At 41.4% G+C, this 1,151,469-nt stretch overlaps 9 protein-coding genes and 3 long non-coding RNA genes across 30 annotated transcripts; 6 read left to right on the plus strand and 6 right to left on the minus strand.

The window, feature by feature from the left end:
- Positions 1 to 992: 992 nt before the first annotated feature.
- Positions 993 to 88,838, plus strand: trappc11 (trafficking protein particle complex subunit 11). Of its 4 annotated transcripts, none has more exons than XM_059974337.1 (30): positions 993 to 1,081; positions 8,615 to 8,841; positions 15,791 to 15,960; positions 32,548 to 32,618; positions 34,983 to 35,097; positions 38,121 to 38,220; positions 40,494 to 40,567; positions 42,820 to 42,916; positions 44,996 to 45,129; positions 45,903 to 46,050; positions 46,495 to 46,588; positions 47,021 to 47,100; positions 47,213 to 47,291; positions 47,425 to 47,479; positions 49,584 to 49,729; positions 50,528 to 50,589; positions 50,676 to 50,808; positions 52,374 to 52,504; positions 53,293 to 53,448; positions 53,725 to 53,912; positions 56,736 to 56,884; positions 68,080 to 68,201; positions 69,869 to 69,988; positions 70,262 to 70,327; positions 71,301 to 71,457; positions 74,443 to 74,554; positions 74,777 to 74,868; positions 79,811 to 79,944; positions 80,122 to 80,289; positions 86,199 to 88,837. In XM_059974337.1, exons 2-30 carry the CDS (start codon positions 8,638 to 8,640, stop codon positions 86,241 to 86,243), a joined length of 3,402 nt encoding a protein of 1,133 aa, XP_059830320.1. In that variant the 5' UTR covers positions 993 to 1,081; positions 8,615 to 8,637; the 3' UTR covers positions 86,244 to 88,837. The 4 variants fall into 4 exon arrangements, 3 of the variants coding, with proteins under 3 accessions (XP_059830320.1, XP_059830321.1, XP_059830319.1); XM_059974338.1 differs by having other exon boundaries at positions 1,018 to 1,086; positions 86,199 to 88,838; XM_059974336.1 differs by lacking the exon at positions 993 to 1,081 and adding an exon at positions 1,104 to 1,238 and having other exon boundaries at positions 86,199 to 88,838.
- Positions 88,839 to 125,555: 36,717 nt separating this feature from the next.
- Positions 125,556 to 237,810, plus strand: LOC132396630 (organic cation/carnitine transporter 2-like). The gene is made up of 11 exons (XM_059974339.1): positions 125,556 to 125,930; positions 159,190 to 159,293; positions 166,545 to 166,699; positions 186,706 to 186,877; positions 195,563 to 195,704; positions 206,026 to 206,126; positions 225,528 to 225,742; positions 228,671 to 228,853; positions 231,206 to 231,341; positions 231,908 to 232,063; positions 236,202 to 237,810. The coding sequence occupies exons 1-10, from the start codon at positions 125,556 to 125,558 to the stop codon at positions 232,041 to 232,043; spliced, it is 1,719 nt and encodes a 572-aa protein (XP_059830322.1). The 3' UTR covers positions 232,044 to 232,063; positions 236,202 to 237,810.
- On the minus strand, positions 156,647 to 195,131 carry LOC132396631 (uncharacterized). Its single transcript, XR_009513051.1, has 3 exons — positions 195,106 to 195,131; positions 191,604 to 191,665; positions 156,647 to 158,693 (listed from the first exon to the last, which is right to left on the minus strand). It is a non-coding gene; the product is annotated as an uncharacterized LOC132396631 (long non-coding RNA).
- A 13,767-nt stretch (positions 237,811 to 251,577) lies between the features above and the next one.
- Positions 251,578 to 329,371, plus strand: LOC132396633 (organic cation/carnitine transporter 2-like). 5 transcript variants are annotated; one of them, XR_009513052.1, is made up of 13 exons: positions 251,578 to 252,207; positions 262,833 to 262,936; positions 265,335 to 265,489; positions 269,897 to 270,068; positions 274,911 to 275,046; positions 276,363 to 276,457; positions 282,588 to 282,802; positions 285,783 to 285,965; positions 300,392 to 300,527; positions 302,817 to 304,784; positions 317,175 to 317,630; positions 319,195 to 319,320; positions 329,091 to 329,371. XR_009513052.1 is itself a non-coding variant. In XM_059974342.1 (10 exons), exons 1-10 carry the CDS (start codon positions 251,854 to 251,856, stop codon positions 302,884 to 302,886), a joined length of 1,620 nt encoding a protein of 539 aa, XP_059830325.1. In that variant the 5' UTR covers positions 251,578 to 251,853; the 3' UTR covers positions 302,887 to 307,948. The 5 variants fall into 5 exon arrangements, 1 of the variants encoding a protein (XP_059830325.1); XR_009513054.1 differs by having other exon boundaries at positions 317,175 to 317,261; XR_009513053.1 differs by lacking the exon at positions 317,175 to 317,630.
- Positions 278,228 to 280,922, minus strand: LOC132396632 (uncharacterized). The gene is made up of 2 exons (XM_059974341.1): positions 280,703 to 280,922; positions 278,228 to 280,424 (listed from the first exon to the last, which is right to left on the minus strand). The coding sequence occupies exon 2, from the start codon at positions 280,255 to 280,257 to the stop codon at positions 278,578 to 278,580; it is 1,680 nt and encodes a 559-aa protein (XP_059830324.1). The 5' UTR covers positions 280,258 to 280,424; positions 280,703 to 280,922; the 3' UTR covers positions 278,228 to 278,577.
- Positions 329,372 to 352,022: 22,651 nt separating the features above from the next.
- LOC132396635 (uncharacterized) lies at positions 352,023 to 355,803 on the minus strand. Its single transcript, XR_009513056.1, has 2 exons — positions 355,665 to 355,803; positions 352,023 to 353,152 (listed from the first exon to the last, which is right to left on the minus strand). It is a non-coding gene; the product is annotated as an uncharacterized LOC132396635 (long non-coding RNA).
- LOC132396634 (storkhead-box protein 2-like) lies at positions 355,776 to 678,149 on the plus strand. 7 transcript variants are annotated; one of them, XM_059974343.1, is made up of 4 exons: positions 355,776 to 356,111; positions 641,838 to 641,990; positions 667,638 to 669,885; positions 674,533 to 678,147. In XM_059974343.1, the coding sequence occupies exons 1-4, from the start codon at positions 355,778 to 355,780 to the stop codon at positions 674,720 to 674,722; spliced, it is 2,925 nt and encodes a 974-aa protein (XP_059830326.1). In that variant the 5' UTR covers positions 355,776 to 355,777; the 3' UTR covers positions 674,723 to 678,147. The 7 variants fall into 7 exon arrangements, with proteins under 7 accessions (XP_059830326.1, XP_059830328.1, XP_059830332.1 ...); XM_059974345.1 differs by having other exon boundaries at positions 674,927 to 678,146; XM_059974349.1 differs by lacking the exon at positions 355,776 to 356,111 and adding an exon at positions 525,558 to 525,654 and having other exon boundaries at positions 674,533 to 678,149.
- LOC132396300 (general transcription factor II-I repeat domain-containing protein 2A-like) lies at positions 435,187 to 441,902 on the minus strand. Its single transcript, XM_059973826.1, has 2 exons — positions 440,407 to 441,902; positions 435,187 to 440,321 (listed from the first exon to the last, which is right to left on the minus strand). Exon 1 carries the CDS (start codon positions 441,890 to 441,892, stop codon positions 440,411 to 440,413), a length of 1,482 nt encoding a protein of 493 aa, XP_059829809.1. The 5' UTR covers positions 441,893 to 441,902; the 3' UTR covers positions 435,187 to 440,321; positions 440,407 to 440,410.
- Positions 678,150 to 690,814: 12,665 nt separating the features above from the next.
- LOC132396636 (cadherin-related family member 2-like) lies at positions 690,815 to 834,599 on the plus strand. Its single transcript, XM_059974351.1, has 31 exons — positions 690,815 to 690,892; positions 692,635 to 692,724; positions 701,667 to 701,809; positions 712,195 to 712,260; positions 712,776 to 712,865; positions 713,014 to 713,103; positions 713,234 to 713,350; positions 713,958 to 714,086; positions 714,188 to 714,263; positions 721,157 to 721,257; positions 721,895 to 722,098; positions 724,395 to 724,550; positions 754,575 to 754,739; positions 754,830 to 754,894; positions 756,694 to 756,940; positions 764,690 to 764,929; positions 768,136 to 768,205; positions 768,935 to 769,540; positions 770,845 to 770,916; positions 786,235 to 786,284; positions 789,308 to 789,468; positions 794,932 to 795,028; positions 796,385 to 796,473; positions 797,755 to 797,835; positions 809,647 to 809,712; positions 816,633 to 816,693; positions 816,804 to 816,931; positions 821,490 to 821,603; positions 822,698 to 822,778; positions 822,888 to 822,966; positions 833,697 to 834,599. The coding sequence occupies exons 1-31, from the start codon at positions 690,829 to 690,831 to the stop codon at positions 833,886 to 833,888; spliced, it is 3,990 nt and encodes a 1,329-aa protein (XP_059830334.1). The 5' UTR covers positions 690,815 to 690,828; the 3' UTR covers positions 833,889 to 834,599.
- Positions 834,600 to 857,856: 23,257 nt separating this feature from the next.
- Positions 857,857 to 913,808, minus strand: enpp6 (ectonucleotide pyrophosphatase/phosphodiesterase 6). Its single transcript, XM_059974352.1, has 8 exons — positions 913,501 to 913,808; positions 909,409 to 909,588; positions 904,474 to 904,585; positions 883,958 to 884,099; positions 876,015 to 876,194; positions 875,157 to 875,294; positions 867,528 to 867,651; positions 857,857 to 859,608 (listed from the first exon to the last, which is right to left on the minus strand). Exons 1-8 carry the CDS (start codon positions 913,739 to 913,741, stop codon positions 859,403 to 859,405), a joined length of 1,323 nt encoding a protein of 440 aa, XP_059830335.1. The 5' UTR covers positions 913,742 to 913,808; the 3' UTR covers positions 857,857 to 859,402.
- Positions 913,809 to 1,045,722: 131,914 nt separating this feature from the next.
- On the minus strand, positions 1,045,723 to 1,109,721 carry irf2b (interferon regulatory factor 2b). Of its 4 annotated transcripts, none has more exons than XM_059974353.1 (10): positions 1,109,471 to 1,109,721; positions 1,095,279 to 1,095,395; positions 1,072,149 to 1,072,241; positions 1,063,960 to 1,064,059; positions 1,059,471 to 1,059,647; positions 1,053,336 to 1,053,382; positions 1,052,190 to 1,052,316; positions 1,050,744 to 1,050,908; positions 1,048,205 to 1,048,248; positions 1,045,723 to 1,046,924 (listed from the first exon to the last, which is right to left on the minus strand). In XM_059974353.1, exons 3-10 carry the CDS (start codon positions 1,072,233 to 1,072,235, stop codon positions 1,046,598 to 1,046,600), a joined length of 1,074 nt encoding a protein of 357 aa, XP_059830336.1. In that variant the 5' UTR covers positions 1,072,236 to 1,072,241; positions 1,095,279 to 1,095,395; positions 1,109,471 to 1,109,721; the 3' UTR covers positions 1,045,723 to 1,046,597. The 4 variants fall into 4 exon arrangements, with proteins under 4 accessions (XP_059830336.1, XP_059830337.1, XP_059830338.1 ...); XM_059974354.1 differs by lacking the exon at positions 1,109,471 to 1,109,721 and adding an exon at positions 1,107,930 to 1,108,257; XM_059974355.1 differs by lacking the exons at positions 1,095,279 to 1,095,395; positions 1,109,471 to 1,109,721 and adding an exon at positions 1,072,345 to 1,072,390.
- LOC132396639 (uncharacterized) lies at positions 1,108,638 to 1,136,788 on the plus strand. Of its 3 annotated transcripts, none has more exons than XR_009513058.1 (4): positions 1,108,638 to 1,108,676; positions 1,130,710 to 1,135,625; positions 1,135,712 to 1,135,808; positions 1,136,489 to 1,136,788. It is a non-coding gene; the product is annotated as an uncharacterized LOC132396639 (long non-coding RNA). The 3 variants fall into 3 exon arrangements; XR_009513059.1 differs by lacking the exon at positions 1,108,638 to 1,108,676 and having other exon boundaries at positions 1,127,664 to 1,134,210; positions 1,135,451 to 1,135,625; XR_009513057.1 differs by lacking the exon at positions 1,108,638 to 1,108,676 and having other exon boundaries at positions 1,127,664 to 1,135,625.
- Positions 1,136,789 to 1,151,469: the final 14,681 nt, after the last annotated feature.

The raw sequence follows: 1,151,469 nt of genomic DNA on the forward strand, positions 1-1,151,469 counted from the left end.
AGAGAATTTATGCATACACTACAAGAGTTATCTCTATGATCCATATGGTCCCATCAAGACTGTGAATCCAATGCAGATTAGAGCTAAATCATAGGTCGATATGTCCCTGAGCATTTATGGACAATTATCAAGGTTGCCCAAGTTCTGCTACCATAGGGTATGCAGTAATAATTATTTTATTCCCCCTTGAAGACATTATGGAGAGAAAACCTTGTAGAAGTATGTTATTGTACTCATCTGGCATTGGACCAGACACTGTGGCCCGGCCATCAAGTACCTCAGCACAAATAGTGAAAACAAATGACACAATCCATTAAGATATAAATACCAGACATGAAATCATGAAAATTCCCACATATAGCCAAGAGACAGTTGATAATAAACAAACATTCATGAAATGGAGACATAAAAGATACCATGCTGGCATCCAGAGCAACAAGTGAAGCATAATTTATCCCTTAGTAGGGTTGCCTGTTGAGGCCACCGAGGAAGGAGTGGATACGTGCCACTGATTGGGGTCTGGCTCTGTCTGTCGGTGCTGCTCTCCAGTGTTCGCTCAGTAGGAAACAAGTTGGATTGTTCTCGTCTGCAGCTACACATTGCAAATTGAGGCACTGCTGTGGGCTGTTTTAGCAGAACATAGCCCCAGGACAACAACTAAGCACCATAAATCTGCAGGCCATTTCACTAAAGGATTTAGGCTATATTATTGTTCTTAATTTTGTAATTAAGCTTTTCTGCTATCATAATTGTATGTACAATATGTGCTGTGTGACTGTTACCTGCTTTGCACCTTGAACACAGATGAACACTGCTTTCATGTGTCAGGTTGAGTAACAATTGAACTCAATATTCAAACCGGTCCTGTCCTCCCATCCGTAGAGGGAGATGCTGCAGGATGTCCATTCTTTGTGAGCGCACGGTTTGAAGTCACCTGACTGGGGAGAACAGTTTTGGCCACTGATTGGATCACGGTCATGTCACTCCAAGAAGAGCCGCCCCATTGACGCTTTACGTCATGACGTAGTGTTTGTGGTGGGCCTATAGCTTCAGCTTGAGGAAGGCCGGAAAGAGTACCGAGGTGAGGTACGGTATTGTGCTGCGGGGCCGGGTGTCGATGGGGGACAGCGATCAACTATCACCGTGTCCCGCGATGGCATTGAGGCTCTGTCGGTGACTCCGTATCAGTTACCGTCTCCGAGGGAGGGAGATCCCCACTGTTCGTCAATGTCTCCAGGGTAGGAAGGGAGACTTTACCCTGCTCGCCCCCAGGGAGGGAGGCTCACCCACCGGCTTTGACCCTCTCCGGGGAGGGAGAGAGACCCTGCCCCACTGTCAGTGACTGTCTGTGGGGGAGGAGAGAGAGACCCAGCCCCACTGTCAGTGACTGTCTCCGGGGGAGGAGAGAGAGACCCTGCCCCACTGTCAGTGACTGTCTCCGGGGGAGGAGAGAGAGACCCTGCCCCACTGTCAGTGACTGTCTGTGGGGGAGGAGAGAGAGACCCAGCCCCACTGTCAGTGACTGTCTCTGGGGGAGGAGAGAGAGACCCTGCCCCACTGTCAGTGACTGTCTCCGGGGGAGAGAGAGAGAGAGAGACCCTGCCCCACTGTCAGTGACTGTCTGTGGGGGAGGAGAGAGAGACCCTGCCCCACTGTCAGTGACTGTCTCCGGGGGAGAGAGTGAGACCCAGCCCCACTGTCAGTGACTGTCTCCGGGGGAGAGAGAGAGACCCTGCCCCACGGTCAGTGACTGTCTCCGGGGGAGAGAGAGAGAGAGAGAGACCCTGCCCCACTGTCAGTGACTGTCTGTGGGGGAGGAGAGAGAGACCCTGCCCCACTGTTAGTGACTGTCTCCGGGGGAGAGAGAGAGAGAGACCCTGCCCCACTGTCAGTGACTGTCTCCGGGGGAGAGAGAGAGACCCAGCCCCACTGTCAGTGACTGTCTCTGGGGGAGGAGAGAGAGACCCAGCCCCACTGTCAGTGACTGTCTGTGGGGGAGGAGAGAGAGACCCAGCCCCACTGTCAGTGACTGTCTGTGGGGGAGGAGAGAGAGACCCTGCCCCACTGTTAGTGACTGTCTCTGGGGGAGGAGAGAGAGACCCAGCCCCACTGTCAGTGACTGTCTGTGGGGGAGGAGAGAGCCCCTGCCCCACTGTTGGTGATTGTCTCCGGGGGAGAGAGAGAGACCCTGCCCACTGTCAGTGAATGTCTCTGGGGGAGGAGAGAAAGACCCTGCCCCACTGTCAGTGACTGTCTCCGGGGGAGGAGAGAGAGACCCTGCCCCACTGTCAGTGACTGTCTCCGGGGAGGGAGGGATACCTTGTTGTCTATCTCTTGGGGGGAGGATGGGTGATTCTGCCCCACTGTCAGTGGTCATTCCCAAGAGTTAGAAAGTGGGGCTATTCCCCACTGTCATTGACCTTGTTGGGGGAGGAAGGGAGACAGACCCTGCCCCACTGTCAGTGACCTTCTCTGGCATAAGGGAGTGAGGCTAGTTCATTATGTTACTTCTCTTGAGGGTGGAATGAGCTTGAACCCTGTTATTAATAACTGTCTCTTGACTTGGGACTGGCATTGTCCCTCGATTGATGACAGATTCAGCCCTGTTAGAATACAGTTGTATAACCATGCCTCATTTGTGATTCTGACTGTGGGACTGGTATTTTGTTCTTAAAACTCTCCACTCTGCTTGTCTTTTTTTCCCCTCTAGAAAACTATCTTTAAAATCACAATGGAACTGTGCTTTGTGTCACTAGTCCTAATAACCATCTGTCATGTTGCTAATGCTTAATTTAGAGCATGAGGCATAGAACAGTAGAGCATGGCGACAGGCCCTTTAGCCCACAATGTTGTGTGGAGTGTCTAAAAAGAAAATCAACACCTCCTTCCCAAAAATTAATCCCTTTTACTTGCACAATGTCCATATAGCTCCATCTTCCTTGTATCTGAGTACCTATCTAAATGTCTCCTAGAAGTCTATAATGTATTTATGTTTACCCACATACTGGGCAGTGCATTCCAGACTTTCACCACTCTGAGTAAAATAACTTGCCCCTCACATCCCCTTTGAATGTACCCCATCTCACCTTCAATTCAATGCCCTCTGGTGTTGGACATCTCTACTCCAGGAGAAAGATGCTCCCTGTTTACTCTCTCCATGCCTCTCATAATCTTGTAAACCTCTATCAGATCTCCCCTCAGCCTCTGCTGCTCCAGAGAAAACAACCCAAGTTCGTCCAGCTCTCATGATAGCATATGCTCTCTAAACCAGGCAGCATTTTGGTAAACTTCTTCTGCACCCTCTCCAAAGCCTCAACATTCTTCCTATAGTGGGGCAACCAGAACTGCATGCAATACTCCAGATGCAGCCTAACTAGAGTTCCATAAAGTTACAACATAACCTTTTGACTTTTGAACTCAATGCCTCAACTAATAAAAGCAAAGCATCCTATTAACCTTCTTAACCACCCTATTGACCTGTGCAGCCACTTTCATATGGAGCTATGAACTTGGACCCCAAAATCTCTCTGCTCAGCAAGACTGTTAAGGATCTTTCTCTTAACTATGCACTGTTTCCTTTCATTTGCCCTACCAAGGTGCAGCACCTCACATTTATCTGAGTTAAATGTTAGAGCTCTTAAAGATAGCGGAGTCAAGGGATATGGGGAGAGGGCAGGAACGGGGTACTGATTATGGATGATCAGCCATGATCACAGTGAATGGCGGTGCTGGCTTGAAGCACCGAATGGCCTACTCCTGCACCCATTGTCTATTAAATTCCACCTGCTATTGCTCTGTCCATATTTGCAACTGATCTGTATTGTGCTATATTCTTTGCCAGTCTTCTACACTATCCAGAATTCCACTGATCTTGGTATCACCTGAAAACTTACTAACCCACCCATCTACATTTTCATCCAGGTCATTTAAATCACAAATAGCAGAGGTCCCAGCACAGATCCCTGAGGAACATCACTAATAATGGACCTTTAGCTCAATTAAGTCCATTCATTTGATAGCTGTTTGTAAAATATTTGGGATATTGTAACATTATGCTAAAGGTGGTATGTAAATGCAAAATATTGCTATTTTGTAATATGTTGGCATTGTGCCTTCATAATGGATATTAAATCGTAGTTGAGCTTAAATAACTGAAACCTGTGGGCAATTAATTAAGAAATAGAGAAGTTCAATGTGGCAATCCTGTCAAAAAAATTGAAGTGAAACTGCAAAAACTTCCATGCATTTGTAAAAAGGAAAAGAACTAAAAAGGAAAAGAACTAAAAAGGAAAAGAACTAAAAAGGAAAAGTTAATGCTCTCTACAGATGGAGACTGAAGGACTCGTATTGAGGAATAACAAAGCAACAGACAAATATTTTTTATTAAAAATTTCCAGAAAAACTTAGTAGCTTCGGTCTCCATTTTGAATATTTTCCATCTGGTTTTCACAGAGGAAGTCCACAACAAAACTCTCCAATATTGGTGAACAACAATTCTGGGGTGAAAGAAATTAACCTGAGATTAACAGAAAGCATTGGTGGAGTTGATGTCCAACATGCAAGATTTTGAAAGAGATAGCAATGCTTTCCACAGATTGTATTATAACAAATATAACCATGGTACTTTCAAAAAAAGGGGCAGGGCAGGTGAGATAGAGGGAGAAAATGGGGAACTGTAGACCATTTCAACCAGATGTTGGTAGTGGTGGAAATGCTGCAGTTTGTTATTTAAGGAAGTGGTAACAGGGCATTCAGTAATAGCTCTGGCACAGCTAACATGGAATTATGAAAGAAATTGTCTTTGACTGATCTGTTAGTTTATTTGAGGTTGTAGCTAGCAGAATGGGTGAGCTAGTGGGTGTGGTGTAATTGGACTTTGAGGTGCCACGCAAGGGGTTACAAATCAGAATTGGAATTCTTAAGATTTGGGGTACTATTTGGATTAAAAGAAAGAAGCCGAGAGTGAGTGTTAGCTCATTTTCAGTTTGAGGCTTGGAATAGCAGAGTACAGCTGGCATCCACGCAATGGTCCTAGCTCCTTACGTTTGATGTTAGCGTTTTGGATTTGTGGACCCAAGTTTGCTGATGATACAAAGCCGGGTGGCAACATGAGTAATAAGGAACAGGATGTAGGGAAGTTAAGGAGATGCAGGTAGACCAAATAAATTATCTAGAATAGAGTCATAGAAACGTGCTGCAGCACAGAATCAAGCGCTTTGCCCCATCTCGTCCATGCCAACCCATTTAAACCTCTTATTCCCATTGACCTGCAGCAGGAACATAGCCCGCCATATCCCTACCATCCAGGCAGCTACCCAAACTTATCTTAATCATCAAAATCGAGTTTGCATACACCACTTACACATGACCCTCTTAGTGAAGGAGTTTTTCCTCATGTCACCTTTAACCCATGACCTTTGGCTGTAGGGTTCACACAGGCTCAGTGGAAAAGAGCCTGCTTATATTTACCCTATCTGTACCCTTCATAATTTTGTATATATCTATTAAATCTCCTCTTGGTCTTCTATGTTCCAAGGAATGAAGTCCTAATCCGTTTAATATTTTCTTATAATTCAGGTCCTCTAGACCCAGCAACATCCTTGTAAATTTTCTCTGTACTCTTTTAATCTTATTTACATTTTTCCTGTAGGTACATAACTAAAACTGCACACAATATTTCAAGTTAGACCTCACCAATGTCTTCGATATAACATCCCTTCTGTTGTACTCAATATTTTGATTTATGAAGGCCAGTGTGTCAAAAGCTTTCTTTAGGATCCTATCTTCCTCTGACACCACTTCCAACAAATTGTGGACCTATATTTTCAGATCTATTTGGTCTACCACTCCCCCCATTGCCCTATCATTCACTGTGTAGAACCTATCCTGCTTGGTCCTACTATAGTGCAATACCTCACACTTGTCTGCATTAAATTCCATTTGCCATTTTTCCTCCCACTTTTGCAGTTGGTCCAGATCTGATTGCAAGCCATGATAGCCATCCTCGCTGCCCACCACACCCCCAATCTTGGAGTCATCCGTAAATCTGTTGATCCAATTAACCACATTATCATCCAGATCATTGATGTAGATGACAAGCAACAATGGACTCAGCACCATCCCTGCAGCACTCCACTAGTCACAGGCCTGCAGTCAGAGAGGCAACTATCCACTACCACTCTCTGGCTTCTCCCACAAATCCAGTATATAATCTAATTTACTACCTCATTTTGAATGCCAGGTGACTGAACCTTCTTGACCAACCTTCCATGTGGGATCTTGTCAAGTGCCTTGTTAAAAGTCCATGTAGACAACATCCACTGCCTTCATCAATTTTCCTGGTAACTGCCTTCAAAAACACTATAAAATTGGTTAGACAAGACCTACCATGTACAAAACCATGCTGACAATCCTTAATCAGTCCATGTCTTTCCAAATACTTATATACCTGGTCCATCAGAGTACCTTCCAATAATTTCCCACAACTGATGTCAGAGTCACTGGCCTATAATTTCCTGGTGGTTTATTTTGAAAGCCTTGAATAGTGGAACAACGTTGGCTATCCTCCAGTCCTCTGGTACCTCATTTAATTTAATTATCTCTGCTAGGGTCCCAGCAATTTCTGTACTTGCCTCCTGCAGGATCTGATGGAAAGCCTTGTCAGATCATTGAGATTTATTCACCCTAATTTGCCTCAGGACAGCAAACATCTCCTCCTCTGTAATGTATAAAGGGTCCATAAAGTTGATGCCGTTTACCTCGCTTCAAAAGACTCTTGTGTCTGTATCCTGAGTAATTACAGATGCAAAAAATTATTTAAGACCTTCCCCCATTGTATTTGGGTCTACACATACAGTACCATTCTGATCTACCAGAGGACCAATTTTGTCCCTTGCAATCCTTTTGCTCTTAACATATCTGTAGATTCCCTTAAGATTATCCTTCACCTTGTCTGCTAGGCCATCCTCATGCCTGATTTCTTTGTTAAATGTTCTCTTGCATTTCTTCGGCACACCATTTGATCCCACCTGCCTATACCTATTATGCACTTCCTTTTTCCCCTTAACCAGGGCCTCAATATCTCTTGAAAACCAAGGTTCTCTACACCTGTTATCTTTAGCTTTTATTCTGACGAGTGCATACAGGCTTTGTACTCCCAAAATTCCAATTTTGAAAGCCTCGCATTTACCAAGTACACTTCTGTCAGTGAACAGCCAGTCACAATCCGCACTTGCGAGATCCTTTCTGATACCATCAAAATTGGCCTTTCTCCAATTTACAGTCTCAACCCACAGACCAATCCTATATTTTTGCATATTTGAAACTAATGACATTGTACTCACTAGATGCAAAGTTACACAACCTCTGGCACCTGCCATGTCTCATACCCTAATAGGAGGTCAAGTATCATACTCTGTCCTTGGGATTTCTTTGTACCTATTAAGGAAACTTTCCTGAATATATTTGACAAACTCTACCCCATCTAGTCCTTTTACAATATGGCAGTCTCAGTCAGTATGTAGAAAGTAAAAATCACCTACTATAGCAACCTCACAGACACAAAATACTGGAGGAAGTCAGCAGGCCAGACAAGTTCCCCAGTCTTTCCTAACTGAGCACTGCTCCCGACTAGTAACACCCCCCCCCCCCCCAATCCCTCCTGCTCGGTCGCGTCTAAAATAACAGAACTCTTGAATATTCAGCTGCCAGTCCTGCCCCTCCTGCAGCCAAGTCTCACTAATGGCTACAATATCCTAATTCCAGGTGTTGATCCATGCCCTGAGCTCACCTGCCTTTTCTATGATACTTCTTGCATTGAAATATACACAGCTCAGGATACTATTCGCACTGTGCTCAAAACTTTTGGTTCCTGACTTTGTCTGAGGTCTTAACAACATCTGCTTCCACAACCTCTCTACTAAATGTTCTGGCACTCTGGTTCTCATCTCCCTGCCAATCGAGTGTAAACCCCACCATGCAGCACTATCAGCTCAAAATATAATGTGGGGGTCATCCGCATTGAGAGGAAAAATAGAAAAGGGAAGTTTTTAAATGTTGAGATGCTGAAATGAATTGATATTCAGAGGCATTGGCATGTCCTTGAATGCAAGTCACTGGAAGTTGATGTACTGGTAATGGTATATTAGAAAAGGAGGCAAATGGTAATGTTAACTTTCATTGCAAAAATTCTGGGCTCTCAGCTAAAGTGCTTGCTCTACAAATGTGCTATTTAGGCTCTGAGCCAGATACATCCTGGATGACAGCTCCATCTCTCATGTATTGTGGCATACAGCAGAAGTGCTTTGAACTGGATTTGAATTAACTCAAGGAAACTCCGTTCAATTTCCATGATAATGCTTTTATCTCTTTGCCATTGCTGCTACATAATTTAGAAATGGTATGGATCAACGATGTACTTTCTTTACTAAGATGTGCTTGAGCAACAAATATTGAGATGTATATTCTACTGAATGTGCTCCTTGCCTAATGAAATTTCATATTCTGGAGATGGGTTAATGTTGGTCCTTGAGTCAGCTGCAATTGCTAACATCCCTCTATGGCTTTCCTACCCACTTATTTGTCATTAATAGAGTTACGTTAATTCTTATTTTAGGTTGACTGCTATTAATCTGGAAAATGAGGTCAGCACAGTGGGACTTTCCTTTGGAGCTTTGTTGCCGGCCCATGGCTTTTGTAGCTCTCACGGGCCTTGATGTGACCTATAATGCCGTACATCGAGCCATTTGGGATGCATTTTGTGCCAATAGACGGGCTGACAGGGTTCCAATATCATTTAAAGTACTTCCTGGAGATCATGAATACCCAAAATGCAGACCAAAGGTAAGAATCTTTCTAATAGTGTCTGCCTTTTATATATTACAAGATTGTGAGTTTGGCTTATTTAGTAAAATTGAGTCTTACGTAAAAAGATAAAGATACGATTAAAATTAACTTTATCACATGTACATTGAAACCTACAATGAAATGCGCTGTTTTGCATCAATGTCCAACACAGTCCATGGTGTGCTCAGGGCAACGTGCATGTGTTGCTATGCTTCCTTCCAGTGCCAACATAGCATGCCCACAATTAACTAATCCAAGTTCCTAGTCTGAAGTTTTTGGAATATGGTAGGAAATTGAAGCACCTAAAGGAAACCCACACAATCATGGGGAGAACATACAAACAAATTACAGACAGTGGCAGGAATTGATCCAGATCTTACAGGCTGTTAATGTATGGCTTTATTGCAGGAAGTAACATTGACAATTTCCTTCTTTTCATTTCCCAAATGTACTCGTCATGCACTTTAACTCCTGCAGTTGGACATTATCCAACTCACTCATTGGCCATATCCCAATGACCCAAAATGTTAGCTATCCTGCTGCAAATGTGGATGCTGCTTGAACTGCTGAATACTTCTAATTTATTTTGTTTGATGTGGATTCTAGCATCTGCTGTCTCTAGTGTCTCAACGTTCCAGACAGTCCAGCATGTGGACTTTGAGGTGGGAGGGAGTGGGGAGAAAGGTGCAATGAGATGGTGGCTTTAAGGACTCTGGCTGAAGGCAAATAGAAGAACTCCTGAAGAAATTAAGTCAGCAATCATCTTGGAGACAGTGGCTTTTTATGTAATATTATAGTGTACATTCAGTGGCCACTTTATTAGGTACACATGTACACTTGGTCATTAATTCAAATATCTAATCAGCCAGTAACATGACAGCAACTCAGTGCATAAAAGCATGCAAACTTGGTCAAGAGATTTAGTTGTTGTTCAGACCAAACATCAGAAGGAGGAAGAAACATGATCTAAGTGACTTGGATTGTGGAGTGATTGTTGGCGCCAGATGCAGTGGTTTGTGTTTCTCAGAAACTGCTCATCTCCTGGGATTTTCACACAACAGTTTACAGAGAATGGTGTGAAAAACAAAAAAAAAACATTTAGTGTGTGGCAGTTCTATGGATGAAAGCACCTTGTTAGAGAGTTCAGAGGAGAGTAGCAGGCTGATTCAAGTTGACAGGAAGGCGATGGTAGCTTAGATAACCACGGATTACAATAGTGATGTGTAAAAGAGCATCTCTGAGCATGTAACACATCAAACCTTGAAATGGATAGGTTACAGCAGCAGAAGACTATGAACATACATTCAGTGGCCACTTTATTAAGTAAAGAAGGTATCTGAATAAAGTGGCCCCTGAGTGTATTTAGTCCTTGATTCAGTGGGTGGTATCAGTAAGTAACAGCTAGCTTCACTTTGCTGACCCACCATTGAAATGTCATCATCAGCAGGTTTGATGACAATGTGTGTTTGGCATGAACTTTGAATTTTTTAACTACGGGTGACCATTCCCCTCTTATCCTCTCCGCCTGACCCCATGCTTGTTCTTCTCCTTGTCTCATGGCTCTCCATCATCGTATCATGTTATCCACTCCAACTCTCCCCATCTGCCCATCACCCAGAATCAGGATCAGAACCAAGTTTAATATCAATAGCCTACATCGTGAAACTCGTTAGAACATTTAACTTAGGGGCAGCAGTACATTGCAATACATGATAAGTAGAGAGAAAAAAATCAATTACAGTAAGTATACATATGTATATTAAATAGTTAAATTAAAAAGTAGTGCAGAAACAAAAAAAAACGTGAGGTAGCGTTCAAGGGTTCAATGTCAATTTAGAAATCTGAAGACAGATGGAAAGAAGTTGTTACTGAGTCACTGAGTGTGTATCTTCAGGCTTCTATACCTCCTTCCTGTTGGTAAAAATGAGAAGAGGACATGTCCTGGGTAATGAGGGTCCTTAATAATGGCAGCTGCCTTCTTGAGGCATCGCTCCTTGTAGATGTCTTGGATACTACAGAGGTTGATACCCATGATGGAGCTGACTAATTTTACAACCTTCTGTACCTTCTTATGATCCTGTGCAGTGACCCACCCCAGTGATGCAGCCTGTCAGAATGCTCTCCACCATACATCTGTAGGAAATTTAGAGTGTTTCAGGTGACAAACCAAATCTCCTTAAACTCATAGTGAAATGTAGGTGCTGTCTTGACTTCTTTATAGCTGGCTTGATATATTGCAACCAGGTTTGATCAACAGAGATATTGACACCCAGGAACTTGAAATTGCTTCCATTGATTCTCATGCATTGTTCCCATTGATTCTCTGCCCTACCCCCTTCCCTTTATTCTGTGGTCCGCTGTTCTCATCTTTCATTCTAAATTTCTTCAGTTTGAAGTTGGTGAATCTGTGGAATTCTTTGCCACAGGCAGCTCTGGAGGCCAAGTCGTTGGGTATATTTGAGACAAAAGTTGATAGATTCTTGATTAGTCAGGGCATAAAGGGTTATGGGGAAAAGGCAGGAGATTAGGGCTGAGAGGAAAATGGCAGAGTAGACTTGATAAGCCAAATGGCCTATTTCTGATCCTTTATTTATGGTCTTATGTCTTTCAGATTCCAACTCCAGCCATTTGTTACTTCTGCCTTCTTACATCAATCCTATTCTTCTCCCTCCCTTGCTGACCTATCAAAATTCCCTCCCCCAACAACCACTCTTGGTCCACCCCTTTCTACCCCTGTCCAACTTTTTTAAAATCGGCTTTTTTCCCTCCTATCCAGTCTTGATGAAGGGTATTGGGTTGGCTTGTGGAATTGTTATTTTTTTCTTGTAGTTCAACTTTCTTATACTTGTTTGTATTTTTTAGTCTACATAATTTTTATATATACACACAAATATTTCATTGAGTTTCTCATGGATGCAGTTGCCTCTGTATATTTCGGAAACTTCTTGGTTTCAGTGGCAAGTGTAGTATTACTTGATAGGGGCTACCTTATTAGTTAAGCAATGTAATTTCAATGGAAACTGGAGAAATTCTGCAGATGCTGGAAGTCCATGCAGCACACACATAATGCAGAAGGAATTCAGCAGACCAGGCAGCATCTATGGAAAAGAATGCAGTTGACATTTTGGGCTGAGACCCTTCAACAGGACTTGTCTCAGCCTGAAACATTGACTGTACTCTTTTCCATTGATGCTACCTGGCCTGCTGGTTTCCTCCAGCATTTTGTTTCTGTTGCTCGAATTTCAGTGGAATGTATGTTATCATTAGTCTGGTGTAAGAAGACCATGTTGCCTTTCTCTTTGGTTTGCTCTCTTCCTTTCTTTCTCAAAATGCTTCCTCACTACTATGCTCTTGTAACACTTAATAAGATGATCATAAGCAATAAGATTTATCCCTCATTCTTGAACTCCGAAGGACCTTGGATCGCAAAAACATCAGGATCCAATGAGGGTCTCAACCTAGAACGTCAACTGTTCAATTTCTCTCCATGGATGTTACCTGAGTTCCTCCAGTGCCTTTGATGACAATGTTAATGTTTTCCATAGTATACAGAGAGCTACAAGAGGGGACTGGCTAGAATGAATAAAGGAAGTGGAACGTTGAGACAGTCAGCTGCATGTCTACAGTTAGTGATGAATACATCTAGAGAGGGTAAGGGGGGAGTGGGACAAGTTCAGGTGAATCAGAGGGGGTGGGGTGGCCCTGTTGGTGAGGAATGAGATTCAGTCCTTTGCAAGGGGGGACATAGGGTCAGGAGGAGTGGAATCTGTGTGGATAGAACTGAGGAACAGTAAGGGCAAAAGGACCCAAATGGGTCTTGTCTACAGGCCACCAAACAGTAGCATGGATATTGGGTGCAAGTTGAATAGGGAGTTAACAGTGGCATGTGGCAAAGGTAATGTCGCAGTAGTTATGGGGGATTTCAACATGCAGGTGAACATGCAGGTTGGTGCTGGACCACAGGATAGGGAGTTTGTAGAGTGCCTACTGGATGCATTTTTGGAACAGCTTGTACGAGAGCCGACCAGGGACAAGACTTTTCTGGATTTAGTGTTATGTAATGAATAGGGTTTGATAAGCGATCTCGCAGTAAAGGAGCCATTAGGAGGTAGTGATCACAATATGATAAGCTTTTATCTGCAATTTGAGAAGGATAAGGGCAGCTCGGAGGTGTCAGTGTTGCAGATGAACAGGGGAAACTATGGAGGCATGAGGGAGGAGCTGGCCAAAGTTGACTGGACAGATAGCCTAGCAGAAAAGACAGTGGAACAGAAATGGCAGGTGTTCTTGGGAATAATGCACAAGGTGCAAAATCAGTTCATCCCCCAGAGAAGGAAGGATTCAAAGGGGGGGAAAGGGGCCACAGTGGTTAACAAAGTAAGTCAGAGATGGCATAGCATTAAAAAAAAGGAAGTATGACAAAGCTAAGGTGAGTGGGAGGACAGATGATTGGGAAGTTTTTAAGGAACAGAGCTTAACTAAAAAGACAATACGGGGAGAAAAAATGAGGTACGAACGCAAGCTAGCCAGAAATATAAAGGAAGATAGCAAAAGCTTTTTTAGGTATGTGAAGAGAAAGAAGATAGTTAAGAACAATGTTGGGCCCTTGAAGAATGAATTGGGTGAAATTATTATGGGAAACAGAGAAATGGCAGAAGAATTTAATGAGTACTTTAGATCTGTTTTCACTAAGGAAGACACAAGCAATCTTCCAGTTGTATGGATGGGCCAAGGACATAGGGTAACAGAGGAAATGAAACAGATTGACATTCGGAAGGAAACGGTGATGAGAAGACTGATGGGACTGAAGGCTGACAAATCCCCAGGTCCAGATGGTCTGCACCCTAGGGTACTAAAGGATGTGGCTCTGGAAATTGCGGATGCATTGGTAATCATTTTCCAATGTTCCTTAGATTCAGGATCAGTTCCTGAGGATTGGAGAATGGCTGATGTTATCCCACTTTTTAAAAAAGGAGGGAGGGAGAAAACAGAGAACTGTCGACCTGTCAGCCTGACATCGGTGGTGGGAAAGATGCTAGAGTCCATTATTAAGGATGAAATAGTGGGATATCTAGATAGCAGTGATAGGATTGGGCCGAGCCAGCATGGATTTACCAAGGGTAAATCATGCTTGACTAATCTGTTGGAGTTTTTCGAGGATGTAACCAGGAAGTTAGACGGGGGAGATCCAGTGGATGTAGTGTACCTCGATTTTCAGAAGGCATTTGATAAGGTCCCACATAGAAGATTGGTGGGTAAAATCAAAGCTCAGGGGGGAAGGCATTGACATGGATAGAAAAACTGGTTGGCAGATAGAAAGCAAAGGGTAGCGGTGAATGGGTGTTTCTCGGAATGGCAGGTGGTGACTAGTGGGGTGCCACAGGGTTCGGTATTGGGACCACAGCTGTTTACCATTTATGTTAACGATTTGGATGAGGGAATAAAAAATAACATCAGTAAATTTACTGATGATACTAAGCTGGGTGGCAGTGTGACATGTGATGAAGATGTTAGGAGAATTCAGGGTGACTTGGATAGGCTGGGTGAGTGGGCAGATACTTGGCAGATGGCGTTTAATGTGAATAAGTGTGAGGTTATCCACTTTGGGAGTAAGAACAGGAAGGCAGATTATTATCTGAATGGTGTAGAGTTGGTTAAGGGAGAAATACAAAGAGATCTCGGAGTCCTTGTTCATCAGTTACTGAAGGTGAATGAGCAGGTGCAGCAGACAGTGAAGAAGGCTAATGGAATGTTGGCCTTTATTACAAAGGGAATTGAGTACAAGAGCAAGGAAATCCTCTTGCATTTGTACAGAGCCCTGGTGAGACCACACCTGGAGTATTGTGTACAGTTTTGGTCTCCAGGGTTAAGGAAGGACATCCTGGCTGTAGAGGAAATGCAGCGTAGATTCACGAGGTTATTTCCTGGGATGTCTGGACTGTCTTACGCAGAAAGGTTAGAGAGACTGGGCTTGTACACGCTGGAATTAAGGAGATTGAGAGGGGATCTGATTGAAACATATAAGATTATTAAGGGATTGGACAAGATAGAGGCAGGAAAAATGTTCCAGATGCTGGGAGAGTCCAGTACCAGAGGGCGTGGTTTGAGAATAAGGGGTAGGTCATTTAGGACAGAGATAAGGAAAAACTTCTTCTCCCAGAGAGCTTTGGGGGTCTGGAATGCACTGCCTCGGAAGGTAGTGGAGGCCAATTCTCTGGATGTTTTCAAGAAAGAGGAATCTTATGGATAGAGGAATCAAGGGATATGTGGACAAGGCAGGAACAGGGTGTTGATAGTAATTGATCAGCCATGATCTTAAAATGGCAGTGCAGGCTCAAGGGGCCGAATGGTCTACTTCTGCACCTATTGTCTATTGTCTATAACATGGCAGAGTTCACAGTCTGGGATCTAGACTCCATACCAAAGAAATCGGCATGGCTATGTATGTTGCAGAAGAAGACATCATGGCACATTTAGGAGTTCACTGGGATAGGGATTGGAGGGAGGTACGCAGCTGAGATCTTTGTGGAGATGTAGTGCTCAATCAAAAGGAATAGTGAAAATGTGGTGCTTGCAGTGTTCTTTTAAGTTTCCTAAGTGACTGCAGTCATGGCATTTCTATTTTCCAGCTTTGAAACCTTGAATTATTTTATAAAAGGCACCATATTAATTGAGTAGTTTGTTTTAATCAGGTGAAAAATACATTTCATTTTAACTCTTACCCTGACTAAATTATCTTACAGAGTTGTAAATTACTTGTGTTGGTTGTACATAGCACTGATATGTGTTATTGGAAAACTTCAAATTAATAGACCAAACTTTTAAATGTATTGTTAAGCCTGAGACTTCATAGTCTTAACATATTTGTCTGGCTTATAAAATTAAACTGCTTCAACATTCTTGGTTTAACTGAGTTTCCTTGCTAATTATGGTCTTCCTTTTACAGAGGACTTCTTATGAGTGGTACATTCCAAAAGGAATCCTTAAAACAGGCTGGATGAATAAACATCTAAACCTCGTGCCTGCACTAGTGGTGGTCTTTTATGAACTGGACTGGGATGAGGCGCAGTGGAAAGAGAAACAGTCTGAGTGTTCCACCAGAGTTGAAATTGTCAGGTACCTTACCCCCTTTGTAATATAATCTTTGTATATTCTGTGAGTGAATAGAATGTGACTTCATAAATCATAGTTCTGAAATTCAAAAATATTGGAAATGTACAGTGGGTGTGAGGTCACAGTAGTGGAGGAACAGGTGTTACAGACAAACAGACAGACATACTTTATCGATCCCGAGGGAAACTGGGTTTCATTACAGTCGCACCAACCAAGAACAGTGTGGAAATACAGCAATATAAAACCATAAATAATTAAATAATAATAAGTAAATTATGCTAAGTGGAAACCAGTCTAGGACCAGCCTATTAGCTCAGGGTGTCTGACACTCCTAGGGAGGAGTTATAAAGTTTGATGGCCACAGGCAGGAATGACTTCCTGTGATGCTCAGTACTGCATTTTGGTGGAATGAGTCTGTGGCTGAATGTACTCCTGTGCCTAACCAATACATCATGAAGTGGATGGGAGACATGACTCAAAGCATTCAGTCACTCTGCTTTTGGTTTTCCAATTTTCCTTGCATGATCTGAAGCTTTTTGTTGAATGCCATCTCACTCATTGCAACATATTCCTATTCTACCTGTCTGTGCTCGGTATCCTATGGTATCCCATTGAATCTCAATTTAAGCTTGAGGAATGGCATCTCATTGAGAAACCAGGCATGTTCCAGCCTTTCGACTCGATTGTGTTCAAATCCCATCTGTGTCTGATTCCCATTCTGAGCACTCTGAACTGGGAGAAGTGCCAGGGAGTTGCTGCTTCATCTGGAAGGAGTGTTTAGGTCACTGGATGGTGAGAAGGGAAGAAACAAAAGGATGATATTGGTGCATCTTTGCTTGTGTGGAGACAGGGAAGGAGGGAATTGAGCCAGTCGGAGAAGCAGAGAATGAAAGTGGAGTCGGAGGCTGGAGGGTGATAGGAGGGAGAACAAAGTCTACAAGTACTGGAATCTGATAAGTAAGCATGGTGATAATGAAGGGGGAGATAATGGACAGATGAAACTACATATGGAAAAGGATTGATTGATCGACTTAGTGATACAGCACAGAGTTGTCCCTTCAGCCATGCTGCTCCCAGCAACCTCCAGCAAACCCGAATAACCCTAACCTAATCACAGGACAATTTACAATGGCCAACCATTGGGCCGGAAGGTTCTGTTTCCGTGCTCTATCTCTAATATGAAGAGGCATTATGGGAAAGGGCTAAAGATGGGAAGACCAGAGGTTGATATGAAAGACAAAGAGGGGAACAAAAAAGGTAAGGGTGAGCTGAAATTGGGAATTCAGTGTTCATACTACTGGGTTGTAGACTACCCAGGCTGATTATGAGGTATTGTTCTGGTTGTTGTTGGATCTCACCCTGGCAATGGGAAAGGCCAAGGATGGATGGGTCAGTGTGGGAATGGGGATGAGAGTTGAGGTGGCATGCACCAGGAGCTCAGGGTGGCCATTATGGAGGAAGTTTAGGTGCTCTGCGAATTGGCTGCCTAATCTGTGCTTGGTCTCGCAGTGCAGAGAAGGCCATGTTAGGAGACTGAATGCAGTAGACAAGATTGGAGTAGATAGGTTAGACAAAGTGCATGAATTGAGACTGTCTGCAACACAAAAGTATTTTTCAGTAACACAGAGAATCTGTGGATGCTAGACAGCACGTGGTTGAAGAATCAGAGAACAGCATGATCTTTTTCAGTTTCTTTACTTTTTACTGACAGTGTGAGATAAGTACAAATTACTGTTATGTGGAGTATGAAGCAAGGTGCCCAATGTAATATGTAAAATAAAAGGTTGCATGAAAGGACTTCTGGTTATGGCGCAGTGCTGAGCAGACATGTGTCAGAGCTCCTCCAAAAAGTTTTGAAATTACGCAACCAAACAACCTGGAATTACCTGAACAGCTCCAGTTTGTCTGATTGGAAACTGAGTGATAGTCTAAATACCATCGAAACCAACGAAGCAGACACAAAAGTCTTCGAAATGAGACCCCACCTGTAACCATATGGTGCAAGCTAACAACAATGCTAGTGAAGAAAAGGCAACAGATGCTAGCATGGCAACAGGCCCAAACCAAATCCTAACCGCCATTCAAACAATGAAAGATGACTTTGTGTGGAGATTTGATGGGCTATTAAACGGAGTACAAGCTGATCTGAAAGCTGTAACAGTGCACATTACAGAAGCCAAAAGTAGAATTAGCACTAATGAAGATGACATTGCCTATCTGCGTAATCAGAATACAACCATGAAAGTAAATAGGAGGCATTAGTTTTTAAAGTGGACGACTTGGAAGATCGTAGCCGCTGTTCTAACCTTCACCTGGTGGGTCTCCCGGAGAGGGCGGAAGGAGCTGATATGGTCTGTTTTTTGGAAAAATGGATCCTCGAGGTGCTTAGAACTGTAAACTTCCTTGGGCCCCTGCTGCTTGAGAGAGCGCACAGAATTAGCAGGGCTAACGAAGTTGAAGTACAGTCGGCTAAGTGATCAAGGGTAGTGATAATGAAGTTCTGAAACTACGCGGACAAGACCCGGGTTACGAAGGCTGCCAGACTGAAAGAACCTGTACTTTTCGATAATCAGAGAATCATGTTTTTCCCCGACATCTCTGCTGAACTCCTCAGGTGAAGGAAAGTTTTTGATTCAGTGAAGAAAGAGTTGGCCTCTCTCTCCATCCCAGACCTACGGGAAGGGGTAATTCACCCCGCTAAACTGCTGCTGACCTACAAAATAAAACGCCACACCTTTGACAGTGCACCGGCAGCGGAGAAATCCGTGCAGGAGCTGAAGGACTACAACATAGAGGCTGCAGGCAAGTGAGACAGTACAGCAGTTTTCTGACTTTAGCTTGTATAGGTATGTTCATAGTGCCTAAGGGGCATAAATGAATGCTAACGAATGTTAAGTGTTTTACCTACTGTATCGTTTATGCTAACAAATTTGCATCGGTTCTCATTGTCTTCAGTGGCACTGTAACTACGACCAGGTTAAATTTGAAAAAGACTCTTGGTATAATTTGGTTGTAATATTCTCTACTACTGATAACGTTGGGGCTCTGTTCTGGCTGTTGACCATGCTGTTCTTCACCATGATGACGGTGCGGGAGGACCAGTTAAGCTCCATAATTAGGCTCTCTTTCGGGGCTGTCAGGAGGTGTTCATTGTGGAGTGGGTGGGAGTATTTCAATTTGGGAAATACACTTAGTTTTGTTTACAATGTTCTAGTTACTATTTACCAGTTTTTACTCATTTTTTTGTTATGTTGTAATTTCAGTTAACAGTCATTCTAAATCAATTCACAATTCATCAGCATGATTGAAATTATAACTAATAGCTTATGCCCTGTGAACTTCAGTTTACCTCTTGGAATGTAAGAGGATTAAATAAACTTGTCAAGTTAAAGCAAGTCATGAGTAGGATAAGACAGTTAAAAGCCAAAATAGTTTTTTTGCAGGAGACCCATTTAACCCTTGAGGATATAGTTAGAGTAAGGAGGAGATGGCCGGTACAGGTTTTCTCAGCCTCTTTCAGCTCACACTCACGAGGAGTAATTACCCTTATACATAAGTCGGTGCCTTTCTACCTTGTTAATGTAACTGAAAACCAATCTGGCAGATACAGGTGACCCCTGCTTTTTGAATGTTTGCTTTACGACAACTCGCTGTTACGAAAGACCTACATTAGTACCTGTTTTCGCTAACCAAAGAGGTTTTTCGCTTTTACGAAAAAAAGACACCTGCTTTTACGTGTGTTTACCCTGAGAAAGGCTACAATGACCGTGAAGCCTTGTGCAGGCAGTTGTTTGCGCATGCGTGTACGTGCGTACACATGTCATACGTATGTGTGTATGTATGCATGTACATGCTGATTTTTTTTCACCAAATTGATTTTGGCTGGCTGTCTTCCCGAGTTTGATAAGTGAAACTACACCGTACCTATAATATTTCTACTTTATACAGGGTGTATATTTATCATATCATTCCTGCTTTTACTATATGTTAGTGTTATTTGGTATGATTTGGTAGGTTATTTTTTGGGTCTGGGAACACTCAAAAATTTTCCCCAATATTCTGGGGGGGGGTGGGGTTTCAAGATGGCGACGTAGACATCTGCCTTTTAGGCGCTCTTCATTTTTTAAACTATAATCACCCTTTAATCAAATCTTTTCGTATTTAATCATATGGGATTGATACTTACGATTTACTTTTTTTTAAAACTATCTTTGATTTAATTTTTTCAAACTTAAAATGGCTTCAGCCAAGAAATCGTCTAAAGAACCTCCATCCCTCGAGGCAATTTCTAATCTTCTGGATACTAAACTGGCAAGTTTGGAAAGTAAACTTACCTCGAAATTGTCTGTGCTTGAAGAAGTTGTTAGATCACTTGATACCAAGCTTCAATCGCAGGCATCAGATATTCAACGGCCTGAAGAAAAGATCGCGACTCTTGAAGATTTAGTTTGTCAACAAGTACACACAATTGAAACACTGGAGAAAAAGGTACTGTCGACTGCTCAAACAGTAGAGCATTATAAGTTTAAAGTCACCGATCTTGACAACCGATTTCGCAGACAGAACTTGCGAATCATTGGACTTCCCGAAAATGTTGAGTCTGGTGACTTAATTGATTTTTTCTCTAACTTACTGTGGGAAGTTTTTGGCACTGATGCTTTGAAAGCTAGACCCACTATTGATCGCGCCCACAGAGTTTCGAGATTCTTGGCCTCAAGTGACAAGCCACGGGCTGTGATTGTCCGTCTCCATTATCCCCGGAAGAAAGAGCTCTTAATTCGCTTAGTTCGTCAGAAAGGTATGCTTTCTCACAGAAACAATAAGTTTCGTATTGTTGAAGATTATTCGTTTGATGTGATGAGAGAAAGAATCGCTTTTAAACCAGTGATGGCAGAGATTCATCAGATCGGACTTAAACAAGCTTTAAGATATCCAGCGAATCTCAGAGTTACTTTGAGCGACGGTAACCTGCGCTTCTTTAAAACTCCAACAGACGCGAAGAAATTCCTCGAGGAATATCGATCTTCTATCATAAGTTGAACTATGTGTTATATCTTTGCTGACTCTCCTTAATGGTTTTTTATTGTAAGAAAATTTGGCTTTTTTAAAAAAAAATGCCTATAAATGTTGAAGAATTTCTGGAAAGAAGACGCCATTTCGTTTTGTGTTTTAATCCATGAAGCCGCGTTATAGCTTTTCACTTTGATCTGTAGACCTGGTTTTTTTTATCATGATTATAGATGCACTTTCAATTTTATTACAATGATCTTTTTTTTATTCTCTCTCTCTGAATTGTGTATGCACATTTATACTTTGTAATAAGATTTATTTTTTTTAAGATGTCGTCTCTTCTTCCCATAAGACTTTGCTTTCCGAGCTCGTTTATTTGTTTGCTTGTACTTGAATATGGGATGAATGTTTTGGATTCTTAGACCTTTTTTGTATTGTAGTGATCATAGAATCATCTTTCTATTCTATTTTGATGACTTTTTTAACTTTTTTTGATTGATTGGTGAATTTACATTTATATTTTATAATATGGCTTTTTCAAAATGTCGTTTCTTCTTCCCATAAGTCTTTGCCTTTGGAACATGTCATCTACTTGTATTTGAATATGGGATTTTTCTTAAAGGCATATTACACTTTTTTTAAACTTTAATGTTTATTCTTTTTTTTATCAATGATTTTTTGTTTTATTATATTTCTTTTTTATCTCTTTTTGATTGATATATCTTTTTTTATCAACCCTTCATCTAAACCTGGATGTTGTTTAGACTCTTCTTACCTTTTCGTGGAGTTGCCATCTTGATATGGGGGTAATATTAGTGTTAGTTTGTGCACCTGCCGCTTGGCTTTCTTTCGAGGGTTCGGGGCAGGGGGTAGGGGTCTCTTTTCATGCTTTTGCTTTTTATTTTTTTGCTTTTAGTTTATGGGCCGACTTTAAATCATTAATATTGTTGAAGTGTCATGTCCTCTAGTTGCTCCTGAATCATTTCCCCTTCTTCCTGAGTTATGGGTTATGTGTCTTTTTAACCTTTTACGATATATACAATTAATATTGGCATGATGGATAAGTCTATTAATTTTATCTCCTGGAATACTAATGGTTTAAACCATCCGATTAAACGTAAAAAAATATTTAAAGTATTCCACAGACTAAATGCTAATATTATTTTCGTACAAGAGACTCATATTAGGAGGGAGGATAATCAACGCTTTTTTAGGTTCTTGAAGGGCCAACAATTTCACTCAAATTCTACTGCCAAAATTAGGGGTGTGTCTATTTTTATAGACCCCTCAATTTCGTTCACACATCATGAAGCTATCTCTGATCCACAGGGCAGATTTTTGTTGATTACTGGTTCACTCTTTAATTGAAAAGTGGCTTTAGTTAATATTTATGCTCCAAACTTTGATTGCCCTGAAATTTTTAAAACTTTATTTACTTCCCTTCCTAATTTATCACCTTCATAGAACAGCAAATTGACTTGTTTTTTTCAACAAATTATACCGAAGAGATTGACAGAGGAATACTCTGGGACTTTTTTAAGGCTTTTATTCGCGGACAAATTATCTCATATTCCGCTGGTAAAAGAAAACAAAGGTATCTTGATATAGCTATATTGGTGGATAAAATTAAAGAAATTGTTAAGATTTACTCCGTGACTCCTACCAAAGAACTTTATAAGAAGAGAGTTGAGCTTCAAATGGAACATAGCTTATTATTATCTTCTTCAATTGAGAATCAATTAATTAAAACCAGGGCTCAATTCTATATTCATAGTGATCGAACTGGTAAATTATTAGCTAACCAATTAAAAGCTATTTCGACTAAGCGACAAATTATTAAAATTCGTAAACAAGATGGTAATTTGACTACTGATCATAAAGAAATTAATAAATCTTTATATCATTCAGAATCTGATGGCGATCTGTCCATGATGGATGATTTTTTTAATAATTTGAATATTCCCAAACTGACAGTTGAAGATCAGAGTTTGTTTGATGCTCCTATTTCTGTGGCTGAAGTAGGAGAGGCTATTTCATCAGTGAATTCAGGGAAAGCCCCAGGCCCTGATGGCTATATTATCGAATTTTTTTAAAACTTTTTCTTCTTTGCTTTCCCCATGGTTATGTGAAATTTTCAATGATGCATTTATTAAGAAGAGATTACCTCAGTCTTTCTATGATGCTACTATTTCTCTAATTCTTAAAAACGATAAGGACCCTACCCTATGTGCATCCTATCGCCCTATATCGCTATTAAATGTAGATTCTAAGATTCTTACAAAAATTTTAGCTATTAGGTTAGAAAAGATACTGTCACAGATTATTTCAGAAAATCAAACTGGGTTTATTAAGAACCGGTACTCCTTTTTCAATGTTAGAAAATTGATTAATATAATTTATACCTCTTCACCCAGAACCCCAGAATGTGTCATTTCATTAGATGCTGAAAAAGCTTTTGATAGAGTTGAATGGACATACTTATTTAATGCGTTAAAAAATTTTAATTTCAGTTCCAAATTTATATCATGGATTAAACTAATATATTATAAACCTGTTGCTTCTGTTCTTACTAATAATCATAGATCCTCTTTTTTTCAATTATCTCACGGTACGAGACAAGGTTGTCCTTTAAGTCCTCTATTATTTAATATTGCACTGGAACCTTTAGCCATTGCTATTCGTGAATCACCTAATATTTTTGGTATTACCCGTAATGAGAAGTTATATAAGTTATCACTATATGCTGATGACTTCTTGTTATATATTTCTGATCCTGATAGGTCTATTCCCGCTATTCTGTCCTCGGTTCAGTTTGGTAGCTTCTCTGGTTATAAATTAAATTTGAATAAGAGTGAATTATTCCCTTTAAATGCGCAAACTTTACTGAATAACAGGGTACCATTTAAAGTTGTTACTGATAACTTCACTTATTTAGGTATAAAAATTACCAAGAAACATAAAGATTTATTCAGATTGAATTTTTTACCTTTGCTTTATCAAATTCAACAACTTACTACTAGATGGTCCCCCTTATCCTTATCATTGGTTGGTCGGATTAATGCTATTAAAATGATGGTTTTACTGAAATTTTTATATTTATTTCAAGCTCTACCATTTTTTATTCCTAGATCATTTTTTGATAACATAGATTCAAAAATTTCCTCATTTGTGTGGCAAAATAAAAACCCCAGGTTAAGTAAAAAAACAGTTACAGAAACCTAAAAAGGATGGTGGTTTAGCTTTACCTAACTTTAGATTTTACTATTGGGCGAATAACATTGGAAACTTAATATACTGGAAACGTGATTTGGATTCACCATTATGCCCACAGTGGGTAAATTTGGAATACTTTTTATTCTCCGTTCTTGGATCTTCTCTTCCTGCTGATTTAGCCAAGTTCAATAAACAAATATCTAACCCTATTGTCAAACACACATTACGAATTTGGTTTCAATTTCGTAAGTTTTTCACTCTGAGAAATTTTGTTCTTGATAGCCCTATCTTATTTAACTTTTATTTTAAACCCTCCTTAATAGATCAAGCCTTTAGCATATGGAAAAGGAAAGGTATAACATGCTTTCGTGATCTTTTTTTGGAGGTACTCTGATGTCTTTTGACCAACTTTCTAACAAATTTAAGTTACCTAAAACTCATTTTTTTTAGATATTTACAAGTCAGAAACTTTTTATATAAAGTTTTACCATCCTTTCCCAATTCAACTCCGATGGATTTTTTAGATATAATTTTTACCTTGAACCCTTGTCAGAAGGGTTTAGTGGCTCTTATTTATAATATGATCATGAAGATACAACCAGAAATGTCAGGAAGAATTAAACAAGAGTGGGAAAAAGAGCTTCAATATACTATATCAACAGAAAAATGGGAAATTTTTTTACATATAGTTAACTCTTCTTCTATATGTGCTAAACATGCTTTAATACAATTTAAGGTGGTACATAGAGCCCACGCGTCTAAAGATAAGCTTGCTCGATTCTACTCCCATATTAACCCTCAATGTGACAGATGTCACTCAGAAGTTGCTTCATTGACCCACATGTTTTGGTCATGTCCCACCTTACATAACTATTGGAAGGATATATTTGCTATCATTTCCTCAGTTTGGAATATTGATTTACAACCCCATTTTATCACTTCAATTTTTGGTATACCAATTGAGGATGGTAGTCAATTCTCCCCTTCGATTAGACCAGGGGTCAGCAACCTTTACCACTGAAAGAGCCATTTGGACCCGTTTCCCACAGAAAAGAAAACACTGGGAGCCACAAAACCCGTTTGACATTTAAAATGAAATAACACTGCATACAACGTTTTTTTTGCCCTTATGCTATGTATAAACAAACTATAATGTGTTGCATTTATGAAATCGATGAACTCCTGCAGAGAAAACGAAATTACATTTCTGCATGCAACAAAAACATTTTGAACTCTGAAAAAAAAGACGTTGGGTTGAAGGTTACTTTTAAGTAAAATACTCAATGTCTATTTGAGTCCTTCTTTTATTTATGAAAAACGCTGAACTTAAATTTTCCACCAGCAGCAAACCAAAAATAACGTCAGCCAGCTGTCAACCTGAAAAATAAAAGGACTATTTCACTGAACAATGAAAAACTATGAATATACGTAAAATAATAGGCAATTAAAATATTTATCATACTTGGTTAATGGGATTTCTGCTCCTGGACCTCAGCGCACAGCGTCTGCACATTAGGGCTGTATGACGTCACCTTCATCTTTACACAGGATTGCAAGCTGTCATCTGTGAGATGTGCGAGATGTTTGTTTTTAATAAAGTTCATGTTGGAGAACACCTGCTCACATACATATGTGGATCCAAAGATTGACAGGACTCCAAGCACATACTTTTTAATGTTTACATAAATGTCGGGGATAGCATTCCGTGTTTCGAACACAAGTTTGTCCGGTTTGGGGAGGTTTTCAATATCACTCCATTTGTGATTCTGAGCAAGAACGGCCTTCTGACGGGCAACATCTTCAAGACCTGCTGTCAAGCGTCTAAACTTGGACACCCATATGTCTTTGTCAGCTATGTCGGCCAGTTCCATCTCAAGATCAGGTTGACTCACACCTGCCAATGTAGTCGTATTCAGTAGGGATGGATCGATGCTTAGGGGAGTGACCGGGAAGGATAATGTGTTTTTTTCCTCGCGGAACTCACAGAAGCGTTTCCCAAACGATGTTTGCATTGCGATGATTGCAGAATGTAAATACTCCGAATTTATCATGTTGTGACCTTGTTTGAACTCTCTCAAATTGGGGAAGTGAGACAATGTGCCTTTCTGTAAATCTCTGGCAAGCACTGTCAACGTGCGCTCGAATGCCAAAACATCCTCCAATATGTGTAGGGCTGTACGTCCTTTCCCCTGAAGAGCTGTGTTCAGCGTGTTTAGGTGCACTATCATGTCTACCATGAAGTGTAGCTTTTCCAGCTACTCTGGCTGTTCCAGCTCAGGAAAGGTGAGCTCTTTGCTGCCCAGGAAAGTTTTCACTTCTTCCAGACACGCGACAAAGCGTTTCAGCACCTCCCCTCTGGACAGCCAGTGATAAAAACACGTTGTAGCGGTGTGCTACACACAGTCAGTAAACTGCAGTCAAAGATAACTTTATTCGAACTAAACAGCCTTGCTTTTAAGCCTCTCTCAACCCGCCCCCCATGGGCGCGGATGCTCCAAAAGACGCGTACTCACAAACCCCCGTAGGCTATTTCCCTTAGCCTGAACGCTGGCTAATTGTGATCCGGTTCGGATGTGCCAGGAAATGGGTTGCCACAACGTTTTATTTAGATTGTACAAGATCACCATAATCTTCAAATTTAGAATTACATTTCAAAAACTAACAAACTAACTTAAAATACATTTTAATTAAATACTCACCATTTATTTTCCAAAGCCACAGGGAGCCGCAGCACAGAGATGAAAGAGCCGCGGTTTGCCGACCCCCGGATTAGATGAATGATCGCAATTGCAACTCTAATGGCTAGAAGGTCTATATTACAAAATTGGAAAGAAGTAAACCCTCCTACCACGTTTCAGTGGTTCTCTCAAACTATTTCTTGTTTGAGTTTAGAAAAAATCAGAAGTACTATTTTTGATCCATCAATTAAATTTGAAGAAATTTGGGGACCGTTTATTCGACATTTTCATATGAGTTAACTTGACCTCTTCCAGACCTTTTCTCTTCTTATCCTTGTTTTGGTATGGAGTTCTGGAGTTCTTGACACTATCATGTAAATATAAACTATTATTATTGCCCATGTTAGTTAAGGTTTATTGCTTTATTTTAATATATATTTTTTCTTGTATTTTTTTTCCCTTTTTGTGATTATCCTTTTTTCATATACAATTAATACAGGATTGATTGATTATCTTATGATGTTCTCTGTTGATATCTCAATAAGATATTGATATCATTAATAATTTAACTTCAAGCCTAGTGTATTTATAACCTATTCAATGTTATGTTATGTTATATTATTATTTTCTTTTGTATATGAAACTCAATAAAAAGATTGAAAAAGAAAAGACAAAAATTTTTCCCATATAAATTAATGGTAATTGCTTCTTCGATTTACGACATTCGGATTACAAACGGTTTCATAGGAACGCTCTACTTTCGGATTGGGGGGTGGTGAACCTGTACCTTATTATTCAATGCAAAATTTTTTCAATCAGGTTTAATTTGGTCAACGTGTATGGGATGAATGATGTCAATCCGGCTTTTTTCAGACATCTGTTTTTATCATTAGTTGCTCTGCCAGGCCATTTTATTATAGTTGGTGATTTTAATTGTACACTTCAACCTGAACTAAACAGATCTAATGGGATAGATACATCAGACAAGAAAAGAGTTATTGCAATGCCAAACTGCTGGTAACCTACAAAAGCTAAAGACTTTAATTTAGTTGATGTGTGGAGAAGGAAGTACCTGGATAAACTAACTTTTTCCTGCTATTCTAGCTCTTGCCAGCCCTTTTCCAGAATTGATTATCACTGAGTTTCAGCTGCTTTAATATCCACAATTAGAAGCTGCTGGTATGATAGCGCAATAATCTCAGATCACGCCCCAGTTTCATTTACTTTGAACCTGCCTAATGTTTTACATTACTCCCCAAGATGGTGGCTTCAAATGATTTTGCTTAGTGATCCAGAATTTATAGAGTTTATTAGAGAACAGATAAACTACTATTTTGGAAATAATATGGACCAGACATCAGCTGTTATAAGGTGGGAAGCCTTTAAAGCCTTTCTAAGAGGTCAGATGATCAGCTTTACCAGCTTTAAACGTAAATCTTTTAGATTGGAAATAGAACAGCTTGAAAAAAGAATAAAAGAGACTGAATCTGAAATATTTCAAAATCCCGCTCAGCAGCTATTTGCAAAACTTGACAAACTGGGAGCCAAATATAATGTATTGTCCATTAATAAGGCAACAAGGAGTTTGTTGAGACTGAAGCAATCCTATTTTGAGCATGGTGAAAAGGCTAGTAAATTCTTGGCCTGGCACGTCAAACAGAAAGGGCAATAAACTGCATACAATCAGATGAGGGGGTGACAACTGCTGACCCAAAAGAAATAAACAATATCTTTTTGAGATTTTACCAAAATCTGTATAACTCAGTTTATTTAGATTCAGCTCCACAAATACAAAAGGAATTTCTCGACTTGTTAGAATTTACACTCCTGGATGAAACTTCCTTGACCTCACTGGAGTTTAACTTGGAGGCTAAGGAATTGTCTGAAGCTACAACTAACATGAAAGGAGGGAAAACTCCTGGGCCCGATGGATTCCGATTGAAATATATAAAATCTTTACGACTAAATTAATACCACCTCTGCTTGATATGTATCAGTAGTCAGTTGACACTGGATCCCTTCCCCTCTCTCTTAATATGGCAACAATTACGCTGCTGTTAAAACCTGGAAAACCACCGTCCTTATGTGGATCTTATAGGCCAACCTCACTTCTGAACAATGATCTCAAAATTCTCTGTAAGGTATTAGCTAGGAGGCTGGAGCCACTCTTGCCAAAACTGGTCCACCCTGACCAAAATGGATTTGTTAAGGGAAGGCAGGGCTTCCACAACATTCGAAGAGTGCTTAATATACTTTATGAAAAATCTGGAAGCTCTGATAGTGCTATTCTGTCATTGGATGCTGAGAAAGCCTTCGACAGAGTGGAATGGCAGTATCTATTTAAAGTTTTAGAAAGATTTGGTATGGGGGAAAATTTCTAAGGTGGATACAGTTTCTTCATTCTAACCCACAGGCTGAAATTTTAACTAATGGGCTTTTTTGGTGCCTTTTAAACTCTAATGGGGAGCAAGACAGGGCTGTCCCCTACCTCCCCACTTGTTTATCCTGGCCATTGAGCCACTTGCTATGGCAATTCAAAAACAGGCTAACATAGCAGGAATAACTATAGGAGATATAGAACATCACATAGCCTTGTACGCTGATGATGTAATTTTGTTTTGATCCAACTTGAAACAAATATTATCTGCCTTAATTGACCTGATAAGTACTGTTGGTACTTTTTCAGGCTATAAAATAAACAACAACAAATCTGCAATATTATTCATGGATAAAGATTAGAGACTCAATCCCCCACTTCAAACTCCATTAATAGTGTCAGAACAAGGTTTTACTTACTTGGGTGTTAAAATTACTCCTACTATTGATAAAATTACACAACTAATTATAACCCCCTCACAGACTTGGCTATTCAACTTATAAACAGATGGACGAAATTGCCCATATGTTTGATTGAACGCATAAACATTCTAAAAATGTAAATTTTACCGAAGTTCCTGTACCTTTTCCGATCTATCCCACTTTCTCCTCCATCATCTTTCTTTTATTTATTAAAGAATTTTTTTTCTAATTTTACCTGGAATAATAGACGTCCAAGACTCAGGCTTTCCCCATTATATCTGCCATATGATAGAGGTGGCTTACAGCTACCGAATCTTATATGGTATTTCTGGGCGGCCCAAATTAGAGCAGGAATGTTTTACTTTGTTAAGGATCACTCCCCTCCTTGGGTCTCAATGGAATCCCAGTCGATCAATATCCCTCTAGAACGATATATGTATTCAGCAGATAAGAAAAAAACTGGTCAAACAAACTAAAAACACTTTCTTAAAAAATACGTGAATGATTTGGCATGACGCTCTTGTGTATTTGGGAGTTTACTCATACCTTTGGTAATGATGGCTTCCGGCCCGGCAGAGCAGACCCTGGCTTTAAAACTTGGTTGACCCAAGGCATAGCTAAGATGTGTGATCTTTATAATGGCAATACATTTATGTCATTTGAAGAATTCCAACAAAGCACTTTTTTAAATATCTTCAGTTGCGAAGTTTTATTATGTCCAGGCAAGGTTACAGTTTGAAGCTCCCTCCTTTATCTACCCTAGTAGACATCACTCTGAAATTATCTGAAGCTAGCGGGCATGTGTCTGTACTATACAACTTGTTTGCAAGTAAATGCAAAGAGTCATCAAACAACATACTACAAGCATGGAGAACTGATTTGCATGAGAATCTGTCGGAAAAGAGTGGTCAGAAGCTTGTTCCTTAGTTCAAACCCAATCAGTGAACACTCATTCTAAATTACTACAATACAAATGGATAACCATACAGTACAATACTCCAGTCAGGTTGCATCACTTTAACCCCAACATTCCAGACACGTATTAAACGTAATCACCAAAAGGGGTCTCTGTTCCATTGTATGTGGGAGTGCCTCCAGATAATCTGCTTCTGGAAGAAGGTGCTGGATTCGATTAGTCAGATTATAGGGAAAATGGTTCCCCTTGATCCTAAATTACGTATTCTGAATATTTATCCAAAGGACTTCGTAACCTCTTAAAATGTAAGGTCTCTGCTTAATATTTGTTTTTTTGGAAGCCAAGCGCTGCATAGCCTATTCATGGAGGAAACCAACAACCAGGGGACTCTCACAGTGGCTGAAAGGAATGACTTTCATCCTCTAGAAAATATGAGCTACATCATAAAAAACAAACTTGGCATATTTTGGGAAATTTGGGACATTTTCTATATGCTTCTGGAGAACAATATTTAGGATGATGAAAGTAGCGAACTGAATTGACTGCTTTCTTTAATGGTGGGGTGTTTGCTTTTTTGTGTGTTTTTTTCATTTGATTTCTTATGTATTTTATTTTTTCATTTTCTTTAACTTTGTTGTACTTTTAAACCTATGGATGATCCAGTGTGTTTTCATCTTGTAAAAGCAATAAAGAGATGTTTAAAAAAAGGTTGCATGAAAATTTGAGAGTGTGGGTGTTTCTTGGAAGAGTATTATTTTAGATTGGTATGTAGGACTGTATTTGTTGGTGTAAAGTAAAATCTGTAAAATTCTACTGTGGATTATCAAGATTCAAGATTGTTTAATGTAATTTCCGGAGTCAGAATCAGCTTTAATATCACCGGCATATGCCAGGAAATTTGTAAACTTTATGCCAACAATATAATGAAATACATGATAAATATGGAAGAAAAACTGAGTTACATTAAATATATATCTGTCTATTAAATAGTTCAGTTAAAATAAGTAGTGCAAATAACAGAAATAAAAAAGTAATGAGGTAGTGTTCATGCATTCAATGTCCATTTAGAAATCTGATGGCAAAAGGGAAGAAGCTGTTCCTCAGTTGCTTAATGTGTGCATCTGTACCTCCTTCCTGATGGTAACAGTGTGAAGAGGGCATGCCCTGGGTGGTGGGGATCCTTAATAATGGATACCGCCTTCTTAAGGCACTGATCCTTTCTTTTTGAATCTTTTTATTAATATCAAAATACTGGATATACATAGTATTGCTACACAATTGTTGGGATTACATTGTTAATAGGTAACATATATAATTATATATTCAATTAATACAAAGTTAATAAACCTCCCAAAAATGTTCAAATAGAAATGTAGAGTTCACAAAAAAAGGATTAACATATCCAAAAAGAAAAAAACAATATATACCCCCCCTAAAAAAACACTAAGCTATGGAGTACCCCATGCACAAGTGTAAAGGAGAACTATATAGTTGTACCTCTGGATCCTATGCAGCACAAAAAAAATACAGTAAGATAACACAAAAAATACTATAAATATAAATACATCAGATAGCTTATATCGATATCCATAAAGTGACGCTAGACACAGGAGTGTCTGCAAATAAGATGACTGTTAGGAAATAATAAAGTGGTGGTAGAGGATGTGAAGGGTTGGGTTAGTGGGTGGAGGTGTTACTGCCCGGGGAAAGTAGCTGTTTTTGATTCTGGTGGTCCTGGTATGGATACTACGTAGCCTCCCCAATGGGAATGGACAAACAGTCCATGAGCAAGGTGAGTGGATCTTTCATGATGTTATGTTTACTGGCATCATTTATTAGCATCATTATTACGAAAGCATAACTAAATATTATGTTTGCTTTTGTCCGGGTTTGGCATTCTTAACTTCTGTATGTAAATTTAGATGATTGCTTAATTTGTTCTGCACCATGTCAAACTGTTTTCTGGGGTTGCAGGCAAAGTTTACAGGGAAGAAACACAAAGGTTGCTGTTGTTCTGATACAGAAGAAAACTCCCTTACCTCCAGGTATTTCATTGCAAGCTTTCCTAAGGTACTGAAGAAAAGTTTTTTAAGTGTTGAAAATGCTGGAGGTATGCACCAGGCAGAAAAATGAACAGCTATTTATTGTTGAGAGTGTAGACCCTTCAGCATAGCTATAAAAGGGCCATGTATACCTTGGCTGTGAGCACAATATATTAAAGACATGCCCAAATTGTGTACAAAATTTACATTAAAAGATGATTTTGCTGCATCGCCAAAATCACTGGATAGCTAAAGGAAATGGATTTTCTCCTTTCACCCCTTCTCTCCACTTGCTCATCACCACCCTCTGGTCCTCCCCCCCCCCCCCAAAACCCTTTCTCCCATGATTCACTGTCCTCTCTGATCAGATTAATTCTTCAACCCTTTCTCCCTTCCATCAATCACCTTCCAGCTTCTTGCTTCATTTCCTCTATGCCATTCACCCACCTTCCCCCTCACCTGATTTTACCTGTCAGCTGTCAGCTTGTATTCCTTCCCCTCCCCAACTCCTATGCTGTTTTCTGTCTCCTTCCTTTGCTGTCTTGGTGAAGAGTCTCGGTCTGAAATATTGACAGTTTATTTCCCTCCATAGAGGTTGCCCATTCATTTTGCATGTGTTGCTCAAGGTTTCCAGCATCTGCAGAATCACTTGTGTTTCAGCATTATTTTTTGCCTTTCTGCTTTGTTTCTGAGCTTGGGGTCTTTGTTGCTATTTCTTATGAGACATCAAGGAAGGCTGTTATTACTTCCTGATCTGCTGTATTGTCTCACAAACCTATACCAAGTTGAATATATAATGGATGTTTCAATTGGCTGTCAACAAATTTTTATAATGCAAAAAAACAGTGTCAGAGGAACTCAGTGAATCAAGCAGCATCTGTGGAGGAAAATGAATGAGTGACATTTCTGAAAAAGGGGGTTGCCATTCCCTTTGCCACTGCCTGTCACTTTAATTCACTATCCCACTCCTAACTCTGATCCATCAATCTCTAGCCTCCTGTACTGTCACAGTGAGGACCAAGCAAGCTTGAGAAACAGAACCCCAATTACTTGACCACATTATAGTCTCTAGATTAAATACTGAATTCACAGTTTGGTATCTCAGTCATCCATCTGTGATATTTCTTTTTTTTTCCTTTTTCATTTTTATACCTCTTTTCCCCCTTTCTGGGAGTGGGCATACCCAGGCTGACCTGCTTGGAATGTTTTCCTGCTATGTATTTCACAAACCCACATTATTCTATGTTCCCTTGTCTATGTTCTCATTCTCTGACTGCTTCCCTCCACTCACTGACCAGATAACCTGTTTGCAGATTTTCCTCATGGCCACCCTGGTCTTACACTATCAGAGGCATGCCCCTCCCTGTGCTGATTTATGAGTTGCTTTTGTCTCCGTTTCATTCCTGATGAGGAAATATTCAATCTGAAATACTAACTCTTGTTTCTCTTTCCTTGGATACAACCTGACCTGTTAAGTGCTTCCAGGATTTTCTTTTTTTTTTAAACTTCTGGACATGTTGTAACACTTGGAACTTGATAATGAATTTTGAATGACCACCCGTTTTATTTTTCTTCTCTTCACAAGTATGATTTTTTTTTTACAGCTTTTCCTTTTATTTTCTCTCTCTTGTCTCCAACTAAAATTGTTTTACAGTAATTATTACCTTGTCAGCTTTGGTCTGCACCCTATCATAGACAATTTGCTTATGTTCACCCCTGCTCGGCAGCTTGTTTTCTTACTTCCTATTCTGATGAACTGGGTGACAGGGTGGAGATATGTCTCTACCAAAGGAGGTGTAAGATTCTCCTTCCCTCCATTAGCCTGCAGGTCACCCTTGGCATGAGAGAGCACCTGCTTAGCCCCCCCCCCTTCTCCTCCCCCCCCAAAGATCAGGGTCACATGAAGCCATGGGAGCAGGTGGTGGATGGTCCTGTGATAGCTGGTTATGCAACCACTGATGACAGCCAGACAATCTCTGAAGAGTACTGATAATGGCTGAGTCACCTGTACTGTTAAGTCACTGCCCAGAAGAAGGCAATGGCAGACTACTTCTGCAGAAAAATTTGCCTAGAACAATTATGGTCAAAGACCATGATTGCCCACAGCATACAACATGGCACATAATGATGATGATGTTGACTGTGATGAAGGGTCCTTGATCTGAAACATTGAACCTTCTGACAGATGCTTCTTGATCTGCTGAATGTTCCCAGCATTTTCTACTCTTATACAGTCAAAATGTGTCTCTTGTGGTGAGTTTTAAGAGCTTCCTGAAACTTCATTAATAAGTAACTTGCAATTTGAAAGATGTTGAACATCATCATTTTATTTTGGATTAAAATATTCTTCCACTTACTGTTTCCTAGGTGAGGACTTAATCGCTTCAGAAAGAGCGGCAGCACTGTGCAATGCCTGTGATCTTTCAGGGAAGTCTTTATTTGTGCTACCGCACACAGATCATCTAGTGGGGTATATAATAAGGTAAAGTGGTTGTATTTATCATCCTTTACTGATCCCAAGTCATAATGTTGCTTTTGAGTTAAACATTTTCGCTTGATTTACTAATGCTGCATCTGTAAGGTGAAGTGCAAATCTGTTGGCAATTTATTGTGTGCAGAACCTATTGGACAGGTTTCAAAGAACAAGTACACAAAGCTGGAGTTGTACTGTACAGGAATGCAAAGAAGGTAGTGGGGTCAAACTCAAAGAATGCTATCAAAACATATCAGGTTAGACTGCATTTACAAAGAAAGAAGTCAAGATGGGTTATCAAACTGAAATACTTGCATCAACTAATTTATATGAAAACATCAATTTAATACAATAATTCATTTTATGCCTCTGCAATGCTGCCCAACCTCAGGATGTGAAGCATCTATTGCTGTTATTTTGATTTTTAATTTGTAACCTGGCAGGTATTTGGTAACTTGTAACTTTGAACATCTGGCAATCTTGAGACTTTGATAGTGCTAGATTACCAGATTTTCCAGACTACTTAATGCAAAATGTATGGATACCTGAACTCTTTTTTTTGAAAATACTTGGTCCATGTTTTACAGCACTAAGCTCAAAGTTTAAAGGGAACATGAAATACATAAGCACTCTGGACCCAGGCTCTGGCTGCGTGCTGCCCACGTTCCTGACTGTTGGTGTTTCAGGCCCCTTCCCCAACTCAAGACACAATGCTGGCCCACGGTTCAGACCTTGGCCTGGTCTCACGAAGGATGCCTAGCTCTTGACCACATACTCAGCTTGCAATCCGGGTCTCCGGTTCATACTCTGGACTAATCAGGAAAGCAGGAGTTTTGAACATTTGGATTCTGGATTATTGGAGGTTTTCCTTTGTGTGCTACTTTAATCTGCCGGGGTCACTTCGGTCAAATCACTCTGCCCCTGCTGCTTTCAACCAGATTTAGATCCCATCTTGTTTTGAGGTTGATAAAGTGAAAAAAAAGCTAGCAGAATTTTTTATTCCATAATTCAAGGTGGAATCTAAAAGTCAAATTCTAGTGATGAAATTGTATTGAAAAAAAGTTGAGTTGAAGTAATGTAGTAGCTTTGAGTTTTACATGATGAAAACAGTATTGCAGTTTTAGTACACAATGCAAATGAAAAGGAAGTCTTGCAACACTAGGTTTTGGAATAGTATACATTATCAAGTGATTTGTTAGGATTTAATTTTATGGTCATGAGCAAGATTAATATAAGCAATTGCTCTGTGAAAGAATTTTGAGGTCACCATTTACTTCCAGCACTAGGCATAAACTATGTCAGTAGAGAAGTTCAGATTGAAAAGATTGTTGAAGTAAGTTGACACCAAGGTTCTATTTTTGCCTGTATGAATTGTAGATTCATCTTTAATGTTTATAAGTCATGTGTACATCAAAACATACAGTGAAATGTGTCACAGCTAACTCTCCTGAGGGTATACTGGAGTAGCCCGCAAGTATTGCTGCACATTCTGGTGCCAACTTAGCATGCCCACAAAGCTCAACAAGACAACACAGAGCACAACAAACAACAACAGCAAAACAAGCCCTATCCTCCCTTCTTCCCACCCAACACACATTAGTACATTGGTGCTACTGAAAGACAAAATTGAAAGGGTACTTTAGCCATTCTTACAGCAAAGACCTTATCTTAAGGCAGGAGTTCCCAACCTTTTTATACTATGGACCAATACTATTAAGCAAAGGGACCCCAGGTTGGGAACCCCTGTTCTAGTGTCTACAGTACTTCAAAATCAAAGGAGCTTCAATTGGAGAACAGTCTCTCAATGCAGTTGGCCTAAACTGTGATTTCTGTAGAGTTGTGGCTCAGATTTAGTTGTTTTTCCTTTAACTTTTTTTTTTAGTTGTTTTTAGGTTCATAAAGATGGCTTTCCACACAGTCCTCTAACCCCAGACTTTGCCTCCAACCTACAGCAGACTGACTCTAGCTCGCATGTATTGGACTTCGACCTCCTCAGCAGACTTGCAGAGATTCGCATACATGGGTTTCTGGCCAAAGGGCCTTGACTTCCAGAGTTGCAATTCAACCCTGCCTTGATTCTCAGCATCGACCCACAAGGACCAACTGAAAATTGAGCACTAGGACTCGAACTCTGGATTTGCAGATGATGAGACCCAAACACTAGGCCTTGAACTCCAGTATCACTAATTCGCAAACCTAGGTAGTCATTGGACCTTGTTCTTTCTGCCTGCATGGAGCTCCAACTCTGGAACCTGCTGACAATTCACTGACCCTGGGGAGGCCACCAGCCCTTGTCCACACGTCTTCAGGTCCAACATCTGGTTGGACATCCTGGATTAGTTTACGAATGTCTCACGTCCGTGTTGCAGATTGGAGACTTGTATACTCTGGCTTGGCCTCTAATTTCTCCCACATCCTTGCCTCTAAATCCTAACCTGACCCCGATTCCCCTCTCTGTCCTCAAAGCCATCTTTATGAACCTAATAACAACTTAAAAAAAACAACTAAATCTGAGCCACAGCTCTGCAGAAATCACAGTTTAGGCCAACTGCATTGAGAAAGTGTTCTCCAATTGAAGCTCCTTTGATTTTAAAGTACTGTAGACACCTTAAAACAGGGGTTCCCAAGCTGGGGTCCCTTTGCTTAAAAGTATTGGTCCATAGTATAAAAAGGTTGAGAACTCCTGCCTTACGATAAGGTCTTTGCTGTAAGAATGGCTAAAGTACCCTTTCAATTTTGTCTTTCAGTAGCACCAATGTACTAATTGACATTAATAAATCTCATTTGTTCTGAACTTAATTACAAAATCTTATTGCTTATTTGGCTGTAAATATAAGCTTCGGTTTACACTCCAGTGGTCTCAAGCTGGTAACTCTCTACAGTGGTCAAAGTTCAGAAATGATTGTAATTAAAATCTAATACACACCGTTTATTTTTCCTAATAACTCAAATCATTGCTTTGGATGTTGACTTCTTGTTGTTCAGCTCAGTGAAATACTTAATTTCTAAAATATACGTGGTTTTACTTGTAGGCTAGAGAATGCTTTTTATGAGCATGCACAGACGTATTACTACACAGAGATCCGGAGAGTTAAATCACATAAAGAGTTCTTGAATAAAACCACTCATCAGGTAATTATTATTGGAATATTAATGAATGACAATGGTGGGTTGAAAAGGGAAAAGAGTAGGAATGGATAGTAACTGGCACTCAATGTAAATGTTTTAGTACCACAGTTATATTCATTAGTCTAGACTGGTGACTAGTGTGAAAAATTTTATGCTCTATGTGAAGATTGCAAAGTCATGATGTTATTGAAAGACTTACAGGTCCAGAGGGTTGCTTGCTGACTCTGTTTACTTTCTACACAGTGAATGGCTGAGCCTGTTATTCAGCATGCCTTTTTTTGAGACTAGTGATTAAAGATTTCTTACATGAATTCAAATACCATGGGTTCCAGTTAATTGAGGGAGCCACGTATTTGAGACAACTCTTAAAGAACAACCACTAATTGAGAACATAACTAGGGTTCCCTTTGTTTATTTGGGACTCCATGCAGCTAACTGGGACAGGACAGTTTCTAACTAGTGCCAGTCGTGTGCACTTTGTGGCCATTAGATACTACACTGTGCATAGAATGGATAGTTTTAAAATAATGTTGGTTGCACATGTTTTCAAGTCAAGTCAAGTCACTTTTTATTGTCATTTCGACCATAGCTGCTGGTACAGTACACAGTAAAAACGAGACAACGTTTTTCAGGACCATGGTGCTACATGAAACAGTACAAAAACTACACTGAACTACGTGAAAAACACAGAAAAAAAACTACACTAGACTACAGACCTATCCAGGACTGCATAAAGTGCACAAGACAGTGCAGGCATTACAATAAATAATAGACAAGGCAATAGGTACAGTAGAGGGCAGTAAGTTGGTGTCAGTCCAGTCTCTGGGTATTGAGGAGTCTGATAGCTTGGGGGAGGAAACTATTACATAGTCTGGTCATGAGAGCCTGAATGTTCTGGTGCCTTTTCCAAGATGGCAGGAGGAGAAGGGTTTGTATGAGGGGTGCATGGGGTCCTTCATAATGCTGTTTGCTTTGCGGATGCAGCATGTAGTGTAAATGTCTGTAATGGCGGGAAGAGAGACCCTCATGATCTTCTCAGCTGACCTCACTATCTGCTGCAGGGTCTTGCGATCCGAGATGGTGCAATTTCTGAACCAAGCAGTGATGCAGCTGCTCAGGATGCTCTCAATACAACCCCTGTAGAATGTGCTGAGAATGGGGGGTGGGAGATGGACTTTCCTCAGCCTTCGCAGAAAGTAGAGACGCTGCTGGGCTTTCTTTGCTATGGAGCTGGTGTTGAGGGACCAGGTGAGATTCTCCGCCAGGTGAACACCAAGAAATTTGGTGCTCTTAACGATCTCTACTGAGGAGCCTTCGATGTTCAGCAGGGAATGGTCGCTCCGTGCCCTCCTGAAGTCAACAACCCATCTTTTTTTAAACCATCTGTTTTTATTCTAAAAGCAGTGATTTTTGTCACTCACTGTTAGTTGGCGAGAAATAAGCAACAAGACAATTCAGTACTGTTTTGCTCACTGTAGTTTCAAGCATTTAGTCTTGGAGATGCCTGAAACAGCCAGGAGAGAAAATGAAACAATTTTACTACTTCAAGTTAGGTCCTATGAAGAATTTGAAGGTATCAACAATCATTGTGAATGTTATAATGAAAAGGAAGATTTGGAGGATACAGTCATTGAAAGCATAGTATGAAGGCAGTCCATAATCTTCACTAGATGTCTGCACTGATTTTGTGCATTTACAGTCAATCAAAAGAACATGACAGTGTACACTGCATGAATTCCTATGTCGATAACTATTAGAACTAATACACAGTTTTATTGTATTGTAGTAGTATTTTAATTTGTTCTGTATTTCATATTCCATATAATTACATAATTTGTTACTCAGCTAAATGATAGGTTGCCTTTTTTTATACCTTTTTAACTATTTCCATGAAAATTTGGCTTGGGGCAGCTGCTTAATTGGGCCAAAACGTACTGGTCCCAATGTGTTTCGATTAACCAGTGTCCACTGTTGTTATAACAAAGTTTAGAGGACAATTGCTTGTTTAAAAAATTCTGTTGCTGGCTATTTTTTTGACAAATAGCAAATTTGGCAAATTGTAGCATATTAGCAACATCATAATCTATCGCTGGGCAATAATTGATTAATAGTTATTGCTGTTATAATGATGCTGATTAGGAGGCATTGTACTTGAACATAACTCATTTAAAAACTCCTCAAAGTTTTAACATGTTAATTTTGTGTATTTAGATATTATAAAGTTTAATAATTTTGATCTAAAAGTTAACCAGTTTATCATTTTTGTTTTTTGATAGCTGTTATTTGTGAGACATCAGTTTAAAACAGCTTTCTTCAGTGAATTAAAGCAAGATACACAAAATGCATTGAAGTAAGACTCTTAATTTTTTTTCTCACATTCTTAGCATTTGTGACATGTAATACTGAAAGTAGTTTCTTTGTATTCAGTTGTATGGCAAATGATTTCATCAGCAAACTGGCTGAAGGGAAATGATTTCTCATTTTCTAAATTCTAATGACTTGTAAATTGTTGGTGTGAACATACAACATATAAATTTACAGCACATTACAGATCCATTGGCCCATGTTATTCCGACCACGTAACCTACTCTGGAAACTGCCTAGAATTTCCCTAGCGTATAGCCCACTATTTTTCTAAGCTCCATGTACCTATTTTAAGAGGCTCTCAACAGACTCTTGTTGTATCTGCTTCCACCAACGCCACTGGCAGTGCATTCCATGCACCCACCACTCTCTGCGTGGAAAAACTTAACCCTGACATCCCCTCGATACCTATTTCCAAGCAGCTTAAAACTATGCTCCTTTGTGTTAGCCATTTCAGCCCTGGGAAAAAGCCTCTGACTATCCACACTATCAATGCCCCTCATCATTTTATACACCTCTATTAGGTCACCTCTCTTCCTCCATTGCTCCAAGGAGAAAAGGCCAAATTGACTCAACCTATTCTCATAAGGTACGGCCTCCAATCCAGGTAACATCCTTGTAAATTTCCTCTGTGCTCTCTCTATAGTGTCAACGTTCTTCCTGTAGTGAGGTGACCAGAACTGAATACAGTATTCCAAGTGGGGTCTGACCAAGGTCTTATATAGCTGTAACATTACCTCATGGCTCTTGAACTCAATCCCAACGGAACAATTTTGGTCTGCTAGAAGATCTCAAATTAAAACATTTTGCATTGATGACCATACACATGTATGATTATTAACAAGCTAAATGAATGTAAAGGGACAGTATTATAACTAAGCTTGGAACAGTATCGTAACCAAGCTTGGATGGGTTTTCAGTGCAGAGGAAAATATGATAATATACAGTAAAGTTTGGTTAGTTGGTCTATCAGTCAATTGGGGCAGCACTTATTTGGGACAACTCTTAAAAGAACAAATACTAATTGAGAAAATAGCCAAGATTCTCTTTGTTAATTTCGGACATACTGCCACTTAGCTGTGACAAGAGACTTTTGCCAAAGAGTTTCTGACTTGTGCCAGTTGTGCACACTTGTGTTTCCATTAGACGTTATGCCATGCTTTGAGCAAAGATTTTAAATGGCGTCAGCTCCGTGTGTTTGTGTTCAAAAAGCAATGATTTTTGTCACTGATAGTTGCTGGGAAATAAACAGTAAGACAATTCACTGCTATTTTGCTCACTGTGGTTTAAAACATGCAGGCTTGGAGATGCCAGAAATGGCTGGGAATCAAAATAGAACGATTTTAATACTTTAACAAGTAGGAACTGTGAATAATTTGAAGGTATCAACAATAACTTTAAATGTTACAATGCAAATGAAGATTTGGAGGATGCAATTGTCAATAGCATTGAATGAAGGCAGTACATTATCTACACTAGGTTTCTGCGCTGATTTTGTTCATTATGTACACTGGATGAATTCCTCTGATAATTAAAACACAGTGTTATAGTACTTTAGTATTATTGGTAGTGTTCTAATTTGTTCTGTATTTTAGTTAAATAAATAATTGTCACTCATTTTGTCTTTTTATAACCTTTTTTTTTACTATTTCCATTAAACTTCAGCTAATTGGGGCAGCTACTTAATTGGACCAATGTGTATTGGTCCCAATGTGTTCCAATGAACCAGAATTTACTGTATTTTGCATTTCTTCCATTGTCATATAGCGTTTATTCAAAATCCTTACAGAACACAAATTAACCCTACAGCAAGTTTGTAGCTCATGAGCATACCATTCATTTATTGAATTTTCTTTTAGTTACTTCAGACCTGGGCTATGTTTTCTCAGCATTAATCTCAATTATATTTCACTTATGTGATGTACGAAAACTGAGATGAAATTTCCAAGCTCTACTCAATATATATACATAAAAACAAAAGTACTTGTTGGATCAGAAAAATAAAAGTTCATCTCTTCATTAATAGACCAGGATATGGATGTACAATTGAACTCCCTGCCTTTTCAGTTGTCATTTTGACAATTTGCTGCAATATCTCTCCACAACCCATCATGGGTGATAGTGCCTGCATTTTATAAGTGAACGGTTGGGTATGATATAATGTTGCTATCTAACAAAAAAAAAGCATGCCTAATGTTAATATTGCAATTTAAAGGACTGTTTACATATTATTTTCAGAAACTATAGAACAGCATACAACCTTGTACATGAACTTAGAGCCCATGAGAACAACATGCTTGAAATCAAGACTATGGCTGGATTCATCAACTATAAGGTGATTATACAACTTAAAATATTATTTTGCTTGGTGATTACCAAGTTTGAGCATTGTGAGAGCTGAATGTACTAGAAGTACTTTCAATCTAGCTAAAAGGCTGTTTTTCAGAGCAAAACAGCTTCATAATTGACAAGGTATTAGTGAAACACCATAACAAAAGTGAAGAAATGTCTGATGACCTATAGATTCTTAGGGTTTGCTGCAATCTCACATACTGGCGTCAGTGATGAAACTATGCGATTGGCTGAGAAGTGGAAAGGCTGTTGTGGCAGGGAAACCAAAAACTCCAAAAGTATTTGGCAGACCATACAGAATCTCTCAGAGAAAGTAGGAAACAGAAAATCAGAGAGAATGGGTCTAGGCCATTCACTGCCCCATTTCTGCTTTCAATGCCTTTTGATCTTTATTCATAAGAACTATGCCTACAATTTTAATATTTTAACCTCAAATGTCTTCATTGGTAGAGATTTCCACAAGTTCATCAGATATTGAATTAAAGGATTTCTCCTATGTCAGTTCAGAATAGCATGCCCTGAATCTATAAGATCTGATTTGGGATTTCCCCATCACTGAGAACAACCTTACATCAAACAACTGTCCTCCTGTCTAATGTAAAATAAAACTGAAGACCCCACAACAAGACTGCAGTACCAGAGGGTCATCGAGCAGTCTACTTTGCAGAGATATGGCTCTTTTCCAGCACTGTGGAGACAGCTTTCCAGTCCGAAGGATTAACCATCCACAGTACGGACTGGACAGTGGCACATGGTAACAACAGAAGTGGTGCTTGGTGATGATTATCTTTGGTGCACAGACATGGCGGTTTTCCCCGATCTGGAATATCTGGCAGTGAAGTGCTTAATTCACTGATGAGTTCAGTGCCTTTTATGCATGCTTTGACAGGGAGAATGCACAAACTCCCTCAGCATCTGGTGACCCTGCAATTTTTGTCTCATAAGCTGAAGTCCACAAATCTTTGACAAGGATGAACCCTCACAAGGCATTACTCCTTGACGGTGTACATGGCTGGGTGCTGCAAATCTGTGCAGACCAAATGGCTGCAGTATTCAAGGACATCTTCAACCATTCTGCTGCAATCTGAGGTTCCCACCTGTTTCAGCAGGATATCAATCATATCAGTGCCCAAGAGGAGCAGGATGAGCTGATTCAGTGACTGTTGCCCAGTAACACTCGTACACTGTAATGAAGTATTTCAAGAGCTTTTATATGGCCAGAATTAGCTCTGGCCAGAGGAAGTTTCTGCATCCACTACAATTCACCTACTGCTGCAGCAGATGCAGTCTCACTGGCTATCTCACTCTCCTTTGAAGCAAAGATGTACACCAGACTATAGTTTATCTATTACAGCTCAGCATTCAACACCATCATTCTCCCAGTACTAATAACCAGGTTTCATAGCTTGGGGCCCTGTGCCTCGCTCTGCAACTGGATCCTTGACTTTCTCATTGGAAGGCCACAGTCAGTGCAGATAGGTAATAACATTTCCTTGTTGACTAACAACACAACTACATTTCTCATCATACATCACACATTCAATCCCATCAATTATTCTGGTGAACATTGGCTGCACTCCCTCCAATCAAAACAACTTTCCTTGGAAAAGGAGACCAAAACTGCACAAAGTAGTTTGAGGCGTGGTCTGGCCAAAACCCTGTACAATTGCAGTAAGATATTACTGTGGTCAAATGCTTTCACCATGAAGGCTTGGATGTTTCCTATTATTGACTGTTGTACAAAGACACCCAGGTGTAATTGCACCTTCCCCTTTCCTAAAATATCTCCATTCAGTAATCTGCTTTCTGGATTTTGCAACCAAACTGGATAACCACACACTTATCTGCATAGTGAATCTGTCCAAATCATAATTACACCTTTCTTTTTAAATTGTTTTCACATGGATTCAGATTGACATCTGGATGTATGATGAGATGTATGGGTGCTTCAACAGTCTGAAATAGAAGCTCATTTATTAGGGTCAAACAGTTGCTAGCAGGTGTGAGCACCGTAAATGAATGAAGGAGGCAACTTTCACATCCTGTTTGGTTCTCTCTCCAGATCTGTCGCTTATGCTTCCAGCATAATGCTCCATTGGATGCCATTGCCCAGTTTCGTAAACACGTGGATTTGTGTAAAAAGAAGATAGGAAGTGCAGAATTGGCATTTGAACACACTGCTTGGATGTCTAAACAGTATGATCATACTGATTTTTTTCAACTCTCAATTGTATTCTTTTCTTATTACCTTATTATAATATATAGCATATTATGTATGGAAAATCTTATTTCTTTACCCCTCTGCTCTATCCACCTAAAGTGGAACTTTCCAATGGCAAAAAATTTTAATTCAGATTCCCATTTCAGTTCTGACATGTCAGTCCATGGCCTTCTCTTATGTCAAGATGAGGCCACCCTCAGGGTCGATCCATTGGATTCCATCCAATTTGATGACATGAATATCAATTTCTTATGCTTTAAAAAAAAATCCCTTCCCCTGCATTCTTCTTCTATTCCCCTCTCTGGCCTCTTACATGTTCTCACCTGCCTATCATCTTCCCATTTGGATCCCTCCTCTTTCCCTGTCGACCGTGGTCCACTCTTCTCTCCTAACAGATTCCTTTCTCTCCAGTCCTTTATCTTTCCTGCCCACTTGGTTTTACCTGTAACCTTCTGCTACCCTCCTTTTCCTCCCCCCAAAATGCATGCTACTATCTTCCCACTTCCTTTCCAGTTCTGAAGAAGGGTCTTGGCCTGAAATGTTGACTGTTCATTCATTTTCATAGATGCTGCCTGACATGTTGAATTCCTCCAGCATTTTGTACGTCTTGCTTTGGATTTCCAGCATCAGCAGACTTTCTTGGGTTTATTCTTTGTACTTGTAATTTCTAGATATTCTTTATTGTTTCTCTTAATGACGATTGAAGCAATATTTCTAATAAGTTATTTGTATTGTTTCCTTTATTAAGATTTCAGGCATTTGGGGATTTGTTTGATGAAGCCATTAAACTTGGTCTTACAGCAATTCAAACCCAGAACCCGGGATTTTACTATCAACAGGCAGCATATTATGCTCAAGAACGCAAGCAATTGGCGAACCAACTCTGCAACCATGATGTATGTAATGTTTCCAAAGAGTGAATTGATGCAATTGACTTAGCACTCTGTTTTTTTTTATTAATCTGAACTTGGTCAATACCACAAACTAAATCATGTGAAGAATCTTTGTTTAATTAGTTTGTAAGATTTCCTTTCAGTTTTGAGGGAATCTGTTATGAAACAAATGCTGATGATATAATTCCTCTTTGGAATAATGCTTCACTTAATGTTTTTATGACTTAAGTGGAATTGAAGTATTGTGCATTATTCTGCATAAGTGGGATCTTCAGCCTAGGGTCCATAAGTCAATATAGGGCCTTTTCTGTATGCCAGGAGTTTCATTTTGATCCATATTGATGAGTTATGTTAATCGTTGTCTGACAATATTAATTTATTCAGCTCAGTATGTCTTCCCTGGATAGTTTCTGCATTTAACCTTCCATTAATTTCTGTTCTTCATAGTCATCTGTCACCTATCCTAGTCCTGACCCACTGGAGACCACTTCTGGAGTAATGGACTTTTTTGGGCAAAGACCTTGGCGGCAAGGTCATCAAAGTAAGGAACAACGGGAATAATTCAGCAAGTTGGAAATTTTTGCTTGTGTTGTAAACATATCGCAGGGCATGAATTCCATTTGCTGGGCGTAATTTGCTCAAAGCATGTAATGGATGTAAAGTCAGATGATCATGTCCAATTTAGCTTTCCTTCTATGTTGAAAATAGTTGGTTAAGTGCATTTTATCTGTAGAATTCATAAAGTAATAATGAGAATGAAACTCTCCAAAGATTCCTTAAAAGAAAACATTCTGTCCCCATGGCAACAGTGGTAACCATTGGTTTTAATTGAATTGCTGTAATAACTGAAGCTCAGTTTTTGCTGTTTGTGAAATTGTTAACCATTGGCCACTCCACAGTTTGTCTTCAAAATTTGTTTCCAATTTTGTTGATTTTTGTTCATACTTAATGGATTTCAAACTTTCTTTTTCAGGTATTGAACCACCAGACCCTGAGAAAGAGAAAATTGGAATTTTGGCACTTCAGCTCAAAGAGCGTGATGTTGACCACCCAGTAAGAACACTTGTACACTAGTGTAACCACAATGAGCAATGTTTTTGACTTACACATTAATCTCCTGTAATTGAGATCAGCACTTTACTGTGAGAGTATTATCATTTTTCAGGAACTGATAATTACGCTCTTGAGTAATGCAGTGGCTCAGTTCAAGAAATATAAATGCCCTCGAATGAAGAGCCATCTGAGTAAGTAATGACTTTAAGATTATTACTGGTCTAATAGTCAGAGCTTGATTATGTTTATGTTTTTGAATACTTCTTAATAGGGGCACTTGTCCTTCTCTAAACATTTTCTATTACTATGCTTTCTTTTGTTTAGTGGTTCAAATGGGTGAAGAGTATTATTATGCAAAGGATTACAGCAAAGCATTGAAGTGAGTATCTTCTTTTATCTATTTAAAATTTAAATTTTTCACAGAGGCTTAAAATATTTGAAGTCACTTTAACTATTTTTGCATAGTTGAGTAGCGGTATTGTTCTATGCACCTTGGTATTTTCAGTCCTGATGGGTAATATCAAAGGACACAGAGACTGCAGATGGTAGAATCTGGAGCAAAAAAGTGGGTCAGTCAACATTTGTGGAAGTAAGTGGATGGTTGATGTTTTGCATCAAAACTTTATTTCCAAAATTTTGATACAACTTTATCTAAAAAGCAGACTATTTTTATTCCACTCTCAGCACTGTCAAAATAATTAGAAATTATAAGAAAACACACATCAATATTCTGCTTAGACAGTTTATTTTAGCTATTTTATTTGAATTATTTATGTAATGTATTTAAATGTTTTGATTTCATCTATTTGTAAGTTATTTCCATTCAGAACTATATGGAAGGTACTGTGCCAACTTTTTCCACACATATCATGACAGTTATTGTTCTGCTTTTTGACTGTTGAAATTACGTACAAAGAAAAATACTCTCCTTAATACACTTCCAAACTGGACATATAATATTGTTATGAATGCATTGAAGACTGTTTATATATTTGGAAGATATTAAATCTAACATTTGAAACAAATGGAATTCAAATAAATTTTATTACCAGAAAGATTATAGGATGGATACTGCAGTGGCAGATTGGCTGCCGGTGACTCATGGTGACTCATCTGTGTTGAGACCAATTCTTTTTAACTTATATGTCAATCATTTGGATAACGGAATTATGGAATTGATGGCTTTATTGCAGCGTTTGAAGACAATATGGAGATAGTTGGAAGGGCAGATAGTTTTGATGAAGTAGAGAGGCTACAGAGGACTTAGATCAGGAGAATGGGCAAAGAAGTGGCAGATGGAACACAGAGGTTGGAAAGTGTATGGTCACGCACTTTGGTAGAAGAAATGAAAGAGTAGACTATTTTCTAAATGGAAAGAAAATACTAAAAACTGAGGGTGCAAAGGGACTTGGGAGTGCTTGTGAAGGATTTCCTAAAAGTTAATTTGCAGGTTGAGTCTGTGATGTGGAAGGCAAATGCAATGTTAGCATTCATTTCAAAAGGACTAGAATATAAAAGCAAAGGAGTAATGTTTAGACTTTATAAAGCACTGGTGAGGCCTCAGTTGGAGTATTGTGAGCCGATTTGCCCCTTATCTTAGAAAGGACATTTGAAACTGGAGAGGGTTCAAAGAAAGTTCATGTAAATTATTTCAGGGTTGAACAGCTTGTAATATGAATAGCTTTTGATGATTCTGGGCCTGTATTCACTAGAATTTAGAAGAATGAGGGGTGACCTCATTAAAACCTATCATATGGTGAAAGGCCTTGATAGAGTGGATGTAAAGAAGATGTTTTCTATGGTGGGGGAGTCTAAGACCAGAGGACACAGCCTTAGAATAGAGGGGTGTTGTTTTAGAATGGAGTAGAGGAGGAATTTCTTTAGCCATAGAGTGGTGAAATTCATTCCAACAGGCAGCTATGGAGGGCAAGTTTTCATGTATTTTTGAGGCAGAGGTTGATAGATTCTTGATTGGTCAGGGTATGAAGGGATATGGGGGCAAAGCCGGTGATTGGGGCTGAGCGGAAAAATGGTGGAACAGGCTCAATGGGCCAAATGGCCTAATTCTGCTCCTATATCTTATGGTTTTATATTAAATATGATAACCACTGTTTCAAAGGTTTAAAAAAATAAAGTTGCATTTATTTAGACCACAAACAGCAAACAATTATTTGCAGTTTGTACTTGTATGACTAATTTATAAATTATATATTGAAGTACAATACAACTGCTTGGGTCATTGGTTTTTAAGCTGGGTTAATGTACTGCCACTGCCATAATTTTTTTTTTGTTTTTACATTATGTAACACAGATCAAAATAATTTTACTGCTCTTCCTGATTGAATTCTGCATTTCAGAATGTGTTGGCTCCTCCTTCTAGGTTTAATTTTGTTGTCAGTAAAGTAGGAGAATATAGAATAATGCATCTATTCCCTCCTATAATTCAACATTTTGAATGTTTTTCCATCCCCCACTACAAATAGGTTGTTGGATTACGTGATGTGTGATTATCGCAGCGAGCGCTGGTGGAAGCTGCTTACCTTCATTTTGAGTACTGCTCTTAAGTGTGCTTACCTAATGGGTCAGATCAAAGATTACATCACCTATTCTCTGGAACTGCTTGGGAGGTGTATCCTTGTCGTTGCAGAAAGATCATTTGCGACCATCAGATTTGAGTTGTTGTGTTTATTGAAATATTTTAATATTGTAGGATATGTGTATGATCACCATCTTTTTATAGCAGTTTTGTTTGACGGCATGACCGTAACTTAAACTTTTCCTTGCCCTTTAAATATCTTTTTTACAATGTAGGCTACAGTTAAGAGATGACAAAGTCATTGTAGTTTCTAAACTATCAGCTGAACTTTTCAGGGACTATGAACTTGATGGCCCTTTTCATCCTGAATGCTGATTCTAACGGACACAAACCCTTGTCTAGTTTGCGCTTACTTACAATCTAAGCCAAAATTGACTTGTTCTCAGAAATTTACGTTATTGCAGAAATTTGTGTTTTCTTTTATTTTTCATGTTGACTGTAACAGTAAACTTATTAAGGAATACTTGAATCTGTTGTCTTAATTTTTTTTAACCTTTTCTATTGTGAACTGGTAATTTTGTTAGGATTCACTTCTATGAATACTAAAACCTCTTTGATCTCTCATGCTGGCTGCCACGCGTGAACCGAGATAAGTGAATTTATTACGGTATCACCAAAAATTGATTTCTGATCGGAAGTGATAGGGTAACATTTCTCTGTTTCTCTTTTCTAACTTTTATTAATGAGTTTGGAGGCTACTACTTAGTTCCCATTTGTATCCTCAGCTTCTGCTAACAAGTGTGTATCATAGAAGCCATTGTTCTTTCCCTGTAGTCCCCATTATAGGCTGTGGTTCTTGTTTCTAAGATTGGTCCTTTACTGATGAGACAGCGTCCACACTAAGCGATGAACAGAAATCTCGTGTAGAAAAGAACCTGATCAAAGTGTTGATGGTAAGTATTTGTGACAACAGCTTTTAAAATCTTTTTAAAACAACAAAACAAATTAAATTGCAATGATTATCTTTTCATAAAAATAGAATGAGACCCCAGCTCCAGAGCCCGACTGTGATCCCAAGGCCATCAAAACTGCTCAGAAAGTGTGGGCAGATCGTATTTCTTTAGCTGGAAGTAATGTGTTTACTATTGAAATGCAAGATTATGTTCCATTTGGTAAGTTTTAAGTTTCAAGCAAAATTTGTTTAATTAGCAATTTACTTTTATGCCTATGTTTAACTTTCTCAAATACATTTATCATCCTCTATAGTCCTCTTGTTTGCAAATTTCACAAATTCACTTTCTTCTGAAGAAATTTTTCATTTCAGTTTAAGATCACTTGCTGTGCACTCTAGAGTTTGTGACCCCAGCTAGAAGAAACATCCTTCCCTGGATCAGAGTCCAGTCAAATAATTAGGTTTCAGTGAGATAGCTTCTTGTTGTTCTAAGCTCTGGAGTATAGTGACTACAAACCTTGTTAATGGCAAGTAACGAAACTAAAGCAGCATGCAGTTCTCAAGGGTGGTCTCACCAAGGTACTATAACATAGTAGATGGACATCCTGCTCCTGTATGCAAATCCCCTTGCTATGAAGGGCAACATAATATTTGTTACCTTTGCTATCATCTACATCTGCATGTTTGCTTGCATTGACTGGTGCATAAGAACACCCAGGCCAATCTGCATATTGTCACTTCCCTAATCCAATACATTTAACCATATAACAATTACAGCATGGAAACAGGCCATCTCAGCCCTTCTAGTCCATGCTGAACGCTTACTCTCACCTCTTCCCACCGACCTGCACTCAGCCCATAACCCTCCATTCCTTTCCTGTCTTTATACCTATCCAATTTTTTTAAAATGACAATATTGAACCTGCCTCTACCATTTCTACTGGAAGCTCGTTCCACACAGCTACCACTCTCTGAGTAAAGAAGTTCTCCCTCGTGTTACCCCTAAACTTTTGCCCCCTGACTCTCAACTCATGTCCACTTGTTTGAATCTCCCCTACTCTCAATGGAAAAAGCCTATCCACGTCAACTCTATCTATCCCCCTCATAATTTTAAATACCTCTATCAAGTCCCCCCTCAACCTTCTACGCTCCAAAGAATAAAGACTTAACTTGTTCAACCTTTCCCTGTAACCTAGGTGCTGAAACCCAGGTAACATTCTAGTAAATCTCCTCTGTACTCTCTCTATTTTGTTGACATCTTTCCTATAATTCATTGACAAGAACTGTACACAATACTCCAAATTTGGCCTCACCAATGCCTTGTACAATTTTAACATTACACTCCAACTCCTATACTCACTGCTCTGATTTATAAAGGCCAGCATATTAATGATGAAAATCAAAGAAATGCAGATGCTTTAAATCTGAATTAAGTCAGTTGTTTTTCCTGTATTTTCTGATTTTTTTTCATTTATAGAATATTCTGCATTCTATTTTTTCTATTTGTATAATTGACTTCTAGGATTGTTTTCAGAATTGCTATAGTGATCAGATGAAATTTATTTCTTATGTGTGCTGATGTGCAATTTGAAATGTGAGACATTTGTATTATGCCATGTTTATTTTAAAAGAAACACTAGGATATGAGATAATTTTATGCAGTTATTTTGTGTTTTATTATGTCTACCAAAGTGATTCAGATAAGCAAAAGATAGGTTCAGTAAGCAAAAATAAAATTAGAAACTAAATTGCTTTTTTGCTTGTTCTACTCAATTGTCCATGAAGTTGAATGTAAAGCTCGTTTCTTGGCCCCAAGTTTCCATCTTGATGACCCTGTACAACTTCATGTGTTCCTCTGTGCTGATTGCCCTCATCCATTCCGGTTTTCAAAGCTCTGTGTCCATTTTAACAACCAGGTAAGATATTTTCTGAAGCAAATCTTATCTGTTGTTAAGGCAAGGTTTCTGTGTTAGTGTTTATTTGGCTTTGCATACTCGCTTAAGTGAAATGGTCAGTCATAGTAATATGATGTTTGGTCATCTACTCCCTTTTTCTGCATTAACTAAGCATTCTTTGATTCAGAGTGGCAAGAAATCCCATGCTATTTGACCTGAAAATGCTCAGCAACTGAAAGTTGCGGAATCATCTTCATTATCAATGTCTTGTATGGTGTGAAATTTGTTATTTTGTGACAATAGTACAGTGCAGACATAAAATTAATATAACTTACAAAATAAATATGGCAAAAAAAGATTGTTTATGGGTTCATCGACGGTTCAGATATCTGATGGCAGAGGGAAAGGAACTGATCCTATACCATTGAGTATAGGCCTTCCTTTACCATATCCCTGATGATTGTAACATGAAGAGAGCATGTCTCAAGTGGTGAGGATCCTTAATGTTGAATATCACCACCTTGAGGTACTGCTTCTCGAAGATGTTCTCAACTTTAACCATTATGTGTGACCTTATCAGCTGCTTCCTGTGTCTGAACTTCACATCAGCCACAGTTTGTGGAAGAAAATTCCACATTCCAGCCTAAAAATTTCTTTGAACTTTGAGCCACTCTAAGAGAAACTCTTAATCATGGGTTTTGTACATTGTGCAGCTAACCGAAACAGGCCTGATCTCTTGTGTGATTGTCAGACCTAATTTCGGCCTCCATTTACTTTGCTATTGACAATTATATTTCTTTTACTTAAAGGAGTACAACCAATACTGTGTGGTCGAGGAAACTTATCAAACATCTGACATTCTGGAAGCTTCATCCCAGGGCACCATGTGCTTAGTTCCTGGTAAAACCAGGCAGTACGTTTTCAAATTTGTTGCTCGGACCGAAGATGTTGGAAAGAAAGTGGAGGTAAATTTTCATGCAGGCTGTTTGGAAGACATCTGATTTTTAAAAAATGATTTGTGTGAAATGAATTTGAGGCTTTTAGTTAATAATGAATCTTCAAAAAAATCACAACCTGCTTTTGAATTGTTCTTATTATGATATTGAAGTTGTTCTTATTATGATATTAAATGCAACTATTTTATCATTTCAAAAGTTCCATGATTGCTTTGTATTTTTGGTGCAAATAAATCCAAAGTAACCTTAAAAATTTTAAGGGGGTTATGCCATTGTTTTCCGTAGATTACCTCTGTAGACCTTGTGCTTGGTACTGATACTGGCAGATGTGTGATTCTGAACTGGAGAGGTGGTGGGGGCGATGCTGCATCATGCCAGGAGGCCTTGCAAGCTAGTCGATCTTTTAAACGACGACCAAAGCTTCCAGATAATGAAGTATGCTGGGACAGTGTTACAATACAAGCAAGCACCATGTGAGTATAAGAAAGGGTTGTCTTGTTTATTACAGCGAAAGCTACTGTGTCGTAGTGAAAGAGCACTTACTTTGATCTACAGTCACTTCCTTTCTGTTACATTGTAATTCTAAAATGAAGAATTGATGTTAAAGGATTTGTTTAAGGAAAGAAGGTGTTTATTTTCATACTGTCTTGACAGTTCCTCAGTACATTCAGGTTGGAATGACATTACATGTGCATATATCAACCTGTATTTCAAACTTCTTAGTCATGAAGCTGCATTAGAGTGTTTCTCTAATTCTGTTTAAGTATCCCTGTCAAGATGGCAGAATTTTGCTCATGATGTCAAATGAATACTTCTCAAAGTTGGCCCATCAAACTAAATGCTTCATCATTCCAGTCATAAGTAATGTTAATTTGAATGTTGAAATGGCAAAACTTTTTGTATTTTGTTAATTCGTTTGCTGTGTATGTAGAAAATGTTATGTAGTTTTACCTGGCAGTAGTCAATTTTCTCAATTCTCTAATTATTTTGGTTGGGTGGGGGAAGGGGTTATTTTGGACAGTTAAGTTGGGTAAGTTCCCTTGCAGAAATTAACCATTGTATTTTATAAGTAAATTGCTGATCCCTGTGACCTGTATTCTATGTTGATCTACTGCTCTGAATTGAGTTTGTGCAGATTAAACTGTTCCTTTTTGCCAAAAAAAACAATTAGAATTATAGAACGCTACAACACAGCCCATTTGACCAACCTAGTCTGTGCTGAACTTTTAATTGGCTTAGTTTCATTGACCTACACCAAGACCAAGGGCCTTCATATCCCTCCCATCCATGCACCCATCCAAATTTCTTTTAAATGTTGAACTCAAACCCACATTCACTACTTCTGCTGGCAGCTTGTTCCACACTCTCACCACCCTCTAAGTGAAGATGTTGTCCCTCGTTTTCCCCTTAAACATTTCGCCTGTCACCCAACCTCGGGGAAGAAAACCTACTTGCATTTGCATTATCTATATCCTTCATAATTTTGCATACCTCTATTAAATCTCCCCTCATTCTCCTATGCTCCAGGGAGTAAAGTCCCGTTCCTCAAGTCCTGGCAACATCCTTGTAAATTTTCTCTGCACTATTTCAATTCTATTGGCATTTTTCCTGCAGATAGGAGACCAAAATTACACATAGTACTCCAAATTAGACCTTCTCAATATCTTGTACATCTTCAACACCCCAACTCTTTTACTCAGTACTTTGATTTTTGAAGGCCACTGTGCCAAAAGCTTTGTTTATAGTCCTATCTAGCTGTGATACCATTTTCAAAGAATTATAGACTCATATTCCCAGATCCCTCTGTGCTACTGCACTGCTCGGTGTCGTACCACCCAAGTGGTACTTGGGTTTGTCCACCCAAGTGCAACAACTCCACATATCTGCATTAAATTCCATCTGTCATTCTTCATTCCATTTTTTTCAGCTGGTTCAGATCCTGTTGCAAGCTTTGAAGGGCTTCCTCGCTGTCCACTACACCCCCACTCTTGGTGTCATCCATGAATTTCTTGATTCAGTTTCCATGCTATTATTCAGATCATTGATATAGATGACAAACAACAATGGACCCAGCACAAAGCCAATATTTAATCTAATTTACTACTTCATCTTGAATGTTAAGCGACTCAACTTTCTTGACCAGCCTCCCATGTGGGACCTTGTCAAAGGCCTTGCTGAAGCCCATGTACACAACATTCACTGCCTTGCCTTCATCAACTTTCCTAGTAACTTTCTCAAAAAGCTCTATATGATTGGTTAGACATGACCTACTATGCGCAAAGCCATGCTGACTAACTAATCAGTCCCTGTCTATCCAAATAATTATATATACACACACACACACACACACACATACATATATATATATCCAGTCGCTTAGAATACCTTCCAATAACTTTCCCACTACTCTCCCACTCACCAGCCTATAATATTCTGGTTTATTCTTAAAGCCTTGCTTAAACAATGGAACAACATTAGATATCCTCCAATCCTCTGGCACTTCACCTGTGCCTAAGGACGTTTTAAATATTCAAACACGAGAAAATCTGTAGATGCTGGAATTTCAATCAACACAAACAAAATGCTGGTGGAATGCAGCAGGCCAGGCAACATCTACTTCTTCCTATAGATGCTGCCTGGCCTGCTGCATTCCACCAGCATTTTGTGAGTGTTGCTTGAATATCTCAGCTAGGCCCCCTGCGATATCTGCACTAGTTTTCCATAGGGTCTGAGGGAACACCTTGTCAAGTCCGTTAAGACAGCAAGTACCTCCTCTGTAATCTGTATGTGGTCCATAACCTCACTGCTGCTTTGCCTCACTTCTATAGATTCTATGTACGTCTCCCAAGTAAATAAAGATGCAAGAAATCTATTTGAAATCTTTCCCTCCTATTTTAGTGTCATGCATAGATGGCTACTCTGATCTTCAAGAGGACCAACTTTATCCCTCGTTATCCTTTTGCCTAAAATATATTTGTAGAAGCTGGATACTCCTTCAACCTTGTCTGTTAGAGCAATCTCATGCCTTCTTATAGCCCAAATGATTTCTTTCTCTTGTATTTCTCTTGTATTCTCTTGTATTTCTTATGCTTACATGCCTCATTTGCTTCATCCTGCCTACACCTATGAAACCTCCTTCTTCTTGACCAGGGACTCAACATCTCTTGAAAATCAAGGCCCCCTAAACCTGTTACTCTTGCCTTTTTGTTCTGACAAGATCTAACATACTCTGTACTCTCAAAATTTCACTTTTGTCAGAAAATTGTTTTCAGAATTGTTCTTTTTTGTAACTAAAGGGTGATTTCTCGAGTTCCAAGATTAACGGTACAGCTACGCCATGAACCACCGACATTGACCAATGAAATGTATTGCTTAGCAATTACTGTTCAGTCAGAAGAGGTCACTACTGCAACGGATATGAAGCTCACAGCAGGTTTAAAACCAGGTACGAGTCTGTAAGCATATGATCAAGCAATGTAGTATAATCACAGAGATAATTAGGGCTGCGCATCCAGAAAGATTTACTGCAAGATAACTTTTAAATGTTGTCAAGTAACATCATTATTCCCAAGTGTAATATTCAGTTACTTCAGAATTTGATATGTTTCATTCAATGTTAAATTAATTATTTTGTCTGCCTCATTTGATTCCCTCTGTTCTTCCTAACTTGATAAGATCTGCACATTCGACCACTCTGCTTTAACTCCAAATCAATGAACTGTGTTAGGAAAATGAAACAATAGTCCTGGCACGAACTTTACCACACAACCTACTTTTATTGTCCATATTTAAATTCCTTATGTGTTTACCTTGAATTTGAGCTTAACTGAAACTAGCTTCCACCACCCTGGTTCATTAGGACATATCAGGACTAGTACATTTTGCCCCAATTAAGTCACTGCTCCAATTAGCCAAAGTTTCATGGAAAAAGTTTAAATTATATACAGGTCCCCCCGCTATCCAAAGGCAGAGCATTCCTATGAAACCGTTTGTAAGCCGAAATGTCGTAAAGCGAAGAAGCAATTACCATTAATTTATATGGGTAAAATTTTTGAGCGTTCCCAGACCCAAAAGATAACCTATCAAATCATACCAAGTAGCACATAAAACCTAAAATAACTCGAAAATATAGTAAAAACAGGAATGATATGATAAAGACACAACCATATAAAGTAGAAATATTGTATGTACAGTGTAGTTTCACTTATCAAAATCGGGAAGACAGCGAACCAAAATCGATTTGGAGAAAAATAATTGGCACGTACATGCATACACACACAACTGCCCACACAAGGTTTCACAGTCATGGTAGTCTTTCTCGGGGTAAACACATCTATAAATCTGGCGTCTTTTTTTTCATAAAAGCAAAAATCCTCTTTGGTTAACGAAAACAGGTACTAATGTAGGTCTTTGGGAACTGCGAGCTGTCGTAAAGCGAAGGTTTGAAAAATGGGGGTCACCTGTAATTTGTTACCTAGTGTTTTTTTATATATTTAAATGAAATACAGAACAAATTAAAATGGTACTAATATACTATGAAACTGTATTCATTGTAATAGTTGTCGACAGAGGAATTCTTGCAGTGTATGCTGCCATATTCTAGTGCGGACACCTAATGGAGATAACGGACTACCTTCATGCATTGATTTCAAACATTGCATTCTCCAGATCTTCATTCTCATTCTAACATTCTAAATGATTGTCAATACCTTCAAATTATTTGTAATTGAAGTCATGAAATCATTTCATTTCCTTTCCCGGCCATTTCTGGCACTCCAAGTCTGAATGCTTAAAACTGCATTGAGTAAAACAGTTTTGAATTGTCTTACATTTTCATTTTTAGAATCTTTTTATTGGTACGTAATCATTGACAGCTATAAAATGATACAAAACTTTAACAGATTAATATGCATACAATTAATAAAGCTGAAGAGAAGAAAAAACTGATCTTGAAATATAAAAATGGAAAAAAAAATTATATAGAAAAAAAGGAAATAAAAAAGAACCCCCATCTAACTAAAAAAAAACCCCACTAACTATAAAAAAACCCATTAGGAATCACCCCCCCCCCCCCGGAGCAATACGTTTGACCATCATCTAAATATATAAAAAAGAGTCATCAACCGTCATTTCATATTTATATATAAAAAAATAAAATTGGAAGGAAACCATATGATTTAATTCAAATTAAATGATAGTATTTGGCAAAAGAACCCCATCTTCTCTCAAAATCAAATCAAGGATCAAAAGTTCTACTTCCAATTTTTTCCAAACGAAGACATAACATCACTTGAGAAAACCATTCAATTAATGTAGGGGAAGAAATATCTTTCCATTTTAATAAAATAGCTCTTCTTGCCAGCAGTGTAACAAATGCAATTACATGTTGTTCTGAAGATGAGATACCCTGAATATGATGCGGAACTATTCCAAATAGAACAGTCAATCTATTAGGTTGTAAATTAATTTTCAAAGCTTTAGAAATTGTAGAAAATAAAGATTTCCAAAATGATTTTAATGAAGAACATGACCAGAACATATATGACAAAGTAGCGACTTCAGTTTTCCATCTATCACAATAGTTATCTATACTAGAAAATATTTTAGATAGTCTCTGCTTTGTTAAGTAATAACGGTGTACAATTTTAAATTGAATTAAACAATGGTTAGCATATACAGAAGAAGAATTTACGTTTTTCAAAACTCGAAGCCAATCTTCATTAACAAAGGTCATATTAAGTTCTCTCTCCCAATCTTGTTTTAATCTTTAGTGATAGGTTCTCTTTTTGTAACAAAAGTAACTTATAAATTCTGCTAATGGAACGTTTCACTAAGGGATTCAATTTCAAAATGGTATCCAACAAATTAAATTCTTGTAAATATGGAAACTTAGGTAAATATTGTTGTAAAAAATGTCTAACCTGAAAATATTGCAAAAAATGTGTATGAGCAAGAGAAAATTTATTAATTAACTCCTCAAAAGTCATCAATCAACCATCACAAAATAAATCTGTAAAAGAATGAATTCCTTTATTTTTCCATAAAAGAAAAATGGGGTCTGTTGTTGAAGGTTTAAATTTTAAAAAATTGATATAAAAAACTAGATAACTTAAATTGTTTGAGATTAAAAGAATTACGGAACCGAACCCAAATCCGTAGGGATTGTTTAATAACTGGGTAAAGATTTAAATCTGGAATTTTAGAGAGCTGTAAAGGTAATGGAGCTCCTAAAATTGAAGTTAAATGAAATTGTTTAACAGCTTTTAATTCCAAATCAACCCATAAAGGTTTTTGGCTCTTATCAAGCCAATATAACCAAAAGCATAATTGTCTAATATTCACAGCCCAATAAAACAGTCTTAAATTAGGAAGTTCAAGTCCACCATATTTTTTAAATTTTTGTAAATGATACTTATTAATTCTAGGTCTCTTATTGTTCCAAATAAAAGAAGAAATAAGAGAGTCAATTTGATCAAAACATTTTTTAGTTAAAAAGATTGGTATATTTTGGAAAATATATAAAAATCTAGGTAAAATCATTATTTTCATAGAATGAATACGACCTATTAAAGAAAAAGTAAGTGGATTCCATCTAGAAAATAATTGTTTCATGGAGTCCATTAAAGGAACTATATTCGTTTTATAGAGATCTTTATTTTTTTAGTAATTATAATACCTAAATATCTAAATGTATAAACAATTCTAAAAGGAATATCATTATATGTACTAACATGAACATTTAATGGAAACAATTCATTAAGTTAAGTTTGTATCCTGAAAATTTACCAAAATCTTTAAGTGTTTCCAAAAAATTAGGAATTGATTCCTCAAGATTTGAAATAAAAACCAAAAGATCATCTGCATAAAGGGAAATCTTATGTATGGTTCCATTCATAGAGATACCATGGATATTTTTAGCTTCATATAATGTTATAGCTAAAGGCTCCAATACACGATTAAATAATAAAGGACGTAATGGACATCCCTGTCTAGTGCCACGAGAAAGTGAGAAAAAAGAAGAAAGGCAGTTATTAGTAATGACCGTGGCAATAGGATTCTTATAAATCATTTGAATCCATCTATTGAAATTATTAGCAAAACCAAATTTTTCTAATACTTTGAACAAGTATGGCCACTCAACTCTATCAAATGCCTTTTCTGCATCAAGAAAGATAACACATTGAGGTTGCTTAGCTAATGATGAATTTATAATGTTCATCAATCTCCAAACATTAGAGAAAGAATAACGGCCTTTAATAAAGCCCGTTTGATCCATAGAAATAATTTTAGTTAAAATATTTTCCAAGCGATTCGCCAATATTTTAGAGAGGATTTTTGCATCCACATTTAATTAGGAAATAGGTCTATATGATGAACATTCAACAGGATCTTTTATCTTTTTAAGAATTATGGAAATAGATGCTTCATAAAAAGGTGGTAAATTACCCTTGTCAAAGGATTCATGAAATATTTCCAAAAGATATGGAGAAAGTAATCTTTCAAATCTTTTGTAAAATCCCACTGAATAACCATCAAGTCCAGGAGCTTTACCTGATTGCATTGATAAAATAGCTTTCTGAATTTCATGCTCGGCAATTGGAGCATCAAGCATCTGTTGATCTTCAAAAGAAATTTGTGGAAATTTAATCTGATGTAAAAAAGACTTCATTTTAGAGGAATCTGCAGGAAATTGAGATCTATAAAGATCAGAGTAAAAATCTTGAGTATTATTAATGTCCTCATGGTTACTTACTATATCTCCATTATTTTTACGAATCTTTAAGATTTGTCTTTTAGCTCTAGCTGCTCTTAATTGAGAAGCTAAGAGCTTATTATTTTTATCCCCAAAGATATAAAATTGACTTTTCAATTTAAGCAAATATCCTTCAATAGGATATGTTAGTAATAAATTATACTGTGATTGTAATTCTACTCTTTTAAATGAAACAGCATTTGGAGGGATTGCTTTAATGTTATCTAATTCTTTAATTTGTTTAGAGATTTTATCTAATTCCATTCTTGTTTGTTTCTTCAGTTTAGCTATATAGGAAATAACGACTGCATAAATAAGCTTTTAATGTATCCCAAATTACTAACTTAGAGACGTTTCCAATATTATTAAAGAGAAAAAACTCTTATCTGAGCTTTGATAAACTTAACAAATTCTGAACTTTGTAATATATGTTCTGGAAAACATCAAAATGGCCTGGTAGAAACAACATCGTTCAGTTCAAATATTAAGTTTAAAGGAACATGATCAGAAATAGTGATCGCATCATACTCACATTTCTGAACATTGACTAAAAGTTGAGGGTCAACTATAAAATAGTCAATTCTCGAATATTTATTATGAACATGTGAGGAAAAAGAGTATTCTCTATCACTAGGGTGCATATGCGTCCAGACCTCAATTAAACTGTAATCAATTAAAAAGGAATTAATAAGTGATGCAGAACGATTAGGGAGTTGATATTTGGATGACGACTTATCCATTAAAGGATTTAGACAAGTATTAAGATCACCACCCATTAATAACATATATTCATTTAAAGCAGGTAATAACTCAAAAACAGTTTTAAAAAATGAGTGATTGTCAACATTTGGTCCATAAATATTAACCAAGACCATTTTTCTATTACAAATTGTTCCTTTAACAATCAGAAATCTACCATTAATATCAGTTATAATATCCTCCTGGTTAAAAGAAATATTGGAATCAATAAAAATAGAAACACCTCTAGTTTTACTCTGGGAATTTGCATGAAACTGAGGATCCTTCCAAAATTTAAAAAATCGATTTTTATCACATAACCTGATATGCGTCTCTTGAGCAAAGATTATATCGGGCTGGAATCGGTTAATAACTTTAAATGTTTTCTTACGCTTAATAGGATGATTCCAACCGCGAACATTCCAAATTAAAACATATAGCTGTTTAGATATCATCATGGAACTTTGTGTCTAAAATCAATAGTTAGACACATGTCAGGATAGGATAGTCAAAAATGGTAGAGATGAACAACAATAAAAATAATTGGCGTTTGCTCTGGGATTCCATAATGGGGAAAAAAAAGAAAAAAAATCCCACCCAAACTACAAAGCCCAGAAACAAGTCGATATTAACCGACGCAAGCCCCAAGAAAAGCATAGATACGAATACAAATACAAACTCCGTCTACCTAAGTAAAAAAAAAATCAAAAAAAAATCTGTCTCCCTCTACCGAACATAAAACTCATTACAGTCGACATATATCTCAATATAATTAACTTGGAAGGAAAGTGTTTTTCTTGTATAACAAAACGACCTTATATTGAAAGTAACCTTCATAACATTAGATAAGGGAAGAAAAACACATCCAAAACAATTCTTGAAATATTTGCACAGAAGAAAAACAATCGCCATCTTTAAATTGTCTGGTCTATCTTTAATACATAAAGAAATCCAAATAATTACTTTAAAAAATCTTTACAAAAGCATACAAAACAAAAAAAAAACAATTAATTCATTTAAATGCTGCAGAAAAAAAGATTCTAAATGGTTCAAATTTATTACAGACTATCAACAGTTCTCCCTCTGTCCCCTGAAATTGAAGCCATCCAAACCAGTCTATTTCAGAGATAAAAATGTATTTTAAAGACTTATGTAACCATCAAATCTTTCAATCTCATCACTCTACACCATGAGACAATCAAACCATTATAAATCATTCAAGCTTCAGATTCGTCATCAGATGTGTCGGATAAAGAATTAATAAAACTCAATGTACCAAGTGGATCATCAAAAAAGTGAAAATCAGACTTTTTAATGAAGAGCCTTAATTTTGCTGGATATTGAAGCAGTGGAAAAAGCTTTTTTTTTCATACACTGATTTCATAGCATTTGCAAATCCGGCACGCTTTTTAACAATTTCGCGTGGAAAATCTTCATAGAAACGAATGTCTGAATTCTGATATTGAAAGAGTCTTTTTTCTTGCAAGCTTAATAATATGATCTTTGTTTCTGAAATGGAGAAAACGCACAACAATATGTCTGTTTTTACCTTGATCCAAAAATTTTAAAGTGTCGATTCTGTGAGCCATTTCGATATCTGAAGGCTGTAAACAAACCTCCGGAAATAAAGACTGAAACATTTTGCAAAATAATCCAGTGTGTTGGCCAATTCTGATTTCTCTTTTATTCCAACAATTTGAATATTGTTCCGATGTGATCGAGCTCCGAGATCAACGAGCCGTTGTTGGGCTTTTTCCAAACATGAAGAAAGGTCCGCAGTATTTCGACTAACTTCTTTAAGATTGAGGCTCAAAGAGTTGGCTTTTCTTTCAAATTTCTCTTTTAGTTGAGTTATCTCAATGCTGACATTGCTGATTTGAGATTCTAGTCTCTTTACCCAGGGGGGTTCCTCCGAGAATTCATCGGTTTTCTTGAGTTTCCCATTGCTCGGGTCCAGATTTCTTTTGGAGCTTCTGAGAGTGGCCATAACTATATCTGATCCGACTGAATAAAGTTGAAATTTCAAAGTTTAAATCGGAAAAGGGAGAGATTAAAGGCGGACAAGAAGCGACTAGGATCTTAAGGCACAAACTAACGGAGATGGGAGTAGACTCACACATGGTGGCTTGGATAACGGACTACTTGACAGACAGACCTCAGTATGTGTGGTTGGGAGACTGTAGGTCTGACACGGTGGTCAGCAGCACAGGAGCGCCGCAGGGGACCGTGCTCTCTCCGGTCCTGTTCACCCTGTACACATCAGACTTCCAATATAACTCGGAGTCCTGCCATGTGCAGAACTTCACTGATGACACGGCCATAGTGGGGTGTGTCAGGAATGGTCAGGAGGAAGAGTATAGGAAACTGATACAGGACTTTGTGATATGGTGCAACTCAAACTACCTGTGTCTCAATATCACCAAGACCAAGGAGATGGTGGTGGACTTTAGGAGACCTCGGCCTCATATGGAGCCAGTGATCATTAATGGAGAATGTGTGGAGCAGGTTAAGACATACAAGTATCTGGGAGTGCAGTTAGATGAGAAGCTAGACTGGATTGCCAACACAGATGCCCTGTGCAGGAAAGCACAGAGTCGACTGTACTTCCTCAGAAGGCTGGCGTCATTCAATGTTTGTAGTGAGATGCTGAAGATGTTCTATTGGTCAGTTGTGGAGAGCGCCCTCTTCTTTGTGGTGGCGTGCTGAGGAGGCAGCATTAAGAAGAGGGACGCCTCACGTCTTAATAAGCTGGTAAGGAAGGCGGGTTCTGTCGTGGGCACAGAACTGGAGAGTATGACATCGGTGGCAGAGCGGAGGGCGCTGAGTAGGCTACGGTCAATCATGGAAATCCCTGAACATCCTCTGCACAGCACCATCCAGAGACAGAGAAGCAGCTTCAGCGGCAGGTTGCTGTCAATGCAATGCTCCTCAGACAGGATGAAGAGATCATTACTCCCCAACGCCATTCGGCTCTACAATTCAACCACCAGGGGCAAGACATGTTAAGTGCCGGGGTTAGGACTGAGCTTAAGTTACCACTCAATGCACTTTAGTAAACTACTTAAAAACTTTTTAAAAGCTATTTATTAATGCTTTTTGGGAGGGTGATTTTAGATGCATATCATATTTATACTGAGTTAAATACTGTATGTAATTAGTTTTGCTATAATAAGTGTATGGGACACTGGAAAAATGTTGAATTTCCCCTTGGGGATGAATAAAGTATCTATCTATCTATCTATCTATCTATCTACATGTCTGAAACCAGGAGGCGGAGTCCCTTGAATTGTCTTACTGCTTATTTCTCTCCAACTGTCGGTGATGAAAAACACTGCTTTTTGAACACAAACACACATAATTGATGCTATTTAAAAGCTGTTCACTCTAAGCACAGTGTAGTGACTAACAGCTGCGTAAGTGACGTGATAGGCGCTAGTTAGAAACTGTTCAGCAACTGTATCCTGTCCAAATTAAACAACATAGAGTTCCAAATGAAGGGAATTTCAGCTATTTTCTTAGTTTTTGTTCTTATGCTGAATTATGCTGATTAAGCGGCTGACTCAATTAACCTGAGTCTACTTTACAGGAAATTACTTCCTGATTTGACTCTTGAATTGCCTCAAATTTTAAGATTTTAATTTTCATTCCCTGTCTGGTGTGGCAATTTCGGGTAAGCAAGGTTAGGTTTATATCTCCATCACTATTTTTCTTTCTAAATCTGGAAAGCTGGGATAGTACTTGGTTTTTTGCTTTGTCGGGCCAGCTATAATTTTTCCTTTCCTTTTATTGGTCAATCTTTCCTTTTAACCCTTTTATTAAATCTTTGTGTTGAATTCCTCCTCAAACTTTTATTGACTTTTACTTCTAGTTTTTTTTAGTTCTGACTCTGAAGTTGATTAAAGTTGAATCATAATGTATGTGGAGAGATTTTTATTCCCTAAAATATCAATATATGTCCTTAACAAGGAATTGACAGCACAGTTATTTCTAGTCAATATTACTGCTTCAGTATCATCTTCTGAAACTCTCCCCACTACTGCTGCTCCAGTTACACGCTCCTTTAAACTGTACCTTTCAACTGAGCAACACACACAAAATGCTGGTGGAACACAGCAGGCCAGGCAGCATCTAAAGGGAGAAGCACTGTCAACGTTTCAGGCCGAGACCCTTTGTCAGGACTAACTGAAAGGAAAAATAGTAAGAGATTTGAAAGTAGGAGGGGGAGGGGAAAGTGCGAAATGATAGGAGAAGAGTGGAGGGGGTGGGGTGGAGCTGAGAGCCAGAAAGGTGAATGGCAAAAGGGATACAGAGCTGGAGAAGGGAAAGGATCATGAGACGGAGGCCTCGGGAGAAAGAAAGGGGGGAGGGGAGCACCAGAGGAAGATGGAGAACAGGCAGAGTGATGGGCAGAAAGAGAGAAAAAAAAGGAGGTGGAAAAATACTAAATATATCAGGGATGGGTTAAGGAGGGGAGGAGGAACATTAACGGTGAGGCAACACTTAACCTGTGAGTATGCTGGTGTGGTATACTGCATCTGGTGCTCCCAGTGTGGCCTTTTATATATTAGTGAGACCCGACGCAGACTGGGAGACGGTTTCGCTGAACACCTACGCTCTGTCCGCCAGAGAAAGCAGGATCTCCCAGTGGCCACACATTTTAATTCCATGTCCCATTCCCATTCTGATATGTCTATCCATGGCCTCCTCTACTGTCAAGATGAAGCCACACTCAGGTTGGAGGAACAACACTTTATGTACCGGCTGGGTAGCCTCCAACCTGATGGCATGAACATTGACTTCTCTAACTTCTGTTAATGCCCCTCCTTACCCCGTCCATGATATATTTAGTTTCTTTCCCCCCTCCTTTTTTTTTCTCTCTTTCTGCCCATCACTCTGCCTGTTCTCCATCTCCCTCTGGTGCTCCCCTCCCCCTTTCTTTCTCCCTAAGCCTCCCATCCCATGATCCTTTCCCTTCTCCAGCTCTGTATCCCTTTTGCCAATCACCTTTCTGGCTCTCAGCTCCACCCCACCCCCTCCACTCTTCTCCTATCATTTCGCATTTTCCCCTCCCCCTCCTACTTTCAAATCTCTTACTATCTTTCCTTTCAGTTAGTCCTGACAAAGGGTCTTGGCCCGAAACATTGACATTGCTTCTTTCTATAGATGCTGCCTGGCCTGCTGCGTTCCACCAGCATTTTGTGTGTGTTGCTTGAATTTCCAGCATCTGCAGATTTCCTCGTATTTGCTTTTCAACTGAGTCTTTGATTGCATAATTTTGTAGCTGAGTGTGATATTGTGCAAGATGACAATGATATACAGAGTCTTTTGGTATTTATTATGCTAAAGCAGATGAAAGAGGTCATAGGTAGCTGGAGTACAATTAAATTTAGAGATATGCAAGAGGCCAGAGTTGAACGAGCAAAGATATTTTGTAGGGCTGAAAGATATTCAAAGGCATAAGACTTGAAAACATAGGCAAGAATTTTAAAACTAAATATTGTTGGAGAAAGATCAACAACAACTACCAATTATTTCACATTTTTCTTAATGTCATTATGCATCTTGATACTTTGCAGCATGTTGGTATTTAAAATTTGTTTCACCGGAGGATGATCATGGAATAGGACTTAGTGTAGGTTAAGCAGAGAATGGCAAGCTATATTTACAACTAATGCTTGGTGGAAGTATGGGCTGATAAAGTGAAACAGGGTCCAAGATGAGTGAAGTTATGAAAATGACCACTAAGCTGAAGTGAATTATTGCTTAACAAAGATTTTTGCATTCCAAGCCTGAATTTTAATTGTCCTTAACCCTCCAAATATTGACATCTATTAATTTGACGCTGCATTTGATGGTATTTACCTGGCACAATAATTGCGTCACATACAGGTGATTATTTTCATATTATGTTATTGTACCTGCTAGGATCTGAAGCCTGCTGTTTCTCCTTGTCTGCTGTCTTCCAAATTGTATCATAAGGAACTGTATGTTGGTAACTAAAGTAGTGGACTTACTTGTATTGAGTACACTGTGATAAATATAGCCACATCTGCTTTAATGGTCAGAGTCTTTTATGTGAAAGAGCTGCTTGCTACATGAACCTTATCAGGTTTCTGTGAAACAACAGTAACAATTTGTGTTATTTCCAGGCCAGGATGCCAACCTCACTCAGACAACTCATATAACCCTTGATGGGACAGAGATGTGTGATGATTCTTGTCCTGCTTTGCTTCCGGATATTCCTATTGGAGACTTGCTCCCAGGGGAAAAGGTAAACCTGCTCCTCAGGCGGGTGTGATAGAAGTGAAGAGAACAGGATCAATTGTAAAACAAATGCAATAGCCAATGAGCCTCTTGGGGCTGCGAATCTTTGGCTATAAAATTTAAGTAAAAATCAACTGCATAACTTCCTTTTTGACCAAATGTCACTTCGCTCATTAATTTCTTATTTCATGGCAATAAACATGAAAGTAAATTGGAGCAACTCAGTCTTACAACATGGATGTATTAATCAGTGTTAGTGTGATGTTTTTCAAAGTTCAAGCATTTATTTCAACACTCTCATGTTTACTGTTATCTGCAAATCTTTCAGCTCACCCATTTCCTTCTTAGAAATTGCCCTATTACTTAGTAAAATTTGTTCCATGTAACATTCAGCATAAGAATCAGATTTATTATCACTGACTTCCATGACATGAAATTTGTCTTGTGGCGCTAGTACAGTACAAAGACATAAAATTACTATTAATTACAGAAATAAATAGTGCAACATAAGAATAGTTGGGTATAAGAATAAATGGACTGGGAGCAAAGGGGAAGAAGTTGTTCTGGAACAATTGAACGTGGGTCTTCAGGCTCCTGTGACTCCTCACGAGTGATAATAACAACGAGATCATGGCTCTGATGTTGAGGATGCTTAATTATAGATGCTGCTTCCTTGATGCACTGCCGCTTGAAAATGCCCTTGATAGTGGGATGTATTGTGCCAGTGACAGAGGTGGCCGAGTCTGTATCACTGTGTGGCCTTTTGCAATTCTGTGCATTGCAGCCTCCATACCAGGCTCTTGACACAATCACTCAGTATACTCTCCACTGTACATCTGTAGAAATTTGAAGGAGTCTTTGATGAAATATCCTCAAGCTCCTAACAAAGTAGTGCCACTGGTGTGCCACCCATGTGGTTGCAGCAGTTTGTTGGGCCCAGAATAGATTCTGTGAGATGCTGATGCCCAGGTATTGAAATACAATATATACAGTACGTAGGGAAGCAGAGAATTGGAAATTTAGCAATTAGGAATTTATTTATTGAACAAGTGAACATTTTGACCATTTTGTTTAGTTTATCATTTGTATAAACTCCCTCGGATATTGTACACCAAGGTCAACTTCTTAGGCTATTAGCTATAATTGATTGAGTAATCTTTTCTTTCTTCTGGTAGTCTTGTGACCATGGCATTGTAGTGATTTTTTTATATATCTGTTTGTTCCTTTGACTGTTTTTTATATTCTGATGACTACCTCTGCATTTACTTAAATCCAAAGCTGTACTGATTGGTCCATTGGCCAGCGTACATTGTAACTAGCATTGGTATTTGGCAAAATAGCAAAAGTGAGCTTGTCGACATCAGTTGAAGCGGTTCAGGAAAGTGAGGAGAAGGGAAATGAGGGTGGACTTTCTCTGCTGGGAGAGAACTCCCATCTGTCTCATTCTTCTTCAGCTGGTATCCTCCTGTGCTGTTTACAGTAAATTCTCCATTGAATACTCTATGCTGATGTCATTCTATTTAGCTTGTAGAATTTCCAAGCAGTTGCCCAAGTTCTCCACAGATTTTCTTCTGCAAACGTTGAATGTTGAAGTAAAATCATTAACTTCACCTTTGAATGACCTTTACCACTGAGATATTTAATCTTTAAACCAATTGTTTATATCTTGTCTAGATGGAGAAACCTCTTTACATCAGATGCACACAGACTGGAACAAGAGTGTTTTTGGTTCATGTTTCCTATGTCGTTACTACTGTTGTTGAAGGCAAGGAGATCATTTGCAAATGTCATAAGGTTGGTGATCTTCTAAGTCTTCCTGAAGCAGTCGCTGTATTGGCTTTTCTTCTTTTTCATGTTAATCTATAACCTTATTGAAGGACAGTACATTTTTTAATACAGCAGCAGAAGTGTTATTCTAACCTGGAGTCCCAGGGCCCAGCACTACATACTACTGAAATGATGTAATAACAACAGAAAGAATACATCTCATACATAATATTACTTAATTCCATGTCTGCCTAATAATTGGTAATAGTGTAGAAATGTTCTTTTTATTTTACCTTTTAGGATGAGACCATTACTATTGAAACAGTGGTCCCATTTGATGTTACTGCAAAGTTTGTTTCCACAAAAGTAAGTACAACAGAAAATTTTATTTGTTTTGATTTTAAAGTGGGGGGGGGAAGATTTAAGTGACTTTTGAAGGTTTTAACAAACTGCTTATCAATCCCATTCATCCCATAGAGTTTCTCTTGACTTTCTAGTTGTCTTTTTTTTACTGTTCAGCTTATTTTTCTGGAAGAGAAATACTTAACAGTATTCATAAAAATTAGATGCACATTTAAAATATGCAACTTTATTTGGCAGCCAGAATTGATTCTCAATCCTGAGAATTAATAAGAGTGAATTGCGAAGTGCTGAGAGAAACTTCAGCAAATGTTGAATCAAAATGAAAATGTTTACTTACATAAGTAAATTTTTCTCAACTGGCTTCATAATGAGTAGGCTGCTGTACTTTGTGGGATGTGGGTGACTATGCCAGTATTTGTTGTTCTTGAGCTAGCTGGCTTGCTAGTTGCTACAAACATTTTAGGACAGGGATTTCCAACCTGTGGTCCACAGATTTCTCAGGTAATGGTAAAGGTCCATGGTATAAAAAAGTTTGGGAACCCTTATGTTAGGACCTCATCCAAAAGATACTAATTCAAAAGTAGCCTGTCAGGTTCAAAGTGGACTAAGGCCATTCATTGCTCATAATCATGCACAGCTGACTTAACCATTTCAGAATTATTGTATGATGGACAAAGTGTAGGCCAATTAGCACCTTTGCCATCATGTATTTAGAGTACTTTTTGTTATCAAAAGTAGTATTTTAATGAATACAGTATATCAATTTTAAAAATATATGCATGAAAATTTAAACTTTGATCTTTTGTCTAATTCTGCAGTAGCATAGCCAAATATAATTGCTAAAGTTAGTTCCAATTATCCCCTTTGAAACAAATGTATAATTTCTTCCTTCTTTTGTGATAATATAATTGTAAATCACCAGTTCTTCATACATTTTAAATGCAATCCTCCTCTTGCTTGGATGTTTATTTTACAGTTTGAACACATGGATCGGGTGTTTGCAGATATTTCATTCCTTTTAATGATGGACATTTTGAGCGCATCTCCATGGGCACTCACTATTGAGACCAGTAAGCTCGAACTTGCACCTTCCATGATTTCAGTTGACCAGATGGAGTCACAGTTGGCACAAGGTACAAATTGAGGGGCTTGTAGATTTATGTTTTTTGTTTTAAAACTCTTCTGTTTTTGAATCTGACATGCTTTCACTCCATTTAAGCAAGAGTTCACAAGCCACATTGACCAGAGCTCAGTATGTCCTCAAATACACTGACTCAGTGTATTGACATATGGATTTCAGAATGCCACCTTTGGGAAGCCTGAAGGGACGGTTATTGATAGGGATGTCCACACTAATATTCAGAGTATTTCTGATTAGTGACTACTTGCTGAGAAGATCATCAGGGTCTCTCTTCCCACCATTATGGACATTTACACTACATGCTGCATATGCAAAGCAAACAGCGTTATGAAGGACCCCACACACCCCTCATACAAACTCTTCTCCCTCCTGCCGTCTGGGAAAAGGCACCAAAGCATTCGGGCTCTCATGACCAGACTATGTAGCAGTTTCTTCCCCCAAGCTATCAGACTCCTCAATGCCCACAGCCTGGACTGACACCTTACTGCCCTATTGTCTTGTTTATTATTTATTGTAATGCCTGCACTGTTTTGTGCACTTTATGCAGTCCTGGGTAGGTCTGTAGTCTAGTCTAGTTTTTTTTCTGTGTGGTTTTTTACGTAGTTCAGTCTAGTTTTTTGTACTGTGTCATGTAACACCATGGTCCTGAAAAACATTGTCTCATTTTTACTATGTACTGTACCATCAGTTATGGTCAAAATGACAATAAAAGTGACTTGACTTGGTTGGGATAATTCATCATTTTGTAAGACTTGCCAGGATAATAGTACCACTTCCTTCACCACCCCCTCTTTCCTTCTCACACAGCCTTGTCCTCTCCCCAGACACCAAACCAGACAAGAAAACCCACTTTAAAGAATGCATTCTTGCACGATCACCCCGACAAAAAATGTGGTAAATGCAAGTTCCCAAAATGTATATGATTGGGATTGGGGTTAAATCTTAAAAATCTTGATTCTGACCCTAGCCAGTTTCCAGAAAGTGGGATTACTTTATATTTTAACAAGCTGAGCTAGCCTTGGGAAGCTGAAGGAACACTTGATTACTTTGGTAAAAGCCAAGCCTTCTGGTGCTTTCACCTGTTCACCTTCAACTTGCCTTCCCCAAACAAAAGCCTTCAGTTTCAGATGTGGGGCCTCCCAGTGCACCTCACTCCTGCCTCTTCTCCAACCCTCTGTGTAACCAGCTTCTGTCAATATTTGTGCTATGGTGATACGCTTACCCATGTTAAAGAGCATCTGCCGGTTATGTGATACTGAAAACCTCCACATTTGGCTGCATTGTGGCTCTTCCTACCTGGGGTTTTTGTGTTTGTATTAATATTTATGCCACACAAATTTTGGACTTCTCTACTGACATCCATTTCCTTGCTTGAGCCATTTCTCTTTGCAAAGTCTTCTCTTCTACAAGACTTTACCATAAAATGTTTCTGAGCTGCATTAAAACTATCTTTTTTTAATGGAAGATGAAACTGTTTTCAGATTGAGACCAAACACTGTCTATTTGTCCTTTAGAATCTGATCTTCCGACTGGGTTTAATAAGCAGTGGTGCAGTTTGGGCAATGTATTGCATTGTTACTGAACTTTAAAAATTTGCACATTCCTGCTTCCAGAAGCAACAATGTGTTAATGGCCAATCTACAAGTTTAAGAATTGCACCAGAGATAAAGATTATCCATGGGTTAAGTCTCAGGCTACATCCACACTACGCTGGATAAATCCGTAACCAAAGCTTTTCCTCTTCATTATTACCTTCCGTCCACACTAAAATAGCGTTTTTGTCCCCCGAAGCTGGAGCTTTTCAGAAATGCTTTCCAGGGTGGGTATTTTTGAAAACGCTGCTCGGGCGGATCAGTGTGGATGGGGTAACCAGAGACTTTTGAAAGCGCTGTCAGACGGCAGCGCGCTATTTCATTGTTTTCTTGAACGCAACCTAACAATTTCAGAACAGACGGCAACGAGACTGAAGCCAGAAGAGTTAGAAATGTACTCACCAAATACTTTGACCCATAACTTAGCAAATAAATAAGTATACTGTACTCACTTTGTGTTTTCTGTCCTTGCTCGTATGAAGGTGGTTTACTTATTTATGCAAGTACTTCTCTGACAACAGATGTGTAACCTCCTAATGTAACATTGTATGGAAATACAAGATAACACTGATGCAGACATGTTTTACACATTTAACAAGGTGCTTTATTAATGCAAGAGTTAGTCAGTTTTTCAATGTTCGTCGTCAGCTGGGTCATACAGTCCGTGAATTCCCTGTCGGTTGCCTCCGTACACTCCAGTATTTGTTTTTCTTAGTTTTAAGTTCTCCTGCGCGAGAGCCAACAGCTGCCCATCGTTTTAAGTTTTTCTAGTCTGTAACTACACAAATGCGCACTTTTATGGTGAGATTTGACACCAAACATGGCGCTTGTTTTCGGTAGATGTGTCCTGCGCATGTGCAAGAGGAGGAGATTCACCAAAATCTCCGTTTCAGTGTGGATAGAGATATTTTCAAAAACGCTTAGTGTGGACGCCTATTGTTTTTATGCAAAACCAGCATTTTCAAAATAATCCGGTCTAGTGTGGATGTAGCCTCAGTTCCTCTTTGAAGTAGCATCATGGAATTTTTGCTTTTGCATTCAACTTAGATAGCAGAGGGGACATGTGTTAAATGGGATCTCTTTTACTGAGTACTGCATGGAAATTTCACCTTAGATATTTACTTCATGCTCAACTCTCTGGAAGACTGCTAACTCACGAAAAATAATTCTCATTCTCCCACTGGAAACCATGGCATCCTTTTGGGAAGGATTTGGGGTGGATGCATTGTTGCCAATTACTGACAAAGTCTGTTTATTAAGAAAGGATTGCTTGTTCAACCTGAAGTTTTTAACTGGCTCATTGGTGAATGGAAATGAAAAAAAATCGACTTGTGATTTGCTGTTTTAATATGTTACTGACCATTTAAACAAAATTATTTGTGCAGTGGTTTTACAGACAGGAGAAAGTGCCAGTGAGTGCTTCTGTTTGCAGTGTCCACCAGCACCGATCAATCAGAGTGGAGTTGCCTCAGGGCATTATATCATCTCCTGGAAACGGTAAAGAGGATTTATCCAGGATTTATTTATTTCAGGATTTATTTATTTCAGCTTGCGCTTCCAGTTTTGAAAGCATTTTTTAAAATATTGATAAATATATAAAATATTGATGCAGAAAGATTTATGCACTTTAGTAATGGGAAACTTGTATTCCAAATTAAAACACAACACCTCAGTTCCTAAACAATTACTAACATGCCTTTTCCTTTGTTATTTTGAAAGCACCTCTGCTGCTAAAAGTGTACCTGTTGTCAACACGGTGATTACATTGCCACATGTGATTGTGGAGGCAGTTCCACTCTATGTTCACGCAGGTGAAGTGAATTATGCATTTTTAAATAACAGTGTTTTAAAGTTGAATGTAGAATGCAGGAGCAAATCTGCAACTAATGCCTAAATGGACTAGTTTTAAACTGGAGTACAATTTCCAAAGGTGAAAGAAAACACGGATGTATTATTGAAGGATGAAGTAAATGTCAATTCTCATGTCATTGCTATTAAAACAGTACAGCACAGGAACAGGCCCTTTAGCCCGTGATGTCTGTACTGATCGTGATGCCAATCCAAACTAATCCCGTCTGCCTCCACGTGATCATTCCCTGGTTTTTCATGTGCCTGTATAAATACTACTTAAATGTTGCTCTTGTATCTGCTTCCACCCACCTCCACTGGCAGTGTCTCCCAGGCACCTATCACTCTCTTCCTTATAAATCTCCTTTAACCTATCCTCCACATTTTAAATCTATGCCCTCTAGTACATGACATTTCTGTCCTGGGAAGAAAGTCACTAACTACCTACCCTATCTATGCCTCTCCTTATTTTGTTAACTTCTGTCAGGAGGCTCTTCAATCTCCGATGCTCCAGAGAAAACAATCTAAATTTGCTTTAGTCAATACAGCACAAAAACAGTCCTTTTTGCCCTTCTTGGCTGTGCTGAACCATTTTTCTGCCTAGTCCCACTGACCTGCACCTGGCCCATATCCCTCCATACACCTCTCATCCATGAACCTGTCCAAGTTTTTCTTAAATGTTAAAAATGAACCCGCTTTTACAACTTCATCCGGCAGCTCATTCCACACTCCCACCACTCTCTGTGTGAAGAAGCCCCCCCCACAATGTTTCCTTTAACCTTTTCCCCCTTCACCTTTAACCCATGTCCTCTGGTTTTTTTCCTCCCCTAGCCTCAGTGGAAAAAGCCTGCTAGCATTTACTCTATCTATACCCATCATAATTTTATATACCTCTATCAAATCTCCCCTCATTCTTCTACACTCCAGGGAATAAAGTCCTAACCTATTCAACCTTTCTCTGTAACTCAGTCTCTCAAGTCCCGGCAACATCCTTGTAAACCTTCTCTGCACTCTTTCAACCTTATTAATATCCTTCCTGTTATTTGTTGACCAAAACTGCACACAATATTCCAAATTCGGCCTTACCAATGCTTTATACAACCTCTCCATAACATTCCAACTCTTACACTCAGTACTTTGATTTATAAAGGCCAATGTACCAAAAGCTCTCTTTACTACCCTATCTACCTGTGACACCACTTTTAGAGAATTATGTATCTGTATTCCTAGATCCCTCTGTTCTACTGCACTCCTCAGTGCCCTACCATTTACCTTGTATGTTCTACCTTGATTTTTCCTTCCAAAGTGCAATATCTCACACTTGTCTGTATTAAACTCCATCTGCCATTTTTCAGCCCATTTTTCCAGCTGGTCCAGATCCCTCTGCAAGCTTTGAAAACCTTCCTCACTGTCCACTACACCTCCAATCTTTGTATCATTAGCAAATTTGCTGATCCAATTTACTACATTATCATCCAGATCATTGATATGGATGACAAATAACAATGGATCCAGCATTGATCCCTGTGGCGCACCACTAGTCACAGGCCTCCACTCAGAGTAGCCAATCCTCCACTACCACTCTCTGGCTTCTTCCATTGAGCCAATGTCTAACCCAATTTACTACCTCTCCATGTATACCTAGCGACTGAATCTTCCTAACTAACCTCCCATGCAGGACCTTATCAAAGGCCTTACTGAAGTCCATGTAGACAACATCCACTGCCTTCCCTTCATCCACTTTCCTGGTAACTTCCTCGAAAAACTCCAATAGATTTGTTAAACCTGACCTACCACACACAAAGCCGTGTTGACTCTCCCTAATAAGTCCCTGTCTATATAAATACTTGTAGATCCTATCTTTTAGTTCTCCTTCCAATAATTTACCTATTACCGATGTCAAACTTACCAGCCTATAATTTCCCAGATTACTTTAAGAGCCTTTTTTAAACAACGGAACAACATGAGCTATCCTCCAATCCTCCGGCACTTCACCCGGAGATACCGACACTGCCAGAGCCCCTGCAATTTCAACATTAGTCTCCTTCAAGGTCTGAGGGAATACCCTGTCAGGTCCTGTGGATTTATCTACTCTGATCTGCCTCAGGATAGCAAGCACCTCCTCCTCTTCAATCTGTATAGTTCCATGACCACACTACTTGTTTGCCTTGTTTCCAAAGACTCCATTCCAGTTTCCTTAGTAAATCCAGATGCAAAAAACCTATTTAAGATCTCCCCATTTCTTTTGGTTCCATACATAGCCGACCACTCTGATCTTCTAGAGGACCAGTTTTATCCCTTACTATCCTTTTGCTCTTATTATACCTGTAGAAGCTCTTTGGATTATCCTTCACCTTGACTGCCAAAGCTACCTCATGTCTTCTTTTAGCCCTCCTGATTTCTTTTAAGTTTTTTTTTTGCACTTTTTATACTTCTTTGCTCCCTGTTTCCTATACATGTCATACATCTCTCTCTTCTTTATCAGAGTTCGAATATCCCTAGAGAACCAAGGTTCCTTATTCTTATTCACTTTGCCTTTAATTCTGACCAGAACATACAAACTCAGCACTCTCAAAATTTCTCCTTTGAAGTCCTCCCACTTACCAATGACATCCTTGCCAAAGAACAACCTGTCCCAATCCACGCTTTTTAGATCCTTTCTCATTTTTTCAAATTTGGCCTTTTTCCAGTTTAGAACCTCAACCCGAGGACCAGGTCTATCTTTATCCATGATCAAGTTGAAACTAATGGTGTTATGATCACTGGAACCAATGTGTTCCCCTACACACACTTACGTCATCTGTCCTAATTCATTTCCTAATACGAGATCTAATATTGCATCCTCTCTAATCCTGGTCAACTTCATCTGCACCTTCTCCTGAGCCACCATATCATTCTTGTAATGCCAGACCAGAATATACCTGTCCTGTTGAGGGGTTTCAGCCCGAAACATCGACTGTACTTTTTTCCATAGCTGCTGCCTGGCCTGCTGAGCTCCTCCAATATTTTGTGTGTGTTGCTTGGATTTCCAGCATCTGCAGATTTTCTCTTGTTTGTGACCAGAATATATCAATGTGGTCTAACCAAAGTTCTATAAAGCTGCAACACAACTTCCCAATATTTATACTCAGTACCCTGACTAATAAAGACAACTGTGCCATGTGTTTTCTTTACCACCCTGCTCATTACTTTTGCCACTTTAAAGGAGCAATGGACTTATATCCACAAGATCCCTCTATGTGCCAGTGCTTCTAAGGGTCCTGCCATTTACGATATAGTTTCCTCTAACATTTGACCTTCCAAAGTACAACTCCTCACACTTGATTGTATTAAGCTCCATCTGCTATTTCTCCACTCAAATTTCCAACTGATCTAGAAACTTCATCCCATTCACAACTCCACCAATGTTTGAATATCTGCAGCCTCAATAATCGCCCCACTTATATTCCATATCATCTTTCACAAACAAGAAGTCCCCGATCACTGGTCGCTGACCTCCACGCAGAGTAACTTTCCTCTACCATTACCCTCTGTCCTCTATGCCAAGTCAGTTTTGAATCCAGTTAACCAATGGATCCCAAGTGCCTTGATTTGTTGGATCATCCTACTGTGAGGTACTGTTTTACTAAAGTCCATGTAGAAGACATCAATTGCCTTACCTTCATTGATCATCTTAATCTCCTCAAAACTCAATCTAGTTTGTAAAACGTGACTTCCCCACACAAAGCTTTACTGACTATCCCTAATAAGTCCATGCTTTTCCAGATCAGAGCATGTCCTAATGACAACACAAGGGACTGCACATACTGGAATCTGGAGCAACAATTTGCTGGACAAACACAGTGACTCAAACAGCATATTGTGGATGTTGTGGAGTTTCCTCTCACAGATGCTATTTACCGTGACTATGTCCTATCTTTAAGGATCTTTAATAATTTCCCTGCCATTAATATTTTTCAATTAAAATTTGGCAAGCAAATTCGCCGCAACTATGTGCATTTTACGCAGTATTCAGTAAACCAACTCTGTGGAACTGCACGCACATCTCATCTCCCACCATGCTGCTGAGCTCGGCACCAATTCCTGACTATAGAAAGCAAAAATATGGCTATAATTAGTAGCTAGGCCTTCCACCTTTGCACTAGGCATACCAGTTACACCCAGAGCAGGAATAATCAATTAACAGGGTTTCTGGCCTTCATTCAAAGGTAAATGGCACTTAACGCTTTTTTATTTATTTGAAAGTAATATTATGTAAATATTATTCTGATTATCTGAGACACTTGAACAGATCCGATTACATGAGCTATCTGAAAGCCAGTAGTCCAGATATCTGGTCTCAGGATCCACTGGTCCAGCCATACTTGCTCATGGGTAGATCAGAAAGGAGGAGTTTGGCTGTAGTAATGCTACAGGAAGAGCACAGCAGGCATGATTACTTAGAAACTATTACTACAGAGGCATCAGAAATGGGACACCCCCCCCCCCCCCAAAAAAAAACCAGATTATTCCTGGTAATAGTAAAATGTGAACAGTTGTGGTGGAGTGGAGATTTGAAAGGTCATTTATTGATTTCTCTGTCTCCACTTAAAATTCACTTTAAATTTTACCAGAATAGCCTATGACAGATACTTCGTACATAAATTCTACATCCTTGTTATTTCCTCCTACAAGACAACTTTTAAAAAGCATTTGGATAAGTATATGAGTAGGAAAGAGGTCCAAACGTATTAAAAATTAGACTAGCTTGGGTTGGCACCCTGGTTGACATGGATAAGGGCCTGTTTCCGTGCTGTAACACTCTATGACTTTAAATATGCATTATTTAGATCTAATAAATATGTGCTTACCTTTTAAATTAAATTTGAAAGCCTGTCACTAACCTTTCCTTTCTTGCTTTTAAAGATCTTCCTTCATTTGGCAGAGTTCGTGAGTCATTACCCGTCAGATATTGGTTACAAAACAGGACCAAACTAGTGCAGGATGTGGAGATTTTTGTGGAGCCCAATGATGCATTCATGTTTTCTGGTCTTAAGCAGGTACAGGTTATAACTAATATATTTTACCAAAATGGGCTGAAGTTTGAGGGGGAGTGACATGGTACAGATGTTTGTTGTATTGTTAAATCAAGTCGTTATCCTAACAGTGTTTGCTTTTTGTATCGGTTCATAAATTGGATTACTTTTAAAACTAACTTGTTTTGCTTTCTTTCTAAGATCCGGTTAAGAATTCTTCCGGACACCGAACAGGAGTTATTGTACAACTTCTATCCCCTCATGGCTGGGTACCAACAGCTGCCAGGTCTCAACATAAGCTTGCCCCGGTTTCCTGCTGTGTCCACCCAGCTGTTGCGCAGGTTCCTGCCCACACACATTTTTGTAAAGGTATGCTGAAACTTTACACTTTTAAACTATTGCACACCTGAGGTAAAGTTTATTAATGAAAACTCAATAATAGTCACACAGAAAAGAATTCTTAAGATAATTTCTAACAAAAGAAAATTATCCCTAATAGTGCAAATTCTTTAAAAAAATTTTTTTTATTGAGTTCTCAAATGATTACAGAAAGAAAGAACAAAAATTATCAACCCTTACCCCTCCCCTTAACCCCTCCCCCCAACATATCCCTATAGAAAGAAAGAAAAAGAAAGAGAAGAAGAAAGAAAGAAAGAAAGAATGCCTAGATATCGGAAGATCCCCACATGCTCCACGGAGTTCATAATAGCTTTAGTATATATAGTTATTTCTTTCCCCAAATAACCATTTTATCTTCAGAGCACCTATATATTTAATCCTGTCTCTTGTAAATAAGGGCGCCAAATTTTCAGAAATGTTTCATATTTTTCTCTGAAATTATAAGTAATTTTTTCAAGTGGAATACAGCTGAAAATTTTGTTCTTTCAATGATCTATACTTAAGTATGAATCCGATTTCCAAGTAACGGCAATAGCCTTTTTGGCTACTGCCAATGCAATTTTTATGAATTCTTTCTGATATTTATTCAATTTGGGTTTCAGTTTTATCCCTTCAATATCACCAAATAAAAATAATATTGGGTTATGTGGAAGTTGTATTCCAATAATTTGTTCCAGTAAATTTCTTAAATTTGTCCAAAAAGGTTGAACTTTAGAACAAGACCAAGTAGAATGTAAAAAAGTACCAATTTCTTGATTACATCGGAAACATTGATCAGATAAATTTGGGTTTAATTTATTTATTTTTTGTGGTGTAATATAATTGATGTAAAAAATTATATTGCACTAATCTTAACTGGACATTTGTTGTATTTGTCATACTGTCGAGACATAGTCTAGACCAACTTGTTTCTTCAATTTTAATATTCAAGTCAGTTTTCCATTTTTGTCTTGACTTATGAATTCCTTGTTTAATTGCCTGTTTTTGAATCAAACTATACATACAAGAAATAAATTTTTCAATTTTTCCTTTTTGAATTAAAGTTTCTATTTCACTAGGTTTCAGCAATAACATTGTTTGATCCAATTTATCTCTTAAATAAGCCCTTAATTGGAAATAACAAAAAAGGGTGTTGTTTGATATTTTTTATTTATTCTTTAATTGATCAAGTGACAATAATATACCTCCTTCAAAACAATCTCCTATATATCTAATCCCTTTTTGAAACCAGTTGTATAAAAGTTGATTATCCATTGTAAAAGGAATAAGTTTATTTTGAATTAAAGATCTCTTTGCTAATAAAGATGTCCTTATCTCATCATCAGCATTTATTTTATTCCATAGATCAATCAAATGTCTTAATATAGGAGATTCTTTCTTTTCCCGTATCCATTTAGATTCTGGTGTATTTTCTCCTATTTTATCTAGTTCTATTCTAATCCATGCCGGCTTATCTTTATCAAAAAAGGATGCAATAAATCTAAGTTGATTTGCTTTATAATAGTTCTTAAAGTTTGGGAGTTGTAACCCTCCTGGATGAAATTTCCATGTCAATTTTTCCAATGATATTCTTGACATCTTACCTTTCCAAAGGAACTTTCTCACATATTTATTTAACTCTTGAAAAAACTTCTGGGGTAGTTGTATTGGTAGTGTTTGGAATAAGTATTGTAATCTAGGGAATATATTCATTTTTACGGCATTTACTCTGCCTACTAATGTTATTGGTAATATCATCCATTTATCAAGATCTTCTTGAATTTTTTTCAATAATGGTAAATAATTTAACTTATATAGGTTCTTTATATCATTATCAACTCTTATACCTCTTATACCATTTATTGGCCATCTAAATTGAGTTATTCATCGACATTGACTATAATCTCCTTTAGTAAGAGGTAGAATTTCACTTTTATCCCAATTTATTTTGCAGCCTGATATTTTCCCATATTCTTCCAATCTAGAAGATAATTTACGCAGCGAATGCAATGGGTTTGTTAAATAAAGCAGGACATCATCAGCAAATAGGTTAATCTTGTATTCCTCCTGGTTAACTCTGAAACCCTTAATATCTGTGTCCATTCTAATTAATTCAGCTAATGGTTCTATCGCCAACACAAATAAAGCAGGTGATAATGGACAACCTTGCCTAGTTGACCTTGTTAACTGAAATGGTGTTGAAATTTGACCATTTGTCACTACTTTAGCTTTGGGATTAGTATTTAAGGTTTTAATCCATTTTATAAAGGATACTCCTAATCCATATTTTTCCAGTACCTTAATTAAAAAATCCCATTCCAATCTATCAAATGCATTTTCTGCATCTAACGCAACTGCCACACTCATTTCCTCCCTCTTTAGTGCCAAATGAATTATGCTAAGTAACCGGGTTACATTATCTGCCGATTGTCTATTTTTGATAAATCCTGTTTGATCCATATGTATTAATTTTGGTAGGTATTTAGATAATCTACTAGATAAAATTTTTGCTATTATTTTATAGTCAGTGTGTTAACAAAGAAATAGGTCTATATTATGTTGGCTTTAGAAGATCTCTATCTTTTTTTGGCAATACTATTAAAATAGCTGTCGAAAAAGATTCTGGAAGTTTATGCGTTCTTTCCACTTGATGTATTAACTCCATAAAAGGAGGAATTAGTAAATCTTTAAACTTTTTGTAAAATTCAGGCAGAAAACCCATCTTCTCCTGGGGATTAATTACTCTGAAGTGATCCTAGAGCTTCTTCGACCTTTTTTAATGTAAAAGGCATATCTAATCCCTTTTGTTCTTCCGAATTCAATTTTGGAAGAGTTATTTGTGATAAAGACCTTTCTATCTTGACATTACCATTTTGTGATTCTGATTGATACAGTTCAGAATAAAAATTCTTAAAAGGTTCATTAATTTCTAAAGGTTTATAAGTAATTTTGTTTACACTTGTTCTAATTGCATTTATCATTTTGGAAGTCTGGTCTGTTTTTAACTGCCAAGCAAGAACCTTATGTGATCTTTCACTTAGTTCGTAATATCTCTGTTTAGTTCTCATAATTGCTTTTTCTGTTCGATATGTCTGAAGTATATTATATTGTATCTTCTTGTTGACAAGTTGTCTTTGTTTTTCTTCTGTCATATATCTTTGAGATTCTTTTTCTAATTTTGTAATCTCTTTTTCCAATTGATCTATTTCTATCATATAGTCCTTCTTAATTTTAGAAGTGTAACTTCTTATCTGGCCTCTCAAATAAGCCTTCATTGCTTCCCACAATATAAATTTATCATCAACTGAATGTTAATTTGTATCTTAAAAAAAACTGAATCTGCTTTTTCTTAAAATCACAAAAATCTTGATGTTTTAATAATATTGAATTAAATCTCCATCTGTAAATCAATTCCTCCTTATCTATCATTATCAAGGGAGAATGATCTGACAATATTCTTGCTTTATATTCCATATTTTTCACTCTGTCTTGAATATTTGTTGATAATAGGAAAAAATCTATCCTTGAATAAGTTTTGTGTCTATTTGAATAAAATGAATAATCTCTTTCTTTTGGATTAATTCTTCTCCATATATCAATCAAATTTAAATCTTTCATCAATGATAAAGTTAATTTTGCTACTTTTGATTTTGTAACAACCTTTGTTGATCTATCTAAAACTGGGTCTAGACAAAAGTTAAGATCTCCACCTATTAATATTTTGTCATGTGCGTCAGCCAAATTCAAAAAGACCTCGTATAAATTTTACATCATTTTCATTTGGTGCATAAATATTCATAAGAGTCCATAGTTCTGAAAAAATTTGACAGTGTATAATTACATATCTCCCCGCCGAATCAATTAATACATTTTGTATTTTAATTGGTAAAGTTTTATTAACCAAAATTGCAACTCCTCTCGCCTTTGAGTTAAATGAAGCTGCAATAACATTTCCAACCCAATCTCTTTTCAATTTCTGATGTTCTATCTCTTAAGTGTGTTTCTTGTAAAAAAGCTATATCTATTTTCATTTTCTTAATGTATGTTAAGATTCTTTTTCTTTTCACTGGTCCATTAAGCCCATTAACATTAAAACTTTAAAAATTCAGTAAATTAGTCATTGTTTTTAATAGGGTTACTCCAATCTATAATAATACCTAATCTTTCAACTTTCGTGATACCTTGGGGAATCTTTTTAAAGTTCTCCATGTTGCTATGTGTCTCCCCACCGATTGTCCAGGCAAAGAAAGAAAGATAGAAGAAAAATAGATTATAAAGAAAAAAACAAAATACCCCCCTACTAATGTTGTGGATAAAAAAACACATTACCCCCCTCTGTTGTACAGGACATGGCAATCGCCAGATTACACACGTGAATCCCGTAGCAATCGATCCAAAGTTCCCCCAGCTCCCCCGTAACATAAAAAAGTATATATATGAGAAGAAGAAAAAAATAATATCTCTACTCTCAATTAACATTTCCCAAATTTTTACCTTTCTCCCCTTGTATCTTATAATGAAGAATATATTTAATTATTCTTCTGTCCTTAAATGTCCATCAATTCCATTCACTGTCCCTGTCTTCATCTTCAATCCGTTTCACTTTTAAATCTTTGAGTGTAGTTAGCCAATATTTGGGAGTTTTTGTGCAAACTCTTCCACATCTTGATAATCGGTAAAAAAAAATCTTCTTTTTCCTTCATCCAAAAAAATTATCAGTGTTGCCGGGTGACGCATTATAAATTTATAACCCTTTTCCCATAAAACTTTGTTCACTGGGTTAAATTCCTTCTTTCTCTTCAAAAGGCTATAATTTGTATCAGGATAGAAAAGAACTGTTTTCCCTTCTATCATCAATAGCCCGTTTCTCTTTCTGGCACATTGGGCAGCAGCCTTCAGGATCTTTTCTTTATCTTGATATCTTAAGCATTTTATCAAGATTGATCGTGGATCTTGATCAACTTGAGGTCTTGATCTTAAGGCTCTGTGAGCCCTTTCAATTTCAATTAATTGCGTTCTTTCTTCCATTTCCAAGTTTTCCGGGATCCATTTTAGAAAAAAAATTATTGGATCCTCTCCTTCTATACCTTCTTTAAGTCCAACAATCTTAATATTATTTCGTCTGCTAAAATTTTCAAGAATGTCCACTTTTTCCAACAATTGTTTTCTTTCTGATGTCCAGGCAGAAATATTATCTACCATTTTATTCATTCTTTCAGCGAAGTCTCCCGTTGTTTCTTCCAAGTCTGTAATTCTCTTTTCCATTTTGTCCTGTCTTTTTATCATTTTGTCGAACATAATCTTCATATTTTTAATATCTTTTTTTATTGCTTTTAATGCGTTTAATTTTTCTAATTTATGCATTATTTGCATCAAAGTTTTTCCTATATCTCCAGAAAAACTTTTACCCTCATCTTCATCTGATTTATCCAGAGAATCTGAATCTGCCTCAGATTCACTTTCACTTCTGGTTTTGATCGTAACTGGGATTTGCAGTTCACATTTGCGCATGCTCCTTTCTTCACGTTTGCGCAATTCTTGTTGGTCTTTTTCTTTAGAGATGGTTGATGCCGCAGTTTCCTGTTCTGTATCGCCGGAGGTAAGATGTACTTGAGCCCGCAGTCCTTTCGTGGCGGCGGGCCTTGATTCTGTTCCAACTTGCATTGTCTTCAAAGTAGTAGTTTTCTTCTGCTTCTGTTTATGAGACATAGTTTGAAACAGTCCTGAGTAGTTTTTAAGTAACTTTTAGAAAGTATTTACTAACTTTTCTTCACTTGAACATTAATTTACTGATTTTTTATAGGAGAGCTGGATTTCCACGTCTCGATCCTATGTCATCACGCGACGTCCCCCCAATAGTGCAAATTCTTAACTTTTTTATACTTTTCCCTTCATTTTAGCCACAAGGCCGACAAGCGGATGAAACAATTGTTGTAGCTGCTTGACTGAGAAAATATTCTGAGGAATAAAACTTGCGACTTCTGCGGCTGAAAGAAAGAAGTGGATAAAATATCTCACTTGTTCAAGGATGGTATGAAATGAACTGTTCATTTGAATTGAGGCTGCAATATTTACAGCAGCTAAGCATTTCTCGACTGCCCCAAAGTTGTACTTACACGTAAGCAGTTAACATTTCAAGTTGCCGAAATTAGTGTTCTGGAAACAGTTGTAGATTGATGATGAGCCAAGAATTATTTGAGAATGGAATAATATAATCGAACATTGTATCGTTAATGTTCAGTGAGAAATTATCTTAATCTTTGGCAATACTTTAATTCTGTTGTAAATTTTCCATTATTGTCATCATGCAGCCTTGATTGACTATTTGACAGGAGCTGCTGCTACAGAATTTTTCAGTAAATCATGTAAATGCATGATGTGTGTGTGTATGCGCACATTATTTGATCATTTTACTGTGGCCATTGTCTTGAAAATACATCGCTGTTTCTTCATTGTCAAACTCTTGGAACCCTTCCTGCAAAGAGTATTGTGGATACACCCACGCATCAAGGACTGCAATGGTTCAAGAAGATTGTTCACCACCGTCTTCTCAAATGTAACTAGGGAAGAGCGATGAAATTCTGACTAAGTGAAGATCACATCATTTAAATGCATACTTAAGAAATACAAATTTAGTTAATTCAGTTTTTATTTTAGAAAATGCTTTGTACTTTGCTGTAAAAGAAAAACTAGGATAAACAATTAAATACCTAAAAACAAAAGGACTCATGAAAATAATCCACCTTAGCATTTGAACTATCCCAATGAATAGAATTTCTGGATTGACATTAGCTACTGTGAGAAGATTAGGGCACCATAAGAACATCCTGCTTTTCCCTTAAGGAATATTGTGAAATACAAGTTATTGGAGCATAAACAGTTCCCTAACTCACTTGTATACACTATTTCTGGCCCACTCTTTTTAAGAATAAGCAAAATAAATGTTATTTACATTGATTATAAGTAGGAAGAAAGCAAACATATCCAAAAAACCCCCAAAAAATGCTGGAAAGTATCCAACAGGTCAGAAGGCATCTGTAGGAAGAGAAGCAGAGTCAATATTTGAGATTGGAGATCTTTTTGCCAGAAGTAAAAGGAGGCAAAAGAATGTAGTAACACTGCAGGGAACATGGGGAAGAGAGGTAGTCTCTGAGAGGGATAACCTGTAAACAAGGATATAAGACTATAAGACACAGGACCAGAGTTATGCTACTCGGCCCATCGAGTCTGCTCCACCATTCCATTATGGCTGATTTATTATCCCACTCAACCCCATTCTCCTGCCTTCTTCTTGTAACCTTTGACACCCTGACCCATCAATGACTTGGCTTCCACAGTTGTCCGTGGCAATGAATTCCACAGATTCACCACCTGAAGAAATTTCTCCTCAATTTTGTTCTAAGTGAATGTCCTCTGTGCATAGACTCATCGACTGTCTAGTTCTCCACATCCACTCTGTCTAGTCCTTTCAATATTCGATGAGTTTCAGTGAGATTCCTGTCATTCTTCTAAACTCCAGTGAGTACAGGCCCAGAGCCATTAAGTGCTCTTCATACATTAACTCTTTCCTTCCCGGAATCACTTTTGTGAACCTCCTCTGGACTCTCTGCAATGCCAGCACATCTTTATTTAGATAAAGGACCCAAAACTGCTCACATTACTCCAAGTGGGGTCTGACCAATGTCTTAGAAGGCCTCAGAATTACATCCTTGCTCTTATATTCTAGTTCCCTGGATATAAATGCTAACATTGCATTTGCCTTCCTTATTCATATCTGGTCAGTGAACGGAAACATAGAACATTGACAAAAGAATGTTGGAGTTGAAAATTCTAGAACAAGGGGGCAAGCCATTACCAAGGCTGAGCACATTTCAAACTTATAAATTTGCGGATAACATCAGCCATTGTTGATGGTAAAACCTCAGATAGCAACATGGAGGCATTCAGGAGTGAGATAGATCTATCTGAATGGTGTCCCATCAACAAGCAAACACTCAACATCAGCAGGGCCAAAATATTGATTAGGGATTTCAGGACTTTGATGTTGGGAGAACACATACCAGTCCCCATTGACCAGTCAATGATAGAAAGAGTGAGTGATTTTACTCTTCTGGCTGTCAACATCTGAGAGGATTTGTCCTGGGCCTGCCTAACATTTTGATGCAATCACAAAAAAGACAGACTTGTGCCTCAACACAATTCAAGAGAAAATCTGCAGATGCTGGAAAATCCAGGTAATACACACAAAATGCTGGAGGAACTCAGCAGGCCTGGCAGCATCTATGGAAAAAAGTACAGTCGATGTTTTGGGCCAAGACCCTTCTTCAGGATTGGCGGAAAAAATATGAGTCAGAGTAAGAAGATACAGGGAGGGGACACATGGTGACAGGGGAAACCTGGTGGTGGGATTTGGAGGGGGGAAGGGATGAAGTTGATCGGTGAAAGAGATACAGGGCTGGAGAAGGGGGAATCTGATGAAACAGAAGGCCATGGAAGAAAGAATAGGGGGAGGAGCACCAAAGGGAGGTGATGGGCAGGAAAGGAGATAAGGTGAGAGTGGGAAATGGAGTAGTGAAGGGGGGGGAGCCATTACCAGAAGTTTGAGTGTCTCCTTCATTAGGAATTTCAAGAGATTTGAATATCACCAAAAGTTCTTGCAAATTTCTAAAGTTGCTTGGTGAGGAGCAGCCTGACTGGGGCGATCACAGCCTAGTAAGGGGCCTTCATTGCACAGGAATGAAAGGAGCTCCAAAAGGGTTTAGAATCTGACAGCTCCATCATGGCTACAACCCTCTCCACCATCAAGGACAACTTCAAGAGGTGGTGCCTTAAGAAGGTGGCATCCATATGGGACATGCCCACTTTCCATTATTACCATCTGGGAAGAGGCCTGAAGACCTATACCTAAAGATTCAGGAACAGCTTCTTCCCCTCAGTCCCCAGATTTCAAAACTGCCCATAAATGCTACCCCATTGCTCCTTCTTTGCATTTCGTATTTATTTTGTAAATTATTGTAATTTTAATATCTTTGCATTGTTCTGCTGCCAAAAAAACAACAAATTTCACAATTACTTAAGACGTACTATGATCAGATCGCATCACAAATGCTGACAGGACTGTTGAGATTCTCGTTTAAATGTTTAATAAAGCACGGGTATCTAGAATGTTATTCATCACATTAATATAACTTTTCCATATTCCTGCACCACCCACACTGCCTGCAAAACCTTGGAAGCATACAAAAGGTGATGGATGATTTAAGATTCTAAAGATGACGTTCTGAGGACTCTGTAATCTTTATTAAGGAGAGATAAATTTCAAATTATTTTAGTATTTTTATTGGATTGTATACTTCCCATGCTACCACTCATTTACATATTCTCCAGGGTTTCATCTGCCTCTGCTTGTGTTGTTGCTTATGGCTGTGGCTGAAGAGGAAGGATAAAGAAGGCTGTCCTCTCAGCCTTTGTGGCGGGGTATGATCATAGTATGTCCCATGTAATTCTGACATTGGAAGCTGCAGTGGGCAGCAGGGAGACATCCACAGAGCAACCAGGAGATGTACCAGGGCTAAGGGAGCAAAACATCAATGAATGGTGGTCCCTGGCTGATGACCCTGCTGCTGACCTGAGGGCACTGTTGGAGGTGTCGCAGGCAGCAATGCCAAGCAGGAAACTTCTTCCTGTAAATCTCATTGCTACAATGAACTTTCATATCAAATTATACACCAATGATTTAGAAATTCCAGAATACTTCATAATTGTATCTGTATATTAACCTAGACCCCCAAACACTTTATTAGATGTAATCTGAGACTGAATCAAAGGATATTTTAGGACTGGTGAGTTAATATGTCACTGTGGCAACAGGAGAGACAGCAGATAATGGAATCTGCAGCAACAAACAATCTGGAACTCAGGGAGTTAAGCAACACCAGTGGGAGCAAAGAAATTGCCAACACTGAGTCAAAACCCTGCATCAAGATATAGCAACATATGAACATGAGATTTAGGAACAGCACTAAGTTGTGTAGTCTTCTGAATGGGATAAGTATTTCAGGATGCTATACGTACAGGGTATGAAATAGGATCAGGATCAGGAACAGGTCACTCAGCGCCTTGAACCTGCTTCACAACTTAATATCATGAATGATCTGATTGTAAAATCAACTACACATTCCAATTGCCCACAGCAAACTTTCTTGCATATCAAGTTACTATTTACCTCTGCTTCAAAGTTTCTGATCTTACTACCCTTTGAGGAAGAGAGTTCCAAAGACACAATCCTTTTTGTCCCTGTCTTGGTCATCTTGAATCCACACTTTCCACCAATGCCACTGGAAACAAAATTGTGTTAATTGATCCATAAATGCCCTTCAAGACTTATCTGCAAATCTCAAATAAAATGTGCAAAATGTACCTGAAACAAAGCAGGTTGCTGCAAAATGAAGGTGGTAATGAACTGTTCAGCAAGTGATTCTTAACATTAACCATCTGCTCCTTGGATGCTGTTGAATTTGCTGATAGTTTTGTTGAGATGCATTCGAGATTTAGGTTATATAGCAAACTATTAACCTCAGCAAACAATCTTTAGACCTGAACGTGGATTGTAGATTGAATTTAAAATGCAGCCCTGTTCCCTGGAGCTGTAGACTGCAGTTAATTGAAAACCAGACAATGCTGATAAACAATAATTTTGGGTGTCTGGAGTGTGGGCATTGTACATACATTGTAAATATATAATTGTCCTTTTATCTTTAGCATATAAAATGCTATGTACTATAGGGTTGGACTATAGAGTTCCTCCAAGAGGGTTTCAATATGATGCTTGCTGCTCTTTTCTGTTGAACAAGCCATTTCTATATCCATTAGCTTCAGTGTCTCTCTGGTGGACTTTGTTCACATTACAACAGTTTTCTGGTGCACTGATGGATATATTTGACTGTTTCTTCATCACTGCACAGATCCAGGGCAGAGATCTTTTGAAACTCCGAACATCAATAGCAGTTTGTTGCCCAGTCTTTGAACTTGCACTTCTTTGGAATGCTGTTAATCTGTCATCATGGCTGACTCAAACTTGTTCCTGGTAGGTTGCATCGTTATTTAGAACTGACAATTTGTCAATATTCTTGGGTTCGATTGAAAGCCAGATCTCTGAAGGAAGTCCTGCCGAAGGGTTTTGGCCCGAAACATCGACTGTACCCTTTTCCATGGATGCTGTCTGGCTTGCTGAGTTCCTCTGGCATTTTGTGTGTGTGTTTCTCTGAAGGAAGGGCAGTTTTGTAATAAGAACATAAGAAATATGAATCATATTCAAAAACATGGCTGATCTACTACACTAGGTGTCCTGGTGCAACTTCTATTGTCTTGCTTTCTTTTGTCTTTGTTAGCAATCCAGTGTAGATTTGAAGGGCTAAATGGCTTCCTTCTTGTGTGAAGCAATTATATGAATGTGAATTGAAGAAGTTTTTGAATTGTTCATCTTAGCATTGATTTGCTTTCTACCCCCGGTCCTCCCCAAGGATCGCCACCTTGTTGTAGTGGCAAGGCTCGTGAGTTATTGAGATCCTGAGAGTGATGCCGTCTGGAGTTTAGCCATCTGGCTATCTGGTGCTTAGCTCCTAACAGAGTCACCCATAGTGGTTAGGTCAAGAAGGAGGTTCCAGACAAAGAGTGATCCAGCTAAGACCTCAACTGTGGAGAATGCTGAAGGTGATGGCACATCACAATGGCAGTGAAGGTGGAGGAAGATTGCAGCAGTGAAGAGTCCCCAGTCATGCCACTGGACTGGACCTGACCCTGAGGTGGCTGCCCATGAATCAGCCTCCCCACAGGAAACAAAGTCACACACAGCATTCTCCATTAAGGAAATCCACCCTAATATTTCTGAATATGTGGATCCTGAATTGGCCTGACCCGGCAGTAGATAATCCCTAAGGAGAACATCTTATTTGACTCGAGTGATCACACTACTGTTACTATACCCTGCTAAGTTCACCCCACCTCCCCCTTTCCTGGCTCTCCTGGGACTGTAGGTGTTTGAGTCATGAGTGGCTATTACAGAGTTGAAGAATCATTGAAGTGGGAATAGAGATAATCTTCAGAACTAATGGGAAGCTTTTCAGCCCACTCAAACTACATCTCAGAACCAAGGTCACCCAAGCCCTGGTAGTAAAGTTGCAGTAGCTCTCCCCTTATTTTGGATATCGCCTCTTGATAAAGATAGACACTGATAATGAAAGTCATATTCAAATTCATTGTGGGAAGAGAAAGACTTTCTCTTCCCACAAATGAAGCTTGACTAACAAAAAATTCTTGCAGAATTTCTGTTTTTGTTTTAGTTTGCCACTATATTCCACTACTCAGTCGATTGAGAAAATGGGTACTGAAGATCAAGACCTCAGACTAGGGCTATACTAGGTTTTGATCACAATTTCACATCAATATTACTATTGTATTTCCCCTTTTATTTTGCAAGGGTGTCATTATAGAATACCACCAGCAGGTGGCACTAAATGACAAGTTGAGCATGTGTCTTTATATTTTCACCACCGACAATGTGATGTCACCATCTGGCACATCTCCTCCTCCCCTCTGTTAAGGAAGCATTTCCTCTGCAATTTCCTGCTACATGCTTTTCTCTTCAATGCCATCCACCCTTCATAATATCCTCCCTTGCAATCTGATTGAGATATACAGTACAAAATTATAAGGAATACCAATAATGGAGGTGATAGGAAACTTTTCCTCATAGCAGAGGGCATATAAGGTTTAAAGCAAAGTATAGAGGGTACCTGAGGAAGTATCTTTTCACCCTGAGAGCAATTGGAATATGGAGTGCACTATCTAAGGGGGATTTGGAGACATAACATTTAAGATCTAGAAGAGCAATTCACAAAAGAGAAGGCAACTGAGAAGTGCTATTGAACGGCAAAGTATGATTAGTATACTTGGATACGTCAAGGCCAGAATGGATATATGGTAGGTCAAAAAAGGCCTGTTTCTGTTCTGTGTGGCTCCATGGTAGGAGGAGAAGAAGTACCTACCCTTCCCCTGCTTCTCTTAACAACATTCAGACAATTAAACACTCCTTTCCAGGTGAAGTAGCTATTCACTTGAACCTCTTCAAATCTCTTAACAACAATGCATTTTCCTTTACACTGAAAACACCAAAGGCACATTGGTGAGTGCTTTACAGGATTTCGATACAAAGTCTGTAAAAGTGACTTTGACCTTCTGTCTACCTGTCTCTTTAATTCTTTATGCCTCTCCCATGCTGATCTCTTAAAAATACAAAAAAAACAACATAAGCTTGACCAACATCTCACCTTCTGATGAGGCCTATTGCATCTCTTAGGATTTAACAGTAAATTCAGCAATTTCATTTAGAGGAATGTTTCCAACACTATTTCAGATTTCCATTAATTGCACAAAAGACCCCCACCATCCAGATCATGCTTTCTTCTTGCTTCTGCCAGGTAGGAGGTACTCGAGTATTAGGACCCACGTTAGCAGATTCGGGTACAGTTATTACCTCTCAACCATCAGGCTCCTGAACCAGCATGAATAACTTCACTCACCTCAATTCTGAACTAATTCCACAACCTATTTACTCACTTTAAAGTACTCTAAATTTCATGCAATATACACAATGTGCTGGAGGAGCTCAGCAGGTTAGGCAGCATCTATGGATGGGAATAAACAGTTGACGTTTCAGGTTATTTATTCCCATCCCTAGATGCTGCCTGACCTGCTGAGCTCCTCCAATGTATTGTGTGTATTGCATGAGATTTCCCATATCTGCAGTTCCTCTTGGGTCTCGAAATTTCATGTCCTCTGTAGTATTTATCTGTCTATTTTTGTATTTGCACAGTTGGTCTTTTTGCACTTTGATTGTTTGTCAAACTTTGTGTGTAGTTTTTCATTGAATCTGTTGCATTTCTATTACTGTGAATACCTGCAAGAAGATTAATCTCAGTGTAGAATATGGTGACGTATACATACTTTGAACTCAGAACTTTTGAATCTCACAGTTCTGGCATTTTTTTCTCCATCTTCTGTTCTCATTCATTGCCTTTCATTTGCATCTCCTGCAGATGGATTAGCTGCACAGACAAGTGCTCACCGCCTACTCTTGGACATTTGCATCATATGCTTTTCTTTGGTCAAAACCTTACCTGTCACATTCCCTTTGTTTCTCCATCTGCTCCTCTACAATAAAACATTTTTGTTTTCTTACGAGTGACAACTCAGTTACCCAACTGTTAAATAAAAGTAGAAAATAAAGGCCAAACAGTGTCAGTGGAAAAAGACAGTAAAAGTTAGAACTTTAATTCTAAACTTGAGCACACCTATATGAAGCGTTGTCACAGGAAAGCAGCATCCATCATCAGGAACCCTCACCACCCAGGAGGTGCTCTTCTCACTGCTGCCTTTGGGAAGAAGGTACAGGAACCTCAGGACTCACACCACTAGGTTCAGGAACACTTGTTACCTCTCAACCAAAGGGGTCATCACTGAAATGTTCCCACAACCTATGGACTCACTTTCAAGGACTCTTCATCTGATATTCTCGATATTTATTTCTTATTTATTTATTATTATTATTAGTTCTTTCTTTTTGTATTTTCACAGTTCATTATCTTTCGCACACTAGTTGAGTACCCATTTTTATGTGGTCTTTTGATTTTGTTATGATTATTATTATTCTATAATGGATTTATCAAGTATGCCTGCAAGAAAATTAATCTCAGGTTTGTATATGGTGACATATATCTACAAACCCCATTTCCAGAAAAGTTGGGATATTTTCCAAAATGCAATAAAAACAAAAATCTGTGATATGTTAATTCACGTGAACCTTTATTTAACTGACAAAAGTACAAAGAAAAGATTTTCAATGGTTTTACTTGCCAACTTCCTTGTATTTTGTAAATATACACAAATTTAGAATTTGATGGCTGCAACACACTCAACAAAAGTTGGGACAGAGTTAAAATAAGTTTGAAAAGCGCACTGAATATTCAAGTAACACTAGTTTGGAAGACTCCACATTAAGCAGGCTAATTGGTAGCAGGTGAGGTATCATGACTGGGTATAAAAGTAGCGTCCATCAAAAGCTCAGTCTTTGCAAGCAAGGATGGGTCGTGGCTCACCCCTCTGTGCCAAAATTTGTGAGAGAATTTTTAGTCAGTTCAAAAGGAACATTTCTCAACACAAGATTGCAGAGAATTTAGGTCTTTCAACATCTACAGTACATAATATTGTGAAAAGATTCAGAGAATTCAGAGACATCTCAGTGCGTAAAGGGCAGGGTCGGAGACCACTATTGAATGCATGTGATCTTCAAGCCCTCAGGCGGCACTGCCTAAGAAACTACTGTGACAATTATAGCCACCTGGGCTCGGGAGTACTTCAGAAAACCATTGTCACTTAACACAGTCCATCGCTGCATCCAGAAATGCACCTTGAAACTGTATTATGCAAGGAGGAAGCCATACATCAACTCTATGCAGAAACACCGGTGAGTTCTCTGGGCCCGAGCTCATCTCAGATGGACCGAAAGACTGTGGAACTGTGTGCTGTGGTTAGATGAGTCCACATTTCAGCTAGTTTTCGGAAAAAAACGGGCATCAAGTTCTCCGTGCCAAAAATGAAAACGACCATCCTGATTGTTATCAGCAAAAGGTGCAAAAGCCAGCATCTGTGATGGTTTGGGGGTGCATCAGTGCCCACGGCATGGGTGAGTTGCATGTATGTGAAGGTACCATTGACTCTGAGGCGTATATTAGAATTTTAGAGAAACATATGTTGCCATCAAGGTGACGTCTCTTCCCGGGACGTCCATGCTTATTTCAGCAGGACAATGCCAGACCACATTCTGCATGGGCTTGTAGACACAGAGTGTGTGTGCTTGACTGGCCTGCTGCCAGTCCAGATCTATCTCCTATTGAAAATGTATGGCGCATCATGAAGAGGAGAATCAGCCAATGGAGACCACGGACTGTTAAGCAGCTGAAGTCTTATATCAAGCAAGAATGGACAAAATTTCCAATTGCAAATCTACTACAATTAGTATCCTCAGTTCCAAAACAATTAAAAAGTGTTATTAAAAGAAAGGTGATGTAACACAATGATAAACATGCATCTGTCCCAACTTTTGTTGGTTGTGTTGCAGCCATCAAATTCTAAATTTGTGTATACTTACAAAATACAATTAAGTTGGTCAGTAAAACTATTGAAAATCTTTCCTTTGTACTTTTGTCAGTTAAATAAAGGTTCATGTGAATTAACATATCACAGATTTTTGTTTTTATTACATTTTGGAAAATATCCCAACTTTTCTGGAAATGGGGTTTGTACTTTAATAATGTACTTATTTTGAATTTTGAAATGTCTATTGTGTTTTTCTTTCTCTGCAGATGCTGCCTGACCTCAACCATTTCTAACCACTTCTGCTTCTTTGTCTCAATTTATAGTATAAGAGTCATAGAGTAATAAAGCATGGAAACAGGTCCTTTGGCCCACTGGTCAATGCCAACCACAGTAATCTCCTTGCCAGTTGCCCATCTTTGGCTCATTATCCTCCCACAATATTTTTCCTGTTCTTAGTTTAACTCCCAACTTTCATTTAAAGACTCATTAATAAATACAGTAACCATAATATTCCTCATTCTACTTACGAATCGTAACAGTTCTATGTTAAAGAACTCCGGCTCTTTCAATTTCCCTCATCATCCCTGTTGCTTTCTTTGTCTGCCTGTGCTACATTTCCTCTGCAAATGTAAGGCCATATTCTGCATTCTGGGCAACAATATGTCCTCTTAAGCCTCCTTTGCACTCTTTCCAGCTTAATGACATCTTTCCTAAATCAGGTTGACCAAAACTTAACACAATATTCCAAATGCAGCATCATCAACTTAATAAATATTTCTTTAAGTTTGAGTGTGTTGTCCAGAATGCAGAGAATACACAGTAATGCACTAATCTCATTCAATCAGATTTTTTTGCAGACCCAAGATAACTGGGATTGACTTTAATTGCATATCTTCTAATTGTTCCTGCATCTCATAGCCTGAGAAGTATTATTGAATTGAATTAACTTTATTTCTTACATTCTTCACATACACGAGGAGTAAAAATTTTACATTGTCTCTATCTGAATGTGCAAATTATAGTAATTTGTAATAAGTAGTATGTATAGTAAGGTATACAACAGAATAGTCAATATAGCTTAGAAATACAATTGTATCAACATGAATTAATGAGTCTGATGGCTATGGAGCCTATTAGTCCTGGCTTCTATGCTGCAGTACCATTTCATGGATGGTAGCAACTGGAACAGTTTGTGGTTGGGGTGACTCAGGTCCCTAATGATCCTTTGGGCCCTTTTTACACACCTGTCTTTGTAAATGTCCTGAATAGTGGGAAGTTCACATCCACAGATGTACTGGGCTGTCCACACCACTCTCTGCAGAGTCCAGTGATTGAAGGAAGTACAGTTCCCATACCAGGCAGGGTTACAGTCAGTCAGGATGCTCTCAATTGTGGCCCTGTAGAAAGTCCTTGGGGTTTGGAGACTCATGCCGAAGTCCTTCAACCATCTGAGGTGAAAGAGGTGTTGTTGTGGTTCTTTCAGCACACAGCCAGTATGTACAGACCAAGTGAGGGCTTCAGTGATGTGGATGCTGAGGAACTTAAAGCTCTTCACCCTCTCAACCCTAGGTGCACTGATGTCAATAGGGGTTAGCCTGGCTCCATTCCAACTGTACTCCACAACCAGCTCCTTTATTTTTGCGACATTGAGGGACAGGTTGTTCTCCTGACACCACTGTGTCAGGGTAATGACAAGGAAAGATGAATTATCTCTCTTACAGCAAAGTCCAAAATCATCTCCTTTAGTTCTCCTGGTGCTCAAGGGACAGTAAAATGAGAAACAAACTCCAGTCTTTTACATGGTAGCTTTTTCTATGAAGCAAAGGAACTGGAAACATCTTGGCTTCTATGTTATTCATATCTATTGCTCTTTCACTGTTATGGTTAGTGGTGGTTTTCACATCTATTCTATGGCATGAACATCAATTTCTCCCCCCCCCCCCGCCACCATTCTCTGGTTTTACATTCCCCATTCTGGCTCCCCTCTTACAATTCTCTTCCCCTCACCTGTCTATATCACCTCCATCTGGTACTCTTCCTCCTTCCCTTTCTCCCATTATTCACACTCTTCTACTTTCAGATTTCTCCTTTTTCAGTCCTTTACCTTTTCCATCTAACACCTTCCAGCTTCCCCTTTCTTTCTGGCTCAAAAGGTTGACTGTTTATTCCTCTCTTATAGATGCTGCCTGACCTGTTGAGTTCCTCCAGCATTTTGTGTGTTAATTTGGATTTCCAGCATCTGCAGAATCTCTTGTGTTTATGGCTTTATGATGTTGCAGAATGTGAAGAGCTTTTGAAAGAAGACTCAGTGCAGATAATTAGGAAGAGTAGCAAAAATAGATTCTGAGAGAGCACAAAGGGAAAGATGTCTCAGTTTCATCAACAATGGCCCTTGCACCAAATGGGGACAATGTTCTGGGGTTACACCCCAGGAGCCTTGAGGTGATGAAGGATAACTTGCCTCCACACCAATTCTGAGATGACTGATTCAGCCAGTGAGGAATCTGCAGATTTTGGCACAAATGGGAATTAAGGTTTCTGCCAGGACAAGTTATTGGCAATTTGGCTGGTGGTACACTCCTTCTGCCATATACAGGTTTTTCTTTGTCCCCCCCCCCCCAAATGATGTTAAAATATAGTGGATATATCATCAAATACAGTTTTAATATAATGTTGAATTGTTCTTAAATCATGTCCATAAAATGTAACGTTCCTTCCATTTAATAAATACTTCGCTGCTGATGTTATCGTTCTGCTAAATTGTGGTCAATCATATTATTCTGTTAGAACTTGTTATGATTATTACTTCAATTCTTAAAATCTACAAAAGGGGAAACTTTTGTCCTTGTTGGTCTCTGTTGGATTTGATACCAGGTTCAAGAGTTGGAAGAACAGCTGAACACTGACCCCTTACAGTATCTTGATCTTAGCTGCTTTGTCAGTGATGATCATCTCTTCAATGTCAAGGCTCTAGATTCGCAATGCCCTCCCTAGACATACCCATCACTCACTTTTCTTGAAAATGGTTTTTGACCAAAACCCTTGGGTTATTTGCTTTGTCCTATTTCATGTCAAAGTTGAGTTTACTGTTATATGAACAAGTGCATGTATGTAGAGGTATAATGAAAAATTACAGCGGCATCAGAGGCACATAGCATCAAGTAAACTGCATTCACAAGGACACCATAAATTACACCCAAATTTTACAATTAGAATATTATAAAAGCCCTTTTAGGTGTAAAGTTTTCGAAGTGGCCATGGTGATTAAGATTGTACTGGTTGCTTCAGGAACCGAGTGGTTGAAGGGAAGTAGCTGTTCTTGAACCTGGGGTTGTAGAACTGAAGGGTTCTGTATCTCCTGCCTGTCAGTAGCTGCACGAAGATGGCATGGTCAAGTAGATTAATTGTTTTTTTTCTCCATCATTGAAATTGGGTAATATATCCTAAAGTTCTACCTCATGCTTTTGGTTCTTTGCTTCTATTTGATGTCAAAGTCTGTTTCTCTCAGTAACAGATTAGATCAGTGAATCCACCCAAAGCTCTTTGGAATGTGTTGTCTGTAATCAGATACTGTGAGTGAGGTATTCATTAACAAATCTGATAATAGTACCCTTTTAAAAATTCCAACATATCCAAGATTGCAATCACTTTTTACAATCAGCTGAATATTTAGTTTTGATATTTGTTTAAATCGATATCTTTGTCTGTTTGAACTGCTTCCGTCTGGTAGGCACTTCAGATCCCTCCAGACTAAGACTAATAGGCACTGGAGAAGTTTTTTCTCTACTGCGGTCACTTTGCTGAACAGTTAACTGCCGGTTAACTGTCGGCTAACTATTACTTGGATTGCACTACTTGTATGTATAATCTATATTTTCATTTATATTTATCGTTATTATTGTTCTGAGCAGAGAGACAACATCTGCCGGAAGTAAATTCCTTGTATGTGCACAGTACTTGGCGATTAAAGTCTGATTCTGATTCTGATTCTGATTTTGGATTGCTGATAATCTCTGGTCAGATAGATGAATTTAATCCTGAAGTTTCCAGTTGACTGTTTTTTTTGTTGAAGCATAGGAATGTTATCTAGGAACAGCTCTTTCAATTTCACATAACATGCTGCCAAATTTAAGATTTTCAATTATCTGGAAATTACCACACAAAAATATTTTTGATTTAAAATAATCATTTCTTCACACAGTGGTAATAACCCAGATTCAATCCTGCCCTTGTGGAGTTTGCACACTCTCCTTGTTACCATGCACATTTCCCTGGGATTACTCTGGTTTCTTCCCACATTTCAAAGACATGCAGCATTGTTGCTGTAAATTACCCCCAGTGTGCGGATGTGTGAATGGACAGTGCTGAATGGGCTGTGCAGCAGTGGCCTGTGACCAGGACTCCTTGACCAATATAATTTACCTCAGCACTGAATGGACTCTGCAGCTGTGGCCTGTGACCAGGGCTCCTTGACAGACATAATTTACCTCAGCACTGAATGGACTCTGCAGCCGTGGCCTGTGGCCAGGGCTCCTTGACAGACATAATTTACCTCAGCACTGAACGGGCTCTGCAGCCGTGGCCTGTGACCAGGGCTTCTGGGTGGGCTTCATTCACCTCAGTGCTGAATAGGCTTCGCAGCTGTGGCCCGTAGCCAGGCTCCTGGACTGGTTCATTCACCTTGGCACTGTACTGGCTCTGAGGCTGTGGACTCCCTTTTGGGAACTCCGCAGTTCATGTTCTGTGTTTTATTTGTTGACTTTTTGTTTTCATGATGTTCTTTTTTCATACATTGGATATTTGTCTCTGTTGTGTGGGTTTTTTCGTGGATTCTATTGTTTCTTTGTTTTGTGGCTGCCTATAAGAAGGTGAATCTCAAGGTTGTGTATGATATACATAGATAATAAATTTACAGTACTGTGCAAACACCTTAGGCATGTATATGTGGCTAGGGTGCCTAAGACGCTTTTACAGTACTGTATTTGTCGACATGGAGTGGAGAGCAAGTTTGTAAATCTGGAGGGAGCAAAGGGTGTTTGGAATGACAAGGTTGGAGTGCTTCAGGAGGGGTGTGGAGGAGGGGTGGAGGAGGAGTGCGAGGGACAGTAGGTGGCACAGGTTAGACACACCCAGCCCTGAGACACCAGGCAAGGCCATTTGATTCCAAACAATTGTTTCTTGATCATTACAGAATCTCTCTCTCTGGTGCTTCCCACTCCCTACCCTCCTCCATTCCCCTTTTCCAAATCATTATTCCCTTCTCCCTGTCCCCTTCCCACTCAGTCCATGATAGAGGCCCATATCAGAATTAGGTTTATCATCACTCACACATGTCATAACATTTGATTTTTTTATGGCAGTAGTACAGTACAGTACATAAAATCATACAGTACTGTCTTAGGCACCCTAGCTATATACATGTGTGCTTAAGACCGTTTAACAATACTGTACTTTGAACGTTGGTGGGATCTCAGACAGTCGAAGGAGGTGTAGGGAGAATACAAAATAGGATATGTGTACATGGGTGGTTAATGGTCCATGCAGACGTAATGGGCTGAAGGGCCCGTTTCTGTGCTTTATCTCTCTACAACTGAATCAAAATTCTGGGGATGCTGGAAATATGAAACAAATGGCAGAATTGAAATGATACAGAAAGAATCATTTTGACTGAGTCTCAGTCCTGAAACATTAACTGTTTCTCTTTCCACTGAGACTGCTGATCTGCTGAGAGTTTCCATCATTTTCTGTTTGTAGATTATTGCTCATGTGGCCTAACTAACACATAATAAAACCCCCCTGCCCATCCATTGGACTCTCTGCTCTTAGTATGAATCCCAGTATTCCTCGTACTTTACTAATTAAAGTTGTAACAAGCCTGTTACTTTTAAAGATTTATGGACAATTATACTATCTATTTGCTTTTGTACACCCTTTAGAACTGTGCTATTTAGTCCAAAATGTCTCTTTTTGCTGAGGCATATCACTTCACATATTTCCTGGGGCGCAGGAGAACGAGTGGAGATATTTCTGTGGTATACAAATTTAAGATGGAGACACTGTAGATAGAGGAAATGCTTGCAGGCTCTTTTTTTTCTTTAGGGTGGGTGAGACTATAAATAGAGGTCATAATTTTAAGGTGAAAGGTGAAATATTTAAGAGGAATCTGAGGGGGCACTTCTTCACCCAGTGGTGCAAGTGTGGAACAAGCTGCTAGTGGAAGTGGTAGACGCAGGTCCCTATGTGACATTTAAGAGAATTTTGGATAGCTACATGAATGAGAGTTATGGATGGCTATGGTCCAGGCACAGGTAGATGGTATTAGGTGGAAAACCATACTAAATGGGCTGAATGGCCTGTTTCTGCTCTGTGACTCTATGGCTCTTCATAACTCTGTATTAAACTGCTTCACCATTCTGCAAGCCTATTTATGTCCTCTTGTTTAGATTATTTACAAGCAGCTCAGAGACCTTTCAGCCCAGCAGGTCTGTGCTAGCCCTCAGCAACATAATGCTATCAATTCTATTCTCCCTTTCCTTTGCTCTGCAAGCTCATAACTTGTTTTCTTCTCCCCTTACTCCCATGCCCATCAACTTCCTTTTGGCTCTTTTGTTACTCGTTTACACTAAAGGGTAAGTTACAGCACCTACATTAGCCATCAGCCTTTCCAGAAAAGCCCTGCATGGCCCAGAGAGAATGTGCAAATCCCAAACAGTCAGGACCTGAGGTCATGTTTGAATCTGGTTCCTGCAGCTGTGAGCTGTGATCTTTCTCACTGTTTATTATACTTTCCAGCTTTGTTTAAAACATTACCTTGGACACACAGCTCCAAGTAATTAACCTACATCATAGAAAGCTGTTGATCTAGTACTGATGTCTGGGGAGCATAAATGTCTACCACCCCCACCTGACAAACAACTCTTTATCAGTTATTTATGAATCCTGCCTTTACACCACTCCCTCCAGTCACTCCACAGGTTGGACTGAGGAAATAGAACCATAGAACATTACAGCACAGAAACAGGCCTTTTGGCCCTGCTTGGCTGTGCCGAACCATTTTTCTGCCTAGTCCCACTGACCTGTACCTGGGCCATATCCCTCCAAACCCTTCTCATCCATATACCTGTCCAAGTTTTTCTTAAATGTCAAAAGTGAGCCTGCATTCACCACTTCATCTGGCAGCTCATTCCACACTCCCACCACTCTCTGCATGAAGAAGCCCCCCCCAATGTTCCCTTTAAACATTTCCCCCTTCACCCTTAACCCATGTCCTCTGTTTTTTTTCTCCCCTAGTCTCAGTGGAAAAAGTCAGCTTGCATTCACTCTATCTATACCCATCTTAGTTTTATACACCTCTATCAAATCACCCCTCGTTCTCCTAAGCTCCAGGGAATAAAGTCCTAACCTATTCAACCTTTCTCTGTAACTCAGTTTCTCAAGTCCCGGCAACATCCTTGTAAACCTTCTCCGCACTCTTTCAACCTTATTAATATCCTTCCTGTAATTAGGTGACCAAAACTTCACACAATACTCCAAATTCAGTCTCACCAATGTCTTATACAACCTCACCATTACATTCCAACTCTTATACTCAATACTTCGATTTATAAAGATCAATGTACCAAAAACTCTCTTTACAACCCTATCCACCTGTGACACCACTTTTAGGGAATTATGTATCTGTACTCCCAGATCTCCCAGAAGTTAGATATGGCCCTTGTGGGAATCAGGGAAGTTAGATATGGCTGTTGTGGCTAAAGGGATCGGGGGTATGGAGAGAAAGCAGGTACAGGGTTCTGAGTTGGATGATCAGCCATGATCATACTGAATGGCAGTGCAGGCTCGAAGGGCCAAATGGCCTACTCCAGCACCTATTTTCTATGATTCTATCCCTCTGTTCTACTGCACTCCTCAGTGTCCTACCATTTACCTTGTATGTTCTACCTTGGTTTGACCTTCCGAAGTGCAATACCTCACACTTGTCTGCATTAAACTCCATCTGCCATTTTTCAGCCCATTCCTCCAACTGGTCCAAATCCCTTTGCGAGCTTTGAAAACCTTCCTCACTGTCCACTACACCTCCAATCTTTGTATCATCAGCAAATTTGCTGTTTCAATTTGCCACATTATCATCCGGATCATTGATATGGATGACAAATAACAATGGACCCAGCATTGATCCCTGTGGCGCACCACTAGTCACAGGCCTCCACTCAGAGTAGCAATCCTCCACTACCACTCTCTGGCTTCTTCCATTGAGCCAATGTCTAATCCAATTTACTACCTCTCCATGTATACCTAGCAACTGAATCTTCCTAACTAACCTCCCATGCGGGACCTTGTCAAAGGCCTTACTGAAGTCCATGTATACAACATCCACTGCCTTCCCTTCATCCACTTTCCCGGTAACTTCCTCGAAAAACTCTAATAGATTGGTTAAACATGACCTACCACGCACAAAGCCATGCTGACTTTTCCCTAATAAGTCCCTGTCTATCCAAATACTTGTAGATCCTATCTCTTAGTATTCCTTCCAATAATTTATCCACTACCGATATCAAACTTACTGGCCTATAATTTCCCGGCTTACTTTTTGAGCCTTTTTTAAACAACAGAACTACATGAGCTATCCTCCAATCCTCCAGCACCTGACCCGTGGATATCGACATTTTAAATATTTCTGCCAGGGCCCCTGTAATTTCAACACTAGTCCCCTTCAAGGTCTGAGGGAAAACCCTGTCAGGTCCTAGGGAATTACTTACTCTGATCTGCCTCAAGACAGCAAGCACCTCCTCCTCTTCAATCTGTATAAGTTCCATGACCTCCCTACGTATTTGCCTTGTTTCCATAGACTCCATTCCAGTTTCCCTAGTAAATACAGATGCAAAAAAGCCATTTAATATCTCTCCCATTTCTTTTGGTTCCATACATAGCCAACCACTCTGATCTTCAAGAGGACCAATTTTATCCCTTACTATCCTTTTGCTCTTAACATACCTGTAGAAGCTCTTAGGATTATCCTTCACCCTTACTGCCAAAGCAACCTCATGTCTTCTTTTAGCCCCTCTGGTTTCTTTCTTAAGTATTTTCTTACTCTTTTTATACTCTCAAGCATCTTATTTCCTCCCTGTTGCCTATACATGTTATACATCTTTCTCTTCTTCTTTATCAGAGTTCCAATATCCTTCGAGAACCAAGGTTCCTTATTCGTATTCATTTTGCCTTTAACCCTGACAGGAACGTACAAACTCTGCACGCTCAAAATTTCTCCTTTCAAGGCCTCCCACTTACCAATCACATCCTTGCCAGAGGACAACATGTCCCAATCTACAGTTTTTAGATCTTTTCTCATTTCTTCAAATTTGACCTTTTTCCAGTTTAGAACTTTAACCTGAGTACCAGATCTATCTTTATCCATGATCAAGTTGAAACTAATGATGTTATGATCACTGGAGCCAAAGTGCTCCCCTACACACACTTCCATCACTTGCCCTAACTCACCTCATAGAATATAGAATAGTACAGCACATTACAGGCCCTTCAGCCCACAATGTTGTGCTGACCCTCAAACCCTGCCTCACATATAACTCCCCCCAACCTTAAGTTCCTCAATATACCTGTCTAGCAGTCTCTTAAACTTCACTTGTGTATCTGCCTCCACCACTGACTCAGGCAGGGCATTCCATGCACCAACCACTCTGAGTGAAAAACCTTCCTCTAATATCCCCCTTGAACTTCCCTCCCCTTACCTTAAAGCCATGTCCTCTTGTACTGAGCAGTAGTGCCCTGGGGAAGAGGCACTGGCTGTCAACTTTGTCTATTCCTCTTAATATCTTGTACACCTCTATCATGTCTCATCTCATCCTTCTTCTCTCCAAAGAGTAAAGCCCTAGCTCCCTTAATCTCTGATCATAATGCATACTCTCTAAACCAGGCAGCATCCTGGTAAATCTCCTCTGTACCCTTTCCAATTCTTCCACATCCTTCCTATAGTGAGGCGACCAGAACTGGACACAGTACTCCAAGTGTGGCCTAACTAGAGTTTTATAGAGCTGCATCATTACATCACGTCTCTTAAACTCTATCCCTCAACTTATGAAAGCTAACATCCCATAAGCTTTCTTAACTACCCTATCTACCTGTGAGGCAACCTTGAGGGATCTGTGGACATATACCCCCTGATCCCTCTGCTCCTCCACACAACCAAGTATTCTGCCATTTACTTTGTACTCTGCTTTGGAGTTTGTCCTTCCAAAGTGTACAACCTCACACTTCTCTGGGTTGAACTCCATCTGCCACTTCTCAGCCCACTTCTGCATCCTCTCAATGTCTCTCTGCAATCTTCGACAATCCTCTACACTATCTACAACACCACCAACCTTTGTGTCGTCTGCAAATTTGCCAACGCACCCTTCTACCCCCACATCGTTAATAAAAAAAAAATCACAAGAAGTAGAGGTACCAGAACAGATCCTTGTGGGACACCACTAGTCACAACCCTCCAATCTGAACGTACTCCCACCACCACAACCCTCTGCCTTCTACAGGCAAGCCAATTCTGAATCTACTGGCCAAACTTCCCTGGATCCCATGCCTTCTGACTTTCTGAATAAGCCTACCATGTGGTACCTTGTCAAATGCCTTACTAAAATCCATGCAGATCACATCCACTGCACTACCCTCATCTATATGCCTGGTAGCCTCCTCAAAGAACTCTATCAGGCTTGTTAGGCATGATCTGCCCTTCACAAAGCCATGCTGACTGTCCCTGATCAGACCATGATTCTCTAAATGCCCATAGATCCTACCTCTAATCTTTTCCAACAGCTTTTCCACCACAGACGTAAAGCTCACTGGTCTGTAATTACCTGGATTATCCCAACTACCTTTTTTAAACATGGGGACAACATTCACCTCCCTCCAATACCATTCCCGTGGACAACAAGGACATAAAGATCCTAGCCAGAGGTTCAGCAACCTCTTCCCTCGCCTCTTGGAGCAGCCTGGGGAATATTCCATCAGGCCCTGGGGACTTATCCGTCCTAATATATGTTAACAACTCCAACACCTCCTCTCCCTTAATATCAACATGCTTCAGAACATCAACCTCACTCATATTGTCCTCACCGTCATCAAGTTCCCTTTCAGTGGTGAATACCAAAGAGAAGTATTCATTGAGGACCTCGGTCACTTCCACAGCCTCCAGGCACATCTTCCCACTTTTCTCTCTAATCAGTCTACCTTCACTCTTGTCATCCTTTTGTTCTTCACATAATTGAAGAATGCCTTGGGGTTTTCCTTTACCCTACTCACCAAGGCCTTCTCATGCCCCCTTCTTGCTCTTCTCAGTCCCTTCTTAAGCTCCTTTCTTGCTACCCTATATTCCTCAATAGACCCATCTTATCCTTGCTTCCTAAACCTCATGTATGCTGCCTTCTTCCACCTGACTAGATTTTCCACTTCACTTGTCACCCATGGTTCCTTCACCCTACCATTCTTTATCTTCCTCACTTGGACAAATTTATCCCTAACATCCTGCAAGAGATTCTTAAACATTGACCACATGTCCATAGTACATTTCCCTGCAAAAACATCATCCCAATTCACACCCGCAAGTTCTAGCCTTATAGCCTCATAATTTGCCCTTCCCCAATTAAAAATTTTCCTGTCCTCTCTGATTCTATCCTTTTCCATGATAATGCTAAAGGTCAGGGAGCGGTGATCACTGTCCCCCAGATGCTCACCCACTGAGAGATCTGTGAGCTGACCCGATTCATTACCTAATACTAGATCTAGTACAGCATTCCCCCTAGTCGGCCTGTCAACATACTGTGACAGGAATCCATCCTGGACACACTTAAACTCTGCCCCATCTAAACCCTTGGAACTAATCAAGTGCCAATCAATATTAGGGAAGTTAAAGTCACCCATGATATTAAAGTCACCCATCATATAAGTCACCCTGTTATTTTTGCACCTTTCCAAAATCTGCCTCCCAATCTGCTCCTCGGTATCTCTGCTGCTACCAGGGGGCCTATAGAATACCCCCAGTAGAGTAACTGCGCCCTTCCTGTTCCTGACTTCCACCCATACTGACTAAAGAGGATCCTGCTACAATACCCACCCTTTCAGCAGCTGTAATAGTATCCCTGACCAGTAATGCCACCCCTCCTCCCCTCCCCCCCCATCCCTTTTAAAGCACTGAAGTCCAAGAATATTGAGAATCCATTCCTGCCCTGGTGCCAGCCAAGTCTCTGTAATGGCCACTACATCATAATTCCATGTGTGTATCCAAGCGCTCAGTTCATCTCCTTTGTTCCTGATGCTTCTTACATTGAAGTACACACACTTTAGCCCTTCTACCTTACTACCTTTATACCCTTTATTCTGCTTCTCTTTCCTCAAAGCCTCTCTATATGTTAGATCTGGGTTTACTCCATGCACTTCTTCCATTGCTTATAGGATTTCCTAATAGGAGATCTAATATTGCATCCTCCCTAGTCGGTACATCTATAAATTGATTTAAAAAACTTTCCTGAACACAGTTTACAAACTCTAACCCATCTAGACCTTTAAAAGTATGGGAGTCCCAATCAATGTGTGGAAAACTAAAATCCCCTACAATCACAACTTTCAGTCTCCTGTAGTTGTCTGTTATCTATCTCTGCAGATTTGCTCCTCCAATTCTCGCTGACTATTGGGTGGTCTATAATACAACCCTATTAATGTGGTCATACCTTTCTTGTTTCTCAGCTCTACCCATATGGCCTCAGACAAGCCCTCTAATCTGTCCTGCTGAAGCACCGCTGTAATATTTTCCCCTGACTAGCAAAGCCACCACCCTTCATCCATCTGCCTCTATCATGTCTGAAACATCGGAACTCTGGAACATTGAGCTGCCAGTCCTGCCCCTCCCGTAGCCAAGTTTCAGTAATGGCTATGATGTCATAATTCCACATGTCAATCCAGGCCCTCAGCTGATCTGCCTTTCCCACAATACTCCTCGCATTGAAATATACACACCTCAGAAGATTATTACCACCACACACAACCTTACTATTTGTGACTTTGCATGAACTACTAACATCATTTATTTTTACCCCCGTCCACTATCTACTCTGACACTCTGGTTCCCATCCCCCTGCAAATCTAGTTTAAACCCTCCCCAATAACACTAGCAAACCTCCCTGCAAGGATATTGGTCCCCTTGTAGTTCAGGTGTAACCAGTCTCTCTTGTACAGGTCCCGCCTGCCCCAGAAGAGGTCCCAATGATCTAGAAATCTGAAACCCTGCCCCCTACACCAGTTTCTCAGCCACATGTTCATCTGCCAGAGCATCCCACTCTTACCCTCACTGGCACGTGGCACAGGCAGCAATCTGGAGATTACTATCCTCGAGGTCCTGTTTTTCAACTTCCTACCAAGCTCTCTATACTCACTCTTCAGGACCTCCTGGCTCTTTCTACCTATGTCATTGGTACCGATGTGTACCACGACATCTGGCTGATCACCCTCCCACTTCAGAATGCTGTGCACAAGATCAGAGACATCCCTGATCCTGGCACCCGAGAGGCAACAAACCATCCAGGAGTATCTGTCACGACCACAGAATTTCCTGTCTGTACCCCTGACTATGGAGTCCCCTGTCACTACCGCTCTCCTCTTCTTCCTCCCTCCCTTCTGCACTGCAGAACCAGACTCAGTGCCAGAGATCCAGCTGCCGCAGCTTGTCCCACGTAAGCCATTCCTCCCAACAGTATCCAAATCGGTATACCTGTTTCAGAGGGAAATGGCCACAGGGGAATGCTGCATTACCTGCCCTTTTCCCCTTTCCTCACCTGACAGTAACCCAATTACCTGTGTCCTGTTTCTTAGGTGTAGCTACCTCCCAGAAGCTATTATCTATAAACTGCTCAGCCTCCCAAATAATCCAGAGGTCATCCCGCTCCTGCTCCAGTTCCCTAACACAGTTTGTTAGGAGCTGCAGCTGGATGCACTTCTTGCAGGTGTCGTTGTCAGGGACACCAGAGGTCTCCCTGACTTCCCACATCCTGCAAGAGGAGCATTCCAACATCCTGCCTGGCATATTCTCTAGTCTGAACAAAAAAAAAAGAAAATCAGAAACTTACCGGAACCTACCCTCGCCTCTGCCTGTTTCTCCCCGAAGCCTGATTGAGCCAAAGCCGTCACAATCCGACGGTGACCGCTGTATATGGCGGTCTTTCTTTTAAAACTTGGCGCACTACGTCACGCACCTGCGCAGTCTAGCCTCTTTCCCCCGAGCTGTTAAAGAAAAATGACCTTCTCTCCGCAATGCCTTCAGTCTTCCACTCCCAGCCTCTTGCTTCAATTGAAGAATGAGGAAAAGAGTTAACAATGCAAGTGAATGTCCTCTCATCAGAGACCTTTGGTTTACTTCCATTTAGTTCCTCATTTTTTATCCAGTTTTGTACATCCTTTCCTGGTTTCTAAAGTTCTCTTAATCATAAATATTGACTTTTTTGGCAGCATTTTAATCCGATAAAAACCTTTGAAAATCACACTTCTCCCATGGAAGATTTATTTCTCAATGGGTTGTAAATTCAATGAAAATTATGATATTTGTTATTATTTACCTGTTTTTATTCCTGTCACGGCACGTGCAGGCAATGACTGAACACAGGTGCAGAGAAACGACAGACTCCCATGTAGAGACAGAAACAAAAGTTTATACATAAGATTTCCAACAGATCATCAGAGGCTCGATTGAGCAACACCACAAGACAAATCATTCTCAAAACACAAATCATTCTCAAAACAAGCACCCATGATAAGCACTAATTGGAAGTCCACTTTAAATAATCCTGGAAAGCCGTGCCAGTCAAAATAAATTTAACAAGATTAAACAGGGCTTAATGACTCTAGTTAAGACAACAATTACAGATGCTCCAGAAACCTTTGGAGCCCAGTGCTGTACAGCTGGCCACCGGGCCCACAAGGCTTATGACACATTCCAATGTTACTGGTTTTACTTACTTTTCCTGGAATTGAAACACATCCTCATAAACGTATTGCTATGTTCTGCCTTATTATGTGCCTTCCCAAGGGGATCTTGTTCTATATGATTACTAATCATTCTGTCTCGTGTCACAAGGCATGATCTATATTAATCTGTTCTCTTCATCCCACAGCTTGACCCTCTAGGAAAATACCATGGTACACAGAATCTGATCTGCCAGCAACTCTTGCCAATTTTCTGCCTGTCATTATGATACAGCTCTTCTATCTTGCCTTCTCTCTTGTACTATCCCTCTTTTTAGTTTAAAGCTTTTATTAATCACATTTTTCTGGTGAATGACCTCTGCAGACTGTTGCCTATAACTTCCCTGTCAGAGAGGAGCTTTTGAATCACCTGTACGACCTGGCATTTTTGCGGTGTGGCCTGAAGTCTTGATGGTGCGGGACGATTGCGACGTGGTGCATACGGGCTGGATCGAGGCATTGGGGTCTGGACCACAGACCAGGGAATGAACCATTGTACAGGCATTGCTGAAGCAGACATAGAGGCAATTCGATACAGCAGAAGTGAGGCGAGGTGGAGCCTGGGCCTGAGAGCGAGGAAAGGCCTGGGGTTTAATCATAATAAGTGCCGGGCCAAATTGGAAAGGTTGGGTGCAGTCTGCATTGAGTCAGCAGGGCTGGGGTCTGAGAGCAAGGAATGACCTGAGGTTTGGACGATTTAATCTCTAGGCCAGATTGAAAAGGCGTCTGTGTGTTGGGGCTGGAGAAAGAAGAGGGAATGGGTCGGTTCAGCTTGCTGCTCCACAAGGTTTACTTGTCTCTGCACTGAACTGGGGCCTGCAACTAATGGGGTCCTGAATCAGCTGTCGTGATGCCTGACTTCAAGTCTGTAATTCACTTTTGTGAATGCCAGTTCTGAATGCTATTTTCTTACTTTCATCATTTGCGTGATTTGTTTTTTTTTCTCTACACGTTGGGTGCTCGATGGTCTTCTTCTATTTTATTGGGTTCTGTACTGGGTTTCTTTGTTTTGTGGCTGCCTGTAAAGAGACAAATATCAAGGTTGCATGGTTGTATTAAGTATATATTCTTTGATAATAAATATACTCTGAACTTGTCTTCTGGTTATTTGATTCTCCAGAGTTATGGCTCCAGCCTGGTTTAACTGTTTTTCTCCTTCTTAGGCATTCTACTGCTTATAGAGTCTCTCAGTGTGCTCCTGTTGCATGGCTTTGAGATTCTCAATGCCAACCAGAACGCTGCTTCTCCACAGCAAGTCAATAGCCAGTGATTCTCGGAGATCAGTGGGCATGTTGCAATTACTCGAGAGGCTTTGAGGAAGCAAGAAGCCATTAATGCTGTCTATCCAGTATTCTGTAAGTTTGGCTCAAGACATTTGTATTCAAATCCTCTTGAAATAAAAGCAAACACATTGTTTGCCTTTATAACTTCTTTGGGATCTTTACCTTTTCCTATGACAGAGTTGGATTAGAGTACCTGCTTTGGATAAAGCACATTTCACTGTACCAGACCCCCTTCCACAGAGTAGCAAGAGGTCCCATTAACAGGAAATCTTCTTATCTTAACCACACTTTCAGCCACTCTCTGATCTCTTTGTCCATAACATAGGCTGAAATTGTGATGTTTACCATTGGGATTCTGTGTTTGACCCTGGTTCCTCAGTCCGTTTTAGCAGATCACAGTCCTAGCTGCACCAATTTTGTCATTTTTATTTTGATCATAGCTCTGGAGCTGCAAAACTGGCAGCTTGAGATTTGGATTGGTGATGGAGATAAATAAATGCAAACATCATCATATCACCTTGGGAATATACGTTCTATTTATTTAACGTATTGAGCATTTTTGGAGTCAGATAAAGACACATCCTTCTGTTTTACTAAAGATCTTCAAGGGAAAAATGTGTGCTGTCCTTGCCTATACTGGCCCATAAGTAACCTGATTCCCAGTATGGATGATCCTCAACTACCTTTTTAGTTCTGGGGCAATTTGCACATTAACAGCCCCTTAGCCCCATCCAGTTGCACTGACTATCTACCATCAACTTGCACCAATCTTGCATTAATCCCAGTTTTCATTCTCCCCACATTTCCATCAACTTGACACAATTTCTACCACTCACCCACTCATCAAGGACAACTTACAGTACTAACCTGTACACAGAAGAAAACCACATAGTCACAGGGCAAATTAACAACTCCACAAGGACGGCATTTGAGGCTAGGACTGAATCCGGTCTGTCTGTCTATCTGTCCATCTATCTATCTAAAGCGATACAGCACAGAATAGTTGATGAGCGGCATTGATCATGTGGATAGTCAGATGCTTTTTCCCAGGGCTGAAGTGGCTAACACAAGGGTGCACAGTTTTAAGGTGCTTGGAAATAGGTACCGAGGAGATGTCAGGGGTAAGTCTTTCACACACACAGTGGTGGGTGTGTGGGATGCACTGCCGACAGCGGTGGTGGAAGCGGATACAATAGGGTCTTTTAAGAGCCTCTTAGATAGGCTAACCCCTATTGACATCAATGGATCTGAGTTTGAGAGGGTGAACAGCTTTAATTTCCTCGGCAAAAATGTGGCTGAGAATATCACGTGGTCTGTGCATACTGGCTGTTTCACCTCAGACAGTTGAAGAAGTTTGCTATGGACCCCTATATCATAAGAACTTTCTACAGGGGCACAATTGAGAGCATCCTGACTGGCTGCATCACTGCCTGGTATGGGAACTGTACTTTGCAGAGAGTGGTGTGGACAGCCAAACACATCTGTTGAATGGAACTTCCCACCATTCAGGACATTTACAAAGACAGGTGTGTAAAAAGGACCCGAAGGATCATTGGGGACCTGAGTCACCCCAACCACAAACTGTTCCAGCTGCTACCATCCGGAAAATGGTACCGCAAGTCAGGACCAACAAGCTCTGGGACAGCTTCTTCCACCAGACCATCAGACTGATACAATTGTAGTTCTATGTTATATTGACTATCCTGTTGTACATACTATTTATTATAAATTACTATAAATTGCACATTGCACATTTAGATGGAGACCTAATGTAAAGATTTTTACTTCATATATTTGAAAGATGCATTTAATAAAATCAATTCAATTCAATAAATGGAGCTTAGAAAAATATAGGCCATGCACTAGGGGAATGCTAGGCTGTTTCTAAAGTCGGTTACATGGTTGGGACAACATTGTGGGCCAAAGGGCCTGTAATGTGCTGTAGATTTCTATGTTCTATGTAATAGGCTCTACCGGTCCTTTGAGCTGTGCTGCCCAGAAACTCCAATGTTAGCTCTAGCTGAATCACAGGACAATTTACAATGACCAATTAGCCTACTAACTGCTATGTTTTTGGACTGTGGGAGGAACCCAGAGCACCCGGAGAAAAACCACACATCCCGTGGTTCTTTCCCACAGACTCCTTACAGATAATGTTGGAATTGAACTCTGAACTATGATGCCCCGAGCTGCAATAGCGTTGCACTCACCGTCCCCACGTGCCGCCAAGCAGCAGCTCTACGTTTTGTGTCTACAGGTAGAGTACCAAGAACAAATATACATTAAAAAATCATAGCAACAGGCTTCCCCCCCCCCACCCTCCAATTCCAAATTCTTCACCCTTTGGATACAATAGGGTCTTTTAAGTTAGGTTCATGGAGCTAATAAAAATAGAGGGCTAAGCGCTGCGGAAACTCTCGGCAGTTTCTAGAGTAGATTATGTGGTTTGCACAACATTGTGGGCTGAAGGGCCTGTAATGGGCTGTAAATTTCTATGTTCTATGTTCTGTGTAAGGAAATATCCTTAATCCTTGAACAGGGAAACTGAGGCTTTAGGGTGATCATTCTGCAGATGGAATTAATTGGAAGATTCCGGCAAGTACATTAAACGCATATGAATTGTAAAATTAGGTTTTGTTTTCTTATTCGGCATTGCATGCTTATCGCTCCAGCATTGTCTTTGCACACAGCCACAGCCACTGGCTGTTGTGATTGTGATGTTGTTTTGTCATATAATACAATTAAATTGCTTCATGGATTTAAATGTTCAGCAATACTTGGGGCATCATAGTTGGTAAATTACAGCAATAGAAGAGAGGCAATAAAAGCAGAAAATGGACATTCAGCACCCCCTGTTATTGAATAAGACCATGGGAGGCCAGATACTTGCCACCAGTTCTCTCCATGAACCCCCTATCCTCAATCCCTTCATATCTAAGCACTATCATTCTCTCTCTAGAATAAGACCCATAACTCCATCAGGTAGGTGACCTCTAAAGATGTGCAATGCTTTGGGTAAGCAAGTATAATCTCAGTCCTGGCAATGCACACAAAATTCTGGAAGAACAGTCTTTCCAGGTGAGGCGACACTTCACCTGTGAGTCTGTTGGGGCATATTCTGTGTCAGGTGCTCCTAGTGTGGCCTCCTGTATATCGGTAAGACCTGGCATAGATTGGGAGACTGCTTTGCTCTGTCCGTCAGAAAATTCTATTTCCCATTCGCATTCCCATTCCGATATGTCTATCCATGGCCTCCTTCGCTGTCATGATGAGGCCACACTTAGGTTGGAGGAACAATACCTTAAATTTCATCTGGCTAGTTAGCATGTGGCCAAGTGGTTAAGGCGTTGGTCTAGTGATCTGAAGGTCGCTAGTTTGAGCCTCAGCTAAGGCAGCTTGTTGTGTCCTTGAGCAAGGCACTTAACCACACATTGCTCTGCGACGACACTGGTGTATCAGCTCTTGCCCTTCCCTTGGACAACATTGGTGGCGTGGAGAGGGGAGACTTTCCAAGGTGCAAATCTATGGTCTCTCAAGATTATCAGATGCCTGTAATTAGCCTCCAGCCTGATAGTATGAACATCGACTTCTTGAACTTCTGGTAATACCCGCCTCCTCTCCTTCACCATTACCCATCCCCTCTTCCTTCTCTTAACCTTATCTCCTAGTCTGCCCATTGTCTCTTTCTGGTGCTCCTCCCCCTTTTTTTCTTCTGTCCTCTCCTATCAGATTCCCCCTTCGCCAGCCCAGTATCTCTTTCACCAATCAACTTCCCAGCTCTTTACTTCATCCCTTCCCCTTCAGGTTTCACCTATCACCTTGTGTTTCTCTTTCCCCTTCCCCCCACCTTTTAAATCTACTCCTCAGTCCTGCCAAAGGGTCTTGGCCCAAAACGTTGACTGTACTCTTTCCATAGAAACTGCCTGGCCTGCCGCATTCCTCCAGCATCTTGTGTGTACGTTGCTTGGATTTCCAGCATCTGCAGATTTTCTCGTTTTCAATCACAATCCTGAATGGCTGCCCCCTTATTTTCAGACTGTGAACCTTTATTTTAGACATCTCAGCCAAGCGGAAAAAAAAACAATCACCCCAAGATCTACCCTGTAAAGCCCCAGAAAAATGTTGTAGGTTTTAATGAAACCACCCCTTAATCTAATAAACTCTTCGCTAGGGAAGGAATTCTACCTATATTCTAGATGCGATCCCTCCAGTGTCCTGTATGATTGGCTCAAGACATTGTATTTAAATCCTCTTGCAATAAAGACCAACATACTGCTTCCCTTTATAACTTCTTGATGTACCTCCATGTTAACTTTCAGTGATTTATGTAGAAAGTCACCTAGGTTTTTCAGAACAAAAACCCCTTTCAATGGTCAACATTCAAACTTAGTAATGGTACTGTTATTAGAAATGAGTCTAATCTATATCAAATATTTTCACAGCATTTGTTTGGTATAATTCAACAGCCCAGACAGACATATTCTGGAATTTCTAACCAGGCTGATCCTTATCTCTATGAACCCTTCACCCAAACATTATTAAGTTGCTAAGCATTAACATAACTGCTTGTTTTTTTTTCAGCATTATCAACACTATCATACTGATATTGGAGTTAGTTGAAAGAATTTATCTATAAATCAAGCAATAATTTAAGTTTCCCTTAGATATTTCAAGCTGGCAATCATATCTGTGATCCCCTCTGCATCTCAATTAGCATTTTACACATGGTTAAGAGACCAGGAATTTATGTAATGCAGAGATGAGGCCAAATCTTATCAACCAGAAACAGAACTGTTAGATCTGTACACATGGCTTTCAGGGCAATGATTGGAAATTTAACCGAGTAGCTTATATTAAAATGCTATTATGATACTCTATACAAGTATATGTATCATTCAGTTATAATAACACTTGCCTGTCAAAACCTGGACAATATTTCAGAGGAACACACACACACACACAAAATGCTGGAGGAACTCAATAGGTCGGGCAGCATCTACAGAAAGGAATAAAGTTTCAGGCTGACCCCCTTTAGCAGGACTGGAAAGGAAGGGAGAAGAAGCCAGAAATATTTTGGAGAATAACCTTAGATATGTTAGCACCTCAGAATCCTTCAGTTCTTCAAACAGGATGGAGATCAGGCAGAGGACTGTACATCTCTGTCTGCTTGAAACAAGCGAGCTTCACGTTCCAGGTAAAGACAGTTATAACAACACACGCAAAATGCTGGTGGAACACAGCAGGCCAGGCAGCATCTATAAGGTGAAGCACTGTTAAGACCTTCATCAGGTCTCGGCCTGAAACATCGACAGTGCTTCTCCTTCTCGATGCTGCCTGGCCTGCTGTGTTCCACCAGCATTTTGTGTGTGTTGTTTGAATTTCCATCACCTGCAGATTTCCTTGTGTTTGCTCTAAAGATAGTTATAAGATGGTTAGAGTCTTAGAGCAAAGCAACCAATCAGACGTGCCTGAGTTGGCTGCATGGAATAGTAGCCGTGCTTCATTGTGTAGCAGCACTGCTCGCTGGAAACCCGTCTCTCAATTTCTGTCACCGCCCCTCCTTCCTGATCACAGGTGGTGCGTTGGTTGGTATGTTACCTCTTGGTGCATAACGGTTTTCTTATGTTCTATTGGTGTCCGCTATTGTCTGCAAGCTTGGCTGAGGGCTATCCAATGATCTCCGAGGTTCTAGTGTCATTTTTTGCTGCTTTATTACAAATTACATATTACCCATGTAAACCATATTCAATTTTTACCACTTTATCATCATCCTGGGGCCTTTAAGCTTTGAGGTATGTGGATGTCTAATTCCTCTGTTCATCAAGTCTCTTTTGAGCACTATTTTTCCATATTGATCAACTTCACTTCACACATGTTCACAATGAGACCCAGTCTCACTTTTTCGCACATTCCCCATGTTATGGTATTGTGTGATACAAGGGGGTGTCCTTATGCAGACTCTTGCCACTGAGATGCTGCCTGCTGGAGAGCACAATCTGGCAGCGACAATCCGCGAAGAGCTTTCCGACTGGTTACAACACCACCTGGTACAGAGATGACAATGTACGGGTCCAGAAAAAGCTGCAGAGGGTTGTAAACTCAGCTAGTTCCATCATAGGCACTAGCCTCCCCACAACCAGGGTAATGCCTCAAAATGGCGGCATCCATCATACAGGACCCTCACCATCCAGTGCATGCCTCTTCCCACTACCACCATCAGGGAGGAGGTATGGGAGCTTGAAGAGGCACACTCAATATTTTAGCACAGCTTTTCCCCCTTTGCCATCAGATTTCTGAATGGTCCATGAACTCTACCTCACCATTTTGCTCTCTTTTTGCACTACCTACTTACTTTTCATTCTTTGCTATAACTCACGGAATATTTTTGTGTCTCGTACTGTACTCCTGCCATAAAACAAATGTCACAATATATGGAATGGAAATAAACCTGATCCAGCTTCTGAAGTATCTATTCACCAAGTAGAACAGAGATGAACATGGGAGACTCACTACCAATAGCCGCTTACAGCCCTGGAGTTAAACAGCATAGAAGTCGGCTCTTCAGACCACTGCTGAACCTGTTCTGAATATTGTACACAGTGCCGACACTGAGAGGTACCATAAAGTCACTGGAGCTGATGGTGGTTGGCATCTTGTTTGGGGAGAATGTGGTTGAGAGGGAAAATAAATCAGCCACGATGAATGGCAGAGGAGACCGGATGGGCTGAATAGCCTAATTCTGCTCCAATGCTTTATGATCATATGTGCAGTCTTTTGTATCTCCTAATGGTGGTTAGCCCTGTAACATAAAGGCATTAGTTCCGATTAACCTCAAGTATATTTTGGTAGCACGAGCAGAAGGGCTGAATGTCCTCGCTTGTGCAGTAAAATGCATGAGTTCACATTCTGTTTGTAGGAATGGAACATGTAATGTGGGGGCCCATTGAACACAAACACTGAGCATTTACTTGATGTGGCTTCTGGTTAGTGATTTCCAGTAGTTCAATGGCCAGGGTCTGCAAATTACTCTGGTCAGTTGTGCTATAATTAACCAGAACTGCTTGTGATTGAAGGGAGTACAGAACCTTATTTAAAGTAGTGCAGCTGTTAGTATTTTTCCAATGGAGGTAAACAACAGACTTAAAATGCAAAGAACAACATTATCCATTTCACTAACCACCTACAAGTACACACGTCTCCAAATGATGGGAACATATTCACAATTCTGTCTCAATATGAAAACACAAACCTCTTGCATTTACTAGAATTGCTGGATGTATATTAACCTAACAAAGATGCAAGCATTTTTATCTAGGGATACTACTGTGGATTAGTTAATGAGTAAACTTTGAGACATTATTTTGTGACATGGGGCAATGGGAAAAAATAATAGTGAAGTTGAGAGAATTTGACATCAATTTGGGGGGAATTTGAGTTTCTTGGGAAATCTTTTACTGGAATTGGCTTGTTCCTGTAGACAGGCCTGACCTAGACATTCAGAACAATCCCTCTGGAAGACATTATGAGTGTGCTTAGCCAGAGGTGTGATTAGCAGAGAGGGGCGTTACCATGGGTGATACCTTAAGCAAAGGGGATTCAGGACAATCCCTGCAGGGACATTATGTGTGTTTAGCTGGGGATATGGTGGCAGGGGGGGGGGCATTATCATGGAAAAGAAATACTTGATTCCTTCAAATGTCTGGACTTAGAAGACAGCACAAACTTTCCCCATCTCACCCCATGAATTACATCAACACATCCTCCCTGAAGGGTGCGTTGTCATCTCCTGCTTGACAGCGTGGACTTCTGCTTGAGCTCAGAACAAAACAATCATCAATGAATCAAAAAATCATGTAGCTATACTTCATGAATTGCTGAGAAACGCCTGGTGCTTTCGAATGCTTCTACTGTGATGTGCATGGAAGTTTCATCAATTCCTCAGGCTAGGAAACTACCACCTTGCAAAGCAATTGTGCATTTCTGCCTCAGCAAGGACCTGGACCCACTACAATTAGCCTATCGCCACAGTAGGTCTATGGCAGATGCAATCTCAGTGGATCCACATTGCTCTGTGACGACACCGGTGCCAAGCTGTATCGGCCCTTGCCCTTGGACAACATCGGTGGCATGGAAAGGGGAGACTTGCAGCAGGGGCAACTGCCAGTCTCCCATACAACCCTGCCCAGGCTTGCACCCTGGAAACTTTCCAAGGCTCAAATGCATGGTCTCCTGAGACTAACGGATGCCTATTCTATTTAAATACCATCTATAAATTTGCTAATGATACAACCATTGTTGGTTGACTCTCAGATGGAGATGAGAGGCATACAGGAGCAAGATATACCAAATAGTGGAGTGGTGTTGCAGCAACAACCTTGCACTCAACATCAGTAAGATGAAAGAGCTGACTGTGGACTTCAGGAAGGGTAAGACAAAGGAACACATACCAATCCTCATAGAGGGATCAGAAATGGAGAGAGTGAGCAGTTTCAAGTTCCTGGGTGTCAAGATCTCTGAGGATCTAACCTGGTCGATGCAGCTATAAAGAAGGCAAGTCAGCAGCTATGTTTCATTTGGAGTTGAAAGAGATTTTGTTTGTCAAACAAAACACTTGAAAACATCTATAGGTGCACTGTGGAGAGCATTCTGACAGGCCGCATCACTGTCTGCTATGGGGGTGGGGGAGCCCTACTGCACAGGACCAAAAGAAGCTACAGCGAGTAATAAAATTAGCCAGTTCCATCTTGTGTAATACCCAAGATATCCACAAGAACTGGTGCCTCGGAAAGGCAACGTCTATTACTAAGGACCCCCATTTCCCAGGGCATGCCCTCTTTTCATTGTTACCGTCAGGAAGGAGGTACAGAAGCCTGAAGGCACACACTCCGAAATTCAGGAACAACTTCTTCCCCTCTGCCATACGATTCCTAAATGGACATTGAACCCATGAACACTACCTCAGTTTTTTAAAATAGATATTATTTCTATTTTATCACAATTTTAATCTATTCAATATATATGTTTAATTAATTGAGTTACTTATTTTTTTCTATATTATAATGTATTGCACTGTACTTCTGCTGCTGCTAAGTTAAATTTCACGACACATGCCGATGATAAAAAACCTAATTCTGATTCCAACTAGCAACAAGACCAAAGGGAGATAGCACCTCGTTGCAGCTTATTATTTAGGAGTGATCAGAATAAAGACCTTCAACAAGACTACAGGTTTTGGCTTTAGTTATTAATTCTCCATTACCTATATTTTATACTGACTTAGTCCACTTGATTTCATCTCAAATGCATTTCACCTCTTTAGAAGTTTGAGGAGATTGGTATGTCACCAAAGACCATTGCCAACTTCTAGCAGCCTTGGAAGATGTGTGATGGAGAGCCTTCTGACTGGTTGCTTCATAGCCTAGTATACAGTCTCCAATCCACAGGATCACAAAAGGTTTCAGAGGGTTGCAGACTCAGTCAGCTCCATCATTGGCAAAACCCTCACCACGTCGAGGATGTGTTCAAAAGATGGTAACTCAAGAAGGGAGCATCCATCACTAAGGGTCTTTACCATCCAGGACATGTCTTCTTGTTACTTCCATTAAGGAACAGAGACAGGAGTCTGAAGGTCTACACTCTTCTTACAGGAACACCTGCATGATGCTAAGCCAACCCGGGGTTGTCAGGTGTTTGAGGTCTTTCAACATCATACACCCTCGCCCAGGCAACCCCACCGGGGTTGATCAGACCCCAGCCTGTGGCCTAGCAGCAACCCACAGATCTGCCTTCTTTATCCAGAGCCATCTTGACACTTTCTCTGCTGCATCTGTGATGGTAGAAATGGCTCTCCTTCTTCTCTCTCCTGTGATTTCAAGTGCAGTGTATACTTTATAGAGCAACTGGCCTGCAAAGCCATGATACCCAACCTTCACGGGCCAACACTTTGCCCCCCAGCCTCTTCTTTGGCAGTTGTTCTTCAGATCCTCATACTTGGCTCTTTTCTGTTAGTAGGCCTCCTCCATGCATTCTTCCAATGGCACGGGAAGCTCACACATAAGAACGTGCTTCGACGAGTCAGACCACAACACAATGTCGGGCCGCAATGTAGTCTCTGTGATTCAGGGAGGAAACAGCAGCTGTTTTCCCAGGTCTGCTTTTAGCTTCCAGCCCTGCGCAGTGAAGAGCAACCCGGTTGCTTTCTGGTGTTCTGTTGGTCTTTCCCCCTCTTGACCGGACTTGTTTTCCGGCAGGTGTTAAGGATGCTGCAGATTGTCTCAGCAACCGTCCGGAGGACCTATCACTGAGAACGGCCATCAGCAAGAGCTCTTGGGCAGCAGCTCAGAATATGCTCTAGCGTACCGGTCTTCTCCCGGGGGGCAAGTTCGTCGTTCTGCAAGGCCCCAGCAGTGCAGGTTGGATGGGCTAGGAAGGACATCATAAACAGCCCGGATAAGGAGACTGATGCAGTGTGGATCCACCTTCCAGAGATCATTCCACGTGATCATTGATTCAGAACAACTTCTTCCCCTCCACAATCGGATTACTGAAAAGTGCATGAACCTGTACACAATACCTCATCATTTCTTTCTTCCCCGCCCCCAGCACTATTTATTTATTTATCTATTCATCTATCTATTTATTTATTTATTTATTTATTTATTTATTTATTTATTTATTTATCTATTTATCTATTTATTTATTTATTTATTTATTTATGTATCTATTTATTTATTTATTTGATGATTTATAGTCATTTTATGTCTACAAAACAATAAATTTCACATTGTATAGATGATAATAAACAGTTACATGAAGGAATTTTTAAGCTTTAGGCGAGCTCTTCATGATGGACCATTATGAACATACTTCCATACATTTGTGATCTTTCTCAGTGATTAATGAAGTTGAGCCCACTAACTTCATGCTTCCCCCAATCTCTCCTTTGCATATGCTGCTGTCTATATTCCTACTTTGATCAATACTTTTACCTTGTCAAGGTCACACAGATCACCCTCAATGAACCTTCATCTTACTCATTTTGGTAGTTGTCTGCTGCTCTATTTAGTCAAATCACCTGGGGTCTGGTCCCAGCCTGGCTTAAACAGACCAACCTCCTCTTTCCTTACTATTGTTGACAGTGTTTGTGATTACAGTTCATGCCATCCTTTTAACCAAATATTTAAAGCTTGATTCTGTGCCAATTTGTATGTAGCTCAGTGATCTAGTTGCTTTGTGGCTTCTTTTGAGGACCAGGTTTAAAATCGAAGCTAAAGAACCTCAGCAGAATGTAATTTTATTCCAGTAGTAGTTCACAAATGATCACATTTATTGAATTTAAGTTTGCATCTTATATATGGCAGATGTCTGAGGCAAATGATCACAAGAAACCTCACAAAAATTCAAGTTTCCATTGGAAAAGGCCTTCACAAGTCCAACAACTCTGCTTTAAGTCAAGCCTTCTAACTCAACTTGTCTTGCTGCTTTCTTCGTGTATACCAAGAGGTGCTTCCTTGTTTTAAGGATACTGTTCCAGACAGAGATGCACATTTTGTATCTGATCATATATTAAAATAGCCTTGGTTTTGCTTCAGGTATTCAATTAAAACGGTTGATTCTGTTCAAGATTATTGATGAAAATGGAAGGTGAATGCCCCTCCATTGGAGAAAGGCTGTGTGCTCAGTCAGGTGGGGGGAGGGGCGGGAGAGAGCGGTTGTAAATGGACAGAGTAAGCTGCTGTAAGTTGAGAGATGCAGTTGGTGAAGCCTGCGAATCAAACAGTTGGCAGACTCACAGGCAGGTTCACTTGCAGATCCAGAAAGTTTATATTTAGGTACCAGCGGTCAGAAGACTGAAATTAATTCCAGGCCAATCTTTATAAATTATTATACCACCTCAGCATGAGTTTGCCAGCAAAGCAGCTTAAGATTGCAGAGTTCACAGGACTGACCTTAGAGGGCAAGTTATACATATCGGACAAGCATTCCCTCCACATTTTCACACACATCTTCTTGAATATAATATATGAAATCAACAGACATGAACCAAATAGTAGAGAGTGTAGCACTATATCTGCTTTAGTGAATGCATGCATGTACAGTCATAAAAATCTCCAGACACAAGATTAGTTCCTCTCGCTATTATGGGGAAAAAAAGTAGTTATCTAAGTATTGTAGGCAGAGAAAGCAAACAAAAGTAAAATTTCTGATATCTTTAGGGGGAAGAATTTGTGTGACCACTGCACTGAGCAGCAACAGAATTTTTTTTCTCAGTGTGCCTACAGCTGTTGATCTCTTTTAGATATTATTAACCAAATTCTATTATATCCTCTTGTTCATAGAAAGATTGGAAACGTACTAATAAGTTTAGGAAAGCCTTGTCAGTCAAAGGACAAGTGACCAATTAAAGCACGGTTTCATCTACACATGAAATCTAGAGGAGGTACACAGCACAGAGAGAGGTAAAAGAGAAGCTTGGTTTGCGAATGGTTAAGTGCAGTATAATCTTACATGTGGACGGTCTCTGATGTTCACCAAGTAATGCACTAAAATACAACAAGTACAGACTTGCTCACGTGTGATATGAAGACCTGTTTTTCAAACTGCTATTACAGTCACAAGAGTAAAAGTTTGTTGAACATGAATTGTAAATACTGTGACTAGTTTATATATTTTTTGTATTGCCCATTGACATTGGTATTTATTCAGAGACTGGCAAAAACCATTCTGCTTTTCCAATAAGGCACTTTTTTGTAAGTGAAGGCGTCAACCACAGTGGAAGAACTTCTCAAGAACAGATAGAAGATGAAAGATTACGATGAAGCTACTGCTTTTCTGGGGGAATGGGGATTTTACCAGAAAAGAATCTTCTTTTTGCTCAGTATTGGAATAATTCCAAATGGCTACGTGGGTTTGTCTCTGGTTTTCCTGGCGGATACCCCTCAGCACCATTGCCGATTGTCCAACTCTTCGAATACAACCTTCGCAGAAGCTTTCCATATGAATCTGAGTTTACTGCTGCCCTTGGAGACAGCGGGAGGTAAGCAGACATACAGTAAATGCACCCGATTCAAACATCAGGTGCAAGATGGTTTCAATGACACAACAGAAGAGACAGAGCACTGTGTAGATGGCTGGGTGTACAGCAAAGAGAGATACATTTCTACAATTGTCAGCGAGGTGAGTTGCCTTCATTTACCACAATATTTTGTGCATCCGTTTGGTTCTTAGAGCCAAACTGCCACGCATTCCAGCTTTGTCTTTTTGCGTATTGTTATTGAGAAAGGATTTGCACATGTTTATTGGGTTCATGCTTATGCACTTATGGAGGTAACTGGCTAGTTTTTGACAATGGTCACATGCAGCTTGCCTTTGTCATTGGTTATGGTTTGTCTGAAGGCAGCAGTTATATATGAGGATGTATCAAAGATTATGTTACTATACATAGATTTCCCTTAAAAACACTCAAGTGGAAGTGATATGTGATTACAAATTCCAAGTATACAGTACCGTGCCTGGTGGTTCAGAGTTGGGTGTGTCTGCAGCCATGCCAAGACTTGCCCTAGCACTCCTTCTCTGCTACATGTCTGACACTCCTCCCGCGGCACCTCACCCTTGCCACTTCCAGCATCCTTTGCTACCACCAGATTTACAAACTCGTTCTCTGGTGCTTGTCGACAAGTACAGTACTGTGCAAGGTTTTAGGCACCCTAGCTATTTATATGTGTCTAAGACTTTTACACAGCACTGTACAGTTTATGAAAAATTGAAAACTTTATTTAAAATTAAGCAGGTTGCTTCAAAGAATTATAGTGCCTTTGTCCATAAAAGCTACCAGTAAAAACTTGCTTCAAAATGCAAATCAAAATTAAACAGTTTACTGCAATCATTTACTTAGCTTAACAGGCCAATGCTGAAGATTAAGTCCAGCAAAACCACTTCCTTATTTCATATTGGTCTTTCTCCACATCCTTCCATTTATTTCTCCTAATTCTGTTTCCTATTAATAAATGAAATGAATAAACCTACCTTGCAAAATGTTTGCCTGAACTCTATCCCTTGCATGGGTTTTGTTCATAATTTTGTTAGAAGACCAGTTTGAAAGAGGTGTTTGAATGCTTTGAGTTAAAACTGCAATGGGTCAGTATCTTGAGCTGAGTTAGAGACAGACTGGTTACAGCAGAATTGGAGGCCAGCGGCTACATGTGAGCTACTTTGCACCTTTGTCGGACATAATGCAATCAGTTCCAATACATAATACTCCAAGAATTCTAAAATGCCTTGACTGCCTCACTTACAAACACCACATATATTAGCAACAAACAATCTGTTGGAGGAACTTCATAGCTGCAACACCAACTGTGGAAGGAAGGGAATTGCCAAAGTTTCATGTCTATATATAGTAAAGAGTTAGTCAGCCATTAAGTTGGAGATAGGGATTGGAGCAGTTCAGAATCAGAATATTGTGAAATTTGTTGTTTTGTGGCAGTAGTACAGTGTGAGGCATAAAAAATTACAATTAAAACTAAATAAATAAATAGTGCAAAAGAATAGTGAGGCAGTGTTTGAAGAAAGGGGAGAAGAAGCTATTGAGTGTAGATCCTCAGGCTCCTGTACCTCCTCACTGATAGCAGTAATGAGAAGAGGTCATGTCCGAGATGGTGAGGGTCATTAATGATAGATGCCGCTTTCTTGAGGCATCACCTTTTGAAGATGTCCTCAGTGTTGGGAGGGGTTATGCCCTTGATGGATCTGGCTGAATCTACAGCCCTCTGCAGCCTCTTCTGATCCAGTGCGTTAGAGTGGGGCTGTCCAATAACATCGCATTGTTTTAATTCTTGCCATGTGACCTCTGGTTTTTCTGCACAAGAACCCACTTTCCAGAAGGTAGCAGGGCTTTCTGCTCATAATGGACAACCTCATTTTTGTGACCAACATTTAACTTTACTTGAAGGGATACAAGACTGCATTCCATAATGAAGAGTCATCCAACAGAAACGAAGGCCACAGGACAAAAGGCATACTGCTGGAGGGACTCTGGGGGTCAAGCAGCAATTGTGTAGATATTTGATATTTTGGCACAAGGCTCTTCATCTGTACTGAAAGAGTGGAAGGATGGGTGAAAGTGTTTATATTCAATGACCTCGTGTTGTCAAGTTAGGTCAGGATTTTATCCTACAAGCATAATCAGTAATCAATCTCCTAACAGTGCATAAACACAAGAGATTATGCAGATACTGGAAATCCAGAGCACCACGCACAAATTACTGGAGGAACCTAGCAAGTCAGGCTGCATCTATGGCAATAAATAAACAGTCAATGTTTTGGGCTGAAACCCCTCTTCAGGACTGGAAAGGAAGGGAGAAGACTCCGGAGTGAAAAGTTTGGGGGGATGGAGGGGAAGGAGGACTAGCTAGAAGGTGACAGGTGAAGCCAGGTGGGTGGGAAAGGAAAGGGCTGGAGAGGAAGGAATCTGATAGGAGAAGAGAGTTGACTATGGAAGAAAGGGAAAAAGGAGGGGCACCAGTGGGAGATGATAGACAGATGAGGAGAAGCGGTAAGAAGCTAAAGTGGCGAATAGAAGCAGAGAGAAGAGCAAAGGAAAAGGAAATACTGGAAAGAGAAATGAATATTCATGCCATCGGGCTGGTGGCTACCTAGGTGGAATACGAGGTGTTGCTCCTCCACCCTGAGAGTGCCTCATCGTTCCTACATGTTGGAACGGAAGTGGGGATAGGAATTAAAATGGTTGGGCACCCGGAAATTCTTCTTTGGGCGGATGAAGTGGAGGTGCTTAATAAAGCAGACCTGCAATTTGTGCTGGGTTTCTCCATTGTAGAGGAACACCAGATACAAGAGATGGCCCAACAGATTCCCTGGTGAAGTGTTGCCTCACCTGTTTGGGGCCCTGAATGGAGGGGACTGGGAAGGTGAAGCATTTCTGCCACTTGCAATGCAATCCTGAGATTGCACTGACAGCTTTATAGATCATAAAATGTCACAGCTGGCCTATTACAGATATTGACGTCCAATCCATTGTATAAATATTTTGAAAGCTCAAAATAGAATTTGTCGCACCACGGATCAGGTTCTTGTCACTGGTGAAGTTAACATAGTACCAGCCTTTATCTATTTTCCCTTGGTTAAGAGCCTGATGTTTGTGCTGAGGTCATGTTGGATCCTGGTGTTTTTCTGATCCAGAAGTTCTGAGGTCAAGAATGAGGCATAAAACTTGTTGCTTATGGTTGTGTTATTAAGTTAAGTTACACGAACAAAAGAATGAACGGAAAAGAAGACATGAAACCATAAAAGAAGCTGTTGATGTCTCATTAAAAAAACTAACTCCGACTAAAGAGATAACAACATTCCAATGTTAACAATTGACCAGATTCAGATGGTGTGATTCTTGCTGCAGAGCAACTAAGATACTGCTAGAAAAATACAGAAGCAGCTATATTAAAATTACTGGGAAATACACTGAACAATTACACGTATATAGGTGATTATATAAATTAGAAGTAGGTATAGGAAGGTTAAGCTACTAGAAAAATAACAATTCTGCACCCTATCTCCAACAGTAGTGTATTATCAACTGTATAAACTGTTCCCAGGTAACAGAGAATTATGATGCATCTCTGCCGCATCTGCTCTCAGGATGAGGCTTTTCATTCCAGGATGAAGGAGATGTCTTCCTTTTTTAAACAAAGGGGCTTCCCTTCTTCCACCATCAACTCTGCTCTCAAACGCATCTCTCCCATTTTCCACACATCTGCCCTCACCCCATCCGGGATAGGGTTCCTCTTGTCCTCACCTACCACCCCACCAGCCTCCAGGTCCAACGTATAATTCTCCGTAACTTCCGCCACCTCCAACGGGATCCCACTACCAAACACATCTTTCACTCCCCCCACTTTCTGCTTTACGCAGGGATCGCTCCCTACGCGACTTCCTTGTCCACTCGTTCCCCCCCCATCCCTTCCCACCGATCTCCCTCCTGGCACTTATCCTTGTAAACGGAACAAGTGCTACACCTGCCCTTACACTTCCTCCCTCACCACCATTCAGGGTCCCAGACAGTCCTCCCAGGTGAGGCGACACTTCACCTGTGAGTCGGCTGGTGTGGTATACTGCATCTGGTGCTCCTGGTGTGGCCTTTTATATATTGGTGAGACCCAACGCAGATTGGGAGACCATTTCGCTGAACACCTATGCTCGGTCTGCCAGAAAAAGCAAGATCTCCCAGTGGCCACACATTTTAATTCCACGTCCCATTCCCATTCTGATATGTCTATCCATGGCCTCCTCTACTGTCAAGATGAATCCACACTCAGGTTGGAGGAACAACACCTTATATACCGGCTGGGTAGCCTCCAACCTGATGGCATGAACATTGACTTCTCTAACTTCCGTTAATGCCCCTCCTCCCCTTCTTACCCCATCTCTGACATATTTAGTTGTTTGTTTTTTTTCCCTCTCTCTCTCTGCCCATCACCCTGTCTGTTTTCCATCTCCCTCTAGTGCTGCCCCCCCTCCTTTCTTTCTCCCGAGGCCTCCTGTCCCATGATCCTTTCCCTTCTCCAGCTCTATCACTTTCGCCAATCACCTTTCCAGCTCTTAGCTTCATCCCACCCCCTCTGATCTTCTCCTATCATTTCGCATTTCCCCCTCCCCCCACTACTTTCAAATCTCTTACTATCTCTCCTTTCAGTTAGTCCTGACGAAGGGTCTCGGCCCGAAAAGTCAACAGTGCTTCTCCTTTTTGATGCTGCCTGGCCTGCTGTGTTCCACCAGCATTTTGTGTGTGTTGTTTGAATTTTCAGCATCTGCAGATTTCCTCGTGAGAGGATTATGATGGTTAAGGAAAACCCACACATGGAAGAGAACAGTAGAAGTGATCAGAGAGGGGAAGGTATTCTGCTCACCCCAGTTTGCTCGATAAAATGGGTGCCAAGCGACAGTACCTGGGGCCTGCTGGAAACTGAGCTTCATTAAAACAAGTGAGATGTAAGCACTGATGCATCATCCTACTAGAAAGACAGCTGAATCCAGACTAAGCTGGTTCATAGGTAGGGCCTGCAGGTGGGAAGAAGTGGAGAAAAACAATTAGCTGGCCTTGGCCTGCAGTACTTTTGTGAAGAAGCCATACTGTTTCTCCACATTATAAAGACTTGTGTCACTTTTTTTAAAAAAAAACTTGTTTTTTTTTTGAGTAACCTCTTGAAATTGCTTGGAAACTCAAAACACAATTTTTAATCTAGTTTCAAATAAACTAGTAATGACTAATGCTGGGATTTCAATATGCAGGTTGTCTAAAGCATGTTCCAAGTAGGTAGCTAATGTATCCAGGAGATGCTTTTACATCACTCTGTTCTAGACCTAAACCTCTATTATAGTAGTCTCTACATTCTGCTTTGTTCAAATCAAACAAAACAAACATTACTTCATTCTTCCTAAAGGCTTTAGATCAATTACACATACAAGCTACTGGAGGAAATCAGCAAGTGAGACAGCACCTATAGAGGGGAGAAAACAGTTCAGGCCGAGACCCTTCATCAGGACTGGAAAGAAAAGGGGCAGAAGCCCGACTAAAAAGGTGGGAGGAGGTGAAGAAGTACAAGCTGGCAAGAGATAGATGAAACCAGGAGAAGGGGAAGATGGGTGAGTAGAGGGGGAGGGGGGAATTATTTTCTTTGTAACTCCAGAAATTGATTGAAAGTAAACCCCAGGCACCCAGGATAACTTGTCTACTTAGTTTTTTTTATTAATGAAGCACTCAGATATGACATGGTAGAGTAATGACTTATGCCATTCTTAGTCGAACAATGTATTTACAATATTACTCAAGCATTACTGGAATATTAAATATACTACAGGGATGAAGTAAGAAGCTGGGAGAGATCATTTAAATAAGTTAACTGTTTTTATACCTCTTAACTTTCCAATAGCACTCATCCTCCATAGTTTTAAAATTTGAATCTGGTATCTGATTTGCTTAATTTTCAGTTATTAAGCTAATATTTGTAATTGAATTTTAAACAAACAGTTAACTGAGCTCAATTTCAGGAGTTAGATAAATTATTTAGTTTTGATTCTGAGGGTTGGACTAACGATCCGGAGATTTGAGTTCAGACCTGGAATGGAAAACTGTCAGCAGGAGCACTAGTTTGTCCATAATACCATCAGACCCTAAGACATAAAAGCAGAATTACATAAAAATCAGCCTGTCAGCTCTGCCTTTCCATCATGGCTGATTTATTTTCGCTCTCAATCCCATTCTCCTGTCTTCTCCCCGTAACCTTTGACCCCGACTAATCACGAACCTATCTGCCTCTGCTTTAAATATACACAATGACAACCACCACAGCTATTTGTGGCAATTAGTTCCACAACTTCACTCCCCTCTGTCTAAATAAATTCCTCTTCATCTCTGTTCCAAATTGACATCCTCTGGTCCTAGACTCCACTACAACAGGAAAAATCCTCACCACATCCACTCTGTCTAGGCCTTTCAATGTTTGATTGGTTTTAATGAGACCCCTCCCCCATTCTTCTGAATACCAGTAACTTCCAGTAAGATGGGGTCTAGGGGGCCAACCAAAGTTATTATTGTCTTAAAGCAAGACCCTGCTGGACATTAAGAACTAAAAGTTCTGCAGGTCTATCCCATCAGTAAGTTGGTCATTGGCAGAGAAACCGAAGGAGCTGGACTTTGTGTGGACTGTGCCACTGCCCGCGCCACAAAGGCACTGGTGTGTGAACATGGTGAGCAGTCTAACGGCAAGTGATTGCCTTAGTCGCATTTCTCGTGATCACAAGACCCTGTTGGATATTGGTCATGTGGAATGCTGCAAGTCACTGGTTTATTGTAGAGACGGACAGTGGGGAGCTGCGTGTCACCTGTCTGTAGCCTTCCGGGGGAGTCGCTGCTGGAGATACTGTGGCACGGCATCCAGGATGATGTCTGTGCTGCCCTGCAGAGTTCGCTTGATTGAGGATAAGCTGTATTGTGTTCGACTGCAGACATTCATGGACTTGGGGGATTTGAACTATAGTGTTTTTGTGTGATTGTATGTTTACTGCTGTCTTATATGTGCTACATGTGTTGTGTAAGACTGATGGGACTGTATTTTGCACCTTGGCCCCACATTAACATTGTTTCATTTGGTTGTATTCATGGGTATTCATGGATGGTTGACTGACAATTAATTTGAACTACAAGACCAGAGCCATTAAGTGCTCTATACACAGTAACCCTTTCATTCCAGGATTATTTTCATAAAGCTCTTCTGGACCCTCGCCAATGGCAGCTCACCTTCTCTTAGATAAGGGGCTCAGAACTGCTCTCAATACTCCAAGTGCAGTCTGAACAATGCCTTAGTGTTATAAGACCATAAGACAAAGGAGCAGAAGTCAGCCATTCGGCCCATCGAGTCTGTTCCGCCATTTCATCATGAGCTGATCCAATCTCCCCTTTAGTCCCATTCCCCCACCTCTCACCATAACCTTTGATGCCCTTATATCCTTGCTTCTATATTCTAGTCCTTTCAAAATGAATGCTAACATTGCATTTGCCTTCCTCACCACCGACTCAACCTGCAAGTTAATTTTCAGTGAATCCTGCACAAGCACTTTGCACTCTTTGCACCTTGAATTTTTGAATTTTCTCCCCATTTGGAAAATAGTCTATTTTTATTCCTTCGACCAATATGCATGATCATTCACTTCTCTACACTATATTCTATCTGCCATTTGTCATTGAAGTAGTGTCCTCTAATATTCTTCAGGGAGGAAATCCTTCAACTTTATTCAACTTGGCTCATGTATGACTCCATACTCATATCAATGTGGTTAGTCTTCAGCTAAAGGGCAATAAGAACGGGCTTGTCTTGCCACCTGACCCAAATATCATTGAATAAATAATCAAAATAAGGTTGAAGTTCATCTTTGCTCACATGCTAAGTGTGTTGTATATCCAAGGCAGTGAATGGTACTTCACCTCTGTAATTTGTTATCACTAACTTTGGGATGCAACACACAAATAAATGAAATAAGAAAGCCAGGTGTTTATTGAGGTTGAAAAGTACAGATGGGTTGCAACTTTATCCTGAGGATATAGGGGCTCTATGCCTCCTTAGTGTTGTCCATCCATTCTTTCGTCTCTTTTACTTAATAATGTCATTGTTGGTAATCTGAAAATGAAGATATTCTTTAAGCTTGCAGGAAAGTATTTGGCAACTGTAAATGAGATGCGCATTCAGAATATTAAAAGAAGTTACTTTCAGGTCAACTAGAACATAACACAGTCTCTTCAGTGCAGCAGCTGAGTTCTTTCTAGATTTCACAAAATAATTATGTTCCTCTCTTGAACTGTTGCTGCTGGTCTGACTCCCTCTGAGTCAACCTTATTCACTGCAGGAGCTCAGTGCTGACCGGGGGTACAGTTAAAAGCTAAGGCCACTTTGAATTTGTTGTTAGTACATTACGTATAATCTGATATTTTCTGAGGGAACTGCCACAACTAACCTCATGCGGGGTCATTATTGCTACCAGATGGAGATATTGGTGTACAGAAGCTGTGCTGGGTAAAAAACAGTGATAGTTGACAGTTTATCTTCTTTTCATGACCCTTGATGTCAGCTATCCTTCTCATTTGAGAGTATTGCAATGCAGGAGACTGTTCCACATTGGTTTTCCTATCAGTCCCATTTCCTCTTTCAGTTTCCCTTTTAATCTATTTTTCTCCCACTTGGCCATCAACTCTCCCTGATTCTCCTGTACTACGGCAGCCAATTGAGCTACCAGCATATCATTAGAATATGAGAGCAGACCAGAGAAACACCATGCAGGAAGCCTCCACAGAGACAATGCCCAAGCTCAGGATCAAGTCCCAGTCTCTGGAACGTTGAGGCAGTGGCACCGACTGATGTGTAACTGTGTTGTGAATCAAAGCAGAACTGACCAATCCCAAAAAGAGGCAAAAATTGATTAGTATGTAGAAACCAGCTCACTTCTAAATAACCACTCAAGGTTGCAAATTCTCTACAGGATCTGACCCAATAGCACAAGGATATACAAAGTAGCGGTGCTCCAATAGAGAAATGCTACTGCAGCTACAGTACTCTGTGAATTCTGCCTTCCGGTTGACCTTCATTTTGCTGATCAATTCTTTGTGATGAAAGCATAACAATGTGTATTTTTAACTAATCAGATTTAGGGTATCTTCTCTTTTCTGATTTTTAATAATATCCCTTGATAATTTTTCCTTTGTGGCTATAGACACTAACTGAATAGACTACAGGGTCCCTCGTAGAGATATTTAAATCATCCTCAGCGACGAGCAACGCACTGGAGGATAGGAGGATACGAGGGGTGATTGATATGTCCGTGGCCTAAGGTAGAAGGAGCCAATTTTAGAAAACCTAGCACATTTATTTTTCAACATAGTCCCCTCCTACATTTACACACTTAGTCCAGCGGTCGTGGAACATACGGGTCTTGAACCTCCAGGAAGTGTCCACAGCAGGGGTGATTGATAAGTTTGTGGCCTAAGGTAGAAGGAGATGGGTTATACAGCTCTCGTTACATGCACATGCAGTTCAATTTGAGTGATTATGCAGAAAGTTTGAAGTTAATAACATCGGGGTGATTGATAAGTTTGTGGCCTAAGGTAGGAGAAGATGAATTATTAACTTCAAACATTCTGCATAATCACTCAAAGAGTTGAACTACATGTGCATGTAACGAGAGCTGTATAACCCATCTCCTTCTACCTTAGGCCACGAACTTATCAATCACCCATGCTGTGGACACTTCCTGGAGGTCCAAGATCCGTATGCTCCACGACCGCTGGACTAAGTGTGTAAATGTAGGAGGGGACTATGTTGAAAAATAAATGTGCTAGGTTTTCTAAAATTGACTCCTTCTACCTTAGGCCACAAACTTACCAATCACCCCTCGTAACTAATCTTGTGCCACTGTTTAAGAAAGGCTCTAAGAATAAACCAAGAAGTTATAGGCTGGCGAGCCTGACGTCAATAGTGGGAAAGTTATTGGAAGCTATTCTAAGAGACTGAATATATGAATATTTGGATAGATAGGGATTGGTTAGGGATAGTCAGATTGGCTTCATGTGTGGTAGGTCATGTCTAGCCAATCTTATAGAGTTTTTCAAGGAAGTTACCAGGAAAGTTGATGAAGGCAAGGCAGAGACATTGTCTACATGGCAAAGGCATTTGACAAGGTCCCACATGGGAGGCTGGTCAAGAACGTTTGGTCATTTGGCATTCAAGATGAGGTAGTAAATTGTATTAGACATTGACTTTGTGGGAGACACCAGGAAGTGGTAGTAGATGGTCACCTCTCAAACTGGAAGCCTGCGACAAGTGGAGTGCCACAGGGATTTGCGCTTGGTCCGATGTTGTTTGTCATCTGCATCAATGATCTGGATGATAATATGGTTAACTGGATCAGTAAATTTGCAGATTTCAGCAAGATTGAGGATGTAGCGGACAGTGAGGAAGACTATCAAAGCTTGTAGCGGGACCTGGGCCAGCTGGAAAAGTGGGCTGAAAAATGGCAAATAGAATTTAATGCAGACAAGTGCGAGGAGTTGCACTTTGGGAGAACCAACCAGTGAGGAGCACAGTAGAACAAATAGATCTGGAATACAGGTCCATAATTCATTGGAAGTGGCATTACAGATAGACAGCATGATAAAGAAAGCTTTTGACACATTGGCCTTCATGGATCAAAGAATTAGGTACAGAAGTTGGGATGTTATGTTGAAATTGTATTGAATGTTGATGAAGCCTAATTTGGAGTATTATGTGCAGCTTTGGTCACCTACCTACAGGGAAGATGTAAATAAGATTGAAATAGTATAGAGAAAATTTACAATAATATTGTTAGGACTGGAGGACCTGAGGTATAAGGAAAGATTGAATCAGTTAGAACTTTATTCCTTAGGATATAGAAGGCTGAGAGGAGATTTGATAGGGGTATACAAAGTCATGAGGGGTGTAGATAGGGTAAATGCAAGCAGTACTGAGGGTGGGTGAGACGACAGCTGGAGGTCATGGGTTAAGGGTGAAAGGTGAAATATTTAAGGGGAACATGAGGAAAAACTACTCCACTCAGAGGATGGGGGCAGCATGGAATGAGCTGCCAGCACAAGTGCTGTATGTCATTTTGACTTCAGTGTTTAACAGAAGTTTGGATAGGTACATGAATGGGAGGGGTACAGAGGGCTATGGCCCAGGTGTAGGTCAATGGGACTAGGCAGCTTAAGTGATTCGACATGGACCAGATGGGTTGAAGAACCTGTTTCTGATCCATTGTTTTCTGTGACTCTGACACCATGTGTCTATTTCTTCTTTGATCAAAAACTCCTTGCCGTCTTGTAACATTTACTTTCCCAAGTCTGTAGTGTTCTTATACTGAGTTGCTTTTTTCTTGACCATTTAGAGTTTTGGTAAACGAATAATAATATCTTTGGAATATTCCACTTTAGAAACATTAACAAGAGGGCAGAGTATTGTCTGAACGGTGTCGAGTTAGGTAAGGGAGAAATGCAAAGAGACCTAGGAGTCCTAGTTCACCAGTCAATGAAGGTGAATGAGCAAGTCCAACAGGCAGTGAAGAGGGCAAATGGAATGTTGGCCTTTGTTACAAGGGGAATTGAATACAAGAGCAAGGATGTCCTTTTGCATTTGTACAGGGCCCTGGTGAGACCACACCTGGAATATTGTGTACAGTTTTGGTCTCCAGGTTTAAGGAAGGACATTCTGGCAATTGAGGAAGTGCAGCGTAGATTCACTAGGTTGATTCCTGGGATGGCAGGGCTGTCTTACGCAGAGAGATTGGAGAAATTGGGCTTGTATACGCTGGAATTGAGGAGATTGAGAGGGGATCTGATTGAAACGTTTAAGATAATTAGATAGGATTGAGGCAGGAAATATGTTCCAGATGTTGGGAGAGTCCAGTACCAGAGGGCATGGATTGAGAATAAGAGGTCAGTTATTTAAAATAGAGTTGAGGAAGAGCTTCTTCTCCCAGAGAGTTGTGGAGGTGTGAAATGCACTGCCTCGGAAGACGGTGGAGGCCAATTCTCTGGATGCTTTCAAGAAGGAGCTGGATAGATATCTGATGGATAGGGGAATCAAGGGATACGGGGACAAGGCAGGGACTGGGTATTGATAGTGAATGATCAGCCATGATCTCAGAATGGCGGTGCAGACTCGAGGGGCCGAATGGTCTACTTCTGCACCTATTGTCTATTATCTTGCTGGTGTCCTGTTGTGGTGATGAAAGCCAGTGATGAATGTTAATCAATTTTCAGTAATCAGTCTAATTATAGGAATGTGTGCAATTGTGTAATGTCTGCCATTGAGAGGCTAAGCACCTTCAATAGTAATTAACACATACTTTAGTTGGAGTGAGATATTGGGTTATCAGATAGATCAGGAACATACCCCTGCCTTAAATTTTGCTTATCTTCATCTCTAACACGTTCCGAATTGCAAAGCGTTTAATCTTAGTTCTATCTGAACAAATTATTTTGGTAAATGTGATAAAATGCCGTGTATGTTGCTCCCACTGCACCTGTATTCACCCCCCTCTTCTTGTGGACTTCAGTTTAAGGAAATCATGTTGTATTTCTGAAATGTCCCCACCATCCCTTCATAGAGTCTGCTCTGTTCTCTTAGAGTGCAATGGATATTCACTGACCTGAGGCAGTGGGGGGAGGATTGGGGGGGGGGGGGGGTAGAGGACTTTTTTGCCGAACTCATTTTTCTAACACATCAGCGATTAGAGGTTTTTTTGGAGTATTTAAACTCCCAACCAATATTCCTTTCTCAGCCTTCTATCATAAATGGGAGCCAGTTTTCAGTTCTGAATTGCAAGCAATGATCTGTCTGATATTAAAGGACAGCTTTTGTCTATAGAACACATGCTGCTGGCCCACGGCATGCAACTAGCTGCTCAAAAGATGCAGTGTAAGACAATGGAATTACAGTTGAACCTGCATCAGATCACACAAAAGTAGCTAGGTTATTGAGTTCAAGAAAGCGTTCAGATCAGACCAATACTATCATATAGTACATCAAATAGCTGTCAACAAGGTGGACGATCAGAATGTAGAAGACAACAAACAGTGCAAATACAAAAAGAAAGAAAAAAGTAATAATGAATAAATAAGCAATAAATATTGAAAACATCAGATGAAGAGTCCTTGAAAAGTGAGTCCATAGGTTGTGGGAAAAGTTCAATGATAGGGGCAAGTGAAGTTGGGTGAGGTTTGTCTCTGGTTCAAGAGCCTTATGGTTGAGGGGTAATAACTGTTCTTGAATCTGATGGTGTGAATCCTGAGGCTCCTGTATCTTCTTCCTGATGACAGCAGAGAGCATGACCTGGGTTGTGGGGATCCCTGATGATGGATGCTTCTTTCCTGTGATAACACTCTGGGTACATCAATGGTGGGAGGGCTTTACCCGTAATGGACTGGGCCATATTCATTATTTTTTGTAGGATTTTTTGTTCAAGGGCAGTGGTGCTTCCTTACCAGGCTGTGATGTAGCCAGTCAATATACTCCACTTCTGGCTCCAAGCATAGAGTAACATTTTGATTTCCAGAAGACCAATTTTGTCCCTTGAAACCCTTTTGTTCTTAACATACCTGTAGAATCCTTCAGGATTCTTCTTCACCTTGTCTGCTAGGGCAAACTCACACCTTCTTTTAGTCCTCCTAATTTTTTCTTTAAGTGTTCTCTTGTAATTCTTATACTCCTCAAGTACCTCATTTGTTCCTGCCTGCCAATATTTGCAGTCCACCTCATGTTTTTTGTAACAAGTGCCTCAATATCTCTTGAAAGCCATGGTTCCCTAAACCTGCTATCTTTACCTTTTATTCTGACAGGCACATACAAGCTTAATACTCTCAAAACTTTGATTTTGAAGGCCTCCAATATACCAAGTACACCTTTATGAGTAAACAGCCTGTCCCAATCCACACTTGCCAGATCCTTTCCAATACCATCAAAATTGGCCTTACTTCAGTTTAGAATCTCAACCCACAGACCAGACCTATCTTTTTGCATATTTACTTTGGAAATAATGGCATTGTGATTACTAGATGTGAAATGCTCACTTACACATATTCTGTCACCTGCCTTGTTTCATTCCCTAATAGTAGATCAAGCATCGCCAACCTCTCATTCAGACTTCTACGTACTGATTAATGAAACTTTCCTAAGCACATTTGACAAACTCTATCCCAATGAGTCCTTTTACAGTGCGGGAGTCCTAGTCAATATATAGGAAGTTAAAATCATCTGTCAAAACAATCTATGTTTCTGTAGCAATCTGCAAACTCTGTACAAATTTGTTCCTCTAAATCCCATGGACTGTTGGGTAGCCTGTAATACAGTTTCATTAACATCGATATACCTTTCTTATTCCACTGTTCCATCCATAAAGCCAGACGAGTTCTTCAGTCTGTCACGATTGAGCTGTATATGACATATATTGTGTGGGTGCACCACAGTCTGGAGGAACATTGTTTTGCTTGGCTGTATATATGTACAGTCAGATGACAATAAATTTGAACTTGAACTTGAATGATTGTTGGTGCCAGGTGGGGTGGTTTGAGTATCTCAAAAACTGATGATCTCCTGGGATTTTCACACAGAACAGTCTATAGAGTTTGCAGAGAATGGTGTGAAAACAAAAAAAATGCAAAGTATCCAGTGAATGGCAGTTCTGTGGGTGAAAATGCCTTGTTAATGAGAGAAGTCAGTGGAGAATGACCAGACTGGTTCAAGTTGACAGGAAAACACCAGTAACTCAAGTAACCATGTGTTACAACAGTGATGTGCAGAAGACCATCTCTGAACACGCTGAACCTTGAAGTGGATGAACTACAGCAGCAAAAGGCCATGAACATGGGGTACAGGGGGAACCTAATAATGTGGTCACTGAATGTATACTGTCATATCTAGTGGTGTCAAAGAGTGGAATGAAATGAAAGTTGTAGGATGTGTACTGGAGAGGGAGAGTGTGGGTTGTGCTAAAAACAGTTGTGATTCAAAGAGTTATATAAGTACTTATCTTGCAAGCATCCAAAATTGACTCTGCTGAAATAAGACCAAACCAACAACATACACTGCTAGGATAAGTTATGAGACCTTACGTGTCCCTTTATGGAAAACATTTTGAAGAAGTATTCTTGTAACCTTAAGAGGATGTCTGCTCAGCAAAGTGTGGAGTCATGGAACAAGTCAATATGTTCACAAGCTGTGAAATGCTGTTCCCTGCCAGTAAAGGTTTAGGTCAGGTCACAAGCTTGGAATTTCATCTGGAACATCTTGGTATAGGGAAATCATTATAGCAAAAAAGGTTAAGGTTATGAAGCACACAGCAGAACAAAACTACCCATTAGAAAATTAAACTTGTTCATACTGGAATTCACCTATAATTGGCCATTCAGCTCAAAAAAAATCTGAATTTCTTAAGAACTATTTTTAATCAATGAGTAAGTCAAAAAAAACCTCAAGACTACAAATCAGGGATGATTTTATATTTATGTGTTAAATTTATTTCTGGGGCTAGGATATTATTGGTAAGACCTGCTCATATTTATTATCCATCCCAAATTGCCTCCTGCACTGAGTGATTTGTCAGACCAGTTTAGATGTGGTTCACATTCAACTCTGTTTGCTGGTCTGGACTTAAGCATGACCAGGTACGAAAGACAGATTTCCTCTGATGGAAGATATAATCAAACCAGATGCATCTTTATACAAGCCAGTTTTACAGTCTCATAACTAATACTAGATCCTAGTAGCAGATTTATTTCATGACTTGAATTGAATTCCTCAGTTGCTTTAGTAAGATTTGAACATCCAGCTCTGACCTTTAACTACTTAACTGTTCAGAGAGTTTGACTGGGAAACTTAGTTGAATTGCGATTTGTAAAATGTTAGCAGCTCTCACATGAAGCATTCTGCTTCTAAATTAAAATATCCATTTTATCTCACAACCTTATAGAACTAATTTTCACTAACCATTTTAAACTATAGTCTACCAAGTCCTCCGGCCAGGACACTGTTTTAGACAATAGACAATAGACAATAGGTGCAGAAGTAGACCATTCGGCCCCTCGAGTCTGCACTGCCATTCTGAGATCATGGCTGATCATTCACTATCAATACCCAGTCCCTGCCTTGTCCCCATATCCCTTGATTCCCCTATCCATCAGATATCTATCTAGCTCCTTCTTGAAAGCATCCAGAGAATTGGCCTCCACCGTCTTCCGAGGCAGTGCATTCCACACCTCCACAACTCTCTGGGAGAAGAAGCTCTTCCTCAACTCTGTTTTAAATAACTGACCTCTTATTCTCAATCCATGCCCTCTGGTACTGGACTCTCCCAACATCTGGAACATATTTCCTGCCTCAATCCTATCAAATCCTTTAATTATCTTAAACGTTTCAATCAGATCCCCTCTCAATCTCCTCAATTCCAGTGTGTACAAGCCCAATCTCTCCAATCTCTCTGCGTAAGACAGCCCTTCCATCCCAGGAATCAACCTAGTGAATCTACGCTGCACTTCCTCAATTGCCAGAATGTCCTTCCTTAAACCTGGAGACCAAAACTGTACACAATATTCCAGGTGTGGTCTCACCAGGGCCCTGTACAAATGCAAAAGGACATCCTTGCTCTTGTACTCAATTCCCCTTGTAACAAAGGCCAACATTCCATTTGCCCTCTTCACTGCCTGTTACACTTGCTCATTCACCTTCATTGACTGGTGAACTAGGACTCCTAGGTCTCTTTGCATTTCTCCCTTACCTAACTCTACACCGTTCAGACAATACTCTGCCCTCTTGTTCCTGCTTCCAAAGTGGATAACTTCACATTTATTCACATTGAATGACATCTGCCAAGTATCTGCCCACACACTCAGCCTATCCAAGTCTCCCTGTATTCTCCTAACGTCCTCTTCGCATGTCACACTGCCACCCAGTTTAGTATCGTCAGCAAACTTGCTGATATAGTTTTCAATGCCCTCATCTAAATCGTTGACATAAATCGTAAAGAGCTGTGGTCCCAATACAGAGCCCTGTAGTACCCCACTAGTCACCTCCAGCCAGTCCGAGAAACACCCATTCACTGCTACCCTTTGCTTTCTATCTGCCAACCAGTTTTCTATCCATGTTGAAACCCTGCCCCCAATGCCATGAGCTCTGATTTTACTCACCAATCTCCTATGTGGCACCTTATGGAATGCCTTCTGAAAATCTAGGTACACAACATCCACTGGCTTACCCTCATCTAACATCCTTGTTACACCCTCAAAAAACTCCAACAGATTAGTCAAGCATGATTTGCCCTTGGTAAATCCATGCTGGCTCGGCCTAATCCTATTACTGCCATCAAGATGTGCCACTATTTCGTCCTTAATAATGGACTCAAGCATCTTCCCCACGACTGACGTTAGGCTATCAGGGCGATAGTTCTCCATTTTCTCCTTCCCTCCCTTCTTGAAAAGTGGGATAACATTAGCCACTCTCCAATCTTCAGGAACTGATCCTGAATCTAAGGAACATTGGAAAATGATTACCAATGCATCCGCAATTTCCTGAGCCACCTCTTTTAGAACCCTCGGATGCAGACCATCTGGACCCGGGGATTTATTAGCCTTCAGTCCTACCAGTCTACTCATCACAGTTTCTTTCCTAATGACAATCTGTCTCAATTCCTCTGATATCTTATGACCCTGGCCCATCCATACATCTGGGAGATTGCTTGTGTCCTCCCTGGTGAAGACAGATCTAAAGTACGCATTAAATTCTGTTGCCATTTCCCTGTTTCCCATAACAATTTCTCCCAATTCATTCTTCAAGGGGCCAACATTGTTCTTAACTATCTTCTTTCTCTTCACATAGCTAAAAAAGCTTTTGCTATCCCCTTTTATATTCCTGGCTAGACTGAGCTCATACCTGATTTTTATCTCTCCGTATTGCTTTTTTAGTTAAGATCTGCTGTTCCTTAAAACTTTCCCAATCATCTGTATTCCCACTCATCTTAGCCCTGTCATACTTCTTTTTCTTTAATGCTATACAATCTCTGACTTCCTTTGTCAACCACTGTGGCCCCTTCCCCCTCTTTGAATCCTTCCTTCTCATTGGAATGGACTGCATTTGCATCTTTTGTATTATGCCCAAGAATATCTGCCACTGCTGATCCACTGTCTTTCCTGCCAGGGCATCCGCCCATTTAACTTTGGCCAGCTCTTCCCTCATGGCTCCATAGTCTCCTTTATTTAATTGCAACACTGACACCTCTGATCTGCCCTTATCCCTCTCAAATTGTAGATAAAAACTTATCATGTTATCATATTGTGTCCATCCTGGAGGACAAATATCAGTTTCACGGTGCCCAATTCTAATGGATGGAAATCAGAGCCAGGTATTCTGTGAGAGCCAGTATCCCCTATCCCAAACTTGGCAGTAGAAAGCTGACTCTTGGACCGACTGTGGGTGTCAAAATTCAAGTGGCCGGAAGCTACCAATGAGCATCAAGGGATATGGAGGTTTAAGATGATTGGCAATAAGAGGATCCCTTTTCTCCACCTCTCTAGAAGTGCAGTGCGATGTTTGTGTATAAGATTCAGTAAAGACTTACCAGGATGTTTCCTGAGCTACAAGGAAAGGTTGCATAGACATGGATTGTATCCCCTGGAATGTAGGAGATTGAAGGGTGTTGGATTAGACTATGTAATTGTGACTTTTTTTGTAGTTTAACTTCCAATGCCTGCTCGTATTTTTATGTAATTACCGATGCAATCTGGTTTCTGCTGGCTCATCAAGGAAAACAAATGTTACTTCCTATTCCATGACCTCATATGGTTCTATTCCTGTATTTCCTCAGTAAGACAAGGATTAATGTTGCATTTGGGGCCTAAGAGTTGCATTTTATTAGTGAAATTCCTATCTTTGGAAATAGAACATGCAACTTAGAAGATAAGAACATAAGAAATAGGAGCAGGAATAGGCCATCCAGCCCATTGAACCTGCCCTGCTATTCAATAAGATCATATCTGATCTGTCCGTAAATTCAGCTCCATCTGCCTGCCTTTTCCCCATAACCCTTACTTCCCTTACTATGTAAAAACCTATCTAACTGTATCTTAAATATATTTAGTGAGGAAGCCTCAACTGCCTCCCTGGGCAGAGTATTCCATAGAGTCACCACTCTCTGGGAGAAACAGTTTCTCCTCATCTCTGTCCCAAATCTTCTCCTCTGAAGCTTAAGGCAAATTCCCCTAGTTCTAGTCTCACCTACCAATGGAAACAACTTTCTTACTTCTATCTTATCTATCCCTTACAAAATTATGTATGTTTCTATAAGATCCCCCCTCATTCTTCTGAACTTTTGAGTCCCAGGCGACTCAATCTCTCCTCATAGGTTAACCCCTTCATCCCTCCCTCCCGCATAGCCCTCCATTTTTCTTTCACCTATCTAAGAGTTTCTTAAATGTTTCTGATTTATCTGCATCTATTTAGTGTCACAGTTTTTGAAGTAACTTCCTTCCAAAGAGAACCAATGGACATTGGCTGCTCCTTTCCTCATCATACCAAAACACCAAATGAAAGAACAAAAGGAAATGAAGTAGTGTTTAAGTAGTAGAATGGGGGAAGGAAGTGAAGCTGAGAAAGGGCAATTAGAAATCTTTATTATATTGCTTTCATTCTGAGATACTTGAGCTCATTCTGACCTTCACCATTCCTTGGTCCTGCTGGATACTCAACATATTTGGTTAGACAATAGAATAATAAAAGCAGTGTGTAGATGCCTGAATCCAATTTTTCATATTTTAACCTATTTAACAGGATGAGTAATCACTTATTCTGAAAATAAGTCTATCACACATCTGAAATAGCCTTCCAGTTTAAGATGGCAGTTCTGAATGCTTGTGACAGCTTTCTTGGAGTTCAAAAGACAACAAATTTGACTAAAAAGGTTACTAAAAACACCTTTTCTGAAGTAAATTGTGGTAAACTATCACCATAAACAATAAAGAAGCAAGCAAAGGATGGTCCACGCAGGTGCATCGCAAAGCCGAAGTGCAACATGTTCAAGATGAGGCTGCAGATGGAGTTGGTATTGCTGATGGAGTTGGAGTGAGCGATTTGGAGAGGAGTCAATGCAGAAGCGTTTCGATGCTCGTCCACCTGACCTGGGTAGGAGTTTGGATTGCTCCAAGTGCCGAGCTGATTTGCTGAGATCAGGAACAGCTTCAGGCTATTCCGCCCAAGCGAGCTGCTGTGCTGGGATCATGGTCCTAGAGTGAGGCACTACTCAGTGCTTGGACAATGTAGACGACGTTCCAGATAGACTGGAAAGCCTGAGTTTTGGGACCCAGGTAAGATTTGGGCTGATTTCTCGCTCACCCATAATATTCATTCCTCTCTATGCGGTGTCAAGGCTGTGAACTGCTGTAGGGCGTTTTTGCCCAGCTACTACAGTGCCTATAAAAAGTATTCACCCCCCTTAGAAGTTTTCGTGTTTTATTGTTTTACAACATTGAATCACATTAGATTTTTTTGATACTGATCAAAAAAAGACTTGTCAAAGTGAAAACAAATTTCTACAAGTTGTTCTAAATTTATTACAATTATGAAACCCAAAATAACTGATTGCATAATTATTCACTGCTTCAAGTCAGTATTTAGGAAATGCATCTTTGGCAGCAATTACAGCGTTGAGACTGTGTGGATAAGTCTCTATCTGCTTTGCACAATTGGACTCCACATTGTTTCCCTATTCTTTTATACAAAACTGCTCAAACTCTATCAGATTGCATGGGGATTATAAGTGAACAGCCCTTTTCAAGTCCAGCCACAAATTCTCAATTGGATTGAAGTCTGGACTCTGACTTGGCCACTCCAGGACACTATCTTTGTTGTTTTTAAGCCATTCCTGTGTAGTTTTGGCTTTATGCTTGGGGTCATTGCCTTACTGGAGAACAAATCTTCTCCCCAGTCACAGTTCCCTTGCAGACTACATCAGGTTTTCCTCCAGGATTTCCCTGTATTTTACTGCATTCATTTTACCCTCTACCTTCACAAGGCTTCCAGGGCCTGCTGCAGGGAACCATTCCTACAGCATGGTGCAGCCATCACAATATTTCACAGTAGGGATGGTGTGTTTTTGATGATGTGCGGTGTTTGGCTTACACCAACCATAGTGTTTAGCCTGATGGCCAAAAAGCTCAATTTTGGTTTCATCAGATCATAGAACCTTCTTCCAGCTGACTTCAGAGTCTCCCACATGCCTTTTGGCAAACTCCAGCCGAGATTTCATGTGAGTTTTTTTTTCCATCAGTTGCCTTCACTTTCCCACTCTCCTATAAAGCAGCAACTGGTAAAGCACCCGGGCAACAGTTGTTGTATGCACACTCTCTCCCATCTCAACCACTGAAGCTTCTAACTCCTCCAGAGTTGTCATAGGTCTCTTGTTACTCTCCATCACTAGTCCCCTTCTTGCATGGTCACTCTGTTTTTGAGGATGGCCTGCTCCATGCAGATTTACGGCTGTGCCGTATTCTTTCCACTTCTTGATGATTGACTTAACTGTGCTCTAAGGGATATTCAGTGACTTGGAAATTTTCTTGAATCCATCTCCTGACTTGTGCTTTTCCATAACCTTTGTGCAGAGTTGTTTTGAAATATTCTTTTGTCTTTATGGTGTAGTTTTTGCCAAGATGATGACTCACCAACAGTTGGTCCTTCTAGATACAGGTGCATTGTACTTTCGAATGTATATTCAAATGTAAATTCGAATGCTGTTCAAATGTACGTTCGAATGCTGTTCAAATGTACGTTTGAATGCTGTTCATAGACTTCAGTTCAGCATTCAACACAATCATCCCTCAGAAACTGATTGGAAAGCTGAGCCTACTGGTCCTGAACACCTCTCTCTGCAACTGTATCCTAGACTTCCTGACTGGGAGACCTCAGTCAGTCCAGATCGGGAGCAGCATCTCCAACACCATCACACTGAGCACAGGGCTCCCCCCAGGGCTGTGTGCTCAGTCCACTGCTGTTCACTCTGCTGACCCACGACTGTGCTGTAACACACTGATGCAAGGACGAGGCTGAGGATGATCACAAGTACAGGACACAGGCACAGAGGCAGAGTCGGGAGGCGTTCTTGAAGTAGCGAGCATGGAATCAGTATCTAGGAGTGGTGCTAGGCTTAGAACTGGTTGTCCTAAGAACCATGAAACAAGGTTACTCACACTGGAGTCAACCAACGAACTGGCAACTCCTTGTTGTGATCACAGGGTTTTTATACGGCATTTGCTAATGGAAAGCAGGTGTGTGTAGTTAGTGGAACCTGGGAATGATTGGAAACTAAACGAGGGGATTGAACCCCAGTTCCTGAGGTAAATAGCCAGGTGGGGGATTGCCAGGAGGGACCATGACAGTACCCCTCCCTCAACGGGAGACTCCTGGCAATCCTCCAGGCCTGTCTGGATGGTCCCGATGAAAATCCTGGATGAGGGAAGGGTCCAGGATGAAGGAGCAGGAGACCCAGGAATGCTCTTCTGGAACGCACCTTTCCCAATCTACCAGGTATTGGAAACCCCTGCCCTGACGGCGCACATCCAGTCGTCTTTGGACGGTGTATGTCGGATGGTTGCTGATGATACGGCCAGGTGGGGGAGTCTAAGCCGGGGGACACAAGGGGCTGACGGAAACTGGCTTTAACTGGGAAGCATGAAAAGTCGGGTGGATGCGCTTAGATCTTGGCAGTTTTAGGCGGACCGCTGTGGGATTGATAACACTTTCGACCTTGGATGGTCCCAGGAAGTGAGGGGAGAGTTTCCTATGCTGGTTCTTGAGCGGGATGTCTTTGGAGGAAAGCTACACCATCTGCTCTAGTGGTACTCAGGTGCCGGAGTCCGGTGTCGGTCAGCCGTCTTCTTATTGCTTTTTGCTGACCTGAGTAGGGCTGTGCGTGTCTCCTCCCAAACCTTCAGACACCAATTGATATGGTCCTGAACCGACGGTACCACAATCTCCTCTTCTTATGCAGGGAACAGCGGGGGTTGGTACCCCAGGGAACTCTCGAATGGAGACCTTCCAATGGCAGAGCTCTCCAGAGAGTTGTAGGTGTTCTCAACCCACGGGAGGTGGTCGCTCCAGATCGATGGGTTGTTTGCCATTATGCAACATAGCGTCGCCTCCAGGTCTTGGTTGACCCATTCTGTCTGCTCGTTCGTCTGGGGGTGAAAGCCGGATGTCAGGCTGACTGATGCATCTAAGGCTTGACAGAAGGATTTCTGAACATGTGAGATGAACTGGGGACTACAATCGGAGACGATGTCTGCAGGGATTCCGTGAAGGTGGAAGACGTAGCGGATGAGAAAATCTGCTGTTTCTTGAGAGGAAGGGAGTTTAGGGAGGGCTACAAAGCGCACTGCCTTGGAGAACAGGTCTACCACGGTGAGTACGGTGGTTTTCCCATGCAAAGGGGGTAGACCGGTAACAAGTCCAGGCAATGTGCGACCACGGACGACGGACAGGTAGAGGATGAAGTAACCCCACAGGTGGCTGATGTGAGGCTTTTCCCCGGGCACAGATGGAACATGCCGAGACATAGGAACAGGTATTCGCCTCCATGGACGGCCACCAAAAGTGTCTTTTCAGGAGCGCTAGGGTCCGATCACTCCCGGGATGGCAGGCGAACCGAGACGTGTGCCCCTACTGGAGGACCTGGGGTCTGATGGAAATGGACACATACAGGTGATTGCCAGGTCCTTTGCTGGGGTCAGGGTCATCCAGTTGGGCTTCTTTTACTTTCAACTTGATCTCCCAAGTGAGGGCAGCGACCATGCAGGGTGGTGGGAGGATAGTCCCTGGGCTGGAAGTGTCCTCCTTGGAGTCGTATTGGCGGGAGAGCGCGTCCGGCTTCCTGTTCTTGGACCCTGGACGATATGCGAGGGAAAACTTGAACCATCCAAAAAATAATGCCCAACGGGCCTGGCGGGAGTTCAAACGTTTGGCAGTCTGAATATACCCCAGCCTTTTGTGGTCAGTCCATACCACAAGCAGTTGTTCTGCCCCCTCCAGCCAGTGCCTCCATTCTTCCAATGCTAGTTTGACCACCAGGAGTTCCTGATTCCCCACGTTGTAGTTTTACTCGGCGGGGGACAGTCGGTGAGAATAGAAGGCACAGGGGTGAAGCTTTTCATCCGAACTTGATCATTGGGACCAGACTGCTCATATCCAGGAGTCCGAGGCATCCACCTCGACAATGAATTGTCGGGCTGGGTCCGGATGGACCAGGATGGGAGCGGTGGTGAAACGCCTCTTCAGGTCGGTGAATGCCGAGTCAGCTTCGGAGTCCCAACAGCAGGGGGTAATAGGCGAGGTAAGCCGGGTAATGGGGTCCACCACTGGACTGTAGTCTCTGATAAATCAACAGTAGAAGTTTGCAAACCCCAGGAATCATTGAAGTTGTTTGCGGGTCGTGGGCCCAGGCCATTCTTCCACTGCCCGGATCTTCTCGGGGTCTGCTCTCACCTGCCCGCTCTCGATGATATAACCCAGGAAGCTGACTGAAGGAACGTGGAACTCACATTTCTCCACCTTCACAAATAATTGGTTTTCCCACAGTCTCTGGAGGACTTGACGGACATGGTAAATGTATTCTTGGGGGGTGCTAGAAAATATCAGGATATCATTGAAGTAAATGAATACAAACCAATTAATTAAGTCCCTCAGTACGTCATTAATGAGGGCTTGAAAAATGGTGGGAGCATTGGTGAGGCCAAACGGCATGACCAAATATTGGAAGTGGCCCAGAGGTGTATTAAAGGCCGTCTTCCACTCGTCCCCCTCCCTCACCCTGACTAGATGGTATGCATTCCGAAGGTCCAGCTTTGGTCTGTCATTCCACCCGGAGTCTGCAGCTGAGGTTTGGAAATTGATGGAATACCTTGCTATGCTTTGTGAACCCTGACAAAGAGTCAGCAAGCATTTGGCAGCATCCTTACCACAAATGGATTGTTCGAAGACCTTCCTCATTTCAGCAACAAAGGAGGGGAAGGAGGAACAAACCTCTGAGTCTGTTATCCCATATCGCAGTTGCCCAAGCCAAGGCATTCCCTCGTAACAACCCCGTGATGTATGCAATCTTGGATTTATCTGAAATGTAGGTACGTGGCTGTAGCTCAAAGACCAGAGAGCATTGTAGCAGGAAGGCCCGGCACCTGCCTGGGTCCCCAGCGTAGGGTTCTGGCTCAGGGACGTATGGCTCTCGAGGGGACTGTGTTGTTGATCCCAGGGGTGATGCCATCCTGAGCGGTGCGGTTTGGGTAGTCAGGATTCTTGGAGGGGACAGAGTAAGGGAAGCCAAGACTCGATCTGCCCGCTCACTGACCTTCCGTACATTTGTGTTCAGCGTCCAAAGGTTTTCCGTGACCTCCCTAAGTAGTTGGTCATGGGCATCCAGTAGGCCCTGACTGCCGAGGGCCTGTTGTACAGGATCTGTGTCCACTGGGTTTATTATGGTCAGTTCGTTCTGTTGCAAGGACGAGGCTGAGGATGAACCCAAGTACAGGACACAGGCGCGGAGGCAGAGTCGGGAAGCGTTCTTGACATAGCGAGTGTGGAATCGGTATCCAGGAGCGGTGCTAGACCTTGAACTGGTAGTCCTAAGAACCATGAAACAAGGTTACTCACACCAGAGTCGACCGACGAACTGACATCTCCTTGTTGTGATCACAGGGTTTTTATACTGCATTTGCTGATGGAAAGCAGGTGTGCGTAGTTAGTGGATCCTGGGAATGATTGGAAACTAAATGAGAGGATCGAGGCCCAATTCCTGAGGTAAATAGCCAGGTGGGGGATTGCCAGAAGGGACCATAACACACACAGCTCAAACCACATGATCAAGTTCGCCGATGACATGACTGTGGTGGGTCTCATCAGCAAGAACAACGAGTCAGCATACAGAGAGGAGGTACAGCGGCTAACGGACTGGTGCAGAGCCAACAACCTGTCTCTGAATGTGAAAAAAACAAAAGAGATGGTTGTTGACTTCAGGAGGGCACAGAGCGACCACTCCCCGCTGAACATCAATGGCTCCTCGGTAGAGATCGTTAAGAGCACCAAATTTCTTGGTATTCACCTGGCGGAGAATCTCACCTGGTCCCTCAACAACAGCTCCATAGCAAAGGAAGCCCAGCAGCATCTCTACTTTCTGCGAAGGCTGAGGAAAGTCCATCTTCCACCCACCATTCTCATCACATTCTACAGGGGTTGTATTGAGAGCATTCTGAGCAGCTGCGTCACTGCCTGGTTCGGAAATTGCACCATCTCGGATGGCAAGACCCTGCAGCGGATAGTGAGGTCAGCTGAGAAGAACATCGGTATCTCTCTTCCCGCCATTACAAACATTTAAACTACACGCTGCATCTGCAAAGGAAACAGCATTATGAAGGACCCCATGCACTCCTCATATAAACCCTTCTCCCTCCTGCCATCTGGGAAAAGGCACCAAAGCATTCGGGCTCTTACGACCAGACTATGTAACAGTTTCCTCCCCCAAGCCATCAGACTCCTCATTAACCAGAGCCTGGACTGACACCAACTTACTGCCCTCTACCATGCCTATTGTCTTGTTTATTGTTTATTATTTATTGTAATGCCTGCACTGTTTTGTGCATTTTATGCAGTCCTGGGTAGGTCTGTAGTCTAGTGTAGTTTTTTCTGTGTTGTTTTTACATAGTTCAGTGTAGTTTTTGTACTGTTTCATGTAGCACCATGATCCTGAAAAACTTTGTCTCATTTTTAGTATATACTGTACCAGCAGTTATGGTTGAAATGACAATAAAATGTGATTTGACTTGATCTTTAGTACAATCAATTGAGACACCTGACTGCACACCATTCTCCAAAAACTGATCTCCATTTAACTAATTATGTGACTTCTAAAACCAATTGGCTGCACCGATGATTATTTGGTAGTGTCATATTAAAGGGATTGAATACTTGTGCAATCAGTTATTTTTTGATTTATTTTTGTAATTTAGATCACTTTGTAGAGATGTTTTCACTTTGACATGAAAGAATTTTTTCTGCTGATCAGTGTCAAAAATAGCCATATTAAATCCACTGTGATTCAATGTGGTAAAACAACAAAACATAAAAAACTTCCAAGTGGAGCGATTACTTTTTATAAGCACTGTATGATGTACTAAGATCAGGGTTTGGGTCTACTCCAGCTACTCTGGGCAGCAAATTGAAGGTCTTAGTCTGGGGTTTGGAACGCTGCCGTTTGCTCCTTGTGCGTGCTTATGCGTGAGTGCGTGCGTTTCTCCTCTTTCTCAGTGCAGTGGTTATTTTTTGAAATTGGATTTAAATTGGATTAAATTTCTTTTTTTTTTAATTGGATTCTTCGGGTTCCTTGCTTTGTGGCTGCCTGTAAGTAAACAAACCTCAAGATATATAATTTATACATTCTGTGATAATAAGTATACTTTGAATCTTTAATCTATCTCAGTTTACTTTGGCATTTCCACTAAAACCAGCCTATGTTACATTTAATAGAAAAATCTTTGCTTTCCTGAAAAATAGTTTACAGAATATCAAATAAGCAATGGCTGTTTGAGGTTTGGTTAGCAGCAAACTGAGCTTCAATGAAAAAGAGGCAAAGTTCCAAGTGGTGACTTAACCTGGGTGAGCAGTCAAGAGGAGCAACATATTTAGTTTTGGCATCAGTATTCTCCGCACATTTTTTAAGCTGATCCAAATTATGTTCTGTATCTGGCATAAATGTGAAGCTTTGGCCTAGCTCCAGGAACCTCTGGCGGAAATGATTCATTCACAGTCTTGTGTAGAGTTGACAGGCTCACCCTGTTTCCTTGATTGAGTAAAACCTGGATTCCAAACATTCCCATCTATTTTACATGTGTCTGCAAATGAGGTAAGATTTCTAAGTACTCTGCCAAACAAAAAAAATTTAGTCGCAGCATTAAAAGGAGACTGTTCCCAGAAAAGTGAGCTTTTTAACCTGCCATTCTACATGGGTTATGAGAGTAGCTTTTCAGATGAGGAAGACAAAAGTGGCACTGATGAGTGAAGACAAGAATCAGGCAGAGATCCAAATTTCTAGCTCCTTGCCAAATCATTCAGGATTAATCTTCATTCTAATGTATGTCAGTGTAATCTACTTAATACTGGTTGCAGGATGATTCTGTAACTTGATAGATTGAATCTTACATATTTTATTTGAACACAAAACTCATTATACACATAAAACTTATTTCATATATATTTTTTGTTAATTAGCATAATATTTTGGTTTTGTTTTCTGTTTTATAATATTATTTCTGCATTAATGCAAAGGTTGGCTGTGACACATTAGATGATCCTTTTACCTTTGAACACAGAATATTCTCAATTCAAGTCCTGCTCCAGCAACTTAGGCACTAATATTAAGATGGACACCAGAGTGGAGTTTCAAAACACCATGCCTAGAAATTCAAATTGATTAAGTTTTCTTCAGCACCATGGAATTAGAAATGGATTATTCCTAAAAAGAGACAGCAAAATATGATCATTTCTGGGACATATCCAATTTCATTGGAAATTCAAGCAAGCTTTCCTAGTTGCCTGATCAGGTGTATATAATTTAATTTTCTTTTGGAGAAGAACATCGAGTCATAAGGATACAGTGCCCATAAAAAGAATTCATCCCTCTTGGAAGTTTTCATGTTTTATTGTTTTATAACATTTAATCATGATGGATTTAATTTGGCTTTTTTGACACTGATCAACAGAAAAAGAAACTTTTGTGACAAAGTGAAAACAATTTTCTATAGATTGGTCTAAATTTATTACAATCATTAAACACATTGATTGCATAATTACTCACCACCTTCAGTCAGTATTTAGTAGATGCACTACTGGCAACAATTAAAGACTTGAGTCTGTGTGGATAGGTCTGTCAGCTTTGCACATCTAGACACTGCAATCTTTCCCTGTTCTTCCTTACAAAACAGCTCAAGCTCTGTCAGATTGCATGGGAATCATGCAACAGTTGTTGTATGTGCAGTCTCTTCCTTCTCAGCCACTAAAGCTTGTAACTCCTCCAGAATTATCACAGATCTCTTAGTGGCCTCCCTCGCTTTCCCCATCTTACACAGTCACTTCGTTTTTGAGGACAGTCTGTTCTAGGCAGATTTACAGCTGTGCCATAATCTTTCAATTTCCTGATGATTGACTTAACTGTACTCCAAGGGATATTCAGTGACTTGGAAATTTTCTTGTATCCATCTTCTGACTTGTGCTTTTCAATAACCTTTTCACAGAGTTGCTTGGGGTGTTCTTTTGACTTCATGGTGTAGTTTTTGCCAGGATACTGACTCACTAGCAGTTGGACCTTCCAAATACAGCTATACTTTTACCTCAATCAATTCAAACATCTTGACTGCACACAGGTCACCAAAAGCAGATCTCCATTTAACTAATTAAGTGACTTCTAAAACCAACTGGCTGCACCAGTGATGATTTGGTGTATTATATTAAAGGGGGGGGGGGGTGAATACAGGCAACCAATTATTTTGTGTTTTATATTTTTAATCTAGGTCTCTTTGTAGAGATTTGTTTTCACTTCAACATGAAGAGTTTTTTTCTGTTGATCGGTGTAAAAAAAGGGCAAATTAAATCTATTGCGATTCAATATTGTAAAACGGTAAAACATGAAAACTTGCAACAGGAAAGTTATTATAGGACATTTCCTAGGTGATGATCTCAACATCTTATCACTGACCCCTCTACATATTGTTGTCCTGCACTAACAAAGTAAGAGAACAGCAACCAGCGTAAACCAGATTTGACAGCAAAAGTGTTTAAACCAGAGGTTTAGGCAAAGAGTAGGAAATTTGGAAGGGATTGAAAAATAAGAACATCTAGGTCCCTCTGCACTTTGCTCATGTGCAATCTTTCTTCATTTTGTTAAAAGTCTGCCTTCAGTTTTCTTCCACTGCAATGCATAACCTCCAATTGCCAGTTTTTTCCCCACTTATCCTTCTGTATTCCAATATACCCACGATTCTTATCCATTCGATACCATGATAATATGGTTGTGATTCCCTTCCCCTAACCAAAAACAGGGCTCTGGTGTCATAACTCCTAATCCACCCTCCCAACTCCATCCCTGAGCACAAGGCTTGTGGTGGCTGATGTCCCATAATGCACTGCACCTAAGACCTTAGATTCAAGGAGGAGTTAAGAGGCCTTGAAATGCAAGTATAAATAAATCTCTTTTTGCGCGGGTAGTGAATTTTGGCAATTCTTTATTTCAGAGAATGTGGGGCTAAATCATTAGATGGAGTTACGGTGGAGGTAGATAAATATTTAAAAGGTGAGCCATCTAACACAGGTGGAATATGAGGCCTGTACAAATCAGCCATATTAGGTGGCCTCATTGTGTTTCTATGTTCTTGGATACTTGCATATAATAGGAAGGCTGAATAAAGCAGGACATTAAGGAAAATGAGGGATGAGTCCTGCTTGGATTTTAAGATCAAATTATTGGGTAGAGACATCTTTGAAGATGGCAGACCATTTGAGGATAAAATGCAGGACTGGAGAAAATGCATTCATTTACAAATTTAAAAGAACTGATTAAAAGGATCCTAAAATGGTGTTCTCCATATTTCTTTTTTTTGTAATTTATTTTTTTATTGAAGTTCATCAAACAAACATTTCCATAAGATGTATTTGAGACATTGTACATATATATCTTATAATCATACATAATCACAAAATCTCCACAAAGTATTTATCTGAGGTATACACTTATAGAAAAGAGTGGAAAGAAAAAAACAAGCAAAAGGAAAGAACTATGTATAAGTAGGGAGTGATCTTTTTTTTACAACAGATTCATTGATTTGTGAGAATAAAATCAGGCCTATGAGGCATTATGTAGTTAAACCACTTTTCCCAGTGTGAATCAAATTGTTCCAGCTTATGATTAACAAATGCTGTTATCTTCTCCATTTTGTAAAAGTCCATTGTAATTTCCATCCATGTATTTAAAGTTGGGCTCTCCTGTGATAACCATTTCCTAGTACGAGTCTTTTTACCAGCCACCAACAGTATATTCATTAAATATTTATCTCTTTTCAACCATCCTTGAGGTATATATCCAAAATATATGGTCCTACTCTCCAAGGGTATTTCACATTTAAAGATGTCTTGTAGGGCATTGTGTATCCCCCTCCAATAGTTTTTGATAACAGGGCAGCCCCAAAAATGCTCTGTCCCTTTAATAGTAATTCCCCGATATCTTCATTTTGTCTGATGTATTGAGCTAAAGGTTCCAGATATAACGCGAAAAATAGTGGTGACCATGCACAACCCTGTCTCCTGCCCCTTTCTTCAGTAAGACTATTTGATAAATATCTATTGATTTTAATCTTAGCAATAGGATTGTCATATAGTGTCTGTATAGTTTTAATAATTGTGTCTTGGAAACCAAATCTATGTAAAACTCTGTAAAGAAAATTCCAATTAACCGAATCAAATGCTTTTTCAGCGTTCACGCTTATCACTATTGCTTCGATTTTATTTTTTTATATATGATCCATAATGTGAAGTGTCCTTCGTATATTGTCTTGAGTCTGGCGTTGTCGTATAAAACCTGTCTGATCATTACGTATCAGTATGGGTAGAAACTCCTCTAATCGTTTGGCCATGATGGAGGTAAATAACCTATAATCTACATTAAGAACAGATATTGGTCTAAATGACCTGCATTCCATTTTATCCTTGCCTTCTTTCAGTATTGCTGAGATTATCACTTCCTTCCAACTGGGTGGCATTTGTGCCTTTTTTAGAGCCCAGTTCAGTGTGGGGAGTAAAACAGGAATTAACTCATTTTTAAATTCTTTGTACCACTCTGCCGTATACCCATCTGATCCTGGTGACTTGCTTAACTTAAGCCTACTATTGCAGCTTTTAATTCAACTTCAGTTATGTCAGCAGTCAACATTCTATTTTGTTCTTCGCTTAAAGTGGGTAACTCTAGAGAATTCAAGAAGGTGTCAATTTGGGTTATGCTTCCCCCTGGAACTTTGGAATATAGTGTTTTGTAAAACACTTCAAAAGCTTCTTGAATTTCACTTAGCTTATTTTTTTAACATTTTCGTTCTTGGGACTCTAATTCTATGAATAGTATTTTCTGCTATCTTTTTTTTCAGTTTCCACGCCAGTATTTTCATAGATTTCGATCCACTTTCATAATGTCTCTGGATGTTCTCCATATTTCAAAGTAATTTTTTTAGCAAAGTACATGTACATTACCATTTGCTACCTTGAGGTTCATTTTTTGCAGGCATTTACAGGAAAACAATGTCATACGATGGAAGTCATGAACAACTATATATAACCAGACAAAGACTGACAAACATCCAATGCGCAAAAGAAGGCAAGATGTGCAAATAAAAAATAATACTGAGAAGATAGTTTATAAAAGTCCTTGCAAGTGAGTCTGCAGGTCGTAGAATCAGAATCAGGTTTAATATCACCGGCATATGTCTGAAATTTATTAACTTTGCGGCAGCAGTACAATACAATACATGATAATAGAGAGAAAAAAGTAAACTGTGAATTACAGTAAGTATATATATTAAATAGTTAAATTAAATAAATGCAAAACATGTGGAATAATAAAATATTGAGGTAGTGTTCATAGGTTCAATGTCCATTCAGAAATCAGATAGCAGAGGGGAAGAGCTGTTCCTGGATCCCTGGGTGCATGCCTTCAGGCTTCTGTACCTCCTTGCTGATGGTAGCAATGAGAAGAGGGCGTGTCTGGGTGGAGGTCCTTAATGATGGATACCACCTTTCTGAGGCACTGCTCCTTGAAGATGTCCAATCACAAACAAAAGAAGTCAGATGCTGGAAATTCAACCAACACACACAAAATGCTGGGGGAACTCAGCAGATCAGGTAGCATCTATGAAAAAGAATACAGCTGACTATATGGGCTGAATCCTTTCATCAGGACTGGAGAAAAAAAGATGGAGTCAAGAGTCCATCAGACTAATTTTACAACTCTCTGCAGCTTACTTTGATCCTGTGCAGTAGCACCCCTTCTCCCCCATACCAGATGGTGATACAGCCAGTTAGAATCAATTCAGAGTAACGGCGATTGAAGTTCTCTGTTCCAGCTCAGGTAATAACTGTTCCTGAACCTGGTGCAGTGGTCCAGGTTTTCTGTACCTCTGGCTCCATGGTAGTAGTGAGGAGAGAAAATAATGAAGGAATAATTTTGCATCGAATTTTAATGTTATTTTTCTGAAGGAAGTGATGTTTTTACACGAGAATGTTAATTATGTATTTTGCATTTCTTGCAGTGGAATCTTGTCTGTGGCAACAACTGGAAAGGACCTTTTACCATGTCGGTGTTCTTTCTGGGAATGACATGTGGTGCATTTATTTCTGGACATATTTCAGACAGGTACAGCCAGTGTAAAATGAATGTACTCCATCTATGAATAAACAGAATGTCAATCAAACCTGAGAGAATGTGCATGGAACTGTTTATTTGATAAGGAGCCCTCCGAAAACAAAGAAAACCTGACTGGTTTTATCAAGGCTAAAATTAAAGGAGAACTTTATAACATTTCAGCAGTTTAAGCTCATGAAAGCTAATGGAATGAGTCTCATTTCTAAACAGAGTAAGATTTTAATTTGCATTTGTAACTCAAAGAAGGCACTATGCTTCTGTGCACACTCTTCCCCATATGAAACCAATCAGGTTGATTTCAGTTCGGCTTACGTCAAAGCATTTTTTCTCATATTTCCTTTTTCCTATGAACAATTTGGCATGCAATTGAGCCCAGTGAATGCATACTGGTCCTCAGGGCCATCCCATCAACCCCATTCTCCAACTTATTTCCTGGTAGCCTAATCTTTCTCACATGCCCGATGACACCCCCTGATTTTCTTATCACCCACCTACACCAGGGGCAATTTATAAGACCATAAGCGGAGCAGAAGTCGGCCATTCGGCCCATCGAGTCTGCTCTGCCATTTTATCATGAGCTGATCCACTCTCCCATTTAGTCCCACTCCCCCACCTTCTCACCATAACCTTTGATGCCCTGGCGACTCAGATACCTATCAATCTCTGCCTTAAATACACCCAATGACTCAACCTCCACTGCCGCCCGTGGGAACAAATTCCACAGATTCACCACCCTCTGGCTAAAAGAATTTCTTCGCATCTCTGTTCCAAATGGGCACCCTTCAATCCTTAAGTCATGCCCTCTCGTACTAGACTCCCCCTCCATGGGAAACAATTTTGCCACATTCACTCTGTCCATGCCTTTCAACATTCAAAATGTTTCTATGAGGTCCCTCCCCATTCTTCTAAACTCCAAGGAGTACAGTCCAAGAGCAGTCAAACGTTCCTCATATGTTAACCCTCTCATTCCCAGAATCATTCTAGTGAATCTTTTCTGAACCCTCTCCAACGTCAGTGCATCCTTTCTTAAATAAGGAGCCCAAGAGTGCACACAGTACTCTAAGTGAGGTCTAACCAGTGCCTTATAGAGCTTCAACATCACATCCCTGCTCCTATACTCTATTCCTCTAGAAATGAATGCCAACATTGCATTGGCCTTCTTCACCACCGACTCAACCTGGAGGTTAACCTTAAGGGTATCCTGCAAGAGGACTCCCAAGTCCTGTTGCATCTCAGAACTTTGAATTCTCTCCCCATTTAAATAATAGTCTGCCTGTTTATTTCTTCTGCCAAAGTGCATGACTGTACACTTTCCAACATTGTATTTCATTTGCTGCTTCTTTGCCCATTCTCTCAATCTATCCGTCTCTCTGCAGATTCTCTGTTTCCTCAGCACTACCAGCCCCTCCACCTATCTTTGTATCGTCAGCAAACTTAGCCACAAAGCCACTTATTCCATAATCCAAATCATTGATATACAACGTAAAAAGAAGCGGCCCCAACACAGACCCCTGTGGAACACCACTGGTAACCAGCAGCCAACCAGAACCCTTTATTCCCAGTCTCTTTTTCCTGCCAATCAGCCAGCACTCTATCCATGTATGTAATGTTCCCGTAATTCCATGGGCTCCTATCTTGTTTAGCAGCCTCATGTGCGGCACCTTATCAAAGGCCTTCTGAAAATCCAAATACACAACATCCACTGCATCTCCCTTGTCTAGCCTACTTGTAATTTCCTCAAAAAATTGCACTAGGTTTGTCAGGCAGGATTTTCCTTTAAGGAAACCATGCTGAGTTCTGCCTATCTTGTCATATGCCTCCAGGTACTCCATAACCTCATCCTTAACAATCAACTCCACAACTTCCCAACCACCGATGTCAAGCTAACAAGTCTATAACTTCCTTTTTGTTTCCTTGCCCCTTTCTTAAATAGCGGAGTGACATTTGCAATCTTCCAGTCCTCTGGAACCATGCCAGAATCTACTGACTTTTGAAAGATGCCTCCACTATCTCCACAGTTACTTCCTTCAGAACACGAGGGTGCATTCCATCTGGTCCAGGAGATTTATCTACCCTTAGACTATTCAGCTTCCTGAGTACTTTCTCTGTCGTAATTGGGACTGCACATACGTCTCTTCCCTGACACTCTTGAGTGTCCAGTACACTCTGATGTCTTCCTCAGTGAAGACTGATACAAAATACTCGTTCAGTTCCTCCACCATCTCCTTATCTCCCATTACAATTTCTCCAGCATCATTTTCTATCTGTCCTATATCTACTCTCACCTGTCTTTTACTCTTTATATACTTGAAAAAGCTTTTAGTATCCTCTTTGATAATATTTGCTAGCTTCCTTTCATAGTTCATCCTTTCCCTCTTAATGACCTTCTTAGTTTCCTTTTGTAAGCTTTTAAAATTTCCCAATACACTGTCTTCCCACTAATTTTTGCTTCCATGTATGCCCTCTGCTTTGCTTTTACTTTGGCTTTGACTTCTCTTGTCGGCCAAGGGTTGCATCCTTTTTCCATTCGAAAATTTCTTCCTTTTTGGAATAAATCTGTCTTGCACCTTCCTCACTTCTCGCACAAACTTCAGCCACTGCTGCTCTACCTTCCTTCCTGTTAGTGTCCCTTTCCAGTCAACTTTGGCCAGTTCCTCTCTCATGCCACTGTAATTTCCTTTACTCCACTGATTTCAGCTTCTCTTTCTCAAATTTCACAGTGAACTCAATCATATTATGATCACTGACTCCTAAGGGTTCCTTCACCTCAATCTCTCTAATCACCCTTGGGTTCATTACACAATACCCAATCCAGTACAGCCGATCCCCTAGTGGGCTCAAAAACAAACTGTTCTAAAAAGCCATCTCGTAAACATTCTGCAAATTCTCTCTCTTGAGACCTGATTTTCCCAATCCACTCGCATGTTAAAATCCCCCACAGTTATCATAACACTACCCTTCTGGCAAGCCTTTTCTAGTTCCTGTTGTAATTTGTAGTCCACATCACTGCAGCTGTTTGGAGGCCTGTATGTAACTGCCATCAGGGTCCTCTTACCCCTGCGATTTCTTAGCTCAACCCAGAAAGATTCTGCACCTTGCGATCCTATGTCACCTTTTTCTAATGATTTATTATCATTTCTTACCAATAAAGCCACACCACCCCCTCTACATACCTGCCTATCCTTCCAGTGCACTGTGTACCCTTGGACATTCAGCTCCCAGAGACATGCATCCTTTAGTCATGTCTCAGTGATAGCCACAATATCATACCTGCCAATCTGTAGCTGTATGACAAGATCATCTACCTTATTCCTTATGCTGCGTACATTTAAATATGACACCTTAAGTCCAGTATTTGGTACTTTTTGCATTGATTGCACTGCAACTCATCCCAATGGCTGCAAATTTGCTCCATCACCTGCCTGTCCTTCCTGACATCTTTACTGCTCACTAACTTAGATCTATTTCTGTTTCCCCCCCTCCTCTGCTCTATCATTCTGGTTTCCATCCCCCTGCCAAGTTAGTTTAAACCCTCCCTAACAGCTCCAGTAAACCTTCCCACCAGGATATTGGTCCCCTTCGGGTTCAGGTGTAATCCGTCCTTTTTGAATAGGTCCTACTTCCCCCAGAAGAGATCCCAATGATCCAAGAATCTGAAGCCCTGCTCCCAGCACCAGTCTCTCGGTCACGCATTTATCTGCCTGGTTCTACTATTCTTGCCCTCGCTAGCACGTGGCACAGGTAGCAATCCTGAGATTACTACCCTGGAGGTCCTGCTTCTCAGCTCCCTTCCTAACTCCCGGAAATTTCTCTTCAGGACCTCCTCCCTTTTCCTATCTATGTCATTGGTACCAACATGTACCAAGACAGTTGGTTGCTCGCCCTCTCCCTTCAGAATGTTCTGGACTCGATCCGAGACATCCCGTACCCTGGCACCTGGGAGGTGACACACACGTAGGTATCTCTATCAGGCTCACAGAATCTCCTGTCTGTTCCCCTGACTATGGAATCACTCATTCCTCTTCTCCCCTCCCTCCTTTCCTCCTGCACAACAGCACCAGGCTCAGTGCCAGAGACCTGGTCACCATGGCCGTCCCCTGTCAGGTCATCCCCCTTAACAGCATCCAAAACGATATACTTGTTGCTGAGGGGGGCAGCCACAGGGGTGCTCTCCACTATCTGAGCATTTCCCTTCCCTCTCCTAACACTCACCCAGTTTTCTGACCCCTGTAGCCTAGGGATGACTACCTTCCAGTTGCTGCTCTCTGTCACCTCTTCACTTTCCCTAATAATCATCAAGCTGCAGCTCCGGATCCCTAACACGGTCCTGAGGAGCAGCTGTTTGTAACAGCTGTTTGACCCACCGATCCACAGTCCTTTGCAAGAAGTACCAATTGAACAGGTAGGAGCAAAGCTGCTGTAGTAAGACAGAGTAAATCGTCCTAGAACTTGAAAAATGCAAGTAAGGCCTGACCCAATTCAAACCAAAATATTTTATCAGTGTAGCATAGTGATGAAGCAGTTAGTACTGTTACCTCATCGCTTCGAAGACCTGGGTTTATTCCTGGTTTTGGGTACTGTCTATGTGTTCTCTCTGTCACTACAATGGTTTCCACTGCATGCTCTGGTTCCCTCCCCTATCCCAAAGGTGTGCTGTTATGTTTATATCTCCTTTCAGAATTTCAATAATGTTGCTCCCTTTGTGACTCCCTGGTCTGCTCTTGGTCTGATCTTATGGTCCTGGCTGCACCTCCCTGTCTTGTAACTCTTTCCCATGCAAGCACAGGGAATGCAATACCTGTCCTTTCACTTCTTCCCTTCCCTTCAGCTGCCACCCAGATAACCGATGAATGAAGGAAATCAGGGAATGAGAAAAAAATAATGGAAGAACATGTTAGTATTGTGAGTTGTAGGTTTTAAACACAGCAGTTGTTGGAAATCCAATGAAAAATCTTTCTCCTGAAAGATTAATTCTGTTTTCTTCTTCCTAGTTGTTGCCTGAGTTATTAAGTATTCCCAACAGTTTCTGCCCTTATAAGACCATAATACATAGGAGCAGAATTCGGCCATCCGGCCCATTGAGTCTGCTCCACTATTCAATCATGGCTGATCCTTTCTTTTCTCTTCCTCAACTCCAGTTCCCAGTCTTCTCTGTGTAACCTTTGATCAAGAACATATCAATCTCTGACTTAAATGCACCCAATGACCTGTCCTCCACAGCTGCATGTGGCAACAAATTCCACAAATTCTCCACCTTTTGGCTAAAGAAATTTCTCCGTATCTTTGTTTTGAAAAAGCGGCCCTCTATCCTGAGGCTGTGTCCTCTTGTCCTAGACTCTCCCACCATGGGAAACATCCTTTCCACAACTACTCTGTCTAGGCCTTTCAACATTCAAAAGGTTTCAATGAGGTCTCTCAGCATCCTTCTGAATTCCAGCGAGTACAGACCCAGATCCATCAAATGTTCCTCGTATGATAACCCTTTCATTCCTGTAATCACCCTTGTGAACCTCCTCTGGACCCTCTCCAATGCCAGCACATCTTTTCTAAGATGAGCAGCCAAAACTGTTCACAATACTCATCAGCTCTTATAAATCCTCAGCACCACATCCTTGCTCTTGTATTCTCAACATCACGAAATAAATGCTAACATGGCATTTGCCTTCCTCAAATATTTCTTTATTAATTATGTTTTATATTTTAGAAAAATCTAAAAGATCGAGGCAGGAACCCCTAGAACCTGCATGACTGATTGGTCTCATTATTTCATATGCTGGTGACTGGCAATTGACTGGAAGCAACTAAGCCTGATAATTCTAAAGACTTAAACATTCTAAAAATATTTCACTTCATCTTACTATAAAGGGTCAAAAGCTTGTCCTTGGACCATGCTACCCTCTCCAACTATCCTTTCAGCAGCCACTTTGTCAATCCTCTTTCGAACCTTAATATCACTGAGTCTTGGTGTACCTCTTTTCATAGTTATTGTTGGCTCCCTGTGTAGTTTTCCAGCATTATGTTCTAACTGTACAAAATGGGTGTACAGATATTAGTTCACTAACAATGTGGCTGGACTTATGTTCTTTTTTCCAACACTAATCTGTATCATCAGATTCATCAAATTCAAATTTCACTAACAATGGTGAAATACACCTACTACATATCTACAGTTATTTCCTTTACTCAAGTTGTTATGACAATAACAGATATCTTTGTCACCAAAATCTGGCATTGAGACAGCTCTCCATAATGCACCAGATTAAATGCTAATAGCTCTTTGCCATCAAAGCCAGAATGGTCCTCAATTAATGAAAGAACTTCAATTTATGCTCCATTTTGCACAATGTCTAGATGTGCTGCAGGTCATTGACCATAAGAGCTGAAGAGGCAGGAGCAGGATTAGACAACTCAGCCCAATTAGTCTGCTCCACTATTCAATCATGGCTGACTTCTCTTCCTTCTCAACCCCAGTCTCCTGCTTTCTCCCTTAACCATGGACACCCTTACTAAACAATGTTTCTTGCACCTAAAATACATCTGGAAGCATAGCTTTTGCCATAATGGTGATCAATTGAAAGTAATCAATTTGTACCCAACTGTAACAATAATAGATGGACCAGATAATTTGCTTTAATATTATGTTAGGGGGATAGTCCTTCTGCTCTGCATTGAAGTGTGCATTTATGTCATAGCAAAATGAGGCTTTGGTGAAACTTATTCATTGGGAAATGACAACTGCAACAAGGTATCAAAACACTACTAAAATATTAAGGACTCCATCACAAAGGACATGTCCTCTTCTCATTGCTACATCAAGGAGGAAATACAGGAGCCTGAAGACACACACTTAATGTCTTAGGAACAGCTTCTTCCCCTCCACCATCTGATTCCTAAATGAACAATCAATTAACCGATAAACCCTAACTCATTATTTTGCTTCCATGATGCACTGTTGCTCAAGACAGGGCTGGTCAGAGAGTCCCCAGTACCTAGTAGCTAGGCTGTGAGTGGGTGGTCAGTGACTGAACTATAACTCCCTGGCTCAGATAACTGTAACGCTAACTAGCTAAGCCCATAGAAACCTCATGTGAATTTGGAATGTATAATGATGCTGAGGTAGGGGCAGAGAGGGCCAGGGTGAGATGGAGGTTCGGGATCTGGTGAGCAAACAGAATCAGACCAATAAAATTAATTAAAATTGTGAATAAATAAAATTTACATTTTTCTTTCTTGTTTTCAAAGGTATGGGAGAAAAGTTGTTCTCTTTGGAGCAATGCTGATGCAAACAATCTTAAGTTTCATTCAGGTGGCCTCTTGGAGCTGGGAAGTGTTCTGTGTACTGTGCTTTCTTATTGGCTTCGCAGATATCTCAAATTATGTAGCTGGCTTTGTTCTAGGTAAGTTCAATTTGTGCTTTGTTATCTGATTCCAAGTACTATACATGCAAAAGAAATTGGAGATTTTAATATAACTTGATTAACCCTTTTTGAAGGAGCATACTTAATTTTTTACTTCAGATGCTTAAGAAACTCTTGATAAATTTATTCATGTAAATTTAACCTCACCTTCTAAATGTCTACTATAATACCCTGAAAAAGTTTGTAAAATAGGGCAAAAAATTCTTAAAAGTGATATTAAGATGCTTTGTACAAAGGATCATGTGTAACTTCCAGCTAGCTTGTCAATGGTTTTCAAAGGGCGCTGTCTCTAAAAGGCAGCATCCATTATTAAGGACTCCATCACAAAGGACATGTCCCCTTCTCATTGCTACATCAAGGAGGAAATACAGGAGCCTGAAGACACACACTTAATGCCTTAGGAACAGCTTCTTCCCCTCCACCATCTGATTCCTAAATGAACAATCAATTAACCGATAAACCCTAACTCTTTATTGTGCTTCCCTGATGCACTACTTGTTCAGTTTAATTTTTAATGTCCTTATTGTAATTTATAGTTTTTTATGTTTAGCAAACAACATATCTCATGACATATGGCAGTGATATTAAATCTGATTCTGACTGCTGGGAAGTGAGTCAACGTTTACAGAACTTATCTGCCGTACTGCTGCAGAAAAGGCTAATGTGGAAGTGAGGGTAAATGTGGAGGGTGGGGACTTGATATTCTCCTCGAGTTCGTGCATTCCTTCCCCTGAAACCGCACCTTTCCTGATTAATATGGAGCTGATGAATTGTCTTGCAGCACTTTGAGGTCGCAGCATACCACGTAAGATTTAAGTTTAATAAAGAAGCTTTGGTTTATGAAGGGAACACAAATTCTTACTTGCCTTAATATTAGTCATCAGAAACAGCATATGGGAGATTGTTATCTTAATTCTGATCTCTGTGCAATGCCCTCCTAGTACCTTTGTGATTGAAAACAAGTCATACAGAAATGCTTCTACTTTATTCTGCTGTGATAGAAACCTGAACTGCATAATCTGCAATGTCATTGGGTGCATGACGAATGTCAGGAAAAATGTGAATTGTACACAGAAGTGCCAGGATAATTTTCCCAATTAGACTGATCTACAATGGGGAAAGCTGCCTCAATGGGTGATTTGCAGATTAAAACACATTCAGCTGGGTTCAATTTCAAGACTAAATATATTTACATTTCTTTACGTGTGTATTTGAAATGGTCACCTAAATATTCAGCAGTTCAAAGTTCAAAATATATTTATTATCAAAGGATGTATATGTCACCATAGACTACCTTGAAAATTGTGAATCATTTTCTTCTAGGCATTTGCAGGAAAAAAAGATTTACAATAGCATTTTACAGAAAACTATGCACAGACAGACATCTGAAGGCAGACAAACAACCAATGTACAAAAGAAGACAAACTGTGCAAATAAAATCAATGCTGAGAACATGAGTTGTGAAGTGTTCTTGAAAGTACATCTGTAGGGTGTAGAATCAGTTTGGATTAGTGGTGATGGATGTTATCTCAATTGGTTTAAGAGGCTTCTGTACCTCTTGCCGATGGTAGCAGCCCATTATATCCCAACATCAAACGATTCTAAGTTCAAAAGTTCAAAGTAAATTTATTAGCAAATGTATGTGGACATAAACAACCCTGAGATTCATTTTCTTGTGGGCATACTCAGTAAATCCATAACAGAATAATAACCATAGTAGAATCAATGAAACACCACGCCAACTTGGGCACTCAACCTGTGTGCAAAAGACAACAAACTGTTCAAATACAAAAAGAAAGAAATAATAATAATAACTGAAATAGCAATAAGTATCAAGAAGATGAGTTGAAGAGTCCTCAAAAGTGAGTCCATAGGTTGTGGGAACATTTCAATGATGGGGCAAGTGAAGTTGAGTGAAGTTATTCCGTTTGGTTCATGAGCCTGATGGTTGGGGAGTAGTAACTGTTCCTGAACCTGATGGTGTGAATCCTGAGGCTCCTGTACCTTCTTCCTGATGGCAGCAGTGAGGGAAGAGCTTGTCCTGAGTGCTGTAGGTCCCTGATGATGGTTGCTGCTTTCTTGGGACAACACTTTGTGTAGATGTGCTCAATGGTGGGGAGGGCTTTACCTGTGATGAACTGGGTCATATCTGCTACTTTTTGTAGGACTTTCCATTCAAGGGTACTGGTGTTTCCATACCTGGCTGTGATGGAGCCAATCAGTACACTTGCCACCACAAATCTATAGAAATTTGTCAAAGTTTTAGATGTCATGCCAACTCTTCAGAAGCTCCTAAGGAATTAGAGGCAAAGAGTGCTTTCTTTGGAATTGCAGTTATGTGCTGGGACCAGAAAAGGTCCTCTGCAATGTTAACATTGAGAAATTTTAAGTTGCTGACCCTCTCCACTTCTAATCCTCTGATAAGGATGGACCTCATACACCCCTGGTTTCCTCCTCTTGAAGTCTTGCTGACATTGAGTGAGAGGTTGTTGTTGTGGCACCACTCAGCCAGATTTTCAATCTCCCTCCTCAATACTGATTCGTCACCACCTTTGATTTGGCCTATGACAACGGTGTTGTCAGCAAACTTGAATATGGCATTGGAGCTCTACTTAGCCACACAGTCAGAAGTGTAAAGTGAGTAGAGCAGAGGACTAAGCACACAGCCTTTTTAGTGCACCTGTGCTGATGAATATTGTGGAGGCGATGTTGTTGCCAATTCTGACTGGGATCTGAAAGTAAGGAAATTGAGGATCCAACTGCACAAGGAGTTATCGAGGCTAAGGTCTTGAAGCTTTTCAGTTAGTTCTGAAAGATGATGGCAATGAATGCCAAGCTATAGTTGATAAAGAACATCCTGATTTATGCATCTTCACTATTCAGATGTTCTGGGTTTGAGTGAAGAGCCAATGAGATGGCACCTGCTGTGCCCTGTTATACCAGTAGGCAAATCGCAGTGAATCCAAGTTGCTTCTCATGCAGGAATTGATATGTTTCATCACCAAACTCTCAAAACACTTCATTACTGTGGATGTAAATGCTATTGGACAATAGTCATTGAGGCAGGTTACTACATTCTTCTTAGGCACCGGTATGAGTGACGCAGGTGGGTACCCTACACTGGTGAAGCGAGAAGTTAAAAAGTTCTCAGCCAGTTGATCACCACAGATCTCTAGTACTTGGCCAGGTACTCCATTTGGGCTGAATGCTTTTCACGGGTTCAACCTCTGGAGGCAGGTCACACATCAACCTCAGAGACTGAAATCTCTTGATATGTGGGAGGTTCAGATTCAGATTCAGATTCAGTTTATTGTCATTTAGAAACCACAAATGCAATGCAGTTAAAAAATGAGACAACGTTCCTCCAGAATGATATCACAAAAGCACATGACAAAACAGACTACACCAGAAAATCCACATAACGTTTGGCAATCCCCAAACCAGAGTCTGGAGAGGCTGCTGCGTATTAATATCGCGCTACCGTCTTAGCGCGTTCCCCGGAAAGGAGCTCCAAATCCACCAGACAAACAAGACCAAAAATTAAAGCTACAAGACCTGCACAAAACCACATAGCACAACAGTGCAAACAATAGCATAATTGATTATAAAAAACAGACCATGGGTGGAGTAAAAATAGTCCAAAGATGTTAAAGGACTATAAGTTCAAAAAAATCATCACACAGTTTCTACAAGTCCCCAGGATCCTGACAGACTTGCCATCCCACACCAGCGGCAGAAGGGAATACCCCTGCTATAGACTTCTATGGCGCCGCCTGACTCAGCCTCGCAGACGCAGCACACAATGAAAGCTCCGTCGAACCCAGCCTTGCAGATGCAGCACACACTGAAAGCGACCTGACCGCAGTGGACTCCGAGTCCGTCGAACCTCTGAGCCGACGACCATCCCCTCCGGCACAGCTTCTCCGAGCACCATCCTCTGCCAAGCGTATTAAGACGGCCCCACCAACGGCCATCGGCAACGTGACCTTGAGGACCGGGGGCCTGTTCTTCCCAGCAGAGTCCTGGACCTCACAGCAGCAGCAGCAACGAAGAGGGTCTTCCTGGAGATGTTCCTGATGTTCCTCCATGCTCCCACGTCCGTTTTCAATCGATTATGATTGCGCACGGCACCCCACTTCACAAATTTGTGGTGGTACCTCCATGTTTCGATGGTCAAAGTGAGCATAGAAAGCATTGAGTTCAGTTGGAAGCAAAGCCCTGATTTCACCAATGTTGCTTGATCTTACTTTATAAAAGGTAATAGCATTATAGTTAATTATGTTGGCACATGGACACGGTTCATGAGCTGCTGCCTCCCAGGGTCAGAAATCTGGTTTGAGGATTGGATTCCATGGTTCATGTTATGACGTGTTTCTGGTTTCTGTTCAGTCCTTCTTTAGCTGCTATTTTGGGTGACTTTGAATCAGGGCGGCCTGCAGATAACAAACACTGAGTTGGACTGAATTATGCCTTGACTCTTTTGATTTTGTGTTTTATATTACTTGTTCTTTGCTTGTTTTTTTTTTGCTGCTGTTTGCATGATTTTTTTGCATGGGTGGGAGGGGGCTTTGCTGTTTTTCTTTGAACGGGTTCCACGGTTTTCTTTGTTTTGTGGCTGTCTGTGGAAAGACGATTCTCAGGGTTGTATACTATATACATATTTTGATAATAAATGAACTTTGAACCTTTACTCCTGACCATAGAGTGCTATCTACGTGGAGCTGGTGCATTCAACCTTGATCACATGTTTTTCCCAAAGATGTGCAGGTTAGTTGGTTAAATTGGCCACTGTACATAGGTGAATACTAGAATCTAGGAGGAGTTCACAAGGGGAGGAGAAAAACATGGGTTGAATGAAGGATTAGTGTAAGTGGATGGTTGTGGGTCAGCACAAACCTTGTGGGGTGAAGGACTTGTTTTTGTTTAACTCTTTATGAAGCTATGACTTTTTGCTGAAGAAGGAGGCCATTTGGGAACTTACTGCATTGCTATCAGTCCCATTCCAAGCTTAATTCCCCATAATCACCATTACAGCTCAACGTCCACCCCAATTCTCCAGCTACCACCTTCATGAGGGAAACTGGCCTTCTCAGGGAAATCCACACAGTCACCGCTAGAACATACAAACTCTACACAGACAGCACCAGACTTCGAGATGCGTAGGCTAACTGCTGCACCATTGTGTCATCCTAAATATATAGAGACCATCCAGCATTGAGAGTTGAGCTGATCTTGTAGGGACCTCCACAAACAAAAGAAATAAACTGGGAACTGGTGTCCAAACTGGGAGAGCTGGACAACAGACTAAAGCTGTCAAAGGTTATGAAGAGAATGGGGTTAAGAGGGATAATAAACCATCCATGATAGAATGGCAGAGCAGACTTAATGGTCAAATTCTGCTTCTATATGTTATAGTCTTATAGTGTAATAAGATGATACAATCATATTCAGAGTGTCATATTTTAGGAACAAAATGGCAGATTCCTCCATTTCTGTCTTTGGGTTAGTTCTGCCCATGGGCAGGACTGAACCATCAGAGGTAGCAGCACACCAAAGGACAGAAAAATTCTTTTTAGTTTATAAATAAACGTTATTCATAACAAACTATATACTAGAAATAGTGTTCTTAAAATTCATTTTGATTGCCTCTCAGATTAGGCCATGTAGGTACAGTCAGAATGAGTGCTCTTGAGGTTAAGGCAGCGTTTCACTGAGTACGATATTAAGGAAACTGATGTTAATAGGCACCAAGAGGAAAGTACTTCAGAGTTGGAGTAACAACTTGCACAAGTGAAGCAGCACACATGGTGGAGGAATTCAGTAGGTCAGACAGCATCCGTGGAGAAGAATAAACAAAGGGAGAATTTCTCCGGAGTGGCTCCAGGTGACTTCTCCACCTAGAACAATCTAAGCTTGAATGTGGTCTTTTAGTCCACTCCTGCAGGCATGATCCTCCAGGCTATGTAAATACTCCTGAAATTCCTACTGTAGATACTTTTCTCTTGCACGTAGCCTTTGGAGTTCACCAGAACCCATGAGTGTGGGTAAAATGAGTCGAGGCTCGCATGGAAGAAACAACCCAGAACTCTTATGAAAGTTTATTAGGACAAAGCAATTAACAAACATAAAATATCACTGAGTATAAATATTACAAAGAATATGACAAACACACACAAAATGCTGGAGGAACTCAGTCGTCCAGGCAGCATCCATGGAAAAGCGTACAGTCGACATTTCGGGCCGAGACCATACTCCTTTCCATCGATGCTGCCTGGCCTGCTGAGTTCCTCCAGCATTTTGTGTGTGTTGCTTGGATTATCAGCATCTGCAAATTTTCTCTTGTTTGTTAACGAATATTACATAACAAATTATATCAGATACAAAGAATTGTATGATACTAAGTACTGCAAACTATTTTGTTGTTGTATTACCGTTGTGTACTGTACCTCACACAGCTTTTAGCCCTAAACTGTACTATGACATCCCACTCAGACATATACGTATATATGTCTGAACCCAACTCATCTCAGCAGTTAAATAAAGGGGATTATTGCCATTTGTGTATTGATTATTTGATTGACACAGTCTCCCTTTAACTGTACTATCTTTGTCCTGTTTACCTGATGCACATACATAATCGTTCAACAGAGAAATGTTGGATACTTGATTATTAGCACACAAGCTCATTGTTTTGTTGAGGAAAAGCCTAAGTGCTTTCAGCACGCTGAAAGGTTGGTGCATGGTTTTATTCCAGTGAAAAATCTGATTTCAAAAGCTAATGGGGATGCAAATAGTCACCCTGGCAGCATCTGCATCACTCACGTGTTGACTTGCAAATCTCTCTTGACAATCAACCATAGTGGATAAAGAGGTTTGCTTGTATTTATACAAGCAGGTTCTTCAGTGCTTTGTTTAAGTATACAGCCTACTTGAGAAGTTCATCCCAGAGCTCCTCAGTTCTTCAGGGTGTACTGAGAAAGAGATTTGGATTTTTTAAAGTTTATATTGGTTTCCTGTAAGTTAAGAGTGAATAATGCTAATTTGTTAATCCACATGATGCAGCCAGTTAGCATTTCTTTATCTGTTATTTATTGATTGATTGATTGATAGATACAGCATAGAACAGGCCCTTCCAGCTCTTCGAGCAATGCTGCCCAGCAACCCATTGAGCTAACCTTCGCCTAATTCAGGGACGATTTACAACGTCCAATTAATCTAGTAACCGGATAACTTCACTCCATTTCACTCACCTCAACATTGAACTGTTCCCAAAACTAATGGGCTTGCTTTCACAAATTCTTCATCTCATGGTCTCGATATTTATTGCTTGCTTATCTATCTATCTACCTACCTACCTATTTATTTATTTATTTATTTATTATTTTGCTTAGTTTTTTTTTGCTTCTTGGTATTTACTGTGAATGCCTGAAGAAAATGAACATTAGGGCTGTCTATGGTGTCATATACAGCATGTAATTTGATAATAAATTTACTTTTGAAAGTTGAACGTTGAATTTTGAAATATCTATTGTGCAGTAGCTCCTGGCGAAAGATGTAAACCTGTAGATAATGAAAATACTTGCTCAGTGCAAGGCTAATTTTGAAATTTTAATGAGATAGAGAAATGAGGCTCTGGACGCCTGCTGATCATTCAGAGTAAAGAAGATTAGAGCTGAAATGGGGCACAAAGTGAAAATCAAAGGAGGTATATGGACCTTAATTATCCAAGAGCAGCGGAAGCTTGCGGTGGGGTGCCCCTTGGGAAGAAGACAAACTTTCTACTGAAGTGCAGGTGGGGGAGAGGTGAAAGACCTATTGATCCTGCAAACTCTGATAACTTTGAGACAGAGTGAGGTAGTGAAGTTCAAGACAGAGTGGAGAGAAAAATCAGGAGGCATCATAGAATAATAGGGTTGTATTGCACATTCTTGGTTTTGATGGAGGATCTGAAGATGTGGTGCAAATGCTGAATATCTTTGAGCTATCTGTGACCATGGATGATTGTGATATTTCAGTTGGAAGTGCAAAATCTTTGCTGAAGTAAAGATTTAGCTGAATGGCAGCTTTGGTTGATACTAGATAAAGGACAAAAGAAAAGAACATGTAAAAAAAGAAACAGAAACAAGAAATGAACGTAAGTCTACTGGGGTAAAAAGCTTTCCTTTAAGATTGGCATTCCTGGAAGGGAAGTCCAGGATACCAAATATTGATCAATTCTGAAAATGTTCGAAACAGGACGTAGAAACACAAAAAGTCAGAAATGGTGAGTAGCAAGGCGTCGGCTGTGAAGAGAGGGTTGCACCTGAAATTTCAGGGCTGACTAACTTCTCACAGCCTTTGTTAGCTTTTTTATGATGCAGATGTGTTTTTATATAAAACCAATATATTTTTGAAACTATTAATGACCATTATTACCAATTTGATTTTTAGCCCAAGAGCAATCTATCTCTGTTTTATTTTAGGATTCTGAATGTTTGGGAAGTAGTTCCATCTTTGTTCTTTCTGTGGATTCAAAATCACTACAATTTCTTGTTTGTAATTAACTTAATTGACTGGTCAGATAACAATGTCATGGTCTGGATCGGTTCCCCTTTAAATTTAGTTAGGTTGCGTTATGATCGGGACCATTGACTCCTAGTTCCCTTCTAATTCCGTTTCACGTGTCCCTTGAGCTTGGCCATTAAGGTAATCTACCCTCGACCCGAACCGGCAGCTTATAAGCCCCTGGCTTCAGCCGTTCGGGGCGAGAGTGTTAGGAAGCATTAGCAAGTCCCCGTCGCTACGACAAGACAGAGTGATCTAGCCCGCATCGGAGTGCTGGCAATTCACCTTCCTTTGCCAAGGTGGGTCCGAGCAAAGTCAAACTGCCAGGGGTGAGTTGATGGCGGAGTCCTGACTCGACGTTCATGCCCATTGTCTGTGTCTATCCCTCAAAGAAGAGTCCCGGCTCGGTGCCTGAGTTGAAGGCAGACTCCTGGCTCGATGTTCTTGCCCAGTGTCCATGTCTAACCCTCGAAGAAGAGTCCCGGCTTGGTGCCTGAGTTGAAGACAGACTCCTGGCTCGACGTTCATGGCCAGTGTCCATGTCTATCCCTCAAAGAAGAGTCCCGGCTCAGTGTCTGAGTTGAAGGCGGAGTCCTGACTTGACGTTCCTGTCCTGTGTTTGAGTGTCCATGTTCTGGCTGCCGCGATTCATGGCGTCCATGTTTCTGGCTGAGGCGGTCCATGGTGTCCACATTCTGGCTGTGGTGATTCAAGGTCCTAGTCTCCAAGTCCGAGGTCCGTGGCAATCCAAGTTCCCAGTCTCCAGGTCCAAGGTCCGCAGTGGTCCAAGTTCCAGTGTCCAAGGTCTGCGGCGGTCCCAGTCATGGCCACGACGATCCAAGTTCCCAATGTCCAAGTCCAAGGTCCACGGCGATCCAAGTTCCCAGTTTCCAAGTCCAAGGTCTGTGGCAATCCAAGTCCCTAGTCCTCTAGCCCAAGGTTCGTGTTCCTCTTTGTCCTCCTTGATTTCCCGGTTCTCTGTGCAGCGAGTAATAAACGCTGTTTTATTGAGCTTAAGAAAGAAGTGTTTGTGTCCTGCTTGTGGGTCCTCTCCCAGCACCCTTGCCCAGACCTTGTGACAAATAAGCCTGATCTTGCAAGCCTTTTGTCTTTTTTTTCCCAATGGCTTTCATTTTGAGAAACATAAGAACTGATTTTGTACTACAACACAAGTCTCAAGTCATATCTCCAGCTGGGCATAACATCCTTGTAGCAGTGCTAATTGGCCGTGGATGCTGTCTAACGATATTTGCCGAACAGCAACCAAACTACAGGAACATTGCATATCTAATATGATGGTTTCTCACTCATGTTTGTACTCCTTGTAGCACACACAAAGTGCTGGAGGAGCCCACCAGGCCAGGCAGCATCTATGGAAAAGGGTACAGTTGTAAAGATGTACAGTCATTAGAGTAAAGATGCAGCCTGGGCTGCTGAGTTCCTCCAGCATTTTGTGTGCATTGCTTGGATTTCCAGGATCTGCAGACTTTCTCTTGTTTGTGTTCTGTACTCCTTGTTTTCATTTGGGTTAATGACCTTGATTAATATGGTGCATATGCTTCTGCACTGTCTCTCTATCTATTTGCTATGCATGCACTGAATTGTAGCCACAAAGCAAATATCATGACTAATGTCAGAGACAATAAACCTAATCTGATTCCTATTAATGTGATTAGATAGGCACTCCTCTTTCCAAAGCAACACACACAAAATGCTGGAGGAACTCAGCAGGTCAGGCAACATCTATGGAAGTGAATAAACAATCGCCATTTCAGGCTGAGACCCTTCTTCAGAACTTGCTCTGGATTTTTTTCAGATGGGATTGCCAATGCTTTGGATCTTTTCATCTCTAGTGGCCAATATCCTGCACTGATGACCCCTTCTCCCACCTCCAATACTCCTCCTCTCCTTTGACACCCTGCTCTGGTTTGCTGCCTGCTCTGCACCTTTTCATTGCGAATTGCCAACTGCAAAGTCTTTTCTTTCCACATGGCTATATCTTCCACTTTTGAAACAATCCAATTTCCATTGAAATGATAAAATAACCTCAAGCTGTTTCCTCATGCTCCAAGATCCCTCTAATATAATGTGAACTACTGCCCGCCTTTCCCTCCACAATTTTAGATAGGTTATATCCCCTCTCCACCTTTCAGTCCAGATGAAGGGTCTCAACCCAAATATTGACTGTCCTTTTCCCTCCATGGATGCTGACTGACCATCTGGATTCCTCCAGCATCTCATATGTTGCTCCAGATTCCCTCAGCTGAAGTCTCATGTTTCTCTTAAACATGGTCACTTTTTTAAATATTAAAATGAAAAAACAATCAGCAAGATTCAAGATGTCTTATAGATGTGCCAAATATTAAAGCTGTACAGTCATTCAGCACGGAAAAGGACCCTTTGGCCCAATTGGTCCATATTCTATTCCCTTTATGCTCCTGACTTCATGGCTCGATTCTGCTCCACAAGTTTGCGTACGTTACCACCATAGTGGACCACATCTCAAATTATGGTGAGTTGGAGTCAAGGAAAGCAATACAGAACTTAGTAACAGTAACCCATTCCTCAATGTCAGCTAACCAAAAGAGCTTGTCATTCATTAACTTCAGGAAGAGAGCCAGTGCATATGCTCCTGTCTTAATCAATGGTGCTAAGGTGAGAAGGTCGAGATCTTCAGGTTCCTAGGAGTGAGCATCACTAACAGTCTATCCTGGTCCAATTACATAGATGCCATGGACAAGAAAACTCAGCAATGTCTCTATTTCCTTTGGAAATTAAAGAAATTGGGCATCACTCTGTCGACCCTTACCAATTTTTATCAATGCACCGTAGACAGCATGTTATCCAGGTGCATCATGGAAACATTTCTGCCTGTGACCACAAGAAACTACAGAGAGATGAGGACGCAGCTCAGCATATCGTGGAAACCAGCCTCTTCTCCATGGTCTTTGCTCTATTTTTACTGCCTTAGTAAAGTATCTGATATGATCCCACCAGAGGTATCCTCTCTTCCTCCCACTCTCATCAAGTAGAAGATACAAAAGCCTGAAAGCCTGAAAGCAAGGGAGCCGGCCGGATTCGAACTCAGGACCTCTTGCTCTGAAGTCCAGCGCTGCTGCCACTTATGATAGTACCAGCTGGTACTATCATAATGAACTTTGAAATTGATTTGATCTATGCAAGAAAATCTTTTCACTGTATCTCAGTACATATGACAATAATAGACTAATCCAATTACAGTTCCAGTCCTATTTCCAATTCATCCTGCATGGATAAGTGCGTGTCTTGTAGGGTATACTGTACTGTATGGAAGTTCTCAAACCAGACGTCCTGGATGAAACAGGAGGTTCACAGTCTGCTAATGTTGTGGTGCTCAAGACCAACGATGCAGAATCCTACAAGAAGTCTATGTATGACCTTTGGAAGGCTATTGTGAGAGTGAAAAAGGCAATTCCATGTAAAGTTCAAATGATTATCAAATGCATGACAGCTGTGGCAGGGTTTGCATCCCATTATTTCCCTGAAGGCAAAACCTAATGTCATCAAAAGCCATGATACTTCACTCCCTGGTAAAGACAATGCCTTTTATGCACACTTTGAAAGAGAAAATAACACTACATCCATGCAAATCCCCAGAACATCTTGTGACCCTATAATCTTTATCTTGAATGCCGACACAGAATATCCTTCAAGGTGCTGAAATCTTGCAAGCGATGCTGACCAACTGGCTGGAGTGTTCATTGACATCTTCAGCATCTCACTGTTACAAAAGGGCATCAGTCATTCTAGTGTCCAAAAAGAGCAGGGTGAGAGGTTCGTCATGGCTAGAATTAACTCCTAACTGAGCAAGGACCTGCGTTTCATGTACCACTGTAGCAAGTCTAGAGCGGACACAAACCACTGGTTCTCCAATTGTTTTTGGAACACCTAGCCAACAGCAAAACCTATGTCAAACTGCTATTCATTGATTTATCTATTACAGCTTAGTGTTCAACATCATTTAATCAATACTATTTAGGTGCTTTCAAAACCTGTTCATCTGTACCTCCTTCTGCAGCTGGATGTTTGACTTACTTATCAAGAGACCACAGTCAGTGTGGATCAGTAATAACATCTCCTTCTCTCTAACTATCAACAGGAGTGGTTTGCAGGCGTAGCCCACTGTTCTAGTCCCTCTACGCTCAGGAACGTGTGGCTAGGCACAGTTCAAACATCTTTAAGTTCACGAATGAGACAACTTTTGTTGGCGGAATCTCAAGTAGTGACAAGGAGGCTTACAAGAGTGAGATAGATTGGCTTATAAGTGGCGTTGCAACAACAACCTTGCCTGCAATGTCAGCAAATCAAGGACGTCAGGAGAATACACGCCAGTCCTCATTGATGGGTTTGTAGTGCAGAGGGTGAGTACCTTCAAGTACATGAACATCTCAGAGGATCTATCCTGGAGCCCAACACGTTGATACAATCATGAAGAAGGCACACCAGCAGCTCTATCTCATTAGGAGTTTGAGGAGATTTGGTGTGTCACCAAAAACTTGCACATCTCTTCAGATGTGTGGTTGAGAGTATTCTGACTGTTTGCATCACTGTCTGGTACAGAGGATCCAAAATTTGAAAAAGTGGAAGAGGGTTGTAGATGCAGTGAGTTCCATCAACATCAATATCATCAAGGCATGTTCAAAATGCAGTGCCCCAAGGAGAGAGCATCTATCAATATGAAACCTCATTAAGGTGCTGCACAGTGAGTATAGGGATTAGAAAAATAGGCTGAAGAGCAGGACCTCCAAGATAGTAATCTCTGAATTACTGCCAGTGCCACGTGCTAGTCATGGCAGGAATAGGATGATAGCACAGATGAATGAGTGGCTGAGAAACTGGTGCAGGGGAAACTGTGACAGGTTCTGGGATAAATGGAAGCTTATCTGGGGCAGGGGTGACCTGTACAAGAAGGACAACTGCACCTAAACTGGAAGGAAACCAATACACTGGGCATAAGTTTGCTAGTGCTACTTGCGAGGGTTTGAACTAGTTTTGCAGGGGGGTGGGAAGCAGAGAACCAGGTCAGAATGTGGAGGGATGGAGAAGAAGGTAGATGTCATGGCCAGTAAAAACAGGTAGGAGGAAAGTAATAGATGCGATAGGACAGATAGTTTATAGTGTGTTTATTTTGATGCTAGGAGTATTGTGAGTAAAGGTAATGAAGGTAGAGCATGGATCAGCACGGGACTAAGCTGTTGTGGCAATTACTGAGACGGTTGAGAGATGGACAGGAATGGGTACTTAATATCCCAAGGTTTATAAAAGATAGAGAGGGAGGTAAAAGAAGTGGGGAAGTTGCACTATTAATCAGCTAAAATGCCATAGTTGTACTCAGAAAGAATATAATGCAGGGCTCATCCACTAAGACTATATTTAGATAAGACACTAAGACTGAGTTAGATAGAGCTCTTATAGATAGCGGGGTCAAGGGATATGGGGAGAGGGCAGGAACGGGGTACTGATTGTGTATGATCAGCCATGATCACAGTGAATGGTGGTGCTGGCTAGAAGGGCCAAATGGCCTACTCCTGCACCTACTGGCTATTGTCTATATGGATAGAACTCAAGAAAAGGAAGGGTGCAATCACTCTGCTGGGATTGTACTACAGATCCCACAATAGCCATTGGGACATTGAGGAACAGGTATGCAAACAGATTAAGGACATGCTTAAAAACTATAGGGTTGTTGTCACAGGGGAATTCAACTTCCCAAGTACAAACCTGGACCTTTGTAAGAGAGGTTTAGATGGAGCAGAGTTTGTTCGGTGCTTGCAGTAGGGTTTCTTAAATCAACATGTAGATAATACAAGAGGAGGGGATGTATTGGACTCGGTGATCAGTACAGGTGACCGACCTTTCAGTGAGTGCAGAGTTAGGGAACAGTGACACAGATCCCCAAGTATTAAAATAGCTGTAGATAAGAATAAGTGTGGACCTTGCGGGAGAGTATTAAAGTGGAGCAGGGCAAATTACGAGAGCATTTGGCAGGAGCTAGGAAGAGTTCACTGGGAGCAGCTGTTTTTGGGCAAGTCCATGAGAAATCATTGGAAAGTAGGATTAAAGGTAGTTCCAAGGCATTCTATCCATACATCAAGAGGAGAGGGTAGGATCACTCAAGCACATCTGCTTGCATACTGAGGATGTGGGTGAGGTTCTTAATGATTCTTTACATCAGTAGTTATCAAGGAGAGGATGTGGAGGAAAGGGAGATCAGTGCTGAGTGTATAGATATGCTAGGGCATTTTGAAGTAAAGGAAGAGATAGTATTGAGTTTCTTAATAAGCAATAAGGGGTAAGTCCACAGAGTCTGAAGGGATAAGTCCTAGTTTATTGAGAGAGGTAAGCAAAAAGATACAGGGGCCTTGGCCAATATTTGTGTGTCCTCTCTAGCCCCAGGCAATGTCCTGGGGGACTGGCAAGTAGCTAATGTTGTTCCATTATTCAAGAAAGGAACAAGGGAGAATCCTGGAAACTATAGACCGGAGAGTTTCATGTCAGTGGTAGGAAAGTTACTGGAGAGGATTCTTAGGGCTAGGATTTATGAGCATTTGGAAAACTTGGCCCAATTAGGGAGACTTAGAATGCTTTTGTGCAGGGAAGTTGTGTCTTACTAAATTCATTGAGTTTTTTTGATGAGGTGATGAAGGTAGAACTGCAAATGTTGCCTACATAGATTTTAGTAAGGCATTTGACAAGATCTCTCATTGAAGGCTCATCCAGAAGATTAAGATGTATGGGATCAAGAGTGAATTGACTATTTAGATTCAGCACTGGCTTGCCCGTTGAAGACTGAGTATTGTGGTCATAGGAATTTATTCTAGCTGGAGGATTGTCATTAGTGATGTTTTGGGATCGCTGCTGTTTGTGATGTATATAAATGACCTGGATGAAACGTAGATCGAATCCGGCTGGCTCCCTTGCACGCTCTCCATCCGTGCTGGGTTGAGCATCGAGTTAGCAACTCGACCTCGTAAAAAAAAACCTGGAGAGGGATGGGCTCTGCCAGGCTTCAGATGGCCAAGACACACTGTATGATGAGCACGTCAAAAAGATCGGTGCAAAGCTTGTCATGACGACACCCTGACGACTTCACCAGGAGTCAAGGGTGCGTGCAGATGATACAAGGGTTGGTGGTGTTGTGGATACTGTAGAAGACTGGCAAAGAATACAATGGGATATAGATCAGTTGCAGATATGGGCAGAATAGTAGCAGAAGGAATTTAACCTGGCCAAATGTGTGGTGTGGCACCTTGGTAAGTCATATGTAGAGAGACATTACGCTGTTAAGCATCTTGCTCTTAATAGTGTTGACAAGCAGAGGAATCTTGGGGTCCAAGATCATAGTTTTCTGAAAATGGCTAAATATGTTGGTAGGGTGGTTAAGAAGGCATATGACATACTTGCCTTTATTAGTTGAAGCACTGAGTTTAAAAGTCAGGAAGTTATGTTACAGCTTTCTAAAGCTCTGGATAGGCTGCATCTGGAGTATTGCACACACTTCTGGTCACCCCATTATCAGAAGGATGTTGAGACTCTGGAGAGGTTGCAGAAAAGATTTACCTGGATGTTGCCTGGATTAGAAGGCATGTGCTAAACTTGGCCAGACAAACTTGGGTTGTTTTCTCTGGAGTGGCAGAGGCTGAGGAGAGATCGATAGATGTTTCTAAGATCATAAGAGGCAAAGATAGAGTAGATAGATAGCATCTTTTTCCAATGGTTGAAATGTCTGATACCAGAGGATATGCATTTGAGGTGTGATAGGGTAATTTCAAAGGAGATTTGGGGGGCAAATTGTTTATACAAAGTGATGAGTATCTGGAATGTGCTATGTTCTATGTTCGATGTTCTCACCATGGTTTCTTACTATCAGGGAGAAGGGACATGAGTCTCAGCACCCACACTCAATGTTTTAGGAACAGCTTCTTCATCTCTTAATGATGGCACAACATAAGCCATCCTCCAGTCTTCTGCCGCTAATGATGATGGATATATCTCAGCCAGGGCTTTGTAACTGCTTCTTTAACTTAAATTGTTAAACAAAAGATTAAATGAATTTTTATTCGTAACAACAAAATTCTGCAATGCTATAACCTTTTTTGTGTAGTATATAAATGCACCACATATATGTGTGATGTGAACAAATGCAGTAGTTGTCAGTCCACTGTAGAGTTAAACATATTCTGAAACTTCTGTGACCCCGAGAGAGTAGTTATCAGTTCTTATGCAGCAGCTCCCAATACTCTACAACTGGTGATGAAAATACTCAAAGCAGCAGATGCACATTGAGTTCAAAAGGAGTCTGCACTTTGAAGTGGTGCTTCAAAGCACTCCCTGCTCGTTACTGATTGATAGCACTTTCATGTCTATAGATCTTTGCAGTTGAGGGAAATGACTGACAGGAGTGTTGAATTCTTCCTGGATGCACAATGAGTAGGTGGACTGGTGTCCAACACTCAGGCAGCTGCAACTGAAAATCACTGGTGTGCTGAATAATGTAATGAGATGCCAATAACAGGAGAGCTATGTATAATTAATGTCGAGAAGATCTGTGCACATAAGCATTACTGTTTAGACAAGAAATGGAACAAAAATGGCTAAAGAAGTATAGGCACATTCTGTTCTTACCTGTCCATCACCTCCCTCTGGTACTCATCCTCCTTCCTTTCCTTTGGTGGTCTTCTATCCACTCCTGTCAGACTCCCCACCCCCACCCCTTTATCTCTTCCACCAATCAACTTCCCAGCTCTTTACTTCATCCCCCCCTCCAATTTCACCAATCACCTGCCACTTTGTGCTATTTCCTCCCCTTCCCTCACCTTGTTATTCTGATTTTGTCCCCCTTCCTTTCCAGTCCTGATGAAGGGTCTCAGCCCAAAACGTCAACTGTTTATTCTCATGTATAGATGCTGCCTGACCTGATGAGCTCCAGCACAATGTGTGTATTGCTCTAGATTTCCAGCATCTTGTGTCTAGGAGATATGTTATACACTCAGTGGCTACTTCATTAGCTATCTCCTGTACCTAGTAAAGTGACCACTGCGTGTATGTCCATGGTCTACCACTGCTGTAGACCATGCACTTCAGGGTTCAAAGTGTTGTGCATTCCAAGATGCTCTTCTGCACACCACTGTTGTAATGCGTGGTTATTTAAATTATTGTCACCTTTCTGTCTGCTTGAATCAGTCTGACCGTTCTCCTCTGACCTCTCTCATTAACAAGGTGTCACCACCCACAGAACTGCCACTCACTGGATGGTTTATGTTTTTTGCACCACTCTCTCTAAACTCAGTTAGGTAACATTTCTCTCCCATTCTGATGTTCAGTCTGAGCAACAACTGAACCTCCTGACCATATCTGCATGCTTTTGTGCATTACGTTGCTGCCACGTGATTGGCTGATTAGATATTTGCATTAATGAGTGCGTGGTGCTGGGTGTACATATTAATTATTTATATTATTATTTTGAAGAGGAAGATCATTATGTTGATATGTGGAAATATACAGTATGGGGTGGCATGGTTAGTTGGTGATTAGTGCAATGTTTTACATGACCATCAATCAGCATTGAGGGTTCAAATCCCACTGCTGTCTGTAACGGTTCTGTTTGTTCTCCTCATGACTGCATGGCTTTCCTCTGGGCACTGAGGTTTCCTCCCACATTCTAAAGATGTACACTATGTGCTAGAGTTATGGTTAGTAAGTTGTGGGCATGCTCTGTTTCTGCCAGAAGTGTGGTGACATTTGCAGGCTGCCCCCAGCACAACCTCGGACTGTGTTGGTCATTGGTGCAAGCAACAATTTTACTGTCCGTTTTGAAGTTTTGATGCATAGTGCATTTGACAAATAAAGCTCATCTTAAAATCGTAAGAAAAGTCAATGAACCGTTTGCATCTACTCTCCCCAGATGTTCTTAGCATTCATCAGCTCAAGGGGTAATTTTCAGTAGTCAGGTCTTCGTGGGATGAACTGGAGAACTTGGGAAAACCCATGTGGATACTGTGAGAATGAACATCACAGAAATTAAAAATTGAACCATGGTTACTGAGCTGTGAGATTTCTGTAAGATCAATATGCTAACCACAGGTTCAACTTGCTGAGTGTGGGTGAAGATCTCACTGTGCTACATATAAATCTTACATGTTTTTGCATTCTCATTACTATCTAATTATATTACTATCTTCTTTATTGCAATTATCTTACTGAAAATTACTCAGATACAACAATTGCTTTCTATAATTAGTCAATGAAAAATTAACAACAGAACCAATGTAGTTTTTCATTGATAATGTTGTATTTCTTTGTTCAACTGTGAATGCCTGTCATGTAATTAAATACCAGAAAGTCAAATTTGGGATGATTAGCTTTCTGGAAATTTATCCAGCCAGTAATGGCAAGTCCAGATGCCATCTTTTGGGAAAATGCACAATGAAAGGGGGCTAAAACAAAATGATTGAAGACATTTTTCACCATCATCAGAAAAGGGACTGAGTAGTCTGTTGGAATTATTGGAATCATTCCAATTGGAAGCATTTTTTGTTATAATCTTGCCTAATTTTATTACTGCCAAGTTGGAGAAAACTTGCACTAACAATTTTCCCTTTAAAAATAATGGTTACAGTGGCAGTATAATTTTTTATGGAATTGCAATTGAGATTGCCTTATTGGGGGAACATCAAAATATCTTTCTAAGTCAAGAAAGCTTGCAACTTGGAGGGGTGCTGGTAGTTGGTGATCCTTTATATCTATTATTCTCCTTGTTCTTGGTGGTAGAGGCTAACTGTTTGTAAGGTGCCGTTGTGATATTAAATATATAATACTTTTTACCAGTATCTGCGATATGCATTTGAATATATTATTTAATTCAGGGTTTTAAATGTCTTTGCTAAACTACAGAATAAAGAAATTTTCTATGAATTTTGTACATATATTGCTCCACTCTCTACTTATGACTGTGTGGCTAGGCTCAGATCGTATCATCTATAAGTTTGCCAATGATACTACTGTTGTTGGCAGAATCTCAGATGGTGATGAGGAGCTGTACAGAAGACCCTCACTGAATATTTTAGGAATAGCTTCTTCCACTTGGCAGTCAGATTTCTGAACCCATGAGACACTATTTCATTATTCGTCTTTGAAACTTTATATTTATCTTTGTAACCTACAGTTATTTTTAAGCCTTGTACTGCACTGTGACTGCAAAACGACAAATTTCACAATTTCTGCCAGTGATAATGAATCTGATTCTGATGCTAATGTCCCTGCTATTGACGTTCACGGCATCCTCAGTAAAATTTTTCAATGAATTTAACTTCAAAATTCGCATGAAGAATGTGTAAGCGAAGGTATTGACTGTTGATTGTAAGTACATTTATCATACTTTCTCTGTATCTCTTATTGAATAGGAACAGAGCTCCTTGGTAAAACTGAGAGGATTGCTTACTCAACATTGGGTGTCTGCATGTTTTATGCCATAGGCTACATTATTCTGCCACTCTTTGCATTTTATATCCGTGAATGGAGGATGTTACTCCTTGCTTTGACTCTACCAGAACTTCTGTACATTCCCTTTTGGTGGTGAGTGAATATTTTTGGACTGTTATTAATATTATTTTTAACCTGTACCAGACAACCCACTATGCAGGTTTAGAACACAGATGGAATATTGTTCCAACATTTATTAAGTAACATTTTCCCCCTCTTGATCCAAAATGACTTTTCTCAGTAAAATTCCGACCCAAATTGTACTTGGAATTGGGAGTCACGTTTGGTTTTGTTCTTTTAAGGGCACATAGCTCAAAGCCCAATCTGAAACTGGGCTTTGAGTCTCATTTCCGTAACTGAGGAGGGTTGCAGCAGGCATTGATTGTGTTTCTAGACAGCTCATCAGATGAAAGTCTCCCAGTGCAGCATGTGTCTTGCCTTCTGAGGAGGAACTACGTTAGCCAGAGGCTAGTGAATCTGTGCAAATCATTAGCACAGATGACTGTGAGGCTCGGTCATTGGGTATATTTAAAGTGGAGATTGATAGGCACTTGATTAGTAAGACGTTATGGGCAGAATGCAGGATAATGTTGTTGAGAGGAATATTAAATCAGTCATGAGGTAATGGCAGAGGAGACTTGAGGAATTCTGCTCCTATGTCTTAAAGGAGCCTTCTGTGACCCTTCAGTAAGTTCTAAAGGAGGGTTGCAGCAGGCATTGATTGTGCTTCCGCACAGCTCATCAGTTGAAAGCCTCCCAGTGCAGCAAGTGTCCTGCCTTATGAGGGGGAGTTAATTTAGCCAGAGGCTGGTGAATCTGTCCAGTTGTGAGTCCCGATGAAGGGAATTGGCCAGAAATGTTGACTGTTTACTCTTCTCCATAGATGCTGCCTGGCCTGTCGAGTTGTATGTGTTGTTTTGGAGTTGTGTGGACATTGGATGTGATTGGAGTGGGGAGTGATAATGGTTAAAACTGGAATTATCACGGAGTCATAATTACAGAGCATGGAAGTAAGCCTTTCAGCCCATCTAGTCCAGTTTGACCAAGTGGTCTACCTTAGCTAGTCCCATTTCAAAAGATTCAAAGACTCAAAGTACATTCATTATCAAAGTATGTATGAAGTACAAAACCCTGAGATTTGACTTCTCAGAGACAGCCACAAAACAAAAAAAGAGCCATGGAACCTGTTCAAAGAAAAACATCAAATCCACCCTCTCCACATGCAAAAAGAAACTAAATCACGCAAACGACAAAAAAGTGAACGAAAAACACAGAATACAAAACACAAAGTCATCAAAGAAATCCAAGCATTTTCAGTTCACCCAGTCCATCTCAATTTAGTGTCGCTGTGTCGTTCATTATCTGCAGGTCACCCTGAACAAAACCGCACAAAATATTAATAAAAAAAGGACTGACCAGAAACCAGAAACACATCATAACATAAACTGCAGAGTCCAATCCTCAAGTCACGTCAATTAAACCATTTTCCTGCATTTAGTCTGTCTCCCTCTTGACTCCAGGTATTTTTTTTAACAATTCCATTTATTTAAGCTGCACCTTCGGTCAGAGGAACATTTGGACCAAACCCAATCTTAGGAATGGTCTTGAGACCTAAGTCCCATTTCAGGCAGCAACCAGTGATAACTGAGAAGTTACTCAGCCTAATAAGTCCTTGAATATATTTCAAACATCTTTGGAAGTGCATAGTAGCAAAGCTAGAACTGGAAGAAACTTCAAAGTTTAAAGTATGTATACCAGATTCAACCTTGAGATTCATCTCCTTGTAGGCAGCCGCAAACCCAGGAAGCATGATTGAACCCATTAAAACAAAAGAAGACCATCAAACCCCCAATGTGTAGAACAACACATTGTAGAATCTGCAGATGCTGGAAATAAATAAAAACACAAAATGCTGGCAGAACTCAGCAGTCCAGACAGCATCTATGGGAGGAGGTAGTGACAACGTTTCGGGCCGAAACCCTTCATCAGGAGTGAAGTAACATGGGATGGTCGAGGGGGGATAAGAAGTGGGGGGAGGGATGAAGTAGAGAGCTGGGAAGTGATAGGCTGGAGGGAAATGAGCTGGCGGGGGGAAGGTGGAGAATTATGGGAAATAAACGAGAAAGCAAGGTAGGGCTGGGGGGAGATTATAGTGAGGGGGGAAAAGAGAGAGAAAGAGAACCAGACTAAAATTATAGATAGGGATGGGGTAAGGGTGGGGGGCAGGGGTATCAATGGAGGTCAGTGAGTTGGATGTTCATGCCAGCAGGAAGGAGGCTACCTAGGCGGGAGATAAGGTATTACTCCATCGACCTGCGTGTGGCCTCATCTTGACAGTAGAGGAGGCCATGGACAGACATGTCAGAGTGGGAGTGGTCTGTGGAATTGAAGTGTGTGGCCACAGGGAGATCCCGCCACTGCTGGAGGATCGAGCGCCGGTGTTCGGCGAAACGGTCTCCCAGTCTGTGGCGGGTCTCCCCAATGTATAAATGGCCACATCGGGAGCACCGGATACAGTATATCACCCCAGTTGACTTGCAAGTGAAGTGGTGCCTCACCTGAAAGGACTGTCTGGGGCCTGGGATGGTGGTGAGGGAAGAAGTGTGGTGGCAGGTGTAGCACTTCTTCTGTTTGCAGGGATGAGTGCCCAGAGGGAGGTCGGTGGGGAGGGATGGGGAGGATGAATGGACAAAGGAGTTGTGTAGGGAGCGATCCCTGCAGTAAGCCGAGAGTGGAGGGGAGGGGAAGATGTGGTTGGTGGTGGGATCCCGTAGGAGGTGGCGGAAGTTACGGAGGGTTATACGTTGGATCTGTAGGCTGGTAGGGTGATAGGTGAGGAACAGGGGGACTCTATCCCTGGTGGGCTGGCAGGGGCATGGTGTGAGGGCAGAGGTGCGTGAAATACGGGATGCGATGGAGGGCAGAGTTAGTGGACGAAGGGAAGCCCCTTTCTTTAAAAAAGGAAGACATCTCCTTTGTCCTAGAATGAAAGGCCTCATCCTGAGAGCAGATGTGGCGGAGGCGGAGGAATTGAGAGAAAGGGATAGCATTTTTGCAGGAGACAGGGTGGGAGGAGGAATAGTCAAGGTAGCTGTGAGAGTCTGTAGGTTTGTAGGCTGGATAGGCTGTCTCCAGAGATAGAAACAGAAAGATCTAAAAAGGGGAGGGAGGTGTCAGAAATAGACCAGGTGAATTTGAGGGCGGGGTGAAAGTTGGAGGTGAAGTTAATGAAGTTGATGAGCTCAGCATGTGTGCAGGAAGCAGCGCCGATGCAGTCATCAATATAACGTAAGAAAAGAGGAGGACAGATACCGGTGTAGGCTTGGAACATAGATTGCTCCACATGGCCGACAAAAAGGCAGGCGTAGCTAGGACTCATGCGGGTGCCCATGGCTACACCTTTAGTTTGGAGGAAGTGTGTAGAAGAAATTGTGCAAAAAATAAAAGTAAGCAAACAACATTCAGAACTGAAGATCATGAAAGTGAGTCCACAGCCATGAAGCCAGATATCACTGCAGCCAATTCAGGAGCCTATTAGTTGCAGGCCATTGCCTCAGTCAGCACAGAGATGAGTAAACCTTAAGGAGCAGTGAGCTGAACACAGGACCGTACCTCACCCCCAACCTGAAAACCCTGATCCGTTGATTAAATCAGCCAAACCTTGGATTGTTCCTCGATCTCAGACCCAGGCCTTGCCACTTTGGTTCCACAAGGTTCAGTGCTGTTCATTTTGTATATAAGCGAAATTTGTAAGGTTTCTCAGACATTAAAATGTATATTATTTGCTGATGATATTTTGTAGTGGGGAACAGCATTGTGAAGGACCCCACACACCCCTCGTACAAACTCTTCTCCCTCCTGCCATCTGGCAAAAGGTACCAAAGCATTCCGGCTCTCATGACCAGACTGTGCAACAATTTCTTCCCCCAAACCATCAGACTTCTCAATATCCAGAGTCTAGACTGACATCTACATCATTTATTATTACATTGAAATTTGTCCTCTACTGTGCCTATTGTTTTGTTTGTTTGTTTATTTATTTATTTATTACTGTACTGCCCTGCACTGTTTTGTGCACTTAATGTAGTTCTGTGTAGGTCTGTAGTCTAGTGTAGCCTTGTGCTGTCTCACATAGTCCAGTGTAGTTTTGTGTTGTTTCATGTAGCACCATGGTCTTGGAAAAACGTCATTTCATTTTTACTGTGACTGTACCAGCAGTTTATGGTCAAAATGACAATAAAGAGTGACTTGACTTGTTTTGATCTAAAACAATTTTTGGATACAGAGGGGAAATAACTAAAAATTATAAAGAAATGGTTTGATACTAACAAATTATCACTGAATCTAAGTAAAACTAAATTCATAATATTTGCAAACTGCATACCAAACTCATAGAGTAAACATAGAATAAATGATGTTGCAATTGATAAGGTATCTGAAACAAAATTTTTAGGAGTGGTAATAGATAATAAATTAAGCTGGAAAGCACATATAAATTATGTCAAAGCAAAAATGTCAAAATCTATTGCAATACTGTACAAATCGCAAGATTTCTTAAACCAGGAATCTTAGTATACATTATACTGTTCACTTATAGTCCCATACATGATTTACTGTGTAGAGGTATGGGAAAATACATACAAAACAAATACAAACTCTATTTTTCTACTCCAAAAGAAAGCCATATGAATTGTAAATAAGACAAATTATTATGAGCCAACCAATCCACTATTTATTCAACTAAACACTTTAAAATCCAGAGATTTCATAGATTTTAAAATAATACAAATTATGTATAAAGTAAAAAATGGACAGTTACCTCAAAGTATCCAAAGATTGTTCAAAATGAGAGAAAGTCAACATGATTTGAGAGGAACATGTCTATTTCAAAAACAAAGAATAAGGTCACATGTAAAAAATCATCGTATTTCAGTCAGAGGGGTGAATCTATGGAACAGTTTAGTGAGAATTTAAAAACATGCACCACACTTAACAAGTTTAAAAAATTATTTAACAATAATTTAATGAACAAATATAAAATATGATTTAAAATGAATGGGAGCAATGTAAATAAATGATTACTTGGAATTGGATTTTGTGTTAAAAGATTATGAAATCTTTTGGTTTGATGTGATGACTGACGCCTAATATGTTTTTTGTATAAGTAAGAGGGGTAAGCATAATAAGCTGTAGCTTCAGCCTACACCCTTTTGATCTGTTTTAAAGATTTTTATCATTTAATTGTCTTATGAAATCATCATTGAAAATTATGCTTTTTGTTATGCTTGTACTGACCAAAATAAAATTTCATTCATTCACTCTGATAAGCTCTGTGGCCCAGACTCCACCACCTCAATTTGTCCCAACCTTTCCAATTTGGCCAAGCGTTTAAATCAGTGACACCTCAGTTCTTCCTTCACTCTCAGCCTGGGCCCAGTCCCCGCCATCTCAACAGGATAACAGTGATTAGAAAGTGTTGCTAACTAGAAAAGCCCTTATGAATTTCAGCTGAAGTAGTGGTTTGGTCTCATGATAAGACTACCCCTCCCCCATTACCAACCCGCTGGTTAGCTGCTTCCGCTCAAATGGAATGCTGGACTGAGGTTCAGCGTGTCCACCATTTTTGTCCAAGCTCTACTGTTAGGAAATGCTTTCCCTTAAAAGGAACATAGAATGAAAGTAATATTATGGAATTAACTTATCAGTAAGTGGTGCATACTTGAATGGTTGGCAGAATTATGCATAATTAAGGTGTTTTTAAGAGACAGAAACATGAAAAGTTAAGAGTAATAAACAACATTTTGAATGCATAATTAAAGTTGTAGTAAATCCTCCTTGCCCCTCTGGGGCATTGATGGTAATCCTTTACAAACCTGAATCTTTTAAGTGTCTGTGACACACCTGAGGCTGGATTGAAGGAACATCTGATTTATTTCTGCTTTCATTTTCATGTTTTGTAAGAGAAATGTGTTTGTTAGTAGCTCAAACGCTTAGCCGATACATCATAGGTAGATGCAGCTGTCACTCCTTGTCATACCACTACTGCTGAGATTTATGCAAATTTTTCATCAGTGTGTTATAATCTATGGGGTTGTGGAGCTAACAAGCTTTGCAAGGATCACCTTGTTTTTATAGGGGCCAAGTCTTTGAAGTCCGGAATTGAAAGGCTTTGCTAACATTACAGACTGAAATCACAATGACATTTTCAAGTGTTACGTTACCTCTGTTTTGGTTCTCAAAATGGGAATAAAACCATGAATGCAGTTAGAAGTAAAGTGAGTAAAATATTTGAAGACAGGCGTATGGAAATCGTGTACAAAATTATTGGCAAAGTGATTGGGGAGAGGATGGGAGAGCGTATGGTATCCAGTCGTCATCTGCTCTGAGGCCCATCACTATACCAACTCCTCCACTGTGTCAGTCAAGAACATTCAGTTGCAGTCCCAGTCACCTCATCGCCTGTTTCCTCGCAGCAGACTATCTGCTGTTTTCTGAATAAAATGTGCATAATTTATAGCTCAGGAACAGGCCAAATAGCAAATTCATAGAGTTGTCCAGCTATGTAGCCTAAATCCACCAATCACCACTCCTCCTTCTCCTCTTTCTACTGGCCATCTCCCCTCAAATTCAGGTTAAATTATCTTTCAACCATACATGAATACAGCTGAATGAAACAGCATTCCTTTTAGGCCAAGGTGCAAAACATACACAGAATATGAATCAAAATAGCGAGAAAAAATTATGGACACGGTAAAAAAACACAAATATAGCCCAAGTCCCTGAGCGACATGTCCCACAGATTGATGATGCAGTGTGTTACCTTTGCAATCCAGCCTGTCATTCCACCAATCGAACAAGTGGCAGCTGGAGTTCTCAGATAAGTGTGAGGTGGTTCGTTTTGGTAGGTCAAATATGATGACAGAATACAGTATTAATGGTAAGACTTCTTGGCAGTGTGGAGGATCAGAGGGATCTTGAGATTGACTCTGTGGTTAAGAAGGCACATGGTGCATTGACCTTCATCAGTCGTGGGATTGAGTTTAAGAGCCGACAGGTAATGTTACAGTTATATAGAACCCTGGTCAGGCCCCACTTGGAGTACTGTGCTCATTTCTGGTCACCTCACTACAGGAAGGATGCAGAAACTATAGAAAGGGTGCAGAGGAGATTGACAAGGATGTTGCCTGGATTGGGGAGCATGCCTTATGAGAATAGGTTGAGTGAACTTGGCCATTTCTCCTTGGAGAGACAGAGGATGAGAGGTGACCTGATAGAGGTGTATAAGATGATGAGAGGCATTGATCATGTGGATTGTCAGAGGCTTTTCCCCAGAGCTGAACTGGCTAACATGAGAGGGCACAGTTTTAAGATGCTTGGAAGTAGGTACAGAGGGGATGTTAGGGGTAAGAGAGTGGTGAGTGTGTGAAATGGGCTGCTGGCGACAGTGATGGAAGCGGATACAATAGGGTCTTTTAAGAGACTCCTGGATAGGTACATGGAGCTTAGAAAAATAGAGGGATATGGGTAACCTTAGATAACTTCTAAGTAAGTACATGTTTGGCACAGCATTGCGGGCCGAAGGCCTGTATTGTGCTGTAGGTTTTCTATGTTTCTATGAACACTGGAGGGCGGCATCAGTAGAGGGCAGCCTCCAACTGAGCATGGATGCCACCTACACTGATACCGCCATTTCCTCTCCTGGACTGCAGCCATAGGCAATACTGTGACTTGGGGCTTGGTCCTCGCTACACACGGTGCACGCACCACTCTCAGCCCTGATGCAGCACTTTGACCCGAAATGCCAACAGTTCTTTTCCCCCACACTCCCCACCTCAGAGATGCTGCTGAACCCACTGAGTTCCTTTAGTAAGTTGTTTGCTGCTACGGAGGTGTGTCGTCAGGCCCACCGAAATCATGCTGGCCATCAGCACCCATCTTGCAATATTCTTCTCCTCACTTTACTAATAACCATGCAAATGGGGGGAGGGGGTGAAATTAAAGAAGCCGATTAACCTAACAACTCAAACTTCTTTGGGGAGTGAGATGTGACTGGGGTATCCAGGAGAAACCCACCTGGTGACTGGGAGAAAATGCAGACTTGATACAGGCAGCAACAGGCATCAAGAGTGGATCCAGGTCACAGGAGCCATGAGCCAGCAGCTCTACTAATTAGAGTCATAAAGAAACAGGCCCTTCAGCCCATCTAGTACATGCCACATTATTCTGCCATCAGTTCTATCAGTCCACAGCTGGGCCATCCATATCCCTCCCATGTACTTATCTGAGCTTCTTCTAAATTTTGCAATCAAATCCACACCTACCACCTCCACTGGCAGCTCGTTCTACGTCTGCACCACATCGGAGTGAAGAAGTTCCCAAGTATTTCACCTTTCACCCTTAACCTATGGCCTCAGTTACACCATGATGACACAAGTTTACGTTCTACTCTAAGCCTCTTGCTATTGCTCTTCAGTAACTCCAACAGAAAACATATCCATTTCTTTCTCCCTCGTGTTTATCCCTCTTTTAGTATATTGGTGTTGTTTACTGCAACAGCTTCCTGTGGCAGACATTCCACCCTCTGATATAAATTAAACATGATTGAATGATTCTTGGCTCTTGCTGCAGGCATTTGAAGTTTAATCCTGGAAGGAATGATGTTCTGAGCCAAAAAAATACTAGGTTGTAATATTCAAATTAAACTGCGAAACCTTATTATAGACTTAGAGCAACGTAGCTTTGCTGGGCTGACTTGTGCTTTGTTCATTTTCTTACCAGGCTTATACCCGAGTCACCCAGATGGCTGATCACTCAAGGTCGAGTAAATGAGGCAGAAAAAATTGTTCAAGGTTTTGCTGCAAAAAATGGCATTAGGAATGTTGGAGTGATATTTCAGGTCACAGATTGCAGAGAATATATGGTAATTATTTCACTTTTCTTTCTTTCATTAGTTGCTATTCCACTACATCAATATCAAGCATTAATATGTCTCGGTGTTTTCAGAATGAGATACCAGCATAATTTACTTACAAGTTAGGACAGTGATGTGGTAGAAGATAAAGTGGCACCAGAGCAGTTATTCTTGCACTAGTTCTTCTGACAGGCACTGGGGAAAGGTTAGGGATGTTTAGGTGACTGGGGATCCAGCACAGGTTTGGTGGGCTGGATGTGAGATTCATGGGTTGATGCAGAAGTGAAACAAGCCTCCTTGGCATAACTTGTACATTCTGACAAAGATGTCTATCCACTCTAGTTTTATTTGCCTGTGTTTGGCCCAAGTTCCTCCTTTCTTTTTCTAATTTTGCACTAATTTTATGTTATAATGCCTTGGGATCTTGAGTGTTTAAACCAATTTGTTAAACTATCATCTTGGTGCACTAACTTTCCCATTTGGTAAACTTACAGCTGATCAATATTTCAGTTCTAACTACTGACTTGGCTTGTAACACATCATGCCTAGCAACATTCCCGTGAGTACAGTTTCATATGATTCTCGAACTCCGTAGGTTTTTGGAAGAGTGTAGTTGAGATACTTCTTACAATTTGAATCATGGGCGCCTTCTTGACATTACTCCCAGTGGGCCAATCTCTGCCCTCCATCCGGACTCCCCTTCAAGGCAAATAGTTTCTAACCTGTCTGTCAACTTCTTTAACCATGTTAAACCTATCAGTTAGGTCATTTATTGATCTTCCAGAGGTTCCCAACCTGCAATCCACAGATCCCTCGTATAATGGTTTTGGTCCAAGGTTGGGAACCCCTGTAAGAGGATTGTAACCCAGTCTGCACAAGCTGCTCTTCCAAATTAGCTTGATCCATCACAGAATTCTTCTGATGGGACTAAACTGTACTTCACAAAGGTAAGAATATCCTGGGTTTGTGCACACAGAAAAAGAATAGAGTCTAACCAGAGCTGTAACATAGCAGTGTAACATAGAATTTCCATTCTGTCCCCTTGAGATAAAGGCACACATTCGATTCGGCTTTTTATTTGCGGGACTTCATTGATTGATTTATGTATTAGAATCCTTAATCCCTCTGGTTCTTCCAGATCTTTGTTTGAAGAAGTTCAGATGTTCAATGTTCAAAGTAAATTTATCATCAAAGTACAATGTGACCATACATAAACCTAAGATTCATTTTCTTGCGGGCATACTCAATAAATTCAATAACCATAACAGAATCAAAGAAAGACCAACAGGTTTGACGACCAGTCTGCAAAAGACACCAAAATGTACAAATATAAAAAGAGAGAATAACAAGAAGTAATAATAATAATAATAACAACAAACAATCTAGAAGCAAGCTGGATAAGGGATAAGGGAGGAATGGACTCACACGATTGAAGAAATGCAAATACTGTCACGGTCCTGACCGTTAATTCCCCGTATTCTCCTAATTCCCTTTGATTGCGACACACCTGATTCTCATCTAAACCTGCAGCATAAATATCCCGACTTTGCATCCACTCATCGGAAGATCGTTGTTTTAGCCAGTGTGGTAATTCATGTTCCCAGCCGCTTAGGATCGTGTATTCTAAGTTTTACTTCAGTACCTGTGTAACTCTGTCTCTCCGTATCGAGGTAAGTGTTGCCTGCCGCCTGTCTCCTTTTTGCTGTTCAGCTCCAGCCACGCTGACACCCTTGTCTGCATCCTAACTCTACCTCCGTGCCAGTGTCCTGCGTTTGGGTTCGCCCGTTCTTTGCAACAGAACAAACGGGCCACCATGGACCCAGCGGACGCAAACACCCTGCAACAAGCCCTTGCCAGCCAGGGTACTCTACTGGGACAGCACGACCAACTCCTCGGGGAGGTCACGAAGAACCTCTGTTCCCTGTCTGCTCACGTCACGCAGGTCGGTGACCAGGTGGACCGGGTATCCACTCATTTCACTCAACCCACTCCTGGAACCCAGCCTAGCCAGCCCAGACAGCCTGTGTCAGCAACCCCCCCACGTGTCAGCAACACCCCCGCACAGAGAGCCTCACGTCCCTGAGCTGGAGCACTAAGCTGGAGATTTGGGGAAGTGCTGGGCCTTCCTCCTTCAGCACTTCCCGGTGTTTGAACAACAGTCATCAACTTACTCCACAGATAAGTCAAAGATTGCTCATATCATGGGGTGCTGCGGGGAAGTGCATTAGCGTGGGCTACAGCAGTCTGGGACAACCAACCGGATGTCTGCTCTTCTTTTGCCACTTTTATTTCAGAAATGAGGAAGGTCTTTGACCACCCTGTCTGGGGTAAAGATGTCGCCAAGTGTCTACTCGTTCTCTGCCAGGGCTCCTGCAGTGTTGCTGAATATTCAGTGGAGTTCTGGATGTTAGTGGCTGACTCGGGATGGAATGATGGGTCACTCCGGGGGGTTTTTGGAATGGACTCAGCGACCTGATGGACGAGTCAGCGGCAAGAGACGACACCGGCGGCCTGGATTTCCTGATCTCCCTGGCCACCAGGCTGGACAATCGCCTCCGAGAACGCCATAGAGAAAGGACTGGTCGTCCACAACCTTTGGCCCCTTCTCGGTACTCATTACCGCCTCCTGCCAGAACAAGCCTCTCTCCTCAGTCTGCACCCCGAGTAGCGCCCAGCCCTGCCGCTTCTACCACCCCGGGAGAGGAACCCACGCAGCTGGAACTGAACGACTCTGGAGAATGAGAGCGGGTGAGTGTCTATAATGCGGCCACTTCGGCCACTCCCTTGCCACCTAATCCCCTTTGGCCAAAAAGGGAGGGCTCAGCAGTAGCAGGGGGTACCCTGGTGAGCCAGACAACATCCTCGACTCCGGATGCAGCTTCAAGCCACTCTGTGTTACAGCCAACAGTCCTTGCCTCTGTTAGCACTAGTGGACTCCAGTGCAGAGGGAAACTTCATGGATGAGAACTTAGCCTTCCAAGCTGGAATTCCTCGTGAGCCTTTGTGTAAACCCCTGGACCCCAGGGCACTGGACGGTAGACTCCTGGCCTGAGTCGCACACTGCATGGAACCCCTGCTTCTCCATCTCTCCAGAAACCATTGGGAATAGTATGATTCAATTTAATTTCCTCTCCTCAAGCCCCTATAGTTCTCAGCTACCCCTGGTTAAGCCGTCATAACCCCCACATCGAATGGCCCATCGGGAAGATGGTCAGCTGGAGCTCGTTCTGACATTCCTCTTGCCTGCAACCAGCCCTTCCCCCAGTGGAGGTCACTGTCACCTCCTCCACCCTCAGAGCCCCCTGACTTGTCCACCGTTCCTGTAGAATATCACAATCTGGGAGAAGTGTTCAGCAAACAACAGGCCCTTTCTCTGCCTCCGCATCGCCATTACGATTGCGCAATTGACCCTCTCCCCGGAGCCTCATTACCCACCAGTCGGCTGTACAACCTGTCCCGCCCAGAAAGAGAAGCTACGGAGACATACGTAAATGACTCCCTCGCAGCTAGCATCATCCGACCCTCATCTTCCCCTGCAGGCGCTGGTTTCTTCTTTGTGGGGAAGAAAGACGCTCACTACGCCCTTGTATCAACTGCTGTGGCCTGAACAACATTACCATAAAGAATAAGTATCATCTGCCCCTTATCAACTCAGCATTCGAGCCCCTTCACGGAGCCACAGTTTTCTCTAAATTGGACTTGCGGAATGCTTATCACCGGGTCAGGATACGGGAGGGAGATGAATGGAAGACAGCTTTTAACACCCCCCTCAGTCATTTTGAATACCTGTTGATGCCTTTTGGCCTGACCAATGCTCCGCGGTATTCCAGGCTCTGGTCAACGACGTCCTTGGGGACTTTATTAACTGTTTTGTTTTAGTTTATCTGGATGATATCCTAATCTTCTCCCATAATCTCCAGGAGCACACTCGCCATGTCCGCCAGGTTCCTCAGAGGCTTTTGGAGAAGAAGCTATTTGTTAAGGCAGAGAAGTGTGAGTTCCATGCCCATTCGGTCAGTTTCCTGGGGTACATCACTGAGAGTGGGCAGTTGAGGGCGGATCCCAGGAAGATCTAGGCGGTGGCAGAGTGGCCCAAACCCATGATGCTGAAACAACTCCAGCGATTTCTGGGTTCACCAATCACTACAGTCGCTTCATTAGGGACAACAGCCGGGTGGCAGCGCCCCTTACTCAGCTCACCTCCTCTGCGACCCCCTTCCATCGGCCCCCCAAAGCTGACACAGCCTTCTCAGAGCCGAAGAGGCGTTTCACCTCCACTCCGAACCTGGTCCAACCTGACCTCTCTCGCCAATTTATAGTGGAAGTCGACGCCTCCAACTCTGGGGTGGGAGCGGTTCTCTCGCAACGCTCCACCCCCGACCAGAAGCTCCATCCCTGCGCCGCCTTCTCTCACTGTCTATCCCCCGCTGAACGGAACTACGACGCTGGGAACCGGGCGTTGCTGGCCGTCAAACTCGCCTTGGAGGAGTGGAGGCACTGGCTGGAGGGAGGAGAACACCCATTCATCGTCTGGACAGACCATAAGAACCTGGGATACATCCAAACAGCTAAATGCCTTAACTCCAGCCAAGCCCGTTGGGCACTGTTATCTTGGCCACTTCAATTTCACCCTCACCTACCATCCTGGTTCCAAGAACATGAAGCCAGATGCTCTCTCTCGTCAGTACGTCTCCAAGGAGGACCCTTCCAATCCTGATACCATCCTTCCACCATCCTGTGTTGTGGCTGCCCTCAGCTGGGAGATCGCGTCCATAGTTAAAGAGGCCCAACAGACTCAACCTGACCCTGGCGATGGACCTTCTCTCCCCCCCCCCCCCCCCCCCCCCCAATCGCCTCTTCGTGCCTGACTCTGTCCGGTCTCAGGTTCTCCAGTGGGGGGCATACTTCCCGGTTCACCTGCCATCCTGGAATTGGTCGAACTCTGTCCCTTTTGAAGCGACATTTCTGGTGGCCCACCATGGATGCCGACACTCGCTCCTTCGACTCTGCCTGTACCGTGTACGCCCACGGAAAAGCCTCCCATCGGCCACCTGCTGGGCTGCTTCGTCTCCTACCTGTCCCTGGCTGCCCTTGGTCCCACATTGCTTTGGATTTTGTCACTGGACTATCTCCCTCACATGGTAACACAGCTGTGCTCACTGTGGTGAACCGTTTCTCCAAAGCCGTGCACTTCATAGCCCTTCCCAAACTCCCTACAGCCCTTGAAACAGCCGACCTCCTTGTCCAACACGTCTTCAGCCTTCATGGAATTCCCTCTGACATCGTTTCTGACCGGGGTCCCCAACATCTCCCAAGTCTGGAGATCCTTCTGTCAAGCCCTAAGAGCTTCAGTAAGTCCGTCTTCCGGTTTCCATCCGCAGACTAATGGTCAAATGGAGCAAGTAAATCAGGATTTGGAAGCAGCACTGTGCTGCATTTCTCCCAGTAACCTGTCATCCTGGAGCACCCATCTCACTTGGGTTGAGTATGTCCACAACTCCCTGGTCAGTGCTGCCACCGGTATGTCTCCTTTCAAGTTCTCCCTAGGTTATCAAACCCCTCTGTTTCCTGCCCATGAAGATGACCTCGCTCTGCCTTCAGGTCAGGCCCATCTCTGCCGGTGCCGCAAGGTCTGAAAGGATGCACGTTTGGCCTTGCTCCGCTCCGCTGACCACAACTGGTGTATCGCCGAATTCCAGCACCCAACTATCAGCCTGGTCAGAAGGTTTGGCTCTCGTCAAGAGACATCCCCCTCAAAACCAAGTCCACGAAACTCACCCTTTGTTACATTGGACCATTCGAAATCGAGAGCATCATCAACCCCTAGGTGGTCAAACTCAGACTACCTAGATCCATGCGCATTCTTCCCATGTTCCACTTCTCCCAACTGAAACCTGTGTCTGTCAGCCCTTTGTGCCCTTCTGCTGAACCCCCTCCAACTGCCCAGGTCATTGACAATCACCCAGCTTACACCGTCCGGTGAATACTGGATGTGTGCCGCCGAGGCAGAGGTTTCCAGTACCTCGTTGAACAGGAGGGATATGGTCCTGAGGAGCGCGCCTGGATCCCCCACTCCTTCATCTCAGACCTTTCGTTCATGCAAGATTTCCATCGTGACAATCCGGGCAAGCCTGGTGGTTCCCGTTGTGGGGGGAGGTACTCACAGTCCTGACTGTTATTCCCCGTATTCTCCTAATTCCCTTTGATTGTGACACACCTGATTCTCATCTAAACCTGCAGCATAAATATCCCGACTTTGCATCCATTCATCGTCAGATCGTTGTTTTAGCCAGTGTGGTAATTCATGTTCCTGACCGCTTAGGATTGTGTATTCTAAGTTTTACTTCAGTACCGAGGTTTACCTGTGTAACTCTGTCTCTCTGTGTCAAGGTAAGTGTTGCCTGCCGCCTGTCTCCTGTTTGCTGTTCAGCTCCAGCAACGCTCATGCCCTTGTCTGCATCCGAACTCTACCTCTGTGCCAGTGTCCTGCGTTTGGGTTCACCCATTCTTTGCAACAAATACCTGAAGTTACATTGCATATGCTGGAAGAAGTTATAAAAACACCCACAACTGGAAAAGTACTGGCTGTGAGAATATTCATAATTATTGGTCTTAAAAAATTTACTTGCCTATTAATGCATATCAACAACTTTCTTAAAAATCCTGAAAAAGTGACTGAATTTTTAAAAGAAAGTAAACATATATTTTAGTTAAAGGGGAAATCATAAAAGATCCATCAAAATATCATCCTATTACTTGTTGACAAATTCTATATAAAATTATAACATCATGCATCTCGCAACTAAACACCACTCACTTAGATCACCTCAATACACTTACAGAAGAGCAGGAAGGATGCCATAAGGGTATGAAAGGGCTTAAAGAACAACTGATAACAGATTCCATAATTCTAAATCAAGCCCAGCAGAAAATCAGAAGTCTTTCATGTTCCTATATTGATGACCAAAATGCATTTGACTCTGTCCCACACTCATGGTGAATATAATTTCTTAATATATATAAACTACACTCAATACTTATGGAATTCCTGCAACATCTGATGAAGCATTGGTGTAGTATAATCATACTATCAATTAACAACCAAAAAGGAACAACCAAAATAAATTGAAGTATTTTCCAAGGTGTCTCTCTAAGTCCACAATGGTTCTGTCTTGCTTTAAACCTGCTCTCTAATTTTCCAAATGCAGAACATTAAACATAAAGAAAGGTGCAATAGAGCTAAAACAGAGCAGCAGGATACAATACAACCGATGGATGAATATGAAACATTAAAGTATCTGGGATATCAACAAGGAAAGAAAATAGATCATAGTGTGATAAAAGAAAAACTTTTGACAGAATTTACTTCAAAGCTTAGAAACCTACAAAGAATAATAACTGAAATGACAAATTTCAGAAAACATTGTTATTTCGACCACGCTTAGATTAAATCTACCGAGGACAGAAGGGGGAAGAGGAACAACAAACGTTAAAAATCTACACAACAGTCAGATAAAATTTCTGAGGTTATACTTTCATCATGAAGACAGGAATCAGCACTCCACACAAGCATGTACAATTCTGATAAGTATACATCACTAAACTTAAGTGAGAGCACAACCCAGAAAAATGAAGACAATGTCATTATTGAAGAAAAATTTAACCAATGGAAGAGCATGACCTTCCATGGAAGACATCCACATGATCTAGCAGACAAGGAAGCATCGAATGCTTGGCTCAGAGTTGGAGACCTCTTCCCAGACACAGAAGGGTTCCCTGTGGCAGTAAAAGATCTGGTGGTTAACACAAAAATACATAATAAAAGACTGTAGCGATGTGCTACCAGCGCTGAAATAATGACACGCTGTCAGTAAGTCGTTTCGAGACTAGTTTATTTAAACTTTGCGGTGCTGGCATTTAAATCCCTAGCGCCCGCCCTCTCTGGGCAGAAATGACGTCGGAGGTACATTACTAAAGTCTCCCCCCGCGTGCTGGCTATTTGTGAGCCAGTTTGCCTGCGCAGAAAGTGGGTCGCCACAAGACCAGCAAATTCAAGATGTTAAGTACAGAAAATGCCAAGGAACCTGAAACAATCCAACACATTGCAGGATCCTGCAGCAGCTTATCTCAATCTGATTAGGTACACTGGCACAATAAAGTGTCAAATGTCATTCACCAAAATCTTGCAATTTAGAATTCAAACACATAGAAGACCATACTTTACTATAAATACAAATCTGATTCAGTTGTAGAGACAGAGTCCTACAAATTTTATTACAAACTGATCCATTATTACTGATAGAACAATCCATAATACTGTCCAGATACAATATTAAAGGATAAACATGCAAGAACTATTTAAAAAAATGTAACCATTCCAAGCACACATAACATACAGAAAACACCCAAATTATGCTGAATTAAAAGAGGAGATTGAAAGACTATCAAACATGAACAGGACCAACATTGCCCCAGTAGTAATATCTACAATTGGTATCATCCCAAAGTCACTACACAATAACATGATACAATTAATCCCACACAACAATATCTATGTAAATCTTCTGAAATCCACAATACTAAATACAACTAGAAGAGTCCAAAAGTTCCTAGCAATTGAGAAATGTGTGTTCTTGGCTATGCCCATTTTACCAACTTGAGTTGAGAAAATAATATTTCATAAATAAATAAGCAATAAATACCAAGAGCACGAGATGAAGAGTCCTTGAAAATGAGAACACAGGTTGCAGGAATAGTTCAGTAAATGAATTTGAGTAAGTTATCCCCTCTGGTTGAAGAAACAGTAGAGAGATCAAATGGAAGATTATATGGTTCATCATGGACTGGACGGACACCAATCATAGCATTCAAAACCATTAGAGAGGGTACGCTGATGATCACTTTAGTTGTCTGCTTCTCACATGACAACTCAGTCAAGCCCAAGACACTATGACTGTTAGACTGGGCCCTACCTAACAGCTTTATCCAAGCGAATTACTTTTTTTGCTTACTTTGCTAGTGTGAAGTGAATGAAGGAAATCAGAGTAGTCCTGGGCTTACCATGGAAGGCTGGTGTCATATGGTAAAGGCCCACAGATCGGAGGCAGTGGTCAGGTATCCATAGAGATTTGAGGGAGAAACTGACAGCTCATGGTAGTGAGATCCACAATTTTTTGAAGGATGGTGAGGGTATGGGAGAGGATAGTTGTGGTTGCTTTAGGCTTATAGTTGCTGGTTGATGGTAGGCCAGGGGTTTGATGTTTAAGGCCTACCATTGTTGATCATAGGTTTGGATCAGTGGATCAGACCAATATTCATTGGTTGGTGATCACATTATTGAGTTACCCAGAGACTCATGAGTCGAGAAATCTGTGCTCAGTGTTGGGAAGTCAGATCTTGAGACTGAGACCTGGAAGGCTGAAAATGGCGACTGAGTGATCAGTCCCTGTAGTTGGTAGAAAAGCTGGTTGATAAATGTGGACTGGAAGGGGATTAGTACTTAGAGTGAGCTGTGGTACTGGGGTGTGGATGCTGAAGAAGAAATTTTCCTGAATTGGATTTCCATCACTGGGTTGCTAGCTTTTCACAATATCTCCGTCAAATCAAACAGCTGCAGAGGAAACATTGCTGCTGAGATATTGAAACGGTCCATTAGGATAAGAGAAACAAGTTAACAGTTCATTCAAAGGCCCTTCTTTGTCAACCTGCATTCCACCATTGTCTGCTTTTTTTGCAGATTTCAATTATTTGGAGATTGTCTAATTTTCTTTATTATCACGTAATCAGACAGAGAGTGCTTTGGAACCACATGGACTAATTTCTCCTGGAAATGCTCCAAATCTACATTGCATGGTGAATGATACCATTATAACCCTGCTCAGTATCACAAAGGCGTCATCCGCGTAGGCAAATTCATGACCAGATGATCAGCATTTCAGAGTAATGCACTTCACCCAGCAAAATAGGATAAAAAAACATATTTTATGGTTAGTACTTAATAGAAACACTTATTTCTAAATACGTGTGGTGCCATTGCCTCAAATCAGAGATTAGTTATTCTGGTACTAATACTGACCATATGATATAAATATATCAGAGATCCTCTAAGATTGGGGTATTATTTTAAAATGTAAGATGATTTTATTTTTTGTTATGTTGTGTTTCTATTCAAAACAGTACCTTTTAATATTATTTACATAATGGAGCAGATTAGATAAAAGGAATATTTGATATAAAATATGTGTAATCAGTTTTACAAGCATCCACTCAACAGTATCGTTTATATGATGCAAGTTTTGAAAATTCACTTGTCTTTTATGCTTTCTTTTAGCTTCTGAATACCTCAAATAATCAAAAGCATCCATATAGTTTCTTGGATTTGGTTAAAACATCAAATATACGGAATGTCACAATTCTTTCTTTCCTTGTGTGGTGAGTAGAGACTCTCTCAGCAAAGAGCTCTCACCATAATGATTAATGGTCAGAATTATATTTTTAGTTGTGGTAGTTAATAAAATATATGTTCAGCTATTTTAGGACTTCATCCTTAAAGTCACTTTGGACTTTGGGTATTGACACTGCATTAACGACAAATGTTACCGAGGAGTCACTTACCTTGAAAAAGGAGAAGCTTTTAACACTAAGTTAGTTGATTCATTAGAAACCTTGTGGAAACATTTCAAGTTGACCACTTATGCAAGAATGTGTAGGGGTTGCCTTGACTTCTCAGCTACTTGCAGTGAAAGTGAAAAAAAGGATTTGTTTGAAAGAGACAAAGGAGTTCTCCTTTCTCAGAAAGTGAAGCAGGCACTGCTTTATTGAAGCAACAAATAGATGCACTTTTCAAAGTAAAACAGCAACACTTGTAACTGAAAGCCATTACAAACATGCCGGATTGCAGCAGAATGATTTCGAAAAGGAATCATGAATATGGAAGCCTGCAAAAGCATTGTAGGCAATGTGTGACTGCAAATATTTTGAGATGTACAGAATAATAAAACTACATGTCTTTCAACAACTGCAAAGAAAACCTTTGACAGAATACTCCTTTCTCCATGTTTGAAGAACAAACTGTTCTGAGTTTCTCTGACTCTGGTAAACTATGTTTATAATTCTACTCAGTCACAAATTTAATGTGGAGTATTAATATTGAATTATTAAATTAGTATTAATTTGAGTTTCCAGTATCTGCAGATTTCCTCGTGTTTGCGTATTAATATTGTGGTGCTTTCACCAAATGTTCATTGATTTTCTAACAAGAAATATTGCAATCTTAGCATGTTAACACAAAAACAAAAGAGAATATTGTTTATACATTGAGCGTTACGTGCAAGCAGGACTGAAAGCCATTCTAAAGTAAAGGCAGACAAAATTAAGCATTCAGGGGAAACTCCAAAAGAGATTTTACACCCAAGCTATAATTATGGGATCTTTTGCAAATCTGTTACTGACACTACAGAGAACGTGCAGTGTCTGTCAAGAGAAAAGCAAAACTAGATTATGATCAGATAGTTCAGGAGCAGTGCACAGCTCTTTAGCTCAGTCACTGTGTACCAGAAGAATGCATACAGGAAATGTATCAGTTCATGTCTGAAATCAATGATATTACCCAGGCATGACCTATTTAAATCTTGAATCATGTAATAATATTGCATATCATTGCACAACTTTGGCTAGACATGTGTATTATCGTGCGCATAATTGAAGAATATCGGCATTTTTTATGTAGTGCATCTGGGATGGTGCATATTCCGAAGTCTGTCACACGACTTCGGCAGTTAATTCAGAATTGGATTCTTTGAAAGATTGTAAAATTATATTACTTTGAAATCAATCACCCATGAAAGAAAAAAGCTACATTGTGAGACTTGAGGAAAATATGTTGAGGAAGCAGGATTCTTGGAGTTGTTTACTGCTGACCAAACTTTGAATACATTCTTTGAAATGAAGAATATGTATATGGCACTGATCTCAATTCTTGCTAATACTTAATATTTCGTTTATCTTTGGGAGTCAAACATCAAATGTGCTTGATAGGCTTTGAAAAATTCCCATGATCTTTTTTCCTAAATCTCTTTATGAGATTTTCCTTAATTTCATCAACCTTTATGAATTAAGTGGTCTGCACTGTGTGATAACCAGAGCTGTATGGCTAATGATAATTTGCTCCTTGGGAATCTGTGGACTCGACAAGGGCTCAGTATCAGTTTGCTGAGACCATTGTAATTCATGAGTACCCCTCTTCAGGATCCTTCTCCTTGGAAACAGTAACTTCAGTTCCCTCCCTCAAAGAGTTTTTTTCCACTACTTGGCCATTGGGCTTGAGCTCTCACACAGATAATAAAGTCACCATTTTCTCTCTGTGACAAGTCCTTGGTGAGGATAGTTGGGACTTGTGTTGAAGTATCTGAGGCTAGGTTCGAGACATGGGGTAAAACTAAATTGAGAACTGAGTACAAAACAAAACGTTAGCCAATATCTCTGGTTCCGCTTAGGAGACAGCACTGAAGCTCCATTCAGGTGCTCTTTAAGTACTCAATTCTTGGCACCCAAAACATGATTGCCAATTAGTTGTATGGTTCTGAGTCTTTAAAGTGGCCACACCAGCTAGCCGGCTTTAGAGTTAGAGCATCTAAACTCCGGAGACTGGTGCAGTTTAGTACATCTTGTAACGTCTTGTAACAAATCCTGAGTTTGGATTCATTTTGACAACACCTTATATACCGGCTGGGTAACCTCCAACCTGATGGCATAAACATTGACTTCTCTAACTTCTGTTAGTGCCCCTCCTCCCCTTCTTCCCCTGACATATTTAGTTGTTTGCCTGTTCTCCATCTCCCTCTGGTGCTTCCCCCCCTCTTTCTCCTTAGGCCTCCCATCCCATGATCCTTTCCCTTCTCCAGCTCTGTATCACTTTCGCCAATCACCTTTCCAGCTCTTAGCTTCATCCCACCCCCTCTGATCTTCTCCTATCATTTCGCATTTCCCCCTCCCCCCACTACTTTCAAATTGCTTACTATCTTTCCTTTCAGTTAGTCCTGATGAAGGGTCTTGGCCCGATACATTGACAGTACTTCTCCTTATAGATGCTGCCTGGCCTGCTGTGTTCCACCAGCATTTTGTGTGTGTTGTGTGGCCCCGAGAGTGGGTCCCATTCCCGCAAAGAACTGAAATCAGAGTGTAACTCCAAGTCAGGGTCTTCAAAAGAACCTTGAAAAGGAAAAAAAAAGAAATATCAAAGATAAGAATAGAGCTGTTTCCAAAGATGCAAGCAAGAGTCACTGTTAATCACCATCATGACTTTGCTCCGCCCTCCATCTATGGGGTTTGTGGTCTGATGTTCTTATTGGTGTTTTTCTGTGTGAGCTATCTGTTAGATTCTTTATGTGCGAGAAAGGGCTTGGGGGCTTGATGCTACTTTCATTGTTTTTGCATGGGTGGGGCTTGGGGTTTGGGGTTTGCAAGTTTTGTTCTTTATCGTGCGGTGGGGGGGGGGGGGAGGTGTCATGCCTTTTCTTTCAACCTCCACGGGAATTCTGTATTTCATGGCGATCTAAAGCAGCCGGGTCTCTGAGTTGTATTCTGTGTCCATACTTAGATAATAAAAATGAATCTTTGAAACTTTGAAACTTTAACTATCAAGAACCTGAGATGAAGAGTCCTTGAAAGTGAGTCCATAGGTTATGGGAACATTTCAATGATAGCACAAGTGAATTTGAGTGACGTTCTCCCTTTGGTTCAAAAGCCTGATGTTTGAGGGGTAGTAACTGTTGCAGTCTGATGGTGGAAGGGTAATAGCTGCTAGCATCCAGGATCAAGCAACCTATTCATCACCCTCGGCATCAATTCCTGCCTTTACCAGCCCATTGAGGTACCAAAGTGTAACTTCTACAAAATGTAATGCAGTGACATGCCTAGGTAACATGCACAAAATGCTGGAGGAATTCAGCAGGTCAGGCAGCATCTCTGGAGGGAAATAAGCAGTTCGTCTTTTGGGCTGAGTCCATTCATCAGGACCATGGGCGAAAGGGATGGATAGCGGCACCAGATGGAGGTGATGAGTGGACAAGGAAAAAAGAGAGGAGCCAGAATGGGGAATGAAAAAGAGAGAAGGAAATTACTGGGAATTAGAGAAATTGATGTACAAGTTGGAGAGCTGCCCATCACCTGCCTCCGATGCCCCTCCTCCTTCCCTTTCTCCTGTGGTTCACTCACCTCTCCTATCAGATTCCTTTTTCTTAAACCTTTTCCACCATTTGGCCCACTGCTCCACCATTCAATCATGGCTGATCCTTTTTTCCCCCTCCTCAGCCCCACTCCCCAGCCTTCTCCCCATAATCTTTTTTGACATGGCCAATCAAGAATCTATCAATCTCCGCCTTAAATACACCCAATGACTTGGCCTCCACAGCTGCCTGTGGAAACAAATTCCACAGATTCACCACCCTCTGGATAAAAAAAATCTCCACATCTCTGTGTTAAAAGGGTGCTCCTCGATCATGAGGCTGTGTCCTCATGTCCTAGACTCACCCACCATAAGAAACAACCTTTCTACATCTACTCTGGAATCTTCCCCATCCTTCTAAATTCCAGCAATTACAGGCCCAGGGCTATCAAACATTCCTTATATGATAACCCTTTTATTCTTGGAATCATCCTTCTGAACCACATCTGAACCATCTCTAAAGCTAATGCATGATTTCTTAGATAGGGTTTCCAAAGTTATTAATAATGCTCAAGGTGAGGCCTGTCCAGTGCCTTATAAAACTCAGCATCACATCCTTGCTCTTATAATCTAGATCTCTTGAAATGAATGCTAGCATTACATTTGCCTTCCTCGTGACTGACTCAACCTGCAAGTTAACATTTAGTGATTTCTGCCTAAGGACTCACAAATCCCCTTGCATCTCAAATTTTTGGAATTTTCTCCCCATTTAGAAAATAGTCTGCACCTTTATTTCTTCTACCAAATTTTCCAACATTATATTTCAGTTGCCACTTTCTGATCTATTCTCCTCTGCAGCCTTCCTGTTTCCTACCTTCTACCGAAAGCTCCACCAATCTTTGTATCATCTTAAACTTTGCAACGAATCCATCTATTCCATCATCTAAATCATGCATAAAAAGAAGCGGTCCCAACACCGACCCCTGTAGAACATCACTAGTCACTGGCAGCCAACCAGACATGGACCCTTTATTCCCAGTTACTGCTTCCTACCAATCACCCATTGTTCTAACCATGTTGGTAACTTTTCTGTAATACCATGGACTCTTGATTTGGTAAGGTACCTCATGTGTGGCACCTTGTCAAAGGCCTTCTGAAAGTCCAAATATACAACATCCACTGCATCCCCTTTATCTATCCTACTTGTAATCTCCTCAAAGAATTTCAACAGTTTTGTCAGGGAGGATTTTCCCTTAAAGAATCCGTGCTGACTTTGTTCTATCTTCTCCTGTGTCAACAAGTACTCCATAACCTCATCCTTAACTATTGACTCCAACATCTTCACAAACGCTAATGGCAGGATAACTTGTGTATAATTTCTTATCTGCTGCCTCTCTCCTTTCTTAAAGAGTGGAGTGACATTTGCAATATTTTAGTCCTTTGGAACCATGGCAGAGTCCAATGATTATTGAAAGATCATTACTAATGCCTCCACAATCTCTACCACTATCTCTTTCAGAACCCTAGAGTGTAATTCATCCGGTCCAGGTGACTTATGTACCTTTAGGTCTTCTGGGTTTTTTGAGCACCTTCTCTCTATTAATAACTGCACTCACTTATCTTCCCTCACACCCTTCAACACCTAGCACACTGCTACTATCTTCCACAGTGAAGACTGATGCAAAATACTTATTTCATCTGCCATCTCCTTGTCCCTGTTATTTCTTCTCCGCCCTCATTTTCTAGTGGTCTTATATCCACCTTCATTTCTCTTTTATTTTTTATATACTTGAAATGCTTTTTCAATCTACCTTGATATTGTTTGGTAGCTTGCTTTCATATTTCACCTTTTTCCTCCTAATGATTCTTTTAGTTGCTTTCTGTTGGTTTTTAAAAGCTTCCCAATCCTCTGTCTTCCCGCTAATTTTTGCTTTGTTGTATGCCCTCCCTTTTGCTTTTAGCTTTGATGTCCCTTGTCAGCCTCAGTTGTACTATTTTGCTATTTGAGTATTTCTTTGTTTTTGGAATACATCTATCCTGCACCTTCATCATTTTTCGTCTCCTGTTCATTACATAACACCCAATTCAGTATAGCTGATCTGCTAGTAGGCTCAACAACAAACTGCTCTAAAAAGCCATCTCATAGGCATTCTACAAATTCAATCACTTGGGATCCATTACCAAGCCGAATTTTCCAATCTACCTGCATGTTAAAATCTCTCACAACTATAATAACATTGCCCCTTTGACATGCCTTTTCTATTTCTCATTGTAATCTGTAATCCACATTTCAGCTACTGTTGGGAGGCCTGTATATAACTGCCATCAGTGTCCTTTTAACCTTGCGGTTCTGAACTCAACCCAGAAGGATTGAACAGCTTCCAATCCTATGTCACATCTTTCTAATGATTTGATGCCATTCTTTACCAGCAGAGCCATGTCGCCTGCTTTGCCAACCTTCCAATCTCTCTGATACGATGTGTAACCTTGGACATTCAGCTCCCAGCTACCACTGCCCTTCAGCCACGATTCAGTGATGGCCATAACATCAGACCTGACAATCTGTAATAGTGCAACAAGATCATCCACCTTATTTCTTATACTCCATGCATTGAGATATAACACTGAGTACTTTATTTGTTACCCTTTTTGATTCTGCATCCCAAATGCACTGATACTTACTCTGTTGGCTGCACTTTCGTCCTGTCATCTACCTGTCCTTCCTGACAGTCTGACTGTACGTTACCTTTAGCAAGAGAAAATCTGCAGATGCTGGAAATCCAAACAACACACACAAAATGCTGGAGGAACTCAGCAAGCCAGACAGCATCTATGGAAAAGAGTACAGTGGATGTTTTGGGCCCAGATCCTTCAGCAGGGCTCCCATCTCCCTGCTAAATTAGTCCTGATGAAGGGTGTTGCACACTATCTTCGTTTTTTTAACCATCTGTTTTGTCTTGAGTCCCTTCTCTCCAGTTCCCATCCCCCTGCCATATTAGTTTAAACCCTCCCCAACAGCTCTAACAAATCCACCTGTGAGAATATTGGTCCCCCTTGGGTTCGGGTACAGCCTATCTCTTTTGTACAGGTTATATCTTAATCTAATGATTAATGAAATCCTAATGATCCTAGAATCTGAAGTCCTGCCCTTTGCACCAGCTTCTGAGCCCTGCAGTTATCTGCCAGATCATCCTGTTTCTACCCTCACTGGGGCATGGCTTAGGTAGCAATCCAGAAATTACTACCCTGGAGGTACTGCTTCTCAGCTTTCTGCCTAGCTCTCTAAGTTACCTCTTCAGAACCTCATTGCTTTTCCTTCCTATGTTATTGGTACCAATGTACCAAGACATCTGGCTGCTCTCCCTCCCTCTCCAAAATGCTGTGGACGTGATCTGAGATGTCCCTGACCCTGGCATCTGGGAGGTAACATAGCATCCAGGTGTCCCAATCACATCCACAGGATCTCCTGTCTGTTTCTCTGACTACCGCTACCCTCTTCTCTCTCTTTCCCTTCTGCACCACAGACCCATGCTCAGTGCCAGTAACTTGATCTCCGTGGTATTCTCCTGGGAGGTCATACCCCACAACAGTATCCAAAACAGTATACACATTATTTAGACCACTGGCCACACCGTTGTTCTGCACTAACTGCCTATTCACCTTCCTATTCCTTCTCCTGACAGTCACCCACCTACTCGCCTCCTGCAACTTAGGAGTGACTACTTCCCTGTAATTCCATTCAGTGATTTCCTCACTCTCCCACACAAGCCAAAAGTCATCCAGCTGCTGCTCCAGATCCCTAACACGGTCTTCAAGGAATTGCAGCTGGATGCACTTCATGCAGATGTAGTTCCCTGGGAGACTCTGGGTCTCCCAGGACTCTAACATTTGGCATGAAGAGCACGCAATGGCCATTTAAACTATGCTAAGTACCTCTGACACAGTAAGAAAAAGGAGAAACTTAACAGAAACTTACCCAGAGCCAGTGCTTCACCTGAGCCAAAGCCTCCTTTGAGCTAAAGCCTGAAACCCCCATTTTCACCACTGACCCACTCACAACAATGGCTGCTCCAACAATGACTGGTCTACTTGTCAATTTGTTTACTCTGGCTTTTATTTATGCTGCCTTCTTCCCACCTCCCTTTCAATCCTGATGAAACGTCTCACCGTAAAGCACCATCTGTTTATTCTCTCCATAGATGTTGCCTGTCCAGCTGAGTTCCTCCAGCATTTTGTGTATGTTGCCTTGTACTTGGAGCATCTGCTGAATCTCTTATGTTTATGCCTTGCCTAGACTACTCCTATAGTATCTCACAAGCTTGCAATTGCTACCATTCAGATGTACAAAGCCTTAAGGCATATGGGATCAGCCTGCATGTGTAGGTTCCCCTTTAAGTTGCGCAGTATACTAACTTGGAGGTCTCTCATCACTGCTGGGTTGAAATCCTGGAAGTCACTCCCCAACTGCACTTTGCAAGCACCTCCGCTCGAAGAACTGCAGCGGTTCAAGAAAGCATCTCACTCCCACCTTCCCAAGGGCAATTAGGCATGGTCGTAAATGCTGGTGTTGCTGCTGAAGCCCAGATTCCAAAATATGAATAGTAAGGGGCAATCATTAAATGAACTTTTTAAAAAATGGAGAATATAAAAAGGAGTGGCAATGTGGTAAGTAAAATATAAAAAAATAAGTTGAGAGCAGGTGTGGGTGGAAATACAAGAATCGTTATCTGAAACTGTTGCACTGAATGTGAATCTAAAATTCTGTATTAGAATATGGAACATAGAACATAGATCATAGACCAGTCAGCATAGGCCCTTTGACCCACAATGCTGTGCTAAGCCAATTATATTAGCAATCAATTAACAATTGGTGATGAACTTACTGAAAAAATAAGGTGGTTCTCCATGCATTGATGCTGAACTTTACTGGAAAAGTCAAGAAGGTTAAGGACAGAGAGTTCACTGCGGAAATAGAATAGAGAGTTGAAGGGAGGGAATACTGGAAGAGTGCGGTCACACCTGCAGTCTAAATAGATCTCTGCTGGACCTTCTCATTTTAGATGGGTGGCTATTGTGGGCAGGGGACGCACTTCACTAAAATGAACAGAAAGCACTGTTTTGCCTGGAAATAATTTAGGAACAGTATGGAGTCATGGGAGAAGAGAGAGGCTTTTAGGAAGCTTAAGAAATTTAGACCAAAGTGTAGCAGAGGGAACGGTTACAATGCAGTGCTAATAATGAGAGGATTCAATTAGTTCAATTAATTGTTTGCTTGAGAAAAGTAAGTCAAAACAATGGGAAGAAAGGTGCTTGCCTAGAAATCAACTTCTAGTTTGTGGGGCTAAAGGATAGATTGTGGGACAGAATGCTCTCATAATCATAATCTCACCGGTGGATTGTATTCTGTCTCTGAAATTTCTTCCATTTACTTCGATGTGAGGATTTCTTGGCAACTACATCAGTCTATTCCCAAATGGGGCGGGGGGCGGGGGGGAGATACTGTCTGCTTGGTAGAAACAAAAGGATCCTCTCCACATCTTCAAGCAGTGTTGATCAAGGTGTTGGAGACTTTAATATGTTTCTGACATCTCCTATTGCAGCAAGAGTCTGTCAGTCTAGAGAGTCATCATAAACAGCCACAAAGTTACTGAAGTCAAGACTTTGATATCTGCTTCCCATCTGTATTAAAATCAGGAATCTGAAAGATTCTGATTAGAAAATCTTAGCAGCTATTTCTGACAGTAATACACAATACATGTCTAAAGGCTTAGTGTTTGAATCAAAGTTAAAAACATTTGACTTCCTTTAAATGTAAGTTAGCAATGAATGGAGTATATTGGATGCTATTTGTGAGTTTAGAAATATGTCCAAATTATTGCCTGGCCCAGCACCAAGAGAAAACTGTGTGGGGGAAAATCAAGTTACAAGTCATACAACAGGGAAAGGGGCCTTTCAGCCCACCTCGATCATGCTATCTGCTCTTCCTATCGACACTAAAGCCATTTGCCAATATTAGGTCCTTACTCTTCTAAGGCTTACCTACTTAAGCGCCTGTCTAAATATATCTGACTTGTAAGGAATATACCTGATTCCACTATGTCCTCTGGCAGTAAATTCCTGATATTAACAACTAACTGTGTGGGTAAAGCTTTCCCCTCAGATCCCCTTTAAAACTTCTCCTCCCCCTTAAGCCTGTGCCCATTTATCTTTGAACCCTTATCATTGGAAAAAGATTTTGAGTATCTATCCTAGCAAAGCCTCTGATATATCTTTTAGTCTCATTTCCTTCAAGGAAAACAACCTCAGCTTATCCAATTTCTTAAAAATACCTCCAAATAAAAACATTCCATAAGACCACAAGACATAGGACCAGAATTGGGCCATTCAGCCCATTGAGTCTGCTCTGCCATTCCATCAAGGTTGATTTATTATTCGTCTCAACTCCATTCTTCGGTCTTCTCCTTGTAACTGTTGATATCCTGACTAATCAAGAATCTATCAACCTTAAAATTTATTTATTTTTTAAAACTTATTCCCAGTTACTTGGCCATAACCATCAGTGGTGATGAATTCCACAGATTCACTGGCTAAAGAAATTCTTTCCTCATCTCTATTCTAAAGGGACGTTCTTGTATTCTGAGGCTGTGCCCTCTGGTCCTAGACTCCCCCACTATAAGAATCTAGGACCAGAAGACATTGGCTTGGAATTCTGGTGAATCACCTCTGCTCTTTTTCCAGCATGATCACATCTTTCCTGCAGTGTGGCAACCAGAATTACACGCAGTACTCCACTTCCTTATAAAGTTGTGACATAACCTTCCATCTTTTACATTCTGTGCCCGCTCCCACAAAGGCAAACGTGCTGTAAGCCTTCTCCACCATTCGATCTACCTGTGTTGTCACTTTAATTGAACTATGCACTTGAACCTGAAGGTCACTCTGTTCATCAACTTTCTTCAGCCCCCTACCATTCACTCTACTTGCTCTATCCTTATCTGACTTCCCAAAATGCAGAACTTCAGACTTTTCAGGATAAAATTCCATTTGCCAAACCAGTTCCCAGCTTTCCACTTTTTCTGCCTCAGCCTTAGACAAACCTTCCTAGTCTCATGTCATCTAAAACTCGGAGAAACCTTTATAGATGTGTGGTGGAGATACACTAACCAGTTGCATCATGGCCTGGTATGGAAACACCAAAGCCCTTGAATGGAAAAGCCCATGAAGAGTAATGGATACAGCCCAGTCCATCACAGGTAAAGCCCACCCCACCACTGTGCATATCTACAAGGAGCACAGTGTCACAAGAAAGCAGGATCCATCATCAAGGTACCCTATCATTTGGGCCACGCTCTCTTCTCGCTACTGCCAACAAGGAGAAGGTACAGGAGCCTCAGGACCAACACCTCCAGGTTCAGGAACAGTTATTACCTCTCAACCATCAGGCTCTTGAACAAAAGGGGATAACTTCACTCAAATCACTGAACAGTTCCCATAACTTATGGACTCACTTTCAAGGACTCTTCATCTCATATTCTTGATATTTATTGCTTATTTATTTATTATATTTTTTGTGTTTGCCCAATTTGGTGTCCTTACACATGGGTTGTTTGTCTATCTTGTTGTGCGCAGTTTTTCATTGGTTTGATGGTGTTCCTTTGTATCTACTGTGAATGTCTACAAGAAAATGAATCTCATGGTTGTAAATGGTGACATATATGTACTTTGATAAATTTACTTTAAACTTTGAACTTTGAACCCTCCCCACTATCTACAATGCCACCAACTTTAGTGCCATCCACAACTTACCAATCCCGCCTGGTACATTCACATCCAAGCTGTGCAATATATATCCATTTCTAATCCTTCACAGTTCAAGGGTTCAAAGGTTCATGTTCTGTATTATCAAAGTATACAGCTCTGAAATTCCTCCCATTCCATTTCATTGTCTCATTTCCATTAACCGACTCCCAGATTCTACCATTCACCTAGACACTAGTTACAATTGCCAATGAAGTTACTAACATCATAGACTCAAGAGATTCTACTGCCATTGGAAGAAGGGTCTTGGGCCCAAAATTTCAACTGTTTATTGCTCTCCATAGATAATACCTGACCTGCTGAGTTCCTCCAGCATTTTGTGTGTGCTGCTCAAGCTACCAATATGAATGTCTTTGGGATTTGGGAATCTAGAAACTCCAAGCAGCCAGGGTGAGGTTAGGATCATCAACAAAAGATTAAATATTATCTTTATTTGTCACAAGTACATCAAAACATCAAAGCACATACTGAAATGCTGCACTTGTGTCAATGAACAGCACAGTCTGAGGATGTGTTAGAGGGCAGCCCACAAGTGTTGCCACGTTTCCAGCACCAACATAGCATGTCCACAACTTGCTAACAGTAGCCCATACAGTACTGTGCAAAAATCTTATATAGCTAGGGTGCCTAAGGCTTTTGTGCAGTACTGTAGTAATTTTAGGAATTGCTCTATACTGCTGCCACAAAGAAAAAATCATGACCTATGTGTGTGTTGACAAATCTGATTCTGATATTGGTCTCGATTGTGGACTGAGAGTGAGAAGGGGGCAAGGAGAGGGGAATTATGGTTGAGAAAAGGGGAATGGAGAGGGGAGTAAGTAGGAAACACCAGAGAGACATTCTGTAATGATCATTGAACCAATTGTTTGGAATCAAATGACCTTACCTGGTGTCTCAGGGCTGGGTGTGTCTGCACCCACACCACCACCTGCCCCGGCACTCCTCTGCCACCTGTCCTCCATCCCTCCTGTGGCGCTCCTCTTTTGCCATTCCCAACATCCTTTGCTCCTGACTGATTTACAAAATCACTCTCTGCTCCACATTGACAAATACACGACTAGCCTAACTATAGGTATGTTCCTAAGACTTTTGCACAGTACTGTATGTATTTGGAAAGTGGGAAGAAACTGGAGCACCTGGAGGAAACCTATGTAGTCACAGGGAGGATGTGCAAACTCCTTACAGTCAAAGGCGACAGTTGAACCTTTGATTAAGATCACCAGCTCTGTAAAGCTTTGCACAAACTGCTACACCACCATGTCATCCACCCCTCTGCCAACAAAGTTTTCAGAACTTGCTACCAATTTTCTGCCATTTTATATGACCAAATCAGATTTCAATACAATTTTCTATCCAGTCCCATCCCGTGTGCATGTGCAATGCAGCAGACTGGTGTCTCAGAGGCATTACAAATATTTGGAAGGACTCTGATTGAAGACGTCAGGATATGTGTGGAGTAGGAACCTCAGCAACCGAGAGCTAGGCCTATCTGAAGACAGCAAGTGAGGGGAGGGCTCCTCTAAGAAAGCTGTCCCCGCTCACCACAGTGTAAAATCAAAGTGTCACTTCACAGGATGTATACGAGTTGCTGTGCATCAGGAAGCTGCTTTCTCCCAGGAGCCAGTTGGAAACCTCCATTGCCTCAAGCACAGGATCTGTTGCCTTCTGCATTGGACCAGGAAGTTTAAATTCATATGCATCTGTTAATATTACCACAGCCTTATCTGCATTGCCAATATCTCCTTCCAGAAGATACTTTCTGCATTCTCAGGTAATTCTGCTTTAAGAAGGATTGCCAAGTTCACTCAGGATATAAGGCTATTCAGCCCAAAAACGTCAACAGTTCTTCTCCCTATGGATGCTGCCCGGCCTGCTGCCTTCCACCAGCATTTTGTGTGTCAGCTCCTGCTTATCTTTCTTTATCCAAATCTATTGGTATGGCTGTCTATTCCCTTTTCCTTCATATGTTTGTCCATGTCCGTCTTCCTTTTAAATAGTATCTATCTATCTGTGAGGTAAATGCTCTTATACAGCAAATACAAATGAGGAAAATATTATCTGTGCTAATATGTTCCACATTCTCAATGCTCCTTTGGTAAAGAAACTCCTGAATTCCCTCCTGGACTTCTGTGTGACTCTCTTATAATAATGCTTTGCAGATATGATCTTCCCCACTAATAGAAATAATCTCTCTGCATTCCTGCAACCCTTCATAATTTTATAGATATCTAGAAGTTTGCCCTTAGGCCTTCTTTTCTCAAAGGAAATGAGAAACTGTCTGCTTCGTGATCTAGTCGATAGATTACTTTCCCCAACAACTTGAGAGTCTGCTGGAGATAATTGGGAGATAGCTCCAGATGTGGCTGGCTTTCCTAGCATCCAAGGGACATTGGATTTGCTATCAGCAGTAATTACAACCATGAATGGTGACTGCAGAATTAATGTCACTGAGTAGAAGAGTGCCATATTCTCTGGAACTTTGAGTGATGAGTGGAGTTCTCATTGAACTTTTCAGAGGACCTGAAAGGATAGAGGTTGAGAGGCTGCATCCCCTGGAGAAAGGATTTGAAGCTGACCATTTCAGACTGTGCTGAGATGAAAGTTCTTCACTCACGGTGTTCTGGAATAGATGTGTGCTTAGTCCTGTGCTGCATAAAAACTTTGTGGACACTGAGAGTCAAAGGTTGTGGCACCAGGATGGAAATATGGAAATAAAGTACAGTACTGTGCAAAAGTCTTAGGCACATGTAGAAAAAATCTGTAAAGTGGGGATGCTTTCAAAAATAATGAAATGAAAAATTTCTAAATTCCAAAAATTTACTTTAAAGAGTAAACAGTAAAAAAAACTACATATTTGATGTGACCACCTTTCGCTTTTAAACCCTGCATCAGTTCTCCTAAGTACACTGTTCTGTAGTTTTATAAGAAAATCAGCTGGTAGGTTGTAGGTTGTTCCAAGCATCTTGGAGAACTTGCCACAGTTCCTCTGCAGACACTGGCTGTCTTGCTCGCTTCTGTTTCTACAGGTAATTCCTAACAGCCTCGATGATGTTGAGATCCGGGTTCGGTGGAGGCCATATCATCTGAAACTGTTTAAAAAAATCTTGGGTGCTTAAGACACGTTCACAGTTCTGTAGATCAGCCGATCATCTCATTGAATGATGGAGCAGGTCAGCAGTTTATATCTGCTCCTATTAGCTATGTTTCTTATATTAATTTCCATGCAAATTTAGGCAATTTGGACTGCCCTTTTCTTTCAGTGGTTGAGGCAGCATTTACCATCGTCGCACTTGTGTGGACATTGACTTTCTTTCTACTCTATTCTCTGGAGCTAGGTAGTTGTTGAGGGACTATTCCTTGAGGTATTGGGAAAATTGAACTTGCATCCTCCAGGAGGATCTGTGAGGAAATCGTAACAACATTTAAGGCCAACTCCTTGACTCTGATCTATCTTCTAGCAGTATAACAGTGAAAATTGGCATCTTCAGATGGACCTTTAGAATAAAAGACTCATTTCAGAAGAATGTCTAGAAACCGACCATCAAAGATGGTTCATCTGATCCATTCTCACTTCACACTTATGTGAGATCCCAGTGTTAATGAGGCCTGATCTTTCTTTGGGATTTAAACTCTCTCATTGCTGGTTTCTATTGAATATCACGGTGAGGAATTTTGTTGATACTATTGAAAGGGTTGACTACCTGGGAGGGGAGATGGCAACCTGAGGATACTCCGAAGGGATGAGGCTTTGCTCTATGTAGGAAAAAAGAATTGAGGTGAAAAGGTATTTAGGAACGCAAAGAAAATCGAGAAGGTAATATTACAATTAGGAAATCGGTAATTAGTAGTTGATAAAACTGGTATTAGAGTTAGGAAAGGTAATGAGATAAAGTTAAAGAATCCTTATCAGAATACATGCAACATTTTTCTCGCAAGATTAATGAATCAATGGCAGAAAATAGAAACTTCTGATAAGATGGCAGTGTGCTCAGTCACAGCAGCTCCTAAGGGGGCAACCAAAGATGTTAGTATCTTTTTTAAGCATACCTTTGCAATCACATGTTCCTGCTGGCCGTAAGGTGCTGCAAGTCTACCCCATTACTGAGTTGCTCGCTGGCGGAGAATCTGAAGGAGCTGGACTGTGTGCTGCTGCCTATGTCAGAGGACGTGCCAGTGAGTGATGAATCGGTTGATGGGGTATAATGTGGGAAACATATGTAGAACATACAATTGTGCCATATAGCACAGGAACAGGCCTTTGGCTCACAATGTTGTGCCAAGCCAACTAAATTAGTAATCTAATGGCCAACGAAACTAATCCCCTCTGCCTACACAACGTCCATATCCTTCCATTTTCCTCACATTCATGTGCCTATTCTAAACGTTTCTTAAAAGTCTCCAATGTATCTGCCTCTATCACCAACCCTAGCACCCCTGTGTAAACCCCTGTGTAAAAAAGTTTCTCACATCACCTTTGAACTTACCCCTCTCACCTTAAATGCATGACATTTAGTATTAGACATTTTGACCTTGGGGTCTGTCTAGGTCTGTGCCACTCGTAATTTTATAAATCTCTATCAGATCTCCCCTCAGCCTCCCTAACTCCAGAGAAAACAAACCCAAGTTTATTCAGCCTCTCATTTATAGCATATGCCCTGTAAACCAGGCAGTATCCTGATAAACCTACCCAGTGTCTTCTCCACGGCCTCCACATCCTTCCCATAGTGGGGCAACTAGAACTGCATGCAATACTCCAAATGCAGCCTATCTAGAGTTTCATAAAGTTGCATCATAACTTCCTGACTTTTAAACTCAATGCCTCAACTAAAAGAAGGCAAGCATGCCATATGGCTTCTTAACTACCCCACCAACCTGTGTAGCCACTTTCAGGGATCTCTAAACTTGGATTTCAAGAACCCTTTGCTCATCAGCACTGTTAAAGTCTTGTCCTTCACAGTGTATTGTCGCTTTACATTTGACCTATCAAGTGCAACATGTCACATTTGGCCGGGTTAAACTCCATCTGCCATTTCTCTGCCCATACCTGCAACTGATCTATATCCTGTTGGGTTCTTTGCCAGTCATTTATGCTATCCACAACACCACCAGTCTTTGCATCATCTGCAAACTTAATAAAGTGAATCTGAATCTGAATCTGAAACTTGCTAACCTACCCATCTGCATTTTCATCCAGGTCATTTATGTACATCACAAATGGCAGAGGTCCTGACATAGATCCCTGTGGAACACCACTAATCACAGACCTCCAGTTAGAAAATATAAGATTATCCATTATGAAAAAGAATGAAAAAGCAGATAATTATTTGAAGGAAGATAAACCACAAAATGCTGTGATGCAAACAGATCTGGGAGACCATAAGACAAGGAACACAAAGAAGATAGCATGCAATTACTACAAGTAATTAGGACACGAAGGAAATGCGGGCCTTCATTGCAACAGCTGTGGAGTATTCTGGTATGACTGCACTTTGAATACTGTGTGTAGTTTTAATCTCCACATTTATGGAAGGATGTTCTTGCATTGGAGATAGCACTGAGATTTACTTGTTTTATTCCATTGGGATGCATGTGTTGACGTATGAAGACTTATTGAACAGTGTCTATGCTGCTTGGAGTTTAGAGAGTGAGAGGTGACGACATTGAGAAATATAAGATTCTGAAACTGACGGAATGGATGTTGAGAGATTTTTTTCCCCATTAGCAGGGTTATCTCAAATTAGGGGACATAGTTTTAGAATAAAGTGCCATCCCCCTAAGACAGAGATGAAGGGGAACATTTCCTTTCGGAATACTGTGAAGTTCCAAACCCAGAGAGCCATGGATGTGGAATCTTTGAATATATGTGAAGTCACACTTGGCAGGTATTTGAACTACGTTCGTCAAGGGGTTTGGGGAAAGAGCAGGAAAGTGGTGCTATGGCCAAGATTAGATCAATCATGATCTTACTGAATGGTGCAGCTGCCTACACCTGCTTCTGTTTCTGGCTCCAATCCCTCTTCCTTCTTCTTACAAACATAAGCAAGCAATTAGGAATTTGCAAGGAAGTGATCATGATCTTCCCCAAAACATTGACAAAATTCCAGCAGAAATCCCAGAGGAATTGTGCCTTCAGTAGTTTGTGTTGTTACTTTGAAATTCCTGCTGGAGGCCTATTGGAGATTGGGATTTCTATGTAAAAAGAAATCATGATATACTTTACCTGAACAAACATTCTGAAAGTGTTCTCATTTTTTTGAAGTAAATTAAACAATGTTTGTTCAAAAACTGGTATATTTAAGATAAATATTTCAGAAGTTTGTCCTATGGAATCATGAAAATATACGACATAGTTAAGATATGTGTATTGATTACATTTGAAACATCAATTTTGAGCACAAACTTTTGGATGGATTGTCTTCTCAACTAGACAATAATGCCATTAAAATACAGAAAGGGTGACATCATACATACACCTTATATGTTAACATAGTTGATGTTCAGATATTTTAACTTCCCTGAAAGTATTTTATCACTTCATTTTATCATTTTCAAAGGCAAATGTTTTCAGAGCACACTTTGAGCAATTTGTGAGAAAATGACACATTTTAATCAATACTAGACTGCTATCTGTAGACTTTGAAAATCCAGTTAGAGTGCCATCCACTGGCATGATGGATAACATCATTGGCATGATAACATGTTCATTAAAAATGCTATTTCACTAATTAAAACAATTGTATGGAAGATAAAAAATAATGTAAAGAAAATGTGTAGACTATGCAAAATTTTCACATCCTGGAATTTATACAACTTATCCCAATCTTTGGCAGAACTCATTGGAAGTTTAAGATAATATTGTGTATTGCTATCTCTGCTATGTTAAACATCTGTCTGTTCCTGAATTCCATTTATAATTATATTGTCTGGTTAATACCTCCTCTTCTCGTTATTTCAGTAAAATGTAGCCAAATATAACAATTTGTAATTTTCAATGTTCCACTTCATTGCTGCCTTTTTGTCCATTCCGCTTGCTATATCTATTTGAAATCTGTACCCCCCTGTTCACCTACAGATTTGGATATTGTTCCTTATATTCCCAAGTCCAGATCATTAATGTATACTAAAGAAACTAGTGCCTAGTACTGACTTCTAAGAAATTCCACTGTACACTTCAACCAATCTGGAAAAACAACCTTCCTGCTGAGTTCCTCCAGCTCACTGTGTGTTCATTGCTTCTCTCGGTTTCCTATTCCATAGCCAGTCTTCTATTCATGCTGCTACATATCCTTTCATTCCATGGCCTTCAGTTTTGAAGAAACGTCCTGAATTGATATCTCACTGGTTCTGTTCATTTCCATTTATTTACCCAACATCAAGAATACATTCATGACTATAAGACGTAGGAGTAGAATTAAGCCATTTGGCCCACTAAGTCTGCTCCGCCACTCCATCATGGCCGATTTATTATTCCTCTCAACCTCATTTTCTTACCTTCTTCCCATAACCTCCACTTTACACCCAATGACTTGGCCTCCAGAGCTGTCCATGGCAACCAATTCCACAGATTCATCCCCCTCTGTTATATTGGGTGTTTGTTCTTCAAAAACTGATTCTTAAACTATCAAGTCCAGTATTTTAATGTTCTCTTTGTAGTCTCCATCTTCCTGTACTTTCACCTCTCCCTTGGCAAGTGTCTATTTTTTTCCTTGAGTCATTTCACAACATTGAAGTCATAACTTAAGTGAGAGATATCACTGGCAATTCAGAATTCAGGCAACTAAATCTAGACCATCTTCTGCAGGAAACTGAAAAGCCTCTAAACTTTTCATTTCTTTTCTGTTTCCTTGTAGGATGATTACTTCCACTGGATACTTTGTGTTAACCCTGGGTACTCCCAATATGTATGGCGATCCTTACCTCAACTGCTTAATTTCTGCAATCAGTGAAATTGTAGCCTATATAATTGCTTGGTGGATGATGCATAATGCCCCTCGACGTATGTCAACCGCACTCATGTTGTTACTTGGTGGTGCTGTTCTGCTTGTCATTCAATTTATTCCTTCAAGTAAGAGCTAAGAAATCCTTGTAAATCTATAGTTTTTGAAATGCCATTTGTTCCTTGCTTTACAATTTCCATAAGACAATAAGAGATGGGAGTAGAACTGGGCCACTCGGTCCATTGACTGGCTGTATGATTCCATCATGGCTGATTTATTATCCCTCTCAACCCTGTTCTCCCTGAAATCTTTGATGCCTTTACTAATCAAACTTTTCAGTGACATTTTAGTGGCTTTTAACTAAAACTGTTTCAAATAGAAAACAATGCTTTTACCCCGCAATAGGAGCTCTCTCTGAACAGCATGATCTTGAACTTACAGGTAAAAATTGTTATGGATTCATTTCACTCTCTGTACTGTGACTTGATAATCAAAAGTTTTGCCTCTGTAGTATATTATTGTATTTTGATTGATTTCAGCAATTCCATGTCCTCTTATTCTAATGACAAACTATGCTGAGTGATGATTAATTAATGGTAGATCAGTTCCATACTAGTACTCCATCTGCCTTGACTTTCGGGAACTGTTGGTTGCCAGCCATTTTAATTCCCCTCCCCGTACCCTCCTGTCTGTCCTCAGCTTCCTCTACTGATGGGATGAAGCTAAGCAAAAACAGTACCTCATAAGTCACATGTATCAGCATTGCAACGAAATAAAGGAAATTACAGAGGCATGAGAGAGGATCTTGCCCTGGGGGCTGGACTGGAGGGAGATACAGGTGGGGAGGATGACAGAGCAGAGATGGCTGAAATTTCTGGGAATAGTTCACCCGGTGCAGGATAGACATGTCCCACAGAGGAAGAAGTTCTCAAATGGCAGGTCTGGGCACAGTGGCTGACTAAGGAAGTTAAGGAATGCATAAAAGCCAAGGAAAGGGCATATAAGGTAGCAAAAATGAGTGAGAAGTTGGATGATTGTGAAGCTCTTAAAATCCAACAAAAAGCAACTATAAAAGCTATAAGAAGGGAAAACATGAAGTATGACAGCAAGCTAGCCAATAATATAAAGCAGGTTACTAAGTTTTTCAGATTTATAAAGAATAAAAGGGAGGTGAGAGTTGATATTGCACTATTGGGAAATGATGCTGGTGAGGTAGTAATAGTGGACAAAGAAATGGTAGATGAACTTAATAAGTTCTTTGCTTCAGTCTTTACCATGAACAAAACTAGCTGTATGCCAGAGGTCCATGAGTGTCAGCAAGAGTGAGTGTCATTGCTATTACAAAAGGAAAATTGCAAGGCAAACTCAAAGTTCTTTGGGTGGATAAGTCACCTGGACCACATGGGCTACATCCCAGAGTCCTGAAAGAGGTTGCTGAAGAGATAATGGATGTATTGATCATGATCTTTCAAGAATCAGTTGATCCTGGCATGATACTGGAGGACTGGCAAATTGCAAATGTCACTCCACTCATTAAGAAGGGAGGAAGACCAAAGAGAGGGAATTATAGGCCAGTTAGCCTAACCTGAGTGGTTGGGAAAGTGTTGGAGTCCATTATTAAGAATGAGGGTTCAGGTAACTTGGAGATGAATGATAAAGTAAGTCAAAGGCAGCATGATTTCTCTCAAGGAAAATCATGCCTGACAAATCTGTTAAAATTCTTCGAGGAAATAACGGTCAAAGGAGAGGAAGTAACTGCCATGAGGCTGCTTAACAATATAAAATCTTACAGTGTTACACGAAAGATACTTGCATGGATAGAGGAACAGCTGACAGGCAGGAGGCAGGGAGTGGGGATAAAGGAGGCCATGTCCGTGGGTATATTTAAAGTGGAAGTTAATAGTTTCCTAACTGGTTGAGGCATCAAGGGTATGGTGGGAGGGCAGGTGTATAGGGTTGAATGGGATCCAGGATCAACCATGAGCAACACGCACAAAATGCTGGGGGAACTCAGTAGGCCAGGCAGCATCTAGGAAAAGAGTACAGACAGTGTTTTGTGCCAGCTCCTAAAGACTACCCCAGCTCATCTCTTCTTCTGTACCAATTCTCTGTTGATCTTAATTCTGATCGCCTCACTACAGGAAGGATGTGGAAACCATAGAAAGAGTGCAGAGGAGATTTACAAGGATGTTGCCTGGATTGGGGAGCATGCATTATGAAAACAGGTTGAGTGAACTCGGACTTTTCTCCTTGGAGCGACGGAGGATGAGAGGTGACCTGTTAGAGGTGTACAAGATGATGAGAGGCATTGATCATGTGGATAGTCAGAGGCTCTTCCTCAAGCTGAAATGGTTAACACACGAGGGCATAGTTTTAAGGTGCTTGGAAGTAGGTACAGAGGAGATGTCAGGGGTAAGTTTGTTATGCAGAGCTTGGAATGGGTTGCTGGCAGCGTTGGTGGAAGCGGAAACAATAGGGTCTTTTAAGAGACTCCTGGATGGCTACATGGAGCTTAGAAAAATAGAGGGCTATGGGTAAAGCCTAGGTAGTTCTAGGGTAAGGGCATGTTCGGCACAGCTTTGTGGGCCAAAGGGCCTGTATTGTGCTGTATGTTTTCTATGTTTCCTGACCTTTCAGATCCATTAATGATGCTATTTATATACTGCATGCATAGATTAATGAAGAAAAAGTGCTTTGGCACCATTGTGTTATCCCTTGACACACATCGTTGATAGCAATGACCTTTTAATAGAGCAGGTATAGTTCTACCGACAATGAAAGATCCATTTGGTGATTAGTCCTTCCTTCCCCATTGAAAGAGGGTATGGAATTATTTCTTGCAGAAACATCCTGTAAATAGACAACTAAGAATGCTACTTGGAAGGTGGTGGCACATATGAATTTTTGGTCCAAACACTTTTTCATTGAACTTTAAAATAGGGTTCTCTTCTTGCCATGAGGAGTAAGATCTGTAGTATAATAAAATATGAAAATAATAACAAAATATAAAGGGAAATGACGATCGAACTAAATGTTTTATAACTTGGTTTCCACAGGTCTTCACCATTTTGCTAGGGTGTTGGTGATGATTGGAAAGACAGGGATTACAATATCCTTTGCAATAATCTATGTTTTCTCTGCTGAGTTGTATCCGACTGTGGTGAGGAACATGGGGATTGGAGTGTGTTCCATGGCATCCAGGATTGGCAGCATTGTCTCCCCATATTTTGTTTACCTCGGTAAGTGAGAAGATCATGAAGTAATCAACAGTTGTGTTTATATTGACATCATTCCTGAAGTCCTTAGATATGACAGCTTATCAGGAATAAAGGGAATTTGGAATACTTAGCTGGGAGTTTCCGTGGAGTTACTCTGGCTTCAACACCATAACTTTGCTGTATGTGCTGTAGAGGCTACATTAATTATATGGATGCTAATTTGAGGAATTCTTGACCATTAATTGCCTTGGGTATTAAAACTTAGTCTCTCTTTATTCACAACATGTCTGGTAACTTTCATCAAAATCTGATAACTGAGTGTAATCTGAACATCTTTGAGTTTGAAATGTTTACGTTTAGCTCTAAGTGCACTGACTATATTCATTGCCCAACCCTGAGACATGAATTTTCTCTTATCATCCCCATTTTTAAAACCTATAATGGTCTAATGCAGGGCTTCCCAACCCTTTTTATGGCATGAACTCCTACCATAAACTGAAGGGTCCATGGAGCCCAGGTTGGGAACCCCTAATCTAATGTTTCATTAAAATTTGAAAATTAGAGTGATTTAACAAATTCCACAGATGCTAATGGAATTTTCTCCCAATCCTTCCTATCATTAACCACTGTGTCTATTATACAGTATCATCTAATATTTTATCCTTAAAAGCACATCAGCTTCTCTTTTAAACAACACACACAAAATGCTGGTGGAACACAGCAAGCCAGATAGCAAATATGGAAAAGAGTACAGTTGACATTTCTCCTGCTTATGAAGTTGAAGGGTCTCGGCCTGAAACATCAACTGTACTTCTTCCTATAGATGCTTCCTGGCCTGCTGTGTTCCATCAGCATTTTGTGTGTGTTGTTTGAATTTCCAGCAACTGCAGATTTGCTCGTGTTTGCGTTTTTAAATCAACTTCTCTTTTGCTCAAAAACTGGTGAAAACTGAATGTTTGGAGGTCTCTTCAAAAATCCTGTTTCAGATTTTAGATAGCAGACCTGTGAACTGCCTCCATGAAATCAGTCTTACAACTGCCGCACAGGTACGAGCATTGCTGTTGTTTTCCAGATGTATCTTTGTTCATTATGAAAAAATGTAGGCAGTTTGAAACTAAAATCGCAGAATTCTGTGCAGGGTAGTGGATGAACTAAATGTCGATAAGGAGTGACCGTGGCTCTGCAGGGAAAGCAATTCACTTAGTGAGTTGTTACAGGATCAGTGAAAAGAAAGGGTTGTCAGTGAATGATAACACTCTTCAAAACCTTTTATTCTGTTCATGCACGGTCGCAATTGGAGAAATGCGTCTAGTTCTGGGTATTACTTCAGGAGAGTTGTGAAGGCTCTATGGATGGCACAATGCAGCTCCACAGACAAGGTACTTAGGTGGTGTGGCTAGACTAAAGAAACCAAGGACAGTGAAAACTGAAAACAGGTTTGCTTGAAGTGTCCAAGGTGATGAAATATCAAGGAGAAAAAACGAAGAGAAACTGTTTCCACTGACTAGGATTGAGAGCCAGCAGACGTTGATCGTAACAGTAGTGCAGCGGTTAGCGTAATGCTATTACAGCTCTGGGCAGTCAAAAATTCAGAGTTCAATTCTAGCACTGTTCTGTAAGGAGTCTCTGTATATCCTCCCCATGGAATGTGTGGGTTTGTCCCGGGTGATCTGGTTTCCTCCCACAGTCCAAAGACATGCTGGGTAGGTTAAATGGTCATTGTAAATTGTCCCATGATTAAGTAAGGGTTAATCAGGATTGTGGGCCTGCTGGGGTGGTGTGGCTGGAAGGATCAGAGGGCCCACTCTGTGCTGTATTGCTAAATAAAAATTAAATAAAAAATAAAGCAAACTTGAGGAAAAACTTTTCAGAGAATAGTTATCTGAACATCACTATATGAAAGGGTCATGGAAGAAGGTTAAATGGTGGAACTCAAAATTTAATTGGATAAATACCTGAATAAAAAAAAACTGCAGAGTGTCAATGGGGAAAGCAAGCTCCTTCTGTGCTAATGTGATCCACTAATTCCACCTTATGATTCTGTCTACTGTCCAAAAACCAAAATTATAAATCTGCTATTACTCATGCAATTTACTTTGTATGCACCAAGTATCCAAATTCTACATGTGCCGTGACAGTAGTCAAGCCTTCTAGTTGGTATTAAGTAAATGGTAAAGCGCAAAGACTCCTTTTGTGCAAGATTCCTTTAAAGACTCACTAGTGCAATTGTAACTTTGTCTGAATGATACTTAAGAAGATAAATAATGGACAACTTTGTTTCAAATGCATTGCAGTGCAGTGCCACATTATAATTTTCAACACATGGTTGATAGTTCCCAGTTATTTGTAAAACTGTCTTCATCTGCCCCGTAGGAATGTATAATCAGATGTTACCTTTCATGTTAATGGGCACTTTAATCCTGCTGGCTGGAAGTTTCTGTTTACTTCTACCTGAAACACGTGACCAACCCCTTCCAGAAACAGTGTACCAGGTACAGGCTATGAAATGGTAAGTCATCTTGAGAAACAGGTTTTTATTTTACCTAAATGCATTGGGGAAGCACTCCAGAGTATATACATTCTATGAATATAATTTGCCATGGGGCTACAGTATATACCAATACATTCAAGCAGGCCATCCAATTAACCTGAGAACTCTTTAAAAGTAAGTTACAAATCAACAAATGAACACTCATTCAATGAACACTTTTAATGATACTGTTGATTCCAAAACATCCGTGAAAGAAACTGTATTTTTTGCAAATACAATGCAGGTAATAGCAATGCAGTTCAAATTCAATTTCAAGTTTATAATTGTCATAGGCATACACAGAGTATAAATGTCATGAAAATCAGCTTTTCCCAACAGCAGCATGGTACATTACAAACATGACAAGCATACTTTAGCATAAATTTAAATTAACATAAATCACATGCAACTTATACAAAATTACATGTGCAGAAAGTGATATAATATCAGTTTCTCCACCTTAGAATGCTTAGATAATAAGGTTTGAAAAATAACATCAAAAATAAATCCAACAATTCTTATGTTCACCAACTTCTTTCCTTAAGTCCATGCTCTCCTAGTGCCACGTATCATTCTGGAGCAAATACATCCACTGAATCTCCTGCCCAAGAGGTTGAAACTGAGAACAATGGTAGTTACTTCCTGCCTTCAAGAATGGACCAAACTGTGGACATACACTAGCAGCAGATCATCATGTGAAAGTAAGTACTCAGTATCCTTTATTCCAGCTTGCATCAAGGTAGAGACCTTAGCAAGATTGAACATCTTCTACCAGCAGTCATGTAAAGCACATGAGTGTACGGTGTGTAACTCCCAGAAACATTTCTCATATTAATGCCAGAGAACACCTTCTACAAGGCTGTCTACAAGATTGCTAATTTGTGATCAGTTTTACTGTGTACCATTGAAACTGGCTTGAGATTCCTCAAAATTCAAGATGAAGTTTATTGTCATTCAACCATATACGTGTATACAGCTTAATAAAACAATGTTCCTCAGGAACCCAAGGTGCAAAACACAGTAGATATATCACATACAGCACATAGTGTGATATTAACACAATAATGTTAACAGGTTAAAAAGTATTCCATAGATTCACAAGTTGACATATAGTGCACCTTTAACATATAATTAAATACATAACAGTATACTATTGCTTTGCATTATCATAAATAATATGTACCAAGTGGCAGTAGGGTGTTCAGAAGTTTCAAACTCTGGGGGTGGAGGCTGTTCTTGTTCTTATCCTCATAAGAACATTCAAAGATATTTCAAGTAGGTATTTAAAAAAAGATAGTGAAGACTGGATTCTCCTTAATCATCCCTTTTAAACCCTGGCCCTAAATACAAAAAGCTTTTATCTAATTTCCTCTTTTACTTAAAATTCTTTTATATTCTGCTTATTTTCAAATTCCATCCCTTCCTTCATAATTATTTATCAACCAATGCTGGGCTTGAACAACCCACTTGGCAGTAAAGATTCTCTGAACCTCCTTGATCCTTTGAGAGGTCATACTCCATCTCAGCCTTCTCTCCCCCCCACCTCATCGTAAATTATTTAACTATGAAGATAAGTTGTTGAAACACTTGTCATCTGAAAATATTACACTTTTGTGAAAGGCTCATTCTAGTATCTTTAACCTTTCAACCTTCATTGTTACATGAAATGAATCCACCTGCAATTTTATTTCTCCTCCACATCTGGGTTAGAGAGAGGAGTTTAGCTATACAGGGAGATTAGACAAACTTCAGTTGTTTTCTCTGGAGCACTAGAAGCTGAGGAGGAGAAGTGAAGGGAATGTATAAAATAATGAAAGACACAGGTATGATACATAGAGGATTTTTATCAAGCTGTAAATATATCAAATATTAGAGGGCATAAGTTTAAGGTGAGAGGAAAATAGTTTAAAGTAGACCAATCACTAACAAGAGAAAGTCTGCAGATGCTGGAAATTCAAGCAACACACACAAAATGCTGGAGGAACTCACCAAGTCAGGCAATCGATGTTTCGGGCCAAGACCCTTCATCAGGACTGTTTAAAGCTGATTTACAAAGCAAGTTTTTTTCACAGAGATTTGTTGGTCCCTGGAGACTACAGAAACAGATATAATAGCAATATTTTGAGAGAAATTTAGAGGATCATGAAAAAAGGCAAGGAATAGATGAAGAACACAGACCATGTGCAGGCAGCTAGGATTAGTTAGATTGGCATCATGGTTGGCATTGATATTTTGACCAAACAGCCTGTTATTGTGCTGCATTGTGAGGTCTATGTTCACAGATTTCTTTGAGTATTGTGGAGATCCATATAATCATACAAAACCCAAAGAGATTTTTCAGCCCATTTCACTGATGCAGACTCACTTGATAGCTATCTAATTTGTCAATGATCAGATGGCAGTTCTGACTGTTTCTCTTTCTACAGATACCATCTGACATGTTGAATTTTACCAGCATTTTCCGTTTCTGTGTGCAGCGTGTCAACCTCTCTTACTAATTTTTCATTTTAAATTTCATATTTCTAGTATCATTGGGGTATATTGGTTAGCACACAAATTCAGGCACAGCGTCGTAGGGAGAATGCAAAATAATGGCTTGTACAACTTTGGCATTACTAGTCTGCTTTTACGTTTGGTGGCCCATATGTAAAATTAGCAAACCTTATTTTCTCTTTTCTACACACATCTTATATTTGCATAGTTAACATAACAATAGCCTCTAAACAGCCTTGTCAGCAAGGTGAAGGAGCTGATTATTGACTTTAGGAGGAGGAAACCAGAGGTCCATGAGCCAGTCCTCATCAGAGGATCACAGTTGGAAAGGGGCAGCAACTTCATATTCCTCAATGTTATTATTTTGGAGGACCTGTCTTGGGCCCAGCACTTAAGTGCAATTATGAAGAAAGCATACAGCGCCTGTACTTCCTTAGGAGTTTGTGATGATTGTGATGATTGTGTGATATCTAAAACACTGACAAACTTCTATAGATTTGTGATGGCGAGTATATTCCCTGGCTGCATCACCGGCCTAGTATGGAAACATCAAATGCTCTTGAATGGAAAATCCTACAAAAAGTACTGGATATGGCCAAGTCCATCACAAGTAAAGCCTTCCCCACCATTGAATGCATGTATACGAAGTGTTGCTGCAGGAAAGCAGCATCCATCATCAGGGACCCCCACCACCCAGAACATGCTCTCATCTCACTGCTAATGTCAGGAGGAAGATACAGGAGCCTCAGGACTCACAACACCAGGTTCAAGAACAGTTATTAATTCTCAACCATCAGGTTCCTGAATCAAAGGGATAACTTCATTCAACTTCACTTGTCATTCACTGAAATGTTCCTTCAACATATGGACTATTTCCAAGGACTCTTCATCTCATGTTCTTGATATTTATTGCTTATTTATTATTATTATTAATTTCATTTTGTGTTTGCACAATTGTTGTGTCTTTTGCACAATAGTTGAACACCCAAGTTTGCGTGGTCTTTCATTGATTCTATTATGGTTAAAGGTATAGAGTCATAGAGTAGTACAACACAGAAACAGGCCCTTCAGCCTATCTAATCCTTGGCAAAACTATTTAAACTGCCTCCTCCCTTCGAACTGCACCTGGACCATAGTCCTCCATACCCTGCTATCCATGTACCTATCCAAACTTCTCTTAAATGTTGACATTGAGCTTGCATGGACCACTTGTGCTGGCAGTTCATTTCACACTCCCACAACTCTCTGACTGAAGAGGTTTCCCCCCATGTTCCACTTAAACTCCTCAACTTTCCATCTTAGCCCATACCTTTGGTTGCAGTCACACCCAACCTCAGTGGAAAAAGCCTGCTTACATTTATTCTGTCTATACTCCTCATAATTTTGTATACCTCTATCAAATCTCCTCTCAATCTTCTATGTTCATCTTTCCTTATAACTTAGGTCCTCCAGACCCGGCAATATCCTTGTAAATTTTCTCTGCACTCTTTCAAACTTGTTTATATCTTTTCTGTAGGTAGGTGATCAAAACTTCACACAATATTCCAAATTTGGCCTCACCAATGTCTTATACAATTTCAACATAACATCCCATCTCCTGTACTCAATACATTGATTTAAGAAGGCCAATGTACCAAAACCTTTCTTTATGACCCTATCTACCTGTGATGCCTCTTTCAATGAATTATGGACCTGCATTCCCAGATCCTTTTGTTCTCCCACACTCCTCAGTGCCCTACCATCCTACTGAAGTGCAAAACTTCACACTAATCTGCATTAAATTCCATCTGCCATTTTCAGCCAATTTTTCCAGATGATGCAGTTCCCTCTGCAAGCCATGATAGCCTACCTCACTTAGTGGAGACAGTCTTTTTTTTCTGCATAACTGCCAAGGTATCTACACCTCCCACTCAAGAAAATAGATTATGCAATAGCACTCCCATAGTGTTACATTGGAGTGTCAGGATAGATCACATACACACCACATTGGGGCCTGAATTCACAACCTTTTGACTCAGTCTCAAGAGGGAAAGGAAAGAAAATTAACAGAATTCATATCATGAGATCAGCTCACTGTGGCTGTCTCTGAACTGCTGAATTGTCCCAAATCCAATGATTTAGTCCTTGTCTGTAACAGATTCATTAACGTGTTTGTTTCCCAAGCTACTTCCTCAGATTGGGGATGACCAGGGATGAGCAATAAATGTCCATTTCCAGTAATGTCTTTGGTTCATCAGTGAGATATGTGGGAATTTTTTTAATGTGGTATAAGATCATGGTTATTTTAGTCTATGTCTCTTGGAGCTGTTGAACTATACTATTTACACTTTCTTCATCTCTACCTAGGTATCTCCCCCAACACTCCTGCTTCGGTGACCCGACTGTCATCCAGCATTATCCAAGATTGGATAGAGTGGTTCTTTGGTCTTAATAGTTTTGCAATTTTGCTTTCTTGTCATTTCATTGTTTAGCACTTGGCAATAGTGAAGAGCAGAAGAGGCAAAGCTCTCAGCAATGTTGTAGACTGATAGACCAGGCTACCACTAGTGCCATGTTTGGGGCACATGCACACGGGCATAGTTTTCAAATTCAATATTTCCAGCAGAAGACCCTGTGAGTTGCAACTGATTAAATTGCTAAAGCAATAGTGGACAAACCATGACACAAACTCATCTCAATGCGAAGTATTCATTTTGGATAAATGTGATACACCATAACCTTTGATCTGATCTGTGTTTCAATATATCTTTTGAGTCTCGTCCCTGCTCGCCTAGACCCCAGGCTCTCCTTCTGGAGTCTCACCCAGCTTTCCAAGTGCATTGCCAGAATCACATTTCATTCAGAAACAGAAGTAGAAAAAAAACTGATGAATAACTGAAGGAAAAAGTAATTGATGGTTGTTGAACCAGCCCCATACAAGTTGCATCCTTTTAGATGATGTTGTTAATGAAAAGCTTGGTAATATAATGATTTATACAGTGAGTGATTTATTTTACCTTTATTTATGCGTTGTTTTCTGCCTCACGGAGGGTAAATGACTATCATTCTGATTGTGGGTGGAAACAGCAACCATTCTGCTGGTTCAAGGTTTCAAAGGTACATTTAATGTCAGAGAAATGTATGCAATATACATCCTGAAATACTTTTTCTTCGCAACCATCCACAAACAACAGAAGAGACCCCAAAGAAGGAATGACAGTTAAATGTTAGAACTCCAAAGCCCACCCCCTAGCTCCCCCCTCCTACACGTAAGCAGCAGCAAAGCAATGAACCCCCCAGCAAAAAAAAGCATCGGCACCCCCCCACCAAGCTCTCAAGTGCGCAGCAGAACATCAATATAGACACAGACTTGCAATACCCCAAAGACTACTCATTCACCCATGATTTTTTAAGCTGCCTAGTTTAAACAAAGAAATGCAGTAGAACTATAGAACCATAGGACATTACAGCACAGAAACAGACCTTTTGGCCCTTCTTAGCTGTGCCGAACCGTTTTTCTGCCTAGTCCCACTGACCTTCACCTGGACGATATCCCTCCATACGTACAAATAGAAAATGCAAAACCATCAACAAAAATATAAAATTTTTCTCACACAAATTCTTCCTCAGAAGAACAATGCAAAACTGGCTTTGAAATACTTAAAAAAGTGCAGTAACTCAAATAGAGAAGAGGATGGCTAGCAGGAAAATTAAGTCTGATTTGCAAAAAGAACAACTGATTTTAAATATAGAGAGAAAGCAAGTGGAGTATCTGCAGTCAACCCAAGAACCTGGCAGCTTACTCAAAACAGCCATGTAAAAATTAGATGATAAAAATACTGAAGAACCAAAACCGCAAACAATAAGGGGAAGGCCCTGGTCCCTCTGTAGTGAGCACTGTAAAAAGACGTTCAAATTATTTGGAAATTAATGAATGTTATATGAATACTTTGCCAGAATGTATGTTATATTTCAAAATGTATGGACTATTATAAATAAACATAATTTTGCTTAATACAAGCCATTATTATTTTATGGCATCAAAAATGTTCAGCTGTAGATAGCTTGAAGCAAAAATGATGCCTTTCTTTTATCCCTTGTATTCTTTACACCTCGGACACAATCAGCCACACAGAGTCCTGGGTCAGGACAGAACCCAGAAGCTATCAGTCAAACCTGTGACATGTTTTTCAGCTGCATCTCCCACCTCCCATCTGCACTGCCCGTGATGGATCTGTATGCATTTTACCTATTGTTCTTACACTGTAACTTCCAGCTTTGTTTGAGAAACACAAGAGTAGCCATTGCACGAATTACAAGCTGGAAAAACAACCCCAGAGCAGAAACTGTTGGCCTCCAAAGCTGGCTGAGTTATACTTTCATCTTTAAGTCATTGGAGCAGAATTAGGCCATTCGGCCCATTGGGTCTGTGCTGGCATTCAATTATGGCTGATACATCAGCTGGAGGGAATGGTTTTAAAGGGGTCAATGGATCCAGAGATCTGGGGCTTCAGGTGTGCAGACTTTGTTTGCTCGAAGGTTGGGAATGGTGCTGAGTAAAGTCAGAGAGTACAGGAGGAGGGGAATTGTTTTGGGTGCAAGTTTGCAAGTCGTCAAAGTTTGGAATGGTTGAACTGAAAATGAACCAGAAAATGTGATCAAAGTTGTGAGGAGTGAGAATATTTCGTGAAAGGCCTAAAGGAGAATACATGGCATTAGTACAAGTATATTAATATGTGTTTTTTATTATTATTAGCAGGTTTGTTCATTAAAACTTCATGCAAAGAATCTGACGTACTCTGACTTCAGAGAACAGGGACAGTGAGCCCTTGGTTTACACAGAGGTGGCAATAGTAGGGCCATTGTTTCACTATGCCAGAGACCCATGTTCAATTCTAGCCTTCGGTACTGACAATGTGGAGTTTTCACATTCTTCCTATGACCGCTTGGATCCTGTCCTCTGTAGTCCGGTTTTCTTTCACCTCCCAAAGACCTACACATTGGTAGGTTAATTGGCCACTGTGAGAGACAGAATCTGAGAAGCTTTGATGAGAATGTGAGGGAAATTAAAAATGGCATTGCTGGAGGATTAGTGTAGGTAGATGGTTGCTGATTGGTGTGGTCTTGGTGGGAGGAGGGCCCATTTCCATACTCTTTAACAAACTACAAATGATCAGGAAAATTTCATGGAAAGATTGAATGGAAAGTTTCACATGGAAGTTTTGCCACTTCTAAAGTTTTATCCTCTAAAGAAGCAAGTGGGGCAGACGATGCTTAGAAAATTCATTGTCAGCAATATTAGCAGAAACAACATGCATTAAGTAATGGCTTTCGAGTGATCAAACACCATTAGGTACATTACTAAGGGTAAACACAATATTGGACACAGGCATGTAGTATTTGAGCTCAGGAGTTGGGTGTGCAGAAAATATGGGGCAGAGTGAAGGGATGCTAGGGTTGGTGGTTTATGCAAGATGTTAGAGTATGGTAGCTGAAATAGTGAGGAGAGGAAGAGAGGGAAGGAAGGATTTGGTGTGCATATGACATTACATTTAAAGGAAGACAGAATTCTGAATGTATTATAGAGATGAAAAGTGAACGGAGATGGTAGTTTGCAGAATCAAACATAAAAATTCCAAGAACAAGGCGTTGCCAAATGGAAAAATGCATATTGCAACATTAAGGCTGCATGGAATACTTCTCCAGATTTAAATTCCTGTGCCACTCTTTTTAAGCTCCTGGAAGGTAAATTAGCCTTCAGCCATTCGCAAACTAATCTATCAGTATTCTTTGTCTGGAATTGGTGTGAAGAACATCTGCAGTCATGAAGGACATTTTAAAGGCACAATGTCACTGGCTGACCAGATGCCTGCAAGCTTTTATGACTTCAAGGAAATGAAAATCAAACAGGTTTCATAATATATTGACAATCTTCTCTGGTAGATCACAGCCTTGTCAAGAGAATAGAGTCAATGTTTAATCTTGTGGGAAAATTGAGAACTAGAGGCAAAGATCAGAAGTGATGGGTACCTGTTTAAGGCAGAACTGAGGCAAAATATTTTTATATCTTTGGAACTGAAAAGACAGTGGAAGCAGAGTCTGAATTTATTCTTGATTAGCAAGGGGGGGGGGAAGGCAATTTGGGTGAGCAGGAATGTAGAGATGAGGTTATAATCAGAGCTCCAATGATACTAGTCATAGAGTCAGAGAGATACAGCACAGAAACAGACCATTTGGCCCATCAAGCCTGCACAAACCATCAATCACCCATTTACATTCATCCAAATTTGTATACTGTCCTCCATTTAGATCAATTCCCCTGCAAATTCTACCATCACCTACTCACCAGAGGTAAGTTATTGTGGCCAATTAGTCGACCAACTTGAATAACTTTGCAATGTGGGAAAATACTGGAGAACTAGGAGAAAAGCCATGCTGTCACCGGGAGAATGTCCAAACGACACACAGGCAGCACCTAAGGTGAGGATTGAACCAGGTTTGCCAGCCCTATTGAAGGGTGGAGCGGGTTCAAGGGTCTCAGTGGTCAAATCCTCTTCCTACTCATTAGTATACACAGTATGCTTATATATTCATATACCGTTTCTCTGTATCCATGAATCAATTATTTTAAATTAATATTAATTTATGTTCACTTCTACCTACTATTTTATCATTGAGACTTCTTTTCTTACTTTTCTTATTTGCATTAAGTTTGCATTAATTAAGATAAGGGACCTCCAAACATTAGGGCTAATTATCACTTCCACCTAGAAACCCACCTCTTCACACCCCTCACTATCACTACTTTATCATTTCCTGTCAGTCACCAGATGTACAGACACTTCTGTGCCGCACATCACTTTATGGACTTACAATTAATCTGTGTATTTAAGCTATTTTATATATTTATATTTTTTGAGTTTTTTTATTATTGCGTTCATTGTTGTGTCTTTCTGTGTTACATTGGATCCAGAGTATCAATTTATTTCATGCCCCTTTACTCTTGTGTACAAGAAAAGACATTGAACAATCCTGAATCTTGAAGGCATGTCAAGTCAAGTCACTTTTTATTGTCATTTCAACCATAACTGCTGGTACAGTAAATAGTGAAAATGAGACGATGTTTTTTCAGGACCATGGTGTTACATGAAACAGTACAAAAACTACATTGAACTATGTAAAAAAAACAGCACAGAAAAAAACTACACTAGACTACAGACCTACCCAGGACTGCATAAAGTGCACAAAACAGTGCAGGCATTACAATAAATAATAAACAAGACAATAGGGCAGTAAAGTGTCAGTCCAGGCTCTGTGTATTGAGGAGTCTGATGGCTTGGGGGAAGAAACCGTTACATAGTCTGGTCGTGAGAGCCTGACTGCTTCGGTGCCTTTTCCCAGACGGCAGGAGGAAGAAGAGTTTGTATGAGGGGTGCGTGGGGTCCTCCATAATGCTGTTTGCTTTGTGGATGCAGCGTGTAGTGTAAATGTCCATAATGGCGGGAAGAGAGACCCCAATGATCTTCTCAGCTGACCTCACTATCCGCTGCAGGGTCTTGCAATCCGAGATGGTGCAATTTCCGAACCAGGCATTGATGCAGCTGCTCAGAATGCTCTCAATACAACCCCTGTAGAATGTGATGAGGATGGGGGGTGGGAGATGGACTTTCCTCAGCCTTCACAGAAAGTAGAGATGCTGTTGGGCTTTCTTTGCTATGGAGCTAGTGTTGAGGGACCAGGTGAGATTCTCTGCCAAGTGAACACCAAGAAATTTGGTGCACTTAACAATCTCTACAGAGGAGCCTTTAATATTCAGTGGGGAGTGGTTGCTCCATGCCCTCCTGAAATCAACAACTATCTCTTTTGTCTTATTCACATTCAGAGACAGATTGTTGGCTCTGCACCAGTCCATTAGCTGCTGCACCTCCTCTCTGTAAGCTGACTCATTGTCTTGCTGATGAGACCCACCATGGTCATGTCATTGGCAAACTTGATGATGTGGTTCGAGCTGTGTGTTGCAGCATGGTCATGGGTCAGCAGAGTGAACAGCAGTGGACTGAGCACACAGCCCTGGGGGGCCCCCGTGCTCAGTGTGATGGTGTTGGAGATGCTGCTCCCAATCCGGACTGACTAAGGTCTCCCAGTCAGGAAGTCTAGTATCCAGTTGCAGAGGGAGGTGTTCAGGCCCAGTAGGCTCAGCTTTCCAATCAGTTTCGGAGGGATGATTGTGTTGAATGCTGAACTGAAGTCTATGAAAAGCATCCAAACGTATGTGTCTTTTTTGTCCAGGTGGGTTAGGGCCAGGTGGAGGGTGGTGGCAATGGCATTGCTTGTTGAGCAGTTGGGACGGTACGCAAACTGCAGTGGGTCCACTGAGGGGGGCAGCAGAGTCTTGATACGCCTCATGACGAGCCTCTCGAAACACTTCATGATGATGGATGTAAGTGCAACGGGACGGTAGTCATTTAGTCAGGACACTGAAGACTTCTTCGGCACGGGGACGATGGTGGCGGCCTTGAAGCACGTTGGAATGGTGGCGCTGCTCAGGGAGATGTTGAAGATGTCAGTAAGAACATCTGCTAGCTGGTCTGCACATCCTCTGAGCACTCTACCGGGGATGTTGTCTGGTCCAGCATCTTGAACCTTCAAAATTATTACACTGACAGATCTTCCACATCAGTCCTATTTGAGAATCATATTTTTAGGTAATGTTCCAGATTTCTCCATTTTTACCCGTAGGACAGACTCATCAATAGTTATGATTTATTGATATGCAACCAGAAAGGGATGACTCTGAACGCTGCAGTCCATTAGTGCCATTTTTGAACCATTTGATAAGGAATAAAATAACTTATAACTTGTAATAATTGTCTTGCCCGCTATCCTTTTCATAAATGATTTGGAATTCTTCCTATGTTGGAAGATGGACTGAGATATTAAGGATGTCCCACCATGAGAGATAATAAAGGCTAGCATGGGAAATAACTTGGTGGCGTAACTGCTGTTTCATTGTTGAAGGACAAAATGGCCAATGATGAAAGGATCTTATCCTTGCCAACTTACATGCTGCAATGTCAGATTTTTCTCCTGGGAGTGACCACACCCATTGTTTGGCCATGTCCCATTGTTACAGGTAGGACATCACTGGAATTTTTAAAAAAACTGCAGATGCTGGAAATCTGGAATAAAAACTGAAAATAAATTGACTTGACTTGAAAATGCTGGAGCGAAACACACAGAATGACAGAGGAACTCAGCAGGTCAGGCAGCGTATATGGGAATGAATAACCGTTCAATGTTTTAGGCAGAGACCCCTTTTCAGGACTGGAAAGATAGCGGGAAGACGCCAGAATAAAAAGATGGGGGAGGGGAAGGAGGATAACTAGAAGCTGAAAGGTGAAGCCAGGTTGGTGGGAAAGATAAAGAGCTGCAGAAGAAATGATAAATCCTGGAAATCATAAACCGGCAAATCTCACGTCACAGTGGTAGGGAAGTTACTGGAGAGGATTCTTAAGGACTAGATTTATGAGCATTTAGGAAACCATGTCCTAACTAGGGAGAGCAAACATATCTTCATGTGGAGTAAGTTATGACTTACTAACTTGATTGAGTCTTTTGACAAGGTGACAAGGATGATTGATGAAGGTAGAGCTGTGGATGCTGTCTTTATATAAATAAATAAACAAACAAACAAATAAATAAATAGATAGATAGATAAATAAATAAATAAATAAATAAATAAATAAATAGAATGTTGTATTAATGTTAAGACTCTTGGCAGTGTGGAGGATCAGAAGAATCTTGGGGTCGGAGTCCATAGGACACTCAAAGTAGCTGCACATGTTGACTCTGTGGTTAGAAGGTGTACGGTGTATTGGTCTTCATCAATCGTGGAATTGAAATTAGGAAATTGGAATTGCAGCCAAATGGGACCCTGGTCAGAACCCACTTGGAGTTCTGTGCTCAGTTCTGGTCACCTCACTACAGAAAGGATGTGGAAGCCATAGAAAGGGTGCAGAGGAGATTTACAAGGACATTGCCTGGATTGGGGAGCATGCCTTATGAAAACAGGTTGAGTGAACTCCGCCTTTTCTCCTTGGAGCAACGGAGGATGAGGGGTGACCTGAAAAAGGTGTATGAGGTGATTAGAGGCATTGATTGGATGGATAGTCAGGATTTTTCCCAGGGCTGAAATGGTTGCCACAAGAGGACACAGGTTTAAGGTGCTGGGGAGAAGGTATAAAGGAGATATCAGGGTTAAGTTTTTTATGCAGAGAGTGGTGAGCGTGTGGAACGGGCTGCCGGCAACGGTGGTGGAGGCGGATAAGATAGGGTCTTTAAAAAAAGACTTTTAGATAGGAACATGTAGCTTAGAAAGATAGAGGGCTATGGGTAAGCCTAGTAATGTCTAAGGTAGGGATATGTTCAGCACAACGTTGTGGGTCAATGGGCCTGTACGTATTGTGCTGTAGGTTTTCTGTCTTTATATATATATATATATGACTTGGATTAAAATGTAGATAGGTGGGTTAGTAAGTTTGCAGCTGACACAAATTTAATGCCCTGGGAAAGGTTTCACTGTTAATGTAATGGTTTTTCTGTAGCAGCAGTGTTTGGGTTATGACTAGAGATAACGGGGGCATTGGCATGTGCGCCATCCAATGAGGGGAGTGTTTTTTCTCATTGTGTGCCTGAGAGCGAGGTGTTCATGGGTGAGAGATGAAGGGAGAAGACACAGGAAAGGCAAAGCTGCAGACTACAGGACAGAGTGAACTTTGAGTGAGGGGTCAGGAGTCGGTGACGCCCGGGGGAAATCGAGGGAGGACTAACGGATGGGACACCGTGTGCTCCAACATGCACGTTAGACTGTTTCATTAAAATGGGCCCTTTTCTTTTTGTTTTTCTTTACTAACCCTCGAGTCAAATTAAAAATGATAAAGCTAAATCATTTAATTGCATTTAGTGTACTGTCTGATATTTCATGGTACTGGTTTGTAACAGGGTAACACATCATGCAGCATCCACACAAACGAGATTTCACATGTTCGGCAGGGCAGGAGACTACTTCCCTTGACTAACACCACCGGCCGAACCTGAGGGTTACACAAAGATTGGTGGAGTTATGGATAGTGTAGAAGACTGGCAAAGGATACAGAAGGATATAGATCAGTTGCAGATATGGGCTGAGAAATGGCAGATGGAGTTTAACCCAGCCAACTATGAAGTGTTGCACCTTGGTAGGTCAAGTGTAAAGAGACAGTAAATTGTTAAGGACTAGACCTTAACAGTGTTGATGAACAAAGGGTTCAAGTTCATAGCTCCTGACAGTGGCTGCACGGGTTGGTAGGATAGTTAAGAAGGCATTTGGCATGCTTGCTTTTATTAGTCAAGGCACAGAATTTAAACATCAGGATGTTATAGGTTTATAAAACTCTAGTTAGACTGTCTCTGGAGAATTGCCAATCTAGTTGTCCCACTAAAGAAAGGATGTCAAGGTTTTGAAGAGGTTTAACAGAACGCTGCCTGAATTAGAGGGTATGTGCTATAATGAGAGGTTGGACAAACTTGTATTGGAGTGGCATAGAGGTTTATAAGATTATGAGAGGCATAGATAGAGTACAATATCGTTTTTCCCAGGGTTGAAATGGCTAATACCAAAGGACATGCATTGAAAGTCAGAGGGGGTAATTTCAAATGAGATGAGAGGGGCAATTTTTTTACACAGAGTGGTGGGTGCTTGGATTGTACTACCTGGGTGATGGAAGAGGCAGAAGCATTAGAGACCTTTAAGAGGTGTTTAGATAGGCACATGAAAGTGAGGAAAATTGCAGGATCTGGACATTGTATAGGCAGAAGAGATAAGTTTAGTTATCTATTTGATCACTAATTTAAGTGGTTTGGCACAACATTGTAGGATGATGGGCCTGGTCATGTTCTATGTTCTGAAAGCACCATTAAACTCCGGGTGAGAAGTCCCACATTTTGATCATGCAGCAGTATAATTAATGTATTGATGGTAATGTATGCAGATATTCCATCAGTCAGCATCTCCCACAACCTTGCCAGGTCTACCCTTCACCCTAACAGGACCATGCTGTTCCCACCTGCTATCACACTCTTAAAAGCCTTCCACTTGCCATTCATTCCTTTCCTTTCAAACAGACTCACCCAATTAACCTCTGCTAGGTCCTGTCTTCTGCCTCAAAATTAGCCCTGCTTCATTTTAGGACCATATAACCTGTGGTCTGTCCTCTCGTTTCCGTCACTACCTTGCAACTGATAGGCTTATGGTCACCAGAGTCAGGGTGCCATGACTGCCAATTCATCATGGGAACATGGTATCTTAGATCCGGCCCTGTGCAATGAGACAGGTAAAATTAGTGATCTTGTAATTAGGGATTCTCTTGGAAAGAGTGATCACAGTATAATTGAGTTCCTCATACAAATGGAGGGTGTAATAGTTTGATCTAAAAAGAGTGTATTATGCTTAAACAATGGAGACTACAATGGGATGAGGGAGGATTTGGCTTGTGTAGACAGGGAACACAGGCTGTATGATGCGACAGTTGAGGAACAGTGGAAGGCTTTCAAAGAGGTTTTTCACTGTGCTCAACAAAAGTATATTCCAGTTAAACGCAAGGAGAGTAAGGGTGGGGAGAGCCAGCCTTGGATAGCTAAGGAAATAAAGGAAGGCATCAAACTAAAAGATCTTGCATACAAAATCGCCATAAGTAGTGGGAAACTGGAAGATTGGGAAAACTTTCAAAAGCAACAAAGTACCACTAGGTGAACAATAAAGAAAGGAAAGCTAGAATATGAAAATAAACAAGCATGAAACATAAAAAACAGATAGTACAAGTTTTTATAATTATATAAAGCAGAAAAGGGTGGCCAAAGTGAATGTAGGCCCCTTGGAGGATGAGAAAGGGGAATTGATATTGGGTAATGAGGAAATAGCCGATGCTTTGAATGACTATTTTGTATCAGTCTTCACAGTGGAGGATATGTCTAACACGCCAAAGACAGATGTGATGGATACGATGTGAGGTGAGGACCTTGGTACAATAGCTATCACTAAAGAAGTAGTGCTGAGCAAATTTGTGGGCCTGAAGATAGATAAATCCCTTGATCCAGATGGAATGAATCCCAGGGTACTGAGAGAAATAGCAGAAATTATAGTAGAGGCTTTGGTGATGACTTAACAAAATTCTCTGGACTCTGAGCAGGTCCTGGCAGATCTGAAGACGGCAAAAATCACACCACTATTCAAAGAAGATGTAAGCAAAAGGCAGATAGCTATAGGCCAGTTAGATTAATATCTGTAGTTCGGAAAATGCTTGATGCCATCATTAAAGAAGAAGTAGTGAGGCTTTGGAAAGAAAAGCATCCATCACACAAACACAGCATGGATTCAGCAAAGGCAAGCCTTATTTGACAAACTTACTGGAGTTCTTTGAGGATATAACAAGCACAGTGGATAGAAGGGAACAGATACATTATTTACTTGGATTTCCAGAAGGCATTCAATAAGGTATCACATAAAAGACTTATCCATAAGATAAGGATGCATAGAGTTGGAGGTGATGTATTAGCATGGACAGAGGATTGGTGAACTAATAGAAAACAGAGAGTTGGGATACATGGGTGTTACTCCGGTTGACAATCAGTGGTGAGCGGTGTGCCACAGGGGTCGGTGCTGGGCCCACAACTGTTCACGATATACACTAACGATCTTGAAGAGGGAACCAAGTGTAGTGTATCTAAATTTGCTGATGATACTAAATCGAGTGGAAAAGCAAATTGTACAGAAGATATGGAGATTCTGCAGAGAGATATAGATAAGTTAAGTGAGTGGGCAAGGGTCTGGCAGTTGGAGTACCATGTTGGTAAATGTGAGGCCATTCACTTTGGAAGGAAAAATGAACGAGCAGATTATTATTTAAATGGTAAAAAAAAATAGCAGCATGCTGCTGTGCAGAGGGACTTGGGAGTGCTTGTTCATGAATCACAAATGGTTAGTTTGCAGGTACAGCAAGCTATAAAGAAGGTCTTCATTCCTAGAGGGACTGAAGTTAAGAGCAGGGAGGTTATGCTGCAACTGTACAGGGTACTGGTGAGGCCACACCTGGAGTACTGTGTGCAGTTCTGGTCTCCTTACCTCAACCATCAAGCTCCTGAACCAGAGAGGATAACATTACGCACCCCAACACTGAACTGATTCCACAATTCCACAACCTGACTCACTTTCAAGGATTCTACAACTTGAGTTCTCAATTTTTTTATTATTATTTTGATTTTTTTTTGTATTTGCACAATTTGTCTTTTGCACTTGGATATTTGAATGTCTTTTTGTGCAGTTTTTCATTAATTCTATTGTGTTTCTTTCTACTGTGAATGCCCACAAGAAAAAAATCTCAAGGTAATATATACAGCGCCTATAAAAAGTATTCACTCCCTCCATGAAGCTTTCATGTTTCATTGTTTTACAACATTGAATCACAATGATTTAATTTGGCTTTTTTGACACTGATCAACAGAGAAAGACTTTTTCATGTCGAAGTGAAAACAGATCCCTATAAAGTGATCTAAATAAATTACAAATCTAAAACACAAAAAGTTGATTGCGTAAGTAATCACCTCCTTCAATATGACACGCCAAATATCACTGGTGCAGCCAATTGGTTTTAGGAGTCACATAATTAGTTAAAAGGGAATCTCCTGTGTGCAGTCATGGTGTTTAAAATGATCGTAGTAAAAATATATCTGTATCTGGAAGGTCCAACTGGTTTGGCCAAAAAAGCTGTTGAAAGTTCGTCTCTGGATATAGACCTTCCACATAGCAAATCAGGAGCTAGGGGATTGGTGAGGCTAAGAAGTAGGTGATTATGACAAGAATTATGGGATAATGGGCATAAGGGGAGTCACCTTTACAGAATACATATAACTGTTGGATGGATGGGAGAAGGGGCTAAGATGAGAAGGGAAAGAATTATATTGACTCAACTTAGAATTTGGCACACTATGTTTAATTATTGCTGAAATCTTGAGGAAAAACATCACTCTGGCATGTGTAGCTTATGTCATCATTATGAAGCAGTTGAACACATTCTTTTACAATGTGAAGCAGATAAGGTGGAAAGAAAACAAATGCAGGCTGCACTACTAGTTTGGGGGGTTCACAGTTTTTAGTTAAAAACCTTTCTAAGTTCTAGAAGTGATTTTAATTCAATTCGCAATATTGCCTTTCGTTATTTAGAGTCGATAGGGTTCTATGGGGTAACTTAGTTTTCATTTGATAAAGAACTGGTAGGGGTTTTATTTCCTAATTCTCTGCACCCCACCCTGTCCAGTTGGTGGCCGCAATGCACCTTTAAGATGGACTGCCAACCGCCATTAAAAGTCGAATGAAGAAGATCCAAGTGCTGGTGAGTTAGTATCCTGACAAAAATTACACCATGAAGACAAAAGAACATTCCAAGCAACTCCATGAAAAGGTTATGGAAAAAACACAAGTCAAAGGTTCAAAGGTTTAAAGGTCAAGTTTAATGTCGGAGTAATGTTTACAATATACATCCTGAAATGCGTTTTCCTCACAAAACATTCATGAAAACAGAGAAGTACCCTAAAGAAGAATGAACAACAGTTAAATGTGAGAACCCCGAAGTCCCACCCCCCAGTTCCCACTCCCGCATGTAAGTGGCAGCGAGCAACAATCCCCCTCCACCCACCGGCAAACAAAAGCACATCGGTACTATCAGAGCTGGATACAAGAAAATTTCCAAGTCACTGAATATCCCTTGGAGTATGGTTAAGGCAATCGTCAAGAAATGGAAAGAATATGGCACAGCTGTAAATCTGCCAAGAGCAGGCCATCCTCAAAAACAGAGTGACCGTGCAAGGAGAGGACTAGTGACAGAGATGACCAAGAGACCTATGATAACTCTGGAGTAGTTACAAGCTTCAGTGGCTACAATGGGAGAGACTGTGCATACAACAACAGTTACCCGTGAGCTTCTCTATCTGCAGTTTTATGGGAGAGTGGTGAAGAGAAAGCCACTGGTGGAAAAAAAGCCAAATGAAGTCTCAGACAGAATCTGCCAGAGGCAATGTGGGAAACCTTGAAGACAGCTGGAAGAACGTTCTATAGTCTGATTTAAACCAAAATTGAGCCTTTTAGGCCATCAGACTAAACACCAGATGAAACACTATGTTTGGCGTAAGCCAGGCAACACACATCATCAAAAACACACCATCCCTACCGTGAAGCCTGGTGGTGGCTGCATCGTGCTGTGGGGATGCGTCAGTGCAATAGGCCCTGGAAGGCTTGTGAAGGTAGAGGGTAAAATGAATGCAGCAAAATACAGGGAAATCCTGGAAGAAAACCTGATTCAGTCTACAAGAGAACTGCAACTTGGGAGAAGATTTGTTTTCCAGTAAGACAATGATCCCCAAGCATAAAGGCACACAAATAACTTAAAAACAACAAAGTTAATGTCCTGAAATGGCCATGTCAGAGTCCAGAACTCAATCCAATTGAAAATTTGTGGCTGGACTTGAAAAGGACTGTTGACTCATGATTCCCATCAAATCTAGCAGAGGTTGAGCAGTTTTGTAAAGAAGAATGGGGAATAATTGCAGTGTCCAGATGTGCAAAGCTGATAGAGACCTATCCACACAGAGTCAAGATTGTAATTGCTGCCAAAGGTGCATCTATTAAATACAGACTCGAAAGGGGTGCGTAATTATGCAAACAAGTATCTTGTGTTTATTAATTGTAACAAATTTAGACCAATTGGTAGAAATTTGTTTTCACTTTTACATGAAAAAGCTTTTTCTGTTCATCAGTATAAAAAAGCCAAATTAAGTCCACTGTGATTCAATGTTGTAAAACAATAAAACATGAAAACTTCCAAGGAGGGTGAATACTTTTTATAAGCACTGTAGATATGGTGACATAATTTTCTTTGACCTTCTGGACATCAGATCCCAGTTTAAACTACCTTCTGTCTGAAAAAAGATTTTAAAAAGTCTTCTTTAAATATCCTACCCTTAATTTAAACTTCCAGGAAATGTTACTCACAAATAAAGCTAGCTTTAACGTTTACCACAATGCTGATTTTATCTGAAAGCCAAAGAACAAGTCAATACTGGAGTGTCAACAATTTTCCCTCCTCCCATTAACTACTTGGAAGGATATAAATTTAGAAGGTCATGTATCTAAGATGTTCCTTAACCTTTTACAAGGACGGAATGTATGGAAGTATATTTCAGGTTAAGGATGCTTCATCAGAACTGGAAAAGTGATTAAGGTAAGTGCAGAGGGCACTGGATATGTGCATTAACTTTTGAATTCCTCCATTTTAATGTTTAGTGTGGGGGCACTTTTTAGATTCAAATTAAGTTTCTGCAAATATTTGTCAGAATTGTACGTATTTATAAAGTATGATTACCACTGCAGGGGAAAGAAATGGGATTGTCATCTTTTAACACGGGTTTCTAATGTAGCTTACAGAGGCAATCAGACTCTGAGCCAAGAATGCAGCTGTTGGCTTCATTCACACGCTAGAAATATTACACCAAAATAAACTGGACTGCCCATTGGTAAAGGGTTGTAGCCATGGTTTGACAGACAGAACTAATGAACCAATTAATCATTTCTTGTTCTCATAAAGAAATTCTGTGGGAGGTGCATGACTTTTGATTCATTTCCAAGAACATTCTTAGTTGTAGTTTAGCTGTCGGTGTAGCCTTTGAGAGTTTTATTGCCCACAGTTCTCTTTGAAAAGACCTAGGGCTGTGTTTGTGTATTAGCCTACAATGAGTTTTTTAAATGTTTCAAAATAAGTTACATGCTTAAAATGGTGTAATTTCTTATCAAATTTGAGTATTCTTTATGGAAACAAGGGATGAGATTACCCTGACAGGAAATGTTCTCAAGATTGTGTTGATCAACTATTTCTGTTTTCACGGGAAGTTAAGGTGGTAACTGTGCAGAAAAGTAGAAATAATATAAAAAAAGATGGAAAGTTACGATGAAGTGATAGCTTTCCTGGGAGAATGGGGGTATTACCAGTGGACTATTTTCCTTTCCCTAAGTTGCATTGTTATTCCAAATGGCTATTCAGCTCTTTCGATGGTGTTCCTGGCAGATACCCCTCAACATCACTGTCGTCTGAACAACTCTTCAAATGTGTCTTTCATGAATCTAAGTTTACAGCTGCCGATGGAGGAAATAGATGGACAGCAAATATACAGCAAGTGTTTCAGGTACCGAATTGACAAGGACGCTGGTTTCAACGGCACAGCAGTAGAACACTGTGTGGATGGTTGGGTGTTCAGCACAGAGAAATACATTTCGACGATTGTCACTCAGGTAAGAAGACTTAATTGATGCATCACCTTTGCACATTTTTGCACAGTGCTTTACTTCCGTGATGACCATTAATTAATCCACTATTTTAAAATAGTACCTAACATTTAACTTACTCACAGATAACACCCAAAATGTGACTCGCATGTATAGTTGGAAAAGAGATTCTCATGAGGTTGAGAAGAAATGATGAATGAGGTGCATTTATATATGAATGTGAGTAATTAATGTGGCTAGGAATTAAGTGATATTACTCCGCAAGCACCACGTGTAGAATATTCCTTGTGGATGGAATTAATGAACTTTTATGAAGCTTTTGTTTCCTGTAGAGACATAGAAACAGATTCTTTGGCACAACTCATCCATGGCAACCAAAGCTGCCTTTCTGAGCTAGTCTCATTTGACTGTATTTGGTTCAAATCCTTCCAAACCTTTCCTTTTGAAGACCCCGTCATGAACTGTTACATGTTTTAATGGCATCTGTATTCTTCCTCTGGCAGTTCATTCCATGTACCCAGCATCTTTGTGTGAAATGCTTGCCCCTCCGGTTCCCTTTAAATCTCTCCACTATCACCTTAAAGCTATATCCTCACCCTCTAGTTTTAGATTTCCCTACTCTGGGGGAGAAGACTGTAACCATTAACTTATCTATGCCCCTCATGATTTTATAAACCTCCACAGCATCACCCCTTAGCCAGTTACACACAGAGGAAACATGCCCCAGACTCTCCTTTGTAAGTCAAACGCTGTGGTCCTGCGAACATCCTTTCGTCTTTGATGATACCTTTCCTGTACCTCGGTGAGCAGAAGTACACACAACTTGTTTTGTCACTAACTGTGGAAAGGACTGGACAGATTTGTCTTGAGGCAGGCCTAATTGGAAGGAGATGGACTATTAAGGCAGCAGATCCAGAATACTTTTGCCTTTCCTGAATTCAATGGAAAAACGGTGATTGTTTTGTTGGGAGAGACGACTGAATGGTTTTGGGGCATGAACTAGATGAAATGGATTGTAAAAGCAGTTCACAATTTCCATTTGGAGTCATAGAGCACTACAGCACAGAAACAGGCCCTTCAGAACACTTTGTGCTGAACTATTATTCGGCATCATTCCTTTGACCTGCACCTGGACTATAGTCGTCCATACCCCTTCCATCCATGTACCTATCTAAACTTCTCTTACATGTTCAAATTGAACCTGCGTCCACCGCTTCCACCGGCAGCTTGTTCCACACTCTCACCGCCCTCTGAACGAAGAAGTTTCCCTTCATATACCCTTTAAATAGTTCACCTTTCACTCTTAACCCATGACCTCTAGTTCTCGTCTCACCCAACGTTAGTGGAAAAAGCCTGCTTGCATTTACCCTGTCTATACCACTCGTAATTTCGTATTCCTCTATCAATTCTTCCCTCATTCTCCTACATGCCAGGGAATAAATAAACATGAGAATAAATAAATATTCTACAACATAGAATCAGGTATACATGGAATGAGACACACGTTCATTTGCTCATTCACATCTCTGGATGCCGTTGGTTGGTTGTAAGGCCTAAAGAGAAATCAGAAGAAACTAAACAGCTTGTAACAGGAAGAATTTGGAAGCTTTGGAAAAGGTGCAGATGAGTTTTACTAGTATACTGCCAAGTTTAGAGAGTATGAGCTACAGGGAGAGGTTGAATAAACTTGGGGAGTCCAAGACCAGAGGCTGCAGCCTCAGAATAGAGGGATGTACATTTAAAACAGAGATGAGGAGGAATTTCTTTAGCAAGAGAGTGATAAATCTATCGAAGTTGTTGTTGTGAAGGCTTAGTTATTGGGTATATTTAAAGCAGAGGTTGACAGATTTTTAATTCTGGGAGAAGGCAGGAGATTGGAGAGAGAGGGAGATGGATCAGCCATGATGAAATGGCGGAGCAGACCTGATGGGCCAAAAGGCCTGATTCTACTCCTAATCTTGTGGTCTTATGGGGGTTTTTTTTCTGAAGCATCAGGGGCTGACAGTTTATGAGAATATTGGATACACGTATGATGGAGGGATATAGATCAAATACAGAGAGAAGAGATGTTGTTTAGTTAGGCATTGTGTTTGGCACACACATACTGAGACAAAGGGCCTGGTCCTGTGCTGGATTGTTTTATGTTTTATGTATTGCTTATGCTCTGTCTAGTTCACCACCATTTGTGAAGGTTTAAGCAAAAGGTCTGCTAGATGCCATTGAAAGAAATAAATGTGTTTTTCCCCCGGCCCAGAGAATAAATGTTGGTCTATGGACTAAGCTGCTGCCATTGGTGTTTGTGGGCTGGTGGTACTGACATGAAAATCTGGCTGTGTATCCGGATGCTCCACTGGCTAACCTCCCCTCTTCTACGGCCCCAAATACCAACTCATTAAAACATGCTGCCTTGCAATGTACAGCATCTGCAATGGATAGGAAGGAATCAAAGAGCAAATATTACAAGGGGTGATTGATAAGTTTCTGGCCTAAGGTAGAAGGAGTCAATTTTAGAAAACCCAGCACATTTACTTTTCAACATAGTCCCCTCCTACATTTACACACTTAGTCCAGCGGTCGTGGAGCATACGGATCTTGGACCTCCAGGATGTGTCCACAAATGGGTGATTGATAAATTTGTGGCCTAAGGTAGAAGGCGATGAGTTATACAGCTCTCGTTACATGCACATGCAGGTCAACTCTTTGAGTGATTATGCAGAAAGTTAGAAGTTAATAACATCGCCTTCTAAGGCCACGAACTTATCAATCACCCAGCTGTCCAAGACCTGTATGCTCCACGACCGCTGGACTAAGTGTGTAAATGTCGGAGGAGACTATGTTGAAAAGTAAATGTGCTGGGTTTTCTAAAATTGACACCGTCTACCTTAGGCCACGAACTTATCAATTGTATGTGCATGTGTGGGTTGCTGGGAGGAAGGAGGAAGGAGAAACAAAACAGCATGTTTTGCTGTTGTTGTTTTGTGGTTTGCTATGCTCTCTTTTGTTGTGTTCTGTGCTGTTCTGCTGGGCACCGTGGACCCGCTACATTAGCGCCAGAATGTGCGGCAACACTGGCTGCCCCCAGAACACACTCAGGTGTGTTGGTTGTTAATGCAAACAACGCATTTCAGTTTCAAAGCTCAAAGGAAATTTATTATCAAAGTACGTATACGTCACCATATACTACCCTGAGATTCATTTTCTTGCAGGCATTCACTATAGAACAAAGAAATGCAATAGAATCAAAGAAAAAATATGATGTACATGTGATAATAAATCTGAAAAGCAATAGGTATTTCTGTGGCATCACACGTTACCTCCCTGGTTTCAGAGTGAAGGATGTTACTGATGGACTACGAAATATTCTGAGGGGTTGGGAGGACGCTCAGAGATTGTGATCCATATTGCTGCCAATGACATAGAGAGTGGGATGATATCACAGGAAAGGATCCTCTAAATATGACAGTAAAGAGAGATCTTGGCATCATAGAATTTCACCTTCAGACTGTGGGTGACAAACAGCTTCTGAAACTTGTGTCCTAAATTGGAATAAAGGCAAATCAGAATGGTGCAAGGACAGAATAGGCCAAAATGGACTGGGAAAGTAGATTAAAAGGTAGAATAACAGATTAGCAGCAGCAGTTATCTAAGAAGATATTTCACACAAATCTCAGCAAAGGTATATTGTATCAATGAGACTGAAGTCCCTTGAGATGATGAGCATCCTTGGCTAACTAAGGAAGTTGATAGAAGTCATACGATATTTGAAGATTAGTGATAGGCCAGTGGATAGGGATTTTAATTAGAAAGCAACAAAGAATGACCAAAAATTGTAGAAATGGAAAAGATGAGTATGGGAGTAAATAACAAATATATCGCAGTAATATATATCCACTGAGTACTATATCTACTATATATACCTTGTCTGCTATGTACAATACACTAGATTCACTATATATTCACAGTACACACGACAACCACTATATATATATATAGAGAGAGAGAGAGAGAGAGAGAGAGAGACACACACACACACACACACACACACACACACACACACACACACACACACACACACACAGAGTAATGGTTTCTAGAGGCTAAAATAAATGCTATTTCCTTGGAGAATGTGATTCAGGAGCTCATCATGGGAAATGAAGAATTGGTAAGGCTAACGTCCTTGGATCAGAGGGCCTGTACCTAGGCATCTTGATGGAAGTAGCTGCAGAGATAATGGATGGATTGGTTATAATCCACCAAAATTTCCTGATCGTTGGAAGGTGCCTTAGGACTGGAAAACTGAAGTAAGAGAGTGACAAAAACCTTTCAGTCAAATGCCAGTTAGCCAGTGTCTGTCACTGAAATGTGCTGGAAACCATTAGCTGAATGGCCTTTTCTGTGATTCTATAAGTCCAGAAAGAAGCACAGATGTGTAGTGGAGATTATATTAACTGGCTGCACCACAAACTGGCATGGAAACACCAATTCCTCTGGAATAAAAAATACTACATAAAGTAGTGGATATGGCCCGGTCCATCATGGGTAAAGCCCTCCCCACCATTGAGCACATTTACATGGAACACTATTGCAGGAAAATGGCATCCATCATCGAGGACCCCCACCACCCAGGTCATGCTTTCTTCTTGCTGCTGCCATCAGGAAGAAGGCACAGGAGCCTCAGGACCCACACCACCAGATTCAGGGACAGTTATTTCCCCTCAGCCATCAGACTCTTGAACCAAAGGGGATAACTTCACTCACCTTCACTTGTCCCATCATTGAAATGTTCTCACAACCTAGGGACTCGTTTCAAGGGCTCTTCATCACATGTTCTTGATACCTCCAGCACCCAGGGCATGTCCTTTTCTCACTGTTACCATCAGGTAGGAGGTACAGAAGCCTGAAGGCACACACTCAGTGATTCAGGAACAGCTTCTTCCCCTCTGCCATCCTATTCCTAAGTGGACATTGAAGCTTTGGACACTACCTCACTTTTTTTTAATATACAGTATTCTGTTTTAGCACATTTTAAAAATCTATTCAGTATACGCAATTGATTTACTTGTTTATTGATTATTATTATTTTATTTATTATTTTTTTTCTCTCTCTGCTAGATTATGTGTTGCATTGAACTGCAGCTGCTAAGTTAACAAATTTCACGTCACGTGCCTGTGATAATAAACCTATTCCGATTCTGATTTATTTATTTATTATTCTTACTTTCTGGTTTTGTATTTGCAGAGCTTATTGTCTTCTGCATATTGGTTGAATGCCCATGCTGGTACAGTCTTTCATTTATTCTGTTTTGGTTATTATTCCCTTATGGATGTATTGAGCATGCTCACAAGAAAATGAATCTCTGAATTATATATAGTAACACGCATGTTTTTCCTCTCCATGCCATGTGGTGCATCGGGCAGCATCTTGCCATTTCTTTAGTGTTTGTCTGCTCTTTATGAGGTTGAGTTGCTAGCTTGACGTTCATCCCAGCATGAAAGCATGCAAGGAGCCGGCCACATTCGAACCTGGACCCACTCACCTCTAAGTCCAGTGAGTATGCCACTACACCACTGGCCAAACATATATATAAAGTTATTAACAAATTTACTTTGAACTGTTGAATCTATAGACTTTCCAAATGAGATGTTCATCAAATTAGAATAAGATATACAGTAGCATGTAAAAGTTTGGGCACCACTGGTTAAAATTTCTGTTACTGTGTATAGTTAAGTGAATAGAAGATGAACTGATCTCCAAGAGTCAAAGTTAAAGATGAAACAATCTTTTCAACATTTTAAGCAAGATTAGTGTATTATTTTTGTTTGTACAATTTTAGAGTGAAAGAAAGGAAAGGAGCAGCATGCAAAAGTCTGGGCACCCCAAGAGATTTGAGCTCTCAGATAACTTTTACCAAGGTCCCAGACCTTAATTAGCTTGTTAGGGCTATGGCTTGTTCACAGTCATCATTAGGAAAGGCCAGGTGATGCAAATTTCAAAGCTTTATTAATTCTCTGACTCCTCAAACCTTGTCCCAACAATCAGCAGCCATGGGCTCCTCTAAGCAGCTGCCTAGCACTCTGAAAATTAAAATAAATGATGTCCACAAAGCAGGAGAAGGCTATAAGAAGATAGCAAAGCGTTTTCAGGTAGTCATTTCCTCAGTTCGTAATGTAATTAAGAAATGGCAGTTAACAGGAACGGTGGAGGTCAACTTGAGGTCTGGAAGGCCAAGAAAACTTTCCGAGAGAACTGCTTGCAGGATTGCTAGAAAGGCAAATCAAAACCCCCGTTTGATAGGCTAATAAAAGCCTATCTCTCGCTGCACGTCTCCGAGAGTTATTGATGGTGCATCAATTTTATTAGCTGGAAGAGAGAGCACTATCAGCAGCAAGAGACCATCACACAACATCCTGGAGACTGAGGGAGGAGCAGTGCCTCCAATCGCCTTTATACAGGGGTCTGTGGGAGGAGCCACAGGAGCAGTCAGCAGGGGGTGCGTGTCCAGACAGGTATATGTAGTTCACCACATTCACCCCCCCTTTGTTTTAAAAGAGAGTCCCCATGGGGCGAAGTTTCTACAAGTATATTTACAGGTTAAGTCTATCAGGTGGTCGAACCTGTCGCTGTGATCTATGTAGCACCGGAGACGGTGCTTGTGCTGGTTCCGGCCTGACTTGAGGTGTCAGCACATTAGGCACCCCTGGTCAAGTCCACTGCATTTCCCCTCTCAGCTGAGGCCCGTGCGGCCTTCAGCCGCATTAAAGGGGACATTGCCAAAGCAACGATGCATGTGGTTGACAAGACCATTCCCTTCCAAGTAGAGAGTGACGCCTCTGACTTCGCGCTGGCTGTTACCCTCAATCAGGCAGGCAGGCCAGAGGCAATCTTCTCTCGTACCCTTCAAGGCCCTGAAATTCGGCACGCCGCGGTGGAGAAAGAAGCCCAGGCCATAGTGGAAGCTATTAGGCACTGGAGGCACTATCTCGCCGGCAAAAGGTTCACCTTGCTGACCGACCAGCACTCAGTTGCATTCATGTTTAGCGACCAACAGCGGGGCAAAATCAAAAATGATAAAATTTTGCGATGGAGAATAGAACTCTCCACCTACAACTATGATACCTGTACCGGCCTGGCAGACTCAATGAGCCCCCTGATGCCCTATCCCGGGGAACGTGTGCCAGCGCACAGCTCGACCAGCTATACGCCTCCATGCACATCTTTGCCACCCAGGGGGGTCACCCGATTTTACCATTTCGTGAAAGCCCGGAACCTGCCTTACTCCCTTGAGGACATCAGGACGATGACCAGGGACTGCCAAGTCTGCGCTGAGTGCAAACCGCACTTCTACCGTCCTGAAAAGGCACAACTTATCAAGGTCACCCGCCCCTTTGAGTGACTGAGTGTTGACTTTAAGGGCCCCCTTCCCTCCACTGACTGCAATGTCTACTTTCTCAACATAATCGACGAGTACTCGCGGTTCCCCTTTGCCATCCCCTGCCCCGATACCACTGCCACGTCCGTCATAAAAGCTCTTCACTCTGTTCGGATATCCCTGCTATATCCACAGTGATAGAGGGTCCTCCTTTATGAGTGACGAGCTGCGCCAGTACCTGCTGGCTAGGGGTATTGCTACTAGTAGGACCACGAGCTATAATCCCCGGGGAAATGGACAGGTGGAGAGGGAGAATGCCACTGTGTGGAAGGCCACACTCTTAGCCCTTAAGTCAAAGGGGTTGCCGGTCTCTCGCTGACAGGAGGTCCTCCCCGAGGCACTCCACTTCAGCCGCTCCCTGTTATGTACGTCCACCAATGCCACCCCTCATGAGCGCCTATTCTCTTCTCCCCGGAAGTCTGCCATGGGACTACCCTACCGGCTTGGCTGACATCCCCAGGGCCAGTGCTGCTCCGGAAACATGCCAGGAGAAATAAATACTCCCCACTGGTTGAGAGGGTTCACCTACTTCATGCGAACCCCCAGTATGCCTACGTGGTCTTACCTGATGGGTGGGAGGACACAGTCTCCGTCCGCGACCTGGAGCCCGCAGGAGCAGCAGACCACTACCCCAAACACTCCTCGGTAATTATGAACCCTGTACCCACCGAGGTATATACCCACCTGACACCGCGCACACCAAGCCCTACACAGACTCCTCACAACACTCCCATACCGGGCGCCTCGCACATGCATGAGGGATCACTGACGCCTAATGTGCTGACACCTCAAGTCAGGCCGGAACCAGCACAACCACCGTCTCCGGTGCTACGTAGATCGCAGCGACAGATTCGACCACCTGATAGACTTAACCTGTAAATATACTTGTAAGAAACTTCGCCCCATGGGGACTCTCTTTTAAAACAAAGGGGGGGGGGGTGAATGTGGTGAACTACATATACCAGTCTGGACATGCCCCCCCTCTGCTGACAGCTCCTGTGGCTCCTTCCACAGATCCCCGTATAAAGGCGATTGGAGGCACTGCTCCTCCCTCAGTCTCCAGGATGTTGTGTGATGGTCTCTTGCTGCTGAAAGTGCTCTCTCTTCCAGCTAATAAAAGCCTATCTCTCGCCTCACGTCTCTGAGAGTTATTGATGGTGCATCAGAGTGTTTGAAGAAAAAAGGGTGCAGAATTTCAAGAAAAGAATACCTCTCTAACTGTTAAGCACAGGGGTGGATCGATCATGCTTTGGGCTTGTGTTGCAGCCAGTGGTACGGGCAACATTTCACTGGTAGAGGGAAGAATGAATTCAATTAAATACCAGCAAATTCTGGAAGCAAACATCACACCATCTATAAAAAAAACTGAAGATGAAAAGAGGATGGCTTCTACAACAGGATAATGATCCTATACGCACCTCAAAACCCACAATGGACCACTTCACAAGGTGCAAGCTGAAGGTTTTACCATGGCCCTCATAGTCCCCTGACCTAAATATCATCAAAAATCTGTGGATCGACCTTAAAAGAGCAGTGCATGCAAGACGGCCCAAGAATCTCATAGAACTAGAAGCCTTTTGCAAGGAAGAGTTGGCAAAAATCCCCTCAAACAAGATTTGAAAGTCTCTTAACTGGCTACAGAAAGTGTTTACAAGCTGTGATACTTGCCAAAGGGGGTGTTACTAAGTACTGATCATGCAGGGTGCCCAAACCTTTGCTTTGGGCCCTTTTCCTTTTTTGTTATTTTGAAACTGTAAAAGATAAAAAAAAAGCAATCTTGCTTAAAATATTAAAGAAATGTGTCATCTTTAACTTTATGCCTTTTGGAAATCAGGTCATCTTTTACTCACATAACTATTCATAGTAACAGAAATTTTGACCGGGGTGTCCAAACTTTTGCATGCCACTGTATGCTGGAATTGCAAAGGCATTGAGAAAAGTCTCAGACACTTTAAACCATGTTTATAATTCTATTTACATTGTAAATACATGATGGTATTTATATATTTCAACCTGTAACTTTATTGTTGTGTAATTTATTCTTATAACTGATGAATGTTTTTGTTACATGTTGTGCCTACACAACACAGCAAATTCCTAATACATTTAACCATATATGGTGAATAAAGTTGATCCTTAATTCTTGATTGTTGAAAAGTTAAAAGGTAAGGATGACAGCTGGGACGTTATATCAACCAAAAATCCCAGTTTGGCCAGCATAAACACTATTGGCTCATTCAGTGGCCTAAGTTTTTATGATTTCGTAACTACAAGCATGGGCACCTCAAAGAAATTCTGAAATCTGAAAGCAGTGATCTGTGAAAGAAGATTGCTATTCTTGAATGGGAGCGTAGGCTCGGTCCTTGAGCCTGTGAAATATTCTAAATATGAATGGACATACAAAACATGCATTCATCATTTGGAAGATTTCTCCAGTGTAGGATTTTATCAAAACAATATTCTTGAGATTCCTGGCCACCCACTCCACCAGTGGCACTCAAGCCATAGACTGATACAGCATGAAAACGGCTACCAAGTCTGTGATGACAATCAATATCTACTTACAATAATCCTACATTGTATCAAATATCCTAACAAACTATGGAAAATATCCTAGCTGGTTGCGTCATGGCGTAGAACAGCAGTCCCAGCGCATCAGGATGGAAAATGCTGCAGAAAGTAATGGAAACAGCCCAGAATACAACGGGCAAAGCCCTCCCTGCCACCGACAGCATCTAAAGGAGGTGCTGCCTCAAGAAGGTGGCATGTACCATCTACCATCAGAAGGCCATAGGTTTAGGGTAAGAGAGGAGCAATTTAAAGGAGAACTGGGGGCAAGTTTTCACATAGAATGTGGTGGTTATGCAGAACCAGCTGCCAGGAGAGGTCCTAGTGGCCAGTTTTATTATAATTTCTACATGGTGTTTAGAAAGGTACTTGGGGTAAGAAAGGAGTAAAGGAATATGGGCCCAGTGGGAGGAGTGTAGGTAGGGCCTATTTCAGTACTAAACTGCTCTGTCACTCTAAAGCAGAACACACATCTTCACATACAGATATTTGAATGGCTATTAGTAACAACATTAGAAATCGACATGCACTATTTAAAAAAATATAAATGTTTTCTTGATGTGTTTTAATAGTTAGTGACTAACATAAAATGTTAACCTCTGTGCCTTAATTATCTCCAATGCCACTCTGTAGTGGGATCTAGTTTGTGACCAGAACTGGAAAGGACCATTTACCACATCAGTGTTTTTCATTGGAGTGCTCTTTGGCTCAATAATCTCTGGACAACTTTCAGACAGGTACAGTAAACAAAACATGGTGAAAATTCAGTTTGCATTAGTTGGTGTTTAATTGTTGATGCTCTCTGAAGACTGCTATCGCAGTGATGAATTATTGGAGTATGTCTTGGTTTATTAAAACAAGCGAGATTATTTGAACATAAATAAACTGGAGGAATACCAAACAAGAAGTTTACTATATACTGTAACATAATTCAACATAATTTCTCAGGGCCTCATTTATAATGGAAAATCAATGGAAAACTGTTTTTTGGAAACAAAAAAAACAGGAAATGGCACCAGGAGAAGGCCATTCGGTCTATTAGCTCTGGTCCAATACCCAACATGGCTGATCATGGATTTTAGTGCACTGTTCTTTTACAGTCTGTAACTCCAAAACATAAAACTAATCGAAAGAAAAACAGAGCTGGGGATAACATGTCGACTTCATTCTATTTTTTTAGAGAGGTGCACATTATGACGTGGTGGTGTAGTGACATATGCCATTCATATAATTTTACGTATAACCCGTAATGAATTACGGTATGTGAGCAACAGAAGTGCTTAATCAATATATTTACAATATTGCTCAAAAATTACTGAAGTATCAAATATGCAACACTCCTCCCTGCTTAGCTATAAACTAACTCAATATACAATGCATCTGAATCAAATATGTAACGTATTACTCTCTGGTCATCTTATATACACAGTATACTATTTAATACAGCTAACGTATAGACATCCCCCGCTTAGGAAATTTTAAATTGTCCTACTCAGGCCTGAAGATTTATTTGTTGTACAGCCAGTCCCCGGGTTATGAACGAGTTCCATTCCTAAGTCCGTCTTTAAGTCGGATTTGTACGAAAGTCGGAACAAGTACAGCTGATATTATTTAGCGTCAGTTACTCAAACGTTTGTCTTAGTATATAGTATATAGTTTTCCTTTCTATGCATATAAAACACTCAACAAACATGTATTTCAATAATTAAATCACTGTGTTGCTTAGTAATAATTGTAGCTTTCATTGGGGCAGGGCCTTTCACATGCTCCATTATTCTCACTTCATCCTTTAAAATTGTTCTGATCGTTGACCAACTACAGCCTAACACTTTTCCAATGACTGATAGCGTTTCACCTCTTTCTGATCGCTTTATTATTTCCACTTTATTTTCAATCGTGATCGTTTTCTGTCAACAGAACAGAAACACAGTGGATCAACAGCAGCCGCGGGTGGCGGGTCCTGAGCTCCCCCGGGTCCTAAAGTCCACCTGCACTGAGACAGGGTAAATGGGACAAGTGGGGGTGGGGCTGACTGGAAAAGGGGGGTAAGGGTGAATCTTGCTAAGAAAAATATAAGCCAAATACAAAGTTACACACTCAACACAGTGTTAATGGCAACATGATCCGACTTAAAATGGCAGACGGTTTCTCCTTCCTCAAGCCGATGAATTTTTAATATAATAGGCTACATGGCTGGTCGTTCATAAGTACGAGTTGTTTGTAAGTCAGACGTTCATAATTTGGGGACTGCCTGTACAGGATTTCTTACTCTTGTCTGGCAAGTGGGGGATCTCTCTGCTTGGCAGGTGAGTCTTGCGGTTGAGAAACAATTTCAGTTCTGGGGCTTTAACCAATGTGGTTGTAAGAGTTTCTTCTGGATCTGTAGTAATGAGTTCAAGGGCTGAAGCACAGAGGCCAGGCTTGGTAGGAGCCTGTTATAATAATTGACAAATCCTAAAAAGGACCACAACTGTGACATGTCGTTCGGCCTTGGGTCATCCACCACTGCTTGAATTTTCTCAGCACACTTATGTAATGCTTGGCATCAATGGTGTGACCACAGTTCAGTGTGCTTGGTTTAAAGAATTCACACTTACTGTATCATGCTCTGAGCCCGTAAACTTCTAACCTTTTTAGCACCGTATGACATTTTGGAGATGTTCCTCGTCATCTTTACAGCTAACAATGATGTCATACAGGTAAAACTGAGTACCTGGGCAGCCTACTTTTTGTAGTCATTGCCACTGTTATGTTTTGTACTTCCAAATTATAAAACCAAATGAAAGAAAAACACTGAGCTGGGAATAAGAGGTCTGATGCACCATCAGTAACTTTCTGAGACGTGAGATGAGATATTGGCTTTTATTGACTGGAAGACAGCAATTGACCACCATGCTACATCCTGGAGACTGAGGGCTGGGCTCAGGCCCCAATCGCCTTTGTACCGGGGTCTGTGGGAGGAGCCACAGTCAGTGGGAGGAGCCACAGGAGCAGTCAGCAGGTGGGGGGGGGGGGGGTGTCCAGACAGGTATATGTAGTTCACCACAAGGTCTATCTCATTTTACTTCTTTGTGAACCTATAAGAAAAATAATGCATCTTAATTGTCTAAAATGATGTTTGTTTGTCGTTTAAAGGCATGGAAGAAAGCCTATTCTCTTTGGAGCTCTGGCCATGCGATCAGCCGCAGGCTTCCTGCAACTGGCCTCTCAGAGTTGGGAAATGTTCTGCATACTGCACTTCTTTGTTGGCCTCGGAGATATCTCAAGCTACATAACAACTTTTGTTCTAGGTAAGAAAGTGTCGCGTGTACTGCAAAGACAATAACAACAAGAAAAGCTGTCGGGTCTCAGCAAGTAAGATGGCATCTGCAGAGAGAGAGAAACAAAATGAAGTTTAGTGGTCAACCTCCTTTCAGAGAGTTTTCCAGCACAGAAACAAGCCCTTGGGCCCACCATGTTCATGTTATTCGTTGTATATCTATCTATACCAATACCATTTACCAATGCTTGGCCTGAAGCTGGTGCTCATCCTGATGTGAGAGTATCTATCTCCACCCATCCAGGCAGTCCATTCAGATTCCAACCATTCTCCAGGTGAAAAAGTCACACACTACCCCAGCAATGTGCTCTTTTCTTGCTGTTGTAGCAGTGTTTATGCTGAAATATATTGTGTGTAAAGATAAAGAAAGATCAGCTTTATTTTCACATGTGCTTTGAAACATTCAGAGGCATGCATTGTTTGCTTCACATCAAATAAGAGAGGATTGTGCTGGATTGTGCAAGTGTCACCATGCTTCTGGCACCAACATAGCATGGCCATAATTCACTAACCCTAACATGTATGTCGTTTTTAATGTGAGGAAACAGGAGCACCCGGAGGAAACCCATGTGGTTACGGGGAAAATGTACAAACAACTTACAGAACCCCGATCACTGATTGCTGTAAGCAATTGTGCTAACCTCAACGCTCCAAGAATAAAGAGTATATCAATTGTTGACATCATAGGTTGTACAATAATATAGATCTACATGTAGCATTTAACATGAAATGTTTTAAAATAATCGTTCCGGCTGACACTGGGCTAGAAATTTCCTTGGACTTTCCTCAGCTGCACTGCAATTCCTAATCTTGCTAAACCCTTTTAGTCTAGCATGCTATCTCTTCAAACTTGCAAAATAGTTGACTAGCATTTTTGATTACCAGCATAATTTTCATTGTATTTAAGCTGGTTAAGCTGGTAAGCTGGTAATCAAAAATTTGTAAAAAGACATCAAGCTAAATGGTTAATTCAGTTTCTCTCCCAACTGATTCTATTTGGCTAATTAAATATGAATGCTTCTAACATTTTCTGTGTTGCAGTACTGTGCAAAAGTCTTGGGCACATTTATATAGCCAGGGTGCCTAAGAATTCTGCACAGTACTGTAGAGGTTTTATGTATTGCACTGTACTGCTGCCGCAGAAAAAACTACTGACACATGAGTGATGATAAACCAGATTCTGATATGTGTCTCTATTGTGGACTGAGAGTGGGAATCATGGTTGGGAAAAGAGGAAGGGAGAGTAGAAGGAGTGGAAAGCACCAGAGAGACATTCTGTAATGACCAATGAACCAATACTTTGGATTTGAACCAATGACCTTGCAGATGTCTCAGGGCTGTGTGTGTCTGCATCTACGCCAACCCCTGCTCCTTGCATTCCTTCTCTGCCACCTATCCCACACTCCTCTGACAGAGCACCACCCTCATTTGCTCCTGCCAGATTATAGATCTCTACTTCATGGTGACAAATACGCTACTACGCAGAAGTCTTAGGCACCCTAGCTATATGTATATGCGTAAGACATTTGCTCAGTACTGTACTTGCTGCATATGTGCTCATAGGCATGGCCAACTAATTTGACAACATACTCCAGTTGTCAGTGGGTAGATCTCTTCTAATTAAATTTCAATTTAGGGTTCATCATAACACTGATTTAGAAATACAGTAAAACAGGGTTCTCCCAGTATCTTAGCTGTTATACGTAGCTACTCAAATGATCAAAACACCTGATTAATGAATGGTGTCTTCAACTCTTGCTTGTGGACTGACATCAAATGGTTTCCCCATTTTGTCCACAGAACAGTCCATTCTTTATTCTAAACTCTTTAGTAGAGAGAAAAGGCAAGCATTCACATTTTGCTTAGTATTTACAATTCATTGTAATTATGAATCAGAGAATAGTTGAAAAGCTTTCCCCTGTTAGATGCCTATGGTAACCTACCAACCTTGGTTAGAAGGTGTATGGTGTGTTAGTCTTCACCAGTCAGGAGACTGGATTCTAGAGCTGTGAAGAAATGTTGCAACTCATTCAAACCTGGTTAGACCACGTTAGGAATATTGTGTTCAGTTCTGGTTGTCTCATTATAGGGAGGATGTGGAAGCTTTAGAGAAGCTGCGGAAGAGATTTACCAAGATGCTGTCTGGATTAGATATTACGTTTTATCGGGATGGATTGAGTGAGCTTGGGCTTTCACTTGAGTATGAAGAAGGATGAAAATCAAGCTGATTGAGGTGTAAAAGGTAGTAAGAGGCAAAGATCGACTGGATTGCCAGAGACTTTTTCCCGAGGTGGAAATAGCTAATACTGGGAGCATAATTTTAAGGTGATTGAAGGAAATTATAAGGGGGATGTCAGAGGTAAATTTTTTATACAAAGAGAGGTGAGTGTGTAGAACATGCTGCCAAAAGTGGTGGTAGAGGCAGATATATTAGGGGCATTTAAGAATATCTTAGATAGGCACATGGATGATAGAAAAAAGGAGGACTGTGTCAGAGGGAAGGGTTAGAGTGATCTTAGAGTGGAAGAAAAGCTCAGCACAGCATCATGGGGTGAAGGACCTGTACTCTGCTGTGGTGTTCTGCGCACTACGTCTAACTAAGATTTTGGTGATCAGCTTAATATCATTAATACACTAATTTTTCCTGAAGTGGACATTACTGCAAGGCCTCCTTTTCTTACAAATTCCTAATATCCCTTAGAATTGTGTCTCCCTGGGAGTCCATTTAAGTGCCAACAACATGGTTGGGTTAGAAACACCCAAGAGACTGAGTAAGAATAGTAGTTTCCTCTTTAGAAGGACACTATTGAACAATGCTTCCTTCATATACACTCAGTGGCCGCCATATTAGTTACAGGGGAAACCCGGTGTGCTCTTCCACTGCTATAGCCCATCCACTTCAAGCTTCGACATGTTGTGATTCAGAGATGCTCTTCTGCGCACCTCCGTTGTCGCACGTGGTTACTTGAGTTACTGTTGCTTTTCCATCAGCTTGTACCATGCTGACCATTCTTCTCTGACCTCTCTCATTAACAAGGTGTTTTTACCCACAGAACTGCAGATTTTTTTTTTTGGTTTTTTTCACCATTCTCTATAAACTCTAGAGACTGTTGAGCATGATAACACCAAGAGATCAGCAGCTTCTGAGATAGTCAAACCACCCCATCCGTCACCAACAATCATTCCAGGGTCAAAGTCACTTAGATCACATTTTTTCCCCATTCTGATCTCTAGTCGGATCAACAACTGAACCTCTTGACCATATCTGCATGTTTTTATACATAGAGTTGCTGCCACATGATTGACTAATTAGATATTTGTATAACAAGCAGGTGTACTGGTGTACCTAAAACTGGTCACTGACTACTTTTAAGTCAGGACATACAAGCCACGATTAAAATACCTGAAAAATTCCTAGAATCTTATTCTGTAAGTAGGCCTATATAAGGAATGTTCTGAACAAATGGGTTTCTTCATGATCACTGTATCAATTCATCAACCTCGAGTAATTTAGTTTCAGGTTACTGAAAGTCACCCAAACTAAAAAATGTTATATTAGGATGCAGATCAATTTTCAGCAAACTGAAACAAACATCATATTACTATGATTTAACATCTACCTTTTAATATCCCAGCATCAATTTTTGGTTTCATTTCTGGAGCTTCCACATGGTCTTGAATTAAACATAATTAGCATGAGCTAATTATGTCAGTATTGTCAGACTCACTATGCGCCATGCTCAGTCTTTGCACCGGACCTGTTTCTTTCATAATGTTACCCCGAACACTTGGTTATAGAGAGTCCACTTGCATTAAGCATATATTGATCACTGCCTAGTATGGGAACTATACTTCTCTTGATTGCAGAACTCTGCGGACAGCCCAGTGCATCTGTAGATGTGAACTTCCCACATTTACAGGGACAGGTACATAAAAAGGGCCCATAAGATCACTGGGGACCTGAGTCATTCCAACCACAAACTGTTCCAGCTGCTACCATCTGGGAAACAGTACCGCAGCATAAAAGCCAGGACCACAGGCTCCTGGGCAGCTTCTTCCACCAGACCATCAGACTGCTTAATTCTTGCTGACACTACTGTATTTCTGTCACATTGACTATCCTGTTGTAAGTAATATTTATTGTAAATTACTATAGTTGTACATTGCACATTTAGACAGAGACAGAACATAAAGATTTTTACTCCTCATGTATATGAAGGATGTAAGTAATAAAGTCAATTCAATTCAAACACGTTATGTCATTTTGGGCTGTATTTTACCAAGAAAGCCTGGAGTAGAAACCCCAGACCAAGGTTATCCTTTGTTGGTTAATTGTGATGTGCTTACTTTTTATTTACACACTTTTCTTCTGGAACAGGAATCGAAATCCTTGGCAAGTCTGAGAGGGCTGCTTTCTCGACACTAGGCATCTGTATATTTTATGCCATTGGCTACATTCTTCTACCAGTCTTAGCTTATTTAATCAAAGATTGGAGGATGTTACTTCTCGCTTTGACTCTGCCGCAAATCCTATATATTCCTCTGTGGTGGTGAGTACAGTTCTTATTCATTGATTGGAATGTAGGGATGTCCATTTAGAACGGAGATGATGAGGAATTACTTTTGCCAGAGAGCGGTGAATCTGTGGAATTCATTGCCACAGGCAGTGTGGAGGCCAAGTCACTGGGTATATCTAAGGATGAGGTTGATAGTCAGGGCATGAAGGGATATGGGGACACAGAAGGAGATTAGGGCTGAGAGGGAAATGGATCAGCCATGATAAAATGGTGGAGCAGGCTCAATAGGCGAAATAGCCTAATTCTGCTCTTATAGCTTATGATCTTATAGTCTTATAATAACAGGAAAGATGCACCAAGTCTTCTTTGATAGTTCTTCCCAAACCCTTGGCTCAACATTGAGCAGATGAAGGCAACAGGGACTTGGGTCCACAACCAAATCCAAGTTCCCTTCCAACTCGCACACCATTCTGACTTGGAAATATACTCTGAGGCCACTATATTAGTGTACTTGTACGCCTGTTAGTTAAAGCAGCTACCTAATCAGCCAATCCTGTGGCAGCAATTTAATGCCTAAAAACATAGAAAACCTACAGCACAATACAGGTCCTTTGGCCCACAATGCTGTGCCAAACATTACTTTCTTTAGAAATTACCTAGGGTTACCCATAGCCCTCTGTTTTTCTAAGCTCCATGTACCTATCCAGGAGTCTCTCAAAAGAACCTATTGTATCCGCCTCCACCACAGTTGCCAGCAGCTCATTTCATGAACTCACCACTCTCTGCATAAAATAAAACTTAGCTCTGACATCTCCTCTGTACCCACTTCCAAGCACCTGTGCCGCCTTGTGTTGGGCATTTCAGCACTGGGAATTCCAGAGAATACAGACCATGGTGAAGAGGTTCAGTTGTTGTTCAGATTAAACATCAAAATGGGGAAGAAATGTGATCCAAGTGACTTTGACCATGGAGCCAGACAGGGTGGTTCGTATATCTCAGAAACAACCTCAGAATTGAAGGGCGTCCATTTAAAACAGAGATGCAGAGTAATTACTTTATTCAGAGGGTGGTAAATCTGTGGAATTTGTTGCCTTGAGTGGCTGTGGAGGCCAAGTCGTTGGGTGTATTTAAGACAGAGATATATAGGTTCTTGATTAGCCAGGGCATCAAAGGGTGTGGGGAGAAGGCGGGGAGTGGGGATGACTGGAAGAATTGGATCTGCCCATGATTGAATGGCAGAGCAGACTCGATGGGCCAAATGGCCTACTTCTGCTCCTATATCTTATGGTCTTCTGGAACCTGATGATCTCCTAGGATTTACACGTGCATAAAAGTCTCTAAAATTTACAGAGCAAGAACAAAACCAAAAAAAAAAATCCAGTGAGTGGCAGTTCTGTGGGCGGAAACACCTTGTTAAATGAGAGGTCAGAGGAGAATTGCTAGACTGATTCAAGCTGACAGGGAGAGAGTATCTCAAGTAACCACTCATTGCAATAGTGATGCGCAGAAGAACATCTCTGATTGTGCAACATGTCGAACCTTGAAATGGAGGGCCTACAGCAGCAGAAGACCACACTGGGTTCTATCCCTGTACCTAACGAAGTGGCCACTGTTTGTGTACAATGCGACCTAAATTTTGAAGAGTGGAGTCTGCCTCTCACACTCAGCGTTTGGGATTTTCCAATTCTGCACTTGTCAGGTTCAGACCGTAAAGGACAATTGTACTGTTTGAAGGAATTGAGCAACTCACTACCAGTAATGGAGGTTTGGAAATTGCTTTCTCTCTCAAGGAAAGTGTAGCTTTTATCAATGAAATAAATGACCATTGATGGAAATCACATTCTGCCTCATCGGCACTCAGCAACCAGTTTATTAGGTACACTAGTACACCTGCTTGTTAATACAAATATCTAATCAGCCAATCATGTGGCAGCAAATCAATGCATAAAAGCATGCAGACATGGTCAAGAAGTTCATTTGTTGTTTGGATCGAACAACAAAATGGGAAGAAACGTGATGCGGGTTTTACAATTGGAGGCAGTTTGAGTGTCTCAGAAACTGCAGACCTCCTGGTACTTTCATGCACAATCTCTAAAGTTTGCAGGGAATGGTGCAAAAAAAATTGAATCCAGTTCGTGAGTGAAAATGCTTTTTTAATGCACAAATTCAGAGATTGGCCAAACAGGTTCAAGCTGATAGGAAGGCAACAGTAACTCAGATAACCAGGCATTACAACAGTGGCACACAGAAGAGTGTCTCTGAATGCACAACATGTTGAACCTTGATGTGAATGAGCTACAGCAGCAGAACACCACCAACATACACTCAGCGGCCACTTTATTAGGTACAGGAAGTACCTAATAGAGTGGCCACTGAGCCTATATCTTTGTTCCTTTATTCTTGTCGGGTTCTAGCCTTGACAACTTCATTACAATAGACAATAGACAGTAGGTGCAGGAGTAGGCCATTCGGCCCTTCTAGCCAGCACCGCCATTCACTGTGGTCATGGCTGATCATACACAGTCAGTACCCCGTTCCTGCCCTCTCCCCATATCCCTTGACCCCGCTATCTATAAGAGCTCTATCTAACTCTCTCTTGAATGCATCCAGAGACTTAGCCTCCACTGCCTTCTGGGGCAGAACATTCCACATATCCACCACTCTCTGGGTGAAAAAGTTTTTCCGCATCTCTGTTCTAAATAGCCTACCCCTTATTCTTAAACTGTGGCCTCTAGTTCTGGACTCACCCATCAGCGGGAACATGCTTCCTGCCTCCAGCGTGTCCAATCCCTTAATAATCTTATGTGTTCCAATCAGATCCCCTCTCATCCTTCTAAATTCCAGTGTATACAAGCCCAGTCGCTCCAATCCTCCAATATGACAGTCCCGCCATTCTGGGAATTAACCTTGTGAACCTACGCTGCACTCCCTCAATAGTAAGAATGTCCTTCCTCAAATTTGGAGACCAAAATTGCACACAATACTCCAGGTGGGGTCTCACCAGGGCCCTGTACAGCTGCAGAAAGACCTCTTTACTCCTATACTCAATTCCTCTTGTTATAAAAGCCAGCATGCCATTAGCTTTCTTCACTGCCTGCTGTACCTGCATGTTTGCTTTCATTGACTGATGTACAAGAACATCTAGATCTTGTTGTACTTTCCCTTTTCCTAACTTGACTCCATCTGGATAGTAATCTGCCTTCCTGTTCGTGCCACCAAAATGGATAACCTCACATTTATCCACATTGAACTGCATCTGCCATACATTTGCCCACTCACCCAACCTGTCCAAGTCACCCTGCATTCTCATAACATCCTCCTGACATTTCACACTGCCACCCAGCTTTGTGTTATCAGCAGATTTGCTAATGTTACTTTTAATCCCTTCATCTAAATCATTAATGTATATTGTAAACAGTTGCGGTCCCAGCACCGAAACTTGTGGTACCCCACTGGTCACAGCCTGCCATTCTGAAAGGGAGCCATTAATCATTACTCTTTGTTTCCTGTCTGCCAGCCAATTTTCAATCCATGTCAGTACTCTGCCCCCAATACCATGTGCCCTAATTTTGCCCACTAATCTCCTATGTGGGACTTTATCAAAAGCTTTCTGGAAGTCCAGGTACACTACATCCACTGGCTCTCTCTTGTCCATTTTCAGAGTTACATCCTCAAAAAACTCCAGAAGATTAGTCAAGCATGATTTTCCCTTCATAAATCCATGCTGACTCGGACTGATCCTTCTACTGCTATCCAAATGTGTTGTAATTTCCTCTTTTATAATTGACTCCAGTATCTTTCCCACCACTGATGTCAGGCTAACCAGTCTATAATTCCCTGTTTTCTCTTTCCCTCCTTTCTTGAAAAGTGGGACAACATTAGCCACCCTCCAATCAGCAGGAACTGTTCCTGAATCTATCGTACATTGGAAAATGATTACCAATGCGTCCATGATTTCTAGAGCCACCTCTTTAAGTACCTTGGGATGCAAACCATCAGGTCCTGGGGACTTATCAGCCTTCAGACTCAACAGTCTATCCAACACCGTTTCTTGCCTAATATAAATTTCCTTCAGTTCATCCTTTACCCTAGTTCCTTTGGCCACTATTACATCTGGGAGATTGTTTGTGTCTTCCCTAGTGAAGACAGATCCAAAGTACCTGTTCAACTCATCTGCCATTTCCTTGTTCCCCATAATAAATTCACCCGTTTCTGTCTTCAATGGCCCAATTTTGGTCTTAACTATTTTTTTGCCATTCACATACCTAAAGAAGCTTTTACTATCCTCCTTTATATTCTTGGCTAGTTTACCTTTGTACCTCATTTTTTCTTGGTGTATTTCACAAGGGCTGAAGAAAAGAAATTATTCCAGAAGGCATCTTGTCACCATCTTCTCAAGGGCTGTTAGAGATGGTCAATAATGGAGCCCTTGCCAGCAATGTCCACATCTCACGTATGAAAAAATATGCTTTTTAATGCAACAAAATCAGAGATTTTCACAATAATATCATGAATAAAAATTCAACAGAACCAAACAAGAGGATGTTAAGGGCCAGTAGAAACAAAACGTATTAGTTCGAAGTGGCAATTTGCTGCTTCCTTCCAGGAAACAGAATCAACTCACAACAAATCACATCATAAATCTCAGTTTGAAACCTGATGAATGGTGTTAAGACAATTGACAGTAGTAAGCTAACAGTTTAGTGTAAATGGTGGGGGATGCAGGATATATTTCAATGTAAGTGCATGGATGTGAAGTAAATGGAGATCTAGGTTGATGACACTGGGCAGAAGATACATTTAGCATGGACCTGATGGGCCAAAGAGCATCAGTGCTCTATGACTCTAACTCGGCTGTTTTTGCTTAATTTGCAGGATTATCCCTGAATCCCCCAGATGGTTGTTCACTCAAGGCCAAAAGGAAGAAGCTGAGGCAATATTGAAAGTGGCTGCCAGGAGAAATGGAATCACGCATGTTGGAGCAATATTCGATAGCACTTGCATTACTGTGGTAACTCTGTGTTCTGTTTATTGATATTTGTAGTGTTCTCGCTCGGGTGTAACGGAACGCCGAGCTAAACACTGAGTTAAACCTTTGTCAATAACGACAGGATCACAGTAAGATTAACCGTTTACTGTTCACTCTTCCACTTTGACGTATGGTGAAAACTGTTGATAAAACAATACAAGATTTGCACAGCATTTGTTTCCTTCTTGATATTTACATCATAAATACTTGCAAGGTAAAACTACAACAACTACATTACATTAAAGTGCAGCATACAGTCAGAATCTACCTACGCCATTGACTGCTTTAAATACACTTCAACGCAAACTATCCGCAACTCTTTAACTAACGAAAACATAAACATTATCGACCATTGTTACTTTTGACAGGATTGGTGTTAAGATTTTAATTCAACATATCGATTATCTCATAACTCACAGCGTTGCTTTCACAATGTTCCTGGTGCGTAGAGAGAAAATGTTGCTGCTGCTTGCTCGCACATGTCTCGACCCCCCCCCCCACCTTCCTGTTTCTCCAAACCGGTATTTTCCCCCAGGACGCGACAAAACCAGATGTGACGTCATCGCATGCCGCGATATCTCACAGCCAACTTTAAACAATCCTAACTTTAACTAGAATGCTAACAAACGAATTATTAAGCGAAAATATTATAAACTAAATAACTGCCATAAAGGCAGCACATATTACTTCATTGGCTTTGCCGTTACCCCATGCTAGTTTGAAAATAGGCTGTTTCCACCGCTATGTACGTCAGAATATTCTTCAATGGATTAAGAAATTTTGGATTGTTGACCAAGTGCTGACAAGGCTAAGGAGAATTAAACAAAAGACGAAATAGTCCAACTTACTATAGTGCAATAGAATAATGCAGCAGAGAAACAGGTTCTACCGCCCACTGCATCAATGATGACTATCTATATTGCTCCCATTTACCAGTACTTGGTCCGTGATTTTAATGTTGCAATATCTGCCTCCACTACACACTCACGCAGGATATTCCAGATTCAAACAAATATCTAGGTGAAAATATTCTTCCTCAGATGCCCTCTAAACTGTTCTTCCTTACACTAATCAATGCCCTCCAGGTCAAGTTACCTTTGCTATGGGGAATAGCTTTCTACTATCAATCCGTTCTATATTCCTCATAATTTTGTATACCTCTGTCAGCCTTGGCCACTCCCGGCCAAGCAGTCTCTTCTCGTAAATGAAGTGCTCCACCCCAACAAAACCTCTCTGTACCTTATGATCAGCATGTATGTCTTCTTGGTTGATGTGTATTCTATACATTATCTCCACAGGGTCCCACTGATAAGAAAAAACATTCACAGAATTATTTGGACTTGATTGCCACAACCAACATAAAAAATGTCACGGTCATCTTGTTATTGATGTGGTGAGTGAAAACTTCTCTAGTAGATAATGCCATAAGAACTTAATCCTACGAGAATCCTTGTTTGAAATAGCGGTAAACTTGTATTACACCTCTTTTAATGAAAATTGTTTAACCCTCACAAGAATGCGTTATCAACAACCGTGAACTTTATACCCAGGCATCCTACCGGTTTAGTGGAAGTGAAGGAAAAAATGTGCTCTTACCAGAAAATAAGAACATTAAGAACGTGAAAGAAGATATGTGAAGAGCAAGAGGATAAGAAATGAGAGAATAGGACCAATCAAGTGTGACAGTGGAAAAGTGTGTATGGAACAGGAGAAGGTAGCGGAGGTATTTAATGAATACTTTGCTTCAGTCTTCACTACAGAAAAGGACCTTGGCAATTGTAGGGATGACTTACAGTGGACTGAAAAGCTTGAGCATATAGACATTAAGAAAGAGGATGTGCTGGAGCTTTTGGAAAGCATCAAGTTGAATAAGTCTCTGGCACCAGACGAGACAGGACAGGGGTTATATCAAGAGCATCCTGAGCAGCTGCATCACTGCCTGGTTTGGAAATTGCACCATCTCAGATCGCAAAACCCTGCAGTGGATCTTCTCAGCTGAGAAGATCATCGAGGTCTCTCTTCCCGCTATCACGGATATTTATATTACACACTGCATCCGCAAAGCAAACAGCATTACAAAGGACCCCATGCACCCCTCATACAATCTCTTCTCCCTCCTGCCGTCTGGGAAATGGCTCCGAAGCACTCAGTCTCTCATGACCAGACCATGTAACAGTTTCTTCCCCCAAGTCATCAGACTCCTCAATACCCAGAGCCTGGACTGACACCTTGCCCTATTGTCATGTTTATTATTGATTGTAATGTCTGCACTGTTTTGTGCACTTTATGCAGTCCTGGGTAGGTCTATAGTCCAGTGTAATTGTGTGTGTTTTTTTCTCTGTGTTGTTTTTTACGTGGTTCAGTCTAGTTTTTGTACTGTGTCATGTAACACCATGGTCCTGAAAAATGTTGTCTCATTTTTACTATGTACTGTACCAACAGCTATGGTCGAAATGACAATAAAAGTGAATTGACTTGATTTGACTTGACCCGACTTGACCTGAGATATACTCCAGGCTACTGTGAGAAGTGAGGGAGAAGATTGCTGGGCCTCTGGCGATGATCTTTGCATCATCAGTGGGGATGCGAGAGGTTCTGGAGGATTGGAGAATTGCAGATGTTGTTCCCTTATTCAAGAAACGGAGTAGAGATAGCCCAGGAAATTATAGACCAGTGAGTCTTACTTCAGTGGTAGGGCAGCAAAATTTATAAACTTTTTCATAAATGAAATTTTCTGGTGTTTACTGCTGAAATAGTACAAGAAATTTCATGACATTCTGTATGTCACGTTCTCCTTCGGGTGTAACGAAACGCCGAATTTAACGTCCGGATAAACCACAGTTAATAAGAACCAGATCGCAGTAAGATTAACCATTTACTGTTCACTCTTCACATTAACATATGGTGAAAACTGTTGATAAAACAATACAAGATTGATACAGTATTTGTTCCTTCCTTAATATCACATTTCAAGTGTAAATACTTGCAAAGGTGACTATAACTACATTACACTAAGGTGCAGTATACAGGGAGAGTTTACCTGCTCCATTGACTACTTTAAATACACTTCCATGCAAACTATCCGCGACTCTTTAACTAACGAAAGCATAAACATTATCTACCGTCGTTACCTCTAACAGGATCAGCATTAATATCTTAGTTCAATATATCGATTATCTATTAACTTACAGCGTTGCTCTCACTGTGATTTCTCATGCCTGCAAAACTGCTTGTGCTCAGGTGAGCCTCGTGGAAAGCCCCCACCCTCGCGCTAATTTCAAACCGGTGTTTTCCCACAAGACGCGGCGAAACCGGATGTGACGTCATCGCATGCCGATATATTTTACATGCAATGAATACACTTTAAACACTTCTAATTCTAACTAGAAAATACTATTGAATGAATTACTAAGCGAAAATATTATAAACTAAATAACTGTCGTAAAGACAGCACACTCCCCGCTTGACCTTCGTAAGGTCACAATGAGCAGAGTACAAAACTTAGTCTCTTAATCAGTCATTGGGTAGAAGTAGAATAACTTCTGTAACTGGCCCTTGGTAAATTTTCACATCGCCTTGGTCGGTAGTCTTCAATTCGATCTTCCTGACATGTCCATCCTCGCTAGGGAATGTAGCAGTGATTCTGGCCATTGGCCAGCTGTTGCGGGTGATCTGCTTGTCCCTGAGCAGGACTAGGTCTCCGACTTGAAGATTCCTGCGGGGTTCTGTCCACTTTCGTCTCTGTTGCAACGAAGGTAGATATTTTTGTCTCCAGCGAGGCCAGAACTGATTTGCCAGAGCCTGGACTTGTCTCCATTGCTTTGTGTACAAATCCTTGTCTGAGAAGTCTCCTGGTGGAGGAGGTGCTCCTGCCTTCTGCGTAAGGAGCGTTGATGGCGAAAGTATAAAGGGGTTTTCTGGGTCAGAAGACACAGGTAGGAATGATTGTGCGTTTATAATGGCTGTGACCTCTGCCATTAGGGTGCACAGTACCTCGTGGGCCAATCGGGTGCGTTGCTGTATCTCAGGTTTCCTTTTCCGGGTTTTCCGTAAGGACGTGAACCGTTTGACTGCCTGCTCTTTGTTATCTGGTGAGCGCTGGCATGGTTCTCTGATAGGCAATGGGGCAACCCCATTATTTGCTTCATCTCTGAAGACCTTGGTGTCTTTGGGTTTTAAAGAAATGGTATCTTGAGCTGATTGTGCAAGTTTGTTTCCGTGCTCGGTTTGAACGAAAACTGACTGACCTAGCGTCTCGTCGGTTACTTTACGCTTGGTAATGTCTTGTTGTGCTTCTTTAGGGTACACCTCAGTGAGGCAGATCTCGGAACAAGAACGGCTTGACTGAGTTTGACCGCAAACTTCTGTACAGTTCGAGCTGACAATTGTTGTCCTGGAGTGAACCTCTCCCTCCCCGCCGTCCTGTTGTGGGGGTGAAGGAGCGTTGTCGGTTCTTTCATTCTTGACTTCATCACGGAGCCGTGAGGGTAAATTTCCTTCCTCGTATGGATGTGATGCAATCGTGACTCTCTGAGGTTCCTCGTAGCTGGGGAAGTTATCGAATACGTATGGAGAGGGGAGACGAGCCTGCCTGTCTATTTGAGATTGTACATAGTCGCTTGTGCGTTCCAGTCTGGTCCTTTCTAAAGTAGATCTTGCTGCGGTCAGATCACGCGACCCTTCAGCTTCTTCTATGTACTTTGCTTCCGCCATGGCAGCAGCTTCTTCTCTTTCTAGCTGCAGCACTTGCAACTCTGTCGATATTTTTGCCATTTCCAACTGGATTTCGGCTTCTCGGGCGGCCCTTTCTTTCTGGATTTCGGCTTCTCTGGCAGCCTCTTCTCTTTGGATTTCGGCTTCTCTGGTGGCCCTTTCTTTCTGGATTTCGGCTTCTCTGGCAGCCTCTTCTTTCTGGATTTCGGCTTCTCTGGTGGCCAGTTTCATTTTCAAAACTGCTTCTTGTCTGGCGTAATGCAGTCGCACCTTGGCGGCTTCTGCCTTGGCTCTTGCCTGTGCGGACTTACTTGATGTAGTTCTACTGCCCTTGTCGCTGGGCGCCATCGACTTGATCCCGGATCGAGCTGACATTGCAGCACTTGGAACACCTGATAACGCCCGGGTGGGCTTACTTGATGTCGGTTTACTGCCCTTGTCGCTGGGCGGCGTCGACTTGATGCTGGATTGAGCTGACATTGCAGCACTTGAAACACCTGATAATGTCGCTTTTTCACTGTCACGTTCTCCTTCGGGTGTAACGAAACGCCGAATTTAACGTCCGGATAAACCACAGTTAATAAGAACCAGATCGCAGTAAGATTAACCATTTACTGTTCACTCTTCACATTAACATATGGTGAAAACTGTTGATAAAACAATACAAGATTGATACAGTATTTGTTCCTTCCTTAATATCACATTTCAAGTGTAAATACTTGCAAAGGTGACTATAACTACATTACACTAAGGTGCAGTATACAGGGAGAGTTTACCTGCTCCATTGACTACTTTAAATACACTTCCATGCAAACTATCCGCGACTCTTTAACTAACGAAAGCATAAACATTATCTACCGTCGTTACCTCTAACAGGATCAGCATTAATATCTTAGTTCAATATATCGATTATCTATTAACTTACAGCGTTGCTCTCACTGTGATTTCTCATGCCTGCAAAACTGCTTGTGCTCAGGTGAGCCTCGTGGTGAGCCCCCACCCTCGCGCTAATTTCAAACCGGTGTTTTCCCACAAGACGCGGCGAAACCGGATGTGACGTCATCGCATGCCGATATATTTTACATGCAATGAATACACTTTAAACACTTCTAATTCTAACTAGAAAATACTATTGAATGAATTACTAAGCGAAAATATTATAAACTAAATAACTGTCGTAAAGACAGCACACTGTATGTCAGTGATAATAAGCCTTTTTATGATTCTGAGAGTCTTTTGTTGTGTTTAGTGACTGGAGATGCGATGTGACATCAGGATTGAAGGTGAGGCTGACATGATCCTTGATGGACCAATAGTTTATATTTTCACAAGTTGTTGGAAAGTCAAGGTATTGCCTTATCAAATTTAAAACAATTTTGAGGATAGTTAAAAATTTCATTTGTCATTCAAGTCTTCATCAATATTTTCCATTTAATTGTTGTTATTTTTAAGTCTAATCACAGACATTGCCTGACTTGCTGAGTGTTTTTTTTTGTGTTCCTTTTCTCTCCTGGGGCAGCTATTGGCTTCCACTTGTTCATTTCAAGTACAAAGTCACAGATGAACCAAGAGAACTTAACTGTACTGAGTCTTATATTCTAGTTCACTTAATGTTCTTGGAAGTTCTATTCTACGATTGTAAGAACTGACATCAAGAATTGATAAGCATCCCCTGAAAAGCTGCAAGGATTCAAATGGAGCCCCAGTCATTCAATGTTCTCTCGTGGCTTGATAGCAGCTTTTCCTTGTGCCAGAGACTGGTTTCCTCTTACTCATTAAATATACAGGTTATGTACTTGAAACCTGTTGGCTGGTTCAATGATGCAACCCTTTTGAATCTGGAATTTCTCATGATCTTTTATCTGCTGCTTTCCTTAATACACTTTTATAGAATGCAACACAGTCTCTGTCAGTGTCAGGATGGTATCAATCTGTGCGAGTAGCCCAGATGAGAAACAAATTTGCGTGCCAAGGTCTGGAGGGATTGTTCAATGAATAAATTGACATAGACAAGATAGGCCAAAGGGACTGCTTCTGTACTTTTCTATGACTCTCATAGGTATTTTATTTTCACTCGCAGACATTTGCTGAGCTTTCAGTTGCAATCTTGAAATTTCATCCATGCCATAACCCTCAGCCTTCTCAGCAATATAATGGTGAAAAAGATAATCATTTTGAATTATAAACCTTCAGAGTTAATTAAATATATTAATTATATAAGAAATCACATTAAATTACATATTATGTAACCCTGTGAACAATAAATTACCTATGTATGGGTCACTGATATAAAGATTGGTCCCTCACTTTTACTTGATAATCAAATGAAATGCAAGCTGTGACATAAAATGGTCACATCAATATAATTGAGTGGAAAGTTGAAAGTAAACTGATGCTGTCAAGCTACTGGAGAATGTGAAATGATACATCTGACTTTGGCATGACTGCACTAGTAACCACACTAATGAGTATTATTACTAAATAATTGTATTCAAAACAAAGTCAAGTTCATGTTTTATAACCTTATTCAAAAACTGAGCGAGCCCTATATAGTGCACTACTCTCCTCATGGGTCCAATTGTCGAAGCAATCAGATCAGAATATACTTTTATTGAAAATAACCTCCATGTCATATATTTGCACTTTTAATAAGATACTCCAAGTTTTGCCCATTCATTTTTTTCAGCCTGAATATAGCAAGGATGTCCTTTAACTGGCTTCTATCAAGCTGGACTGTGGCTTTCAATTTCTAGCCTTCAGTACTTCTATGAGTATTTAAAGAATTATGACCAATATTTATTTTCTTGTAGGCTCATCTGCACCATTGGTTACTATGGATTATCCCTCAGTACTCCAAACCTACATGGAGACCCCTATGTTAATTGTTTCATCTCTGCAGCAAGTGAAATTGTAGTATACGTGATAGTCTGGTGGCTGATACGTGCTTCACCTCGACGGATTGTCACTGCTATCTTGTTACTACTCAGTGGCTCCGTGCTGCTATTCATTCAGCTCGTTCCTCCAAGTAAGTATTCAAGTACTATGTTTTAAATAAATGAAGAGTTCGGCTCCTCTATGTTTCTACATTATTTCCCCATCTAAGTCCTTAAGCCATTGTTTTTGTGCTTCACCCTACTGACCCCTGAGGACCCCACTGTATGTCAGCAACCCAGCTGATCGCTGTGTACCTCTGGAACCAACTCCCCACCTTCTCTAACAAATGGCTAAGTTGATCTCTAAGCCAACCCAAAATAACTATTTAGCCCAATTCCACATTCCGGTCCTTGATAACCTTACACCAGGGGTCAGCAACCTTTACCACTGAAAGAGCCACTTGGACCCGTTTCCCACAGAAAAGAAAACACTGGGAGCCGCAAAACCCGTTTGACATTTAAAATGAAATAACACTGCATACAACGTTTTTTTTGCCTTTATGCTATGTATAAACAAACTATAATGTGTTGCATTTATGAAATTGATGAACTCCTGCAGAGAAAACGAAATTACATTTCTGCATGCAACAAAAACATTTTGAACTCCGAAAAAAAGACGTTGGGTTGAAAGTTACTTTTAAGTAAAATACTCAATGTCTATTTGAGTCCTTCTTGTATTTATGAAAAATGCCGAACTTAAATTTTCCGCCAGCAGCAAACCAAAAATAACATCAGCCAGCTGTCAGCCTGAAAAATAAAAGGACTATTTCACTGAACAATGAAAAAATATGAATATACATAAAATAATAGGCAATTAAAATATTTATCATACTTGGTTAATGGGATTTCTGCTCCTGGACCTCAGCGCACAGTGTCTGCACATCAGGGCTGTATGACGTCACCTTCATCTTTACACAGGATCGCAAGCTGTCATCTGTGAGGCGTGCGCGATGTTTGTTTTTAATAAAGTTCATGTTGGAGAACACCTGCTCACTTACATATGTGGATCCAAAGATCGACAGGACTCAAAGCGCATACTTTTTAATGTTTACATAAATGTCGGGCATAGCATTCCATGTTTCGAACACAAGTTTGTCCGGTTTTAGAAGGTTTTCAATATCACTCCATTTGTGTTTCTGAGCAAGAACGGCCTTCTGACGGGCAACATCTTCAAGGTCTGCTGTCAAGCGTCTAAACTTGGACACCCATATGTCTTTGTCGGCTATGTTGGCCAGTTCCATCTCAAGATCAGGTTGACTCACACCTGCCAATGCAGTCGTATTCAGTAGGGAAGGATCGATGCTTAAGGGAGTGACCGGGAAGGATAATGTGTTTTTTTCCTCTCTGAACTCACAGAAGCGTTTCCCAAACGATGTTTGCATTGCGATGATTGCAGAATGTAAATACTCCGAAATTATCATGTCGTGACCTTGTTTGAACTCTCTCAAATTGGGGAAGTGAGACAAAGTGCCTTTCTGTAAATCTCTGGCAAGCAACGTCAACTTGCGCTCGAATGCCAAAACATCCTCCAACATGTGCAGGGCTGTACCTCCTTTCCCCTGAAGAGCTGTGTTCAGCGTGTTCAGGTGCGCTGTCATGTCTACCATGAAGTGTAGCTTTTCCAGCCACTCTGGCTGTTCCAGCTCAGGAAAGGTGAGCCCTTTGCTGCCCAGGAAAGTTTTCACTTCTTCCAGACACGCGACAAAGCGTTTCAGCACCTTCCGTCTGGACAGCCAGCGATAAAAACACGTTGTAGCGGTGTCAGTAAACTGCAGTCAAAGATAGCTTTATTCGAACTAAACAGCCTTGCTTTTAAGCCTCCCTCAACCCAGCCCCCATGGACGCAGATGCTGCAAAAGACGCGTACTCACAAACCCCCGTAGGCTATCTCCCTTAGCCGGAATGCTGGCTAATTGTGAGCCGTTTCGGATGTGCCAGGAAATGTGTCGCCACACTTAGATTGTACAAGATCACCATAATCTTCAAATTTAGAATTACATTTCAAAAGCTAACAAACTAACATAAAATACATTTTAATTAAATACTGACCAATTATTTCCCAAAGCCACAGGGAGCCGCAGCACAGAGGTGAAAGAGCCACAAATGGCTCGGGAGCCGCAGGTTGCCGACCCCCGCCTTACACCAACCGGCGGAGCATTGACAGTTACTGAGAAATGGGTCCGATATACAATCTGTGTACGGGCTGCTGCAGTGACATTGAGTGCTGAACAAGGATGGAAGGGAACTTGGGTTGTAGTGTGTTCCACAGTGCAGCAGTCGTATGAAGGTGGTAGAAGGGGGGTTGGGGGTGGTGTTGGTAGTCTCATTGGGTATTGTGATTTGTTGCCATTTCTCAACATACAGGTACAGCTGGGTAACATCTCAAAGGAGAGTAAGAAGGTGTCTATGCATGTTGTAGGAGTGAAGTGAAGGACATGAGCTTGCCGATAAGTTGAGGTCACCGCTATGTGCAGGGTAGGTGTAGATGTTCAGTAGCCCAAGGCAAATTATTACTTTAAGGGACCTACCTGAGCAGGGAGCTGCTTAGGGGAGATCCTTCCTCAGAAGCAGGTCTGAGAGGGATGTTGAAAGCCTATTTCAGCATGATTAGTTTAAGGACCATACAGGCCTCTCAGAACACACTGAACACAATTGCACATTACTGGATGACATTACTGATGTCCTGGGTCCTTCACTTGTCAAGCTTGTCAAATGCAAGGATGACAAGGAACAGTAATGATGAACTTGCAATCTCATAAGTACAGCTTGGAATTTCTCCTACCTTTTTTTGTATTTCCTTTAAGGCAAGTACATCCTTTCTCAAGAATGGAGTCCAAAACTGCCCACAATATTCCAAAATTGATTAACATTTATACTAAAGTATGACAGGGTCCCATTGCATAACTTTACAACTTGCTGAATTTGACACAGAATTCATGACATTGGGGTGGGTAAAGGTAAAAAATTTAGGTCAGTGAAGAAAGTTCTTCCCTCTGTTCCCGCAGTGTTTTTTTTTGTTGCAGTCATGTAATTTTCAGCACACACTAAATACAAAATATTTGTACTCTTCAGCTCTTCAATTTGTGGTCACGATATTGGTGATGATTGGTAAATCCGGTGTTACAGCAGCCTTCACAATAATCTACATCTACTCATCTGAACTGTACCCAACTGTGGTGAGGAATATGGGTGTTGGGGCATGTTCCATAGCATCCAGAATCAGCAATATCATCTCCCCCTACTTTGGTTACATGGGTAAGTGAGATATTCAGATTCTATGTGTATTTTTTTCTTTTTAATGGGTAAAACTGAAAAAAGAAGAAAGCTACAATCACTCTGACTAGATTATACTGCAGACGCGCCAGTAGCCATTGAACACTGAGGAAGCAGTATGCAGGCAGATTTGGAAACTGTAAAAAAAATTTTTTAATGTTTGGTGCCATGGATGACTTCAACTTCCTTAGCGTAACAGGTTTAGATGGGGCAAAATAAGTTAGACGTATCCAGGAGGGTTTCTTAAATCACTATCAGTATCAGATAGCCCAACTAGAGGAGGGTCATACTGGACCTTGTATCAGCAAATGAGATTGGCCAGGTAGTTTACCTTTCAATGGGTTAACATTTAGCAAACAGTGATCAAAGCTCCATAGTTTCAAGATAGCTATAAATGAAGTGTGGACCTTGCAGAAAAGTTTTTGTTACTCCAAAAACTAATTGAAAGTAAAAGATGGGAGCCTGGGAAAACGTGATGTGCTCACATATGATGTGCTGGCATAATGGCATGTACCATTCATGTACTTTTACACATAACCCACAATGAACAAACTAAGAATACTCAGACAAGCAATATATTTACAATATTACTGAAATATTGAATACACAGCACTATTCCCTGCTTAGCTATAAACTCCAACTCAATAGAGAATGCACTTCAAGTATCTCAAATATGTAACACATTGAGCTCTAGTCATCTAATATACACAGTATATCATATAATACAGCTACTATATATCCATCCACAGCATAATAAATTTTAAATAATCCCATTTAGGTCTAAAGATTTAAACTGTGGAGGACTTCATACTCTTGTGGGTAACATCTTTCCTGACAAGGTAGGCCACTCTGCTAGGGCAATGTGGGCCATGCCCGGGGATGGAGAGCTGCTGCTTTTCTGGAGCATGCTAATATCTTACAGACATATTAGCATCTCAAACAGTGCATGGCAATCTGCTTGATCTGCTGATCCCAAGTCACCGGACAAAACTTCAAGCCAGTGCTTTAATTTTGACCATAGCTAGATGACCAGCATGTAGATCCTCCAACACTTTAGCTCTCAGCTTGGAAGGTATGATAGCCATGATACAATTCTCAAATCCCACATAACACAATGCCACTCCAGGGAAAATTCAGCCAACACTGGTGAAAATGGGGGGAACTGGAATTTCTTTGGCAGATTCCAGCCATTTTGGGTTGCTATGTTGTCTTGAAACAGTGTGGGGTCGTTTCTGGTTTCCCTAAGGATCCTCTCTACTATAAAAAGGGAGATATTTGATTTGCAATAGGGAGAATACTTCAGGAGTGTCTTCTTTTGAATATTTTCAGGTATTTCCTTTTCCAAGGGTAAATGGGACAATCCATCATCACTTCCATCATAGCTATCCTCTTGAATTCAATGTGGTAATTGTGTCCTCTAAAGAATAGAGCTCATCTCTGCATTCATACTGCGACTGTTAGTAGAACACGCTTCTGTGGATTGAAAATGGACACTAGTGGTGGATGATCAGTAATAAATGAAAACTCTAGCCCACACAAGTACTGGTTTAAATGTTTCACACCCCAAACCAGACTCAACGCCTCTCTGTCAATCTGTGCGTAATTTAACTCTGCAGAGGTAAGAGAACATGATACAAAGGCCATGAGGTGTTCACTTTCATCACTCATAACATGTAATGTGACTGCACCTGTACCAAAATGGAGGCATCACATGCAAGCTAAAATTAATCTCTAATCAAGTTGTTGTCTCAGCCAATTATGTCCCCACAAAGCCAACCCTCCTATCTTTGCAGCAGACAAGCCCAACGTGGCTTGTTGTTTGTTGTATTTTACTGTTATGAATGTACATAATTCCCACAGAAGTTATCTTTTCTCCTTTATAAGTTCTTAGTTGTACATCGGCAGGCTTTAGTTCAGTAGCTTTGAAATGCTATTCAAACTCATATTGTGGATTGACTGAAACAGCCAAGCCAGTGTCCAATTCCATTTGAATTAATTTGCCACTCACTTCTGGTGTAACCCATATTGCACGTCTTTTGTTAGATTTCACATTGTAAATCTCAAGACTACTCAATCCTGTGTCACTCTCATTATTGTCAGATTTTTCATCAATAGTATGCAGATTAATGCACTTACTTATTCAAATTTTTATTATTAATGCACTTTTTGAAACAGCAATTTGGCTTTTTTTCCCCTCTTCCCCATGCAGTCCATTTATTTTTGTCCACCTGACATGCTCTTTGTATATGTTCTACTTTTTGTACTTTCTGCAATTTTCACCTTTAAATCTGCATTCATCTGGTATTCTTTGAGCTCCTACTACAATGGTAATACAATTTGTTAGGCCAGGCAGAATTCTGGTTAGACATCATAATTTTGTTCACATTTACTTTCTTCCTGACTGAGACCCACTTGCCTCCCTGGCTGCTGTTTCCATTAATACAGCAATTTCAACTGCTCTTTTAAATGCGAGTTGTGCTTCAGTTAGAAAACATTTTTGAATGCTTTCTTGTATGATTCCACAAACTAAACAATCTCTCTCTGCTTCACTAAGCTCATCACTGAACTGATGATGCTTGGACAATCTCTTCAATTCAGCCACATAAGCTGAAATGGACTCCCTTTACTTTTGATTCCCTTTATGAAATTTGAAGCATTTGACAATCAACAATGGTTTTAGTTCTAAGTGTTCTGCTTGACTAATCTTCTGGAATTTTTTGAGGATGTAACTATGAAAATAGACAAGGGAGAGCCAGTGGATGTAGTGTACCTAAACTTTCAGAAACCCTTTGATAAGGTCCCACATAGGAGATTGGTGGGCAAAATTAGAGTACATGGTATTGGGGGTAGGGTATTCACATGGATAAAAAATTGGTTGGCAGACAGCAAACAAAGAGTAGGGTCCTTTCAGAATGTCAGGCAGTGACTAGTGGGGTACTGCAAGGCTTGGTGCTGGGACTACAGCTATTTACAATATACATTAATGATTTAGATGAAGGGATTAAAAGTAACATTAGCAAATTTGCAGATGACACAAAGCTGGGTGGGAGTGTGAAATGTGAGGAGGATGTTATGAGAATGCAGGGTGACTTGGACAGGTTGGGTGAGTGGGCAGATGCATGGCAGATGCAGTTTAATGTGGATAACTATGAGGTTATCCACTTTGGTGGCAAGAACAGGAAGGCAGATTACTATCTGAATGGTGTCGTTAGGAAAAGGGGAAGTACAATGAGATCTAGGTGGCCTTGTTCATCAGTCACTGAAAGTAAGCATGCAGGTACAACAGGCAGTGAAGAAAGCTAATGGCATGTTGGCCTTCATAACAAGAGGAGTTGAGTATAGGAACAAAGAGGTCCTTCTGCAGTTGTACAGGGTCCTGGTGAGACCACACCTGGAGTATTGTGTGCAGTTTTGGTCTCCAAATTTGAGGAAGGACATTCTTGCTATTGAGGGAGTGCAGTGTAGGTTCATGAGGTTAATTCCCAGGATGGCGGGACTGTCATATATGGAAAGATTGGAGTGACTGGGCTTGTATACACTGGAATTTAGAAGGATGAGAGGGGATCTGATTGAAATATGTAAGATTATTAAGGGATTGGACATGCTAGAGGTGGGAAACATGTTCTGGAGGAGTTCAGAACCAGAGGCCACAGTTTAAGAATAAGGGGTAGGCCATTTAGAACGGAGTTGAGGAAAAACTTTTTCACCCAGAGAGCTGTGGAACTATGGAATGCTCTGCCTCAGAAGGCAGTGGAAGCCAATTCTCTGGATGCTTTCAAGAAAGAGTTAGATAGAGCTCTTAAAGATAGCAGAGTCAAGGGATATGGGGAGAAGGCAGGAACAGAGTGCTGATTGTGGATGATCAGCCGTGATCACAGTGAATGGTGGTGCTGGCTAGAAGGGCCAAATGGCCTACTCCGGCACCTACTGTCTATTGTTTCTACACTTGCATTCACAATATCAGCAAATATCATTTCAGCTGGTTTGTTTGGAGCAATTAAACTTCTGAGCAATTTGTATGCTTTTCCACCAATTACACTCAGCAAAACTGGCACTTGTTTCTTATCAGCTATACCGTTTGTTTTAAATTACTGCTCTGTTCATTCAATATACATCAGCCAGTTACCTGCGGTGCATTCAAGCACATCTACAGTACCTTTCCAATGTAGCAATCCATTTCTGCTTTTTAAAAATTATTTTTATCATCTATAAACTCACTGTTTATAGACCCATGAATTTTGTCCATTTTCTGCCATTTTTAAAACTCAAACATCTCTCTCCTCTTCCGAAGAAAAACATGGCGCATTTCAACAAACGGTTAGTCATCGCGGATTTGTTTTAATTCGTACTTGCTGCTACTGTTAAGCTTTGTAACTGCAGAAACAAATCAAAAGAAAAACATGAGAGCCGGGGCAGTGTCTATTTAGTTTCTCTTTAGTAGGATGCTCACCTCTGACCTGGTGGCATAATGACATATGCCATTCATATATTTGTACATATAAGCAGTAATGAGTTATGTAAACAAGCAAAAAGTGCCTCATCAAACAATATATGAACAATATCACTCAAATAATACTAAGTACACATCTGTATTATATTGGGGTACAGCAAACAAAAAGAATGTTTGAGGCAGGAATTAGGGAGAGCTAACTGGGAATTGCTGTTCTTGGGCAAGTCCACATCTGGCTTATGAAGTGATTTAAAGACCAACTGCACAGAATATGGGAAAGATGTGTCCCAGTGAGAAGAAAGGACAAGGATGGCAAGGTAAGGGAGAAATAGTGAATTTAGACAAGAGGGAAAAGGAAGCATAAGTAAGATTTAGGAAGCTAAGATCAAACTCGGTCCTTGAGGATTATAAAGCAAGAGAAGAAATCAAGAAGGGAATTACAAGTGCCTGAAGGGATTATGAAAGATGCTTGTCAAGTAGGAATAAAGAGAATCTCAAGGCTTTCTGCATCCACATTAAGAATAATAAGAGAGAAAGTAGATCACTTAAGGATAAAGAAGTAAATATGTGCTTGCAGGTGGATGATATGGGCAAGATCCTAAATACTCTAGATACTTCTCATCATCGCTTACTGATAAGAAGGACATAGAAGATAGCGAGATCATTATGTAGTATGATGGGATATACTCCAGATTATTGAGAGAGGCAAGGTTAAGATTTCTGTCCTCTCATTATCCAATCTTTTTCCTTACCTAGTACTCTATTTTTGATGAATGCTCCAAGAAATTTGTCATTTATCAGGTTTAGTACCTACTATTGTGACTAAGTGAGACTGTGTCCAATCAGTGAGTGGGAGCATGAGAAGTGACAATTTCATATAGGCTTGTGGCTGAAAATGTTAAAAAGCAGCACTTTGCTGCAGTTTTCAGAGCTGGACTGTGCCCAATCAGTGAAGGGATTCATTAGAAAGGGCAAATAAAAATAAGGCAGGGGCAAAGGGCAGACAGAGCAGCCATTGTGTGAGTGGGCCAATGTTGGGGTGGCTTTGGCTCATCAGGCTTGGACAAGGTAAGTATCTTGTAAGTCTCTTCTTTTTCTTTAGTATTCGTTCCTCATTGGTTAAAGCACAGTTAGTGCACTGAAAATGGCCCCAGGGTCTGTGTTTTGTTCTGTGTGGGAGATGTGGGAATTCTGGGAGAGTAAAAGCCACTTGTATAATCACATCTGCTGCAGCTACTCAGTGAACATGTTAAGGAACTGGAGCTGCATCTCGATGACCTTTGACTCATAGGGGAGACTGAGGAAGTGACAGGGAGGTAATCACCCCTAGGTTGCAGGGGGTAGGTATCTGGGTGACTGTCAGGAGAAGGAAGGAAGATGGGCACCATACCCATGTGGCTGTTCACTTCAATAATAAGTACACCACTTTGGATACTGTTAAGGAGTCAACCCACCAGAGAGGAGCCAGAGCAACCGGGATCCCAGCACTGAGTCTGAGAGGTGAAGAGGGCTGCAGGACATGATAGAAACACTCGGATAGCATGTTGTCTCCCAGGTGCCAGGGTCAGGGATGTGTTGGATTGGCTCCACAGCATTCTAAAGGGGGAGGGTGAGCAGCCAGAAGTTTTGGTTCTTATCGGCACTAATGACATGGGCAGGAAAGGTGAGGAGGTCCTGAAGAGAGATTTTTGGGAGCTAGGTAGAAAGCTGGAAAAGAGGCAGTGTCTAGTAAGACTGCTAGAAAGGACAGGCTAATGATAGGGGAAAATTGCTGTCAATGGGATGAGTTGTGATGTAAAAGGGGGACAAAATTGTAAAGGGTGATGAAGACAGGACTGAAGGTGTTATAAATTAATGCACACAGTATACAGAATAAGGCAGGTGAACTCACAGAGCAGTTACAGATTGGCATACATGGCTTTATTAGCATCACTGAATTGCGGCTGAAAGAAAATTGTAGCTGGGAGTTTAATGTCCAAGGATACACATCGTATTGAAAGGACATGCAGGTAGGCAGAGAGGGCGGGGTAGCTCTGTTGGTTAAAAAATGAAATCAAATCATTAGAAAGAGGTGATATTGGATCGGAAGGTGCAGAATCTTTGTGGAGAGAACTAAGAAACTGCAAAGGTAAAAAGACCATGATGGGAGTTACATACAGACCTCTGAGCAGTCGTAAAGATGTGGTCTACAAATTACAATGAGAGATAGAAAATTCATGTCAAAAGGACAATATTACAATAGTCATGGGGATTTCAATATGCAGGTAGATTAGGGCAAATCAAGTTGATGCTGGATCCCAAGAGAGGGAGTTTCTAGAATGCCTACGAGATGACTCTTTGGAGCAGCTCCTGACTGAGTCCACTAGCAGGGTCAGCTATTCTGGACTGGTTGTTGTGTAATGAACCAGAATTGATTAGCGTGCTTAAGGTAAAGGAAGCCTTAGGGTGCAGTGATCATAATGTGATAGAACTTGGCCTGCAATTTGAGAAGGAGAGGCTAAAGTCACATGTATCCGTTTTGCAGTGGAGTAAAAGGAATTACAGAGGCATGAAAGAGGAGCTGGCCAAAATTGATTGGAAGGGAGCTCTAGAAGGATGATGGCAAAACAGCAATGGCTAGAGTTTCTGGGAACAATTCAAAAGGCACAGAATCCATGCTTCCCACAGAAGAAGTAATATTCTAAAGGCAGGATGATGCCAAAGCCACCATAAAAACCAAAAAAAGGGCATATAATAGAACAAAAATAGTGCTAAATTAGAGGATTGGGAAGCTTTTAAAAGTCAACAGAAGGCAATTTTTAAAAAAAATCATAAGGAAGAAAAGGCAATGGTAAGTGAACCAATGAAATGAAACAGGATGCCAAAAGTTTCTTCAGATATATGAAGTGTAAAAGTGTTGTGAGAGTAGATATCAAATTATTGGAAAATGATACTGGAAAAGTAGAAATGGGGGACAAAGAAATGGCTGATGAACTGGATAAGTATTTGGCATCGATCTTCACCATGGAAGACACAAGCAGTGGGCCAGAAGTACAAGAGTGTCGGGGGCAGAAGTGTGTAAAGTACTAGGGAGAAGGTACTTGGGAAACTGAAAGATTTGAAGATAAATAAGCCACCTGGACCAGATGGTCTCCAGCCAAGGGTTATGAAAGAAGTAGCTGAAGAGATTGTGGAGGCATTAGTAATGATCTTTCAAGAATCACTGGATTCTGGTATGGGCAGAGGTCAGGAAAATTGCAAATGTCACTCCACTCTTCAAGAAGGAATAGAGTACGAAGAGAGGAAGTTATTGGCCAGTTAGTCTGACCTCAGTGGTGGGGAAGATGTTTAAGTTGATTGTGGTTTCAGGCTACTTAGAGGCATATAATAAAATAGGCTGAAGTCTGAATGTTGTGTACTTGGAATTTCAGAAAGCCTTTGACAATAAACAATAGCCAGTAGGTGCAGGAGTAGGCCATTTGGCCCTTCAAGCCAGCACCGCCATTCAATGTGATCGTGGCTGATCATCCACAATCAGTACCCCGTTCCTGCCTTCTCCCCATATCCCTTGACTCTGCTATCTTTAAGAGCTCTGTTTAACTCTTTCTTGAAACCATCCAGAGATCTGGCCTCCACTGCCTTCTGAGGTGAAGCATTCCATAGATCCACAACTCTCTGGGTGAAAAAGGTGCTAAACATGTGACTGCCTGGAGGCAAGAGCGGGAATAAAGGGAGCCTTTTCTGGTAGGCTGCCGGTGACTAGCGGTGTTCCACAGGAGTCTGTGTTGGAACCTGCTTCTTTTTATGTTATCTCTCAACAATTTGGATGATGAAATTGATGACTATGTGGCCAAATTTGAAGCCAATATGAGGGTAGGTGAAGGGACAGGTAGTGTTGAGAAAGCTGAGAGGCTGCAGAATGACTTAAACAGATTAGGAGAAGAGGCAAAGTGGCAGATAGAATTCGATGTCAGGACATGTGTGATCATGCACTTTAGTAGAAGGAGCAAAAATATAGACTATTTTCTAAATGGGCAGAAAATTCAAAAATCAGAAAATGCAAAGGCACTTGGGAGTCCTCACACAGCTTAACTTCCAGGTTGATTTGGTGTTGACGAAGGCAAATGCAATGTCAGCATTCATTGCAACCGGACTAGAATATAAAAACAAGGATGTAATGTTGAGACTTTACAAAGCTTTATAAAGCACTGGTAAGGTCTCAGTTGGAGAACTGTGAGCAGTTTTAGGCCCCTTATCTAAGAAAGGTTTCAAAGAAGATTCATGAAAATTACTCTGGAATTGAAAGTCTTATCATATGAGGAGCATTTGATTGCTGTGGCCTGTACTCACTGGAATTCAGAAGAATGGGTGGGGGGGACCTCATTGAAACCTATTGAATGTTGAAAGGCTTCAATAAAGTGATTGTGGAGTGGATGTTTTCTATGTTAGGGGAGCCCAAGACCAGAGGACACAGCCTAAGAAAAGAAGGGCACCCATTTAGACTGGAGATGAGGAGGAATTTCTTTATCCAGAGAGTGGTGAATCTGTGGAATTCATTCAGTTGGGTAGCTGTGGAGGCCAAGTCATTGTGTACATTTAAGGTAAAGTTTGATAGATTCGTGGTTAGTCAGGGCATGAAGGGATACTGGGAGAAGGCAGGAGATTGGGGCTGAGAGAGCAATGATCAACCATAATGAAGTCACAACCAAGAGAAAATCTGCAGATACTGGAAATCAAAGTAAACCACACAAAATGGTGGAGGAACTCAGCAGGCCAGGCAGGATCTATGGAAAAGAGTAAACAGTCAACATTTTGAGCCGAGAGACCATGATGAAATGATGGAGCAGACTCAATGGGACAAATTGCCCAATACTGCTCCTATTTCTTAGGATCTTGTTACTTACTTCTAGCCCTTCTAGAATTACAAATGCCTGAATATTTATACTTCACAATCAGCCCTTGAAAAGTGACTCATGGGATGTTCAAGTGTTTGAAGGTAAAAACCAGATAATCATTTTAATTCCCTTAAATCAGCTCAGCTAATCTGGTTTATCAACATGTTATAAGCAATAGGCAATTAAATCCACTCATATTTTCTATGAAAGCAATGAAGTTACCTGAAATGCAACAATATCTGCAAGGAAACACACATACAGCTGGATATCAGGATACTGAAATCTGTTTATTGCAGGAAGCAGCTGCTGAGGGTGTCTAAGATTACTGTAAACTGATAAATGCAATTATGAAAGCACGAAACAATTTAGTAATTAAAGAGTAAAGGAACTCATATTTACCTGGGGGCTTCCGTGGCTTCAGGATATGTCAATATATTTTAAAGCCAATGAAAGAGAATTTAGTTTAATGCAGCAGCCTTTGTTTCACACAGCAAATTTAGGGACATGGCTATTAAATAAATCAATTGATTAAATGTTTTTATTTTCTCTGAGTTTTAGCAGATGGATAAATACTAGCCATCTGGAAAAGTTAAAGAAGTTAGGAAAAGCTCTATGTTTTTCTTTGGGTTGGTACTATGGGGGGCGGGGGGAGGGGGTAGATCATGGCCTCAGTTTAATATGTAATCTGAGAGACTTGACCTCTGACCTTGCAGCTCTCCCTCAGCGTAGTTCAGTGTATGGCTGAATATGTGCACATCCCTCAAGAGCAACTTCTAAATCTTACAGTGAGACCAGATTTACATTTGTTTATTAATCACAAGTACATCAAAAGATGCAGTGAAATGTGTCATTTTTAAGTTAGCAACCAACACAATCTGAGGATGGGCTGCAGGCAGCTGGCAAGTTCAGAACCATAGCAGGTTCAGCAGAGCATTGCAGGACCAACATACAATAACAAAACAAACCCCTTTCCCTGCACTGAAGTCCAGATTAAACCATCGCCTTGTCAAAATACTTAGAACTAGTCTCTCATCTTTGTGGAAAAAAGTATTGGTGATAATTAGAACGTTCTCAAAAATAATTATTATTTTGTACTCCTGGGAGGACTCTCCTGTTGCTTTGGACTAGTTGTGTGGATTGCAAAACTGATACAGAAAGTTCAAAATTCAGAAGAAGTAGCTGGCTGATCTGAATTTGAGCAAGACAATTTAGGCTTCTCTGTGCACCAATTCTCATTATTGTGATAATCATAAAAGGCCACAAACAATCAAGTCCCAGTAATTATGGAGGTAGAGAAAGGAACAGGAGTTCCCATTGGGTGTAAAGGCATGGCCTCACATTGTTTTTTACTACCTTCCTCTCTAAGCTAAATCGGCAGGTTAGTCAGCTGCTGTGATAAAGTTGATGAGCTCTTGTAGAATGAAGGTCATGGTGGCATATATGTATAAAGGTGATATTTAAGACGGAATCATTGGTCAGAATAGGTGAGGCCAGGCTACCCAGTTGAAGGAAAATTGCCAGGAAGCATCATGAGTCAGAAGTGAAGAATATGAATTGGTAAACAAGGGGGAAGGATTGACTGGTGACTTGACCTGAGAGATATAAGGCAAGGGTGATAATAATGGAATCTGTGTTTCCAGCAGATTTGACAACTCCAATATCTCCTTGAATCAGCTTCCAGCTATTTAATACATAAATCAATTCAATACTGAGGTACCAATTTATGCAATGTATTCATGACCAAGATCTCAATCTGATAAAATTGGGAATCTGCCCAAAATACTATTCCAGATAGCTTGTGTATTAATGGTAAACTATGAGAATCAAATACAGTTTATTTATAAAATTCTAGTAAACTGGGTTATTATTGTCACATGTACAGTGTGACAAAAATACACTGTACAAGGTACACTGACAAGCTTTGTTTTGCATTCCATCCATACAGATAATTTAATCACATCAACAGAATGAGGTAGTAACAAGAGAAACCAACTAAAAAAATGCTGAATAAAAAGTGTTATAGTCACAGAGAAAGTGCAGTGCAGGCAACGAGGTACATAACGAGATAGATTCTGAGTTCAAGAGTCCATCTTATCATACTAGAGCACTGACTGTTCAGTTTCCAGGAAAGTACATGAAAACTTCACAACGTAGTATTTTCTTGATATTTCACTCACGAAGAGAATCCCTCTGCTTTTTTACATCCTAACAAGCATATAAGTAACAGTAAGATTTCTAAATTGATATCCACTCCCCTCCACCGTTGACCCAAAATGTCAAATATCCTATTCCTTCCATAGATTCTGCCTAACCCACTTTGCATTTGCTTCAGATTGCAGCATCTGGCTCTCCTGTATCTCTGGATAAAATTTGTCATTGGTGAGGTAACAGATGGAATCAATGTGATAAACCTGGACATACAAACCATGTTTTATAAAGTCCCATATTTAGATTAAAGACTAACAGGAAAGAGGGCATTCCAGAAAAGTTAAGACCTTGTCTAAGTTACAGAAAGCAGGGAGTAGCAGTGAGAGGGAAAATGAAAGGAGGGATATTCAGTGGGGTTTACTTAGGGAGAATAACAAGACACACAATCCAGAAATAAACAATTGGATATACTGTGTATATATTAATTATGGAGCAGGATATGCCACCGATAGAATGTTTAGCAAGTCACACCACTGGTACATAAAGGAAGGAGGCAGGTGACCACCAGGAGTAGTGGTAAGTCCAAGCAGATAGAGGAGGAGTCCCCTCTTAAGCAAGTATACTGTTTTGTATACTGTTGGAAAGGGGAGGGTTGGGGTGTGGCCTCTTAAAGGAAATCAGCTTCAGCAGCTCGTTTGTGGCACTGCGGTTGACTCTGATACAAAGCAGGAGAGTAGAAATTCCAGGCAAACACTAATCATGGGGGATTCGTCTCTGAGGGGAAAGTCTTTCTGAAAGATGAGAGTGAGATTTCAGAAATGTATGTTTCCTCCCTGGTGCCTCAGATTGGGTACTAAACATTCTGATGGGAGAGGAAGATGTGGCACATAGACTAGGCATAGAGGGCATTGGTTTTCTGCGGGCTAACAGGATTTGTGTGGATGGTCAAAAAGTTTGGCATCAACAACAGTACTGTACAAAAGTCTTAGGCACATATATATATCTAGGAAACTTAAGACTTTTGTATTGTTCTGTATCTGTCAATGTGGAATTGAGAGTGAGTTTATAAATTTAACAGGAGCAAAGGATGTTGGAATGGTGTTCAAAGGGTGTGGAAATAGTGGCAGAGGAGGAGTGTTGGGGGGCATGTGTTGACATGGTTGCAGACAAACCCAGCACTGAGACATCAGGCAAGGTCATTTGCTTCTAAACGTTTGGTTTATTGATCATGATAGAACGTCTCTCTGGTATCTTGCGCTCTCCTTTCTCCATTTCCCAACCATGACCTTCCTTTCCCTCTCCCTCCTCCATTCCTACTCTTAGTCCACATTAGAGACCCATATCATAAGGTTATTAGGAGCAGAATTAGGCCATTCAACCCATTGAGTCTGCTCCACCATTCCATTGTGGCTGATCCCAGATCCCACTCAATCCATACACCTACCTTCTCATCATATCCTTTGATGCCCTGACTGATCAGAAAACTCTAAACTTCCACCTCGAATATAGCCATGGACTTGGACTCCACTGCAGTCTGTGGCAGAACATTCCACAGATTCACCATTCTTTGGCTAAAAAACAATTCCTTCCACCTGCATTCTAAAAGGCTGTCCCTCAATTTTTAGCCTGTGCCCTCTAGTTCTGGATGCCCCCACCATAAGAAACATCCTGTCTATATCCATCCTATCTAATCCTTTCAATATTCGGTAGGTTTCAATGAGATCCCCACCCGCATTCTTCTAAATTCCAGTGAGTACAGGACCAAAGCTGCCAAATGCTCCTCGTTCCTGGAATCATCCTCGTGAACCTCCTCTGGACTCTCTCCAATGACAACACATCTCTTCTGAGATATGGGGCCCAAAGCTATTGACAATACTCCAAGTGTGGCCTGACTAGTGTCTTATAAAGTCTCAGCGTTATCTCCTTGTTTTAAATTCTATTCCTCTTGAAATAAATGCCATCACTTCATTTGCCTTCTTTACCACAGACTCAACCTGTATATTAACCTTCTGGGAGTCTTGCCCAAGGACTCCCAAGTCCCTCTGAACCTCTGATGTTTGAATCTTCTCCCACTGAGATAATAGTCTGCACTATTACTCCTCTTGCCAAAATGTATTATCATACATTTCCCAAGACAGTATTCCATCTGCCAATTTATGCCCGTTCTTCCAATTTGTCTAAGTCCTGTTGCAATTGCATTGCTTCCTCAGCCCTACCTACCCCTCCACCTATCTGCGTATCAACCTCAGGCTTTGCCACAAAGCCATCAATTTCAGAATGAGATTTATCATTACTCACATATATCATGATTTTTTTTGCAGCTGCATTACAGTGCAATACATGAAATACTACTGTACTATGCAAAACTCTTCTGAACTGATAACTCTGTGACTGCAGGACAGAATTTCCAGGCCCTTTGATGTCATAAAGCGTAATGTAGCAAACTATAAAAAGATAAAGGGCAGCAATGGAGTGGGTGGCTTGGTGCCAGATAAAATTTAATACTTGGAAAAGCAAAGTGTCATATTTTATATGTAAGAATGAAAAGAGGAAACATCAACTTGGCGGCAATATTCTCAAAGAAACACAAGAACAAAGAAGCCTGGAGGTTTAAAAACAGTTCATTAAAAGCAGCAGGGCAGGTCATGTAGTATTTATGGAGGCTTTGAGTACAAGAGCAAGGGGAGACAGGATGAACCTCTATGAAACACTAATGGACCTCAGATGGAGCTTTGTGTCCACACTCTAGGAAAGATGTGTAGGCTTTAAAGAGAATGCAGGGAAATTCACTCAAATTATTCCCAGGTTGAGCGTCTTTTGTTATGTTGATAGACTGGAAAGTTATATCATGAACGTATTTTGTTATGGCTGAGAAAACAGAATTCAGTGAACTTAGACTTCAGGTTGGATTAATGCTGCCTCTTCCTGTTTTTCAGTTGCCCATAGTGGTGTTTTGCCCTTCATTCTAATGGGCAGTTTCATGATAATATCCGGATTAATAAGTTTATTGCTGCCTGAAACTCACAACCAGCCTCTTCCAGAGACAATTCAGCAGATCCAGCCAATCAAATGGTAAGTGAAGAAAACATAGAGACATGGAGAGACACGGAAACAGGTACTTTGATCTGCTGAGTCTATGCTGCCAATCAACCAACCACTTACACGAATCCCTTTTTTTATCTGGGTCAGCTTGTTTGAAACTCAAGACATTTTATGGAGGACGGACGTCCTGGATTTTGAAATGGGCTTGAGAATTAGCTATGTTTCCATGCATATTATAAAAAGATCATTTTAAAATAAAGATAAAACCTAGACTCAGTATGCACAAAAGCATGAGGGAAATAGACAAGTCAAAATCTGGGCAGAATTGAGATAGTTACCTGCTGGCAAGTGTGATCTTGCTTTGATCATATAAAATGTAAATTAAATTCTGAAAGAGCTTGTCAGAGTAGATGTGGAACCGATGTCTGTCCTGGGTGGAGTAACTGAAGTCAGGGGGTCACAGTCCAATTGGAAATAGAAAGAGGAGCAGAACATTCAGCCTACTGATTCTGCTTTAAATTAATTAAATCCATTTTTTATATTTTTAAATGTTCCTGAATATCGAAAACAATAAAAATTAATTCAAAAGGCTACTGTCAGCAAAAAAGGTGTTATAAGATCATCAGAGCATTTCTGAAGCAGGCCCCAGGAAATTCTTGACATTTAAGGACAAGTCTGCCTACAAAATGGATGAAGCAAGAAGATCGGGCCCATAACCTGTGAAAATTAAGTGCCATTGTAAGAAATGCACAGAGGCTGTGTGGTGGGCTAAATCATGATTAATTTTTCAGCGCAGACACCTAGCGAAGATAATGGACTACCTTCATGCAATGCTTTTGACAATTGTGTTCTCCAAATTATCATTTTCATTGTGACATTCAAGATGATTGTCAATACCTCCAAATTCTTCGTAGTTCCTAACTTGCTGAAGTAGTGAAATCACTTAATTTTCACTCCTGGCTGTTTCTGGCAACTCCTGCGCTCAATGCTTGAAACCGCAGTGAGCAAAACGGTTCTGAATTGTCTTATTGCTTATTTCTTCCCAAACATCAGTGACAAAAATCACAATTGACCCTATTTAAAAACTGTTCTCTGGAAGCGCGGTGTCGTGTCGAACAGCATCACAAGTACATGCGACTACTGCTAGCTAGAAACCGTTTGACCAACAGTCACCTATCCCAATGAAATAGCATCGTGTCCTAAATAAATGAAGGTAATTCCCCCTATTTTCTTGATTAGATTTTGTACTTTAAGAGTTGTCCAAATAAGCCGGTGTCCCGATTAACCAATGGCTCAATTAATTGGAATCTACCTCTATTTGTGTAACTGGTACATAACTAGCTTCCTGCAGAAACCTGGTGCACAAAGTTTTCTCTTTCTCTTTGTGGTTTTGAAGGACCATAAATACTCGGGTCAGCTCCACCCAAGTAATTAGTACCTGAGATCTGAAAGAAATCTGATCAATTTTCAATTGGAAAATTTAAGATTAGGACCCATTTAGTAGATGGAAGACCACTTAAGGAGGAGGAGATGTACCTGTCAACAGCATGCAGCACAAATGGAAAATGTCACATTTTATGACTGAGTTATATATGAAAATAACTCAGATATTTAATTTTATTATGTATCTTTTGCTCTTCGACAAATACCCTTTTAAAATCACTTCTGTTTGAAGAAGCTTCAGTAATGGAAGATGATATTTATTTCTAAGCAATTGCAATCTTATTCAGAATCCATGGACAATGGAAATTGAACAAAAGCACTGGACATCTAACTAGTAATGCCATATTTAATGTGGAAGGACGCATTCTTACCCTGAAATTAATCATAAGGTTCCACTTTATGATTCAACAAAAAATGTAAATCCATTGGTAAGGAAAACTGCAAAATCAGAGGACAATGACAATATAATTACATTTACTGGAGGAGAGGTGTAAATATAAATTATGTCTTAATCTTAAAATTAATTTCAGATTTCTTGCAGTTAAGATCAAATTCTGTGTCATATGGTATTGAAATAATATTCTTTACATGGAGAGGAAGAAATAAAACTAAGAGGGAGAAGTTTTATTTGCAGGATGAGTCGCTGAAGCAAGGCACAATCCACATTTAAGTATTTTACTAAGATATTGCAAAGGTTTAAATCATAATAATATCTCTATTAAAGTAACTATTAGCAAATAGAAGAAGCAAAATAACACAGGTGACTGCAAACCTTTAAATATATAAATATTTCTACACTTTTGCATGAAAGGGAAAATGAATTGATGTTAATGCACGTCTGTCAGATGGTAAAGTGTTCTCATTTTTTTCTTTCAGCCCGACAAACATCAAAGGAATCAATTTCTGCACTAAGTCACATGATCACGCACCTCCACAGCAGGACTAAGTTATCCAGTGGGACGACTCACTGTTTCACCATTCAGGTAATTTTTTTTTTGCTTTTATTTCACTCTTCGCATCCTCCTTCCTCCATCTTTGCATAAATATGTTGATGGAAGTGGCAAGAGAAAGTTATGAATTGAGGGGAAGAGAAAGTTATTGTGGATCCCTTCAAGCAGGGGTTCCCCAACCTGGGGTCTGCAGACCCCTCAGTTAATGGTAAGGCTCTATGGCATTAATAAGGTTGGGAACCTCTGGCTTCGAGGCAGAACCAGGCAAAATCATAATTGAGGAATAATAAAATAGTAGAGACATTAATATTCTGTGTTAGCTAAATTCATGATCTAATGAGAAATGTAAATGTGAAAATAGTGAATAAGATCATACAATAAAAGCTGACAGGAATAAATGATTAAATCTGCGCTAGAATCAGGAGGTCTGGACCACTAAGCTGCAGATGTGATTCTGAATTCTACTTTGGAAACTGGGGTATTTATTTTTAAGTTATTATATCTGCGAGGAAAAAATGTTTGCATCATTAATGGTGACCATGGGCTTCTGGATTGTTGTTCAACTGGTTCAGTGAAGGAAATCCATTATCCTTATTAAGCCTGCTCAAGCATGACCCCAGAGCAAGCTTTGCGGCTCCTGTCCGCTCGGCCCAGGGGTAATTAGGGATCAGCAATAAGTGCTGACCTTGGCAGTGGTATCTACATAGAGTGGGTGAATAGATAATAGCTTTTTTTAATCTATTGTTCTTGCTGCCCAAATCATAAGGAATTAGGTGGCTGGAGATTCAGCCACAATTCTAATTTACAGTTCCCTAGAGTAAATGACAATTCCCATGGATTGTTATTTAACAAGTATAATCTATTCATGAAAGTAAGAGAGAATATAGTCCGGAGCAATATCCATAGTAAAATATCAACTATGAAGGAAGTGTTGAAAAGCACTTGGGAGTGACAGGGAAATCACCAATTAGGTAAATTGAACACAATTTTACAAAGGACTTTTCGTGTGTCTAACAAGCAGAGTGGATAAGAGGGACCAGTGTTTCCAATGAGAACAATAAACATAATATAATGAGTAATAACAAAAGAGCAGATCTGAAAAATTGGACTAACGGTTTAAATTTGTGTCGTATTATTACTATAATGCGAGGACTGGGCCTCTAAACTGCAGTATCACCTAGCAGGGGTTGGCCTGCAGGGTGAGCATCAGGGCTGGTTGAGAGAACATCTTGGTGGGCTGGGAGGTGTGGACTATATACTGTACATGCATATTCTGCATTGCCATAATTTTACTAATATCCTATATGCGCTTGTATATTTAAAGACTGGGCCTCAAAGCCATGGATTCGCCTTGTGGGAGTTGGATGTCAGGGTGAGGATTGGACCTCAAAACCATGGTATCGCTTAACAGGTGTTGGGTTGGGTCGGCAAATGATATGGGTGGGCTGGGGATTCTGGGCAATGTACAAACGCTGTGCTGGTGTATTTACCTGATATGCTATATGGGTTTGTTGACTTGTATGTTCAAGGACTGGGCATCCAGCCATTGTGTCTCTGAGGAAGGGAGATCGGGACACTTTTATTCCAGAATGTGTTCTTGTGAATGACTGTTGGTAATGTGTTTTAGCACCTTGACCTGTGCTAACGCTGTCTCAAATTCATGAGTATTCAGGTATGGTTGAATGACAATTAAACTGGATTGAATTGAATTGTCTTATTTTGCTCTTTACAGCTCTTGAGGCCAACCTCAGCACTGCTCTCAAGGTGACAAGCAGGGGATAGCTGAAAGCAATTCAGCATGACTCGCTCTGTGATGCACATGAATGCAAAATAACTGTGAGACAGCACAAGCATGCAAACTGTAGAAAAGATTATCAATCTGTTAAGTGAAATGGTAAAGGATTTTATTAACAACCCATTTGTTCTTTTAGTTATACAGACAAAATGCTGGAGGAACTCAGCAGGCCAGGCAGCATCTGTGGAAAGCAATAACAGAGGGTGAGGGGGGAGGAGAGGAAGAAGTACAAGATAGTAGGTGACAGGTGAGACGGAGAGAGAGGGAGGTGAAGTAAAGAGCTGGGAAGTTGATTGGTGAAAGAAATAAAGGGATGGAGAAGAGGGAATCTGAAAGGAGAGGTCAAAAGACCATGGAAGACCAGGGGGGAAGCCCCAGAGGGAGTTGATAGACAGGTAAGGAGAGAGAGAGAAATGGAAATGGTGTATGGTGAAGCAGGGGGAGGGCAATTACCAGAAGTTTGAGAAATTGATGTTCATGCCATCAGGTTGGAGACTACACAGACGGAATATAATGTGTTGCTCCCCTAACCTGAGAGGAGGCCATGGACGGACCTTTTATTCCATCTGGGAAATCTCCAACTTCCCTCTGGTCTCCTCCTCCTTTCCGTTCTTCCATGGTCTTCTGCTTCTATCAAATTCCCCCTTCTCCAGCCCTTTACCTCTTTCACTAATCAACTTCTCCGCTCTTTACTTCACCCTTCTCCCTCTCCCGGCTTCACCTATCACCTACTATCTTGTACTTCTTCCTCCTCTCCCCCCTCACCATCTTCTTCCTCTGACTTCTCATCTCTTTTTTCCCAACATGATGAAAGTTCTCAGCCTGAAATGTCAACTGTTTACTCTTTTCCATTAATACTGCATGACTTGATGAGCTCCTCCAGCATTTTGTGTATATTACTTTGATTTCCAGCTTTTGCAGATTTTCTCTTATTTGTTCTTACAGGTAATTCATGTGATCTATTTTCAAATTGTATGATGCAGGCCAGCTTATATTTCAAAAATTTAAACTTAGGCACGTGAATATGGTAAAAATGCTATTGAGTTGAGTGGTGGATGGAAGCCATAGGAAAACATTTGTTTTGTATCTTCCAGTTATTTAATACTTTCAATTCAAAAAGAGGATTTGAAAATAAAAGTAAAGGTAACTGGTCTTGGTAAGACCATATCGGGAAAATTTTGTATAAGTCTTGTTCTCTACCTAGTAAACAATATAGTTACGATCAAAGAAGTGCAGTGAAGATTCACTGGATTGATTTCTGGGATGGCATGCTTGTTGAAAGAGGAAAGATAAGACTGTGGTCCTAACTTGGAGATACAATAGACAATAGACAGCAGGTGCAGGAGTAGGCCATTTGGCCCTTCTAGCCAGCACCACCATTCACTGTGATCATTGGCTGATCATACACAATCAGTACCCCGTTCCTGCCCTCTCTCCATATCCCTTGACCCCGCTATCTATAAGAGCTCTGTCTAACTCTCTCTTGAATGCATCCAGAGACTTAGCCTCCACTGCCTTCTGGGGCAGAACATTCCACATATCCACCACTCTCTGGGTGAAAAAGTTTTTCCGCATCTCTGTTCTAAATGGCCTACCCCTTATTCTTAAACTGTGGCCTCTAGTTCTGGACTCACCCATCAGCGGGAGCATGTTTCCTGCCTCTAGTGTGTCCAATCCCTTAATAATCTTATATGTCTGAATCAGATCCCCTCTCATCCTTCTAAATTCCAGTGTATACAAGCCCAGTCGCTCCAATCTTTCAACATATGACAGTCCCGCCATTCCAGGAATTAACCTTGTGAACCTATGCTGCACTCCCTCAATAGTAAGAATGTCCTTCCTCAAATTTGGAGACCAAAACTGCACACAATACTCCAGGTGGGGTCTCACCAGGGCCCTGTACAGCTGCAGAAAGACCTCTTTACTCCTATACTCAATTCCTCTTGTTATAAAAACCAGTATGCCATTAGCTTTCTTCACTGCCTGCTGTACCTGCATGCTTGCTTTCATTGACTGATGTACAAGAACACCTAGATCTCGTTGTACTTCCCCTTTTCCTAACTTGACTCCATTTAGATAGTAATCTGCCTTCCTGTTCTTGCCACCAAAGTGGATAACCTCACATTTATCCACATTAAACTGCATCTGCCATACATTTGCCCACTCACCCAACCTGTCCAAGTCACCCTGCATTCTCATAACATCCTCCTGACATTTCACACTGCCACCCAGCTTTGTGTCATCAGCAGATTTGCTAATGTTACTTTTAATCCCTTCATCTAAATCATTAATGTATATTGTAAGCTGCGGTCCCAGCACCGAACCTTGTGGTACCCCACTGATCACAGCCTGCCATTCCGAAAGGGACCCGTTAATCACTACTCTTTGTTTCCTGTCAGCCAGCCAATTTTCAATCCATGTCAGTACTCTGCCCCCAATACCATGTGCCCTAATTTTGCCCACTAATCTCCTATGTGGGACTTTATCAAAAGCTTTCTGGAAGTCCAGGTACACTACATCCACTGGCTCTCCCTTGTCCATTTTCATAGTTACATCCTCAAAAAACTCCAGAAGATTAGTCAAGCATGATTTTCCCTTCATAAATCCATGCTGACTCGGACTGATCCTCCTACTGCTATCCAAATGTGTCGTAATTTCCTCTTTTATAATTGACTGCAGCATCCTTCCCACCACTGACGTCAGGCTAACTGGTCTATAGTTCCCTGTTTTCTCTCTCCCTCCTTTCTTGAAAAGTGGGACAACATTAGCCGCCCTCCAATCAGCAGGAAAAGTTCCTGAATCTATAGAACATTGGAAAATGATTATCAATGCGTCCACGATTTCTAGAGCCACCTCTTTAAGTACCCTGGGATGCAGACCATCAGGTCCTGGGGACTTATCAGCCTTCAGACTCAACAGTCTATCCAACACCGTTTCTTGTCTAATATAAATTTCCTTCAGTTCATCCTTTACCCTAGTTCCTTTGGCCACTATTACATCTGGGAGATTGTTTGTGTCTTCCCTAGTGAAGACAGATCCAAAGTACCTGTTTACATACGAACACCTGAATTAAGACTACTCCGCCCCATTGAGCCTACTCCATTCACTCAAGAGACTTCAATGTTCCCTCTAATTATTTTTACAGTTGCATATTCCAACTATTGCTCCAAACGGAATTTTTACACGGCTTGAAAACTGTGGTGTTTTAATTTTTTTTTTGTAATATGCATACTGTGGTAATTAGAATGAAGATTTAAAAATCATATGCGTTTAATTTTATTTATTAATTGAAGGGTATAACGAAGTACAAAGGCAGCTGGTGATGTAGCAGCATGCGCACCAGATTTTGAGTTGAGTGTTCCCGGGTTCGAACCTGGTCGGCTCCTTGAACGCCTTCCACCCGTGCTCAGTTGAGGATTGCGGTAGTGACTCGGCCTCATAAAAAAAAAGCAGACAAATGCTAAAGAAACGGCAAGGTTGCCATTCGATGCCCCACAAGACACAGAGACGACAACAATAATGAAACACAGTACAACATAGAAGATCTTTCACGTTTCGTAGAAGTTTTTCTAGCTGTGTCCAATTCCAGCTGTGTGCAACAGAGGCTGTGTGCACGGGAATATTGCAGTTACTGCGTGGCTGCGCACTCATGCAGCTTAGGGAGAACAGTGATTGTTTTGACTGTAACCTTGGCTCCATGTTCCCACCTACCCCTCGTAACCTTTTATAAAAAGCAAATTGTATTTGGCAAGTCTGATACATTTTAACCAAGATAAGTAACTTAAAATTTTAAGAGAAAGCGCGTAGTACTGTAGGTCAACTGGTTCGGTGCAAATGAGAATGTGACAGCAGGGGAGTAGATAAACTGATGTTTATTAATGGTGATCACATTCATGGTCTTGGGAGCACTGGAGTAGTTGAACATGAATTTGGAATCCGGTATTATACATCTTCTTTCAGGAGTTCAGTGCAATTTCTTCATCTACTAATTATACTTCCTACCAGACAATACCGTACTGCAGAATACAGACATAACCATTCTGGTTAACTGTAGTTTTCACCCCTTTTTTAAATAATTGATCCAAAAATACAAATTATTAAAGAGGAAAAACAGTGCAAGCATACTCAAAGGGAGAAAAATCTAATAAATGGGGTATATTCCTTGAAAACACTGTTTTCTTTGACGAAAAAATGTGTTTCTTTAACTTCTTAATGACTTAGAAATCAGTCTTTAGCTAATTATAATGAAAGAAACCATTAGACTAGACTTTGACATGTAATGATGTGGGTAACAGCTTCATAATGTAACTTGGATTTGTGAAGATTATGTTAGTGCATTAAAGCACTGAATTGCCAAACGTGTTAACTATGGAAGCAGTTTCATTCCAGTAGGCTCAGGGTTTGGAACTGTAAGGAGTCAAAAATATTATTTCAATGAAAGAGATTTGAAATTAAAGCACTATTAGGAATAACAACAGACAACGCATACAACATCGATCCAGGCATCAACTGCAAACACAGCAAATTCACTTCATGCCCTGTTGATCTTACAAGGTCCTGCTCTGGGTGGTTAACTTGGAAATATATCTCATTAACCAGCCAAGCATAGGTTACACTCTCTGAATCATTTTTTACAAGTCAGTGCCTGATTCATCCTTCACTGGGCATATTCTGAATTTACCTGAGTGATGATCACAAAGAAATGTAAAAGTTTTTTAAAAAGCTTCAAAAATAGTGATTACTTTAAAATACAAGAGAAGAACAGGAGGGTTTCAGGTCAAAATAAAACAGAAGACAGAAAGTATATCAAGTGGTAACAAGAGAAAATCTGCAGATGCTGGAAATCCAAGCAACACACACAAAAGGCTGGAGGAACTCAGCAGATCAGGGAATATCTATGGAAAAGAGTGAACAGTCAACGTTTTGGGCCAAGATCCTGATGAAGGGTATCAATTGTTGACTCCCCTAGACAACTGATCACTTCGGGTTTACTTCCAAACACAACAAATGATATGACTAATTTTAAGTTGATCTATCAGGGGTTTCCAACCTGAAATCCATAGACCCCTTGGTTATTGGTAGGGTGTCCATGACAAATAAAAAATCTAGGGAGATCAAAAGACCAGTAAGCCTGTAATTTTCTATGTAGGAGAAAAGGATAATTGTGTTTTGTTAAATTGTCCTATAGTCATACCTATAACTTCAGGATATTCTTTTGAATTTTAATGCACGTAATGATATTTTCCATTAAAATTTAACAGATCCCTTTCAATAAGTGAAAATCCTCTTCTGTAGTCAATTGCCAATGGGTTTTTCAATGATTTGTATCATAGCTTATGTGAATTGTTGTTAGACAGGAAAATTAAGATGTAGATTCTAGTCCAGTGTACTTCTGCGCTGGTGAATTAAACTGGTTTGAGTTACTTATTAATTATTAACTTTTAAACCTGAGTACAATAATTCAGTCATGCCACAGAAACATTATTTCAGACTCCTGCCAAAATAAGTGAGGTACCTTGTTTGACTTCCTAATTGCTCTAAAATCCAATTTCCTTATATTATTACACTTCCATAATATATTAAACAACAGCAACTGTAATTGGCATTAGTCTTAAGAAACAAACTTATTGTATTGTTCCTGACATTCCAAGTGCAATGATAGTGAAATTAGCAATGTTTATCCCATTGAATTTCATTGCTTCATGTACATGTGTGTTAAAACACAACTATTTGCACATTTTATTTTATTTATTTGTAGAGATACTGTGCGGAATAGGCTCTTCCGGCCCTTCAAGGTGCGCGGCCCAGCATTCCCCGGATTTAATCCTCGCCTAATGACAGGACAATTTACAAGGACCAATTAACCTACCAGTCAATATGCCTTTGGATTGTGGGAGGAAACCCATGCAATCACATGCAAAGTGTACAAATTACTTACAGTCAGTGGCAGGGATTAAAACTATCTGTAAGCATAGTTTACAGATAAACTATACTGTAAAGCATTGTGCTAACCATTTTGCTACAATGCCGCCCCAATGATAAACTAACTTCTCCACAGGTACATTCATGGAGTTCTTACAGATGGAGATCTTTTCAGAAACTGTTGAATGAGTCTATTTAGCCATAATTACATATGAGTACTACATGATATTAAGGAACCCAAGGGAGAGGAGTGTGAAGGCAACGAAGTGTCCCTGAGCAGTGCTGTGGTAAAAAGATTAGCTGAAGTTTTTTTTGAATAGCAGAGAATGCACAAACGGTCACAACTATTTCAGGTGAAGGATCTCAGCCCAAAATGTTGGCTCAGTATTTCCCTCTACAGATTCTGCCTGATCTACTGTTTTCCACCAGTAGTTTAATTTTTGATCTAGATTCCAACATCTCATTTCTCTTTCTAATTTTCTTGCATTCAAATGCTGGATGACTAATGGATAAAGGGATTCAAGGAGGCTATTCAACATTGCTTTCAAAGCACCTTTTAGGGAAAAGCATCACATGCTAGTCTTGTCAGAAATACACAAAGCTCATAAATATAAAAAATGTGGTGTGTGATATCTAATTCCAAATTACATGATATTAGAAAGAATTATTTTTATAATGTTTTATTAGCCTGTACTGTATTGTTGTTTTATTCATTCAAATGTTCTATTTGAATAGTGCTAAAACATTATTAAAAAAAGGGTGGCATCTAAATGGGGAGAAGGTTCAAACATCAGGGATATAGGGGGACTTAGGAGTCCTCATGTAAGATTCCCAGAAGGTTAATTCACGGGTTGAGTCAGTGGTGAAGAAGACAAATGCAATGTTGGCATTTATTTCAAGGAGAATAAAATATAAAAGCAAGGAGTTAATGCTGACGCTTTAGAAGAGACCAGTCAGGCCACAGTTGGAGTATTGTCAACTTTTTTGGGTCACATATCTCAGAAAGGATGTGTTGTCATTGGACAGAGTCCAGAGGAGATTCATGAGGATGATTTTGGGAATGAAGAGGTTAACATATGAGGAGTGTTTGGCAGGTTTGGGTCTGTACTCACTGGAATTTGGAAGAATTCGGGTGGAATTGAAACCTACCATATGTTGAAAGGAGTAGAAAGGGTGGATGTGGAGAAGATGTTTCCCATAGTGAGAGTATCCAGAACTAGAGGGCACAGGCTAAAAATTGAGGGGCGACCTTTTAGACCTCTTAGACTGCTTGTTGATGTCACCTTGGTAGGATGCTGGACATCCAATGATAACTGAACACCAGAACAAAATTAGCATTCCAAGACATGACAAAGCAAAAGAAATGTAGATGATGGAAATTTGAAAGAAGAACTGAAGCTAAAAGAAATAATCAAAGATCATTGGACTTCTCTGAGGATAGCAATGAGCAGGGATGGTTTACAGCAAGTTGTCTGCATTGACTCCATCTCATTACGTATAACTCATGACACATTGGTTGCCACATAAACCTAACTATACCCATGATTATTTTAATTAATTTCAAAAAATGGAACAGATGGAACAGCCTAAACATTGATAAACAATAAATTCATTGCTACTGAATAGATCTGCGTATACAACACCAAAACTTGGTATCCTTGATGGGTTCCCAAAACAGACGAAAAAACAAATGCTGAAGGAACTTGGCAAGATGTAGGCAAGTGATAGATGTTGTTTCAGATTGAGATCTTACATCAGTTTGCATCCTCCAGCAGTTTGTTCTCTCACTTCAGATTCCAGCATCTGCAGTCTCTTGAGTCCTCAAACATTCCAATGTAATTATTAAGTTAATAGGTAACAAGCAAGATGGTTACATTACTCGACGTTTTTCTGTCAAGCTGTTTTGAATACACAGGAATGACTGCCTGGAAAATGAATGGAAAGCCTAACATGAGTTGGAGCTTTCTTGCCTCAATATGGAAGGAGGCAATTCAGCCCATCAAATTCATGCCAATTCCCTACAGAAAACTGTCATCTGTCCTGTTCTTATTTCTGTATAGCTCAGTAACTTATTCTCTCTTATATGCATTTCTTTGGCCATTTACAGTAATCAGTCAATCTAGTTGTGGATTTTTTAGGATGTGTGAGGGAAAGTCCAGAGTGCAATGCAGAAAGCTATACAGTTACTGGGAGAATGTTCAAGCTCTGCAAAAGCAACATTGGAAGATGTGGACCAAACTCAGACCACTGGAGCCCCAGTGTTACCACTGACCTCTGTACTCCCATATTAAGATTCAAGTATATTTGCTATCAAAGAATGTATAAATTATACAACCCTGAGATTTGCTTGTTCACAAAGTAAGAAACCTGAAAGAACCCAATTAAAAGAAAAAAAATAAAAGACCAGCACCTGATGCGAAAAAAAACACAAATCATGCAAATAATTGAAATGAATGATAACGTTCTGGACCAAAGTAGAGTCCTCAGATCCAATACCCAAAATAGAACCAAAACCTCACTTATCAGTTCAATAGACAATAGACAATAGACAATAGGTGCAGAAGTAGACCATTCGGCCCCTCGAGTCTGCACCGCCATTCTGAGATCATGGCTGATCATTCACTATCAATACCCTGCCTTGTCCCCATATCCCTTGATTCCCCTATCCATCAGATATCTATCCAGCTCCTTCTTGAAAGCATCCAGAGAATTGGCCTCCACCATCTTCCGAGGCAATGCATTCCACACCTCCACAACTCTCTGGGAGAAGAAGCTCTTTCTCAACTCTGTTTTAAATAACTGACCTCTTATTCTCAATCCATGCCCTCTGGTACTGGACTCTCCCAACATCTGGAACATATTTCCTGCCTCAATCCTATCAAATCCTTTAATTATCTTAAACGTTTCAATCAGATCCCCTCTCAATCTCCTCAATTCCAGCATGTACAAGCCCCATCTCTCCAATCTCTCTGCGTAAGACAGCCCTGCCATCCCAGGAATCAACCTAGTGAATCTACGCTGCACTTCCTCAATTGCCAGAATGTCCTTCCTTAAACCTGGAGACCAAAACTGTACACAATATTCCAGGTGTGGTCTCACCAGGGCCCTGTACAAATGCAAAAGAACATCCTTGCTCTTGTATTCAATTCCCCTTGTAACAAAGGCCAACATTCCATTTGCCCTCTTCACTGCCTGTAGCACTTGCTCATTCACCTTCATTGACTGGTGAACTAGGACTCCTAGGTCTCTTTGCATTTCTCCCTTACCTAACTCGACACCGTTCAGACAATACTCTGCCCTCTTGTTCCTGCTTCCAAAGTGGATAACTTCACATTTATTCACATTGAATGACATCTGCCAAGTATCTGCCCACTCACTCAGCCTATCCAAGTCTCCCTGTATTCTCCTAATGTCCTCTTCGCATGTCACACTGCCACCCAGTTTAGTATCGTCAGCAAACTTGCTGATATAGTTTTCAATGCCCTCATCTAAATCATTGACATAAATCGTAAAGAGCTGTGGTCCCAATACAGAGCCCTGTGGTACCCCACTAGTCACCTCCAGCCAGTCTGAGAAACACCCATTCACTGCTACCCTTTGCTTTCTATCTGCCAACCAGTTTTCTATCCATGTTGAAACCCTGCCCCCAATGCCATGAGCTCTGATTTTACTCACCAATCTCCTATGTGGCACCTTATCGAATGCCTTCTGAAAATCTAGGTACACAACATCTACTGGCTTACCCTCGTCTAACATCCTTGTTACACCCTCAGTTCATTGTATTAGCAGGCACAGCAGCCAGAGCAGTCTTCATAACTGTCGCACTATGGAGAGAGGAGTGACTATCGAGGAAAATGAATGAAATCGGCTCTTGCCTCTGATCCTGACCTCCCGTCTTTTCAGTCTATCTGGGCTGGTGTTTAACTTGACCAAAAAATGGACAGCAAAAGGCTCTGGTGCCCTAGAGAGAGGGGAGCCCATTGTGGAGGGCAAGCAAAATCAGCTCTTGCTTCGGATCTGGACCAGCATATGAATTGCCTGAACAGTGAATCGTACCTTGCACCAGGACCCAGCTGTAGTGAAAGGCTCTGGGCCGAGATGACGCTGCCCAGTGACTCGCTCCGTGCCCAGATTTTCCCTCCCAGCCCGAAGCTGCTCTCAATCTTGTCAAATCAGCATGGCGCCCAGAGTGATCCAACCTTGCACCCGGGCCAGTTGTATGGGCACCGGATCTCCTCTGATTAAAGGAGCAAGTAATGTGTAGGGTCCAGGTTACAAGACCATAAGCAGAATTAGACCACTCTGACCATTGAGACTCTGCCATTTGACCATGGCTGATTTTTTATCCCTCTCAATCCTGTTCTCCTGCCTTCTAGCCTTTGATGCCGTTACTAATTGAGACCCTATTAACCTCCACTTTAAATATACCCAATGTCTTGGCCTGTTCAGCCATCTGTGGCAATGAATTCAACAGACTCACCACACTCTGGCTAAAGATATTCCTCCTCATCCCTGTTCTAAAGGGCTGTCCTTCTTTTCTGAAGCTGTGCCCTCCGGTCCTAGACTTTCCCACCATATGAAACCTCCTCTCCATGTCCACTCTATCTAGATAGTCCAATTTTCAATATTCAATATTTTTCAATGATATTTCCCCACCTCCCCCCCCCCCATATTTTTCTCAATCCCATTAAGTAGGCCCAGAGCAATCAAAAGCTGCTCGTGCATTAACTCAGTCATTCTCAGGATTATTCTTGTGAACTTATCCAATGCCAGCACATCCTTTCTGAGGTAAGGACCTCAAAACTGTCCACAACACACCAAGTGTGGGGTATTACATCCTTGTTGTAATGATTGTTGACCAGTGATTCTCAAAGAAATTGCCAGTTTATACCGCCACTCATGATCAAATGTACTGCCGCCTTTCATTTCTGAGGCTCTCAAATAAATATAAACTGAATTGGAAGTTATTTTTGGAAACAGGAAACAGGGGAAAGAGAAAAATTAGAATAGGAATTAATGTATATTTTTCTGGTTTTGAGATTTCATCCTTATTATCGAAATTGGATACTGTGCCAACCATTGAAAGAGACTGAAAAGCACTTCATTTCCCATTTCCCCTTTTTCTTGTTATTACTTTGAATTTCCACCATCTGCAGTTTTTTTTGCTTTCAATTGCAGCAAAAGGAGAATTAATTATGTCATGGGGAATCCCAAGGTTTTTGTCATGGTCCGGTCCGAAGTCTGCATTCCAGTTCACTCCAGACTCCGGGTCCTCCGGCTGTCCCTTGTTTCAATTGGACTTAACCATCAGCACCTGATGCTCACCCTGGGGCTGGGAATATATGTGGCCCTGGGATTGAGTGTGGTTGGGGGTTGTCTTGTCAAGCTTCCCTGGGTGCAAATGGCTGGTGGAAAGGTAGAATGGCCACTTGCCATCTTTAGGCTGGGATGGAGAACCATTGCTTCTTGGAGCCTTGCTGTCAGTAATTGGAGCTGTTATTGTGCTATGGATTTGGCTGCTCCCTGGGCCAGCTGGGTGGCCGTCAGTCACTCTGAGCTAGGTAGGGATCTGGTTGTTTCTGTAGCCAGACAAGGTTGCTGGCTGTAACTGTGACTTGGAGCAAACCCTGATGCAGAGATGGAACTGTCTGTTGTTCTTTGATGTTTGTCTCTTCCTGTCCTTGCCCTGTGGGGTAAGTCAGGCTGTTCTGTGTTGCCCTGTGGGGGGGAATCTGTCTTGTCTTTGCCTTTGTGGGGTAAGTCAGGCCATTCTGCTGTTACCTGATGGATGGTCCTGCCCCACCTTGGTATGGAGTGTAAGTTGAGTCTTGGCTTGTTGCAGGATAAGTCCTGGCTCTATGCTGATGTACTGCTCCTAGTTTGCCTCCAAGCTCCAGCCTCTGAGTTATGCAAGCCTTGAGCTCCAAGAGCCCCAGACTCAGGACCCCAGAACCCAGGCCTTGTCACATCTGTGCCTGGTTTGGGGTCTGAGCCTGAGTCAAGACCCAGGTTCTGGGTCCGTGTCCAGTTTCGGGCTTGGTGTCCACCCCAGGTTCCTTGTTCCCAGTCCCTCATTCTGGTCCCACTTCCCTAGCCTAGTCTGTGTCCAGTCCTGGCCCTAGTACTTCAGTGTCTGTGTCCTGCATTTGGGTCCATTCCCAACACCCTCCTTATGACAGTTTTTCCCAGCACTGATTGTCAAATGTCTCCTCTCATTGAACTGAGAGTAACAAGATTCCAGACACCTCCCCAAATCAAATTATGGATGATCACCTGGCACATAGCTTGGAAGATGATAAATTACATTAATTTGTTGGCTGGAATGTGGAATTTGCTGTGCCTTTAAAAGGTAGGTGGACAAGTTCTTACAAGTAGAAGCTACTGGTGGCTACATGGGTTGAAATTGGACTCCTGAAACTTGTTTGTGTACTCCCAGATGGATTTCCCAGCATCTGTTTCCTAACTGATCAATTTTTTTTTGTACTTCTGCCTGCTGTTTGCTCCTTTCAATCAGATGCAAAATACTCACTGCCTTCTCAGTTATTTTCTCTTAATTTTGAGTTGCAGTGGGCCAGGAATTCCTGAGCTGAGTGTGATTAACATTTTAATCAGAAGATACCTTGAGAATATCCCTGAAGCACTTCTTTCATTCTGGTAAACTGCTGTTGAGATTGAGTTCAGAAGAAAGCATTTGACTTGGGAGCCTAGTGTTGGGTGTGTGGGTGATATGGTCAGTGTAGTAAGAGTCTTGGTCCTGGGGAATTTAGCCTTGGAAAGGATGCTGACATTGCTTTCCTTTTTCAGATTCAGATTAATTTCTTTATCACATCCACAATGAAGCATAAGTGAAATGCATCATTTGTGTTAACAACTAACACAACCCAAAGATGTGCTGGCGGAAGCCGGCAGGTGCTGACATACAATCCAGCACAAAATGGCATAGAAGAACACAAGCAACAACAACAAATAACAACAGCAAAACGAACACCTTTCTTCCAGCACACACGGACAGGCCTCCAACTGGTAATCTTCACACATTTCGCAGAGATGGCTGTAGATTCTGCCTGACCTGCTGAGCTCCTCCAGCATTTTGTGTGTGTTGCTTTGGATTTCCAGCACCTGATTTTGAGATGCCTGTTGTAAGGTGTCAATGTCTCTGAGGAAAGTGAGTCTGCAGTTGTCCCATTGATCGTGAATGTAGGAACACATCTAAAATACTCTTCAAATACTCCAGTCAGGGGTCATAGATTTAAGATGAGAGGGGGGAAAATATAAAGGGGACAAGTGATAAGTTTTTCACACAGGGTGGTGGGCATGGAATGAGCTGCCAGAAGAAGTGGTAGAGGTGGGTACAAAGTTTAAAATGCATACAGGTAGCTTCATGGATGGGAAAGTTTTAAAAGAACTTGGGACAAATGCAAGTAAATGGGTTAAGCGCAGGTAAGAACATTGGTCAGCATGGATTATTTGGTCCAAAGTGCCTGTTTCTGTGCTGTATAACTCTAACTGTAAGGTAACAGGTTTCCTGCCACATCCTGAGGTTTATTGGGCACTAGAAATTGCCCCTAGTATAATGATTGGAAGGAGAATCAGGTTAGTGTTGATGGGGTCCTTAATGTCTAAGGACAAACTTGCTCGATTTTATTCCCATGTTAATCCAATCTGTGATAGATGTCATTCTGAAGTAGCCTCTTTGACCCACATGTTTTGGTCTTGCCCTTGTTTGCAAAAATACTGGAAAGATTTTTGTTATCATTTCAACAATTGAGTATTAATTTGCAACCTCATCCCATTACTGCAATTTTTGGCTTACCAATGGCAGATAAGTTATTTATCCCCGTCAGCTTGGCAGATGATTGCATTTGTTACATTAATGGCTAGAAGATCCATTCTGTTGAACTCAAAAGAAATTAATCCCCCAATTACATTTCACTGGTTTTCTCAGACTATATCTTGTCTGAGTTTAGAAAAAATCAGAAGTGTTATTTTTGACCCTTTGGTCATCTTTGAAGAAACCTGAAGACCATTTACTCAACAGTTTCATATGAGTTAAACTGATCTTTCCCAAACCTTTCTCTTATTACCTTTAGTTATTTGGATAGAGGTGTGGAGTTATTGACACTACTGTGTATACCTGATATGATACAATAGCCCATGTTGGTTAGGTTGTTTATTTTTGGGAGGGGTTTGTTTTTGTAAATACAGTATGAGTTTGGGAGGTTATTATATCTGTTAACTGTTTGTATTTGGATTCTGGCCTCATTATGTACTCAGCCTCTCTGTATTTGTTTCTTTTTGTTTTGATTGAAAATTAAAGATTTTAAAAGAGATAGAATCAGTTTTATGATCACTGGCATGTGTATGAAAATTGTTAACTTAGCAGCCGTACAATGCAATACATGATATAGAATGAGAAAAAAGTATATCAATTACAGTAAGTATATATGTATATTAAACATTAAAAATAGTGCAAAAACAGAAGTAATATATTAAAAAATAAGGTAGTGTTCATGGGTTCAATATCCATTTAAGGAATGTATGCAGAGGGGAAGAAGCTGTTCCTGAATCACTGATTGTGTGCCTACAGGCTTCTATACCTCCTACCTGATGGTAACAATGAGGAGAGGGAATGCTCTGGGTGATGGAGGTCCTTAGTAATGGATATCGCTTTTTTGAGGCGCCGCTCCTTGAAGATGTCTTAGATACTGAGGAGGTTAGTACCCAAGGTGGAGCTGACTAATTTTTTAACTTCCTGTAGCTTTCAGCTTTCAGTTCAGTACAGTGGCATCCCCACCCCATGCCAGATAGTAATGTAGCTCTCCACAGTACATCTTTAGAAGTGTTTGAATGATTTGTGTGACAAACCAGATCTCCACAAGCACCTAATGAAATATAGCTGTTGTCTTGCCTTCTTTATAGCTGCATTGATATGTTGGGACCAGGTTAGATCCTTAGATCTTGATACCAGCAACCTGAAATTGCTCATTCTCTCCACTTCTGATCCCTCTGAGGATTGGTTTGCATTCCCTCGTCTTACCCTTGCTGAAATCCATAATCAGCTCTTTCATTTCACTGACACTGAGTGCAAGGTTGTTGCTGTGACACCACTCAACCAGCTGGTATATTTTGCTCCTGTATGTCCTCATCTCCATCTGAGATTCTCCCAACAATGGTTGTATCATTAGCAAATTTATAGATAGTATTTGAGCTATGCCTAGCCACACATTCATGGGTATAGAAAGAGTAGAGCAGTGGGCTAAGCACACACCAGTGCTTGCTCCAGTGTTGCTTATTGGCGAGGAGGAGATATTGTTACCAATCCGCACAGATTGTGGTCTTCCAGTAAGGAAGTTGAGGATCCAATTGCAGAGGGAGGTACAGAGGCTGATGTTCTGTACCAGGTACCTCATTAGGGCCTGCCACCTTGTGAGGGTTCACCCTCCTTAAAGACAGCCTAGCATTGGCCTTTCAGACAGATCATGGGGTCACCAGTGCAGCAGGGATCTTCACAGCTGTAGTTATGTTCTCCCTTTCAAAGCGGGCATAGAAGCCGCTGCCATTCATGCTATTGGGTTTCACTTTGTAAGAAGTAATGTCCTGCAAACCCTGCCAGAGTTGACATGCATCTGATGTAGTCTCCAACCTCGTTCAGAATTGTTACTTCACTCACGAAATAGCCCTCCACAAGTCACACCTGGAATTTTTGCACAGACCTGGGTCACCAAACTTAAATACTACATATCTAGCTCTTGCCACATGATGAACCTCCTAGTTCACCCACAGCTGTTTTGGGTATCTACAGCAAGTTTTCATAGACACACATTCATCCACACAGGTTTTAATGCAGTTGGTAACAACTGCAGCGTACTCATCTAGATTCGAGAATGATTCCCTGAATACTGTGACATTTCATGCTGGCATGGTTAAAATCCCCAAAAATGGTGGTGAAGGAGTCAGGGTGTGCTGTTCCGTGCAGGTTGATCCCATTGCTCAGATCTTCCAGAGCTTGTTTGATATTGGTCTGAGGTGGAATGTACACCGTTACCAAGATGATCACAGAATTCTCCCGCAGCAGGTAAAAAAAACTGCACTTAATTGCGAGATACTCCAGGTCTGGTGTGCAGAATTGGGACATCACTGATGCACCTGTGCACCAAGAGGAGTTGATCATGAGGCATTCATCATGACCTCTGCTTTTGAGAAACTTGGCAGTCCTATCCTGATGGTGTATAGTGAACCCATCAATCTGAATCACTGCATCCAGTACGGAATGGGGTAAGAAGGATTTGTGAAACAAAAGCCACAAATAGTTCTAATGTCCTCCTGATCCAGCACTCTAGCTCTGAGATCTTCAATTTTATTTACTAGAGATAGTATATTTTGAAGCAAGATCACCAGAATTGGGAGTCAAAAACAGTTTTCTTAAAAGCACCTGCATCCCTGACTGGCATCCATGTTTCCTATGAGGTAGTTCCTTCTGGTCAGAAGTGTGGCCACAGTCAGCATTGTTTCTATTGGTTTTAAGCAGTGTTAAGATGACTTAATCACAATTGTACAGACCTTGGAAGTAGGTGTGATTCTCACCTGTGTCAAGCTGAAATGGGAAGGCTTAATCATATCCATTGAACTGTGCTGCACAAGCTCACCATCTTCAATGTGCGCTGGAGGCAATGACCTTTTGTTGATTCATGCTGTGTGTTTATGGTTTCAGCACAGTTTCGGGTAGTCAGCACTGACCGGATGCTCTACGGGTGGTACTTACCCAAGGGTTTGTCACTTCGTTCTACTGAAGTGTGGAAATATTCCACATGCCGACATTTGAATTGAATGATGCTTGTTTGGCGTAAACACCACCTGGTAAAGTAACATGAGTGGAGCTAAAGTCAGTGACCTTGAAGTTGGGACTAAGAGAAATTAAATTTACTGAATTGAAAGTTCTCAAAGGGAAAATAAGAACATTGTGAGCAATATTAAAGATCTAATGCCATCAATTAAAAGCATTATGCGAGAATCAGAAAATATTTCGCGAGTGCAGCCTCATATTATACACTTGAATAGTCTCTGAAACTATTGCTAAGCAATATTACGTGTTGTTGCCTATAATTCCAATCTCAGGAAAATAAGCAAATTGAAAATTTTGCAAATATTGAGACTCTTATTAATGCAATCGTAGCAGATGCTGAAAATGGTTGAAACAAACGTGCTGTTGAAAGACATGCTGCTGAAATAAATGAAAACGTTTCTCAAATTTCAAGGAATGTTTTGACTATGCATAAAGCTGAGGACCTACAGGATAACATACTCCCAAGGAACAGGGCGTCGAGTGTGTGTGCTGCAAGTTTTGTCGCTAGCAGAGTGTCTTGCGTATCTGATACCTCCTCCTCATATATTACAATGCAGGCTAATTTAGCTGCATTATTCACACTGCAGCAAACATTGAAGGATATATACTCATGTTGAAGGAGCAGATGAAAGAACAGCTTCTGAAAGGAAAGCAGATACAAAGGAGAATGAAGTTGCATAAGCTGCAGGAAGAAATTGCAGCACAGATGGCCAAAGCTGAAGTGCTTCATGTGTGGAGGATGCTACACGTGCTCCAGCAGCCCAGTTTTGTGGTGTGAGTTCCTATGTTGATATGCCACAGAGAAAACCCAACACACTCAATGTCAATGTGGATACATTTGTTCCCCAAATGTCTATGAGCCAAGAATACATCTCTAACGTATTCCCTGTCGTGGATTGTCTAACTCTGCTCTCATTTGGAGATCCTTACCTCGTATAATAGGATGTTTAGACTCTTTGGGCATGGCCGTCCTACTAAGATCTCATTCTGGGGCCTGAACCTCAAGAAGTGGGACATGGTGGCTGTAACCACAAGAATGCTAGATGTTTGAAACCTTTGGCTCATTGTAGATGGAAGCAAGCCCAATACATGTCAAACCTGTTTTGGAAATGGTGAATCAAGGAGCATTTACCATAGCTACAGAAACATCAGAAATGGTCAGATGCAATTCCCTCCCAGGAGACGTTGTGCTTTTCGTCGATGGCTCAGTCCCTTGAAATTAAGGATCATGGAAAAATCATTCTTCTTTTCAGACAGAAGAGCATTTGTGCATCAAATCAAAGACTAGCTGTTTGGATTGGACTATAAACAAGATCTGACCTTGACAGAAGGCAGAGGTTTGAGGAACCCCACCTCTAGAAGCTTAATGATTCTGTCTTGACAGTGGTAGTAAAAATCACTAAGTGCTGGTAACCTCTGGCCTAGATGACTTGTGTGACTTGTCTGGAAGAAAGATGAGGACATTTGTATGAATGTTAACATTTCATGTCTTCTGTTTCTTAGTAGATTGTACAGTAGTGCAATAATTAGGGCTGGGAGACAGCAGACATGTATCTGTTTACTTTCTATCTGTAATGTCTTTTGTGTTGCACATTTATTTTGTTTAGTACGGATAGTTAATCATGTGGGTTTGGGTGTGGTAGAAGCTAAGAGCTTAGTTACATATTCATCATTTGTCTTTAGTCAGTCCAGTTTGGGTGGAGCTAGATTGGGTTGGGGGTGATATATTTTTTGTTGATCACTTAAAACCACTTAAATTTGCATAAACTTGCTGAAGACCACTTAGTTACCATCCAATAGTACTTTTATCCACAGTGATGAAGTGTTTTGAGAGGTTGGTGATAAAACATAACAACTCTTGCCTGAGGAGTGAGTTGGATGTGCTTTAGTTTGCCTACCAGCACAGTAGATCTACAGTAGATGCCAATACATTGACTCCTTTCTCAACCCTGGAACATGTGGACAGCAAATGTGCAGATAGCAGGATGCTCTTTATTGACTACAGCTCAGTATTTAACTCAATCATCCCCTCAAAGCTAATCAATGAACTTCAATAACTTGGCCTAAATGCCTCCTTGTGCATTTGGATCCTCGATTTCCCTATTTGCAGACTCCAGTCAGTTTGAATTGGCAATATCTCCTCCGCAATCTTCATCTCAGGTGCATCACAAAGCTGTGTGCTTGGCTCTCTGTTCTACTCGCTTTACATTTATGACAGTGTGGCTAAGCACAACTCCAACATCAATCCACTGCTGCAAGCCAAATCAAAGGTGATAATGGAACAGAATTGAGGAGTGAGATAGAAAAAACTGGCTGAGTGGTGCCACAACAAAAACCTCTTACTCAACATTGAACCAGCAACCTATTGGTCTTCTCCTTGCTGTGGCAGGAGCGATATCTCTCCCTCACTTGTTAGGCAGCCTTTGGCATATCAAATTGTTGGGGTGTTTTTGATGGACTTTAGCTCATGGTCTCTTTGCGGGTTTTGCTATTTCTTGCATGGTGAGTGGTGGGGGTGGGGCTGATGGTCTTGCTGCTGCATGTCTGTAGGAAGGGTGAGGGTCTTTGGGGTTCTAACATTTTTCCTGTCATTCAGTCTTTGGGGTTTTTCTTCTGTTTCATGGATGTCTGTGAAGAATAAGAATTTCAGCTTGTATACTGGATGCATTCTCTGATATTAAATGGAACCGTTGAACTATTGCATCTCAGCCTGATACGGAAGCACCAATGCCCTTGAATGGCCCAGTCCATCATGGGTAAAGCCCTCCCCGACAATGAGCACATCTACATGTATCATTGTTGCAAGAATGCAGCATCCATCATAAAGCCATAACCAAGATATAGGAGCAGAAATCAGGCCATTTGGCCCATCCTTGCTGCTCAGCCATTTCACCATGGCTGATCCATTTCTCTCACCTCCTCCTCCCCATGCCCTGACTAATCAAGAATCTATCAACTTTGGGTAAATATTGGGCAAATATACCCAATGACTTGGCCTTCACAACTGCCTATGGTTACAAATTCCAGATTACTTAAACTGCTGGTAATGAACCCTCTCCTTCACCATTTCCAATCCCTTTTTCTCTCTTTCACCCTTATCTCCTTGCCCACCCATCACCTCCCTCAATTGTTCCTCCCCCCTTTTTCTTTCTCCCATGGCCTTCTTTCTCTTCCACCAATCAACTTTCCAACTCTTTACTTCATCCCTCCCCCTCCAGGATCCACCTATCACCTGGTGTGTCTCTCTTCTCCCCTCCACTCACCTTTTAAATCTACTCTTCGGTTTCTTTTTCTTCATTCCAATGAGAAGGAAGGATTCAAAGAGGGGGAAGGGGCCACAGTGGTTGACAAAGGAAGTCAGAGATTGTATAGCATTAAAGAAAAAGAAGTATGACGGGGCTAAGATGAGTGGGAATACAGATGATTGGGAAAGTTTTAAGGAACAGCAGATCTTAACTAAAAAAGCAATACGGAGAGAAAAAATCAGGTATGAGCTCAGTCTAGCCAGGAATATAAAAGGGGATAGCAAAAGCTTTTTTAGCTATGTGAAGAGAAAGAAGATAGTTAAGAACAATGTTGGCCCCTTGAAGAATGAATTGGGAGAAATTGTTATGGGAAACAGGGAAATGGCAACAGAATTTAATGCATACTTTAGATCTGTCTTCACCAGGGAGGACACAAGCAATCTCCCAGATGTATGGATGGGCCAGGGTCATAAGATAACAGAGGAATTGAGACAGATTGACATTAGGAAAGAAACTGTGATGAGTAGACTGGTAGGACTGAAGGCTAATAAATCCCCGGGTCCAGATGGTCTGCATCCGAGGGTTCTAAAAGAGGTGGCTCAGGAAATTGCAGATGCATTGGTAATCATTTTCCAATGTTCCTTAGATTCAGGATCAGTTCCTGAAGATTGGAGAGTGGCTAATGTTGTCCCACTTTTCAAGAAGGGAGGGAAGGAGAAAACGGAGAACTATCGCCCTGTTAGCCTAACGTCAGTCGTGGGGAAGATGCTTGAGTCCATTATTAAGGACGAAATAGTGGCACATCTAGATGGCAGAAATAGGATTAGGCCGAGCCAGCATGGATTTACCAAGGGCAAATCATGCTTGACTAATCTGTTGGAGTTTTTTGAGAGTCTAACAAGGATGTTAGACGAGGGTAAGCCAGTAGATGTTGTGTACCTAGATTTTCAGAAGGCATTCGATAAGGTGCCACATAGGAGATTGCTGAGTAAAATCAGAGCTCATGGCATTGGGGGCAGGGTTTCAACATGGATAGAAAACTGGTTGGCAGATAGAAAGCAAAGGGTAGCAGTGAATGGGTGTTTCTCAGACTGGCTGGAGGTGACTAGTGGGGTACCACAGGGCTCTGTATTGGGACCACAGCTCTTTACGATTTATGTCAATGATTTAGATGAGGGCATTGAAAACTATATCAGCAAGTTTGCTGATGATACTAAACTGGGTGGCAGTGTGACATGCGAAGAGGACGTTAGGAGAATACAGGGAGACTTGGATAGGCTGAGTGAGTGGGCAGATACTTGGCAGATGTCATTCAATGTGAATAAATGTGAAGTTATCCACTTTGGAAGCTGGAACAAGAGGGCAGAGTATTGTCTGAACGGTGTCGAGTTAGGTAAGGGAGAAATGCAAAGAGACCTAGGAGTCCTAGTTCACCAGTCAATGAAGGTGAATGAGCAAGTGCAACAGGCAGTGAAGAGGGCAAATGGAATGTTGGCCTTTGTTACAAGGGGAATTGAATACAAGAGCAAGGATGTTCTTTTGCATTTGTACAGGGCCCTGGTGAGACCACACCTGGAATATTGTGTACAGTTTTGGTCTCCAGGTTTAAGGAAGGACATTCTGGCAATTGAGGAAGTGCAGCGTAGATTCACTAGGTTGATTCCTGGGATGGCAGGGCTGTCTTACGCAGAGATATTGGAGAGATTGGGCTTGTACACGCTGGAATTGAGGAGATTGAGAGGGGATCTGATTGAAACGTTTAAGATAATTAAAGGATTTGATAGGATTGAGGCAGGAAATATGTTCCAGATGTTGGGAGAGTCCAGTACCAGAGGGCATGGATTGAGAATAAGAGGTCAGTTATTTAAAACAGAGTTGAGGAAGAGCTTCTTCTCCCAGAGAGTTGTGGAGGTGTGGAATGCACTGCCTCGGAAGACGGTGGAGGCCAATTCTCTGGATGCTTTCAAGAAGGAGCTGGATAGATATCTGATCGATAGGGGAATCAAGGGATATGGGGACAAGGCAGGGACTGGGTATTGATAGTGAATGATCAGCCATGATCTCAGAATGGCGGTGCAGACTCGAGGGGCCGAATGGTCTACTTCTGCACCTATTGTCTATTGTCTATAGTCCTGCTGAAGGGTTTCGGCCTGAAACATCAATTGTACTTTTCTTCAATAGATGCTGCCTGGCTTGCTGAGTTCCTCCAGCATTTTGTGTATGTTGTTCGTATTTCCAGCATCTTCAGATTTTCTCTTGCTCCCTGGTTTAAGAAATTTCTCATCTCCTTTCTAAATGGATTTCCCTCTATTCTGAGGCTGAGCCCTCTGGTCCTAGACCCCCACCAAAGGAAACATTCTCCACATCCACCCCATCGAGGCCCTTCAAGTTTTGATAGGCTTCACTAAGGTTCACCCTAATTTTTATAAATTCTTCGATAAGAGAGAAACTGCTCATAATATTCCAGGTGAGGCCTCTGCAGTGCTTTATACAGTCTCAACATTTAACCCTTGCTTTTATATTCTAGTCCTCTCAAAATGAATGCCAACATTGCATTTGCCTTCCTCACCACAGACCCAACCTGCAAATTAACCTTTAGGGAATCCTGTATGAGGACTTCCAAGTCCCTTTATGCCTCAGATCTTTGAATTTGCACTCCACTTAGACAATAGTCTACACTTTTATTTCTTCTATCAAAGTGTGCGGCCATACACTTCCTGAAACTGTATTCCATATGCCACTTCTTTGTCCATTCTCCTAATCTGTCTAGATACTTCTGTAGCTTCTCTGCTTCCTCAACACTACCTTCCTTCTATTTTTCTTTGTATTTTCCACAAACTTGGCCACAAAGTAATCAACTTCAGCACCTTAATGATTTACATATAATGTAAAAAGTGACCCTAACACGGGCCCTTGTAGAAAACCTCTAGTCACTGGCAGCCTATCAGAAAAGGCTCCCTTTATTTCCTCTCTTTGTCTCCTGCCAATCAGCCAATGTTCTATCCATGTTGGTATCTTTTCTGTAATACCATGGGCTTGTACCTTGTTAAGCAGCCTCATGTGTGGCACCTTGTTAAAGGCTTTCTGAAAATCCAAGTACACAACATTAACTGATTCTCCTTGGTCTATCCTGCTTTCAATATCTTCAAAGAATTCCAACAGGTTTGTCAGGAATGATTTTCCCTTAAGGAAACTACGCTGACTTTGGCCTATTTTATCATGTGCCTCCAAGTACCCCAAAATTACATCCTTAACAATCAACTGCAATGACCAACTGGCCTATAATTTCCTTTCTTCTGCATCTCTGGCTGAAGGTCTCCCAGAATTCCCATATCTCACACAGAGAACACAACACAAACGTCAGAACTATTCTCACTGCGCAGGTTATGTACCCACAGGTAGGAGGATTAATTTCTTTCCAATTCAACAAAATAGATCTTCTAGCCATTAATGTAAGAAATGCAATCATTCGACAAGCAGAAGAGGATAAATGGAGTGAGTCCATCATTGGTAAACCAAAAATTGCAGCAATAGGATGAGGTTGTAAATCAATGTTCAATATCGTAGAAATAATATCAAAAATGTCTTTCCAATATTTTTTCAAAAGCGGACACAACCAGAACATATGAGTTAAAGACGCTATCTCAGAATGACATCTGTCACAAATAGGATTTATATAGGAATAAAAATGAGCCAATTTATCCTTGGACATATGAGCCCCAAACACAACCTTAAACTGTCTTAATAAATGTTTAGCACATATAGATGATGTATTAACTAATTGAAGAATTTTATCCCAATTCTCAGTAGGGATAGTAAGGTTAAGAAATTAATCCTCCTACCATATATCATTGGTTTTCTCAAACTATGTTGTGTCTAAATTTAGAAAAAATGAGAAGTGTTGTATTTGATACTTCTATTAAATTTTAAAAGATATGGAGACCATTTATTCAATATTTTCATATGATGTAATGTGACCCTGTTCCAGGCCTATTTGCTTTTCCAGTTTCGATTTTATATATGTTAAGAAGATCGGAGTTGACGACACTGATGATTTTGTATTTTTGTTAGATATTATAAACAGCCCTTTTTTCATTTTTTCTTTTTCTCTTTTCATTTTTTCCTTTAGTTATTAGATTAGTTTTTTGCATAAATTTTTTTTCTTTTTTCTGTTTTTTTGAAATATATATTACGATATACCTAGGTTTGCCTTGTTTATTTGTTACTTGTATTGTCCATGATTTGGGAATACTCATTTATACTGTAACAATTGCTTATTATTCTTTCATGTTCAGTTGAAATGTGTATGTTTGTAATCCCATTATCTATGTATCAATTTTATTTTGTTGATATTAATAATAAAAAGATTGAAAAAGAAAGATTATGTACCCACAGGTGATGAAGAATAAAGGAGACTAAGAAACATTTCAGATACTTATCTCACCCAAGACTGACTTCACCCAAGTCTGATGAGTCAAAGCCAAAGCCTCCCCTCTCTAACAATGGCTACTGCACTTGCCCCTGCCTTATTTTTGTTTGCTCTTGTGCTTCTTGGGGTGGTCTTTTATTGATTCTATTATGGTTATTGGAATTATTGAGCATATCCACATGAAAATAAATCTCAGGATTGTATATGGTTACATATATGTACTTCAATAATAAATTGACTTTGAACTTTGAACACCCTCATCATTCACACTGTTTATCTCTTTTCTAATTTATAGTAAGTTTTTAATGACTGAGCCTGTACTGCTATCATAAAACAATGAACTTCATGGTATATCTCTGAAAATAATCTCATATCTAATTGTGATATTCTGCAAAGAGTAACGTTTCTCCCACCCCATAGCTTTTTCTTCCATTTATAAAGAACAATTCAGGAGGGTGTTGGAATATTCTCAACCTGTGATTGTGTGCCTCAAACTACTTTCAGGATGTTTGAAAATATCCAGAAAAATAGCTGCCCCTGCTTCCCATTCCCCATTCTTGTTTACTTCTCTCATCTTATCTCCTTAAAGTGAGACTATTGGTTGTGGGAACACCAGAGGTAGAATGGGTATAGTTATCCCCTTTTGTTCAAGAGCCTGATGGTTGAGGGGTAGTAACTGTTCTTGAACCCGGTGGTGTAGGTCATGAGGCACTTGTACCTTCCAGCGGTGAGAAAGGAGCATGGCCTGGTTAGTGAGGATGTTTAATGATGCTGCTTTTCTACAACGTTTCATCTAGATGTGCTCAATGGTTGGGAGGGTCTTACCCATGATGTACTGGGTACATCCACTACTTTTTGTATGATTTTCTGCTCAAAGGCATTGGTGTTTCCATACCAGGCCATAATGTAGCCAGTTAATACACTTTCCACCACACATCTACAGAAGTTTGTCAAGGTTTCTGATGTCATGCCGAATCTCCACTGACTCCTGAGGAAGCAAAGTCATTGTCATGCTTTCTTTGCAATTATATGATGGGTCCAGGACAAGTCCGCTGAGATAGTGACACACAGCAATTTAAAGTTACTGACCTTATTAGCTCAGTAAAGAATAAGTTTAAAAAAACATTTTATTGGGAACAAGAACGTTAATAAAATCTGGGGAAAATAGTAATAACTTGCACAAATATGTTAAGCACGAATGTGTGAACAAACCTGTCATCAATATAAACTCCACATTTTCCCTCATCAATAGGATCGTGTGAAAGCATATTTTAATAAATTTTCATTATGTCTTTTTTTATATTTTTTCTGCGACAGTTTCATTTTTTGGAGTAATTTGATGCTCATATTTCAAACATTCCATCGTCCCAGTGACATTGAAATATCAGTATCTGGTCATGAATTTATTTGTGAGTGTAAGTTTTGTGTCAAATGTGAAGTACTGTCCAGAGAGTACACTTGTAAGAACAACTGCAAGAGCTCCCACCATAAAGCTATAATGACAGGATGGGCAAATTTGGGTTGTTTTATCTGGACCAGAGAATGTTATGGGGAGATCTGACCGAGGTTTAAAAATGCAAACACGAGGAAATCTGCAGATGCTGGAAATTCAAGAAGCGCACACAAAATGCTGGTGGAACACAGCAGACCAGGCAGCATCTATGGGGAGAAGCACTGTCGACGTTTTAGGCTGAGACCCTTCATCAGGACTAACTGGACAAAAAGATAGAGATTTGAAAGTAGGAGGAGGAGGGGGAAATCCGAAATGATAGGAGAAGACAGCAGGGGGTGGGGTGAAGCTAAGGGCTGGAAAGATGATTGGCAAAAGGGATACAGAGCTGGAGAAGCGAAAGGATCATGGGACGGGAGGCCTCAGGAGAAAGAAAGGGGGAGGGGAGCACCAGAGAGGGATGGAGAACAGGCAAGGAGTGATGGGCAGAGAAAGAAAAAAAGGAGGGGAGGTGAATAAATAAATCAGGGATGGGGAAAGAAGGGGAGGAGGGGCAGTAACAGAAGTTAGAGAAACCAATGTTCATGCCATCATGTTGGAGGCTACCCAGATGGAATATAACGTGTTGTTCCTCCAACCTGAGTGTGGCTTCATCTGGACAGTAGAGGAGGCCATGGATAGACATATCAGAAGGGGAATGGGAATGATAGAGGTTTATCAGGTTTTGAGAGACATAAATAGAGTAGACAGACAATACCATTTTCCCAGAGTTGAAATGTATAATTGCAGAGGGTAGAATTTAAGGGGAAGGGGTAAATTCAAAGGAGGTGTGAGGGGCAGGTTTTTTACACAGAGTGGTAGGTGCTTGAAATACACTGTCTGGGGTGATGGTAGAGACAGAAACAGAGAATTTTAAGAGAACTTTAGATAGGCATATGAATTTAAGGGAAATGGAAGGATATGGACATTGTGTAGGCAGAAGAGATCAGTTTAGTTAGCCATTTGATCACTAATTTAAGTTTTTTGACATAACATTGAGGGCTGAAGGGCCTGTTGTACTGTTCTATGTTCTGAAGGAAGACCTAAGTGTCACACCCACAATTTTCAGCTCAAACATTATTATCAGTTCTTGGGAGATGAATTGGGACTGCACACATAGAACTTCTGTGCTCTCCCACAGGATTGTCTGAAACTGTAAAAATATACTTCAGAATGTAAAAAAATATAGTTTGTCTTTGTAACCCCGCACTGTGAAAAATCGCACTGAGAGATGTAGTGAGTTTCAAATCAAAATAAGCTTGAAAATGTTGACCTCTTAACGGTGTTCTCAGGGTACAAATAGAGCTGCAGCAGAGAGTGCACATAACTTAGTTTCGGCACCTGAAGGCCTGTTAACCAAGCCTACATTTATAATAATGCTTCTTTGTATACTTGATGATGATTGATATTGTGCATGGCATCTTGAGCTAACTGTGTAAGTGAACGTTCTTTCATTATCAGCAAATTCCAAGACTCCGATACCTGACATCACAAAGGAATTGCTTTCACAAGTGTTTGCTCTGTCTCTACCTTTATCTTAGTTTGCTTGCGGCAGTTTTCTTCATCAAACAAGATGTAGACATCTGACCTGCCCCCTAATGGAAGCCCAAAATGTGATATGCCTATGGGGGAACATTGTCTAATGCAATGCAACAAATACAAAGATGTGGTATATGTAGTAAAATGGTTTTCAATTGTAAGGTGTAAAACAGAAAAGAAGAACTGCAGATCTCTCCTTTCCCATTGCACATGTTACCAGTATTATTAATCATTAATTTAACTACATTTACATTTTTATTTTTTGCTGGTTTGAACATTCATAGATGTAGATTAAAATTTAATAGGAACAGTATCCAAACTTCAAAGGTGATTTTTGCATATTCACATGAAATTATGCTTTCAACTGCATAAACAGTAGACAAAATATAAAATGCAAATTAAATTGTCAACTAATAATTAATATTCTTGTGATGTTGATACAATGATCATAAGTGTATAAATCTTATGCTATAATTATCATTAACTCTGCTGGTCCTCTGTGTTCTGTTGTTATACCACTTATTTCTCAGAAGCATAGAGAGCAATTGATACAGCAGGCAATTGCCTCATCCATTCACTACCAAATCTGGCTGAACCATAATAAGCTGAATGTCGCCAAGCTGCCAAACTAGCCACCACACCAACAATATCTTGAGACACCCAGATAGTCTCCAGCTTCTTTTTTCTATTGGAGGCCACATTTTAAAATCTCTTTTACAAACAAAAAAATGTTGGAGATGCTCTGAAGGTCAGGTTAAAGAGAAAAAGAGTTTCATAACTTGGTGTCAGAACTTGGAAAGAGAGAACAAGGGAATACACTACTTTTCCCTCTCTTCCTCAGTTCAGACGAATGGTCTTAGACCTGAAAGATTAACCCTGGCTTTTTGAGTGTTTTCAACATATTCTGTTTTAGTTTCAGATTTCCAGAATATGAAATTTCTTGATTTTCTTAAAATTATTCTCTCTTCTTCCAACTTCCCCAGAAATGAGTTGTAAGAATTGAATATTATGTATCTATTGCCTTTGTCACTTCTATGCTTTCCTAGCCCACCGAGCCAAATTTTCTCTGCCTTTTCATCCTGAATTTCTCTTGTAAATCATCCCTCTATGTGATTTCAGTTTTCTGCTTGATTGTGCACTACTCCAGCATCTTCCCCTTTGTGTTCATTTCCCTGAGGTTGTTCAATGTATTTCTGACATACCAGAATAACTCTGACTACACAGCTTAATTATTTATGTGATTACTCACATGCACAAAAATGCCATTGGAGTCTTTGTACTATGTAACTGATTACGGTTTGGGATTTTTGCAATATCTGGGAGTAAAGAGGAAAATACCAGAGTTGCTATTGGTGATCTGATTTGTTTATTTTTCTTCAGCATTGCTTAGAACTACCAAGACCAACATTATCCAAACTTCATACAGTTTGATCACTCTACACCAAAGTGATTAGATCTTTGTTGTAACTTGTTTTTTTCTTGTCAAAATTGTGTACAATTTATGTTTAGTTTATATTTTTCTTGTGAATACTTCCTATGTGATGCTATGTGCCTATGATGGTACTGCAAGTAAGTCTTTCTATTATTACACCTGTGCATACACATAATGTGTGTGACAATAAAGTCAACATTGACTTTCTCCATTTCAGTCGAGATGAACAGAATGCCTTCAATGGGAAAGCTGCAAACCTTAGATTACTCTACACCACAATGCTGTGGATAAAAGACTGTGGGTATATTCAGCACTGTGCCAGGGCGGACACTATGGGTAGTGAAAAGCACATAAAAGAAATTTACATGGTGTATAGCTGGTAAGTAGCTGGCAAAATAGATTTTAGATACCATGCAGAAAGGACAAGAAGGTGAAATGAAATAAAATTCAGTGTGACCTTCCTGAATGACTCAAGAGGATTGTTTCTATATTCATGTTATTATCTCCCAAGCAGATGCAAAACCTGGAAATTAATGCTTCAAAAATAGTTTCACTATCCAGAAACAGGCAAACACAAACCAGAAATTCCTGAATTTGGATTTTGCCAGCTACTGACCAAACATGAATTTCTTTATCTGGTTGTGTCTACCCTTAATAGGCAACAGATTCAATTAAACAATTAAAACTTGTTTTCAGGTAAGCAGTGATGGGAAAACCATTGGATTTCTTGCATTGTGCTTCTGATTGGCTAACTAAAATAGGAACAGCTCCAATCTCTCTTTTCTTTCAGGTTGTGCTTCGACACATAGTGGCCCTCTTTATCAATGTGCATTAACCCACTGTGTTCCTCCAGCATCTTGTGTGTTGCTCCACATTCCAGCATCTGCAGTCTCTTGTTTCCAGATGAAATTTATTTACTTTGCCCTTTGAAACCATAAGCCCATAAGACATAGGATCAGAATTAGGCCATCTGGCCCATCAAGTCTGCTCCGCCATTCAAAAAAATTCAAAACCACGTTCTTTTAGAAGGTTAGCTTTATTTGTCACAAGTACGTCAAAACATCTAATCAAATATGTTGTTTGCACCAAATTAAATCTGCGAGGATTGTGCTGGGCAGCCTGCAAGTATTGCCATGCTTCTGGAGCCATTGTAGAATTGACCACACCTCATCAACCTTAACTATATGCAATTTTGGAATGTGGGAGGAAATTCACATGGTCGTGGGGAGTACACAAAAACTCCATACAGGCAGCAAAGTGAATTGAACCCCAGTCTTACATCCAGCACTGAAAGCAATGTGTTAAGTGCTACATAACCCTGCTGCCCCATTCCTGCTGTCTTCTGTGGTAGAGCTTTTACAGTTCTATTGCAGGCATTTTTCATGTGGAAATGTGAGAAAATAGCAGAACTTTTCTGTAATATCCAATGGCTTTGGGAAACTTTGCGTCTCTCTCTAGATGCCTTGCTGAGTTTTCCACCGTTCTGTGCTTTATCCTCTTTCATCAGCAGGTTTGGCAGCTAATTCCTCTTGCATATATTTTGTACTACAAGTGATGTTTTTGTCTGTCAACTCAGTGCTGATAACTGGATCTCACTGCATGTAACATTTCTGGAACTAATGATCTTAATCAGGGAGATTACTGACCTGATTACAGTGCAGGTGTAAATGCGAATTTGACTAGTTGATTTTCAAATGCCAGTTTAAAGACAAGGCGCAATCAGAAGTTAAAAATTGTTGACACTTATGGACAATTATTGATAATTGCTTTTGTGAGGAATCCTTACTTTTCCCTTCCCCGTCTGGATCTGTCTACATCTCAGCTGATAGCCTAGCAGCAAACAAATAAGATAAACCTGCAGACTCCCACAGTTATCTGGATTACATTTTCTCCCACCGGGCCTCCTGTAAACATTCGACACTTATGGACAATTATTGATAATTGCTTTTGTGAGGAATCCTTACTTTTCCCTTCCCCGTCTGGATCTGTCTACATCTCAGCTGATAGCCTAGCAGAAAACAAGTAAGATAAGCCTGCAGACTCCCACAGCTATCTTGATTACATTTTCTCCCACCGTGCCTCCTATAAACATTCCAGTCTCCAAGTTTTTTGTCTTTGTTATATCTGCTCCAGAATAGACACTTTTTCCATCAATACCACTTCTTCCACTGCCTACCTGCATTGCACTTTCTCTGTAACTGTAACATTATATTCTGCATTGTGGTATTGCTTTTCCCTTGCTCTACCTCAATGTACTTATGTCATGAAGTGACTCGTATGGTTGGCATGCAAAACAAAGATTTTCACTGTATCCTGGTACATGTGTCAATAATAAACCAATGACCGATTATCTGGGGTGTCCAGGGAGGGGTAGCACCTCTGGTGAAGGGGCTTCTCATGTCTGTTCTGGGGCAGCTCGCTCACCTCTGGAATGTACTGTTCTCACCTGTGGTTCCAAATAGCTGTTTCATGCCACACCACGTTGACAGGTGGGCTAAACCAGTTGGGAGTAGCAACAGGCTTCGTACCCCAGTAAGATAGGGACATGCCTATCCTGGCATATGAATCCTTCTCCGGCGGACTGGGCGGATTAAATCAAAAGTGAAATACTATGGCCAGGAAGGCAGTTCTCTTTCATAGAGAACAAAGGACATAGTAAAGTTCAATGTTCAAAGTAAAATTTATTATCAGAGAACATACATGTCACTATACACAACCCTGAGATTCTTCTTTCTGTGGGCATGTTCTGCAAACTTATAGAAAAGAAACTGTAAATAGGATCAATGAAAATGAACTATACAGATGCAAATATAAATCAATAGCATGAAAGAGCCCATAAGACCACAAGACATTGGAGCAGAATTAGGCCATTCAGACCATCAAGTCTGTTCTGCCATTTCATCAAGGCTGATCCTGGATCCCATTCAGCCCCATACACCAGCCCTCCCACCATATCCCTCGATGGCCCGACCAATCAGCATTCTATCAACTTCTGCTTTGAATATACCCAAAGACATGGCCTCCACTGCAGTCTGTGGCAGAGCATTTCATAGATACACCACTCTTTGGCTAAACAAATTCCTCCTTTCTTAGGTTCTAAAAGGTCACCCCTCAATTTTGAGGCTGTACCCTCTAGTTCTGGATATCCTACCAGAGGAAACATCTCTCCACATCCACCTTATCTAGTCCTTTCAACATTTGATAGGTTTCAATGAAATCCCCATGCATTCTTCTAAATTCCAGTGAGTACAGGCCCAAAGCTGCCAAATGGTCCTCATATGTTAACCCTTACATTCTTGGAAACATCCTCATGAAACTCCTCTGGACTCTCTCAAAACTGTTGGCAATATTCAAGTGTGGCCTGACTAGTGCTTTATGAACTTCAGCATTATCTCCTTGTTTTTATATTCTATTCCCCTTGAAATAAATGCCAACATTGCATCTCCTTTCATTACCATAGACTCAGCCTTTGAATTAACCTTCTGGGAGTCTTGCATGAGGACTCCTAAGTCCCCTTGCACCTCAGATGTTTGAATTTTCTCCTCATTTGGATAATAGTATGCACCATTGTTCCTTTTACCAAAATGTATTATCATACATTTCCCAACAATGTTTTCCATCTATCACTTTTTTGTCCATTCTTCCAAATTTATCTAAGTCCTGCTGCCTTCTCAGCCCTACCTACCCCTCCACCTATCTTCGTAACATCCGTGAACTTTGCCACAAAGCCAGCAATTATACTATCTACATCATTGACAAACAATGTGAAAAGTAGTGGTCCCAATACTGACCCTTGATTAACCCCAGCCAACCAGAAAAGGCCCCCTTTATTCCTACTCACTGCCTTCTGCTTGTCAGCTATTCCACTATGCCAGTATCTTTCCTGGCACATCATAGAATTTTATCTTCTTAAGCAGTCTCATGTAAGGCACCATATCAAATGTGTTCTGAAAATCTAAGTAAATGACATCCACATCTTCTCCTTTGTCTGCCCTGCTTGTCACTTCCTTGAAGAACTCTAACAGATTTGTCAGGCAAGATTTCCCTTGACAGAAACCGTGCTGACTTGGACTTATTTTATCATTAGTTTCCAAGTACCCCAAAACCTTGTCCCTTAATAATGAACTGCAACATTTTCCCAACCACTCAGATTAGGCTAACTGGCCTATAAATTCCTCCCTTTTGTCTTCCTCCCTTTTTAAAAAGTGTGGAGTAGCATTTGCAATCTTCCAGTTCTCTGTGAGCCATGCCAGAATCAAGAGATTCTTGAAAAATCATAACTTCCTTTATTTCATTGCAATACTGAAACATGTGATTTAGGCTTCTCTCTCTCAAATTTCAGTATAAAGTCAATCATATTATGATCACTGTCTCCTAAGGGTTCCTTTTACTGAATAAAATCTGTGTTATTACACAACACCAAATCTGAGATAGCTTTTCTTCTAGCAGGCTCGAGCACAAGCTGCCCTAAAAAGCCATCTCATAGGCATTCAACAAATTCCCTGTCTTATGATCTGACACCAACTTGATTTTCCCAATCCCCTTGCATATTGAAGTTCCCCTTTACACTTGTGTCATTACCCTTATTACACGGCCGTTTCCAGCTCCCTTTGCAATCTCAACTCCACATCTTGGCTACTATTTGGAGGCCTACATATGATTCCCATGATGGTTTTTTTTTTACCCTTGCAGTTTCTTAGCCCCACCCACGAAGATTTGGCATTCTTTGACCCTTTGTCACTTCTTTTAAGTGAGATCATTGGTTGTGGGAACACCAGAAACGGAATGAGTGTAGTCATCCTCTTTGTTCAAGAGCCTGATGGTTGAGGGGTTGTAACTGTTCTTGAACCTGGTGGTGTGAGTCCTGAGGCCCTTGTACCTTCTACCTGATGACAGCAGCGACAAAAGAGCGTGGACTGGGCAGTGAGGCACAGAAGACATAGACATTCACTGCAACCAAGGAAGACCCCTGTTTGTGACCACTACTCTTACCAGTGTTTCTGGAATTCTTAGGTTGAGAGAGTGGAACTGTCCCAGTGCAACAACTTTTTAACTTTGAAACCCTACTGCACAAGTCTCCTGTCATTGTTGGATTTAATGGATAACCAAGTACTGATTATCTCTTTCATTGTAGACAGAGCCCCTGACCCAACTTATTTATTTTCCACACTTCTGATACTTCAGGGCCGGAGTTCCTTTGGTTCTGTCCTTCACTCCACTAACACCTACATTTAACAATTTCCACCAGCTTCTACAAGATTCTGTCTCCAATCACATTTTCTGTTCTCCATGTAGAGATCACTCTCTGCTCCTTTGTCTATTCTTCTGTTACCAGCAACCACTTCCCTTCACAGGGCACCTTCCCCCATGGAGCTACAAGAAATGATAGAGCTATCCTTTCATCACTTTCCTTTCCACCATCCAGTGATGCAAGAAGCCTTCCAAGACTTAGGCCTCATTAACATCTTAAACAACTTCAACACAACATCCCAACTCCTGCACTCAGTACTTTGAAGGCCAATGTACCAAAAGCCTTCTTTATGACCCTACCTACCTGTGATGCCACTTTCAATGAATTATATATCTGTATTCCCAGATCTCTCTGTTCCACTCCACTTCTCAGTGCCCTACCACTCATCACGTAAGCCCTACCCTGGTTTGTGCTCCCAGAGTGCAACATCTTACACTCATCTGCATTAAGTTCCATCTGCTATTTTCAGCCCTTATTCCAACTGGTCCAAATCCAACTGCAAGCTTTGATAGCCTTCCTCACTGTCCGCAACAACCCCATCTTGATGTCATCTGCAAAATTTCTGATTCAGTTTACTACATTATCTATATAAGTTGTTGATTTAGATGACAAACAACAATGGACCTAGCACCGATCCCTGTGGCACACCACTAGTCACCAACCTCCAGACAGAGAGGCAATCATCTACTATCACTCTCTGGCTTCTCCTGCAAAGCCAATATCTAATCCAATTTACTACCTCATTCTGAATGCCAAGTGACTGAACCTTCTTTACCAACCTCCCATGCAGGCCCTTGTCCATGTAGACAACTTCCACCGTCTTGCCTTCAGCAACTTTCCTGGAAACTTCCACAAAAAAACTCCTTGCGTGCTGCTGCAAATCACTTTCCCTTCTTCTGATCTAATGTACTGTATTCAGTGCTTACAATGTGTACTCAACTACATTGAGGAAACCAAACATGGAGGTGACTAAGAGCTTCTGTTCCATGATGTACTGAGCTGTGGCCACATCTCTCTGCTGTTTCTTGTGGTCACATATAAAGCAGTTGCAAGACCAAGCTGTTATGCAACCAGACAGAATATTTATATGGTGCATCTCTCTCTCTCTAACTGCCTCAATATTAAAGCTTCTCTTCACTTTCTTCCTTCCACCAAATGATAAGATGACCTTTATCTCCCACTCCCCTTGGCCTCAGCCTGTCCTATCCATACCACCCCAACCTCTCTGCAACTTTTTTTCTCTCTCCCCAAAGAGTCTTTCATCCCAAAATTAACCCCATTTCCATTTCCTCCATGAACTGCTGAGCATTTCCAGCATTTTCTGTTTTTTGGTCGTAAACTTAACATTCATTTTTTTTTACACACAAGAACCAAAGCACATTAATTAGTGAAAGCTGTCAGATTACATGTATTATGTTTAATATATACACAGTATATACTGCAGAGATCAAAGAAAGTGAATGCTTATCTGAGATCAGATTGATGATCTGTGTGTCAATCTATATAGGGGGAAGGAGGAATACAATTCTGTTAATTAGACCCTTTGACATGAATCTTGACACTACAATGTCAGTAATGGTGCATGTAATGTAGCTCTTACCAGTTATAAAATTATTCTGTTTAGGCAGAAAGATAAGTTTTTAAAATTAATATACTTGAAGTGTAGATATTTCAAAATGGTATAGTGTTGCTCAGGTACAAACATTAATTATAAGCTAAAGTTAAACTAATACATAGGCATACCTTTTATTCTGCATAACTTGCATTCCCTCACCCGTATCAACCATTTACCTTTAGAAATTCCTACTTTCACATTAATAGGTAACTAGTAGAGCTGCTGCTTCACAGCACTGGAGACACAAATTCAATCCTGACCTTGTATGTTCACCTAGTGGTCAGTGGGTTTCCTCTGGGTGCCCTAGTTTCATCCAATATCCCAAGGAAGTGTGGGCTGGTAAACTGGCTGCTGTAAATTCAGAATCAGGTGCACTCATTTATCACATGTACATCAAAGCATACAGTGAAATGTGTCATTTGCATGAACAACCAACACAACTTAAGTATGTGTTTGGGGCAGTGTGAAGTGGCCGCACATATACTGGTTCCAACATAGCATGACAACAATGTTCAGCAGAACAACACAAGCAACAGTAACACAACCCCAACACGAACAATAGAATGATCCCCTTTCCTCTCTCCCACCCACCTACTCACACAAACAGTAAGTTAAAGCGTAGAATCTGGGGAGCATTGCTGTTAATGTGCAAGATTATAAAAATGGGATTAGTGTAGAATTAGTGTAAATGGTTGATCAATAGTTGGCATGGGCTTGGTGGGCCAAAGGGCCCATTTCCAAGCTGCATCTCACTGAAAATCTGATACAATCTTTCAGAAAACTCCTAACTGCACAGTCTAGCTCACAAATTGCCAAAGTTCCATCTGGAAGTATCTGTCATCTTCCTGTTCTTGGCAAAGTTATTTGTGTTATATTGAGTCATTCTAGTAAAAATAATGAGTGTATGGATGAGTGGAATTAAAGAAAAGCTTGGTCTTACATAACACATTTCATGTTTTTTTTTCCTGGATAGCTGAGAACACTTCAAAGAGACATCTGAACCATAGCTACTGTTGTCAGTTTGTGCACAACAAAAAGATAGCAAACATATAGTCCATTCTAAAGTAAAGTTGATCAATATTGGCCATTGCTGATAGGTCCACTGCTTTTCTTTGCAACATTGTCATAAGATCTTTTAAGTTCCTGTGAGAGAGGAGGAAGAACATTAGTTCAACACCTCATTTGACAGTGAAATTTCATTTCTCATTGGAGCATAAATATGTCATCAAGTGTTGAAGTACCACAAATAAGACCTAAATCCTTAACCTCCAGTTTCAGCAGAAAGAATACAAACGGATGAACCACATCTGATAATATGCTAGGAGAGTTGTGTTGTTGTCATGGAAGGACATTACCATTAGTGACTACCATTAAAGACGTAACTGAAAAGACTGACAAAGAAAAGTAATGCTGTGTATAATAAATCCCAGTTTAAATGAATTATCTTGATTTGCTATTAAATTATGTATGTGATTAAACATGGTATAGAACGAGCTACAGAGTGTCTAGAAACAGACCTGTCACCCCACAAAGTCCATGCTTGTGACAGCATCATAGAGTAATACAACATGGAAGCAGGCTCTTTGGACAAACTCATCTATGTTGACCAAGGTGTCCATCCAAGCTCATCCCACTTCTCTGTGTTTGGCCCATATCTCTCTATACCTTTCCTATCCATGTACTTATCCAAATATTTTTTACACATTGTTATTCTACTTTCCCCAATTACTTTCTCTGGTAGCTGGTTCCATATATTCACCTTCCTCCATTTGAAGAAGTTGCCTCTTAGGTCCCTTTTAAATCCTTCCTCTCTCTGTTTAAACCTGTGCCCTCTAGTTCTTGGTTCTCTATCTCTGAGAAAACGACTGTGTGATCAAGCACCTATTTTCATTAATCCTATACTAACCCATTTTAATGTCTCAGCATTCTCATCAATCATCACCGCCCCCCCCCCCCCCAACTCTACAGCTTACCTGCACATCAGGGGAAATTTACAGGGGACAATTAACCTACCATGCTGCACTTTTGGGATGTGGGAGGAAATCATAGCCCCTGGAGGAAACCTTCTGCAGTCGTGGTGAATGTGCAGTCGACTCAAATAGCAGCAGTGGTGAGGGTTAAACCTGTGTTGTTTGAATGGTGAAGCAGCAGCTCTATGAACTACACAATATGTTGCCTGAGAAAAGATACCATGATGAATGTTCTGATGGACAGAAATCAAATTTTCTCTCTATATAATATTAGAAAACATTTTTGAAGTAAAATAATTTTATTGTAGAGTTTACTGTGACATCTTCCCTGGAGTTGTTTGAAATTGGAAATAAAATGTCTTTTCAAATGTTGACACTGCAATTGATTCATGACAGGTAAGTGATGTTTTTAATGGAGCCAGATTTTATTTCTCTATCACAAAGGTTTGATATCAACAAACAATCCAAGTTGTATCATTCTCAGATTCTTTTGGGATGGTGGGTTAAGTTAGCACAAACAAACTATAAGACTACATACAACAAATTTGGCTGACAACATAAAACAAAACTGGATTGTTAATGGTCTTCATTGCGGCAGTCAGTCAATGGTCATTTGGACTCCAAGTGATTGAATTGTAATGCCCTCTTGTGGCAGGCAAATCACACAATGCAGCTTAGGTGAACAGATCCCTTCACCGTAAAAAAAACAAAGTAAATATATTATCAAAGTATGTATGATATACATCGTCATATACAACTCCGATATTCATTTTCTTGTGGGCATTCACAGTAGATACAAAGAAACACCATAGAATTAATGAAAAACCACATATAAACAAAGACCTGCAACCAACGTGTAGAAGATGACAAATTGTGTAAATACAAATAGAAAAACAAATAATAATAATAATACTAATCATCATCATCCAATTACTTACACAGGCACAATCAACTGACAAACATCAATCACCAAAATCTTACTTTAAAATACAAACTCATAAAAGACACCATACCTTTTTATAAATACAAGCCTGATCCAGTTTTAGAGTAACTATATTATGACTGGTCCATTATTACAGATAGGACAATCCATAATAACTGTCCAGATACAGAACTACAGGATAAACAAGCAAGAACAACTTACTTAATAGATACGGCCATTCCAAATACACATAACCTGCAGAAATCGGAAGTGAAAAACACCAGAAATATACTGAATTAAAAGAGGAAATTGAGAGACTATGGAACATGAATAGAGTATACCTTGTCCCAGTAGAAACATCCACATCTGCTATCATCCCAAATATAGGGATCATCAAACAATTAGGCTTACATAGCAGTATTTATGTTAATCTCCAGAAAGCCACAACAGTAAACACCATGAGAATAGTCCAATAGTTCCTAGCAATGGAGAAATAAGTGTGCTTGAGCAGTTTTAGAACATAGAACATAGAATAGTACAGCACATTACAGGCCCTTCAGCCCACAATGTTGTGCCGACCTTCAAACCCTGCCTCCCATATAATCCCCCACCTTAAATTCCTCCATATACTTGTCTATAAGTCTCTTAAACTTCACTAGTGTATCTGCCTCCACCAGTGACTCAGGCAGTGCATTTCACGCACCAACCACTCTCTGACTGAAAAACCTTCCTCTAGTATCCCTCTTGAACTTCCCTCCCCTTACCTTAAAGCCATGTCCTCTTGTACTGAGCAGTGCTGCCCTGGGGAAGAGGCGCTGGCTGTCCACTCTGTCTATTCCTCTTAATATCTTGTACACCTCTATCATGTCTCCTCTCATCCTCCTTCTCTCCAAAGAGTAAAGCCCTAGCTCCCTTAATCTCTGATCATAATCCATACTCTCTAAACCAGGCAGCTTCCTGGTAAATCTCCTCTGTACCCTTTCCAATGCTTCTACATCCTTCCTATACTGAGGTGACCAGAACTGGACACAGTACTCCAAGTGTGGCCTAACTAGAGTTTTATAGAGCTGCAAGTTTTCAAAGTACTGTACATTTATTTTCAAAGTATGTATCCAATCTTGAGATTTATCTCCTACCAGGCAGCCATGAGACAAAGAAACCCCAAAACAAACCCCCAATATATGAAAATAGACCCAATGTGCAGAGAATAAAAGCAACATCATGGCCATAAGAAAATAAAAGAATAAAATAACCCATAAAAATACCAACAACCACCCAGTGTACAATGGAAAAAAAAACATCATGCAAACGTTAGTCACAAGCAAATAGCGTTTCTGAACTGAAGTTTACAAAGAGAGTTCATGACTCATGGTTTACTGCAGAGACGAGTAAACGTCATAGAGCAGTGACCTCACCTCGGGCCCCGCGCATTGATCTTCTCAATCTGGCCTGGCGTTTAACTCGCCATCCAAACATCAGGTTCTGCTGCTTCAAGCAGTGATCTGAACTGCCTCCTTCCTCACAACTCTGACCTTTTCAATCTGGCCTGGCGCTTCAGGTCAAGTCAAGTCACTTTTTATTGTCATTTCAACCATAACTGCTGGTACAGTACACAGTAAAAATGAGACAATGTTTTTCAGGACCATGGTGCTACATGAAACAATACAAAAACTACACTGAACTACATAAAAACAACACAGAAAAAAACTAGAATACAGACCTACTCAGGACTGCGTAAAGTGCACAAAACAGTGCAAGCATTACAATAAATAATAAACAGGACAATAGGGCAATAAGGTGTCAGTCTAGGCTCTGGGTATTGAGGATCTGATAGCTAGGGGGAGGAAACTGTTACATAGTCTGGTCGTGACAGCCTGAATGTTTCGGTGCCTTTTCCCAGATGACAGGAGGGAGAAGAGTTTGTATGAGGGGTGTGTGGGGTCCTTCATAATGCTGTTTGCTTTGTGGATGCAGTATGTAGTGTAAATTTCTGTAATGGTGGGAAGAGAGACACCGATGATCTCAGCTGACCTCACTATCCGCTGCAGGGTCTTGCGATCCGAGATGGTGCAATTTCCGAACCAGGCAGTGATGCAGCTGCTCAGAATGCTCTCAATACAACCCCTGTAGAATGTGATGGGAACGGGGGGTGGGGGTGGGAGATGGACTTTCATCAGCCTTAGCAGAAAGTAAAGACACTGCTGGGCTTTCTTTGCTATGGAGCTGGTGTTGAGGGACCAGGTGAGATTAAATCTCCGTCCAGTCAATGGGTTCTGCCGCTTGGATATGGTGGACTTCGCTGCCTCGATTTGGCCTATATATGTCAGTCCGAACTGGGTCTGCCATGTTGATATACTTGGGGACCTAGACCCCTGTGGCTGAGGAACTGCTTGTGTTCAACCTTTCGTACTCTTCCTTGCGCTTGCTGACTGACCTGCCTCAGTTCCGCCACCTCAAATTGCTTCCAAATCCAAAGGGAAGCTATAGACTATTACTTGCAATGATCATGTGGCAGAAAAAGTGCGGTTAACTAAGTATTTAGTTGCTAAGTATTTCGCATTTCCCCCTCCCCCCCACTACTTTCAAATCTTAGTATCTTTCCTTTCAGTTAGTCTTGACGAAGGGTCTCGGCCTGAAACATTGACAGCACTTCTCCCTATAGATGCCGCCTGGCCTGCTGTATTCCACCAGCATTTTGTTTGTGTTGTTTAGTTGCTATCCTTGTTTCATTAGCTACAAGCCAGAAGTTGCAGAGGTTCACCAGCACCATCTTATTTAAGAAAGGATGTGTCCATTCCTTAGGTTCAATCAGCGTCAGCTGAGAAAATGTAAAAATAATGATAAAAATAAGTTGAGAACAAATAAATATACAATAGCAATAATAAATAAACAATAAATAATATTTAGAACATGAGTTGTAGAGTCCTTGAAAATTAGTCTGTAGGTTGTGGAATCAGTTCAGTGTGAGGTGAGTGAAGTTATCCACGCCAATTCAGAAACCTGAAGGTTGAAGGGTAATTATTGTACTTAAACCTGCTGTTGTGGGACCTAAGGCTCCTGTACCTTCTTCCCATAGCAGCAGCTAAAAGAGAGCATGGCCTGGATGGTGGGAGAAAGAATGACCAAAGATCATTAGTATGTACATAATGCACGGCTACCAGGATGCTTGCCCCAAGAGAAAATAAATATCTCTATCAAGGAAGAAACAATTCCTGTTTCTACTTTTGTTAAATACGGGAACTGCTACAACAGATCTTAGCACCCATGAAATTTAACTAATCCATTACTAGAGTCCCATTTGCTGACTGACTATTGAAATTTGCTTTGAAAGGGAGAACACAGCTACAGCTGTGAAGATCCCTGCTGCATCTGATGACCCTGTGATCTCTGTCTCAGAGGCCGATGTTAGGCTGTCTTTAAAGAGAGCGAACCCTCGCAAGGCAGAAGGTCCCGATGGACTACCTGGTAAAGCTCTGAAAATCTGTGCCAACCAGCTGGCAGGAGTATTTAAGGACACTTTCAACCTCTCATTGCTATGGGCGGAAGTTCCCACTTGCTTCAAAAAGGAAACAATTTTACCAGTGCTTAAGAAGCTGCCTTAATGATTATCCCCTGGTAGCACTCACATCTGCAGTGATGAAATGCTTTGAGAGGTTGGTCATGACTAGAATGAACTTCTACCTCAGCAAGGACCTGGACCCATTGCAATTTGCCTATCACCACAATAGGTCAATGGCAGATGCAATCTCAATGGCTCTTCACACGGCTAGACAACCTGGGCAATACAAACACCTATCTCAGGATGCTATTCATTGACTATAGCTCAGCATTTAACACCATCATTCCCACAATCCTGATTGAGAAGTTGCACAACCTGAGCCTCTGTACCTCCCTCTGCAATTGGATCCCCAACTTCTTAACCGGAAGACCACAATCTGTGCGAATTGGTGATAACATCTCCTCCTTGCTGACGATCAACACTTGTGCACCTCAGGGGTGTGTGCTTAGCTCACTGCTCTACTCCCTCTATATATATATATACATGACTGTATGGCTAGGCATAGCTCAAATACCATCTATACATTTGCTGACAATACAACCATCATGGGTAGAGTCTCAGGTGGTGACAAGAGGGCGCACAGGAGTGAGATATACCAACTAGTGGAGTAGTGTCGCAGCAACAACTTGCATTCAACGTCAGTGAGACAAAAGAGCTGGTTGTGGACTTCAGGAAGGGTAAGATAAAGGACCACATACCAATCCTCATAGAGGGATCAGAAGTGGAGAGAATGAGCAGTTTCAAGTTCCTGGGTGTCAAGATCTCTGAGGATCTAACCTGGTCCCAACGTATCGATGCAGTTATAAAGAGGGCAAGACAGTAGTTATACTTAATTAGGAGTTTGAAGAGATTTGGTATGTTAACGAATGCACTCAAAAACTTCTATAGATGTACCGTGGAGAGCCATCACTGTGTGGTATGGGGTGGAGGGGGGGTGGGGGGATACTGCACAGGACCAAAAGAAGCTGCAGAGGTTTGTTAATTTAGTCGGCTCCATCTTTGGGCACTAGCCTACAAATTACCCAGGACATCTTCAAGGAGCGGTGTCTCAGAAAGGCAGCATCCATTATTAAGGACCTCCAGTACCCAGGGCATGCCCTTTTCTCACTGTTACCATCAGGTAGGAGATACAGAAGCCTGAAGGCACACACTCAGTGATTCAGGAACAGCTTCTTCCCCTCTGTCATCCGATTACCAAGTGGACATTGAACCCTTGGACACTATCTCACTTTTTTAATATATAGTATTTCTGTTTTTGCACAATTTTTAATCTATTCAATATAGGTATACTGTAATTGATTTGTTATTTATTTATTTTTTTATTTTGTGTTTTTTCCCTTCTTCTATATCATGTATTGCATTCAACTGCTGCTGCTAAGTTAACAAATTTCCCGTCATATGCCGGTGATAATAAACCTGATCCTGAACTTATATGTACAATGGCATTGCTTCATTGTAATTCTTGTTTCTGCAATTGTATAATTCATTAGAGGCTCACAGTCCCTTTATGAGATATTTGAGGGGAGACAGAGCTGGTGTTACTCTCAGGGACTAGAGTAATATGTTGCAATTACAGGAAGCCTTTAACTTGAAGATGGGTTGTTGCCAATCTTGTTCTATACATCTAATGTAGGTTTGGTGACCTGAACCTGAACTAGACTAGAGGAACATATTATATAATGTGATCATCAGCTGCTCTGGAGTCCTGTCAGTGTGAGACCAAAACATCCAACACTTTGATCATCCAAGTGTGCAAATTCAGATTTACATTGATATGGCTGGAGATTTGGAATGCATTGCCAAAGTGTCATGGTCCGGTCCATAAAGTCTGTATACCGGTTCATGGTCTGGGCCATGTTCCTTATTCCAGGTTTTCTAGTTTTCCCTTGTTCTGTTGGGTGCTCTAATTGGGGCACCTGATTCTCATTTTGGGCTAGCTATATAATTAGCTCCTGGGTTCAGCTTCATTGGCTAGACTGTTCTCCCCCTTTCCCTCTTCCCTCTGTCAAGTTTTACCACCAGAGCAAGACCGGAGCCTTGCTATGTCTAGATAAGGAACTGTCTATCGTTGTTTGGAACTGTCTCTTTGTGCCCTTGCCTCCGCTGGGTAGGTCCGGCCATTTGCCACTACCTTGAGTTGGGAACTGTCTTTGTGTCTGCGCCTTCGCTAGGTAGGTCCAGCCGTTTGCTGCTACCTTGAGTAGAGAACTGTCTCTCATTGTACTGTGTACTAGTCCCGGCCCTACGTCCTGCTCCCTAGGAGGGGTCCTGACTCTGAGTAGAGCCCCGGCCCCAAGTCCTGTTCCCAAGGAGGGGTTCCAGCTCTGTGTTCTTGTTCTGCCAAGACCAAGGCTCCGTGTTCAGGTGTCCCAAGATCGAGTCAAGGCTTCGGGTTCTTGCCCTGTCCACATGCCTCGTCCTGTGCAGGAGTTCCCCGTCTAGTCCTGCAGCCAAGCCTCGAAGAACCCTAGCCATGTCCGTCCTGTACCCACGTCATGTTCTCGCCTATTTCTGGGGTCCAAGCCCGAGTCAAGACCCAGGTTCTGGGTCCTTGTCCAGTCCTTGTCCCAGCTCCTAGTCTGTGTCCTGTCCCATCCTTAACTCTAGTCCAGTCCAGTTCCTAGTACTTCAGTGTCTGTGTCTTGCATTTGGGTCCGCTCCAGTGCCCCCCCCCCATATGACACAAAGAGAAGAAAAGGGGATGGTGATTCCAGGAACAAAGTGAGGCAAGTTAAGTGTCTGCCAAGAGATGGGGAAGAAAAGAAGCATGAAAGTGTACAAAGAATATATCCAGAAACAACAAAGAAGAACTGTTTTTCTTTCCATTTTAGCTGTTTCTAATTATATTGCAACTTAAATTTACAAAGCTTGAATTTCAGCCCCTTGGAGAAAGTAAAACAATTAGAATTATAACAGCCATGGCTCAGTGGCAGGAATCTTCCCCCTAAATCAGATCATTTTATGAATATCTATTTCAGTAAAGATTTTTACTTTGTTATCTGTTCATTGGGCATTAAAATGCCATATAACAATCACAGCACGGAAACAGGCCATCTCGGCCCTCCTAGTCCGTGCCGAACCCTCAATCTCACCTAGTCCCACCTACCCGCACTCAGCCCATAACCCTCCACTCCTTTCCTGTCCATATACCTATCTAATTTTACCTTAAATGACACAACTGAACTGGCCTCTAATACTTCTACAGGAAGCTCATTCCACACAGCTATCACTCTCTGAGTAAAGAAATACCCCCTCATGTTTCCCTTAAACTTCTGCTCCCTAACTCTCAAATGATGTCCTCTCGTTTGAATCTCCCCGACTCTCAGTGGAAACAGCCTATTCACATCAACTCTATCTATCCCTCTCAAAATTTTAAATACCTCAATCAAATCCCCCCTCAACCTTCTACGCTCCCTCAACCCTCCTCAACCTTCCCTTTTAAGAAGAGACGTATAACAAATATTCTTCCCACTGGCTTGATTTGATGCAAAAGATCCACAACACCATTGAAATCACAAGGAGTTCTGCTGCTATTCTGTCCAATATCTTTTGGTGAAACAGATCCCACTGCTTTCTCTGGCACCATGTTGCATGCAAATTCTCTAATGTTTGCTGCATTTCGGCACTTAATTGGAAGCACTTTATGATAAGCGGATAAAATGTAAAGCTCAAAATATGCTTCCTTTAAACGGGAATACTAAATAAAACTGTTAGACATAATTAACCGAGGGATATACCTATTCAGTACATAATAAAAATCAAAATGCTAATAATTGTGCAAATGTGAATTAATACTACAGGTCATCAATGGAAAGGTTTCTCTCTATCTGACCTGTTCTCTCTGTATTTGAGTAGACCGGGGCATTATCATTATGTGCTATGTGGTATGACATGGGCAATCATGGTCTTTGAACATGGTTGCTCTTGGCAAATCTTTCTATAGAACTGGTTTGACATTGCCTTCTTCTGGGTAGTGTCTTTACAAGATGGATGACACTAGCAATTATCAAGACTAGGGCACTTTGCATGAAATTCGTTTATATAATTAGCTTTTGTGTGAATAAATGTAAAAATTTAAGCTGCTGTTCAAAGGTTTCAAAGGTATAATTAATGTCAGATAAATGTACACAATATACATCCTGAAATGCTTTTTCTTCGCAAACATCCATGAAAATCAGAGGAGTGCCCCCCAAAAATAGTAACAGTTAAATGTTAGAACCCCAAAGACCACCCAGCTCCCTCCCTCCTGCATGTAAGCGGCAGCAAGCAATGATCCCCCTCCCCCACCAGCAAAAAAAAAGCATCAGCACCCCCCACCGAGCACTCAAGCGTGCAGCAAAGCAACAGCAAAGACACAGACTTGCGGTATCCCAAAGACTACTCGTTCACCCGGTATTCGACATACCAGAGACTCTCTCTCTCTCCCTGATAAGGGAGAAAGAGGTGACTCCGTTTCACAGCGAGAGGGGAGACATAACAAACAGCTGGCTGGTTTATGATGTTAAAAGTCTGTTGCGTTGCTTTTCCTGAGCACTGCGCCCAAAGATCTCAGGTCTCTGGGCACACAGCCAGAGATCTTCCAACTCTCATGACACTCCAGTCTCCTGCCCGGACACCGACCTTCGATCCGCCTGTTTCCACAGCCACGAAATCGTGGACCTCTGAAGGCGAGTGAAGCTCTTAGGCTGCACTCTTGATGTGCTGAATAATGGCCATTCATGCTGTAATGTTCGTGCTACCTCTCAACCATCAGGCTCTTGAGCAAAAATGGACTCTTTTATCGTTATTTCCTGCTCATTATTTATTGCTCTTTTTTTCTATCTACATTTGCAGTTTGTTTACAGTTGACAGTTCCTGATGTTTACAGATTTGCTAAGTATGCCCACAAAAAAAGAACCTCAGAATTGTATGTGGTGACTTGTATGTACTGTACTCTGATAATAAACTTCACTTTGTCCTTTGAACAAGGAAAATTGGCCAATGGTTGCCAAGTTCATTATATCAGTAGATCAGTGGATCACCCAAATGTCAGCCTAGACTATGTGCTCAAATTTGTGAGTGCAAGTCAATGCTCTGCCCTGTTACATCACACAGGAGGCCGACAAATTGTGCAAAAGTCTGTATGCTCAGAGGCCACTTTATTAGGTACAGCTGTCTGTTAATGCAAATATCTAATCAGCCAATAAAGTGGCACCAACCCAATGCATAGAAACATGCAGACATGGTCAAGAGGTTCAGTTGTTGCTTAACAAAACATCAGAATGGTGAACAAAGGTGACCAATGTGATCTACCTTGACCACGGCGCTTGACAGGGTGGTTTGAGTACCTCAGAAACTGCTAATCTCCTGGGATTTTCATACACGACAGTCTCTAGTTTTTTGCAGAGAAAGGCGCAAAAACAAAAAAAAAAATAATCCAGTAAGCAGCAGTACAGTGGGCAAAAACGCCTCGTAAATGAGAGAAGTCAGAGGAGAACGGCAAGGCTGGTTCAAACTGACAGGAAGGCAACAGTTACCTCTGGACACACAGCACATTGAAGTGGATAGACTACAGCAGAAGAAGACCACAAACATACACTCAGTGGCCATTTTATTAGGTACAGGAGATACCCAATAAAGGGGACACTGTGTGTACAAACAAATAACGCAATTTCTCACTTCCATTGTTATCTAGTGGGGTGGGAGGTACTCTTAGCTCCAAAATAGCAAGCATTTTACCAATATTAATACTATTTAATGAGAAAAATGTGAGTACACATTAAATTATTTCTAACTATCAAAGCATTTATCATGAGGGCTTCCTTTGTTTATAAATCATTTAAATACTTAAGTAATTTGTAACAAACCAAAATAATTTAACCTTACTTGGAATAACAGGCATGTTATATTGCTTCATCAGCTAATCAGCATGATGGTTTAATGCCATTATCTGACAGGAACAGCACAATTGCCATTGATTGGATGCAGAGAGCTTTTGCAGGAGAGTTTCATTACACATTTATTTTTATCTTGTAATCAGCAAAGGGGATGGTAGTAATACAGTACAGCAGGACTGGTGTCAATAGCTGGCATAGACTTGATGAGCCCGGGAGTCTTTTTCTGTATTGAGTGACTCTACGAATTTAGTTAAGATTGAAGACATTTTAAATATTCAGCAGGTCAGCCTGCAGGAAGAGAAACAGAGCTGATGTTCCAGGTTGAATATCTTTGTTCAGAATGGAAAATCAAAGATAGTTAAAGATGCCAGAAATCTGAAATTAAACAAAAAAAGAATCAGAATCAGGTTTAATATTACTAGCATATGTTGTGAAATTTGTTAACGGCAGCAGTACAATGCAATACTTGATACCATCGATAAAAAAGTACATCAATTACACTAAGTATATTAAATAGTTCAACTAAAAATAGTGCAAAAATAGAAATAATAAAAGTGAGGTAGTGTTCACGGGTTCAATGTCCATTTAGGAATCCGATGGCAGAGGGGAAGAAGCTGTTCCTGATTCCTGAATCACTGAATGTGCGCCTTCAGGCTTCTGTACCTCCTTCCTGATGTTAACAATGAGAAGGGGGCATGTCCTGGGTGATGGGGGTCCTTAATAATGGATGCCACCTTTCTGAGGAACCGTTGGTTGAAGATGCCTTAGATACTATGGAGGCTAGTACCCAAGATGGAGCTGACTAATCTTACAGCCTTCTGTAACTTCTTTCAATCCTGTGCAGTAGCCCCCTCCCCCCATACAGACAGTGATGCAGTCTGTCAGAATGCACTCCATAGTAAATTTGTAAGAAGTCTGGGTGTTTTTGGTGACAAATTGTATCTCCTCAAACTCCTAATGAAATATAGCCACTGTCCTGATCTCTTTATAGTTGCATCAATATGTTGGGACCAGGTTAGATCCTCGGAGATCTTGACATCCAGAACTTGAAATTGCTCACTCTCTCCACTTCTGATCCCTCTATAAAGATTGGTTCATGCTCCCTTGTCCTACACTTTCTGAAGCCACTCATCAGCTCCTTGATGTTACTGACATCGAGTGCAAGGTTGTTGCTAGAAAGCTAGAAATGCTCAGTGGCTCAGGCTGCATCTTTGAATGAGAAACAGAGCTAATGTTTAAGGTTGAAGATCTTTATTCAGAACTGAAAATCAAACACAACTAAAGATGCAGGAAATCCGAAATTAGAACAGAAAATGGTAGAAATACTCAGCAGGTCGCTTGCAAAGAGAATCAGAGCTAATGTTTCAGGTCGAAAACCACACTAACTTCCTCCTCTGTTCCCAAAGTTTTAACTTGTAAAGTGTTTGCAAACTGGATGTGCCATGGAACTATTTCTCAGAACAGAAGCATCTTGGCTTCAATCTACATCTTACCACATGTTGACAAAAAAAAGGGTCTGGTCATTTTTCCATTTGAATTCTGTGAGGAGGCTACGTGCAATTCTGCAGTCCTGTTACCATAAGATAGATAGATAGATAGATAGATAGATAGATAGATAGATAGATACTTTATTCATCCCCAAGGGGAAATTCAAACATTTTTCCAGTGTCCCATACACTTATTGTAGCAAAACTAATTACCTACAGTATTTAACTCAGTATAAATATGATATGCATCTAAAATCACCCTCCCAAAAAGTATTAATAAATAGCTTTTAAAAAGTTCTTAAATAATTTAACTAAAGTTAAAACAAAACATTAAACAAAAGTTAAAGTTAAAATATAACAAAGTAGCCATGATACATCTGAAATAACTACGTTGTCAGCAAAAAGCCGAATAGCAAGAATTTTTGCATTGTCCAATGTTGTAAAAAATCTGTACCTATATCAGAGTGGCAAACTTATTAGAGGCAACTATGGTGCAAATGCACCAGCTTGTATCAGTCCTTTCCCTGACCACCTCACTGCAGGTGGATATAGCCACAGCATAATTAACAAAGGAAGTTGGTGCACTATATCAGTGAGCCAGTGGTGGAGGGTATATGTGGATGAGGGAGGGTGTTGGATGTGGACTTGACACATTATTCTTGGGTATAACAGAGGGAGGTGGGTGTCATTTGGGCAGCAGACACTGGATAGAGATTGGAAGAGGGATGGGTGGATGAAGCAGGGCAGAAAATGGAGGGGGAGCGCAGAGAAGAGGGAGGGGGTGAAGGGATGAAAGGTGAAAGAGAGGAAAGTGGAGGGAAGCAAGAAAGGAAAGGGGTGAGAGGAGGAAGAGTGAAAAGGAGATGAAGGAAAAGGGGGTGGGGAAAGGAAAAAGAGCGGAAGTGTGGGAAGAAGAAGTGAGGAGCGGTTAGAGAGTGCATACGAATTGGGAATGGGGAAAGGGGGATGAATAAATGGAGAGAGAGAGGGTGTGGCTGAGAGATGAGCCAAGAGTGGCTGTGGGGGGGGGGGGGGGTGGCGACAGATTCGGGAATGAGAGTTGTGAAGTGGGCTCAGCATTGGCAATCGAGATAGAATGGTGTTCCTGGCAGCTGGGGCCAGCAGCGAGTGAAGACGGGCCGAGCGAGATGCGGACAGAGTGGGTGGGGAGGAAAGGCAGGAGAGGAGAGTGCGTGAGGCTAGAGGGTGCTCGCAGGCTAGCAGCCTGTTGACTGCGGACTGGGGCGGCTGCAGGAGCGTCTGCACACAGTCTGAGCGGCTGAGCACCTCCGGCCGGCCGCAGCTCACCTGCCGCCGCAGAGTCAGGGCTTGTTCCCGAGTCTTGCCTCGCCAGTCAACAGCTCGTAGCATCAGTGAAGGGAAATGCGGAGCGCCCATACCTGTGTGGGTCTCTCCGTGTCAGGGACTGGTGCCTTGTGCGAATAGTTTGCCGTTGTTGGCCCCGCTACTGACTCGCTCCGCGTCTGGGAATTGTTTTGTTTTGCTTCTTGCGATGCCAGAGAAGATGGCTAAGTTCTTGCAGATCGCCCCTCACTCACTGGCCGTCGTGCTGTCCTGGGCAGGTGCGGCCAGCGCGCTGGCGCCAAGCGAGAAGATGCAGCGACAGCACACCGGCTACGAGATCTTCGCCGACTTCAAAGCGGAGAATATGCAGCACTTTTGGAACAAGCGGGTGACAGACGCCATCTCGGAGGCTTTCTTCCTGGGCTGGATCGACAAGCACGTCCTGCTGATCCAGGGCAAAGAGTCGCATTTGGAGGTGCTGAGGGAGGCCTGGGTGAGAAGATCGCTGAAGCCACCCAAGGGATTCGACATAAAGTATCTGGGTGAGTGTTGGCAGTGCCCCATTCTGGCGTCCACTGGATCTCAGACCCACACAGGGATCCTCACTGACAAATTCAAGAAATCTTCTTTATCTCAGTCACTTAACAACTTGTCTTGGAATTTGACCTCGTAGCCTCTACTGCCAGAGTACAATTAGGTAACCCTCCCTACCTGATTTCCAATTGATGCGTGTCCTGAACTATCCATGACAATAGCGCGAAGGCCCTGAACTTTAATACAGAGCCAAAATTGTTGTGTTAAAAGGGGTTAAATATTTAGCTTTTAGTAGATGAATGGCCAGTTTTAAGTGACTTCTTAACTGATTCAAATGCACTCCACTTCCCGGAGCTTGGTGAATTCAAATAAATAATTGACGTTTCTTATTTAGAACCCTGATATTAAACTTTCACTTTGTGCAATATCAGTCTGCCGTTTACACTAGCAGAACTGAAATATTTATCAGTGGTTTCACTGCATTTGCTGTATTTCTCCTGGCAGAGCAGAAATGTAGCAAGTTTATTCCAGCTTCTCAAAAGGGCTTCCGAACCAAAACCAATGTTTACACAGCTTCTTTACCTGTTCAGATGATCCAGCGAGGATGTAACTATGCGATATGTTTAACGTGGGCATGTATAATTCTGTGCTTAACGCTACCGCAGAAGTTTGATTAAGTTGTTAGTTTAGGAACGGTGTTTGCTGACAAAAGGACATGTGCATAGTTTTTTGTCCGGTGTTTATTAACTAAAAACTTCTAATAAATAGATCTTTAGAATAGCAGACTTAGCCAAATCAATAACAATTGAACAGGCACTATTACCATCCATTTAGTTTTGCCACGCTTGATAACCGAATGGATGGCCCTCTCCTATTATTTCTACTAGCATATACAATTGCAATGATGTACAGAAGCCAGCCTGGTAACACTCATAAACCCTCAGTTGCTGTTTCACCTGTCTGTGGAGGTTCTGTTATGGTCTTAGCGTAAATAGGCTAAACAGAGCTCAATAATCTATATATTCAGCTTATATTGTAACTACATTCAGACCAAATCCTGAATTTTATTTGGTGTCGTCACAATATATGTCATAGATTAAATTCTTAACGCAGTTTTGAAAGTTTGGAGTTAAATTGGAAACCTTCGTGAAAAGTTAAAGGAATGCACATTGTGGATGATATAATTGTAGCCAGCCTTATTTTGAGCAATGATAATTGCAGCTTCCCATTAATAACATACAAGAAGTATTATTAAAAGACCTCAACTGAACAGAAATTGTGATTATTAATTTGCATAATGATTTTTGAATAACATGTATTGAGTCATGATACTTCAGTCATCCATGTCATTTAATGGTACATCTCTAGAAGGCAATGCAATAAGTTTTAAACTGGGTTCACTGAATGCACAGCTTACTAGGAGGTTCACAGCGTGATTAGTATTCTATACTTAACTAATTTCAATAGTGATGTTTTATTGTGTTGATATGAATGAAATATTTCTCTTATCATAATGTTCCTCCTGCAGTAAAACATTTCAATTGCAGTTAGAATGCAGTTATTTTAGGAGTCACTGCATAGAATAATTTGAAATATATCTAATAAACTGTACCAAACTATGCATTTTAATTATCTGCCAAGAAACACCCTTGACACTGCACTGTACTGTATGAAAGGAATTTTGACAGGTACTTGGGAGCAAAACCTTCTTTTGCGCAGATTATTTAATCTGTTGATTTTAACAGCAGGGAGCCATGTTTATAATGCAACTTTGTTTCAGTAGAATATTAGTGTTTGGATAGCTTATTAAAATGGGGGAAGATGTTTCAGGAAACACTGTAATACAGTGATAAATTACTTATTTGCCGACAGCTAGTTGCAAAGATTAAAAACTTTTACTTAAGAACTCATTTGATATCAGTGTTTGATCTTATATAACATGACATTTGTATGAATTTAAAAGCTTTGACCTGCTGTGAAGATTATTTTCATTTAATACCTTCAAAAGAAAAGATTAAAAGCTGAATTGCTGAATAGTTTTCCTACATATTCTGTGAAGCCATTGTCTATAAGAACTTAAAATCTGCATTATGGCATTTGTGTGAGAGATTTGTTTTTATTTTAATACTCATATTTTATGTAAGCAGAATCTAGGAATATTGTAATGAAAGCTAGTGTAGTATTAGTGCTGTAATCTTCTTGTCAATGGAAGACACGGTGTGCATATTTTAATGCTCATAGCTGTCATACATTACACAATAGATAAAGGGCAAAATACTCAACTTGCTCATAACAGGATATCCAATATTTTTAAGCAGCCAGTGGAATTAATGTAGTTGGTGAGGCAATTTTGGTCAAAGTGGATGGATGCATTGAAAATACACAAGAATTGCCCTGCAATATATTTAATCTCTTGTGCTGTAATCTCTAATACCTGAAGTGCAAAATTATATGTAAATAGCATTATTTTTATGAATGATTTGAAATTCTGTAGATTAAGCCTTGAATTTTGTCAATTTAAAGACCTACATTTCCTGCCAGAAACCTCTTTGGAAATTATATGAGTGCTCTCATACAAAGCTCACATCACTTATGACATATTTTTGAAAATTTCTTTTTCAAGTCATAATAGCAAAACAGTTGAAAAGATGGTTAACAAAGATTGAGAAAATAAAAATTATTTTTAACTAATCTATTAGGTTTTCAAAGACACTTATGACATTTTGGATTGAGGAAATTAAGTTACTGTTTTAAATGCAGTTTACTGTAAACTTTTGTTAAGTTATGTGCAGAAGAATAATTGCCAGAAAAAAAGTGTGAACTTATTTATGCCTGAACCTTATTGTAGCCATAGGGCAGAATCTAATTTTGGATGGTGGCACAAAACAGGCAATGTGAAATGGCTGCCCATTTTATACCCCACGAGTTTTATTTTTACTGGATGTAATTCAAAGGAATTTCTTTGCCTTTTACTGCCAAGTAGAACATTGTTACCTTAGAATCATATGGCAATGGAAAAAGTCATTCGATCCATTATTCCTGTTGCTTGAAAAAGTTCTTCAGTTAGACATGCAGTCCTATTTACCTATTGCATCTAAGTATTTTCTTTCATAATTTTGACTTTATTCTAGTCCAAATAGTGCTGTAAATTAATTTCCTAATGATGTCATTCATAAAGGGTTATGAAGGAGTCAGAGGAAAATTAACAAGAGGGTACAAGGCAGATTGGTTTACACCAGAATTGTATCAACCCCATCATGTTAGCTTCATACCTGGAATATGCACTGTGGCAGACAGAAATTATGAGGGGTATAGAGTAAGCAGTCTTGTTCCTTTGAGGTTGGGTGAGACTGGAACTAGAGGTCATAGGTTAAGGGTGAAAGGTAAAATGTTTAAGGAGAAATATGAAAGGGAACTTATTCACTCAGAGGGTGGTGAGAATGTGGAACAAGCTGCCAACAGAATTGGTAGGTGCAGGTTCAATTTTAGCGTTTAAGAGAAATTTTGGATATGTACATGGATTGGAGGGATATGGAGGGCTACGGTCCAGGTGCGGGTCTATGGGACTAGACAGATTAATAGTTCAGCATGGACTAGATGGGCCAAAGGGCCTGTTTCTGTGCTGTGATGCTCTGTGGCTCTATACAAGTCCCATCAAGCTACAATGCCCAGCAGTCCACCTACTTAACACTATCCTAACCACAGGACAATTTACAATGACCAATTAATCTACTAACCAGTACATCTTTGGACTGTGGGAGGAAACTGGAGCATCCGGAGGAAGCCCTCGAGGTTCGCAGGAAGAATGTACAATCTCCTTTCAGACTGTGCTGGAAGTAAACTCCAGATTTCAGAACGCCCCGAACTGTAATAACATCACGTTATGGAACTGGAGGGCTTGAGATATAAGGAGAAACTGAATTTGCTGGGACGCTTTTCCCTGGAGCAAAGGAGGCTGAGATGTATGAAATCATGAAGTACATAAATGTGATACAGTCTTTATTCAAGGGGGTTGAAAACTAGAGATCATAGGTGTGAGGTAGGAAAGATGTAAAGGGGATCTGAGAGGTAAAGTTTTCATATACAGTCTGGTGGGTATATGGAATGAGATGTCAGGAAGCAATAGAGGTGGGTACAATTAAAACTTTTAGATGACATTTGGACAAATACATGGATAGGAGAGGCAGAGAGGGATGTGATTCTCCAACATTTAGTCACATGCAGAGAGGAAATGTGCTTAAAAATTGTGATCTAAACTTGTTCCTGAAGCTAATGGAAAGTCAAACTTGCAACTTATTTTTCCATGGTGTTATTTATCAGATGCAAGACATGTCAATGTGGATAGATATTAATTATCAATCATGGAGGATGATCTTTGTAAATGAGTGTATTGGAGTCATACAGCACAGAACCAGGACCTTTGGCCTCACTCATCCTCGCTAAGGGCCCCTTTATATCTAACCACTTTGGTGTTGATTTTTATTGCTTCACATTTGATGTTTCTACAGTTCCCTAGGTCCCAGTGATCTGAAATTCCCTCTCATCTCCTCTTCCTCTCCCTTACTACCTCATTTTCCTTTGACCAAACACCTGTGGAAGTTAGCTCTGTTAATGTCAATGGAGCTGACTTTTGGAGCATGATGATATTTTAATGCTCATGCCCAACATCTTATTGAATAGCTCTGCAGGCTTAAAGACGTACATGACCTATTACAGTTTCTAATTTTTATGTCTGTCCAGGAGCCTTACAATCGGATTAAAGAACATTTTTATTGTTTGTGCAGTATGGACGTTTTTGCCTCTGGTTTTAACCAAACTTAGGGTGGATGTCCTTGTGGGCTCAGCTGCACATTTAGATCTGGTTACCTCTGCCACTCAGAGTTTCCAAGCAAGTAGTTAAAATTGATTCTAAACTCCGTGCACCAAAAGGGAAAATCACAAAGTACTATGATTGTTCCATGATCTTTCCATTGCATTTTTATTTGTCTTATATCGGAGTCAGGTTTATAATCTTCAATATATGCCATGAAATTTGTTTTGGCAGCAATACATAAAAATTACTACACGATGCAAAAATAAGTACTGCAAAAGTGGAATATTGAGGTAGGGTTCATGGGGTCATGGACCATTCAGAAATATGATGGTGGAGGGAAAGAAGCTGTTCATAAATCACTGAATGGATGCCTTCAGGCTCCACCAGCTTAATAGAATTCCTTTTTGTGGTTTTATGTTTATAGATATGGATAATGCCAGCAAAGTCAGCACTTACTCCCCAGTTCTTGTTGATATTGAGAGGTATTGATGAGGTTTAATCTTGAGTCACAGCAGAGCTTGCGCTGAAATTCCTTCAATGCCATACCAGTGACACTTTGTATAAGGCAAGATTATCTGTACCTTGGAAGAAAACCTGTAGGTGGCAGTGTTCCCATTTCATTCCTGCCTTTGCCCTTCTCCATGGCAGAGGTAGCAAGCAGCCTTTGGAAGAAACTTTGGTGAGTTGTTGTCATTCATTTCATAAATACCACTCACAAGTTTTGTAAAAGCAGAATATTCTGGAAATATTCAGCAGGGGAGGAGAAATCTGTGGAGAGAGGGACAAAACTGGTTTCAGGTCAATGACCTTTCATCAGAGCTTGGTAAAGAGGTTAATCCTATCAAATCCCTACTCTTCCGGTTTCCGGCTTAAGATGGTCCTGGTGAAGCTCATTGACGACTTGTCAGCAGTAAAGTAAACAAAGAAAACAACTAAATAATTGATAGATAACACTTTATCCAGTAAAATTTCAGGTAAACAATTGCCGCAAACAGTAGAAAGGCGAGTGGAGGCGAGGCAGAATCGAGGGAGGTGGAGAGGAGACAGAGTCAGGGAGAAAGGAGGCGATGCGGAGCCTGGGCCCATCTCTGAGAGTCAGGAAAGGTCTGAGGTTTGATCGATTTTAAACGTCGGGCAGAATTGGAAAGGTCAGGCACGGCCATATTGTGGTGGCATGGTTGAGGCCCCAGAGCAATTTAAGCGCCGGGCCGGATTGAAAAGGTCAGGGTATCAGTAGGGGAGGAGAGGGACAAACCAGCTCCTCTTGCTGTTGCGTGGCATTTCGTTGGCTCTGCGCTGAACTGAGGATGTGGCCTGCTCCGGCTGTAGTGGTGCCTGGCTTCAGTTCTGTGGACTCGCTTCTGTAAAACTCCAGTTCTGAATGCTACTTTTATTGTTTGCACAAATTGTTTTTTCTCTCTCTCCGTACACTGAGTATTTGACAGTCCTTTTTAATGAGTTCTTTTGGGTTTCTTTATTTGTGACTGCCTGTAAGGAGACAAATCTCAAGGTTATATGTATATATATTGAATAAAAATATATTTTGAACTTTCACTGTGCCTTGTACATTCTGGAAAAACTTTTGGAAATCAGGCACTGCAGGATGCCTAGATGCTAGTGCAGGATTTAACTGCCTGATTCAGTGAAATTTGTGATCAATTGTGAGCTCACCTCATTTCCTGCACTATGCAAAGGATGCTGATGATGACAAAGGTAATTCCAAATATCTTAGCACTGATAACTCCAATTTCAAAAATACTTTTTAATCCTCAAACTCTGGCAATTGCAGTTTTTCATTTAGTTATTCCCCATTTCCAAATTTGGAATTTTACAATAATAATAAAAAGGTCCTCACATCTTGACCCAGATCAGGGCCGTACCTTCCAAATATCTGGACCTGACTTGCACTACCTTACTTTCCCTTTTCTATTTTTCTATTTATGATTTATAATTAAAATTTTTATTATATTTACTTTGATTTGTACTTCAGGGAGCGTGAAGCGCAGAAACAAATATCACTGTGATGATCGTATGCTCTAGTATCAATTGTTTGGTGACAAAAAAGTATAATGATAATGATTATGACATCTTCATGTACTTTGATTTATGAAGGCCAATGTGCCACAAGCTTTCTTTATGATTCTGTCTACCAATGACATCACTTTCAAGGAACAGGTGTTCCCCCCGTTTTTCGAATGTTTGCTTTACGTCAACTCGCTGTTACAAAAGAGCTACATTAGTAACCTGTTTTTGCTAACAGAAGGTGTTTTCACTGTTATGAAAAAAGGCAGCGTGCACGCCGAGCAGCCAAGTTCCTCCCCGGAACTGCATTCTGGCCGGCATTGCTTAAGTACGTGCCTGTGAGCATCTGTGCTTTACGTCGATTTATTTTGTGCATCTGTTAGCAAGATGAGTTCTAAGGTATTGGAAAAGCCTAAAAGAGCGCGTAAGGGTGTTACACAGTGTAAAACTAGACGTAATTAAGCGTTTCGATTGTGGTGAACAAAGTAAGGACATAGTGAGTTTGGCTAATGGTTTGTGGAAGTTGATGAAGATGATGTTGAAGAGGTTTTGGCATCCCATGACCAAGAACTGAGAGATGAAGAGCTGATGAAGAGGAAAGGATAACAATTGAAACCGAACGCAGTAGCGAACGGCCCGAAAGTGAAGTCGTCCAGGAACTGAACGGGAAGCAATTGCATGAGATTTTTGCGTGACTGACAATGCTGCAATGATTGCAGAAAAGTATGACTCTAATTTTGAAAGGGTACGTAGGTTTAGGGCATATTTGCAAGATGGTTTGAGTGCTCACAAAGAACTGTATGACAGAAAAATGAGCGAGACTAAGCAGTCAAGCATACTGTCATTTTTCAAATGTTCCACATCAGCCACAGCAGATGATGAAACTCGACCTTCGACATTGAGGCAGGTAGACATAGAAGAAGGTGACCTGCCTGCCCTGATGGAAACAGACGATGATGAGATGACACCCCAGTCTCCTCTACCTCCCACCACCCCAACCTCCGACGACTCAGACTAACACACCATCATCAGTGTGCTCACTGTCTTCCCAATTCCGGTAAGTGAAACTACACTGGATGTACATTATTTCTACTTTATATAGGCTGTGCATTTTTATGTGTTATTTGGTAGCTTCATAGCTTAAAGGTTACTGGAAAGAGTGCTTCTGCCAGGAGCCCTTGCACCGTGTGTTTCTCCCGGGAGCCCTTGCACCGTGTGTTTCTCCCGGGAGCCCTTGCACCGTGTGTTTCTCCCGGGAGCCCTTGCACCGTGTGTTTCTCCCAGGAGCCCTTGCACCGAGTGTTTCTCCCAGGAGCCCTTGCACCGTGTGTTTCTCCCAGGAGCCCTTGCACCGTGTGTTTCTCCCAGGAGCCCTTGCACCGTGTGTTTCTGCCAGGAGCCCTTGCACCGTGTGTTTCTCCCGGGAGCCCTTGCACCGTGTGTTTCTCCCGGGAGCCCTTGCACTGTGTGTTTCTCCCAGGAGCCCTTGCACCGTGTGTTTCTGCCAGGAGCCCTTGCACCGTGTGTTTCTGCCAGGAGCCCTTGCACCGTGTGTTTCTCCCGGGAGCCCTTGCACCGTGTGTTTCTCCCGGGAGCCCTTGCACTGTGTGTTTCTCCCAGGAGCCATTGCACCGTGTGTTTCTCCCGGGAGCCCTTGCACCGTGTGTTTCTCCCAGGAGCCCTTGCACCGTGTGTTTCTCCCGGGAGCCCTTGCACCGAGTGTTTCTCCCAGGAGCCCTTGCACCGTGTGTTTCTCCCGGGAGCCCTTGCACCGTGTGTTTCTGCCAGGAGCCCTTGCACCGTGTGTTTCTCCCGGGAGCCCTTGCACCGTGTGTTTCTCCCGGGAGCCCTTGCACCGTGTGTTTCTCCCGGGGAGCCCTTGCACCGTGTGTTTCTCCCGGGAGCCCTTGCACCGTGTGTTTCTCCCAGGAGCCCTTGCACCGTGTGTTTCTCCCGGGGAGCCCTTGCACCGTGTGTTTCTCCCGGGAGCCCTTGCACCGTGTGTTTCTCCCGGGAGCCCTTGCACCGTGTGTTTCTCCCGGGGAGCCCTTGCACCGTGTGTTTCTCCCGGGAGCCCTTGCACCGTGTGTTTCTCCCGGGGAGCCCTTGCACCGTGTGTTTCTCCCAGGAGCCCTTGCACCGTGTGTTTCTCCCGGGAGCCCTTGCACCGTGTGTTTCTCCCGGGAGCCCTTGCACCGTGTGTTTCTCCTGGGAGCCCTTGCACCATGTGTTTCTGCCACGAGTGCTGCTGAGAGCGGTTGGGTGAGAATTCGCTGCAATAATTGTAGAAAAGTATTCCTACATCATATAGGCTGTGTATTTATCAGATCATTCTTGCTTTTACTATATATTACTGTTATTTTAGGTTTTATGTGTTATTTGGCATGATTTGGTAGGTTTTTTTTTGGTCTGCGAACGCTCACATTTTTTTCCCATATAAATTAATGGTGATTGCTTCTTCATTTTATTACATTCCAGCTTACGAACTGTTTCATAGGAACACTCCACCTTCGAATAGTGGGGGAAACCTGAATTGTGGATCTGTATTCCCAGATCCACCTGTGCTACTGCAGTCCTCAGTGCCCTACCACTCATTATATAAGTTCTACCCTAGTTTGTCCTCCCAAAGTGCAACACCTCACATAAGATCTCTTCTGCCATTTTTCAGCCCATTTTTCCAGCTGGTCCAGATCCCGCTGCAAGCTTGGACAGTCTTCCTCGCTGTCCTCAACACCTCCAATCTTGGTGTTATCCGCAAATTATTGCATATTGCAAAAATTGTTGTTTTGCAGAAGCAGTACAGAGAAAAGATACTATAGGATACAATATAAAAATACATAAAATAAATAGTGCAAAAAAGAAAGCAAAACAGTGAGATAGGGTTCATGGTGCATTCAGAAGCCTGATGGCAGAGGGGAAGAAGCCATTACTAAAACATTGAGTGTGTACCTTCAGGCTCCTATGCCGTTCCCCTGATCTAGTAATGAGAAGAGGGTAAGTTCTGAATGGTGTGGGTCCTGAGGGCAAGAGAATGGGGTTGAGAGGGAAATGGATCAGCCATGATGAAATAGTGGAGCAACATCGATGGGCTGAATGGCCTAATTCTGCTCCTATCTCTTGTGGTTTATGGTCTTAATGATAGATGCCTCCTTGCAGCACCACTTTGTGAAGATGTTGCCAATGGTGGGGAGGCTATTGCTTGTGATGGAGCTGGCAGAGCCCACAACCCTCTGCGGCTTTTTGAATCATGCGCAGTGGAGCTTCTATACCAGGAGGTGATGCGGCCAGTCAGAACACTCTCCACCCTACATCCGTAGAAATTTGCAAAAGTTTTTCATGACCTCCCATATCTTCTCAAACTCCTAATGAAGCATACCTGCTGGTGTCCCTTCAACAGTATGTTGGGGCGCACGATAGATTCTGAGATGTTGATGCTCAAGAACACGAAGCTGCTCCACCTTTCCACTGCTGATCCCTCAATGAGGAGTGGCGTACATTCTCCTGACTTCCCCTTAATGAAGTTCACAATCAGTTTCCTGGTCTTACTGCTGCTACCCAATTTGCTTTGTTTATTTCAATGGAGTTAAAACTTTCTTTGTTGCAGTGAGCAGTCGTTGGTGCTGGATTGGTTTGGTATCTATGTAATATAGATCTATAAGGTAAAGATTTTATGATTTTATATTGCTTTTTTAAAACTGCAATGATAGCTGTTGTCAGTAAATGATAACGACACCAGCAGGTTACCACGAAAAGCTAATGTCCTGGTTAACTGATTACTGGAGCGAAGTGAAGACTCACCTTCTCACCCTTTTGTTAACCTAGTGAAAGACTGCATGCTTTGTTATCCACATGTCAACCAGTGAATGATTACCAGGTAAGGTAGTAGAAAAAGAGGCTGGAAGGTCACGTTTGATCATTAGCTTGTACCTGACTATAAAAGATATGGTGATTTACTGCATTTTTTTTTAATAGGAATTCATTGTCGTTGAAATTAATGGGAAATTGTATAAATGTATTAAAGTTCCTTTTAGGCACAACTTGATCTTAGTTAATTTGCTGTTAAAGGAAACCCTGTCATTTCAGCTGAATAGGCATAGACAAATTGTTATTTTAAAATAAGCAGCCATTGCCTGCAGGCTCTTTTCCTGCCACACATGAAGGTCACTTTCAAATATTAACATGGTTTTTTGGCAGGGCTCTGCAAAGAGTTGGCTCCCTCAACCCAAAATGTGTCTGAAGTTGAGTCAAAATATAGATGTAACGTTGAGCTCGATAGGTCTGACAGTTCTGAGCGCTGGCAGGGAAATGGGGTCATGGAGCAGGCAGGTGGGAATATACATCAGCAGCTTCCTGAGCTGTGGTAGCTTGGAGATAAAAGGCAGAGTGATACAGTGGGAGGGGCTGGAATACTGCTCTTTATGCTCTGCACCGTAAGGGAATTGCGAATTTATATTGTGCTTTCATAGAAGAAGATGAATTGAGCAGTGAAGGCATCAAGTAGTGGTCCTTTGCATCACTGACTGAGTAAGAAATGTTATTCCCACTGTGAGCAAGTCCCCAACAGTAAGAAGCTTGCCAGCAAAATTACTGCCAGCATGCAAGATAATGTTGCAGCTCTATAAAATGGAGCTCACACATTCGGAATATTGTGTTAATTTCTAATCACCTCATTATAGGAACAGTGCGGAAACTTCAGAGGGGGTGCAGAGGAAATTCACCAGGAAGCAGCTTGGACTAGAGAGCTTGTCTTGTAGGGAAAGGTTGAGCCAGCTCGGTCTTCCCTCTTTGGCATGAAGGTGGATGAGAGGTGATTTGGCTTAGATAAAGTGGACAATCAGCACTTTATTTCCTGGGATGGCACACGTTGCTGAAAAAAGGCAATCCATTTGATTTATTAGCATGGGCATGACCCTGATTGCAAGACTTATCCAGTCACATTGGGCTGGATCGAGAGTGGTTCGGCTCAGTTCTGATCTCCATGACTGGAAGTTTCTGGTGACAGGCTGGAGATCAGATGGTGGGCTGGACTCAGTGCTGGTTTCGCTGATGAATTTAAGTGAGATTGGCACCTTGTCTGAAAAAAACAAATGCAGATGAAGAGTTAACAAATGAAAGATAGAGGTTGAAGATTTTTAGAGGTTGAAGATTAGCTTCATTTGTCATATATACATCAAAACATACAGTGAAATGCTTTGTTTGCATCAACTCTTTCACCTCAGACAGTCGAGGAAGTTTGGTATGGGCCCCTAAATCCTAAGAACTTTCTACAGGGGCACGATTGAGAGCATCCTGACTTCCTGCATCACTGCCTGGTATGGGAACTGTACCTCCCTCAATCGCAGGACCCTGCAAGAGAGTGCTGCGGACAGCCTAGCACATCTGTAGTTGTAAACTTCCCATGATTCAGGACATTTACAAGGACAGGTGTATAAAAAGGGCCCATAGGATTATTGGAGACCCAAGCCATCCCATCCACAATCTATTCCATCTGCTGCCATCCAGGAAGCAGTACTGCAGAATGAAAGCCATGACCAACACGTTCCGGGACAGCTTCTTCCACTAGGCCGTCAGACTGATTAACTCATGCTGCCTTGCGTGTACTCTATATGACATTGACTGTTCTATTTATTATAACTTATTAGAAATTACTATAATTGTACATTGCACATTTAGATGGAGACATAATGTAAGGACTTTTACTCTTCACGTATGTGTAGGATGTAACAAATAAAGTCAATTCATTCAAATCAAATCAGTGAATATTGTGCTGGGGACAGCCTACAAGTGTCACCATGCTTCTGGTGCCAACATAGCATGCCCACATCTCACCAACCGTAAGTGCACATCTTTGGAATGTTGGAGGAAACCTACACGGCCATGGGGAGAATGTATAAACTCCTTCAGACAGCAGTGGGAATCGAACTCCTAACAAAGATCACTGGCACTGCAAAGCAATTGCAGTAACCACTATGCTACTAGCTGCCCATGCATAAATGTGTTTCTCACACTGAAATGCACTTTAAATATGTTTTTGTAATATTTAATATTTTTGGTGATTAAATTATTTAATTCCTTGAAACATTTTTTTGATGCCTCAGGTGGGAATGCTCTGCTGTGGCAGTGAAACTACTCAGATACTTGCAACTAGAGAGCCATAAAGATATGGATCCAAGATCGTTATGCCTAAGCATATGTTCAACCATCAGACCATGAGACATTGGAGCAGAATTAGGCCATTCAGCCCATCAAGTCTGCTCCACCATTCCATCATGGTTGATCCCAGACCCTACTCAACCCCATACACCTGCCTTCTCGCCATATCCTTTGATGTCCTGACTGATCAGGAAACGATCAACATCTGCCTTAAATATACCCATGGACTTGGCCTCTACCGCAGTCTGTGGCGGAGCATTCTCTTTACCAACAGAGCCACAGCACCGCTTATGCCTTCCTGCCTGTCCTTTTGATACAAAATATATCCTTGGATGTCAAGCTTCCAACTATGGCCTTCTTTCAGCCACGACTCAGTCATGCCCACAATGTCAAACTGACCAATCTCTAATTGTGCCAAGAGTTCATCCACCTTATTATAAATGCTACGCGCCTTCAGTCTTGCATTCTTTGCACTTTTGAATTTTGCCTCTGTGATACAGATTAACTCTTTGCTCTGTCTGCATTTGTACCCAATCACTGGCTTGTCCTTTCTTGCATTCATCTGCTTGTAAACCTGACGGCTCCTCAGCTCTATCATACTGGTTCTCATCCCCCTGCCATATCATTCTTGGGCAGCAAAATAACACAGTAGTTAGCACAATGATTTACAGCAGCAGTAATCAAGGTTCAATTCCTACTGCTGTCTGTAAGGAGTTCATAAGTTCTCCCCATGACCATGTGGGTTTCCTCTGCGTGCTCTGGTTTCCTCCCACATTTCCAAGATGTACAGGTTAGGGTTAGTAGGCTGTGAGCATGCTATGCATGACAACATTTGCAGGCTGCCTTCATCACGACTTCGGACAGTGTTAGCAGTTGACACAACTGACACATTTCACTGTATGTTTCAATGTCCCTGTGACAAATAAGGTTAGTTTTCAATCAATGTCCCCATCACCTTGCAATACCTGGAACTTGGGCCATTTACCTAGCTAGCAGAAGATTAATAGTTAGGATTATCCATTTCTTATCACACAATCTTCTAGTTCAACCCTTTAAGAAAATAAAAGTAGTCAATGTAAGAAAACAGAGTCAACTGGACCACCTTCTTTTTTATCTGTTTTGTATCTCGTATTCATCCCTTTATGAAGAGCTAATTCCAACCCTGCCTCATCTCATTAGCTCCTCATCTGTTAAGCTTAGTTCTGACTAAATTCTCCTTTCATCTGTGGTATAAAAACTTGAGGCCTGTTGCTTATAACCTCTCACTCTGAAGATCATTCTCCATCTCCCCTATCTGTCTGGTGACATTAGTTTCCAGTTTAGCAATGATTTTTTTCCTAAACTTTTAAAAGTTTTTATATTTTCTTCAGGGCTGTTCTACATCTAATCTACAACATCTCCTCCAGGGCATTTGCAGTCCAACATTTCTGCTCACTAAAGAATTATTGAATTGAATCATTTTGCCACTGGCTCGCAGCGTCCTGAGCTTCAATATCCCCTCCTAAGATCTTTCTACTTCTCTTAACACATTTGTTGCGGAAAACCCACTTCATTGATGAAGCTTTAGATCAGTTTCCCTAATATCTCCTTCTGGCTCACTTTCAAGTTTTCTTTGACATTGTTTGGAAGTTCTTGCTTTACAAATAGAAAATATTGTTGCTGTTGGTGCTGCCATATTCCACCAGGTGGTTTTGGTTAAACTCATCCTTCAAGTCCAATATTGTAAAATTGTAATGAACTGGGTGAGAGAGAGAATGTTCTCCCATCAATACTGCTCTCCAATGTCCTCTACAAACTCTGTTTGTAACAAACACAGTGCGAAATGAGGAGTGCTGCATGCTTATTGTCGTGTGAACGAAGTCACCAAAGAGACATAGCTGGTAGATATAGAGTAGTCTTTTATTCAACAAAATGAGATACAATAGGCATCAAATTGAAAACCTTTCAGAGAAAGAGGCCCACTCGACCTAACATTACATGACATTTTATATGCTAAAGATCAAGTGATAATCCTATATTTACAATGTATCTATAATGCTTCCTTTGAAATACATATAACTTTTACACTGCCTTCTTTGCACCCTCACTCCAGACAATGTTAATTAACATTGTCTGGTGTTTCAATTAACTGTTTTTTTCACAGCTCTAGGAACCCATTGTCCAGAATTGACTTTTAAATTTAATCTACAGTCCATATTCAGATCTGAAGTTTGGTGGCTGATGTTAGTTGCTATATGTCCTAACGCCCTGAAATGCCTTAACACTTATCCTTACAGAAACATGTCTCTAGGCCTACATCCCATGCACCATCAATCTTTAGGCCGTACCTCTCAAAGGACATGCTAATATTATTTTGTGACTGTATTGTAACTATATGTACTGTGTTTTGCACCTTGGCCTCAGAGGCCCAAAGGAACAATGTGTTTAGCTGCATATATGTATGTGTATATTTGTCTTAATGACAATCAATTTGAATCTGAACTACGAAAAGCTCCTGTAAGAGAATCAACTGCGAAGTTATAATCTGCCTTGTTTCATACAATCAGCAGTAGCAAAAAACAGTAGCATTGATTTGGTCCACAGGTTTGGACTACCAGAAACTTGGTCAAAAATGTTTCGGGGAAGTTCATAAGGGGGAAGTTGGATGGGAGGAATTTTTTTAAACAAACCAATAGCAAAGGAATAGCGGCCCAAATCAATGTCACAACTGATTATTCTGTGCTTCTGCTCCGACTGCATCAGCCCACCCTTTCCATGCAGTCTTCATTCCGTTTCCAGCATTCACTTAATTCATGAATTGTGTTTCAGCTCCAGTGAGCACTGTGTTCCCTTTGTCCAAAAATAACTGAGAATGCATGCCCTTTGTCCAAAAATAACTAGCCATTTCCTCGAGTTTGCCCTCACACAAACTGAGGAAATGTTTGCTTTTTCAAATAAGTGAATTGAGTCAGCCATCGGGAATGTGGTAGTAGGCTTTTTGAATGCTCCAGTTCTTCTGGTGAGAATATTCCTACAGTGCTGTTGGACAGAGTTCCAGAATTTTGACCCAGGGACAACGAAGGAAGAGTGATATGTTATGGCTGAATCAGGGTGCTATGTAAATTGGAGGGGAACTGCTGCTGATAGCTGATAAGCATTTCATAGCTGCTTGGGTTGCATGATCAGTCTGAGTCTATCCCATTTCATACAATGGTAGAGTTAATAGCAGGACTTGGTGATTTTTAATGTGAAGGATGGACTTTCGCTCCATCACAGACAAAGCCTTCTCCACGACTGGGCACATCTGCAAGGAGTGCTGCCACAAGAAAGCACCAGCCAGGCCATGCTTTCTTCTCACTGGTATAGAAACACCAGTGCCCTAGAATGAAAAAGCCTACAAAAGTTGTGGATAAGGCCTAGTCCATCACAGGTGAAGCCCTCCCCATCATCAAGGCCATGCTGTCTTCTCACTGTTGCATCAGGAAGGAAGTGCAGGAGCCTTTATTCCTAGTCCACCAGGTTCAGGAACAGACATCAGACATCAGGCTCCTGAACCAGTGTGGATAACTTCATTCACCCCAATTCTGAATTGGTTCCACAATCTATGGACTAACTTTCAAGGACTCTACAACTCATGTTCTCAGCATTATTTATTTACTTATTTAATTGCACAGTTTGCCTTTTTTTGTACATCGGTTATCTGCTAGTCTTTGTCTGTGTGTAGTTTCTCATTGAATGTTGTATTGCTTTGCTCTACTGTGAATACTTGCAAGTAAATGAATCTCAAGGTAGTATATAATGACATATATGTACTTTAATAATAAATTAAACTTTGAAAAGGACAGTGCAGCAGTCAGTCCTATTGATGTCAAGTACCCACAGACTAACTCACTGTGTAGAGTTTGCAGGTTCTTCCTGAAATTCTGTGGGTTTTCTATGGGTGTTCTGGTTTCCTGCCGCAACCCAAAAATGTACAAGTTGGTGTGTTAATTGACCCCAGTGTGTAGATGAGTGGTTGATAGAGAATGTGGGGAGAAAGTGGTCGGTGTTGTATTATTGTAATGGATTATTGATATCTGATATGGATTTGGTGGGTCCTATTAAGATGCTGTATGTGTCCCTATGACTCTACGAACAAATGCATCTACAGCAGGTATATTGTTGAGAATGAGGTCAAATAGGTTTATCCTCATGTCATGTGAACAGAAAAGGATGAAAAGACTCAGCAGATTAGGCTGCATCTGTGAAACAAGAAACGAGAAATGTTCGAAGTCAGAGACACTTGACTAGTGTTATAAACCCCAGTTTCAGCACCTGGGATGGTACATAGTGTACTGGGAATCTGTGTGTTATGTACCTCAGTATCAATTCTTGGGACGGTACGTGATGTACTGGGAATCTGTGACTTTGTTTCTGTGAGTGTCATACGAGTGTCATATAACAGTATAAAAGGAGCAGCGCAGAGTATGGAGAATCGAGTATGGTTTCGATCGTGGAAAGACACCAGTGAGCTGGTTTAAACTCTCCAAGTAGCCCAAAGGGGTAAGTTGAGATAGATCCAGAGTATTGATAAATGACTCTCACTGTTGCTGTAGCTGGAGGCAGTTGCAGAGAAGAGCGGAGAGAAAAGGTTTGAAACAGAAGAAACCTAGTGACAGAGATCACTATTCGGACTCTCTCCAAGTAGTCCGTAAGGGTGAGTTTGATTCCGTTCGAATATGAAAGTGTGGTTGTCACATAGTTAATCCACAGGAGTGGGTTCTCTGGTGAGGGAAAACCTTTGTGAATACCACGTGTGTATTAACCCTTGATTGGGTGTGGTAGGTCACTAAAGAAGGCACCCCTGTGGCAAATCACTGTTGGAGTCACTTCGTATGTCGGGGAACTGGATATTCCAAACGTGGGTTTTTGGCACCCGCTTTGGTGACCCCTGCAAAGTCTCGGGTGTGTGGTGACCAGTCTTGGAAAATGGACGTTTCCTGTTATGTGGTGAAATTCTCACTTTTGGGTTCTGTGTATCTGCTGAATCGCCTTTGGAAAGGTACAGTTGCCGTTTCTGGCATATCTCTGCGAGACTCGCTTCTTCACAGTATTTTGAATTTCCATCTTCAATATTGTCTCTTTGCATAACTTCGAATCTAAAAGTCTCACCTATCAATTCCCCCATGAATCCCTGAAACTTTCTGAACTGACATTCTGAGACTGTGCTCCAGTAAGACTGTTAAGAACTGTTTCTAAGTTTAACCGTTTGGGAGCTATAGACGCATAGTGCTGTTAACTTCATTTTAAGTTAGTCGCTTGTTTAATTTTCTATGTTTCTGCTTGAGTGTTAGTAAACTTAGTTGTTTTGCAATAATATCCTGACTCCATTCCACATCTGTTATTGATGGTTCCACGTAATGTTACAAATGTCCTTGGATTTGAAATATTTACTTTTTCTCTTTCCATAGATGTTGCCTGACCAACAACTAGTGATTTTATTTCAGACTTCCAGCATCTGGTTTTGTTTATTTATCTATTCATTATTTCTTGAGATCCAGTGTGGAACAGGCCTTACCAGCCCTTCGAGCCACACCACTGAGCAACCCCGAATGCCGGGACAATTTACAGTGACCAAATAACCTTCTAATTGGTATGTCATTGGAAACTGGAGCACTGGGAGAAAGCCCAAGCCTTCCATAGGAGAACATACAGACTCCCTACAGGTGACATCGGAATTGAGCTCTGAAGCCCAGGGCTATAATAGCGTTGCACTGACTGCTATGCCACCGTGGTGCCCACAGTGTTTCATGTTTTTTTTTCATTATCCTTCTCACTTGTTCATTTCCTACCAGCCAGGGTCCCAGTCAAGCAGTTATGTCCTTTAGGGCTTCACCTGCTTGGTAAGTGCTGCCATCTCGGGATGGACACCCAGAAAAAGTTCTGTGCCCTTGCTACAAACTCTGCTTCTTTCAGGCAGTATTTACCAGCACCAATTCAGCAGATGAGGGAAGGTAACGGGTAGTAACCAGGAGGAGGTTTCTTTGCTGATATTTTTTCCAGGCATAGAGAGGGATACCATGGAAAGAAGCCCTCAGTCCACTGTCCGCAGTGACCAACATTTATACTAATCTTACATTAATCCTACTTTTAATTTCCCCACTGTTATGTGGTGTGAAGCCAATGTTCAGATTCCAAAGACTATACCTACCTGTGTTACTATTTCTGGAAAAAAAGCTGTGATTCTGAGGGTGCTTTGTGGAAAAGCTCTCTCAATGTAGACACCAGTCCACAGATAGTCATGAGGAGATTATTGCAAGATTGTTAGGCCTAGAAGTTTGCCTTGTCCAAGTCGGGTGGTCATCTCATCTTATTCATTCACAGCTTGCTAGGCCATTGGGAAGTTTAGACTTAGACCATGATTCATGTGAGCAGAATTGGGCCATGTGACCCATTGAGTCTGCTGGGACATTCAATCATGACTGATTTATTTTCCCTCTGAACCTCATTCTCTTGCCTCATCCCTATAATCTTTGATGTCCTTACTAATTAAGAACCTAACAATATTATGGTCCGGTCCAGATCCCGCATTCTGGGTCTTGATCCAGTCCGCAGACTCTAGACTCCGGGTCTTGTAGCCATCCCTCCTTTCACCCTTGAGCCCAAGTAGTTACACCTGTGGATCATCGTGGCTTCTTTGGACTCAAGGAGGTGCACCTGATGCCCATCGGGGGCTGGTGTATATAGGGGGCTCTGGGACTGAGTGGAGTTGGTGTGTGTGCCTGTCCTATTCCTCTGTTTGCCCTGGCCTGGAGTTCCCCTTGTTAAAGGTGAGTTCTTTGAGTAAGTCTGGTAGTCACCCTGGACCTAGTTCCCTTCCTATCCCTTGCCTCTGTTGGGCAAGCCTGGCTGGACTGCTGTTGCCTGGTGGGGGACTCTACTCCTTTCCATCCCTCGCTGCCGATGGGTTGTGCCCCGCAACCTACCCAGGTGCCCTGCGACCTGCTCAGGCCCCTGTGTTCCTGCCTGGGAGGTCTGGGCCCTGCCTAGGAGTTATGTGGCCCGCCCAGTGAACTCCGGGATCCTGCCTTGCCTGAACTCTAAGACTGTCCCGGAACCGCAGAATCACCTTGGACATCACGTCCCTCACGCACACCACGGTCACCACATCTTGTCTATCGTTTAGCTGTTCCCGTCCTGCCCCTAGTACTTCAGTGCCTGCATCCTGCGCTTGGGTCCAGCCTCCTGTCCCCTTATGACAAACAATCTTTGCTTCAGATATACCCAATTGCTTGGCCTCCGCAGCTGTCTGCGGCAATGAATTCCACATTAATCTGGATGTACAAATAGACCACATTACAGAAAGGTGGTGAATTTTATCCTCAGCCAGACTTCAGTGAATTGGGTGGTTTTAATAAAAACACAAAATGCTGGCAGAACTCAGCAGGCCAGACAGCATCTATGGGAGGAGGTAGTGACGATGTTTCGGGCCGAAACCCTTCATCAGGAGAAGGGTTTCCTGATGAAGGGTTTCAGCCCGAAACGTTGTCACTACCTCCTCCCATAAATGCTGTTTGGCCGGCTGAGTTCTGCCAGCATTTTGTGTTTTTATTTATTTCCAGCATCTGCAGATTTGTTACATCAGATTTGGTATATCGTGTTAGGTGGTTTTAATTACAGTCATATAGTTTTGATAATTAGCATGAGAAGCATTTAATTTGAAGGTTACTCATCAGCTGTAACAGGTATGTTCTGTTTGGATTTTTTTCTAGTTAATTATTAGACAACTTTGCAGCAAGTGAATATTTTTACAATAATACTTATTTAAATGTAAATCTTTCTTACAGATACGATGTTAGCATTGATGTATAAGTGAGACAAATTATTTTGAAAGTAACTTGCCTTCAGTACATGATGAGGAATTTTTATTGAGATTCCTTTATAAAAATTTGCCATCGTTACTTAATTTTTCAGTTTTGTCCTTAAAGTTCTATTTGTTCTTGCTACTAAATTGTGGGCTGGAGGGCCTTTGCTGTACTGTTCTAGGATCTAACTGTTTATTTATCTTGAAAGGAAGCTGGTTGGTATGAATGTATAAATATGGACTTGCGTCATATCCTGCAACTATTGTGTTGCTGTTTAGCATTTGCAGAATTTATTAAAGTCCATAAACTTATGTGCTCTCTGAAGCCCCCTGTTGAAGGAGGAATTTCCACAATATCTTATTGTCTGTCAAATCTGTGTTCCAAAAGGGGTGATGCACTGTGTCAAAAACAGGTTACTCTGTTCCCATTTCCTTGAATCATTAACATCCAAATTTTTGATAATCTCAGTATGAGAGAATTTATCAAGAGAATAATTGAGAAGTTTTGGTAGGTACATGGATGGGAGCTCTGGTTCAAGTTCTAGTTGATGGGACTACGCAGAATAAGTTTGGCATGACTAGATAGCCTGAAGGGCCTGTTTCTGTGTTGTCGTGCTTTATGACTCTATGAGCAGATATTAGGCTTTATGGGTATACTGTATATTCATAGGCAATTCCCCCTCTTATGCTACCGTCTATTTTGGCAAATCTTCAATGCTTGGATTATCGTGTTTCACAGAAGCAAAATATTACAAAAAGAGTTCGCCACTCTCCTTTTCACCTTTACATGGCTTACTGAGCAACAGACTATATACTAAACTAGGACCTCGCTGGTAATTCATGGCATTATTCTTGTTTTTAAAATTAGATCTATATTGTATGTTGATATGGTTTGGCTTCAGTTAGCTGTGCTTGTCTGGACTGCACTACAATATGGGGTATTTGATCAATGAATGTAGCCTAACTGACTACTTTTAAGTTTTGGCTACCATTAGAAAAGGCCACAGCCAATCTGTGCTCCTGAGTTGTTTCCAAGTATAATTTTTTTCGAGCTATAAGCCAAAGTTCTCAATTTAACACCTGCAGGTTAGACATCTAAGGGAATGAGTTTTGAAGCAAAATTCAATTGTGTGTATATTTAAACCTTACTATTCCCCTAATGAATTCACTATTACCCTCTATATTCAGCGAACAGACTAGAAAGATCCCAGCACTAATCCATGATATGTGCTGCAGTTTTGATCTAACAGTAAGGGGGAATGATTTGCATAAACACCCCTAGCCTACAGGGAGAAAGTGAGTTCTCAGCCATTGTTGCTTGTGCCACCCACCAACTCGTACCTTGGCTAAGAACAGCAGGTTGTAATTTGTTACTGTCACAAGATTTAGTGAAAAGATTTGTTTGCTTGCCGTCCAGCTAGATCATTCCATACACGAGTGCATTGAGGTAGTTCAAAATGGGAAGCAAAAGTACAATAGCAGAAAGCAGAATTTAGTGCAACTGAGAAAGTGCAATGCAGGTAATCAAATAAGGTACAAGGTGCCATGAGAAGGTAAATTTAGAGATCGAGAGTTCTTTATTGTGCAAGAAGTCTGCTCAAGGGCCTTTAAAATGGGTGTCAACTGGATTGATGCATATGAGTAATGATCATTTAAATTAAGACTACTCATGCGACTAACTGTACATCCCAAAGGAATAGGCAGATAGACTTCCACTTGATGTATGCTTAAACGTTGACTATAAAAGGTGCAGCACCATTATACCAGACCTTATCCTTTTAATGCTGTACATTGTCTTTGGGTTCCTTAGCCAAAGAGTGGTGAATCTGTGGAATTGATTGGGTATATTTAAAGTGGAGGTTGATAGGTTCTTGAATACTAAGGGCCTCCGAGGTTATGTGGAGAAGGCGGAGAATGGTGCTGACAGGGATAATAATTCAGCCATGATGGAATGGTGGAGCAAACTCAATGGGCCTAAATGGCCTAATTCGGATCCTATGTCTTATGGTCTTGGGGTTTGTGCTAATGCCAGAACTGGTTATCGGTTTGTACTTGATTAGATCAATATTGTGTTCCATTAACATTGCTTAAACCTTTACAATTTCCTGGTCTTTTGCCCATCTTAAAACTTGCTGCAATTTGGTGTTCATGGGAATTCATTCAAGGAGCTGTACTTCTTTAAAAAATGTGTTAGTCTTGGATGCTGAGAGCAGTGGCATAATTCATTCTCACACCTTCTGTTCCTGGCTTGCACTTAATTGGGAAAATAGTATAAGTCAAAATCTCTGGGATTGTGATGGTTTGGGCCAGTCGCCTCTGCTTCCTGAGGGGATTGAGGTCCTTTGGAGTATGCAGGCCTTTCCTTCACATTGTCTTCCAGTCTGTTGTCACCAGTATAATCTTCTATGTGAGGGTGTGCTAGAGCACAGCATCAACATGGGTGATGCCAACAGGCCCAAAAAACTGATTTAAAAAAAGCTGGCTTTTTTTTTATTGGAGTCAAACTGGACACACTGGAGGCTGTGGTAGAACAAAGGACCCTGTGGAAAATCCCAGTAATTCTGGACAATGTTTCTCACCCTCTGCTTGCCACCTTGGACAAAGGAGCACTTTTAGTGGTAGACTAAGACAACTGTGCTGCTCCAAAGAGCAGTATGAGGTTATTCTTACTCTCCGCCATTAGGTTCTGTAATGAGTCAACCTATAGCCAGGGAAGTAATGAGTCCCTGTTTGAGGTAACTTATTTTTTATTCTTTATTACTACTGTTCTAATATTTGTATATCAGTGCACGTGTAATAGACAATAGACAGTAGGTGCAGGAGGAGGCCATTTGGCCCTTCTAGCCAGTGTGATTCACTGTGATCATGGCTGATCATACACAATCAGTACCTCGTTCCTGCCCTCTCCCCATATCCCTTGACCCCGCTATCTATAAGAGCTCTATCTAACTCTCTTGAATGCATCCAGAGACTTGGCCACAGTAATGCTACTGTGACACTTGTAATTTCCTTTGGGGTCAATAAAGTATCTATTTATATATCTAATGGTGTCCCATAATGTCTAACTTTTGCAGGAACAGGTGGGATGAGTGAAGAGATAATAACCATTAGAGATTAACAATATCCATCTAATACTAGCCTGACCTACACATGACCAGAAGTAAACCACTTAGTCGGCATTTCCAAAGCACAACTGAGTGCATGGGTTCTCACTCTCCAGCCACCTGGACATAGAACCAACCACCATCTCCATCAGAGATGCAAGAAACTGTCCAGATATTGGAAATCTTGGAGTGCCACACATGAGGTGTTGGAACTCAGCAAATCAGGATTCTGACTTTTGTCCCCATTCCTGATGAGTCTCAGACCAAAACATGGACTGTTTATTTCCCTCCATGGGTGTGACCTGGCTTGCTGAGTTCCTTCAGCATTTTACATGTGTTACATCGTGTTGCTTCCGGTATTGGTGAATGCAGAGGGTCAGTCTAACCCTTATCTCCTGATGCTGAGGCTTTTAATCCAGCAACTTCTCTTCCACCTCAACTACACCACTAAGCTACGTGTTTTGTTATTTTGCTATTAGTTGAACCCATTAGATTTTTGATATGCCATTTAATTTCACCTTTCATTACAGAAATATATTGACAGAAATATTGGCTACCTTTATAGAGAATGACACCACTTTTGTTCTTGTATGCATCTATTTTTGGGGTTTATCTTTTTCATTTACAAAGTACCAGTGCTTCATACCATAGATCAGGAGTACACAGCAACTTGCCAGGCCTCATCCTAGAAGCAAGAAGCAGACTGATGTTCTGAGGGATTTTGTGATGCAAGTCCACAGCTCCCTGAAAGCAGCAGTATGAGTGGGTAGAAGGTGTACGACATGCTTGCATTCTTCAGTCAGGAAGTCGGTTTGTAGCTGTATCAAACTTCAGCAACACACACAAAATGCTGGAGGAACTCACCAGGCCAGGCTGCATCTATGGAAAAGAGTAGAGTCGACGGTACTCTTCCAGCATCTACAGATTTTCTCTTGTTTATAAAATTTACTAAGTTCATATTTGGAGTATTGCTTGCACTGAGGAGGAGATGGAGTCTTTGGAACAGGTGCAGGACAGGTTTACTAAGATGTTGCCTGGATTGCAGAGTATTTGCTGCAAGGACAGGTTGGACAAACTGGGATGGTTTTCTTTGGCATGTCAAAGGCTGATCTGTGATCTGATTGAACGATGTAAGATTATGATGGGCATAGACAGGGTAGATGGAGTCTTTTTCCCAGCATGGAATTATCAAATATTAGAGGGACTAAGTTTAAAGGAGATGTGTGAGGCAGTTGGGACAGTAGGTGGGTGTCTGGAATATGCTGCAGTAATCATGGTAGAAACAAATATGATAATGTAATGGTGTGCAAGGCTCTATGAAAGGAACACAGAGGCAGAGAGAGCTGAACTCGGAATGGCTTTACTGATTCAAGCTCGCGTGCTTAAATCCCCCTCCCATGGGTCCCTGTGACCAGCGGAGCAGATGTGACATCAGACTGTCCCCGGAAGGTTTGCCCCGAGCGGGCTGAGCGTCTGCCTGCAGTTCCCAATGGCAGTTCGAGCCCCGTGTGTGCAGACCGCCACACGCCCCCCCCCCCTAGAAACATCCATCAGAGGAGTGGCACCCCCAGTGCGTGTGGCTTGCCTGGGGTGGCTGGCCTCGCTGGCGAGGTGCGGGAACACTCACTGGTTGCTCAATGTCCAAGTGCGCCGGTTTGAGGCGGTTCACTGTAAGAGTCTCTTCCCGGCCACCCACCTCCACAACACACGTGGTTCCGTTGTGCCGGATCACCTTGAAGGGTCCCTCGTACGGCCACTGTAGAGGTGAGCTGTGCATGTGCCTGTGAATAAAAACATACTCAGTCTCGGAGGTCTTTAGGGGTGAAGGATGGCGTGGGACCATGCCTGGAGGTCGGGACCGGTGCCAGGGTCAATACCTTGTCCCACAGCCTCGTTAGCACCGCTGCTGGAGTTTCATCTGAACCTCAGGCCTCTGGTACGAACTCGCCCGGGACCGTCAGTGGGGGCGTCGTAGATCAATTCTGCCAAGGAGGTGCCCAGGTCCTCCTCGGGGGTTGTGCGGATGCCCAAAAGGACCCAGGGAAGCTCATCTGTCCAGTTGGGGGCCCTGAGGTGTGCCATCAGGGCTGACTTGAGATGCCGGTGGAATCACTCTACTAAACCATCGGACTGGAGATGGTACGCTGTGGTGTGATGCAGCTGGGTGCCCAGGCGCTGCGCCAGTGCTGTCGCTGTCCACAAACCAGACGTGAACTGCGCCCCTCTGTCGGAGGTGATGGCCGTTGGGAGGCCGAACCTGGAGATCCAGTTGACAATGAGTGTCCTGGCGCAGGACTCAGTGGACGTGTCTGCGAGCGGTACGGCTTCCGGCCATCTGGTGAACCTGTCTACCATGGTAAAGATATACCTGCAGCCCCGGGAGACTGGCAGGGGGCCGACGATGTCCATGTGGATGTGTTGGAACCTCCTTTGCGTCAGCTGGAACTGCTGGAGGGGAGCCTTCACGTGCCGCTGGACTTTGGTGGTCTGGCAGTGCACGCAGGTCCTGGCCCAGTGTCCGACCTGTTTGTGCAAAAGATGCCAGACGAATCTGTCCGCTACCAGCTCCATGGACGCCCGGATGGACGGGTGGGCCAGGTCGTGCAGCATGTCGAACACCCGGCGCCTCCATGCCGCTGGTACCAAGGGTCGGGGTTTGCCGGTAGACACGTCACACAGGAGTTGATCCACTGCCGGGCCGATGGAGACGTCCTCCAACTGGAGCCCTGAAACGGCGGTGCGGTAAGCCAGAATCTTGGGGTCCAACCGTTGTGCTTCCACCAGTGCTCTGTAGTCTGTTCCTGAGGATGATATACCTACTGAGTGGAGCCGGGGGTGAGACGGTGTGTTGGTGACGATGTTGTTCTTCCCTGCGATGTGGTGGACGTCCGTTGGCAGAGCTGGTGCAAATGTGCCACGTGCTCTTGGTGCGAACTGCTGGCCACCAGGATATCGTCCAAGTAAATGAAAATGAAATCCAGGCTGCGTCCCACCGAGTCCATGAGCCTTTGGAAAGTTTGGGCTGCATTCTTGAGACCAAAAGGCATCCTCAGGAATTCGAACAAGCCGAACGGGGTGATGAGGGCTGTCTTGGACATGTCATCAGGGTGCACTGGGATCTGAATGTATCCCCTGACCAGGTCGATTTTGGAGAAGATGGTCGCTCCATGCAGGTTCGCCGAGAAGTCCTTGATGTGGGGTACCGGCTATCTGTCGGTGGCTGTGGCGTCCTTGAGCCGTCTGTAGTCTCCACAGGGCCTCCATCCTCCTGCGGACTTGGGCACCATGTGCAGCAGGGATGCCCACGGGCTGTCTGAGTGGCGTACGATCCCCATCTCTTCCATCTTACGGAACTCCTCCTTGGCGAGGTGGAGCTTGTCGGGTGGAAGCCTGCGAGCTCGGGCGTGCAGCGGCGGTCCTTGCGTGGGGATGTGGTGCTGCACGCCGTGCTTGGGGTCGGCCGTGGAGAACTGGGGTGACTATGGAGGGGAATTCCGTCAACACCCTGGCGAATTCATTACCCGAGAGGGTCACGGAATCCAGGTGGAGGGGCCGGCAGCTTGGCTTCTCCGAGCTGGAAAGTCTGGAACTTCTCAGCATGAACGAAATGCCGGCCTTTCAAGTTGACCAGGAGGCACTTGGCTCGTAGGAAGTCTGCCCCTGGTAGTGGCTGTGACACCGCTGCCAACGTGAAAAACAAGTGAAATGGCTGGACCCGAAATGCAGTGCGATAGTTTGCAGGCCGTACAGTCGAATACTGGTGCCATTTGCAGCGGTGAGTTCTGGGCCTGGGACCGCATTACTAGTGTCCATATTTGGAGGGGGTGGGAGAGGACGCTGACTTCGGCCCCGGTGTCTACCAGGAAGCACCACCCTGAGTGCCAGTCCCAGAAGTACAGGAGGCTGTCTTAGTGCCCAGCTGTCGTAGCCATTGGCTCATGGCTGGTTGCAGAGTCGCTGGTTCCAGATGCCATCTGGAACATCAGGGTCACCAATGTAGTGGCGCGCAAGATGCCAAAAGGAACACATGGAGGCAGAGAGAGCTGAAATCGGAATGGCTTTACCGATTCAAATTCGGCAACTGAAATCCCCCCCCTCCCATGGGTCCTTGTGACCAGCGGGGTGAACCCTGGAAGGTCCCCGGAAGGTCCGCCCCGAGCAGGCTGTGTCTGCCTGCAGGTCCCGATGGCGGTTCGAGCCCCGTGTATGCGGACCGCCACAGTAGTAACAATTTAAAAGGCGTTTAGGTCGTTTTGTGAATAGATAGGAAATGGAGTAATATAGATCATGTGCAAACAGATGGGATCACTCTAATCTGATTTAGTGATCAAAGGACCCATCTCTATGTTAACATTCTGAGAAACGGGAGTTTTGAATATTATCGTATACTCTGTAGGAGGCATTTGCAGAGGTGCAGGAGCAGTTGCTCATTCAATCTGTCAACAGCCAAGTGAGAGTCCAGGTGAATCTTAGGCTTAAAGGAATTGTAAATGACAGTTTTAAGAGGTTCATTGTGAAAACTCTACAGGAAGGTATTGTCAGGCAACAGCATTTTTAAGTCATCCAGCTACTGTGAAACATGTGAGGACTGAATGCACTGGAATAATATTTCATTACTTAGAAGCCTTTGTGCTGTAGGCTGTGCTGTGAGATCAATTCATCCAACTGAGGAATGGCCAAGTATTCATAGTTTAAAGCTGGCTTGATTTTATCTGGAATCTGAATCTGATTCAAAATTCCTGGATATGAATATGCATCTGATAATCAGCACATCCTGTTCATGCTTGCATGCAAATCTTGGTATATAGTGGTAAAAATGCATGCCTTATGTTGGTGAAGGTAGAGATCAGTATTACATATTTGTCACATGTACATCAAAACATCAAAACCTACAGTGAAATGAGATGCTTGCATCAACGACTAACAGTCTGAATATGTTCTGACAACGGCCGCGAGTATCGCCATGCTTTTTGTGTCAACGCAGGATACCCACAATTTACTAACCATTACTAATCCCTGCTCTTCGGAATGTGGGAGGAACTGGAGAACCCAGAGGAAAGCCATGTGGTCACGGGGTGGGTGGGTAGAGAGTACAAATTCATTACTGACAGCAGCAGGAATTGAACCCCCAATCACTGGTGCTGTAAAGGTTACCATGCTGTCCTTTATTTACCTTGCCTTAGTTGGGTCAAATGCTCAATTTGTGCATGCATGTCAATTGTGGCATGCTTGCGCGGCCAATAAAAATAATCACAATAACTTGTGTTATGCCCCATATCTACAATGATGTTCCTGAATACCTCATGATATTGGGTCCCAACATACTGGCAGTACTAGGAAAAGTGTGAAATCCAATGGTTAAAGAAACTCAACCAGAAAAGCTACAAGTTATCACCTTTCTTTATTTCACTTCACCCCAATTTCAGACCGATGTCTGACTCCGTTCTGCAAAGGCTTGACTGAAAAAAAAAACTTGTATTGCAAAAATATCCAAAATTGAATCATCATGAAACAAAGGACTCTATGGGAGATATTTACAAAGTTTTGCACATCTAATAAATAACTAAATAAACATTTATGTAAATGTTTATATACTATCATTCTGTTTACTTACTTGTCGGGCATAAAATAAAGGAAATATTAAAAAGAACATCAGCTTCACAAATTGGCACTTATCTATAATCTGAGTTTACTAGTAATCTGAACAGTGCTGAATTTCAACCAGAGACCCTTTATTGTACTTTAATTTTAATCTTGAGCTCAGTGGCCTAACGAGTCTAATCATTCCTGTCTTTCAGATTCACTGGTGAGTATGAGCCTATATAATCTGTTTTACACTGTAAAATATGTGGTACATAACTGAATTCTGCAGCATGTTACCCCATTACTTTTATGTGTGAGTATCCACATTTAAGGTCTTAGAATTGAGCTTGCTGGTAGAATAAAGATTAAGGTAGGTAAGCCTGAACAGTAACAATCTCAAGATAGTAATGTAATCCAAATGGAGAGAGCATTGGTTTAAGTATCCTGAATATACCTTGCTTAATTTTTTAAATTTTTAATATAAAAATTTGTGTAATCTGAAATTGCTATGTGTAATAATTTCAATTTCAAGCGGTGTTTTGCTTGGACTCAGCAGAGGATCTGCAAGAAATTTTTATTGGTTGTAGAGGGGTCAGGTGTCGAGTGACTCTGTTTAATTTTTGATTTCATTGTTCTTTCCAATTCTTTATCTGCCTTTGGCTTTATCTACAAGCTTTAAAGTTTAAGCATAGAGCTGCCTCCATAATACTACCTAGCAGTTCATTTCACTGTTCTGATGTTTGATTTTATGATTATCTATGCTCTTTGATCCAGATCAAAAAAGTTCTTTTGCTCTTAGGTTCATTGCCATGTTATCTACTTGACAGTAGGGAAACTTTCTAAAATTGACAGGGGCACAGAGAAAATGAAGATTTTCTTAGATGGTAAAGTGTAATTTGAACTTTTTGCATATTTGATACCATTATAGGTATAACCCACAGGTTCGGTGGGCTGTGTTAGTCTAGGGAAAAACACCCTCCAGCCCACTAAACTTGTGAAATCTCATTTGTGTGGATGCTGCATGATGTTTTCTTCTGTTACAAATCAGTACCAAGAAATAATGAACAGTACACCAGAATTGGAATCAGGTTTATTATCACCAGCATGTTAACTTAGCTGCAGCAGTTCAATGCAATACATAATCTAGCAGAGAGAGAGAGAGAGAGAAAGAAAAAAAAATAAAAAAACATAATAAATAAACAAGTCATTACATATATTGAATAGATTATTTTTTAAAATGTGCAAAAACAGAAATACTGTATATTTTTAAAAAGTGAGGTAGTGCCCAAAGCTTCAATGTCCATTTAGGAATCGGATGTCAGAGGGGAAGAAGCTGTTCCTGAATCACTGAGTGTGTGCCTTCAGGCTTCTGTATCTCCTACCTGATGGTAACAGTGAGAAAAGGACATGCCCTGGGTGCTGGAGGTCTTTAATAATGGACCATATGCAACTAAACAGTTTAGCTTTATAATTCTTAATTGGACTGGAGGGTTAGTAAAGAAAACAAAGAAAAGGGCCCACTTTAATGAAACTGTCCAATGTGCACGTTGGAGCTCACGATTTTCCTGTCCATTTGTTCTCCATTGACCCCAACCCCTCCCCTCCAGCCCTCTCCACCCCACTCAGTCGTGCAGTCTACGACCTCTCTGTTCTGGCCTCTTCTCTCTCCATCTTCTGCCAAACAAAAGCCCATGGATCCTTCGCTCATGGGCACACAAGAAAGGAAACCACTCCCCTCATTGGATACCACACATTCCAAAGCCCCTGTTATCTCTAGTCATAACCCAAACACACTGCTGTTATAGAGAAACCATTACATTACATTAGCAGTGAAACCTTCCCAGGGTGTTACTTTGGGATTTAGATGCTTTTGAAGGCAACATATAAGCCAGTAGTCTTGGAAAGGGAGTTGTTTTGTACCTAAAGGAACCAGGTGTAAAATTAATAACACTTTATAATCCCATTTTGTCTTAACTGACAAAACAGTAATATAGTACCTTTAATGTAGAAAATAATGATGTGGGTTTCATCACCATAGCCACATAATTATCAGATAAAGCAAAAGGTTGATCAACAAAGATTGTAAAGGAGAAGAGGGAGGTGGGGAGAGAGATGGTCACCAAAGGTAGGCCAAAAGCATTGGGGGATTGACAAATAATTAACAGCAGAGAAAGGGTGTATTCCCAGCGGTTTGGAGGCCCAAACAGCTTACAAAGATGAGGACATTAAACAAAGTATTGGAATATTATTGATGCATTAGGAGTTTGAGAAAAATGTAAGCTGTTCACAGTGATGAGGACATACTTCTAAAATGCTTTATGGACACCATGTTTTTGAGGAGTTAGTGTGGGGCAATTTAAATGTGCCAAATTTGGAGGGATATGAACCCCTGTCCTTAGTGTTGTGTGACAAAGTTGACATGTTCAAAGGTTCCAAGGTTAATTTATTGTAAAGTATGTATCTACATACTTCTCTGAGATTTGTCTCCTCCGGATTGCCAAGAAACACAAAGGAACCTGAAAGCTGTTCAGGACGAAACACCAAACCCATTCCCCACACCAAAAAAGAAAGGCATCCTGATCATAAACCCCCAAATGCCCCTTCTCCACACAAAACGGAACAAGAATATTGACCCCAAAACCCCTCCCCTCGCACAACAAACTGGAATGAAATGGGTGAAGAAACACAGGATATGAAAACGTAAGTTTGAGAAGGACTACAGTCCATAAACAATAGTCCAAACCATAATGCAGAACCACGGTGACATCTTCCTTCATCGATGAAGAAGAGCAACACCACACAAGGCAGAGAGACCTGCCTTCCTGCCACAGTGAGCCACACAGTGGTAGGCTGCTCACAGACTCCTCCTCGGCAGTGATCAAAAGAAAGGTAGTCAGCACTGAGCTCTCAGTCACCTTCCATATTGGCCTCAATGTTTCAATCTTCCTTGATGCTTTAATTGATGAAATGGAGTCGAATATCGGCTCGTGCCCTGCCTTGAAGAGTACCTGCTCACTTCCCAGAATCTTCTTGAAGGCAGTGAATCGTGGGATCACTCAAACGGTCTTCAAACTGTAAATCACAGGCTCTAACAGTCTCAGAAACAGATTTAAGGTGCAAAATAGACATAAAAGAAGTAAAATAGACATTTTTGTGGGCTATCTGGAAGATGTCAACCAAGGGAGCATTGTACGCTGACGCCATCTGACCAGAAGAGTCTAAAATGTGGTGTTCGATTTCATTTGGTAATGGGGAGAGGGAACTCATGTCTCCCACTCCCTCTCCCACTCCCAAAACCGTCTAGTAAGATTAATTTCTTTATACCCCAGCTTTATACATTTGATATTTGTAATTCCTAGTAAGGGTTATTTCTGGAGGTTGTGGGATGTATAAACAGTATCAATAGAAGAATTGGGTTTAGAAATTTGTGAACATTATCTCAAATAAAGCTTAGTTCATTAAGCCAAAATCCCTGTGACTGATGAGTAAAAATCGGTATCTCTTCCTTGTGCTATGGCTTAGATGAGTATGGGTGACAAAGGAAAAATCCCAACTACTGGCTGGTAATTGACTATTGGTGGGAGGATAAGAGATGTGGGGCTAGTATTTGGTTGCTAATAGCCCAATTGATACAATGTTCATTCATTTTTATTTTTTTAAAATTTATTGAGATATAGTGGGAAATAGGCCCTTCTGGCCCTTCAAGGAATGCTGCCCTGCAATCCCCCGACTTAATTCCAGCCTAATCATGGGACAATTTATAATGACCAATTAACCTACCAACCATTATGTCTTTGGACCGTGGAAGGAAACAAGAGCACCTGGAGAAAATCCACTTTATCATGGGGAGAATGTGCAAGCTCCCTACAGGCAGCGGTGGGAATTGAACCTAAGTAACCAGTACTGTAAACTGTTGTACGAATCCCTACTCTACCCTGTGCTGCTGTCATATTTAGACTTGAGTTTAGAGCACACTACAGGCACAAAATCTGATAGGTTCTGGAGGAAGAGAAGGAAATGCCCTGCAGGAGCCTCAACGGCTTCACAGAAGCATCACTTACGATCAAGTTCTGCTGGGACTAGGAAGAGATGGCTGGAGGTTGTCACTGAAGTGATTAGCACAAGCTTTGCTCTTGGATTCGGTGCCATAAGCAAGGTTATGACTTTGTAAGGTCTGGTGAGAGGAGAGCAATAACTTATTTACCCTGGTGTGTGCATCATACCCAAAATGTATGTTTTGCCAATCCACTCAATCTGCTCTTGTAGGTCTTTTTTTAACATCAATCTACATGTCAACCCACTATATGGGCACAGCTTTCCCTTTGCAAACATCCCCTTCCACTGCTGTACTACATCTCATCTGTTATATGGCTCTTCAGAAAGGCACCATAAAGCTTCAAAATGCAAAGGATGTTTGCCAGAAAACTCACCGATCACCAGGAAATCTAGCACCTTGCCTTTTGGTCTGCTGAAGATACAGACAGATGCTTTACATAATGGTAAAGTGCTGGTTATTTGTCACTTTTAACACTAATACCATTTGTTAACACTATTTGTCTACATGCAACATTTTTGGGTAGTGGTGGAACAAGGACCTTTTACATTGTGTGGAATGGTGAGATGCATTTTAATTATAGAGATTGGACATTGTATTTGCAATGATGGACATGGGAAGGTAAGTGGACTGATTGACACAAAGAAAAGTATTATTTTGAGCATGATAACAGGCCATTGGATTCATCACATCCACACCAAATAGAGGGCACCCCTCCATATTAATCCCATCTTCCAGCTCTTTATGTGCATTGCACCTCTTGTGCTGTCTTTATCAATTTCACCTCCTGTCCTCCCACACCTCTCTTCCACCTCATCATTCGAACACCTTTGTATTCTGCCATGTTATTGGATTGGTTAATTAGCCACAGGTAAGCAGGTGATTGGCTAATTCTGGGAACATGGGGAAAATACAAATCAGGTTGGTGCCAATGGGCTCTTGACAGCCAGCACCAACAAGATGGGCTGAAGGCCTTGTCCCTGTGTTGTATGGCTCTCTATCTCAACATACAAATTAGATGAGGAAAGGAGAGGTTGCCACAGGGTGTAGGCATTGAAGCAGTTGCCAGTGAATCTTGCCACACCAACAGAAATAGAATTTCAGAGTACATGGGAAGCCAGTAAGACCAGAAGCTGTCTGGTGTGTGGAAGACTTCATTTATATGGCTGCCCTGTCATATTCCTGACTTTGAGATCTGGCATATGGCTGCAACAAAGGTAATGATGGCACAATGGGGTTGCTGGTGACTCTGAAGTCACCATTAAAGTTTGGCCATCAGTTTTTGTGCCAGTTGGCTGCAGATATTAGATCTAATGCAAAAGCCTAAGGCTGTAAGCTGTTCCAACATATTATCAAAGCCTATGCTCAGAACAACCAGTGGGCTGGTGAGTGCCTTCTGCAAGCTGTACTTCTCAGCTGTTTAAAGTATTTAAACCCCCACCTGCTCAGAAATGACCCTGCCAACAGAACTTATAATCCCTCCAGTATAATATTCTTTGCTAATAAGCTAAGTTTCACAACTCGCTTATGATCGCAAAAAAACTGCGGCAGTGTTGTCTTAAGCAGCACAGGAGGGAAGACTGCAGATGAAGGAGTAACCAGGAATGTGTGGAATCCAACATTTGTTTGCTCAGCACAGGAGAAATATTTTAAAACCCCCATGAGTTTGCTGCTCTTCAGTCTCAGATTTTTATAAAAAGATTTTAGTTTAAGATCTAGAGGTGCTAAGGTGCAGTTTGTTTCCAAGTCGTGTCTTTGAAAGTGCACCTTCTACCAGTGAAACTGAGTGAAGACCATTCTGTGTCTGTTCAGTTCGCTACCGGAATACAACAGGACACTTCCCACTGTGAATCACATTCTTACACACCAAAGTGATTCAAGTGACATTTTCCCAATTGGAATACAGCTGAGGAAATTAGACCAAGTTGATATTCATTACTTCTGCAACATATTGGCTTTTTAATTGAGCTGACTTGACTTATGATCCCACCTAAGAAAACGACATGTTTATCATCCCTTCTAGCCCCAACTCCTTACTCCTGCTTGGAACCTGAGTGAAATTCACATCCTTGTCTCACACACTTCTGCCCCATTTCTGCAGTGGTGACTATCTAGTGCATTCAATGTGTCACCAAAGGCTCTTACAAATTTCTGTGGGTGTATGGTGGAGTGTATTCTGACTGGTTGTATCATAGCCTGGTATGGAGGCTCCTGCACACAAGATTGAAAGCTGCAGATGGTTGTAGTTGCAGCCTGCTCTATCACAGACACATACTTCCCCAGCATCAAGGACATCTTAAACAGGCAGTACTTCAAGAAGCTTGCATCCATCTCTAAAGATCCTCACGTCCAGAACATGCCCTCTTCGCATTACTGCCATCAGAGAGGAGGTACAGGAGCTGGAAGTCCTACACGCAGTGATTCAGGAACAATTTCTTCCTCTCACCATCATATTTCTGAATGGTCCATGAATGTTACCTAGTTACTCTTTGCATTATTTTTTAAAATTTATAGTAATTTCAAATACTTTGTAATGTACTGCTGTTACAAAACAACAAATTTCACATCATATAAATAAGCTAAAATAAATCTTACACTTAGTACAACACAGTTTCTGTTAGATTTAGTTTTGGAGTGGTGCAGAAGGTTCAGACAGATGGAACAACACTGAGAAATTTCCTGTAATTATGTTGGCTCGTTGTTATGTGAGCACGTAGCAGCATTGTTACATCCACCCAGGAGTTCAAGAGGGAAATAGCCAGACCGTTTATGCAAAGATTTTGGTTCCCTGAGTGCGATAGAAGTTTTGATGGCTTCTTTCTTCTGACCTCCTTGTAATACAGACTAAGAGGGATGTATCATTGCAACTGCAAGATTCAGGATTCATTTATAATCAAAGAATGTATACTTTATACAACTTTGAGATTTGCTTGCTCACATGTGGCTAAAAAGTAAGAAATGCAAAAGAACCCAATTTAAAAAAAAAGGAAAAAGACCAACACAATGTGCAAAAGAAAGGGGAAAAAAATCATGCGAACAATTTAAGTGAATAACAACAGCATTCTGAACCAAAAATGAGTCCTTAGGTCAGAACCCCAGAACAGTCCGAAATAGACCAAGAGCTTTACAAGTTCTTCATATTAGCGGGTTTGGAGCACAGCAGCCGGGGCAGTCTTCCTCGCCTCAGCGCCACGGAATGACCATCGCAGAGAATGAGCAAAATCGGCTCTGGTCCTGACCGGCACCCTGTCTGTCTTTTCAGTCCATCTGAGTCAGCATTTAAATTGAGTCATCAACTGAACAGCGAAAGGTTCCACGCACTGGAGAGAGGAGTGAACATCTTCTTGGACTCAAGGGTGTACAGCGCACAAAAAAGCACTTTGACCTACCATGTCCATGCTTATCCATACTAATTCCAGTACAAGCACGTGGTCCATAACCTCTTAAGCATGTTGATCACATTGCCATGGTTTATCTAGATACTTATGTAGAGTGAGAATCTCTGCTTCCTCCGCTCTCTCAGGGGCATCTGAAGAAGCCAACGAACCTCATTAACAAAGTATACTTTCATTGACACCCTGCTACAATCCAAGTCATTTCACCCATCTCAAACCTTGGAAGTTCAGCTGCCATATCACAATCTGCTGATACACTAGGCAACATGCCAGCCTCAAATGTGAAAGCCTGACACAGGCAGTACCTGATTCTTCAAAGTTCAAAGTAAATTTATTATCAAAGTATGTGTATGTCACAATATACTACCCTGAGATTTATTTTCTTGCAGGCATTCGCAAAAGAAATACAATTGAATTGGTGAAAAACTACACACAGATAGACAAACAACCAGTTTACAAAAGAAGACAAACCGTGCAAAATCAAAAAAGCAAATAATAAGTAAAAAATACTGACGAGTTGTAGATTCCTTGAAAGTGAGTCCATAGGTTGTGGAATCAGTTCAGTGTTGAGGTGAGCGAAGTTATCCATGCTGGTTCAGGATACTTGGCTACTATTTCTCTTGTAGAGTGCTTAGCAGAAACCCTATCTTTTACAGCAACCAAGAAAAAAAAATTCTGAACCCAAGAATTACATGATGATAAATGCATGAATCTAATGTGTATACAGTCGGCCCTCCTTATCCGCGGATTCCACATGCGCGAATTCAACCAACCGCGAATCATGAAAACCCAACACTTCCAACACTTGTTGTTCGAGCACGTACAGACTTTTTTTCCTTGTCGTTATTCCCCAAACAGTGCAGTATAACAACCATTTTACATAGCATTTACATTGTATTAGGAATTATAAATAATCTAGAGATGACTTAAAATATATGGGAGGATATGCGTGGGTTATCGTGCATCGGGATCGAAAAAAATCGGAAGTTCTCTTACTAAGTAAGTCGGAACAGGTACATCCGGTATTATTTAGCATCAGTTTGTCAAACGTTTGTCTTAGTATATATTTTATCTTTCTATGCATATAAAACACTTAAGAACGTATGTTTCAGTGCTGGGCTCAGGAACGAAAGTTCTCAGGACTCGGGATAAATAGCTCCTGAGTGCGCTCTCCACCATGCCAGGTTGACATGGAGGATCAAAAACTCAAAACCCCAAAACCCAATAATTAAACCACTGTGTTGCTCAGTAATAATTGTAGCTTTCATCGGGGCAGAGCCTTTCTCACTTTATCCTTTAAAATTGTTCCGATCGTTGACCGACAGAAGCCCAACACTTTTCCAATGACCGATGGCATTTCACTTCTTTCTGATTCCTTTATTATTTCCACTTTATTTCAATCTTGATCATGATTATTTTTGTGAACAGAAACACTGTGCATTCGGAGCTCTGGTGCTGGGTCCTAATGTCCACCGCACTGAGACAGGTTAAATAAGGTCTGGGGTTCTGCTGGGTCCTAAGGTCCACTGGATTGAGACAAGTTGAATAAGGGACTTTGAACATCTGCAATGGGTCCCAGAACCAATCTCCCGGGGATAAGGAGGGCCGAATGTATATTAAAAAAAATGCAGGTCCTGGCATTACAAGTGCTTCAATGGATATGTAATTTTAGTGAGGAGCAAACATAAATCTGATAACAGGATAAATATGATAAAGCTTTATGTATTCCTCTTTAAAAGAAAAAGAGTTCACGGAATATATTTTGCTCAATATTCAAAATAATTTCTACAGTCAGTGTGAGAACTTTATTCATCCATTTGGAGCAATCTCCTCAGGTCAAGTCAAGTCAAGTCACTTGACTGCTGCAGAGCCAACAACCTGTCTCTGAATGTGAACAAAACAAAAGAGATGGTTGTTGGCTTCAGGAGGGCATCGAACAACCACTCCCTGCTGAACATTGACGGCTCCTCAGTATAGATCGTTAACAGCACCAAATTTCTTGGTTCACCTGGCAGAGAATCTCACCTGGTCCCTCAACACCAGCTCCATAGCAAAGAAAGCCCAGCAGCGTCTCTACTTTCTGCGAAGCTGAGGAAAGTCCATCTTCCACCCCCACATCCTCATCACATTCTACAGGGGTTGTATTGAGAGCATCCTGAGCAGCTGCATCACTGCCTGGTTTGGAAATTGCACCATCTTGGATCGCAAGACCCTGCAGCGGATAGTAAGATCAGCTGAGAAGATCATCGGGGTCTCTCTTCCCACCATTACGGACATTTACACTATACGCTGCATCTGCAAAGCAAACAGCATTATGAAGGACCCCACGCATCCCTCATACAAACTCTTCTCCCTGCTGCCATCTGGGAAAAGGCACCGAAACATTCGGGCTCTCACAACCAGACTATGCAACAGTTTCTTCCTCCAAGCTATCATATTCCTCAATACCCAGAGCCTGGACTGACACCTTACTGCCCTGTTGTTTTGTTTATTATTTATTGTAATGCCTGCACTATTTTGTGCACTTTATGCAGTCCTGGGTAGGTCTGTAGTCTAGTGTAGTTTTTACGTAGTTCAGTGTAGTTTTTGTACTGTGTCATGTAACACCATGGTCCTGAAAAACATTGTCTCGTTTTTACTGTGTATTGTACTAGCAGTTATGGTCGAAATGACAATAAAAAGTGACTTGACTTGAGGGGATTGCTGCTGAATATCTTAATGGATGAATAACTTTCTCACACTGACTGTAGAAATGATTTTGAATATTGAGCAAAATTTATTCGGTGAACTCATCCAAAATCCACTCCCCTTCCACTCCAGTAAATTTAAGAAAGCTTTATGTATTCCTCTTTTAAAAAACGAGGCACTTACTTGACGAGTTTCTTCATAATGCGCTTTGTGGTGGCTTGTCTCTCACCTCCACTTAGAGTTGAAAATAAAGCAGATAGTAACCAGTGACCCTGGAATGGTGTCACTTCATCAAATGCATGAAAATAGTCTGGGAAAAGGAAGTGTTAAAGTGAACACAAGGCTTAATTAGAATACATTCAAAAAAAGACCTTCAAGGTAATCTAGAATGTTGTTTGGCTATTTATAGAGCTTGATTTAAACAGATATGCCATGAAGTATATCTGGATACAATTTTACAGTTAATTGCGGACCACCTACTGAGGCAGATGTTTTGAGATCTGCAAGTCTCTGGTATGGTTAAAGTAATTATCCTTTCTGAGTGCAGGACTTTGCAATACTTTTATCTTCAAACTCGGTTTATTAACGAGTTCACTGCAAAGCAGTTCCACGTTGAAAAAGAGCGCACTTTGTTTCTGTCAAGTCTCAAGTTTGCACAACTTGAAATATTTGATGAATTGCCCTGATAAACTTAATAAAAATAACAAGCTGGGGCACCATAAACTACAGTAATAGCTACTTCAGATTTTGTAAGGAATTAATACTGAGGCAACAAAATTAAGAGAATGAACACATGGCCATGTGTTTCCTTTCACCGTGCTCTGCTTCAGCATGATAACTTGCTCCAGGAAGTTACGGCTTTTGAAGGGTTTCCAGTTTCACTGTTATTAGCTGCAAGTATTTAAAGCTTCTGACTGCCTTGGATTAGGTTTGTCATGGTTTGTTGTCAGCAGTTTCCTCAGCCGGCTACACTTCACCCATTCTCTTTGTGATCACAATAATTGTGTGCTGGGACACCTATTGGATTTTATGCAAGTAGCCATGACTAATGTGTCAGCTTTGACAGTGAATATCATTGGGTTTTTTTTAATGCCTTGGTATGTGCAGCTTTATTAGTCACTTGATATAATGTCCCTCTGAATAATGCATTTCAGCTATCATGAAAACCTAAACTTATTGGATTTAATTTGTACAAAGAAAACATTTACCAGCTTCTGATGGTTTGAGTTTCATGTCACAATGATACCTTCTAAAATATGCTTAGAATATGTAATAGAAATACTAATGTTTTGAAGCAGTCTTCTTTATTAAGCAAACTAGTTGATCCTGGATTTCAGACATTCCTAGTTGTTCCTTCAGCTGTTGCCCTCCTGGTACACCAATGCAGAGAGAGAGAGTATGCACAATAAAAACACAATACGATAAAGAATACAATAGTTTAAAAATCACAGTAAATATAAATACATAGCATAGCTTGTACACATAGATTGATTGTATGTCCGCAAAGTAACAAAAGGCACAGGGGTGTCTGTACATAATGTGCTTCTAAAAGGAATTGGTAAAGTGGTGGTCATGGGTGGTGTGTAGAGTGGTTAGTGTGTGGAGGTGTTGATCAGCCTTACTTCTTGTGGAAAGTAACAGTTTTTGAGTCTGATGGTCTTGCTGTGGATGCTACCTAGCCTCCTCCGATAGGAATGGGACAAACAGTCCTTGAGCAGGGTGGTTGGGATCTTTCATGATGCCGCCCTTTTTCCAGCACCTTTCTGTATACATGTGCTTGAAGGCAGGTAGGCTGTTGCCGGTGACGCATTGGGCAGGTTTGACTGCCAGTTGTAGAGCCTTCCTGTCCACGGAGTGGAGTTTCCATACCATGCAGTGAATCAACATGTTAGGATGCCCTCTACTGCACAACTGTAGAATAACGTGAGTAATTTCTGGCAGTCCTGAAGAAGGGTTTCTACCTGAAATGTCAACTATCTATTCACTTGCATAGGCGCTGCTTGACCTGCTGAGTTACTCCGGCAATTTGTGTGTATAGCTTTAGATGTGCACGGTCCAGCTTTTTTGGCCCCCTGATTGTCGAGAACAGGGGATCCCAAACTTTTTTTATGCCTAAGAGCCTTACCATTAACCGAGTGGTCCATGAACCCCAGGTTGGGAACCCCTGGTCTAGAATATGTTCTGGGACCTTGAGAGGTTGTGCAAGGTGTAAACTCCAGTAAGCTTGAATCTGCTCGCAGTTTACACTGCTGTGTCACCAACGTGAAGCATGCAAGAGATGCAATTGCTTCTGGAGTCAATATTCCGAAGAGGTTGCTTGCCTGGCGCCAGGCTTCGAGCTCTTCCACCTCCCCTCTGAAGGCTGTCTCGTCATTGTCGTCGTTGGTGATGAGCCCATAACTGTCACGTCATTGACGGATTTGATGATGCGATTACTCGAGCGTTTGGCCACACACTCGTATGTGTACAGCGGTGGGCTAAGGAGACAGCTCTGGAGGACGCCTGTTTGGAGGATGATGGGGAAGGAGGATCGATGGTGCACCCTGACCACATGAGGAAGTCCAACACCTAGTTACACACAGGGGTGTATTTACACCAAGGAGTAGTTCACCAAGGTCTCACCAAGTTCCATCCTTGACTGCTCACCTCTTTGAGCAGCTGGTGAGCTTTTCCCACAGCCTTTCTAAAGCCTTTACAAGTTTCCTAAATCTTGGCTCCTGGAATTGTTGGCAGTACTTAATCTGGAGCCTAATGGGTAACTTGCTAGCAAAACAAAGCAGATGAGGTTGGAAATACTCAGCAGGCCATGCAGCAGCTGTGGAAAGAGAAGCAGCTAATATTTCAGGTTGGGGATTAATCACAACCTCGAAAAAGAAAAATTAAATTGGTTTGGGTAGCAGAGAGGTGGGTTTGGATGCGTAGAACAAAAGGAATAATTTTTAACAAAAGAGATCAGATGCTCAATGTGGAAGGAAGTAGCAGTTGAAATCAGTTTCATGATCAGTTGATAATAGTTGCATACACATCAATGTGTCATTTGTGGAGTCTTTTAATTGTGTGTTCTTTATCTTAGTGTGTTTTTAAATGCTGCTGATCGTATTGTGTTTTTTGTGCTGCATTTGGATTTGGAGTAACAATTATTTCATTCTCCTTTACTGGAAGTGACATTATTCAATTTTGAATCTTAATGGCAAGGCTGTGTGACACAAGAGGCAGACAAGACTATACAAGAAAGAGAAAAACTGAGCCAAGGTAATATCAGGCGTCATTTACTGCTTCACCAAATTGGACCCCTCTCCTTACAGGAAGCTTTGGAAGGTATCTAAAGATAGCATTTGGTCAGTATTTATCTATGAATTAAGAAGTGGCAAGTTTAACTCATCAAATATTAGAATATAGCCGAAAGGGAAAGGAACGGAAATATTTTTCCAGTTTATCTCAAAGAAAGTCATCAAAGAACCTGAAACTTAAGTGGTTTTTAAGCAGGATACTTCATAACATTTCAGTAGAATGTTGTAGTTTTTAATGTGAATTTCGTTGTCATAGATAGCTCTTTAATTATCTTGGATGCATTCAGAAGGAAGCTGAATGTGTATGTGAAGGGAGGAAAGAAGAATTGTTAACAAGAGAAAGTCTGTTGGAAATCCAGAGCAACCACTCTCAAAATGCTGGAGGAACCCAGCAAATCAGGCAGCATCTATGGAAATGATGTTTCAGATTGAGACCCTTCTTCAGGAAGTGAAAGATGACAGAATAAAAAAGGTAGGAGGAAGGGAACCATAGGAGAATGAGGAGAGGGCCCAGTAGGAGGTGATAGGCAGGTGAGAAGAAGTAAAGGGCCAGAGTGGGAATTTTTTTTCCCCCTGAAGGAGGAATTGATATTCATGCTGTAAGATGCTGCCCCCCCACACGAAGACACATTGGAATGGGAATTGGAATTAAAGTGGAGGTCACCGGGATGTTCTGCTTTTGGAGGGTGGAGCGGAGGTATTGGACAAAGTGGTCCCAAAATTTACAACAGGTCAATGTAGAAGAGGCTGCATCGGGAGCATTGGACTCATTAGGTGACCCCAGCTGATTCACAAGTGAAGCGTTTCCTCCCCTGGACTGGCTGTTTGGGGTCCTGAATAGAGGTAAGGGAGAAGGTGACTGGACAGGTGTAGCAGTTAGGCTGATTGCAGGGTTAAGTGCCTGGAGAGAGATTAGTGGGGAGGGAAGCATGGACAAGGGAATTAAGGAGGGAGCAGTAGACTACTGAAAGGCTGAGGTAAGGTACCGCAATGGGTAGAAAGTCTTGAAGAGTATAATTGCTAGTACAGTCTAATTTGGCTGAATGGCCTATTTCTATGTTCTGCATCCTGGAAATTAATGAAATTGAATCCTGCACTGGAAAAGCTGAAATAAAAACACAAAATCTAGGAAATCGCTCAGCAGATCAGGCAGCATTGTTGCAGTTCTGGTTGCCATGTTATAAGAAAGATGAGGTTAAGCTCAGGAGGTGCAGAAAATATTCACGAAGATGTTGCCGGGTCTGAAAGGCTTGAGTTATGAGGAGAGTCTGGACAGGCTGTGATGGTTTTAACTGGAGAAAAGGAGGCAGAGGGCTGACCTTGAACATTTTAATAATTATGAGGGTCATAGGTAGGTAAACACAGTCTTTTCCCCTGTGTATTTGTCAAAGTTTTAGATGTCATAAGACCATAAAACGTAAGAACGGAATTAGGCCATTCAGCCCATCAAGTCTGCTCTGCTGCTCCATCATGGCTAATCTTGGATCCCACTCAACCCCATACACCTGTCTTCTTAACTATATCCTTTGACAGCCTGATCAATCAGGAAATTATCAACTTCTGCATTAAATATACCCACGGACTTTGCCTCCACCACAGATTCACTACTCTCTGGTTTAAAAAAATCCTCCTTACCTCTGTTTTAACAGGTTGCCCCTCAGCAATGCCCTCTAATTCTGGATGGCCCACCATTGGAAACATCTCCACATGCACCTTATCTTGTCCTCTTAATATTTGGTAGGTTTCAGTGAGATTCCCCCGCATTCTTCTAAATTCCAGTAAGTACAGGCCCAAAGCTGCTAAACGTTCCTCATATGGTAACCCCTTCATTCCCAGAATTATCATCGTGAACCTCTTCTGGACTCTCTTCAATGACTACGCATCCTTTCTGAGATATGGGGCCCAAAACTGTTGACAATACTCCAAGTGCAGCCTGACTATTGTTTTACAACGGCTCAGAATTATCTCCTTGCTTATATATTCTATTCCCTTTGAAATAAATCGCAACATTGCATTTGCCTTCTTTACCACAGACTCAACCTGTAAGTTAACCTTCTGGGAGTCTTGGACGAGGACTTCTACATCTCCTTGCACCTCTGATGTTTGAAGTTTCTCCCCATTTAGATAACACTCTGTGCTATTATTCCTTTTACCAGAATACATTATCTTACACTTCCCAATATTGTGTTCCATCTGCCACTTTTTTGCCCATTCTTCCAGTTTGACTGTCCTACCGCAATCGCTTTTCTTCCTCTGCACTACCCACCCCTCCACCTATCTTCATATCCTCTGCAAACTTTGCCACAAAGCCATCAATTCCATTATCTAAACCACTGACAAACAATGTGAAAAGTAGCAGTCCCAATAATCACCCCTGAGGAACACCACTAGTCACTGGCAGCCAACCAGAAAAGGCCTACTTGCTGCCTCCTGCCTGTCAGCCATTCCTCTATCCATACCAGTATCTTCCCTGGAAAATCATGTTTTTATCTCGTTAAGCAGCCTCATCCAATGCCTTCTGAAAATCCAAAGAAATGACATCCACTGCCTCTTCTTTGTCCACCCTGCTTGTTACCTCCTTGAAGAACTCTGAAGAGAATTGTCAGGTAAGATTTTCCTTGACAGAAACCATGCTGACTTTGACTTATTTTATCATTAATCTCCAAGTACCCCATACCCTAAAACCTCATCCTTAATAATGGACTCCAATACTTTCCTGACATCTGAGGTTATGCTAACTGGCTTATAATTTCCTTTCTTTTTTCTTCCTCCCTTCTTAAAGAGTGGAGTGACATTTGCAATTTTCCAGTTCCCCAGGACCACGCTAGAACCAAGTGATTCTTGAAAGATCATGACCAATGCATCCATTATCTCTTCTGCCACCTCTCTCTGGACTCTGGGATGTAGTCCATCTGGTCCAGGTGACTTATCCAACTTAAAGAGCTTTGAGTTTTCCTAGCACGTTTTCATTTGTAACAGCAGTGGCACTAACTCCTGCTCCCTGACACTCAAAGACCTCTGGCACATTGCTAGTGTCTTCCACAGTGAAGATAGATGCAGAGTGCATATTAAGTTAATCTGCCATTTCTTTGTTCCCCATTACTCCTCCTCCAGCAACATTTTCCAGTGGTCCAATATCAACTCTCGCCTCCCTTTTACTCTTTGTGAACTTTTAGTATCCCACTTTTTATTATTGGCTAGTTTGCCCTCATATTTAATCTTTCCCCTTCTTATAGCTCTTTTAGTTGCCTTTTGTTGGATTTTAAAAGCTTTCCAATCATCCAACTTCTCACACACTTTTGCCTCCTTATATGCCCTTTCCTTGTCTTATATGCAGTCCTTAACATCCCTTGTCAGCCATGGTTGCCTACCCCTGTCAGTTGAGAACTTTTTCTTCCGTGGGATGTAGCTATCCCGCACCTTGTGAACTATTCCCAGAAACATCGGCCATCTCTGCTCTGTCATCATCCCCACCAGTATCCTCCTCCAAATCACCTGGGCAACTCCTCTCTTGTGCCCCTGTAATTCCTTTTATTCTGTTGCAATACTGATACATGTGACTTATGCTTCCCCCTCTCAAACTGCAGTATGAATTCAATCATATTATGATCATTGCCTCTTAAGAGTTCCTTTTTGTTGAGCTCCCTAATAACATTTGGGTTTTTACACAATACCTAATCTAAGATACCCTTTCCCTTTGTAGGGTCAGGCACAAGCTGCGCTAAAAAGCCATCACATAGGCGTTCAACAAATTCCCTCGACACCAACCTAAATGTAGCCCAAAATTCAAGGAAATACATTTAAGGTGAGAGGGTAAAGTTTTAAATGGAACCTGAGGAGCCAGCCTTTTCCACACAGAGGGCGATGGGTAAGCTGTAGAGGTGGGCACATTCGAACATTTAAAAGACATTTAGACAATTATATAAATAGGAAAGGCAGGAAGTAGGCCAAGTTGAGACAAATAGCACTAGCTCAGGAAGGCACCTAGCTGGGTTGGCATTGATGAGTCGGTGCAAAGCGTCTGTTTCCATGCTATATGGTTCCCTGATTCTGAAACAGATAGGAGCCCACACTGTGCACGTGGAGGTTTTATAAAGTTGCCAGCAAACAGACGCTCTGGATGGATAATCTTACCGGTTTCTGTAGAATGTTTCCATTGTGTTTCTTCTCAAAGGCAGAAGAGAATTTGGCTCCACCATGAAAATTTGGAGCTGATTTAATCTCTGCTATAGTAGCAAATAAAATTCAACTGCTCACTGCAGCAACTTCTTGTTCAAGCCATCAAGGAAAAGATTTTCTCAATAGATTCAACATAAAGTTACTCAGCATTATTTAACAACTCACCAGGGTTGCCTGAGGTTATCCTTATCACAATTTTTGTGTCATTTAGAACATAGAACATAACTGTACAGTACTGTATCTTCATCTACGATGTTGTGCTGACCTTTTAATCTAATCTAAAATCAATCTTACCCTTCCCTTCTACATAGCCCTCCATTTTTCGATTCCCCTTACTAATCACCTACATTAATATTCAGATTGTTGAATCAATAAATATTAAAGGTCTAAGAGGTCTGGCAGTAACCTTGAAGAAAGAAAAACAAGAATAGTAGAAGTAGACATTTAAAGGAGTAGTAAGCACAGTAAAACTTTGACAACCTGCTAACTCAGTTGTTCGGAAATCCCAGTGGTTCTTTGGGTTCTGATTCCCATGCTCCCTCCAGCACATCAAAACCCGGGTTTCCCATGTTTCCTTTAGCACCCCTGGGTCTAGTTTTGCACTCTCGCTGCCACATGGTGTGCTAGAAGGTGTGCAGGAGCTGGGGCCCCAGAGTTTTACTGTGCTTGAAAAGGTTCATTGCAGAGTTATGGGTAGCACTGCTGGAGTGTAGTCCAGCAGAGAGCTGACTACACTCAATGATCAGAATGGTTTTGCTTGCTTAAATCTTCCTGTGTTTTAACTTTTATCTTATTTAACTTCTAAATTACAGTTTTTATTATCACGTATTGCATTGTACTGCGGCCGCCTAACAACAAATTTCACGTTGTAAGCCTGATTCTGATTTTCTAAATGATTTCCTTTTTTAAAAAAAGCATTTTTCTCAAATACCATTCTTGAGGGATCACTTACAAATCATTTGAGTTGCATTATAATTTATGACATTGTAACCTTGTGAATTATTTCAATATTTATTTGTAAAGTTAAAGTACTCACTGTATTGTATTTAGTTTCTTTAAACTTAGCCAACCATTTCAAAGACAAGGGCATTCATGGATACAGTTAAGAGTAAAAGTACAAAGAAAGACAAAGCATTTCAGAGTGCTGAAATTTCCATTCAGGAAGGAACAGAGCATTAATCATCGGAAGGTCCTGTTACTAAGGGAAAGTAAAATACAGCATTTCACATAACTTACAGGAAGGCGTGCAAGATTCTAATATAATTGAAGGAAATGGCTGACATGTTTTTCTAGTGTTAAACAATTCAGAAGAATTGTAATCACAAAGCAAAGATAAATGATATGGGGGTCATGTGGCCATGTGGAACATGTAATTGAGCTTCGCTGGTTAACATTTCAAACCATTGCAAGGGGTTATGACATTTCTTAAAGTTTATTGTCTAAATAGTCTAGAGTGTAGGTGGAACTGTTCTTTGAACAGAACCAAATGCTATTTTTAAGTCTCAAAATTCCAATTTTAAATAACATTACTTATTACTATATTTAGTAGTCAGACATAATGTCTAATTTGTGCTCACATGTAGGAGTATTGGCTCTAAATTGGTATAAACTGGAAAGCAATTCAGGTGAAATTGCCTGACCTATTTCAAAATGGGAAGTACAAGGTTATGTTCAAATGAAAGTTTCCAGTCACTTGGAACATAATTGGAATGTGAAGCTAAGCTTAAGATATTTTAAGGCTTCATTAAAGATTACAGCCAAATAAATTATTTTTATAAGTTATGATCTGGACTAGTGGGTTACAGATTCAAGGGCTGGTGTTTACAGATTCAAGGTTAACCATTAAGGGGAAAAAAAGGTGGAATAATTGAATGGGAAATGTTGGGAAGATTACTGTCCAACAGTGGGGATGTGACATAAATTGTAAGGTTCTTTCAACAAGCCAACATGGTGTCCTTGTTCTGGATTCTGTTACTTAAAATTTCATCTGTTATGTTAAATGTGTGTATACTCTGCTCTAAAATTCTTTCTGTAATTTTAAATCATTAACATTAATTTGCAACCTGAATTTCCTATTTGGTGTTGGAGACAGGACAGGAATAGCTAGTGGAATGGCACTTTCCTCTCCAGCTTTTTTCAGCTGCCATTTGACTGAAATGTTTATATTGGTAATTTAAAGTTAGCTTTGAATGGTGTTGGATTAGACTGGATGATTATTATCTTCTTGGCAGTTTAACAGTTTATGGCAGCTTGTATATTATATAACTATATACAGTAATTGTTCAGTGTGTCCCGTAGTGGTTACGGTTCTTTCTCTTTCTAGTAGTTATTTGATATTGCATTATTTGAGTAGGGGCTATCTGATTGTTTAATTCTTATCTACAAATTTGAATGTTATGTTGTTATGTCCCTTATCTGTAGTATAGGAAGGGCCGAGCACATTGGCCTACCATCTTTTTCTGATTTTTTTACTACTTTTCCTTCCTCTGCTGCTCTCCATTTACAGTTCTCTTTGTTCCTTTAGCATTCAGTAAAACGATTGTGAAGCTACAAGTTTTATACCTCTTTTCTGACTTCCAAAAGAACCTTGGTTCAAAAACAGAGTCCAACTATAGTAATATTTGAATGATAGGATATTGAGAGGTGCTGTGACTTATGCTGTTTGTAAATGCCATGGGTTATAATCATTTTTGAAGTCTGCCTTTAAGATGTTAGAAGGAATATGTGGAAAATATAGGATCCAATTTTACCTGAGGAAGTTGGGAGAAATTAATTGAATTTTTGTATTTTCCTTTATGGATTGAGAATGATGCTTCCTCTCCAGTACTGGAGGTGTTTGATGAGGCCATTGTGGAAAAGGTGCCTGTTGACAGGATGGAGAATTTGTGAGGTGATATGTTCCTTTCTACCTTTAAACTGTACTTCAGGGACTCACGGTCTTCTACACATGTGGATGTTGTATTCGTTCAAAGAGTTTTTGAGCATATCTTTGAATCTGTTCCCCTGCCTGGCTGATAAACTTTTCCTATGACAGAATTCAGAATAGATTTTGACTAACCTGCTGTTGGTTCATTTATTCTGACAATGGATTTGAAGGATATTACAGAGATGGTGTTGGTCATTTCCTTCCATTGCCTTGAATTGTGCAGTGTAGGGAACAAAAAAATACACAGTAGAAGGGCAGGGATGACTAGTGCCCAGTAGGCTAAGAGTTTTCAGCAAATTTTAAAGTATCGGTATTCTTCAGTCTACCAAAGGTTGCACCGGGTTATTGAGGGCGATTGTGAATTTCATCACTAATATATGCCTTTGCTGATAGACGGTTCTTGAGATATGAGAAGCATTCGATGTTTTATGGAATCCCACTGAGAATCTTAATACTGAGTGCCTTTACCTCACTCTAGGATAGATTTAACACACTGCTGCTATCAGCACACACAGATGAGGAAAAGTTCAAGTTTAAGTTTATTGTTATTGTCACTCAACCACACAATGTATACAGCTAACCAAAGCATTGTACCTTGAAGGCCAAGGTGTAAAGCGCAGTACTTATAGTCACACACAGCACATATAATTACAATCCAGCACCTACATAAGAACATAAGAAATAGGAGTCGACCATCTAGCCGTTACAATATAATATTAGCACAAGTTCCTGAGTGGCATGGCCTGAAGATTGACAAGTTGACATAAAGTGCCAGTTGCATGTTTATGTAAGACAGTATAATGATACTGGCACTATTACACTAAAACTAGTAGTCATTTAAATATGTCAAACAGCAGCATAAAGGATGAAAAGTGACCAGTGGGCAGGATGAGAGTATGTAAGTGGTGGAGGAGGGTAGTAGCAGGGCATTTAGTCAGGGTGTATACGTGTGCTAGGAAGCAACACGATGGTCAGCTGTCTAACAGCCCAGAGGAAGAAGCTGTAACCCAGCCTGAAAGTTCTGGTTCTTTTTGCTGTGGTTCCTTCTGCCTGACGGCAGGAGGTCAGAAAGATTGTGGGAAGAAAGGGAGGGGCCTTTGACAATGCTGGGGGCACTGCAATGCAGTGTTTCAGATATATGTCTTGAAGGAGGACATTAAGGCTATATCCACACTAGACCGGTTAATTTTGAAAACGCCGGTTTCGCATAAAAACAATAGGCGTCCACACTATGCGTTTTTGAAAATATGTCTGTCCAGATTGAAATGGAGATTTCTGCGAATTTCCTCCTACGGCGCATGCGCAGGACACATCTACCGAAAACAAGCGACATGTTTGGTGTTGAGTCTCGCTGTAAAAGTGCACGTTTGTTCAGTTACAGACTAAAAAAACTTAAAACGACGGACAGCTGTTGGCTCTCGCGCAGGAGAACTTAAAAGTAAAAAGAAACAAATATTGGAGCGTACAGAGGCAACCGACAGGGAGTTCATGGGCAGTATGAACCGGTTGACGATGAGCATTGAAAAACTGACTAACTCTGTTGCATTAATAAAGCACCTTGTTAAATGTATAAAACATGTCTGCATCAATGTTACCTTGTATTTCCATACAATGTTACATTAGGCTGATACACATCTATTGTCAGAGAAGTACTTGCATAAATAGGTAAACTACCTTCATACGAGCAAGGACAGAAAACAAGGCAAAGTGAGTATACTCATCTATTCAGTAAGCTATGGGTCAAAGTATTTGATGACTACATTTCTAACTCTTCTGCTGTCAGTTCCATTGCTGTCTGTTCTGAAATTGTTAGGTTGCATTCAAGAAAACAATGAAATAGCACGCTGCCGTCTGACAGCGTTTTCAGAAGTGTCCGGTTACCCCGTCCACACTGATCTGCCTGAGCAACGTTTTCAAAAATACCCACCCTGGAAAGCGTTTCTGAAAGGCTCCGGTTTCGGAGGACAAAAATGCCGTTTTAGCGTGGACAAAGGGTAAAAAGAAGAGAAAAAGCTTCGGTTATGGATTTATCCGGCGTAGTGCGGACGTAGCCTGACTCTGATCTTCTAGGATGGGGAGCCCCTATGTTGTGTTGCAGAGCGAAGCAAACTGATCGATTTCAGCACCAGAAAGGAAAGGGTGCAAACCTCTGGCAAGGCATGTTTGGCAAAAAAGGTGTAGGGAAGGAAAGCTTTTAAGAACTACTACTGCTTGGATCACAGTCTTCTCAGGCCAACACACTGCTTCATCAGATGGGCAAGTCCAAGACCTTATGACCCTGTCCACAAACAGGATTTTGCAAGTTTATATTATTCATGCATGGGACTGGAAAGATGTCTGAATCTCTTGTGTTATGAAAGGCACTGATGACTGCTGGACTGATGGCTGCCTAATGCATGCTATCTTCATCAACATTGCCCCAAAGCATGAGGACATGGCAAGAAATGAATATCAAAGCTTTCTGACCCCACAATTGTACCTTTTCTCTTCTCTGCCTCCCAGGCAATCTGTCAACCCCAGCTAACAAAAGCCATAGAATGGCAGAAAACTGAATTTCAAAAAAGTCTCAAAAGGACAGGCATACTTTGAAGATGATAGATTTGTTGCTTAGAAGATGCAGGTCATGTAAATTCATGAAAAAGTATCAATATTAATATCTGCATCATAAATTAAGAATGGACTGTGCAATAAAAAAAGTCACTTTTTTCTTGAAAGGTATTCTTATTTCAAGTCCTATTCGATGCGTGAGCCATGTGAAGGATGGACTCTGATGCCTGTCATTATGATCAGATTGAACTAAGAATGATAATCAGTTGCAGTGCCATTTGTTCTTCAGATGTTTGAAAGACTCTAAGATGAATAATGGAAATCTGGGATGTTTATGGAAATGAGAAAGAATTTTTTTCTTCTTGTATTGCATTTCCCTCTTGCCAACATTTTACATTTGCCTTACTTGTAAACTACTAGTAAGTTTTCAAGATGTGTGTGTTTTAATGAGCTGTTTTCTGTCCTCCTTCGGAATGTATAAAGAAGCTGGGGTGCAGTTCCGTTGAGGTTTGTAGTTCCGCTAAAGGATTGAGATGAAGTTGTGTCAGACAGATGTTGCGTCAGACAGAGGTGGAGACTACAGATGTTGGAAACTGGAGCAACACAAAATGCTGGGTGAACTCAGAAGCTCAGGCAGCATTGATAGAGGGAAATGCACAGTCAGTGCTTTGGATTGCCAGCCTTCATTAAACAGAGTCATCAGATAGAGAATGTACATGTACATTTTCCAACGTGCCCTTGAATACTGAATAGAAAATATCCAGAAGTTTTTCCTCTCCAACTTGGCCCTTCGGAGGTCCTGAGGCCAAGAGTAGCACCTAAGCTTGCTTCGCACTGAGACCATTTGAGATATGGCAGTGATATAGTAGAACACAGTCTGTAATTTCATTTGTGGGATATGGTGTGGCTGGCATTACTGGTACTTATACCCCCACCTTTTCCCTTGACAATGTGATAGTCAGCTGGCTTCTTGAATTCTTGTAATGCTCTTGTTGAAGATACTCTCCAAGTTTATTACTCTCTACCAACTGATGATGTCTTGTTTTCATTCCAGTTCTGTGCATGCAGATGAGACCAAGGTTAAACCTGCAAACTCTGCCACCTATGGATCATGAATTACCACATGTTGGCACAGACGGGTGGGTAGTTAGAAAGGGAATGTATTTCCTCTCTTTCTAATAGCGTGCTCCTGATAAAGGGCCTCGATGTTGTCAGTGACAACTGGCATGCTGCCCTCTGATTTGAACAGAGACTCTTACAATTCAGTGGGAGTGCTATAGTCGCTGAAACATATTCTCTTTTCATCTGGTAACCTCTTTCCGTGATAGAGTGAAGTGACGGCTTTGCTTTTGGATTCTGAAGATAAGAGTTCAGGGTGTGATCTGAGCCAACTGAATGTAACGGGGGCCTCAGTGGTGGGAAAGGTGAGGAACCTTTTTTCAGTCCAGAGCTTACTGGATGACGCTGATACTTTTTTGAGGTATCTTTTGAGATAGTTAATGTCTGTAGCAGAGCAGGGATTACTGCTGTCCCATAGACAATAAGCTTTTTTGAGTCCCAAGCTTGAGACCTTGATCTTCACATGCCATTCCTCGGACAGCTGTGTTGGTACAGCAGCGAATTTCAACATCAGCGTCTGCCTTCATAGGGAGGTGCCACATGAAATGTGGGAAATGATCCACATTTGCCAAGGTCTGCTTGTGGGGTTTTATTGTCGGGTGTTGCTGTATAGAAAGAGTAGGATGATAGAGGGAGGGTCTTGTTTTGTGGATGTTCAGTGTAAGGCCCATTCTCTTGTTTGTTTTCAGTGGGCGGGTTGATTATGACTTGAAGCTTGGGCTCTGAATTTATTGACCTGCAATCATTCTGTATGTACTTGAACTGAAGGACTGAGGTTGAAGTGACCTTGAAGTTGAAGTTTTGAAATGAAGTTGAGGGCCAGCAGATTGATTCACTGCTGTTTCACCAGTCCCCTGAGTGGTCATTTAGTGTGTAGTGTCAGAACATTGATATCACCCTTCATGCAATCACCAGTTTACTCCCCACCATTGGGTCACTTGTGTTCCGCTGTCAGCTGTTCGAGACTGCTACATCAACTGGCTACAAACAGCTATCTGAAACTGGCCTGTGGGTCACCACCAGCACCTAGAGATTACAGGGAGGGCTAGAACTTTGCAATCAACCTGCAAGTTTTCCTAACAGGAAGTGGGTCTGCAGCTTCGGCAATTAGATTAAAATGGACGACACATGACCACTGGATGTTCCAGGTGGGGTGGGCAGAACTGAGACATAACCACCGTGTCTATACACCATGATGAGTACATCATGGAACACACTCCCTTCCTCTACCTTTAAAAGAAAGACCCAGTTGTTCTGTCTTTGTGGTGGATTGTGAAGCCATCAAGCTGCAGCGCTGCATCCGAAATGGCAGGGGATCGCCACGTTTCCATGAAGCAAAATACACTGTAGTTCCTGATGACCCTCTGGTGCAGCAATCTTGCTCTGAGCTCTTCAGTTTAATTTTCCAGTGACTGTTCAATCGACGGCAGAGTGGTAGGGAGTGGGGATCTAATGGCTCTGCATTTCAATGTTACATGTAGACCAACATGCTCTCTACACGTCCTTTTATTTAAAGGGAAACTGCACTTGTGACCCGAGTCTGCAGGTCTGGGTCCACTGATTTTGAGGACTGATAGAATTTTTGAACGATGTAGCTTACTGAAGTACCCATGGCTGCGACTGGATTTCAGCTGTAGTAGTCCTAAATGAGACTGTTTGGTAATTCCCTTTGGAGCAGCACTCAAAGAGTCATTACTACCCGGCACCATCTTAGTCTCCAGCTTTCTGCCATCGTCTTTGTAGCGGTGTACATTCTGCCCTGCCCACCATTAGGCAGATACTGGATGAGCTGAGCACCATGAAACAGCGAACCCTGAAGCTAAGCCAATCATTGTGGGAATTTCAACCAGCCCAACTTGAGGTCTTCGACTAACACGCCGCCTGTGGAACCAGAGGAGCCAACACATTTGATCACTGTTACACTACCATCAAGAATGCTTACTGTGCCATCCCACACATGCATTTTGGAAAGACGGATCACCTGGCTTTACTTCTATTTCCGGTGTTCAAGCAGAGACTGAAGAACATGGCGTCAGTGGTGAGGACCATGAAGTATGGTCGAGGGAGGGGTGGAGGATTCATCTTTGAATCTGAATGAATATTAGATTAGATTAGATTCAACTTTATTATCATTGTGCCGAGTACAGATACAAAGCCAATGAAATGCAGTTAGCATCTCACCAGAAATGCAAAGAATAGTGTTATTTACAAAATAACCGTGAACAAAAAGTAAGTGCTACAGCACACAAATATAAAAGTACTGAGACAGTACAATATGGGTGCGATACTGTGATGTGAGGTTCAGCAGGGTCACAGCCTCAGGGAAGAAGCTCTTCCTGTGCCTGCTGGTGCAGGAGCGGAGGCTCCTGTAGCGCCTACCGGATGGGAGGAGAGTAAAAAGTCCATGGTTAGGGTGAGATGCATCCTTGATAATGCTTTTCGCCCTGCCCAGGCAGCATTTATGGTAGATGTTCTCAATGGTAGGCAATTGGGTACCGATAATCTGCTGGGCAGTTTTCACCACACGCTGGAGTGCTTTGCGGTCTGATATGGGACAATTGCCATACCACACTGAGATGCAGTTGGTGAGTATGCTCTCAATAGTACAGTGGTAAAATCAGTAATATGCCACCGTTGCCACCGACTTCATCAGGACCTATGTGGGATAAGTGTGTGCCTTGGATGACATACTGAACATACCCAAGTCAAAAGCCATGGATAAACCAGGGGATTGGCAGTCAGCTGAGGGCTAGATCTGTGTCATTCAAGACCAGTGATCCACACATTACACGAGAAGTCCCAGTATGACCTATGGAATGGCCATTTTAAGAGCGAAAAAACAATTCCAATTGAAGTTAAAGACTGAATTGGATGCACATCAGCTCAGGCAGGGTTAGCAGGCCATTACTTCCTGTAAGGCAAAAACCTAATGTCATGAATGGCTGCGGTGGTTCATGTCCCACCTTGTCAATACCTTTTATGCACGCTTTGGAAAGTGTTATGAGTGATGAACAGACCTGATGGACAATGGGGTAAAGAGTTAACCATCCCTCCCGAGAACCACAAATTATTACTGTTGCTATGCTGACCATGTGAAAGAGAGACGAAAAACAGGCAAGAACATCTGCGACATAATAGAGAGAGGGAGTTTGCTGATTAAATGTATTGTGACTCCTTTTCGAATTATTTACTGTTTCGCTGCAAGGACAATAGTTAACATTCGTTAACGTTCCTCAGTGGACTGAAGGAGTGGCATGATTTGATGGACACAGTCATTCAGAATTGATGGATAGCTGAGGCCCCCATTAGTAGGGATAAAAAGACAGGTCTGGAGAGACACCCCCCAGACACACCAGTGGACACTGATTGAGTGTTGGAACCCACAAGAAGGGTGGGGGCTTTGGAGACTGAACCAGGAGGATCGGTCAGTAAAGCTCAGTGTGACAGCAGGGCCAGTGGGGGGGGGGGGGGGTGTGTATGTGTACTCATGCCAGAGTGATGACTCCACCAGAGAAGAATGGTGTGGCTTAAGACCAGAGGGGTCATAACTGAATGACCACAATGATACGACGGATTAAGAAAGCAAAGGAAGGTTTGACTGCTGTAGCTGTTCTCCCCCCCTCGTCCCCCCCCTCTCCCCCCCCCTCTCTCCCCCCCTCTCCCCCCCCTCGTCCCCCCCTCTCCCCCCCCCTCTCCCCCCCCTCTCCCCCCCCTCTCCCCCCCCTCTCCCCCCCCTCTCCCCCCCCTCTCCCCCCCCCTCCCCCCCCTCTCCCCCCCCTCTCCCCCCCCTCTCCCCCCCCTCTCCCCCCCCTCTCCCCCCCCCCTCCCCCCTCCCCCTCCCCCCTCCCCCCCTCCCCCCCCCTCCCCCCCCTCCCCCCCCTCTCCCCCCCCTCCCCCCCTCCCCCCCCCCCCTCCCCCCCCCCTCCCCCCCTCTCCCCCCCTCTCCCCCCTCTCCCCCCCTCTCCCCCCCTCTCCCCCCTCTCCCCCCCTCTCCCCCCCTCTCCCCCCCCCTCTCCCCCCCCTCCCCCCTCCCCCCCTCTCCCCCCCCTCCCCCCCCCCTCTCCCCCCCCTCTCCCCCCCTCTCCCCCCCCTCTCCCCCCCCTCTCCCCCCCCTCTCCCCCCCCCCTCTCCCCCCCCTCTCCCCCCCCTCTCCCCCCTCCCCCCCCCTCCCCCCCTCTCCCCCCCTCTCCCCCCCTCTCCCCCCCTCTCCCCCCCTCCCCCCCCCTCCCCCCCCCCTCTCCCCCCCTCTCCCCCCTCTCCCCCCCTCTCCCCCCCTCTCCCCCCTCTCCCCCCCTCTCCCCCCCTCTCCCCCCCTCTCCCCCCCTCTCCCCCCTCTCCCCCCCTCTCCCCCCCTCTCCCCCCCTCTCCCCCCCCTCTCCCCCCCCCCTCCTCCCTCCCCCCCCTCCCCCCTCTCCCCCCCCTCTCCCCCCCCTCTCCCCCCCCCCTCCCCCCTCCCCCCCCTCCCCCCCCTCCCCCCCCCTCCCCCCCCCTCCCCCCCCCCTCCCCCCCCTCCCCCCCCCTCTCCCCCCCCTCCCCCCCCCTCCCCCCCCCTCCCCCCCCTCTCCCCCCCTCTCCCCCCCTCTCCCCCCCTCTCCCCCCCCTCCCCCCCTCCCCCCCCTCCCCCCCCTCCCCCCCCTCCCCCCCCCCCTCCCCCCCCCTCTCCCCCCCTCTCCCCCCCTCTCCCCCCCCCTCTCCCCCCCCTCTCCCCTCTCCCCCCCCTCCCCCCCCCCTCCCCCCCCCTCCCCCCCTCTCCCCCCCTCTCCCCCACCTCTCCCCCCCCTCATGATTACAACGACCTCAGCACTTATGAACTGAACTGAACTTTTATATTCTATGACAATTCATTTACCCCTAGACATCAATAGAGCTTGTTTACTATTGCTTATTATTATTATTCCTACACTTTTAGATTTATTACTGCTACCTTGTATTATATGTATATTTGCATTATTGATATGGTTTTGCTTATTTTTATTAATAAACACCTTTAAATATAGTACCACCAGACTCCAACAGATTCTTGTTTCTCTGCTGGTCAGACCACCCAGTTACGGGGTACGTAACAAATGGAAGAATAAAATTGCAGCATTTGGTGACCGTATGATCTCTATCTCAAAAGCTGGCAACAGAGCATCTTTTAAGAGGGTGAACACTTGCATGACACCAGACCCTGATGGTATTCATGGTAGAGCAATGAAGGCCTGTGCCAGCCAACTGGCAGGAGTAATCAGGGACATCTTCAGTCTCTCACTGCTGCCGTTGGAGCTTCCCACCTGTTTAAGAAGAGCAGGGTGAGCAACCTCAATGACTATTGCCCAATGGCACACTTATCTACTATGACAGGCATGGGCAAACTACGGCCCGTTAAGCTTTTTAATCTGGCCCGCAGAACTTGATGAAATTATATTAATAAACCTTGTTAACGTTTTTTCCCCACAATTCTGGCGTTTTCCCAATAGATGATGCACTCTATATACATTGACCTTTGTTGAGGTGCAGCGTATTACTCCACATTTACGCTTTACTCTTTGTTCGGCTCGACCTATTTGTGTGAACAGGCGTTCAGCGTCATGAACATCAACAAAGCCAGCCACAGATCCAAGTTAACTGACCAACACCTCAGATCCATCCTGAGAATCGCCACAACAAAACTAAGTCCAGACTTTGATGCGCTGGCTAAAAAGGGAGACCAACAACACTGTTCCCACTGAAATTAAAAATAAGTTTCTTTGTTGTGTTATGTAAAAAATGCATTTGAAAATATTTTTCAATAAGCCTTACATGTTACATGTCATTTCTGTTAAGTGATGGACATGAGTAGTGCGCAGGTGCACGTACGTTCTCAAAATAAAAAAATGCGCTCCAGATCAAATAACGCGCTCTGCATACTGGCGCGCTGTCACTGTTCTGTCTTTGTGGTGGTCGTTGTTGAGTTTTGGCACGGGACAATTGAATAAGAAGGAGCAGGACAAGTAGACCTGCATCTCCTACCGTTTTTGAAATAAAGACAGGCAGGAGGAGAGTGATGATGATAATATCCTGAAGGATAACAGAATTTTCAGTGCTTTAAAATAATAACTGTTACTATTAAAAAAAAGCTGTATTGTATTCATTTAATTTTCAGTGTTTTAAAAGTCATTTCAATAAATAGCTAAATACCATGGGACTTCAAAGACAGATATTTTGTTGTAATGCATTTGTTCATTTTCAATTGAAATTAAAGCACATGTTTTCTGTATATCCCATGATATTTTATTTTCTCTTATGAGGTGTATTACCAAAACACTCCGTCCATCTGCTCCTGGTCCGGCCCCCCTGTCAAATTTTAGAACCCTTTGTGGCCCACAAGTCAAAAAGTTTGCCCACCCCTGTACTATGATGAAGAGCTTTGAGAATTTGGCCAAGGCCAGAATTAGCTCCTGCCTAGTAGGGACCTGGACCCACTGCAATTTGCCTATCGCCACAATGGGTCTATAGCAGATGTAATCTCACTGGCTTTCCTTTTGGCCTTAGACCATTTGGACAATAGCAGTACCTACAGCAGGCTTCTGTTTACTGATAACAGCTCAACATTCAACACTATCATACCCTCGGTGCTAATCAACAAGCTCCAAAACCTGGGCCTCTGTACCTCTCCCTGTGACTGGATCTTTGACTTCCTCATTAGGAGATCACAGGCTGCACAGACTGAAAATAACATCTCCTCCTTACTGGCAATCAGCACTGGTGTAGCTCAAAGATAGATGCTTAGCCCACTGTCCGACTCTCTCTACACACAGGACTGTGTGGTTAGACACAGATCAAATGCCATTTATAAACTTGCTAACGATACAAGTATTGTTGGCAGAATTTCATTTGGTGACGAGGAGGCATACAAGAGTGAGATAGATCAGCTGGTTGGTGTCGCGGCAACGAATTTGCACTCGAATGTTACTAACTCCAAGGAATTGATTGTGGATTTCAGGAAGAGGAAGTCGAGAGAACACACATCAGTCCTTGTCGAGAGCTCAGCAGTGGGAAGGGTGAGCTGTTTCAAGTTCCTGGGTGTCAGAATCTCTGAAGATCTATCCTAGGCCCAAAATTTTGATGCAATTACAAAGAAGGCATGTTTCATTAGGAGTTTGAGAAGATTTGGTCTGTTACAAAAGACTGTAGGAAATTTTTACAGAGGTATCATGGAGAGCATTCTACTGGTTGCATTGCTGTCTGGTATGGAGAGGCCACTGTAAAGGACTAAAAAAAGCTGCAGAGAGTTGCAAACTGAGCCAGCTTCATTGTGCACTCTAACCTCCCCAGCTTCAAGGACATCTTCAAAAAGTGATGCCTCAAAAAGGCGGCATCTATCATTAAGGACTCTCACCCTCCCAGAACATGCCCTTTTCTCATTGCTATGATCCAGGAGGTGGTACAGGAGCATGAAGACACATACTCAGCGTTTTATGTATAAATTTTTTCCTTCTGCCTTCGGATTTCTGAATGGATCTTTTTTTTTGCAAAATAATTAATTGTTGCTGAAACATTTTAAGACTTTGAAGTTATAAATTATTTTGGATAAATATGAACATTTTCATTGCAGTGGTGGTGCTTTTACCCTCTGTAGACCAGTGACACTACAGCTTTTAGATCTCTTTAATAACAAGTAATAACAATGGTTGGGTAGGTGTTTCAACAAGAAAGAAAATCACAAGTTCTGTGTTTCATCTGGCAACTTTACAACAAGGGAAACAACTCTTTGCAGCTTTTTTGCAGTCCTTGCAGTGGCCCCTCTATACCAGACAGTGATGCGGCCAGTTAGAAAGCTCTCCATGATACATCTGACTACACCTTTGTCATGGGATGCATACTTATATAATTAAGGAAGCTTTGTATTCTTTCAAATCCTTGCACACATTAGTGCCAGTCTGGTTAAAATCTATTTGTGCATTGGGAAAAACTATCTGTGTATTCCGTCTGTTATGAAAGTGATACAAGATTTTTCCTTGAAGTTTCTCTTAAGACAAAATTGTTGCCTATTACATATATAACAGGTTTATTACTGGATAAAAATCTTAATAAATTGATTAATAAATGACTATGATTACTTAAAAAATAATAAATTTAATATTCAGACCAAAAATATTAATAAAACTGCTTCTTTCTCATTCCTCATCATAGACCTACTGTCCTCAATCACTCCGTATTTATCAAAAGTACAGTCCCAGGAACTGGTTTAGTGAATGTTTGCTGTACTCCCTCCATGTCAAGAACATCCTTGTTTAGACAAGGAGACTAAACCTATACACGATTCTCCATGTGCAAGCTCACTAATGCCCTATAAAACTGCATTAAGACATCTTTACATCTTGTTCAAATCCTTTCATGATAAAAGCGGACAGCACACTTACCTTGGCAAGTAGCACAAAATGCTGGAGAAACACAGCAGGCCAGGCAGCATCTAGGGAGAAGAATAAACAGTTGATGTTTTGAGCCAAAACCCTTCATCAGTTCCTCCAGCATTTTGTGTGTATTACTTTAATTTCTGGCATCTGCAGATTTTCTCTTGTTTGTGAGAGCATTTACCTTCCTAACTGCTTCCAAGGATAGCTGAATGGTCTAATTCTACTCTCTGTCTTATAGTCTTTGCTGCTTCCATGTTAGTTTTCAGAGATAAGTGTGTGAAGACATTCAAGCCACTTTGAAAGGCAGCTTACCTCATTTGTCACTTTTTAAAAAACTACATTGCATTTCTTTTATATGTGGCAAAGTGAATGACTTTATATTCTTCCACGTTCTTACATTCTGTCTATAATACTCACTGGAATTGTCTGTATTCTGTAAACTTAGAAAGATGATATTTGAACCCCTGTTGGTATAGATTGTAAATAGCTGGTGCCAACCACTGAAATCTGAGCTAAGCCACTAACAGAATAATTTCAAGTTCAAATATATTGTCATTGAACCATGCACGTGTATACAGCTGAGTGAAACAACATTCCTCAGTAACCAAGGTGCAAAACACAGTACATATATCACATACAGCACATAAAATAATATTAACGCAGTAATGTTAACAATATTGGTGCTGTCATTAATTTATTCCCATTTTTAAAATTCTGTCAGTTAAATAATACTCAATCATTGCCAGGCATATCACTAAATCTATCAATTGACAATGACTGAATGAGGTAATATCAAGTGACAAATAATTGTGTATAAAATGTTTGCATTTCAAATTTCCATGTCGCTTAGAATAAGGATTTGCATCTTTCTCAGTTAATGTTAACCTTGGTGTTTATTCTTGTAATACAAACCATTTCTGGGTTAATTTAACCCAGAAAAAATGAAAGTTCATCACTTGCCATAAACAAAATTATGCTGATGTTATATATGCAATATGAACTGTATGTACTGTATATCATGTGTGTTAAATATTTCAACAGACCTGCATGATAACAAGATTTAAACTAAGGCTTCAGTGGTGTTCCGATGAATGCCAGACGGGATATTGGTACCAAAAAAAATTCATTTAAATAGATTGGAATGCTTACGTGGCACTAATCTCCTAAGGCAATAGCTATCTATTTGTCCTGTTTTCTAAATATGTTGTATAAGGTGAATACTGAAGTATTTTGGATTGAATTGTTTGCTAGTCCAGGCGTTCTGTATCATCCTACAATAGAGATTTTGTGAATGCTTGCAGGAACAAGTCAGGCTTCAACAATGTACAAGGTTTAAAGTCTGATTTGTTTGGAATAATTATCCGTTGTCAGGGCTGAGGCAAGTAGCTGTGTCACCTAGGGTCAACGTGAACAGAGGTATTACTGCAAAAGGCTTTTAGATTAAGTAAAGGCTCCAGACTTGAAATCATAGGATTTTATTTTGACATGAAAAGATTGATGCATTGCCTGTGTGTGCATTCTTACACATGTAATTTATGTATAACTTATTATGCTCTTTGAAGGAGAATATTGAAAAATATCTAATTGTTTTAAATGGGAACTGGCCATTCACTCTCCTGAACTTCAGTTATTCTGATAGATTATGGCTGATCTGAACTAATTCCATTTGCCTGCCTTAGTTTTGTATTTCTTGGAATTTATCTAAAGGAACTATTGAGTAATATCTGTAGTTATTTTGGGGGAGTGTGTTACAGGGTCCAAATGCTGAGGGAGGCATTCTCTTCAAATGAGTGGAGATGGGGGAGTCCAGAATAGAATCTCATCTACACTTCCTTAGGGTTCTGCACTCCCTTTGCCCATTCTTAACTGGTTTGAGGTTGATTAATTGATTTTTTAAAAACATTTTCTGTCCTCCTACACTTCAATTGTCTCCTGCCTATTAGGACCTGTTTCCACTCCAAGTCCAGCAATGCGATTTCTATCCAAGCTTTTCTCTTGTTGCTGCCAACACCCTCTGTTCTCTCAGCAAGGTGTTTGATACATGCTTTCCTCTTTCACCTTCTTTTGAACATTAAACTTAACAATTTAATCCTCTGATCCCCTTCCAAAGAAATCGAAACCTCATTTCTATATGCCAAGGATACTGACTGTATCTTTTGCTTGAATTACCTTAGCTTCTATTATACGCTTTATTTTCTCACTGATTGGAATTGACTTGGCATACATACGCTAAGCATGGCCTTGGTGGTTGACCTGCACACTGGGTTTATCATATCATTAACTGGAGCTACACAGGAAAAGAGCTGTGGCTAATCCAGGGAGGATCATTGGAGAGGTACTTCCATGAGAGATTGATAGGTTGGCTGATTATAGCATTGCTTCATTATTACACAATTGTTTAATTGTGTATAGATTTTCATTAATTCTGTTGTATTTTTTTCCTGTAAATGCCTGCAAGAATATGAATCTCAAGGTAATACATGGTAACATGTATATATTTAGATAACAAATTTACTTCGAACTTTGAACATTTATAACTGGATGACAGAAACTAGAACTACTTGTATTTCTGCAACACTTCCTCTTTGAACAGCTAACCTCAAAAATACGCTCAGTGGCCACTTTATTAGCTACAGCAGGAGAACCCGGTGTGCTCTTCTGCTGTCCTGACCCTTCCACTTCATGATTTCATGCGCTGTGTATTCAGAGATGTCTTTCTGCACACCACTGTTGTAACGCATAAGTATTTGAGTTACTGTCAGCCTGAACCAATCTGGCCATTCTCCTCTGACCTCTCCCATTAACAGAACATATTTGTCCGTTGATCTACTACTCACTTGAATTTTTTTTGGGTTTTTTTTGCACCATTCTCTGTAAATTCTGGACTTGTGCGTGAAAAACCCGGGAGAGCAACTGTTTCCATGGTTAAAATTACTTCAATCATATTTCTTCCCCATCCTGACACTTGGTGTGAACAACTGAGCATCTTGACCATGTTTACGTGCTTCTGTGCATTGAGTTGCTGCTGCGTGATTGGCTGATCAGATATTTGCAATTGTATGAGCAGGTAGGCGTACAAGTGTATTTAATAAAAGGCCCACTGAGTGTGAAATATATCTTCCTCTTAGACCATTGGGGAGTCTGTTACATTCATATGGCAGTTTTAGGATTTAGGAGTATCAAATCCCATTTTATTCAATTCCCCACATTTATAGTAATGTGGTTAAAATACCATTGTGTCACTCAAATGCAAGAAGAAATCATTATTGCAAAAGAATTGTTCTCTTATGAATAGCAGAAGACATAACAGTGTTTATTTTATTGTTCAGGTGTGATTTTAAAAGAAGCATACATGAATTGAAATTATGGAAATTATTACAAATTGACAAAATGATCATCCTTCTTTTTGCTCTGTTCTTAATTTTCACTCCAGAAACATTATTCTCCTGAAATGGAGAATGCATATTGAAAAGAGAATGTGATTGCATGTTCCAGTGATGAGGTGTTAAGTTTTCCAACTCTCCCTCCCAGAAATAACCTCCTGCAATTATTCTGCAGAGAGCATCTGTTTATATAATGACCAGTCTTTTATCTAAGACAACAGCATTTCCAGGAAATGCTCAGTTTGCGTATATCATAAAGTTGGAGATATACAGTACAGAATCTGGTTGTGAAGTCGTCACTGATCATTACCATTAACATTAATCTTACTTAGATTTCATTCTTACTACATTCTATCAACTCTCAACATCCACTCCATCTAGACCTTTCAATATTTGACAGGTTTCAGTGAGATCCTCCCCACCTCATTCTTCTAAACTCCTGTGGGTACAGACCCACATTGCTCCTCATTGGCCTGCCCAAGCAAGCCATCCCTGTTTTACTGGTAATCCATGTTATGACCATGGCATGGCTCTGTAGGCCAAATCCAGCTCAGTCCTATCATATTTCCAACTGATAAGATCAGTACTGATTGCTTTGTCTGTCCATAGTCATTGTACCATATCAGAAAATGAAGGCAACAAATTGATAACAGCAATGCTCCAGACCTCTTATTGCATGAGAAATTAAAAGAATGTGAACAAAGCAACCCTGCTGCTAACAAAATGCTTCAGTTAGATTCATCACTTGTTCAGCAGTAAAGAATGTTTCAGATCACCAAACAACCATTATAAGGCTTTTAAATTCCTTACGGACTACTTGGAGATGATACATTATGGTGTGGACAGGTATGGGCAGGTTCAGGTTTTCATCTTCTAAATGAATGCTTGAGGTATAAATTACTTCAGCTTTACAAGATTCGTGTATATGCTTACCTTATTTTAACAATATATATTTGATTTAAGGTGTATTCAGAACTACTCATGATGCAAAATATCTGGAAATGGTTTGTTTTAGAAATGCAGTTATTAATAGATGGGAAACTAAATCGGTCAAGTACATACAGCAGACTATTTAAATAACCAGCTAATCTGTTTTGATAAATGGAAAGAACATTAGATCAGATATTGTGGAAGTGTTCCAGTTCTTCAATATTAAATAGTAGTGTGATCACTCAAGTCGAGTGAGATGTTCTCCTAAGGGGTTGTCTGTTGGTGAGTCTTCAGGTGACTATAGAGACTAGTCCAAGGTCCACACATTCTGGTGCAGTGTGGACACAAGTAAGTTAATGGCTGTCATTAGTGGCTGGGTCTTTTTGGTTGTTCAGTCTCTCCTTTCGCAGCCGTCGCTTGTCCTCTGCGGCACAGCGGAGGTCACTCCCATGCAGCTCCCTCTTGAACAGATTTCCCAGGTTTTAGACGTAATGTTAAATTTCTTCAGACCGATTTTGATGTTACCTCTGAAGCATTTCCTTTAGCCACCAGGGGCGCACCGACCTTCCTTCAGCTGGGATTAAAGGAACTGTTTGGGGAGAAGTGAGTTAGTATCTGAATGACATACCTATCTATCAGAGTTAGTATTGCTTTATCATGGTGGAAATGTTGTTCATGTTGGCCTCTTCCAGTACGCTGGTGTTAGTGCATCTGGGCTTCCAGCTGATCTGCAAAATCTTTCATAGGCTTCTTAGGTGGTATTGTTCCAGGGCTTTCAGGTGGCTACTGTAAGTGGTCCATGATTCAGCTCCATACAGTCAAGTATGAAGGATGTCTGCTCTACAGACCAAAAGTTTTGTTTGGACCTGTAGATCATGGTCTTCAAAGACTCTTTTCCTTAATCTTGTATAGACTCCACTAGCACTACTCAGGGGGTGGTTGGTCTCTTGAGTTAATGCCTGCTTTTGAGGAGAGAATGCTGCCAAGGTTGAAAAAGTTTACATTTTCAAGGATGATGGAGGGCTAGATAAATGGCTGGTTGGGTGATGAGTGATATACTGTAAGACCTGTGCCTTTTTTTATATACTTAAAACAAGTCTCAGGATGCCTCAGCAAAGGAATTCAGGTTATATTGGAGGTCTTTTTCAGAGTGTGCTGTGATGGTGTTGTCACATGCAAACTGAAGCTGCGTGATAATATTGGTACTGGCCCTATTCGTGGCCTTGAATCGGTTGAGGTTGACAAGCCTGTTGTCCATTCTCTACACGACTGTAATTCCCTATAGCAGGTCTTGACCAATAAAGTGAAGAATGTCAGCAATAAAGGTGGCAAATAGGTGGCTGCAGTGATCCAGCTCTCTTTGATTCCTGCCTTAACAATGAAGGGTTCTGTTTCAGCGCCACTGTTGCTGAGTACTGTAGCCAACATGCCATCATGCCATAGCATCAGTATTTATCAATACTTGTCAGGACAACTATGTATACGCCAGAGAACTTGGCAGTCAGTTGACAAGGTTATGTGCAAGCACTTTGCCTGTTATTGACAGAAGGAATGCACCTCCCTAATGGCCACAATCTGCCTGTCTCAATTCTTGAATATGGACACTACCAGAACATCCCTGAGATCTGAGGATAGTTTTTCCTTTGCTCTGACCTCCAGGAGCAATGCATTTATATGGTGCAGGAGTGCTGGTCCACCTTCCTTAAGGATCTCTGCTGGGAACCTGTCAGGACCAGGGGCTTTGTTGCTTTACAGGCTCCTGATGACATCATGGACCTCTTTCATACTGGAAGGTTCCCCCATGTCTTCTCTCACAGGTCTCTGGAGAATTTGGTTAGTAGTCTCTAGCTCAGCAATGCTGTCGTGGTCAAGATGTCCCTGAAAGTGTTTTCTCCATTGATCATTGATATCCTTTGTCTTGTCTTGTCCATAATGCACCAACCGCCACCACTGGGCTATAAACGTGTGTGGTATATTAGCAGTGTGTGGTTAAGTGCCTTGCTCAAGGACACACACGCTGCCTCAGCTGAGGCTTGAACTAACAACCTTCAGATCGCTAGCCCAAAGCCTTAACCACTTGGTCATGCCCCAACACGCCTTTCAATCCTTTAGCAAGTTCTTGGAGGATTGCAAAGTTTTTAAAAGCCAACGGAAGGCAATAAAAAAAGTCATTAAGAAGGCAAAGATGGAATATGAAAGTAAGCTAGCCAATAATATTAAAGAGGATACCAAAAATTTCTTCAGATACATGAAGTGTAAAAGAGAGACAAGTGTGAATATTGGGCTGCTGAAAAATGATGCTGGTGAAATAGTAAAGTGGGACAATAAATAGTGGATGAACTGAATAAATATTTTGCATCAATCCTCATTGTGGAAGATACTAGCGGTTTGGTGGAAGTTCCAAGAGTCAGGGGCATGAAGTGTATAAAATTACCCATAACTAGAGAGAAGATTCTTGGGAAACTGAACGGTTTGAATGTGGATAAGTCACCTGGACCAGATGGTGTACACCCCAGGGTTCTGAAAGAGGTTGCTGAAGAGATTGTGGAGGCATTAGTAATGATCTTTCAGGAATCATTAAATTCTGGAATGATTCTTGAAGACTGAAAAATTGCAAATGTCACTCCACTCTTCAAGAAGGGAGAGAAGCAGAAGAAAGGAAACTACAGGCAAGTTAGTCTGACTTCAGTGGTTGGGAAGATGTTGGAGTTGATTATTAAGGATGGCATCTCAGGGTACTTGAAGGCTCATGATAAAACAAGCTGTTGTCATCATCGTTTCCTCAAGGGAAAGTCTTGCCTGACAGATTTGTTGGATTTCTTTGAAGAAATAGCAAGCATGATAGACAAAGGAGAATCAGTTGAAGTTGCGTACTTTGACAAGGTGCCATACATGAGGTTTCTTCACAAGCTATGAACCCGTGGTATTACAGGAAAGGTTCTATCATGGATAAAGCAGTGGTTGATTGGCTGGAGGCAAAGATTGTGATTAAAGGGAGCTTTTTCCATCTGGCTGCCAGTGACCAATGGTGTTCCACAGGGGTCTGTGTTGAGACCTATTCTTTTTACATTATATGTCAATGATTTGGATGATGGAATTGGTTGTTTTGTTGCAAAGTTTGCAAACAATATGAAGATAAGTGGAGAGGCAGGTAGTTTTGAGGAAGTAGAGAGGCTACAGAAAGACCTAGACAGTTTAGGAGAATGGGTAAAGAAAGGGCAGATGGAATATGATGTTGGGAAGTGTACGGTCATGCACTTTGGTAGAAGAAATGAAAGGGTAGACTGTTTTCTAAATGAGAAGAAAATACAAAAAGCTGAGGTGCAAAGGCATTTGAGAGTCCTTGTGCTGGATTCCCTGAAGGTTAATTTGCAGGTTGAGTCTGCAGTGTGGAAGGCAAATGTGATGTTAGCATTCATTTCAAGAGGACTAGAATATAAAAACAAGGATGTGATGTTAAAACTTTGCCTCACTTGGAGTACTGTGAGCAGTTTTGGCCCCCTTTGAAAGGGTGTGCTGAAACTGGAGAGGGTTCAAAGGAGGTTCACGAAAATGGTTCGAGGATTGAGTGGCTTGTCATAGGAAGGGCATCTGATGGCTCTGGGCCTGTATTCACTGGAATTCAGAAGAATAAGTGGTGACCTCATTGAAATCTATCAAATGGTGAAAGGCCTTGGTAGGGTGGATATGGAGACGATGTTTCCTGTGGTGGAGAGTAAAAGATCAGAACCTCAGAATGGGGGGGGGGGGGGTGTCCTTTTAGAATGGAGGAAATTCTTTGACCAGAGAGTGGTGAATGTGGAATTCTTTGCCATAGGTCGCTGTACATACCAAGTCTTCATGTATATTTAAGGCAGAGGTTGATAGATTCTTGATTCGTCTGGGTGTGATGGGATATGGGGAGAAGACAGGAGATTGGGTCTGAGAGGAAATTCAATGGGCCAAATGGCCTAAATCTGCTCTTATATCTTATTGTCTTTTAGTACAAGGTCCATAGACTGCTTTAGTGGTATTGAAGAACCTCACCTGTCACCAGAGTCTGTCAGTCTGGATGTCCAGGGCTTTATCAGTCCACCAATAATTCTTTAACTCCCTCACCCTGCCTTGGCTCTGGAGTAAGCTTCTCTGTTGGCTTTGCTGCCGATGTCATTCTGCATCAGGCTTAGGGTTAGGCACAAAAGACTCTCCTTTTCTTGGAGATAAGTTGTTCTATCTCCCTGTCATTACCATCAAACCAGTCCTGATGTTGTACCCAAGTATATTTTCGCAGGTATCAAGGATGGTGGATTTAAGCAGACTGCAGTGTTCTTTGATATCCTCCAGATGCTCCTGTTGGAGGCTCCCCCAAACGAAGGCTGAAGTTGCTGTTGGGTGGCAGTGTCAAGCAGGCTCTCGAGTTAGTCTGGTCTGCTTCTTATGAACCGTCCTCTTTTTCATGAGTCTGATGGACATGGTGGAGTGGATCAGGTGATGATCTGTCCGGCAGTCATCTGTGTCAATCATGGCCTTAGTGATATTCACATCGTGGCAGTCCCTAGCTCGGACAGTAATGTAGAAAATAACATGCCAGTATTTAGATCGCGTGTGCTGACAAGTTGCCTTGAATTTATTTTTCTGTTGGAAGAGAGTGTTCATAATAAGACTGTGTTCAGCATATATAGTGGGAATAGTACCCCATTTGAGTTGATGTTACCCATGTCTTCCTTTCCTATGGTACTCTTCCAAAGGTTGAAGTCCTGACCGACAGTGGCATTGAAGTCCCCTAGGAGAATTATCTTATCCTCCTTGTAGATGCTGGACAGTGTCACATCTAGGCAAGCATAGAGGGCCTCTTTTTCATACTCATGTGAGTCCAGAGTTCATGAATAAGCACTTACAATGTTTCCATCTGGTTGGCAAACACCAAACAGATTGTCATGAGACTTTCACTGATTCCTTCGGAAAGTTCAGAGAGTTGACTGACAAGCTAGATCTTTATTGCAAACCCAACACCATGGATCCTGAGCTCGTCATCTTTTCCCAGAGGAAGGTGTAACCACCCTTCTCTCTCAGTTACTCCTGTTTGAAAAGGGCTGGGAGAGCCTATAGTGAATCAAATTAACAGGCAGTTATTGTTGACATTGGAAAGTTAATAACTTAATTGATGTGAATAATCTTTATGACAGGCTTTCATAAATTGGTAAGGCTACTTTAAAAGTCATTCCAAAACAGTCCATTATTAATAGGTCATGCGGTCATTCAGGATGCAAGCAAAGTTAAGTAATCCTTGAGAACTGGAGAGGATGCAGAAAGATTTCTAAGAATGTTGCCAGGACTTGAAGGGGGGTGGGTGGTGATTGGAGATCTAAGGCTAGGACTATTCTACCTGGAATATGGGAGGCTAAGGAGTGATATTTTAGAAGTTTATAAAATTACAAGGGGTGTAGATAGGGTAGGTAGACACAAACTTTTCCACAGGGTAGGGAAATCTAAAAACCAAGACCACAGGTTTAATGTGAGAATGGAAAGATTTAAAGGGGATCTGAGGAGCAAGTTTTTCATTCCGAGTGTGGTGGGTATCTGGAACAAGCTGCCTAAAGAGGTAGATACAGTTACAATAGTTAAAAGACATTTGGGCAGGTACATGGAAAGGAAAAGATTTACAGGGAGATGAGTCAAACACAGGCAAGTGGGCATTTGGTCAACGTGGACAAGCAAAACCTGTTTCCCTGCTGTATGACTCCATGAATCTCTATAGTGGGCACCTGGTGAGGATAGAAATAGCTTCAGATGCACTCCAGTGCTTTTAAAATGATAGAGTGGAGTTCCAGTGTAGCAAACATTAAAGCATGAAGAATGACTGCCACACAAAGCATTACAAGAATCATACCCCTGGAGCTTAACAGAAGGAATCAGGACTTACAGTACAGAAAATAAGACATTTCAAAATCTTAAAAAAAGGATACTGTTGATGCAGGCCAAGAATTACATGTTCATAAAATTTGTTTATCATTATAAACCATTCTGTCTAACTCTTTTTCAAATACTTCCCATCATTCTTGTCTGTCATTGTCAAACATTTCTCCATACATATGCAATGAGGAAGGTTATTTAATCTTGCTCATTAACTATATTCCCTTTTCCACTCGTCCACCAATGTGAGAGTGCTGCCGGTTAATTAGTCTTTCTTTCTGAACTGCCTCTCTGGATTTGTGGGGTGAGGGGTCCTAAAGGTTAGAGAGTGAGTTTGGAGTCCTATCACTGATCCTTCCTCTCTAACCTGCCTCCCTGCCACCCACTCAAGATCAGCTCTGATCCCAATCACCTGGAGTCCTGATCAGATACTGATCATTAGCCCGTTCATCTCCCCATCTTGATCCAAAGTGTTTGGCAACAACCTACCCAGCCCTTTTCTAGCTCTGACCCCAGTTTGATCTGTGATGTCACTCTCAGCCCTCAACAGGGCACCTGGTGACCTTCTGCTCTCTTCCCTAATCCTCCAGGCTGTGCTATTTTGACTCCAGATAGAACAACAGAGTACCCAAAGGAAAAACGTGCGGTACGCATCACCAACAAAATGGTTGTTGCCTTGTTATGCAGCAAACAATCTCATCATTCACATTTCACTCCAATACAGAATTTAGGAGCAGGTGTAAATAATAAAATCATACCTGATTTGACTATAATCTCAACTCCACTCTTCCATCTACATCCACCTTTCACCCCTCTGCTTGTCAAAACTCAAGTTAATTCTGCCTTGAATATAGTCAGAGACCCAGTTTCTACTTCTCTTTAAGAAAGAGCTCATACATTCTCCCCCCTCCCCAAACAGTACATCAAAAATCCTTTTTCCTCTTTTGTAAATGGGCATCCCCTTATTTTAAAAGCAATGTTGACTAATTCTAGATTCTCTCACTGTAGGAAGCATGCTTTCCCTACCTACTCTGTTAAGACTTCATAAGGTTTCTTTATCTTTAAGTCAGCGCTCTCTATTCTACATAAGAAACTCACCATTCCAGTATTACTCTGGTAAATCCTGTCTCCACTGCTTTGAGCATGGTAACATCATTCCTTAACTTGCACAGCATACTCCAGTTGTCATACCATGAATGGCCTGTATAATTGAAGTCTGCTTCGTTATCATTTTCTCAAAGTTATGCAAATCATTCCCTCTTTAGTGTCCATCCAACCCATTTCATTTAAAAAGCCCTGAATGATTTGTTTTTGCCTATAATTGCAATGCACAAATTCTATGTCCACTTTTAAGAGCGCACATTCTCACGTACAGCAGAATGCTACTGCTTTACATTTGGTTTTTGTGGCGTGGACTGGATATTAACCAGGACACCATGAAATTTTGTCGTTACAGTTGTTCACAATTACATTGGAAAGTAGAAAGCAAACACTCATTCTGTGAAGTAACACAATTAATGTTTTGTACTCTGAGAGGAAAATCAGGCTACAGAGTGCATGATTTGCAAAGTAGCTTACCTTCACGTCCAGTGTCAGCATTACGCACGACGTAATGGAATAGATTTTGAGGTAAGCGACTCCGACAGAGCAGCAATTCCTTCTGTTCAGATGTCTGGACACGAAACCACAACCCTCTGATCCAGAGGCGAGAATGCTGTCATTGGAATGTATCCTCCAATTCCCTTCCTGCAAGTGTGAAAAATCAACCTTGAACTGATTCCAAACCTTGTGGACTTACTGCCAAGGAATCTACAACTCATGTTCTCAGTATTGTGTATGTATTATACATAATTTTTATTTGCATAGTTTCTCTTATTTTGCACACTGGTTGTTTGTCAGTTTTTTGTGTGTAGTTTTTATTGATTCTATTGTATTTCCTAGTTCTGCTATGAATTCCTGCAAGAAAATGAATCTCACGGAAGTATATGGTGACAAACACATACTTCTGATGACAAATGTACTTTGAACATTTTGATAACAAATGCTGTACATGGCATTTGTCCATTGTGATGCCCCCAGCAGTAATAGATCAACTATGACATCTGATGATGGCTATATCAGGCAGGAACTCACAGATATCTTTGACTTGAGCCCTAAATGACTCATTGAAGCTGGCAGTGATCGCAGTCCCTAGAATTACATGGCCACTTTGTTGTGAAGAGACTGGACTGGCATCTTCTCTCCCTTCAATTTTCAGAACACTTGCTGTTATCCCACCAGAGATTAGCTGCTTTAGCATACACTGATGAAGTTGCAATCCTTGCAGATCTAATTAGATTATCTCTGTACAAGCCAAGTTATATCCAAGAGGCTTAGTTCTTAATTTCTTGCATCATGGCATGAATTTTAATGTTCTTTTCCAACAGAGTGCCAAAAACAGTGCTTAAAAGCCTTGGATTGTTACCGTAGGCGTACATCTGAGCTAAAATTTAATGGAATTTAGTACAAGTTTCAACACAATTCCTGGTTCAAATTGTGGTTTTCTTTTGTTTTTGACTCTGGTGCAGAATAAGCGTGTAACAGCAGAAGAAGGTGAAGAAGATGTGTTGTTCAGGGAGAAATAAGCCAACAGTCAAAATAGATTCCTTTCACATAGCTGGGTATTGATTTCTACATCAACCACAAACTCTAGAAGCAAACTGGGCGGAGAGCATCATTACAAGTTGTTTTGCTTTCACTATATAAATAATATTCGGAGACTACAGAGCCTGATCTGCAGAGTAACCAGTAATCAGTAATCTGCAGAGTCTTCATGTCCAGTGTCAGCAAAAAGTTGCATTTCATTGAGGCCATTAACGCTAACCTATAATGCTGATAATCTGTGAGACACAAGATGTATGGTTATCTGATTGGTCTACAGCAGAGATTCCCAACTTTTTTTTATGCCATGGACCCTTACCATTAACCAAGGCGACCTTGGATCTCAGGTTGGGAACCCCTAGTTAGCTGGGTGGTTTGAGAAAGAACTCATCATTCCTACTCGTATGTCAAATTTCCCAGCAAAATGGGCGGTCATTTGAGGAATTAAATACAGCAAAGTAACGTACTAAACTGTTTCACAGACATGATTGTTGTCCTTAGTAGTGAATATTTGCTTGAAGCCTCCCTGTGACAGCCCATGTTGTTCTTTTGGCTGATGTCATTAACTAACCTGTGTATTGGAGAGAAGGGGGAAACCCAATAAAATGCAAAAGCCTATTAAAAGTTCTGTTATGTTACTATGGTGATGTGCTGGCTATTTAATATAGAGATCATTATTTTTATGGTTACTTCCTTGATGAACATGTAATCATTCTTTCAAAATCACTGCATATGGAATAGATTTTATCACACAGAATACAGCAGTTTAAGGAAGTGAAAAGCAGTTTAGGAGGAATGAACAGTAGACGATGCCCTTTTATTTCATATGGCTACTTAGGTGACTGAAGAGTCGGTTCCTACAATAGTGATAAATGGTGTTAAAAGGGAGATTAGGTCACAACACCTTGCAAGGTACTGAATCGTGAGCAACAAACCCAGGAATTTAGCAAGTCAGGACTCCACCCAAAACGTGGATTACTTATTCCCCACCATAGCTGCTGCTTGACGTGCTGAGTTCCTATAATAATTTATGTGTACTGCTCAAGATTTCCAACATTTGCCGAATCGCTTGTAAATCATTTGGTAAGGTGCAATGCTGCCACCTTGTGTCAGCATTCAGATACTGCTTTTGGAGTTTGCAATAATGACGGTAAGTTTTTATGAACTGATGAAGTCTGACATTCAAAGCAAATTTATTATCAAATAAATTTATTATCAAAGTGCATACGGTTGCAAGAAAAAGTTTGTGTCTGCATTAATTGCTCATAAAATGTGGTCTGATCTTCATCTAAGTCACAATAATAGGTCACGCCACTGCATCTCAATTGGGTTACGGTCTGGACACTGACTTGGCCGTTCCAAAACACAAATTTTCTTCTTTTTAAACCATTCTGTTGTTGATGTACTCTTGTTTTACGGATCATTGTCTTGTTGTTGTGGTGAACTATGTGCCTGTCTGGACACGCCCCCTGCTGACTGCTCCTGTGGCTCCTCCCACAGGCCCCTGTATAAAGGCGATCTGAGGCCTGACGCTCGGCCTCAGTCTCCAGGACATAGTATGATGGACACTCACTCCTGGTTCCTTCTTCCAGTCAATAAAAGCCGATATCTCGCCTTACGTCTCAGTGTGAGTTATTGATGGTGCATCAGTTGTATCATTCAACTTCTATTAAGCTTCAGGTGACTCTTGACATTCTTCTGTAAAATGTATTGACACCATTTTGAATTTTGTTGCCTCAATGCTTGCAAGTTGTCCAGGCCCTGAGGCAGCAAAACAGCTGCAAGCCAGGATGCTCCCTCCTCTAATTTTGGTGTTGGTCCTTTTTCTTCCAAACATAGTGGTGTGCATTTCTGCCAAAGCAATCAGTTTTTGTCTCATCTGCCTACCGAACATTGTCCCAGAAGCATTGTGGAACATCCAGGTGGTTTTTTGTAAAGTTGAGATGTGCAGCAAACTTTTTTTTTGGTGAGCAGTGGTTTCCTTCATGAACATTCTTATTCAGTTTTTTTTCTTACATTGGATACATGAGCAAAGAATTTAACAAGTTCTAGAGATTTCTGCAAGTCTTTTGCTGTTACCTTTGGGTTCTTTTTCACCTCCTTCAGTATTCTTTAATTGGACCATGACTCAAAATTTGGTTTATAGAAGGCTTTACTCCAGAGGTTCACATACTTTTTTGAACCTAGACTGTGATTGTTTAAATGGTGTACCCAGTATTGATGAGAGGTATAACTGTGTGTGGTAGCAGCGGCTAACGGACTGGTGCAGAGCCAACAACCTGTCTCCTAATGTGAACAAAACAAAAGAGATGGTTGTTGACTTCAGGAGGGCACGGAGCGACCACTCCCCGCTGAACATCGACGGCTCCTCGGTAGAGATCGTAAAGAGCACCAAATTTCTTGGTGTTCACCTGCTGGAGAAACTCACCTGGTCCCTCAACACTAGCTCTATAGTAAAGAAAGCCCAGCAGTGTCTCTACTTTTTGCAAAGGGTGAGGAAAGTCCCTCTCCCACCCCCCATCCTCATCACATTCTACAGGGGTTGTACTGAGAGCATCCTGAGCAGCTGCATCACTGCCTGGTTTGGAAATTGTACCATCTCGGATCGCACGACCCTGCAGTGGATAATAGTGAGGTCAGCTGAGAAGATCATCGGGGTCTCTCTTCCTGCCATCACAGACATTTACACTACACACTGCATCTGCAAAGGAAACAGCATTATGAAGGACCCTATGCACCTGTCATACAATCTCTTCTCCCTCCTGCTGTCTGGGAAAAGGCTCAGAAGCATTCAGGCTCTTATGACCAGACTATATAACAGTTTCTTCCCCCAAGCTATCAGACTCCTCAATACCCGAAGCTTGGACTGACACCTTGTCCTACTGTCCTGTTTATTATTTACTGTAATACTGGTACTGTTTTTGTGCACTTTATGCAGTCCAGTGTAGGTCTGTAGTCTAGTATAGCTTTCTCTGTTTTTTTTAATTACGTAGTTCAGTCTAGTTTTTGTACTGTGTCATGTAAACCATGGTCCTGAAAAACGTCTCATTTTTACTATGCATTGTACCAGCAGTTATGGTTGAAATGACAATAAAAGTTGACTTGACTTGTTAGTTTAGGCAGATTGTGTTTGTCTATTATTGTGACTTAGATGAAGATCAGATCTCTTTTTATGAGTAATTAATGCAAAAAACTATATCATTGCAATGAGTTCACAACATTTTTTTGCAACTGTATATGTCACTACATACAACCCTGAGATTCATTTTCTTGTGGGCAAACTTAATTCATCCACAATAATCACAAACGAATCATTGAAAGACCTCACCAAATTGGATGGTCAACCAGTGTGCAAAAGCCAACAAACTGCAAATACAAAAAGAAAGCAATTTTAATAATCAATAAATATCGAGAATGTGAGATGATGAGTTCTTGAAAGTGAGTCCATAGGTTGTGGGAGCATTTCATTGATGGGGGGGGGGGAGTGAAGTTGAAAGAAGTTATCCACTTTGTTTAAGAGCCTGATGGTTGAGGGGTGATAACTGTTCCTGAACTTGGTGGTGTGAATCCTAAGGCTCCTGTATCTACTTTTTGATGGCTGCAATGAGAAGAGAGCATGACATGGATGATAAGGATCCTTGCTGATGGATACAGCTTTCCTATGACAACATTTTGCATAGATTTGCTCAAGGGTGAGGAGGGCTTTACCTGTGATGGACTGGGCTGTACCCACTACTGTTTGAAGGACATTCTGTTCAAGGACATTGGTGTTTCCTTACCAGACTGTGATGCAGCTAATCATTATACTCTCCTCTACACATCTATAGATGTTTGTCAAAGTTTTAAAGCCTTGCTAAATTCATGCAAACTCCCAAGGAAGAAGAGGTGCTGCGGTGCTTTCTTCATTAATGCACTTCTGTGCTGAGCCCAGAACAGGTCCTCTGAATTGATTACACTGAGGAATTTAAAGTCATGAAACATTCCTTTCCATAGATGCGACCTGACCTGCTGAGTTACTCCAGCATTTTCTGTGTGATACTCTAGATTTCCAGCATCCGCAGAAAGCTCTTGTGTTTATGAGCTTTTCAGATTCAGATTCATTTATTTTATCACACGTACATCAAAACGTACAGTGAAAAATGTCATTTGTATTAACATTGAACAAAGAATCTCAAAGATATATGACAGAAGAAAAATGAAGACAACTTATTAATAAAAAACTACAATATAATAACATTCCAGTCATATCATACAGAAAAAGTAATTATGAGAACTAAACAGAAATATTATGAATTAGGTGAAAGATCACATAAAATTCTTGCTTGGCAGTTGAAAACAGAACAGGCTTCTAAAACAATAAATGCAATTAGAACAAGTGTAAATAAGGTTACTTATAAACCTTTAGAAATTAATGAAACTTTAAAAAAAATTTTATACTGAACTATATCAATCAGAATCACAAAATAAGATTGCTGAGATAGATAAATTTTTATCACAAATAACCCTTCCAAAATTAAATTTGGAAGAACAGAAAGGATTAGATAGGCCCTTTACATTAAAAGAGGTTGAAGAAGCTTTAGGATCACTTCAGAGTAATAAATCCCCAGGAGAAGATGGTTTTCCTCCTGAATTTTATAAAAAATTTAAAGATTTATTAATTCCTCCTTTTATGGAGTTAATATACCAAGTGGAAAGAATGCATAAACTCCCACAATATTTTTTAACAGCGATCATAACTGTATTGCCAAAAAAATAGAGATCCTTTAAAACCAACATCATATAGGGCTATTTGTTGAATACAGATTATAAAATAATAGCAAAAATTTTATCTAATAGAATATCTAAATATTTACCAAAATTAATACATATGGATCAAACAGGTTTTATTAAAAACGGACAATCAATGGATAATATAACCCAGTTACTTAATATACTTCATTTGGCACAAAAAAGAAAGGAAATGAGTGTGACAGTTGCTTTGGATGCAGAAACAGCATTTGATAGATTGGAATGGGATTTTTTATTTAAGGTATTGGAAAAATATGAGTTAGGAAAATCTTTTATACAATGGATTAAAACCTTAAAATACTAATCCTCAAGCTAAAGTAGTTTCAAATGGTCAGATTTCAACACCATTTTGCTTAACGAGGTCAACTAGACAAGGCTGCCCATTATCACCTGCTTTATTTGTATTGGCTGAATTAATTAGAACAGATTCAGACATTGGGGGCTTTAGAGTTAATCAAGAAGAATATAAGATTAATTTATTTGCTGATGATGTTTTGATTTATTTAACAAACCCATTGCAATCTTTGGAAAGATTATCTTTTAAATTGGAAGAATATGGGAAAGTATCAGGGTATAAAGTAAATTGGGATAAAAGTGAAATTTTACCCCTTACCAAAGGAAATTATAATCAATGTCGATTCGTAACTCAATTTCGATGGTCAATAAACAGGATAAAATATTTAGGTATTAGAGTTGATAATGATGTAAAAAATTTATATAAACAAAATTATTTGCCATTGTTAAAAAAAAGAGGATCTTGATAAATGGATGATGTTACCAATAACATTAATAGGTAGAGTTAATGCTGTAAAAATGAATATATTTCCTAGATTGCAATATTTATTTCAAACTTTACCAATACAATTACCTCAGAAGTTTTTTCAAGAACTGAATAAGTATGTGAGGAAATTTCTTTGGAAAGGAAAGATGTCAAGAATATCATTGGAAAAATTGACATGTAAATTTGATTTAGGAGGGTTACAACTTCCAAATTTTAAGAATTATTATAAAGCAAATCAACTTAGATTTATTGCATCTTTTTTGGATGAAGAAAAACCGGCATGGATTAGAATAGAATTAGATAAGATAGGAGAAAACATACCAGAAGATTTTATATATAAATGGGAATCTAAATGGATAAGGGAAAAAAAAGAATCTCCTATATTAAGACACTTGATTGATTTATGGAATAAGGTAAATATGGACGATGAGATAAAGAAATCTTTATTAGCAAAAAGAACTTTAATTCAAAATAGGCTTATTCCTTTTACAATGGATAATAAACTTTTACATAATTGGTTCCAAAAGGGGATTAAATATATAGGTGATTGTTTTGAAGGAGGTATATTGATGTTGTTTGATCAATTAAAAAATAAATATAAATTATCAAATAACACTGTTTTCTGTTATTTTCAATTAAAGGCTTATTTATGAGAAAAGCTGGGTCAAACAATGTTGGTGCCAAAATCTAGTGAAATAGAAATATCAATTCAAAAAGGAAAAATTAAAAAAATTACATTTTGTATGTATAATTTGATTCAAAAACAGACAATTAAATTAGGAATTCATAAATCAAGACAAAAATGGGAATTTGATTTGAATGTTAAAATTGATGGAAAAAACTGGTCAAGATTATGTTCTGATAGTATGAGAAATACAATAAATGTTCGACTTAGATTAATACAATATAATTTTTTACATCAATTATATATAACACCACAGAAAATAAATAGATTAAATTCAAATATGTCTGACCAATGTTTTCGATGTAATCAAGAAATTGGTACTTTTTTACATTCTACTTGGTCTTGTTTTAAAATTCAACCATTTTGGATAAATCTAAGACTTTTATTGGAACAAATTACTGGAGTACAACTCCCACATAGTCCAGTATTATTTTTATCAGGAGACATTGGAGGGACAATACAGAAACTTAAATTAAATAAGTATCCGAAAAAATTTATAAAAATTGCATTGGCAGTAGCCAAAAAAGTTATCGCAGTTACTTGGAAATCTGATTTATGTTTAACTATGGATCGTTGGAATAATGAAATACATAGTTGAATTCCACTTGAAAAAATTACATACAATCTAAGAAATGAATATGATATATTTTTGAAAATTTGGCTCCCATACCTACAAAAGATAGGATTAAATACATAGGTCCTTTGAAGATAAAATTAAAGTAATTGGGGAAAGTAAAAATAAATATTAAAATTATTTTGAACTCCATGGAGTATGTGGGGATCCTCCGATATCCAGGCAATCTTTCTCTTTTTTCTTTCTTTAGATAAGGGTTAAGGTGGGGGAGGGTTAATATTATTTTTCTCACTATTATCATCACATTTATTCCTTGTAATTTTCTAAAATTTAATAAATAAATAAATATTTTAAAGAAAACATTGAACACAACCTGTGGTGGTGTGTCTCAGACAAAACAACGTATGATTAAGCTGAGATGTAGGAGGTCTAGAAAGGATCTGAGAGGGCATTTTTATCACGTAGAGGTTGGTTGGAATCTGGAACACACTGCCTGAAGAGATGTATGAGGCAGATAGTCTTACACCATTTAATAGCTTGTAGGTATTTGAATCACCAAGGCATGGAACACAATGAGGCCAAAACAAGTAGATGGGATTAATGTAGAAGAGTTCAATGGGTGGCATGGGTATGTTGGGCTGAAAGGCCTATTTCCCAGCTTTTCAACTTTATAACTATGTTCTTCAACCTTCAGTCACATTCAAGAACTGATTAACATCTACAGGCAATTTGTAAGATCTTGCTGCATGCAAATTATTTGGACATTTGAAAATTAAATGATTAACTCTCATGTTTTCTGAAATCCTGGATATGGTGAGTTACTTTTCATATAATAGTTCTTAGTAGAACCACAAGGTGGTGGTCTGGATTCAATTAATTTCAGCTCTGATTTACATACCTTCTGTTACTCACTGCTTTACATCTTGGGGAAGTTTCAGTGCCAATTCTGTATCCATGTTGAAATCATCGATTTAAATCTAAACATAGTGCAAGAAGTGTTTTAGAAGTGTTGCATGATAAATTCTTTGCCGTTCCTTTGCCCGTGGAAAATAGTGGATTGCTTGAATTGTTTCATGTGGCGAAGTATTCCAGTCCAAGATTTGAGTACTCTATGAGAGTGTTGGCAAACGCTGTGTTGTAATTGGATCGTGCAGAAGCTGCACACTTCTTACAGGCTGCTTTCTCAAGATTCAAGACTGTTTATTGTCATTCTTCACTCCACTCGTGTAAAGGAGAATGAAATTCTTGTTCCTCTGGATCCAGTACAATGTAAAAATACACAATAAGCAAAAAGAACACAAATAAAACACAATACATATAAATACAAAAGCAGGATTCCCTTTAAAACACATAAAAAAAGTAACTCATAAACAGAAGTAATCCTGCAGATGCTGGAAATCTGATACAGGGTCTCGACCCAAAATGTTGACTCTTGGTTTCTTTCCAATGATGCCGCCTGACCTGCTGAGTTCCTTCAGCATTTTGTGTGGTACAAGTAATTGTTTGAGTGTGGCTATATATATATACACATACATATATTATATATAGACTGGTTTTAAGTATGTATAGAAAGTGATGCTTTGTGCAGGAATATCTGTACATAAGTTGTCTCTGACAGGAACTTCTCCAAGGTGTTGGAGACAAATTCTCTTGTGGAATTTCATGCCTTGGCTAGCAGTGATTATAGTCAGTGATAAACAATTTTATAAAACAGGAAGAAAATTCAGAAATCAGAGATGCAAAGGGTCATGGAAGTCCATGTGTAGGATTCTCTAAAGGTTAACTTGCAAGTTGAGTCAGTTGTAAGGAAGGCAAATGCAATGTTAGCACTTGAGAGGACTAGAAAATAACAACGTTTTGTAATGCTAAGGCATTGATCAGACTGCACTTGGAGTATTTTGAGCAGATTTGAGCCCCTTATCTAAGAAAAAAATGTGTTAGCATTGGCGAGGACCAAGAGGAGGTTCGCGAAAATTATTCCAGGAATGAAGGGTTTAATGTATGAGGAGTGTGATGGCTCTGGGCTCACTGGAGTTTACAAGAATGAAGAGGAATCTCATTGAAACCTTTCGAATATTGAAAGGCCTAGACCAGGGGTCAGCAACCTTTACCACTGAAAGAGCCACTTGGACCCGTTTCCCACAGAAAAGAAAACACTGGGAGCCGCAAAACCCGTTTGACATTTAAAATGAAATAACACTGCATACAACGTTTTTTTTGCCTTTATGCTATGTATAAACAAACTATAATGTGTTGCATTTATGAAATTGATGAACTCCTGCAGAGAAAATGAAATTACATTTCTGCATGCAACAAAAACATTTTGAACTCCGAAAAAAAGACGTTGGGTTGAAAGTTACTTTTAAGTAAAATACTCAATGTCTATTTGAGTCCTTCTTGTATTTATGAAAAACGCCGAACTTAAATTTTCCGCCAGCAGCAAACCAAAAATATCATCAGCCAGCTGTCAGCCTGAAAAATAAAAGGACTATTTCACTGAACAATGAAAAAATATGAATATACATAAAATAATAGGCAATTAAAATATTTATCATACTTGGTTAATGGGATTTCTGCTCCTGGACCTCAGCGCACAGCGTCTGCACATCAGGGCTGTATGACGTCACCTTCATCTTTACACAGGATCGCAAGCTGTCATCTGTGAAGCATGCGCGATGTTTGTTTTTAATAAAGTTCATGTTGGAGAACACCTGCTCACATACATATGTGGATCCAAAGATCGACAGGACTCCAAGCGCATACTTTTTCATGTTTACATAAATGTCGGGCACAGCATTCCATGTTTCAAACACAAGTTGGTCCGGATTTGGAAGGTTTTCAATATCACTCCATTTGTGATTCTGAGCAAGAACGGCCTTCTGACGGGCAACATCTTCAAGGTCTGCTGTCAAGCGTCTAAACTTGGACACCCATATGTCTTTGTCGGCTATGTTGGCCAGTTCCATCTCAAGATCAGGTTGACTCACACCTGCCAATGCAGTCGTATTCAGTAGGGAAGGATCGATGCTTAAGGGAGTGACCGGGAAGGATAATGTGTTTTTTTCCTCTCTGAACTCACAGAAGCGTTTCCCAAACGATGTTTGCATTGCGATGATTGCAGAATGTAAATACTCCGAAATTATCATGTCGTGACCTTGTTTGAACTCTCTCAAATTGGGGAAGTGAGACAATGTGCCTTTCTGTAAATCTCTGGCAAGCACTGTCAACTTGCGCTCGAATGCCAAGACATCCTCCAACATGTGCAGGGCTGTGCGTCCTTTCCCCTGAAGAGCTGTGTTCAGCGTGTTCAGGTGCGCTGTCATGTCTACCATGAAGTGTAGCTTTTCCAGCCACTCTGGCTGTTCCAGCTCAGGAAAGTTGAGCCCTTTGCTGCCCAGGAAAGTTTTCACTTCTTCCAGACACGCGACAAAGCGTTTCAGCACCTCCCCTTTGGACAGCCACCGGACTTTGTTGTGCAGCAGGAGATCAGAATATGCGCTTTCCATCTCGTCCAGTAACAAACGGAATTGACGGTGATTTAAACTTTTTGCCATTATTTTATTGACAATCTGAATGACAACATCCATTACTTCTGTGCATTCCGGAGGAAATGTTTGAGCGCACAGTGCCTCTTGGTGCAAGATGCAGTGAAAAGTCAGCAGCTTTCTGTCCAGCGACTTCTGCAGTAAAGCCACAAATCCCTTGTGCGTTCCCGTCATATTCGGAGCCCCATCAGTAGCTACTGACACCAGATGGGTGGCCTTTATTCCTTTGGCTCTTAAACAATTCAAGACAGCCTCACAGATGTCCTCCCCCCGTGTTTGGTCTTTTAGAGGTATCAACTCAATCAGTTCTTCCTGTGGCCCGGCAGAGTTTACATACCGGCAGAACAACGCTATTTGTTCAATATCGCCTTTGTCTTTAGACTTGTCACAGGCAATCGAGTAGGCCACAGCTGAATTGATGTCTTTAATTTGCTGTCTTGTGATGTCTTCTGCCATTTTTATGGTTCTGTCTTTGACAGTCTTTGCAGAGAGGGGCATATCCCTGATTTTCTGCACAATTTCACTCTTGTTTTTAAAGTCCGTGAATAGATGTTCTGAAATCTTAATGAAAGATTCTTTTATATATTCACCATCTGTAAACTGCTTCCCGTGCCTGACTATTTCCTGAGCGGCAATATAACTGGCGTATGTCGTTGATTTTCCTGACTTCATCCATTTCTGGAAATGATTTTTGCTCAGATCAACCTTCCGCATCAGTTCCGAAACGGCTTTTTTTCTCTCATCTCCATCCGGATATTTTTGAGCAAAGGCTGCGTGTTTACTCTGGAAATGCCTTGCGACATTTGACTTTTTGTTGTTTGCTAGTTTCTCATTGCATATTAAGCATACCGGTAAACCAGTCTCGTCAACAGTGAAAGCAAATGAATCTGTCCACGTATCATTAAACGTTCTGTTTTCTTCAGTCACTTTTCTTTTTTTAGAATTCTCCATAGTTGGCTTACCTTGGATCGAAAAATTAAAGAAATCGCGCACTGGCGGGTGTCAGGTATTGGCAGTGGTGACGTATATTAATAGCGATAAAAACACGTTGCAGCGGTGTGTTCAGGCAGTCAGTAAACTGCAGTCGAATAACTTTATTCGAACTAAACAGCCTTGCTTCTAAGCCTCCCTCAACCCAGCCCCCATGGACGCAGATGCTGCAAAAGACACGTACTCACAAACCCCCGTAGGCAATCTCCCTTAGCCGGAATGCTGGCTAATTGAGAGCCGTTTCGGATGTGTCAGAAAATGTGTCGCCACACTTACATTGTACAAGATCACCATAATCTTCAAATTTAGAATTACATTTCAAAAGCTAACAAACTAACATAAAATACATTTTAATTAAATACTGACCAATTATTTCCCAAAGCCACAGGGAGCCGCAGCACAGAGGTGAAAGAGCCACAAATGGCTCGGGAGCCGCAGGTTGCCGACCCCCGGCCTAGACAGAGTAGATGTGGAGAGGACATTCCCTATAATGGGAGAGTCTAGGACCAGAGGGCACAGCCTCAGAATAGAGGGACGTCCATTTCGAATAGAGATGAGGAGGAATTTCTTTAGCCAGAGGGTGGTGAATCTGTGGAATTCATTGTCACTGACAGCTGTGTAGGCCAAGTCATTGGGTATATTTAAAATGGAAGCTGATAGGGTTTTAACTAGTCAGGGTATCAAAGGTTCTGGGGACAAGGCAGGAGAATGAAATTGAGATTGATAAATCAGTCATGATGGAGTGGCAGAGCAGACTCAATGGGTCAAATGGCTTAATTCTGCTCCTATGTCTTATGGTCAATGAAGCACCTAGTTTTGATCAATGGCCAGGCCTTTCCATCAGAAACGTCAATTCTAGATGCTTCCCTCGCTTTTATATGTCCTGCTATGAAGCTTGGGTTTCTTGCTCCTCTTCTGATAGTTTACTGCATATCCTTGAGTACATCCAAACCTTCCAATCTGCACAGCTAGCCCAACCAGCACCATTGTCCTTTTTTTTTTGGGTAGGAATGCCAAAACTGGTAAGTGGGCCCTGTGAAGAATTTTTAGGATGGTGACCCTATCTTGCCCAATGTTGATTTGCAGTTGAAGTGCAAAGGTTACGTATGTGACCGCACTCAACCCAAGGCTGCTATGTATGCAAGCTTAATATACTGGCATCATTGCTCCAATGGTGAGCTTGGAGTGGTTCTATGCTGTTTAGTTAATCTGCTGGAGGTGGCAACAACTTTTCCATCATTCATTCTCAAGTAGAGAGTTTCAACCTGTATTAACGACTAGGTTACATGGTCGGCACAGCATTGTGGGCCGAAGGGCCTGTAATGTGCTTTAAATTCCTATGTTCTATGTTCTGTGTTAACATCCTGAATCATGTATAACCAGATTACTGTATCATATTCAATTACAAAGCCACCCCCAACTTGAATTACCCTTGAGTGCTTTCTCAATTTATAAACCTCTCAAAGCAGCTACATTACTGTCGCAAGGTGTGAGGGTACAGCTCCGATGTAGATCGTTCATTATGTGCAGTGTTGTATGACGAAAGTGTACATGATCTTTCTATGACCGTGATTGCTCTTGGCAAATTTTTCGACAGAAGTAGCTTGCTATTGTTTTCTTCTGGCCAGTGTCTTTACAAGATGGGTGACCCCAGCCATTACCAATATTCTTCAGAGATTATGTGTCTGTCTGGCGTCAGTAGTTGCATAACTTGTGATATGCTCCAGCTGTTCGTATGACCATCCACCACCTCACATGCGACCCTGATCAGGGGCTAAGCAGGTGATAAACCTTGCCCAAGGGTGACCTGCTGGCTAGCAGAGGGAAGGAGTGCCTTACACCTCCTTTGGTAGAGATATATCTTCATCCGCCACCCTCCAAAGTAGAAAGAAAGCCAAATTGATGAAACACAGTTTCCATTGTTTAATTTAAAAAGCTCCTAGGTCCCCTTTATATGGATATTTGTTAGTGTGATGTAGTATGTGTACAGCTAGACCTTGTTAAATTATTGTTTTGTAATCCTTTCTTGAGCAAGATGAAGAAAAATTCCCTTCCTAATTGTAAACTTGTGAGATTCTGCAGATGCTGGAAATCCAAATCGACCCACACAAAAAGGTACAGGATCTCAGCTGGTAGGCAGCATCTATGGAGATGAATAAACAATATATGCTTGGGTTGAGACCCTTCTGCAGACTGGGAAGAAAGGCTGAAGATGCCAGAATAAGAAGGTGGGGGGAGGGGAAGGGGTACAAGCTAGAAGGTGATAGGTGAAGCCAGGTGGGTGGTGGAGGAGGGATGAAGTAAGAAGCTGGACTGTGATAGGTGGAAAAGGTAAGGGGCTGGAGAAGAAGGAATCTGATAGGAGAAGAGAGTGGACCACAGGGGAAAGGGAAGGAGGAGGGGCATCAGGAGTAGATGATAGGCAAGTGATGAGACGAGGTAAGGGGGGGCAGGGTAGGGAAATGAAGAAGAGGGAAGTGGAGGAGGAAAATTACCAGATGTTGGAGGAATCAATATGCATGCATCAGTTTGGAGGCTTTTTGGACAGAATATTAAGGTGTTGTTCCTCTGACTCAGTGGCTTCATTGTGGCAGAGGGGAGACCATGGATCGACACGTTGGGATGAGAATGGCGATTGGAAATGAAATGTTTGGCCACCGTGAAATTCTGGTTTTTGCAGATGGAGTGAAGGTGCTTGACAAAGAGGTCCTCCAATTTACAATGTGTTTCACCAGTGTAAAGGAGATCACAGGATACGGTGGGCAAACCCAACAGATTCGCAGGTGCAGCTTTGCCTCACCTGGAATGACTGTTTGGGGCCCTGAAGGGAGGTGAGGGAGAAGCTGAATGGGCAGGTGTAGCACTTCTGGTTACAGAGAAAATGCCATTTTTTCATTGGAGGAGCAGATGCTTGTATTCTGTGTATGTAGCCTCCAACCTAACGGCATGAACGTCAATTTCTCCAACATCTGGTAACTCTTACCTGCTCTCCCTTCCCTCTTCTTCATTTACCCACTCTGGCCCCATTCTTACCTTTTCTCTTCACCTGCCTATCACATCCTCCTAGAGCTTCTCCACCTTCCCTTTTTCCCATCGTCCTCTCTTTTGTCCTATCAGATTCCTTCTTCTCCAGACCTTTGCCTTTTCCATAAGACCATAAGACATGGGAGCAGAATTAGGCCATTTGGCCCATCACGTCTGCTCTGCCATTCAGTCATGGCTGATCCCCTTTTCCCCTCCTCATCCCCATTCCCCGGCCTTCTCCTTGTAACAGCTGATGCTGTGTCTGATCAAGAACATATCAATCTCTGCCTTCAATACATCCAACGACCTGGCCAATGACACATTCCACAAATCCACCACCCTTTGGCTAAAGAAGTTTTCTGCATCTCAGTTTTAAATGGACACGCCTCCATCCTGAGGCTTCCACCTATCACCTCCCAGTTTCTAACGTCATCACCACTCTCCCACCCATCTGGCTTCATGCATCACCTTCTAGCTTGTACTCCTTCCCCTCCTACCACCTTCATATTGTGACTTGATGAAGGGTCTTGGCTGAAACGCCAACTCTTTATTCATTTACATTAATGCTGCCTGACCTGCTGAGTTCTTCCAATATTTTGTGTGTGTTTGTTGCCCTTCCTAATAAGGATGAGTTATGCAACATTTCAGTAGAAGCAGTAGATGGGGAAAAGCAAATGAAGTCCTGACAGAGGTTTGTTAATGTCACCAAGGTTCCTCTCCAAATTCCATGCATCCATACTTGTATTTCTCGCTCACAACTGGTATTATTTCCACATTAAAGTCCCGAGAAAATTCCTAGCATGCCTTGAATTTATAAATTGCCTTCAATTTTTGTCCTTTACAATGGACAAAAAATATGTTCTTTTAAACTGGTAACAAAATTTAGGACAACTGGATCTAGAAAATTTGATTTAGGAAGTGATCTAGATATGGTGCATCTGACTAGGTACAAAAAAGCCTCTTTATCTATTAGTAAACTAGATATTCCAGACTCATCTAGATACGTTAAATACATTGAGCAAAAAGGCCTGAAGTAAGAACATCCAAATATCAGTTCAAGTATTATCAGATACACTAAGTTTCATGAAACAAAGGTTGCGTAGGGCAGCTGTAGACTCTGAAGGGAAGATGATTGGACCAGAGTGAACACCAAAGGTTCCTGAAGGTTAAGTCGATAATCTAGGTGGCTGTTCCAGCATAGATCTGAAGAAATGTAGTAGAATTGAGGGTATTCACTTTACAGTTCAGCCACCAAACTAAAGTTTGTCTGCTGTGTTGGGGTTGGCTGTGAAAGGCTGTATGACACGCAGAAGAAGAGAATGGATTTCCTGAGTGATTTGCTCAACATTTATCCCTCAGGCAACATGATTGATAAAGATCATCTGGACATTGACATTGTGCCTGTCAGTGCTTGCTACCTTTCCAGCATGATAACAGCAGCTTCACTTCAAGAAACACATCACCACAGTTTTTGGATATCATGGTTTCAGGTGCCATATAAATGAACAACTTTTCACTTTATGGAGGGATTTGAAGATGGCGAGTTCATTAGGAAACAGTGTGCTTATAGAAAGAACGGTAGGTAGGGTATACCCTTATCAGCATTTATCTTGTCCAGAGAGGAATGCTTGATGCAAGTGGGTTCCATTGATCCATCATTCAACCCTAGTCAAGATTTTGATGCTGCTTGATAAGATTATAAAACTTACGTTTGTTGATTTTTTTTGTTTAAGTTGTTTGTTCATGAAATGTGGGCTTAGCTGACAGGATCAGACTTTCTTGCTAAATTGTCCTTGAGTTGAATGGTTTGCTGGGTCATTTCAGAGAGCAATTGAATCCGAGCTACAGGACTGGAGGTGTGCCTGGCTGACTGAGTTCCTCCAGCATTTTATGTGTGTTGCTTGGATTTCCAGCACCTGCAGGTTTCTCTTGCTTGTGGTTAGACTGGAGTAGTGTACAGGCCAGACAGATAACAAGCACAGTTTTCTTTCACAAAAGGCCATTCATGGACCAGAGGGTTTACAGCAGTTGGTAGTTTTATGCTCACTGTTACTGTCATTCTACTGGAATCATGGGATTCAAAGTGGTGTGCCTAGACTAATAACAATGGCCTGTGGATACTGATCCAGTAGTGTGTTCTTTGTGGTAACGTACCTCCAGTATCCGAGGATCATCACCTTGTCATGCCAGAGAGGCATGTGAGTTCTTGAGATCCCAAGATCTCTGGAGTTTAGCCATCTGACTCTGGTGGTAACGTTACAAACAAAGAGCAATCCAATCGTGACTTTACCGGTGGAGCTGGCAGAAGACGATGACACATCACAACAGCCGTGAAGGGTCCCCAGTCATCTGGCATTCCCTATACCCCCCGACCCTGATCTGTCCAGGACTGTGTGGTGGCTGCCCTTGCATCAGCCTCCCCATATTAAACAAAGTCATGCACAGGCATTCTCCATTAAGAGAATCCACTCTAATGTCCCAGATTAAATAAATTTCTTTAGCCAGATGGTGGTGGATTTGTGGAATTTGTTACCACAGGCAACTGTGGAGGCCAGGTCATTGGGTATATTTAAGGCAGAGATTGATAGGTTGTTGATTGGACATGGCATCAAAGGTCACGGGGAGAAGGTGGGGGAAAAATGGATCAGCTATGATTGAATGGCAGAGCAGACTCAATGGGCCGAATGGCCTAATTCTGCCTCCATGTCTCATGGTCTTATTAACATTAGGAAAACATCATACTTGACTCAAGTGATTATACTAGTGCTAATTCCAATCTCAAAGGATGAAAATGTCCTTGTGCCTTCTTTTCAATTTTAACAGCAAATTTACCGTAAGAAAGAATGAACAGGTTCACCCCTACTGCTGGCCAAAAAAAAAAATACTGATTAGTGAATCTTCTCTTCTTCAGAATTAATCGAGCTTTAAGTTTATTAGTCAAGCCTTGTTCTTGAGGTGGTTTTGCTCTGAATTGCAAGTATAAAGGCACATCCAACTGTTGTTTGGTCCAAGCAAACTGTTGTTTCTTCATCAAATGTTAAATAAAACACCTTTCTGACTTTACTTACTAAACTATAAGCTCCCACATCTGTTGCTATTATTCTGTGGTGAAGGTCACCATGAACTTGCCCAGCGGGAGGAATAAATGTTATATGCGAAAGGAGTTCTAGCTAATGGTCCTTTTTAGTTTTAACTTTTTCTTCATGGTTTTATTTATTCTTTCATAATTGGTTTGCAGGCAGTACCAATGCACCTACCTGTTTAATTATCGCTTTGGTCACTTCCCTGAATTCTTGATTTTTAAATCACCCTTGGGACCTTGTACCTCATTATGTTTTCATCAGTTTCAAGCACCTCTAATTAATAGTGCCTCTTTTACTATGTAAAATTATAAGTAGAAATCCAGTCATGTCACCTACAATTTAAACTGTTTTCTTTATGCAGAAGAAGTATCAGCTAATCAAAAATATTTTTATGTCAGTAAATTAATATCAGTGAATTTCTTAATTGCATGGCAGTCATAATCTTTTACTGCCAATTTTTCTTTTTGTTTCTTTCTTCCTGATAGTCAGTCTTCAAAGGTGAACGAAATAGCAAGTGTCTGCAAGTTACTGACAGTAGTCAGACTAACACAGGCTAATTGGGTGCTGACTGTTTGTCGACTGAGAGAAACGTCTGTCAGGAGTATGAGGCAGAAAACGTATGTGGATTCTGTGGCAAATGCTTTGAATCTGATTCAGATTGGGCTAGTTTTAGTTTTCTGAAGAAGACACATGAGGTATAAGAATTGAATTGGGATTTCTATTAATTATTTAAATAAAGCATTAGCTATGTCTCATTTTTTGTTAATGACATAATTTATTCTAATTTCTCTTGTTGAGATTACTGTTGAGGTCTCATTCCAGGGCTTTCCATATCTGTCTGTCAATACCTGCAGTACTAATGAAGAGCCTCTGCCTGAATTGGCAATTGTTTATTCCCCTCCACGGTTACTGCCTGACCTGCTGAATTTGTGTGTATTGCTCAAGATTTTCAGCACCTGAAGAATCTCTGGTCTCTTCCATATCAGGTTTTCCTGTATCTCCACTCCTTAAACTTCACAGCTCTAGTGACCTCCAGCACTGTCTTTATAGAGCTTGCACATTGTCCCTGTGACTGCATAGGTTCCCCTGGTGCTCCCATTTCTTCCCGTACTCCAAAGATGTGCAGGTCAGTAGATTAATTGCCCACTGTAAATTGCCTCTGGAATATAGATAAGTTTTAGAGGGATGTTGATGGGATTGAGGGAGGAATAAAATGTATTAAGATAGAATTAATGCAAAAATGATTGATGATTGGCACATACTAGGTGGGACAAAGGCTCTGTTTCCATGCTGTGTTTCGTTATGACTCTATAAGAGTAAACAGTGCATGTGGGTGATCCCTCCATCTATACATAAGCTGCTTCAGATGCAGTTATAAACAACTTTTGATGATTGGTACTACTACACATCCTTTATTACCAAACCACTTATCGGAGAGCAGGAAGAAGCATGTATAGCATTACTTTGTGATGTTTGTAGATTTGCTGATGCAATACGTTGTTCAGCCAAGCTCTAGAATTTCTAGTTGAAATTGTGCTGAGAGCATTTGCGTATGCAGGTCAGTTCCAGAATGGCTTCATTTCTTGCTCTTTGGCGGGCTCTCGACAGATAACTAACGGCTCAGCTTTGCAGCTGTAACCAATGCACAGTCCGATCCATTGTACTTAATAACCGTATACAAAATCAGACCAGAATTATTCAAAATTCATGAGTTTTCGTAAAGAATTAGAGATTTTTTAAAAATTTGGTAGGGGAAGAGATACTATGTATAGTCACAAAAACCACATGCCAGGACATGCCTAAAAGATTTTTTTTAAACCACTTTGAGGTAAATTAGCAATTATCAACACTTAAAGTAGTGTCTAGCAATAACAGAGCTTTGATAATTTCCTACCAGTTATGTTCTAGGGAAGGGGTGGAGTTGGAATTTTACTTTGTCTGCTGGCCTGGTGAGTTTTAAGTGTCAAGTTCCATTTGCATGCACCAACATGCTACAGGTCCTTGTTATGACCCCAAGATCTATGCAGAGCCAAGTGATCTAGCTGCTGAAACGGAAGGCTGGAATGAATGAAGGTGGGAGCAAGGGTGTGTTGTAGATCAACAGCTATAGCTGAAGCTGGGTAACATCCAGTTTACTTTTGGGCTCACAGGAATGACTTCAGATTTATCAGAAATATGGATTGAAGTTTTCCATCCTTCTTCATTCGCACAACATAGATTAATGTTGTAAAGCCAACATTTATTAGGCATCCATACCTGGCTTTGATATTAAACATTTCTGACATTTACAAATGTTCAAACATCATTATAAAAATTAATAGTGCAATTAAAAATTATAAAAATCAAACCAATAACAAAACATTTAAAAATAATGTATAAGCATTAGAAGGACACAATTACAAGCATTTAAATAAACAGTTAATTAAAGAAATGTAAATATCTCAGGACAGCCTCCTCTTCAGTGATGTCAATGCATCCGGGAAATGATAGCAGTACTATGGGAAACAGATAGCATTGCTCCAAAAAAAGTTCACTAAGTTATAGTACAGTGGCATGCAAAAGTTTGGGCACCCCTGGTCAAAATTTCTGTTACCCTGAATAGTTAAGTGAGTAAAAGATGAATTGATCTCCAAAAGTCATAAAGTTAAAGATGAAACATTTTTTCAACAGTTTAAGCCAGATTAGTGTATTGTTTTTGTTTTGTACAATTTTAGAGCAAAAAAAGTAAAGTAAAGGAGCACCATGCAAAAGTTTGGGCACCCTTGGTCAAAATTTCTGCTACTGTGAATAGTTAAGTGAGTAGAAGATGAACTGATCTCCAAAAGTCACAAAGTTAAAGATGAAACATACTTTTCAATATTTTAAGCAAGATTAGTGTATTATTTTTTGTTTAGTACAGTTTTAGGGTGAGAAAAAGGAAAGGATCACCATGCAAAAGTTTGGTCTCTCAGGTAACTTTTACCAAGGTCTCAGACCTTAATTAGCTTGTTAGGGCTATGGCTTGTTCACAGTCATCGTTAGGAAAGGCCTGGTGATGCAAATTTCAAAGCTTTATAAACACCCTAACTGCTCAAACCTTATCCAAACAATCAGCAGGCATGGGCTCCTCTAAGCAGCTGCCTAGCACTCTGAAAATTAAAATAAATGATGCCCACAAAGCAGGAGAAGGCTATAAGATGTTAGCAAAGCATTTTCAGGGAGCCATTTCCTCAGTTCGTAATGTAATCAAGAAATGGCAGTTAACAGGAACAGTGGAGGTCAAGTTGAGGTGTGGAAGACTGAGAAGACTTTCCAAGAGAACTGCTTGCAGGATTGCTAGAAAGGCAAGTCAAAATCCCCGTTTGACTGCAAAAGACCTTCAGTAAGATTTAGCAGACTCTGGATTGGTGGTGCACTGTTCTACTGTGCAGCGACACCTGCACAAATATGACCTTCATGGAAGAGTCATCAGAAGAAAACCTTTCCTGCATCCTCACCACAAAATTCAGTGTCAGAAGTTTGCAAAGGAACATCTAAACAAGCCTGATGTATTTTGGAAACAACCCAGATGTAGTGGGTGATGTAGGTAATGTGAGTGAGGGGGTCCTGCTTAGAGAGTTCAGGGAGTTAGGAGTGAAGCTGAAAGGCAGGACCTCCAGGGTGACAATCTCGGGATTGCTACCTGTGCCACGTGCGAGTGAGGCGAAGAATAGAATGATTATGCACATTAATACAAGGCTGAGAGCATGGTGCAGGAAGGAAGGGTTCAGGTTTTTGGATAATTGGTCTTTGTTCCAGGGACATTGGGATCTGTTTCGAAGGGATGGTCTACATCTGAACCGGAGGGGTACTAACATTCTTGCAGGAGTATTTGCCAGTGCTGCTCGGGGGGGTTTAAACTAGATGTGCAGGGGGCAGGGATCCAGATCCAGAGGGTTGGTCAGAAGGTGCATGGGGTTAAATGTGTACAAGGTTTGGGTGATCTTGAGAAGGTCATCAAAATTCAGGGTGCAATTTGCCCGATGGAAGTTCAAGGAGCTGGGTTAGGTACAGTAGACAGTGTTTTAAGCAAAGAGAGGAGGAATGGGCTAAGAATTCTATACTTGAATGCGCGTAGTGTCAGAAATAAGACAGATGAGCTTGAAGCTCAGATGAAAATGGGGAACTACGATATTGTTGGGATAACGGAGACATGGCTGCAAGGGGATCAGGCCTGGGAATTGAGTGTACCAGGGTATACGTGCTATTGTAGAGACAGAAATATGGGAAGAGGGGGTGGGGTGGCCCTGTTGGTGAGGAATGAGATTCAGTCCTTAGCAAGAGGTGACTTGGGAACAGGGGAAGTAGAGTCTGTGTGGATTGAGCTGAGGAACAGTAAGGGTAAAAAGACCCTAATGGGTGTTGTGTACAGGCCCCCAAACAGTAGCGTGGATATTGGGTACAAGTTGATTAGGGAGTTAACATTGGCATGTGCTGAAGGTAATGCAGTCATTATGGGAGATTTCAACATGCAGGTGGACTGGGAGAATCAGGTAGGTGCTGGACCCCAGGATAGGGAGTTTGTGGAGTGTCTAAGGGATGTACTTTTGGAACAGCTTGTGCTTGAGCCAACCAGGAACGAGGCTATTTTGGACTTGGTGATGTGTAATGAACAGGAATTGATAAGTGATCTTGAAGTAAAGGAGCCATTAGGAAGTAGTGATCATAACATGATAAGTTTTTATCTACAATTTGAGAGGGATAGGGGCAGATCAGAGGTGTCAGTGTTGCAATTAAATAAAGGAGACTACGGAGCCATGAGGGAAGAGCTGGCCAAAGTTAAATGGGCGGATGCCCTGGCAGGAAAGACAGTGGATCAGCAGTGGCAGATATTCTTGGGCATAATACAAAAGATGCAAATGCAGTTCATTCCAATGAGAAGGAAGGATTCAAAGAGGGGGAAGGGGCCACAGTGGTTGACAAAGGAAGTCAGAGATTGTATAGCATTAAAGAAAAAGAAGTATGACAGGGCTAAGATGAGTGGGAATACGGATGATTGGGAAAGTTTTAAGGAACAGCAGATCTTAACTAAAAAAGCAATACGGAGAGAAAAAATCAGGTATGAGCTCAGTCTAGCCAGGAATATAAAAGGGGATAGCAAAAGCTTTTTTAGCTATGTGAAGAGAAAGAAGATAGTTAAGAACAATGTTGGCCCCTTGAAGAATGAATTGGGAGAAATTGTTATGGGAAACAGGGAAATGGCAACAGAATTTAATGCATACTTTAGATCTGTCTTCACCAGGGAGGACACAAGCAATCTCCCAGATGTATGGATGGGCCAGGGTCATAAGATAACAGAGGAATTGAGACAGATTGACATTAGGAAAGAACCTGTGATGAGTAGACTGGTAGGACTGAAGGCTAATAAATCCCCGGGTCCAGATGGTCTGCATCCGAGGGTTCTAAAAGAGGTGGCTCAGGAAATTGCAGATGCATTGGTAATCATTTTCCAATGTTCCTTAGATTCAGGATCAGTTCCTGAAGATTGGAGAGTGGCTAATGTTGTCCCACTTTTCAAGAAGGGAGGGAAGGAGAAAACGGAGAACTATCGCCCTGTTAGCCTAACGTCAGTCGTGGGGAAGATGCTTGAGTCCATTATTAAGGACGAAATAGTGGCACATCTAGATGGCAGAAATAGGATTAGGCCGAGCCAGCATGGATTTACCAAGGGCAAATCATGCTTGACTAATCTGTTGGGAGTTTTTTGAGGGCCTAACAAGGATGTTAGACGAGGGTAAGCCAGTAGATGTTGTGTACCTAGATTTTCAGAAGGCATTCGATAAGGTGCCACATAGGAGATTGCTGAGTAAAATCAGAGCTCATGGCATTGGGGGCAGGGTTTCAACATGGATAGAAAACTGGTTGGCAGATAGAAAGCAAAGGGTAGCAGTGAATGGGTGTTTCTCAGACTGGCTGGAGGTGACTAGTGGGGTACCACAGGGCTCTGTATTGGGACCACAGCTCTTTACGATTTATGTCAATGATTTAGATGAGGGCATTGAAAACTATATCAGCAAGTTTGCTGACGATACTATACTGGGTGGCAGTGTGACATGCGAAGAGGACGTTAGGAGAATACAGGGAGACTTGGATAGGCTGAGTGAGTGGGCAGATACTTGGCAGATGTCATTCAATGTGAATAAATGTGAAGTTATCCACTTTGGAAGCTGGAACAAGAGGGCAGAGTATTGTCTGAACGGTGTCGAGTTAGGTAAGGGAGAAATGCAAAGAGACCTAGGAGTCCTAGTTCACCAGTCAATGAAGGTGAATGAGCAAGTGCAACAGGCAGTGAAGAGGGCAAATGGAATGTTGGCCTTTGTTACAAGGGGAATTGAATACAAGAGCAAGGATGTTCTTTTGCATTTGTACAGGGCCCTGGTGAGACCACATCTGGAGTATTGTGTGCAGTTTTGGTCTCCAGGTTTAAGGAAGGACATTCTGGCAATTGAGGAAGTGCAGCGTAGATTCACTAGGTTGATTCCTGGGATGGCAGGGCTGTCTTACGCAGAGAGATTGGAGAGATTGGGCTTGTACACGCTGGAATTGAGGAGATTGAGAGGGGATCTGATTGAAACGTTTAAGATAATTAAAGGATTTGATAGGATTGAGGCAGGAAATATGTTCCAGATGTTGGGAGAGTCCAGTACCAGAGGGCATGGATTGAGAATAAGAGGTCAGTTATTTAAAACAGAGTTGAGGAAGAGCTTCTTCTCCCAGAGAGTTGTGGAGGTGTGGAATGCACTGCCTCGGAAGACGGTGGAGGCCAATTCTCTGGATGCTTTCAAGAAGGAGCTGGATAGATATCTGATGGATAGGGGAATCAAGGGATATGGGGACAAGCAGGGACTGGGTATTGATAGTGAATGATCAGCCATGATCTCAGAATGGCGGTGCAGACTTGAGGGGCTGAATGGTCTACTTCTGCACCTATTGTCTATTATTGTCTATTATAAGTCCTGTGGACTGTTGAAATTAAAGTAGAATTTTTTGGCTGCAGTGAGCAAAGGTAGGTTTGGAGAAAAAAGGCTGAAGAATTTCATGAAAAGAACACCTCTCCAATTGTTAAGCACGGGGGTGGATCGATCATGCTTTGGGCTTGTGTTGCAGCCAGTGGCACAGGGAGTATTTCACCGGTAGAGGGAAGAATGAATTCAATTCAATACCAGCAAATTCTGGAAGCAAACATCACACTGTCTGTAAAAAAGCTGAAGATGAAAAGAGGATGACTTCTACAACAGGATAATGATCTTAAACACACCTCAACATCCACAATCCACCTCAAGAGGTGCAAGCTGAAGGTGCCGCCATGGCTCTCATTGTCCCCCAACCTAAACATCATTGAAAATCTGTGTCTGGACCTCAAAAGAGCAGTGCATGCAAGACGGCCCAAAATCTCACAGAACTAGAAGCCTTTTGAAAGGAAGAATGGGTGAAAATCCCCAATCAAGAATTGAAAGACTTAGCTGGCTGCAGAAAGCATTTACAAGCTGTGATACTTGCCAAAGACGGTGTTTCTAAGTACAGTACTGACCATGCAGGGTGCCCAAACTTTTGCTTTGGGCCCTTTTCCTTTTTTGTTATTTTGAAACTGTAAAAGATGGAAATAAAAAAGTAATCTTGCTTAAAATATTAAAGAAATGTGTCATCTTTAACTTTATGCCTTTTGGAAATCAGGTTATCTTTTACTCGCTTTATCTATTCATGGTAACAGAAATTTTGACCAGGGGTGCCCAAACTTTTGCATGCCACTGTACGTCTCGTTCTGGCCCAACACATTGCTCAGTGTGCTATTTCCATCAAGCTGAGTAGAGAATAGAAAAGCATCCCCAAAATAACACCAGGCACTGCTACCATGTGTTTATCAATCTGGTGTAAGTGCAACAGGGGACTACTTACATACTGAACAGCTGAAATAGATCATACAATTGTGGATCATACCAAGATGTTTCAGTGTTTTCACATCCAGGCATAGTAGGTGATTGACAATTAAGAAAGTAATTAAAGAAAGAAAGCAGAGTTCTTTCGTCAAATATGAGGTTGAAATATATCCAAGCAACTTTAGTGAGTTGACCTGAGAACCTAGCAATCATCCAAAGCAGCTTTCAGAAAAGCAGCTCATTCCGAGGTATCCTCCGATGGCCAGTGTATGGAAAATATCATTGGCTGTGACCCCGAACAACATTATGGCAGAGATACTGAAGTCTAGTGCTTCACAGCTGGTTGCACCTCTGAGTATTTCAGCACAGATACAGTAATGGCATCCACACAGTGGAAAGTTGCCCAGGTACGTCATGTCCACTAAAACCAGAACAAATCCAATCTGACTTATTATTGTCCCATCAGTTTATTCCTGAGCAAATGTTATTGGACCTAAATTCTCACCCATCAAAGATTGAGTTTGCAATTTATAACAAGATAGATTCCTCAATTCTAGGGTAGATACAATCAGACTTCCTCCACTATTAGGCTGTGATCAACTCACAGATCTCTAACTTAGCTGATGGTTGTATGTTGGATTATATTGATTGGATATTGAATAAACAATGATCAGATAGTTAGTCTCAGTTGTCTGAATAGAGTGAGTGCAGGTTGCCAGCCTTCAACTGTAGTTACGAATTGTTGCTACCTCCTTCTCTTTTATTCTGAATTTAAAAGCTGTAGATTCAGCTTCAGTTAATTCATTGGCCATCAATGCCTTGTTATCCTTGTGTTCTGATTAAGATATACGTCCTGTCTTTGTCATTGTTTCCTCCTGGAAGCCTGGAATGTTAACTCCTGTGAGAAATTTTACCTTCAGTAAATACACAAGGCCCCATTTTATCAGACCTCTTTGATCATTACAAGCTGGAAGCAGTTTTTTCCCTGTAACACAAATTCACAGAATTCAAGGCTCTTGTTAAGTTTCCACAGCTGTATTTTCCAACATTTCTCTACTAAGAGTTCTTTTGCAATGTTTAGCTATTTTTACACTGCAGAATAATTCTGCAAGCAATTGAGATAGCTCTTCACATTACAAAAGCCTACTCACTGGTGCCCAGTTTGGATTTTGACTGAACCACTTGGGTCCAGACCTCATCAAGCTTTAGTCTAAACATAAACTAAGGAGTCAGTTTTGAGGTGAAGTTTACGCCCTTCCCACTGAGACTGTATTTGACCGAATGTGGCTGCTAAAGAGTGCTGGTAAATTTTCACATTCATGTCAGTATAAATTGAGGGAAAGCTGTTTACTGATTTATATTCTTTTAAGACCCACGATATCAGATGACACAATGGCACTGCTTGCAGAGCAACTGCCTCACGATGCCAGTGACCGGGACTCAGTCCTGACTTTGAAAACAGTCTGTGTGGAGTTCAGAGATCAGGGTTCCGTCCTGACTTTGGGAACAATCTATGTGGAGCTCAGAGATCAGGGTTGACTGCTGACTTTGGGAACAGTCTGTGTGTTAAGAGAACAGGGTTCATTCCTAACTTTGAGAACAGTTCAGAGACCAGGGTTCAGTCCTGATTTTGGGAGCAGTCTGCGGGGAGTTCAGAGAGCAGAGTTCAGACCTGAATTCGGGAGCAGTCTGTATAGAGTTTACACATTCTCCCTGTGATTTGCTCCTATACCCCAGAGGCACACATGTTAGTAGTTTAGCTGGAAACTGTAAGTTGCCCCTAATGTGCAGGAGAGTGGTAGAATCTTCAAGATTCAAAGTTTCAAAGTGCAGTTATTATCAAAGAATGTATTAATTATACAACCTTGAGGTTTGTTTGCTTAACAGACTGTCGCAAAGCAAGGAACCTGAAATAACCCAATTAAAAAAAAATAAGACCAATACCTAGTGCCCAGCGAAAAAGAGAAAAAAAAATCAAAACAAATCATGCAAACAATAGAAATGAGCAGCAACAACAGTATTCTGAAACAAATTGAATCTTGTAGCAAATGTTAGTAATGTGAGGAGAACAGAAAATGGGATTAGTGCAGAATAAGTGTAAATGGGTGCTTGATGGTTGGTGTAGATTTAGTGGGCTGAAGGGCCTCTTTCTGTGCTGAATCTCTCTATGATCCTATGACAGTATAATATTACTGCACTGATCAAAATTGTTTCAGGCCCAACCATTTGGTACTCAGCAATTACATTCATTCCATCATGAGATTAGGACTTAGTAATGCTTAAACTTAAGTTCTGTTCCAACCTCTTAATGAAGCAATCCATGTTCATATGCAGCAAGGCCCAGAGAATGTTAAGGCACAGACAAATGAATTGTCAATACATTAGATTCTGGTTAATTCGGCCTTCCAGTTGTGTAAATTGTACAACAGTTGTGTGCAATTGTTTGGCCGTTAGACACTACACCATGCTTGGAGCAAACAGTTTTTAAATAGCGTCAGTTGTGTGTGTTTGTGTTCAAGAAGCAGTGATTTTTGGAACAGACAGCAGGAGAGAAATAAGCAGTAAGACAATTCAGAATTGCTTTTGCTCACTGAGGTTTCAAGCATTCAGGCTTGGAGATGCCAGAAATGACTGGGAGTGAAAATGAAATGATTTCACTACTTCAACAAGTTAGGAACTATAAAGAATTTGAAGGTATTGACAATTACCTTAAATGTTACAATAAAAATGAAAATTTGGATATAATCACTGAAAACACTGTATGAAGCCAGTCCATTAACTATGCTGGTGGCTTTGTTCATTTGCAGTCAATCAGTCGACCATGGCAACATACACTGGTTGAATTCCTCCGTTGATAACTAGTTTCAGAGTACTCTATTAGTATTGGTAGTGCTCTAATTTGTACTGTATTTCATTTAAATACCTAATTTGTTGCTACTTTAAATGATTGTTGAACTTTTTAAAAAAAAAACTTATTTTCATGAAACTTCGGCTAATTGGGGTAGCTCTTTAATTGGGTTAAAAGCTAATGAGTAGGCAGTTTACTGGTAGGCACTAGTATATTTATATTATGTACACATGATATTAATATGTCATCTGTCAAGTAACATTTGTGCCATCCAAAGTATATACCATTGTCAGCATTCTTTGGATTACTTTTGATCAGAAATTAATCTGGACCAGTTATAGAAATATATTATTTCAAAAGAATTTCATATGATGCTTAACTTGAAAGCAAGTGGCTCATCTTTTCTCTTTTGTAAGCCCTTCCATCATTATTCCTCATTTGTCTGAGTGAGTCTCCTCCACATACATTCAATGATTTTGATACCATTCAATGCAAGCCCCTTGAATAACACCTCGTCCACCACTCTAAACATTAATTCCTTCCATAATTGGTGTGCGGGCTTTCATGCATATTTACAACATATTAAAAGATATCCAAACAGGTTCATAGATAAGATTGGTTCACAGGGTCATCGGCCTTGTGCAGACAAGTGGCACTAGCTCACTTGGTCGACATGGATGAGTTGGGCTGAAAGACTTGTTTTCATATTGTTAGCCCTTATTACTCAATAATACATCCGTCTATAAGATGCAACCCACAAATTCCTAAGGCTTCTTTGAAAGCACTTCCCTAAACCCATGCCTCTAACACTGAGAATGCCAAGAATGGTAGACAAGTGTTTCCTGTAAAGTTGCATTCCATTTTGACTTCACTCTTCTTGCTATGTTAAAGTGCTGGAGTTCTGCATCCAGTAGCACTTTGTTGGACAGACCCTTCGAGCAGACTGCAGTGGCTTCTTTCCATGGACATTTCAGGATGGACAATAACTGCAGGTCTTTCCCGTGACCTGAAGATCCGTGAATGAATAAAGGGAAATGAAAACAAATGGGATATCGACTAGTTAATCTCACTAGAGTACAGTAAATTGGTAGTTAATTTCAATCTGTTCTGCATTTCATCCTGATCATTTCCAAATGTGCCTAATGCAGATCTTGATTCCTTTTAGAAAGAGTGAGAATTAAAGGAGATGTTCTGAGAGTTGGCAGAATTAATCACCAAAAGATGCAACTCTGGCCTCCTGCTTCCTCTGGAGCACATGGACATAAGCTTGCCATTTCACTAATATGGAATGGAATGCCTCCACTACTATTCATATGTTGGCTTCAGAGAGAAAATTGGCAAACTTGGCAATAGACCTTCAGGATCCTGACAGGTCTAACATATGTGCCAGTGATTGAATGTCCCCCAGTAATGTAAGCAACTCTAGTAGTTTTTTATAATTACAAAAAAATGGCACTCACCCACCTTATCCCATAATAGGGAATTATACTAAATCTGGATTAGATGTATCAGTGTTAAAGCATAAACCTGAGTATAATTTGATTCCTTAAATAATAATGAAAAACAGACCTGTCTAAAATAAAACAAGGGCCTTGGATTAATACAGCATCTTTAATGACCCCAGCCTGTGGCAGAATGCCTTAAATGTAATTTTTTTTGTAGTGCAGTCTTTGTTGTGATGTGAAAAAATACAGGCACTTCTCATACTGCAAGATCCCATGAATAGTAATGTGATAATGACCACATCTGTGTTTTTATGTAATGTTAGGAAAGTGCTAAAGATTTACCTAGACTCTTTCATCTTCTTAAAAGTAGTGCCATAATATCTCTAACATCCATCTTTATTAAGAGTTTCATCTGCAATACATTCAGGATTTAAATAACGTTAATACCTTTGCCCAAACATTACAATTATTGGGTAACTTGTGCTAGGATTCTTGCTGTGTTGCTTGTTTGGTACATACATTTTAAATGTTTGAGATATTTGGATGGAATTTTATGAGTAATATTCACAAGAGTTTATGATGGGAGTTTCTGTAATTTTCAATAACAGTCTAATCATCCAAGAGTGACATTACCTCTGCTGACATTACTGCCACTGAGTCCTCCACTGTTGTCATCCTATGTGTTACGTTGAGTAGAAACTCTATTGGACCAGATGCCTTAGTTATAAGACCAGTAAAGAGGTTGGGTATCCTGTAGAAAGTAACTCTCCTCCTGACGCTAAAAGACTTTTCAAATACAACAAGACACATGTTAAAATTGTGATAAAACAGTGTCTTGAACAAGTATAGCTTTGAAACCAGCCAGGAAGCATGCCATCATCAAATACAAAAGGAATTGGTTTGTTTGGTACCTAATTAACCATCCTCAAAAACAAATCAATTTGGTGCTAGGCTGTGAGTGTTTGCCCTCAGAAATTCAGCAAGGTTTGAAACTGCAGATGCTGGAACCCAAGGCAAAATAATCTGGAGGAAAAGTCTGGACAATCTCTTTGTCTCCACAGATGCTGCTCAACATGTTTCTGCAGCATTCCTGAACTTGCTGACGGATTCTGGCCATGCTCTTGTCAATACGCGGCTGCAGTTGGATTCTCCTTACTGTCCAAAGACAAAGCAGAAACTTGCCAAGATTTCCATGCGTTTATTATGGGTAATCTCCCAACAGACCTTGGGCTAATCAATATAAAGGCAAATTTTCAGCTGCATGGAACTAAAATAAAAACTAAGTTGCATTCATTTTTAATGGTTTATTCCAGCAGCAGTAATTATAATGATTTATGTATTATGATGACTACTTTTAATATTTTCACATTTCAAAACTGAATTAGTTATTTCATTTTTTTTCAGTTTTTGAATGTTTCAAATTATCACGACCATTCAGAAGCATTCCCAATGCAGAACAGTTTTGATAGACAGAAAGCTGGAATTGTGGCTTTTCCAGACGTCAGAGGTTTTCTTAGTGATGTGGTTTTCACTTAACTCTTCTCCGAATCGGCTTAGCAAATCATTCCGTTCAGAGGCAATGAGAGTTGGCAAATAAATGCATTCCCAGTCAGTGGTCTAGCATTACATCCAGTGATTGAATAACTAATAAAGTTACTGAGTGGATCTTGCTCTGCTCTGTCCACACGATGCAGTTAGCTCACGTAAGGCCCTGGAAATGAGCACAGCATGCCAATAAAACCCAGTACAATTGTCCTTAGAGATCAGAACCTGACAAATGCAGGAGAATTGGAAAGTCCCAAATGCTGAGTGTAAGAGGCAGATTCCACTCTTCAAAATTTAGGCCGCATTGTACACAAACAGTGGCCACTTCATTAGGTACAGGGATAGAACCCAGTGTGGTCTTCTGCTGCTGTAGGCCCTCCATTTCAAGGTTCGACATGTTGCACATTAAGAGATGTTCTTTTGCGCACCACTATTGCAATGAGTGGTTACTTGAGATACTCTCTCCCTCCTGTCAGCTTGAATTAGTCTAGCAATTCCCGTCTGACTCTAGAGATTATTGTGCATGTGTAAACCCAGGAGATCAGCAGTTTCTGAGATATTCAAACCACCCTGTCTGGCTCCAATAATCATTCCACGGTCAAAGTCACTTGGATCTCATTTCTTCCTGTTTTTATTGCAACACCAACAAATTACATTCAATACAACCATTTGCTGATTACATTTTGACTGTTTAACCCAGCCACCCCCCCAACCCCCCTCCACCCCTCTCTTTCCCCTCCACCAACCAACTGATTAGTAGTGCATACAGACAGAGCATTCCTATTTTAACAGAAGGTGTTTTAAGTTCCATATCAGATTTGTCCACATTAACATTGTGTTTGGTCGTGCATCATTTACTCTCGCTGATGATAGTTCTGGGTAAGAAATGTCCAAAAAGCTCCAAAGCCAGTGAGTACTTGAATTACCATGAAGAGGTTTCCAAATCTGAACTGCAGTCTTCTTAGCTATAGTCAGGCCTGTCAGCCAGATTTTGTGTGTTTTTTCCATAAAGGAAAGGTGGGATTCATCATTTAGAAAATGGTCAGCGGGGTCCATTGGTAATTGTACCCCCGTTAGTTCTGTAAGAGTACTGATAACCTTCCCCCACAAACCAAAAACCCCTGGACATTCCTATACAACATGTATAAAAGAGCCAATGGTTCCGTAGAGGCAAAATGAGCAATGTGGGTCAGGAACCAGTCCCATTTGATGTCTGATTCTCAGTGTTAGATATGCTCTATGACAAAATTTCATGCATACGTACTGATGATTTGGGTTTTTCGAAGCACCAGCAGCATGATCCCAAATTGCATCCCAGTCTAAGTCTTGTCCCAATTCAAATATGTTCCTATCCCAGGCTTTCATTCCTGATGTGGGCATATAATTCTATGAGTTTAATTTATCATAGATATATGACACTATCTGTCTTGTAGCATTCTGTATCCAGCTTAAAATGGGATGGTCCTTTAAATCTGACCCCCAGGGAACCCGATAGACTTTACAAGCTGATCTTACTCTAAAGTAGAAGAAAAGAAAGTGTTTATCAATATTATATCGAGATACCAGTTCTTGAAAGCTAAGGATAGTACTTGCCCCATTATATCTTGAAGAATAGTAATACCCTTATCCTCCCAAGTTCTGTAGTGAATGGTTTCCCCCAGATAAAAAGTGATTATTGTTCTATAATAGAGATGATTTGCACCATACACTTTTAAATTTTATGAATTTTTCTGCTGCTCTAAACACATGTAGCATATGTGTTAAAATTGGACCGTAATACAAATCACATTTTTTGGTAGACATACCTATAAGGAGAAAGTCCTTCAACCTTATTGTTGCTATTAGCTATTGTTCTATATTTTTCCATGACGAAACTTTATCCTCCTCCATCCAATAGCTAAGACTTTTTAATACAAATGCCCAGTGATACAATTTAAAATTTGGACATACCAATCCCCCATCCAACTTTTTGAATTGTAGAGCTGACCTCTTTATATTGGGTGGTTTACCGTTCCAAACATAGCATCATAGTAAGGGGTCTAGTTTTTTGCCAATATCCTGCTGGAGGCGCAAGTGGGATCATTGAGCTGATAAAGATGTTGTGGGGTAAGATGTTCATTTTAATTTCCCATATATGGGATGGGACTGATGCTGGCAGGTGTCTCCATCTATTAATATCTATTTTTTTTCAAAATTAAAGAGTAATTTGTTTTAGCCACAGACTAAGGGGAAGTATTAACTTTAATATCCAAGCAGAGATTTCTTCACCATTCTGGTGTTTGGTCTGAACTACAACTCTTGACCATATGTGCATGCTTTTATGCATTGAATTGTTGCCACATGATTGGCTGATTAAATATCTGTATTAATGAGCAGGTATAACTAATAAAGTCAAGACCACAGCATCTGCAGTGTACATTGTGTTTGATATCTACTGAAGTAGCCACTGAGTGTAGATGAGATGGTGTGCAAATTCCATCAGTGGTTATTTATTTCATTGATAAATGTTACAATTTGCATGAGAGAAAAAAAGCAATTTCCAGACCTTCATTACTGATAGTGAGTTGCTCAATTCCTTCAAATAGTGTTCATGTTTTGAGCTGGTGTTTGAAAATTGAAATGCCTACCACATACTCATACCTAGCTCTACTCAAACTCAGTAGTCCATCTCAATGTGTAGAACACAAAGTACACTGCAGATGCTGTGGTCAAAGCAACACGTACAAACAAGCTGGAGAAACTCAGCAGGTTGGACAACATCCATGGAAACGAGCAGTTAACGTTACCGGCTGAGACCCTTCGTCAGGACTGAAGGGGGAGGGGGCCGGGGCCCTATAAAGAAGATGGAGGGAGTGTGGGAAGGAGAAGGCTGGTAGGTGTCAGGTTAAAAACCAATCAGAGGAAAGATCAAGGGGTGGAGGAGGGGAAACAGGGAAGGAATAGGCTGGAAAGGTGAAGAAGGAATGTAAGGTGAAAGCACTGTGTAGTAGAAGGCGGCAGAATCATGAGAGATGATAAGCAGCTGGAGGAGGAGGAGGCAGAGTGAAACTGAGATGGGGGAAGGGAGAGGGAGGGAATTACCGGAAGTTGGAGAATTCAATGTTCAATGTGTAGAAGTTAGTCACCTCCAGAGTCTATTAATCAAATACAAGTACTCCCTCAATGATATAAGAACAGGTATTCCTCCCAATGTAGTGATTAACACTGTTCTGCCAAATAACTGCCCTCAAAGAGGGTACCAGGTCATTTCTCCACTGGCTCTAGGCAGGATCTTACAGTTACCAGAATCAATTATCACTACAACTCTAGCTGTAAGTTTCTCTTGGCTCCAAGCCATTTGTATCCTGTGGTCTTTTTCATAACATAAAGGAAAATTGGGACTGAGAAGTTATTCAGAAATGTTTAAGAAACAGATGGATGTTGCAAGACAGGCTGCATCTGATTTGGATGTTGTTTCTGAATCAATTTTATTGCCAATTAATTGTCAATTAATTAATGTTACTGAAGCACATTCTTCAGTAATGTACTGTCTCAGTGTGTTATCCAACTATATTTTACACTGAAATGCATGTGCTGTACAGCTCTTCTGTTATATTGTACCATTTTATTGGTCTTTGAGTAAAGGAATGTTACTCTTGTGTATTTAAAGTCAGCTTTTATTTGAGTTATTACCTTCCCTAGTTTATTTTCAGTGTTCCCTTTGTCTCTGCATTATGTAATATTCAGTAACCTTAAGAAATATAAATGAAATTTTAAAAATTACAGTTTCAGTAAAGTTTCTTGAAAAATTACTGGAATACTAAGTAAAATGAATATGTATCTGTTAATTTGAAGGTAAATCTTAGATTAGAGTACCTTCAATTACTCACAAATATTAAGTTGAATAGGATTGTGGAATTTTAAAGAGTTTCTTATCGTCAAAAGAGTTATTGCTGTCTTTATTGCGACAACCAATGATTGATCTGCTTTTAACAATAGATAAAATTGTGAAAAAAAGAAGTGTTGATTACTACTCCAGTGCTGGTGTTTTACACTTTGGTAATCGATACAACTTTCCTAGCATTTCTTTCCTAGCCACCAGCTGCCTCAGCTACCAATTGGCCTATGCAGGCCAACAGTGCAGTTTTTTCTTGGCTGGGCTTTACATCTATTCCTACAAAAGTACAACCATGGAGCAGTATTTGCCAAGGATGATCTGAATTCTGCCATGCAGTCTAAACGGTACAAATATTGGAGCAACAGAAGTCAAAACTAGAACATAACCTACTCCAAAGGAAATGACAATATGTCGTGTAGAGGTGCAACTGATTTATGCAGTCACATTCTATGCTTTGATTTGGCAATTCTGTTCTATCTCTGTATCCACCTATGTATACTTACAATACTGTGCAAATGTCTTAGGTACATAGCTAGGGTCTGAATTGAACTGAGACTTTTGCACAGTACTGTGTTTGTTAATGTGGGGTGGAGAGCAAGTTTGTAAATCTGGCGGGAGCAGAGAATGTTGGGAATGGCAAGGGTGGAGTGATGAGAGAGGGGGTGTGGGGCCCACACATGCCCTGGAGTGCCAGGGGCATGGGGTGGCACAGGTGCAGACACACATAGCCCTGAGATGCAAGGTAAGAGCATTTGATTCCAAATAATTGGGTTATTGAACATTACAGAATGTCTCGGGTGCTTCCAGTTCCCTCCCTTCTCCCTTTCCCTTCTCCCAACCAGGATTCCCTTTTCCCTGCCTCATTCACACTCTCAGTTTGCAATAGAGACCCATATCAGAATCAGTTTTATCATCTTTCACATCCTATCAGTGCTGATGAAAGATCTTGGCCCAAAACGTCCACTGTACTCTTTTCCATAAATGCTGCCTGGTCTGCTGAGTTCCTCCACCAGTTTGTGTATGTAACTTGGATTTCCAGCATCTGCAGATTTTCTCTTGTTTGTAAAACTTTAGTAAGTTCATATTTGGAGTATTGCATGCTCTTCTGGTCTCCACATTAAGGGGAGGAGATGGCGTCTTTGGAACAGGTGCAGGACAGGTTTACTAAGATGTTGCCTGGATTGCAGAGTATTTGCTGCAAGGACAGGTTGGACAAAGTGGGATGGTTTTCTTCAGCATGTCAAGGCTGAGCTGTGACCTGATTGAATGATATAAAATTATGACAGACATAGACAGGGTAGATGGAATCTTTTTCCCAGCATGGAAATATCAAATGCAGTATTAGAGGGACTAAGTTTAAAGAAGATATGGTAGAAACAAATTTGTTAGTAACACTTAAGAGGCATTTAGGTAGATATGTGAACAGATAGGGAATGGAGTAATGTAGACCATGTGCAAACAGATGGATCACTCTTAGTGGCCGGTCAAAGGACCAATCTTTATGTTAATTTTCTAAGAAACAGGAGTTTTGAATATTAACATGTGCTCTGTAGGAGGCATTTGCAGAGGTGCAGGAGCAGTTGTGTTTGTCATGTAATTTGTTTTCTTTTGCAGCAACAGTACTGTACTTAAAATTACAATACAGTGGGAAAGTCTTAGGCAGTCTAACTATATATTAGTACAGAAACCTTATGAACACGTGACTGCTGGTATAATTTCAGAATCTCCCTAACAGCTTGTTTCACTTTTATTCCAAATCTGCCTTATTTGACAAAACAAATTTTAAAGTGTTGAAAATAGCTTCACAGGAATGTTATAATGCAGAGTGTTTTGAGTAACTTCCACTTAAATGCAAGTAAAAAGCTCCTGGATCAGACATGCACTGCCAGTTCAACTGCTAATTGAAAGACAGCAGCCAGTAGCTGTGCACTGACAAACAATATGTTTTGAATCCAGACCTGAAATATGACAAAAAAAATTACACATAGATTGATGTATGAAAAGCAGAAAGTGATTTTTATAGAGCCAGAGGATTACCATTGCTGTTATTATTTGAGTTGCTACTTGAATAGTCTTAATTCTTAATATTTAGAGAAGCTTGTGAAATGTGTAGTATTTGTAAAGTTGATTCTTTCTTGTAAAGCTTTTCAGGAGGGGGAAAGGGCAGCGAGGTGGGGGCAGGAGGGGAATGTGGGAAACAGAAGGTGGGGAATGAACATGCTTATAAGTGTATCTTGCAGAAATCATCACCCTGTATATCCCAAGTCTCGGAAAGTCACAGCTCATTTTAAACATTTTCCTTCTCTAACCTCTTTTGCCACTGGCAATGGAAGTAAATTGATGGGCTCCAGTAGCACCCTTCAATCAATGCAGTTGTTTCTCCTAGTCTCCTACCTACTGTTCTTACTAATTGGTCCCCAGAAAGTTTCCATAAAAATCAGCAGCTAGGTAATAAAACCCTAACAAGTTAACAATTAAACTCTGAACATAAAATATAGATTGGAAGGAAAAAAGTATGCTAATATATCTATGTTGTTGACGAATATATTATTGAAACAGTGTTTTGTTCCATTTCAGAACAATCACTGTAGTCGCCAAGCCACTGGTGAATCCATGGATTTAGTCAAAAATCTAAATTTTCCCCAGTTTCGGATTCAGTACCAAATGTTAAATAGATCAGTTTCAGATTCGAATAATTTTTTGGAAGTACAGATTTGAATGCAGAGGTGAGCATGGCGAGTTTTTCTTACACAACAGTGCTGGACATTTGAAATGTGCTGCCAGTGGTGGTGGTAGACACAGATACGGTAGACGTCCTAAGTGGTTCTTAGATTGGCACATGAATGCGCAGAGAATGGAGGGAAATGGACAATGTGCAGACAGAAAGGATTAGTTTAATTAGATGTCATTAGTTTAATAAATTCGGCACAGTATCATAGGTTGAAGGAACTATTCTGTGCTGTACTGTTCTGTGTTCTTTGTTGGGTATGAGCAGTTCAAAGGTGAATAATTCAGACTTCCAAGACATCCAGCTGAAGCTCATTTACTGCCCTGTTCACAATGCACTGCCTAATGAGATATGTAGGAATTTTACTCACCTCCAGGGGTCCCTTCTCATTATGTAAGCATGAACAACTTTCCATTATGTGTGGATTTTATGAACTGGCATCCTAATAACTCAAATGAAGATGCAAGAGGGAGTATGAGCTCAAAAGACATTCATAAGACCGTAAGTTATAGGAGCAGGATTAGGCCATTCAGCCCATCGAGTACGCTCCACCATTCCATGATGGCTGATTATTTATCCCTTTCAACCCCATTCTCCTGCCTTCTCCCCATAACCTTTGACAGCTTTAGTAATCAAGAACTTATCAATCTCTGTTTTAAATATACTTAATGACCTTCATGTCCATCTGTGATAATGAATTCCACAGTTTCACCACTTGCTGTCTCATGAAATTTCTCTTCGTTTCTGTTCTAAGGGATACCTTCTATCATGAGGCTGGGCCCTCTGGTCTTAGACTCCCTCACTAAAGGAAATATGTTCTTTATGTCCCCTCTATCTATGCCTTTCAATATTCGATAGGTTTCAATGAGATCCCCCCCCCCCACTTTATTCTAAACTCCAGTGAGTACAAACCCAGAGCCATCAAATGCTCCTCATATGTTAATCATTTCATTTCTGGGATCATTTTTTTGAACCTCCTTTGGACTGTCCCCAATGCTAGCACAGCTCTTAGATAAGGGGCCCAAAACTGCTCACCATACTCCCAAGTGCAGTCTGACCACTGCCTTATTAAGCCTCATCATTACATCCTTGTTTTTATATTCTAGTCCTCTGGAAATGAATCCCACCATTGCATTTGCCTTCATTATGTCTGACTGTTCACTTCTCTGCACTCTATTCCATCTGCCACTTCATTGTCCATTCTCCTAGTCTGTCTAAGTCCTTCTGCAGTCTCTCTGCCTCCTCAACACTACCTGCCCCTCCACCTATCTTTGAATGATCATAAGTTAAATCTTGATGTCATCGCTTACCGGTTTCATTTCTCAGTTTGTACAGGATGACAGGATGCCTTTGACAAGTTGCTAAATCCTATACAATGTAGCTGCTTTACCTCATTTAAAAAAAACTAGGTAACATCAAATGAGTCATTAAAGGATGGGTTGATAAATAGTATTTGACAGTGCATTGACCACCATCTCAGTAAGAGCAGCTACAGTACATCAGTACTTCAGCCACAAGAATACCAGTAGTTCTGAAGCTGGCTTACCTGTAGTGAGCGATTTGGTTACTCATACATGGCTGAAGAAAAGGATGGAATTAATTCATCCTGTTTAGCTTAACACCGTGTAGGACAAAGCACCCCACTTAACTGGCACCTCATCTGCCTCCATTCACTCTGCTAACAATGAACCATGGCTGCAGTGTGTAAAATCTACAGGATACTTTCCCTTTTTTTCACTCAGGCTTTGCACCTGTACCTACTGAACTTGTGTCCTTGACTACCAAGAAGAGGGCCAGAGGATGCAGGGCAACGCCATCTCCAGCAGGTTCCTTTCCAGGCTGCATGCCACTTGAATTGGAAACACACTTTATTACTGGGTCTGAATATCTTTTTGTTTTGAATTATTAATGGTGATGCCAACAGGCTCAATAAACTGATTAGAAAGGCTGGCTCTGTTATAGGAGTCATAAAACAAAGGACCCTACGGAAAATCCTGGCAATTCTGGACAATGTTTCTCACCCTCTGCCAGCCACCTTGGCTGAACAGAGGAGCACTTTTAATAAGTCAACTGTGCTGCTCTAAAGAGCACGAGATGAGGTCATTCTTACCCTCCATAATGAGGTAACCTGTAGCCGAGGAAGTGATGACCTCCTCCTGTTCGACTGACTGAGGTTACGTGTTTTTTATTCTTTTCTTGCTTCACTTCTAATATTTGTATATCTGTGCACTTGTAATGCTACTGTGACACTGTAATTTCCTCTGGGATGAATAAAGTATCTATCTGTCTTATCTATTTTCCTAATGTGGGCTGAATTAATTTCCTGTCGGTATGTGTTCTTGAAAAGGTGGCAGTAAGTCCTCTTCTTAAATCACCACAGAACTCCTGGTGAAGATACTCCTACGGTGTAGCTAGGGAAAGAATTAGGGCTCCTGCCAGAAGATGAACTAGAAGATGATGTATACCGATAGGCTTGCTCTTCTTATCCTTTCTGGTCTTTGAAGTTCCAGGTTGCAGAGATGCTGTCAGAGCAGCCTGAGTAAGACACATGTTTAGGGCTGTGGATGGAGTGCCAGTGAAGTGGCCTGCTTTATTCTGACTGCTGTCGAGCTTTTATACTGATAGGAGAGCTGCAGTCACCCCAGCAAGTGGAAAGTACTCCATTTCACTCCAGAATTGGTTTACGAAGTGGGGGGAAAGTTTGGGTTGTCGAACGAAAAGCCACTTGCCAGAGAAGGCCCATGATATGCTTTTGAAACTGTGGTATTTATGCATCTGTTCTTGCTGAGTTTCTGGGACTGGTGACTCCCACACCGCTCCCCTGTCCAAGGAGTTGATAGCTGGGGACTCAGCAATGGTAACATCATTGAACCTTGCATTCAACATCAATAAGTCCAAGGAATTGATTGTGGACTTCAGGGAGGGGAAGTCAAGAAAACACATACCATTGCACATTGAGGGGCCATCAGTGGAAAGGGCGAACAACTTCAAGTTTCTGGGGTCAACATCTCTGAAAATTTATCCCGGGCCCAAGATTTGATGCAGTTATGAAGAATGCATGTCAGCAGCTATATTTCGTGAAGTGTTTGAGGAAATTTGGTAGGTCACCAGAGACTCTAGCAAATTTCTTCAGATGTCCCCTTGGCTGAAACACAGGTGGTGATGAATCAGCATACAGGAAGGAGATTGAAACCTGGCTGAATGGTGCCACAACAGCTACCTCCCACTCAATGTCAGCAAAACCAAATGGCTGATTATTGACTAGAGGAGGAGGAAGCCAGGGGTCCATGAGCCATTTCTCATCAGGAGATCAGACGTGGAGAGGGTCAGCAACTTCAGATTCCTGGGTGTTACTATTTCAGAGGCTCGGTCCTGGGTCCAGTACGTGATTGCCATTACAAAGAAGGCTCAGCAGCACCTCTAATTTCTTAGAAGTTTACAAAGATTCAGCATGACATCTAAAACTTTGACGAACTTCTATAGATGCATGGTGGAGAGTATACTGACTGGTTGCATTATAACACCATGCCCTTCTACAGAAAAGCTTACAAAGAGTAGTGGATACACCCCAGTGCATCACACAAAAATCCCTCCCCAGCACTGAGCACGTATACAAGGAGCGATGTTACAGAAAAGCAGCATCCATCATCGAAGACCGCCACTATCCAGGCCATGCTCTCTTCTCACTGCAGGAAGGAGGTACAGGGCCCTCAGGTCCTGCACCATTGGGTTTGGGAACAGCTAGTTCCCATCAACCATCAGATGCTTGAACCTGGGGGGTGTGTCTGACTTCACTAAACTTTACTCATCCCGACATTGAACTGGTTCCACATCCTATGGATTCACTTTAAAGGACTCTGCAACTCATGTTCTCAATATTTATTGTTTATTTATTTAGTATTTTTAAAATTCTCTTTTTGTACTCATGCAGTTTGTTGTCTTTTGCACGTTAGTTGTTTGTCTGTCTGTTATGTGCAGTTTTATTGCATTTCTTTGTAGTTACTGTGAATGCCTGCAAGAAAATGAAATGGTGACATACATGTACATTAATAATAAACTTGCTTTGAATTTACTTTGGAGAGCATTCTAAATGGCTGCATCGCCGCCTGGTTTGGACAGGCCACACAGGATAGGGAAAAGCAGACACAGCCAGCTCCATCACTGGTCTTAGGCTCCCCAGTACTGAGAACATCTTCAAATGTCGGTGCCTTAAAAAGGCGGAGCCTCATCACACGGCACATGCCGTACCTCATTGTCACCATCAGGGAGGAGGTACAGGAATCTGAAGAAATACACTCAGTGTTTTAGGAACAGCTTCTTCCCATCCACCGCCAGATTTCTGAATGGACAATGGACCAACCCATGAGCACTACCTCACTATTTATTAAATGCTCACATTTTGCACTACGTATTTAATTTAATTGTTTTAATATATATTTCTTATTGTAATTTATGGTTTTTTCTACTGTTGCTGCAAAACAAATAAAAAATTATGACAGTTTATGTCAGTGATATTGAACCTAATTCTGAATTTGATAATCATTAGACAAGTTGGAGATGGTCATTGCTTTTTAAGTGCAACTTTCACTTGTCACTTATCAGACCATGACTGAGTGGAGTCTAGGTTTTGCTGCATGCAGGCTTGCACTGCTGCATTTGCTGAGGAGTTGCAGGCGGAATGAAAAAGCTGAACAGCTCCACCATAACTCTGAAGGACGGTCAGTGATGAAGCGTTTGAAGATGGTTGGGCCCAGGACACTTCACTGAGGAACTCCTGCAACAGATCTTTTCCTGGGGAAAATCTTGGAATTTCTTATGCAACATCATTTCAAAACACAAAGTTCAAAGAAAAATTTATTATCAAAGTGCACATACATCACCATGTACCATCCTGAGATTCATTTTCTTGTGGGCATTCACGGTCAGTACAAAGAAACACAATGGAATTAATGAAAATGCAAAAACAGACAAGCAATCAATGTGCAAAATATTACAAGTTGTGCAAATAAAGTACTGTGCAAAAGTCTTGGGCACCCAACCTATGTATGTATGTGCCTAAGACTTTTGTACAGTACCGTAGTAATTTTATGTATTGCACTGTACTGCTGCTGAGAAAAGAAAAACACATTTTGTGACATATGTGAGTGATGATAAAGCTGATTCTGATATGGGTCTCTATTTTAGACTGCGAATGGAACAGGGGCAGGGAGAGGATATCATGTTTGTGAAAGGGGGATGGAGAGGGATGGGCACTGGAAGCACTAGAGAGATATTCTATAATGATCAATAAACCAGTTGTTTGGAATCCAGTAACCTTGCTTGGCGTCATAGGGCTGGGTGTGTATGCACCTGCACCATCCCTGGCACTCCTTCTCTGCCATCTGTCCCACATTACCCCCCCCCCCCCCCGTGGCGCTCCACCCTTGCCATTCCCAACATTCTTTGCTCTCACCAGATTTACAAACTTGCTCTCTGCTCCATGTTGACAAGTACAATACTTTACAAAGGTTTCAGGCATCTTAGCTTTATATATGTGCCCAAGACCGTTGCACAGTACTGTACAGAAATACAATAAATAAATAATGTTGAGAACATGAGTTGTGGAGTTCTTGAAGGTGACAGTTCATTGTTGGGATGAGTGAAATTAGCCACTCTAGTTCATTTAGGAACAGTTCCAGAAGGTGACTTGCCACCTCTTTCTCAAAATCATTTACAAGTGGGCATTAAATTCAACAATGTCCACATCACAAAAACTACACTTCACTGCAAATTTACAATGTATTACTGTATTACATTTGTTCAGAAGATGCATACAGTGCAAAGAAAGATCTTTAGGAAATGATAGACCCTAAATGCACCAGTCAAAGATGAATTATCAAGGTCTAGTAAACATTTTGTAAAAACTAAGTAAATGGTCATGGAGTTAAATCATATGATATCTCTGGATTACGAGGATGTCTTAGTGGCTCTGACTAGTCTGCCCCGCAGCTATAAAAGTCAAAACAATCAGTTTCTAACATACATTTTTGAAGGAACTATTCTCCCACCTGGAGGAGATTACTGTGGTATTGTTCAAAGTTGTATTGAGAAGGTGACTGACACAGTGTGCTGGAGGGTTGGCAAGCACATTGAAAGTAGGAGAAAAATGTGACCATTTGACCAGCAGATGTAATGCTGTTTGAATTTTTTGGTGATTACTGATAGACACTGTCAATCAAACTAACCGCGGTCATTCAAATGACTTTGAGGTTCGTGAGATCAATGCACGAGTTTATCCTCCAGCCGGCATTTCAGGCATGGTTTGTTTCTGCAGCAATACTGACTTCAAGGCTAGGTTTGGTGAAGGCATGCAGAGTTGAACTGTAGTGAGCCTAAGAAAACACAGATAATGAAATGAATACTTTGGAACTGACTGGAAATGTCTGAACCAGCAGTCAGCTGAGGAGACTTGGAAGATGAATGAGGAAAACGGCAGATGGTTTTCATCTGAAAGGTTGAGAGGATAGCACAGTTGTAATTAGGGTTAGGAATGAGGGTTGCTCAGTTTATAACTTTAATCAAGATAAATTATCAAGAGAACTAACAAACGTGAATGTGAACCTTGTAACTTCTGCAAAGCCCAAGTAATTGTATTCCTTGCCAGCAGCATCTTAAATAAAAGGATCATTTCTAAAAAGGTTGTTTCTTGGCAGTGCAGTTAAGTCATCCACACAATGTGACGCTGAGCTTTAACAGGCAAAGCCAGGAGACAAGTGGAGGTGTTTATGGGCATGAAACACAAGAAGTCAGCATGCAGGTGCAGCAGGTAGTTTGGAAGGCAAATGGTATATTGGCCTTCATTGCTAGGGCTTGGAATTTACAAAGCATTGCTCCAACTGCACAGGTTATTAGTGCTGTCATGCTAGTGTACTGCATCAAGTTTTCATCTCCATGTTTAAGAACGGACATCCCAGCACTACAGGCAGCCCAGAAAAGAATCAGTAGGTTATTTCCTGGGATGGGAAGGTTATTATTGATGGTATTCTTTGTAGTTTTGATAAATTGGGGGTAATCTTATTGAAACATAAAGCCAAGTCAGTGTCAGTGTAGAGATGAAACTAATAATGTTAGAGTTTTGAACAAGAAGACATAGTTACATGATAAGAGGACAGTCATTTAAAACTGAATTGCATTGGAATTTCTTTTTTTCGATGACGATGAAACTCGGGGTTTCTCTACCTCAGAGGCTGTAGAGGCAGTGGCGCTGAAGGTAACTGAAGAGTAGGTGGATAAATGTTTAAAAGACTGGGGATTTAATAGCTATGTAGAATTGGCACAGAAGAAGAGTTGAGACATGAGGCAGATTATGCTCAATGGTAGGGCAGGCACACAACCATACTTCTAACAAATATATGCTGACTGTTTGGGATTAATCTCCATTTCTCTGCAGAAGGCTTGAGAGCAAATATTAGAATTGGTGTCGATAATTTGTTAAAGGATGGCTTGTAATTACATGTTTTATATCTGCCTCGGTTTTAAAATAATGGTACGCTGTTAGTAACTACTCCTGCGGTCAGTGATAATTGAAAATTTGTCAGAGCCTGTGAAATGTTCTCCCTTGCTTCTTTTAGCAAGGACTATATTTCATCTGGGTCTGGTGATTAATTTTCTTTCAAAGCTGCTCCTTTACTCCGCTTAGTGCATCAATTCTATCATACTCTTCCTCCCAAACTATCTGCATCCTTTCTTTGTTTCATAAATACAACTGCAAGGTGTTCATTACAAGCCCTGCATACATGACATGATACATGACCTCCTGGTCATGCATACATAAATGATCTCCACACACAGTTAATTCTTAGGTTTCCAATTTTCCCTCCTCTTAGGACTTTGGATTTTCAGTGGTTTTACCTGACAGTTTCGTTTTCACATTTTCTCTTACTTTCTTACGTTTCCTTTTAATTTCATCCCAGTACCTTCATTATTCACATGGGGATCCTGGGATTGCAAATGTTAGCTGGCATGGTTCTCATGGCAGAACAGCCTAATGTGAATCTCTCATATAATCTGTCCAATGAAACAGTGGAGGCTACCTCAGTAAATATATTTAAGATAAGGTTGGATAGATTTTTGCAAAGTAGGGGAGTTAAGGGTTATGGGGAAAAGGCAAGTAGGTGGAGATGAGTCCATGGCCAGATCAGCCATGATCTTATTGGATGGCAGAGCAGGCTCGATGGGCCGGATAGCCTACTCCTGCTCTTATTTCTTATGTATGTAAGGACCTTGTGTTTATTCAATGGAATTGCATGCATCTGCACCTTTGTCTACAGTCATCTAGTGATGTTGATCATGAAATTTAAGTATGACAGTCCAATTTGATTCTGTCCAGTTCATTTGAGATTTCTCAACAACAGGATATCTTCATATAATCTTTGTTAAAAATTCAGTGATTTTTTTTTGCTCTATTTAGAAGAATTTTGTCTTGCATTTATTGTTGAGTTTTGGACCATTAGCTAATTGGGTTCAACTGACTTTAAACTCTGCAGTAGTTGGTTGCTAAATCTGATTGTTCATCTGAATTACTTTATTATATTATTAGACCACACAACAGCAGAGACTTGGAACATTTATTGTTACAGACTGAATTTAATTCTAATTGCTCTCTGAAAGCTTTCAGGAAAATAAATTCTTAGCAAAAGCATTACTGTGATATAAACAGAACATTATACATCTTTGACGATCTCGTTCAAAGACTAATTGGTTATATTTCTTCATTCAGAATTAGGATCTTAGACCATGAACTTTTAAACCATATAATACATCATCCAGCAGATGGTTTCTTTCATGTCTAATGACAATTGAACAAAGTAAACACTAATCATATTTTACTGGTGTCTTACGGAGGCAATATAGATGTAGCACTTTTGTCAAGATTGCTCACTGAAGTTAAAACAGACAATATTTGCAAAACTGAACGTCCCATGAAGATGGAGCCGGAAGGCAGAGTGCAAGGTTAAAGGCAGGATTCTTAGCAGTGGAGAGGTACAAAAACACAACATTTAGATTGTTATGTTCAGTCTGATCTCCTCATTCTAGGAAGAATGTGGAAGCTTTAGAAGAGAGTGCAGAGGTGTTTTATAAGGATGCTGCCTGGATTAGAGAGCATGTCTTAACCCAGGTTATTATGTGTAATAGCCCAGATCTTATTAGGGAGCTTAATTCAAGAGGTCTTGAATACAAGACCAAGAAGTGATGCGAAGGCTTTATGAAGCACTGCTGAGGCCTCACCTTGAGTATTGTGAACAGTTTTGGGATGTGCTGGCATTGAAGAGGGTCCAGAGGCAGTTCACATGGATGATTCCGGAAATGAAAGGGTTATCATATGCAAAACATTTGATATCTTTGGGTCTGTACTCGCGGGAAGTTAGAAGAGGGCGGAATCTTATTGAAACCTTTTGAATGTCAGAGCCTAGACAGAGTAAATGTGGAAAGGATGTTTGGTGGGGGGCGTGTAGAACCTCAGGATAGGGGGGCATCCATTTAAAACAGAGCTGTGGAGAAATTTCTTTAGCTGGAGAGTGGTGAGTTTGTAACCACAGGCAGCTATGGAAGGCAGACCGTTGGGTGTATTTAAGGCAGAGATTGATAAATTCTTGATTGGACACAGCATCAAAGGTTACGGGGAGAAGGCCGAGGGTTGAGGAGGGGAGAAAAGGATCAGAGCATACTTAATAGGCCAAATGGCCTAACTCTGCTCATGTCTTATGGCCTTAATGTAAAGGAACCGTTAGGAGGCAGTGATCAGAATATGATTAAATTCATACTGCAATTTGAGAGGGTAAGGTACAAGTCACATGTATCAGTATCGCAATGGAATAAAGGGAATTACAGAGACACAAGAGAGGATCTTGCCCAGGTAGATTGGAGGAGGATACTGGTGGGGATGATGGCAGGATGAGATGGCTGAAGTTTCTGGGAATAGTTCATAAGGTGCAGATAGATATGTCTCACAGAAGAAGTTCTCAAATGGCAAGGCGAGGCAACTTTGGCTGACAGAGGAAGTTAAGGAATGCATAAAAGCCAAGGAAAGGGCATATAGGGTAGCAAAAGTGATGATTGGAAGGCTTTTAAAATCCAACAAAAGGCAACTAAAAAAAAAACTATAAGAAGGGAAAAGATGAAATTGAGGGCAAAATAGCCAATAGTATATAGTACGATACCAAAAGTGTTATATAAAGAGTAAAAGGGAGATGAGAGTTGGTATTGGACCACTGGAAAATTATGCTGATGAGGTAGTAATGGGGGACAGAAAAATTGCAGATGAACTTAATGGGTACTTTGCATCTGTCTTCACTGTAAAAGACATTAACAGTGTGTCAGCGGTCCTCAGTGCTATTGTTATTACAAAGGAAAAAGTGCTAGGCAGACTCAGAAGCTTTAAGGTGGATAAGTCACCTGGACCAGATGGACTACATCCCAGAGTCCTGAGAGAGGTTGCTTTAAAGATAGCAGATGAATTGGTCATGATCTTTCAAGAATCATTTGAGACTAGCATGGTCCCGGAGGACTGGAAGATTGTAAATGACACTCCACTCTTTAAAAAGGGAGGAAGGCAAAAGAAAAGAAATTATAGGCCAGATAGCCTAATGTCAGTGGTTGGGAAAGTGTTGGAGTCTATGATTAAGGATGAGATTCATTCACTTGGATTTTCAGAAGGCATTTGATAAGGTGCCACTCATGAGGCTGTTTAAAAAGATAAAATCCTATGGCATTACAGAAAAGTTACTGGCATGGATAGTGGAATGGAATGGAATGGCTGCCAGTGACTAGTGGTGTTCCTCATGGGTCAGTATTGGGACCACTAATTTTCACATTGTCAGTGATCTGGAATTTGGAATTGATGACTTTGTGGCAAAGTCTGTGAATGATACAAAGATTGGTGGAGGGGTAGGTAGCGACAAGGGAGCAATCTGATTTGCAGCAGGACTTAGATAAATTGGAAGAATAGGCAAAAAATGGCAGATGGAATATAGTGTTGGGAAATGTATGATAATGCATTTTGGTAAAAAAAAACAAAAGTGCAGACTATTATTAACTGGGAAGAAAATTTATACATCAGAGGTACAAAGGGACTCCTTGTGCAAGACTCCCAGAAGATTAATGTACAGGTTGAGTCTGTGGTAAAGAAGGCAAATGCAATGTTGCCATTTATTTCAAGGTGAATAGAATATAAAAACAAGGAGATAATGCTGTGGCTTTATAAGACTATAGTCAGGCCGCACTAGGAGTATTGTCAGTTTTGGGCCCCATATCTCAAAAAGGATGTGTTATCATTGGAGAGAGTCCAGAGGATTTTCACGAAGATGATTCTAGGAATGAAGGGTTTAATATATGAGGAGCATTTGGCAGCTTTAGGCCTGTACTCACTGGAATTTAGAAGAATGTGCAGAAATCTCATTGAAACCTACCGAATGTTGAAAGGACAAGATCGAGATAAGATGGATGTGGAGAGGATGTTTCCTCTGGTGGGGGTGTCCAGAATTAGAGGGCACAGCCTCAAAATTGAGGGACAACCTTTTAGAACAGAGGTAAGGAGGAATTTTTTAGCCAGACAGTAGTGAATCTGTGGAATGATCTGCTACAGACTTGGTAGACGCCAAGTCTGTGGGTATATTTAAGGCGGAAGTTGACCGTTTCCTGATCGGTCAGGGCATCAAAGGACATGGTGAGAAGGCAGATATATGGGATTGTGTGGGATCCAAGGTCAGCCATGATGGAATGGTGGAGCAGACTCAATGGGTTGAATGGACTAAATCTGCTCCTTTGTCTTATGGTCTTATGCTAGGGCTTTTCCCTTTGCATGAACAGAAGATGAGAGTTGTGCGGGATTATGTGAGACTTCAGTCGAGTACATAAACAGCACCTGTTTCCAAATGTGGCAATGGTCAATACCAAAGGACGTGCTTTTAAGGTGAGTGAAGGAAAGTTTACGGGAGATATCAGAGATAGTGTTAGAGATACATAGAGTGTGGTAAATACGTGGAACACACGGCCAGAGTTGGTAGCAGGGCAAGTACATTAAGGACATTTAAGGGACTCTTAGATAGGCACATGGTTGCAAGAAAAATGGAGAGTTATGTGGGAGGGAAGGGTTAGAGAAAATTTATGTAGGTCTGCTCAATATTATGGGCTGAAGGATCCTCCCAGACCCAGAGTTGGGATTCAAAGTTTCAGCACCTAGGTTCTCTGCTAGTATACCACTGGGTTCCTCCCACAGAATTCCCAGTTACCCTCTGAGGAGGCAAAGCTGAGAAGAGATGCTTGCCTGCAATCAGAGTTGGTGAAGCTCTGCACAGATTTCTGAACATCTCTGATTCTGAGAACCTTGGAAAAATAGAATGCAGTATTTCCTTCAGAAAGATAAAATATATTAAAAAATACTAATAAATAATTGAAATATAAAGTAAAATAAAATAAATGGAGATAAGTACCTGATTTCAGCCTTTTCTTCCTGATCTCTGTGTTGAATAGCCCACGATGTTGGTCCAGTGCTGGGTCTGGATGGCACAGATCTGTAAAGGCATAAATCCTGTGTAAGTTTGGGATGTGCTTACCTGTGAATAGATATAAGCTGTCACCAGTGGCTTGGTTCAGCCCATCAAAATGGCAGAACAAGTTATTTTAGAACGTAATCTGTGGTGAAGTTTTCCAATGCAAGCTGGATTTTTTTTTTCCTTCACTTGCCACAGAAAAGGAACAAACTTCCTTTGTGTACACTTAACTCAGTGACTCCCCGATGCCTTGGATGTTGGGTGCTAAGGGCCTGTGACCATGAAGATCATTGGCATTCTATACAGTAACTGGCTAACTCACCTCTGTAGATGCCAACAAACTTTTAAACTAGAGTGCTCACCCACTGCCTGAAAACAATTTCTTGTACACTTGATGTTTCTTACAAGCTGGAGTGCTTTTTGTCACACACAATTATAGCAGTATTAACATTTGTGGTTGGATATATGTATTTCAGGAGGCTTTCACCTTTGCACAGTCCTTAATCGTGCATTGTTCTTTGAAATGATCTTTTAAATATTCACCTTTGCTCTTTCTCTGGGATTGTCCAGAGCAATGTAACATTTAAACCCCAAAACAGGTAATCCTTTCCAAGTGATAGCAAACTCTGTTTATATTTCAAGAAGGCAAGCTTACTGGTGATTCATGTGCTGATAGATGTGGATTGTTAGTGGAATGAATTTGATTTGTGTTTTTGTTTGGGTAAATTCAACCATGATTTGTGAATGGTGCAGCCCATTGTGTTAGTGCAGAGTCTGCAGGATCCATTACATCTTTCCGCGGACGACCTCGCGTGACATCGAGAACTATTTCTGCACAATGGAGAAACCTACTGGTTTGATATCCATCCTCTTTATGGCAGACGATCAGTTCCACCTTTTGCAAGTCTGAAGGAGAAAGAGCAGTCTTGTGTGTATGTGTGCATGCTGGTCCATTGAAGCAGCGTATCTCACTTCCTTGGGTCTGCAGATCCCATATCCTACTGATATTTTCATCAGAAATTTGTTACTATAAATTGCGTCCAGTGTAGAAGTCTTGTAGGAGTATCAGGAGTGAGTTGATGAGCCTGTGAGGGAGAATAGTTGCCAGAAAATGTATGAGGGGTAATTGCTGGCTCTGGCCCTGTGCTCCCTGGGGTTTGAAGAATGAGAAGGGGAATTTCATTGAAATCTATTGAATATTGAAAGGCTTAGATAGAGTAGAAGTGGAGAGGATGTTTCCTGTAGGGGGTGGAGTCTAGGACCAGAGTGCGCAGCCTCAGAATTTCTTTAGCCAAAGGGTGATGAATCTGTGGAATTTATTGCCACAGAGAGCTGTGGGGGGCCAGTCATTGGGTGTATTTAAAGCGGAGGTAAGTGTGTTCTTTATTAGTAAGAGCATTGAAGGTTACGGGGAGAAGGAAGGAGAATGGGATTGAGAAGGATAATAGATCAGCCACGATGGAATGGTAGAGCAGACTTGATGAGACAAATGGTCTAATTCTGCTCCTATGTCTTATGGTCTTCTGGGATTGATGAGAATTCCCTGAGAGCCAGCATAGACTCAGTGGCCTGATCATCCTCTATCACAAGGAAATATGAAGTGGGAAAACAAGTGGCACCCTAATCATTCACTCACAGTGGATGCAATGGTGAAAATACCCAGCTGTGAGATGTGAATAATGCAACAGCACCAATCTCCACATAAAAGTCCCATTTTAGCCAAAGAACTAGAGTGCTTAATACCATTTGTGCAGCATTTCACTTGGTTTGGCCAGTTTGATGAAACCCACTTTCTAGACGAGAGATTCTTTTGGTAGATAGGTATGTGCAAATGTTCAGCAAGGCCAGCTTGCTCTCAAGGTAAAAGTTCAATGTGACTCGTGGGTGTTCGAACATGATACCAGAGAGATGGAGGGGTAAACCAGGAAAGAATTAAAGCTGGAGGATAAATGAGGAGACAAGCAATTATCAAGAAAGAAAAAATATCCATCTGATGACCACTGGTTAAACTGAATCATTGTAATAGTGGAAGGTGACCTTCAGGCATCTAACTAGCCTTTTTTTCAGAGCTTTCTACATTACACTGAGGTCGTTTTGTGCGTTGAAGTGCAGTTTAATTCATAGAGCTCCTCGAGATGCTTTGTTACGGAGGTGCCACTTTCTGACATAGAATCTTTGCTTTCTCACCAACTTAAAAGAACAAGCGTTGCATTAGTAATTTATAAAAGCCACAGGAACTCTGAATGTTTTATTCATTTATAGCCTGTGCAAATCATAGACGTTGAATATAAGACTGCTGAACTAAAGCAGTGTGTTGCTCTGACATGTTGTGTCCATCACAGGCTTTGTGTATTAAAAAGCATGAAGAATACTGTGACTTGTCAGTGTAGCAGAGCTTGAATATTTAACTTCTGCATCTCAAGGTAAGTAAATGCCAAACTTGTTAGTGCTTGCATTCTTTATCACCACTGCTGAGGTTCTGCTAAACAGCAGAAATGGCAGCCCAACAGCATTTTATCCTGCATAAAGTCAATTTTCCTGCAATGACAGTACAGGTAGTCCCCGAGTTACGAACGTCTAATTTACGGACAACTCGTACTTACGAACCGAGAAAGGAGAACGCTGTCTGCCATTTTAAGCCGGATCACGATGCCGTCTGCCATTTGAAGTCGTTGCCAGTCTCACTGTGTTGAGTGTTTAACCTTGTATTTGGCTTAAATTTTTCTTAGTAAGATTCACCCTAACCACGCCCCCCCCCCCCCCCCCCCCACCGTTCCATTCAGCTGGTGGTGCAGTCAGATAAGCACCAGGCTAGATAACGGGAGGTTCCCGAGTTCAATTTAGTGACAGACTGCTCCCATGCTGGGTTGATTATCGATCCAGTGACTCCCGTACTATCTGTGCCGGGTTGATGTCGAGCTTGCAACTCGACATCGTAAAAAAGAACACTGCCACCTCCAGTTTAAATTCCCACTCAGAATATTGTGGAGGATCAAATACCCAAACCCAGCACAGCCCCCACTTGTCCCATTTAACCTGTCTCAGTGCAGTGCAGTTTAGCACCCGGGGAATTCAGTGCTGTGGTCCTTAGGACCCGGTGCAGGTCGGGACCTGCCACCCGCAGTGTTTCTGCTCCATTGACGGGAAGCGACCGCGATTGAAAATAAAGTGGAAATAATAAAGCGTTTGAAAAGAGGTGAAACGCCATTAGTCATTGGAAAAGCATTAGGCTACAGTCGGTCAATGATCGGAACAATTTTAAAGGATAACGGATAAAGTGAGAATACTGGAGCATGTGAAATGCCCTGCTTGGGTGAAAGCTACAATTATTACTAAGCAATGCAGTGGTTTAATTATTGGAATACATATGTTTCTTAAGTGTTTTATATGCATAGAAAGGTAAAGTATATACTATATACTAAGACAAACGTTTGACTAACTGACGCTAAATAATATCGGATGTACTTGTTCTGACTTACGTACAAATCCGACTTAAAGACGGACTCAGGAATGGAACTCGTATGTAACCCGGGGACTGCCTGTAATTAAAATAATCACGCATTACAATAGTGGTGTGCAGATGAGAATCTCTGAATGCACAACATGCCGAATATTGAAGTGGATGTGCTATAGCAGCAGAAGACCACGAACATCCAGTCAGAAAATACAGGAGATATCAGAAAAAGTAGTCAATTTGTGTAAATCTGTGGAGTTTTTATCTGGCATACACAGGGAATATAGAAAGTTCTTGTTGTTAAGGGAAGTGTAAAGTTCAGAAGTCTCTGCTCAACCATGTATCTCAATAAAAATAAACATTCTCTTTAATTCTACCTTGGCTTTTCAAGGGTGTTTTTCATTTGCACATCAATGAAAATTGGAGAAGCACATCTGCCAGTTTAGATGAGTCAGAAATGTTAATGAACAGCACTCAGAAACAACTTGCATCAGCTAAGTATGTCTTGAAGTAAATCAGAAATAACCAGATCACTCATTCAAACTGACTGGATAATTAAATACATTTGATTGCATTATACTTCAAGATTGCTACATCATGTTCTGGAATCAGTTTGTGCAATTCAATTTATTTCTCTGTGAAATTTAACACCCAGTGGATTTGTGTGTGAGGTACAGAAAATAATTATAGTGGGTGTGCAAGGGGAGATGAACTTGTCATGACTTAACTACATCTATGGCCATTGTTCCAGGAGTCTGTATCTTTTCATAATGTTCACGCTTCATTGGTTGGCAGTCAAACATGTTTAAAAGGGAGCCAAGAAGTCTCTATTTAAAGATTCAGCTGTGCTTTAGGTGATAGCAGACTCACTGCTGATTCTGGGTTCAATTCTCACTGCAGAGGCTTGAGGGTAAAATGAAGTGCAAAGCTTCAGGAGGTGTCTTGTTAAACCGAGCCTCATTCTTTTTGTAAAGATTAAAGAAGGATTAGTTTTCTTTGTCATATGTACATTGAAATGTACAGTGAAATCTGCTGTTTGCTTCAGTGACCAACACAGTCCAAGCAGTGTGCTGGGGGCAGTCTTTAGGAGACCCTGTGTTTCTGGTACCAACATAGCATGACCACAAATCACTAATCTGGACTGTATGACCCTTTTTTTTAGAAAGTGGGAGGAAACCCATAATCCATACAGTCTCAAGGAGAACATACAAACTCCTTACAGACGGGGGTGGGGGGGTGCTGGTGAGGTGGAGGGTAGTGGTTGGAATGGTACCCTGATCGGTTATTACTTGCGGTGTTAAGCATTGCACTTACCATATGCCTCTCTGCAATAGACATAAATGTTTTCTGTGAAGACACAAGAGACTGTGGGTGCTGGAACGTGGAGCCTGAAAACAAGCTGCTGGAGGAGTTCAGTAAGTTGGGTATCTACGGAGGCAAAGGGATAGTCAATGTCTCAGGCCGAGACCCTCCATGAGGTTTCTGAGCATAGAGGAAAGGTAACCAATATAAGGAGATGGGGAGAGGGGGGGGGGGTTGGCAGGATGCAGTAGGCAGTTGGTGGAACCAAATGAGGAAGGGGTTTGATGGGCAGATGAAGCCATGAGTGGAGAGGGAAGAGTGGGCTTCCTGGAGAAATCAGGGGTAGCAGGACATTGTCTTGGCAACGACCACAGGATTGACTTCGCTGGCATAAAACTACTGTGCCGCACCAATGGCTTTTGGGACCGCCTGGTGAAGGAAACCATTGACATAAGAATAGAGAATAAGAATTTTAACAAAGACAAAGGTCTCGCTGTAACTAAGAACTGGAATTCGATTGTACACAAGGTGGGACAGTGGAAGCCTAATTGGTTGAGGACTAACCAATCAGGAGGGGCAGACAACAGGGATAATATATACCACTGGACCAGACGTGCCTATTTGTATTGTGTTTATTTTATTTCTGACATTCAAGGGAGTAAAAGTCTATGTTGGGTCTCCATTGCAATGTAGAAGCAATAAAGAGGGGAAATTTGGGAGGATATTGCTCAAATACTAAAATTATATAATAATTGTTTAATACACTATCAGATCAATGTACGGTCAGATGTGCAATCAGATCAAGGTTGAATTAATGTTGGAAAGAATTCCTTCACCCTACAGGCAATCCAGCCCACTAGCTAGCTACTTTATAACAGATGGTATAAGGAACCAGATTGGCTTTGTAAATCTTAGATCTGGTATTTCATTTAACACTATTTTACTCTTGATATGTTTGAATTTTCCAGCGCCATCCTTGACCACTGCTGTGGCATCATCCAGTACTTTTCTTAATTCACTTTCAGTTGACTGGCTAACAAATTGTGAATCAAGTTATAGTTGTTTCAACCAATCAGGATCCCATGATGCTGGCCCTCCTGGTTTTACCACATACAAGCCCAATGTGGCTTGCTAGATGTAGTGTTCCACTGTTACAAATATCATTAACACAGGAGTTATATTGTCTCCAGTATTAGTTCTTAGTTGGATATCTGCAAACTTCAGTTCAGAATTTTTGAAATGTCACTCAAACTCTTTTTATGAGATAACTGAAACAGCTGAGCCAGTATTGAATTACATTTTAATTAATTTGCCATTTACTTCTGGTGTATACCATATTAATTGTTCACACTGTAAATCTTAAGGCTACTCAGTCCTGTGTCACTCTCATCATCTTCAGATTTTTCATCAACAGCATGCAGATTTGTGCTCTCTTTGAAACTGCAACTTGACTTTTTATATTTTTATGCTTCTCTGTACAGTCAGTTTATTTTTGTCTGCCCCACATTTTCTTTGTACATTGTTGCATTTTCTGAAAGTTTTGCCTTTTAATCTGCATTGTTCTAATGCACGTGAGGCCCTGCCACAACGGTAACACAATTTGTCTGGCCAGGCTGGTTTCTTTTTAGACATTGCAATTTTAATCACAATCATCTTCATTCCTGCTCAATTACACCTCTTCCTCCTGTTTCCAGTGATACAGCTATTTCAACTGCTCTTTTAAATGTTAGTGCTTCAGTTAGGAGCTGTTTTTTCAATACTTTCTTGTAAGATTGCAGCAACTAGATGGTCTTTCAGTGCATCATCATGCTGATCACTAAATGGACAATGCTCAGACACTCTCTTCAATTCAGTCACATACACTGAAATCGACTCTCTTTTAATACTGCTTCTGAAATCTAATGTCTTCTGTAATCATAATGGTTTTGGTTTTAAGTATTTCTGCATTACTTTCATGATATCAGCTGAGGTCATTTTGGCTTGTTTGGTTGGAGCAACAAACCTCTAAGCAAACTATAAACCTTTAAATCTAATGAACTTAGCAAAACTGGCACTTGCTTCTCATTGGCTATTCAAAATATAGCTCGTATCACTCAGTATACATATTCCAGTTATCTCTTAAGCAACCAGATGAAACTATCTTTCCGACATAGCCAGCCATTTCTGCTTTGTATTAATTTATGATTATTATCACTCTGCCTTTTTAAAAAATTTGACTGTCTTTCCCAAAACAGGCTGCACTTTTTTAAAAAAAACTTGAACATTTTGCTGTGCTTCAACAGGTAGGTAATCGTCTCGGGTTTGTTTTAAAACTTAATTCATCACCACTGTTACATTTGTTTTTACCCCAATACATAAAACTAACTGAAATCAAAATACAGAGCTGGGAATGTGCGACCTAGTTTCATTTTAACTTCTAGCAAGGCACACGTGTATATGACGTGGTGGCATGATGACATATGCCATTCGCGTACTTCTACATTTCACCCATTCTAAATTATTTAAACAGCAAAGAATACTTAATCAAATAATTTATTTACAATATTACTGAAATATTAAATTCACAACAGTGTTTCTTTTTGGGACATTCAGAATTGAGATATAGGAGTAGGAGTAGGCAATCCAGCCTGTCATGCCCAAAATGGGAATGGACTGGTCCAACATGATGCCATATTGAACACCTACCAATAAACTACAATGTACTATATTTTATGTGAGTGCACTGGGCTGTGCATGAGGAATACTCCTCTCTCTCTCTCCCTAAATACATACATGTATATATATATATATATAGAGAGAGAGAGAGAGAGAGAGAGAGAGACACACACACACACACACACACACACACACACACACACACACACACACACACACACACACACACACACACACACACACACACACACACACACACACACACACACTGTTTATTGAACCAAAGAAAGTAGGTCTGGTGCACACAGTATTTCCTAAGAGTCCACTTCACCCAAATCCAAAGTATTTGTTTTTTTTTGATCTAGTAACAAATATCACATCCTCACAGCTGTTTTCATGAAAGAACATGTGAGAAGCTTACTTCAGGAAGTTGTGTTGGGATGATGTTCTTTATTTAATAGTTTTGGTTATTAGGAAATTCTAGAGCAAAAAATGTTTGATCAATTTGTTGTTATCCATCATGATGGTGTGTTGGGGAGATCATTCTTTCCCACGGGAAGTATATATCCTAATTCTAAAACTGAAAAAAATTGCTGATGCTGGAAATCCAAATGGAAAATACTGGAAACATTCAGCAGTTTAGGCAGCATCTGTGAAAAGATAAGAAGAATTAATGTTTCATATCAAAGAATTCCCTGTTCTAACAAAGGGTCTGTAATGTGAAATATGGTTGTGTCTCTTCCATTTTAACTTGATTTCTTTGTTATTTTCCTTTCCCACATGATGAAGGTCTTTGTACAATACTACACATTCCTTGCACATGGTTTTATCAGCCTGCGTGCAAACATGTCTTATGCTGCTTTTGCATTTTGAACCGTGTTCTACCGTTAACATTTTTTTTGCGCAGACGGTAAGTGTTTGTAGCAGATGGAAAGTGTTCATCAATTCCTATTTCTAAAAATTACACAGAGAATAAGGCTCAATAATTCAGGATTGAACATAAAGTAATAATTGATAAAATAATTATGTTCAAATTACATTGTGCAGGACTGAAGAAAACTAAATTATATTAACTAAAACTAGCATTAATAAAGAACGAGAGAAACTTACTAAATGTGGAAAATGCTTAATGAGTAGTAATATTCTTTAAATCCTTTGTAATATTGGTTCACACAGGATTATTCATATTTTCTAGCATTTCTAGCCCAGAAATATTTCCAGCTTGTATTGCAGATTTTAATTTATTTTTTAGTTTGCATTCCTAGATAAACAAAAATAAACCTCTCCCGAACTGTTTCCAATTTGCTCTTCCAGTTGTCTCTTCTCTTGCACTTTGATGTGGGTAATTCTCAGTTGGAAGACAATCACATGGATGCTGATTACACTCTGGCACGTTGCCCAAATGGCCATTATACATGTGAGTGAGCATCAGCAAGCTATCCAGTCAGAAAGAGACATTGCAGTTGAATCCGATCCTTTCCTCATTTGACCTTCCCACACCCCAGTTTAAATAGTTCCCAACAGCAGTTAACCAGTTTGGTTCCTCTGTGCTTGTCTATGGGAGACTGTAGTCTACCTACTGGCACTTCGCTGATAGCAGCCAGAAGAAATTGGTGTTCCTTTCTGTTCTGTAAATCCTTTGGAGGAGTCAAACTGCAGTTTTTAAGTAGATCGCAGATCATTGTTTTTATCTATAGTTTTAGCATTGTTGAAGGGCCTTGGCAATAGCTAAAATGAACTTATTTCCTTGGCAATACCTATCTTACTTACTGAGTGAGGTCATTCAGCTCATTGGGGCCATAGCAGGTTCCCATTAAATCATTCCATCAATCCCTTTCCCTTCTCCTTACAGTACGTTTCTGTAACTTATGCTCTCTGACTTGCTTGGCTCTTTGATTATTTTGCCACTTAAGTATATCAAATGTTATTTTTTACAGCATCTATTTAACCTACTATTTACAGTAGGTAATAGTAGGTTACTATTAACCTACTATTTATCTACTATTTACAGCATCTATTTAACCTACACCATCAATAACTCTCCGAGACGTGAGGCGAGATATAGGCTTTTATTGACTGGGAGAAAGAACAAGCAGTAATTGACCACCATACTACATCCTGAAGACTGAGAGGCAGAGCTCAGGCCCCAATCACCTTTATACCGGGGTCTGTGGGAGGAGCCACGGTCAGTGGGAGGGGCTACAGGAGCAGTCAGCGGAGGGGGGCGTGTCCAGACAGATATATGTAGTTCACCACACCTACTATAAGATCTTTAGACTATGGGAGGTAACCCAAGCACTCAGTGGAAATGTACATAGTTGCAGAAAGAACACTCAAGGTTGGGGTCGGACTTGAGCTTCTTGATGCAGTTCTGATGTGGAACAGTTGTTCCAGTGCAAATAGGCTGCCAATGGGGCCCAGTGTTGTCAGCTTGTAAGCCTGATACAACGGATGTACAATCAGAAAGCAAATATTCGTTTCCCTAATGATAAATGAATTTGACAGATAATCTTTGTGCATAGTTCCAGAGATCTATACCAAAGTTCTCAGTAATCATTTGCTAAGTGCATAACTTCTTTCCAACAACTATGTTTAGCTGCTCGTTTTGTTTGAATAGATAATGCATTTACAAAGACCTTTGCCAGCATGGTGGAAGTATTACGGCTTAGATTTATGATCGTAGTCACTGATCGAGACCATCAGCCCCTTAAATAAATAGCACTGTGTTTATTTTTGAAATGGACTGGGGGATTTCTGTTGGGTTATATAGTAGTACAAACTCGTACTTCTCAAATCCAGTGGAGGCATTTTAAATATCCAAGCTTGCAGATCTTTTAGTTAAATAAATAAATTTGCTTTGGTGAAATTACTTGCTCAGGAGGCATGTCTCCATCGATTCTTAACAAATTTTATTGATGCACCAGAGAAAGCATGATGTCTGGATGCATTACAGCTTAGCATGCCAGCTGCTCTGCACGTGATCACAAGAAACTGCAGAGAGTTGTGGGCAGAGCTCTGCACATCACGGGAGCCAGTCTTCCCTTCATGGACTCTGTCTATGCTTCTCGCTGTCTCAGGCTACATCCACACTAGACCGGATAATCTTGAAAACACCGGTTTTGCATAAAAACGATGGGCGTCCACACCAAGCGTTATTGAAAATACGGGTATTTGGGCGAACTCTTCCTACTGGACATGCGCAGGACACATCTACAGGAAACAAGCAACATGTTTGGTGATGAATCTCGCAGTGAAAGTGCGCGTTTGTGCAGTTACAGACTAGAAAAACTTAAAAAGAAATTTGCCAAATGATGGACAGCTGTTGAATCTCGCGCAGGAAGCTTTGGTTACGGATTTATCCGGTGTAGTGTGGACATAGCCTCAGTAATGCAGCCAGCATCAAAGACCCCAAACGGCCAGGACATTCTCTCTTCTACCAAAAGGCACAAGGACAGCTTCTACTCCACTATAATCAGACTCTTGAACAGATCTCTTTGTACAATGAGATGGACTATTTGTCTTACTATCTTCATCAAATGTTTGCCGATTGTACATCCTCTGGGAACCTTCCTAAAACTTTTTATGAGGCACTAATTTCATTGATTCCAAAAAAAGGACAATAATCAACAAATGCCAATACCAACGTGCAGTGGGGTGAGAAAATTAGATTTTTGAATACAGAGTTCGCCCATCAACAAAGCATATAAGTGTAGACAGTGTACTACACAGGGAGTGCACTATCCAATATAACTTCACAATTAGAGATGCAATACATAAGCAAGAGAAATGTACCAGATATACTGTCTATAACATTACTTAGAAACCATGTGCAATTGAATAATATTGTGCATTCCAGTTAATTGGGACAAAGCGGGACCGTTGCATTTTGGCTCAATTAACCAATAGCCCCAATTCACTGAAGTTTCATGGAAATAGTAAAAAAGGTATAAAAAATATTTTAATGAAATGCAAAACCAATTACAACACTACCAACAGTAATACAATACTATAAAACTGTGTCTTAGTTCCTAATAGGTATTGACAGAGGAATTCATCCAGTGTACAAAATGAACAAAATCAGTGCAGAGACCTAGTGCAGGTAATGGACTGCCTTCATACAATGCTATTGACAATTGCATCCTCCAAATTTTTACTTTCTTTGTAGCATTCAAGATGATTGTCAATACCTTCAAATTCTTTGTAATTCATAACTTGTTGAAGTAGCAAAATCATTTTGTTTTCACTCCTGGCCGTCTCTGGCATCTCCAAGCCTGAATGCTTGAAACAGCAGTGAGACAAACTGTTCGGAATTGTCTTGCTGCTTAATTCTTACCAATTCTCAGTGCCAAAAATCATGTTTTATTAACACAGACACTGATGTTGTTTAAAAACTGTTTGCTGTAAACACTGTGTAGTGTCCAAGCACAACACAAGTGTGCGTGACTGATGCTAGTTAGAAACTGTTCAGTAACAGTCTCCTGTCCCAAGTAAGCAGCATTATATCCCTAATAAATAAAGAGAATCCTAGCTATTTTCTCGATTATTTGTTGTTCTTGTCCCCTATATGCGGCTGCTTTGATTAACTGAACTTTCAGAAAGCCTTTGATAAAGTCCCACATAGGAGATTAGTGGGCAAAATTAGAGCACATGGTATTAGGGGTAGGGTACTGACATGAATAGAAAATTGGTTGGCAGATAGGAAACAAAGAGTAGGGATTAACAGCTCCTTTTCAGAATGGCAGGCAGTGACTAATGGGGTAGAAACATAGAAACATAGAAAATAGGTGCAGGAGTAGGCCATTCAGCCCTTCGAGCCTGCACTGCCATTCAGTATTATCATGGCTGATCATCCAACTCAGAACCTTGTACCTGCTTTCTCTCCATACCCCCTGATCCCTTTAGCCACAAGTGCCATATCTAACTTATATCTAACATATCTAAGGGTACTGGAAGGCTTGGTGCTGGGACTGCAGCTATTTACAAAATACATTAATGATTTAGATGAAGGGATTAAAAGTAACATTAGCAAATTTGCAGATGACACAAAGCTGGGTGTCAATGTGAAATGTGAGGAGGATGTTATGAGAATGCAGGGTGACTTGGACAGGTTGGGTGAGTGGGCAAATGTATGGCAGATGCAGTTTAATGTGGATAAATGTGAGGCTATCCACTTTGGATACAGGAAGGCAGATTACTATCTGAATGGTGTTAAGTTAGGAAAAGGGGAAGTACAACGAGATCTAGGTGTCCTTGTTCATCAATCACTGAAAGTAAGCATGCAGATACAGTAGGCAGTGAAGAAAGCTAATGGTATGTTGGCCTTCATAACAAGGGGAGTTGAGTATAGGAGCAAAGAGGTCCTTCTGCAGTTGTACAGGGCCCTGGTGAGACCACACCTGGAGTATTGTGTGCAGTTTTGGTCTCCAAATTTGAGGAAGGACATTCTTGCTATTGAGAGAGTACGGTGTAGGTTCACAAGGTTAATTCCCAGGATGGCGGGACTGTCATATGTTGAAAAATTGGAGTGACTGAGCTTGTATACACTGGAATTTAGAAGGATGAGAGGGGATCTGATTGAAACATATAAGATTATTAAGGGATTGGACACGCTAGAGGCAGGAAACATATTCCCGATGTTAGGGGAGTCCAGAACCAGAGGCCACAGTTTAAGAATAAGGGGTAGGCCATTTAGAACAGAGTTGAGGAAAAACTTTCTCACCCAGAGAGTTGTGGATCTGTGGAATGCTCTGCCTCGGAAGGCAGTGGAGGCCAATTCTCTGGATGCTTTCAAGAAAGAGTTAGATAGAGCTCTTAAAGATAGCGGAGTCAAGGGATATAGGGAGAAAGCAGGAACGGGGTACTGATTGTGATTGATAAGCCATGATCACAGTGAATGGTGGTGCTGGCTTGAAGGGCCGAATGGCCTACTCCTGCACCTTTTGTCTATTGTCTATTGATGGCCCAATTAACCAGAAACCACTATATAAAAATTAAACAAATTATAACTATGTAATGGAAATAAATCTAAATATCAATTTATCTTCCTAAATCAAAATACATAAAAAAGTGAATGTACTGTAAATTCTACAAAGCCTGTGCAAGTTGCACTTCATAGGTTTGATGTGAATACTTAAAAACAGCTGCCAATGCTAGAAATAGGAAATAAAAGCAGAAAAGGTTAATAATAGTTGACTTGTCAGGCAGCATCTTTGGAAGGAAAAACTTTCAACAGGAGGGTGAAGTGGGTGATTCATCCAAAGTATTAACATGGTGTGAGTTGTTGTTTTGTCATTTCTGAAGGAAATCACTGTCTTTCACCGCTGTCTTTCAAAAGGGATATCAAATTATCAACCTCTACAAACCCCTGACTTGAGTACAACCCATACATGGGAATAAGAGTTCCCATGGTCTGTGGGATGGATTTGCTGACTGCTGCAAGGCTGCAGGCATCTTGGACGACCTTTCTCTGAAAGATGTTTCAATCCTTTCCACTCCACCAACCTGTTGCCCTTGGGCCTTTCCAATCTATGGAGACACCAAAACCAAATTGGAAGAACAACATCTCATATTCTGCTTTGGTAGCTTAAGATCCAATGGTATTATAATTAAGTTTTATAATTTCAGTTAACTCACAGCCACAAGTCCTCCTCCCACACACACTCATCCCATCCATCTGGTTTTCTTCTCCCTTTGATCAACTCCTACCACCTCCCTCTCCTTCAGCTACCTCGTCCCATCTGCTCGTCATCCTCTCCTACTTCCGTCTCTCCATCTCCTCTTTCTTGCTGCTATACACTGGCATTATTTCCCCTTCCCTCTCTGCAGTACCACAGTATCAATGCAAAATTGTCTACTTACAACTTTTGCCTCGCACAGGTGCTGCTTTATCTACTGACAGCTATACTTTCTATTCGGCAAACATAGTTTCCTGTTCATAAATTCATGATGACTCTGCTTAACCTAATCTGAGTGCTCTGTTGCCAGTTACTTAATAACAGATTCTAGCATTTCCCCTTATACCACAGGCTATCTGTTCATAGAGCCCTTCAGCCCAACTCATCCATGCCTGCTGCTACCTGCACTTGGCTCATAGACTTCTAAACCTCTCCTGCCCATGTACTTATCAAGATGTGTTTTAAGAATTCTTGATGTGCCCGCCTCGACCTCGGGCAGCTCATTCCAAATATGCAACACTCTTTATGTGAAGAAGCTGCACCGTCTCTTTAAAATCTCTTTCCTCTAATTTAAACCTTTGCTCTCTTGTTTTTAGCACCTTCTTACTGGGAGAAACACAATGTACTTTCACCTTGTCTTATGTGTAATGTCACTCCTTAATCTCCTACATTCCAGGAAATAAAATCCTAGTCTCTGTGTCGTTCTTCTAACCCAAGCCCCTGAGTCCAGACGCCATCTTTTCACTCTTACTAGGTTAATAACAGGCTGTCCAACACTACACAAGACTCCAAATGTGGTCTGTAATTCTTCTTTCTCTGTCTTCCATCTATCTGAAAAATGGGATTACATGGCAATATGGACGGTAAATATAAACATTACTTTGTAAACAGCAATGTAATAAATATTTATATTTATATTCCATTTAAGTAAGTATATTTATATGGGAATTGCAAGACATCTGACCACAAAACCTGGCAGAGGTTTGTGAGAAATCCTGAGAGGATCTTCGGTTTCTCTCTTCCATCAATCAGAGACGTTTATCCAGAGCGCTGAGTACGCATGGCCCTTAGCATTGTCAGTGATTGCTCACATCTGTTCAACAATCTTTTTGACCCTCCCTACCATCAGAAATGGAGGTACTATAGTATTAGGACAAGGACTGTTAGGATGATCTCCCTCAGCCCCCTGCCACCACCCTGGTCTCACTATGTACGAAGTGCCAGTTGTGTTATACTGTTTACTTTTTAACTTGTGTTGTAAATGTACTCTATTACTTGTTAATTTATTTACGATAATGTTACTTTCCGTATTGTGTGTGAATTTATATATACTGTGTTGTGCACCTTGGTCTGGAGGAAGGCTGTATACATGTATACGATAGAATGATAATAAACTTGAACTTGAACTTGAGCAGGCACACTGTGTTTTCAGCATCTTTCCAGCATTTTGCACACTAGTCTGCAGTTTCACATACCCATTTGGTTGTACATAATATTGTTATTTCCTTGATATGCTGTATAAAAGAATATTGTATGTTATCTGACTGATGCCTGAAGAACAAAGTTATGATTACTTGAATACTTGCCAGGGTTTTAATCAATATCAGATTAAGGACACTCTGTGTACTTTCAACATTATGGAAGGATTTAGCACACGGCAGCTTAGATGCCACACTGAGCTTTAGCTTCCAGCAGGATTTATCAGTATTTTGTTCTATTATGATGGAAGGGGCAGGGGCTGAAATGTAAAACAAGTTTTACAAAGCATGTCACTCTGTGTGCAAAAGTGAAGAAAAATTACTTTACAAACCCCTCAGCTGAAACCAGTGACACTTTATTTGTTTTTGTAGCTTTACGTACAGTAGAAAATTTACCCTATTGTCTCAGAGTTTTCAGCACTTTTCATTTCTGAAACATGCAACTCTCTCCCTCAAGCAACTTGGTTTCAGTCCAGTTTTTAGATCAGATTGCATTTGAAAATTTGAAAATTATAACATAGCTGATGCTGGAAATATGAAGTAAAAATGGAAGGTGTGGGTCAGACAGCATCTGTGGAAAAACAAACAACAAAAACGTTTCAGGTGAAGGACTGGTTATCAGTCTGTCTTCCTACTAGTGCTACCCAAATTTCTAGCCTAATCCAATGGGATAAAATGTTTTGGTATTTAGAAACACATTGACATTGGCAGAAAAATGACAGATTGAACTTAACCCCAATAAATTTGAGCTGACACACTCTTGGATGGCTAATAAGGGTGAGTCATGGGTTATGAATGGGAGGTCCTTGGGGAATATTGAGAACAGAGGGACCTCACTGTGCCAGTCAAAGGATCCTGGAAGGTGGCAATGCAGGTAGATAAGGTTTTGAAGAAGGCATGTGAGATACTTGTCTTTTATTAGCCAAAGCATAAAACATTGGAGCAGGGGAGTACTCATTTGTAAACCATTGGTGGGGCCATATTATTGGAAGGATGTGTTTACACAGGAGAAGATGCAGAGCAGGTCCACAGCAAGTTGTCTGGATTGGAGCACTCCAGTTATCAGGAAACATGAAGAGGCTGTGTTTTACTTCTTTGAGGTGGAGGAGGCGTAGATGTACTTAATACAAAATTATATGAGTGTGGACAGTGTGGATAAAAGGAAACATATCCCCATAGCAGAGGGTATCTAAAACTAGAGGAATAGGCTTAGGATAAGGGTGAAGGGTTTAGAAGGGAACAGAGGGAAAACCTGGGGTTTGGTTGTTTTTGGACCCCTACTCAGTGAGTGGAGATAGAGGCAGGTACTTGTACAACATTTAGGAAGTATCTACATAACAACTACTTGCATTTACACAACAAAGTCTCCCTAGGAGAGGTCATCAAACACTTATGATTAATTGATAATGAAACCCTCCTGATGAAGGGTTTCGGCCCAAAACGTCGTCACTACCTCCTCCCATAGATGCTGTCTGGCCTGCTGAGTTCTGCCAGCATTTTGTGTTTTTATTTATGATTAATTTACTGGAACAAAAGCAGAAGATGCTGCAAATACCCAGCAAGTTAGGCAGAATTTATGGAAAGAGAAACTATTCTAAAAGATTAGCTCTGCCATCGGATTTCTGAATGGACATGGAACCCATGTACACTATCTCACTGCTTTTTTATTTCTATTTTTGTACTACTTATTTAATTTAACTATCCACTGTAATATACCTACTGTAATTCACATTTTTTCTATACTATGTATCGCATTATCCTACTGCCGCAAAGGCAACAAATTTCATGACAAATGCCAGTGAAATTAAACTTGATGCTGATATTTGTCACATGTGCATCGAAACCTACATTTAAATGCATCGTTTGCGTCAAATCAGTTCAGTGAGGATTGTGTTGGGCAGTTTGCAAGTGTTGCTATGCTACTGACACCAACATAGAATGCCCACAGCTTGCTAACATTAACCCTAACCATACGTCTTTGGAATGTGGATGGAAACCTGAGCACCCAAAGGGAACTGCTTACAGACAGTGGTGGGAATTTGCCCCCGGCTGCTGTAAAGGGTTGTGCTAATCACTATGCTACCGTGCCATCCCAATGTTTCTGATTTGTGATCCTTCATCAGAACTGATTATTTGCTGATCCTTGACGCCTTTAAGCTGTAGAAAATTGGCCAAAGATGAAACTGCAAAGACTTTGGCAGGAAATATTAATTGTTTCTTAATTGCAGCATGAACAGCTTTTGACATGCAATATACCGTTTGGGCCTAATTCTTTGTTTCCTTCCAGTACAAATTAACAAGGGAACTTTGGGAAAATATGGATAGTACACTGGAAAAATTAGACAGCTAACTAGCAGATTGAATTGAGGTGCATGAGGAATGTAAGGTCCTCTCTGTCATGTGTTAAAAAAAAATTGCCTGTCCACATCCACAGTCAGCAAGACCTGAGAGATCTGACTTGAGCTGATAAGTGACTAGATTCATTTGTTCTATCACACTGTAAATATATTCGCTCTGAAAATCTATTATTTTCTCTTGCCCAATCTTTTCCTATCAACATCAGAAGGCCATCTTTTATTTGTAAGAGACGTGGACCTGGTATTTAATTACTGGGCCTGCCAGAATATTTTGGAAAGAATTGAAGTACGCACTTAATGAATGGATTATGTATAAATGCTGAGAAATGGACATTAAAAACATGTGGCTCAAAAGCTGGTTCACATGATACCATTTGTTTTCAGCACTGGGAGGGCAATCCAGTGGAACTACATTTTGAACTGCAGTCAAGCATTGTAACATGCTTCAGTAATTTAGAACCAAGATGACGAGGAATTTCTGGATCCCAGGGGATTCTGCATGTTCAATCAATGATTAGCTTACTGACATCGATAAGTATTTGTGGAAGCAAAGGAAGGGAAAGTAGATCTGGAGGATGGAATCATCTGAAATCTTACTGAACAGGAGGAATCTCCTGCTTCTCTTCCTTGTCAATCTCAGTCTAATGCGTATTTAAAGACAAGGCTTAAAGAATAATTGGAAAGTGGAATGAGCTCAAGCTTAATAAACAGGTTGGGACTAATAGTTCCAGCCTGTGCTGTCATCTCAGATGGATTTATGGTTCTACAGATTAAATGTAATGCTGACTAATCTGAACATTGTTTGAATCTTGGCACTGCAGGAGTAACACTTCCATTCTCCTTGAATTTTCCTTGCGTTTTCTTCAAGTTGACGTTGCCAGATTTGGACCAACTTCCCACTGAGGTTGGTGGGCTTGTCCTGGATTGCAGGGATATTTCAGTCACAGTGTCTCAAGAATGTTTGGTAAAGTGTAAGCTTATTATCTCAAATTCCTTGTTATTGGAGTGCATGTGCATGATGTTAATCTTCTCATGTGAGAGAGAAGAGTCTATTGGTTGACTGTTAGTTAAACGGTGGAAACACTGAAGCGGGCATTGGCTTGAAATGGAAATGTATCTAAATGTGTGAGAATGATGATTTTTGTATTTAACTAAACTTGCCAATAAATTGAGGAGGAAAGCTACTTTTATCCTCTCAGAAGTAAATTAATATCACATGCTAGATTAAATTCATAAGTTAATGATTATAATTGAAAATTGAAAAGCAACTAATATTTTTACAGGTGAATGAGAAACAGGTTTAACATCACTGGCATATGTTGTGAAATTTGTTAACTTTGCGGTAGCAATACAATGCAATACATAATATAGAGAAAAAAACATGAATATATATTGATGCACCATCTCACTCTGAGACGTGAAGGTGAGATATTGGCTTTTATTGACTGAAGAAGGAACAAGCAGTGAGTGACCACCATACTACATCCTGGAGACTGAGAGGCCTGGCCCAGGCTAAGATCGCCTTTATACAGGGGTCTGTGGGAGGAGCCACAGGAGCAGTCAGCAGGGGGTGTGTCCAGACAGGCACACGTAGTTCACCACATTCACCCCCCCCCCCTTTGTTTTAAAAGAGTCCCTATGTGGCGAAGTTTCTTACAGGTTAAGTCTATCAGGTGGTTGAATCTGTCGCTGCGATCTACGTAGCACCGGCTGTGATTGCACAGATGCTGGCAGTGGCGGTGATTGCACAAGAGACAGAGGTTGTGCTGGTTCCAGCCCACTAGGCGCCAGTGGTCCCTCACGCATGTGCGAGGCGCCTGGTATATATGCGTATGAAACGCCCGGTATATGAGTGTCGTGAGGAGTCTGTGTGAGGAGCCTGGTGAGCACGGTGTCACCTCGGGTACAGGGTTCATAGTTACCGGAGAGCCTTCAGGGTAGTGGTCTGCTGCACCTGCGGGCGCCAGGTCGCGGACGGAGACCGTGTCCTCCCGCGCATCAGGTAAGACCACGTAGGCATACTGGGGGTTCGCATGTAGAAGGTGAACCCTCTCGACCAGCGGGGAGTATTTATTACTCCTCACATGTTTCCGGAGCAGCACTGGCCCCGGGGACGTCAGCCAAACTGGTAGGGTGGTCCCAGTGACAGACTTCCTGGGAAAAGAGAATATGCGTTCGTGAGGGGTGGCATTGGTGGACGTACACAACAGAGAGCTGATAGAGTGGAGTGCCTCAGGGAGGACCTCCTGCCATTGAGAGACCGGCAACCCTTTTGACTTAAGGGCTAAAAGTGTGGCCTTCCACACTGTGGCATTCTCCCTCTCTACCTGTCCATTTCCCCGGGGATTATAACTCGTGGTCCGACTAGTAGCAATGCCCCTAGCTAGCAGGTACTGGTGCAGCTCGTCACTCATAAAGGAGGACCCTCTGTCACTGTGGATATAGCAGGGATATCCGAACAGAGTGAAGAGCTGGTGCAGGGCTTTTATGACGGACGTGGCAGTGGTGTCGGGGCAGGGGATGGCAAAGGGGAACTGTGAGTACTCGTCAATAACATTGAGAAAATAGACATTGCGGTCGGTGAAGGAAAGGGGGCCCTTAAAGTCAACACTCAGTCGCTCAAAAGGGCGGGTGGCCTTGACAAGTTGTGCCATGTCAGGACAGTAGAAGTGCGGTTTGCACTCAGTGCAAATTTGGCAGTCCCTGGTCATCGTCCTGATGTCCCCCAGGGAGTACGGCAGGTTCCGGGCTTTCACAAAATGGTAAAATTGGGTGACCCCTGGATGGCAAAGTTGTGCATGAAGGGCGTATAGCTGGTCGAGCTGTGCGCTAGCACACATACCCCGGGATAGGGCATCTGGGGGCTCATTGAGTCTGCCAGGCCGGTACAGAATATCATAGTTGTAGGTGGAGAGTTCTATTCTCCACCGCAAAATCTTATCATTTTTGATTTTGCCCCATGCACATATATATTATATATATATATATATATATATATATATATAATATATTAAATAGTTAAATTAAATAAGTAATGCAAAAACATAGAAATATAAAAGTAAGTAGTAAGGTAGTGTTCATGGGTTCAGTGTCCTTTCAGAAATTGGATGGGAGAGGGGAAGAAGCTGTTCCTGAATCACTGAGTGTGTTCCTTCAGGCTTCTGTACGTCCTTCCTGATGGTAGCAATGAGAACAGGGCACATCCTGAGTAATGGGGGTCCGTAATGACGGATGCAGCCTTATTGAGGCACCACTCCTTAAAGATGTCCTGGATACCACGGAGGCTAGTGCCCTTGATGGAGCTGACTAATTTTACAGCTCCCTGCAGCTTACTTCCATCCTGTGCAGTAATTCCCCCGTACCAAATGATGATGCAGCCTGTTAAAATGCTCTCCATAGTATATCTGTAGAAATTTGCGAGTGTTTTTGGTGACACACCAAATCTCAAACTCCTAATGAAGTAAAGAATAATTTAAACAACAACACGCACAAAATGCTGGTAGAACACAGCAGGCTAGGCAGCATCTATAGGGAGAAGTGATGTCGACGTTTCAGGCTGAGACCTTTTGTCAGGACTAACCGAAAGGAAAGATAGTAAGAGATTTGAAAGTAGTGGGGGGAGGGGGAAATGCGAAATGATAGGAGTAGACCGGAGGGGGTGAGATGAAGCTAAGAGCTGGAAAGGTGATCGGCGAAAGTGATACAGAGCTGGAGAAGGGAAAGGATCATGGGACGGGAGGCCTCAGGAGAAAGAAAGGGGGGGGGGAAGCACCAGAGGGAGATGGAGAACAGGCAAACAAATAAATATGTCAGGGATGGGGTAAGAAGGGGAGAGGGACATTAACAGAAGTTAGAGAAGTCAATGTTCATGCCATCAGGTTGGAGGCTACCCAGCCGGTATATAAGGTGTTGTTCCTCCAACCTGAGTGTGGATTCATCTTGACAGTAGAGTAGGTCATGGATAGACATATCAGAATGGGAATGGGACGTGGAATTAAAATGTGTGGCCACTGGGAGATCCTGCTTTTTCTGGCAGACCGAGCGTAGGTGTTCAGCGAAACGGTCTCCCAGTCTGCGTCGGGTCTCACCAATATATAAAAGGCCACACCGGGAGCACCAGACGCAGTATACCACACCAGCCGACTCACAGGTGAAGTGTCGCCTCACCTGGAAGGACTGTATGGGGCCCTGAATGGTGGTGAGGGAGGAAGTGTAAGGGCAGGTGTAGCACTTGTTCTGTTTACAAGGATAAGTGCCAGGAGGGAGATTGGTGGGAAGGGATGGGGGGGACGAGTGGACAAGGGAGTCGCATAGGGAGCGATCCCTGCAAAAAGCAGAAAGAGGAGGGGGAGGGAAAAATGAGTTTGGTAGTGGGTTCCCGTTGGAGGTGGCGGAAGTTACGGAGAATTATATGTTGGACCTGGAGGCTGGTGGGGTGGTAGGTAAGGACAAGGGGAACCCTATCCCGAGTGGGGTGGCAGATGGATGGGGTGAGGGCAGATGTGCGGGAAATGGGAGAGATGCGTTTGAGAATAATTTAGAATAATTTATGTTTCTTTCTAAATATACAGTGGAGATGCACTTGAAATTCAAAGTAGAGATATTATCAAAGTATACTTATATCACCACACACTACACTGAAATTCAATTTCTTGTAGGCATTCATAGTAGAACTATAATAGAATCAATGAAAAACACACAGAAAGAAAGACTGACTAAAGAGAACATAGATTGAGACTGATGCTAAAATTTGGTACTGCTGCTCAAATTCTCCAGTTCATGTTGACTTTGAGTTCAAATCCCTGCAAGTGCATGGGATAGTGTACAGTATGAACCCAGTAATGATTTATATTTTCCATCTGCCTACATTGAAGAGAGTTCCAATGACACTTAATATCAAATATCAAAGTTCTTTTTACTTGCTGAAGTCATTCTGGTGAGTATTATCTAGTTAGCCAAACTAAACAATTCATTTGAATTTGATCTGAAAAATATTTCCACAATATGATGCACAAAAATAACAAATAACTTCTGGCTAAATATGTGTTATCTTCCAAATGCCTTGTGTATGTTTTGGCTGAGTCTTCCTGTGCTGCATCTCTCCTTTACATTCTAGGTTCATTTTCAAACCCATAGCCCTCCTCATCTCTTTACAGAGTTGGTATTGTATTGCTAGTTCATTAGTAGTGTTATAGATCAGAGTGTGGATTTTATTTCTCCTAAAACAGTACGACTTTTTGAGTCAGATTTGAAAATAATAGCAGGAAGTGGACAAACTTGACCCTGCATAGAAATATGAACCCAGGGGTCAAAAGTCCCGATAAGGAGAATTGGTTCAGAACTCTGTGAAATGGCTACATAATACTCTGCCTTGAACTATTATGCATAAGCTGTCACAACAGAGCAGAAGTGTAGTTAGTTTTTCAGAAATTATGTTTGTCACAGACCTTATTAAAGCTCACCCGTTCTCTAAAGAGCTGGAAAGCTCCTGAAAGGTGAACAAAATTATGTCATAATTTTGTGGGTGAATGTTGGAACAGCAGTCTGAGCAAACGTACTGTAAAGTTAAAAGTTGCCTTCAGGCTTCTCACAGATAATGATTAGTGATATCTTTAAGTAGCTCTCAGAATACCCTAATGAGTCAATCTATGTAAGAAATTAGTCCAAGGTCTAGCTACCGAACAGCTAAGCAGTCTCCTTGATGGAGATAATGTAAGTGGAAGTATGCTGTGTAATTGTTCCTGGTGAAACCTTCAACCCCCTTAACAAGATAATGTTATGTGCTAAACATCCTGAACCTATGCGAGATGTGGAGGTACAGGGATGCAGTTAAAACAACAATTTTGTTTTCCCATTGTAACACACAGTCAAAATCTTACTGTAAAGAAAATAAGAAGCAGTCGAGTGAATTACAAGAATCAATACTGCATAATATTATTGCAGCATAATTATTAAGACTGTAACTTCATTGTAGAATGGGTTACATGCTGCCAAAAGAAATAACCATGTGAGACTAAATCTTCCTTTATATGTTAGATGATATTGTAATGACTGAATAATAAGACACCAGCTCTACATCAGTCTCAATATTGTGTTACAAGAAAGGCTTCACCTCCATGTGCTGATTATTTGGAACCATTTGTTCCCAGGAGTGCAAAAAGAAGAAATCTGCTAATAATGCACTGTTCTGCAAAATATTTAGCTTCCAGAGGTCATCAGGTCACCTGTGGAAAAAATCATAAAAAAGTCTGTAATTTGAAGAAATCCAAAATTCATACTTTATCAACCAGTGACTTTTCAAAGATTATTTATGGATGTTAATGACTTTAATAAATAAATGCATGTTGTGAGACCATAAGACATAGGAGCAGAAGTAGGTCATTCTGTCCATTGAGTCTGCTCCGCCTTTTCATTATAGCTGATCCATTTCCCTCTCAATTCCATTCTTCTATTTTCTCCCTGTAACCTTTCACACCCTCACCAGTCATGTACCTGACAAACACTGCCTTAAGTACACCCAATGATCTGGCCCCCACAGCCTCCTGTGGCAATGAACTCCACAGATTCAACACACTCTGGCTAAAGAAGTTCCTCCTCATCTCCATTCCAAATGGACGTCCTTCTATTCTGAGGCTGTGCCCTCTGGTCCTAGAATCTCCCACCACAGGAGACATCCTCTTCCCATCCACTCTACACATTCATTCAACATTTGATAGGTTTCAATGTGATTTCCCTCCCCCACTCCATTCTTCTGAATTCCAGTGAGTAAAGACCCAGAGCCATCAATCGTTTCTCATACAATAAGCCTTTCATTCCTGCAATCATTATGACCCTGAGATTTATTTTTCTTTGAACATACTCAGCAAATCTATGAAATAGTAACTATAACAGGATCGGTGAAAGATCAACCAGAAGAAAACAAACTGTGAAAATGCAAATATAAATAAATAGCAACGAGTAATGAGAACATGAAATAACAAGGTAAAGATTCCTTAAACTGACATCTTTGGTTGTGGAAACCATGCTGACTTGGCTTATTTTATCATGTGCCTCCAAGTACCCCATAACCATATCCTTAACAATCGACTCCAACATCTTCCTAGTCACTGATGTCTGGATAACTGACTGATAATTTCTTTTCTTCTGCCTCTCTCCCTTCTTGAAGAGTGGAGTGACACTGACAATTTTCCAGTCTTCTGGAACCATTCCAGACTCTAGTGATTTTTGAAAGATCATTACTAATGCCTCCACAATCTCTTCAGTCACCTCTTTCAGAACTCTGGGGTGTACACCATCTGATCCAGGTGACTTTCAGACTACCTTCAGACCTTCCAGTTTCCTAAGCAACTTCTCGCTATACTCTGAAATAACACTCACTATGTAGTTTCTTACTATTTCTTTGCTGTAAAAAAATTGTGTAAAGTGCAAATAACGGTTTATAATTCAATAGGTACATAAAAACATGACTTTTAACATTGGCAAGATTGATATGTATTATACAAATTTTTCCATAGTTCTCATATTGCACAGCCTAAAGAAGTTCAGATTCAAGATCTTCTTTAAGAAATAGGAGCAAGAGTCAACGAACTGATGCTTGAGCTGGTCCATCTTCAAGAATAATGAGGGCAATAACACTTCCCAATTCTTTTCCCATTCCTCTAGACACCCTTATAGTTCAAATGTCTACTCACCTTCACCTTGCATGTTAGCACAGCTCCCAAAAGCTGATAATTCCAAATTTCATAACCTTTTGGGAGATTAGATTTCTACTCATCCATCTTAATCAGATAATTCCTCATTGTGAAACTATGCTCCAAAATTATGAATGACTGTATCCTTTCAATGTCCTCCTAGTCTGTTCCATTTAGAGTCTTGCACAGGCAGTCCCCAGGTTACAAAACATAGAAACGTAGAAAACCTACAGCACAATACAGGCCCTTCAGCCCAAAATGTTGTGCCGAACATGTCTCTACCTTAGAAATTACTAGGCTTACTATAGCCCTCTATTTTTCTAAGCTCCATGTATCTATCTAAAAGTCTCTTAAAAGACCCGATTGTACCTGCCTCCACCACTGTTGCTGGCAGCCCATTCCACACACTCACCACTCTCTGAGTAAAAAACTTACTCCTGACATCTCTTCTGTACCTACTCCTCAGCACCTTAAACCTGTGTCCCCTTGTGGCAACCATTTCAGCCCTGGGAAAAAAGCCTCTGACTATTCACATGATCAATGCCTCTCATCATCTTATCCACAAAGTTTTTGTCCCTGAGAACTGTCTGTGAACTAATTTCCATGCATTCCATGTAAGAACCATGCATTATGTTTTCTATAGTAACTGATGTTGTATCGTTCTTACATACACCTGCTCTAATTCTTTCATTTCAGTGAATAATCAAACTAGCACTACCTATAATTTAACTAAATGAATTATATATTACATCAGTCATTAATAAATTAAATATTATTATAATTGTTAGCTTGAAACATGGTTTAAAATATATGGGAGAATTTTTAAGTGTTCTGTTAAAGCACTATGATGAAACAAGATAGAATAAATTATCACCCTAAGTTCAATTACAATACAACGACTAGTTGTATGCCACTGCCAAAAAATTCTTTTTAACTACTGCCCTGAATAAAACGGTAGCTGCCTTCTGGATCACAGTTACTTACAGAAAACAACAGAATACATAGAGGCATTTTATAGTGCAAAGTATCTATGAAATTTTGGGCTAGAAGCAGAGTATATCTAATAGAAGCACGCACTTCAGCATACTTAATAAAGATAATATGACTGTTCTTCTCTTCGACAAAATGCAAAATCTCTACCTATGAACATTCTTTTAACTGGGAAATTTAAATCCATCAATATGCCTGTGCTCTTCTGATGTGTGTAAAGTCTGCTCCCTGATGAGCCATCAGCCATGAGGTTGACTTTTCCAACTGCAGGAGGTTTGAAGTTTTGCTGACAGGAGCCTGATAGACTGTGGATCTCACAGGCTTCATTTACCCTTGGATAATCCTACATGGAGGATGACAGGTATGTCTCAGTTAATTTTTCGATAGTGCTTTTTATTTCACTTATTCATCTTTTGGAGTCTGGCTGCCACTGGCAACAGCAACATCCATTGCCTGACACGAATTGCACTTGAGACAGTGTATGTAATCACTTCTCTCTTAACCCATTGCCGTCCTTCTAATGAAACTACTGGTGAAGTGGGTATTGAGGTAACGCCGATGCTGCAGTTGCAGCACTGTCAGAGGGGAGTTTAATTCCCTCCACCACACAGGAATAAGTAAGAATGGGAGGGGAAGTTAAAGAATCTGAGTCCACTGGATGCTGGAACGAAGGAGACTGCCGGTCCTGGGCTATAGAACTGTGTATGTGCATGAGTGAGTGGCTGAGCTGTTGCTGTTGGTTTGTTGTTTGTGATGCTCTACTTTGCTGTGTTCTGTCCTGTTCTGCTGAGTACTGTGGGTATGCTGCATTGACGCTGGAATGTGTGCCGACCCTTGCAGGCTGCCCCCAGCACACCCTCAGGTGTTTTGGTTGTTAACACAAACAACACACTTCACTGTATGTTTTAAATATACATGTGATAAACTTGATTCTTGAACTTTAAAGAATCATAAAAATATATGGCATAAAAAGGTTGTGTGTTCCACTGTGAACACATTGGCCAGTAAAAAGTTATTCAGTGTAATCCAGTCTGTGAGCAGCTATGTACCATGTAGCACATCAGTACAAATCAAAGATACTTACTTCCAAATTAAATGCTACTTCAGCCCAGCCAGAACTTTCACACTGCTGCTTTCTCAGCTCACTTAGCAACCCCATAAATATTTGCAAATATTTACTTTTATTTTTCCAATGTCTGTGCCAGCTGTGAGTAATGCCAACCCCCACCTAATTCCCTGAAACCTACTTTCTTTCATATGCCCATCGATTTCAACCCAATTCTTTTGCCATCTATACTTGTGCTAATTAACCTACCAACTGGCACAACCAGAGAAAACCCCCACACTCACAAGAGAGAAAGTGAAGCTCCGTACAGATAGAACCAAACATCAGAATTGAAGCTGGGTTGCTAAAGGTGAGGTAGCAGCCCTACTAGCTGCCCCACTGTGCCACATTTAGATAGGGACCATTCTACTATTCAGTCAAGTCCCATGTAATTTACTCTTTGATACTATACACAATAAGTTGCTGCACCCTTTATTCAGTGCCACTTTGAAACGTTCCACAATGTGGCATAAAAATGCAGGTTTATTATGCTTTATGTCTGGGAATTATGATGCTCATAATGTTTATATATATTAAGCTGGCTTAAAGTTTCTTCTTCTATAATGGAAATGCCTTTCCGAATGTTGGTAAATATTATCGTACAGTTCTAGAGGATGCTACGCTTGCCATTACTTACTAGAATAATTTTCAATCAATACCATTGGCCTGCCCATTGATATGCAACTCAATATCCATAAAGTGGTCTTTCCTGTGATGTAGCATTGGAAATTATTTGTTTATTCCTCAAGTCCGATGACATGAACTCAGCAGTACTTACAGATCACAAAATTAATAATTTCTTGAAAGGAAGGCACTGTTTAAGAAAGCATCTTTGAATCAGTAGGTGGAAGACATCCCTGTGCATGGCCAGTATACCTCCTGTATCTAATGAAGTGGCCACTGAGTGTATCTTCATGGCCTTTTACTGTTGTAGCCACTTCAAACTTTGATATTTTGTGTATTCAGAGATGCTCTTCTGCACACCACATTGTAATGTGCGGTTATTTGAGTTGCTGCCGCCTTCCTGTCAGCTTGAACCTGTCTGGCTGTTCTCCTCTGACCTTTCTCATCATCAAGGCATTTTCGCCCACAGAACTAACGCTCACTGGATGTTTTTTTTGTTTTTTGCACCATTCTCTGTCAACTCTAGACACTGTTGTGCATGAAATTCCCAGGAGGTAAGCAATTTCGAAGATGCTCAAACCACCCTGTCTGGCACCAACAATCATTCCACGGTCAAAGTCACTGAGTTCATATTTTGTCCCCCATTCTGATGTTTGGTCTGAACAATAACCGAATGTCTTCACCGTGTCTGCATGCTTTTATGCATTGAGTTGCTGCCACATGATTGGCTGATTAAATATTTGTAATAGCATACCGTTATACCTAATAAAGTGGACAATGAATGCATATTTTCTGTGTATTTGTTGTTTAAGGAATTAACCAATATATTTATTTAGAGAACTGTGCCACCCAGCAACCCATCTATTTAACACTAGCCTAATCACAGGACAATGTACAATAACCCATTAACCTACCACCCATTATGTCTTTGGACCATGGGAGGAAATCGCAACACCCGGAGGAAATCCATGTGCTTATAGGGAGAACGTATAAACTCCTTACAGACCACATCAGGATTGGACTCCAAACTCTTGACACTTGGAACTGTAATATTCTGGTGCTACACGTTACTGTGGTGGTCTTATCTTTAACTGATTGTTCAGGTCTGCATAAGGACCTATAGATAATGAAACATATTCGAAAGCCTGAGACTGATCAGACAGAAGCTCCAAATGGTTGAATTATTGGCCTCCCCTCTCCCTCTTGTTAAAGAAATCAGGCTATGATATTAATTCGACAGCTCACCAACAGAAATTAATCACTCCAAATGCTAAGAACTATCATCTGATTTACAGACATACTTGGAGCAAATTCTCATTCCTTCCAGGCAATCTTAATCGGCCCAGTCCAGATTAGCACTACAAGGGCAATGTTTGGCCCGTTTCACTTGTTTGTTTGCTTTGCTGCTAATCCTTTTCGAACCTGTTTACCAAATGTTCTGTCAGTCTGCTTCTCTAGATCAGGTGCTCTGTGTAATAAGTGGTTAATTGCAGAGTGTTATACGATTTTCAGTTTTAAAAAGGTTCAAGTGCTCAGCAACAGGAAGCTATTTTCTACTAACATATTTCCAAATGTTGGTAAATATTTCCAAATTCTTTTTCTGACAGTTAGTGGTATTGAAACCTAACAAGTTAAGCTCTAAATTCCCTGATAAGCCATTTTTGAGTTGTTTATGTGTTTTCCTCGACACATTTGGTTGTATGCTTTAATCGGATTACTGTAGTCTTTAACTCTATGCAAGTACAATTTGTTTTTATTACAAACCGAAGACTTTATTTATTATGGATTTAGATAGGTGGATGTTAAGGAAAAGATGGGAGATTTTCCCAGACCTGGTCCATATAAACGTTTAGGGAAATGGTTCTCAGGAGAGTAACTAGAGTTAAGAATTAGTCAGGAGGTAGGATTCAGAGGACCCAGGTTTTCACTATTTCCACTGGGTGTTTTTTGAATAGAACCTTTGTCTCCCCCTCCACATCCATCACCCCCTACCCTTCCCCTCCCCAGCAGAAGTAGGGTGCTGTGTCATAGAGGGTCTTGAAGGACACTGCGTACTCTCCAAATGCTGAAATGGGAAGAATAGTCCTAGAGATACTCAGCAGGGGAGGCAGCAACTGTGAAGAGAGAAACAGTTGACACTTCAGAATAACTACTGGTCATAAGTTCTAGGAGAAGCTGAAAATCGATTCTGATGCAGGGATGGGGGAGGAGTGAAAATAACAAGGAGAGTGTCTGTAATAGGATGGAAGCCAAGAGAGACTGAATGAGGCACACTGTATTGGTGTTGGCGATGGAACGCAGCACTTGCTGTAAATAGAAATAGAATGGCAGAAATATTCAGCAGGTCAGGCAGCATCTATGGAGAGAGACAAATATAACCCTACAAATTAATGACCTTCCATTTGAAATGGCCCATTCTGATACAAACAGGAAAGTCTGGTTAACTGAAATTGTTGAATTAACAGTCGAGATTTGAGAGGATGCCCAGACAGAAGATAAAATGCCATTCTTTGAGCTTAATATGGTCTTTGTTAGAACAGTGTAAGAGGCCAAATTCGAAATGGTCAGTGTGGGAATGCAATGCAGAATTAATGTTCTAGCTTCCAGAGGCGCAGTTCATTTTGTATCAACATCACTTCCTATATATAAGCAGTTTTTTATATCATTTCCAACACGGATTAGTTTTGATTCAATTGGAAGCATGGTGAAAAGACATGCACTTCCATCCACTCTTCATTTGCCCTTGAAACAGCAAAATCTATGAGTCTTAAGTTTTTGGTAATATTAGTAAACATTTAGTAGATATATTTTGATGGAAGTATTATGTTTACATTTATCATTGCACCACGAGTTTATTCTTGTTACATTGCATAGTTATGGAGTTTTGTGTATGTGCGTTACTTTGGTTAACACCGGTCATGAGATGGTATTAGTATATTCAAGTGCGTGCAATTTTGTAATGAATTTAATATGTATTTTACTTAACTCTGCAGTTTCATAGTAAAGAGATCTCATTAAAAACCCTGAAGAAAGGTTCAGAAATCTTGGGAGATTTTTAAGAAAGAGTTTAGCTCGCAGCATAGCTGTGTACAGATGAGCAGTAAGGCCAGTAGAGTGATAAGATAGCTCAGCTTCAAAGGTACCATCCCGGTCTGCAAATGCATCTGTGCACTGAGGACAATGTCAGCTTTTAATCTGAGCAATGCCAATGGTCAAGGTCAGTAAGTGGCCTATATATGGTGTCTTCACGATGTTCAAACAAAATTACAATTAGCATAGTTGCAGGATGAGTTTGTCCCAAAGCTGAAATGTCAAGAAAGAGAGTAGCATATGCTAAGCACAAAGTTCAAAGTAAATTTATTATCAAAATACATATATGTCATCATATACAACCCTGGCGTTCATTTTCTTGTGGGTATACACAGTCAATCCAGGAAACCCAATAGAATCAATGAAAGGCCACACCCAACAGGAAGAACAAACAACCGATATGCATTAAGACAACAAACTGTGCAAATACAAAAGAAGAACAAATAATAAATAAGCAATAAATACCAAAAACATGAGATGAAGTGTTCTTGAAAGTGAGTCCATAGGTTGTGGGAACAGTTCAGTGATGGGGCTGTCAGGTTGAGTGATGCCATCCCAACTGATGGTTGAGTGGTAATAACTGTTCCTGAGCCTGGTGGCTGGGCCCTGAAAGTTCCTGTACCACCTTCCTGATGGCAGCAGCGAGAAGAATGCACAGCCTGGATAGTGGAGGTCCTTGATGATGGATGCCACTTTCGCACAACAGCGCTCCGTGGAGGTGTACTCGATGGTGGGGCAGACCTGACTCATGCTGGACTGAACCATATCCACTATTTTTGAAGGATTTTCCATTCATGGACATTGGTATTTCCAGTGCAGACCATGATGCGATCAGTCAATAATAACACCAAAGAATTTAAAGTTGCTGACCCTCTCTAGCTCTGAACCCTGCAGGAGGACAGGTAGGTGGACCTCCATTTTCCTCCTCCTGAAGTAAACGATCAGCTACAAACAAAAGAAAATCTACTGATGCTGGGAATCTGAGTGACACACACAAAATGCTGGAGGAACTCAGCAGGCCAAGCAGGATCTATGGACAGGAGTATAGTCAATGTTGCAGGCCGAAACCCTTCATCAGAACTGGAGAAAAAAATAATGAAAAGTCAGAGCAAGGAAGTTGGGGGGAGGGGATGAAGAAATACAAGGTAGTAGGTGATAGGTGAAATGGGAGTGGGTTGGGGTGAAGTAAAGAGCTGGGAAATCAATTGGTGAAAGAGGTAAAGGGCTGGAGGAGGGAGAATCTGATAGGGGAGGACAGAAGGCCATGGAAGAAAGGAAAGGGGGAGGAGCACCATTCGGAGGTGATGGGCAAGTAAGGAGGTATGGTGAGGGGGGAATGGGAATGGAGATTGGTGAGGGAGAGGTGTTAGGGTAGAGAAGGAGAGGGATTAATAAGCTCGGTCTTGCTGACATTGCTGAATTGAGATGCAAATGAAGAAAGCATTTATAGACATGGACAGAACCTCTGTGGATGCTACATTAGTGTGCTCAAAGACGACTGTGAAGCTGAGGCTGCCTCGTCAAAGGAGAAGCATCAGATAACTTAGACAGGTGTGAATCTACAACCAGAACCAGTCCTGCTTTGCCATCACAACAGCCAATGCATCTTACTGTAGAATATGTCCAAACACATTTTGCTATAAAAAAGACAGTGCTACATCTTTATAAGGAGACGCAGTCCACACCACAGAACCAACGTATCTTTCACTTACTCCAGGTATAGACTACAGGACCAAGGACTACAGCAGCAAAAAAACACACAACGTGCAAGAAGGGTTAGGGCAGTTCACATTAGTAATCCATATACAGATTATAAGTGCAGTGGCAGAGAGTAGACAAAAGCCAACCCCTCTTCAGTAGACTCAATAATTTTCCAAAGCTCTCACCAAAAGAACTGCAGAAGTTACGGGAGCTTGCAGATCTGTTGTCAGAACTTCAAGCCACAGAAAAATGAGGGTTGCCGACTAGGGGTGAGATTCTTGGACTCAGCAAGAGGAATAAACCCTACATAGAAGAATAAAACCATAGAACACTTCAGAACAGAAACAGGCCTTTTGGCCCGTCTTGGCTGTACCGAACCATTTTTCTGCCTAGTCCCACTGACCTGCTCCTAGACCATATCCCTCCATACCCCTCTCATCCATGTACCTGTCCAAGTTTTTCTTAAATGTTAAAAGTGAGCCGGCATTTACCACTTCATCTGGCAGCTCATTCCACACTTCCACCACTCTCTGTGTGAAGAAGCCCCCCCCCCCAATGTTCCCTTTAAACATTTCCCCCTTCACCCTTAACCCTTGTCCTCTGGTTTTTTTCTCCCCTAGCCTCAGTGGAAAAAGCCTGCTTGCATTCACTCTATCTATATCCATCGTAATTTCATATACCTCTATCAATTCTCCATCATTCTTCTACGCTCCAGGGAATAAAGTCCTAATGTATTCAACCTTTCTCTGTAACTCAGTTTCTCAGGTCCTGGCAACATCCTTCTCTGCACTCTTTCAACATTAATATCCTTCCTGTAATTTGACCAAAACTGCACACAATACTCCAAATTCAGCCTCGCTAATGCCTTATACAACCTCACCATAACATTCCAACTCTTATATTCAGTACTTTGATTTATAAAGGCCAATGTACCAAAAGCTCTCTTTACTACCTTATCTACCTGTGATGCTATTTTTAGGGAATTTTGTAACTGTATTCCCAGATCCCTCTGTTCTACTGCACTCCTCAGTGTCCTACCATTTACCTTATATGTTCTACCTTGGTTTTTCCTTCCATAGTGCAATACCTCAGAGTTGTCTGTATTAAACTCCATCCGCCATTTTTCAGCCCATTTTTCCAGCTGGTCCAAATCCCTCTGCAAGCTTTGAAAACCTTCCTCACTGTCCACTACACCTCCAATCTTTATATCATCAGCAAATTTGCTGATCCAATTTACCACATTATCATCCAGATCATTGAGATAGATGACAAATAACAATGGACCCAGCACTGATCCCTGTGGCACACCACTAGTCACAGACCTCCACTCAGAAGCAATCCTCCACTACCACTCTCTGACTTCTCCCATTGAGCCAATGTCTAATCCGATTTACTACCTCACCATGTATACCTAGCGACTGAATCTTCCTAACTAACCTCCCATGTGGTATCTTGTCAAAGGCCTTACTGAAATCCATGTATACAACATCCATTGCCTTCCCTTCATGCACTTCCCTGGTAACCTCCTCGAAAAACTCTAATAGATTTGTTAAACATGACCTACCATGCACAAAACCATGTTGACTCTCCCCAATATGTCCCTGTCTATCTAAATACTTGTAGATTCTATCTCTTAGTACTCCTTCCAATAATTTACCTACTACCGACATCAAATTTATCGGCCTGTAATTTCCCAGATTACTTTTAGAGCCTTTTTTAAACAACAGAACAACATGAGCTATCCTCCAATCATTGGGCACCTCAACTGTAGATACTGATATTTTAAATATATCTGCCAGGGCCCCTGCAGTTTCAACACTAGTCTCTTTCAAGGTCCAAGGGAATACCCTGTCAGGTCCTGGGGATTTATCTACTCTGATTTGCCTCAAGATAGCAAGCACCTCCTCCTCTTCAATCTGTATAGGTTCCATAACCTCACTACTTGTTTGCCTTATTTCCATTGACTCCATGCCAGTTTTCTTAGTAAATACAGACGCAAAAAACCTATTTAAGATCTCCCCCATTTCTTTTTACAGCGGAGAAACTACCAAACAATATTCAAGAGCAGTGGATAACTGAGAGTTTCAGGTATAAAATGAATCTCATGGATGTATATGGTAGCATAAATGTACTTTGATAATAAATTTACTTAGGATTTTTGAACTTTGAACTTCCCTCTGCTCAATCAGATTTAGCTAAGCTGTTCTTCTGTCACTTGGAAGATAATTATAAGGTGGCACCTTCCATTGAAGATGAGGTCTTCCTTCAGATAATGAACAAAAAGTTTAGCAAAGACAAGTCAAACAGTTGGGTAGCTCTCTTGCATTTTTTCTCTCCATTACGACTCCTACCAAACAACAGTGAGCAAACCCTTGGTCAACTCATCTCCCTCAGCCACACATTGAAAAGGAAACCAGAAATAAAAGATCATTACGTAGAGTTCATGGGGAGTCTCTTCAGTAACAATCATGCTGAGCAAGCTCCTCCACTAGATCCCAACAAAAAAAAACTGGCATTTGTCCAGTGTTGGTGTTTAGCACACGTAGAAACCTGAACAAATATGAATTGTCTTTGATTTAAGTGCACAGTTTAAAGGAATATCACTGAACGATGTGCTCTTGCCTGATTCAATTACTCTACACTGAGAAGTTGCTTACAGATGTGCCAACCAGTGCAAAGGTTGTCTTTGGCTACTCCCTTTAAGGAATGAGCAATATGTGAGAGGGCGGCATTTGCTCTGGTAAGCAACTTGCAACTTGAAAAATGCTCAAATCATGGAGCCAAGTTGATAAATGAGAAATATTGGTTGACATTTGAGAACATATTTCTACATCTACCTCAGGATCAGCTAAGTCGAAAGACTCCTGCTATGTTCCTTTTGGGGGTCACCAAGAAATGGTGGACCAAGTTACCCTTGAGAAGATATTGTGCTGATTAGCTTGGAGCCCTCTTGTGGCATGATCAGACAGACTGAAATTAGCAGGAACACACTGTAGTTCCATTGACTCTTCTGAGTTGATCGCCCGATATGTTGAAACCTATTATATACAGACTCGAGGGGCCGAATGGTCTACTTCTGCACCTATTGTCTATTGTCTATAATAGAATCTATTATAATAAACATAAAATCTCCTTGTTTTGTTAAATATATAACTGAGCACAACCTTGCTGCCAGTTCTGTATCCAGCCCTTCAGTTATCATCTCTGGTATCTCAACTGCTAGAACAGTAGCTCCAATTTCAAGCCATGCTATGGTGAGATGTGGTTTGGGAGAAAGCTTTGCCATACCCAGGATGAATCCAACTTCAGTATATCCAGCCGCATCTGTGGCCTTCAGGTACGTAACGGCAGCAATAGCTTTAGTTGCACATCACGGAAGATGTAGACTTCTTTCTTTTGGACTGAAGATGGTGGAATTGTGTAGGTTCTTGGATGCTGAAGGGAAGAACAGCACATGTTTCTCTTTGGGGAGTGGGACATCCCATCCACAAGTGTCCGAGGTCAACTCTCTCAACATGAAGCATCACTGGATACTGACTGGAGCAGCAAATCCAAGAAGATCAAATAGGCTGTTGATAGTCACAACGTATAAAGATTCTTTCAGTATCAGTGCCCTGGAAAATAAGGGTGTCGGTAACAAAGGGTCTCGGCTCGAAACGTCGACAGTGCTTCTCCCTATAGATGCTGCCTGGCCTGTTGTGTTCCACCAGCATTTTGTGTGTGGTGTCGGTAATAAAGCCCTGTTCAAATCCCAGACTGCACTGCACAGGAGGGAAGTCCTGTCCAAGATCAAGACCTTTGGACAGATCTTCAGATGGGAAACACCTCAGCATTGTTGGATGCAATCTTATGCTGTCTGAGATTAGACAGTGCAACATGTTTTGAGCATGTTGACAGCTTCTTCTACACTAGAAAATGAGTTAACAATCAACAATGACTTTTCATGCCTTATGTACCTGGTCAATGCTTTCCATATTGTTCTATTCCATTCATACACATTAATAGCACTTCTGACACTCAGGTGGCCCTCTGGGGTGGTATACTAAGTACTACAATAATTAAAAGGTTCCTTCCCCCCCCCCCCACGTGGCCCCTCACTCTTCAGTGGGAGAAGAACATGTGGTCCTTCCCCAATGAGCCCTTGCAGTAGCTGCACCAAGCTTCAGTGTGTCCTTCAGCACATATTCCAATCGGCAGCACTCTTCCATGTACATCTCGATGTGCTGATAGTCCAACAAGCTGATGATCTGCCAGCAGCTCTTGATGTTTGTCTCCATGTGTATCCCTGGGAACAGCCCGTAGGTCTGTCACACAGCTGTTTGTGATGAAATGTGACATGGGCCCTTTCATCTTCCTCCAGACTCTCTGTACAAACCCACAGTCCTCTTCCGCACTACAGTCATCCCGTAGGTGGCGTGCTGTGGGGGTGATGTTCCGGGCGTGCAGAAAGGATCTGACTGGGAGGGCCCTTTTCACTGCCAGCCAGCAAGGTCTTGGTGCCTGTTGGTGACGTATTCTGCGAGATTGCCTGGGCAGTCTGCTTGGGAAACCTCCCCACTGAGTCCTTCTCCTGTAGTGTCTGCAGGAAATTCTGTGCTGACCACTGCCTGGTAGCATTATGGTCAAAGGTATCGGTCCAGAAGAACTTCAGTGAAGGACAGGTAGTGCAGCACCATCCAGCAACATTGCATGGCAATAGGACCAGACCCATCCTTTGCAACACCGGGGACAGATAGAACCTCGGCACATAGTGGTACTTGGTGTCCATGTATTTAAGTTCCATGCTCAGCCTGATGCACCCTCTCACAGAGGTGGTCATCATGGTGAGGATGACGTTGGGTACGTTTTTATCCCTATTGTTCAGGGACTTGTGCACATATGACCCACTCCGTCCAGATGAACCTGAAGACAGCTCGAGTGATTCCCAAGCTGATGAAGCTGGGGATGGGCCACACCTGCGAATGCTTGGAGCACCTCCCACCTGCTGACCAGTTTCTTCCCAGTTTTCCATATGGAGCATTCTCCCCACTGTCCCAATTTTTGTTTTACCTTCCTAGTCTGCTCCAGCCAATTCTTGTATGCCTTAGCCCCTCCAAACCCGACCCCCAGCACCTTCATGTAATTGGACCTGATCGGTCGGGCCAGTTGGTGAAGAGCTTGTTTCACTCTTTGTGTGGGTAACCTTGGCCCCTGATGCCACTCAAACTGGTTACAGATGCTGATCAATCTGCAAACTGAGCAGAAGACTGTGACATCTTCTCTTGGATCCTTCCACTGTCTGGCCTTCCTCATTGGATGCTGAGTCCGCCTTAGCATAAGTAGAACTTAGCATCAGTATGGAAGTATCATGAATCATTGCTATGAATTTGCTCTTGCAATACCAGTGACCAAATTAATTTCCATGGTTATGGTTTTAATTGAATCACATTATCCAGAATCTGATCAACAACAAATTATGGGATAAGGGGTTAGTAGTAGAAAATCGTGCTGAGATAAAAGATAATCATAATTGTTATTGAATGGTGGAAAAGGCATCATAGTAGCAACAATCTTCTTCAGCTGGCATCTCGGCTGGGTCAGCTAGCCGTGCACTCACAGCTGAGCAGATATTGATTGAGAAGATAGCCATTTGGGAGAGGACAGGGTTTAAAAACCAGGGGCAATTTCCTGCTCCAGTGACCAAATTTACTCTTCAACCAGCAGTACAGAGCCAGTCATTTCAGTGATGGCATTAACAGTCAGTCCTACACATACGAGATAGTAATGGTTTGTACCTCCCTATGCCAAGTTGGAAATGCTGCTGCATTTTAAATACAAGCTCACTCAAATTTTATTACCAAGGGTTTAAACAATAAGTAGGAATCCTGCTATATGGAAATGAGTCACATAGTAGCCCTTATCTCTTGATAGCCAACAATGCTCAAGGGGTTGAATGGCCTCCAGCTGTTCCTTATTTATAGATCATAGAACAGTATGGCACAGGGGAGGCTCTTCAGCATGATGCTAAATTATATTTCACCCTTTAGCCTGCACATAATCTAGATCCCTCCATTCTCTGAGTATTCATGGTAGCATAGTGGTTAGTGTAATGCTTTACAGTGCCAGCAATTGGAAGATCAGGGTTGAATTCCTGCCACAGTCTGTGAGGAGTATGTACGTTCTCCTCATGATTGTGTCTGTTTCCTCAGGTGCACTGGTTTCCTTCCACAGTCCAAGGACAGAGAGTTCGGGGTTAGAATTTTTGATGCCACTTACGGGCTGCCTCCAGCACATCCTTGGACAGTGTTGGTCATTGATGAGAGCGATGCACTTCACTGTACGTTTTGACGTACATGCGACAAATAAAGATAATGCTTATGCATGTGTCTACCTAACAGCTTCTTTTAAACACCACTGTCGTATCTGCCACCACTCCTCCCAGCAGCCCACTGCAAACATCTCTTACTCTGTGTCCAAGCAAACCTTGCCCCACCCCTGAAAGCTTAATAGCTAATAGCCTTGATTGTTGAAAGATCAGGAGAAGGGCACCAGGCACCTCAAGCCCACCTACCTTCACTATGATCATAGCTAAACTATGCTGGTCTCAACTCTTCTTCTGTACCAGATCCCCAAAATGTTTAATTTCAGAGTTTATCCACTTCCTCCTTAGATATTTTAAAATTAGTTTTAAGGTCCCTACGGGGTAGAGATTTGCAGAGATTCATCACTCTTTCTGAAAAGAAATTACTATGCACTTCACTTTTAAATGGCTGTTCCCAATCTTGAAACCATGTCCCCTCTCCCACGAGTGAAAACATCTTGTCATCCACCTTGTCATGGCCCCTTAATATTTTATATGTCTTAATAAAGTCATCCCTTATTCTTCTAAACTGCTGAGAATACAGAACAAACCTGTTCAGACTCTCTTGATAGGACAAGCCTCTTACCACAGGATCTGACCTCATGAATCTCCTTAGGCATCAGAATCGGTTCCATATCCCTCACATATGTTGTGAAATTTATTGTTTTGGGGCAGCAGTACAGTGTAATACATAAAAAATAAATTACAATAAGAAATATATAATAATATAATATTAAATTAATTGAGTACTGCAAAAAGATAGGTAAAATAATAAGTTAGTGTTCATAGGTTGGTTCAATGTCCATTTAGAAATCTGATAGGAGAGGTGAAGAAGTTGTCCCTAAAACATTGAGTGCTTGTCTTTAGGGTCCTGTTATCACTTCTCTGATGGTACCTTTTTAAAGCATCACCCTTTGAAGATGTCCTCAGTGCTGGGGAGGCTAGTGCCCATGATGGAGCTGGCTGAGTTTTCAACTTTCTGCAGCTTTTCATGATCCTGTGCAGTCGAAGCCTTCACACCAGAGGGTCTTGCAACCAATTAGAATGCTCTTCACAGTATATCTGGAGAAATCTGCTAGTCTTTGATGATGTACCTAATCTCCTCAAACTCCTCATGAAATAGAGCCACTGACATGCCTTCTTTGTAATTGCTTCAATATGTTGGTCTTTATGATGTTCAGTGTAAAGTTGCTGTTATGATAACACTCATCTAGTTGATCCAGCTCCTTCCTGTATAACTCCTCCTCACCATCTGAGATTCTGCAAACAACAGTTATGTTACCGGCAAGTTTATGGATGGTGTAGAGGCTGTGCCTTGCCACTTGGCCATAGGTATAGAGAGAGTAGAGCAGTGGACTAAGCGTGTATTATTGAGGCAGTACTGATTGTCAGCGAGGAGGAGGTGTAATTTTCGATCTGCACTAATAGTGGTCTGATGAGAAAGTCAAGGATCCAATTGCAGAGCGAGGTACAGAGACCCAGGTTTTGAAGCTTGTTGATTAGTAATTATGGCGTTGAATGCTGAACTGTGATCAATAACAGCAGTCTGACACAGGTATTGCTGTTGCCCAGGTGGCCCAAGGACAAGTGGAGAGCTAGAGATGTCAGTAAAGGTATGATTCCATTTCTACTATTGTCATGTTTTCAGTAGGGGGACTAAAGCTGTGATCAGCTACTCTAGATACTTCTTTTATTGATTACATATGTTCATTGGCTGGACTACTTACTTGTTCAGATGTGACTTATTGATCTTTTGTCAGTAAGATATATGATTCGGCCCAGGTTGTGCATGATCTCTTAAGCATAGCATTTTCCAGTATGGAGGCCATTCTAGAAAGCTTTGTTCTTATATCCACCATCTAAGATCTTATGCAAACTTGACAGGGTGCTTGTAGAGACTCTTCGTGGAAGAGTTTAGAATTAATACTCATCCTTTGTGTATTTAAAATAAGATTAAAGTTTAAGACAAAGATGAGATTTTTTGTTTCTTTAAGAGGATCATCATCCTGTCGGCCTCTATTACTTCTTAACGAAGATGGAATCTTGATAAGGAAGATTGTAACACTTACTGGGTGTAAGTAGGAATGTAGAATTAGTGTGGCACTCTAATAAACTAGAGCAGACAAAAGTGAATGGCCTACACCTACACCCAGTTCATATATTAATGTTTCTCATGGCATTACCAAAACCAGTCAACATGTTGACTATAAAACAATTCCCTTTAGTAAATATAATTCTGTTGCTTTCACCACAGTTGGTGTCTGACCTGCTGAATATTTGCAGTATTTTCTGCTTTTATTTGAAATTTCCAGCATCAGCAGTTTTATTTTTTCTCTTCCAACTCTATGCCAGATGCTGTTTTGCAAGGACTGGAACGTTATGCTGTGAAAAGCAAAATGCTTTCTCATGCAAAGGTAATTGATTTGATGCCGTACAGGTTTCCCAGACAAATCCTCTGATTTTCAGCTCAGAGCACGACATTCCTGTCAATTTCTTTGCTCACCATCAGTTTATTAATCAGCAACACCGTTCAGAGTGTGGATGTTCTTCCTCTCCCAAGCTGCCTAAGGATGAAGCAAATTTTCAGCTGGTCACAGTAACAGCTGCCATATAGTCAGCATGCATGTTATTCAACACCAATTAATCCAGGCTCTAATTTTAAAGTGTTGAATGCTTGCTGACTTTGACCAGCTGTTAAAGAAACTCGTTGCAAATTTTCTTCAGTGTTTCCTGGACTATTGAGAAGCAGGAAAGTGCACTTCACAGGCGCCACTGAATAAAACTGACTTACTGGTGAAGGGCACAACTACAACTTGCTGAAGTTTTAGCAATTTTTCTCTAATTGTCTTCTTTTCGCATACTGGTGTATTGTTTAAAAATTCACTTAAACAATTAAACTACAGGACTTTGGCCATTTGGAGTCTACTCTGCAACTTGATTTATTTTCTCTCACAACATTTTTCTGTCTTCTCCTTTAACCTTTGATGTCCTTACGAATCAAGAAGCTATCAGACTCCACTTTAAATATATGCAATAACTTGGCCTCCACAGCCACCTGTGGCAATGAATTCCACAGATTCACCACCCTCTGGCACAAGAAATTCCTCCTCATCTCTGTTCTAAACGGACGCCTTCTTTTCTGAGGCTGTACTCTCTGGTCCTAAACGCTCCTAGTAATGTAAGCATTCTCCCCACATTCACTCTATCTAGGCCGTTCAATATTTGGAAGGTTTCAAAGAGATTATCCCACAGGCCCAGATCTATCAAAAACACTCTGCATACATTAACTCGTTCATTCCAAGGATCATTCTCGTAAACAAGATCTGGACCCTCTTGAATTGCAGCACATCCTTTCTTAGATTTCAGGCCCAAAACTGCTCACAATACTCCAAATGTGGTCTAAAAACTGTGTTTAAAAGCCACAGTATTACATCCTGGCTTTTATATTCTAGTCCTCTTGAAATGAATGCATTTGCAGCGTTAGAATTTCAGGACAATTTTATAGGTTCATTGTTAGTATTAGTTAGCACTTTATTCGATTTTTTTTAGTTAATTGAATTTAACCTCCCCAGGTACCTCGATGTGATTTGAAGGTTCAGGCATCTGCTTGCTCATCTAGTTGTTTAGCAATGGAAGTCCCTCCATTGCTGTTTATTTCATCACAGAATTTTATTGACCTTCAACAGATAGGATAGCCCTGTGGGTATGACATGCTGTGAGCAACAGTGATATCTGGAATATTGTATCAGTTCACAAGAATAAGCCTGCGAATGAAAGGGTTAATATATGAGGAGCTGTTGGTGTCTCTGGCCTGTCTTCATTGTAGTTTAGAAGAATGAGATGGGATCTCTTGAAACCTATTGAATATTGAAAGGCCTAGATAGAGCATACATGGAGAGGATGTTTCCTATAGTGAGATGGTCTAGGACCAGCTGGCACAGACTTCAGAACAGAGATGAGGAGGAACTTCTTTAACCAGAGGGTGGTGAATCTGTGGAGTTCATTGCCACAGGTGACTGCGGATGATGTCATTGTGTATATTTAAAGCAGAGGTTGATTAGTGAAAGTGTGAAATGTTACAGGGAGAAGGTAGGAGAATGGGTTGAGAGGGATAATAAATCAGTCACAATGAAATGAATGAACAGACTTAATGGGCCAAATGGCCTGATTCAACTCCTATGCCTTATGGTCCTAGAGTCTTAAGATCTTAGTGTCTTTCAGGGAGGGAAATATGCCTGTCCGATGCTGTCTAGCCTGCGTAAAAACTCAGATCCAGCAATGGGGTCGATTTTTAACTGCCCCCCTTGAAATGATCCAACAAGCTTCTTCATTCCAGAGTCACTTAGGGATGGACCATAAATGCTGGCCTTAACTGTGAGGTCTTCACCTTATGAATGATGAATTAAAATATGGCCAGGGAAATGGAAAGTGGTGAGCATTTTAATGATTGGATGGATTTATAAGTATGGCTAATTTAAAAAAAAATATGGCTTAAATCTGGATCTCCATCCCAAACTCCATTTAACCATAAATAATGCAATTAACTAATTATTTGAAAACTTTGAATATTAAATTGTGGTTAAGGAATAAGATTTGTGTGGTTACCTTGTGGAGCAGGGCAGCAACACAGACCTGGTGAGATCAACAGTGGGTTACAATGGGTTGCTGTGATTCCATGTGTTCATCACAAGATATTTTATAGTGCTCTATGTTCTACAGTTTATGAAGTTTCTGAGAATGCACGGAACAATTGAAGGTCACTAAAGAAGAACAAAGGGAAGACCATGATAGACTTGATAAGACAAAAGTGAGAGCTGATTTAGATCTACAAAAGGTAGGAAATTGTATTGTAGGAGCTGGGATTTTCCTTCACATTTGTCAACAATAAAATAAAAAAGATTCAAAGATTTTGAATCCTTGAAGCAAAGATTTAACAACCCAAAGATGAAATGAAAGAACAGTATATCCATGTTGTACAAATGGATTTAATAGTTTTACAACACTTAATTGTATCTGCCATGTGTTCATATTATCATGGTGGTACTTATATTGCCATATTGTACTAACGAGCAATGTTATTTCCTACTCTATTATTAAGAACCAATTCAAAGGACAAAAACATGTCTTGGATTTGTGAGGGAGTATAACTTGTGCTCCTCAACAGCAGTCAAGGTGATGATCAGAAAGCTTCTATATTATAACTTTCCCAGGCTTTATGTAATAGAGATTTGCAGAAGCTCTGTAAAACCATTTATCTGATCAAAATCAAAATTCAAAGAAATCCTCTCTCTGAAAAGTGGTGTAGTTTTGCTGCAAATCCCAAAGACATACTGGGAGATTAATTGGCTACTGTAGATTGCCCCTTGTGAGATGGGCAGCAGGAGACTAACAAGTTGAGAATAGGTCAATATGTGTGGGGACTGAAATGAAGGAATTGTTGTCAGGGTCAGTATAGAATTGATGGGCTGAATGGCCCCATTGACACTTATGAAATTTGGAAGCATGGTGAAATTGAACACTGGTATTATGCCTTAAACACTGCTGCTCCAAAAAAAACCTTTTTGGTGTCTGCATGGGATTGTTCGCGTCATAGTTAATGTCCTCAATTACCTTCCTGTACAATGAAGACTTCATGTTCATTCTCTGAGATAGGTGAACATATATAGATGATGCTGTTCAATTATGCTATTTTTCCTTTGGCTGCAAGTGACTCTTGCTAATCATGAAATTATAAATTAAGGTGTATCATAACATTGTCACATCAGCAGAACAGATGCTATTCACATGTATTTATGCACAGATATCGTTTCAAACTATGCCATATGTGGTCTTCATTTGAAGCAAAATATCAAATCTATACATAAATATATTTTTCCATTGGTAGATTCCAACATTATTCATTGCTTCTAACGGAAAACATTTAGTGGGAGATTAAAAATCCTAGCCAAAGTGTGAGCAGGAGACTGTAGCAAGCTAGTTCAGGCTGAAGGGGTGCACCACCCTCTTCTCAATTACAGAAAACTCTCTGAGCCCTGGGGCTCCTTTTTGGTGAAGCTATCTCAGTTTGACAGCAGAGTACTACCTTATGTGCTTCCTCTGTTACTGTTGAATTCTGTGAGGATTTCATGGCAGGTTTATGTATGTTTTTATAAGTTCTATACAACCGTCAAGCATTTGCCTTTTATGCCCCTAGTGGTAAACTAATATTACCATCTCCTTTCTGTATATAAATGAAAAAAAAGAATTTAATATTTAAAGAAGGCTTTAGAAATGTTCACAGCTAGAGCCAGGTTTCATTGGAAAATCCTTATTTCCTTCTTTTTTATTGAAATAAAATCTATTTTATGATTTTTGCAAGAGGTCAAGGGACTGGATGTCTTTTTTTTACACAGGCTAAGGCTACTTTTGCTGTCCATGAATACAGTAAAATCTATATTCTTATGATTTCTGCAGGAGGTCAAGAAGCTTGCATCTGTGTGTTTTATTTTTAACCAGGATGTAGCTATGGTTGTCTGGTGTTGCCCGCGATTTATAATCAATGGATGAAGTTAAGAAGGAGGTTGGTGGATTAGAATGCTCAGATTCAGATTCAAATTTATTCATGACATGGGCGTCAAAATGTACAGTGAAATGCACCGCTTTGTGCTAACAACTAACACACCAGGAGGATGCACTGGGGGTCAGGCCGTGAGTGTCACCGCACATTGTGTACCCAGCATGCTCAGCAGAACAACACAGGACACAGCAGAGCAGAGTATACCAAGAGGCATAGCAGCAAGAGCAAAACAAGTCCCTTTCCTCTTTCCCACCCACCTGTGTACACAACTGTGGTGAACTACATATACCTGTCTGGACACGCCCCCCCCCCCCCCCCCGCTGACTGCTCCTGTGGCTCCTCCCACAGACCCCGGTATAAAGGCGATTGGGGCCTGAGCCCTGCCCCTCAGTCTCCAGGATGTAGTATGGTGGTCAATTGCTGCTTGTCCTTTCTTCCAGTCAATAAAAGCCGATATCTCGCCTCACGTCTCAGAGAGTTATTGATGGTGCATCAACAACACCGTCCTGTAACCCGATGATTAATTAATATTCCAAGTGCAATGTCAAAAAAATACAAATTAAGATACCTGTTCCCAATTGAAAATAATGTTCTTACAAAGAGCATGCTAACACTTAACTGCTTAACAACCTCTCAGCATGTCACCTCTTCCCCCACCAGCCGCTGCTCAACTACCTTCCCATCCTCCTCCTCGTCAGCAAAATTTCATCAGTAGTCCACCCAATCCTATTTCCTTTTCTTCCACAAGAAGGTATATTTAACTAAATTGAAACCTGTTTATTTTCCAACTGCTTATTTTTACGTTCAGTACATCGGAGCCATTACAGCTTCCTGTCAGCTCCCAATGTTCATTCTCTTTATTTAATTTATTTACTATATCTAATAAATTTGCAGGAAAACACTTAATTATAGTCAATATGTCAAGCTATTTTTCACATTGCAGTATGAGGGCTAACCACAATTGATTAATTTTTCACAAGAGACTTGCTTTACTGTGCAGTGCAAAGGATAAAATTGCATCTGTTCCTGCTCCCCCCCCCCCCCACGCTCTGTATTCTTACAGCACTGAGTGATTTTCTGTGTCGGAAAACAGCTGAAGTGAAACTGAGTGCTTTTGGATATTGCAAGCGATAGGGTAGTCGTGTCAGTTGTTAACAGCCAGCAGGTCGTTATTGCTTCTATTTCTGCTGTTATTACAGATGAATTTAGTTACTTTCCAGTGTCAGGAGTCTATTACAGCTGTTACATGAGCTGACCCCCTGCCTTCTAAGTCTTGACAGAATTTTTGTAAAAAAAATAGCTGATTAGAAAGGCAGACTACCAGCACTGCTTCGGCAGTGGAAACCAAATTACAGCTCTGTTTACGATGCACATTGGGCCACCCTAAGATATCCAGTTTTATGTGTAAATACACTAATTCTGATTATAGCTCTTGGATACTGGCCAGCTAAGCAGTCGGCCTGAGGGTTGTGCATTAAAACTGCGGAGCTTGTCGGAATCAGTGCGTCTGACATAAGACAGCTCTTTGATTAGCATGGGACTGGGTGGCTGCCTCGTTTCCTGCCCCTTCAATAGCTGTTCACTGTATTCAGAAGCAGGGAGCCATTCATCAGCAAGGCAGTCGCATCAGCAGAACAGACTCAACTCTGCGCCTCGCAAAAACTGAAAGCTAAGCATTTGGAACTACGAGCACTCCAGCCTCTCCTGCCGAAGTGGAGACCGGTTTCAGAGAATTTTGTGAGGAGAGTGAAAGAAAATTCAGCTGTGTGTGACGCTGGGCTTTAATTAGCTGCATATCTCGCAGGAATAGATTGATTCACAGATACCTGCAGGAACAGTGTTCCTCAGCTGCACGCACACATGCATACACATATACGTGCATTCTGTCTGTGTGGCAGCAGCTGCGGGGTATTTGAACTGAAGATTGGTTTCTGATTTATGTATTCTGCTTGTCCTTTATCATTGATTGGATTTTGCTAGATGTAGCAAAGCACTTTCTCTGTGTTCAAAGCGTTATACTAATCCTGTGGCAGGGTGGATTGACATTGCATCCTTCGCTTCCTGGGTGTACTGTTGGGGTCAAAACCCAAGGCTGGGTTTCTAATTTGTTTGGGCCTTTTGTGTTCTGGCTCACAGTTCACCAAGTACTCCTATGCTGAATCGAGCTATTGTCTGGGATCCTGGGGCTTTCACGCTGCAAATCGCTGGCTGTTCTTTGGCTCAGAAGCCACATTATGTGCTTTTTTTCTCCTTATGTGAGGCTGGAAGCTATAAGCAGTGGTGATTTTAAATGAAGTGTAATGCATTGTGGGATGTGTGTAAAATTGGATCTGTTAAGACATAGGAGCAGATCTGCGGTCCGCTGTGTGGAGGAGGCAGTACCAGAATGTTTGCTAATTCTTTCAGCACGTTGACTTATTTCTAACCAAATAGAGTGCAGCAAGAGATATGGAGCCCGGCTCATATTGCTAGTGGATTAGACTGCGTGCAGACTCCAAATGAAGAAAACACGGAGTACAACCTTACGCCGAGCTTGGCCTAGCTCGGATTTTTCAGACCGGGCTTCGGACCGCATCAGGTCCCGGAGCGAGAAGGACTACCGCTTGCACAAGCATTTCCCACCACCCTTTATTTCTACTGCACCCAGGGGATATCTGACTTCAGGTTTGTAGACTATTTTGCTGCTTTTGGGGAGATGGAGGACTGGAGGGAGTAGTGGGGATCTGTCACAAAGCTTTTGTTGCTCACTGAAGTACATTGACATGTGTGAATGGTAACATAAATGGTCCTGATTAATGTTAACAAAAGCAGATATCCTCCATTTTGACTTCGAGGAAGATGCACGTTAAAATCTTACAAAATAATCACAGTTGCATGTTAGCCAAAAAATTAGTAACTGAACAAGGGTGAAATGAATGTACACTGATGTGATGAAATCCTGGAATTTGTTGTCATAGCAGCAGTATCCATCTTCTGTGTATTCGGAGGATTTTACGTTAGTTCTCCATTAGTATCGGCTTAATTTTCTTTGTCATTCAATGAGCTACTGAGAATTGTCCTGAATGGTGTTGGTCGCAGCTCCCTCCCACCCTTCATTCATGTGTTTTTTCTTTTGAGGAGGTTTACCATACTATCTGTAGTACATTTGATTAGATTAATAGCACTAGTTTCGGCAAATCACGAAGTAAATGCCCAGTAATATAACTATTTACTATACTGCTGTGCATATCTCTGACTGACCACTTAACCTCTGTTGAACTCAGACATTGCAGTTAAGGTGCCTTTGCGGTGTCAGCGTAAAGTGGTTTCAGCTTACGACAGGTGTGTGGTTGTAGTGCAAGTACAGCCTGAGTCTGGAGTCAGTTCATGACCTTACTGATAGGGATCGAGACTCTGCAGAGCTGAGAAATGTCCCTCTGCTTCAACTCAGTGTCAATTCCAGCCTTCAGTCCCAATTTGCACGATGCACATTTAATGCTTTGCAAAGTGGAAACCGGTTCTCACTGTAGTTCAGTTCATGGCACAGTGATTGTAGACCAAGCATATTCTTAGAGATCTCAAGTCAACAGTTAAAAGTGGTTTTCAGTTTTATTCTGGACAACATGCAGTTCATACCATAAGGCCATAAGATTATAGCACACATCCTTTCTGTATTCATTTGATGAAAATAACTTCAGGATTTTCATTATCTTTGTAAGGATTTGATGTATGAGCATCATAGGGGAACTTTGTGCATTTGCAACTAGCAGAAGGAAGTAGCTCTCAAACCACTTCTATTCTCACTGCACAGTTAACTGCTGGAAATTTGAAGAAAACAACTTGTGGATGCTAATTTGCACCTTCTGTACTGAGAAATGTTAATCCTATGTTCAATAAATCTTCTTGAAAGTGGGCTAGAGAGCAGAAATCAACTCTGAGGAGACTGTAGCATGGGACTCCGTACTAAGCCATTGAAATGCCTTGTGACACAACTCTAGTTTGTTATTTCAACTTGCTGATTCTAGATAAACACTGAATTCCATCACATGTATTGCATCAGTGCTAATGATAAGTACTGGCAAGCTATGATTTTGTTAGTAAAATGGCTAGAGTTTTTGAATTGCATACACAAACAAAACCGTTACTTGAGTTTGAGTTGACCTAATTTCACAATGAAAAGCCTAAAACTGGACCGAAGTTAATTCAAGAGTGTGAGAATCTGGTTTCAGGAAAGTGGTGAGCTTGGCTTGACTGAATTATCCTTCTTTGGTATTTGGGCTTCTCCAGTGTTTCTGGGAGCAAGTGCCAAGTATTTTCAAAGGAAGTGGCAAATATAATTGATGGCTTTGGCAGATGCAGGAAACCTATATTTGTTTTTAGCCGCTGTTGCTATAGTGGTCACATAGGAATGTTTTTAGAAAACCCCTAGAATTTTACCCACATGCTCGAATTGATCTGAAGTAATACTACACATAAGTGCTTTATTCATGGCATGTGTGCTTGCTTGCTGAAAATATTAAAATTTGGAATCTGGATAGCACAATAATTTTCAATTACATTTCCTTTAATAATTACATGCCATTAAAAAAGAATACATTCTGACCATATTTCTGCTTGGAAAAAATGTACATGTAATACTCAGCAGGGGAAAACGTATACAAAGGGCTCTATTTTTCTCTTTTGATTGCTTTCATAAGTTCTGAAAAAAAAGTTCAGCTCAGTGTCACCCAGCATTTGCACTTCACGTGCATGTCTGGCCCAGGTTAACATTCAAATTAAAGCATAATGAGGAAGTGGTAGACCACAGCCTCAGCTAGTGGTGTGGACTTCTTGCCCATGGGACTAAATATACGCGGAGTTCTTCTTATTGGTAGATATTTTAACCACACATGTAGAATCATGAAATCGTGGACTTGTCAGAGCATTGGAGGCAAATGTTTGGGCCATTGTGTCTTAGCTGGTTCCTAGAAGAGCTGTCCTGTCAATCATGTTCTCTTTCCTCATACTCGCAAAAGTTTCTCTTTCTCAAGTGCCTGTCCGGTTCCATTCTGAAGACACTGATTGTTATGTGTGGATAACTATTGTCCTGTTCGGGTTAGAGTCTGGAAGGAGCAAATCGTGCACCCATGGGCTGTGCCTGTTTTATGGAGGAGTGTTCAGCTCGGGGTTAGCAGATGGTTATTTTCAGCTATCTCATCAGTGCACCTCCCCACCCCATTTTGATCCGCTGCCCTAACTCCCGCGAACCATCACCATTATAGAGCAATGAAAAATAAAACCAGATGTTACAGCAGACACAAATGACAAATTTGCCTCTTGATCCAGGATGGGATCAGACAGCACAGTGCCCAAATGCAAAACAAATGAACTCAGACTGTTTATTTTCAGTTTTAACCTCTGATTCCAACCATCATCAACTAGTACCATACCGAGCCATGTGAAAGCTGAGCTCTAAGACTATAGGTTTAATTGCTTCACGTAGTATTACTGAACAACACACCAAGTCCAACAGTTGACAGGTTTACCTAATGATCAATATTCTTGCTCTAAAAATATTAATGTACTCTGGCTTAGCCAAGTAATCGTTCTTTCCTTTCCTTAAGGAAGTTGCTTTCTTCGCAGGAAACCTATAGGAAGTGATCATGTTTAAAAAACCTGCTGTGATTTAAGATAAATATGTTCTTTGTCACACATCAAGTAGTACGTGGGAGGACCCTGAAGAGAGTAAGTCGTTTTCTGTTTGTGCAATTATTTTTAGCTTTTATTTCTTTTAATGTATTTTAGAATCCTTTTACATTGAAACTGTGTTGGAAAGACAAGACTGTTGTTCATTCATGAATGATTAAGTCAGCTGGTGAACTTGATAAGGCAGGTAACAGAATGCAAGCTGTCAGGCACCATTAATCTATGAAGTATCTGCAGAGCACTAAATATCCTAGAGCTAGTCTGTAGATATAAAGGTGAACTACACTCGGGATGGTAATAATGTTGTACATGGCTTGCTATACTTAAGGCTTGAAAATTCGCGGATTGATGGATATTATCTATTGTAATGTTACTGACAAAGCTGTATTGATTTATGACCTACCAAAGGATAGTTGGTGACAAATGCATTTGAAAATCAGAATGTGTGTTGCTGATGATGGACATTAATCTCAGTTGAAAGCATTGCTCAATATAAGCTTTCTTCATTACAGTGTATTTTTAGTGTCATTAAGTCTCAAGGTGGTCTTCTCAAAATAATTAATCTCAAAAGTGGGACGCTTTGCTGTGTTAAAGTTTCTATACCACAGGTTGCTGTTCTTGTAATTATTTAATGCTTCTGCAATGAACCAGAAATTATCTAGAATCATTGTATCCCAAGATACTCGTCCTCCTTCTCTCTTTTTTCATTCCCCATTCTGGCTCTCCTGTTACCCTTCTCTTCCCCTCACCTGCCTATCACCTCCCTTTGGTGCCCGTCTTCCTTCCCTTTCTCCCATGGTCACTCTTATTAGATTCCTTCTTTAGCCCTTTACCTTTTCCACTTATCCCCTCCCAGCTTCTAGGTTTATTAAAACCCCTCCCCCACCCACTCACCTTTCTCCACACTTGGCATCATCTATCACCTGCCAGCTTGTATTCTATTCCCCCCCCCCACAGCTTGTACTCCATTCCACCCCTAGCTTGTACTCTATCCCCCCCCCCCTCCAACCCACTCTTAGTGTGGCTTCTTCCCTCTTCCTTTCCAGTCCTGATGAAGGGCTTAACCCAAAATATCACTTTTTATTCCCTTCCATTGATGCTGCATGATCTGCTGAGTCCCTCTAGCTTTTAATGTGTGTTTGTCTGGATTTACAGCATCTGCAGAATCCCTTGTGTTTATATCCAGGCCTAGCACTTTACGTTGGTGTGTGGCCTGTTTATTCAATAGGCTATCAAATAACTCAACTACCTAATGTACTTTTAGAATTAGTGGCATTTCTCAGCAAACAAGCTGAGACCTGAAGCGATGTGTGGATGAGAGCAGCTAGCTGCTACTTCCAAGATTGTCTTCTTCAAATTGTGTTCTGCCAATTTCCATAGCTGTCCTTCAACTTAGTTGCATAACTTTGGGAAAGATCAGCAGGCACCATTCAGGACACGCAAAATGCTGGAGGAACTCAGCTGGCCAGGCAGTGTCTATGGAAAAGAGTTAACAGACTATGTTTTGGGCCGAGAACCTTCAACAAAATAAAAATTGAGAAGTCAGAATAAGAAGGTGGGGGCAGCGAAGGGAGAAATACAAGGTAGTAGGTGATAAGTGAAACCAGGAGAGGGGGAGGAGTGAAGTAAAGAGCTGGGAAGTCGATTGGTGAAAGAGATAAAGGGCTGGGGAAGGGGGAATCTGACAGGAGAGGGTAGAAGGCCATGGAAGAAAGGGAAAATTTGAGCACCAGAGGGAGGTGATCAGAAGGTAAGGAGATAAGATGAGAGAGGGAAATGGGAATGGGGAATGGTGAAGGTGGGGCATTACCTGGTTTGAGAAATTGATGTTCTTGCCATCAGGTTTGAGGCTACCCAGACAGAAAATAAGGTGTTGCTCCTCCATCCTAAGTGTGGCCTCATTGCGGCACTGGAGGAGGCCATGGACTGACATGTTGGAATGGGAATGGGAAGTGGAATTAAAGTGGGATAATGGGAATGGGAAGACCTGATAAGGGTCTCGGCTCGAAGCGTTGTCTGTTTATGGTTTTCCATGGATGCTGCCTGGCCGGCTGAGACCTCCAACATATTGAGCATGTTGCTTGAATTTCCGGCCTCTTCAGATTTCCTCTTGTTTGTGGAAGCACCATTCTACAGCTGCTTATTCAAAGTTTCCACTGATTGTTGGAAATACATATGTAGTTGAAATCTCCATGATTGAATTATCAATGTAAGATTTTTTTTGGGATCTTGGAACCTATTTATAAGTTGTGATAGAGCACATCAGCCCTTTGGCCTGCCTAGTCCATGCTAAACTGTTATCCTTCCTAGACCCGTCGACCCACGCCTGGATCTTAGCACTCCATACCCCTCCCATCAATGTACCAATCCAAACCTCTTAAATATTGCAATCGAATCCTCATTCACTGTTTCCACTGGGAGCTCATTCCATATTTGCACCATCCTCTGAGTGAAGTTCCCCTTCAGTTTATCATTAAATATTTCACCGTTCACCCTTAACCTATGACCTCTAGTTCTAGCCTCACCCAACTTAAGTGGAAAGAACTTGCTTGCATTCATTGTCTACATACCCCTCATAATTTTGTATACCTCTATCAAATCTCCCCGCATTCTCCTACATACATATATTGTCCCTCCCTCATTGCAGCAGGTGGTAGTGAGCCAGTCCTTCTGGTGAAGGTACACTCAATGTGTTCTTGGGTACAAAGGACCTGAATTCCTGAATTTTCAAAGAAATGGGATTGAATGCAGTTAACTCCCCTTTCTTGGAAAATGAAACCTCTAAGAACTACCTCAGAAGTTCAGGATTGTTGGTTATTGACTGACACTGTATTGTCAGCAGCGATAATATTCAAATATATTAAAACACAACAATGATAGTCTTTCACATAAAATGCTGAAGGGACTCAGCAGGCCAGGCAGCATCTATGGAAAAGAGTACAGTCAACATTTCAAGCCGAGACCCTTCATCAGGACAGGACAATAATTGTAGTTGTTCAGTAGGCTAACTCAAAACTGGTGATGAATCAGCATATAGGAGGGAGCTAAAAAATCTGACTGAGACATACCACAACAATTACTTCTTACTCAATGTCCGCAAGACCAACGAGATGATTGTTGACTTCAGAAGGAGAAAACCAGAGGTCCATGGGCCAGTCCTCATCTGAGGATCAGAGATGGAAAGGGTCAGCAACTTAAATTCCTCAATGTTATTATTTTGGAGGACCTATAAATGCACAGCAGTGCCTCTGCATTGATTTGGCATGACATCTAAAACTCTGACAAACTTTTATTGATGTGTAGTGGAGAGTATATTGACTGACTGCATCACAGCCTGGTTTGGAAACACCAATGCCCTTGAAGGGAAAAAGTAGTAGATATGGCCTGGTCTATCATCTACATGAAATGTTGTAGCAAAGCAGCATCCATCATCAGGGACCCCTACCACCCAGGACGTGCTCCCTTCTTGCTGCAACCATCAGAAAGAAGGCACAGCAGCCTGGGACAGACATCACTAGGTTCAGGAACAGTTATCACCCTTCAACCATCAGTGCTGCTGAACCAAAGAGGATAACTTCACTCAGCTTTATCATTGAAATGTTCCCAAAACCTATGGACTCACTTTCAAGACTCTTCATCTCATGTTCTCAATATTTATTGCTTATTTATTTTTTATTATAGAAACATAGAAAACCTATAGCACAACCTACAGGCCCTTTGGCCCACAAAGTTGTGCCGAACATGTCCCTACCTTAGAAATTACTAGGCTTACCTATAGCCCTCTATTTTTCTAAGTTCCGTGTATCTATCCAAAAGTCTCTTAAAAGACCCTATCATATCTGCCTCCACCACCGTTGCTGGCAGCCTATTCCATGCACTCACCACTCTCTGAGTAAAAAACTTACCCCTGACATCTCCTTTGTAGCTACTCCCCAGCACCTTAATCCTGTGTCCTCTTGTGCCAACCATTTCAGACCTGGGAAAAAGCCTCTGACTATCTACACAATCAATGCCACTCATCATCTTATATACTTCTATTAGGTCACCTTTCATCCTCTGTCGCTCCAAGGAGAAAAGGCCAAGTTCACTCAACCTTATCTCATAAGGTATGCTCCCCAGTCCAGGCAACATCCTTGTAAAATTATTAATTCTTCCTTTTTGTTTTACAGTTTGTTGTCTTTTGCACACTGGCTGAAAACCCCAAGTTGTTGCAGTCTTTCAATGGTTATTATTCTATTATGGAGTTACTGAATCTCAGGGTTGTATATGGTGACATATGAGTACTTTGATAATAAACTTATTTTGAACTTGTAGAGTGGGCTGTTCATCATCTGTCACCAAGACAGATGCTTTCATGGCAGATTATCAAAGAGGTTTTAACATGTATCCTGAAGGATGGATATAGAGTAATTTAGTAAGAAAGTAAACCTTTTGGTTCACCAGTCTACACCAACCATGAAGCAATCCTCTACGCAAATGTTATTCCCATTAGTTTCCCTTCAACACCACCTTATGTTCCTGCAGTCCAATACACTGGAGCAATTTACAGTAGTCACTTACCTTCAGTGGTCACTTTATTAGGTACCCCTGCTCATTAATGCAAACATCTAATCAGCCAATCACATGGCAGCAACTCAATGCACACGAGCATGAAACAGTTGTTCAGTTGTTGCTCAGACCAAACGTCGGAATAGGGAAGAAATGTGATCCGAGTGACTTTGACCGTGGAATGATTTTTGGTGCCATACAGGGTGCTTTCACAGAAACTGCTGGTTTCCTGGAATTTTCATACGCAGCAGTGCAAAAGCAACAACAAAAAAAATCCAGTGAGTGTCGGTTCTGCGGTTGAAAACACAATGTTTGTGAGAGATATCAGAAAAGAGAATGGACAGACGTGTTCACAGGAAGGTGACAGTAATTGAAATAACCTCATACTACAACAGAGATGTGTAGAAGAGCATCAATGAATGCTCAACATAGTGATCCTTGAGCTACAGCAGCAGAAGACCATGAACATACACCCAGTGGCCATTTTATTAGGTACAGGAGGAACCTCATCATGTGGCCACTGAGCGCACCTTTCCAATGTTGTAGTATAAGAGACCGACTTGAAGAGGAATGATACTGCTTTGGTCCAATACAGAGAAAAGTAAGACTGCACAGATGGATGGAATTAGAGGTTTATAGTATGTGCTGAACAAAGTTGTAGGTACTGAAATATATAACAGACATTAAATACATATTCCTTCCTCTCTTTATTAATTTTTTATGAAAGGCTAGTCAGAAGTAAAAAGAAGCTCTTTCTTTATTCTATCCTTAAACACTTACCTTAAAGCTAGCTGACACAAAGTTAGTCTGGGATATGAGAGACAATAGGTTTGTTTAGAGTGAGAAAGTGTGAAGTATGAGTTAAATATGAGGCTTCCACTGAATATGAATGAACTATTGAATTATAGAATAGAAGCAAGGCACATACTGAGGGGTGTGCAGCTTCTCAAACAAAAACAAGGAAGATTTGAAACATCCAGCTGGCCAGGCACTGTCTGAGGAGAGAAAAATGGAGTTGATGTTTCAGATCTGATTAAAAAGTCTTCAACCTGAAACACTGACTCAGTTTCTCTCCGCATACATGCTATATGACTTGCTGAGTGTTTCCATCTTTTTGCTTTGCTTTAGATTTTCACTATCACCTGTCTTTTGATCTTTGAACCCAGGTTTTAAGGTTTTCTTAGAACCAGAATGGCTGTACTAAATCAGTTTTTAGTAGCTTCCTGGTGTTGATGGGATTGGATTTTGCCAATTTAATACCATTGGCTGTTATTGGGAACTGGTGATCTTTTCAAATATTTGGGCCCAGAACTCTTCACTGAGGAACTCCTACAGTAAAGTCCTGGAATTGAGTTAATTGATCCCCAATAATTATAACCACCATCCTGCTGTATTAGATAAAGCCCTCAGCACTGCAGTGATTTATCATTCATTCCCATTTATTAATTAGAACTGCTTAGTGGCAAGCCTAGTTAAATGTTGAGTTGAATTGAATGGATATCAGGGTCACCTCATCTCTGGTCATGAGTCTGTGTTTGAACCGAGGTTATAATGAGATCTGGAGCGAGTGGATAGAAACATGGAAGCATAGAAAACCTACAGCACAGTACAGACCCTTCAGCCCACAAAGCTGTGCCAAATATGTTCTTGCCTGAGAAATTATATAGGGTTACCCGTAGCCCTCTATTTTTCTGAGCTCCATATACATGTCCAGGAGTCTCTTAAAACACCCTATCGTGTCCACCTCCACCACCGTCGCTGGCAGCCCATTCTACACACTCTCTGCGTAAAAAAAACTTACCCTTGATATCTCCTCTGTACCTACTTCCAAGCACCTTAAAACTGTGACCTCTATGCTGGCCATTTCAGCGCTGGGGAAAAGCCTCTGAGTATCCACACAATCAATGTCACTTATCACCTTATACACCTCTATCAGGTCACCTCTCATCCTCTGTTGCTCCAAGGAAAAAAGGCTGAGTTCATTCAACCTATTCTCATAAGGCATGCTCCCCAGTCCAGGCAACGTAAATCTCCTCTGCACCCTTTCTATGGTTTCCACATCCTTCCTATGGTGAGGCGACCAGAACTGAACACAGTACTCCAAGTGGCGTCTGACCAGGGTCCTATATAGCTATATCATTAACTCTCGGCTCCAAAACTTAATCCCATGAATGATGAAAGCAAATGCACCGTATGCTTTCTTAATCACAGAGTCAACCTGCGCAGCAGCCTTGAGTGTCCTATGGACTTGGACCCCAAGATCCCTCTGATCCTCCACACTGCCAAGAGTCTTACCATTAATATTATATTCTGTCATCATATTTGACCTTCCAAAATGAACCACCTCACACTTACCTGGGTTTAATTCCACCTGCCACTTCTCAGCCCATTTTTGCATCCTATCAATGTCCTGCTGTAACCTCTGACAGCCCTCCACACTATCCACAACACCTCCAACCTTTGTGTTACCAGCAAATTTACTAACCCATACCTCCACTTCTTCATCCAGGTTATTATATGTTCTAAACTAAGTATCATGGAATAAGCCTCTTGTATATGACCTTATTGGTACTCTTCCTGGCACCCTTATTGGAATAAAACTACAGTGGTAGGAATTTATTTACAAAAATTTTGCAATATCAATACTGAAATAAGGAAAGAAGTACCAAGAATAAATTGCATGTCAGAAAACTGCCCACTTCCAGAGTGAAATACTACTGGGACCATTTTTAGTTTAAGTTGCACCTCTATGAAAATTTGACCAGTCCCTTCCCATTGTAGCTCACTTTTGCACAGTTTCTCAAATGGCAATCCCTATTTCTAGGTCTGCTGGCCCTCTCTTCCCTTGAGATGGCTCATACTTAGATTTGTGGTCATACGGTAGACCCATTGCATTGGGCAATGGTAACTAATGAATTTTGTTCCTGTGGGCCCATGGTTATTGACTAAGCATGCATTTGCCCTGTACTAACTTAAACTGAATTTCTGTACAAGAGATGCCATCTTTCCCACTGCTGACATTTTCCTCATGTAGAGTCTGCAACTGTTTTGTGCTAATTGGTAATGATTGATTGCTTTAGTTTGTCAGTAACTCCATCAGTTATATCATGCAACCAACAGACGGTATACACACTAAGCATGTTGGGCTGTATTCTTGTATTTTGCCTCATATTTCTAATCTACAGTCCATAGCTGAGGTTAAATTCTCTTAAGTATGATATATTAATCAAATATAAAGCACATTGTGGAGGAATTTAGTGTTTCTGCTGCTATTGATTGCTCAAAGCTCCATTCCAGGTGCACTATAAATTTGAATTTTATCCAGAACATTTTTCTTGTACTATATTGCTCTCATCCACATGCTGAAAGCCAATTTTCTTTTTTATATATAATCGAGATTGAACATTATTCCAATGGTAATTCAGAATTCAGTGTAAAATCACACTAATGATGTTTTCATCTTTTCCATCTTATTTTTGGATTCTCTTGCTTAGCTCAGTTATATATTGTACAATCCCAGGTTTTTATGGAGTTTATTTCTCACATTGATCTTTTTTGTTTAAACGGTAGTGTTCTGATATTTGTTCTAAATTTGATTTCAAGAAAGATAGTTGAAGAGTAATTGACACAGCAGGGCTACATTGAAGGAATGCCCCATGAATAGTTAGCAAATGCTGGAACAAAAGATTTCACTGACATGCAGTACTGTGCAAACGTCTTTTATATATATATATAAAAATATAAAAGCTAGGATGCCTGTACTTTTGCACAGTAATGTATTTTTCAATGTGGAGCGGAGAGCGAGTTTGTAAAATCTGGTGGGAGCAAAGAGTGTTTGGAATGGCAAAGATGGAGAACCATGGGAAAAGTGTGGGACAGGTGGCAGAGAAGGAGAGCCAGGGCTGGGGAGTGGCGCAAGTGCAGGCGCACCCAGCACTGAGACACCAGGCAAGGTCATTCAATTCCAAACAATTGGTTTATAGATCCATTACAGAATGTCTCTCCGGTGCCTCCCGCTCCCTCCCTCTCTGTTACCCTTTTCCCAACCATGATCCCCCTTCTCCCTGTCCCCATTCCACTATTGTCCACAACAGAATCAGGTTTATCATCAGTCACATATGTCATTTTTCTTTCACAGTAGCAGTTCAGTGCAAAAAAATTAGGAAAGGACTGTGCAAATGTACTACTATTGAATACAGAAGAAAGGAGGTTATGCTGCAATTTTGCAAATCTTTGTTAGACCCTAGGTAGAGAAGTGCATGCAGTTCTGGTCACCAAAGTATAAGAATGTGATAGTGCTGGAGAGGGAGCAGAAGAAATTCTTCAGTAATGGGAAGAGACTGGAAAAGTTGTATCTGATCCCTCTGGAATGGAGAACGTATATAAAACTGTGAGGGATATACATGCAGGAAACCTTACAGAGGTGGGTAAAACCAGAGGACATACATTTGATTTAGTTTTAGGGGGAAGGAGATTTAGAGGGGATAAGAGAGAGAATCTCTTTTGCTCAGAGTAGTAAGTACCCGGAATACACTGCCTGAGAGAATGGCTGAAGGAGGGTTGCTGACAACATTTAAGAGGAGTGTGGGTGAACACGTGAATCACCGAGGCATAGAAGGTTAATGGGCCAAGTGCTGAGAGATGGGATCGATATAGAAGGATGCCTACTGGTTAGTGTGGATGGAATGACCTGCTTCAATGTTGTACAGCTCTGCAACTCGATACATATGCTGCGGGCTACAAATAATTTCTGTTTGGAAATCATAAAGTGTTTGCCGTTCAAATCACACCAACCTTAAAATTTAAAATTTTATTTAAAATTGATCAGGCCTGACCAAGGCGTCAGGCTGAACAATACATTATCCCACCCCACCATACCTCCTCACCACTACATACTGTACACATTATGTCATTTTATGTACATTCAATCAATCTATGTCTATAAGAGTTACTTGTACGTTGTCTTTTATAGGATTGCTTTTGTATTTATATTAATTGTGTTTTTTATTGTGTTCTTTATTCTTATTGTATTTTTTAATGCTGCATCATATTCCGAGTAACAATTTGTTCTCCTTTACAGTATGACAATAAATTTTGAATCTTGAGTCTTTAATGCAATAGTTAGCCCCCACCCCCACACTTCCCCATATGCTATCTATTGAATTTTAACATGGGATTGGTTTTTTAAATATTGATTCCGTATACCATGGGAGAATGGGAAAAAAAGACTGTAACCACTTCTTTGAATTCTGTTCAGAGTAGAAAACATTAGGCCTAAAATTTGTTTGTATAACAGATTGTGCAGCAAATTGTAGAATTATCGTTTGGACATGCTGCAGAAAGCTTAGCCAGTGAAGTTGTTGAATCTACATGCTTTAGTACTCTTCTGCTCAAGGCTGAAGGATTAAGAAAAATAATGCTTGTTTCCAAGGGCAACAGGGCATTTACACAGTCAGTCTCATTGTGCAATTCTGAGCCCAGGAATGCTTCTGAGTACTAAATTATCAAAATATAATTCAAGGCTTCTTGGAATAAGGAGTTTATAAAGTCTTTAATATGATGGAGGTATGATCTCCCCCTCCCCCAACAGTTCTTTTCCCTTTCACTGCGTGTAACATATAGTCTATACCCCATGCTTGGACTGCCAATTTAATTAGTCATGGAATTTAACAGCACTGAAGGAAGCATTCAGCCCTTTACTACTGGCTCTCAGGAGGTTCAGCCCACTTACTTCCCTTTCCCACTCTTTTTCATATTCCTTTTAAGTATTATTATTTCAAATAGTTATCCACTTCCCTTTGAAAAGTAATATATTTCTGCTTTCACTGCAAGGAGTGCCTTGCATTTTAATTGATGAAAGGACAGGTTAATGAAAGAAGAATGGTATAATAATTTAAATGTAGTTTATACTGTGACAAAATCCTATGATAAAAGACAAAATCCATCTTTTGCTTCAGTTAACATAATTTGTATTTTTATAATTATTCAATTTATTTCTGTATAAAAGACACGAGAACAAATGTTTGGGTTTTATAAGGCACAATTTACAAACCAAGGAGAGCTTGAAAGGAGAATAATTTCAAATCTTAATATAACTTAAGGAATTTCCAAGCACCTTTTACCTAAATACATATCAAAAATCTATTCATGGTTATACGAGGGGTGATTGATAAGTTCGTGACCTAAGGTGGAAGGAGATGAGTTATACAGCTCATGTTACATGCACATGCAGGTCAACTTTCAGTGATTATGCAGAAAGTTGGAAGTTAACAGCTCATCTCCTTCTACCTTAGGCCACAAACATATCTATCACCCTTCATAATGTAAGAATAACTTCATAAAGTAAAACGTTGGATAATCTACCTTCTAGCACTGTGGTTCAATTCTAGCTGAGCACATAAGTATTCAAGAGAAATATGCAGTCTTTTATTCTCCGCATTCAGAAAACGTGTATAAAGGACAACTGAAAAAATTCAAGAAAAATTAACAAGGCGAGTACAAGAACTAAGAGTGGAAGAATAATGACTGATTAGACTGTGGTACTATCTTTAGAAAATAAAATAATCAGAAATTACCTCTTAGAGATGTTTCATATATGAGTTTTCCAGAATGTTTTCATCCTAAGTCAGAACTAGGCCCCATAAATGGAAGATATTAGCTAATAAATCCATTGTCCAGAGAAATTACTGGGAATATAGTTAGAACCTGGAACTTGTTTCCATGTGGAGAGGTTGAGACATAATAAAAGTAAACTGGAAATAAGGGAAGAAGGTGTAAATGGAAGATATGAAAGATTGGATGAAGCTTAACTGGAGTAGAATGTCATGGCACTGAACTGTTGGATCAAGCAGCTTATTCATAGTCTGTAAGATTTTATGTAATTATTTGCCCAAAACTTAAGAAATAGAAGCATATATAGGCTATATATGGGCTAAATATTCTACTACTCCATGAATCCATAACTGATTACTTACCTCAGACCCACTTTCCTGCACTAATGCTATGTGTCTTGATTTTCTTTGTATCTATCTATCTATCAGTCTCTGCCTGTCACTCATTCTTTGGAGTACCCTTCTGTTTTCGTGGATGTCTGTGAAGAACAAGACTTTCTGGTTGTATATTGTATACATTCTCTGATATTAAAAGAAACTAGTGAAGTATTGAGTGCATTGAGGGCCTCCTCATCCCTCTGAAATAGAAAAGTTCAATTATTCACTATTCTGTTGATGAAGAAGATTCTCTCCATTCCACCCTGATTAGTCACTTTCTCATTTTCAGACCATGACCCCTGGCTCTAGACATCTCAGCTCGAAGAAACTTCGTGAGATTCATTGAAATGACCTCTCATTCCCTACCTCAAATGGTATATAATCCAATTATGTTTAACCTCTTCTCATATGACAAACCCACCAACCCAAGATCAGTCTGGCAAATTTTCATGCACGCTCTCTGTTGTATAAACTTTGGATTTAGAAGTACAATTAGTAGACCTATTTAAATTACAGCTATCAATCCAGATCTGAGCATGCTTTTTTTTTGTATATTTTTGACCAAGGTAGTTGTCTGCAGTGCAGAGCAAAAATTCCTTTCATTCGATACCTGATGTGGAATTAGTTGCAGACCTTGAAAATTATCAGTAGACTGGATACATCCCCAGTGATTTTTAAGGGAAAATAAATGAAATGCCTTTGTTTTCTTAGTAAGTTAACACCAAGCAGGACCTCTGCTTTATTATTGGTTTTCAACTGTTTAATCAGATAGAATAAGCTTTGCACAGGCAATGACCTCATCAAGGCAGCTTGCACAGAGCAGCAACCCCCACAATGCAGTGTGTTGGCAGAAAACTCGTTTAACAACACACTAAATGTTGGTATAGCCATGTGGGCAGATTGATCTCTCAGATCTCAAGCTGATGTGGTTATAGACCAGAGATCAATCAGAAAATTCATTGCAAAATAAAGAAAAAAGATTTTCCTTCTACTGTTTGCTTTTTACTGTGGAACACTGCAGTTGCCTGATTTTGTTTGAATGTTAGATGCCCAAAGGATCTTGGAAACAATAAGTAAATCAGGCAACATCTATGCATAAAGGTCTTATAAAGTTTCAGGTTGAAGATCCTTCATCTTTTATGTTCCACCTACGTGTGAGATATAGTCTCCATATGTCCTTTTGCCAATGTACTTTATTGCCAAAATGTGCTACAGTTTCAAAAGCCAAGAAAGTCATTCAGGGATACTTTGGAAAGAATGAGTCTTTTGTCTTTAGTAAAGTTGTATATTTTATAAAAATCCAGTAAGTTTTCCTATGTTATAGATACACTTCAGAGGAAAATAGTTTCATGGCCCTTAAAGTGTTTTGGGAGATCATAAAGTCATAAAAGTTGCAAGAGAAATACACATCTTTCTTTTAAAAGAGTAAGAGAGAAATGAAGGCTACAAAGAACCAGTTTCTTTAATCCAAAGTAGCTCGAAGTTCTTTCCTAATCAAAGATATAGTACAAAGTGCAATGCAGTAATTGTCATTTGTTTGGAGTTACTACAGAAATTTGATCTGACATTTCTTGGCAGCCACCACGTTTGTATTTGACAGTTCTTTTGAAGATGAGGATGTGGGTGGGTGGGTCTGTGTGTGATGGTTTATTTCACCCTCCAGAGAATCAGTGGGACCTCAATGTGGACTGTGTTGGGCTGAGGAATAATTATTGTGCATCATTCTTGGAACAAACCAGTTTTACTAGCATAGTGCAACACTGAGTTCCCAAGCAGATGGATTTTGTTAGATTGGCATGGTCTGCACAGATATCATTGGCTGAAGGGAATGTTCCTGTGTTGTACGTCCTTCCACAAATGAAACTGAGGTTGCCTGACTGGATCAATATGTGGATAGTTGATGAGGTGGTGCCCTCATTTTACCATTTACCAGGTGTTACTGATGGATGGAATTAAGTTTCTCATTAACATCCTTTTCCATTTTATACAGTCATGAACCAGGGATTCCCAGGAGTCAGTGGGAATGTTCCATTCTTCAAATAGGCTCTGCATCTTTATCTGTGTTTAGCTGGTAAAGTCCTCCTGTGGCTATTCAGAATAAAATGTTTCAAGACTCTCATGACAGCAATAGTCAATGTTGCTATATTGCTGGGATTTTGGTCTGGGAGAAGATAATGGTTCATTTTTCCTCCCAGTAGGTTTGGAGGAGTTTACAGAGATACAATTGTTGCTCTCTCACCAGTGCCTTGAGTTATAGGTAGTCCAAAATATCAGAAGCATATAAGGAGGCAAGGAACAACAACACACACAAAATGCTGTTAGAACACAGCAGGCTAGGCAGCATCTATAGGGAGAAGCGATGTCAACGTTTCAGGCTGAGACCCTTCGTCAGGACTAACCGAAAAGAAAGATAGTAAGAGATTTGAAAGTAGAGGGGGGAGGGTGAAATGCGAAATGATAGGAGAAGACCGGAGAGGGTGGGATGAAGCTAAGAGCTGGAAAGGTGATTGGCGAAAGCGATACAGTGCTAGAGAAGGGAAAGGATCATGGGACGGGAGGCCTCAGGAGAAAGAAGGGGGGGGGAGCACCAGAGGGAGATGGAGAACAGGCAAACAGCTAAATATGTCAGGGATGGAGTAAGAAGGGGAGGAGGGGCATTAACGGAAGTTAGAGAAGTCAATGTTCATGCCATCAGGTTGGAGGCTACCCAGCCGGTATATAAGGTGATGTTCCTCCAACCTGAGTTTGGATTCATTTTGACAATAGAGGAGGCCAGGGATAGACATATCAGAATGGGAATGGGACGTGGAATTAAAATGCGTAGCCACTGGGAGATCTTGCTTTTTCTGGCGGACCGAGCATAGGTGTTCAGCGAAACGGTCTCCCGTCTGCGTCGGGTCTCACCAATATATAAAAGGCCACATCGGGAGCACCAGACGCAGTATACCACACCAGCCGACTCACAGGTGAAGTGTCGCCTCACCTGGAAGGACCGTCTGGGGCCCTGAATGGTGGTGAGGGAGGAAGTGTAAGGGCAGGTGTAGCACTTGTTCCGTTTACACGGATAAGTGCCAGGAGGGAGATTGGTGGGAAGGGATGGGGGTGACGAGTGGACAAGGGAGTCGCGAAGGGAGTGATCCCTGCGAAAAGCAGAAAGGGGGGGAGGAAAAAATGTGTTTGGTAATGGGATCCCGTTGGAGGTGGCGAAAGTTATGGAGAATTATATGTTGGACCTGGAGGCTGGTGCGGTGGTAGGTAAGGACAGGGGGAACCCTATCCCGAGTGGGGTGGCAGGTGGCTGGGGTGAGGGCAGGTGTGCGGGAAATTGGAGAGATGTGTTTGAGAGCAGAGTTGATGGTGGACGAAGGGAAGCCCCTTTGCTTAAAAAAGGAAGACATCTCCTTTGTTCTTCATCTGAGAGCAGATGCGGCGGAGACAGAGGAATTGTGAGAAGGGGGTAGCCTTTTTGCAAGAGACAGGGTGGAAAGAGGAATAGTCCAGGTAGCTGTGAGAGTCTGTAGGTTTATAGCAGATAGGCCGTCTCCAGAGATGGAGACAGAAAGATCAAGAAAGGGGAGGGAGGTGTCGGAAATAGACCAGGTAAATTTGAGGGCAGGGTGAAAGTTGGAGGCAAAGTTAATGAAGTCGACGAGCTCAACACGCGTGCAAGAGGCAGCGCCAATGCAGTTGTCGATGTAGCGAAGGAAAAGAGGGGGATGGATACCGGTATAGACTTGGAGCATGGACTGTTCCACAAAGCCAACAAAAAGGCAGGCATAACTGGGACCCATACGGGTGCCCATGGCTACGCCCTTTGTTTGGAGGAAGTGGGAGGAGCCAAAGGAGAAATTATGGAGAGTAAGAACTTATTCTGCTAGACGGAGGACAGTGGTGGTAGAGGGGATTTGGTTAGGTCTGGAATCCAAAAAAAACCGAAGAGCCTCGAGACCATCTCGGTGGGGGATGGAGGTAAATAGGGACTGGACGTCCATGGTGAAAATAAGACGGGGGGGGGGCCAGGGAACTTAAAATCATTGAAAAAATTCAAAGCATGAGAAGTGTCACGAACATAGGTGGGAAGAGATTGAACAAGGGGGGGATAAAACAGTGTCCAAGTATGCGGAAAAGAGTTCGGTGGGGCAGGAGCAAGCTGAGACAATAGGTCTACCTGGACAGGCAGGTTTGTGGATCTTGGGTAGGAGGTAGAAACGGGAAGTGCGGGGTGTGGGAACTATGTGGTTTCTGGCAGTGGATGGGAGATACCCAGAGCTAATAAGGTTGGTGATGGTATTGGAGACAGTGGCCTAGTGCTCCTTAGTGGGATCATGATCAAGGGGTAAATAAGAGGTGTTATCAGAGAGTTGTCGCTGTGCCTTGGCCAGGTAGAGGTCAGTGTGCCAGAGAACAACAGCTCCCCCCCCCCATTATCAGCAGGTTTAATAGTAAGGTTGGGATTGGTGCGGAGGGAGTGGAGAGCAGAGCATTCAGAAGGAGTGAGGTTGGAATTGGAACAGGGTGTGGTGAAGTCAAGATGGTTGATGTCCCGTCGGCAATTAGCAATAAAGAGATCCAGAGCAGGCAGAAGACCAGAGTGGGGTGTCATGAAGAGGAGGAGGGTTGAAGACGGGAGAAGGGGTCATCGGTGGGGGTAGGAGAGTCCTTGTCCAAGAAGTAAGCTCAGAGACGGAGCCGGCAGAAGAAGAGTTCAGCATCATGGCGTACGCAGAACTCACTGAAGTGTGGGCGAAGGGGGACAAAGGTGAGGCCCTTAATGAGGACAGAGCGCTCTGCCTCGGAAAGTTGAAGATTGGAGGGAATGGTGAATACCCGGCACGGATGAGAGATGGGATCAGAGGGGGGAGGGAGGCTGGTAGTGTCAGTGGAGAGGGAAGGGTTGGGGTGAGAGGAAGATGGAGCCTCTGAGGGCCCAGGAGCTGACGATGGGATCTGAGGGAGAGGGGATTGCAGAGTGATGATGGGGGAAGGGGAGACGGGAGTCACAATCGCAGCATGTGAAGACCCGGCCCGGAGTTCAGGGCTGGAGTCGCAGTCGGTGGTTGCGCAATCGCTTTGAAGCTGTCCATGGTCGTTGGAACCCGCGTTGATGGTGCTGGAGTCCAGGCTTTCAATATGCCCTGGGTTGCTGGGGCAGCCGAGATCGACAGCCGGGGCGAATCCATGTCCGTTGGAACCCGCATTGATGGTGCTGGAGTCTGGATTTTCAAAAACCCTGGGTCGCTGGGGCAGCTGAGATCGACGGCCGAGGCCAATCCATGGCCGTTGGAACATGCGCTGTTGGCTCTGGATTCTGGGTTTTCAATATGCCCTGGGTCGCTGAGGCAGCCAAGAACAACTGTCGGGGCCGAGGACACGATATGAAGACCATGCTCTGGGGTCAGCAGATGGAAGATCTTGCGATCCTTGCAGGATGTGATAAACTCAAAGAAACGGCGATTGCACGCATGGATCCGACGGAGGATGAAATAATGGACAGGTCCATTGCAAATGGAGAAAAAGGTGTCCTGGAGGCGTGGAAGGGATTGTGATAGGGACGCCAGGTACCTTCTCATGGCGGAGAGTGTCACCCTCAGAGCTCAACGGGAGGCAGAGTCAATTCAATGTGAGTACCTGGGATCCTCAGAAGGTCCAAATTGAGAAGCTCGAAAACGGATCCTGAAGCCAACTGGAGTCAGTTGGCGTCGGAGACACGTCCCAAGGAAGGATATATGGCTGTAATAGCGGGTCTGGGTCAAAATATGATCGAAAAGTTGAAGGGCCGATGGAGTTATAGATGGGGAGCAGCAAGAGAGGGTTTCACTGAACTCCCGTCGAAGAGAAGATTTAAATTTCTTCAGTGTAGGCATCACTGGCAGAGGCTTCACAGTAGTGAACTTAAAGAGCAAACACGAGAAAATCTATAGGTGTTGGAAATTCAAACAACAACACACACAAAATGCTGGTAGAACACAGCAGCCTAGGCAGCATCTACAGGGAGAAGCGACATCGACATTTCGGGCCGAGACCCTTCGTCAGGAGGCAAGGGTCAGTGTTGTCTAGCAGACTTGAATTTTATGACAGATTTCAAACCTTGATCTTCAAACACTCTTTTTGTCAGTTAACCCAAGACTCTGCTGATGCAGTGAAGGTGATGGTGAAGTTCCTTTCCAACTTAGTTAAAAGATAGTAACTGGGATATGCAAAGTGATCTATATTTTCATATATATCATAGATCTTCGTTGTCAGTAAAACTGTTGTGCAGGGCCATCATTTTTGTAGAAGACAATTGCTTTTGTATATGCTGACAATGACCTGAAGTTCTTGCCTCCTTTGGAACTTAGATTGCTGTGCCTGACCTTGCTAGTTTGATGCATGATGTTTGTGTGACACTAAAGCATCCGTTTAAAATTGTGCACACTGACGTCCATGCAACAGAAATTTGGCTTTGAGTGCCCATACAAATGAAGAAGAATTTTGGGGACTGGCTTTGCTGCCTGCTGCGAGGCTATAGACATATACTGTGGTGTGTATGTCAGTGGCAGCTACATGCCAGCTTGCAAATTGTTCCAGTTACAAGCAGTTCACAGAAACAGAACCTTATCTATAACTTGGGGAGGACCAATGTTACATTCGATATAGTCATCCAAGCCAATTCTGGGTTGTGAGCCCCTCTGGTCCCAGTGCCGTGCCCTGTTGCCACCTCCCAATTGAGAATTTTTTTTTAAATTCTCCCTCTCTGTTTTCTGCATGATGTTCAGTTACAGTGATAGACTGGCTCAATGATTACTGCTCCAAGGATCTTTGGTTATAAACGGAGTTTATTGTGGCTGCACCCACAGCCTGTCCTTTATTTGCAGAATACAGTACTGGCAACCCTGGCTTCCTGAATTTTTGCTTTTAATTTTGTCTTTAAATCCACTTCATTTCCCCCCATTTACTATCTCCTGATCCTTATTTTGTTTTGCCCCTGAAGAGCTGCAGTGACTGATTTCATTAAAAACAGGGGATGATAAATTTCTGGCTGTTAGACCAATTAATGTGGAGGTGGAACAGGAAAAGGTAGATCAGCTATGATCTTGCTGAATGGTGAAGCAAGCAGAATGGTCTGCTGCTGTTGTACTAATTGTGTTTGTGTTTCCTACGCTTTTACTTTCTGTTGTTTATCGGTCTTCATACACAAGACGCAAACTTTGAAAAACCACTTTGATGATGCAAGATGCCTTCTTAGTTCCTCAGATTGAAGATGACCTTCTTTCACATTTTGAGAGTGTTGATGAAGCTGTTGTGGGAATTCAAGACTCTTCCATAGACAGGGCAGGAGGTTCCTGATAGGATAGTTGAATGGGTAGTTTCTGAAATGGTCTACTCCTGCAGTTTGCACTGGACATCTGACTGTTCCTAATTTATGTCTTGGGGTTTTCCAACACTGTTCGGAATGCTCCTCCTCCATTTTGAATGATCTGGGACCAGGGATTCCCAGTAATCACTATGATGTTATGTATTTTCCAAGGATGCTTTAAGCATATCCTTCATTCTTTTTCTCTGTCTGCCTGGTGATTTGAAATGCTGATGCCTTGAATTCAAACCAAACAAATAATACATAAAACTAATGTAAACATGCCTAAAATGATTCGGCGATTTTTCAGCAGTAACACAAACAAAGAACACCAGGGGGATTTCAGGACATGTGTTTAATATTCTAGGTCTAGGACGATGTTGCATTCATATGCAAACTAGGTTAAACTCTTGTGGTTTGGGAATATCAATGACAACTTTATAATCAGCTGGTTCTCTATTAAGTTGGGGTCCAGGTGTTCTGTAGGCTTCACAAGTGATGTTCCAGGAACAATAACAACTTTGTGAGTGGAGAGCAAATATAGGTTGTTCCAAAGGCGGTGCCAGATGATGCATAATTTATCCACTTAAAAAAAAGCTCACAAGTCCCACAGTGACATCACATAAGTGAGTGGATGGCCAGAGAATGCTTCTCCCCATTCCAGTTAGAATTACGTGAATCTACAGACGGCAGCACTGGCAGGTTCCAAGCACAACTCTTGTCATGGTGTCACAGTAGTGTAGCAGGTAGCGTGATGCTGTTACAGCTCAGGGCATCGGATTTCGGAGCTCAGTGCTGGAGTCCTCTGTCTCTGTACATCCTCTGTGTGACCACGTGGATCTTCTCTGGGTGCTCTGCTTTCCTCCCACTGTCTGTCCAAGGATGTGCCACGTAGGTTATTCGGTCATTGTAAATTGTCTTGTGATTCTGTTAGGGTTAAACTGGCACTGACGGCCGCCGCTGGAAGAGTCTACTCCATGCTGTATATCTAAATGAAATACATAAATACTAACATTGAAAGCTGCTGGTTTCTGTTATTGCTCCTGCAATCTGTTGTATTGATGGCCTGTTTCAGACAATACAGCACTCTTAAATATGGACACCCCCCCCCCCCACTGCCCCCAGAATTTCTAATGTCAGGGGTAACTGTTTCTGTTTTCTTCTGATGTAGCTTTGGCTTAACCAGCAAAAAACACAGATGGAAGATCCTCTGTAGACAGACCCATTGAGCAGAACAGCCGTATGTAACAAGCCGACCCCCCCCCTCGTCCTGCCCTTCGCTGGAGGTTCAGTGGTCACTAAGTGCACAGCCAATGTCCATTGGGCATGGCCGGCTTTGAGCACAAGACCCACCTGTGAGTCCAACTCCAGTGCACGCTCAGGTCTCCTCCGCCAGAACACCATCTGAACTCTGCCACCCAGAGAGCAGCCATTGCTTTGTCCTGTAATAATGTTTCACTGTGCAGGCATGGCTTTTGTGTCAGCCTCTTTCAAATTAACACAAAATGCTCTGCAATTCCCACACTCTCAATGAATGACTGTACTCAGGCGCTGCAAGGCATCCTTCTATAAATACAGCCAGATGCACTGCTTCCCCCCTTCCTTTGAGGTGGATAAACATCTAAACTGTTAACATTTCAGTTGAGAGGTCAGCATAAAGTTATTCTACAGCTGATATAATCAAATACTCTGTATTGAAGTAAACACGCACAAGAATATACTTTGGCAAGCGATAAAGGTCATTACTGGAGCAGTTCTCCTCTTAGGACCAAAGGCCATGAGTAAAGAAGAGAGTGCATTTCAGAATTATTACAGAAAAGCAGGAGATTATTCAGCCCATCAAATCTATGCTGATTCTTAGCAGAGCAATTCTGTCAGTGCTGTTTCCCTGTTCTTTCCTCATAACCCTGCGAGTTACCTTCCCTCATAGCCCTGGCTCATCCATTTTCACCATCCCTGCAGGTAGTGTTGAGTTCCGGATCATAACTGCTGTCTTTACCCAGAAACTTTTCAGAAGGAGAGAGGTTTGGTGGTGAAGAAACATTGCAGTATCAGCTTCACAGACTTGCTGCTGAATTACCGAAAGAGGACTCTGCAGTGAGTTGGATGGTGGGATTGCAGAGAGGGGAGTTAAACATTGTGTGACACTTTGCAGTTGAGTGGAGCTGCACTCATTGGGACAAACCTAAGTAACAGGAAATTATGAATTGCTCAATTACATCCTCTCAGATATTTACAGATAAATCTTTGTGTTCCCCGTGGCAGAATCACAGATCAATGAAAAGCAGGAAACCCGAAAGTGAATGTGTTTATTGTCAAAGCTGTTAGCTTGAGCTAGCCGCTAGCCTTAGTAAATCTTGGGAAGTTCTAGGTTGCTGGCTGTGCACAGGTAATAAAGCCAAAGATAAGGGAAGTGCCACATAGAGAGATGAAGGGTTTAGAAGTATGAATCATGAGGGTGCTGGGGAGTAGAGTGAAATGGCAGAGCAAGTTCAGAATGTCATGGGGATGGGAGGGGATGGTGTGGAATGAACAGCTCAAGCAAAATGAGGGCACAGAGAGAATAAATTAAAAACTGGTCACGGTTTCCAAATGTTAAACCATGAATGTTTCACAATAGAAAGCTTTAGAACATGTTGTTAGCTTTTGTTGTCATGATAAAATGGGACTAAAAACTCACAGTAGGATGAACAGCATTATTGGAATTCTTCCGTACAAGGTATTTTTATGTGCTACTTTTGCCATGTAATAGCAAATATGATAGTACTGTATGTGGGGGAAAAAACTCTTAAATCTGCACTAATACCCAGTATGCAACAACTTTTTTTGAGAAATCTGATGCAAATCTACTAGACAGACCAATAATCTTCCAGTTAAATTATTCTTATATTGGCTTATTTTCAGTGGTGGGGAGTGACAGCGGGAACTCTGCTTTTGGTCTACAAATCATTCAGATTTTCATCCAGCTGACCAACTTTGGGCTTGCCATTGATTAGCAGCAACTTGCAGAGCATACTACTGGTCAGAGTCCTTTTTGAAGCGACGAAAAATACCATACACATTCTCTCTTCTCACTATAGAAAACATATTTGCAGCAACTGAATTTCTGGAGAGCTGCCATGTTTGCTCATGAGAAAAATCAAGTTGTGTGGAAGCCTGTTGTAAAAATCATCATCACAGTAAAGGATTCGCTTAAGGCTCCTCGAAACTTTGTTTCACCAAGATTTTCGGATAAAGTTTGTTTGTTTCACTAGGTATTCACTATTTATTAATTCTGGCCGTTAATGATATGACCAAGCTTTACTTTGTTTTAAGTTTGCTCCCAGAAGTTACATTACCCTTTCCATGATCTCCAGTTTTACCCATTTTTAAATCATCAATATCCATTGGGGAGGAGGCCAATGAAATAAATTGGTTTGCACCTATTTTCCTCAATGTACAGTCAAGGTCAACTCAAGGACTGTCTAAAACTGCAGCTCGTCTTTGGGTGAACAGCCACTCCAGACAGTGATTTCAGAACATCACACAAATACAGTGTGCATCATTCTGGAGATTATGACCTCTTGGTATTCCTTGGGACCAGGGGAAAACTTTGATATAGAGGAAAGGAAAGAGAAAGATTGGGGTAAAATGCAGCTATGCCAGTACTTTGAGTCCTTCCAATATCAGGTTATGAGTTACATCTACTTAGAAATTCTTTTGACTGCACTATACTGTATACCAGTGTCCCATTAATTGACTCAATTGAAGTGAAAATTTTAAATGGCATTTTGTACACAATCACTGATATTGGGCAAGTTTAGTCTTACTGGCCAATGATGAACTTGAATGTAAATGACTTTTTAATGGTAGCCTCGATCAATCCACCACAGAAAGCATCCTATCTTGATTCATGTTGGCTTGGTGTGGCAACAACTTTGCACGTGACCACAAAAAAAAACTGCAGTGGGTTGGGGACAATGCTCAGCACGTCACTGAAACTAAGCTCCCCTCCATGGACTCCATAAGACCATATCACATAGGAGCAGAATTATGCCATTTGGCCCATCAAGTCTGATTCACCATTTGATCATGGCTGAACCTGGATCCCACTCAACCCCGTACACCTGCCTTCTTGCCACATCCTTTGATGCCTTGACCAATCAGGAACCTATCAATTTCAATATGCCCACAGACTTGGCCTTCACCACAGTCTGTAGCAGAACATTCCACAGATTCACTACTCGCTGGCTAAAATAATTCTTCCTTATCTCTGTTCTGAAAGGTTGCCACTCAATTTTGAGGCTGTCCCCTCTAGTTCTAAAGAACCCTGACATAGGAAACATCCTCTCCACATCCACCCTATCTAGTCCTTTCAACATTCAGTAAGATCAATGGGAATGTTCTGCATTTTCCTAAATTCCAGTGAGTACAAGCCAAAAGCTGCCAAACGCTCCTCTTATGTTAACCCCTTCATTCCCAGAATCATCCTCATGAATCTCCTCTGGACTGTCCAATGACAACACATCCTTTAGGGGATATGGGACCCAAAACTGTTGACAATACTCCAAGTGCAGCTAGACTAGTGTCTTATAAAGCTTCAGCATTATCTCCTTGCTTTTATATTTCTATTCCCCTTGAAATAAATGGCAAGATTGCATTTGCCTTCTTTACTAAAGACTCAACCTGTAAATTAACCTCTGGGAGTCTTGCATGAGGATTCCTAAGTTCCTATGCACATCTGATGTTTGAACCTTTTCCCCATTTAGATAATAGTCTGCACTATTGTTCCTTTTAACAGAATGCATTGTCATACATTTCCTAACACTGTATTCCATCTGCCACCCTTTTGCCCTTTCTTCCAACTTGAAGTCCTGCTTTCTTAGCACTACCTACCCTTGCACCTATCTTTATATCATTCGCAAATTTTGCCACAAAGCCAGAAATTCCATCATCCAAATGACTGACAAACAAAATGAAAAGTAGCAGTTCCAATACTGACTCCTGAGGAACTCTAGTCACTGGCAGCCAACCAGAAAAGGCCCTGTTATTCCCACTCGCTGCTTCCTGCCTGTCAGCCATTCCTCTATTCATGTCAGTATGTTTTCTGTAATGCCATAGGATTTTATCTCATTAAGTAGCCTTGTGTGGCACCATATCAGATGCCTTCTGAAAATCCAAGTAACTGACATCCACTGCCTCTCCTTTGCCTGTTACTTCCTTGAAGAACTCTAACAGATTCGTCATGCAAGATTTCCCTTTACAGAAACTATGCTGAACCATGTCTCCAAGTACCCCGAAACCTCATCTTTTGTAACAGGTCCCAACACTTTCCCAACCACTGAGGTTAGGCTAACTGGCCTATAATTCCCTTTCTTTTGCCTTCTTCCCTTCTTAAAGAGTGGGGAGACATTTGTCCTCTGAGGTCATGTCAGAATCTAGTGATTCATGAAAGTTTATGATCAATGCATCCGTTATCTCTTCAGCAACCTCTCTCAGGACTCTGGGATGTAGTCCATCTGCTCCAGGTACCTATCCACATTAAGACCTTTGAGTTTGCCTAGCACTTTTTCCTTTGTAATAGCAATGGCACTCACTCCTGCTCAATGATACTCTTGGACCGCTAGCTACTGTCTTCCACAGTGAATACTGATAGATTCTTGCCTACAATTCTCGCAGTCTTGGTAAAGAGCCCAGCATTATCAAAGGCTCCACCTACCCCAGGTATTCTCTTTCTCAGCATCACAGTCAGGTTTAACATCACTGACGTATGTTGTGAAATTTGTTGAGTGCAATACGTGAGTGTGTGTCTTCAGGCTTGTGTCCCTCCTCTCTGATGGTGTTAATAAGAGAGCAGGTTGTGGGTGATTGGGGTCCTTAAAGATGGGTGCCACTTTTCTGAAGATGCTCTTGATGCTGGGGGAGCTATTGACCATGACAGACCTAGTTGAGTATGCAGGCCCTTCAGTTTTTTCCAATCCTGTGCAGTGACCCCTCCATACCAGTTAGAATGCTCTCCAGTATACTTTGCTTGAGTCTTTGGTGACAGACCAAATCTTCTCAGACTGCTAATGAAATGCAGCCTCGTGGCATGTCTTCTTCATAATTGCATCAGTAATTGTACTGTGGCTTTTGCAAAATCAGCAAATGCTGGAAATGCTCACTAGGTCAGGCAGTACCTGAAAGAGTTAATATTTCAAGCAATTAAGATAGGCACAAGAGACTACAGATTCAGTAAACAATCTGCTAGAGGATCTCTGATTGAGGTAACATTGTGGACATCTGTGAGGGGCATGACCTGTGTGGAAGGAAAGGTGCCACCAATTTCCTCTGGCTTTTGGCCTTCTACTCCCCCACTCCTCTTGATACTGGCTACTCCCTCTCTCCTCTCTTCCCAAAGCAGGGTTTCCACCCAAAATATCAATAATTCCTTCTGTACCCCATCAAATGCTGTTCAACACTTGAGTTCCTCCACATATTGTTTGATGTTTCAATTTGATAAAATTTCATCTAAAGTGACTGAAGAAAACTCATCAACTGGAGACATTTGCTTTGTTTCTTTCCACCAACAAAAGACATTTGATCTATACACTCAGTGGCTATTTTAATAGGTACACCACCTGCTCATTAAACCAAATTTCTAAACAGCCAATCATGTGGCAGCAATTTAATGCATAAATTCATGCAGACTTTGTCAAGAGGCTTAGCGGCTGTTCAGACTAAACATCTGAATGGAGAAGAAATTTAATGTTGACCATGGAATAATTGTTGGTGCCAGATGGGGTGGTTAGAGTATTTCAGAAACTGTTGATTTCTGGGATTTTCATGCACAAATCTTTAGGGCAGGGGTTCCAAACCTGTAGTCCACAGACCCCTCAGTTAATGATAGGGGTCCATGGCATTAAAAAAGTTGGGAACCCCTTCTCTAGAGTTTGCAGAGAATGGTACAAAAAAAATCCAGTGGGCAGCAGTTCTGTGCCAAAAGCATCTTGTTAATGAGAGAGCTCAGAGGAGAAAGGCCAGACTGGTTTAAGTTGACAGGAAGGGTATGGTAACTCGTATAACCGCATATTACAATGGTGGTAGCTGGCCAGAGATGTAGTGTCATCAGCACTGGATTTCAAGGCGAGTGGTCCCACGTTTGAATCTGGCCAGCTCCTTGCACACTTTCTATCCATGCTGGCTTCAGCGTCGAGCTAGCAACTTAACCTCATAAAAATCAGACAAAATGCTAAAAGAAATGGCAAGGTTCCACCCGATGTGCCACAAGGTGTGGAGAGGAATAATAACAATAGTAAACAACAGTGGTGTGCAGAAGACCATCTCTGACCGTACAGCACATTGAGCCTTGAAGAGTTGAGGAACTTGTTGAGTTCCTCCAGCATATATGATTTCCAGCATCTGCAGAATCTCTTGCGTTTATGGTTTGCTTCTCCAATGTGAAATCTGTGTGAGGGATTTCCACCTTGAAGCTATTTAAATCTTTTCTTTGATGAAGGTTCAGTGGGAGCCTGTCTCACTGCTCCCACTCTATGATCTCCGCTACACTCCGACTCTTTGACCATGTGCTAATCCAGACCTACACCTCTCAATTGGTAGTTTGTACTGCTTCCCCTTACCCCACCTTTTTATCCTGGCTTCTTCATTGTATTGCAGTAACCTAACAATAAAACAATACTAATAACAGATGGTTTGGGTCGAAACCCTTCAGCAGGACAACCTGTTGGCCCTGCATCTTTAAAGAGTGTCCTTTGCGTTACACTACGAGCAAAAGAAGCCTTTCTTCCCAGAAAATCCTCCCAAGTGGAAGAAAAAAATGATAGAGAAGAAGCCCCTGACTGACTTCACAAGTTATTAGTGCAATTAAATTGAGGTAAGGCAGAGGAAGAGATTTTAACTTAGGAATGATATCATCCAGAAATGGTTAAGACTGAGTGGTTGATGACAGAAGATTATGACAAGGAGGTTGCCAATAGTGGGAGAGACTAGGACCAAAGGGAACAGCCTCAGAATAAGACCATAACATTTAGGAGCAGAATTAGGCCATTCAGCCCATCAAGTCTGCTCCACCTTTCCATCATGGCTGATCCCGGATCCCACTCAACCATAGAAGGATGTCCCCTTAGAACAGAGATTAGGAAGATTGTCTTTAGCTAAAGGTTGGTGGACCTATGGAATTCCTTTCAACAGACAACTGTGGAGGCCAAGTCATTGGGTATCTTTAAAACGGAGGTTTATAAGTTCTTGATTAGTAAGGGTGTCAAAGGTTGGAGAATGAGCTTGAGAAGGAAAATAAATCAGTCATGATCAAATGGTGGAGCACACTCGATGGGCTGAATGGCATAATTCTACTCCTGTGTCTTCTACTTAGTGTTAGGTATGTTGTGGAATAGGAGGGAGTGACTGGAGGTTAAGACTGATCATAGGTGACATGCTGAGGATCAGCTCTGAGGGACTGCTCAAGGTAAGGTTGTGGAGGCATCAGCATGTTGCTGAGGGTGAAATCTAGTGATTGTGTTCTCACAGAAGAACTGCACCAAACATGATAGAGAGAATTTAGGCTTAGTCGCTAATTGTAGGTGACCCCAGTTGCCAACTGCTTTACCTTGAACCTGGTCAAGGCAGACTGATTTAGATGGTGGAACAGGCTCACTGGACAAATAGCGTTCTGCCTTCTATGAAATTGGAATAATCAAAATGTCTGGGTCCAGTCAGATAGAGACTGACATATTTTCCAGTGTTTTATACTCCAAGTTTAGCACACTTCTGCCTAGAGAGGCTTAGAGCTTGATGCTAACCTGCTGAGCTAGTTACCAGACAATACCACCACTGCAAACTGTGCACAATGACAATTACAAAAAACAACTGCAGCAGCAACAATAACATATATTGTACATCAAACATTTCTGCCCACTCTGCAGGAAGGCCTTGATGCTGTTTCATGCTGTAGTTTGATGCATGAGGAATATAATCTCTGTAAATTAGAGTGACACATTCCTAAATGTCTGCAGCTCAATAGGAACGATTTGAAGCTGAGGCTCAGTGCATTTCAAATGAATGAGGAATGTAACTTCTCATCTAGCACCAGATTACTCAGCTGCAATCAACCCATTTGGCTTGTTTAGTTTTACAGCCATCACATAATGGTGTAATTTGTGGTTGGAAGTGACCTTGTCAGTTCTATAATAACATATTGTTGAAAGGTGTTGTCTGGCAAAATATTCTGTCCTTTGGTGAAGTCTGCTGATATATTTCATTTTCCTACACTCCTGCCAAGCCCGGAGATAATTTTCCTTTAAGAGATCACCCCCCCCCCCTCCCCCAATTCACTCTTACAAAATCTCACAAAGGTTATAGATGGGACAGCCAATACAAAAGAACAAAGGCATATAAGCTCCTCAATTCCAGTCTGTCTCTCACTGCCTTGCCCTCTTTTCCTATCTCTCCCAAATACAGCATATTGGGTAGCTTAATTGTCTCCTGACAACACAACCTTGGCACAGGATGCAGGCTTTTAAGTCCATGCTTTGCAGACTGGACAGTATAAATGATTACTGATGTAGTCAGCAAGTAATGTGGTCTGGATTCACAGCTATTTGCAGCGAGGGTAGGAAGTAACAGATCCAGTGCAAAATGGAAAGGAACTCTGTGTGTGTGTGTGTGTGTGTGTGTGTGTGTGTGTGTGTGTGTGTGTGTGTGTGTGTGTGTGTGTGTGTGTGTGTGTGTGTGTGTGTGTGTGTGCGCGCGCGCACGTGTACGCATATGCATTGACTGCTTCAAGTCAGGTAGTCAGGTACAAGAATCCTGGGATGAGTTAGAGCAAGAATTAGTTTGAAGTCGGGAGCATCTTAATAAGAGTGTTTAGATTTCTGAATAGTCCATGAACCCATGAACTACCCCATTATTCCTTTCTTTCATTATTTATTTGTATTGTAATTTATAGTCATTTTTATGTCTTTCCATTCTACCGCTGCTGTAAAACATCAAACTTCACATCATATAAGTCAGTGATAATGAGCCCGAATCTGATTCTTATGAAGACACACACTTAATGTTTTAGTAACAACTTCTTCCCTCTGCTATCAGATTTCTGAATTCACAATAACCCATGAACACTACCTCACTATTTTCACTTTCTTTTTAAACTTCTTATTTAATATCCTAATATTAAATATTAAGTGATATTAAACCTGATTCTGATTATGAGTGTGAATGGCTGCAGACAGATGAAAGCATTGCACAAGATGAAGGATTAAACCTTGGAGAAGTTTAGTTAAAATGTGGAAGGACAGAATCCAATGTTAGTGTTTAATGTATCTGTCCCCTGCTTATGGCAGTACTCTGATGGGCCAGGATTTATCAGTGGTGTCCTGGACAACATTAATCACTTGTTCAGCATCAGAGTCATGTTTAATATCACTGGCATATGTTATGAAATTTGTTCCTTTACAGCAGTACTACAATGAAATACTTAAACTACAATATACACAATAGATTCCAGTTAATGAGATACATCAGGACCAGTACATTTTGGCACAATTAAGTGGCTGCCCCAGTTTGCCAATGTTTCATGGAAATAGTTAAAAAGGTATAAAACAGACAGAGTAACAAATTATGTATTTAAATGAAGAACACTACCAATACTGCTGCAGTATTATAAAACTGTGTATAGTTTCTAATACTTATCAACGGAGAAATTTATCCACGTAGTGTTCTTTTGACCATAAATGAACAAAATCAATGCAGTGTAGATAATGGTCTTCCTTTATATAATGCTGTCAACAATTGCATGCTTCAAATCTTCATTTTCATTGTAACATTCAAGATGATTGCCGATAGCTTCAAATTCTTCATCATTTCTAACTTGCTGAAGTAGTGAAATACGTTTGTAAATTCATTTTTGTTTCTGGCATCTCCAAGCCTGAATGCCTGAAACCGCAGTGCGCGAAACAGTTCAGAATTGTCTTACACCTTATTTCTCACCAGCTATCCATGACAAAATTCACAGCTTTTTGAACACACACACGTGACTAACACTATTTAAAAACTGTTTACTTGAAGAATGGTATTGTGTCTAATTGCTACGCAAGTACACCTAATGACACTAGTTAGAAAACTGTTTGAACAGACTCTTGTCTCTTGAACAGCTAAGGGATTAATGGACATAGTGTCCCAAATAAATGAAAGGAATCCCAGCTGTCTTCTTGAATAGTTTTTGCGTGTATACATATATATATAATAAGTAGTACTAAAAGAAAGCTAGAAAAAAATAAAATAGTGAAAGAGTGTACATGGGTCCATAGTTCATTCAGAAATCTGATGGCGGAGCTGTTCCTAAAACATTGAGTGTGTGGCTTCAGGTTCCTATACCTCTACCATTAATGCTGCCCTCACCTGCATTTCTTCCATTTCCCAAATATCCCTGCTTTCCCTGTCTTCCTGGCACCTTAATAGGGATAGAGTTCCTCTTGTCTTCATCTACCACCTCTTGAGCCATAGGGACTGCTCCTTCCATGATTTCCTTGTTCATTTGTCTCTCCCCACTAATCTAACCCCCTGGCATTTATGGCAGAAGTGCTACACTAGCCAATTCACCTCCTCCCTCACTTCCACTCAGAGTCCCAAGTACTTCTTCCAGGTGACGCAACACTTCACCTGTGAATCTGTTGAGGTTGTCTATTGTATCCATTGCCTCCTCTACACTGGTGAGATCTGACATAGATTTGGGGCTCGCTTTGTTGAGCAACGCTGTTCCATCTGCAAAAAGTGGGATTTCCTGGTGGCCAATCACTTTAATTACTATCTACATTCCCGATCTGACATGTTCGTCCATGGCTGCCACTTCTGCTGTGATGAGGCCACTCTCAGGTTGGAGGAACAATGCCTCATATTCCATCTAGGTATCTTCCAATCTTACGGCATGAACATCAATTTTTCCAATGCGGTATTTTCCTCCTCCCCTTTCCCTCTTCTTCTATTCCTCACTCTGGCCTCTTATTGCCTATCACTTCCAGCCCAAAACGTCGACTGTTCGTCATTTCCACAGATGGCGTAGGTTTTACATTTATACCATCAAGAGAACATATGCTGACAATTATCATTGGAAGTGTGAGATGATTTAGAGGATTATGCTTCATGTTGATCTTTTAGAATGTGGATTGTGTTACAACTATTACTAACAATATTGCCCCTGAGGGAAAATGGCTGTGGATTCAAGTCCCACTAGAAATTTAACAATTGAGTCTTCTCCTCAGGATTGATGATGAGTTACTTCCACTCCAGTTCAGAAGAGGCTGATGAGGTCAAGGTGGGATCCACGGGTGGGGCAAACAGTCCTATAGAATTACCTGCAGTCCATCTGCTAAAAGCATTCCTGCACTGTTGGGATATTGTGCACTCTCTTCACGGCACTAGTTCTCCTCATGAGAGTCAAGTTGTTCAGTGCCTTCATGAATGCTTTTCCTCCACATTGAGGACTCTTTGTCCAGGGATTCCCATAAGACTGAGGAAACACCCTCAACATACTTCCTCTGTTCTCTTGTTATTAGAGAGCTTGGAGTGGGATAACTTTTTCAAGAGCGTGGTGTGGAGCAATGCAGAGAATGAGCTGCGTCCATTAGAACTCATGGAATGCAATCTGAGCCTTGAGGCTGGGTTTGCTTATGCTGATGTGCCTGTCCTGTCAATAGATTTTCAGTATTTGCCATTGTAGTCCTGAGGTAATCAATTAACCAAAAGCTGTCTCATCCTATTCACAAATGAATTAAAATTTACTGTACCATCCCACCATCGACATCAAGGGAGTTTGTCACTGAGCAGGTATTAACCTGGACTGGTCATTTAACTAACATTGCTACAAGACTAGGTCAGAGTTGCAGTATCTCGTGCTGAGTGCTTTGCCTCCTCATTCTCCATTATCTTTCCAGCATTCGCAAAATATCAAACGACATTTGATGAAGCATTCTCTACTTATCTGTGTGAAGACCATAGAGAATCAAACATATTCAAGAAATTTGATGCCTCCCAGAGTAAAGCGTGACTGGCACCACATTCTTTACTTAAACACTCACCCCTTCCATCAGCAGTAGTTCTCCTAAGGTGTTCTTCCCTTAATGGAGAATGTCTGTACATTCTTTGTTTAAAGAATGGAGCTTGATGCATGGGCAGCCTCTACATAGTCCTTGACAGTCTAGGGTTAGGGGCCAGTGGCATGAAGTGCAAGATGACTGGGGACCCTTCACTGCTGCAGTCTTCCACCGCCTTCTCTGCCATTGTGATATGGCATCATCTTCCGCTAGCTCCACCATTGAGGCCTTGGTTGGATTGCTCTTTGTCTGGAACCTTGCCCCTTGACCTTACTGCCATGGGTGACCCTACCAGGAGCTAAACTCCAGACGGCATCACTCATGGGATCTCAGGAACTCACAAGCCTCTCCATATCAACAAGGTGAAGATCGTTGGAGAAGTCCATCAACAGTATATTGGTGATACCACCTTCAGAATGCATGATGTTAATTTGCCAAAGTCACTTTGACAGCACATACTATCTTTCTACTGTCTTCTACCTAGAATCTGCTGAAGGTTTCCCTTTAAATTGTACTTTCTCCTGATTTGGAAGAATTAGCACTTCTGTAACAATGAGAAAGTCTTCACCAGACAGACTTCTGGAGGTTCAGTAGGACCTTTTCTCATGGGCAACTAAGGCCAGGCAGTAAGTAGTTAACACACCCACATTCCATAAATTAATATAAATAAAATGCTATTTCAATAATCATTATACTACCATTGACAAAATTTCCTGGTAATTTCCTAAGTAGGTAGAGAGGAAAATCAGTAACTCCAAAACATGAAGCTAATCAAAAGAAAAACAAGGGAGCCCAAGGGAATGCGTGTCTCAGTTTCGTTTTTACATAAAGTGAGGCGCACTCTATGACATGGTGGCGTAATGATGTATGCCAATCACATACTTTTACACATAATCTGCAATGCATTATGTAAAAAAACAAAAAATGCTTAATGAAACAATATATTTATAATATTACTCAAATCTTACTGAAATATTAAATACACAACACTCTTCCCTGCTTAGCCATTAAGACCAACTCAATATATAATGTATCTCAATTTATATACAGTACATACAAAGAGTATTGTGCAAAGGTGTTAGGCACATATTTATAGCTAGGGTACCTAAGACTCTTGCACAGTAGTAATTTTAAGTATTACACTGTACTGCTGCTGCAAAGACAGCACAAAACAAATTACATGACACATTATTGATGATAAACCTGATTCTGATATGGGTCTCCATTGTAGACTGAGAGTGGGAAGGGAGCAGGGACAGTGGAATCATGGTTGGGAAAAGGGGTAGGAAGAGGGGGTGAAGCGGGAAGCACCAGAGAGACATTCGGTAATGATCAATAAATAAATTGTTTGGAATCCAATTACCTTACTTGGTGTCTCAAGGCTCTGTGTGTCTGCACCCTCACCAATCCCTGCCCCGGCATCCTTTCGCTGCCACCTATCCCACACCCCTCCCGCGAGGCTCCACATTGACAAATACAGTACTGTGCAGAAGTCTTAGTCACCCTAGCTATATATATATATATATATATATGTGTGTGTGTGTGTGCCTAAGACTTTTGCACAGTACTGCATATATAGTATACTATATGATGCAACTACTATAGAAACATTGCCAACATAGTACATTTTATCTTGGTCCATTCAGGCCTAAAGATTTCATTGCGCTGAAGGATATCTTACTCTGCTGGGATAATGTCTTTGGTGGCCACTGCTTGTTAGGAGAGACTTGGAGCTGTGAAACAGTCTCGGGTTTTGGGGCCTCCTCTGTGGTGGTTGCAGGATTTGACTCTGGAACTGTAGGATGTGGTTCTGACAGCTCTAAACACATTTTTTTCTGGGTGTGTTGGCATCCCAAATGGTGCATGGGGCAAGCTTCAGTGGATAATGTGGGTCATCACTTTTGAGTACAATGTCTGATGTCACCATTTCCTTTATCTTTTGGAAAGCCACCTCACACTGCTTTGTCCATTGCCATTTTTTCCCAATCTGTAGTAACAAATTCAAGAGGTAGAGCACAGTAGCCATGTTTGGCAGGGACCTGTTATACTAATTGACAGTTCCTAAAAAGGACTGCATCCGTGACACATCCTTTGGCCTTGGGCATCCACCACTGCTTGAATTTTCTCAACTCACTTGTGTAATCCTTGTCAATGGTGTGATGCTTGGTTTAAAAAATTCAAACTTCTTCTGTCATGCGCTTCCGATCTTTTTACCACTGTCTTCAGGCTTTGGAGATCTTTCTTGCCATCCTTACCGCTGACGAAGATGTCATCCAGGTAACACTAAGTACCTGGGCAGCCTCACAGCACCTGGTCCAGAGCTTTCTGCCAAAGTGTAGGTGCAGATGCTACTCGAAAAATAAAGCTCATGATAGCAATAAGTCCCTTTGTGAGTGTTTGTGGTGAGAAACAGTTCCATCTCCACCTGTAGGTAGGTTCAGCCTATATCCATATTGTTGAAGTGTTTTCCTCCAGAAAGGTTTGCAGAGATATCCTCTATCCTGGGCAAAGAGTATTGATCTACTTACTGTGCTGGGCTGATGGTGACCTTGAAATTGCCACAGATCTTGACAGACCCATTCTTCATGGCTACTGGGACTACAGCCGCTGCTCATGGGCTTCCCTAAATTCAGAAAGAATTTCTTTAGCCACTGTGTGATCTAGCTCACTTTCCATTATGAATGGTATAAGCCACCAGATGTGCTTTGTAAAACTTGGGTGTGGCAACGTTATTTAGAGGTATTGTACCCTTGATATGTTTGTTTTTTCTAATGCCATCCTTGAACACTGCTGTGGCATCATCCAGTAACTTTCTTAATTTGCTTTGGGTTGACTCTATTGCAGGGAGTGTGGCATGCAAATGGTGGATGGATCTGCAATCAAGTTGTAGTTGTCTTAGCCACTCATGTCATGCCAATGCTGGCCTGTTTTTACCACATACAAGCGTAATGAGGCTTGTTGCTATATTTCACTGTTATGGATGTCTTTCCCACAGGAGTTATCTTTTCTCCAGTGTAAGTTCTTAATTGGATATCTGCAGGCTTCAGTTCACTATCTTTCAAATGCCTTTCAAACTCATTTTGTGGAATGACTGAAACAGCCAGCCGCTGTCTAATTCCTTTTTAACTAATTTGCCGTTCACTTCTGGTTTAAGCCATATTGCTTGTCCATTCCTAGTTTGCACATTATAAATCTCAAGGCTATTCTGTCCTGTGTCACTCTCATTATTATTAGATTTTTCATCAACAGTATGCAGATTCTTGTTCTTTTTGAAACTGCAACTTGATTATTTATATTTTTAGCTTCCCTGTATTTTCTGCTAGTTTCACCTTTAAACCTACATTGCTCTGATGATCACCTTTAAGTCAGCATCTGCAGATTTTCTCTTGTTTGTTCTAGTGTATGTGAGCTCCTGCCACAACAGTAACACAGTTTGTTCAGCCAGGCTGGTTTCTGATTAGATAGTTGCAATTTTGATCATACTCCCTTTCATTCCAGACTGCAACTCAATTGTGTTTGTGTCTGCTGTTTCCATTGATACAGCTATTTCGATTGTTCTTTTAAATGTAAGCTGTGTTTCAGTTAGGAGCCATTTTTGAATAATTTATTGAAAGATTCCACAAACTAAATGATCTCTCAATGCATCATTAAACCTATCACTGAAGTGAAAATGCTCAGACAACTTCTTCAATTCAGTCACGTACGCTGAAATGGACTCTCCTTCCTTTTGATTCTGCTTATGAAACCTGAAGCATTCTGTGATCATCAATGGCTTTGGTTCAAATATTTCTTGCATTACTTTCACAATAACAGCAAAGCTAATTTCGGCTGGTTTGTTTGGATCAGTTGAACTCCTCAACAAACAATGCCTTTAAATCCAATGTACTCAGCAAAATTGGCACTCACTTTTCATTGGCTATTTACTTCAAAATACAGTTCAATTCACTCAGTATACAATATCCACTTACTTTTTGTGCAATAGAACTTGTCCACCTTTCCGATGCAGCCAGCTATTTCTGCTTTTTAAAAAAATTATCATTATCATCCAGTACTCACTGTTTATGAACTGTGAATTTGTCCGTTTTCTGCCTTTTTTTAAGTTGACCGTATCTGTACCGAACCAAAGAAACACATGCTGTGCTGTTGTTTTTACTCAATCATTTCTCACTGCATTTCTTTTTTATTTTAACTCAAATATCTCGCTGTGGTTCATCATCACTACTGTTATGTTTTGTAACTCCAAATCATAAAACTAATTGAAAAAAAAACAAGTGAACCCAAGAGAATGCATGTCTTAGTTTTGTTTTCACTTTATGCGAGGCACACACTATTGATGTGGTAGCATAATAACGTTTGTCAGTCACGTACTTTTACATATAACATGGTGCCATGATTACGTGTACCACTTACCTGCTTTTACATATAACTTGCAATGCATTATGTAAACAGGAAAGAATGCTTAGTAAAACAATATATTTACAATGTTACTCAATGTCAAGCTGATGTAAATCCTGAATACACTATCTATGTATCCAGTTGACCGCAGAACAATTAATTTCACTTAAAGTATCCACTTTAAGAAAAAACTTAAAACTGATGATTGACCAGCTGATCCAGCAATTATTTACTTCATGCTTACATGGGAGAGATGCATTAGTCACTTACATTGGCCTACTGATGATCTGACCTCTGGAAATAGGTTTGTATAAGGCTCACTGCAGTGCATTCAGTGAAAGAGCAGGAATATCTAAATATGAGCACATCTTTCTGCAAACTCTGAAGCCTGCAAAACCCATTGGGTAATAGCACACTCTTGCCAGAAAAATAAACTAATCCCAAAATAGACGTTTGTCTGGCCGTCTGTTCACTGTCGGTTTGACATTGGTTTTGGTTGTCATCACTTTCCTTTTTATGTACAAGTTGGTTGCCTCCTTTCCTGCATTGTATCTAGGAATACTATTCAACAGTGCGTCATTGAAAATGAAGAGTTTTTATGTCAAAGAGTCATAGAGAAATATGGCAGTGAAATAACCATCAACCACTTTTTACGTTGATCCCGCGTTAATCCCATCTTTTTATTCTCCCCATATTTGCATCAATTCCCCCCAGATCCTGCCAATCACCAACAAAATACTTTATTGACAATTTACAGAGGCCTATTAACCTTACCCACCCGCATGTCTGTGGGATGTGGGAAGCCAGAGTACCCAGAGGAAACCCAGGCATGTACAGGAGGACCATACACACTGCACACAGTACCCAAGTCCCCTAAAGCTATGCGGTAGCTGCTCTACTATCTGAATTAATGTGCTGCCTAATTGCCCTGAAATTATGAAAGGTGCTCTTTTAACTCAGGTTTATTTTTCTCTTCTGCATTAATACAGGCTCCAAAGGGTTTTTTATAACATCCACTTCTGGTTCCTTAAGAGCAACAAGTAACTGTTTTTTTTCAGCTGCTATATTCTATTTAGCCTTGGAGTACCCTGCCCTGTGCACATACTGAATTAACCCTGCCAAATTCCTCTGGTGTTGACACAACCTAACTGTAGCTCAGCAATCTTTCTGCCACTTATTCCTCTATTTGCTTTATTGGCTGCAAATACCTACATTCAATTATTACAGATGCAGTGAATTTTCAGGTTGCTTTTGTTCCAGTTAACAAAATTAAATTCTGAGGAAGTTCCTGTTCCAAAACTCCAATTGCTTTACGGTTCTTGGTGTTTATTAGAGGTTTAATAATCAATCATACAATAATGGTTATTTACACACAAATTTACTTCATGAAGAAAATGAGCTTTGCTCCCCTTTATTAAACTGAGAATATAATTAGCTCTTCAGCTCCTTAGCAATTTCGAAAAAAAAGGTCATGACTTCAATCAAATAAAATGCGGAGATCTTACGTAGGATTGATTACCCGTGTTCTAAGCATTCATAGGTCGGAAGAGGAATTGCAGGCCAAACCTTATCTATACCATGAAAACAAAATTCTGCTTGCACTCAGAGGCTGCAGTGTTTTCCAGAGTATGTTGTAAGTTGTCTGGAAGGGTTTTATTTTGCTTTTAATTTAGAGATACAAACAGTGCAGGCCCTTCTAGCCCAATGAGCTCGAGCTGCCCAGTTACCAACCCGTCCACCTTTGGAATGTGAGAAGAAATCAGAGTACTCACAGGAAATCCACGCTGTCGTGGGGAGAACATACAAGCTCCTTACAGACAGCAGCAGAATTGAACCTGTGTCATTGGCATTATAATAGCATTACACTAACTGCTATGTTAACCTGCCACCCCAATTCATGCATTCCAACATTTTGTCAATACTTTGTTAGCTAAGAATGACTTTGAGATACGCTGTGGTTGTCAAAGTTGCAATGTAAATGCAGGACCTTTTTCTAATTCTTGTTGAAGAACAATTGCAGGCACAAAGTAATTAGGAATTCTCAGATTGATCGGGGTAGCTTTTACTTCTGTTGAGGAAAACACTTCATGTTGCAAGCATGAAGGTTAAAAAATTCTGCTACGAGTAAAGGGACTAAAAGCTAGTTGTGCAGTCAGAGCGGCAGATCCTTCCTCAACCATTAACTGGTGGAGGGCCTATGACTTGGTATTCACTTTAAAGACCTATTTTCCCCTAAGTATGCAGCAGGCTCTGTGGCCTCAGACACTTGGTGGTTGTCTCATGGGGAAGAGAGCCCTTTGTGTATGTGTGGTCTTGAGGCTCCGATGTCGTCCAATCCCCAGTGGTTTAGTGGCAGAAAGCCGTCTCATTTATTTGTTCACATGGTATCTAAGTGAACCTTTCAACACTTCTAACCCGCACCTGATCACGCAAGTCAAGTCTCTCTGCAGCACAAGAGCCAATTATTGCTGTGTAACTCCATTCTGTTAGCAGTCACAGACTTTTCAACACTAATGGACGAAGCAGGAACGGGAAAACCCTTATTCACTTGACACCAAATAAATTGCCAGGGATTTTTAAAGAGCTTTTCCAGCCAGCTTTGTTGTAAATTAATGAGGAGGTTGGTGGAGAACAGCAGACAATAACTTTAATCCTGTTCGCCAGTGATACCAATGTACGCATAGAACATAATCTTGATACTTTCAGTTAGTTAGGCAAAGAAAAGCTGCCTATTGCTTTCACTGTTATTATGGTGTATGGCTGACCAGTCTCAGCCTGAATTAGAGTAAATGGGGTATGTAAATATTGAGACTCAAGTATTCTCTTCTCTGTAAATTGCTGCTGTCTAAAATTTCAAAGGGCCACCTAATCCTGAGAATAGTAATTATTAACTAGTTTACCCAAATAAGCTGTTGGCAAAACTGGAATGATCGATGAGTCCCACAGCTTGTATTGCCTTTAAAAAAACAATACCTCCTTTGTTTTCTCATTCTCATTTTGATTCTCATTTCGATTCTGTCTTGTTTATCTATCATTTTTCACTTCTGCAGTCAAAATCTTGGGAAATAGTTTGTAAAAATTTAATTGGACTTAAAGAATTTTCAAAAAACAATCAGTTTGACAAAGTGTTAACTGTTTCAAAGTCATCTGACAGGCAAATGATCTGTGGATCACCTCTAACCCTTTGTGAACATTCGCAGCATATTAAAATCGACTGAACAAAATTGTGCACCCACCAGTGGAGCACTTAGGGAATTTAACAGTCAGAGCGATATAAAATAAAATAGATTATTGTTTTTCTTCTGCTCTGGCTGTTGCAAGCCTATTCAGAGTTGCCTTTGCAATTTTAAAGAGTGAAGTAGTTGCCTGAACAACTGATGCCAGGAACCTTGGAATCAAGCAGTGTGGTTCTACTTTGGCTGATTTGTCCTTAAGGGATGCCTCTGATGTCAGTTATTTAAATCTGGCTCACTGGTGTTTTTGGCTATACTGATCAGTACATGCTGGTAATGGGAAAGGTCCCAACCAAATTAACAAAGGTGGTATTGTTAATCCCAACTGTATGTTCACAAGGTTTGTACCTCCTTGCTTTCCTGTTCCCAGCTCCATTCCATGGTTCACATTAATGAAATAGAGACGTTCCCGCAGACAAATAGGGTAAAGTGACTCCTGTCCAGGACCGAGCCTGAGACCCATGAACTACCCATTTGAGTATTTGTCAAATCAGGGTTGAGAGACTGACATCACCTGGTGCTCACCCAGTTCAGACCATCTCACTTAAGTTCATCTTATCTCCTCCTGGCTTTGTGGAGGAGTAGCAGTCTGCAGATGCTGGAATCTGGAGCAATCCGCAGAACAGCAGACCAGGCAACCACAGTCAGGTCCATTGACTGTGGATTACCCTCCATAGATTCAGATTCAGATGTACATCAAAACATACAGTGAAATACAACCAATACAACCTAGGGTGCTGGGACCAGCCTGCAAATGTTGCCACATGTTCCAGCACCAAATGCTGCTGTTTGACATGCTGAGTTCCTCCAGCATTTTGTGTGTTGCTCCTGGCTTTTCTCAGAAAGGAAATTCAATCCCAGATGAAATTCTTTGTGGCTGTGATCCTGCTCACCATCCTCCTCTACCTCTCTATAACCTTGAATGTGTATGACAAAGGACTGCTTTTCATCAATAATGCCTCTCCTGCAGCCGCTTTACCAACCACTGGGATGACTTCTCTCTTAATATCCTAGACTAGCTTGAAGGAATAATGAATGAGAGAGAAAAACTCCATGTAGTAAAGCAGTGATCAGTGCATGGAGCATTTAATGTGCAACAAATGGGGCTATGATGAAGCAGGTGCAAATGCAAAAAATGTCATCATACTGCTTTGATGTAATGATATAATTTACTAAAGGTTTAGAAATGGCTGACACAAACCTTATGTTATAATTTAATAATGCAATGCTACTTCTACTCAATGATATTAACAGTGATTTTTCAGGCTAGGTAATAAATCAGATGTCAAATGATTTAATTTGCTCTTGGATTAGCATGTGACAGAGCACCATTTGCAGTTTGTTCCTTCCATGTCAGTTATCTTTCCCTTGCTTATTATTCCTGCCTCATCTGCTGTATCTGACATTTCTTCTGCATGACAAGCATCTCATGGATTTGACCTCAAAGGTCATCTGAAGCTTGGAAAGTTCGAAAGCAGTTGTACTGAGGAGCACATTGGAAAGTCTGAGAATTTCACATGACCTCATGCATGGATGCCAGGTTTTCTTCTAAGCAGAGTGGAGATTTACATATTTCCAAATATGATTAAAGAGAAATTTCAAGCTCTTGCACAACAAAGGAGTATTCTCAAGCTCTCATACAAGAGAGTCTGCCCATACCCATAAACTTAGAAGCCTTTCTCACTGCCACCTTTTCTAATTTCATAGTTAGAAAACAGTAACAGGAACTTAAGTTTGTTTAACATCGCAAACAGAGAAGTCCCCAAGGCATTTTTCAGGGGCTTGGGCAAACTAATCATTGACATTAAGTCACTTAAGGAAATTTTAGAACAAGGATGTAGCCTTCAGCAGGAGTAAAGTGAGAAAGAGAAGTTAAGGAAGGAATTCCAAAGATTAAGGACTGAGCAGCTGAATCAAAATCAGGATTATTATCAGAGACATATCGTTGTTTTGTGGTAGCAGTAGTGCAAAACATAAAAAAGTACTTTAAGTTACAAAGGAATAGTGAAGTGGTGTTCATGGGTCATGGACCATTCAGAAATCTAATGGTGGAGGGGAAAAAACAGTTGAGGATATCTCTGTGATAACTTTCTCTGGCAGACAGTAGGATGACGTGTTCATTGCAATCGGATACCTCTATTTTCTTGAAGAAAGTCACAGTTGCAATATCTGATCTATCCTCAGCCTTGTCCTTCTCTTACCTGACATGGGAGGTTGTGAATATGAAAGTGATATTCTTCTCTACTGAACTCTAGGACTTCAGCAAGGATACAATTTGCTCTTGAAGTCTTTTTGAATTCTTGGTGGTGAGGGCTGCCAGTGAGGTTGGACTGGATATTTTGCTGTTCAATGGGGCTGAGGGCCCTCTCTGCTAGGACAGAGTCTTGACTGAAGAATTCATTAAAAGGCCTCTTTAAAATATTCACTGTCTGCTTCATTGTCCTTCATAATTTTCCTTCTATTTATGGTTATTTTGGAAGGTGGGGTCTCGAGATTTGGGCTAGACAGATCTTGATGGCACTGAAGAATTCTAGCACATCATGGTTATCAGTAAGAGTCAGATGTCAGAACAACAGCCAGGTACTTGCTTCAATGAACCATATCTAAGCAAAGAACTACATAGGTATCCACTTCACTCATGCATGACAATTGCTGACAACTGTTGGACAGTTTAATCTGCTCTCTAAGTTCCTTCAGCCTGAGGTGTAAACAGAAATGTTGACACAAGAAAATCAACGTTGTTGGTCTCAAGGAAAACACCAAGAGAACTCATCCATGGAATACCCCATGGCCAATCTGGTGACCACCTATTAGCGAAATCTCTATATTTTCCACCACAGCTGGGCCGCTCCGAATTCCATCTTAATTATCATCTTTGAAGAGATGTTTAGCCAATTTTCTGGAAAACACTCAAATTTGTTTAATGAGAATAACCAGGAGATTCAGAAGCAACTTAACCTTCAGTGCAAGATGTCCCCTGTGAGGGAACTCCACTGAATCTCAAGGGGAGCAATCCCACAAATACCTGAAGAGTGAGGTCCAATAGATATCCAACCATCTAAAGAACAGGCAGTGGATGGATAATATGTAATTATGGTGTAATTCATCTTACATAATGGGATCTTTGCACCCAGAGTTGCAGACAACATACAGCCAGCAACAGATGGAATACTTTTGACATGTTTGTATACAAGGAAGTGTTTGTGTTAAGCAAAGTTAAATACTGAGCCAAGTTTCTGACAAAGAAATGAGAGAAAACTGATTAGAGTTTCAAGGCAACTAGATGTGTAGATTTAATATTGCATGGAAGGGTTCAAGCAGTTAAAAGCATCAATTAATGACGCCCAGGCTAATTTTGTGAAATCCTCAGCTTTGAAATGAAAGATCTCTGCCAGGATGGCAATGTTCTTCTAGTGTGGAAATAATTCAGTATGAAGATACCAAGGCAGTGATAGTCAATAGCTATCCTATACACGGGCATATAATTTAATTGGCAAAATTCATCTTCAGTCCTTGAAATTGTACAATTCCTCATTGGAAGTATGCTTTACCAATCGATCACAACCCTTGAGGCAAATGCATTTCTCACAAACACAGTATCTTCACTTGCAGTAAATACTATATGTATACATATGTTGAACTATTAACTCACATATTGAACTTCAAAATAATTTACCTCTGGTTTCATTCCATCTACATAGTCTAATATTCATAAAACCCATGCGGTTGATCAAGGTGCGTGAGTATGGAAGTTGATGACAGTACTAACTGACTTGCATGATTGAAGAACATATGAGCAGGAAGAAGCCACTCAGCCACTAGAACCAGCACCACCTTCTTTTACTTCAACACCATTTTCCTGCTCAATTTTCAAATTTGATTCCTTTAATATCCAAGAATTAGCTGTCTCTGTTTGGAATTCAATAAGTGAAAAAGCCTGCACAGCACTCTAGAGAGTTCCAGATTAACCATACCGAGTGAAGAAATTTCTTTGTATTAAAACACTGAATGTTCCCACACCTTATTCTAACTTGTGACTGTCTGTTTGTAGACTCCTTAGCCAGGATACACATCCTCTTCATATTTATGTTGTCACACTCTCAAAGAATTTTGTGGATTTTAATGAACACATCTTTCATTCTTCTGAATCCTAGAGAACAGAGGCTGGGTCTTCTTGTTTTTTCCTCATAAAACAGTATTTACCCAACAAGCTATTTACTGCATTGCCTCTAGAATGGAAGTTCCCAAACTTTTTTATGCCATGGACCCCTACTATTAACCAAGGATCCATGAACACCAGGTTGGGAACCCCTGCCCTAGAACAAATTCAAGTTGGTTTGGGTAAGGAGATGAAAATGATACGGATTGCTCCAGAATTGGTCTCAATAATTCTAAGGCCCTCAACAATCGTAAGGACATCTTAGCCTTGAAACCAGATTCTAGAGCAACTTTGGCTAAGGTGCTCAGGTGCTCATTTCATCAAGGTATGTTTGTTTTGAATGATTTATGTACAAAGACATGCAGGTCATTTTGGATGCCAGCATTCCACAGTCTTACCAAAATGGATAGCCTCAGATTTGTCCACACTGTATTCCGTCTGCCACATTGTTATCCACTCACTCAGCTCATCCATATCATCTAGCAGTTTCCTTTCATCATCATCAATAGTCACATTCCCTCAGTCCCTTCATTTGCGGCAGAAGCACTGATCCCTGCAGTACCTGAGAAAGACTTATTAATTCCTACTCCTGGTTCTCTGTGGGCTAACCAACTATTGATCCACATAAAGTTTGGCATCAACTGTGCAAAAGTACTGCTGCAAAAAAAAAACAAATTTCATGACATATGTGAGTGATGATAAACCTGATTCTGATATAGGTCTCTATTGTGGGCTGAAAATGGGAAGGGGACAGGGAGAGGGGACTCATGGTTGGAAAAAGGGGAAGGGGTGGAAAGCACCAGACTTTCTGTAATGATCAATAAACCAATTATTTGGAATCAAATGGCCTTGCCTGGTGTCTTAGGGCTGGGTGTGTCTGCACCTGCGACAACCACCCCCCCAACACCACCCATCCCTGGGACTCCTTCTCTGCCACCGGTTCCACACCCTTTTCGTGGGGCTTCACCCTTGCCATTCCCATTCCCAACACCCTTTACTCTGCCACGTTTACAGATTCGCTCTCCACTCCACGTTGACAAATACAGTACTATATATGTGTGCCTAAGACTTTTGTACAGTACTGCAGATTCTTACAGCTGAGAAACTGCCCCTTCAGCCCACAATGTCCTTGTTGACCATTGTACTTAAACACTAGTCATATTCACCTGCACTCACATTATTCCTATTTACTGGTTAGAATTTTTGGTTAAACACCCGTGAAAATCACTTGGAATATTATCAATGAACTGAGTTAATACTAAGCTGTCAAACTGGTAAGCAGCTAATTTCTACATTACAACATTAATACAATAAATAAGTAGAATTTTGTTCTTGTTTTTTTGTGTGGTATTCATGAGAATTAATGCTGCTGTGAGTATTTTATTTAAGTTAATTCTCCCTGTTTTTTGATAAAGCAATAGTACTAGGCAATGTTGTAAATCTGCTCCATCAGAATCAGATTAAGGTTTAATACCAATGGCAAATATCATGAAGTTTGTTGTTTTTGCAGCAGCAGTACATTGTCATACATAATAATAAGAGAAATAGAAATTATGCGAGAAGAACACAAAAAAAAAGAAAAACAAACTAAAAGTGAGGGAGTTACATGGGTTCACTGCCATTCAGAAGCCTAATGATGGAGGAGAAGAAGCTCCTGCTAAAACTTTAAGCTTTAATTAGGCTCCTTGATGGTAGCAGTGAGAAGAGGGCAGATCCTGTGTCATGGAGGTCCTTGATGATGGATGCCACCTTTGTCAGGTAGCGCCTTTTGTAGGTGTCCTTGATGCTGGGAAGGCTGGTGCCCGTGATGGAGCTGGTTGAGTTTGCAACTTTCAGCAGCTTTTTTCCAATCCTGTGCAATGGTCCCTCGATATCAAATGGTGCTGCAACCAAGGATGGATCTTCAGAGATCCATCTATGTGTGTTCCCTCGACTTCCCCTTTCTGAAGTCCACAATCAATTCCTTGGTCTTACTGATGTTAAGAGCAAAGTAATTGTTACAACACCACTCAGCCAGCTGACCTATCTCAGTCCTGTTGGCTTCCTCATCACCATCTAAAACTCTGACAACAGTAGTTATGTCATTGGCAGATTTGTAAATGGCACTTCAGCCATGCCAAGCCACAAGTTATGGGTGTAGAGAGAGAGTAGAGCTCTGGGCTAATCACACATCCTTGAGGTGCGCCAGTGTTGATTGTGAATGAGGAGGAGATGTTATTTCTGATCCATACTGACAGTAGTCTCCTGATGAGGAAGTCAAGGATCCAGTTGCAGAGGGAGATACAGAGGCCCAGTGCTTGGAGCTTGTTGATTAGTACTAAGGGTTTGATGTCATTGAGCGCTGAGCTGCAATAAATAAAGAGTAGATTGGAAAAGGAATTGCTATTGTCCAGGTGATTCAAGGCCAAGTGGAGACCCAAAGAGATTGCATCTACTCTAGACCTATTGTGGTGATAGGTAAATTATGGTGGTCCAGGTCGTTGTTAAGGTGGGAGTTGATCCTGGCCATAACCTTCGCAGTAGATGTGAGTTGTTGAAGTGTCTCACCTTCCTGTTCTTGGACTCTGGTGTGTTTGTCTCCCTTTTGAAGTAGGTGGGAACCTCTGATCTGGCTGCAGCGATGTGAGATTGAAGATGTTCACGAACACTCCTGCCAGTTGGTTGACACAGGTTAGCGGTGCTCCATCAGGTGTATTCTGATGCTTTGCGAGGGTTCACCCTCTTGAAAATGTTCTGATGTTGACTTCCAAGCCAGAGATCGCAGGGTCACCAGTTGCAGCAGGAATTCACACAGATGTAGTTTGATCACGCCAAGCAGGATTAAGAATAAAAAAGAAAAGCACTGTTGTGATTGCTTTAAAGTTTTAAACCAGACTTTTCATTTCATATCTTTGTCCTTTTCCTGGACATTGTACAGAGACAAGCAAGTGGAAAACTGTTGTGCTTGTAAATTCCAGGTCTCCTTGGTATCTCTCCATTTCATCTATTAAAATTAATGACCTTCATTTTGTTTTCCCCAAAGTGTAAAAATGCTTTCCACATTTGATTACTCTTCAAAATTTTGGGCAGCCAGTAGTGCAGCAGTTAGAATAACACTATTACAGTGACCGGGGCTCAGTTCCTCCACTTCCTGCAAAAAGATTGTAAGTTCTCCCTGTGACCATGGGGGTTTGCTCTGACGTTCCAAACACATAGGGGTTAGTTGGTTAGTTGGTCATACGGGAGTAGTTGACTGGCACGGGCTGGTTGGGTGAGAAGAGCCTCTTGCCGTGCTGCATCTCTAAAATAGAAATAAATTCTTCTGTGTTCTAAACTGCCTTCTGTGGACCACTGCATAGCCAATTTCTATCCCCACAAATACAGCGAACACATGTCTGGCTTTAGCATCTAGAATGTGTGTTCGTAATGTTGTACATTCAAACTTTCAAAAAAACCTGCATTTGCTGGAAATTTGAAATAAAAGCAGGAAGTATTAGGAGATACTCGATAGATCAGGCAGCATCACAGCAGAGAGAAACACAGGATTAACATTGCAGAGCAGTGAGAAACTAAGCTTAGTAGCAATGGGGAGGGATTGAGAGATCAATAGTAGAACAGAAGAAAACTCGATTAGCTGTTCAATGTATTGGACTGTCACGAGAGTCATATATTTCACTCTCTGTCTTATATCCACATTATTATTACTCAGTCTGTGCTGAGCATAGAGCAAACAGGAGCAGGAGAATGGTACCTCAAATCAGTCATCCATTCAGCATGATTACGGTTGATCTCAACTCCCAGCTCCCTGTAGCTCTGAGTTACCCATTTCCTTCTGTCCTATCTAGGCATCTTGCAGCCCACTCTCCCTGACCTGCTGAATATTTCTTCAGCAGGGTGGGTGCTGCATCTCATTGCTTCAGCAAGGAGAAGGAGCCTTCTATGCTGTGGTAACTCAGGTGCTTAACTAAATGTTTCTTAAATATTGTAAGAAATGGGTGATCAAGACAGATCTGTCTAGACCTCAAATTCCCTTCTGTGGGCATTCTTCGTAACTTTGAATTATACCAATCATTTTGGTGTCATTTGCAAATATTCTCATTTAAATCATTGATACATACAACAAACACCAAAGGACCCAACACTGATCCCTGTGGTACATCAATGGCTACAGGCCTCCCATTCGAAAGCCAAGTATTTCTCTAATTTGTCAATTCATTCTCCATCCCATGTGCTCTAATCTCCTGGACCAACCTAATATTATAGGACCTTGTCAAAGGCCTTTCTAAAGTCCATATAGACAAAGTCTTCTATAATGTCCTTGTCAATCCTATTGGTCACCTCTTCAAACAATGCAATCAAATTTGTGAGGCACAGTTTCCCATGTACAAATCTATCCCAAATCTTGACTATACTAATCAATATTTGACTTTCCAAATGCAAATAAATCTTATCCTTCAGAATCCCTACCATCAACTCTCCCACAACTAATGCAACACGTGTTGGTCTGTTATTCAAGCAACACATTCAAAATGCTGGAGGAACTCAGCAGGCCAGACAGCAAATATGGAAAAGAGTACAGTTGATCTTTCTCCTGCTTGTGATTGGTCTGTTATTCCCTAGTTTATCCCTGCTGCTCTTCTTCAATAAAAACACAACATTAGCCAGTCTAAAGTTTTATAGTACATCACCTGCAGCTAACTAAACAAATAGGAGTTTTTCTATGGCTCTTACAATCAGAGCTGCCATCAATCACAGTACAATAGATGAAAGAGGCCGCTAGCTTCAGAATAGTGTCAATGTGAGTTACAGGAAAGAAACGTGCATTTATTTCACATATTACATGTTCTCTTCATGTTCCAAAATGTTCAACAAATAAAGTATATTTTCAACTGTGATTACTGCGACAATTTCCCACAACTTCTCAGACAGAAGGGAGGTAAATGTTCAGATAACATTGAACTGTAAATAATTTATACCATTAAACGGCTGTTCTTACCCATGTGATACGCCTGAGATATCTGAACAGGTTTTAATTCCACAGTGTTCCATCTGAGAGGTAAGAATATGCCAGGACGGTGATCACAATCCATATTGGATAGAAATTATATACACTCAGTGGCCACTTTATTACATACTTCCTGTGCCTAATAAAGTGACTACTGAGTCTGTGTTTGTAGTCTCCTGCTGCTGTAGCCCATCCACTTCAAGGTTCAATGTGTTGTGCATTCAGAGATGCTCTTTAGCACACCACTGTTGTAATGTGTAGTTAATTGAGTTACCATCACCTTCTTGTCAGCTTGAACCAGTTTAATCATTCTCCTCAGGGCTCTCTCATTAACAAAGTGTTTTCAGTCACAAAACTTCTGCTCATTGGATCTTTTTTTGTTTAGCATACCATTTTTTGTAAACTCTAGATACTGTGTGCGTGAAAATCCCAGGAGATCAGTTTCTGAAATACTCAAACCACCCCATCTGGTACCTACAATCATTCCACAGTTAAATTCACCTGAATCACACTTCATCGCCATTCTAAACTTTTATTTGAATAACTGAACCTCATGACTATGTCTGCATGCTTTTCTACATTGAGTTGCTGCCTCACGATTGGCTGATTAGTTATTTTCATGAATGAGCAAATGTGTAGGTGTACCTAATAAAGTGTCCACTGAGTGTATTTCCCTTAAATTACAAACAAAAACAATTATTTTGTGGAAAAATGCCCACAGCCCTGCACAATATGGAGTCATGTGGACTAGAGAGGCCTCTGGTTTGAATTATTCCTTTTGCATTCCGTACATCTGTGCAGAAATGACAGCAAACAGATTTCAATCAACCCTTGCCAATCAAAGAAAAAAACTGAGGAAAAGCAGGCCAATAACTCAGGAATTTTAATTCATTATCAGGTGTTATTTTTAATACATCCAATGAAATTACTTATGGAGGTTTGTTGTAGTATGTGAAAAGTATTGAGTTGAGGCAAGCTCCCAGAAATTTTGATGTCTTGTCAATGGTTGAAAAGCAAACATCCGATTCGGGAACTGAGTCACGGCTGACTCTGGTAAAAAAGTAGCTGCGAAAACACATCCGGCACAGCACAGTTAACTGAAGGAGTCATTAGGAATAAGAAGCATAAGAAATAGAAGCAGGAATAAGCTAATTGGCCCCTCAAGCTTCCTATGCCATTCAGTAAGTTCATCACAATAAATCCAGTCCTGAAAGCAGATTAGTCCTTTAGATATTATAATAAGACGGCATGACTTCATTTTAACAACTGTTCTATTTCAAAAACAGCCAATTCATTTCCTGGGCCCCATAATGATTCTTGGAGTGAGAACAGGTAGTTTCCTTTGTCATCCATGTGCACGTTCATATTTCTGACCCTGAGTGGACAGGAGAATCACGTGATGTACCTGCTTTGCAGCAATATATTGTGTTTTAGACTATTTGTTAAGACATTATAGGTCTCAGAAAACTCTGCAACTTTATGGAGGCAAGAGGGTTGAACCCAAGAGATGTCTGTCTTAATCTATTGTGTTTTTCTGTGTTCGACCAGAAGCTGTGCCTGTCCTGTGTCTGACCAGGAGCTGTATCTGCCCTGTGTTTGACCAGGAGCTGTATCCATCCTGTGTTTGGCCAGAAGCTGTATCCGTCCTGTGTCTGACTAGGAGCTGTATCTGTCCTGTGTTTGACCAAGAGTTGTATCTGTCCTGTGTTTGACCAGAAGTCATACCTGCCCTGTGTCTGACCAGGAGCTGTATCCATCCTGTGTTTGACCAGAAGCTGTATCTGTCCTGTGTTTGACCAGAAGTCATACCTGCCCTGTGTCTGACCAGGAGCTGTATCCATCCTGTGTTTGACCAGAAGCTGTATCTGTCCTGTGTTTGACCAGAAGTCATACCTGCCCTGTGTCTGACCAGGAGCTGTATCCATCCTGTGTTTGACCAGAAGCTGTATCTGTCCTGTGTTTGACCAGAAGTCATACCTGCCCTGTGTCTGACCAGGAGCTGTATCCATCCTGTGTTTGACCAGAAGCTGTATCTGTCCTGTGTTTGACCAGAAGTCATACCTGCCCTGTGTCTGACCAGGAGCTGTATCCATCCTGTGTCTGACTAGGAGCTGTATCTGTCCTGTGTTTGACCAAGAGTTGTATCTGTCCTGTGTTTGACCAGAAGTCATACCTGCCCTGTGTCTGACCAGGAGCTGTATCCATCCTGTGTTTGACCAGAAGCTGTATCCGTCCTGTGTTTGACCAGAAGCTGTATCCATCCTGTGTTCAACCAGGAGCTGTATCCATCCTGTGTCTGACCAGAAGCTGTATCCATCCTGTGTTTGACCAGAAGCTGTATCTGTCCTGTGTTTGACCAGAAGCTAAATCCATCCTGTATTTGACCTGGAGCTATATCTGTCCTGTGTCTGACCAGAAGCTATATCCATCCTGTGTTTGACCAGGAGCTGTATCCGTCCTGTGTTTGACCAGAAGCTGTATCTGTCCTGTGTCTGACCAGGAGCTGTATCTGTCCTGTGTCTGACCAGAAGCTGTATCTGTCCTGTATTTGACCAGGACCTGTATCTGTCCTGTGTCTGACCAGGAGCTGTATCTGTCCTGTATTTGACCAGGAGCCGTATCCGTCCTGTGTTTGACCAGAAGCTGTATCTGTCCTGTGTCTGACCAGGAGCTGTATCTGTCCTGTGTCTGACCAGGAGCTGTATCTGCCCTGTGTTTGACCAGAAGCTGTATCTGTCCTGTATTTGACCAGGAGCCGTATCCGTCCTGTGTTTGACCAGAAGCTGTATCTGTCCTGTGTCTGACCAGGAGCTGTATCTGTCCTGTGTCTGACCAGAAGCTGTATCTGTCCTGTATTTGACCAGGACCTGTATCTGTCCTGTGTCTGACCAGGAGCTGTATCTGTCCTGTATTTGACCAGGAGCCGTATCCATCCTGTGTTTGACCAGAAGCTGTATCTGTCCTGTATCTGACCAGGAGCTGTATCTGTCCTGTGTCTGACCAGGAGCTGTATCTGCCCTGTGTTTGACCAGAAGCTGTATCCATCCTGTGTTTGACAGGATGGATATTGTTCCTGAATGCTTCCTTCTTGACCAACAAAATGCCAAGTGATTGCTTTATACTCAGCCCTGTGATCCACAGTGACCATCATCAGAGCTGCCATTTTCGGGGCCCAAGTCTCTGCTGATTCACCAACCTTCTCATATAAACGTCTGCCCTGCTAAACAGCCTGGTTGAAGGCAGGCACCCAGTAGAACAATAAGTGAAGGATCCCAGTGCAACAAATTGGAGAAATTTGTTCTGCCTGATTTCCTGAACAACGCCCACAAACTGATGGTCAGGCAGCATCTATGGAGCGGGATATGGAGGGTTTCTTCTCTCCACAGAAGCTGCCTGACTTGCTGAGTTTCTCCAGCATTTAGTGTGTGTTGCTCAACATTATCAGTATCTGCCAAATCTCGTGTTTGTGATTTGCTTCCTGATTTCCTGACCTCAGAACTTCACCTCCTCCCGGTCCCCCACTGTTCATTGTTCACCTGGTTGACACCAGGTTCCTGATTCAGACACCCACCACTTGTTTAGTAATTCATAGATAGACAGGGTCCTGTGTTCTGCAGATGCTGGAAATCCAAAACAACGCACCACAAAATGAAGAGGAACTCAGCAGGTCAGGCAGCATCTATGGAAAAGATTAAACAGTTAAAGTTTCGGACTGAGCCACTTCTTCAGGACTTCAGATGCTGCCTGACCTGCTGAGTTGTCCAGCACTGAAATGAATTTATTGAATTTAATTTAAATCTTAAATCTGTGAGGGAGTAAAAATCTTTCTGTTATGACTCTGTTGCAATGTAAATTTAAAAGTCTAATGGCTTGTAGAAAGAAGCTGTCCCGTAGTCTGTTGGTCCTGGCTTTAACATCGCAGTACCGTTTGCCAGTCAAAAGCAGCTGGAACAGTTTATGGTTAAGGTGATTGGAGGCCCCAGTGATCTCCCAGGCTTTCTTTACACACCTGCTGCTGTAAATGTCCACAGTGGAGGGAAGTTCACATCCACAAATGTGCTGGGATGTCCGTACCACTCTCTGTAGTGCCCAGCGATCAAGGTGGTGCAGTTCCTGTACCAGACGGTGTTACAGTCAGGATGTTCTCAGCGGGCCCCTGTAGAAGGTCTTGAGGATTTGAGTGGCCTGAGGTGGAAGAGACGCTGTTGTGTTTTTTTTTTGCACACAGCCAGTGTGTACAGTCCAGGGGAGATTGTGTGTGTGTGTGTGTGTTGATTCACTTTTAAGTATTCCAGGAGTTGCAAGTTGTGGCTGGGTTTATTTTCAGCTTTAAACATTTCAGTTTTTATGGGGCTTATTTCAGCACAATTTGCTTAGTTCTATTCATGCCTGCCTGTCCACTGCCTCTTTTAGGCTTAATTTGCGCCCTTAGGAGAAAGTATGCCATTCAGCCCATCAGGTTCATGGCAGCTTCCAGCAGATCAATCTTCTTCCCGCACACCCCAACCAGCTGTTAATACCTGAACACCGTCTTTCTCAACAGCCCCCCTTTGCTTTCTTCAGTCACAATTAATTCTACTGCTCTTGTGCCGCATGGAGCCAGTCTCCATCTTCTCTTCACTGTTCCAATCTGATAGCCTCTCTGCACCCACGGGTGGTCTTGGAACTGTACCAAGGGTGCAGCCTCTGTCACATCGTGGCTCTGGTCACTGCCTGGTGAGAGCATCCCATGAGAGGGAGGTCTGTCTGTTTTCAGCTTGTTTATTTATCACAAAACATTGCAGTGTTGTGTGTGCTTCTCTGAGGTATAGCCAGCTGATAGATAGTGTGTCCAGCACTGGATTAATTGAGCTGTGCAGAGAGGCAGAGGTTCCACATGCCCTGGATTACAGACAGAATAGTTGACTAGAGATTGCTGGTCATTAGACAGTGATCTTACTGGTGGCTGAGGGCATGCATGTTTCAGCATTTGTGGGAAAGGGACCAATCAAGTACATGGTGCTAAAAAGCTGGATGAACTCAGCAGGTCGGGCAGCATCCGTTGAAAGAAGCAGTCAACATTTCGGGTCGAAACCCTTCGTCAGGACTAAAGGAGGGGGGCAGGGGCCCTATAAAGACGGTAGGGAGAGGGTGGAAACCAATCAGAGGAAAGATCAAGGGGTGGGGGAGGGGAAGCAGGGAGGTGATAGGCAGGAGAGGTGAAGAAGGAATGTAAGGGGAAAGCACTATGGGCAGTAGAAGAAGGCAGAATCATGAGAGGTGATAGGCAGCTGGAAGAGGAGACAGAGTGAAAGTGGGATGGGGGAAGGGAGAGGGAGGGAATTACTGGAAGTTGGAGAACTCGATGTTCATACCAAGGGGCTGGAGACTGCCCAGACGGTATATGAGATGTTGTTCCTCCAACCGAAGTTTGGCCTCATCATGGCAGTAGAGAAGGCCATGTATGGACATATCCGAATGGGAATGTGAAGCAGAGTTGAAGTGGGTGGCAACCGGGAGATCCTGTCTGTTGTGGCAGACGGAGTGTAGGTGCTCGACGAAGCGGTCCCCCAATCTGCGTTGGGTCTCGCCGATGTAGAGGAGGCCGCACTGGGAGCACCCAATGCAATAGATTACCCCAACAGACTCACAAGTGAAGTGTTGCCTCACCTGGAAGGACTGTTTGGGGCCCTGAATAGTGGTAAGAGAGGAGGTGTAGGGACAGGTGTAGCACTTACACTTGCAGGGATAAGTGCCAGGTGGGAGATCTGTGGGGAGGGACGTGTGGACCAGGCAGCCGCAGAGGGAATGATCCCTGCGAAAAGCAGAGAGGGGTAGAGAGGGAAAGATGTCCTTAGTAGTGGGGTCCTGTTGAAGGTGGCGGAAGTTTCAGAGGATAATATGCTGGGTCCTGAGGCTGGTGGGGTGATAGGTGAGAACAAGGGGGACACGGTCCCTGTTGATGTGACGGGAGGATGGGGTGAGGGCTGAAGTGCGGGAAATGGAGGAGATGCGGGTGAGGGCATCATTGATGACAGCAGAAAGGAAACCACGATTCTTAAAGAAAGAGGACATTTGGGATGTCCTGGAATGGAAAGCCTCATCCTTGGAGCAGATGCGGCGGAGACGGAGGAACTGGGAATAGGGAATAGAGTTTTCAACAGGAAATTCAATAGGACCCCACCACTAAGGACATCTTTCCCTCTTTACTTTTTGCAGGGATCGTTCCCTCCATGACTGCCTGGTTCCCTCCCTCTCCCTTCCCCATCCCACCTCTACTCTGTCTCCTCTTCTAGCTGCCTATCACCTCTCATGACTCTGCCTTCTTCTACTACCCATAGTGCTTTCCGCTTAGATTCCTTCTTCATCTCTCCTGCCTATCAACTCCCTGATTCCCCTCCCCCACCCCTTGATCTTTCCTCTGATTGGTTTCCACCCTCTCCCCACCTTCTTTATAGGGCTCCTGCCCTCCCTCCTTCTTTAGTCCTGACTAAGGGTTTCGACCCAAAACATTGACTGCTTCTTTCAATGGATGCTGCCCTATCTGCTGATTTCATCCAGCTTTTTTGTACGTCTTGATTTGACCACAGCATCTGCAGTGCACTTTGTGAAGTACATGGTGCTGCATGGATACATGTGTTTTCAGCATTGTTGCCATTCATCCAGGTGGACAGACTTCCATCACACTTAGGATTTGTAATGAATCACTGAAAGTTGACATGCAAGTAGGACAAGCAATCAGGATGGCAAATAATGGCTTTTACTGCAAGAGGATTTGAGTACAAGAGTAAAGATATCTTATGGTGATTAGTTGGAGGCAGATGAGACCACACTTAGAATATTATGTGAAGGTCCAGTCTCTCTTCACACCACGTACCCTAAGTGACCTCACTGAAAGTAGAAATATATAAAATCTCATGAACCTTACGCAGGATGTTTTACCCTAGTTGCAGTGTCTAGATCCAATGGTCACAGTATTAAAATAAGGGTTCAACTGTCGGGAAAAAGGTGGAAAGAAAAATTTTCATCTAGAGCATAGATAATCTCTGGCATCCTCTACCCACGAGGCCCATGCATGTTGCCACTGAGATGTTCAAGGTTAAAAATGGTAATTTTTTTTGGATAATAAGGGAGTCATGACATATGGGGTTAATACAGCAATGATTCTGCAATAGAAAGTCAACCAAACTGTTGTAGAGTGGTGTCGAAGACATCTGCCTCTATTATGTTTTAGGTTTTCTGTGATTTTTTTTTCATTGGTTATTCTTTATTGGGGACCCAAGTTTAGCTAGTTGCTCTTTGCTTGCCACTAGTTTGGTGTGAATGCTATCAGTTGAATTCCAGATAGCATACTCATGTTGTTGGATGTGGGCACAAACGGCTTCATTATCTGAGGAATTGTGAATGATGTTGGGCATTGTACAATCACTAAAGAAAGCTAATCCTTTGAGTTTGGTCTTCAGTCTCCAGCCACAAAACAGTACTTAATGATAGTACTACTGCACACTGCTGCTCTCATTGCCTTCTTCAGTGATATACTGCAAGGAGAATTGTGTATTCACCAAAACTAAAATTTATTTCTAACTCTCATTGTCTTGGGAAGGAGATATGAGTGATCTAGGTCAGCTGCAGTCAGTGAAGGTATTATGAATTCTATATTGAGTCAAGACAACATTAATTGCCAATCCCCAATTGCTTTAGGAAAGTAGCTAGTGAATTCTTGAACTGCTGTAGGTGAAGATAATCTCCCAGTCCTCTCAGAGAGAAAGATCCAGGATTTGGCCTCACAAATGGTGAAGAAATAAGAGTATATTTCCAAGTCAGGGTGCTACATTGCCTGGTTATTCTTTGCATTGGTTCAATTATAACTGATTCGGAGGCCTTCATCGGTCAGAGCCAACCATGGATGTTGAATACTGGTTTAATAGCTATACAAGCCTGGGCAGTGCAATATGGAGAGTAAGCTGTTGCCAGTGCAGCAAGCTCCCCCTCTCCACACATTTGATGAACCCAAAGGAACTGCATTTTGGCACCAGCAGCATTGCAGGAGTTGCCAGTCAGCGTAGAACTCAAACATAGGACTGCCCTAGGGACTCCAGCGCCAGATTTTTCCCTTGGGCTTTACTCCCAAAGGCTTCCCCATGAGTGGGTATAGCAGCAAGGCAGCGGAGTTTTGAGATCAAGAGTTTTCCTTCTAGATGAGATGGCAACCATGGCTGACAAGCCCTCTCTGCCAGAAATTACTAGTTACAAGGTGCCAGTAACCTGCCTTTGCTCCTTCTTCTGTCAAGAAAAACAGTCTCGCTGGGCTTAGTAGCTAATCCACACCTGAAGGCTAGGAGCTGGACTTGGTCGTCAGACCCTATTTAAAACACATGCCATTGGGAGCATTTAATAGGTAATGAGAGCTTGTCCCATTACCACCCCCGGCTATAGCAACCTTGTAGTCGTAGCAGAATAATTGCCATATCAAGCCATTGTGCATCCTGATAGAATGCTTTCTATGGTGCATCGGTAAAAATTGGTAAGGATGAAAGGGGATGCCATATAGCTCCCTGAGGAAGGAGAGTACCGGTGGGCTTTGTTGGCCATGGCATCTACCTGGTTAGTCTAGGACTGATTATCAGTGGTGTTCACCTCTAGGAACTTGAAGCTCTCAACTCTCTCAACCTCAGCATGTTGATGTAAACAGAAGTGTTCGCACCTCTTCACTACCCATTACCATCACCGCCCACCCCAGCCTTTCCTGAAGTCAATGACCAGCTCTCTCGTTTTATCAACATTGAGCGAAAGATTGTCAGGACACCATGTTGTCTCAATCCATTACAACAACTTACTGTTATCTGAGATCTAGCCTACAATGCTGGTATCATCTGCAGATGGAGATGGAGCTGGAGCACAAATTGGCCACACAATCATGAGTGTACAGAGAGCGGAGCAGGGGGCTGAGGAAGCAGCCTTGAGGGGCAGCAGTGTTGAGAGTAATCATAGCAGAGGAACTGAGTCATGGAAATTAAAGTGTTTTACTTTCTCAATAAAACTTCGTTCATAATGGTCCTTTCACATTCTTGTTTTTTTTGGGTGAAGATAACTTCGATTCGAGTGGGTTCCGCCAAGAGAATAATGTCACAGTCTTTCTTTTTGCAGTTATGCAATGAAATGTCTTCCTGCACTGACCCAATCCTGTCTGTCCACCTTTGATGGGCAAGGCTATACCAAATCAACCCCTTTATCTAAAGCTGAATCAAATCAACCCCATTATCAAAAGCTGAAGATTATGTACAGGATCTCACATCAAGCAGAAGATTCATAATGCCTAATACACCATCTGCAGCACATCTTCCATCCAAGGATTTGCATGCACACTTGATTTAATGTGCATCTTAAAGCACAAATTAATTTCTCAGCCTTAGAGTTGGGAATGTGAAAAATTGCTTGACTTTGCTTTAGAGAGGGCTGATAGACAGAGGACAAAGGTCAAAAGTAATCTGACGAATAAGCAGGAGGAGCAGGGATATCAGAAGAGGTTTTAACTTTTTGTCATAAATTGGGATGATTTGATATTTATGTCCCTAAACAGGTAATGAGCATTTATGCAGTACTCTTTTTTTAAAATAGAGTTGAGTAAGTATTTGAAAGGAAAGAAAAAGTAGCTTTATGAGGCAAGAACTATGAAGTGGAACTAATTAGCTGGCTCTTTCAAAAGATCAGCAGAAGATCGGGTAAATAATAACAGATAACGCTGGGCATACAGAAGCAGTTCCCAATGCTGATGTGTAATTTCAAACTGAAACATCAACCACCTCTCTCTGTTTCTACGTGCTGACTACCTGCAGCAGTTAGTTCTTTGCTCCAGATTTCAACAGCTGCATTTTTTAGTGTCTTCATTCCTGAGTATTAGCCAGACTTTTAAAAATGACCTTGAGGGCATTGAACTATGAAGATTTGGATCGGCAAATGAACGTAAACAAAGATGTGTGCTCTGGGTTTTCTTGCTGAACTAGGGAGAGCTTGTTGCTGGCCCTGAAGTAAGAAGGTTCACCGTGATGAACACAGAAAATGCAGAAAGCAGAGCAGAGCACCCAAGAAGCTCAGAGGATGTTTGAGGGTATTGAGATATTTAACTGATCTCTCACTGTTTGTGGCATTAAATCTCCCTGTGGAAATGTCACTGGCTTTCATCTGGAAGCCTGGATGTCACATCGTGGTGCACAAACACAATCAAGTTGGGGTTTCAATGATTGATTTGGCTTCAGCTTAAAACATGGCAAAGAAAGTCCTGTCATTTCAGATGGGGTCAAATTGAGCTACTTATCTTTAATAGTTTCGTGCCTACTTTAAAGAAAGGCTCAAAGGTATAACTGAATGCTGAACCTTTGCTTATTCATGCCTTATTTTGCTTTCTAATGCAAGGATTCTTCCCATGATGAGAGTATGACACATGAATAAATAAATTAGAAGGAATAGACCATTTGAACCCTCAAGCTTGCTTTGACATTTAATAGGATCATGACAGATCTGATTGTAACTTCAAGACTGCCATCCTACTGTAACCTTTCTGCCCATTGCCATGGAAACAGGTCCTTCAGCCCACTAAATCTATGCTAACTATTTATACTGGTTGTAAACTAATCCCGTTTTATTCTCCCTATTTTTATTTAGGTCAATTTATTTCCATTAACTCCCCCTGTTTCCACCATTTGCTTGTGTGCTAGAGGCAATTTACATTGGCCAATTAACCTACCCTCTCTCACTCTCTCTCAATGGTGAGTGAGAAGACTCCTCGAGCCTTCTTCAGTCGGGGGAATTCAGACAAGTGATGCGGCAAATTGGAACATCGAAACAGCGAGCTGTTGGACTTCCCTCTTGCTCTGGCGGGACGATCTATCTCCCTCGCTAGTGAGAGAGAGAGAGAGAGAGAGAGAGAGAGAGAGAGAGTGCTTGTCGGAGATGTCGAAGTATTGGGATGGACAGTAGCTCATTGTCTTTGGGGGCTTTGCTATTGCTTGCATGTGCATGGTGGGAGTTAATGTTTTTGTTGGAGCAAGTAGGGGGGAGGGTTGATGCTTTTGCTGCTGCTTGTGCATGGGAGGGGAGGGGGGCCCTTTGGGATTCTAATGTTTTCTGTCATTCATGCTTTTTTTTCATGTTTTGTGGATGCCCGTGAAGAGTAAGAATTTCAGGTTGTATACTGTGTACATTCTCTGATATTACATTGAACTATTGTACCCCATATCTTTGGGATATTCAAGAAAACTGACAACTTTGAGAATGTGCAAACCATGGAGGCTCCGTTGAAGCAGGGTCACTCCAATTCTGAGACAGGAGCTCTATTAACCGCACCACTGAGCTGCTCGTGCTTCTCTCTGCCTCAAAGGCTCCGTTTGCACCAACTTTTTCCAAAGACTCGTAACCCACTGGGAGAATAAAGCCTTCACCTCTTCTTTTTCTTATATAGGCGCCCCTTATTTTTCAATGAATTACTAGATTCTCCCCTAAGCATACCATGCTCTGCAAATGAACATTTAATATTATTCCTCAAGTCTTCTACTAGTCCTTGCATTTATCTCCAATAGACTGTTTCTCACAAAGCAAAGAACTGAATAATTGCTGAATAAGTGCTGTAATGGAAATCTCACAGAATATTTTTACATAAAAGAAGTACACTAGATGACTGACATGTAATCTTTATTTCATCAACAATATTACTGAATACAGGATATCTCCGGCTGACAAACATCTGACGTATGTATAGTCTATTCATACAACCAAGTGTTTGGAAGACCAGCAGGACAGATTTGCTGGCTTATGTGGGGCTGTAGATACTTTTTGCCATTTGGAAATCTAGTTCACAGATACATTTCCTGCTTGCGAACTATTCATATTACGAACAGCTCAAAGGAATAGAAACTGTTGTAACCTGGGGATAACTGTATAGGTGTCCCAAACTGAAAAGGAAACGAGCAGCATCATTGATCTATGAAGATACAGACCTACAAGTTGAATCAATGACAAGAACAATACTTAAACTTTCACAACAACAGTAGTCAAAGAGTATTTTAGAGTTATAGAACACTATAGCATAGAAATAGGCCCTTTGGCCCATCTAGTCTATGCCAAATGATTTAAACTGCCTAATCCCAACAACTTCAAAATGGACCATACTCCTCCCATCCATGCACCTATCCAAATTTCTCTTAAATGTTGAATCAAACCCGCATCCAGCATTTCCACTGGCAGCGCATTCCACATGCTCACCACCCTTTGAGGGAAATATCTTGTGATGTTTAACTTCTGTTGTGAACTAGGAAATTTGTTGGCCAATTTATACTCAGCTGGATCCCACACACTGCGTGGAGATAATGGTCAGATAATGTGCTTCAGTGCCTTTGGAGGAGATCAGGAGATATTTCCTTGCTCTGCTAAAGCTGGCTGAAGTGGTTGGAGGGGGTGGGGGCTTTCCTACCTCAGCAAGGCAAATAGGTCCTCAGTTTAATCCCTTTTTTAAACACTTCTCTGCTCTATCAGCACTGAACTGGGGTGCAAACCTCTAGTTGGGGTCTGGTCTCTGAAATGAGGCTTGAACTCATGACCTTCAGACCCAGGGGCAACGATAGTGGCATTCAGAAACACATGTCCTTTACAGAATTGTTTGTTTTTTAAAAAAAAGACAAATAGAAGCTAGTGATAAAGAAAACTCTCTAATGCTCTTAAGTTCTTACTGTCACCTGTAATTTTTGCAGATGCTGTGTAGTTGAGAAAAAGAGGCAGACGTGTATTGATTGCAATATAAGGAAAATGGCATTTTCTGAACTCAACAGTGGCTTTGATAAACTTTTAACCTTTTAATGATTAATTTAAAATATTCCAACACGATAAGAATACGTCTGTGTTTAATTTTTGACGACTTTGATGCAGACAGCAGCAAGCTATTAAGACTGACTGTTTTTTTTCCTGCCCTATGCAGAACTCTGGTGTTAAATTTTTAATTGCCGGTGGCCCTGAGGTGGAAGGAAAGTAGTGAGGCTAGGTTAAAGAGCAGCCAAACCTCGTTGCCATGCCAACAGGTGCAGCAGGCCGCCTACTAGCATGTCAATAGCCATTATTGGAAGGAGTTTTTAAACATTTGCCTGCCAGATCACAATGCAAATGGTCACACCTCTATTGTCTTTATATGGCCGGGGCATGCTGGGTAAAAGCACAAAGTGAATACAGGAGAAGGCTCCATTGAAGAAATTCCTCGGCAACACACACAAAATGCAACGGACTCTTTTGGGGACTGAGCTGCTCATGGGGAGTAAAGACATGGAGGATTTTGTTTCCCTGCTCCATTTAACGCCTAAATGTAGCTGCGCCTGAGAGCTGCAGGAGGATTTCAGACAGTGAGGAAATGCTGGAAGGCCAAGGCAGAGGAGGTGAACTGATTAAGCTGTAACAACAGATAGAATTGAGTGATGATGTCATGTGTTTCCCAGCTGCTCTGGGGTAGAAAAGCTGAAAGAAAGGTCTGCAAAATCGCTGCGCTTTCAGCAGGGTGAAATTCCATGCTCTGGATCTGTAGAACCAGGTTGCATGTGGATTCCCCCCCTCCCCCCCCCCCGCTCGTGAGTGTTGATTGTGTGTGCTTAAACATCATTTTTCTCTGTGTACTTGTGCCGGCTACCAGTTTCCCCCATTTGTTTTTTCTCTCTCTCTCTCTCTCCCTCCCCGAAAACGTGTAAACTAAATTGTAGCCGATTACTGGAGGAAAATTAGGAGTAATCCAGATGAGGGAAAGAGATTTATCTGATTTAATATTTGTTAAGATCAAGATTTCGTGAGCAAATGTTTGCAGTGAATATCTTGTTAATGCCGTATTTGATTACTGCACCTAGAATTCTTACGACTGCAGAATCAACATTGTTTGCCAACTGAGGTTTCCAGTCTATAAAGGGTGGCATTTTATCGCAAGCCAGCGATATTGAAATTAATAATGTAATCTTTAGTTCCTGACATTCTACAAGGATAAATGTTTATTCTATGAATTGATTTTTGTTTTAGTGGCTTCCAAGTTTATATTAACGCGGCAATTGTGTGATTAAAGGGAACAGGTCTGTACATGCGACTGAACACTCCAAATTGTAGAATGCCACTCCGAATATTTATATTAGTAACACGATAATGTAGATTTTTTTAAAATATCTTTTTGTTCCCTAAAATGGTTTTGTGTTGTTAAAGATGTGCGATTTGGTCGATGTTTGCTGTGCCGGAACCATTTCAGTCATGGTCCGTCCTACCACAGTGACCTTCATGAGGAGCACTAGGAATGAGCAGGATCTGATGGGGAAGTAGGAGTACGGAAAGGTGGGGTTCAGTGGGACTTGGAGGTTGAGCTATCCAACATGGAATTCAGGAGGTTGGCACTCAGTGGATTGTTGTGGAGGGGTGGCTGGTGCTAGGTTAATGCGTTAAGAGGGTAGGAAGATGAGATGGGAAGCATCAGCCATTGGAGGATGGGAGGCTGTGGTGAGTTGAGTGCTGAACCAGGGGTGATTGAACAACTGGTCGGTTGGAGCAGTGGAAGGGTTTGCCATATCCTTTATGACAGAGGACAATAACTGAAGGGTGGTAGATGCCTGCCATGTAACAGTTGTGGTCTAGCAAAGTGCTATCGACACCCGTTAGTCTTAAGATTGACCACAGATGATTATTCTGACAGCAAGGTGGTCTAATTTCACTCGCAGAGGTCTAAAAGCAACATTACATAGCCATTTCAATCTTGTCTCTGACAAGATTTGTATCAAACCTATAAGGTGTGAGCAGAGCCGCACTATCTTTGAAGTGATGCAAAGTGGGGTGTTGTGTTTTGCACCTCAAAACATTTTTATCATCATTTCTCACTGCTATAAATGAAACTATAAAAGCAATCAAACTTCACCCAAAAGGCTTTGTTTTCAGGCAGAGATTAAACAATTATACTTCAAGGCATCATATGGTAATATTTGGGAATGAAAGCCTCTACCAAATTTAGTGAAAACTTGTCTAAATCAGATAAATATTAAATGAACTTTGCATGATCTTTCTCATAATTACCTCATGGTTATATCATCATGGCTGTGCCATACTATTGGATATTTCATACAGAAGGCAATTAGCTCCTTTTCTCATATGAAAATATGGGCGACGGACCAGGTGCCAGAGTTCACGTCAGATTTATTGTCATATGCATAAGTCTGGTGAGGTACAGGTACAATGGAAAAATTAACTTGCAGTTTGAGTTTCAAACTAAAGAGTAGGCTGTTGAGGACAGAGATTTAGAATTTATTTTACTCAGAACGTGGTGAATCCTTGGATCCCCTTACCCGTGGTGGCTCTGTAATTTTGATTATGCCGTTCGTTTAAAAACAGAAATCTGGATTTTATGGGAATTGTGGGATGAAGGCTGAGAGGAGACTTGATAAAAGCTTATAAAAATTATGATGACAATTAAGGTAGGCAGACAGAATCTTTTTCCCCTGGGTAGACATGTGAAGTACCTGAGCACATACATTTAAGAAGAGATGGGAAAAGTTTAAAGGAGATGTTTAGGGCAAGTTTTATTTACATGGTGATGGGTGTCAGGATTGGCTGCCACAGGACGTGGTAGAAGCAGATACAATATTGATATTTAAAAGGCTATTAGACACACGAGTTGGCAGGGAATAGAGGAATGTGGATTTTGTACAGGCAAAAGAGATTTAGTTTAAGTATTGTGTTCAGAGTAGACATCATGAGCTGAAGAGACTATTTCTGTCCTGTCCGTTCTCTGCTGTATATGGAGTGTGGTGCTGAGGTTGAAGAACAGCCATGATATTAAATGATGTTGCTGTTTTGTAGGCTGGTAGGCCTACTACTGCTCCTATTAATTTTACATTGGAGGAGGACCATGATCTTACAGGGTTGGAGGTCTTGGGAAAAGTTTACAGAGAAATAGATATACAGTCGGCTCTAAACAATTAAATAAATATACAATTGTGTGACTGGGAACCAATAGAGGTGAGGCAGCAAAAAGGAGATGAGTAAGCAGAGCTAAATATCATTGTGCAAACTGCGGATTATCTGACGGATAAGTACTCACTCGTGCATTAATATGCTGCTTTTGCTGGGCGAAATCTGATTTAAGGGAATGGAACACTGCGAAGGTGATCATTTCCACATATGCATTGGTGCTTCAGACAATGGACAGAATGAAATTAATTCTCTGCTTTACAGATCACGTGGTTGAATTTTTGCTGAGAACAGAATCCATCACTAATCAGTACTGCTAGATGAGCTATATAGTTCTCTGTTGGAACTAAATTTCAGCAACTATACTACTTAACTGCTCCTTGACAACTCTGTACAGTCAGTTGCTTCAAAGTGTAAACTGGAATAATTCAGGGCATCATCTCTGGGGACAGAGAGGAACTGGCGATGTTTCAGGCTGAAACTCTGCATCATGGGGACTCTATACATTGTTTGTTGCTCTGGATTCCAACATCTGCAGTCTCTTGTGCCTCCTGTACAGTCAATTAGTACGTTGCTATGCTGAGCTTGAAGGGCTCTTTGTGTTGATTAAACCACCATGGAAAAAGCCCAGATAAATGTTTATTTTATATCTGAGGGAACACTTTGAAAATGTACTGTACAATTATGCTTATTGGCAGAGTGTGGCTTGAGGAAGATTGCCAAGGGATACCAGATCAACTACAGTTCGGCATTGTAGCACAGCGGTTACTGTAACACTTGTAGGATGGAGTGTGCTTCAGTTCTTGCTGATGTCTGTAAGGAGTTGTGTGTTAGCCCTGTGTCAGCCTGGGCTTTCTCTGGTTCCCTCCCACATCCCATACAGGTTAGAGTTAGTAAGTTGTGGACATCCTTTGGTGCTGGAAGCATAGTGACACTCGTGGGCTGCTTCCAGCACATCTCAGACACTGTTGGTCATTGACACAAATGACTATTTTACTGTATGCTTCTATGTGCAGGTGACAAATTAATCTTTAAATCTTTTACAGGGTTGGGGAGAGAAATGGTAGATGAAGTTTAATCTGGACAAGTGTGGGTGGGGTACTTTGGGAGGTCAAATGTAAGAGGAAAGTACATAGCAAATGGTAGGACCCTACGTAGCATTAACATGCAGAGGGATCTTGGGGTTCAAATCTGTGAAGTCCCTGAAAGTGGCAGCACAGGTAGGTAGAGTGATAAAGCATGTGGCATACTTGCCTTCATTAGTGAGTACACAAGTTGGAAAGCAATGTTGCAAATGCCTATAGCTTTGAATAGGCCACATCTGGAGTACTGTGTGCTGTCTTGTCGGCTCACTATAGCAAGGATGTGAAGGCGTAAAACAGGTTCATCTGAATGTTGACCATCAGGGGGTATCTAACAGGGGTTCCCAACCTGGGGTCCACGGACCCCTTGCTTAATGATATTGGTCCATAGCATAAAAAGGTTGGAAGGCCCCTGCCTAGCCTGGGGGAGTAGAAGACCAACATTCAACACTTTAAGAACAGTTTCTACCCTTCTTGTCATCAGATTTTTGAACCAGTGCATGAACACAATATTGTTATTTGTCTTTTGCACAGTTTGTATATTTTTGTATCTTATAGTAAATTAATGTCTTAGCATTGTACTGTTGTCATAAACCAACGGCGTATGTTCCCTAACAAACCTGTGTTCCAATTACAAATGAGAAAATCTGCTGTTGCTGGAAATCCAAACAACACACAATCAGTTGACATTTTGGGCTGAGACATCGACTGTTTACTCTCTGCCGTAGATGCTGGTTAGCCTGCTGAGTTCCTCCAGCATTTTGTGTCTAATTAGAGTGTGCTAGCTATAGGGAAAGTTTGAACAAATATGGAGCATTGGAGGCCGAGAGGGGTGACCTGATCAACGTATATAAAATTATGGGAGGCATAGATAGGATAGAGTCAGGCATTTTACCAGGGTAGAATGCAGAAGTACAGAGCTTGAAGGTGAGAGGAGAAAATTTTAAAGATTTTTTTCCCCCCCACGTGGAGTATGGTAAGGTTCCGGAACACAATGGTGGTGGAAGTGGTAAGAGTAAATACAGAGCAACATCTAAGAGGCATTTGGACAGCCGGTATGAAGGTTATGAAGGTAATGAAGCTCACTTGGCGGCAGATGGCATTAGTTTAAGTTGACATCATAGGTGGCATGGATATTGTGGGTTGAAGGGCCTATTCCAGTGCTGTACTCTTCCATGTTATTTCCATTTACCTGTATATAAAGTAAATCCTAATATCTTCTGCTCAAAGGTGAGACTTTGAGGAAGTAGCTTTGGCTTGTATGCCACACAACTATTGGTTAGACCAACCTGTGTGATAGTCTAAAAGTATCATTTGCAGTACAAAATTTAGGCTGCGACCTGTGCAGACTAAACATGAGATGCTGGAGATCTAAAACGATAGCAGCAAGTCATGGAAACAGTCTGCAGATCTGGCAGAATTTGTGACAGGAGAAATAGAATGAGCATTTCGGGGTGAAGATCATTCTCTGATCTGAGAGGGTGCCAGATAGGAGAACAGAGAGAGACATGTCTTCATTTTGAAGATGACCAGCTTGGCGGTAATTCTTGCAGTAGTTTCCCATCTGCTGAGAAATGTAGTGTATGATAGTAATCTGTAGTGCTGTGGAGCCAGGCTCCACTGAAGGCTAGCTTAAAAGAGAATTTATTTTTTTAGAAAGCACTAATAAAGATCTTTCCAGGTTTGTCTGCTGGCACAATTTAATACTGGCACACAATGTTCAGAGTTCAAACAGAAACATTATGCCCAACTTTAATGTAATGTGGATAATGGTTGTTAAAGTTGATACATAAAACCAGAGATATTTGAATATTACTTAACCTTATAAGGTCTGGGTGCATTTTACATATCTGTCTAGCAGCCTTCGGAAATGGGTGCTTTTTGTTCACTTTCCACTGCTGGAAAAATGATATCTAATTTTTACCCCTTTTTCCTTCACTTATTGTCACAAATTATAAAATCTATGTGGACCTTCTGCAGTTGATAAATTCAATAGGTCTCAGTTCACAGTAAAATAAATTTTCTACTCAACACTTTATTGATGAACACCCATTTAGTTGTATCTTTCAGCTGAAATGCTAAACCACCGAATAATGTCCTGTTCTTATATTGATGTTAATGATCCAGTTCCTTCATTTCACTGGACTTCAGGAACTTTTCCCTGTTGTCCTAGTGGTCAAAAGTTTAAATATTTATATTTCCATAAATCTGATAATTTAATGACCTACCGTGAAGTTAGTTTATAGCTTTGTGTCTTTTTAGCACTTTAAAAATGAAGAATATGCATGCCTAGCCTCCCAAAGGCTCAATGTATTATGCTGAAGTTTCATAGACCAGGAAATTCCAGGCTCAATCATAGGTCTCTGCTGAATTGGCTTGTTCAACGTTGCATTGTTGGCTTCTTACACTCTTCCCCCTACTGCTGAAACCGTAAAGCTTTAATACTTAGATTCAGTAACTCCTCTGGCATGAATCACTCCTTGAGTCAAAATATGTCAGCCCATAGTCTTCATTTCTGAACTACCTTTATTTCTGCACTTGCCCTTGCTGTACCCTGCACTATTTAATCACTTGAGTCCCACTATCCTTGGTTTTCAATCCTTCAGTGTCCTTGCCCCACTCTTTATCAATTTCTTTCCTCAATTTTCCCTAAGCTAAACTTCAAAGTTCCTGCTCTCTCGACTTAATAAATCTCCTTCTATTCCCTTCCTCTCTTCTTCTCCCACCCCTCCCACTACAATAATCTGACTTGTCCGTCCTTTCCAGTTGGTCTTGAGCTGAAATGTTGACTGTTTATTCTTCCCTGTGCTGACTGACCTGCTCAGTTCCTCCGGCATCTGTAGAATCTCTTGTGTTACATACTTGTATGTTTTCACGTTTTTTTACTATCCCAAACTCTCTGATAATCTTTATCACCAACCATGGCTATCATTTAATTAATACTTTGATCAAATTATCTTGTCTTACCAGCATCATCCAGCATTGTTTATCTATAGGATGGCATCAACTTGCAAAAACATGGCTCCAAAATGACATACTGTGCATCATCCGTCTTCAGGCCATGTCACTCAGGCCAGAGATAAACTCTGATTTAATGTGTTAATGCACTAAGATATTACATCCAGGTTCGCGTAAGAATGATCCATTTGCTTAAAGCTCATAGTGGGTGATAGGTTACTGGTATAAATGAGCTTAGTATTGGTTACTGACTTCAGGGAAGGAAAGGGTTGATAAGAAAATTATGGAGAAAAGATTTTTTTTCAAAGCTAAATGCAATCTTTAGTTTGGTAAAATGGTGATCCTATCAACAATCATTAACCATTTTATGTTGCATCCTTTCAAAGCTAACAATTTAATAATATATTTGCAATTTATCATGAGGATAGAAATTGAGGCCAGCATCATGAAAAAATTATTGTAGCAAATTATTTTTAGAAAATGAACTGAGTGCTTCCAAGACTCAGCGGAGCATCAAATTAATCTCTGTCCCCAAATATGAATAAATTATGCAAAATAGATACACTTCAATGTTAGAAATTTGCCAAGAGCTCCACGTCCCATGAGCGTTATAACTAATTGCAGAAGTTTGGACTTCTGTAAACTAGGCTTATTTGGTTTATCAAATAAGCCTGCAGAGTGTTATCCTGCTGAAGGTGGAATGTTAAAGTTTACAGACTGGACACTGGTAAAACATGGCGAATTGCAGTATGATGTACCAAGAGAAATGGATATGCAAATATTGATGAAGCTGTATCTTTTATGAAAATAAGTAAATAAAATGATAATGTGTTTTATGGCTAGCTAAAAATAAACAATGTATAGTAATTTGTATAATAGATACTGAAGTGGAATCAGTCCTTGGTCTTTAACAGTGTATCTCAGCCTTGTGGAATCAAACATTCTCAGCACTGTCTGTAAGAAGTTTGTATGTTCTCTCTGTGATACTATGGGTTTCCTCCAGGTCATTGGGTTTCTGCCCACCATCCAAAGACCTACTGGTTGGTAGGTTAATTGGTCATTGTAAGTTGTCCCATGGTTTGGCTAGGATTAAATGGGGGGGGGGGGGCTGCTGGGAAGCACAGCTCAAAGAGCTGGAAGAAATAACATGCAAAAGTACACAGACTAAATTAAAGCAATTATCATAAAGTATATATGTAGTGGGAGCAGCGATAGCATAATAGCTTTACAATGCCAGTAATAACTGTTTGGGTTTCAATTCCCATTGTTGTCTGTAAGGAGTTTGTTCATTCTCCCTGTTACTGGGAGGGTTTCCTCCAGCTGCTCCAGTTTCCTCCCATATTCCAAAAGATGTATGTTTGGAGCTGGTGAGTTGTGGGCATGCTATGCTGATGAAGTGTAACAACACATTTGGGCTGCCCCCATGCAATTTTTGGACCATGATTGTTGATCCAAATCAATGCCTATTGTTGTACAGTATTTTTTAATGTATATATGACAAAACTAATCTTTTTAAAAACATTTGCATTTAAATAAAGCCCTTTTATGAACTTGGGAGATTACAGTTATAGTTAAACACCTTTGAATACAGTGACTGCTGAACAGTATGATATCATAAACAGGAATTAACCAGATTTTTCTCCTGTTATTATGTTTGGTTGAGGAAGAAATGTTAGCCAGATACGTGAGACAAACTCTTCTCTACGTGCTCGGGGATGTGTTGCTTTCAAATTATCATTTGGCTGCATAGGCAAAAGATTAAAAAAAAATGCTTCTCCCCAGCTTTGGTGTTTACAATTCCTTTAAATATAAGCAATGGTATCTCCCATCACTATGCCCTTGGGTCATGCTTAGCACTATGCCTAAAATAAAATATTTGATGTGAGGGAACTGAATACACTTGTTTTGATGCAGTGAGCTTGCAGAGACATTAGAACCAGATGTTGATGGGTAATGCGATTCTGGTTTATTTTAAAATCCCTCCAAGACCTTGGTTAAAGCCTACCACACCTTTTCCAAGCTTTCAGCCACCGCAGATCCTCTCCAGCTTGCTGATGCCTGACTTGTATATAGCACGCACACATGAATGGGTGTTTGGGAGACAGGCAGCCTACTGCATCGTGTTTTGCAGCCATGTTTGAAGTTATGAAGATTTCACAGAAACGGACCCCTTTTGTAACCTGGGGAGGACCTGTACTTACAGTGAAAATCAAGTAGTGACATTTTGCAGAAGTTAAATGAGAGTAGTTGCCCTGTTAATTGCAGACCATGGTCTCAGTTCAGTGTGAGGACGAGTAAACCTCATGGAGCAGTGAGCTGAACACTGGCTTATCCCTGTGCCCAACACCCTGACCTTTCAATCTGGCCGGACGTTTAAATCGTTTAAACCCCTGGCTGTTCCACGCTCTCAGACCTGGGCTCTGTCACCTCTATTCCTTCCATACCGGACCTTTCCAGTTGAAAGGCACTTGAATCAGTTAAACCTGTTTTTTTCCAAGTTCTTGGGCCCTGCCACCTTGACTCTGCCTCGCCTCTGTTCTGCCGTATCAAATTGCCTCGAAGTCCGCTCCAGCAATGGCTCATTCCCCACTCTGGGGACTGAGCCCCGCCGCCCTGATTCGGCCCACACGTGCTTCACTGTTTCCATCCTGCACCTTTGAGACTTCAGTCTGCACAGCAAAAATCGCCAGGTCAGACAAGTGGTTCAAAAGCTCAGCTCCAAAAGGGAAGCTCCAGGCTATTGATTGCACCAATCATTTTCCATAAAGGGTGTGATTAATAAAGTAGTTGGTAGTTTTCTTCGTTAGCTACCAGAAAATAGTTACTATGCTTCATCAGCAGTGACCATAGACTAAACACACAAACAGTGGGACTCAGCCTGAAACCTTGGCTCTTTATTCCTTTCCACAGAAGCTACCTGACCTGCTGAGTTCTTCCAGCATTTTGTGTGTGTGACTGTGGACTGCGTTGTGTCACAAGGTGTCAGATTAAAGGTTTGTTTGTTTATTATCAAAGTATGTATCCATTTACAACTCTTGAGATTTGTCTTTTCCAGAATCACATTGTAGTCCAAGTACAGAAAGGTCTGTAATTGTTAGTTGTATAACATTCAATGATTGTGTGTGGAGAAATTGTAAAGAGATAAACCTAGATCGGGGGTCGGCAACCTGCGGCTCCCGAGCCATTTGTGGCTCTTTCACCTCTGTGCTGCGGCTCCCTGTGGCTTTGGGAAATAATTGGTCAGTATTTAATTAAAATGTATTTTATGTTAGTTTGTTAGCTTTTGAAATGTAATTCTAAATTTGAAGATTATGGTGATCTTGTACAATCTAAGTGTGGCGACACATTTCCTCACAATTAGCCAGCATTCCGGCTAAGGGAGATAGCCTACGGGGGTTTGTGAGTACGCGTCTTTTGCAGCATCTGCGTCCATGGGGGCTGGGTTGAGGGAGGCTTAAAAGCAAGGCTGTTTAGTTCGAATAAAGTTATTCGACTGCAGTTTACTGACTGCGTGAGCACACCGCTACAACGTGTTTTTATCGCTATTAATATACGTCACCACTGCCAATACCTGACACCCGCCAGTGCGCGATTTCTTTAATTTTTCGATCCAAGGTAAGCCAACTATGGAGAATTCTAAAAAAAGAAAAGTGACTGAAGAAAACAGAACGTTTAATGATACGTGGACAGATTCATTTGCTTTCACTGTTGACGAGACTGGTTTACCGGTATGCTTAATATGCAATGAGAAACTAGCAAACAACAAAAAGTCAAATGTCGCAAGGCATTTCCAGAATAAACACGCAGCCTTTGCTCAAAAATATCCGGATGGAGATGAGAGAAAAAAAAGCCGTTTCGGAACTGATGCGGAAGGTTGATCTGAGCAAAAATCATTTCCAGAAATGGATGAAGTCTGGAAAATCAATGACATACGCCAGTTATATTGCCGCTCAGGAAATAGTCAGGCACGGGAAGCAGTTTACAGATGGTGAATATATAAAAGAATCTTTCATTAAGATTTCAGAACATCTATTCACGGACTTTAAAAACAAGAGTGAAATTGTGCAGAAAATCAGGGATATGCCCCTCTCTGCAAAGACTGTCAAAGACAGAACCATAAAAATGGCAGAAGACATCACAAGACAGCAAATTAAAGACATCAATTCAGCTGTGGCCTACTCGATTGCCTATGACGAGTCTAAAGACAAAGGTGATATTGAACAAATAGCGTTGTTCTGCCGGTATGTAAACTCTGCCGGGCCACAGGAAGAACTGATTGAGTTGATACCTCTAAAAGACCAAACACGGGGGGAGGACATCTGTGAGGCTGTCTTGAATTGTTTAAGAGCCAAAGGAATAAAGACCACCCATCTGGTGTCAGTAGCTACTGATGGGGCGCCGAATATGACGGGAACGCACAAGGGATTTGTGGCTTTACTGCAGAAGTCGCTGGACAGAAAGCTGCTGACTTTTCACTGCATCTTGCACCAAGAGGCACTGTGCGCTCAAACATTTCCTCCGGAATGCACAGAAGTAATGGATGTTGTCATTCAGATTGTCAATAAAATAATGGCAAAAAGTTTAAATCACCGTCAATTCCGTTTGTTACTGGACTAGCTGGAAAGCGCATATTCTGATCTCCTGCTGCACAACAAAGTCCGGTGGCTGTCCAAAGGGGAGGTGCTGAAACGCTTTGTCGCGTGTCTGGAAGAAGTGAAAACTTTCCTGGGCAGCAAAGGGCTCACCTTTCCTGAGCTGGAACAGCCAGAGTGGCTGGAAAAGCTACACTTCATGGTAGACATGACAGCACACCTGAACACGCTGAACACAGCTCTTCAGGGGTAAGGACGTACAGCCCTGCACATGTTGGAGGATGTTTTGGCATTCGAGCGCAAGTTGACAGTGCTTGCCAGAGATTTACAGAAAGGCACATTGTCTCACTTCCCCAATTTGACAAGAGTTCAAACAAGGTCACGACATGATAATTTCGGAGTATTTACATTCTGCAATCATCGCAATGCAAACATCGTTTGGGAAACGCTTCTGTGAGTTCAGAGAGGAAAAAAACACATTATCCTTCCCGGTCACTCCCTTAAGCATCGATCCTTCCCTACTGAATACGACTGCATTGGCAGGTGTGAGTCAACCTGATCTTGAGATGGAACTGGCCGACATAGCCGACAAAGACATATGGGTGTCCAAGTTTAGACGCTTGACAGCAGACCTTGAAGATGTTGCCCGTCAGAAGGCCGTTCTTGCTCAGAATCACAAATGGAGTGATATTGAAAACCTTCCAAAACCGGACAAACTTGTGTTCGAAACATGGAATGCTATGCCCGACATTTATGTAAACATGAAAAAGTATGCGCTTGGAGTCCTGTCGATCTTTGGATCCACATATGTATGTGAGCAGGTGTTCTCCAACATGAACTTTATTAAAAACAAACATCGCGCACGCCTCACAGATGACAGCTTGCGATCCTGTGTAAAGATGAAGGTGACGTCATACAGCCCTGATGTGCAGATGCTGTGCGCTGAGGTCCAGGAGCAGAAATCCCATTAACCAAGTATGATAAATATTTTAATTGCCTATTATTTTACATATATTCATATTTTTTCATTGTTCAGTGAAATAGTCCTTTAATTTTTCAGGCTGACAGCTGGCTGATGTTATTTTTGGTTTGCTGCTGGCGGAAAATTTAAGTTCGGCGTTTTTCATAAATACAAGAAGGACTCAAATAGACATTGAGTATTTTACTTAAAAGTAACCTTCAACCCAACGTCTTTTTTTCGGAGTTCAAAATGTTTTTGTTGCATGCAGAAATGTAATTTCGTTTTCTCTGCAGGAGTTCATCAATTTCATAAATGCAACACATTATAGTTTGTTTATACATAGCATAAAGGCAAAAAAAAACGTTGTATGCAGTGTTATTTCATTTTAAATGTCAAACGGGTTTTGCGGCTCCCAGTGTTTTCTTTTCTGTGGGAAACGGGTCCAAGTGGCTCTTTCAGTGGTAAAGGTTGCTGACCCCTGACCTAGATAAACTATCTGATTGCTTTATTTTGTTGCTCAACATACCCAAGTTTAGGCAGGCAACAGTATGTCGGATCTGGCATGTTCCTAACCATTCTTCTCTTGTAAACTGGTATATTTGTCAGTGGGCATACTTCGGTGTTCAATCAGTAGTGAAGCTGAACATTCTGTTTTGCTATGTATTGAATTAAAAGGAAGCAGCTGGTTGTAATGGTAATGACCTTGTTTCTTTCAAATCTCCATGATATCAGGACTAAAGCATTTGGCTACGACGTTGCTTACTGTATAGCCAACATAACATGTACTGTTGTATAATCCCATGATCAAACAAAAAGAGTCAGCAGTTGATTTATTTTTCATGGTGGTGTTTGAAGGAAAGACTTTGGTCACCAATGAAATTTGGCATTGTAATTAAATTGTGTCATTAAAAGTTATAATTGATAGGAACCTTACACTTGTTGGACCAGTCAATATTATTATGGCCAATCCTTTATCTTAGAAGTCTTTCCTTTTACTAACCCATACCCTTTAATTAATTGGACACACAAAGAATCTTTTCATTGATGGTTTCAATATAGTGACGGGAAATTCCAAAGACCCACTACTCCTCACTGAAAAATTTTCCCATCATTCTAGTCCTTTTATGGTTAACGTTTTATTTTGAGATTATGAAGTATACTAACATGAACTTGCTTCCCTAATGCTTCACCACTCCAGCAGTGCATTCCATGCATTTACCACCGTTTTTGGAAAAGCTACATCCGACACCCCCCCCCCCCCCCCCGTGCTGTCCTCTAATCACCTTTAAAGAATTGTCTTCTTGTATTATCTATTGTAACAGAAAATCCTACAAAAGGTAGTGAATTAGCACAGTCCATCATGGGTAAAGCCCTCCCAACCATTGAGCATGTCTACATGAAAAGCTGTAGTAGGAAAGTGGCCTCCATAGTCAGAGGTCCCCAGCACCCGGGTCATGCTCTCTTCTGTCTGCTGCCATCAGGTAGAGGGTACAAGAGCCTCAGGACTTGCACCACCAGGTTGAAGAACAGTTCCCATCCCTTGACCATCAGCTGTTGAAAAGAAGGAGATAACGAAGTTCACTTGCTCTATCATTGAAATGTTCCACAACCAGTGCTCTCACTTTAAGGGCTCTTTATCTCATCTCATGTTCTTGTTGTTTATTGCTATTTATTTATCTTTGCACAGTTTGTTGTCTTCTGCACGCTGGCTGATCTTTCATTGGTCCTGTCTAAAGATTTGCTGAATATGCCCACAGGAAAATGAGTCTTGTGGTTGTGTATGGTGACATGTACAGTATGTACTCTGATAATAAATGTACTTTGAACTTAGCTGCCCTAGGGGAAAAGGCACTGGCTGTCCACTCTATCAATACCTCTATCTTGTAGGATAAGAGGATGAGGACAAGCTGGGTCTGCGTGCTTTGGAGTTTAGGTGAATGTGGAATGATATTAAAACATGGGGTCCTAAAGGGGTTTGATGGTGTAGATGTCTGAAAGTGGTTGAGGCAGGTATATTAATAGCATTTGAAGGGGACTTGGACAGGTATGTGTTTTAGAAAGATTTACAAAGATGTGGGCAAATGAGAGTAACTTGGATGGGCTGTTTGGACCATGCCTTGCATGCTGTACAACTGTTTTCAGTAGTGGGAGAGAACAGTTTCCAGAGAGGTGGCTGTGGCTGGTCATTTAAAATCAAACTGTAAAGGAAGTCCTCCCTGTGTACCTCATCTTTAGAATGCTCTGCCCTAGAGAGTTGTGGAGACAAGGTTATCAAAGAATTTAAAGTGCAAGTAAATAATATTCTGAAGGATTGAGAAACTGGTACAGAAGACTGAGGTTTGCGGTGGATGAACTGCATGAACAAATAAAATGTCAGAGCCCCCAAATCTCGGCTCCCATTTTCCGGTTCTCTTTCCTGCAGTTAAGCAGCTTGAAAGTGTCTATACTTTGAAAGGTTCCTGATGAAATCTATAGTATTGAGTAAGTGTACTAGAGTGAGGTAAGTTAGCTGGTTTAGTGTGTCTTGTACTTGATGTCAACAAAACTAAAGAACTGGTTGTGGACTTCAGGAAGGGCTAAGTCAGGAGAATACACACCAGCCCTCATCAAAGGGTGAACAGCTTCAAATCGGGCTTAGCACATAGATGCAGCATTGGCAAAGACATTGCCAGCGTCTCTACCTTAGTTAACTGAGATTTGGCATAGCCTCAAAGATTTTAATAAACTTCTGCAGATGTTCAGTGGAAATAATTCTGACTGGTTAAATCACAGCATGGTCTGGGATCTCCAATGTGCAGAATGCAAAAGGCTACAGAGAATGGTGAACATAGCCAGTTCTATCATGGATACAATTCTCCCACTATAAAGGAGAAATAATGTCTCAGGAAGGCAACATGCATTAATAAGGACTAATTATTTGGGCCACTGCCTCTTCTCAATGCTTACCATCAACTGGAGGTACAGAAGCCTTAAGGCTCAACAGTTACTTCCCCACTGCCATTGGGTACTTTAACCAACCTGGGAAAACCCTCATGCTACCTCAGATTATATTCCCCTGAGCATGCACTAATGTCACTGTTTTTGTCATGTGTGTATTATGTATTATTAATGTTAGTTTAAATGTATGCAATTTGTTTGTTATGTCGAAATGTATTGTGCTGCTCCTGTTTTTAAAAACTAACTTTCATGGCATTTAACCCTGCGTATGTATGCAGCTGATAGTAAACTTGAACCCAAACTATTACTCCCTGAGCAGAGCCTTGAAATTGAACAAAAGCTTAAAAGGTGTTTTTAAGGCTGGATACAGGAGCTACTTGGTAACAACCTGCTTATCAAAGTGAAGGAACCTCGCATTGTTCCTCAATCAGCTTGGGCCAGAAGGCACGATTCCCCATGAATATGGCATCTTTCTGTACTGACTTTCTCGTGTGCATGTCAGAAGATCCACATTGGGGTGATATAGTAGCATGGCAGTACAACGCTTTCGAGCAGCCAGCTGCACAAATCGGGTTTGAGTGTCATTGGTGTCTGTAAGTAGTTTGTAGGTTCTTCCTGTGACCGTGTGAGTTTCCTCCAGGGGCTCCAGTGTCTTCTCACATTTCAAAGACATATGGTTAGGGTTAGTGAGTTGTGGGCATGCTATGTTGGCGTCAGAAACATGGGTGACACTTGTGTGCTGCCCAGTGCAATCTTTGTTGATTTGATTTGATGAAAAATGGCGTATTTCACTCTACATTTCGATGTACGTGTGACAAAGCCAATATTTATCTTCTTTTATCTTTAACTGCTTGTCCAACTTTTTAATGTCGGCCATACTCAGTTCCCAATTGCAGCCCCACCAGATGCCCCATGTTAAAATCCAGATGACTTGAAGCAGCAACAAAAACAATCCAGCATTTCTGTCTGCAGAACTAGAGCTGTACACTTAGTGGCCTGTCTTAGGTACTGGAGTAGAACCTGGTGTGGTCTTCTGCTGTAGCCTGTCCACTTCAAGAGTCAACATGTTGAACATTCCGAGTTGCTCTTCTGCACAATCCAGTCTCCAAGAGGATTCCGGGAGGCAGCGTGCGCAAACCTCGTAATGGGCAGGCTGCAGGACAGGGCACAAGCCGATGTTTGACTCCATTTCGTCAATGAAAGCTTCCATTGTGTGCCGATTTAAAGTGATGAAGGAGATTGAAGCATTGAGGCAAGTGCGGAGGATGAGTGCCGGCTGCCTGTCATTTGATCGCTGTGTAGAGGACAGGCTGTAACACTCTGCCACGAGCGAAGGGCATGATAAGGCACAGAAAGCGTCATGGCTATCCACAAGTCTCCAGACATGACTTTTTTTTTGAACCATTGGACCAAAGTTTTTGAGGCAGAGAAAATGGAACTGCCCCAGCACAATGGCTTTTTCACTTCAGAGCTCCTCCCACATTGGTTTTTCTCTGTGTAGCACAGACAAAAGTTACTGGAAACGATGGACAATCAACACCGGAGAGGGGAGAGCCTGCCTCTGTGCCCAGGATTTGTTTTGGATGTGGACTTCGACTATAGATTTTTTTTTAAGTCTTGTAGTTTTTAATGTTTTTTTGCCTGATCTTTCTCCTTTTTTTTGCGGGAAAGGGGATTTTGAGGTCCATATGCCAGTTGCAGTTTTTCGTTTTTTGTGTGGGAGGAGAGGGATTTGGGGGTTGATGATCACGCTGCCATTGTTTCTTTGCTTTCTTGGTTTCATGGCTACCTGGAGAAGAATTTCAGAGTTGTATACTTTGATAATAAACAACCTCCTTGAAATAATGTTGTAACATGTGGTTATTTGAGTTACTGTCACCACTCAGTCAATCTGGACCAGTCTAGCCATTCTCCAGTGACCTCATTAACAAGGCATTTTGCTGACACAACTTCCACTCACTGGATTTTTATTTTTGTTTTGCACATCATTCACTGCAAATTCCGAGACTATCCCGAGATGCTCAAACCACCCTTCTGCCACCAACTATCAATCCACAGTCACTTTCTTCCCTATTCTGATACTTAGTCAGATCCTCCTGACTGTGTCTGCATGCTTTTATGCATTGAGTTACTGCCACATGATTAGCTAATGAGATATTTGCATTAACAAGTGGGTGTACCTCATGTGCCATTGAGTGTATATGGTACTATTAAAAGAAAATATTGCAGACGCAGGAAATCTGTTATTTCAGAAAACATCAAATGTGGGAGATGCTCGGCAGATTGGGGCAGCATTTGGAGCAGGGGTCTCCAACCTTTTTATGCCCTGGACCAATACCATTAAGCAAGGGGTCTGTGAACGCCAGGTTGGGACCTCTGATTTAGAGAGAAAATTAACTGTTCCAGTTCAATAATTTTTCAGCTGAAGTGGAATGTTTCTCTTTCCACAAACTGATTGCTTCCAACGTACAATATTATTATTTCTGAGAAGTGCCAGTTGCAGTGACTGGGTTCTCCAAAAAGTCATCTGAAGTATGCCACGCAATACTGGACCCTCATAATTTTATGGTTCCTTTAGGTTCAGTTTGCATGCACTTCGAAGACGGGTGATAACTTCTGCATCAAAATGAGTTGAATTGTGAAACAAAAAGAGCCAACAGGATGGCTTCCTTTTAAAATTGTGGTCTTGAGATGCACAGAGTAAGTTCATAATGCATGCCAATAAAACAGTGAGAGAAACATGTGTTTCTTTTTAGCAGAAAATGAGGGGAGGGTTGGAGAATCCACAACTTTGTGTGCTCAGGAAAATGTGCAGTCAGTTCAGTGGCTTGCTTCTGTGAAATAAACCCGAAGAGCCAGCTAGCTCTCTGTGTCACAGAGTGAATAACACCGCTGAGAGGAGCCACGTAGCATTCTGTTAACTGCAACACCTTCATGGGTGTGAAAACAAAACTCATGAGATGATATTGTTCTCACAGCAGAGGAATGTTTTCAATACAAAATTAAAGAAAGCATTCCTCTCCCTCGCCTACCTTTCCCAAGTTTGTCATCGGATTCCCTACCTTAACTGTACAATAACTTCCTAAAATGGAATACTTCAGTAAATGCAGGAAGAATTTAGCCAGTCAGGTATCATCAGTAGGGAGAGAAATAGTGAACTTTTCAGATCTGCATTCAGTAACGTCATCTCCACTTCTCTATCGGGTAGAATATTACAAAGGTTCAAAACCCTGTGAAAAAAGATTCCCCCACATGAAATGGTGAACTTCTCATTTGGAAAGTATACCCTCTGGTTCTAGATACTGTCATGAGGGGAAGCACCATCTTATAGCCCACCACTTATTCTTTATTTCAATAAGACCACTTATCAGTCTCCTGTGTTCCCAAACTATGGGTCCAAAATGCTCACTCTTTCTTTGCTATTTCATCCCAGTGCTTCAGCTGTTGAACCTTCTCCGTACCACGTCCAATGCAAGCACTTCTTTGCTTAAATGTGGAGTTGAAAACTCCAGGTGCAGTCTCACCAGTGTCCTCTAAAGTGGCATCAAATCTACCCTAGATTAATGTTCCATACCCTTAGCAACAAATACCAACATTCCATTAGCCTATACTAGTGGTTGCCAACTCGTCGATCTTTGAGACTTTCCCAGTAGATCCCGAAGAAGAAAAAAACGAAAAATAAATACACAAATACCGTTGAGAAATTGTTTCCGGGTTGCGGGGTTTTAGCTCCGTTTCTTTCTGCCCAGTGCACATGCGTGTAGCTCCCCCGCACTACACAGTGGTCCCCAACCACCGGGCCACAAGGAAACGATACAAGTCAGTTGCACCTTTCCTCATTCCCTGTCACGCCCACTCTTGAACTTGAACACACGCGAGGTCATCAGTCGCCTAACCGCAGTGACACCCTCGTGAGGCCGGCGGGAAGTGCCGTTGCTGCTGGCCTGAAGCGCGGACAGATGGGCACTGCCTCTAAACCTGTTTAGCGCACCGAATGTTTGTGGGTAACCTGGTGCTAAAATATTCTCAGACGACCTAACTCGGGCTCGGGCTCAGGGTTTCATAAGTAGCAGAGCAGCTACCCCGCTGTGATCTACTGAAGCAAACTTTTGTCAGCCGATAGATCCTACAAGAGGGGGGGTGGGCGGGCGTCCTGTTGCACTCCTCAGTCGGTCAGTCGCTCTCTCCAGACTGCGACTGCCGCGGCCCCGGCACGGGAACCTCAGACCCTTACCTTGTCCTCTCACCCCACCCACGACCAGCCACACCTGGCCAAGGCGTCTGGCGGCGGGCAGGCAGGAGGCTGTCTAATGAGGCAGTGGAGCCCTCAAAACTGCTTTGGTACCTTCAGTCCAAGCACCCTGCACTTAAAGACAAACCCACTGAGCTTTTTCAGCGGAAAAAATGTGAGCAAGTGGGACAGAAGCTAAGTGCCGAGAGCCGCGAAAACTAAATTGCGGAATAGACTGGACATAAGGAGTATCGCTGTATTCCCATCGTGTTTAACACCCCCCACCCCCAGTCCGCAAGAATATTGTCAATATTAAACGTCTGTGGTGCAAAAAAAAGGGTGGTGACTCCTGGTGTTCATACATTATTTCTACTTCCGGGTTGCAGGGTTTTACTTCTAGTCTTTTCTGCCCCGGTGCACATGCGTGTAACTAATTGATTTGAGGTCGATCTTGCCTTTCACTAAGGCCGAGGTAGGGGATCTTGGGCTTTAAAAAGGTTGGTGACCAGTAGCCTTACTTGCTGTACCTGTTTGCTAACTGTTTGCATTTATATTGTAGAACCACTACATAGCATTGTACTATAATACTCATCCTTTCAAAGTGTGTAATTTCACATTTACTCTCGTTATGCTTCCTCTGATTTACTGAGTAGTTCATGTTTAATTGTCATTAAGCTGTATCTGAATACCCATAAATACAGCAAATGAAACAGCATTATTTCAGGGCCACAGTGCACAACACAGTACAAGCAGTTACACGCAGCACAAGGCACATATATGACATCAGTAAAATTCAGTTACACAAAAAAGTAGTCCATGCATGAATGTTGCAAAAATAACCAAAATACTGCTTATCTTCTGCTCAGCGAACACTTGGGGGTTTGGGGTGAGGGGTGTCAACAGCACCGATTCCAGCTTGGACGCCTGGCAATACCGCCTCCATTAGAGTGCACAGACTCCAACGCTTCTCTGCTGGACAGCTGTAGACAGGTGACACTGTGGTTTGAGGACCAGCCTCTATGACCAAGGCTCTGCAGTTCCCTTCCTGTCTCCCAATAAATCAGTTAGACTTGTAGCCTTCTACATTATCAATGTCCAACAGGGTCTTGTGGACACAAAAAAAAAGGGACTAGGGTGATCACTTGCTGTTAGACTGCTCAGCGCCTTTGCACCAACTCCTCGGGTGTCTCTCTGACGCGCGGTCCACACCAAGTTCAGCTCCTTCAGTTTCTCTGCCAATGAGAAACTTTCTGATGCGGTAGACCAGCAGTGCCAGTGCTTAATGTCCAGCAGGATCTTGCTATGGTTTAAAAAAAATTCCCTTAAAGGACAGTAACATCCTTAACCCTGTAGATGTTGCTATGACGGAACATGCTGCCATCTTACTGGAAACCTCCCTTTTAAGATAGATAATTTTTGCAGATTTTATGTATTCTCTTCACAATTTTCAAACCATTCTATTTGTGTAACCCCAGCTACATCCAATTCATCAATAAAGATCATAAATAATTGAGGCCTCAGTAATAATCTCTGTTTCACCCCAATTGTTACTGTTTGCCAGTACAAAAATGACCCATTCATCTTGACTTTGTTTTCTCTTACATAGCCACTTCCCCATCCATGCAAACCTCTTGTGGAGTATTTTTTTTATATATAGCACCATTTTGATGGCCTTTTGGTAATCAGGTGCTTTCTATCAGCTGGTTTCCCTTCATCTACTGTTTTTACAGCCTCTAACATTCACAAGTTTGCATTACTGAACTTCCCTATCATAAAAACATGTCCACTGCCTGATTGCCTTATGATTTTCTACACTTTTTATTATCATCATATAATGGACTCCATTATTTCCCAAGGGCAGATCTTGGGCTAAATGACCTTATATTTTCCAGTGCATATCTTTGTTTCCTAACCCAATTCCCCCCCCTTTACCATTTCCCATCCCCTTATCCCTCTCTCACCTTATCTCCTTGTTCACCCATCGCCGCACTCTGATGCTCCACCCCTCACTTTTCTTTCTTTCATGACCTTCTGTCTCTTTCACCAGTCAACTTCCCAGCTCTTCATCCCTCCCCTTTCCAGGTTTCACCTATCATTTAGTGTTTCTCTCTCCCCTTCCCCTACCTTCTAAATCTATTCCTCAGCTTTTGTTCTCCACTCCTGCCGAAGAGTTTCGGGCCAAAATGTCAACTGTGCTGTTCCCATAGATGAATCCTGGTCTGCTGAGTTCCTCCATCATTTTGTGTAGCTTGGATTTCCAGCATCTGCAGATTTTCTTATTTGTCAAAATAATTACTTAGCATCTCTGAAGTCTCCCCATTCCCCATTACTAATTATCCATTATCATTTAGGGGCAAAATATTTCTTTAGCATTTCAAAAGGAGCCTATATTTTCATTACTCTCATATACTGACTTCTCAATATTCAGTCATTTGGATCACACAACAGGAAAACAGGCTCTTTGGCCCACCAAGCCCAGGCAAATCATACAGTACATCTATCTACAGTCACTAATCCCAGTATTTGGTTTGTAGCCTTATGTACTTTGGCAATTCAAGTGCTTGTATAGATGGTCTAACCCTGTTAATCCTCCCACAGAGGTGTTTAATAGAATTAGGTTCCATCTGCCCATTTTATCAGATGATTAGTCATCCTGAGGTCTTTGGGCTATGGTCCTTAATATCAACAATATCACCAACTCTCTTGTCATTTGCTGGTTTCTAAGGATTTCCCATCCCCCTGACCTTCCACTAATCTTTACAACAGTGTACATCTTCTACTAACCTAACTTCTAAGAAATACTTTCAGGTAATTAATATTCTAATTTTAAAATGAAAATTATTTCCAGGTAAATTCATCTCATTCAAAAATAATTTCAGTTGTTCATTTATTATCAAAGTTTGTTTCCATGCACAACTCTGAAAATTGCATTCTCCAGGTAGCCACGAAACAAAGAAAGGACATGAAAGTTGATCAGAGAGAAACATCAAACCACCCCACCCCCTGTACAAAAAAGAACAGCATCCCAATCATCAACACCCCCCCCCCCCCCAAAAACCGCCCTCCACCCACACAAAACAGAACAGGAATATTAACCCCCTTCCCCAAAAAAAAACAAATCTTCCACGCACAAAAACTGAAAGAACACAACAGAGCATTGACCCCCCAAACAGCCTCCCCTCGCACAGCAAAGCAAAAGGAATGGGAGATTTAAAAAATACCACACAGAATATACTGTAAATCTGAGAAAGTCCACTGTCCATTAACGTAATACACCGACCACAAATGCAGAACCGTGATAGCATCCTATGATATCACCGACATTCACCAAAAGGGAGGGACACCACATGAACCAGAGACGTGTATCCATCTGCCACAGTGAGCCACACAGCAGTAGGCTGCTCACAGATTCCTCCTCCGGCAGTGGTCAAGAGGCAAGCAGTGGGTGCTGAAAATCTCGCTTGCATCCCTCATTGGCCTCAATCTTCCTGGATGCATTAATCGGTTATGAATGGACGCTTCAAATGGCAGAATGGAATTGAACATGGGCTCGTGCCCCCGTCTCGAAGCTTCTTCGCATTGAGGCATCCGAGTACGCGCTCGCTTCCCGGAATCTTCTCAGAGACAGCAAAGCTGTGGATCATTGGAACGGTTTCCATGCTTTAAATCGCAGGCTCTAACAGACCCAAAAGCATGTTTAAGGTGAAAAACAGATCAGAAAACCTATTTGATGGAGGGACTTTTCTATGTTTTAGAATACCGTATATGATTGAGGGTACATTTTCAACTTATTTAGTAGCTCTAGAAAAACTTTTAATAGAGATGTAGTTATACAACAGCAGCAAGCCTTTTGGCCTAACTTGTCTATCCCATCAAGCGGCCTTCCTGGATTAGTCTCATTGGCCTGTGTTTGGTTCATATCCCTCTAAACACGTCCTATTCATTGATCTGTTTATATATCTCTTAAACACAGTAATTCTACCTGCCTCCACCTCTTCCTGGCAGCTCAATCCATATATCCACCATGCTCCACGTGGAAAAATTTGCCCCTTAGATCCTCTTTAAATCATTTCCATCTCACCTTAAACCTATGCCCTGTAATTAAAGTGTTTCCATCATGAGTTTCAAACATTAATCAGATATTTCCACAGCGACCAAGTTACTAGGGCATTCTTTTTGGGTTAATGTAAATCCAAGGAATATCCCAATAAATCCACAATATATTGCATCGTCATTTTTTTAATTCCAAAATCCTGAACACTAGGCCAGACAAAGTTCAATTTGATTTCCCCATTTGGAACTGATTCCCTAATACAGCTAGAGAAAATGCATACTTTTTAAATTAAGATTTGATCATTTCCTTAGACTGGAGGTAAATTTCTCCTTGTAGTTTGTGTAGAAAATATAGCAAACAGCCCTGAATGTGTTAAGTTGAAACCTCTTTAACTCAAATTGCCACCATGCTGTGTTATTTGATGTCTGCAGATAAATTCTTAACTTCTTGAGCCTGGACATCTTTCGTTGCCTGTTGTGATTCCTAAATATTGAATTCACCTGTTTTTAAAACAAATTGAATCAATTGTGGCTCTCCTTGGGAGTATAAGGATTACTTTGGTTCCAATCTTTGTAGCTTTCAAAGCCTCAGCCAACCTTTTTCTCTTTAAAGCCAAACGTTTGTCAGAACAAATGTTATTAATTAAAACACAATAGCGTAAAGGAAAAGAAAACAAGAGTACTTGCTTAAGACAAAAAAGGCATGTGTTTCCTTTCTGTAGGAACCTCTGCAAATAACTGTAAAACTTGAACATAAATATTTCCACAGTGAATGTTTAACACTCTCACCAGAGGAGAAATGAAAAGAGAAATAATAATTGGAGCTACACAGAGCTTCACATTATCATAGAGACCCTGCCTGTTGAAAATTTCTGCAACTTTACTCAGCATAAAATAATGTATAATCTTTAATTACTTCAAGTAGAATGTTGGTATTATTCAAATTTCCTCTCAGCACAGAAGTATTTTTCTTTAGGCGTTCTCTCGGGTCAATGATGACTTGCTTCCTTTCTGGTTCTGTGGGTTCTGAGGTGACTGATGAGGTAAATGTGACACTCGTGCTCCACTCCAGACGGAACAGGAGGTGTCTGACAAGTAGTGTAGGTGGATTGTTTGGGGCGTTTTGTGCTCCCAGTGCATGGATTCAAGATTTTCAACACCATACTGAGTAACTACTTCCCCATTTTGGTCATGGGCTTGGTATTCACCTCTCATGAAAGAACTGCATTTAGGTTTACAGAGGTTTTATCTGCATGAGACATATGGGAATTTGTTTCAGGTATCTGGTGTTGTACGTGTGTAGGATGTGGCCTGCTCAAGAGATCTGACTGAGCCCAAGCAGGGCCTCAGTGGACTTGAAGGGTTTAGCAAGTGAGCACTGGTGATTTCTCTCCTGTGCTTTGAGGTGCTTACTATAAATCTCAGAAACATTCAGAAGAACTGGGAAGACTGCTGCCTCATGAACACTATTATAGCAGGTTTGAGGTCTTGAATTGTGAACATCATCAAATAATCTAATTCTTGTGCTGTTTATTAAAAGTGATGAATTTCATCACTGGTGCCTGCAATCACTGACAGGCAGCTCTCAGACAGAATATGAGAAATGGTCTACGTTTTCCAGTCCTCTGCTGGCTTGCATTTAGCAACTTAAATAAAAATCATTCTCCTTCTCCGCTTGCATAAATCATAAATGTTTCAAAATTGGCCAAACCCCATCGAACACTTTAAAGTTCAGAGCACTTTAAGGCAGGCAGTTACAAAATATGACTTACTCTTGAGGGTTAAACAGCCAGGAAAGTTAAAACTGAATAATATGTATCTCAGGGTGACTTTTAAACTTTAAATACATTTTAAAAAAAAAGGAATTCTGTAAATGATTAATCGTGCAGACACATGAATGTGTTTGCGAGCATGATCAATGTACAACACTCAACACATTAATAAAGACCCCTGCAGTCTCTGTGCTTTCTCACTTTTAATCTTTGATCAACAGCAAAATTGAGATTATAAATGCTTGTCCTACAATCCTGGGAAACATCTGATTTTACTGTAGTACTCTCCCAGCCTCTCGTTCCTGATGCAGCTTGCTTTCGTTTATGTGCGCTCTGTGTATGGCCTTTGTGTCCCATTAATCAAAAGGGCTGAACTCTGCAAACCTCTGGACTTTTTCTCTGATCCCTTACAGGCACCATTGGTGGAAGCTCACCCTATGTATCCTCTCCCACCTTTCCCCCCTTTTAATGAGTCATGGACTTTTGCCGTAGAGTTTGGTCTCCTTAGAACTCGAGTGCAGAGAGAGACTTGATATGATTAAAATCCCTATTAAAAAAAATAATGTTCCTTACTCCTTCACGTGTTCGAATACAATTGAGTTTCCCGTTTCACTTGAGATATGGTGGGAATGCTAAGGCTATTGCCCAGTATTTCCCATGCCTCATTGCCGTTAATACACGAGGAAATTCCATCTCGACATAGTCATAGTATCATAGTGTTGTACAGCATAGAACCAGACCCTTCAGCCCACTGTGTCAGTGTTAGCCTTCGAACCTATCTATATTAACTGCACATGCCTGTGTTAATTCCACAACCCTCTGCCCTGTTCATTCATATGCCTGTCCAGTTGCCTCTTAAATGTTGTTACTGTTCCTGTATCTACCACCTGCTCTGGCAGTTCAATCCAGATACCAACTAAGGTGGGAGGTGTGAAAAATGTACATTTCAGATTCTTGTTGAACCTCTTCCTTTTCATACTTGACCTATGGGTCACCTCCGTGCCATGGGGAACCAGCTCTGGCTCTCTTCCCGCTCCCTCTGCCTCTCATAATTTTATATACCTCTATCATGTCGTGTCTCAGCTTCCTCTGTTCCAGGGAAAACAGATCCATCCTAACCAATCTCCTTGTAACTCAATTCCTTCATTCCAGGTAACATTCTTTGTTCTTTCTAACTTAATCATATCTTTCCTTCAGTACGGTGACCAGATCTGCACATAATATCAAGTGTAGTCTAACCAGTAATTAACATAGCATCTGTTAAATGATATTCCAGTTCTTGCACTCATTGCAGATCAGCTGATGAATGCAAAGGTGCCATATGCCTTCTTCACCACTGTGTTGTTGCCAACTTTCAGGAAACCTTGTTCTCTATGTTCAACAACAGGCCGCAGGGCCCAATTATTCACTGTGTACATCTTGCCCTTGTTTACCCTCTCAAGCTACATCACTTTACACGTGTCTGAGTTATATTCCATCTACCATTCCCTTGCCCATTTTCCCAGTTGATCTAGATGCTGTTGTAACCTTAGACACCCTTTCTCACTATACTCTGTACCACTGTGTCATCTGCAAACTTAGTAATCATGCCTCCTACATTCTCATCCAAATAATTGATGCAACTGGTAAACATCCTTCTGCCAGGCTAAATCTGTATGCAATTTGCTAGCACACCCAGATGCTTTGTTCTGATCTACTGAACCAGTCTACGTAGCCATCGCCTTCTACCCTGTTCTCATCAATGCCCTTGGTCACCTCTTCAGAAAAACTGTTTAAGTTCATGTGACGTGATTTCCTACATACAAAGTCATGCTGACTAATCTGTCCTTGCCTTTCTAAATGCAAATAATTTGTATCTCTCAGAGTCTTTCCCGCTGTTGATGTAAGGCTCTATAATTTTGTAGGTCTCATTCTCAGTTAAATGTTGTGCCTTTATTTACCTTCCAGTCTCCAAGTAGCTCACCTGTGCCTGATGAAGGTAGAAATTCTCTGCCCAGGCCAGCAGTCTCCTACCTTACTTCCTATGCCATCTTAGGATCCACCTGGTCAGGCCCTGAAAATTATCCACCTTTGAGTTTCTAGACTTCCACCAGCACCTCCTCCATAATGCTAATATGCTCCATGACATTAATGTTCCTTCGCCTGACCTCACAATCCTCCATGTCTTTCTCCTAAATTACAGGCAAGAATTAGTTAATTTAGATCTTGCACATTTTCCAGAACTCTGTCATAGATACCTGTACTGATCCTTACTTCTTAGCTACCATTTGGCTCTTAATATACTTATGGAATCTTTAAAGCATCTCCTTTATCTTACCTGCCAACATTATCTCATATCCTTTCTTGCCTCCCAGTTTCCTTCTTAAGTACACTCCTATATCCATTATACTGCTCAAGGAACTCACTTAATCTAAGCTAGTTTTACCTGACATATTTCTTTTTTTTCCTGACCAGACACTTAGTAAATGTAATAAATTCTATCCCATCTCATCTCTTAGCAGAATGGCTGTCCCAGACAACATTCACCTATTATTGAAAATGTTATTATTTTGACACCAATCTGTGATTTCCTTACATATTTGCTACTTTAATTCCTGCTGACTATTCAGTGGATTATATAGGTAAATTATAATCCTATCAAAGTAATCACCTCTGTCTTATTTCTAGGTTCTACCCACTTGGCCTTGGGTATCATTCTCCTGTTAGGTTTTCCTGTGCTCTTCTCCCTAATCAATAGTGCAACTCCCCTTCCTCTCCTACCTCTCCCTCAGTCATGCCAGAAGTATTGATGCCCTGGGACATTGTTGACTCGCTCAACCCTCCAATGGATTTGATGAATTTTAAAGAAAGTATCTGTCTAGTCCCTTGCTGTAGGTAGTCCAAGTCTTGTTTTAGTACCTTTGTTGGAGTGAACACCTTGCTCCCCTGTGGGGTAAAGGTCAGCCCTCTGGATTTCATAGGTTCCTCCTTGCACTCTTTCTCCTAGTTGTAAAGGTGGTCTCATTACCAGCATCACATCACCACCCATATCTTCACAGTTTAATATCTTGTGAGCTATGGTGGGAATTCTCTTTTCCTGTTGCAATCCAGTCATTTCCATGTTTGCCACAGCCAGATATTCCTGTAAAAGTGTGTAGTATTTTGGATTTTCACACCCTTCATCTAATTGCCATGATAACCAGTGTATTTTTTGCAGTTGATTACAAAGCTCGATTCATCTAGAAAGATCTAACATTCTTCATCCAGTTTGCATCAACCGGTGATCTCTTGGTGAGATAATTCATTGGCATGCTAAAATGTATGAAGCTTTTTATCAAGCCGATTTTATTCTTTGCTTCATCTGTTTGTGTTGTTCGTCAAATGTTAATTTTCTGTAAGTGATAAACCACCTTTTCCAGCCCAGTGAAAATGCATTGCTAGGTGTTGAGGGGCTTGGCTTTTAGAGCCAAACATCCCTGCATTTTCATTTTCACCCCTACATCAGGCCTAATAGATCAAAAGAAGAAGAAAGCCCTTAACTTTGAGTGGAGTCACCAGGATGCCGTCGTGACGGTGTTTTTTTTAAACAGGCTTTCTTGTTTTTACAAGGCCGAGTTGCTAGCTCGACGCTCAATCCAGCACGGATGGAAAGCATGCAAGGGAGCCGGCTGGATTTGAACTCAGGAGCCTTTGCTCCTAAGTCCAGCACTGATGCCACTATGCCACCAGCCGGCTAACAGATCAGCCTAGACCAGGGGTCAGCAACCTTTACCACTGAAAGAGCCACTTGGACCCGTTTCCCACAGAAAAGAAAACACTGGGAGCTGCAAAACCCGTTTGACATTTAAAATGAAATAACACTGCATACAACGTTTTGTTTTGCCTTTATGCTATGTATAAACAAACTATAATGTGTTGCATTTATGAAATTGATGAACTCCTGCAGAGAAAACGAAATTACATTTCTGCATGCAACAAAAACATTTTGAACTCCGAGAAAAAGACGTTGGGTTGAAGGTTACTTTTAAGTAAAATACTCAACGTCTATTTGAGTCCTTCTTGTATTTATGAAAAACGCCAAACTTAAATTTGCCGCTAGCAGCAAACCAAAAATAACGTCAGCCAGCTGTCAACCTGAAAAATAAAAGGACTATTTCACTGAACAATGAAAACATATGAATATACGTAAAATAATAGGCAATTAAAATATTTATCATACTTGTTCAGGTTGACTCACACCTGACAATGCAGTCGTATTCAGTAGGGATGGATCGATGCTTAGGGGAGTGACCGGGAAGGATAATGTGTTTTTTTCCTCTCTGAACTCACAGAAGCGTTTCCCAAACGATGTTTGCATTGTGATGATTGCAGAATGTAAATACTCCGAATTTATCATGTCGTGACCTTGTTTGAACTCTCTCAAATTGGGGATGTGAGACAATGTGCCTTTCTGTAAATCTCTGGCAAGCAACGTCAACTTGCGCTCGAATGCCAAAACATCCTCCAACGTGTGCAGGGCTGTACGTCCTTACCCCGTTGAAGAGCTGTGTTCAGCGTGTTCAGGTGCGCTGTCATGTCTACCATGAAGTGTAGCTTTTCCAGCCACTCTGGCTGTTCCAGCTCAGGAAAGTTGAGCCCTTTGCTGCCCAGGAAAGTTTTCACTTCTTCCAGACACGCGACAAAGCGTTTCAGCACCTCCCCTCTGGACAGCCAGTGATAAAAACACGTTGTAGCGGTGTGCTACACGCAGTCAGTAAACTGCAGTCAAAGATAGCTTTATTCGAACTAAACAGCCTTGCTTTTAAGCCTCCCTCAACCCGTCCCCCCATGGGCGCGGATGCTACAAAAGACACGTACTCACAAACCCCCGTAGGCTATCTCCCTTAGCCTGAACGCTGGCTAATTGTGAGCCGGTTCGGATGTGTCAGGAAATGGGTCGCCACAACGTCTTATTTAGATTGTACAAGATCACCATAATCTTCAAATTTAGATTTACATTTCAAAAACTAACAAACTAACATAAAATACATTTTAATTAAATACTGACCATGTAGCGGTGTGCTACACGCAGCGCTAAAATTACGACACGGAGTCGGTAACTGCAGTCGAAGGAAAAAACTTTATTCGAAATCTTCAGCCTCACTTTTAAGCCTCCCTCAACCTGCCCCCCATGGCGCAGAGGCTCCAAAGCTCTGTGCTCGCAAACCCCCGTAGGCTATCTAATTGTGAGTCGGTTCGGATGTGCCAGGAAAAGGGTCGCCACAACCAATTATTTCCCAAAGCAACAGGGAGCCGCAGCACAGACGTAAAAGAGCCACATGTGGCTCTGGAGCCGCGGGTTGCTGACCCCCGGCCTAGACTATACATGGCGCCACATCGGGATATTGTTTATGGCAGCTAGGCCAGCTATCCTGTGGAAGTACAGGAGGTTCACCTTGCTCTCCATCTAGGTCAGACCTGCTGAACGTCTACTATTAACAGCAACAAGCCTGACTCAGGCTTGACTCAAGCTGACTCAAGGTGAGCTGCTTCCTGTGTGTGACAGGTCTAGGCCTGAGTAGTGGATGCTTTTGGCCTAGCAGTTCTGGAGCAGCTGTTGACCTCTGCATCAAACTTGCTGAGCTGTGTCGAGCAAAGTTGCATTAACTCAATTTCACCCAAAAAAAAACTAGATAGTTAGCAATTCATGAATGCACTCCTATTGTAAATATATTTAAGCAACGTGTCAGAGAAACGTTTTATATTTTTAAAACCAGGAGCAGATGAAAACAATGCATAAAGGGGGGGGGGGGAGAAAGCTGCTAAGCAATGACATGCACTTTCTTCACCTAGGTGGTAAAATGTTCAGAAGGAAACATTTCTGGGCTGGAACATGAGATAGGTCAGTATAATTTCCAATACGATGCTATAAACCAGAAGATCCCAACGGTAATCCTCAGAGCTACCTGAATAGTCCTTTCAGAGTAAAGTGAGGTGTCTTGTTACACGTGTAAATAGCTTCATTGTGATTTGAGGCAGATGGCTGCAGTTGTGATGGAAACAGCTAACCATTTAATCCTCCTAAAGTAGAGACTGCTACATGCCTGTTAATGTGTCAGAATGCTCTAAAGAGGTCTCTGGACCACCTCCCTTTTGTAAAAAAAAGCTTCTCTGCTGCAGGAACTCAGCAGGTCGAGCAGCTGTGGGCAGAGTAGTGGGGTAGAAGGAAGATGGCCAGTATAAAAAGCAAAAGGGGCAGTGATAAGATAGTGGTCATCCATTCCTCCATTCCTCACCCTGCTTTACTGGCCGTCTTCCCTTTCCACTCTGTCCTGGTGCAGGGCTTCAACCCAAAACATCGACAACTCCTTTCCTTTCCACAAATGCGACTCAGCTCACTGCATTCCTTTAGCAAAATGGTGCTCCAGATCCCAGCAATAGTTGTCTCTTGCATCTTCACTCTAAACAAAAATAGTTTCTATGATAAGAGGCATAGATAGAGGGGATAGCCAGAGGTATTTTCGTTGGGCGAAACTGGCTAATCTGAGGAAGTGTAATTTTAAGGTGATTGGAGGGAAGTATGGGGAGGTAATGTCAGCGGTAAGTTCTTTGCACAGAGTTGTGTGAGCATTGAATGTGCCTCTTTTGGAGTCTGTTGCCAGGCACGTGAGTGATGTGGCCTGCCCAGAGAATTCAGCTGAATGTCCTCGAGCCTTGATGCTAGCCTGTGGGTAGGCACTGACACTGGTTCATTGCCTGTGGATTTGGAGGATTTTCTAGTAATTCTGTTTCTGATATCACTCCAGAGTTTTGAGTTATCCGCTGGAACTAATGCAAGTTTCGGAAGCATAGAGGAGACCTGGAGTTACTGATGCCTGGTAAGCCAGGAATGTATGCCAGCCTTGATGCAAGCAACTTTTGGGAATCCCTAGTCCTTTACCACTCATAATGAAGAAGGGGCATGGTGGGGGGGGAGGCTGGCACCAAGCACCTTGTACCCTGTTGTTGGGAGTTAGAGGAAGCCCAGTGGAAAGGGCAGAAGCAACACACCACCTCACTTTGTACCCACTCATCAGTTTCTCCAGTCACCCACCTGTGGCAGATTCCAAGCTTCATGCATTGACCTCAGAACCACAGAGTCAGAGCCTCGTACTCGACTTAAGAAACAGCCAAAAAAGAAATGAACATTGGTAGTACATGATTTGATTTTCATGCAATGAGAAATTAGCCAGCCACTTAGACAGTATTAGATAGCACTGCCTGTTGGCTGGGATTTCTTGTGCCACTGTCACGTTGAGGGAGTGACAACGTTGCTACTCAATGGTGGACATCGCAAAGGGAGTTAGCAAACAACAATGTGCACAAGTGTTTAAACTTCCAGGCACTAGACCTGAGTTGTTCTACTGGTAGAAACTAGACTGCCGGTGCTGGAATCTGGAGCAAAAGAAACAACTGCTGGGGGATTTCAGTGAGTCAAACAGCATCTGTGGAAGAAAGAAACGGTCAACGTTTTGGATCAAGACCTTGCATCTGTACCTCCCGCAGCTGGGATTTATTTTTGCTCTGTATCTTCAGAACAGTGTTTGGAATAAAAATGCAGACTGAGCCATAATCTACACCATACTGACAATAGTCAGTGGACTAAGGGTGGAGGGAGAACTCATACCCAAAAGAGGTTTGTAGAAGGGTATCCAGTCCACTGCCAGGTGCATTTTGCTCTCCTGCATCAAATTTGTGTTCCACATTTCCCTACAAGTAGAACTGTCTGTTCATGAAGCTCATTAGCAATATATTTGACACTATATTTGTAGCAGCTCGAGGGTTTTTTTTTAAAGCCCTCTTTCCATTGTTAAGAAAAGTGGCCACAGATTGATTGACTGCATCTTACTGCGGAGAACAAAGCAGCATCAGAGCATTCAACATAGCGACAGCCCGTGTGATCGTGTGGGCGGTGGGGAAGGGAATGCCTGTTTTTGGAATCTGATGTCAGGCACGTGAGGGAATTGGCCTGCCCATAGGAGTCAATAAGTGTCGTCATGCCTTGATGCTACCTTGTGAGTAGGCACTGACATTGGGTTTGGAGGATTTTGTGATGATAGTGTTGGTGATATTACAGTATTTGGATTATTTTTGTCACATGCACAGTGATGCAGCTAAAACTTGAGCACACCATCCGGTCAGATCATAACTGAACACAAGTACGCTGCAGTAATGCAATCAGTAATATAGCAAGAGTGGTACAGTTAAGGCTGATTTATACTTCTGCATATGGGCTGCGCTGTAGCGAGCATGCGTTGGTGTGCGCCTAAATGCCAGTTGGCGGTGGAGTTTCTATGCCACTGTTGATTTTCTTCGTGAGAGACATGGACGAGGAAATGTATTTCAAACATTTTTGCATGTCAGCAGGTAGATTTGATGATTTGGTTCATCTATTTCACATCGGTGTACAGACGTGGAGGAGAAGAAGCAACCAGAACTGCATAGGAGGAAATGCGATGCTACCAAACGGGCCATTCGCAGTGATCTGCGTTGCTGTGACGCGAGTTACTTTCTTGGGGAGGTGCACGTCACCCTATGGCTTAGGGAACGCGGTACCTATGGCGTAGATTCAACATAGAAGTGTAAATTGGCCTTCACAGAGACAGGCAGATCAATAAGGTGAAAGGGCCATGAAGAGGTGGACTGAGAGATCAAGGGTACATCTTGGTATGCAGCTCCAACAACCTAAGTTCAAATCTGTTTTTCACCACTGTCTGCTAGTTCTCCCTGTGATTGCGGGAGTTCCCATGGTGCTCTGGTTCCCTCCCATATCCCATTGATGTGTTGGATTGATAAATTACTAGAGGTGTAGGTGAGTCATATGATAGTCTATACGAAAGTGTAAGCAGAGGAATGTGATTGATCGGATTGTTTGGAAATATATCACAAACTCAGTGGGCCAAATGGCATCATCTTTAGTCATTAGGAAAATAAGAAGTGTACCATCCATAGTAGTTCTTCTTTGAAAGCGCTAATCTCCTCTTCTTATGTGAATAATTTCTGCAGATCAATAATTTCTGTTTATATTTGGATTATATTACCATAATTGAAGTACTGTGGTGACCCACTTCCTAGCGCACTCGAACCGGCTCACAAATAGCCAGCGCGCCGGCACAAAGGCCTGTCCTAAAAGGGCGCCAGGTCTGCTTCACCAACAAAGGGAAAAGCCTGCGCAGGACTGTGAGTACATGCCCCCTACAGCATCCACGCCCGGGGAGGGCGGGATCGGGGAGGCTTTAAAGCGAAGCCACGAAGTTGGAATAAAATCTTCTTTAACCACAGTTTACCGACTCCGTGTCGTTATTTTAGCGCTGCATGTAGCACACTGCTACAATTGGTGACCCCGACGGTCCAAACTATATTTGGACCGGAGATGAACGACGCCGCATCTGTTCATGCAGTTTCGTTGAAACTGTCAAGCTTCTGGATGCTGTGACCTCACCTATGGTTCCAGCAAGCAGAAGCCCAATTCCACGTTCGGCAGATAACCTCAGAGGACACACGTTACTACTACATGGTGAGCTCCCTCGACCAGGACACAGCGGCCCAGGTTGAGGAGTTCATACAGTCTCCCCCAGTGGACGGCAAGTACATGGAATTCAAAGCCCTGCTCATAAAGACTTTCGGACTCTCATGGCGCGAGCGGGCTGCCCGCTTACTGCACCTGGATGGCTTGGGAGACAGACCTCTATCAGCTTTAATGAATGAGATGTTGTCTCTGGCCGGCGGACACAAGCCCTGCCTCATGTTTGAGCAGGCATTCCTGGAGCAGCTGCCCGAGGACATATGCCTGCTGCTGTCCAATGCGGATTTCAGCGACCCCTGGAAGGTGGCAGCCCGGGCAGACTTGCTGTGGAAAGCCAAGAAGGTGAGTGGGGTGTCCATCGCACAGATCACCAGGCCACACTCCCAGCAGCAAACCAGACCAGGCCCAGCCACAGAGCCCGCTAATCCCAGAGGCAGGGGTGAGGAGCCCAACGAACAATGGTGCTTCTACCACCAGCGGTGGGGCGCAGAAGCCCGCCGCTGTCGCTCGCCCTGCAAGTTCCCGGGAAACGCCAGGGCCAGCCGCCGCTGATGGCTACAGCAGCTGGCCATTGGGATAGCCTCCTGTATGTGTGGGACAAGAGGTCGGGAAGCCATTTTTTGGTCGACACCGATGCCGAGATCAGCGTCTTACCTCCGACGAGTTACGACACCCGCAACAGGAACCGGGTCCCCCCCTGAGGGCCGTAAACGGCAGCACAGTAAGGACCTACGGCACCCGTACAGTGCAGCTACAGTTCGGCTCCAGCCAGTTCGCGTGGGACTTCACACTGGCCGCCGTAGCCCAACCGCTTCTGGGTGCGGACTTTTTGCGGGCTCACAGCCTGCTGGTCGACCTGCCGAGGCGGAGACTGGTCCATGCCAAGACCTTTCAGACATTCTCCCTGGGAGAAGCCCAGTTGCCAGCCTCAACTCCATCACGCTGTCCGACAACAACTTCACCAGAGTCCTGGCGGATTTCTCATCGGTTCTGGCACCGCAGTTCATGGCGGCCATGCCCCGACACGGCGTACAGCATCACATCCCGACCCAGGGACCACCCCTCCACGCCCGTCCTCGGCTGCTTCCCCCGGACAAGCTCCGACTGGCGAAGGAGGAGTTCAAGAGGATGGAGGAATTGAGGATCATCTGGCGGTCCAACAGCCCATGGGCCTCCCCCCTGCACATGGTGCCCAAAGCGACAGGGGGCTGGAGACCATGCGGCGACTACCACAGGCTGAACGAGGCGACCACACCGGACCGCTACCCTGTGCCGCACATTCAGGACTTTGCAGCAAACCTGCACGGCACACGGATCTTCTCCAAGGTAGACCTCGTCTGGGGATACCATCAAATCCCGATGCATCCGGACAACGTCCCCAAAACGGCACTCATCACCCCGTTCCGCCTTTTCGAGTTCCTCCGCATGCCGTTCGGCCTGAAGAATACCACACAGATATTCCAGCGGTTAATGAACGCGGTGGGACGTGGCCTGGACTTCGTATTCATCTATTTGGACGACATCCTCCTAGCCAGCAGCAGTCGTTAGGAGCATCTGTCCCACCTCCGTCAACTCTACGCCCGACTGAGTGAGTACGGTCTAACAATCAACCCGGCCAAATGCCAGTTCGGGCTCGACACCATCGACTTCCTGGACCACAGGATTACTAAAGATGGGCCAACCCCTCTGCCCGCTATGGTAGACGCGGTCCGCCATTTCCCCCGACCCACCACAATCAAAGGCCTTCAGGAATTCTTTGGTATGCTAAATTTCTACCACCGCTTCCTCCCTTCAGCTGCCCGAATCATGCGTCCCCTGTTCGCCCTGCTGTTGGGTAAGGGCAAGGACATTATCTGGGACGAGGAGTCCGCCGCCGCTTTCATTAAAATGAAAGAAACCTTGGCAAACGCCGCGATGCTAGTGCACCCCAGAATGGACGTCCCTACCGCCCTCACAGTGGACGCATCTAACACAGCAGTCGGTGGGGTACTGGAGCAACTCATCACGGGTGCTGGCAACCCCTGGCCCTTTTCAGCAAACACCTGTGACCACCCGAGCTCAAATACAGTGCTTTCGACCGGGAACTGTTGGCGCTATACCTGACAATCCGGCATTTCAGGTACTTCTCAGAAGGTAGGCCCTTCACCGCATTCACGGACCACAAGCCGCTTACCTTTACGTTCACGAAGGTGTCCGATCCCTGGTCATCCCACCAGCAGCGCCATCTGTCCTACATCTCTGAATACACGACGGATGTCCGGCACGTCTCGGGTAAGGACAATGTCGTGGCGGATGCGCTCTCTCGCCCTAACATTCATGCTCTTTCCCAAGGGGTAGATTTTGAGGCACTGGCAGAGGCGCAGCAGGCAGACGAGGAGATCCCGAGTTACAGAACCGCAGTCTCCAGTTTGCAGCTCCAGGACCTCCCCGTAGGCCCAGGTGAGAGGACCCTACTCTGTGACGTCGCCACCGGCCAGCCCCGTCCCGTCGTCCCGGCACCTTGGCGGCGACGCGTTTTCGACTCCATTCATAACTTAGCGCACCCCTCCATCAGGTCAACCATCTGGATGGTCTCCAGCAGGTTCGTTTGGCACGGACTCCGCAAACAGGTCAGTGAATGGGCCAGAACGTGCATGCACTGCCAGACGGCCAAGGTGCAGCGGCACACCAAAGCCCCACCGCAGCAATTCCATCCCGCCCACCGGCGTTTCGACCACATTCATGCGGATATTGTGAGCCCCCTGCCAGTGTCGCGCGGAGCACAGCACCTCCTGACTATCATGGACCAGTTCACAAGATGGCCAGAGGCGATCCCACTCACTGACACCACCTCTGAATCTTGCGCCCGGGCACTGATTGCCACTTGGGTGTCCCGATTTGGTGTACTGGCCCACATTACCTCCGACAGAGGCGCCCAGTTCACCTCCGGCTTGTGGTCAGCTATGGCCAGCCTTTTGGGGACACAGCTGCACCACACCACTGCCTACCACCCACAGTCGAACGGCCTGGTGGAGCGTTTCCACCGTCACCTAAAGTCGGCTCTCATGGCCCGCCTGAGAGGAGCTAACTGGGTGGACAAGCTTCCCTGGGTCCTACTCGGCATCCGAACGGTGCCCAAAGACGATCTGCACGCCTCGTCGGCCGAGTTGGTGTACGGCACACCCCTGATCGTCCGCGGGGAGTTCATAACGGCCCCAAGGAGGCAAGAGGAAGAACCCGCAGCAGTCCTGGGCAGACTACGCGAGAGGCTCGGTGACCTGGCCCCCATACCCCCTTCGCAGCATGGTCAGAACCTGACCTGCGTACCCCAAGACCTGCAGAACTGTAAGTTTGTGTTTGTACGAAGGGGCGGGCATTGGCCACCGCTGCAACGGCCCTACGAGGGGCCGTTTACGGTGCTCAGGAACAACGGGTCCACGTTCATGCTGGACGTTGGGGGGAGAGAGGAGGTTTTCACGGTGGACCGACTCAAACCGGCCCATGTAGACTTGGCGCAACCGGTCGAGTTTCCGGCACCGCGGTGCAGAGGCCGACCTCCCAAACAGGGTCCGGCCCAGACTGTGGACATTGGGGTGTATCGCTGGTTCTGGGGGGGGGGGGGGTTATGTGGCTACCCACTTCCTAGCGCACTCAAACCGGCTCACAAATAGCCAGCGCGCTGGCACAAAGGCAAGTCCCAAAAGAGCGCCAGGTCTGCTTCACCAACAAAGGGAAAAGCCTGCGGGGGACTGTGAGTACGTGCCCCTACAGCATCCGCGCCCGGGGAGGGCGGGATCAGGGACGCTTTAAAGCAAAGCCGCGAAGTTCGAATAAAATCTTCTTTAACCACATTTTACCGACTCCGTGTCGTTATTTCAGCGCTGCGTGTAGCACACCGCTACAGTACCGCCTTTTGCATTTGCCCTTGACAGTGGATAGGCTTGAGCCTGTGATGGGCTGTCCGAGTCTACAACTCTCTGCAGCCTCTTAATCCAACGCACTGGAGCTTCCACACCAGGCGGTGATGCAACCAGTCAGAATACACTGACCCATGTACTAGATACTGTGCTCCCAAAGATCTCCAATTTGTTAACTTCCAGCAGAAATTCGCCTTGAGGGAGAGCAGTTTGGGAAGTTTACTGACCTTCATTGTTTGACACTTGGCTCATCCCATCCCCCTACCTCTACTTTCCAGGCATTCCAAAGCAGGAAGATCCACCAAAATGGTCCTGGAATTTCTCTGCACTAATGTCTAATCTTTAATTAAACTGTACTTGCTGAAATTGTGGAACTTCATCTTTGCAAAGTCTTAATTGTTTGAGTCAGAGAGGTATAAATTAACAGCCTCCAAGGACAGGTACCAAGAGTACAAACATGATTAACCCATCAGCCTTGATTGCAATCTAGGAAACCCAACAACTTTATGATGGCAGCAGATTATAATGATTGCTGACTGACAGGTCACATTGGGCACAGCAGGAATTATGAAGGTCACACTTGCAAGCTGATCAGAGGTACACTGCAAAGCAGTCACTCAGTCTGAAAAAGCTGAGAGGATCACCAGGGTCTCTTCCACCCCCCCCCCCCCCATTTGTGACATCTACTGGGAGTGTTGTATACGAAGGGACCAAAGCATTGTGTGCGATCTGTACTTCCCATCCTAAGATGGCAGGACTAGGTCTGCCAGACTGGGTAATGGCTTCTTCCCTCAGGCTGCAAGACTAATGATACCCTGCCACCACCGAAGTCCCGTCACTATGGCATGGAGCTGTATACTGTACTGTTTCCTGTTTACCTGTGCTGCACACTACATGAACTTGTGGTAATATTTTGTTTTTATGTGCTGTGTGTGATGTATGCTTTGTGGGTGTACCGTGGTCTGGAGGAACATTGTTTTGTTGGTTGTATATATGTACAATCAGATTGACACTAAACTTGAATTAAAATTTAGTTTCTCCACACACATTGCTAGCTGTGAATGCCTTACATTGACTTGGAAGATCTGCAGTTAAATCACAGATTCACTTGGATTGAGTGTTGTGGACCTGGAAGGCAGGAGGTAAAAAGGACAGGTGTAGCACACTGTGCAAGTGCTGCATGAGAAGGTGCTGTGGGAAGATGTTGTGGTATTGATGATTACCAGTGTCAGTGCTACTGAGCCTAACTGTCAGGAAAATGTGGTAGTTTACTTTTTTTTGTAATTGAGAAAATAAACAATGTAAAAAGTAAAATCTAATTAATGCTGGCCTACTTTTCCCTAGTCTGACTACTTGCAAGTTACGCTATGATTGGTATTAAATTGCAAAAATATTAGACCTGATTCTGATTGCAAAGGAATATAGTGCAGGGAAGTGTGTGATCAGTAGAAGAAATAAAGGTGTGGCATATTTTTCTAAAAGGGGAGCAAAGTCAGAAATTAGAAATGCAAAGTGACTTAGGACCCTAGTGCAGGATTCCCTAAAGGTTAACTTGCAGAGTGTTAAGGAAGGCAAATGCAATGTTAGCAAACATTTTGAGCGGACTAGAATATTAAAGTAAGTATGTAATGCTGAGGCTTTATTGGGTATTGAACAAACTGTATTGTGAGCGGTTTGAAGCCAGCAGGATGTGCTAGCAACGGACAGGGTCCAGAGGAGGTTCACAAGAATGGTCCCAGGATTCTCAGAGGCTTCGGAGGATTGTAGAATTGGCCTGCTCCATCACGGACACGAATCTCTTCACCATTAAAGATAGCTTCAAAGGGTGCTGCCTTGAGAGGCTGGCGTTCATCACTGGGGAACCTCACCATCTGGGACATGCATTCTTCTCATTGCTACCACTGGGGAGGAAGTGTGGGAGTCTGGAGGCCCACACTCTATGTTTTGGGAACAGTTTCTTTCCGTCTTCCATGAGATTTCTGAGCAGTCCATGAATTTTGGCATCAATCTTTTGCTCTATCTTATACATACACATTTTAATGTAACTTATAGTAATTTGTTTGCCTGCTCTGTACTGCTGCGAAAGAACAAGTTTCGTAACCAATGTCAGTGACAATAATTTTGATTCTAATTCTGAAGTAATAGTTGTTATTTGGTTGGTTTCTCTCCAGTGACCTAACCATGCTGAGCTGGTGGTTATGGATATGGAGCTAGTGTACCTTTAATGCATGAGCCTTGATGAAAAGTTGAATTGTTCTCGAGGCCCAAATACAAGACTTGCCCCAGTCACTCTGTGCACAAGCCTACTTCCTTCATTAGCTCTTCCACTGTGGAATGAGGAGAAGCGGTTTTTGTGTTTGTGTTGTGTTGATGTTGTTTGGGAGCTTTGCCAGGTACGTTACAGTAAGGAAGGCAAATACAATATAAGCATTAATTTCAAGAGGACTGGAAGGAAGGATGTAATGCTGAGGCTTTATAAGGCATTGGTCAGACTGTATTTGAAGTATTGTGAACAGTTTTGGGTCTCTTATCTAAGAAAAGATGTGCTGGCATTGGAGAAGGTCCAGAGGAGGTTTATAAGAAGGATCCTAGAAATGAAAGGGTTAATGTATGAGGAGTGTTCAATACTCACTGAAATTTAGAAGAATGGTAGGGGGGGGGGGGAATCCAATTGAAACCTAGCAAATATACCATAGGCCAAGTCATTGGGTATATTTAAAGTGGAGGTTGATAGGATCTACATTGCAAAAGGCATCAAAAGTTATGGGGAGAATGCAGGAGAATGGGGTTACAAGGGAAAATAAATCTGTTATGATGCAATGGTGGAGCAAGCGATGGGCAAAATGGCCTAATTCTGCTCTTGTGTCTTATGGTCATATTCTGTAGAATAAAGTACAACAAAACATATTTTGCAGTATCTGTAACAGATAAGACGGTCTGTTTAAACTGATGATATTATTTAATGTATTCTGAATTAGAAAAGTGAATTAAGTACACATGTAATGAAGAATAACAAATGCTTATTGGATTTACATTAACAGCTGATGTCACAATTCACTGCTAATTTTAGAAAATAAAATAGAAAATACCAGAAATACTCAGTATGATGGCCAGCATCTATGGGGAGATAATTAAAATTCCAGGTCAATGAAACTTAATCAAAATGTTTCATCAAATTCTCTCTCCCGTTTCTCCTCCCCGCTCCCCCCTCCACTCCCCTCCTCCTCTCACTCTTCCCCCCTCCCACGCTCCACCCCTGCTCTCTCCCCTCTCCCCCTCCTCCCCCCCCCCCCCCCCATGTGTAAGTGGGAAGGCGTTTTTGCCATGTACTTGTCTGCCTTTTGGTTGATTTCTGCTGTGGGAAACAATGGCATTAAGAGGGACTCAGCTGGTGCGGGAGCTTGTCCATATTCATGAATACAGGCCTCCCGGTGCACCTGCAAACAATACCTGATGTCAGATGTGCAGGTGTAGGAATCCGTGATTAAAACATGTGCTTAACATAAGCTGCAGTCCTTTACTTCCATGATGAACTAAAATAAAAGCAGTTGCCTTACGCTGACGTCATTACGTCAGGTGCCGTCTCTTTAAAGTGAAGACAAAACTCAGTGATGATGTTAGTGAATTATGTAGAAGCATTTTGATTATGAACAATATGGATCATCTGTCACCCATTACATTACCCTACACGGGTAGACAGTCTGAACTTCAGTGTCAGTGTGAAGTAGCAATAGCTACCACACAAGTAAAGCATAAATCTTTGTGTTAATCTTGGGATATGGAAAGGTGATGGGTTACTTCTGGCCTTTTTAATAGTAATCATGTCTTCAGACTCTTTACATAGGGTAACTTGAATTAGTGAACCTCCTTTTTGTGATCTTGTCATAACGGTCGGTACCCCTCACAGTCAGTGAACATGTGTAATCAATAAAAACAATTGATAATTTTTATTTCATCAGAACTGTTTCAGAAGTTCCTCATAGCTGCCATTTTCTGTCACTTTTCAGGTCCTGGGCATTGTTGGAAAAGCTCGCATTTATTGCCCATTCTCTGACGTCCTTGAGAAGGTTGCAGTGGCCTTCCTTGAACTGCTGCTGTGCTCTAGATGAAGGCGTTCCTATAGTTCTGTTGGGTGGGGAAAGTCCAGGGTTTATCCCTGGCAGCAATGATGGATAGGTACTGTATAGGTTCTCCCCAAGTTACGGCAGGCTTTTGTTCCTCTGAACTGTTTGTAAGTCAAAACTGTGGCCACCTGCCCACATATTTCAATAAAAACATAGGCCAATCAAATGCAAATTGAAGTAAACCAGGGCATTTAACTCACCAGCCATATATTGTCACAAACACAACAGAAGACACATGCATCTCCTCAGCAGCCAGCAAATCCACCCTGTCAATCTCCCAAACTCTCATTTGAATGTATGGGTGTCCCCTAAACCAGGGAAGACCTGTAGTTCCAAATCAACATTTGCTCAGTTATATGCTGTGCAATGAAAAATGTCCCAGGGTCTAGTGTCTCTTCAGAGCTCTGAATGCACAAACCAAGGATGATGCAGCAGGGTAGCCCAGTGGGAGTTCCTCTTTGTTAGAGATGCCATCTTCTGAACTGGAAGCAACACTTGAATGGACAATGAACCCATCAACCTTCAGTATTTTCACTCTTTTATTTTCCTCACTTCTTGCACTACTGATTTAATTTAAATTTATAAATATTCCTTATTGTGATTTATAGTTTTTAAAATTATGTATGGCATTGTACCACTGCCACAAAACAACAAATTTCACAACATGTGCCAGTGACATTAAATCTGATTCTGATTATCAGTCCATTTTCTTATTGCTGATTGTGAAATTGTGCAAGGTACAAATCATTTTTCCCTATCACTAAACTGCAGCTCCATTGCAATATTTAATTTGCCTTCTTAATTGCTCACTACACTTGCAACGGTTGAAGCAGACACCAGCTCAGTGTCCTGCTGAATTTTGGTTGCAGACTGATTGGGCCACAACTGAATGTGAGCACATCTTTGTCCAACATTTATATACACAGTCTTGCCTCAGGGATTGCTTGATGTTAAGTTCACCAGCAGGTGCTTTTCCTTCATAACCTGAGTCCAGCCAAGATCGCTCCTGTGGTTAGCGTTGGAGTCAGCTGGCCCTGGATAAACCAAAGACACTCCTTTAGAAATTGCTCTGCACCTCTTTCCCATGTTCAAAGTCTCACTAATGCTTTAAATCAGGGATTCACTATCTTCATTTATGCCTTGGACCCCTACCACTAACTGAGGGGTCTGGATCCCAGACTAGGAACCCCTAAAAGTGAAATTCATCAGCACTGATTCAGAAACAGTGCCTGCAGTCTCTCACATGCAGTGCTTCTCTGCTTCAGGTACATCAAGTGAATTTTCCACAACAGTAGTTGCGAATGAGGAATAAGCCCCAAGAGGGTTGGAGTGTAATACAGACAATTCTCTTTCGGCTACTGGGGGATGTTACCGAGTCATGAGTGTATGATGCAGTGATGGAGGGGAGGTGGCAGACTCCTCCCAAAGGAGGAATGAAATACGCACAGGCTTCTGAAGAACGTTGTGTGTAGAACGCAGCTCTCTTCTGGCTCAAAAACAACTCAGATAAAGCATCTTGGCCCAGAACATTGTGCATTTCCTTCTGAGTTGATTTCTGTCTGAACTTCTGAGTTCCTTCAGTTTTTTTTTGCTTCAGATTCCAGCATCTCTAGTCACTTAATGTCTCCCTGTGTCTCGGAAGTTACCTACAATGTTTCTACAAGTGCCTGTGATGAATTCCCAAACTTTGGAAGCCCTACCCTTCAGCCACATTCCCCATTCCGAGTGTGAGCACGCAATTCACAGAGATCAAAGGCGGTCTACAGACGTTGGAAATATTGAGCAGTGCACACACGCACACAGGAGGAACTCAGCAAGTCGGCAGCATCCATGGAGGGAAACAGTCAATATTTCGTGCCCAGAATCTTCAGGAAGAGGTGGAAGGTTCCCCACCTTTGCACCTTAGGATCGTATAGCATGGAAGCAGACTATCAGCCTACCTCATCCACGCTGACTGCACTGCCAACCATTAAACCCTTTTCCACGTATAAAGCTTGTATTCCCATACACCTTCCCTACTTAGGTACCTATCCAAATACCTTTTAATGCTGCAGTTGTATCTGCCACTACCTCCTCTTCTGTCAGCCTGTTCCATCACCCTGTCTATGAAAAGCCTACCAGTCTCCTTAAACAAGTCATAAGCAAGAGAATATCTGCAGCTGCTGGAAATCCAAGGAGCTCAGCAGGCCAGGCAGCACCTATGGAAAAGAATTCCCATTCCGACATGTCAACCCATTGCCTCCTCTGTTGTCGCAGTGAGCCCACAGTCAGGTTGGAGGACCAACACCTTATGGGTAGCCTCCAACCTGATGGCACGAACACTGATTTCTTGAACTTCCAGTAATGCACCCCCTCCCCCCCAAAATTTCCCATTCCCATTTCCCTCTTTCACCTTACCTTGCATGCCCATCGCCTCTTTCTGGTGCCCCTCCCACTTTTCTTTCTTCCGTGGCCTTCTGTCCTCTTCTATTAGATTCCCCCTTCTCCTGCCCTGTAGCTCTCTCACCAATCAACTTCCCAGCCCTTTACTTCACTCCTACCCCTGTCCCCTTACCAGTTTCACCTATCACTTTGTGTTTCTCCCTCTTTCCCCCCCCCCCCCCGACTCTTGACTCATCTTCTTCTTGGTCTCGGCCCCAAAATGTTGACTGTACTGTTTTCCATAGATGCTGCCTGGCCTGCTGAGTTCCTCCAGCATTTTGTGTGTGTTCGTTAAACAAATACCCTTTAATTCTAGACTAAACCTACTCCTGGGGGGAGAAACAGGTTTACTGGCTTAACTTTTTTTGACTTTTGCAAAGCAACATTGAGCAGCAGAGTAACCTACATAACTCCTTAGGGACGACCCTCAAAGACCCTGATGCAAGGTGTGTGAGGGTGAGCCTGACTTTGAGAACAGTTTGCTTGGGTACCTCGAAAACAAACACAAGTGGTACAGGTCTTAGAACCGAGAGGCAAGGTGACTCTTGTGCTTGGAAATCTGCTAGTCTGCCTGGGCTGAGATAAATATTGTCAAAGTCAAATTATGCTCTGCTGGTGACATGAGGAATCTATTCTGGTATATGCAGCTTTGCAGCCTCAGAAGGAGCATTTTCCTTCCTTGTAGGCACTTACAATGGGCACTCACGCCCTGACAGATATCTCCCTGGCAACTTCCTACTGCTTGTGCCACCTCTGATCAGATGTCTTCCTCCATTTTTTCTTCAATCTGTCAAATGTGGTCTCTCTTTTTTATAATTGGATTTATTTTGCCTCTGCTGGCCAATTAATTTTGAGGGTGAGCATGCTGAAACCATCTGGAGGAATAGTGACTGGGATCCTCGTCAGAGTTGGTCTACTTGAGGTTTGCTCGGCAGACAGTTGTGTTAGTACTCTGTCTGTGACTTTTGGATGGATTTACCTTTCCTTATGAATATTGTTTAATGTGATCCTTCAGCATTATTAAAAGCAGGTTCACTCATCGGGGAATAATGCACTGATCAGTGCGGCTGATAATCTCACTTGAGATGAATTTTTACTGTTGTGCTGCTATTGATATGATGGGGCAAATTGGAAAGTGCTGAGGTACATAAAATTTTCACAGCAATGTTTATTTCTGAAAATGACTGCATTAACCCACTCTGAGAACAGAGACATTTCATGCTGTAAAGTACAATTTTTTTATGTACGATGTCCAAAAGCATTGCATTATGCAAATCCATTTCTTGGCCTACATATAACAATATTGTATTCCATATAGATATTGACTGAATTCGTAATACACTCTGGTTGAGACACAGTAGAAATAAGAGGTAGTTAACAAGATGTAGGTCAGATTTATATATATTTATATACGTTTATTTTTCACATGTGATTCACTTTAGTTCAGAAGCTTCAGTTAATGTTCACACAGTCTGAACAATACTGGTTCATTTTATGAGTTGTGCGAACTGGGCAATCTGCCTCTCAATAGGATAAATGTGGTTTGAGTCTTCCTACAACAAATCTTATTAAGTTTATTTCTGTATCTGATCCATAGGTGATGTGTCACCAATCAGCATGTCCCCCATCAGTCAGTCACAGTTTATTCCACTTGGGGAAATTCTTTGCTTGGCCATCTCAGCAATGAATGCTTCAAGGAAACCCGTCACACATGAGGCCCTCATGGAACATTTAGCCACTTGCTTTCCAGGTATGTTTTCAGCAATAACTATTTTCTAAATTACTCTGCTGTTACTGTTGTAATTTACAATAGTAAAGTGGCATTTATTGTGGTAATTTGCCATTATTAGTGTCATTCAGGATTGAGTAAATGTACAAAATTCTTTCATGGGTTTGAGGCAGGTATGATGCTTTCACTGACTGTCTGCAATAGGGGTCATACCCTTAGAATAAAGAGTTAGCTATTTTCCCTTTAAGCAAAAAGAAAGTTTGGGAGATTAGATAGAGGTATGCCAGATAAAGACAAGTTTCAACAGGGAAATAGAGAGGAGTTACTCCCATAAGAAACAGATTTAAATAAAATCTTTGTGCCAAAGTTAAAAGGCTTCTGTGAAGAAAAATCATCTTACTTAGGAAGCAGTCATGAATTGGATCACACAGCCTCTAAGAGTGGATGAAACCGAATCAGTTTATCACCTTCAGAAGGAAGTTAGGGAGGGTAATTGGAAGAGCTATCAGGAACAGAACTGACAGGATTTCTTTACTAGGCACCAGAATGGCCTCAATGGGCCAAATGGTCTCTTTATGAGCTGTACAATTAGATAATTCTACAAAGAATGTTCCCTGTTGTTTTCTTTTACATCTAATCATGCTTGGTGTAACTGCAGAAGTCCTCTAGTGAAGGCAGTACACCTGGGTGGTATATCAGTGTTGCTGGGTTGTTTGCACTAATTTGAATGCCAGAGAAGTGAATATGGTAAAAATAAAATCTCCCTAATTTTGCTTTCTACAAACCTTGTTTAGAATAAATAAAGGGAAATATTGGGAATTCACAGTAGGTGAACTTTACTTGCAAACGAACCGGTGAACTGTAATCCATTCTTCTGCTGGGTACAACTAGAATTTGCAGGAGGTGGTTTGTTTTAGATTTTACAATGTCCAATTTCCAGGGTTGTTTGTGGGCAATCTTTTGTAGTCTCATTCCGGAATTGCCAAATTGCCTGACTATAGACGGCAAGGAGGCCTTGAAATTCTACTGCAGCAGATGGATATCTGGGATGGGTACTGCAGCCGGGTAGAATCATCTGGTTTGGTCACTGTACTCCAGCAGTACAATTGGGAGACTGAGGTCAGGCCACAAGAAGTGCAGGTTTGAGTGAGCCAGGGGGGTCACAGGGATTTCAGGAAGGTAGTGGGAAGGTTGAGGGGGGGGGGGGGAGGTGTGGAGAACAATTAAAGGCAAACAGCGATTTGCCTGAAGGCAGCCCCATTTGAGAGTGGGAGGATGGGCAGGACCCCGTCATCTTGGGCCTGCCCATTGTTATCCTGGTTACACTGCAGTGCTCCAAGAGAAGCATTGCTTTTGTTAGGATGTCATCCCATGCTTAATCATATCAAAGGCACAGGAAGGAGCCAGAGCTAGAAGTGCCCAGTATGAGTGACTACCCAATGTGTTTAAAATGGTGTTTCATGCTGGGAAAGATCACATTGAAAAATAACTAGATCACATTAACTAGGTCGTGCAAATGGACTGCCAGAATTATTACTCTTTGATATGACCTGCATATTTAATATATGATTGTATGTTTTTCTTTTGGGCTGACAAGTAATATATATCAGCAATAGTAATAGTCAGTACTCGTCCTCACTGAAGGCAGCTTATTGATGCCTCAAGAATACAGGTATTGATAGTTACCCTTAGTAATGACATTACAAAGGACTGGTGATGAAACTGGAGGAGGAAGAGCAGCAGAGCCAGGGCTTGTGGCGGAACATTTGTGCATTATGTCCTCTTATCTAAGGCTTCCCAATTAGTGCAAGTATCCCAAAATGCACCCTCTACAAATTCCTTCTCTGTCTTTCTAAACTCCAAAGAATTTAGATCCAAGCTTTTTACCTCTTCTGATAGGACTGCCTCCTGCCATCCCAGGAAATCGCCTGGTGAATCTCCGGAGGATTAAGTCCAGTGCTACTGTATGCTTCACTTGTTTTTGATTTGTTTTATTGCTGTTGTTGTTGCTTGTGTTGTTCTGCTGAAAACTGTGGGCAAACTCTGTTGGCACTACAATGTGTGGCACATCCTTGGGTTGCTTTGGCAATTAATGAAAACGATGTATTTCACTGTATGTTTTGATTTATGTGTGGTAAATAAATGAATCTGAATCTTTTCACACCAAAATGGTGTGCAGCACTTCAGGTATAGCCTGACCTGCACCCTGTGCATCTGTAACAAAATCTCTTTTTGTTATATATAATATTCAAACCTTTCGCAATAAAGAAGAATATGCTATTTGCTTCTGGGTTACTTACTGCACCTATTTGCTAATGTTTTGTGCTTTGTACACAAGGCACCTTTTTGCCTTTTGATTTCCCTTGCTGAAGTGCTTGTCACCTCTCAATCTCCTGTGCTTCAGGGAATAAGTTCCAACTCTGTGCAACCTCTTCTTGTAATTCAGGCCCCCAAGTCTAGGAAATATCCTGGTATATCTTTTATAGAGTCATAAGTTCATCAAGCACTACAGCACAGTAACAGGCAGCTTACCCTAACTAGTCTTCTGCTTAGTCCCCTCTATTAAACTCTCATCCATATGCTTATCCAAACTTTTTGGCACTCTTTCTAGTTTAATAACCATAAGATGTAGAAGCAGAAATAGGCCATTTGGCCCATTGAGATTTCTCCACCATTTCATTATGGCTGATCCATTTCTCTCTCAGCCCCAGTCTCCCACCTTCTCCCCAAATTCCTTCATGCCCAGACTAATCAAGAATCTATCAACCTCTGCCTTAAATATACCAGATATCTTGGCCTCCGCTGCCAGCGGTAACAGCTTTTGCTAATATCTTTACTATAAATATATTACCAAAACTATACACAAGGCACCAAGAGAAGCCTCACCAATATCATGTATAACTGCATCTTAACTTCCCATTTGCCAGTCAGCCCGCATACTAAGCTGATGAAGATGCACCCCCATTGTTTCATAACCTTCTACACCATCTACAAGACCACCTAATTTAGTATCATTCACAGACTTACTAACCAAGTCTTATACATTCACATCCAAAACGTTTCTGTTTCCCTCGCTATCTGAAGGTAAGAGTGTTCCTCTGAAACCGTTTGTAAGCAGAAATGTTGTAAAGCGAAGAAGCAATTACCATTAATTTATATGGGAAAAATTTTTGAGTGTTCCCAGACCCAAAAAAAACCTACCAAATCATACCAAAGAACACATAAAACCTAAAATAACACGAACATATAGTAAAAGCAGGAATGAAATGATAAATATACAGCCTACATAAAGTAGAAATATTGTATGTATTGTAGTTTCACTTATCAAAATCAGGAAGGCAGAGAGCCAAAATCGATTTGGAGGAAAAAAATGGAGGAAATACATGCATGTGCACGTACACACCTACGCACATATACGCATATGTACACACATGCGTATGCACATACATGCATGCGCAAACAACTGCCCGCACAAGGCTTCACAGTCATGGTAGTCTTTCTCAGGTAAACACACTTATAAAGCGGGCGTCCTTTTTTTTCGTTAAAGCGAATATCCTCTTTGGTTAGCGAAAACAGGTACCAATGTAGGTCCTTCATAACAGCGAGTTGTCATAAAGTGAACATTCGGAAAACGGGGGCCACCTGTATAGAAAATACAATCAGCAAATGTACCTGCACAACTCCTGTTCACAGCACTAGACACAGACCTCCAGTCTGAGAAACAACCTTTGACCATCCTACCACTGAGCCAATTATGAATCCAGTCTGCGATCTTCCCCTGGACCCCATGCAATCAATTCTTCTATGTTAGCCTGCCTTGAGGGAATATTCTATTTATTCTTTACTTGGTCTTTTTTGGAGCTCCCTTGCAGAATCCTGAAATTTTCCCAATCTTTGCGTATACATTTTCAAAGGTTCCAAGGTACATTTAATGTCAGAGAAATATATACAAAATACATCCTGGAATTCTTTTTCTTCACAACCATTCACAAAAACAGCCCCCAAAGAATGAATGAGTTAAATGTTGGAACCCCAAAGCCCCCCCCCCCCCAGCTCCCCCTCCCGTGCATAAGCATAAGAAATCGCAGCAAGAGGCGGAGAAGGAAGAGGTAAAAGAAGCTCGGAGAGAGGCTGTCTTTCTTAACTGATTGTGGCAAGGAGGCTGGACTGCGCAGGCGCGTGACGTAGCACTCCAAAGGTTTAAAAAGAAAGACCGCCATATACAGCGGCCATTGTTGGAGTGGACTGAGGAAGAGTGGGATGGATTTGGATCAATCTGGCAGAGGCGAGGTTGGACGGGGCACGACTGCGCAAGCGCGTGAAAGTCGGCCCGTGAGGCAGCGGGAGAATTTTTAATAGTGAGCAGAGGCTGAGTACGAGCTTCACTCCAGGTGAGGTAAGGCCGGGTAAACTCCTTTAATTAATCTAGTTAGATTAGGAGCAGGTAATGGAGGCAGCAGTTGAGGCAGCTGAGTGCTCCATTTGCAGTATGCGGGAAGTCAGGGCGAGCACAGCTGTCCCTGATGACTACACCTGCAAAAGGTTCATCCAGCTGCAGCTCCTGACAAACCGTGTTAGGGAACTGGAGCTGGAGCTGGATGAACTTCAGATCATTCAGGAGGCAGAGACAGAAATAGACAGGAGTTTCAGGGAGATAGTCACCCCTAGGAGTCAGGAGACAGGTAGTTGGGTGACTGTCAGGAGAGGGAAGGGGAATAGACAGGAAGAGCAGAGCACCCCTGTGGCCATTCCCATCAACAATAAGTATACCATTTTGGATACTGTTGGTGGGCACAACCTACCAGGGACAACTTACAGTGGTTGCGTCTCTGGCACCAAAACTGGACCCTCAGCTCAGAAGGGAAGGAGGGAAAAGAGGGGAGCAGTAGTGATAGGGGAATTCAATAGTTAGGGGGACAGATAGGAGGTTTTGTGGAAGAGATCGAGAATCCCAGATGGTCTGTTGCCTCCCTGGTGCCAGGGTCCGCGATATCTCGAATCGAGTTCTCAGTATTCTCAAGAGGGAGGGTGAGCAACTGGATGTCGTGGTCCATGTAGGAACCAATGACATGGGTAGGAAGAGTGAGAAGGTCCTGAAAGGTGAGTTTAGGGAGCTAGGTGCCAAGTTAAAGGACAGGACCTCCAGGATAGCAATCTCAGGATTGCTACCAGTGCCACGTGCAGGTGGGTTTAGAAATAGTAAGATAGTGCAGATCAACACGTGACTGAAGACATGGAGCAGGAGGGAGGGTTTCAGATTTATAGATAATTGGGCAGTTATCCAGGAAAGGTGGGACCTGTTCCACCAGGACGGTTTACATCTGAACTGGTGGGGGACAAATATTCTTGCAGGTAGGTTTGCTAGAGAGGCTTCAGTGGATTTCAACTAGATATGAGGGGGCTGGAGAACCAGAGTGTAGGAACAGATGTATGGGAGAAGGAAGAAAAAGAAGACAGTAAAATTCTTTGTACTGTTAGAAATAAGCAGAGAGGAAGAGGTAGAGAATTTCTTATATACATTTATTTTAATGCTAGGAGCATTGTAAGAAAGGTGGATGAGCTTAGAGCATGGATTGATACCTGGAAATATGATGTTGTAGCTATTAGTGAAACATGGGTGCAGGAAGGATGTGATTGGCAACTAAATATTCCTGGATTTCGTTGCTTCAGGTGTGACAGAATCGGAGGGACAAGAGGGGGAGGTGTTGTGTTGCTTGGCAGAGAAAATATTGCAGCGGTGCTCTGGCAGGATAGATTTGAGGGCTCGTCTAGCGAGGCTATTTGGTGGAATTGAGGAAGGGGAAAGGTGTAGTAACACTTATAGGGGTGTATTATAGACCACCTAATGGGGAGCGAGAATTGGAGGAGCAAATTTGCAAGGAGATAGCAGATATTTGTAGTAAGCACAGGGTTGTGATTGTGGGAGATTTTAATTTTCCACACATAGACTGGGAAGCCCATTCTGTAAAAGGGATGGATGGTTTGGAGTTTGGAGCTGAAAGAGATGGGGGAGATTTTGAACAATTTCTTTACTTCGGCATTCACTAAGGAGAAGGATATTGAATTGTGTAAGGTAAGGGAAACAAGTAGGGAAGTTATGGAAACTATGACAATTAAAGAGGAGGAACTACTGGCGCTTTTAAGGAATATAAAAGTGGATAAATCTCCAGGTCCTGACAGGATATTCCCTAGGACCTTAAGGGAGGTTAGTGTAGAAATAACAGGGGCTCTGACAGAAATATTTCAAACGTCATTAGAAACAGGGATGGTGCTGGAGGATTGGCGTATTGCTCATGTGGTTCCATTGTTTAAAAAGGGTTCTAAGAGCAAACCTAGCAATTATAGACCTGTCAGTTTGACATCAGTGGCAGGTAACTTATTGGAAAGTATTCTTAGAAATGGTTCATATAATTATCTGGATAGACAGGGTCTGATTAGGAACAGTCAACATGGATTTGTGTGTGGAAGGTCATGTTTGACAAATCTTACTGAATTTTTTGAAGAGATTACGAGGAAAGTTGACGGGTAAAGCAGTGGATGATGTCTATATGGACTTCAGTAAGGCCTTTGACAAGGTTCCGTATGGAAGGTTAGTTAGGAAGGTTCAATCGTTAGGTATTAATATTGAAGTAGTAAAATGGATTCAACAGTGGCTGGATGGGAGATGCCAGAGAGTAGTGGTGAATAACTGTTTGTCAGGTTGCAGGCCGGTGAGTAGTGGTGTGCCTCAGGGATCTGTATTGGATCCAATGTTGTTTGTCATATACATTAATGATCTGGATGATGGGGTGGTAAATTGGATTAGTAAGTATGCAGGTGATACTAAGGTAGGTGGCATTGTGGATAATGAAGTAGGTTTTCAAAGCATGCAGAGACATTTAGGCCAGTTAGAAGAGTGGGCTGAATGATTGCAGATGGAGTTTAATGCTGTTAAGTGTGAGGTGCTAAATGTTGGTAGGAATAATCCAAATAGGACATACATGGTAAATGGTAGGGCATGGAAGAATGCAGTAGAACAGAGTGATCTAGGGATAATAGTGCATAGTTCCCTGAAGGTGGAATCTCATGTGGATAGGGTGGTGTAAAAAGCTTTTGGTATTTTGGCCTTTATAAATCAGAGCATTGAGTGTAGGAGTTGGGATGCAATGTTAAGATTGTAGAAGGCATTGGTAAGGCTGAATTTGGAGTATTGTGTACAGTTCTGATCACCGAATTATAGGAAAGATGTCAACAAAATAGAGAGAGTACAGAGAAGATTTACTAGAATGTTACCTGGGTTTCAGCACCTAGGTTACAGGGAAAGATTGAACAAGTTAGGTCTTTATTCTTTGAAGCATAGAAGGTTGAGGGGGGACTTGATAGAGGTATTTAAAATTATGAGGGGGATAGATCGAATTGACGTGGATAGGCTTTTTCCATTGAGGGTAGGGGAGATTCAAACGAGGACCTAAGTTGAGAGTTAGGGGGCAAAAGTTTAAGGGTAACATGAGGGGGAATTTCTTTACTCAGAGAGTGGTAGCTGTGTGGGACGAGCTTCCAGTAGAAGTGGTAGAGGCAGGTTCGGTATTGTCATTTAAAGTAAAATTGGATAGGTATAGGGACAGGAAAGGAATGGAGGGTTATGGGCTGAGTGCAGGTCTGTGGGACTAGGTCAGAGTAAGCATTCTGCACGGACTAGAAGGGCCGAGATGGCCTGTTTCCATGCTGTAATTGTTATATGGTTATAAGCAGCAACATAGCAATGATTCTTCCCCCCCCCCCAGCAAAAAAAGCATCTGTACCCCCTACCGAGCACTCAGGCATGCAGCAAAGTATCAATAAAGACACTTGCAGTACCCCAAAAACTACTCATTCACCCAGTAGTTTAACATACCACAGGCTCTATCTCGTTCTCCCTAATAAGGAAAAAAAGGTGTCCCCGTTTCATAGTGAGCGGGGAGACATAACAAAGTGTTATGATGTTAAAAGTCTGTTGCGTCGCTTTTTCCAAGCTCTGTGCCCAAAGAACTTGGGTCTCTGGGCACACAGCCAGCTCGCTGTTTCCGATCTTCCGTCTCCCAGGTTCCTGCGGAGGCACTGAACTCATCCACCCACCTCCAGAACCACGAAATCCTGTAACCCTGAAGGCGTGCTGGTCCTCTAGGCCGCTTCCTTGGTATATTGATTAGCAGCCAATCGTGAGACCCCGAGAGCAGAAGTCAGCGTGAAATTCCAGGTCAGGGTCACTTTTGTGACTGGGCACTTACCTGTTTGTGTACTTTTGCCTTGAAGAGATCCATATTACATTAGACTGTGCTTTCATTCCTTAAATGTACACTTGCTGGTTTACTTTCTTGTCTTTTAATACAGTTTCTCTATAGTTCGCTTTATTCTAATTTACTATCCAGTTTTAGATCCAACTAAATCAGTTTAATTTTTATATGAAATTTTAACATATTATGATCACAGTTCCCTAAAACCACTTCACTACTTGATTATAGTTTCTCATTGGCTGGCACTAGATCTAAGGTGGCCTGTTGACTTGTTGGTTCCTCAGTCAAAAGCACAAGAAGGAACTCATACAAAATACTGGAGGAACTCCAGTAGGTAAGGCAGCATCTATGGAAATTAATAAACGGTTAGCATTTCAGGCTGAGACACTTCTTTGGGACAGGCCCTGAAAAAGGGTCTCTACCCAAAACGTCAACTGTTTATTTACTTCGATTGGTGTTGTCCTCAATCAAAATACTGATATAGAAAGCCACGACTCAGTGGCACTCATTCTATTGCTGCCAGGTAGATTTGCCCAGTCTATATATAGCTTAAAACCTTTCATAATTATTGCATTATCCTTGTTACGTGCATCTTCTGATTTAGGCACTGCATTGCCGCTATTGTTGAGGCACTTATCTAATACTACCCCAATATTTTCTGCTATTTGTTCAGTTTTATCTCTATTTAATTGGTTAATTGGTCATTGTAAATTGTCCTGTGATGAGGTTAGGGTTAAATCTGGTTTGCTGGGTGGCGTGGTTTGAAGGCCGGTAGGGCCAGTTCGTGCTGTATCTCAATAAATAAATAAATAAATTAATTTAGATAAGCCACAGGCGACATTGGTGATGTACTTGTATTTTCCCATAGAGAAGATTCAAGGTTCAAAGTACATTTATTATCAAAGTGTGTACATATTATACAGCCTTGAGATTTGTCATTTTACAGGCAGCTTTAAAACAACGAAACCCGGACAGAACCCATTACAAAAAAGACAACTGTCAAACTCCCAATGCAGAGAGGGGGAAAACAAACAAGTTGTGTAAACAATAAAAGTAAGCAAATAGCATTCAGAACTAGATATTTACGAATGACGCAAAGCCAAACATCACTGCAGCTGGATCAGGCAACAGACATAGTCCATCGCAGACCTTAGATGCACAGAGGCATCTCTACGGCCAGCTCGGACATTCAGCGTAGAGCTATGGAAATGTCGCAGAGCAGCAAGCATAACCAGCCCTTGCCTCGCCTCTGGTCCTTTTCTGGCCCGGTGTTTAAATCATCCAAATGTTCTTCACTCTGGGGCCTGGACCCCACCACCATGATTCTGCCCATACCCGACCTTTCCATTTCAACCAAGCACTTAAATCGATCAAACATCGGGACTTCCCTCATTCTCAGGGACACCATGACTTTGCCTTGACTGTGCTTTGACTCAGTTTACCTTGTCCACCTTTTGCTGGCCTCTCCATTGTTAGTGTTGTTTGTTAGGAGGTATTGTGAGTAAGGAGAAGAATGTGAGTAGGAATCAAGGTTATAAATCAAACTGACTGGGAAATTACATGGCACATGAAATATAATGTGGAAAATGAACAGAAAGCGAGAGTGTTTTTATCTATGAGTGATTGGGTAATGTTAATGTTCATAGGTATTTGTGCATCATTGTGTACCAATCAGTGAAAGGCAAAATGCAGATATATTAATCTGTAAGAAAGACATAGTATGTTGGTCATTATTACAAAAGGCTTTTCATTAGGAGAAAAGATATTGATTATAAGATGTGGTGAGATTTTGCATCTGAATTATTGTCCATGATTTTGCCATCTTACCTAAACAAAAATAAGCTTGCCCTGGATGGATTACACCAAAGACTTGCTAAACTGCTTCCAGCAATAGTGTTTGTAATGTGAAGAGAGATTGAGCAGACTAAGCATATATTCTCCGGAGTTTAAAATGAGATAAGATCTCATTGAAATTTACAAAATTCTTACATCATGCAGGGAAGAAGTTTCCCCTGCCTGAAGAGTTAAGAACCAGGGGTCACAATCTCAGAATAAGGAGGCAGGCCATTTGGAAACGAGATGAGCAAAATTTGCTTCAGACAGAGAGTGCTGAATCTTCTGTCCCAGAGCAGTGTGGAAGTTCATTCAAAGCAGAGATTCCAGTTTCTAGATCAAACCTGCACAACCCTAACTGTTCTTCAGCAGTGGACTCCTGCTCCACTGTGGACTTGTCTCTTTGTAATATGGTCTTGTTTTTGCAGCCTTTTATGTTTTGTCTCTCTTCATTATCTAGTATAATTTATACTCTGTATTGTCGGTACCTATATGCCTGTGATGCTGCTGCAAACAAGTTTATTTAAAACCTCTACCCCACTCTACTTGTGTACTTGGCAATAAATTCGACTTGACTTGAGTTGACAGATTTCTGCATATTAATGAAAATCAAGGGATATTTGGATAGTGCAGGAACATATCAATGAATTTTCTTGAACATGATGAAATGTGAAGACATCTCAAATGGTTAGAGAGCCTACCCCTGCTCTGGTATCTTGCATTTTATGGTTCAAAAGTACTTTTAATATCAGAGTATGTATACAGTACACAACCTGAAATTTGTCCTCTTCACAGATATCCACAAAACAAAGAAACTCCATAGAATGAATGATAGAAACATCAAAGCCCCTCCAGCACCCCTCCTTTCCCTTTGTACAAGCTTCAGCAAAAGTATCGACTCCCAACTCTGCCCCATCTGCTTCAGGAAAATCACCCCCTCCCCAAACCTCACCCTGCAAGCAACAATCCCTAAGAGACTTTGATCCAGAGTCTTATCAAATTACTGTCGACAAGCCAGCACTTCAGTATCTCAGACAGACTCTCTGGCCCAGTGAGTGAGAGATCACTCCTGCAACAACGAGAGCTGAGCCCAATAACTTCCAGTTCCAATGTTACAATTGGAACGCCCAGGGTTGGCCCACCACTTTTTTCCACTGTGACTCTGGCCTCACTGACCACGATCCTGCCTCCACATACCCTCTGATGTAGCTGCAAATACCCCCTTCCCTGGTGGATGGTGCCCCTAAACTAATGCTGAAAGCAGTTCCCATTTTATGTTCCCATTGTGTCTCCATGTGCAGTGGTATTCCTCTGTATTAAAAGTCAGGTGAGGGGACGATCAGTTTTGGCCATGAAGCATAAACCTCTTCCTCTTCCTTCTTAGTAGTTGCATAGACTCACAATTCTCCACATAATTTCTTGGACAGAGACAGCAACAAGAAATGTTGCTTTAGTGCCTGTGGGGAACTGGAAGTATTTGCAGCAGGGGGAATAGAACAGGAAAAAATAAACAACTCAAATCTGTCACATGCATTAGCCCTTAACTTTGCTCATTAGCTTTTCTGGCTCCAGAGCAAATCCAGGCTTCAGTCCAAAATAAAATATGGCTAAACAAGATTCAGTCCCTGACACAATTTTCAGAAAGAATTTGACTGGAGATATTAGAGATTTACAGAAAAAAATTAGAATAGCTTGGGGAAAAACAGCTACCGGGCCAGAATCAGTTTCTGGATGCTTAATAGACTATCCTGTGGGCGTTTATGGAAGTGCAAGGTCAAGTGGTGATTTGAAAATGATCGAAAGTTTTAACATTGAGGTGTTGGTTAAGTGAGAACTAGTGAAGAGATGGTGATGGGACACAGAGTAGAAAGCAACCTCTCCATGGGAAGGGTGCTTGGGATGGCAGCTGCTCTGCCCAAGACTGCCAGAAACTGCAGGGAGTTGTGTCCCATTCACAGAAACCAGCCTCTGCTCCATAGACTCTTTCTACACTCCTCACTGCCTCAAGAAAGCAGCCATCATAATTAAAAACGTCTCCCACCCTCTTTTCCCCTCATGCTATGAGGCAGAAGATACAAGAGCCTGAAAGGATGCCACCAGGCTCAAGGACAGCTTCACTCCCAATGTTATAAGACTATTGGACAGACCTCTTGCCTGGTAATATGAGTTGTCGACTTTCCATCATCATGACCTTGCATCTTATTGCTTGCCCACAGTGCTCGTTCTCTGTGATTATAACACTATATGCTATAGTCTGCAGTCGCTTTTCCTGTGTTTCATCACACCAGTACAGAGATAGTACAAAGTTTTCCCTCTCTACCTCACATGTGACAATAATAAGCCAATTTAATTTAATTTCCAATTTAACTTTTGCCACCTGCATCTGAGATGTCCTAGCATCCTGAAACTGATTTCTAGCAATATAGCCATTTCTTAGTCTAGGGAGGGGTGGAGGTTATCTCAGTAATGTAGACATAGAAACATAGAAAATCTACAGCACAATACAGGCTCTTCGGCCCACAAAGTTGTGCCGAACATGTCCCTACCTTAGAAATTACTAGGCTTACCTATAGCCCTCTATTTTACTAAGCTCCGTGTACCTATCTAAAAGCCTCTTAAAAGACCCTATCGTATCTGCCTCCACCACTGTTGCCGGCACAAGTACATATGTCAGCCAGGATGGTCCCACCTGCTGAGGTTCCAGTTATCTGGAGCCTCGAGAAATGAAACTTGGAACAAAGAACTTGCCTTTCTCAGCCTTGAGCTATGCCAATGGCGATTAACTCAAGCCCTTATACGGAGCCAATGGTCATGAGAACTTGTGCTGATTTGTGCACAGCAAAGTCCCGTAGCAGTATTGCCTTCAGATCATCCCATTTCCTAGATGTGAGTGAAGTTTGTTTGAGATTAAATGTTGGCCAGGTTATTTAAAAAAAAGCTCCCTTTCAGGTGCTTTTAAGAGACCCTTAGAAAGTCATATGGATGATAGAAAAAATATGGGGCTATGTAGGATGGAAAGTTTAGATTCATTTTACAGAAGTTCTAAAGGTTCAGTAGAACGTCGTAGATTGAAAGGCCTGTACTGTACTGTACTGGGCTGTAATGTTCTATGTTCACCTTACTCTCAGTATAAGAGCAGTGGCCTGAGATGCAGTTATTTATCTCTCTGCCTGTTGATCATCACATTTCCGCTTCCTACTCCCTCCATTTCCCTGCACCAGAAAGCTTTCTGATCAACCTGCAGCATTAACTCCATTACTTTTCACCCGCCTCAACATACACTGTTCCCGATCCCACCGATATTTCTGGCATTTTCTGTTTTCATTTCCCAGAAGCTGGAGAGCCCTGCCGCAGCTCGGTGCTCCTCCAGTAGCACTCTGCAGCGACAGTTTGACATGTTGCTGTCTGGTCTCTAGACGGGGACTGAGCTGCTACAAGCTGAGACACGGCCGTCCCTGGAACAAAGTGACAATGATGGAGTTCCACATGAAGCAGCAGCTTAGCATGTGCGTAAGGCATGGATGTAATGCTGAGGCCTTGGTCAGACCACATTTGGACTATTGTGTGCAGTTCTGGGCCCCGCATTGAAGCAAAATGTGCTTGAATTGGAGGGGGTCCAGAGGAGATTCATGAGAATGATCCCAAGAATTAAACGGTTAACATGTGAAGAACATTTGATGGCTCTGGGCTTGTACTCACTGGAATTTAGAAGAATGAGGAGGGAATCTCATTGAAACCTATCAAATATTGAAAGGCTGACATAGACTGGATGTTTCCAGTAGTTGGGGGGGGGGAGGGAGTTGAGGGCCAGAGGGCACAGCCTCGGAATACAAGGATATCCCTTGAGAACAGAGCTGAGGAGGAATTTCTTTAGCCATAGGGTAGTGAGTCTATAGAATTCATTGCCACAGACGGCCAAGTTATTGGGTGTACTTAAAGCAGAGGTTGATAGGTCCTTGATTAGTATGGGTGTCAAAAGTTATAGGGAGAAGGCAGGGGAATGGTGTTGAGTAGGATAATTAATCAGCCATGATTGGCAAGCAGACATGATGGGCCAAATGGCCTAATTATTGCTCCTATGTCTAATGGTCTTACTAAATCTACAATAAGGTAGTATTTCAGTAAACCAGTAATGAAAGCAATATTTTGAGCTTCTGGGCATAAGGATGTTAATTCTGGATCCTTCAGTAATAATTATTCAGTGGCAATTTATTTGTATCGGTGTAATAATTCACAAAATCAACAAAGATGCCATATGTGATTTGATGCTACATGAAAAGCCTGTTTCCTCAACAGCTGTTAACACAAATTAACTTTATAATTAATAGCCAATGTAAGTACATAGAGCAGCAGTATGCAAATATGGAATATTGTGAACAAGCTTTACTTGGAACAAATCCAATTTTAAAATTGCAATTTTCATACACCATAGGCTGTTGTTGGTATTTAGCAGCCTTGACACTGAAATTGTAGGTTCAGTCCCAGTCTAGAGACCTGACAGCAACATGCAGAACTTGTCCCAGCGTGCTGCTGAAAGAAGGCTGACTCAAGGAGTGCCTCTCTACTGTAAAGCAACAACAGAAAAATGGCAGAAATGCTCTGGGAACAAGGACGGTCTGCGCTGAATGAACAAAAGTTAATGTTTCACGTTGATGAGTGTTCAGCGTGGAGGGAGCTTTAAGGTGCAAACAGATGAAGTGGAGTGGGCAAGGAGGAAGAGGAAAGCAAAGGCCAAAGTGGGTGCAGTAGTAGGTGCTGAGCACTTTAACATGGGATTACAGCCAAGTGGGGAAAGTATACTTTGCAGTGGTGGATTGCATTAACAGAGTGCCATTATTTTAAGGATCAAGCTAGGATTACAGGGCATTAACAGTTGTACTATAAATTCTGTATCACCACTTCTGTGGTTGCAGTGACATGCCGATCAAGATCAAGGAATGAATTAGCTTGCAAAGATTTCATGATCCTTCAGACATAGCCAAACATTTAATTTTAATGTTTACCATAACCTGGTGGAGGTACTGGTAGATTGTGGTCATTCGTATTTATATGGAAGGGTTTCATTGTTAGATATACACTGCAGACCTGAAAGAGAGCTCTTTCCATTTGTTGGATTGCATAAAATGGACTGCAAGCCCGTATTTACACTGCATTATGGGCCAACAGCATCCCGACCTCCGGGATTAATTTTATTTGTACATTTGGAGTATCAGTAAACCTGGCAACAACAAAACTTCCCATCCCATTTACAAGATATTAAGAGGAATTGACAGAGTGGACAGCCAGTGCCTCTTCCCCAGGCACCACTGCTCAGTACAAGAGGACATGGCTTTAAGGTAAGGGGAGGGAAGTTCAAGGGGGATATTAGAGGAAGGTTTTTCACTCAGAGAGTGGTTGGTGCGTGGAATGCACTGCCTGAGTCAGTGGTGGAAGCAGATACACTACTGAAGTTTAAGAGACTACTAGACAGGTATATGGAGGAATTTAAGTTGGGGGGGTTATATGGGAGGCAAGGTTTGAGGGTCAGCACAACATTGTAGGCCGAAGGGCCTGTAATGTGCTGTACTATTCTATGTTCTATGTTCTATCCTTTGTGGCTGCTAGCAGAGGGAGTGCTTGTGTAAGAATGAACCTTTGTGGCTTCTCACCTGGGGATGTCTACAGCATCAGGACAAATAACAGGCCATGTGTTTAAATCTTTTCAGTCCCCTACTTGCTATCTGCATCATGATAACAATGCATCTGACTACACAGTCCTGCAGTATATAGAGTATTCCTCTATCATCATCATTATGCGCCATGTCAGTGTTCCTCTAAACCTCACATAATTTACTTAATCCAGTTATAGATTACTATTTAGATGTGGATATAAATGTATAGATTAAGATCAGGAGTAGTCCCTGAGCCTGCTTTACCATTGATGATTTTGAAGATTAAAGATTTGTCACATGTACATCAAAATGTACAGTGAAATGTATTGTTTGTGTCAATGGATAACAAAGTCATAGGATGTACTGAAGTCAGCCCACAAGAGTAGATATGGTTCTGGCACCAGCATAGCAAGGATATGGGATGAATATGGGATGAAACCACTGCAGCCAGAGGATCACTAGGAGAACATACAAACTTCTTTCAGACAGTGGCAGAACTGAACCCGGGTTGCTAGCACTGTAATAGAGTTGCACTAACCATTATGCAATGGTGCTGCCCATTCAGAAGATCATGGCTGGTCTGATTATTACCTCAACTCTGCATACCCACCCGTCCACTCTTAGTAATACCACCTTATCTAGAATCTATATTTTGAGGAAGTGATCCAATGATCATCTGTCCACTGAGGGGGGAAAAATACTTGGGTGTCATTTCTGTCCTAAATGGTCAAACTTATATTTGTAAATGGTGACCTCAGTTTCAAAATCTCCTACAAGATTAACTATCGTCTCTACATCCACCTGTTGTGGACCTTGAGGGGTCCTCAAGATTTGTATCTTTCAGTGCCCATTCACTCTTGTTAAGAAACTTGCCTATCCAAACATTGCTTATAAGACAATTCCGTCCATTCCAGTTAATTAACTCTCTGAACTGTTTAAAGTGCATTAATATCCTTCCTCATATCAGCCAATTATGTGCATGGTGTTTTAGGTGTAATCTGTACCTCTCCACTTCTAAGTGAAACATTATTTCCCTAGTTTTATTTTGAATTTCTCACTTGCCAACAGTGCAATACTCCATCCCATACAGCTTCGCTGAATTTATAAGCCTGCCCCACTCTTTGACGTTAAACTTCAAATATTCTGTACACTCTGTCAAACTAGATTGCTATTTCATACACATTTGGACTGGAGGTAGATTTCCTCTGTATGTAAGGCAAAGATGAACTCTTGTATTTTTAACTGTTGTTAAAATTTAATAACCATTTAGTCATTGAATTTGTGAAGATTCTCAAACCTTTGTCTTGATTCCTGAGTTATGAAATCTCTGGGGAATAGATTTTACTTTAGTATTTTTGACCAGGTAGGCATACAGTAGTTAAGCGTAATTGATGAGTCTTCATTATTGCCTGCTAGATGGTGTTATTGTGCAATTGATTCAATAGATTGACACTGCTCAGATGCTGATCTTTTACATTTTGAATAGAAGTTTAATTCTGTTTTGATTTTCCATGTATCCAGAGAATTATTTGTCTTCCATTAAGAATTGCTGGATACCCAACAGGAAGCCTCAATAGTTCTTTCATCCCTGACGTAAACTTGTCCATGTCAATTGCACCATGATACTTGCACACTTTCACCGTACTGATGTTTTACTGAAATAAAAGCAGAGAATCCTGGTGATACTCAGCTGGTTCAGGCAACAGAGTCAGTGTTGCACATCAAAGACACTTCTTCACAACTGGAAACAATCAATTCTACAGAGTTTAGTAAACTAATTACATTCTTAGGAACTATACCAGATCTGATGAAGGGTCTTGGACCTGACACATTATCTCAGCTTCTCTTTCTACAACTGCTGTCTATCCTACTGAATCTTAAGAAAGATTTGCAAAATTGATCCCTGGGATGGCAACACAGACACACAAGATTAGTCAGTCAGAACAGAGAGTAGAAGAGAGAGCAGGAACTCATAGAAACCTGTAAAATTCTGAAAGCAGTAGACATGCTGAATGCAGGAGGATGTTCCCAGTGGGTGGGTCTCTGCCTCAGGATATGAAGTATGCCATTTAAAACCAACATCAAAGAAGCTTTTTCATCTGGTGGTGATAAACCTGTGGAATCTTCTAACACAAAAGGCCAAGGAGACCAGGTCATTATTTCTATTCAACAAGGTAAATATATTCCTTAATGCTAAAGACATCGAGAGGGATGGAAAGAAAGCGGGAACTTGTTAACAGTTATCCATGTTAATACTGTTGGATTTTCTATATCAAAGTAAAAGTTGGGTTTATTGATGTATTAACAAGTTCGTGAATGCACAGGTACAATGAAATTATGAAAAACCTATGAACAGCAGCATCACTGGCACATTGCATCATATAAGCAGCATTCACAAGTAAAACATAAAGCATAATTTTTTTCAAGAAATCACAAAACAAAAGAAGTCCATTTTACTGCAAAGTTGCTAAATTAAGAACTGAATAGATAGAACAGTACAGCTCAGGAACAGGTTTGTCAGCCCACTATACTGAACTAATTGAATTAGTAATCAAATGCCTGACTGAACTAATCCCTTCTGCCTCAATAATAGCCATATATTTAAGTTTCTTGCACATTAATGTGTCATCTAAGAGTGTTTCGAATGCCTCTACCATATTTGCCTCCACTACCACCCCAGGCAGTGAATTCCATGCATCCACCACTCTCTGTGTATATATAAAAGAAACAACACTCCACACATCTCCTTTGAATTTACCCCCTCTCACATTTAACGTATACCTTCCAGTATTAGGCATCTCAATCCTGGGAAAAGATATACACCTCATGAGCTTATAAACCTTAGCCTGCGTCACTCCATAGTAAACAACCCAGGTTTGTCCAGCCCTGATAACATGTGCCCTCTAATCCATGATTCATTCTGGTAAAGAGAAGCAGCTGTCCTTTAACCTGGTGTTGTGGGCCTTCAGGCTTCTGTACATTCTGTCTAATGATAGTCGATAGTCAGGAACCAAGGATGTTAACAGGGTGTCTACCATTTTAACATAATGAGTTCTGATATAAAATGCAGTGCCTCCAAGGTTTTGGTAACTTATTAAGGGAAAGCAGGTATATCTCCTCATTAATTAACCAATCAGTTGGTAGCAACTCAATATGTAAAATTATGCAAACAAGATCAAACTGTTCAGCTGTTGTTCAGATCAAACGTCAGAATAGGGAAGAAATGTGATCTAAGTGACTTTGACCGTGGAATGATTTTTGCTGCCAGATGGGGTGATTTGGGTATCTCAGAAACTGCTGATCTTCTAGGATTTTCACACACAGTAGTCTCTAGAGCGTTGGCGCATGGCCAAGTGGTTAAGGCGTTCGTCTAGTGATCTGAAGGCCACTAGTTCGAGCCTTGGCTGAGGCTGGTGTGCCCTTGAGCAGGGCACTTAACCACATATTGCTCTGCGACGACACTGGTCCCAAGCTGTGTTGGTCCTAATGCCCTTCCTTTGGACTACATTGGTGGTGTGGAGCGAGGAAACTTGCAGCATGGAAGTGCCGGATTTCCATACAACCCTGCCCAGGCTTGCGCCCTGGAAACTTTCCAAGGTGCAAATCCATGGTCTATCGAGACTAATGGAGGCCTACAGTCTCTAGAGTTTGCGGAGAACAAAAAAGCATCCAGTGAGTGGTGGTTCAATAGTAAATCAAATAACCGTGTGTTACCATAGTGGTGTGCAGAAGAGCATCTCTGAATGCACAGCATATCGATCCTTGAAATGGATAGACTAATGCAGCAGAAGACCATGGACATACAGAAATACCCAATAAACTGAGTGTATTTGAGCAGTTGTAAATAAATAATTTCTCTGGCTCCAAGGAAACCTTGGAAAACAGGGATTTTTAGTTTATCTCTTTCAAGGAGATGGGCTGAAAGACCTGTTTCTGTGCTTGATTGCTATATGATTCTATACCCTTGAAACCTCCAATTTATGTACCCATAACAAAATAAAGGAGCTTGAATTAAATTGACCTTTACACTTGCAATAAGCCCTAAGGTTCTTTATAGAAACATTATCAAACCAAGCAGGTAAAGTAATGTAAAATTGGTTTATTGCCAGTTTCAAGGTTATTGCTTGTGGAAAGGCAAGAGAAACTGCGGACAGTGTAGCAGTGTTTGTAGTAGAAAGACACCCAGTAGTGACCATTACGTTTCCATTAATGAGGACTGCTATCAGTATCAGAATCAGAATCAAAATAGGATTAGTATCACTGGCATATGTCGTGAAATTTGTTTTGCTTAGTGCAAAAAGACAGGGAAGTAAGTTACTGAGTTGGTGTTTCATGGGTTCATTGTTTATTCAGAAATCTGATGGTGGAGGGGAAGAAGCTGTTCCTGAAACATTGTGTGTTTGGGGGCTCCTGTGCCGCCTCCTTAATGGTGGCATCTTAGTGGCATAGAAACTCAACAGCTGCTGCACGTTCTCACTGGTGTGGGAGAAGGAAGCAAAAGCCTTGCATTAACTAGTGGGTCATCCCACAGTTCCTCAGACCTCTCAGTTTTTTTCTGGTCCTGCTGAAGGGTTTCGGCTGGAAACATCAACTGTTTAGTATTTTCCACAGGTACTGCCTGGTCAGCTGAGTTCCTCCAGCATTTTGTGTGTGTTCTGTGTGGTGTCAGAATCAAAGAATTTGGGAAGGGACAGCCAATTTACACATAGCAAACCCCATAAAAATCAATAAGACAATGATCAGATAGTTGCAGGAGTGATGTTGGTTTACTAATAAATATTATCTGGGGAATATTTTTATTCAAAATAGTGCTTTGAGAATGTGTATATCCATTAAGAAGGGAATTCCCTACTGATCTAGAGTATGTCCCTCATTATTTTATATACTTCAGTCAGCTCCTCACTTAGACTTTTTTAATAGAAGAAAAAGACCTGCTTATTCAGCCCTTCAAACAAAAGGTGTAGCCATGGGCAGTCACTTGGGACCCAACTGTGACTGCCTTTTCATCAGCTACGTGGAACAGTCTATGTTCCAAGCCTGCACTGGTGTCCATCCCCAACTTTTCCTAAGCTACATCAACGACTACATTTGTGCTGCTTTCCGCATTCATGTGGAGCTCGTCGACTTCATCAACTTTACCTCCAATTTCCACCCTGCCCTTACATTTACCTCGTCCATTCTTAACACCTCCCTACCCTTTCTCAATCTCTCTGTCTCTGTCTCTGGAGAAGCCCATCTACTGACATCTGTTAATAAACCCACAGACTATCACAAATACCTGGACTATACCTCTTTCCACCCTGTTACTTGTAAAAACACCATCCCTTCTCTCAATTTCTCTGTCTCCGCCACATCTGCTCTCAAGATGAGGCTTTTCATTCCAGAACAAAGATGTCTTCTTCTTTCAAAGAAAGAGGCTTCCCTTCCTCCACCATTAATGCTGCCTTCAATCGCCAATGCTGCCCTCAACCGCATCTCTTCCATTTCTCACACGTCTGCCCTTTCACCCTTCCTCCCACCACCCCATCAGAGATAGGATTCCTCTTGTCCTCACCTACCACCCCACCAGCCTCCGAGTCCAGCGCATAATTCACTGGAATTTCCGCTGTCTCCAATGCAATTCCCCCCCCCCCACACACACTTTCTGCTTTTCATAGGGATCGCTCCCTATGCCTTGTCCATTCCTCTCTCCCCCACATAGTCTTCCTTTATTTGATACAACCTGTGCCCTGGCTATTGAAAGCAAGTATCACAAATGCTTTCTTCACCTCTTACCTACTTGTGCTGCCACCTTTAGGGAACCCTAAACATCCAGCACAAGAAATTCTGCAGACGCTGGAAATCCAGAGCAACACAAACAAAATGCTGAAGGAACTTAGTGGATCAGGCAGCAAATGAACAGTTGATGTTTCAGGCTGAGGACTGGAATGAAAAGGGGGAAGAACCCAGAATAAGAAGGTGGGGGAGGGGAAGGAGTGCAAGGTGATTGGTGAAGCCAATTGGGTGGTGGGGGGGGAATGAAGTAAGAAGCTGGGAGCTGATAGGTAGAAAATGTAAAGAAGGGCTGGAGAAGAAGGAAACTGATAGGAAAGGAGAGTGGACCATTACCATGGAAGGCAAGGTGGCACCAGAATCTGTTGCTTAACATTCCTTAGAGAACTATATTTACTGTGCACGCCTTACTCCTTACTTCTCTCATAGCGCACCACCTTGCACTTGAAGATTAAAGGTTATACAGTGAAATGCACCGTTTTGTGTCAATGATCAACACAGTCCATGTTGAACTGGGGGCAGCCCGCAAGTGTAACCTTGCTTCTGGCATCGATATTGCATGCTCACAACTTATTAACCCTAACCCCAACATTTATCTTCTTCGTCTTCTTCTCAGACAATCCCTCAGGACCGTGAGTGACTTGCTTCCGCTCCAATTTTATGCCCAACGTGGGAGTGACAAACCCTTCCACAATTGGTGATGGAGGGGGTGGGCGTGAGGGGTGTTTGTGTGGTTGTGTGTTCTTCTGTCGTTTTCTCAGGGCTTATGTGTACTCCGGATGCATGGAGCCATTGTACCTGTACCATTCCAAACGTACCTTCATTATGCATGTCATGGCTTAGACCTCAGCTATACTCTTCTCTGCCATCACACATCGATCTCATCTGCTGTTGTCACCAGTTACTGAATTTCCAACATGACTTATGAGAATTAATGAACTTTTTCTCCCCACTGATCAGAAAGTGCTTAACCTCTGCTTTTCCCTTTTCCCCACTGCATTTGAGTGTCAAAATGCTAAACTGCTCTCATGAGAAATTCACACAGGAACTCACCACATGACAACCTTGTACCCCATGGACCAGTGTTTTGGGTTCTGACATAAGATTGCTAGCTTAAAAAATGTGACTTGTTTTGCTACTGGGTGTTTTCTGTTTTCTGAAACAATTATTTATTTTTTTTATTTTAGGTGTAAAGAAATAGGAAGTGTCGGCTGTGTAGCACCTTCAGCCTGCTCTGCCATTCAGTTAGATTGCGGCGTATTTGATTTTAGCTTCAGATCCTGCCTTTCTCTGTTACCCTTGACAAAAATCTATCTCAGCCTTTCAGTACGTTCAATGAGTCGGCATCCACAGATCTCTGAGTTAGAGATTTCCAGTGATCCATGACCTTTTAAAGAAGTCCTCATGTTAAATAGGCAATGTCTTATCAATCCTAATCAACAGACAGTTGTCTGTTGCTAGAGTCGGTTATCAAAGATGTGATAACAGCACATTTGGAAAGAGGTGAAATCATCGGACAAAGTCAGCATGGATTTGTGAAAGGAAAATCATGTCTGACGAATCTTATAGAATTTTTTGAAAATGTAACTAGTAGAGTGGATAGGGGACAGCCAGTGGATATGGTATATTTAGATTTTCAAAAGGCTTTTGACAAGGTCCCACACAGGAGATTAGTGTGCAAACTTAAAGCACATGGTATTGGGGGTATGGTATTGATGTGGATAGAGAATTGATTGGCAGACAGGAGGCAAAGAGTAGGAGTAAACGGGACCTTTTCAGAATGGCAGGCAGTGACTAGTGGGGTACCGTAAGGCTCAGTGCTGGGACCGCAGCTATTTACAATATATATTAATGATTTAGACAAGGGAACTAAATGCAGCATCTCCAAGTTTGCGGATGACACGAAGCTGGGCGGCAGTGTTAGCTGTGAGGAGGATGCTAAGAGGATGCAGGGTGACTTGGATAGGTTAGGTGAGTGGGCAAATTCATGGCAGATGCAGTTTAATGTTGATAAATGTGAGGTTATCCACTTTAGTTGCAAGAACAGCGAAATAGATTATTATCTGAACAGTGGCCGATTAGGAAAAGGGGAGATGCAACGAGACCTGGATGTCATTGTACACCAGTCATTGAAGGTGGGCATGCAGGTATAGCAGGCGGTGAAAAAGGCAAATGGTATGTTGGCATTCATAACAAAAGGATTTGAGTACAGGAGCAGGGAGGTTCTACTGCAGTTGTACAAGGCCTTGGTGAGACCGGACCTAGAATATTGTGTGCAGTTTTGGCCCCCTAATCTGAGGAAAGACATTCTTGCCATAGAGGGAGTATAAAGGTTCACCAGATTGATTCCTGGGATGGCAGGACTTTCATATGAAGAAAGACTGGATTGACTAGGTTTATACTCACTGGAATTTAGAAGATTGAGGGGGGATCTTATTGAAATGTATAAAATTCTAAAGGGATTGGACAGGCTAGATGCAGGAAGATTGTTTCCGATGTTGGGGAAGTCCAGAACGAGGGGTCACAGTTTAAGGATAAAGGGGAAGCCTTTTAGGACCGAGATGAGGAAAAACTTCTTCACACAGAGAGTGGTGAATCTGTGGAATTCTCTGCCACAGGAAACAGTTGAGGCTGGTTCATTGGCTATATTTAAGAGGAAGTTAGATATGGCCCTTGTGGCTAAAGGGATCAGGGGGTATGGAGAGAAAGCAGGTACAGGGTTCTGAGTTGGATGATCAGCCATGATCATACTGAATGGTGGTGCAGGCTCGAAGGGCCGAATGGCCTACTCCTGCACCTATTTTCTATGTTTCTATGACAGAAAATGCTGGAGCAACTCAGCAGGTTAGGTAGCATCAATGGAAATGAATAAACAGTTGACATTTCTGGCCAGGGAGAAGGCACCAGAATAAAAAGGTGGGGGGTGGGGGAGAAAGGGGAATCTTGAGAAGGTGACTGGTGGAGCCAGGTAGGAAAGGTAAAGGGCTGGAGAGGAAGGAATCTGTTACGAGAGGAGAATGGACTAAGGGAGAAAGGAAAGGAGTATCCAGCAGGAGATGAAACGTGAGAAGAGGTAAGAGGCCGGTGGGATTAGAAGAAGAGAGGAGGGGGAGGAACATTTTTTTTTCCAGAAGGAGAACTTGATATTCAAGCCATCAGATTGGAGGCTACCCAAACCGAATCCAAGATGATGCACCTCCACTGAGGGTGACTTCATCTTAGCACAAGAGGAGGCCATGGACCGACATGCCCTCCTCCTTATTCTGCAGCTTTGCTCCTCATCAGATACCACTTGAAAGGAGACCTGCTCCCTGCGTCAATCCTGTCAAGCTTTTTAAGTGATTTATGTTTAATAACTTCACCTCTAATACGTCTGACTCTCAGTGAGAACGCCCAACCTAATTAATCTTTCTTCATAAATCAGTTTTAATGCTCCTTCACCTAAAGTCACTTCCTATCCTTTATCTTTGTTCAGCAAAACCAGCCCCACAACATGCAAGTCTGTTAAAAGGAAAGCAACACCCTTACGTTACCAATGTGTTTTCCATCATCATTTTGTACCAAACTGGAGCTTACTTGACAGGAGATATTCTTCCCTCAGGACAAGACAGATGGAGTGTCCATTTTCATTTTGGCAGCATCATCCCAGCAACCTCACTGAAGAATGACCTAATTTTAAGTTTTCAGCTTACATATTCAGTTCCAGAAAGAGTTATTATATGGATTAAAAACTCATGATCATGAATATGTTATACACTCAACAATTCAGAAACAGCGACTTCCCCTCAGCCAACAGATTTCTGAACAGTCTATGAACACTATCTCATTACTCCTGTTTTTGCCCTATTTATTTATTTGTGTAATTTATGGTAATTTTATGCCTTTCCAATGTACGGCTGCCACAAAACAACAAATTTCATGTCATTTAAGCTGGTGACGATAAATCTGATTCTGATATTTAGTCGAGGCTAACAATCCATATTTATTCTGTTTATTAATTTCCTGAAGCTTCTGCATCATAGAACCAGAATGTAATTAATCATTTAAATATTAGTTTCCTTTAATATGCTTGTATTACACTGTAAGGCATAACAAGATTTCAAGTATTAACTGAAAAGTGCATACAGAGTATTGATAACTTTTTTGCCTTCTTATTGTAGGGGTTCCAACACCCAGTCAAGAAATTCTTCGCCATACATTAAACATGCTCGTAAGAGAGCGAAAAATTTACCCAACTCCTGACGGATATTTTATTGTAACTCCACAGACTTACTTTATTACACCTTCTTTAATAAGAACAAATAGCAAATGGTATCACCTGGATGAAAGGATACCTGACCGTTCTCGATGTACTTCCCCACAACCAGGGACTATAACTCCATCTAACTCTGGCTGCCTCAGAGACAGGGGCCATCACCGAAACCACTGCGATTCTTGCAACTGCTTCAGAGAGGAATTCCATAATCATTCATCCACGCTTCAGAAGAAATCAATAAAAGATTGTAAGGACTCCTATTGTCCTCCTTCTTTCAGTCAGATGCCAATAACACACACTGAGAAAAGTAAAAGTACGGTTAACTGTTCATATAAGACTGAAACATTGCCAAAAACCAAGGACGGAGAAAAGCAACCAAAAAAATTTGGTCTGAAGTTGTTCAGACTGAGCTTTAAGAAGGACAAGTCAAAACAGTTGGTGAATTTTTCCGCCCAGTTCCCTCCTGAGGAATGGCCTCTCCGTGACGAGGATAATCCGACCTCCATACCGCGGGAGGTGGAGCAGGAGATAATTAAACGGATTAACCCAGACCTGACAGTGGAGAATGTCATGAAGCACACGGCGCTAATGAAGAAACTTGAAGAGGATAAGGCCCATCGAAATAAACCAGGGTCGTCTGCCCAGCATAGTGGCAAAAGCAAAAAAAGCAGAGGCCACAAAAAGGTCCATGGTAAGCCCCGATCACACAGTAAGTCAAGAGTTCCTAAGGGCGAGCAATCAGAAGATACACATTTAGATGTAACAGAGTGCAGAGAGTATGAGTTTTATGATCCAATTACCAGGTCACCATGTGATAAAAGTACAAGTATGGAAATGAAGGGTGACAACAGCTTTGTTACATATGACAGAATTAACATGGCTGAATCTCATTATCCAGTGACCCCAGAGTGGGATGTGTCTGGTGATCTGTACAAGAGAAGGGTGGAGGGTCAGCTTCACGAACATTCCAGGGAAAGTTTACAATCCAAAGTACATCGGAGCCACAGCCATACGCAGGATAGAAAATCAAGAAATGATCGGACCAGCAAAGCCAAGGAACGGTCTAGATCAATGGATAATTCGAATAGACCCCTTGGCACTATTTTGTCAGGCACTGCAGAAGAGATGCAAGGATGTAACATGGATGAAAGCCACTTGAATAATGACAAATTGCGTTCTTCCAAGTTGCTCGGCCATCATAGATCAGGGCTGACATCACATTCAAATCATATCACTGAGCCTAGTATACCCGAATGTGTTGATATTGATAATGTAGCAGGCCTCGATGACACCTGCAATCCACTGGAACCTCTTACAGCTGAAGAAACCTTGCCTAATTGCAATGAGCCTAGTGGCTCTGATGCTGTCATAAAAGCAGATGATTACTTTCAGTGTAATGTGCCCAAGGAGACTGTTCGGACTGTATCTTCTCCAGCAGCTAACTGCCATGATGAACATCTGTTTAAAGATTATGACACTTTGACTTTGACCGATGGAGTTAAGAAGCTGTCTCCCTTGGACAGATTCTTGAAACATCCACCTATCGAAGAAAATGTGAATGGGCAGCTGGAACAATTGTCACTGCAGCAGAAGCATTATCCGGAAAATATAGATATGAACAGCATTAATTTGCCTGTAACGTCACAAGCATCAACAGTGTCATTGCCAAATGGACAAGTGTTTAAGTCACAGTCCGAAACTCAAACTGTAAATCACGTGGATAATAATAGCCAGGATCTCCCTGGAATTTCTTTATACGAATCGCAACACAATAAACCATCTGAATTGTTTCACACTAACTGTGAGAACCTTGTTGGTCTATCAAGTGCAGTGCAATCACTGCCAGAGCATGGAGACATGGCCGGGCATCAGGAGTCTTCTTTTGATTATTATAATGTTTCTGACGATGACTCAGAAGATGGCACCAACAAAAACCAACAAGAAGGTAAGAGCCGAGAAGATGGTGGGACGGTGCAATGGTTGCTGGAACGAGAGAAAGAAAAAGGTCTCCAGAGGAAGTTTGAGAAGCATCTGACTCTCCTGAGCCCAAAGGAAAGTGACACCAGCGCCAGTCAAAAAGCTTCACATTCTGCTCGACTAGATAGTATGGACAGCAGCAGTATAACAGTAGACAGTGGATTTAATTCTCCACGGTAAGCACGTGAATGTAAATCCAGCACAGTCATTCGAGAGCTTTTAAGTATTTTTCATCTTGTAGTAGAATGTTACTTAGAGAAAGATTTCAAAATTAGCTGATACAATGTATGTAAGATTAAAACCTGTAAAATTGAGAAATAAAGAATGGAGAATTGATTTGTCTAGCATAAGATGTAATTCATCATAGTGATGTACTGTAGTCCTCATAGTTCTTGCTTTGTTTCTTAGTATTGAGTATTAGATAAACTGACAATTTTATGTAAACATGTAATGTAGAAAAATGTTCTGACTTCATGAAGAGCAAATTGCTCACCATTTGACTTCACAAAACTAATCCATCATATAGATGACGTATAAGATTATTATGCAATACTTGCCTGCATGAATGCTGCCTCAACACTATTCAACCAAATGCCCATTCTGTAAGCATTCACTCCATCTGCCTTAGCAGGCATCATAGACATGGCGTGTATAACCTACGAGCTAGACTGCATTAAAGATCCAGAGCTCCTGCCAGTCCTTTGGTCATTTGCTTAAAAGGACAAGTATGTGCAAGTCCCCTTCCAAATCCTACCTCATCACTGATTTTCCATTACTGCTGGAACAAAGTCCTGGATTTCTCTCATTAATATCGCAGTGTAAGTTCCTTTACCAAACAGATAACCTAAAGGTAATTAGCAATGGACAATAATCCTGGCTTTGTCATCCCATGTGTGAATAAAAATCAAAATCCAGACCCGATTTTTAATTATTTAAAAAAATAATGAATAAAACCCAAAATTCTACTAATTTTATGGTGATTGCTACTGGCCAGAAATAGAAGCTGAAAAAGTGAAAATAATGCATAAATAGTTAGACATACTGTAACATCATGATTAAACCTAAACTAAACATTTTAAAACATGAGTTCTAGTTGTAAAACTGCTGGAGAATTTAAGCTCCATCAATTAAACAAATCTAGAATAAAGGTTGGAACTACAAGGTTGAACTACGAAAAGACACCAGAATTAGACCATTCAGTCGATCGAGTCTGCCCCACTGTGGCTGATCATGATCTCAACCCTATTCTCCTGCCTTCACCCTGTAATCTTTGATGCCCTTACTGATCAACAACTTATCAACCTCCACTTCGAATATACCCAAAGACTTTGTCTCCACAGCTGACTATTCCACAGATTCACTACCCTCTGGTTAATGAGGTTCACTAATGCCCATTGGTGAAGTTAATTTGCCATCATTACCTGGTCCAAGCTGACTTATAACTCCAAGCCACAAATTAACAGGTTGAATTTGGCAGTCCCCTGAAATGACACTTTTGCTCTGTAAAAGGATAGTTAGAAATGGGTATTAAAGCTGGGCTTCACAGCAATGCAAACATCCTCTGAAGGACTATTTAAAAGAACTGGAATTTGCTGTTATTTCTGATGTAAAATCTAATGATGCAACATGGATTTCTCATGCTATTTTTTTAACTTAAGTTGTGTGCAAAAGTTTCTGTCACTAAGATCCAAGAGCCAAAATAATTTTGCAGATAGCAAAACACTGCACAGTAGATTATTTTTCACTGGATAAATATAACAATGTTAAATAATTCTCCTTGAAATTCTAACACATATTAATGTGTCCTTATTGTTCTACATGACTGAATTTTCCCAAAAATCTGAAAGCAAATAATTGGGAACTCAGTGTGCAACGTTGTTCTGCTGTGCACAGCCTTGTTTATAATTAGATTTTGTTACTGGGATCACAGAAAACTGACAAGCCCTCACTACTTTCCCCAGACTGCCCACTTTTTGTCCAGTTTCTGTTATACTGAGTTTTAGATGAGACCTTAAAATTAAAGCATGTATAATAATTATTTGGAATTGTCTGCCATAGAGAATATTCAATCAGTGAGTGTACTTCAGGTTAACATGAAAAGACTATGGCCGATGTCTGCCATAGAGAATATTCAATCAGTGAGTGTACTTCAGGTTAACATGAAAAGACTATGGACAATGTCTGCCATAGAGAATATTCAATCAGTGAGTGTACTTCAGGTTAACATGAAACAACTATGGACAATGGACTAGTCCCTGGATTTTTTGATTGACACAGCAGGAGGCAGGGCAGGGGTGGGGGTGTACCCTTATTACTACCCACATGTCCATTGAAAGATTAAACATTTTGGAGGCACTACTGAAAGTTGAAAGTCACTCAAAGCCTGAGGCAATGTAGAGCTCAGGGATGAAATTAGAAAGGAAAGTAGGAAGATGAAGCAGGTGTATAAAAATCTTTAACATATAAAATCAAAGTAAACCTTTAACTGTGTGATGAAGGATGGGAGAAAGGAATGAAAAGGAAAGAATGATCAAAGTGGCAGCTGGAATGTTTGATAGACACATGAAGTTCAAGTGAATAACATGCAGTGCTTTCACAGAGTTGCCCTATGGTCTAGACATTGATAATAAGGAGGTAAATTGTAAAGTAATAGAAATGAGCACAGAGGAAACAAGATGTATTAAATGTTAGCATCTTCAAAACTGCGTCCATCACCGGTCCTGGATATGCATCATATCAGAAGTAGGCCACTTTGCTCTTTGAGCCTTCTCTGCCATTTGTGAAGTTCATAGCCAAGCTTCTACCTCATTGTCATTTTCTGCTCTCCTTGTGAGAGCCTTCCTTATGTGCCTTGAATTTCTGTGATTGAGGGACTGAGTTTGAATCCCTACCACAGTAAACAAGGAAGTTAGATTTATATTATTGACCACACCGCATCTCTGATCCCTTTGAATGAATTGGATGACTGCGCTTCCATGGCCCTTTGGATTACAGAATGACAGAGATTCGCCATGAAGAAATATCTCCTCATTATCTGTCCAGATTGCTTAGTTCTTATTATGGGATTGTGATGCCTGGTTCTCAGCCAGGGAGAACTGCATCCAGTCTATCATCTCTAACAATGTCTGTAAATTTCAATGAGATATCTTTTCACTTTCATCAACTCTAGATAAAACAGGCCTAGTTTGTTCAGTCATTCCTCACATGGGAAGGATAGCAAACGGCGAAGGAATACAGACCAGGAGGGTTTTATATAAAGATCATCTAATCTGATGTTTATTTTTGATTGAAGAGTGTTTTGATTGAGGGGTGTACGTCATTGGGTAGCCTGGACAGGATAAGAGTGAAGAGGTCAGTATTAGAGGGTAGGGAATTGTTCGTCATTGGAAGGAAGTTGAGAAAGAAATGGATCCATGTAATGACTGGTGAACACCTGTTTCTGAAAGAGCAGTGGAGGCAGAAACCCTCAGTACACTTTGAACATATACCTGGATGGACATATGAAGAATTTTACCATGAAACAAGAATTGGGATGTGGAATTAACCTAAAGCATGACAGCCCACCTTATGTGCCTTGAATTTCAGTGATTGAGGGACTGAGTTTGAATCCCTACCACAGTAAATAAGGAAGTTAGATTTATATCTTTGATGCCCTAACATCTTTGAAGAAAGGAAACCTACTGTTCTTGTCTAGGTGGCCACTTGGTTCACTCTGGAGTGTGTAACTACAGATGGTCGTGCTCACATCCTGTGGGCAAGTAAATAAACCATTGGGGCTTCCTGCACAGTCATTATTTCCGTTTTCTTAAGAGTACATGTCTTAGCCACATTGAAGGGGCAAACTGTCCAATTTAGTATAGCTTCAAAGCATGCGCAACAAACTCCAATGTGTGCATTCAAGGCTTTCAAATCATTATTTAAAATGCTTGGGAAATCACAAGTAGAGCATTACCATCCCCAGTATATTCCTTGGAAGAGAATCCTGACCAGTAACAGAGCCAGATAATTTCTTTTGGATTTACTCAGTGTGACTACCTACATAGTTGTCTATTAAACTTAAGCAGATGGTCATCACCTTGTAGGATAGGGCTGGATATATTTAAGACACACATGACAAAGTAGAATGCAGACAGATGAGAGATTTCCAAGCTAATGAGCAAGACCCACTGACAGTTCTAGTTCACTCTTTTATCCTGTATTAAGTATGTAAGCAAGATATGCAACAGGAAGCAACATTGAAAATGCCCACAGAGTAAGTTCTGTGTTATTGCAATATTAACATTTTTTTTTAATCTTTCATGTTGTCCTGCTGGTCAGAAATCTGTGCATCATGCCTGTTTCAGTGTCAACGTCCTGATTTTTGTTTCTTCTGTAATTTCTCTTTCATTTTAAAAGTGAATATTATGATATCAGCAAAGTTGAGATGGTGGGAGGTTGTTTTAAGAATCATACTGATTGTTATTTGTGAAATGACTAAGAACAACTGTGAAGGATGTGCAATCTTTGAAAACAAATTTGAAAAGTCCTTGCTGTCCTCTGCACAAAGTTAACAGTATCGAATTATGATGTTGCAGGTAAGAAGTACAGCAGGAATATATTGTTTTGTCCTAAGCATGAATCTGTACGCTCCATCACACTTCACCAACATACACTCAGAACATCCTCTAAGGCACTGCATTGGTATTGAAGTTTCCCAAATTGTCTATGCTTCAGGCCTCTGAGGAGTGAGTGTTAACCAAGAGAGCCAGAAGTTGTGAAGGATTAAATGTTGTGACATTAGTGTGTGGGAGCATTAATGTTTTTCCATCCATGGTGTCTTTCAGTACTCGTGAAAGTCTGGCCTCTAACACCTCAAGCATATTAGACAGCAACAGACATCAGAACCCCACTCTTAGTCCGGGACATGGAGGCACGTCTGAATTCAGTTTCCGAACAACTGCAGATCCTGCACCAAGTGAACCTGAGAAACTGCAGAAGCCTGCGAAGTGTCTAGCTTCTGTTACCAGTGTTTGAGTGCTGTCAGTATTAGATGTCAGTGACAGATTCTGTACTACACCCTTGGCAATCACACACCTGCACTTCAGCTGTTATTTGATACACATTGAGCATGCTCGTACATTATAAAGGCTGTGCAAACTGCATGTAGAAGCCATTTCTATGACTTGGAACTCTTTTGTTTCCATGAGTACTTATTAATTTTACTTCTTCATCCTTTAGGTATTGAGTGGGTAATGCATCTTACTGCATGGCATTCGCCTACATCATACTGCATGAAACGTCCATTGTGATTTTGGTAAAGAAGAAAAAAAAAGCACAAACTGTTTTGCACTTCTTGGCTTTGGGTTCTTGATGATATTCTATCAAAACTTCATTTTTAGAAATAATCTTCTTTAGAACATTATCAAGCCAGCAAAATATTTCCTCAGTGATTTTTGCGAAACCAGTATCTGTGTTAAATCTGGATGAGCACCTATGTGACAGTCTTACACACTGAAGATATTATCTTCAACTCGATGGTCAGTTATTTCCAATAAATGTTATTGTTAATAATAGTTGTGTGGTACCAACAGATATATGTTGCACTATTAAAAGATAAAATAATGTCTCATTTTTTACTGTACAAGGTTATACATCTGGTTGTGTTACTGTACATATAAATCACTATTGAAGTTGTTTAAAGCTAACCATATAGAACAACAGTAATGTTGCTACAAGTTTTACAGTTGCTGTAAATCTTCACCAATATATGTGAACTTGATGTGCATTATTTTCTTGTACAAATAAATATGCTTCAGAGAAAATGCTGCTGAATAAGCATCTCTCCAGATTGAACGAAAAATATTTTATTTTGCATGCACGGAATAAGTTACAAAGCAGTACATTTGAGGCATTTCGATCTCTACAAGGGTCAAAGTTCGAGCAACGCTAACCTCACCTGTGCCCCATTATTATGTTGCCACCACCAGGTCCTTGCCTGTATTAATTATTTTTCATGCTGTAAAATACACTCAGTGGCCTCTTTATTAGGTACAGGAGTGAAACCCGGTGTAGTCTTCTGTAACGTGTAGCCCATCCACTTCAAGACTTGACATTTTGTGTGTTCAGAGACGCTGTAACGCACACCACTGTTGTAACGTGTGGTTATTTGAGTTATTGTTCCCTACCTGTCAGCTTGAACCAGTCCAGCCATTCTCCTCTGATCTCTTTTTTTTTGTTTTCGCACCATTCTCTGTAAATACGAGGGACAGTTGTGTGTGAAAATCCCAGGAGATCAAGAGTTTCAGAGATGCTCTATCCACCCCGTCTGGCACCAACAATCAATTCCATGGTCATTTAATCACATTTCTTTCCCATTCTGATCTTTGATCTGAACAACAACTGACCCTCTTCACCATGTCTGCATGCTTTTTTATGCCTTAGCTGCTACCACATAATTGGCTGATGAGAGATTTGTATTAATGTTCAGGTGTACCTAGTAAAGTGCACACTGGGTGTATACACTTGTTTTATAGACAGAACCTTACCATTCTTGGATGATAGTTTGAGACCTGCAGCCATTTATTGCTGTGTATTTAAATGAGTTGCAGACATTTGTAAAAAAAAACACAAATGCCTTGATGCCACATTAATGATAAGGAGGTATTTGAAGATCGTTTGACACATGGTGGCATATGTAGCCTGATTCTGTTTGCTATTAACACCAATACTGGCACAGCCGCAGGTCTGTGTTTACATTTGTGATTCTCTTTGTGTTCTGTGGTGCCATTAAATGATTCATGTTCTGTTATATTATCGCTTTTATGCCCCAGAGCAGCAGATTGTGTCCCAATGTCTCACATGCTTCAAACCGAATCCAGCCTTCTAGTCCTGTGTCTTCAAATAAAACTGCCTTTGCTCTCATCTTCTATTTCGTGGGCCTTGTCCTACAGCAGCTGGGAGAGGGCCCTTTGCAAAAAAAAAGATCTTGCAACATTTTTAATCATTTGGAATTGTGTCACTATTTCTTGTGCACCCAAATCATATAATATCTGTGATATTATAAACACATAAATCAGGCATAAAAGTGTTCAAGGCAATAAGAGTAGTGAGATATTAGCTTATAACAGGGCTTCCCAACCTGGGGTCCACGATCCCCTTGCCTAATGGTATTGGTTCACATAAAAAGGTTGGGAACCCCTGGTTGATAGATATCTCCCCTCTCATTTGGTTCAACTGGAAATCATGACAATAAAATAAAAAGTGAAATTTGTTTTAAAATTGTTGCTATAAATACAACTTTAGGGAATGAGCAATTTTTAATATAGAATGTATATATGTTAATAACATGTGTGCCTGATCTGTTACCATCCATGATAAGATCACAATAATAAGACATTGCTGATAAGATACATGAAATTTATATGCAGTGGTAGATCTGAAATGAACTTTAATGTATGTAACACAAACATTTTTCTCCACTCTAGTTAAGATATTGTTCATTATTGCACATAACTACCTCCATAGCTTTTATGAAATGGTAATGGAGACTGCAACATAGCATGCCTTCCTTTTCTTGCATCTTCCCTCCCCCGACCATTCTTTCTGTCTCTGTTACCATCTCATAACTAAGCTCTCACCAGACGATTGCTTCTGAATTTTTATGCTGGTGCTTTAACTCCTGGAAGTGTGGGTTCCAAACTGAGTTGACTTCCATACAATATTCATTTAAGTTCATGGTCTTGTTTTGAAACACATCAAAGCATTAAAAAGAGCAGAAACCATAACGAGAAGATAGTGTCAAAGGTTGGTCTATTTTTAAAGTTTAATTTGGAAGGAGTATAGATTACTTTTGTCTTTGTGGGTGAATGAATGAATTATAAGTATAGTATGAACTTAATGATTATAAATGCAAACAGCTTTTTTCTTCAAGCAGAAAGGAGTACAGCAGCCGAGACTGCCTTGTATAAATACGTTTGCACTGATTAAAAATAACAAAAAGAAAAGCATTTTAAAAAATGTCTCTCTGGTTGCAGTTGGTCATCCAGATAGATGTGTTTATATATTGTAAAACAATTTCTTACCAAACTTTAGTTCATGGAATGTCTTCCCTAACATTACTGGATTATGTTACAGTACAATATAATAAGCTTGTTTTGTAAGTGTATTATACTGTAAAATGATGTGTTTAGATGTAATGCTTAGTACAATAACTTGAAAAATTGTAAACAGGGATTTTTTTAATGTTCCTTATTTAAAAGTCCCTTTATGTGAAATGTATTTCTGTTGTTATTATTGTAGTTTGTGTGGATTTCCCCTTTGGGATTGTGTTATTTACTTTAAAGCCATTAAATAACATGTTTCTTTAACATTTTACAAATTTTTGCCTTTTTCATACAACAGTAACATTTGATTTCCTGCAATCTTTAATTAAACATCTCTTTTAATCTTTAATTAAAATTTGACCAAGCCTGATCTAAAAATCTTTTGCCTTGGTTTGTAAATGAAAATTTCCCATGTGAACTTGATATTGCTCCAATCACACCTCACAATCACTGTAAATTTCAATTAATTAATGAGATACAGCACAGAATCGGCCCTTCTGGCCCTTCAAACCATGTTGCCCAGCAACCCCCAAGTTAATCCAAGCTCAATCATGGGACGGTTTACAAGAACCAATTAACCTACCTAGCGGTATGTCTTTGAACTATGGTTGGAAACCCACGTGGTCACAGGGAGAACATATAAACTTACAGGCAGTGTCAGAATGAACCTGTGTCGCTGGTACTGTAAAGCATTGTGCAATGTACTGATAATTGTTTGGCTTCAAATTTCATAGTTTCAGACAATTACACTCCATAATACCAATCCATCAAGTAAACTGGAATTCTATCTGAACTGTTTCTAGTTCTGACAACTAATGCTTCTCATTTTATTGAACTCGACTTAGCTTAAAACAATTTCTAAAGGAACACAAGAAAACCTAATGACATAACTCTTTACCACTCCCACTCCGACATGTCTGTCCATGGCCTCCTCTACCATCAAGATGAGGCCACATGCAGGTCGATGGAGCAATACCTTATCTCCCGCCTAGGTAGCCTCCTTCCGGCCGGCATGAACATCCAACTCACTGACCTCCATTGATACCCCTGTCCCCCACCCTTACCCCCATCCCTATCTATTATTTTAGTCTGGTTCTCTTTCTCTTCTCCCCTCACTATAATCTCTTCCCCCAGCCCTACCTTTCTTTCTCTTTTATTTCCCATAATTCTCCACCTTCGCCCTAGTCCATTTCCCTCCAGACTCACTTCCCAGCTCTCTACTTTATCCCTCCCCCCACTTCTTATCCCCCTTTGACCATCCCATGTTACTTCGCTCCTGATGAAGGGTTTCAGCCCGAAACGTCATTATTACCTCCTCCCATAGAGGCTGTCTGGCCTGCTGAGTTCTGCCAGCATTTTGTGTTTTTTTTCCCACATAATTTTTTTGTTTTCAGATTGCCTCTTTTAGAAATATGGAATTTTTCCTCACTAAGACATTGATGTGATGAAAAGAAAGCTACTGAATTTGGAAAGTTCTAGAAACCAAAGGAAAGTCTTACATCGGTTCAACTGATTGAACAAAGTAATGTAACTTGGGAATTTAAAGAAACAATTTAGACTAACACACAGGAACTCAGCAGGTCGGGCAGCATCAATAGAAGGGAATAAAGAGTTGACTTTTTGGCTAAGACTTCATCAGGATTGGAAAGGAAGGGGAAAGGGGCAGAATAACAAGATGAGGGGCAGTAGAGAGAGGAGTACAAGCTGGGAGGTGATAGGTGGAAAAGGTACAGGGATGAAGAAAGAGGAAACTGATAGAAAGGAGTGGACCATGAAAGAAAGGAAAGGACGAGGGGCACCAGAGGGAGGAGATAGGCAAGTGAGGAGAAGAGAACGGGTAAGAGAAGACCCAGAATGGGGGAATGGAAAAAGGGGATGGTGAGGGCAAAATTACCAGAGGTTACAGAAATCAATGTTCATGCTACCGGGTTGGATACTACCCATGTGGAATATGAAGTGTTTCTCCAACCTGAAAGTGGCCTCATCATGGTAGTTGAGGAGACCATGGGCTGACAAGTTAAAATGGGAATGGGGATTGGAACTTAAATGGTTGGCTACAGGAAAAATCTGCTTGTTGCAGCATAGAGCAAATGCACTTGACAAAGCAGTCCCACCGATACAGTTGATGACCCTGAGAAACTCGCAGGTGAAATGTTCCTTCACCTGGAAGGACCATTTGGAGCCCTGAATGGTGGTAAGCAAGGAGGTGAATAGACAGGAAAATCACTGAGCGATCCTTGTGGAGAGTGGGAGAGGGAAGGTAAAAATATGTTTGGTGGTAGGATCCCATTGAAGATGTGGAAGTTGTGGTGAATTGCAACTTCCAGCCTAAGCAGAATTGAGTCCTACTGCTCAAACTTCTTGCATTCGCAAACCCTTAGCTCCCAGATCACATCTCCAGTGCTTCCCTCTCCCTTTACGGCCTATAAAGAATTTTAATTTACAATGTATAGTGAATGAAAATGGAAACTGCAAATTCAAATCAGTGACAAATAATTGCTGTTAAAAATCTAACTCTTTAAATCTACAAATACAATTATTTAATTACAGTAAAAACAATTTTCATTAACAGTTTTAGAGTGTACATTAGTAGTCCAACTATTCACTGTTTCATTGCTTTTGCACCTTTCAGTGGGGTGGATGGGCTTGGTGCTGTGATATCAGCTTCTCAACATAAGGCTGAATTGCACTCAGAAAGAGTCTTGGATCCCCACTTTCAGTAACTTGCCTTCTGTTTTGTGCCTTGAAAGAAGTTGGGCAACTGCACTGAAACCACACCCCACTAAATGTGATGTTGGAAAGGCAATAAAGAAGAGCTTGACCTTTTTCCACAGTGCAGGATAGCATTTAGAGATATCTTTCTACAACCAGAAGTCTTGATATGATTTTTGAACTTCAGCTTCAGCTCAAAGTCATTTTGTAGTGAGATCAGTTCTTCCATTCTTCCTGTTAATTCCTCATTCCAGGTGTGCTAGAATGGATTGTTAGCCAATCTGGAAGTTGGATTGAGAGAAGATACTGAAATCACTCTTGACATGTCTTTATGCATCTCACCCAGGTGGGCACAGTGTAACTGAAGCTCATCATCTGGTACTCTTTCTTTCTTTTCCAACTCAGAGAGGCTCAGAAATTGGAAAAGATCTCAACGGCCAATGTTGCACTTAAGTAGGATTAACTTGGACGGAAATGTGGAAACCATTGATTTGACCTTGATAAGATTCGTATCATTCTCTTGCAACTGAAGATTGATTTTATTAAATTTTACAAACAATTCTGACAAATAAGCAATGCCATGTCTAATATTCTTGACTTGATTACTGTCTTCAAAGATATCTCCAGTTTCAAAAAGCACACAATAACATCTTTGAGAGCGATTTGACTTCTGTATGCAACAACAAGCATTCAAACTGTTCATCATTCTCAAGACTATGCACTCAAAGTAGTTTGAGAATTGAGAGCATGGGAAATGATTTTATTTAGTGCTCTGATAACAGTATTTAATGATTTGTGTAGCTGATCGCTCTATGTTTTTGTGACAAGATGCTTTCTGTGAATTACACAACGAATGGTGAATATATCAGGTAGCTTTTCACAAGGAAGTAATAACCCCATAGTGGCATCCTATCATTGATGTTGCCTCATCTGTGGCACAAACAAGAATGTTGATGAGTGGAATGTCCTCTTTGAAAAATATCTCCAAAATACAACCCAAAATACTGACTCCTCCTTCATATCTATTTCTATTCCCCTTACAAATAACAACTTGCGCCATGCTTTCATCTTTTATGAAATGGATGTTACCAGGAAGCAATGATTCATTGCGTGGCAAAGTTGACTCATCCAAGTGCAGAGCAAATTTTGTTGTCTTAAGTATGCTGCACAATGTTTCTTCCACATTCTCTGACATTTCATCTGTTTGTCTTTTAATTGAGTTATTGCTGACATGGATGGCTTTAATTATTTGGTCTGGTGACATGCAAAACTACTTAGAACCTTCCTTACTACTGGCAGGGTCAGTTCTCCAATTGCATGGGGCTTTCTAGATTTGTCAATGAACAATGCAACGTATGAAGCACACAAACAATCACTGTTTTGTAGTGAAGTGCTAGCAAATACATTTTGAAGTGTTTTCACTTCAGAAAGTTTTCACATAGTGACTGAACATAAGCCAAGTTCCTGTTTGTTTTATCAGAGTATATTCTCTCTGATAATGTCCAAGGAGCCTGGATGGTTTCATTACCTCATTTGAAAATAGCTTTTTCACACAACAGACACATTGGCTGCTGTTGGTTGCTTGGTGCTGGCATAATCCATATTTTAGATACTCCACACTATCCTGTCTACACTCCTCTTTTGTTTGGTGTGCTTCTGCCATTTTCACTACGGATTAATGACCACAGTTAATCACCTGTTTTTTAAAGTCCAACTTTGTGCTGTGATCAACAAAGGGGAAAATTACAAGGGGTGGTTGATAAGTTTGTGGCCTAAGGTAGAAGGAGATGAGATATTAACTTCAAACTTTCTGCATAATCACTCAGAGTTGACCTGCATGTGCATGTAACGAGAGCTGTATAACCCATCTCCTTCTACCTTAGGCACGAACTTATCAATCACCCATCTGTGGACACTTTCTGGAGGTCCAAGATCCATATTCTCCACGACCACGGGACTAAGTGTGTAAATGTAGGAGGAGACTATGTTAAAAAGTAAATGGGCTAGGTTTGCTAAAATTGACTCTTTCTACCTTAGGCCATGAACATATCAATCACCCCTCATATGAATTCACATAGCTCAGGCAAAACTTAACTCTCTGCCTGAAGGTTCATAAAGCTGGGTAGTGATATCTCGGGTTGTGGGCTAGAGAATTGCAGTCGAAATCGATCAATTCTGAACTTTACCCCATTGAATGCCATAACCTAACTCACAGGAAATGCATCAGTGTATGCTTAGAGCATAGAAATCGTGCTAGCTAACTCTATACTACAGTAGTAACTGACAATAATACGTGGGCCACACCCAGAAATAACACAATTTCTTCAGTCCAGCTTCCTCATGATATGCAAAATACAAAAGTGTCACATTGCTTTTTATCAACTTCAAGCAATGTCTTAGAACAGTGGGGTAGCAAGAGATGAGATTATGTGATCATTATGAAGCATTGAGGATCAACTGCTTATAGTGAGTAATTCATTTCTTAAACTAAGCCTGTAATCCCTCAGCTGCCCCCTTGCTACCGAGCACCCCTTTAGAAACTCTCGCCACCTCCAAGGGAGTGACATCACCCGGTTTGGGAACCCCTGCTCTACATTTAAACAGAAAAACCGAGACTGAAAGAATTAAGTTTAATAAAGAGACATAAGATCATGCAAATGCTGGAATCTGGAGCAGCAAACAAAATACCGGAGGAATTCAGCAGGTCAGGCAGCAACTGTGGAGGGAAATGGACAGTCGGCGTTTCCAGTGAAGACCTTTCATTAGTCCAGATGAAGAGTTTCATTCTGAAGCATCAACCATCCATTTCTCTCCAGAGATGATACCAGACCTGCTGAGTTCCTTCAGCATCTTGCTAATAATCGTAACAGTCATCAACAAAAGAAAACTTAGTAGTTAACAATGCATATTTTTACATTGTGTAATCTAGTATTTTTATGAGAAATCATAATTAGCAGAAGTTGTTGATGTAAACATTTTAAACATTATTTTGAGACCAAAGTTATGCCTGAGTCAGGTGGGCAACTTGTGAAATTAGGAAGTGATATACTGTATATTCTAGCTCTAGGCCACTGGGTGCCACACTACATAACATTTTCAGAAGTGTGCAAATGAGGCCCATAGGCATGCAAGGTAGTTGAAGATAGAACAGTACAAAATTGTACAGGCCATTTCATGCTGTGCTGACCTTTTAACCTACTCCACTACCAATCTAACTTTTCCTTCCTACACCGCCTATAACTCTCCATTTTCATTAAACCACAAGCCTATCTTAGAGTATCTTAAATGTCCCCTATACATCCGTCTCTACCACCACCCTCGACAGTGTATTGCAGACACTTACCATATTATGTGTAAAAAACATCTGATATCCTCCCTGTACCTTTCTCTAATCAATTTAGAGAGGCATGTCTTTTCGATTAGCCATTGTGGCCCAGGGGAAAAGGCACACAGTAAATCTCTGCCTTTTATAATCTTGTACCACCCTATCAAACCTGTCATCCTCCTTTGCTCCAAAATAAATGTAAGGGAATTGTACATTCAATTGCACTGGTAAATCAAACCAGTTTAGGACTTATGAACAGTAGGAGATTAGGGACTGTAGTGGAACTGGGGGATTTAGAAGTACAAGTACATACTTCATTGAAAGTGGTGACACAAGTTTACGGGGCGGTGAAAAAGGGATGTGACATCCTGGTCTTCATTAGTCAGTACACTGAGTTAAGTGTTGGAATATTATGTTGCAGTTGTTTTAGTTGGTAAGGCCACACTTGGAGTATTGTGAGCAATTTTGGTCCCTTTGATGTAGAAAAAATGTAGTTAATCTGTAAGAGCACAAAAAAGATTTACAAGGATGTCACCAGGAGTGGAGAGGCTGAGTTATGGCAAAAGACTGGTCAGGTTAGGTCTTGATTCCAGGGAACACTGGAGAAAGAGGAGCAATCTTATAGATATATTTCTTACGTTTCTTGTACTTTTTCCAGTTTGACTTCCCTCTTTCTCTCTCTTGGATGAATGGTGTGGCATTGTGTGAATGAAGTTTAAATGGACATGTGACAACATTTTTATTTATCTTTAAAATAATTTGTGGAAAGCAAAAGGTCTCTCTTCAAACACGATCCTTGTTAAAATTGCAATATTTCAGCCCATTTATAATACTGAAACAAACCTTTGAAACCAGATAGGGCTCTTCTCAATTGCATTGACCTAAATTGTGCAGGGAATAGAAATGCCAAAGATGTGCGTCAGCATTACATTTAAAGAAACTAATATCAAGTCATGATTTATGGTGATACTATAAAAAGCGAATTTTAAGTGCTGAAGAGTTTGACGTCTGAAAATCTTACTCAGGTATAGGAATGGATATATCTTTAAATAGTAGCAGTGATTAAAACAGTGAAACAATTTATCAGGACAGATAGTATCCATAGTCTATAAAGTTGATAGAATGACATGCTTGATGGATAATGAAAGACGAGAATAGATAAAATGGAGCACCTCCTAGTTCCAACTGATTAAGTACTGGCTAATGAGTGCAAAGTACTTTAGTAAGCTGGATATACTCCATAATATCTGGCAACAGTAGCCTTGAAGAAGATCTTCAGCATTCCCTCTGGAGGGAATCATACAGTTTATCTTTTACTTGGGTTGGAAGTATGTTATGAAACCAACACAACTGACATCTGAATACTTCAGCCACCAGCCCTTTACCCTGTAAGATTCATTCCAACACATTATTATGTGAGACTCATTCCTAAATCTCAACTTTAAAAAGTACCTTTTCATATAATCTTTCCCAGCACTCCAATTTCTCTACTCAACTCACTCTGACTTCTCCCCTTCTCCTTTTCCATCATTGAGCTTATCATATGTGGATATGATGTTAAAACTGCAGACAAATCCCGGAGGAAAATGTAATGTGTCTACTGTATTTCCATCATTGATTCAATATGATTACACCTAAGACTAATGTTCAGGAAGTACTTTCCTGAACTCAGAATTCCTAATCCTCATAATCCCCCAAATCCACTTTAAATCTACATATTTAATTGTGTTTTTAATATCCTGTCTTCAAGAGTATTATTATTGGTTTCTCTTTTAGAATTAACTTCACTGCCTAGGAGACATTTTCAGCAGCAAATTAGCCTGATAAACATTTCCTTTGGGAGGTAGAAGAATCAGTTGCCTCAAAAAGTGGCATCATCATTAAGGACCCCCAGGATATTCTCTCTTCTTGTTACTACCATCAACGAGGAGGTACAGGAGCATGAAGACACACTCAACATTTTAGGGACAGCTTCCTCCCCTCCAACATCAGATTTCTGAATTGACACTGAACCAATCAATGAACACTACCTCACTAAATTTGCTCTCATTTTGCACTTATTTAATTCATTTTTATATATTTCTTATTGTAACTTAGAGTTTTTAATGTATTGCAATGAACTGCTGCCACAAAAGCACAAATTTCACGACGTATGTCAATGATATGAAACCTGATACTGATTCTAATTCTGACACTGCAACTGAAGCATGCAAAGGAAACCCACACAATCACAGGGAGAACATGCAAACTTCACAGAAACAGCATGGGATGGAAGTATTGAACACACATCACCAGAGCTACAAAATATAGCTCAGTACAGGCCATTTGGTCCAGTAGGGCACCTTTTCAGAGATATACAGCACAAGCAATGACATTGCAGCTATGCACAAGCACCTCAAGCACCCAGTTTCATTAATCCCATTTTCTCGTATCCCTTCAGTCAGGTCTTTCCACAGATTTCTCTAATCAAAGAAATCAAACCCAGTTAATGTTGTTTATCAATCAAGAAACTGTCACACCTCAAACTGGCTACCAGAGGGATGCAAAGCTGTCAATGCTGACCCCTTCCTGCTCACCGGCCTATAAGGCTAACTATTAGATCCTTGTTATGTAGATGGATTGTGAAAATCACAAGCAAGAGAAAATTTGCAGATGCTGGAAATCCAAGCAACACACACAAAATGCTGGAGGAACTCAGCAGGTCAGTCAGCATCAACGGAAAAGATTATAGTCGACATTTCGGGCCGAGACCAGAGAAGTAAAGATGAGCAGTAGAGTTAAAAGGTAGGAGAGGGCAGGGAGAAACACGAGGTGATAGGTGAGACTGGGAGGGGGAGGGTGAAGTAAGGAACTGGGTGAAAGAGATACAGGGCTGGATAAGGTGGAACAAACACGAGGAAATCTGCAGATGCTGGAAATTCAAACAAAACACACAAAATGCTGGTGGAACACAGCAGGCCAGGCAACATCTATCAGGAGAAGCACAGTCGACGTTTCGGGCTGAGACCCTTCATCACGTCAACAGTGCTTCTCCTTATAGATGCTGCCTGGCCTGCTGTGTTCCACCAGTATTTTGTGTGTGTTGTCTGGATAAGGTGGAGTCTGTTAGCAGAGGACTGAATGCCCTGAAAGAAAGAAAAGGGGGTATGGAGCACCAGAGGGAAGCGATGGGGCTTGGAGGGGGAAAAGGGGATAGGAATGATGAAGTGGGGGCATTACCAGAATTTGAGAAATCAATGTTCATGCTATCAGATTGGAGGCTACCCTAATGGAATGTAAGGTGTTGTTCCTCCAACCTGAGTGTGGCCTCATAATGGCAGTGGAGGAGGCCATGGAATGACATGTCAGAATGGGAATGGAAAGGGTGGCCACTGGGAGATAAGACCATAAGACATAGGAGCAGAAGTAGGCTATTCGGCCCATCGAGTCTGCTCTGCCATTCAATCATGGCTGATCCAATTTTTATAGTCATCCCAACTCCTCTTCATTCTCCCCTTACCCTTTGGTGCCCTGGCTAATCAAGAAGCGATCTATCTCTGCCTTAAATACACCCAATAACCTGGCCTCCACAGCCACTCATGGCAACAAATTCCACAGACTTACCACCTGCTGGCTAAAGCAATTTCTCCACATCTCTGTTCTAAATGGACGTCCTTCAATCCTGAAGTCATTCCCTTTTGTCCTAGACTCCCCTACCATGGGAAATAACTTTGCCATATCAAATCTGTGATCTGTTTACTCCCATAAACTGTAAGAGTAAACTTGCAGAGAGCATAATAATAACTGAGAAAGCTTATGTTAGACCCGTGAAGAGAAGAGCATGTGAAGATAAATACAGTCAGTAATAGAGAATTTATAATGAGCAACATAGAAATGACACATCAACTTAACTTTGGATCTATCTCCATACAAGATGTAAATAACCTTCCAGAAACATTAGAGAATTTAGGGTCTTGAGAGAGAAAAGAACCAAAGAAAATTAATTTATTAGGAAATAATGCAGGGGTAATTTATGGGATTGAAGGCCAATAAATTCCAAGGCCTGACTGCCTGTATCTTAAAGTATTTAATGAAGCCGGCACTAGTATTACTGGATGCATTGGAGGTAACTTTCTTTCCCCGGAGGAGAAATTTCATTTCCTGAGGGGCGGAATATTTGACCCTATGAAACTGCGAAGTCTTGGCAATTGATTTGATTTAAAACGTAGAGATAAATAGCTTTCTAGATACTAAGAAAATAAAGGGACATGCAGCAAAATTCCACAAAGGTGGGAGATTGGATATGATCTTAATGAATGGTGGAGCAGGCTTGATGAACTGATCATAATCCCACATGGTTTGTAGCTCACCAACTTGTGTAATACAACTCTTGCAAGTTATAATCACCACAAAAGTATCCTAAAACTCACTTTGGGTATCACTAAATCACTTCTATATTTTTTCCAGTCTTCACCCACCACTTTTTTTATATATGTATTTCCTGTACTTGTAATAATTTGCCTTAGCCATCGTGAGCCTCCTGATTTTCAAGAGAATTTATATTCCTTTTTCTAGAACAGATTGATTTCCGCTTAAAACATTTGAATTTGTTAATCTTTCCCATCAGAGACATCTGGTAACATAACAAGCACTTACCGGTACTTTAATATCAGTGCTTGAAGAAAGAAGTAGACTATCTCAGTACCATAGATTATTTTGGCACAGACCATAGGTATCACAGTTCCACTGCTGCAACTAAATAATTTAAGATGAAAATTTTGTGACTGTATGTACTGTGTTTTGTACCTTAACCCCAAGGAACATTTTTTTGTTTAGCTGTATACATGTGTATGGTTGAATGATAATTAAACTTGAACTTGAAAATCTCTAAGAGTCTCATAAGTTTCTGGGGATGAGAAACACCACTTCTCCTTACATGGCTATCTGTTTGTTTTAACCTCCAAGAGGACCACAACCTTGTCACTGGATTTGAAGGCTTGCTGTGCCTCAGTGATCCCGAGAGCTATGTTGGCAGGAGCCAAAGGTTAGAAGCCAGACCAAAAGTGGTCCACTGGTCCTGCAGGTTTGGGATTCAGCTCAGAGCTAACAACTCTTGACTGGTAAATCAAAATTGTTATGGAAACAACAATGAAGAATTCTTCTACATCTGAGACCGATGGTATTCCTGAGTCTCCATTCGGAACTTGCTGAACTGACAGTAGTGTACAACAAGAGGAAATGATTGGCATGATGAAGGAAGCCCTGAACACCATCAGAGATGGAGGACCTTCAATGCTGCCCTAAACACCAGTAGCGCAATGGGCAGTAATTAAATTTAAGAAAAAACATCTTTCATGAAAAGCATATTTTGTTACTGCTCCAGAAGTGTATATTTAGTTTTCTATTAGATGTAAAACCATATTTTGCTGTAGAAATAATCCCTGTCACAACATCATTTTTTATAAACCTCTTAATTTGTTGGACTTGAAGATATGTTACATCAATGTGTTGTGAGAATAATTTGCTTTTGTACTTTACACGTCTGACTGCCCTCGTGTTTTCTTTTTGACGGATATTAGTTGCGATGTGCTGGAGTTCCCGATTGGCCTCAACCTAGATTTAATGGGTACTAAGAGGTTGCGTTGCTATGGCAATACTAAGTTGAGTTGACTGCCAGAAGTTCCTCCAGACTGCTTCACTGCAGCTCATTGTTGCTGCTTGGTTGATTTATGCAATAGTCACAGCAGAATATTCCCTGGGAAATGTGTTGGATCAAAATAATGTGGAAAGAGAGGTCCACAGAGTAAAAACTTGAAGTAATTTAGTAAAGTGTAAAATAGTGTCCACTTATTGGCTGTTGCAATAAGGAAAATTGAAAGGAGGTCGGAAATGTCAAAATTTGGATGCTAATTTTCTACTTCCTAACTTTTAAAACCTAAGGTAAGGATTGATCTATAGTCTGGACTCTAACTAAGAAAGGATGTAATTTCGCAAAGCTCATGTGTATAGACGGACGAGGAATACAAATGAACATATTTCAAATGAAGTACAGGAACATTGAAGTGTCTTAATTTGTTATGAATCTAGAAAACAAACTTGTTATTGGATTTATTTCTCAATACCATGTTGACGTCCAATATTAATAGATATGAAGAACAGAAGGAGTGAATGCCTGCAGATTCTTAAAGATAGCAAGACAAGTTGAAAAGGTCATTAATGAGACATGAGAAATGTTTTCCTTTAGTCATCAGCGTACAAAGTGTAAGAGCAGGAGATTAAACTCAAACTGTATTCAACATTGGTCCAACCACTTCTTGTGAGGTGAAGATATTTCTAGTCACTAGGTGATAGGAAAGATGTGATTGCACTGTAAAGGTCAAAGGGGATTCTCAAGAGTGTTGCCGGTTTCAGGAAAACTTACACTATGAGTAAAGATTGGATAAACTGTGTTTGTTTTCCTTTAGAAAGTGGGAGTTGTTTGAAGACTTATCTGTATGAAGTTCTGAGGCATCCAGATTGAATATATAGGAAGTTATTATTTATTAAATCCTTTTCCCTCAGCGGGGGTGGGGGGGGGTGTTGAAAACCAGGATCATAGATTTAGAATAGTTAGTAGAAGGATCAGAGAGGAGTTGAAGAAATATGTATACTGTATACCCAGAGGCTGCTAAGTGTTTAGGAGAGACAGAATCCTTATCACACTTAAAAAGTTCCTGGGTGTATGTTTGAGTGCCATTGACTGAATCAAGAGTTGGAAAATGGATTCGGCTGGGTATCTCCTTCCTAAGCAACCCGGACACAATGGCTCAAAAGGCATTCTGTGCCAAAAAAAAATCAATAATTCTCTGATTATATTCAGGGAAAATAACATTTACATTCCATGGAATTTCTGATGTATGTTTTAGTGAGAAATAATGAGAAAACGCAAATGAGTTAAATTTACCGTGTATGCATATTGTTGACAGTTATATTGAAGACTGTATGCTTTTCACAGGTGTTCATGTTTAACAGAAGTTTCAAAAATGGTGGCTGAACAAAGAAAAATTCTTCAGTGTTTTACTACAATCTGCTTCATTCTTATTTCACGTAAGTAATTTGAACTACGTGTCAGCTCACCAATGCTTAGGTGGGGCAAGCATACATCATAAACACAGAGTATCCCATGTATTTGTGGAGGCAGATGCTATGTAGGTTTATACTGTGGGAGGCAGTCAGAGAAGAAAAAGCCCTAGGTGTAATCAACTTGACTTGAAAGCCTATGACGACACATGCCATCAGATCAAAAATGGAAAAAAGGAAACCAAGTTCATTCTTGAGCTTGTCAAATGAGGAGGGATTGAGTAGTCTCTGACCCCCTGGGAATTGAGAAGAATGAGAGGGGACCTCGTTGAAATGTACCATATTCTGTAAGATCCAACAGGTTGCATACAGGCAGGATGTTTTAATTGGATGAGGTGTTATAATATCAATATAAAGAATATGCCATTAGGATTGAAATGAGGAGAAATATCTTCACAAAGAGAATGGTGAATTTTTGGAATTCCTGAGTCTTATAGGCTCATCAGGCCGGTGCTTATGCCGGCTTCTGTAGCGTGAAGTGACTGAGAGTGCAAGGCTCCTGCCCGGATAGGACACCAGTCTATCGCGAGGTAGGTATGATAGAATCAAGGGTTAAGGGAACAGGGCAGAATACAGAGTTTGAGGATCAGGCATTGCTTTGTTGACCTGCTACGCAGAGACAAAGGGCTGAATGGCCTATTACTGCTCCTGTTTCTTTCAACTTCTGGTTCTTTTCGTAAATCCACATGCCATGATACCTCAGGTGATGAATCTGCTTTGTTGTTGAACACAAGTTGGAAGAAGTACTAAATTCAGCAAAGGCACAAAATATACTAAAGCTGGGGAACTTTAAAGTCCATCAGCAAGTGTGGTTTAGTAGCATCAGTGAACTGGCCAGACCAGAAGGAAAAGCTGCTACCTTGGTTGTACAACAGCTATATAGGAGAATTAAATCTATTTGGAATTGTTCACGTCAAACTATTTACTGCAAATGTATCTGTTCATTTTAACATTAGTAGCAGCAACCACTGAATGGTATCCTTCCACCCTCTGTAATCTCATAGGCTGGCATATCCCCCGCAGTTTACAACTGCCATCAAGCTGGGATACTAATGTAGAATGTAATGTAATGTGTGACATATAGAAAAATGAGGAGCAGCATCATGAACATCTACAAAATTGAGTATATTTCAGCAATTTATAAAACATAGAACAGTACAGCACAGGAACTGGCCATTCAGCTTGCAATGTCTGTGCTGAGCATTATGCCAGTCTTGACTTAGAAATGTGTCATTGTTTCTTCATTATCGCCATGTCTGAACACTTACAACTCAATAACATTGTCTTCATCAGAAAGGCTACGCTATTTCAAGAAAGTGGTCCAATGGCACCTTTTCAAGAGAAGTTAGGGATGGGCAATAAATGCTTTTCTCAGCCAGTTTACAGTATATTTTATTAAAAAATAAAAAAACAAAGATCCGAAGTTACCTATTCCTTCCAAGTGTGACTCATGTTTGAGAGAGGAGGGAGTTAAAAGTGAAAAACAATGCCAGGTGATTGTCAGAGCTTATGCAATGGCCAACGCATCACATTTGGATATTAACCATTTTGAAACCATCCAATCCAACAGTGTCAGGTGGACGTGGAAACATTCAGCAGACTCACATGTTAATCTTCATCTGAAATATTTCAGCAATGCTATGCAATACTCTTATAGTGTATCAAAGATGAATTCATCTGTTTTAAATAGCATTATAACTGTTTTACAGAAAAGTCTATTTTAATTTGGTCGCAAAATCTGGCTCCGACATTTCTGGCAAATATGACTGTCGTACATGTGACTGAAAATGCACCAAAAGGTAAATTTAAGTTGAGTAAAGTTCCAGTAATGTAACTGCTGCTGTCCAATTCTTGGACTATCCTGAGGGTTTTGGAGATGTCTTGCTTCTGCTCTTAATTTGGGGGTTCTGAAGTGAAAGATGCAATCCGTTGGGACCTGCAGAGTGTGCTGGAGGTGCTTAGGTGAGTTAGTTTGGGGATTCTGTAGTCCTTTATTGCTTGGCCTTGACATGCTCCTATGTAATGTATGTATCTATTTATTTTAGAGCAGTGACTCCTCTTACCTTTATGTATAGACTGATAACTAACCTATGTACACTAATCTGTTGTCTATGCTTGTGCACTGCTCTCTCTCTCTCGCTGCAATGACAATACACCAGTTAAAGCCATCTCCCGCATATGTGCTTTTATTTTAGTTGATATGACTAAACCACTAGTAATAGCTGAGAGGTTTAGATTTAACAAAAGAAAGCATTCCTGAGCTACGCAAACTTTCCAAATACTGTGACTTTAGAGATGGAATTTCTGATGCATTAAGGGACAGGCTTGTATGTGACATGCATAGTCAAAGCACTCAAAAGAAGCTACTGGCAGAAAGAGCCTAGCCTTTGGATGGGCATTGACCATTGCAATATCATTAGAGAGTGCAGCAAGGGATGCAGGAGAGCTACGGATAAAGAGTTTCGAACGTTAAATGCGCAATATGTCCCGGAATGGTGCAAAAAGCCAAAAAAGTTATTGATGTGGCAAATAATCCTAAGATGCAAATGACTGTTGGTTCGAAGAGAAAATTTGTGAAAATGCCACAAAGGCCATATAGAGAGAGTGTGCAAATCAGACAAAAAAAACACAGCCAAAGAGAAAAACACAACCACACAGAAAGAAAATTTTCAAACGTAAAACCAAACAAATGCATAAAGTGACCCAATGTGCAACTGAATCAGACAACACAAAGTCTGACAAAGGTGAGCTGTTATGCCTGGAACCGCATAGCATTACTGAAGCAGATCACAATAGATGTGTCTGGTGTAAAACTGAAAGTGGAGCTGAATACAGGGTCAGCTTTGTCTATAATTTCAGAGGCTTGAGTTCTAAGCTACAATTAGAAATGAACTTGGTGATGCTAAAGACTTACACAGGTGAAAAAGTGCCTCCCAAAGGCAAACTGAAAGTAAATGTTATATACGGAGGCCAAACACAGCAGTGGAGAGGTTTATGTGTTAAAAAGTAGAGGGCCCAGTGATCAAGAAAGGGAAAGCCTGAGCTGTTCGCAAATGCGGGGACTTCAACGTGAGAATCAGCTCTATGATGCACACCGTGCAATATTCCCGCCACAAATAGAAGACATATTTGCATCTTTGGCAGGTGGGGAGAGGTTTTCAAAGATTGACTTACCTCAAGCTTATCTGCAAGTGAAGATTGAGGAGTCAAGCAGGAAGATTCTCACAGTCAACACTCACAAGAGGCTGTTCCAGTATAATTGTCTCGTCTTTGGTGTCACATCAGCTCCAGTGACTTGGCAAAGAGCAATGGCCCAAGTGCTCCAAGATATCCCGGGAATACAATATTACCTTGATGACATCATCATTACTGGCAAGAATGATGGAGAATACCTCCAGAACCTCGGTTATGTGCTTACCAGGCAGAGTGAGCATGGTCTGCGTGCAAAGAAAGAAAAATGTGAGTTTTGCAAGAAAAAATCTTGTTGCGGACACGTCATTGACAAGCAGGACAATAAGTCCCAAGAGAAGATTGAACCAGAAAATATGTCACAGCTCAGGTCATACTTGGGCCTTGTAAGCTACTGGTTTCTCCCAAACATTGCTACAGTGCTGCACCCATTGAATGCACTGTTGCAGACACGATCAAATTGTGAATGGTCAGAAGGATGGGAAAGAGCATTCAAGGAAACAAAGAGACTAATAACATCTGATGAACTGCTCACCCATTATGACCTATCCCTGCCCATCAGACTGGCATACCCTTATGGCACTGGGGCCGTTTTGTCACACACAGTGAAAGATGGATCTGAACACCTGATTGCAATGGCTTCAAGATCACTGACGAGTGCAGAATGCAACTACACACAGATTGATTGAGAGGCTCATAGTCTAGTACGGGGCGTAAAGAAGTTCTATGGACAAAAGTTTATGCTAGTGACAGATCACCAGTCCCTTGTGTTCATTTTCAATCCCATGAAGGGAATCCCAGTGGTGGCTACTACCCGGTTGCAACGTTGGGCACTTTTCCTAGGAGCCCACTCTTATGCCATAGAGTTCAAAGGTACCAAACAACACAGCAACACTGACAGCTTGTCACTTCTTCCACCGTTGGCAACTGAAGAAGAAAGGTCTTCATTCTGTGACCCAGCAAAAGTGTTTCACACAGCATTGGTGGACCCGTTGGCAGTAACAAATTTGGAATTACAAAGAGAAACAAGGAATGACCCAACATTGTCAAATGTCTATAAAATCACCATGCAAGGATCAAGGTCACAAGATCACAAGACAAAGGAGCAGAAGTAGACCATTCGGCCCATAGAGTCTGCTCTGCCACTCCACCATGAGCTGAACTATTCTCCCGTCTAGTTCCAATTTCTGGCTTTTTCTCCCATATCCCTTGATACCCTGACTAATTAGATACCTATCAATCTCCTCCTTAAGCACCCTCAATGATCGTGTCTCCACAGCTGTATGTGGCAACGAATTTCATAAATCCATGACCCTCTGGCTAAAAAAATTTCTCCTCGTTTCTGTTTTAAATGGGTACCCTCTAATTCTAAGACTGTGGCCTCTTGACCTGGACTCATCCACCAAGGGAAACAGCCTTTCCACATCTACTCTGTCCAACTCTTTCAACACTCGAAATGTCTCTATGAGATCCCCTTTCATTCTTCTATACTCTAATGAATACAGTCCAAGAGCTGACAAACGCTCCTCATATGTTAGCCACTGCATTCCAGGAATCATCCTTGTAAATCTTCTCTGAACTCTCTCCAACATCAGTATATCCCTTCTAAGATAGGGGGCTCAAAACTGCACACAGTATTCCAAATGAGGTCTCACCAGTGCCCCATAGAGCCTCATCAACACCTCCTTACTCTTGTACACCATTCCTCTTGAAATAAATGCCAACATAGCATTCACTTTCCTTACTGCCCATCCAACCTGGTGGATATCCTGGGTATCCTGCACGAGGACCCCCAAGTCCCTTTGCTCTTCCGATTTTTGAATTTTCTCCCCATCTAAATAATAATCTACTCGATTATTTCCTCTTCCAAGATGTACAACCGTACATTTCTCAACATTGTATCTCATCTACCATTTCTTTGCCCGCTTTCCTAAACTGACCAAGTCTCTCTGTAACCTCTCTGCAACTTTTCTGTTTCTTCAACACTACCCGCTCCTCCACCTATCTTGGTGTCATCCACAAACTTAGCCACAAAACCACTTAATCCATAATCTAAATCATCGATATACAATATAAAAAGAAGCGGCCCCAACACCGATCCCTGCAGAGACTTATCTATCCGTAGTCCATTTAGCTTCCCAAGCACTTTCTCTCTAGTAATCTTGATTGGACCTAGTTCTATTCCCTGAGACCTCTGGCTATTAGGTATGTTGCTAATATCTTCCACTGTGAAGACTGATGCAAAATACTCATTTAGTTCCTCTGCCATCTCTTTGTTACCCATTATAATTTCTCCAGCATCATTTTCAATCGGTCCTATATCTACCCATGTCACTCTTTTACTCTTCATATAGTTAAAAAAACTCTTAGTATCCTTTTTTATGTTAATTGCCACTTCCTTTCATAATTCATCTTTTCTTTCCTAATGACTTTCTTAGTTTCCTTCTGTAAGTTTTTAAAAGTCATCCAGTCCTCAGTTTTTCCACTAATTTTTGCTTCCTTGTACGCCGTCTCTTTTGCTTTTATTTTAGCCTTAACCCCTCATAGGATGGCCAGCTCATGGTAATCCTATGTTTCCAGAGTTCTCAGTGAGACAAGACCAACTGTTTGTATATTAAGGAAACCTGATATGTGGATCTCGTGTTGTGATTCTCTCTAAATTGCGCATCAGAGTGTTAGAGAATCTGCATGAGGAACATCTGGGTATGGTCAAGATGAAGAGTCTCACCTGGAGCTACATGTGGTGGCTGCGAATAGATAGACAGATTGAAGACTTGAACAAAAGCTGTTCGGGATGCGACAAAGTTCAAAATACATCCCCATAGGCACCGTTACACCACTGCAAGGAGTGCATATTGACGACGCTGGACCATTCATGGACTCCATGTTTCTGATTGCTGTGGATGCTCATTCAAAGTAGCCAGAGGTCATACCAATGAAGTGAACCACCTCAGAAAGGACTGTTTACTCTCTGAGGACTATCTTCGCCAGAAATGGCTTACCTGAACAAATTGAGTGACAAGGGACTGCAATACACATCAGAAGAGTTCAGACTATTCATGAAGAAAAATGGCTTCAAACATTTCAAGTCAGCTACTCACCACCCAGCAATAAGAGTGTTGGTTGAAAGATTAATCCAACCATTCAAGAAGTCCATTAAAGTGATGGATAAAGAGAACATTTCTCTGCAGCACAAGGTGGACAATTTCCTTTTGATTTATTGGAACTCTGTTTTTGCGACGACAAATCAAGCACCTGCAATCCTGTACATGAACAGGAATCTGAGATCTCGCCTAGACCTCCTGAAGCCAGATCTGTGGAGGGAAGTGCAGAGTAAACAGTTCAGCCAGTTGTCAAGTGAATCAAGAAGGAGCTTCAAGGTTGGACAGGAAGTCCTAGCGTGTGATAACCGAGAAGACAAGTGGACACCAGGTAGGATAGTCGCAAGAACTGGACCATTGATATGCACAGAGGATGTCAGAGATTATACATGGAGACATCATGTGGACCAGATATTGGATGCTCAGTCAAAGAACACGCCTGAGCCAACATATATGAGGGACACATTACAGCCACCATGTCACCAACAGCAACATGACACCTACAACAGAGAAAGTTGTCTTTGACAAGTGGCCTGCCAAAGCTGATGCCACTCCACTGGTTTCAAAGGCACTATTCGGAAGGAAACAGAGTGCAACCCAAAAAACTGAAGTTTTAGTAATAGTGAAGTTAATTACAGATTGTTATTGTGAAGCATGTTTATTTGAATACGGTTTGTGAAAGGAGAATTGAACGTTTTGTTACATATATAGTTTTATGTTACACTAATCTAAAGGGGGAGGAAATGTAATGCATGGATCTGTTTCTTTCAGAGCATGACTCTCCTTAGCACTATGTACGGATGGATAATTTACTATGTGTGTTGATCTGTTGTCTACGCATGCTAATTGATCGCTCTCTCTCACTGTTATGGGAATACACCGGTTAAAGCCATTTCCCACATGGGTGCTTTTATTTTAATTCTTATGTAGTTGTACAGACACAACAGATTTGATGTCCTCATTATCTTCCCAGACACTCTTCGATTATAATTAATCATATGTCAGGGAATCTTTGGGTACACAACTGAAGAACTACAGCCTCTCCCTATTTTCTTCCCCTCCATAGCTGCTGTCTGAGTTCCTCCAGCTTTTTGTGTGTGTTGCTCAAGAGTGGTTTCAGTCTGCTAGATCTGTTAGCACATAAAAATGTCAAAATGAATTTCAAAATATCTATTTTGTGGGAATCATATGTGAGGTCTGTTGTTTAATATTACAGTAATACTTGAATAATATTGTAAGTATATTGTTTGATTAAGCATTCTTTATTGTTTACATAAATAATTGTGGGTTATATGTAAAAGTACGTGAATAGAATACGTCATCAAACCAGCTTACCATTAATGCACTCCTCACTAAAAGTAAAAATGAAGTTTACATGCACCCCTTGTTTTTCTCTCAATTGGTTCTGTGTTTAAAGTTCCTCTCCAATATGCACATCTTGACTTGAAAATATTATATTGTTATCCCTGGGTCAGAATCCTGGAACTGGTGACACAGCTATGTTGTGTCAAAATGAAAATTAATTTATATTCAAAGTACATATATGTCACTATGTACTACCTTGAGATTCATTTTCCTGCAAGCATTTACAGGAAAATAAAGAAATATAGAACACAGAACACAGAACGTAGATATCTACAGCACACTCCAGGCCCTTCGGCCCACAATGTTGTGCCGACCATGTAACCTACTCTAGAAACTGCCTAGAATTTCCCTACTGCCATGCCCTCTATTTTTCTAACCTCCTAGTATCTATCTAAGAGTCTCTTAAAAGACCCTGTTGTGTCCCCCTCCACCACTGTCACTGTCAGTGCATTCCATGCACCCACCACTCTCTGAGTGAAAAATTACCCCTGACATCCCCTCCCTACCTATTTCCAAGCACCTTAAAACTATAGAATTTATGAAAAACTATGCATAAACAGAGACTGACAATTAACCAATGTGCAAAAGAAGACAAATTGTGCCTATAAAAAATAACGTAGAGTTCTTGGAAGTGAATCTGAAGGTTGTAGAATCAGTTCAGAGTTGAGGTGAGTGAAGTTATCCATATTGTTCCAGGAAGGGAAATAACTGTTCCTGAACCTGGTGAAGTGGGACCTAAAGGTCCTTTACTCCTTGCCATCAGGTAGTAGTGAGAAAAGAGCATGGCCTGGCTCGCGGGGGGTCCTTGAAGATGGATACTACTTCCAGTGCTCCTTTTAAATATGCTCAATGTTTGGGAGGGCTTTGGCTGTGATGGACTGAACTGGATCTACCATTTTCTGTAAACTAAAGTTCTCATACCAGTCCGTGATGCAACCAGTCAGGATACTCTCCACTGTGCATCTGTAGAAGTTTGTTAAAGTATTAGATGAAATGCTGAATCTATGCAGACCTATAAAAATAAAAGTGTTGTTTTGCCTTCATGATGGCACTTGGGTGCCATCCAGGACAAATCATCTGATACGATAACACCAAGGTTCAAAGTTTCTGAACCTTTCCTCCTCCAAAGTCCAAGCTTCTTCCTCCTCTAGTCAATAATGATTTTGCTGACTTTTGCCAGAAGGAGTGTTGTGGTCAAGGAAGTGGCTCTCCAGCCATATTCCAAAAAGGCATTTAGGCTGGGTTAATAAATGCCAGCCTTGACAAAAACGAACAGATCTTGAAAAATGAATCAATGAAAAGTCATCTCTGCTGCTAACAGATGATGTATTTTCCTGAGACTCGTTGCAAGTTCTGCAGCAGTTCCTATCATAAGTACTCGGAAATTCAGGAATCTCACCTGAATGCAGAGAGCCAAATACCTTGGCCAATATTTGTGGGCATTTTGCCAAGTATGTTTGGCAATTGGCCTCACCCTCAATTCCTGTGGTGGAGTACAGCTTCCTGGAGTTTCTTAGAACCTTCACCAAGGGAAATGGCCACCAACCATGCCCCAAGTTAAACTGGCAAAGGAACAATGACCCTATTCATTTCAATGGAGAGCTAAGGCTGGGAGCAATTTAGAAAAGTTTACTGATTTAATATTTTTAATTAATGGAGTTTATTTTAAAATCTTGAATTACTTTTTGGGTTTTTTGGTTAGTTTTTAACTTAACCAAAAAAAGTAATGGTTAGTTTTCTCTAAGTAGTTTTTGAAGGGTTTGAAGTGTTTCTATATGAGACAATCATAAACATTCAAAGTTTTGGCAGTCTTGACACCCAGCTAACCTGAGGCTGTGGCTACAGCCAGTTGGCAAAGTTCTTCATTTTTTTTCTGTAGGGATAGGGTTTGTTCTAGCCCTGTCATTTGATGGGATTTATACAGAGCAAAATGACAAGAATTGTATTACCTCCTACATGGTGACACAGTGGCACAGCTAATAGTGTTGCTGTCTCACAGCTACGCCTCCTCTGGGTTCAGTCCACATCTTTGCTAAATACACTGGTTCTCCTAATGTCCACATGGGCATCAGCCCACAAATTAAAAATGTATGGGTTAGTTTGCCTCTGTAAACTGTCCCTGATGTTCGGGAGTCTGGTAAAAACAAGGAATCGGTGTAGATGGGTTCTTGATAGTTGGTGTGGACTTGCTGTGCCGAATATTTAACAGACATTTAGACAGGTACTTAGAGAGGCAATTAGGGATATGAGCCTAATGCAGGCACATGGGATTACTGTAGACAGGCATTTCAGTCTACATAGATTGCCGGTCTGAAAAGGCTCATATCTGAACCTTATGATTCTGTGAGTCTAAAAGTCTATTTCCACACTGTAGGAATATGACAAGGAAATTTTGCCGGTGCACCTGCATAAATTAGGCGCAGCTTAGCACAACGAGGTATTGTAGTGGTAAGTGCAATTGCTTTATAATGCCAGTAATCACCAATCAGGGCTCAATTCCCACCACAGTCTGTAAGGAGTTTGCACATTCTCCCCGTGGCCACATGGGTTTCTTCCAGGAGCTCCAGTTTCCTCCCACGTTCCAAAGCTGTATGGAGTAGGTTGTGGGGTTGCTATATTTTAGAAGCGCAGTGACACTTGTGGCTGCACTCATGACAATCCTCAGACTGTGTTGGACACAAACATGACACAGTTCACTTTATGTTTCAATGTACATGTGAGAAATAGTTCTAATATAATCTGTCTAATCTAGCTGGTGACTGGAGGGTGAGTACCCAGAAACCTGGTAGAGCCATGAAATTTTGGATCTTTGTTGATACGTCCTACTATAATATTGAACTTGTTACCAAGACGTAAACAAAAAGAAAACAAATAGGAACACACTTTTTAGTCATTCATCTGTACACAGATTCATACTTTATCATTGAACATCAACCCTCTTCTTCTTTGAACACTTCCTTTTCATTGTGCTGATTTAGAAATCTGCCAATTTCCTCCTCTTCAACCCCCTTCATTCCATCTATCTTCACTAACTAGTCACCAATATCTTCATATCTACATATTGTCGTTTCATATTCCCACTCTAGGTACATCTGTTTTTCGGATAGCTGCTGAAGATAAAGATGGTGACTTCCTTTTATATGGGTTGGAGGGAGAATTAGCATCCATTTACTTTACAGTGGACAGCACCAGTGGCGACATAACTACTAAAGAAGCCATTGACAGAGAGGTTAGTGTGTTCTTTTTACTAAATAACGATTTTTTTTATTGTTATGTGGCAACGGAGATGACTGCTATATTTTTTTCACATTGAACACAAGCATCGAGGGATAATTTATAGTAGCCAGTTAAATTCCCAATGTATCTTTGGGATTTGAGAGAAGTCCAACATGATTGTGGACGGAAAATGCAAGCTCCATATAGACAGTGCCTAGGGTCAGGATTGAGACTGAATGCTTGGAACTTGAGGCAGCAACGTGAATTGTTGTTATACTGTGCAGCCTTCCATCTCTGATAATATCACTTCCTCAAAGTTTAGTCTTATTCAGGTCAAATACACTTTCCTCAGTCTCTGTGATGGAACACTTGTCTCCGGATCTCAGGAACTCTGCAGGCTAGGTAGCATGTATGGGAAAAAATGCAGTTGACATTTTGGACCAAGACTCTTTGGTCCTGCCAAAGGGTCTCAGCCCAAAATGTCGACTGTACCTTTTCCCAAACACACTTCGCTGCCTGTTTCGATGTGTATGTGACAAATACATTTAATCTTTAAATCTTCAAAAGAATATTTCTGACTCCAGCCTTGCTTGTGGAAGAAAGGTGATACCCACCCTCTGACTAGCCCTTGTTACCAATGTGTTTGTGTCTGGTCTCAGTGAATATCTGGTCAAGGTTAACCCCAGAATGTCAATGGTAGGGGACTCAGCAACAGTACCATCATTGAATGTCAAGTATAGCTGGTTAGACTCTTATTCATTGAAGTTGATCATTTGCTGGCACTTCTGTGGTAGGAATGCTACATTCCTTCCCCCCTCCCCCCTTCCTCCACTATCATTCAATTTCCCATACGTCCTGCATGGACTGTTCCGTTTGCTGACTCGCAAATATATTTGAACATTCTCCAATCCTCAGCAAGTATCCCTATTCCTGATCTTTTGGTGAGAGGAAGTTCATTAATGAAGCAGCTGACTGTGACCTGGCCTGGGGTACTTCAATGTATGTTTCAATGCACATGTGATAAATAAGTGAATTTGAATTTGAATCTGAGAGGAACTTGAGCAGTGAACTCCCACGACCCATAACATAGCAGCAGGAGCCTGGTGCTTCTGTACCCCAAATCGTGCAGCACTGTCAGTGCAGAAAGCAGAATCTAATTGCACTTGGATCGTCCACTTCTAACTCATGTTTAAAGGTTCATAAAAATTAGCAAATGTATATCAAGACCAACAGAAAACAAGCTACAACTTGCACTGTATGTAGATTCCAAATGCACAGAACTGTTTTCCCCTGATGATCTTATCAGGGCTGATCCATACAATTTAGAATCCAACCAGCCTTTGGGAGGGCAGAGGAGAGGAAACAAACTGAAATTGATAAAAGTTTCATGAGCAACCATTGTGTTGCTATTCTGCTAATTTTAATCCTCGTCTCTCCTCACCTCAGCTTCCATTGAATGATGAGTATTAAAGTGCATTTCAGTGATTCCTTGATTATCTTGAGTATTGGATTCTGACTTTTCAAAGTTCAAAGTAAACTTATTATCAAAGTATATGCACGTCACCTTACACTACCCTGAGATTGATTTTCTTGCAGGCACTCACAGCAGAACAAAGAAATGATAGATTCAGTGTAAAACTCCACACAAAGACTGACAACCAACCAATGTGCATAAGAAGACAAACTGTACAAATGCAAAAATTACTAAATAAGTAATACTGAGAATATATGTTGTCGAGTTCTTGAAAGTGAGTCCATAAGCTGTGGATTTCAAGATTCTTTCATGCCATTTGCTGTACACAAATAGACAATAGACAATAGACAATAGGTGCAGAAGTAGACCATTCGGCCCCTCCAGTCTGCACCGCCATTCTGAGATCATGGCTGATCATTCACTATCAATACCCAGTCCCTGCCTTGTCCCCATATCCCTTGATTCCCCTATCCATCAGATATCTATCCAGCTCCTTCTTGAAAGCATCCAGAGAATTGGCCTCCACCGTCTTCCGAGGCAGTGCATTCCACACCTCCACAACTCTCTGGGAGAAGAAGCTCTTCCTCAACTCTGTTTTAAATAACTGACCTCTTATTCTCAATCCATGCCCTCTGGTACTGGACTCTCCCAACATCTGGAACATATTTCCTGCCTCAATCCTATCAAATCCTTTAATTATCTTAAACGTTTCAATCAGATCCCCTCTCAATCTCCTCAATTCTGGCGTGTACAAGCCCAATCTCTCCAATCTCTCTGCGTAAGACAGCCCTGCCATCCCAGGAATCAACCTAGTGAATCTACGCTGCACTTCCTCAATTGCCAGAATGTCCTTCCTTAAACCTGGAGACCAAAACTGTACACAATATTCCAGGTGTGGTCTCACCAGGGCCCTGTACAAATGCAAAAGAACATCCTTGCTCTTGTATTCAATTCCCCTTGTAACAAAGGCCAACATTCCATTTGCCCTCTTCACTGCCTGTTGCACTTGCTCATTCACCTTCATTGACTGGTGAACTAGGACTCCTAGGTCTCTTTGCATTTCTCCCTTACCTAACTCGACACCATTCAGACAATACTCTGCCCTCTTGTTCCAGCTTCCAAAGTGGATAACTTCACATTTATTCACATTGAATGACATCTGCCAAGTATCTGCCCACTCACTCAGCCTATCCAAGTCTCCCTGTATTCTCCTAACGTCCTCTTCGCATGTCACACTGCCACCCAGTTTAGTATCGTCAGCAAACTTGCTGATATATTTTTCAATGCCCTCATTTAAATCATTGACATAAATCGTAAAGAGCTGTGGTCCCAATACAGAGCCCTGTGGTACCCCACTAGTTACCACCAGCCAGTCTGAGAAACACCCATTCACTGCTACCCTTTGCTTTCTATCTGCCAACCAGTTTTCTATCCATGTTGAAACCCTGCCCCCAATGCCATGAGCTCTGATTTTACTCACCAGTCTCCTATGTGGCACCTTATCGAATGCCTTCTGAAAATCTAGGTACACAACATCTACTGGCTTACCCTCGTCTAACATCCTTGTTACACCCTCAAAAAACTCCAACAGATTAGTCAAGCATGATTTGCCCTTGGTAAATCCATGCTGGCTCGGGCTAATCCTATTTTTGCCATCTAGATGTGCCACTATTTCGTCCTTAATAATGGACTCAAGCATCTTCCCCACGACTGACGTTAGGCTAACAGGGCGATAGTTCTCCGTTTTCTCCTTCCCTCCCTTCTTGAAAAGTGGGACAACATTAGCCACTCTCCAATCTTCAGGAACTGATCCTGAATCTAAGGAACATTGGAAAATGATTACCAATGCATCCGCAATTTCCTGAGCCACCTCTTTTAGAACCCTCGGATGCAGACCATCTGGACCCGGGGATTTAATAGCCTTCAGTCCTACCAGTCTGCTCATCACAGTTTCTTTCCTAATGTCAATCTGTCTCAATTCCTCTGATATCTTATGACCCTGGCCCATCCATACATCTGGGAGATTGCTTGTGTCCTCCCTGGTGAAGACAGATCTAAAGTATGCATTAAATTCTGTTGCCATTTCCCTGTTTCCCATAACAATTTCTCCCAATTCATTCTTCAAGGGGCCAACATTGTTCTTAACTATCTTCTTTCTCTTCACATAGCTAAAAAAGCTTTTGCTATCCCCTTTTATATTGCTGGCTAGACTGAGCTCATACCTGATTTTTTCTCTCCGTATTGCTTTTTTAGTTAAGATCTGCTGTTCCTTAAAACTTTCCCAATCATCTGTATTCCCACTCATCTTAGCCCTGTCATACTTCTTTTTCTTTAATGCTATACAATCTCTGACTTCCTTTGTCAACCACTGTGGCCCCTTCCCCCTCTTTGAATCCTTCCTTCTCATTGGAATGAACTGCATTTGCATCTTTTGTATTATGCCCAAGAATATCTGCCACTGCTGATCCACTGTCTTTCCTGCCAGGGCATCCGCCCATTTAACTTTGGCCAGCTCATCCCTCATGGCTCCGTAGTCTCCTTTATTTAATTGCAACACTGACACCTCTGATCTGCCCCTATCCCTCTCAAATTGTAGATAAAAACTTATCATGTTATGATCACTACTTCCTAATGGCTCCTTTACTTCAAGATCACTTATCAATTCCTGTTCATTACACATCACCAAGTCCAAAATAGCCTCGTTCCTGGTTGGCTCAAGCACAAGCTGTTCCAAAAGTACATCCCTTAGACACTCCACAAACTCCCTATCCTGGGGTCCAGCACCTACCTGATTCTCCCAGTCCACCTGCATGTTGAAATCTCCCATAACGACTGCATTACCTTTAGCACATGCCAATGTTAACTCCCTAATCAACTTGTACCCAATATCCACGCTACTGTTTGGGAGCCTGTACACAACACCCATTAGGGTCTTTTTACCCTTACTGTTCCTCAGCTCAATCCACACAGACTCTACTTCCCCTGTTCCCAAGTCACCTCTTGCTAAGGACTGAATCTCATTCCTCACCAACAGGGCCACCCCACCCCCTCTTCCCATATTTCTGTCTCTACAATAGCACGTATACCCTGGTACACTCAATTCCCAGGCCTGATCCCCTTGCAGCCATGTCTCCGTTATCCCAACAATATCGTAGTTCCCCATTTTCATCTGAGCTTCAAGCTCATCTGTCTTATTTCTGACACTACGCGCATTCAAGTATAGAATTCTTAGCCCATTCCTCCTCTCTTTGCTTAAAACACTGTCTACTGTACCTAATCCAGCTCCTTGAACTTCCATCGGGCAAATTGCACCCTGAATTTTGATGACCTTCTCAAGATCACCCAAACCTTGTACACATTTAACCCCATGCACCTTCTGACCAACCCTCTGGATCTGGATCCCTGCCCCCTGCACATCTAGTTTAAACCCCCCCGAGCAGCACTGGCAAATACTCCTGCAAGAATGTTAGTACCCCTCCGGTTCAGATGTAGACCATCCCTTCGAAACAGATCCCAATGTCCCTGGAACAAAGACCAATTATCCAAAAACCTGAACCCTTCCTTCCTGCACCATGGTCTCAGCCTCGTATTAATGTGCATAATCATTCTATTCTTCGCCTCACTCGCACGTGGCACAGGTAGCAATTCCGAGATTGTCACCCTGGAGGTCCTGCCTTTCAGCTTCACTCCTAACTCCGTGAACTCTCTAAGCAGGACCCCCTCACTCACCTTACCTACATCATTGGTCCCTACATGGACCACTACATCTGGGTTCATGCCCTCACTCTCAAGAATAGCCTGCACCTGATCTGAGATGTCCCGGATCCTGGCACCAGGGAGGCAACATACCATCCGAGACTCCCGATCTGCCCCACAAAATCTCCTATCTGCCCCCCTAACTATAGAGTCCCCTAAAACTATCGCTCTCTTCTCTTCCCTCCTCCCCTTTCTAGTTGAGGGTTCAACCTCTGTGCCAGAGGCAGGACCACTACAACTCATTCCTGGTAGGTCATCCCCATCAACAGTATCCAGTACGGTATACTTATTGTTAATGGGAATGGCTGCAGGGGTGTTCTGCTCTCTCTGCCTGCTCCCCCTGCCTCTCTGGACCGTCACCCATCTGCCTACTTCTTGGTTTTTTGGTGTGACTACCTCCTGATAACTCCTATCTATCTCTGCCTCTGCCTCCCGAATGATCCGTAGTTCATCCAGCTCCAGTTCCAACTCCCTAACTCGGGCTGATAGGAGCTGCAGCTGGACGCACCTTTTGCAGGTGTGGTCATCAGGGACAACTGTGTTGACCCTGACCTCCCACATACTGCATACGGAGCACACCACTGCTCTGACTGTCTCCCCCATACCTGAACTGGATTGATAGAATAAGTCTAAAAAGCACCTAGCGACCTTACCTTCTTCCCCTCAGCGAGCAATCACACAAGCTTACCGAAGTCCCCTTACGCCGAAGCCCACTTAGCCAAAGCCCAGGACTCTGCTTCCACGGACTCCGCTGCCCGCTCTGACAAGAAGTCCTGCCTTTTAAAGTGCGTGCTCGATGCTGACGTCACTCGCGCCTGCGCAGTTTCCCCTCCTCCACAGGTGTTGACCAGGTAGGCTTAAATCCTACCTACACGGTCGAATTCTCTGTGCTCCCAGCTGAATCACAAGCTGTAACTTGCTCCCGATTCAAATGTAAAGGAGAACACAATATTGTTACTCCGAAATCAATGCAGCACAAAAAAAAGATAAAGAACGCAGTGTAGTGTTCTCACACAGGTGTAAAAGAACTCTGAACTAAACACCGAGATAAACCGTAGTCAATGAAGACAGGATCGCAGTAAGATTAACCGTTTACTGTTCACTCTTCCACATTAACGTATGGTGAAAACTGTTGATAAAACAGTACAAAATATATACAGTACAAAATATATACAGTATTTGTTTCCTTCTTGATATCACATTTGCATCATAAATACTTGCAAAAGTAAAACTACAACAACTACATTACATTAAAGTGCAACATACAGTCAGAATCTACCTACGCCATCGACTGCTTTAAATACACTTCAACACAAACTATCCACAACTCTTTAAATAACAAAAACATAAACCTTATCAATCGTCATTACTTTTAACAGAATCAGCGTTAACATTTTTAATTGAATATATCGATTATCTCATGAACTTATGGCATTACATCACTGATGTTTCTAGTGCGTAGAAAGAAAACTTTTCTTGCACTGATCCTGCACATGTGAGCCCCCTCCTTCCCGTTTCTCCAAACCGGTATTTTCCCACAAGACGCAGCGAAATCGGGTGCAACGTCATCGCATGCCGCCATATATTACAGACAACGAATTTACTTTAAACAATCTTAACTTTAACTAGAAAATGATAACAAACAAATTACTAAAGCGAAGATATAATAAACTAAACAAATGCCATAAAGCAACACACGCAGTAATAATAAAAAAATACATAGAAAAACATAAGATAGCTCATATACATAGATTGATTGTATGTCTATAAAGTGTCTATAGGCTGTACATAAGGTGACTGACAGGAAATAATAAAGTAGTGGCGGAATTAGTGTGGGGAGGCATTGATCAGTCGTACTGCTTGGGGAAAGTAACTGTTTTTGAGTCTGGTGTTCCTGGTGTCTGCGTAACCTCCTCCCTGATGAGAGTGGATCAAACAATCCTGGAGCAAGCTGGGTAGTGTTCATGATATTACTGGCCCTTTTCTGTAGATAAGTCCTCGATAGTGAGTAGGCTGGTGCCTGTGATGCATTAGGTCGTTTTGACGACCCGTTGTAGAGCCTTCCAGTCTGCTGCAGTGCAGTTTCCGTACCAGGCAGTGATGCAGCTGCTCAGAATGCTCACTGCTGTGCACCTTTGGAATGACGTAAGTATGGAGGTGCAAAGTCCAGCTCTCTTCAGCCTCAGAAAGTGAATCAGTTCAGTTTTGAGGTAAACTGAACTGAGAGTGTTCTCTGTTCTTACATAGATGTCTCACCTTTGCAAAGCAGCACTAATTCATCTTGAGTTTAAAATAGAACGCTCAAAAGAAACTTCAGATCCTTTTTGTAGGTGTACGGTCAACAATGTCTGAAATGCTGGATCATTACCATTTTTGAAAAGTCTATAGAACTCCTTCTTATTGATTGTTTTTCCTTGCTATGAACCCTTGTGCCTAATTTCATCTTTAAATAATTATCTTGAAATAATGTATACATTAAATCATCTCATAGATATACTGTTTGTTTTGGCAGGATATGAAACTATGAGAAATTCTCTGACTAACAAAAATGTTAAGAAATATGTCATAGCAAAGGGTTTGATCTTAATGCTTGATTGTAACAAATCACATATGGTAAAATGTCCCAAGCAATAAATGTTAAACTTGAAGACCTAGTTAGCATACCAACGCAGATGGTTCATTCAATGTTCGTAACTCGGCCACCACTCTGAAGTTCTGAGAATTTGAAAGTAAAGCTAGGGGGCCAAACCTCACAGTGACAAAATGATAATAATGACACTGACCTCTAAAGTACCTACCCACAAAGTGCTAGCTAGCTCTAGACTACATACCTCCTCTTTCTCAATGTCAGTTTCAGTCTGGGACCTCCTGCATTGGATTCATAGCACCAAATAATACTGCAAGCAGGAAGGTACATCAAGCAACCATTCAGACTGAAAAACTTTAAAAGATAGCAATGCAATAGGCCATGTAAATTATACTGTAATCACAATAGTAAAATCAAAATAAAAGTAAAAATGACATTTAAATCGCTAAAAATACTTACACTTGAAAAACAGCATCCTTTTAATTTTGCACTAAAGAAGGTTGTAAGTTTATTTTTCCAAAAATGATTTTTATTTTTCGAGCTCTGTTCACCAATACTTGTGATTTAATTCACTGGCATACGTCAGTGATAATAAACCTGAGTCTGACTCTGATTCTAATATCATTCTGTATGTTTTTTTTAAACATCACCAGTCCAGAAGTCAGGACCTTTAACTTGGACTTGTGCAGCATTACCCATTTCACATTTGCTTTAGAGGTCTTGGGGATTGCACTTTGACATGAAGCAGATTAGCTTGCGGGCCACTTAAACTTCAGTAAAAGGAAAAAATAGGAAATATTATGCATTCAGTTCAAAGAGACAAATTCAGCAACTATCTGTCAGTCAGTTGAACTTGTTTTGCTGAGAAGCCTTTGGAATCAATAACCAGGAAACATAATCAATAACTGGGTAGCAATTAGGGAAATGCTATTACAATGCCGGTGACCGGGGTTCAATTTCTGCCACTGTGTGTAAGAAGTATTTCTCCCCAATACTGCGTGGGTTTTCCCCAGGTCCTCTAGTTTTCTCCTGCATTCCAAAGACATACAGGTTAGTAGGTTAATTAGTCACATGGGTGTAATTGGGCAGCACATGCTTGTTGGGCCAGAAGGATCTGTTATCTTGCTGTATCTCTAAATAAATAAGTAAATAAAATAGAAGTCATTAAGTTTATGATATATCTGAATTTAATACAAGGAAGGTTTGCACTACTAAAGTCATATTGCATTTGACCAACCTGATTGAGTTTTTCAAAACAAAGCAGAAAATGATGAGACAATAACATGGTGGATGCTGAATATTTGGATGCTTGGAATGTTTTAGTCAAAGTTCCACATGAAAGCCTGACTAGAAAAGTTGAGGCCCATGAAATGAATGATTCTTTGGCGGCATTTGTAAGAAGTTGATAAAGGGCAGAAAGAAGAGTGGTTTAGGCTGGAGAATAGTAGACCATAGTAACCCAATGGTCAGTATTAGGACCACATCCTTTTGAGTATATATTAATGACTTAGGTCTGGATGTTCATGGTTATATTTCAAAATCCACACAGACAAAAAGATGGAAAGTGTGACAAACTGTAAGTAGGATAATAGTAGACGTCAAAGGTACAAGGAAAAGCTTGAATGGAAATGTATGTGTTGGGTGGAAATTAACGCAGGGAAGAAAGAAATGGCCTATTTTTACTTGATAACCAAACAGGCAATGTAATTTGAACAGTACAAATCTAGACAAAGCCACAGAGGGAACTGGGGGTATATATACATGTCTTTGAAGCTAGCAGAAATGTTGAGAAAACATCCTGAGTGTCATAAATAGAGAAAAGGTAAGAAGGTTTTATAAAGCACTAGTTAGATCACAACCAGAGCATTTCTCTGAATTCGGGATGCAATAATTTAGGAAGGATGTGAGGAATTACAGAAAAAAATACTAAGAACAGAAAAAATGTGAGGAGATTTGATAGTATTGAATAAAATCCTGATGGATTTGGATAGTGAAAATAGAGGGAAACTGTTTCCATATGCCAGGAAATCAAGGAACATATGAGACAGCTCTGAAGTGATAGGCTAAAGAGCAAGGGTGATATGAGAGACCTTCTGCAGTGAGTAACTATAATCAGGAGAGCGCTCCCGAAAATGCAGTGGATGCCAAATCATTCAGTCCAAATGGAAAAGATTTGCAAGGTCATTGGGAAAGAATAGTGAAATGGGTTGCTCTACAGACAATCTGCATAGACCCACTCAGGCGAATCATCTCTTCCTGTGCTGTTACAATTCTAGGATCTTAAAACCATACACTGCTATGAAAATTTGGAAATAGGATGAAATTTCAGCCATGCAAAATACACCCTGGGTTGTTTTCAAGATTTAAAAATAACCCATACTTACATAAAATTTGCAACACAGGTAATGTATTTTAAATTCCTCCAGTCAAATTTTAGTGGTGTTAATAGCTTCACCAATAAAGCAAACAGAGGAAGTGCGGAGCTATTTGCTGGGAAATCCATTAAAATATTTTACATATTTTAATTATTTGATGCATTTTATATCTTTTATCTGCATAACTGCTGTCTTCTCTTTTGCAGCTCTATGCAAAGAGCAATGATCATTTTGGAATAACCATGACTGTTGATGATGGAATAAATGCATTGGTAGGTAACATCAATAAAAAACAATGATGTTTTATTCACAATTCCTTTCTGTCAAGTGTGGGAATCCACTCTCAAAACCTTTGTTCCAAGTTGATTGAAATTTGCTTGAGTTGAGTGACATGTTTGAGTGATTTCTCTGAAGCGTTTTAAGTAACCCCACAAGTGCAGCTTCCAGATGACTGAATTTATAACAATGATAGATTGGCCAGGTGCTCTTGAGACGGATTCCTGAATGACTCCCAAGATGTCCAGTCATGAAGGGTTTCTTCTGTGCTATCACGGCTCCTGCTTACAACACTGGCAAACTGAATATAGAGAATTTTGTGTTGAATTATGAAAAGAATAATTAAATTACTTTTCTTTGTATTATAATAACACTTTAGTTTCTCTTTTGTTAAGAATCAAGATGACAACAATAAGATAGAAATTATATGATTCAGTCAGGTACTTGGTAAATCTTGTAATTGTTCATTTGGTTTCCCATTTAATTATGGATTCTCTTTCTGCACATTTAGGTGAAAAAGACGCTGCATATTTTCATTGAAGATGTTAATGACAATGCACCAGTATTTAAAGGGTTACCATATCAAGCAGATGTCGCAGAGGTATCCAGCTTCACATGCCAAACTCTAACCCTTTAAGCATGCAGCTTTGAACTATAGTCAATTATATGTTGTCAAAACTGACATAATAATTGCCAAATTTCTTAAACAAGCATATTATTAAGAAGACCCTTATTTTCTTTTGAACCAGAATGAAAAAATGGGAAGGGAGATATTCAAAGTATTTGCTAGCGACTCTGATAGAGGGAATAATGGTTCAGTAAGATATGAAATTCTAGAGGTAACTATTTAAACATTCTTCTTTCAATACTTTCATATTTATTCAAAGTTTTGATATATCAGATGGAGGAATTAGTTTGTACACAGGAAGTATATTTGGTTGACATACTCTCATAACAGTTTTTGCTCAGATTATACCCTCAGATAATGTGGAGTTGTTCGAAATATCCAAAAATGGTAGTGTTTTCCTGAAAGGTCAACTGGAATTTGCAAAAGCCAGCATTTACCAAGTTCTTGTCAAGGCAGTGGTAAGTGATAATGAGACAGGTGATCCAATAAGTCAACAAGGCTTCCCTTGTAAAATTTATTTTCATTTTAAATAGCTTGTGCTCTAACAGTCTTGGCCAAAACTAAATTAAGTTATTGTCTTTGATGAGAAACTAGAATAACCTAAGAACTAAACAAGAAAGACACAGCATCCACTATTCTGCCTCCAAATCAAACAAACCAACCGGAAGTAATAGGAGCAGACGTTTATGTGTATACTCAAGTTCTAATTTGCAGGGTGAAAATTATCCATTTGCTGTGTTAATTTGTTCTTTGTTGGGTTCAAAGCAGCACCTCACTTTCCGCTCCACATACCCATCTTCCCACATTGACAAGGTTTGAAGATGCCAAGCTTGCACTTGCCCGCACTTTTGGTTAATGCTATATTCTCTGCTTTGTTTTTACATTGTCCCTTTCCCTTTAATCAGATTTCTCAGCAGGGAAAAAAAAGTTTAGTGTCAGGAGCCATTTAGTCAAGGCTATCCCTACATTTATTATGAAGGGATGAGAACTTGTAAAATTCATACAAAGTTAAATGGTTAGCCGAGCATGGTGGAAATTGAAAGCTTGAATTCTTTCTTTTAACAGGATCAAGGCATACCCAAGGTAAAATATTCAACGACAAGATTGATCATAAATGTGATTGACATACCAAATAGGCCACCTGAGTACTTAAGCTCAGTTTATCATGTTCGAATTCCAGAGAATTTACCTGTGGTAAGATTGCCAAGAAATCAATTTATCACAATAATATTTAAATGTTATTAAACTATTAAACATGATCTCTAATTAACATCGGCAAAATATATATTTTTTAGAACACAGTTATTATCACTGTAACAGCAATTGATGGAGATAGGGGTATTAACAACCCAATCACATACAGCATTAATGGTAAGTAATAAATGTGTTAGTTGCTATTTGTATAACACTTGATTGTATGACTAGACAGGTGATTATAATCTCTTTATGAACAACTGGTAGTTATGAGCTTGCTGATATTAGTTAGCTATTCACTCTTGAGAGCAATTAATACTCGAGGTCCCCACTTCATTTAAGGTAGTTTCTGTGATGTATTATTGAGCATCTTTGACAAGTCTGAAGAGCATTCTTACTCCAAACTGGTCCATTTTCTCAGCTTTTTTGAAGGAGACTGGAAATGGTATGACAAGAACAAATGACACTGAAACAGTAACTGCATTAATTCCCAAACAATTTCTGGACCTTGTACCTCAAGATGGCCTGAGAAACATGTGATATAAAAGTGGTTCAAGCCATGTCATCTGGAGATCCAGAAATATATGTGAACTGCTTGCCTGTGATATTGGAAAGGCTGAAGTTTGTTTAGCATTCCCTGGCAAATTTAGGTTTCAGTAAAAGCTACAGGAGTCAAAAGTACTGAATTTCAGAAGCAGAGCTCAACATGGCTACATTAGACAATAGACAACAGACAGTAGGTGCAGGAGTAGGTCGTTCAGCCTTTCTAGCCAGCACCGCCATTCACTGTGATCATGGCTGATCATACACAATCAGTACCCCGTTCCTGCCCTCTCCCCATATCCCTTGACACCGCTATCTATAAGAGCCCTATCTAACTCTCTCTTGAATGCATCCAGAGACTTGGCCTCCACTGCCTTCTGGGGCAGAACATTCCACATATCCACCACTCTCTGGGTGAAAAGTTTTTCCCTATCTCTGTTCTAAATGGCCTACCCCTTATTCTTAAACTGTGGCCTCTAGTTCTGGACTCACCCATCAGCGGGAACATGCTTCCTGCCTCTAGTGTGTCCAATCCCTTAATAATCTTATATGTTTCAATCAGATCCCCTCTTACCCTTCTAAATTCCAGTGTATACAAGCCCAGTCGCTCCAATCTTTCAACATATGACAGTCCCGCCATTCCAGGAATTAACCTTGTGAACCTACGCTGCACTCCCTCAATAGTAAGAATGTCCTTCCTCAAATTTGGAGACCAAAACTGCACACAATACTCCAGGTATGGTCTCACCAGGGCCCTGTACAGCTGCAGAAGGACCTCTTTACTCCTATACTCAATTCCTGTTGTTATAAAAACCAGCATGCCATTAGCTTTCTTCACTGCCTGCTGTACCTGCATGCTTGCTTTCATTGACTGATGTACAAGAACACCGAGATCTCATTGTACTTCCCCTTTTCCTATCTTGACTCCATTTAGATAGTAATCTGCCTTCCTGTTCTTGCCACCAAAGTGGATAACATCATATTTATCCACATTAAACTGCACCTGCCATACATTTGCCCACTCACCCAACCTGTCCAATTCACCCTGCATTCTCATAACATCCTTCTGACATTTCACACTGCCACCCAGCTTTGTGTCATCAGCAAATTTGCTAATGTTACTTTTAATCCCTTCATCTAAATCATTAATGTATATTGTAAACAGCTGCGGTCCCAGCACTGAACCCTGTGGTACCCCACTGGTCACAGCCTGCCATTCTGAAAGGGACCCGAACATTGTGAGTTTATTACGAACAACAGGGGATGCATATCTACCCAACAGAGTCTTGCTTTAACCTAGAAAGCACTCTTTCTTTTATCACTCTTCTATTAGAAGAATAAAAACAAACTGTCTGTGGATCAATACTCTGGATAAGTAAAGATTCCATAGCATAAAAACAATTAGCAAACATTTGTTATGTAAAATATAATTAAGCAGTTATGTGTTACAGAATTAGAACACATAATATATTAACTGATCTTACGTCAGCCCGAGAAAAAGTTTGATTTTGAAGGTCTTCCACGTGTGTTGTATGAACTATTCCTCTCTCTGTAATCCACAACGGGTTGACAGGGTGGAGATACGTCTCTACCAAAGGAGGTGTAAGGTGCTCCTTCCCTCTAGTAGCCAGCAGGTCACCCTTGGATAAGGTGTAACACCAGCTTAGCCCCCTGCTCAGGGTCACATGAAGCCATGGGAACAGGTGGTGGATAGACGTATGAGCAGCTGGTGCATATCACAAGTCCTGGTTATGTGACTACTGACGCCAGGCAGAAAACCTCTAAAGAATTTTGATAATGGCTGGGATCACCCATCTTGTACAGACACTGGGCAGAAGAAGGCAAGGCAAGCCACTTCTGTTTAAAAATTTGCTGAGAATAGTCGCAGTCATGGAAAGCCATGATCACCCATGTCATACCACACTGACAAATGAATGGGGTCCATAATGCACTATTGATTTCTAAATTTCATGAGGAGTTGATCAGCTACCTTTTTGACCCACTGAAGTCCATCTAGTGAAAGGAATCACATTTTAGGTAAAGAATTCCAGGACTAGGCCACAGCAATACTGAAGAGCCAGGGATATATTTCTAAGTCAGGATTGTGTGTACCTGGGAGGGAATCCTGCAGGAGGTAGTGCTTCTTGGTGGTAGAGTCTGAAATCTTAGGAGATGTTGTCAGAAAGCCAGGCTGAGCAAGCACACAACGTTTTGTAGGTGATGCCCACTTCAGCTGCTGAGTGTGTCAGGGACAAATATTTAGAGTGGTAGATCAAGAGGAGTTCTTTGTCTGCAGTGATGTTGAGATCCTTGTATGTTGTTGGAACTGCACTCATCCAGACAAGAGGAAAGTTTTCCTTCACGCTCCAGTTTTGATGGAATGTCTGGGGGTGCCAGGAGGTGCAACACCCAGCCCACCCTCTGACCTGCTTTTGTAGCCACAGTATTTATGAGGTTAATCCAATAGAGGTTCTTGTTAATGGTGAATCTAATGATGTGGATGGGGGTGTGTACCTGGAGCAGATAATACTGTCTTATAATGATGGTCTCTGGCTCTGCTCTTCTCTGCAAGTGAAGCATTTTAAAGACACCAAATAGTTCATTCCTGAGTCTTCTTTTCCTCAAGAGACAAGAAACTCAGTCTGTTCGTCGTTTTAAAAACGCAAACACGAGGAAATCTGCAGATGCTGGAAATTCAAGCAACACACACAAAATGCTGGTGGAACGCAGCAGGCCAGTCAGCATCTATAGGGAGAAGTACAGTCGACATTTCGGGCCGAGACCCTTCGTCAGGACTAACCAAAAGAAAGATAGTAAGAGATATCTCTGCTCTGCTCAGCGTTGCCAACCTGCTTAGTGTTATCTGTCTCACCCAGATTCAGATGAAGCATTCAATTCCAGGATCATTAATATAAGCTGTGAGGTGGAGGGTCCCACTTCCCACTGCCAATAGTTGATCTTTTCTGCACCAGTCTGCTTTTGATTCTGAATCTACTTGTTTGTTCCTTAACTCTGCATATTTGTTGCTGGTGTATTTTTGTTGACTCTTGCTGCAGTTCTACTGGTTTCTGTACATGTTCAAGTTTCAGAAGCACAGAAGGAGTCAGAGAGCAAGTGCTAAAGGACGTTTTACAAGCTTTGCATTTTGTGGGAAGTTCCCTCTAGTCACCGATTGCATGCTGAGTTTTCTGCTACAATACCGCATGACAGGCAGGCTCTGCCCAGGCACGCAGCAATGGACAAGATGGTGCGAGAGGGAGGATGAAGTGAAGCAGAAGAATGCTCGGTGGGAATCCATATCTCCCATGCAGTTCAGCAAGCACTGAATAACATGTTAGATATCTGTGCCTAACTAAGCATGAATTCATTAAAATCTGTCATCAGCTGAGATGCAACTTCAGCCTCGGAAAAGGACAAGGGTAACATTGCTTGTGCCTGTCAAATTAACCATTTTATTACTTTTTTATATTTTTTCTTCCACTGTGAGTACAAAAGGTCAGTAGGACACTCTATTCAAAGAAGCTGACTATATTTCAGTCAATTCTTTCAAGAGATAACAGGCTTTCCTGTGGTGTGGAGCATCACTGACTTCACACATACTGCTTTGTAAGGACCAGGTGTCAATGCTGCCATGAACTGGAACCAATATGGAAGCAATTCCGTGCCCCAAATTCAGACTAGTGCGTGACCAAAGGCAGTGGAGCACGCAGGCTGAGTGTTTCCTTGGTAACCACGATTCCTATAGTCAGAGATACACCATGGTGCCATTTGAATTTAAACCATAATGGGGAACCAAAAACAGTGTCTGAGTGCAGACAAAATAACTGATCGTTCTGGAGTGCATAATACATACATCTGTCTCAAACACAATCATCCAGTAGCATTAATATCCATTATGATGAAGTGTTTTCAGAAGTTGGTAATGACATATATCAACTCTTGCCTATGAAATTACTTGTATTCACTCCAATTTGCCAATTTTGCTCAATTTTGCACTTCGTTGTCTCTTCAATCAACCATGGGAGCATCTGGACAGCAAAGCTGCATACAGCAAGATTAATTACAGTTCAGCATTCAATATCATCATCTCAAGATTCAATAACTTGGATCCTTGATCTCTTCCCTTGCAGACCCCAGTCAGTTCAGATTGGCAACATCTCCTGCACAATTTCCACAGCACAGGTCAAGTCAAGTCAAGTCACTTTTATTGTCATTTCGACCATAACTGCTGGTACAGTGCATAGTAAAAATGAGACAACGTTTTTCAGGACCATGGTGTTACATGACACAGTACAAAAATCTAGACTGAACTACGTAAAAAACAACACAGAAAAAGCTACACTAGACTACAGACCTACACAGGACTGCATAAAGTGTACAAAAAAAAGTGCAGGCATTTACAATAAATAATAAACAGTACAGTAGGGCAAAGTGTCAGTCCAGGCTTCGGGTATTGAGGATAGCTTGGAGGAAGAAACTGTTACATAGTCTGATCATGAGAGCTCAAATGCTTTGGAGCCTTTTCCCAGACGGCAGGAGGGAGAAGAGATTGTATGAGGGGTGCATGGGGTCCTTCATAATGCTGTTTCCTTTGCGAATGTAGCATGTAGTGTAAATGTCCGTGATGGCTGGAATAGAGACCCCGATGATCTTCTCAGCTGACCTTAAGTTAGTGTGCAGAGCCACTGCTTTACTCATTTTATAGTTATGACTGTGAGGCTAAGCACATGTTTAATGCTATATTTACATTTGCTGATGACATCACTCACTGTCATTGGCTGAATCAAAGGTGGTGGCGAATCAGCATTTAGGAGGAAATTGAAAATCTGGCTGAGTGGTGCCACAGAAATATCTTACACAATGTCAGCAAGACTAAGGAGCTGATTATTGACTTCAGAAGGAGGAAACCAGAGGTCCATGAGCCAGTCTTCATCAGGAGTTCAGAGTTGGAGAGGATCATCAACTTTAAATTCCTCATTGTTATCATTTCAAAGGGTCAACCCAGAAGTGCAATTAAGAAGAAAGCATGGCAGTGCCTCTACTTCCTTAGAAGTTTGTGAAGATTCAGCATGACATCTAAAACTTTGACAAACTTCTATAGGTGTGCTTGGAGAGTATATTGACTGTTTGCATCACAATGTGGTATGGAAACACCAATGCCCTTGAATGGAAAATCATTCGAAAAGTGAAGGATATGGCCCATCCATCACGGGTAAAGCCTCCCCATCACTGAGCACATCTACATGGAGTGCTGTCACGGCAAAGCAGTACTCATCATCAAGGACCTCCACCATCCAGGCTGTGTACTCTTCTCATGCTGCCATCAAGAAGGAGACCCAGAAGTCTGAGGACCCACAGCACCAGGTTCAGGAAGTTAGTATCCCTCAACTATCAGGCATGTGGACTAGTGGGGATAATTTCACTCAACTTTATTTGCCCTGTCACTGAACTGTTCCCACAACCTGTGGACTCACTTTCAAGGACTCTTCATCTTATGTTCTTGGTATTTATTGCTTAGTTATTTTTTTTCTTTTATGTTTGCACAGTTCGTTGCCTTTTGCACGTAGGTGGTTTTTTCGTCCTATTGGGTGCGGTCTGGCATTGACTCTATTATGCTTCTTGGATTTACTGTGTATGCCCGCAAGGAGACCAACCTCAGGGTTGTATGTGGTGGCATATATGTAATTCAATAATAAATTTACTGTGAACTTTACTATATGACTCGATATCGCTATGTCTAGTGGGCCTATAATGAAGACCTGTTGTAGTACAGAATCCAATATTACTTTAGGTAGGCCGTATTTGGAGCATTGTGTGCAATTCAGGTCATCCCATTTCAGGAAAGATGTGAAGTCTTTGGAAAGGATGCAGAAGATGTTCACCTGGATGCTGCCTGCATTAGAGGCATGTGGTATGATGAGAGGTTGTACAAATTTGGGTTGTTTTCACTGAGGGGAGATGTGAGAGAGGTTTATAAAATTATAAAAGGTATAGATAGGTTAGATAGCAACAATAATTTTCCCAGGATAGGAATGCCAAATGCTGAAGGACGTAGCTTTAAGATAAGAGGGAGAAATTTTAAACAAGATGTGTGGAGTAAGTTTCTTTAACACAGAGGAACATGGAAAATACTGCCAGATGTGATGATGGAAAAATATATGACAGTAGGCAGGCACATGCAAGAAATGAAGGGTTATGGATCATGCTTAGGCAGATGGCGTTAGTTTAATTTGGCACCATGGTCAGCACCGACATAGTGAATCAAAGGGCCGACTGTTCAATGCTTCAAAAGGGTACAGCCTACAGGCTGGCCGAAGAAATCCTTCCATTAGTCAGACGCGGCCAACAGGTTGACAGGAGGCTGCAAGATCAGAAGGATATGGGGTTACGAGAACTGGGAAGACATACTGTATATTGCTAGCACAAGCCACAATATGGATTGCATAGGTAAACATTTAATTTGTGTGTGGTATTTTCTGTCTAATTTTATGTAATCAGGGTTGCATTCTCTCATTCTCTCACTTTAGGTACCAGTGCATTTAAAGTGGATAACATAACTGGTAGAGTCGCCACCTCCTCTATGCTGGACAGAGAAGCTATGGAAGAACTCATTACAATTGATGTCACTGTAAGTCATACCACAAGCAAAAAACCTAAATGCAATGATTTATTGTATTTCTCTTTCATCATGACTAAATTGTATCATGTTTTATTATTTGTTTGTTACCATTATTCTAAATGTTGGTATGTATCAGTGCTGAAGTTTAATCTGTTCAACGTTAAAAATTGCTGACTAGCTACAACGTTAGGGTATACAAGCTGTAAGACTCCCCTCTTGTTTCACTCCATTTGTGTGAGTCGGTTATAGGTAAGTCTCTGTTTTGCTTCCCTTTGTAACAAACAGGTTAATGAAGCGATTCAATGCATGCATTCCCCCTTTTAATCTTCATACGATTGTTTTGCACTCAGAACCTGCACTGTGGAAGCAAAGCAAGGCTTTGCATTTGCTTTTACATTAATTTTGAAAAGCTGATGTCAGCCACAGAGGGTGCTCAGTTTAAAAAACAAGTACTTGAGTGGCGCAAGATTAGGCTTTGTGCGTGTTTGGATGATTTTTGAAAGCAGGAAAAGTAGGTCATCAAAACTGAAGGCACAGTTAGGTTTCATTTTGTATGCAGCTGCTTTGTTGCATTGATAAAACATCTTAACACTCCCACTGATTTTAATGATAATGAAGTGAAAATGATTTTTAAAATTAATTTCAGGCTTTTGAACTTGTCAACGGTATTAAGGACCCTTCAGCTACAGCGACAACAACAATTACAATTTTAATACTTGATGTCAATGACAATAAGCCAGTATTCTATTCAACGCCCGGAATATCTACTGACACATTCCATGCAATGGTGCCTGAAGAGACTGCAAACGGCATGCCGATTCTTCACATTTTTGCACAAGACCTTGATCAAGTTAGTTTATTTAAATTTAAATTTATACTTCCATTTCATCTTCCATTTACGAGGCTTTGTAAAAGTATTCAGCCTCCTACCCTTTGATCACTTGAATGACTATTAAAACCAGGGACAGGATTTTGATCAATTTAATTGAGAATTTTCATTTGTGAATCATGTGCTTCTTTTTTCACAGTAGAGCTGAAAAACATGGACAATTGTAAAGCATGAACAACTAAAATTCAAAAACTGAAATGTCAGCAGTTCAAAAGTATTCATCCCCCTTCGCTCAGTACTTAGTTGAACCACCTCTTGTAGCTATTACAGCCTGAAGTCTTTTTGGATAAGTCTCTATGAGCTTTGCACAAAGTGATGGACCTAGATTTGCCCATTCCTCCTTGCAATATTACTCAAGCTGTGCCAGGTTATTTGGGGAGTTGTGGTGGACAGCAATCTTGAGGTCTTTCCAGAGATGTTTGAGTGGGTTAAGGTCAGGACTCTGACTGGGCCACTCAAGGACATCAATTTTCTTCATTTGAAGCCATTCCATGGTTGCTCTGGTAGTGTGCTCTGGTTTGTTGTCCTGCTGAAGGACGGACTTCCTCACCTATTTATGCTTTCTGGAAGAGATTGGCAGGTTTTTATCCAAGATCTCTCTGCATTCTGCAGCATTCATCTTCCCATCAATCCTGACTAGATTTAAAGTCTCTGCTGCTGAAAAGCATCCCCGTAGCATGGTGCTACCTCCACCATACTTTACAGCAGGGATGGTGTTACCTGGCTGTTGCGCAGAATTAGATTTACACCACACGTACCGCTAGAAAAAAGCACGTCCTTGTCCATAAAGACTTTGCAAAGCATCACTTTGAAGATACTGTAAGGATGTGAAGAAGGTCTTGTGTTCAGAGGAAACTAAAGTGGAACTTTTTGTCATCAATACTGTGTGGTAACTGGAAATCTGATCAGGATTGATGGGAAGATGAACGCTGCTAAATCCAGGATCTCTCTGTATAAAAACCTTTTAGCCTCTGACAGAAAGCTTAAACTGAAGATGAAGTTTGTCTTTCAGCAGGACAATGACCCAAAGCACACTGCCAGAGCAACCATGAAGTGGCTTTAAACAAAGACAATTGATGTCATTGAGTGGCCCAGTCAGAGTCCTGACCATAACCCGATTGAACATCTGTGGAAAGACTTTCCCATAAGATGGTTCCACGCTCAGTCAAATCGGCTTCTACAGGATCAACTAAAGGTGCTATTGTCCCTTTTAAACATTTTTTTACAAGCACAAGAACTTAAAATACTGCAGGTCTACCTCATCAGTGTGTTGATCCTTGGTGGAGAAACTGAAGGAGTTGGACAAGGTGTGGATCATGCTGGTGTTGCATCAGAGGAGACAGTGCATGAAGACGGTGTGCAGTCTAACAACGAGTGCTCATCTTAGTTGCTTTTCTTGTGATTGCTAGACCCTTTTGGATATTGTTAATTGGAATGCTGCAGGTCCAGTTCTCTGATTTATTGGCGGACAGCAGGAGTGGATGTTGGAGTATCTGCATGGCTTTGGTCATAATGAGGACTAAATCTCAAGCCATGGCATCACCTGTTTATAGCCGCTAGGGGTGCTAGGGGTGGCGTGGTCTGGCATCCGAGTCAGTGTGGCCCCGAGTGTTCACTCGGCAGAAAACAAGTTGTATTTTGCTCAACTGCAGACTGCTGCAACACTTATGGACTCAGGGTCTTGGACAATATTTTTTGTGTGAATGTATTTTATATGTGCTTGCTATCTTACATGTGCTATACAGTATATGCTGCACCTTGGCCCCGGAGTAACGCTGTTTCATTTCCATGGTATGAATTCAAGGGTTCAATGACAATTAAACTTCAACTATGCACCATAAAGATTTCTGTCCACCGCCACCCTGCATTAAACTGCCACAACTTGAGCAAATTTGCAAGGAAAAATTGGCAGATCTTGTTCCATCACATTGGGCAAAGCTAATAGAAACTTATCCAAAAAGACTGTAATAGCTGCGAGAGGTGGTATAATTAAGCACTGAGCAAAGGGAGATGAATACTTTTGAACTGCTGATGTTTCAGTTTTTGGATTTTTAGTTTTTCATGCTTTACAATTTTTCCTATATTTGGGCTCTATTGTGAAAAAAGGAGCATGTGATCCACAAATAAACCATATCAGTCCAATTGATCAGATTTCCTGGTTGAAATACTCATTATGTGAACAAAGGGTTGGGGGCTGAATACTTTTACAAGGCACTATATCTGAGCCCGATTATCTTTCACCTCTCCCATTCAATAGGGCAACAATGGAACATTTGGAGTTTTTCTTCAAGGACCAGATTCTGCAGCTTTTAACTTGAATCGAAATATTGTTTATAATAAGGGAATATTAACGATTCAAGTGGCAAATTCTGAGGCACTGGACTTTGAGAAGATCGATGCCTTACAGCTTCAGGTGTGTTCAACTAATTATCTTTTACCAGCTAATTATCGCTAAAAATGATTAAAAGAAGCATTATTACCACTCCATTGAATGTTCAAAGAAAGCAAAGCAAAATGTTTGATTGATTTCCAGAAATTAATAAGTTTAAAAGAATTAAAAGTATATTATATGAAAAAATGAACATGAATATAGTGGGTGGTTTACTGGACTTATATCATGAGATCTATGCTGATGCTGTATCTGAATCCCAGAACAGCAGCTGAGGTGTTTAATACGAAACAGCAGTGGGAATGTGTGATAACAAGAAGCATCAAGGACTGTGAAAATGAAACTACTGGATTGCCATGTCATACAAAACATTCAGTACACTAATTTTCTTCAGGAAAGTTAATCTGCCATCTTTCCTTTCTGAAGTGCTGAGCAAGTCACGCAGTTCAAGGATAATGTGGGATAGGCGGTAAATTCTGGCTTCCATTCCCAAAACATGAATAAATAAATAAAACAATAGAAATATTTCATGAATTAACTTTAAATTCTTTATAGGTAATGGGCATTGATGGGGATAATAAGTAAAACATAGTGCTAATGAATGCTCCATCAGCCTATCTTACTATTGTGCACTCTTGTTGCACTATTTATTTCTGCTTTCTATATTCTTATTGTAATTTATAGTATTTTTATGCATTGCACAGTACTGCTGCAAAACAAAAAAAACCTGCATGTCAATGATAATGAATCGAATTCTGTTTTCCCTGTTACCTTTTCCATAAATAAAGTAGTAAATTAGTTCTCCACCATCATTTCCATCACCACTGAGAACAGCTTGGGGCATTTTGTGCTCCGGGCTTTGTCCGTCAGTTCTCCTACCATGGGTGGGGCGGGTGAGGCGGAGTCCCTGTCCGGTGCCCTCAGGATTCGGGCCTTGCTTCAGTCCCTGGGTTTTGGCTGCCAGGTGCGTCACCTGGGTTCTGGGTTGGCCGCTGACCCCTGGGCCCGAGACTCAGTCTCGGTCCCCAGCACCTAGCCCAATTTGTGACTGATAGTTTCTCATCCAAGAATTTAAAGAAGCAGATTGAGCGCAGGTTTTCAAACAATAATACATTGTTTAAAATACTGATTAAAGAGTAATTTCATAAGTATTCCCAATATTAATATTTGCAACCATAAAGGATTCTGGATAATAAGTCATGTTTGAATTCAGGTGCTTTTTTATGATTCTCCAATTTGGACAATTAGTACAATCTATTCAGAACTAGCTGTTTAGGTGAACCTTTTTACTTGACGTTTCTCAACCATTAACAGGAGAATGGAGCTCCCATCACATTAGGAATATATTAAAAGCCACAAATAAGAATCAGGTTTACTATCACTGGCATATGTTGTGAATTTTGGTGTTATGCGGCAGCAGTACTTTGTAATACGTAATAATAACTGTAAACTACAATAAGCAGTATATGTATATTAAAATGTTTAAATTAATTAAACAGTGCCAAAAGAGAGCGATAAAAGTAGTGAGTTCAGGGGTTCAACGTCCATTCAGAAATCTGATGACCGGGGGAAGAAGCTACTGCTGAACGGTTGAGTGTGTGCCTTCAAGCTTCTGTACCTCATCCCTGATGGTAGCAATGAGAACAGGGCATTCCATGGGTAATGGGGGTCCTTCATGTTGGTCACTAATTTTGAGTTAAAATAAGGCAAAATTTCAGGCCTTATTGGCCTGTACCTCAAGCTGTGACCTGAGGTCTTTCTGTGCCAGCTCTTTCCAGATCTGGATACACAGTCCAAGTTGCTGGCCCAGTGAATTCAGGATGTTCAGAATTGTAGTCCCCAGGTTGTGTCAATCCCCAATTCCCAGTTTTGTGGATACTATAGGGCTTGTTAAATAATATGTAATTGTTCTGACATTAGGAGCCATTTTAAATCTATTAAAAGTGAAAAATTACAAATTTGTTGAAAAATTATAAAATGAATTATCTAAAACATCCTAAACCACATAAATAATTAAATATATTGAACTAGATTGAAATAATTTAAGAAGAGACCTTACATTTTTCTTGGCTATATATCTACATTTCTATGTGTCCCATTGAAATTACTGATGTCAGGGATCTTATATTATATATACCCCAAATGACTCTCCACTGTAAATGTTGAAGAATCTTTGCTAACTGGATCCATGCTAGAGTGTATATGAAATCCAGTGGTGAAGCAAACCAACAAATTTAACACTCTAAATCTATTAGTACAAGTGACTTCCACTCCTATTAAACACGAGCAAACCCTGGACTTGTTTTCACTTAAATTGATAGGTGTCAGTGGTTCTATTGAGAATGGCCAGCTTGTACAGGCCAATCCACACAAAAGTATCCAAACTTCCTGTGCCGTTGTGCAATTAGACAAAAATGAACCCTTAATTGTAACTATTTATCTAACAAAGTTACTTAAGAAAGAGTTGAAGAGTTTATGTTTAACTTTGTTCTGCTTTGTTTCTAAACAATAAGACAAAATCCATCTATTTGCACTCCTAAAATGATCTCCTTGGTATTCTGTTGTGTAAAAACTTTTCTATCAGTGAATTAGAGGGAAGGGTGATACTTGAAAACCTTCAGTTAATGGACTTATTGAGAATGGTCAATATCTGTGACAACAGCTTTAAAAAACCAGGAGCCGTTTAAGATAGATGCCCACATAAGAGTATACAATGCTGCCTTGGGAATTTCAATGAATAATCTTATGTTTTTGTTTCAACACTATATGTGGCATAAAAATCTAGCATTAAAAATTAATAAGAATCACGAAGCTAGTAAATTGTCAGGAAGTTTCATCCAGCTCAGTAATTTTTTTTAGCAGATGAATTTTATTGGGCTTCACTTGTCTATTGTTCTGGCATAGCCTGAAAAGCTAACTTTAGAATATAGAACAGTACACCACAAGGCAATTAAATTTGTAACCAAACCAATCTCTTCTGCCTACACAATGTCCATATTCTTCCATTTTCTTCCCACTCCTGTGCCTAGCTGAACATCTCTTAAAACTCTCTAATCTTTCTGCCTCTACCACTACCCCAGGCAATACCACCATTCTCTCTGTAAAAAAAAAACATGCCCCTCACATTTGCTTTGATATTAGCCCTCTCAACTTAAATATATGTCCTGTGGTATTAGACATTTCAACCATGGTAAAAGGATACTTTCTGTCTACTCTATGTATGCCTCTTATAACTCTCTATCAGATCTCTCCTTAGCCTTCACCACTCCAGAGAAAACAACCCAAATTTGTCCAACCTCTCATTATAGCGCATTCCTTCTAATCCAGGCAGCATTCTGGTAAATCTCTTCTGCACCCTCTCCAAAACCTCAACAACCTTCTTATAATGGGGCAACCACAACTGTATGCAGTATTCCAGATGTGGCTTAACTAGAGTTTTATTAAGCTGCAACATAACTTATTGACTTTGGAACTCAGTGCCAAGACTACTAAAGGCAAGCAGGCTATATGCTTTCTTAATCTCCCTATCAACCTGTGTGGCCACTTTCAGGGAGTTATGAACTTGGACCACAAGATCCCTCTGCTCATCAACACTGTTAAGGATCCTGCCTTTAACAATGTACTGTCTCTTTACATTTTACTTACCAAAGTACAACACAACACACTTGACTGGGGTAAACTCCATTTGCCGTTTCTCCACCCGTATCTGCAACTGATCTATATCCTGCTGTATTCTTTGTCAATCTTCAACATTATCCACAACACCACCAGTCTTCGTATCATCTGCAAACTTACTAACCTGCCCATCTACAGTACTGTGCAAAAGTTTGGGGTATATGTAAAAAAAAGGCCTGTAAAGCAAAGATGCTTTCAAAAATAATGAAATGAAAAGCTTTCTAAATATCAAAAAGTTATTATAAAGAGCAGTAACCAGTAAAAAAAAATCAAATCAATATTTGGTGTGACCACTCCTTGTCTTTAAAAATGCATCAAATCTCTTAAGTACATCATCATGCAGTTTTATAAGAAAATTGGCCGGTAGGTTGTTCCAAACACCTTGAAGAATATGTCACAGTTCTTCTGCAGATGTGGCCTGTCTTGCTTGTTCTGCCTCTCCAGCTAATTCCAGACAGCTTTGATGATATTGAGATCAGGGCTTTGTGGCGGTCATGCCATCTGTTGCAGAACGCCTTGTTCTTCTTTTCACAGAAGGTAGTTCTTTATGATGTTGGCCTTTTGTTTGGGGTCATTGTCCTGCTCCAGAATGATGTTGGGGTCAATCAGATGCTTCCCTGATGGATGAGAATCTGCTTGTACATCTCAGCATTGTGGATCCTATTTGTTCTAATCAGATCATCAACTCCATTTGCAGAAATACGCCCAAACCCGCAGGGAACGTCCACCATGCTTTACTGTTGACTGCCAACACTCACCCATGTGGCACTCTCCAGAACTTCTATGGACAAACTGCCTCCTGTTTGAGACAAATTTTCAAATTTTGGCACAACAGTCCAGAGCACTTACTGCCATTGTTCAGCATCCCAGTTCTTGTGTTTTTAAGCTTAGGTGAGTCTCTTGGCTTTGTTCCCGCTTCAAAGGATGGCTTTTTGACAGCAACTCTTCCATGAAGACCACTTCTGATTAGACTTCTCTGGACTGTAGAGGGGTATACTAGAGATCCAGTGGTTTCTGTGAGTTCAGAGCTGACAGCAGTGCTGGTCTTCTGGTCTAGAAGAGACATCAGTACAATATATCTCTTGGCTACTGCACTCAATTTCCAAAGTCGACCACTACATTTCTGGTCCTCAACCTTGCCTGTTTCTTTGTGCTTCTTTACATGACCTGAACAGTACATCTTGGAACTCCAGTTTGGGGTGAAATTTCTGCTTGGGACAGATCCTCTTGATGCAGTGATGATCACCTTGTGTCTTGTTGCTATGTTCACTCTTGCCATGGTGTAAGAATTGATGATTTGAAGGTTAAACTGTCATATCTGCTGCTCCCTCACATTTTAGTTTGGTTGTTCTTCACCCCGTTTGATACCCTCTTCTGTTAATCAGTTCAGTTAATTCCACTCATTGTCATTGATCATCGGGACATGCTTGTTATCTTTGTTTAATCATGCACTGGGCTATACACCTACAAAGTTATCAAGTTTTTATCTGAAAAGTAGTCCATTACTTAATATAATGGTGGCATCCGTCGGTCTCGAGAGTCCAATAATCTGCGCCTGGAGTTTTCAGGGCGCTGGCCTGGGCAGGGTTGTATGGGAGACCGGCAGTTGCCCAAGCTGCAGGCTTTTCCTTCTCCACACCACCGATGTTGTCCAAGGGAAGGGCACTAGGACCCATACAGTTTGGCACCAGTGACGTCGCAGAGCAATGTGTTGTTAAGTGCCTTGCTCAGGGACACAAACATGCTGCCAACAAACGTGGCCTAGTGGATAAGGCATCGGTCTAGTGATCTAAAGGTCACTGGTTCGAGCCTCAGCTGAGGCAGCATGATGTGTCTGCCTGCGCCCTGGAAACCTGCAAATCCATGGTCTCACAAGACTAACGGATGCCTATACTTAATATATTACTTTCTAAAATGAAATAAAAAAAATTTCTGTAACTTTTGATTTTTTTTGGAAAATAAATGTTTGGAAATCTAAAATTTACTCTTTTTTACCAACATACTAATGCAGAATACGAAATGCTAAACATCTATAACAAAATTTATATAAAAGATCTAGGATGCCTAAGACTTTTGCACAGTACAGTACATTTTTGTCCAAGTCATTTACAGTACTTACATCGCAAACAGCAGAAGCCCCAATACAGATCACTGGAATGTCAACAATCAGAGACCTCCATAAGTCTCGTTGGCCACTGCCCTTTGTCATCTATTGGCAAGCCACTTATGAATCTAAACAGCCAATTCATCATCGATCCCATGCATCTAAATCTTCTGGATGAACCTCCTATGATGGATCTTGTCAAATGCCTTACTAAAGTCCATGTAGATTACATCCACAGCTTTATCTTCATTAATCACAAAGCCCTGCACAAAGCCATGCAGACTCTCCCTAATTACACCATGGTTTTGCAAATGCTCATAAATGCTGAAGTGAGAAGTTAAGGATATTGGTGCACTCTCTAGCCACTTGATCAGCACAGGTCTTTAATACTCGGCCAGGTACCCCATCTGGCTGGCTGCTTTGAATGGGTTTACCTTCCTGAAGGTTGTTCGCACATCAGCCTCCGAGACTTCTGGTTGAGGAAGACTCTGAATGATTTTGTGTGTACACGTTCATCTATGAATGTTATTAGAAAGCCCATGGCAACCGTGGTGTATTAGTTCAGATCCTCTCATGAGCCCTTGAACATGGCCCAGTCCACTGACTCAAAGCAACCCCATCGCTGCTCCTCTGCCTCCTGAGATGAGCTCTTTGTTGTCCTTATCACTGGAGCCTTGCACTTTAGCCTCTGTCTGTATACAGGTAAGAGAAGGACAGCCAGGTGATTAGATTTCCAGAAATGCAGCCTGGTATAGGCTTCCTTACCGTGGTATAGAAGTTCTCTAGTATGTTGGGACTCCTGGTGCTGCAGGTTTTATGCTGATAGTAATAGGGCAGAGATTTCTTCAAACAAACCTGCACCAAGTCCCTGACTATGATTTGAAAGGCGCTTGAGTGAGCTGTTCCTTGTTTTGTGATGGCCGCATTCAATATCTCGACTGTCTGATTACCATCAGCTTTTGACAGTATGTAAAATGTGATCAGGATCATGGAGGAGAACTCTTTTTGTAAGTAGAAGAGTTAGCATTTAATCATTAGATGTTCCAAGTCAGGGTAATAAGAGTATTACTAAACTGACACATCCAAGCATCACAGAGCATTTGTTATGAAACAGAGACCCCTTCTTACCTTTTGCCTTCTCTGAATCAGCAATTTGGCCCTTCAGACCCTGGGGACTTATCCACCTTAATTCTCTTATAAGAGACCCAACACGAACAATACATCCTCCCTTAATTCAAATATAAGGGCAACTGGGGTAAAGCCAAGGATAGCAGAGTTAGCAAACTAAGGTTTTGGAAGAGGATAGAGAATAAAAATAGGTTTGGTGAGAGAGATTTGTGTACACATGATTGAAATTACTGCTATGAAAAGTAGGGAACCAGACAATATTATTCAGAATGAGAAAGCTAGCCAAGGGAATTTTTATATGCTTGACTTTTGAGTGAATTGCAACATGATTGATGATAGTCACCACAACAGTGAGATTAATAAGTTTAGGGCATGAAAGTCTAATTGAATATTAAATAGGATGCCAAGATTGGACAGATGCAGTCAGAGAAACAGACTAAGAATAGTACAAGGATGAAATTTGTCCAAGGACTTTGCTTCTACTGACAATGAACTAAAAGGATTTATCAATTTGAAATTAGGTAATCAGGTTATACAGCAGGGGCAATGAAAGAGTTGATGAAAATGGTGGAGTAATAGAGCCTTAAATACTTTAAGTAGAATTATGATCTTGGCTATGGAAACCACAGATCAAAGCCAAGAAAGAGACCAAAGACTGAGTTGTCACTGCATGCATTTTCTTAAATATTTGAACAATATTAGGACACTTACACCATAAGACCATAATGCATAGAGCAGAATTAGGCCATCTGGCCCATTGAGTTTGCTCCACCATTCAATCATAGTTGATCTTTTTTCTTCTCCTCAACCCTAGTTCCCGGACTTCTCCTTGTAACCTTTGATGCTGTGTCCAATCAAGAACCTATCAATCTCTGCCTTAAATACATAAAACATAGAACATAGAATAGTACAGCACAGTACAGGCCCTTTGGCCCACAATGTTGTGCCGACCCTTAAACCCTGCCTCCCATATAACCCCCCCACCTTAAATTCCTCCATATACCTGTCTAGTAGTCTCTTAAATTTCACTAGTGTATCTGCCTCCATCACTGACTCAGGCAGTGCATTCCATGCACCAACCACTCTCTGAGTAAAAAACCTTCCTCTAATATCCCCCTTGAACTTCCCACCCCTTACCTTAAAGCCATGTCCTCTTGTACTGAGCAGTGGTGCCCTGGGGAAGAGGCGCTGGCTGTCCACTCTATCTATTCCTCTTAATATTGTGAATACCTCTATCATGTTTCCTCTCATCACCCTTCTCTCCAAAGAGTAAAGCCCTAGCTCCTTTAATCTCCTCTGTACCCTTTCCAATGCTTCCACATCCTTCCTGTAGTGAGGCGACCAGAACTGGACACAGTACTCCAAGTGTGGCCTAACCAGAGTTTTTATAGAGCTGCATCATTACCTTATGACTTTTAAACTCTATCCCTCGGCTTATGAAATCTAACACCCCATAAGCTTTCTTAACTACCCTATCTACCTGTGAGGTAACTTTCAGGGATCTGTGGACATGTACCCCCAGATCCCTCTGCTCCTCCACACTATCAAGTATCCTGCCATTTACTTTATACTCTGCCTCAGAATTTGTCCTTCCAAAGTGTACCACCTCACACTTCTCTGGGTTGAACTCCATCTGTCACTTCTCAACCCACTTCTGCATCCTATCAATGTCTCTCTGCAATCTTTGACAATCCTCTACACTATCCACAACATCACCAACCTTTGTATCATTTGCAAACTTGCCAACCCAGCCTTCTATCCCCACATCCAGGTCATCAATGAAAATCACGAAAAGTAGAGGTCCCAGAACAGATCCTTGTAGGACGCCACTAGTCATAACCCTCCAGTCCTAATGTACTCCCTCCACTACGACCCTCTGCTTTCTGCAGGCAAGCCAATTCTGAATCCACCTGACCAAACTTCTCCCGATCCCATGCCTTTTGACTTTCTGAAAAAGCCTACCATGTGGAACCCAACGACCTGGCCTCCACAGCTCACGTGGCAACAAATTCCACAAATTCACCACCCCTTGGCTAAAGAAATTTCTCTGCATCTATGTTTCGAAAGGGCACCCCTCTATCCTGAGGCTGTGCCCTCTTGTCCTAGACTCTCCCACCAACGGAAACATCCTCTCCACATCTACTCTGTCTAAGCCTTTCAACATTCGAAAGGTTTCAATGAGATCCCCCGGTCCTTCTGAATTCCATTGAGTACAGATCCAGAGCCATCAAACGTTCCTCGTATGATAACCCTTTCACTCCTGGAATCATCCTTGTGAACCTCTTCTGGACCGTCTCCATTGCCAGCACATCTTTTCTAAGATGAGGGGCCCAAAGCTATTCACAATAATCAAAGTGAGGCCTCACCAGTGCCTTATAAACCTCAGCATCACATCCTTGCTCTTATATTCCAGGCCTCTTTAAATGAATGCTAACATGGTATTTGCCTTCCTCACCACCGACTCAACCTACAAGTTAACATTTAGGGTTTTCTGCACTTTCATTTGCCGACACCCTATCCAGAATTGCAAACCATTTGAATCACTCAAAGTTCAAAGTAAATTTATTATCAAACTACGTATACAGTGTATCACCATATACTACCCCGAGATTCATTTTCTTGTGGGCATTCATTCACAGTACATACAAAGAACCATATAACAATCACAGCACGGAAACAGGCCATCTTGGCCCTCCTAGTCTGTGCCGAACCCTTAATCTCACCTAGTCCCACCTACCCGCACTCAGCCCATAACCCTCCACTCCTTTCCTGTCCATATACCTATCCAATTTTACCTTAAATGACACAACTGAACTGGCCTCTACTACTTCTACAGGAAGCTCATTCCACACAGAAACTCAATATAATCAATGAAAAAAGCTACACACAAAGACTTGCAAACAACAAATGTTCATAATAAGACTAACTGCAATTACAAAAGAAACAAATAATTATAATTAGTAGTTGGACAAATAGCTAACTAAATTATATTGAGAACATGAGCTGTAGAGTCCTAGAAAATGAGTCCATAGATCATGGATTCAGTTCAATCTTGAGGTGAGTGAAGTTATCCAAACTGGTTCTGAAGCCTGATGGTTGAACGGGAACAACTGTGAACCTGGTGCTGTGGGACCTATGCTCCTGCACCTCCTTCCCAGTGGCAGCAGCAAGAAGAGAGCATGGCCGGCACGGCGAAGGACCTTGATGATGGATGTTGCTTTCTTGTAGGTGACAAAGCTTCTTGTAGATGTGCTCAAAGTTAGAGAGGACTTTTCCTGTGATGGACTGAACTTTATCCACTACTTTTTGTAGGTTTTTCTATTCATGGGCATTGATGTTTCCATACATCTCATTTGCTGAGATCAAGCCTGGCACCTGAGTGAACCTGAGCTCTGTATTTGACCACCACTGTTTAGCTCAGGGCAGTTTATTAATGGAAATCCAGCCAGTATGGATTTCTTCACTTCTCTCTGTGTGCTCCATCACATAATCATCTAAAGGCCAAGTACAGAGAGGCCTGCCTGGGCAGGTTTACAACTTCACTAGAAATACAGAACAGAGACCATCTGCACTGATATGTTTCGTCCAGAGGAATTTGTGATACTTGATCATTAGTCCTATGAGCAGACAGACTGCTCTTCAACAAGTAATTGCAAGCAGAGTACTGGACTCAGTTGGAAGACATAATTTTGCTTCAGGCTGTAAAAAGCCAATATTTCAGCCTTCACAAAGAAGTATTCTGAGAAATACTGTATGATATAAACATTTTGGAGTAGATTTCTGAGGTAATCCTGCATTAAAATAGAGAGCAAGCTTATATTTATGTAAACACTCAGCATAATTGTATACATCTTGTCACAAATAGTGCAGTGAAATTATTAAGCGAAGAACCAATCCATTAGTATGTTAATTAGTTAGGAGGCCAAAAGCCTCTTTAAGTTTTAGCTCACACAAACCTCACCAGCAAAGGTCAATGCCTAATATGAGGGTTTAAGATAGCACTGGTGAAGCGCAGTGTCTACCTGCCTGTAGCAAGGAAAACAAACAATACTACTGACTACTTTATTAATTGCACTTTTTCAAGTAAATGATCACTGCAGTAAATAGCCTGTAACTTCCTTGTCAACACTGAGCTTTTGAACTGGCTGTAGGGCCTGGTATTTTTGTGGTATGAACATAAATCTCGAAGGTGCAGGATGGTTGCAGTGTGGCGTGTATGGGCCGAATTGAGGTGGAAGGCCTGAGCCTGAGAGTGGAGAATGAGCCAATGTTTGGCCATTGCTGAAGCAGACTTGGAGATGATTCGATGCAGCAGAACCAAGGTGAGGTTGAGTTGAGACGGTGGGACCCAGGCCTGGGCCCAAATGTGAGTAAAGACCCAAGGTTTGATCATTTTAAGGGCTGGACCAAATTGGAAAGGTTGGGTATACGCCGATTCAAGGTGGCGGGGCCCAGGCCCGAGAGTGAGGAACAGCCCAAAGTTTGGACAATTTAAGCACCGGCCCAGATTGAAAAGGTGAGGATGTCAGCCTTTTTTTTCCAAAAGGTTCTATTGGGTTTCTTTTTTTAATATGGGTGCTTGAAAGGAGACGAATCTCAAGGATGTATATAGGACACTTATTTTGATAATAAATGTACGTTGTACTTTGAAGCCTTCAAAAATGATCAGGGTAAAATTCAAATTTGCCCTGTTTGCAAAGTGCTGAGTGGAAGCCACATTCATAATGACGTTGTCCAGGTCTGGTTGTTCTGTGAATACATCGCAATTTTGGACGAGAGCCTCATGGACAAATACAGCAGCGTCCCTTCATTTGACAATGATGTTGATGTTCTGATAGTGTTCTGAGAGTTTTGTGTTGGGGGTTAGGGGATTTTTGGGGGGGGTCAATGTTCCTGTTCCATTTTGTACGGGGGAGGGGGGTTTTGGGGATGTCATTCTATTTTGTATGGGGGAGGGGGGTTTTGGGGATGTCATTCTATTTTGTATGGGGGTGCCGATGTTTCTCTCTGAACGACTTTCATGCTCTTTCTGTGTTTTGTGGCTAACTGGAGAATACAAATTTCGGAGTTGTATAGGGATAAATACCTTGATAATAAATGAATCTTTGAACCTTTGAACAACCCTGAAGCTTTCACGAAAGCTTTTTGGTGCTTTTAGTTCTAAAGTTACCCCATCTATTAAATTTAATCTTATGATCAGCCAAGGACCTTTAGTTCTTGCCTGACAGCTCAGTGACTGAAAGCCATAACACTGCAGATGCTGGAGTTTGGAAGGGGGAAAAAAGTACCGGAAACATCCCATCAATCAGACATCGTCTGCAGAGAGGCATGGAGTTAAGTTTTGCGTCAATGACCCTTCATCAGGATGATAAAAGCAAGTTTGCTTTATTTTGCATAGAAAGTGGGCCAGAGGGGCATAGGACCTATGTGCAGCAGGCTGTTCTGCAGTGATATACTTGTGTATATGGTGTGGTGGAAGATTCTTTAGTGGCAGTAGGTTTGAGACAGTGCTTGTGAGGAGAGGAGTATCGCTTGCTCTCACATCAAATGTCTCCAGAACTTTTGATCTGGGTTGTAACTAGACACCTTAGTATCAGAGATACAACTTTTACATGTTTTTTTTTTGTTATTTTTACGGTTTCTTTTTCTAAAAAACCTTCCTCTTTTGCTCTTTCTCTCTCTATTCTTGATTGTCCACAATTTTAGCTGGGTGGTTTCTGCTGGCCAGATACTAGAAATGCACAGGAAATACTAGAAACTGGGACCAAGATCTTTTGCCAGCTTGTTGAAAATAAAGGAGGAACCATAAACGAGTTCAAATCAAACATTAATGAGGACAGCACATTAATAAGTGGGCGAGAGCCAAAGGACTCTCGAGCATGCCATTCCATACACCACGATCACTTAAGTGTGTGCAACCACAAATCCCCAGACACCAGATACATCTTAATGAAAGTCTGCAGGCAGATGGACACAGTTCAGAGAGCCAGACCATGAGCTTAATAATGTTTTTATACAAACACAACCTTCTTTCTTGGTGCTGTGGAAGAAGAAGAGGCAGAACAAGGGGAAAGAAAGACGAAGCTTTCATTAATAGAGTGCCTTTCGTCACTTCAGGATGTACCCTGACTCTTGAAACCAAGGAAGTATTTTTGATGTGGGATTCACCAGGCCAGTTGCACATGCAAGAATCCCCAGAGAGCAGTGTGATACTGAGCAGATAATGCAGGGCAGACTACATAGCCTGATGCCAGGGCTCACCTGCAACCTATCTGCATCTTTCTGTGGAGTTCCTAGGACCCAGCGCAGCCAAGCGCAACATGCTCTTGTTACGTACATGCAACCCTTTGAAAGTATCAGCAACAATAGGACACACCAAGAGTCTGGTTTTGCTGTTAGCAAAACACTATTTTATTAGTAACAGTCATATAGTAACTTAATCAGGTAATCCAAGAGTTAGCTGTGTTATGCATATATGGGTGTAAATATATAAATCACCAAACTTCTCCAAGCTCAGGTGGTAAGTGATACAGTGTTACGATGGTATGTAAGAAAATTCAGTTCAGATGCACAGGTTAATTAATGCGAGATGTTTGCAATCCAAAGGCTAATGTTGTGAGAAGGCAATTACATTGATATTCCACGACAGAAATACAAAATAACAATCACAGTAGGTTTTATCTCCGAAGTTGTTCCACTCCACACACACACGAAGTATCACCGACAGTGATCTTCAACGAATATCCGTTCAACACAAGTGGTACCACACCGGAATTCAGCTACCGGACATCCCAAAGTGGTGGCCACAGGATTCTTGAACAGAATCCACGTGTGGATTATCACCAAGTAGCTCATCACAAAGGGGACCATCTTCAAGGGAACCACCACCCAGGCAAGGGTCGACACACCGGTAGATTCCACAAGGTTACCCAAAACACACAACGTGATAGCAACTTATCCAGTTCCACGACATGTGAAATAACTCCGACAGTGATTTGCTACAGGGGTGTCTTTCTTCAGTGAATTACCACACCCAAACGAGGGTAAACACACACATGGTTCTCACAAAGAGAACCCACTCCTGTGGATTAACTAAGTGTCAACCACACTTTCATGGCCGAATGGAAACAAACGCACCCTCACGAGCTACTTAGAGAGAGAGTCCAAACAGTGATCTCTTTGTCACTAGGTTTCTTCTGTTTCAAACCTTCTCTCCTCTCTTCTCTTCTCTTCTCTCTCTGCAAGCTTTTTCTAGTTGCAGAAACTTGTGAGAGTCATCTATCAATACTGTGGATCGATCTCAACTCACCCCTTTTGGGCTACTGAAAGTTTAAACCAGTGACTGACTCATTGGTGTCTTCCATTGACCGAATCCATCTTGTCCAGGGGTGGGCAAACTTTTTGACTTGTGGGCCACAAAGGGTTCTAAAATTCGACAGGGGGGCCGGACCAGGAGCAGATGGACGGAGTGTTTTGGTAATACACCTCATAAGAGAAAATAAAATATCATGGGATATGTAGAAAACATGTGCTTTAATTTCAATTGAAAATGAACAAATGCATTACAACAAAATATCTGTCTTTGAGGTCCCATGGTATTTAACTATTTATTGAAATGACTTTTAAAACACTGAAAATTAAATGAATAAAATACAGCTTTTTTAATAGTAACAGTTATTATTTTAAAGCACTGAAAATTCCGTTATTCTTCAGGATATTATCATCATCTCTCTCCTCCTGACTGTCTTTATTTCAAAAACGGTAGGAGATGTAGGTCTACTTGTCCTGCTCCTTCTTATTCAATTGTCCCCTGTGCCAAAACTCAACAACGACCAGCACAAGGACAGAACAGTGACAGCACGCCAGTATGCGGAGCGCGTTATTTGATCTGGAGCGCATTTTTTATTTTGAGAACGTACGTGCACCTGCGCACTACTCATGTCCATCACTTAACAGAAATGACATGTAACATGTAAGGCTTATTGAAAAAAATATTTTCAAATGCATTTTTTACATAACACAACGAAGAAACTTATTTTTAATTTCAGTGGGAACAGTGTTGTTGGTCTCCCTTTTTAGCCAGCACATCAAAGTCTGGATTTAGTTTTGTTGTGGCGATTCTCAGGATGGATCTGAGGTGTTGGTCAGTTAACTTGGATCTGTGGCTGGCTTTGTTGATGTTCATGATGCTGAACGCCTGTTCACACAAATAGGTCGAGCCGAACAAAGAGTAAAGCGCAAATGTGGAGTAATACGCTGCACCTCAACAAAGGTCAATGTATATAGAGTGCGTCATCTATTGGGAAAACGCCAGAATTGTGGGGAAAAAACGTTAACAAGGTTTATTAATATAATTTCACCAAGTCCTGCGGGCCGGATTAAAAAGCTTAACGGGCCGCATATGGCCCCCGGGCCGTAGTTTGCCCATGCCTGATCTTGTCTCTACTCTGTGTCTTTCTGTGTGTCCCTTGTATATTCAAACAAGCTGCAGAGAAACCATAACATCGATTGTCCATCAAATATCTCCACCTCTCTCTCTCGCTCTCTGGAACAGCTCAAACAGTGTCCAAAAGTCACTCTCATTCTCGCGGTGTTTTAATGTGACAGTCTACAGATAAAACGGTCCCTAGGGGTACATAACAGTCTTGCATGGCCCCTTAAGCGCCAACTGCTGAAGTGCTCCACTGTCCTCTTCCACGTAAAGTCCAACAGGACACCAGAAACTTCCACAGGCTTCCCAGCTCTCAGACTGGGAAATCTGGCTGATCACCCTGCTGTGGGTTTAAACTACTCGGTCACAGCAACACACACAAAATGCAGGCCAGGCAGCATCAATGGAAAAGAGTAAATGGTCAATGCTTCGGGCTGAAACCTTCCATCAGAACTAGAAAGGAAGAGGAGAAGTGAAAATAAGAAGGTGAGGGAGGGGAGTTACAACAGTCCTATTTTGTGTTTGTCTGTCTGTGCATGTATTTGAAGCATGCTTGTGTGTCTTGTGGCTAATAAACATTAAAATACAAACATTTTTAATTAATATATTGATTTTTTTATCAAGACCCAAGTGATATTGAATATTTGTGAATGTCAAACACTCGACGTTAGCAACAGTTCAGTGAGCCTGAGATAGGACTCCATTAGCTCTCAATGTAGCAGAGAGTTCAGCCAGCTTCTGCACTGAGACTACCCTGATCCCAGAAATAGATTGCCCCAGGAGCCAGCCTGAAAAAAATGCAAGTCCAAGGCGATGCATGATCTAACCCCAAAGTGTTGGTCAAGGGGTAGAAGATAGCCAGAAGTGAACTGCCCTGAGCTTCTTCAAAGTATTGCCACAGGATCCTTAATGTTTCATTGGGTGTTCATGCAGAGCATCTCAAACAAAATGTAGCACCTCTGACAATCCAGCTGTCAGTGCCTCACAGGACCAAGAGCCTGAACCTGCTCAGATCTGTGGGACAGTAATTGAACACACAGTCTTCTGGTCCGTAGGCTGGGGTGCTGATGCATTGTTGCAGCTGGCAAAGGATGGTGTGAGAGTAGGCTCCGGGCTGTGGGGCACTGAAAGAAAAGACAGGATACAACCCCAAAGGACCCAACCAGCATTTAAGTCTGTTGCCATTTGAGAAACTGCTCTGTAAAGTCTGGGCATGGGTAGTAGTGGCAAAGGGGACTCAAAACTGACTCAATGGCAGGAAACCAACAAAAATGTTTTGGCAGCTGGTGGTTCTGTACTGTTGGTTTGCTTTTCATGGTAGTTATATTTTCTCATAGCTTCTAATGATGTTGAAAGAGGCCAATCAGCCTATTGCTTTCCTGTTTCCCATGTAAATTATTGTCTCTCACTTACCAACATAAACCCACTGCCCTTCACACAGTTCTCCTGCTACCTGGCTACACTAGGAGAGATGGTGGTAAAGGAATAAAAGGAGAATGTAGAGGAGCAGGAGAGAGGAGTGCAGAATAATTACTTGAAGCTGCTGAGCTTGGTGTTGCAATCCAATGTTATAACATAACTTTTTCTCTGTTCATTTGGGCTTCAGTGGGATCAGATGTGCTGTAGTCCTTGTACCAAAGATACTCCTGATGGGGTTCCTGGTCTTAGATTCAGTGCTGAAGTATATCTGAGCAAGACGATGTGTGTTACATCGAAGGGAAGTTGCAGGTGATGTCCATCTTCTCCTGGGTGATAAGGACATGGATTTGGGAGATGCTCTTGAAGAACCCTTGGCAAGTTGTTGCAATGCGTTTTGCCTTTGGCACACACAATAGCTGCAGTACAGTATATTAAGTAGGTAAGACATGTAAACATTTAAAACTAGTGTGAGGAGAAAGAACTAGTGTCATTGGGCAGAAAGATTTTCATGGATGTAGTAGGCCAAAAGAACCCATTTGTGTGTTTTGTACCACATGATAACTTTATGACTGTACGTCTGAATAGATGCAGGGCATGCCACCCTCAATACATGAACTTCCAACTTTCATTAAGTAGCCTTAAATTGACACGTCACCTTCATTCTAGAAAACATACAAATTAACCTGTCTGCTATTAGATTTTTGCTACTGAAGGAATGCTTTGTATTTATATCCATTGTTGTATCTTCTGCATAATTCAGCAGGGAAAACTGCATGTATTGTTTCACGTATGACTTACCTAATGTCGTGCACATTATCTTAAAACCATGTATACGTTCAGAAATACCACCACCTGCAATTTTAAATTTTAAATTCAGGTTTCCAGCATTCACATGTATATTCTCTACTTCACTAAGTATTTCTGTCACTGTGTGAAAGGACCTCAACTCACTGTTAATATCATGGATGCACAAAGTTGTTTGAAATCTAAGGCCTTACTTGCTGGTGCAGCTTCACTCAAAGCTCCAGACACAAGAAATTTCTTGTTTCGTTGAGGTCATCGAAGCTCACTCCTGGCTTTGACTCCATTCATGGCAATCAGGAGTATCTCACCTCACACACCTCAAAGTTCAATGTCCAAAGTAAATTTACCCACACCACCAGGTTCAGGAACAGTTATTACCATTCACCCACCAGGCTCCCGAACCAACATGGTTCAACACTGGTTGACGTGGTTCATTCACCTCTACACTGAGCTAATTCTGTGACCTATGGGCTCATTATCAAGGACTCTACAACTCATGAACAAGAGAAAATCTGCAGGTGCTGGAAATCCAAGCAACACACACACAAAATGCTGGAGGAACTCAGCAGGCCAGGCAGCATTTATGGAAAAGAGTAAAGTCAATGTTTCAGGCCAAGACCCTTCATCAGGACCGAAGAAAAGAGACGAGAAGCCAGAGTAAGAAGATGGGGGAAGGGGAGGAAGAAGTACTGTTAGTATGTGATAGGGGGAAGAGGTGAAGTAAGGAGCTGGCAAGTCGACTGGTGGATGAAATAAAGGGCTGGAGAAGGGGGAATCTGATATGAGAGGACCTGTGTTCCATCCACCAGAAAAAGTGGGATTTCCCCATGGCCACCCATTTCAATTCCGACATGTCAGTCCATGGCCACACTCAGGCTACATCCACACTAGACCGGATAACTTTGAAAACGCCGGTTTCATGTAAAAATGATAGGCATCCACACTATGTGTTTTTGAAAATATCTCTGTCCACATTGAAACAGAGATTTCGGCGAATCTCCTCTTACTGTGCGTGCGCAGGACACATCTACCGAAAACAAGTGACATGTTTGGTGTCGAATCTCGCCATGAAAGACAGTGCATGTTTGTACAGTTACAGACTAGAAAAACTTAAAACGACGGACAGCTGTTGGCTCTCACGCAAGAGGACTTGAAAGTAAAAAGAAAACAAATACTGGAGTGTACCGAGGCAACCGACAGGGAGTTCACAGACAGGTTGACGAACATTGAAAAACTGACTAACTCTGTTGCATTAATAAAGCACCTTGTTATATGTAAAAAACATGTCTGCATCAGTGTTATCTTGTATTTCCATACAATGTTACATTAGGCTGTTACACATCTATTGTCAGAGAAGTACTTGCATAAATAGGTAAACCACCTTCATACGAGCAAGGACAGAAAACAGGGCAAAGTGAGTATACCTATTTATTCAGTAAGTTATGGGTCAAAGTATTTGTTGAGTACATTTCTAACTCTTCTGGCTTCTGTCTCGTTGCCATCTGTTCTGAAATTGTTAGGTTGCGTTCAAGAAAACAATGAAATAGCGCGCTGCCGTCTGACAGCGTTTTCAGATTTCTCCAGTTACCCCGTCCACACTGATCCAGCCAATCCGGCCTTTCCAAAATTACACATTTTGGAGAGCGTTTCTGAAAAGCTCCGGTTTCGGGGGACAGAGGGTAAAAATGGAGAGAAAAAGCTTTGGTTACGGATTTATCCGGTATAGTGTGGATGTAGCCTCAGGTTGGAGGAGCAACGCTTTATATTCCATCCTAGTAGCCTGCAACCTGATGGCATGAACATCGATTTCTCAAACTTCCAGTAATTTCACCCTCTCCTTCACCATTCCCCATCCCCTTTTCCCTCTCACAACTCATCTCCTTATCTGCCTATCAGCTCCGTCCAGTACTCATCTGCTTTCCCGGTCCTCTATGGCCTCTGTCCTCTCCTATTGGGTTCCTCCTTCTCCAGTCCTTTATCTCTTTCACCAATCCACTTTCCAGCTCCTCACCCCTCTCCTCCCCCAGTTTCACCTATCAACTACTACCTTGTACTTCTTCTTCCCCTCCTTTCAGCTTCTTACTCTGTCTTCTCATCTCTTTTTTCCAGTTCCAATGAAGGGTTTCGGCCCGAAACATCGACTGTTTACTCTTTTCCATAGACGCTGCTTGGCTTGCTGAGTTCCTCCAGAACTTTGTGTGTATTTCTCTACAACTCACGTTTTTAGTGTTACTTATTTACTTTTTTTTGTATTTGCACAGTTTGCCTTTGTTTGCAAATTGGTCATTTGTCTGTCTTTGTGCATAGCTTTTCATTACTTCTGTCGGATTTCTATTTTCAATGTGAATCCAAGAAAACGAATCTCAGGATAGTATTCAGTGACATGTATGTACTTTGTTAATAAATTTACTTTGAATTTAAATTCCCTAACTTTCATGTTGGGATTTAACCTCCTGTGTTTGGATCACCAATCCAGGCATTTGGTTACTAATCCAATAATTTAATCACTCTGTCACCTTACCCCTTAAAAATAACAAACAAAAAAGGCTAGAAACGGGCCTCAGCAGAACATGAAAAGATCAATGAAATGGGCAAATACATAGTGGGTGCAATCAAATGCTGAGAGATGTGAAGTGATACATTTTGGGAGATGGAATGAGTAGAGGCAATATAAAATTATCTGGATTTAAAGAGAATGCTGGGTCAGTGGGATCCTAGAGGTCCACAAATACAAGTTATTGAAGGCAGTGAAAAAGTGTTAAAAATTCACGTAATCAGAGAGAGGGTTAACACCACACTTTAGGAAAGAATCTCATGGCTTGAAGAGGGTGTAGAGGATATTTATTAGAGCAGTAACTGCCACAAGTTATGTGGGGAATCCAGTGGTTTTCTGTCAGTGCAGAAAAATTGAAGAAAAAATTTGTTTGAACTCTAACATAATAAATGAGGTTAGAGGATTGAGGAGAAGGTGTTTTTACTGAAGGAAAGGTCAGGAACAGAGGATAAAGATTTAAGATGATTGTCAAAGTATCCAAAAGCAACTCAAGGAAGTCTTTTTATGCACAGTGAGTTCTTTTGATCTGGGATACCTTGTCTGAGATGCCAGTGGAAGCAGCTTCAATCTAAACTTTTGAAAGGAAGTTGGATAATCAAAAGGGGAGAGAATTACTGGGGCATGGGGAAAGACCAGGGAGTGGATTAATAGCCAGCTCTAACAAAGAAGCGAGTATGATGAACCAAAGGCTTCCTCCTGTGCTGCATTTTCTGTGATTCCAATGCAAGCTAACAATCTGTCCTGTCCTCAAGCTCTCGGCTGTGAAAGGCATGGTTTGGCGGGTGGAAATTTCATTCAGGCTCCATTCCAGAGACCTGGCCACATAATCCAGGCTGACACTCCAGTGCTTTAACAAGGGAGCCCGTCATGCACAAATTGACTGTGGTATTTCCTCCATTTCAACACAGAGGAAATACTACAAAAGCTATTCAGTGGCTGCTTGTAAAGCAGAACAGGATGTTCTGAGTTCATGGACCCTGTCAGACATGGCTCACCCTTCTCTGGGTTCATATTCCACTCTGGAGGTCTGAACACATCGTTCAGACTGATTCTCCAGTCCAGTACTGGAGCAGTGTTAGAGGTACTGTCAATAGGATAAGGATTAACTGACCAAAGAACAAGCACAGGAGATACTCCACCTGCCTTTTATCTTCAGTGCTCAGAATACCAAGCATTCTCTCCAGTTAAAAGAACGATTATTTTGTATTTATTCCAATATTCAACATTCAGGACATGGTTTCCTCCATTCTGGGGAAACCAAGTGCAGATCAGGCATTATTTTGCAGACCATAAGTATTCCTGCTGAGAGTGTGACCCCATGATTGTGGTCACCTGAGCAACACACACAAAATGCTGGAGGAGCTCAGCAGGTCAGGTAGCATTTACAGGGAGAAATAAATGTTTTGGGTCTGGTGATGGGGGCGGGGGGGGTCAGACTGGCTCCTTCCCCCTTCAATTCCAGTTCTGATGAAGTGTCTCAGCCCAAAACATTGGCCCTTTATTGACTTCTGTGGATGCTGCCTGACCTGCTGAGTTCTTCCAGTATTCTGTATGTGTTGCTCTGGATTTCTAGCATTTGCAGAATCTCTTGTGGCTTTGACTTCATTCACCTGTCACTTCCCACTCTAGCCTCCCTATCCTCAGCCTCCTATACTGGTCCCATGAAACTCAAAGCAAGCTCAAAGAACACCATCTCACCTTCTCATACTGAGGTTATTGTCATGAGCACAAGTAGAGTGAGGTACAGGTACAATGATAAAAAAATAGATCCAAATGCAGTTTTAACATAACATAACAAACATTTGAAACAAAGTACAAAGCAGTAGGTACTAGTAATCAGGGAAAAAGTGAGCAAATAAGACCATATGTCTTATGGTCTAAAAACAGTAGCTACTAGAAACCTAGAGTAAATTGAGAGAATTTTGGAAAGACTCGGTACGTCAGCAGGATCTATGGAGAAAGGGACAGTCAGTGTTTTAGGCTAATCATTTTTCATCAGGAAGGCTACACCCGATGAAGTTTTATTATCCTAAACACGTACTAACAATTGATTTTGGCACTGGAATATTTTTATTGCTGTCACGTGTACTGAGTTACAGAGTAAAGCTTGTCTTGTTTATTGTTCATACAGATAAAAGCATTACGCAGAGCATTGAGGTATAACACGGTGAAACGGTAACAAAATACAGAATTGCGAGTATCATCCGCAGAGCAAGTGGGGTGCAAGCAAGCTATAATAAAATGTAAGGTCATATTGAGGTGGATTGTGAGGTTAATGATTCATCTCTCATAGCAGGGAATCATTTACAGTAATAGTCCAATAACAGTGGGAAAGAAGCTGTCTTTGAGCCTGGGGCTATGTGCTTTATGACTTTTATATCTTCTGCCCAATGGAAAGGGGGAGAAGAGAGAATGTAGAGAATGGGTAGGGTTATTGACCCTGCTGGCTGCTTCACCAAGGTATCGAGGACTGTAAATACAATGGGAGGCTGGCTCCCGTGATGTGCTGTGCTGTACACACAACTCTCTGCAGTTGGTTGCAGTGCAGAGCAGTTTCCAGATCAAGCCCATTCTTCTCTCCACAGTTATTTCCAGCATCTTGTTCACTATGTTTTATTACTTTACCCTTCCCTCCCAGTTATAGTGGTCATAACCTATCAATTCCATAGAAAATTTGCACTTGGTAGGATTTTAAATCTTCAAATACCAGTAATTCTCTCAAGTACAGTTTAATGATTGGTCATTGCAAATGCAACGTTTATCATGAATTAAAGCCCTTTTTTCTCTAACTCACACAGAAAGCACCTAGGAGACAGCCCAGTTTACAAAGTCCAAAGATGGTTGGTAGGTTAACTGGTTATTGTAAGTTGTCCCATGATTAGGCTATGGTTAAATTGGGGATAGCTGGGCTCAAAGGGCCGGAAGGGCCTGTTTCATGTTGTATCTCCAAATAAAATAAAGTCCCGCTTCATTCCTAAAGTGGATATCATGAAATATTCATTGAATTAGTGTATCTAATGTTCTCCAGTGCTTCACCAGTTTCTTTCCAACATCTTAAGGTCCAATGAAGGATCTCAGCCCAAAACATCAGCAGTTTATTCCTCTCCATACTTACTGCCTGATCTGCTGAGTTCCTTGAGTATTTTCTGTGTGTAACTAGCATCTTAAGAATCACTTGTGGTTATTGAGGTTTGCATAGGCTAATGATAACTTTTAGCTCCAAGTGGAGCCCTTCTTTCATTAGATATGCAAAATTATGGTCAAAAGGTTTGTTTTCAGGTATGAGTTTTGGTTGTTACTGCACTCTTGGTAGTTTAGGGCTGCTTCTTTGTATTGTGTCGTTTCTTTGTCAGACTTCCCATGAAAAATTCCTCAGATCTCATAGATGAACTATAAGTGGTATGTCACCATTGAAAACTCATAATATGAGCTTACTCTACCTGCTCTTCCTTTGCCACTGGCTTAACTTTGTTGGAAGTCTTGTCTACACAGTCAGTATCAGTGTTACATTGACACTGCAGCCATGTCACAAGCATTCATCTGGAACCAAAGCTTCTAATACAGAGAACACACACAAAATGCTGGTGGAACACAGCAGGCCATGCAGCATCTATAGGGAGAAGCGCTGTCGACATTTCGGGCCGAGACCCTTCGTCAGGACAAACCGAAAGGAAAGATAGTAAGATTGTGTCCATATGAACCCATTGAATCCATATGCAAGCGAACTGTTTGCAGGTCCCAATCAACACAATGTTTCCGAGTGTGGATGTAGAGAGAACATGAAGCTTAGTTAACAGTGGGGTGGAGAGAAGGGGAATACAACTCTACCATTCACGTTCTCAATATTATTTACTTTCTTCTTCATTTGCAGTTCGTCTTCCTTTTGCATATTGGTTGTTTGCCAGTCTTTGTGTGTAGTTCTGCACTGATTCTTTGTACAGTTTTGGTCTCCAGGGTTAAGGAAGGACATCCTGGCTGTAGAGGAAGTGCAGCATAGATTCACGAGGTTAATTCCTGGGATGTCGGGACTGTCTTACGCAGAGAGGTTAGAGAGACTGGGCTTGTACACGTTGGAATTAAGGAGATTGAGAGGGGATCTGATTGAAACATATGAGATTATTAAGGGATTGGACAAGATAGAGGCAGGAAATATGTTCCAGATAAGAACATAAGAGATAGGAGCAGGAGTAGGCCAATCGGCCCCTCAAGCCTGCTCCGCCATTCAACAAGATCATGGCTGATCCAATCTTAACTCTAGTTATCACCGAATCCCACAAGGCAACAGTGCCAACCAACAGGGCACCATGCTGCCCATTTTATTTTATTATTCATTCCGCCCAAACCCATGTGATCACCCGGGGGAAAAAAAAACGATTTGCCAATTGAGGAGAAAAAATCTGGAAAATTCCTCTCCGACCCATCCAGGCTATCGAAAACTGGCCCAGGAGATCACATGGCTGATCTAAACCTAGCCTCATGTCCACTTACCTGCTCGCTCACCGTATCCCCTAATGCCATTTTTATCCAGGAAAATGTCTATCTCCGTTTTGAATTTATTGAGTGTAGTAGCTTCCACAGCTCTCTGAGGCAGTAAATTTCACAGCCCCACTACCCTCTGAGTGAAGAAATTTCTCCTCATCTCAGTCCTGGAACGGCATCCCCTTATTTTAAGATTATGCCCCCTAGTCCTAGTTTCACCCATCATTGGGAACGTTCTCCCCGCATCCACCCGATCAAGCCCCTTCACAATCTTATATGTTTCAATAAGATCGCCTCTCATTCTTCGGAACTCCAACGAGTAGAGTCCCAATCTACTCAACTGGGATGAGTTGCTGGGAGAGTCCAGTACCAGAGGGCATGGTTTGAGAATAAGGGGTAGGTCACTTAGGACAGAGTTAAGGAAAAACTTCTTCTCCCAGAGAGTTGTGGGGGTCTGGAATGCACTGCCTCAGAAGGCAGTGGAGGCCATTTCTCTGGATGCTTTCAAGAAGGAGCTGGATAGGTATCTTATGGATATGGGGACAAGGCAGGAACAGGGTATTGATAGTAGATGATCAGCCATGATCTCAGAATGGCGGTGCAGGCTCGAAGGGCCAAATGGTCTACTTCTGCACCTATTGTCTATTGTCTATTTCTCTGGTCTGTTGTGAATGTCAGCAAACGATGGATCTCGAGGTAGTATACGGTCACATACGTGCAATGGCCACTTTATTTGGTACCTCCTGCACTCACTTAAGTGGCCACTGTGTGTATGTTTGTAGCCTTCTGCTGTGTAGCCCATCCACCTCAAGGTCTGATATGCTGTGCATTCAGAGATGCTCTTTTCTGCTCACTACTGTTGTAACGTGTGGTGATTACAGTTACTGTATTGTTCTGGTCAGCTTGAACCAATTAGGCCATTCTCCTCTGACCTCTCTCATCAACAAGGCATTTTCACCCACAGAACTGCAGCTCACTGGATTTTTCTTTTGTTCTTCGCACTATTCCTTGTAAACTCTAGGGACACCAACAATTATTCCACAGTCAAAGTCACTTACATCATTCCCACTCTGGTGTTCAGTCAGAACACCTACTGAACCTCTGAGCATGTCTGCATGCTTTTATGCATTGGGTTGCTGCCAGATGATGAGATATTTGCCCTAACAAGCTGGCGTACAGGTACACCCAATAAAGTGACCACTGAGTATATTTATACTCTGATAATAAATTTACTTTGATCTTTGAATCATAATACAGAGATGGAATTTTATGCTAAAGAGAGATGCAGAGATATAAAGTGGAGAGAACAAAGGAAAGTTTAATGACGATAAAGATTTATATCTGAATATTTCATCACTGTTCCTCGATGAAATCTATCCATTAATATAAGAACTCATTAGACTCAATCCAATTAAACAATGTTATTTGCGTATAGCAAAGCAAAGAAGGCAGTTTACAATGGAGGTCTGTTTTGTTATCAAGCAAGTATTTGCAGAGAAATTGCATGTCTTTTAAGACTGACGCTGTTCCAACAAAAGCCAATTATAAAAAATATAGTTAATTTCAATTGTTTGCTTGAATTAAGAATAAAAAATCTAATTCATAATTTGGATTGTAAGTCATTTCAACTTATTATTAAGTTTGCCAAGACTGGTCTATTTAAAATAATAATTTAAGGTCATATAGCACATGATGGATAAAAATTTGTTTATTTGGTCTGTATTTCCACTATAATGCATTTGCGATGAATTTCCTCTCTGTTGTACAGGACAGCTTTGAAAAGATTACTTGCAAAGAATTTTGGATGGTTTCCTTCTCAAAATCTGCTCTCAAAGGACTTTGCCTGGAATGTTCTTGTTGCTCATGAATAAGCTTCCCATCGAGGAACTCGGGCTCAAAGTTGATGACCTGGAATTTGAGCTTCAAACACTGCAATGCATTAGGAAGGGGAAGAGTTGCCTGAACACTGTGTTTCAAATGGCAGTCACACCCATTAGGTTAACTACTTCAAACTCAGTCTGTACTCAGGGATGAGGAGGTTTGAGTGAGGCGGGTAGGAGGATCCAAGGTGCAGAGCTGAAGGAGCCTCAGTGCTTGAGCTTGCCCAACAGATCTGAGATTGTTGCTCCCAGTGCAGTGGGAGTGGGGACTGTAGGAAGGATGAACAATCTAACCATGGCACCGTGGTTCAAATAGCAGTTCAAGAGAGGCAGTGGGGGAGGGGAGGGAAGAGAAATGTAGTTGCAATTGGGGACAGTGTAGTCATGGTATTAGATGCAATTCCCTGTTGCAAAGATTGACAGTGTCAAGGGCTGAGATGCCCGTGTTCGAGACATCTGTTTCAGATGAATTTGGAGTGGGAGGGGAAAGATCCAGTAGTCATAGTCGACGTGGGTACCAGCGATGTAGGAAGAACAAGGAAAGTGGTTCTGCTGAAGGAATTTGAGCAGCTAGGGACTAAATTAAAATGCAGAACCAAAATGGTAGCAATATGTGGATTGTTACCTGAGCCATGTGCAAATTGGCACAGGCTTTAAACAAAATAGTAGGGGTCTGCGTCCATCAGCTTGGGAAAGCATAGATAAATTAACAGGAAGAAGAATGCTGGTTCAAGATTCGAAATACAACATTGTTTAATGTAATTTCCCAAACACATGTGTAAAGGAGAATGAAAAAAAAACGTTACTCTGGATCTGATGCAGCACAAAAAAAAACACAATAAGATAACAAGCACAATAATAATAAAAACTACAATAAGAATAAATAAGTAAGATAGCTTAGACGCACAGATTGATTATATGTCCATAAAGTGAGGCTAGGCAAAGGAATTCTCTACTTAAGGTGACCGACAGGAAATTATAAAGTAGTGGTGGTGGGGGTGTGGAGAGGTGGTTTAGTGGGTGGGGGTGTTGATCAGCCTTACTGTTTCTGTTTTTGAGTCTGGTGGTCCTAGTGTGGATGCTAAGGGAGTAGAACAAACAGTCCATGAGCGGGGTGGGTGGGATCCTTCATCATGTTGCTGGCCCTTTTCCAACACCTTTCTGTATATATGTCCTTGATGGTGGGTAGGCTGTTGCCAATGAAGTATTGGGCAGTTTTGACTACTCATTGTCTGTCGCTGTGCAGTTTCTGTACCAAGCAGTGAGGCACCTCGTTAGGGTGTTCTCTACTGTGCACCTGCAGAATGACGTGAGTATCGATGTGCATAGTCCAGCTCTCTTCAGCCTCCTCAGAAAGGAGAGGCATTGGTGAGATTTCCAAAAGGACTTCACTCCAGGGTGTAACTGATGAGATTGTGGAGGCATTGGCAGTGTATATTTGAAGAATCACTAAATTCTGCAATGTTTCCAGAGGACTGGAAAGTCAAAAGTGACACTCTACTCTTTAAGAAGTAAGAAGGGAGAGAGGCAAAAGACAGGCAATTATAGGTCAGTTACTGGTTGGCAAGATTATTAGGGATACAATGTGAGCCTAAGTCATCATGGTTTCTATAAAGGGAAATTTTACCTGACAAATCTGTTGGAATTCTTTGAGGAAGTAATAGACAGAATAAGCAAAGGAGAGTTGGTGGATAGTGTTCACTTGGATTTTCAGAAGGCCTTTGACAAGGTGCTGCATGTGAGGCTGCTTAACAAGATAAGAGACCATGGTATTACAGGGAAAATACTAGCATGGATATAGGATTGGCTAACCGTCAGTTCAAAGATTGGGAATGAAAGAGGCCACTTTTGGTTGGCTGCTAATTTTATTTTGCAGGGGTTGGTGTTGGGTCTGCTATGAAGATCATCAACTTTGAGCAGCAACAGACAAAGAGCATTGCCATACAATTTGGTGGAAGGAATAAATGCATAAACTATTTTCTAAACATGGAGAAAATTCAAAAATCAGAAGTCCTAAAGGACTTGGGAGTCCTAGGACCCTAAAGATTAACCTGCAGGTTGAGTTGGTGGTAAAGAAGACAAATGTTGAGAGGACTAGAACATAAAAGCAAGGATGTAATGCTAGGACTTTATAAGGCATTGACTAGACCACATTTGTAGTATTGTGAGCAGTTTTAGACTCCATATCTAAGGAAGAATGTGTTATCATTGGAGAGGTTCTGGGGAAAGTATACAATAATTATCCTGGGAATAGCGCTGGGCCTGTATTTGTTGAAGTTCAGAAGAATGAAGGGAATCACATTGAAACCTGCCATATATTGGAAGGCCTAGACGGAATGAAGAGGATGTTTTCAATAGTGAGAGAATCTAGGATCAGAGTGTACAAGTCTCAGAATAGAAGGACGTCCCTTTAGAACAGAGGTAAGGAAGATGAGGTCAGAAGGTGGTGAATCTGTGGAATTTATTGCCATAAGCAGCTGTGGAGGTCAAGGTATATTTAAAGTGGAGGTTGATGTGTTCGCTATTAGTAAGGGATCAAAGATTACAGAGAGAAGGCTGGAGAATGATTAGATTAGATCAAGTTAGATTAGATTAAATAAAATTAGATTAGGTTAGATTTATTTGTCACATGCACATCAAAACATTAACGTATAGTGAAATGGGTCTTTTGCGTCAATGACGAACACAGTCCAACGACGTGCTGGGGGCACCCGCAACTGTTTCCATCCTTCCAGGGTCCACTTAGCTTTCCTACAATTTACTAACCCTAAATGTGACATGTACGTCTTTGGAATGTGGGGGGAAGCTGGAGCATGTGGAGGAAACCCACATGATCACAGGGAAAACACACAGACTCTTTACAAACAGCAGCAGGAATTGAACTCCAATCAGTGATTGATGGTGCTGTAGAGTATTGTGCTAACTGCTACAACACTGTGCCATACTGTGGGGTTGACAAACATAATTGAATGGTGGAGCAGAATTGTTCAACTGAATGGCCTAATTCTGCTCCTATCTTATGGTCTATAAACAAAAGTAAGAACCCAGAGGTTTCTATGTTTGAGATTGCCTCCCCCCCCCCCCCACCTTGTCTTACTCTCAACACATTCAAATGTCTACTGCCCATTTGCCTGTCCTTGACTGTGTACTTAGATGCTCTATTGCTTCAATTGAAAATTGTCATCCTCAGGTTCAAATACTTCCATGCCTTTCTTTATAAATTCCTCTAGCTAGCCCTTTATCCTCCCATTGTGCTGTGTTATAATCACAGAGCCCAAAACTGGTGACAGCCTTCAGATCCCAATGCACTGGAAAGTTCTTCCTGAACTTCACAGTATTACCTACATCTCCTTTGATACCCATTTTCTTGGTATATCCTCCTCTTTCCATCTTCTTGTCCTTTTCATGCTTAAACATGTCAATAAAATACCTTGAAGCTATTTTGTACAGTAAAAGTGCTGTACCATTTTTAAACTGTGGTCTTTTGTCATCAACACCTGACCACTCAGCTGCATGATTTAAGACTGTGTAATAAATTAACAGCTTCTCAAAGTATAGAATGTTATTCTTCCAGATTTTGGCCATTGAATTGGAGACAAAAGAAAGGTTCAGTTCCATTGCAAGTATTCGTATTGCCATAACAGACATAAATGATAACCGCCCGGTGTTTAACCAGGATTACTTTGTACTGGAAGTGCCAGAAGATAGCGCAAATGGCTACAATGTGACTTGCATTACCGTAAGGAGCTGCAGTGAAAATATTTTTACATGATATTTCAGAATCCTTTACATACAACATATTAATCCATTTTTTTTAATGTTCCCAAAGGCTACAGATGAAGACAGTGCAAGTTTTGGTGAGATAACCTACCAACTTTATGGATCGGACAATGTGTAAGTTTCCCAATCTTTACATCTAGCTATCCATGGTGACACTGCTCACGCCAGGCTCAATATGAAATCACCAGTGGTGACAATTCAACCAGTGTTGAAAGCTAAGTCATGTGGTTGGAATCTCAGCTTCCTAAGGTTAAACAATCACATTTACAGATGTATTTGTATTTGTGGTGAGTTGGACGAATGGCCTTAGGGAATGAAATGATGTACCATTAGAAAAGAAAGACAACCATTTGAACAAATACTTCATATGTATCATCAAATGTATATTCCTCTTTGAACTGAACTAAATTGAACATCCATAGACTGTTTCAAGGACTCTGTGGTTTGATGATTAATATTCTGTGTATTACTTGCTCACTTTTTGGAGTTTTTGCGTGATCTGTTCTTCTTTTCTGTGCGCTGGGTGTTTGATATTTTCTTCCAATGGGTTCCATGGTGTTGCTTTGTTTTGTGGCTGCCTGTGGGAAGACAAATCTCAAAGTTGTATACTGCATACATACCTTGATAATAAATGTACTTTGAATCTATGAGGGTGAAACCTCCTGTAGAGAAATGTACAACTATGGCAAATCAGATTGAATTAAAAGAACAGCTTCATAATGTTCCTAGAATGTGCAGTGAGGCAAAGGACTGGGAAGGATGAGGAAGAAACTGATAAAGAGGGAGAAGGTACATGGTTAGTCTATCAGGAGACATAAAAACAAATAACAGGAACTTCGACAAGTGTGTTAAAGCAAGAGATGAGTGAACACCAGCATGAAGTTGCATTGGAGACTGAAACAAGAGAAATTATAATGCAGAGTAGGGAAATATCAGCAATGGAAAACAGTAATTGTGCATTTGTTTTCAGAGGAGAGATGCAAAGAACTTACCAGAAATGACCAAATAGACCAAAGGGATTCTTGAGGGTAAATGTTAAATCAATTAACACCAACAAAGAAAAAAGGACTGAAAAGTTGCAAAACCCACTGGAGTTCTTGGACTCCATTTGAGTTTTTTTTAAAGATTTAACTGCAAAGATAACCAAGGCTTTGATTCACAGAAATCCCTTGTAAATCGAGCAATTCTCTTAAATTACGAGGTAATAAATATACCTCTCTTATCGTGAAAGGAGAAAGGTTGAACAGGAAATAATAATTCAGTTAGCCTGACATCAATAGTGGCTGAATGATAGCATTTATTATTTTGGCACTTGGAAAATCACAGTATGATTAAGCAAGTCATGAAAGGAAAAATAAAGGATAGGTTGACAAATCTATTGAATTTATTTAAGGGTTTAACCAAGAGGATGGATAGCTACTGGTTATGGCATACTTGCGCTTTCTAAAGTCTCACATAGCAAGTTTCTACATAAGCTTAGGACTCAAGGATGTAGTCCATGGAGAAGACTGGTTAACAATTATTCTTCTTTATGACACACCGGTGTTGCAATTTAGGGTGCAGATGATCAAGTGGTTTTCTAACAGGATCAGATGAACTTAACAATCTCCCAAACTCAGTCCATATTGAGCTCAGTTACAGCTTTTAAATACCAGAATTATGATACAGGAATTAGCAAATAGATTTTCCTGAGAGCGATTTTTTTCCTTGCTGTAGCTGATAAAGCCACTAAGCTCCTATTACTCACTGCCACCTCTCCCAAAAGATCCATAAATTGCAAATTGGATAAGAGGTTGAAATGGATAAATATCTTTGCTTCAATGTGACGATTCAAAATTTTTTGACCAGAATCAAAATGAGGGTCAGTAATTACTAATTGGATATCTGTTTCTGTTTTGTTTCAACCGTGACAGGTTGCAGACATTTGATGTGGACCCACTACTTGGGATGTTCTTTGTTAAAAATAAAACTCTTTTGGACAGGGAGAGAAGACCTCAGTTTTTTGTCACGATACAAGCCAGAGATGGTGGAGGTCTTACAACCAGTGCACAAATAGACATTTCCATCTCTGATGCAAATGACCTAGTGCCTGTTTTCCAGAGAAATAGTTACAGTGGATTTATTAAGGAAAATGAGGTTAAAAATATTGTCCAGGTTCAGGTATGTAGTAAATTCTCAATAATTCATTCCAATTTTTGAATGATTAATGTTGTGTTTATGATCCAGCTGTCCACTGTTGCTTCAGCATTTTGTAGTAAGATGAGAAACTAAGATTGTATTTTACAGAATTTAGAAAATTAATTTGATCAAGGTTTTCAAGATATAAAAAAGTATATTTTGGAGATATTAGTTGTAGAGTCATAGAACAGTATAGGACAAAACAGCCCCTTCAGCCCATCTAGTCCATGCCAAACTATTAATCAGCTTAGTCACATCAACCTGCTTCTGGACCATAGCCCTCAATACCCCTCCCATCCATGTAACTATACAAATTACTCTTAAAAGTTGAAATTGAATCTGCATCCACCACTTCTGCTGGCAGCTCATTCTTATCCTCATCAACTCTGAGTGAAGGAGATCCCCTTCGTGTTCCCCTTAAGCATTTAAACTTTTGCCAAAACCATGACCTCTAGTTCTAGTCTCAGTAAAAGAAAAAGCCTGCTTGTGTTTACCCTATCTATATCCTCATAAATTTGTGTACCTCTGTCAAATCTCCCCTCATTCTCCTGCACTCTAGGGAATAAAATCCTAACCTATTCAACCTTTCCCTATAACTCAAGTCCTCAAGTCCTGGCAATATCCTTGTAATACTTCATATATTGGTGAAGAATTTCTGTAGTGTGAACTTAGACTTAATCTTCAGAAATTGTTTAAAAACACTTCTACAGGCAGAAATTTTAAATTCTATCCTGTTCTTATCGGACTTTTGAATGGACTTCTCATACTCTAAAGGACGACCCCCTGATTTCCAAATCTACCTCACTGTGGTCCTTGCACTGTATTGGTCTACCTGCATTGCATTTACTCTGTAAATGCTTGCAATTGCTTATTTATTTATTGTTGTCATTTTTTCATTTTGTATTTTTATAGTTCATTGTCTTCTGCACTCTGGTTGAATGTCCAAGTTGGGCGCTCTTTCATTGTCTCTGTTATGGTTATTATTTTATAGATTTATTGAGTAAGCTCACAAGAAAATAAACCTCAGGGTCGTATATGGTGACTTTGAAGTTTGAACTATAACACTATGAGTTTGAACTATAACACTACGGTTTGCCGTGTTTTCTTCTTTACTATGTATTTATTTATGGAATTATCTCTATGGATATTTTGAAACTTAAGCATTTCACTGCATCTCAGTACATCTAACAATAATAAACCATTACAATTCCAAAATATGGAATTGCTTGAGCAAAGAGCAACTATTTTTTTTTAAATTCAGTCATTCGTGGGATAATGATGTTGCTGGAAAGATAAGCATTTATTACCTCTTCGTAAATATCCCTTGACAGAAAGGGAGTTCTTGTCAATACAGAGGGCAGATAAGAGTCAACTCCTCTTCAGGGTTTACTGCCACGTTAGGGCCAGACTGGTAACCATATCAAATTTCTTTCCCTAAGGGATGATAATGGACCAAGTGGATTTTTGTAATTAATTTCTTGGTTGCTATTATTGATTATTTTTAATTCTAGATTTATTTATTCACTTAAATTTACATTTCCCAACTACTTCAATGGGATCCAAACTCAGTCACTGGTGAAGGGACTTGACAACTGCTTTGCCACAGTGTTTGGCAAAATGTTTTGTACTTGTCTGTGATTGATGCTGTTGAACCGAAACTATTAAGGGATCAAATTCAGCTCCTTTTCCCGAAAAATGGAAAATGCTATGGCTTTTCCCTCTTGGAATACTGCAGTAATTTAATCACCACAGGACTCTAATGTTTTGGTTAGGTTTTCATCAGAAAGTGTGGAAGCCCTGGAAGTAGAGCTTTGCATTTGAATTCTTGTTTCAAGAATACTTTCTTATCATTGCCAGAAATATTTTTATTACAGGACTTCACAGAGTAGAGGCAGACAAACCTCATCGGTGTACCACAAAAGTGCTGCCGGGTGTTTTAAATGAGGCCAGGAGTCTTGACATTGTAATACGTTGTTACAATGCTGCAAAGTCTCCAGACCCCTTCACTGAATCACTTTGATCTGTTGAGTTCCAGATGCAATTTGTGGTTTCTTACATGAGAAGCATAGATATGCCAAACAACATCAATGAGTTGATCTTTCCCTTTAATTTTCCTTGTAGTAATCAATGTGGGCAATCTAGTCTAAGGCCTGTCCAAGAGTATGCCATTGAGTGTCAAAAGACTCGGAATATAGTTATACTGTGATTACTGTGAGAGTGATTAATGGTTCAGTTAACTTCTGACTCTTTTAAAGGAGTTTTAAATTTTTAATAAAGGTCACAGATTACCTAGAGGATTAAGCAATAATAAAATGCTTATTAGTTTATTACGAAGTTACAATTACGACATGACAGTTAATCTATGGCAGCTGACAGAAATCTCCACTCACTTTCTCTCTCTCTCCACTACTCTTGAAATCTGTAGTTTGCTTTGTTCTGTCCCCTCCACCTGAGTGTGTTGTTGAGTGAGCCTAAAATTCTTTATAGATGCAGTTAATGACGTGGAAGTTCTCAAAGCTATCACAAATTTAGCTACTGGTAGAATAGTTGGGCCGAAGGCCTGGTTTCCATGCTTTACGCCTCTATGACTCCAAGGCAGCTACCATGATGGATGTTCCACCTTAGGTACCCAAGTAAGAACACTTCATGTTTTTAACTAATTTCTGTGGGACATATCATCTCCAGTTCCTTATCAACCTGATGAATACTTTGCCAAAGGATTGTTCTCTGGCCTTGTACACATTCCACTGATAATTTCTGTAAATAATTTCATTATACCTTCCAGGGTCACACTGACAAAGCCAAGTCAGATGGATGGTACGAACAAGCTGTAACCCACTTCGAATGAGTTTTCTAATAACCACTCTTGACAAATCATTGACTCCCAATGAGCACAAATTTCTTCCAAACTAGTACTTATTAGAAGACTATTTATTATTCTTGGAATGAACTGTCCCATGCAATCTGTTTCATAAGTACAGGGTTTTTGATCTCATACTATTCACTATAAGTTGGGCCATGATGTGATATATTCCAATTCACTATTCTCCGATAAAGAGCTCAGAATCAGGCAATGAATTTGCTATGGAAGTAGCAACTTTACAAGGCCCTGACGAAGTAGAAAATGTAGACAGTTTACTCTATGAAAGATCTCTTCTCTACAAAAAGTTCAGTCTGCAAACTGTCCAGGTGGAAGTACATCAACCCTACACATTGTGTTTCCTTCTCCAGTGATGCTGCTTGAAGTGTTAAGTATTTCCAGTATTTTATATTCTACTTCAGATTTCAAGCATTCATTAAAGCATTTTTTTGCTTTACAACTAGTCATAGAGTTATAAAGTTATACTGCATAAAAACAGACCCTTTGGCCCGTCTTGTTCATACCAACCAAGGTGGTCCCATTTGCCAGTGTTTGGCTCATGTCCCTCTGAATCTTTCCTACCTGTCCAAGTATCTTTTAAACATTCTAATGTACCCAGCTCTAGGCAACACATTATATAAATCACCCTCTGGCAGCTGCTTCCCTAATTCTACCACCTGCTGTGTGAAAAGGTTGCCCTCATTTTGCTTTTAAATGTCTACCCTCTCATCTTGAATCGATGGCATCTAGTTTCAGACTTTCCAACCCGGGGAAAAAGACCATCCACCTTAACTGTACCTCTTCTGATTTTTATAAACCTCTACGAGGTCACTATGCATTTCTTTCTCTCCACTGTAAACAACCCCGGCCCATCCAATCTCTCCTTATAATTGAATCATAAGACCATAAGACCATAGGAGCAGAAGTAGGCCATTCAGCCGATCAAGTCTGCTCTGCCATTCAATCATGGGCTGATCCAATTCTTTCAGTCATCCCCACTCCCCTGCCTTCTCCTCATACCCTTTGATGCCCTGACTAATCAAGAACCTATCTATATCTGCCTTAAATACACCCAGTGACTTGGCCTCCACAGCCACTTGTGGCAACAAATTTCACAGATTTACCACCCTCTGACTAAAGTGATTTCTCCACATCTCAGTTCTAAATGGATGTCCTTCAATCCTGAAGTCATGCCCTCTTGTCCTAGAATCCCCTACCATGGGAAATAACTTAGCCATATCTAATCTGTTCAGGCCTTTTAACATTCCTTCAGTCCTGAAAACGTCCTTTGGTAAGTCTGATCAGCTGGCTGTACTTTTACTCCCTGAGTATAGGCAGAGACTGAAGACCAGTAGTGCCAGTAGTACCAGTAGTGAGGACCAAGAAGGTATGGACAAGGGAAGCACAGGAACGCTTACAGGACTGCTTTGAATTGGTGGACTGGACTGGATTCAGGGATTCATCTTCAAATCTGGATGGAGTATGCTGCAGTTGTTACCAACTTTATTAAAACCTGTGTGGATGAGTGTGTGCCTACAAATACTTGCTGTACATTCCCAAAGCAAATGCCATGGATGAACCAGGAGGTGTGTCATCTGCTGAAGGCTAGATCTATGGCATTCAAGTCTGGTAACCCAGGTCTGTACCAGAAAACCAGGTATGACTTGTGGAGGGCTATTTCAAGGGCGAAGAGATGATGTTGAATGAGGCTGGAGGCAACACTGGATGCACGACAATTCTGGCAGGGTTTGTAGGACATTACTTCCTAGAAAGTGAAACCAAATAGCTTGAATGGCAGCGATGTTTCACTACCAGATGAACTCAACGCCGTCTATGCACGCTTTGAAAAGGAGAAAATAACTGCAGCTGTGAAGATCCCTGCTGCACCCAGTGACCCTGTGATCTCTGTCTCGGAGGCCGATGTTAGGCTGACTTTAAAGAGGGTGAACCCTCGCAAGGCGGAAGGCCCTGACAGAGTACCTGGTAAGGCTCTGAAATCTTGTGCCAATCAACTGGCGGCAGTATTCAAGGACATTTTCAACCTTTCACTGTTATGGGTGGAAGTTCCCACTTGCTTCAAAAAGGCAACAATTATAACAGTGCCTAAGAAAAATAACGTGAGCTGCCTTAATGACTATCGCCCGGTAGCATTCACATTGACAGTGAGAGGTTGGTCATGACTAGACTGAACTCCTGCCTCAGCAGTGACCTGGACCCACTGCAATTTGCCTATCGCTATGATAGATCAACAGCAGACACAATCTCAATGGTTCCTCACATGACCTTAGACCACCTGGACAATATAAACACCTATGTCAGGATGCTGTTCTTCGACTATAGCTCAGCATTTAACACCATCATTCCCACAATCCTGATTGGTAAGTTACAGAACTTGATTCTTTGTACCTCCCTCTGCAAATGGATACTCGACTTCCTAACCGGAAGACCAGAATCTGTGTGGATTGGTGATAATATCTCCTCCTCACTGACGATCAACAGTGTTGCACCTCAGGGTGTGTGCTTAGCCCACTGCTCTATTCTCTCTATATACCCATGACTCTGTGGCTAGGCATAGCTTAAAAACTATCTATAAATTTGCTGATGATACAACCATTGTTGGTAGAATCTCAGACGGAGACGAGTGGGTGTACTGGAGCAAGATATACCAACTAGTGGAGTGATGTCACAGCAAAAACCTTGCACAATGTCAGTAAGACAAAAGAGCTGATTGTGGACTTCAGGAAGGGTAAGACAAAGGAACGCATACTAATCCTCACAGGGGGATCTCTGAGGACCTAACCTGGTCCCAACATATCAATGCAGCTATAAAGAAGACAACACAGTGACTATACTTCATTAGGAGTTGGGAGAGATTTGGTATGTCAACTAAAACACTCACTAACTTCTATAGATGTACCATGGAGAGCATTCTGACAGGCTGCATCAATGTCTGGTATGGAGGAGCTACTGCACAGGACTGAAAGAAGCTGCAGAGGGTCATACATTTAGTCAGCTCCATCTTGGGTACTGGCCTACAAAGTACCCAGGGGATCTTCAAGGAGCGGTGCCTCAGAAAGGCAGCTTCCATTATTAAGGACCCTCAGGGCGTGCCCTTTTCTCACTGTTATGTTCTATGGATACAGTAGTGAAGTTTAAGAGACTACAAGACAGGTATGTGGAGGAATTTAAGGTGGGGGGTTATATGGGAGGCAGGATTTTAGGGTTGGCACAACATTGTGGGCCAAAGGGCCTGTAATGTGCTGTACTATTCTATGTTACCATCAGGTAGGAGGTACAGAGGTCTGAAGGCACACACTCAGCGATTCAGGAACAGCTTCTTTTCCTCTGCCATCTGATTCCTAAATGGACATCGAACCCGTGAACACTAACTCACTTTTTAAATATATATTATTTTTGTTTTTGCATGATTTTTAATCTATTCAACATGCATATACTGTAATTTATTTACTTACTTTTAAATTCTTCTTCTATATTACACATTGCATTGAACTGCTGCTAAGTTAACAAATTCCACGTCACGTGCCGGTGATAATAAACCTGATTCTGATTCTGATTCTGAATCTCTTCTGAACGTGAGCTTAATCACATCCTTCCTATTGTATGACAACCTGTTCTGCAGACAATCAGCAAAGTGTGGTTTCACCAAAATCATGTACAGATGTACCATGACATCCAGCTCTTGTACTCAATTGGCAAGAGGTATCGGTAGTGAAAGACTTTCAAGTGATCACAGTAAAATCCATTCAGTATGAGCAACCTCTTAAATTAAACACAAAAGAAAACCCTGGGAGTAGGAATAGGCCATTTGGCCCTTCAAACCTGTCCCATTATTCAATGTGATCATGGCTGAATTTCCCCAGGTCCCATCTCCTCTTCTGTGCCTATTATTTATGACATCCAATTCCAAGATCTTTCAAAAATATATCTGGTGTCTTTTGAAATTTCCTTACAATCCACAATCCTTCTAGGGTTATCTGAAATAAACTGTTATAAGTGGCAGGGTTCAATTCCCGCTGCTCTCTGTGAGGAGTTTGCATGTTTTCCCCATGACCACGTAAGTTTCCTTCGGATGCTCCCGTTTCCTGCTGCATTCCAAAGACAAACGGGTTAGCAAAGGTTGGTAAGTTGCGGGCATGTTATGCTGCTGCCAGAGCATGACAGCTCTTGCTGGCTTTCCCCAACACTTGTTTGGATTGCGTTGGTCATTGACGCAAAGAACGCATTTCACTGGATGCTTTGATGTTTCAATGTACGTGTGACAAATAAAGCTTACCTTTAATCTTTAATAAATCTAATAATTACATTCCTTTCCACGTTCACATTCTTGACATGCTTGAAGTCCCATAAGGCAATAATGCAGAGGACTTGATTAATTTAAACCAAAATACTCTTTACTCATTCACTTTGATCTCAGTCTGTACCACAAGATAAGTGATGGTAATCCAACAGCCAGTTTCACAGCCCACCTGATTTTCCTTTCCTCCTATTTCCTTCATATGTTTCACTTAGGACTGGACCTAATCTTACAAAATACAAGCAGGTTACTTGTGTGTGTTCTTTTACTGTGAGAATCTATTTGGACCTTTCTCTGATGTAATAAAACAATATTTGTTAATATAGGGATACTTGCCTGTTTTGTGTAAAATCTCCACACATAGATAGGTCTTCAGAATGAACTCACTTATAGTAATACTTAGCCACTAAATCACCTGGTAAGCTGCTAACCTTCAGTTAATCTTCAATGATTAACTCAAGTTATTGACGCATAATCAATTTTCATCTTTCAGCTAATATGATTTACAACAGTAAGACCAAATCTCATTAATGTTCTTGTACTTTATAATTTCCAGGCTTTTGACAGGGACCAAGAGAATTCCCCAAACAGTGAAATTGCATACAAAATCATTGATGGAGATCTTACTGAACATTTTATAATTAATTGCTCCAATGGAGTAATATCTGTTGTCAAGCCACTGGACAGAGAATCAATGGACCCTTCTTTGAATGGAGTTATTAATCTGATTATCCAAGCCAAAGATGGTGGTAATCCAGCTCTCAGCTCCTCAGTGCAAGTTGCCATCACAGTTGAGGTATGATAATAAAACATTTGTCCTCAATTCTATATATTTTTAAAATTGCTTACAGAATCTAGCTGTCATTAACAATGACAGCAATTATAGTACGTTACTGATCGTCTTTGAACTGAGGATCTGATTGTTGTTGGGATGGTCTCCTCATATACAGTCGAAACTAGGCAAGGACAGCATATCATAAACACAAAATGCTGGAAATCCAAAGCAACACATGCAGAATCCTGAATGAACTCAGCAGGTCAGGAGCATCAATAGAAATGAATAAACAGTTGACGTTTTATTCCTGAAGGATATTAGTGAAGCAAATTGGTTTTTACAATAATTTAGTAACTTCATAGCCAGCATTGCTAGGATGAGCTTTAATTCCATGTTTTATTTAATTATCTGAAATTAAATTCCCTGGTGCCAGGACAGAAATCAAATACATATCTCTGGAATAGTCTGAAATATTACTCAAGTAATTTTACCATTATATGTTTCTCTAGTAATCATTTATACTAAATGTGGAATTTCATTGCCAATGTTCCTAAGTAGTCTATAGGTAGAGCAGAATCAGAATCTGGTTTAATATCACTGGATATGTCATTCAATCTGTTGTTTTGTGGCAGCAGTACAGTGCAATTCCCCAAATAATTATAAATTAAAATAAGAAATACATTTTGCTCTCTTTTTGCAATACATATTTAATTTAATGTCTATCATGCACACACATATATATATTTTTTAAATATATGATAGACATTAAATTAAATAAGTATTGCAAAAAGTGAGTAAAAAAATAGTAATATAGAGTTCATTGGTTGGTTTGTTGTCCATTCAGAAATCTGACGGTGGAGAGGAAGAAGCTATTTCCAACACATGATTGTGTGTCTTGTACTATTTCCAACACATGATTGTGTGTCTTGTACTATTTCCAACACATGATTGTGTGATTGTACGTCCTCCCTAATGGTAGCAATGAGAAGAGGACACAATTGTGATACCCTACTACTCATCTTTTTCTCTGTTAAAACTAGGCCATGACAAATGCCTTGAAATTTTCAGTCAATTAAGTCAAACAAGTTTCAAAGTTAAATAAATGGCTTTCTTTCAAGGTCAATTTGTATCTGTAAGCATCTTGAAAGTTCTTTTTTGTTTAATGACCTCCCAAAAGCCATAGAGAAAGTGGAAAAAAATTATCTTTTGTCTCTAGAATTAAAGAAGTGCAAGAGCATTGGCTGCCTGTTGTATTCCCCTTCTTGTATTCCATTTGCTTCAGTGCAGGGGAGCAGCCAGTTGTAATCCCACTGGGGGAAGTGGAGGGACCATCACTTTCTGCTGCTAGTCCACCCTATGCCTCACAAGGGAATGAGGTGACACCCAGGCCCCTCTTGTACATGATCTCCCTGTCCATCTACTTCTACACTCTCCCTCCACCTCTCATTTGTCCATCATTGTCTATTCCACTGACTTTTAGCCTCTTTTGTGGGCTCCCTTTTTAAAGAAACTTGACGTACTTTAACTCTAAAACTGTGTCTCAAGAAAGGTTCTAGGTCCACATTCGTGCTTGTTTGAAATCATTTGGAAGAACAAATTCATGATTTCTGAACTTCTGGCCAAAAATATTGTTCAGAAGAGAGAATTGTGCTATTGTCTGCTGGAATATTATTCACGAGCGCAACCAGAGGCTGTGGCACGCTGGGAATGATCACCTAAACTGGTATATCCATAGTTGCTCTTTAGAAGATGATGTTGAATTGTCTTGAATCACTACAATCCTTCAGATGCAAGAATGTATGTGAGGAGTTCAATGTACTTCCAAGTCAGCAAGGTGTGGTCTGGAGAGGAACCTACACTTAATGATAGACCTGCGTTCCTCTGGGCATTGGAGCTCATGGATTTATACTGTAATATCAGCGTTGGTTGAGCAGGCAATTGAAATGCATTTTGTATATGGTACATACCATGAGCCAGCAGTGGAGGGTTTGAATGTTTAGCATGGTTTATGGGGTGCCAATACAGTTAGCTGCCTTGTCCAAGGGAAGATGGCTGCTCTCATCTAGACAACTGGAGAGTTTTCCATCACAATCTTGACGTAGCTTGTAGGCAGCGAAAATGTTTCAACAAGGAGAGTAGGGGTGAGTTGGTAGCTCAGTGGTTAGCATAATCTTTTACAGTACCAGCTGTAAGATCCCTGCCATTGTCTGTAAGTTTGTACATACACCCCAGAACCATGTGGGTTTCCCCTGGGTTCACCAGTTTCTTCCCACACTCCAAAGATGTGAAGTTAGGGTTAGTAAGTTATAGGCACGCTACGTCGGCACCGGAGGCATGGTGGCACTTCTGAACTGCCCCAGCACATCATGTACTGTGCTGGTCATTGTTGCAAACAATGCATTTCACCATAAGTTTCAATGTACACGTGGCAAATAAAGCTAATCTTTCTCTTTTCTTTAGATCCTACACTTTTAAAAGGATTTGATAGTGTGCTGAGAAGAACTTTATTCATTGATCAAATCATACTGTAGATTATAAAGTATAGAGTTTTTGATATTGGTAATTTCACAGCAACAAAAACTAAAGTGCTGATTAGTCATAGTCCCAGAGAGTGGCAGGGAAGACTAAGGGGATGGAACTCTTCTCACTTTGTCATAACTCAGTCCATATGCTTGGTATCAGTCTCAAGTTTCTTCTTAAAGTTGTTTTCAGAGCTCAGCTCTTGTGTCTGGATATTCAATATCAAAAGACAAAAAACAATTACTTCAATTCAGTATTAGAAATGTGAAAGATTAGAGTTTTCATCCACATTGAAAACTTGCCACTAACTTAATCACATACCAAGACACTGTCTAAGGCCGATCTGAACTTCTCCCACCATCAACATCCCATTTGCTCCGAGGATGAGCTCCAACCCCATAATCCCTGTACCAACTGTCAATTCTACTAAAGGCAGTCCACACCTTCCCTAACCCTGGCCATTATTCACTTCTGTCCTGTTGTCATCGTTCAGTAGAACTTTCAATCCACGGGACTGAAAATACCATTTCAATTCCTGAAACATCTTAGAAATCTATTTAACATTTCTGATCAACTCACAGTTTAATCTCATTGATTATGTGACAGAAGATGTGTAATCATTGGATAATGTAGTAGATTAATAATTAGTTTCTAACCAGTGTATTTCGAACAAATGAATAAACTACCATTAATATTGTATATTTCAGGATATGAACGATAATGGCCCGGTTTTTAACCAAAGCGCATATTTTGTCACTATTCCTGAAGACCAGCAGGGTAAGAACTGTTGATGAGATAAAGAGGTAATTAAATTCTAAGTAGTGTAAATTCATCCTCAGTTGCTTGCAATAAACATATATTTATTGTAGCAGCTGTGCCTTCTCTATAACGTAGATGAATCAAAGGAGCTGGGTTGGTGCTAAATATGTGAGGATGAACTGTGTTATGCTGATTTAAATTTACTAAAAATGAACGGATAAACTACTCATCAGTCATATTTATTCCACAGACCCCCAGTGTTGTGAAATGAATTAGCTTTACTGTCTCAGTGTCAGGACAGAGATATTGACAACTTTTTTCCATTCAGCAGGTTGGATGGTAGAAATAATTATTCACACAAACCACAAATGTGGAATCTCCACAATGTGAAGTGATATATGAGCCTGGAAGTTTTCTTTTCTCATTACAATCAGGGAAATCTGAAATCTGGGCACATTCCAATAGAGTGTTTTAAACATCATGGAATATTTGATGTAGATGTAAAGAAAAATTTGCATTTATATGTTGACTTTGGATAGTGCAAAGCCCTTAAAGGTCAATAGAGAGTGGCTACCTCTGTAACGGTTTCTGCATAGATTTCTAGATGAAAATCTTACACCTCAAAAAGAGATCAATTTAAATTAAACACTGATAATTTTGCATATCTTAGGTTTTAAGATATTGACATGGTTTACCAATAGAATGACAATTTTGACTGAAATAAACCAACTTAATATTTTGTTTTAGATTGCTGTATTTTTGAGGTACACGTTTCGGACAGTGATGTAACTGATTTAAACCGGCTGGTAACCTACAGAATTGAAGATGGGGCAAGGGGCCAGTTTATTATCAGCACTGGGAAAGGAGCCCTACCGCATTCGGCATGCATCCGTTTATCTCCAGAGAGCAGGCTTGATTATGATGGTGGTCCGCGGAAATATAGACTAACTGTGGCAGCCACTGATTTCGGGTATGATCCAAATACAAGCTACACAACCATCAATGTGGATATCTTAGATGCAAATGATGAGGCTCCTGTTCTCATTAGAAGTTCACTCTATGACGTGTTTACAAGTGAAAATGGAATAATCAATACAACCATCAGAACAATCCGGGCTTTTGATTCAGACACTGACGCAGAATTGCACTTCTTTATCAGAGGAGCTGAATGTCTTGATGGGTCAGGGGAAAGGATGAACAGTTCACTCTGTAAAAACTGGTTCCGACTGGCAGAGCGATCTGGAGCTTTGATCTACAGTGGTCCTGTTGACCGGGAAAGAATTGAAGCTGTTTTGCTCAGAGTACAAGTTGTGGACTACAACACTGTGCATTCTTCAAACATGAGTGAGGAAGGTCAGCTCTATTTGATCAGTAGTCTAGAAACTACTTGGGCTCTGCTTCTATAAGCATAGAAATTTATCAACGCAACATGCTGGGCACAATTCACATAAGTTTTGTTAGCGCTAAATTAATCAGGCCTGGTTTTTGAGTAACTGTAGCAGGTCCCTGAAACAGAAGTTGAATATCTGTATGGGCCTTAAAACTAACTTTACCACTACTAGGATCACTCATTGATCTGAGTGGTCACACACAGGAAATTGTTTCCTCCACTGCATTGCACTTCTGAAAACCATAGCCATATCCATGACAACCACCTTCTCCTTACCCACTTACCTCAATTAAGCCCTGCAGAATTACGGGGGTGGACAGGGCAGATCCCACCGGCAACCCACTGACTAAAAAGTTGACTTCTAGTCCATTTAACATAGATTTCTATTCAACTTGTGGTCTACCAATTGATTTCTAATATGTCGAAGGTTGACTGACGGGTTCAAACTTCCATGCCCATACAATGCAATGCAAGTCAAAAACACCCTGGAAGTCAGATGCAGACACATCTCACCTCTCTCTGGTGAGTCAAAGGAGGGTCAGGTACATTTCAGGCCTGTCCGACCTCTCAGCTTTACACCTTTACACCAGTTTACCTGGTGAAGCCCCAATCATTTGAATGGTCTTGCTGGCATTCACTTAAAAGGCAATTTTAGGTAATATTTTCATTTATATTTTTATGTATGTTTCAACTAATTATAGCAATTTTTAAATACTTATCATTTCAAATTTAATTTTTAACAACCATCTTTAAATAACATAATGTTTTGCAATTGTTTTATGCAAGATATTTGGAAACAGAGAACAGGTGTTCTGATGGCACACAACTTTAGAGGACCAAAGGGAACGTCAAGCCAATGGGCAAGGCCTTACACTTTATTTCTATCTTGGGGCCCCATCACTGCACAAAGACCACTGTTTCTTGTGCAAGGAGGCAACTGCATTGTTGACCATGGGTAATGATGGGAAGTGACTTTTAAGCAAGAGTGGGTTTGACCAAGGTAACACCTATTAATCCCTGGCTTTTGATTCTGATCAATTGCCTTGCATAGTTCAATTTCCAGACCAAAATCTCCTGGAAGTCAAGGTCCTAGGGTTTATGTTATTGGTATGGGCCTTTAACTCCCACATAATTTCCTGGCTGGGTTTTACAGTAATCTATTACTGGAGGGAGGGCAATCAATCCATCTTTGCCGAGCTTCTACTTCCCAAACATCTTTAAGAGTTTGCCAATATGAATGACATTAATCATTACTTTGTATTTTTAGGGCACATTAAAATTATCATTACTGATGAAAATGACAATGCACCTGTATTTTCTAAAACAGAAACTAAAAAAGGTGAGTGAAGATTATCAACATCAAGAGAAAATTGCATAACGATATTTTAGAATAATTAGACTAATCTGAAATTTTCTCTGCAATTGAGGATTTAATAATAGCTGCAATAGTCGCACGTTTATTTACTTACTTAAGACCATCACCCCTACAGCACATAGGCCACCAACAGCAGCTCACCAGAGTCCTTGTTTCTAGGTCAGTCCTTCAAGTTGTTTTCAAAGATCCTTCCCTTGCCAGGGATGTGATCTTTGGAGGTTCTTTTGGCATTTCTATAGCTCTGGGGTTTTAAAGATGGGTTGGGGTTGCTAGCCATATGCTCTACCCGCTTCCTTTCGCAGTCGGGCTTGGGACTACCCATGATGGGGTTCAGTCCCACGTTTATTGTAGTAAACCATTAGTTTACTTTTCAATGAATGGCACTGAATTTACAGCATAGGAACAGGCCTTTTGGTCTAAGTGATTAATGCTTCAGCAGTAATTACACTCCACTAAATGCTGTGCTCCCATTTTACTTTACCATAGCATTAAGTTAATTAATTGTGTACAAAGAGTGTAACATGCACAGAGGTAAAAAGCAGCTAACCTCATATAAACCTGGGCCTTGGCTTCCGGAAGAGAATTGTCAGGATTCAACATAGTGTCTGGACCTTCATTCTTGTTAAAAGTTCTGATTATTGAAGGTATCTTAGCACAGCTTAATGGTAGTGCTACATCACCCAGTCACCTCAGAACAAGGATGTGCACCTAAGGTTAGGCAGGGCCAGGCAGCTAATATGGTGGTGTTGTCATATGAAGAAGCTTTTCAGTGCTAGCGCAAGGAATGAGAACTTCCCCAGACCTACTGACAAAGGGGCAGCCAGTCCTACACCAGCCACCAGGAGAGCACGTGGATAGAAATGCAAGACTTGAGTTTAAAACCACAATAGCTTTTACTATTCTTCAAGTTACCTGAGGACCGATTTACAGTAAAACACTTAATTAAGGCCAGTTTTGTTAATTGAAAAGGCTGGATGAAATACATGTTGAGTACTTTGGTACAATGTTCACAATGCCCAAAGACTGGAAGGCTATTTATTACAGAGAAAATTCATAAATCAAGGACACACACCCCAAAGAGTCAATGGTGTTTTTGTGACAAGATGTATGTTTAACATCTGTAAATCACAGAACACCTGCAGCTGCAAGCAAAGGAAATCACAGCACCAAACTAAATACCTTCAAGTATTCAGAGCTTCCAAAAAAATATAAAAGTCAACTTCCTTCTGAAGAAAATACTTTTTCAGCATGGCCTTTGGATTAGTTCCTAAAGGCAAACAGCAAAACTAAACCTCATAATAAACCTGTCTACGCTCATCGCCAAAAGATACCATTTCCCCACATTCAACCTGTCTAGTCCCCTCACAATTATAAAAAAGTACTTTATCGTTGAAGGTGTTGACTATTCATCAATGAACTAGGTTAGGCAAATCACCTTCTTTTTCATCCCCGCACCTATTTGGCACATCAGGCGGCAACCTTGTTATTTCTTCAGTGTTTTATCTGTTTTATGCTATGTTGCTAGCTTGACACTCAACTACAGTTAGACCTCATGCAAGGAGCTGGCTGGATTCGAACCCATGATCTCTCGTTCCAAAGTTTGAGTTCGGATGCCGCTACTCCACCAGCACAGTGCCAACTCACTGCACAGCTCTTAATTAATTAAAGCTTACACTTTATTGTCTCTGCACAAACAACAACATAATGATGTTGACCCCAGGCCAACAACATAAGATATGAATTCTACTGTTTCCTTTGTATCAATAGTCACTTAGACCATTTCTCCAATTATAAAAGCAAATTAGAATATCTTCTCTTGGCCACTCGATCAATCCTTTCTTCTCCCAATCCCTGGCATGGGGGTAACTCCTGGCAAAATTGAGTCAACGGAGTTCTTGCCTCTTTGCATTTGAAGCTCTAAACTCTTACAGTCTTCCTTATCAGTTCAAATTTTGCACTTCATTCTTGTTGATTCTTGGTCACCTGACTGACCTGTAACAGATTCCCATTGGATACAGTCCAAGGGCTATACAACTTCATGCCTTCGGTGACTTCTTTTGTTCTACCTGACTCTGGTTCAAGCCAGTTAAACCAGGTCACTCAGACACTAGGCTGAGAAAATAAGATTACTTCTGCAAACCTGGCATTATACACAATATATAGCTTATCTGAGAATGAACTCAGGTTTAGAAGGTCAAAAGCTGAAATTTCTTGTGTCCACGTTCAATTGCTCTGATTAGGTTATCCTAGAGCAAGAATCAGTTTATCAAACAGTTCACAAAATGGAGGTTACAGAGCAGCTTCACGAAATGACAGCATTCATTCCCTCACGCACATGGCAAGAATAAAGACACTTTGTTTATCTACTTCCAGTGTCTTTGACCCATCTGAGTTCAATGTTTTTTTCCATACTTTAATGATATTATGATCATTGTGATTGCACTAAAAGATTACCGGCAAAGATTTATTTTACCTGAAATTTATTTAATGAATATTACATAAATAGGCTAAATGCTCATTAGATATTTCTTGGCATCTGGAAAGCATTCATGAGAAGAATCAGAAAGGAATCCAAGAGCAGGATGTACAGGAGATCCTGAAAGCGATACAGTCTGGCGCTTAGCTCCTGGTAGGGTCACCCATGGTGGTAAGGTCAAAGGGGAGCTTTCTGACAAAGAGCAATCCAAACAGGACCTCAGTGATGGAGCTGGTGGCAGATGATAACACATCACAATGGAAGTGAAGGTGGAGAAAGTCCCCTGTCATTTTGCACTTCATGCCCCCAATCTGTCAAGGACGATGTGGTGACTACCCATGCATCAGCCTACCCACCTTAAACAAATTCATTTACAGATACCCTCCATTAAGAGAATCCACCCTAACATCCTGGTTATGTGAGTCCTGGATCAGCTTCTACAGTCAAGTGAGGACCCATCAAAAGACAACGACTTTGAAGAACATCATACTCGACTCGAGTGATCTCACTACAATACTACATAATGAGAGTTTGCACCAAAACTACAGATCCTCTCCCCAAGACAAATCTCTCAATTAAATGGCCTTTCACCAATCAAGCTATTATTACCATGATGATGTCTTCCCTATCGTAGCAGGTATATCGAGCTGTATCAGTTTCCGTAACAGCTAGATTTAGGCATAGAACTGAAAATTGAGATAGCTTTAAATGATCCTGACATCTGGGTTTACGTCAGCTCTCACTCACAGAACTGATTGAAACTCAGGACAAATTGTGTTACCTGATGAGGAGTGTATGAAATTAGAGGTCCCATGGGATGTGTGAAACAGGTTGCATTGGTACGCCCATGTGATGGTGATGGGTGCAGGGAGAGGGTGGCAGGCACGATGCAGGTATAGAAAGAGGTGGTAGGATATCTTTGGAGCAGAGGTGAGATCTAAGTGGGTTATAAATGCTGGTATAGACATTTGGCAGGGTGGCAAGTTTCTATAGTTTCTTTGCAATTCTGTGTCAATCTCCTCACACTCATATCCCCTCACTAGACAATATGCCCTTGTTCCTTTTGTGAGGCTCCCAGAATTCTGTAGTACATTGCCACCCACAGCCAGACAACCGGCTTCTTCGTTCTGCCTCCTGTTTCAACACCAGAATTACTTTGCATCCATCATGGCTCAAATTAAAACAAAATTGCATGCAGCCAGCTTCAGTCTTCCTGGCTACCAGAGTAAAGAAAATCATTAAATCTTTCTACAAAGATGATTAATTGTGGTCAGGGCCACCCTTGGGCCCAATAATGTGCCATGACTGGTATGTACTCAGATTTTGGGAAATACTTGTGGAATCTATATAACAAATTTGCAAATGGTGGGGAACAGATTTAATAGTTTGGCTAATCATAAGGGACCTTTAAGAATGCAGCCATATTATTCAGATTTATTTGAACAGGCTTGTGTGTCTCCAGCAGCTCCAACAAAGAAACTTGCTATTATTTAGATGTGTTGAAATGTTGTTGAAGTTTTTTTTAGCACTTTTAAGAAAATTGGTATTATGAAGTAAGACAAGGAGTCGGTTGCTTGAACTCTTCATTTGAAATATCTATTAGATTTTGACAGATCTACTAATTCCAATTAAGCCTTGATATCCTTGGAAGAATTCAATCTTTCCCAATATTGAAAATTTTAATTCGGCAAATATCTACACCCTCCAAACAAAGAATTCTAGGCCTTTTATGCAAAAGTAATGCAGGAATATTTTTATCTGGACTAGGTCATTTACTTTGGAGTGAAAAGGCAACTGTCATGATATTGGCCCAGACATTCTGTAAGTGATTGACCTTAGTATGGCTGACATGCTCCCAGTAATGGTCCCGCAACAAATTATGTTGTAGCTTCCCCATTACCAGTTTCCTTCAGTGCTGGAAAAGAGTAGTCTTTTTCTGGGGGGTGGGTGGGGGCTAACCTGTTAACATTTGCTGTTCACTAGAAAAAAAATTGGTACAGGGTTCAGAAATGAGACAGGAGCCATCTCATTTTGACATCACTGGCATTGCCTTAGCCCCACACATCCCTCCACCCCTTCTATCCTAACTTGCACTTTTCCCTGACAAAAGATTACAGACCTGAAACTTCGACTGTTCCCCTTTCTACAGATGCTGCCTGACCTGCTGAGTTTTTCAAACATTTTCTTTTTTCAGTTAAGTGTGATATTGATATTTTACATATAGCCTCACTTGGTCAAGATAATGGAATCTACATAATAGTGCTCCCCTGATTGTTCTCAGATTTATTACACCAAGCAATTCCTGTTTCGGTGCTGACTCCTGATCAGCCTTAGCTCTGAGTGGTCCCAAGACACTCACAGTTTTGGATTTGATTAGGGTGGATACATACAAGAAGATGGCTACCCAGGTGAATGTGAGATCACTGTAAAAAGCTCTTTCACCTGTATTTCCATCTCCATGGCAATCTTTCAGATGCAGGCATGGGAAGAGCTGGGCTGGGCTGAAGAGCAGTGATCCCAAAGTAAATCCGCTTTTACCAGTTAAGTCTTGACCGCTGGGCAGGTTCCAGCACCCAGCCATTAGCAAAACTCTGCACAGAATAAGAAGCATAATGAGGTTGCAGTCACTGCCATTAAGCCACTTCAACTCATCCTATTGCTGACATTTCCTTTATTCTGCACATCTCTCACCCAACTTCTCTTCTATTCAAAACTAATACACATTTTTAACTCTTTGCCAATTCTAGTAAAGGATTGCAAGTAGGAAACATGGACTGTATCTCTTGCCACAGATGCTGCCTGACATGCTGAGCTTTTCAGCAACTTCTGTGATTGTTGAATATTTAGATATTGTACTTAAATGCATCTCAGCGAGATTTAGATATAAAGATGAAAAAGGAGTGCTTTGTGTACTTTGGCAGATGAATGGGATGTCTTGTGAACAAGGACACTGACAAGGTGGAAGACTGGCCAAGAGAGTATTATGAAATCAAATGCAGAGATGATAAAACCCTTTAATTTCCATGCCATGTCATAAATGTTTAAGAGCCAATAAATTACTTGTGACATGAGTTGTGAAATGTTCTTGATGGCATGAACATTTATTTCTCTAACTTCCAGTAATTGCTCCACCCAACCCTCTTCTCTCTTTTTCAATTCCCTTTTCTAGTTACCCTCTCACCCCTTCACTTCTCCTCACCTGCCCATCACTTTCCTCTGGTGCCCTTCCTTCTTCTCTTTCTTCCATGGTCCACTGTCAACTCCTATCAAATTCCTTCTTCTTCAGCCCATCTATCATCTCCCAGCTTCTTACTTCAACCCCCTCCCCTACCCCTCACCTGGTTTCACTTAAATAATAATACCATTGAGAACATCTACCATAAACACTGCCTGGGCAGGACAAAAAGCATTATTGAGGATGCATCTCACCCTAACCATGGACATTTTACTCAACTCCCTTCCAGTAGGCACTACAGGAGCCTCCGCTCCCACACCAGCAGGCACAGGAAGAGCTTCTTCCCTGAGGCTGTGACCCTGCTGAACATCACATCACAGTATCGCACCCATATTGTACTGTCTCAGTACTTTTATATTTGTGTGCTGTAGCACTTACTCTTTATTTGCAGTTATTTTGTAAATAACACTATTCTTTGCATTTCTGGTGGGATGCTAACTGCATTTCATTGGCTTTGTATCTGTACTCGGCACAATGACAATAAAGTTGAATCTAATCTAGTCTAATATATAACATTACTTAAATCCATGAGTCAACACAAGACATGCAATTCACCAGCACCCTAGGAGAGGTATTCCATTCAATCCACTGACTTCCTTAGGTTACTATATAGGCCCTAAATGCAACTGACAGTCTTTTGGTTTTTTTCTGGCTGTCTAGTCCTACAAAGACCCAGTATAATATAACCCAAATGGAATAGGACCTCCTCACTGATGTGTAAGATATACGCTTTCCTCTTGCTGTATCATCTGCACCCATTCCATGTCGCAGTCTATACTTCCCACCTGTTAAAAATAGCTTCTATAGAAGGAATTGTGAATAAGCAATTGGATTTTGGAATAAACTTCATAATCATTTATCAGAATCATGTGAAGATTGCCCTAGGAATTGATCTATTGCGTCAGTGGTACCAAGACATAATATAATAATACATAATATCTCACCGACAAACCACGAGACTGATATGGGTAACATACGAAGTGTTATTTAGTAGGCACACTATTGCTTTGCAGGATCCTGGGATATTGAGGGGAAGGGTAAAAAAAAGAGACTTCTCCCTCTTGTGGTTGATCTGTTTCTTTGTCATTGTGAAGCCTGTTAACCTGATTGAACATCCCGTTGAATTGGAAACAGACAGAGGCATGCCGTGGCAGTAGTTTGCAGGATCAGGTGAAGCGCTCCTAAGAATGTCTCCTTCTAGGCTGCTTCTGTTTGCGCTGGACAGTTTCTGGTTTTTGCTATCATTGCATTTTACTGCAATGTTTTTATATTAATATTTTACAGAATTAGAATCAGAATCAGGTTTGCTTGTTCCTGTTCAGTGAGCTAAATTGGATCTGCTTTGTGATCTCTCAGCTTTGCATTGGTTTTGCTTTTGCCAGAGATTTTCTCCAGGTCATTGCACCCTTTGTAATCCACTTCTGAATTAAAAGGAAGCTCACACATTCAAAGTCCTTTTCCACTTTCGTTACTCCACTCAGACCCTTTCAAGTGTTCCGGGCAACGCCACTGCTCCCATGAGAGCATCTTATTATTTGGCTAAATGTTTGCATTATTTATTCAGAGCAGACTGGCAAAATCTGTTATTCTTTGATAGTCTTTGGAACCCATTTTGTGCTTTTTATTATTAGCAGCATCTGTAGTTAGTGTTACCTGAGTGTTGTCTGCATATTTTAGCATATATTATAAATATGCCATATGGTTTGTTAAAATTAAGGAATTAGGGAAAATAGAAGTTAGATTGTCATTGGGAAAGATTGTAAGAAGCAGGACGAAGCCCACTGAGTCTGTTATCCATTCTGTTTGAGCATTACGTACATATAAAATTAAATCTGAACCAAATCCAACCTGAGTCCATACCCTGATCTGACTCTCACCATAAATATAGTTACTGATCCACCAGCGGGTGAAACACCAAATACATTGACGTAAAGCTCTTAAATTTCTGAAAGTTACTCTTTCCAAACAAAGCCTCCAAACCCAATTTCAAGAATCTGCAGTTTTATGGTAGGTGCTTTCTGGGGTCTCAAGTCCTCAACCCCACCATCACTTGTTAACAGAATCACAGAAAGTTTATGCTTGGAAGGAGACCATTCAGCCCATGAGTCTATCACAGCTCCATCTAAGAATAAACCACCTTGGGCCACTTGACCTTGCAAATTCTTTCCCTTCAGATAATTAAGCAATTTTAATTTGGAATATTAGAAATGATTCTGCTCCGACCTTACCTTGCATATGCTGTCAGTGTTCTCTCTGAAATAATGTTCTGTATGCTAGTTGTGGCTCTTTTGCCTGCTTTTTTTTCATTCTTATTTCATCCGTTCTTGAGCTATATCCATATTTTTAGATTCCCTTGCAGTCCAAAAATCTATTGCAGCCCTGAATGTGATGGAAAACCCTTGGACTTTAAGGGAGATTATTCCAACAATTTACAAGTAAAGGAATTTAATCGCCTGCTTCTTAGGTGGCCTCTAATATTCAGACAATCTACTGTGTTTCCAGTTGCTGTACTTGGAGGAAACAGCCTTTGCATTTATTCTATCAATTCTCCGAATCTAATGTTTCCAGTAAATCATTTCACATTCTTCTAAGCTTCAGTGGGGAAAGTCAATCTTATTAAATTCTTATAGAATAACTCCCTTGTTCCTGGAACCAATATAGGAACTACTCTGCACTAGTCGCAAGGTAAGTATATCCTTCTTTGCACAAAGAAATACACTAGAATCTCTTATTAGGGAATGATAACAGAGTACTTGGAAAACATCATTTGCTTGGTCCTGATGAAGGGTCTTGACCTGAAACATCGATTATTTATTCCCCTCCATTGGTGCTGCCTGACCTGCTGCACTCCTCCAGAATTTTTTGGCTGTTGCTCTGGTTTTCCACCATCTGCACAGTTTCAGAATTTGCTTGGACAGTTTTGAATTACATTTATGAAAGGGTGTTTGCCAAATCCAATAGTCTTTTGAAATTAAATATTAAACTATATTAAAGAGGACCACTGGATGTAGCAGAAGAGAATATTAGGGAATTATTTGATAATCTATACATATGATGTTATTATACAAATAGTTTCTTCACTGTGGAAGACACTAGCAGTATGGTGAAAGTTCCAGATGTCAGAGGGCATGAAGTGTGTGAAGTTACCATAACTAGAGAGAATGTTCTTGGGAAAGCAAGCATGCAGGTACAGCAGGCAGTGAAGAAAGCTAATGGCATGCTGGCCTTTATAACAAGAGGAATTGAGTATAGGAGTAAAGAGGTCCTTCTGCAGCTGTACAGGGCCCTGGTGAGACCCCACCTGGAGTATTGTGTGCAGTTTTGGTCTCCAAATTTGAGGAAGGGCATTCTTGCTACTGAGGGAGTGCAGCGTAGGTTCACAAGGTTAATTCCCGGAATAGCAGGACTGTCATATGTTGAAAGATTGGAGCGACTGGGCTTGTATACACTGGAATTTAGAAGGATGAGAGGAGATCTGATTGAAACATATAAGACTATTAAGAGATTGGACACGCTGGAGGCAGGAAGCATGTTCCCGCTGATGGGTGAGTCCAGAACTCAAGGCCATAGTTTAAGAGTAAAGGGTAGGCCATTTAGAACAGAGATGTGGAAAAACTTTTTCACCCAGAGAGTGGTGGATATGTGGAATGCTCTGCCCCAGAAGGCAGTGGAGGCCAAGTCTCTGGATGCATTCAAGAGAGAGTTAGATAGAGCTCTTATAGATAGCGGGATCAAGGGATATAGGGAGAGGGCAGGAATGGGGTACTGATTGTGTATGATTAGCCATGATCACAGTGAATGGCGGTGCTGGCTAGAAGGGCCGAAGGGCCTACTCCTGCACCTACTGTCTATTGTCTATTGAAACTGAAAGGTCTGAATGTAGGTAATTCACCTGGACTAGATGGTGTACACCCCAGAGTTCTGAAAGAGGTGGCAGAAGAGATTGTGCAGACATTGGTAGTAATTTTTCAGGAATCACTAGATTTTGGAATGGTTCTGGAAGCCTGGAAAATTGCAAATGTCATTCCACTCTTCAAGAAGGGGGAGAGGCAGAAGGAAGGAAACTATAGACCAGTTAGTCTGACCTCAGTAGTTGGGATGATGTTGGAGTCAATTTTTATGGATGAGGTCTCAGTGTACTTGGAGGCACATGATGAAATAGGCCATAGTCAGCATGGTTTCCTCAAAGGAAACTCTTGCCTGACAAATCTGTTGGAATTCTTTGAAAAACTAACAAGCAGGATAGACAAAGGAGAATTGCTTGATGTTGTATACTTGGATTTTCAGAAGGCCTGTGACAAAGTGCCACCCACCAGGCTGCTTAACAAGCTATGAGCCCATAGTATTACAGGAAAGATTCTAGCATGGATAAAGCATGACTGATTGGCAGGAGGCAAAGAGTGGGAACAAAAGGAGCCTCTTCTGGCTGGCTACCAGTGACTAGTGGTTCTACAGGGGTCTGTGTTGGGACTGATTATCTTTTACGTTTTCTGTCAATGATTTGGTTGATAGAATTGATGGCTTTGTTGCAAATTTTGCAGACGATATGAAGATAGGTGGAGGGATGGGTAGTTTTGAGGAAGTAGAGAGGCTACAGAAGAACTTTAGACAGATTAGGAAATTTTGCAAGGAAGTGGCAGATGGAATACAGTGTTGGGAATTGTATGGTCACGCACTTTGGTAGAAGAAATGAAAGGGTAGACTATTTTCTAAATGGAGAGAAAATACAAAAAACTGAGGTGCAAAGGCACTTGGGAGTCCTTGTGCAGGATTCCCTAAAGGTTAATTTGCAGGTTGAGTCTGTGGTGAGGAAGGCAAATGCGAATGTTAACATCCACTTCAAAAGAACTAAAATATAAAAGCAAGGATGTAATGCTGACACTTTATAAAGCACTGGTGAGGTCTCATTTGGAGGATTGTGGGCAGTTTTGGGCCCCTCATCTGAGAAAGGATGTGCTGAAGCTGGAGAGGATTCAAAGGAAGTTCACAAAAATGATTCCAGGATTGAGTGGCTTGTCATATAAAGAGCATTTGATGGTTCTGGGCCTGTATTCACTAGAATTCAGAACAATGAGGGATGACCTCATTGAATCCTATCAAATGGTGAAAGGCCTTGAAAGAATGAATGTGGAGAGGATGTTTTCTTTGATGGCAGAGTCTAAGATCAGAGGACGCAGCCTCAGACTAGAGGGGTTTCCTTTTGGGATGGAGACGAGGAGGGATTTCTTTAGCCAAAGGGTGGTGAATCTGTGGAATTCTTTGCCACAGGCAGCTGTGGAGGCCAAATCTTTATGTATATTTAATATGGAGATTGATAGGTTCTTGATTGGTCAAGGCATAAAGACATACAGTGGGTGGGGGAAGGCAGTAGATTGGGGCTGAGAAGAAAAATTGATCAGCCATGATGAAATGGTGCAGCAGACTTGATGGGCCAAATGGCCTAATTCTCCTGTATCTTATGGTTTTAAGGTCTTAAACGTAAAAATCTTGGGATTGGAAATAAAATGTTTTCACTGGACAAGGATTTATTAATGAAGAGATTAAAAATAAATGGGTAATTTTCAGGTTGGTTGTATGCAATCACTGAGGTCAGGCAGGGATTAGAATTTTGGCTTCAGCTACTCACAATCGATATCAGGAAAAGCTTGAAAATGGAATATCCATAGAACCATAGAACATTACAGCACAGAAACAGGCCTTTTGGCCCTTCTTGGCTGTGCCAAACCATTTTTCTGCCTAGTCCCACTGACCTGCACCTGGACTATTTCCCTCCCTACACCTCTCATCCATGTACCTGTCCAAGTTTTTCTTAAATGTTAAAAGTGAGCCCGTATTTACCACTTCATCTGGCAGCTCATTCCACACTCCCAGCACTCTCTGTGTGAAGAAGCCCCCTCTAATATTCCCTTTAAACTTTTCCCCCTTCACCCTTAACCCATGTCCTCTGTTTTTTTTTCTCCCCTAGCAGTGGAAAAAGCCTGCTTGCATTCACTCTAACTATACCCGTCATAATTTTATACACCTCTATCAAATCTCCCCTCATTCTTCTACACTCCAGGGAATAAAATCCTAACCTATTCAACCTTTTTCTGTAACTCAGTTTCTCAAGTCCCAGCAACATCCTTGTAAACCTTCTCTGCACTCTTTCAACCTTATTAATATCCTTCCTGTAATTCGGTGACCAAAACTACACACAGTTCTCCAAATTCAGCCTCACCAATGTCTTATACAACCTCACCATAACATTCCAACTCTTATACTCAATACCTTGACTTATAAAGGCCAATGTACCAAAAGCTCTCTTTACTACCCTATCTACCTGTGACATCACTTTTAGGGAATTTTGTATCTGTATTCCCAGATCCCTCTGTTCTACTGCACTCCTCAGTGCCCTACCATATCTGTTGACTAAATAACAATAGGCGCGAAAGTAAATGTCGGAACCTATGAAGACATACAGATCAACTAAGTAAGCATGAATGTGGCTGTTGGAATATTTTGTGGAGAATGGTGCAAAGGACATCCTTTGAAAATTGAGAGCAAATGATAAGTAGATATCTAGGGGGACCTTTGTCTCTTTGATCACAAATCACAAAAAGTTATCACAGTTACAGCAAGCGATTAAAAGCAAATGATAATGTAATCATTTCTTCTCAGATCACGAGGGTAAAAAGCCTGGAAATTGATGAGTAATCTAAAAGGTGTGACCTAGGTTATTCTGCTGTGTATATCCATTATCTGCCTAACTCTGCAATCTTCAGTAAAGGTTATAACTCAAGGCATTGCACATAACCGAGCCACTTTTGCACACTCCAAGCACTGAGGAACGTAATCTGTGCCAATGATTCAAGATTCAAGTACATTTACTATCAAATAATATATAAATTATACAACCTTGAGATTTGCTTGCTCACAAGTAGTCACAAAGTAAGAAACCCCAAATAACCCAATTAAAGAGAAAAAATAAAAGACCAATACCTGATGTGCAAGGGAAAGAAATAAAAATACAAGTCATGCAAACAATTGAAGTGAACAACCGCATTCTGAATCAAAATTGATTCCTCAGATCAGAACCCCGGAGTAGGCCCAAAGTCTCGCTTATTGGCATGGAGAGCACAGCAGCTGGGGCAGTCCACGGAGATGACTATCGTGGAGAACGAGTGAAGTCAGCTCTTGTCCTGACTGACTCCCTGTCTTTTCAGTCTGTCTGGGCTGGCGTTTACATTGACTAAACAACGGAACAGAGAAAGGCTCCAGCACCCTGGAGAGAGGACTGAAGATCACAGAGAGTGAGCTCTCCCCTTAATCTGGGCTGGCGTTTAAATTGTCTAAACAGCGTAAGGTACCTCACACTAGGACCTGGGCAATACTGCTGCAAAGGGCTTGGGGCCTAAACCATGTCACCCAGTGACTCGGTCCGGGCCCAGATTTTGTTGCCCAGTGACATGCTTCATCACCTGGCCCAAAGCCGCTCTCAGGCCCTCCAAATCAGCTCAGATCCCAGAGTGATCAACCTTGCACCCAGGCCAGTTGCAACAAAATTGTATCTCCTCTGCCTGGGCTCCGATTTCTCCTTATGGCACCCAGAGTGATTCAACCTCACTCCCAGACCAGCTGTACAGGCATCGGAACTCCATCTGCCATAATGCGTCACCCGGACTCGCTTGACAACACTCTCCCCTTCATTGTTTCCGGCAATAATTTAACACAATTACTTCATTTTTAGTGATGTTTTTAGTCAGATTTCTTAGCTTTTTGACAACCATAAACCTGTTGCGCACATTCAGTAGCACCTTCTTAACTGGAATGATTAGCATCTTGTGAGTGGAAGAGAACCCTATTCCATGAAAGGATGCGGGAGAAGGGAATGATTGAGGATTGCAAATAATTGGGACAACTGGAAGGACAAGAGTTAAGACAGTTATTTAGTTTATGGCAGTAGAGGGACTGGGATCTGTGCCGATGTGGGGTGAGTTCATTGGGTAAATGAAGGCTGATATTGTGGAGGAGTTAGGGTTTGGAAAGGATGTAAGTAAGTGCAGTCCCAGACAGACTTGCATTATGTTTACCCAATTACCCCATTGCCCAAAAAAACGATGCTCAGAACAGCAGAGAGGTATATTGTATAGGGCTTGAGCTGATTGACTGTATTTGACATGGAGATCATATAAAAAGCATAAATGTGAATGACAATGGGAAGTGCCTAGCAAATATTCAGATTACCCACAGTGAGTGCAATGCACAAGTGGTCAATGTTATTTTCTGCTCTGGCTAAAGAAAATCAATCATTTAATAAAAAAGCACATCTCTGCACATTCAAGTTCCCAGCCCAAGAGTTTTTGCTGCAGGTACATAGAATTTTACTGAAAGCCGCCATATTTGTCAGGATGAACCTGTGTATTAGTGCATCAGATTCATTTGGACTGGGAAGGAAACACATAGACTGCTCAATGCTTGCCGTAAATCCACAAGTTTATTTTATAGAAATAATTAATCAAAATTCAATTGTGCAATATGCACAATCACGACACCAGAACAACCAAATTATAAAATTTTCAAGGACCTCAACATGGTAACACATAGGGGTATCCTGAATGGATGAATTCACACCTTAAACCAGTAACCAGTACAGTTGCATTCTCAAGGTAAGATATCAGCCCTTAAAGATTAACATGAGAAGGTTCTTCATTGAAAATGTTGCGGACCTTTGAAATTGCTTATCCAGCAGATCTGTGGGTTCTCAGCTACTGAGTATATACAAGACATAAATTGAGAGCTTTGAGAGATACGGGCTTAGAATCACATTTGAGGTAAGACTTACTAAATGATAGACACTGGAGATTTTGCAGATGGTGGAAATCACAGCAACACACAAAATTGATGAAGGAACTCAGCAGGTTACACAGCATCTATGGAGAGGAATAAATAAACAGTCGACATTTCAGGGCAAGACATTTCACCGTGGCCCAATACTTCAAATATTTATTCCTCTCCGTAGATGCTGCATGACCTGCTGAGTTCCTCCAGCATTTTGTGTGTGCTAGTCTAAATGATAGAGCATGGTTGAGGGTTCAAATAGCCTTGCTTCTTATGTTTTTGTAATTAGATCTAACTGTGTTAATTGCTACTGGCGGTAATTTAGAGAACTAACTTGCTTAAATGACTGTCTTTATACCTCTATAATATCTGTATACTTTAAATGCATTAACATTATGTAAGGACTATAACAGTAATTTATTTCTAGGTTATGATAAGGAATAGCAACAATTTTAATTGGATTGTTAATATAAAATTGAAATATATAATTCAGACTATTATCACAAATTTGCATCATCATGCACATTTTCATAGTTCTTGCATTCACAGCTATTATTCCATTGATTATATTTAGCCATTGCTTCTATATTAAGGGAATTATAGTTTACCATACTAAAACAATTGTTATTAAAATTAAATTAATCATAATTGTTTCTTGGCTACAAATGTTCTTCTTTATAGCTAATTGTATTTCTTTAAAGGGATTTAACCTGACCAATAATAAAATTAAGACCTGTTTGTATTTACCTTTCAGTTGTCATATTGGAATTTCTCACCGAGAGCTTAGAGGTTGCAGTGTTGGAGGTAGGTTACTCAATGCTTTTTAATATTTTATTTATTTGGCCAACTTTATCTGTCCCTGGCTATACAGTTGGGCTTAGCAAGTTCTCAAGATAAACCGGCAACAAATTGTGAAGATGACTAAGAAATTTTTCAGATTCTAACTTCTGCAGAACATGCAGCAGGTTCTTGTTTGGATGAAACTCCCATCAGGCCTCAACCATCAAGCAATAGGCTCCTGAACCAGCGTGGATAACTTCACTCACCTCAACACTGAACTGATCATTGAACACAACTATGAAGTCACTTTCAATGACTCTATGACTCATTTTCTCAGTACTGTATTATTTAGTTAATTACTTAATTTTTTTGTATTTGCAGTTTGTCTTCTTTTGCATATTAGTTGCTTATCTGACTTCGTATTTCTTTTTTCTATTGGAACTTACTGCAAGAAAATGAATCTCAGGGCAGTATATGTTGACAGAGACGCACTTTGATAATAAACTTACTTTGAACTTTGAACCTTGAACTCCTAGCTACAGAACAGCATAGATCATGCAGAACACTGGAAAAATCCTGTTGTCTCCTCCCACCAAACATTCCCAAGCCTGAGATGAATGTATTGACAGCTGCTTAGTGTAGCAGGTGTGCACTCTACATAGGGATTTAGCTGCAAATAAAAAGCAGAATGCTGGAAGAACCCAGTGGGCCGTAGCACCCATGAAGGCAAACAGTTTAAACTGATGTTTCAGTTTGAGACCCCAGCATTAGAACTGAGAGGGAAGAGGAAAGATTGCTAGTATTTAATAGTATGAGGGAGGTTGGGTGGAACAGAGGCTGGTTGGTGATAGGTGCAAGCAGTGGGGAGGAGATAATGTCAGATGGAAAACATACCTGGATATTGTTATACAGCATCAGCCAAGTCAAAGTTCACTCCATCGCACTTAAAAATAGACAAGGTCAGTCTATGTGCTGCTGGTTACTAGTTAACCTTCTGGCCAGATTAACCTCCTCCCCTTAGCAATGACAATTCTCTTCTCACTCTTCAAATGGATAGAAGTGATGGGATTCAGTTCCAAACTGAAGAGCATCGCTACTCCTTACGTGTTGTGTGAAAGCTCACCAGCATTTGGAGGTAATTTTGCAATTTCATGCTAAGTTGATCTGCCATGGAATAATCTGGGGGTTTATTGACATTCCATGAAATATGTTTCAATGTTCAACCAGAAGTATGAAAGTATGCCTGGTAGTGAAGAAACAGAAAGATGCTTTTAAATAAGAGCAAGAATGACCACTTCTATGTAATTAGAGCATGTGAATTTTCCATTGTTCATGCAATATACATCTAAACCTTTTGGGATATGCATAGATAGACTAGACCATAGAATAAACAACATAGCAATAACTTATTCAGCTTAGTGAGTCCATGCAGTGTTTGTGTTCCATTCAAATTTGCTCCCATTATGCTCACTTATCTTTACACAGACAAACCTCTGTCTCATTTTCCACTATATGTTTTCTCCTTAAATGCATCTATTTCATTCACTTTAGACACTTCATATCATTGATAATATTAAAGCTTCATCACTCTGTGGGCAAAGAAACTTCTGAAGTCCCCCCATTTGATGACTTATTGAATTTATTTGCTGACTTCTAATTGCTCTTCCCATTAATAGAAGCACACTTTCTCCATTAATAAAAAATCCCTATTCCTCATGAGGAACAGCACTATACCTTTTGTCTAGACACGTCGCGGCCTTCCAAACTCAGAACTGAATTCTGTAACTTGGGGTAACCCACTTTCTCTGAACTAGAGCTGGCTATTTCTGCTATAAGTCATCTGTCAGTGATATTGACTCAGCCTTTATTTCACGCCCATCTTCGCATTTATTTTTGTGCTCTCCATTACCTAACTGCCGTCATCTCAGCTTTTGTGCCATTTTTTCTCTCTCTTCAATTATACTCAACAGCTCATTGATCAGATGACCTCTGCAACTTATCCCCATGGCAATCAACATATTTCCTTTGTCTAATCCATCCTACCCCTCCAACCCCATCACCTTCTCTTCAACTTAAAGTTAATTTGCCTTCTCTCTTTTCTTCAATCTAAAAAAAGCTCTTTCATCTGAATTGTTAACTTTGATTTTCTTCCCATGGGTGCTGCCTGAATTGATGAGCATTTCCAATATTTTGTGTGTTTATTTCACTATTGACTCTAACTTTATTTTTAACAAATTTAAATGTTGGGAACAGGTAGAGGCCATTTTGTCCCTCAAGCCTGCTTTCCCATTTAGTAAGATTATGGCTGATCTATTTGTAACATCAACTCTGCCACCACTTTAACCTCATTGTTACATTTCTGTTCCTTAATTTTATGTTAACATAAGAGGTGCCTTTGATGGCTCTGGGCCTGTACTCACAGAAGTTTAGAAGAATCGGGGGAGGGTCAGTGGAATCTCATTGAAACCTATTGAGTATTGAAAGGCCTAGATAGAGTGGACATGGAGAGGGTATTTCCTATAGTGGGGGAGTCTAGGGGCATTGGGCATAGCCTCAGAACAGAAGGATGCTCCTTTATAACAGAGATGAGGAAGAATTTCTTTAGCCAGAGCATGGTGAATCTGTGGAACTCATTGCCACGGACAGCTATGGAGGCCAAGTCATTGGCTATATTTAAATTTGAGTTTTTTGGTTCTTGATTAGTAAATGTGTCAAAGGTTGAGGGGAGAAGACAGGAAATTGGGGTTGAGAGGGATAATAAATCAGCTCTGATGGAATGGCGGAGCAGCCTCGATGGGTCAAAGAGCTAAATTCTGCTCCTATGTCTTATGATCTTATTTATCCCTTGGCTATTTATTGAGTCTCAAGTCTGCTCTCCTTTTTATGTTTTATACTGTTTCATTTTTTTGTAGCTCCTTCCTACCATTGTACTTTAACATCTGCTAGAAATTGCACATATAAAACTTCAAATGTAGGAAGTGAACATACCAATTTTATTTACTAATAGCATGATTAATTGTGCAATGCAAATATTTCTGTATGTTTAGGCCACTGACAGTGATGCTGGAAAGAATGGTGCTATCACATTCCATGTTGCAAAAGTCACTTTTGCTGTGCCAGGAGCATCACCAGTCAACAAAACAGCCACAGAATTCTTTTACATTCAAACATCTTTGAACAGCAAGTATATGTGGGAAGGCAGTTTACGGTGGGTAACATCTAATTCCAGTTTCTGCTTTGCTTTAGTGTTTGAATGTTTCAGCCTCTGTCTTGATTTGGACTGCTCACCCAATTAGAATGAGATAGTACAGTAAAATCCCAGCAGGGTGTGGTAGTCAGTGACATCACTTGACCCACCTGCCACTTTCTTTCTTAACAGGCAGGTTTAATCAGATTCCAGTGTTGATATTCATTCTCGATTTTAATCTGTGTGAACCCCTGGAGCATCTGGGTGACCTTGTAGTCGCTGTCTCAGAGTGTGATGTCAGAACACCTTTCATGAGTGTGAACTCTCACAAGACATCAGGCCCTGATGGTGTACCTGTGCCACCCAACACTCTGAAGTGTCCTAGGATAACTTCAATCTCTCACAGTTGTGGATGGAGGCTCCCACCTGCTTCAAAAGGGTGACGGAACAGTGCCCAAGAACAGGAGGGTCAATGACCCACAACTCCCTTAACAGCTATCATCCTGTGATGAAGTGCTTTGAGAGGTTGGTCGTGGCCAGAATCAAATCCTGCCTAAGCAAGGACTTGGACCCGCTGCAATTTGCCTATTGTCACAAAACGGGTCAACAGCGAATGCAATCCCACTGGTTTTGCACTCGGGCTTGGATCAGCTGGACAATAGTAATGCCTGCATCAGGCTGCTGTTTATTGATTACAGCTCAGCTTTCAACACAATCACACCCTCAGTTCTAATCGATACTCCAAAACCTGAGCCTCTGTAGTTCCTTCTGCAACTGGATCCTTGACCTTCTCATTGGGAGAACAGTCAAGCAGATCGGAATTAACATCTGCTCCTCACTGACAATCAACACTGGTGGACCTCAAGGATGTCCACTGCTCTATTGTCTCTACACCCACAACTAGGTGGCTAGGCACAGCACAAATGCCATCAAAAATTTGCCCATGCTGCAACAATGTTGGCAGAATTTCAAATGGTGACAAGGAGACATACAGGAGCAAGATAGATCAGCTGGTTGGGTGGTGCCCCTGCAACAACCTTGCACTCAATGTCAATAAAACAAAGGAATTGATTGTGGACTTTGGGAAGAGGAGGTCAAGGAAACATCAGTTCACATCCAGGGATCAGCAGTGGGAAGGGTGAGCAGTTTCAATGTCCCAGGCATGAACATCTCTGAAGATCTGTCATGGGCCAACATATTGATGCAATTACAAAGAAGACAAGACAGCAACTATATTTCATTAGAAGTCTGAGGAGACTTGGTATGTCACCAAAGATTCTTGTAAATGTCTATAAATGTACTGTGGAGAGCATTCTAATTGTTTGTTTCACCATCTGGTACGGAGGGGGCACTTCACAGGATCGGAAAGAGCTGCAAACTCAGCCAGCTCCACAGCATCCTGGACACCTTCAAAAGACAATGCCTCAAAAAGCCGGCATCCACCATTAAGGACCCCCGCCACCCAGGATATGCCCCTCTTCTTGTCGCTACCACCAAGGAAGAGGTACACACAAAGTACACTGCAGATGCTGTGGTCAAATCAAGATGTACAAACAAGCTGGATGAACTCAGCAGGTCGGGCAGCATCCGTTGAAATGAACAGTCAATGTTTCGGGCCGAGACCCTTCATCAGTACTCTGCCCGAAATGAAGGGTCTTGGCCCGAAACGTTGACTGTTCACTTCAACAGTTGCTGCCCGACCTGCTGAGTTCATCCAGCTTGTTTGTACGTCTTGAAGGAAGAGGTACAGGAACCTGAAGCCACACACTCAGTGTTTCAGGCACAGCTTCTACCCCTCTGCCATGGGCAATGTGCCCAGGAACACTTTCTCAGTAATTTTCCCTCTCTTTTAGCTCTGCTTATTTAATTTAATTTTATATATACTTTGTATTGCATTTTATAAATTTTATTACTATGTATTGCAATGTATTGCTGCTGCAGAACACCAAACTTCTTTACAAATGGTAGTTCTATTAAACGTGATCTTGATTCAGGTTCTGATTCTGAAAGCCAGGAAAATGTGGATCAGGGAGTGGGGCTCCTAAGAGCCTAGCGTATGGAATGGACCCCCACCCTTAGCAACTTCTTCAACTGTTTGAGGGTTCTTTTGCCACTTCTGTAGCTCCCCAGTAACACTGAGACCATGCTAACTGGCAGCAGTGTATGCCACGTTCATCAGGGAAATCATCCTCTGAAGATCAGCAAAGTAAATCCAATCCTCTTACAGTTTCCTTGGGGACAAAGAGGAGCAGGAGCACTCTTCTGTGCTGCAGAGGCAATCCAGGCTGTTTTGCATATTTCTCCTAACTCTGCCACAAATAGATGCCCAACTTTAGCATTCAGCCACACTCATTCAAGTTTCACAGAGCCCAGATTTAGCTCAGCAGTCTAACCACCTGTCATTGACATTCCATGGCATTATCATTGGCTAATCAATGATCAGTAATTCAGCTAGGTGTAGACATGAATACAAGTGGAAGCCAGTGACCCCTGACACTCCAAAGCCTTAGCTTTCCGTGACACAAGTCAAGAGTATTATGGAGTACTCTTCAGTTGCCTGGACACGTGCAATGCCAACAACCTTCTGGAAGATTGGCACCAACCAGCCCTGCTTTGACTTTGGGAGTTTGGATCTAGGAAAACTATGGCCCAGACTTACGTTTTGAAGTTAGTCTCATGCCTGACCTGGAAGGGAGACCGTAGCTGGTGATGTTCCCAAGCACCTGCTGTTCCTTCACCAGAAGGCAGCTCGCTACCATCTTTTCAAGGGCAATGGAAGCAATGGCCAGATAATAAAAATTAATTTTAAAAGAAGTCAGTGCAGGTCTGTTTGAAGGAGGTCCAGCAAGTAAAATATCAGAATCAGACTTTAATCACCAAGTACCTGTACACATACAAGGAATTTACTTCCGGCAGATGTTGTCTCTCTGCTCATAACAGATGATAAATATAAATGAAAATATAGATTATACATACAGGTAGTGCAATCCAAGTAATATTTAGCCGACAGTTAACCGGCAGTTAACTGTTCAGCAAAGTGACCGCAGTAGGGAAAAAACTTCTCCAGTGCCTATTAGTCTTAGTCTGGAGGGATCTGAAGCGCCTACCAGACGGAAGCAGTTCAAACAGTCCATGCGCAGGATGGGAGGACTCCTTTATGATGTTCCTCGCCCTCTTCTTCAACCTGGAAGAGTACAGGTTCACAATAGAGGGCAGGGAGGCTCCAATGATGCGCTTGACAGTCCTCACTGTGCGCTGTAGTCTGGTTCTATCCTGCTTGGTGGCGGCTCCAAACCACACAGTGATGGAGGTGCACAGGACAGACTCAATGACTGCAGTGTAGAACTGCAGCAGCAAGTCCTGAGGCAGACCGTATTTCCTCAAGAGCCGCAAGAAGTACATCCGCTGCTGGGCCTTCTTCAGGATGGAGCTGATGTTCTGCTCCCACTTCAGATCCTGAGAGATGGTGGTTCCCAGGAACCTGAAGTTCTCCACGGTGGACACAGGGCTGCCGAGGACTGTGAGGGGGGACATAACGGGGGGATGTCTCCTGAAATCTACTATCATCTCCTTTGTCTTGAGCGTGTTCAGCTCCAGATTGTTCCGACTGCACCAGAGCGCCAGTTGGTCCACCGGCTGTCGATATGCAGACTCATCACTGTTCTGGACGAGTCCGATGACGGTGGTGTCGTCTGCAAACTTCAAAAGCTTCACATAGGGGTTGGAGGAGGTGCAGTCATTGGTGTAGAGGGAGAACAGCAGTGGAGAGAGGTCACACCCCTGGGGGGCACCGGTGTTGGTGCCCCCAACAATCCATAACAAATTATTGACACAAGAAAGGCTGAAGACGCTGGAAATCTGGAATAACTCACATAGTTCCTCCAATGTTTTGTGTGAGGCGAATCATCTCTGTTTTATTTACATCAGCATATATCCCTGTTGGATGGACATTGCAACTGAAATAAATCAAATCGTAGTTGTCATTCAACACGTTATGTTGTTATTGAGACGTGTATGGAAGATATTTTAACAAACTGCTCTTGTTCCTGCTGGCCTCAGCAATATCCACATCATGAAATGCTTACAAGCACGTCTTTTATTAAGTGGTTGATAGATCTGTGCACTGCAGATGATTCAATCCACCCTGGTTAACACTGCTGTTTCCAGTCAGTGTGTTGGGTACACCTGTGCACTTGCTCACTAATGCAAATACAGTATGTAATCATCTGACCATGTGGCAATTACTCAATGCATAAAAGCATGGTCAAGAGGTTCAGACCAAACTTCAGAATGTATTCTAATTGGCTTTGACTGTGGACTGTTTGATGGTGCCAGAGAGACTGGTCTGAGTATCTCAGAAACTGCTGATCTCCTGGGATCTTCACACACAACAGTCTCTAGAGTTTACAGAGAATGATGCAACAAACAAGCAAAAATACCCAGTGAATGGCAGTTCTATGGGCCTCATCAATGAGTGAGGTCAGAGGAGAATGGTCAGACTGGTTCAAGCTGACAGGAAAGCAATCGGAACTCAAATAGCCATGCGTTACAACAGCGATGTGCAGAAGAACATCTTTGAACACACAAATGTTGAACTTTGAAGTAGATGGGCTACAACAGCAGAAGACCACAGATATACACTCGTGACCACTTCATTAGGTACAAGGTAATATCGTGGTCACTGAGTGCGTATTCCATATGAAGCGCTTTCTGGTCCACCCACCTCACTTCAGACCTTCAGCACGTCCTTCTGTTCCCCTTTCCCTTATGTTCTCCTCCAGTTTCTTCTGCAGCTCTTCGTTTATTTACCTCAGTCACTTCCTGTGGTAGAGATTGGCATTCTAACCATTAGAGATAATTTCATCTGTACTATTGAATTTATTATTTTGAAATGTGATCTAAAATGCAGTGCAACCTCCCAAGGTTCCTTTCAGGTGTTTTGTCTGAGAGAATATGACACTAAATCAGTTAAGGACTTAAAAACTTGGGCAAAGAAATTTAAGGAACATAACAGGAATTGGACAAATGAGTAATCAATTAAAATCATCCACATTGGTGGGTCTGTAGATATATATTGGCCAGATCAGGTAAGGACAATAGATTTCCTTTCCAGAAGATGTTAGTGATCCCGATGGATTTTCATGACAATCCTGCAATAATAGTCGAGGCTGTCTTTGCTATGATTAGTTGGTTGTTAAATTCCAGATTATTAATTAGCAAATTTTACCAATTTAGCTATGATTATGGGATTTAAAACCAGCCCTTTGGCTTGCTAATGCAGTGACTTAGCCAGAGCACCATCACCACCCCTAAGGATTCCAGGGCTTAGTGCCAGAACAACCGAGGACATGACAGTCAGAGCAGGAGCAAATGTATTAGGGATATGGAACAGACCAGAGGTTGTGGAACTTCAGGAACAAATTGTGTGTACCTAAACAGAACAAGGTCATAGCAAATATCTCTTTCATTTTTTTTAATTTTAAGGATAAAAAATTATTTGAAATTAGAGGGATGTTGGAAGATAAAAATTGTTGCCGTGGATGGGGGACTACCCAGCAACACTGCTCATCGCCTATTAGAAGTAAGTTTCCCTGTCACTGCAATATTAAACTCTCCCTGTATTTTGTAAAGCAAATAAAATAATGTAGATTCTATATGCCTGAAATAAAAATACAAATTGCTGAACATGTTTCATAGATTCAAAAGCATCTGTGGGAAGAGAAACAAAACTGATGCTTTGGATCAATGACAATTTGTCAAAACTGCTAATGTGATAAGGGACACAGCATAAACTTGGCAGAAATGGGAGCGTTTGCATTTGATTGCGCGATGCTCAATTCCATTAGTAACAGCTGAGCAATTGAAACATACCACAATTAATTACAGTGAGACCTGGATAATGTTTGGTCATGTTAAGTGGCAAAATTCAGGCTAATGCTCCAAATACAATGTTGAGAGAGCACTGCTGTGCCAGAGGGGATCCAAACATACCCTGGCCCTGACTCCCCAGTCAGATCCTATCTCAACCATTTGTCAGTACAATGCATCTGGTCTCAATGGTGATATTACCAGGCCAGGGTCACAGGCTCCATCCACAGTCACATCTCTGTCTTGGCCATTTTTGAATCAAGTGAATTCTTCCCTTTCAAAACCACTAATGTCAGTAGAAACGCAAGAGATTCTGGAAATCCATTTACACACACAAAATACTGAAGGAACTCAGCAGGTCAGTCAGATCTGTAGAGAGGAATATACAGTTAATGTTTCAGGCTGAGACCTTTCATCAGGACTAGAAAGGAAGGGGGAAGGAAGCACATGGAAAAACTGAGGGAGGGAAGGAGTACAAGCTGGCACGTGATAGGTAAAACCAGGTGATGAGGAAGATAGGTGTGTGGGGGAGGGGGGAAGATGAAGTAAGAATCTGGGAGGTGACAGAAAAGATAAAGGGCAGAAGAAGAAGGAATCTGATAGGAGAGGAGAATGGGCCATGGGAGAAAATGAAGGAGGAGGAGGAAGACCAGATGGAGGTGATGGGAAGTTGAGGAGAAGAGAACAGGTAAGAGGGGAGCCAGAAAAAGACAAAAGGGGAAGGGGGAAGAAATTGCTCGAGGTTAGAGAAATCAATGCTAATGTTAATATTTGGTTTATATCAGGCAGAGTAAATTTTCACTAATAGCTTGTCAAACTCCTGCTTTTCATTCAGTTTTCCTTTTGGTAAATTAGGATAGGTCTCCTCATGCAAAAAAAAGAAGCTTGAATTGTTTCAACTGCTGTAGAGAATTGTCTTGGATGTATTCTACATTATTTGCGTCCATATATTTTCCTTGCATTAAATAACACCCTAAAGGTTCTGACAAATCTATCCACATATTGGCCAAATGTGCATGTAGTTGAGTTTCATTCATTATGTGTAACTGAGACTGATCTTTCTCTTTAGGTCTATGTCGTTAATGGGAACAGTAAATTACAATTAGTCTTTGACAAGCTGCCAGGAAGTGTGCTCCTTGTGGAGAAACAAATACTGAGGTACAACAGACATATGGGGTCTACATATCAAATGTCTTCAATAGCATGTAGAATTCATAAGAGGGCATTGATCCGAAAGGTAGTGAGTAGTTATCAGCAAGAGGATTTATGAACTTGCTTTTTGGGAGTTAATAATGCTTTGTGGGATGTAGAATTAATTTCAAGTCCTCCCAGGGCCATGTCTATCCTATTGCATCTTGCTGATTACTCTGTTATTGATATTGAAAAAAACCCAAGGCTACCAATGGTGGGATCCAGGAGAAAATTATGAAAATGCTGGCTTGGGAGGGGAATTAGGCATGATTAAGGTGTTCCAGAATGAAAGGTAGTCACCCTTGCTTCAAAGGAAATGGGTTGTCAAGTTTGCATCTTGTTCTAGATTTGATCTAAAATACACTTCAGTGCGGTAATGAGGACGCACAATTTTTTGTAGGCGTTATCTTTCAGATGAGCTAAAAACTGGTCTCTCTATAGGTCTGGTTCTAAACTAACTCCTAAAGCAAAGAACCATCCCACACTCATCTCTCAACTAACACCTATAGATTAATTTATCTCATTGCTGTTTGCTGGGTGGAAATTGACTGTGTAAAAATAATGAGATTTGGTGTCATAGGTGTGATATAAGCAATGTTCTTTCTCAGTTGAAGCCAGCTCATCATAAGCTTGTTACATAGGTTCCTGGGGCTAAACAGTGAATGGATATTAAAATTTGCCCTAGGCTTACTCACTAGAGTTTAGAAGAATGAGTGATAATCTCATTGAAGTATACCTGATTCTGAGGGACTACCTGGTTAGGGGTTGGGAGAATCTTTCTTCTGGATGGAAGGTTGAAAACTAGGAATTAGTCTTTGAAGTGCAAATCTGGAAAAATTCTTCATGGAGCACACTGTGGAACTATGAAATGATGGACTTCATGAAGCCACAGTTTCTCATTCATTCAGGGGTTGAAACCTATCTGAAGATCAGACGAATCAAGAGTTTACAGGACTGGGGAAAAGAAAATTGACTCAAGGGAAAGGTTCAGCCTTGACCTTATTGACTAATGGAGGAGGGCAAATGGCTTACCCCTACTTCTATTTCTTATATTTGTTTTTATAAGTACTTCTCTTTGTTTGAAAAGTTTGTTGCAACTGCTTTGACTCAGTAATCCTAACCATGTACGTTTCTTTGCAGTTTAATGTTACCTTCTAGTTCTCTTTATAAAATTACAAAATATAACCTCTTTTATTACATTGTGAGCATTTTCTAAGTAGATCTGAACAATGCTTGTCTCTATTGTAGCATTTTAAAAGCCACTGTGCCTGGAACCAACGTGATTGTAGCAAAAGTTTCACCAGCAATCAAGACCAGTAACTTAAAAAGGTGGGCAAATTGTCGGAAAGAAAATACAAAAGACAGCAAGAATGTTTTTGTTTTCTCTCCTGTGAAAACAAAAAGTCTGCATCGATTTGGTTTGGGACTTAGAGCCAGTCTGAATTAGTTGAGTTTGGGATATGCCTCTTCTTTACGAATATTGGCATGAACAAGTTAGGCATTTGCATTTTATTAGAACTTTAGACTTTGGCGCCAGGAATTTCCTGAGGGCTTCTGCCGTCCTGTTTCTGCAGAAACATCGATCATACTGAGGAACTCTCTGCTACATAGTTCTGAATTAATTCAAAATGTGTAGAATTTAAATATTTATTGTGCTTGACAATCTAAATATGAAACAGTACCAGTATCCTGTCAAATGCTGCATTGATGCCATGTCAGGCTGAATTCCTTACACAGAATTGGGGGAAGGTATAAAAACTGAGTACTTTTGTGGAATAATGACTCCAACGTTCCTTTGTCCAACTTCCAGATAGCTCCCGAAAAATGAAAGCAATGCACTATGAGGTGTGGTCCATTTCCCTCCTGAAAAGACAATACACACCTCTCTGTTGAAGGTTTTTCTGATGTTAACCTGAAGAGGGCTCAGCAACATATATTCCATATAAATGAGCATTTAGAATTCCCACAGAGTTCTAAAATATAGCACTAGATCAGTGCAAGCCCCATCCAGATAGAAATTGGCAGCATCCCAAATAATGGGTTTCGTATTGCCAATAATAATAAAAAGTATAGCTTTGGTCTTTCCATTGCCTGCTGTAGAAGACAGCTAGCAGCTTACACATAATGATAGAGGTCATGTGCAAAACTATATCATCCTGACACATTAAACAACTTCCCCCACACCCTTCTACTGTACGATACACTTTATGTAAACTAAGGTGGTTTACACCTACTGAATCTCTGAACAATCATTTCCCTAGCACAGTGTAGTAACAATCGCCTCCCAGTAATCCTGCGTCTGCTCCTGGTCCAACTGAATAAACACAGAAGCTGTTTGGGTTCATTTCATTTGATAGCACCAGTTAGACATGGCTGACCCCACTCACCACTGCTACTGGTTGACAAGCTCACCCATTATTGGAGCAGGCTGCCCTCCCAAACACGTTGGAAAACTAATCAATTCTTTATTGCTTAATTGACTGAATATTGACTATTATTTAAACGGCCATTTTCCCCAATGTTGATGAGACATAGGAGCAGAATTAAGCCATTCAGCCCATCGAGTCATCTCCACTATTCCAACATGCTGATTTATTATCCCTCTCAATCCCATTCTCTTGCCTTCTCCCCAATAACCTTTGATGCCCTGACTAATCAAGAACCTATACTTTAAATATACCCAATGAATGGTTGGTGCATTTTTGTAATTAATTAGATAAAATTAATTTAAAAGACAAGTACAATCTTCCATGTGTCCATGACTTCTATCTTCAGTTGATTGCAAGTGTCTCGGATATTACTTATCTGTTACTGGAGATTAGGACAAACCTGATAGGTTAACGGTATCTCCCAAACCCACACCTCAACCAATAGAAAGGACAAGAGGAAGAGTCAGATGGGAATAATACTGTCTGCAGGTTCCCTTTCAGGTCACAACTTATCCTGACTTGGAAATACATCACTCACCTTTCTATGGCATTGGGTTTAAATTCTGGCGTTACTGTGGTAAAATCACAAGAAGAGAGGTAGTGTTTCAAGTAGAACTCTCACCAGAACCACCTTCAGACTTGTATCTTCATTCCCAATCTCGGCAACTCCTAACATCCCAGAAGTTAAATAAATAGTAAAAAGACACACAAATTGAACCAGCACTGGATTATGCCCCAGTAACCAGCTGTACCCAGACTATGTAGGCAGCATTGTCCTGGAAACAGGGGAATATGTAGCAAAGTAAAAGCAAAGGAAGAGCAATTTACTTGCTTCCATTTCTTCTGGATCATTGCCCTGTTAGTCTAGAAAAAAAACGGACCCAGATGCAGTAACATTTTAATCATATTTCTAGTTAACTTGTCAACTAGTAATGGTGGTTAGAATCAGAGTCATAGTATCATAGAATTGTACAGCACAGAAATTGACCTTTTGGCCCATCATGTCTATGTTGACCTCTTTTACTCATCTACACTAATCCTATTTGCCCACATTAAACATGGTAGGTTCAAGTTTATACAGTAGCATTGAATTGAATTGAATTGAATTGAATTGACTTTATTACATATATCCTTTATATACATGAGGAGTAAAAATCTTTACGTTATGTCTCCGTCTAAATGTGCAATGTGCAATTTATAATTTATAATAAATATTATGTGCAACAGGACAGTCAATATAACATAGAAGTACAGTTACGTCAGCAAGAACTAAGCAGTCTAACGGCCAGGTGGAAGATGCTGTCCCGGAGCCTGTGGTCCTGGCTTTTATGTGGCGGTACCGTTTCTCAGGTGGTAGCAGCTGGAACAGTTTGTGGTTGGGGTGACTCGGGTCCCCAATGATCCTTCGGGCCCTTTTTACACACATGTCTTTGTAAATATCCTGAATAGTGTGAAGTTCACAGCTACAGATGTGCTGGGCTGTCTGCACCACTCTCTGCAGAGTCCTGCGATTGAGAAAAGTACAGTTCCCATACCAGGCAGTGATGCAGCCAGTCAGGATGCTCTCAATTGGGCTCCTGTAGAATGTCCTTTGGATTTGGGGACTCGTGCCAAACTCCTTCAACCGTCTGAGGTGAAAGGGGCAATGTTGTGCTTTTCTCACCACCCAGCCAATATGTAGAGACCAAGTGAGATCCTTGGTGATATGTAAACCGAGGAACTTGAAGCTGTTCACCCTCTCAACCCCAGATCCATCGATGTCAATAGGGGCTAGCCTGTCCACATTCCTCCAGCTTTTGTGACCTTGAGGGAGAGATTGATTTCTTGACATCACTGTGTCAGGGTGATGACTTCTTCTCTGTAGGCTGCCTCATTATTATTTGAGATTAGGCCAATCAGTGTAGTGCCGTCAGCAGATTTAATTAGCAGATTAGAGCTGTGGGTGGCGACACAGTCATAAGTTTACAGAGAGTAAAGGAGGGGACTTAGTACATAGCCCTGAGGGACACCTGTGTCCCACATACATAGGGCACAAATGGCATGCAAGTTAACAATTTACGGCAACAGACAGTATATTGCAAATATGATAGGTATAAATCAACAGAAATGTTAACACAAATTATGTGTTAATCTCATTACTCAGTGAAATATTTCATGATGTACAGTTCTGTGCAAAAGTCTTAGGCACACACACATATATATATATATAGTACTGTATTTGTCAATGTGGAATGGAGAGCGGGTTTGTAACTATGGTTGGAGTAAAGGATGTTGGGAATAGCAAGGATGGAGTGCCATGGGAGGGGTGTGGGACAGGTGGCAGAGGAGTGCCAGGGGTTGGGTGGCTCAGGTATGGACACACCCAGTCCTGAGACACCAGAAAAGGTAAATTGATTCCAAACAATTGGTTTATTGATCGTTACGGTAAGTCTGTCTGGTGCTTCCTGCTCCCGCCCCTCTCCCTTCCCCATTTCCCAACCACGATTCCCCTCTCCCTGCGCCATACACAGTAGAGACCATATCAGAATTTGTAACTCACATATGTGATGAAATTTGTTCTTTTTCTGGCAGCAGTACAGTGAAATCCATGGAATTACTATAGTACTGTGCAAAAGTCTTAGGCACGCTAGCTATATATATGTCCAAGACTTTTGCACAGTACTGTATGTCAGTGATAAAAAATGTGATCCTGATTTGAACTCTTTCCTTTCTTAAATGTTTATTCTTATGTTAGTTAAGTCTTTTTCAATCCACATACTGCAGCTCTTTGTCTATGCCACTAAAACATTTGTGAAATTTCCTTCTGAGCATAAGTAATGGCCCCCTACTTTATCTCCTCCATTTTAATCATATCTGTTTAATTACCTTAACATACATTGCCACAAAAGATGTAATGTACTTTAAATGCTTGACCAAAAGCAATGCCAGGAATAGAGCCCATAGACTTTCTGGAAGGGCTTGCTTGTTCTTTGTTAGAAAAGTTGCAAAGATCAGGCGGTCTGGAGCTTTGCACAAGAAACACATTGCTGGCAGGTACAAGCAGGAGACCAACATGGCTAATCAGATATTGATCATCATCAACAGCAGGCAATCTGATCCTCACCTGATTAGGACCAGCAGGAACCAGCAACACTGTAGACGGGATTACATTCAGCTCATCTCAGTCCCCACCTAGACACTGCTAGACCGACCTTCCCTCTTGGACTTGGACTGGACCCTTCATATTGACCACTGGACTGGTTCCTCTACTCTGACCACTGGGCTGGACCCTCTACTCTGACCACTGGGCTGTTTCCTCTACTCTGACCACTGGGCTGATCCCTGTACTCTGACCACTGGGCTGGTCCCTCTACTCTGACCACTGGACTGGTCCCTCTACGCTGACCACTGGTCTGGTCCCTCTACTCTGACCACTGGACTGGTTCCTCTACTCTGACCACTGGCCTGGTCCCTCTACTCTGACCACTGGACTGGTCCCTCTGCTCTAACCACTGGGCTGGTCCCTCTACTCTGACCACTGGACTGGTCCCTCTACTCTGACCACTGGGCTGATTCCTCTGCTCTGACCACTGGACTGGTCCCTCTACTCTGACCACTGGACTGGTCCCTCTACTCTGACCACTGGACTGATCCCTCTACTCTGACCACTGGGCTGGTCCCTCTACTCTGGTCTGGTCCATCTACTCTGACCACTGGGCTGGTCCCTCTACTCTGACCACTGGACTGGTTCATCTACTCTGACCACTGGACTGGTTCCTCTACTCTGACCACTGGGCTGGTCCCTCTACTCTGACCACTGGACTGGTTCCTCTGCTCTGACCACTGGGCTGGTCCCTCTACTCTGACCACTGGGCTGGTTCCTCTACTCTGACCACTGGGCTGGTCCCTCTACTCTGACCACTGGACTGGTTCCTCTACTCTGACCACTGGGCTGGTCCCTCTACTCTGACCACTGGACTGGTTCCTCTACTCTGACCACTGGGCTGGTCCCTCTACTCTGACCACTGGGCTGGTCCCTCTACTCTGACCACTGGGCTGGTTCCTCTACTCTGACCACTGGGCTGGTCCCTCTACTCTGACCACTGGACTGGTTCCTCTACTCTGACCACTGGGCTGGCCCCTCTACTCTGACCACTGGGCTGGTCCCTCTACTCTGACCACTGGACTGGTTCCTCTACTCTGACCACTGGGCTGGTTCCTCTACTCTGACCACTGGGCTGATCCCTCTACTCTGACCACTGGGCTGGTTCTTCTACTCTGACCACTGGGCTGGTCCCTCTACTCTGACCACTGGACTGGTTCCTCTACTCTGACCACTGGGCTGGTCCCTCCACTCTGATAATTGGACTGGTGTCTCCATTTTGAATGACGAACTGATCTCCCTTCTGCTGTATGACGAACACCTGCAGCAATGAATCTGCCCTTTCCACACCCACTGATGGACTGACCTCTCAACTCCTGGTGTCAAACCAGTCTCACCATTGTCAATGATAGACTAGCTACACCATTCCTCCCATCTGAATGACCGCCTCATTCCTGCACTCAGACCGGCCTGCTCACTCCCACCTGTGATTGACCTCTCCACCATAGTTTTTAGACAGACCTTTCTATTCAGTCCCCCAACCCTGCCACTCCACTCTCAAATTTCAAACTGACATCTTTACACCAATGGTAGACTGAGCTCCTAGTGATAGAATTTTTCACGTTTCTAGAGAACTGGGAAGTGGGAGTCATCAAAACATCTCCACTCATGCACCTAATGGAGGTACCTTTATCATTCTATGACATATGTTTCCACGATAACCCAAGGTAGCTTTATTTTTCCCTTCTTTGAGATGGTATTCATTAATGATGGAGCAACAGAGGATGAGAGGTGGCCTAGTAGATGATGAGAGGCATTGATTATGTGGATAGTCAGAGGCTTTTTCCCTGAGCTGAAATAGCTAGCATGATAGGGCACAGTTTTAAGGTTCTTGGAAGTAGGTACAGAAGAGATGTCAGGGATAAGTTTTTTTATGCAGAGAGTGGTGAGTGTGTGAAATGGGCTGCCAGTGACAGTGGTGGAGGCGGATACAATAGGGTCTTTTAAGAGACTCCTGGATAGGTACATGCAGCTTAGAAAAATAGAGGGCTAAAGGTGACCCTAGGTAATTTTTAAAGTAAGGACACGTTCAGCACAGCTTTGGCCTGTCTTGTGCTGTAGGTTTTCTATGTTTCTAACTGCAGCCCCTGTGTCCTTACCCTATATGTGCCTGGCTTACGCCATTTCTAGTTATAGTTAGCCTGACTACTTATCCCAGCTATATCGTCACACTTCATGAGCAGCCTATTTGTAATGCTATAGTCTCATTGCCCAAGTCATTTTGAATGGAGGAACATCATCTAACCACCTAATGTGACATGGAAGTCATTTTCATCTTCCCTGCAAACCACAGCAGAATAAAATTACATTATCATGCTGAGATTGCAGCATGTTTACTTTACATTAGTTATACAAAAATGGGTCTGTCTGGGTCATTGCCTACAGTTTCAGGGATTTTTTTGGTGTCACACTGAAGTTACTGCATGCTCATTGATTGGCATGTCATGTGCTTCAGGCAAGGCACGATTCACGGCGTGATAACTAATCCTAGCGATTTTCAGGTTAGTGAAGATTTTCACGAGTCACGTTACAGTATTATCAAATGTGCTGAAAGACTATCCCTCATGCTTAAAACTCTAGTAAACTGAAACATACTTACTGCTTTTTGAGAGATATGACATTTATTCTTCAAATTTTAACGGAAGGGAGATGTTTATTTGATTAAGCAGACTTCAGTGTATCTGCTTTGTGTCAGTGCAGGTGGGCATGTGTCCTGGGCCCTTCTTCATTTTTGCTAACATAACCTTTACTTACCTTGATCTGTTTCAGCTGTGGTGCAGTGGTTAGAAGACATGCATCTGGTTCAGAGGATTTTGGATTCAACTCCCATGACACTGGGTCATGTAATCTGGGTTGACATTCCAGGAGTGAGTCACTGTGTGAGTGAGCGAGCAACATCTTGCAGGGCATGGGCCATTTAAAAACCATAAGTCTTCTCGGGAGTGACGAGAGCCAACAAAAAGAAAGGAGCTGTAAGTGGAGTGGCCATTGTGGGAGTGGGCTAGTGTTAGAGTGGCCAGGCTTTGGCTCGGCAGGCTTTAGCGAGAGCAGGCGTAGGGTAAAGGTGCTCATTCTTTTGGAGTCAGTTACTTGATTGTAGAACTTAAGCTTAAGTTAGAGTCAAAGGTATAGCAAGTATAAGCAGGATGGTAGTTAAGGCAGTGAAATGCTTCTCCTGTAAGATATGGGATTGTTACGTACCCAACAGTCTCCCTGATGACTACATCTGTAGGAAGTGCACCCAACTTCAGCGCCTGACTGACAAGGTCAAGGAACTGGGTTTGTCTGCTCTCCATCTTCCTCTGGTGCTCCCCTCCCCCTTTCTTTCTCACTAGGCCTCCCATCCCATGATCCTCCCCCTTCTCCAGCTCTGCATCCCTTTTGCCAATCAACTTTCCAGCTCTTAGCTTCATCCCTCCCCCTCCTGTCCTCTCCTCTCATTTCGGATCTCCCCCACCCCCTCCCACTTTCAAATCTCTTACTATCCCTTCTTTCAGTTAGTCCTGATGAAGGGTCTCGGCCCAAAATGTCGACTATGCTTCTTCCGATAGATGCTGCCTGGCCTGCTGCGTTCCACCAGCATTTTGTGTATGTTGCTGGAGCTGGATGTACACATACCCATCCAAGAGGCTGAGAACCTCATAGATGAAACTTTTAGTGAGGTTGTCACAGCCAGAGTGCAAACTTCAGATAGTAAGATGGGAGACCACCAGGACAAGTAAGAGGAGTAAGCAGTTAGTGCTTGTCAGAATTCCCCTCAGCAACAAGTACCCTTTGGCTACTGCTGGGTGGAGAATGACCTATCAGGGCACAGCAGCACCAGCCAGGCCTGTGGCATTGTCAACGGCTCTGAGGCTCAGCAGGGAAGGGTAAGGTCAGGGAGTGCAATAGTGATAAGAGACTCGATAACTAGGAGAATGGACAGGAGATCCTGTGGCAGTGAAAAAAGATACCAGGATGGTGAGTTGCCTCCCAGGTGCTAAGGTCAAGGTTGTCTCAGAATGGATGCAGAATATTCCCAAAAGCTCATGGTGCATATTGGCATCAATGACATGGGTTAAAAAAGGGGGAAGAGGTCCTACTTAGTGAATATAGGGAGATTGGGAAGAGGCCTAGAGCAGGACCTCCAAGAGATTAACACATGCTTGTCAGGGCAAGAATAAGATGATAGTCCTGATGAATAAGTGGTTGAGGATCTGGTGCAGAGGGCAAGATTTCAGATTTCTGGATCATTGGGATCACTCCTGGAGAGAGATGTACAAAAACGTTTGGTTACACCTGAATCTGAGGGGTGGGGGGGGGGGTGCAATATCTTTGTGGAGTGATAGGACTGAAGATGGGGCAGATGGTATACAGTGTCTAGTGAGACTGTGAGAAAGGGCAGGCAGAAGATAGGGCAAAATTGCAGTCAGTGAGATGAGCTGGAGTGTGACATGGAGGCAAAACCAAGAAGGATGATGAATACAGGACTGAAGGTGTTATATCTGAATGCATGCAGTATACAGAATAAAGTAGATGGTCTTGCAGCACAGTTAGAAATTAGTAGGCATGACGTTGTGGGCATCGCTGAGTCATGGCTGAAAGAAGATCCTAGTTGCAAGGATGCACATTGTATTGGAGGACAGGCAGTTAGCCTGACTTCAATGGTTGAGGAGATGTTGGAGTTCATTATTAAGGATGAGATTTTGGGGAACTTTGAGGTACATGATAAAATAGGCCAAAGTCAGCATAGTTTCCTTAGGGGGAATCTTGCCTGACAAATTTGTTGGAATTCTTTGAGGAATTAACAGGCAGGATAGACAAAGGCATGTCAGTGGATGCTATTTACTTGTATTTTCAGAAGGCCTTTGACAAGGTGTTGCACATGAGGCTGCTTAGCAAGAAAACAACCCATACTATTAAAGGGATGATACTAGCATGGATAGAAGATTGCTTGACTCAGCCGAAATGTTGAACTGTTTATTCATTTCCATAGATATTGCCTGACTTAGTGAGATCCTCCAACATTTTGTGTGTGTTGCTTTGGACTTCCAGCATCTGCAGGCTTTCTCGTGTTTATAAAGAACACATATTCTGGTTACTTTTGGTGACTAGATGTGTCCTGCAGAGGTTGGTATTTGGACTGCTTCTCTGCACATTTTTATGTCAATGATCTGGATGATGGAATTCATGGCTTTATGGCGAGGTTTGCAGATGGTGCAAAGTTTTAGGCCCATATATATAGCTAGGGTGCCTAAGACTTTTGCACAGTACTGTATAATTTTGTGTTGCACTGTACTGCTGCTGCTGCAAAAACAAAACAATTTTCATGACGTATATGAGTGATGATAAACCTTATTCTGATATGGGTCTCTATTGTGTACTGAGAGTGGGAAGGTGGCAGGGAAAGGAGAATCGTGGTTGAGAAAAGGGGAAAAGCGAGGGAAGGGTAAAGGAAGCACCAGAGAGACATTCTATAAAGATCAATAAACCAATTGGTTGGAATCAAATGATCTTGCCTGGTGTTTCAGGGCTGGTTGTGTCTGCACTCATGCCACCCCGCCCCAGCACTCCTTCTTTGCTACTTGTCCCACTTCTCAGCCACTATCCCACACCGGTTCTGCAGCACTCCAACCCCACCATTCCCAACATCTTTTGCTCCAGCCAGTGTTAAAAACTTGCTCTCCGGTCCACTTTGACAGACACAGTACTTAGTCTTAGGTACCTGAGATATATATGTGTATCTAAGGCTTCTGCACAGTACTGTAGGTGGAGAGGGAGGTGTGCTGAGGAAGCAGGGAGTCTGCAGGAGGGCTTAGACAGATTGAGAGATGGACAAGAAAATGGCAGATAGAATATAGTACAGGGAAATGTATGGGCAGGTACATTGGTAGAAAGAATAAGTAGATTATTTTCTAAATGGGGAGAAAATTGAAAAATCAGAGATGCAAACGGACTTGGGAGTCCTTGTGCAGCACTCCCTTCAAGTTAACTTGCAGGTTGAGCTGTTGGTAAAGAAGGCAAGTGCAATCTTAATATTCATTTTGAGGTGACTAGAATATAAGAGCAGGGATGTAATGCTGAGGCTTTATAAGGCATTGGCCAGACTGCATATGGAATATTTTGAGCAGTTTAGGGCCCCTTATCTAAGAAAAATATATGCTGGTATGTCCTGGAGTACTGTGTGCAGTTCTGGTCTCCATACTTGAGGAAGGATATACTGGCTTTGGAGGCAATGCAGAGGAGGTTCACCAGGTTGATTCCAAAGATGAAGGGGTTAACTTATGAGGAGAGATTGAGTCACCTGGGACTATACTCTCTGGAATTCAGAAGAATGAGGGGGATCTTATATAATTATACAAAATTTTGAAAGGGATAGACAAGATAGAAGTAGGAAAGTTGTTTCCATTGGTAGGTGAGACTAGAACTAGGGGACATTGCCTCAAGATTCAAGGGAGAAGATTTAGGACTGAGATGAGGAGAAACTGTTTTTCTCAGAGAGTGGTGAATTTCTGAATTCTCTGCCCAGGGAAGCAGTTGAGGCTTCTTCACTAAATGTATTTAAGATACAGTTAGATAGATTTTTACATAGTAGGGAATTAAGTGTTATGGGGAAAAGGAAGGTAGATGGAGCTGAGTTTACAGACAAATCAGCCATGATCTTACTGAATGGTAGAGCAGGCTTGACGGGCCGGATGGCCTACTCCTGCTCCTAGTTCTTATGTTCTTATGGAATTGGAGAGGGTCCAGAGGAGGTTCATGGGGATGATTCTGAGAATGAAAAGGTTAACATAAGAGGAGCATTTGATGGCTCTGGGATTGTACTTACTGGAGTTTAGAAGAATGAGGGGGATCTCAATGGGACCTATTGAATATTGAAGGCCTAGATATAGAGAATATGGAGAAGATGTTTCCTATAGTGGGCAAGTCTAGGAACAGATGGCACAGCATCAGATTTGAAGGATGTCCATTTAGAACAGAAATGAGGAAAACTTTCTTTAGCTGGAAGGTGGTGAATCTATGGAATTCATTGCTACGCTCGCTGTGAATACCAAGTCACTGACTATATTTAAATTGGAAGTTGACAGGTTCTTGAGTAATCAGGGCATCAAAGGTTACAGAGTGAAGGTGGGAGAATGGGTTTAAATGGGATAATAAATCAGCAATGCTGAAATGGTAGAGTAGACTTGATGGGCTTCATGGCCTAATTCTGTTCTTCTGCCTTGTGGTCTTATGGACACTTTAGCATGGTACTGATGGAATGCTCTCTTGCTGGGGATGCTGTCGATTAGCTGAGCGGTTAAGCTCTGCCTGCTCTCTTTGTTAGATATAAAAGATCCCATAGTGTTATTTTGAGGAACAGCTACATACATCCAGAATAATATCCCAAAAAAAATAAAATTCACCAGTATTGAACTCACTAAATCAGATTCTATGGTCAAATTGATGTTTGTAGGACTTGATGCATATCCAATGGTTTCTGTTCTTCAAGCATTATATAATAGTGATCAACTTCAAAGCCTGCCAATACTTAACAATGTTTACCAGTGGGGAAAGGGACTGTGTAAATATATGTCTTTCTTTCTTAAGAACCTTTATGGACGTGTATTTCATTGATAGAAAAGGAGCTGCTGTCAATCCAGATATCATTAGAGGGTAAGTGTTATATTTAATCACTAGAATTACTTTTATTACCTCTTTCAGAGAGATTAGTTGGCAGAAGCTTTGGGTCCATAAATTCCCTTTAGGCCTGTTGCTGGTCAAGCACAAATCTAAATCCCAGCCATAAAATCGATCGGCAAAAATTAAGTCTTACTTTTGTTGCAGCTGGGGACTCTTTGACTGAATGGGGATCAAGCCAATATTAAAAGAGTTTTAAGTGAAAAGTAAATAAATTTCTGTTTCAATTGAGGGGCAGTCATTTTAATAAATGTACATCTTTGCAATCATTATACTATTGACATGATTTTCTGAATCAGTTATCAACACAGTTCAGGACTATGTGAGCAGCTCAATTAGAACCCTAATTACCATCCTCAACATACATGCACTCTCTCCACCACCAGCACACAAGCAGGCTGAAGTATGTACAAAGCACACTCCAGTTACTCACACAGGCTACAGTGACAGCATCCCTTTGACCAGTGATCTGCACTGGGGTTTTCGTGTGAATAGAACCACAACCACATGTATGTTTCCCTCCAAGTTGCACACCACTAGTACTTGAAAGTACACTATATTGCTATTTTTTCTTTTTGTAATTTGTTTTTTATTGAAGTTCATCATCAAACATTTCCATAAGATGTATTTCAGACATATATAATCATATATATCACAAATCTCCACAAAGTATTTATCTGAGGTGTACACTTATAGAAAAGAGAGGAAAGAAAAAACAAGCAAAAGGAAAGAATTATGTACAAGTAGGGTGTGATCTTTTTCTTACAACATATTCATTGATTTGTGAGAATAAAATCAGGCCTATGAGGCATTATGTAGTTAAACCATTTTTCCCAGTATGAATCAAATTGTTCCAGCTTATGATTAACAGATGCTGTTATCTTCTCCATTTTGTAAATGTCCATTGTAATTTCCATCCATGTGTTTAAAGTTGGGCTCTCCTGTGATAACCATTTCCTAGTACGAATCTTCTTACCGGCCACCAACAGTATATTCATTAAATATTTATCTCTTTTCAACCATTCTTGAGGTATATACCCAAAATATTTGGTCTTACTCTCTAAGGGTATTTCACATTTAAAGATGTCTTGTAGGAGATTGTGTATCCCCCTCCAATAGTTTTTTGATAACAGGGCGGTCCCAAAAAATATGATGATGATTTGCATTTTGATTTCCACAATTTCTCCAGCAAACAGGGAGGTTACTAACAAATTGGGATTTCTGAGAGGGTGTAATAAAATATCTTATCAAGTTTTTCCATCCAAGCTCCCTTCATTTCTGTGAACTGGTACACTTCCATTGATACCTCCATATTGTTGTCCATTCTTCCTCAGATATAATTATCCCTCCTTCCTTCTCCCATTTTGTTTGAATGTATGAAGTTGAATGTGTTTTAAGATTTGACAACCCCTTATACATGCTTGAAATGATTCTACTACCATTATCTGAATTATATGCTTTTCTGAAGAGTTCTATCAAGCATGTATTTGCCTTGGTTACATTTTTAAGTATCTTTTTAACATATTGTCGCATCTGTAAATACCGACAAAAATCTTGTTTTTCTAATAATTGTTTCTCTTTAAGCATTTCAAAACTGAACAGTTTTCCTTCTTTCATTAAGTTGCAAAGAACTGTTATTCCTTTAGCTTTAAATCTAGCATCCAGTTTATTTGGTGTAAAATCCGAGTCATAAGCACACCATTTAAGAATTGCAATATCTCCCTCTAGATTATATTCTTTTATAGTAGTTTTCCATATTTTAAGAGTCAATTTCACCCATGGGTTATCAATAGTATTTATCTACCTTTGCAGGTTGTTTGGGATGGGAAGTAATGGCCACTGGGTCAATCCCATTAGGCCTAATTAGTAGAAAAACCTCCTCCTGGAGGACTGGAAGTGGTTTGAAGAAGGTAGCTCATCACCAACTGTTCAAGGACAGTGAAGGCTTCTAATTTGAGATTATGATTCCTCAATAATCAATCTCTTTTTTTTAAAAAAAAACAGCATTTACTAATCAGACTAATTGAATCGAGTCTTGGAAAACAGTGAGTAAAATCACTCTGAGTGACATAGTTGGAGATGGGAGTAACACTTGACTAAAAGCACATGTTCCACATGGAGACTATTATATATACTCTGAGCTGTATGAGATATGTGTTTCTTAGTGAAAATTGTCCTGGTTCTTTTCGGGGTGATTGCAGCAGCTTCTGCCTTCCCATTCAGCAGTTCAAGGATACAGTTAAAATTGGCATAAACAACTTATTTCTTTTTTAGAGATACAGCATGGTGACAGGCCTTTCTGGCCCTTGGAGCCCACACAACCCAATTACACTCATGCAGCCAATGAACCTACTAACCATGTATCTTTGCAGTGCATTGATTCAGGTGCAGTCTGATCTGCTGGGTGTCAAAAGATAGTGCCATTATATTGTTTTATTACTAGGTCATTTTCTCCTTGAAAACTGAGGCACTCCACCATCTGTTCTACACCACCTTACAATACTGCATTAAAAAATTAATGCCTTGTAGTTTGTCATGGCTGTGATGAAACACATTAAAGTCCTGTGGGGAAAATGGTTCAGATCTTAAAACAAAAAGCTGTCACAATGAAGTGTACAGATAGCAAGATATTTGCAGAATTGAATTGAGTAATATTTCCTTTGTAATACTAAACTGTTTTTTTTGTTTTCGTCCATGTGTTTGTAGGGAATCTGTCAGCAATCAATAAAGCTTGGGCTGTGAAACAGTCAAAGCTGCTTTTGCATTTGCCTTGAAATCTGGAATTGTCTTCTTTCAGTGTGACATTTTCAATTTATCTAGAAGTCTGCATTATTCTTGTTTTTTTGAGATTCTGTTTACCTTGATATTTTGGGGAGGCTCTAAAGCCAAACATGGATACAAAGGGGTAAGAGGTCTATAGAGGATTACAGATGAAATGCCAGTGAACACAATTAGTAGCAATAGTTATCATGCACTGAGGTGCTAAATGATCACATGTATTCTATGGTGTCAAACCAGTTAGAGGAGATGTATATTAGGGAACAAGACATTCTCAATCTTTCTCATGCTGGCCCACCAGTTCTGATTCACAAGAATACTTAATGTTACCAAGCAAATGTGTGCCAAGGAATCAGCTGAAACCTTTACTCCCATGAGTAATTCCTTAGGTATCATCTGCATTCACTTCCCAGCATTGATATGGAATTGAATGATGCTTATGATGCTCTGGATTCATTTTAAGGCTAACTTCCTAAACCAACTGCTGAGTGAAAGAATTAATCATTTGTCAAAAGAAAAATGAATTGTGCTCTAACAATTATTTGTTGTCAACACAATCACAAATTAAATAAAACTTGAGGACGGAATTCCCTTGGCATGTAGAATCAAGATAGTTACAGCCCAGAAAGAGGCTGTCAAGTCTACAATGAATTGAATTGACTTTATTTCTTGAATCCTTCACATACATGAGAAGTAAAAATCTTTACATTATGTCTCCGTCTGATTGTGCAATTTGCAATTTTCAGTAATTTGTAATAAATAGTATATACAACAGGGCAGTCAATATAGCATAGAAATGCAATTAACTCAGCGTGAATTAATCAGTTTGATGACCTGTTGGAAGAAGCTGTCCTGGAGTCTGTTGGTCTTGGCTTTAATACTGCAGTACCGTTTCCTGGATGGTAGCAGCTGGAACTGTTTGTGGTTGGGGTGCCTCAGATGCCCGATGATCCTTCAGTCCCTTTTTCTGCACCTGTCTCTGTAAATGTCCTGAATAGTGGGAAGTTCACATCTACAAATGGCCCATTGTGGAGCAATTTATTGTGAGCAGCAAATTTCTCTTGAAGTCCTTTCACCCTTTCTATTTTATTGAGAATCAGTGCAGAATAGGCCCTTCCGGCCCTTTGAGTTGTGCTGCCCAGCAAACCCTGATTTAACCCAAGCCTAATCACGAGGCAAATTACAGTGACCAACTAACCTCCCAACTGGTGTGCCTTTGAATTGTGGAAGGAAGCTAGTGCACCAAAAGGAAACTTACATGGTCACAGAGAGAACATACAACTCCTTACAAACAGCACAAGGAATTGAACCTGGATCACTGATACTATAAAGTGTTGTGCTAACCACTTGTATCTACCTAGACCAGCAAAATAGTGACTCTCAAATATTAATTGAATTTCCATGCTGTATCTCTAAATAAAAATGAATGATGAATGCAAAGAGTTACATTTCAGTAGAAATGGTTTGAGAAGCATCATAAATAAAAGGAACAATTCTAAAAGGGGCACATGACCGGACAGATCTGGGGACTATGTATATATTTCCTTCAGAATGCCTGGACAAATAGTTCAAAAAGCATTTGCTAGGCTTAACTTTATGCACAGAGGCACAGAGCATATAAGTAAGGGCACCTTTAAAAAACATTGGCAAGTATTTTGCACACTCCTATGCACTCTTCATTGGGGAAGTGGAAAAACTTTGGAAACTGTGCAGAAGAAATTTACTACAATAATTCAGGGGTGAATGTCTTTAGTTACTTGAATGAACTGGACACAGTCAGTTTATTAAAGTAATTTGATAGAAGAATTAAAAACCTATAAACAGAGTTGATAACAAGAATAGAGGGTGCAATATGAAGCATTTTGCAATTTGTCAAAATTAATAGCCATCTACTTGATAACTGAGTATTGTAATAGAGCTTTCAAACTGAATCACTGCAAATCAGTAGTAACAGGAGTTGGCCATTTGGCTCATCGAGCATGCTCTACATTCAATAATTTATTTTGTTTTTGTTATTTTTTCTTTAGAGATACAGCACAATAACAGGATCTTCCAACCCAAGGCACCCAATGACACCCATGTGACCAATTAACCTACTAGACCGTACATCTTAGGAATGTGGGAGGAAACTAGAGCATGCAAGGAAACCCATTTGGTTAAGGGGTGAATGTACAAACTCCTAACAAAGAGCAGTGGAACTTAAACCCAGAGCACTGGTGCTGTAATAGCATCACTAATCTCTATACCTCTTTGCTGTGCTCTATGGTACTTTACCTCCGATCTATGCTATCATGCTGCCCGACAGTTCATGGCTGTTCTGGCCATGGACTCAGGTCCACCTACTTGCACTCCGTGTGAGCATATGCAATTCTGATAAGGAATACACACTACTAAACTTAACTGAAAGCACAACCCAGAAAAAAGAAGAAATGATCACTATAGGAGAAAAAGTTAACCAATAGAAGAGCACGATCCACCATGGAAGACATCCCCATGACCTAAGGGGACTTGATGTTGACAAGGGAGCATCAGACACCAGGCTCAGAGTTGGAGACCAAAAACAGAGCGGTTCCTTGTGGCAATACAGGACCAGGTGGTTAACACAAAAAAATTACCAAAAACACATAATAAAAGACCAATAAATTCAAGATGATAAATGCAGAAAATGCCAAGAAACCTGAAACAATCCAATATATTGCAGGGTCCTGCAGCAGTTTAACTCAATCTGATTATGTACACAGGTAAAATCAAGTGCCAAACATCATTCACAAAAATCTTGCTTTAGAATACAAACACATAAAAGACACCCTGCTTTACTACAGATACAAGCCCGATCCAGTTGTAGAGTCAAAGTCCTGTAAATTATCTTACGACTGATCCATTATTACTGATAGGACAATCCGTAATAACCATCCAGATATGAAATTACAGGATGAACAAGCAAGAACAACTTACTTAATAAATATAACCATTCCAAACACACATAACATACAGAAATCAGTAAATGAAAAGTACTAGAAATATGCTGAATTAAAAGAGGAAATTGAAAGACTATGGAACATGAACAGGGTATACATTGTCCCAATAGTAATATCTGCAACTGGTATCATCCCAAGACACTGCACAATTGCTTTAAACTGATAGGCATACACAGTAATATTTAAGTAAATCTTCAGAAAGCTACAATACTAAACACCACTAGAATAGTCCAAAAGTTCCCAGCAATTGAAAAATGAGTATGCTTGGCTATGCCCATATCTCAGGTTTTACCAGCTTGAGCTGAGAAAAAATAAAAACATAATAATAATAATCACAATAACAATTTTGTCCCTGAAGTAATACATTAAGATGATACTTTTTTCAATATAAGAAAGAAAATGAATGACTCATTATTGTAATGAGATGAAAAGGTAGAATAAATGAACTGCGTTTATATAGTACCATTAATAGCCACAGGACATGTTAGAACACTCTATAAACAGATAGCATATTTTTACAGATCGCCCCTGACCTTATCTGGTAAATAAAACAGTCATCATGCAGAACCTAAAAGCAGTTCTGAGGTAATGAATGGGTAATGGGTGTTTTATGTAATGATTAGAACACCAAGAACATTTGCTTACTTTTCTCCACTGTCAGAAAAGAAAAGTTCCTTTTGGTATCAAACCTCATTTGCCAGACTTTCAAAATTTCTAGGGACCTATTTAAGTTGGTGAAGTTTGGATTCTTGAGGATTTGGACCTTTTTTTCTTCCTCTGGAGTATCCATCAAACTGTTGCACACAAGTACAAAAGGAAGTGGTGTGTTAATGCTTCAGTAAGAGTATTTACAAGTTCTAGGATAATGGCTTCTCATGCTTTTAAGGGATGTCTGTTGTATAAACATATTTAGATGGACAATGGAATCATTAACTTGAAATCTCTATGATGTCATTTAAAAATCTTGTACTCCTAAGGTAAATAAAGAGACTGAAAAGATAATGCAATCATATCTTTTAATAATTTTATTTGAAATTTATGACACAACTATTTGTTGTCTCCTTAAATTTCAAAAAGTAATGTAAATCAACAGGATATATTTTACTTACTTGCGAATAACAGAAGTATCTTTATTTTTAGAGAGATAGAAAAAAACGTTTCTGCTCTTGCCAGTCTTATTGACTTAGGTTTGAGAACTCTGGTAAGTTGAATCAACTGGTCTCAATTTCATACATTGTGACATTATTATTGGCTATACTTTCAGTTCTGCTATGCAAATTAAGCAATTAGATTTTTTTTCTTTTATTCCAGGACTCTCTCTCATCTCATCTCAAACCTGATAACAAAGCAGACCTGCATCGAGTGATTTTTATCTTAGCTACTGCCAACATAACCTCTATTGCTTTAGCTGTACTTCTCCCTGTGTTTATTAGACAAAGGTTAGTTGTGCTATGGGTGGAATGGTAGGGGGTGTCATTAGTTGGCCACTAGTGGATAAATTATAGCCTAAATATTATAAGTGCCGCAATGCTCTATGAATAACCTATTCCTCTCTGTAATGGTTGTGTTTACCATTTTAATGAAGGTTTTATCTAGATAAAAGGAGCGTGAGAGAGAATGGGAATAGAGTATTAAGATAGGAGATAGCCCTAATTGTAGAATTAAGAGACCAATTAGTCCAGTCCTGCCTCCTTTTTATTTATGCCTGTGTCACAATTATCATAGAAGAGTGAAATTTGAAATGGAAAACTTAAGTATTCACACTATAACATTGAATGCTGTAACGACAAAGCCTTTTTAAAAAAATTAAACAGAGAAAGGAACACGGCTGCAATATGTTGAAACTTCTAACCTCTCTCCCAGCTGTTGTGTCGAGTCAGTTTGGAATATGATTCTGTTAGCAAACCCAATTGCTCTCCTTTATCTACATATATGGTTTCATATATAGTTGGAGACAAAGAAAGGAAAAGAAACCAGCCTTGTGCACCAATCTTTATTGGTTTACATTAGTAATGAAGGCTCAAACCTCTAGTAACAATGTCCTAACTCCAATTTCCCCAAAAGGTACAATGATTGTCAATTTGGAAACCCACCTGAATAAGGCATTGGATGGATTGTACAATCAAACTGAGATTCAAATACCTTCAGTGGAAACAGAAATCACAAGAGATATAAAGCTACCAATTTGATGTCATGTGTATTGCATTGTGGCACCAGATCTAAATTACCCACCTTATTCACTATCAGTTGCATGATTTGCATTGGATGTACAAATCCAAATCACTGAAGTAATTTATAAGCAGCAATGCTAGCCCTGACTCTGCACATGAATGACGCCTTTGGTCTTTAGTTGGCAGTCCATTTATTGACTACATTGATGAATCACTCTGGATCCCCACAAATGAAACCATAATTTTTTAATTAGAGCTTTGTTAAATCTCTGCAGCAAGGTAGAGCACATTGAATGGGCTTTGAATGTGCTTGAACTGATACTTGCCACAGGTGCATTTCTTCCAAGTCTCTCTTTTCTCCTACAAGCACTCTTTTAAATTATATTATGCAGCAGTTAATGATGGTTACAAAGAGGGACACAGACACAAAATTAAATAAGTAATGCACAGAATTATGTATATATACAATGTATATAAGTCTCTCTCTCTCTCTCTCCCTCCCTCCCTCCCTCAGTCTGTCTCCTTATATAGACATACAAGTTTGGGTACCCCTGGTCAAAATTTCTGTTATTGTGAATAGCTAAGTGAGTAAACAATGACCTGATTTCTAAAAGGCATAAAGTTAAAGATGACATATTTCTTTAATATTTTAAGCAAAATTACTTTTCTATTTCCATCTTTTACAGTTTCAAAATAACCAAAAAGGAAAAGAGCCCAAAGCAAAGGCTTGGGCACCCTGCATGATCAGTACTTAGTAACACACCCTTTGGCAAGTATCACAGCTTGTAAACGCTTTCTGTGGCCAGCTGAGAATCTTTCATTTCTTGTTTGGGGGATTTTTGCCCATTCTTCCTTGCAAAAGGCTTCTAGTTCTGTGAGATTTTTGGGCTGTCTTGCATGCACTGCTCTTTTGAGGTCTCTCCACAGATTTTCGATGATGTTTAGGGCAGGTGACTGTGAGGACCATGGCAAAACCTTCAGCTTGTGCCTATTGAGGTAGTCTATTGCGGGTTTTGAGGTGTGTTTAAGATCATTATCCTGTTGTAGAAGCCATCCTCTTTTCATCTTCAGTTTTTTTACAGACGGTGTGATGTTTGCTTTCAGAATTTGCTGGTTTTTAATTGAATTAATTCTTCCCTCTACCAGTGAAATGTTCCCCATGCCACTGGCTGCAACACAAGCCCAAAGCATGATCGATCCACCCCTGTGCTTAACAATTGGAGAGGTGTTCTTTTCGTGAAATTCTGCACCCTTTTTTCTTCAAACATACCTTTGCTCATTGCGGCCAAAAAGTTCAATGTTAACTTCATCAGTCCACAGGACTTGTTTCCAAAATGCATCAGGCTTCTTTAGATATCCCTTTGCAAACTGCTGATGCTGAATTTTGTGGTGAGGATGCAAGAAAGGTTTTCTTCTGATAACTCTTCCATGAAGGTCATATTTATGCAGGTGTCACTTCACAGTAGAACAGTGCACCACCACTCCAGAGTCTGCTAAATCTTCCTGAAGGTCTTTTGCAGTCAAATGGGAGTTTTTGATTTGCCTTTCTAGCAATCCTGTAAGCAGTTCTCTCGGAAAGTTTTCTTGGTCTTACAGACCTCAACTTGACCTCCACGATTCCTGTTAATTGCCATTTCTTAATTACATTATAAACTGAGGATACAGCTAGCTGAAAATGCTTTGCTATCTTCTTATAGCCTTCTCCTGCTTTGTGGACAACATTTATTTTAATTTTCAGAGTGCTAGGCAGCTGCTTAGAGAAGCCCAAGGCTGCTGATTGCTGGGACAAGGTTTGAGGAGTTAGGGTGTTTATAAAGCTTTGAAATTTGCATCACCAGGCCTTTCCTAACGATGACTCTGAACAAGCCATAGCCCTAACAAGCTAATTAAGGTCTGAGACCTTGGTAAGAGTTACCTGGGAGCTCAAATCTCTTGGGGTGCCCAAACCTTTGCACAGTGCTCCTTTCCTTTTTTTCACTCTAAAATTGTATAACACAAAAATAATACACTAATCTTGCTTAGAATGTTTAAAAGAATGTTTCATCTTTAACTTTATGACTTTTGGGGATCGGTTCATCTTTTACTTATTTAACTATTCACAGAAACAGAAATTTTGACCAGGGATGCCCAAACTTTTGCATGCCACCTTATATATATATATAGATACACACACACACACACACACACACACACACACACACACACACACACACACACACACACACACACACACATATATATATGTATTTTATTTCTTCTTTTTGGTCTTCCAATTTATAGACTGATCTGCAGTGGAAAAATAAAATTACTCAAAGTGGTCTATTTTCTATTTGTTGCATGTATAAAAGAGCTCATACTGAATATATATGCTAAAAATGATAAAACATGCTGTTTTAACAAAAGTAATATAAATACTACTTTAACAACAAAACTAAAATAATTTTTATAAGAGCCTTCAGTAAATTTATGAGGAACCGCTTAAGATTAGGCATGGACAAACTACGGCCCGCGGGCCATATGCGGTCCGTTAAGCTTTTTGATCCGGCACGCAGAACTTAATGAAATTATATTAATAAACCTTGTTAACATCTTTTCCCCGCAATTCTGGCATTTTCCCAATAGATGACGCACTCTATATACATTTGTGGCGACCCATTTTCTGGCGCATCCGAACCGGCTCACAATTAGCCAGTGTTCCAGCTAAGGGAGATAGCCTGCGGGGATTTGCGAGCACAGAGCTTTGGAGCCTCTGCACCACGGGGGGCAGGTTGAGGGAGGCTTAAAAGTGAGGCTAGGGATTTCGAATAAAGTTTTTTTCTTCGACTGCAGTTACCGAGTCCATGTCGTAATTTTAGCGCTGCATGTAGCACACCGCTACACATTGACCTTTGTTGAGGTGCAGCGTATTACTCCACATTTGCGCTTTACTCTTTGTTCGGCTCGACCTATTTGTGTGAACAGGCGTTCAGCGTCATGAACATCAACAAAGCCAGCCGCAGATCCAAGTTAATTGACCAACACCTCAGATCCATCCTGAGAATCGCCACAATAAAACTAAATCCAGACTTTCATGCGCTGGCTAAAAAGGGAGACCAACAACACTGAAATTAAAAATAAGTTTCTTCGTTGTGTTATGTAAAAAATGCATTTGAAAATATTTTTTTCAATAAGCCTTCCATGTTACATGTCATTTCTGTTAAGTGATGGACATGAGTAGTGTGCAGGTGCACGTACATTCTCAAAATAAAATATGCACTCCAGATCAAATAACGCGCTCCGCATACTGGTGCGCTGTCAGTGTTCTGTCTTTGTGCTGGTCGTTGTTGAGTTTTGGCACAGGGGACAATTGAATAAGAAGGAGCAGGACAGGACGACCTGCATCTCCTACCGTTTTTGAAATAAAGACAGTCAGGTGGAGAGTGATGATGATAATATCTTGAAGGATAACAGAATTTTCAGTGCTTTAAAATAATAACTGTTACTATTAAAAAAGCTGTATTTTATTCATTTAATTTTCAGTGTTTTAAAAGTCATTTCAATAAATAGCTATATACCATGGGACTTCAAAGACATATATTTTGTTGTAATGCATTTGTTCATTTTCAATTGAAATTAAAACACATGTTTTCTACATGTCCCATGATATTTTATTTTCTCTTATGAGATGTATTACCAAAACACTCCGTCCATCTGCTCCTGGTCCGGCCCCCCTGTCAAATTTTAGAACCCTTTGTGGCCCACAAGTCAAAAAGTTTGCCCACCCCTGGCTTAAGATAGTTGAGTACGTGTATCTGCAAATATTTAACATTCAATATCTTTTCTCAAGGTATCTACGAAAATTGAAAGCTGCTTCAGCAATGAGTGTGGCAGAGCTGACTTTCATGAGAAGGAACCCCATGGTTTTAGATGTTCCTGGAACAAACATGTATACCACAGAAGGGTGAAGTCAATTACTAATTTCTTGCATTTTATGAACAAAATGTTTTGAGATGTTTTAAAAATAGAACATAGAATGGTAGAGTAGATAACAGACTCCATGGCCCATGATGTTGTGCTGGACTAACGAAACTATTAATTGAATTTAACAACACTAATCCTTTCTGCCTATATAATTTCCATAATCCCTCCATTCTGAAATACAACTGAGGCATTCAAGAGGCTCTTAAACAAACACATTCATATATTCATCTAAGGGCTTCTTGAAAGCATCAATTGTCTTTGCCAACACTACCATGGCAGTTCATCCTATATATCTAACATTCTTACAAATCTTCTCAAAATTCTAAGAAAATAGAACTTACGTGCTGAATCCAGAACCGATTCTCTAAAATGATAACACTGAGGAATTTAGAGTTACTGAGCCTCTCCACCTCTGTTTCCCAAAGAGAACTGGCTCATCGACCTCCAGCTTCCTCCTACTGAAGTCAACAATCATCTTCTTGGTTTTGACATTGACGGAGATGTTGCTGAAAAATTAATGGCATCTGAACGTGATCACAGTTATTAATGGTTGAGCCAGTAAAGAACCTGTGACAGGAACAAAGTTCCAAACTGCCAATGTGAACTCAATATTTAATCTCCCTAAAAACTCAATATCGCATCTCTCTCCACTGAGGCACTCATTCCCTGCTTCTGCACTCCCATGTGATCTGGAACTTTCTCTATAATGGAAGTTGTCATTTTGTAAACACCTAATATTAGATAATAGACAACAGACAGTAGGCGCAGGAGTAGGCTATTCAGCCCTTCTAGCCAGCACCACCATTCACTATGATCATGGCTGATCATACACAATCAGTACCCCGTTCCTGCCCTCTCCCCATATCCCTTGACCCCACTATCTATAAGAGCTCTATATAACTCTCTCTTGAATGCATTAAATTTGAGTTTGATCAATTTTTTTAACTGAAGAAGTATGAGGAATTGGCAGGTATTAATGAGCCTAGTCACAATCTCATTATTGGTAAAGCAAATCAAAAGTCCTTATTAACAATCTGTATATTTTTGTGTTCTTTTAATTTTTTTTGCCTCCAGATCAAATCCAATTTGGAATAATACTCAGTTTAGTGAAGGTACCAGCTGTTTTAATGACGACATGCGCTTTGACCAGAAAAGGTCTGGAATCTCATTCTTTTTGAATTCAGAAGTAGAAAACTATCTGTAAAGTAGTAACATTTATTACATTGCTAAAACTAACTGATATGTAATATACTCTGAAATACAGTTTGAACTCCCTTGATGATAATGCCATTGCTGATGAGGATTACTTTAATATTCGGGAAATGAACTCCAGCAAGTATCAGGTAATTTTAAAAAAATCACAAGAGATATAAAGCTACCAATTTGATGCCATGTGTATTGCATTATGGCACCAGATCTATATTACCTGGAATAAGTCATACTGTGCATTAATAAGGGCAACATTAAACTGGCATTCATTGCCTACTGTTTTAAAGATATTAACAAAATTAAATCCAATAATAGTACGGTAGGTTACACAACAGTTGCATGCACAGTGCGATCAGCCCACATCTCCAGGAGCCCTTGTTCAATTTTATCCTTGGGTGGGTTTCTGCGGGCTGTACTGGTTTCCTCCTATAGGGTCACAGAATCTTACAGCATTGAAATAGGCCCTTCAGCCCAGTGTTTCCATGAAGGCCAAGATGACCATCTAGGCTTGTCCCATTTGCCTATGTTAGGTCCTTATCCTCCTAAACCTTCCTTATTCAGGTAGCCATCCAAATTTCTTTTAAATGTAATTACTGTATCAGCCTGAACCACTTGTTTTTCTTGCAGTTCATTCCACTGCTTACAACACTCGGTGTGAAGAATTTGCCCCTCAAGACCATTTTAAATCTTTCCCCTCTCACCTTAAATCTATGCTTTCTGGTTGTTCATTTTAATGATATGCTGGATAATGCAGATTAGCCCTTTAGTGTAATGAATGACAAACAGCATCATAGCGGAATTGATGGGCATGGCAGAAAAAAGTATGTTTCAAGGCCAGGGTGGAATGAGATAGAGTGGCTCTGCTAACAATTGTCATGGGCCTGATGGGCAGAATGGCATCCTTCTAATAAATAAGGAAATTTATACATTAATATGGAGGTAAAGCAATGCATTCAATAAGGGATTAAACATCTTCAGTCAACCAACCCTCAAAAGGACCAATGTTTAGAGCTAAGACTCTGACAAAGATTGTTAACCATTGTCTTGAGCTTTCCCATGAGCCAGGTTCAACACTGAGAGAACAGGAGTAGATGTAGCATTGTAACTAAACTCTTATCAAGATCACTGCTCTGGCTCCTTATTCTTTGAACACATTATCCTCCATCTTTGGCTACATTGTGGAATTGATTAAAAAAGTCCTTTGGTAAGCATTTTATATCTTCTTCAAGCCACAATCTTACCAAATCAGTTGTACTTATCTCCCTTCTGCTGGAAGCATGAAATGGAGGCTTGTTCTTTCCAAATTACAACATGAAAAACATGACATATTTGTAAGCACTGATTTTGTCTTCACCACCAATTCCTACAGTTAGGAATAGATGTAATGTGTCAACATTGTATTAGCATGAACATGCAGCTTAAGTAATATAGTTATTCAGCATGGATTTGTTGGAGAAGAAGTAGGATATATTGACTAATGGCATGATCAGGTAATTTGGTGGAGGCTTGGGAAAGGGAGAGAGAATGGGGAAATCGTACAGAAATGTAAACCCACAGATGATAAATGATGTGCAGGTTTCATTTTTGACATTATCAATCTATATGCACTTACATGTTGGCGCATGGCCAAGTGGTTAAGGCTAGTGATTCGTCTAGTGATCTGAAGGTCGCTAGTTCAAGCCTTGGCTGAGGCTATGTGTGTGTCCTTGAGCAAGGCACTTAACCACACGTTGCTCTGCGACATCACTGGTGCCAAGCTGTATCAGCCCTTCCCTTGGACAACATCGGTGGCATGGAGAGGACAGACTTGCAGCAGGGGCAACTGCCGGTCTCCCATACAACCCTGTCCAGGCCTGCACCCTGGAAACTTCCCAAGGCACAAATTCATGGTCTCTCGAGACGAACGGAGGCCTACACATTATTCTAGAAGCTGAAATTTGATATAATTGTTTTAAGTTAGAGAGTACTAAATACTAAATACTGGAATCAGAATCCAAATCAAGTTTTTTGTCGCTGTCTTATATGATGTAAAATTTCTTGTTTGGTGGCAGCACTACAGTGCAAAGACATAAAATTACAATAACTTACAATATCAATAAATGCAAACAAAAGGAAAAATGTGATTATGTTCATGGACCATTCAGAAATCCCTTGGTAGTAGAGTACAGTTATTAAGTGTGGATACTCAGGCTCCTCCTTCCTGATGGTAGTAATGAGAAGATGGCTCGTCCCTGATGGTGAGGGTCTTTGTTGATAGATGCTGCCTTTTTAAGGCATCACCTCTTTAAGGTGTTTTTGATGATTGGGAGGTTGTGTCCATCTGGAGATGGCTGAGTCTCCAACTCTCTGCAGCCTCTTGTGATCCTATGCATTACAACCTCCAGACCAGTGATGCAACCAGTCAGAATACTTTCCACTGTACAGCTGTAGAAATTTGCAAAGACTCTTTGGTGATATGCCAAATTTCCTAAAGTTCCTAATGTATATACCATTTTACTAAAGTTATGGAAGAGAAAAGTGAAATGGGATAATCTTATTAAAGGTGTTTAATATCCTGTAACTTGGTTTTCATCACAATCAAGTATTTTCAGTATTTACAGTGCCTATAAGAAGTATCCACTGCCTCTTAGAAGTCTTCATGTTTTATTGTTTTACAACATTGAATCACAGTGGCTCTTTTGACACTGATCAACAGAAAAAGACTCTCTTGTGTCAAAGTGAAAACAGATCTATACAAAGTGATCTAAATTAATTACAAATATAAAACACAAAATAATTGATTGCATAAGTATTCACCCCTTCAAGTCAGTGTTTAGTAGATGCACCTTGGGCAGCAATTACAGCCTTGTGTCTGTGTGGATGGGTCTCTATCAGCTTTGCGCATTGGACACTGCAACTTTTCCCCATTCTTCTTTACAAAACTTTTCAAGCTCTGTCAGATTGCATGGGGATCATGAGTGAACAGCCCTTATCAAGTCCAGTCATAAAATCTCAGTTGGATTGAGGACTGGTCTCTGTCTTGGCCACTGGTCTTGTTGTTTTTAAGCCATTCCTGTGTGGAATTGGCTTTATGCTTGGGGTCATTGTCTTGCTGGAAAACAAATCTCCCAAGTCGCAGGATTCCTGCAGACTGCATCAGGTTTTCCTCCAGGATTTCTCTCAATTTTTCTGAATTAATTTCACCCTCTACCTTCACAAGCCTTCCAGGGCCTGCTGCAGTGAAGCATCCCCACAGCATGATGCAGCCACCACCAGGCTTCACAGTAGGGATTGTATGTTTTTGATGATGTGTAGTGTTTGGCTTAAACCAAACATAATGTTTAGTCTCAAAATGTTGGTGGAACGCAACAGGTCAGGCAGTATCTCTAGGGAGAAGCACTGTCAATGTTTCGGGCCGAGACCCTTCGTTAGGACTAACTGAAAGGAAAGATAGTAAGAGATTTGAAAGTAGGAGGGGGAAGGGGAAAATGCGAAATGATAGGAGGGGGTGGGGTGGAGCTGAGAGCTGGAAAAGTGATTAGCCAAAGGGGTACAGAGCTGGAGAAGGGGGAGGATCATGGGACGGGAGGTCTAGGGAGAAAGAAAGGGGGAGGGGAGCACCAGAGGAAGATGGAGAGCAGGTAACCCCAGTTCCTTGACCTTGTCAGTCAGGAGCTGAAGTTGGGTGATGGAGAACAGGCAGAGTGATAGGCAGAGAGAGAGAGAAAAAAAAGAGGAGGGGGGAGAAAAACTAAATATATCAGGGATGGGGTAAGAAGGGGAGGAGGGGCATTAACAGTAGTTAGAGAAGTCAATGTTCATGCTATCAGGTTGGAGGCTACCCAGCCGGTATATAAGGTGTTGTTCCTCCGACCTGAGTGTGGCTTCATCTTGACAGTAGAGGAGGCCATGGATAGACATATCAGAATGGGAATGGGACGTGGAATTAAAATGTGTGGCCACTGGGAGATCCTGCTTTCATTTTAATTCCACGTCCCCCTTCTACTTTCAAATCTCTTACTATCTTTCCTTTCAGTTAGTCCTGACAAAGGGTCTTGGCCCGAAACGTCGACAGTGCTTCTCTCTATAGATATTGCCTGGCCTGCTGCGTTCCATCAGCATTTTGTGTGTGTTGCTTGAATTTCCAGCATCTGCAGATTCCCTCACAATAACGTTTAGTCTGATGGGCAAAAAGCTTAATTCTGGTTTCATCAGATCAAAGAACCTTCTTTCAGCTGACTTCAGATTCTACCACATTTTATCACATGCCTTCTGGCAAACTCTAGCTGAGATTTCATGCGAGGTTTTTTCCAACAGTGTCTTTCTCTTTGCAACTCTCCCATATAGCGGTGACTGGTGAAGCACCCAGGCAACAGTTGTATGCGCAGTCTCTCCCATCTCAGCCACTGAAGCTTGTAACTCCTCCAGAGTCGACATAGGTCCCTTTTTTGCATGGTCATTCAGTTTTTGAGGACAGTCTGCTCTAGGCAGATTTACAGCTGTGCCATATTCTTTCCATTTCTTGATGATTGACTTATCTGTACTCCAAGGGATATTCAGTGACCTGGAAATTTTCTTGTACCAATCTCCTGACTCGAGCTTTTCAGCAACCTTTTTGTGGAATTGCCCGGAGTGCTCTTTTGTCTTCATGGTGTAGATTTTGCCAGGATACTGACTCACCAGCAGATGGACCTTCCAGATACAGGTGTATTTTTACTACAATCAGTTGAAACATCTTGACTGCACACAGATCTCCAATTCCTCTCCATTGAACTAATGATGTAACTACTGAAACCAATTGGCTGCACCGGTGATGATTTGGTAAGTCATATTAAAGGGGGAGTGATGGTGAATACTTTTGCAATCAATTATTTTGTGTTTTATATTTGTAATCAATTTAAATCACGTCATAGAGATTTTTTTTCACGTTGACAAGAGAGAATTTTTTAAATCCTGATCAGTGTCAAAAAAGCCAAATTAAATCTATTGTGATTCAATATTGTAAGACAATAAAACATAAAAACTTCCAAGGGAGGGTAAATTCTTTTTATAGGCACTGTATACATGAACCAGACCAATTAAAAATGCTGCTTTCACAAGCAACCACTAAGTCTTCAGAGTCCTAAGTTTTTAAGATTTAAGTCACTAAGTCCAACAAGAGCAAGTCAAACTAAAAGATCACTATCACTCTCATAAACACAATAGATTCTGCAGGTGCTGGAAATCCAGAATAACACACACAAAATGCTGGTGGAACTCAGCAGGTCAGGCAGCAGAAGTTGACATTTCGAGCCAAGACCCTTAATCAGGAATCTAAACGGAACTGTTTATTCCTCTCCATAGATGCTGCCTGACCTGCTCAGTTCTTCCAGCAATTGGCATGTGAAGGCCCCTCACTGGGCTTGTATAGAAACTTGGCTTGTTAACTGGATCTGCTAATGGCCACAGGACTCAACAGTGTGAAGCCACCTTTCTCAAACAATGTACGTCTGGGGTCAGTATAATTTGGGTCCCACCAAACAGGGAAGTTGGGTTGTTCGATTAACAGAACACTGTCTTGGGTGAACACTGGGTAAATACTGCCCATCTGCAATCACCCATCCTCCAAAAATAACAGATCATAAACCACATACAATTATAAAGGAAGTGGATTTACTAATTTCAGCTTAATCAACCAGTTATTAAGAGGAAAAGAAAAAAATAGAGCCCATTATAATTGAACCATTCTAAATGTGGCAATTGTTGGAGTTCATATCTTCCAAAAGCTGGATACATCCCTTAATCATGGTGCCAACTTCTCATCACCAATTAGCAGCAGAACTTCCTACCTTCCCTTCAGAATGAATCCAACAGCTGTCTCTCCCGATCTTCTCTTCTCTCCATCTCCCACCAAAAGATCACAAACACCACCCGTGTCTGTCACAAATTTCTCTCTGCCTAGCTTTTTCTAGAACCTTCTCCCAATTCCACATCCTGATTGGCTGACACAGCTTTCCTAAGTTGAACATCACAGCCAAGGGGGTTTGGGTTTCTTTAACCAAAACCCAAACACTGTCAGCAGGACTCACTTCTTCTACAGAATTAAACTGAATGGAATTGAATTGACTTTATTTCTTACATTCTTCACATACATGAGGAGTAAAATTCTTTACATTACGTCTCCGTCTGAATGTTTAATCTGCTAATTATAGTAATTTGTAATAAATAGTATGTACGGTAAGATATACAACAGATCAGTCAATATAGCTTAGAAATACAATTGTATCAGCATGAATTAATCAGTTTGATGGCCTGGTAGAAGAAGCTGTCCTGGAGCCTGTTTGTCCTGGCTTTTATCGAGCGGTACCGTTTCCTGAATGATAGCAGCTAGAACAGTTTGTGATTGGGGTGACTCAGGTCCCCACTGATCTTTCAGGCCCTCCTTAAGCATCTGTTGCTGTAAATGTCAAGAATAGTGGGAAGTTCACATCCACAGATGTGCACTGGGCTGTCCATATCACTCTCTGCAGAGTCCTGCAATTGAGGGAAGTACAGTTCCCATACCAGGCAGTGATGCAGCCAGTCAGGATGCTCTCAATTGGGCTCCTGTAGAACGTCCTTTGGATTTGGGGACTCGTGCCAAACTTGTTCAACTGTCTGAGGTGAAAGGGGCAATGTTGTGCTTTTCTCACCACCCAGCCAGTATGTAGAGTCCAAGTGAGATCCTTGGTGATATATATACCGAGGAACTTGAAGCTGTTCACCCTCTCAACCCCAAATCCATTGATGTCAATAGATGTTAACCTGTCTCTGTCCTCTTGTAGTTCACAACCGTGTCCTTTGTTTTTGCGACATTGAGGGAGAGATTGTTTTCTTGACACCACCGTGTCAGGGTGATGACTTCTTCCCTGTAGGCTGCCTCGTTATTATTTGAGATTAGGCCAATCAATGTAGTATCGTCAGCAAACTTAATGACGATTAACAGATTGGAGTGTGGGTGACGACACAGTAATGGATATACAGAGAGTAAAGGAGGGGGCTTAGGACACAGCCCTGGGGGAGGGCTCCTGTGTTGAGGGTCAGAGGGGCAGAGTGAGGGAGCCCACTCTTACCGCCTGCCAGCGATTTGACAGGAAGTCCAGGATCCAGCTACATAAGGCAGGGTGAAGGCAAAGGTCTCTGAGCTTCTTGTCAAGCCTGGAGGGAATTATGGTGTTGAATGCTGAACTGTAGTCCAGAACAGCATTCTCACATAAGCATCCCTCCTCTTCAGGTGTGTAAAGATGGTGTTAGAGCTGTGGCAATTGGTAGGCAAATTGTAGGGGGTCCAGTGTGGGTGGCAGCATGCTGCAGATGCAGTCCTTGACCAGCCTCTCAAAGCATTTACTTATTACTGAGTTGAGTGGACAGGACGCCAGTCGTTCAGACATGTTACCTTGGTCTTTTAGCTACAGGGACAATGGTGGATGTCTTCAAGCAGGACAGCACTCTACACTGGATTTAGCTTTGAAGTCTGTGATGGTGTGCAGACCCAGCTGCGTGTGTTGCTAGTGGAGATGGATCCGGATCTTGTCCCTGTATTGTTGTTTTGCTGCCTTGATGACTTTGTGTAGATCGTAGCGGCATTTCTTGAGTTCCTGTTGGTTACCGGTGGTGAAAGCTCTGTCTCACGCAGTCAGTGCAGCGCGCATGAAACTGTTGATCCAGGGTTTCTGGTTTGGATAGATCCTGACCGATTTTTGGGGGACAATGCCATTGATGCTTGTGACCCCTTCCATAAACTCTGAGACATCCTCATCATGAAAGACATTCCCATTGATGTTCTCAAAGCAATCCTGTAGCATGGAGAATGATTAGCTGGACCAACAGTGGATAATTTTAACTATGGCCGCCTTGTGTTTCAGCTTCTGCCTCTACATGGGCAGAAGCAAGATGGAGTAGTGATCAGACTACCAAAGCGATGGATGGAGGAGCGCTTTGTAAGCATTGCGGAAGGGAGAGTAGCAGTGATTGAGTGTGCTATCTCCCCGCGTGATCACCTGGATGTGTTGACAAAACTTCGGAGAGACTTTAGTCAGCAACGATGAAGGCAGCCTCCAGGTGTGCAGTCTCCAGGGTGCTGATAGTCTTGTATAGTTCCTTGAGAGCCAGGTCAGTGGTGAAATATACACAGCTGAAATAATAACAGCTGTGAACTCTCTAGGCAGCTGCACAAGGTGCTTCAGATCCGGGGAACAAAAGGATTCGAGGACATGCACATTCTGAGGGGTCGCACCAAGCATTATTGATCATGAAGCATACTCCACCTCCTTTACTCTTCCCAGAGAGGTTTTTAGAACAGTCTTCCTGGAACAGGGAGAACCCAGAGGGCTCAATAATGTGGTCTGGTATCTCCTCTGCCAACCAAATCTCCACAAAGCACAAAACGTTACTGTACCATATAGCCTACTGTATAATATGGGACTATTTTATGTCATAGTAACATGTTATTGAGCATGCGCTATTAGGCATGTATTGATATGTATATATGTATTCAGTTCAGGTTCCGTAAGTAAAAACCCCTGTTATCTTAGCTCCAGTCTCTAGAGTTTTTATTTATGGTTTTGTTGTGTAACCGGTCACATACACAACAGTTACATTCCTTTGTTTCCCGATGGTAGGAGATTCTGGCTCTCAGTTTGCACAATTTGTTGTCCAGGGACTGAACGTTAGCCAGGAGTATGCTAGGGGGCGATGGCCGATTAGCACATCGCCTCAACCTCACCAGGACACCAGCCCTTCTCCCTCGCCTCCAGCGCCGGTTCCGAGGTAGTGACGGTGTAATAAATGATTGTGTAAGCAGGGGTTCTCAGTGTAGAAAAGGTGGCGCATTGTGGGTAAATGGCGTCTTCCCAATGTTCAGAAGATTCAGTCGATCATATCTGATGTAACTATCAGCTTCTTGAACAAGAAATGCGAAGGAAATTGCAGAAATTCGCAGTACACTGTAAAGTTGGTAAGGAACTCACAACATGGCTGCCGTACGCATGCCATCTTGGCAAAGCTATGAAATAAAATACCCTACAGCATTAACAGTAAAAATCTGAACCAGGACGTTCAACATCCATTACTATCACTCTATTTGCTGGCACTATTTAAGCAAATTTGGTAGTCTGGTTTCTTTTCCTCTCCTCCATAAGAAATAGCCTGTTGGGCATCACACCGATTTCAACAATCAGATGACCAGATAAGCAGATAGTCTGTCAGTCAATAATGAACTAAGTGGATCTGTTGGCCATGGTGGATTTAAAATATGGAAGAAAATGTTGAATTTGAATGGGTCAAGGTCAGCGGAAGCAGCCAGAGCAATTGTCTTTGTTCCTGCCATGTGCTCGGAGGTGGAGGCTACCATTTTGTGGAACGGTTTTACATTCTCCGTTTTTTGAGATAGAGTTGTTTTAGTTTCTGTGTTTTAAAGTAGTCACACTGATGTTTCACGTTATCTGCTGGACTGGAGATCCCTTCCAAATAAGAAGTTATTTGTGAGGTGTTCTTTGATATAACATAGCATGCAGGTTTGTGAATCTTGGGGTTGGTGCCTGCCTGGAGTGATTCAAGTGGTTACTGAAGAAGCCAAAGAGCCATAAATTACCGACTGTCACTTGCTGCGAAGAGGGCAATAAATAGATGCTGGCCTGGAGCAGAGCCAATAAAAAATGTTAGAAGTCAATCAGATGACCTACAGCCAATGACACTGGAATGCAATATTTGAATTAGTAGGAAAGAGTATAAAAGTGGACACACTGAGTGTGCTATCAGTGATAACTCTCTCAAGAGACCCACCAAGGAAGAACCCCCATGCTAGGAGCTGTATGAAGAAAGGATTGATCTTCTGACCCACAGAGATCCCCTATTTCGGTGTTATAAATTGGACAAGTGGTCTGAGTGAGTATTGGTACAAAGGGCACTCTAGAGTTCATATTCTAAGTTGCTGACCCGGAGTCAACATAGTTACGTTGTTGTTTGTACAGAGACAACAAAGTGCAAGCTTTGATTAATTACAGGTTGTGTAGTGCATTTCCTAACCTAGTTCCATTGACAAATGGTCAACAGATGAATAAAGAAGATATCCATGTTTTAGTAGGGAATATTCCAGATGGGCAATCAAATAAGCATTACTATGGCTAATTACTTACTTATTGTGCAGAATGATCGTGCATTGCAGAATCACTGCAATGATTCCAGGACGAAGAAGTATTGACTGATTAATTGGAATTTGCAATAACCATATAACTGAGAACTCCCCATGGTGCCTCACTGGAAAATTAACAATGCCTTGCCTACAATTGCACTCGCAAGGTAATGGAGAAGACACACCAGTGGCTGTACTTCATTAGGAGTTTGAGGAGTTTGGTATGCAACTGAAACACTAACGAATTCTGAATAAATGCCCTGGAGGGCATTTTGACTGAAGACCCACAGTCGATGCTTTAGGAACAGATTCTATCTCTCTGCTATTCTTCTAATGCCTCACTCCTTTTTTTGCACAAATTATTTATATGTTATTATAACTAATAGTAATTTTTTATGTTTTGCACTGTATTACAGCCACAAAACTTATGTCAATGACAATAAGCTTCCTTCTGAGTTATATTTAGCCTCGGAATTTGTACAGAAAATTACAGTCAAAATTTCCACAAACTGTCCAATATATAGGAGGTTTAATCGAAGTAATGATGACAGCAAAATTCCATTTGGGGGTCTTACAAATATGTTTAACTTATATTTATATGTTTAGCTTGATTTTGTTTATAGAATTTTCAAACAGAAACTTTTCAAATCCAATGCTTGTACTTAAGTGACATCATGCAAGTTTTCATCTCATGCCAGTAATCTTTTTGTCTCTTTGCATTGTAACTTCAAACAGGAACAAAGAGGCAATGCATTTTCCATAAATGCACAACAAAGTGATTCCGAAAGTCCTCAAGAGGCTATAGCCCACAACTTCCTCACCATGGTTCTAGCAACCCACGAAGAAAGAAAACATATAGAAAAGCAGAAAACTGGAAAAATGACTAATTTACTCAATAATGAAAGACCAAATGGTACTAATCTGTGAAGGAAGAATTTTAAGCTATTAAATATTTTGTGACTTTCTGGGTTGATGTAGAGTCTTAATTGCAAATGTAAAAATTAACCTTACCAGTTGGATTTTTAACCTGTGATTAACTTTGCAGAGGCCTGAGGATAAAGCCACCATCCAGAAAAAATGTTTAAATTTTAGGTCAGTAGGAAAGTTACCTGGTTTTGGGATCTGAACATGACTTTGTCACTAAGTTCACTCAATTATCGTGGCTTATAAGTGGTTCTGTTGCACCCTGATCAAACTACTGTATTTACTTCTTAGTGACACTCTGTCCTCTTAACTAGGGGCTCCCAACATGGGGTCCATGTCATTGAGAAAGGTTGGGAAACCCTGCCCTACACGAAGTAGATTGTAACTCTACTGAGGTAGCTACCCTTCCCTCCAGAAAACCAAATTGATTAATTAACCACAATCTAGATTTATTGTTTTTCCAAGTGACATTTAATTATATTGCTTCCTATTGCTGGTGACATTTATGAATAAATTCTGGACAGCCAATGATAATTGTGCTCTTTAAGACCTCAGAATCGCAGAAGCCATTTACAGCACCCTGGCTGAAATCATTTCATTCATGGTATAAATGGATTGTTGTTTGGTTGGCCTGTGCTATCATGAAAGAGTGCTTTGTCATATTTGTAAGTTAATTGCCATGAAAATATTTGGTCACAAAATAAAAACAATTGAAATTTGCATTGTTTCTCAGCATATTGTGCTCCAACATACTTCAACATGCACAACATTTCCTCCACGATCTTCCATGTTGTTGACATTATAGACAAAAGCTGTGTTTTGTTCATTTAGCACCTGTTCTTAGTAAAGGCATCCCAAAGCCGCTTCACTGAACCAGTTACCAACCTAAATTTAACACCAAGCCAAAGACCAGGAGGTAGTGGTGAAAGAAATGAATGTTGGGATTGTGCAGGAATATCTCATAACCAGTGGAAATGAGGGCTCTGCAAGCGTGGAAGATGTGAGAGTCAAGGTCATGAAGGAATTAGAAGCACAAATTGCTGGCTGCCATGAGTTTCTACTGTGAACATCTGCAAGAAAATGAATTTCAGGTTTTCTGGTGACGTCATTGTCGAGAATGTCAGCTTAAGTCACTAGCTCCTCCGGAAAAATGCCCCATTAACCCGTCAAATATAATATTTTTTGAAAAATATTTGAACTAAAAAGAGGGGCAAGAACGGGGAGAAATGGAAATTTAAAAATTGACACTGCGGAGCCTGCATCTGAGAGGAGTGCAACGAGTGGCTCTCTGACCCAGCTAGCGAGGCGGCTGCTGGGCCTCGTTCAGTCGCAGCGGCGAATATCTTTGAAATCCTGAAAGAGATAAGGGAATTCCGGAAAGAAATAGAGCAGCAGCTCTGTGATATTAAGGCAGAGCTCAGCAGTGTTAATCAAAAAATAGCAGTGGCAGAGACTCGCATTGAGAAGGTGGAAGATCGCGTTCAATACGTGGAATGGATATTGAGCAAGACAATAAGAATAATGCATCACCAAGAAGGTAAACTGCTTGACCTGGAGGGAAGATCATGGCAGAAAAATATCAGAATCTACAATGTTCCCAAAGGAGCGGAGGGCCCGTCTATGACAGAGTTTGTCGGAAAGTTACTGCGGGACGCGTTGGATCTTCCCCCGGCTATGTAGCAGGAAGTTGAAAGAGCCCACCACGTGTTAGTCCCAAAACCTACCCAGGATAGAAAGCCACGCTCAATAATAATTAAATTCCTTCGGTACAGCACCAAGGTGGAGATTCTACGAAGGGCCTGGGGTAAGAAGAGAGTGTTTTTAGAGGATAAATTAATATATTTCGACCAAGATTACCCCCCCCCCGTGGTTCTCCAGAAACGCAAAGAATACTCCAAAGTAAAGCGAGTATTAAAGCAAAATAAGATTAGATTTCAAACTCCGTACCCTGCTAAACTTCAAGTGTTTTATGACAACGGGACGCGGTTGTACCAGACAGTGGAAGAGGCAACTACTGACATGAAGGCCAGAGGGTTGCCCGTCAGCATGACCAAATCGAGAGAAAGCCTGGCTGAGGAATTGTCCCACTCGGCTTGGGAGATAGTGCGAGAAACGAGAAGGCAGGAGACGGGAAAAGGCTGAGAGAAACATATCAGGAAGAGACCGGGAGTTTCCCAAAGACAGTCCTCACCCCCTTCAGAAGAGCCATAAGGTTTGGCTAACTTTAAAAATGTTGAGAAGCTAAACAGAAGCAGAAGTACAGGGTGATATACCTATCTCGAGAAATACTTATTATAATGTGGATTTTATATTACTTAGTTGTTATTCTTTATCCGCTCACTTACTCCTTTTCCCCCACCAAAATGAGAATATATATATCTATATATATGTGTGATATGTGTGTGTGTGTGTGTGTGTGTGTGTGTGTGTGTGCATATATGTGTATGTGTGTAATGTTTGTGTGTATATATATATACATATGTGTGTGTGTGTGTGTGTGTGTGTGTGTGTGTGTGTATAGGAGGAGTACACAGGGAAATCTTTTCTGTGTAATGGACTTGTTCACTGACTTTTATGAATACTGCAATGGGGGCCCTCAACTGATAAGTAGGAGGGGTTATCCCCCACAGCTGGACATTTCCTCTAGCTCAACGCAGGGTTATTTGCTAGAGACATCAGCCTTGGAATCACACGTTCATTGCCATTTCTGTTATTATTTGAGTTTCTTGGTTCTTATTTGTTCAGGGAGTAGATTGATTAAGTTTTATTCTAATTTCAATGATACATCGACAGATAAATACAGATGGCTAAGGATTCATTTCTTTTAATGTACATGGGCTATTAAATCCAATCAAACGTAAGAGAATTTTATCCAAAATGAGAAAAGAACAAGCCCATGTAGTATATTTACAGGAAACTCATTTAAGTGATAATGAGCATAAAAATCTAAAGAGAATGGGCTTCACTAATCTGTTTTTCTCCTCATATAAATCAGGACATAGGAGAGGAGTTGCTATTCTTATCTCAAATAAGCTAAGTTTTGAAAAAAATATTCAAAATGGGAGATAAAGAAGGGTGATATATTCTGGTAAGGGGGAATATAGACGGCAATTCAGGTACTCTATTGAATATATATGCAACCCCGGGGAGTGATATTGGTTTCTTTCAGAAAATTACTGATATTATGGTAACAGAAACAGAAGGTCTCCTGATGTGTGGGGGAGACTAACATTTACAATTACAACCAAACTTAGACTCTTCCAATAGAAAAACCTATGAAACAAAATCTTTACATAAGAAAGTAAATACACTTTTTGAGGATGTTGGTTTAATTGATATATGGAGGGACCTTTTCCCTGACAGAAGGGATTACACTCATTATTCTGCTGCACATTCTGTATATACAAGAATAGACTATTACATAACATTTGGAAAAGACAAAGACAAAATAAACACCTGTGGAATTGGGACAATAGATGTAAGTGACCATGCACCTATATATTTATCTGTTGATTTTGACCTACAACCAAAGAATACCATTTGGAAACTAAATTCAAGTCTACTCAATGATAAGGAACAAATTAAAAAAGAAATTGGTCTCTACTTAGAATTTAATGATAATGGAGAGGTTTCACCTCCCAGTTTATGGGATACTCTGAAGGTGGTCTTAAGAAGAAAAATTATAGCGATATCTTCATATGAGAAAAAATAAGGAATAAAACATTAGAGGAATTACAAAATAGGCTGAAGGAACTAGAGAAAAAACACAAATTGAATTTGGCACAGGATACATCAGGGGAAATTAAAAGAATTAGGAATGAAATAAATAATTTGGCTATGCAAGAAATCAGGAAAAACTTAATGTTTCTGAAACAGAGACACTATGAAAGTGGATTAAAATCTATGAAAATACTGGCATGGAAACTGAAAAAAAAAAGGTAGCAGAAAATACAATTCATAGAATTAGGGACCCAAGAATGAAAATGATAAAAAATAAGCTAAGTGAAATTCAAGAAGCTTTTGAAGTGTTTTACAAAATGCTATATTCCAAAGTTCCAGGGGGAAGCATAACCCAAATTAACACCTTCTTGAATTCTCTAGAGTTACCCACTTTAAGCGAACAACCAAATAGAACGATGACTGCTGACATAACTGAAGTTGAATTAAAAGCTGCAATTAGTAGGCTTAAATTAAATAAGTCACCAGTATCAGATGGGTATACGGCAGAGTGGTTAAAAGAATTTAAAAATGAGTTAATTCCTGTTTTACTCCCCACACTGAACTGGGCTCTAAAAAAGGCACAAATGCCACCCAGTTGGAAGGAAGTGATAATCTCAGCTATACCGAAAGAAAACAAGGATAAAATGGAATGTGGGTCATTTAGACCAATATCCATTCTTAATGTATTTATTTACCTCCATCATGGCCAAACGATTAGAGGAGTTTCTCCCCAAACTGATATGTAACGATCAGACAGGTTTTATACGACAATGCCAGACTCGACAATATACGCAGGACACTTCACATTATGGATCATATACAAAAAAATTAAATCGAAGCAATAGTGATAAGCGTGGATGCTGAAAAAGCATTTGATTCAGTTAATTGCAATTTTCTTTACAGAGTTTTACATAGATTTGGTTTCCAAGACACAATTATTAAAACTATACAGACATATATAGTCAACTACTATAATATAATCCTACTGTTAGGATTAAAATCAATGGATATTTATCAAATAGTCTTACCCTAGAAAGGGGCAAGAGACAGGTTTGTGCATGGTCACCACTACTCTTCGCGTTATATCTGGAACCACTAGCTCAATACATCAGACAAAATGAAGATATCAGGGGAATTACTATTAAAGGGACAAAGCATAAATTGGCTTGTTATGCAGATGACATTTTGATCTATCTAGGGCAACCAACATACTCTTTACCTAAATTGATGCAATCCTTTGAACAATATGGTCAATTATCAGGATACAAGATCAACATAGATAAAACCCAATTACTTTCATATTACTATAGCCCACCAAGAGAAATTGAAAGTCGATACCCCTGGGCATGGCACACAGAGTCTTTCAAATATTTGGGCATCATTATGCCAAAAAATTTGGCAAAATTATCAGAATGTAATTATCAGCCTTTATATAAAAAAATTAAGGAAGATGTGGCAAGATGGAACCTGATTCCTTTTTTCAGTCTCAGTTCAAGGATTGAGTCTATTAAAATGAATATACTGCCCAGTCTGTTATATCTTTTTCAGACCCTACCAATAGAGATTAATCAAAATCAATTCAATGAATGGAACAAGATGTTATCAAGGTATATTTGGCAGGGTAAAAGGCTTAGAGTTCGTCTCAAAACTTTGCAATTAGCAAAGGAAAAGGGGGGATGGAGCCTACCTTCTCTTAGAGATTATTATTTTGCAGCAAAACAGTTAAGAGCTGTGATATGTTGGTGCAATCCATCATATGACGCTCAATGGAAAAACATTGAGGAGCGGGTACTTCCCATCCCCATACAAGCAATTTTGGCTGATAACAACCTGCAAAGGTACATAAATACTATTGATAACCCATGGGTGAAATTGACTCTTAAAATATGGAAAACTACTATAAAAGAATATAATCTAGAGAGAGATATTGCAATTCTTAAATGGTGTGCATATGACTCGGATTTTACACCAAATAAATTGGATGCTAGATTTAAGGACTGGACAGCTAAAGGAATAACAGTTCTTTGCAACATAATGAAAGAAGGAACACTGTTCAGTTTTGAAATGCTTAAAGAGAAACACTTACTAGAAAAACAAGATTTTTATTGGTATTTACAGATGCGACAATATGTTAATAAGATACTTAAAAATGTAACCAAGGCAAATACATGCTTGATAGAGCTCTTCAGAAAAGCATATAATTCAGATAACGGTAGTAGAATCGTTTCAAGCATGTATAAGGGGTTGTCAAATCTTAAAACACATTCGACTTCATACATTAAAACAAAATGGGAGAAGGAAGGAGGGATAATTATATCTGAGGAAGAATGGACAACAATATGGACGTATCAATGGAAGTGTACCAGTTCACAGAAATGGAGGGACTTTGGATGGAAAAACTTGATAAGATATTTTATTACACCCTCTCAGAAATCCCAATTTGATAGTAACCTCCTTGTTTGCTGGAGAAATTGTGGAAATCAAAATGCAAATCCTTATCATATTTTTTGGGACTGCCCTGTTATCAAAAACTATTGGAGGGGGATACACAATGCCCTACAAGACATCTTTAAATGTGAAATACCCTTAGAGAGTAAGACCATATATTTTGGATATATACCTCAAGAATGGTTGAAAAGAGATAAATATTTAATGAATATACTGTTGGTGGCTGTTAAAAAGACTCTTACTAGGAAATGGTTATCACAGGAGAGCCCAACTTTAAATACATGGATGGAAATTGCAATGGACATTTACAAAATGGAGAAGATAACAGCATTACCTCAGAAATGCTTTCAGGTTCTGCATGATGACTGCTTTATTTACCAGATAAGGTCAGGGGCGAACTGTAGAAATATGCTATCTGCTTATAAAGTGTTCTAACATGTCCTGTGGCTATTAATGGTACTATATAAACACAGTTCATTTATTCTACCTTTTCATCTCATTACAAGAATGAGTCATTCATTTTCTTTCTTATATTAAAAAAGTATCATCTTAATGTATTACTTCAGGGACAAAATTGTTATTGTGATTATTATTATTATGTTTTTATTTTTTCTCAGCTCAAGCTGGTAAAACCTGAGATATGGGCATAGCCAAGCATACTCATTTTTCAATTGCTGGGAACTTTTGGACTATTCTAGTGGTGTTTAGTATTGTAGCTTTCTGAAGATTTACTTAAATATTACTGTGTATGCCTATTAGTTTAAATCTATTGTGCAGTGTCTTGGGATGATACCAGTTGCAGATATTACTATTGGGACAGTGTATACCCTGTTCATATTCCATAGTCTTTCAATTTCCTCTTTTAATTCAGCATATTTCTAGTACTTTTCATTTACTGATTTCTGTATGTTATGTGTGTTTGGAATGGTTATATTTATTAAGTTAATTGTTCTTGCTTGTTCATCCTGTAATTTCATATCTGGATGGTTATTGCAGATTGTCCTATCAGTAATAATGGATCAGTCATAAGAAAATTTACAGGACTTTGACTCTACAACTGGATCGGGCTTGTATCTGTAGTAAAGCAGGGTGTCTTTTACGTGTTTGTATTCTAAAACAAGATTTTTGTGAATGATGTTGGCACTTGATTTTACCTGTGTACATAATCAGATTGAGTTAAACCACTGCAGGACCCTGCAATATATTGGATTGTTTCAGGTTTCTTGGCATTTTCTGCATTTATCATCTTGAATTTATTGGTCTTTTATTATGTGTTTTTGGTAATTTTTTGTGTTAACCACCTGGTCCTGTATTGCCACAAGGAACCGCTCTGTTTTTGGTCTCCAACTCTGAGCCTGGTGTCTGATGCTCCCTTGTCAACATCAAGTCCCCTTAGGTCATGGGGATGTCTTCCATGGTGGATCGTGCTCTTCTATTGGTTAACTTTTTCTCCTATAGTGATCATTTCTTCTTTTTTCTGGGTTGTGCTTTCAGTTAAGTTTAGTAGTGTGTATTCCTTATCAGAATTACATATGCCTACATGGAGTGCAAGTAGGTGGACCTGAGTCCATGGCCAGAACAGCCATGAACTGTCGGGCAGCATGATAGCATAGATTGGAGGTATAGTACCATAGAGCACAGCAAAGAGCACAGCAAAGAGGCATAGAGATTAGTGATGCTATTACAGCACCAGTGCTCTGGGTTTAAGTTCCACTGCTCTTTGTTAGAAGTTTGTACATTCACCCCTTAACCAAATGGGTTTCCTTGCATGCTCTAGTTTCCTCCCACATTCCTAAGATGTACGGTCTAGTAGGTTAATTGGTCACATGGGTGTCATTGGGTGCCTTGGGTTGGAAGATCCTGTTATTGTGCTGTATCTCTAAAGAAAAAATAACAAAAACAAAATAAATTATTGAATGTAGAGCATGCTCGATGAGCCAAATGGCCAACTCCTGTTACTACTGATTTGCAGTGATGCAGTTTGAAAGCTCTATTACAATACTCAGTTATCAAGTAGATGGCTATTAGTTTTGTGTTCTTCAAATTGCAAAATGCTTCATATTGCACCCTCTATTCTTGTTATCAACTCTGTTTGTAGGTTTTTAATTCTTCTATCAAATTATTTTAATAAACTGACTGTGTCCAGTTCATTCAAGTAACTAAAGACATTCACCCCTGAATTATTGTAGTAAATTTCTTCAGCACAGTTTCCAAAGTTTTTCCACTTCCCCAATGAAGAGTGCATAGGAGTGTGCAAAATACTTGCCAATGTTTTTTAAAGGTGCCCTTACTTATATGCTCTGTGCCTCTGTTCATAAAGTTAAGCCTAGCAAATGCTTTTTGAACAATTTGTCTAGGCATTCTGAAGGAAATATGTACATAGTCCCCAGATCTGTCCGGTCATGTGCCCCTTTTAGAATTGTTCCTTTTATTTATGATGCTTCTCAAACCATTTCTACTTAAATGTAACTCTTTCCATTCATCATTTATTTTTATTTAGAGATACAGTATGGAAATTCAATTAATATTTGAGAGTCACTATTTTGCTGGTCTAGGTAGGTACTAGTGGTTAGCACAACACTTTATAGTATCAGTGATCCAGGTTCAATTCCTTGTGCTGTTTGTAAAGAGTTGTATGTTCTCTCTGTGACCATGTGAGTTTCCTTTTGGTGCACTAGCTTCCTTCCACAATTCAAAGGCACACCAGTTGGGAGGTTAGTTGGTCACCGTAATTTGCCTCGTGATTAGGCTTGGGTTAAATCAAGGTTTGCTGGGCGGCACAACTCAAAGGGCCGGAAGGGCCTATTCTGCACTGATTCTCAATAAAATAGAAAGGGTGAAAGGACTTCAAGAGAAATTTGCTGCTCACAATAGATTGCTCCACAATGGGCCATTTGTAGATGTGAACTTCCCACTATTCAGGACATTTACAGAGACAGGTGCAGAAAAAGGGACTGAGGGATCATCGGGCATCCGAGGCACCCCAACCACAAACAGTTCCAGCTGCTACCATCCAGGAAACGGTACTGCAGTATTAAAGCCAAGACCAACAGACTCCAGGACAGCTTCTTCCAACAGGTCATCAAACTGATTAATTCACGCTGAGTTAATTGCATTTCTATGCTATATTGACTGCCCTGTTGTATATACTATTTATTACAAATTACTGTAAATTGCAAATTGCACAATCAGACGGAGACATAATGCAAAGATTTTTACTTCTCATGTATGTGAAGGATTCAAGAAATAAAGTCAATTCAATTCATTGTAGACTTGACAGCCTCTTTCTGGGCTGCAAATATCTTGATTCTACATGCCAAGGGAATTCCATCCTCAAGTTTTATTTAAATTGTGATTGTGTTGACAACAAATAATTGTTAGAGCACAATTCATTTTTCTTTTGACAAATGATTAATTCTTTCACTCAGCAGTTGGTTTAGGAAGTTAGCCTTAAAATGAATCCAGAGCATCATAAGCATCATTCAATTCCATATCAACACTGGGAAGTGAATCCAGATGATACCTAAGGAATTACACATGGGAGTAAAGGTTTCAGCTGATTCCTTGGCACACATTTGCTTGGTAACATTAAGTATTCTTGTGAATCAGAACTGGTGGGCCAGCATGAGAAAGATTGAGAATGTCTTGTTCCCTAATATACATCTCCTCTAACTGGTTTGACACCATAGAATACATGTGATCATTTAGCACCTCAGTGCATGATAACTATTGCTACTAATTGTGTTCACTGGCATTTCATCTGTAATCCTCTATAGACCTCTTACCCCTTTGTATCCATGTTTGGCTTTAGAGCCTCCCCAAAATATCAAGGTAAACAGAATCTCAAAAAAACAAGAATAATGCAGACTTCTAGATAAATTGAAAATGTCACACTGAAAGAAGACAATTCCAGATTTCAAGGCAAATGCAAAAGCAGCTTTGACTGTTTCACAGCCCAAGCTTTATTGATTGCTGACAGATTCCCTACAAACACATGGACAAAAACAAAAAAAAGACAGTTTAGTATTACAAAGGAAATATTACTCAATTCAACTCTGCAAATATCTTGCTATCTGTACACTTCATTGTGACAGCTTTTTGTTTTAAGATCTGAACCATTTTCCCCACAGGACTTTAATGTGTTTTATCGCAGCCATGACAAACTACAAGGCATTAATTTTTTAATGCAGTATTGTAAGGTGGTGTAGAACAGATGGTGGAGTGCCTCAGTTTTCAAGGAGAAAATGACCTAGTAATAAAACAATATAATGGCACTATCTTTTGACACCCAGCAGATCAGACTGCACCTGAATCAATGCACTGCAAAGATACATGGTTAGTAGGTTCATTGGCTGCATGAGTGTAATTGGGTTGTGTGGGCTCCAAGGGCCAGAAAGGCCTGTCACCATGCTGCATCTCTAAAAAAGAAATAAGTTGTTTATGCCAATTTTAACTGTATCCTTGAACTGCTGAATGGGAAGGCAGAAGCTGCTGCAATCACTCCAAAAAGAACCAGGACAATTTTCACTAAGAAACACATATCTCATACAGCTCAGAGTATATATAATAGTCTCCATGTGGAACATGTGCTTTTAGTCAAGTGTTACTCCCATCTCCAACTATGTCACTCAGAGTGATTTTACTCACTGTTTTCCAAGACTCGATTCAACTAGTCTGATTAGTAAATGCTGTTTTTTTTAAAAGAAAGAGATTGATTATTGAGGAATCATAATCTCAAATTAGAAGCCTTCACTGTCCTTGAACAGTTGGTGATGAGCTACCTTCTTCAAACCACTTCCAGTCCTCCTGGAGGAGGTTTTTCTACTAATTAGGCCTAATGGGATTGAGACCCAGAGGCCATTACTTCCCATCCCAAACAACCTGCAAAGGTAGATAAATACTATTGATAACCCATGGGTGAAATGGACTCTTAAAATATGGAAAACTACTATAAAAGAATATAATCTAGAGGGAGATATTGCAATTCTTAAATGGTGTGCTTATGACTCGGATTTTACACCAAATAAACTGGATGCTAGATTTAAAGCTAAAGGAATAACAGTTCTTTGCAACTTAATGAAAGAAGGAAAACTGTTCAGTTTTGAAATGCTTAGAGAGAAACAATTATTAGAAAAACAAGATTTTTGTCGGTATTTACAGATGCGACAAAATGTTAATAAGATGCTTAAAATGTAACCAAGGCAAATACATGCTTGATAGAACTCTTCAGAAAAGCATATAATTCAGATAATGGTAGTAGAATCATTTCAAGCATGTATAAGGGGTTGTCAAATCTTAAAACACATTCGACTTCATACATTCAAACAAATGGGAGAAGGAAGGAGGGATAATTATATCTGAGGAAGAATGGACAACAATATGGAGATATCAATGGAAGTGTACCAGTTCACAGAAATGGAGGGAGCTTGGATGGAAAAACTTGATAAGATATTTTATTACACCCTCTCAGAAATCCCAATATGATAGTAACCTCCTTGTTTGCTGGAGAAATTGTGGAAATCAAAATGCAAATCATTATCATATTTTTTGCGACTGCCCTGTTATCAAAAACTATTGGAGGGGGATACACAATCCCCTACAAGACATCTTTAAATGTGAAATACCCTTAGAGAGTAAGACCATATATGTTGGATATATACCTCAACAATGGTTGAAAAGAGATAAATATTTAATGAATATACTGTTGGTGGCTGGTAAAAAGACTCGTACTAGGAAATGGTTATCACAGGGGAGCCCAACTTTAAATACATGGATGGAAATTACAATGGACATTTACAAAATGGAGAAGATAACAGCATCTGTTAATCATAAGCTGGAACAATTTGATTCATACTGGGAAAAATGGTTTAACTACATAATGCCTCAAACGCCTGATTTTATTCTCACAAATCAATGAGTCTGTTGTAAAAAAAAGATCATTCCCTACTTGTTCATAATTCTTTCCTTTTGCTTGTTTTTTTCTTTCCACTCTTTTCTATAAGTGTATACCCCAGATAAATACTTTGTGGAGATTTTGTGATATATATGATTATATGATATATATGTACAATGTCTGAAATACATCTTATGGAAATACGAGTGAATCTGCAGATGCTGGAAATAAATAAAAAAGCACGAAATGCTGTCTGGCCTGCTGAGTTCTGCCAGCATTTCATGTTTTTTCATCTTATGGAAATGTTTGTTTGATGAACTTCAATAAAACTATAAATTACAAAAAGAAAATGAATTTCAGGCTAGTGTATTGTGACATATATGTACTTGGATAATAAATTTACTTTGAACTTTGGGTGGTAGTGCTTTGCTAGGCTACTTCTGAACCCGAACCTCTTTGCTGATACAAAATACCAAACCAAGCAATAACAGAGGTTGCCCAGGAGACTTACAGGATTTAAAATCATTTAGATTTTATAAAAATCTGATAGTTTTAATAGCATTTTTATTATAATTTCTTTTAAAATGACACCATATTACCAACACACACTAAATGCTGTTCCACCAGCATTTTGTGTGTATTGCTTGAATTTCCAGCATCTGCAGATTTCCCCATGTTTACCATATTACCAATACACCACTGTAGGATTTGAATCACCATTGTTTTGATTTCCTATCCATTACGTAATTGTATATACTGCATCTGCCTTTGAACAGTGAATGCTAATACTGTGAACTGTCCAAACACAATGGCCAAAACAATTCATTTATTTTATGTTACATTGACATAAGGTAAAAATTGAGATGTACTATACCATGATGTTTTCTCAAGAGGGGGAGACTATGGCCGGAGAGCAGTCTCAGAATATAAATACGTCCCTTTGGAACAGAGATGAGGAGGAATTTCTATAGCCAAAGGGTGGTGAATTCATTGCTGCATACATCTATGGAGGCCAAGTCATTGGATATATTTAAAGTTGAGCTTAATAGCTTCTTGATTAATAAGGGCATCAAAGGTTACAGGGAGAAGGCAGGAGAATGGGTTTGAGATGGATAATGAATAAGCCATGATAGAAAGATGGAACTGTCTCATTGGGTAGATTGACCTAATTCTGTTCCTATGCCTTTATGGTCTTATGGCCAGTGCACAGTAAGCTTAACTTCCCTTTGTAAATCTGTTGCATTTCAATTTAGGAGATAGTTGAGAGGAAAATTATAAAGACAAGATCCTCCACCCTATGTTTGGCTCTATTCTGACCTGCCACTATTTTTCTCTTCATTACCATTGATGTGACCGGCGCCCCATTCAAAGAGGGGGTCAGTGCTTGTTACACTGTCCAGCTTTTCTGCATTGCTGTTCTCAGGATCAGTACTGGAAAGGATGGGTCTGTTACCAATGTGCCACACACAAATAGTGGGCAGGTGACTCATCGAACCAGTCCCCAACCACTTCCAAAACAGAGCTTTATAAAGCTGTAACAAAGTGCTCAAAAGGCTGAGGAGCATCAGGAGAGTCCATTCTGACGGGGAGTTCACTTTTTAAAGAAGGGAAGCTGCACGTTTATATTGAACATGTTTGAATGTAGCCTTGTGAAAGCTGAAGACATTTTTTTTGAAGTTTGTTTATTATTTTAAGAACTTTGTTCAAGATTTTTGGCAGAAAGCTTTTTCACTGCCACAGCTGAAGAATGTTTACATAAGATTTGTGATTATTAATCTTTCCTTGTGAGAGCAGAATACAATGCTCACAGTCACACAGAAGATATCTCTGCTGAAACATTGCTGTGTTTAGGGCACAGCATCGTAGCAAGGCGGTTAGCGTAAAGCTACTACAGCAGCAGTGACCTGGGTTCAATTTCCACCGCTGTCTGTGAGGAGTTTGAACATGCAGCCTGTGAAGTACAGATCCTTCAGTTTCCTCTCACATTCCAAAGGCATGTGGATTAGTAGGTTAATTGGTTAGATAGGTGTAATCTGGCAGAGTGCGCTCGTGGGCCAGAAGAACCTGTTTTATTGTGCTGTATCTTTAAGGCTTCCTCACAGAAACAGACCCTGCAATTAATATACAGTGCCTATAAAAATTATTCACCCCATTGGAAATGTTTATGTTTTATTGTTTTACAACATTGAATCACAGTAGATTTAATTTGGCTTTTTTAACACTGATCAACAGAAAAAGACTCTCATGTCAAAGTTATCTAAATTAATCACAAATATGAAACAGAAAATAATTGATTGCTTAAGTATTCACCCCTTTTAATATGACACACTGGTGCAGCCAATTGGTTTTAGAAGTCACATTATTAGTTAAATGGGGATCACCTGTGTGCAGTAAAAATACACCAATGGTCCAACTGCTGGTGAGTCAGTGTCCTGGCAAAAAACTACATCATGAAGATAAAGGATCATTCCAAGCAACTCTGTGAAAAGGTTATTAAAAAGCATGTCAGGAGATGGATACAAGAAGATTTCCAAGTCACTGAATATCCCTGGGAGTACAGTTAAGTCAATCATCAAGAAATAGAAAGAATATGGCACAGCTGTAAATCTGCCTCAAAAACTGAGTGACTGTGCAAGAAGGGGACTAGTGAGGGAGGCCACCAAGAGACCCATGACAACTCTGGAGGAGTTACAAGCTTCAGTGGCTGAGATGGGAGAGTCTGTGCATATAACAACTGTTGTCTGGGTGCCTCACCAGTCATAGCTTTATGGGAGAGTGGCAAAGAGAACGCCACTGTTGGGGAAAAAAAAACTCGCATGGAATCTCAGCTCGAGTTTGCCAGAAGGCATGTGGGAGACTCTGAAGTCAGCTGGAAGAAGGTTCTATGGTCTAATGAAACCAAAATTGAACTTCTTGGCTATCAGACTAAACATTATTTTTGGCATAAGCCAAACTCAGCTCATCTTCAAAAACACACCAACCCCACCAAGAACATGATAGTGGTTGTATTATGTTGTGGGGATGCTTCACTTCAGGAGGCTCTGGAAGGAATGTGAAGGTAGAGGGTAAAATGAATGCTGAAAAATACAGAGAAATCCTGGAGGAAAACTTAATGCAGCCTGCAAGAGAACTGTGACTTAGGAGATTTGTTTTCCAGCAAGACAATGACTCCAAGCATAAAGCCTAAGCTATACAGGAAAGTCTTAAAGACAACAAAGTTAATGGCCTGGAGTGGTCAAGTCAGAGTCCAGACTTCAATCCAATTGAGAATTTGTGGCTGGACTTGAAAAGGGCTGTTCATTCACAATCCCCGTGCAATCTGACAGAGCTTGAGTGGCTTTGTAAAGAAGAAAGGGGGGAAATTTGCAATGTCCAGATGTGCAGAGCTGATAGAGACCTATCCACATAGACTCAAGATTATACTTGCTGCCAAAGTTGCATCTACTAAATTCTGACATGAAGGCGGTGAGTAATTATACAAACCATTATTTCAGGTTTTATAATTGTAATAAATTTAAATCAATTTGTAGTAATTTGTTTTCACTCTGACATGAAGAAGTCTTCTCTGTTGCTCAGTGTCAAAAAAGTCAAATTAAATCCATTGTGATTCAATGTTGTAGAACAATAAAACTTGGAAACTTCCAAGGGGGGTAAATACTCTTTATAGGCACTACATGAATTGAGTGCTCTACAATTTTAAATTCTAAATGAATTGAGTAGTCTACTGTTTGAACTTCTAAAAAGCGAAGTAACTGGTTTTGGGGTGTCAGTGGGAACCACTTGTGAAGTAGTGGCAGCTCATAGAAACATAGAAAAACCTGCAACACAATACTGGCCCTTCGGCCCACAAAGCTGTGCTGATCATGTCCCTACCTTAGAATTACCTAGGCTTTACCCATAGCCCTCTATTTTTCTAAGTTCCATGTAGCAATCCAGGAGTCTCTTAAAAGATTCTATTGTTTCCGCCTCCTGCACCACCACTGGTAGCCCATTCCACGCACTCACCACTCTCTGCTTTTTTAAAAAAAATAAAACAACTTGCCCCTGACATCTCCTCTGTACCTACTTCCAAGCACCTTAAAACTATGCCCTCTCGTGCTAGCCCTGGTAAAAAGCCTTTGACTATCCACATGATCAGTGCCTCTCATTATCTTGTACACCTCTATAAGTTCACCTCTCATCCTCCGTCGGTTCAAGAAGAAAAGGCCGAGTTCACTCAACCTGTTCTCATTAGGCATGCTCCCCAAGCCAGGCAACATCCTTGTCTCATAGTCTCTGCTTCATAGCTACAGTAACCTTCAATCCTTGCCTCAGCCGAAGTCTGTATGGAGATGAATCATTCTCTTCTTCTTCTTGTGACTGCATGGGTTTCCTCCAGGTGCCCTGGTTTTCTCCAGCATCCCAAATGTGCAGGTTAATTGGCTACTGTAAGTTGCCTCTAGTGTGATTGGTAGGATCTGGAGGCAGCAAATGGGAAGGGGTGTTTTGGGAAAAATGAATGGGGGAATAGAATTGTTCTGTGACCTAGCATAGACTCAATGGACCAAAGTCACTTCCTTGCATTTTGGAAGGAAATATGTAAACAAACTCCTTATCTCTGAGGTGGGCCATTAAATGTCCCAGCAGTTGTTTTTTTTTCTCTCTATAGTTCATTGTCAGGTAAATGCTGTTACTGATTTCTCCTGAAGAAGCTGTTAAGGAATTGGATGGCATTCGTAATGTAGCAGTTAGTGCAATTGCTTTACAGCACCAGCAATCGCTGATCGGGGCTAGATTCCTACCGTTGTCTGTCAGGATTTCGTACAAATCTCCCTGTGACTATGTGGGCTTCCCTTGGGTCTCCGGTTTCCTACCACATTCTAAAGACGTACAGTTAGGGGTTAAGGTTAATGCGATGTGGGTGTGCTCTGAGTTCAGATGTGTGCCGACGCTGGTGGCCTGGCCCCAGTACAGTCCTTGGACTGTGCTGCTTGTTGATGCAAAACGCATTTCATTTATATTTCACTGTTTTGATGTACATGTAACAAAAGAAACAATTTTTTTATCTTTGAATTAGCATTTGCAAAGTGCACTCTTTCTCTGAACATTTAGTACAGTGAGTCTACATATCATCATCTTGCAGAGATGAGTGTTTCATAACAGAATCTTCTTAACTTTTTGAGATGTGGTGCTCGCTGGAGTGCCAGTAGTGTTCATGGAACTGAGAAAACAGAGAAACTTCATAAATCAGCAAAGTCTGTACGCCTGGTATTATCTCCTTATTGTTTAGTAATTGGTAATTACTTTAATGTTGTGGAATGTAGAATCTAGAGTTGTGGTTACAGAGAAAGTGCAGGCAGATGAATGAAGTCCAAGGCCCATGACATGGTAGATTAAGAGATCAAGAGTTCATCTTTTTCATAAGAGGTCTTTTAAAGTGTCTTGTAACAGTACGATAGAAACTATCCTTGAGGCTAGTAGTACATGTTCTCAAGCTTTTGTATCTTCTGCCTCTTGGGAGAAAGAGAATGAAGAAGTTGGGAAGGATCCTTGATTATGTTGGCTACTTTCGTGAGGTAGCAGAAAGTGTAGCCATAGTCAGTAGAAGGAAGGCTGGTTTTCATCGCAGCTCTCTGCAATATTTGTGATCATGGACAGAGCAGAGTGTGATACATCTGGATGATCTTCTCCAGCTGTCCAACATGCCAAGATTTCTGTACGTGTCTAATTCTGGTTTTCTGCACTCTTCCAGATTTTAACACTCCATCATCACAGCATAAAGACAATTTGAAATTTTGATCTTTGGAACAGATTAAGACTGCTCCAAAGATAAATTATGATGCATTGTGAGATCTAGATAAGGAAATTTATTCTTGGAATAATGTAAGATTACCACAAGGACTAATGCTTGTACAAAAATAGCCATTGGTTAAAGTCCATTGCTCAACATGGTTAAAAGGGCTTCTTTTCACAAATAACAGTGATTCACAAGTCTGATGGTTTCCATCAAAGCTCTAAGCACACTATTAAGGTCTCTGATCACACATGCTTAATTAGTTTCCACTCCAATTGGCTAAGATAATGATCATCTCAGAGGATGTTGGAACAGCTGCTCAGTGATGCTGCACATGTGGACGGCTTTAATGAACTAATTTCATCAGAAGAAGTTGACTTCACACAGCACTGCCTACCCAGTGGTTTAAGGCTTGTCTGAGCCAACAAATGAATAGCTGTGCATTTTAGTGCTTACTCAACAAGACTGAGGCTGCAGCAAATACAGCATTTTTATGTCCCGGGGAATAGAAATTCATTTCACCTGTTTTGCTCCTGATAAATGAACTGGATGTCCAAGCAAACACATCTCAGCCACCTCATTTACAGCAAAGATAGCATATTCAGCAGTCTGTTAATAGGCAAGGCTGTCCCTGAGTCAGGTAAACGGGGACAAGTACTAATGCAAAATTCAAGAGCAGTTATCCATTAAGAGCCCAGTTTTGCTGGTTCTTGTGTGTCCTAAACAGTGGTCCGTGATGAAACCACGGGAGATGTTGACAAAATCTTTAAAGAATTGTTTTCAAGAAATTGCATTTCCCCAAATAAGCGGTACTGGGAGTCTACACCAGTTTCATGGATGGGTACAGCGCATAAATTTTATTGCATTTAGAGTCCAGAATTTTGTGATTGAAAGAATAGCCCAGTTAGGGACTGAATCAAGATGAGATGGAGGGGAAGTTTGAAGATATGGGGTGGAGAGAAGAACAGATGGTGGGGAGAGGGTTGAAACAGAGACTATGGTTGGTAGGGAGGCAAAATGATCCTATAAGTGGAATCTTCATGGAGCTAAAAAGACATACAGCTGGAATCAGGCCTTTCAGCCCAATACATATACATCAACCAATGGGCACCCATCCATATCAGTGCCATCTTCCAGTATTTGGCAAAGCTTCTAGGCCTAGGCAATTTGAGCGAATATGTAGACATTTCTGAAAAATGGGTAGTGACTCTATTTTCACCCGTTTCTCTGGCAGTACATTGCCAATACCATTCTTTGAATGGAAATGTCTCAATCACATCACACTAACTATAATCAAGCACTTGCTATACCTCATGATGCCATCTCCAAACGAGAAACAGTCCATCACAATGCATTTCAAATCATAATTGGAGACTGCAACCAGCCTTGTTTGAAGAAACCCCTGCCCAGTTACCATTAGCATATAACCTGCAGCACCAACATACAGGTTATACTAAGATACGCATACACTGTTATACTAAGACAAGGAATGCTTAATGTTCCATGCCCAGACTGCACTTTGGGAAATCTGATAACTTGGCTGTCCTCCTACCTGCATACAGGCAATGGCCAAAGAACAACCTCCAGAGATTAGGACAACAAAGAGGTGGTTGTGGGAGGCAAAGGAGCGCCTACAGGATTGCTTTGATTGAGTAGACTGAGCCATGTTAAAGGACTCGTCTGTGGATTGCAATGAATACACCATGGTTGTAACGGGCTTTATTAAAACAGCTGTAGATGAGTGTGTGCCCATAAGATCATTCAGTTTTCCTAGGTATGATGTCTGGAAAGCTGTCTTGCAGGCGAAGTGGCAATTCCAGACCACACTTGAATCAGCAAGGGATGCTCGACAGTTGTGATAGGGCTTGAATACTATCATCTCTTATAAAGTTAAATCAAGCAACATAAGAGACAATAATTATGAAGAAAGCATGGCAGCACCTCTACTTCCTTAGGAGTTTGCATAGATTTGGCATGACATCTAAAACATTGACAAATTTCTATACATGTGGAGTGGAAAGTACATTGACCGGCTGCATCGTAGCCTAGTATGTAAACACCAATACCCTTGAAAACTCCTACAAAAAATAATGGAGGTAGCCCATTCCTTCACAGGAAAAGCCCTCCCAACCATTGAGCATTTCTACATGAAACACTATTGCAGAAAAGGAGTATCCTTCATCAGGGACCCCTACTACCCAGATCAAGCTCTCTTCTCACTGCTGCCTTCAGGAAGAAGGTACAAGAGCCTCAGGACTCACAGCACCCAGTTCAGGCACAGTTACTACCCCTCACTCATCATGCTCTTGAACAAAAGGGGCTAACTTCACTGAAGTTCATGCCCTATCATTGAAATGTTCTCAATGGACTCCCTTTCAAAGACTCTTCATATTCTCAGTATCTATTGTTTACTGATTTACTATTATTAATTCTTTTTGTATTTGCACAGTTTGTTATCTTCTGCACTCTGGTTGAATGTCCCAGTTGGGTGGTCTTTCAATAATTCTGTTATGGTTAAAATTCCATAGATTTATGAAGTCTGCTTGAAAGAAAATTAATCTCAGTTATATGGTGACACATATGTACTTTGATAATAATGATAATAAATACTTTTTTAAACCTCCTGCACTTCAGACAAAGCACACCTATCCCATTCTACCTCTCCTCTTGACTGAGATGTTCCATCCCATGCCGCAGCCTGATGAACCTCTGCACCCTCTCTACTCTCACGTTCCTATAGAACTCCATTCTAGGTCTGACCAATGCATCACCTCCCTGATCTTGAATTCATTGTCCCTGCTAACTAAGCAAATGTCCCATTTGACTCACTAACCTGTGCTGACACCCTCAAAGATCTATGGTCTTGTACTCCAAAGTCCCTCTGTTCTTCATACATCTTAGACTTTACCATTCATTGACTATATCCTAGTCTCAATTATGCTCCCGAATTGCATTACCTCATATTTATCTAGATTAAACTCCATCTGTCATTTCTCAGATCATTTCATGTATAGCATGTGCCTGCCCTCCACACGATCAACAACTGCACCAATCTTTGTACCATGGTATGGTGGGGGTTCACGTGCAGAAACGATTGATGAAGGAAAGAGTTCTCCTATGGAACTCATTGGGGGATGGAGATAGAATTTAGCTTTAGAGATGAGGTGTGGGGATGAGGGAGTGGTTCAATGGTGAATGACTGAAAGGATGAATTAGCCAGTGAAACGATATCTGATTTATGTCAACAACCAAAATAAATTTCCTGTGCCATGGAAAAAATCAAAATGCTACTGTATCCCATGTGAACATATCCTGTGAACAGTCCCTTTTGCACATTTGCACCATCACCTCTATTGCATTAAGGAGATACATTAACAATATAGAGGGTCCATTAGCTGCCTTTCCAGTTGCTTGGATATATACTGGTTTTAATTGTTTTGCAGTATGTAAATGTCAAAATGGTTATAACACAATCTCAAATTTATTTCAATTGAAATTTCCAGTACATTGCCATTTCTGATCATTGACCTCTAACAGGGAGCACTTCTTTTTGTCCTACACCCCTTTCCTTAAAGATTAATGAAATGCTAAGCCGCTTCTTCTCCAGTACAGAAAACTGATGGATCAGAGGTGACCATCCATCCTATCTGTAAAGGAACCTGCCAGCCCAATCTCACCTTGTCACATTAAGCCTGTAGCTCGGCAAATCATAATCCTTCAAAAGGGTTTCCAAATGTAGTGCAAGTTTCTCCCTCTACCATTCTTTCAGCAGTGAGTTTCAGAACTCTTACACTCCACGTTTTTTTCCTCTTATTTTTCTAATCTTTTTGCCAGGAAGTCTACGCTGCTGGGATCTCTCTGCCATTTACTGCACATGCAATTCTCACAAGTTTTGTACTCCTTAAGTCTCCCCTAAACCTCCTCTGTTTGCAAAGAATAACAACCTTAGTTAAGCTTTCTTCATAGCAGTCCTGACACCTTCAAAGTGGGCTGCTTCATGTTCATGTGTGTCATCATATAAAGATCTATCCTGGACCCGACATATTGATGCAATTATGAAAAAGGCATGCAAATGTCTATATTTCATTAGAAGTTGAAGGAGATTCGAAATATTGCTAAAGACTCATGCAAACTTCTACAGATATACCATGGAAGCATTCTAACTCTACATCTCCATCTGGTACGGCGGTACCAATGCATAGGATTGTAAAGAACAGCAGAGGGTTGTAGATTCAACCAAGGGCACAAGCTTCCCACCATCAAGGACACTTTCAGAAGTCAATGCCTCAGGAAGTCAGCATCCATCATAGGGGAACCTCTTACCCAGGACATGCCCTCATTTCAGCACTGCCATTGGAGAGGAGGCATGGGAGTCGATGTTTGAGCAACAGCTCCTTCCCCTCTGTCATCAGATTTCTGAATGGCCCAAGAACACTACCACACTATTTTGCCCACTTTTTGCACTAATTTATTTAGTTTTTTTTGCTATTTCAAATTGTAATGTTTTAGCATACCCCTAATCCCCACTCTTGTAGTTTGCCACCCAACTGATACGGTAAAGCAGACGACACAACTTTCTAACCATCTTACTGAACAGTTCCACTTCTTTTAAAGATTTGTGGACGTAAGCTACAAAATCAATTTAATATTCGTTACTCAGGCAGCACCTGTAGAAAAGAAACAGAATTAACTGTTTCTTACACACTGTCCAGAAACTTCTCAGACATCTTCCAATTTCCACAAAATATACTCAAACGAAGAGTGAAATCAAGGTCCTTTAGTTCAACTCAATAATGAGAAATTGCGGCACTCAATATTTTGCCACTTTATCATACTTTCTTTTGCCTTTCCTCATACTACTTCAGATTGAATTCCATTTGCTATTAATCTGCCTTCAGAGCCTGAACACAGCTGCTCATCTAATCTGAGCCAGAGCTTAACTTGTATCTAAACAGAATTTGTAATTCCACTAAGTTAAGAATTTGAAAGTATGACCAATCTCATCAGCAAGAATTGAAATTCCAAGAAAGGAATGATTTCCATCATTTATGAAACAATTATCTGATCTGGATTTGCACCAAATACATCTATTACTTTTCTACTTTATCAATGTTTTGGTCCTCCTTTGCTGAATGCTGAAGTTTTCCAATCCACAAGTTTAATTATTTGGTTGAATACTTCATTTACCTTCTTATGATAGCCACATCTGGGCCATTTTTGCTTTTTAATGTATTAAAGGAATGTATATTAACTAGAAGCAATGTGTTAGTTTTTTTAAAATTTTGGCTATTGCTGATACGAGCACCCACCAACCAGGTCATGCGCTCTTCTCACTGCTGCCATCAGGAAGGAGATACAGGAGCCTCAGGTCCCACACCACCAGGTTCAGGAACAGTTATTACCCCTCAACCATTAGGCCCCAGAACCAGAGAGGATAACTTCACTCACCCCAGCACTGAACTGTTCCCACAACCTATGGGTTCAATTTCAAGGACTCTTCATCTCATGATCTCTATTTTGTTTTTTTTTATTTGAACTGTTTGTTATCTTTTCCACATCGGTGGTTTTTCATCAATTCTATTGTTTTTCTTTGTATTTACTGTAAATGCCTAAAAATATGGTAACATATAGTATTTGTACTTTGATAATTTACTTTGAACTTTTAATAAATGGCTACAACATAATTTTCAAAGAGCTAAAGCCAATTATTAAATCATATCCAATATTCTTTTAAAATTCTATTATTTTTATTCTCTAAACAACCTTTAACTACGACTCAGTCAGTTAACTTTTTCTCATTCTGCAACACCAGATCTAAAATACAGAAAAAAGAACATAGATTAAAAAGAATTAAGTTAGTGTGGAATGTACTTGCAGTATAAAGCACTAGAAATGAGTGAAATCCAATTTCAAGGCTTGTGCTCCTTTTCAAAATGAAATATGAAATCAAAATTCATTGTGCAAATGTATGTATTTAATTCAACTAATACAAACATTTTGTGACAATTTATTCATTCTTTCTTGCCAGCTATTTTTTTAAAAGTTCATTTTTCAATAGTTTAATCATGACAAAGTATCACCTTGTAAATTTGATTGGTAAAGTAGACTCAGCTGTCGAGATATCAACCCAGATCATGTATAAATTTAAATAATTTTTATTCATTAAGAGTAAACACATTACATATTGATAAAAGTCTTGGATACCCTTAATAATTCAAGACCAGAGAGGACATTAGAGATTGGTCAAGGGAATGTAGAACCCTTCATGCCTTTTCTCAGCAACTCCTCCATTTTAGGCAGATCCTTATATTAAGTGTTTGAATTAGCACGAGTCCCACCACGTCTGTTGGAAGGAGAAGGGTTTCACCACAGTGTAGGAACATAACAGTTATATTGGCATTTCGATTTCAGATCGTCTGAAACCACGGTGAGTAGTTTTGATCAATGTCTGTTTTGCTTGTGTGTCAATCACGGATGATGGGCAGAGGTTGAAGTCTCATTCAGTAGGTAAGTTTGAGTGACCACGTTCATTCAGAAACAGAAGACTGCCCATCTACACCTATCCCTACACTGATCCCATTTAATTCTTGCCACATTCCCATCAACTTCATCTGATTCTACCCACTCACCTGCACCATTGTGATTATGAACAATGATCATTTAACCTAATCAGCCTGCATGGCTTTGAATATGGAAGGAAACTGGAGCACCCAGTGGAAACCCAGGCAGACACAGGGAGAATGTGCAAATTCCTCACTGGATTGGCCCTGCATCACTGCGGCAGGTTTATCAGCTACACTACTGTGCTTTCCTGAAACCTATGCAGTAACAGAAGAGAAGGTGTTACCTCAATGAAGACAGCACCCAACAGCAGAACTGGATCTGTGAGGTAGTGGCTCTATCAGCTGTGATGTCACCAGAGATGTCTCCAAGCTGAACATCAGCAGATGTTCAGAGGACATGACATGGCAAAGCTGAACTATTATCATAATCAACTCCATGTGAACTGGTATCAAGAGGTGTGATCTTCACAGCAAGCGTATTTATGGCATAATCACAATGCAAATTTTCAACCTTGAAGGGGAACCCTTAAATGCAGCCATCTTCATCCCAGTAAGCAACTAAGTAATCATTTACGTTATTTTCAGTAATGCTCCTTAAACAATTAGATAGGGTAAATGCAAGCATGCTTTTTCCACTAAGGTTGGGTGAGATTACAATTGGAGGTCATGGGTTAAGGGTGAAAGGTGAAATGTTTAAAGGGAACATTTAGGAGAACTTCTTGACTCAGGATGTGTATGTGTGGAATGAAATTCCAATGGAAATGGTGGATGTGGGTTTGATTTCAACATTTAAGAGAACTTTGGATAAGTACATGAATGGGAGAGGTACAAAGGGCTATGATCCTGGTGCAGGTCGATGGGACTAGAGAGATTAATAGATTGGCAAGGATTAGATGGGCTGAAAGGCCTGATTCTTGGCTGTAGTGTTCAATGACTAATGTTTGTACTGAAGTCTTAAAATATGCCTTTGCCCCAAAAATATAATTTTAAAGAAATACAGGTGCAAAGTTTCATTACAAAATTCAATGTTAGAAGCAAATTGAAGAATAACCAAATACTGTACAACAATCTTGGCCAAAATTTTAATTAAAATAATAAACACTGAAAGGACTTAAAAACATTAGAGAAGCATCCAAGCAAGTGTTACTGTCATCATGATGATACCAGCTTCTGCTCTGAGGGTCACAATGGCCTTGTTTCTCAGCATTAACTCCACGTGGCTCCAGGAACCATTGTTTGGCAATGGCTTGATTCCAGCAACATGACACATGAGGTTATAGACGTCAACCACCCTAATCGCGGGAACCTTCTGGTTCATTCTGAAATCTAAGCAAATAATACAGATTAGTTTGAAACTTATGTTGAAGTGTTGGCCATTATCAACATATTTTATAGTATTTAAGAAAAATCTACTTTTTAATTAAGGAGGAAATTTATCAAAGTAGACTAACACTATAAAAATAGAGCACAATTTAGCCATTAGGGTCTCTGAGTCTGCTCTGCCATTCTATCATGGCTGATTTATTATCCCTCTCAAACCCATTCTCCTGCCTTCTCTCTGTAAACTTTGCCCTTATTAATCAAGAATCTATCAAACTCCATTTTAAATATAGCCTCCACAACTATCCATGCCAAAGAATTCCAGAGACTCTGGCTGAAGAAATTCCTCCTTATCTTTGTTCAAGAGGAATGACCTTCTATTCTGACACTGTGCCCTCTGGTCCTAGACCAGGGGTGGGCAAACTTTTTGACTTGTGGGCCACAAAGGGTTCTAAAATTTGACAGGGGGGCCGGACCAGGAGCAGATGGATGGAGTGTTTTGGTAATACACCTCATAAGAGAAAATAAAATATCATGGGATATGTAGAAAACATGTGCTTTAATTTCAATTGAAAATGAACAAATGCATTACAACAAAAATATGTGTCTTTGAAGTCCCATGGTATTTAGCTATTTATTGAAATGACTTTTAAAACACTGAAAATTAAATGAATAAAATAGCTTTTTTTAATAGTAACAGTTATTATTTTAAAGCACTGAAAATTCTGTTATCCTTCAAGATATTATCATCATCACTCTCCTCCTGTCTTTATTTCAAAAACGGTAGGAGATGCAGGTCTACTTGTCCTGCTCCTTCTTATTCAATTGTCCCCTGTGCCAAAACTCAACAACGACCAGCACAAAGACAGAACAATGACAGCGCGCCATTATGCGGAGCGCGTTATTATTTTGAGAACGTACGTGCACCTGCGCACTACTCATGTCCATCACTTAACAGAAATGACATGTAACATGTAAGGCTTATTGAAAAAATATTTTCAAATGCATTTTTTACATAACACAATGAAGAAACTTATTTTTAATTTCAGTGGGAACAGTGTTGTTGGTCTCCCTTTTTAGCCAGCGCATGAAAGTCTGGATTTAGTTTTGTTGTGGCAATTCTCAGGATGGATCTGAGGTGTTGGTCAGTTAACTTGGATCTGTGGCTGGCTTTGTTGATGTTCATGACGCTGAACGCCTGTTCACACAAATAGGTCGAGCCGAACAAAGAGTAAAGCGCAAATGTGGAGTAATACACTGCACCTCAACAAAGGTCAATGTATATAGAGTGCATCATCTTTTGGGAAAACACCAGAATTGCGGGGGAAAAAACATTAACAAGGTTTATTAATATAATTTCATCAAGTTCTGCGGGCCGGATTAAAAAGCTTAGCGGGCCGCATATGGCCCGCGGGCCGTAGTTGGCCCATGCCTGTCCTAGACTCTTCCACTATAGAAACATCTTCTCCATATTCACCCAATCCAAGCATTTTGATTTTCGATGGTATTTCTCTTCTATCTCCTGACACCCAACCCATTTCTACCATTGACGAACCATGTCAGGATCATGATTTATCTAACTCCAGCAATGCTTAAAGGAGTTTGACTCCATCCAGAAGAAAATTGTCCACTAGACTGGCACCACTCAAAATATTTGCTCCCTCCTTCATTGGCAATTCAGAGTTATGTTCCATCTACAAAATGAACTGCAGCAACACAAGTCTTCTGAAATAATTGTCTCAAATTGAAGTCCTCTAGCATACAGGACCTCTCCTAGTTACAAACTTCTTGTTCTTGAGGTCTGTTTGTAATCTGAACAGCCTTCAAGTTGGAAATGTGTCGTTGAACAAAGTTCACACATGGTAGAAAATGCCTGCAGAGCTGGGTCATCCCATTGGAATAGACAGCCTGCAGAAGCATTTTAAATTGTCTCTTTTCCTATTGTTAATAATAAAGCTGACATTAATTAATTTAGCTTGAGCTTAATAATGAAATTTTTTCTTCAAAAGACATGGTTTTAAATACCACTGACAGTTCTTAGAAAGGATACATCTGCTGGACCAGACAGTGTGACTGTAGATAGGATTTACAAGATGGACTAAGTGTTAACTAGAATATATTTTATAATTCAATTTGACAAATTTCCAGCTGGTGTCAAGAACAATCGCCTACAGCTTCACAGCAGCTGGCAAATCCATTCCACAGGTCCACCAACTGCTTGTAGTGCAGTAGTCAGGCATTTAGAAACATAGAAAACCTACAGCACAATACAGGCCCTTCAGCCCACAATGCTGGGCTGAACATGTCCTTGCTTTAGAAATTACCTAGGGTTACCCATAGACCTCTATTTTTCTAAGCTCCATATACCTATCCAGGAGTTTCTTAAAAGACCCCATCGTATCTGCCTCCACTGCTGTCGCTGGCAGCCCATTCCACACACTCACCACTCTCTGCATTCATATTTTTAAAAAAACTTGCCCCTGACATCTCCTCTGTACCTACTTCCCTGGAAAAAAGCCTCTGACTATCCACACGATCAATGCCTTTCATCATCTTAAATGCCTCTATCAGGTCTATCAGGCATTTGTTTGTGGGGAGGATCTGTGTACATAAACAAAGAAATCCGGTACACAGCAATATATTCCACCCTGATTTTGAATATATTGCTATCCTTTTATGGAATCTCTCAACAGTACTGTGGGCACTGAAACTGCAGTTGGTCAGAAAGGAAATTTACCTCTGCTTGTGTGGGTTTCAACCGCAACCAAAGTCAGATTACAAAGGGAAAAAGGAAAAAATAAATCACATGGGCAGAATATTGCTGGTCTCAAAGTTCAAAGTTACTATATATACAACCCTGAGATTTATTTTCTTGAGGGCAACTGTACTAAATACAAGAAACACAGTCATGCAACATGTCAGGCAAAAAAACCTGTGCAAATACAAACCAGAAAGAGAAAATAATAATAAATTAGTAAGCAATAAATGTCAAGAACATGAGATGAAGAGCCCTTGAAAGTGAGTCCATTGGCTGTGTGTACAGTTCAATGCTGGTACGAGTTAAATTGAATGAAGTTATTCACACTGGTTCAAGACCCTGATGTTTGAAAGGGTAATGACAGTTCCTGAACCCGGTGGTGTGGTCACTGAGGTTCTTGTACCTCCTTCCTGATGGCAGCAACGAGAAGAGGACGTGGCCTGGATCCTTGATGATCATGCTGCCTTTCTGCCACAGCACTCCATTTAACTGTGCTTAATTGTGGGGAAGGCTTTGCCCATGATGGGCTGGGCCATATCCATTACTTTTTGTAGGCTTTTTCTATACTAGGGCATTGGTGTTTCCACACCAGGACATGATGGAACCAGTCCTCCACTGCACATCTACAAAAGGATGTCAACTTTCTAGATGACTTGCCACACTTTTCCAAACTTCTAAGAAAGTAAAGGTGCTGCCATGCTTTCTTAGTAATGGCACTTGCGTTCCAGACGCAGGATAGATCCTCTAAATGAGAATACCAAGGAATTTAAAGTTGCTGACCCTCTCCGCATCTCATCCCCCCAATGAGTACTGGCTCATGGACCTCTAGTTTCCTTCTGAAATCAGTAATCACCTTGGTCTTGCTGAAGTTGATTGAGGGAGAGGATGTTGTTGTGGCACCACTCAGCCAGGTTTCCAATCTCCCTCCTATATGCTGATTCATTCCCACTTTTGATTTGGCCAATGACGGCAGTTTCCTAAGCAAGTTTAGACATGGCATTGGAGCTGTGCTTAGCCTCACAGCCATAAATATGAGAATACAAGAGACTAAGTGCACAGTCTTTTGCTGAATGAGATCGCGCAGGCACCAGTGTAACTGAAGCCTTCTGGAAGCAGGTCAGTACTTCTGATTGCCAAAGCCAGAGGGTAAAGTTATCAGGGAACACTCCAGCCAGTGGATTAGCTTTAGTACTTGGCCAACTACCCCATCTGGGCCCGTTGCTCTCCCTGGGTTCACCCACCTGAAGGATGCTCTCACGTCGACCTCAGAGACTGAAATCACAGGGATGTAAGGGGCTGTGGGAGTTTGTGAAGGTGCCTCCATGTTTCGATGGACAAATCCAGCAAAAACTGGCATTGAACACATCTGAGAGAGAAGCCTTGTTGTCACCTTTGCCACTCGTTTCACTTTGTAGCAGGTGACAGCTTTCAAGCCCTGGGCACAACTGTTGAGTACCCTGGAGTGATTCAAGTTTGGTCCAGAATTACCACTTCGCATGTGAGATGGCTTTCTGCTCCCTTTGTATTTAACTTGATCACCAGACCTGAAAGCCACTAATCTGGCCCTCAGCAGATTGAGAATCTCGTGGTTCATCCAGGGATTCTGGTTGAGGAAGACTCTGAATGATTTTGTGGGGACACACTCGTCGATGACTGTTTCAGGAAGTCCATGACAACCATGGTGTGTTCGTTTATATCCTCTGATGAATCCTACCCAGTCTACCAACTCCAAGCAAGACCATAGCAACTCTGCTTCCCATGACCACCTTTGTCGTCTCTGGAATTCTGCTCATGAGCCTCTGCCTATATGCAGGATGTAGGTAGGAGGAGGACAGCCATGTGATCAAAACAGTGGTCGAGTGTGATAGGACCCCTGGTACTGCAGGCTCTGATGATAATTGGACATTTACATCTTTGGGCTGTGGGAGGAAACCAGAGCACCCAGAGGAAACCCATGTGGTCACAGGGAGAATGTACAAGCTCCTTACAGACTGAAGCGGAAGCTCAACCAGGGTCACTGGTATTATAAAGCTTTCGGCTAACAACTACGCTGTTAAGTAATAAACCTAGAAGGTTAGTAAGCTGCCTGCAACACGTCGCCATGTTTCACTGGTGCCACCTTGTTGTTCTTCACTGAAACCAGTTATACAGCCAGCCCTCCTTATTTGCGAGTTCCGCATGCACGAATTCAACCAACCGCGAATTGAGAAAACCCAGAAGTGCTCTTCCAGCACTTGTTGTTCGAGCATTATTTGCCTCGCATCTCATTCATTCCTGACCTCAGTATTATTGAGCCTCCTCCACAGTGTCCTTATTCCCTAAACAAGACAGTGTAACAACTACTATACAGGGTATTACAAGTTTTACTCGTTGCTCGATCATTGTTCACCTCACATCTCGTTCATTTGCTGCTTGTGTTGTGAGCGAGGGGAACATGTACAGTTTTTCTTGTCAATATTCCCTAAACATTACAGTATAACAACTAATAACATAGCATTTGCATTGTATTATGTATTATAAGTAATCTAGAGATGTGTTAAAGTATACAGGAAGATGTGCGTAGATTATATGCAAATACTACGACATTTTATATAAGGGACTTGAGCATCCACATTTTTTGGATCTGCGGGGGGTCCCGGAACCAATCCCTCATGAATAAGGAGGGCCGAATGCATTTACTTCCCAGTTTCTCATTTAATCCCTTCCCCCCACCTTCTCCCACCTGCCACATGCGCTTCTTCCCCTCCTCCACCATCTTATTCTGGCTTTTTCCCTCCGTTTCTGATTAAGGCCTGATGAAGGCCATCAGCCTGGAATACCGACTGTTGATTCCCCTGGGGGAGATGATGCCTGACCTGCTAAGTTTCTGCAGAATCTCTAGAGTTTATTATTTCCTCCTGATGCCATTGTTTAGCAGTTTCAAAGTGATTAATTCAGAGAATTATTTCTGTTTCTGGATCTGTTCTTTTTTAAAACATAGACAACAGCAAGGGTGACCAAGGAGTGGGGGAGAGCACGGTTTTAATTGGGACAAGGACATCAGAAGTAGAGGCAAGGTGAGCAGATCAGTAACTATGGCAGAAGTCCAGAAAACTAGCCAGACAGTTGGAGGGAAGGTTGCCTGGAGCTGATAAACCTTTCTGGGATGACACTCCATCTTAGACATTCTTCTCAATCAGGAAAGCCCACCAACTTTCTGTGGTGGCTGAAGAGAGCAGGGGCATGCACATCCATACTTGTGTCCTTCTACAGGTGCGAGGTAGAGAGCATTCTTACAAGCAGTGGCAGGAAGGTTGGGTAGTCAAAACTTCCCAACACATTACTGGACTAACCTACTCATCACCAAGGACACATATACAAAATGGTGCCAGAAAAAGACTAGTTACATCTCGAAAGATCCCACTCACCCTGTTCAGGGAATGTTTGTCCCACTTCCAGCAGGGAAGAGGCTATTTAGAATCCTTGCCAGAACCACCAGACTTAAAAGCAGTCCTTTCCCCAAGCAAATCAACACCTCCAGCCACTAACCCACATCCACTACTTTATCATTTCCTGTCAGTCACTCTATGTGCAGACACTCCTGTGCCCAGAGTTCCTTTACGGACATACAATCTATCTATACAAGCTAGCTTAAGTATTTGTATTTCTTGAGTCTTTCTTCCGCACGGAAGGTTAGTTAGGAAGGTTCAATCGTTAGGTATTAATATTGAAGTAGTAAAATGGACTCAACAGTGGCTGGATGGGAGATGCCAGAGAGTAGTGGTGGATAACTGTTTGTCAGGTTGGAGGCCAGTGACTAGTGGTGTGTCTCAGGGATCTGTACTGGGTCCAATGCTGTTTGTCATATACATTAATGATCTGGATGATGGGGTGGTAAATTGGATTAGTAAGTATGCAGATGATACTAAGGTAGGTGACGTTGTGGATAATGAGGTAGGTTTTCAAAGTTTGCAGAGAGATTTAGGCTAGTTAGAAGAGTGGGCTGAATGATGGCAGATGGAGTTTAATGCTGTTAAGTGTGAGGTGCTACATTTTGGTAGGAATAATCCAAATAGGACATACATGGTAAATGGTATGGCATTGAAGAATGCAGTAGAACAGAGTGATCTAGGAATAATGGTGCATAGTTCCCTGAAGGTGGAATCTCATGTGGATAGGGTGGTGAAGAAAGCTTTTGGTATGCTGGCCTTTATAAATCAGAGCATCGAGTATAGGAGTTGGAATGTAATGTTAAAATTGTACAAGGCATTGGTAAGGCTGAATTTTGAGTATTGTGTACAGTTCTGGTCACCGAATTATAGGAAAGATATCAACAAAATAGACAGAGTACAGAGAAGATTTACTAGAATGTTACCTGGGTTTCAGCACCCAAGTTACAGGGAAAGGCTGAACAAGGTAGGTCTTTATTCTTTGGAGCATAGAAGGTTTAGGGGGGACTTGATAGAGGTATTTAAAATAATGAGGGGGATAGATAGAGTTGATGTGGATAGGCTTTTTCCATTGAGAGTAGGGGAGATTCAAACAAGAGGACATGAGTTGAGAGTTAGGGGGCAAAAGTTTAAGGGTAACACGAGACCGAATTTCTTTACTCAGAGTGGTAGCTGTGTGGAATGAGCTTCCAGTAGAAGTGGTAGAGGCAGGTTCGGTATTGTCATTTAATGTAAAATTGGATAGGTATATGGACAGGAAAGGAATGGGCTGAGTGCAGGCCAGTGGAACTAGGTGAGTGTGAGTGTCAGCACAGACTAAGGGCCAAGATGGCCTGTTTCCATGCTGTAATTATTATATGGTTATAGAGTTTTTGCTCTTTCATTTTTTTCATCTTGTGTTTTTTGTGCTGCATAGGATCTGGAGAATCAATTATTTCATTTTCATTTACATTTGTGTACTGGAAATAATATTAAACAGTCCCAAATCTAACAACTCCCTCTCGAATCTCCTTTGCATTATCTTCAATTCTCCAAAAGTGCCCTCAAATCCTTTCTCTCAGGCCTATAAACTGTCTTCACACGCCACTCTATGCTGACCCTCTTCCAAAACATACTCGATCGTTAAAATGCATTCCATTACATCAAGGAATTTTCTGAGAATTGGATAGATTTGTATGTTTGATGTAGAGTCTGTTTTGCATATCAGATAATAATTAAAATATTGTATTCAATGTTACCTGGTCCGTATGCCAGAAAGAACCCCTTCATATCCATCAGCATGTTGTCATAGCCATGCCACCCTTTCTGCTCTTGTTCTTTGATCCCTGTTCCATTCCCCCAATAAGGCAGTTTTTGTATATTCTGAAAGAAAATAAAACACCTGTGACCTTGAGTTGCTACAGATTATTTTACTGTGATTAGCATTACATCAATACATGTATACCCGAATCTCTAATTATTTCAGCAGGCTTGAAAACTACATAAAGATGTTTTTTGTTCCTCTCTCCAGGAAATACTAGCCTGCATTTTAGCAAGTTATGTGCAAAGGGTGGCTCTGAGATTGGAAAAGTCCCGAAGTAACACGTGCACACGCACACACACACCTGGAGGAACTCAGTAGGTCAGGCAGCATCTACGGAAATGAATAAACATCAGCTGTTAATTCATTTCCACAGATGCTGCTAGACCTGCTGAGTTCCTCCAGCATTGTATGCGTGTTGCTCCAGATTTCCATCCTCTGCAGAATCTCCAGCATTTATAAAGTCTAGAAGTAGAAGTTTTCTGAAAAGTCTGCAGAAAGTTCCCAATTATTCAGGCTGGACACCTTTTGCGATGGAAAGTTGTTTAAAGATCAGGGATAAAGATTAGCTTTATTCGTCACATGTACATTGAAACATACAGCGAAATGCATCATTTGCATCAAATCAAATGAGTGAGCATTGTGTTGGACAGTCCTCAAGTATCACCACACGTGGTGCCATTGTACGATGCCCACAACTTAGTAACTCTAACCGCAAGACCTTGGGAATGTGGGAGGAAACCAGAACACCATGGAGGAACCCCACGGGGTTATGTGGAGAATGTACAAACTTCTTAAAAGCAGCAGCAGGGCGCAAATCCCAATGTTACAGTGATGCACTAACCATTATACTACTGTAAGACCATAAGATATAGGAGCAGAAGTAGACCATTCAGCCTATTGAGTCTGTTCCACCATTCAATCATGGGCTGATCCAGTTCTTCCAGTCATCCCCATTCCCCTGCCTTCTCTCCATTACCCTTTGATGCCCTGGCTAATCAAGAACCTATCTATCTCTGCCTTAAATACACCCAATAACTTGGCCTCCAGAGCTGCTCATGGCAACAAATTCCACAGATTTACCACCCTCTGACTAAAGTAATTTCTCCTCATCTGCTCTAAATGGACGTCCTTCAATCCTGAAGTCGTGCCCTCTTGTCCTAGACTCCCCTACCATGGGCAATAACTTTACCATATCTAATCTGTTCAGGCCTTTTAACATTCAGAATGTTTCTACAAGATCCCCCTTCATTCTCCTGAACTCCAGGGAATACAGCCCAAGAGCTGCCAGACATTCCTCAAATGCCAAACCTTTCATTCCTGGAATCATTCTCGTGAATCTTCTCTGAACCCTCTCCAATGATAGCACATCCTTCCTAAAATAAGGAGCCTAAAACAGTACACAATACTCCAAGGGTGGTCTCACGAGTGCCTAAATGGAGCCTTAACATCACATCCCTGCTCTTATATTCCGTACCCCTAGAAATGAATGCCAACATTGCATTTGCCTTCTTCACCACCGACTCAACCTGGAAGTTAACCTTTAGGTCTCCCAAGTCCCTTTGCATCTGTGCATTTTGAATTCTCTCTCCAGCTAAATAATAGTCTGCCCATTTATTTCTTCCACCAAAGTGCATGACCATACACTTTCCAACGTTGTATTTCATTTGACAATTCTTTACCTATTCCCCTAAACTATCTAAGTCTCTCTGCAGGCTCTCCATTTCCTCAACACTACCCGCTCCTCCATCTATCTTTGTATAATCAGCAAATTTAGCCACAAATCCATTAATCCCATACTCCAAATCATTGACATACATCGTAAAAAGTGGTGGTCCCAACACCAACCCCTGTGGAACTCCACTGGTAACTGGCAGCCAGCCAGAATAGGATCCCTTTATTCCCACTCTGTTTTCTGCTGATCAGCCAATGCTCCACCGTGTTGGTGTTATGGCTTACAAAAATCTCCTTCAATTGTGTAAAAATACAGTAATACTTTGATATGCATATGTGGGCATGCATGAACAAACAACATTGTGAATGTAGAAGAACTGACTGTGGTTGAAAGTTTTACATTGTGGATTTAGGACGTAAACGTAAATGTTAAAACCACTGAACCACAAAGAAAAGACTGTCCTGTCAGCCGTGTCACGTCACTCTCAGTTCTATATACATTCCTAAATGATAAACATAAAGCAATTCAGTGCTACTAGCAAACTCAAACACACACACAAAATCCCAGCAGAGCCTTATGAGAGCAGGGAAATAGGATTTTGAAAAAGCACACATAAAGTCTGCTTTCTCACGACAAGATTCCAAGGTAGGAGACACCTGGCTGTATAGGTTTTCTCTCTGCACCTAGACAACTCAGTTGGTGGTTGGAAGTAATTTAATACTTGACAGGAAGATATACCAGCCCACAAAATGAGGGGTATAAAAGACATTATTTGATAAATACACAGAAAGGAGAAAGATATAACACACAAAATGGTGGAAGAAGAATAATAAACTGTCAGTGTTTCAGGTTGAGACCCTTCACCCTGATTCAGGGGATCCATTAAATCTTACGACTGCTAATCCTTCCTGCAATCAAGAATTACATCTCCAAGATTCTTGTAGGAAATCTACAGCTTTTTTTTTTGCTCAGAATATAGATCTCTTATTCCTGAGATGGGTCTCAGCTCAAAATGCCACCTGTTTATTTCTTTCCACAGATGCTGTCTGACCTGATGAGTTTCTTCAGCATTTTACATACATTACTCTGGACTTCAGCATCTGCAGAATCTCTTGTGATTACGAAGAACTAAATGGATTTGGCCACAGGCAATCGTTCAAGGGATCCATTAAATCTTACAACAGGCAATCCTTTCTGCCATCAAGAATTCCATCTGCAGAACGACAGTAGAAAATCTACAGCTCTCCCTTTTGCTCTGAATGTCGATCAATGCCACAGACCATTTAGGCTTGCCAAGTCAATGACAATTGAATTGCTATCTGAGTTAGTGCATTGGGTACGTGCACAGGCTGGTTAAAAGCTGAGCATTACATACCGGGAAATATTTGGGAACATGAAGTATGGCTGACAGTTTCTAAGTGCCCTTCATATTCTGCATCCAGCTGTCCAAAGTCAATTTGTCTATAGCTACATGAATCTATATTATTGATCCTTAATTCTACAATACTGCACAAAAGTCTTGGCTTTATATACATTAGCTAGGTCTTAAGGTGGATAAGGACTAGATGGACTTCATTCTAGAGTCCTGAAAGAGGTTGCTGAAGAGAATTGGTCAGGATCTTTCAAGAACCACTTGATTCTGGGATGGTCCCGAAGCATTAGAAAATTGTAAATGTCACTCCACTCTTTAAGGGAGGAAGACAAAAGTGACAAAATAATAGGCCGGTTCGCCTAACCTCAGTAGTTGGGAAAGTGTTAGAGTCCATTATTAAGAATGAGGTTTTTGGGTATTTGGCAACTAATGACAAAATAAGTCAAAGTCAGCATGGTTTCTGTAAAGGGAAATCTTGCTTGACAAATTTTTTTAAGAGTTCTTTGAGGAACTAACAAGCAGGGTGGACAAAGGAGAGGAGTGGATGTCATTTACTTGGATTTTCAGAAGGTATTTGATAAGATGCCTCACAAGAGGCTGCTTAACAAGATAAAATCCTGCGGCATTACAGGAACTGGCTTACAGGCTGGATGGCAACGAATGGAAATAAACGGGGCCTTTTCTGGTTGACTGTCAGTGTCTAGTGGTGTTCCTCAGGGGTCAGTATTGGGACCGCTACTTTTCACATTGTTTGTCAATAATTTAGATAGTGGAATTGATGGTTTTGTGGCAAGGATGATATGATGATAGGTGGAGGGGTAGGGTGCTGAGGAAGCAATGTGATTGCACCAGGACTTAAACAATTTGGAAGAAAGGGCAAAAAAGTGGCAGATGAAACAGTGTTGGGAAATGTATGACATTGCATTTTGGTAAAAGGAACAATAATGCAAACAATTGTCTAAATGGGGAGAAGGTTCAAACATCAGAGGTGCAGAAGGACTTGGGAGTCCTCATGCAAAACTCCCAGAAGATTAATTCACAGGTCGAGTCTGTGGTAAAGAAGGCAAAAACAATGTTGGTGTTTATTTCAAGGGGAATAGAATATAAAAGCAAGGAGATGATGCTGAGGCTTTATAAGACACTAGTCAGGCCGCACTAGGAGTATTGTCAACAGTTTTGGGCCCCTCATCTCAAAAGGATGTGTTGTCATTAGAGAGAGTCCAGAGGTGGTTCACAGGGTTAACATGTGAGGAGTGTTTGGCAGCTTTGGGCCTGTACTCACTGGAACTTGGAAGGATGAGTTGGGGGAGGGGGTCTCATTGAAACCTACCAAATGTTGAAAAACTAGATGTTCAGAGGATGTTTCCACTGGTGGTGGTATTCAGAACTAGAGGGCACAGCCTCAAAACTGAGGGGTGACCTTTTAAAACAGAAGTAAAGAAGAATTTTATTTTTAAGCCCAAGAGTGGCAAATTGGTGGAATGCTCTGCCACAGACTATGATGGAGTCTGTGAGTATATTTAAAGTGGAAATTGATAGATTCCTGATTGATCAGGGCAGTGAGGGATAGGGTGAGAAGGCAGGTGTCTGGGATTGAATGGAACCCAGGATCAGCCACAATGGAATGGTGAAGCAGACTCGATGGGCTGAGTGGCCTAATTCTGCTCCTATTTCTTATGGTCTTGTATGTGCCTTAGACTTTTGCACAGTACTGTTTTTGTCAATGTGGAAAGGAGAGCAAGTTTGTAAATATGGTGGGAGCAAAGGATGATGGGAATGGTGAGGGACAAGTGGCTGAGGTGTGCCAGGGGTGGGAGTGGTGGGAGCGCAGATATTCCCGGCCCGGAGACACCAGACAAGTTCATTTGATTCCAAACAAATGGATTACAGAATGTCTCTCTGGTGCTTCCCGCTTCCTCCCTTCTCCATTCCCCTTTTCCCAACAATGATTCCCCACTCCCTGTCCACTTTCCATTCTCAGTCCCCAGTACAGACCCATATCAGAATCAGGTTTATCATTCACACGCATCATGAATTTTTTTTTTGTGTGGCGGCAGTCCAGGGCAATACATAAAATTCCTACAGTGCTATCTAAAAGTCTTACGCAGCCTAGCTATATATATGTGCCTAAGACATCGGCACAACACTATATTCTTCTCTTTATGCCCTGTCTCATAGTTACACTGATACAGAAGGGCATTCAATACATTAGGTTCATGCAAGCACTTAACGATCCCCATCACTCCTCCTCTTTTCCTGTGGACCAGCCGCATTTTCTCTCACACATATCCATCAACTGCCTTTTGATTTTTTTCTTTTCCTGAAATAAGTGGCAAGCTTCCATAGCCAGTTAAATACGAACAATTCTTTGGCACATGGGAGGAAGCCCAAGCATTCCAGGGAAATTCATGTGCTTCCAGGGAAAATGTGCAGAATCCACTCAGGAGCACACAAGTCGGGCTGTTTTGCAAGTCCTGAAACTGTTAGGAAAAGCTCTAGCTGCTGAATCACTGTGCCGACTTTCATATGGACAGAGGATGGAACTTTAATATGTTGGACCAATATAACAATCTAACTATGGAAAAGCTTACATGAGTCAAAAATACCTCTGCTTAAATATCTGATATAGTTTTGTGACTAAGCCAGGCAAACATCCCCAAACTAATGGTAAGACCTAATAAACTATCTACATAAATTCTCCTTTTTAAATGAACACTGCATATGAATGCAAATAATACCAACATGCGGGGTGCTTCTGGCAGTGTCTATTTTTGCTTTAGATTTCTAAAATCTGCAGTTTCCTAAGGCAATGATTCTTGTCCTCACTTACATCTTCACTTCTGTTAGTACAGGTTCTTACTGTTTGACATGGTAGTGGCAGTATCAGCTTAAGGAATGGCCCACATCTGACGATAGAGGAAATCTCTTACAAGGCTATGAATTAATTTTGCAGACATTTTTGATACAGAAACACAAATTAATTTACAAATATTTCTTCTGCTCACAGAATGAACAAACAGTGAAGGAGCACTCCAGCTCTGTTCACCTGCCAGTATATTTGATGCTTCCAGCGGGAAGGAGGCACAGGAACCTTGGGTCCCACACCACGATGCTCAGGAGCAGTTATTACCCTTCAACCATCAGCCTCTGGAACCAGTGTGGATGACTTCACTCACCTCAACACTGAACTGATTCCACAATCCATGGACTCACTTTCAAGGACTCAACAACTCATGTTGTCAGTATTAAATATTTTTTTTCCCTGTACTTGCCCAGTTTGTCTCTTGTACATTGGTTATTAGTCTGTAGTTTTTCATTGATTCTGTTGCATTTCTTTGTTCTATTGTGGCAGTCACAATACAAGGCAAGAAAGTATACAGAGTTTGATAATAAATTTACTGTGAACTTAGAAAAAGATTCTGACTCTACAGTTCTGGAAGATCCCCTCCCCAACTGTATTAGTTTTCTGATTTCCTTTGGAGCATCACTATTGAAATCTGCATCTTCTGTTCTTTCAGGCAAGGCATTCTGGATCTAAAAAAAAGTTTTCTTCCAACTTGCTCATCAAAACTTCAAGAACACTATGATACTGCATTTTTAATGCTCCAAGGAAAATAATCCAAACATGTGGAACGCACAGACAATGCAAATCTGTCAGCTTACTATGGAAGTACAATAATAAACATTAGCTTGCCTTCATCATGGAGTGTTTAAGTTACTGGACTAAATGCCAGAGCTCTAGCCCACAGATATAGAGACAAGAGATTAAATTCCCCCAGGTGCCATGGTGAGATGCAAAGTCATGTAATAAAATGACTTTATAAAGAACTTATAAAGAAGCCAGCTTGGTGTTAGGAACCATGAATCAACTATTGTTTTCAAGAGCAGCATATATCGCCAACAGGACACAGAGAGGTGCACCGGTTTGGGTTACCCAGAGAAATCGGCAGCAGCAGAACATTGCATTCACAATGTCCATAGGATTGACTTCGATAGCGCAGCATGGTAGCTTTGTGCCTATGGTTTGTGGACGGCCTGGTGAAGGAAACCATTGAAATAGAACTAAAGGAAAAGAATTTTAATGAAAACAAAGGTCTCACTCAAAGTAAGAACTGGAATTTGATTATAACCAAGGTGGCACAGCAGAAATCTGATTGGATAAGGACTAACCAATCAGAAGGGATGGAGTATGGGGGTTTAAATACCACCGGACTAGACATGCCCAGGTATCAGCCCTGATGAAGATGGCAGAGTCTCATCAAAACATTGGTTATAAATGGTACCTGTACCCAGCTGGAAGCCTGAGAAGAGTTTATTCATCATATACACCGGGAAAGAACGAGATCCTTTTTCAATTGTTGTTTTGTCATAAGATACCATCTGGCTCACTCATGTCCTTCAAGAAGAAACAATCTGCCTTTCTTCCTACACTAGGCTTTCACTGGCCCCAGACCAACAATAAGGTTCATTCTTATCTGCCTCTGATGATCACATCCTGTGAATGAATAAAATAATAATACCTCAATAATAAACCATCCTGGTTGAGCGACTAGAGTAAGCGGTGCTACAAATTTTCCACCTTTATAATGGTATCGGTCTGGAATTTCATCTTTCTTGTACACACTCATTTCCTTTACTTTTTTCAGGCTGTCGTACACCTGGTGAGATCAAAGAAATGATACTGATCATATACAGTTGGTTAACTTTGGTTCACATTCAATAAACTATCATGTTTTTTTTTAAAAAATGGGTAACAAAATTAACAGTTTCAATTCAAAACTTTTCTAGATGTGGAGCAATTCATTTTCATTTATAAGAATTAGTCTTTCCATGAAGACCAAGCAAGTTGCAGTTACCTACTCCTTTGGAGTCGTGTAGGAGGAACTATTTACAGATTTGGTTTCCTTAAGGAAGAATGTATTTGTCTTAGAGAGGATTCAACAAGTTCTACTAAGTTGATTACAGCGTGTAGCTTTATCTGCAGTGGAAGCACATTTAAAATAAAGGAAGGTTTAAGGAACAACACACACAAAACGCTGAAGGTCAAACAGCATCTGTGGAGGGAAATAAACAGTCAATGATTAGGGCTGAGTCTTGATGAAGGGTTGTTCATCAGGATGAGTCGATTGTTCATTTTCCTCCATAGATGCTGCTTGACTGGCTGAGTTCCTGCAGTATTTGTGTCAGCTGATCCTGATAGCATAATGCAGCTGTAGCTGTAATGCATTTTTGTGACCTTCACACATCAAAATTTACCAAATTTCACATATATATTTTCCCATTGCAAACACTGGATTGACAAACTTACCCAGCATGCATCAAACTGACTAGTATTCAAATTTATCCCCAAGTTCATTATGCAATTGCTTAACACCCACCTTGTTTAATTTTCCTTCTTGAGGCCATATGCTCACCACACTGCCTCGATCCATCATGACCAATATATCCATCATGCTTACATGTTTATCGAGTTCGATAACCTTATTCAGCCAGGAAATGTCTGTCATTCCATGATCCGAAAACAGAATAACATTCAAGTCATTCTGGAGTCCCTTTTCCTGTTAAGTATTAAAAGAGCAAGTTTTAGGTTCAGCTCAACTTTCCACACGTTACAAGGAAATTTGATTTATAATTGTGACATATACCGAGGTACAGTGAAAAACTGTTTTGCATGTCATTCATACAGATTATTTCATCACATCAGTGCCTAGAGAGAAAAACATTAACAGAATGACACAGAATAAAGTGTTAAAGTTACAGTGAAAGTGTAACTTTCTACAGGGGCACAATTGAGAGCATCCTGACTGGCTGGTATGGGAACTGTACTTCCCTCAATCGCAGGACTCTGCAGGGAGTGGTGTGGATAGTCCAGCGCATCTGTGGATGTGAACTTCCCACTGTTCAGGATATTTACAAAGGCAGGTGTGTAAAAAGGGCCCAAAAGATCATTAGGGACCTGTCATCCCAACCACAAACAGATCCAGCTACTACCACCTGGGAAACGGTACCAGAGTATAAAAGCCAGGACCAACAGGCTCTGGAACAGCTTCTTCCACCAGGCCATCAGACTGATTAATTCACACTGATACAATTGCATTTCTATGCTACATCTACAGTCCTGTTGTACATGCTATTATGAATTAGTATAAGCTCCACATTGCACACTTAGATGGAGACATAACGAAGATTTTTACTCCTCATGTATGTGAAGGATGTAAGTAATAAAGTCAATTCAATTCAATTCAATTCAGTGCAGTAAGACAATTGGGTGCAAGGCTACAACAAAAAAGACTGTGGGAACAAGGTTCCATTATATCATGCTAGAGGTCTGCTCAAGGCTAATAACAGTGGGGTAGAAATTGTCCTTGAGCCTGGTGGTACATACTTTCAGGCTTTTGGATCTTTTACCTGATTTGCAGAGGGAGTAAAAAAAGAGACAATACAATCTTAAAATATTGGAGCAAAGTTGTGGCAAGCACTGCATTCAGGCTCTTGTTCACCCTTTACTTTTGAGTTATCAATTCAAGATGTGACACTTCATTTAGCAAAATCTGATATGTGCTCAAGATGGAGTAATTTCAGCAGGCTCTCAAAAAAAGAAAACATGCTCAAGTGCTAAAATACCTTGGTTTTAACATTTACCCTCACCAGCTGAACTTTTATTTGAAGGTGAATAGTAATGTTCCCCAGGTATTAGTAAAAGGACAATAACTCTTTTTTTCTCACATTCGAAAGCCGTAGTTTCCAAATTTGCAGATGCTATAAAACTTGACATTAATGCTAACAGTGAAGAGAATAACAATAGATTTTAGCTGGATATAAATGGTCTAGTGGAATTTATAGAGACCTAGAAGATGTAGTTTAATGAGAGGTAATGTGAGGTGCTGCCTTTTGCTGGAAAGGTTGCTGCTCTAAATAGGGTGCAGGAGCAGAAGGACCCAGCACATGTATGCAAAAATCATTGATACTGGCAGGGCAGATAGAAAAAGCAGTTTTAAAGACATATGAAACTCTTAACTTCATTTATTGAAAACCTATAGTACAAAAACAGAGAAGTCATGCTAAACCTTTATAAAGTAGCAGTCCAGTCCTCAATTAAAGTATTCATTTCTGGTCACAGATTCATTCCTGATCCAGAAAAAAAGTAAGGACTGGAATGTGGTCTACATTTACAAACATAGATTAGCACGTCTGAGTCTGTTTCCTCTGGAGGAGAAGGCCAAGGGCATAATTCTGAGAACTCTATCAACTTATCAGAAGTCAGGAAGGATTGGATAATGGAAGCCTCTTCCCCTTGGTGGTGCAGTCAAGAATTAAGAGGTCACAAATATAAATAAAGAGGAAGAGAATTAAGAGTGTCATGAAGACGAACCATTACTTTGTCAGAATCTAGAATGTATTGTCTGCAGGTATGGTGGAAGAAGTTTCTCCTGTAGACCTCAAGAAGGAATTAGATAAAGATAAGGAGCGAGACAACGTGATAAACTGTAGAAAAGGACCAGTGGATGAGTCTATATGTGCAAGACAGGTTGAGTGGCTTCCTGCATTGTAACTTTTCTCTCATTTAATGATTCTACCACAAGTAGCAGTACAGCAGTTCACACAGTTGTGTTACAGAATAATGTGTCACTTCCAATGGAAGCATTTTAATACCATGTTTAGCAACACTCTGGAAACTACAGTCACGATATAATACTTGCAAGAGATATGTGAAAAAGCAAGAGCTCAAGTCATACGAATTTTTGCCTCTCAACAATAGTTACAAACAAGAGAAATTCTGCAGATGCTGGAAATCCCAGCAACACACAAAATGCTGGATGAACTCAGCAGGTCAGGCAGCATCTATGGAAAGGAGACGTTTTGGGCCGAGACCCTTCAGCAGGACTGGAGAAAGAAAAGACAAGGAGTAGATTTACAAGGTGGAGGAGGGGAGTGAGAAACACAAGGTGATAGGTGAAACTGGGAGGGGAGGAGTGAAGTAAAGAGCTGGAAAGTTGATTGGGGAAAGAGATACAGGGCTGGAGAAGGGGGAATCTAATAGAGGACAGAAGGCCATGGAAGGAAGAAAAGGAGCACCAGAGGGAGATGATGGGCTGACAGGGAGATAGAGCGAGAAAGGGAAAGGGGAAGGGGGAATGGTGAAAGGAGGGGGGCATTACTAGAAGTTTGAGAAATCGATGTTCATGCCATCAGGTTGGAGGCTACCCAGATGGAATACAAGGTGTTGCTCCTCCAACCTGAGTGTGGACTCATCACAACAGTGGAGGAGGCCATGGATTGGCATATCGGAACGGGAATGGGAAGTGTACTTAAAATGGGTGGCCACTGGGAGTTCCTGCTTCTTCTGGCAAATGGAGCGTAGGTGCTCAGTGAAGCTGTCTCTCAATCTATGTCAGGTCTCACCGATATGCAGGAGGACACATCGGGAGCATCAGACTGTTAGGGGCCCTGAATGGTAGAGAGGGAGGAAGTGGGGGGTGGGGGGGGGGGGAGAAGGAAAGGTGTGCTTGGTGATGGGATCCCGCTGGAGATGGCAGAAGTTATGGAAAATTATGTGCTGAACACAGAGGCTATTGGGGTGGTAAGTGAGGACAAGAGGAACCCTATCTCTGGTAGGGTGGTGGGAGGATGGGGTGAGATTTTTTTTTGTTTGTTTTTCACACTACTCTCTTTAAACTCTAGAGACTGTTGTGCATGAAAATCCCAGGAGCTCAATAGTATCTCAGATACTCAAGCTACTTTGTCTGGCACAAACAAACATTCCTCGGTTAAAGTCACTTAGGTCACATTTTATCCCCATTCCAATGTCTGGTCTGAACATCAACTATGTTCAGACCATGTCTGTATGCTTTTATGTATGAGCTGCTGCCATATGCCTGGATGATTAAATATTTTCATCAATGTGTATAGCTATGCCTAATAAAGTGACCACTGAATGTAGTTAATTCACAGGCCAGCCAAGATTTTACACAGAAATTTGCAATTTACTCAGCCCTTTTAGTCTGTTCTATTATTTAATAAGGTCATGGATAAGCTGATCAGTACCACCTACCCCTACGAAACTTTCACTCCCGTGCTCATCAGGAATCTATCCAAACATACGTTAAAACAACCAAGGATTCTCCTTCACTGTGTTTCAAAGAGCACAGACTAAGGAGAAAAAAATATTCCCTCTCTCTGCCTCTGTTTTTAACATTGGTCCCTGGTACTAGATTCTCCCACAAGAGAAATCATCTTCTCGACCTCTAAACAATCAAGAACCCTTAGAATTTTATATGCTACATTCAAGTTCTCTTTCGCTCTTCTGAACTCCCGTAGGTACAAGCCTAAATTATCCAACTATCCCCTCATAAGAACGCTTGTCCATTCCAAGTTTCTCTAAACTGCTTGCAAAACATTCCTTCTCATGGCAGATCAAACTCAAGAAACTGAGGATGCTTCATCCTGATCCCAGGTCCCAAAGGGGTAGGTTGTGAACAAAACCCACAGAGGATTTCGCAAACAAGATGGAAGATTCAGAAATGAATGTGTCGGAGACGGGGAGCCAAGCATATGTTAGAGAAAGTACATTCCCCACCCCCTACCTTCTGCCCCCTTCTTTTCCAGTTCTGATGAGGGTCGCAGCCCATACTGCTTATTCCTCTCCAAAGATGCCGCCTGACCTGCTGAGTTCCTCAGCATCTTGTGTGTGTTACTCCGGATTTCCACTGTCTCTTATGCTTATGTTAGGTCGTGTTTGATTTAGGCAGGCAGTATGCTGCAGAGGTGTGACCAAGTTCAAGTCAGAGTAATTTAATTTGGGTATTATTCAGGAACATGTCAATAATTTAACAGTGGTAGGTTTAAGATAAGGTTGAATGTGAACAATAAGTTCAGCACAGGTTTAAAAATAAAGCTTCATTTCCCAAACTAATACTATGTCCATGGCAAGGATTAGCATTCACTTACAAAAACAAAATTCTTCTCAACCATCTCTGAAGGTGGTCTGGATCTATGTGGACTCACACAATCAGGAAGGAGAATAACTGTTGCTATCTACTCTCCCACATTCACCGTCCAGCTAAATATTAATCAGGTGGCAGAAATCGTGCAGTGTAACTCTTCACAAAGGAACTGCAGTGGCATCAACAACATGTGCACAACACGCAGGCTTTGCATTGAATGACATTGTCAAACTGACAGCACATTGTATTTAGGTAACCAGTGTGAGGCCACATTCAGCACCAGCATCACGCAGCTTCAGCTCTCTGCTGGCAGCAGTACAACTGCAAATGATGCAAAGCAGAATTTAAACAGTTCTCCTTCAGCTCTTTTCTGGCACTGTTAACACAATTCACATTTCAACTTAAGTATAGACCCATCACTGCTTGGCCATAGGACAACGTGGCACTGAGATTATCCGGAGTCAATAGATATTACTTTGCTTTATGGGGCTGTCTCAGAATTATCTCAACAGTATAACAGAAGGCTTGAATCATTATTTCATTGCTGAGGGACCAACTTGGTTTTGTTTCCAATAACCAAAATCAGTCCAATTCAAAGACAGATTCTGCAGATGCCGGAAATCAAGAGCCACACACACACACACACACACACACACACACACACACACCATTCCCCCTCCCCCCCCCCCCGCCCCCGGGTGCTGGAGGATCTCAACAGGTCACTGAGCATCTATGGAAAGGAATAAAGGGTCGATATTTCAGGCTGAGTTCCTCCAACATGTTGGTGTGATTCAATGTGTGATAGAATTATGTAATTGTTATAGTAGACATCAAGACCATTCAACCCACTGAATCGATGCCAGAACTAACAGAACATTCCTACCAGTCCCACACCCCTGCTCTTTCTCCATGCCTCTGCAAATTATTCTCTCTCCCAATACCTACCCAATTCCCATCTAGAGACAAGAACTGATTCTGTTTCCACCATCCTTATGGGCAGAAAATTCCTGACTGCTAGCTACAAACTTATTTCATGCACAACTCCCTAGTCAAAATTTCAAAATTGGTGCCACAAATCCTTGAACCATTAGGAACAATATTGCTCTATTTAACCTATCAAAACTTGCCACGATCTTGAACACCTCTCGACCATTCCTCCAAGAGAACATCTCTAACTTCTCTAGTTTAAACTTGTAGTTGAGATCTCTCACTACTAGAATCATTTGAGCAATTCTGTTTCCACAGTCCTCGTGGGCAGTATACTCCTCTCTATGCCTTTACAGGCATTTCTTCTCTGCACCTTTTCAAGCTCCTTTTACATCATTCCAAAGATTATACTGGCAAATAATTATCCACCCTAATTAACAAATGTGCAATAGAGATTGAAGCTGTAAATTTATAATCTTCTGATGAAAGTTCATCAATCTGACATGTTAACTCAATGTTCACACTCCCCAGATGCCATCTGACCTGCTGAGTAAATTTTATTTTAATTTCGGGCTTGCAGTATCAGAGGTCACAGAAAAAAAAGCAAGAAAAAGCTTGGGATAACGAGTCTCTCGGGACCCTGAGGACCTGTGGAAACTGTGTGGTGTTTTCACTCGAACTTATAGTCTTTTAACATCTTTGGACTATTTTTACTGTGCCCATTGTCTTTTTTTAAAATCAATTATGGTATTGTCTGCACTGTTGTAACTATATGTTAACTGTAACTTTATGTAACTATGTGGTTTGTGTAGGTCTTGTAGCATTAGTTTTTGGTTTGTTGGGTGGTAGAGTTGGTCTCCTGACTTGGTGTGTCTGGGTAGTCTTGTTTTGTCTGGAGGATTTGGAGCTTCTTTCTGGGGAACACACTAAGATGGTAGCGCGATATTAATACACAGCAGCCTCTCCAGACTCTGGATTTGGGGATTGCCAAACGTTATGTGGATTTTCTGGTGTGGTCTGTTTTGTTGTGTGCTTTTGTGATATCATTTTGGAGGAACGTTGTCATATTTTTTTTAACTGCATTGCATTTGTGGTTTCTAAATGACAATAAATTGAAATTCAATTCAATTCAAATGAATAGTGAACCATGGGAAGAGATAGCATAGACATAGATTAGCATTAGAGATGCACTAGTTAGGAAAGGAAAATCAACATTGAATTGAGAAGCTTGTGTCTAACTAAATGGTGTATTTTGTGCTAATCACAAGGAGTATGAATGAGACAGTGAAGGGGTGTGTGTGTGTGTGTGTGTGTGTGTGTGTGTGTGTGTGTGTGTGTGTGGGGGGGGGGGGAGGGGGGGAGGGGGGGGAGGGGGTGCGATGCCTAAGACTTTTGCACAGTGCTGTATTAGTCAAAATGCAAAGAGCAAGTTTGTAAATCTGGTGGGAGCAAAGGATATTGGGAATAGCAAGGATGGAGTACCTTGGGAAGTGTGTGGGACAGGTGGCAGAGGGGTGGCTCTGAGACACCAGGCAAAGTCATTTGATTCCAGACAACTGGTTTATTGATCATTACAGTATGTCTCTCTGGTGCTTCCCACTCCCTCCCCTCTTCCTTCCTCTTTCCCAACCATGACTCCCCTCTCCTTGCCCCCTTCCCTCTCTCAGTCTGCAATAGAGACCCATATCAGAATCAGGCTCATCATCACTTACATATGTCATAAAATTTGTTATTTTTAAAAATGAACAGTAACAAAGAGGACAAGAGAAAACCTATTAAATAACAGTATAATTTGAAATATTATAAGAAGTTAATATTATCCACGGTACCAGGTTGATTTTATGCCTCCTGTCTTTAGGAGAGAATACTCTGAGGCATAAAATCAGCCTGGTACCCTGGACATTCCTGCTCACCACATCAGGGAAGGATATAGCAGCACTAGGAAAAGTCTGCACTAGGGAATTATAAAGATTTTGCAAAGGCTGGAAAATTATGCAATGAGAAAAGACCGACTAGGCTGAGCGGAGCTGATTTAATTGGAACAAGAAATTTGGTGAGAGAAACAATTGATCAGCATAGATGGGTTGGGCAGATGGGCCTGACTCTACTGAGATGTGTAAAATTATAACAGGCTAGACGGTGAGTAGGTATCATTACTCCAGGGCAGAGAGGATTCTAAATGATGTATTGGCAAAGAGCATTCGAGGAAAAATAAATTCATTTAAATGTGTGATGAAGGTCTGAAATACCACAGGTAAAGACAAAGCTCTCATTACGTTAAAAAGTAAAAGGCTGAATACTTAAAGTCATAAATTGTGTAAATCAATGATACACAAAGTCAACATTACCTATGAGGAATCTGAAACAAGAGCGATGCTTCTTCTGATGAAGTAGTGAGTTTCACAAGAAGGACTGTATACGTTAACAAAGCAGCCACATATTTTCCTCACCTTAATTTTCACGTTCATTTTTCTTAAAGTCTCATCCAGTGCTTTGGTGGCTTCTATCCTCTGCTTTGACAGGGGACCAAAATGGTGACCTTCAACATCGTTCCGTTCATAGTACACTGCAGCCATATCCGCTTTCCCTTGCCTAATCAAACAACAAATCACCGTTCAGTAAAGGCAGCCTCCTTCTTAGCACGTACGATTCATTTTCCACGATCATGTATCATGCCAATTTGCCACAGTCTTAAAATCTTAAATGTTAATTTTGGGAATGCTTCAAGAATGGGAAGAGGCACCACTTCCTGTTGTTATATATTACAACAAAAAAAATTCTGGCAGTGCTGCAATCTGATCTGGATAGAAATTTTTATTCTGCAGAGAGAGGCACCGTTGATCTCTCCATGATTCATTTGTAGTTATGATGCCAAAAATGAGGAAATGACAAAAATCACAAATAAATCATAAATTCGGCTTAATTTTGTACTGGGTCACTGTGATTTTAGAATTTGATTTAGAATTATTAATGGATCTTAATTATTCTCATCCTGTTTATATGACTACTAAAATTCTGCTACAACAGGTCGCCTTCCTGTGCCTTTCAAATCCTGTTCAGTAGGTCCATTTAATATCAGAGAAACGTACATAATACATATCATAAAATTCTTTCTTCGCAGACATCCATGAAAACAGAAGAGTGCCCCAAAGAATGGGTGACAGTTAAAATGTTAGAGCCCCATGGCCCCCCTTACTGCCCCCCAAAGCAGCAACCTTCCACCACCCCCACAAGAAGCATCAGCACCCTCCACCCACCACGCAATAGATAAGCCCCCCCAATAAAGACCATGATCTGCAGTACACCAAAAACAAATCGTTACACCGACAATTCAACAAGCCACAGGCTCTCACTCTCTCCCTAATAAAGGGAAAACAGAGGTGTCCCCTTTCACAGAAAGAGGGCAGACATAACAAAACAACTCTCCGGTTTACGGTGTTAGAAGTTATCCCGTTGTTAACATTGACACTGTTCCCCTTAGTGGCTGAACAAGGGAAGAACAAGGGAAGGAGCCTTGGTAATTTTGTGTGTGTGTGCATTAATATGTTCAGGTTCAATCCTCAGAGATGTTGACACCTCTTTGCTGATTGGTGTGTGCGTGTGTTTTCACCTGTCTTACCCTTTCCTAAGTCCACAATCAGTTCTTTGGTCTTTCTGATGTTGAGTGCAAGGTTGTTGCTGTGACACCACTCCACTCAACCAGCTGATATATCTCACTCCTGTATGCCCTCTCATGACCGTCTGAGATTCTGCCGCCAGCAACGATTGTGTCATCAGCAAATTGATAGATGGTGTTTGAGCTATGCATAGCCACACAGGGTGTAGAGAGAGTAGAGCAGCAGGTTAAGCACACATCCCTGAGGTGCACCAGTGTTGTCAATGAGGTGGAGATGTTGCTTCCAATCCGCCAACAATTTGACGGATTGTGGTCTACTGATTAGGAAGGATTTTACAAACCAGGCTACAAAATAATGTCTTTCTTGCTATCAATTTTTGCTATCAAAATGCAAGATAATAATTGTGAGTAGGATTAATTTCAAATTGTATGAATATCTATAAGAAGAATAATCTGTAACATTTTATTGAGGAGGGAAGAAAGTAATAGCAGCCTCTTATGGCTGGAGGAATTAAGCTCTGTGCAAACTCTAACAGTTCCCAGGGGCCAAGGATGACCTGTCTGCACTGTGTTCTGAAGTGACTGATGAGGCCAAAGTAGGAAGCATAAATTTGACTGCAGATAGGCGGGGGGTACCTGACAAGAGGGAAGGGTGGCAGTTTGTGACATGGTGCACTCTTCCAGCAATTTACACAGGAATTCTGTGTGCTCCCAAAGCATGGACTCAAGGACTGGGAGCATAGCCTTAAATCATTCAATCAAATATGGCGATGGTTTATGGTTATGGCTTAGCCAACATGCAGACTACCCATCAGTGGAGTCCTAGCAAAGAAAGAGTTACAGTGGAAGTTTGGTAAATGTCGCAAGTTGATTCAGGGACTGCGTATAGTGGTACGAGGCATCAGAGCTTGCAGTGCAAAGCAGCACAAACCTACAGAGTCCTTTGAAAAGACTGATTTTTTTTCTATCTAGGCCAATCATGGCTTTTTGGATGAGCTTAGCATCATTTCCATGTCCCTCCACATAGATTTGACAAGGCCTCCTCTTCTTGTGGTACTCAGCAGAAAGAACAATGTCCGCATTAAGCTATAGAATTCTGAAAATCAGTGGGAAAGCTGTGCAAATGACTACTACTCGCTGTGAGCTAACTGGTGCACAATTAGCCATTTGTGTGCATGGCAAGAGCTTGCCAGCTGAGGAGAGAAACAAACAAAGGCTGTTGCTAATGACCAGAGCAGAATCGCAGGGCTTTGAGTCCAGCAATGCAATCCAGCACTCACTGGTTACGTTCAAACCAAAGTTTTCCAAGGGTGCTTGGCAGTACAATTCCCCGATTTTTTTTTATATATACAAAAGCACAACCAATAATTAACTGTTAAAACAGTGCTTTTGAGAAAGCCAGCAGCTACAGCAGGATGATGATTTTTAAAAGCTGCATTGGGAAACAAGAAGACACTGTGCATATGGTACAGGTGGCTCACTTGTAAACCAGAGCATAGTTCAATGTGAAAAGCATCTGTGAGAACAGAAAGGCTTTGGCAATCCAAATAGGGTCCAATGATATTAGCTGTCCCAAAGGCAATGACTCATACTAACAAAAATGCATTGCTAACTCCAGCATCTTAATCAGTTCTGTCATATTACTGCACCAAGGTGGAAATCTTGTCCTCACTCACCCTTACAACAGGACTTTCCACTGAAGGATCACCAGATCACAGTAGAGTAGCAGTTTGCATGACATTCTTACAGCTCGAGGGTATCGGAGTTTGGAGTTCTATTCTGGCACCGTCTGTAAGGAGTTTGTACATTCTCTCCGCGATCGCTTGGGTTTCCTCCCACAGCTCAAGGACATACTGACTAGTAGATTAATTGGTCATTGTAAATGGCGCTGCAATTAGGTTAGGGTTATACAGGTGACTTGCTGGGCAACACTGGGCTGGAAGGGCCTGTTATGTGCTGTATCTCTAAATGATACAAAAAGTCATGAGCAGGAGCAGAACTCCTGCCTAATTCTCCACTTGTGGCTAGGGATCTCTGGGCAAGTTATTGATTCTGACCATTGTCCCTAACCAGAGTAAATCTGACATCTTTGATTAGATGATAATACCATCTAACACATCCTACTCCCTCTTTATGCTCTCTCTGCATGGACCCAACCACAGAAACGTTGTATTTAATAGAAAAGGACACAGGCTGGGTAGTTTATACAAATGGCTCACCTGCTCGCTTCCAAAACTTCTCAACTCTCTATCAAAGAACAAGATAGACAATGTGACAGAACACAATCCATTATCTGAATAGGGCCAGTACAAAGGGACAAAAATTCCACAACAAAGTAAAGTGACACCTCATTTATCAGCCGAAGTTTTCAATTCTTCCATCACAGGTAGAATGTGACTAGTTTGTAATAATTGACTTTTCATTTGATGTCCATACCCTGAGTATAATTAAGTGAAAATGAAACACACGAGTGGTCAGGTACTCTATGATACAGCTTAACTTGAATTCAAAAGATTTCATTTGCTCATAACATTTAATAAAATATCAGATTGGAAAAGCAATATAACAAGGAAAACTGCCCTATTCTCCTATACTTTCAGCTGTACAGAAAAGGGGCTGTGATTTTACTCTGTAGTGGTTAAATGATGGAACTGGTAACCCAGTGGTCTGAATCAGCTTCATGTCCACTACAACTGGGAAATTTAACTTCAGTTAATTCACTTCTGAAACTGTTGGTTTGTTAAAAAATCCAAAGGATTCATGAACATCCTCAAGGGAAAACAGAACTGTGGTGCCCTTAACCATTCTGGCTTTATTTGATACCAAACCCAAAGTGGTATTTCACTCTTTAAAATGGTCAAAATTCCATACTTTACATCGTGGGTACTCAATAGTACCGTGTAAGTAAAGTTCAAAGTTTAAAGTAAATTTATTATCTAAGTATATATATAGCACCATATACAACCCTGAGATCAATTTTCCTGTTGGCATACTCAACAAATCTACAGAATAATATCTATAACAGGATCAATGAAAGACCACCTAACTTGGGCATTCAACTATAGTGCAGAAGACAAAAAAATGCACAACTATAGATATAAATAAATATTGAGAACATAAGATGAAGAATCCTTGAAAGTAAGTCCATTGGTTGTGGGAACATTTCAATGACGGGGCAAGTGAAGTTATCCCCTTTGGTTCAAGAGCCTGATGATTGAGGGGTAGTAATTTTTCTTGAACCTAGTGGCGCTAGTCCCCCAAGTCTCTTGCATCTTCTACTTAATAGCAGCAAGAGAGCTTGACCTGATGGATGCTGCATTCCTACAACAGGACTCCAGGTAGATGCGCTCAATGGGGGAGGGCTTTACCTTTGTATTGGGCCAAATCCATACTTTTTGCCGGATTTTCCTTCAAGGGAATTGGTGATTTCATGCAGCCAGTCAATGATCTCTCCACTCTTAGTGGAGAGATCTTTGACATCTATAGAAGCTTGTCAAAGCTTGTCTATAGATCTTTGACATCTATAGAAGCTTGTCAAAGTTTGCTGGATCTCCGCCAACTCCTAAGGAATTCGAGGTGCTGCTGTGCTTTCTTTGTAACTGCACTTATGTGCTGGGCCCAGGCCAGGTCCTCTGAAATAGTAACACCTAGGAATTTACAGCTGCTAGCCCTCTCCACCTCTGATCCCCCAATGAGTACTGGCTCATGGACCTCTGGTTTCCCTCTCCTGAAGTCTATAATCTGTTCCTCGGTCTTGCTGACATTGAGTGAGAGGTTGTTGTTATGACATCATTCAATCAGATTTTCAATTTCCTTCTTATATGCTGATTCATCACCACCTTTGATACAGCCCACACCAGTGGTGTCATCAGCAGGCTTGTAAATGGTTTTGAAGCTGTTCTTAGCCACAGTCATAAGTGTAAAGTGAGTAAGGTGGGGGGGCTAAGCACACAGCCTTGAGGTGCACCCGTGTCAGTAGAGATTGTGGAGGAGATGTTATTGCCAATCTGAATTGACAGGGGTCTGCACGTGTGGAAACGGAGGATCCATTTGCAGAAGGCAGAATTGAGGTCAAGGTCTAGGAGCTTATAGATTAGTTCTGAGGGGATGATGGCATTGAATGTTGAGCTGTAGACAAAAAAGAGCATACTGATGTATGCATCTTTGCTGTCCAGATGTTATAGACAATAGGTGCAGAAGTAGACCATTCAGCCCTTCGAGCCTGCACCACGATTCTGAGATCATGGCTGATCATCTACTATCAATACCCAGTTCCTGCCTTGTCCCCATATCCCGATTCCCCTATCCATAAGATACCTATCTAGCTCCTTCTTGAAAGTATCCAGAGAATTGGCCTCCACTGCCTTCTGAGGCAGTGCATTCCAGTCCCCCACAACTCTCTGGGAGAAGAAATTTTTCCTTAACTCTGTCCTAAATGTTCCAGGGTTGGGGGAAGAGTCAATGAAATGGCATCTGTTATGGACCTGTTGCTCTGGTAGGCAAATTGGAGCATTCATATGGAGTTCATAAGTAGATTCACTTTGAGTGCTAACACGATATGACCACATAGGGGCAATAAGGGAAATGGTTCTGCTGATATCCTGTATATTAAATTTTAAAAACAACAGCATACAGCAAACCCAAAAACATAAGAGATTCTGCAGATGTTGGAAATCTTGGGAAACACACGCACACAATGCTGGAGGAACTCAAAGTCAGGCAGCATCCATGGAGTGGGACTGAACAGCCCAAGACCCTTAAACTTCTTCAGGGTAGGCCTCCCTGGAAGAGGCTGTGAAGACGTTTAAATCTTCCCTTTGACAAGAGTTCAGTGAAAGCCACTCTCACTGTTCCCCTTCTATGATCTCCTATCAGATTTCCCCTTCTCCAGCCTTGTATCGCTTTCACTAATCAACTTCCCAGCTCTTTACTTCACCCCACCAACCCATGCCCCCCCCATTTCACTTCTCACCTTGTGGTTCTTCCTCCGCCCCACCCACTTTCTTACTCTGACTCCTCATCTTTTTTCTCTCCAGTCCTGATGAAGGGTCTAGTCCCGAAATATCGACTGTACTCTGTTCCATAGATCCTGCCCGGCCTGCTGAGTTCCTCCAGCATTCTGTGTGTGTTGCTTGGATTTCCAGCATCTTCAGATTTTCTCTTGCAGCCGGTATGTAAAACCAGGTGAGGGTGAAGATGGGTGGGTGGGGGAAACGGAGATCAAGTAAGAAGCTGTGGAGGTGATAGTAAGAGAGATAAACGGCTAAAGCAAGAGTAATCCAAGAAGAGGATAGTGGACCATGGAAGTATGAAAGAGGAGCACCAGAGAGATGATGAGCAAGTGAGGGTCAAATCACCAGTTTATTCCCTCCATGGATATTGAGTTCTTTCACCGTTATGTGTGTGATGCAGAAAATCCAGCTCTCTCTGGTGGGTATTAGTTTTTGAAGCAATATTTCTTGTGCCTTGATGCAAACACCAGCAGTCAAATACAAATCAAATTTTCAAAAGATGATTATATAGGTGGATTTTGGAAGCTAAAGCTGGAAGTTAAATAATACTGAATTCTCTAACTAGCAACTCCAGTGCAATTGCTGTATGCTACTTCTGAATATGTGTATGTGAAGGAAATGCCAATTTCTCAATTTTCTTGGAACATAAATTGCATTTCTACAGCTGCTTTAGATTGCATTCTGACAGCAGTCAATCTCATTGAGCTGAGCTGCCCAAGTCTTGAAGCAAGCAAATCCCAAACTAGGTCATCACACAGCACTATATTAATCATCTGCACAATGTACAGATGTTTCCAAGACATTACGTAATTTCCCTGATGACTTCTTCTAATTGCTATTTATGCCTTGCATTCATAGCATCTCCTTTCACACCATATCAATTTTTGTATATGATAAAAAAAACGGATTCCACTTCAGCTTTAACATCTGGGAGAATGCAAACATGCCATCCCTGTGCTGATTTGACAAACTTCAGCATGCAAACTTAGATGTCTTCAATTTCACCATGCAGCTGCATTATTCCTTGACCTTTCCCCTGCCACCAATGTAAAATCATTATGCCACTCCAAACTGGAACTGATAAGCCCTTGAGACATGTCATTCATTGGGGTTCACAACCTGGAGTCCATGGACCCCTTGCTTAATAGTATTGGTCTAAGGCATAAAAAGTTTTAAAATTCCTGTATTAGACAGACTCTGTTACATGCTGTAGAATAAATGGCTGCCTTCTTTATCATGACACCCAAACCACTGGGCATGCTCAGAATTAGGCACACTTAAATTAGCCATGATAGAATGACAGACTTGATAGAGCAGAATTAGACCATTTGGCCCATGTCTTATGGTCTTACAAATTAAATACACTAAACTTAGCACAGCAATAACCAAAACGCAGTCTCTGCCTTTGCAGGATTTGTAATTACCTTATTCGTTATATCAATTTGTCACAAAATCTATCCAATATGAAAAATATTTCTGCTTACGTGACGAATAGCAACAAAGACTTTCAGGATACAAAGCCAGTGGCTGTTGCATCAACTGAAGATATTTAGTTCCTACTTCTATCTTGATGTTATCCATTTCAGATTCATCAACAATGGGTGACGTTATCACCGTTGAATGGCAGTCCATTATCCATCCTCATTATTTTCAGTCAGGCCAAAGGATCCGTTTCCATGACATTATGTCTCTAAATGCAACACTGACCATCATCACAAAACAAAAACAGAAAAGCATACAAAAAGTAGTGGATACAGCTCAGCCCATCACAGGAAAATACCCCACCACCATTAAGCACATCTACGAGGAGTGCTAACACAAGAAAGTCGTGAGGACACCCACTATTCAGGCCATGCTCTCTTCTCACTGCTGCCATTAGGAATGAGATCCAGGGGCCTCAGGAACAGTTACTGCCCTTCAACCATCAGGCTCCTGAATCAGCATGGCTAACTTCACTCACCTCAACAATGAGCTGATTCCGCAACCTATAAATTAATTTTCAAGGACTCTATAACTCATGTTATCAGTATTATTTATTCTTTTTTTTGTATTTGCACAGTTTATCTTCTTTTACACATTGGTTGTTTGTCAGTCTTTGTGTTTAATTTTTCATTGAAAGTATTGTACTGTGAAGCCTGCATGAATCCAAGGGTAACGTATGGTACTTTGATAGTAAATTTGCTTCAAACCTTTGAACTTTGAAAACAAAGGATGGAATCTCTGTACAAATGCACAAGGTGCTAGGGAGGCCACACCTGACTACTGTGAGTAGCTTTGGTCTTAAGGAGTGGTAAGTCACCAAATTGCCTCCTGTGTTTAAGGGACTGTCTTTTATGATAATAGCTTGAATAGTTTGGGCCTATAGGCTTGCAGGGTTGAGAGTTAGGTGTTGAGGGAGCTTAACAAGACAGGTGATGAAAGGAGGTTTCCCCTTGCTGGGCAATCTGGAACCTGGGGTCACAGTTTCTGAAAATAAAGTCTACTTTTCAAGACAGAGAAGAGTACAAATTTCTTTTCTCAAAGAATCACGAGAGTTGTAGAGGCCAAATATATTCAGTCAAGATGGATACATTTTTGGTTCAATGGGGAGTGAAGGCATAAAGTGAAGTTCAGAGTTTATTCAGGACAGTCATGACCACATTGAATGGCAGAGCAGGGTCACAGAGCCTATTCCACTTCCTGTTTCTTGCATTCCACAAAGCCATGACTTCTCCCTTAATGCATACTTTTCACAACTTCATGATGACATTTTTGAACAATGCCTTCTCCTTCTTGTTTTACAGCAGTTGGCACCCAGCTTAATGGTACATTACCTCCACCTTCTGCTCCGGAGTGTGGATCAGACAAAAGACTTGCATTCTAAATCTATATATATACATACATACACACACCCCACCCCACCCCCAAATCTACACTTCAGCCTTCCTTCTTTGGTCATCCTAGTACCCTATTTCTGCTTATCCATCATATCCTATAAAAAAAACCCTCTATCCCTTAAGAAAGCTAAAAGTACCCTGACCTGTGCTCTCTCACCCATGCCCAGTAACCCTTTTAATGTGAATTCCTGTACACCCAATTCCCTTAGATTAATTCTTATCATCTCTCTCTGTATCCCATACTTGCTGCAACTCAGAATTACATGTTCTACTGACTCTTCTTCCTGACATTCCTCACACAATCCTGTCTGGTGTTTCCCTGTCATTTTCAATGTTTTGTTCAGTGCACAGTGCCCCAGCCTTAACCTAGTCCACACAGTTTCCTGTCTTCAGTATCCACTGCCTACCCTTAGTACCTGTAACGCTCTTTTGTATTTGAAGTAAATGCCTCCCTTTCCCCTCTCTGTCCCATCTTTCTTGTCACATTTGGATGATTTTTTCCCCCAGATCACACACTTAGCCTCTGCTTTACTAATACTAATGTGCATTTCTATACAGTATTTTCTTTCTTTAACATCTTTAAGTGGGTACTTCCAACAATGTCTGTGGCACATTCCATTACTGCAGTGTAAGGAAAACATAATTACCTTACAGGCACTAGACTGGTGAAGGAATAAAAGGATGTGGACTTGTTGTAGATATGTGGAATTAGTATTGATGAGCACAGATGCTGGCATGAACATGGGCTGAAGGGCCTAGCCCTGGGTATGACTCAATAACACGTAGGGGCTATATGTCAATATTAATCAGATATTATTATTATTATAATAATACACAAGACTCAAGCTTAACAATGACCCATTAACTCACAAGTAGTAATCAAACAGCATCACTTGAGAGATATAGTTTAGAATCTTGACACAATCTCTTCTTTTGACACTCACACAAAGATGCTTTTTATACAATGCAGTATCCACTTATAGGTTAAGGACATTGAAACCAACCACTACGTGTGACACTCTGGGTTTGTACCATTATGAACTAAGTAAGGGAATATAACAAATGAATATTTGTTACATAGCCCCACATTGAAACTGCCAGAATGAGATCAGGGGAGGATTAAGTGGTCATCCTGTCACTTAACACACAGTTAAAGACAGATTTGTTCTGTCAATCGATATGCGGGGTGTCTTATATCTAGGGAGCCATCTGTCAAAACACTGATAAAAATGTATTTATGGATATGTTCTCAGAAGTTTTCAGATCATCTCAGGTGTTTGAAGTCATCATGTCATTTAAGATGTACTCCCATTGTAAATATATACTTCGACAAAGTTACTTTTATATATCCAAAACGTTGAGGTAAACCATGTAAATAGAACTATTAACACAATATTTAATCACCAGCTGTTATCTTTAACTATAAAGCCTCAATATAGTTTGAGCTTGTCTTAAGAGGAATTCTCCAGAATGCCTTCTTGCCCTGTTTAATAAAGCCCTTTTGTAATGAGCAAGTGGCTCACTGACTGTCACAGCAACTCACCATGGATCAATGACCACGTAGCATTAGACCAGAAGTAGGCACAAGTGTGAGCTTGTTGCAAACTTTATTCAAATCATGCAGTATGTGTGTGACATCACTAGAAGGTGCATATTATATAACCAGTTGCCATCTTTTGTGACTTTGCTGTTACACGCAAGTATTGAACATCTTGCTTCACTACAACTTCATTTTGCCTTGGACATGTTCATCTTCACGTTAATCATATGCTATTCTATAATCTTTACTACCTGACAATTTGGTCTGACATAGGTACTGTAGTGATCCCTATAATGTAACTGTGATTCTGTAAACTGAGTATCAAAGTTCCTGCAATGACATACAATGCTGTGTCAACATTTAGGTTTAATTTGCAATTAAACCAAATAATTGTCGAAGGTGTGCACATATAAGGAAAAAATTTGGTGTTTCTTAAAAGTAGTACAACCAGCCATGGTCAAGTGCTCTAATAAATGTGGGGAGCAACACCTGCATACTGATGATTAGCAGAATTGTTGTGGCTTCAATAATCACTAACTACATAATGAGGTCTATGTGGTGACATCGAATGCAGCGAGATTAAACTGCCAAAAGATGGTTTAATTTTCCAAACTACTTGTACCACTTCAACTTAGTAGGTCATTCTGCATTGCAAGGATAGCAGTCAACTGCAAAACAACACAGTCCCCAGTTCTATGTTTCTCAATGTGCTTCTCTGTGGATAGGTTCTGCCATGTAAATATAATCTAAATCCCAAGTGTATTTTGTGGCCTTTCTTTCATCTCTGAAATCAACACTGATCTCCCTAACCAAAGCAACTTGGAGCAGTCTGATATGCTTTTCAGACACTCTTTGAAGTTGTTTTTATATGGATCTTTTCATAATCATTACTTTCAGCTCTTAAAACACATCTGTCTCAAAAGCACATTCAGCCATCAAGCAGCATGTGCAGTCAGTGCAGCTTTTGTTTCTTTAGTTATTTTGATTGGTATGCTAGATAATCACGGCCTAAAAATGCTCGATACTTCTACAATAACATAGTATAACCCAAATGTTTTCCTTCTTGCACAATCTGTGATTCCAGGTTCTGTCACGGACATTTCAAACTTGCAGATACGCTTTTCCCCCCAATGGTTCTTGATCCAGGATGACCCAGCATGCATGTCAAATGGCACAGAGTTAGACATCACTGTGGTCATCTGAACAAAATGCAAATAAGCAGTTTTGGTCCACAAGATACATTTCCATTATTATTTGGCTTGTACACACCAAGTAATTAGGTTAAGATTTGGAATTCACTGCCTATTCACTAGCTGAAGGCTTAACCTACAAATCAATTACAAAGCAAGCAGCAAGGAATATATCTCATTGAACTAAAATCAGCAGCAATAGCACGCTCTGAGTGATACACAAATCAGCAAATGCACTGCCACCAGTTTAAATTGCAATGTTATTTGTATGATGAATAATAGAATTTCACTACTCCATGACACAGAACAATTGGTTGTTTTCATTATTATCTCACCAAATATACAGTCTGTGTCAATGAGAAAGCAGACTCAAAGAGAAAATGCACACAGTATTTGTAAGACATACAAAGAGAGTATTATCATTTGATCAAACAGTGTAAACTATTCCATTCACAAGAGTTCAATTTTCATCCACTATTCAGATAACATACTACTCCTGGATATTTTTTACTGGGATCTTGACTACTCCATACATACCACGGCTTCTTTGGTGGCCCTGTGTAATTCACAAGTAAAACCTGTTCTTTCGGGTTCAGCCATTGGCCTTGGAAACCACAAGAGCAAAACTCAAGCTCCATTTGGACTCCCCTTCCTCCATGCCTGCCATGGTCTCCTTTCCCCTTCACAGTGGTCTGTATGGAGAATCTACACCTCACTATGGATTACCTTGTTCTAGTGAACTGCTATATCTGTTTGTTTTAAGATTTGCAGGATTCCTCTGTCATAAAACAAATTTTACTGAAAAATATTTCAAATATAGATTCATAGAGCACAGAAATAGACACTTCAGCCCATTTAGTCTGTGCCAAATGATTAATCTGCACTGAACCATTAATCTGCCTAGTCTCATCAACCTGCAGCTGGACCATAGCCTTCCTTACCAGTCTCATCCACGTACCTATCCAAATTTCTCTTGAATGGTGAAATTAACCCTGAATCTACTGCTTGTGCTGGCAGCTTATTCCACACACTTCTCAGACTCAATGAAGTTTTCCCTCATGTTCCCCTTAAACATTTCACTACTTAGCCTTAACTCATTACATCTACTTGTCGTCTCACACAACCTCAGTGGAAAAAACCTCATATACTTCTATCAAATCTCTGCTCCATCTTCTATGCTCTTGGGAATAAAGTCCTAACCTATTCAAATTTTCTCAATAACTTAGATCCTCAAGTATTGGCAACATCCTTGTAAATTTTCTCTGTACTGTTTCAATCTTATTGGCATCTTTCCTGTAGGTAGGCACCCAAAATTGCACACAATACTCCATATTAGGCCTCGCCAACATCTTACCCAAATTCAACATAACATTCCAACTCTTGTACTCAGTACTTTGATTTATGAAGGCCAACGTGCCAAAACTTACTTTACAACCCTATCTACCTGTGACTTCACTTTCACAGAATTATGGATCTGTATTCCCAGATCCCTCTGTGCTACTGCACTCCTCAGTATCCTACCACTCACCAGGTAATACTTACCCTGGTTGGTCCTCCCAAAGTGCAACACTTCACACTGCATTAAATTCCATCTGCCACTTTTCAACCTGTTTTTTTCCAGCTGGTCTAGATCCTGCTGAAAGCTTTTATAGTCCTCCATACTATCAACTACACCACCCCCCCGCCCCCAGTCTTGGCGTCATTCACAAATTGCTCATCCAGTTTAATGCATTAGCAGCCAGATCATTGATCTAGATGACAAACAACAACAGACCCAGCACAGGTCCCTTCAGCACATTAGAATTCACAGGCTTCCAGTCAGCAAGGCAACCATCTCCAGCTACTCGCTGGCTTCTTCCATGAAGTCAATGTCTAATCCGGTTAACATCTGAAATGCCAAGTGACTGCAACTTCTTAACCAACCTCCCATGGAAGACCTTGCTAAAGTCCATGTAGACAAAATCCACTGCATTGCCTTCTTCAACTTTCCTGATTATCTCCCTCAAAAAACTTTAAGATTGGTTAGTCATGATTTACCACGCACAAAGCCACGTTAACTATCCCTAATCAGTCCCAGTCTATCCAAATACTTATATATCCAGTCTGTTATAATATCTTCCATTAAATTTCCCACAATTGATAACAGACTCACTGTCCTATGACTGCCTGACATATTCATAGAGCCTTTCTTAAACTCTGCAACAGTGTTAGTTAACCGCCAATTCTCCAGCACCTCACCAGTGACTAAGGATGTTTTAAATACCTCTGCTAGGTCACCTGTTTTTCCTGCACTAGCCTCCCACAGGGTCCAAGGGAACACCTTGTCAGGCTCTGGTGATTTAGTCACCCAAAATTGCCTCAAGACAGCAAACACTTCCACCTCTGTAAACTGTACAGAACCTATGACCTCACTGCTGCATTTCCTCATATCTGTAGTCTGTGTCCATCTCCCAGGAAAATACAGAAGCAAAGAATCCATTTAAGATCTATTTCAACTTAGATTACCACTCTGATCTTCCAGAGGATCAATTTTGTGCCCTGCTATCCTTCTGCTCTTACTATACCTGTAGAAGCTCTGAGGGTTCTCCTTCACCTTGTCCATTAGAGCAACTACGTCTTCTTTTAGCCCTCCTAATTTCCTTCTTAAGTGTTCTCCTGCATTTCTTACTCAACTGCTCTTGCCTGCCTATAACTGCCATGCACCTCCTTTTCTCTTATCCAGGGTCTCAATATCTCTCTTAAAAAAAGTCCATAAACCTGTTATACTGCCTTTTATTCTGACTAGAACATACAAACTCTATACACTCAAGGTTTCACTCTTGAAAGCCTCCATTTACAAAGTACACCTTTGACAGAAAACAACTCATCTCAGTCCACATTTGCCAGATCTTTTATGAAAATTAGCCTTTCTCCAATAGAACCTCAACCTGAGGAGCAGACCTATGCTTTTCCATAATTACCTCGAAACTAATTATGATCAGTAGATGCAAGGCGTTCCCTTACACAAACCTGCCAAGTTTCATTCCCTAATAGGAGATCTGGTATCACACGCTCTTTAGTTGGATCTCCATGTACTGATTAAGGAAACTTTCCTGAACACATCTGACAAACTCTTTCTCATCCAGCCCTTTTACAGTATGTGAGTCCCAGTCAATATGTGGCAAGATGAAACAACCTCTTGCTTCTTGTAACAGTCAGAGATTTCTCTACAATTTGTTCCACTAGACTGTTGGGTGGTCTATAACGTTATCTCATTAACATGATCATACCTCTTCACATAAAGCCTCACTAGACGAGCTCTCCAGTTTTTCCTGATTGAGCACTGCCGAGACATTTTTTGACTAATAATGCTACCCCTCCTCTTTAAACCTTCCCACTCTATCACACGAAAACAACGGAACCTCTGAACATTGAGCTGCCGGTCCTGTCCCTCTTGCAACTAGGTCTCACTATTAGCTGCATTGTCATAATTCAGCATGCTGACCCATGCCCTGGGCTCATCAGCCTTTCCTACAACACTCCTTACATTAAAATATACAGTGCTCAGAACATTAGTCCTACCACACTCAGCCTTTTGATTCCTGGCCTTGTATGTAGGCTTAACAACTGTTTCCCGTCCCCTTGCAACTCAAGTTTAAAACAGCCCCGTGCAGCACTAGCAAACCTTCCCATTAAGATATTGGTCCCACTTCCAGTTCATATGCAAACCATCCCTTCTGTACAGGTCCCACCTTCCATGGGAGAGAAGCCAATGATCTAAAAATCTGAAGATCTCCCTCCTGCACTAATGCCTCATACAGTTAAGCTGTATGAGCTTCCCATTTCTGGCCTCACTAGCTCATGGCATGGTGATGAGATCACAGCCCTGGAGGTCCTGTTCTTTAACTTAGCACCTAGCTTCCAAAATTCACTTTGCAGGACTTCATCACCAACCCTACAAATGTCATTGGTACCAACGTGGACCATAACCTTCAGCTGCTCAGCCTCCCATTAAGAATGCTGTGGACCTCCTTTCAGTTCCCCTAACCAATAAACCCCTTATCGCTACAGTTCACTTATTCTCCCCTCCACCTTCCTTTCTGAGCCGCAGAGCCAGACTCATTGACAACAGTGGCTTTCCCCAGTTAGATCATTTCTCCTCCTCCTCTCCTCCCCCCCCCCCACTCCCAACAGAATCCAAAGCAGAATTACCATTCTTGAGGAGAAAAGCCACAGGACTACTCAGCACATGCTGCCTATTCCCCTTCCCTCTCCTGTCCATCACCTAGGTACCTGCCTCCTACAACTTAGGGGTAGTTCCAATCTATCACCTCCTCATTCCCCAATGAGAGCTGAAGGTCATTGACCTGAAGCTCCAATTCTTTAGCATGGTGTCTAAAGAGCGACAGCTCGGTGTACTTTGTGCTGATGTAGTAATCAGGAACACTGGAGGTCTCCCGAAGTTCCCACCTTCACACAATGAACATACCACTAACTCTAGGCCCATTCTCAGCACACAAGCTATACACCAACAGTAAAAAAAATTACTGGAAACTTACTTAGAGACTGCATCTGCGCTTGCCCAAGTCTGTTGAGCTAAAGCCAGATCACTCTAACACTGCCCCACTCAAACGATGGCCACTCCAGTTACACCACCCTTTTCTTTATATCTCTATACAAGTTCCAATATATACACACATTGAAAAAGAATTACTACAAGGATTTTTCTCACGTGCTTTGAGTACTCTAGATGAGTTCATGTTCTTTAAGCATAAATCATAACAGCTTTAGTATAATAATTGTATTCTATATTATCATTAACTGAAAAGATGGCAACACAGTGTTTAAATTAACAGGTTAAAATTCAGAAGCCTAGACCATTCATCCAGAGACAATTCCAATTTTCCCTTCAACAAGTGTAGAAATTATGCTCAAGTAATTAAATAAACCAGGAAGTGGTGGGGAATAAAACTTCTGCAATTCTTGCCTGCTCCATATGTGACTCTACACTCACCAGTGTGGTTGACCCTTCAGTTCAGGGTACTTTGTGGTAGATGTTAAATACTAGCATTGCCCACCGTGTCCGCTTCCCATTAATAAGTACGTATATCAACCATGTTATATACAGTAACAGAGGAACATAATATGGTACAGAATATGCTGTGGTAGCAATTCCCATGCCAATGTTCCTTGAATCCTCAACTATGTGAGGATTCAAAGGAAACTTGTCAAAAGGCAATAGAAAGTTTTGGTTTTACGTTCATAAAAATCTAGGTCTTAGGATCACAAATCCAGTAATGTAATCACTACACATTACTCTCCAAACAGGGATGTCTACTCTAATGGAAGTGGTATTGGAAGTCGATTAAAACTGAATGTTTCAGAGCTTTGGATCAAAATAAAAAACAAGGAAATCACTATTTCCCTCCTGAAGAACAGTAGTTCTTCATTTCAGGCGAGCTAGAGACACAAATAGCAATGTGGATTACAAAATGAAACATTTACTGGCAAGAGCAGTTCAATAGTACCAGTTCTGACCAAAATGACTGAGCCATCAACGCCATGTTGAACCTCCATCAGATCATGAGATAATCTATAGACCATAAGACATAGGAGCAAAACTAGACCATGTGGCCTATCAAGTCTGCTCTGCTGATCCTTTTTTTTTAAAATTTCCTCCTCAACCCCAGTTCCCAGCCTGCTCCCTGTAACCTTTGATGCCATATCCAATCAAGAACCTATAATCTCTGCCTTAAGTGCACCCAGCGAACTGGCCTCCACAGCTGTCTGTGGTAATAAACTCTACAAATTCACCACCCTCTGGCTAAAGAAATTTCTCTGCATCTCTGCTTTAAATGGATGCCCCCTCTATCCTGAGGCTGTGTCCTCTTGCCCTAGATTCCCCCACCATGGGAAACATCCTTTCCACATCTACTCTATCTAAGCCTTTCAACATTTGAAAGGTTTTGATGAGATTCCCCCTCCCCATCCTTCTAAATTTCAGCGAGTATAGATCCAAAGCCATCAATTGATCTGCATATGATAACCCTTTCATTCCCGGAATCATCCTTTTGAACCTCCTCTGAACCTTCTCCAGTGCCATCACATCTTTTCTTAGGTGAGGAACCCGAAACTGTTCACAATACTCAAGGTGAGGCCTCACCAGTGCCTTATAAACCTCAGCATCACATCCCTGCTCTTGTATTCTAGACCTCTTGAAATGAATGCTAACATTGCATTTCCCTTCATCATCACCGACTCTACCCACAAGTTAACCTTTAGGGTGTGCTGCTCAAGGACTCCCAAGTCCCTTTGCAACACTGATCTTTGGATTTTCTCCCCATTTAGAAAATAGTCTGCACATTTACTTCTACCACCAAACTGCATGACTATGCATTTTCCAACATTGTATTTCATTCACCACTCTCTTCCTCATTCTCCTAATCTGTCTAAATTCTTCTGCAGCCCATCTGTTTCCTCAATACTACCTGCTCCTCCACCAATCTTCATATCATCGGCAAACTTGACAACAAAGCCATCTATTCGATCATCTAAATCATTAATATACAGCATAAAAAGATGCAGTTTCAACACCAGCCCCTGCAGAATACAACTAGTCACTGGCAGCCAACCAGAAAATGATCCTTTTATTCCCACTTGCTGCCTCCGACCAATCAGCCAATGCTCTCACCATGTCAGTAACTTTCCTATAATACCATGGGCTCTTAACTTGGTAAGCAGCCTCATGTGTAGCACCTTGTCAAAGGCCTTCTGAAAGTCCAAGTATGCAACATCCACTGCATCCCTTTATCTATCCTACTTGTAATCTCCTCAAAGAATTCCAACAGGTTTGTCAAGAAAGACGTTCCCTTAAATGACTCAGTTTATAATGAGATAATCTGAAGCCTTGTCCTTATTAACTTGCCTATTAATGAGAAGTACTTCCAAGATAGAACAGTTTGAAATGTCAATAGTGCAGGTCCATCAGCCTGCTCAATGCAAGAGCGCATTGGTGCATGGGCTCAAATTTGGATTTAATCAGGAGTAATTGATTTTTTAGGAGATTTGGGTGCATTGGTATAGTCATATGAGGTTCTCTAGCATTACCTGGAGAAATCATGAAGTACAAGACTCCAAAAATGGGAAAGACAATCTTCATAGAGTGGAGATTGTTATACAGTGCTGCCTGTACCAAAGGAATCATCTTGTGGCTCATGAAATATGTCCAGCATGGTGGGCTCCTTGCTGCCTGGAATAAGTCAATCCACGTTTTAAAGTCAAATGTCAACAGGAAATCAATGACTGGCAAGAGCAAAGTACATTTTGCAAAGTTAATATCAGCATTAAGGATGAGCACATTTCATAGCATAAAAACAAGCTGTTGCGATTGGCAACAGAAGAGGATGCAGATGCTCAAATCTGAAGCAAAAAAAAAATCTGCTGAAGGAATTCAGTGTGGCTCAAGTAGCATGTGGGGAGAAAAAGTCCTAGGTTCAAGCTTGTTTTTTTCCCTCCACGTGAAGAAGAGGCCTGGGGTCAGCCTCACTGAACCATAAAGTGGTGGCCAAATGACCAAAAGGTTGGTTGGTGTACTGTGGTAGCTGTCCATCATATCTGACAATGGCAGGGAAACCCTGTGTAGGACTGTTTTTAAATTGGAAAAGCCATTTCACTCGGACAGTTCCACTCTCTCAACCTCAGAAGTCTGGGTCCAGTGGCACAAGTAATCGTCACAACTGGGACCTCCCTTAGTGGTAGTGGATGATCGTGACTTCTTCTGTGCCTCTTCATGCCTTTTGCTCTCCATGGAGCATCGCAAAACCACCTTCCTGGCCATTGGAACTCACTGTAGATCTCAACTTGCCCAGTCCACTGCAGCTGACTTTGCATGCTAGGACAGGCATATTCCTATCTTGCTGGGGTACGAGGCCCGCCAACTACCCTCACCTGTTAAAGCAGTGTACTGGGGTGTGGCTGCCGTCTCATGCAAACAGCTACCTGGAGCCACAGGTGAGAGCTGAGTATCCGTTGGGGAACAAAGGGCTGCCCCAGACTGGTCACGACAAGCCCCTTCACCAGAGGTGCTAACCTTCCGTGGACACCCCATACACCCCAGGATCGGGTGAACGGGATTGTCACTTTCAATCTAGTGCACTGTATTACTATCACAAAACAACAAATTTCACAACTAATGTCAGCGACCATAAAACAGACTCTGAAAAAAGAAATTGTTGATGTTGCTTTGGGTCAATCTCCTGCATCAGGACTGATTTAATTGCCTGTTCTCTTTCAGTAACTCCATCTGCCTTTCCTCCAGCAGATTGCTTGTCCTTGTGATTGAAAATATGGAATGAAAAGACAGCACAAGAACTAGACTGAAAATGAGTGTGTCACTGAAGCATTCGGAAGTGGTAAAATAAAGCCCATGGAATGGTGGGAAAACTTGTACTTTCAGTCATCAGTGGCCACTCAAGTCCGCATTCACTTCCCTCAGCACCAAGTAGAAATCCTGTATATACAGGTGACAGGCAATTCAATAAATGGAGCAGAAATGATCAAATATTAAGCTTCATGATGTAACTATATTAGCACTGTGGGAGGAGAATATTTGGCAGAACTAACTTCAGAGGTGATAAAACACAGGAAAGGATGCTCTCTAAGCCCATCATCTAGAAGGCCTCACGCAAAATAGGACGGCAAAAAATAAATATATCAAAGAAACAGTCCTCAAGTGCTATTTCAAGATGTCTTACCTGAAGTTATCAAGAGCATCTAAAACAGCAGCCTCAATGTCTTGGTCAGATGGGTTGTAGTAGTAATTTCGACAGTACGTTGGAATCACATCCCGGATCTTAACCTCACAACCTAATAAAGAGAAAACAATTATTCTGTATGCTTCCTTTTATATTTTAGCTTTAGAAAGTCACTCCTGCCCATCAGAGTTGCTTTAATTAGAAGTAACATGTCACAACAACAAACGTTTTGGTCACAGGCCCAGCACTTTAAAGCTCAGTTGGTGCTGAGCTCTAGGGGATAAGGGCAAGACCTTGTCTTCATATGCTGCCATGGTGCAGAGAAGATAGGCAGGCCTACGCCTAGGGCTTGGTTGGGGTAATAGTAGAGGAAAGGGGGGATGAATTGGATATAGTGGCAGGAAAATGTTGGACAAAAGCCAAAGGCGATTTGCGGCTCAGATGTCAGGCAACGTGAAGAGTGGATGTTTACTGGGTGTAGGTGGTGGGCAGTGTGAAAAAAGAATTAGTTCAAGTGATCGGAGTTGTCTTGGGCTCAGTTTTATGCAGTTATATGGCAGGAACACCAGCAGTATACTTCATTAGGAGTTTGAGGAGAATTGGTATGTCAAAAAAGACTCCAGCAAATTTCTACAGAGGTGCATTCTGACCAACTACATCTCTGTTTGGTACTTCAGCTCCAATGTACAGAATCACAGGAGGCTGCAGAGGGCTGCAGACACTGGCAGCTCAGTCCTGGGCACAAACTTCCCCACCAAAGAACATTCGGAAAGGCTGGTGCCCCAAGGTGGCATTCATCATGAAGGACCCTCGCTAGCCGAGACATGCCTCTTCTCATTACCGTCAGGGAAGAGGTACAAGAGCCTGAAGACTCATGATCAATGCTTTAGGAACAGCTTCTTCCCCTCTGTCATCAGACTTCTGAATGGTCCATGAACACTACTGCACTCCTTATTTATCATTGTAATTTACAGTGATTTGGTATGCTAGCAATACTGCTGCTCAAAGCAACAAATTTCACTACCTTCATCTGTGACAACAAAACTGATTCTGATACCAATTCTACTAAAAAAAATCAATTTAGGCAAATTTTTCACCCTTGCTCCCTATACATAAATAAACATTTGGACACATTCAACAAAACTCACTCCCAGTAGTGAGACAGGCATTGGAGGTAGAACTATAGTTCAGAAGCCCCTGTATGATACAGATTCAGTGAGCTAGGAGCTATGTTCATGTTGTATGACTCACTACAACCCCGAGTTACCGATCAGCCAACAATAAATTCTTTGAGGTACACTTAGATGAAAAGTTGGAGTATTAATTTAAATTATTGCGTAAAATGTACACTGGCATGAAAGTAGAATACCTACTGAATGAAACAAAAGATTTCAATAGGGCACGCAAGAACCAGTGTGAAAGGACTTGGATCTCCAGATGTGGTATCCAGGGATCAAAGGCACAAGAGGAGGGTGTGTGCTGAGACCAGTTCAGCCTGGTGGCTTACTTCTGCACGGATGATTTTATGGTCATTCGACTCAGCTAATGTTACCATGTTCACCACTAAACCAACAAAGAAAAGGTTCAAAGAATTGCATTGCTTGTAAATTAACTATTTTTCTTGATGAGATCTAGTGGCTCATGACACACATTAGATGAAATGGCAACCAAATTGGTTGTTGTAAGAGCTGCCCTTGAGTACATGATTTGATTGTTTACCAGATATATACTGAAGAGGTACGCCACCACCTAACTTACTCATCAAGCCTAATCTTACTAATCAAATTATTTAAAAGTAAGAAATAACAAGGTTCCCAACATTTTCCCAAGCAGCACACCACTAGTCACTGGTCTCTAAACAAACTTTACCCAAGCATTGGTAGATCCTTTTCCACAGAATTCCCTCCGGTACCTTCCCAATTACTGATGTCAGGCTGGCTGGCCTGTAGTTCCTTGATTTGTCCTTGCTACCCGAGCTCCTCAAGGGGCTCAGCAATTCCTCCTCCAGCATCCCACAAAGTCCAAGGATGCACTCAGTCAAGCCCTGGGGTTTTATCCACTTTAGTGCACTGTAAGGCTGCAAATACCTCCTGCCTGTCCTCCACAACTTCTCCACTGATTATCTTTATCTCTTGAATTGCTTCTTAGTGAATTCCACGGAGCTCTCCCCCCCCCCCCCACCACCAAATTCAACAGGGAATTTGGACATTTCACCAGTGACTGCACATCCTGGGCCCAGAGCATCACGAGCACAACTGCTGGCTCAGGAGCTACTCTGAATGTGAAGAGATGCAAGCCTCATATGTCAGGACAATCTTAGCTAAGTAGTAGTGGAATGGTCACCCAATCCACCACAATTTCTCCTCGGGACACAAAATGGATGGAACGCACAGACTTACCTTTAGCACAGATCTGACATCTAAACCCCCTAACCTTCCAACTCTTAAGTAATTTAATGGTGACTACATTACCAATTATCCATAAGCCCTCTGTTTTCAGTTTAGACAGGATAATGAAACTTCAGAATCCATTTGGCAAACAGATTTCCAGGTCTTTTCCATCAACATGTTTGAGACAAGGTCATATAATATTATTTTACCAACACATTTTTCATAGTCTGCTAACCTCTACCATTAATCAGTCACCCCTTTCCTCAGAGACATACCTGCACTTAAAGAGTCTTCATCTTGCAAAATTCTTTTTGACGTTTTCCTGGAGTGATTTGGAACAGGAAGCTTAAATTTAATGTTAATCTGATGCACTGTTTTTCTAATGAGCTGTTCAACTTACTGCCTGGAGAATTTTAGTTTTCTTTCCATTTCTCAGAGCAAGGTTTTGACCATTTGGGAAATTACAATTTTGTTTCACAAGATTTAATGGCCTAGTGATTTTGAAAACGCTGCCTGGCCTGAAGATTCCTTTCTCTGTTAGCGCCACAAGGTCAAAAGTTGAGTTGTATTGTGTAATTCTCAAGACAAGGAGAACTGCAACATAAACTTAACATCTTTACTGATCACATTAAGTGCCTGACTGTAATTCTCCCCGGCTCAGTTCGAAAAGCCTCGACTCTGCCCATGCTATAATAATGAGCCAAATGCTCTTCTTGCCAGCAAAGCATGTTCTACACCCAGTAAACTGGAGCTCATCAATACCCACCTTGCTGATATCATATTATCATATGATATTTATCATATTTATTTATTACATGCACATCAAAACATGTAGTGATATGCCTAATATTCCCTTAATATCTAAGCATTGCTTGTGTTAATAGCCAAGAATATGCTGAGACAGCCCCAACATAGCCCACAGCGTACAACACATGACAACTAAACCCTAACCTGACCCCCAACTCCCCACCTGTTCTCCAAAACTATTACTATAAACCTAAAAATCAACAAAGCCACAACATAGTTGCACATTGCATCTCAGTACCATCTTGACCAGAAGACTGCACTATATTCATGCTGCACCCTACTGATCCTCTGTTCAAAGGGATCTCAAATGTTTAAATACACTATATCTCAATTTTCTGTACTTATTTTATAATTTACCACCCCCTCCCAAGTCTTGCCTTTATCTCTATAGATACTTTCTGTCTTGCATATTACTGCTCACTCTCAGTTCAGATCTGTTAATTATTCTCAGGTTTAATCCTTATTGCCGGCTGGTGGCTTCGTGGCATCAGCACCGGACTTCGGAGCAAAGGTTCCCAAGTTCAAATCCAGCTGGCTCCCTCGCACACTTTCCATCCGTGCTCAGGTTGAGCATTGAACTAACAACTCAGCCTCGTAAAAACAAGAAAGCCTGCTTAAAAAAAAAACGTCATCACAATGTCGTCCTGATGACTCCACTATGGTGGAAAGGGAAGGCTGAAGAGAATGAGCGGGTGAAAATAAATCTATCTAGGTACTGTATGGGAACATAAATATCAAGAAACAGGAGTAGTCCATGCAGTTTTTTATTCTTGCTCCACACTCAATCACAGCTGATCAGCACCACTTTCCTCTCCTAACCCATATCTCTCATTCCCTTCATATCTAAATATCTATTGAGATACATTTTTTAAATATTGAGTAACTGAGACTCCACAACACCTCTTGGATAATGGATTCAAAAGATCTACCACCATCCAATTGAAGGAAATTTTTCTTCATTTCTCTTCTGAAAGGGCAAATCTTCACTTTGAGCCTGATGCTGGTTCAAAACATCCCACCCATCAGCACCTTCAGTACATTTAAATGAAATAATCTCTCATTCTTCTGAACTCTGAAAGGGAGTGCCAAACACACTGCATCCCACTCTCTCACTCTACCCAGTTCTTACACTCCACAACCTATCTGCAGCTCATCTCCAGTCTGTTTATTCTCTCTTCATACAACTATCCTGCCATTCCAGGAATCAGTTTGGGAAAGCTTCTCCACATTCCCTCTGTTACAAGCATATCCTTCCTTAGAAATGGAGGCCAGGTTGACCCAGGCAAGTTCTTTACACAGAGAGTGGTGGGCGTGTGGCCCAGTCAGGTGTGGTGGTACAGACAGATAATTAGGGTTGTTAAAAAACTCTTAGATGTGGGCATAGATAATAGAAAAATAGAGGGTTAAGTAGGAGGGATTGAGCGTTGATTAGGTTAAAAGGTTGGCACAACATTGTGGGCCAGAGGCCTGTACTGTGCTGTAATGTTCTATGTTCTATTCACTTAGCCCTTGAAATCTCTACGACTTCCTCAGCCCCGTAACTACCTAAGAGTGTGCCATTAGTAAATTTGGATTTACAGTATTGATTTGCTTTTCTAAATCACTGATAAAAATTGTGAAGCACCTATATTCAGCACTTCAATACCCTAGTCAGTTGTTTGAACAATTCAGTGTACCTTGGCTCTGTTAAATTACTCATGAGATGGGTGGAAAGACTGATGTGATGTAAAGTACTAACCTGGCCAGAAATACATGTAAACATTTCTGTTGTTCTTCATCATGGAAACCCAAATGGGTTCCGATGCATCCCACCACATAGGGAGCCGGCTGTCTTCATTCTCACCAATCAGGAAGGACTTGTTTGTTTTCTCATCCCACATGTAATTTCCAACCATCTGGTGCACTTCACAATGATGTCCTGCAAGGTGCACACACAAAGCATAATAAACAGGAAGTATTCTTAATGTTCACTAGACTAATACGTCCATCAGCTTGAGCAATAATAAAAAATAATAAAACAAGAGAAAACCTGCAGTTGCTGAAACCCAAGCAACCCACACAAAATGCTGGAGGAACTCAGCAGGCCAGGCAGCATCCATGGAAAAGAGAACAGTGGGCATTTTAGACCAAAACCCTTTGGCAGGACTGGAGAGAAAAAAAAGCTGAGGACCAGATTTAAAAGGTGGGGGTGGGGGGGGATTGGAAAGAGGAGAGAGAAACACAAGGTGATGGGTGAAACCTGAAGGACAAGGGGATGAAGAGCTGGGAAGTAAATTGGTGAAAGAGACAGAAGATCATGGAAGAAAGAGAATTGGGGGAGGAACATCAGAGAGAGGGAACGGGGATGGGCAAATGATAAAGGAGAAGGAGGGGCATTATCAGAAGTTCAAGAAATCGATGTTCATGCATTCAGGTTGGAGGCTACCCAAACGGAACAAAAGGTGTTGTTCCTTCAACCCAAATGTGGCCTCATCACAACAGTGGAGGAGGCCATGGATAGACATATCAGAATGGGAATAGGAAGTGGAATTAAAATGGGTGGCCACTGGGAGTTCCCACTTTTTCTGGTGAATGATAAGCAAATAAATAATAAGCAAATTTACTGATTGCAGCTTTATGTCTGTCTTCGTTAGCATTAATATCTTTTAACTGATCAATTTTCAATGTGTAAAAACATAAAAGATATTTTTCCAACATATTCACTCACAGGCCCTGAAGTACACTCAGTAGCCACTTTATTTGGTACAGGATTAGAACCCAGTCTGTGCTTCTGCTGCTATAGCCCATCCACTTCAACATGCTGTGTAATTAGAGATACTCATTTGCACACCGTTGTTCTAACATGTGGTTATTTGAGTTTCTGTTGCCTTCCTGTCAGTTTGTACCAGACTGGCCATTCTCCTCTGACATCTCTGATCAACATTTCACAACCAGAATTACTACTCACTGGATTTTTAAAAAATTTTTTCGCACCATTTTTTGTAAATTCTAGAGACTGTTGTGCTTGAAAATCCCAGATCAGCAGTTTCTGAGATACTCAAGTCACCCTTTCTGGCACCAACATTCACTCCACGGTCAAGGTCACTTAGATCCCATTTCTTCCTCTTCCTGATAGTTGGTCCGAACAATACCTGAACCTTTTGACCATGTCTGCACGCTTTCATGCATTGGGTTGCTGCCACATGACTGGCTGATTAGATATTTCTATTAACGGGCAGCTGTTTAAGTGTACCTAATAAAGTGGCCACTGTATGTATATCAATTTGCAATGCGTAAAAATATAAAGGTACTTTTCCGACATCATCACTGATTAGTGGATCTGAAGTATATTCTAATAGACACAGGAAAATTGATCCTTTGCTGTGAGAGTTAGTAAAGTAAATGAAAATTATTTAGAAGAGGTTTCCTACTTAAACACCTTTTGCTGAACTCACCAACTTTTGCTGAAGTCAATTGTGGAATTTGATTATGATCTTGACAACAATCAGCTAACTCAGCATTGTTCAGGAATCAAACCTGTGGACTCTGTAAATTATCAACTGCACATAACTAATTTCCTCCTGTCATCCCAGGAGCCTTGTGGATGTTTAATAATTTTACTTTCTACACAACCCATCCTTCAGTCATTTCCACTTAACCCATTAGCCTTATCTAGAAGTTATTACATTAATGGGTGTCAGCTGTGGCTCAGCTGGTAAAGCTGGTGGGTTCAAGTTGCATCCCAAAAATTTGAAAGGCAAATAAAATCATGCAGTTGTAAAATGCTACACAGACAGAGGCGCAACTTTTTTTTTCAAAAAAACTTATATGTAAAGCTGGGTATTTTCTCAGGTATATGTAAAACATCTTTATTGAGGGAGAGCAGGAGGGTGTTTACTCCTGTCTGGGTCAATAACTACCTTCAAAACCAAAACACAGTAACAGATTATTTGATCATTATCATAATGTGCTCGCTGCATTTGACATTCAACAATTGCCACACTTCAAATGAATGCAACAAATTCAAATTGGATGCAACATGATTTAGAATATAAAGGTCATGAATTGTTCATCTTTTTTTAAACTTAAGGCTAATGGAAAGAATCCACTGAACATTTCAACAGTTCAGGCTTCTAGCTGGGTCTTCTTCAGAAGGGCGTTTCTGAAAATGTATGTTGGGTTTACCAGCATCTGAGATCCCATTCCACAGCATTCAGGGACAGCAACTTTCCTGTAAACATCAGGCTGTGAACCTACCAGCAGAACTACATTCTTATTTCAGCAATGCAACATTGTAGACCACTTCTTGCATTGCCAATCATGGATTCAGTCATGACTTTTTCATTGTTGGAATAATTTAAATACAATTTATATTTTGCGTGTTGTCTATATCTACCTGCCTGTGACGCTGCTACAAGCTGTTCATTGCACTTCTACTTCATCATATGTGTATCCACGATAATAAATTGGACTTGATGAAAGAAAGACCAACTGATGCATCTCTGATAGGGCAGGAGAGTCAGAGTCACTATCTAGAAGTTATTTTAAATTTATACTTTTAGGGGCACAATATAACGGATGCATGATTAATTTATGAACAGACATACATACTTTATTGATCCTGAGGGAAATTGGGTTTCGTTACAGCCGCTCCAACCAAGAATAGTGCAGAAATATAGCAATATAAAACCATAAATAATTAAATAATAATAAGTTAGTCATGTCAAGTGGAAATAAGTCCAGGACCAGCCTATTGGTTCAGGGTGTCTGACACTCCGAGGGAGGAGTTATAAAGATGCTTACATGAGCGTCTCCCTTTTTGCCTGCATTCCACCCACAGCCAAAGCGCTTCCTATCTATGTACCAGCTCGACTGGCTACTAAATGTTGTAATTGTACACGAGTTTATCACTTTTTCTGACTTCCTCTTACCACTAAAATGAAAATCTTGCCCCCTCTAACCCTTTCCCCTTAAACCTATGCCCCCCCCCCAACGTTAAGACTTTCCTTCGGAAAAATAATGTTATCTATGCCCCTTGCATTTTATAAGGTCACCCGTCAGCTTCCAACATTAGCGAGGGATTCGCAGACGGTGCTGGTAAAACGCACCGAGGTGAAGGATCAGCCATAAACGCGGATGAATTGCATAACGGGCTCTAAATGCCAAATAACCTCCTCCTGTTCTAATGTTTAGTGCTTATTGCTTCCCCCTTAAGTCTCTTTGCCCACTGGGACAAAGTCACCACCCATCTCCTGTGTTCTGAACTCTGATATCTTCTCGTACTTCATTCGGCATTTGAGGGACTAAAAGCAAGAAAATGTTTGCGTAATTAAACCTCACAGAAACCCATTCCCCCCAGTAGTTGCTTCTTTCACTACAGTTGGGCTGAATGGATGCCGGTTCCTCAGTTCCCCTCGGAGAGGCTTTGTATAATTCAGAAACTGTCGATGGCGCCTTTCGGAAAAGGAAACAACCCCCAACAAGATTCCCAATCAGTGTAAAGCGAATTCAACATGTGGTCGTTTTAATCACGTTACTTGCGTCAAACTAACCAGTTATATAAGTTAGCAGGGTGCGTGAACATTCAACCCAATCCATATTTATAAATAACACGTCTATAAATGATTATCAGTTAGTACAATTTAATATTAAATTGTAATTAAATCTTTGCTACATATTATTCAACATTTAAAAGTCAGTATACCATTTTACAGGTTTTTAAAAACTAATTGACTGATTTTTTTTGTTTTTCACAGATCTAACGGTGGTCATCTAATATTTTTGTTTTGATGTCCCGAGAGTGTTTCCCTGTACAAAAATTCACGCCACCCCCTTTCTGCAGATCACTTACCAGTCATGAGGGAGTAGTAATTAGGATACGAATTGCTGGGAAAGTCCGGAGTTAGGTACTGGGCTTGGATGCCCATCTGTACGATCTCTCGGAACCCCGGCAAATTCTGCAGCTCCGTCTCATTGATGTAATCATGGCGAAAGCCATCTATTAGGAAAACGAGCAGTTTTCGGCCCGCGAGACATGGAGTGGAGAGACAGACTATCAAAACGATGACGCTAAGAGCTGCATGCCTGCCCATGGTAATCCCAGGCTACGCCGCAGTGATGTTGGCACTGGGTAGATGCAGACTACAGACTGATATGAAGAAGAGTTGATAGTTCAGCTATCTATAAAGGGAGGGGACGTGAAGCATACCAGAGTTCAGATAAAGGGGAAACAAAGTACGTGCACGCTAATTAACGTTATTTTAATCCAAAATTCATAGGGAAATAGGTTAACTTCTATTAAATAAAAGAGTACATTTATATTATAGTGCAATTAAACTATTGGACTAGTAATCCAGTGTTAGAAAAATGGAAACAATTATTTTGGATGTAGTATTTTCTACCCAAAAAGCACAATGACATTTCATTTTTCTCTTTTGAACCAAGAATGCTGACGTTTATACAAGTGGTTCAGATGCCTGAACTCAAAATTCAGTCATGTGATACAGTTAAATTCTCTTAATTAATTTGGAATCCGTAATACTGGCCATGTTACTAATGCTCCGTTTAAAAGTGTGCACAGTCTCTTAAAGAAGGAAATCTGGTGCTGATTTGTTTAGTGATTCCCAAACCCAGACCTGCATAGTGTGCCTTGCAATCTATTCCTTTCATAGTCATAGAACACCAGAGCACAGAAACAGGCCCTTCAGCCCATCCATGCCAAACTATTATTCTGCCTAGCTTTCAACCAAAGTTTTATAAGGCATTAGCCAGACTGCACTTCAAGTGTTTGCAGATTGTGTTTGTCTATTATTGTGGCTTAAATGAAGATCAGACCACATTTTGTGAGTAATTAATGTAGAGAACCAGGTAACTGCAAGGGGTTCACGAACGTTTTCTTGCAACTGTATGTAATAGAACACTATGTAAAGCATTGTCCTGGATGTAAGAATAAAAGGTATTGCAGTTTATTCTTGAAATTAATTTTTAATTATGAATGGTCTGTAGATAGTAAAAATATACCTCTCTGTACTTGAAGACAAATACCCAGTCAGCCCACTCAGCAATACCCATGACTGTCATCACCCGCCGCTCCAATCTGCTAATTAAATTGGCAGATGATACTACATTTATACTGAGGCAGCCTACAGAGAGGAAGTCATCTCCCTGACACAATGGTGTCAAGAAAACAACCTCTCCCTCAACGTCGCAAGAACAAAGGAGCTGGTTGTGGACTACAGGAGGAATGGAGCCAGGCTAACCCCTATTGACATCAGTGGATCTGAGGTTGAGAGGGTGAACAGCTTTAAGTTCCCGGCATACACATCATCAAGTATCTCACGTGGTCTGTACATACCGGCTGTGTGGTGATAAAAGCACGACAGTGCCTCTTTCACCTCAGACGGTTGAAAAAGTTTGGCATGAGTCCCCAAATCCTAAGGACTTTCTACAGTGGCACAGTTGAGAGCATCCTGACTGGCTGCATCACTGCCTAGTATGGGAATTAGGATGCAAAACTGGGCTGAGAAGTGACAGATGGAGTTCAACCCAGTTAAGTGTGAAGTGGTTAATTTTAGTAGGTCAAATATGATGGCAGAATATAGTGTCAATGGTAAGGCTCTTGGCAGTGTGGAGGATACGAGGGATCTTGGGGTCCAAGTCCATGCAGCTCAAAGCAGCAGTTCAGGTTGACTCTGGTCAAGAAGGCATACGGTGTATTGACCTTCATCAATTGTGGAATTGAATTTAGGAGCCGAGAGGTAATGTTGCAGCTATATAGACCCTGGTCAGACCCCACTTGGAGTACTGTGCTCAGTTCTGGTCGTCTCACTACAGGAAGGATGTGGAAACCATAGAAAGGGTGCAGAGGAGATTTACAAGGATGTTGCCTGGATTGGGGAGCATGCCTTATGAGAATAGGTTGAGTGAACTCGGCCTTTTCTCCTTGGAGCGAAGGAGGATGAGAGGCGACCTGATAGAGGTGTATAAGATGATGAGAGGCATTGATCGTGTGGATAGACTGGCTTTTTCCCAGGGCTGAAACAGTTGCCGCAAGAGGACACAGGTTTAAGGTGCTGGGGAATAGGTACAGAGGAGATGTCAGGGGTAAGTTTTTTACTCAAAGAGCAGTTAGTGCATGCAATGGGCTGCCAGCAACGGTGGTGGAGGCGGATACGACAGGGTCTTTTAAGAGACTTTTGGATAGATACATGGAGCTTACAAAAACAGAGGGCTATGGGTAAGCCTAGTAATTTCTAAGGTAGGGACATGTTCAGCACAACTTTGTGGGCCGAAGGGCCTGTATTGTGCTGTATGTTTCTATGTTAACTCTACTTCCCTCAATCGCTGGTCTCTGCAGAGAATAATGCAGGCAGCCCAGCACATTTGTAGATGTGAACTTCCCACTATTCAGGACATTCAGAGAGACAGGTGCAAAAAAAGGGCCCGAAGGAACATCAGGGACCTGAATCACCCCAACCACAAACTGTTCATGCTGCTACCATCCGGGAAATGGTACCGCAGCATAAAAGCCAGGACCAACAGGCTCTGGGACATCTTCTTCCACCAGGCCATCGGACTGATTAATTCACACTGATACAATTGTATTTCTATGCTATATTGACTGTCCTGTTGTACGTACTATTTATTTCAAATGACTATAAATTGCACATTGCACATTTAGACAGAGACATAACATAAAGATGTACGTGAAGGGTGTAAGTAATAAAGTCAATTCAATTCAATCTGTCACAGACTCCTGCCTTCCATGGGAGAGCAATGAAACGTCACTCACTGTGAGACAATGAACAGAGTTAGCCGTGCTGGCTGGTGGTATGCAGATTAGACTAAGGGGGGGAGGTCACTCAGCACTGAAATATTGGGTTCAGGATTGTACCCCAGCTAGCATGGTGTGAGTGCGTTATTTCTGGGGACTGTCCATGGCTACTCCTCGTATGAGGTTACACTGCAGTTGCCGTGGATAAATCTCCAGGCTGGGGAGATCTGTGAAAGCAGACTGATGCAAGGACAGTGGCTTTCATTATTAATGAGATGAGGTGTCAGGAATTGTGGTGGACAGAGGGATTGTGACAGAAACCATCCCTATTTTGAGGCTTCATAAGACATCGTTCAGACTACACTTTTGTGAGCAGTTTTGGGCCCCTTATCTAAAAAAGCAAGTGCTGGCATCGGAAGGGTCCAGAAGAAGTTCACAAGGATGATCTCAGCAGTGAAAGGGTCTGTACTCACTGGAGTTTAGAAGAATGAGGGGGGGGATCTCATTGAAACCTATCAAATATTGAAAGGCCTAGATAAAGTGGACATGGAGAGTTCATTTCCTATAGTGGGGGAGTCTAGGACCAGGCAGCACAGCCGCCGAGTAGCAGGATGTATATTTAGAACAGATGAGGAGGAATTTCTTAAGTTGGAGGGTGGTGATCCTCCACAGAGAGCTGTGGAACAGAATTCATTGCCATAGAGAGCTGTGGAGGCATTCTGTATACTGAATATGGAGGTTGATAGGTTCACATTTAACAAGAGTGTCAAAGATTATGGTGAAAAGGCAGGAGAATGGGGTTGAGAAGGATAATAAATCAGCCATGATATAATGGTGCAGCAGACGATGGGCTGAGTGGTCCAATTCTGCTTGCTTATGGTCTAATGTTCTAATGACCCTTTGAAGCTCTGATTCCACTTGCATTCTTCTTGCTGGGAATGCAACTTGAGTACCAGGCCAGGTTTCATTGAGATGATTATTACATGTGTTCATAAGCTTGCAGGTAACCCATCAGCGAGTGATGTTGATAATATGCAAAGGCACAGATTCAATGGAACAAAAATCCCTGGTCATTTTTCACCCCCAGCCCAGCAGTACGTTCCAGCGACTCTGCTTACATGTTGCCACTGTCCATTCTCTGAGCATGGCTGTCTTTGCCTCCTTAGGAAACCAAGGCGAAATTTCGAATTCCTGGAATTCTCTGCAATAATGACTGAGTAAACCCACTGGAAATCACATTATGATAATTCTGACTTGTTTATAGTCCATCTCTCACAGCTGCTGATAGACTCAGCAGATGGTTTTTCAGCTTTACTTCATAATGGCCTAGAATTATACAGAACATACTGCACAGAATCAGGCCATTCTGAATAGCAGCCTCTTGATAGTTTTGTTCTGCACGAAAGTCCTCCCATCCTACTTCATCTCATCCTGGAACATAATTTGCGATTTAGTTTTATACTGACCCAGATCTTCCACCTAGGGGTAAGTTTACCAGCCCCCTGACTACGTAGAAAAACCTGCTCTTATCTGAAGTGGACCCTCTGGATGTGAACACCTCCATGTAAGCAGAGTTTTCAGCTGATTGGCTGGGATACCAGCAGCATCCTTAGGGAAAGTGAGGTTTCAAGTACCTCCCTGCGTTACAAACGCCCATCTCACGGACAACCCACACGTAGGAGCATGTGTTTGGGAAAACAGCAGGACAGATGTGGATGGGTCTGCTGGATGCTGTAGGACTGAAGACCCCTTGTGCTGGATTGGGAGGTATATTTCCATCTACCCTCTCTCCCCACCAAGCCACAACAATCAGGATCTGGGTCAAACTGACCAGAGCTGGGAGTACTGAGTCAGTGAGGTCAACTGGCAGTTGCTCGTCCCACTTCTACTCACTCTCCTGCCGTAGGGTCATAGACCACTAAGCTCAGAAACAGTCCCTTTGGCCCATCTAGTCAATGCCAGCCCAGTCCTATCTACCATCAGCCGAACCATAGCCCTCTCTCATTCATATAGCTAACCAAACTTCTCTTGAACGTTAGAATCCAACCTGCAACCACCAAATATTAGAATTGATCCAGCATCCACCACCTCTACTGGCAGCTCGTTCCACACTCACACTGCCCTCTGAGTGAAGACGTTCCCTCTCAGATTCCCCTTAAATATTGTAACTTTCACCCAAAACCTATGACCCCTCTGGTTCTCGTCTCACCCAACCTTAGAGGTAAGCTCTTGCACACGTTCACCCTAAATATACCCTTCAGAATTTTGTATACCTCTATAGCAGTTTTTCCCAAACTTTTTTATGCCCTGGACCCCCACCATTAATCATGGACTCCCAAGTTGGGAAGCCCTGCTCAATAAGATCTCCCCTCATTCTCCAGTGCTCCACTGAATAAAGTCTGTTTCTGTGATCCTCCCCAACACAATGCTTTTGTTCATTTCTAACATAAGAGCAGTTCTCAGCATGGAACTCTGTCATTACATGTGTACTGTCTGTATTGTTAGATGCTTATGCCACAGCTGGCTTCTCTGGTTGCCAAAATGTTAAGAGAGATTGAATGACTCTGACAGAGATTCAAATTTTATCAGATGTTAAAATATTAATTCAAAACTCAATAAAGATAACTCAATGTTTGCAGGAATCCTGAACTTACACACATTTACAGAGTTATATGTTGTCACTTCCTTATGGATCACTGTTTCAACATATGGGTCAGTGTTCACTCTCAAACGGCATTATCTCTCACAGATTCAGTCAGCAAACCAATTATGCGGGCAGCATGGTTATATCAAAGTAACTAAGATATACTTATGTGGAGATTTTGATTTTTTAAAAAATATTTGGTTACATACAAATGGACACCACACACTGACTGAAATGCATATATGTTGACATATGTGAACTTCGTTCATAAACTTACTTCAAACTTTGAACTATTTTTTAGTGATAGGTTAATTTTTAGCTGTAGTAGCTAATAGAGACAGCTTATCTATTGTTGCTTTTTAAGAAGTAGGCAAGGTAAATGCAATAGATTTCCAATGGACCTTTGATAAAGTACCAAATTACATCCAATAAATCAAGTAAGAACCTATAAAATCAGGTGATATTTATTTTATTTTATTTAGAGATACAGCATGGAACAGGCCCTTCTGGCCCAATGAGCTATGTTGCCCAGCAACCCACCTATTTAACCGTATTCTAATCGCGGGACACTTTACATTTACCAATTAATCTTTTGACCGGCGCATTTTTGGACCGTGGGAGGAAAACAGGAGCACCTGGAGGAAACACACGTGGTCACGGGGAGAATGTGCAAACTCCATAGCGACAGTGGCGGAATTGAACTCTGAACTCTGACACCCCAAGCTGTAATAGCATTGTGCAAACCACTAGGCTATCATGGTGTTCTAGTTTCATTTTATATTTAGCAATATGAATAGCTAGCTGGCTTCAAGAGAAATTGCAGAGAATAAGGGGAAGGGTTGCTATCTAGTATGATGTAGATAAGAAACGGACTCTCGTGAGAGACAATCTTTATTCACAATTTATATGAATAATTTTGGAATGTATTGTAATATTAATTAATGCTAATGATATAAGGTTAATGTTAAACATTTCCTTTATAAGAAGAATGTCTATGTAAGTTTATGTGTATCCCGAGTAACACCTGAGCGTATCTGTTGTCTCAGGTGTTGCATGAAAAAACATTGCTTTGCATAGGAATGACTCGAGGAAAAGTCAGCTCATTCCCAGTTTTCATTGGCAACAAGGCTGAAGGACCTGGGACTTTAATTGCTGTCAGCTTGAATGTGTGTGTGTGTGTGTGTGGGTACCACCCAAAATGAACTTCTACTGCCTTCCTTTTTCAATTCAGTGTATATTATTTCTTGCAGCTGTGTCTTTAACCTATCACTTAACCCTGCAGCTGCCAAGGACACAACATTTTGCACTTAATTACATTAAATCAAGTCTCTGTAAGTCAGCCAGCACTTAGAAAATCCATTTAAATTAACAGCAATTCTTAGTACTTACTCTTCACCTATACTAAACTACAAAGACATTAAGAATCATGCAATTTGATATACGTTCTGAACCATCCTCAGCCTTATCCTACGGGGAAAAATGGTTTTGCTGGTTAAACAGGACTTGGATTCACAGATAATGTTGGAATAAAAGCATTCTTGTTCATCAGTAATGAGGAAGACAATGTATAATCATCACAATAAATGATTACATAGGAATTAAAAACTGTTTCAGAAAGTGGTATATGGCACAATTGTGTTCTATTGCTCAAAGCAAGGAGAAAACGATCAATATTATGCATGTCTGAAGCAGCTTGCTCTAAATTGCTCTATGTTAGTTTTGCATGAGAGCTGAAAAAGAAGACCATTGATGGATGGATACTACTGTCTTCAATAAAAAGCCCCTTAAAGGGATAACAAGCTGTCTAAGTTACTTGAGAAAGAAACATCCTGTCACTTTCACAGAGCAGAGCAGTTGATTCTAATAGGCCTCACGTCACCACAGTGAACAGAGCCAGAGAAGAACTTTTCCTGTTTAAACTGTCAAAAGAGGACAATTGCCAGCATCAGTGCGATTTCAAAACTCTTCAACTTTTTTCTCACAATTAACATATGTGGTCCAGGCCTCACTGTGGTCGAGGAATGTATTCAGGATGTAGGCTTGCAGCACCATGTTCTCCACGAAGTTCCTACTCTCTTGCTTAATTTGGATTTAACATCTGCAGCTCTGCAACGAATGTGTTGAATTCTGCATCAAGTTACACACTGCTATTGATTACTGAGCCAAGATTTGAAACAATCAGCAAACTCCAGTAAAAGACATATGGGAACACATTCTGTAACATTTTATTTCTTAACCCATCCCTCACTTGCTTAATTCATACACTTTATTTTTCCTAGTAATTTTATTTCTTGCTTCCTTGAAACCATGAGACGGCCTCCTAATTATTACTGTCATTGCGCTAGGGAATATTGCACAGTCAAACAGTCAAAAAAATGTCAAAAGTAAATTCATTATCAGATTACGTATCTGTCACCATGTGCTACCATGTGATTCATTTCCTTGCGAGCATTTATATGAAAGTAAAGAGATACAAGAGAATTTATGAAAAGGTTACCCATAAACGAGGACTGACAACCAATGTGCAAAAGAAGACAAATAGTGCAAATAAAAAACAAATATAAATAAATAAATGCAGAGGAGAGAAAATAAATGAGCAAACTCATGATGTCAGCAAATAAAGAAAGCCAACAATGGAACAACATGTTCCATTTCAACAAGACTTTCGTAATTCTGAAAATGGGTTTGACAGCTATCAGTGAGGATATCCTGGTCTTCACCTAAACATACATTTTGTAATATTGATGGTCAATCCAGACACTTCACACACAAAAGAAATACTGCTGGAGAAACCCAGCAAATCAGGCAGCATTGATGAAGGCAAAGGAATAGTTGATATTTTGGGTCAAGACCCTATATCAGGGCTGAGAGTATAGAGGGAGATAACCAGAATGGGAAACGGAAAATGAGAGACTAAGTTGGTGGGGGGGGGGGGGGGGGAAGAAATTACCAGAAGTTAGAGAATTGATGTTCACGCCATCAGGTTGAAGGCTACCCAGAGAGATTATAAGGTATTGCTCCTCCAACTTGAGTTTGACCTTATCATGGCAGTTGAGGAGGCAAGGCATGGAAAGTTGAACTGAAATGGGTAGGCACTGTCAGATCCTGCTTTTGGAGGCAGGATCAATAAATAAGCTCAACAAAGCAGTCCCCTATTCTGCATCAGGTTTCACTGATGTAGACGAGGCCACTCAATCTGTGTCAAATCTCACCACACCTTCGCCATTGGATACAGCTCCAAATTTAAGAAGATAATCCCTTCTGTAGGCTGACTATGTTTAAGAGTATATGTTCATATGATACTTATATTTGATTTTCCTAGAAAATTAATGACTGAACCGAGTTAAGAACGTTCTTGTGTCCTCTTTCATCTCCTCCCATCTACTTCTCTTCACCACAGATTAGCTGTAATTTATAAGCCTTTTCCATCCTCTCTCAGTCAGTATTACTTCTTTGTTCTATCACAGGGATTTCTTTTTATTTCTCCCATTCCAGCAATGTAGTAGATGGTCTTTTCTTGTATTTTCCTGGGACTCATGAGAGTTCATTGAGCTGAAATGCTAACACGAGGAAATCTGCAGATGCTGGAAATTCAAACAAAGAACACACATAAAATGCTGGTGGAACACAGCAGGCCAGGCAGCATCTATAGGGAGAAGCACTGTCGACGTTTCGGGCCGAGACTCAACGAGATCAGCATGCATACAGCAGGCAGCGTCAATGCAGTCCCAACCTCACTATAAAACCCGCTGATAAGGGGGATGCTGTTGTAGTCTGGCGTACTGACCTCTACCTTGCTGAGGCACAGCGACAACTTGCTGATACCTCCTCTTATCTACCCCTCGATCATGACCCTACTAAGGAGCACCAGGCCACTGTCTTCTATACCATCACCAAACTTATCAGCTCTGGGGATCTCCCATCCACTGCCACAAACCACATAGTTCCCACACCCCGCACTTCCCATTTCTACCTCCTACCCAAGATCTACAAACCTGCCTGTCCTTGTAGACCCATTGTCTCAGCTTGCTCCTGCCCCACCGACATACCTCGACACTGTTTTATCCCCCCTTGTTCAATCCCTTCCACCTCTGTTCATGACACTTCTCACGCTTTGCATTTTTTCAATGATTTTAGGTTCCCTGGCCCCCACCGCCTTATTTTCACCATGGACATCCAGTCCCTATATACCTCCATTCCCCACCAGGATAGTCTCAAAGCTCTTCGCTTCTTTTTGGATTCCAGACCTAACCAGTTCCCCTCTACCACCACTCTCCTCCGTCTAGCGGAATTAGTCCTTATTCTCAATAATTTCTCCTTTGGCTCCTCCCACTTCCTCCAAACCAAAGGTGTAGCCATGGGGACCCGCATGGGTCCCATTTATGCCTGCCTTTTTGTTGGCTTTGTGGAACAGTCCATGTTCCAAGTCTATACAAGTATCCATCCCCCACTTTTCCTTCGCTACATCGACAACTGCATTGGCACTGCTTCCTGCATGCATGCTGAGCTCGTTGACTTCATTAACTTTGCCTCCAACTTTCACCCTGTCCTCAAATTTACCTGGTCCATTTTCGACATCTCCCTCCCCTTTCTTGATCCTTCTGTCTACATCTCTAGAGACGGCTTATCTACTGATATCTACTATCAGCTTACAGATGCTCACAGCTACCTGGACTATTCCTCTTCCCACCCTGTCTCTTGTAAAAATGCTATCCCCCTTCTCGCAATTCCACCGTCTCCACTACATCTGCTCTCAGGATGAGGCTTTTTATTCCAGGACGAAGGAGATGTCTTCCTTTTTTAAAGAAAGGGGCTTCCCTTCCTCCACCATCAACTCTGCTCTCAAACGCATCTCTCCCATTTCCCGCACATCTGCTCTCACTCCATCCTCCCACCACCCCACTAGGGTTAGGGTTCCCCTTGTCCTCACCTACCACCCCACCAGCCTTCGGGTCCAAAATATAATTCTCCGTAACTTCTGCCACCTCCAATGTGTTCCCACTACCAAGCACATCTTTCCCTCCCCCCACTTTTTCTGCTTTCCGCAGGGATCGCTCGCTACATGACTCCCTTGTCCATTCATCCCCCCCATCCCTTCCCACCAATCTCCCTCCTGGCACTTTTCCTTGTAAGCGGAACAAGTGCTTCACCTGCCCTTACACTTCCTCCCTCACCACCATTCAGGGTCCCAGACAGTCCTTCCTGGTGAGGCGACACTTCACCAATGAGTTGGCTGGTGTGGTATACTGCGTCCAGTGCTCCCAGTGTGGCCTTTTATATATTGGTGAGACCTGACGCAGACTGGGAGACCGTTTCGCTGAACACCTATGCTCGGTCCACCAGAGAAAGCAGGATCTCCCATTGGCCACACATTTTAATTCCATGACCCATTCCCACTCTGATATGTCTATCATGGCCTCCTCTATTGTCAAGATGAAGCCACACTCAGGTTGGAGGAACAACACCTTATATACCGGCAGGGTAGCCTCCAACCTGATGGCATGAACACTGACTTCTCTAACTTCTGTTAATGCCCCTCCTCCCCTTCTTAACCAATCCCTTATTTATTTGTTTATTTATTTATTATTCCTTCCCCCTTTTTTTCTCTTTCTCCTTTCTTTCTCTCTCTGCCCCTCTCACAATCATTCCTTGCCTGTTCTCCATCTCCCTCTGGTGCTCCCCCTTTCTTTCTCCTTCGGCCTCCCGTCCCATGATCCTTTCCCTTCTCCAGCTCTGTATCCCTTTTGCCAATCAACTTTCCAGCTCTTAGCTTCATCCCTCCCCCTCCTGTCTTCTACTATCATTTCAGATTTTCCCCTCCCCCTCCCCTCTTACTATCTTTTCTTTCAGTTAGTCCTGACGAAGGGTCTTGGCCCAAAATGTCAACAGTACTTTTTCCTATAGATGCTGCCTGGCCTGCTGCATTCCACCAGGATTTTGTGTGTGCTGAAATGCTAACTGCTTCTCTCCCCTCATATGCTACCCAATCTGCTGATTTTGCAAATGATTTCAACCCTCTGCAGTAGTTTATTATTCAACTGTCAATCCATTTTCATTTATATTTTCTGAGCCTTGATATCTGATGTAAATTGTCAAAGTTTCAAACCCTGGCCCTCACTCTTGAGCTGAAGTTCCATACCAGGTAGAGGTTTTCTGTTGTGGAGATTTCACATACAGCAATGTCAAATTCTTCAGCATCTTACATCTGTGTTTGAGCATGACATGGAGCCATTGAGTTCAATAGGCCCTGTCAGGATTAAGAAATGGATAGAGATAACAATGTGTAATGTTGATCCACTTCCAGCAAGTATTGTGTCTGGTAAATGAAGTACTGCAATGTTCAGCCTATCAAGCTGTCCCTGGAGCAAAATCAAATAACCAAAAGAGCAGGTGCAGATCCTATGCGTTGAGCTGATTGCAGGTCTAAATGGCAACATTGTTGAATTATGTGCTTTAATGGTGCCTTTTGTGAGTGTGTGCTCGTGTCATTAAATAATGATACTTACATCTATTAAAGAAAGACATGAAGAGATAAACACGGTAATGCATGCTATGCAGTTCTTTATTTATGTTGTTCCAGAGATGTCTTGAGTGCCTGTTTGTAAACAGCAAAAAGATTAGTAAAATACTCAGAACTTACTCTATGATAAATAAAAATTAATTTCTCTTCCCAACAGATCTTGACCATGCGTATAATTAGAGATGCTGATGAACTTATTCCAGAGATACTCTTTGAAAAGAGATCTGTAGCTGAGATGACAATGATCTCAACACTGACAAGAATGAAGCGTTACAAGAACAGAAAATGAATAAGAGAGAGGAGCCAGGAGAATGAAGAAAAGATAACGGGGAAAACAAAACGGTTGTGCTCGTCTCCTACCCAGAATAGAGACAACAGATTTCCAGTGATAGCAACTAACTTATAAAATACTCAGATTCGAGTGGAGTGATAGCTGCTACTGAAAACTAAGAGGCATCTAGAAAAATACAAAAGCAACTGCACTGTAATTGCGGGAAAATTGACTGAACAAATGCTTGTATGAGGCATGATTGATAAGTTCGTGGCCTAAGGTAGAAGGAATCAATTTTAGAAAACCTAGCACATTTATTTTTCCTACATTTACACACTTAGCCCAGCGGTCATGGAGCATATGGATCCCTACTTTGTAGAAGTCGGCACCTTGTACCTCCAGAAGTGGTCCACAGCAGGGGTGATTGATAAGTTTGTGGCCTAGGGTAGAAGGAGATGAGTTATTAACTTCAAACTTTCTGCATTTTCACTCAAAGAGTTGAACTGCATGTGCATGTAATGAGAGCTGCATCACTCATCTTCTGTATTGGAAAAAAACAGATACATTTCAATGTCAGCATAGTAGATGGAGCATATTCAAAGATTCAAATACATTTATTATCAAAATATGGTGCTGATCTTACAAGTGCTGACATGTAATTGGTGTCCTTGCATTCCTTGCTAGAGGTTGCATGCACAGTACTGCGCAAAAGGCTTAGGCACGTATGCTTCTATACCTTTTGCATAGTACTGTATTTGTCAACATGGAGCTGAAAGAGAGTTAGTAAATCTGGCAGGAACAAAGGATGTTGGAAATGGCGAGGGTGGAGCACTGCAGGATGGGTGTGGGACAGGAGTGGCATGGGTACAGGCACACCCAGCCCTGAGACACTAGGTAAGGTCATTTCTTTCCAAAGAATTGGTTTATTGATGTCTCTCTGGTGGTCCCCACTCGCTGCCCTCTTCCTTCCTCTTTTTCCAACTTTGATTCCACTCTCCCTGCCCTCTTCTCTCTCTCAGTCTGTAATTGAGACCCATATCAGAATCAGGTTTATTATCACTCACATATGTCACAGAATTTGTCTTTTTTTTTTGACAGCAACACAATGCAATGCATGGAATTACTACAGTACTGTGCAAAAGTCTTAGGCACCCTAGCTATACATACATACATATATATGTATAACTCAGGTGCCTAGCGATATAGTATGTGCTCTGAATGAAATCTTGGCATGTGACTACTAAGGTGCAGACCCTAGCCATATGCTGAAATGGTGGAGTGAATGAATGCTTATGGTGGAGTCTAGGCAGTAACTCTCAGGTTACTTTGTCCTAATAGGTGTCAAGTTTCTTGAGTGCTTTTGGAGCTGAGCTCATCCAGCAGAGTATTCCATCAAGCTACCAATGTGACATATAACTCCCCAGAGCTATGAAAAATTGCTGTTGAATTGTCAGTATCTAACCTAAACTTGTAGGCAAAATATTTAACCCGCCAACTAAAGTTAAACTATTTGTTAGAATATTAATGGCAGAGGTTTCCCCTGTCTACATCAGTTTGGCATGGTACTATCGTTCAAGTTGCAGATGGCCATCACCTCACACATATGGTTAAATAGTTCTGATCGCTAGAGATTTTGCAGATGCTGGTAATCCAAAGCAACACACTCAAAATGTTGAAGGAACTCAGCAGGTCAGGCAGTAGAGGGAAATAAGCAGTCGACATTTCGGGCCAAGGCACTTCATCAGGACTACAAATGGACTGCTTCATTCCTTAAGGAGGAACAGATAGGTAAAAACTTAATTGAACAATGTGAGGCCTTTAAATCTGCAGTCTACTTTCATTTCCTTGAAGGAGAAATTAAAGCCAGAGCTCCATGATTGGCCAAAAAGACGAGTAAAACAGGGTGAGAAAAAAGAGAGTGTATCATAGAGGGCCAGATTTAAAAGAAATGAGAACAAGGCAGATTGAAAATTCAGGAGAAATAAATAAGATAACAGAAGTAAGAGAGAGGATGAGAAAAGACTGGTAGCAAACGTAAAAGTGAGCCCCAAAATTTTCTATAGGCATGTAAAAAGGAAATGGAGTGTAACCAGATCTTTTCAGTGACCAGAAAAGAAATATATTCATGGGGGCTGAGTGCTTGGCCGAGGTACCAGAAGGAGATATTTCTAGAGTCACAGAAAGGGGAAATATAATTGGGATTCTGGAGAGCTGAAATCAATACAATATATACAAGAAAGTTATCACTGAAGTGAATAAATTGTCAGGTCCTGCCGGGATGCAGTTAAAGTTGCAGCAAGTCACAAAGAAAAAACAATGCTCTAGCCATAATCTTCCAGACATACTGTTCATAGATTCAGAGGACATGTTCAAAATTTGGAAAATTAAAAATATTACACCATCAATCATAAAAAGGGCTAGGTATAAAACCAGTAACTAGATCCCAGTCAATTTAACCTCAGTGGTGGAGAAAGTTTCAGAAACAATAATCAACTACATAATTAACTGTCTATTAGACAAGTGTGGATTGATTAGAAAAAGCCACCATGGATTTGTTAAATATAGGTTGTGTCTAACTGATTTGATAGAGTTTTTGATGCAATAACAGAGAGGTTTGATGAAGGAAATGAGATGATGTATTATATATGGACTCTAGGAGACATTCGATAAGATGCTATGTAATAGGCTTGTCATCGAGATTGAAGGGCAAGGCATAAAAAGATCTATAGCAGGATGGATAGAAAATTGCCTGTGTGGAAAGAAATACAGAGTAGTGGTGAAAGGTTCTTTATTGGATGGGATGGAAGTTACCAGGAGTCAGGACCAGAACTATTGCGTTGCTATATGTATTAATGATTTGAACTCGGGTGTGTGTACAAGATACAATATCCTAATCTGCAGATGATGCTAAACCTGGGGGCCTTGTGAAGTGTGAAGATAGTAAAAAATTTCAAAAAGATTTAGATAGGCTGATGGAATTGGTAGACAGATGGAATTTTATGGTAAAAAATATGAGGTTGTGGCGACCCACTTCCTAGCGCACTCAAACCGGCTCACAAACAGCCAGCGCGCCGGCACAAAGGCCAGTCCCAAAAGGGCGCCAGGTCTGCTTCACCAACAAAGGGAAAAGCCTGCACGGGACTGTGAGTACGTGCCCCCTGCAGCATCCGTGCCCGGGGAGGGTGGGATCAGGGAGGCTTTAAAGCAAGGCTGTGAAGTTCAAATAAAATCTTCTTTAACTGCAGTTTACCGACTCCGTGTCGTTATTTTAGCACTGTGTGTAGCACACCGCTACAATTGGTGACCCCGACGGTCCAAATGCTTTTTGGACCGGAGATGACTGACGCCGCATCTGTTCATGCGGTTTCATTGAAACTGCCAAGCTTCTGGACGTTGCGACCTCACCTATGGTTCCAGCAAACAGAAGCCCAATTCCACGTTTGGCAGATAACCTCAGAGGACACCCGTTACTACTACATGGTGAGCTCCCTCGACCAGGCCGCAGCGGCCCAGGTCGCGGAGTTCGTGCAGTCTCCCCCAGCGGATGGCAAGTACACAGAATTCAAAGCCCTGCTCATAAGGACTTTCGGACTCTCACGGCACGAGTGGGCTGCCCGCTTACTGCACCTGGATGGCTTGGGAGACAGACCTCCATCAGCTTTAATGAATGAGATGTTGTCTCTGGCCGGCGGACACACACCCTGCCTCATGTTTGAGCAGGCATTCCTGGAGCAGCTGCCCGAGGACATACTCCTGCTGCTGTCCGATGCAGATTTCAGCGACCCTCGGAAGGTGGCAGCCTGGGCGGACTTGCTGTGGAACGCCAAGAAGGTGAGTGGGGCGTCCGTCGCACAGATCACCAGGCCACACTCCCAGCAGCAAACCAGACCCGACCCGGCCACAGAGCCCGCCAACCCCAGAGGCAGGGGTGAGGAGCCCAACAAACAATGGTGCTTATACCACCAGCGGTGGGGCACAGAAGCCCGCCGCTGTAGCCCGCCCTGCAAGTTCCCGGGAAACGCCAGGGCCAGTCACCGCTGATGGCTACGGTGGCTGGCCATCGGGATAGCCTCCTGTATGTGTGGGACAAGAGGTCGGGACACCATTTTTTGGTCGACACCTGTGCCGAGATCAGCGTCTTACCTCCGACAAGTTACGACACCCGCAACAGGGCACCAGGTCCCCCCCGAGGGCCGTGAATGGCAGCACAGTAAGTACCTACGGCACCCATACGGTGCAGCTACAGTTCGGCTCCAGCCGGTTCACGTGGGACTTCACACTGGCCGCCGTATCCCAACCGCTTCTGGGTGCGGATTTTTTGCGAGCTCACAGCCTACTGGTCGACCTGCCCAGGAAGAGACTGGTACACGCCGAGACCTTTCAGACGTTCTCCCTGGGTGCAGCCCAGTTGCCAGCCCCTCACCTCGGCTCCATCACGCTGTCCGACAACGACTTCACCAGGGTCCTGGCGGATTTCCCATCGGTTCTGGCACCGCAGTTCACGGCAGCCATGCCCCAACATGGCGTACAGCACCACATCCCGACCCAGGGACCACCCCTCCACACCCGCGCTCGGCGGCTTCCCCCGGACAAGCTCCGACTGGCGAAGGAGGAGTTCAAGAGGATGGAGGAATTGGGGATCATACGGCAGTCTGACAGCCCATGGGCCTCCCCCCTGCACATGGTGCCCAAAGCGACAGGGGGCTGGAGACCGTGCGGCGACTACCGCAGGCTGAACGATGCTACCACACCGGACCACTACCCTGTGCCGCACATTCAGGACTTTGCAGCAAACCTGCACGGCGCATGGATCTTCTCCAAGGTAGACCTCGTCCGGGGATACCATCAAATCCCGATGCATCCGGACGATATCCCCAAAACGGCACTCATCACCCGGTTCGGCCTTTTTGAGTTCCTCCACATGCCATTTGGCCTGAAGAATGCTGCACAGACGTTCCAGCGGTTAATGGACACGGTGGGACGTGACCTGGACTTCACATTAATCTATTTGGACGACATCCTCATAGCAAGCAGCAGTCGTCAGGAGCATCTGTCCCACCTCCGTCAACTCTACGCCCGACTGAGTGAATACGGTCTAACAATCAACCCAACCAAATGCCAGTTCGGGCTCGACACCATTGACTTCCTGGGCCACAGGATTACTAAAGACGGGGCGACCCCTCTGCCTGCTAAGGTAGACACAGTCCACCATTTCCCCCGACCCACCACAATCAAAGGCCTTCAGGAATTCATAGGTATGGTCAATTTCTACCACCGCTTCCTCCCTTCAGCTGCCCAAATCCCTGTTTTTTCCTGATGTCGGGTCTGGGCAAGGACATTACCTGGGACGAGGAGTCCGCCACCACTTTCATTAAAACGAAAAAAGCCTTGGCAAACGCCGCGATGCTCGTGCACCCCAGAATGGACGTCCCTACCGCCCTCACAGTGGATGCATCTAACACGGCAGTCAGTGGGGTACTGGAGCAACTCATCGCGGGTCGCTGGGAACCCCTGGCGTTTTTCAGCAAACACCTGCGGCCACTCAAGCTCAAATACAGTGCTTTCGACCGGGAACTGTTGGCACTATACCTGGCAATCCGGCATTTCAGGTACTTCTTAGAAGGTCGGCCCTTCACCGTGTTCACAGACCACAAGCCGCTTACTTTTACATTCACGAAGCTGTCCGATCCCTGGTCGTCCCGCCAGCAGCGCCATCTGTTCTACATCTCTGAATACACGACGGATGTCCGGCACGTCTCGGGTAAGGACAATGTCGTGGCGGATGCGCTCTCTCGCCCTAACATTCATGCTCTTTCCCAAGGGGTAGATTTTGAGGCACTGGCAGAGGCACAGCAGGCAGACAAGGAGATCCCAAGTTACAGAACCGCAGTCTCCGGTTTGCGGCTCCAGGACCTCCCCGTAGACCCAGGTGAGAAGACCCTACTCTGTGACGTCGCCACCGGCCAGCCCCGTCCCGTCGTCCCGGCACCTTGGCGGCGACGCGTTTTCGACTCCATTCATAACTTAGCGCACCCCTCCATCAGGTCAACCGTCCGGATGGTCTCCAGCAGGTTCATTTGGCATGAACTCCGTAAGGAGGTCAGTGAATGGGCCAAAACGTGCATGCACTGCCAGACGGCCAAGGTGCAGCGGCACACCAAAGCCCCACCGCAGCAATTCCATCCCGCCCACCGGCGTTTCGACCACATTCATGTGGATATCGTGGGCCCCCGCCAGTGTCGCGCGGAGCACGGCACCTCCTGACTATCGTGGACCGGTTCACAAGATGGCCAGAGGCGATCCCGCTCACCGACACCACCTCCGAATCTTGCGCCCAGGCACTGATCACCACCTGGGTGTCCCGCTTTGGTGTACTGGCCCACATTACCTCCGACAGAGGCACCTAGTTTACCTCCAGCCTGTGGTCAGCTATGGCCAGCCTTTTGGGGACACAGCTGCACTACACCACTGCCTACCACCCACAGTCGAACTGCCTGGTGGAGCGTTTCCACCGTCACCTGAAGTCAGCTCTCATGGCCCGCCTGAGAGGAGCTAACTGGGTGGACGAGCTTCCCTGGGTCCTACTCGGCATCCGCACGGCACCCAAAGATGATCTGCACGCCTCGTCGGCCGAGTCGGTGTATGGCGCACCCCTGGTTGTCCCCGGGGAGTTCATACCAGCCCCAAGGGGGCAAGAGGAAGAACCCGCACCAGTCCTGGGCAGACTACGCGAGAAGCTCGGTAACCTGGCCCCCATACCCCCTTCGCAGCATGGGCAGAACCCGACCTGCGTACCCCAAGACCTGCAGCACTGTAAGTTTGTGTTTGTACGAAGGGGCGGGCATCGGCCACCACTGCAACGGCCCTACGAGGGGCCGTTTATGGTGCTCAGGAACAATGGGTCCACGTTTGTGCTGGACGTTGGGGGGAGAGAGGAGGTTTTCACGGTGGACCGACTCAAACCGGCCCATGTGGACTTGGCACAACCGGTCGAGTTTCCGGCACCTCGGCACAGAGGCCGACCTCCCAAACAGGGTCCGGCCCAGACTGTGGACATTGGGGGGTGTATCGCCAGTTCTGGGGGGGGGGGATTATGTGGCGACCCACTTCCTAGCGCACTCGAACCAGCTCACAAATAGCCAGCGCGCCGGCACAAAGGCCTGTCCTAAAAGGGCGCCAGGTCTGCTTCACCAACAAAGGGAAAAGCCTGTGCTGGACTGTGAGTACGTGCCCCTACAGCATCCGTGCCCGGGGAGGGTGAGATCAGGGAGGGTTTAAAGCAAGGCTGTGAAGTTCGAATAAAATCTTCTTTAACTGCAGTTTACCGACTCTGTGTTGTTATTTTAGCGCTGTGTGTAGCACACCGCTACAAGGTGTTATTTTTTGTTAGGATTATTTTTGTAGGAAGAATGAGAAGAAAAAATATAAACTAGAGGCATAATTCTAAAAAGGACACCACAGGAATAGACAGAACTAAAGCTTAATTCAATAAAATTAGTGGGAGGGGTTGGGAAAATGGTTAAAAGAGCTGACAGAATTCTTGGCACAGTACTGCAGAAGGGAAATCACGATGAGCATTTATAAAATACTACTTCAGTCATAAATGGAACATTGCATCCATTTCCGGGGGCCACATACTTGAACAGATGTAAAACTTTAGGAAATTGTTTATAAACCTACCAATTCTCATGGTTATCTTGACTATACCTCTTCTCACCCTGTCTCCTGTAAAAATGCCATTCCCTTTGCTCAGTTCCTTCGTCTCCGCCACATCTGATCCCAGGACATCAGAGATGGGGTTTCACTTCCTCCACCATTGATGCTGCCATTTCCCAAACATCTGTGCTCAGCCTACCTTCCCACTGCCTTAACAGTGATAGAGTTCCTCTTGTCCTTACCTACCACCCCATGAGCCTTCACATCCAACATATCATCCTCGCCATCTCCAAAGGAAGAAGGATGAGATTGATCATTCTTACATAGAGTTGGTACACTTTTGATGGGCTGAAAGGCCTTCCTTGGCACCTAGCATATTAATACTCTCAGCAATGATCTCCCTATCCTCTACGTCCTTCTCCTTGATAAATACTTATGTAAAGTACTCATTAAGGACCTCACCCAAATATTTTGCATCCAAGCAAATGTTCCCCCCCACCCCCCGCCTTTATCCTTGAGTGGTCCCACTCTCTCACTAGTTATCTTCTTGCTCCTGACATATGTTTGAATGCCTTGGGATTCCCTTTAATCTTACTTGTCGAGGACTTTTCATGGCCCCTCCTGACTTTCTTAATTCCCTTCTTGAGTTCTTTTCTGGCTTTTTTATAATCCTCGTGTTCACTTTGATTCCAACTTCATAGGCTTTACATATTTTTGTGTTTTAGTCTTGACTAAATTCATCACCTCCCCTCTACCTCTAAGGTTCTCTTACCTTGCCGTCCTGGTTCTTCCCTCTGACTGGAACCTACCTGTCCTGTTCTCTGTGCTGTTAGCCTTCAAACACTCTACATACGTCAAATGTAGATGCTCAAAAACAGCTGTTCCCAATGAACACTCCCTAGTCCCTACCCTGCTCCAGTCTACCCTCATCAACAAAGCCCACACTCATCCGTACCTATTGCTTTCTTAACCGCTCACTCACCGAAAGGTCAGTCACCTGGCCATGCTCATTAATCAACACCAGGCCCAGTACAGCCTTTCCTCATTTTAGACAACATACATCTTGATTTAAGAAGCCTTCCTGGATGCACTTAACAAATTCGGCCCCATGTAAACCTCTTACACTAAGAAAGTCCCAGTTTAGATTTGGGAAGTTGAAGCCCCCATGACAATGACCCTATTGCTGTTACACCTGTCCTTAATCTGTCTGCATACCTGTTACTCAGTGACCTGGTGGCTGTTGGGGGAGGGGTGGGGTGTCTGTAGGACAGCTCCATCGGAGTGATTGCACCCTTCCTATTTCTGAGTTCTACCCATGTAGATTCCGTGGACGAGCCCTCCATTACGTACCCTCTGAGTGCAGCTGTGATATCGGAGTCATTTGAATAAGCTTTTGTGTATGTGAAAAAAGGAATGCTGGTAAGCCTAACAGAAGTTATCAAGCAGATGAGAATCAAGTAGCAGAACTGCACATGGCTCAAGGTGAAATTTAGTTCCTGTCATTTCCAAGGCAGAAGTGGGTGTTCATATCTACTGTCCCTATCTATCAAGTGACCTTTTAGAGGATAATGGTATTTAAACAATCTCAAAGTTCAAAGTAAAATTTATTATCAGTTTTCATACACGTCACCACGTACAACCCTGAGATTCTTTTTTCTGCAAGCATACTTACAAATCTATAGAACAGCAGCTGTAAACAGGGTCAATGGACAAAAAACTGCGCAATTGCAAGTATAAATAGATAGCAATAAATAACATGAAATGAAAGAGCATGAAATAACAGGATAAAGAGTTCTTGAAGTGAGACTGTCGACCGTGAGGACACTAGAAATAGAGTGAGTGTCGTTAGCCCCTTTTGAGTCTGATGGTTGAGGTGTAATAACTGTTCTTGAACCTGATGGTTATGAGTCCTGAGGCCCAAGCACCTTCTTCCACCTGATGGCAGCAGTGAGAAAAAACACACGTCCTGGGTGGTGAGGATCTTTGATGATGGGTGATGGTTTTCTATGGCAATGTTTCAGGTAGATGTGCTCTATGGTTGGGAGAGCCTTACCCATGATGTACTGGGCCGAATCCATTAAATTTTGTAGGGTTTTCCGCACAGAGGCATTGGTATTCCCCTACCAGGCCACAGTAAAGCCAGTCAGAGTAGTTTCCACCGCACATCTGTAGAAGTCTGCCAAGGTTTCTGATGACTTGGCTGAATCTCCACAGACTCCTGAGGAAGTAGGAGCATTGTTGTGCTTTCTTTGTGATTACGTTAATACGATTGGTCTAGGAGAGGTCCTCTGATATAGTGACACTCAGGAATTTAAAGTTACTGACCACCTCCTCTTCTGACAGGCTGTTTTCGGACAAACAGCCAGCATTTTTGTCCACCTATCTGATTGGAAACAATTAAAGATGAGCTCTATTTGTTACATGTACATCAGAACATGCAGTGAAATGTGAAACAGTAAAAGGGGCTTTATGGCTCGGTTTCAATGCATTCAATTTCCTCCTTTCAGTCTGCAGCTTGAAAAATGATGTGTGTTGAAATCAACTTTTCTTTCTCATCAACAGACAAAATACTGGAAGAACTCAGTGGGTCAGACAGCATGTATGGAGTGAAATAGACCGTTGGAGTTTTGGGTCAAGAGCCTTCATTTGGACTGAAAGATCGAGGGGAGATAACCAGTACAAAAAGGTCAAGGGGAAGGGATGGAACAAGAGCTGGCAAGTGATGTGAGGATCCAGGTGAAGGAGGTTAAAAGGCAAATCGAGGAGGAAGGAGTGGAAATAGTGACAAAGGCTGAGGTGGCGGCAGATGACGGAACCTAATAGGAAAGGACGGTATAGCATGAAACCAAATAAAGAAGCGAGGGATGGCAATATGGACAATGGAGCAGAGGGGACCCAATGGAAGGAGTATGTGGGTGATGGACAGATGGAATAGATGGATGAAAGGGAGGAAACTGTATAGAGTCAAAAATTCATAGAACACTACAGCACCAAAACAGGCCATTCAGCTCATCTAGTCCATGCTGAACATTTATTCTGCCTAGTCCCATTCTCCTGCACCTAGACCATAGCTCTCCATGCCCCCACATCCAGTTAGCTATCCAAATTTCTCTTAAATGTTGAAATCGAACATGCATCCACCACTTCATCTGGCTCCTTGTTACTCACTCTCACCACCCTATGAGTGAAGTTCCCCCACAAGTTCCCCTTAAACATTTTACCTTTCACCCATAACCGATGACCTCTCATTCTAGTCTCACCCAGATTCAGTGGAAGAAGCCTGCTTCTATTTACCCCATCTATACACCTCTTAATTTTGTATACTTCTATCAAATCTCCCCTCATTCTCCTATGTCTAGGGAATAAAGTCTTAACCTATTAAAATTTTCCCTATAAACTCAGGTCTTCAAGTCCTGGCAACATCTTTGTAAATTTTCTCTGCACTCTTTCAATCTTATTGATATCTTTCCTGACCAGAGCTGCACACAATACTCCAACTTAGCATCTTATCCAACTTTAACATAATATCCCAACCCCTGTACTCAATACTTTGACTTATGAAGGCCAATATGCCAAAAGATCTCTTTACAACCCTATCTACCTGTGATGCCACTTTCAAGCAATTATGGATCTGTATTCCTAATCCCTGTTCTACCACGTTCTTTCATGTGCTACCATTCACTGTGTAAGTCCTACCCCGGTTTGACAGGGAGCTGGAGAGTAGGGAGTTGGGTTTGTGTGGGCAGAATTAGATAGAACAGGAGGAGGGAGAAAGGGATAAAAAGGGAGAATATGACCTGAAACTGGAGCACTCAGCAGTCAGAATCAGGTCAGCCATGACCGTATGTGGGAGTAAGCTCAAAGGACTGAGAGGTCTAATCCTGTTCTATTTCATATGTTTGTAAGTAACTCTGTCACATCACTTTACAAAAAGATTCGGTTCCCTTTTTTTTGTCAAAAATAACTTTTCAAGCATTATACATTTTTCTCAAGCAGGTACCACTCTATTCAGTGAGACTGTGCTCTCTAATGTGCCCATGGAATGCAGTCCCCCCTTCTGTGATTTGTGTCCTGCTTTGTAGAAATGTGGCTGCTGGAATGGGGGAGATTTATATTTCTCCATCCAGGAGGCACAGCTGGTAAATGTTTTTAGCCAGGCAGCTGTCACTGCCGCTGCGACTCGAGCCAAAAACAGCAGGACTCATGTAACTGAAACAATATTTTCCTTCACTTTAACCAGCATCCTTGTATTTTATTCTTTTAATGAAAATTCTCCAATTCTGCGTCATCCTTCAAACTTCCATTGTGCAGAGCAGGCATTATCCAATTTACATCAAAACTCTGAGGCTTTTTTTTGATAAACGTTTGACCCAAAATGACAGATTCTATTAAAACCACATGGCATAAAGAATTGTTTTAGATGCACTATTTTTCTCTTTGTAATTTACAGCCAAGGACTTCCTTATATTTCTCTGCATTTAGCCCCCCCTAAATGGAACCCATCGTTTTCCATTAGCACTCCAACAGAAAGTTCTCCATTTGACAAGTGGAAGTTCAGAGAAGAGTTTCTTTATGGTCGTGCTACTTAAAACGTAACAACATGTTGCCACATCTAGCTCATTTCTCATATCTCAGTTCATTCCACCAACACATTAATATCACCTCGAAGCATAAGTCTTCCTTCCACGCTGTCCACCAACCTCCATGCCATCTACAAGCTTACTGATTATGCTTGCTCTGTCCACATCCAAGGCATTCACAAGTATTATGCACCATTCTCTGTGAAACACTGTTAACTATCCAACTGTAGAAACAATCCTCTATCTCCTGGTGCCATGGACAGTCTACATTTCAGGTTGGGACCCTGCATTTTTTATTTTATGAACCCTATGCTGATTTGGAGAAAGAATAATATGGGGTGGATCACTCAGCATCAAGATAGACAGTGAATGTAGCGATGACAAAATTGTTCCTAGCAAAGTCAACCTTGCAAGGTACTCACAATCATCTGTGCAGTGCAAACTTAAATAGTAAAGCTTCCCCAAAGACTATTCAAGCAGAAGTGTGACATCATCTTACTGATAGATTCATACCATACAGGCTATATGATAGTCTTCCTCCTCACAATGGTTTCTCTTAGGGATTCCCCAGCACTGAGGACTCTACAGTCTGACTTCATGTGGTCAATACAAGGAAGAAGGCTTCCTACTGTCTTCATTCAGCTGATGAATTAGTGTTTCTCCGTGTTCAACACCACATGGAAGAAGTAATGAAAGTGGAAAGGGCTCTGATATATTCTAGCTTGAGAACTTACAATGTCTGTCTTCAAGAGCAGCTTGGTCCTACCACCAGCATCCGAGCTGGCTAAATTCTGAAGCACAGTACAATGCAAAAGTCTTAGACACATATGTAAGACCATAAGACATAGGTGCAGAAGTAGGCCATTCAACCCATCAAGTCTGCTCCGCCATTCTATCATGGATGATCCCAGATCCCACTCAACCCCATACACCTACCTACTCACCATAACTTTTGATGCCCTGGCCAATCAGGAAATTATCAATTTTCATTTTAAATATACCCCATGTCTTAACCTCCACAGCTGTATGTGGCAGAGCATTCCACAGATTCCCTACTCCCTAACTAAAACCATTCCTCCTAACCTCTGTTCTAAAAGGTTTGTCCCTCAATCTTGGGGCAACAGCCTCTCCACATCCATCTTATTTAATCCTTTCAACATTCAGTAGGTTTCAATGAAATCCCCCACGTTCTTCTAAACTCCAGAGAGTACAGGCCCAAAGCTGCCAAACACTCCTCAATTGTTAACCCCTTCATTCCCAGAATCATCCTAGTGAATCTCCTCTGGACTCTCTTCAATGACAACACATCCTTTCTGAGATATGGGGCCCAAAACTGTTGATGATACTCCAAGTGCGTCTTGACTGATTCTATATAGCTAGGATGCTGAAGTATTTTTCACAGTACTATATTTTTCAACATGGAGCAGAGCATGAGTTTGTAAATCTGGTGGCAGAAAAGGGTATTACGAATGGCAAGGGTGGAGTGCTGCGGGACAGGTGGCTGAGGAGTGACAGGGTCAGGGGTAGTGTGGGTGTTGGCACACCCAGCCCTGAGACACCAGGCAAGGTCATTTCGTTCCGGACAATTGGTTTATTGATCATTAGAGAATGTCTCTCTGGTTCTACCCTCTCCTTCCCCTCTCCCTTACCCTTTTCCCAACTATGATTCCCCTCTCATTCTCAATCCACAGTAGAGACCATATCAAATTCAGGCTTATCATCACTCACATAAAATTTGTTTTTTGTTTGTGACAGCAGTACAGTGCAATGCATAAAATTACTACAGTACTGTGCAAAAGTCTAAGGCAGCCTATCTATCTATCTATGCTGCCTGGCCTGCTGAGTTCCTCCAGCTTTTTGTGTGTATTAAGCTGAATACACCTGTATGGGGTTAAAGTCTGTTCCACTATTTAGTATTGTGGGCTGTCTAACAGTACATACATTACTCTATTCTTCTCTACTCACATTAATCTTTCAGTCCTCTTCTCATTGTTACCATCAGGGAGGAGGTACAGGAGCTTGAGTGTACATGTATATTCAATGTTTTAGAAGCACCTTCTTCCCCTCAACCAGCAAACAATAAACCAACTCACGAACACTACCTCACCATTTTTGGCTTTCATTTAATTTTAATTTATAGTTTTTTTAGTGAATTGCACTATATTGCTGCCACAAAACAGCAAATTTCATGACACATTAAACCTGAATCTGATTCTCCTTTGCTTCTCAACACATACTTAAAAATATCCAAAGACTCTGCTTCTACCGCCCTTTGACAGCTCTCTGAAAGAAAGTTCATCTGACCACCACCTTAACTGGTGACCCATACTTTTAACCATTAAACCCTATCTTATACTCTCCCAAAGAGAAAACATTCTGCATAAAATCACATCACTGGGAAACAAGCCATTCAACTATTATCTCCATGTCATTCATCAACCCATCCGATCCATGCCATCCATCAACCCATCCGATCCATGCCATCCATCAACCCATCATGTCCAAGCCAACCATCAACACATTGGATCCATGACATCTATCAACTCATTGGATCCATGACATCTATCAACTCATTGGATCCATGACATCTATCAACTCATTGGATCCATGACATCTATCAACTCATTGGATCCAAGCCATTCATCAACTCATTGGATCCAAGCCATCCATCAACCCATTGGATCCATGACATCTATCAACTCATTGGATCCATGACATCTATCAACTCATTGGATCCAAGCCATCCATCAACTCATTGGATCCATGACATCTATCAACTCATTGGATCCATGACATCTATCAACTCATTGGATCCATGACATCTATCAACTCATTGGATCCATGACATCTATCAACTCATTGGATCCATGACATCTATCAACTCATTGGATCCAAGCCATTCATCAACTCATTGGATCCAAGCCATCCATCAACCCATTGGATCCATGACATCTATCAACTCATTGGATCCATGACATCTATCAACTCATTGGATCCAAGCCATCCATCAACTCATTGGATCCATGACATCTATCAACTCATTGGATCCATGACATCTATCAACTCATTGGATCCATGACATCTATCAACTCATTGGATCCAAGCCATCCATCAACTCATTGGATCCATGACATCTATCAACTCATTGGATCCATGACATCTATCAACTCATTGGATCCATGACATCTATCAACTCATTGGATCCATGACATCTATCAACCCATTGATTCCATGCCATCCATCAACCCATTGATTCCATGCCATCCATCAACACATTAGATCCATGCTAACCATCAACCCATCATGTCCATGCTAGCCATCAACCCATTATATCTATACTATCAACCTATTATGTCCATATTAACCATCAACTTATGATGTCTATACTAACCATCAATCCATTATGTCCATGTCAACCATCAAGCATCCATCTGCAATAACCCCATTTATTCCTTTTCATGCCCTAACAACTTCACACCCCATTACTTGCCTCTTTTCCTTTGCACTTACCTTTTCCTTTGCAAACCCATCTGTAATGCAAGCAACTTACAACATCCCATTAACCTCCCAATCATTATGTCTTTGTCATGTGCAAGGAAATCAAAGAATTGTAGAGTAATTGAGCAAAACAGCACAAATCAAGCTCCTCAGCCCAACCAGTCCTGCCAAACATGGTGCTTACCCATCTAGACCCAACTTCCTGAATTGATCCCATATCCCTCCAAGCACTATCCTTCCATGTACCTATACAAGTATTTTTAAATTATACTGTTGTATCTGTCTCAACCACTTCCCCTGGTGCAGGATCCCCTAAACATTTTTTTATTCCCCACCATTGACTGAGGAGTCTGTCGATACCAGGTTGAGAACTCCTGCTATGCTGGCTCATTCCATATGCTCACCACCCTTCATGTGAAAACATTGCCCCCCAGGTCCCTTTAAACCTTTCTCCTCTCACCCTAAATCTGTGCCTCATTGTCCATTGATCATGGAGTTATACATCATTGTAAATTTGTCCTTCATCCCACTATGTCCATTTACTTCAATCCCATTTTATTCTCTCTATAACTCACCTATACCAGGGACAATATTTTGTTTGTGTGTGTGTGTGTGTGTGTGTGTGTGTGTGTGTGTGTGTGTGTGTGTGTGTGTGTGTGTGTGTGTGTGCGTGTGTGCACGCGTGTTTGTGTGCGTGTGTGTGCATGTGTGTGTGTGTACGCGCGTGCGCGCCATACTCTGCCAGGGCCTCAGCGACCACTTTTTTTTTCAAGTGGCTGTCTTAGAGGAAAGATTCTGTGAATGGTCCCCCACATCCTTCTCACAGCGCAGTGTTTTTTTAACGAGGCTGAGTTGCGAGCTTGACACTCAACCCGGCACAGATGGAAAGCATGTCCAGGAGCAACCCGAATGGATTCAAACTTGGGAACCTTCGCTCCGGAGTCCGGCACTGACAGCACAAGGGCAATATACAAAGGGCAATTAATCAATCAACCTGCATGTCTTTGGAAAGTGGGTGGAAACAAGAGAAAAACAGGCTTTAATAAGGGCAGATCCTGTCTGGGCAATCTGATAGATATTTTTTGGAGGTAACAAAGTGTATCAGTGGCGGATGGTGGTTACGTGGACTTCAGTAAAGCCTTCAATAAAGTTCCAGGAAAGAGACTTCTCCAAAAGTTAAGGCCCATGAGATCCATTCTGCTGGAAAATTACACATGGAATGTAAACTGATTTTTTAACATTCCAGCTTGAAAAATATCATCCTTGCTTCTACCCCATCAAATCTCCAAGCTTTTGGCATATCTCACTCTCAGCTTTGGAGGCACAAGAGTCTGCAGATGCTGAAAATTGGATTTACAATAGCAAACTGCAGGAGGATCTCCATGAGTCAAGCAGCATCTGTGGAGGAAAAGGTGAAAATTGGTGGTTGTTATTGTAGTGGTATTGTCCTGTGTTTTACGTTTGGCACTGTACCATAATTAATTCCAGTATGTTTCATACAGTGGCAAAAAAGTGATTCTGATTCCATCAGGGAGAGTCCACACCACCAGGAACACAAGCTGTCTCTGAACACGAGGAAATCTGTAGATGCTGGAATCTCAAGCAACGCACACAAAATGCTAGTGGAATGCAGCAGGCCAGGCAGCATCTATAGGAAGAAGTACAGTCAACGTTTCGGGCCGAGATCTTTTGTCAGGACTAACTGAAAGGAAAGGTAGTAAGCGTCTCTGAAGCTTATTTCCTGTAGCTACCCAGCTTCTCAAAAACTCATCCAGGTATAACACCCTAACTGTCCCTGCACAACACCCGTTAAATGGTCTTTCCAGCTCTCCTTGTTTTGTTGATAATTATTTAATCTGTTTATATGTTCATATTTATTTAAGATTGTTTATTGAAGTTTGGGCATGTGACAATTCTGCTAATTGTTGATTACTCACGGCAGTTTGCATTGTTGTCTTGTAAAATGTTCATTGCTATTGAGTTGTCTGTTATGGTATTGTCATGTTTTTATGCTTGGCACTGAACCACTATAAACTCTAGTATGTTTCCCATAATGGCAATAAAATGATTCTTATTCTGAGTGGTTGATGTTTCAGGATGCAGGGCCATGTCCCAAAACATCAATCATCCCTTTACCTCCACAGATGCTGCTCAAACCACAGATCTCTTACAGCAGCTTGCTTCTGGCTCATCTTTACCTTTGATGTTCTAATCTCCATTAAAATACAACTCTTTCACATTGTACGATAGTGCAGCTGTTAACGCAACATTTTACAGCAAAAGCCGTAAGATCGACATCTGATTCCCACCGCTGTCTATAAGGAGTTTGTACATCCTCCCCATGACCACGTGAGTTTCAAAGGGAAGCAGTCTTGAGCAAGTGTATTGATAGCTGGCTTAGATGTCACCAAAGTTCCAGTATCTTTTGCATGTAGAAGAGTTACCAAACTTCACTCCTGAAAAGCCAGACGTTAGATTTAGAGCTATATACCCTTGCCTTCAAAGTTCAAAGTAAATTTACCATCAAAATATATATATGTCACCATATATAACCCTGAGATTCATAGTCATAGAACACTACAGCACAGAGACAGGCCATTCAGCTCATATAGTCCATGAAGAACTATTAATCTGCCAAGTCCCATCAACCTGAACCTGGACCATGACACTCCATTCCTCTCCCATTCTCTCCCATCCATGTACCTATCCAAATTTCCCTTAAGTGTTGAAATCAAACCTACACCAACCACATGCACTGGCAGCTCATTCCACAGTTTCACCACCCGTCTGAATGAAGAAGATCCCGCTCATGATCTCCGTAAACATTTCACCTTTCATCCTTAACCCAGGATCTCCAATTCAGTGTCACCCAGCATCAGGAGAAAATGCCTGCTTGCACTTACCCTATCTATACCCCTAATAATTTTGTACATCTCTATCAAATCTCCCCTCAAACTTCTACATACTAGGGAAAAAAGTCCTAACCTATTCAACTTTTTCCTATAACTCAGGTCCTCAAGTTCTGGCAACATCTCTCCATTCTTTCAATATCATTTACATCTTTCCAATAGGTAGGTGACCTAAACTGCACACAATACTCCAAATTAGGTCTCACAAACATCTTATACAATTTCAACATAACATCCCAACTCCTGTACTCAATACATTGATCTATGAAGGCCAATATGCTTTCTTTATGAACCTATCTACCTGTGACACCTTGTTTAAGGAATTATGGATCTTATTCCCAGCTCCCTCTGTTCTACCACACTCCTCAGTGCCCTACAACTCACTACATAAGACCTGCCTTGGCTGGTTCTCCCAAAGTGCAACACCTCACACTTGTCTGCATTAAAGTACATCTGGCATTTCCAGCCTATTTTTGCAGCTGGTCCAGATTCCACTGCAAGCTTTAATAGTCTTCTTTGCTGTCCTCTACACCCCCAGTGGTCCACAAATTTGTTGATCCAGTTTACCATATTATCATCCAGATTGTTGATATAGATGGCAAGCAACAACAGACCCAGCACTGATCCCTGCAGCACACCAGTAGTCACATGCTTCCAGTCAGAGAGGCAGCCATCTACTACCACTCTCTGGCTTCTTCTGCAGACCCTAAACTGATTTACTGTCTCATGTTGAATACCCAGCGAATGAATCTTCTTGACCAACCTACCATGGAGGATCTTGTCAAAGGCCTCACTAAAGTCCATGTAGATAATATCCACTGTCTTGCCTTCATCAGCTTTCCTGCTCACCTACTTGAAAAGCTCTATGACTGGTTAGACATGACCTACCACGCACAAAGCCATAGTAACTATCCCTGATTAGTCCCTGTCTGTCCAAATGCTTGTATATCTGCTCCCTTAGAATACCTTCAAGCAACTTTCCCGCTACTGACATCAGGCTCACCGGCTTATAATTTCCAGACTTCTTGGACCCCTTCTTAAGCAATGGAACAACATTGGCTATTCTCCAATCCAACAGCACTTCACCCTTAGCTAATAATAAGATAAGATGAAACTTTATTTATCCCGAAGGACATGATTGTGGCCAGGTTGCTCAGTCAGAAATATATACTTTAAAATACAAATACAAGCATTGAGGTATGAAAAAAAATACAAAACGTGCATTAAAAAGCAATAGTGCAAAATACAGATGTGCAATGAAACTATGTACTTAAGGAGAAGGAGTTGTAGAGTCTATAGCCACAGGGAGAAAGGATCTCCTGTGGGGTTCAGTAATGCACCTCTGTGGAATCAGTCTGTTACTAAAGGTGCTCCTCAGTTAATGTTTTAAATATATCTGCTAGGGCCCCCTGTAATTTCTGCACTAGCCCCTACAAGGTCCGAGGGAACACCCTGTCAACCCTAATTTGCCTCAAGACAGCCAACATTTCATTCTCTGTAAACTGCGTTGGGTCCATGAGTTCACTACTACATCTCTATGTCCATGCAGAAAATCCATTTACGATCTCCCTCATCTTTTTCGGCTGTATGCTTGGGTTACCACTTTGATCTTCCAGAGGACCAATTTTGTCCCTTGTTGTCCTTTTGCTCTTAATATATCTATAGAAGCCTTTGGGATGCTCCTTCACCTTCTCTGCTCAAGCAACCTCATCTTAGCCCTCCTGATTTTCTTCTTAAGAGTTTTCCCGCATTTTTCTACTCCTCAATTACCTCATTTGTTCCTATCTGCCTATGCCTGTTATGCACCTCCATCTTTTTCTTAACTAGGGCCTCAATATGTCTCGTAAAGCAAAGTTCCCTAAATTTGTTTCTAGCTGGGACTTCATTGTACTGATTAAGGAAACTTTCCTGAATACATTTGATGAACTCTTTCCAGCCCTTTTACAGTATGGGAGTCCCAGTCAATATGTGGAAAGGTAAAATCATCTACTATCACAAACCCAAACAAGTCCTGTTGAAGGGTCTTGTCCCAAAACTTCAACTGTACTTTTTTCCATAGATGCTGCCTGGCCTGCTGAGTTCCTCCAGCATTTTGTGTGTGTTACTAGCACAACGTTTGTTTCTTGCAACAGTCCGTGATAGCTCTACAAATTTGTTCCTCTAAATCAGGGGTTGGAAACCTTTCTGCCTCTGTGGGCTGGGTCGCGTATTAATGAGCGGACATTGGGCCAGATAAATGCCATAAGAAACTTGAAATATGGGAGTTATCCATTTAAATACATCTAGTTATGTTTTGCCTCAAATTAGTGAATAACGGATGCTAGAAAATCAATCGTGCTTATCCAAGGATGCCAATTAGTAATCAAAGAATTCAGTTCGGTTGCAATTTATTTCAATCAAGGCATCTTTTGAAGTACACAAAGAATCTTTAAACATAAAACGTATGAACATGATGCATTGAATAGTGGTAAATTATAATAAAAAAGAAAATTTTAATGCAAGCAGTCAATAAATTAATGTGAAACTTGATGTTGTTTGTTGCTTGAAAGCTTCTCAATATTGGGTGTCAGACTTGTTGATGCCAAGAGCAAGATATTATCCAGATGGGTATCAGTCCATCTTGTTCTCAAATGGTTCTTGGTGTGCTTCATTTTTGAAAATAATTGCTCGCACAGATAAGTGCTGCCAAACATGGTCCACTAAGTTAGGATACTTCCCACTTGGATGAATATATTTTCTATAGAAGTGAAGCACTGACACAGCTTCAGAATGACATTTCAATCTCAATATTTCGTCACACTGCATCACAATCAATTCCATTTGAAAATTTTCTGATGCAGTGCCCACTTTTTGAGACAATATGTTTTGAGACTTTGTATCTGGCACAGGTATTTCCTTCATTTTCACTGCTTTTCTTGGCAAAATATGACGTTTGATTTTCAAAACTAGCCTTCATTCGCTCAACTTCATCTTTCCTTACTTGCCCAGTAAATTTGTTAAAATTTCCACTATGGCAGGTCTCGTAATGTCACCTGATATTTGCCACCTTCTTCACAGCAACATTTTCTAGGCAAATGAGACAAACTGGTTTCCCAGCTTGCTCGTTGAAGAAGTAATCTAGTGTCCAAGTGTCTTGGAAATTTTGGCACTCAATGTCTACCTTCCTGCGTTTTGCATTCATTGCCATTGGAATTTTTTTCTTCGATTTTATTTCAAAACACGAGTTATTCAACAAGTATCATAGCACATGTAAATATCTGCATATTTAGCATGGATTTCTTGTTAAAACACAGTGACGCTGTTTTTGTTTACAAATTTGAATGATCCCATCTGAAAATCTGCGCGAGCACGGGGAGTATCTAATACATATTAATAAGGTAGTCTGTCTTCTCGTCATTCATATAAACCAGTGTTTGGTTTGGAACAAACCGGTGTAACAAGACGCCATGCACGTCCATCAGTGTGGTCACGTGAAACACTCAGAATAAGGAAAAATCACTTGCGGGCCAGATAAGCATATTATCCCAATATTTGCTCGAAATAACTTTGCAGGCCAGATCTGGCCCACAGGCCATAGTTAGTCTACCCCTGCTCTAAATCATGCCAATTGTTGAGTGGTCTATAATACGATCTCATTAACATGGCCATACCTTTCTTGTACTTCTGTTCTACTCATAAAGCTTCACTAGGTGAGCTCTCCAGTCTGCCCTAACTGAGCACTGTGTGACATTTTCCCTGACTATTAATAACTATTAATCAATCGCATCTAAAAAAAAAATTGAACCTCGGAACATTCCTGCCCCTCCTGCAAACAAATCTCACCAAAGGCTACAATGTCATAATTCCATGTGCTGATCCATGACTAAGATAATTTTCTACAATTATCCTTGCATTGTAATATAGGCAACTCAGAACACTAGTCCCCATGTTCAAACTTAACAACATCTTTCTCCACAACAACTGCATTATCTGTCCTGATGCTCTGGTTCCTACATCCCTACAACTCTAGTTCAACCCACCTCGTTCAGCAACAGCATACTTGTCCCCTTCTAGCCTAGGTGTAAACTGTCCATCTGTACAAGTCCCACCTTCTCTGGAGCCCACATTTATAGAAGCTTGTCAAAGTAGTAGATGACAAGCTGAGAATGTCATCTTGGCAATCTCTCAGAAAATAGAGGTGCTGCCATGCTTTGCTTGTAATGGCAATTACATTCTGGTCTCAGGACAGTTACTCTGAAATGATAGCATCGAGGAATTTAAAGTTGCTGACACTCTCCACCTCTAATCCTCTCGATGAGAACTGACTCAAAGACTTCTGGCTTCCTCCTCCTGAAGTCACTTGGTCTTGCTGACATTGAGTGAGAGGTTGTTGCGGCACCGTTCAGCCAGATCTTCAATCTCCCTCCTCTATGCTGATTTGTTTATTCAGCCAATGACAGTGGTGTCTTCAGCAAATTTAAATATGGCATTGGGCTGTGGCTAGCCTCATAGCGATACGGGTAAGTCGAGTAGAGTCCGTACGTAGTGGGCTAAACACACAGCCTTGTGGTGCACCTGTGCTGATGGAGGTTAGGGAGGGAATGTTGTTGCCAATCCAGGCAGACTGAGATCTGCAAATGAGGAAATCAAGGATCCAATGCATGGTGAGGTATTAAGGCCAAGGTCATGAAGCTTATTGATTAATTCTGAGAGGACGACAGCATTGAATGCCAAATTGTAGTCAATGAAGAGCATTAGCTGTATGCACCTTTGCTGCCCACATGATCCAGGATTGAGTGAAGAGAGTGAAGAGCTAATGAAATGGCATTTGCTGTTGACCTGTGTGACGTTAGGCAAATTTGACTGGATCCAAGTCACTTTTCATGCAGGAAACCTCAGTCAAATCAATCTTTTATGAATATTGAAAGCCCTAGGTAAAGTGTTTTGGGCAGGTGGGGCTTGTCAACCTTGGGCGGCAGCCCACCTAGGAGAAGGAAAACGCTGACTTTCAGCCTCCGCTGCCCACCCATTGGAAAGGCTTTGGGAGTAAACCCCAGGGAAGAAATCCAGAGCCAGGACCCCTAAGAAAGTTTGATGTTGTTTACAACTTCACTCCGGCAACCTCTGCAACGACACTGATGCCAGGCTGTATCGGCGCTTGCCCTTTCTCAGATCACATCAGTGATGTGGAGAGGGGCATGGGGCATCCCACTGCATGGGCAACAGCCGGTTCTTCAAATCTTCCCACCCAGGATTGCACCTTGGAGAGGACACAGTCCACCAGAGGCAGAAACCCAAGATCCCCTGGGGCCGACGGCTGCCTACTAGATATAGAGTATGTGCAGAGGATGTTTCCTATAGTGGGGAAGTCGATGACCAGAGGGCACAGCATCAGAATGTAAGGATGTCCCTTTAGAACAAAGATGAGGAGGAATTTCTTTAGCTAGGGAATGCTGAATCAGTTTAGTTTATTGCCACAGACATCTGGGTATTTTTAAAGTGGATGTTGATAAGTACTTTAATAGTAAGGGCTTCAAAAGCTTCTGAGAGAAGGCAGGAGGGAGGGGTTGAGTGTGAAAATAAATCAGCCTTGATTGAACGGTAGAGGATACTCGAAGGGTTGATAGGCTAATTGTGATCCTGTGCCTTATGGTCTTAACACTTAAAGAGAATAATTATCCAGAGAAGAGAAGGTCACAATTAAAGGAGTTAAATAGCATTGATACACTTAAGCGAAAGCCAGATGAACATGAGGAAGGGAGGAATCATAGGATGTGCTTCATGTTTGAGTAAAAATAGATAGCAATTGGTTACTGTGGTGCATAAATGGTAGCATAGACTAGTTAGACTGAAATTTTTTACAATTCTGTGTGTCTTATATTTGGAATAGATGAACCCTTTGTGTTCTCCAGCACCCTCTAGTGAAGTCTTGGTGATTTGTTAAAAATTAACCATGAAAGGCAGAGGTTCCCAACCTTTTTTATATCATGGACCAAAACCATTAAGCAAGGGGTCTGTGGGCTCCACGTTGGAACCCTTGCTGAAAGATAATAGATGTTAATTATTCACAATTGTTTGAAGCTTAATCTGGAGGGTCACATACTTACAGTAATTCTGTTAAGGACGAGTAGTTTGGAATCTAAAGATGAATATAATTTTGCTGAAGTTCAAAGTTCGAGGTAAAGTTATAATCAAAGTACATATATGTCATTCTTTACAACCCTGAGAAAAGGTGTGCATGGCAGCTTTTCATGGATATATTCAGCAATGGTAAAATTGGGAAAAGAAATTACATCATCATCACTATTTTCTGGTGTTTATGCAATAATCATCTTCACATCCTACATCCCCACTAGAAGTATAACTTTTATTCTATAAATGTGGGGAGTCGTGTGACAAATGTGGATGTATTGCAGAGATTAGAACCATAGAACATTACAGCACAGAAACAGGCCTTTTTGGCCTTTCTTGGCTGTGCCGAACCATTTTTCTGCCTAGTCCCACTGACCTGCACCTGGCCCATATCCCTCCATACACCTCTCATCCATGTACCTGTCCATGTTTTTCTTAAATGTTAAAAGAGAGCCCGCATTTACCACTGCATCTGGCAGCTCATTCCACACTCCCACCATCCTCTGTGTGAAGAAGCCCCCCCCCATGTTCCCTTTGAACTTTTCCCCTTTCACCCTTAACCCATGTCCTCTGTTTTTTTTTCTCCCCTAGCCTCAGTGGAAAAAGCCTGCTTGCATTCACTCTATTTATACCCATGATAATTTTATATACCGCTATCAAATCTCCCCTCATTCTTCTTCGCTCCAGGGAATAAAGTCATAACCTATTCAATCTTTCTCTGTAACTCAGTTTCTCAAGTGCCGGCAATATCCTTGTAAACCTTCTCTGCACTCTTTCAACCTTATTAATATCCTTCCTGTAATTCTGTGACCAAAACTGCACACAATACTCCAAATTCAGCCTCACCAATGCCTTATACAACCTCACCATAACATTCCAACTCCTATACTCAATACTTCGATTTATAAAGGCCAATGTACCAAAAGCTCTCTTTACTACCCTAGATACCCTGATTGTGGAAGAGATTTACCTGAGTTCTAGGGATGAGAGATTGCAGCTTACATGGCAGAAGCTGGGTCATTATCGTCAGAGTGGTGCACGTGGAAGGGAGAGTTGAAAGGGGAGTGCTGTACATGGTCATGGCTAGCTTGGGTAGAATTAGCCAGAAGGAAGCTGCTCTCTGGGCAGAAAACTTCAAGAAACAAAGGACACAGTTTTAAAATTTTAGTGAGAAGTTCATGGGAGATGTGAAGGAAAATTTATTTTTATCAAAGATAGTGGAAATGGAATAAATCAAGACATTCAAAAGAGACATGGAAAGGCACTCAAGATAAATAATTAACAGGGTTTTAGGAACGAGTGGGGAACTGAGTAGACAAGATTTCTCTATAAGGAACCTACAAATGACCACCTGTGCTTTAACAATTCCATGGTTCTGTGATCATGAGTGGAAGGGGAAGGAGGTTGACTACACAATTTAATGTCCACAGAATGAGGTAAGTCTTGGGGCAAATCAATAATTCAGTAAATTGCTGACCAGATATGTCTGAACATAAAGGTGGCAGTATCCAAACCACATCCAAAACAAAGGAAGATTTACTGAAAAATGCAAGGGGGTATGGGGGGGGGGGGGGGTTGATGAAGCTTTGCAAAGCCAGACAGTAAAAGGACATAACTTGCCCAGACATGGAATGATCATGCCTCTATTTTAGTGCAATTATCTTCCCACCAGGAGATGATTTTCAGTTTTTTGCTACCCAAACTAACAGAAATAATTTATATTAATTACAGCAGCTGCAGGCATAGGAATAATTAACATGAATTGCAGTACCACTGAGGAAGATTTTAGGATTTTCTTCAGAAATATTTTCCCTGTTGCCTTCCATGTGTAAATGTCCTACTAGCTCAGATATACTAATGGAATCCAAGATGATTTTGGAATGTGTACAGTCTACGAGGCAGAATACAGCTATTTAGCAAGATTTCTTTAATAGCACCTCAAGAAAATACTCAACTATTAACAAGTTAACAACACCGTGGGAGGACCTTCAATATTCCAAAAGTTAGTAAGTCAGTTCACCAGTATTCCCAAAGGAAATTGGTTTTGACCAATACATAGAGGCCAGTAACATTCTGCATCATGTGTGTGGGCAAGTTTGCATAAATGCTCAGTTTATTTACTGATTTTTATTACAAGTTGAAGAACAGAGAATGCTGGAAATACCTAGTAGGTCTGACAGCACCTGTGGAAGGGGAACAAAATTAACATTTCAGGTTGATGTCTAGGAAGATTTAGAGCATAGGCATAAGGCACAAATTGCCTTCAGCTCCAAATCTGTAGGGCATCTATGTTCATGACATACAACCATTGTTGGTAGAATCTCAGGTGGTGACGAGACGGCGTACAGGAGTGAGATATGCCAACTAGTGGAGTAGTGCCACAGTAAAAACCTGGCACTCGATGTCAGTAAAATGAAAGAGCTGATTGTGATCTTCAGGAAGGGTAAGACGAAGGAACACATACCAATCCTCATAGAGGGATCAGAAGTGGAGAGAGTGAACAGCTTCAAGTTCCTGGCTGTCAAGATCTCTGAGGATCTAACCTGGTCCCAAGATACCGATGCAATTATAAAGAAGGCAAGACAGCGGCTATACTTTATTAGGAGTTTGAAGAGGTTTGGTATGACAACAAATACACTCAAAAACTTCTATAGATGTACAGTGGAGAGCATTCTGACAGGCTGCATCACTGTCTGGTGTGGGAAGGGGGTTCTACTATACAGGACCGGAGGAAGCTAAACATGATTGTCAATTTAGTCAGCTCCATCTTGGGTACTAGCTTACAAAGTACCCAAGATATCTTCAAGGAGTGGTGTCTCAGAAAGGCAGCATCCATTGTTAGAGACCTCTCACACCCAGGGCGTGCCCTTTTCTCACTGTTACCATCAGGTAGGAGGTACAGAAGCTTGACGGCACACACTCAGCGATTCAGGAACAGCTTCTTCCCCTCTGCTATCTGATTCCTAAATGGACAATAAACCCTTGGATACTACATTTTTTTAATATATATTGTTTCTTTTTTTTGCATGACTTTAAATCTATTCAATATACATATACCGTAATTGATTTAATTATTTTTTAAAATTATTATTATTATTTTATTTTGTTTTTTCTTCTAATTACTTATTGCATTGAACTGCTGCTGCTAGGTTAACAAATTTCATGACACATGCCGGTGATAATAAACCTGATTCTGATTCTGAATACAATACGGCATAGAGTTCAGGTGCCTAATGGCTTGGGGGGAAGAAACTGTTTCTCAACCTGACTGTTTCTGTTTTTATGCATCGTAGTCTCCTGGCTGATGGTAGAAAGTCAAAGAGGATGCTGGATGGATGGGTGGGATCCTTAATAAAACTAAGGGCCCTGCGTATGCGGCCCTCCTGATAACTGTCCCTGACAGTTGGGAGGAAGACCCCAGTGATCCTCTCAGCTGTTCTCACAGTTCTATGCAAGGACTGCTGGTCCAATGCTCAGCTGCTCCCAAACCGGATGGAGATGCAACTTGTCAGGACGCTCTCAGTGGTGCTCCTGTAAAATGCAGTTAAGATGTTAGGGTAGGGTGGGGGTATTACTATCTTCTACCTTGAGATTCATTTTCTTTCAGGCATCCACAGTAGAACAAGGAGATACAATGGAATCAATGAGAAATTATAGACAAAGACTGACAATTGATGTGCTAGAGACAAACTGTGCAAATAAAATGATAATAAAATAAATAAATATGACTAAAAGCATGAGTTGCAGCATCCTTGAAGGTGAGTCCAGAGGTTGTGAAATCATTTCAGTGTTGAGGGGAGTGAAATTATCCACGCTGGTTGATGGTTAACTGTTTCTGAACCTGGTGATGTGGGACGTAAGGCTCCTGTACCTCCTTCCTGATGGGAGTAGTGAGGCCAGAGCACGGCCTGGATGATGGGGGCGGCTTTCCTGTGGCAGCGCTCCTTGTAGAAGTGCTCAAGAGTGGGGAGGGCTTGCCCTGTGACTCACCTCTTTTTGCAGCCTTCTCCGTTTTTGTGCATCTCCTCCATCAGACTTAAGAAGGGCCCATCAACGCACGAACACTACCTCATGATTTTTCCTTGGCGTTAGTTATGCATTAATAAGTTATAGTGATTTTACACTCGGTGACTTCTTTATGTGGTGCACCAGCTCGTTAATGCAAATAGCTCATCATCCAATCATGTGGCTGCAACTCAATGCACGAAAGTATGCAGACATGGTCAAGAGGTTCAGTAGCTGTTTAGACCAAGTATCAGAATGGGGAAGAAATGTGATCTAAGTGACTTTGTCTGTGGAGTGATTGTTGGTGCCAGTCAGGGTGGTCTGAGTATTTCAGAAATTGATCATCTCCTGGGATTTTCACTCACAACAGTCTCTAGAGCAGAGGTTCTTAACTTTTCTATGCCCCAGAGTCTTACCATTAACCGAAGGGGCAGTGGACTCCTGATTGGGAACCCTTCTCCAGAATAGTACGAGAAACAAAAAATGTCCAGTGATAGGCAGTTCTGAGGGCGAAAATGCCTTGTTAATGGGAGAGGTCAGAGGAGAACAGTTCAAGCTTACAGGAAGGTGACGGTAACTCAAGTAACTACAGATTGCCACAGTGGTGTGCAGAAGAACTTCTATGAATTGCACAATATGTTGAAGCTTGAAGCGGATGGGCTAAAGCAGGATACACTCAGTGGCTGCTCTATTAGGTACAGAAATTACCTAGTATGCTTGGCCAGTGAGTGCATATCTTGGCACTGTACTGCTGCTGCAAAATGACAAATTTCACATCATCTAAGTCAGCAATAATAAATCTTTTCAGATGATTTGGTTGGTCTGTTGGATAGCTTTAATAGCTGAGCCATAAAATAGAGTCCCTTCGTGGTCAGGTGAACTTCTTGTAGTCCGACATTGAAATTAGCAAGTATTTCATGAACAATGCGTGATATAGTCAGTGCTTTCCTATGGTTATGGTCAGACGTATAAGACCATAAGACATAGGAGCAGAATTAGACTGTTTGGCCCATCAAGTCTGCTCTGCTATTCCCTCATGCCCTATGGATTATCCCTCTCAACCCCATTCTGTTTTCTCCACATCACCTTTGACACCCTTGCTAATTAAGAACATATTAACCTCCACTTTAAATTAACCCAGTGACAGCCTCCATAACTGCCTGTGGCAACAAATTCTATCAATTACCCTCTAGCTATATAAATTCCTCCTCATTTCTGTTCTAAAGGAATGGCCTTCTATTCTGAGGCTGTACCCTCTAGATTCCCCCCACTGTAGAAAATATCCACTCCAGCTAGGCCTTTCTATATTCAATAGTTTTCAGTGAGATCCCACCTTGGCCTGTTTGCTTGGTGTCTGTGATGAAGAAAAGCCTTCCTTCCTCTTTGGTACAAACGAGAAACTCACCAGTAAGTCGTCACACATCCACCTGGTGTTCCCTGATCCCCACTTATCATGTAAGCCAATACCCAGAAGGTGCAAATTACAATTTCTATAATTTAATTCTTTGTTTTTAAAAGCACATTAATTATTTTATCGATACTTAAGGTCTTAAATTCCAGTGTCAGGCATCATGTGATGACTGCAGTGTTGCCCCAAACACATTCTGTGGGAGTAATAATCTGCTTGCAATGGGACCTGTTTGCACAGGCTAACCCAACGTTTAGTTTCCATTTGGCCATGAAGTCCAAGCTAGAGGGCTGATGATGCTCCTGTAACCCAAGTTCGACCTTAACCTTGGGCTTGAGTGGAGCTTGCAAGTTTTCCCTGAAGTGTGTGAACTTTGGCAGTTTAGACACAGGCCCTTCAGCCCATCTCACCTATACTAATACAGGAGTTGAGAGAGAGATAATAAATCAGCCAAGGATGGCGGAGCAGACTCGATGGGCCAAATGGCCTAATTCTGCTCCTATGCCTTATGGTCTTTAAGTTGTAGGGAGATGGGATGAGGTGAATATATACCTAGAGCCTACAATTTTGGCCTGTGCTTTGCAGATGTGAAAAGGTTTTTCATCACAGGATATAATCACTCACCATAGAATGGCTAGCCCCCAGCCTGCTGTCAGTGTTGTTCTTGTCGAGCTGAGTGCCCGTGGTCCCTGGGAAGTTGATGAGTGATAACCTGGCAGGATAGTGAGAAAGGCAGATGACACAATAGCTCACAAGAGATTCTGCAGATGCTGGAAATCCAGAATAACACACACAAAATGCTGGAGGAAATCAGCAGATCGGGCAGCATCTACAGAGAGGAACAAAGAGCTGGCATGTCAGGCCAAGGCCTTACATCAGGGCTCACCCTCCCTTCAGCAGCTGAGAGATTGAGTACAAGAGCTGGAATATCATAGCACTGTTGCACAAAATGGAGGTTAGGCCACACGGAGCATTGTGTGCAGTTCTAGTCTATCAATTTAGACATAAAGGATTCCATTTCACAACATCCTCACTTACTAGCCAATACACTCCTGTAACAATATTGCTAAAACAAATAATCTAGTTATTGTAACATTAGGATTTGTTTGCTGATTATGTTAACTGCCACATGTCATTCTTTACATAGTAGCTACTCTTCTAAAGTACCTCACTGATAGCAAAGAGATTTGCAGTGTTCCTAAAGGACATATGCTAAGCTTTATTCCTTTACGAAGTGTTTAATACATTTATCTCAAAACACTAAATCCACTGGTCTAACTTCCATGAACAGCATCCTTTTATTATTTTAGGCAAAAAAAAATTGTAGGCAAAGCAGGTTTGAGATTTTCTATTCCTTCACCCTAACTGGACCGCCTTAGATCACACACTTGTTTAGAGGTCCCACTGGATTCTGCCCCATTACCGAAGTTATTTTCCCATTCAGGGTAATGGGCACAAATGGACAGCAGGTGTCGCTGTTGGACCAGAAGACCAAAGCCAGACTAAGCTGAGGCTGCAGGAAAGCAAATTGCCTCCTGTAATTCACACTAAGGGAACTTCAAAACAAAGTTTAGGGCTTATCACAGGGAAGGATTTAGCCCCTGTGTCATTCTGTCCTCTTGCACACTGGTCATTAGCTTTGGCCCCATTTCTTTCGGTCACTACTTAATGGACAAATCTGGAAACCTCGTATCCTTAACATAGTTATAATTGAAAACTAAGAGCATTTTTCAACTTCTAACAAAGAAATTTTAGAGTTACAAGAGCATTAGCAGAGATTCAAGTTACAGCTTTTGACTGAGGAAATAATTCTGGAAATTTAAGAGGCTACTAGACAGATATATGGAGGAAGTTCACAAGGTTAATTCCTAGGATGTCCGGACTGTCTTACACAGAGAGGTTAGAGAGACTGGGCTTGAACACACTGGAATTAAGGAGATTGAGAGGGGATCTGATTGCAACATATAAGATTATTAAGGGATTGGACAAGATAGAGGCAAGAAATATTTTCCAGATGCTGGGAGAGTCCAGTACCAGAGGGCATGGTTTGAGAATAAGGGGTAGGTCATTTAGGACAGAGTTAAGGAAAAACTTCTCCCAGAGAGTTGTGGGGGTCTGGAATGCACTGCCTCAGAAGGCAGTGGAGGCCAATTCTCTGGATGCTTTCAAGAAGGAGCTAGATAGGTATCTTATGGATAGGGGAATCAAGGGATATGGGGACAAGGCAGGAACCGGGTATTGATAGTAGATGATCAGCCATGATCTCAAAATGGCGGTGCAGGCTCGAAGAGCCAAATGGTCTACTTCTGCACCTATTGTCTATTGTCTATAATTTAAGGTGGAGGGTTATATGGGGGGGGGGGCAGGGTTTAAGGGTCGGCACAACACTGTGGGCCGAATGGCCTGTACTGTGCTGTATTGTTGCTTGTTCAAAGCAGCTAACTTCTTTGCTTTGGACTTAAGGAACAATTTGCTAGCACCTGGAATTAAAAAGCAGCTTGAAAGAGATAACTGAAGCCTGTTGGGAGGAAACAGAAGATTGGATTCGATCGAATGAATGGATAGTGCAGGGGATAAAGAAATCTGCAAAGCTGTGGGCTTAACATTAATCTTGGAGACATAGGCTCAAGATTCAGGGAAATAGATTTAGGATGGAGATGAAGGGGACCTGCTTTTCCCAGAGAGTGGTGAAACTGTGGAATTCTCTGCCCAGTGAAGGAGTGGAGGCTACCTCAGTAAATATACTAAATACAAGGTTGGATAGATCCTTGCATAGTAGTGGAATTAAGGGTTATAGGGAAAAAGCAGGTAGATGGAGATGAGTCTGTGGTCCGATCAGCCATGATCTTATTGAATGGCGGAGCAGGCTCGACAGGCCAGATGGCCTACTCCTGCTCCTATTTCTTACGTCAGATAATAACACCTCATCTTTTTTTCTCCAGTCCTGCAGAAGGGACTTGGCCCAAAACGTCGACTGTACTCTTTTCCATAGATGCTGCCTGGCCTGCTGAGTTCCTGCAGCATTTTGTGTGTGTTGCTCGGATTTCCAGCATCTGCGGATTTTCCCTTGTTTGTGATGATAAACCTGATTTTGATTCTGAATCAAGAAAATGGAGCTTTAAGCCTCTGAGATCTGGCCCACCACTGCAGACTATAAGAGTACTCAGCCAAAACCAGCAGGGGCCTTTCTAACCATGCCAGCTAAGGATAATATCACTGGGACCCTTCATTGATGAGGGTGAGCAAGAAATAGCAGTCAGTAAGTGATGCACTATTAATAACTCACTCTGAGATGTACAGGCGAGTTATTGGCTTTTATTACTGGAAGAAGGAACAAGCAGTGAGTGACCACCATACTACATCCTGGAGAATGAGGGCCGGGCTCAGGCTTCAATCGCCTTTATACCGGGGTCTGTGGGAGGAGCCACAGGAGCAGTCAGCAGGGGGCGTGTCCAGACAGGTATACATAGTTTACCACAGTAAGGCTTGACGATCTCCTCAACCTCACGGTAGAGTGGTAGGCCTCTCTTACTACACTGGCATCAGCAAGTGCATGGATTCCTGAGACACAGACAATACTGCGAAGTTACCAGATGGTGGCCAGCTGCTCTCTGCACCTCACAAGTCTGTTGCATAGCTCCAGCAAGCCCACATTCCCCTCCCTAGCAACAACTACCCTCCTCCTCAAATAGGTAGAAAGATTCACAATCGCATGTAGTGAGTTCCAAGAGGATTTTCCCGAGTCTCCTTTACATTTTAAAACAGTACCTGATGCTGTCAGCATGAGGTCGGACTAAAAGCTTGCGTTCCTGGCTAGGATTAAAGAGGAAAGCATGGAGGGTGGAAGTAGAGACTTTCAGACTGAAGGCACAAGTGGTTGATAGGTTAGAATGTGGGGTGTACAAGGGATTTGAAATGGAGGCCATCTTAAATTCAAAAGCACAGTGTTGTGAGACAGTGCAGCTTCAAGCATTTTGCAAACTTTTTCCTTTCCCGGCATAGCAATAGAGATGGAGCTGGTTGCTACATATTCGGGAATGCTGCCAAAGGGAAGAGTGGGATACACACTTCACATCAGACACTGTAGAGTTAAAAGACAAGACTAAAATCCATTGCTCCTCGGTGTGTATGCAGCCTACGCACTAATCTGAACATTATTTCAGCAACAGTGTATCAGCACGTGAACTTCATGTTGGCTGGAATGCCAGCAGCGTTACGAACTTCCTAAGAAATGGGATCAGAGCCTGGTGCGTACAGAAACTGAAAGTGACTGTCAGGTCCAGAGTAGCCCTTACTGTGCACTCTTCAACACTGACAAAGCTTCGGCTGCCTCAGCAGTTATGTGTCTGTTTGTGCACATCAAAACGCATATGAATGTATGTGTGCACGTGCTTACATAGAGTAAATCAGAATTTACTGCATGGCGCATTCAACCCATCATATTCACGCTGGCTGGAACATATTTATTAAGACTATTTTATTTTCCAGGTCTTGGTCCTTAGATATGTACAGCTCTTTGCATATATTTTAAATGTGAAAAGAACTTCTGTTTCCAGTGTCCTGAGTTCTAAACCCCTCCACATGGTGGGTGAAACTTTTCCTCATTTCTAAGCTCCTACATGCCTCCTGGATACTTCCTAAGGGAAATAGATCTATGTGCCTGTCTGGACACGCCCCCTGCTGACTGCTCCTGTGGCTCCTCCCACAGGCCCCTGTATAAAGGCGATCTGAGGCCTGACGCTCGGCCTCAGTCTCCAGGACATAGTATGATGGACACTCACTCCTGGTTCCTTCTTCCAGTCGATATCTCGCCTTACGTCTCAGTGTGAGTTATTGATGGTGCATCACCTAATCAGCTATCTGGGCTGTATACACCTCAGTTAAATATCCCTTACGCTTCCACAAGACCATATGACGTGAGAACAGATTTAGGCCATTTGATCATGGCTGACTTACTATCTCTCTCAACCTCATTCTCCTGCCTTCACCCCGTAACCTTTGACACTGACTAAACCAAGACCCAATCAACCTCCACTTTGAACATACCCAATGACTTGGCCTCCACAGCCGTCTGTGGCAATGAATTCAACAGATTCACCTCCCTCTGGCTAAAAGAATTCCTCCTCATCTCTGTTCTAAAGGGATGCAGTGATATTCTGGGGCAGTGCCCTTTGGTCCCGGGGGAAGGGAGAGGGTCAGCTGCTATTAAACTACCCCAGTCCTGCTACCATATTGTCAAATTTCCTCTCTACTTCTGAGACACAAGAGACTCTGGTACATTGCCAAAAACAAAGACAATTCCTTTATCCATCCATCCCCCTCCCCCACACACAACACACAAATACTGCTCAACTCTTCGAATCTGTAAAGTATGTTGTTTTGTTCTCCTCTCTAATGCTATTACATCCTCCCTGTGATGAGGTGACCTCAACCCTATACAGTACTCCAGCCATAGCCTAAGTGACTGTGCATAACTGCCCTCTTCACACAGTCTGAGCTTTGTTATAAAAGGAAGAGCTGCTCACAGCTTATGTGAATTCATTTGGTGACCTGATCAGGAAAGATCTGTTGTAGATCAGGTGGAGTTGGCACGTCAGCATAGCAGTTAGTGTAACACTGTTCCAGCTCCAGTGACCCAAGCTCAATTCTGCCGCTGTTTGTACATTCTCCCTGTGACCACGGCGGTTTCCTCCAAGTTCTCTGGTTCCCTCACGCAGACCAAAGTACAGCAGAGTAGATTAATTAGTCACATGGGTTTCGTGGACTCAAATGGCCAGATTGGCCTGTCACTGCGCTAAGTAAATACAAGGCCATTTAAGTCACAGCACTCATCTCTGTGACAACTGGAAAGGTGAGTGCCGGAATTCAGCAAGGTTAACCAAAGGCCATTAGAGAGATGAGTGAAGCAAACAACGCTTGTGTTTGTCTTTCTACTTCTAAATGGCGTTGGTTTTTCAGGATTACCAGAATAAATGGCAAACTGCCTAAACAAGGAGTGCTTACGAAAAGTGAGCTGAATGATTCACTGTCACAATATTTAAAGCTGGAGAAGGAAAGGGTTAGCCTTTCATGAGCTGTCTGCCAGGTATGCAGTTGACTATTTGAAACATGCTAACAAGCTCCAAGATCCATAACCACACAAGATTCTGCATGCTGGAAATCCAGAGTAACACACACACACACACACACAAAGTGCTGGAGGAACTCGACGGGTCAGGCAGCGTCAATGGAGGGGATTAAACAGTCAATATTTCAGGCAGAGGCTCTTCATCAGGACTGGAAAAGAAGTGGGGGAGAGGTAGGAGTACAAGCTGGCAGGTGATAGGTACAGCCGGGTGAGGGGAAGGTGGATGGGTGACAAACTGAGCAGCTAAGAGGTGATGGGTGGTGGAACGCGTGAAGAACAGAAGAGGGAATCTGGTAGGAGAGGAGAGTAGACCATGGAGAAAGTGAAGAGGAGGGGCACCAGAGGGAAGTGATAGGGTGTGAGGAGAAGGAAAGGAATAAGAGGGGAGCCAGGATATGGGATGGTCACAGGCTTCTTCCCCATTCCTTTCCAGTCCCGATGAAGGATTTTGACCAAAAACATTGACTACGGAGATGCTGACTGACCTGCTGATTTCCTCCAGCATCTTGTGAGTCTCTATCTAATCCCTGTGGTTGAAAATGTCTAACATCCCTGATTCATGTGATATCGAATTTAATGAAACAAAATGTGTGTAAGATGCAACTGCAGCTGAGATCCGGAATTCCATACGGAGCATCCCTGCCTTTGATAGCTTGTCAGCAGAAAACAGCTACAGGTCAAAACTAAATGGCTTAAACAGCTGAAAGTTAACTGTTTCCACCATTTCCCTTCAAGTTTCACCAGTTTCCCAGTGGAAACACATTAATAAAGCCACAGGCGCTCTGGAAAAATCAATACCTAACTCACAGAAAATATTGCCTTTGGCATTCAAATCAAGGCACAAGTGTTTAGCAACTCCTATGTGTTAACATTCAAAGGCTTAAAAAGTTGAAAATCAAGGATCAACTGTGAGATGAGAAACAGAGTTAGCATTTAGGGTTGATTCCAGTCCTGATGAAGGGCCTTTGACCTTTACCACAATGTCTCTATCCACAGTTACTTCAGAAACTGTAAGTTAAAGGCAGAGCTCTGAACCTTGAGCCGTCCTCTGTGAAAACCGGCAAGGCAAGGTTAGCTTGTCGTTCTTCTCCGGGCTTTGTGATAACTAAAGTTACTAGGTAACTAAACTTGAACGTTAATTTGTGAAATGCATCATGGTACCTTTTATGGGTTTTGGAAAGGTTTTGCTCAGGATTTCTGAAAGGTCTTTATTTCTAACTAATTACTGGAGCTGTACGTTCAGTATTTTTTGTGGGCCATCAAGAAAGCAATTTTTGACACTATGATTCCACAGAGCAAACAAATCAATGACTGGTTAACACCAACAACCATGACATTTAACCTGTTCTACGACACCTCTAAACCAGCCAAACTATCTCATATTTGTACGCCTCTTGTCAACATCTGAGATTTGATCCCACCAACAGTCTGCAAGTTTATAGATGGTGTTTGAGTTATTCTTCATCTCATAACCATGAGTGTAGAGAGAACAGAGTAATGAGGCACAGCACACAGCCTTGAGGTATGCCTGTATTGATTGTCAGCGAGGAAGAGATGTTGTTATTGATCTGCTCTGACTGTGGTCTCCTAATAAGGAAGCCAAGGATATAGTTGCAGAGGGAGTTACAGACGGCCAGGTTTCGAGCACAAGAGATTCTGCAGATGCTGGAAACCTTGAACAAGGCATCCAAGATACTGGATTAACCCTGAGGTTAACCCAGGCAGCATCAATGGAGGGGAGTAAACTGTTCACATTTCAGGCCAAGGGGTTTTGAAGCTTGTTGATTAATACCGAGGGGTTGCTAGTGCTGAATGCTGAGTTGCGATTAATAACTAGTACCCTGAGGTATAGCTTGGGGTTGTCCTGGTACTCCAAAGCAGAGTGCGGAGTCAGTGATACTGCATCCACTGTGGACCTGTTGTGATGGTTGGCAAGTCATTGCTTAGGCAGGAGTTAATTCTAATCAGGACCAAACTCTTAAAGCATGTCATTAGTGTAGATGCCGGGTGATAGTGATTGAGGTAGCTCTTCTTGGGCACTGGTATAATTGCTGGTGAGAATTAACCTTTTAAAGCAGGCAGGGACCTCAGACCACAGCAGTGAGATGTTGAAGATGTCCCTGAACCAGCCTGTTGGTTGGCACAGAATTCCAGTACCCGGCCATCAAAGTCTACAAGGCAAAGATTGGCTTCCAACTGCCCTTCAACAATGAATGTGTAAGATCACACAGCAGCCACGGATAAAGCAACGCACACAAAACTCAGAAGGTCAGGCAGCATCTATGAAAAAGAGTACAGTCAACTTTTCAGGCCGAGTTCCTTCACCAGGACTGGAGAAAAAGTCAGGTCAAGTCAAGTCAACTTTTATTGTCATTTCGACCATAACTGCTGGTAGGTACAGTGCATAGTGAAAATGAGACAACATTTTTCAGGACGTTTCAGGACAAAAGATGAAGAGTCAGGTTTAGAAGTGAGAGGGAGGAAGAAACAGAATGTGATAGGTGAAACTGGGAGCGGGGAGAGGTGAAGTAAAGAGCTGGGAAGTTGATTGGTGAAAGAGATACAGGGCACATGGTCAAAGAGTCAGAGGGCAACAGAGATCACAGAGGGGAAGCAGTGAGAGGTGGTTTGACTGAACTCCCATTGAAGGGGAGATTTAAACTTCTTCAGGGTAGGCCAACTCCTAACTCTGACTCCTCAACTTTTATCTCCAGTTGTGCTGAAGGGTCTTGGCCCGAAACGTCGACTGTACTTTTTTCCAGAGATGCTGCCTGGCCTGCTGAGTTCCTCCAGTTTGTGTGCGTTGCTTAGATTTGCAGCATCTGCAGATTTTCTCTTGTTTGTGATTGCATTACTACACTGTGAAGTCTCTTCCGGGGTGCCTACCCCGAAGAAGTTTAAATCTTCCCCCTTCAATGGAAGTTCTGTGAAACCTCTCATTGCTACCCCTCTGTGATCTCTGTTGCCCTCTGATTCTTCGACCATGTGCCCTGAATCTCTTTCACCAATCAATTTCCCAGCTCTTTATTTCCCCCTACAGCTCCCAATTTCACCTATCACCTTGTGTCCTTCCTCCCCTCACCCCACCTTCTCAACTTCTCTTCTCCAGTCCTGACGAAGCATCTCGGCCTGAAACGTCGACTGTACTCTTTTCTATAGATGCTGCCTGGTCTGCTGAGTTCCTCTATTTTGTGTGTGTTGCTTGGATTTCCAGCAGCTGCAGATTTGCTCTTGTTTGGCCACAAACAAATGACCAGTTACCCCTGTTGAAGTAGACTGCATCCGATATCTTGTTGGCCACCTCTTAGAGAAGGCAGACAACGATGGAGAAATTCAGCACCAATGTATCAGCACCGTCTTTAGTCAAATGGGTAACTGAAGATCAAGACCTCAGACCTGTCACAAAACTCATGGTCTCCAGGGCAACAGTAATCTTCATATACACCTAACACTTCAGGGCCCTCAAAGAATATGACCAGTTCTATCTGCACAGAATCCTCAGGAGACATCACTTACATCCCTGACATCAAACTCCCAAAACAGGAGCTTTTTTTGCAAGCTCTGTCACTGTAGGAGATTAGCCAGGAGAAAGGAAAAGGTGCAAGCACGTGTTCAAAGCCTCCTTCGAAAAAAGTATCGCCGCAGTCTCATGTACACTCTCATAAAGCTGTTTGTAATTTCAGATATAAGATGCAGTCACATGGAACGCATCTAACACAAAATTACAACGTATTTCCTAATACATTCCCAATATATTATGCAATCTTAACTTTACAATGCTGTTAATAATGTTTTCATTAATGTATCAGAAATATTAATGTCTCGTGTATTTGTGTGAAGAATCTCAGCTTTAATATTCCTGGTTAACTAACTCACTTAGTCCTGATGTGATTAATACAGTTTACACAATGGTTAATATACTTTGGACTGGAGTAATGCAGAGAATTCAAAAGCACATCCCATCCCAGCCTCTTATAAATATAGATGCAGTTGATAAAGTTTAGATCTTTGATACTAAATTGAAGCAAGGTAATAAAAAAATCACTTGAGATTCTTTGATATCTCTTAAATAATTTATGGTTTTATTTTTCCAACACTTTTACAAGTTTCTTTGAGAATCATCACCGTCCACAGTTGCTCAAAACCACACAGAAAGTGTCCAGAATTAAATATTAAACAGCCCACTCAAAAAAAGCAACTGAAATTAAGAGAAAGTCGGTGGTTTTTGAAAGACACAATACTGCTGATGTAATCATTACCAATGATTTCTTGTCTGGTTCTGTCTGTGTTTACCGATGCCATAAAACCCTGGGAACTCTCAGAACATTATTTATGTTACCATTGATTATCCCAAACCTAACCTCATCTCTTCAGTTACCTGGGGAGGAACCAAGACTGATTCTCCTCCCCATCGATCAATGGTAGTACTCCCAAACGTGAGCTGAGCCAAAGTCAGTTATACTGTATTCCCTTTGTTTTATCCAAAGGTAACAAAGGCCCCCAGCACTGCAAAAGTAATTAGGCGTCTACAACAATTACAATGGCATGTGGTTATAGGTTGCATTCTCCTTGACATAACAAAAGACATATTCAGCATAACTACTACAGCAGGTCAGCTCCAGATGTGCACAATAGCATAAGCAGCTTGGCCCAGTTTGACAATTAAAATGCCAAAACTCAGATGTTTTTAATTTTAGAATATTTTCATTCCAGTGATATTATATTCAAGCAATTAATCAGCTAATCAAGTTGTTTTGCTTTAGAAACATAGAAAACCTACAGCACAATACAGGCCCTTCGTTCCACAATGTTGCGCCAAGCATGTCCCTTTGTTGTCACGTTAGTCATAATTACTTTACTTCTACAGCTCAAAGATTAATTTCAATTGTTCATGAAGTGCTGACTCTGACCAATGTCTATTTTGACATCTCAGCAGTTGCTGACAAGCTTATTTATCATACACTTTTGCGACTGCCTCTTGATATAAGGACATGGGCTATATCTAGGTGGGACACTATTAACCCACGTTCTATTGCTGCACCTCAAGCAGGGTTTCCTTTCTGCTCATCTGTTGAGGGGATTTTCAGAGGAGATTCACAAGGATGATTCTGGCACTGAAGAGGTTAACATTTGAGAAGCGCTTGGCGGCTTTGGGCCTGTACTCACTGGGATCCCATTGAAACCTACTGAATGTTGAAAGGGTGGATGTGGGGAACATGTTGCCTCTGGTGAGGGTATCCAGAACTAGAGGTCAAAGCCTCAAAATAGAGGGGTGACTTCTTTAAAGAGAAGTAAGGAGGATTTTCCTTTTAGCCAAAGACTGGTGAATCTGTGGAATGCTCAGTCACAGGCTGCGGTGGAGGTCAAGTCCGTGGGTATATTCTAAGTGAAAGTTGATAGATTCCTGATTGGTGAGAGGGCAGGCGTATGGGGTTGAGTAGGATCCGTGGTCAGCCGTGATGGAATGGTGGAGCAGGCTCGATGGGCTGAATGGCCTAATTCTGTTCCTGTGTCTTATTAAAGATTAAAAGATTATTTGTCACGTGTACCTTGAAACATGGAGTAAAAATGTCTTGTTTGCAGCAATTGCTAACATAGTCCATGGGTGCACTCAGGGCTTCTCACAAGTGGCCTGCACTTTTATTATTCATTATTTTCTGCTGTCATTTATTTGTGGGACATGCTGTGTGTAAATCACCTGCCACATTTCCTTTGATGTTATGGTTAAATTAAAACTTCAACTTTAGGCCAGCAGCCAGCTCCTTGCTCTCTTATTTCAGCAGATAATGATGGTGGGATATTGACAGGCAGACATAGTGTATATGTAAATTGTTGCAGTTTATCACACATTTAGAGGTGTATAAGATGATAAGAGGCATAGATAGAGTGGACAGCCAGAGACTTTTCCCCAGGGAAAAGTATAAACCAAGAGGGTCATAACCTTGTTTTGGTTAGTGTGCCTTAGTGACCTGGAAAGCTAGATTCAGGACTTAAAACTTCGGCTTTTGATAGGTTTGCCCATGCCAAACAGGTCAACTAAGAGTGAGCCACCAGTCCTCCAGGTTCAGGGGTTCAGCTCAGGGCTAACAACCCTGACTGGTGAAACAAAATTGTTACGGAAACAGCAATGAAAAATCCTTCTACATCTGAGTGTAACAGTATTTCTGGGTCTCCGCTCGGGATTTACATGACTGCCCGGAGTGTAAATCAAGAGAAACCTACTGACACGATGAAGGAAACCCAGAACACCATCAGAAATGGAGGACTTTCATTGCTGCCCTAAATCCCTGCAGCATAATGAGTGGTAAGTAACTAAGTAGGAAGGGAAGTATACGGGAGATGCCAGAGGTAGATTTTTTACCGAGTGTAGGTACATGGAACATACTGCCAGAGTCATTGATAAAGACAGATGCTCTAGGGAAATTTAAGAGATTCTTACACGGTCATGTGGATGGAATAAAATGGAGGGCTATGTAGGAGGGAAGGGTTAGTTTTATCTTACAGTTTGTAGGCTAGAGGGACTGTATTGTGCTGGTGTTCTATGCCATAAGAAACAAATAGACCTCAAGCTTGTTACAGCTTTTTGAAGGTCAACAATTTAATAAATTATTATCTAAAAGCAGTAACAAATGACTTTACAGCCCCATTGCATATTTGCAGTTATCGTTAAAAAAAGGAATTTGATCTGGGTGAGAAAAATAAACAGAACATAAGCGTTATTTTCCATAATGGGAAGGAAATTGTTTTGAGGATTCATATAATCAGCAACTGTACTTCACATTCTGTGAAGCTGCGGTGTGATTTGATTTGAATACAAATATGAAAGATTGGCCTCAGATGCACAAGGAAAGCACAGTAAAGTAAGGAAGGAAATGCTGTGTGAAATGGCTGAATGTAGTGGCTTAAACTGGGCAAAAAGCCCAGACCTGCAAACCAGATCTATTTTGGCACTGGGACGGATAAAGTAATTTCCCTTTTCTCTCCAGTTAAGGAAGTTCCCATGTCTAATTTTCCTTGTGGTTTCACTTTAGTTTTCAACGTTCCTCAATCAGCTGGAGAGGAATAAGTAAACAAAACTAACCAAGAATTCTCCTTCCAACAGATGAAACTTTCTGAAATCCACATTGCTTCTGGAAAGGATCATGGTTTGAGTCCATTTGTTGTAAATGAATTGTGCCCTCTACTATCTGAAACAGGGCAAAGTGAATCTCTTCTCTTCTCAGTAATTTTAAAAAAGTTTCATTGTGTCTGCAGTTCATTTTGCAGGAGGGGGATAGACAGGAGACTCTGAGGCCAGGATAGTGGGTTGCCAGAGTCAAGGACGTCTCTGGACAGCTACAGGAAGTGCTCGAGCAGGAACACAAACTGCCAGAGGTTGTTGTACCTGTTGGTTTAAACAACATAGGCAGAACAAGGGATGAGGATGTGTAGAATGAATGCAGGGAGTGAGGTAAGAAATTAAAACGCAGGACCTCAAGGGTAGTGATCTCCAATTCAATCCTGGTGCCACGTGCTAGTGAGTCCAGGAACAGAAAGGTAAGCCAGGAACAGGACGCGTGGCTGAGGAGCTGGTGCAGGGGTCAGGGGCCCAGGTTCTCGGATCTTTGGCATCTCTTTTAGGATAGAGGCATCCTGCATAGGAGAAAGCCAGAGGAGAACCAATGTCCTAAAAGGGAGATTTCGCCCCCAAGATGATTTAAACTAGATTGGCAGGAATGTGGGACTTGAGAGAACCAAGTCCGAACTATATGCAGCAATCATAGTGTGTAAGACCTGTTGAGAAATTGCACATATGGTAGTTGAAGGAGAAAGTAGGGTGGTATTAGTGGAAGAAAGTAGGGTGGTATTAGTGGAAGAAAGTAGGGTGGTATTAGTGGGATAAAGTAGGGTGGTATTAGTGGGAGAAAGTAGGGTGGTATTAGTGGGATAAAGTAGGGTGGTATTAGTGGGAGATTTCAGTTTTCCTGGTATTGACTGGGCCACCCAGAATGCAAAGGGCCTGAATGGATGGAATTTGTGCAACGCATTGAAAGCATAGAGGAACATACTAAAGAAGGAGCAATGCATGATCTCGCAGGGAATGAGGAGGGTCAAGTAACTTCCTTTTTGGGGAGGCAATTGGGGAGCACTTGGGAACCAGTGACCACAATTCTATTAGTTGTAAAGTCATTATGGATAAAGAACAGCTCCACAGGTTGACGTCCTGAATGGAAAAGGACCAACTTTGATGATGTTAGGCAGGATCTATCTGGGGCCCAGCAAGTTATTCTAATTAAAAGTAAAGGAACAGTTGGCAAGTGGGAGGCTTGCAAAAGGTTCTTATCATGTTCCTGTTAGGGTGAAGGATAGACATACCAAGTTCAAGTTCAAACCTTGACTGACAAGAGATGTTGAGGCTCTGATTAGTAAAAACAAAGGAAGCATACATTGATTTTAGGCAGTTGTCTGAAGAGATCGAAAAGCAGGTATGAGATTTTGACAGCCAGTGTTAAAGATAATCCCAAGAAGTTCTTCAGTTACATTAACAGTAAAAGGGTGATTAGGGAGCAACTGAGTTTTTGTAGACCATCAGGGTTGCCTGTATGTGGAGGTGCAGGAAATAATCAAGTTTTAATGCCAATATGCCCTCAGTGTTTACCTAGGAGAAAATCATGGATGGCAAAGAGATGAAGGTAATAAGTAGAGGTCTTGGACCATTTGCACATTAGGAATATGGTATTTGCAGCCTTCAAGCACACTAAGTTGGGCACATCCCCACTGAACTTGAACTTGGACCTTAAGCACCACGATAACGCAGCAGTTAGCTCGACGCTATTACTGCCCAGGGCATTGGTGTTCGGAGTTCAGTTCCACTGTCCTCTGTAAGTATTCTCTGTATGTCCTCCCCATGGAATGCGGAGCTTTCCCCAGCTGCTCCAATATCCCCCTACAGTCCAAAGTTGTACCGGGTAGGTTAATTGGTCATTATAAATCGTTATGCGATAAGGCTAGAATCGGGGTTGTTGGGGGGTTTGGGGGCAACATGGCTCAAAGGGCCAGAAAGGCTGTATCACTAAATAAAAGTAAAATTCATCAGTCAGGGCATCAAGTCTAGGACTTGATGATGTTGCAGTTATATAAGTTGTTGGCGAGGCCACACTTGGAGTATTGTATACAGTTTTGTTCAGTTTGTTATAGAAAGTACTTTGTCAAGCTGGAGAGGGTGCAGAAATGATTTACAAAGATTCTGTCTGTACTAAAGAGCCAAAATTATAGAAAGAATTTGGCCACCCTGGATCTTTATTCTTTGAGGGTGACCTCACAGAAATCTGTAAAATCTTGAGGGGTATGGATAAGGTGGAGAGTCATATTCTTTTCCCCAGGGTCTGCGTGTCCAAAACTAAAAGGTACAGATATAAGAGAAAAGGGGAGAGATTTGAAATGCCTGAGAGGTACCTTCTTTACACAAAAGGCAGTGAGTACCTGGACTGTGCTACCAGAGGGAGTGGCTGAGGTAGGTACATTTGCAACATTTAAGAGGCATTTGATTAGATACATGGAGGGAGGGGAGAGGGTTGGAGGGTAATGAGCCAAATGAGGACAACTGGGGCTACATCCACACCAGACCAGATAATTTTGAAAACTCTGGTTTCGAGTAAAAACGATAGGCGTCCACACTATGCGTTTTTGAAAATATCTCTGTCCACATTGAAACGGAGATTTCAGCGAATCTCCTCCTCCTATGTGGGCACAGGACACATCTACTGAAAACAAGCGACGTGTTTGGAGTCGAATCTCACCGTAAAAGTGTGCGTTCGTGTAGTTACAGACTAGAAAAACTTTAAGCAACAGACAGTGGTTGGCTTTCGCGCAGGAGAACTTAAAAGTAAAAAAAAATACTGGAGCGTACAGAGGCAACCGACAGGGAGTTCACGGACAGATTGACCTGGCTGACGACGAACATTGAAAAACTGACAAACTCTGTTGCATTAATAAAGCACCTTGTTAAATGTATAAAACATGTCTGCATCAGTGTTATCTTGTATTTCCATACAATATTACATTAGGCTGTTACACATCTATTGACAGAGAAGTACTTGCATAAATAGGTAAACCACCTTCATACGAGCAAGGACAGAAAACAGAGCAGAGTGAGTATACTTATTTATTCAGTAAGTTATGGGTCAAAGTATTTGGTGAGTACATTTCTAACTCTTCTGGCTTCAGTCTCGTTGCCGTCTGTTCTGAAATTGTTAGGTTGCATTCAAGAAAACAATGAAATAGCTCGCTGCTGTCTGACAGCGTTTTCAGAAGTCTCTGGTTACCCCGTCCACACTGATCTGCCCGAGCAGCGTTTTCAAAAATACCCACCCTGGAAAGCGTTTCTGAAAAGCTCCAGTTTTGGGGGACGAAATCGCTGTTTTAGTGTGGACGGAGGGTAAAAAAAAGAGAAAAAGCTTCGGTTATGGATTTATCTGGCGTAGTGTGGACGTAGCCAAAACTAGTAAGGAGGGTACTCTGGTCACTATGGAGCAATTGGTCTGAATGGCCTCTCTCTGTGCTATGTTACTCTTTGTCTCTATGACACCAGCAAAACTTGAGCCAAAACAAAATTCAAAAGAGCTGTATGTCAGGTAGTAAATTGGTTATCACAGATTCTGCACTTGCTGGTCTAGCATAATACGTACATTCAGTATTGAAGTCTGCTTTTCTCTCTGAGTAATAAAATCTCTGACACTGGACTAGAATATTAACCCAGCCTTTGGCATTTGATGTCTTTCAGGCAAGATGTTTTACTCAAAGTTCAAAGTAAATATAATCAAATATATGTCACCATGTACAACCCTGATTTTCATTTCCTGGCAGATCTTCACATTAGAAGAAAGAAATACAATAAAATTAATGAAAAAAAACTACACACAAAGACTGACAAAGAACCAATGGGCAAAAAAGAAAAACATTGCAAATACAAAAAAAATCAGATAATAATAAATAAGTAAATAAACATGTTTTCGAGGCCTTGAAAGTTAAGTTTCTAAAATTACTCCAAAAATTAATTGGAAACAAATTATTGAACTACAGTCATAGAAAACTACAACACAGAAACAGGCCCTTCAGCCCATCTTGTCCATGCCAAACCATTTAAACCGTCTACTCCCATTGACCTGCCACTGGACCATAGCCCTCCATACCTCTACCATCCATCCAGCTATCCAAACTTCTCTTAAACATTGAAATCAGGCATGCATGCACCATTTATGCTGGCAGCTCGTTCCACATGCTCACAACCCTCTGAGTGAAGAAGTTTACTCTCGTGTTCCCCTTAAACTTTTCACCTTTCACCTTAACCCATGACCTCCAGTTGTATTCCGCACTGAAAATGCTAGCTTGTATTTACCCTATCTATACCCCTCATAATTTTGCATAACTATCAAATCTCCCCTCAATCTTTTATGTTCCAAGGAATAAAGTCCTAACTTATTCAACCTTTCTTCATAACTCAGTCCTCCAGTCCTGGCAACATCCCTGTAAATTATTTCTATCCTCTTTCAACCTTATATACATTTTTCCTGTAGGTGGGTGACCAAGATTGCACACAATACTCCAAATTAGGCCTTACCAATGTCTTATACTCCAAATTAGGCCTTACTAATATCTTATACAACTTCAACATAGTATCTCATCTCTTATACTCAGTACTTTGATTTATGAAGGCCAATGTGCCAAGATCTTCCTTTACAACCCTATCTATTTGTGATACCACTTTCATTGAATGATGAACCTGTATTCCCAGATCCATTTGTTCTACAGCACTCCTCAGTGCATCATCATTCGCTGTGTAAGGCCTACTCTAGTTGGTCCTACCGAAATGCAATTCCTTGCACTTGTCTGCACTAATAAAAGTAATGTTTGTATACTATCACATTGGTATTTGTGGGACTAGCTGTAGAATACTTGATTGCTTGGCTTGAAAGGTCCTAGATAAATATAATTTTAATTTGCCTTCTTTACCACAAAACAAAGCTCTGCAGAATGAATTTCTCATTTCTAGCACTGCTTACATTGACCACAAATAAGAAATTTATTCTTATTACAGACACTCCCTTTACTCTACACATTGCTCCTTAACAGAAATCCTACTTGCATTTCTCTTTCCCAGTTCTGATGAAGGGTCACAGACACTAAACGCCGATTTTTTCTTCATTTCTACAGACGCTGCCCAACTCGCCGAGTTTTATTAGCATGTTCTGTTTTCCATTGGTTTCAGATTTCCAGCTTCCGCAGCTTTTCCAAACAACAAATAAGTTTTGTGCCTGTGTTCTTTTGGCCCAATATGCTCTGTAGTAGTCAAAGTCCTGAGGAAGCATTAAATAATTAGCATGTTGGTGTAGTTGCATACAATTTTTATGAGGATAATCTTTAGCAACATCAAAATCTTAACAAAAAAGTTTTAATTTTTCTTTTTTTTGTGATGTGCCCTGCAACTTTGCATTTTACCATAACAGCTGTGACCTGTGTGACTTCATTTTACTAGCCCAAAGAATGTCACAGCTTCATGCTCCTGCTTTGTTCTTATACTTAGCAAAATAACCCAATGTGTGAGCAGCGGCTGACATACCCAATTTCAGAACGGCAAACAATAAACAGCGCAGCAGGACTATGATTAATTTAATCGGATGGGGCAGAAACAGAGCAGCAAGCCTACTGATGAAAAGAAAATGGGGTTTTACTGGACAATATGACACTACTGCAGGTAAATATTGTTTGGCTAATGTAGATATTGCATGTGTGTATATATACACTCAGTAGCTGCCTCCTGCACCTAATAAAATGGCCATTGAGTGTATGTCCATGGTCTCCTGCTGCTGTAACCTATCCACATCAAGGTTCAACGTGTTCGGCATTCAGATGCTCTTCTACACACCACTGTTGTAGAGAGTTTTTTATTTATGTTACTGTCACCTTCCTGTCAGCCTATAGCAATCTGGTCATTCTCCACTGGCCTTTCATTAACAACATGCTTTCACCCGCAGAACTGTGAACCACTGGATTTTTTGTTGTTTTTCACGCCATTCTCCATAACCTTTGGAGACTGGGGTGGGTGAAAATACCAGGAGATAATCAACCCCCCCCCCCCCCCCCCCCCCCCCATCTGGCACCAACAATCATTCCACAGTCAAAGCCATTTAGATCACATTTCTACTCCATTCCAATGCCTGGTCTGAACAACAAACCTCTTCGCCATCTCTACACGCCTAAAGCATTGAGTTGCTGAAACATGATTGGCTGATTAGATACTTGCATTAACAAGCAAGGGTACAGGTGTAACTAACAAAGTTGCCACTGAGTGCATAGAAACCCAATTTGTAACTGGATAACAAGGTAATAGTGGTTATTACGGGAAAAATAACTTATGCATGTCTTTAGTGAATTTGAAGTAATCATTTGTGATTTACAGTCATTGGTGTGCTTTTGAAATTTAGTCACATTTGAATTATAAGAAGTGAAGAATGTTTTTCCAAAGAGCAATTTGATAGAAAGTCACCAGCACTAATTTAAAATAATGTCTTTTATATCTTTCTGAGTGAGTAGATGGGTTCTTGCTTTATCCAAAAGGCACCCCCTTGGAACTGCACCAGAGCATTAGATTTTAGTGAACCTCAGGAGGGAATTTGAAACATTTGGCTCAGATACAAGAACACTATTTACTAAGCCATAGCTAACAACTAAACCACAGTACTTGTGCCATCTATTGTCTGAAGCCAGAAGGTATGACCATGTGAAGAGGTTTATAAATCACAGCATTTCACAAGAGGCACATCCAGATCTCTGCATTCTACACAGTAAGCTAATATGCAGGGTTATAGGTGTTCCCTGTGAGCAACTTGCATGCATTTGCCCGACAATCCATCTGGTTAAAGATATGATCAAAACATACATATTCAGAATCAGTTTTCTTCTAAACAGTGCATTTTAAAGGCTCCTGGGGATCGAATACAAAGCTTTTAGAAATTAGCAGGACAAGTTGTTAAGAGAATTTTATTTGAGGAAAATAAATCAGTTGGGATATTTAACTTTATGTGCCGAAATACAGAACAGGAAATCAAGTTTGCTCTATATAAAGTGATCACAGGTTGAGTATCAGCAGGGATACTGTTGCCAATGTGAGCACTGCTCTTAAGGGGAGATATTCAAATTTTGGAGTTTGCACAAGCCTAGAACGTCAGAAGGGATGAGGAACTTCAGAGAAAGTTAGGCCACCATCTAAAGCGAAACAAAGTTCCGCAAGGTTTTGATAGAGTAAAACTGCTTCCAGTGGCTTTCCCCCCTCCACATTTCGATCAATTTTTACAGGAATGCCATCTGGAGTGGCCTGACCAGCTGCATCACTGTCTAGTCAGGAAGAGCAAAGCGTCCGACTGCAAGTCCCTACAAAGGATAATAAGGACTGCTGAGAGGGTCATCGGCATCTCTCTTCTGCCCATTAGAGATATTTATCAGGGGAGCTGCATATGGAGGGCCCTTCTTATTGTCAATGATCCCTCCCATCCATCCAACAACTCTTTGATCCCCTACCAGCAGGCAGAAGTTACCATAGCATTAGGAGAAGAACTGTCGAATTGGAAACAGCTGCTTCCTCAGGGAGACCACTGAACTCCCTGCCACCACAGAAGAATGACTGGAATACTGCACAGAGGCAACGGGAGGCTTCCCATACAGATCTGACAAAGTGCTTGAAAAAGCAGCAAATTTTTCAATGGGAATCATTGATTGGAGTACTGCACAAACACAACAGGAGCGTTCCCGTGCAGGTCCGACAAAGAACATATAAAAACCCAGTCTTTATAAAAGAAAGGTGCTGCCTAGCGGAGCTGATGTCGTGGGAGCGGTCATCGTCAGAGTCGTCGTGAGTCTGAGTAGTAAGGCTTTGGCTCAACAGGGCTTTGGCAAGAACAGGCGGAGACAAGGTACTGTAAGTAGGTGAGTTCATTCCTTATTTCTTATTTAACCCTAGAGAAAATGGAGGGTATGTCTACAGAGCCAGTGTTCTGTTCTGGGTGTCAGATACTTCCAGCCTCCTTGATGGCCACATCTGTGCCAGGTTCATCAAGATGCAGCTCCTTAAAGGGCACGTTAGAGAAGGTGAGCTGCAGCTCGATGACCTTCGGCTTGTTAGGGAAAGGGAAGCCGTGAAAGACAGGAGCTACAGAGAGGTAGTTGCCCCAAGGCTGCAAGAGACAGATAACTGAGTGTCTGCCAGGAGAAGGAAGGGAGAACATCAGATAGTGGAGAGCACCCCTGTGGCCATCCTCATCTACAATAAGTCCTCCAGTTTGAGTACTATTGGGTTGGGGGGAAGCAACAGCAGCCATATCTGTGCAACTGAGTCTGGCCCTGTGGCTCAGAAGGGTAGGAAACTCAAGTAGGTGGCAGCAGTAATAGGGGACTCTTTAGCTGAAAGACAGATAGGCAATTCTGTGGACGCAAAAAGGAAATGCGGATGTTAGCTTGCCTCTCATGTGCCAGGGTCAGAGATGTTTCTGGACGTGTCTACAATATCCTGGAAAAGTAATTTAGGAAAGATTATCCCCACAGATAATCATAAAAAGATTGTTTCAAATTTAAGACTGAGCAGCGGATCTTCTCTAAACTTAAATAAGACATAATATCACGTAGCCATTGAAGATGTGTAGGAGGGGTAGACTCCTTCCATTTAAGCAAGATTGCTCTCCTTGCTAAAAGAGAGATAAAAACTAAAACCTGTAGGTTAGGAGTATTTAAAGTTATATCTTCATTTGCAATAATACCAACCAAGGCAGTAAGGGGATTTGTGTCAAATTGGACCCTAAAAAGTTGTAAGAAGGTATGGAATACTTCCCGCCAAAACTTTTCAATTTTAGGGCAAAACCAAAACATATGAATTAAAGAGGCATCAGCAGAGTTGCATTTATTACAAAGTGGAGAAACATTCGAATAAAAACTGGATAGCTTCTGTTTAGAAACGTAAGCTCTATGAGCCACTTTAAATTGTAGAAGAGAATGACTGGCACAGAAAGATGATTTATTAAACCGTTTAACAATTTTATTCCATCTATCATCAGAAATCTGACAATTTAGGTCATCCTCCCAAGCTTTTTTATTTTATCTAAAATGTCTTGTCTAGAATCAATCAACAAGTTATAGATACCGGTAATAGGACTATTAACAAAAGGTTTTAAATTTAAAAGATCATCCAGTAAATTTTTATCAGGACCTATAGGAAAAGTAGTTAATTGGGAACATAAGAAATCTCTGATTTGAAGGTATCTATAAAAATGTGTTTTGGCAGTGCAAATTTATTTGACAATTGGTCAAATGAAGCAAGAGATCCTGAGATAAACAGGTCCCAAAAACATTTAATACCTAGTTCATCCCAATCCTTAAAGACTTTGTCAGTCATGGAAGGGATAAAAAAATAATTAAGGAGAATGGGAGATGATAATGAAAAATTCGCTAAACCAAAAAATTTTCTAATTGAGACCAGATCCTTAAACTTTGCTTAACAATTATGTTATCTGTTGTTTTATTTGCTGAAAAAGAAGAGTATGATCCAAGAAGAGAGACAATAGAGGAATTTTTTACAGAATTAACTTCTAAGGAGACCCATGATGGGCAATCTTTACGATAAATATAATAGGACCAAAAAGTAATATTCTTTATATTGGCAGCCCAATAGTAAAACCTAAAATTGGGTAAGGCTAATCCACCCATCTCTTTATTTCTTTGTAGGTAAACTTTACTTAAATGAGCTTGTTTATTATTCCAAATATAAGATGTTAAAATTGAATCTAAAGAATCAAAGTAGGTCTTAAGAATAAAAATAGGTAAAGCCTGAAAAAGGTATAAAAATTTAGGAAGAATCTTCATTTTAATCAAATTAATTCAGCCAATTAGGGATAAAGAAAGAGGACACCATTTAGAAAGTGTCCTTTTCACATAATTCAATAAGGGGTTTAAGTTTTCTTTAAATAAATTCTTGAAGTTTTTAGTAATTGTTATACCTAGATATGTAAATTGACTTGTAACAACTTGGAATGGAAATTTGGCATTTGATGACATTAGGTCATTTAAAGGAAATAGCTCACTTTTATGTAAGTTCAGCTCATATCCTGAAAAAAAACTAAACTGGGAAATTAAAGAAAGAACCAAAGGTAAAGAAGTTTCAGTGTTAGAGATAAAAAGTAAAATATCATCAGAGTATAACAAAATTTTATGAGTCATACCTTCCCTTACTATACCAGAAATGGCCTTAGATTCTCAAAATGCTATTGCTAAGGGTTCTATAGCTAAAGCAAAAAGTAAAGGACTAAGAGGACAACCTTGTCTAGTCCCTGCTGTAATTTAAAGGGCTTAGAAATTTGAGAGTTAGTAATAACCTGAGTGGTAGGAGACAAGTAGATTAATTTAACCCAATGAATAAAATTAGGCCCAAAATTAAACTTTTCTAAGGTCTTAATAAGATAATTCCACTCAATCCTAACGAAGGCTTTTACTGCATCTAAGGATAATATACACTCTGATTTTTTTTGGATGGTGAATATATCACATTCAATAACTGACGTATATTAAAATGGAAGTAACGATTTTTAATAAATCCTGTCTGGTCATGTGATACAATAGATGGTAACATATTTTCAAGTCTTCGAGCTAAGATTTTGGATAAAATTTTTGTATCAACATTTAATAAAGAAATCGGTCTGTATGAAGAACATTCAGCTGGATTTTTTTTTAAGAATAAGAGAAATAAAAGCTTCATAAAAAGATTGAGGGAGTTTACCTGATTTAAAGGACTCTGATAAAACAGAGGATAAATAAGGTGTAAGTAACGTAGTGAAAGTTTTATAACACTCCCCAGGAAAGACATCAGGTCCTGGGGTCTTACCTGAATGTAAAGCACATATAGCCTCAGCCACTTCTTCATTGGAAATAGGCTGATCTAACTGTGTTAGGCTATCAGCAGACAATGTAGGAATGTGATATTACTGAAAAAAGCATACATACAGGTATCATCTGAAGAAGAGTCAGACTGATACAACTTAAGGTAAAAGTCTTTAAATACGTTGTTCATTTCAGAATGGTCAGATATCTTAGTTCCATTATCTTTAAAAATTTCTGTGATTTGATGATTAACTGTAAAAGATTTTAAGCGATTGGCTAATAAACTACCTGTTCTATCCCCGTGAATGTAAAATTGAGTTTTATCTCTCAACAGCTGTCATTCAATTGGGTAAGTCAGCAGAAGATTATACTTATTTATAAAGTTTAACAGTGCACAGACTTTTATGTATATTTCTACCTTCTCGTCTTAAGCGAATATGTTTTTTTTCTAATTATCCATTATCATCCATCAGCTTTTTTCTTTGGTAGTTAGTAGGGGGTTGACTTTTTATATAAAAAATTTCTTTTATGATGTATGACCTATCTTTAAATTTTTGATTACAGAGTGGTATACCTTTATGTGATATGCTATAACATTTTGATCAATTTTATTACAATATATGAATGTACACAATTTATGTTGAGATGTATCTATTTGTTGCACTCTGTAAATCTTGTTTTCTCTTCTGAATAAAAATATTGTAAAAAAGAAAATACGATATCCTGAAAAGGGAGGGTGAGCAGCCAGAAGTCGTAGAACATATTGATACCATTGATATAGGGAGAAAAGGGGAGGAGGTCATGAAAAAAGAATACAGGGAGTTAGGAAGGAAGCTATGAGGCAGGACCTCAAAGCTATTAATCTCGGCATTGTTGCCTCTGCCATGTGACAGTGAGGATAGGAGTAGAATGAGGTGGAAGATAAATGCGTGGCTGAAGAATTGGAGCAGGGAGAGGGGATTCAGATTTCTGAATAATTGGGACCTCTTCTGAGGGAAGTGGGAGCTGTACAAAAGGGCTGGATTGCACTTGAATCCGAGGGGACCAATACCCTTCCAGGCAGGTTTACTAGAGCTGTTGCGGAGTGGTTTAAACAAATATGGCAGGGGGGTGGGAACCAGGATGACAGAGCTGAAGGTGAACCAGCAGGTTTACCAGTAGATGAAGGGTGTAACATGAATGTAAGGAAGGGCAAGCCAATGACTGGATACAAATGCAGACAGAGTAAAGAGTTAAATTGTACCACAGAGGCAAAATTCCAAAGGGCGAAGAATGCAGGACTGAAGGTGTTGTATTTAAATCTGCATAGAAATAATGTGGATTGTGGCACAGTTACAGATTGGTTGGTATGATGTTGGGAGTCATGGCTGAAAGAAGGCCATAGCTGGGAGGTTAACATCAAAGGGTATACTTTGTATCAAAAGGACAGGCAGGACAGCATAGGCGGTGGTGTGGCTCTATTGGTAAGAGATGGAATTACTTCTTTAGAAAGAGGTGACATAGGTTCAGAGAATGTCAAATCTTTGTGAGTGGAGTTAAGAAATACCAAGGGTGAAAAAACGATTATGGGAATTATATAAAAGCCTCCTAATAGTAGCCAAAATGCAGGGTTGAGATTGCAAAGGGAACTGGAAAAGGCATGTAATAAGGGTAATGACAGAATTGTAATGGAGGAATTCAACATGCAAGGGATTTGGGAAAATCAGGTTCGTGTCCGATCGCAAGAGAGGGAGTTTATCGAGTGCCTAAGAGATGTCTTTTTAGAGCAGCTTGTGCTTGAGCCAATTTAGGGAAAGGCAATTTTAGATTGGGTATTGTGTAATAATCCAGATCTTATTAGGGAGCTTAACATAAAGGAACCTTTAGGAGACAGTGATCATAATATGATAGAATTTCATACTGCAACTTGAGAGGGAGAAGCATAAGTCACGTGAATCCTGGGATGGCAGGGCTGTCTTACGCAGAGAGATTGGAGAGATTGGGCTTGTACACACTGGAATTGAGGAGATTGAGAGGGGATCTGATTGAAACGTTTAAGATAATTAAAGGATTTGATAGGATTGAGGCAGGAAATATGTTCCAGATGTTGGGAGAGTCCATGGATTGAGAATAAGAGGTCAGTTATTTAAAACAGAGTTGAGGAAGAACTTCTTCTCCCAGAGAGTTGTGGAGGTGTGGAATGCACTGCCTCGGAAGACGGTGGAGGCCAATTCTCTGGATGCTTTCAAGAAGGAGCTAGATAGATATCTGATGGATAGGGGAATCAAGGGATATGGGGACAAGGCAGGGACTGGGTATTGATAGTGAATGATCAGCCATGATCTCAGAATGGCGGTGCAGACTCGAGGGGCCGAATGGTCTACTTCTGCACCTATTGTCTATTGTCTATTGAATCTGTATCTCAATAGAATAAAGGGAATTACACGAGAGAGGATCTTGTCTATGTGGATTGGAGGAGGATACTGGTGGTAATGATGGGAGAACAGAGATGGCTGAAGTTTCAGGGAATAGTTCACGAGGCTCAGGATAGATATGTCCTATAGAGGAAGGAGTTCTCAAATGAGAGTGGTAGGCAACTGTAGCTGACAAGGGAGGTCAAAGGACTGCATAAAAGCCAAGGAAAGAGCATATAAGGTAGCAAAAGTGAGTGGGAAGTTGGATGAATAGGAAGCTTTTAAAATCCAACAAAAGGCAACCTAAAAAGATATAAGAAGGGAAAAGATGAAATATGAGAGCCAATAATATAAAGCGGGATACCAAAAGTATTTTCAGTTATATAAAGAGTAAAAGTGAGGTGAGAGTTGATATTGGACCACTGGAAAATGATGCTGGTGAGGTAGTAATAGGGGACAAAGAAATGGCAGATGAACTTATTGAGTACTTTGGTTCTGTCTTCACTGTGGAAGACACTAGCTGTATGCCAGAGGTCTGTGAGCGTCAGGGGCAGGAGTGAGTGCCATTGTTATTACAAAGGAAAAAGTGCTAGGCAAGCTCAAAGGTCTTAAGGTGGATAAGTCCCCTGGCTAAATGGACTACATCCCAGAGTGCTGAGAGATGTTGCTGAAGAGATAACGAATGTATTGGTCATGATCTTTCAAGAATCACTTGATTCTGGCATGGTCCCAGAGGACTGGAAGATTGCAAATGTCACTCCACTCTTTAAGAAGGGAGGAAGGCAAAAGAACAGAAATTATAGACCAGTTAGCCTAACCTCAGTGGCTGGGAAAGTGTTGGAGTCCATTATTAAGGATGAGGTTTCGAGATACTTGGAGATGAAGGATAAAATAAGTCAAAGTCAGTGTGGCTCTGTAAAGGGAAATCTTGCCTGACAAATCTGTTAGAGTTCTTCAAGGAAGTAACAAGCAGGGTGGACAAAGGAGAGGCTGTGGATGTCATTTACTTGTATTTCCAGGAGGCATTTGATAAGGTGCTACACATGAGGCTTCTTAACAAGATAAAATCCTATGGCATTACAGGAAAAATATTGACATGGATAACAAAATAGCTTTCAAGCAGGAGGCAGTGAGTGGTATAAAAGTGGCCATTTCTGGTTGGCTGCCAATGGCTAGCGGCATTCCTCGGAGGGGGGGTTAGTATTGGGACTGCTACTTTCTACATTGTTTGTCAGTGATTTAGATAATGGAATGTATGGCTTTGTACAAAGTTTGCAGATGACACGAAGAAAGATGGAGGGGTAGGTAGTGCCGAGGAAACAATGCGATTGCAGCGGGACTTAGACAAATTGGAAGAATGCACAAAAAAGTGGCAGATGGAATATATTGTTGGGAAATGTATGATAATACATTTTTGTAAAAGGAACAATAATCTAAATGGGGAGAAGGTTCAAACATCATTGGTGCAGAGGGGCTTGGGATTCGCCACGCAAGACTCCCAGAAGGTTAATTTACAGATTCAGTCTGTGGAAAAAGGCGGCAAGTGCAAGGTTGTATTTATTTCAAGGGGAATGGAATATAAAAGCAAGGACATAATGTTGTGCCTTTATAAGATTCTACTCAGGCCGCACTTGGAGTATTGTCAACAGTTCTGGGCCCCATATCTCAGAAAGGATATATTGTCATTGGAGAGAGTCCAGGAATGAAGGGATTAACATTGAGGAGTGTTTGGCAGTTTTGGGCCTGTACTCACTGGAATTTAGAAGAATGCGTGGGGTCCCATAAAAACCTACCGAATGCTGAAAGGATGAGCTAGGGTGGATGTGGAGAGGATGTTTCCTGTGGTGGGGCTATCCAGAATTAGAGGGCACAGATTCAAAATTCAGAGGAGATCTTTTAGAACAAAGGTAAGGAGATATTTTTTAGCCAGAGAGAAGTGAATCTATGGAATGTTCTGCCACAGACTGGAGTGAAGGCCATTCTGTGTGTATATTTAAGGCGGAAGTTGATTGCTTCCTGATCGGTTAGGGCATCAAATGCTGTGGCAAGAAGGTAGGTGTATGGGATTGAGTGGGATCCGGGATCAGCCATGATGGAATGGCAGAGCAGGCTTGATGGGCTGAATGGCCTAATTCTGCTCCTGTGTCATATGGTCTTATGGTCTAATCTCATCATACAGTCTCATTATGTTCTGAAGCACCAGCAGCATTATACTGTTTACTTTTTAACGTATGTTACATGCATCTTATTATTCATTAACTTATTAGTGATAATATTACTTTATGTGTTATGCGTATGAGTTACATGTACTATGTTATGCGCCTTGGTCTAGAAGAACATTGTTTTGTTTGGCAGTATACGTATGTACAGTTGAATGACAATCAACTTGAACTTGAAGAGAATTTGTATTAAGAGAAAGCAACTATCAAAAGAACAAGGGGGGGGGGTGGTTGGGAATGAGGCTGAAGATTTCACTCAGCCAGTTATTATAGTCTAGAATGAATTGCCCAAAATGGTGTTGGAATCAGATTCAAACATAGCATTCGAAAGGAATTTAGTGAGTCAGGCTGCTTCTATGAAGAGAAATAAAAAGTCAAGACTTTTCAGCAGCACTTATTCCCCTCTATAGATGCTACCTCATCTGTTGTGTTCCACTGGATTTCCAGTGTCTGCAGAATCTCTTGTTTTTTTTTAAAAGGAACGTGACTACTTTTTGGTAGTAACTAATTGCCTGATATCAAAAATAAATGACAACAGTGCTTTAAAATATTCCTGAAATTTTCATACCCATTAAATCATTCAATACTGCTTTCATACAGCCGGCTACGTCCGACAGGCCTAAAGCTCTCTTTGGGGTGTATCGTCCTACGATTATGACACTGACTGTACTTCATTACCTCAGAAGAGCTTTGGGATAGTGTGCGTTCTGATAGGCCAAATATGAGTGCAAGTCTTTCTCTTTATTTAATAAGTAGCTTTGTGAACTTTGAGTGCACCCTGCTTTAATGACAGGCAGCAAAGTCACATTTATAATTAATCTGAGTTAAAGGTTTCTTTGCAGTGTAAACATTCTTTTCAACAATTATGGAGCAAAGTACTGCGTACGGTTCTTCGTAAGCTACAAGCTCTGTGATAAATAGCCCCCCCACCCTGCAGCTTTCTTCTTGCAAAAAGATGGAAGTAAATGGGTCATTGCCTGGGAAATTTGAGTTAATGATTGTGCCTCATACTTTTGTAGCTCAACAAAAGGCCACAACTCTTCAGACCTAAATTATATTTCTTTTCAGCCTGCTTTTGCCCAAGATAATGTCAAATTTTGCAAATATTTTTTGTTGCAAAGAACTTACAAAACTACATGAAATTAGCTCAATATTGTGGCTGGGATGCAAATTCAGGGAGTGAACGCAGCAAACATCACTTTCAATCATAAATGTAGTATATAATTATGGGGGAGGAAAAGGACCTGGATTGTTTAAATGACTTATTGTGTTTGGTTTATGTACAAGCTTATGGTTTATGGTTATTTACCTGCTTGTTTGATCATCAGCCTCTATTTACTTCAGCAGGTTTAAAATGTTAGAATTAGCAAACATATGTGTTTGTAAGGGCAGGTAGAAGATTGGGGAGGAGAAGACGGGGCCGAAGACGAAAAAAGATGCCTCAATGAGCCACCATTAACCCACTGTGCTCTGATCTTTGGTGGTACTGAAATTGCAGATTTTCCAGAGCTGGATGAGTTTTTTCTTATTAATGTTGTAACATGATTTAGTATTTTGGATGTTACACAATACTGTAATTTTCCAACAAATGTGGTAAGCTTTTAAAAAGGGTATGGGAATCAGGGCCAAATGTGTCAAAAGGAGGACAGGAATCAGTATTCAGCAAGCCAGCAGCTGAATTATCAAGGTTTCTCAACAATTGGCTCATAGATCACAGTGGTCAGTGAGTCTGGAAGTCGAGGCCTCAATGTCAACAGGTCCTGAGATCGAGGACTGTGACCAGCAAGTGCTGGGGCTGAAACACGGGTCCGAAAGTTGAAGCCCGGAGGGTGGGGATTTGAGCTTTGTGATCACTAAGTCCGGAGGTCAAAACCCAAAGGTCGAAGCCCGGGATTGGCAAACCCAGGGAAGCCCCTAAGTCGGAGGTCAGAGACCGAAGTCTGCGGAAAGGTGCTTGTTTCGTTTTGTTGTTAATTGTTTGCTTGCTGTATGTTGGCTGCATTTTGTCCTGCTGAACATTGTGGGCATGCTATGTCAGTATTGGAACATAAGGCAACACTTGCAGGCTGTCCCCATAGGTTATGTTGGTTGTTAACACAAACAACACATTTCACTGTATGTTTCAATGTACGTGTGAGAAATAAAAGTTCCTAATTAACTAGGACACCAGCAGACATGCCTCATGAGAATAAGTTGAGTGAGTTCGGCCTTTTTACCTTGGAGCAACGGAGGATGAGAGGTGACCTGATAGAGGTGTACGACATGATGAGAGGCATTGATCATGAGGGTAGTCAGAGGCTTTTTCCCAGGGCTGAAATGGCTAGCAATAGAGGGCACAGTTTTAAGGTGCTGGGGAGTAGGTACAGAGGAGATGTCAGGGGTAAGTTTTTTACTCAGAGAGTGGTGAGTGCATGGAATGGGCTGCCAGCATTGGTGATGGAGGTAGATACGAGAGGGTCTTTTAAGAGACTCCTGGACAGGGGTACATGGAGCTTCGAAAAATAGAGGACTATGGATAACCCTAGGTAATTTCTAAGCTAAGGACATGTTGGGCACAGTTTTGTGGGCCGAAGGGCCTGTATTGTGCTGTAGGTTTCCTATGTTCTGCTATTTGTTACCACCTCTTTGCTATTGCAAATACAAATTTTACGGTTAGGGAAATATAATGGCAAAACCAAATAAAGCAAATAATTTTTAAAATTGAAAGCTCCTGTTTATAACCTGCAGCCCAAAGTCCATATTCTGTAGACCTGCCATTTCACAGTTACTGCCAACTGTGCTGAAACAGCCAATCCTTTAACAGGACCCAATTGTTTACACTTCTGCTGCTTCTGTGTCAGCTGACATTAACTTTAGTTTACTGGTTCTAGCTGGTTACTAAATAACTAGGAGATCAGCAGGCAATTTGCAAATTCTTGTTATTAAAATAAAGCAAAGAAAATGTAGAGACCCAGAAGGCTGCAGATTTTGGAATCTTGAAGCATCGAACAACCTACTGGAGGAACTCAGTGAGTCAAACAGCATCTGTTGGGGAAATGACTCTCCTGATATAAGGTTTTGACATGAAATGTTGATAATTCCTTTCCCTGCGCAGAAGCAGCTTGACCCATTGAGTTCCTCCAGCAGATGGTTGATAAAAGAAAGCGAATGTTGTGAATGTGAAATACAACTGAAGATGCTAGAAGCATTCAAGTCAGGCTGCATTCAGTGAAAGAGGAGCTGAGTTAATGTTTCAAGTCAAAGACCGACCTTTGTCACAGTTGGAAACGTGAGAAAAGCAATTTGTTCTAAGATGTAAATTAACAAATAATATTTGGAAGAAGAGATGTGGCGGCTTTACAGGTCCCTTTATTAGTTTTCCCTGTTTAACTGCCCTTATTAACTTATCAACCAGTTGGCTTCATAAACAGTTTGTCACCATGGTAGCCTGGCCTCAACCTATCGGGATTGCTCAGTTTGTCAGTTTCATGCCTGCGGCACATCTTCTGTAACGTTAAACTACCCTGCTTTCACTTCTCCAATTCTAACGAATGGTCTTCAGCTCAAAAGGTTCACTCAGTTTCCTTACTTCATGATGTAGGAGGAGGCCATTTTGGGATCCACGCCATTTCCCAACAGGTAATCCTGTCAATCCCATTCCACCTCATTTTCCTGTAATCTACCCTCTCATACCCGAGCCAGCTACACCTAGGCACATGGCAGCCAATTAACCTACCGGCATATGGGAGGAAACCAGAACACCCAAGTGGATAGTGTACAGTTCTGGTTGCCCTCTTACTTGAAAGCTGTGGAGGCTTTGGGGAGGGTGCAGAAGAGGTTCAACAGGACATTGCCTTGATTAACATGCAGTAGCTACATTGAAAGGGTTGAACAAACTTAAATAGTTTTCTCTGGAACATCAGGGACTGAGAGGAGATTTGATAGAGGCACAGTAATTCAAGGCAAAGAACAATCTCAATGGTGGAAGACAATGACACATCAAAATGGTAGTGAAGGCACCAAATCCCCTTAGCTACTGTTTCATCCTGTCATAATTTGCCCTTTCCCAATTTAATAACTTCCTGTAAAATCTGATTTTAACCTTACTTTTAACAATCTTAAAACATAATGAATTGTGTTCATTATTTCCAAAGTATTCATGCACACCAGGTCAGTAAGCTGGCCAGGGTCTTTTCTCAAAACCAGGTCCAGCATGTTTTCTCCTCTAGTTGAACTCTCCCCAAACTGTTTCAAGAGCCCCTCTTGAACGCACTGAAGAAATCCCACCCCATTTAATCCTCTTGTATTAAGGAAGTTTCAATCAAAACTGGAGAACTTAAAGTCTTCCAATATGACAATGCTATCATCCTTGTGTTTTTCCATATCTGTTCCTCCACCTCTAGGTGGCTGTTGAGGGCCCAAAGTATAATCTCATCAGTGTAATTGCATCTTTCTTATTTCGGAGCTCCACCTGTGGGCCTCTATGCATGAGCCCTCTCTGAATAATGCTGTGACGTTCTACCTTATCAGTAGTGCAAATCCTTCACCTCTTTTACTTCCTCCCTCACTCTATCATACTTATAACAACAATACCTCAGACCGTTGAGCTGCCAGTCCTGTCCCTTGTGCAGCCAGGTCTCTGTAGTGGCAACAATATTGTACTGATCCAGGCTCTAAATTCATTCCTCTCATCCATAATATTCCTGGTACTGAAATTTCAATATTTCAGCCAGTCAGGCACCCTGTTTATTAGACCACCCCTTGCCAGCCCTACTTGCCATACAATCTTCCTCCCTGCATCCCTGTTCCCCGGCTGCTGTAATTCCCAACACTTGCCACTGTAGCTTAAACCCTCCCAAGTAGCATTAGCAAACCTCCAAGTAAGAATATTGGTTTTCCTCCAGTACAGGTCCAAAGCATTTTGTTTGTACAGTCCCTGGAAGAGATCCATAAAAATGGCTCCCACCCCTCACCCCAGCACCTCCTGCACCAGCTCCTTGGCCATGTGTTGAACTGCACTGTGGATCTATTTCTCAGCTCACAAGCAACTGGTGCATGGCTGTATAATTTGGTATCATGGTCAGCATGGACATTGTAGGCCTAACGGTCTGTTCCTTTGTTGGTGTATGCTCTATGAAACCTAGACATTCAAGGAGCGAATGTAAAACTTCTGCAGTGGAGGTGAACCATCATGTTGCCTTTTCCACAGGTGCTGCTTGAGCAGCTGAAAGATTCCAGCATTTCCTCTTTTATGTTTTGAAGTCTGTGCTCTGAATCACTGTGCACATCGGGGATTCCTTGCTGGAATGCACCCTCAGTCAAAGTTCAAAGTAAAGTTATTATCAAAGTACGTACATATCACCATAAACAGTACTGGGCAAAAGTCATGCACTTATATATGGTTTAGGTGCCTATGACTTTTGCACAGTACTATATATTAAGACTTTCCAGTTACTAAATAACACTTAATACTAATGCATTTCAGACAAGCTGATGCCAGCATACAATATTCCCTTGGTTGACATCTTTTGGATAGAGTACAAAACTGTTTACTTGACATCTATTACGTCTTTTTTTTTCCATCTTGAATGTGTTTCTGGAACTGTTAGAGCCTGTGATTTACAGTTTGGAGATCGATTGAGTGATCTAGCACTTTGCTGTCTCCGAGAAGTTTCCGGGAAGCAGCCAGCGCGAGCCTTGAGGCAAAGAATCTACGAGATGGAGTATGAGCCAATATTCGACTCCATTTTGCTGATTAATGCTTCCATATTCTCCAATTAAAGTGATGAGGAAGATTAAAACGTCGTGGCAGGCACTGACTACCTGCCTTTTATTCGCTGGTGGGATCACTCTGCTGCCAGAAAAGTAGTCTGTGTCACCTATCGCTGTGCCCAGTGGGTAGGCCTCTGCGTTTAAACAGTGTCTCTCTCGTTCGATAATGTTGGAAGATGTTACTGAAGTTCTGCGTTTATGGATTTGAACTATGGGCTATGACTTATTCAGTCTTATGGTTCTTATATTCTGTGTTTTCGCCTGGTCTTTCTCGTTTTTTGTGTGAGTGGAGGGGGATTTGGAGGTCAATGTTCTTGCTGCCTTTTATGTAAGTTTTTTGTATGGGGTTCGGGGGCTGACGATGTCTTTGCATTTCATGTGGTGGAGTGGGGCGACTGACGTTCTTATTGTATTCTATGCGAGGGAGGGGGGCTTGGGAGGTTAATGACCATTCTTTGTTATGTGGGTGGGTGAGTAGGCAGATTCTCTTTGAACTGACTTCCGCGTTTTTTCCTTGTTTCGCGGCTACCTGGAGAAGGAGAATCTCAGTTGTATACTTTGATAATAAATAAATCTTTGAACCTTTCTTTTGAACCTTTGAGCTAATACAAAGGTAAATACTCAGTTCTGTTTCCCAACCACCTTCCTGTTTTGACCAAGATACAATACTATGTAAAAATCTTAAGCACCTTGCTATATACATATGCGCCTAAAACTTTTGCACAATACTGTATGGCCATGACATTCATTTTTTTGCAAGCATTCACAGTAAATACAAAAGAAGCAATGAAAAACTACACACAAAGACTGACAAACAACCAATGTGCAAAAGAAGACAAATTGTGCAAGATCCTGTGAAGGATTTACCAACAAGTGAATGGTAGAAAGAAACATTGGGGCATTCACTCAAACGCACAATAACCCAATGACGTATCCTTTTCACAACTTAATCCTTTTTTTCAAAATTTCAATCATATTATCAATATGATTAGTCTAGCTTGTGTTCTGTTGAATTCATCCACTGATTTAAGAGGAGCATTTGCCCAAAAGGAGAAAAAAAAATGTCACTGACACTCAAGGCTGTCTGGCTGAACTTGTTTCGACAAACTAGGTTAGTCTACTTTCATTTAATGTAAACAACTGCAGCCATGGCAATGATTTACAGCCAGGGTTGCTAACTGAAATAAGACACTGTGAATAGTAACAAGCAATAGGTCAAAACAAAGCAGAGGAGAAATTTCCTTAGGGCTGCCTCCTGCTCTGTCAGTCAAACATTGGCAGAGAACCCTGTTTAGAGACAGTTTCATAGAACATTATAGCGCAGGAACAGGCCCTTCAGCCCACAATGTTGTACTGGATGAAATAAAATGTGATCAAATGCCCAACTAAACAAATGGTTTCTGCCTACCTAATATCCAGTTCCTGTACATTCATGCACCCATCAAAGGACCTCGTGATTGCCTGTAATTCTTTACTCCACCATCACCCAGGCATCCACCACTCTCTGTACAAGGAAAAGAAGCTTGCCCCAAACATCTCCTTTGAACTTAACCCCTCTCCTCTCAGATGCCTCCCAGTACTAGGCATCCAAACCCTGGGGGAAAGATACGCTATCCATGCCTCTCAGAATCCTACAAACTTCAGTCAGGTCTCCACTTAGCTCCCACTGCAGCAGAGGAAACTACCCAATTCTGACCAGAGTTATACCAGGAAAGTGGAGAAAATGCTGATGAAGCTTCCAGTCTATGACACCCGCTGATCACATTTCTCCTGGAGGTTCAGAAGTTCCATCAGAAGAAAGCAATAAGCCTGTGGATGAGTATGATCAAATTACATCAGCTTTGTACCTTTATGCAAAGCCACACTTCAAACCTTTTGCGCAGATGCCGGTTGATCAAGCCATGATTATGTTGCAAATTTCTAAACTAAGCAATGAGGTTACAGCAACCACTGGCTTTGTTTTGATGTTAGCAGCAAAAATATTGGATTAGTGCCAGATAATGCTGACCACGAGGATGCCATTATACTCTGTACTTTTGCTGATGGGGCTGTTGTTTACAGAAATGATATCTCTCAGCATTGGTTTTATGACTCAGTCAAAGGACAACAGTATTACACAATGAGTTAATTAAAATGTAAATTTGTCAATCTTTGGGCAAATCAACAACACATTACTTAATACTCTAAACATTAAGCAGAAATTTTGGTTGTCTGAATTGCACCTTGCCTTTGTGAAAGATGAACAACTCTGTTTATCTCCAGGGTGTACTGTGCGTTAATTACCAGCTTAGAGAAGTAACAATCAGAAAACATTATAATGTCAGCTAATGGAAATGGATTTAGAGTCAGAGAGGCAGCCAGCTGATCCATGCCAAACAAGCTGGCCATCTAAGCACCTCATTTGCCAATCTTTGGCCCATGTCCCTCTAAACCTTTCCTATCCATATACATGCCCGTGCCTCTGAAATGTTGTTAATGTACCAACCTGAACCACTTCCTTTAACAGCTCACTCCATATACAAACCGCCCACCAGGTGGAAAAGAATTTATTGATGGTGGACAGGTGATTCGTTCACAAAGAAATTACCAGGTCATAGGAGTAACCGACATAGGCCCTAGGGCCCACCAAATCTGCACTAACCAACCACCCTAGTTAGACTAAACCTATATAATTGCCATCTTTTTATTCTCCCTGTTTTCATTAATTCTCCCTGGACTCTTCCACTCACTGGGGCAATTCACAATGGCCAACTAATCTAGCAATCAGCGTATCATTGGTTCATGGAAGATGCAGCAGAGCAGTCAATGGAAGCCCGTGCAGTTGCAGGGAGAACGTGCAAACTGACAACACCCGAGGCCAGGGTTGAACGCAGGTCTCCAGCACTCAGAATCAGCGGCTCTATTAGCTGCACCTTTCTGCCACACTTGGACCTTCACTCAAAGGAACTGAATTGTGAACGTCATTTTGGGATGCTTTATTTGTTGAAGAGGCACTTGTTTAGGCGTCCACCTGTTCTTTGTGCTCTCACTCAGGCTCTCAGCAACTAAGCCTCGGAAAAATGAAAAGACAGAAGAGAACACAGACGCTGGAATTTTTAAAGTGGAATTTTCAAGAGTTTTTAAAGTGGAAAAGCCATAACGCTGGGGCAGTTCCACTCTCTTGACCTCAGAAGTAGGGGTCCAGTGGTACAAACAAGAATCACAGACTGGAGTCTTCCTTATTTGCAGTGGATAAACAAGACGTCTACTGTGCCTTGTCATGCCCTTTGCCCTCCACGGAGTGTTGCAGTACTGCCTTCCTGGGCGTTGGACGTCACTGCAGATCTTATCCACCCAGTCCGCCATAGATGACTTTGCATGCTAGGCCAGACATGTCCCTGTCTCACCGGGGCATAAGGCCACTGGCTACCATCACCTGGTTTAGCCCACCTGTCAAAGCGATATACCAGGGTGTGGCCGCTGTTCCATGCAAATCAATACTTGGATGCACAGGTGAGAGCCTGTGATCTGGTGGGGACCAAAGCTGAGTTAGCTGCCCCTGAACCAGAGGTGCTGTCCCTCCCTGGACACCCCATACACCCCATCAACTAATTAAGCCCTAATTAATTAGACATACTTATGATGCTCAATAGTTCTGCCCACTGCATCCAACTAAACAGCTACATTTCAACCATTTGTTGAGAAAGTCATGCCTGGTGTTTATGACGATTGATTCTGCCCAACTATTAGTCATTTCTTGCCACAGAGGAATGTTTTGCTCAGCATTTGCGGGTTAGATTTCATTGGCATTCTGACCTGGATGTGGAAATTTCTTAAAGCAGAACTTGACTAAACTTTAGAAGGTCAAATGAGTATGAAGTCATGAGGAATGTATTGGGAGATTCCTGTAACTGAATTTAATATAAGGAGCAACAGACAATCTGCTGGAGGAACTCGGTGGATCGAGCAACATCGATGGAAGTAAAGAAATTGTCGATGTTTCAGGTTGAATCTCTGCATCAGGACTCTTTTCATGGAAGGAGATCAAGAGCAAAGCCATAATGTGGAAGAGTTTAGAATGTAGTAAGTCCAGCATTTATAGTTCATCCCTGGTTTTCATCAAGAAACTGGTAGTTGTTTTGAGCTTTAATTGCTATTGTTTTTCTGTTCTGTTCCTGCATTTTGCTGTCCTCCACAATGAGCTTGTTGTTGCTCACCCTCAGTGAGCCATCCGCTTGCCCCAGTGAGTTTGTTTGAGAGCACTGAATACATGATATTATTTTAATCATTGCTCAGTGTAAGTTATCTGTAAAGGTGTGTAATGGTATCTGAGTTATCACAGATGAGTGTATCATTTGCAAATCAGTTTTGTAATTCCCTAAACGTAAATGCAATTCTTCAATACACACAGTCAATAGACCTCTTTGAATCTGGTTATATGTAGCTTCTACTGATATTAAATCTTCTCAACATTGATCTCAGGTTGGAAAAAACAGTCACACAGTCTTACAGTGGTAACTTGATTTTCAGTCGCCAAGCATAAAATGCAAAATGTTTTTATCTGTAAGTGTGTGAATGCACAGTACACCTAACATCTCGCATTCCAGGCAAGTAAACATCTGCTCTGCCAATAACACAGGAGGAAATAATATTATCCTGGAGCATATTTTGATCCAGTCTTACAGTCTATTCTACATTCCTTGAACTACAGACACTAAACTTCACCCTAGTAATCAGGACTACCCTGGACCTATTTTGAAAATACAGTACTTTCAAAACATATTTGCAAGCTGCTTGCTAATAGTTCAACTCAGGTGTCTAATTAAGACTTAAGTTTCACAGAAAATTGCTCAGGAAATAAATACACCACAGGTATATAGTCCTTTTATTTATCCATGACGATTTGTATCTGTAATCATTTGTGCTATTTGGATAAAATACCATTCCAGATAAATAAATTAGTTACCTATTTTATGGTCAGAAGAGTTTTTTTGTTTTTACTGAAACCACCCTTGTGGTTTTGAAATGGAGTCAAGACGGCTGAAAATCGCCCGAGAGGCAGCTACACTGGAACGTGCAGATTTGCTGGTTCATTCTACCATTATTATTTCTGCTTCTCGCCCATTAGTAAGCTAAGCTAAAACCTGGCCAGTAGCTGAGACTGAACATCATTAGCATGATTTTTGAGAGGATTTGAAGTCTCTCTTCATGTCTTTGATCCTCTTTGCACTCAGCCCTTGATCCAATAACTACATTCTTGTTACCCTCAGCTCATTTACACCATCAGTAAGGTTTTTGTATTTTCGTCATTTTTCCCCTTTATTAAGCAACAACTGTGAATACTCACAGCCATTAAAATGTCAATAGTTTGTTAAAATTACATCATCAAAATAAAGGAAACAAATTAAAATGATTACATTTCCATTCAGTTCCCATCTTTCCTTAAATTCTAGAGTAATGGGGAAGTGACAGAGATTAACCAAAGTTCTACCCTGTTATGGAGGAATGAGGTGAATTGGTCTTTTGAAGGAATGCAGCATTAAATACTTGAGATAAGCTACCAGGAGGCAGATAGCTTTGATAAAGAGCCAAGCAGCGTCATTGTATATATTATAGGAAAAATAAACCAGAACAGCTCCTAGAGAATTAAAGGGACTGGCAAAGGCAGGAAGCTCAAGGCCTCTCCTGTGCACATAATGCACATTTTTTCCACACAACGGTCACCCAATCTGCATTTAATTTCTCCAGTGCTGGAGACAAAGTTGCAGAACACTAAACTGGACATCAGCTGATGCTGACAGGTAATGGCCCGAAGAGGTAGTGGATTTGGCCCAGTCCATCACAGGCAAAGCCCTCGCAACAAGTGAACATGAAATGCTGTCGCAGGGAAGAAGCATCCATCATCAGGGACCCCCAACACACAGGTCACGCTCTCTTCTTGCTGCTACCATCAAGAAGGCAGCACAGGAGCCTCAGCATTCACACCTCCCAGTTCAGAAACAGCTATTTCCCCTCAACCTACAGCCCATTCAGGGATAACTTCACTCAACCTCACTCGCCCTGTCATTGAAATGTTACCACAACCAATAGACTTACTTTTAAGCACTCCTCATCTCATGTTCTGAATATTTATTGCTTATTTATTTTTATTATAGTATTATTATTTCATCTTGTAACAGTTTGTTGTCTTCTGCACTCTGGTTGAATGCCCTAGCTGGGCAGTCTTTCATTGATTCTATTATGGTTATTATTCTATAGATTTATTGACTACAGTATATTTTATATATCGCACTGCACTGAAGCTGTCGAACAACACATGTTACAACATATGTCAAGTGATAATAAACAAGGAAGTGATTCTCAGGATTGTATATGGTGACATATGTATTTTGATAAAAAAAAATTACTTCGGACTTTGAACTTTGAAATCTAAAACACATAAGGTGCTTAACAAAGCAGTCATCCATGGCTGTCCAGTACCAATGTTCAATGAAGCCTTCATGGTGCAATATTCTCTGGCACACATGGTTCAAGGTGTCCCATGCAGCCAAACAGAGATAAGGGTGGGACAGATAATAATAGACAGTAGGTGCAGGAGTAGGCCATTTGGCCCTTCTAGCCAGCACTGCCATTCACTGTGATCATCGCTGATCATACACATTCACTGTGATCATGACCGAAAATTCTCAGAATCGGAATCAGGTTAATTATCACTTGACATATGTTGTGAAATTTGTTGTTCTATGGCAGCAGTGCAGTTCAATATATAAAAACAATATAGGAACAATAACAAATATAAAAAAAATAGGTAGTGCTAAAAGAGAATAGTGAGGTATTGTTCACAGGTTTACGGAAATTTGATGGCAGAGAGGAAGAAGCATTGAGTGCGTGTCTTCAGGCTCCTGTACTTGCTCCCTGATGATCGTGATGAGAAGAGGACATGTCCCAGATGGTGTGGGTCCTTACTGGTGGATGCCACCTTCTTGAGGCATCACCTTCTTGAAGATGTCCTTGACAGTGGGGAGGCTAGACCACTTGATAAAGTTGGCTGAGTTTACAATCCTTTGCACTTCTTTCCTGATCCCGTGCTTTGGCACTTCCATACTGGATGGTGATGTGAGGAGAATGCTCTGCACAGGCCCCTGTAATAAATTGTTAGAGCCTTTGATGATACACCAAATCTCCTCAAACGTCCAGTGAAAGTTGGAGTAGATGTGATACTGTATGTCAGCGAAGACTCTAGCAAATGCTGGGGTGACAATTGGACCAATAGGGTGCTCAGAAAAGCAGTTGCAGGTGAGTTTGGTTAGGAATGAGGAGATGGTTGGAATGTAATCAGAGGGACATTGATAAAATTACAGAAAGGGGATGAGTAGTTTAGCAATCCCTGTTCTTATTTTCAAGAATCAAATTTATTTGTCAAATGTACATTGAAACACATAGTGAAATGCAGTGCTTGCTTTAGCAACCAACTCACCCGTGGGTGCGTCCACCAGTCTTGCCACACATTCTGGCGCCAACATAGCGTGCCCACAATGCTCAGCAGAACAACGTGCAACAACAGCACATCAAGCCCCATTCCTCCCTTCAACCCATGCTCATACACAGTGTTCTAACCCCAAGACAGGCCTCCAGTGGACACAGACTCGGGCCTGCAGACACTGATTCAACCTCCCCAGCAGACTCACAGAGATTTACAGACTTAGGTCCGGCCAACAGGGCTCGGCTTCAGGTCTTCCAAATTGGCCCTTGGGCCTTGACCCCAGCACTGATTCCAGGACATGCTGATTACAGAATACTAGGCCTTGAACTCTGGCCTAACTTTTTTCTGACATCCAAATAGACATGAAATAGTAAACCCTTCCACAGGAGTTTACGAGTAAGATGGTGGTGGTTAGTCACAGCAGCCTCTCCGGGTCCAACAAAGGGTGCAAGTGTTTGTCATACACGTTATTCTTATGATTGTAAGACCCTGCTGAATATTAATAAAGTTCAGTTCATCAGTTCAATAGCGAGACCAACTGCAAAAGAGCTGCGTAGTCTTGGGTTATTGCACGGACCAGGCCTGGGTGGGATCGCCTGTTACAACGACCCAGGGGAGGAGGCACCGGAAGCAGTATGAGAGAAAACAGAAGCACAGCAAGCGTGTTGGAATCCATGCTAACCCCTGCAGACCGGTTCTCCTGTCTGTACTGCTCTCTGACGTTCACTCCCTGGATTCGTCTGCAACTGAACTGGCGCAAGATGAATAACTGCTGCATACTTTTTGTTAGAGAAACATGGCTCCAGGACAACATCTCATGCACCATCAATCTTCAAGCCATGCCACTCAGGGACTTGTGCTAATATTATTTTAATAGCTGTATGTGCTGGATCGTAACTGTTTGTGAATTAAGTGCTGTGTTTTGCACCTCTGTCCTAGGGGAACAAAGTTTTATTTAGTTGCGTACTGTACATACTGTAGTTGGATGTTTGTAAACTTGAACCAGAAGTGATGAATAATGAAGTCTGATTATGGGAAAGAATGTAATCATAGAGTGTTGAACTTATAGTAAACAAATGCAAATAAAACATGCAATTTCACAAACCTGCTGCTCTCTATGTTGGATTGCAGTCTGCATTTGGGAGGTTAAGCAGGACGACATGAATAATTCCACTTAATGCTCTCACAAAACATCACAGATCAATTTAAAATTGAACTCCTGATTCTGGATCCCGGCATAAAGCATTAACCATTTCTCTTCTTCCACGGATGCTCCTTGGCCCATTGATTTCCTCCAGCAATTTAATGTTTGCTCCATATTCTAGCATCTGCCAGCTCTTGAGTCTGCACTTCACAAGAAAGGTGCTCATCTGGAAGAGGAATTGGCAAACCCGCTCACAGATCTCAGTTAGTTTTGCACCCAGATCAGCTTTATTATCTGTTCTGAAAGTGACAGCTGGCCAAAGGGCAGCTTTGGGTACCCAGGATTTCAAACATGCCGCCCATCCCATTTCCGTTGTGATGCTGTGTGAGTTAACTCCACCACCACTATTATAGCTGTTGGATCAGGTGTAGAGAATTTACAACATTGTTTCCCTCTTTGAAATGGGCAAAAATGTTTTTTTTCTTTAAAACTTTCTAAACTAATCAAGTTGGGCAATGCCTATCATTTTGATCTAAGAACAGAACTGAAATGCAAGAAGACCGTCAGATTGTCAGTATGAAAAAGGCTCTCAAAGAAACTGGTCTGACTGCTCACTGTAAGCAAGCTGAAAAAAGCAGCAAGCAAGTGAATTTAACTGGTCATCAGTCTAAAACAGGACAGTCAGTGCTTCTGTGCCAAGTGTTTGCTAAGTGCATCAGTGCAACTTGCCACAGTGTGAATCATTGACTCTGAAAGCACCAAGGATCATTCAGACCTCCATTCTTATGTCTATTCTCTAGTTGGATCATCTTCCCGCTCTTCCCCACGGCTATGCAGATTATTCCTTTGAAGTATTAATGGAATTTCCTCATTAAAATGACAATAATATTGGCTTCCTCACCCTTGCATAACCATTCATTGCAAAAAAGTTCTCATAAATTCATACAGTACTGGCAACAGAACCTTTGGCTCACTGAATCCCAGGCAGCGATGAAGCACTGTTTTCAGATTTAGCTTCGGATTTATTTATCACATTTACATCAATACATGCAGTGAAGTGCATCATTTGCATTAACAACCAACACACCCAACATTCTGCTGGGAGCAGCCTGAACGTATTGCCAGATAATCTGGTGCCATCAGAGGGTGCTCACAACGTTCAGCTAAATAACACAAGTAACTAATCCAACAACAGCAAAACAAGCCCCCTTCCATGTCCTCACACACACAAACAGGCCTTTAACCCCCAGGACAAACCACCACCGGAGCTGGCCCTGAAATCTCAAACTCTCAAACATTAGGCCTCCAACTTCAGACTTCATCCCAGGACCCAGACTCGCTGATCACAGATGTGTCCTTGAGACCTTGACTTCCAGACTCACGTGGACCTCCGACCCTGCTGACCCTGGACCTTGTCACTCCTTCAAGCTCTACTTTTGGTCCTCAAACTTCAGGCTTCTACTTACAAACTCACCATGGACTGCGACCTTCAGATTTGCCCTCCATACTTCTCTGACGTCTGGGTATGAGCTCTGGAACTGGCGATCATGGCACCATGACCAAATATTCCCAAAGTTTGAATGTAAATTATTTAATTGGTCTCATATTTTTGGTGGGAAGTGAAGCCACATGGAGCTTCCTTTGAAGGATTTGCACCAATTCTTTCTAATCCCATTTTATGCTTCCCACCTTTTCATCAACACCCCCCAGACCAGAATATACCACTCAGCTACACACTTGAAGTAACTTACAATGGTCAATTAACCTACCAATGGTGGTTTACGGCATCTATCATTATCATCACATCTTTACTTTCTTCTGTCAAATTAAGTCTGTGTTGTACCAGCTAAACCAGTCCACCTAATCTGACATACTCTATCTGAATCATTCCATTAAATCTTAAATGATCTTCTTCATGCAGCAGTTTATCAGACTCCCACAGTTTAAGTGAGTGCCACTGCCCCATCCCAGCTTTAAAGAGTGATTTGTCCAATCCCATGTTCCTATCTGGCCGTTTAATTTGAAGTACATATCAGAGAGAAATTCAAGATCATGGCATTTTCATTGTGTCTATCTCCCGATTTTCCATTTCCCACAGAACCAAACATATTTTCACAAAAGCCACACTCAATTCGATTCACGTTTAATTGTCATTTAACCATACATGTATGCTCATTAATACAACCAAATGAGACATCGTTCCTGCAGAGTCAAGGTGCAAGGACACATCGCCAACAGTCACACACACAGTAAGCACACACAAGATCACAATCACATAATGAGTTCCAAAGTCCACCTCTCCCCTGACCCCTCACGCAACGCAGCAGCTTGATGCGTACAAGTCAACAAATCCACATTGAATCTCAGTAAAAGTACAACACTGCAGAATACCCACGTATATACACTGTCCAGCCCACCAACCTCATTTGTTGACTGGCCCCCAACGCCCGCTCAGAGATACCATGGCCCAGTCCTCCAATATACAAGCACATATGGAATATGAGTTAAAATACAACCAGACAAATACAGTCCAGACCCCTCAGTCTATCTTAAATTGTCAGTGGCCTCCAGTGGCTGCAAAGCAAACAACCCTGCAGCTCGAGGCCCAAGCCCATTGAGTGCCACTAAAAAAAATCTGCCATCACCTGTTCCAGCTCAGAAAAGAACACCCGCAGCATGTATCTTTGAACTAGATTTACACAATAAGTAGTCCTATTGCCTCAATCTGGTAAATACTTTGGTCACTGACAGCAAACTGCACAGGGAGAGCTAAAATCTAAAAACAGCAGATGCCGACAATCTGAAACGAAAACGGTAAATGCAAGAAACACTCACCTGGTCAGGCAGCATCTGAGGAGACAGAAATAGTCAATCTTTCAGCTCACAGATCCTTCATCAAGACTGGTAAAGAGAGATAATAAAATAGCACCAGAGATCATTCAGACCTTCATGCTATGCAGAGAGGGAAACAACCGCCTGGGGATGATAAGACCATAAGATATAAGAGCAAAATTAGGACATTTGGGCCATCGAGTCTGCTCTGCCATCCAATCATGGCTGATTTATTTTCCACTTCAACCCCATTTTCCTACCATCTTCCCATAACGCTTGACACCCTTACTAATCAAGAACCTATCAACCTCTGCTTTAAATATACCCAATGATTTGGCCTCCACAACCAACTGTGGCAATGAATTCCATAGATTCACCACCCTCTGCCTAAAGAAGTTCAGACAGCATCTGAGGAAAGAGAAGCCCTTACAGGTCACAGATCCTTGACCAGAACCAGGACAAAGAGATTAAAGTGGTCACTTATTGCAAATGGTACTAAAGATAACTCAGGAAATTCAGGTCTTTCTGCTGTGCAGAGTGGGTGACAAGCACCTGGGGATGATTTAAGACTGCAGAAGCTCTTTCCAGGCCTTAGTGACAGCAGCAGTTTTAAATCAATAACAAGAAAGCACACAGCTGCTTATATGGCAACACCAGTGTGGTAGCAGAAACAAGAAGATTGAATGGTACTGCACAGGAACAGACTTGTCTGCCCACAATGTCTATGTCTAACATGACACCAAACTAAACGGAGCACCTGCCTGCATGGAGTCTATATCCCTCCATTTCCTGCCTGTCTGTGTATCTCTAAATGTCATTTAAACATTGCTGCAGTATCTGCTTCCACCACCCCTGCATTGAGTTTCAGGCACCTTCCACTCTCTGTAAAAAAATTATTTTGCATATCTCTTGATGCACCATCAATAACTCTTGGAGACGTGAGGCAAGATATAGGCATTTATTGGCTGGAAAAAAGAACAAGCAGCAATTGACCACCACACTGCATCCTGGAGACTGAGGCCGGGGCGGTGTCCCCAATCGCCTTTATAACGGGGTCCGTGGGAGGAGCCACGGTCAGTGGGAGGAGCCACAGGAGCAGTCAGCCGGGGGGGGGGGGGGGGGCGTGTCCAGACAGGTATAACAGGTATATGTAGTTCACCACATCTCTAGTATAAGAAAATGAGGGGGAAGGAGTGGAACAAGAGCTGCCAGGTGGATCCAGGTGAGGGGTTCATAAGCAGGTGAAGGAGAGAGAGCGAGCGAGCGGGAATGATGTAAGAAGCTGGGACATGATAGGCAGAAGTTACAAATGGCTGAAAATGGTGAAATCTGTTAGAGGCTGGTGTAGTGGAAGGTGAGAGCAGACTTGCAGGAAGTAAAGGAAATGTGTTTGAGACCTCCATCCCACTAGGACGGAGGGGAAGCTGTGATTCAGGAAGGAGAAGGACATATCAGATGCTCCAGAGTGGTGGGCCTTGTGAAGAAGCTCAACTTTGTTCCAGGTAAGGAGAGATGCATTGAGGGCAGACACCCATGAAGTGCTGGTAACTATACTGGAAAGGAAGAGAAGTTTAAGGAAAAAGAAGTACTTTAGAAGAAAATGATGTGAGAAGTCCTGCAGATATAACAATGATAGAGAAATCAAGAGAATAGAATGGAAGCAGAGAGGGAGGAGACACAGATATGATAGTTGTGGGAGACTGTAATAACTGTCGACCCCAACCAGTCTCCAGGATGGTAACAGAGAACAGAGAATGTATGGGCTCTATTACTATCTCAGGAGATAGTACAGCTCAGGAACAGGTACTTCAACCCACAAAGTCTGTGTCAACCATGGTGCCAATCTAACTAATTCCATTTACCTGCACATGATTTAAAGAAGTTGAAAAATTTTAGGTATTGGCCAATGGAAATGAGAGCTGGCTGGATATTGTGATGACATTTTTTAATTTCTGCACGAGAGGAAAAAGCATCACTTCATTAGAAAATGCTTGAGAGTTCGGGCCTAAGCAAGAATTGAATTGACTTTATTATATACACTACATGTAGAAATCTTTTTTGTTCTCTTCCGTCTGTAGTTTTCTAACATCAAACTTTATTCGCGTGTCCTGTTGCTTCTTCTTGGCTGACAGCTCCATCTTCAGCTTTGCAACAACCAAATGGTAGTCAGATCCAATATCTGCTCCTCTTTTAGCTCTCTCATCTTGCAATGAACTTCTCCAGCACTGGCGGACTATGACGTGATCAATTTGGTTCTCTGTTTGATGGTCAGGCGAGACCCAGGTTATCTTGTGGCAGTGTCGGTGGGGAAAGAGGGTACCTCCAATGGTCAGTTCGTTGAAGGCACAGAAGTCGGTAAGGAGTTCTCCATTTTCATTCATATTCCCCAAACTATTCTGGCCCATCTCTCTCCCCCTGCCAGTGCCTCGCTGCCTACTTTGGCATTCAGATCTCCCATGATGATCAACATATCCTGCTTAGGTACCTTTCCAACTACTGCTTGAAGCTGGGTGTAGAAGAGATCTTTTTCTTCTTCCTCTGCGTTGTTAGTTGGGGCGTAGCACAGGATAATGGATACCTTCTGGAATCTGGACTCGAACCTGGCTGTGATGATACGGTCGGACATTGGTTCCCATTCTATCAAACTTCTGGCTGCTTCTTTGGACAACATCAGGGCCACACCAGCCTCATGAGGGTCTTCCTCTTTTACTTTGCCAGAGTAGAGCAGAGTTTCTCCAGTCTGCAGTTTGGTCTCACCAAAAGTATTCCACCTTGCTTTGCACATGCCCAGGAGTGTGAGGTGGTATTGGTTCATTTCCTTCACTGCCTGTGCACACCTGTCTCCCAAAGCGATCTCACATTCCATGTTCTGATTAGGATAGATTTCTCCTGTGAGAGCAGCTTTGGAACCTCCATTATGGTTTTCCTCAGGTGAAGGAGGGTTGTCAGCCCTGCAGCTTCCTGACGGGTTTGGTTGCAGCACGTCATCAGCCCCCTGAATGGGGACCTGCTTTTCCCAAGATCTGGGTTAGTGGTTGACAATCTGTTGACGGTTTCTGTAACAATTGCTTGTTTTACATGAACGGGTTGTTAGCCCATTGCACAACCCCCAACCTGGTGGACCAGGGGTTTTCTGTCGGGGTCACCTTCCCCTAGGCGATGGCATTTCCATGCTAACGAGCTCCACCTGCCCGGGTTTGAAATCAAAGTTTACCCTGATTTCCACATCGCCTTGCAAAACCGCTTTGGGGCTCTTCAAATAGAGGAACAAGATGAGAGAACAGCGGAACGCGCCTGGATTACTTTCAAGCAGGACACTGTAGGAGCCTGTGAAGAAGTACTGGGAAGACCACCAGTCAACAGTAAACCTTGGATCAGGGACGAGATATGGCAGAAGATGGAGGACAGGAAAAAGCTCAAACAGGAGTTGAATCAGGCAACAGAAACAAATCGCCGCCAACAGGTACAGCGTGATGGCCAAGGAGGTGAAGAAACAGCTCAGAAAAGACAAGAGGTCATACTTCAATGAAATAGCAGAGCAAGCAGAAACAGTGGCCGGTAAAGGGGACCTCAAGGCACTCTACACGACAACTAAACTTTTGAGAGGGAAGAAAAACAATTTCAACAGACCTGTTAGAGACAAGACAGGCCATCTGCTCACTTCGGTTGAAGATCAGCTGGCGAGATGGAAGGAACACTTCCAGGAAGTATTGAATAGACCACCACCACAGAACCCACCCGACCTGGAGCCTGGAGACCCACTCAACATCAGTATAGGTGAAATCACCAAGCAAGAAATTCGAAAAGCCCTGAAAAGCCTGAAGAACGGCAAGGCGGCTGGAGAAGACAACATTCCTGCAGAAGCATTGAAAGAGGGTGGAGAGGTTATGGTGGACCATTTGCATATACTGCTGAATTTGATATGGAGAACAGGAGAGATCCCATCAGATTGGAAGAAGGGCCTCCTTGTGAAGCTGCCAAAATCTGGAGATCTTTCACTGTGTGGCAAGTGGAAGGGGATCACCTTGTTGTCCATTCCTAGCAAAGTTCTCACCAGGGTCATCTTGGAGCGGATGAAAGACGCCATTGACCAGAGACTTAGAGATGAGCAGGCAGGGTTCAGGAAAGAGATCATGCATTGACCAGATAGCTACACTTAGAGTCATTGTGGAGCAGACAATAGAATGGCAAACTCCACTATATGTGTGTTTTATTGATTTTGAGAAGGCATTTGACAGCCTGGACAGAAAGTCAATGTGGAGCATCTTACGACACTATGGTGCACCGGAAGAGATGGTGAATATCATCAAGCAGCTTCATGATGGCTTCTCATGCAGGGTCATCCACGATGGGAGACTGTCCGAAGAGTTCCTGGTCACTACTGGAGTCAGACAGGGATGCCTGCTGTTGCCTCTACTTTTTCTTGTGGTACTTGACTGGGCTACAAGAACAGCCTGTGTTGGCTCAGAGAGAGGCATCCAGTGGACGTTAACAGGGAAATTGGAAGACCTGGCATTTGCAGATGATCTCGCTCTTCTCTCACACCAGCTTCAAGATATGCAGAAGAAAGTAGATTCCTTGGGAGAGACCTCACAGCAAGTAGGCCTTAAGATCAGTCAGGAGAAGACCAAAGTTCTACGCATTAATAGCAAACAAGAGGAGCCATTATGGATTGAAGGACAAATAGTTGAAGATGTAGACAAATTCACCTACCCCAGAAGCAAAATCAGTAAATCAGTAGGTACAGATGAGGACATCAGAGCAAGGATCGGAAAAGCCCAACATGCCTTCATAACCCTGTGACCTGTTTGGAGATCTACAGCCATCTCTGTCAAAACTAAGCTCCGTATATTCAGCTCCAATGTGAAAGCCATCCTGCAATATGGATCTGAAACACGGAGAATCACTAACACCAGCTGCAACAAGATCCAGACCTTTCTCAACAAATGTCTCCGGCAGATCCTCCGCCTCAAGTGGTTCAACAGAGTGTCAAACCTAGACCTATGGAAGAGAGCAAACCAAGAGCCCATTGTATTCCAGATAAGGAGGAGGAAGTGGAGATGGGTCGGCCACACCTTGAGGAAGAGCCAGTCAAATGTCACTCGACAATCACTCGAATGGAATCCACAAGGGAAGAGAAGAAGAGGTCGCCCAAAGCAAACCTGGAGGCGTAGGCTTTTGGATGAACTGAAAGCCGCCGGCCAAACCTGGGAGACTGCAAAAACATCTGCTAGAGATCGCAGAAAGTGGAGGACTTTTGTTGAGGCCCTATGCTCCATAAGGAGCGAAAAGTATTAAAGAGATATACACTACATCCTTTATATACATGAGGAGTAAATATCTTTACGTTACATCTCCATTCAAATGTGCAACACACAATTATAGTAATTTATAAGAAATATTATGTACAACAGGATAGTCAATATAACATAGAAATACAGGTGTGTCAGCATGAGTTAAGCAGTCTGATGTCCTGGTGGAAGAAGCTGTCCAGGAGCCTGTTGGTCCTGGCTTTTAAGCTGTGGTACCATTTCCCAGATGGTAGCAACTGGAAGTTTGTGGTTGGGGTGACTCGGGTCCCCAATGATCCTTCAGCCCTTTTTACACACCTGTCTTTGTAAATGTCTTGAATATTGGGAAATTTACATCCACAGATGCGCTTGGCTGTCCGTATCACTCTCTGCAGAGTCCAGCAATCAAGGGAAGTAGAGTTCCCATACCAGGCAGTGATGCAGCCAACCAGGATGCTTGCAATCATGCCCCTATAGAAAGTTGTTATAATTTGGGGAGCCCATATCAAACTTCTTCAACTACCCGAGGTAAAAGAGGCATTATTGTGCCTTTTTCACAACACAGCTGGTATGTGCGGGCCACATGAGATCCTCGGTGATGTTTATGCCAAGGAACTTAAAGCTGTTCACCTTCTCAACCCCAGATCCATTGATGTCAATAGGTGTTAGCCTGTCTCCATCCTCCTGTAGTCCACAACCAGCTGTTTTGTCTTTGCAACAGTGAGGGAAAGGCTTTCTTGACACCATTGTGTCAGGGTGATGACTTCTTCTCTGTAGGCTGCCTCATTACTATTTGAGATTAAGTCAATCAGTGTAGTGTCGTCAGCAAATTTAATTAGCAGATTCATACAAGGACCATTCTGTGTTAGAGTGATAAAGTCGTAGAACACTGCAGCACAGAAACAGGTCCTTCAGCATATCTTGGCCATGCCAAACCATCTACCTGCTCTCAGACCATAGCCCTCCATATCCCTCAAGTCCATGTACCTATCCAAATTTCTCTTACAGGTTGAATTTGAACCCATATCCACCACTTACACTGGCAGATTATTCCACACTCTCACCACCCTCTGAGTGTCATAGAGGGCATTGGGAACAGACCCAAATGCAGGACACAGACACTGAAGTACTGGGAACTGGAGTGGACTAGAGTTAGGGATGGGACTGGACACAGACTAGGAGCTGGGACAGGAACACAGACTTGGGCTAGGAAAGCGGGACCAGGACGAGGAACTGGGAACTAGGAGCCTTGGCTTGGACCCCAAGCCAGAGACTGGACAAGGACCCAGACCTAGGTCTTGATTCAGGCTTGGACCCCAGACCTAGGCGAAGACATGACGTGGCTATAGGACCGGACAAGGCTAGGGTTCCTCAAGGCTTTCCTGGGCAGGATGAGGTACTCCTTCTTAGATCACAGGGCTAGGACCCTTCCTAGGATGCAGGGCCAGGATGCTTTAGCAGGGCCAGGCCCCTTCCATGGACATAGGGCTAGGATGACTGCCAAGGTAAACCGCTGAGGAAACTGTCAGGGACTCAGATGGGGAGAGGAAGAGAACAGTCCTGCCTTAGGGTAACAGCAAAGACAGTCTGGCTTACCCAATGGAGGCAAGGACTGGAAGAGACAGATCCAACTGCAGGGTAACAGCAAGGACAGCCTGACTTACCCCACAGGGGCAAGGACAGGAAGAGATAGATCCAGTTGCAGGGTAACAGCAAGGACAGCCTGACTTACCCCACAGAGGCAAGGACAGGAAGGGAGCTCAATCCGGGGTAGCTCTGAGTCTCAGGGTGGCCAGCAACCTTGGCTGTCTGTGGAAACAGCAGAATCCATATCTGGCTCAGAGTGGCAGATGGCCACTCAGCTGGCTCCGGAAATGTCCGAATCCTTACCCCGATGACTGCTCCAACTAGAGACAACAAGGCTCCATGAAGCGGTGGCCTTCCAACCAGACCTAGAGATCACAAATGACTGCTCTAGCCTTCCATCAGCAGGTTGCTCCAAGGGGATACTGACAAGACAAACCAGCCCCCACACTTGACCCCAGGGCCACTTATATTCTCAGCCCCAAGACGAGCATCAGCTGCCTATGATTAAGCCCAACTGAAGCAAGGGACAGCCAGAAGACCCAGAGTCCAGAGTCCACGGACCGTACCATGACACTCAGTGAAGAAAATTCCCCCTCATGTAGCCCATTAACATTTTACCTTTCACTCTTAACCCATGACCTCCAGTGCTGGTCTCACCCCACCTCAGTGGCCAAAGACAGGAAAATCTGCAGATGCTGATGAAGAAACCTGGCCCAAAATGTCAAATGTTTACTCTTTTCCATAGATGCTGCCTGGCCTGCTGAGCTCCTCCAGCATTTTGTGTGTGTTTCTCAGTGGAAAAAGCCTGCTTGCATTTACCCCATCTACACCCCTCATAATTTTGTATACCTCTATCAAATCTCCCTTCAATCTTCTACATTCTGGGGAATAAAGTCGTAATGTATTCAACCTTTCCCTATAACTCAGGTCCTCAAGTCCCAGCAACATCCTTGTACATTTTCTGCCCTCTCTTTCAATCTTACTTACATCTTTCCTGTTGGCAGGTGACTAAAACTGCACACAATACTCCAAATTAGACCTCACCAACATCTTACACAATTTCAACATTACAATTACATCCCAATTTCTGTCATCAATACATAGATTTATGAAGGCCAATGTATCAAAAGCTTTCTTTATGAACATATCTACCTGTGATGCCACTTTCAATTAATTACAGACCTGCATTCACAGATCCTCGGTTCTACTGCACTCCTTAGTGCCCGTCTGTAAAACCTACCCTGGCTGGTCCTCCCAAAGAACAACACCTCATGCATGTCTGCGTAAAATTCCATCTGCCATGTTTCAGCCCATTTTTCCAGCTAGCCTAGATCCTGCAGCAAGCATTGATAGTCCTCCTCACTGTCTACTACACCCCCAATCTTGGTGTCCGTAAACTTGCTGATGCAGTTTACCACACTATCGTCCAGGTCGTTGATACAGATGACAAGCAACAATGGGCCCGGTACCGATCCTTGTGGCACTCCACTAATCACAGACCTCTAGTCAGAGAGGCAATCATCTACTAGCACTCTCTGGCTTCTCCCATGAATCCAATGTTTAGTGCAATTTACCACCTCATCTTGAAAGCCGATCAAATGAACCTAGTTGATCATCCTACCAAGTGGGACCTTGTCAAATCGTTGCTAACATCCATGTAGACAATATCTACTGCCTTGCCTTGATTAACTTTACTGCTATCTTCCTTGAAAAACTCTATATGACATGACCTATCAAACCCAAAGCCATGTTGACTATCCCTAATCAGTCACCATCTATTCAAATACTTTTATATCTGGTCCCTTTGAATTCCTTCCAATAACTTTCCCACTACTAATGTCAGCCTCACTGGCCTATAATTTCTTGGCTTATTCGGAGAGCAGTTCTTAAGCAACGGAACAACATTAGCTATCCTCCAATCCTCCGCCACTTCACCTGTGGCTAAAAATGTTTTAAGTATCCTTCCACTTTTTCCTTTCTGTCCTTTTAAATATATGGGTGTTCTCCCATAATTTGAAAAAACTATTGAGGCATGAGCAGATTTATTTTGCACTGCGATCCCTGTGATTATAAGAAGTCAGGATCTTGTAGTGTAACAGCAATTGCTGAACATTCTCCCAGCAACGGTTTAACACGCCTTTGTCAACAGTCCTTGCCAATGTTCAGTTTTCTACCTTGAAAGTAAGGCTCTTCTGCATTTGGATTACCAACTTGTAATATGAGAGCTTTCTGGGAGAATTAAGCCTCTCTTTCTGTGAAAATAACAATGTGTTGTTTTATATACCTTGGCTCAATAATTCTTGCAAGTGCACAAGCAGAGAAGGTTGCACGGTGTGATAACAGGTGCTGTGTTTACTTTAGTTAATGTTCCACTTGTTGGCGATGTTGCAAGAACTGAGTGTATTAATATAAACCTTGATTTGGAAAACTTCCTGCCACCTTGCTGGCCATCGTAGCCTCTGGAGCAGGTTGTCCATCCTCAGGTTTCTTTATCAGAGACACATGGGAACGCACCGTGAAGTGTGCTGTTTGCATTGACAACCAATACCACCTAGCAATGTGCTGGGGAAACCCTGCAAGTGTGACCACGCATTCAATAGGCAACATTGCCTGCCCACGATGCTCAGAACAACATAGAATACAACAAGCAACAAAACAACAACAGTAAAGAAGCCCCCTTCCTTTCTCCCACCACTCACTCACATGGACAGTTACCCAACTCCAGGGCAGACCTCTGGCTGCCAGTCTCCAAGCTTCAGCCATCAGGCTTCAACTTCTGAACTACCAATCTACTCAGATTTTCAGAGTGGCCAATGATAGGTCCCCCGAGTCTAGGCTTGATCTACAGGCCCTCATCCCTCCTGCTCGCACGGATTCCTAGTCATTGGCCTTTCAGTGTGAAGTGGAGATCTGGACTGTGGACATCCTTCATCCACGTCCACCCATCCACATTCTAAAATGACTGTCATAGACACCCCATTGGAGAGAGAGTGTTCATCAAACCATCTCGCCACAAAGGACTCCGGCTGTTCCTTGGCAGATACAATTTCCAAACAGTACACAGTGCTTTCTGCAAAGTCCCTGCCTCCTGTGTTAGATGTTTACTCCAGAACTGATTATTCAGTTATGAAGTTATTTAGTTCAGGAATACCAGGACTTGGCCTTTGTAGGTCAAGTGCAGAAGCCAGGAAAATTATATGATGTCAGACAGGGCAGACAGTTTTCCAATGAAGTATAAGATATAGGATTGATGATAACCCTTCTCCCTTCGTACTTCTCAGTGGCTGTTTGCTGATTTACCGCTATTCATGACTAGATGCAGCAGCGCAGAACTTGGTTGTAGGATATTATTCCACTCTCTATTCCCTCGCACTATGCAGTTCTTTTTGTAGCTTCATCAAATGGATGCCTCATCTTTACGATGCCTGATGTTGGTCCAGAAGTGTCCTGTTTTTCACGCACTGAGCCAGGTTTATTGCTTGATCCACCTGTAATATTGAAGTGATGAATACGACAAACTGTGGCATTACAAGTTGCCTTGGAGTGTAGGTCTAATCCTAGTGGTGGTCCATGGAGACTCATGGATGTCCTCTTTTGAGCTATTGGAAGGAACAAAGAAATCCCAACTTTGGAAATTCAAAATAAAACAGAAAATACTGAATGAGACAAGTCAGGCAGCATCTGTGGAGAGAGAGAAAGAGAGGAAATGTTTCAGGTCAATGACCTTTCCTTAGCATGAAAAAGTGAGAAAAGAATTATGTTTTAATTTGCGGAGAAGGGGGTGGATGGATAGAAAAAATGGAATGTCTTTTATGGGGTAGAGAACAAGCGAATCCAAGTCAAGACATATCGACATAGTCAAGGAGCACTAGAGCCGAGGGATTCTTCCAGTCTGTGCCGGACTGTTATTCTGCCTCGTCCTATCAACTCACACCTGAATGCCCCGCGCTCCAGTGACCCTCCGTGCCCCTCCCATCCAGGTAGTTTAACTGTCATGTGCAGAAGCACGGTGAGATACAAGTACAGAGAGACAGCATCAGAGGCATGTAGATTGAGACACCATGAATTATACAGAGACGGAGAAGAAAAACAAAACATTGCTTAAAAAAAGAACATAGTCTCGGTTGTATAAGAGATGGTCTATAATGTTCCATTACTGAGGTAGGATTGGGGCCGTGCAGGACGTTTCAAGAATCTGATGATGTACAGAAGTAGCTGTTCCTGAAACTAGTGGCAATTCAGCCTTCTGTACCTCTTGCCCCACTATAGTAGAAAGAAGAAAGCATGACCCTTTGTGACAGATGCTGCCTTCCAGAGCCTCTTGCACTTTCTGTCAATGTTGGGGAGAGTTTTGTTTGTAATGGAATGGATGGCGTCACTGCTCTCTGTAGTCCCCAGCATTGTAATGTAATGGAAATGCTGTACCAGGCCATGACGCCATACCAGGCCAGTCAGGGTACTTCCTGCAGCACACCTGTAGAAGCCTGTTATGGTACTTGGTGATATCAAAAATCTTCTTAAGCTTCTCAGAAAGTAAAAGTTTTGGCATGATTGCATCCGTGCACTGGTTCCAAAACAGGTCATCCACAATGTTAACTCCCATCTCCAGCATTTTCTGCCTTTATATTCTTTAAGCTGCCTAATTTGTTTCCATTCTACACTATAGCAACGGCACCCAACATGAGCTAGTGTGATCTGAGTGTGAAAATTGGGTGTTTTCTGCATAGAACCAACTGCATCAAGCACAACAATAAGGTCCAGAAGCTTTTTTGCTTCTTACCAGTTCTCTCACACTTACCCTTGTCTGGTATTTAGTTTGATCGCTGCTGGTGTTACCAAACCACTCTTAGTAAAAGGCACCTTGCAGTTAAGTTACTGCCGGCTGTGAAGCCTTGTGATGTGCAGTTAGACTGCCACGTTTCCTGCAGCAAGGACATTTCTGGCTGCCCAACAATTGATTAATTGCAAATGTCAATAAAAATAAGCCACTTATAAAATTTCCCAATTAGACAAACATTTTGTCTTCTCCAAGGATCATTACCTTGTAGTGGTGGAAAGGTTTGCGAGCTCCTCAGATCCCAAAAGTGATGCTAACTGCTGTTTAGCATCTGGCATTTACCTCCTGCTAGGGTGACCCACAGCATTAAGATCAAGAAGGAGGTTCCTGATAAAGAGTGATCCAACCAAGGCCTCAGTGGTGTAGCTGGCAGAAGATGACATCACATTTCTATGGCAGTGAAGGCAGAGAAAAGGTGCATCAGTGAAGAGTTCCCAGTCATCTTGCATTCCATGCCACTTGACCTTAACCCCAATCTGACAAAGACTGTGTGATGCCTGCCCTTGCAACAGCCTCCCCATGTTAAACAAAGTCTCACACAGGGATTCTCCATTAAAGGATATGTGGATATGTGGACTCTAAAACCACTTGAGGACCCACCGATAGACCACCCCTTAGGAGAAAATCATACTCGACTCAAGTGATCCTACTACTACAAACATTTCGTCACCTTCATCAATTAATCCCTACTCTACAAAGAATTGTCAATAAGGTAGTGAGAAATAGTGCAATCTGAATCTCCGGGAGTAATTCCACATGGTTTTCATGTTACTGAGTAAGGCAGAACATGGTATGCAGAGTTAAGCACATTTTGTCCTACTCAGAAAAACTGAAAAACTGTGGAATTCGAGACAAGGTTCTTTGATGATTAGTAGAGTGTAGGAAGGCCTTTGGATTTAAATCATTGTCACTATTTCAGTCAACATCACATATCTTTATTTTATTAAACAGTTTCTGTGATATGAAACTATTTTGGGTTTGTTTTATCTCATACTTCATGTTCAGTTAATGATTCCATTTTCCACAGAATGAAACAAGGAAGCCATTCAGCCTATGATAACCATGCCAGCTGCCGGGGGAGTAATATCATTACCGGTAGTTCCAATCCCTTCCTCCTTATTTCTGTGCAGCACTACAACTTACTCTCCATAAGACCATAAAACATAAGTACAAAATTAGGCCATTCAGCATATCGAGTCTGCTCTGCCATTCTCCTGCCTTCTCTCTTTACTAATCAAGAAACTCTCATCCTCCACTTTAAAACTACCCAATGACTTGTCTCCAAATCTATCTATGGCAATGAATCCCACAGACTCATTACCCCCTGACTAAAGAAATTCCTTCTCATCTCTGCTCTAAAGGAACATCTCGCTATTCTGAGGCTGTGCCCTCCGGCCCTAAGCTCCCTCACTACAGAAAACAACTTCTCCACGTCCACTCTATCGAAGCCTTCCAATATTTGATAGCTTTCAATGAGACCCTCCCCCCCCCAACTCTTCTTCTCCATCAACTCCCCTTTGATATTTTCTCCATTAACCTACCTACGAGGTAACTTACAAGATCCAATTAACCCTCATCTTTGGGATTTGGATGAAAATCAGAGCACTTGGAGGGAAGTAAAGCGGTTATGGAGAGAACACTGCAGTTATTGGGCGCCACGCTAGCGTAGAAGTTAGTGCAACACTATTCAAAGTTCAAAGTAAATTTATTATCAAAGTACAAACATGTCACCAAATATTACCCTAAGATTCATTTCCTTGCAGACATACACAATAACTCTAATAACCATAATTGAATCAGTGAAAGATCACGTCAACTGATCAGACAACTGGGGTGCAAAAGTCAACAAATCTGTGCAAATACAAAAAGAAAGAAATCACTTACCAGCTCAAGCTGGTAAGACCTGAGGTATGGGCACAGCCAAGCACACCCATTTGTCAATTGCCAGGAACTTTCAAACCAGTCTACAGGTGTTTAGTATTGTGGCTTTCTGAAGATTTACGTAGTGTACCCTGGCACGTCAGTCTCAAGTTCGGTTACTCGGTATTATACACACATTATGATGTGTTTACTTCTATTGACCATTTCATGAATCTCTTTCTTCTCTTAACTGCCTGAGTGGTCTCAGTTGTAAGTGGACAGCTCCCCTGAGAAACACCTGCAGCCATCGCAGCCCGTGGTGTTGGTGGGCTACTTTGAACATTGACAGTATCATTTCTGGGTTTCCTGGTGCCCACCCACCTGTTCAGAGCAGCACTAGCATTTCACTTACTGCCATGCACAGTGCCAGCTCCTGGCATGCCCTGCTGATCCCGGGGCAATGGCCATATACTCTGTTCCATAGGCGTCTCTCCATTTCCAAAGTGAAAAGATATTGCTTTTTATACCTACAGCCAATTTCTAGTTAGAGAACAGATGCTGACCAGCGCACTGCACAATCTGGGTACAGATAGGTCTGGATTTTTAATATAATAATTATTATTATGAGAAAAAAAGAATAAAAATAATAATAAACAAAAAACACAAAATGCTGGCAGAACTCAGCAGGCCAGACAGCATCTGTGGGAGGAGGTAATAACAACATTTCGGGCCGAAACCCTTCATCAGGAGTGAAGTAACATGGGATGGTCGAGGGGGGATAAGAAGTGTTGGGAGGGATAAAGTAGAGAGCTGGGAAGTGATAGTCTGGAGGGAAATGGGCTGGGGGGGGAAGGTGGAGAATTATGGGAAATAAAAGAGAAAGAAAGGTAGGGCTGGGGGGAGATTACAGAGGGGGGAAAAAGAGAGAGAAAGAGAACCAGACTAAAATAATAGATAGGGATGGGGGTAAGGGGGAGGGCGGGGTATCAACGGAGGTTTGTGAGTTGAATGTTCATGCCGGCAGGTAGGAGGCTACCTAGGCGGGAGATAAGGTATTACTCCATCGACCTGCGTGTGGCCTCATCTTGACGGTAGAGGAGGCCATGGACAGACATGTCGGAGTGGGAGTGGTCTGTGGAATTGAAGTGTGTGGCCACGGGGAGATCCCACCACTGCTGGAGGACTGAGCGCTAGTGTTCGGCGAAACGGTCTCCCAGTCTGCGGTGGGTCTCCCCAATGTATAAATGGCCACATCGGGAGCACCGGATACAGTTTATCACCCCAGTTGACTCGCAGGTGAAGTGGCGCCTCACCTGAAAGGACTGTCTGGGGCCTGGGATGGTGGTGAGGGAAGAAGTGTGGGGGCAGGTGTAGCACTTCTTCCGTTTGCAGAGATGAGTGCCCGGAGGGAGGTCGGTGGGGAGGGATGGGGCGGATGAATGGACAAGGGAGTCGCGTAGGGAGCGATCCCTGTGGAAAGCCGAGAGTGGGGGAGAGGGGAAGATGTGGTTGGTGGTGGGATCATGTAGGAGGTGGCGGAAGTTACGGAGGATTTTGTGTTGGATCTGTAGGCTGGTAGGGTGATAGGTGAGGACCAGGGGAACACTATCCCTGGTGGGCTGGCGGGTGGGATGGGGTGAGGGCTCTATCCCTGGTGGGCTGGCGGTAGGATGGGGTGAGCATAATCCTCCGTAACTTCTGCCACCTCCTACGTGATCCCACCACCAACCACATCTTCTGGAGACTGGGAGACCGTTTCGCTGAACACCGGTGCTCGGTCCTCCAGCAGTGGTGGGATCTCCCTGTGGCCACACACTTCAATTCCACAGACCACTCCCACTCCGACATGTCTGTCCATGGCCTCCTCTACCGTCAAGATGAGGCCGCGCGCAGGTCGATGGAGCAATACCTTATCTCCCGCCTAGGTAGCCTCCTTCCTGCCGGCATGAACATCCAACTCACTGACCTCCATTGATACCCCTGCCCCCACCCTTACCCCCATCCCTATCTATTATTTTATCTGGTTCTTATTCTCTCTCTTTTTCCCCCCTCACTATAATCTCTCCCCCCAGCCCTACCTTTCCTTCTCTTTTATTTCCCATAATTCTCCACCTTCCCCCTAGCCCATTTCCCTCCAGCCTATCACTTCCCAGCTCTCTACTTCAACCCTCCCCCCTCTTCTTATCCCCCCTCAACCATCCCATGTTACTTCACTCCTGATGAAGGGTTTCGGCCCGAATCGTCGTTATTACCCCCTCCCATAGATGCTGTCTGGCCTGCTGAGTTCTGCCAGCATTTTGTGTTTTTTTGTTTTTTATTTATTTCCAGCATCTGCAGATTCACTCATGTTGCCATAAAAATGATAATAATATTTTTTGCATTAATGCAAACAGGAATCAGCACTACACGCTAGCATATGCAATTCTGATAAGTATACAGCACTAACTCAATTGAAAGAAAAATGAAGAGATTAACACTATTGAAGAAAAAGTGAACCAATGGAAGATCATGACCCTCTATGGAAGACATCCTCACAATCTGAGCAGACGAGATGTCAACAAGGAAGTGTTGAGTGCCTGGCTCAGAGTTGGAGACCTCTTCCCAGAAACGGAAGAGTTCCTTGTAGCAATAGAGGACCAAGTTGTTAACATTGAAAAAAATTAAAAATGCACAATAAAAGACAAACGTATTCAAGTCAATAAACATAGAAAATGGCAAAAGAAACCAGAAACAATCCAACACATTACAGGATCCCGTACCACTTCAGCTCACTTAGGTTACGTACACACACACAATCAAGTGATATTGCTGTTTCATGTGGCAAGTGTTTCTCTCTTCACACTTCTAACTGGTTTTTTGTCAAGCCGCTCCTCTCACTCATGGCTGCATCAATGGACCGCGGCAAAGCCCTCTCAGATCTTGGTAAGAGGGCACATTTGGATCAGGTGGAGGACATTCTGGGTTTGGGCACCACAGGGGCAAGCTGGCGTTTGCTGGCTGCCCCAGCGGTGTAGTATTTGCACTGTTTTAGCATGTCGACTTCTGTGTCTATTTGCAGCTGTCCAGTTTTTTTTCTGGTAGCAGTAGTAAAGCCGGGAGGAGTGATGTAGGGTCATCGTTCAGATCTCTGCCAGGGTGGTGGGGAGGGGCTGTGTTGGTGTGCCAGTATTGGCGCCATTCAGTGTGCTCATCATAGGAGTCGAAGTTTTTCAAGTTGCAGAAGGGTTTTCGGTATATGAATCAGGAAGCTGGAGGAGCATTTTTGATGAGTTTATGAACTGGGATGTTGTTGGATACACCTGTCAAACTTCGCTGAAGCTGCTCTTCTACAGGTCTCCGGGGTGCTATTCCACTCGTTGTCAGGAGCGACTGGACAGGAGTGGATTTTAGGACTCCTGAGATTACTGTCACAGAAATATGGAGCTGTGTATTGATGAAGTTTGTATGAACACTTCTCTTCCAGGTGGGTGTGCAATATTCAGCGACTGAGAAACAGATTGATAGGCTAGATAAGACTGATAAGACTGACTGGATAGCACACCACTTGGTTCCTGCTATCTTTCTGGCAAACATCATTCTCCAAAATATTGCTTTAAAATACAAACTCATAAAAGAAACCATACCTTACTATAAATACAAGCCTGATCCAGTTTTAAAGTCAGAATCTCACAAATTATATTACGACCGATCCGTTATTACAGATAGGACCATCTATAATAACCACCTGGATATAATATTACAGGATAAACAAGAACAACTTATTTAATAGATATAGCATTCCAAACACACATGATTTACAGAAATCAATAAGCAAAAATCACCAGAAATATGCTGAATAAAAAGAGGAAATTGAACAACTCTGGAACATGAACAGGGTATACATTGTCTCAATAGTAATATCCACAACTGTTGTCACTCCCAAAGGCATTATACAGTAGCATTAAACAATTAGATCTACACAGCAATACCTATGTAAATCTTCAGAAAGACACAATACTAAACATCGCTAGAATAGTCCGAAAGTTCCTAGCAATTGTCCATACCTCAGGTTTAACCAGTGTGAGCTGAGAAAAAAAATTAATAATAATAATAGCAAATAAATAAGCAATAAATATTGAGAACGTGAGATGAAGAGTCCTTGAAAGTGAGTCCACAGGTTGTGGGAAAATTCAGTGATGGAGCAAGTGAAGTTGAGTAAAGTTCTCCCATTTGTTTCAAGACCATGATGGCTGAGGGGTTCTTGAGGAGATGGTGTGAGTCCTGAGGCTCCTGTATCTTCTTCCTGATGGTGCCAGTGAGAAGCCACCATGACCTGGATGGTGGTGGTCCCCGATGGGGAAATTGGTGTGTCCATACCAGCCAGTCAATATACTCTCCACTACAGATCTATAGAAGTTTGTCAAAGTTTTAAATGTCATGCCAAGTCTTCGCAAGCTCCTAAGGAAGAAGAGGTGCTGTTGTGCTTCCTTCCTAATTGCACTATTGTCTGAGCCCAGGACAGGTCCTCTGAAATTATAGCATTACGGCTGACCCGCTCCTCCTCTGATTCCCCCTGTGAGGACTGGTTTCCTTCTCCTGAAGTCAATAATCAGCTCCTTGGTCTTGCTGACATTGAGTGAGAGGTCGTCACAGCTCTGAGCATTCTGCAGTTCAATCATGGCCCTGCTCTGCAAGCAGTTTCTGGATGTCCTCCCTGCGGAATGTGGGGTTTTCCCTGAATACTGCAGTTTCCTCCCATGGTCCAAAGACGGACCGGGTGAGTTGGTTGGTCGTAAGTTATCCCGTGATTAGGGTAGTGTTAGTTGGGGTTGTGGCATTGCTGGGGTGAAAGGGCAGAAGGGCCTACTCCGCACTGCATCACATCTTAAGCTATCGGTTTACAATGGCGTAGGTGCCCAGCGACTACCTATCAGTGGCAAAAAAACAAAATAAAGAAAACTACTAAATACTTTATTAATAAAACTATTAATGTTAACAATGCTAACAATGGAACAGTGGCAGAGGCGGAGGCGCAGGTGAGAAATGGTTGAGGAAAGCAGAGGCAGAGGTGGAGTCACAGGAAGGGGATGGTCGAGGCAAGCAAAGATGGAGGCAGGGTCGAGTCAGAGAGTTGGCATCCCCGGAAGCAAGGAAAGTACTGATGTCTGTGCCAGCCTGAATTGTGGCAGTGAGGTCGAGGAGCGAGGAATGTCACAATGTTTGGACGATTTAAGCCCTGGGCCAGATTGAAAAGGTCAGGGTGTTGGGACCAGAGGCGAGATGAGAACTTCTTCTAGCCGGTTCTGCTCGCTGCTCTGCAATATTTACTCAGCTCTGCACTGAACTGAGGCTGCGGCCTGCTCCATCTGCCGTGATACCTGGGTTCGCATCTGAGGTCTCGCAACATTTACAGCTTTGTGATGAACTGAGACTGCGGCCTGTTCCAGCTGCAGTGACGCCTGGTTTCATTTCTTTCATAAAACTTCAGTTCTGAAGCTATTTGCTTGCTTTTATTGTTTGCACTATTTGTTTGTATTTTTTCTCTCTCTACTTAATGGTTTTCAATTTTTTTAATGGTTTTTTTTTGAGGTTTCTTTGTTTTGAGGCTGCCTGCAAGGAGACAGATCTCAAGGTTTGATTGTGTTTGCATACTTTGAACTTTGAAGTAAATAATCGAACATGTAACCTGCACAGGGAGCAAAAAAGATATTAGGTTATGCACTGTTCTGATGCTTGAATCCACTGAGCCTCAGTTGTATAGCAGGTGGAAAGGCTGGAATGGTTCTCAAATGGCACCAAGTTATAATGCGAACATAACTTAAGAGTGACCCACAAACCACCTGGTTACATAAATTTAAGAAAAGACACGGCATTAAATTTTTAAAGATTTGGGGTGATGGAGCATCAGCTCATCATGAAGCAGCAGAGAAATATATTGATAAGTTTGCAAAGATTGTCGCAGGGGGAAATCAAACTCACTGAACAGCTGCGTCAGTGTACATGTGTGATGAACAAGTGTAAGACAAAGTCTGCTTACCAGTAGTACATAAACTCAGAGTCAGAAATGATGCCGGTCCCAAGCTATCTCGTTATATATTCTAAAATCCAAATGCCGAAATACTTCCGGTCCCAAGCATTTTGGATGTGTTGCTCAACCTGTATTAGCTCACATTGCTGAGTGGCATGGCCTAAAGATTGATGGTGCATGGGATGTTATTGAAGTCACGTTTCTGCAAGAACAGGTGCACAGCAGATCCTCATCTCACGCTGGGTCAGATGAAGGCAATCCAGCTTGTCTTCCAGGGAGCGAACACCAGAGGGCAGCACTGATGGGAGAGCCAGCCCGACAGCATGGATTACAATGCGCCTGCCACACCTCTGTTCTCTCCCACACTGCCGCCAAGTCTCCTCCCCTAGGCTGATCCTGACCTTGGGCTCTTATACTGCTCTAATGAAGCCCAATGTAAACTTGAAGAACAATGCCTCCTATTCTGATTAGGAATTTGGGCAGCCTTTTGAACTCGATACTGGATTAAATAATTTCAGATAACCAGCCTTTCCTGCTTGTGTCAGAGCCATTCAATTCCGATGTTGGTTCATGCACCTCGAATTTTAACTTTATTTTTTTTAACATATGTTCCCGGCTGAGAAACTCTCGGTTACTCAGCTGCAACATAAAAGTACATCAATTATGCTACACATTGTATACAAACTTGTCAGATCCTAGTGTGGGTACTGTGTTTATTTCTGGTGTCTGCATTACAGAAAATGTATTTTGGAGAAGAGAAAATTTACCATGATTTTACCAGGATTGGAAGATTGTAATTCTGAGAAAAGATTGGCTTGGCTTTGGGACAAAGGAGGCTAAATTAAGGTATATAAAATATAGGGGCTTGGAGGGAATGAATAGAAAGGATCTATTTCCCTTAGCAGAGTAGTCCAAAATCAGAGGGTATTGATTTAAAGTAACGAGAAGGTGGATTAGAAGGGTCATAAGAGAAATGAAGCTTCAGTGACTGTTACATTCATATAATTAAGCTTATGTGGCTCTGTCAATCAATTCTGCATTTGAGAATATAAATAAAAGTGAATACAATTGCCAGAGTAGTTTTAAAGATAGTCCGACAATTATTTCATTTGAGATAAATATTAAATATACATTGAAGCTGAAACGGAATCAATTTCAGGGAATCCATTAAAAAGTTAAAGTTATTAATTTATCCAAGTTAGTATTTTTATATTCTGTTTAAAGGATGACATTTGCAAGTCAGCCTTTTGGTATGAGGAAGCAATACCCGCCACACCTTCCATTAAACTTGACAGAAATCCATTATTAGTTGAAGTGATTTTAACCCTTTTAATGTACTTTCAACAAGAGCAATAACATCTTGCATTTACACGGTCCATTTAATGTAATAGAAGGTAAGGAGATGCAGAGACCTTGCCAAGCGCTGTCTGGCACAGAGCCATATCAGTAATTTGAGCACAAGATGGCCAAACATGGTCAAAGAGATAGATTTAAGGAATGTCTTAAATATGGAAAGAGACTCATACAGATAGAATGGTTTAGGGAGGAAATTCCAGAGATTGGGGGAAAGCGTTTCTAAGTATCGTCACCAGTGGTAGCAGGATCGGCAGGAGACTGGAATTGAAGCACTACAGGGACGTTGGTGGGTTGCAGGATGATTACGGAGATTATTATGGGGATAAGAAACAAGTCGAGGGAGGATCCATCTTTACAATTGCCAATTAATAGGATCAAAGTGCTGAGTGAACCTCAGAAGATGATTTATGTATCATAGAAGCAAGAATTATTCATTCAGTCCCTCGGGCTAAGGAAGTGTTATTGACCTGAAACATAGGGCCTCTTTCTCATTCCATTGCTGTGGCCCAACCTGCAGAGTACCTGTATTTCCAGCACTCTCTTGTATTTCATTTCCTAGATTGATTCAATAAGGTCACAGCTCTGCATTCCTGTCTACTCCTTCAATCAACTCCTTGTCAAGTATCTTTCTACTTTTGCCTAAAAAATACTCAGAGTTCCTGCTTGCTTCACACCCTGTTGAGGAAGAATGTTCAAAAGATTCTTGACCCATTCAGAAAAACAAAGATCACTTCACCTTTGTCTTGAATGGTGAACCCATTGCTTCCAGAATCAGATTTAATATCATTGTCATATGTTGAGAAATTCGTTGTTTTGCGGCAGCAGTACATTGCAATACACAAATATTACTAAGTCAAAACAAAATATTATATATAAGTAATGCAAAATGAGCAAACAAAAGTTATTAGTGAGGTAATGTTCATGGGGGGGGGGGGGAGTCCTTAATGAAGCTTCACCTTTTAAAGATGCCCTCAATGGCGTGGAGGTTATTGCCCATGATGGAGATGACTGAGCTTGCTATCTCCTGCAGCTTTTCCCAATCCAGTGCAGTGGTCCCACCACACCGGACAGCGATGCAACCTATTGCAATGCAGTCCATGGTACTTCTGTAGAAATCCTGTCCTGCTGAAGTGTCTCGGCCCAAAACGTCGACTGTATTCTTTTCCACAAACGCAGCCTGGCCTGGTGAGTTCCTCCAGCATTTTCTGTGTGTTGCTTGGATTTCCAGTACCTGCAGATTTTCTCTTGTTTGTGTAGAAATCTGCTTGTCTTTGGTGACAAATCGAGTCTCCTCAGATTCCTAATGAAATGTAACCACTATCATGCCTTCTTTGTAATTGAATCAATATGTTTCAAACAATGGTCCCTAATTCCAGATTCTCCCACAAGAGGAAACTTCCTCTCCATATCTATCTTATCAAGACTCTTGGGATCTTACGTTTCAGTCAAGAACCCTCTTTCAGTCAAGAAAACGTCATATACATCCCAGTGCATATGAACCTAACCTCCATTCATCAGGGTCGGCCATGCATCCTAGCTGTCTATGCGAGCCAGGCCAGTTTGTTATGGGGAGTGAGCTGTTGTCCATGCAGCAGGCTCCTCCTCTCCATGCGGCTGCTGAACCCAAAGAAATGGCAGAGATCAATATAGTTTGGCACCAGCAGCATCACATGAGATGCCATTTAGCATAGAGACTGCCCTAAGGGACTCAGTTCTGGATTTTCCCTCGAGGGATACTCCTGAAGGCTCCCTCATGAGTGGATATAGCCACGAGGCATCGCAAGTTTAAGATCAGAGTTTTCCTTCTCCTGGCTGACCTGCCAACCTGGCTGATGAGACCCATCTGCCTGAAGTAACTGGTTTTAAGGCACCAATAACCCACCTTTGCCCATTCTCCTGCCAATAGAAATGGTTCCATCAGGCTTAGTAGCTAAGCCACAAGTGAAGGCTGGGTTCTGGATTTGATTGTCAGAAGCTATTTGAGATGCATGCCATTGGGAGCACTTGATAAGTAGTGGAAGCTTATCCCCACATCTACCCCTCGGCTATGACAACCTTAAGGAACCTTAACCTCTCCAACCCTTCCCAGCATAAGAATCCATCCATAATATAAGAATCTAGCCATTTCATGTATTCACTTAGTAAACTCCTCTGAACTGTTTCCAATGCATTTAACATTCATTCTAAAACAAGGAAGCAAATTCTGCACACAATATGCAGATGTGATGTCACCAATATCTCATATGATAGAGCTATAACCTTTCTTCTTTTGATTCAATTACACTCACAGTCAGCAATAGCAATTTTGTACTTCCATACTAGCCTTTTATGGACGACATATTAAGACAACAAGATCCTGCTGCATCACTTGGCACTGCAATCTTTCACCAATTAGATAATGTTTCTTTTTAATTTTCCCTGCCAAAGTAGAAAACTTCACATTCTGCCACACTATACTCCATTTGCATAATGGAGTATGCAAATGGCCTTTCATAGGCTTCACCACATATTTCCTTATCTATCTTGGTGATACCGATATAATAGATATAAATTTGCTGCCTTTACACATTTATGTAAATGTCAGAAGTTGAGCCAGCTGCACTGATCTCTGTGGCACACCATTCATCACATCATAATATCCATTGCATCATGCTGACTGTATTTTTCTGCCTAGTAAAATAAAATCTAACCATATGTCTAATTCTACACCCTGAGCATTTATTTTTCTCGATAACTTTTGTTGCAGAACCTTATCAAATGCTTCTGTAACTCTGTCATCCTTTCACATCACACATCATTTCTTCAAAGAGCCCCAGTAATCAGACGCTCCCCCCCACCTTTGCAAAACCACCAAGTTAAGAAAGCGTAAGCAACACACAAAATGTTGGAGGAATTCAGCAGGTCAGGCAGCATCTATGGAGAGAAACGAGCAGTTGATGTTTCAGAATTAAGCCCTTCATCAGGACTGTCCTAATGATGAGTTTTGACACAAAACGCCATCAGTTTGTTTAAGTTCTTCCAGTGCTTCTCAAGATTTCCAATACCTGCAGAATCTCTTGTGTCTCCGGATTCAGAAAGGCATTGGTTTACTTTCAATGAGAAGACAAAGGACAACCCAAGGGCAGGAAGAATAGCAACCAGGAGCTGCTTCCAGCCTGGATGATGAAAGCCGGGAACAGCCATTGACTTTACAGAGCTTTGGAGATAGCGCTGAAGCGGAGTCACCAAAGTTTGAACTACTTCTCATCTGGGACAACAAAGTGAACCAGACAGAAGATATGCAGTTCAGATATTCAGCAACCAGGGTTCAATGCGGAGCTCTGGTGCTGCCTGTGTGGAGCCTGTAACCACGTGGGTTTTCCCCAGCTGCTCTGGGCTCCTCCCACAGCATTGGAAGGTTAATTAGTGATGCACCAACAATAACTCTCTCTGAGACGTGAAGGTGGGATATCGGCTTTTATTGACCGGAAGAAAGAACAAGCAGTAGTTGACCACCATACTACATCCTGGAGACTGAGGGCCGGGCTCAGGCCTCAATCGCCTTTATACCGGGATCTGTGGGAGGAGCCACAGGAGCAGTCAGCAGGGGGCGTGTCCAGACAGGTATATATAGTTCACCACATTCACCCCCCCTTTGTTTTAAAAGAGAGTCCCCATGGGGCGAAGTTTCTTACAAGTATATTTACAGGTTAAGTCTATCAGGTGGTCGAATCAGTCGCTGCGATCTACGTAGCACTGGCTGTGATTGCACAGGTGCCGGTGGTGATTGCACCAGAGACAGTGATTGTGCTGGTTCCGGCCTAACTGGAGGTGTTAGGAGGTCTGGAGGTCTGGAGGTCCTAACTGGACGCCCACTAGGCGTCAGTGATCCCTCATGCGCATACGAGATGCCTGGTATAGGACTGTCGTGAGGAGTCTGTGTAGGGCTCGGTGTACGTGGTGTCACCTCAGGTACAGGGTTCGTAGTTACCGGACAGTGTTCAGGGTAGTGGTCTGCTGCTCCTGCGGGCGCCAGGTCGCGGTTGGAGACCGTGTCCTCCCGCCCATCAGGTAAGACCACGTAGGCATACTGAGGGTTCGCATGTAGAAGGTGAACCCTCTCAACCAGCGGGGAGTATTTATTGCTCCTCGCATGTTTCCAGAGCAGCACTGGCCCTGGGGACGTCAGCCAAGCTGGTAGGGTGGTCCCAGTGGCAGACTTCCTGGGAAAAGAGAATAGGCGCTCATGAGGGGTGGCATTGGTGGACGTACATAACAGGGAGCGGATAGAGTGGAGTGCCTCAGGGAGGACCTCCTGCCATTGAGAGACCGGCAACCCTTTTGACTTAAGGGCTAAAAGTGTGGCCTTCCACACTGTGGCATTCTCCCTCTCCACCTGTCCATTTCCCTGGGGATTATAACTCGTGGTCTGACTAATAGCATTGCCCCTAGCTAGCAGGTACCGGCGCAGCTCATCACTCATAAAGGAGGACCCTCTATCACTGTGGATAGAGCAGGGATATCCGAACAGAGTGAAGAGCTGGCGCAGGGTTTTTATGACGGACGTGGTAGTGGTGTCGGGGCAGAGGGTGGCAAAGGGGAATCGCCAGTACTCGTCGATAATATTGAGAAAGTAGACATTGCGGTCGGTGGAGGGAAGGGGGCCCTTAAAGTCAACACTCAGTTGCTCAAAGGGGCGGGTGGCCTTGATAAGTTGCACCTTTTCAGGATGGTACAAGTGCGGTTTGCACTCAGCGCAGACTTGATAGTCCCTGGTCATCGTCCTGATGTCCTCAAGGGAGTAAGGCAGGTTCTGGGCTTTCACGAAATGGTAAAATCGGGTGACCCCGGGTGGCAAAGATGTGCATGGAGGGCGTATAGCTGGTCGAGCTGTGCGCTGGCACACTCTCCCTGGGATAGGGCATCAGGGGGCTCATTAAGCCTTCCAGGCCGGTACAGGTATCATAGTTGTAGGTGGAGAGTTCTATTCTCCATCGCAAAATTTTATCATTTTTGATTTTGCCCTGCTGTTGGTTGCTGAACATGAACGCAACCGAGCGCTGGTCGGTCAGCAAGGTGAACCTTTTGCTGGTGAGATAGTGCCTCCAGTGCCTAATAGCTTCCATTATGGCCTGGGCTTCTTTCTCCACCGCGGAGTGCTGAACTTCAGGGCCTTGAAGGGTACGAGAAAAGAATGCTACTGGCCTGCCTGCCTGATTGAGGGTAGCAGCAAGCGCAAAATCGGAGGCATCACTCTCTACTTGGAAAGGAATGGTCTCATCCACCGCATGCATTGTTGCTTTGGCAATGTCCCCTTTAATGCAGCTGAAGGCCGCGCAGGCCTCGGCAGAGAGGGGAAAAGTGGTAGACTTGACCAGGGGGCAGGCCTTGTCTGCGTAATGGGGGACCCATTGGGCGTAATAGGAAAAGAAGCCCAGGCACCATCTGAGAGCTTTGAGAGTGGTGGGAAGAGGGAGTTCTAACAAGGGGCGCATACGGTCAGGATCAGGGCCAATGACCCCGTTTTCCACGACATACCCAAGGATAGCGAGTCGGGTGGTTCCGAACACACACTTGTCCCTATTAAAAGTAAGGTTCAGGGCTTTGGCCACTTGGAAAAATTGTTGTAGGTTGGCGTTGTGATCCGGCCAGTCGTGACCACAGATGGTGTTGTTATCCAGATAGGGGAATGTGGCCTTCAGTTGGCACTGGTCCACCATCCGGTCCATTTCCCTCTGGAAGACAGAGACACCACTTGTGACACCAAATGGGATGTGCAGGAAATGATAGAGCCTGCCACCCGCCACGAAGGCGGTGTATGGACGGTCCTCTGGGCAGATGGGGAGCTGGTGATAAGCGGATTTCAGATCTATTGTCCAGTACACCTTGTACTGAGCTATCTGGTTGACCATATCCGCGATGCGGGGTAGGGGGTACGCATCAAGCTGCGTGAACCTATTGATGTTTTGACTATAGTCCACGACCATCCTATTTTTCTGCCTGGTCCGAACACAACCACCTGGGCCCTCCAAGGGCTTGTGCTTGGCTCAATGATCCCCTCCCTGAGCAGCCGCTGCACCTCTGACTGAATGAAGGCCCTTTCCCCTGTGCTGTACCTCCTGCTTTTAGTTGCCACAGGTTTACAGTCGGGGGTCAGGTTGGCGAACAGCGGTGGGAGAGGGATCTTGAGGGTGGAGAGGCTGCAAGTGGTGTCAGCAGCGCAGCTGTCGGCATGGTGCTGGGTGGGATGTGTGGTTCGGTGTGTGTGTGTGTGTGGTCAGTAGCGGGGTATATGGCGAAGTCCCACCAAACTGAGGATTCCTGACAGTGAGTGGTGGGAGGGGCCCGTCATATGCCATAGTCACACTTTCGAGGTGGCTCTGGAAGTCCAGCCCCAATAGCACAGGCGTGCACAGTTGAGGCATGACCAGTAGCGCAAAGTTCCGATATTCTGTGCCCTGCACCACCAATGTTGCTACACAACCCACCCGGATGTCTGTGGAATACGACCCAGAAGCCATGGTGACCCTCTGGCTTACCGGCCGTGTCACGAGTCCACAGCGTTGCACTGTGTCCGGGTCAATAAAACTCTCAGTGCTGCCCGTGTCAGACAGGCAGCTAGTCCTGTGCCCCTCCACCAGGATGTCCATCATTGACCTTGCAATCTGGTGTGGGGCGCTTTGGTTACGGAGGCCAGAGTTGAACTGTCGTCTTGGTGCCCGGTAAGCACCGGTGGGTCGGGGGTGGGGCATGTTGGCGCCGACAAAAATGGCTGCCTCCATCCGGGCATGCAAGATGGCGGCCCCCATGCCTCGCACACAACGCTGCCCGACCCCGCTCGTGGTTCAGACTTACAGACCTTGGCGAAATGGCCCTTCTTCCCGCAGCTGGAGCAGGTCGCTTCTCGGGCCGGGCAGCGTTTTCGGGGGTGCTTTTCGAGTCCGCAGAAGTAACACTGCGCGGGCTTGCGACTGGCAGCAGCTGTGGTCGGGTTTGGGGAGTTTGTGGAATCGTGACTGGCAGTGGCGTTGGCGAATTCGCTCATGGGAACCGGTGGCGGCGGGGTCTGAGGTGTCCACGGAACCGCCGGGGAATCGCGCGGCTGGACAGAGCAGCCTCCAGCGTGTCGGCCGTCTCGAACGCCGAGTGTAAGGTAAGATCGGCATTTTCCAGCAGCTGCTGGCGTACGTACACTGACCTGATCCCTGTAGCAAAGGCGTCTCGTACGAGGAGCTCCACATACTGTTCCGCCGTGAGAGCTTTACAGTTGCAAGTTCGCACGAGTGTCTGTAGGGCTCGGAGAAACTGGGCCCTCGACTCTGCAGGCGGCTGTCGTCGCGTAGCTAAGCATGTCTTGCGTAGACGGTGTTCACCGGCCTCAGGTACTGTCTTTTGAGGGCGTCCAGTGCCCCTTGGTCGGTCGACAGAACTCTGATAAGTGAGTAAACTTTCGGGGTGACCCTCGAGAGGAGAATTCGGTGCATAACAGCAGGTTCAGTTGCACTAACCTCCTCCAAGTATGATTGGAAGCATGCAAGCCAGAGTTCAAAGGCAAGAGCTGCTGCTTCAGGGGCTTGGGGGTCCAAATCCAATTTTTCTGGATGTAAAATGGTTTCCATGTTTTAAAACTTCCAGTCAATAAAATTGATGCACCATCAATAACTCTCTCTGACACGTGAAGGCGAGATATCGGCTTTTATTGACTGGAAGAAGGAACAAGCAGTGAGTGACCACCATACTACATCCTGGAGACTGAGAGGCCGGGCTCAGACCTCAATCGCCTTTATACTGGGGTCAGTGGGAGGAGCCACAGGAGCAGTCAGCAGGGGGCGTGTCCAGACAGGCACATAGTTCACCACAATTAGACAATGCAAATGGCTGCTTGTGTGTAAGTGAGTGGTAGAATACTCGGACTTGATGTAAATGTGCGGAGAATAAATGGGATTTGTGTACTGTTAGTGGGTGCTTCATGGTTGGAACAACTTTATCGGATCGAAGATCCAATTTTCACATTGTATCTCTCTACGAACAGCCACTGACTTTACAAAGCAGCTGTGGAGGCACTGCTGCAGAAGTGAGGAGCTATCTTTGATGAACATTTCGGGCAGGATGTTCCACGGGGCAGTGTCACAAATAAATATACTTAAAGCTACTTGAAACACCAATACAAGACAAATTTAAGATTCTGGAAAACCAAAGCAATGCACACAAGATGCTGGAGGAACTCAGCAGGCCAGGCAGCATCCATGGAAAAGGGTAAACAGCTGACATTTTGGGTCTCAGCCCAAAATATCAACTGTTTACTCTTTGCCATAGATGCTGCCTGACCTGCTGAGTTCCTGCGGCATCTTGTGTGTGTTGCCTTGGAACGCAAGTGCCTGGAGTCTTCTTGCATCATGCACAAAGTAATCAGCTTCTCGCAATATGTCTGTGATGCTACTGCAGCTAGGCTTTTCATTGCATTTGTGCACGTACGTACTTGTGCAAATGACAATGAACTCCATTTGACAGAACTTGAGAGGATAGTACACTGCTTGGTAGATAGCATTGTTAAGTAGTTTCATCTGTCTTTTGGCTATAGAGACAATGGAATATGCAAGAGTCAAGATGGTAACAGCTGTGATTCTGAACCCTGTTATACGATTATCCAAACAACTGCAAAATTCCTATCATTCCTCAGAACAGGTTTTAAAAGTTATCTGCACACAAAAGCTAACTTCAGGGCATATGGATGGGAAACAGGAAAGTTACCAAAGCAGACTGCTCATTTTGTCTTTAGAATTGTACAGTACCTTCTCCTTCTTCTTAAAGTCTTATGGGATCGAGGATGACTAGCTATTATTTTGGTGGCCAATTAGGTTGAAGCGGGCCCTGACATGGGAGGTGAGGCAGGCAGTGGCAGATGATGCTGTATTTTAAATTACAGTGCAAATGAAAATCTTTGGCTGTGTGCCTCCTGTGTTTCCAATGTAATGGCTGCCTGTCAATGTTTTGCCTTGCCTTTACAGTGTTTTACAGTTATTAAAATTGTCAAAGATTTCTTTTGATATGCACTTAAATTATTTTATATTGTTTGCAAATAGTAGTTTTTGTTGCACATTTACTGCCAATACGTCACACAAGAGTGTCGTATTCCACTGCATAGCACACACATTCCGTGGAACATAGAACAGTACAGCACAGAAACAAGGCTTTTGGCCTAAGATGTCTGTGACAATCGTGACGCCAGTCTAACTAATCCTACCTAGCTGCTCACAGCCGGTATCCTTGCAATCCCTGCCTGTGAATGGGCTTACTGTGGTGAACTACATATACCTGTCTGGACACGCCCCCTGCTGACTGCTCCTGTGGCTCCTCCCACAGACCCCTGTATAAAGGCGATTGGTGCCTGAGCCCGGCCTCTCAGTCTCCAGGATGTAGCATGGTGGTCAACTACTGCTTGTTCCTTCTTCCAGTCAATAAAAGCCGATATCTCGCCTTTACGTCTCAGAGAGAGTTATTGATGGTGCATCACTTATCTAAATCACAACAAACACTAAACACTGCAGGAACTCAGCAAGACAGACAGCATCGATGAAGGGAAATGAACAGTCAATGTGCTGATGAAGGGGCTCAGCCCAAAAGGTTAACTGTTCATTTCCCTCCATAGCTGTTGCCTGACTTCCTGAGTCCCTCCAGCATTTTGTGTGTGTTATTCTGGATTTCCAGCGCCTTTAGAATCTCTTGTATCTGTCTAGATGCTTTTTAAATGCTGCTAACGTATCTATTTTCACCATCTCTCCTTGCAGTGTATTCCAGGCATCTACCACTCCCTGTGAAAAAAAACTTGACTTATAAATGTCCTTTGACCTTTTCCCCTTTTTACCTTAAACCTAGGCCCTCTAGAATTTGACATTTCCACCCTGGGAAAAAGATGCTGACTGTTTACATGATCCATGCTTCTCATGATTCAGTCAGGTCACCCCCTCAGTCACGATCGATGGGATGGGGCAACATCCCGTGCACCATCAATCTACAGGCCATGACACTCAGAGACCTGGGCTATTTTTTTGTGAGTGTTTTACTGTTATCGTAATTGCATGTGCTATATATGCCTAATGCTGTGTGTGACTATTGGTACTGTGTTTTTCCTCATGGCCTCAGAGGAACTCTGTTTCATTTGGCTGTATTCATGCGCATGTTTGAATGACAATTAAGCTTGAGCTTAGAAACTATCCAGCCTCCGCTGGGAATAAATATTCTCTAATAAGGAGAGTGGTGGGATAGACTCCAAGTTTATTGGAATAGGGTCTTAGTCCTGAAGAAGGGTCTTGGCCCAAAACATCAACTGTCTATTCCTCTCCATAGATGCTGCCTGACCTGCTGAGTTCCTCCAGCATTTTTTGTGTGTGCTGCCTTTGATTTGCAGCTTCTGCAGAGTTTCTCGAGTCTGTGATCCGAGTTGATTGGTGGACTGACGAGGGGTATGAGATGACTGGCAGGTTGCATCAGGTAGGGGAGGGAAGTGAAGGTGAATGGTGGAAAAAGACAAAAAGAGAGGAAAAAAGCAATTGAGGCAAGGTGGGGGAGAGGAGTGTGGAGATTGGAGGTTGGTGCTGGAGGAAGATAAACAGGAACACAAAGGGTTAAAATACCCACTGAATGGAAGGGTTACCTAAAAATGGAAACCTCAGTGTTCGTGCCATTGGATTATAGATCACCCAAGTGAAATATAAGGTATTGTTCCCCTTCTGCTGAACATCTTTGCCACCTTCTGTAATGCAGAATCCAGGCCTCCACACTACACTCCTGTACCTAACAAACCAGCCACTGAGTGTATGTTTGAGGTAGCCCATTCATTTCAGAGTTGCCATGTTGTTCGTTGAGAGGATATCTTCTGCACAACACTGTTATACCGCATGGTTTTTAAAGTTACTGTTACTTTCCTGTCAGCTTGAAACCAGCCTGGCCGTTCTTTGCTGAGCTCTCTCATTAACAAAGCATTTTCGCCCATGAAACTCCCACTCACTAGATTTTTTTTTGTTGCTTTTTTCACAGCATTCTCTATAAATTCTAGAGATTGTTATATGTGAGAATCCCAGTAGATCAGCAGTTGCTGAGATACTCAAACCACCCCGTCTGGCACCAACTATCATTCCATGGTGAAACTCATTGAAATCACAATTGTTCCCTATACTGATGTCTGGTCCGTACAACTGAACCTCTTGACCACGTCTGCATGCTTTTATGCATTGAGTTGTTGCCACATGATTGGCTGATTAGATATTTGCATTAATGAGCAGGTGTGCTGCTGTATTTAATAATGTGGACACCGAGTGTATATTCTAAGTGTGTCCAAGCCAAAGTTTTATGCACCTGCAACATGATTTCCCAACTTTAACACTCGATACTCCAACCAATAAAGGCAAATATACTGCGGCCCTTCTTTAAAGACTCAAAAAGGTTCAAAGCTTTTATTTATCAAGCTATGTACGTGGAATCTGAGATTTGTCTTCTCCAGATAGCCATAAAATACGGAAAACAATAGATGTAGTTGAAAGAAAGACATCAATTCCCCTCCAACACAAAAAGAAAAAGAAACAAAAAATTGCAAATCCCAACCCCTCCCTTGCACAAAAGCTAACAGATCACTTAAACCCCCAGCCCACAAGTTGGCAACAACAAAGAATGGGCAAGAACATGAGAAAACATACAACTGAAAGAGGCCAATGTGGACCACAGTTCAATCCATAAATCTCAGTATTTCAATAACATCTCCGAGAGCATTAGGGACCAACCGCCCCTCTGAGAGAAGCAACTCCAACCAGCGGCACTTACAAGGGAAGCGACTCGAACCAGTGGCCATGTGTAGCCAGGATCAGGGAGCTATAGACCTGCATCCCTCTATACGCCAAAGCTCCTAAGGGTCCTGCCATATGTTGCTCATATTCCTCTTAATTCTGATCTTCCAAACTGCCACACTGCACACCTATCCAGATTAAACTTCATTTGCCACTTCTCCACCCATACTTTCAGCAGATCTATATTCTGATGTATCCTTTGACAACCTTTCTTACATCCTTAACTCTGTCAATTTCTGTGTCATTTCCTAACCTACTAATCAGCCCACTTATACTTTATCCAAATCATTGATATATTTCACAAAAAACGAAGGTTCCAGCACCAAGCTTGCAGAATGTCACTGGTCACAGAGCTCCAGTCAGAATAGTATCCTTTCACCCCACCCTCTGTCTTCCATGGCCAAGCCACTTCCAAATCTAACCTACCAGGTCTGCAGGCATTCTATGTGCCTTACCCTTCTGGAGCAACCTATCATGATGGACCTTTTCAAATGCTTTACTAAAGTAGACAATGTCCAGTGCCCTAATCAATCATCTTCCTCTAACCATCCGAGCAAGTTTGGAAGATATGGCCACCCTATACAAAGCCATGTTGACTATCTTTAATAAGTTCAAAGATGAGAAAATCTGCAGATGCTGAAAATCCAAACAACACACACAAAATGTTGTAGAAACTCCCACAGCATCTACGGAAAAGAGTAAACAGTTGACATTTCAGACCGAGACCCTTCATCAGGATCTTTAATGTTCATACTTCTCTAGATGTAAGGAGATCCTATCGCTAAGTGTCTTCTCCAACAACTTCCCTGCCACTGGCATAAGTCTCATTGACCCCATTGTGGGCACCCCTCAAAGTTCAGGTCTGTGAACAATGAGACTGAGCTTCAGCTTTCAGTTATTGCTGTTTGGACATAATCCAATGTAGATGCTTGGCATTTTCCCATTACAGACTGAAACATTTGCCAATCCTGTTTTCCACTTCAACCCAAGAAAAGACCCACTCGCTTCTCAAAAAGTATGACAATGTTATCAACTTTCAATCCCCCAGAATCTTCAAGAATTACAGGTTATCCACCTGCATTTTGCCATGAGCATCCTGGGGATTCAAAGGCGATTAAAATTCAAAGTTTTTTTCTCTACTTTGAATATTAATTGATATAACAATACCAGAAACATAGATAAAGGTAGCTTGACAGGGAAAGTCAAAGGTCACGCATCATAACATTCCATTGTAAATAATAACGAAACTGTAGACGCTGGAAATATGAAACAGAAGCAGATCAAGCAGGGCTAGCTCAGTGGGTCAGGCAGCGTCTACAGATGTTTGTTTTTTACAAATGTTGCCTGTCCTGTATTAAGTATATGTAGGCACAGGTGCAACAATAAACTTACTTGTGGGAGCATGACAGGCACATACCATCAGAAGCACGACATTCACAAGAAAAACATAACACATAACAAATTTTACAAGAAAAAACTCAATTAAAACAAAGAAAAACAAAGTCACCGAAACAAACTTGCCTCCAGGTAAAATCTATCAACACCACAAAATCAGAATAGTTTGGAGGATTAAAATAGTTTTAAACATCTTAAAGATCTCCTTCAAACCACTGCACCTCAAAGCAACCGGCTAATTTCTTTGTTGGAGGTGACATCCAAACCTTTCAGCAAGAGGTTGGTTGACACATTGAATATGACAAGTAATCTGCTGGAGGAACTCGGGGAGTCAAATAGCTTTGTGGAGGGAAAGAAATTGTCAATGTTTTGTGTCAAAGCCATGCATCTTGACTGTGTTTCTGACATTTTAAATATATTGCTGCACTGCATACCTCAATATTTCCTCCATTTAACATTTAACCCTGGCCATCAGGATTTCCAGGTGTTATCACGCCTCCTCAGCTGTGCAACCATGCAATTGGCACTGAAAATCAAAGAAACAGAGTTAATGTTTCAGGATTATGACTTTTCCTCTGAATAGTTGGCACTCCCTGACCTGACGAACCAGGATATATGCATCCTCCTCTCCCTTGTAATCTCTACACCGGCAGCAAGAAACCTTTCCATCTCCAGGACACAAGAGAATCTACAGATGCTGGAAATCCAGGGAGACACGCAGAAAATGCTGGGGGAACTCAGCAGATCAGGCAGCATCTATAGAGAGGAATATACACAAAATGAAGTGTCTTTGCCCTAAACATTTAGTCCTCTCCATAGATGCTGCCTGACTTATTGAGTTCCTCCAGCATTTTGTGTCCGTTTTTCCATCTCCTGGGTTATAACCTCTCCTGGACTATCAATCCAACTGACATCCCTATAGATGTGGATCTCATCTTTATTTTCTTCATTTAAAAATACCTACATGTTGTGTCGTAATATATGAAATGTGCCATGCTGAACCACAAGTGGAAATGAAATGGCACTGTTGAGAAGCAAAGCCACGTACTAAAATAGGGATTCCCAACCTGTTTTTAGCTATGGACCAATGCCATTAAGCAAGGGGTGCACAGACTCCAGGTTCGGTACCCTTGTACTAAAAGAAAGCAGCCCACAAAAAATGTATCAATGTCGTTAATAAGAACTTCACCTTTTCTGTTAAGTTGTTGTCAGGCACTATTCAAACAGATCAGTAGCATCCAGCAACTATGATGCTCTCAAGTTGTAAAAGCAGCTAATCACATTAAATCGATCTTATAAACAGCAAAGCAAAAAGGTATAATGCAGTTTTAATTCTTTTTACCGAACATATGGCAGAATGCTGATAAAAGACTGGAATTTACATATGAGATTCATGTAGAAAACACAATATCCTAATTATTTATGGAAAGTCCTTCCTTTAGAATTCATTAAAATTTGAAATACTTAGTCTGAAGGCATTAAAATCTACATATATAAAATTAGGTTATTGGTGAGAATTTTCCAATCTGTGGGCACAATACAAAAACTCGCTTGGAGCCTGTGCAGGTATAGGGTTTTCAGGATGCTCTACTGTTCTGTGAATCCATACCTGAGTGAAGCTCTTGTGAATTGAATTGATTTTATCATAAATACAGTAGGGATGGCTGGAAATGTCACAGCTAGCATAGCCAGTCTGAATCCCCGGCAAAAATGTCAAAGCTTGCAACAGAAGTACATTGCTACTAGCTTCACATTCACAACTACCTCATTGCTTTTGCTTTTGATCACAGTCTACAGATCTCCCACAGCAGCCATGTAACTGGAGATTCCTATATCTGTCGTAAGGGCTTTGAATATGTGTTGCAGGAACTTCTGAGAGGACATATAGGTTTTGACAATAAAAAGTGCTTCAAGATTGGTGTAAAAATACACTTTTTAAAATGATACAAGTGTCTCAGCAGACACTTTTTCAAGAAGCGTTATCTTTCATTGCATTGTGGCAGTCAGTTGAAGTTCCATTTGATTTCATTGGGACAATAATGGTCCTAATTGACAATCCCAGCTAGGGAGTGGCCTGGACTTTCCCAATGGACACTGACACTGCTATATTGGACCTGCTCCAGCACTGAAGCTGGTTGCGTGCTCGTGTTACTTTTGACCCCAAGAAGAGTTTCCAACTGTACACCTACCACTTCACCAAGACTATTCCTTCCAGCTCATTACCACTGCACAGTCCTGATCCTGCCTCACTCACCAGTTCCTAAAATATTCATTATGTCCAAACATGAATATTTTAAGGCTCTCTTGAATTAGTTCTAATCTACTTCCTAAATAAAAATTGTAATTGCATCATTAGCTCTACTTCCCCTTATTATGTCTCACACCAGGCTCAGTTCACCCATCAAACATGACTTCTGACCTACACTGTCTGGCAATTCCTCCATTTCCAAACCCCTCCTTTTCCACATCCCTATTTAGCTCCATATTGTCTTCCAGAAATCTGTGTACCCTTTCAATTCTGCTCACTATCTATCCACAACTGACTGATATGCCACTAGCTGTCCAAGGTCACAGATATGAAATACTTAAACCTCTTTGCAGCTCTTACTCTCTCAAAAGTTTGAATAATGTATATAGATAGGAAAGATTCAGAAGGTGATTGGCCAATTGCCAGTAAATGGGACTAGCATGGATCAGTTGGGCTGAAGGGCTACTTCCAACATTATTTGGCTTCATGACTCTATACCTCTAAAAGGTTTCTTATCAGAAAAGTTAGTTCCGTTTAATTTTCTACAAACACTGTTTGAAATGCTAAGTATTTACTGCCCATTACACCACTGGTATTTAAGGTCTTTCATCTCTGTCTATCCTTGGCCGTAAACAGATGTAGAAGGATTCTTCATTGTTTGATCAGTCCTGAACTGAACTCCTGAACCTGGAAGACTGGTGGACCATTTGTAGTCTGGCCTCTACCCTTAGACCTGCTTGGCATGGGTGACCCTACCACGAGCCAAAGTATACGGCCCTGACTACAGCCAACATAGCTCTCCAGGTCATTGAGGTTCACAAGCCTCCCAGCCATGACAAGGTTGTGGTCCTCTTGGAGATGAACTGCTAAGTGTTTGCATATTTTCTGTGTGCACTTCTGACTTCCTAGGGAAATTATTCTCTAGCTTCTCCTGACCAATGGAAGTGTTACAAAAGTTTCAAGTTTTCAAATCACTTCAATGAAAATCCACATCTGAACTCTAATAACTCACCTGTACTTTCTCCCTTTGAGACATGAGTTCATAAAAAAACTCTAAGATTTTGCAAGTCAGTGACTTCTGAGAAGAAATAATCTACAAGTGCCTGTGCTGTATTGCACTAAATATTTGCTGATGTTTGCACATCTGACCACTCCTTTTTGCACTTGAAGCCGATAGCTGTTGATTGGCAAGTTTCCACTTTGCAATTACAGCTTCTCATGTTCCAGATATAGTTTATCTGAGCTGACAGAAACGGTATTTCACTTGCGTAGCATTCTTCCAGCTACCAAGTTTCTTTTGTGTGAATTTGAACAGGCAGATTTTGAATGCAAGGGACTGCTCGAATGTCGTATTTCCCATATCATAGAAGGGCCCATCAGCCCATCTAGTTCATGCTGGTTCTCAGTGTATACCCATCAGTCCTATTCGCTCATGTGTTTCTCTTTAACCTATTGTCTCTTATATATGCTCACGAACGCTTTTCTGATTCTTTTTCTATCTGCCCATAAGAGGAGTATCTTAATTAGTACTTTATTATCTTGTTTTTGGGAAGTGGGAACAAATTGGAGAACCTGAGAGACCCCCCCACAGACACAGGAAGAAATGTTCAAATCCCACACTGACGGCAAGGTGAGGATCAAGCCTGGAGTTACGTGGCACCAGCACTATCTCTGCTACACACGAAACAAATACTTGCTTGTAGGGTTATAACAGTTGAAGAAGAACTGACCTGCCATATTTCTGACACTGATGATACAATAGAGTGTGGACAGTGAGGAGGAGACCGAGAGGCTGCAGAGGGTGGGGGCATAAACAGGCTAACTGAATGGACAAGGATCAGACAGATGGAATATATAATAATGTGGGAAAATCTGAGGTCATCCACTTCAGCACAAATAATTTAGCTTTGTTTAAATGATGAGAGGTCGAAAGGTTTTTTAGATGAGAGGAAATTTGATATCCTTGTACATGAATCACTGAGAGTTAATAATTACAATCAGCAAGTAATTAGGAAGTCTAATTGCATGTTAGCCTTTATTGCTAGCGCATTGGAGAACAAGACTAAATAAGCCTTGCTCCAATTATATAGAGCTCTGCTAAGTCTGCATCTGGAATATTGTGCACAGATCTGGTTCCCCTACCTGTGGAAGGATTGACCTATAATGGAGGGGGTGCTGCAGATTGAAAAGGCAATTTGTTATATGACAAGTGATTATGGAGATAATACAGTTTATAGTAAGGAAGAATGAGATGTGCCTTCAATAAAATAAACACAGTTCTTATAGGGCTTTATGAAATAAATGTGAAACTAATGTTTCCTCTGGCTGTTATGTCTTGAAGCAGGTCTCACAGTCTTAAGAGAACCAGTCAGCCATTCAGAAGAGAGGCAAGGAGATCTTTTTCATTCAGGTGTCACAGAATATCTTGAAATTCTTTACAAAAGACCACGACAGCTCAGTTAGATGAATATGTTTGATTAAAATGGATATATAGGTATTCAGGAAATCAAGGGATATGTGATTTGTGCAGCAAAGTGTCATTGAAGTAAAATATTGGCCATGGCCTTATTGAATGGTGGAGCAGGCATGGGGAGCCAAATGCTCTAACCTTGCTTCCATTTCTTATGCCCTTAAGATTCAGACTTAAATGCTAAAGAATCTGATGGGAATCAAATTATTCCATCTCTTAAGCTGGCCTCATAGCCACTGTCCTAGCATGGAAAAATCAACCCACAGCCAAGTATTCCAACCAAGGGCTTTGGACTGGGTAGGCCAAATATCTTTGAAAGCTGGTTTTTGGCCAGTGTAAACCCAGCTTTCAAAACGGCCTCATCTCCGATAGCAGGTGGAGTGTAAAACTCGGGGACAAAGTAAATCATATTTAGGTAAGCAAAAGCTAAGTAAGATGTTTCAGAGTAAGTTATAGAGTCCTAGAGCACTACAGCATGCAAACAGGCCCCTTGACCCATATAGCCGTGGCAAATAATTATTCTGCCTAGTCCCATCAACCTGCACCTGGATAATAGGTCTCCATAATTAATTTTGTTATATAGAACAAAATTAAGAACAAAGCTTTTAAATTAATATTTGACAGAGAATGAGGCAGAGAACAAATACTCTTGATATTTAAGTTGCTCAGTATATTGCCTTCACATTGGTCATCCCTTCCATCAGCACATGGAAGCTGTGAACAATTATATTCTGATGGTTAGGCTATTAAATTAAAAATTAAACACATGGGTTTCAATTCCTTTTAGACCAGAACAACTTAAGATGTAGGAACAGAATTAGGCCATTTGGCCCATCGAGTCTGCTCTGCCATTTCATCATGGCAGATCCATTTCCCTCTCAGCCCCAGTCTCCTGCCTTCTCCCCATATCCCTTCATGCCCTGACCAATCAAGAATCTATCAAACTCTGCCTTAAATGTACATAAAGACCTGACTTCCACAGCTGCCTGTGGCAAAGAATTCCACAGATTCACCACTCACCGGCTAAAGAAATTCCTCCTCGTCTCCATTCTAAAAGAAATCCCCTCTATCGTGAGGCTGCATCCTCTGGTCTTAGACTCTGCTATTGCCATTCTAGCAAGAGGGAACTTAAATTCAATTAATTAAACAAAATCTGGAGTTAAAATTGTCTTGTCAATATTGATAGCCCTCGATTGAAATCCCAGCTGATTCACTAACTTTCTTCAAGCGACAAAAGTCAGTGGTTCCAACCTGGCCTTTGCTGAATATGACTGATTCCACAAGCAAGCCACTCAAAGTATGTATACAGTGAGGATAAGATGTTCCTACTGTACAAATATTGCTTAAAAATTACTGGTTGGTAAGTCATTTCTGTCTTTTATGCTACTAGCTCAAGAAACTTAGACAAACTTCTACAGAGGCAGAGTGGAGAGTATCCTAACTGATTGCATCACAGCCTGGCATGGAACACCATTGCCACGGAACAGGAAAGACTTCAGAAAGTGGTGGATATGGCCCAGTCTTTCACGGGCAGGAGACTGGGGCTGAGAGGAAAATTGGATCATCCATGTTGAAATGACAGAGCAGACTTGATAAGTCAAATGGCCTAATTCTGCTCCCATATCTTATGGTCTTATAATCTTTCAAGGACTGTCGCAACTCTTGTCCTCAGTATTATGCTTGCTTGCACCGTTTGTCTTCTTTTGCACGCTGTTTGTCAGTTTTCTCTGGGCTTGGATAGTTTTTTTCATGGTCTTCTATTACATTTCTTCTTTTCCCTATAAATGCCTGCAAGAAAATTAATCTCAAGGTAGTATATGGCAACATAGACAGACTTTGATAATAAGTTTACATTGAATGGAATTTCGAACCAGTGGTCACAAAAAAAACATTACTTTTATATATAAGTGGCAGTCTCTCTTTCATGGCAATGCACGCAAAATGCTGGAGAAACTCAGCAAGCCAGGCAGCTGAGTTTTGGGCTGAGACCCTTCATCAGGACTGGAAAGAAAGAAATCAGGGTAAGAATAAGGGGGCATGGGGGAGGGCAAGGGAAGGAATAATACAACGTGGTAAAACCTGGGAAGGGGGAGGCAGGTGAGTGAAGAACCGGGAAGTTGATTGGTGGAAGAGGTAAAGGACTGGGGAAGGGGGAATCTGATAGGACAGGACAGAAGACCATGGAAGAAAGGGAAGAGGGAGGAGCACCAGAGGGAGGCGATGGGCAGGTAAGGAGGCAAGGTCTCTCTTTCATGCTCATTTGATAATATTGCATTTGCTTGCTGTTTACCCTGCCTGACATGTCATCCTCTCTCAATACATTGGCAAAGCAGCATCTGCAGGTGCTGCGTGGCTAAGTCTGAAGGTCGCTAGTTCGAACCTTGGCTGAGGCAGTGTGTTGTGTCCTTGACCAAAGCACTTAACCACACTTTGCTCTGCGACAACACCGGTGCCAAGTTGTATGGGTCCAAATGTCCTTCCCTTGGACAACATCGGTGGCATGGAGAGGGGAGACTTGCAGCTTGGGCAACTGCAGGTCTTCCATACAACTTTGCCCAGGTCTCAGTCATCATCGAAAATCGATGGACAGCTGAAGAAGAAGGCAATGCAGCAGACCCTCAGTAAGAGCATTTTTTTGCTCAAGACTTCAAAGTGAGGTGAACTCAGTACCTTTGATTCAGAGCTGAATCCAAGTGACGGATCCTCAAGAACCTGACAAAAGCGTTATAACACTCCTGAGAATGCACATTGATAATTTGAGGAGGTCTGTTTATATTTGCTGGAGGTATTAGTAGTGCTTCCAGGAGTCCTGGTAACGCCATGGTATTTCAGGAAATAGAACAGAGTGCAGGGTGTATCAACACATGCACCAGGTTGTTCGGAATACGTGAATCAAAATCAGGTTTAATATCACAGGCATATGTTGTGAAATCTGTTATCTTTATGGCAGAAATATAATGCAAGACTTGATAATATAGGGAAAAATGAGAATTTCTGCAAGTATATATCAAATAGTTAAATAAGTAGTGTCAAAACACTAACTAAAAAGTAGTGATGTAGTGTTCATGGTTTCAATGTCCATTCAGAAATTGGATAGCAAAGAGGGAGAAGCTGCTCCGGAGTTGTTGAGTGTGTGCATTCAGGCTTCTGTCCCTCTTTCCAAATGGTAACAGGGAGAAGAGGGCATGGTCTGGGTGGTAGGGGTCCTTAATAACAGACATCACCTTTCTGAGGCACCGTTGCTTCAGAGGCTAGTATCCATCATGGTGCTGACTTATTTTACCACCCTCCACAGCTTACTTTGATCCTGTACAGTAGCACCCCGCCCCCACAAATACCAGACAGTGATGCAGCCATTTAGAATCCTCCCCACAGAATGTTTGTAGAAATTTGCAAGTATTTTTATGTGACATTCCAAATCTCCTCAAACTCCTAATGAAATATAGCCACCACGCCACCTTCTTTATGGCTGCATCAATGTGCTGGGATCAGGTTAGGTCCTCAGAGATATTAACACCCAGAAACTTACAATTGCTCACTCTCTCCACTTCTGCTCCCTCTATATGGATTGGTGTGTTCCCTCACGTTACCCTTTCTGAAGTCCACGACCAGCTCAATCACTCAACTAGCTGGCATCCTTTATCCTCTCTCGTCACCATCTGAGATTCTGTCAACAATGGTAGCATCGTCAACAAATATATGATGGCATTTGAGCTGTGCCCAACTACACAGTCATGGGTGCAGAGATTAATACCTCCAGGAGTTCTTTGCAGGCACCAGTATTGGTACGAATTCCACAAGGACCTGAAAAATCTGCAAGAAGTCCTGCAAGTTAGTCAATATCTGCAAAAGATCAACAGGAATGTGCAGGAGATCCTTGGGAGTTTACACGTACCTGCAAATAGCTGTGTGGATATTTTCAGGAGTATCCTAGTAAGTATAATTTTTGCAGAAGGTGCTGAGGCTATCAGGAAGCTCAGAGGCTGATAGGATTGTCAAGAAAGTATAAGGTGTACACTCTTCAATAGTCGGAGGACTGGGGTAATGTTGCAGCTCGACAGAACCCTGCTTAGCTTGCAGTTAGAATAGAGCATTCAGTTCTCGTCCCTTCATTATAGAAAGGAGTAGAGATTTACCAAGATGCTACCTGGATTAGAGAGCATTTCTTTTGAAGATAGGTTGAGCGAGCGAGGGCTTTTCTCTTTGGAGTGAAGGAGGATGAGAGGTGTGCAAGCTGATAAGAGGCATTGATCGAGTGGACAGCCAGAGACTTTCTCCCAGGGTGGACAAGGCTTATATGAGGGGCCGTAATTTTAAGGTGATTGGAGGAAAGTTTAGGAGAGCTGTCAGAGGTAAGCTTTTCACACTGAGAGAGGTGGGTACATGGAACGCATTGCCCAGGGTGTTGGTAGAGGTTGATACATTAGGAACATTTTAAACAATTTAAAATAGGCACATGGATGATTTAAAAAAATGGAGGGCAACTTAGGACGGAAGGGTCAGATTGATCTTAGAGTAGGTTAAATGGTCACAACAACAACGAGGGCTGAATGGCCTGTGCTGTTCTGTCATGTTCTGTGTTCAAAGAGTGCATTAATACTCAACATAGCTCCCCAGGCATGCTTACAAATATCAACCACATTATATATTCAGGGAGATTGAGGTACATTAGGGAGGCATGGTAATGTAGTGGTTAGCACGACGCTCTGCAGTACGGATGACCAGACCCAACTCTGCCTGTAAGGAGTTTGTATGTTCTCCCCGTGACCTTGTGGGTTTTCTCTGGGTCCTTCAGTTTCCTCCCAGAAACCAAAGTCATTCCGGATGGTTAGGTTAATTGGTCATTGTAAGTTGTCCTGTGATTAGGCTAGGGTTAAATCAGGGGATTACTGGGCAGCACAGCTCGAAGGCCAGAAAGGCCTATTCACACTGTATCTCAGTAAATTAATTAATTAACAATTAAATCGGTAGTATGATGATGAGTCATACATCTAGTCAGTGATGTAGAGGCTACATTTTATTGGATAGTTTGTAATTACTACAAATTTGTAAAAAAATTAACGATTTACCACAGATACTTATGTAGATAAAATCAGAACAGAAACAACAAACATACTTTGGTAAAAAAGATAAAGATTTATGTTCACTTCAGAATTCAATTACCCTGAATAAAATAATCCCTTTACATATGATAAAAAAAATAAAAAGCTGGCTTTAGAAAAAGACTAAATCCTTTTTATCTAGGCAATTTATTTTGCACACCGCCAATTGTAATTTTCTGCTTGAGCAAAGAAAACCAGTGAAAGCAGGCATTAGATTAGGCCGTAAACTCCGAACCACAATAATCTTTAAATTCTAAATGCATGTATTTGCCATTAATGTGACAGCTTTAAGTGCTAAACTAGATTTAAGGTGCAAAAAGCAGGCCACAACATCCCATTCTTCCTGTGCTACTTACATATTCACATTCAAAGATTTTTAAAAATTTACACACTGTCAAAGCAGTTCACATTCCTTCCCCTGCTGCAGTCAGGTTTCATAGGCAAAATGAGTTATTTTTTTCATACTGGTCCCATTCTGAGTGCTCAGATATGTGTCCTTGGCTAAGGCAGAGCCCAGCCATTTTCTTCTTTTGTTTCAGAAAAACAAGTGCAACAGGAAAACCTAAAGAAATAAAATAGTTCAAAAATCTGTAGTCCTGAGTTAAAAATGAGGAACTGGACATGGCAGTTGAAGTCAAGTCGATTTCCAGTTCTCCAGCACGTTTTCATGTTAATTATGTTTAAGGCCTTGAAGGTCCATCCATGATACAGTGCAGCTTCAGCCCAGCAAAGGCCTCACCAGATCAAGGAGACATTACTCAGAACAAGCAGTGGTTCAGCAACTCTTGCCTCTGGTCAAGTCTGATGTCTTCATGATGACAGAGGCGCGGTTCTCAGCCATGCGATGCTTTAAGGAGGATTGTTGCGATGGCACAGGCAATGTAGAGGTCTTAGCTGACAGGCTGGTGCATGTGACAGAGGTGAAAGAGGGTGACGCATCACATCCGTTGGTCAGAAATTGGATACTGGAGATGCTGGGAGTCACGGAAGGCACTGTGGTTGGGAAAAATGCACTGTTTACTCCCACGTTGCTCAGAAACTCCTTCCCTTCGATGTTGCTCTGTTGCCATTGTGTCTGGTCTTGGTGTGTGCTGTCAGTTATCTGAACAAACAGAAAGAAAGAAAGGTGAATTTGTCTTCTGCAAAGATGGAGAAGCACATCTTTGGTCCCTGGACTTGATGTGTGAGGGAGAATTGTACTCTCCCTAGATGTTCTATCCCACCAAGTTCACCACAATAGCCAGCATTCTCACATCAATTTAGTAATGACAGCCAAAGACAAGTATCTGCAATACACTTTCTAAACCTGATGCTGTAACCATCACAAACGAGAGGGCAGGCAGGGTTTTTTTCTGTGGTAAAGTGAAAGCTGTTATGACTTCAGGTGATATAAAATTGTTTCCATGCACAAAGGGCTTCCAACATCCTGGCCCTCTCTACCAGATCATCACTCGTGAACCCAGCTAGCAACTTGGGATGAACCTCTTCTCATGGGCACTGGTGAGAGAGAGCAGAACCTGCCACCACAAGAACTACTTGAGGTAAGATGAATTGATGAGCTTATGGAGACATTGGGCATGCTCCTGGGGGAGAAATGACTTGAAGGGATGAGATAACTCAGGGTGGGAGGAGTCTTATGCAAAGACCTGTTGGGGTAGTCAGTCAGTTTCTTTACTGTAACAACTAATCTATATCAACATTGACCTTTAGAAGTTGGTTTGCCCTGGTCTCTGTTTAGTAATAGACAAGGCACTAGTCTGTAAATGAAATGCTCCTGACGTTTTCATTATTTCAATCTCTGGATGACATTAAATAGGCCTGGACTTCACAAAAACTTCTCTTCATCAACTTCAACCAGGAAAAGCTCTCTTTTGATATTATGTGGAGCTCACTATAGATTTTAATGTACAAATGAACAGCTACATTCATGAATCCCATGTTCTGTAGCTGAAGGGGGCATGGGCCTGAGGATTGAACCACTAGTGCTATAGTGATGAAAATATTGAGAGACCTGGATGAAACACTTCACAATTCATCAGCCTCCCCTTTCCACTCCTCTAACTAACATAATGTCAGCCCCTGCCCCTGAAAATATTATTTACCATGGGTAACACCATGGAAAAATAATCTAATAGAACACAAACCAGGCTTTCAGTAAAAATGATCAAACCTGTATAAGGTATTGAGAGCTGGAGATAGGCTGGTGATGAAACAGCCAAGCCTGGCATTTGAAATATCGCTACTTCAGCGGGCTCAGGTTTGAACAGTGCAGGGAACTGTTTATTTGCAAGGACTTCAGGAGCTTTGGCAAGGTCAATCAGCATTCATAAAACAGCAAACTCCTTTTTTTTTAGACTACAAAGCAACATGTTATTTACTGACCTCATCATGTTCTGCATCGGTTGCAACACTGTCCGTTTCACTTTCTATTGGACAAACAAAAGTGAAAATTAGTCTAAAGGGAGGTTAACATCACCATTTGGTAAAAGCCCTTCATTTCCATCAAATTGATCCTCTGCAATATCTTTTAGCAGCCAGAGCTCTTCTACTGCTGCCATTTACCTCCATTAAGCAAGAAGTGTCCTGTCAGGCTCAGTCAACCTGCAATGGGTCACTCTTTCCAATTAGAAGTTAAACTTTAACTTCTAAGAGGAACATTAACAAGGTAATCACACACATGGCGTAGAATCTTGCAATACTATTTAAAATCCACCACCTGACCAGTTTTCAACCAGAATATTTTCATGTACAGTTGATACATTTGGGATTTCTGATCAATCTTACCCCACCACTAGATTCACCTAAGAGTCTCCAGGACATTGCTAGAAGTAACCAGGGTCTGGCGGGATACTCTTCTAGGAGCTAGCAAAGACTTGATAGGGTGAATGGCCTTTTATCATTCAATAAAATTCAGCCAAGGTCACCTACAACCTATTTCCATCACCTCTCCTAAGTAGCTGAATTAATGTATCTGAATAAATTTCTGGTCTCCTGATCTTTCCAAGTTTAATTGCTCCACCATCAGTGGCTGTGTCTTTAGCTTCCATTCCCCCCCCCCAATCTGGACCCCTCCCTAAACTTCTAACCCCACCACCCATACTTCTTTTGGAAGTTCCTTAAAATCAACCTCCTTGACCAAGCCTTGGGCCATCTTCCACAATATTCTCTTGTGTGCCAACTGCTCATTGGGTCAGGTAGGATATTACAAGCTTATTATAGATTTTACCCATTACTTAGGATCAGGAGGGGACTGGCTAAAAGAGTGGTGAAGCAGATTCAATAATAACCTTCAAGAAGGAATTAGAATAATGTCTGAAGAGGAAAGGTCAATGGAGAAATAACAGGAGCAAAGGGCGAATGACTTAGCTAGTTCAAAAGGCCAAACGCAGTACTCTTCTATGTATATTCAAAACACATCTTTTCCCTCCTGATTTGATACCATCCCCATTCTTGTTGAAGGAGAAACCATTTCCATTTTGACTTCAGTGGCATTGAGCAAGGCTATATCAAATCTACTTTGAAGCCTAAGGTTCTTTACTTGATAACAGTCGATTCATAGTTCAGTTACGCTGCCTGCAAAATATTTACTCCCTAAGTTTAAGTCAACATTCCTGTGGCTTACCAAACCACCTTAGTTCATTATACAGGAGTTCTCCACACCCATCAAACATATAACTGGAATTGGAATTGCTTTATTGTTGGCACATTTAACAAGATACAGTGAAAAGCTTGTCTTGCATACTGTTCATATCGAACAAATCATTAGACTGTGCATTGAGGTAGAACAAGATAAACAATAACCGAATGCAGAATAAATTACATTTATAAAATAAATTAAATTTTTATAAATTATAAACTGCAGAGAAAATGCAGTGCAAGTAGGCAATAAGGTGCAAAATTAGGTCAAGAGTCTGTTTTATCCCAACATTTAATTGTCTTAGAACAGCCAGGTAGATGCAGACCTTGACGTGGAGTGTATTGGCATGAGAATCAGAGATCTCAAGGCAATGATTCAGGTCTTTGGTTTACTCTGTATTTCTATTCCCTGCTGGTAACATTCAGAAGAGAAATGCATTAATGCTAGAAAAGGAAACCCTTGCCGGGAGTCAGAGTAGGAGTGTATGCCTTTTTAAGGTAGTTTTTCAGTGGAGCAGAGATATAGTGAAGCAAATGGCTGCTTTTGATGCTGTATACGTGTTTCTATTCCACCTTCTTTCTTCCTTTAGAATTGATCCCAGCCTTTCAGTGTCCTTTCCATTAACATCAAAAGACAGCAGACCAGAAGCTCAATCACATGGTGGAACAAACCACACACACACACACACACACAATGCTGCAGGAACTCAGCAGGCCAGGCAGCATGATGGATCTGGACTGATCTTATCTCTCCCCCTCAATGTGGCTGCTCCTCTCAAAGCCTCCCCGTCGGTCCTGATGAAGGGTCTCAGCCTGAAGTGTCAACTGTACTCTTTTCCGTAGATGATGCCTGGCCTGCTGAGTTCCTCCAGCATTTTGTCTGTGTTGGTTTGGATTTCCAGCATCTGCAGATTTTCTCCTGCTTGTGGAACCTTTAATAAGTGAAAGCTAGGGAGCATGCTCAACAAGAACAAAAACATCTTGGTGTCACTTGTGATTAACTAACTCAGGACTGGCTGTTGATTAAAATTCAGTGTGTTCCCCCATCCTGCCTATGGGAAAACCTGCCCACCAGATCCAACAACTTTCTCTTCTTCTTTTAGCAACCCATCAGTGTTTTGACCTTCTCTTATACAGGTCTATCAGGGCCATCAGCAGAATGCAGATGGACTACAACATTTGCAGAGGCAGAGACATGCTGTAGCATTCTGTTCAAGGATCACAAATCTTTAGAGTGAAATGCTTGAGGCCAATGAGTAATGAGAGTATTAACTGTGAAACTAACCTGCATAGGAGGAGACCGGGGAGATCTGTAACGGGTAGAGTTGGCTGGTGCTGACTGGTTGGTCATCACATTCTGTGGTCACTTCTATCACCTGGCAGATATCTGGTGGATTGCTGACGATCATGGGTTCTTCTATTGTACCATGATGTGGAGAATACCCAAGCTCTTAAAAGGAATCACACTGTATCAGCCTGGATACGGTTGCAAGGGAAAGCCTTTGTGCAACATATGCTGACATACCCGGCAAGGAAAATCACCCGACTCCTCGAACAGTCCCCCTCCAAAATATAATACCCTTTCAAAAAATAATATCCAAAAAGCATTGAACACGATCAGGATATTTTTAACAAAATTAAATATGTCATAATAAAATTATACATTTACACAAAATAACATGTCAACACATATTCAATGCAGCTGCAGCCAATCGGAGCACACAACACCAAGCTAGCTAAACTGACCTTCCTAGTTTTATAATGTTATATGGTAAAATTTCAAATGGGAACTGTTGGTTTTTATAATAGTACAGTTAAAATCTCTAATGTGGCTTTATTTCAAGGTAATAATTTTGAATTGTAGTAGTATAAAACCTCTTTTCCCACTTTATGGGAAGCTGTCTAAGTATAGAAACAACAGAAAACCACCTGTGGTTTCCCCGGCATTATCTTTATCAAAGACTCTGGTATGCTATCACTTCTGTAAATCATGCTGAAAACATAATCAGTTTATTCATGCTAACCAGTACTGCCAGATGCACGTACAAAAACAAGGTTATTGCTCAGCATGCTATTTATCTTCTCCTAGCTGCCTCTAAACCAAACCCATAATAAAGATACATAAAAAGGATTGGTGAACTACTGACGTAGACATTGAGCTAGTAAATGCTTTCTGAAGTAATATTCAAAAATAAGATTTGAAGTCCTCAAAGTATCACTAGAATTAACAGCTGAAGTCATCTACAGTCTTTAATGTATTATTTGTATTGCTTATCTAAATAGTCATCGTGTTCATAATTGCAGCTGCAAAACAATTGTTTTGAAAGGTCAGTTCTGTTGTGAGCTTCATACTGGATGCATATCAGTGCTAGAAATCTCACCGTATGCAGGCATCCACTATAGACATGGGGAGGTAGCAGTAAACATTCTTTCTGGCCTTTTATAGCTTTACAGTGCATTTATGAATCATTCTATAGATAACAGATTTTCATCTTTTTATCCTTCACAGTGCCTGTCACTTCTTATGATAGACAGCCAACGCAAGAGCTACGGGAACACATGACTGAGCAAAGCAGTTATCGTAAAAATGAACTGCTAGTGACCACCATATCATCTCTAAAAGAAATGGATGACTTGTTTGGTGCAGTATATTTGTCAGAAGGTTTTTGGAAACATAAAATCACCATTTAAACAATGACCCATCCCTGTGCACTGAGTATATGAGACTCACCTACAAAGTTGTCCACAGTACTGTGAACTTGTGCATCCTCTTTCACCACAATACTGGGCTTCCTGCAGAGTTCATGATTGGTTTGCAATACTTCATTTTCTTCAAAAGGAAATACTGGTGCTTTCCACTGCAAAAAAAAAAAATGCTCTTCTATTACTCAACAGCAAACATCTCAATTCCTCAGTGAGACAAGCTTCTTTCATGGAACATTTGAGGCAATCTTTGAACTGTATTTATAAAGAGCTACTTTTATGACTATGTCATTCTGCACCTAATTTCCTGTAAAATATTGTTTATTCTTTTACTGTCTAAAGATCAAGCATCATGATGTAAAAACAAAAACAAAACAGTTGACTAGTGATGATGGTTGTCAGTGAATGCGTGTGAAAAGGGAAGTACAATCTGGATACCCCTGCACTATAGATTCCCATTCCGGGCAGTAACAGGAATTTCAACAGGAAGATATTCCATTGATTTCCTCATTTACAGTGATTTTATAAGCATTTTTTGATTGCTGCAAACCCATTATATATGATAAAGACAACAATAAAAAAAATCTGGCATAATGCTTTGATAACAGCATTGCATCCATGATTAATTCAAAACAGTGAATGTGGTTTATTTACAAAAAGATTTTGCAGATGCCGTAAATCTTATTAATACACACAAAATGCTGGAGGAACTCAGCAGGTCAGGCAGCATCTAGAGAAGTCTAAAACCCTAATGAAACATGAATTGAAACCCTGATGAAATATCTCAGCCCAAAACATCAACTGTTCATTCCTCTCCATGCACAGATGCTGCCTGACCTGCTGAGTTCCTCCAGCGGTTTGTGTATTAATGGGGTTTATTTGCTCTATTCGATACATATAAACTCTTGAATTTAGAAGATATTCTTGCTCTAGAATATTAACAAAGCCAGCTACCTCAATAAAACCATTGCCAGTTCATAACAAACTCTGTTTCAGCTGTTCTTAGCAAAATAATCAAAATTATTCAGTGTAAGGAACGTGTAATGGCAGAAGAGGCATGCTGACTGTAGCATTTTTTTCTGAATGCCATGATAGATTAAGATTAGCTTCCTGATCTCTTCATGGACTCATATATAAGTTCTACCGAGTTACAAGGAAGTAAAACATTATTCACCTTAGCTGTTTTGCACTGTTCTTCCTTTTCCACCTTTGCTTTCTTTCCTGTGAAGAAAATTTTCAAGTTTCAGAACAAAAATGTGCAGTGTTGGAGGACTTCATCTCAGTCACAACTGTTGTGTATTTAATCTATCAGTAATATTTGAGTAATATTATAAATACGTTGTTTGATTAAACACTTATTGTTGTTCACATAATTCGTTATGAGTTATGTATAAAAGTACATAAATGGCATGACGCCACTATGTCATATGCTCGTGCCTCACTAAATGAGATGAAGTGTACACGTTATCCTGGTCTCCCCATGTTTTGCTTTCAATTAGCTTTGTTTTGGACTTACAAATCATAACAGTCGTGACGAACAAGTTGTGCTTCGGGTCATTGTCCTGCTGAAAGATGAACTTCATTCTCAGTTTAAGCTTCCTGGCAAAGGCCAGCAGGTTTTTATCCAGAATCTCTCGTATTTAGCAGCATTCATCTTCCCACCAATCCTAACCAGATTTCTAGAGCCTGCTGCTGAAAAGCATCCTCATAGGACAATGCTACCTCCACCATATTTTACAGTAGGGATGGTGTTACTTGGCTGATGCACAGAATTAGATTTACACCTCACGAACCATTTAGTGCTGAGGCCAAAAATTTCCTCTTTAGTCTCATCCAAACATAAGGCCTTCCTCCACTTCTTTACTGTATCTTCTATGTGGCAGTTCGCAAAGTCTTTATGGGCATGATAAACGTTTTTGTTTAGCCAAGGCTTCTTCCTTGCCACTCTTCCATAAATAGCCATTTTGTGCAAGGCCTTAGAAATTGTGAAGCCATGAACTTCATCTCCAGTTGCAGCCACTGAATTCTGCAGCTCACTCACAGTGCCTGTTGGCATCATATTGGCCTCTCATACAAGTGCCATTCTTCTTCAGTGACTCACTTTAGAGGGGCAGCCTAAACTAGGCAGTGTAGCTGTTGTTTTATATTTTTTCCACTTTTTTAATAGGGTCTTTTAGAGGCTTTTGGATAGGTACATGGAGCTTAGAAAAATAGAGGGCTATAGGTAAGCCTAGTAATTTTTAAGGTAAAGACGTGTTTGGCACAACTTTGTGGGCCAAAAGGCCTGTATTGTGCTGCAGGTTTTCAAAGTTTTTCACTGAGCTCCAAGGTATGTTCAGGGCCCTTGAGATAGTCTCATACCCTTCCCCAGATTTGTGCTTCTCTATTATCATTTCCCTACTTTGCCTTGAATGCTCTTTTGTCTTCAATTTGGTTTGGTCTGTTGAAAATCTACCATACTGTTGGACCTTACAGAGAGAGGAGGTATTTATTCAGCTGATCCTCCAATTTTCTACATCTACAAATTGGGTGAGTCGGTAAGGTAATATATAGTACTACACCCAAGGCATAATAATTACAAAGGGGATGAATACTTCTTCAGCCTCATAACTTTGGTTTTTAATTTTTAGTAAACTGGTGACAGGTTTTCTAATTTTTCTTTGGATTTAATATGATGCACAATATTTTGTAGATTCGCTGAAAAAATCCTACTGCAAACCAAATTTAGAAAATGAGACCGTATAGCGTGAAAATAGTTGTGGGGGCTGAGTACTTCTTTAAGGCACCGTATATAAAGAGCAGATCAGCAGGCAAAAATAAATGGACTGCACAGGGAAGAGAAACAGATATAAAGTTAAGTCCAAGTATCAAAAAGAGCACTAATCAGCGTTCTGTTGATGTAAAATCTGATAGCGACGAGGGTGATACAGAACTAGTTAGCAATGAGATGTGCAATGTAAAAAACAAACAGGAGACAAGCAATATGGTTACGCCAGAAGTAAACCACAACTTAATTAAAAAGAAATTGGATACTTGCTCGGCTGTTTCAGCCATTCCACAAAATGAGTTTGAATGGCAGTTCAATGACACTAACCTAAGGCCTGAAAATATCCAACCACGAACTTATGTTGGAGAAAAAAAATAACTCCTATGGGAATGGCCTTCGTTAACAGTGAAATACAACAACCAACAAGCCACATTGGACTTGTATGTGATAAAAACAGGAACGCCAGCATTTGGATTTCCTCAAACCCAATCTCGCAAGAAGTATGCGGGATAAAGAACTGAGACAAATTGAGGACTTCTCAAACAAGGAGGTTCAATATTTCACTCCTGGACAAGCAGTCCTGATGAGGGACTACAGAGGTGATCAACAGTGGGTACATAGGAAGATTAAGGGCAGAACTGCACCACAATCCTACACAGTGGAGATTGCATCCGATGTCATCTGGAGATGACACATCGATTAGCTGAGGAGAGCAGAGTCAATCGTTCAAGAAGAAAGGTGGCCAGAGCAGTCAGAACTACTTCCTGCAGTCCCAGAGTCAACTCCTACAAACGCCATGGAGAAGGCCCTAGAATGCGAGATTATTTCACAGCCACAAGTCTAACCTACCAAGCAGAGTGACGTCCACCCCCCTTGTCAGGAAAGACGTTATTGTACGAGAGTAAGGATTTCTCCACAGGGATTAAATCTTTAGGTCTGTGTGGGACAATTTAAAATTTCTGTGGTGGATGTGTATATAGTGGTTATATATGTGTATAGTAGTGTGTGTGTGTGTGTGTGTGTGTGTGTGTGTGTGTGTGTGTGTGCTATATATTGAGTTAGGTTGCATTCTATATTGAGTTGAAGTTCATAGCTACATAGGGAGGAGTGTTGTGTATTTAATGTTTCAGTAATATTGTAATTACATTGTTTTATTAAGATTTTTTGTTGTTTACATAAATCATTATGTGTTATATGTAAAAGTAAGTAAAGGCATACACCATTGCACCATATCATATGTGCACGCTACGTTAGGTAAAGAAATGAAGCATATACATTCTCCCAGTCTCCACGTGTTTTTCTTTCCATTAGTTATATGTTTTGGCATTACAAAACATAACAAGAAGCCTGACTTTCGAAGATCAATTGAATTATTCAGATTGGGTATGTGTTAGCAATTGCAGAAACATCCAGCTTTCCTAAATCGTGTATTGAAGAAATTAGGAAATTTAACATCAAGAGAAGTTTTTGATTTTTTTAAAATTTAGGACTACAGTGTTGAACATGTCCTTCCTGCCCAACAAGCAACATTGACCAGCAACCCACCTATTTAAAACTAGCCTAATCACCGGACAATTTATAATGACCAATTAATCTACTAACTTGTACGTCTTTGGACTGTCGGAGGAAACTAGAGGACCTGGTGGAAACCCACAGGGTCACAGTGAGAATACACAAACTCCTCACAGGTGACGCTAGAATTGAACTCCAAACTCCGAAATGCCCTAGATATCATAGCATTCTGCTAAACCGCTATGCTACCGCGGCACCCCAAAGTCATTAAAGCATCTAAAATGTTTTTTTAAAACAGTGCCTTTAATTGGCAAATATAATACTCAGTTTCAATTGGATAATTGTTCATGGCTGTCATTCATTTAATCATGGCCACCATTACATAGGGTCTTGGTGTGACCAGACACATCTGGATTATTGTATACAATTCTGGTACACAGAGTGCAGCAGAGATACACAAGAACTTGGGCATTTAAAGATCCAGGTGGCATCTAAAGAGGAAAATGGACAGCATCAACTGTCACTTTCTTTCCATGGATGCTGTCTGACCCACTGAGATCCTCCAGTGTCTTTGTGTGTGGATCCTGGGACAGCAGATTTACCTCATGAGGGGAAATTGAGCATCATAGCCCCAAATTCTCTGGAGTTTAGAAGACACTGCATTGAACTTATTTCTGAATTATTTCCAGGAACTTACAGGTTGGATGCAGGGTGATTGTTCTCCCTGGCTGAGGAATCGCAGCCTCAGAATAACTGCCTCACTCAGTAACTGAGTCAGCAAACCAGAGGTAGAAAGCCAAAAGGATGAAGGACCAAACTCAGCGAGTCCAGAGCTAGAGACCCAAAGGCTGGGTACGGGGCCCAGGAACTGCAGGCTGGAGGCAGGATATCCAAGAGTCTGGGCCTAAGGACTGGAAGCCTGGAGGGGGCCTGTCTGTGTGTGTGTGTGTGTGTGTGTGTGGGTGGGGGAAAGGGGGAGGGCTGCGAAAGGGGCTTATTTAGCTGTTGTTGCAATTTTGTTCTGTTGCTGATGCTGCTGCTTGTGTTATTTGGCTCATCATTATGGCCTCGTTGTCTTGGTGCTAGAATGAGTGGTGACACTTACAGGTCTCTCCGAGCACATCCTTGGGTGTGTTTATGCTATCGATGTACTTCACTGTATGCTTTGATGTACCTGAGGTAAATCTGAACTTGAATCTGGAGAGTTGTAGAGGCTCAGTCACTGAGTTGATTTAAATACAGATGAATAACGTTTTGGATATTTACAATATCAAATGACATGAAGATGGCACAGTGAGTGGTGTTTAGTCAGATTGGCCATGATTCTGATGAATACTAGAGCAGGCTCAAAAGAGCCAAATAGCTTCTATCATTATGTTCTTATTATGACTAGAGTTGCAACACAAAGACAACATTGTTTCTTAAAAGCATTTCCAGACTCACAGAATGGAAGAATTTTCATGGAAAATGTTGAAAGGGATTTGATCCAAATTAATACACGCAGCAATGCACACAAACTATTAATGTAAACAGGCTGACGTTAAGCTATGATTAAAGGTCTGAAAATCACTAGTCAGTTTAAAGATCAATGAAATAAAACCTACAGATATAACTTAAACATAAACACACGAGATTCTGCAGATACTGGAAATCCAGGGCAACACAAAATGCTGGAGGAACTCAGCAGGTCAGGCTCTGGAAAGGAATGAACAGTTGACATATCGACCCGAGACCCTTCTTCAGGATGGGAAAGGAAGGAGGAAGATGCTAGAATAAAAAGATAGGGGGATAGGAAGGAGGACTAGCTAGGTGAATTTAATTTAAACAGTTGCGTGCAGAAGTACATGGGTCCTGCAAAAATATATTAATGGAGGTGAAGAGTATGAATGCCACCACAGTTCATCAATACAATTAAATGCTCTTTATATAAGCACAATTGATAATGGACAATATTCAGGATTGTTATTGATGATCCTTCAACAACCCCAATATCTGATCAGCTTTACCCAGGGCATTGAGCAATGCAACAATTGATACAGTTTTTGTCAACCAGGACTCCACATCACTTTCTATTTCCATCCCTTTACTTTCTTCTTCATTTTTCAGCCATATGGTTATATGGTTATATATGAAATGCTTTCAATTTCTTTACATTGAACTTCATTTGCCACCAGTCTGCCCTGTTCTCAAATATTTTCAAATCCCTGAAACAGCCTACCTTGCTTTGCTTTGCAACTTACACAGAATTGTACAGGCTGCATTTATTGCAACAGGCCACTAAAAAGGGTAAGTTTAAGAGGAGTCCGCATAGAAATTTGTGCTAAAGTTGTTGACGGGGCAGGATTAGCACCACGATGTAAGCTGTGGGGTCAATTCCTGCTGCTCTCTGTAAGGAGCTTGTACATTCTCCCCATGACCATGTAGGTTTCCTCCCGATGCTCTGGTTTCCTCCCACAGACCAAAGATGCAAGGATTAGGGCCAGTGAGTTGTAGGCATGCTGTGTTGGCACCAGAAGCATGCTAACCCTTGCGGGCTGCCCAGCACAATCCTCACTGCTTTATTTTAGCGCAACTGGCACATTTCACTGTATGCTTCAACGTAAATGTGACAAAGAAAGCTAATCTTCAGAAAGCCTTTCAACATTCCTCTTCCTACCACCTTTCCCCAATGTCCTTCACAACACCTGCTGAACCTAGTTACCCAGGGATATTAAACAGATAGCACAAACACACTCAGGAGAAAAGAATGCCTTCCTGAAGAGAGAGGCCGTTGAAACACTTGATAAGAAGGCAGGTATACATTGATTAATGAACAAAAGATGACTTGTTGGGATCGAGCTAACCACTCTTGTTGTTGGAAATATGCTGGTTTATGGCCGAATATAAAGCAGTGACTCTGAGAACGTCATCAATTTCAGAATCCAGATGGGAGCTATAAACCATTAAAATGTAAAGCTTCACACGTACAAACTTAATCCCCTGATTTCATTCCAGTAAATTGCTTTGAAAACCGTTCTTTAATTCAAGTACCTTTTTTATTGGGTTTTTCTGTAGCTGGTAGCATTCTGTACACTCTGTACGCATTACTCCCCTTTTTGATACTTTTATCCTTTACTTCCTCTATGTCAGGTAATGAATTCATGGCACAGCGGAAGTTCGCCTTCCATGTCTTGGGGTCAGGTTTGTCAACACCATGGTGATATTTTCCTGTCGATACACACAAAAACACAAGTGGAACAGTGTTCAGCATCTGTGATTTTTAAAAATCTATTGCATATACATCATTTAAAGGTTCAAAGTTCAGGGGTTCAAAGTAAATTTATTTTCAAAGTATGTTTATGTTGACATATACTACCCTGAGATTCATTTTCTTGCAGGCATTCACAGTAGAACAAAAAAAGGGGCCCTGTCGGGTCTGTGATCGACAGCTGCGGTTCTATTCAGGGGTGAGTTCCTGCTTCTGGACTTGGCTAACCGGCTGTTTGCGATATCTTCAGGAGCGGCCTGGAAGATGCGCGCGCTCAGGCTGTTGCTTCAGGGCGGACGACTCATTTCCTCGCCAGTGCCGCCAACCGGAATGTGGCGGTGATCGGAACATCAGGACAGTGATGCGGCTGCTTGGAGGCTTCTTTTCTCTCCAGTGGGGACAATCTGGAATCTGCTGCTTCTCGAAGTCAGGTGCGCTCGAGTAGGCGTTTCTTCATTACGCAATATCGAAGCAGCGATCTGTTGGTGCAAAGAGTGACACCTCTCTGCCCATTGTTAGCGAGACAGAGCCTGTGCCACGTCAAAGTGCTGGGTTAATGACGATAGTTTTTTGTTGGGCTGCAGATCAAGGGCTCAATGGGGGCTTGCTATTTGTTTGCTTGCTGGGTAATGGGCACTGATGTTTCCTGTAATATAGTTGTGGGGGAGGGTTGATGCTTTGCTGTTGCTTGTACATGGGATGTGGGTGGGGGCTTTAAGGTTCTAAAGTTTTTCTGTCATTCATTCTTGGGGGGGGGTTTCTTCTGTTTTGTGGATGTCTGCAAAGAGTAAGAATTTCAGGTTGTATACTGTATACATTCTCTGAGATTACATGGAACCATTGAACCATTGAAATATAATTGAATCAATGAAAAACAACACACAAAGATAGACAAACAACCAGCGTGCAAATGAAGACAAACTTTGCAATCACAAAATAAGCAAATAATGATAAAAATGAATGTAAATGATTAAGCCATGAAGATTAAAATACACAAATAATGAACTTTTACTACATATAAGCCTGAAATGTTGTAATACCATGAACACGTTTCTCCTATTGCTAATTTAATGAAGTTATTTAAGCTGTTATACAACAGCTCTCTTTCCCAATTCTGAAAAAATATTCCAGACTTATAGTAGTTGTTTCTCTTTCCAAAAATATTGCCTGACTTACTGAACATCTCCCACATTCAGAGCAATCCAAAAATAATTTCAAGTTTATTATGTTGGCTAAACTGCTAATAATCTGTTCTCTATAATTTTCTTATACATTCCCTCAAAAATGTTAACATTTCTTTTAGCAGGGGAGTCCTGCCGAAGGGTCTCGGCCCGAAACGTCAACTGTACTCTTTTCCAGAGATGCTGCCTGGCCAGCTGGTTCCTCCAGCATTTTCTGTGTTGCTTAGATTTCCAGCAACTGCAGGTTTCTCTTGTTTGAACATTTCTTCCTTTCCGATTTTATTTTCAAAGTGCGGCCATAGTTTAAAACTGCAGATCGAGGCACGACTGCACAAGCACGTGGACGTCAGCCAGTTTGAACAGCGAGAAGAGTTGAAAAGGAGACAGCAATATAGAGCAGGCGCTGGAGTGGAGAGAGACAGAGTAGGAGGGCTTTGGGTCAACGGGGCTTTGGTGGTAACAGGTCAAGGCAAGGTCAGTTATTTGTGAAGAATAGAAACAGGAAGTATGTGTGAGAGGCCGGTATTCTGTGTTGGGTGTCAGATGTAGGAAGTCCTGCAGACTCCCAGCCTCCCGGACGGCCACTTCTGAGCCAGGTGCATCGAGCTGCAGCTCCTTAGGGACCACGTTCGGGAACTGGAGATGCAGCTCGATGACCTTCCTCTGGTCAGGGAGAGTGAGGAGGTGCTGATAGGAGCAAGCGGCCTTGGGAGACAGATAAGTGGGTAACAGTCAGGAGAGGGAAGGGCAAGAGTCAGATACTGGAGAGTACCCCTGTAGCTGTCCCCCTCAACAATAAGTACTTCTGTTTGAGTACTGTTGGAGGGGCACAACCTACCTGGGGGAAGCAATAGTGGCCGTGCCTCTGGCACAGAGTCTGGCCCTGTGGCTCAGAAAGGTAGGGAAAGAAGAAGATGGCAAAAGTGGTACGGGATTCTATAGTTACGGAGTCAGACAGGCGATTCTGTGGATGCAGTAAAGAAACACAGATGGTAGCTTGCCTCCCAGGTGCCAGGGTCCAGGATGTTTCTGATCGCATCCACGATATCTTGAAGTGGGAAGGTGAACAGGCAGAGGTCGTGGTACATATTGGTACCAATGACGTAGGTAGGAAAAGGGAGGAGGTCCTGAAAACAGACTACAGGGAGTTAGGAAAGAAGTTGAGAAGCAGGACAACAAAGTTAGTAGTCTCCGGATTACTGCCTGTGCCACGTGACAGTGAGTATAGGAATAGAATGAGGTGGAGGATAAATGCGTGGCTGAGGGATTGAAGCAGGGGGCAGGGATTCAGATTTCTAGATCATTGGGACCTCTTTTGGGGCAGGTATGACCTGTACTAAAAGGACGGGTTGCACTTGAATCCCAGGGGGACCAATATCCTGGCAGAAAGGTTTGCTAAGGCTATTGGGGAGAGTTTAAACTAGAATTAGCTTACGAACTAAAGAGACGGAGGAAAGAGCAGTTGGCTCACAAATAGAGAAAGCTTGTAGACAGTGTGAGAGGGAGGATAGGCTGGTGATAGAGAAGGGACGCGCTCAGACTGATGGTTTGAGATGCGTCTATTTTAATGCAAGGAATATTGTGAACAAAGCAGATGAGCTTAGAGCGTGGATCAGTACTTGGAGATATGATGTTGTGGCAATTACAGAGACTTGGATGGCTCAGGGACAGGAATGGTTACTTCAAGTGCCGGGTTTTAGATGTTTCAGAAAGGACAGGGAAGGAGGCAAAAGAGCTGGGGGCGTCGGCTGCAGAAATGGTGGAAGACATGGAAGGATTGTCTACTAAGTCTCTGTGGATGGAAGTTAGGAACAGGAAGGGTTCAATAACTCTTCTGGGTGATTTTTATAGACTACCCAATAGTAACAGGGACATCGAGGAGCAGATAGGGAGACAGATTCTGGAAAGATGCAATAATAACAAGGTTGTCATGGAGGGAGATTTTAATTTCCCAAACATTGATTGGTGTCTCCCTAGAGCAAGGGATTTAGATGGGGTGGAGTTTGTTAGGTGTGTTCAGGAAGGTTTCCTGACACAACATATAGATAAGCCTACAAGAGGAGAGGCAGTACTTGACCTGGAATTGGGAAATGAACTTGGTCAGGTATTAGATCTCTAGGTGGGAGAGCAGTTTGGAGAAAGTGATCACAATTCTATCTCCTTTACCATAGCATTGGAGATAGGAACAGACAAGTTAGGAAAGCGTTTATTGCAGTAAGGGAAATATAAGGCTTAAGGCTATCAGGCTATCTTGGAAGCATAAATTGGGAACACATGTTCTCAGGGAAATGTATGGCAGAAATGTGGCAAATGTCCAGGGGATATTTGCGTGGAGTTCTGCATAGGTACATTCCAATGGGACAGGGAAAGGATGATAGGGTACAGGAACCCTGGTCTACAAAAGCTGTTGTAAATCTAGTCAAGAAGAAAAGAAAAGCTTACAAAAGGTTCAAAAACTGAGGTAATGATAGAGATCTCGAAGATTATAAGGCTAGCAGGAAGGAGCTTAAGAATGAAATTAGGAGAGCCAGAAGGGGCCAGGGGAAGGCCTTGGAGGACAGGATTAAGGAAAACCCCCAAGGCATTCTACAAGTATGTGAAGAGCAAGAGGTTAAGGCATGAGAGAATAGGACCAATCAAGTGTGACAGTGGAAAAGTGTATGGAACTGGAGGAGATACCACAGGTACTTAATGAATACTTTGTTTCAGTAGTCACTACAGAATAGGATCTTGGCGATTGTAGGGATGACTTAGAGTGAACAGAAAAGATTGAGCATATAGATATTAAGAATGAAGATATGCTGGAGCTTTTGGAAAGCATCAAGTTGGATAAGTCACTGGGACCAGACGAGATGTACCCCAGGCTACTGTTGGAGGTGAGGAAGGAGACTGCTGAGCCGCTGGAGTTGATGTTTCTGGCTAAGACCCTTCATCAGGATTGTCTGGAAGAATCCTGTTGACTAGCAATCCCAGCTTCCCACCAGAAGGATGCCTAGTGGTACCAGAACTACTTAAAGAAATCCATTACCGATTTTCAAAATTTTAAAAAGTAACAAACATTTGAATTAACTCCCTCCCCTTGTTCGTGTACCTGTGTGAACTGCCCAGTTTTTAAACAATGGAGCGTCCTTCTCTACATCCCATCCATGCCGAGCAGCATGCATCCAAGGAATCTGAAATATCTTCTTTTCCTGGAAAAGTCATACCATCATTAATTTAAAGACAAGAAAGGCACATCAATTGAGAAAACTACCATCAGCACCTGACAGTTGCTGGGCAATCTAATTGCCCATCTTTGACTGTGGTTCAGAAAGTAGTGGCACACTGCTTTCTGAAACAAGTGTAGTCCTTGTGCAGTTGGACATGAAATTTCAGTATTTCACCAAATGACAATGGGGGACTGATGAGATTCTTCCATCCCAGCATGCAGCTGGGAGGGGAGCTTGGATGCAATGATGTTCTATGAACCATCTACTCCAGCAGATGTCCAGGTTGGTAGATGCTTGTTGTGTCTGGGCACAACTATTTATTTTATTTATCAATTCAATAAAAAAACACACACGCGGGAGATGGCTTTAACTGTATTCACATTGTAGAGAGAGAGAGAGAGAGAATAATGTACATGCATAGACAATGGGGAGGGTCATTGCTCCAAGAGAAACTACACCTCCTCCCCCTTTAGATTAATGCAACATAAAACTGTATATGTACAAAACATTCAATTTCCCTTGTGTCAAACCATATTACAAATAAACATACTTTCACAACAACAGTCCATAACTAACTTCACAATTGTAAAGATTCAGTCTTTTGGGAGGCATACTGTTTCTTTAAGGATAGTGCCTTTGGATTTGTGGAATGGCATCAGGTTTGGCAGGTGCCTTGTCAACAATAGCTTTCTTGTCCGCCTCTGGACCTGTGGAGTGGCATCGGGTTTGATAGGTATCTTGTCTAAGACAGTGTGCTTGGCTTCCAATATCACGGTGCTGTCAGTGGCATCATCACTGTGAGGTAAGCCTGGTGACTGTAACGTGTCCGTCTTGTTGGATCCAGTCGACTCCGGTGTGTCCTTCAGCAGATCATCCAGTGTCTGGTCCACGTGACATCTCCATGTCTGACCTCCAACATCCACTGTGTACCTCAGTGCTCCAGTTTTTGTAGCTATCCTACCGGGTGTCCACTTGTCTTCTTGGTAATCAAACACTAGAATTTCCTGTCCAATCTCCAAGTTCCTTGTTGCTTCACTTGGCAACTGTGTGAACGGTTTATTCTGCACTTCCCTCTGGAAGGCTGGCTTCAGAAGGTCTATGCGAGATCTCAGATCCCTACTCATGAACAGCTTTGCTAGAGTTTGATCTGTCATCACATGAATAAAGCTCTGACACAAAAATAGGAAGTTGTCCACCTTGTGCTGTAGAGAAATGTCCTCCTTGCCCATCACTTTGATGGACTTCTTGAAGGTTTGGATAAAACCTTCAGCTAACCCATTCATTGCTGGGTGGTGGGGAGCTGACTTGAAATATCTGATGCCATTTTTCTTTATGAACTGTCAGAATACTTCTGACATGTATGGTGGTCCATTATCACTTTCAATTTGTTCTGGTAAGCCATTTCTGGCAAGATAATCCTCAGAGTGCGGACAGTCTTACAGGAGGTGGTTGACTTCCTTGGTATAAACTTCGGACATTTCAAATGAGCATCCATAGCAACCAGAAACAAGGAGTCCATGAAGGCCCAGCAAAGTCAATATATATTTTATGCCATGGTGAAAACGGCCACTCCCACATGTGTAACGGTGCTTATGGGGATGCATTTTGAATTTTCTGGCATCCCAAACAGCTTTCTGCCAAGCCTTCAATCTGTTTATCTATTCCTGGCCGCCACACGTGGCTCCGGGCCACACTCTTCATCTTGACTGTACCCAGTTGTCCTTCCTGCAAGATTTTTAAAACTCTGGTGCACAGTTTCGAGGGAACCACAACATGATATCCACACATCAATGTTCTTTGACATACTGACAGACGGTCTTGTCTCACTGAGAACTCTGTGAGAGTTACCATGAGCAGGTCATCCTTGCAAGGTGATTTCACAGACTTTTGACAATGTTGGATTATTCCTCGTTTCCCTTTGTATTTTGGAATTTGTTACCGGCAACAGCTCCACCAATATGGTGTGGAAAACTTCTGCTGGGTCAACTAGTGGAGTGGTGTCGCAGCAACAATCTTGCACTCACGTCAGTAAGACAGAAGAGCTGATCATGGACCTCAGGAAGGGTAAGACGGAGGAACACTTACCAATCCTCATAGAGGGATCAGAGGCGGAGAGAGTGAGCAGTTTCAAGTTTCTGCGTGTCAAGATCTCTGAGGATCTAACCCGGTCCCAACATATTGATGCAGCTAGAAAGAAGGCAAGACAGCAACTATACATCATTAGGAGTTTGAAGAGATTTGGTATGTCAACAAAAACACTCAAAAACTTCTATAGATATACCATGGAGAGCATTCTGACAGGCTGCATCACTGGTATGGGGGGAGGGGGGGGGCTACTGCACAGGACCGAAAGAAGCTTCAGAGGGTCATACATTTAGTCAGCTCCGTCTACTAGCCTACAAAGTACCCAGAACTTCAAGGAGTGGTGTCTCAGAAAGGCAGTGTCCATTCATAGGGACCCCCAGCACCCAGGGCGTGCCCTTTTCTCACTGTTTCCATCAGGTAGGAGGTACAGAAGCCTGAAGGCACACACTCAGCAATTCAGCAACAGTCTCTTCCCCTCTGCCATCCGATTCCTAAATGGACATTGAACCCTTTGCAGGACTTTTAATTTATTCAATATACATATAATGTAAATGATTTACTTATTAATTTATTTTTACTTTTTTTCTTCTATATTATGTATTGCATTGAACTGCTACTGCTAAGTTAACTCATTTCACGATACATGTTGGTGATAATAAACCTGATTCTGATTCAGATTCACAGTATGTAGACTTTTTTCCTTCAGCTGCCAATCGCAGAAGATGTGACAAACCATCAGCATTGCTGTGCTGTCTGGTACCCTTGAACTCTATGTCACAAGAATGGGCACCTAGAAATAGTGCCCAATGTTGTAACCAGGTTACAGTTGTCACTGGAATTCCCTTCCTGGGATTGAAAATGGACACAAGGGGCTGATGATCTGTCAACAGCGTAAATTTTTGTCCGTAGAGGTAGTGGTGAAACTTCTTTATTCCCCAGACTAGACTAAGGACCTCTCGGTCAATCTGTGTGTAGTTACATTCTACGCTCATCAGTGATCTTGAAGCAAATGCAATTGGACATTCAGATCCATTTTAACATATAAATGGCATGAGTGTTTCTTGCTGCACCAAAAGCTATCCACACAAGTGGAGACAATTCCAACACAGCTCAGAACTGCATCTTCAGTCAAGAGGCATTCTCACTGCCACAAAATACCCAACTTCTAACTTGCAACTAGTAACAGTGACAGATGTGTGCTGGGCCAATGGAACATTTTATCAATTCTGGGCCCCCTGCCACTGATGGTGAGAAACTTCTCCATAGCAAAGTCAAGGGGATGGGTTAGAGTCTCTCATATTGGAAATGTATGTTATTGGCCCATATTTAGGGCAGCATGGCAACATAGCAGTTAGCTATTACTACGCCAGCAACCTGCGTTCAATTTTGTTGCTGTCTGTAAGTAGTTTGTATGTTCTTCCCGTGACTGTGTGGGTTTCTTCCTACAATCCAAAGTTAATTGTTCATATCACTGTAACTGGCTGGTGCAGGCTTATTGGGCTAGAAGAGACTGGATCTATGCTGTGTCTCGGAAAAGAAATGTTTCTGCCTGTGGGTACAAATTGCGTCATTCCCTGAAAACCAGAACTAAATACATGTAGTCCTTAGTGAATAGGTTCACTTCTAACCTAGTGATGACTAACCACTCCTGGAGATTTTTTCCTCTCAATTCACAGTTTACTTCACATTTCCAAAGGCAGTTTGCAGTTAGATCTCATCAAGATTTGTTCTGTCATGGAAACGGGAGTATGAGGAGTGCATCTTAGTAGGGAAGTCTTCTTTTACAGATTGACTCGTTTTCATCTTCTGTCTTTTAAGTTCAATAACACTCACAAACCTTGGCATCTCTGCAGAAAACTTGTAAGCCAAACTGTTGGCAGAATTTCAGATGATGATGAGACAGCGTGCAGGAGCAAGATAGATCAGCTGATTGAGTGGTGGTGCAGCAACAACCTCGCACTCGATGTCACTGAGACCAAAGCATTGTGAATTTCAGAAAGGGCAAGACAAGGGAACACACACCAGTCCTTACTGAGGGATCAGAAGTGGAAAAGGCGAGCATCATTAAGGACCCCACCACCCAGGACATGCCATTTTATCATTGCTCCCATCAGACTCACATGACTCAATGAATCATTGAGTCCCTTGTGTCCATTTTCAATCCCAGGAAGGGAATTCCAGTGACAACTGTAACCTGGTTACAACATTGGGCACTATTTCTAGGTGCCCATTCTTGTGACATAGAGTTCAAGGGTACCAGACAGCACAGCAATGCTGATGGTTTGTCACATCTTCTGCGATTGGCAGCTGAAGGAAAAAAGTCTACATACTGTGAATCTGAATCAGAATCAGGTTTATTATCACCAACATGTATCGTGAAATGAGTTAACTTAGCAGTAGCAGTTCAATGCAATACATAATATAGAACTCAATGACTCAATGAATCAGGAACAGCTTCTTCCCCTTGCCATCAGATTTCTGAAAGGACAGTGAAGCCATGAACACTACCTCTCTATCTACTCTTTCTGTTTTCTCTTTCTGCATTACCTATTTCATTACCTATTGCATTACCTAACTGTTTTCATACACAGACACACACACACACACACACACACACACACTTCTTACTGTAAGTTACGGATTTTACTATGTATTGCAATGTACTGCTACCGCAAAACAACAGATTTCATCACATTTGCGGTGATTTTGAACCAGATTCTGATGTACTTTGAACTTTGAGAACTTTGATCTTAAACAAGGTGTGCTCCAGGAATTGTGCAAAAAAGGGTTGTCTTGGAGTGAAAAGCAGGGACCAGAATCCTTATGATGATATATGTTGTCCAACAGACACAGAAGTAATGGCACAGCCATGGAGCCATAACTATGCTATGCCAGAGATCCCAGGTTCCATTCTGACTTTTGCCTACTGACGGCGAAGAGTTTAAACGTACTCTGTATAACTGAGGGTTTCTGTTAAATGCTCCAGCTTCCTCCCACATCATAAAGGAGAATTGCTGAGTCTGCAAACTGGCCACTGTGAATTGCTCCCAGTGTATAAGTGGGAGGGGATGGCTAATGAGATTGTTGGGAGAGCAAAATATGTGACTAATCTAGGATCTGGGCAAATATGTGGTTGATGTCAAAGTCCAAGTCAAGTTTATTATCAAATGCACAACTACCTGTAGGCACAGATCCAATAAGCAACTAAGTTTCAGCATTATCACAGGCATGTAGCATTACAAGCATCCACAATAAAAACATAAATTAAATATAAATAATACACACCTTTTACATTTGAACAAAGAAAACAAACTCCATTTTAGTGCAAAGTGATCATAGTGTTGCTAAAGTGTAGTGACCAACATTGTGCCTGTTGGTTCAAGAACTGAATGTTTGAAGGGAAGTACCTGTTTTTGAACTTGGTGGTTTTTCTACCTCCAGCCCCAAAATAGCTGCAGGAAGATGGCAATGCCCAGGATGGTGGGGATCTTTGATAATGAACGCTACCATCTTCAAAAGATTCAGAGTATAAAGTATATTTATTATCAAAGTATGTGAAAGAATACAACCCTGAGATTCATCTTCCTGCAGGCAGCCACGAAACAAAGAAACACCATGCAACCCGCTCAAAGAAAACGTTAAACACACAATGCACAAAAAAAAAGAATAAATCGCGCAAACAGCAAAAAATGAGCGAATGATACACAGGATATTAAACATCAAACCGTACTGCTTGTGAAACGTTCAGTTTGATTCAATTTAGTGTTGTGTCATCCACTGACTGCAGGCCGCAGAGACAGTCCACCAGAATCAAAATCACGCCAAGTAGCAACGAGAAAAGTAACTAGGAACCACAAGCACATCATAACATGGACTGCAGAGTTCTCTAAAATTGAATCCAATTCACAAACCAGACCAATCAAACCTTGCTGATTTCCTTAGAGTCCAAAGACCTAATACTCCTGCCCCTTCCTCTGGCAGTAGCAAGCAAGAGAGAGAGAGGGAGAGAAACCTGATAAATGCAGGCAAGTGATGCTGAACACTCGCTCGCCTTCTGCTTTCATCCTCGTTGCTTTCAATCTTGTTTGATGCTTTAATCGGTGAGCCGATCATGGGTTTGCACTCCGCCATTAGGCCGCACACTCCATTCTCAACCTCACTGAATTCCCTCAGAGACAGCTCAGTCAGCCCACAAGCATATTATCAAAATATAAATTACAGGCCCCAATTGCACCCAGATTAGTAGTAAATGTATAATTAAAAGAAGAAGAAGAAGTGGTTTCGTGAACTGTTAGTTGCGTTTGTCACTGGTAGCATCTTGCATCACAGGAGGCAGTACCTCTTGTAGATAATACTAATGGTGGAGAGGGAGGTTCCCCTGATGCATGGGCTGAGTCCACTATTCTCTGCAGCTTCTTACACTGTCCATGATGCAACCAGTCAGGATACTTTCAACGGTACATCTGTGGAAGTTAGTTAGAACATTCAGTGACAAGCCAAGCCTCCTTAAACTTCTAAGGAAGTAGACACTAGCACCTTCCTTGTGATTGCATCTATGTGCAGGACCCAGAAATATGTTGACGCCTAGTGCAGACTCATGCGCTGAAGGTACCTCTCCAAGTCAGGCATCTGTTGCTGCACAGTAGCAGTGTGGGACTGTTAGGATTTAGAATGCAACGGTGGCAGCTTCTTGTTCAGATGTTTTGCTATCTTCGTTACCCTGGTAACAAGCCAACATTCAGAAGCACGTGAAGCTGAGATCTAGTATAACTGCAGGGATCATAATCCGAGCAAATTTGCTGCTTCAGAGCACATCGGTGAGATAATGCAGAACAGAATTGGGTCCTTTATGCTGTTGCTGGCAATCATTTTTCACAGAAGACAAATAATGACTGGCTTAATCCAGAGGCACTTTCCAGGGGAATTTGAAGCTAGCAGACTTTGTCCCACAGAAGGCGGGTTTCCTGGTGGCATCCATTTCAATTCAGCTTCCCTTTCCCATTTCAGACATGTTGGTCATTGGTTTCCTCTACTGCCACGATAATGCCACACTCAGGTTGGAGAAGCAACCTCATATTCCATCTGAGTAACCTCCAACCTGATGGCATGAACATTCAGGAACATCTCTAACTTTCAGTAATTTCTCCTTCCTCCCCCACCCTTTTTCCACTGCCTATTCTGGTCCCCCTCTCAACCCTCCTATCCTCACCTGCCCATCACCTCCCACTGGTGCTTCCCACACCCACCACCATCCTTTGGTCCCGTGGTCCACTGTCCTTCCCCATCAGATTCCATCTTCTTCAGCACTCAGCCTCTCCCACCTACCACTTCCTAGCTTCTTACTTCAAATCCCCTGTCCCACCTACCCTCCTTCCCCCTCACCTGGTTTTACCAATCAACTGCCAACTTATGCACCTTCCCCTCCTCAGCCTTCTTATGCTCCCCTTCCTTTCCAGACCTGATGAAGGGTCTTGGCCAGAAACAATGACTGTTTATTCCCCTCCATAGACCTGATGAGTTCCTCCAGCACTCTGTGTGGGTTGCTCTTGACTGCAGGCCAAAATTGTGCAGATTGTGGGAGTATGGGCTGGCATGAAACCCTGTTAAGAAAGTAACTTTTAAAGGAGGTAAGGTTAAAATCTTTATGGAGGAAGTTCCAAAATCGCATGGAGTAAAGAAAGGTGAGGCAATGCACACAGGCAGGCATCAGAGCAACAGGCATTGGAATGGCAGCTGTGCTGCGTACGTAGCTATCAGACAAGTTTACCTGACAAACAACCCATAATGCACCCTCCCAATCTCACATTCCAGTGAGCAGCATTAGAAGTTATCCAGTAACTCAGGGAATAGACTGTTTTTACCTTTACAGCATAAACAAAGATTTCCGCTAGACAATTCAAACCCAAATTATATACAAAGAAATCAAAGGAATAGATCCATGTCATCAATTCACACAGATGTTTTCAGAAGATTATAGAGACCTTACCTTGTTTAGCCATTTTAAACCCGGTATTTTATTTGAATTTATTTGCTCTTCTAGCCATGGGCGCATACGCATTCTTTCCACAGGCATCGCCACCTATAATAAGAAGTAGCAAAATGAGCCTCTGTAATCACTACTTTCACTCTGAGAAAAGGAAGTCCAGGAAATATAAAGATGGATTTTCCTTTGCTCTGCTCACCCTGGTTAATCACTCTTTAAACTTTCTGCTGTTTACTACTGAACACTCTTAAGAAACTTCTACAGGTGCACAGAGCGAGACAACCTGACCCAAGGTGAGATGTGGGACTGCTGCGCGCCTGTTCTTGCAGAAATATTGCTCCAGGACAACATTCCATGCGCCATCAATCTTCAGGCTATGCAGGGACTTGGGGATTTGTGACCATATGTGCTAATGTAACTAAATGTGCTGGCACTGCACATACCACGTTTTGTACCCTGGTCCCAGAGGAAAGCTCATTTCATTTAGCTGGATTCATGTTTATGGTTGAATGACAACTAACCTTGAACTTGGAAGTATTATAACTGGATAAATCATGGTCTGATACAACAACTCAAATGCACAGGAATATGAAAGGTGTGGAGATGAGTGGATTCAGCCCAATACAATATGGGCATATCCCTCCCCACCACTGGTAACATGGTAGGCACAGAAAGGATGGTAAAGGTGGCATGGGTTTAAAACCCATTGCACTGCCTTTCACCTCAATGGGAAGCTTTACCAATTGGTGTTCAAATCAGGGAGCCAAGGTAGCATAGCAGTTAGCGTGACGCTATTACACTCAGCGTTGCAGTTCGGAGTTCAATCCCAGTGCCGTCTGTAAGGAGTCTCTGTGCATCATCCCCATGGAATACATGGGTTTCCTCTGTGTCTTCCGGTTTCCTCCCACAGTCCAAAAACCTACCGGATAGGTTAATTGGTCATTGTAAATGTCCTGTGATTGGGTTTGGGTTAAATTAGGGTTACTGGGCAGTATGTCTCAAAGGGCCTACTCTGTGCTGTGTCTCTAAATAAATAATTATCAAAAGTTAAGGAATACATTGAGTTTGATATTCCAAACATAAATACAGCCAAGGTGTATTGCTTACATCCTTATCAACACCTGCATGAGGGAAAGAGTGTGACAAATCTGACTTCAATATCCAGCAGTAAAATGTTTGTGGGACTGTTGGCTTCAATGGAACCAAACCTGTTGTAATGGAAGTGGTTGAGAGTTTCCTAAGTGTTCTGATTTTATTTCAAATTTCCAGAGCGCAAGATTTTGCATTTGCAACCCCTCTCAAGTTTCCCTTAATTGCTCTCCATCGAACCTACTTTATAATTCATTCTATAGATTTAGAAAATAAACTTCCCTTGATAAATAAAACAGTACCTTGCATGGGGGGGGGGGGGGATGCCCGAGTTTCGTAACTATAACACACATCACAACTACAAGCAACGTAATATGACTTGTTTAGATGTGGTGTGGTTTGGAAAAATACCGTTTAATTTTCCTTAGCTTTCATTTGCATTTCTTTCATATATCCTATAAATATTGAATGACAAGATCCTCAGCAGCATCCTGCTACCTGGGCTAAGGAATATTTATTTCATTTTGAAGATTAGAGCAACTAGGTTACATTTGAAAATAACAAAACCTAAAGTGAACTGGGACTACATGTAAAATGCATCATTAATAGTTCAGATAGGCATTCACAAATAAACTCCCGCCAACTACAATGGAAATTAATCTTTTATTTTACAACAGTCCCATCTGGAATGACAGACGGAAGGCAAAAATGTCCAGGTGCACAAAAGCAGACTAGTTGTAAGCTGTAATTAAACCTTATTTGTATTTGTAAAGTTACTGGTACAATGCGGATCTCCACAACAAAGGAGAAAGGAGATGCTGATCTCTAGAGATGTGAAGATGACAATTGAAGCCAAAACCCACAGCATCAAACCCTCAAGGGTTTAGAGTGCATCCTAAATATTACACGCTTATGCCATTTTTAGTTCTTTAATTTTTTTAAAAAATCTAAGAGTATATAGGAAGAGATTTTGAATAAATATGCTTTGAATAATATTTACCATTGAAGCAAATTATTCAAGATATTGAAGAGACAAAAACATCAAGAAGTGATTGAGTAGAGAGGGGGAGACAGAAGGAGCTGGCTGATCCAATAGTGTACTGTGTGATCACTTCACTTTGTGATTAAGGGTTCACCCCCTAGTCCCCAGATTCAAACAACAGACCAACAAACTCTCTCATGCCTCCCAACATTCTGTGTCTCAGTTACCACATATCATTAAATGGCAGTTTTGGGCCAGTTGTCTGCAAGTCAAAGGGTGTGGACTGGAAACTCTTTCAATAGAATTAATCTTGTGATCTGGACTGCTGATTTTAGTGCCGAGTCGAGAGAGATTATCACACTTGGGACCGTTGCCTTTCAAGTGACCAATCACCAGACTGCCCCTTAAAGTGGATATAAATAAGTCCCTTACACTTTCGGAAGAAGAGCCAAGTATTTTTCCTGATGTCTGGGCCAATCAAAATCGTTGAAAGAGATCAGAATCAGGTTTAATATTACAGGTATATGTCATGAAATTTGTTAACTTTACAGCAGCTGTACAATGCAACACATGATAATATAGAAAAAATAAATAAGTAAATCAATTACAGTAAACATATATATGTATATGAAATAGTTAAGAATAGCGCAAACACAGAAATAATAAGAAAGTGAGCAACACGCACAAAATGCTGAAGGAACTCAGCAGGCCAAGCAGCATCTACGGAGAAGAGTACAGATGTTTCAGGCCCAGACCCTTTGGCAGCACTGAAGAAAAAAAGATGAGTAGTAGATTTAAAAGGTGGGGGGAAGAGAGAAACACAGGGTGATAAGTAAAACTGGAAGGGGGAGGGATGAAGTAAGTAGCTGGGAGGTTGATTGGAGAAAGAGATACAGTGTTGGAGAGGGGGAGTCTGATAGGTGGGGATCGAAGGCCATGGAAGAAATAAAAGAGGGAGGAGCACCAGAGGGATACGATGGGCAGTCGTGGAGATAAGGTGAGAGAAGGAAAATGGGATGGGAACTGGAGGAGAGGCGGGGGTTGGGGCATTATCAGAAGTCCGAGAAATCGATGTTCATGCCATCAGGTTGGAGGCTACCCAGACGGAATATAAGGTGTTGTTCCTCCAACCTGAGTGTGGCCTCACCGCAACAGTAGAGGAGGCCATGGACTGACTTATCAGAATGGGAATGGGAAGTGGAATTAAAATGCGTGGCCACTGGGAGATCCCACTTGTTTGGCGGACAGAGCGTAGGTGTTCAGCAAAACGGTCTCCCAATCTACGTCAGGTCTCACCAATATACAAGAGGCCAAAACGGGAGCACCAAACAGTAAATGACCCCTACAGACTCATAGGTGAATTGTCGCCTTACCTGGAAGGAATGTTTGGGGTTCTGAATGGTAGTGAGGGAGGAGGTGTAGGGGCAGGTGTAGCACTTGTTCTGCTTGCAAGGATAAGTGCCAGGAGGAACAAATGGACAAGGGAGTCATGTAGGGAGCGATCCATGTGGAAAGCAGAAAGTGGGGGAGAGAAAGATGTGCTTGGTGGTGGGATCCCATTGGAGATGGCAGAATTTGCAGAGGATTACGTGCTGGACGTGGAGACTGGTGGAGTGATAGGTGAGGATAAGAGGAACCCTATCCCTGGTAGGATGATGGGAGGGTGGGGTAAGAGCAAACGTGCATGAAATGGAAGAGATGCAGTGTAGGGCAGAGTTGAAGGTGGAGGACGAGAAGCCCCTTTCTGTGAAAAAAGGACATCTCCTTCGTTTTAGAATGAATGGCTTCATCCTGAGAGCAGATGCAGTGGAGAAGGATCTCAGTCCAAAACATCAAATCTATCTTTCCCCACAGATGTTGCTTGTCCTGCTGAGTTCCTCCAGCATTTTGTGTATGTTGCTTGGATTTCCAGCATCTACAGATTCTCTTTGTGTTAAAACAGTGAGGTTTTGTTCATGGGCTCAATGTTCATTTGGGAATCAGATGGCAGAGGGGAAGAAGCTGCTCTTGAATCACTGAATGTGTGCCTTCAGGTTTCTGTACCTCCTTCTTGATGGTAACAATGAGATGGGGGCATGTCCTAGGTGATGGGGGTCCTTAATAATGGATGCCACCTTTCGAAGGCACTGCTCCTTAACGATATCTTGGATACTACAGAGGCTAGTATCCAAGATGGACTTGACCAGTTTTACAACTTCCTGTAGATTTTTTCAATCCAGTATAGTAGACCCACTCCCATACTAGACAGTGAGGCAGCCTGTCAAAATGGTCTCCACAGTACATACATAGAAATTCTCAGGTGCTTCAGGTTACAAACCAAATCTCCTAATGAAATATAGCCACTGTCTTCCCTCCTTTATAGCTGCATCGATATGTTGGGACCAGGTTAGGTCCTCAGAGATACTGACACCCAGGAATTTGAAATTGCTCACTCTCTCCACTTCTGATCCCTCTATGAGGATTGGTTCGTGTTCCCTCGTCCTACCCTCTCTTAAGTCCACAATCAGCTCTTTGGTCTTCCTGGCATTGAGTGCAAGGTTGTTACTGCAACACCACTCAACTAGCTGGTATATCTAGCTCCTGTATGCCCTCTCATCTCCGTCTGAGATTCTGCCAGTTATAGATGGCCTTTGAACTATGCCTAGCTACACAATCATGGGTTTAGGGAGAGTAGAGCACTGGGTGTACCAGTGTTGATCATCAATGAGGAGGAAATATTATTACCAATCTGCACAGTCTGTGGTCTTCCAGTTAGGAAGTCGAGGATCCAATTGTAGATGAAGTTATAGAGACCCAGGATTCATTGCTTATTGATCAGGACTGTAGGAATGGTGTTAAACGCTGAGCTATGGTCAACGAACATCATCCAATACAACCAATAGGTATTTATATTATCCATGTCAGCAGAGGCCATGTGCAGAGCCATTGAGATTGCAACGGCTGTAGACCTACTGTGGTGTTAGCAAATTGCAGTGGGTCCAGGTCTTTGCTGAGACAGAAGCATAATAGCCATGACCAACCTCTCAAAGCATTTCATCACCATAGATGTGAGTGTGATTGGGTGAAAGTCATTAAGGCAGCTCACACTATTCTTCTTAGGCACTGGTATAATTGTTGTCCTTGCAAAGCAGGTGGGAATTTCCAACTGTAGCAGTGAGAGGTTGAAAATGTCTTTGAATACTCCAGCCAGCTGTTTGGCACAAGTTTTCAGAGACTTACCAGGTAGGCACTCTATCGGGACCTGCCAGCTTGCGAGTGTTTGCCCTTCTGAAAAAGAGCCTGACATCAGCCTCTGAGACAGAGAGCACAGGGTCATCGGGTGTAGTCGCAGGGATCTTCACAGCTGTAAGATTCTCCCTTTCAAAGTAGGCAGAAAAGGTGCTGTGCTCGTCTGGTAGTGGAGCATCACTGCCATTCGTGCTACCAGGTTTCGCTTTGTAAGAAGTGATGTCCTGCAAACCCTGCCAGAGTTGACATGCATCCAATGTCGCCTCCAACTTCGCTCTAAACTGTTTCTTCACTCTTGAAATAGCCCTCCACAAGTCATACCTGGTTTTCTTGAACAGACCTGGGTCACCAGACATAAATGCCACAGATCTAGCCTGTTCCTCCTGGTGAAGCAGACGACGTACCTCCTGGTTCATCCACGGCTTTTGGTTTGGGAAGGTACAGCAAGCTTTAGTGGGCACACACTCATCCATACAGGTTTTAATGAAGTCAGTAACAACTGTAGCATACTATCCTATCAATATAATCCAACACGTTCTACCTTGGATCCCCAGATGAAACGGAAGTGGCTCAGATTATTGTCACAGCAGAGGAGCAGAGTATGAGCAGTCCTGCAGCGAGTAGAGCACTTCCTACACGAAGACCAGCTTCCCAGCACCTTCGTGCACTTGGACGACAGCAAAAGGAACGATGGACTGGCCGGGCCTTTTGCCGAAGAGCATGGCAACACTCTTCCTGTAGCTGACTCTGGCCCCTGACACCAACTGACTGGTGATAGATGCAGACCAGCCTGTGGACAGACTAGGATGCCCACATCTAAGCCTTGTGTGCGTGATGCTTGATGGCAGCTACCAGGAGAGATCACAGCACTTTGCTGAGATTCATGGGAAGGGAGTACTAAAGGGCTTCCCTCCATTGCAGCTACCGAGAACATGCAGAAGGGGCATCAATCAGAGGAAATGAGGCAGATGGATAGGGGCGAGGAGGTTGTAGGTGTCCTCAGTTTGAGTGGACACTCACCACATATCCACCCTATTCAGTCACAGTGTCATTGTATACTACCCAGAACGAGGCCCATTAGCCCACATTGTCCTTGCTACTCCTTTAATCTATCTACTCTAATCCTATTTACCTGCATTCGATCCATAGTCTTACATGCCTTGGCAACTCAAGAATTATCTAGATGTCTTTTAAATATCTTGAGATAATCTGTCTTCACCACTTTCAGGCTGCGCATTCGAGTCTGTGTGAGGAAAAATTCCCCGAGAAGCCATCTGAACTTTCCACCCCTCACCTTAAGCCAAACTGAAAACTGACCCTGTGCTCACGAAGGGTGGAGATAGCAGCATGGTGATTGTGCACTGAACTATGCAGAAGAGCTGTGATAGGTTATAGAACAAACAGCGACACTGTACTGAAGAAAGAAACTTGTCCGGGTCAAAGAAGCAGGCAAGAAAAATCACTGCCGACACTGCCCACCCTCCAAATTGACTTTTCCAAATGTTCCCTTCTGGAAACGACCATTAAAACAAAAAGTTCAAGACATCTTAAATGTTTCTTCCCCCAGACAGTTAATCTAATCAACCATTCTGGTAACACCACCCCCCCCCCCATCACTCCCCTCTATTGATTACCTCAGTCACTGCATTACACTGTAAACACTTTAAACAACTATTTATAATGTTGTTTACACTGTAAATACATGCTTGTATTTATGCACGTTTTATTCCATATCCAAACTTTAACCTCCAACTTATTTTTATATAATTCTTAATTCCTAATTTTTTATAATTGTTAAATGTTATATTTTTGCTGTGGCATGCCAACACCCTACAGCAAATTCTTAATACCTGTAAGTGTATATGGTGAGTAAAGCTGATCCTTGATACTCAAGACTGACAACTGCAGTGGAAGTCTTGGGGCACTTTAGACATACCCCCCGTGCCAATCTGCTGTGGGATTTGCTCCTTGATTCTTATGAGTTATAATTTTAGGCCAATAGGTCACAGAGTGGGTGTTCCGTATTGAACTGTGTCATGAGATACACGTCTTTTGCTAGGGTAATGTTGGACATGGTAAGGTAAACTGTAATTTCCATACGGTCACTAATTAATCTGGAAATGGTACCTGGTTTCTAAAAGACAAAGTTGTTGTAAACCATGTGGCATAACTGAGGATCTGTTGCTTAAATAAAAGTTGGTAAAAAGTTTTAAAAAAAGGAAATGGTCAATAGAGCAGAAAATTTTCAATCTACTGCTAGTTTCCCAACTTAGGTATGAAGTCCATCATTTCTTCTTATAATGACCAGAGGGCATGTAAGGGTGTGAGGGGAGGTTCAAAGGAGATGTGCAGAAGTTTTCTTTTACATCGTGTTACAAATGCACTGCCAGGGGAGTTAGTGGTGGCAAATAAAATAGAGGCATTTAAAAGCCTCTTAAATAGGCACATGAATATGCAGAGTATGCAGGGATATGGGCCGTGTGCAGACAGACGGAATTAGTTTAACTCAGAGTAATTTGCTTAAACACAAGGGCCTGTTTCCCGTGCTGTACTGTTCTATGTTACACCTGTTACCATCTTTGAGGTGTCAAATACAAAGTGACCACTGGCTGTGCAACATCATTTCCCTTTCAGAGACCGATTACATTGTTGACCCGAACATGCTGAATCCTAGCTGGAGGCCATTGTCACAGCTGGCACTGCAAACTGATACTGTAATGTTAACGAAATGGAAAGTACAAATTTGAAGTTAATGTTAAAACATGTCTTAGAAGCAGTGTAGCAAGGGTTATTAGTTTGAAACTAATTCGGATGGGAAAAGAGACTACCATTAGCTAACACACGTGCCCTTTGCCTTAACATAGCCTAAAGTTCACTTACAACCAACAGCACAGCAGAACGTTCCCTGCACGCTTCGTAGCTGAAAAGGGGGGGTGGGGGAGACAAATCTTAGGGTTGTATACTGCACTTGATAAAACCCTGAAAATTGTTACAGATTTACATCATTCACCTTTACTGGAAAACTTACCTCTGCCAAGCACAAGCTATCAATCTTTGCTATGAGGGAAATTACACAGTATCAAAAACTGCTCTGTCCTCTTCTCATCACTGCCACCCGGGAGGAGGTACAGGAGCCCAGAGACCCACACTCAACGATTCAGGAACAACCTCCTCACCCCTGCAATCTGATTACCCAATGGTCCATGTACACATGAACACCACCTCATTATTTGTTCTTTTTGCACTACTGTATATGTATTTGGTAATTGCGTTTTACAGCAGCAGTACAGTACAAGACATAAAATTACTATCAAATTGCACAGTATATATGATAATAAATCTGATTCTGATTCCAAAGCTGTTTTAACGGTCTCTTTTGCAATCTAATATAAGGCAACATTGTCAACTCTTCAACATTTAAACATCCTGATCCACGTTAGCTTTAGAATGGGTCTTTCTCCTGGTTTAAATCTGGATCTACTGCCATATATTGTAGGTTAAACAGTTAACATATTGTGTTTATTTAATCTTTTCATTGGAACAGAGGGCAGTATTTACTTAATGCCATGGTGATAAAATTAAAACTGGAATTTTGATTGATCTCTTAGCATCCACTTTGTATTACAAAGCTAACAAATATCCCAGCCCTGCTGAAAATTGCAAAATATCAGTAAACAAATGAAAGGCAGAGTACACTATCACCATTAGTCATTTCTAAACTATAAGGACTCTGGATAAAGGGAGAGTTTAGGACTTTATTCAGTGGAGTAGAGGAGACTGAGAAGTGACCTCATAGAGAGGCATAACATCATGATGGCCATAGACTAAGTGAATTCTCAAAGTCTTTTTATCCCTAGGGAAAGGAAGTCAAGAACAAAATGGCAAAGGTTCAAGGTGGGCTGGGATAGTTTTAAAAGAAAACTGAGGGGCAGCTTCTACATGCAGAGAGTGGCAAGTACAGTGGATTCCGGTTATTTGGGCCATCAGTTTAATCGGACCAGCTGCTTATTTGGGACAACTCTCAAAGAACAAGAACTAATCAAGAAAATGGCCGGGATTCCCTTAGTTTATTTGGGACACTACGCCGTTGAATTGAGACAAGGGACTGTTACCAAACGGTTTCTAACCAGCGACATCACGTGCACCAGTGTGGCTGTTAAACACTGCATCGTGCTTAGAGCAAACAGTTTTAAATAACCACAGTTGTGTGCAGTTTTGGGTTATGTTGGTGCAATGGATGCCACTGAGGCAATGGACACCAATTCAAAAGCAGCCATTTTTAATAGTTTTGTTTTTTAATTCTCACCCTGCCAAGGTGCCCTGAAAAGATTTGCCACTAGCCAAAAAAATTGGACCAAATTAAAAGCTATCCACCTATCACCACGTATTTATTGTCTACCTCTGGCAGGAAGGCAACGAAGGCAGTCCATTACCTGCATTAGGGTTCTGCACAGAATTTGTTCATTTATAGTCAATCAAAATAACATGACAGCAAACACTGTATGAATTCCTCCATTAGGAACCCATACACAGTTTTATAGTCTGGTTCAGTAGTAGTATTGGTAATGTTTTACTTTGCTCTGTATTTTTTAAAATACATAATTTGTTACTCCCTTTATTACAAATGTTAGTTTGTTTCTTTATACCTTTTTAACTATTTCCATGAAACCCCAGTTAATTCGGGCAGCTGCTTAACTGGGCCAAAATGTACTGTCTGATGTGTTCCAATTAAATGGAATTCACTGTATTTGGAATGAACTGCCAATGGAAGTGGTTTATGTTGCTACAACAATACATTTAAAAGACACTTGGACAGGGACATAGTAAGGAAATGTTTAAAGCCTAACGTAAGCAAATAGGACTAGCTTAGATGGGCATCTTGGTCAGCATGGGTGAATTGGCCCAAAGGGCTTGTTTCCACTCTGGAAAACCCTATGACTATTACTTAATATCACAGCGCAATATCCTCCAGAAAGCATGATGCTGGCTTTCAACCAATGCAATAGCTCAATCTTTTAAGCTGCAGAACATAAAGTTAAGCATGTAAGAATTTTTCCCCTAGTGTTCAGTGTTACAAATAACTTGAATTCTCCCCTGTACAGGTTTGCCCCATTCATAATGTAAAAATGAGAGCAAAAGTGACACAGTATGCGTTTCTGTCAGAGCTCCAGTTCCCTCTAACATTCCAAGGACATGCTAGTACTGTACATTACTGATAGTGACATGAGAATCAGAGAGGCATCTGAGCATGATTCTCCCTGCAATTTGCCTATCGCCGCAAAAGGTCTACAGCAGATGCTCTAGCTCTACTTGGCCTTCGATCACCAGGACAATAGTAATACCTCGGCTGCTGTTTATTGATTACAGCTCAGTGTTCAAAACCATCATACCCTCAGTCTTAATCAACCAGCTCCAACAGCTGAGTCTCTGTATCTGCCTGTGCATCTGGGTCCTTGACTTCCTCACTGGAAGGCCACAGTGTGTGAGGATCGGAAAGAACATCTCCTTCTCACTGATGATCAACACTGATGCACCTCAAGGATGCATCCTCAGCTCATTGCTCTACTCTCTGCCCACAACTCCGTGGCTAGGCACAGCTCAAATGCCCTCTACAAATTTGCTGATGGCACAACTACTGTTGGCAGAATTTCAGATGGTGACGAGGAGGTGCACAGGAATATGTCAGATCAGCTGGCTGAGTAGTGTCACAGCAACAACCCTGCACTCAGCATCAGTAAGACCAAGGAATTGACTGTGGGCTTCAGAAAAGGAAAGCTGAGGGAACACTCAACAGTCCTCATCAAGGGATTACAGTGAAAAAGACGAGCAGTTCAAATTCATTGGTGTCAACATCTCTGAATATCCACCCTGTGCCCAACATATTGATGTAATTATGAAGAAGGCATGGCAGCAGCTATATTTCATTAGGAGTTTGAGGAGACTTAGTAACTCACCAAAGGTGCCTGCAAGTTTCTACAGATGTACCATAGAGAGCATCATAATTGTTTGCATCACTGTCTGGTATGGAGGGTCACTGCACAGGATTGGAAAAAGCTGCAGAAATCTATAAACTCAGCCAGCTCCATCACGACACTAACTTCCCCAGCATCAAGAACATCTTCAAAAGGTGGTGCCTTGAAAAGATGGTATCCATCATTAAAGACCTCATCACCTAGAAAATGCCCTCTTCTCATTGCTACCATTAAGGAGGAGTACAGGGGCCTGAAAACAACACTCAACTTTTCAAGAACAACTTCTTCCCCCTGCACCATCAGATTTCTGAAAGGACAATGAATCCACAGACACCACCCTACTACTTCTTTCCTCTAATTCTTGCATTACTTAGTTAATTTAATTATTTTATATCTCCTTATTGTAAACTACATATATCTTTTGCTTTTGTTATTTATTGCAACATACTACTGCTGCAAAACAACAAATTTCACTGCATAGGCCAGTGATATTCAAACTGATTCTGATTCTTTTTAAGGTTCGGGCATATAAGTGGGGCAATGGGAACAATGGGTGTGGCATAGGAGCAAAAATAGATCTGGTGGACTAAATAACCTCCTGAGGCATAAGGGAATTTAAAAAAAGAGAAAAATAATAAGTACTGCCCCTCAGTCCTGTTCTGTCATTCATTAAGATCATGACTGATCTGATTTTGGCCTCAACACTTTCTTGCCTGTTCCCCAAAACCTTCGATTTCTCTATAGCCTCAAATACATTCTTGTAAATCCAAAACATTAAACTATTTGGAAGAAAAACATGGGAGTCGGGGATAACTTGAGAACATTTACTTTTGTTTTAGTGAAGCACTCAAATAGCATGTGGTGGCATTAATTAGTATACCATTCACATACTTTTACATATAATATGTAATGAACTATTTAAACAAAGACTGCTTAAACAAATAATATATATGCAATATTACTGAAATATTAAATACACAATGCTCCTCCCTGCTTAGCTATAAACTCCAACTCAATATAGAATATATCTCAACTCTAATATGTAACAAGTTGCTCTCCAGTCATCATGGTACGGCAGGAAGTGGTTCTGACAGCGCTGGACACCTTTTTTCTCTGACAATTGACTCTGCTCTCCTCAACTGATCAATGTGTCACCTCCAGATGGCATCAGACACAATCTCCTCTACGTAGGACAGTGATCCAGTTCTGTCCTTAGTCTTTTTGTGTACCCAATTTTGATCAACTCTCTAGTCCCTCGCCAGGACTGTCTGTCCAACAACACACCTCCTTACTTGAGGAGCTCTCAATTTGTCTCAGCTATTTGTCCTGCATACTCTTTCTAATTGAGGAGATCCATGCGTGAGCATAATGGATGACCCAGGAACAGCACAGCTGGTGAGTTGTCGGCTGTGGAGTGTGCTGCATCGCGATATGCCAGGAGGAAATTGGTGAGCTGATAATTCAGTTTTGGTATAGTGTGTGCTGCTGACATTGCCTGCAGTGTTTACTTTAGACTCTGGACAAACCTTTACATCAAGCTATTTGTAGCTGGGTGGTACGGTAATATGTCTTACTCCATTCATTTCAGGAATAACTGAAACTCTTCCGCAACAAGCTGAGGTCCATTGTCACTGCTCAAGTGTTCTGGAACACCAGTCCTAGAGTCTTCTCAATGCGTCAATAGTGTGTGTGACTATAGTGGAGGCTATAGGAAACACCTCTGGCCACTTTGTAGCTGCATTCACTACCCCTATAAAATCTGTGCCTTGAATAGTCTGGCAAAATCCACATGAATCCTCTGCTAGGGTAATGCAGGCCATTCCCAAGGATGGACGGTCTCTCAATCTGCAGATAATCGAACCTTCCCATCAAGGGAAGTTTATCCCAGCACTGGTAAAACGGGGGGACTGGAATTTCTGCTGCACATTCCAGCCATTTTGGGTGGCCATGTAGACCTGAGGCTGTGTGGATTTTTTTTCTGGTTACTCTTTGTAATCTCTGCTGTAAAAGGGAGACTTTGATTTGCATTGGGAGAATACATAAAGTGGAGTGACCTCTTTTGTAATTTTTTCAGGTATTTCCTTTTCCAGGGGACAATCTATCAGTATTTCCATAATTAGTTGTCCTCTTGAAGTTGATAGAAACAGAGCCCATTTCCACATTTGTGCTGCTGCTGTCAGTGGAACATCTCTTCCGTGGATGTTAGTGGTTAATGGTTAACGTTAGATGTTAATGGACATTAGTGGTTGATGATCAGTAATGAGGGTAAACTCATTGCTGTTGAAATGTTGAAATGAAACTCAGTGCTGGTTGAAATGTTTTACACCCCAAGCCAAACTCCAGGCCTCTGTGTCAATTTTTCTCAACAGCAGTACGGGACACATGATGAGAGTTCACATGTGACATGACTGCACCTACACCACAAGGCAAGAAGTCAGTCGCAAGCTTCACTGAGCAACGTAGATCATAATGTGTGCGACGGTGTCTGATGTCACCATTGCATTTGCTCTTTGAAAGCCAGCTCACACTGCTTTCCCCATTGCCAATTCTTCCTGATCTGTAGTCATGAGTTTGAGGGGTGGAGCACAGTAGCCAGGTTTGGCAGGAACCTGTTATAGTAAATGACAAATCCTAAAAAGGACGGTAACTATGTCATGACCTTTGGCCTGGGGGCAACTGCAACTTCTCAAATTTTCTCAGCTCATTTGTGTAATTCTTGCACATCACTGCTGTGAGCACAGTAAGTGATGCTTGGTTTCAAATAATGCACTCTTGTCACATCATACTCTAAGCCCATAATCTTCTAATTGTTTTAACACTCTGGAGATGTTCCTGGTCAGCTTCACTGGTGACAATGACGCCATCCAGGTAACACCGAGTGCTTGGGCAGCCTTGCGATATCTGGTCCATAACTTATTGCCAGAGTGCAGGTGCAGATGCTACTCCAAAAATAAGCCTAAATAGCGATTAAGCCCTTCGTGAGTGTTTATTCTGAGAAACACTTTGATCTCTTCTTCCATCTCCAACTGCAGGTAGGCCTCAGCTGAGGCCACTTTGCTGAAGTGTTTCCCTCTGGAAAGGTTTGTAAAGATATCCTCTATCCTGGGCAGAGGATACTGATCTACTTTCAGTACAGGGTTGATGGTGACCTTAAGATCACAACAGATCCTGATAGTAACCATTCTTCTTAGCTACTGGGACCACTGGCATTGCCCATGGAAAGAATTGGAAAGAATTCCTTCAGACCCCATGCAATCTAGCTCACTGGCCGCTTCATCACAGATCGTATCAGGAACTGGGCAGAATTTGTAAAACTTGGGTGTGGCATTTCCATTTACCACAGTTTTACCCTTGATATGTTTGAGTTTCCAATGCCATTCTTGAACACACCTGTGACATTATCCAGTACCTTTCTTAATTTGCTTTCAGTTGGCACTTGCAGGGGGTGTGGCATGCAAATGGTGGATTTGCATGCCACAACCAAGCTGCAGTTGTCTCAGCCAATCAAAGCCTCACAATATTGGCTCTCCTGTTTTTACCACGTACAAGCTCAATGTGGCCTGTTAGTTGTTCTACATCACTGTTGCAAATATCATTCCCGCAGGAGATGTCTTTGCCACAGTATAAGCTTTCAGCTGGGCATCTGCAGGCTTCAGTTCAATATATTTGCAATGACGTTCAAACTCATTTTGAGAAATGACTGAAACAGCCGAGCCAGTGTCCAACTCCATTTTAATTAATTTGCCTTTCACTTCTGTTGTAGCTATATTGCTTGTCTCTTATGGCACTCTCATCATTATCAGATTTTTCATGTACAGCGTACAGATTTTTTTTTCTCTCGTTATGGTATTTTCTACAGGTTTCACCTTTAAACCTGTATTGGTTTGGTATATGTGAGCCCCTGTCACAATGGTAACACAAGTTATTCAGCCAGGCAGGTTTCTCTTTAGACTTTGCAATTTTGTTATGCTCACTTTCATTCCTGACTGCAACTCAATTGCATCTCTGCCATTTCCATTGATACAGCAATTTCAACTGTTCTTTTAACTGTGGTTTGTGCTTCAGTCAGTTGCTTCTGTATGTTTTCTTGTAAGATTCCATAATCTAAACAATCTCTCAGTACATCATTAAGCACATCACTGAACGACAATACCCAGACAATTTCTTCAATTCAGCCACATCAACTGAAATGGATACCCCTTTCTTTTGATTTTGCTCATTAAACCTAATGTGTTCTGCAATCAACAATGTTTTTGGTTCTAAATGGTTCATGATATCAGCAAAGCTCAGTTTGGCTGGTTTGGTTGGAGCAGTTAAACTTCTAAGCAAACTGTATGTTTTTCCACCAACTGCAGTTAGCAAAACTGTCATAAGTTTTTCATCAGCTATTCCATTTGCTTTAACATACTATTCAATTTGTTCAGCATACATGATCCAGTTATTTGTTGTTTAATCGAACACATTCATCATACAGATTTTAATTTATGATTATTATCACCCAGTACTCACTGTTTATGACCCAGTGAATTTTGTCCATTTTCCACCTCTTTTTTAACCCTACCATCTTCCTCACCATTCCAAAGAGAAATATGCTGCCCTTTTTTATACCTGACCAACTCGCTGCGCATCAACAGGTAGGTAGTCGTCTTAAGTTCATTTTAAAACCTCCTCGTCACTACTATTATGTTTTATAACTCTGAAATATAAAACTAATGGAAAGAAAAGAACAGGAGCCAGGGATAACTTGTGTATGTTTAAATTCAGTTTAGTGAGGTGCTCAAATATGATGTGGTGGCGTGATGATGTAAGCCATTCACGTACTTTATATATAACCCATAATAAATTATTTAAACAAACAAAAATGCTTAATCAAACAAAATATTTACAATGCTACTCAAATTTGCTAGAATATTAAATACACAACAAGATTTAATGACTCAGATCTCTGAGGTAGGCAGTTCTAAAGAGTCTTGAACTGAAAGAAGAAATTCCTCTTCATTTCTAGACTAACCAGAGTCGTTATCCTGAATCTATTCTAGATTCCCTCATGAGGAGAATCTGGTCCTCACTCACCATTCCCACCCTCTGGCTTTCATTTCCTACTTTTTAAAATTTATTTTGGCTGCTGTCTCTTCATCTTGTGCCTTTTAAAAAGATATATCAGTTCAGATTTTTTTTCTAGAAATGTTCTTTCAAATTCCCATTTTCCACTTTTATCCTGAAAGGTTATATTTCCAACTCTTTCTATTCTTGTTCTTTTTCTAAGGGACAAGGATATTGGTGATGTCTTGCATGCTTCCTGAAATGGCTGATAACAATACCAAGGATGCTTTCAGGCACTGGTGGGCCAGCAAGTGCTATCCATGGATTGGGTGAATTAATAGAAATGACCATGCTCTACGAAGGTGTTACATACCCCATGGGTATCTTGTGACTGTCTTATGACCATGATATAACTGAGTATCTGGTGAGCATGATGTAATGTTCTTGTGATGGTGGAGTGATATAATTTCCCACCAGAGTGAGGTCACATGATGTAATTTCCCACCAATGAGAGGTCATGTGATGGCCTGTTCTAACAGGTATAAAATGGGAAGCCTTGCTGTGACACAGTCTCAAAGATTATTGCTGGCAGATTCGCCACAATGCTACCTCTGCAGTCCAGTTGGAGAGTGAAGAATTTACCGAAGAACGGGAACCCGAAGGATCGAGTAAAGTTGGTGTCGTCGGCGGTAATACGGGAATGAGCTTATTGATTCTTCGTTCAAGGAAGTAGTAACCTGCATCCAAGATAGTCCCCGAACTGTGAAAGCAGAAAGAGCTGGGTGCAGCGTTATTCATCAAGGAGAAGGTCAGTTCTTTTAAGTCGTTTTAATTTCCTTCGTCATAAATCCTTCCAGCAAGGCATATTTCGGCTGGGATCAGCAGAAACGTCACGTCGTCAAGGGATTCATTACTTCAGGAAAGTCTCTCTTAATTGACTGTGTAAATCATTTGGACTTTCGCATTTACCACTTTTAAGAACTGTGTTCATATTTATCGCTTTAAGAACCGTTCGAGCTGCCGTATAGCAGTTAACTTCCGGTTAAGTTAGTCGTTTGTTTACTTTTGATTTGTTGTTGAGCTGAGTTTAAATAAATGTTTAACTTGTTTAAAAAAAACCTGTCTCAATTCTATATTCCTTGTTGCCGTATTGTAACAAAGGTAGTTCCTGTTCTAATTGCTTTAAGAAATTTATATACCTCAGTCAGTGGCTGCAGTTAACCTTCAAACTTTGAACAATTATTAAAGATTTTAATAACTTTAAACCCCACCAATACTATAAAGCAGTGAAATGTTGCCACGAAGATAATGCAGTGAAATGTAGTGAGGTGGGCCATAGGGCCTGCTTCCATTTTGCATAAATCTATGACTCAGTGTTTTCCCTTTGACTCCATGGGTTTTAACCATATTCCAAAGGTGCCCTGGAATTCTAAACAGGCTACTGTAAATTTCACCTAGTGTTGGTACCTGGATGGAACAGATGGAGGAGTTGATGGATCTGTCTGTTACCATAAATATGAATAAATAACTGGGAGATGAGACTGCTAAGGTTGCTCTGAAACCAGCATAACCTCAATGGGCAACATGGCATTCTATCAGATTGTGATCCGAGGTGGTCAGTTAATTGGTTACTGTAGATTACCTGTTGATATGAGCAGCTGGTAAAAGAACCAAAGTTGATACATCTGTGAGAAAGAGTAAGTTGCAGGAATGCAAGGAAAATAAGGAGAGGCCGAATGAGACTAACTGATCACTCTGCAGGGGGGCTGGCATGAGCTTGATGGACCAAATAGCCTCCTTCTATTTTATAAGTAAATAAGTGATATCAGAGAATTCTGCAAGAATATTCTGCTATTAATTCCATTCCTCTTGAATGAATCATGATATTTACATCATATTTTAATTACTTCTTTATTAACCAGCATTATACTGTCAAATATATCTTGTATTTGCAACTACCCCAACCCTATTTAGACCTTTTCTTTCCCCCTAAGCTTGAGAGGCCTTCTTATCCTTCCCTCTTATACGTAGTCTTTCACTCTTGCCCATTTAGGGGCTCGCTTGCCCGATGCAGTATGTACAGAAAAAACTGTAAGTCATATACTTATTATGTAATGTATTTATATTTTAATGCCATCATCCCACAGACCACTTGCAAGTGGTTACAGCCAAGTTCGGAAGCTCAAGTGTTAAACAAACAACACCAACATCTCCTTGCTTAGAGGATTACTGGAAAACTACAGATCTGATTATCCTTTTTCCAAACCATCCTTTCTAAATGATCTACTTTTTCTACCACCTACCGGTTCTTACTTCATTCCCAGTCCCCCATCCACCCACCCCTATCACTTTCTAGCTAGTACACCTTCCCCTCCCCTGCCTTCCTGTTCTGGTCCTGATGAAGGGCCTTGGCCCAAAACGTCAACTTTATTCACTTCCTCTAGATGCTGCTGGGTCTGCTGAATTCCTCCAGCATCTTGTAGGCTTTGTGTTTATAACCATTGTTATTACTATTATATACTACATAATATGAATGAGGATGGAACTACCCCCGTGCACTGGCTTTTCCACTTTGAAAGTTATCCTGGGCAGGCTTCTGCTGTCATCCTTAGATATGACAGACAACCAATCAAATCAAATCAATATAGGCAATAAAATTGATTAAGGTACATGGTTAACTTAAGCTTCCTTGCAGCTCTGATCAAATGTGACAATTTTAAACAAACGACTGCATAATCATTAAGTTTCAAACAAAAGTAATTCATCAACTTCTTCATTCACAGACTGGGAACTGGAAAAAAAGAACAATGTTTCGCAAGAGAAGAGGAAGCTGGGAATTCATGGAATTCAAAGATACGTGACATTTCAGTAACAACGGTGAAACTCTCTAATGGTGACTAACACAGAGGTGCACCAGCCACCGTACACAGATGCAGCTTCTCCGAGCACTCTTGATACAAAGGAAGTAAAACTGAATTCCTTGTGTCAGATGCTATGAATGATCAGAGTTCAGCGTTGTTATTGTCTCGCTAGCACTGGCCCAAATAACCATGATTCAGAAATGGGGCTTGAAGGCAACAGCCAACAAGGCACAACCGCAGCGCAAGCCTCTAACCTGGTGAATATCAGCGTGAATTAATCAGTCTGTTGGCCTGGTGGAAGGAGCTGTCCTGGAGCCTGTTGGTCCTGGCTCTCATGCTGCGGTACCGTCTCCGGGATGGTAGCAACTGGAACAATTTGTGGCTGGGGTGACTCGGGTCCCCAATTATCCTCTGGACCATTTTTATGCATTTGTTGCTGTAAATGTCCTGAATAGTGGCAAGTTCACATCCACAAATGCGCTGGGCCGTCCACACCACTCTCTGAAGTACCCTGCAATTGAGGGAAGTACAGTTCCCATACCAGGCAGTGACGCAGCCAGTCAGGATGCTCTCAATTGTGCTCCTGCTGAAAGTACTTAGAATTTGGGGACTCGTGCCGAACTTCTTCAACCGTCTGAGGTGAAAGAAGCGCTGTTGTGCTCTTTACACCACACAGCTGGTGTGTACAGACCAAGTGAGATCCTCAGTGATGTGTATACCAAAGAACTTGAAGCTGAGGAAATTGGGGTACAATATCTGTCGCTATCTGTAAGGAGCCTGAACATTCTCCCTGTGACTATGTGGGTTTCAACTGGGTGCTGCACTCCAGTTCCTTCCCACAGTTCAAAGACCAGTTAGGGCATTGTGGGCATGCTGTGTTGGCACTGGAAGCATGGTGACCTCTGCGAGCTGCCCTCAGACTGCGTTCGTTGTTGATGCAAACAATGCATGTTCTGATGCACATGTGACAAAGATAAGCCCTTAAATCTTTTAATTAAAAAGTCTGCCCTACAGATGTTCAAGCAATTTAACCTGGTAAATATCACATAAGCAAAAAAATCATCCACGTAAAATGTTAAATATTCTGAGGATCCTCTTTCAATATAGGACTTTATTCCTCCGAGCATGGGAGAATGAGGGGAGGTTCAGTGGAATTTTAAGGGGTATAGATAGTGTAAATGCCTGCAGGCTTTTTTCCACTGATACTGAGTGAGACTAGAACAAGACATCATGGGTTAACGTGAGCAGGAGGGGATTTTCTTCACCCAAAGGGTGGTCAGAGTGTGGAATGAGTTGCCGGTGTAAATGGTGGGTGCAGGTTCGATTTCAATAATTAAGAGAAATTTGGATAGTTGCAAGGATGGTTGGGGTACGGAAGGATATGGTCCTGCTGCATCTGGGATCTGGCAGATTAATAGTTCAGCATGGACTAGATGGGGCAAAGCGGCTTCTTCTATACTGGAGTGTTCTATGACTCTCTGACTCTACAGTGCCTTGTAAAAATATTCAACCCCCAGCCCTTTGCTCACATGAATGAGTATTACAACAAGGGGATTTTGGTCAATTTAAGGAAGAATTATTACTTACGAATCACATGCTCCTTTTTTTTCTAGAGAACACACTAAAAAAAAACATATCCTTGCCTGTAAATATTTTGCAGAGCATCACTTGGAAGATTCTATAAATATGTGCAAAAAGGTCTTGTGGTTGGATGAGACTAAAGTGAAGTTTTATGGCCTCAACACTTAAGTAGTACATGTGATTTAAATCTAATACAGAGCATCAGCTAAGTGACATAATCTCTGCTGTAAAGTATGGTGGAGGTAGCACCATGCTACGGGGATGCTTTTCAATAGCAGGGACTTGAAAGCTGGTAAGGATTGATGGGAAGATGAATGCTGCTAAATGCAGGGAGATCCTGGATAAAAACCTGCTAGCCTCTGCCAGGAAGCTTAAACAGGGAAGGAAGTTTGCCTTTCAGCAAGACAATGACCCACAGCACACTGCCAGAGCAACCATGGAATGGCTTCAATTGAAGGAAATTGATGTCCTTGAATGGCCCAGTCAGAGTCCTGACCTTAACCTGACTGAACGTCTCTGGCAAGACCTCAGGGCTGCTGACCTCCATCGCTCCCCAACTAACTTGGCACAGCTTGAGCAATTTTGAGGAATGGGCAAATCTTGCTTCATCACATTGCGCAAAGCTAGTAGAGAGTTATCCAAAAAGACTACTGGCTAAGAGACGTGGTTCAACTAAAAAATGAACAAAGGGAGATGAATACTTTTTTACTGCTGGCATTTCAGTTTTTGAAGTTTTAGTTTTTCATGCTTTACAATTTTCCCTGTATTGGGGTGTTACTGTGAGATAAAGGATTCATAAATAGAAATTCTCAGTTAAATTGATCAGAATCCATGGATGTAATACACATTTATGTGAACAAAGGTTTAGGAGCCGAATACTTTTTCATGGCACTATATAAAGGGAGTGTGTTGGCACATGGCCAAGTGGTTAAGGCGTTCATCTAGTGATCTGAAGGTCACTAGTTTGAGCCTTGGCTGAGGCAGCGTGTTGTGTCCTTGAGCAAGGCAATTCATCACACATTGCTCTGCAACAAAACCAGTGCCAAGTTGTATGGGTCCTAATGCCCTTCCCTTGGACAACATCGGTGGCGTGGAGAGGAGAGACTTGCAGCTTGGGCAACTGCCAGTCTCCCATACAACCCTGCCCAGGCCTGCGCCCTGGAAACTCCAGGTGCAGATCCATGGTCTCACGAGACTAACGGAGCCCTACATTCATATAGGGAGTGCTGATAAAGCGATACCATGAAAGAAATAACACAATATTAGTCAGAGGACAAGTAATACAACATCGAAGTTACGTAGCAAACACTGTTCCCTCTGAAGTTTTTACAGCTGCATGGACCAACCATTGTTCTGAGCAGGCAATTTTTACGTGCTTCTTTAAATGTTTTTTGTACATTGAAAAATTATATACTTTGGATTTTATGTATTAATTGAAGGGTATACTAAGATACAGTACAACAAAGAAAATCCTTTGCACTTCATAAACCTTTTCTCGCCTGACTTTATTCCAGCTACATGGCAACAAAGACTATGTGCGCAGGTGCAATTCAGTTACTGCGCAGTATGCACTTGTGCAGCTTACAGAGAACAGTGATCTCAATTATATTGTTAGATGAAAGATATAGTTTGAGCCTTGAAGCAGAATAATGTTAATATTGAAAACAGTAACATTTTCTTTGTGTCCGCAGTTTACATGAGCCACTAGCAAATCAGATATAATTCATTTTTGCATAAGGTGGAAAAAACAATTAAGCAACAGATTTTTGCTATTTATAAAATGATGTAATTAATTTTCTCTTCACTTTTCAGGATCCGGGTAGCCATATCCTTGAAAAGAATGGCATGCTCGGTCATATTAGATTGCACTTAATAGTCAACTACACTGATTATATGAAATAAACCATTGTCCAAACAATGCCCCAACAAAGTGTGCCAATTACAATCTCAAAATAAGCATTTCAGAAAATTTCACAACAATCACACATGCTGACTTTACAAAGGATCACCAAATGATGGAGAACATTTATGCCATGTGGTCCTGCTCACTGCCAGGTCAGTAATTTCCAAATCAACTCCAAACTAGCAAAATGCATATGAAAAAAAGTCCAACCCTCAGTAAACCAGATACCATAGCAAACTAGAGGTCAAAACTATGTTTTAAATTAGCAGATCCTTTGTGGGAAGTGGAATTGCTCCTGGTGCACTAGGACAATGCACTTTTGAGGCTGAGATCAAACAAATATGTTAAGTAGATTACACCTCACCTAATTTGTTCCATTAATCCAACCCAGAGACGTGAACTGCCAATATTCCAAATTCAAAAACAACTCCAAACAGAAGCTAACAGTCAACCTAAGACAGTTATTTTCCTTACCTGCTAGTTATAAGTGACCACACAGTCAGAGCCGTCCCTGTCTTGGCGAGGGTGGCATACGGGACAAGGGTGGACTTCCTGTCAGATATGGGGCTGGGTATATGGTCTGGAGTGTCACTGGAAGAAAGAACAACAGTGAAGAGAGTCAGATACTGGCATAAAGCATAGGAATTAAAATCAAACTTTGTTCCTATTGAAGGAAACCTGATTGCCACCATTGCTTAACAGGTGCATATAGAAAGTAAAAAAATCCTGTCATTAACCTAATCTTAAAAATTACAATTCTCCCAATTTAATTTACTGCATTATTTTATTCTTCACATTCACTATTAAAAGTTATATCTAAAATACTATCATTCCAACACCTGAATTTTGGTTTCAAACTCAAGCACATGAACATAACGACCTGGCCCTGTGGTGTAAAAGCGATCTCACTCAGGTGGATTTGACCTGTGCTCAGTGGTGCTTCTTAACCTCTGTCTCATTCTAAACATTTGCAGCAAATTTGCCTAAAATACATGTAAATTAATGCAGTCCCAAATACTTCTAATGATTTATTTTTAAACATCTTTTAAACTTTCACCTTTGACATCCGCAATTAATGCACACCCACCCCTTCCAGGCCTCAAAAATGTTGACATGCCAACAGTGGTCAGAATTTGAAAATCTAATGCATTTATTGACCATCTTTTACATGAAAATTATCTGATGCCTGGCACAAAATGAAGCCCAGTTCAGAGCTTTTGTAGGAAATCCTGTATTGCCTCATTCTTTTGCTGCAGGTTTTAATTTGTGTGTGTTTGTGCAGATAAAAATTTATGTTAACCTTCCAGAAAAACTTGTTAGATATGTGTTCTTTTCTTTCAATATTGTTTGTCACACTACCAAATTTAAACTAAAATATGTAATCCTGTCGAGAGCATACAGAAATGAAACGGGAATAGGCAAATCAGCCCCTTAAGCCTGCTCTACCATCAATAAGATCACAGTTGCTCCAAACTTGGCCTCAACAGCACTTTACTGTGTTCTCCCCAACCCAGACTCCCTTGTATGTAATTCAAACATTTTAAACATGGGTCTCTGGATTTTTAGTTTAGCTTTTTAGAATACAAGTCTAGTAATTTAACCAGAGCAGCACTACCACATTATCTGGTAATCTATCTAACTGCATACAACCACAACCACCAGCAAATGAAATCATTACAAAAATCATAAAAAGAATTTAGATGATAACCGAGACCATTATCAAAATGACAGAGGAAATACGAAAAAACATGGTTCAACTCTTAGGGGAGGGAAGGGGGAAGGGGTTGTGGGAGAGGAAAGAACCGCTTGCTCAATTATCAAAACCTGCTAAGATATGTAGAAACTCTGGAGTGTGTTTCACCAGCTGCCATGACATTATTTTGAATGCACAGAGTTAAATGAAACAAAAGGAAACAGAAATAGATGATGTATTCATTGATAATAGACCATGTTAGATTGCAAGTTTAAACAAATTTATACTCTCACACTATTTTAACATTATTCATTGCATAATTCTTCCAATTTAATTTCTATCTACATATTATATAAATGGAACACTTATAGCTTCTTTCCCATATGTCTTCCCATTTGTTCCTTTTGCCATTTCTGTTAATTCATAGATTTTGCAACGTATTGTAAAAGTTCCTGGTAATTCCTTGCTCAGAAGGCAGTACACAGGGGTCATTACTCAATTTCAAGTTTATTGTCATTCATCCATACACCCCACACAGCTGGACAAAACAGTGTTCCTCCAGAACCAAGGTGCAATATACAGTACAGGTAGCACATACAGCACATAAAACAATATTAATACAATAATATTAAGAGATAAAGCCAGCCAGTGGTGGAGAGGCATTGGCACCGGACTTCCCGGTTTCAAATCCAGCTGGCTCCTTGTGCACTTTCCATCCTTGCTGGGTTGAGCATTGAGCTAGCAACTCGGCTTTCTAAAAATTGATAAGGAAACAGTAAGGTTGCTCCCTGATGCACTGCAACATGCGGAGAGGAACATCATTAAGAGATAAAAGCAAGTATTCTGTATTCCCAAGTTGACATAAAGTGCACATATGACATACAGTTAAATGTACAGCAGCCTTACTGTTACTGGCACCATCATAGTGATGTGTACTGGGTGGTCACAGCCTGGGAGAAGAAGCTGTAACCCAGCCAAGCAGTCCTTGTTCTTGAACTCACTTCTGCCTGACAGTAGAGGTGGTCAAAGAGATTGTGGGACAGATGGGAGGGGACTTTGCTGAGGGCCCTGCATACACAGCGCTTCTGACATACGTCCTAGATTTGGGAGGGGGAAAGATACCCCAATGATTCTCTCGGCAGAGCTCACAATCCATTGCAGGGTCTTGCAATCAGACGCTTTGCAATTCCTGTGTCAGACAGTGATGCAGGTGGTCAGGGCACTCTTGATGGTGTCCTGGTTCACTCTGGTTCTGTTGCAGGAAAGCTGGCCAAACATTGCAAATATGCTGCACCGTATAGCCTTCTGTATAATATGGGACACTTTATGTTGTAGTAACACGTTGTTGCATGCACTATTAGGCATGTATTGATCTGTATGTGTGTGTTCAGAGTTTGGTTTCAGTCAGTAAAGAACCATGAAACTTAGCTCCCGTCTCCAGCATTTTTATTTATAGCTTTGTTGTGTAACCCGGCCACATACACAACAAATTGGTGACGAGGTTAATGAACCTACATCGTATCAGAACGCCGTGTTTTAATCGATAATGGCACTCAGAGGAAGTGCGCAAGGAATGAGCCAAGGAATGGGAGAAGGAGGCAGAGCGAGGCCGCGAGTCCAAAAGGAAGTGGGAGCACAGCTGGGGTCGGGAACATTGGGAGACCAAGAGACACAGTCGGAGCCATAGCACGTCCAGGCGAGACCACAGCCAGCGCTGACCCCCAGGGACTGAGGGACTACCTGCCCCAGAAGGGAGATTTTAAAAAAGGAGTGCGCTCATGGCGCTAGCAAAAAGGTCATGTGAGTCAAAAAGAAAACAAGGGGAAGACAGGGTTTAATTAACATAACAAGGTTGGCGAAGACTGAAACCATTACAGCATTTGATAGTGGCATTGAAAGAGTGGAGTTATATTGTGATGCTAACGGAGTTAATGATGAAAAGAAAGCCAGCGTCTTAATCAGTTTTATGGGCGTGAAAACATTTGGGCTACTACGGAGCTTGTTAATCCCTGAAAAGCCAGCCGACAAAACGTTCAAGCAAATAGTAGACACTCTCCAACAGCATTTAAACCCCAAACCACTGGTCATTGCTGTAAGATTTAAATTTTACAATTGGAATCAGAGCAAAAATGAAAGCATTTCTGAATATTGTGCTGAATTGCGCAAATTATCAGGACGTTGTCAATTTGGAGCTGGTCTATCAGATGCATTGAGGGACAGGTTAGTGTGTGGCATGCACTGTGAAACCACACAGAAGAAGCTTCTGTGTGAAAGAGTCCTTACATTCAAGAAAGCGATAAACATCACAATATCACTAGAAACTGCCGCATGAGGTGCTTCAAAGATACAACAAAAATCCCTGGAATATGCTACAAATAAAATGTCACTGAGCAGAAATGAAGGAAAGAAATGTTAACGTTGTGGGAACATGTCACATGACCCTGATGACTATTGGTGTTAAGACAAAGAATGCAGAGACTGTGGCAAACAGGGTCACACTGGCAGAGTATGCAAAGCTAGTAAACAGCAGGAAAAGGGCAAAATACAGAGAAACAAGAAACCCCAGAAAGGAAAATACAACAAAGTTCACAAAATGAAAGAAGGCAGTTCTGATGAAAACGACCCAGATGAAAGTGAATTGTCTTGTCAGCAACTTCATGGTGTGAAAGAGACAGATGATCGAAGAGTAATAAGGATCACTTCACAAGTGGCAGGCGTGAGAGTGAAAATGGAATTGGACACAGGCTCAGCTTTAACAGTGATCTCTGTACACAACTATAAACGACTGTTTTCTCACATAACCCTGAAACGAACTAAACTACTACTAAAGACTTACACAGGACAGAAGGTGCATCCCAAAGGTAAAATTACAGTGACGGTGACCTACAGAGACAAAACACAGCAGCTGAACCTCTATGTACTGAAAAATGGAGGGCCACCATTGCTGGGATATGAATGGCTCAGGAAAATCCAATTGGATTGGCACACCGTCAAGGCACTAGATGTGTCAACAAAGGAGGGCAGCTCGGTGGGGAAGATGTCTGCAGCTGTCCTCTCACACACTGTCGACTATTAGAACGACGAGGTGGAGCTCGATGATGAAAACGAACGCAGTATCCATGGCCGCGACTCGGATAAAGATACAGAGGAGACAGGAGACAGATATTGCCAATAAGCAGGATGATGAAGGCTACCTGGAAGTAAAAGAGCAGGTGTACCAGGAGAAATTGACATCTCTCAAAAGACAGCAACAGCAGTTACAGGAAGGCATTTTGCAGGAGTATCAGAAAAGGATGAAGAAACTAGATCAACAATACAAGGAAAGAATACGAAATGTAGAGCTTTTTTCTGCAACTGGAGACAGAACAAGTGGAAGGGAATTATATTAAAGAGAAGAAAGCAGCAGAGAAGGAATTTGAAGATAAAAAGATTGAGTTAGAAGGAAAGAAAAAGATGATGGAGAATGAGAGGCTAACAATAGAACTCACAGGAGATTCTATGGAAGTAAAGCCAATAACGACTAGGAAATTAAGGAAGAGACCTAATGACCCTGTTCCAATTACAGACAAAAGACGAAAACCTGCAGCTGCGTAGTTAAATTACTTGTTAACAGGTGAACAGATAATGGAAGATCTGCAAACTCTCAATAAGCTTAAATCTCCAAAAAGACCAGCATCTCAGTCTTCTCCTGAACAATTTCCTTGGGGAAGATCTATGAAAATTGGTCATCCCTTAAAAGCTCTTGGAGAAAATCAATTCCATTCAAACAGAACAGCTTTCGCACAAGGTAAATCTTGAACCAATCATTTCCTCCATTGAGAATCATACACTTAATCCTTTGCAGGAAAGTTTCTTTTGCACGTACGTTATTTTGAATCCTCAGCCAATGTGTCTTGTTTTGCACAAAGAAGTTGGGAAACAGTACTAAGACAGAGGCGAATTCTGGCAACAAACTCTAAGGTTTCTATTGTTGTATTTTCATGCTTGAGCTGAATGTGCATCTGAAGGAAATCTCCCTCTTGAGCCAGACAGATAGCTCTGCAGGTAATCCTTAATATCAGCAAAACTGTACTTTAACAGCAGCTTAAGAACAATGGAACGAACAACAGGATTTCAATCAACTGCTGCACCAAACGGTGAAAGATTACTGGTAAAGTACTGATTTTCTGTGAGTCATTGAATTGCCTGACTATTGAATAACTAGCAGAGACAGCAAATCACCAACCACTTCTTTTGTTGGTGGCGAGTTATCTTTGAAGCAGACCATGGAAACCAAAGTTATGAAAAATGCATCACACCTCTCGCAAAAAATGACTAATTTTGCTAAAACTTTTCTTATTTCTTGTTACCGCTGGTACACAATCATCACCTAGAGACGTACAGCACAGTGGGTACAGTCCCCCCCCCCAGAGACTTGAGTTATAAATGGGTCTTTGACCAAAACTAAAAAAAAGGCTTGTTATAATTTGATATTATTACATTACATTGTTATAATTTGATATTATTACTAAGTAGATGGTAGGTGTTTTTATGTTAAGGGTAAACATATGTGTTAGCATATACACTATTAAAATAAAAGGGAAAGAGTGTACCGTATAGCCTACTGTATAATGTGGGACTACTTTGTGTTGTAGTAACACATCATTGCATGTGTTATTAGGCATGTATTGATCTATACGTGGGTGTTCAGAGTTCGGTTTCAGCCAGTAAAGAACCATGGAACTTAGCTCCCGTCTCCAGCGTCTTTATTTATAGCTTTGTTGAGTAACCCGGCCATATTCACAACACATGCCATTACCGACTGCACCAATGCTCAACAAAAAAATGATGATATATGAACATATTTCTCATCTGCACACTTCCCTTTCATTTAGCTTCTGTTAATGACATCCGTGCTTTGTCAGAAGCTGTGCGTAGATTTCTTTAAAAAAACTTTATGGGTGACACATTAGTTCGGTGCTTTGAAATCTGACTGAGAGACTTGTCAGTAACCACCAAAATAGTGAGTTACTCTGGAAGAGAGGCAGAATTGTTACAATGGGCTGAATGGCCTCCTTCTTAGCAGTAGCCTTTGTACTATATGATTCTACGAAATGCCAATTTCAGAATATAGACTAATTCAGACTTCCAATCAATTTTTCCCCACATAAATGCTTACACGCTTTCTTTCTGGCTCCATTTCCATTTATGCCTTCATTTCTCCAGCTTCCTACACAATGCAGATGTCAGACCTCAGCATGTCACTGAGAAATAGTAATGGTCAGTAGTCTATAAGTATCTTTTGAAAGTTGAGTATAGTATGCTGAAAACATAACAAAACATCTCCAAGATCAATATTTATGGCTGGCATGGAATGCTAAACATGAAAAAATCTATTTTCTCTTAGTACATAATTTAGATGTTGGTCAACATCAAAAAATTCAAACCCCAAATATAAACACTGTGGTTACGTATGTTCAAGGTGATTGTTAACCATCGAACTAAAAGGAAAAAGGAAAGATGGGCTGGATCATCTGCTTGAATGATTTGTTTTTTTATCAAGTGGGGCTGCACGGTAGGGTAGCGGTTAATGTAATGATATTACAGCACCAGTGACCCAAGTTCAATTCCCACCACTGCCTGTAAGGCATCTGCATTCACCTCCCCCAACCCCCACAAGTACATGTGAGTTTCCTCTGGGGGCTCTGGTTTCCTCCTACATTTCAAAGCCATACAGGTGAGTAGGTTAATTACTTACATGGGTGTAATTGGGCAGCACAAACTGGTTGGGCTGGAAGGGCCTGTTCCTGTGCTGGATGTCTTTTTAAAAAAATGCAAATTGCATTTAAAGATTCTAAATTTATTCCAGTCAAAAAGTATGAACTGTAATTTATACAGAAACGCATCCAATAAATGGTGTTTGCTGTCAAATGAGCAGCAAAATTATCTCCTCCCCAATGCCCCACCATACACCGAAGTAGAAGGAGACATATTTATCAATAAACAAATACCTTCAGTTAACAAGCGTAAAACTTAGGGAAGCAATGAATTTTAAAATGAACTAAAGTTAAATTATATGCTGAACTGACTGAACAGCAAAAAGCAAGAGGCAGTCTTCTGACTGACCCACTTCAAGCTTCATGCCATTTAGTCTGCTATTCTCAGCTCACTGCAGACTAGATTTAGTTTACAGCAACTTAAATTTCTGGATTAACTTCCCGAAGTCTGACAACAAATCTAAAAAGACAAGTTTTAATATGATCAGAGATTGATTTAAAGTAATTAAACAAACACAGAATGTTTAATAAAATAGTATCTGCAACAATGAAACCAACGGATTGCTATTGAAGCCCATCTCCCTCACTGACATCGTTCAGCCTGGACAGTCTGGGCTCTGATATAAGCATGGACATACAGAAGAGTTGTTCAGTGACCATAAATACCAGCTTTGCCAGTAACATTCACAACCTGTGAACTAATAAAAAAAAGCATTATAAACGCTACCCTACTTCTTAAAGTTTTAGAACAGGAACCACAGCATTGCCAGAACTGTTTTTTTTAAACAATGCTAAAGGCAAAAGCAGCAGTACTACAGGCATGCTTCTTTTATAGTGAACATGCTTTTGAAGTGTTTCCAAGGCTTCTGTAATATTTTACATGAAACAGTCCAATATCTGAATCACACTTATACTTTTACCTTAATATTTAGATGACATAAAGAAAAAAACATCTACAAATTCTCAGCTGCGGAACATCTTGTCTATATTAGTTTCCAGTTTCCATGCAAAACCTGATGAACACCAAACATGTCACTCATAATTGCCATGAGTTACTTCAATTTAGAAAATGTAGCTATTTGCATAAGTCACTTTTAAATATCAGTTGCTGTAAATTCAAATATATAACGCTGACACGAGGAAATCTGCAGATGCTGGAAATTCAAGCAACACACAAAATGCTGCTATTTATTGACCTTGATCCACAGAAATGCATATTATTGGGTCACATCAGAAGTTTAGAAAGAAAGTTGTTGGAATGGATTATCTGTATTCTTCAGCACAATTTTCCCAGGGAGGACATTATACACTACTTTTAGGTTCTTACAGGGAAAACTGGACCACGTTTTTCTGCCTATAACTAGGCATCCTGGTTTAATTCAGTCTTCTTATTACACCTCTGGGTGTAAACACAAGGCAAGTAAGTTAATTACTCAGTTAAATCTGTCTGAGTGCTCCCTCCTGCACTGCATTAATCCTTCAGTCCATGCCAAAAACTTCCTGAGTCCTGGCCCCTAACCTGCTGCCCAACTGATTGCTCTGCACTGTTGCAGTCTCCAATCCACTGGTCTGGATCTCAATTCAGCCCTCTTTACTCAACATGCAGTTTTCCAGTCCCAATTCCCCCAAAGCCATTACAGCCTCACTTCCCACATCCTTTGCTGCATAGCATCTACTTTACTGCTCCCAGATCTGAGACACAAGTCAGCACCCACCCTTGACTGTTCAGCCAGAACTGATCCCAGTAGTTCAAACCCCCACCCCCCCAACCCCAAAAACACCCATATTGCTAACTCCTCCTCAATCCCTCAGCAACAGTGACAATGCTGGAGCAACAGTCAATTTGCCAGGGGAACTCAGTGGGTTCAGCATCCTCTTTAGGAGGAAATAACTGTCGACATTTCGGGTCAAAGCCCTGCAAAGGGATTGCGTGTCTACTGATATTACAGGCTCCTTTCTACCCTCTCCACCTATTCTAACACCCTTTGCCTGCCACCAGCTGTATCTATGACCTTCAGCCTTGCCAAAAAAAGTCTTTAAAGAACATACTGTGGTGAACTCTGTGCCTGTCTGGACACGCCCCCTGCTGACTGCTCCTGTGGCTCCTCCCACAGGCCCCTGTATAAAGGCGATCTGAGGCCTGACGCTCGGCCTCAGTCTCCAGGACATAGTATGATGGACACTCACTCCTGGTTCCTTCTTCCAGTCAATAAAAGCCGATATCTCGCCTTACGTCTCAGTGTGAGTTATTGATGGTGCATCACATACCGTGCACCAAAAGTATACAATGCCCTCAGCAGAGACCTAATCACAAAAAAAAATCAATGATTCAGCACTGCCGTACATCTTAGGTATGCTAGAATTTTTCTAAAAGAATAGTTTAATATATTCATGAAGTGGCTGCAGCCAACAGCATTTTCAATAGTTCTTGCTGTGCCCATTTTAGTACCTAATAAAGAGGCTACTAAGTGTACGCTTGTGCTTTTTTGCTGCTGTAGCCCATCCACTTCAAGGCTCTTCAATTTTGATGCACTCATGCACACCACTGCTGTAACACGTGGTTATTTGAGTTACTGTCACCTTCCTGTCAGCTTGAACCAGTCTGACCATTTTCCTCTGACCCCTCTCATTAACAAAGGTGTTTTCACCCACAGGACTGTTACTCCCTGGATGTGTTTTTTTTTTGTTTGTTTATCACATCATTCTCTGTAAACTCTAGTGACTGTTGTGCGTGAAAATCCCAGGAGATCAGCGGTTCCTGCGATACTCAAACCAACTTGTCTGGCACCACAAATCACTCCAGGATCAAAGTCACTTTCATCAAATTTCTTCCCCATTCTGATGTTTGGCCTGAACAACAACTGAACCTCTTGACCACGTCTGCATTCCTTTATGCATTGAATTGCTGCCACTTAATTGGCACTAACGAGCAGATATACAGGTGTACCTCATAAGGTGGGCACAGGGTGCATATAGAAAAATGGCCTGATAGATGAAAAACCAGGTACTGTATTTTCAGACTGACTGCAAAGAAGGCTGGTATATATTACACACTGTACCTACTAACATGATGACAAAATGGAAACAGATTTCAATTTCAATAGCATTCCCACTACTAACACCAGTGTTATTTATCTCAGGTAACTCCTATATTGGATGAGTGAAGGTAACCATCTGTTGTTACCATGTGTAGATTGCCAAAAAGGTATTAGGTTCAACACCTTTTTAAAGGAATTTAACATCTGTTTTACAGTCACTATAATGCTGACTATTCCTTATTTACTTCTCTTTCATGCTTTTGTTAACACTAGATATAATCCTGATCAAACTCCAACTTTCAACCCTCAACAGTATAGGTTGTGTGAATAAAGACAACATGGTCCTGATGAATGGAATATCTTTCCCTGTGAAGCAACATGGGAAATAATGTTTCTGTGTGGTAGAACTAGGGAATGGGAATGGTTCTGCCAACCTCCCACTATGGTTTCAACAGATGCCCAGTATTCAAGACCTGCTTGGTTCTATTCATGGAGGATCCAGAATTCCGATGAAGAGTCTTTGACTTATGTGCCTCTCTGTCCACAAATGATGCCTGGCCTGTACTTACTATTTTTTATGTATTTTAGATTTCCACCAATTACAGTACTTTTTAAAAAAATTTCTAATATGTCAACACTCCTTCAGTAATACCTCCTAAAATTCAAAGTCATTTTATTATCGCCATTGACTACCCTGAGATTCATTTTCTTGCAGGTGTTCACAGTGGAACAAAGAAATACAATAGAATCAATGGAAAAACTACACACAAAGACCGATAAGCAACCAATGTGCAGCTCCCAAAGCTGGCATGGCCAGCATAGGCATGGTGGGCCAAAGGGCCTATTCCTGTGCTGTGAACTATTCGGCTTGATCAGATGTTCTGTAATTCCAATTGCAGCTCTTGTCCAAACTCACATCAAGTCATGTTCACTCTTCACCCCTGTCCTCCTAAACATAGGCTTTTAGCTGTCCATTGTTTATAATCACCTGAGTATTCCAACACCTCCATTTCTGGCTCCTCAGTCATTCCAGATTTCAAAAGCTGCTCTTTAGGAAGACCCCAAGTCCTAGAACACCTTCCCTAAACCTTTGAGTCTCTTTCCCAGTTTACCATATTCTTTAAAAACTTATGCTCTTCTATTATGTCCTTAAATGGCCCATGACCACATTTTTCTTGATGATACACCTATGAAGCACCATTCCAATGCTGCTATATAAATACAAGATCCTGTTGTTGCCATCTATCAATATTTTGCCCTAAAAAAATTGTTTTATCTACTCATTCCTAGACTCGAGTCTTGCACATGCAATGCTTTGTAATAACATTGGTTCAACTTCCAATGCTGGAATTTTAGGGCTCAAAAGTCATATTTCCTCATATTTTTTGGAGCAATTTTATTTTAGCTTTTATTGGATTCTGCTGTGTATTGTATGCATTTTATAGCATTGGTAGGATTCACATTTACTCCTGAAGAACCTAGACAATGGTAACTTTTCAAACCATGTTATGAACTACAGATCACGAGCAACTCTAATGCTCACTCTTGAAAATGGAATAAACTGGTGAGGCCAGCACTACCCTTGAGATCCAATTGTTTATTCTATATGCTCATAATTATGTCATAATTACATGACTCAAAGTGGCAGGGCAGGAAATATCAGATTTTGACATGATGGCTCAATGAATCTGTTTAATTTTGAGCGTAACAATGTGGATCACGTGCCAAAGAAATCTTTGCAATCACTTTTCCATAATTCCAGGGCACTGCTGAAATAGCAGTGGAACAAACAGTGGTGAATACAGCCCATGCACCACAGGTAAAGCCCTCCCCACCACTGAGCCTGTTTACAAGGGGTACTGCCACATCCATCAAGGTCCCCCAACATCCAGGCCACGCTCTCTTCTTACTGTCACCGTCAGAAAGGAGGTTTAGGTCCCACACCACCAGGTTCACAAGCAGTTATTACTCTTCAACCAGGCTCCTGAACCAGCGTGGATAACCTCATTCACCTCAGCCTTCAACCTACGGACCTAATTTCAAGGATGCTACCATTAATATTCTCTGGATTCATTCATTTACTTTTAATTGCACTATTTGTCTACTTTTGCACATTGGTTGCCTGTCAGTCTTTATGTATAGTTTTTCAAAAATTCTATTAATATTTATTTTCCTGTAAATGCCTGCAAGAAAATAAATCTCATGGTAGTATGCGAGGGCACACTGTATACTTACTTTGATAATAAATTTACTTTGACCTGGAGCGGAAGATCCAATCCCAGCTCTGCCCCAACCTCCAAATCCCACATTACTCCCCTACTCACACATTACACCACAGGGACAGGTTATTGCACCCTTTACGCACACAACCCTAATCTGTTTGTCCTCCAACCCCTTAATATGTGTTTTCCATGACTTTATAAATCATCATCCTACATACAGACATTCTCCTTGAAAACTATGTTTTCATTCTTTCTTTTAATCCTTCTGGAAATCTTATACTGTGCACTTAAAATTCCCCAAGATTTTGAAGTGTAGAAACAAGTTATTTTACCAACACGCTTGCCGGAGTTTGTGCTCTCACTCTACTTCACACCTCCCTCTGTTTTTTCACTCCCAAGTAACTTTCCAACTCTACCTTGGATTCAACTCTCAGCCATGATGGACCAGACTGGAAGGGCCGAATGTCCTAATTCCGCTTCTGTATCTTGCCGCTTTAAAAGTCATCTTTCTCATCTGTTCCATGCTGCTGCCTATTCTCAGCATTCTCTAAATAAAGATGTTGTTACCAGCTCCAGGCTGCATTTATAAATTACTCTCTTACATTGATAGCCACTTGGACTGGAGATTTGACCTTTTGTGACCACTCAGTCATTTTACATCTTTCTCACTGAGTCACCTCCCATTCTCCTCTATCTCGTCCTCCGTTAACTGTTATACTGTCAGAACTGCTCTCATCCTTTACACTTTGTTCAGTGTTCTTACATCCTTTTCTAACATGGAGAACAAGTACAGTACTCTTAACTGCTGTTAAACCTACACCAAATATTTTAGGACATAACGTACGTAAATGTAGATTTTTTTTAAAAAAACATATCCTTCTATGCTGTCATTTTCCCAACCGACCTCTATTCGAACAAAATTTTTTTTGCTGGAACTAATTCTTGAATTATATAACGCAACCGCGACTACGTCATCTCGGAACTGTGCTTTTACATAGCACATTCATTGGCTGTAAGGGCAATTAATCAACGAATGGTCCCATGTCATTGTCTATTGCAAATGTCAATCATAATCCTAGCGTCTCATTAGTCGCTGGAGGTGTCAATCAAAATGCAGCCTGGACCATGGCGCACCCAGATCTCCAGAAGCTCAGAAGGCGGAAGTGAGTTTACTAAAAACATATTACAACAAATCAAAAGTAAAGCTTCCAAAACATATTATTGCAGCCTAATCGCTGTTTTGTTAGAATCTGTCCATCTATACACTTTAACTGTAAGACAATCCTATTTCTATATTTAAAGCAGGTTCAAGGGAATGTCCTAAAAATATATCTTGACGCAGTTGTAGTGTTATGTAAAATATTACACACTGAACTCCTTACACTTTATCATTTAATGCGGCTCCGTTTACAATGTCTCAATATTTTCTTCGGATCATTTCTATCTGGTGTCTTAATAAACTGAGAATCTATAAACCGAAAGTATAATTCGCCCCTCCATGTTTCAAACCCCATAACTGTGGAAAAAAACTGACAACGATCAGCTCTTGGATTTTTACAGTTGTAATGCAATCTCAAAAAAACCGACGATGCACTATGCCCAGTTTAGTTGCTGACCATAAATTGTGCCAGCTTAATCCGAAAGCTATCCATATAATTAGCGTTATTTGTAGAGAGATATAAATCTAGCAAACATATTGCATGATCGGCTATGGTCCAAGTCCCTCATTAATTAAATTAACATCAGTTGTTTTGCAGAAGTGTTTTTGCTAAAAGCGAAACTAAAACTACCAAACCCTTCGCGCAAAAGTTGGAAACACTTTTCGTTTTCCTTTTGCAGCGGGCCATCTCGTGTTTTTTTTTAAAGTCACAAAACTCTTCCATATCGCCTGTACTTATTTTTTTCTTTTAAATCGACTTCAATGCATTCGGAATCTTTGCTAAAACCCGCTCATTACCTCCAAATTCCCACTTCCAAATGAGTCCTGGGCTTTTTTTTCCAAAGTGGATGACAGCGGGTTGGTCACGTTGATGGAGGGAAAAAAAACACTCCAGAGGCAAATACAAGTCCCCCGTCCTGCCAGATGCAGAATTAGATCGAAAGTAAAAGAAGAGGCCGGAAGACTGGAAATTCCCCCCTTGCGATTTGTTTTCGTGTTTGTTCCTCAGAATTTACAACATCGCCTGGGCGGGACCCGATCGCCGACTGCGGAAGTCTTTCGCAAACTTTCATTGGCCGCATCGTTTTCTCGGAAATTCATTTTCAGTTTTCACTTCCCTGTTCAGCAGGCTGTGAGTCAGTGTCGGTGTCAGTACACCAGCGAGATGAGCCAGACACGGAGTGAAAGCGCAACCTTGCGACCACTCCGCTGGACGCATTCACTGTCAAATATTATGGGAGTTACATATTGCTCCCTTAGAGGGATAAAGTAATGTTCGGTTTCATTATAATAAACGTGCTAAGGAGACCGGGTTTATAGTTTTCGTTTCATTTGCTCAGAACATCTATTTTTTTTATTCCAACAAACTACAGAAATTGAAATGGTAGTTGTGATAACTGAATCTGAATGATCAAAATATCAATCTGAAAATGAGGTGAGGGAGGATGTGAAATGCATTCTATGGCACAGACTTGCCAGAATAGAGAGAACTTTTCTTAAAATAGAAACCCACCCACAGCAACTGTAGCTTCCTTGCTGCTCCTTGAGCTTCTGAGTTGGGCGCAGCTCGGCTCTTTAACCGTAGGCCGGTATCTCCGCGCCATCTCCAAGCCAATGGAACTCGGGGTTTCTAACACCTCTTCGGCCGAACGTTTTCTTTTGGTGCCGTGACATTTGGCATGACCAGACCGATGAAGCTTTCAGCAGCTCAGAACTCTGTCCCCGATGCAAACTTACAGTTGCTGTAGTGTTTCTGCTGCTTGCCTGCTTTGACTCACTGACTTCTTCGTGGGATGTGGTTATCGCTCGCAGGTTATTGCTTGCCCTGAAATGCCCCTTGAAGGAAATACCATCTAGAAGAGGAGATACGAGTCAGCATTCTTGTGGGTACAATATAGAACAAAGGCCAGAACAAGACCGGTGGATTCCCATCTCCAAATGGCTTTGAGTGAACCTTGTGCCTAAAAATCTATTAGTTTTATTGTATAATGTTAATTGAATTTAACTCCACCATGGATTGTTCCAAGCCCGGCTGTGAAAGGAGAGTTGGGCACAGGATTAGCGACTCCATCCCGTAAAAAAAAACCAGAGCTAGAGAAACGCCAACAGAAGCTCCAAAGACCTCATCCCCGGGAAAGGTGGATTACACCTGGAGACAATTTGAAATACTGGCCCAGGACTGAGGAGTCTGGTGAGCTGTTGTCAGCGGCCTACCACCCAGTGGGGCTTTAAAAAACCCCAGCTACGGGAATTTGAACTCGAGTCTTCAGTCTCATTCTCATGGAGGCAGAAGGCGATGCTGGGGTGTTTTAGAACAGTTTCTTTTATCAAGAACAAAGATGCTGCGGGAGTCTTGGGAAAAGAATATATAATGGGTTAAAGTGAAGATACTACAAAGGATGCCGTCACGTGGTCCAGGAGGATACATTCGAGGTTGCACAGATACATAACATGAGGCTGTCTATAAGCAGTTTGTATGTTCTCACTGTGACCATGTGGGTTTCCTCCGGGTGCTTCGGTTTCCTCCTGCAGTCCAAAATCATACAGATTAGTAGGTTAATTGGTCACATGGGTGTCACTGGGCTACATGGGCTCATTGGTCTAGAAAGACTTTTACCATGCTGTACCGCTGAATAAAATAAATAAATAAATAAATAGATAAATAAGTAAGAGATTCAAGTGGGCCCAGACCATAATCTTCCACAGATCAACCTGTGGATTGCAAACATTGTAATTTTAGCTGGGAAATCTTCCACAACCAGAATCAGGTTTATTATCACCGGCATGTGACGTTAAATTTGTTAACTTAGTAGCAGCAGTTCAATGCAATACATAATATAGAAGAAAGAAAATAATAAGAAGAAGAAATAAATTACAGTATATGTATAGTGAATAGATTAAAAATGTGCAAAAAACTTTAACACTGTACATTAAAAAAGTGAGGTAGTGTCCAAGGGTTCAATGTCCATTTAGGAATCGGATGGCAGAAGGGAAGAAGCTGTTCCTGAATCAAATCAAAGCAGCAATAAGCAACGGTATTGGCTGAGTGGCAAGACAAAGAGTGGCAGTGAAGAGTTATTTCTCCTATCGGAGGAATATGTACTATAGTGTTTCACAAGCCTGATGTGCATCTCTTGTGTTCATCACTCTCTGACCCAAAACATCAATCATCCTTTACCTCCACAGATGCTGCTTGACCCACTGAGTTCCTCCAGCAGTTTGCATTTTGCGCCAGATTCCAGGGGAATTGGACTAGCTAAATTGCTCTTGCATTTGGCCAGCCCTGACTTCATGGGCCAAATGGTGATTTCATTGTACCTTACAAAACTCTTATTGTCAAATGTACCAAGAGACAGTGAAAAACATCATTCCAAAATACTGATAATTTCAAGACATAAGTTCCTTATTTCAAGACATAAGTTCTTTAAGGTAGTACAAGGTAGCACGGTAGCCTAGCACCGAGTGTAACACTATTACAATCATGGGTTTCCTTAGGTGCTCCAGTTTCCTCCCACATTCCAAAAATACACAGTTTAGTAGGTGAACTAGTCACAGAGATGTAATTGAGCAGTGTGAGTTTGTTGGGCTGGGAGGGCCTGTTAGCTTGCTATATCTCTAATAAAAAGGCAATAGTGGAATGCAGAGTATGGCTTTACAGTTGATATCTCCCCTGGTCTGGGGGACCCAGAACACATCTCAATATAAGAGACAGTCACTTACATGAGGATAACTGGTGTTACTTTGCAATACATTACACGGTGGAATTTGTAGAATATATTCAAGAAAGAGTTTTATACATTTTAAGATATTAAGGAATTTAGAGCAATCTTTTCACAGATTGGCATTCAGAATTCCCAGTGAAAGCTCTGATTTGGAGGAGCTATGTCTAGACTAGGTAAAGACAACAGTTTTGCTTCGATGAAAGCTGTACTTGCATTTATATAGCAGCTTTTACAACCTCAAATATTGTGTAGAACTTTAGTCAGAGTGGTAAATCTGTGGAATTTATTGCTATGAGTGGCTGTAGAGGCCAAGTAATTGGGTGTATTTAAGGCAGAGATAGATAGGTTCTTGATTAGCCGGGGCATCAAAGGGTATGGGGAGAAGGCAGGGGAGTGGGGATGACTGGAAGAATTGGATCAGCGCATGACTGAATGGTGGAGCAGACTCAATGGGCCAAATGGCCTACTTCTGCTTCCATATCTTATGGTCTTCTGGTCTAACTTAAAGCACAATGAAGTGCCCGTTTTAAAGAGGAACCATTGGTCTAATACAGGAACCGTGAAACCTCCACTGGTCGGGTTCAACCATGGATGTTATGTCCGAGCTGTCTCAATACGCAAGCCTGGGCAGTATGATATGGAGAGTAAGCTGTTGCCCGTGTAGCAAGTTCTCCCCTCCACACATCTGATGAACCCACAGGAATGGCAGAGACTGATACAGTTTGGCACCAGCAGCATCGCAGGAGCTACCAATCAGCATTGAATTCATTGTAGGACTGCCTCAGGGACTCCAGCTCCAGATTTTTCCCTCAGGATTTACCTCTGAGGCCTTCACCATGAATGAGTATAGTTGCAAGGCAGCGGAGGTTTGAGATCAGAGTTTGCTTTCTCCTAGATGAGCTGCCAACTACGGCTGACAAGCCCCAAATGCGCAAAGTGACTGGTTTTAAGGCACCAGTAACCTGCCTTTGCCCCTTCTCCTGTCAGTAGAAATAGTTCTACTGGGCTTGGTAGCTAAGCAACACACGAAAGCCAGGAGCTGAACTTGGTTGTCAGAGGCTCTTTGAGGCGCACACCATTGGGAGCATTTAATAGGTAGTGGGAGCTGATCCCCATTACTACTCCTTGCTGTAACAAACTTGAGGAAATGTAACAGTCAATTTTCATATCAACAATTTCCACTAACAGCAATGTTTCAAAATGGAAAAATTAATTAGGTGGCATTAGTTGATGGATGAACATGGGTAAGGATGATAGAGATAATACCCCTGTTCTGCATTGTCGTGCCATAGGGATATTAAGACCAAATGTGAGGCCTCAGACTCAATCAGTCATACAAGCAAACATAGTTCCAACAGTGCAGAACCCCCTGTGCAGCAGCACAGAAGGAGGCAATTTGAATTGTCAAACCTATAGACTCTTAATTTAAAGACAAGAGAATTTGCAGATGCTGGAAATCCAAGCTGCACACACAAAATGCTGGAGGAACTCAGCAGCCCAGGCAGCACCTATGGAAAAAGTCGATGTTTTGGGCCAAGACCCTTCATCAGGGCTGGAAAGAAAGAGTGAGAAGATGGGGGAAGGGAAGGAAGAAGTACGAAGTGATAGATGATAGGTGAAACTGGAAGAGCGGATGGGGTGAAGTAAAGAGTTGGGAAGCTGATTGGTAAAAAGGGCTGGAGAAGGGGGAATCTGATAAGAGAGTGTAGAAGACCATGGGAGAAAGGGAAAGGGAAGGACCACCAAAGGGAGGTGATGGGCAAGTAAGGAGATGAGCTGAGGGAGGGAAACAGGAAGGGGAATGGTGAAGGACATTCAATTACCAGAAGTTTGACAAATTGATGTTAATGCTGCAGGTTGGAGGCTACCCAGACGGAATATAAGGTGTTGCTCCTCCAACCTGAGTGTGGCCTCATCGCGGCAGTAGAGGAGGCCATGGACTAACATGTCAGAATGGGAATGGGAAGTAGAATTGAAGTGGGTGGCCACCAGGAGATCACACTCTTACTGGCAAACGGAGCATAGGTGCTTGACAAAGCAGTCCCCCAATCTACTTCGGGTCTCACCAATACACAGGAGGCCACACTGGGAGCACTGGATACAGTAGATAACCCCAACAGACTGTAAGTGCCTGCAAGTAAATGAATCTCAGGGTAGTATATGGTAACATATATGTAGTTAGATAAAGAATGTACTTTGAACTTTGATCTTGCTTATTTGTCTGTTTAAATGCTTCTTAAAAGTAGAAATTCTATCTGATTCCATCAACTCCTCTGTCATATCATCTCTTCTTCAGGTCCATGATCTCTCATCAGCTCTCATATAGTTGACTCATATATGTTTTATATCCTGGCAAGTTCCCCAGGTAAAAATAAGTTGGACAGACAAAATATTGCCTATTAAATATTTTTTAATGTGGAGTAAAAACATCCAAAAATTTGAATTTGGTGAGTGTGAAAGTTTTGTTTAGAGAGGAAAGGAGCAAAGGTAGGGACAAGACTGCCAGATTAACATTCTGGGATGCAGGAGCATTAAGCAGGATAGAGATGGAGAAAAGAGAGAGGCATTTTTGATTAAGGGGAATATCACAGAAGTAGCTGTAGGTTAAATTACTGAATGATCATCCATTGAGAGTTTATGGGTGCAGCTGAGAAATAAGAAGGGTATGATCACATTGTTGGAATCATTCTGTAGGCTTCCAAAGTCAATGAAAATTAGAAGAACTAATATTCAGGAAGATTGTGAAAGAATAATAGGGTCACCATAATAGGGGAGTTTAACCTCCCTAATGCAGACTTGGATTGCCATATTGTTGATACATACACATCTGAAAAGACAGGGGTTGATTAGGAATGGTCATGATACTCTTGTGTATGAGAGCTCTCATGTTAATGTACGATTGAGCTTTTAGATGATGTGACCAAGAAGGCTGACGTGGACGAGGTGATAGATGTGATTGATATGAATTTCAGAAAGGCCTTTGATACGATTTTACTTGGTAGGCTGATGCAGAAGGTTAAGTCGTTTGGGATCAAGGGAGAGCGGTACACGTTTGGATGCACAATTAGCTTGATGGTGGAAAGCAGGAGGTGATAGCAGAAAGTTGTTTCTCAGACTGGAAGACTGCCACTGAACCGCAGGACTCACACCACCAGCTTCATGAACAGTTATTACCCGTCAACCGTCAGGCTGCTGATCCAATAAAGATAACTTCACTCAACTTCATTTGCTCCAACATTGAAATGTTCCCACAATCCACAGGCTCCCTTTCAAGGACTCGTCACATGTTCTCAACATTTACTGTCTGTTTATTTGTTATTATTATTTCTCTCTTTTTGTAATTGCAGTTTGTTGTCCTTTGTACACTGGTTGAACACCCAAGTTGTTGCGATCTTTCATTGATTCTATAATGGTTATTATACTATTATGGATTATTGAGTATGCCCACAAGAAAATGAACCTCAGATGACATATATGTATTTTGATAATAAATTTCCTTTGAACTCTGAGCTTCAGTGGTGTGCCTCAGGGCTTGGTGCTAGGCCCATTGCTGTTCCTCATCTATATCAATAGTTTGGATAAGAAAGTACAAAGCATGGTTTGTAAGTCTGTAGACTAAAGTAAGTGATGTAGTGAATGATGAAGAAGGTGATTAGCTGAGTAAGTGGGCCGAGGAGTGGCAAATGGAGTTTAATTCAGATAAGTGCTAGGCATAATGTTTCGAAAGTCGGATCTAGGTAGGACTTACAGCGAAAGGCAAGGTCCTGAGGAGTGTTGTAGAATAGAGGAACCTTGGAGTACAAGCACATGGTTACCTGAAAGTAGATTCACAGGCAGGGTGGTGCAGAAGGTTTTAGGCCTGCTGACCTACATAAGTCAGGGTGTTGTGTATGGAAGTTGGGAGGTCATGATGCATTGTGCAGGATGCTACACTCAAAGTTAAGTTTTGGTTGCTCTGCTATAGGAACAATGTTATTAAGTTGGAAAGATGCAGAAAAGATTCACAAGGATGTTGCCAGGCATTGGGGAGCTGAGTTATAAGGAGAGGTTGCACAGGCTAGGAGTTTATACCTAAGTGCTTAGAGGTGACCTTATACAGATGTATGAAGCCATGAGGGGCATAGATGGATTAACGCACTCAGTCTTTTGTTTCCCAAAGTTGGGGAAAGCTAGAGAGTGCAGGTTTAAGGTAAGAAGGAAAGAATTAAGAGGAACTTAAAGGGCAACATCTTTTGCACAAAGGCTGGTATCTATGTGGCATTAGCTGCCAGAGGAAGTGGTTGAGACAGGTACAATCACAATTTTTAAAAAACAGGTGGATTGGAAAAGTTCAGCAGGTACCAAGCCAAGGTCAAGCAAATAAGAATAGCTTGGAAGGGCACCTTGGTCAGCATGGACCTGATGGGCCAAATGGCCTGTTTCACTGCTGTATAACTCTGTGGCTCTCTATCTATGAGGTCTGAAGAGAATTAGTTAATATTATTCAGACATACTGGAAATCTAAAAGCCAAACACGCAAACAAACCTAAAAAATAGCAGCACAGGAAGAGATGGTGAAGTATCTTTACTGAAAATTGCAGGATTGTCAGCGCCAAGTGTTGAACAAACACTGAGAAGTATCACCAACTCATATTGATCAAACCTAGCATCTCAAAACTAAGTAGCAGATGGAGGCAATTTGGCAAGCCAGGTGGGAGAGCAGGTTTGGAAGTGAAAGTCTGAGAGTCTTATTCAGTAATAGAAGGAAGTAGAGAGTGAAGAAGAAAATATGAGTGACTAACTGGAGGAGTATGATAGGGAGAACAGAATGACATCAGTACCAAAGTGTAGCTTTATGTGAAGAAAATATCAGTCTGGGTGAAGGCAACATAAATATCAAAGGGAAAATATAATTTAGGTAAAAATGCAGTCAGGGAAGAAGTTAACTGAGAGGCTGACATGATCTTCTACTACCTAGACCTAATAGCCTTACATGGTTGGTTACTCATATGTTCTATTGCGCCTTCTCATGCAAAGTAAAAGATTGTCGTATGTAAACCATCTTTATAAATTGAGAAGTACCTAGCAGCTCGGGCAGTAATTGTGAAGAGAGAAATATAATTAATGTTTCAGACCCATTATTCCTATAAAGTGATGCCACAGGTAGATTGAGTCGTAAAGAGAGGCTCAGTCACTTTGGCTCCATAAGCCAGAGTATTGGGTACAGAAGTTGAGATGTTATGTTGAAGTTGGACACAATATTGGTGAGGCAAAATCTGGTCACCTGCTTATAGGAAATATGTCAGTAAGATTCAAAGAGTAAAGAGAAAATATTCAAGGATATTGCCAGGACTTGAGGACCTGAGTTATAAGGAAAGGTTGAATTGGTTAGGACTTTAGTCCCTGGACCTCAGGAGAATGAGGTGAGATTTAATAGAGGTATACAAAATGATGAGGGATCTAGATAGGTTCAATATAAGAAGGCTGTTTCCACTAAGGTTGGATGAGACTGGATCTAGAGGTCATTAGTTATGGGGAAAAGATGAAATATTTAAAGGGAACCTGAGGCAGAACTTCTATACCTAGAGGGCAGCAGGAGTGTGGAACGAGTGCGGCAAGATTTGAGAGAAGTTTGGATAAGTATATGGATAGGAGGGGTATGGAGAGCCCGATTTTGGATGCAGGTCAATGGGACGTGGCAGAATGAGAGTCTGCATTAAATAGATGGGCCGAAAGACCTGTTTCTGTGCTGTGGTGTTCCATCTCTGACTCTGTAAATGACCTTACACTAGAACAGTTTAAAATTTTATCAGACTATTTCAAATTAGCTGAAATACTGTACATTGTAAAATAGGAATTTCCAAATAAAGGTCACCAAGAGAGTCAGTGGATGTTGTTTACTTGGATTTTCAGAAGGCTTTTGACAAGATGCTACAACTTAACAAGGTAAGAGTCTTTGCAAGAAAGATACAAGAATGGATTGGCGGAGTAGCTAGAGGCAAGGTCTGGGAATAAAGGAAGCCTTTTCTGGTTGGCTGTCGGTGACTATGGTTATTCCATTGGGGTTAGAGTTGGGACTGCTTCTTTTCATGTTATTTGTCAATGATTTGGATGACAGAATTGGTGGATTTGTGGCCAGGTTTGCAGGTGATAAGGGCATGTGTGCTGAGGAAGCAGGGAGTCTGCAGGAGGACTTGGACAGATAGGGAGAATGGGCAAAGACGCAGCAAAAAGAATATTGTGTTTGGTCATGTACTTTGGTAGAAGAAATAAAGGCATGGACTTTTTCTAAGTGGGGAGAAAATTCAAAAATCAGAGGTGGAAGGGGACTTGGGAGTCCTGCAGGATTTGCTAAATGTTAATTTGCAGGTTGAGTTGTAGGTAAGAAATGTTAGCATTCATTTTGAGAGGACTAGAATATTAGAACAAGGATGTAATGCTGGGGCTTTATGAGGCATTGGTCAGAATGCATTTGAACTATTGTGAGCAGCTTTAGGCCCCTTATCTAAGAAAAGATGTGCTTGCAAAGGAGGTTCAAGAGAATGATTTCTGCAATGAAATGGTTCACATATGAGAAACATTTGTACTCGCTGGAGTTTAGAAGAATGAGAGGGATCTCATTGAAAACCATCTAATATTGAAAAACCTCAATAGAGTGGAAATGAAGAGGATATTTCCTATAGTGGGGGAGTCTCGGACCAGGTTGCATAGTCTCAGAATAGAGGGATGTCAATTTAGACCTGAGATGAGGAGGAATTTCTTTAGCCAGAAGGTGAAGAATCTGTGGAATTCATTGCCAAAAACAGTTGTGGAGGCCGAGTTACTGGGTATATTTAAAGTGGAGGTTGATAGGTTCTTGATTAGTCAGGGTATCAAAGGCTATGGGGAGAAGGCTGGAGAATGAGATTGAGAGGGATAATGAATCAACCATGATGGAATGGTGGAGCAGATCCAATGGGCCAAATGGCTTAATTCTGCTCCTATGTCTTATGGTCTTAAGAAAATGAATTAATAATAAAGTTGAACAAAGGTTTGTTTAAACTAACTAAAGATTTTAAGGGTTATTACAAGAATATTTCACCTTAGCATTGAGGAGGTAGGAAATAAGTAGATAATAGCTTATTGTTCTGTATTTAATATTTCAGTAATACTTAAGTAATCTCTTATACATACATGTATACATAAAACAAGAATGCTTAATCAAACGATATATATATAGAGAGAGAGTTTGATTAAGCATTCTTGTTCATTTAAATAATTCTTTATGGGTTATATGTATTACATGAATTATACATTATACATGAATTGCATACATCGTGACACTACCATATGGTACGCAAAGCCTTACTTAAAGTAAAGAGCAAACTTAAGACTCATATTCCCAGCTCTTTTGTTTTTCCTTTGAATTAGTTTAATGTTTTGAAGTTACAAAACTTAACACTTATGAATTTCTTATTAGTAAGACATTGATATCTCATGCCTTATCAGGACTTGTACAGGATTCTTGTTTAAGAAAAACCTATGAATTATAAAGATAGAATGTAGCAAGTTTACACTGACCACATCTCATTGATATGAGTTCTTTCCAAACGCAATATCAGTTTTAAATTTGACTGACACAAATACTTCCTTATAATCAATTGGATGGAAAGAAGCAGATGGTCTCGGAATAAATCAAGAAAAATATTTTAGAATTTACGAAGATATAACCTTTAAGAGATTGCTTAATTTTGTATTAATCCCCTTTTCGGCATAAATCCAGACTCAAAATATAAACCAGAAATAAATATGAGGAAAATGCAAAGTTAAGTTTTAACAGATGTGCAACAAAATTATTTCCTTTCAGGTTTGGCAGTTTTCCATTGATAATGTACTTTTCTCATTTTCTGTTCTCTTGGCTTGAAGCATCAAGCAGGTTCCAATATTAGTGCAATGACAAGTTCTGAATGGACGTGGATAATTTCGGGCATGAAACCGGAAAGTGGAAGTAATGGGCCTGATTGAAATCCTGAGAAGAAGAAGAAAGAGTAAACCATATGGCCCCTTGAGTCCACTCAGCTGTTTGGTGCCATTGGCTGTTCTGATTTGTCCTTTTTACCACCTAGTCACCATAACTCCTGAGTGTTCGGTGCATTTTGTCATCAGTTTAATAATTGAAGTACTTTAATAGACTCAGCAGGTCAGGACAAGTGAGTACAGTTGCTAATTTTCCTAGACTATGTAATCCCTACAGTAAGGTTTTGTTGCAAATCTGTTAAAACTTATCAGACTATTTTCTGGTAACTTTCAGAAAACTATTTATATTTCATTTATAACTTTATCCTAATCTAGTCTCTCTCTCTGTTATCTCTTAAAAGGATTCAGTAAGATTATCCACTTTTTCTATTGTAATGAACCATGAGTATCAATTGTACTTGCTGTAATTTGATTTCTAGATGCCTTTCTGTTTTAACTCATGAGTGCGGATTCCATTATTTTCCCCACTATCAATGTTAAGCTGCCTGGTCAGTAATTCTTTGTATATATTCTTTAACCTTTTTTTAATCTAGGTCTAATATTTGCCATATTTGTTATATATCCTTTAACACAACAACATTTCATCAAAGTTTTCAAAAATATAATAAAGTCTCTGTTACCACTTTACTAGATTTTTTCAAAGTATTTGGAAACAGTTTATTGGAACCATAAAGTTTTATTGACTTTCATTTGATTGGTTTATTTAATATTTTTCTTCTTTTCACTTTAAATATAGTAATATCACATCTTTCACCTAAATTGTTATATACGCAGGTAAAATAATTATTTGCTCATCCTGTCCAATCTCTTCATATGTCTGTCACTGAGAGATTTTATTTTCATCCCATTTACTATTGCATCCAGGGAACAATTTAATATTTTTCCTTAAAAATATTCAGAGACTCTGTTTTAACCATCAGCTGATAACTAAAAAAAGACCCTGTAAAAGTTTTTAAAAATCACATACGTCAGTCCATAATAGATAAACTGTGATCCCTGGTGCTATGTCGCAGGAAAGCAAAGTCCATCATCAGGGACCTCCACCAGCCAGGACATGCTCTTTTCTTACTTCTGCTATCACAAGGAAGGTACAGGAGCCTCAGGGTTCACACCACCAGGTTCAGGAACAATTATTACCCCTCAACCATCAGGCTCTTGAACCAAATGGGATAACTTCACTCAACTTCACTTGCCCCATCATTGAAATGTTCCCACAATCTATGGCCTCACTTTCAAGGACTCTTCATCTTATGTTCTCTATAAATGTTGCTTATTTATTTATTATTATTATTTCCTTCTTTTTGTATTTGCACAGTTTGTTGTCTTTTGGAAACTGGTCGAAAGCCCAAGTTGGTGCAATTTTTCATTGATTATGTTATGGTTATTATTCTATTATGGATTTATTGAGTATGCCCACAAGAAAATTAATCTCCAGGTTGTGACATATATGTACTTTGATAATAAATTTACTTTGATCTTTTGAATTTTGAACCTTCACCAGGTCGTGGGACATTAAATGTTTGTATCATACACTCTCTAACTCCAGCAGATGCAAGACAAGCCTGTTCAAACTCTCATTGTAAGACAACTTTTCCATTATGGGTATCAGTCAGATAAATACTCTCTGAACTGTATCCAATGAATTAGCAATGTTCATTAAAAAGGAGACCAAAACTGTGCTCTGCACTCTAGTTGCAGTCTCACTAAAATTCTATTTAATCTAAACATAACTCCCTCATTTTGCAATTAATCCCCCTCACAATTCTGTCAGCTTTCATTATTACCTATTGTACTTGCCTATTAGTCTTTTTCAAAACGCACACCAGGATGTAGAGATCCATCTGTATCTCAGAGCATGTGGTCCATGGCTGCCAAAGGCAGTCCTCCTCATTGAGTTAACCATCCCATGGGAGCAAGGCATGGAGGCTGCCCATGGGTGGAAGAGGCTGAAGTACTCAGGCACTGAGTGTAAGGAAGCTGGCTGGACAACCATTGTCCACCCTAAAGAGGCAGAATGCCGAGGCTTCATCGACTCATCGACGAGAAGGTTACTCTATGATATGGCAGTGACTGGCATGAGGCTTGGGAGGGCCACCAGAGGGTTGACTGAAGAGACAGCAAAGGACAGCTTTTGGCTGTGGCTGAGGAGGAAGGACAGAAATTGGGGGACTGACTAACCCCATTGGAAGCCACAGTGGGCAGCAGGGAGACGTCCACAGAGTAACCAGGAGATGTACCAGGGCTAAGGAAACGAAACATCAATGAGTGGTGGTCCCCAGCTGATGACCCTACAGCTAAGGGCATTGCTAGAGGTGTGGCAGGCGGCAATGCCAAGTGAGAAACATCTTCCTATAAATCTCATTTAATCTTTGCCCACTCTCTCTTAATCTATTTCTATCCTTTGTAGTTTCCTTAATCCTCTTCAATTTCTGTGAGACCAATACACACTTTGCTAATTCTTTTAAAGACATCAATTGAAACTCTTACTATCTGTTTTGTATTTCTGGCTTTATTTTTCCCTTTTTCTCATTTACCATCCTTCATTCATTGCGATTTTTTATATTCTGTCCAAACCTCCAGCCTTTTACAACTGAGTATTTATCTTTGATACTATGTTTAAATGTTTTCAGTTAACCATGGTTGATGGGTCATCCTTTCAGAAAATTTTCTTTCTGACTGGAATGTACTGTATCTAATGTGTGTATTATAAAAATTCCCCTTAAATGTTTGTCACTACATTTTGACTGATTGATCCATTAACACAAATTGTTAGTTCACTTTATCTAGCTTGGTTTTCATGCTTCCATATTTATTTTTAAATTCATTTGTCTCTCTTTCAAACAGTTGGTAAAATCCAATGATGGCTGCTTTCATCTATAGCCAGAGAGTGATGAACCTATGGAATTCATTGCCGTCAGGCAGCTGTGGAGGCCAAGTCTTTATGTATAAGTAAGACAGAGGTTGACAAATTCTTGATTGGTCAGGCATGAAGGCAGGTGATTGGGGCTGAGTGGAAAAATGGATCAGCCATGATGAAATGGCAGAGCAGACTCAATGGGCCAAATGGCCTAATTCTGCTCCTGTACATTATGGTCGTGATCTTATGATGAGGACATTCATTAATCTTTATTTATTATATTTATTTATTTAGAAATACAGATATTCAACACTCTGCTAATCAGAGGTCAATTTAAAGTGACCAATTAGTCAACTAACTGATACATCTTTGGTCTGTGGGAGGAAACTACGGGGTCATGTGGAGAACATACAAATTCCTTAGAGACGGTGTTGGAAATGAACGCTGAACTCCAAGCCGGAATAATGCCATGCTAACTACTATGCTACAGTGCCCTAATTCGGTCTCATTGGTATAGTACTGACTGCTATTGGGTTGGCTCCTGCACATGTTATTCCAAGAAACCAACCCAAAAATTCTATGGAATCTACAAACTCTTTGCAGCTCCTCTTTGCCTGTGTCATTGTTTCTTTCACTTTTCCTCATCCCTTCCTATTATTGTATATCTTGCCCTCACATAGTGATACATAATGTTTTATTTACATCTCTATTTTTACCCTTGCTTTTTTTAACTACCTTCATTTCCTTTGTTGCCTCTTTTAGTTTTTTTTCCCGTACTTTTCAAGTAAACTGTAATTTCCTAGTTCTTGTTGAGTACTATTTTAATGTTGTTCGTTTCCTTCCATAGAGATCAATGCTTGCTACTATTTTTGTCCATGTTGTTTTTCCAGATTTTGCGCTCAGACCCTTAAAAACAGCTTTCCTCTAATCTATGGTTCAGAATCAGAATCAAAATCAGATTTGCTATCACTGACTTAGATGAAGTTTGAAGCAGAACAGAGTAAATAAATGAATTTTATGTAAATGGCAAAAATAAAAAAGCGTGCAAAAATTGATGGTTGTTCTGCTAAAGGGTCCCAGCCCAAAACATCGACTGTACTTTTTTCCATAGATGCTGCCTGGCCTGCTGAGTTCCTGCAGCATTTTGTGTATGTTGCTCGGATTCCCAGCATCTGCAGATTCTCTCTTGTTTTTGGTTCGCTTTATATTTGGTTTCCTTTCAACTATGATCCCGAACACTTTTATATTTTGATGATACTTACCACTGGTACCTTCCTTCGATTGGTCGGGCAGCATCTGTAGGAAGAAGGAGTTAACATTTGATCAGAACTGGGAAAATGAGAAAACAATAAACACCAGAGCTTTTGCAGATGCTGGAAATCCAGAGCAACAAGTGAGAAAACAAAATTACTTTAAATTGCAGCTGGGTAAGGAAAAATGAATAGGGTAGAGTGGTGTTACTGGGACAGGAGTGTGAAGTTATGATGAGCAAATGGATAGGCTAGGATCGTTTTCCCTGGAGCATAGGTGGCTGAACGGGACAATATTGAGGATAATAAATTAATAAGGGAGATAGTTACAGTCCTTTTCTCAGTGTAGGGGAGACTAAAACGAGAGGGCATAGATTTAAAGTGAGAGGGGAAAGATTTAAAAGGAACCGAGAGGCAAACTTGGTGAGTATATGGAATTTACTGCCAGAGGAAGTAGTAAAACTGGTACAACTACAAAATCTAAAAAACATTTGCTCAGGTTTGTGATTGTGGAGGTATTAGAAGGATTTGGGCCAAAGCAAGCAAATGAGACTAGATGAGGAAGGCACTTTCATCTGCCTGGACGTATTGGGCCAAAGGTCCTGTTTCCGTGTTGCTTCTCTCTGTCCTTCTGTGACACCATGATACAGTGTGGCCGGGGTTGTTATGGTACCCTGTTGATAGAGTAATAAGGGCAATTACAAAGAGAAGACAGAGCGAGAGAGAGAGAGAGAGAGAGAGAGAGAGAGAGAGAGAGAGAGAGAGAGAGAGAGAGAGAGAGAGAGAGAGAGAGAGAGAGAGAGAGAGAGAGAGAGAGAGAGAGAGAGAGAGAGATTATCTTATCACTGGTAGTCAGCAAAACTAGCCCGCTGTTTGGGTAGGGGCTGATGAGCCAAAGTACTGGTTTGCTCCTGCAGAAGACTCAGATCAGGTCCTGAATGAAGCAGTTCAGGTAGCATCTATGGAGGGTAGTGGACTGCTAACGCTTTGGGTCAAGCCCCTTCACCTGAAGTGAAAGATCGAGGGGAGATAGCCAGTACAAAAGGTGGAGGAAGGGGGTAGAGCAAGAGCTGGGGGGGTGACAAGTGGATTCTGTTTGGGGGTGGGGCTGATAGGCAGGTGAGGGTGGAGGGGTGAGTGTGAATCATGTCAGAGATTTTGAGGTGATCAGTTGAAGTGACGAAGGGCTGTAGATGGTGAAATCTGAGGGGAGTTGAAGGTGGATCATGGAGTAACAGGAGGGAGGTGGAGGAGAGGAACCAGGGAGAGGAGTATGAAGATGATGAACAGATGGGGAGGATGGGGGAGGAGAGAGGTGATGGGCAGATGGAGAGGGGAGAGGTGAAGGATCTGTTGCTCCAGATTCCAGCATCTGCAGTCTCTTGTATCTCGAGAAGAGAGCTGGTGTGTGTGCATAATGGAATATTTGGTGGCTTGTCAGACCTTCCAGAAAACATGCATGCAATGTCAAAAAGCATGCAGGAGCTCATTTTCAGTCTTGCCCTGGGTTCAGCAAGTAGTGCCAAGTCCTTTTGTACTGTGCACTTACAATATGTGCCCAGTCCTCCTGCAGAATCTGTTGGCATTGTCTCAGTTTTCAGCACAGCACAAACTGACATCACTCAATATCTGAGTGTACCACAGGAAGCCCAGACGCAGATTCATTCTATTTATCACACGTACATCAAAACATACAGTGGAATGTGCCATTTGTCTTAAGGATGGTTAGGGGAAAGCCTTCAGGCATTGCCACATATGCCATGCCCACAATATTCAACAGAACAACGCAAGTAACAGCAGCAAAACTAGCCCCTTTCCCAGCCTGCCACACACCCACTCACTCACACACAGAGATGGGCTTCCAGCCCTAGATCAGGCAGGTTCTGGGCCCCCAACCACCAGCCCCTGGCCTTGGTTCACAGACTTACAGACATAGGGCTCCCAACCTCCATTTGCCCGCATAGACTCACAAACATCAGGCCTCCGACTTCTGCCCTCTGAACGAGCTGACCCAGAGGCTTCAACCTGAAGGCCTTGATCTCCAAACTTGCCAACTTTGGTCTTCACTAACCTCTGGATTTCAACCCTAGCACTTACCGATCATGGGATTTCGACCTCCAGGCCTCCAACTCCAACATAACCCAGACAGCTCAGACTGTACACACCTGCAGATCCCAGTACAGGACACCCTTCTGACACCATTATTCATGATTTCCTCATCCAGATGCCATAATATTTGTGCCAGTCAGCCACTCTATCCCCACCACCAAATAAAGATTGTCATATCCGTTCGAAAGATTCAAGCAACTCAGAAATTTCCAGCGTCCCACAAATGTTTGCCCGAGGTAGCTAAATCAACTGAAGGTATTAATGAAATTAAGGAAACTAAATTTCTTGGAGCGTCACTGGAACTCTGAGCCCACAGGAAACCCCCACTGGAGGCGTAAAGTTTAAAGCCGCTTTGAAAGTATTTCAAAATCACATTGTTACCATGTCATGATACTAGCCCAGCCTCCACTGAGCAAGTCACTCACACACATCCAGACCTGCCTGTATTGTAGCTGACAGTGGCAGGCTGAAGAAGGGTTACAGCAGGACTTGAACTTTCTGTTATTTTTAATGGTCCACTCAACCAGGGTACCCAGATGCCCTGATGATATTGGGATCGACCGGATGTTATGGGCTTTGACCACATTTGAATGAAGGTGCTGCTGAAATGTTGTTTATCCTGATTTTTTTTGCATTACTTGCTAGAATAACAAGGCTATAGCAAAGGTGTTACAGAGATTGCAATAGAGTACTTGTTGGAATAACAAGACTATAGCCAAAATGTTCATAGAGATTGCAATATAGCAAAGAATAGGCCTATGATATATCAGGGAATATATTTGCAAGTGCAGAATTCAGAACCCCATCTCAAAAACATTTCAATGTAATTTCATTCAATGTTATATTCTGTTCATTGGAGGATTTTATCCTAATTTTGTCTATGCATTTCATATGAAATGGGGCATTTTTCTGGATATTTCTGAAGTCAATCAGTGTAGAGGTGGGTGCAGATTCATCTATTTAACTATTCTCACATAAACCTGTGATTAGCTCAGTACACCTCACAATATTCTGAAAGGCTCCAGGCCTTTTCTCTACCATTCGTTTTCCTAGGAGACTGGCCAGGTAATTATCACTCATGATTGAAAAATATTCCCTAATTTAATTCCAGAAACTTCCATTCATTAGATGATAAAACTTAAGTTTCCTTTTTCTGGTTTAGAGGGCTGTTGTGAAATTGTATTACACCTTAATATTTTCAATTACACTTCGAATTTGTTCTCAGAAGGTCTGTTTTAATTCTCATCTTCTAGGACTGGAGAGAAGAATTTATACCTTCTTTCGACCTTGATGCTTCCATTCAGCCAGGGATAATCTGCAAAGAGCTAAATGATATCCCTGGTGCATTGCTAAAGCCATTTTTCATACCCTTCCCTTTTCCTCCGCAGAACAATGTTAAAGGAAGCAGAGAGAGAGAGAGAGAGAGAGTCAAAAGCCTCTTATACCTGTAGCTTCACATGTCAGACTTTGGGACCTTCTTAGGGCCAAGTTGGGACACAGACAATTAATGGAGAATTTTATTGTAATTTAGTCTCTGCATTTCATCAGAAATGAGATATTGTTCTCGATGTTGGGGTGCCACGATAATGTGGCAGTTAGAGTGACCCTGTTAAAGATTGGGGTGTTGGAGTTCAATTCGGCACCGTCTAATAGGAGCTCGCATGTGTGCCCTGTAAACGTGCGAGCTTCCTCCAGGTGTTCCAAAGGCATACCAGTTAATAGGTTAGCGTAAATTGTCCTGTGATTAGGTCGGGTTAAATGGGTGGCTTGTTGGGCCGGAAGGGCCTGTTTCATGATGTATCTAAATAAAATAAATAAAGTGGTCCAGAAACTGAGTAGAAACCAGAACTCTCAACTCTAACCGAGGCATCACATCTATATTGGAAATCCCCTCCCTAAGCCCACGCACTCATACCTATTATCAATGTAAGCCCAACTTCAGAGTCTCTGAGGTAATCCTGGAAGACCCTTCCCTTTACTCCTGGACCTTTGGTGTACAGTGTATACATTTGGGCAAGAATCAGCAGCATGTTTTCAAATCTTTCTTTGTAACACGGTCATCCAAAATTGGGAGAGAGCCTCAAGCTCACTTTCTTTATCATCACAAGGGCGTGGACACTTACCCAAAGCCTGTTGAATGGAGGAAAAGGCATTGGAATGCATGCATACAATACTGTTCCTCCAGGTCTTTTGCATACTTTTGCTGAGCAAACTTCATTCAGGTATTCAGTGCCCTTGCTGCCCTGTGATTTCCATCTTCAGGTCCCTTCAAAAGTTAGAGCTGGAGAGCTTAAGATTGTTTAATGTCATTTCCAGTACACGAGTGTAAAGAAGAACAAAATACTTGTACACCAGATCCTATGCAGCAAAAAAATATAAAGAAAACAATAAAAAAACACAATAGATATACAAACATATGATAGTTTATATACATAGATTGATTGTACGTCCATAAAGTGACGCTAGGCACAGGAGTGTCTGTACATAAGGTGACTGTCAGGAAGTGATAAATTAGTGGTGGTGAGGGCTGTGGAGGGGTGTGTTAGTGGGTGGAGGTGTTGTTCAGCCTCAATACTTGGGGAAAGTGCTTGTGTTTGAGTCTGGTGGGCCTGGCGTGGATGCTACGCAGCCTCCTCCCTGCTGGGAGTGGGACGATCAGTCCATCAGCATAGTGGGTGGGATACTTCATGAGGTTACTGAACCTTTCCTGGCGCCTTTCTTTATATCTGTCCTTGATAGCTGGCAGACTGGTGCCAGCGATGCATTGGGCAGTCTGGTATAGTGCAGTTTCAGAACCAAGCAATGATCCAGCTTGTTAGGATGCGCTCTACTGCACATCCGTAGGCTGACGTGAGTATGAATGTGCATTGTCCAGCTTTCTTCAGTCTCCTCTGAAAGTAAAGGCACCGCTGAGCTTTCCTGTCTATGTGAACTGTGTTCTGAGACCATAAGCGATTGTGGAAGACGTGCACTCCCAGGAGTTTGAAACCGCTGGCCGACATAAAGAGGGATGTGACTGGTACGAGTTCCGGAAGTCAATAACCATCTCTTTCGTCTTGCTGACATTGAGGAAGAGGTTACTTGCCTGGCAGCAGGCCTCGAGCTCCTCCACCTCCCCTCTCATCGTTGCTGGTGATAAGCCCCACCAGTGTCGGTTTATTGGCGAAGTGATTAGGCAGGTGCTTGGCCGTGCAGCCATGTGCAAGCAGAGTGTGCTGCCTGCAGCCCTGGCGGGCATTTGTATCAAGGATGATGAGGAGGAAGAAGCCATTGTACATTCTAACTAAATCCTGCCCTCTGCAAACATAAACAAGAAATTCACAGCAAACCTTGCATATTATTTGGTTCGCTCTGCATTTTCTGGTGATTTCTATTTTTCCCTCTCACTGAGCTCCTTGCCTGATGACATCCTTCCTTCGGCTGCCCAGCTCAAAGCATGTCTGTTCCTTCTGCTGACTCCCGAACAAAGCAGAACATGTTTGTTTTTGCTATTTGCCAGCAGCAACATGTGCAGGTGCCGCTTTAAAGATATTTCTGTTGCTGGCCAGGAAATCCTACTCCAGCATGTGGCCCATCGTGTACTGAGGAGTGCACCAGCTGGGCTTCAGGTGAAGAGCCAGTGGAAAACCCAGGGGACGTCCCCGTGCATGTGGAGAGTTTAGATTTGTAGGGGTTACTGATAGCAGAATTTCAGTTCCTTGGTGACCAAGAACCAGTGACAGATGCAGTAGCATATGGTTAGTCATATGATGAGCGAAACTGTCCTTAAGTGAGGAGACGCTTGACTATCTTCTTGCCTGCACAGAATTCAAATAATGTATTTTCTGCTGCAGATAACCACCAGAAGCTCAGTACGTAGCTGAAACTTTTTGCAGAAACTAATTGAATGCAGTTTGTAGAGAACATACGATCAAACTTATGAGGAGTGGAAGCTGCTGACAGAAAGTGAAACTAAAACAAACAAAACGAATGTAAATTAGATGTTCCCTCATACCCACAAAGTTGTAAACTGATCATCAAAATTAAAATTAACCCTTTGATTTCCAGATTTGTTTGCTGTCTTATTGTATTGTAAACTAATTCAGATTTATGTTTTCTCTACAGATACCTCTGCAATGTTAGCCTGCGCGGAGCTTCAGATTCTCATGGAATCAGAGGTTTACTGTTGGAAGGAAGAAGGATGTCGCTCTAAAAGATAGTGACTTAATGATCATTTAAAGCCGAATTCAGAATTTTGAGCCATTAAGATTGATAGAGCAATGGGATTCCAAACCCAAAATGTTGTGTGTCTAGAAGATGACTGTTCAGGTGATGCTGTTCCCTTTCACCTGCTGGCTTTGTCTACCTAGCGAGCAGATGGGCAGTGCACGCTGTAGTCATGTTTCACCCATGCTGGAATCTGTGAATGCTTAGCATACATCAGTTTTCATGGCAGTTCTCCAAAGCAGCATGTATATTAACATTCTTTACTTTGTAATTTTTTTATTTAGATATACAGCACAGTAACAGGCACGTACCACCGAAATACTGTACACCCATGTGACCAATTAACATAATAACAACATAAGACTATAAGACATAGAAGCAGGATTAGGCCATTTGGCCCATCGAGTCTGCTCCACCATTTCATCATGGCTGATCCATTTTTCCTCTCAGCCCCAATTTTCTGCCTTCCCCTCCCCATATTACTTCGTGCCATGGCCAATCAAAAATCTATCAACCTCTACCTTAAATATATTTAAAGACTTGGCCTCCACAGCTGCCTGTGGCAACAGATTCCACAGATCCACCACTCTAAGGCTAAAGAAATTCCTCCTCTTCTGCATTCAGCTATATGAAGATAGGTGGAGGGGTAGGTAGTGCTGAGGAAGCAATGCGATTGCAGCAGGACCTAGACAAATTGCAAGTATGGGCAAAAAAATACAGATGGAATAGAGTGTTGGGAAATGTATGATAACACATTTTAGTAAAAGGAACAATAGTGCAGACTGTTATCTAATTGGGGAGAAAATTCAAACATCAGAGGTTCAGAGGGACTTGGGAATCTCATGCAAGGTTCCCAGAAGGTTAGTTCACAGGTTCAGTCTGTGGTAAAAAGGCAAATTCAATGTTGGCATTTATTTCAAGGGGAACAGAATATAAAAGCAAGGAGATAATGCTGAGCCTTTATAAGACACTAGTCAGGCTGCACTTGGAGTATTGTCAACAGTTTTAGGCCCCTTAGCGCAGAAAGGGTGTATTGTCATTGGAGAGAGTCCAGAGTAGATTCAAGAGGATGACTCTGGGCAGGAAGGGGTTAGCATATGAGGAGGTCTGGCAGCTTTGGGTCTGTACTCACTGGAATTTAGAAGAATTTGTGAGGATCTCATTGAAACCTACCAAATGTTGAAAGGACTAGATAAGGTGGATATGGAGAGGATGTCTCCTCTGGTGGGGGTATCCAGAACTAGAGGACACAGCCTTAAGACTGAGGGACTAACTTTTAGATCAGAAGTAAGGAGAGATTTTTTTAGCCAAAGAGATGTGAATCTGTCGAATGCTCTGCACAGACTGTGGTGGAGGCCAAAGTCCGTGGGTATGTTCAAAGTGGAAGTTGATAGATTCCTCATAGGCCAAGGCATCAAGGAATATAGTGAGAGGGCAGGTATATGGGGTTGAATGGAATCTGGGATTGGCCATGACAAAATAGTGGAGCATACTCGATGGGCCGAATAGCCTAATTCTGCTCCAACTTTTTATGGTCTTATGGTTCTAAAAGGACTCCCCTCTGTTCTAAGGCTGTGTCCTCTGGTCTCAGACTCCCCCACCATAGAAAACAACTTCTCCATATCCACTCTATCAAGGCCTTTCAACATTCGACAGGTTTCAATGAGATCACCCCTCATTCTTCTGAATTCTAGTGAATACAGGCCCAGGACCATCAAACACTCTTCATATGACAAGCTGTTCAATCCTGCGATCATTCTCGTCAACCTCCTTTGAAACCTCTGCAGTTTCAGCACACCCTTTCTAAGATAAATTACCCAAACCTGCTCACAGTACTCCAAATAAGGCCTCAGCAGTGCTTTATAAAATCTCAACATTATATCTTTGCTTTTATAATCTAGTCTTCTTGAAATAAATGCTAACATGTCTTCCTCACCACAGACTCAACCTGCAAATTCAACTTCAGAGAATCCTGTACAAGGATTCCCAAGTCGCCTTGCACCACAGTTTTTTGTATATTTTTCCATTTGGAAAATAGTCTACCTTTTCATTTTTTCTACTAAAGTGCATGACCATACACTTCCCGACACTGCATTCCATCTGCCACTTCTTTGCCCATTCTCCTAATCTGTCTAAGTTCTATAGCTTCTTTACTTTGTCAAAACTACCTGCCCCCCACCTATCTTCATATCGTCTGCAAACTTTGCAATAAAGCCATCAATTCTGACTTCCAAATCATTGACATATAACGTAAAATTAATCAGACCCAACACAAACCCCTGTGGAACACCACTAGCCATTGGCAACCAACCAGAAAAGGCTCCCCATTATTCCCACTCTTTGCCTCCTGCTAATCAGCCACTGCTTTATCCATGCTAGAATCTTTCCTGTATTACCATGGGCTCATAGCTTGTGAAGCAGCCTCATGTGTGGCACCTTGTCAAATGCCTTCTGAAAATCCAAGTATGTAACATCAACTGATTCTCCTTTGTCTATCCTGCTTATTATTGGTTCAAAGAATTCCAACATATTAGTCAGGCAAGATTTTCCCTTAACACATTCATCTTTGGAATGTGGGAGGAAACCAGGACACCTGGAAGAAACCCATGTGGCCACGGGGAGAACGTACAAACTCCTTGCAGTGCCAGAAATTGAATCCAGGTCGCTGGCACTGTAATGGCATTATACTAGCTGCTACTTTACCTCTTTGTCATCTGATTATGCTCCAGTGATATTTTAGGACATTTCTTCCATTCGAAGCAAGTCTTTAAGTGCATGTTGAATAGTTCCCAGTCCTCCCTGCCCTCCCTTAATTGCACACTGATCTACCAAGCTCTTTCAAATGGCATGTTCATTCCTGACAGAAACCATCGGTTACTAATCAAAAAATAATTTTTGAATGTGTGGCCATTCCTTCATGCTCATTCTTTGCAGTTGGTCCAGATTTTGCTGGAGGAATAGATTTGAAAACTACTGGACTTTTCTTCAGATATCACAATGGAGATTTCAGACTTTGGAACAGGAGGTAAATCAGCTCAAACTCAGTATGAGTAATGTAGGAGGGTGGGGGGGGGGGAGAAGTGGAAGGTTGTAGAACAGCAATGTATGGGAACATTGACACATAGGAAGCAATGAAAAGAAACAACATCAGGGAGGTGGAAGTATCAAGGGTAACATCCACGCTCAAAAACAAAAGCCACAGGGCTGGGGTAGGGTTTCATAGGGAGATTTGTGGAAGCATCCAGTAGTGAAGATTGAGAAATCCAGAAATTCAAAGTAAATTTATTATCACTATATATTACCATGAGATTAATTTTCTTGCAGTCATTTACAGGAAAATAAAGAAGAATATAGAATTTATGAAAATCTATAAATAACAAAGACTGACAAACAACTAGGGTAAGTAGTGGAAATAATAAAAAAAATGAATTGTTGAAACTCTGAAATTGAGTCTAAACCTGGAATTAACAACATGCTGTATATAGTAAATGTAAGTGGTTAGAATGCTAAATAAGTATGTAAAACATGCACAAACTGGGAAAAATGACACATAAAGAATTTTGTAAATAGTCTTACTGGGAAGTATTACAGAAAAAAAAGTGCCACTTTCATTATCTGTAAGTATCTGTAAGAGCTTGCTCACACTTGGCATGATACATCATTAGTCAGAGGATGTGCTCTTTCTTCCATTCACACTTCCTCAGGTCTCAGAGAGTGAGCTGCTACTTTCCCATGGCCCCTTTTCTCTTGTGAGCTCTTTGATTCTCTCCAGACAATCCTGTTCTGTCTCTTACTTACTTTTTCAAGCCCATTCTCTACCTACTCCATACGTTCCATCTCTCCTCCACCTGCTTCTCTCTCTTCCTCTCCTCTGCCAGATCTTCACCCCTCTTCCCATCCTATGCTGCTGGTCAGTTGGTCAGGAAAGTTCTCCTTCCAGGGAAAAAAAGACAAAGATCAGGCCACCACTGAGATTAAAAAGATACTAGTTCTTAAATTATAGAGACTTCTATTTAAGTAGCATAAGCATTCCAAACATATTGTTCTACTGTTGTCAGTTTTGTGGTGTAACCCACACCAAGGTAACTGAGAAATAAATATAATGAAAATTCCCCATTTAAGTTTCTGTAGTAAAAATACAATAACTGTTAATTTGATAAGGTTATTAAAAGTATCTGTAACTGTCTCACAGACATGTTTCATTGAGATGTTTGTGTTATGTTTTTGTCATAAATTCATGATTATTTTATCATCTTAAAATATTTTATGTAAGATTTTAATTTAATGTAGAGTGTAATGGGTCACATGACCAGAGTTTAATAAAAGCATGACTGTGGTATTATGGGTCAGAACCAGCATGGAAGCACAGAAAGACATATGGTCCTCAAATAACCTTATTCTGCATGTGGTCCAAGTGGCGCACACGGTAATTGTTTTATTTGTTTTATATTGTGTATAATATTGTTGATGTGCCTTTATATGGATGCTGCGATACTTTTTTAGAGATTTATTTGATATCAGCCCACTTCTGTTGTGCTAACGTGGTTGGGCCTGTTTATCGGCGGACACTAGCTTGAGAGACTTCAAAAGACTGAGAGATGTATGTTTCAAACCTTTTATGACCTTTATTTTCTTGTAGTTTTCACGGTGCCTACTGAAGAAAGAGAGAGAGAAATAAAATAAATCTTCAAGGACATCTGTATGTTGCCTGGCCACTTTCTCATTGGACTGGTGCAGTTACAGTATCTTACATTCAAATAGCAGAATAACTTGAATCAGCTTGTCAAAACCAAAAGTTCAAGCTTACATTCAAGGTATGAATGACATGAAAATTAGCCTATCTTGGCAACATCACAGTGACATGACAAACGTAAACTAAATTAAATTTATCTCACTCCAGTACATCACCTGATCACCATTGTGACGTTTAGCCAAAATGAAGACTGGTACTCGATGCAAAGCTCAACGTGTGAAGCAGGAGGAAAGGCCAGTCATAGGTATAAAATTATAATAGTCATTAAGTTAGGAGGTCACCAGATCAAATCGCTAGAAGGGTAAAGGAATTCATCAGGATTGAGCCTAGAAATTCATCTGCAATGTTTTCTATAGGCATCAAAATTCTTTCTCAAATGCTTAACACTGCCTTTGGAAGAGAAGTTATCAAAGGTTCAAAAATTAAAAGGTTCATTTATTATCAAAATATGTATGCAGAATACAACTGTGACATTCGTCTTCTCCAGATAGCCACGATCATGAAATAAACATGAAATTCATTGAAAGAAAGACATCAACCCCTTTCTCCACACAAGAGAAACCCAAAACCTGCAATACTCTCTCTCACACAAAAAAACCAACGTAACACCCTCACTGAGAAACAGCAACAAGACCATCAAACACAAAATCATCAACCCCCTCCCTCTCACAGAGAAAACTAACATGTCACCCACGTGGAGAAATAGCAACAAGAACATCAAACTAAAAAAAACCCCACCCACCAAATGGCAACAATAAAGAACGGGAGAAAACACCGATAAAAACATCAAACTGAAAGAGGCCAATATGAACCACAGTTAGTTCAAACCACAGTCCCATCCACATGCACTGGTTCGTATTTTTATCGTTAAGCTGCATGTCTTTCATTTAGCAGCTCTGTAAGAGCAGTCTGTCCTGTTTTCAGCTTGTCCGGGTTACTGTTGAAGATAAGAGACGTGGAGAAATGTCTGCCATCCAATTAGGATGGTCGAATTGAGAGGAGGTTTCTCTGGTGAGGGACACCCAGGTTAGGCTTGGCGCTTTTGTTCGGAGGAAATGAAGAGGGAAGGTGCAGAAGAAAAGAGATCTAGGATTCGACCTGGAGCAGAGCCGTGATTCACTGAAGCCAGGGGCGAGATCGATTGAGGATCGCCGACTATGGAGGAACTTCGAGCTCCAAGTTATGCACATTTTGACTGTTTCATTAAAATGGGCCTTTTTCTTTTTTTGTTGTTCTTTTCCTCACTAATCCTTCAGTCAAATTAGGAGTCATAAATATAACGTTTTAATCGTATGCGGTGCTTTATTTCATGGGACTAGTTTGTGACAGGGTAGCAGACTACATTGCATCCACACACGAGGAAATCTGCAGATGCTGGAAATTCAAACAACACACACAAAATGCTGGTGGAACGCAGCAGGTCAGGCGGCATCGATAGGGAGAAGCACTGTCGACGTTTCGGGCCGAGTCTGTGTTCCACCAGCATTTTGTGTATGCTGTTCGCATCCACACAAACGGGTTTGGGGTAGGAGGGCGCCAAACCTCACCTCACGAGTTTGGTGGGGCCGGAGGTTGTCTTCCCTAGACTTACGCAGCCAAGGAAACCGGGGCGTTTCACATAAATCTCAGAATATTGTTAACATCTCCAAGGCTATCAGGAAGAGCGACCACTTGAACTCTGTGGCCTTTCCAGAGAGAGCGCCTCGAACACGGGGGCCTTTCCGAGGAGAGCGACTCACACCCAGTGGCCTTTCTGAGCAGCGTTCTCTTTCCCTCTCGCATAATGCCACATTCTTTGAGAAACAACTGCTTCATTGATGAGTTCCGACTGAAGATCTTACAGACGAGACACGCGACTGAAGATTCACTACACAGTCTTCGAGGGTAATGCCGCACCAGGCTATCGGCTGCATCCCACTTCCTGGAAGCCTCTCTTCTTCACCATGCCTGTCCAGTCGTTTCCCAAAGGCAGGAAGGTTTATGGAGAGGCTGGAGAACCCCATCACCTGTAGGGGTGCAGGTGATTGAAGTTGCTTTGTTTTTGGGGTCAGACAGACTTTCTATTTCCACCCATGGGTATTCTTGGCCTATGTGAGTGTATTTATTTATTTGTTTGTTTGTTTGTTTATTGAGATACAGCGCAGGATAGGTCCTTTCAGCCCTTTGAGCCATGCCACCCGGCGGGGCTCCCAATTTAACCTAGCTTAATCACAGGACAGTTTACAATGACCAATTACCCTGCCAACCGGTACATCTTCAGACTGTGGGAGGAATCCGGAGCAGTCACGGGGAGAACGTACAAACTCCTTCCTGGCAGCAGCGGGAATTGAACCCAGGTCAACTGCTGCTGCAATGGTAGCATTTCTCCCAATATATGTATTGTATGTGTGCAGTCCGTCGATGCCTGCCCTTTGGGAAAAGCTACCAGGGCAGCAGATGCACATAGTCAGACTGCCTGTTCTTCTGTGCTGACAGGAGTCTGTGTCTAGTGCAGTTTGTGTTAACACTGTCCCTATTGCGACCATCAACCATTAGCTGTGTGACATGTATCAGCTCTTGAATACCGGGAAGCTCCTGAGGCAAGGGACCAGGGAACGAGGATCACCTTACAGGAGTGATGAACTTGTACCTGAGTGGAAACCTTGCTGATAACGAATTTTCACTGCCGAACTATTGTTCATGTCTTTTGGGTGAGCTTGATACTGGAATAACAGCACCTGCAAACACAAATGTCTTCCTCCAAAATCAATATGCAATGGTAACAAATGGCACTTAAGACTCAGATATTTCCGCAAAAATTGCTTTATTCCACATTAATGCAATTTTCAAAGTTATTATTTTGGATTTTTCTAGGTGAATTCCTGGGCCCAGATGTCATAGCAGCATCATGTAGAGATTCAATTAGGGCATTGTGGGTAGACTTTTGAAAAAGCCTAAAATCATATACTGAAGGCTACATAAAACATGTGGGGCCAGTTGAAGACAGGATAAACTTGCATTATATTGTCCCAGTTTGGTTGGGAAATACATTAAAATGCTGGCCAGCGTCCAAACAGTGCAGAGTAGGTGGGGATTACATAATTGTATGGGCCCCAGATGTCTTGAAGGTCACATGAAAACATTCCATAAAAACATTTGAGAATCTATTCAAAAGCTAAATGACAGGTCGTCATCACCAAAATGCACCACATGGCATCTGCTTGAAGGTTCAGCATGACTCAATTTAAAGATAAATAAACTGAGATCTCAACTGTTCCACTTTGCTGAAAGGTCTCCTTTTCCCAGAGATCCCGCTGAATCAATTTGTAATGTCATTAACATAGTAAAAGCAGGTGTCAATTCGCAATTAACAAAGACCATGATGAAGAAGGCCGACGAAAACAGACGTGGTGATGCACTAATTGGGAATCGACTGACCTGAATTTTCCAAATGTTTTTTTCTAGTTTGGAAGACAATAGACAATAGGAGAACAAAGGAATTTTGCTACCAATGTGTCAATTCTCTGTGCCACCAAGCTGAAATACAGAATCTGAAACTTAACAATAAGTTGTAAATTGTGAGCAATTTTGGGCCCTGTCTCTAAACAAAGATGTGTTGGCCCTGAAGAGAGTCTAAAGTGTGTTGACAAGAATAATCCCAGAAATAAAAGACTTAATGTATTGTAACTAGAGAAAATCTGCAGATGCTGAAATTCCAAGCAACACACACAAAATGCTGGAGGAACTCAGCAGGCCAGGCAGCATCTTTGGAAAAAAGTACGGTCGACGTTTCGGATTGACTGGAGAAGAAAAGCTGAAGAGTAGACTTAAAAGGTGGTGGGAGGAGAGAACCACAAGGTGATAGGTGAAACATGAAGGAGGAAAGGGAGAGAGATGAAGTAAGGAGCTGGGAAGTTGGTGACAGAGACAGAATAACATGGAAGAAAGAAAAGGGGGTAGGAGCACCAGAAGGAGGCAATGGACAGGCAAGGGGATATGATGAGATGGGAAAAGGGGATGGGAAATGCTGAAGGAGAACGGGCATGGAGGGCAATACCAAAAGTTTGAGAAATCAACGTTCATGCCATCAGGCTGAAGACCACCCAAATGGAATATAAAGTGTTGTTCTTCCAACCTAAGTGTGGCCAAGATAGGTGAAACCAAGTGCGTGGGAAGGTAAAGGGCTTGAGAAGAAGGAATCTGAAAGGAGGGGAGAGTGGACCATAGGAGGAGGGGACCAAGGGAAGTGATAGGCAGGTGAGAAGAGGTGAACGGCCCAAGTGGGGAATAGAAGAGGGGAGGGGAGGGGATGGAATGAAAAAAATCAATATTCATGCCATCAGGTTGGGGGCTACCCAGACAGAATATAAGGTATGCCTCTCCACCCTGAGGGTGGTCTCATCTTGGCAAAATTAGGAGGCCGTGGACCTACATGTAGGAATGGGAATGGGAATCAAAATTAAAATGTTTGGCCATCAATAAGTTCTGCTTTTGGCTGATGGAGTGGAGGTGCTTGACAAAACAGTTACCCAGTTTACAACGGGTCTTACCCCTTAGTATATTAGGTGTGAGTGCTGTCTTTGGCCTGTACTCCTTTGCTCTTAACTCCAGCAGAATCTTCCTTCTAACAAAGTGCTGGAGAACAATCCTATCATAACTTACACTGATATGTCAGAGAGACAGCTACAAGGCCACAGAACAATATTTCTGATCCCAGCATTGGCATCTGTTAGAATATACACTCTATTAGGTACACCTACACACCTACTCATTAATGCAAATACCTTGAGTAGCATAGCAGGCTTTTTCCACTGAGAATGGGTGAAACTACAACAAGAGGTCATGGTTTAAGGGTAAAAGGTGAAATTCTTAAGGGGAACATGCGGGGGGAATTCTTCACTCAGAGGGTGGTGACAGTGAGTAGAGCAACCTGTCAGCAGAAATTGAGTCAAATTTCAATATTTTTGAGAAATTTGTATAGGTACCTGAATGAGAGCAGTAGGGAGGGCTATGGTTCAGGTTCGAGTCGATGGGACTAAGCAGAGTAATAGTTCGGCATTGACTAGATGGGTTAAAGGGACTGTAATGTTCTCTGTCATCATGACTATTTGATCAGCCAATCATGTGGCAGCAGCTCAATCCACAAAAGCATGCAGATATGGTCAAGAGGTTCAGTTGCTGTCCATTCGGTTGATCAGAATGGGGAACCTACGTGACTTTGATCATGGCACGATAGCTGCTGCCAAATGGGTTGGTTTGAGTATCTCAGAAGCTGCTGATTTCCTGGGACTTTCATGCACAACAGTCTCTAGGATGCAAGAGAACGATGCAAAAAAAACCAAAAAGCATTCAGTGCGTGGCAGTTCTGTGGGCGAACTTGCCTTGTGAAGGAGAGCGGTCAGAGGAAAATAAGCAGACTGGCTCAAGCTGACAAAAAGGTGGCAGTAACTCATATGTTATAACAGTGGTGCGCAGAAGAGCATCTCTGAATGCACAACACGTCAAACCTTGAAGTGGATGGATTACAGCAGCAGAAGACCATGAACAAATGCTCAGTGGCCACTTTATTAGGTGCAGAAGATACCACTGTGTGCTTCACTCTATGAGCAAGCGGTAGCAAAGATATCCATATCACCTATGCCCATAACAGGTGCAGATATCTGTTGGACTGGCCAGTACTTAATCCTTTTTTTATTCCAGGCTGTTTCTAAACCAATGAGAGCAATGGAAATATTGCTGCAAGAATATAATTGATAAAGCTCTTAAGAGCCTGGAGAAACAGCTCTTCTCAGGCAAATGCCAAATAACAAGAGCCACAGAGCAACGCTTGCAACATTAATAAAGTATGATCGCAAGTTGTAGATGTCTTTAATTATGGAAGCATCGTTAAATACAGGAGACAAAGATCCAATCAGTTCCCATTAGTAGGATAAAATGGAATGTGGGAAGAAGGCCAAATAGAGTGTAAAGAAATTAAAATTGGATGGTCAGTGTCACCGCATCCAATTGGGCAGAATTGCGTGTGACTAGATTTCCATTCAGGATTCAGATGGGTGGAAATCTGCAACCCATGCTTTTCCGGCCATGTCTCCTTCTCTGATACAGAAAGATCATACAAACCAACTGCATCATCGTCTGGTCTGGGGACTGCAAGTCCCGACAGAGGAAAGCCCCTGGACAGCTGAGAGGATCATTGAGCTCTCTCTTCCACCCAACAGAAATTTATCAAGAGTGCTGCGTAAGCAGGGCCCTGGCCATTGTCGGTGGTTCATCCCATCCATCGTCTTGAACCCCCCCTACAATCAGGCGGGGGCTGTAGCATTAGAACAAGAACTGTTAGCATGGGACACAGCTTCTTCCTCCAAACCATAAGACCTCTGAACTCCCTGCGACCCTTCAAGTCTCATCACGCGTGAAACACCAGTCGTGTTATACTGTTTACTCTTTCTCTTGTGAAGTAAATGCACTTCATTATTTGTTAATTTAGTAGTGGTAATATTACTGTATGAGTTGTGTGTGTGAGTTATATGTACTGTGTGGTACACCTTGGTCTGAAGGAATGTTATTTCATTTGATGGTGTACATCTGTACTGTTCAATGACAATAAATCGAACTCGAACTTGAACTTGAAACCAGTCCTGTGACTGGTAAGTCGCTTGTATTTTGCAGAATCTTAGCCAACAAGTAAATAACATCTGTGAAGCCTGGAGCATAACTCTTGTTCACTCTGTATCCTTTCAATATCTAATTTTGTCTTCAAATTCAAAGTAAATTTGCATATATCTTTCATTATTGAACTATTTTTGTTACCCATCTTTTATGTTATGTGTGTTATCGTGTGACATATTATTACAAGGATGGGGAGGAGGTCTTGCCCCTGCACACATCATAGGCAGGCCCACCTGTGTGTAGACATGGCCTGTGCTCATGACCCAGTTCCCCAGTTTAATATCACCAGCACGTGCTGTGAACTTTAATAACCTTACAGCAGCAGTACAAATAAATACATGATAAATAAATATAGAGAACAAAAAAAACTGAGTTACATTAAGTATATGTATGGCATCCATTAATCCCACGAGACCATGGACCAGTGCCTGGAAAGTCTTCTCCAGGGCACAGGCCTGGGCAAGGTTGTACAGAAGACCGGCTGTTGCCCAAGCAGCAATTCTCCCCTCTCCACGCCACCAATGTTGTCCAAGGGAAGGGCAAGAGCCGATACAGCTTGGCACCAGTGTCGTCACAGGAGTTGCCAGAACGAGGTTGAAGGCAACGTTAGACTGACTTAAGGACTCCAGCTCCAGATTTACTCCCGAAGTCTTTCCCGTGAGTGGGTTTGGCTGCAAGGCAGCGGAGGTTTGAAATCAGAGTTTTCCCTCTCTTAGATGAACTGCCTTCCCAGGCTGACGAGCTCCATCTACCCAAAATTAAGCATATATAGGTCTGTTAAATAGTTAAGCTAAAATAAGTAGTGCAAAAAAAAGGATTAAAAAAGGAGTGAGGTAGTGTTCATGGATTCAGTGCCCATTTAGACAACAAATGTCAGAGGGGAAGAAGTTGTTCCTGAATGACTGAGTGTGTGCTTTTGGGTTTCTCGATGTCCTTCTTGATGGTAACAGTGTGAAGAGGGCATGTCCTGGGCGGCTGGGATCCTTAACGATGGACGCTGCCTTCCTGAGGCATTGCTCCTTGAAAGTGTCTTGGATACTATGGAGGCTCGTACCCACGATGGAGCAGACTAAGTTTACAGATTTCTGCTACTTCCTTCGATCTTGTGTGGTAGTCCTAACCCCTCGCCCCACACTATACCAGGCGGTGATGCAGCCAGTCAGAATGCTCTCCATGGTACATACGTAGAAGTTTTTAAGTGTTTTAATTGACAAGCCAAGTCTCCTCGAGCTCCTGATGAAATATAGCCACTGCTTTGTCTTTATTATAGAAGTTGTGTTGCATCCAGGTTAGGTCTTCAGAGATATTCACAGCCAGGAACTTCAAAGTGCTCACTATCTCCAATTCCCATCCCTCTATGACGATTGGTTTGAAAAGAAGAACTTTTCTGAAGTCCACAGTCAGCTGTTTGGTCTTGCTGACCTTGATTGCAAGGTTGTGCCATGACACCACTCAATTAACTGGTATATCTCGCTCCTGTATGCCCTTTCATCACCATCTGAAATTCTGCCAACAATGGTTTTATCATCAGCAAATTTATAGAAGGCATTTGACTTATGCCTAGCCACATAGTCATGGGTGTAGAGAGAGCAGAGTTGTGGACTAAGCACACATCTCTGAGGTGTGCCTACACTACAGAAACTAAACATCCATAGATTGTGTGACAATTACAGAACACCTCTTTGGTTTCTTCCCCCTTTCTTTCCAGTCCTGATGAAGGATCCCAGCTCAAAACATTAACTCTTTATTCTTCTCCGTAGATGCTGACCTGCTGAGTTCCTCTAGCATTTTGCATCTGTAACTTTGGATTTCCAGCAAAATCTCATGAGGAACCTCATGTGTTCAGCCTGAAACATGACTTTGAGTTTCAAGCTTAATTCTCCATTCTATTGCATCTCTGACACATATACTCTCTCTCTCTAGTTTCCTACATGACTCCAATGAAATATAATACAAGGTGATTTATATTTGTAATTAATTTAGGCCACTATGTAGAGATTTGTTTTCACTTTTATACAAGTCTTCTTCTGTTGATCAGTCTAAAAAAGCCAAATTAAATCCCCTGTGATTCAATGTCGATTCAATCTTTGCAAACTTCTAAGGAAGTAGTGGCACTGCATGCTTTCTTTGTGTGGTGAACTACATATACCTGTCTGGACACACCCCCTGCTGACTGCTCCTGTGGCTCCTCCCACAGACCCCGGTATAAAGGCGATTGAGGCCTGAGCCCGGCCTCTCAGTCTCCAGGATGTAATATGGTGGTCAACCGCTGCTTGTTCCTTCTTCCAGTCAATAAAAGCCGATATCTCGCCTTACGTCTCAGAGTGAGTTATTGATGGTGCATCACTTTGTAATGGCATTTACAAATGTATCCCGGACACATCCTCTGAAAGGATAACATTGAGGAATTTGAAGTTGCTGATCCTCTCCACTCCTGATCCACGATGAGGACTTGCTCAAGGAGCTCTGGTTTCTTCCTCCTGGGGTCAATAATCAGCTGCTTGGTCTTGCTGATGTTGAGTGAGAGGCTTTTGTGGCTTCATTCAGCCAGATTTTCCATCTCCCTCCTAATATGGCTGTTCGTGGATGCCAGCTGAAAATTTCCATTTGATGACATTGAGTTGTTTTGTAATTATTTTACTCTAAATGATTTAACACCTAATGATGACAATATTAAGCATAAGACATTTTGTAATGGATTTGAGAGAAACAATGGTATTAACCCTGAAATAATGTCTACCAGCTCTTGTGCTTGACAAGATTAAATTTTATTACGGCAGTTTTTGGGTTCAGTAGGCAAAATGAAACATTAATGCTACTAGTGTGAAACACCTTTACTTTCCTCAATGCATTTACAAGTACACCATCTGAAAAATAAAAATAAATCTCACAAAAAACAGTAGAGGCCACGAACGTCCAGTCGCTGGAAAATAAAGACAAGACTGCTGTATCAGAGACAGATGGGGCAGATCTTGTTTGTTGCATCAAGACTTGGTTAACAGTGAACATGCCAGACACAGCTATCTGACCATAAGGTTTTACGATTTTCAGAATGGATGAAGCCACGAGCTCTGGTAAAGAAAAAGATGGTGGCTTTATAGTCAATTCTGTTTGGTGTTTGGACGTCACGGGTTATATCAACCTCCAGTTCCCCTGGCTTAGAACACCTAAAGGTCAAATGTAGACCATTCTTTTTGCCTCAGGGTTCTTGTCCGTGATTCTGACTGCAGTTTAGATAATACCAGAGGCTGATTATAAGCAAGCACTCCCGAAACTGCACAATGTCATCCGCAGGCATAAAACAGCCCATCCCAAAACATTTCATATTATTATCTGCACTTTCATCAGGCCTGTTTAAAGAAAATCCTGCCTAATTATTACTAGCATGTAACCTGCTGCACCAGAGATCCCAACACACTAGACCACTGCGACAGTGATAAGGAATGCCTATTGTTCCTTCCCAAGACCAGATTTTGGCAAATCAGACCATTTAGCTGTACTCCTACCTGCACACAGGCAGAGCCTAAAAAACGAGGCTATTGAGATCAAGGCAACTAAGAGATGGCCATGGGAGGCAGAGGAACGATTACAGGATTGCTTTGACTCAGTGGAATGGGCTGTGTTCAAGAACTCGTCGGAAGATCTGAATGACTACACCAGGGTCATTATAGACTTTATTAAATCAGCCGTGGATGATTGTGTCCCCATAAAATCGTTCAGAATTTATCCCAATCAGAAGCCCTGGATGAACAATGAAACCTGGAATTTGCTGAGGGCCAGATCAAAGGCACTCGAGTCTGGAGATTAAGGGTGAAGTGGAGATTCGGTATGAGACTGGAATCCCGATGGCTGTAGCAGAGTTTGAATGCCATAACCTCCTACAAAATTAAATCTAGCAACATAGGGGCAGCAGAGCTTCACTTCCAGATGAGTTCAATGCCTTCTATGATTGCTTTGACCACCAGAACAAGGAGAAACCATCGTGCATCCCATATCTCCCGATGATCTTTTGGTCTCAGTATCTGAAGATAACATGCAGGCTGCCTTCAGGAGAGTGAATCCAAGGAAAGTATCTGGTCTGGACGAAGTACCTGGCCAAGTACCGAAGACCTGTGCTGATTAACTGGCTCATGTGTTTCTGGATATCTTCAACCTCTCGCTTCGGCAGTGTGTGGTACCCATCTACTTCAATCACAGCAATGCCGAAGAAGATCGCGCCAACCTGTCTAAATGACTATTGCCCAGTGGCACTTACATCCACGGCGAGGCTGTTGAAACATAACAGCTCCTGTCCGAGTGGTGATATGGATCACTCCAATTCACTACCAAAGCAACAGGCCCACAACAAATGCCATCTCATTGCCTCTTCACACAACCCTGGAACATCTGGACAGCAAAGATGCATACATCAGGATGTTTTTCATTGATTACAGCTCAGCATTTAATACCATCATCCCCTCAAAACTAATCAATAAACTCCAAGATCATGGCCTCAGTACTGCCTTGTGCAACTGGATCCTGGATTTTCTCACTCGCAGACCTCTGTCAATTCAGATTGGAAAAAACATCTCCTCCACAATTTCTATCAGCACAGGAGCACCACAGGGCTGTGTACTTAGCCCCCAGCTCGACTTTCTTTACACCTATGACTTGTAGCTAAGTGCAGCTCCAACACCATTTACAAGTTTGCTGATGACACCACTGCTGTGGGCTGTATCAAAGAAGGTGAGGAAACAGCATACAGGAGGGAGACTGAAAATTTCACCGAGTAGAAGGTACAAGTGCCTCAGGACTCACACCACCATGTTCAAGATCAGTTACTACCCCTCAACCATCAGGCTCTTGAACAAAAGGAGATAACTACATTAATTCTATTTCTGGTGTTCCCACAACCAATGGTCTCATTTTAAGGACTCTTTATCTTGTTATTTCATGCTCTTGCTATTTATCTATATCTGCTTTTGCACAGTTTGTTGTCCTTTGATCCCATTTACAGTTACTGTTCGATATTACTAAGTATGCCTACAGGAAAAAGAATCTCAAGGTGACATGTATGTACTCCGCTAATAAATTTTACTTTGAACTTTGAGGTGGCAGTCCTGTTATACACAATACATAAGTTAGCTTTAGAGTCAGAAATTCATAGAGAGATACAGAACAGAAACAAGATCTTTAGCCCACTTTGGCACTTTAGTCAGCCATCAAGTACCTTTTACACTAATTCTAATTAATCCCATCGTTTTTAATTCTCCACCAATTATTAACCAATTGTCAATTGTCGATTTTGGAGATGAGGAAGAGTGCAATAGAACTTAATGCAAGTCTAGACATTGGTAGGACAATTATGGGTGTCCCCATATATATGAAAGGCAGCTAAACAGGACTGATGTAGAGTTTCAACCCAAAATGTTGACTATCCCCTTTGATTCCACTGATGCCACTTGACCTGCTGAGATTTTCCAGCTGCTTGGTATTTTTTGCTGAGTCTTTAATTTTTGCCCAGTATCATGCACTGCCACCTTGTGGCACGAATACAAAATAGCACCCATTTCAAAAAGCAGTGGCGATCTGGAACAAGACAACAATCTGGAGGAACTCAACATGTTAGGCAGCATTTATGGAGAGAAATCAAAAGTTGACATTTTGGGGTGACACCTTGCATCAATATTGCGAAGATCAATAACCTAGAAATGTTTTTTTTCTTATCAGTACAGGTTAGGTTTTGCACTGCCAATTAAAATCAAACAGTGTGCTTGGTTCTGGTCACCTCACTACAGGAAGGCTGCGGAAACCATAGAAAGGGTGCAAAGGAGATTTACAAGGATGTTTCCTGGATTGGGGAGCATGCCTTATAAGAATAGGTTGAGTGAACTCGGCCTTTTCTCTTTAGAGTGACGGAGGATGAGAGGTGACCTGATAGATCACCTATATATATAAGATAATGGGAGGCATTGATTGCGTGGATTGTCAGAGGCTTTCTCCCAGGGCTGAAATGGCTAGCATGAGAAGGCACTGTTTTAAGGTGCTTGGAGGTAGGTACAGAGGAGATGTCAGGGGTAAGTCAGAGAGTGGTGAGTGCGTGGGCTGCCAGTGACAGTGGTGGAGGCGGAAACGATAGGGTCTTTTAAGATACTGCTGGAGAAGTACATGGAGCTTAGAAAAATAGAGGGCTATGAGTAACCCTAAGTAATTTCTAAAGTAAGTACATGTTTGGCACAGCATTGTGGGCCGAAAGGCCTGTATTGTGCTGTAGGTTTTCTATGTCTAAGTCTATGAAAGGGGGCAGAAGTTAGAGTGGGGGAGTGGAGGAACATAGACTGGCAGTGACATTAAATCCAGGTGAGAGGGTAAGGTAAGAATGTGGTGGGGGGCATGATGTGAGAAACTGAGAAGCGATAGGTTTTCCTTTATCACCCTACCCTTTCTCTTTCTTACATCCTCTCTTTGGTTTCCCAAGACCCTTTCCTTTATTGCATATTTGACTGTCCTCTCATTTCCGATTTCTTCTTTAGCCCTTTGCCTCTTTTCCACCAGCTTTTGAAGAGCTCCACAATCGTCAAAGATTTAAAAAAACCTTCTCTTCCTTTGTAGCATATTGTTATTGTATGCTTAATTTTGCACTGTTTTAATGTTCCTCATTGGGATTTGGGGTTTTTAATTTGTAAAATGTTTTGAAAAACTAATAAAAAAATATATTAAAATTTTTTTTTTAAAAACCTTCATCTGTTTGTTACCTGGGCAAATTTACAAAATCACTATTTAATTTTTTAAATTAATTTTACAGAATTGCCCCTAGTTCTAGACTGTCTAGTTCCAAAGATCACAAGCCCTCAGAAAATACCCTATCTTTTGTTAAAAGGAAGATCCCTTATTTTTAAATTGGAATTAGTTCTAGATTCTTCTGTAAGAGAAAGTACCCTCTCCATATCCACCCTGTCAAGGCCCCCCCAGATCTCATGTGCTTTAATCAAGTCTCCTCTCAGCTCCTCTGAACTCCAGTGCACAGAAATACAAAAGATTCTGTCATTGCTGGTAATCCAGAATAATACACACAACATGCTGGAGGAACTCAGCACTTGGATTCACTGAAACGTCAACTGTTAATTCTTCTCTATAGATGCTGCCTGACTTGCTGAGTTCCTCTAGCGTTTTGCATGTGTTACTAAAGTAAATATAGGTTAATCTGACCAATCTTTGCTCATTAGATAATAAATATATTCCAAGATTGAGTCTGGTGAACCATTTCTGAACAGCTTCCTTTGTATAGATATTCTTCCTTAAATAAGGAACCAATGCTGTACATGGCACTCTAGATATGGTCTTACCAAAGCAATATGTAACTGAAAAACAACTACCTTCCTTTTGTATTCAGTTCCCATAGCAGTAAGACTTCCTTGTTACTTGCAATACCTAGATACCAGTCTTTTGTGAATCAGTCACCAGGATTTGCAGATCCTTCTGATCGACAATACTTTCATGATTCAAATAATGCATTCCTATTTTTCCCTGCCAAAGCAAACAATATCGCCCTTTTCCCAAAATTATATTTCATTTGCTTGGTCTTTGTCCACTGGCTGATATCCCTTTGTGGTGTGCTTAAATCCTTTAAATTTACTTTGCTATATATTGTATATATTTCGTATATTTAGCTACCGTATCATCAATCCCTTCTTGAGGCCTCACCCAGCATCACATCACTTGTTATATTCTATTCACAGAAAATTCCATCCCTACTTCTAATTAACCAGTCAATCTTCCACCCATACCACCATGCTCCTTTCTGTACTTATGAACTTTAATTTTCCTGCATAAAATATGCTCCGAACTTTTATTTTTTAGTATAAGCTTTGGCTTGACAGCTTTTCTAATGTCAAATACTTATTGGAAATCTCATACTTCTACCCTCTACCCATATATCATTTCCTCAAAGAACTCCAATAGAATGGTTACAAATTATTTGATTTCTGATTAAAGAACTGTACTGTGCATCACTTTTATCCACAAAGGCCATGTTAGCTACTCAAGCTCAAGGCCACCAAGCAATCAATTCCCATTTCAGTGACTATAGACTAGAAATTTGGGCTGCCCACCATTGAAGACATCCTCACAAGGCAGTGCCTCACTATCAGGTATATGTCCTCCTCTCATTACCATCATTGTGAGAAGGTGTAACAGCTGAATATCCACCCTCAGTGATTCAGGAACAACCCACCGCACACCATCAGATTTCTGAACAATCTCAGGAAACTATTAACACCACCTCATTGGTTTTTCCTCACACTATTTACTTATGTAATTTATAGCAATTTTGTTTTTATACTGTACTGCAGCAAAACAAATTTCACATCTCAAGTCTGTGATAAATTTGTACTTTTGGGGCATTTATTAAAAAATATTTAAGGCTATGGCTTTATTATAGCTTCAATTTATTAATAGCATAGATGCCCAGGGAAGTAGTAGAAATTATTTCATTAAATATATTTAAGACACACAGATTTTTGTACAGCAGGGAAATTAAGGGTTATGGGGAGGTAAAACTGAGTCCATGGGCAGATCTATGATCTTATTGAATGGTGAAGCAGGATCCATGGGCCAGATGCCCTACTTTTTCTCTTCTTATGGCTGCTCTTCCTTTCCTCCCCAAATAATCAACCATAAAGCAAGGTTTCCTTAATGTAATTCATTTAGAAAAAAATATTCAAAAATCTAAATAAATTGGAATTAAATAAAATTATAAATATCAATTGCTTTTAGTTGGAAATTCCCAGCATATGTCTTGTGAAAAATAGGTTATATAGCTCAAATTACTTTACTTCATTGTCGCCAAACAATTGATACCAGAGCGTACAATCATCACAGCGATATTTGATTCTGCGCTTTGTGCTCCCTGGAGTACAAATCAATAGTAAATATAATAAAAATTTAAATTATAAATCATAAATAAAAAATAGAAAAGGGAGAGTAAGGTAGTGCAAAAAAAAATCTGAGAGACAGGTCCGGATATTTGGAAGGTATGGCCCAGATCCGGGTCAGGATCCGTTCAGCAGTCTTATCACAGTTGGAAAGAAGCTGTTCCCAAATCTGGCTGTATGAGTCTTCAAGCTCCTGAACCTCCACTCGGAAGGAAGAGGGACAAGAAGTGTGTTGGCTGAGTGGGTCATGTCTTTGATTATCCTGACAGCATGCGGCGTAAAATGAGTCCAAGGACGGAAGATTGGTTTGTGAGATGTGCTGGGCTGTGTTCACGATCATCTGCA

This window comes from Hypanus sabinus, chromosome 7 (assembly GCF_030144855.1).
Source record: "Hypanus sabinus isolate sHypSab1 chromosome 7, sHypSab1.hap1, whole genome shotgun sequence".
Classification (NCBI taxonomy): domain Eukaryota; kingdom Metazoa; phylum Chordata; class Chondrichthyes; order Myliobatiformes; family Dasyatidae; genus Hypanus; species Hypanus sabinus.

What these genes read in the sequence shown, in the direction of transcription:
- trappc11 (XM_059974337.1), top strand. Translation starts at nt 8,638, where the DNA reads ATGAGGTCAGCACAGTGGGACTTTCCTTTGGAGCTTTGTTGCCGGCCC. An exon ending in GGAGTCACAGTTGGCACAAG is followed by an intron (nt 71,458 to 74,442) that starts GTACAAATTGAG and finishes TTATTTGTGCAG; the next exon opens with TGGTTTTACAGACAGGAGAA. An exon ending in CCACACACATTTTTGTAAAG is followed by an intron (nt 80,290 to 86,198) that starts GTATGCTGAAAC and finishes CCTTCATTTTAG; the next exon opens with CCACAAGGCCGACAAGCGGA.
- LOC132396630 (XM_059974339.1), top strand. Translation starts at nt 125,556, where the DNA reads ATGAAAGATTACGATGAAGCTACTGCTTTTCTGGGGGAATGGGGATTT. An exon ending in TGTAGCTGGCTTTGTTCTAG is followed by an intron (nt 166,700 to 186,705) that starts GTAAGTTCAATT and finishes CTTATTGAATAG; the next exon opens with GAACAGAGCTCCTTGGTAAA. An exon ending in CATTCAATTTATTCCTTCAA is followed by an intron (nt 225,743 to 228,670) that starts GTAAGAGCTAAG and finishes TGGTTTCCACAG; the next exon opens with GTCTTCACCATTTTGCTAGG.
- LOC132396633 (XM_059974342.1), top strand. Translation starts at nt 251,854, where the DNA reads ATGGAAAGTTACGATGAAGTGATAGCTTTCCTGGGAGAATGGGGGTAT. An exon ending in CATAACAACTTTTGTTCTAG is followed by an intron (nt 265,490 to 269,896) that starts GTAAGAAAGTGT and finishes CTTCTGGAACAG; the next exon opens with GAATCGAAATCCTTGGCAAG. An exon ending in GTCATCTTGTTATTGATGTG is followed by an intron (nt 276,458 to 282,587) that starts GTGAGTGAAAAC and finishes ATTTTCTTGTAG; the next exon opens with GCTCATCTGCACCATTGGTT.
- LOC132396632 (XM_059974341.1), bottom strand. Translation starts at nt 280,257, where the DNA reads ATGTCAGCTCAATCCAGCATCAAGTCGACGCCGCCCAGCGACAAGGGC.
- LOC132396634 (XM_059974343.1), top strand. Translation starts at nt 355,778, where the DNA reads ATGCCAGAGAAGATGGCTAAGTTCTTGCAGATCGCCCCTCACTCACTG. An exon ending in TTTAGCCACTTGCTTTCCAG is followed by an intron (nt 641,991 to 667,637) that starts GTATGTTTTCAG and finishes TTCTTATTGTAG; the next exon opens with GGGTTCCAACACCCAGTCAA. An exon ending in AGTGGATTTAATTCTCCACG is followed by an intron (nt 669,886 to 674,532) that starts GTAAGCACGTGA and finishes GGTGTCTTTCAG; the next exon opens with TACTCGTGAAAGTCTGGCCT.
- LOC132396300 (XM_059973826.1), bottom strand. Translation starts at nt 441,892, where the DNA reads ATGCCCCTCTCTGCAAAGACTGTCAAAGACAGAACCATAAAAATGGCA.
- LOC132396636 (XM_059974351.1), top strand. Translation starts at nt 690,829, where the DNA reads ATGGTGGCTGAACAAAGAAAAATTCTTCAGTGTTTTACTACAATCTGC. An exon ending in CTGCTTCATTCTTATTTCAC is followed by an intron (nt 690,893 to 692,634) that starts GTAAGTAATTTG and finishes ACTGTTTTACAG; the next exon opens with AAAAGTCTATTTTAATTTGG. An exon ending in TAAGATATGAAATTCTAGAG is followed by an intron (nt 713,104 to 713,233) that starts GTAACTATTTAA and finishes GTTTTTGCTCAG; the next exon opens with ATTATACCCTCAGATAATGT.
- enpp6 (XM_059974352.1), bottom strand. Translation starts at nt 913,741, where the DNA reads ATGGGCAGGCATGCAGCTCTTAGCGTCATCGTTTTGATAGTCTGTCTC. An exon ending in CAGGATGGTTTATTATTGAG is followed by an intron (nt 867,652 to 875,156) that starts GTATTATTATTT and finishes ATTTTCTTTCAG; the next exon opens with AATATACAAAAACTGCCTTA. An exon ending in CTTTCTGGCATACGGACCAG is followed by an intron (nt 859,609 to 867,527) that starts GTAACATTGAAT and finishes TTATTTGCTTAG; the next exon opens with ATTTCAGAATGAACCAGAAG.
- irf2b (XM_059974353.1), bottom strand. Translation starts at nt 1,072,235, where the DNA reads ATGCCTGTGGAAAGAATGCGTATGCGCCCATGGCTAGAAGAGCAAATA. An exon ending in AGAAAAACCCAATAAAAAAG is followed by an intron (nt 1,053,383 to 1,059,470) that starts GTACTTGAATTA and finishes TTTTCTTCACAG; the next exon opens with GAAAGAAAGCAAAGGTGGAA. An exon ending in AACAGTGCAAAACAGCTAAG is followed by an intron (nt 1,052,317 to 1,053,335) that starts GTGAATAATGTT and finishes TTTTTTTTGCAG; the next exon opens with TGGAAAGCACCAGTATTTCC.